The 1,153,433-nt window shown below is 39.1% G+C and overlaps 6 protein-coding genes, 1 long non-coding RNA gene and 5 pseudogenes across 8 annotated transcripts; 7 read left to right on the top strand and 5 right to left on the bottom strand.

Moving 5' to 3' along the window:
* Positions 1–98,823: 98,823 nt before the first annotated feature.
* On the top strand, positions 98,824–99,001 carry LOC125340217 (annotated as a pseudogene).
* Positions 99,002–103,514: 4,513 nt separating this feature from the next.
* Positions 103,515–122,787, top strand: LOC125339980. Its single transcript, XR_007208662.1, has 3 exons — positions 103,515–103,640; positions 107,933–107,934; positions 122,759–122,787. It is a non-coding gene; the product is annotated as an uncharacterized LOC125339980 (long non-coding RNA).
* Positions 122,788–197,910: 75,123 nt separating this feature from the next.
* LOC125339944 lies at positions 197,911–209,928 on the bottom strand (annotated as a pseudogene).
* Positions 209,929–239,353: 29,425 nt separating this feature from the next.
* On the top strand, positions 239,354–239,820 carry LOC125339943 (annotated as a pseudogene).
* An 85,451-nt stretch (positions 239,821–325,271) lies between these two features.
* On the top strand, positions 325,272–329,978 carry LOC125339942 (COMM domain-containing protein 9-like). Its single transcript, XM_048331306.1, has 5 exons — positions 325,272–325,337; positions 326,894–327,033; positions 328,181–328,215; positions 328,594–328,697; positions 329,838–329,978. Exons 1-5 carry the CDS (start codon positions 325,272–325,274, stop codon positions 329,976–329,978), a joined length of 486 nt encoding a protein of 161 aa, XP_048187263.1.
* A 216,900-nt stretch (positions 329,979–546,878) lies between these two features.
* On the bottom strand, positions 546,879–561,131 carry Mblac2 (metallo-beta-lactamase domain containing 2). 2 transcript variants are annotated; one of them, XM_048331334.1, is made up of 3 exons: positions 560,249–561,131; positions 549,776–550,188; positions 546,879–549,740 (listed from the first exon to the last, which is right to left on the bottom strand). In XM_048331334.1, the coding sequence occupies exons 1-2, from the start codon at positions 560,703–560,705 to the stop codon at positions 549,803–549,805; spliced, it is 843 nt and encodes a 280-aa protein (XP_048187291.1). In that variant the 5' UTR covers positions 560,706–561,131; the 3' UTR covers positions 546,879–549,740; positions 549,776–549,802. The 2 variants fall into 2 exon arrangements, with proteins under 2 accessions (XP_048187291.1, XP_048187292.1); XM_048331335.1 differs by having other exon boundaries at positions 546,879–549,751; positions 549,791–550,188.
* A 227-nt stretch (positions 561,132–561,358) lies between these two features.
* Positions 561,359–583,344, top strand: Polr3g (RNA polymerase III subunit G). Its single transcript, XM_048331205.1, has 8 exons — positions 561,359–561,476; positions 570,082–570,224; positions 571,986–572,115; positions 575,203–575,259; positions 577,780–577,830; positions 578,464–578,546; positions 580,284–580,430; positions 581,838–583,344. The coding sequence occupies exons 2-8, from the start codon at positions 570,108–570,110 to the stop codon at positions 581,922–581,924; spliced, it is 672 nt and encodes a 223-aa protein (XP_048187162.1). The 5' UTR covers positions 561,359–561,476; positions 570,082–570,107; the 3' UTR covers positions 581,925–583,344.
* Positions 583,345–587,541: 4,197 nt separating this feature from the next.
* Lysmd3 (LysM domain containing 3) lies at positions 587,542–595,595 on the bottom strand. The gene is made up of 3 exons (XM_048331204.1): positions 595,433–595,595; positions 592,836–593,095; positions 587,542–588,774 (listed from the first exon to the last, which is right to left on the bottom strand). Exons 2-3 carry the CDS (start codon positions 593,085–593,087, stop codon positions 588,109–588,111), a joined length of 918 nt encoding a protein of 305 aa, XP_048187161.1. The 5' UTR covers positions 593,088–593,095; positions 595,433–595,595; the 3' UTR covers positions 587,542–588,108.
* A 47,517-nt stretch (positions 595,596–643,112) lies between these two features.
* On the top strand, positions 643,113–1,139,889 carry Adgrv1 (adhesion G protein-coupled receptor V1). Its single transcript, XM_048331390.1, has 89 exons — positions 643,113–643,295; positions 644,354–644,503; positions 646,187–646,282; positions 663,371–663,475; positions 665,639–665,752; positions 667,116–667,681; positions 668,931–669,207; positions 669,663–669,992; positions 672,528–672,704; positions 675,296–675,519; positions 687,857–687,983; positions 688,069–688,251; positions 689,431–689,611; positions 690,997–691,160; positions 692,963–693,086; positions 694,035–694,298; positions 695,573–695,699; positions 696,392–696,609; positions 697,555–698,286; positions 699,920–700,293; positions 708,525–708,701; positions 709,645–709,825; positions 710,919–711,121; positions 719,356–719,485; positions 722,842–722,922; positions 724,758–724,897; positions 726,507–727,116; positions 730,061–730,276; positions 731,795–732,010; positions 732,645–732,889; positions 734,503–734,684; positions 735,484–736,295; positions 738,649–738,858; positions 743,401–743,531; positions 744,115–744,214; positions 744,588–744,767; positions 745,377–745,540; positions 749,594–749,687; positions 752,053–752,131; positions 752,235–752,373; positions 752,968–753,109; positions 757,587–757,849; positions 759,971–760,146; positions 761,445–761,569; positions 764,601–764,758; positions 764,849–764,995; positions 765,551–765,658; positions 770,174–770,438; positions 771,510–771,632; positions 775,136–775,358; positions 775,669–775,873; positions 777,565–777,711; positions 780,594–780,849; positions 782,352–782,554; positions 784,427–784,603; positions 784,967–785,149; positions 792,935–793,114; positions 795,077–795,241; positions 798,884–799,001; positions 801,661–801,784; positions 803,752–803,890; positions 804,182–804,364; positions 804,539–804,771; positions 807,950–808,098; positions 809,920–810,121; positions 810,631–810,850; positions 814,005–814,241; positions 815,579–815,728; positions 817,392–817,865; positions 827,728–827,871; positions 829,247–829,421; positions 831,816–831,951; positions 833,389–834,494; positions 836,217–836,331; positions 837,830–838,001; positions 841,696–841,938; positions 842,668–843,075; positions 847,685–847,869; positions 851,143–851,392; positions 852,369–852,508; positions 854,135–854,295; positions 860,232–860,332; positions 963,580–963,696; positions 983,043–983,221; positions 1,053,049–1,053,206; positions 1,077,228–1,077,349; positions 1,129,461–1,129,652; positions 1,132,097–1,132,274; positions 1,139,587–1,139,889. Exons 1-89 carry the CDS (start codon positions 643,113–643,115, stop codon positions 1,139,703–1,139,705), a joined length of 18,882 nt encoding a protein of 6,293 aa, XP_048187347.1. The 3' UTR covers positions 1,139,706–1,139,889.
* On the top strand, positions 880,419–881,390 carry LOC125340011 (methylthioribulose-1-phosphate dehydratase-like). The gene has a single exon (XM_048331391.1). The coding sequence runs from the start codon at positions 880,466–880,468 to the stop codon at positions 881,192–881,194; it is 729 nt and encodes a 242-aa protein (XP_048187348.1). The 5' UTR covers positions 880,419–880,465; the 3' UTR covers positions 881,195–881,390.
* On the bottom strand, positions 908,487–908,721 carry LOC125340012 (annotated as a pseudogene).
* Positions 1,010,581–1,021,007, bottom strand: LOC125340164 (annotated as a pseudogene).
* Positions 1,139,890–1,153,433: the final 13,544 nt, after the last annotated feature.

Genomic DNA, 1,153,433 nt, shown 5'->3' with positions numbered 1-1,153,433 from the left:
GAGGGAGCAGACCACACAGTTTTGAGGCTCTCTCTCTCTCCTGTTCCTGTGTAGGAGCGGACCAGACAACCCCAAATATAGACTGGACTAGACAGGCGCCCGTTAGAAGGGCCTCCCAGTCTAGTCCTTCAGGTCCAGGGTGATAGTGGGAAGCCTGAGCCCCCTGTGGAGGGCTTGAGGTGTCCCCCAAGTCCCCCAGGACTGCCTATATGAGCGTGTCCACTCTGGCTGGTCCTTCACTACCTACAGGTTCAGATTCAAGCGGCTGGCCTAAACAGAAAACAAAACTACAAATCACACAGACACAGACACACAGAATGAACTGCCCTATTTTCTTACCTTCGGAGTCTGGGGTCTCGAGGGGTCTCTGGGGCCATCCCGGAAGAGCCCCCAAATGTTGTGCCAAGTCGCGAAACCACCACCAAGAAGACCACCGAGACTCAGACATTCCGAAATGCAAAAGCAAGGCAAGGCTTTATTTAAGCAAGCTGCAACTCGGGCCTCGTCCTACCCACTGACACAGCGGAGGTTAGGTGGGAGCCCCGAGCTGTGATTACACAAGGCTTATAAAGGCAAAGAACAAGGTTACAACAATTAGCTGTTCAAGCAAGCAAGATTAGGACACAGGTACAAATCTGATTGGCTCAGGGATCGATTCTAAAATGGGGTTCACGTGGGAAAATGGGGCTCACATGGTAAAATGGGGTTCACGTGGTAAAGTGGGGCCTGACTTCAAAGTCTGGCACTTCAGAGCAAGTTACTAACATCTAAGAGCCTCAGTTTCTTTATATACAAGATAGAGCTAATAAAACTTACTTTGCAATAATGACAAAGATTTGAAATATATCAATTGTTTTAAAGTCAAAGTCAAAGGGAGATTTTTTTTTGTCAGTCCTGGAGCTTGAACTCATAGCCTGGGTACTGTCCCTGAGCTTTTCTTCTCAAGGCTAGCACTCTATCACTTGAGTCACAGGACCAATTTCAGCCTTTTCTGTTTATGTGGGGCTGAGGAATCCAACCCAGGGCTTCATGCATGCTAGGTAAGTACTGTACCACTAAGCTACATTACCAGCTAAAGTTATTGTGCCTTTTTTTTTTTTTATCAGACTTGAAGCTAAAAAAACAGTGTTGTTCAGGACTAGATCTGAAAAGTGAACCAACTCCAACTGAGTTAGAAAGGAAGCTTCTCTCCTCTGTTTAAATATTTCAGCCAGAAATTGGCTTATGCCTTCCAGATAGGCAGGAATCCCCAGACACTGGTCCTTGGAGTCCAAGTAAAAAACATTTCTTTCCATTCTGTCACCCAGGCATCCACTGAGACCAATCTGTGACTCCAGCACCTATAACTCACATTCTCACTGCTCATTTCTATGAGAAGGTTTTTAGCTACCTGGAATTATAAACTAAACTTGTAAGTTTACTAGCTCATTATTTGACTCCACTATTAAAAGCATAAATTTCAGGAAGTCTCTTTTCACCACAGACTCCTCGGGGCCTAGAATAGTGGCCAGACCATACCATAAACTGAAAATATATTGAATGACTAAATAAACTATTCAAATATTTTACTAATTCTGTGTAGCTGAATATAAATCATTGAGCTTATTTAAGAAATAACTCATTCTGGGGCTGGAAATGTGGCTTAGTGGTAGAGTGCTTAGTATTTGACTCCTTATAATTGTTGGAATATCCTGTATATTGAAGTAGAGTGGGGGTTCGCTACAATGAAACGCCCTCCCCCCCCCAAGGGAGGGGATTCCTGGTTCCCCCAAGAGTCCACCACACAGTCTCCAGCTACAAGATGACAAAAAGACAGATTTATTGGGGAAGTAAAAAGTGAACAAAAAGTGAACTGACTGGCCTTGGTCGCAGCCCAGACTCAGGAGCTGGAACCCCCTACCACGTGTGCAGGATCAGGGCCCAGACTTGGAAGCTGGGACCACCCGCACGTGTGCAGTCCAGACTCGGGAGCTGGAGCCACGCACACCTGTACAGCCCAGACTTGGGAGCTGGGACCCCGCGTCCGTGTGGCCCTCCAGACTGGTTATTATAAGGCAAACATCACAGTCAAATGTGCCACACGCAGGTGACCAATGAGGATACAACACTTACAGAGCATGCTAGGCCGCACGCAGGTGGCCAATAGAGTTACAGTCTGTCTCATAGTATCTGTTTGAACCAACCTATCATTCTAGTTAGAATTGGTGCATGGATTTGGCAGGGCTCACATGATACAGGTGGATACGCCTACTCATAGGAGGGCATGGGTTTAACCTTGAACGTTCCTTGAACTTTCCATGCTTCAGGTGGTCAAGCAGTTTACACAATCTTATCACAGCAAAGGGGAACTTCCCTGCATAGGGTGGGGGAGATCTTAGTGAAGATAGAGTTGGCTTCTGCTCTAATCCCAGCTGAAGTCAACCTGAAGTTCCTCCACAGCTAATGATGACACTGGCCAGATCTGACCTCCCTATTACATATATTAGTTGTAATTTTTCTGGTGGAGTCCCTGATCTTAAGGATATAAGTGTCTTCTTTTGTTTGTAAGTCTTGCAAACGGTCTGTCAATTTTATTTATTTTCTCAAAGAACCAGCTTTTAGTTTTATTTATTTGTTGAATGGTCTTTCTATTCTTAATCAAATTTATCTCTTCTTTAATCTTTGTGATCTCTCTCCTCCCAGTCATTTTAGATTCAAATTCTTCTTGTTTCTCCAGTCGATTTAACTGCATCATGAGGTTAGTCAAGTGATCTGATTCCATTCTTTAAATGTATGCGCTGAGGGCAATGATCTTGCCCTTCAGCCCTGCCTTTGCTGTATCCCATAGGTTTCTTTTTGATGTATTTTAATTGTCATTGTGGCTTATGAACTCGTTAATTTCATCATTAATTTGCTCTGTGACTCAAATGTTAGATAGCAGTGAGGAGTTTAGCCTAAAGTGTTTGTGTAGTTTCTGTAGTATCCCTTGGGCTAGATTGATTCCACTGTGATCAGATAGAATACATGGGATAATGTCAATACTCTTGTATTTGGTTTCATGCCCCTGTCTGGCTTAGACTGGTCTGTGAAGTCTGGGGCCCATGGAGTCCTGCTGTCTGGCATTTGCACGTGCAGTGGGACTTTTCTGCTGTTGCTTCTGTGTTTACTGAAGATCTGAGGTCCTGTCGCTGGCACCGGGGTAGCTTTCTGGGCCTGGCCCTGTTTGGGCCGGGGTGGGTGGAGGTTAGCCCAGAGATTTTCCGGCTTTATGCAGATTATAGGCTTTGCTTTCTTTGTTCTTTTTCATTTCCTGTGTTTCTCTGTTTGTTCTGATTGTTGAGTTTGCCGGTCTCTTGAAGGGGCGTTGGGTGTTGGAGTTCCCAGCTCACTATTTGGTTGGAGCGTTTTGGGGTGCCTCCTTATTGTGTCAGCGCCATCTTCTCTCAAGAGAAGAGCTTTTAAAATTATGATTTAAAATTAGTATTTTGTTTAATACTATTCCTTCTTTCCATTTAATGTCTAGCAGTTCCTACTGAGATCTTAATCTTCCAAGTAAACTTAGGTTTATTCTTTCTTATTGATTAATATACTTTGTTTTTAATCAGGGATTACAATAATCTCTTCATGGAGGTAGATAGTTGTATTGATTTTTCTTCTATTTATTTTGTTAAAATTTTTGCTGTTCTCCATATTATTTGTTTGCCTCTACTTCATCTAATTTAATTTTAACCTGTGCTTGATGATTAGCTTTGTCATTTCTTCTCATTTCCATGGTACCAAATTTCTCTGTGAAGTGCTTTTGCAGAAAATTTGCTATATTATAATTTTCCTTCTATTCAACCCACAATTTACCAATATTATGATGGAAGAGCACTCAAGACTACTGATGAGATTCTGCAGTAATTAAATGAATCATACAAATTTTATGCTTATACTACACAAAGTTATGATAAGAAAAACAAAACAGAAGTACAATAGACAACTTTTCTCACTGACAACAGTGAGGAGGGATGGGAGGGGGACAGGTGAGGAGGGAAGGGAAAGTGGGAGGAAAATGAGGGAGGAGGTAAATGATCCACAAGAACTGAACTCATTCCCTTTCTTATGTAACCTTAGCCCCTTTGTATAGCAACTTTTACAGCAAAATGAAATTGAGTTAAAAATATTTGTGCATTGAATCAATGATATATAAACAGCACATACAGTATAATCAAATGAAGCTTGTCACATGAATGCATGTTTGATTTTATATTTGAAAATACTCAACAAAATTACAAAAAACTGTTATAAAACATTTTGAGTATCTCAATTGATATAAAAAACAAGTTGTGACAAATGCCACATACCTTATATTAAGCAGCTCAAAAAGAAGGAAGTAAACTCGCTTTATATATCAGAAAATATTTTAAAAACTCTACACAAAATGACCTAAGTCATGAAGAAATACCTGAATTTTCTTTTCTAGGGTCCAGAATATGAAGGTTCACAAACTCACCTCATCTATGGAACATGGAAATATAGATCACCCTATGAAATAAACATAAGAAATACCAAAGTGCATATCGCTTAAATCAATTGAAAAAGAAGAAGCAATATGTTTTGAATTGAAAATTTTAAGTCACTTTTTCTTCATATGGTACAAGTGGAACTCAAAAATAGTCCTTTCTGGTTTTCCAATAAGCTAATTCTTGATACAATACATTCAATGTTTTATGAGCTACAGACATGGCTTAATTGGTTGAACATTAGCTTAAGTAGTGCATAGGCCATGAATTCAATGTCTGGTATGACAAAAAAAAAAACAGTAGCAAATTTCAAGGGTACAAATTTCATTTTATTCAATTTCAATGAAATGTTTCATTTTCCTTTACTTTTCCTCTTTGATTTGTTCTCTATCCTAAGCATTTTCATATTTAATGCTACTTGTTCTTAAAGTGTCTCTTCATTTCTGTTTTGGTTCTGTTTTGGTTCTATCTTTCTTATGCTAAAATGTACCTGTTCTTCGAATGCATTTAATCATCTTTATAATTTCTAATAATTGTGTATTAAGATGTTAATTTTTAAAGAAAGTTTATATTATGGCAAATAATTAAATATAATAGTGAGAATTTCAGTCTACAAATAAGGTCTTTCAGAAGATCCTCAGGGGCTGGGAATATGGCATAGTGGTAAAGTGCTTGCCTCATATGAATGAAGCCCTGGGTTTGATTCCTCATCACGACATATATAGAAAAAGCTGGAAGTAATGGCTCAAGTGGTAGAGTGCTAGCCTTGAGCAAAAAAGCCAGGAACAGTTCTCATGTCCTGAGTTCAAGCCCCAGGATTGGCAAAAAAATAAAAAACACAAAACACAAAAAACACTAATGAGGCAGAAGATTCTCATTCAAAATTAGTAATATGTTAAGCTACCAATATTTGCTAACACTTGGTTTTCAGTTGTTGTCTTATCTTGTTGAAAGAGCATTTCCAGAAGCCTGAAATTGTAACTGAGGCAAAATGAAGATAGAGCTTACTTTATACTTATTGAAAAATCCCTTTGTGAGATCTGACAATCTATGCTCTTTTAACAATACTCAATGTGTATACATTCAAAACTTTGCCTTTCATAGGATAATTGTGTTACATATCAAGTGTTAAATTTTGAACATAATCACTTAGGTGATTGCTGGAAACAAGTACAAGGACAAGCATATACAATAACTCTCGCCACTCTTCCTTTTCTCAATCTGCTATGTCTCTCATTATCTTATCCATTCAAAACATTTTATAAATAGCTCATAAATATTTATAGATAGTAAATTCTCCTTCTCTTCCCAAATTTATTTAAGCCAAAGGTTATTAATGTTTTTAGAAGGCTAGAAGACTCAGTGGATATAAAAGAGAAAAGCACAAATAATCCGTCTAACAAACCTTCCTAGGCTTCCAATTTAAAATATTTACTTTGATATCTTCAACAGCAATAATGACAGTAGTAGTAGCTATTACTATTGAGCACAAGTATAAGACTGCACTGTGTTAAACTGACAGTTAAATTTACACAAAATTGATACATTGCCTTTAATTTTAAATCCAGGAGGACAGAATTCTTGTCCAGATTTACACAGCTGCCATAGTTCAAATTTATTTGAATTGAGGACTCATTGAATAATTATTTCATTTACTTATGATTATTCCCAGAGTATAAACATGAAGGCTTGGTGAAGAAAATTGATTGGCATTTATTCCCACGTTTGCATGGATCTATGGCACAAAAATATCTAAAAAACAGAACTGCATATGCCTATGCCTACTTTGCATCATATGTCTCTTGAAATATATTTCTATTCTTAAATCAAATAAACAATGTCTTCAAGCCTCCAACATCTTGTAGAACCCACAGTATGAGTCCACTCAACTTGCATAAAAGACTGAAATTAAGTATGCTAAAAATAAGAACGAAGTCATAAATGTATACAAAACCATCTTCCCCAAATAGCCAGTTCTGAGAAATGAAATTTTAGAATTTATATATTCATAGACCAAAGCAATTCTCATAAAAGCATTCAATATTCTAGCTTACTAAGGCTCATACCTTTGGTATAGTGAAAGTTGACAGAGCTGAAAAAAAAAATGATAAGGATTATCTATTTGAACAAAAAGGAAACTGACTAGTTAAACCAGTTACGCTAAACTCACAAGGACCCTGTTGGCCCAGTATTGGAAACTGAGTGTAACAATTGGTGTCCTGCTCAGTTTGAAAACAGCATGTTAGCTGCAGCAGGATTGGCTGACACCCAGTTCCCATCCATTGGTCTCCAGTGCCATCCATTACTCTGTCATATCCTTTACTTTGGAAAATCACAGAAAGAAAATTATTATTATTCGCAGCAAAAAATGCAGAAGAGTGCCCAGGATTGATATTTTCCACCTCCAAATGATTTCTTCCCCAAACCAGGGTTAAGTCACATTGATTAACAGGCATGAACTTACATCTGATATTGCTATAATTGCCTGGCACTTGCCTCCGCATCAGTAAAGGATGTCAATTTCCAGGATCTGTGCTCCATTTTTCACAAGCTGAAAAGTTACTCCAATTGGCGAAATAAAAAATGACAATAAGGGGTTTCTTCATTCAGTCCTGGATGTGTCCTGCTTCCACTTCTGTGCACTCTTATATATCCAGGTACATCATCTAAGTTCAATTGGGCAGCTAGTCTTGTTGACACAGTCTCTCTCCAGCCATCCATCCCGAAAGGGACTGCACTTCCCCGCTGTACTCCCGCTGTTCCAATTCAATACAACATTTCCTGTAACTATTTCATATTGTTCCACTGTAAGAGTGAGTCCAAGTAAAGCTGCTAGCATTAGCTATTCCCAGAGGACATACTATTACAATTCAAATAAATGAAAAATTAGGTGCAAAAAAGACATCAAGACATTAGAGCCTTAGACTACTCTTACGTGAAGCATAGTTGATTTGTACATTACTTTTTGGTTAAAAATTCTATTTGATATTATGATTTTTCAATTAAAATTAAAGGTATAACTAGTTTCAAACACTTTCAGTCTTCTAGCCAAATATTCACTTAGTCACTAATGAATAAACAATGATGTTAATTTATTTAATATTTCCCCTGAAATACCCCTTAATCAAGTAATCAGATTTATCAAGCTAAAATTTGCATCAGCTTAGTTCAATTTGAATTTCAGACAAAAAGTCAATATAATTTTAATATAAATATGTCAACAATGTTAGCAAGGGCATATTTGTAACTAGTAATTTGTTGTAAATATTCTATTAAAATGATTTTCTGCAGAGAAATATTTAATTTTTAATTTAAAACAATCCCACTACTTTGTTTAAAATATAAGATTTTTAATGGATATCATGATATGATAGTCCTATCTATCAATCAATCTATCTATCTATCCCCCTTCTAACTCCTTAAATATTTCTTCACTGTTATAGAAATTTTTTAATTCCTATTTAATGATGTGTGCTGTGTTTCAACCTCTAGCAAACTTACTTTACAGGTGAATATTAGTAAAATAAAACTCACCATATGTGAGGTAACTACTTGTCACTCTATCGTCTCAACTTTATCTAAAATTATGATTTTCTTTGACGACTTAAAAAAAATCAACCCTAAGTGATACTGGCTGTCATTTTTTCTGTAACTTTAGCTGTAGTTTAATTGGCATAACTTGATTATCTGAATATAGTGATTAGATTACTCATTGTTTGGCTCATCTTTAACTTTGAAGCAAAGGAGTAGTGTTAATTGTCTTGTAGATTCCATACTGCCCTATTCATTGCCTTTGAGGTATGTGTGTCTGTGTGTGTGTGTGTGTGTTTATTACATTGTTGCTCTGAGAGCTTTTATAAATATATTTTAATATTTTTGGACTTTAAATATGAATTATTGATCGCTCTGGAAGATTACAAAACTGTCTTTTTATATAGGTAGGATACCTTTGGACATATTCAAATCTTGAATCTGAGATGGTAATGTCCTTTTTAAAATTATTCAGAGACACCTATTTTTAAAAGCCTTGAAAAATTTCAGTTGCTAGGCTACTATGAAGAAAAGAGGTTTGAATGACACTTGCCTGTGCACGTAGGAGAGAAGCCTGGCAATTGAACGGCTTTGGAGACAGCAGGATAATGATCTTAATTTGCATCTAGGAGAAAAAGTGATAATAAATATTTTTATGAGTTAAGAAATCAGAGGTGTCTATAAAATAGGGACTACAAAATTTCTCTGGATAAAGGCAATTTAACATGCTTGTAAATTAATTTCTAAAGTTGATATTTAGTATGAACATTTTTATATTGCGTATTGATTTCAAATCAGAGAAATACTAACACGAAACAGTAAAACATTGTCCTACCAGTTTTCTATTTTGTTTTAAAATGGTACCACTCTACATAGGGTTATATTACAACTGAACTGAAGCTTAGTTTTAGGTGTAGCAAGCTAAAAGTTAGATTTCTTAGAGGATGAAATGAGTCTTTCATGAAAACCAGAGAGGAGGTGAATCACAGGGAATCTCTCATCATTATGCGTGCTACTCTTTTAAAAATCTTTTAATGAAGACTGAAGTTGGTTTGTATGTTACAATCCCCATTGTTGTTTCATTGCCATCTTGATAAGATGGCATTGAAAAATATTTCCCTAAACATTAATTTGCCTTTCTTATAAATCTGGTTAATTCCTTCCAACAACCCATGGTTGAAGCTTTTCAATTATATTTCTTGGCAGTAAGGTTGTCTAAAGCAGTTCTAAGTTTGCAGACATGATGGTTTGGAACCCATTCTTGTTCAATTTATTCTATCATCTGAAGTACAGTGACTGTAGGAAAATCAGATTTTATGCCATTTCTCCTCAATTGAATTGTGTGTACAAGTTATCCCAAAGGCCCTGGTCTGTCATTGAAATTTCTGTCTCTAGTCTTTCTTCAAGTACATAAAGCACTAGAACCAAGTCACCTATACTAATTAGTTGGCTCTCCTTACCATCCAGTGGTCTATTATGGATTTATTTCTTGGATCAGTGAGTCCTTGTTGTAGTAAATAGCCTTTGGTGCATCATTACAGTTTCAATGAATGATTTGTTCTTTTTTTTTTTTTTTTTTTTGCCAGTCCTGGGCCTTGGACTCAGGGCCTGAGCACTGTCCCTGGCTTCCTTTTGCTCAAGGCTAGCACTCTGCCACTTGAGCCACAGCGCCACTTCTGGCCATTTTCTGTATATGTGGTGCTGGGGAATTGAACCCAGGGCCTCATGTATATGAGGCAAGCTCTCTTGCCACTAGGCGATATCCCCAGCCCTGAATGATTTGTTCTTGATGAAATGCACAGTAGAAAGCTGTAACCCCCTAAAATGAGTGTATCTGGGTCCCTGTATAGGTAATAAAAGCTTAATAATTTTGTACAAGTGGAATCCTAGTTCAATATAATAGAAGATGATGAAGGGACTCCAGATGTCAGTTTCTACCATGTGAGAAATCACCCAGTAGAGAGCCATCTCTAGCCATCTCTGATGTTTACACCACTCAGTCTTTGGTGCTTTGTTACAGTAGCTTAATTAAGCTCACTAGATCTGAATAGAATATAATTAAAATAGACAGTTTAAAAATACTTAGGGAATTTCTCAGTATGCCAGATTGGGATCAGGATGTCCTGCTGGCACACTTCACACAGCTTTATGATTATTCTTTAACCATCTACTCTGGTTCTTCCCACTTCTCCCCTTATGCAGATACTTATGAGTTGAAATGCAATTTCTTGAGCATGAAGTATTTTGTACCAACTGTAAAAATATTGCATACACAATATTTGAATATTACTTAAATTGAATCATTTAATATTTCAACAAAGGCAGTTGACATAATTCTTATCAAGATGTGCTACTGACAAAAACACAAACACAATAACTCAAATGGTACAAGCAAACTTCAGTGGCCACCCTAGACCATGATCATTGTATTAACACTTTTGGAATTAAAGGGAAGAACTTGAGACTAGTAAAATTTTTTGAATGCTATAAAATGATGCAGAGTTTCCAGTTTTTAAAACAAATAATTTGGGGCTGGGACTATGGCCTAGTGGCAAGAGTACTTGCCTTGTATACATGAAGTCCTGTGTTCAATTCCTCAGAACCACAAACATAGAAAAGGTAAGAAATGGCAATGTGGCTCAAGTTGCAGAGTACTAGCCTTGAGCAAAAAGATGCCAGGGACAGTGCTCAGGCCCTGGGTCCAAGCTCTAGGACTGGCAAAATAAATAAATAAATAAATAAATAAATAAACAAATAAATAAAATAATTTGCATTTACATTCACAACAAAGTGAAAGGAGCCTGATTCTTTAGGTAAGAGCATAGTTAATTATTGAATAGAATTCGATTTTATACAGCATTTTCCTGGAGAATTAAAAACATAGCCAGGTTTGTAGGTAAAATAGGAGACTAGTAGTCTTTCTATTATGTAAAGCATATTTCAGGTCAAATAAGGGTTTCTTAAATGGACTATGTAATAACAATTTATAGCATAAAATATGCATGCTGTTCATTCATTCTATTTTATGAATTATTGTATGTGGCTACAAATTCCAGAATTTGCTATGCTATTGACAAAATTTTAAGGTTTCTTGTCTGTTTTGCCCTTACAAATAATACAACAATAGCTCTGTTCCTGTGTGCTGCATACATCTCTGATGCATACACCTTGTGTCTTCTACAGGTTTTGTGTTGTGCAATTTAAATAGTTTTTCTCAAATAGAGGATTAAAAGTACTGGACAACCAAACATTTCCCCCTCCTAAATATTGATTTTATAAATGACTGTCTCCAAATCTGGAATTCTGTTCTGCATTCTCAAGACTGGCTAATAATAGTAGACAATGAATGTGAATTAATGTGATAAGTTGGAAGTGAGAATTTATAGGTTAGACTCTACTATGTATTTATCCTATTTTGAGATTTTTTTTCACATATACATCACATTCTAAATGTACAGTTTGTGCTTTTATTTCCATATTGTGTTTCTTGGTCATTATGACCTGCTTATGTGCATTGTTTGTGCCTCTTTCACTAACCATACATGGGATGACCATTTCCTCTACATGTTAATTTGTGATAATATTTATTAATTAATTTAAATGAACAACTTATCTAATATTATTATTGTAAGCAACTTCTGTAAATATTTTGTTCATGAGAAGTTACAAACATTTTATTTAATTTGTTACAAAGTTTTAACTTCAATACTTCAGAATACATGGATACTCTTCTAATTTACTTACATTTACTTACATATTTAATTTACTTACATTACTTACATTTACATTTGATCCATTCTTCTTCGTAAAAGTCAAAATATATTGTCTCTATCATATCCAGTTTGCATAGCCTGTTGTAGTCTTATTTTTCAGATTTTCTTTATTAGTGCAACTGGAAACTGTATTTGAAATGAGTTGAGTAGTGGGTTCTACTTTTTCTTGATGCTTTCTAACTTCAGTCACATCACTGAGGGAAAGATTAATCTTTCCTACCATACCTTTCAGTAGCATACAAGTTACATCACCCTAAATATCTATGCTAAAAATGAGGAACAGTGTGTGTCATTTTCATTGCAATAATTCTTGGGGTTTATTTGGCACAGATAATTTGTTTTTATTGAAATGTATTCAGTGACTTCTGAGTGTGTAGTAAACTGTTAATATTGTGCCATTTTTTCTTGAAATGATCTATATTTTCTAAATATTGATACAGTGTTTTATACTTGTGTATAAGATCAAGTGCTCAATAATTTTTATTCAGTTTATTTGTCTTGTGTATAAGTGCATATGTAAACTGGAAATATTATTATATTATTCTTTTGTTTTCAAAAATATATTTTAATAAAGATGAGAAAATATATTAAAAATGAAATACTATTGAAAAATATTTTTATTATATTTTCATTGTTTTTATTTTTATGCCCTAAATTCTGTTAACGGCTTTTTCAAGACAAAGTTAGTATATATCATACTAGATCCATTATTCACAGAATAATAGTTATTAGCCTGCACATAATTGTGCATATAGTGCATATAATGGAGGCCCTGAAGTGTAAAATTTGTGATATTTGCTGTGGTGCTATCATCAACAGTCTTTGAAAGTCATTAAGCACGGAGAACTGCCTTTGATCCTGAATGTAGAACACACATGTTAAATAGATCCTAAGCAAGAAAGGATTGTAATACATTACTTGAAGAGAAAAAGTGAAAATAAATGTAAATATATACATATATAAATATTTAAATAATATAAAATATTAATCCACACTAATACATACATGTATTTTACATAAACATGTGTGCATGTACATGTATGCAATTGTGATTGTATCCTGAGCATTCAAACTAAGTTAAATCAGTAGAAAAAAGTAGAAGAGCCATGTCATTTTCTATTAGCAAAGACATTTTCATCAGCTGGTTACACAACTTGTACAAAGTCTCTGCTATGATCACGTTGTGCATTTCCACATTAATGAATAATTGAGTTCTATACATGTTTTTGCTATTTTATATTTAAAAAAACTAGATATTCAAGTGAAAAATCTAAAGTGGACATGTGCTCATAAATGACTACTTAGGACAGCAATTTTCTAGTCTTTTTTTTCATACATGTTTAAATTTATGACATAGTGCTAAAGTTTTCTAAAGTGGCTGTAGCATTTTACATTACCACCAGTAGCATTTGGGAGCTGTATGACTCCCACCAACATTTGGTACTGTTAATCAATGTTTTAATTTTACTCAGTATGCTCAGTGTTGAAGTAGAGGGGTTTGACTAAATTTCAGTTTAAAATAATTATTATAGCCTCTAAGGATTATGAACAATAAAGATATTCACCTGATAGAATATTGTTGACCAAGGATTTTTACTTGCTTTTTAGATGTTATTCTTTTAGTTTATGAGTTACAAAAGGAATATAAAAGCATGAAGTTCAAAAGCCCCCAAAATAATAGAACTCAAAAATTTAGTCTAAATTATTTTTCTAAACTGAGGGTATTTAATATCAACCTCAGATATTTAAATTCTATTTTTATTTCTATTTCTGAAGTTTTAGAATGTACAAAGGTCCAATCTGCTAATGTCGCTTATCTATAGTAGAAATTTCAAATTACTATCATTATAAATTCAATTACTCTTCAAATTTGAATAGGGCATTTATTTGTGAAGCCACACAAAAGAAATTTCAGAAAGTATTTCAAAGGCTTAAATGAAGACCTGGGATGATAAAATACTCTCATAAAATTATATCTTAATAAAAGTTATTTTAGTCAATATTTTATTGAAAATACAGCATAGCACTGAATGTGATCAGCATATTCTATATCTTATTTCTAAAGTTAAAGTTAGCCTGAAAACGTTGATGGATATTTTGTACATGCAAATAAAGTATGACAAAAATATTTTAAAATGTTAGCTAAATTGTAAGAAATAAATCAGACTGAACTATGAACATGCACAAATGCAAGGGTGTTTTAAAATAATTTGATTATTTCCTCCCAAATATCATGCAGTAAATTCTCTGCCAAAACAATGGAAAATGGAATTGTACATATTTCCAGAATACAAATTAGATTTAAGAAAATCTTAAGAATGAAACAGAGTATATTATATTACATTTTCCTTATGTTATGTGACATAAAACAATCCTTGTGTGACTCTTTTTTAAGCAATAGCTTTAAAGCACCTTTGCTCCTACTTCTTTAATCTATATCAAAAATTGTCTTTTTCATCTCTATTACAAATAATTTTGTTTATGATGGCTCAATTTTTAGAACGCATCTCATCTAATAGTACAAGAAAGAGAGAAAGAAATTTGATATTACTTATGAATCAATCACAGTGGCCACATCAGACTGATTTACCAAAAGTTATGTTTGAAAGAGAAAATTCCTCTTATAAACTACTGTAATTTCAATCTTTAGCACAAAACTAGCTCATTCATATAGTATTATATGTACCATGCTAAGATACAGTAAAAGTAATAATTTATGTGTGTATATATATAAAACTTTAATAAATAAATAAAATTGAAATCAATTGCCTCTTCACGATCAACAAAATTGCTAAACGATACAGTAAATAGTGACTACAAGAAATTGAAATTTAATATTTTGTGGGTTAAACATCATTATTCTGGAAGTCTTGGGAATTGCGATGTTAATCTCTTCTTCCTGAATTTTATCATAGGCAGAAACACAAAAAGTAAGAAGTGTGACCCAGATATTCACCTCTATTTGTGACAGCCAATTTCCTGAATATGTCTCTTCTCCATTGGAAGAGAGGAAATAAGTGGGGAAGGGGACTTTTCCCTGCACATTTAATAAGCAGGTGAGGAGAAGGCATTCACAAAGTAAGAAATTGACCTTCAAATGAGGATGACACTGAGTCTATTTCAATGATTGAATCTCATGATTTTGTTTATTTGTTTTATGAAGGGGGGGTGTTGTGGGGGGAGGGAGGGCAGTCCAAGGGCTTGAACTCAGGGCCGGGGCACTGTCCTTGAGCTGCTTTGTGCTCACAGCTAGAGCTTTTACCATTTGAAGTGCAGCTCCACTTCAGGCTTTTTCTGAGTATTTATTGGAGATAGGATCCTCATGAACTTTTCTGCCTGGGCTCTGGCATCAAACCACATTCTCCTGAGTAGCTAGGATTATTAGTGTGAGCCGCTGTCACCCAGCTCGAAGATCATGTTTTAAGTAACTGTATTTATATATAGTAAGGCTAATCTTCTGTGGAAATTACATACTAGTCAGAAGAATTTCACCTGATGTCAGGAAATAAGTGGAAAACAACACTAATATTTGAACATTCCTCTTCTGCCATCTAGAATTGCTTTGAATCCCTGTAACTTACTAAACTGTTCTCGCTTTAGCAACTAGTATTAGAACTTCTCTGAAATATTTATAGATTCGACATTTGACCATAATTCAAGAAAGCAATGTATAGTTTCATGAGAACATACAATAGTTGAGTTTTTACTTAAAAGTCAGACCTGCATAAATTCTAGTTGAGAGTGTATGCAGTGTTATAATCATCTTATTTTTTAAATCTTTAAGTAGTTTTACCAAGGACTTGCTCTAGCCATTAGGAAAGTACATCTTCATTATTAAAAGCTACAACAACAACAAAAGTCATATCCTCTACCGAAATTTGTCATTAAAGCTTCTATTTCCAACACAATCCCTTTATTATCTTAATTCATGTTTCTTTCTTAACTGTAGAAAATGGATTTTTATTATTGTTTTACTCAGAAAAAAATTCTGGAAAATTTATATCATTTTGTTTTAAAATATGTGATAGAAGAATAAATAGGAAACATGCTATTAAGAAGGATTGAATGCATTTTAGTAATGCAAGAGGAAATAACTGTAAGGGAAAATGAACAAAATAAATGAATTCAAGATAAACTACATTTAGAATAGTATATAGTATATATATCATTCATATCATTAAATAATTAATACAATATAAATAGTATTGGACTCAGTTCCTACATTTTTAATGTTTTTTTTTTTTTTAAGCAAGAGCATTATTTGGTCTCTACTGAGTGCTTATATTACTATTAAAATAATAGGAATCATGTAAGTATTTGATTGCTACTAGGAAAGATATTAATTCCAACTGTGAAACTGGTCCTTCAAAATGTGACTCTACTCAAATGTATTCTTATCACTTGCATTTGAGTTGAATTTACAGCATGAGCACTGTTTCTTTGAGAGAAGAATACAAAAATGCCTGTGACACAATTTATTTCTAAAAAAATTAACTATATGGGGAAACAGGACTTATAATATATTTGACCTTTTATGTAGTATTTCATGAACTGTACCTGTGTTAATGTCAAATAGAAGGGAAGGTTGAGAATCTGTGTGAGTGTATGTGTGTGTGTGTGTGTGTGTGTGTGTGTGTGTGTGTGTGTGTGTGGTGCTGAGGTTTGAATTCAGGGTTCTTTGCTTGCTAGGTAAACAGCACCAGTGTTCTTCAGATAGGATCTAGTCTATGTGTTTTTCCCTGATCTGGCCTTGAACCATCACACAATAATCTGTGATTCTTAGTTACTGACACATTGAAGGATATAATTACTGAAATACATCATTCACTTGTTTAGACACTGAAATACATCACTTGTTTAGACACATTGAAAAATAGTTAAATATTTTAGAAGATAATATTTATGTATATGGGTACCAGAAAAGAAATAATAATCTAGGTAATGGATTTAGAAATAGCACATCTGATTTGCCCATTATCTTCAAGTCTTCAACCTGGTAAAACATGACTCTGAATAAAGGATCATGACATAGCCATAAAGGTTTACTTTTGCTCTTCATTCCTGCATTCCCTTCATATAAGTCATCTGTTTTTCTTTGTATTTGCATGCTCATATTTCCAAGGCACAAGTCTCTCTTGGTTCTTGTTTCTCTTGGTTTCTCTTGTTACTGTGTGTTTTAGGTAGTCAGTGTCTTTCAAGTTAAAACTGAAGAATAATGAATAACTTTGTGAATATTTTTCACAGAGTACAATTTCTTTCTTTCTTTTTTTTTTTTTTTGTCAGAGCTGAGGACCAAACTTGGAGCCTTGCACTTGCCAGACAGGAGTTGTTCCACTGAGCTAAACCCCAAGCCCCTCACAGCGTACAATTTCTGTCTTAAATGTATTTTTCTATTGAAAAATGTTCAGTTTTGTTTGCATTTCTCCATAAATTATTTTTAAATCCTTCTTATCTTAAATCTGTGGAAAATAAATAGCTAATGGCAATACAGACTGTGTTCCATTCTACAGCTTCTTAGCATTCATGATTTTTCCTCAACGAGTGGTCCCTTGAAAACATAAGTCCAGAAATACCAGACACTACTGTAAGCAAATAATTTAGATTTGTGTTTTTAGCATTTTTGAATAGTGCACTGCATTGATTTCGATTCCTGTATGAGTCTTCAGAAGAATGGTTTTTTTTTGTTTGTTTTGGTTTTTTTACCAGAAAATAAAACTGGTTAGGTTCAACAAGGGAGATGGTCTTAGTTCCTGAAAGTGTTATATTTAATGCCTCCTCATCATTGAAGAAATTTCAGGTAAAAGGGAATTCGAAACGGTAGAAATCTGACTAGATTCAGTTTGCTTGTGGAGTGGATATGTAAAGTGAATATCCTCCTAAATTCACAAAATTCTGTACATTCAGACCTACTGTATAAGGAAGAGCAAGCTCTTCACTGTGGAACAAAAGACTTCTGCTCACAAGTACGTTTAAATATCAGTTTGGGTCACAACAAAAATTATGAATGAATATTACTCAATTTACAAAAGAATATTCTGTAATAGGAACACTAGAGATGTAAATTAAATTTCTGGAAACTGTTAGAGGACATTTATTTTGTATTGCATTTTATTCTCTTTTACAGTATAAAGAGCATGCCATGATTTTTTTTTCTGTTGAAAAGCTTGTTTATATTGATTGTTTCACTTCCTTAACTGCAACAGTTATCTAGGTGAATTGGCTGACTATCCAGAGGGATTAATGGAAAAATTTTATATTATTAATAGCATATCCATTGTTCTGAGGTAGAAAACATTAAATAATCCACTTTGGTATAGTTTAAAGGACATTAGTATCCTTTCAAAGTGAAGATTAATAGAAACCATGCCATCTGTTAAATAAAAAAGAAAATGAAGAATACTCAGTATCTTTGTCTGAGTTGTTTGCATGACTCTAATTCATTTACTAAATCAGATAGGATTTCCTGACAATAACAGACCTAGGACAAAAAGAAACAGACAAGCATTTCCAACTTTTTTTTTGTCTGCAAACATAGACCTTTAATTATTTGAAGATATCATACCAATAATGCCAATGATTTCAGAGTGGTCATAAGAAAGGAGGATGCTATAATGGAATTTATGAACTAATGATAGGAAACTTGCAGTTTGGAACAGCTATATTTCATTTTTAGAAGAGATAAGTTCTCCTTTTTGAGAAAATGTATTCTGTATTTCTTCCTGGCCTGAATAACAAAAATGATAAGGCACTAGGTGATAGTCAAAATAAAAATGGTCTTGGAGTCATTTTAACATCTTATAGTCAGCTTTTTATGATAACACTACTTCATTCATTGGAGTGAGCATCTGCTATCATACACTATTATACTTGGAACCCAAATATAAGCTAAATATGTGGAGTATTCAGGTTCTCTGCATAACCTTCACTGCATTTTTACTGCCTAGCACACTCCCAATAACCCTAGGGAAATTTCCTATAGAATTCAGACATTCACCAAGAAATAGAAGATATGCCTGTGTAGTAGCTTCTAATATTTCTTCTATTTATTGGTGAATGTCTGAATAATTACTTATTTATTGTCAAAGTGATGTACAGAGGGGTTCCAGTTTCATACGTGGATTCATTTGTTGTACAATTTGTTACCTCCTCCCTCTTTTCCCCCCTCCAACCTCCCCCTTTCCCTCTCCCTCTGTGAGTTGTTCAGTTCGTTTACACCAAATGGTTTTGTAAGTCTTGCTTTTGGAGTTGTTGTTTTTTTATCCTTTGTCTCTTGATTTTGATATTCCCTTTCTCTTCCCTAGTTATAATACCAGTATATACCAGTATCTACGGTACTCAGATGAGATACAGTGATAGCATGGGGACAACCACAGGCAGGGGATACAAGAGGATCATCAACAACAAAAGAAAAGCTACAGTTTCACATGTCATGTTGAAAGTAATTACAACAGTGATATAATACTCGTTTCCATAACGTGGAGTTCATTTCACTCAACATCATCTTATGTTTTCATAAGGGCATATCTATTGAGCTCTTGTGATCGCATGCTGTGACTAGCCTAAACCTGTACTAATTATTCCCTATGAGGGAAACCTTAGACTCCATGTTTCTTTGGGTCTGACTCACTTAACTTAGTACAAGTTTACATTTCTATGTGAAGGAAACTCTTAAGCAAAAGACAGGAATAAATATATTACTATGGTATTCACTGTAAATTATGACCTAGGACATCACTCCAAATCTCAAGTATTGAAGAAGAGATAATTTGATTCCAGATACATATGTTTAGCTACTGTGATCAGTTAGATACTCTGATATAATCTCTAACATAAAATACTCAGAATTAGTGAATTGGAATAAGAAAAAAATCTTTTTTGTACAAGCTTAGTTGAACTTAGATTAATTGAAACATTTGTCCAGTGCCTTTACCATTCCCGAAGTACAGAGTTCTAAAAAAAAGTGAGTAACTGAAGCCAAGCTCCAGGTGTCACAGGTAGAGTATAACTAGGAAGCTGGAGTTTAATAGTTTTTATGGAGCAACAGAAAGGGTTATAGAAAAACACAGGGTGAAATTTTAAAACTGAGCAACCTTTTCTGGTATAGATGCTTAAACAATTACAGTCTGAATGAAACATGAATGGAAATCAATTCTTACTTCTTTAGCAATAGATCATACAAAAATAGCAGCAGATGTTTAAAACTGTAGTTCCTACCTTCCTCAAATTTTCTCAGCATGCTTAGAGAGGTACACATGGAGGCCACAAGGAGTCCTCATTCCCTTGAATTTGGCAATGGTGAAAAGGGGAAGGGGGTGCACATGGAAAGAATGCATAAATCTGCCTTAATAAGCAAGGCCAATGGTGATTTGATTGAACAATTTTTATTTTTTTAGGTTTAATTCGTGCCTTTTATTGTGTTCCAAATTTATTTTGGCTTTGAAGTCACTTAACTGACAAAACACAGACATTAAATTCTTGTTGAAGGCCCAGGCATGGAGGGCATGGAAAAAACACATGTGGCTCATATGAGCTAGACTAATTTGAGTTTGAACAGCAGTGCATTTTTTAAAATTCATTGTAAACGTGATGATGGGGGTGTTACTACAGAGTGAGTTTTAACCTTACACGTTAACTCTCTCACTGTCACGATGCTACCTCGTAAATATTCAATCACTGATTTAAAAAAAGTAATTATCTTTAAATGGCTGTAAAAGGGATTTTGATTTTAGGTAAGCAATGGTTCTTGATCAGTACCACCCAGTATTTATGCTAAAGCTGTTGACCAAGTCAATGAACCTCAACTTCATATCTGTATGAAGTTTAGAAGAGGTTTATTTTAGTATGAATATATATTGTTAGGAAGAAAAATGAGACACTTCTAAAATTACCTTTGGTAATTTTAATTGGCACACATTGTAACAACTCATATGTGCCAGAAATTCTCATTTCATTTCTACTTTCTGCCTCTATAATCATATCTCCCCTGTTTATTTTACATATTTAGATATTAAGGTTGCTGTGAAGTAATGAGTTATGAGGTTAATTATTCACTTATTATCTACTATGCAATTTAAGCTATTTTTTTCAGAGAAGGGTCTCCTCAATGAAACTATTGGGCTAAAAATCTTCTGTTGCTATTCAGACACATTTATTGCTTTCTAGCAAGTGAAACTTTCAGATCTTTATGTATTTCACTAGCATTACTTTTCCTTAATGTGATCATTTTTCTTCTTTGCTTTTTGGCATGGTACCTGTATTGTTTTCACACCTGATTCTTGTACCCATTATTTTCCTTCTAGGTTATATGGGTTTTCTTACAACTTCCTGATCTATTTTCTTACTTGAGACTGTATTTTCTTTTGGGCAGGCACACTCTATTTTCTAGAATATCTCTATTTCTCTGAACATCTGTTTTTACTTTCAAAGTTTACTCAATAGATCTAACTTGAAAATCAATAATATTACAATTGGGGAAGGGGAAAGAGGAAGAGGAAAGGGAAGGAGAGGGGGAGGGAAAAAAAGACATCAGGTTACAAGAAATACTACTACGTAACTTTCTGAACTATCTATACATTTTATGGATTAATTTGTTATTAATAATAATGATACTTCAAGGGATTAAAATTTATAAAGTTTTTTTAAGTAAAAATTGTGGGGCATGCCCTCCCGGATGCCTTGCATCATTAAGAGGCAGTTCTAGCTGGCCCCGCCTCCCAGCATTGGGACCACGTGTAGCCAAGATGGCATGTGGTAGTGAACCCAGAGGCAGTCCTGTGGGCCATGACATATATGTAGGCTGCACTTTAGGGAGGTCCCTTGGAGTTCCACCCTGATGGACAGCTCAGGCATCAAATTCCAGCCCCTAGATAGGTCCACGTACCCCTCCCCTTCCGCTGCCCTCCGACCCTTTTAAAAGAACAAATCATTGCTGCCATTAAACGAGTCTTAGCTCTGACTGGCTCCCAGGCTGTCTGTGTGTCCTCCGTCGAGAGGGGGCCTGGGTGGCAGTCTGTCAGCCCTCATATCCTCTTCCTGGACCCCTCCATGTGGGGTGTGCTATTCCGTCTCTCCTGCAGGACAGGAGAGTGAGGGAAGCTAAAAACCCTTGGCATTCTGGCGCCCAATGTGGAGTACAACGAGGTAAAACTTTTTGGCAGGCCAGGCCAATCGGAGTCTGGGGGGGGGGGGCCCAAAAAGATGGGGCATGCTCAAACCCAGCATAATGACCAAGTGCTCAAAGCACTGAGCTCCATGCTACAAAACGTAAGTTTGGGGGCCTCGAACTCCCAGACCAAGAGGGTCTCGAAAGCCGTGAAACATGCCGTGATCTGGCTGGTGGCTGCCGGCCTTTTCAGCCTGGCCGCTTGGGAGCTGGCAGCCCTCCTGCTGCCCTGGAGGGGAGGGAGGGGCCTGGGCCAAGCTCCCCAGGTCCCGAGCCAAGCGCCCCTGTGCCGGAATGCATGGTGGATGGGCAAGATGGAGGATGGCCTCCGCCGTGCCCCTCCCCCCCTGGAGCCTCCCCGGTGCAAGCCTGGAAAGGCCGTGTGCTGCCGCCACCACTGTACTGCGGTGCGCCGGGGCTTCCCGCCGCCTCCTCATCCCTCCTCCACCAGAGGTTTCCCACCATGCTTTGTGGACTGGTGAGAGGACTGCTTCTGAGGTGGCCTTAAAGAGCCTGGGAAGCATTTGCTGAGAAATGTTTTGGATGGGGGGGAGCTGCCCAGGAGGAAAAAGGGCTTACTTGTTATTAAAAGCTGAATGGATAAGTGTTTCTAATTTTGTAATTGTAATTCTTGCATTAAGGAAAAATTGTCATTTGAGTTCAAAGTTTGTGCAGTAGCTGGGACTGAAGAAAAAAATAATGGTTCTTTTAAAACAGGCAGCCAGGAGGATAGATGCCCCCTGGGTTTCAGATTTATTTCAGATGCAAATAAGGCTGAGGCAGAGAAGTAAAAGCTTTAAAGGCTTAAAATACATTTCTAGATAAAGGATTTGAGCAGCCAGAGTACTCAGAGCAACCAACCAGGAAATATTGGGGGATTTCAAATGTCTTTAAACAGTCTGTGTAGAATCTTGCAGGAGGTGTGACAATCTATCCAGAGGATTCTGAGAGATGCTACTACAGCCTTGCCCAGATCCAACCCATCGCCCCGCCTGCCTCCATCACACATGACTAATGAAGCCTGCTGATCCAGGATGAAAGACACAGCCACTGCTAAAGCTGAGACTTTAACATTGTCTTGTTAACACTTTGCTCTCTGATTATTATTCATTTGTGCTCTCTTCCACCTGACAGTAAGGTAAAATGATATGATTTGATGGCACATGGATGTCATTCAGTCTGCTGTTCTCTAAGTGTAAACGCTGGCAAGTGTTTGTTGGTCAATTCTCAACAAGTTACAAGTGAGCTCTATTCCTATTGTTCTCCTGTTGCTTTAATTGGATATAAAAAGGGCTTTCATGACTAGAACTCCTCGGACTGCAGTTCGAAGCCAGCCTGGGCAGAAAATATCTCTAAAACTCCATCTCCCAAATAACCAGCAAAGAGCCAGACTGGAAGCTTGGCTCAAGAGAACCAGTGAAATGCTGAAAGTGGCACCATGGCTCAAGTGGTAGAGCACTATCCTCGAGCAGAAGTGCTCAGGGACAGTGCCCAGGCCTTGGGTTCAAACACCATGAATGCCAATGGGGCATGCCATCCAAGCAACAAGCACCTGGACCCCTGGGACTCAGCCAGTCCAGGGAACAAGGGTCATAGAGAGGAGTAAGAAGAGAATGATGTCATATCCTAAATGGAGTCACTTTGTCTCACCTTTTCAAATTTAATCAGAGCCGGGAGATCAAGAGGAATAGTTGTTTACCCAACTAGTGCCCATACTTATCCATTTTCCATCTGGAAAAAAAAATTTGCGTTCTTGCCTTTGTTACTTGCTATTTGTATATATATCTATATAGCCTCAGACTGGTTACTCCCAACTAGTCCACTATCCCTAAACACTTCCTTCCTGGGCCCAGTCCAGTTATTTCTCCTTCCTTGTAATTGACCACAATTGGGTTTATGTTCCAAATTGAACTTTTCTGGCTTATGCCCAGGGTATGCTCTATGTCATTCATGTTATCTAGCCCTGGGAACTTGTCAGCCTTTTGCCTGACCCTTTCAAAAGTCTCTTTTAACAGGATAACATCCCTCACTGAGGTCACCACCTGGAAACTTGCAGTTCAAGGCCATCATCTTTCTACACTGCTGTGCCAGCACAGACCTGGACCCTGGAGGCCCCAGCCCCAGGGACTCCTTGATGTACCCATGCTGCGAGAGGTAGCCAGAGGAGACCATGACACCCATTGGCCCTGATGACCATTCTCATGGAAATGATGAGGACTTTTACCAACCAAACTGGATGATACCAGGCCAAATGAGGAATCAGGGAACCCTGACCACTTTGCCCCTTTGAGCAGGAAGCAGTTCCAGAAGACACAAGTTCTGCCCATTCTCCCAGCCTGGTACCCCTCCTCTATTAATAAAAAACAAAAGGAGGAGATGTGGGGTGTGCCTGCCCAGATGCCTTGCATCATTAAGAGGCGGTTCTAGCTGGCCCAGCCTCCCAGCCTTGGGACCACGTGTAGCCAAGATGGCACCTGGTAGTGAACCTGGAGGCTGTCCTGTGGGCCATGACGTACATGTAGGCCGCCCCTTAGGGAGGTCCCTCGAAGCTTCCCCCTGATGGACAGCTCAGGCATCAAATCCAAGCCCCTACTTAGGTGCACATACCTCTCCCCTTCTGCAGCCCTCTGACCCCTTTAAAAGAACAGCTCTTGGCGCCATTAAATGAGTCTTAGCTCTGACTGGCACCCAGGCTGTCTGTGTGTCCTCCGTCAAGAGGGGGGCTGGATGGCATTCTGTCAGCCCTCATATCCTCTTCCTGGACCCGTCTGCGTGGGGTGTGATATCCTGTCTCTCCACAGGACATGAGAGTGCGGGAGGGTAAAATCCCCCAAAAAAATTTCGTAAGTGATTTCTATTCTTAATTGCAATTAGTATTTTGAATCAAATGGCTCATGCACTAATACAGACAAGAGAGCAGGCCACATATTTTTTTTGTTGTTGTTGTTAAATTTTTATTGTCAAACTGAGGTACAGAGAGGTTACACTTTTCATACGTTAGGCATTGGATACATTTCTTGTACTGTTTGTTACTTCCTCCCTCATTCTCTCCTCCAACCCTCCCCTTTCCTTTCCCCCACATGAGTTGGTCAGTACACTTATACCAAACAGTTTTGCAAGTATTGCTTTTGTAGTTGTTTGTCTTTTTCTACTATGTGTTTCTCGATTTTGGTATTCCCTTTCTATTTCCTAGTTCTAATACCAGTATACATGGTTTCCAATGTACTCAGATAAGAAACACAGATAGTGCAGGTACACCATAGGAAGGGGATACAAGAGGATCATCAATAATAGAAGCTACAGATTCACATCGCATGTTGAAAATAATTACTACAGTGATATAACAATCATTTCTATAACATAGAGTTCATTTCACTTAGCATCATCTTATGTGTTCATAAGGGCTATTGGGCTGTTGTGATCCTCTGCTGTGACTAGCCTAAACCTGTTCTAATTACTCCCTATAAGGGATACCATAGAGTCCATGTTTCTTTGGGTCTGGCTCACTTCACTTAGTATAATTTTTTCCAAGTTCTTCCTTTTCCGTATGAATGGGGCAATGTCATTCTTTCTGATAGAGGCATAAAATTCCATTGTGTATATGTACCACATTTTCTTGATCCATTCGTCTACTGAGGGGAATCTGGGTTGGTTTCAAATTCTAGCTATGACAAATTGTGCTGCGATGAACATTGTTGTGCTGATGGCTTTAGTGTGTTCGTGTCTGTGGTCTTTTGGTTAGATGCCCAAAAGTTGGGCTGCTGGGTCATAGGGTAGCTCGATGTTTAGCCTTCATAGGTATCTCCATACAGCTTTCGAGAGTGGCTGAACCAGTTTACATTCCCACCAACAATGAAGTAGGGTTCCCTTTTGGCCTCATCCCCTCCAACATTTGTTGTTAGTTTTCTTGATATAGGACCTTCTTACTGGGATGAGATGGAATCTGGGATGAGATGGAGCTGTTTTGATTGGCATTTCTTTTATGGCCAGTGACGTAGAGCACTTTTTCATATGTCTCTTGTCTATTCTCTTTTCCTCATCAGAGAAGTCTCTTTAAAAGTCTTTAGCCCACTTGTTGAGAGGGCTATTGATTCTTTGTGGTTCTGTTTTGGAGAAATGTAATTATTTTTAGTTCTGCATATATTTTAGATATGAGGCCTTTGTCTGTTGTATGGATGGTAAAGATGTTTTCCCAATCTGTAGGCTTTCTGTTTATCTTGCAAGCTATATCCTTTGCCTTGCAGAAGCTTTGCAGTTTGATGCAGTCCCATTTGTCCATCCTGTCTTTGATTTGTAGTGTTTCTGGGTCTTTGTTAAGGAAGTTCCATCCTGTGCCAAGGAGCCCAAGTTTTTCTCCTACTCCTTCCTTTAGAGTTTTCAGGGTATCTGTTTTAATTTCGAGGTCTTTGATCAATTTGGAATTGATTTTTGTGCAGGGTGATATATAATGATCTAGTTTTAGTTTGTTGCATGTGTTGAACCAGGTTTGCTAGCACCATTTGTTAAAGAGGCTATATTTCTTCCATACTATGTTTTTAAGTCCTTTATCAAATATTAAATAGGCATAATGTTGTGCCAAGACGCAAGACCACCCCCAAGAAGACCACCGAGATTCAGACACTCCGAAATGCAAAAGCAAGGCAAGGCTTTATTTAACGAGCTGCCAACTCGGGCCTCGTCCTACCCACCGACACAGCGGAGGTTAGGAGGAAGCCCCGAGCTGTGATTACACAGGGCTTATAAAGGCAAAGAACAAGGTTACAACAATCAGCTGTGCAAGCAAGATTAGAACACAGGTACCAATCTGATTGGCTCAGGGTTCGATTCGAAAATGGGGTTCACGTGGTGGGGCCTGACTTCAAAGTCTGGCACCTCATTTCCCCCTTTTTCTTTTTGGTACCTTGGGAGCCAATCATGGCTCCATTCTGTCCATTTCAATGGCTTGCATGTCTAGGGGATGATATAGAGGTAAGGCATGGGCCAGTAGGGCCCAATGTAGTAAACAAATGGCCTGTCACCATTTCTTACAAGAATATTCTCTGTACCTCTTGTATGTCTCTAGTTTATCCTGCCTCATCTTCCCAAAAACAACTCTGGTCCCTTGATTTTAAAGGGGGGCTGATGGGTGAAGATCATCCATCTTCTGTAACTTCTTCAGGCTGACTCAGGGGCGTAGACCTTACCTAGCCAGGAACCTATAACCTTAGTCTCAGTCTAACTTTCTTTTCTTGAGGCGAAGGCAAAGCGGCTGAGTTGGGTGCTTGGAAACCTCCCATATTCCATCACGGTAGTTGTCATCCAGGGCAAAGGGGTCAGCTGGCCTGGCGTGGAAGCAATGAACCCAAGTGGCGATGCCGTCTAGGGTCCCTTCCACCGTGGTTCTAAGGAGTTCAGTCTCCTGGGTAGGATTTCTTTCAGGATCTTCTTAGCCACTACATTCGCAGTCTCATGCTTTGTTGGATAGACTTCAACCCATCCTGAAAAGGTGTCTACAAAAACTAGCAAATATTTGTAATTTCTGTGAAATCTACTTCCCAATACACGCCTGGCCTATTCCTACAGAGGCGAGCTCCTTTAGTAATCTGTTGATTGGGGGCATTGGTAAGCTGACAGATCTTGCAATTTTTAACAATATACCTTTGCAGGCCTTTAACAGATCTCAATAAGGACACAATCTCAGGTCTACAAGCTTTCTTTACTAAACAGATGTATGAGCTTAAAATTCTCACTGCCAGTCAGGGCTTTGAGTAAATGCGGGGGGTGAGATTTTAATCTATCCTCTCATTTGACAAACTTCCCCTTACTAACCACTATCACAGATGACTGGCAAATTCCTGCCCAGTAGACAGACATGGGCATTGGAAAGGCATGCTTATGAACTATTCTTCTAGGACTTCCCGGCTTTAACTTTTGAAAGGCCAACAGTAGTGACTCTAGGATTTGACACCATCTCTGCCATCCAAGCAGTGGCTTACTGCCTCTGGATGCTCCATCACTTTTGTCCCAGGAGGAGTGACTTTCCACTCGACTTGGACTCAGGGCCTGAGTGCTGTCCCTCAGCTCTCCAGCTCAAGACTAGCACCGTACCACTTTTGAGCTCCACACCACTCCGTTCCCAGCACTCTGCTGGCTGATTAGAGACAAGTCTCTCACAGGGACCTTTCTTTGCCCGGGCTGGCTTCGAACCGCAGATTCAGATCATTGAGTCTTATAAGGGGCCACTTTACTCCAATTATAAGCAACAAGGTGGTCCACACAGAAGTAGTTTTTAAGCATGCTCTCTTACCTGGAACTTATTAAGGGTCAGTATTAGATCTTGACAAACTTCTGGAATCACCTGTGCTTCTGTGGGCCTGCTGGAAACTGTTACAAAAAACCTACAAAGAAGCTGGAATGGCAATTAAACATTTTGGTAGCCATAATTCTCCCTTTCTCACTTTGCAATAATTATTTAGGACAATTTTACTTCCAAACTTCTTATCTAGAAATGTATTCTTGATTTCCAAAGCCTTTCTAACACTAACACAACACTTTAGCTTTTATCTGCATCGGAAAAACTGAAGCTCACAGGCAATCTGAAACCAGGTGCCGCCCTTTGCTTACGGGCTGCTTGTTTCAAAAGAGCCTTTTTTTTTTCTTCAGTCCCAGTTACTGCATGGCATGAAGACCTTTGAATTTAAACTTAGTTTTGCATCATACTGCAGTCTTGAACATGTTCACACTCACACATGCACACACATACATTTTCAAAAGATCTTAAAGCATGCTGAATAAGCATCAGCCGTACATTTTAAGACAAAAACCTTTAACAAATGATTTTAGCATTCTCCAGCCTCATTTTCCAGGGCTTGATAGTTTCAGTAAAACACTTTTAGTCTTAGTAAAACATTTTAGCGCACCAAACAATTTAAGAAGGCTGGGTGGGGGTCCCCCCAGAGTTCTTTCTGTGGACACTCACACTCTGATTGTGAACCATCGCCTGTACATCTTTCCAATGAGCTAAAGTCAAGTCCAGGGGAGTGGAAGGAACGTTCCCCATCATCCGTTTGTCAGGCACAGTGCAAGAAAGAAACACAAAAAGGAGCTATCTCCTTAACCTCCCTCCAGTGAGCTAGGATTAAGTCTAGGGGGCTAGATGGAGGTCTTCAAGATAATACAAAAGGAGGAAAACACACAGGCCTGAGAAAAAGAAAAGCTACGAGTTGGAGATCTCCCAAGCTGGCCCACAACCTCCTACAAGGGTGCAGAAGGAATGGACCCGAGTTGGCCCACAACCTCCTGCAAGGGTGCAGAAGGAGTGGACCCGAGTTGGCCCACAACCTCCTGCAAGAAGGAGTGGACCCGAGGTGGCCCACAACCTCCTGCAAGGGTGCAGAAGGAGTGGACCCCAGTTACGAGTTGGAGATCTCCCAAGTTGGCCCACAACCTCCTGCCAGATAAGCAGAAGGAGCAGACCCAAGTACAAGGTGGGCGGGTTGAGTTTCGTTTAGGAGGCCCTCCTGGTCAGTTCCGGCCAAAAACCAAACTGACTCGCGCCCTACAAGTATAAGCAAAAGCAAAACAGACAAACAGACAAATTACAGGACAAGACAAATAAACAGTGCTGTTTTCTTACCTTCGGAGTCTGGGATCTCGGGGTCTCTGGGGCTATCCCGGATGAGCCCCCAAATGTTGTGCTAAGACGCAAGACCACCCCCAAGAAGACCACCGAGATTCAGACACTCCGAAATGCAAAAGCAAGGCAAGGCTTTATTTAACGAGCTGCCAACTCGGGCCTCGTCCTACCCACCGACACAGCGGAGGTTAGGAGGAAGCCCCGAGCTGTGATTACACAGGGCTTATAAAGGCAAAGAACAAGGTTACAACAATCAGCTGTGCAAGCAAGATTAGAACACAGGTACAAATCTGATTGGCTCAGGGTTCGATTCGAAAATGGGGTTCACGTGGTGGGGCCTGACTTCAAAGTCTGGCACCTCATAGTTCTGTGGGTTTATTTCTGGGTCTTCAATTCTGTTCCATTGGTCTTCAGGCCTGTTCTGGTGCCAATTCAAAGCTGCTTTTATTACTACAGCTTTTTAAAATTTTTATTATCAAACTGATGTACAGAGAGGTTATAGTTTCATACGTTAGGCATTGGATACATTACTTGTACTGTTTGTTTCCTTGTCCCTCACACCCCCTTCCCCCTCCCCCTTTCCCTTTTCCCCCCTGAGGTGTTCTTACTATAGCTTTTTAATACAGCTTAAAATTTGGTATTGTAATTCCTCCAGCACTGTTCTTTCTGCTTAGGATTGTTTTTGCTATTCTTGGTCTTTTATTGTGCCATATGAATTTCTGGATTGCTTTGTCTATTTCATTAAAAAATGGTGTTGGGATATTAATGGGCATTGCATTGAATTTGTAGATAGCCTTTGGCAATATTGCCATTTTGATAATATTAATCCTCCTAATCCAGGAGCATGGGAGGTTTTTCCATTTCCTTAGTTCTGCCTTAATTTCATTTTTCATGTTTTTAAAGTTGTCATCATAGAGGTCTTTCATTTCTTTGGTTAAGGTTATTCCTAGGTATTTTATGTTTTTTGAGGCTATTGCAAAAGGAGTTGCTTTCCTGATTTCAGCATCAGCATTCGAGTCATTAGCATATAGAAATGCCATTGATTTTTGAGGGTTTGTTTTATATCCTGCAACTTTGCCAAAGTTTTGGATCAGCTCTAGCAGCTTGGGAGTAGTCAATGGGGTTCTTTAGTTATAGGATCATCTGCGAAGCAAGTGGGCAGCGAAGAGGGAATCTTGATTGAGGGGTGAGGATTAAAGAAAAAGAAAAATGCAAGACAAGAGAAAAAGGACAAGAGGCAAAAGATGGGGTTCAGGAGGTCTGCATCTCTAGATTGTAACTCAAGACTGCAGCCATGTTTTAGTCTTAACTTCCAGCTTATATGCAGTTTGACAACCAGGAAATAGCATAGGATCAACTAAGGTTTAAGAAAGCAGGAAGGCCCTGAAATTGGTAAATAACAACAGGCAGTAAAACAAGATATGGTATAATGGTTTACATAAAACAGATTCTTGTGGACATAATAAAACATCTTGGTATTAGTACTGTCCTTCAAGTAAACCATGTCCTTGCATGTCCTTGAGATAACAACATAGCCAGAGGTTAGGATGAACTTTGTTGTTGGCTCCCTAAGCCATGACCTTGCACGTCCTTGATAGTATAGCCAGAAGTCAGGGTGAATTTTGCTGTTTGCTCTCTACAGGATCAAGTCATCGGCGAAGAGAGAAAGTTTAACTTCATCTTTTCCTATTTGGATCCCCTTTATATTTTCTTCTTGCCTAATTGCTCTGGCTAGGAATTCTAATACTATGTTGAAGAGAAGGGGAGAGAGTGGACATCCTTGTCTTTCTCCGGATTTTAAAGGGAATGGCTTTAGTTTTTCACCATTTAGAATTATGCTTGCTGTTGCTCTGTCATAGATTTCCTTTATTATATTCAGGAGTGTTCCCTGGAATCCCAGTTTTTCCAGCACTTTTAGCATAAATTGGAGCTGGATTTTATTGAATGCCTTTTGCACATCTAGAGATATAACCACGTGGTTCTTTACCTTGCTCCGGTTGATGTGGTGGATTACATTAAATGATTTGTGTATATTGAACCAACTTTGCATCTCTGGGATGAATCCAGTTTGATCATTGTGTATGATTTTTTTTTCATGACCTGTTGAATTGGATTGGCCAGAATTTTGTTGACAGTTTTTGCATCTATGTTCATCACGGAAATCAGTCTATAGTTCTCCTTCCATGATGAGTCCTTGTCTGGTTTTGGGATGAGGGTTATAGTGGTTTCATAGAATGTGTCTGGTAGCGAACTTTCTCTTTCAATTTCATTGAAGAGTTTGAGAAGTATGTTGTGCCAAGTTGCAAGACCACCCCCAAGAAGACCACCGAGATTCAGACACTCCGAAATGCAAAAGCAAGGCAAGGGTTTATTTAACGAGCTGCCAACTCGGGCCTCGTCCTACCCACCGACACAGCGGAGGTTAGGAGGGAGCCCCGAGCTGTGATTACACAGGGCTTATAAAGGCAAAGAACAAGGTTACAACAATCAGCTGTGCAAGCAAGATTAGAACACAGGTACCAATCTGATTGGCTCAGGGTTCGATTCTAAAATGGGGTTCACGTGGTGGGGCCTGACTTCAAAGTCTGGCACCTCATTTCCCCCTTTTTCTTTTTGGTACCTTGGGAGCCAATCATGGCTCCATTCTGTCCATTTCAATGGCTTGCATGTCTAGGGGATGATATAGAGGTAAGGCATGGGCCAGTAGGACCCAATGTAGTAACCAAAGGGCCTGTCACCATTTCTTACAAGAATATTCTCTGTACCTCTGTTCTGCATGTCTCTAGTTTATCCTGCCTCATCTTCCCAAAAACAACTCTGGTCCCTTGATTTTAAAGGGGGGCTGATGGGTGAAGATCATCCATCTTCTGTAATTTCTTCAGGCTGACTCAGGGGCGTTGACCTTACCTAGCCAGGAACCTATAACCTTAGTCTACTTTTCCAAGGGACTGCAGGATTGCTGCAAACTGAAAATTAACTTTCAGCTATACAGACTTACCATTAGCTCTATAGTGTTTAGTATCCAAATGTAAGCAACAAAATAATACATAAACTTCTCAACTGTGCTCTAAGGGTCGGGTGGCTATACCCGTATTCCTGAGCAAGCTCAAAACTACCTAAAATAAGGGGGTCACCTCACTTTGGAGTGAGCTGCCAAAATGACATCAACACTAGCCAGGGTAGTAAGGAAAGAAGGCAAAAAGAAAATTATAACAATATTCAGTCTAACTTTCTTTTCTTGAGGCGAAGGCGAAGCGGCTGAGTTGGGTGCTTGGAGACCTCCCATGTTCCATCACGGTAGTTGTCATCCAGTGCAAAGAGGTCAGCTGGCCTGGCGTGGAAGCAATGAACCCAAGTGGCGATGCCGTCTAGGGTCCCTTCCACCGTGGTTCTTAGGATTTCAGTCCCCTGGTCTGAATAAATGGGGGGGGGGGGTAGGGACAGAAGCAGAATTATATACATTATTTCAAAAGGAGTAAAGCCAAGCTGATAGGGAGAATTTCTTACTCTAAGCAGAGCAAAAGGAAGGAGTGACACCCAGTCTGCGCCAGTCTCTAAGGCCAGTTTAGTTAAGGTCTCTTTTAGAGTCCGATTCATTCTTTACCTGTCCTGAACTCTGGGGTCTATAAGCACAATGCAATTTCCAATCCGTCCCCAGTGCAGTGGCTATTCCCTGACTTACTTTTGAGATGAAAGCCTGCCTGTTGTCTGACCCAGTGGTGGATGGGAAGCCATACCTGGGTAGGATTTCTTCCAGGATCTTCTTCTACTTCCCAATACACACCTGGCCTTCCACAGAGGCGAGCTCCTTTAGTAATCTGTTGATTGGGGGCATTGGCAAGCTGACAGGTCTTGCAATTTTTAACAATATACCTTTGCAGGCCTGTAACAGATCTCAATAAGGACACAATCTCAGGTCTACAAGCTTTCTTTACTAAACAGATGTATGAGCTTAAAATTCTTACTGCCAATCAGAGCTTTTGAGTAAATGCGGGGGGGAGGGTGAGATTTTAATCTATTCTCTCATTTGACAAACTTCCCCTTACTAACCACTATCACAGATGACTGGCAAATTCCTGCCCAGTAGACAGACATGGGCATTGGAAAGGCATGCTTATGAACTATTCTTCTAGGACTTCCCGGCTTTAACTTTTGAAAGGCCAACAGTAGTGACTCTAGGATCTGACACCATCTCTGCCATCCAAGCAGTGGCTTACTGCCTCTGGATGCTCCATCTCTTTTGTCCCAGGAGGAGTGACTTTCCACTGGACTTGGACTCAGGGCCTGAGTGCTGTCCCTCAGCTCTCCAGCTCAAGACTAGCACCGTACCACTTTTGAGCTCCACACCACTCCGTTCCCAGCACTCTGCTGGCTGATTAGAGACAAGTCTCTCACAGGGACCTTTCTTTGCCCGGGCTGGCTTCGAAACGCAGATTCAGATCAATGAGTCTTATAAGGGGCCACGTTACTCCAATTATAAGCAACAAGGTGGTCCACACAGAAGTAGTTTTTAAGCATGCTCTCTTACCTGGAACTTATTAAGGGTCAGTATTAGATCTTGACAAACTTGTAGGAATCACCTGTGCTTCTCTGTGGGCCTGCTGGAAACTGTTACAAAAAAACCTACAAAGAAGCTGGAATGGCAATTAAACATTTTGGTAGCCATAATTCTCCTTTTCTCACTTTGCAATAATTATTTAGGACAATTTTACTTCCAAATTTCTTCCAAAAGGCTACAAAAACAAAACAATTAATACAAAAGGAGGAAAACACACAGGCCTAAGAAAAGCTACGAGTTGGAGATCTCCCAAGCTGGGCCACAACCTCCTACAAGGGTGCAGAAGGAATGGACCCGAGTTGGCCCACAACCTCCTGTAAGAAGGAGTGGACCTGAGTTGGCCCACAACCTCCTGCAAGGGTGCAGAAGGAGTGGACCCGAGTTGGCCCACAACCTCCTGCAAGGGTGCAGAAGGAGTGGACCCGAGTTACGAGTTGGAGATCTCCCAAGTTGGCCCACAACCTCCTGCCAGGGTACAGGAGGAGTGGACCCAAGTTGGCCCACAGCCTCCTGCCAGATAAGCAGAAGGAGCAGACCCAAGTACAAGGTGGGCGGGTTGAGTCTCGTTTAGGAGGCCCTCCTGGTCAGTTCCGGCCAAAAACCAAACTGACTCGCGCCCTACAAGTATAAGCAAAAGCAAAACAGACAAACAAATTACAGGACAAGACAAATGAACAGCGCTGTTTTCTTACCTTTGGAGTCTGGGATCTCGGGGTCTCTGGGGCTATCCCGGACGAAACCCCAAATGTTGTGCCAAGTTGCAAGACCACCCCCAAGAAGACCACCGAGATTCAGACACTCCGAAATGCAAAAGCAAGGCAAGGGTTTATTTAACGAGCTGCCAACTCGGGCCTCGTCCTACCCACCGACACAGCGGAGGTTAGGAGGGAGCCCCGAGCTGTGATTACACAGGGCTTATAAAGGCAAAGAACAAGGTTACAACAATCAGCTGTGCAAGCAAGATTAGAACACAGGTACCAATCTGATTGGCTCAGGGTTCGATTCTAAAATGGGGTTCACGTGGTGGGGCCTGACTTCAAAGTCTGGCACCTCAGTATTGGTGTGAGTTCTGTTTTGAAGGCCTTGTAGAATTCTGCTGTGAATCCGTCTGGACCTGGGCTTTTCTTGGATGGGAGATCACTTATTGCCATTTCTATTTCAATGCTGGATATGGGTCTGTTCAGAAGGTTTAAATATTCATGGTTGAGTTTGGGGATATCATTTTTTTACTAGGAAATCATCCATAACTTCCAGGTTCTCGAATTTGTTGGCGTAACAGTTTGCAAAATAGTCGCTTATTGTCTTCTGAAGTTTGGTTGTTTCTGTTGTGATGTTAACTGTTTCATCTCTGATCTTGTTTATTTGGGTTTGCTGCTTTTGTTTCTTGGTCAGGTTTGCTAGCGGTCTTTCTATCTTGTTAATTTTTTTATTGTTTCAATTTTTTTTGTCTCTAATTGATTTAATTCTGATTTGATTTTAATTATTTGCTTCCGTCAATTGACTTCGGGTTTAGCTTGTTGTTGTCTTTCGAGGATATTAAGGTGCTTCCTTAAGTTGTTGAGTTGCTGTTTCTCCAGTTTGTTGGTGTAGACACTCAGCGATATAAATTTCCCTCTGAGTACTGCCTTTGCTGTGTCCCAAAGAAGCTGGTATTTTGTGTACTCATCTTGGTTGAATTCCATAAACTTCTGAATTTCTGTTCTAATTTCTTCAATGACCCACTGATGGTTCAGCAGTGTGTTGTTTAGTCTCCATGTATTTTTGGACTTTCTGCGATGGCTGTTTGAGTTGAGCTCTAATTTTATTCCATTGTGGTCTGATTGAATGCAAGGAATGGTTTTGATAATTTTGAATTTGTATAGGTTTTTTTGTGTGCCCTATGATGTGATCTAATTTGGAGAATGTTCCATGAGCTGCCGTAAAGAATGTGCATTCTGTTGTTGCTGGATGGAATATTCTGTAGATGTCAGTTAAGTCTAGTTGGTCTATGCAGTTGTTTAGTTCTGTGGTTTCTTTGTTCAGTTTTTGGCGTGTTGATCTGTCCAGAGGTGATATGTGTTTGGGTCTATGTTTGTTTTTAGAGTCAGTAGCATTTGCTTGATGAAGTCAGGTGGTCCTGTATTTGGTGTGTAGATATTTAGGATGTTTATTTCGTCCCGTAGGAGCGATCCCTTTATTAGGATGTAATAACCTTCTTTGTCTCTTCCTACCATTTTTCATTTGAAGTGAATTTTCTCTGATAACTTGGATTGCAACACCAGCCTGCTTATGGTGGCAATTTGCTTGATAGATTTTATTCCAGGCTTTCACTTTTAGAAGATGTCTACTTTTGCTGGATAGATGTGTCTCTTGGAGGCAGCAGAAAGATGGATCTTGATTTTTGATCCAACTTATGAGCCTATGTCGTTTGATTAGGGAATTAAGTCCATTAATGTTGAGAGGATTGAAAGATGGTCGCTTGTTCCTTTCATTATCACTATCTTGTTAAAAGTTGTGTCTTCCCATTTATTGATCTAATATTCTGGTTTACTATTTAGGGTTCATTTCTCTGTCTGTATTGGGATCTTGATTATTTTCCCCATGTAATACATGTTTGAGGATTTTCTGTAAAGCTGGTTTTGTGGAGATATATTGTTTCAGTTTTTCCTTACTGTGGAAGACTTTTATTTGACCTTCGACTATAAATGAGAGTTTAGCTGGGTACAGTATTCTTGGTTGGTATTTATTTTTATTTAGGGTTTGGCATACCTCATTCCAGGCTCTTCTTGCTTTCATGGTCTCTGCTGAGAAGTCTGGGGTAATTCTGATTGCTTTTCCTTTATATGTGATTGTTTTCTTCTCCCTAACAGCTTTAAGGATTCTTTCCTTGGACTCTATTGATTCTGTTTTGATCACAATGTGTCCGTGGGATGTCCTGTTTTAGTCTGGTCAGTTTGGGGTTCTAAAATGCTTCTTGTATCTGTATAGGCCTGCTTCTTGTATCTGTATAGGCCTATCCTTTGAATATTTGGGAAGTTCTTGGCTAATATTCTGTTAAATAGGTTATCTATTCCATTAACTTCTTTGTCCAGGTTTTTCCTCAATACCTATTATCCTTAAATTGGGCTTCCTGATTGTGTCTTGGAGCTCCTGGAGTGATTTGTTTTGTCGATTGGATTGTGTTTGTATTGATTTTTGATCTTTCCCCATAGATTCTATGGAAACATCAGCTCCTGAGATTCGATCCTCTGCTTCAGCTACTCGGGACTGTAGGCAAGCTACTTGATTTTGAATCTCTTTTCCTTCTGACTGGTCTTTCCTGATTATTTCTATGTCATCTCTTAGGTCTTGCATGGACGTCTTTCACTATATTAATTTGGTTTTGAGTGCTATCTCTCAAATCTTTGAGCTGGGTAGCTATCTTTTCATTTGACTCCTGAATTTCATTTATCTTTCTATTTGTCGAGGCAATGAAATTGTCTATTACTTTATGATAGAATTGCTATATTGATTCAAACTTTTCATTTATCATGTTTATCAGTAGACTTTGTAGAGCATTTGGAAGGTTCTCTTCTATGTCTTTGATTGACTGTTCTGCTTCCTACTTGTTTGGTGTGGGAGATGAGACTCCATTGTTTGCCATCTTTCTTGTGTTTCTTCTGCCCATTTGGATTGGGAATGCCAATATCCAAGCACCTGTGAGCACTGTTTAAGACCCAAAGCAGACCTTACCAAGCACTGTTGTGTAAATCTTAGAAGTTCACAATTATATACAGAAACCTTGTATACCTGTATATAAAATTAGATTTGGTGTTCCGAAAGAATACAGTTTCAATATACCAACCGATCCTGAGCCCTCTATTCAGTAGTTATTTATTTACTGTTACAACCCTATGAGCAATTCTTGTTCTTATATTAAGTTCTTTTAGGACTGGCTTTCTCTATGAACCCCTTTGATTCACTTGGATTAAGCAGGGATACCCTCTATCCAATAACCAGGATTCAGTGGAATCTGGAGGTCCTGGAAGTAAGTCAGGAGGGTATGTTAGAGGTAGTAAAGTGAATAGAGTAAAATGTATGGGGGGGGGGTGGTCATGATTTTGGTTTAGTTTCAGTGACGTGGAAATGTGGAGAAGAGTAGAATAAGTAGAAAGAACAAGTTTAAAATGATAGACAATGGAGCATTAGCAGAAAAGAGTGGAGGTGTTATTCATAGCGAAGTAATTTTTAAAGAAAGAGAATGTAAAGAGAAAAATAAAGAATAAATACTGGAAGACAGATGCACAAAACAGAGAAAAATTATTTTTTAAGAAAAGGAAAAACTCAAGAAAAATGAACAACCAAAAAAAAACTTGATAAAAACAAACCTGTAAACACTAATGATGTTTCAGATATGAAAAAGAAAAAAAAAGCTTAAAAATTTTTTGAAAAGGGGGCTGGGGATATGGCCTAGTGGTGAGAGAGCTTGTCTCTTATACATGAGGCCCTGGGTTTGATTCCCCAGCACCACATATACAGAAAATGGCCAGAAGTGGCACTGTGGCTCAAGTGGCAGAGTGCTAGCCTTTAGCAAAAAAGAAGCCAGGGACAGTGCTCAGGCCCTGAGTCCTAGGCCCAAGTCTGGCCAAAAACAAAAGTTTGGAAAAAAAATGGAGTTTTTCTTGTTTGGGTGGGCTTTCTACAGTCTCTGGTTTCCTTGCGATGGTGTGCCATCTATTTTGATGCTTGACTGATTTGACTTCCTTTCAGATAGCAGGGGGTGGATCTGTTCTGACCCTCCCCCTCTGTTAGTAAAATCCTGGGTCTCTGTGGTTCGCACAGCTTGCAGGTAAGACTTGGGCATCCCCTGTAGATGGGGGATGTGAACAGTCTTGGGAACCATGGCTCCTCTCATCTGCTGTGGGGCAGCTGTCTCTAAAGCCTGGCTTTCAATAGGCTGTAGACTCAGCAGGGCATGGCACCTCTGCCTGGTTTACCAGGCTGAGAGTCACTTTCCTGGGGGAGGTTCCCCCTTCTGGGTGGGGCAGCTTCCTGGGCAGAGCTGGCTATGGAATTCAGCTCTTTTTTGGCTGAGAATTGGGCTTCCTCTGTGATGGGACCATTTATCTGTCTTGGGAACTGTTTGTTCTCCCATCTAGTTGTTCTGTGCCACTGGCAGCTGCTTGCCACTTTCACTTTTAATTTAGAAATTCCGGCGGGCATGGTGGGGCACCTTTGGCTGAGCTGCAGCCCAGGATGAGCCTCCCGCCTGGGCAGTGGTCCTTCTCCTGGCCTGAGCTGGCTCTCACTGATTGGTCCCTCTTGCCCTTTTCAAAGATGGCCCCTTCGTCCTCGCTTTCCCCAGGCCTGCTTTAGTTCCTGTCTGGTCTGACCCTATGCCAGTGTCAGAGATGACGCTTTGCTCTGATGGTGGGGGAAGGGCTGTGTTCCATATGCTGCTCTATGGCGCGACTGAGAATGTTGTTTGTATGGTACTCATGCTTTCTTTGTGATTTCAGCCCATCGGTGCTCAGCCTGTGATCTGCGTCTGTCTGCCGCCATCTGGAGGATTTCTTCCTGGTTGCTGCTGTGTGCTTTTGGTGAGTCAAGTGTGGTGAGCTATGCCGGGGCAGGCACTGGCATGGTGGTGGGATGCCGCCTGGAGTGCACATCTGTGTTTTCAGGCCAGCAAAGTAGATTTTTTCTTCCTGGCCAGAATCCCTGTACTGTTATAACTTACTTGGGCTGTCTTTCTAGGAGTAAAATTTTCTCTGGAGTGGGAAAACTGTGATGTCGAAGGGAGCTTAGCTAGGGCTCTGCTGCTCCTCTGCCATCTTCCCCTGAACCTGACCCAGAGAGCTTTATCTCCCAGGCCACTTATTTATAGAAGAGAAATATAAAAGGTTAGAAAAAATAAAATTATTAGTAAACATAAAATCAATTAATATTTTTAAGTGTTAGAATTAGTATATTTCTTTACAATTTAACAGAGAGAAAGTTGAAGTTGAACTCAAAGAATAAGTACTAATCCATGATCAATAGAGAATACTTTGAATCTAGCACCTAGAAATGAGATATAGCTTTCTTGGAAAGATAAGAACTATATTTTCAGTAAAGACTGCATAACAGATGAAATGCTTCTCAGATGGTTGATGAGAAAACCCTCAGTTTGTGCTAATGTCAGCACAATGATAAAAATTACAGAGGTATTCAAAACAGTCATGAGAAGCATAGCTTTCTTTTTCACCTACTGAGTGGTTGGATAGATGGATTTGTGGATTGTTGCTGAATTTCAGTTAAAATTCAAGAGTACAAACTAAAGAAGGTTTGGAGGTAGAAAGCATTTCTGCTATTTCTCCAAAGTTTTATTCATATACAGTGACAAAACCCTACCAAACCCTACCAAAATCACAATGAAATACAATATAACAATTTGAACTTAATTTGGCAAAATTTTGATAATGTATGCTTATAAGAATGTTCTACAGTAAATAAAAAATTAAAAAATCAATAAGGTCAGACATGGTGATTCATGTTTGAATCCCAGATCCTGGTAAGGGGAGGAGATAGATCATAACATAGAAACGAGCCAAGGCTACATGATAAGCTAAAGTCATGCTGCAAGTGACACTGTCTCTAAAACACCTAAAGCTGAGTTTGCAACTTTGCTCCATGGTAAATGCTTGTCTAGCATATCAAAGGCTTTGGATTCAATTCACAGTGCCAAGAAATGTGGTTGGTTAATGGCATCTCCTAATATTAAGATATAACTGAATTAGAATCTTCATTATGTTATGTTTTTACTCTTTCATGAGAAAAAGGAAGCTCAGCATGACTCACCAATTTGTAGCTCCCTAAGGCACAAGGGCATGGAAAGACTCTTTGAGTTCTGTATTTTGGTAATATTAATGGATTTGATTGATTACACTGTGCAACATTAACTTGGGAATTTCTTATAATGAAGTGATTTTGAAAGCCAAACATCAAGAAAATAATGGTGAAGCTATAGAAGAACATAATTCATACTACAAAATTTGTATCAGATGACTGAAAGACACCGATGAACAGGTCCTCCAATTATGTCTAGTCATAGCTTATTTACAATGGAGTATTCGTGTGTATCCATTTTTATACCTTTTTTTCTCACTGTTGAGCTCCTACAGAATTAATGACTGGTACTTGGAAAATCTAAGCCATGTCCAGGTAGACTGTGTAGCAGATGGAAATTTCATTCAAGTAGGCTTCCAGGAGAAGAGCTGATTGGCTTATTCCTCAATAGCTCTACTTTCAAAATATCTTTCTATGCACTTTTTCACATTGTTTTCCCAGTGCTGGGGTTTGGCACTCAGGACCTAAGAACTGTCCCTGGGTTCTTTTAGCTCAAAGCTAGTACTCTACCATTTGAGTCACAGCGCCCCTTCTGAATTTTTCTATATATGTCCTGTTGTCTCATGTCTCATGTATATGAGACAAGCACTTTCACTAGACCATATTCCCAGCCCCAACTTTTTCACATATTAAGAGAAACTTCTCAGATTCTTCTCTGAAAAAGAAACACTTACGAGACAATTAGTGTATACAGTATTTGAAGTAGAAAGCCAAAGGCCAATAGCATTGCTGGCTGCATTTTTGCTTCCAAAAATCATTAAATACAAGCCTCATTGATAAGAATCTTATTTTAATTTAAGGGAGACAATTCATTTTAAAGTCATTTAGTTTAACAATAAACAATGATAGAATTATCACAAACCAGTGAAGGTTAAAAACAATCAGGAAAGAAATGAAGAAGAAAATGCTTGATTTTTCTGATTGTGTCAGTGTCTGAAGTATAGAGAGGAGAAGGAATGCCTATTTTTAATGAAATACATGCATACATTTCAAATACATGAAATATGACAACTAAATTTTCTAGATGCAACAAGAATGCCATACCTAAAATAATAATTTAAATCAAAGACTAATGGTAAAAATTTTTACTAGATATTTTAAAGCAATAATATAATTGTCATAGACAACTTCCCATTTTCTGATGGTTAAAAGATAGGAGTCTCATGAAGTTTCCTGCCCTGGCTGGCTTTGAACCATTATCCTCAGATCTAAGCCTCCATCATAGCTAGGATTCTAGAAGTTAGCCAGCCATAAACAAATTTCATTCCTACAAAATCTTCTTTTGTGCATAGTGTGACACCAAATAATATTTGAGTGTCTGTTTATTCAAGTGGAACCTGAGAAATGAATAATATTATTTAAGTGACTATTAGCTTTCTCCTAATAATCAACGCTCATTTCCACCAATGACTTGTCATAATTAACTGTGAAGGCTGTAGTCAAAAAATTTAGAGGACAACAGCTTAACATCTCTGTAGGAACATAACCATGTCCAAGGCAAGTGTGTAAATCTGTTATGTACATCTGATCAGATATTAATGGGCATGTGTGCAACCATGTTGCCTCTGAGCAGTGCTGCTTGATAAGACACATGACACACTGTTTAAAATTGTGTAAAAACAGGGTGAAATAGGGGCTAAGAAAGGATAGTAGAGAAGGTGAATTTGATCCACTCATATTATAGCCATGCAAACAATTCACAATTACACTCCTTTGTAGAATTAATATCCACTAATAAATATTAATAATAAAAGACATTTGTCATGGTATTAAGTCTCTTATGAGACCCTTATATCTTTGATACCAACAATCTCATTGTCCTATATCATCAGTTTTTCTGATGATTTTAACAATACACTGAAAGTAGAAAGAGGGAAATACTTTATTCCAAAAAATAAAAATTTAATTGAGATAAGAGACCTATGATAAAGCAACTTTCCTTTATACTCTTTTAAATATTGACCAACCCTTAACTTTAGTCCAAAATGTGTTTACTGTAACCTTTTTATAAATCAATATACACAGCTTACTGGCTTCAATTGTCTGATTGACCCCAAAAAGATGGAAATATAGTATTCGTCACTCCTGTGAAAGATGCCACCTAAATTGAAGAATTTAGGGCTGGAGAAGCACTAAGTGGTCTTGCAGCTGATAATTCCATGCAAATATTATTCAAATACTGGGACTGATCAAAGCATAAACAGAAAGCTAATGTTGACTTAAATCTCTTCTTTGATGCTTCAGCAATCTTCTCTTATATAGTCTGCTTGAGGAAAATGAAACAGTGATAACATAATAATGGTAGTAATAGTGGTTGGATATGAGAAGAAAGTTGAGTTGTCCAAACCATAAATCCATCAATCTTTGTATTGTATGTAATATGTTAGATCAGTCCTTCAGCCAGTACTAAAACAGTACAATGAAAGGTTATGAACTACCGAAATACAACTTGAAATGGTAAAATAGAGTAGTGCTATTATTTTAATTAATATTTTCATATGGGGGGTCCTAAAAAGCTATATTGAGATGAAACAGCAAATTATTTTGCTGATGTAAGAGAGGATAGTATAGTCAAAATTTTCTTGAAGCACATTTGACCTTATAGAACTACTTGCTTTAGATTATAAGAAACAAATATTGAATTTTTTTTTTAGTTACCCTTTATGATTCTCATCTCAGTGTAACTTTTAGGGAGTAATATTTGTTTTATTGTTTATTGTTTTTCTTCCTTCTTTCTTTTTTTTTTTTTTTTTTGAATGCTGGGCCTGGACACTGTCCATTTTACCTCTTAAGCCACGGTGCCACTTTCTGGTTTTGGTGGTTAGTTGGAGATAAGAGTCTCAAGAACTTTCCTGCTGAGACTGGCTTTGAACCACTGTCCTCAGATCTCATCCTCCTGAGTAACTAGGATTATAGGCGTGAGCCCCTGGTACCCAGTATCTCTTTATTTCTTATGTCAAGACATCTATTTTTTGACCAAACAAATTTATTCTTTATTTAGACTTACCCATAAAAGGTACAATTTTTATTTGGTACCTTGAAAGACAACATCACAAATAATGTGATTAAAAATAAATCTGAGGTCCGGTTCTGGTGTCTTATGCCTGTAACCCTAGCTATCCAGGAGGCTGAGATCCTAAATGAGGATCTAAGTTCAAAGCCAACCCAAGCAGTCCATAAGACTCTTCCTCCACTAAAAAACCAAAGAGAGAGTGGGGGGGGAGGAAGGAGGGAGGGAGGGAAAGGAAGGGAGGGAGGGAGGGAGGGAGGGAAGGAGGGAGGGAAGGAGGGAGGGAGGGAGGGAGATATCTGGAAATGGGGATGTGGCTCAAGTTGTAGAGTGCTAACCTTGACTACAAAAGCTCAGGGTCAGTCACCAGCTACTAAGTTCAAGCCCCAACACTGGCAATAAGTAACAAGTAAACAAACACACATATTAACAATTAATTAATTAAAGTCTAAAAGCATCACCATAGTGAGTATTCAAATAAGAGCAATGGTGCATAACAATGAATCATTAAAATGATATATGGTTTTCATATTTTGGTGAACACATACAGCTTTTAGTCCTTCCATCTATTAGAACATAGGCACAAAGCCAGAACCTGTGGATGCATTTGCATCTGCTTGGGCTACCATGCTGTTGTCATTTTTTCCTAATGTTTGACTTCAAAAAAATTTCTTAAAGAACTTGATTGAACATATTTTATGATTTAGCCTGATTAGAAATAAATAGCTATCTCTCATCATAATTTTAACCTATGAAATAATAAATAGGATTTTGAAATCATACTAGTAAAGTTACCCAATGTCACTTTTCCAGAGAAGTAATCACATCCCCTGGATTATTATGCTTTGTTTTCCATGGAGGACCATCCTGTTCACTAAATTTATGTTTGCTATGAGAGTCCTTCTTTTACACTTATTTCTGAACATCCAGGTCATTTTATAGCTAATTTTGCATAATTGCACTAACAACTACAGTTTTAAAACTAAATCAATTTATAACTAGTTGCTAAGACTCTCATATGCCTTATAGTAATAAAAGAAATTTAAGTGTGACATATGATTATTTAATAAAGTAATAAATGTAGGAAACTGAGCAATGAGTAAGAATCTTCTTTCTTGACAACTCTGCTGCATACATTTATCTTATGTAATTACCACTCAGTGTAATTAATATTGTCCTGCCTGCCTGTATCTTTTCAGCATAGCTAGGCCATTATTTTCTTTCCAAGATGTGTTTTCTGCCTGAGGCAGTCAATTAAAGGAAGATTTACACAAAACCACATACATAAATAGTATGTGAGGGTGTGTTTCTTAGCGTTTATATGCAATTTTAAGCAATTTACAAGTGTTCTTGCATTGAACTCATCAGTTTACAGTGGTAGAAGATAAATTCTGACATATTTATAGACAAGTTAACATTGGCATATGAATTCTACCCAGGTGATAGTACAGCAAAATTGAATTTCATGTCTTTATTTTGAAGCTTCACAACAGTACTTTTCCAGAGAATAGACCATAAAGTGCTCTGATTAGTATGACACATTTAAGAATGATGTAGGTAATTGTGTGGAGATAATTTTCTTTTGACTTTGTATACTTCTTTGACCAGTATTTCATATTTCCCTACTTAAAAAAATAAATAACTAAAGTAGAGACCCATGGCAACCAAGGAGGGGAAACAGAAAAGTTCCCAAAGTCCAGGAAAGGATCCCAGCGCTAAGTGCACCCACGAGGTTGCGGTGAACTCTGCTGCTGCCAGGAAAGTGAGAAAGAGCCGCCCAGTACATGTGCAAAGGCCGCAGCTACCAGGCTCCATGCCACAGAGAGAGCCCACAAGGGCCTCTCTGCCTGTCACCACTCTTACTGCTGCCTGTGAGACCACCACTACTTTCGCCACTGCCAGGGCTGCTCCTGGCACTAAAGGCCACATCTCACCAGATTGACCCGAGAGCTAGGGCTGCTTCTCCAGCCACTGCCCTGGCAGCCATGCAAGGCATCAGAAGGAGGTCTCCGCAGTCCAGTGAATCCCCAGGAGCCACTATGCCTGCAATCACTTACCACATTCTGCATGACTGCCACCAGTTCATTACTACTGCCGGCATCAAAGCCACAGCCATTGTTCCTACTTGCATAGAGGTAAGAGCTTATCCCAAGGACGCTGAGGCTAAGCGTGAGGGACTCTTCTCCCGCCAATGAACCTGGTGACTCTGCTGCTGCCACCTGGGGACATCCTGATCCCCGCGGAGGTCACGGAGACATTGGACCACTGTGCTGGGCAGCACCCTTAGCCTAGCTACCCAGTAAGGCCGCCACCTCTGCCACCACCTCTGCCATTACAGCTGGTGGTGTCAAAGTAATTGGTACAGGAGGGATTCCAAGCCCCCAGCGTGTGTGCCAGGGCCACTGTGGCTGCCACCACCCTTTTTCCCAGTGTTGAACCCCCCCAGTAGTTGTTGACACAGCTGACATCAGCACCTAAGGCAAGACCCCACCCCAATGACTCCCAGCTGTAAGGATGCATGTCCCACCAGTGCACCTCCTGCAGGACCCACACACCAGTGTGATCCTCACAGGGGCTTCCCACAACGAACTGACCGATTGGGCAACAGCAATCCCACTGCTGTGAGCTACAGTCCCTGGCATCCACCATTGCTGCTAAGGTGGCCTAGCCAAAACCTCAGGGAAGAATCCCTCCCATTGATGCCTCACACAAGGGCCACCTCTCCTGCCACCGTCCCCTCTGCCAGTCGCTCAACTGACCCTAATGGCACTGAAGAACTTTTCTTCCCCTAATGTTATTTTTTCTAATTTTTATTAGTTTTCTCTTGTTTGTCTCGTGAATTTTTTTTGGTAATTTGTTGTTTTATCTGTCTTTAGTTTTCCTTTTGCTTTTTCTGTTGTTTATTTTTAAAATGTCTTCCTTTTCAACCTTATCCCTAGATACTTGATCGACAGTCTTTAATAGGCTTCCTTTTTCATTGTACATACAAAAAAATCCAGACTGATTACTAAAACCTCTATTTCTGAAGCTCAGTACTCTCAAATTTGGTATTATTCCTTCTTTTAAAAACTATTTTTAAAGTTTTATATTTTCTTTACTGTTTTCATTCTTTTTATTTTTGTCTTCTGTTTCCTTTCTTTGATTTTAGACATCAATTATCATCTTTTTCTTTCATTCCTCTCATATCTTTACTCTTATTATCTCCTCCTAATTTTCCTTATACCTCTTAATTTCTGGTCCTTCACTATTTATTGGGTGTTCATAATCCACAAAAACCTAGTTATTGGTGGTCTAGCTATATTATCTGCATACATCTGATTGTGTCAAAGGAGTTCATTAACTAATCCCTTCAGTCCAGATTGACCTTATGGAAAGGACAAAGTTGCTCACAGGTTGCCACTATATATAATCCAACTCCAGAATCACAATACCCTATCCACATAGAAAAGCAGAAGGTAGAAAGAGGAATAGCCACCTAACATTTTGAATCTCTAATATCAGTGCAATTACAGGATCTGGGGTTGGTTTTTGTATCAAAACTGTCATCTCTGGGGGTATTCGATTCATTTCTGTATTTTAAAAAAGGATAAAGAGTGAAATTACCTATGATTGTGAGCCTCTAAGGTCTGTGCAACTACAGGGCTTAGGGCAGGTTTGATTCTTGTCTAAAAATTGTGTTCTGGCGTGTTTGGATTTGCTTTCTAGTCCAAATGTCCAGAAAAATTGCAAGTCAGGACAATTCAATTCCCACTCAAAATAAACAGGAAACAGAGCCGTCAATCAGAGACCTAGAGGACAGTCTTCAAAATGCTCTACAACTTCTACTAGTAAAAATGATGAATGAAAACTCTGAAACTCTTCATATGGCTATTATAGAGCACAAGGAGGATAACCAAAGACCCAAAGATTAATACAGTGAAGCTAACCAAAGATTAATAGAGAAGTTCATGGTTTCCACAAACAGAAAGCTCACTGAATTTGAACAGAAGGAAAAGGAGTCCATTACTAAAGGTTTGAGAGAGAGCACTCAAAAACAAATTAATGAAGTAAGGAAGTCCATACAGGACTTAAAACTATAGCACACAGATGGAAGCCATAAAGAAGGACCAACTAGAAGGAAGGGGGATTAAAAAAAAAAAACACGGTGGAAATTCTAGAAAGTAGATTAGATAATGCAGAGGATCCAATATCTGGAATTGAAGTTAGGCTAGACTTTATGGAGAAAGAACAAAAAATATTCAAAAACCAATAAAAATGAAGCGAGACAGAATGCTTCAGGAGTTCCAAGATGCAATCAGGAAGCCTAATAGAAGGCTAATGAGTATTGAGGAAAACCTAGGGAAGGAAGTTAATGGAATAGGACTTTTTTTTTTTTAATGGAATACTAACAGAGAATTTCCCAAACATCCAGAAGGATAGACTCATCCAGATACAAGAAGTTTTAGGACCCCAAACAGACCAGACAAGAATAGGACATACTACAAAAACATTGCAATCCAAACAGGATCAATAGACACCCAGGAAAGGATCCTTAGAGCTGCCAGGGAGAAAAGTACAATCACATATATAGGAAAACTATTAAGAATTACTTCAGATTTTTCAGCAGAGACCATGAAAGCAAGGAGCTCCTCTAATGAGGTATGCCACACACTTAAAAAAAAAAAAGTTACTACCAACTAAGAATACTGTACCTAGCTAACCTCTAATTCATAGCTGAGGGTCAAATAAAAACCTTCCACAGCAAGGAAAAACTGAAACAATATATCCCCACCAAGCCAGCTTTACAGAAAATTAGTACAGATCAACTATAAACGTAGTCCTTGGCCCTAAGATTAACTTTTCAACATCATGTCCATTAATTCTCAAGTCAAATCACCCTGTAGTGGTAGGCAAATTGATCTACTCACAGCAGGGAGAAAAATGAATATGGAATTGCCATAAGCATACATGGGTATCAGTTCTGGCTGATGTTAAAAATATGATCCCAGCATCACTGCTAGCCAGTGACGTTTCCCATACATCTTTTCTTTGCCATAGCTTGACTACAGTTAGCACTCCTCTCAAGATTTAAGGTGTATACCAATCACATTAGTAGTGTCTTATGGGAAGGTAACCGAGAAACCTTCCTAGGGTTCTTGACCTGCTTCAAGAAGGATGAGGGGAGGGGCTGGAGATATAGCCTAGTGGCAAGAGTGCCTGCCTCGGATACACGAGGCCCTAGGTTCGATTCCCCAGCACCACATATACAGAAAACGGCCAGAAGCGGCGCTGTGGCTCAAGTGGCAGAGTGCTAGCCTTGAGCGGGAAGAAGCCAGGGACAGTGCTCAGGCCCTGAGTCCAAGGCCCAGGACTGGCCCCCCCCCCAAAAAAAAAAAAAAAAAGAAGGATGAGGGGAAATTGGGAATTGTTAGTGCTTCTTTTATTTTCTTAAATGATAAAGTAGTGTATTTGGGGGTAGTATTTCCTGAACTCTGTCATAGTACAAATTTCAACTTTCCAGATTATTCATTATATACCCAGGCACTCCCTATATCAATCAATTTAAAGTTCTACACAGCTGTCAGGTATCCTACATTCCTTCATTGTTCAATGTTAGTTATTTATCTCCCATGTAAGAACTTGGGCTCCATCATACTCAGAACTCATCTGTTTTATGTTCACTGCTATGTTTTTGTATGTAGAATTTTGTGCAGCAAGTAAGTAATAGACACTCTATAAAAAGTTTGCATAAAGAAAAGAAGCAGGGAATGTTACTATTCATAGTGTAATTAATTCCAAATACCTTAATGTTTATATAAACATATCACACATAAATAAAATGAGATCACTGAATATGTACACAATAAGGGATTCAGTGAGTTTCCTTGAGTTAACTTTGAAGTTTAATGCTCATGCACCAGCTCTATGTTTATCTCAGAAAAATCACCTTGCTTCCAAGAGCTACTATCCTGTTATAAAAGGAGCAATGCAGACTGGAAATAAAAGATAAACTATAGTTCCAAATTTTTGTGCTTTTCATGAAAAGACATAACCCAATAGAAATAGGTAATCCTTCTAATACAAGCAGAAAACACCCACTCATGGACACTGACAATAGTATGTCAATCTTTTATTTTGCATTTTAAATTATCATACTCTCCCATGGTCTTAACCTATCTAAATCTTCTCAATATCTTTTGAAAACAAGTTTGATCACATAGTATTAGAGAGAGCTTCTATCATGAAGGTTATCTATTCATTAAATTGGAATTTAGATTTATATCCGCTTAAGCATATCAAATTACCACAGCTTAATTTATTGTTAAGCAATTGATCATTTCAAATTAAAACAATCAAGATCCTTATATCACTCTGCTGTAGGCAAGTCAGTCACACAGATACAACTAAAGTGTCAGTTGCAAAGAAACCTGTTCTTATGAGAACTCACATTAGAAGTTTTAAACTTTGTCTAGTAAGAAAACATCATTGTTTGGTGGTTTATTGTTTAAACAAAACAACTTTAAAGAGATGGGCTTTTACATATCTGGTCTTATCCTAAAGACCAAATTGTTCAAGGAAACTACTTAGAAATATATGTGTGTCATAAAACAAAAACTGAGACCATTCTGGGAGTTTCTAGGACATTTATTCACATGAAGGTTTTCTTAAGCAGTTGTAAGCAAGGATTTCATTGTGTTCCTTTTATATACCATCCCCAGGACATAACACATTGCACTGAACAGTAGACAAACTACAAATATTTAAGCAATAAATGTTTAAAGGAGAAATGATGTAAAATAGCACACAATTGTCTTTTTAGATGAAATTATAAAACTTCGATTAAACATCTAGCTATTTATAAGGCCTTTCTTTATTTTTTTCATAACCCTCTTAGCTACTGTTGAAGAAAGGTTAGACAATCTTCAAAAGAAAAACGTTAGCAGCACCTTCCAGTACACTGTCTTCAAATGGCAACACAGTGATGAGATAAGAATTATCTTCTTAGCCAAGGTTAGTAAGAGTGAGCTTCCCAAAGAGGAAAGGCCCACACTGTCACAGATTGCTTGCTACTGGAGCATTATAACACTTGAAATTTACTGCATATTAAAATGTAAAAGGCCATTACTTCCCCCCCAGAATAGTGTTTTTGAACAGAGATGAACCTAGGAAGCTTTTAGCCTATTTCCTGAACCATAAGCAAAGAGCTCCATACATAGCAAATCTAGTAGATGTAAAGGGGCATATATTATGATCCTTATTGGATTACCCAAAGCCTCAGTGAAGCTACCTTCAGAAGTGATATAAATCAAAGCTAACTACTTCCATAGAAAAGCAGTTAAGTTTTTAAGAGAATATCCTTGTTCCCTGAGGTTGCACAGTAAGATTTAGATGCTTTTATTAGGACCTTTACAATGGAGTATACTTAAGTAATTACAAAATTCCAGCCTGGAAAAACACCTGGACAGGCTCTGAAGGGAATTGACCTTTTGGTTTAATGTTCGGGATACTTTAGAAGCATTTCCCCTTCTACAATTTGGAGACGCATGACTACCATGATCAGAATGGTTCTGCTAGAAGATGGGGGGGAAGAGAACTCCTCCCTGATTTCAACATATTTCCCTGAGAGTGACTCCTGTGCCATGAACTTTTTGTACTTCTGAGTTGATCTACCTATGGTCTGGGTAGAAGGGAGAGGCACTCAGTCAGGCAAGCCTGAGGTGTTACCCTACCAAGGGTACTTCATAACAGGCCTGTCTGTAATCAGTAGGGATTCAAAGTCACACCAAGAGTCTCTGCTGTAATCACACACCAAAAGTTCGAAAATTTGGGCACCACACATACAGAAGATGCAAGAGACAGACCTAAGTGATGAATGACTCCATTCATGTAGGAATCCAGTCTTCTCTCTAAAACTTCTGGTAAGTCACTTTACTTCTAAACTTCTTCAGTCCCCTGGACTACTAATTGATAACAACTATTGTACCGAATTTATACAATTATTATGATAATTAGTAAGTTCAACACAGGTAAATTTATTAGTTTAGTGGTGGAAAATACCACCAGACATTGTGTCTGAATGGTATTATTTTCTAAAATTGTAATCTTTGAGGAAATTTTTTAAATCTAATTAATGATGATTGTTAACACAAGACACCCAACATTGAAATGAGCATTTTTGTATGCATTTTTCTTCCAATGACAGAATTGCTGATGACCCTAATTAAGACTTTTAATAAAGCCCTGAGATTATGCTAGCATGTGCCTAATAGCTGAATACCAACATCATTCCATTAAAACTTGCACTTACCTAACTTCAGTAAAGAACAGTTGCTGCTTCTTACCACTGTACTCTGGGAAACCTCTTCCCACTTCCCAGGCAGTGCAGTTATTTTCTATCCAAGATAGCAAATAACTAACAGCATGAGGATAGCAGTTCTGCTGTAAGTGTATTCAGTTTTCTTGAGGAAAGGTCTCTGACTTGCAAGGTTGAAAAATGAGCACCATCCATTTTACATGTTACAAACTCCCTTTCTGATTAAGTCAGAAAACACCCACCTACAGCAAATAGCACCAATTAATGGTACCTAAGGACAAAGAGAAATCTACTTGCATAACCACAGTCATTGTCCATATCCTTTATTTATAGGAAATTTCAAAATCAGTAGATTCCATGGAGGAATCACAATACTTCAACTGGAAGAATCTCCAAATAAAATTTTAATGACTCATTAAACATTGTTCCAGAACTGGTAGTCATAAATTATTCAACTCAGATATGAATTCAAGATACAGACTTGTGAAAATGTGTACCCAAACATGCTAAACTACTGCTCTAATGCTGAATAGTCCTATGCCATAAGCATATGATACATTTTGTGTGTTTTTATCCTTGAAAAAATATTGCTTGTCCATAGTTATGCACTATCATCATCTCCAGATAAACCATATAGACCTCATACCAGTCAAGCAATTGCTACTTCAGCCACTCAGAAGTATTCTACCCACACATCCATAACCCAAACCATTCTTTATGGGAATGTCTCATAGTGGGAAGTTAGAGTAAGCCATTATTAACATTACTTGACAGGGAACACTGGAATAAGAATGTGTAACAAAGGATTTCCACACTAATGGGCCTCACAGAATACTAGGAAGGGTTTCTGCATGGTCAATGTGGACTTTATTTATAAATACCAAAACTATGGATAATTCCTCCTTTTGAAAAGTGTAGTGAATCTTCTCACAGTCATAAAAAGAAGGTATAGAGTGGTGGCGGGGGGTGAGGAGAGGGGATAGAAAACATACTCATCATAAAAAATAGAGAAAAGAAAGGAAATACATCTTGTCCAAATATGGTGCCAGAGTAAGAATATATGTCTTGTTCTTTTAATAAAAGATTTTCTCTTTAAAAATAAAAATGATACATGATTATTATAAAGAATTTAGTAAAATGAGGAGAGAAAAATTAAATATTAAATTAGTGACTAATATTTTCATTGCAAATAATTTATCAAGTTTTCTTTATGTGTTTTTCAAAGCATAGACAACAATTTACTAACTGGAGGTTATATTTTCCACCAGTTATTTAATGTAAGAATATTCTTTCATCATTCTACAAAGAATTATAATATATTTTTCTAATAGATCAACTCACTGAAAGCATGGTGATATACAATTCCACAGAGAACATTTTTGAGGAATGATATTTAATAACAGACCTAAGTCCTTCTCCAGAATTATAACAAATGACTATGATATTAAGATGACTTAAATATTGTAAATCTCTGCTGTTTACTATGACTTTTACTACTAAAATAAAATATAAAGCAACATTTTTTTCTGTATGGTGACAATAAAAGGAACATATCAAGATCTAGTAGATCTTACTTATCTTAAACAGGATTATGCAAATAATTTCAATAAAGTTCCCCCACTCTATATGGTGCTAGAAATCCCTTTAATAAGAAATTTAACCTTTTTTTCTACAACAAGAGGCAAAATGTGTGCACATGCGTGTACACGCACACACACACACATATATGAGGGGAGGAGGGGGAGAAAGAGCTAACATGTTTGTAATAGTGGGACTACTTGAGGAGATAGAGGATGAAATAAGCATGTCAGATGGTAAATAATATCAAATGTGTTGCATCTGTGGGTGAACATATCAAAATAAAACTCATTGAAGGTTGCTGAGTAATGAGTAGCGAGGAAGGGAAAGTGATGGTGAGTGAAGTATATGCATATGTGAAATGCTAAGGTGAAATCACTGGACATTTTAGCATACACTAAATAAATGAAGGATAGACTATAAAAAGATATGTTCTCTCTAGGATTGTGGGTACTAGTGGAAACAGGAAGGCTAGTACAGAGCAGGAAGGAAAGTGAGTATGTTCAAATTGCATGCATGGGAGAAATAGTACAATGAGGGGGATGGAGGATGAGGGAGAGTCACAGCAGGTGAGTCTGATCAAAGTATGTTTGTATACATGTATGTGCATGTCATAATGAAACCCCCTTGCAAAATACATGGGCAATAATAAAAATGTGGAAAACAGATCACTAAGGAAGAAAGTAAAAAGGAGTCAAGGAAGGAAGGAAGGAGGTAGGGAGGGAAGGAAGGAAGGAAGGAAGGAAGGAAGGAAGGAAGGAAGGAAGGAAGGAAGGAAGGAAGGTTGGAAGGAAGGAAGGAAAAGGTTGCCATGAACTAAGTATTTCAACAGTGGATCTTTAACCAGGTGCAAGATCCCTTATCAAGGCTCAAAGTTGTACATGCTGAGATGGAAGATTTTATATATACTAAAGATGAATATTTACTACGACAAAAAACCTTCATCTTTACAAATATGACATAGGAACAAGCCAGACTGAAGTTCACCAGGAACTGCATTTATTGGCTGTCATTGGACAAAATCGAGGGGTTTCAAGAGTCCATGCATATCCTCCAGTAAAGTCATCTGCCCCAGTTTTATCTACTGGCAACAGATTTTTTGAAAGGAAATCCATATTTTCAGTTGCAGAATCTACTGCTTCATTCATTTCTCCAGTTTTATATATGTTTAAGTAGTAGAAAATTTTTACATTCTTGATATTCATCCACTATTTTCAGTTACACCCAACAGGGTCTATAGACACAAGCAAAGTCAACTCCCCACTCAATATTCCTTCAGATATTTAATAGCAACATTAATTGTAGGTTTCCAACAATTTGTGCACTCTATTACATGACCTTCCACACCAGTTTTATGATGTTTTTTAAAAAAGAATATGGCATTTTATTAGATACTAACATATAAAGATAAAGCCACTTAAATACGAACCCAGAATGCTCCCTTTCTCCCTCCCAACCTAACCCCAATTAAAAAAATTACATAATTTTGCACACACGATTGTTGGGATCTGGCCCTTAGACTTCGTGGGGACTTGACGCCCCTCCCCCAAACCCTGGGGGAATGCAGAAGCAGGCTATGCTCTCTGGGTCCAGAACCAGAGGGACTGGCTTTGCTCCCAGCCCCCAACTCTCTAGCCAGCTCAGGTGTCTCCCAGCCTAGCCAGCCAGGCGCCTACCTGACCCACCCTGGCTCGGTGCTTTCGAGTGACTTCAGCTCAAGGGGATCAGGTGACAGCTTTCAGCCTATCGGTGTCCTGGCCGACCACCTTCACCATTGCCTTAATAAAGCAGTTAGCTCTTGAAGCTACTCCGAGACTTGCATACGTCTGACTTTATCGGTAAGAAGACAGGCCCGCTTTCTCGTTTCGGCCACGCGCGCGTTAGGACGGTGCTGGCTACCCCTGCCCACCCTAGCTTTATCTGCAGGCCGAGTGACTAGGGGAGAGGGTGAGAAAGGGAGTTGTAAAAAGAGTAACTGAGTCTCAATCCCCACGCTGGGAGAGGCTACCGAGCCTGACATTGTGGCGCCCAACATGGTTTCACGAATCCACGTGAGGAAGTCCGGCTCCCGACCGACCCTGATGAAATTAGGGTGGGAAACCCTGGGACGCGTGGCCCTCCCATTCCAGGTAAGAGGATGGGACAACTCCAAAGTCGGCGAAGCAATTCGCCTCTTAAAATCCTAAAGTTCACCCTCCAAAATGTGAGGATGAATATCTCAGAACCATGTGCCATGCTTACTTGGCAGGAGCTAAATCTCAGGGTCCCGTGGCTAACTGGAGCCAACCCACTCTCGTGGGAAACTTGGGACTGACTACAGCCGGAGGTAGAGGAGACAGACTGGGGAGGAGAACTCCCACTGCGAGCTATTAAGACCCGCAGGGCTCGCTTCTCTTGGGGACCCAGGCGGGGAATCCCTGGATTCAGGAGAGGGCAGGCGGAGGGAATTTTGATTTGGAGGGGGCCCTGACGCCCCGCTCCGAGAGGCCCAGGGACGAATGCACATTTGGTCCCCGGGACCCCAATCCAGATGCAGCTCCAGCGGCAGCTGGGAGACGAGCAGTGCAGCCGCAGGCTTGCTACCCCTACCCCGTGGGAAGCTTGGCTTGGCTCTATACATATGCAGATTTCAGCAGCCCCGAGCAGTGGCGGCAGCGGCGATGGTGGCGACAGGGCACCGCAGCAAAACAAACAAACAAACAAAACAAAACAAAACAAAAAAAAGCCTGATTTTCAGATTCCCCACTGACCAAGACAATAAACAGCCTGAGGCTCTCTGGGCAGTCTCCATTGCCCCCTAGATAAGGCCAGAGACAGTAATCATAATATTTGGAAAGGAGTTCCGATTCTTAATTGATACAGGAGCAGATCGGACCATATTAAAGAAGGAGTTAGTGCCTCCATGGTGGGACTTAATCCCCGGCCCCCAGATTTCGGGGATAGGAGGCACAGCTGGGAGTGAAACAACCAGAGACTGGCTCCCTTGGAATGATATGAATGGTGGCAAGGGAATAGTGTGTCCCTTAATAATAACAAAATCACCAGATAACCTGCTGGGACGAGATAGCTTGGGAAAGATCAAGGCTGTGGTCATCACAGGCCAGGACCTGCCAATCAGCCCTAGTGACTACTAAACAGCGCCTCCCTCTGAGGCCTCAGGGCTGGAGGCTCCTAATTCTCCTACAGAGCCTCACACCCAATCCTAAGGGCCACTGTTCCTACTGTCCCTGCCATTCGATGGCACCCGGGTGCCCCGATTTGGGTGGAACAGTGGCCTATTCCCTCAAACAAATTAGAAAAGTTAAAAGAAATAGTTTTAGAACAACTGTCCCTTGGGCATATTAGACCCTCGCTGAGCCCTTGGAATAGCCCTGCATTTGTTGTACAAAAGGCCTCAGGTAAATGGAGGATGGTACAGGACCTAAGAAAAATTAATTAGCGGATAGTCCCCGCAGGCACCCCCTTAAGGGGGCTGCCATGGATCCCCTCTATTCCTCGGGATCTTAATCTTATTATACTTGACATCAAGGACTGTTTCTTTTCCATTCCCCTTGACCCCCAGGATTGCAAGAAATTTGCTTTCTCTGTGCCCTCGGTTAACTACCAGGGGCCTGATCAGAGGTATGAGTGGGTAGTATTACCTCAGGGCATGGTTAATAGTCCTGCCTTCTGGCAACATTATGTGTCACAAGTTCTCCAACCCCTTCAGAACCAGTCAGATATTGTTTTGTTCATTTACATGGACGATATTATTATTGTATCAGCAGATATTCAAGTGCTAGACTTGGCCTATAGCAAGGTACAAACAGTCCTACAAAGAGGAGGGCTGCGTATAGCCAGTGACAAGGTTCAGAAAGTATACCCCTTTAAAATCCTGGGGGCAGAGCTTAAACTAGACTCTGTGTACCCACTTAAGCCCCAGTTATCCTTCCAGGCAACTTATACTCTGGTGGAGATGCAAAGACTGTTAGAGGAAATTAATTGGCTAAGACCCTGGCTTCAACTGCCTACAGAGGAGCTGCTTCCGCTCCATGACACTTTGAAGGGCAAAGTGCCCACTGATGTTATTACAATAACTCCATCACTTCAAACAGCCTTCCAGAAAATCCAATTGGCCCTAAATAAGGCACAGCTGGCACGCTACAAGACTGAGTGCCCACTTTGCCTTTGGATCCTCCCCGGGTCTGAACTTTCCTCAGCTGCAATTACGCAATCAGGCGAGCCTCTTCAAAGGGTGCACGCATCAGTGGGAGGAGCTCCCAGAGTTTATTCCCAGCTAGACCAGCTATCTGACTTGGTAATTAAGGGCAGGGATGCTTCCCTGAGACATTATGGGAGAGATCCCGACGTGCTAACTATTCCCTACTGGTTGTCAGATTTTGAATGGGTCAGAAGGAATAATGCACGGGTGTCCAGTGCCCTGGAGGGCTTTATGGGCAAGGTCGATTGCCACTATGGCACTTCAAGATAGGTGACCTCATTTTCCAGGCTACAATGGACACCCCCTGTGCTTTTCTCTACCAAGCCTCTCATCAAGGCTGCCAATGTGTTTACAGACGGGGGAAGAGCCGGCTCTGCCGTAGTGGTGCGCTCCGCCTTGCCCCCTGCCGGTGGGAAAGAAAATACCCATTACTTTGAAGCTGTCACTGGCTCTGCACAATTTAAAGAGTTGTACGCAGTTGCCCTGGCACTGACCCATGTTAAACAGCCAATGAACTTGTTTTCTGACAGTCTGTATGTGGTTAATTTGCTACCCAAGCTGGTATGTTCATATATCAAATTAGATGAAAACCCAATGACCCCTCTGATGATCCAAGTCAGGTCTCCGTTAAAAGAGCGGGGCGAGCCTATATTTTTACAGCACCTTCGTGGACACCAAGGACTGCCTGGGGACCTGGCACAAGGTAATCGTATGGCTGACCAGCTGGCCACTAATGGAACCATCTTAGCTCTGGCCATTGTACAACCTCAAAACCTCCAAATGGCCAAAGGACTCCATGAGCGTATTCACTTAAATTGGAGAGGGTTACATCAGAGATTTCCTTCAATTCCTATAAAAGACTTAAAAAAGATTATAAGGACTTGCAAATAGTGTATGCCTTTCGTGCAAGTCCCTCCCTTACAATCTCCAGGGGTGAACCCAAGGGCTTAAAACCTAACTTAATTTGGCAGACTGATGTAACCCACTACACTCCTTTTGGAAGGCTAAAATATATATTTATGTCTATTGACACATGCTCTGGCACATGTTGAGCCTCTCTGCATACCGGGGAAAGAGCACGGCATGCTGAAAGCCACTTCTTACAATGTTTTGCTATCCTAGGGCTGCCTTTACAGGTTAAAACAGATAATGGACCTTGCTTCACCAGTAAGCCTTTACAGGCATTTTTCCAAATGTGGAATGTTAAACATACCACTGGAATGCCATATAACCCAAAGGGTCAGGCCATAATTGAGAGACATAATAAGACCCTGAAGGATCAATTATTAAAACAAAAAGGCGGGGGAAGCCCCCATGACCAGCTGAGGACAGCGATGTTTACATTGAATATTTAAAATTTCTCAAAGGACCAACCTCTGTCGGCTTTCCAGAGACACTGATCAAGCCAAACACCCTACTTAAAGGTGGAAGTCCATTGGAAGGATCCTCTTACAGGGGCATGGCGAGGTCCAGACCCACTTATCAGTGCTGGAAGGGGTTTCGCCTGCGTTTTTCCCCACTGGGGAACCGAATCCAATCTGGATACCTGCTAGAGACGTAAGATATTGTTCATCAGAATAGCCACCCAAGGGCCCTTGCCCTTGAGGGATGTCTCCCCCTTGTTTCCTCTCAGGAAAGCAAAGACCATGGTGGAATTTTCTATGGAGAAATGGGAAAGCCTTCCTGTACCGGCGATGGACCCAGTGTCAGCCCTGTTTCCTACCTGGACCCTGCCTGACGCCCTGTGAAGTAACGTTTGCTGTGGCAGCCTGGCCCACAGCCTTGCACAAGGACCAAAGGGAAATTTTGCACATTGTTGTTCCTCCCTTTGCTCCCCCCTTTGCTGCTTATCTTACGGGTCCCCATTGGAGGGAAATAGGAGCTAAAGGACTTGGATACCTTAATGTTTTATGATAAATGTTTAAAATAAGCAAGGGATTGACACCTTGCTGCAATGTTTACTATAAAGTGTTTACTAACCTCAGTTGTTAAGTTACCAGCACCCTGGCTGCCACATCGCCAGGACCTGAACCTGCCCCTCTACCTCACCCATGAGGGAAGGAAGAGCCATCTGCGCTACCTTGAGTGACACCAGAATGGACCAGGATTCCTCTATTTCCTATGGACTGAGCCAGATAAGAGACCCTCCATTGCTTTGTGCCTGTGTTATAATTGCTCATATGTTACAGTTGCTCATGTTTGCATTTGCCTTTTATTATGATTGCTTATGCTCATGTCTGCTTTATGCTCCCATTTACATTATGTTTACACTGCCCTGTGCTAGACACATGGGTCTCTTATATTGTAAGCGATGGGCCAGAGCTGTCTAGGTACCAAGTGGCCTTTGGCCTTTTAGCCATATAGGAACCCGATGAGGCTCGTCACTCGACCCCTAGGACCTGCTACTCGCTGAGGTCAGCTGGCATGAGAGAAAATTATCAGGGCATTCTTTCAAGTGCCAATCCCACTCTCCCCGAGTCCTCTCATCGGGCCTGCCAGCCCGGCAGGAAGGTCAGCCTGAAGAGCTAGGGCATTAGCCCAAGACGGGTACGACTCCCCATTGGGGGGCAACCTAAGACATGGCACACTCTCAAGTAGGGCGCCTCCTGCTGTTCAAAGAAAAAAAATAAATATAAAAGAGGCAGATGTTGGGATCCAGCCCTTAGACTTGGTGGGGACTTGACGCCCCTCCCCCAAGCCCTGGGGGAATGCGGAAGCAGGCTACGCTCTCTGGGTCTGGAACCAGAGGGACTGGCTTTGCTTCCAGCCCCCAACTCTCTAGCCAGCTCAGGTGTCTCCCAGCCTAGCCAGCCAGGCGCTTACCTGACCCACCCTGGCTCGGTGCTTTCGAATGACTTCAGCTCAAGGGGATCAGGTGACAGCTTTCAGCCTATCGGTGTCCTGGCTGACCGCCTTCTCTCGGAATCATTTCCTTTCACCATTGCTTTAATAAAGCAGTTAGCTCTTGAAGCTGCTCCGAGACTTGCATACGTCTGACTTTATCGGTAAGGAGACGGGCCCACTTTCTCATTTCGGCCACACGCGCATTAGGACGGTGCTGGCTCCCCCGCCCCACCCTAGCTTTATCTGCAGGCCGGGTGACTAGGGGAGAGGGTGAGAAAGGGAGTTGTAAAAAGAGTAACTGAGTCTCAATCCCCACGCTGGGAGAGGCTACCGAGCCCTACACACGATGATAGCAAAACCTAAAACAATGCAAAGCTTCCAAAGATGGCAGATGCTCAGTTTAGAAGGTTGATGAATGGGTCAAACTAGACCATTTCTTGAGGAGTCACTGTTTAACAACAGCCTTCTGAGCTAGAGGCAGCTTCCTAGGATGCCTAAGCACGTGGCTGGCCTGACCCGAGCTGCTGGATGGGAGGCAGATCATCTATTCCTTCAGGGCATCCCCAGTAGTCTCTCTGTTGGATACAGCTTTTGTTCCTCCAGCACCCGAAGAAAACGATTCATGGCCTCTTGGAGTAGAGGAGGTTTTTCTGCAAAGACAAGGCGGAAACCATCCAGGTTCCTTAAACCTGAAGCTTTCACCATGTGATAATATCAGATTGTTTTTAGGAAGCAGTGATGGAGGAGCAGTTCTTCATCAAACGAACCTGGGTCATAAAAGTAATCTTTCAAGTTGATCCACAGAGAGAAGCCAGAGTTACAAGGGAGAAATGGGATCTTCTGTTCCTGTTGCTAGTGATGAACCTGTGAGCTTCCCTCAGTCGTGTGTGGTTAATTGGCAGGTAGTGATCCTCAATCCATCCTAAGTCCTGGAGCAATTGAGAAGCCTTGTACTGTGCAATGCCAGAGATACCATGGATGCAGCCAAAGGAACGCATAGCAGTGACCACATTCTGATTCCAGGTGTACAGAGCACTAAGACAGAAGCCAGCAATGCCAAAATCCAAACTCATGTCCCTGATCACATGGGTCTTTTCAGGGTCAGGCAAACTTTCAAAGCCCAGAACACTGGAGAACCTGAGTTCTTCATCGAACACCAAGAGCATATAACTTTCATTTACGATCACATGGAGGCTATGCCTCTGAGCAAATAACAAGAATTCCATCAATGACTCTTGGGAATCAATACCACCCAGACAATTGTGAGGGTGACTAGCACAATACCTCTGACGGTTTTTCCCTCAATTCTTGCATTAAGCAAGACCATCTCCAACTTGTCTACAGTGACCTGGAAAAGATAAGCCTCTTCAGAAATGGTGGTGTTCTCCGTGTACACAGGAATCAACTCAACTCTTGAAAACACATGAGAACTAAAGGCGAAGCCACCATGGGAGGGAACTGGGACCAGAAAGGCCTCCCCCGGATCCCCCAGGCCCATGGTCAATGCATAGAAGACAGAGAAGCAGCCATTGAGGACAACTGCATTATGTTGCCTCAGGGTGGAAGGTGCTTCACAATAGTAGTTCAGGAACCTAGTCACTTCTCCCTGGAGGTAATGATGACCTCTCTCCTTGGGGTACTGAAGCTGGTCCTCGTCCATGGCAATCTTGTCCTCCTCACCCAACCTTTGAGTTATCAGATCGAGGCAGATCTGATTCTGACTGTTGGCAAGGTTAAGGAGGCCCGTGGAGTTCTCCATCTCATGGTATTTGTCTTTTGAGTCAGTCTCATAGTCCTTGGACCTTTACTGGCTAGCGTCCAAGATATCAGCCCCACGTTTGGATAGCAAGGGGTGGCAACCGGAACCTGAACATCACTTTGCCCATGTGCACCATCACCTCCAGTGGCTCCAGTGGCTCCAGGAGGCGAATTCTGGCTCAGGGGATGGATATCTTTAGACCACAGGAGGCTGAAAACCCGGCGCAACAAGGTGCTTATACATTCTTTCTGCCTTTGGGTGGCTTCTAGGTAAGACTTTTTATATGGCTGTGGGCATCACTCCATTTCTTCCAACATCCTGAAATATTCAGTTATGGCATTCTTTGTTCTCTGTATCAAATCTAACATCTCCTGGAAGATGCTGTTAATGAAGGTCCAGTCCCTCCGGAGGGAGCCCTTAGCAGCCTGCCTGGAACCTTTATTTCTCTCTTCACTCATCTTTTCTCCAGTCTAAAATCCTCACACCAACGGTTTCCTTGCCAGCCAGCACTCAGGGACCCGATCCACAGCTCTCCTCTTCTCAGTTCAGTTTTATGATGTTTAATGCCCCATATTTATCCAATGAATTTATTTCTTTTACTAGTACTCAGAACTAGCCACATTTTTGGCTCCAAACAATGTCAATAATTTTTATCCAAACAATTCAATAACAATCATTTCTATCATCCTGACGTTTTATTTGATTTTCTCAAAATGAGTAACTTTGTTCCTGTGTCTCACATTAATTCAGAGTCATTTTGCTAACTTTTTACAATAGTCATCTAATTCTCGTGACAGGTTTCAGTCTCTACAGCAAAGTTTACAAGATGAACCTCAAAATATAATGGTACGTGAATGAAGAATGTGGACAAGAAAGCCACATATCAAATGGATATCTATTTTAATTTAGGTAAATTTTATCTTAATTTTGAATAGATGAGAATGTGATAGGGAAAAAGGAAAAGTACAAAAAACAATATGGACTTATTAAGTAAAATAATAAAGCATGACATCATATAATCTCAGCACTGAGATAGGAAGAGTGAGAATTTGAGAATAGCTCAGGATACTTACCAAGTTGGGTCATTCCAGCATATATAATCTGGCATTGCCTTAAAAAATTTAAAATATTATGAAACCATGTAAATGCATAAAGCACACACACATTATATAATACAGATCAATCTGAAAGCATTATGTTAAATGAAAGAAGTCAAACACAAAAATGCCACATGTGGTACAATTCTCTTTGTGTGCACAACTATAATAGGTAAATACACAGAGAATTTAGGAAGGCGTAACTGACTGATTGAAAGCATGTGGTTCCCTGAAGTGGATGATAGCAAGACTGTGGAATCAGGAAAGGCTGTTGGTTATATTAAAATCTGAAAGTATAAATTCACAATAAATAGTGTGTTTTAAAATTATTAATGTAATAAATTTTACTTGTGTTAACTTTAACTAGAAAATTCACTTTAAATGGTTGTGGGCTGATATTATTGCTGTTAACATTCATTTCTACAGTACAATTTGTTGTATAATTTGTACAATTCTCAAGTTACAATCTCTTTTTATTTCACTTAAGTCAACTTAGACTAGATTGTCACTAGAATCATTGCCCATATTAACCAACTGCTTCCAGTGTTGTTTCCTACATGTTATGTTATAGTAGGGAAATATGTGGAATTAAAGCACATAACAAAATAGTAAAAAAAAGCACTTTACCAAAAAATAAACACAATTTTTCCTTCCTCGGCCCTCCAAGCCTCACAAATTCTATAGGGTGCTAAAAAAAAGCCTTGGTTACATCCTCCATGAAAAGTAGGACTGACCCAGCCAAACAAAATTGCAACAGCAATGTCCTTCATAATTTCAAGTAATTATTCAAAATATATCACACATGCATTTCAAAACTATTCATTGAGTATCTACATGTCAGGAATGGTGAGATATAGTGGTATATAAAAAAATATTGGTCTCAAAAATCTATTTTAATGATTTAATGTAGATTATGTAGGTGTACTAGCCTGTGTTTTTACAGATAAGAACATAAGCAGATGAAGGTAATAAAGTATCTATATCCATCAGATTTGAAGTTGCAGGCACTAAAGGACACACCAGGCATTTCTAGGAAAACAACATTAAATAATCTGTCCAGCTAGGTCAAGAATATAGATTATCCAAAATTTGTCTTATGTTTGTTGTAAAGATCCAGACAGAACTGCCACAAGATTAACATTTGTTGGTCCTAAGAAATGTACCCACTGCCTTATGTATGAAACTAACCCCTCTGTACATCACTTTGACAATAAATGAGTAATTACTTAGGAAGAAAATGATATTTTGGAAGAAAACTATTATCCCAGTATTGTTTAGAATATTTCTGAACTTAAAATTATTTGAAAGAATTAAATATTAAATAAAATTAAATATTAATTTAAAATTGAATATTATCAAATTTAAAAACTAAATAGTTTTTCAAAATGTATTTTACATTAGTAGGCTTATTTTTAGCTTTCAAATCTTTTGCATTAACTGGTCATTTTTCAACAGTATATGAGGAAATTGTAGAACATTGTTTTAAGAATTTTCTTGTGGACATGGAAAATTTAATAAGAACATTATTTAAAGACTCCAGGAAATAGCTGTCCTAACTTTGACACTGTTGACTAATTTCAAGATGGAAACAGACTACTAGGTATCATTTACAATAGCAGGAGAAACAGTATTTTGCCATTAAATTTTTTTGATCATTTTCCTTAAGTATATTTCAAAAATGAGTAAACCTCAGAATGTGTGTGTGTATCACAAATCATCATTTTTATATAATGAATACAAATTAACTCTCAAAACAAACACATTATGGGAAAAGGGCTAAATAAAAATAAATACTTATACAAGAATATTAATAGTAAATATGGACTACATTTACTTGTTAATTCTATCAATAAATAATTCTTGTGAAAATATTCTGTGTCAAACTTTGTACTGTGTATTTGAGGCGAGCACTCTTGCCACTAGGCCATATCCCCAGCCCAGTACTGTGGACTCTATGCTACAGAGCCAAAAAAGCTCAAGAGACTTGGACATATTGTAGGTCAAATAACATCACATATTTCTTAATTTTTTAAATAAGTAATATATGGTTATATAAGTTTTATGTGTGTATATGTATATATAAAATATAACAGATTATAACATCTATAAGTTCATGGCAGGATAGAGTTTAAATTAAAAGACTAAGATTGTTTTGATGTGGTATCAAAATAATTTGTGAATTCTAATCAGGATGTGAAATTTGCACTGTGTTTTAAAATAGAAAATTATGAAAATCCATAAGTATCAAAACAGAGAGTATAGTCATCATTAATAACCAAGACAAAGCTGTAAGAATCAGGAGAAAAGGAGGTAAGAAATTTACATTTGCGAAACTAAATAGCTTTGGAAATTGTGATACCTGCAGGTAGAAATAAGAAGGCAGAGAAAGGTGATCAGTAGCAGCCTGAGCTCCATTTCACAATGATTAGAATATAGTAAGGACTGAACACCTACATCTGAAATCTAGTGGAGAAGTGGTTATACTCCAGAGAAATTCAGAAAATGTAGGAGTAAATACAAATAAAATAATAGTAAATGCTATAAAAAAATACCTTCAAGAGAAAGCAGGAAATACTATAGAAACCAACACACTAAAACCTTGAGAAATACAAAATTAAAGGAATAGAGAAGTGACAAGTAATAGTATAGACAGACTATATTCTTTCTAGAAATGACTATAAATGGAAATACAAGGTTTTTCTCAAACATCATGCAGGCATTTGTGTGGGGAATTTTAACATTCAGGCAGTGATAAAACTGACACCATGTAGAAAGAATGAGAATGGGAAAAAATGCTCCAGTACTTGCTTGCTCACCTATTTCTCATGAAAGTGTTGAATGATCTAAAACAGACTATCCTAAACCATGACAATTGAGATCCTAAACTAGGAAAATATAGTTGTTTAGGATTTCTTAAACACCAAGTCAGCAAGGGAAGAGTAGTTGAGTAACAGATAATAATGTACTATATCAAATGGTTGATAACTGCCAACTTCTAAATGAACACTGATCAACATAAATAAGTTGTAAGGACTGGTCATGTGTTTCTACTTTACTTACTAGAAAGAAATCTGGAACCCAGCAAAAATAACTTGAAGTTGATTCAAAGTTTTAGCTTCACTTGAATGATGGTTTGATGACCCATGTCATATATCAGAGATTGGAGAGGGGCAAAATTCTAAAATGCTCTGCTACTCCTTACATATTTTCAATATATATGAACCAAAAAATATCACTGATGGCAGAAACACCCACAAGTATAGGAAACATGTGAAATATTACAAAAGACTCCAGCATATGTGTAATTAAAAACACAGGAAAGTAAGAAAAAGAAAATATTATCAAAAAAGCATTTCAAAAATTATAACTAATCATATTCAAATATTGGGGGAAACCCCCACAACTTCAGAAAATTCAAAAGTACCAATATAATTAACAAGAAAGCATATCTAGAAAAAAATAGTTAACACAAAAATATATACATATGAAGAGAGAAGAAACAGGTAAAGAGAAGTGGAGAATAAAGAATTTCATAATGCAATACCCATTTTCAGTATCAGAAGAACCATTCAACAAATAACTTGTGAAAAAAAATATTATCACAATAAAATGAACTGTTGCCATTATCAGGATCTTCAAAGAAAAAAAATAGTATAAAAATACTAAAAAATGCTCAGGAGAAAAAAAAAATCCCTGATCCTTGAATTGTAATATAGTGAAAATATCTTACAAATTAAAATAAAAATAAGACATTAATGGATAGATACAAGCTCAGAAAATTTGTCACAAGCAGTGCAAAACTAATCTACAGAAAATGATGATGGGGTTATTACAATTGAGAAAGCAACACATGGGGCTGGGAATATGGCCTAGTGGCAAGAAAGCTCGCCTCATATACATGAAGCCCTGGGTTCGATTCTCCAGCACCACATATCTAGAAAATGGCCAGAAGTGGCGCTGTGGCTCAAGTGGCAGAGTGCTAGCCTTGAGCAAAAAGGAGCCAGGGACAGTGCTCAGGCCCTGAGTCCAAGCCCCAGGACTGGCCAAAATAAATAAATAAATAAATAAATAAATAAATAAACAAAAACAAACAAACAAAAAAGAGAAAGCAACATATTAAAAGGAAGACTGTTAGGAAAGCAGATATCTAAAAATATAAAACATTTTCCCTTATTTCTTTACCTCATTAAGAAACAATAGATAATTCAAAACAAACATAAATCTCATATGTTTAGGTTAGCAGTCTCTATATACAAGCAAAAATATGTCAAGAACAACATAAAGTCGAGAATTAAGGGAAAAAAACAAGTGTGCATCGAGTTTCTTGATATGAAATGCTATGATACTAATTCAGGGTTTGATAAGTTAAATGGGACGTACAGGATCTTTGAATGAGATTGGCTAAAATATGACTCAAATGGGTGAAGTCAAATCCCAATTCAGAGAATAAAGTGGAGTACTAAAATAGAGGAAAAAAGATGTGAATACAATTAACAAAAGGTCAATTGTACAAACACAAAAAAGATAAAAGATAGTACAATTAAATCCAACCACACTGAAATTATAGTAGACGCATAATATCTATCTTGTCAACATCTATCTTGTCTTTTCTTTCTTCTTAATGCTAAGTAAGGGTCAACTGCAGGCACGTGAGGATTCTAGGCAAGGGTTCTACCACTGAGGTACATTTCCAAACTTCATAACAACTTCTTGACGTTATACAAAAACACACTGCTCATAAGTACCCAACTTTTAGACATATAGGCAAACAGATACTCAAAATCAAAGACTAGAGGAAAGTACTTCATGTAGTTAATAAGAAATCTGAATGAGCTATACTAGTAGCAGGCATATAGAAATTAAGACAGAATAAACAAAATGATTATAAATTAAATAACTGAAGAATAATAGACTCTATGGAGAGCTCAAATTATATAATCCTTCAGAAAGTCTAGGTAAAAGCTAACAAAACCAACACCAGGAAATGGGTACATGCAAGACAGGGGAGCAGGGGGAGAGGTATAGACAAATGAATCTGAAAATAGGGGAAGAATACAGTCAAGAATTCATTGTATATATAATAAAATCAAGAAAAGTAAGGGAAGGGGTGAGCAGAAGGGGGATGAGAATGTTGAAGGGGGTGACACTGTCCATTGTATTCATAAACCACTTTGTTAAATGGCACCTCTTTGTACAGCTCCTTAAAGATAACAAAAATGTTCAAAGAATGAAAGAGATTTAACAACACAAAAGAGTATATTTACCATAAACAAAACCATCCTAATGACAATAATAATGGAGCTTGAAAATTCAGGATTCAAAACACTCAAAAGCTGGAGACAAAGACAAAAATCCACAATTACAGAAATTTAATATTCTACTGTGAATAAATTGATAGGATAAGCAGCAAAAACACTAAGGATAAAAGACTTGAAAATGTTTACCCATTAATTTAACCAAAATGCTCCAAGGACTCCAGATATTGAGAGAGAAGGCTTATTATTTCAAAATCTGAAGAAGAAATTTGACCAGCACAAAAAATAAGGTACATTATAAAGTAATTTTGAATACATTTTGAACACTAAAATCATTGTGTATATCCTCTCATTCTATCGAACTTAAATAGAGGCTATTAAGATTGAAATTATTAATATAAATATTAATAAATCGTAAACCATAGTACCATTGAAAACAAAAGAAATTTTTATTTGAATCTTGGTTATGAAAAGTTTGGATATGAAAAGTTTCCTTTCAGAAACATAACCATAAAAAGAGTCATTGCAATAGACATAATTATGTTCACCAAAATGTCATTATAAAAATAAATGGCATGTCATTAATAGGATAATATGCTTACAGAACATATATTTTTTAAAAGACACCTGTTCTATTATCCACAACTTTATTAACCTAATACTTACAATAAAGATTTAAATGAAGAAATGATGTAGATAGTAACTTTACAAAAAGAAAATACACAGGGATGTAATAATAAATATGTTAATAATTTGTGGTCATTATCAGACATCAAAATGTGCAAAGTAAATATAAGCAAACTCCCTATGGACTTATTAGAATAACTTGAAATACTCAAAAATCCTAAATTTTGGCAAGAATGAAGAGAAAATGAAACTTCTGCACATTGTTGATGGACATAAAAAATGGTTCAACAATGTTAGAAAACTACACAGAAGTATCTTGTGAAATAATTTCCAGTAATTTCAGCCCAGCTATTCATTCAAAACTAATAAAGCTAACATCCATGACCCAGACAGATGTAAAAAAAATTGTACAAGCTCTACTGATGAATCAAAAAGCTTTCAGTCGTGTATTCAGACAATAGACCACAATTTAGCAATTTAAAAAGCCCTGATATTCATAACTATGTAGATTAAGCCAGCCACAAAAAATTATGCACTACATGATTTTATTCATAAAAAACTTTGAAACAGTAACTTAAACCATAAAAAATGAATATGAGATTAGAAATTGCTTCTGTGGACTGGGGAGAGTGATTAACTGGGAAGGGTACAAACTAATGTTCCCAATTGATCTGAGTGATAGTGGCTCATGTGTGTAATACCTACTTGGGAGACTGATAAATAAATCAAATGTTGCAAAACTAGCAGGGATAAAAAAAAATGTATGTGAGACTCTACCTCCAGTTAACCAGCAAAGCAACTAGACTGCAAGTGTGGCCAAGGTAATAAAGCACACTAGTTGTGAGCTTAGAAATAGCTGAGAATCACAATTGTGTGTGTGTGTGTGTGTGTGTGTGTGCGCGCATGCACATGTGTGTGTACCATCTGATGGAAATATTTCATACCTTGATAGAGATGTGACTAGCATTGATGGCTGCATTTGGCAATATTCATGCTATTGTCCACCTAAGATCTCTGCACATGTCAAATATATTCCAATTGCAACTTTTTAAAGACTAGTAATATTAAAAATCTATTAATAACAACTCACATTCCCTAAATATATATTAAACCAACAAATCAACAAAAGTAATAATAATAATAATAATAATAATAATTTTTATTCTGTATGTAGCCCTTTCCTGGGTCAACTATTAGTGATCCTTCATTGTCTGGCAATACTCTCCCTACAAACTTGGAAATTATGGAGAAATTCTCTATCAATAGTTTTATCCATAGTTAATGAATCTTTTATCCATAGTTAATGAAATAAACCTTGTCCAAGTAATCAGATGAAATATTATCTGTGTATATTTTTCATGAAATGTAGACTAATTTTCACATTCCTTTCTTGTACTGAATAACTATTTCATCCTAATGGTAAGTCTAGCAAGTTAACATTTAATAATTTAAACCTCTTTGGATACCTATTTACAAAAGATATATTAAACATTAATTGCATGTATTTTTCAGCATCTTTTGTTTTCCATATATTCCTCTATATTGTCATTTGCAATAATTTACTACATTGTGATTGCACATTCAGCTGTCTTTGCAAACACAGATATGATGCATCTTATATTTGGAGATTCCCTCTGATTAGCTATTAGAAAAAACAAAACACCCCTACCCCAAACAAGCTAATTTTGATCTTCTACTTTGTGGGCTTTCACTCCTAAAGTCTGAGACCCTTTTATTCATTCTATGCTATTTCGTTTGTATTCTGTATAGTAAGGTGTCTGAAGCTGATGATGAGACCTTTTTAATATAGAGCTAAGATTTCTCTGTCTGTATAACAGGAACAAATTATGGAATTCATCTAAAAAAAAAAGCAAAGAACTTGAATAGTACAATCGCTGATGAAGAATGGACAAAAATGGTACTTGAGTCCTCTAAATTAGAGCAATAGTTCTTGTCCAGCAGAAGGAAAAAAGTCAGAACATTAGGCTAAACTAAATTGAACAGAAAAGCCAATAGTGGAGAATAAAGTGGAAGGTGCTCAAATCAGGAGAGTGAAGGTGAATGCTGAGAAGATAAGAAGTTTCAAGGGTAGGATGCATAGCACCCACGGATCTCAGTCACATGACACACTATATTCGGTTGAGCCCAATCTAAGCTTCATAGGTTCTCAAGATAGAAAAAAACAATGTTTCCAATTCAGGCTGCAGATGCCCTAGAGAAACTGTTGTGTTGATGTTAAAATGAGGACAGGACCTTAAGAAAAAGAAAGTTAAAAAGTAGGAAATTTATCTAGATAATTAAGCTTAAAAATTTTAACCACAAATTAGTTCTAAGCAAAGATAGGATTTTTTTTCTCTTGGCTTATGATTTTAAAAGAAGTAGTCAAAAGAAGTAGTCAAAATTAGAGTATTTGAAAATACTTTCTGATTATTGGAATATATGTGTATTGACTCAACTGTCTAAATAGTTCAAGTAAAGTTTAGTATCTGTAATAGTAAAGTAATAATTTTTAATTTAACTTTGCATGTGCAGACACAATTTTAGTGAATAGTGGTATTACATTTGAGAACTCTTAGTTTGGTGAAAACGTCAGCAATGAATATTGTGAATATCCTGAAGTTCTGATACACTTGGAGAGTTAGTTTGCAATACACTACAGAGACTGGGGAATTGTACTTTTTCTGTGGTATCGAGTGATAAAATTATGGTACCAAGATTTTAAATTCAAGTTTAAAGTATTCCATGCTTTCTAAAATATCTCCTAAAATGAGGATTTGAGCATCAGAAACCTTGGCTGAAGAAACAAGAGAAACTTTTCATTTCTAGGTTAAAAAAATTCTGTCTTGCATAATTTATATTTCACTGTGTCTCTCAAATTTGAAGTTATAACAGAATAAGTTGTGAGGTTACATATTTAACAAAAATTTTATTTTCAAAAAAATGAAAATACACATTAAATTTGGAAAAGCCAAAGAGAGAAATTAATTTTAACCTGGTATGCATACTTAGTACTGTTAAATGTATTTGTTTTGTTAAATCAGAAATTAAATTATAGTTAGTGCTTTGCTTAATAAGACAGATGACTGCTTAATTACAAGTGCTTCAGAGAGATGTCCAGGTATCTTTCAATTACAAAAGAGAACTTATTTTTAAAAAAACAAAACAAGCACCCAAGTCTATTGCTCTCCATCTCCCTCACCATCTTCCTCACAGAAACTGCTCCATCAAAAATTCCTAAGCTGGATGGGAGAGAAGATGGCGCCTACACAATAGGGAGGCACCCCAACTCGCTCCAAACAAACAATGAGCTGGGAACTCCAAAAACCAACGCCCCATCAAGAGACCAGCAAACCCAAAAAGCAGAACAAACAGAGAAACACAGGAAATGAAAAAGAACAAACAAAGAAAAGCCCATAATCTGCATGAAGATGGAAAATCTCTGGGGTACCACCCCCAGCCTGAGCAGGACCAGGCCAGGAAAGTGGCCCCAATGCCAGCAACTGGGACTGCAGACCTTCAGTGAGCACAAAAGAAACAGCGAAAAAGTCCCATCGCAAGTGTAGTGACCAGACAGCAGGAGCTCCATGGGACTCAGACCGTGCACAGAATGGACCGCGCCAGATGGCAGTGTGGGACCCAACGGGCTGGGACTAGACAACAGTGAGGGAGCCAGGCACCATGCATGCCGAGAGCAGAGGCCGAGGCCATTGCCGCCACAGCAATGCCACACTCCGCCCTGGAAAACTGCACAGCATCGTTGGACACACACACAATCCAGGACTAGTCGGTGAGCCACCCCACAGCAGCAACACTCACTCTGAGAGCCCAGTACACTTGACTTACAGCAACTAGCAGGGAAAGAAACAAAAAAGAGAAAAGTCTACATGTCACGCCCAAATGGCGACCCGCAAACCCCCAACAGGGGCTCACAAGTGTCAGCACAGCACGGCAGCAGAACACAGACCCACAGAGAATGTGACAGAACCTACCCACACCTAATTGCGGTGAGAGTAACCACCTTGGCAACAACCGTCACGCTCACCCATAGGGCAGCAAGATTCAACAGCAGAACTCACAATACAAACAAGTCCCCATTGGTAGACAAGCAGAAACCAGCACAAAGCCAAGCCAAAGGCCCGAAAAGAAGTGGAGGGGGAATCAAGAATCCATAACTCCTTCATCCTAGATGCATAAATTAGAAAGAAATATTACAAATTTTATGAAAGGTCAAACCAACTCACCAGCTCTAAAAATCAGTATGACTGAAGAGGAGATAGAGAATAAAAAAATCACTTGAGGCTAAGATAGCAGAAATGATCGAAACCCTGAAGAACAAATTCAAAAAATAATTCCAGGAATTTAGAATGGAATTTTTGAAGAATCTTCAGGAAGTCAAGAAAGAAATAGAAGCCAAAATAGATTCAGTGCACTCCTCATTTAAAGAAGATCTTAACATCTTGAGAAACGAAATGCATGAAAAAATGGAATCAAAATACAACTCATTAAAAGAAGAAATTATCACGGTGAGAGCTCATCTGGCAACCATAAGCAGCTCAATTACCTCAATGTAAACAACACATGAAACCACATCACAAAGAATTGATCATCTTGAATCTAGTGTCTCTCTTTTGGATGATGATTCAGCTGATGAGGACCAGATTATCGAACTCCGAGAAACTGTAAAACTCCAGGGCAGACTAATCCAGGAGACAGTGGACAGGGAGAAGAGATATAATCTGAGTACAATTGGAATAGATGAAGGAGAGGAGAATCAGAGCACATGTACACAACACATATTCAATAGAATTATTACAGAGAATTTCCCCAATCTCAAAAGGGAAAACTTCACCCAAATACCAGAAGCATATAGAACACCTAGCAGACCAGGCCCTAGAAGAACACCCCCAGACACATCATAGTCAAGGCCTCAGATTTTAATAACAAGGAACATATTCTGAATGCAGTCAAAAGAAGAAAGATATATACTAAAATGGAAAAAAGATTAGAATCATGGGAGACCTCTCCACACAAACTTACAATGCACGAAGAGCCTGGAAGAACACCATCCAGTTCCTGCAGACCAACAACTGCCAATTCAGACTTAGATAACCAGCAAAATTAGAATTTACTTTCAAGGGAAAAACCAAATCTTTCCATAGCAAAGAGAAACGAAAGGAATATGTGAACAAAAAGCCAGCCTTACAGAGAATTCTAAGAGGAGAATGTAACCCAACAGAAAACATACATGACCTCCAAACAATAACAGAAAGAAACTACAATAGCCAGCGCACAATAGGAAAAACAGCTCAATAAAGACAAGAAAGAAAGGAAAGGAAAGAAGCAAAACACAGGCTCACAGGAAAATGGAAGGGGGAAAAAAACACCTATCCATGATCTCTATAAATATAAATTTTCTGAATTTCCGATAAAAAGGAAAAGATTGGCAGAGTTGATTTACAGATGAAGCATAGTTATCTGTTGTCTTCAAGAGACCCATCTTATAGCAAAGGACAAAAACAGGCTTCGAATGAAAGGATGGAGCAAGATCTTCCAAGCAAACGCACCTACCAATACAGCAGGGGTAGCCATCCTGATTTCAGATAAGCTAGACTTCTCATTAAAGTAAGTTCAAAAAGATAAAGAAGGACACAACATATTAACACAGGAAAGAAACCAGGAACAAGACATCACTGTGATAAATTTATACTCACCAGACAAAAGAGGCCCTAAATATGTCAAACAAATTCTTTCAGAACTACAGAACAAGATAGACCCAAATACAATCATAGTGGGAGATTTTAATACTCTACTCTCTCCAAGAGACAAATCCAACAAACAGAGGATTAGCAAGGGAGCCAAAGACCTAAGTAACACCATATCCCACATGGATCTGACAGATCTGTACAGTTTCTCAGCCTACAGAAACTCAATACACATTCTTCCCAGAAGCCCATGACACATACTCCAAAATAGATCAGATCATAATCCACACAAAGAGCCTCAGCAAATACAAGAGTATTGATATTATCCCATGTATTCTATCTGAGCACAGTGGAATCTGATCACAATGATCCCAGTGAAAGTTAGCCCTCACTAACAAGGGATGCTACAGAAAGTACACAAATACTTGGAGACTAAACTCCTCACTGTTATCTAACATTTGGGTCACAGAGAAAATTTAGGACGAAATTTATGAGTTCATAAGCTACAATGACAATGAAAATACATCACAAAGAAACCTATGGGATACAGCAAAGGCAGTGCTGAGAGGCAAGATCACTGCCCTCAGCCCACACATTAAAAGAATGGAATCAGAACAGGTAAATAACCTCATGATGCAGTTAGAACGACTGGAGACACAAGAAAAAATTGAATCTAAAACGACTCAGAGGACAGAGATCACAAAGATTAAAGAAAGGATTAATCTGATAGAGAACAGAAAGATCATTCAACAAATAAATAAAACTAACAGCTGGTTGTTTGAGAAACTAAATAAAATTGACAGGCCCCTTGCAATACTTACAAAAAAAGAAGAGAAGAGACTCATCAATATGATCAGGGACTCCACTGGAAAAATTGCAACAAATACAAAGGATATTCAAACAACTATAAAGAACTACTTCTAGAAACTTACTCACTAAAGAACAAAAATTTTACAGAAATGGTTCAATTCTTAGAGAAGTATAAACTGCCCAAATTGAATCAAGAAGAAATAAATCAATAATCTACAGTGAGATACAGGAGGTAATCAAGAGCCTTCCAACAAAGAAAAGCCCAGGCCTGGATGGATTCACCAATGAATTCTATAAAACCTTCAGTGAGGAGCTAATACCAATACTCTCCAAACTCTCTCATGAAATAGAAACAGAGGGAGAAATCCCAAACTCATTCTATGCGGCTAATATCATATTTATCCCCAAACCAGGCAAAGACCCAACAACAACAAAAAAAGAATTACAGACCAATATCATTAGTGAACACAGATGCAAAGCTCGTCAACAAAATATTAGCTAACAGGATCCAGAAACTGATCAAGAAAATTATAAATCACAATCAAGTAAGCTTCATCCCACAGACGCAAGGATGCTTCAACATCTGCAAATCAATAAACGTAATTCACCACATCAACAGAGCTAAGACCAAGAACCACATCATCATTTCAGCCGATGCCCAAAAAGCCTTTGACAAAATACCACACCCATACATGTGAAAAGCCCTGGAGAGAACAGGTCTAGAGGGAACATTCTTTAAAACAATAAAAGCCATACACAACAGACCAACTGCTAACATCATATTAAATGGAGAGAAACTAAAACCATTTCTCCTAAACTCAGGAACAAGATAAGGATACCCACTCTCCCCATTTCTATTCAACATAGTGCTGGAATCCTTAGGCATAGCAATATGGCAAGAGGAGGACATCAAAGGGATCCACCTTGTCAAAGAAGAAATCAAACAATCCCTATTTGCAGATGACATGATCTTATATCTGAAGGACCCAAAAAACTCAGTCCCCAAACTCCTAGACCTAATAAACCATTTTGGCAAAGTAGCAGGATACAAAATCAACCCACAAAAATCAGCAGCTTTTCTGTTCACCAGCAATGCACAAGCAGAAATTTTGCACAAGCAAAAAAGGAAATTATGGAAATAATACCATTTGCTATAGCCAAAAAAAGAATAAATTACCTAAGGGTTAACCTAACTAAACACATGAATGACCTTTTTAACGAGAAAGGGAAATCAAAGAGGCCATCAGGAGATGGAAAGACCTCCCATGCTCATGGGTAGGCATAAGCAATATAGTGAAAATGTCCATATTGACCAAAATGTTATATAAATTCAATGTTATCCCCATCAAGATCCCAGTTACATTCTTCACTGAAATAGAGAAAATAACCTATAAATTCATATGGAACAGCAAAAGACCTAAAATAGCCAAAGCAATTCTAGGCAAAAGAGGAATCACCATATCAGACATCAAGCTCTATTATAGAGCCATTATAACAAGTACAGCCTGGTACTGGCCTAAAAACAGATGTGAGGACCAGTGGAATAGGATAGAAGACCGAGAAATAAAGCTGCATTCTTACAGTCAGCTGATATTCGACAAAGGAACTAGAGACATACAATGGAAAAAACAGCCTCTTCAATTACTGGTGCTGGGAAAACTGGGCAGCCACATGTAGAAAAGTCAAAGTGGACCTTAGCCTATCACCATGCACAAAGATAAACTCAAAATAGATCAGGGACCTCAACATCAGATCAGAATCCTTGAAACTACTGAAGTACAGAGTAGGAGAGACACTAGAACTTATAGGCACAGGTAGGAACTTCCTGAACAGAGTCCCAGAAGTGCCAGACTTTGAAGTCAGGCCCCACTTTACCACACTAACCCCACTCTATCACATGAACCTGAGATAAGCAGGCCCTGTGAGCAGACCCAGGGCAAGCTTATTAGGGCCCAGCTGGTCAAGAACTCTAACCGCTGGGAATGCTTAACTCTAACCACCCCTAGAATGCCTCCAGCCCTGTCAGATTTGTACATGTGTCCTAATCTTGCTTGCTTGAACACCTGATTGCTGTAACTTTGTGTTTTGCCTTTATAAGCTCTGTGTAATCGCAGCTTGGGGCTCCCTCCTAACCTCCGCTGCGTCGGTGGGTAGGATGTGGCCCAAGTTGCAGCTCGCTTGAATAAAGCCTTGCCTTGCTTTTGCATTCTGGAATGTCTGAGTCTCAGTGGCCTTCTTGGTGGTCGTCTCGTGACTTGGCACAACACAACAGATAAGGGAGATTCTCAACAAATGGGACTACTACAAAATAAATAGTTTCTGCACAGCTAAAGACATAGCCACTAAACTAGAAAGACAGCCAACCATATGGAAAAGGATCTTCACCAGCACAGCAACAGACAAAGGCTTAATATCTGTCATCTACAGAGAACTCAAAAAACTAACCCCCTCCAAACCCAGTAAACCAATTATTAAATGGGCAAAGGAGCTAAAGAGAGACTTCACAAGAGAAGAGATAAAAATGGCAAAGAAATATATTAGGAAATGTTCAACCTCCCTGGCAGTAAAGGAAATGGAAATATGAACAACCCTGAGATACCACCCCACTCCAGTTAGAATGGCCTGTACTCTGAACTCAGCCAACAACAAATGCTCGAGGGGATGAGGGGAAAGAGGAAACTTTCTCCACTGTTGGTGGGAGTACAAATTACTACAACCACTTTGGAGAAAAGTTGGGGGTTCTGCAAAAAGCTCAGCATAGACATAACCTATGACCCAGCCATACAATTCCTAGGCATCTATCCTGAACAATAGGTCTCAGGATACCATAAAGACATCTGCACATCCATGTTTATCACTGCACAATTCCCAATAGCCAAAATATTGAAACAACCTAGATGTCCCACTACTGATGAATTGATCCAAATAATATGGTACCTGTACACAATGGAATACTACATAGCGATTAGAAATGATAAGATACTGGTATTCACAAGGAAATGGTCAGAGTTTGAACAAATAATGTTGAGCGAGACAAGCCTAGAACAGAGAGAACAAAGGGAAATGGTCTACTTGATATATGACTGTTGGGGGCGGGGCAGTAGAGACCAGGTCTGCAAAATAACAAAATTCTTTTTAAATGGTATTTCCACATGTTTGCGTCAGCGACTTTACATTATGTATCTAAAACCAAACAACTACTAAACAAACATAAAATGGTCTAGAATAGACCTATCAGTGGATCACAATAGATCCACAGCTATGTATACATGATTATATAAGACAAGGATAAGCAAAAACAACTCCAAGAGAAGAATACAGGAGGATTCTATTGTTGACGTAATGTTTATTGTTCTAGGTGAATTTCCTTTGTCGTACCCTCCATGATTACTGTATATGATTTTGTTACACAGGATATTGTATATATGCCTACCTGATCTAGGGAAGGGAAAGAAAAATGAAGGTGTAACAGATATAACAATTAATGTACTCACTGCCTTATTATGTAACTGTACCCCCTTTGCACAACACCTTGTCAATAAAATTTAATTAATAAAAAATATTAAACTGAGTAGATGGCCCATATTTCCACTAGCAAAACAGATAAACTGGCAGGTTTCCCAAGCATTCTCTTCAAAGAATAGTTTAAAACTCATGTTAAACATTTCAGTTGCTCAGTCTCACCTGATTCCTTGAATCTGATTTGTTTTCAAGCAGGGTATCTAGCTGATTTTGTCAAGAAAGGTGGAAAATAGCAAAGCATGAGATTAAACTGGAAAAATATCAAGAAGAGACAATCTTCAAAATTCTGACTGGGTCAGAATACACACACACACACACACACACACACACACACATTTACCAAGTTTATTTAGTTTTACTTATATATTTTTTATTTAGTTTTGAAGGTTCCACGTGTTCAGACTCAACCTGGTGGATCTCATCAGAGCAAGCATGCATGGAAAGATAGAGAGGTCATGTGAAAGGTCAGGAAGCAAGCAATTAGGGAGAAGACACACTTACTCATCATTGTCCCATGGGAAAGAATCTACTCTCATGAGACATCATTAATCCATTCAAGAGGTTGGAGGCTCTATCATCTAATTGCTTTCCATACATTCCACCTCAGTTTTTACCACACAAGTATTGCCACCACGGGGACCAATCTTCCTGCACATAAAGCATTGCCATATATGTACAAACACAGCATCCTCTGCATAATAAGCCTCACATTACTGTCACCTCATAAATACTGTTCTCACTTGACCTGTTCTCCATCTCTTATAGACTCTTTCATACATTTATGATTTGCATTTATTTTGTTATCTGTGAAATTAAGGGTGTTTTCTTTAAACCTGTCTGAATATTTGAAAGTTTTTGTTGTAAGAAAATGCAGGGAAAAGCCAGCTCTGATAGAATCGGATAATTATAAAGACAGATCTATAAGCACCATGGAGCACAGAGGATGGAAATGGACTCTGGGTGTATTTGGGGGCCTGGCAAAAAAGTTGTCAGGAAAGCATTCCTTGAAGTCTTGCAGTTGGTTATTTAAAGGCAAAAAGAACCTTCATGGAGAACATTAACTTCTAGGAAGAAAGCAGTGTAGGCTCACCAAGAAGATATTCTATAAACATTTGAAAAAGAAGAAAAACCAAAGTTGTGTGAAACCTGGAATAATAGCCTTCCTCTTATAAGGAATCTTGACAATGCCAGGTGCCAGGGGTCATGATGTAACTGTCAGGAGGCAAAGAATTGAGTAGTTTGATAGTTGAAGCCAATCCAGGCAAAGGTTTGCAAAACCCTCATTTCAACAGAAAAGATGGGGTATGGTAGTGTGCACCCATCAACACAGGTATTTTACCAAGTGATAGGGGGAGAGAAAAAAAGGGAGACCCTGTCTCAATAATAAGCAAAAAAGAGAAATCATTCTACCAGTGTAATGATTGTTGGCTTTACCAGTTCAGCTTGCCAGTACACTCAGTACCCTCTTAATGTATCTTACTAAGTAGTCCTCTTGAATTTAGCCACCATTTGTCACAATTATTCCACTGGAAATACTTTTGGGGTTTTGGGAAAAGTGGTTGTATTTGTGTGTTCAGGTGGAGCAATGGGAACTGAAATTCCCATTTCAGTTTTAGAGTTCCAGGTATAATTGCCATTGAGAATGTCCTGCATCTATCTCACATACTTCTCATTAAATTTCATTTACCTTGCCATGTGAGAGAGGAAAAAAAAAAATATATATATATATATATATATATATATATATATATATATATTTAAGAACTCATTTAAAAACATTTACAATGACATGATAGGAATTATACACTTTTTTTTCTATCTTACATTAATTTTGTCTTCTGTTTAAGCAAACATGGCATTTACAACCTTTATTGAACTGTGATCTCTGGTATATTTGATCAAGGTCAAATTATGTAAATAGGTTTCATCTAAAATAAAATTTATTTATAAAATGAGGAAATTGCCTTTTCTAGGCTGTTCATCGTAGTTAACTGCTTCTCAACTTTATTCACGTTGAAACACACATAGAAATGGAATACAAAATGTTCGAACTGGGGGCAGATCTCTAGTTTTAAAGGGCTAACCTTGAATGAAAAAACTGAATGAAAGATTGAGGCCCTGGGTTCAAATCCTGGTACTGGCACACACACACACACACACGCGTTAGGAAAAGAGAATACTTGTCTTGTCGCTGCTTAGGGGATCATAACATAGTGATCAGGTGTTTTGCTTACTGAATGCTCCATTTGTTTTACCATCCTCCATTTTTCTTAGGAAATACACAAGTCCTCAAACGTGGCTGCTCATTGGAACCACCTGAGAAACCTTAAAGTTCCATGAGCCTTATGCAAATGTTCTGATTTTAATGGTATCAAGTATGGCCTACAAATTGAGACCCAAGCCCTTTGAGTCTATTATGTTATATTTAGTCTTTACAAAAAGTTATGAGATAGGTACAATGTACAGATGAGAAAAGTGAGGTCCTGAGAGATTGGTCATACATTTAATTAGAGTGAAGAGTCCAGCCCTGGCATTTGGCTCCTAAATCCATCCGCTTAACTTTATCTTGCAGGCCCTATATAATATTTCTAAAAATCCTTCAGAGAACCTTTCATATATGAAGTGGAGTAAGTGATAAAGTTTTTCTTAAGCCTTCCTTAACCCTAAATTCTTCTGAAATTTATTCTGACCACCTTTATAACAAAATCCTTCAATTGTTTTTATAACCTGTCTTTACTTTCTTTCCTTTAGTTCTTTCAAATGTAGTAGATAAAACTGATATTTTTCTGTCAGTCCTCTGTGAATCTTAGGTATTTATCTGACATTATTTTCTTCCATTCACCCTTTGCTTGCTTGTTCCACCATCATCATTATTTGAATGTAGGAAATAGACTAAATAAAATTCTTCTTAAGGCTTTTAATATTTGGTGTTTCTTAATCTGAAATGCTGGTTCTACTGATTCGTTTTTGTTTCTAAATCTAAAATGGCTGATTCCTTGATTAAACTTCTGCTCAAATATCATCAAAGAAGAGCTCTTCCTAACATATAATTATGTGTTGATTTATCTATTGCTATTGTCCAAAGGATGAATAAGACATTGTTTCATAACTAAGCTTATAATCATATGAGAGACATGTAACTACACATTTCAGGCAGCATTAAGACCTAAACTGAATTTGAATATGTGTAAAAAGAAGGAACAAATTAATCAGTTAATTCACATTTTTTTTTAAAAAAACAATAACAATGCATACTTCCTCTGTCTCAGAGTTGATTTCTATTAATACATGTAGTGTATTATAAAACATTTCAAAAATGTTGGGGAACTGTGTTGAAAAGACTACTAGGAAAAGTAACCCAGTAATACACAAGATAATCATAGCCATTTTTTTTCTATCCCAAGAGCTCATGGGATTATTAACTGAGTTTCAAATTTTTATTTTGTGTTACAGGTATTTCACAATGACTGCTTTAAAATCACATAATTTTTAGAAATTAAGTTTTATTTCTCCAGCTTGAAGCAAGATTTTTAGTTTCTTTTATTACTTCTTATTTTAGGACACCTAAGTTAGAAGTACAATTGCCTTTATTTAATGCTTTCTATGATGGATACTTTTTCTTAGCATAAATATATTCATTTCAATAAATAATGAAAAATACTGTTTTAGATTTCCACATAATATTAGTTGGAAGCTTGATTTGTTGAAATGCATAAAGAATCTGGGCATTATTGAGTATTTAATATCTTTCAGGCATTCTACCTCACAGATTAAGTGTTAGTGTAACTGGAGTTACAGACTGTTGGTATACCTGTTTTTAGGAAATGAAGAAGCTGAAACTAACCTAAGTTGCTAGTTATTTATGTGTAGATTTATATAGGTATATCTAATGCTATAATCTTTGCACTAGTGAAATATTTAGAGTATTTCAAAAATGGGAAGAAGTTTTTTTAGTGAAATTTCAAGATATTTACCATTTTGTTCAGACCTGAGGTTAATTTAGTTATTGCTATCAATTTTTTTACAGAAATTGCAAGCTGTTCTTTTATCAGCAAACATTTTACTATGCTAAATGGTGCAGAAAGAATAGAAACAAATTATACTTTGTAAATTATTTCTTTCATTTTTTTAGTCACATTTTGTTTCAGATTTGATAACACTGTAACTGAAAGATGAAGTGAAGGTTGACTGAATAAATTGATTTTAATGTTTCCAAGAGAGTCTTAGGAATTTGACTTTTGAGTTGTGCTTTTTCAGACCCAGCTACCATGTTACTCTACTCTTCTTAATAAATATTTCATCAAGTAATTTCTTATCTTACCAGTCATCAAATTTGCTGCATTTTTATATGCAATTTCATCTTGGTAGATAATTTTTATATTACCTAGAGTATAAGTATATATGAATAACTGTGGAAGGGGATATTTTGGCATTTATATCATTATTTGATGTTTTTTAAAATATTTTTTCATTAGTGAATCATTATGTAGAAATGTGATTGTCTTTACAAATCACATAAGGTTCCTTGCAGAATGACTGTATATATTAATTTGCTGAATGATTTTTAATTGTATTATCTTTTTAGAAGTACTTAGTGTTTGAACTCCATGTATTGTACTTGACAGGCTGGCAAGATAACCATGCCATACCTCAAGCCTGTTTTCATTGGTTATGTTTAGATTAAATTCTTGATTCTGGCTGAAAGAGAGCCTCAACAATGAACCACCTACTTTGGCTTCCTATCACTGCGGGACTCACAGACACACACTGTCATATCTGGCTTGCCTTTGTGGAAACACCGTCTTGAGGACTTTGGCTTTCAGGATAGCTTGGCTTCCCAGTACTCTTAAATTTCAGCCTCCCAAGTAGCTTGGGAAAATAGGTGTGGTTCACTGCACTTACCTGTGGGTTGAAAAATGTCACATGAACTCTTCTGCCCAGTTTGGCCTCACACAATAATTCTCTCATTATTATCCTCCCAAATAATTAGGATTATAGCCATGAGTCACTGGTGCCCAGATAGATTTGCAAAATAATTTTTAACTGCTCAAAGTTAGAATCTGCTATTTGGAAAAAAACTTTTGTTTTTATTCTCTTTTTGTAGTTGTTGTTAACTATTAGACCAGAATACAGTTACGTTTCCTTAAAAACCTATTTTTCAGTTGGAGGGAATGTGGCCAAAAGGGAACCCTACTTCATTGTTGGTGGGAATGTAAACTGGTTCAGCCACTCTAGCAAGTGGTATGGAGATTCCTCAGAAGGCTAATCATAGAGCTCCCCTATGACCCAGCAGCCTCACTTTTGGGCATCTACCCAAAAGACCACAAACAAGAATACACTAAAGCCACCAGCGCAACAATGTTCATCACAGCAAAATTTGTCATAGCTAAAATATGGAACTAACCCAGATGCCCCTCAGTAGATGAATGGGTCAGGAAAATGTGGTACATATACACAATGGAAATTTTTGCCTCTTTCAGAAAGAATGACATTGCCCCATTTGTAAGGAAATGGAAGGACTTGGAAAAAATTATTCTAAGTGAAGTAAGCTAGACATAAAGAAACATGGACTCTATGGTCTCCCTCATAGGAAATAATTAGCACAGGTTTAGGCTAGTCACAGCAGAGGATCACAAGAGCCTAATAGCTATGCCTCAAGGAATGAAATATAATGCTAAGTGAAATGAACTCCATGTTATGGAAATAACTGTTATATCACTGTTGTAATTACTTTCAACATGCCATGTGAAACTGTAACTTCTATTGTTGGTGATCCTCTTGTATCCCCTTTCTGTTGTTGTACCTGCACTATCACTGTATCTTATCTGAGTACATTGGAAAGTGTATATACTGGTATTAGAACTAGGAAAGTGAAAGGGAATACCAAAATTGAGAGACATGGGATAAAAAGACAAACGACTACAAAAGCAATACTTACAAAACTGTTTTGTGTAAACCAACTGAACAACTCATGGGGGGAGAGGGACGGGGTAGGAGAGAGGAGGGAATGATGGGAGAGGTAACAAACAGTACAAGAAATGTATCAAATGCATAACATATGAAACTGTAACCTCTGTGTACATCACTTTACAATCAATAAGAAAAAAAGTCTGAAAAAATAATATAAATAAAAATTTGATATTTTGGCCAAAAAAAAAAAAAAAAAAAAAAACCTATTTTTTACCTGACCTGTTACATTTTATGTTGACTTATTGTTGTTAGATTTAAAAGAGGAAAGAACACTAGAGAAAGAGTGCCCAAAGAGTTAGCTCAACACCAGTGCAAATTTATTAGAAGAAGAAAAAATAACTGAAAGTGGGAGCTTCCAGCCAAAGATAAAGACTCACTGTTTGTTTACAATGGAAAGCATTTGTAGTGGGTCTGCAAGAGATCTAGAATTGTCTAGTGGAGGTGGTTTGAAAATAACATCTCTAAAGCCACAAGATAAGAACATCTGACCATTTGGATTCAACATTTATTTTAGATTAAGCTTCTTTCAGTGTTTCTTTTGAAATATGCATCATATTTTATATGAGATGTTTCATCATGAGATGTTTATATTTCATCAAGATGCTTCTGGATTATGTTCTGAGAGGTTTAGCTTTAATATAATTTTTGAATTTGAGGAATTTAATATGTAGTCTTGCCATTTATATCATCTTATATTGTTAGGATGTATTGTACTGAAGAACGTGATCTTAAGTTTATGGAAGAAAATATTGTTGTAGGTAATGATACTGCATTATACTTTTAAATGGTTTATTGAAAATGAATATTTTTGAAGTACACTTTCTAAATTAAACATAAATTCACCATATTTTAGGTAAAAAGATTGCTTTATCCACACAGGGAAGCAATAGCCTCATTATTTTTGTATTTTAAGTGATAGCAGCAACTTTGGTATCAACAATGAAGTAATGCTATCTGAGAACAAAGAAGCATTTGCCAACTAACCCATCACGATTTCAAGTGACTGTATAAGAAGAAATACACTGTAGCAGGAGTACATATCAGCGAGTAGATATAATGCTTTCTTCAGAAAGTATTTATTTAAAAGCAGTTTTAATATAGATCTCTTGAGTTATTTCAGATGAAATGAAAATGAGTGAATCCCCCAGCTTCTTTGTTGGAAATGAAGATACAGAAATAAACCCTGGGAATTACTGATGGTATTTTCACCATAGAGATGAAGATGAGGAGGAAGAAGATGAGTGTAAGTTGCTTGTTCTTTCCCCACTTTGGTGAGAGAATAGTAAAAATAGGATTTTTATCATTCTTAGTATGAGTTAACACTGTGACTTCAGATTAAAACATTTACTACATAACACTTAGAAATTTTTTAAACAGTAAGAAAATAAAAGAATGAGTCAAATTATTGAATTAATTAAAAAATACAGCAAGTGTATTTAGGGATCAGATTGATAAGTTGTTAAATAATGCTTTTTTCCAGTTTCAGAATTTAATAGAAAAAAGTGGCCAAGAAAAATATGTATGGGTTGTAAGGGTTTCTGTATATAAAATGTATAACAATTATATCATGAAGGAAATAATTATAAAGATAGTAAAGGAGGATTATTTAACCATTAAGCACATAGCATGTTGCCAGTACAAATGCTATATGATCTAAGATATCATCTCAAAACTGAGTAAAGAGGCACCTTAAATCTACATGCTTGTGTGCTATAAGAGTTTTTGTTTTTTATCTGATATATAAATATTAGGAAACTATATCTGTACTGTGTCTTACTAATGACACATATCTGGTATGGTCATTTCTCTAGTTATATAATTTATATAGATACATACATATACATAACCAGTTATATAAGCATAACTATATATAAAAAACTATATATAGTATATAACTACATATACTAGTATATAACTCTATATAGATATAGATATAACTGAATTGAGATAGGTAGATAATTATTTGTATAAATAAGTAGTTATTTCTGGTTCTATGTAGTTATATTGTATTCAATGCTGATGTTTTATATATGCAAAGATTATTTTTATCTGAGAACTGATTTAAAATACAGACTTAACACGTTTGTTTTTCTTATATTCCAAAATGAAACAGAAATTAAAAGAATAACTTGTCATAGTTGGTAAAAGTAAATCTAAAACAAAAGTAATTATTAGACAACTCCTCCTTAAATTGTTTTCCATAATACCATCATTATATACAGTGGAGTTATACATATCTGAAAAATAAATACAAATTTGAATAAAACATAAATAAATCAAAAATACTTTTTAAACCTTCAGTACAGTGCACATCCCACCCATCACCTGTGAATAAAAATAATGAACTTCAAACCTTATCTTACCATCAGCATTTCTCTTCATTTCCTCTGGTTTACTTAAATTTGAAAGCACTACCAACCTTGTCTCTACTAGTCTTACTCTTTTTTCTTTAGAGTTCTTCTGGACAGTATGAATGTCAAAGGGAAACTCAACTCTAGGTTTTTATTCATGAAAAATAAGAAAACATGAAAGTGGATGATCAGGGAGATGACAATAGCAGATCCAAGGAACTTACAGTTTCTAACCTGCTTACTATATAACCAAATCCAATGTTTATTTGGGCTCTTACCTTTCATGAATTGGAATAGGCAAAATAGAGCCACACTTCTGAATGCACAGAAGGTGCAATGATCCAATAGTCATGCAAAGATTGAAAAGTGACTCTTAATTTGTGAGTTTCTAATCTACTCTCATTAAAGTATTGTTTATATAATCTTCCCTTTTATCTTAGACCAAGTCATAGCCTGTAGGCCATGATTTATTCTGAAATTGCTGAGCCTAGTAGCATCCTTAAGTAAGAATAGTAAATATAAAGACTAGAGTCTCATGGTATTGACAATCTCTGCTGAGAGTGTGCCTTTCTCAAAAATTTCTTTCCATCTTGTCACTGATGGCCAGCTAATATTGAAGATAGAGTTATAAAAATAGCTCAAGGCTATATAATTCTCTATTTGGAAATACATATTACTTGAGGCAACAAAATTCATTAACACATCCCCATGGCATATTTACTTGATTCAGAAGGGTTTGAGCCCTTATGATTCCTTTTCTGCTGTGAGGAGGGCAAATAAATGCCACAAACATTTGAAAAGGGGGAGTTTATGTTTTAAATTTGAATGAAATATGATGAAAGTACTTTTTATTTTAAAATTTTATTTCCATAATTTGTACAAAGGTATTCAAAATGGGTTTATTATAACAATGCCATGTTTTATTGTCTTTGTTGGGTAATGTAGCTCTTAATATATAAGCTGACACACCTCCTGAAAAGAAGGTACTTATGTTTCAGAGTTCAAGTTAAGTCAACCTGATTTGCTGTTGTTGTTTTTATCTTTTAGCCACCAGAAAGGCAAATTGTGGTTTGAATATGTTTCATGGCAAAGAAATTCAAATCCAAGCCAATGAAGGAAATTCTGGAATGGATATTCTTACTTAAATATATCACACTCGTAGTATTTGAAGAAAAAGTTATTTTGAATGAACCAATGGAAAATTGGCCTTATGCAATTGTCTTATTTCTTTTCACTCTAAAGGTATTAAAACAGACGGAACCCTTAATTCTGAGTGTAAGAACAATACTTATTATAGAGAATTAAATAAGGCAGAAAATAAAAATCAATCTAACTCAATCACAGGAAAATGATATTGACAAACTTCTTTCTATTCTTTTGTTTTCCTGTGTATTTTTTTTTAAAATTTAGCGTTACAGTATATATAGGCTTATATTTTTTTCACTGTATATCAAAAGAATTTTTCCTCTACATCATTCTTCAAATAACTTGAGATTTATATGGTATAATAATCATGTGTAGATGTACTACAACATAGTTAATATCCAAATGTGAAGAAAAATTTCCAGTTTTCATTGTTAAAAATAAGTGTGATCAGCTCTTCGAATATATATCTTTATTTGAATCAATGACTATCTCAAGCACTATGTTATTATCATATTGAAGGCAGTCTATCATTCCTTCTTTAGATCTTAAATACCATTTTTAATTAAAAATATCAGTTAAGTATTGCTTTATGTTAAAATCTTGTAATCAGAATTATTGCTTTCTCTCCATATATATATACACATACATACATATATATGAAAATGTATAATAAATGTGAATTAGTTGAATTTCTTAATAAGAAGTAATTTAAAAGATGTACTCAATATCATGGATGTTCGTTTTTATTTTTTGAGCACTTTTTCAATATCTTATTAAGTAGTCATACAAAGGGGTTTCATTTCAGCATGTCGATTTATGAGGACAATGCATCTTGATCATGTCACCATTCATTGTTACCTCTAACAAAATAAGGTAGTAGGACTTCCAGGAAAATGGCAGAGGAGCAGCAGAGCCCTTGCTGAGCTCCCTCCAACATCACAGTTTTCCCACCACATAGAAACTTTTACCCCCAGATAGACAGCCCAAATAACTTGTAACAGTACAGGGATTCTGGCCAGGAAGGAAAAATCGATTTTGCTGGTGTGAAAATACAGATCTGAGCTCCAGGTGGTGTCCCACTGCCACGCCAGTGCCAACGCCTTCACAGCACCCTGCACTCCGCACAGCTCAAATGAGACGGGGGGAGAAATCCTCCAAACAGCAGCGTACAGACACAGATCGCAGGCTGAGCATAGACAGGCTGAAATCATAGAGACAGCATGATTACCCCACAAAAGAAATTCTCAATCATGCCCACAGAGCAGCTCTTTCCCCCACCACCAGAGCAAAGCGCCATCTTTGACACTGGCAAAGGGTCAGACCAGACTGGAGCTAAAGCCCGCCTGGGGGAAGCAAGGACAAAGTGGTCATCTTTGAGAAGGGCAAGAGGGACCAACCAGTGAGAGCTAGTTCCACCCAGGAACCCAGTTCCACCCTTGCCCTGGCGAGGGGTTTGTCCTGGGCTTCAGCTCAGCTAGAGGTGCCCTCCCTGACCACTAGAACTCCTAAATTAAAAGCAAAAGTGGCAAGCAGCTATCAGCAGCACAGAACAGCCACACGGGAGAACAAACTTTCCGAGACAGATAAATGGTCCCATTTAGAAGCCCAATTCCCAGCCCGAAATGGAGCTGAATTCCCTACCCAGCACTTCCCAGAAAGCCGCCCTGGCCAGGAGGGAGGAACCTCCCCCAGGCAAGCAACCCTGACCCAAGTAAACCAGGCCAGGGGCGCCCTGCCCTGCTGAGTCCACAGCCTATTCAGAGCCAGGCATTAAAGGCAGCGGCCACACAGCAGACTGAGGAGCCACGGTTCCCAAGACTGTTCATGTCCGCCCCCTACAGAGAATGCCCAAGTCTTACCTGCAAGCTGTGTGAACTACAGAGCCCAGGATTTCACTAACAGGGGAAGTGGATCAGAGCAGATCCACCCACTGTGAACTGAAAGCAAGTTAAATCAGTCAAGCAAGAGGCAGAATAGACTGCAGAACATCGCAAGGAAACCACAGACTGTAGAAAGCCCAGCCAAACAAGGAAGCCTTATTTTTTTTGGTCTCAAAAGTTTTTTAAGCTTTCATTTTTATTTTTATTTTTTCTTATATTTTCATTTCTGAAACATCATTGGTTTGTTTTTGTTTTACATTTTCACTTGTTGGTTCTATAAAGTTTTTTTTGTCATTGTTGTTGTTGTTGTTCTTTTTTATTTTTTTATTTTTCTGTATTTTTTTCCTTTTTATTTCTTAAAATAATTTTTCTCTGTTATGTGCATCTGTCTTTCTGTATTCTTTCTTTATTTCTCACTTTGCATTCTCTTTATTTAAAAATTATTTTCCTATGAATAACATCTCCACTCTGTACTGCTAACTCTCCATTGTCTATCATTTTAACCTTGTTGCTTCTACTGATTCTACTCTCCTCCACATTTCCATGTCACTGAAACAAAGCCAAAATCATCACACCCCCCATATATTTTACTCTAGTTTCTTTACTACCTCTAACTTACCCTCCTGACTTACTTCTAGGTCCTCCAGATCCCATTGCCTCCTGGTTATTGGATAGAGGGTAGCCCTGCTTAACCCGAGTGAAACAAAGGGCTTCATAGAGAAAGCCAGTCCAAAAGGAACTTAATATAAGAAAAAGAATTGCTCATAGGGTTGTAACAGTAAATAAGTAACTACTGAATACAGGGCTCAGGATTGGTTGTTATATTGAAATTGTATTCTTTAGGAACACCAAATCTAATTTTATACACAGGTATAAAATTCTCTGTATATAGTTGTGAACTCCTAAGATTTACACAACAGTGCTTGGTAAGGTCTGCTTTGGGTCTTAAATGGTGCTCACAGGTGCTTGTAGATTGGCATTCCCAATCCAAATGGGCAGAAGAAACACAAGAAAGATGGCAAACAATGGAGTCTTATCTCCCATTCAAAACAAGCAGGAAACAGAGCAGTCAATCAAAGACATAGAAGAGAACCCCCAAAATGCTCTACAAAGTCTACTGATAAACATGATAAATGAAAAGTTTGAATCTCTTCAGTCAATTATTCTAGAGCATGAGGAGGCAAAGCAAAAATTAATGGAAAATTTCATGGCCTCCACAAATAGAAAGATAAATGAACTTCAAGAGTCAAATGAAAAGATAGCTAACCAGCCAAAAGATTTGAGAGACACCACTCAAAACCAAATTAATGAAGTTAATGAAGTAAAGAAGTCCATACAGTACCTAAGAGATGACATGGAAATCATCAGAAAAGACCAGTAGAAAGGAAAACAGATTCAGAATCAAGTAGCTAGCCTATAGTCCCGACTAAATGAAGCAGAGGATCGAATCTCAGGAGGTGAAGATGCCCTACAATCTATGGGGAAAGATAAAAAATCAATACAAAACCAATCCAAGCGACAAAACAGATCGCTCCAGGAGATTCAAGATACAATCAGAAAGCCCAATTTAAGGATAATAGGTATTGAGGAAAACCTGGAGAAAGAAGTTAATGGAATAGGCAACCTATTTAACAGAATATTAGTCGAGAACTTCCCAAATATCAAGAAGGAAAGGCCTATAGAGATACACGAAGCATTTAGAAGCCCAAACCGACCAGACCAGAATAGGACATCCCACCAACACATTGTGATCAAAACAGAATCAGTAGAGTACAAGGAAAAAATCCTTAAATGGATGATTTCCTCGAAAAAATTCATACCCCCAAACTCAACCAGGAAGAATTAAACCTTCTAAACAGACCCATATCCAGTACTGAAATAGAAAAGTCAATAAGTGATCTCCCAGCCAAGAAAAGCCCAGGTCCAGACGGATTCACTGCAGAATTCTACAAGGCCTTCAAAACAGAACTCACACCAATATTTCTCAAACACTTCAATGAAATTGAAAGAGAACGTTCACTACCAGACACATTCTATGAAGCCACTATAACCCTCATCCCAAAACCAGGCAGGGACTCATCACAGAAAGAGGACTATAGACCAATTTCCCTGATGAATTTAGATTAAAAAATTCTCAACAAAATTTTGACCAATCGAATTCAACAGGTCATCAAAAAAAAAATCATACATCACAATCAAATTGGATTCATCCCAGGGATGCAAAGTTAGTTCAATATACACAAGTCAATTAATGTAATACACCACATCAACAGGAGCAAGGTAAAGAACCACATGGTTATAACTCTGGATGTGGAAAAGGCATTCCATAAAATCCAGCAACCATTTATGCTAAAATCGCTGGAAAAACTACGATTCCAGGGAACATTCCTGAATATAATCAAGGCAGTTTATGACAAACCAACAGCAAGCATAACTCCAAATGGTGAAAAACTAAAGCCATTCCCTTTAAAATCAGGAACAAGACAGTGATGTCCACTCTCACCCCTTCTCTTCAATATAGTACTAGAATTCCTAGCCAGAGCAGTTAGGCAAGAAGAAAATATAAAGGGGATCCAAATAAGAAAAGATGAAATTAAACTTTCTCTCTTTGGGGATGACATGATCCTATGCCTAAAGAAACCGATGGACTCTACCCCCCAGCTACTAGAGCTGATCCAAAACTATGGCAATGTGGCAAGATATAAAATAAACGATCAAAAATCAACGGCCTTTCTCTATGCTAACAACCTGAAGACCGAGGCTGAAATCAGGAAAGCAACTCCTTTTGCAATAGCCTCAAAAAAACATAAAATCGCTAGGGATAACCTTAACCAAAGAAATGAAAGACCACTACGATGAGAACTTTAAAAACATAAAAAATGAAATTAAGTCAGAACTAAGGAAATGGAAAAATATTCCATTCTCCTGGATTGGGAGGATTAATATAATCCAAATGGCAATATTGCCAAAGGTTATCTACAAATTCAATGCAATACCCATTAATATCCCAACAGCATTTTTTAATGAAATAGAGGAAGCAATCCTGAAATTCATATGGAACAATAAAGGACCTAGAATAGCAAAAACAATCCTAAGCAGAAAGAACGGTGCTGGAGGAATTACAATACCCAACTTCAAGCTGTATTATAAAGCTATAGTAATAAAAACAGCTTGGTATTGGCACTGGAACAGGCCTGAAGACCAATGGAACAGAATTAAAGACCCAGAAATGAACCCACAGATCTCCGCCTACATAATCTTTGATAAAGGAGCTAAAACAATAGTCTGGAAGAAAGATAGCCTCTTTAACAAATGGTGCTGGAAAACCTGGTTCAACTCATGAAACAAACTAAAACTAGATCCTTATTTATCACCCTGCACCAAAATCAATTCCAAATAGATCAAAGACCTTGAAATCAAAACAGACACCCTGAAAACAGGAAAGGAAGGAGTAGGAGAAACACTTGGGCTCATTGGCACAGGACGGAACTTCCTTAACAAAGACCCAGAAAGGCTACAAATCAAAGAAAGGTTGGACAAATGGGACTACATCAAACTACAGAGATTCTGCAGGGCAAAGGACATAGTTCTCAAGGTAAACAGAAAGCCCACAGATTGGGAGAAGATCTTTACTGGCCATTCAATAGACAAAGGCCTCATATCTAAAATATGTGCAGAACTAAAAACATTACCTTCACCCAAGGCTAAATGTAGAACTCCCCTATGACCCAGCAACCCCACTTTTGGGTATTTATCCAAAAAACTACAAACAAAATCAAAGTAAAGCCACCAGCACAACAATGTTCATTGCAGCACAATTTGTCATAGCGAGAATCTGGAACCAACCCAGATGCCCCTCTGTAAACGAATGGATCAGGAAAAGGTGGTACATATACACAAGGGAATTTTATGCCTCTATCAGAAAGAATGACATTGCCCCATTTGTAAGGAAATGGAAGGACTTGGAAAAAAACATGCTAAGTGAAGTGAGCCAGACCCAAAGAAACATGGACTCTATGGTCTCCCTTATAGGGAATAATTAGCACAGGTTTAGGCAAGTCACAACAGAGGATCACAAGAGACAAATAGCTATACCCTTATGATCCCATAAGATGATGCTAAATGAAATGAACTCCATTTTATGAAAATGATTGTTATGTCAGAGTTTTAACTACTTTCAACATCCCATGTGTATCTGTAGTTTCTACTATTGATGATGTTCGTGTATCACCTTCTTGTGATTGTATCTACACTATCTCTGTAATCTTATCTGAGTGTATGGGAAACAGTGTGTACTGGTATTAGAATTAGGAAATTCAAAGGGAATACCAAAATTGAGAGACAAAGGGTAAAATACGAGAAACAACAACAAAAGAAATACTTGCAAAACTGTTTGGTGTAAGTGAACTGAATACCTCAGGGGGGGACAGGGGGAGGGGGGAGGGGGGTATGAGGGACAAGGTAACAAACAGTACAAGAAATGTATCCAATGCCTAATGTGTGAAAATGTAACCTCTCTGTACATCAGTTTTATAATAAAAACTTAAAAAACAAACAAACATTACCTTCACCCAAAACAAAACCGCAAAGAACCAATAGCCCCCTCATCAAGTGGGCTAAAGACTTACAAAGAGACTTCTCTGATGGGGAAATGAGAATGGCCAAGGGACATATGAAAAAGTGCTCAACATCAGTGGCCATAAAAGAAATGCAAATCAAAACAACATTGAGATTCCATCTAACCCCAGTAAGAATATCCTATATCAAGAAAACTAAGAACAACTGTTGGAGGGGATGTGGCCAAAAGGGAACCCTACTTCATTGTTGGTGGGATGTAAACTGGTTCAGCCACTCTGGCAAGCGGTATGGAGATTCCTCAGAAGGCTAAACATGGAGCGCCCCTAAGGCCCAGCAGCCCCACTTTTGGGTATCTATCCAAAAGACGACAAACATAATTACACCAAATCCACCAGCACAACAATGTTCATTGCAGCACAGTATGTCATAGCTAGAATCTGGAACCAATCCAGATGCCCCTCAGTAGATAAGTGGATCAGAAAATGTGGCACATATACACAATGGAAATTTATGCCTCTATCAGTAAGAATGGCATTGCCCCATTTGTAAGGAAATGGAAGGACTTGGAAAAAGTTATACTAAGTGAAGTGAGCCAGACCCAAAGAAATATGGACTCTATGGTCTCCCTTATAGGGAATAATTAGTACAGGTTTAGGCCAGTCAGAGCAGAGATCACAGGAGCCAAATAGGTATACCCTTTTGAAGACATAAGATGCTGCTAAGTGAAATGAACTCAATGTTATGGAAACGATTGTTATATCACAGTTGTAACGTGCCATATGTAGCTGTAGCCTCTATTATTGATGATATTCCTGTATCACCTTCCTGTGGTTGTACCTACACTATCTCTGTATCTTATCTGAGTATATTGGAAATCGGGTATACTGGTATTAGAACTAGGAAATTGGAAGGGAATACCAAAATCTAGAGACACAGGGTAACAAAATACAAACAACTACCAAAGCAATACTTACAAACTGTTTGGGGAAAATGAACTGAATAACTGAGCAACTCATGGCGAGGGGAAGGGAAAGGGGGATGGGGAGGGGGGAATGAGAGACGAGGTACCAAACAGTACAAGAAATGTATCCAATGCCTAATGTATGAAACGGTAACCTCTCTGTAATTCAGTTTGGTAATAAAAATTAAAAAAAAAACATCAAAAAAAATGAAAAGAAGGTAGTCCTGAAGTAGGTTGAAGTTGTATTTACACTTCAGTAATGGGGAAAGGCTGAAGGCTTTGTGTTCTCTCCTAAGTTGATTTTTATTATTCCTTAGAGATGAATAGCTCTGATTTTGCTGATAAAGATCTTTTATTTCAAGGAACTTTAAATTTTCTTATTTATTTATTCATTTATTTGCCAGTCCTGGGCCTTGTACTCAGTGCCTGAGCACTGTCCCTGGCTTCTTTTTTTGTGTGCTAAAGGCTACCTCTCTGCCACTTGAGCCACAGCACCACTCCTGGCCATTCTCTATATATGTGGTGCTGGGGAATCAAACTCAGGGCTTCATGTATACGAGGCAAGCACTCTTGCCACTAGGCCCTATTCCCAGCCACAAATTTCTTATTCTTTGAGGATATGTTTTCCCGTGACATGATTTTTCCTGTGACAGTTATTTGCCTCCAAAACCTAGGTGCTATATCTGAGGACATGACCCACATACTGTCTATAGGTAAGAAAAAGTTATCCTCTTTAACAACAAAAGCAGCAAACCGATTTTAGGTGGTTTTTTATTTGCTGACTTCTAGTATGAGGTTTTGAGTAAGAAACATTTAGAAGTTTACAACTGGTGAATTCTGAGATCCTTTAAAAAATTTTAAATATTTGTCCTTTGTATCCAGCTGATTCTGATATGTAGTATCTGCATTTAAAATGTGAATAAGCAATTAGGAATTACTCTCAGGGTAAGTATGAATAAATCTTGCTTAAGTGAACATACCTTTTTAATATCATTTTAGTATATTTAGTATATTTTAATATTCTGTTCATTTTTGTTGCGGACTTACTATTTAGCAGTTAAATCTTAAAGTTGTATATGCTTGCCTTCTTTTTTCATTTGCTTATTGTGGGTTTTGAACTCAGAGCCTCATTCTCTTATTGAGTTAACTTGCTCTTGTCTGACCTTCTACCACTGGAGCCATGCCTCCAATCTGACATTTTTGTTGGTCAATTGGACAGGGAATGTCACAGCCTCTTTTACTTGGCTGTCCTCAAATTGTGATCTTTCAAGTCTCAGCCTTCTGAGTAGCTAGGTTTACAAGTGTGAGCCTCCAGTACCAGGCATGCTTGCTGATATTTTTATCCTTTCTATAAATAGGATAGGTACACATTAAAATATTGTCACTTAAAAAAGTAATGACATTTCATTTTTAGCACTGATTTGCCAGCTACTATGCTGTGTTTAATATGCACTTTATTTCATTTCTTACAAATCCTACTAGATATGGCTGAGATAATGGTCAATTAGAGCTGGGATTATATTTAGAGGTGACACATTTGTTTGCACAAGATTATACAGCTAGGACTTCTGGGAAGATGGCAGAGAAGCAGCAGAGCGCTAGCTAAGCTCCCTCTGACATCCCAGTTTTACCAATTCAGAGAAACTTTTACCCCTAGAAAGACAGCCCCAGTAAGTTATAACAGTATAAGCATTCTGGCCATAAAAGAAAAATCTAATTTGTTGGCCTGAAAACACAGATTTGAGCGTCAGGCAGTATCCCACTGCCATGCCTTTGCTATTGCCTGCACAGTGCCCAGCACTCCACGCACCTAAAAGCACCCAGTGGCAACCAGGAAGAAATCATCCAGATGGCAGCAGACAGAAGCATATCACAGGCTGAGCATGGATGGGCCAAAATCACAGAGAAAGCGTGAGTACCCCATGAAAGACATTCTCACTCATGCCCACAGAGCAGCATCTGGAGGGTAACCCTTCCCCCACCACAAGAGCAAAGCGCCATCTTTGACTCTGGCATAGACCCGGTTTTTCAAGTAAAAATAGCACAAAACATATAAAATCATCCAGATAGTATTTAGTCTTTGACACAGAAAAAAAACAGGAGTCTCTCATGTTAAGTGCTAGTGTTTAGCAGAAGTACTCCTTGAATAAATAATAACAAAAACAAAAATTAAACTTTCCCAATCTGAACATATGGCTTAAAAACCAAAAAATTAAATTTCTGAAACAATCTAATGCATAGAAAAAAATGTCCATCTAAGTCATATTTTCATCGCTTCTGGGCCTTTTGGCTAAGATCAAGTGTAGTATATGTTCTTATCAGTCTAAGTCAAATTTTCAAAAGTTTAAGCTGTTAGTGATAATAATTTTTTTGCCAGTCCTGTGGCTTAAACTTAGGTCCCAAGCACTATCCCTTGTTTCTTTCTGCTCAAGGCTACTAGCACTCTGGGGACTAGGGATTTAGCTCAGCAGAAGAGCACCTGCCTGGTGAGCGTAAGGCCCCTAGTTTGGTCCTCAGCTCTGGGAAAAAACAACAACAACAAAAACAATAAAAGACTAGGACTCTACCACTTGAGCTACAGCACTACTTCTGGCTTTTTCTGTGTATGTGGTGCTGAGGAATTGAACCCAGGGCTTCATGCATGCTAGGCAAGCACTCTACCAATAAGCTACAATCCTAGGCCAATAAGATTTATAGGACATAATAGAAAACTTGTGATGTTTTATGGAAACCTAGGACGGTGGAAACCAATCACTGTAAGCTCCACTTCATTACCTCTCTGGATGCAGGTCTATAGCCATAGCCTGATGGTAAATTTTTGTCTTCTTCACAGCCCTTGGCTCCTCGACTGAAGTATAATTCAACATGAAAGCATTCCTCTGATGAAAGATCCTGAAAACATGAAAAAAAAAAAACATTTTGGCAGTGAAGTACATCAAGTATTTATTTACCTCTGGTAGCATAAATCAGCTCTTTTACCTTGTTAGGATCCTCATAAAGCATGATAGCAATCTATGTCATGTAGTTGAGTTCATTAACAATTTTTACATAATCCATAGCTCGTTTACACTGTTCATCCTTTGATTACTAATCAAATGGTATACCATAAGTATTTTTTCATTCTGTATTCCTAAAATTCACTTTATTGTCCATTTGAGAGCTTGTTTAATTCTGATACCACATACATTAGGTGAATACTTGCATGCAAAATCTTTCAAATTCACTTATGTTTCTGAAGCTAGTTTAAATAAATTAAGTCAATACCAATAGTATTAGAAACCTCTCATTTTAAGTCCCGAAACAGTTTAAACAAAATAAAAAATAATCTCTTGAAATATGACACCAACTACTGAATCCTGAGGGTAAGGAACAGTTTCAATCTTGTTAAGTCTGAGGGTACCTAGAAGAGTATCATACTTCTTAACACCATATATTAATGGTAGTGCTTTTCTCCTCCATATGATAAACTCTATGTTTATGGTATATACACATAGTAAAAATACTTTACATGCAAATGATTCTAAGGTGTCAGCAGGAGGAAGCATATCTAAATTTCCATTCATCTTACTTTTATTATTTTACTATCCTTTACTATTTACTTACTTTTACTATTTTACTATCTTTTACTATTCCTCCATCTTCATTTAGACAATCACTGATCATTAATCATAGAATATCAGAACCGGAAGAGGTATTATTAGAGAACATATACTATAAGCATTCAAAGTAGAAAGTGTAAAACTTAGTCAAAAACTACAGTCTTAATCAGGCTCTGATGGCTCATGCCTGTTATCCTAGCTACTCAGAAGGCTAAGATCTGAGGTCTGCGGTTCAAAGCCAGGCCAGGGAGAAAAGTCACCATGAGACTCTTATCTCTAATAAACTACTCTAGAAAGCTGGAAGTAGTGCTGTAGCTCAAGCGGTAGACCATTTGCCTTGAGTACAAAGAGGCTCGGAAACTGCACCTTGAGTTCAAGTATCAGCACCAGCAAAAAAGTAAAAATAAGTACATTCTTACAGTTGAATGTCATCAACGTCTCTGTAAACTTTATATAGTTCGCAGATAATTTTCTTATTGTACATAAAACTTCAATCTACTATAAAAGCACTCAACAATTTATACCTAACAAAGGCATATAATGTTGTGAACTTCATTACTGAATGTGCTTGTTCTAAAGAATATATAATGTAACATATAATATATAATGTATGTAATATATTTTCTTTATACTGTTTAATATTTCTTTCAAATTCCTTAGTATTTCCTTTACATTGTTCCTTAATATGAAAGATCATTTTGTAGGTGAATATATGTATGTGCCTTGGGGATGTATATTTGAAAGATATGTTCAAATTTCAAATTTGTAAATAGAAGCATAAATTAGTATACTGTTTCACAAAATGCAAATTAGTACAAATAATAAGCTAAAATTAAATACTTAATATTTCATTTGATGAAGTGAATTAGATTTTTGCATATTAAATTATAGAGAATACTATCTAGTTTCAGTGTTGTAGACACCGATTTTACTAAGTCTATCCTAAAGAATATTTCCAATTAAATAATGTTTAGTTGTGTCTCCATGAACACAATATGTAAGAAGCCACAATAATTTTTTGAAAGAAAGACCACTTTCTGTACCTATCTTCTGCAATCTAGTTAGAATTTTGAATTCTAGCTCAAACAAATAAAAAACTGAAAAACAGGATATCATTGGGTATCATCATTATTTTTTACTTTAGAAAATATATCAATTTTTCTGAAATGCATATTTTTTAAGAGTAGGACTGTTCTGTTTTTGCATTAGAAAGCAAGCCCACATTCAATAACCCAACAAGCTCTAGCTCCACTCCCATAACCCCTGTACGAATTACATGACTGTAACAGCTTCCAAGTCTTTTCATACTCTCATTTTCCATACAGTAACAAGTCACACACTTCCCTACTTTAAACCTTGTTAACTTGTCTCAGAAATCCAAGCAGACTCTCATTCTTTATCCACTGCCAGTTTATCCATCATTTACCACTATGTTCTAAACACAGGCTCTCTATCAGTTCCTATACTCTTTTTGTTCTTTTTACTTTATATTGTATATAAAGGATTAACAAATGCATCATGTTAGAGATATGTTTCTTTTCCCTTCAAAACATAATATCATTACAATCTTTTGCCTTAATCTCAACCTCTAGGTAGCTACGATTACAGGTGCGAGCCATCAGCAGCCAGCTATAATTTGAAATTCCAATGGTAGTAGAACACTAAAATAGCCTTAGGACAATTTTGGTCCTAATTATTCCCAAGGCCTAGTAATGATATAGACATATTGCAAATTATCACTGAAATTTATTTATTAGTATGAAAAGGTTTTCTTTTAAAGATCACTTTGTATACAATTGTGAATAGCAATATATACTGAAAAAATAAGGGAAAAATTTTCCCTTTTTTTCTTAATTAGAAGATACCCTGGAGGGTTTCTTTTTTGTATTTTATTTATTTTTTTACAGTTTCAAACGTTAGGCCATGGGTACATTTCTTGTACTATTTGTTACCTCCTCCCTCATTCCCCCCTCTCCCTCCCCTTTCCCTCTCCCCCCACGAGTTGTTCAGTTGGTTTATACCAAATGGTTTTGGAAGTATTTCTTTTGGAGTTGTTTTTTTTTTTTTTTTTTTTTTTTTTTTTGGCCAGTCCTGGGCCTTGGACTCAGGGCCTGAGCACTGTCCCTGGCTTCTTCCCGCTCAAGGCTAGCACTCTGCCACTTGAGCCACAGCGCCGCTTCTGGCCGTTTTCTGTATATGTGGTGCTGGGGAATCGAACCTAGGGCCTCATGTATCCGAGGCAGGCACTCTTGCCACTAGGCTATATCCCCAGCCCCAGTTGTTTGTCTTTTTATCCTTTGTATCTCTATTTTGATATTCCTTTTCACTTCCCTAGTTCTAATACCAGTGTATACAGTATCCAGGATACTCAAATGAGATACAGTAATAGCACGGGTACAACCACAGGAAGGGGATACAAAAGGATCATCAACAAATGAAGCTACTGTTTCACATGGCATGTTGAAAGTAATTACAACAGTGATATAACACTCATTTCCATAATGTGGAGTTCATTTTACTTAGCATCATCTTATGCATTCAACATTTACCTTTTTGTGAGTATAGAGATAAAATCCTAGACTCTTCAGTTTATGTGGTAAAGGATATACCTAGAGGAGTGATACTGAGGGGAAAGACTAAGTGAACTTTCCTTGTGGGAAAAATATAAATTGTTTTGGTGAATAAGCACATTGAGCCAGAATGTGTTTTTCAGAATTGGCCACTACAGTTGTTTATCCTGCCTATCCCTTTTGTAGTAATACTCTACTTATTTAGGAATGTGGGTTAATTTCTATGTTTTGAATCTGGACACATGTTTCTGTGTCTGCCTTGACCAAAAGGCTTCAGTAAAATGACCTCTAGGACTTCAGAAGTTAGGGCACAAAAATGCTACACACTTGCTTCTTGCTATCCTAGGAAGCTCTTTCTTGAGACTCAAATGCATTTTAAGGAAGCAAGTCATACGAAGTGGTCTGATATTGTTACTCTAGTTGACAATCCCAGATAAGGTCTCAACTTTATTACAAATTCAAGGAAAGAGAATTATCACTTAAACTGGAAGAATTTATTATACTTACATCACATAAGACACCACAGCAAAGTATAGACAGTAAAGAATATACATGGCTTTCACTGGTAAAATGTAATCTAGTATGAACATGATGATCAGGAGACAAAACACCTGTAGAATACTTAAAGATAGAAGTAGACAGTGTTAAAACATAAGTAGCCAAAAATTATTAAGTATCAAAATTAGTGAATAAGATGGAATTTAACTCTATTAGAAAAACCGCAAATATATAAATCTATCATTCTTCCAACCATAACAAAGGACTTATTTTGATAAGCGATGGGCAAGGGAAGGGTTAAGCCCACTCTACTTTGTGTTTCAGGAAAAGAATATAATGTTCAATAAATAAATGTTGATTAAATAAAAGTGAAAAGAATGAACTGTAGTAATTAAGTTCACTATAAAGAGATCATCAGTGGTCTTAGATCTAAATATTCTCAGACATTGATGTTCCTCCACAGGGCACACATTGATGACCCTATGTAAATGAGGATATACATCTTCTTTTCCCAGTTCACTTCACATTTTCTCCAAATACGCATCAATGTGGGTCATTTCTGTAACTCTGGTATTTAGGAAATAGAGGCAGGGGGATATCAAGTTCAAGGTTAGCCTAATTTACATAGTGAGATCCTATCTCAAAAGGCCTAGGACTGGAGATGCCACTCATGGGCAGTATTTCCCAAGCATATGTAAGGATCCTGGATCCCAACCCTAGCACTACAAAAACCAAATTAGGAATCTCTAGGCAATTTATTTCTACAATTTACCAAATTATACACACCTGACTTCTACACAAAAACATCAAAAATTAATTTCAAATTGAATTATATGCGTATGGACTTAAGCAACTAGCACAGTTTCTTACACACAATGGAGTTTATTTAGTGTCATCATCTTGTGTCCTCTGAAGATCTGAGCAAACTTTTCTAACTAGAGGAGTACAGTAGCCTTTGGCAATCTCCAGTTTTTCAGCTTTAGCTATACCATATTCCTGAGAGAAAATACATAATATTAGACAAGGGGTATAATCATAAAGCACTCTATACAAACTGTTGAAATAAAGAATTTTAGCAAGATTGTATTATTAAATATTGTATTGTATAAATATTGTATTATAAAACTTGTTGGAACATTACAGAACTTGAGAGTGTGACATTTCTGCAACTGCAAACATACTATTTTCAAACTGTCAGGAATAAGATAATGTATTTTGTGGTGAAACTGACAAAACAAGAAACTTCTGAAAAGGACAGAATGAACAAAGGAATACAATCTTTTGTGAGTAGTACTCAATGTAATACATTAAAAGAGAGATGGACTGAAGTTAGGAAAACTAAAATATAGACCGGGCAATTAACATAAAAAGAAATATAAACTTAAATCAAGAGAATTTTAACCATTTAACCATTGTGATGTCAGAGAAAAAAGTCCAATACATTATTAGACTCAGACTTTTCCCAATAGTTTAAAGTTCTAACTGGTGGTAAGAAGAGAATCCACAGAATGATCAAACTTGATGTCTATAATCATGAATTAATTAGAACTGTAAGGAATTGGTGATATATGAAATATCTAGATAGGGTAACAATTTTATAGTAATTGTGATGAAATTAGCTTCAAAATCACAGGTTATAAATTGATTTGTATGAAAAAAGGAAATCTGTGATTTGTGTGAATGATAGCAGTGGAAAGAGATAGGGAATACTGTGAGGTGTGGGGACTCAGGCAGAAAGGAAGGAGAATATCCTAGCAGGAATTCACACACACACACACACACACACACACACACACAGCTGCTCCACGTTCATTTTCAAACACTTTTGCTTAAAAGCTATTGCCTGCCAACAGATAACTCCATAAAGATAGATGCCAAACCTCAGAATAGATGACAGATCTTGGGGTTAGGTTTTTTTAAAGTAAAGCTTATTTTCCTACGTCAATAATTTTGCCACTATAGATGACTGTGAGTTGGGTATACAAAAGGTATATATGTATATACAATGTTTCACTCTTAAAAGAGTGACATTTTTGCTTATCTGCTACCATCTTTTAACACCAATTCTTAGATTTGGACTCATATTTAGTTACAATATGTCTGACATAAACAGAAATGGTTAAGATGGCAGATTAGGCTTAATCTTTGTGTGATGATTTCCATGACAGTGTGTTGGAATTTATGGCACAAATTTTCCACATTTCATAATATATAATTAATGAAAGTAACTATCTTCAAACTCAAAAAATGCGTGTTGTCTTAATTAAGAAATTTTTACTATCAAATATAAGCTTTAAATATTCATATGTATTATCATGCTCTCATGAATATTTTAAAGCATAATTTTAAACCAGCATAGTAATTTACTGATGATAAAAGGGAAATGTTAAACCTATAATAGCCTAAATATCTAGTATAATTAAAATTATCTTAACTGCTAAAATGATTTGTATAGACCATTGTGGTCATATGTAAATTTAGATAAATCAATTTTAACTGTACACATACCTTGTATAAATGTCCAAATATATAGCTGCCCTTTCATATAAAATATATAGGTAACACCATATACATAAATATCTACAGGTCGGCTTTAAATTCCCACTTTTTAAATTTATCACATTTACTTGGACTTTCTGTGAATATCAAGAAACACTGACATTATATATTATACATATTTAATATTCAAAAAGTATATTAGGGAATATAGCATATACTTTGTTGATTTCAAACTTTAGTTCACAGTTGGAATAACTGATCCACTCCAATCTCAACTTTGTAATACCCAAATTATTTTAGTATTAAGTTAGAAAAAGATCTTAACGTGACATCTGGAATGTTTTTACTCCCAACATATTTTTTATATCATGTGCTTCATAATAAGTTTGTTTATTATTTTAAGTTAATTCTCTGTGTGACAGCATTTTTTTTCCAAAACCATAGAATATATAATACCAAAAAAAAATTCTAGTGCCAATATGTAGATAATCTACTTATATGATATCACATCTTAATTTAAATAACATGCCAACGTAGTTTCAGTAGTTGTGACATTTAGGTAGAGTGGGAGTTTGTAAGTTCTTTTCCTTCCCAGTCAATTTTCTGTGAACTTAAAATTATTCTAGTTAATAAAATCTACTTAAAAAGTTACTATAATTAAATTGTCCAAACAGCTAATATGTATATTATCAACAATAAAAAGGTTATAATATAAATTCATGAAAGTTATGGCTTATCCAGGATTATGAAAGTCAACTATCTCTTATCCTACGGTAATACAAATTTTAAAATATATGTTTATACATTAATATAAGAAAACCAAATCTGAAGAATAACTTGCTTGAGGGATAACATCTGCTAATGCCTTTGAGAGCCTATATAATTCCATTGTATTTTCTAATTTAAAGGAACCATTATGCTGGACATCATATTTTATACAGTCGTATATGTCAGGGATTTTACTGATATCATATATTCCATTCTTTGTTTTAAAGTCTTTCTCCAACTTGGACCATCTACATAGCATAAGCTCCAGTGTTTCACTATGGTAAAGCTGTATATTTACAACAAATTACGTTTTCAGTATATATGACTTGAGGGGCTGGGGATATGGCCTAGTTGCAAGAGTGCTTGCCTCATATTCATGAGGCCCTGGGTTCAATTCCCCAGCACCACATATACAGAAAACTGCCAGAAGGGGCGCTGTGACTCAAGTGGCAGAGTGTTAGCCTTGAGCACAAAGAAGCCAGGGACAGTGCTCAGGCCCTGAGTCTAAGCCCCCGGACTGGCAAAAAAAAAAAAAAAAAAAAAAAGTATATATGACTTGAAAATCTGATTAAGATTTACATTGAAATGTTGAATATTAAAGTTTTGTTTTGTTTTTGAAACGAAGTCACACTATGCTGTTTAATTTGGTTTCAACTTTATTTTTATCACGAACATTGGCCTTCAATTTCCTATCCTCTTGTCTCAGGCTCCTGAGTGCTAGGATTAGAGGCATATGCCACTATGCTTCGCCTCTTTACTACAATTTTTGTTTTGTGCTTGCCCTAATATTCGAACTCAGGGCCAGGACGCTGTCCTTGAGCTAGAACTCTACTACTCAAGTCACAATTCCACTTACAGGGTTTTTTTTTTTTTTTTTTTTTTTTTTTTTTGGTGCTTACTAGGAGATCCTCACAGACTTTCTTACCCAGACTGGCTCTGAACTGCAATCTTGATATTTCAGTTAGGGTTACATATGTGAGCCACAGACTCCAGGCTTGTACTAGATTTTTAAGTGGAATAAAAAATGTAAAACAGGGCTGGGAATGTTGCTTAATGGTAAATTGATTGCCTACCATGCATGGAACCCTGGGTTCTATTCCTCAGTACCACATGCACCGAAAAAGCTGCCAGTGGCGCTGCAGCTCAAGAGGTAGAGTGCAAGCCCTGAGCAAAGGAAGCTTAAGGACAGTGCCCAAGCACCGAGTTCAAGCCCCAGGACAGGCAAAAAAGAAAACAAAAAATGTAAAACAATAAGATGCAATACTTGCTATTGTATAAAAAGATAACAAAGAACTACTAATATATATTAGATAATATATACAGTAAGATCATTTTATTTGAAAATATGGGGCTGGGAATGTGGATTAGTTGTAGAGTGTTTGTCTAGCATGCAAGAAGCCCTGAGTTTGATTCCCCAACACCATATACACAGAAAAAGCCAGAAGTGGTGCTGTGGCTCAAGAGATAGCATGCTAGCCTTGAGAAAAAAGAAGCTGGGGACAGGGCTTTGGCCCTGAGTCCCAAGCCCCAGGACTGGAAAAACAAAACAAAACATTGTTACACATATTTTGGCTAAGTGTGGTCAAATTTTGAAAAATTAAAAAATTCAAAACTTAAAAACAATTCCATTTGCTCCTTTTGCAACTTGGCTGATGTAGACAAGTATTCAGTAAATACATGTGAAAGCTTATTAGTTGCACTTAAAGCACTGTAATATTTTCTGAGTATTTCTCTGCACTTAATTTAGTGAAAATATGATTCCTAAAACTCAAATAGTACCCAAAAGAAGGATGAAAGTTATGACAGTCTTCCAAAGTGAAAGGGCATACAATGTGCTTAATTTAAGTAATAATGTAAAAATTTTAGATTTGCTGAAAAGTAACATGTGCTTAGCAGAAGTTAGGCAGCACTTTAAGAAAAATAAGCTAAGTAACTGCAGTTTATTTAATTCTATGTGTACGAAGAATGAATGCTCTTTCCTTAATGTAGTCTCCTTGGTACATACATGGATACCAACAGACTATTGTAACATACATGTGGTAGAGTGCATGCTTTGCATATATTTTTAAATATAAAATATCACTATAGGCATATGCCATTACCTGTATTCTTTTAGACTTGGATAAGTACTTGGTATAAATACCTGGGTAAGAAATTGAGTTTAAGTGGGGAGGAAGATAGCACCAAAACAATAGGGAGGCGCCCCAACTCACTACAACCAAATAGTAAACTGGGAACTCCAACACCAAATGCCCCATCAAGAGACCGGCAAACCTAACAACCAGATCAGAGTAACTCAGGAAACAAAAACGAACAAAGAAAGAAAAGCCTATGATTTGCATGGAGCCGGAAAATCTCCAGGGTAACCCCTCCAACCCTGCCCGAACAGGGCCAGGCTGGGAAAATGGTCTGAAAGCCAGGAAATGGGACTGCAGGGATGTCCACTCTCTCCTCTCCTCTTCAATATAGTACTAGAATTCCTAGCTAGAATAATTAGGCAAAAAGAAAACATAAAGTGGATCCAAATAGGAAAAGCTGAAGTTAAATTTTCTCTCTTCGTAGATGATATGATCCTATACCTAAAGAACCCCATAGACTCTACTCCTGATCCAAAACTTTGGCAAAGTAGAAGGATATAAAATAAATCCTCCAAAATCAATGGCTGTTATATACTCTAACAACCTGAAGAGTGAGGCTGAAATTAGAAAATCAACACATTTGCAATAGCCTCAAATAACATAAAATACCTAGGAATAACATTAACCAAAGAAGTGAAAGAACTCTATGATAGGAACTTAAAAAATCTAAAAAAGGAAATTAAGGCATAACTAAGGAAATGAGAAAACCTCCCATGCTCCTGGATTGTGAGGATTAACATCATGAAAATGTCAATATTACCAAAAGCTATCTACAAATTCAATGCAATACCCATCAATATCCCAACATCATTCTTTAATGAGATAGAGGAAGCAATTCATAAATTAATATGGAACAATAAAAAACAATATAAAAAACAATCCTAAGTAAAAAGAACAGTGCAGGAGGACTATCAATACCAAACTTTAAATTGTACTACAAAGCTATAGTAATAAAAACAGCTTGGTACTGGTACAAGAATAGACCTGAGGACCAATGGAACAGAATTGAAGATCCAGAAATGAACCCACAGACCTACAGCTACCTAATCTTTGACAAAGAAGCTAAAAATATTGGTTGGAACAAAGACAGCCTCTTCAACAAATGGTGTAGGCAAAACTTGGTCAGCACCTGTTACAAACTACAACTAGACTCCTATATATCACCCTGCACCAAAATCAACTCCAAATGGATCAAAGACCTGGACATAAAATCAGACACCCTGAAAATTTACAAGAAGAAATAGGAGAAACTCTATGACTCCTTGGCACTGGAAGAAACTTCCTCAACAAAGGCCCAGAAATGCAACAAATCAAAGAAAGGCTAGACAAGTGGGACTTTATCAAACTGCAAATCTTCTGCAGGGCAAAGGATATAGCTCCTAAGATAAATAGAAATCCCACAGATTGGGAAAAGATCTTCACCAGCCATACAACGGACAAAGACCTGATATCTAGAATATTCACAGAACTCAAAAAGTTAAATTCCACCAAAACAATCAAAGAAGCAACAGCCCTCTCAACAAATGAGCTGAAGACCTAAAAAGTGACTTCCCTAAAGAGGAAATGAGAATGGCCAAGAGTCACATGAAAAAGTGCTCTACATCACTGGCCATAAAGAAATGCAAATCAAAACAACATTGAAATACCACCTCACCCCAGTAAGAATGTCTAATATCAGGAAATCTTATAATAATAACAAATGCTGGAGAGGATGTGGCCCAAAGGGAACTCTACTAAATTGTTGGTGGGAATGCAAACTTGTTCAACCCCTCTGGAAAGCAGTGTGGAGGTCCCTAAGAAGGCTCCTAACATAGAGCTCCCTACAACCCTGCAGCCCCACTTTTTTAAAGGAAGACCACACTAAAGCCACCAGCACAATTATGTCCATCACAACCCAACTTGTCATCACTAAAACATGGTACCAACCTAGATGCCCCTCAGTAGATGAGTGGATAAGGAAAATGTGGTACATGTACACAATGGAATTTTATGCCTCTATCAGAAGGAATGACACTGCCCCATTCATAAGGAAATGGAAGCAATTGGAAAAAGTCATACTAAGTGAAATGACCCAGACCCAAAGAAACATAAACCCTATGGTGTCCCTCATAGGGAATAGCTAGTACACGAATAGGCTAGTCACGGTAGAAGACCAAAATACCCCAATAACTACACCCATATGACCACATAAGTAGATGGGAAATGAAATGAACTCCATGTTATGGAAACAAGAGTTATACCACTGTTGTAATTATTCTCAACATGCCATGTGGACTCGTACTACTTTTTTTCTCCTTGTCAGTTTGTTTGACTGAGTGGTTTGTCTAGTTTTGTTTCTCATGTAGTCCTTTCCTGTGCCTGTACCCTCACTAGTACTGTACTACATCCTGGATATTGTCTGATGAGGGTAATAGAACTGGGTAAAGGAGAGAGAATACCCAAATCGAAAGACAAAGAACAAAAAGACAAACCATTCTAAAAGCAACACTTAGAAACCATTTGATGTAAACCAACTGGACGACTCTTGGAGGGAGAGGGAAATGGGAGTGGTGAAATGAGGGAGGAGGTAACAAGTAGAACAAGAAATGTACTCACTGCGTTTTATATGAATCTGTAACCCCTCAGTATCACATTTTGACAATAAAAAAATTGAAAGAAAAAATATCATAGGAGAAAAAAAGGATTAAAAATTACCCCCAAAAAATGTCCACTAAGTTATCAGTTTTCACTTATGTATTATTTTCACAAAAATCTTCTCAAAATTAATACTTAGTTATAAAGTATTGGTCACAGATTACTAACTTTTTCAAAGCTAAAATTCCCAACACGATTAAGAATAATTATTTAATACAATTTCAAATAATATGGCAAATACATAGCCACAGAAAGTATACGCTTATCTGTCAAAAAACAAAGGTAGACAGAAGTTGAGTATTCCATAAAATACTTTGATCAAAAAGTTTCATTTTTTTAAGTTTTTCCTTTTTTTTTTCTTTTGTTTAAGATAAATTGTGGCTGTGAGTTTAGGATGACCTAGAAATGGATATCCTCCTTGTCTCAGCTTGTCTAATGATGTGATTACAGGCAGGTTGGCTCACTTATTTCTCTCTTGACTACATTTTCCTATCAAACAAGGTAATTCTTGCTTGCTTTCTGGTTGCTTCTCAAAAATATAGGTAAGGATATGCTAACAATGATTTTATAGTTTGAATAAAACTCATACATAGCAATGTATTCTCTGGTGAATTTGAATTTGAATTTTTATCTCTTATTAAGAAGTAAAAAGAATTGCCTTTTGTTAAAATAATAAGTTTGTGAGAAAGATTTGAAAGACGAGGAAGGGAAAATTCTCTGTAAATCATATAGTGATATAATAGTTATCTTTGATGGAAAAAAAGTACTATAGGCTTTTCATTCTTTGAAGTTAAGGGCAAGAGATAAAAGAAAGATTGTGCCTGGTATTATCATTTTTCTTTATCTTTTTAACTCCAAGAATTTTAGGTGTCAAAAAATCAAACCATTTTCTCTGCCTGTAAGATTATGTGCACCACTCCTTCCTCTTTATCGTCATTATCACACAGAACAAGGACTTGATTTCAGCTGTCTTAAGTTGATCCAAAGCTGTCTATACAGACTAAATAGAAGAGATAAGGAAGACAAAACAGACACTGCAGGGATAGATTTACCTCCCCTGGTGCGGGGATGCTAAGCTTACTTCCTTATCAGTGCTCCCCTTTTCACCCTCTCCCCTGGGCACCCGACCAGCGGGCAGCCAAAGTGGAGCAAAGGGAAACAGGCTAGCCTAAGGTGCACGTGGCCGAATGAGATCCCCTTTTCCTCTCTCCTTACCCACCAGTGAAGCCAGGTGCAGTCGGATCTCAGAAACGCTTTGGAGAGCAATCCAATTTAATCGGGAGGGGCTCACAGTAATATAGTAATGATGACGAGGATTGAGCATGAGCTGGCGATAGGCTGGCGAGCTTGTCCATCCAAGAGCAACTCCCAAGGACCTCCCTCATGGGCTAACGTCACTTCCCATAGTACCGCCCTCTGGGCAAAGCCCGCAAAAGGAGAGCACACGTGCTCGCTGGTGCAAGGTGGGGGGTGGTCTCAAAGCTACCCCTTCTGGTTCTGGACCCAGAAGGAGATAGGTGTGGCTCACTTCCACACTGCCCCAGGGCTGGGGGAAGGGCAGAGTCTCAGGAGCGCTCTCCTCGCCCTTCCCCCCTTAAGGCCAAGATGAATCCCCAACAAGACACTCAAGAAAAAAGATGATGACTGGTATGAAGACTTTTCCCAATCACATGTGATTATGTGAAAATCTATACTTATTTGACTGGACTCCTCAATTTCTGGCCTGTCCATACACTACTAAAGTGACACAATTCTTGTGTGGAAGGAGATGGAAGAGCTACTAAGATAGCTACTAAGGTCTCTCATAGGAGTTATATGTATGCATATGAATGATCTTTGTAAATGACTGATGCATTCAATTATTCAATGGGAGGAACAACCAAAAGAATGCTTTAGATTTGTAAAAACAATAGCGATAAAAACCAATGATATGAATTACTTCATATTTATGCCTAGATTACCTTGAAACACAATGATTATATCAGATTAAATTTTGCTATAAATTTAAATATATCAGTTAATTCTAAATACTCTACTTTATAATTTACTATTTTTTAAACATCTGTCTACAATTCTCCTCATATATGCTTGATGCCAATAAAAACAATAAAACAAGACAAAACTGAAAGAGTAAGGTTTTAGTCAAAGGAAAGAAATTTTAAAGAAAGAAAATGTGAAAAGAGAAACACAGAAAAAATACAGGAAAACAAACACAGTAAGCAAAATAATATTACCAAAAAAAAAATCCCAGTAAAACAAACAAATAAAAAACAGAAAACAAAAAACAAACAACAACTCAAAAATGAAAAATAATTTTTTTAATGGAGTCGTCCTTGTTTTGGTGGGCTCTCTTCAGTCTCTGGTTTCCTTGCGATGGTCTAGTCTATTTTCCTGATGTTTGGCTGGTTAGATTTGCTTTCAGCTTGCAGGGGTGTATCTGCTCTGACCTTCCTCCCCTGTTAGTTAAATCCTGGGTCTCTGTGGTTTGCATAGCTTGCAGGTAGGACTTGGGTATCCTCTGTAGTTGGGAGACGCTGAACAGTCTGGATCCTCCTGTCTCCTGTGGGGCCACTGCCTTTAATGCCTGGCTCTGAATAGGCTGCAGACTCAGCAGGGCAGAGCACCTTCGGCCTGGTTTACCTAGCTGACAGTCCCGTGTCTGGGCGTAGGTTACCCCCTCCTGGGCTCTGGGGTGACTTTCCCTGAGCGGAGCTGGCTGTGGAATTGAGCTCAGTTTGCAGGTGGGATTTGGAAGTTGGGCATCCTCTGTAAAGGGGTTGTTTATCTGTCTCGGGAAATATTTACTCTTCTGTCTGATTGTTCCATGCTGTACCTGCTTGCTGCTTTTGGTTTCATTTTTGAATTTCTGGTTTCTGGAGAGTCAGCAGTCTCAGTATCATTGGGGCAAGGTGGGGTGGGGCACCTCTGGCTGAGTTTACCTGAGTCCATGAATCACGGCCCTGGAACAAGCCTCCCACCTGGGCAGTGTGATATTCTCCTGAGCGGCACTGGCTCTCACTGCTCAGTCACTCTTGCCCTTTTCAAAGATGGCCCCTTGTCCTTGCTTTCCTCTGGCCCACTTTAGTTTCAGTGTTAAACTTGATAAAATTGTTTGTTTGTTAGTCCACTACATAAAGAATATTTGGGAATACTTTTATTCACATTTTCAGTTTCTTTAACTAATTTACTGCCGACAGAGATCTGGTCCCCTAACTCAATAATTCACAAATAATGAGAAGAGGATTTAGGGAGAAAGGAAACAAATGTTTATTAAGTTTTCCAGGAAAAATGAGGACTGTGTAACCTACATATCTTATAGAAAGGCCCAGACATGGTAGCGCACAGTTGTAATATTAGCACTCGGGAGGCTGAGGCAGTAGGATCACAAACAGAAGGATAGCTTGGGCTACAAAAGGAGATTGTCTCAAAAAAATAAAAGAGAAAATTAACAAACTAAATTAGAGTCTGTACTTGATAGTGTATTCCTTCAGTAGGATTTAATATTGCTGATTTCTGTCAGGAGCTCATCCATGAGACTATAAGATAGTATAGAAAATGAATGATCCACGTGTGAAACTGTAACCTCTCTGTACATCAGTTTTATAATAAAAACTTAAAAAAAAAGAAAATGAATGATCCTAGAGCCTTTGAATTCAAATGGTTCTTATGATTATAAATGAACCTTTCATTCTAGAAAAAGCTCAAGTATTCTTCATATATTCTTATTAATCATATTCATACCTCACACATAGTTTTTACTCTTCTACATACCTATTACTCATATATTTACTCTATTCTCATACATACTGATCCTCTATAGTTTCCTAATTTATTTCTATAGAATTTCTTACCCTTAGTATGTAAATTGTTCTCAAGTTTCTCAAATAACACAGTAATTCTAGTGATTATATTCTTCCAGCTATTCTTCCAGATATAATAAAATGGTATAATGAAATATCCTGGGTGTACAGTATATGTATTGTCTGGTAATGTGTTGGCACTTAATTCTCTTGTGAAATCTCAGTTGTGAAAGGTTGAATGGTATCTCTTTTTCCATTATTTCATTCTACCCATTTACTTTCAATCTTTCTAGATTCCTATTATTTATAGTGTGTCTTCTTTATGTATCAGTTTTGAAAGAGTGACATTGACCAAGGTGCAGTTTTCTTAGAAACTGGTCTGTTGAATTGAAAGATATCTTAAAATACATTTAAATTTACTTTTTAGCTGGTTTCATAGTCTTTATCATTTAATAATAAAACTTGACTTTGGGGATGGTTTATTACATAACCTTAAACAACTCACTATTTTTCTATTTGTTCTGCATCTTCTTAATTTTTTTCCGGTCACTTATTGACTTCCTTGAAGTTATTTTCCCCCAATAGGATGCCTGGTAATTTTGCATTATTTTACTATCATTTCAATGGTTAGCCTTGAGCTAAAAATATGGATTATTTGCTTGTTAAAGTGAAAAGAACTTTTTTTTTTTTTTTTGGCCAGTCCTGGGCCTTGGACTCAGGGCCTGAGCACTGTCCCTGGCTTCTTCCTGCTCAAGGCTAGCACTCTGCCACTTGAGCCACAGCGCCGCTTCTGGCCGTTTTCTGTATATGTGGTGCTGGGGAATCGAAACTAGGGCCTCGTGTATCCGAGGCAGGCACTCTTGCCACTAGGCTATATCCCCAGCCCCCAAAAGAACTTTTAATACTTAGTAAGCAATGGGAACATCTTGAAATATTTTCATTCTGTTTACTCTTCCATGTTATTGTTATATTTTCACTTTACATATGTTTTAGAAAATATATTTTAAATCTCAGTCATTATTATTATTTACAGTAAATCTTTACACTTGGAGCCTTAGAATGCTTTAGAATATTGATGATGATGGTAACCCATCCCTATAATTGGAGCTACTCAGGAGGCAAAGATAAGGATTGTAGTTCAAGGCCTGCCTGGGCAAAAAGTTAATAAGTCTGTCAATCAATAATAAACCTACCATGGTAGTGCATATGTTTTTAACCCAGATACCAAAAAGCATAGAGAGATGGTCATTATCCAAAACAAGCCCTGGCTAAAATGTGAGGCCATATCTGAAAAATAACTAAAGAAAAAAGGGTTGGCAGTGTGGTTCAAGTGGTAGGGTATTTGCCTAGAAAACATGAAAACTTGAGTTCAGTCCTCACTTCAGCACAATCATAGCTTATGACCTCATCTCAACTCACTGAGCTGAGCTCATCAAAGCTCCAAGAGAAGGTAAGATTAGGAGGACTGTAATCCCAGACCAGCTTGGGCAAAAATGTTCATACGGCCTTATCTCAACAGAAAAAGCTGGACATGTTGGTATGCTCATGCTATCCCAGCTGTTATGTCACATGTAAATAGTAGGACCAGGGTTTAGGCTGGCTGATGCAAAAAGTGAGACCCTTTGTCAGAAATAACCAGAGCAAAGCCAAATGGCTCACAACCATAATCCTAGCATCTCAGGAGGCTGAGATCTGAGGATCATGATTCCCAGCCAACCTAAACAGAAAAGTTCAAGTGACACTTACCTTCCATTAACCACCCAAAAGCTGGAAGTGAAGTTTCGGTTCAAGTGGTAAAGTACTTGCCTTGAGCAAAGAAACTCAGGGACAGCACCCAAGCCTGAGTTCAAGCCTCAAGACCAACACAAAAAGAAAGGAAGGAAGGAGGAGGGAAAGGAGAATGAATGAAGGGAAGGAGAGAAGGGAGGGAGGGAGGGAAGGAGGGAAAGGAAGGAGGGAGGGTAGGAGGAAGGAAGGAAGGAAGGAAGGAAGGAAGGAATAGCCAGAGTAAAAAATGCTGATATAGTACCTGCTATAGCAAGCACAAAACCCAGATCCCAAGACCCTTGCCACAAAAAAAAATATTAGAATGGGGATTGTGCTTTATGTATCTGTATCATAGAATAACCCCTAGTACATAGTATATATTAAGTGTAGTATTTAACATTATTGAATGATTTTTATGCATTATCACATTTATTGGAAATATATGGAGTCAAATTTAATTAATCTGAAATTTGTACATTTTAAAGCTCTGTTTTAAATTTTGTCCCTGGGTTAAGAACATTTCTATATAATAAAACTAGTCTTTCATGTTGTAAATTGTTATTATTGTTGTTTGCATATTTCATGAAATTTAACTGAATATTTTACATGTACCAGATTTTATTTAACCCTTTGGTTTGAGCTTATGGCCTCATGTTTGTTAGGAACTCAACCCCTTGAGCAATCCTCTACCTCTATTTTTTTTTTTTTTTTTTTTTGCTTTAGCTGTGTTTTAGATAAGATCTCAAACTTTTGCCTTTGATTCTCCTACCTATGCCTCTGATGTAGCTTGGGTTATAAGCACAAGCCACTATGCTAATACTATTTTATTACATGGAGTCTCTTTAACTTTTCCTCATGTTATTCTGAAACTGAAATTGTCATAGTCCTAGTCTCTGCTTTCTTTGTAGTTGAGATTACAGGCAGAGAGCCACTGTGCCTGGCAGTACATGTCTTTTTCTATTGTCTTTTGAAATTTTGTTGGTTTAACTTTCCATAGAATATATACATATTTTGAAATCAAGACTCAGTCATCTTTCTCACACTACCTAGTATATTAGATTGTTATAGGGCTTAATTAATATTAATTCATTTCAGACAAAAAACATAGTGATTACATTAGTTGGTATTTGAATTTGTTTTTAATTTGAATTTGAAGAAGTATTTTGGGGGGATGGGGTAAGTGGTCCTTTGGTATAGGATCTTGCCATGTAGCCCCCAGCAGCCTGGAAATCCTCATTCTCTTACCTCAGTTTCTGCAGTGCTCAGATTATAGTGTTTTACCACTGTGACTAACTCAGAAGAGATTTTATAAAATTGAATTTTAAGTGTATTATATTTTTCTCACAGAATTAACCCAGGAGATCTTTTAAAATTGATAATGATGATGAACCTCATACTTCTAAAAGAGATGAGACTGATCAAGCTGTGTTGTTTAAACCAGTGCTATCAGAACCAATTCATATTCACAGGAAGTCTCCACTTCTGCGAGCTAGGAAGGTGGCTACCAGTGAAGTAAGTGTATTAGTCAGAGCATGTTTTTCATGAAGTAAACTAACTATATATCAGTGAAACTGAAAAGAAAATACAGCTTTAATTATAGAGCTTGGGATTTTAACAAATTTTTGTCAACTTTGTCTATTTTTCAAACAAATTTTTAAAATGTAGTCATAATAAGAAAACAGATAAAAAACAGATGAGTTTTAAACACTTTATATATATACTTTTTATAATGAAATTGAATACAAATATTAAATAAGTTCTTTATAAGAACTTGATAGACTGGTATGTTTGTCATGCCACATTAGGTTATTCTTCAATAAAAATTATTTTAGAAAGTCTGCTTTTAAATGAATAAGGAACTTTTGCTAAAAGTATGCAAGAATTGCAAAAAGTGCATCAACAATAACTGATTCTAGTAACACTTATACATAATTTTAAATATCTTTATAAATATTTGAAAATTTGATGGTATAATTGAAGAAGCTACCTTAAGATCTACAATTAAATAGGTAAATCAATTATACATACTAATAGAAGTATATTTTTTATCATCTGCATATCTTTTTTACTCCTTCATTTTGAATTATCTACTCTAGATTGATCTTTGTCGTACTGATTAATGGCAATACATAGTGTTTCCTAATTTTCTAACAATAACTAGCTAAATTAGGCTAAAGATAGAACCACCAGTTTTTAAGATACCTTTCGTTGAAATTTGCATGTTCCAGGTTGTAACACATAATAAAGAATATAAATATAAATGTAAAAAAAAAGTTTATTTCTACAGTAGCAAATTGTAGTAATGTGTTTTAAGATTCTCAATTGTCAAATAATTTGACAATTGTATCTAGGAAAACAACCTACTAATAATGTAGATCCTTTTAGCTTGATCACTTAATAAAAAGTAGGTCATGGGCTGGGAATATGGCCTAGTGGTAGAGTGCTTGCCTCATAAAAAGTAGGTCATTACAAATTATGCTAATTAAGCTTATCTTGAATATGACATTTTATATTAATTATAAAAGATGTTGTGTTTTAAAACATAAAGAGAATGATTAACAGTACTTGATTATTTATTCTATTATACCTTATTTGAAAAATGAGAATTCTGGGACTGTGTCCGGGTGTACTCATCTTTAGAAATGCTAGAAATGACCTCTATTAGTATAACATAAACTATCATTTGTGTGAGGGTGGTGATTTTGATGTGCTGTTGAACAGCAATCTGCAGTTAACCAGTTTGTTTAGACTTTCACAATAAAACACTCTTCTTCTTTCCAGAAGGTAATACTGACACAGCACCACAAGATATTTGAGTCTTTACTTTGCATCCCATCTGTATTTGTAAAGCCTTCAACTAAATCATTGCCCTTGTTGATGCTTAGAGCACAGAACATATTTATAAACCTTTTTCTCATAAATACCTAGTTGCTTGCAAAAGATTATTTCTATGCCAGGCTAATCTTTTACTTCCATAAGGTAAATTATTCAAGTAAAACCTTGAAGACTCATTCCGGCATCGACTATCTCTATGGAGATCAGAAGTTTGTTCTTTCAAAAGATACACAGAGAAAAATACTATTCTCTTCATTTTGTGCAAGTAGACTGACTCTGTCCTCATAGACTCATACACAAATATGCAAACACAAACATGGAACAATTAGAATGTTTGCTGCATGTTTTGCCTACTGAACTTTGTAAAATAATCTTTGGGAGTGGGTAAACACATAGCTTGGAAGTGTAAAAAAATAGTCTGTGTCCATCTTATGAATTTTTTTACTTGTCAAGCAGACAGACTTTATTTTTCACGATATATACATTGAAATCTCTTTAACCTCTTATACAATCCTTTGTGCTTTCAGTGAAATATTCATCCAAAATAGCACAAAATCTTCTCAATATCTAAAATTAAGCAAAATACTTTCATAATTAAATATTTTCCAAAAAAGAAATATTAAACTCATTCCAGTTTTTCAAGAGAAATTTTAAGTATTAAGCAGTATATAAGTATTTTAAGTTAAAAGATGTTTCTATAATGGTTATCCTTTGGCTCTCAAATTACTGTTTAATGGTTTTTAAACTATTTTTTTTCTTTCTGATCATTTGATCTCTGTTGTATCTAACTTTGCATGCTCTGCTTTTTGTTTGTTTGTTTGTTTGTTTTTTGCTCCCTTTCTCACTTCCAGGAAGAAAGCCCCCTGAGTGTGTCTAGCCCAAAGGGTACTAGTACTTGGCTGCATTATACCAGTGGTGTGGGTACTGGGCATTGAAGATGCAGATCAGGGGAATAAATTCTTCTTACCCTGTCTCCCCCAAATCATTCACTTTCACTGCCAGTATTTTTGGCTCATGGTAACAGGTTTTTAAATTTTATTTCATTAAGCATTTTTCTTCCCTGAAATCAGAGCAACAAAGCATTGTCTTTGAAGACATCTAATCCCTTTCAATTTTACCCAGGTTCAACACAGAGTAAATCCTTCTGTTTTTAAATTTCAAGCTTGATTAAAAATAATAATGATATCTGACAATATCTTTTTTCTTTCTTTTTTTTTTTTTGCCAGTCCTGGGGCTTGGACTCAGGGCCTGAGCACTGTCCCTGGCTTCTTTTTGCTTAAGGCTAGCACTCTGCCACTTGAGCCACAGCGCCACTTCTGACCGTTTTCTATATATGTGGTTCTGAGGAATAGAACCCAGGGCTTTATGTATATGAAGCAAGCACTCTTGCCACTAGGCCATATTCCCAGCCCCTATCTGACAATATTTGAGGTAAAGAGAAACTGCTCACATTGCAAGTGCTTAGCATTTTTACTGAGAAAGTTAGAGATATCTAGAATTTTTTAAATCATCAATAAGTTTTGTTCTCCTGGAGTTTTGTTCTCCTGGATCTTTAGCTTACTGATTTAATGATTTCAAACAGAAAAGAAATCTTTATTTGATTTACTTCATTTTTTGAAAATGTTTACAAAGATAATTATGAAATTTCATTATAAGAAAGTTTACTAGCCCCTACTTCATAAATAAAAATTTTGATTCCATTTGAAATTTGCTGAGAGTCTAAACATTTAAATATCAAAATTGGTGTGGCCTGGTATAAATTAGCAAGGTACATCTAGTTTTGATCTTTTCCTCAATATTCCCTTTTGTCAAAGTATATAATTTAAGGGACACATACAGTATGTTTTTCTATGAACTTTGTAATATTTTAAAGTGCCCACCAAACAATACAATTCAAAATAAAATGACTTCAGAAGGACTTTCTCTGAGTTCATTTGGAAACTTAGAACACTTTTATGTTGTTACAATGGAAGGTTTGCTATCATAGATGACTTCTTTGGTAATTTCAGTAATTTCCTTTGGCAATGCAATGCATTTGATTATAGCAAGAGGGATTATGGTATCCATTAAGGCTGTCATACTTAAAGGTTACTCTGATAAAGCCTGTGCATGGGTCAGTAATTCTCTGGTGCCCTAAACAGTCTCTGTCTGTCTTTTCTTTTGTTTGTGATTGTTTTTTCTTCCCTTCAAATACAGGAGCTGTTTAAGCGTGGGAATTCGGCTTCTTTTGAAAGTGAATAAAATTATATCAATCTAGTAATGCTTTCTTCTCATCTGTCTTGTTTAATACATGATGTTTCATTCTGAATGCCTGCTTTGCACCACCTGATTGCATCAACCATATATGAAATGGACTCCCATAGGACAAGGATTGTGCATGATCTTTCATGTATTGTGTATCTCTACTAATATTTATCATACAGCTTATTAACCTTTGTCTGTCTGAAAGAGGCTGCATATGAAGTATGGATTTTTTTAGTTTATTTTACTGTTTTATTTCACTTATTTTGTGTTCCTTCTCCAGGTTGTATCTGAAAATGCTAATTACCTTCAGATACCAAGGACTAAGTTTTACTTCTAATCTTTAGGACTATACTATACTGCAGCATTATTTTATAAAAAGCCAATGATTAAGTTGATATGCAGAATGTTCAAAGTTACACAAAGACTGCTACTTAAGTTTTATGTCATGAATAATTATGAAGGTATTAAATTAATTAAATACTAAAACATTTATAAGTGCCCTGCATCAAGTTAAGTACTGGGGATATACAGATGAGGTCCTTGTTCTCCAGCCACTGTAATACGCCTGCTTAGTGATAATATTATGTAACTTATTAATTGTCCTATGTAGACCTGGTATTGTGGTTAATGGGAGACTGTACCTCTGTTCAAGATACATATTTAGAGATGATAAATGATGAGTTGATGCATACAACTTATTTTCAAATGGTACAGCAAAAAATGTGTATGTGTGTATATAGACAAGTAAATATGAAAATATTGGCTGTTGGCATACTGAATAAACCTCTGTTCTATATGTAAATTACCCAGTGGTAGGAATTTTCTTATAGTAACATAAAATAGATCAAGACAGGGGCTGGGAATATGGCCTAGTGGCAAGAGAGCCTGCCTCATATACATGAAGCCCTGGGTTCAATTCCCCAGTACCACATATATAGAAAATGGCCAGAAGTGGCGCTGTGGCTCAAGTGGCAGAGTGCTAGCCTTGAGCAAAAAGAAGCCAGGGACAGTGCTCAGGCCCTGAGTCCATGCCCAAGGACTGGCAAAAAAAAAAAAAAATAGATCAAGACAAGGACATTGATCAAATATGCAATATATAAAATAAACTGTGGTGCCAGGATTCTTATTATCAGAGAGAAAGAAGAAAGTTGGAATGGATTTAGTGGTGCTTAAAAGCCATAAAGTTGCTTCACTTTTCTCCTTAAAAATAAAGGCTCCTGGGGGTAAGGGAGTAGGGAACAGAAATGGAGGGACAAAGGTGAACAAATGCAGCAGTGGTACTCACTAGACACTATGTTGAAAACAAACTTGTGGGTGATGACAGGAGGGAAAAACTAGAAGAGAGACAGGGAAGGGGTGACACCCTTGTCCAAAAGGAAGGGAGTCTTTACCTGGCTTATGTAACTGTTACGCCTCAGTACATCACCTTTATAATAACAATAAAATAAATATATAATCTTTGTCTGGGAAGAATGGTGTTACATGGGAATTCACTCATAAGAAATGGGGAAGCCACATCTTAAGAGGTCAAATTGGGAGTCTTTATTAGAAATCCAGCCACTGCGGGTGGACTCCTATCACAAAGACTTGCAGCCCAGAATGTCACTACACAAGGCTTTAAAAGACAAAAACCATATACTTGGGGTGGATACTCAAGCCCAACCTATCTGAAGCAGAGCATAGAGGGAAATACTCAGAGGTTGAGCAAAGTGGACCTTATAGAGAAATAATCAAGAGCTATCATTCTCTCTAGCAAAGCTTTCTTGGGGCTAAACAGCATGACATCTGCAATTCAAAGAATGGCCTAGCTCAACTCCAGGTTTTTCAGAGCTGTGTGAAAAAGCCCCCTATCCCCACCCCCACCCCAACAAGGCACCACAATGGCTGTGAGGACAAAGTATGTTACTTAGAGCCGGTATCCTTATTTCATTGGCACTTGTAATTCCAGTACATGGGAGTCAGTTTGAAGACTACTGGGACTACATCGTGAAATCTTGTATAAAAATAGTCAAGCAAATAGAGGACCCAGCAAGATAGCTCCTCACCCATCATTCTGGGATTTTCCAGAATCTTGGCTTCCATTTTCCTCAAAAACACCCAGGAACTTAGCCTTGTCCTCAAGTCCACCTCCAAGTTTACTTAATTCTTAAGGAAGTGACTAAAACAAGGGTCCCTTTTGGGAAGGTTGTCATTGATCATGGAAGAGGAGGGTAAGAAATTGCTGGAAAGCACCAATTAAAAAAATTTAATACATACAATCTTTGTTTAAGAGAGACTCTACTGAACCCAATTTCCTTCAGCTCGATGAGATTCTCATTTGTTCCTTGTCTCCTGGGGCACATGTAGACCTAGTCCCCCCATAGGCTTACTCTTCTCTGTCCCCTTGCCCTTCCTTTCTTTATTTTGATGAACTGACACACAACTACCACTATTCTCTTCACTTATCTGTATCTACTTACTTAACTGTATCTATCTCTAAATAGGTCAAATGCTCTACCCAAATTTGGAAAAATTTAAGAACTAGTAAAAAACTGAAGACTTTTTACTTAAATCCAAAATGACAAGGATAAACAAGCTCTGCCCAAGTAGAATCTAGCTCTAATCTATTATTGCCTCTCTAGTTAAAGCTGAATGTTTGAATACTACCCAAATTACCTCTGATGAACTCCACAGTATTACTTTTCCCTATGAAAGCAAAAGAGCTAAAACTTATACTGCTAGTAAACCTATTACAACACACACCAGTTTTTCAGTTGACTTGCCAGGAGCCTCATGAATTGCTCTATGGAGGCCCCCAGTGAGCTGTATTTTTTGATAGGCTAACTGACTCCTTTGCTCCGTGGATCATACAGAGAACTGTGGGACCCAGAGGTGGTCACAACCCCATCTCATACAAGTTTTTGACATTTTATATTCTTTCAGGCAAAAGTACATAGAAATAAGGAGAAATGATTCCAGGATTTTAGGGATTCATTAACAATAATAATGGGAAAGTGAAATCTTCCTGTGGATCATCTTTCAAAATTATATCAATCCTAGTGATCCTAAACATTCCAACAGTGTATTTTGAAATCTACTGTAGACTTTATCCCCTTTGATTTTCACAAGTTCAAGTTGATATCATTATCATCGTTCCATTAAAACACTGAAATATGGATACTGGATCTAAGTAACTCCATCTTGTCCTCATTGCCATTTTGGCATCTTAATAGAGAATGGAGAATTTTCAACCACTTCCAAGAAGTCTAGAGGTCATATAGGAATTGCTTTGATCTGCAGTTGTGTTGTGGGTTGATACAAAATATAGAGGTAATATTCATTGAATTGCAGGTGTGTCATGAGTTGTTTAGTTCCAGGAAAGTTTTACTTTGGACAATACTTGCCCTTGGTTGTCCTTGATCCTTCACTGTAGATAGCTGGCTTCAGTAGAACAAGCTTCGCTAGCCTCCTACCATGTGACATCTGCCTTGGAGTTTTTGCTTTTTAAGCTTTGTAATAACTCCATTCGGGTTGGGGGTTCTTTGTGATGCTAGTCCTCCTGCAGTTGCTGGCTTTCTAATAAAGACTCCCTATGGAACCTCTATAAATGTGGCTTCTCTGTATCTTGCTGATTGAGTTCCCCATAACAACATGAAAACTTGGAGAACAGAATGTTTTTCAGACCACACAGCAAGAAAGATTCAAGCTCATGTGGTGCCTGAATTAGATTGATCTCCAATGATCTGAGCAAATCTCTATGATTATTAAGCTGAATAATTTTGCTAATAATGTGTTATTTCCAATTTCAAATGAGTTTTTAAATTTTATGAGGCTATTGAATGTCCCAAGAACAGTAACTACAGATGTTGGGAATTCCAGAAAAGAAGAGCTAAAAGTTAATTTATTCTGACAAAAGGATGGCTAACACAAGGTAAAACTACTTATCTCTAATTAACCTATGTCATTATTGAGTTCTGAACAGGAATATATAAATGTCTAAAATGTCACTCAGAAGCAATTCAGCTGAGAATGTTTGAAGACAGTATTTCTCCAGGAATGAATACCATATTTGTTACTCACTGGGAATGCTTACATCTTCATTTTTAAGCCAGAACCTAATCTTTTTTCTTTAGTTAAATCTTAGTTAAAGGAACGATGAGGTTTGAGATTAACAAGTATATTTTAACATCAACCTAAGTTAAAAATCCCTTTCCAAAGACTTAAAGTGAAATCTATCCAATTGTTTAAATCATCCCAATCTTGCTTATATATAAAAGGCTTCTCAGAAAAATAGTTAAACATGGTTATTGAGCTAGGATTGTGTTTTGCTTCATTTCATTTCATTTTATTTTGTTTCAAACAGCATCTCACTATGTACCCATGTTTAATTCAGGCTCTTGTGTCCTGGGATTCCTGCTGTTCAAAGCTTTTTCTGCTTAAGCTATATTTGTAAGAGTAACTTCACAAAATAGGCTTAAATTCCTCTCCTTCACTGCATCACTTCTTTCTTTACCATTATGACCTGCCAATTTCTAAAAAGAAGTAAAACATACAATAATAGTAACCACTAAAAATATACTTCTGATTATTTTGGAAGGCTAATGCTACTTTACTGAGGTTTTTTTGTGTGTGTGTGCCAGTCCTGGGGCTTGGACTCAGGGCCTGAGCACTGTCCCTGGCTTCTTTTTGCTTAAGGCTAGCACTCTGCCATTTGAGCCACAGTGCCACTTCTGACCGTTTCTGTATATGTGGTGTTGAGGAATCAAATCCAGGTCTTCATGTATACAAGGCAAGCACTCTACCACTAGGCCATATTTCCAGCCCCTTTACTGGGATTTTAAAGGAAATTGGCTGGGCAGAGACTAGGAAAGTGGACTAAATGATCATATTTTGTTGTTATATTGGTGGTGGGTGGTGTTTGTTTATCCTTTTTGTTTTGTCTTTTCAGAGTTGCAAAGGGGAGGGCCAGAAATGGAGAGAGGAAGGGTAAACAAATGCAATCATGCAATTCAGTATCTAGTATGGGGAAAATAAATTATGTAACTTGTGAGCAGAGATATGTGGGGAAAACTGGAGGAAAGTGAAGGAAGGGATGACATTGTCCAAAAAGGCAAATGTACTAATTACCTGACTTATGAAATGGTAACTCCTGTGTACAACACCTCAATAATAAATATAAAATTATATTCCAAAAAGGAATATCATTGTAGGAGTTTAAGAAAGGAGTATAGAAAACATCTAACCCATTCTAAATTTGCCCATTGTTATGAATTGAACTATTCTATTTGTAACCCAACTTCTAATGTGAGGACAATAGAAGATGATACTTTGCAGGAGTAAATAGGATGAGCACTCATAAGGAAGAAAGGACACAGCTTGATATTCCTCTCTGCATACTATCTGAGGGCAGAAGAACAAGACAATCTGCAGACAAGAAGAAGTACCTTAAGCCAGGGGCATAGTGGCACACATCTGTAACCCCAGCATGTGGGAGTTCTATGGAGACTAAGGTAGGAGGATTATGAGTTCCAGGCCAGCCTAGATACATGATAAATCACTCTCAATAATAAAAAAACTAAATAAAAAATTCTGTGTGTGAGGGGGAGTGCTAAGAGAAGAGTACTCTCAAACTGTATCTTAATCTTGGAATTTTTAAGGTCTAAAACTGAGAAATAAATATTTTGTTGTTGTTATTGTTGTTGTCTATCCAGTTCAGAGTTTCTTAACATGTTCATGTAAACTTATTTATTACTGGGTGCAGCAGAGGATTTTAAGGTTGGAGTCAACATGAAGGAACACAGAAAAGAGAGAAGAGCCAAGGCCTTGGAGTTACCCGAGTTGGACTTCTTCAGGAGGTTGATGAATGGACTGAGGTCATCCCCCAAAGTCCTATATTTGTACAAAGTTGTGGGGAGCCTGTGGCAGCAAGAAACAAGAACAAAAACAAGAAAAGCCTGCAAGGATTTTGGTGAACAGAAACCCTTAAATTCTGTTGGTTGACCATCTAGTAAAACCACTATGAAAATTAGTATGGAAATTTCTCAAAAACTCTTTTAGTTAGAAGAATCATGCAATCTACTCATATATTTGAAGGAGTGTAAGTCAAGATACAATAGAAGCATTTGCACAGCTATATTTATTGCAACACTATTCTCAGTGCCAAGCTATGAAAACAGTCCAGATGTCCTACAACTGATGAATGAATCAATCAAATGTGGTATAAGGACAATGGATTATTATTCAAACATAAAGAAGGATGATTTGCATATATGTGTGATATATAAGTATATATATGCATACATAGATATATGTGTATATATGTATATATGTGTGTGTGGGGGGGTGTAAGCCTAATAGCTTCCTCTTGCATAGCTTAGCATTTTCCTTTCCTCAGCAACACTAGGCCCATCAAGTAAGGGCAGTAAATAATTAGCCTCCACCCCATCTTCCTTGAGATGGCATTCATATAGGGCAACTATGACCATATAAGGCAACAACCCTTAGAGTGACCTCCAGGCCTGGGCAGTTGCAGGACCCCCCCGCCCCCATATCTACCATTTGACAGTAGCCTTCAATCATAGCCCACCAAGGTGAAGCCCCTGGTCCGAATGTCCACACTGAGGTCACAGCTTCTAAGACCTCCTAAGTTATATATGTCACTCTAGATAATAGACCGCATTTCTCATTTCTCCCTGGTGAGAAGGGGTCTTGCCAGTCCCTGTGCTGACAATAAACTTTTCCTTTGTTCTTCTGTATCTGGATGTCCGCGTGTTTTCTGGCATTGTCTAATATATTCTATCTATCTATCTATCTATCTATCTATCTATCTATCTATCTATCTATCTAACTATAGAGTGTGTATTTGTGTATGTGTTGAGAAAGTAAAAGTTATCTTAAGAGATTCTATGAAGCATGAGAAAAATTATGATTGGAGAAGAAAAATGTGATTGTATTAAAATCCAGCAAGCAGAATCTACTCAATGAAACTGGCTACACTAAAATGTTGGATTTTGGAGGGGGAAAACTGGGAGAAAATGAGGGAGGAGGAGACACTGTTCAAAAAGTAATGTACTCACTACCTGACTTATATAAACTGTAACCTCTCTGTAAATCACCTTTAAAATAAATAAAATCAAATGTTAGATTTCCAAAGCAGAGTAGTAGAACAACTTTGGAGGATGAGAAAAATTATATTGTATTAGTAAACAATGAAAGGAACAAAAAATAATGAATTCTTACATGTAGGGAATGTAGAAGATTTGGGGGGGGGGGTTGGTGGGTTTTTTGTTGTTGTTGTTGGTTGTGGGGCTTGAACTTTGGGCTTGGGTGCTGTCCTTGAGCTCTTTACCTTAAGGCTAGCGCTCTACCACTTTGAGCCACAGCACCACTTCTGGTTTTTTGGTGATTAATTGGAGATCAGAGTATCATGGTCTTTCCTGGCTGGGCTGGCTTTGAACTGTAACCCTCAGATCTCAGACTCCTCAGTCTGTAGGATTACAGGTGTGAGCCACCAGTGCCCAACTTATACAGAAGGTGGTTTGTCTGTTTAATGGCAGGTTCTAAGGCTTGAGATCAAAGCCTGTGTCCTGTCTCTTAGCTTTTTTGCTTAAGGCTTGAGCCACAATTCCAGTTCTGGCTTCTTGACGATTAATTGTGCATAAGATTCTCATGGACTTTCCTGCCTGGGCTGAATTCAAACTGTGATCCTCAGATCTCAGCCTCCTGAGTAGGTAAGATTACAAGTGTGGGCCACTGGCACCCAGGTTGGAGAAGATTTTTAAAGGAAAAAAAACATTCACATTTTGTTTTATTACACATAGTAATATACAAGTTTCATATTTATTTTTCTTTTACCAAAGAAGCATTTTTAGGAATATCATACTTGGATGTGAAGTTTTCAGTGCATTGTTATGTACTTTAACTTCTAAAGGGGGAAAAAATCCTCAATATGCATTTCTACATCCAATGTGATTGACAGAGCTGCACCCTGAAATTGGTAAACAACACAAGTTGTATAAGGGAAGGTTCGGGTGCTGATTGAGAACTGCTGTATCTTCTTAAAGGTATTATACCTGGGATTGTGGTAAACATATTCATAAATTGTTAAAGGGAATGTCCTGGTGATGATTTAGAACAGACCTAGATTCTTTAAAAGATTGTAACCTGCAAATTGGTAAACAACACTGAAATTGTGTAAGGGAATGTCCAGTGCTGATTGATAACAACTGTATGTTGTTGAAAGGCTTATCTCGGGGTAAGCTTTAGATGTTTGAGGAAATATGCTGGTGCTGAATGAGAACAGCTGTAGCCATTTAAGGAACTATGACGGGGAATTTGGTAAAGTAGTCTTATATTGTGAAAGCGAATGTCCCTGCACTGATTGACAAGAGCTGTTAGTTCTTAAAAGGATATCAGGAACTTGGTACAAATACTCGTAAGTTGTATAAGGGAATATCCCGGTGATGATATAGAACCTATCTGGCTTTTTAAGGGATTATACCCCGAAATTAGTAAACAACACAAGTTGTATAAGGGAATGTTCGGTTGCTGATTGATATCAGCTGTATCTTGTTAAAGGGACTATATTCAGGAACGTGGAAAACATATTCGTAAGTTGTTAAAGTGAATGTCCGGGTGCTGATTTAAAACATACTTAACTTCTTTAAATGTTTTTAACCCAGAACATGGGAAAAAAAAAATCACTAAAATTGTACAAGGGAATGTCCGGGTGGTGATAGAGAAATACTGTATATTATTAAAGGAATTACTTCTGGGAACTTGCTTAAGTGAGCTTAAGATGTTTGAGGAAATGTGTTGGTACCAACTGAGAACAGCAGTTGCCCGTTTAAGGGATTATAACGGTAATTTTGTAAACTCTTAAATTCTGAAACAGCTGTTATCTAGCAGCATCTGAACATTCCCTTGTTCAACTTGTGTTGTTTATCAATTTCCTGGCCAGAATCCCTTTAAAAAGCTAGATGTTTTCTATATCAGCACTCGGACATTCCCTTACACAACTTTGAAGTATTTGTGCCAAGTTCCTGGATATTATCCCTTTAACATACTACAGCTGTTTGCAATCAGCACTCGGACTTTCCCTTTCAGAATTTATAGAGTAGTTTACCAAGTACCAGGTATAATCCCTTAAACAGGCAAGAGCTGTTCTTAGTCTGCACAGCACATTTCCTCAAACATCTCAAGCTATCTTAAACACATTCTTAGAGATAATCCCTTTAACAAGATACAGCTGTTCTCAATCAGCACCCTTATACAAACTTGTTATGTTCACTAATTTCCCAGCCATAATCCCTTAAGGAAACTAGATCTGTTCTAAAGCAGCACTGGGATATTCCTTTATACAACTTTTGAGTATTTGTACCAAGTTCCTGGATATTATTCCTTTAACAAATAACATCTCTTCTCAATCAGCGCACGGACAATCCCTTTCACAACTTAAGAGTAATTTACCAAGTTCCTGATCATAATACCTTAAATGGCTACAGCTTTTCTCAGTCAGCCCAGCATACTTCCTCAAACATCTTAAGCTTAATTAAGGACATTCCTGGAGAAAATCCCTTTAACAAGATACAGTCGTTCTCAATCAGCAACCAAACATTCCCTTATACAATTTCATTGTTGTTTGCCAAGTTCCACGTTGTAATCATTTAAAGAACCTAGGTCTGTTCTAAATCAGCCTCTGGACATTCACTTTAACAAGTTATGAATATGTTTACCACATTCCTGGTTATAATCCATTTAACAATATACAGTTGCTAAAAAAAATATATATATATATACAGTTGCTCTCAATCAGCACATGAACATTCCCTTTCAGATCTTAATTGTAGTTTGCTAAGTTCCTGGTATAGTCCCTTAAATGTGCAACAGCTGTTCTCGGTCAGCACCAGCACATTTCTTCAAACATCTTAAGTTTACGTAAGCACTTTCTTGGAGATAATCCCTTTAACAAGACATAGTTGTTCTCAGTCAGCACCCAGACATTCCCTTATACAATTTCAGTGTTGTTTACCAAGTTCCACCTTATAATCATTTAAACAAGTTAGGTATTTTGTAAATCACCACTTGTAAATTCTTTTTAACAACTTATGAATATGTTTACCACGTTCCTGGATGTAATCCCTTTATGAAGATACAGCTGTTCTCAATCAGCATCTGAACCTTCCCTTATACAACTTGTTTTCTTTACCAATTTCAAGGCTATAATCCCTTAAAAAGCTAGATCTGTTCTATATCAGCACCAAGATATTCCTTTATCTAACTTAGGAGTATTTGTATCAAGTTAACGGATATTATCCCTTTAACAAGTAACGGCTTTTCTCAATCAGGGCATTGGACATTCCCTTTCACAACTTAAGAATAGTTTACCAAGTTCCTGGTCATAATCCCTTTAATGGCTAGAGCTGTTCTCAGTGAGCACGAGCACATTTCCTCAAACATTTTAAGATTACCTAAGCACTTTCTCGGAGATACTCCCTTTAACAAGATACTGTTGTTCTCAATCAGCACCCGAACATTCCCTTATAAAATTTCAGTGTTGTTTACCAAGTTCTGTTTTACAAGTATTTAAATAAGCTAGGTCTTGCTCTAAATCAGCACCCTGACATTCCCTTTAACAACATACAAATATGTTTACCACATTGCCGGATATGATAACTTTAACAAGATACACTAGTTCTCAATCAGCACCAAAAGATTCCTTTATAAAACTTGTGCTGTTTACCAATTTCTGGGCTATAATCCCTTTAAAAAGGTAGGTCTGTTCTATATCAGCACCCAGACATTCCCTTGTACCACTTTTGAGTATTTGTACCAAGTTCCCAGATATTATCCCTTGAACAAGTAACAGCTGTTGTCAATCAGCCCAAGGACATTCCCTTATACCACTTATCAGTAGTTTACCAAGTTCCTGGTCATAATCCCTTAAATGATGACACCTCTTCTCAGTCATCACAAGCACATTTCCTCAGTCATTTTAAGCTTACTTAATTTAGCACCTTCCCAGAGATAATCCCTTTAACAAGATGCAGTTGTTCCCAATCAGCACCAAGATATTCCCTTATAAAATTTCAGTGTTTTTTTTTTTTTTAACCAAGTTCTGGGTTATTATCATTTAAGGAAGCTAGATCTGTTCTAAATCAACACCCAGACATTCACTTTAACTACTTTCGAATATATTTACCATGTCCCAGGATATAATACCTTTAACAAGAATCAGCTGTTCTCAATCAGCAACGGAACATACCCTTACAAGACTTGTGTTGTTTACCAATTTCTGGGCTGTTATTCCTTTTAAAAAAGCTAGATCTGTTCTAAATCAGCTGGTATATTCCTTTATAACATAGGAATATTTTTACCAAATTCTCCAATATTATCCCTTTAACAATCTACAGAGGTTCTCAATCACCCCCTCTACTTTTGCTTTCTGAACTTAAGAGTAGTTTACTAAGTTCCTGGTAGAATCTCTTAAAAGGGCAAGAGCTGTTTTCAGTCGGCTCCAGCACATTTCCTCAAACATCTTAAATTTTCTTAACCACACTCCCGCATATAATCCCTTTAAACAGATAAAACTGTTCTCAATCAGTACTCAGATATTCCCTTATTCAAACAGTTCTTTACCAAGTTCACAGTTTAGTTCTGTTAACGAGGTACATCTGTTATAAATCAGCTCCAGAAAATCTCTAAAGATTTATGAGAATTTTAACCATCTTCCCCAATTTAATCTCTTCATTAAGCTACAGCTCTTTTCAAGCAGTTGAAGGACATTCCCATCCACAACTTGAGTTTACAAGGTTTTCTTTTATAATCCTTTAAATGGGCTACCGATGTTTGCAGTCAGCACCAGCACATTGTATATAACATCTTAAGTGTTCTTCAACATGTTCCCAGAGATAGAGATAATCCCTTTAACAAGATACAGCTGTTCTCAATCAGCACCCGGACATTCTCTTCTATAATTTCAGTGTTGTTTAAAAAGTTCCGGGTTACAACCAGTTAAAGAAGGTAGGTCTGTTCTAAATCAGCACCCTCTAAATCAGCACATTCCCTTTAACAACTTACAAATATGTTTACCACGTTCCTGGATAAAATCCCTTTAACCAGAAACAGCTGTTCTTAATCAGCATAGGGACTTTCCTTTTCACAACTTAAGAGTAGTTTACCAAGTTCCCTTTATTACTCCTTAAAGGGACAACAGCTTTTCTCAGTCAACACCATCACATTTCCTCAAACATCTTAAGCTTTCCTGACCATGTTCCCAGAGGTAATCTCTAACGAGATACAGCTGTTCTCAATCAGTATCCAAACATTCCCTCATACAAATTGTGTTGTTTACCAATTTCTTTGCAATAATCCCTTACAAAGGCTAGCTCTGTTCTAAATTATCACCAGAATATACCCTTATACAACTTATGACTATTTGTACCAAGTCCCAGATAGTATCCCTTTAAGAAATAACACCTGTTCTCAACCAGCACATGGACATTCCTTTTCCCAAATGGAGTTTTCCATGACCCCAATCATAATCTCTTAAATAGCTCCAGTTGTTCTCTCTCAGAACCAGCACATTTCCTCAAACATCTTAAGCTGACTTAAGCACTTTCCATAGATAAACCCTTTAATAAGATACAGTTGCTCTCATTCAGCACCTGGACATTCTCTTATACAATTTTAGGGTTGTTCACCACGTTCCAGATTATAAATATTTAAAGAAGCTAGGTCTGTTTGAAAACAGCACCCAGACATTACCTTTTACAACTTACGAATATGTTTACCATGTTCCCAGATATAATTCCTTTATCAAGATACAGATGTTCTCAATCAGAACCGAACATTCCCTTATACAACTTGTGCTGTTTACCAATTCCAGGGCTATAATCCCTTGAAAAAGCTAGATCTGTTCTATGTCAGCACCCGATATTCGCTTACACAACTTACGAGTATTTGTACCAAGCTCCTGGATATTACCCCTTTAACAAGTAACAGCTATTCTCAATCAGCACACAGATATTCCTTTTCACAACTTAAGAGTAGGTTACCAAGTTCCCAGTCATAATTCATTAAATAGCTACAGCTGGTCTAATCAGCACCACCACATTTCCTCAAACATCTTATGCTTTTGTTACCATAGATAATCCCTTTAGCAAGATACAGCTGTTCTCAATCAGCACCCAGACATTCCCTTACTCAAATTTAGAGTTCTTTACGAATTTCATGGTTTAGTTCTGTTAATAAGCTACATCTGTTCTAAATCAGCTCCTGAAATTCTCTTTAAAAAGTTATGGGAAATTTAACCAACTTCCCCGATTTAATCCCTTCACCAAGCTACAGATCTTTTCAATCAGTTCAAGGACATTCCCATTCACAACTTGAGTAGTTTACCAGGTTTTCTTTTATAATCCTTTAAATGGGTTATACCTGTTCACAGTCAGCACCAGCACATTGTCTATGACATCTTAAGTGTTCTTAACCAAGTTCCCATAGATAATCCCTTTAAAAAGATACGGCTGTTCTCAATCAGCACCCCAAAATTCCCTTGTACAACTTGTGTTGTTCAACCATTTCCTGGGCCTAATTCCTTCAAAATGCTAGATCTGTTCTATATCAGCACCCGGACATTCTCTTATACAACTTTCCAGTATTAGTACCAAGTTCCCAGATATTATCCCTTTAACGAGCTACAGATGTTCAAGTTCCCTGCCTCCTGAAAGGGTGCTCTTATTCTCTATGATTCCTGGCCAATAGAAGAATGAGAATCCAATTTGTTCTTCATTTAGCTGGGACACGTAAAAGACCAAGAAACTAACAACACAAAACAAAACCAAAGTGAAAATGGCAACCAAAACCTTCTCAACAAAAGTAAAGGAAAGGAGGGAGATAGAAATGGCTTCTGGTTTTGACTTGATCTGTCCTAATTGTCATCAGGGAGGAGACATTTCTAGTTCCTTCACTTTTGCTCTAGTAATATCACTCCTTAGATGGATTTCTTGTGGTGCCATCTTACCTTTAGCAATCTTCAATACTTTGCTTGCTTCTATTCTCAGGAGCTGACTAGAAATTGCTTCTACTTCTGAGCACTTCCTCTCCTTTTCTTGAGCTTCCCTCTTTTGGATGGAATGGTCAGACCAGCTCCACTCACCATCCAAAATTCAAAAGAGCTTCTTATTTTACTTATTTATTTTTGTGCCAGTACTGGGGATTAAACTATGGGCCTTAAGTTCTTGCTTGGCCTTTTCTATTCAAGGTGGCAGTGCTCTACCACTTGAGCCACACCTCTGCTTTCAGCTTTTTGCTTTTTGCTAGTTAGTTGGAAATGATTCTCTTAGATTTGTCTACTTGAACTGAAATCATTATATCTCAGCCTTCCAAGGAGCTAGGATTACAGATATGAGCTACTGATATGAGTTACAGATAAGAGTCTCAGACATTTCTTCCCAAGCAGGCATCAAACTTTGATATTCACACCTCCTAAGTAGCCAGGATTACAGGTGTTGAGTCATTGGCACCTGGCTAGTTGAGTATCTTTAATCCAAAATTTCAAAATCTGAAAGGCTCTCTGTCATGTTGGTATCAAAACGTTTGAATTTCAGAGGATTTAGATGTTAGATTTTCAGATTAGAGATGACCTATCATAATTTTTTTTACATTGAAAGTAATTGAGAACACTGAAAACACAAACATCAACACTCCTGTGCACAGCATCCCCAGTCAGAGTGAATGGAATGCAATCACTGACAGACCAGTTGTCAGCAAACTGCCAAATGTGCATCATCACCTCCCTGTAGATGCATTTTTTTGCCAGTCCTGGGGCTTGAACCCAGGGCCTGAACACTGCCGTTCGCTATTTTCTGCTCAAGGCTAGCACTGTACCACTTGATTCACAGTGCCACTTTTTTTTTTTTCTGTTTATGTGGTGCTTTATGTATGCAATGCAAGCACTCTACTGCTAAGCCACATTCTCAGCTCCAGGAAGCTATGACTTGAGCCCATGTAAGTGTGTGCAGACTTGATTTTCTGTGAATGCTCCACTGGGTACCATGTGAATATACACTATTTGGGGGCAGGTTAAGCAGCCCATGCTTATTTTGTGGGTATACTTCTGGAAAAGTAGTTTAAAATAAGGCCTTGTGTGTGAAGATATACTTTGTAGAATTAGGTGAAAGAACTCAGAATAGGTAAATTTGGTAGAGTCATTTTCTCTCAGAATCCCATATCATATTGTAGTTGCAATTTCAAACTATTTTGATATAAAATAGGCTTGGCTAAAAAAAACTCCAACAACCCACAAATTTCCAGTTGGAGGTGATAAAGATAGGAAGGGGCTGCTTGGGAGGGTTGGCCCCAGCTGGAGAGGAAGTGACTTCCTGAGTTGGAGGTGGAGGGCTGGGGTAGGGCTAGAGTGAGAGACTTAGTTTGTCCAACAACTCTCGCTAATGATGTGAGCACAAAAAAAAATAGCCAGTTAATGGACTAACCAGATATGAGAAATCCAACAGGTGCTTCAAACAGTAGTGAGCTGAGAAAAACATAAATTATAAAAGAAGAGAGAAAGCAAGAGGAATGAGAACAAACAGGAGAGAGAGGTCAGTAATAGTAGGTAGGAAGCCACAGGGATGAGATCTCAGTTACATAGCCAAATTCTTATATTTGAGCATGATTGCAAATGCTAGGTAACCTACAAACTCCACCTGAATAAACAACCAATCTGAGACCACCCTAAGTGTACCCAAGCACATCTGAGCTTCTTAGGGTTGTGTGTAGATGAGAACAGAACAGGCATTAACTATAGAAAGTCTGTGTGGTTATCGTCCCATTCTTGGAGAGAGTAAATATGCTTGAGTGTGAAAAATTACCACCAGTAGTAGGTTAAATGTGTATTGTCAAGGGAGTAGAAACAAGTTCTACTGAGTCAGCTATTAACACACCCTTTATAAACTGGCCTTTTACTGTTTTTAGCTTCATCTTTCTCTATTTTTAACAGAACTTCTATACCTTAGACAAATCGTGTGGTTTGTTCTTCCCATAATGTGTTTGTCCATCTACTTGGAAGCTCTGCCTCATGCTCTCTCCTCCTCTGCTCATCCTCAAAGATGAAGGATGGGGGCTTCCCCAGTCCCCAGAGATGACCTCCTTTCAGGTTACCCTTCTGTGTTGCCCTCTGTGTTTATCTCTTTTGGATACTTACTGCATGTTCTTGTTTGCTTCTATGTCTGTGATCAGGAGTTAAAATGCTGGCATATTAGAGCAAAATGAATCTCTCTCTGAGTGTCTCTCTGTCTCTGTCTCTCTCTCCTTCTCTCTTCTTCAAACTCATTGTACCAAATTGTACCAGTGACACTATCAGAACTCCAGCAAGTTTGACTGATAAAGGATTGAATCAGTAAGAGTGAGTGACTGCATGAAGGAGTGAGGAATGGCTAGTTGCCTTTCTTCTGTGGTATCACACTGAGCCCCTCCATTTGGCTTAGGTACTGCCATGAGGGTGACAGATTCAGGGATGTTCTCACCAGACCCCAGGCTTTGCAGATTTCTGTGGACATGGCTTGACTGTCCTCTCTGCACTGCCTTGTTTAATCTATATATGGAAAGTTTTTACATTACATGTGACACGTATTTTGTGGTCTGGAAGTTTTCAGCAGATTGGAGATGCATAGGGGAGGGGTAAGATGTGATGTTAAGGGTCTGACATGGAATCCTGAGGAAGTACTGGCTCTGAGCAGACCACTGTTGCTGCTAGCTAATGTGAGAGGTAGGAAATGGAGCCACATTTTCTGTTCTGTGTTTCAATGGAGGATGCTGTCCCTCTGTAAACTGGGGTGAAGATGCCCATTTTGCACCTTGATGAGGGACAAAAGCAATGTGGAGAGCTAAGGAGTTTAGGAGATAGGCAGAGCACATCTCTTCAGTTCTCCTCTGACTGCCAGGCATGAGTTGAGTTCCAGAAGGGAAACAATGGCCTGCATCAGCCTCTGGAAGTTGGAAGGTGTGAAATACAAAGTAAATGTCCAAAGTTAATAAGCCAGGCTTGGTGCTGAGGAAGAATGGGTGCTGCAGTTTTCCTTCCAAGTAGCAGAGGACCAGCCTCTGTGTGCTGCTGACAGTCAGGATCACTGAGAGGTAAGGTTACCATGTGAGCAAGGCAAAGAGACTATTTTCTTTGCAGGCTGTTTGTCTGATGGTGATGAAGGAAGGGAAAACTGCAGTGGTGGTGATGAAAGTGCTGAAGCAGAGAAGTGATGTGCAGAGATCCTGTGCTAGAAGGTCTTACCCAGGCTGGAGTTCTGTCTAGCCAGGATGCTTGAGCTGAGGTGCGAAAGAGGCAAATAAGGGATAGAAGTCATAGGCAGAGGGAACAAGCAGGAAGAAGTAAGGTCTGTGTGACTCCTTCCTCTTTCCCGCCTTCCTTTCTTTGTCAGACATGGGGCTTGAATTCAGAGCCTGGGTGTTGTCTCTGAGATATGGAAGGAAGGGAACATGGAAGACATCTTTGTAAGTGGCTAAAGGAAATGTCCAGGTGCTGATTTAGAACAGACTTAGCTTCTTTAAATGATTATAACCCAAAACTTGGTAAACAACACTGAAATTGCATAAGGGAATATACGGGTGCTGATTGAGAACAGCTATGTCTTGTTAAAGGGAAAATATCCAGGAACATGGTACGAATACTCATAAATTGTGCAAAAGAATGTCTGGGAGATGATTTAGCCCAGATTTAGCCCGCTAAGGAATTATAACAGGGAAATTGGTACAAATACTGGAAAGTTGTATAAGGGAATGTCCGGGTGCTGATATAGAACAGATTTAGCATTTTAAAGGGATTAGGCCAAGAAATGGTTGAACAACACAAGTTGTACAAGGGAATTTTCGGGTGCTAATTGAGAACAGCCGTATCTTGTTAAAGGGATTATCTATGGGAACTTGGTTAAGAACACTTAAGACTTCTGGGAAGACAGCAGAGCAGCTGCAGTGCAGTAGCTCAGCTCCCTCCAGCACTGCAGATTTCTCACCCCATAGAAACTTTTACCACTAGAAATACAACCAGCGTTAGTTGTAACAGTACAGGGATTCTGGCCAGGAAGGAAAAATCAACTTTGCACGTCTGAAAACACAGATTCGAGCACTGGGCGGTATCCCACCGCCGCGCCAGTGTCAGCGGCACCGGCACAGTGCCCATCACAGCAACCCGCACTCCACGGAGGTAAAGCACACAGAGGAGACCTGCGGGCGCCTGAGCACGGACGACCTGAAATCGCCGAGAAAGTGTGAGTACCCACGAAAGATATTCTCACTCGCGACCACAGAGCAACTCCGGCAAGGCAGCCCTGCCCCGACCGCCAGAGCAAAGCGCCATCTTTGCCACTGGCATAGGGTCAGACCAGATTGGAACTAAAGCGGGCCTGGGAAAAGCGAGGTCAAATTAGCCATCTTTGAAAAGGGCAGGAGGGAACGACCAGTGAGAGCCAACTCCGCCCAGCAGAACGCCCCCTGCCCAGGCAGGAGGCGTGCCTTGGGCCTCGGCTTAGCCAGAGGTGCCCCGCCCTGTCCGCCGAAACTTCTAAATTTAAAGCGAAAACAGCCACCAGCTCCCAGCTGAAGGGAAATACCAGACGGAGGAAACTGAGACAGTTAAATGGTCCCATCACAGAGGAAGCCCAATTCCCAGCCCAAAAAGGAGCTGATTTCCAAAGCCACCTCCATGAAGGAGGCCGCCCAGTGCAGGAGGCAGAAGCCTTGCACAGGCAAGCACCTCTCAGCTGGGTAAAACAGGCCAGAGGCGCCCCTCCCTGCTGAGTTCACAGCCTATTCAAAGGCAGGCTGTAAAGGCCGCGGCCCTGCAGCAAACAGAGGAGCAAGCTGATTTCTGCCAAACCCAGAAAAGCAGGAATATATACTACAGACCATCATAAGGAAACCAGAGACTGGGGAAAGACGACCCAAACAAGGAAGACTACATTTTTTTTTCTTTATCTTTTCAACATTTCTTAAACTTTTAAAAAAAAAAATTTTTTTCAATTCGGAAACGTCATCTTTTTTTTTATTTTCCCCATGTTTTCTATTTTTACCAGTTTGTTTTATCAAGTTTTTTTTTCTTTTCTGTTTGTTTGGGTTGTTCCTTTGCTGATTTTTTTTAATTTTTTTCCTTTTTATTTTATCTTCTTTTTAAAATAATTTTTCTCTGTTGTGTGCGTCTGTCTCCCACTACTTTTACTTTATTTCTCTCTCTGCATTCTCTTTCTTTAAAACTTACTTTCCTATGAAGAACACCTCCACTCTTTTCTGCTAACTCTCCATTATCTATCATTGCAACCTTATTCTCTCTACTGATTCTACTCTTCTCAACACTTCCACGTCACTGAAACTAAACCAAAATCACCACCTCCCCTCCCCAATACATTTTACTCTATTCTCTTTACTACCTCCAACTTACCCTCCTGATTTACTACCTGGACCTCCAGTCTCCAATGACTCCTGGTTATTGGATAGAGGGTATCCCAGCTTAATACAAGTGAATCAAAGGGGTTCATAGATAAAGCCAGTCCTAAAAGAACTTAATATAAAAACAAGAATTGCGTATAGGGTTGTAACAGTAAATAAGTAACTACTGAATACAGGGCCCAGAATCAGTTGTTATATTGAGATTATATTCTTTAGGAACACCAAATCTAATTTTATAGACAGGTATACAGGGTATCTGTACATAATTGTGAACTTGTAAGATTTACACAGCAGTGCTTGCTAAGGGCTGCTTTGGGTCTTAAATGGTGCTCACAAGTGCTGGTAGACTGGCATCCCCAATTCAAATGGGCAGAAGAAACACAAGAAAGATGGCAAACAATGAAGTCTTATCTCCCACTCAAAACAAGCAGGAAGCAGAGCAGTCAATCAAAGACATAGAAGAGAACCCTCAAAATGCTCTACAAAGTCTACTGATAAACATGATAAATGAAAAGTTTGAATCTCTTCAGTCAATTATTCTAGAGCGTGAGTAGGCAAAGCAAAAATTAATGGAAAATTTCATGGCCTCCACAAATAGAAAGATAAATGAACTTCAAGAGTCAAATGAAAAGATAGCTAACCAGCTTAAAGATTTGAGAGACAACTCTCAAAACCAAAGTAATGAAGTTAATGAAGTAAAGAAGTCCATACAAGACCTAAGAAATGACATGGATATTATCAGGAAAGACCAATCAGAAGCAAAAGAGATTCGAAATCAAATAACTAGCCTACAGTCCTGACTAACTGAAGCAGAGGATCGAATCTCAGGAGCTGAAGATTCCTTAGGTTCTATGGAGAAAGATCAAAATTCAATACAAATCCAGTCCAATCAACAAAACAGATCGCTACAGGAGATTCAAGACACGATCAGGAAGCCCAATTTAAGGATAATAGGTGTTGAGGAAAACTTGGAGAAACACGTTAATGGGAAAGGCAACCTATTTAACAGAATATTAGCTGAGAACTTCCCAAATATCCAGAAGGAAAGGCCTGTACAGATACAAGAAGCATTAAGAACCCCAAATCGACCAGACCAGAATAGGACATCCCACCGACACATTGTGATCAAAACAGCTTCAGCAGAGTGCAAGGAAAAAATATTGAAAGCTGTTAGGGCAAAGAAAACAATCACATATAAAGGAAAAGCAATCAGAATTACCCCAGACTTCTCAGCAGAGACCATGAAAGCAAGGAGAGCCTGGAATGAAGTATACCAAACTCTAAATAAAATACCTACCAACCAAGAATTCTGTACCCAGCCAAACTATCCTTCATAGCTGAAGGTCAAATAAAAGTCTTCCACAATAAGGAAAAACTGAAACAATATATCTCCACTAAACCAGCTTTACAAAAAATCCTTAAAGATGTACTATACAGGGAAAATAATCAAGATCCCAATAAAAACAGAGAAATGAACCCTAAATAGTAAACATCAGGTCAAAAAATGAGAAGACACAGCTTTAAACAAGACAGTGATAATGAAAGGAACAAACGATCATCTCTCAATCCTAACTCTCAACATTAATGGACTTAATTCTCCAATCAAACGACATAGGCTCATAAGTTGGATCAAAAATCAAGATTCATCTTTCTGCTGCCTCCAAGAGACACATCTATCCAGCAAAAGTAAACATCTTCTAAAAGTGAAAGGCTGGAATCAAATCTATCAAGCAAATGGCCCCCATAAGCAGGCTGGAGTTGCAATCCTAGTATCAGACAAAATTGACTTCAAATCAAAAAAGGTAAGAAGAGACAAAGAAGGTTACTACATACTAGTAAAAGGATCTCTCCCACAGGAAGAAATAACCATTATAAATGTCTACACACCAAATGCAGGAGCACCCAACTTCATCAAACAAACACTACTGACTCTAAAAGCACTCATAGACCCAAACACAATGATAGTGGGGGACTTTAACACTCCACTACCACCTCTGGACAGATCAACACGCCAAAAACTGAACAAAGAAACCACAGATCTTAATAATTGCATAGACCAACTAGACTTAATCGACATCTACAGAATATTCCACCCAGCAAGGACAGAATACATATTCTTTTCGGCAGCACATGGAACATTCTCCAAAATAGATCACATCTTAGGGCACAAAGAAAATCGGTACAAATTCAGAAGTATCAAAACCATTCCCTGCATTCTCTCAGACCACAACGGAATAAAATTAGAGGTCAAGTCAACCAGCCACCACAGAAATTGCTACAATTCATGGAGACTAAACAACACACTGCTGAACCATCAGAGGGTCATTGAAGAAATTAAAACGGAAATTCAAATGTTTATGGAATTCAACCAAGTTGAAACACAAAGTACCAGCTCATTTGGGACACAGCAAATGCAGTACTCAGAGGAAAATTTATATCTCTGAGTGCATACATCAACACACTGGAGAAACAACAACTCAATAATTTAAGGAACCACCTTAATTTCCTTGAGAGAGAACAACAAGCCAAACCCAAAGTCAATAGATGGAAGCAAATAATTAAAATCAAATCAGAAATAAATCAATTAGAGACGAAAAAAACCATCGAAATAATCAACAAAACAAAGAGTTGGTTCTTTGAAAAAATCAACAAGATAGACAGACCCCTGGCAAACCTGACCAAAACACAAAGGCAGCACACTCAAATAAACAAGATAAGAGATAAAACAGGTAACATCACCACAGAAATAACCGAAATTCAGACAATAACAAGGGACAATTTTGCAAACCTTTATGCCAACAAATTCGAGAACTTGGAAGAAATGGATGATTTCCTACAAAAAATTCATATCCCCAAACTGAACCATGAAGATTTAAACCTCCTAAACAGACCCATATCCAGTATTGAAATAGAAACAGCAATAAAAGATCTCCCATCCAAGAAAAGCTCAGGTCGAGACGGATTCACTGCAGAATTCTACAAGACCTTCAAAACAGAACTCACACCAATATTTCTCAAACTCTTCAATGAAATTGAAAGAGAACATTCACTTCCAGACTCATTCTATGAAGCCAGTATAACCCTCATCCCAAAACCAGGCAGGGACTCATCACGGAAAGAGGACTATAGACCGATCTCCCTGATGAACATAGATGCAAAAATTCTCAACAAAATTCTGGCCAATCGACTTCAACAGGTCATCAAAAAAATCATACACCACGATCAAACTGGATTCATCTCAGGGATGCAAAGTTGGTTTAATATACGCAAGTCAATTAATGTAATCCACCACATCAAACAGAGTAAGCTAAAGAACCACAGGTTTTATCTCTGGATGCAGAAAAAGCGTTTGATAAAATCCAGCACCCATTTATGCTAAAAGCCCTGCAAAAACTGGGATTCCAGGGAACATTCCTGAATATAATCAAGGCAGTGTATGACAAACCAACACCAAGCATAACTCTAAATGGTGAAAAACTAAAGCCATTCCCTTTAAAATCAGGAACAAGGCAGGGATGTCCACTCTCTCCCCTGCTCTTCAACATAGTACTAGAATTCCTAGTCAGAGCAATCAGGCAAGAAGAAAATATAAAGGGGATCCAAGTAGGTAAAGATGAAGTTAAACTCTCTCTCTTCGCAGATGACATGATCCTATACCTAAAGAATCCCATAGACTCTACCCCCAAACTACTAGAGCTGATCCAAAACTTTGGCAAAGTTGCAGGATATAAAATAAACCCTCAAAAATCAATGGCCTTTCTGTATGCTAACGACCCGAAGACCGAGGCTGATATCAGGAAAGCAACCTCCTTTGCAATAGTCTCCAAAAACATAAAATACCTAGGAATAACTTTAACCAAAGAAGTGAAAGACCTCTTTGAGGAGAACTTTAAAACTTGAAAAACGAAATTAAGTCAGAACTAAGGAAATGTAAGAACCACATTGCATTGAACCAGGATTTGGTTCTTTTCTGTGAGTGGTAAAGGTTTCATTAAATTCATTGTGGGAACTGGGAGATTAGCAGAAGCTAAGTGCAAACTAACAATGGTGCAAGGAGTAGAAGAGAAAGACTGAGAAATCGCATTTCTCCCTTCCAGCTTTGTAATAATCTGCATTCTGTGTGGTCTGAAGTAATAAATCCCCAAGCTTCTGCAGGAAAGTTTCCTTTCTTTACGAGGGGGGATGGACCACTCCTTATGTTTGTGAGTTGTGAGAACACAGTGTACATTGATAAAGGTTCTTGCATGTGTTGCTTAGTTCTTCACAATCAAAACAAGGGCACAGAGAGTTGGTTTCAAAATGATATCCATGAGTAGCCCTTCTCCTCCAGTAGTTCCCATGCATTCTCAGGAAGAAATCTACCTTATTCACCCTGAGAGTCCAAGCCCTCTGCAATCTAGGTGCACCCTACTATATTCGGGTCACCCCTAGACATGCTCTGTATTCCCTGCAATTTCTAGTAGAAGCATCTCCCCTCTGGGCCTAACAATCTGTATCTTTATAACTTTGCACATGCACAAACTTAAAAGTGGAAATGCACACCAGTGCTCTCTTCTCCATAATGAAAATTCCACCCCATCCTTCAAGGTCTCATTCATGTTAGGGAAAATTATAAAGCCTCCATAATTCATCAATTCTTCATCCTACCACAGATGTGTGTGTGTGTGTGTGTGTGTGTGTGTGTGTGTGTGTATGTGTGTGTGTGTCCCAATCCTTCCTTAGACTTTTAGAGTACAATGTTTCTTGGGCCAGTTTTGAGCCATTGACTCCACCAGAATTTTTTTTAAATCAGTTTTCCCCACTAAATCAAAAACTTCCAGATGAGGGGCTGGGAATATGGCCTAGTGGCAAGAGTGCTTGCCTCCTACACATGAAGCTCTCAGTTCCTTTCCTCAGAACCACATATATGGAAAATGGCCAGAAGGGGCACTGTGGCTCAGGTGGCAGAGTGCTAGCCTTGAGCGGGAAGAAGCCAGGGATGGTGCTCAGGCCCTGAGTCCAAGGCCCAGGACTGGCCCAAAAAAAACAAAAACAAAAACAAAAAAACTTCCAGATGGCATTTGAAGTTGAACTATGGCCCCTCCAAAAGATATTTTGACATCCTAAACATAAGTTCCTGTGTGTATGACATAATTTGGAAATAGAACCTTTGCAGATGTAATCAAGTTAAGATGATATCATTAGGCTGAACTCTATATCTAATGTCTAGGGGTCCTTATAGGAAGAAAAGACAGAGATGGAGGGATGACAGCTGTGCAAAGCCAGAGCCAGAAGTAGAGCTATGCCCACACAAGCCAAGGAATGCCTGCTGTTACAATAGGCTCAAATTGACCAAAATGGATTCCACTCAGGTTTTAGGGGTCTCCTTCCAGCACCTTGACACAACCTCAAGCCTCCCAAACCAGGAAAGAATATACTTTTGCTGCTGAAAGCCACTCAATGTGTGGGTTTTGTTACATCAGCTCTAGGAAACATAAATGGGTAGGAGTTATGTCTTGTTTGCGCTTTTGGACCCCGAATGGCTACAGAGTCCTTGAATCTCAGCCATCTCTTACTGAACTCAAAGAAAATGGATCACACACATCGAGGAACTTTTGTCATGAATGGAAACATTTTTATAAAAATAAATACCTAAAATTTCTATTAAAACATACTTTCCAAAGACACAACTATGAAACACAATCAGTGGAACCTCGGAGATATACTTGGTATCCAGAACAAGCTATAGAGACAGGTTGGGTTTGAAGCCATCGGTCTTCCCTCACCTGGCTTGCCCATGCCTTGTGGAAACAAGGTAGTAGCTGGATGGCCTGCTTGTGTCCACCTTAGGAATGAGATTGTCCATCCCTCAAAATCAATGACTTTGTCTTCCTGAGCACAGGGCTCAGCTCCATGGAGCTAATCATCTCCCAAACCAGCCAGAAAAATCTAGATTCCCTAAGAAGTGTGTAGAGAGGGGTGGTTGATGAAGACAGTCTTGCTTCACATGCAAAGTAAAGCAGAGCGTAATTATCAAGATGTCAATGACTGACAGTAAACAACTTTCGATTCAACCAAGTGAGCACTTGAACTGAGAGCCTTTTCAAGAAAGACAGCTGGGGAGGAGGCAGAGATGATGTTTTTCCCTTGTTGTTTTCTCTAATGAATGCTGAAAACCAACATGTGAGGAGGATTCCAGAAAACCTTTTTATGGATCAACGAGCAACTCTCCTTAAACTTGCATGGTCTGTTGGTCTCCCCTAGTGTGGTGGCCATAAATAATACACATGAGTCACAGCAAAAAATCCCAGTCTCTCTGGAGACACAGCAGATGTGCAACAGGTTCACTCAGCCTGCTTCTGTGCAGAAAGCAAGGCTAGGGTGGACAGTAGTGGAGAGGGTGTGAAGAACTATCCATCTTCCATAAAAATGCAAATATACAGCTGTCCAGTCCATCCACAGATGGACACAGGGCCTTGATTTCCAGTTTGAGCCTGGCTAAACCTACTAAGTATCAGTTAATATTAAGTCAAACAGAATGAAGCTCCACGAATTCCACACTTTTTCTCATGAGTATTTTGAAGCATTTTGTACAATAACATGAATGTTTGAGGTCTTTTGTGGTGGGAGTATTGTGCTGGGATTAGGATTTGAACTATGAGCCACATGCTACGTGGCTTTTTCACTAAGAGCTGGCACTTTATCCACTTGAATCAAAACTCCACTTTCAAGTATTTTGAATTTATTGTTCTTGTCTTTGTTATACTAGGGTTTGAACTCAGGCCCTCCCACTTGCTAGACAGATGCTTTACCACTTAAGCTAATGTATCAAGCCCTTTTGCTTTAGTTATTTTTCAGATAAGGTCTACCTTTGTTTCCCTATACTGGTCTCAAACCAAGATCCTTCTGACTCTTCCTCCAGAATAGTTAGGATTACAGGAAGGCACCATTATGCACAGCTGCTTCTGGGAGTTACTAAACATAAAATTATTTCCAAAATATGTCTTTCATGTCCTTGTTGGTACCCTGTTATGTGTTTTATCAGCCTTGGAGAATCCAATATGGCCTGTGCTAACTTGTTCCTAAATTCTGGGAGCATCATGATGCTCCATGATTGCCTTGTCCTCCAGTCCCCATCCCAATTCCCAAAAGTATATTAGTCTTTTCACTTGATATTACACAGAGAGATGATCACTTGGGTTGGCTACCTGTCTATTACTCCTTTACCCACTCTATAGACTCAAATATCAATTTGAGGTTTATCTGTATGTCTGAATTTATTTTAATCAAAAAATAAAAAGCCTTTTACATGAACATATTACTGTGAGGGGGAAGGAAGGTAAGAGAGAGTCAGTACTGGGGCTTAAACTCAGGGCCTCATATTATTGCTTGTTTTTATTTGCTCAAGGCTGACACCCTGCCACTTGAGTCACAGCTCCACATTCAACTTTTGGCTGGATAACTAGACATAATAGTCTCACAAACATTTCTGACCAGGCTGCCTTCAAACCACGATCCTCAGATGTCAGCCTCCTGATAAGCTAGGATTACAAGCATGAGCCACTGACACCTGACTTGAATGTACTATTTTTAAAGGCAGTATATAGTCTCTGCCTCCAGACTGATCAGATGAGCAGTGTTGCCTCATTCACAGAACAGTAGGCCCCACATGGAAAAACCCAGCCTTACCAGAATAGGGTCCTTACCATCCAGGCAGCTGTTTTTCATGCCTGCTGGTAAGCCAACAGGGGAACCAGTGGCCTGAGACCTTAACTTGTTCCCACTAAGCCTTTACGTGCCAAGAAAAGCAGCATATCTGATAATAACAACAATTACTTCTCACACAGACATCTTTGACATAATTGTCAATTAAACACTAACATGATAGAAATTGGGAGCTGTGAAGAATTAAGGAAAAGACACAGGTTAAACTCATTGTTGACCAAAAGAATGCTATACCTATACCATAGAGTTTTTCCAAAGGATAAAAAGAAGATAAGCCTGAAATAATCATTGTCAACTGTGTAAGAAAAAAGGAAGCAGTATGAAGTACATGATGATTAGCTCATTTGTTCTCAAAAGACACATAGATATTATACTCTTAGAATGCATAAACTACTTCTGGAAGGAAGTAGTTAGGGAGTAGTCTGGGAAAGCTAGGGAGAGTCTAGAAAAAGAGAAAAATTTATTTTAACCATTTGCCTTTTTATTGTTTGAATTCATACAATATTCATTTATTTGGTAGTACTGGGCTTTGAACTCAGGGCCTTGCATTTGCTAAGCAGGTGTTCTACCAAAGAACTTCCAGCCTATGCTTTCAGCCTGGAGTTTTGCTTTCTGGAATTTTCAAATAGGGTTTCTATTATACTTAAGTCAGCCTGGATCATGATCCTCTCAGTAAGCAGAATTACAGCTTTGAGCCACTAGCACTCCAATTCAATTTTTAATATTAAAATATATACTGTATAACTCATGTCATGCATTAGTATATTTTGTGTTATAAAATATTCTTAAAATTGACTCTACTGGTGATGGTTAAATAGAACAAAGATCCTGAAACTTCCCCCCATCTTCATTTTTACCAAGAAAGAAAACAAAATACAAAGAACAAACAGCCTGAGAATCACTGTAGGCTGGACCTCTAGGCATTCAGTTCACTTCAGTTCTGGTTGCTTTAATTTTCCAAAAGCTTTTTGTATAATAACATGAATGTTTTGGTGGTGGGATTTGAAAGGAAGAAACAATTTGGATTTGAATTCAGGGCCACATGCTTACTAGGCAGGTATTCTACCACTTGAGCCATACCTCCAGCCATTTCTGCATTGGTTAGTATGGAGGGAGATACTTGCTTTCTACCTGGGCACTCTGGGCTGTGATCCTCCTTCTTGGGCTTCCCCAGGTCTCTGGTGATGACAACTAGACACCACTGAACATGCTGATTGCTTGAGATAGAGTCTCGGCAAACTTCTATGCCAAGACTGGCCTTGACCCAGAAGCCTACCCCTACCAACTTCCTCCACCCACCCATCCCTGATCTCCATCTCAAGTAGCAAATATTATAGGCTTGATCTACCATACCCAGCTTCATTTCAGTTCTTTCTCCTCTAACAAAGTATTCTCTTACTTATGGCCATGTTCTGCCTGCCAAGGTTACCTGAAGTCTACTCCATGATTACATGAGGCAACAGTGGTCTATACTTCATATATACAAGATATGCCTTTTTTTTTTCCTTTTGGCAGTACTGGGGTTTGAACTCAGGCCTTCACTAGGCAAGGACAAGCCCATTTGAGTAACACCTTCAGCCCTATAAACAAGGGCTCTGTGAGCCAGATTTTTTTTGGGGGGGTGGTAAATTAAATTCTATTTCCACTGTAGTATAAAAGTTGTGCTTACATAACTCCCTTCTTGTAAACCAAGTAAACTATCTCCAACTTATTAAGTTTCTTTAACCCTGCTTATATTTTATCAGGTTTGCCTAAAACAAAACACTCTCTATGGCTCATTTGTGCTTGCAAAGTCTTGTTTATTTTCTGTGTGCTCCTAATAGGCCCTGGCCATATCACCATATCAGCTATGCAACGTGAACTCCCCAAAAGCAGGTGGTGACTCACATGCTGCTTGTACACAGTGAATCCTGCCTGTCAGAGGCCATGCAGACACTTTCTGACATCATGGTTTCTCCCACAAATGTGCAATGACCCAGAGGCCAAGGTGCAAGGGTTACAGGTGGAAACTATAATCTTATCACCAGTAATTAGAATGTGCATTCTTCCTTCACAGAGAGGACACTTTATTCCACTCTGTTTTCAGATTATTTTTCTTAACTTACCAGGGCAATAACTTGAATATTACATAATTCAGGGAGAGTCTAAATAGTTGGTCTTTAAAAAAAAAAACCCACAAAATCAACACAATCATTTGGTGGTTTAGGCATTTGTCATGAACAAAGCCCAGACTGATGCTCTCTTACTTATGCATAATATATTTGTCCAAGTGAAATTCTATTCTTTTTGCTAAATTCTAGCCTCTGATATTTAGAAATGCTCAGAATAATTGCTTTATTTTACTTTAGTGGGCTGTGTGGGAGAAAGAACTCTCACACGGTACTTTTAAAATAATATTGCAGGGGCTGGAAATATGGCCTAATGGCAAGAGCGCTTGCCTCTTATACATGAAGCCCTGGGTTTGATTCCTCAGCACCATATATATAGGAAAGGCTAGATGTGGTGCTGTGGCTCAAGTGGCAGACTGCTAGCCTTGAGCAGAAATAGCCAGGTACAGTGCTCAGGCCCTGAGTCCAAGTCCCAGGACTGGCAAAAAAATATTGCAAAAAAGAAAGGAGCTTGAAAACTAAAGTTTGAACATCAAGCTTACTTTTCTTCTGTCCTGTTCTAGATAGATATTAAATATGACATCTTACTCTAGAGAATTCCTTTTTTACATGAATTTTTAACCTTCCCACCCATTAATTAATTGAAAGTATATCCCGGTGGCCTCCAAGTGCTCAGGGGTCTCTCGTATAATTTTTTTTTTTTACCTATAATTATGTTGATGGACTGTGTAACAAGTTGCATCATTATCTGAGTCAGATTAATGTTGGTGTGAATGTAATGTCCAATCAGAAGGCTCTTCGCTTGCTGGGACCCAAGAGATATCCCCAGAGGAGCTTCCCCTGGAGGCACTGCCACAAGATGGAAACTCAGTCCTCCAGATCATGGAGGGGTATGTCATCTGGGTAAGCTTCATAAAAGCCACCAATCATCTCCACCACGTGACTACTGAAACATTTCCAAACAGGGCACTGAATGCCAGGTAAAAGCCTGGCACAATGGAGCTGCCTTTACCTGACATTTTTTCAGTGGGGTTGCCTGGAATCAATGGGATCTTTATCATGTCAGACAAACACTCTACCACAAAGTGATGTTCCCCGCCCCATCTCCCTGACATTTCAAGGCACAAAACAATTATCTGGTAATTAGGACTCTTTTTTCAGAAATACTAAAACAATGCCTTCGAATTAGAGATTACCTTTCTTCATCAGGAAGTCTACTTGCTTCTGAGATGCTCAGGTTTCAAGAACCTAATGTCATGTCTTCCCCTTATAGGTGAGCAGTAAAGAAGAAGGAAATGGGAGACACTTGGCACTCTTGCATGCTGCAGTAAAAAGCCTTGCACATGCCCTTGTACACATAGATTCTGCAGGCAGATGCTCCTGGAGATGGAATTAAAAGCTAGTGGGGATGTATATTTTCCATTTTGATAAAGTTTATTGGGTTATGTGCCGAGCTCCACAATACAGTATGTGCTTAGCATGCACAAGGCCATAGATTCAATCACAATCCCTCAAGAACAAAAAACAAGCCACAAGCATGAGAAAAAACCACCACACTCAAAATTACTCCACTTTGTATTTCTAGTAAGCATGAACATTTGCTTCTCTTTTACTCCCACTGAAAATTGTTCAATGTTTTCCCTCTTGACAGTAAAGTTTTTGACAATGAGTTATAAGCTGAACATCTTTTTTTCAGATTTCAGTCATTTGTCTTTCCTTTTTTTTGGTGCCAGTACTGAGATCTGAACTCATCTTTTTCTCTCCTTCCTTCCTTCCTTCCTTCCTTCCTTCCTTCCTTCCTTCCTTCCTTCCTTCCTTCCTTCCTTCCTTCCTTCCTTTTCCTTTCTTTCTTCTTTCTTTCTTTCTTTCTTCTTTCTTTCTTTCTTTCTTTCTTTCTTTCCTTTCTTCTTCCTTTCTTTCTTCCTTCCTTCCTTCCTTCCTTCCTTCCTTCCTTCCTTCCTTCTTCTTCCTTCTTCTTCTTTCTTTCTTTCTTCTTTCTTTCTTTCTTTCTTTCTTTCTTTCTTTCTTTCTTTCTTTCTTTCTTTCTTTCTTTCTTTCTTTCTTTCTTTGCTTGCTTGCTTTCTATATTTGTTTCGCTTCTTCTCCTTCTCCTCCTTCTCTTTCTCCTTCTTCTTCATTTGGAGGTTAATTGCAGAAAAAGTCTCTCCATTTTGGCTTCAAACCACAATCTTCAGATCTTAGCCCCTTGAGTACCTAAGATAACAGGCATGAGCCATCAGCGCCTGGCTCAAGTGGTGCCAGCACCTGCTGTGTTCTGACCTTCATAGGCATGAACTCATCCATCACGCTCTACCCCTGGTGTCTCCTTGGTACCTTAGGACATGATGGAATTTTAACAGAAATCAGCTAAATGACAGGCTCTAAGTGACACGAAGAAAGACCCGTGCCCTGCCTGAATGTGATAGAAAAAGAAAGCAATTTTTCTGGGTCCTAAGAACCTAGGAGGCCAAGTATGGTGGCTCACGCCTGTAATCACAGCTATCTGGAAGGCAGATTTGGAAGATAATGGTTTGAGGCCAGACTATGCATACAATGGCTGGTGGGTGCAGTGGCACCTGTCTGTTATCCCAGCAGAGTAGCACAGTGCCTGGCTCTCTGTCATCCCAGACACTGGCAAGCACACTCAGAGGATCACAATTCAGGCTAGCCAGGGCATAAGGGGAGACTCCTTCCTCAAAAATAACCAATGCAGAAGGAGGTGAAAGCATGATGCAAGTGTTAGAGTACTTGTCTACAAGCATGAGTTGAATTCCCCATACCATCGAAAAAGAAAAATGAAAGGGGGGAGAGAGAGAGAAAGAGGGAGGGAGGAAGGAAGGAGAGGAAGGGGAGGGAGGTAATGAAGGCAGGCAGGCAGAAAGGAGGAAGGAAGGAAGGAGGAAGGAGGGATGGAGGGAGTAAGGGAAGAAGGAGGGAAGGAGGGAGAGAGAGCACGCTAGGAAATATCTTGAAATCTTTAAGTACCCCCATGTTCTCCTCATGGCACAATGGCTATTATGTGAATCATCTCTTCTGCTTTTGGGAACGAGTAGCCAAAAGTGAAGGAAAAGCATACAATTCAAATTAGATCATTCATACAGATACTCTGATCTCAGTTTTTGAAAAAAGAAATTGCAGTCCAGAGTGAGTGTAAGGCACATGGGATCTGACTTGGTTCCAGGTACACAGAACGTTTGTAACACACAGTTGTTGATCAACTTAATAAGAATAACAATAATTTCCATTTTCAAGACAGAACCTATTTTTTCTTTATCCTTCATACAGACAGAAATCCAGCTCTTCCCTCAGGCCAACTGTTGGTTGCCTGACAGTCACCAGCAGTATTTACATTACTACAACTAAACCTTCACTTCTCACCTGAGTTCAGGTCCTTTCCAATTTTTTGGCCTATTTTCAGACCCCAACGAGTGGGGCAAGGCCACTGAAGAAGGTCAGACAAGTGCCAGCCATGCAAGCATCTGATCTCCTTCTGGATCTGGCCTTTCCTCACCTGCGACACTCCATCTTCTGTCCCATGTGGATAATGTCTACAGCCAGAGTTCCAATAGCCCCACATGCCCTACTTCTAACAAAAAAAAAAAAAAAAAAAAAAAAAAAACATTTCTTCTTTCCCAGATGTACATGCTGCCTGTACACATGAGAAAAATCAGGTGAACTCACCTGGAGTCTGGTGCCTGGATTAAAAGACAACAGAGTCAAGAATCACCTTCATGCCTGACTGGGTACATACTCAGGTCCAGGAAATCCAAACCCTCAGCTTGGCCTGGCCCTGTCCATGACATGTCATGAATGGGTGGTGACATCAGTTGGTAGGCCTCACCACCATTTTTCTAAGTAAAATAATAGGTTATTAAGACAGATTACATGCCTCCCACACAGAGTAACACATTGTCCCAAAGTTGCTTTCTTTTTTTTATGTATATATATTTTTTTATTATTAATTGAACATAAATTTTTTTACAAGGTGTTGTGCAAAGAGGGTGCAGTTACATAGTAGGGCAGTGTGTACATTTCTTGTGGTATCTTACAGCCTGTTTTTCCATCCCTTGTCTAGGTCAGGTAGACCCATATGCAATATACAATGTATCAAGCACATATACAGTGTTCACAGACTTGGTCTCTACTGTCTCTCCGTCTCCCTTTGTTAACAGTCATATATCAGGGAGATCATGCCCCTTTGTTTTCTGTGTTCTAGGCTTGTCTCACTCAACATTATTTGTTCGAGTTCTGACCATTTCCCTGTGAATAACAATATTTCACCATTCCTAATCGCTATGTAGTATTCCATTGTGTATAAGTACCATATTTTTTGGATCCATTCGTCTGTGGAGGGGCATCTGGATTGTTTCCATATTTTGGCTATTGTGAATTGTGCCGCCATAAACATGGAAGTACAAATGTCTTTTTGATATCTTGGGTTTTGCTGTTTAGGATAGATGCCTAGGAGTGGTATGGCTGGGTCATAGGGTAGGTCTATATTGAGCTTTTTGAGAAACCTCCATACTGTTCTCCAAAGTGGTTGTACTAATTTGCACTCCCACCAACAATGGAGAAGGGTTCCTCTTTCCCCACAGCCCCTCCAGCATTTGTTGTTTCCTGAGTTCAGAGTATAGGCCATTCTAACTGGGGTGAGGTGGTATCTCAGGGTTGTTTTTATTTGCATTTCCTTTACTAGCAGGGATGTTGAGCATTTCCTCATGTGTTTCTTTGCCATTTTTATATCTTCTCTTGTGAAGTCTCTCTTTAGCTCTTTTGCCCATTTCCTAATAGGTTTATTGGGCTTGGAGGGGCTTAGTTTTTTGAGTTCTCTGTAGATGACAGATATCAGGCCTTTGTGTGTTGCTGTGCTGGTAAATATCCTTTCCCATATCGTTGGCTGTCTTTCTATTTTGGTGGCTATGACCTTAGCTGTGCAGAAACTTTTTAATTTGTAGTAGTCCCATTTGTTGAGTCTTTCCCCTATTTGTTGTGCCCCTGTGACTCTATTCAGGAAGTTCCTTTCTGTGCCTATAAGTTCTAGTGTCTTTCCTACTCTGTCCTTCAGTAGTTTCAAGGATTCAGGTCTGATATTGAGGTCCTTGATCCATTTTGAGTTGATCTTGGTGCATGGTGATAGGCTTGGGTCTACTTTGAGTTTTCTGCATATGGCTGCCCAGTTCTCCCAGCACCAGTAGTTGAAGAGGCTATGTTTATTCCATTGTATGTCTTTAGCTCCTTTGTCGAATATCAGTTGGCTGTAAGAGTGCGGTTTTATTTCTGGGTCTTCAATTCTAATCCACTGGTCTTCCGATCTGTTTTTATACCAATACCATGCTGTTTTTGTTATGATGGCCTTGTAGTAGAGCTTGAAGTCTGGTATTGTGATACCTCCTGCACTGTTTTTTTTTTTTTTTGCCTACAATTGCTTTGGCTATTCTAGGTTTTTTGCTGTTCCATATGAATTTATGGATTGGTTTCTCTATTTCAGTGAAGAATGTGGCTGGGATTTTGATAGGTATTGCATTGAATTTGTATAACAATTTGGGCAATATGGCCATTTTCACTATATTGATTCTGCCTACCCATGAGCATGGGAGGTCTTTCCATCTCCTTGTGTCTTCTTTGATTTCCCTTATTAGATTTTTATAGTTTTCACTGAATAGGTCCGTCACGTCCTTGGTTAAATTGATCCCTAGGTACTTTATTCTTTTTTTGGCTACTGTAAATGGAATTGTTTCCATAATTTCCTTTTCTGTTTGTCTATTGCTGGTGTACAGAAAAGCTGCTGACTTTTGTGGATTGATTTTGTATCCTGCTACTTTGCCAAATTGGTTTATTAGGTGTAGGTTTGGGTACTGAGTTTTTTGGGTCCTTCAGATATAAGATCAAGTCGTTTGCGAATAGGGATAACTTGATTTCTTCCTTGCCGATGTGGATCCCTTTGATGTCCTCCTCTTGCCTTATTGCTATGGCTAGGGATTCCAGCACTATGTTGAACAGAAGTGGGGAGAGTGGGCATCCTTGTCTTGTTCCTGAGTTTAGGGGGAATGATTTAAGTTTCTCTCCATTTAATATGATATTAGCAGTTGGTCTGTTGTATATGGCTTTTAATGTTTTGAGGAATGTTCCATCTATTCCTGTTCTCTCCAAAGCTTTTAATAGGTATGGATGTTGTATTTTGTCAAAGGCTTTTTGGGCATCGACTGAGATAACAATGTAATTCTTAATTTTAGATCTGTTTATGTGGTGAATTTCGTTGATTGATTTACGGATGTTGAACCATCCTTGTGACTGAGGGATGAAGCCTACTTGGTCATGATGTATGATTTTCTTGATCAGTTTCTGGATCCTGTTAGCTAATATTTTATTGAGGAGCTTTGTGTCTGTGTTCATTAGTGATATTGGTCTGTAGTTCTCTTTTTTTGTTGGGTCTTTGCCTGGTTTGGGAATGAGTATGATATTAGCTTCGTAGAATGAGTTTGGGATTTCTCCCTCTGTTTCTATTTCGCGGAAGAGTTTGAGGAGTATTGGTATTAGCTCCTCACTAAAGGTTTTGTAGAATTCGTTGGTGAATCCATCTGGGCCTGGGCTTTTCTTAGTAGGGAGGTTCTTGATTACCTCCTGTATCTCACCGTAAGTTATTGGTTTATTTAGTTGATTTATTTCTTCTTGGTTCAGTTTGGGCAGTTTGTACTTCTGTAAGAATTGATCCATTTCTGTAAAATTATTGTTTTTTGCTGAGTAGAGGTTTTGGAAATAGCTCCTTATGATTGTTTGAATATCGTGTGCGTGTACTTGTTGTAATTTTTCCAGTGGAGTCCCTGATTTTACGTATATGAGTCTCTTCTCTTTTTTTTTTTTGTGAGTCTTGCAAGGGTTCTGTCAATTTTGTTTATTTTCTCAAAGAACCAGCTTTTAGTCTTATTTATTTGTTGAATGGTCTTTCTATTTTCAATCAGATTTATCTCTTCTTTAATCTTTGTGATCTCTCCCCTCCTCGTCATTTTAGATTCTGTCATTTCTTGTTTCTCCGGTTGTTTTAGTTTCATCGTGAGGGTATTCACCTGCGCTGCTTCCATTCTTTTAATGTAGGTGCTGAGTGCAATGATCTTGCCCCTCAGTACTGTCTTAGCTGTGTCCCATAGGTTTCTTTGTGATGTGTTTTCTTTGTCATTGTGGCTTATGAATTCGTTGATTTCATCTTATTTTGGTCTGTGGCCCAAGTGTTGGATAGCAGCATGGGGTTTAGCCTCCAAGAGTGTGTATAGTGTCTGTGGTTTCCTTTGTTGTTGAGGGTTACCTTTAATCCACTGTGATCAGATATAATACATGGGATGACGTCAATACTTTTGTATTTGCTGAGGTTCTTTGTGTGGGCTATGACGTGGTCTATTTTGGAATATGATCCATGGGCTGCTGAAAAGAAGGTGTATTGGGTCTCTGTAGGGTGAAAGGTTCTATATAGGTCTGTTAGATCCATTTGGGAAATGGTGTTATTTAGGTCCTCAGCTCCCTTACTAATCCTCTGAGTGTTGGATCTGTCTCTTGGAGAGAGAGGAGTATTAAAGTCACCCACTATGATTGTGTTTGCGTCTATCTTGCTCTGTAATTCTGTGAGAATTTGCTTGACATATGTCGGGCCTCTTTTGTTCGGTGAGTATACATTTATCACTGTGATTTCTTGATTCTGGATTTTTCCTTGTATTAATATGTATTGTCCTTCTTTGTCTTTTTGAGTGGACTTTAAAGAGAGGTCCAGCTTGTCTGAGATCAGAATGGCTACACCTGCCGTTTTAGTGGGTGTATTTGCTTGGTAGATCTTGCTCCATCCTTTCATTCGAAGCCTGTTTTTGTCCCTTGCTGTAAGGTGGGTCTCTTGTAGACAGCAGATGTCAACTTTTTGTTTGCAAATGCATTCTGCCAGTCTGCTCCTCTTAATTGGGGAGTTTAAGCCATTTATATTTAAAGAGATCAAGGATAAGGGTGTTTTTTCTCCTTCCATTTTCTTGTTGGGCTGTTTTTTCCTCTTTTTTTTTTCTTCTTGTCTTTAGTGAGCTGGTCTTTCTGCTGGACTTTGGCTATTGAAGTTTCTTTCTGATTCTGTCTGTGTGTCTTTTACGATCTCTGTTGGGTGGGGTTCCCCTCTTAATATTCGCTGTAGGGCTGGTTTTTTATTCACATACTCCTTTAGCTCCTCTTTGGTGTGGAAAGATCTGGTTCTCCCTTCGAATGTGAACTCCAATTTCGCTGGATATTTGATCCGAGGTTGTAAATTGTTATTCTGGAGTACTTGGATGGTGTTCTTCCACTCACTTCGAGCTTGGTAAGTTTGTGTGGATAAGTCGGATGTTATTCGAATCTTCTTCCCATTGAAAAAAATTTTCCTTCTTCGCTTTGGCTGAATTCAGAATTTGCTCTTTAATCTTGAGGTCTGTAGTCTTGAATATTATGTGCCTTGGGGTGGTTTTCCTGGGGTCTGGACTGCCAGGTGTCCTATAGGCTTCGGTTACCTGGATGGGGTCCCCTGTGAGATTGGGGAAGTTTTCTGCAATAACTTTATTGAGAACATGATTAAGCCCTCTGTTCTGATATTCGGCTCCTTCTTCTATTCCAATTATGCGCAGATTATATCTCTTGTCTTTGTCCATTATTTCCTGGATTAATCTTCCCTTTTCTTGGAGTGTGGTCATTTTCTGGTTGTTGTCAGCTGCTTCATCGTCCAGGCGAGAGATTCTGGATTCTATATGGTCCACTCTTTGTGTTATGGTTTCAATTGCGGAGTTTATGGATGTCAGAGAGCTATTCATGGTTGTCATATCAGCTCTGATCGTGGAAATTTCTTCCTTTAAAGAGTTGTATTTTAAGTCTATTTTTTCATGCATTTCAATTCTCAGGATGTGGAGATTTTCTTTAAAGGCGGCTTGCATTGTATCCATTTTTGCTTCCATTTCTTTAAACAAGGCTTGCATTGTATCCATTTTTGCTTCCATTTCTTTCTTGGCTTCCTGGGTGTCCTTCCAGATTTCCGCTCTAAACTCCTGGAATTGTTTTTTGATTTCATTTCTGATGCTTTCGATCATTCCTGTTAACATGGCCTCATTTGCTTTTTTAGTCTCCATCTCCTCTTCAGTCGTGCTGCTTTTTGGAGCTGGCGAGTTGGCTTGTCCTTTGATGAACTGAGTTATGTTTCTTTGTGATTTGCGCATCTGGAAATCTGGGTGGCTTCTCAGATTTGGTTTGTAGCTCTTTCCTCCCTCCTGTGTAGGCGTATCTACAGCAGCGGGTGCTGCCGCTCCAAAGTTGTTTTCATTTGTGGTAAGATAGAAAATATTTCCTCCATGGCTTCAGGCCTGCTATCCAAAAATCCAGTCCCTCATCTGCCTTGGTCCTCATGTGGGCACACATGAGGCAGGCCTCACTTTGGGAAAGGAGGCATTGAAGAGGGCCTCTACTCAAGTCACCTTCCATGCCACTGCTCTCCCTCCCTCCCCACCTTCCAGTGCCAGCCTGTGACAGCCTGACATTGTCTACTGGAGCTCAATGGTATGATACGTTGAAAGTGTAGGCTAAAAAGTAGTGGTCATGGATTTAGGTTCCTACACTAATTCTGTACCCACCACTACAAAAAACGACTGACCATCAGCTGCTAACTTATGGTCCACCCATGGTGATTGTCTCTAGTCAAGGAGTGGGAAGACAGGAGCACCTGTCAATCTAGGTAGAAACAGGACCTCTGGTTAGTTACGCTTCAGAGGGAGCATTTCAGGTGGCCTGTCTCAACTGCATTCCCTTGACATCATTATACCTGCCATTCTAGGTTCAATGAATTGTTCAAAATAAAAAGGTGCCTTCCAAGAGCTCAAATCAAACAGCTACCACAGAAAATCCTACAATTCATGGAGACTAAACAACACATTGCTGAACCACCAGTGAGTCAGAACAGAAATTCAAATTAAACCAAGATGAACACACAAAGTACCTGCTCCTTTGGGACACATCAAAGACAGTACTCAGAAGAAAATTTATATATCTGAGAACCTTCATCAACAAACTGGAGAAACAACAATTCAACAACTTAAGGAAGCACCTTGAGCTTCTTGAAAGGGAACAACAAGCCTAACCCCAAGCCAAGAGAAAGAAGCAAATAATTAAAGTCAAATCAGAGTTAAATGACTTAGAGTGAAAAACAAATAGAAAAAAATCAACAAAAGGAAGAGTTAGTTCTTTGAAAAAATTAACAAGATGGACAGACCCATAGCAAATCTGAGCAAACAACACAGGCAGTACACCCAAATAAACAAGATCAGAGATGAAACAAGTAACATCACCACAGAAACATCCAATATTCAGAACACCATAAGGGATTATTTTGTAAACCTTTATGCCAACAAATTCAAGAACCTCCTAGCAAAAATTGATATTCTCAAACTCAACCATGAAGATTTAAATCTTCTAAACACACCCATATCCAGCATTGAAATAGAAACAACAATAAGAAATCTCCCATCCAAAAAAAGGCCAGGTTCAGATGGGTTCACAGCAGAATTCTACAAGGCATTCAAAACAGAACTCACACCAATAATTCTCAAACTCTTCAATGAAATTGAAAGAGAAAGTTCACTACAAAACAAATTCTATGATGCCAGTGTAACCCTCATCCCAAAACCAGGCAGGGACTCATCACAGAAAGAGAACTATAGACCGATTTCCCTGATGAACACTGATGCAGCAATTCTCACCAAACTTCTGGCCAATTGACTTTAACAGGTCATCAAAAAAAATTATACACTATGACAAATTGGATTCATTCCCGGTATGCAGAGCTGGTTCAATGTACGCAAGTCCATAAATGTAATCCACCACACCAACTGGAGCACTGTCAAAAATCACATGATTGTTTCTCTAGAGGAAGAAATACAGCACCATTTTATGATAAAAGCTTTGGAGTAACTAAGATTCGAGGGAACATTTCCGAATATAATTCAGGTGTCCACGACAAACCCACAGCAAACATTACTCTTAATGGGGAAAGCTAAAGCCATTTCCTCTAAATTCAGGAGCAAGTACACTCTCCCCTCTCCTCTTCAACATAGTACTAGAATTCCTAGCCAGAGCAATAAGAAAGAGGAAGATATAAAGGGGATCCAAATTGGAAAAAAAGACGTCAAACTCTCTCTCTGTGCAGATGATATGATCCTACATCTAAAGAAGCCCATAAATTCTATTCCCAAGCTACTTGAGATGATCCAAAACTTTGGCAAAGTAGCAGGATATAAAATAAACCCTCAAAAATCAATGGCTTTTTTATATGCCATTGATCTGAAAACCAAGGCCAAAATCAGGAAAGCAACTATTTGCAATAGCCTCAATCAACATAAAATACCTAGGAATAACCTTAAACAAAGAAGCGAAAGACCTCAATGATGAGAACTTTAAAAACATGAAAAAATAAATTAAGGCAGAACTAAGGAAATGGGAAAAAAAAAACTCATGCTACTGAATTGGGAGGATTAATATTGTCAAAATGTCAATATGGCCAAAAGCTATCTACAAATTCAATGCAATACCCATTAATATCCCAACACCATTTCTAATGAAATAGAGGAGGCAATCCAGAAATTCATAGGGAACAATCAAAGATCACAAATAGCAAAAACAATCCTAAGTAAAAGAACAGTGCTGGAGGAATTAGTATACCAAACTTGAAGCTGTGTTACAAAGCTATAGTAATAAAAAACAGCTTGGTATTGGCACTGGAACAGGCCTGAAGACCAATGAAACAGAAATGAAGAGCCAGAAATGAACTCGCATAACTATGCTCACTTAATCTTTGATAAAAGAGCTAAAAAAATAGTATGGAAGAAAGATAGCTTCTTTAACAAATGGTACTGGCAAAACTGGTTCAACTCCTGCAAGAAATTTACACTAGATCCTTATACATCACCCTGCACAAAACAATTCCAAATGGATCAAAGACCTCGAAATAAAAACATATACCCTGAAAATACTAAAAGAAGGAGTAGCAGAAACACTTGGGCTCCTTGGCACAGGACACAACTTCCTTAACAAAGGCCCAGAAATGCAACAAATCAAAGAAAGGTTGGCAATTGAGACTGCATCGAACTGCAGAGCTTCTGCAGGGCAAAGGACATAGCTTTCAAGATAAACAGAAAGCCCACAGATTGGGGAAACATCTTTACCAGACATACAATGGACAAAGGCCTCATATCTAGAATATATGCAGAACTAAAAAAAAATTAAATTCCTCCAAAACAAAACTGCAAAGAACCAAGAGCCCCCTCAACAAGTGGGCTAAACACTTAAAGAGACTTCTCTGAGGAGGAAATGAGAATGGACAAGAGACATATGAAAAAGTGCTTTACATCACTGGCCATAAAAGAAATGCAAATCAAAACAACATTGAGATTCCATCTCACCCCAATAAGAATGTTCATTATCAAGAACACTAACAATAACAAATATTGGAGAGGATGTGGCCAAAGGGAACCCTACTTCATTGTTGGTGGGAATGTAAACTGGTTGAGCCACTCTGGAAAGTGGTATGGAGATTCCTCAGAAGGCTAAAAGAAATGTGCCTGACTTATGTAACCATACACCTCTGTACATCACTTTTACAATAACAATTTTTTTTGCAAAATTATTGGACATAAGATCAATATACAAAAAGTTGAGTAGCAATCTTATAAATAAATAACATTCAGTAGAAGTGTAAAGAAAGATCTTATTAGTTATAGAAAAGTCCTAATGTGCCTAAGAATATATTTCACAAAATTTCAAGTAATATCTTTGTACAGAATTTTATTATCATTTCAGTTTGAACCAACCCAGATGCCCCTCAGTAGATGAATGGATCAGGAAAATGTGGTACAAATACACAATGGAATTTTATGCCTCTATCAGAAAGAATGACATTGCCCCATTCATAAGGAAATGGAAGGACTTGGAAAAAATTATACTAAGTGAAATGAGCCAGACCCAAAGACACATAGACTCTATAGTTTCCCTCATAGGAAATAATTAGCACAGGTTTAGGCTAGTCACAGCAGAGGATCACAGGAGCCCAATAGCTATACACTTATGAACACATGAGATGGTGCTAAGTGAAATGAACTCCATGTTATGAAAACGAGTGTTATATAACTGTTGTAATTACTTTCAACATGCCATGTGAAATCGTAGCTTCTTGTTTTGATGATTGTCTTCTATCCCCTTCCTGTGGTTGTACTTGCGCTATTACTGTATCTCATCTGAGTACTGTGGATTCTGTATATACTGGTATTAGAACTTAGGAAATGAAAGGGAATATCAAAATTGAGAGACAAAAGATAAAAAGACAAACGACTCCAAAAGTAATCCTTGCAAAACCATTCTGTGTAAAACTACTGAACAACTCATGGGGGGAAAGGGAAAGGGGGATGTGGGAGGGGGAAATGAGGGCGGAGGTAACAAATAGTACTAGAAATGTACCATGGCCTTACGTATGAAACTGTTACCCCTCTGTACATCACTTTGCAAATAAATAAGTAATTATCATTATAAAAATTTAAAAATAATAAAAAATGATCAATGGATAAGACAATTTTTAAAAAGGTACCTACTAAAGTGGCTATAAATACTGCTCACAAAATGCCTTTCCTCGGCTTCCACGAAACTGGAATCCTTGATTACATTGCATCTCTTCATTCTTTCCAAATATGGAGTTGGAAGTTCTTGAGAACAAAGACCTGGGTCGGCTTCTCCCAATTGTACAAGACTCACACAAGGGTCTAGGAAAAATGTGCATTGCCTGATGTGGTCCTCTCGTGTGTTTTCAATTTCCCTTATCTCACTTGCCCCATATTTCTAAGAGAGATAGGATTGCCAACATTGAAACTGAAAATAATGTCACTCTTTTGGTGATTCCAAAGAAAGATGTCTCACGTTTCCTAGTGCCAATTTGCTGATTGCTTGGGTGAGAAAGAAAAATGGCTCCAGTCTATTGGGGTGCTCATTTGAATCAATAAAACTCAGCTGGACTGCTCTTGCACTGACTTACCTTGCAGGACTGGCTTGGCCCTTGTAAGGATCAAAGACGGATCCAGAGAGAAAGAGATTCTGCAATGATAGGAGTATTTGTACCCACTTTGCATATCACATTGTCAATAAAATTTAATTGAAAAGAAAAAAGAGATGGCCAAGAACAGAGTTTTTATAGCATCTCAGCTAATGATTCCCATCTATGGTATATCATACATATTCAAAGTCATGTCCCTTTATAACCAGATTAATAAGTCTACAAAAATTGTCCTTATTCTATATGGTGATAATGAAGCCCTACTAAATTTAATGGTGTGTACTGAGCAGTATTTAATAAAAGGCAAAATTTATATCCTGAACTCACAGTGGGATTTCATTGTCAGAAAGAGATATTTCAAGCTAGGTTCATCCCATGTACCTCTCATTTTCTCACACCATCACCCAGATATTTCTAGATTCACAGATTTTTTCAAGGTAGTTAACCCTTCCAGATGCCCAGAAGACTTTTTCCTTGCTTGGCTGTGCTTTCTCTCTTTTAATTGCTCAGATCCTGAGTCTGACTACGTAATGTGGGAGATCTGTCCTCATGAGGCCTCATTGGATTGGGTGCCTGGACACATTTTTCAGATAATTCTGCAGATAGTTCACCAAATTAAAGAAATTATATGTCTGCAAGTGTCTGTGAGGTTTTCCAGACATGTGTTCCTGTGCTCTTAAGGAAAACAGGCCAGTAACAAGGAAGAAATTAATTCTATATTTCTGTACATTCTTCTAGTTACTAATAATTCAAACATACACATAGGTAATATTTGGGTAAGTTATAAGCACCTTTTCCCTATGAGTTTCTAAGCATAAGCTGCTGAGCAGAAGTATCTATATTTTTCATAAGTGTAGTAATTCTCCTAGTAATTCTCCTTTAGGTATTAAAACTTGAACAAGCTCAAGCTATAACTATAGACACTAATAGGATTCATTGTTGTGGAAAACTCTAGCCATCTGAAAATGGCTGCATTTATGATTATTTAAATGAACTAGGTTTCTCTTGAAAATAGACCTTCTAGCACTTTGCTGAGTGACCAGTAGTCAGGAAAAGTTTTTATTCCTCCAAAGATTTTCTTCCAGAATGTTTCATCAGGTGTCTGTGCTTTTCTTGAATTCTGAGTCAGCTATTAAAGACACTCAGAAGCTGTTCTTCATTCAGCTTTTGTGTCTAACCATTGGAATGTACCTCAACATAAGATGATGCATCTCTTGCAGTTGTAGCCTTTTCTGAAGAACACCCAATTTCACAATCCTGCTGGAGATTGTGTGATTTTAGTAGACAAAAGAAGATTGGAGGCAGAATATGACGTTGCCAACATTTGGAATTTTACTGAAGGTTTTGATCTTGAGGTGAAAACAGGAAAGTTTTCTCCATTTGCTCCACATGATCATCAACTGTCTTTATTTGAAGATATGGTAGAGTGGGCCATTGGAACTACAGAAGTGAGTTGGATTTAATTTGAATGATTTTATGAACAGAGAAATAAGTAAAATTCACACAAAAAATGTATATGTAATTGAATGGAAGCAACTGACTCCTGTAATACTAGCTACTCAGTTATGAATATCTTGAAGTCACACCAAGCAGGAACACCTGTCAGACTCTTATATTCATTTAGCCACCACAAAGGAGGTACTGGATGCTGGCTGATGCTTCTAATGCTCTCTACTTGGGAGGCTGACATCCTCAGATCTCAGATTATAGCTCATTTTAGAACTGCCCCCCCCAAAAAAAAATCTGTGAGACTCTATGTCATTAAACCAACAAAGAACTAAACTAGAGCTGTGGATGAAGCAGCAGATTACTAATCTTGAACAAAAACAGCTCAAGGACATTGCTTGGACACTGAGTACAAGCTCCAGGATCAGCACCATCCAAGAATAATTCAGTTTGTTTCTAAATGTGAATTTTTAATAATGTCATAAGAAACAAATTGCATGTTTCTTAGCAGGGTTCTAACACAAATGAAGTACCAAAGGAGTCGCTTTACGTATGTGAAAGGTTTACTTTGTTCCCTCTCTGGTTGTTTCATTTAATGATTAGTGAAGCTGCTACTTAGATATCTTTCCTGAGAGGAATCATTGAATGCACTGTCTGTGGGTCCGCAGACAAAAGGGGGACTGGGTGGCAGTTCGTCAGCCCTTTCCTCTTCTTGGACCGTACAGGTGGGGAATGTTTTCCCATCTCTCCTGCAGGGCAGGAGATCCCTGGAGGCTAAAACCCCCCCAACATTTTGGCGTCCAATTTGGGGCATAGAGCACGATGAGGTGAAACTGTAGGCGGGCCAGACCAATCAGATTTTGAGGTGAGGGTACCCCAAAGAGATGGGGCAGGCTCATACGCAGCATGACGACCGAGCACTCAGAGCGCTGAGCTTCATGCTACAAAACGTAGGTTTGGCGGTCTCAAACTCCCAGACCAGGAGGGTCTGGGAAGCTGTGATCTTGCTGGCAGCTGCCGGCCTTTTCAGCCTGGCTCCTTGGGAGGGGGACAGCCCTCCTGCTGCCCAGGAGGGGAGGGAGGGGCCTGAGCCAAGTTCCCCAGGTCCTGAGCCAAGCGCCCCTGCCCTGGAACACATGGTGGATGGGCAAGATGGAGGATGGCCTCCGCCGTGCCCCTCCCCAGCCGGAGGCTCCCCACCACATTGTGCGAGCCTGAGAAGGCCTGCCGAAATGCAGCTCCACAGCAGCGCCTCTTGCTCACCATGCACGGGCTGCACCACCCAAGATTGGAGTTTTGCTGAAGCCATACTTCCTAGCCTTTATCACCACAGATTATGGCCTGACAGGGAGCCTTAGCAACTATTAGGGAAAGCCGCCTTCTGAGGCTTCAAGTCAGAAGACTCCCATCCCTGCCATTCGTTGATGTTTGCTAAATTTGGAAGTTCGGTTAACAATAGAATGGGTTTTAACAAGCACCTCCCTCCCTTGCCCCAGGTGATGGGCATGCCAAATTCCTCAAGGCTGGGCAGGGACTTGAAGCTGTCTTGCTGTGAGCCTGCTAAGGCTCTGACCAGCTCCACCGCCCTTCAGCCGTGCCACGTGTTTGTTCTGCTTGTGTCCTGTCTCCCATCTCCAGGACCTTCTTTGGTCATATCATCCCACTTCAGCTCCCCATTGGAGGTGAACTGGTTTTTCAAAATGTGGCTTTTTCATTTCCTTGCCAGATAATCTGAAAAATTTTGTTTCTTAGGAAAAGTTTTTTGTTTTCTAACTGAGCACGTGGTTCTAAAATATGGGCAAAATAATATCATTTTGCCACTGGAATTCCAGAAGACTTACATGGCCAATTCAGAAAAAGAAATTTTTTTCTAAGCACACCCAAAGCTTGTGCACAACTGTCTGTATGTGTGTCTGTCTGTCTGTCTGTTTGCTTGTGTGTAAAACATGTAAAAACTAGCATCATGGTTTAAAAATCACTTGCCTTTTTAACTATTTTAACTTGCTTAAGTTTTATGTTAAATGGATCCTTGCAGCCTGTAGCTGGAGTCACAGTAAACAGCCTGGAGGCAATCCTGATTCTTTTTTAAAATAATTTATTTATTAATTAAACAAATTTTTTGACAAGGTGTTGTGCCCAAGGGGTACAGTTACATAGTAGGGCAGTGTGTACATTTCTTGTGATATCTTACACCCTGATTTTCCTTCCCTTCCCTAGGTCAGGTAGACATATATATATATATATATATATATATATATATATATATATATATATATATATATATATATACACATATATATATACATATATGCATATATATGTATATATATATGCATATATGTATATATGTACATATAATACACAGTGCACCAAGAACATATAAAGTAGCCACATGACCTATTCCAAAGAAAATTCACCTAGGGCTTTAAATGTAATGTTGACAGTAGACAATATGTCAACAATAGTTTATATGAAAGTACACACATAGCTTTTAAGCTATAGTGATTCACTGAGAGGTTTATTTTTGACCTTTATATGTTGAGTATGTTGAGTAGTTGTTTGGTTTTAGTTCCATAATGTTGGTCTCTGACCTACACCTGTGGGATATACCATTTGACAAGAAGTTTTTGGTTTCACAGACCTGGTCTCTACTGTCTCCCCCTCCCCACTCCTTAACAGTCATATATCAAGGAGATCATGCCTCTTTGTTTTCTGTGTTCTAGGCTTGCCTCGTTCAACATTATTTGTTCAAGATCTGACCATTTACCTGCGAATACCAATATTTCACCATTTCTAATCGCTATGTAGTATTCCATTGTGTATAGGTACCAAATTTTTTGGATCCATTCATCTGCGGAGGGGCATTTGGGTTGTTCCCATATCTTGGCTATTGTGAATTGTGCAGCGATAAACATGGAAGTGCAAATGTCTTTTTGATATCTTGGGACCTGTTGTTCAGGATAGATGCCTAGGAGTGGTATGGCTGGGTCATAGGGTAGGTCTATGTTGAGCTTTTTGAGAAACCTCTATAATGTTCTACAAAGTGGTTGTACTAATTTTCACTCCCACCAACAATGGTTTCCTCTTTCCCTGCACCCCCTCCAGCATTTGTTGATGTCTGAGTTCGGAGTATAGGTCATTCTAACTGGAGTGAGGTGGTATCTCAGGGTTGTTTTTATTTGCATTTCCTTTACTGCCAGGGATGTTGAATATTTCCTCATATGCTTCTTTGCCATTTTCCTCTCTTCTGTTGTGAAGTCTTTCTTTAGCTCCTTTGCCCATTTCCTAATTGGTTTACTGGGCTTGTAAGGGCTTAGTTTTTTGAGTTCTCTGTAGATGACAGATATTAGGCCTTTTTCTGTTGCTGTGCTGGTAAAGATCCTTTCCCATATGGTTGGCTGTCTTTCTATTTTGGAGTCTATGTCCTTAGCTGTGCAGAAAATTTTTATTTTGTAGTAGTCCCATTTGTTGAGTCTCTCCTCTAACTGTTGTGCCCCTGGGACTCTATTCAGGAAGTTCCTTCCTGTGCCTATAAGTCCTAGCGTTTTCCTACTCTGTCCTTCAGTAGTTTCAAGGATGGTCCTTGATCCATTTTGAGTTGATCTGGGTGCATGGTGATAGGCTAGGGTCCACCTTGAGTTTTCTGCATATGGCTGCCCAGTTTTCCCAGCACCAGTAGTTGAAGAGGCTCTGTTTATTCCATTGTATGTCTTTAGCTTCTTTGTCAAATATCAGCTGACTGTAAGAATGTGGTTTAATTTCTGGGTCTTCAATTCTAATCCATTGGTCTTCAGGTCTATTTTCATACCAATACAAGGCTGTTTTTGTTATGATGGCCTTGTAGTAGAGCTTGAAGTCTGGTATTGTGGTACCTCCTGCATTGCTTTTTTTTTTTTTTTTGCCTAGAATTGCTTTGGCTATTCTAGGTCTTTTGCTGTTCCATATGAATTTATGGGTTGCATTCTCTATTTCAGTGAAGAATGCAGCTAGGATTTTGATAGGGATTGCATTGAATTTGTATAAAAAATTGGGCAATATGGCCATTTTCACTGATTCTGCCTACCCATGAGCATGGGAGATCGTTCCATCTCCTTGTGTCTTCTTTGATTTCCCTTATTAGTTTTTTTATAGTTCTCATTAAATAGGTCCGTCACGTCTTTGGTTAGGTTGATGCCTAGGTACTTTATTCTTTTTTTGGCAACTGTAAAAGAAATTATTTCCATAATTTCCTTTTCTGCTTATGCATTGGTGGTGAACAGAAAAGCTGCTGATTTTTGTGGGTTGATTTTTGTATCCTGCTACTTTTCCAAAATGGTTTATAAGGTCTAGGAGTTTGGGGACTGAGTTTTTTGGGTCCTTCAGATATAAGATCATGTCATCTGCGAATAGGGATAGCTTGATTTCTTCCTTGCCAATGTGGATCCCTTTGATGTCCTCCTCTTGTCTTATTGCTCTGGCTAGGGATTCCAGCACTATTTTGAAAAGAAGTGGGGAGAGTGGGCATCCTTGTCTTGTTCCTGAGTTTAGGGCGAATGATTTTAGTTTCTCCCCATTTAATACGATGTTAGCAGTTGGTCTGTTGTATATGGCTTTTATTGTTTTGAGGAATGTTCCATCTATTCCTGTTCTCTCCAAAGCTTTTAATAAGTATGGATGTTGTATTTTGTCAAAGGCTTTTTGGGCATCAACTGAGATAACAATGTGATTCTTGATTTTAGTTCTGTTTATGTAGTGGATTACATTGATTGATTTACAGATGTTGAACCATCCTTGTGACTGTAGGATGAAGCCTACTTGATCATGGTGTATAATTTTCTTGATCAGTTTCTGGATCCTGTTAGCTAATATTTCATTGAGGAGCTTTGCGTCTGTGTACATTAGTGATATTTGTCTGTAGTTCTCTTTTTTTTGTTCGGTTTTGCTTGGTTTGGGGATGAGTATAATATTAGCTTCATAGAATGAGCTTGGGATTTCTCCCTCTGTTTCTATTTTGCGGAAGAGTTTGAGGAGTACTGGTATTAGCTCCTCACTAAAGGTTTTACAGAATTTGTTGGTGAATCCATCTTTGCCTGGGCTTTTCTTTGTTGGGAGGTTCTTGATTATCCCGTGCATCTCGCTGTACGTTATTGGTTTATTTAGTTGATTTATTTCTTCTTGGTTCAGTTTGGGCAGTTTATACTTCTCTAAAAATTGATCCATTTCTGTAAAATTATTGTGTTTTAGTTAGTAGAGGTTCTGGAAATAGTTCCTTATGATTGTTTGAATGTCGTGTGTGTTTGTTGTGATTTTTTCCGGTGGAGTCCCTGATTTTACGTATATGAGTCTCTTCTCTTCTTTTTTTCGGTAAATCTTGCGAGCGGTCTGTTGATTTTATTTATTTTCTCAAAGAACCAGCTTTTACTCTTATATATTTGTTGAATGGTCTTTCTATTTTCAATCAGATTTATCTCTTCTTTAATCTTTGTGATCTCTCTCCTCCTAGTCATTTTAGAGTCTACCATTTCTTGATTCTCCAGTTGTTTTAGTTTCCTCGTGATGTTACTCACCTGCTCTGTTTCCATTCTTTTAATGTGAGTGCTGAGGGCGATGATCTTGCCCCTCAGTACTGCCTTAGCTGTGTCCCATAGGTATCTTTGTGATGTATTTTCATTGTCATTGTGGCTTATGAATTCGTTAATTTCATCTTTAATTTGGTCTGTGGCCCAAGTGTTGGATAACAGTGTGGGGTTTAGCCTCCAAGAATGTGTATCACCTCTGTGGTAACCGTTGTTATTGAGGATTACCTTTATTCCACTCTGGTCAGATACAATACATGGGATGACATCAATACTTTTGTATTTGCTGAGGTTCTTTGTGTAGGCTATGACATGGTCTATTTTGGATTATGATCCATGGGCTGCTGAGAAGGTGTATTGGGTCTCTGTAGGGTGGAAGATTCTGTATAGATCTGTGAGATCCATTTGGGATATAGTGTAACTTAGATCTTCTGCTCTCTTGCTAATCCTCTGAGTGTTGAATCTGTCTCTTGGAGAGAGTGTGGTATTAAAGTCACCCACTATGATTGTGTTTGGGTCTATCTTGTTCTGTAATTCTGTGAGAATTTGCTTGACATATGTAGGGCCTCTTTTGTTCGGTGAGTATATGTTTATCTCCGTGATGTCTTGATTCTTGATTTTTCCTTGTATTAAAATGTAGTGACCTTCTTTGTCTTTTTGAGTTGATTTTAATGAAAAGTCCAGCTTGTCTGAGATCAGGATGGCTACTCTTGCCATTTTGGTAGGTGCGTTTGCTTGTAAGATCTTGCTCCATCCTTTAATTTGGAGCCTGTTTTTAATCCCTTGCTGTAAGATGGGTCTCTTGTAGAAAACAGATGGCAACTTTTTGTTTGCGGATTCATTCTGCCAGTTTGCTCCTCTTTATCTGAGAGTTTATGCCATTTATATTCTAAGAGATAAGAGTGTTTTTTCTCCTTTCATTTTTCTGTTAGGCTGTTTTTCCTTTTTTTTTTTTTCTTGTCTTTAGTGAACTGCTCTTTCTGTTGGGCTCTGGCTATTATAGTTTCTTTCTGTTTCTGTCTGTCCTGTAGATTTCTGTTGGATGGGGTTCCCCTCTTAGAATTTGCTGTAGGTCTGTTTTTTATACACATACTCCTTTAGATCCTCTTTGCTATGGAAAGATCTAGTTTTCCCCTCGAATATGAATTCCAGCTTCGCTGGATATTTTATTCTAGGTTGGCAGTTGTTGGCCTGTAGGACTGGGATGGTGTTCTTCCATTCTCTTCGTGCATGGTAGGTTTGTGTGGAGAGGTCTGCTGTTATTCAGATCCTCTTCCCATTGTAATAAATTTCTTTCTTCGCTTTGGCTGAATTCAAGATTTGCTCTTCATTCTTGAGTTCTGAAGTCTTGATTATTATTTGCATGTGCAAGATTTTTTAGGGTCTGGTCTGCTAGGCATCCTATAGGCTTCGGTTACCTGGATGAGGTCCCTTGTGTGATTGGGGAAGTTTTCTGCAATCATTTTATTGAAAATATTTTGAAGCCCTCTGCTCTGGTATTCCGCTCCTTCTTCTATGCCAATTATGCGCAGATTATATCTCTTGTCTTTGTCCACTAGCTCCTGGGTTATTCAGCCCTGGAGCTTTACCGTTTCTTGGAGTGTGGTAATTTTCTGGTTCTTGTCAGCTGTTGGGGTCAGCTGTGCCTTTAAGGGGCCACAGCTTACCTCAGCCTGTCCCTCCCCTTCCTGTCTTAACAGGAAGAGAATCCCCTGTTCCTGGGGCTAGCACGTGTGCTATGGCAGAGGGGTACCCCAGGGGCCCATCTTTGGGAGGCTGGACCTCTGACCACAAAGGAAGTCTCCTGATATCACTTGAGGGACAGCCCCTTGGGACCAATCAGGGGCCCCTCTCTTGTGCCCGCCTTTGGGGTATATCTGGGGGGCTCCTCATTTGAATAAACAGAAGCCCTAGAGGTTTTCTCCAGGGGCCCATGCATCCGTGTTGTTCTTGGCGGTTTTGGAGTACCCTGCCACCACATGCCACCAAGGGCTACCTGTGGCCATCGCTCCCAAGTGAAAGCGATAAAGGACCACCCAGGAAGGAGTGGACAAGCCCCTTCCCCCTCAAAGCAGAGTGGAAGTAGAGAGAGAGAGCCCAACAGTCGGCTGCATCATCGTCCAAGAGAGAGATTCTGGATTCAATATGGTCAATTCTTTGTGCTGTGGACTCAAATGTGGAGATTATGGATGTCAGAGAGCTATTTATGGTTGCCAGATCAGCTCTGATCGTGGAAATTTCTTCCTTTAAAGAGTTGTATTTTAAATCTATTTTTTTTTCATGCATTCACTTCTCAAGATGTTAAGGTCTTCTTTAACGGAGGCTTGCACTGTATCCATTTTTGTTTCCATTTCTTTCTTGGCTTCCTGGAGATCCTTCAAGACTTCCACTCTAAACTCCTGTTGTTTTCTGATTTCGTTTCTGAGGCTTTCCATCATTTCTGCTATCATAGCCTCTGTTGCTTTGTTGTTGTTGTTGTTTTTGTTGTTTTTTCCTGACCACTGTCACTGGCTTCCTTTTTGCTCAAGGCTAGCACTCTGCCACTTGAGCCACAGCACCACTTCTGGCTATTTTCTAGATATGTGGTGCTGGAGAATCGAACCCAGGGCTTCATGTATATGAGGTGAGCTCTCTTGCCACTAGGCCATATTCCCAGCCCAACCTCCATTGCTTTTTCATTCTCCATCTCCTCTTTGGTCGTACTGCTTTTTGGAGCTGGGGAGTTGGCTTGCCCTTTGATGAAATTTGTTATATTTCTTTGTGATTTGCGCATCTGGAGATCTGTGGGTGGTTTCCCTGGGTTGGCTTTGTGCTGGTTCCCGCTGGTCCGTCAGTGGGAGACTTGCTTGTGTCCTGGCTCTGGGTTTGAGTTTGGCTGTTGAACCTTTCTGCCCAATGGCTGAGCGTGACCTTCTCGATTGTTGCTGAGGTGGTCACCCTCACTTGTGCCCACTTGTTTGCTTCCACAGGGGTATGACCCACACTGGCCCTCCAGGGAGCGTGTGTGTGTGCACTCTAGTGCTTCCTTTGGGGATGACTTGCCTGAGTTGTTGGAGGGTGCTTGTGTCCTCTCGTGAATTTGTTGTGGTGGGCGGTATGCGTGGGCCCCTGCAGGATCAAGTGTTCAGGTGCGGGTTGGTGCCCGCAGAGTCTCTGTGCCTCCACTGTGAGGGGGGCGTGTGTTCAGGCCCAGGTGACCCTGCAGTGCTGGTGTTGCTCACCAGCGAGCCTGGGGCTTCCAAAGCCTACCAGTCCCCAGGCCCCTGCTGGGGAGAGGGCTGGGCTGGTGTGGCCAGGTTCAGGAGGCTCTGCTCCGGTTTTGGGAAGGGGGATGCCTTGGTGCTGCTCTGCCTCTGTTAGTTCCCTTGTCCTCCCAGAGGTCTTAGCACCACCAGATATGGTGCTGCTTTATTCCCTCAGAGTAGGGAGGGGGGAGGGAGCTCTAGCTTCTTTGTAGGGTTTGGGTCTCTGCTAGAACTAGTCTCCTGTTTGGGGGTGGTGGTAATGGGGAACTTACAGGTCCTGGGTTGAGTGTGTGTCCTACACTGCTGTGAATTTTTGGGGGCTGTCTTGCTGGGGTGTGGCAATCAGTCATTTGATGGTGGCAGCCCCGGCTCTCCCTGTCTGCACCTCGGGTTCTCCTGCTGCTTAAGACTGATCCCAGCCATTCGGTCCCCGCACCTCCGGTCCTTCGCCACTGCCGTCTGTCTCGGTTGTCTGCAGTCCGTCTGGAGTCCATGGAACTCTTGCTGTCTGGACTCTGCGCTCCTGGCATGACTTTTCGGCAGTCGGTTTGTTGGCGCTGGGTCCCCTTTTCTAGCCTGGCCCTGTTCAGGCCAGGGTCGGCGGGTAGGGGGGTACCCCGGAGATTTTCTGGCTCCGTGCAGGTTATAGGCTCTTCTTTTTTTGTTCTTTTTCATTTCCCGTGTTTCTCTGATGCTTCTGGTTGTTGGGTTTGGTGGATTCTTGATGGGGTGTTGGGTGCTGGAGTTCCCAGCTCACTACTCAGTTGGAGCAAGTTGGGGTGCCTTCCTATCATGATGGCACCATCTTCTCTCTCCCAATCCTGACTCTTAACACCAGACTCCAAGCCACAAAAAAGGAAAAAAAACACAACAACAACAACAACAAAAATCCCAGGTTTTAAACCCAAACTGATCATGTTTGGATACAAGCAAATGTGTCTAACAAAAACTCCAAAAGGTTCAAATATGCAGCATGTGGTATACAATGTTGTAAAATCAGTGTGTTATTTTTTGTCTATCTATGCTAAAAGTCAAATGTACATCTGATCCAGACAATTCTTTGGTATAGACTGAGATTTTGCTTCTCCATTTTTCTCTCCTGTGCTCTCATAAACTCTTCAGGATTAATATTTTGCTTCATAGGATACATGTGTGCTATCTGTGTGGCGGTTCATGAAGCTGCCTCCACAATCTGTTCCCAAACTGCCTGGTTTCACTGATTCCTTTTTCTCTCTCTTGTTCATGGAAAACTGCCCAGGGAATCTAGGAGTCCTGTGAAGATTTTGACAGACAGAGTGCTCCTGCTCTGGCTCTGCCCCACCCCCTCCCAAGCTTAGAGTTGGGTTCATAACAGTCCTATCATAACAGAGTTACTCCAGATTAAAAGCATCAGAGTTATGTTTGCTGGTCACAATGTTGCCTTGGGGTAGGTAGCATTGGCCTTCCCTCTCCATGTCTCAGAAACTTTCGTGGCTGCTTCAGAGAGCAGATTGTTTGGCCTTTGGTCTGTGTGGATTTTGTGACTAGGAAGATGGTTAAACGCCCAAGCCTTCTAAAATCTGTTTAAAGTTGTAACCCTGCTTAAACCAGTAGGGCACCAGCCCACAAAAGCCAGAGTACTCAGAGTAAGCAACCAGGGAATACTGGGAGATTTCAAATGTCTTTAACCAGTCTGTGTAGATTTTTGCAGGCAACCCAGCAGGAGGTATGAAAATCTATCCAGGGGACTCTGAGAGATGCCACTACAGCTTTGCCCAGAACCAACCCATCTCTCCTGCCTGCCTCCATCACACATGACTAATGAAGCCTGCTGATCCAGGATGGAAGACACAGCCACTGCTGAATCTGAGACTTTCACATTATCCTGACCCTTTGCCCTCTTGATTGTTATTTATTTGTGTTCTCTTCCACTTTCCAGTAAGGTTAAATGATATGATTTGATGGCGCATGGATCTCATTCAGTCTGCTGTTCTCTAAGTGTTACATCAGTGTTCTGGCAAGTACTTGTTGATCAATTCTTGACAAGGTACAGGTAAGCTCTAGTCTCCCTGGTCTCTTTGTTACCTTAATTGGAAATAAAAAGGGCTTTTATGGCTAAGACTTCTTGGATTGCAGTTTGAAGTCAGCTAGGGCAGAAAAACAAATACAAAAACAAACAAACAAAAAAAAAAACCTCTAAAACTCCATCTCCCAACTAACCAGCAAAGAGCCAAACTGGAAGCTTGGCTCAAGAGAACCAGCGAAATGCTGAAAGTGGCACCATGGCTCAAGTGTTAGAGTGCTAGCCTAGAGCAGAAGTGCTCAGGGACAGTGCCCAGGCCCTGAGTCCAAAACCCGTGAATGCCAATGGGGGCAAGCCATCCCAGCAACAAGCACCTAGATCCGTGGGACCCAGCCAGTTCAGGGAACAAGGATCATGGAGAGGAGTAAGAGAATGATGTCACATCCTAAATGGAGTCAATTTAAACTTACCCTTTCAAAATTAATCAGAGCCAGGAGATCAAAGGAATAGTTATGTACTCACCTAGAGGAATAGTTGTTTACCCACCTAATGTCCATACCTGTCCATATATAATATATATGGCCTCTGACAGGTTACTCCCAACCAGTCCACTATCCCTAAACACTTCCTTCCTGCCCCCAGTCCAGTTATTCCTCCTTCCTTGTAATGGGCCACAATTGGGTTTATATTCCAAATGGAACTTTTCTGGCTTGTGCCAAAGGTGTGTTCTCCCATGTTGTTCATGTTAACTCGTCCTTTGAACTTGTCAGCCTTTTGCCTGACCTTTTCAAAAGCCTCTTTTAACAGGATAACATCCCTCATTGAGGTCGCCACCTAGGAACTTGCAGTTCAAGGCCATCCTCTTACTATACTGCTGTGCCCAGCTCAGATCTGGACTCTGAAGGCCCCAGCCCCAGGGACTCCTTGATGTGCCCAAACTGCAGTAGGTAGTCAGAGGAGACCATGAAACCCATTGGCCCTGTTAACCATTCTTGTGGAAATGATGAGGACTCTTACCAACCAAACTGGATGGTACCAGGCCAAATGGCAAATCAGGGACCCCTGACTACTTCACCCCTTTTCAGCAGGAAGTAGTTCCAGAAGAGACAACCTCTGCCCATACTCCCAACCTGGTACCCGTCTTCTATTAAAAAAAAAAAAAAAAAAAAAAAAAAACAGAAGGGGGAGATGTGGGGCACCGGCCTGTAGCTTTAAGAGGTGGTCCTAGCCGGCCCGCCTCTTCTTCAGCCCTGGGGCCGCATGGGTATTAGCCCCACCTGCCTTCTCCAGGTCCAGAACCAGAAAGGCAGCTCTAACCAGCCCCGCCTCCTGCCTTGGACCACGTGTGAGCCAAGATGGCTGCTGGTGGTGAACCCAGAGGCTGTCCTGGGGGCCGTGTCGTAGATATAGGCTGCCCCTTAGGGAGGTCCCTCGAAGCTCCACCCTGACAAACAGCTCAGGCATCAAATCCCAGCCTCTATGTAAGTTCATGTACCCCTCCCCTTCTCCCGCCCTCCGACTCATGTACAAGAACAGCTCATTGCCACCATTAAATGAGTCTTAGTGCTGACTTTGCTCCCAGACTATCTGTGGGTCCTCTGACAAAAGGGGGGCTGGGTAGCAGTTCATCGGCCCTTTCTTCTTCTTGGCCCATCAGGGTGGGGCATGTTTTCCCATCTCTCCTGCAGGACAGGAGAGCCTGGGATGCTAAAAACCTCCGACAAAGTATTAAGAAGGGAATAATGGTAACTTGTCTTCCTCACCATATATGGGGCAGTGTGGGAAGTGTCCAGATCATCAGTATGCCAACAGAAGGGGAAACCAGTGCCTCCTTAGAGCTGCAATTTTCTTGGCTTATGGAAAGCCCTTGGGGATGGCCTTGGCCTGCATGGCTCTTGGTTTATGTGCATACACAGCAGTTGTTCTTTGCATTACTTTTGTTTGATAATCAGTATCACGATTTAGTATTTTTATACATTCTCTTTCTGACAAGAGTGTAATTTCACCTTAGGAATTTTAGAAACTATAAAAAAGAATTTTGAACATGTGGGTTTTATTTTTAATTCAGGCTTACCTTAGCCCCATTCATGTTGGAAATTAAAAAACGAATTTCAGATGGCTTCAACTTTCCCTTCTAATTTTCTAAGACATACTATCATATTTTTATGTATCTTGTGATTTAAAGTCTTCTTGAAGCAAATGTTAAATTTTCTTAAAGTTGCTTTTTTGTATCAAGGTAGCTTTAAGGCTCAGTGTGTTGTCTTTGAAAAGTGTATGTACCCTTTAGGATAGTTAAAATCTGTTGAAGTGAAATAGAAAAGTTATATTTTCTTCTGTGTCCCACTGGCTGCAGTGCCAGGCAGCTCTGTGAGGCAATTGTGTGTTGTGTTGTTCTTTAAGACAAAGTAGCAAGATATGTCTGTGATAGAATTATTTTCATTACAAAATGTGTGTGTGTGTGTGTGTGTGTGTGTGTGTGTGTGTGTGTGGCCACTACTGAGCTGCTAGCAATCATTTATCATCTTTGAGGAAAGAATTCGTTAACAGCACCACAACGTTTGACATCTCCAAAGTGGCAGATGTCTGAAATTCATGTTACTGCATTCCTTCTACAGCCTTTGAAATCAGCAGTGTTTTAACACTTAGTAACTTTCATCTACATGACCATGGACAAGTGGCAGAGCATGATTTACATTGTTTATCATTTTCTCTCCATGTAGCAGAGGTTGGAAGGGTTGGAGTGCCAGGGCAGTCCACTGTATGCAAATATAGGGATCACAAATGCCTGTGAAAGTCATGAGGCCCTTAGCATTGCTCTGGGTGTGATGAGCCAGGCAAGGATTCTGAAGAGAAAGGAGCACATTTAAATGGTTGCTGTTTCAGTGACCACAGCAGAGTGGGGAGACATGCCACTTGCTTCCCAGTGGTCAGATGACCAGGACTGGATTGAGGTGCTGACAGAGGGAGCTGAGGGCAAGAAGTAAGGATGGAAAAGATTTTAAGCACAGAAGTAACCGCTCTGAATAGGTGGCATATGCAGGAAGCAGCACATCCAAAAGCTTAGGTTTGGGGAACAATGTTTTGAGTTGTGTGTATTTTTCTGGATTAATAAGTGACTAAAACAAAGCAGAGTGAAGAGTTAGTTGTTCAATGATAGAGGAAGGTATGGTTTCTTTAAGTGACACTGAGAAGATACCGGAAGGAAGCAAAGGTGCAGGTTTTGTAAGTGTCAGCTTGCAAGAAGCTTGAAGTACAATCTTGCATGTAGAAGCATGTAGAAGACACATCACTGAGAGCCATGGAGCCCAGGGTGAGATAAACTGGCAGGTGAGTGAATGTCAGTAAAAATTAAATTATAGAATTCCCTTCTGGGACATAAACATTTTAAAGACTGAGGAGAAAAGGAGGCACCAGCTAGAGACCCTGGGACCGGACAGGCTGAGAGAAAGTATTTCAGGAAGGAACTGTGTTTAGTGCTGTCAGTTGCTTGAAGCAATTATGCTACGAACTGGTTATTTGGTTTGATCTCTGGGAGATGGTGATTTGTTGAGGACAAAAGTGAGAGTGAATGGATAGACTAATTTCCTTTGAGGTGGTTTCTCTGTGATGTGATGACAATGGGTTTCTCTTATTTCTGTATCTGTAAAAGAACCCAAAAACAATACCATGGCTGGGGGCAAATTTGGGATCAGGGCCTGTGTGTGATGCCAATGTCAGTGTACACACATACCATCAGCCTACAGACATGTGCACAGACACATTTATATGTGTAACTGCGTGTGAATGTTTTCTTAGTTTTTGTCAAAGCAAGGATGTTCTGATGACATTGAGTGCACTCGGCTCCCAGTTTTTGAATATGAAGTGGTGTGATACATTGGGAAAAGGGCCCTTTGTAGAGCTGACTGATGTTCTTTGAGCTTGGGTAGAGAAAGTATGAGCCTAGAATATCTTGTGCCAGAACGTGAAGAAGTAATTCAAAAGAATACTGGAGACTTGTAAAGAAGACACAGGATTCATGTTGGCCAGGAATGTTGGCCACAGATTGTCACTCAATAAAATAGAAAGCCATCAGTCTAAACCTGTAAATTAATATGTGACTGTACTGAAACTGTAACGAGGTACAGGATTTCCACAGCCTCTGAAAGTACTTCTTACAGATTAATAGTAAATTGCAAAGGAGTCAAGGAAGAGGAGTTCCTGCCAGCATCTCCTACTGAAGGGCACGGTAGTGATATGAATTGAAGCCATGTGACACAGAGCCAAAAGGAGGGGAATGATGTGTGAATGTTTTGTGTCCTGCTTTTGAAGATGAAGGACCCAAATGACCTCAGGAGGAATCCATCAAAAGACCCAGATTGTGGTACACCCCACAAGTGAGCAGCCTGGATGATTTCCTGTTGTGTCAAGATCATGAAAGCAAAGTAAAGATGGATGAAATACTGCAGCCCAAAAGAGATAAGCGGACATACAGCCCATGTCCCTGTGAGTTTTCTCACTGTAAAGGGACTGTTACTTGGGACAGATGGTGAAATCTCCATGGAGTCCACAGGTTGGACTCTATGTCTCCAGCTCTTCTGTAAATTTGTGATGATTTCTAAGTAAAAGAGAACTGTGGCTGCTCTCTGGTTGTGGTTAGAGGCTGCAATGAAGGCATGGAGCATGCAAGCTAAGATAGTGAAAGAGAAGGAGGGCACAAATGGGATGAGAATGGACTAAGTAGCAAGAAAGACTAGAAACATTTTTGATGAGCATGAGCTGGGAGGAGATTAGAAAATCAATGTATATGCAGTTAGGTTGATAAGCTTAATGAAGGGAAAATATAGATTGTTTTCTGACTCTTTTCTTACTGAAATACAGAATTGTAATGAAATTCTTTATTGGGAAGAATTTCCTAATAATTTCATTCCAAGAAATAAGGTAGGATGCTCTCTCAGATATTCAGATATTACTGGTGGTCTTTATGTATAGCTCTTTCTCTGAAAATTACCAGCAAGTTCATTTTATTCCCCCACGTTATAAGTTTATCACCAAGAAATCCCTAATGTAAATATGAAAAAATGGAAAGGAAGAAATTGGATTGAGTCATAGTCAAGCTATTTATTGGGGCTGGCATACCATCAACCCCTGAGTTACACCACCAGCCCATGGTTCACATTTGATTCAGTGTTAGTAAATGAACCCTTAATGGGGTGTAAGGAAAATCAGATTGTACAGTTTATGATTTGGGATGTATTGAAAACGTCCAATGCCCAAATGTACTACAGTCCTTTGTATGAAACATTTTCTTTCAAGAGGAGAAAATGTTGGATTTCAAAATGTTCAAAATAAACTTCGAGGCTCTGGGGATAGGTGAAAAACTGAATTCTCTTCTTCCCTTTCCTGTTTGTAAACTTCTAACCACTAATCAGTAGTTCACTGTTAATAACTGAAAGAGTTCAGTTTGTAATGGAACACACTCTTTTACTGTTTAAAAAGGAGTTCTAAGGTGGGAACCACTGGCTCATGCCTATAATTGTAGCTACTCAGGAGGCTGAGTTCTGAGGATTGGGATTTGAAGCCAGCCCAGACAAGAAAGTTTATGAGGCTGTTTTATCTCCAAATCATCAGCAAAAGTCTGGAAATGGAGATGTGGTACAAGTGGTAGTGCACCAACCTGAGTGAAAAGCTAAGAGCACTAAGGCCCTGAGTTCAAGCCTCAGTGCTAGCAACCAATAAATTTAAATTAAACATAAAAAGTCAGTTCTAGAGACCAGACATGGTGACTTGTATCTGTAATCTCAGATATTCAGGAGGCTGAGATTTAGAGTATTGTGATTAAAGACAAGTCAGCCCCTCATCCCCCCAAAAACAGTACCCCAAATCACCATTTTAGTCAATAGCTGGGCCTAGTCACATGCATTTGTCAGATAGATAGGAAGATTTTTGTCCAGGCTAACCTGTGCAAAAACATGAAACCATATCTGAAAAATCAGCCACGTGGGCCATAGCACAGCTAAAGTAGAACATCTGCCTAACAAGCTTGTGGTCTGAGTTCAAACCTCAGCACTGGTGTGTGTAGATGTATGGATGGAAATATATGTCATTTGGAAACTTCTATATCCGTGTGTGTGTGTGTGTGTGTGTGTGTGTGTGTGTGTGTGTGTCTGTCTGTCTGTCTGTTTTGTAAACTTCTGTGTGCGTGTGGGTATGTGGACACAGCTGTGCTCTCTGATTCTTTTACACCACAGGTTGTGACCCTTATTTTTCTTCTGCTCTCATTCCCTGTGAGATTGTAGAGATGAAAGACGGAGTCCCTGAGGGAGCTAAGCTTCCAGGACCAGTTCATTGAAACCCCACATACAGCCCAAGGTACTTTGGATGTGTGGCTTTTCTACAAAGTAATGACCAGTGCAAGGCCTTGAGCAGTGGTAGAATGGATGGCACTGCTCTGTGTCTGTTTTCTTGATTTCATATACATGATTTGACTGGTCTGACCACATGCCTTAAACATCTGCCTGTAACACATCTTCAGATGTTGGTGTAACATTTTCTTGTTCTTGACAGTTAGACTCCCTTGCATTATACCTGTACCAAACCATTATTTATATTCTTCACCTTGCAAGTGATGTAAATTAATACATTATTTTTTAATCATTTTTCTTTTTTGGAGAAAAAGGCCTTGGGGTACATTCCATAATGACCTCAAACTCAAGATTTTGTCTCAGCTTACTGAGTCATAGGATTATAATCATGTGCCATTATGCTTTGTTTTTATTAAATGAAAGAGACATACTGATCTTAATTGGTGGGCAGTTCATTGTTAGTGCTAGTAATGGAAGAGAATTGAGTTGTCGGTATTTGGGAGACTATTTTTAAACTGAGACTCACATACAGGTTTAATGTGACTCTTGATCACACTGTCTTCTTTAAGTTTAGTAATTGTATGCTCTCATGCAAGTTTGTGGAGTGAAGTCGCACCCACCAGGTCTAGAAATTGGACATGACGAAACCGACAATGGCAGTAAGACTGAATGTGCTAATGCATCTAAGATCACAACTGTAATGCTTTTATAGATGTTAAACATCACATGTTCTTACTGATGTCAAAATTACTATTGGTATCAGTGTGACAGGAGGTTATTATGCCTGATGCCTTGGAAAGACCCTTCTGAAGGTTCTTGTACTGTAAGCTCCCTAGTCCTTTCATCTAACCCTGAGGTGAAGACAAGTAGAACTTCCTACATGATGTTTCATTAGGCACATTGAATGTTTCCTAAAATAAAATTCTGGGTACAAGAGCTGTGTAACATTCCATTGTTTCTTAGATTTTGGAATACTTACATATAATTTACTGGCTGAACAAAGTCATTGGATTTTTAGATAAGTGAAGATCAGTCTAATCTGTACCTTGAAATTTGTTTAGATTTATTGAAGGAATAAACATACACATGGAGAAGGATGCTAAATCTTCCTCAAAAGACTCAGTCTATTTGTAGACACAAACACTCACAATGATAGATTACAAAGTTTCAGCTCTCATTGCTTAACTGTATTACCTTGGGAAGCCTTCATAAACTGTGACAAGAGCTGCACTGTCCCAGTTACTGGTTGGTGCAACCTTGTGTTGTCATCTCTGCACCAGTTCTTTGTTACCTCCACCCCTGATGTCATCTCTACACTGACATTTGTCATCTCTACACCCATGTTTGTCTCCTCTACACCCGTGTTTCTCACCTCTACAATCATGTTTGTAACCTCTGCACTCGATTGTTGTCGCTCTATCCCTGATGTTTGTCACCTCCACACTCAATGTTTGTCATCTCTACTCCTAATGTTTGTCACCTGGACACCCATGTTTGTCACTTCTACCTCTGATGTTTGTCACCTCTACCCCTGATGTTTGTCACCTCAACACTCCATGTTCCTCATCTCTGCTTCTGATACTTGTTACCTTTACACTTGATGACCTACCTGCCACACGTTCATCTTATAGAGCTAGAACTGAAATTAAATAGTTAATGCAAAATTAATAATGAAATAGGCTTTCAGTTTTCCCCATGTTTATTCTTGTTAGTCTCCAGTAGACTGCCTGGGGAGAGAGCCAGGATGATTATGTTTCTGTTTTCCTATTCTTAGTGCTTGTCAAAGTTTCTGTCACGGCCAGGGTATATGTTCAGTGCATACTAAAAGGTGTACAAATAAGAGGAAATTTTTGGTGAAATAAGGCTTTTTTTTCCATTCGCAGTACAACCCTGTAAATACTTCCTTCAATAGGTAGTGTTGGCTTGACTCTTAAGCACAAGCCTGTATGGCTGAAAAATCCCTGTGCCTCTTAATTTGTTCTCATTTTGTGTTTCATGCTCTAGGGGTCCTCCTTACCTCAGACCTGTGCCAGCTGTTGGAGAGGCTGAAGATAAAGAGAATCAACAAACACCCAATGGCCCAAACCAGCCATCTGCTTGCCACAGATACCAGTGTCCCTACAACTATTGTCACCATCATCCTTCTAATGCTCCTTCACAGGATGGCAAAGAGGTAAAGCCATCGGGTCACAGAGGCGAGGTCGGGTCATTCTTCACGATAGCACACCTTAGAGTTTCTTCTATATGATAACCTGACACACAGCAAATACAGCCCTTCTCTTTGGGTCACAGTTTATGGAATGGCTTGTAAATAACAAGCTAAACATTTTAATTCCATTAATTGACATTCCCTGAGCAAATTACTCATATTAATGGGAATGCGGAGTTCATTTGGGTCTCTCTTGAGGAAAACCTTCCACAGAGAGAGAGAAAGTTTCCTCGAAGCCTGAGTTGAAAGCATTTTTACATTGGAGACAGTAAGTGGTTTTTGGCAAGTCCTTTGGAAAGTTCTGTGGCTTATACATAATGTAAGAAAAGTGAAGATGTGTTGCATGGCATTTTCCTTCAGAGGTATGAAAATAGACCTGTCAGGCCCTTTGCTTGTAAACTTTGCACCATCACTGTTTGGTTCTGTGTTGTAGACCAAGACAGTTGAAGTACCAGGCAAGAACCCTGCTCTGGCCCCAGAGCAGAGCAGTGCCAAGTGAAGCCGGTGCCCCAGGCACCTCTACCACCCACCAGGCAAGAGCCCGAGTCTGCACTGCCCATATGTCCACAGTGGCACCAGTTACTCTACTGTTCTTGTGATTCATATACACAAGTCCCTTGTATCCATTGTGATTCCGGGACACATTTTTGGGATTGGCCTTCCTGGAATAAATTTTGGGTTGTGAACATGCAGGAGAAAATTGATAATGACAGATTCCTTTTCAAAACCAAGTTTGATTTAATTTTTCCCAGGTGACCTAAAGAATTAATGAACATTCAAAAATAAAGAACACCTATGATGTTACCAACACCAAAGAAACAATTCAATAAATTCAATAAATTCAATGAATAACCAAGATGTGAACATTCGAATGGTTGCTATTATTCTTTGTGAAACTAACAACTCCAAAAGAAAAATGTCAGCAAATTTTCCTGCAAGCTGTAGTCTAGGAATGCCTGCACAGAATGCAAGAGAGCACCCTACCCAGTTTCAAGAACCACTAGTTTCTATTATTTCCTGGTTTTTACTGTTTTGGTAGTATGAATTGAAAGAAGAAATATTAATACCATATGAGGACAACCCTTACCAAAAATCTGAAATATAGAGTAAATGCTTTTTTCTTTTCTCCTTTTTTGTTCATTTTGGATGCTGGTGCTAAATTTCCCAAGTTTCATGATTTAAAAAAAAATTATGCCTTTTTTATTTCTTGAATGAGGAGAGGATCACAATTTTTGATTTCTTACATAACTCTCTGAAAACGTGCAGTAAGAAGTTCCTCAAAAATAAAATTGTTGCCCTTCAAAGGGAAAAGTGTCTTGCTGGAGTATGTTTTCCCGTGTTAGCATGTTCCTCTCCCCCATTTCATTCACTTGCTTCATCACGTGGGTTCAAGATAATAGAAAATGGGATTGGTTTTAAAATGTGCGGCTGGGAATGAGCAGTTTGTCTGAGTTAAGTAGCAGGCACAAGTGGTTGGCTGTTTAGTATCTCTAGTAATCTTCACTGAGGCTCTTTGAGATCCTCAAAGAGGACCCAAGTGTCAGATTCACCAGCAGTTTCCTCAGGCTTAGGAAGGAATCTGTATTGTCCTTTGATACCCATGGGAGCTTGGGCTCCAGGACCTCCCAATACTCCACAGCCAAACACCACAGCCTGTGAAGCCCAGGCCATTCACACACACAAAAAAAAACATGCCTATGTCACCAGTTGCTTGTAGATGAGTGCCCTGGTGGTGGCTGGAAGTCTGGCAATTCTGCTTATTAAGCAGAACTGAATATAACCACTGTGTGTTCTTTATGGCAATGTTTCCCTTCAAGTGTGCAAGTGGCCATTTGATTGTACTCTTACAATTGAGATAGGGTATGGAGACAAATATGATCCTGCTTCACCTTCCTAAACCTCAGTTTCCACAACTGTAAAAATAGCTAACAGCAGTGCCCACATAGTAAACATCTGTTGTTTCTGCCTTGTCAGGCTCCACACACCTCCTCCTTCCAACAACAGCCCTGGGACTCCCATATTTCTCACTGTTTGCAATGTCCACAGAAATGTCCATCAAGAAATCCCAGCTCCACCACTTAGGTAATCTGTTTGGGCCAATCAGATTCTCTCCCTAGAACTGGACTCAAGTAAATGAGGTCTGCTTCTGGTGCTGTCCTAATACAAGCCCTTGGAAGGCTCTAGGGACCTGTCTTCTTTCTGAGACTGTTCAACCATCTCCTGATTCTGCCTGCCTTTCTTTACAGGTAGATTCTCCGGCTCAAGGTAACCAGGCTTGTTTCTGTCACTTGCAAACACCAAATCCCAAGCATCAACTCCTTATCTCATAGAGGTTCTATACAAAGTTCAGTGACTAAAAGCATAAAGACTTTTGTATATGAGGAGCACTCAACTAAATGAAATCTATTTTATATCAGCATCTGTTAGTAATATTAGTAACACTAGAGGTACTAGGGTTTGAACTCAAGGCCTTGTACGTAATGTGCAGGCATTGAGTCCTATCTCCAGCTCTTTCGCTTTAGTTTATTTTTCAGATAGGGTCCACCACTTTTGCTCAGGCTGGCCTTGGACCATGAACTTTCTTCCTGTACCTCCAGAGTAGCTGGGCCACAGGTGTGCGCTATCATTCCTTTTTTGTTTTTAAATTTAATTGTGAAGGTGATGTACAGAGGGGTTACAGTTACATATGTAATCTAGTGAGTACATTTCTAGTCAAACTTGTTACCAAATCCTTCACCTTTCTCTCTCCTTCCCTCCTCCCTAGTCCAACCTCCCCTAAGTTGTAAAATTAATTTACAACATATTGTCTTGTAAGTATTGCTGTTGCATTGGTTATCTTTTTATCCTTTGTCTCATCATTTTGATGTTCCCTTCCTTTCCCCAATTCAGATAAACATATATACAATACACATGGTACCAAAATACAGTGACAACAGGTGATGTCTTGTTTTTTGAATTAAGACCTTACTAGCTTTTGCCCTAGTTGGTATCAAACTGTGATCCTCCTTTCTCTACCTCCAATAATGAGCATTATTAATAATAACTAATAAATTCTGACAATGAAACGGCACCAATAGGATCACTCAGATTACAAAATTCCCACAGGCTTTCACACTTGCTGCTAATAATTCCCTCTGCTCCTTTCTGACCAGAGGTCCACTGTGTTCGCTGCCCCACACTGGGAACAAATGCTCCCAGGTGTGTGTGTGCTCTGCCAACTAGTCAGGCTGCTAGAGCGCCCTGCATGCCAGTTCCACTTAAGGGCTCTAGCAGCTTCCATGCTGGACAGCTTCTACACCTCAGTTCTAGCACTTATCTGGGGTTCTGGCCTTGTGGAAGGCCTTACCAGCCCTTCTGTGATGCCGAGGCTAGTCCTGAGATCCCTCCCTCACCCTAAGTTCTTGGCATCCATGGTCACTCAAATCTCTCCAGCCTTCCCAAATATGCTGGATTCCCACATTTCCAGTTCTGCTCTCCCAATCTATCTGTCTGACATTCATTCACCTTTACCTACTTGATAAACTCCTTCCTGTACTTTCAGATCAACCTCAGATCACTTCTGTGGTCTACAGCCAAGCACAGAGGACTCTGCTCATCCCTATGTCCTAGTCTAGCCCCACAGCGACCTTTCTCAGGACACTGACCATCTCATGTTCCATTTATCATTAGACATGATCCTTGAGCTTCAAAGCACAGGTTCTTCAGAGCAACTTGCTGGTTCAATTCTCAAGAAACATTGTGAACATTCCAATGTAGAAATGTTTCTCAGGAGTAGTAGTTTTTTCAAAGTATAGGATACTTAGGAAAATTTAGATTTCAGATAATGAATCAATGTTCACTATACACATATCTCTGGCACTTCAGGCTTATCTGAACTTCAAATTATACTAAGGACTAGGAATGGTGTGTTTCTTTCCTAAATCTGGCCACCCCATGGCATAGATAGGGTGGCCTGAGACAGGCAGGCAGGAAGCAGAGCTCGACCCCTCTAGTCCCATCTCCTTGTATCACATGAAGGAATTGGGGAGGAAGGTCAACAGATCTATTCCTTGAGGCTAGCAATGGAGAGGGAATGTTGGTAATGGAAATAATGCACTGGACCTTGGAGAATAGGGCAGAGGAACCAGCCTTGTGGCAAAGGTAAATCCTGAGGGATCTTTAAGACACAGAGGCAGGAGTTGGGTGGGGTATAGCCACACAGGCCCTTCTGTCTGTGCATGGACCCACTGCTGATGATAAAGCCTCCTGTATTTTTCCCATCAGCCAGTGTCACAACATGCCAGGATGCCACCAGCACCAGAGAGCATTATACAGGAAAGTGAGCTCAGAGCCTGGACTTCAGGAAGCTCCCCTAGGCCAGGAAGCTCCAATGACACCCATCCCAGTTCACATGAACCCAGGCATTCTGCACAAAAGCTCACTGCATCCTTCCCAACAAAGTCATCCCCTTTTCAGAGGCCAAGGCTAAGAGGACAGAGGCAAAGAAGAACCTACTTTGGGGCAGTAGGTGACACATGGCCTTCTGTATTCTTTTTCTACAAGCACAATACCTGCTACTTGTGGACTGCCCACACTCCAGGTGGGGGACAAACAAATGTACAAAATGTCTAGGAAATCAGGAGTGAGGCATACCTCTAACCTGCTTTGAAATGCCTGGGGAAGCAGAGGTGAGGCATTCCTATAACCTGCACCCAGCTCCCATGAACTAGCTGGAGTAGTCAGACTGCTCTCCCCTGCCCCTTGCTGGTAAAGTACTGCCTCCCCATGCCAGGCCTGCTCCAGGCCCTGCAGTGGGGTGGGTGTCACATCCATTCCATTAAAAGTAGTCAAAATGACCACTAGATAGAGAGACCTTTTGGAGGGTGCCTAATGTTTCAACACCTAGGTGATTTAAAAAGTGAGCCAAATAGCCTACTTACATAGATAGAAATGGATTATGGCTCCCTTTCTGGTCTGGATGGAAATGTCTGTGTTCCCATAAATAAATAGGATCAGCTCCAGATGATCCATCCTAACACTTTATCCTAACCCCAATCCTAACGTGAACCTAAACTCTAACTTCTAACCAGTAACACCCCTAACTTTAATCCTAAATCCTAACTTCATTACCAACCCCGATCTATATGCCTTTATTGCCACCAGGTGCCAGTAGCAGGTCAGGGAGATGACACTCTAGCCACTGTTTCCAATGTCCAAGCTCTGCTGCACTTTGGTGCAGTCCGAGGTTGGTCCCCCAAGCCCTTTCTTCCTCTACCTGCTGACAGCCTGGCTGCCTTGGCCATATGCTGGTTCTTGTCCTCACTTGTTTTCCTGGTTGCCCTGAGGAAAAAATAAAAGTGGACATTTGGCTGGGAATAGGTCCCTTTGTCCACTAGAAAATAGCTCCAATAAGAAGGCTCTGGCTAGCGAGTCCTATATCTGTATAGATGAAAAGGGAGAAAGTGGCAGCTTAGAGAAGGAAATTCCATCACACAGTTCCCTAAGACACAATTGAGACACACAGCCAATGATTCCATCTTGTAAGACCAGAGAAAATGTCCCAGAATACTCAATTCTCAGTTGGATATAATGCCTTTTTATAAAGAAGTTGACCACTAGAGAAGGTCAATACCTAAGGATAAATAGCAAATAAACCTCAGATTCTCTTTTCTTTGTGGTATTGGAGGTGAAACACAGGACCTTAGGCATGCTAACTAAGTGCTTTACCACTTTCTTTTCCAGGGCTGTCCAGAGATGCCTGGGCATGAGCAGCTTAGTAGGGGTTGAGAAGGGGATGGAGACGTCCAAGCTGCCCCAAGGTCAGGGTCTGTGTCCCATGGATGGGTCTGCATTTTCAGCTACAGCAGTAGCCCCGCACATTAGCCCTATGTCAGGTCCAGGGGACAGTCTGTCCCGCTGAGGCCTCCTCCTCCCTCGCCCCAGGCACCCACATGTCTGCCTGCCATAGAGGCAGCTCACACAACAGGCTTCACTTCCAATTAGAATTCCCCATTCTCAGAGGCTCAGTGATGTTCCCTTTGGGTTTTCTGTATTCTCCTCTACCTTCCCATTCTTACCAGGTCATTGGCTGGCGGTAGCTGCTATTTCAGAAGGAAGCAGCCGGCCACACATGGAAGGAGATGTCATTATTGCTCAGATTTCTGCCTTCCTACAATTTGGGAACATGATCACAGTAAAAGCGTTGAACCAAGAACAAACATGGCATAAGTAATTTATCATTTTACTTCTATTATTTTTTTGTTTTCAATATGGTCGATGTCTGAGGGAACTCTGGTTTCTCACATTTATGCTCTCTGCACCCTCTGTCCTGACCATATCCTCCTCCACCATAAGCAGCTCAGCTTCATTACTTTACTTTGCATCTTCTGTTGCTGTATAGTGTTTTTCTATTTTCTTCCATGTAACTTCTACTATCCAAGACCTTGAGCTCCCACTTCACTCTGGAGTCATTGTATTTCCTCTAGCCTAGCTGATATTCCAAACGATGAAGTGATTGATACTTTTACAAACACTACTTGAATCAGTGACATGAATTCTGTACTAAGAAATATGTTAAGAATAATTTTTGGATATAAATCCATAAAAGCAATATAAAAATGCTAGTATGGGGGCTAGGAAAGTGGCTTAGCGCTAGAGTGCTGGCCTAGTATGCAGGAAGCCCTAAGTTAGTTTCCTCAGCACCATATAAACAGAAAGTGGCCAGAAGTGGTGCTGGAGTCCAAGTGGTAGAGTGTGAGACTTGAGAAACAGGATGCTAGGGACAGTGCTCAGGCTCTAAGTTCAATCCCAAGGACTACTCTTTGAGGCAGCTCAGGAATAAATTAAAGATTCTCTTAAAACAATTACAATGGCAAGAAAATGGAGGATTTGGGAACCTCACATGGTTCCCATGGTGAGAGATGGCACCATCTCTCACATGGTGGAGATCCTGCCTGCTAAATGAGAGGCACTGCCTTCAAACCCAACACTGTCAAAGAAAAGATTAAGATTCATATGTACCCATTGACTGATGGACTTATAGCTTCTTTCTATTGCCATTAGTATAAGTAGTGATAGAGAGAACAAAAGAGTGCACATCCCTCTTTCAGTACTCATATCATTTCCTTGCTCATAAACTTCCTCTGAGAATAGAAAATATGAGAATTCTATTTTAATTTTGAGGAAACACCACACTATTTTCCATAGGGGCCCTACCCATGTTCATTCTTGTCAACAGAGTATAGAGATTTGCTTTTCCCCAACCAATCATTCTTTTCTTTCCTTAGTCTTCTTCATATTAGATAATCTTGCCCTTGTGGGATATCTTTTAGTAATTTGTTTTATATATTCCTGATGATTATGAAGGTCAGGCACACTATGACATTCCTTTGGCCATTTAAATCCTTTTATGTGTATGTGTCCGGGAATTGTGACTTGAACTCTCATTATGACACTTTCAATTTGCTTACTGTCATAGTATGTACTCTACCATTTAAGACATGTCTATAATCCTACTTTTTTTCTGGTTAGTTGGAGAAGAAGTCTTTGAGACTATTCTGCCTGAGGTAACTTAATATCAAAATTCTTTGACCATAGGTATTCAAAAAATGTGGAATATGGTAATCATAATTTAAGTCTATTTTTTGGGTGGGGTGGAAATCCAGAGATGCTCAGGTTTTTTGTACTACTTACAGACCCACCAACAATGTAGGGGTTTCTTTTTTCCATGACTCCTCAACACCACTTCTTATTTACCATGATGACTGCCATACTATGGTCAGATGACATCTTAGTGTGGTATTGATTCACATTTCATTATGTCGAAGGATGAGCATTTCTTCCTCAAACTTGAGTCCTTTGTATTTCTTCTGGGAGCTCTCTGTTAACTGGTTTACTTTTTTTATTTAATTTTTTTAGCTTTTTGATAAATTTGGATAGTTTTTCTTTTATGAATAAGTAATGAAGTTTTTCTCCCACCGTATGGTTGTCTTTTCTCTTTGTCAGTTGTGGGGTTTGAACTCAAGGACTTTGTGTTGACCCTGTGCTCTTTTGCTCAAGACTAGATGTCTATCAATTTGAGCCGCAGTTCCTCTACCAGTTTTTGACTTTTGTAATTGGAGGTGTTTCATGGGAACAACTTTGCCCTCAATTTCTTCCAACTGTGATCCTCAGATGTCACCTGAGAATAGCTAGAATTACAGCCATTGGAGTGACTAAATGGCCTACAGAAGTAACCAGCTAACTTCTGGCAAGTGATTAATAACCAGAATATTCAGGAAGCTTAGAAAACTAAACTCTTAAGGAATCAACATGTCAATGAGCCTATTGGCAAATAAAGTTAGTAATACTTCTCAAATAAAGAAATTAAATGGATAATTAAAATACACAAAGAGTTTCAACATCTTTGACATAAAGAAAACACAAAGCAAAGGATATTGAATTTTATCACACCCCAGTGACAATGACTATCATCAAGAATGCAAATAAAGGCCTGGCCAGCAAGCCTAGTTGCTTATACCATCAGGCTGCTGGCCTCTGCCATGTTGATCGCCTTCACTGGAGCCCTAATCCATCCACAAACTCCCACCCCACCGCCCCTCACCCTGCTCCAGCTTCTGCACCCCCCTCCCTGCATGCCCGTCCCACTCACCCTCCTGCCTCTTAGGCCAAGGCTCCTGTGGGCAAAGCACTTTTAGAAGGCCCACAGTTCTAGGAGCTCTTGTGAACCTTGGAAGGAGCCAAAATCTAAGACTATGGCCTGTGGTCCATTCTCTGCATTTGCTGGCCCACTCTCTGTTCTCCTCCTTCCTGACTGCCCAGAGAATCAGGCAAAAAGTAGGACTGGGCCATATGGAACATGAGATCTCTGCCTAGGAGCACAAAAGGAGGAGAAAGTGGCACCTTGTCTTGTGCCAGCGCAGGGCAGGAGCCACACGCGGGGCAGGAGCTACACGCAGGGAGAGAAGAGAAGTGAATGGACAGGAGACACAGCCATACCTTTGGATAGAAAGGAAGCAGACATCGTTAATCGAGACCTCTCCACCCTGACCTTCCTCCCACAGGATTTGGCATTTGTACAGACAGAGCATCTGAAATTGCTGAAATCTGAAACCTGGCATTTTTCACCATAAGTGGAAAACTCCATCAGGAAACTGTTGCATACGCAAAATTATTTTTTAAAATTCTATAAATAACTATCAGGATATGTGTATAAGACATATGCGAAATAAATGAATTTCATGTTTAAAAAAAGAATGCAAATAACAAATGCTGGGAAAAATGCAGCGAAGGTGAGCACTTACACACAATTCATAGTGATGTTATTTCATGCAACTACTATGGAAAGGTGTGTAGTTTGTTCAAGAAACTATACATAGATTTAGGATATGAACAGATATCACTATCTAGTGATTCTGAGGTTAGTTCCATGCATACATGTACATGTGCAAATCAACCCCCAGAAAGCTAATATATGCTTCCAATGATTTTTAAAGGAAGTGATAAATTCATAATTAGGCAACAAGTATGCATGTATAAAAGGCTAGTGGAAACTTCATTTTAAAGTTCTTTTCCAAGGACTGACTAGGTGTAGAGACAACCTTGGTTTCCGAGAAGAGTTGCTACTTTGACAGTGCTCATGGTAAGAACATACTGCAGGGAAGATGATGCCAGTTGCTATTGGCCTCCGGGTCTGACAAGTGTTGGAGTTAGGTTTTGATTTGGCACACAGCATCTTCAATGATGGCTACTCACCTCATTCACGACATGGACAAGAATCCTTCAAACACAGAGCCCATGACACCACCTTCTGTTTTGTAGTGTATCCTGGTGTCATTTTCTGTGAATGTGGTCAGGTAGAGTTGTTTCATCTTTGTGTGTGTGTGTGTGTGTGCGTGCATGCATGCGTGCACACGTGTGTTTTTCTTTTCTTTTTGGTCTCTTTTGGTGGGGTGGGGGTAGGTAAAGCCATAGGAAGAAAAATGTGATGTATATGTCCAGTATGTACTATCTTGTTTTTGTTTTGCAAGAAGAGTTGAACTATTTTTTTTTTTTTTTTTGCCAGTCCTGGGCCTTGGACTCAGGGCCTGAGCACTGTCCCTGGCTTCTTCCCGCTCAAGGCTAGCACTCTGCCACTTGAGCCACAGCGCCGCTTCTGGCCGTTTTCTGTATATGTGGTGCTGGGGAATCGAACCTAGGGCCTCGCGTATCCGAGGCAGGCACTCTTGCCGCTAGGCTATATCCCCAGCCCCAACTATTTTTGATAACAAGAGTAAATGGTGGAAAATGCTAACAAAAAAAAAAAAAAAGAAAGAAAGTTCTTTTCTGTGAACTTGTCAAAATATATTAGACACAAATTCCTTGCAGAGAATAAGATGCTGCTGGTTTCAGCAACACAATTGATTCTTTTTTTTTTTTTTTTTTTTTTTGCCAGTCCTGGTACTTGGAATCAGGGCCTGAGCACTGTACCTGGCTTCTCTTTGCTCAAGGCTAGTACTCTGTCACTTGAGCCATAGTGCCACTTCTAGCTTTTTATATATATGTAGTGCTGAGGAATATAACCCAGAGCTTCATGTATACAAGGCAAGCACTCTTGCCACTAGGCCATATTCCCAGCCCAGCACAATCAATTCTTAAGAAATAGTAGTAGGTGCATATGTGGAAGCCTGTACACATCAAACTTTTATGGAATCCTGCCTGGATCAACCAGCAATGTTCTTTAACTATTCTGGATATTGAGTTGGATATTGTGAACGAATCCACTAATAACTTTTGCTCATATCACACCGGTATACTTTTTTTTTTCCCTGACCATTTCACCATCTACATGATGTGGTATTCTCTGATGCAACCCAGTTGCATCATCCCAAATGGCTTTCATGCAGATAGTTTCTTGACATAGATGCTTGACTCAAAGTTAACTTCATCCCAGGGTCTTCTTTATCTGTGGTCCGGGAGGAGATCATGGCACCCGCGTTGAAGATGGAGAATCTGCAAACATGTTTTTCAACTTACGGTTTTCTCCTGGATGCAAGGCCTCAGATGCACAGCCCCAGGGAAGTTTGTATACATCCTTCTTGGGGACTTACAAGAGGTTTCCATGAAAGATGGGCTACAGTATACATCTCTGTCAGTGAAAACACACATAGGTTAAGAGTCAAAGAAACTGTGGGCCTCGCTTCCAGTCATGATTTCAGGAATGCATCCCTTGATTTCCATGCCCATTTTTCTCCAGCTTCCCCTCCTTGTCAGTTCCTTGGCAGGCACTAGCTGTTTTTCTACCATGAAACAGCGAGCACACATGGATGGAGATGCCATGTTGGCTGCGTTTTTGCCTCTCTACACTTTGCGAGCAGATCGCAGTAACAATGCTGCCCCCAGGCATGAACAGAATAAGCTGTAAGTTATTCATCAATTTATTTTCTTTTTTTATTGCTGCTAATTTGAATTTTAATGGCTTTGCAGTTTTGTTAGTATTTAATTTGTACATTACTTTTTTCCATTTCACAGAAGCTTTGAGTACATATTTCTTTTATTTTCAAATAAAAAGTGTGTGTATTTACATTACATTAAGATAATGTAGGCAACACAGAGGGAAGGTCATGGAGGAGTGCTTTTCCCTGTAAAGTAAGACTCCACATTGTTCAAGTAATGGAAACAGTGCTAGAAACAACTTTCAATCTCAGAAATTCCTTTGCCCCTTCTCTCCCTCCCTCTCTCCCTTCCTGTTTCTTCCCTTCATTTTCCCCCTTTCTCTCTCTCTCTCTGGTAGTAATGGAAATTGAGAAATCTGTACTTTCTATAAAATGTATTTCTATCAAATAAAATATACACCATTATCTGGTTTTAGTGAAGTTACTTGAAAAATCTCAGATCTCTTTTGGTTCCAAAAACATACTATTCCCCCCTCTGCTCATATTGTCACCACTGTATGTTTCTTCATTCTTAGCATACTTAATAATGTACAGATAGATTGGCTTGCCAATTGGGGTTCTCTTGGTTGATTTACCTTTTCTGCAGGATTGTCAGCGGCTTCTGCCTCCCTCTGATTGCTCTTCACTATCACTATGGATCCTAGACTCCAAGTCATTACTGGCAATCCCAGTGGAAACATTCTTTGTAGTTAAATCCTACTTTTATAAACTATGCTCACACAATTCATTTAAATCACACTCCATAAACTTAGACATATGTTTCTCCACATAAGTACAAGCTGATGGGGAAGGATCTTCAGTGGACATAGCTCTTCTGTGAACATAGTTAGCAGATGGACAGGTATGGAAAATGTGAGAACCCATATCTCACAACCAGCAATAAGCAGTCTCACACCATATGGTTTGCAGCCATATTGTTGGGTTGGTATCTGGGTCTTGCTTCCAATTAGAGATACAAGATAAGGCACAGGAAGTAGTCTGTCAAATACAAATCTGGAATCCAAACACTTCTAGAACATAAAATTAGATAACAGCCTAGCATCAGTGTCCGGGTCTGGCTATACCTAAGAGACAGGCCCCTTCTCCCACCCTGGGGCTGCTTGGTGGATTAGCACCTCCTACTCCCTTCCAGGTTCTACCAGAAGAGATGCCAAACCACCCCCACCTCTTGTCTGTGAGCACATGTCTTGTAATGGCGCTGGAGACCCCAGAGGCCGGGTCCTTGGGAGGCTGTGGTCTCCACCCATAGAGAAAGTTCCGTGACATCATCGTGATGGACAGTTCATTAGCCAATCGTTAATACCCAGTTAGTCCCTCCTCTTCTTGCTGCCATTACTGTTATATAAACCCCTCCCTTGAATAAAACCCTTTGTAAGCCGGTAGACCATCAGGCGGCTCCCCCAGAATCTCCATGTTGAGTGTCTTCTCTTAAACGTAAGGGGGGCTGGGGATGCGTGGGGATTTCGGCAGCCCTAACTCTTCTCAGCTTAGACCCACTGGGACACGCTCTGCCCTCCTGCCGGCGGGAGGAGCGCACAGAGCCGAGTGTCCCCCACAATTAGAGGCTGGGCGTCTCCCCCGGGGAGATGTGGAAATTAAGCCCCACACATCAGCAATAGATTTTGCAGTTGAGATACCAAAAAGGTTGCCATCATGGAGAATATGTTTTCTGGTGAAGTGGTACTGTTGATGTGCTGCTTCAATTCAACCAATGCTGTGGTGAGCCTTTTATTTCAGGATAATCACAGTTGAGCCTTGCTTAATAATTTCCATCACATATTTAGTTTGATGAACCTACCCTGAAGACTCCAAACAGTAATGTCACAATCATACTGCTGCAAAACAGTTTTGGTGTAAAACTGGCTTTGAGCACCTTAAAAAAAATCTGTGAATGAAAGAACCTAAATTAATTTCGAAGTATACATAAAATATAAAAATATATATTTAATGGGGACCTATGTGATATTTTCAATGGCCTTATTTTGAAAGGTTGAAAAGCAAACTCAAATATTAGTAAATTTCTTTCTCTTTATAGTCGTGCTATGGACAAATTATTTATAAGAGAACATGAATTTTTCTTTGGTAAAATGAACTTTTGTCCTCATAAATTGACTCTAATTGCATACATATTTCTGATGTACAAAGTGATGCTACGAATTGTGAATATAAGGCGAAATAATTAAGTTTGTTTATCTGTCATCTCAAATGCCATTTTTTCGAAGAGTACTTGAAATTTGTTCTCTTAGTAATTTGGAAACGTACGATATACTACTGCTAATTATATTCACCACATGCTGAAATCAGCTCCCAAAAGAAAGCCATACTCCTCCTAAACTGAGATTCTAGGATATAGGTATCCTTGATGATCATCTTAGTTTTTTTCCCTCTAAAATTCTCTTCATATCACAAGAGCAAACTTACTCACAGATGTGTTTATAAACGCAAAAAATGGCCAAAATCTAGTCATTTAAACATATATGACAATTTTTTTCTATTTCAGAAAAGAAAATAATTTTACTTAAGTCTGTTTCTTTTATTCTGTTCATTATCTGATTTTGTTTCCAAAGCCTTTATTTGCCTAAACTATGAGAGAATTTATTTTTTTGTGTTTGTCTTATATATAGCCTATGACAGAGCTCAGAGTAAAATTTCTCTTAGATAAAAATCTAATCAGCCCAAATAAGAGCATCAAATCTTCAGTTTGAAATAGTCACCTAATACCAATGCCAGAACTGACCTGATTTGTGAGTAGATTTCATATAGGTTTCAATTCCAGCTATCTGGCTTGATAGCAAGAGGTGAGAGGGAGAGGGAGAGGGAGAGGGAGAGGGAGAAAGAGAGGGAGAGGGAGAGGGAGAGGAAGAAGGAGAAGGAGAGGGAGTGAGTGGGAGATTGGCCAGTTGAATTATAATTTTAATGTTTTCTATCCATGTTTAATACATTGAGCCTAAAAGCAGAGCATAAAAACCCAACTCAGCTGAAATATGAACTACCATTTGTTATTATCAATGCTGTATGTCATCATTACCAGCCTTGTATTTCAAGAGGACCGCTGGAACTTCTAAGGTCACTGACATTTTTCTATACAAACCCCAAATAAAAGAACTATAGAGATCCAAGATTTGGGACATTCATAAAGAGAAAGATTGCCATATGCTAGCTCATCTATTTTAAAAGTTCAGTTTTTATTTTGAATATTTATGGTGGAAGAATAGAAAGAGATTGAAACAGATGATTTAATTAAAGCTGTCAAGATGACACTACCCTTCAAAGTAATGTAAATATTCGATGGGAAAAGTCACTGAAGAGAAGTGCACACAAATAATTATTATCACCAATTGTACACTCTCTGTCGGTGAATTCATTATTTTTAGAAGGCCAGATGCTAGTATGAACCAATTTAATTATGCAGCAGGATAGTAATGATCTCACAGACAGATGAAAACAAATCAAGGTCAGCTCAGTGATACCAAGGAACAGAGATGGCCATGCTGTGATAGGCCTTCAGCAACCTTAATGAATTAACACTAATGGAAGAAGGAGTGATAGCAAGGTTTTAAAACTTTTGTATTATCAGAGCAAAGCAGAAGTCAGAATTATGATTGACATGTCACACATTTCTTTGTAAGAAGAGAGTGAGGTTATTACAAAAAAATTACACAAATTTAGGCGACTTAGCTAGACGATGCCAGCATCAATTATAAGTAACCTTGATCCTACCCATGAATGAAATAAAATGATAGACACCTTTGGGAGCAATGGAGAGAAACATTGTTTCCTAATTATTCCTAATTATTTCAACTTTCCATACTGCCAACTTTACACATTTACCTTCATTTTGGAGTCATGAGTTGAAGTTGTTAGGAGAATATTGTGGGAAGGAAAGGGAGACTGAACTAGGAAAATGGACAATATTTTCAGGACAGGAAAGAGAGACAACTAGGAAAATGGAGAATATTTTCAGGACCAAGGAAAAATGTCTACTACGTAAAGTTCATTTTCAGATAAGAATTACTCTTACTGAAATTTTGTTGTCTTTGTAGTCATATGGTTCTTCATTGGCTTGGTCACTATTTGCTAATTGTTCTCTCTCGCTCGCTCGCTCTCGCTCTCATTCTCTCCCCCTCCCTCCCTGCCTCCCTCCCTCCCTCCCTTCCTCCCTTCCTTCCTTCCTCCCTCCCTCCCTCCCTCCTCCCTTTCCGCCATTTATTGATGGTATTCAGGTTTTGAACTAAGGGTATACTGCTCAACCACATGCCTTTTTGCATCAGTTATTTTTTTTCAAATTTTTATTATCAAACTGATGCACAGAGAAGTTACAGTTTTATACGTTAGGCATTGGATACATTTATTGCACTGTTTGTTACCTTGTCCCTCCTCCCCCTCTCCCTCCTCCCCCTCTCCCTTTCCCCCACTGAGGTGTTCAGTTCATTTACACCAAACAGTTTTGCAAGTATTGCTTTTGTAGTTGTTTGTCTTTTTTTACCCTGTGTCTCTCAATTTTGGTATTCCCTTTCAATTTCCTACTTCTAATACCAGTATACACGGTTTCCAATATACTCAGATAAGATTACAGAGATAGTGTAGGTACAACCACAGGAAGGTGATACGAGAACATCATCTATAATAGAAGCTACAGATACACATGGGACGTTGAAAGTAGTTACAACTGTGATATAACAATTGTTTCCATAACATGGAGTTCATTTCACTTAGCATCATCTTATGTGTTCATAAGGGTATAGCTATTGGGCCATGTGATGCTCTGCTATGACTTGCCTAAACCTGTACTAATTATTCCATATAAGGGAGACCATAGAGTCCATGTTTCTTTGGGTCTGGCTCACTTCACTTAGTATGATTTTTTCCAAGTCCTTCCATTTTCTTACAAATGGGACAATGTCATTCTTTCTGATAGAGCCATAATATTTCATTGTGTATATGTACCACATTATCCTGATCCATTTGTCTACTGAGGGGCATCAGGGTTTGTTCCAGATTCTAGCTATAACAAGTTGTGCTGCGATGAACATTGTTGTGCTGGTGGCATTACTGTGATTTTGTTTGTGGGCTTTTGGATAGATACCCAAAAGTGGGGCTGCTGGGTCATAGGGGAGTTCTATATTGAGCCTTCTGAGGAATCTCCATACTGCTTGCCAGAGTGGCTGAACCAGTTTACATTCCCACCAACAATGAAGTAGGGTTCCCTTTTGGCCACATCCCCTCCAACAATTGTTATTGTTAGTTTTCTTCATATATGACATTCTTGCTGGGGTGAGATGGAATCTCAATGTTGTTTTGATTTGCATTTCCTTTATGGCCAGTGATGTAGAGCATTTTTTCATATGTCTCTTGGCCATTCTCATTTCCTCATCAGAGAAGTCTCTTTGTAAGTCTTTAGCTCACTTGATGAGGGGGCTACTGGTTCTTTGCAGTTTTGTTTTGAAAGAAGGTAATTTTTTTAGTTATGCATATATTTTAGAGATGAGGCCTTTGTCCGTTGAATGGCCGGTAAAGATCTTCTCCCAGTCTGTGGGCTTTCTGTTTGTCTTGGGAGCTATGTCCTTTGCCGTGCAGAAGCTCTGCAGTTTGATGTAGTCCCATTTGTCCAACCTTTCTTTGATTTGTAGCCTTTCTGGGTCTTTGTTAAGGAAGTTCCGTCCTGTGCCAAGGAGCCCAAGTGTTTCTCCTATTCCTTCCTTTATTGTTTTCAGGGTGTCTGTTTTGATTTCGAGGTGTTTAATCCATTTGGAATTGATTTTGGTGCAGGGTGATCTAGTTTTAGTTTGTTGCATGTGTTGAGCCAGTTTTGCCAGCACCATTTGTTAAAGAGGCTATCTTTCTTCCAAACTATTGTTTTAGCTCCTTTATCAAAGATTAAGTAGGCGTAGTTCTGTGGGTTAATTTCTGGGTCTTCAATTCTGTTCCATTGGTCTTCAGGCCTGTTCCAGTGCCAATACCAACCTGTTTTTATTACTATAGCTTTATAATACAGCTTGAAGTTGGGTATTGTAATTCCTCCAGCAATGTTCTTTCTGCTTAGGATTGTTTTTGTTATTCTAGGTCTTTCATTGTTCCATATGAATTTCTGGATTGCTTCCTCTATTTCATTAAAAAATGGTGTTGGGATCTTACTGGGTATTGCATTGAATTTGTAGATAGCATTTGGCAATATTGCCATTTTGATTATATTAATCCTCCCAATCCAGGAGCACAGGAAGTTTTTCCATTTCCTTAGTTCTGACGTAATTTCATTTTTCAAGCTTTTAAAGTTCTCCTCAAAGGGGTCTTTCACTTCTGTAGTTAAGGTTATTCCTAGGTATTTTATGTTTTTTGGGGCTATTGCAAAAGAAGTTGCTTTCCTGATTTCAGCCTTGGTCTTCGGGTCGTTAGCAGAGAGAAAGGCCGTTGATTTTTGAGGTTTTATTTTATATCCTCCAACTTTGCCAAAGTTTTGAATCAGCTCTAGTAGCTTGGGGATAGAGTCTATGGGATTCTTTAGGTATATGATCAAGTCATCTGCGAAGAGAGAAAGTTTACCTTCATCTTTTCCTATTTGGATCCCCTTTATATTCTCTTCTTGCCTAATTGCTCTGGCTAGGAATTCTAGTACTAAGTTGAAGAGCAGGGGAGAGAGTGGGCATCCCTGCCTTGTTCCTGATTTTAAAGGGAATGGCTTTAGTTTTTCACCATTTAGAGTTATGCTTGCTGTTGGTTCTTCATAAACTGCCTTGATTATATTCAGGAATGTTCGCTGGAATTCATCAATGTATTTTCATTTACTGCTTTGTTCTCAGTGTGGTCAAGGCTGAAGGAACTCTGGGTGCACAAATGAATATTCTCTGTTTTCTCTGCCCTGACAACTCATTTTTATTGCACCAGAAGTACCTCTGTTTTATTTCTTTTTCTTCCATCTACTGTTCAGTAAATGTCTACCTGCTCATATGAAAGGAATCTGATTTCCTTTCATGTAGCTTCTCTCTCCAGGGCTGTAAGCACTTCGCTTTACTTCAGTGTCTACTCCATTCTAGCTGTCACTGCATAGAATGAAGTGATGTTATTACAAACAACCTGAGTCATTGCCATGAGTTCTGTACTAAAAGGCTGCAGATCCATTTCCTTCCTCCCAGGTCAGTGGCCTCAGAATTTGTCTTTGCCAACACTTATATTTTGAGGACACTGAAAAAAAATTCTTAGTGTAGACTGTTGGATCATGTGGCAATCTGAATTATTCAGGAGGCTGATATCTGAGGATCAAGAAGTGAAGCCAGCCCAGGCATGAAAATCCCAGAGACATTTATCTCCAGTTAATCAGTTAAAGTTGGAAGTGGTGCTGTGGCCCATGTAGCAGAGTGTTTGCCTTAAGCAAAAATGCTCAAGGAGAATGTTCATGCTCTGATTTCAAGCCCATGGACACACATCTCTCTGTCTCTCTCTCTCTTTCTCTCTCTCTCTCTCTGTCCCTCTCTTTAATTTTGGAGAAATCGGTACTATTTCAAACTAAGCATTGTACATTATTCCATGTCACATATGATCCAAAATCCAGGTGTTACCAAGCATTATCAAAGATCTCTGATGGGAGAATTTTATCACCCAAGTTGAGATCTTTTTTACTTCTATACATGCTTATGCCTGGCTACTTACTAGTCTCTAGCAGAGGTTCTCACTAATAAATATCTATGCAAAAATAAAAGGAAAGAGAAATTCTATACAAAACTCCATGAAACTCTAGAAGACAATCTGATAGCTATTTCAAGAGAAAATGTCATTTGCCTCCATCATGTGTACTCCTTTTCAATTGCTGGTATGAGAAGTGTGACCTGAGATTGCTGCCTACAGATGGGAGCAGAGATGGCAGGGGTCCAATTACTCTCTTCCCTGCTATAGAAGATCTATAGCCTTATCTTATACGTCACTAGTATATTTACTGATCTTTTCTTTGTGTTTGTCCTGGGAATGCAGTGCTTGAGCATTCTCCCTGAACTATTTTGCTCAAGGCTAGTTATCCTCCAAGTCAACTTAAATTTTTCTGGCTCTAAATATTCAGCTTGATATGTTCAATTCCATGATTGCCAGCATTCGTTTTTTTAGTTCCAGTAGAATTTAACATTTTGTATGATTTGCTTGATAACTCACTGTAACTTGGATTTTCATTGTTCTGATTGCTCAATTGGTTTAACATTTTTTATATATTAGATTTTCATTTTTCATTTTAAAGTGTCTGCTCATGTACCTGTTCCTTAATTGGATTTTTTCCCTAACAGTATTTCAATTTTAGAATTGTTTTACACTAGGCTATTAATCCTCTATGAGATGGATAGGTAGCAAGAGTTTCAACCATTCATTTGGTTGTCCCACTGTTTCATTCATTGTGCTGATAGTTTTCAATTTGATGCAACCACAGCCACTTTACATTTCCAGTATTGAGTGGAATTTAGGGCCTTTGAATGGGAAAAATGGATTCTGCCACTTAATCAAATTCAGTGCTAATTCTTGCTATTATTTTATGACCAGTTTGGGTTCTCTTAAATTATAGTTTCATGTAACCTTAAGTTTCTCTACTTGAAAAGTTCCAGACTCATATTAAGAACTGATCAACTTTGTGTTGAAAAAGTATATACAGATTGAAGGATAGGGTATCGTTTCAGTGTTTGACACATGAATAACCAGTTTCATAGTGCCATGCCTTACTTAGGGTTCCATCTGTAGGAGATGCAGTTTTTTGTCCACTTCTCCAAGAATCAGTTATCTCTAGTTGTTTGCAAGTATTTCTTGTTTTTATATTTCATTAATCTATGTGTCTGTTTTTATCCAAGGATTTTTTTCTGTTCCTTGGCTTCGTAGCATAAGGGAAAGACATAGACAGTGATACTTCAGTGTTGTTCTTGTGTCTTAAGATAGGTATAGATAATTGATGCTTTCCTTTTTCATAGAAGGTAGTCTTAACTATTCTATTTTTTGAGGGATATGATAGGAAAGGGGATGAAGATTGCCCTGGACCAGTACATACCCTACTGGCTCAGCTCATCTTGAATCCTGGGAGCTATGTGTTGATATCTGTAATTGTGTTGATTTCTGCTGAGATTGTTCAGTATTTTTACTTCAGTCTTATCACCATTTGTTTTTTGTAAAACATCCTTTTGATTCATTGCTTACTGCTACAGTATTTTTATTCTCTTTTATTCTGCTTGATTTCATTTCTCCTACTAATTTTGGGGTTGTATTTCTAGTTTCCAGAGATGCAGAGTAAGTTCTTTCAATATCTGCTGTCTTGACTTAAGCAAGGTAATTAGGCTAATTTCATTCCTCCATTTTTTATATCCATAGAGTTATGATATGCTGTTGTCATTTTCATTTGTTCCAAAGATCAGCTCATTTCTTGTAATTTGCCTAGAGACACAATTCATTTTACCATGTGGTAAACTTTCATGAAACTGAATATTTTTTAATATTATTTAAGTATTTATTAGTGGGTGGAAACAATTGTTTTGATCATCATATTATGTGCCTATTTTAATTGTTAGTTTCTAGTATTATTATCATGTGTTCTCACTATATTTAAAAAAAAACAAAACTAAAACTTGGAAGGTGTTTAGTCCTAGCCCATTATCTCTTCTGGGGAATGTTCAAGGTGGAAGTAGATGCAACTTAATATTTTGTGCCTCAAGAAACTATACTCCATGTTTAATGGAAAATTTTTGCTTTGGTTCATGTATGTAGTAGTTAGAGATAAAGAAAGCTCTCTCTCTCTGTGTCTTGCTCTCTCTGTGTGTGTCTTGCTCTCTCTCTCGCTCTCTCCCTTCTCTCTCTCTCTCTCTCTCTCTCTCTCTCTCTCTCTCTCTCTCTCTCTTTCTCTTGGCTCAAGTAAGATCTGAATAAGATTCATGACAAAATCCTTTTAGGCCCTTACATAATCCTATAAACAAGCACAACACACTACATTCATATTCCATCCCAATTGGTAGTAATTTTTTACATATTCATGGGCAGAGAATCATGCATCCAATCCATCAAAGTCATAGGTGAAAATATTCCTCCTGAATTTCTATGCTCACTCTGCAGGTTTACCTTCAAGAACTACCAATTTGTTTTGAAAAACACTGACCTTTTACATAACATAACTCTGGGATTTGACATCTATGATATCCAATATGGATCTTGGAGAACATTGAGAAATCCCTTCATTTGCCTCTTTGGAAAGTACAAGATTCCAAACTACAACTGTATGAGAGTGAGAGAGAGTAAGTCTGTAGCAGCAATTACAGGGACTTCAGCGCAACATCTTCCTAGATTGGGATACTACTTGACATTTACAGGCTTCCACAGGTGAGAGTGGGAGTGGTAGGGGATATTAAAAATGTCTACTTTAGTGTCACTTCAGGTGTTAGAAGCAAAAGATATGGAAAGACTGGATTTGGGAACCTATCAAATGTTCTCATTTCAAAGAGTAAGTATTCAAAGATAATGGGATATCTATAGTCCCATTGGTTTGGAAAAGGAGGTAGAAATGTTACAGTAGACAAAGGGATTTTTTAAATAGGCCTTTTAATCATTATTCTTTAAGAATTCAGGAAATAGGAAATAAATTTAAGATGTTAAGATACATTGAGCTGGGTGTTGGTGGCTCACATCTGTAATCCTAGTGACTCAGGAAACGTATTTCTAATTAACTAGAGAAAAACAGGAAGTAATGTGTGGCTCAAGTGATAGCTTTGAGGGAAAGAGCCAAGAAATCCATAAGGCCCCAATTTCCTGGCCCTGTAAAATAATTGATTTATTTTTAATTTTATTTTTTCTTATTTATTGTCAAAGTGATGTACAGAGAGGTTAAAGTTTCATATGTTAAGCCTTGGGTACATTTCTTGAACTGTTTGTTACTTCCTCTCTCATTCCTCCCTCCTCCCTCACCACTGCCCTCTTCTCCCATGATTTGTTCAGTTGGTTTACACAGAATGGTTTTGCAACTATTGCTTTTGGAGTCGTTTGCCTTTTTATCCTTTGTCTCTCAATTTTGATACTCCCTTTCACTTCCCTAGTTCTAATACCAGTATATACAGTATCCAGGGTACTCAGATGAGATACAGTGATAGTGCGGGTACAACCACAGGAAGGAATACAAGAGGATCATCAAGAATAGAAGCTACGGTTTCACATAGCATGTTGAAAGTAATTACAACAGTGATATAACATTAGTTTCCAGAACATGGAGTACATTTCACTTAGCATCATCGTATGCATTCATAAGGGCATAGCTATTAGGCTCTTGTGATCCTCTGCTGTGACTAGCCTAAACCTGTGATAATTATTCCCTATGAGGGAGACCATAGAGTCCATGTTTCTTTGGGTCTGGCTCACTTCACTTAGTATAATTTTTTCCAAGTTCTTCCGTTTTCTTATGAATGGGGCAATGTCATTCTTTCTGATAGAGGCATAAAATTGCATTGTGTATATGTACCACATTTTTCTGATCCATTTGTCTACTGAGGGGCATCTGGATTCGTTCCATATTTTAGCTATGGCAAATTGTGCTGCGATGAACATTGTTGTGCTGGTGGCTTTAGTTTGTTCTTGTTTGTGGTCTTTTGGGTAGATGCCCAAAAGTGGGGTTGATGGGTCATAGGGGAGCTCTATATTTAGCCTTCTGAGGAATCGCCATACCGCTTGCCAGAGTGGCTGAACCAGTTTACATTCCCACCAACAATAAAGTCTGGCTCCCTTTTGGCCACATCCCTTCCAACATTTATTATTTTTGTTAGTTTTCTTGATAAAGGACATTGTTACTGGTGTGAGGTAGCTCAGCGATGATGCCTAGATTCAGTCCTAGGAAGGGTGACTTCAGCATCTATCTTTAAAAACCGTACAATGCCAGCTGCCCTTAAAATCCTTCCAAGTGGTTCAGAGTCCACTGTTGCCCTTAAGGAAGCCTGAGGACATGCTTGACTTAGCCCAAGAGGAGAAAACTTACCAGTGTTATGTGTCCTTATGTGTAGACCTAGGCCTTCACTTACAACTTAGCTCAACAGATACTAAGAAGAGAGATAAAGATTAAATGCATATTAAATAGAAGAAACAGAAACATATGAAAAAATTGTAATAAACCTATATTAACTGAAGCAAACATGGAATAATATAAACAACTACAGGACTGGAAAATGACTGTAGATTTAGTTCAGAAAATCCGTATACTAACCAAACATATGAGTTTAATCTTAACAAGGTTTATTTATAATTCTATGTCTTTTATCCCAGAAGCCATGCAGACAATTTTTATTTGGCCTTAACAAGATGATGTAGCACTTGAGGGCAAAGATGCAGCCCAGGAACCCTGCACTGGAGGCCAAGATGGAGAAAACCTCAACAGCCACCATGACCTCCCCCTTGGAACTGTGGTAGACAGGCAGGAAGGTGAGCCACATACCGCAGAGCACCAGCATGCCGAAGGTGAGGAACTTGGTTTCATTGAAGGTGTCAGGCAGTTTCCTGGCCAGGATAGCCATAGTGAAGCTGGCCAAGACCAGGGAGCCCAGTTATCCCAAGATGCAGTAGAAAGCAATGAGGGAGCCCTTGTTACACAGGATGATTAGGTGGCCATGTTCCCAGCAGATTCCACAGAGAGTCACCTGGATCAGTATGCAGATGGGAATGATGAAGTTAGGAGCCCCTGATACCAGCAGCTACCTCATCTGTCTCCCTGGAGGAGTGACCTTGAAGGCCAGAACCACAGTTACAGTTTTAGGCAGGACAGAAGAAACAGCTACAGTGAAGGCAACTCAAAATGTCATTTGCTGTAGAATGCAGGGGACTGTGTTGGGAAGGCCAATAAAGAAAGTGGGTTTTGCGATGTTTCACAAAGACCCCAAGAACAACTGCTGTAAGTGTAGATAAACCAAGAACCATGCAGGCCAAGGCCATCCCCAAGGGTTCTCCATAAGCCAGGAAACTTGCAGATCTTAGGAGTCACTGGTTTTTCTGTGTGTTGGCATACTGGTGATCTTGACACTTCACACACTGCTCCATATCTGGTGAGTAATTCAAATAGCTATCATCTACTTTGAATACTTGAGAGGAAATTAGAAAATTCCTGCAAAGAGATAATTTTCACAGGCCAATATTTATTAGCATAAAGTGAACATTATCAAGTATTGCCATTCATGTTCAGTATTGTTTTAAGATCTTCATCATATTCCTCCACATACTTCCACATTTTCTCTCTCCTTCCTGCTCTCTTCCTCTCTCTCTGTCTCTCTTACCAGCAGTGACTATTGTACATATTATTTCTAGCCATTTTCATATGCCAACAAAATTTTTCTATAACTCTTCTTGCTGCCATAGTCATTCTCAGCCTTGTGTGCAGTATTCAAACTTCTTGTATAAAATTGTAAATGGAAGAGATTACCCTTTCCTGTATGTCTCCAGGTAATGTTAATAGGAGACCTGTAGCCCTTAATGGCAGTTGTTATATTTGTCTCTCCTACCTACCTATAAAGCAGTGGGCAAAACAGAATCAAAGAACTCTCTCAAGCTCTGAAGTCATGTTATGCATAACCCTTTTGCCTGCTTCTTACACCACACTAAACCCAGAGTACTTGCTCTGTTCCAAGAACATTTCTCTGCAATAGGAAATAGAGATGTGAAAAATCTCTGTTTTATTTGTCCTTTGAAGTTAATTTTGAAGTATTTGGAAACCTTTTAAACAGGTTTGCACATAATATGATATTTGAAACTTGCATTACAGTTTAGTTGAATACACATCAGTAAAACAGAGTATAAAAAATAATCCTATATGGAATTATGAGCTTATGATTTTTTTCAAGGACCAGTATCATACATCCTCACAATCACACTGCTAAATGAAGGAAGAGAGACTTTGAGTCTGCAATATCAATGCACAACTTTTGCATTGCATGGACTGGGAAACACCGCAAGTGGGGGTGAATTTCTCCCTCAGCCATGAACTTAACTGTCCTATTAGCCATTTCATTCTCTGAGCAAGGAGTGCAGTTAAAGCAAGTGGCAGCCTTTCCCTCTTGAGAGGATTTTCTGAATCCAGGACCACAACTCTCACTGCAGATAGAGGAAGAAGACTGAGGAAAATCAGATATGTGTCAATCAGGGTTCAGATTTTTACCTATCATTCCAAAAAATCCATCATCTTATTTCCTTTTATTTGGTTTGCTATTCTTGTTTATTTTTTCACATCATTTGCCACATGCTAAAAGCTAAAATTTTAAAAACTTGAAAAGTAAATTTTAATCTTTTCCCCTTGACCTTTGTAACTGTTTCCATAAATTCCTCTCATCTGTATCAACCAACTTATTCCCTGACTTTCTCAGTTATATTTTCACATACATACATTGAATGTTATGTTGTACTTGCCCACCCATCTATTCCTTGTTCCTCTGCCCCTTTCCACATCCCCTTAAAATCTATACATCAGAGAAGATATGCTTCAGCTTTTGGATCTTTATTTTTTATAGTCTGTTTTTCAGAATGGTTACACCAGGAAATTCTACACTGTTATGTATTATAATTTAGTCAGATTGATCATGTATATATGTAAGAGATATATGTATGTTTTTTCATTTCATGCTCCTATTTTAAACCTGAAATTACACATGAGAGAACTCATATATCCTTTTTATTTCTCAGCTTGACTTATTTCATTCATTCACACACGAGCATGCATATGTGTGTGTGTATTTGTGTGTGCATATGTGTGGGTGTTTGTGTTAGTACAGGCTCAGGAGGAACTCAGGGCTTTATGCACTTCCTTTTTTTTCCCTCACAGGTAGTGCTCTACCAACTGAAACACATATTACTGCCTGCTTTTCTCTGGCCAATAAGAAATAAGTTTCCTCAGTCAGTAGGATTTCAGATGTGAGCCACCAGCACCCAGCTCAACATCTCTTGATATTTTAAAGTCATTTTCCATTTCCTGATTTCATAAATTAATGATAATTCTTAAAACTAAAAAAATTACTTTGCTCTTTTACATCCCATTTTCCAAACTAATGGGATGATAGATATCCTATTATCTTTAGATACTTACTCTTTGATATGACAATATTTGATAGCTTCATAAAACCAGTATGTACGTATCATTCTCTTCCAACACCTGACATGGTACCATATTAGACATCATAAAAATCCCCCACCTCTCCAATTCTCACCTATGGAAACCTGCAGAGCTCGAACAGTGTCCCCATTAGGGAAGATATTGCACCTGAAGTTCCTGTAAGGACTGCTATAGACTTGCTCTCTCTCATACAGTTATAGTTTGGAACGCTATACTTCCCAAATAGGCAAATGAAGGGATTTATAAATTTTGTCAGTGTTCCACATTGGACATCACAGATATCAAATCCCAGAGTCAAGTTAGGTAAAAGGTCAGGGTTTTTTATGATCTCTTCAATAGCAAAACCCAAAGCCAAAATAAGCTGGTAGTACTTGAAGGTAAACCTGCCTAACAAGCATAGAAATTCAGAAAGCGTATTTCCAACTTAAAACTGGTTGAATGCTTGATTCTCTGACAATGAACATGTTAAAACATTACCCCCAATTGGAATGCAATATGAATGTAGTTTATTGTGCTGGTAAGAACATGGAAGAAATTTGTCAGTCATATTCAGAAACTTAGTTGACGGGGACTTCTGGTAAGATGGCGGAGGAGCAGCAGAGCCCTAGCTAAGCTCCATCTGACATTGCAGTTTTACCACTCCAGAGAAACTTTTACTCCTAGAAAGACATCCCAAGTAAGTTTTAACAGTACAGGGATTCTGGCCAGGAAGGAAAAACCGACTTTGCTGGCCTGAAAACACAGATTTCAGCGCTGGTCAGCGTCCCACTGCCACACCAGTGCTGTCACCGGCACAGTGCCCTGAACTCCATGCACCTAAAGCACACAGCGGTGACTGGGGAGAAATCCTCCAGAAGGCAGCAGACAGATGTGGATAGCAGGCTGAGCGTAGACAGGCTGAAATTGCAGAGAAAGCATGAGTTCTGCACAAAAGAAATTCTCACTTGCACCCACAGAGCAGCATCTGGAAGGTAGCCTTTACCCCAGTGCAAGAGCAAAGCACCATCTTTGACACCGGCATAGGGTCAGACCAGATTGGAACTAAAGCGGGCCTTGGGAAAGTGAGGACAAAGGGGCCATCTTTGGAAAGGGCTAGAGGGACCGACAAGTGAGAGCCAGCTTGGCCCAGAAGAATGACCCCTACCAGGCAGGAGGCTCGTCCTGGACCAAGGCTCAGGTGAACTCAGCCAGAGGTGCCCTGCCCTGCCTGCCAGAATTTCTAAATTAAAACTGAAAGCAGCAAGCATGGAACAACCAGACAGGAGAACAAACAGTTCCTAAGACAGATAAACGGTCTCATCACAGAGGAAGTCCAATTCCCAACCTGAAACGGAGCTGAATTCCATAACCAGCTCTGCCCAGGAGGCCACCCTTCCCAGGAGGGAGGAGCCTCCCCGGGGCAAGCTACTCTCAGCCAGGCAAACCAGGCCAGAGGCACCCCAACCTGCTGAGTCCACAGCCAATTCAGAGCCAGGTGTTAAAGGCAGCGAGCCCAGAGCAGATGGTAGGAGCCATGGTTCCCAAGAGTGTTCAAGTACCCAATCTACAGAAGACAAGCAAGACCTACCTGCAAGCTGTGTGAACCACAGAGCCCCAATACTTCACTAACAGGGGGGAGGGTCAAAGCAGATCCACCCCCTGCAAACTGAAAGCAAGTCAAACCAGCCAAGCAGCAAAACAGACTGCAGGCCATTGCAAGGAAACCAGAGACTGTAGAAAGCCCAGCCAAACAAGAAAGACTCCATTTTTTCAAACATTTTTAAAAGGGCTGGGAATATGGCCTAGTGGCAAGAGCACTTGCCTCGTATACATGAGGCCCTGGGTTCGATTCCCCAGCACAACATATATAGAAAATGGCCAGAAGTGGTGCTGTGGCTCAAGTGGCAGAGTGCTAAAGGAAGCCAGGGACAGTGCACAGGCCCTGAGTTCAAGGCCCAGGACTGGTCACACAAAAAAAAAAAACAAAAACAAAATTTAAAGCTTTTTTTTAAATTTCTGAGACATCATTGTTTTTTGTTTCCCATTTTTATTTGTTTGCTTTATCAAGTTGTTGTGGTTTTTTTTCGGTTGTTCTTTTTTTTGTTTTATATAATTTTCTCTGTTTTGTGCATTTGTCTTCCAGTATTATTTCTTTATTTCTCTCTTCACATGGTCTTTCTTTAAAAATTACTTTCCTACAAATAACACCTCCACTCTTTCCTGCTAACTCTCCATTGTCTATCATTTTAACCTTGTTCTTTCTACTAATTCTACTCTACTCCACATTTCCACATCACTGAAACTAAACCAAAATCATCACCCCACCCCCATACATTTTACTCTATTTTGTTTACTATCTCTAACCTACCCTCCTGTTTACTTCCAGGACCTTCAGATTACATTGACCCTTGGTTATTGGATAGAGGGTATTCCTGCTCAATCTGAGTGAATCAAAGGGATACTAAGAGAAACCCAGCCAGTCCAAAAAGAACTTAATATAAGAACAAAAATTTCTCATAGGGTTGTAACAGTAAATAAGTAACTGCTGAATACAAGGCTCAGGATTGGTTGTTATATCAAAATTGTATTCTTTTGGAATACCAAGTTTATTTTTATATACTGGTATAAAAGGTATCTGTATATAATTGTGAACTTCTAAGATTTACACAACAGGGCTTGGTAAGGTCTGCTTTGGCTCTTAAATGGTGCTCACAGGTGCTTGTAGATTGGCATTCCAAATCCAAATGGGTAGAAGAAACACAAAAAAGATGGCAAACAATGGCGTCTCATGTCCCACTCAAAACAAGCAGGAAGCAGAGCAGTCAATCAACGAGATAGAAGAGAACCCTCAAAATGCTCTACAAAGTCTACTGATAAAAACAATAAATGAAAAAAGTTTGAATCTCTTCAGTCAACTATTCCAGAGCATAAGGACACAAAGCAAAAATTAATGGAGAATTTCATGGTCTCCACAAATAGAAAGATAAAGGTACATCAAGAGTCAAACAAAAAGATAGCTTCCCAGCTAAAAGATTTGAGAAACAGCGTTCAAAACCAAATTAAGAAGTTAAAGAAGGACCTAAGAGATAAATATAGCACGGACATTGAAATCATCAGGAAAGACCAGTCAGAAGGAAAAGAGATTCGAAATCAAGTAGCTAGCCTACAGAAGCAGAAGATCAAATCTCAGGAGCTGAAGATTCCATAGAATCTATGGAGAAAGATGAAAAATTAATACAAACACAATCCAATAGACAAAACAGATCACTCCAGGAGCTCCAGTACACAATCAGGAAGCCCAATTTAAGGCTAATAGGTATTGAGGAAAAGCTAGAGAAAGAAGTTAATGGAATAGGAAACCTATTTTACAGAATACTAGCCCAGAACTTCCCAATTATCCAGAAGGATAGGCCTATACAGATACAAGAAGCATTTAGAACTCCAAACCAACCAGATCAGAATAGGACATCTCACTGACACATTGTGAACAAAACAGGATCAATAGAGTCCAAGGAAGGAATACTTAAAGCTGTTAGGAAGAAGAAAATGATCACATATAAAGGAAAAGCAATCAGAAATACCCCAGAGTTCCCAGCAGAGATCATGAAAGCAAGGAGATCCTGGTATAACAAACCCTAAATAAAAATAACTACCAACCAAGAATACTGTACCCAACTAAACTCTCATTCATAGTCGAAGGCCAAATAAAAGTCTTCCACAATAAGGAAAAACTGAAACAATGTATCTCCACAAAACCAGCTTTACAGAAAATCCTCAAAGATGTACTATACAGAGCAAATTATCAAGATCACAATGCAGACAGAGAAATGAACCCTAAATAGTAAACCAGAATATTAGATCAAGAATTGGGAAGACACAGCTTTTAACAAGATAGTTATAATGAAAAGAACAAATGATTATCTCTCAATCCTAACTCTCAATATTAATGCACTTAATTCTCCAATTAAACTACATAGGCTCATAAGTTGGATCAAAAATCAAGATCCATCTTTCTGCTGCCTCCAAGAGACACATCTATCCAGCAAAAGTAAACATAATCTAAAAATGTAAGGCTGGAATAAAATCTACCAAGCAAATGGCCCTCATAAACAGGCTGGCATTGCAATCCTAGTGTAAGATAAAATTGACTGCAAAATAAAAATGGTAGGAAGAGACAAAGAAGGTTACCACATACTAATAAAGGGATCTCTCCAACAGGAGGATATAACCATCCTAAATATCTACAAACCAAATACAGGAGCACCAAACTTCAATAAACAAACACTACTGACTCTAAAAATACTCATAGACACAAACACATTGATAGTTGGAGACTTTAACATTCCACTGTCAACTCTGGACAGATCAACATACCAAAAACTGAAAAAAGAAACCACAGAACTGAACAACTGCATCGAACAAGTAGATTTAACTGACATCTACAGAGTATTCCACCCAGCAACAACATAATACACATTCTTCTCCGCAGTACATGGAACATTCTCCAAAATAGATCACATCTTAGGGCACAAAGAAAATCTGTACAAATTCAGAAGAATCAAAACCATTCCCGGCATTCCATCAGACCACAATGGAATAAAATTAGAGATCAACTCAAACAGCCACCGCAGAAAGTCCTACAATACTTGGAGACTAAACCACAACACACTGCTGAACTATCAGTGGGTCATTGAAGAAACTAGAACACAAATTCCAATATTTATGAAATTCAACCAATTAATACATAAAGTACCAGCTCCTTTGGGACATAGAAAAGGCAGTACTCAGAGGAAAATTTACATCTTTGAGTGCTTTCACAAACAAACTGGATATACAGCAACTCAACAACTTAAGGAAGCACCTTAATCTTCTTGCAAGAGAACAACAAGCCAAACCCCAAATCAATAGAAGTAAGCAAATAATTGAAATAAAATCCGAATTAAATAATTTAGAGACAAAAAACCATCGAAAGAATCAACAGAACAAAGAGTTGGTTCTTTGAAAAAATCAAAAAGATAGACAGACCCCTCCCAAACCTGACCAACTAACGAGGGCAGCACACCCAAATAGACAAGATCAGAGATGAAACAGGTAACATCACAACAGAAACAACCAAAATTCATAACACAATAAGGCAATATTTTGCAAAAGTTTGCCAACAAATTCGAGAACCTGGAAGAAAGGGATGATTTCCTAGAAAAAAGCGAAATCCCCACACTGATCCATGAAGATTTAATCCAACTAAATAGACCCATACCCAGCATTGAAATAGAAATGGCAATAAGTGATCTCTCATCCAAGAAAAGCCCAGGTCCAGACGGATTCACTGCAGAATTCTACAAAGCCTTCAAAACAGAACTCACACCAATATATCTCAAACTCTTCAATGAAATTGAAAGAGAACGTTCACTACCAGACACATTCTATGAAACCACTATAACCCTCATCCCAAAACCAGGCAGGGACTCATCACGGAAAGAGAATTATAGACCGATTTCCTTGATGAACATAGATGCAACAATTCTCAACAAAATTCTGGCCAATTGACTTCAACAGGTCATCAAAAAAAAATTATACACCATGATCAATCTGGATTCATCCCAGGGATGCAAAGTTGGTTCAATACATGCAAGTCAATTAATGTAATCCACCCATCAATCGGAGCAAGGTTAAGAACCACGTGGCTATATCTCTGGATGTGGAAAAGGCATTCGATCAAATCCAGCAACCATTTATGCTAAAAGCCCTGAAAAATCTGGGATTTCAGGGAAAACTCCTGAATATAATCAAGGCAGTTTGTGACAAACCAACAAGCATAACTCTAAACGGTAAAAATCTGAAGCTGTTCCCCTTAAAATCAGGAGCAAGAGAGGGATGTCCCCTCTCTCCCCTTCTCTTCAACATAGTACTAGAATTCCTAGCCAGAGCAATAAGGCAAGAAGAAAATATAAAGGGGATGCAAATAGGAAAAGATGAAGATAAACTTTCTCTCTTTGCAGATGACACGATCCTATACCTAAAGAACCCTATAGACACTACTCCCAACCTACTAGAGCTGATCCAAAACTTTGGCAAAGTTGTAGGATGTAAAATAAACCCTCAAAAATCAATAGCCTTTCTCCATGCTAATGAACCAAACGCCGGGGCTGAAATCAGGAAAACAACTCCTTTTGCTATAGTCTCAAAAAACATGAAATACCTAGGAATAACCTTAACCAAAGTAGTGAAAGGCCTCTATGATGAGAACTTTAAAAACATGAAAAACGAAATTAATTCAGAACTAAGGAAATGGAAAAACCTCCCATGCTCCTGGATTGGGAGGATTATTATAATCAAAATGGCAATATTGTCAAAGGCTATCTACAAATTCAATGCAATACCCATTAATATCTCAACACGATTTTTTAATGAAATAGAGGAAGCAATCCTGAAATTCATATGGACCAATAAAAGACCTAGAATAGCAAAAACAATCCTAAGCAGAAAGAAGAGTGCTGGAGGAATTACAATACCCAACTTCAAGCTGTATAATAAAGCTATAGTAACAAAAAAAAAAAAAAAAAAGCTTTGTATTGGCACTGGAACAGGCCAGAAGACCAATGGAACAGAATTGAAGACCCAAAAATGAACCCACAGGACTATGCCTACTTAATATCTGATAAAGGAGCTAAAAACATTGTCTGGAAGTAAGATAGCCTGTTTATCAAATGGTCCTAACAAAACTGGTTCAACACATGCAACAAACTACAACTAGATTCTTATATATCACCCTGTACCAAAATCAATTCCAAATAGATAAAAAAAACTCGAAATCAAAACAGATACCCTGAAAACACTAAAGGGAGGAGTAGGAGAAACTCTTGGGCTCCATGGCACAGGACGAAACTTCCTTAACAAAGACCCAGAAATGCTACAAATCAAAGAAAGGTTGGACAAATGGGACTGCATCAAACTGCAGAGCACGGCAAAATATATAGCTCTCAAGATAAACAGAAAGCCCACAGATTGGGGAAACCTCGTTACCAGCCATTCAAAAGTCAAAGTCCTCATATCTAAAATATATGCAGAACTAAAAAAATTACCTTCCTCCAAAACAAAACCGCAAAGAACCAATAGCCCTCTCAACAAGTGGGCTAAAGACTTACAAAGAGACTTCTCTGATGAGGAAATGAGAATAGCCAAGAGACATATGAAAAAATGCTCTACATCACTGGCCATAAAAGAAATGCAAATCAAAACAACATTGAGATTCCACATCACCCCACTAAGAATGTCCTATATCAAGAAAACTAACAAAATAAATGTTGGAAGGGATGTGGCCAAGAGGGAACTGTCCTTCATTGTTGGTGGGTATGTAAACTGGTGCAGCCACTCTGGAAAGCGGTATGGAGATTCCTCAGAAGGCTAAATATAGAGCTCCCCTATGACCCATCATCTCCACTTTTGGGCATCTACCCAAAAGACCACAAACAAGAACACACTAACGCCACCAGCACAACAATGTTCATCGCAGCACAATTTGCCATAGCTAAAACATGGAATGAATCCAGATGCCCCTCAGTAGATGAATGGATCAGGAACATGTGGTACGTATACACAATGGAATTTTATGCCTCTATCAGAAAGAATGATATTGCCCCATTCATAAGGAAATGGAAGCACTTGGAAAAAATTATACTAAGTGAATTGAGTCAAACCCAAAGAAATATGGACTCTATGTTCTCCCTCATAGGCAATAATTATCACAGGTTTATGCTAGTCTCAGCAGAGGATCACAAGAGCCCAATAGCTATACCCTTATGAACTCAAGAGATGATGCTAAGTGAAATGAACTCCATGTTATGGAAACAATTGTTATATCACTGTTGTAATTACTTTCAACATGTGATGTGATACCGTGGCTTCTAGTACTGATGACCCTCTTGTATCCCTTTCCTGTGGTTGTACCTGCACTATCACTGTATCTTATCTGAGTACATTGGAAACCATGTATACTGGTATTAGAACTAGAAAACTGAAAGGGAATACCAAAATTGAGAGACTCAGGGTAAAAAGACAAACGACTACAAAAGCAAGACTTGCAAAACTTTTTGGTGTAAATCAACTGAACAACTCATGGGGGGAAAGGGAAAGCTGGAGAGGAAAGGGGGAATGAGGGAGGAGGTAACAATCAGTACAAGAAATGTATCCAAAGCCTACCATGTGATACTGTATCCTCTCTGTACATCAGTTTGACAATATAAATTAAAAAAAAGAAACTTTCTTGAGCTGACAGAGAGTTTTCTTTATCTCCATTACCACACACACAGACCACAGTATAAATTTTCCATTAAATATGGAGTAGGGTTTCTTGAAACAGCATATATTTGGTGCCTTCACTTTGTGTAACTATCTCCATCTGTGTGAAAATCTTGTGTTTCAGGTCTTACAGTTTATGTTATATACATGTAGTGTAGGTCTAGCTAAGTAACAAATTATCAATTTAATAGCATCTTTCAGAAGCAAAGTGTCATTCATTGAAGACTATATAGCAAGTTCTGCTCTTAGAACCAGCCTGAGCAGAAATCCCTGTGATACTCTTATTTCCAATTAACCACCAAAAAACCTGAAGTAGAGGTGTGGCTCAGCTGGTAGAGTGCCACTGTTTAGCAAATTCAGTAGTGATTCTCACTAGAAACTAGGTTGGAAGCGAACTCTACACTTTTGGGAAAGGGAAAACAAAAAAAAAAAAAAAGAAAAGAAGAGGTTGCATCGTTCAAAAAGAAATGTACACATTACATGAATTGTGTAACTGTAATCACTCTGTATATCACTTTTAAAATATAAATTAAAAATTGAATATTAAGAAAGTGGATTAAGGCAGTCCATGCAAATGATATCTCCAAATGCAGTATTATCTAGAACACATCAAGTCAAATACAAGTTGATGAATGTATGACAAAGTGACAAGTTTTTAATGCCATGTAAAGGCATCAAAAGAAAAAGAGAAACAATAATACTAAGTGTTTATTTTCACACTACCAAGCACTGAAAATATTTGCAGACTTTGAGATAGTCCTCATTACTAAAATAGCTGAAGAATTCATGGGGAGATCTACCAGAAATAAAAACAAAACTAATAGGCAGATATCATAATAAAAATTCAGTCTTGATCCTATAAGTCTGAGACCTTCACCCAGGAGACATTTCAACCAAATTCTTTTGAATAAAAGATTGGTCATCATGAGAGAAGACAATAGGATAAAACACAGGTTTAAAAATTTTGAAACTGTATTGAGTATACATGCAGATCACACTGTAATGATGTTAGAAATTGACAAGGAAAATATGCACATAACATGAAAATAAAATGAATTCATTTCCAACAATCATTTAATATTTAAACAATAATTAAATTAATAGTATTCAATTTAATTAAATATGAATTCATGATGAAGTCAATTGTCTTTCAAATCAAATTACAAGAAATAAGCTGAAGCTGGAATAAATAAAAATGACAAAACCATATATCAAATCTATAAATATAGAAAATGGAGAAATGAAAGGAACCTAACAACCTTGTCTTAATCCAGAGGGTAGATCCTGAAATAGAAATCTATCTTGCAACTTATGGTACTCAAAATACAACACCAAAATTAGAAGGAATGAAATCAAGCAGAAACATAAATAGAGAACAGAAACAAAGCAGTAATAAGCAAAGAATCAAAAGGAGGCTGCACAACACCAAAAGGATGTAAGACTGAAGTAAAAGTCATGAACAATGAAAGCAGAAATAATACCACTAAAGATATCAACACAAACCTCCTGAGATTCTGGATGAGATGAACCAGTATAGTGAAAATTGGTTATTAATGTGTGAAACACTGAAACTAGACCTTGTTATTTAATCTGTATTTTTATAAGTCCAGTTAAACAGTTCTTAATAAGAGGCTGTACTACAAGTAGTACAGAAAATGAGGGGAAACCTACATAGAATGGTAAATTTAATAGAAAATTAACAAGTCATAAAATAATACCAAGAATTAGCTGTTAATTTGGCTAAGTGGTAGAATAATTTTTCTCATTAATAAGGCCCTAAATTCCACCCAACACTGAAAATGTAAAGTAGCTGTGGTTACATCAAATTGAAAAGTTGCAGTGCACTATCACGGTATCTTATCTGAGCACGCTGGATACTGTATATACTGGTATTAGAACTAGGAAAGAGAAAGAACATATCAAAATTGAGAGACAAAGGATAAAAAGACAAATGACTTCAAAGGCAATACTTGCAAAACCATTTGGTATAAACCAACTGAACAACTCATGGGGGGAGAAGGAAGGGGGAGCGAGGAGGGGGGAATGAGGGAGGAGGTAACAAACAGTAAAAGAAATGTACCCAATGCCTAATGTATGAAAATGTGACCTCTTGGTACATCACTTTGACAATAATTTTTTTTTTTAATTTTAAAAAAGGATACAATATGGAAAGGGGGAAAAAAAAGAAAATTTCAATAAGCTCAGAATTTAAAGAAAAGAAACAGAGGAATATCCAAATGAATGGTTGAAACTCTTGCTAGCTATTCATCTCTCAGAATATCAATAGAAAAGTATAAAACAACGCTAACGTTTAAATACCAGTAGGCAAAATCCAATTATGAAAGAGACACACAGCGGTTATTAAAATACTACATATTAGTAATGGAAAACAAATCCAGAAAAAATTCAACCATTTGAGCAATCAGAATCATACCAATCAAAGCTAAAAGGAGGAGACTTCTGGGAAGATGGCAGAGGAGTAGCAGAGCCCTAGCTGAGCTCCCTCCAACATCGCAGTTTTCTCACCCCATAGAAACTTTTACTCCTAGAAAGACAGCCAGAGTAAGTTCTAACAGTACAGGGATTCTGGACAGGAAGGAAAATCGACTTTGCTCATCTGAAAATGCAGATTTGAGCTCTGGGAGGCATCCAGCTGCCACGCCAGTGCAAGCGACAGCACAGCGAACAGCACAGCGACCCACACTCCATGCAGCTAAAGCACACAGCATAGACCAGGGAGAAATCCTCCAGAAGGCGGCTGAGCATGGACTACCTGAAATCGCAGAGAAAGCATGAGTACCTCACAAAAGATATTCTGACTAGCGCCCACAGAGCAGCTTCTGGAAGGTAGCCCTTCCCCCACCCCCAAAGCGGAGCGCCATCTTTGCCACTGGCATTGGGTCAGACCAGATTGGAACTAAAGCGGGCCTGGGGAAAGCGAGGACAAAGGAGCCATCTTTGAAAAGGGCAAGAGGGCCGGACCAGTGAGAGCCAACTCCGCCCAGGAGAACATCCCCTGCCAGGCAGGAGGCATGTCCTGGTCCACAGCTTAGCCAGAGGTGCCCCACACTGCCCGCTGGAATTTCTAAATTTAAAGCAAAAGCAGCGAGCAGCTACCGGCGGCACAGAAACACCAGATGGGGGAACAAACAGTTCCTAAGACAGTTAAACGGTCCCGTCACAGAGGAAGCCCAATTCCCAGCCCAAAAAAGAGCTGCATTCTATAGGCAACTCCACAAAGGAGGCCAGCCCGCCCAGGAGGAGGATCCTCCCCAAGGCAAGCAACTCTCAGCCCGGTAAACCAGGCCAGAGACACCCCACCCTGCTGAGTTCACAGCCTACTCAAAGCCAGGCATTAAAGGCCGTGGTCCCACAGCAGACAGAGGAGCCACATTTCCTGAGACTGCTCACGTCCCAATCTACAGAGGACACCCAAGGCCTACCTGCAAGCTGTGCGAACCACACAGACCCAAGGATTGTACCAACAAGGGAGAAGGGTCAGAACAGAACTACCCACTGCAAACTGAAAGCAAGTCAAACCAGCCAATCAGGAAAGGCAGCACACTCAAATAAACAAGATAAGAGATGAAACAGGTAATATCACCACAGAAATAACCGAAATTCAGAAAATAATAAGGGACTATTTTGCAAACCTTTATGCCAACAAATTCAAGAACATGGAAGAAATGGATTATTTCCTAGAAAAAATTCATGTCCCCAAACTGAACCATGAAGATTTAAACCTCCTAAGCAGGCCCATATCCAGTATTGAAATAGAAACAGCAATAAATGATCTCCCATCCAAGAAAAGCCCAGGTCCAGAAGGATTCACTGCAGAATTCTACAAGACCTTCAAAACAGAACTCACACCAATATTTCTCAAACTCTTCAATGAAATTGAAAGAGAACGTTCACTTCCAGACTCATTCTATGAAGCCAGTATAACCCTCATCCCAAAACCAGACAGGGACTCATCACGGAAAGAGGACTATAGACCGATCTCCCTGATGAACATAGACGCAAAAATTCTCAACAAAATTCTGGCCAATCGACTTCAACAGGTCAAAAAAATCATACACCACGATCAAACCGGATTCATCCCAGGGATGCAAAGTTGGTTTAATATACGCAAGTCAATTAATGTAATCCACCACATCAACCAGAGCAAGCTAAAGAACCACATGGTTTTATCTCTGGATGCGGAAAAAGCATTTGATAAAATCCAGCAACCATTTATGCTAAAAGCCCTGCAAAAACTGGGATGCCAGGGAACATTCCTGAATATAATCAAGGCAGTGTATGACAAACCAACAGCAAGCATAACTCTAAATGGTGAAAAACTAAAGCCATTCCCTTTAAAATCAGGAACAAGGCAGGGATGTCCACTCTCTCCCCTGCTATTCAACATAGTACTAGAATTCCTAGCCAGAGCAATCAGGCAAGAAGAAAATATAAAGTGGATCCAAGTAGGTAAAGATGAAGGTAAACTTTCTCTCTTCGCAGATGACATGATCCTATACCTAAAGAACCCCGTAGACTCTACCCCCAAACTACTAGAGCTGATCCAAAACTTTGGCAAAGTTGCAGGATATAAAATAAACCCTCAAAAATCAATGGCCTTTCTCTATGCTAATGACCCAAAGGCCGAGGCTGAAATCAGGAAAGCAACTCCTTTTGCAATAGCCCCTGAAACATAAAATACCTAGGAATAAACTTAACCAAAGAAATGAAAGACCTCTTTGATGAGAACTTTAAAAGCTTGAAAAACGAAATTAAGTCAGAACTAAGGAAATGGAAAAACCTCCCATGATCCTGGATTGGGAGGATTATTATAATCAAAATGGCAATATTGCCAAAGGCTATCTACAAATTCAATGCAATACCCATTAATATACCAACACCATTTTTTAATGAAATAGAGGAAGCAATCCAGAAATTCATATGGAACAATAAAAGACCTAGAATAGCAAAAACACTCCTAAGCAGAAAGAAGAGTGCTGGAGCAATTACAATACCCAACTTCAAGCTGTATTATAAAGCTATAGCAATAAGAACAGCTTGGTATTGGCCCCAGAACAGGCCTGAAGACCAATGGATCAGAATTGAAGATGCAAAAATGAACCCACAGAACTATGCCTACTTAATCTTTGATAAAGGAGCTAAAACATTAGTATGGAAGAAAGATAGCCTCTTTAACAAATGGTGCTGGCAACACTGGCTCAACACATGCAACAAACTAAAACTAGATCCTTATATATCACCCTGCACCGAAATCAATTCCAAATGGATTAAAGACCTCGGAATCGGGGGCTGGGGATATAGCCTAGTGGCAAGAGTGCCTGCCTCGGATACACAAGGCCCTAGGTTCGATTCCCCAGCACCACATATACAGAAAACGGCCAGAAGTGGCGCTGTGGCTCAAGTGGCAGAGTGCTAGCCTTGAGCAGGAAGAAGCCAGGGACAGTGCTCAGGCCCTGAGTCCAAGGCCCAGGACTGGCCAAAAAAAAAAAAAAAAAGACCTCGGAATCAAAACAGACATCCTGAAAACACTAAAGAAAGGAGTAGGAGAGACACTTGAGCTCCTTGGAGCAGGATGGTACTTCCTTAACAAAGACCCAGAAAGGCTACAAATCAAAGAAAGGTTGGACAAATGGGACTGCATCAAATTGCAGAGCTTCTGCACAGCAAAGGACATAGCTCTCAAGATAAACAGTAAGCCTACAGACTCGGAGAAGATCTTTACCGACAATTCTAAGGACAAAGGCCTCATCTCTAAAATATATGCAGAACTAAAAAATTTACCTTCCTCCAAAACAAAACCGCAAAGAACCAATAGCCCCCTCATCAAGTGAGCTAAAGACTTACACAGAGACTTCTCTGATGAGGAAATGAGAATGGCAAAGAGACATATGAAAAATTGCTCTACATCACTGGCCATAAAAGAAATGCAAATCAAAACAACATTGAGATTCCATCTCACCCCAGTAAGAATGTCATATATCAAGAAAACTAACAATAACAATTGTTGGAGGGGATGTGGCCAAAAGGGAACCCTACTTCATTGTTGGTGGGAATGTAACCTGTTTCAGCCACTCTGGCAAGCAGTATGGAGATTCCTCAGAAGGCTAAATATAGAACTCCCCTATGACCCAGGAGCTCCACTTTTGGGTATTTTCCAAAAGACCACAAACAAAATCACAGTAAAGCCACCAGCACAACAATGTTCATCGCAGCACAATTTGTCATAGCTAGAATCTGCAACCAATCCAGATGCCCCTCAGTAGACAAATGGATCAGGAAAACGTGGTACATATACACAATGGAATTTTATGCCTCTATCAGAAAGAATGACATTGCCACATCTGTAAGGAAATGGAAGGACTTGGAAAAAATTATACTAAGTGAAGTGAGCCAGACCCAAAGAAACATGGACTCTATGGTCTCCCTTAATGGGAATAATTAGTACAGGTTTAAGCAAGTCATAGCAAAGCATCACAAGACCCCAATAGCTATACCCTATGATCACATAAGATGATGCTAAGTGAAATGAACTCTATGTTATGGAAATGATTGTTATATCACAGTTGTAACTACTTTCAACGTCCCATGTGTTTCTGTAGCTTCTATTATTGATGATCTTGTATCACCCTCCTGTGGTTGTACCTACAGTATCTCTGTAATCTTATCTGAGTATATTGGAAACCGTGCATACTGGTATTAGAAGTAGGAAATTGAAAGGGAATAGCAAAATTGAGAGACACAGGGTAAAAAAGACAAACAACTTCAAAAGCAATACTTGCAAAACTGTTTGGTGTAAGTGAACTGAACACCCCATGGGGGGAAAGGGAGAGGGGGAGGAGGGAGGGGGTATGAGGGAGAAGGTAACAAACAGGACAATAAATGTATCCAATGCCTAACGTATGAAACTATCCTCTCTGTACATAAGTTTGATAATAAAAAGTTGAAAAAAAAGAAAAAAAGCTACAAGGAGTTACTCATCAACCCAGAGAAAAATGCAGTTTTACTTGGACTGATAAATGGATGTGGGCAATGAGGGAATGAAAAGAACAAACTGAAGTTTTAGGGCCAGAGTCGTTAAAGATGAATTAGAAGATGGTAGTGTGGGCATAAGGAATATGCATATTTAAGTGATGATATCAAGCACATAAACCTTAGGGATGAGTTCTGAGCTGAAGATGCATGCTAGAGCCATGGTATTTAAACGCTGCTCCACTGTGATGGTAGTTAAGAAGTAGTTTTTTATGTTATTAATTTGTCAGTTAATTAAATATCTGCAAGATATAATATAAAAAACATTTTGAAAGCAAAGAACCTGCATATTAGTACATTAAAGCATCAAATCTAGATAGAAAGAATTTACATTTTCATTGTTTATTTTTGTCTTGGTAAAGTTCTTCTCAATTATCACCCAAGAAACTAGAGTCTTCTTATTTCAATGACATTTTAAATATATACATAGGTGGATAACTTATATTCCTATTTGTCATTTATGCACATGTGTACCTGGATTTATCTCTGTATAAAACAAACCAGGGAGTTCTTCATGCTGATAATCTGGAACATGTATGAGGTTCTGAAAATCATTGCTGAATTTCTTTAATATAAAAACCAAAACTAGGAGGTAAATTTATTTCAAATATTGTTTCAAAATCACAAAGGAAAACAAGAAGATAAGCAAGCATGCTGGTGGCATAAATAACTAAGGACAGAACCTTCTAGAGTAAGATAGAGACCAATTTCTATCCCTGCCATTTCTGCTCCAATCTGTGGGCTACTATCTTAGGTTACACCTGTCAGACATTTTCTCTTGACTTAGGTATCAAATTGGCTGCTAAACCTTCTTGCATGATCTGTATGGGCATGGTTTCTTTCATTTTTGTATGGTCATTTATCAGTGAGAACCTCTGCAATAGAAAGAAAGCCAAGAATATGCATGTCCACAAATAAATCAGATCTCATCTTAGACAAATAAAACTCTCCCACAAGGGGTCTTTGATAATGGTTGGTGACATCTGGATTGTATCTGATAGGGAATAACAACACAGAGATTAGTCTGAAGCAGCAATATTTGTCTACAGTGAAAGAACAGAGAGAGAGAGAGAGAGAGAGAGAGAGAGAGAGAGAGAGAGAGAGAGAGAGAGAGAGAGAGAATGAGAATGAATATATGTGACCTAGGGCTTGAAATTAGAGCCAGAATATAGTCGTTGAGCTTTTATGCCACGCAAGGCTAGCACTCTGCCTCTTGAGCCACATCTTTACTTCCATATTTGGTTGACTAAATGGAGATAAAAGTCACATGGATTTTCATGCCTGGCCTGGCTTCAAGCCTCAATCCTCAGATATCAGGCTCCTGAGTAGTAGGATTACCTCATGAACTGCCAGCATACAATAAGATTTTTAGCAGTGACCTAAAATATAAATGTTAACAAAAGAAAATGGTCAGTGGGGAAGGAAATGGGTCTATGGCCATTTAGTACAGAACTCATGACACTGACTCAGTTGGTTTGTCTTAACATCACTTTACTATCTGCAGTGAGAACTGGGATGGAGATGATACAGGTAGGTATTCTAGACTAAAGTGAAATGCTGACAGCCCTGGAGAGAGAAGCTACATAGAAAAAACACCCAGATTCCTTTCATACTAGCAACCAGAAAGTTACTCAAGAGCAGATGGAAGATAAAATCATGAAACTGAGCTTTTTCTGTTGCAATAGGGATAGAGCAGAAAAAAAACATTCATGTGTGTACAGATTTCCCTCAGCCATTGTCTGTCCTGAGACCAAAAGAGTAAATATAAATAAATTGTTGAGTTACTTACAGCTTGTTCATGTCATGCCCAGATGCATCGCTGTTACAATCATTTGTCCCAAAATGTAGAGAGGAAAAAATCCAGCAATCATCACATCTCTATCCATGTGTGCACACCGTTTCATGGTAGAAAAGCAGCTAGTGCCAGCTAAAGGTATAACAGGGAGGAGCATAAATTCACAAACCCAATGTCCACAACAGCCATAGACGATTGGTGATTGATTGAGGTAGCTTTAAACAAACTTTTCATGTGTAAGGGCCTCTACAAATGCACCTATTCACTATTGCCTTGGAAGCAAGATGCTGCATGGAATTTGTGACTAATATATTTTGATAAGTAGAAAATATGAGAATTTGTTTTTATATTGATTCAGGCTTTTGAAAGAGAGGAATTTCCGCAATTTCCACCTACTCAAAGGCCAGAACATCATTAAAATATCCTCAATTGAAGATCCTCAGTAAGTTAAAGTCAATGCCAAAATTGAATTTCAAATTTGCATTACAAACTTTCATCTTCAGACAGGCGATTTTTTACTAAACATGCCAACATACATCAAACATATTTTTTTGTGATGCTCTGCTCTGAGCACATGTTGGAGAACTACTTAAGTAGTAGGAGATAATAAAAAAATAAATTAAAAAAATATAGGAATGTCAGCAGAAAGTAAGGTACAATGAGCCATAGGAGAGAGCAAAAAGGCATGTCATTATGTGACCATATGTCTTAAATAGTCATGTGTTTCTTTAGTATCTTTAAACATGGTATACAGACAAATGATTCGACCTGTTTAATAATGAATAATGAACTTCTTATAAAACGAAAAATTAAATTATCAGGAATGTAGTATTTACTTACTAGTAATAGACATAACATCAGTTGGTAATATAAAAAGACAAAAGCATAAATAGACTGATAAAATGTATATAACTTTCTATGTATTATATTTTTTAAAGTGATTAAAGAAGAATATATTCAAAAGTATATCCAGCCATTGGTAAGCAACTTATTTTGAATCTCTATTTTCCCCAGCTATTACTTCATAAAGGCAGTACTTTATCATATACAGTTGAAGTATGTTTTTTGTAGTATATAAACCCATTCATGAATACTAAAACAGTATAAGGAAAGAAGAGAAGGAGGAGGAATCAAGAAAGGAACGAAAGGAAAGAGAGAGATAATGGAACCAGAGAGAATGGGGGAGACTAATAAAACAGAACATACTGATGAATATGGAGCAAGGGAGATGTGTGAATGGAAATACACACGTCATTAAGCAAATAACTCTAATGAATATGTGGAAACATGGAACTTTTTAAAGAGCAAAATATTAATGAATTGTGACTAAGAAGAACAGTGCTTGGCAGTAGAAAGATAATTTACTATAAAATGTAAAAAAAAATTCATAAGCCAGGCTACACAGGAAGCAGAGATCCGGTGATCATGGCGTAAAGCCAACCAGAGCAGTAAAGTCAAGAGAATCTTATTTCCACTTAACCACCACAGAGCCAAAAGTGCATCTGTGGCTCAAGAGGTAAAGCACTGGTCTTGAGTAAATAAAGAAGAAACTCAGGGAGAGAACCTATGCTTTAAGTTCAAGACCCAGGACTGGTAAGTAAAAAGAAATTTTAGGAAAATGATTAAGAAAGCACAATTAGAAACCTAGTAGCAAAGAAAATATACTAGTGAAGATGATTGGATAAGCACAGAGTAAATAGAAAAAAAACAAAAATATTCACAATAAAATTCAAATTTTGCGGTCTCTCAGTACAACTGCAGACTTTACCATTAGTAGAAAAAGGGTAAGAATAACTTATTTATTGAATTCATTCCAAAAATATAAACTAATATCTGATGAAGAAAAGGAATGTCAATAAAATCTAGACATTCTACACATTTGATCATATAGGGAAATTTAATCTTAAGAGAGCTTATTCCTTGCAGTGCATGTGTTTTTTCCCTAAAGCCATGCAGAAATTTTCTATCTGTCCTTACAAGATGATGTAGCACTTGGGGGCAAAGATGCAGCCCAGGAGCCCTGCACTGGAGGCCAGTATGGAGAAGACCTCCACAGCCACCATTACCTTCCCTTTGGCACTGTGGTAGACAGGCAGGAAGGTGAGCCACATACTACAGAACACCAGCATGCTGAAGGTGAGGAAGTTGGCTTCATTGAAGGTGTCAGGCAAGTTCCTGGCCAGGAAAGCCACAGTGAAGCTCGCCAGGGCCATCAAAACCAGGTATCCCAAGACACAGTAGAAAGCAGTGAGGGAGCCCTTGTGACACAGGATGATGATGTGGCCTTGTTCCGAGTGTGTATCTGTGTCAATGAAGGGTGGGGACCTCCCTAGTCAGAGTATACAGAGAGTCACCTGGATCAGGGAGCAGATGGGAATGATGAAGTTAGGAGCCCCTGATACCAGTAGCCACCTCATCCTTCTCCCTGGGAAATTGAACTTGAAGCCCAAAAGCACAGTTACAGATTTGGCCAAGAGAGCAGAAACAGCTAGAGTGAAGGCAACTCCAAATGTGGTTTGCTGTAGGATGCAAGTGAGTGTGTTTAGATGGCCAATAAAGAGCAAGGAATAGAGAAAACAGAAGGTGAGGGAGATGAGCAGGATGAAGGTATGCACCCTGTTATTAGCCTTGACAATAGGGGTGTTCTGATATTTCGGAAAGACTGCAAGAACAACTGCTGTGAGTGTAGTAAAAATGAGAGCCACGCAGGCCAATGCTATCCCCAAGGGCTTTCCATAAGCCAGGAAACTTCCATCTCTTTGGAGGCACTGGTTTCTCTGTGTGTTGGTGTACTGCTGATCTGGGCACTTCACACACTGCTCCATATCTGGTGAGGAAGTCAAATAACCATTATTCCCTTTTCAGTACTTCGAAATCCCTACACAGAGGTAATCCTAACAAGTTAATACTTATTAGCCAAAAAGTAAACATTACCAAGTATTGACAGACATGTTCAGTATTATTTGGTGTCTTCATCATATTCCAACACACATTCCCACATTCACTCTGTCTTTTTTGTCAGTGGTGGGGCTTAACCTCCTAGCCCGGTGCTGTCCCTGAGTTCTTCAGCTCAAGTCTAACATTCTAACACTTGAGCCAAAACACCATTTACGGTTAATTGGAGCTAAGAGTTTCACGGACCTTCTCACCCCGGCTCAAGTCACTGGTGCCCAGGCCCATATTTACTCTCTCTCTCTCTCTCTCTCTCTCTCTCTCTCTCTCCCACAGTGACTATAAAAATATTGTTTCTTGCCATTTATAATATTCCAACAGATTGTTCTTCATGCTGCCATAGTAATTCTCAGACATGTGTGTACTACTCAATGGTCTCATCAAAAATTGTGGATAATAAAGCTTAAAAACTCTCTGTGCACTGAACATAGGAGCCATGGAGCCCTCCCTTGCATTTGTTATATTTATCTCTCCTAGTTAACCTGTGAAGCAGCAGAGAGCATAAAATTAAATTACTCTTTGAAGCTCTAAAGTCATTCTTTACACAACACTTTCCTGCTTCTTACACACATCTCAAGCCCAGCACACTTTCTCTGTTGCAAGAATATTTCTGGGCAGTAGGTAATAAATATGTCCAATGTCTCTGATTTATTTTATTCTAAAGTGAATAAGAAGATGGAGACCTTAATTTCAAAGTGGGTTGCACTTGATATGATAGATGATAAACTTACATTAGTGATTACTTGAATAAACATAAATCAGAGTGGAAACTAATCCTTCAAATAATTCAGAATTCTTGAGTTTGCTTGTTTGTTCATTTGTTTTCAAAGAGCAGCATCATTCATGGTCACAATTAATTTAGTATCTGAAGAAGAGTTGGATGCTACAATTGTAATATACATCTTTATCCCTATGTCATGAAATTGTCTGTCCCATTAGCTATCTCATTCTCTGAGCAATAAGTGCAATCAAAGCAACAGGCAGCCTTTCTCTCCTAAGGAGACTTTCTGAATCCAGGGCTACAGTAACTCTTACTGCAGACAGAATGCAGAGGCTGAGAAAAATCAGATATATGCCAGTAGATATTCAGAATTTTACCTAACACTCCAAAAATTCCACTATTTTAAAAGAATAGGATTATTAACCATAGTATTTTATGCATATAAGTGTGGTCATTTAATTGAATACTCTTATAGATTCCACATCATACCACAAAAGGCTTATATTCTATAACATTGATCTCTATCTAGCCAGGTGAAGTATTGAGGAGTATGTGACCTTTGACACTTGGAGATTAATTGTGAGAAAATAAGTCCTAGTGGCCAGCCCTATAGAGTTTACTTGAACCTCCTACTCAACTGTGACTGATGATGAGTAAGAGGGAAGAATCCCCTTTGAAGCCTTAAAAGTATGCTGAAAGATAATGCACAGGGTTACGGTTATTTGAACCCAAGGCCTATCACAACTTATTTTTCCTGTGGCCATATGGTGAGAATCTTCTTCCTCAGGCTCCTTAGCTGATTCCTCTCAGCAAAGATGACTAAGTAGTAGGTAAGTAACCATTCAATGGAACTTCCACAAGACAGAGAAAAATAAAGTAATTCCTCTGTTATTTTGTCATAGTATAGAAACCTTCTAAAAATGCTAAAAATGCAACTTATATTTTATGATAATATTCTCAATTAACATTTAGAAACAGACTGTTAACATTTTTTAACAGCAGATGCTGGGGCTTGAACTCAGAGTCTAGGTGATACCCTTGAGTTTTTTTCCCCTCAAGATTAGCATTCTTCCCCTTGAGCAAAATCTCCACTTGAGCTTTTTGGTAGTTGAGTTAAGAGTTTCACAGACTTTTCTACCCACTTGTAGTCTTAGATCTTGTAATCTTAGATCCAAGGCCGTTAGCCGCCTGAATAGACAGAATTACAAGCATGAGGCACCAGCCCCCTGCCCTGTTAAATAATTCTGTTCCTTTCCTATCCAACAGTCAGTTAATATAATTTCTTAAGTTTGAAATAATTAAATGCACCATTCTGTGTTGCTAGTAAGCACATAGGTTTAAATTGTGTGTGGTGGTGGTGTGTGTGGAGGGCGGGGGGTTGCTATACCTAAGTCTTGAACTACGTGCCTAGGTTTTGTATCTGAGCTTTGTTACTTAAGGTTAGCGCTCTAATGCTGGATCCATAGCTCCACTTCCAGCTTTACTGATGGTTAAATGGATAGGAGTCTCACAGGCCTTCCTGATAGCAAGGATTTGAAAATATGATATTCAGATCTCAACCAGTTAAGTAGCTAGTATTACAGCAGTAATTTGCTGGTACCTGACCAAGTATAAATTTCAAGGGTGAATTTTACTTAATTTTATGTCCTTAAAATCATTACAAAGAGAGCCAACACACCTCTGTAGTTTCTATGGCCCACCATATGATACGGCTACCATATCTTCAGATAAAGACAGCTAATGGCCATGAAGAGCATATGGAAAAAAAAACCTTCCTACTTTCACTTTGAAGTTCAAGACCTTCTGTGAAATTCCAAATGTTCATTATGGCATATTCTGTGTCCAATTTCCTTTTCTCATACCCACCATGACTTTCCTCTTGTCACTGGTAGGCAGGCAGGAAAGTGAACCAGACACTTCAGAACACCAGCATGCTGAAGGTCAGGAACTTGGCTTCATTGAAGGCCTCAGGTAGGTTCCCGGCCAGAAAAGCCACAGTGAATCTGATCAGGGCCAAGAAAACCAGGTATCACAAGACACAGTAGAAAGCAATGATGGAGCTCCTGTTACAAAGGATGATGATGTGGCCATATTCGGACTGTACATCTGTGTCAATGAAGGGAGGAGAAGTTCCTAGTCAGAGTTCACAGAGAGTCACGTGGATCAAAGGACAGATGAGAATGGTGAAGTTAGGTGCCCATGACACCAGCAGCTAACCCATCCTTCTCTCTGGGAAAGTGACCTTGAAGGCCAGAACCACAGTTATGATTTTGGCCAAGACAGCAGAAATGGGTAGAGTGAATGCAATTCCAAAGGTGGTTTGCTGTAGAATGCAGGTAGGTGACTGTGTTGGGATGGCCAAAAAAGAACAAAGCACAGAGAAAATAGAAGATGAGGGAGATGAACAGCATATAGCTGAGCACTCTGTTATTAGCCTTGACATTGGGGGTGTTCTCATATGTCAGGAAGCCTCCAAGAACAACTGCTGTGAGTGTAGATAAACAAAGAGCCATGCAGGCCAAGGCCATCCCCAGGGGTTCTCCATAAGCCAGGAAACTTGCAGCTCTTGGGAGGCACTGGTTTCTCTATGAGTTGGCACACTGATGATCTGGGCACTTCACACACTGTTCCATATTTGTTAAGGAAGTCAACCGTTAGTCACTTCTCAGGAAATTAGGAAATCCCTACAAAGCGATAATTCTAACATGCCAAGATTTATAAGCACAAATGTAAACATAACCAAATATCACCAGATATGTTCAATATTATTTTATGTCTTCATCATATTTCAACAAACAACAAACATTCCTATATTCTCTTTTTTTTAACCAACAATGACTATTACACATATTACTTCTTGCTATTTCTAATATCCAAAAATATTTTTTTTCTATGCCTCTTAGTGTTCCATAGATATTTTCAGTCTTGTTGACACTACTCAAACCCCTCATTCAAAAGTGTGCAGAGTAAGGCTTGCATTTCCCTACAAGTCTCTGTCCAATATAAAAAGGATCTATTTATTGCTTCCATGAAGTGATTATATTTGTCATTGCTTCTCACCTGCAAAGCAGTGGGAAACAGAAAATCAAATCTCTCTTTGAAGCTCTAAATTCATGCTGAGCATTACCTCTTGACTGATTCTCACACAAAACTCAATCCACAGCACTTGCTCTGTTGCAAGAATATTTCTGGGCACTATAAAATAAAGCTGTGCAAGATCTCTCCTTTCCTTGTATTCTAAAGCTCATTTTGAAGAAAATGGAGACCTTATCTGTAAAAAGTCTTGCACTTAATATGAATCCTTAATAGTCTGCTGTAAGACAATGAACAGACCTAACATTTTAGCGGTATTTGAACACCAGAACCATCGTATCTTCTTAATTTAGCCAGTGTCCAGGCAGTGATAATCTTCTTTTTGCTCAGGTTCCTTCACTAATTCCTCTCACCAAAGATGCCTAAGTAACTGGCAACTTACCATTAAATGGAAATTCCCCAATGGAGCAAAATAAACCCTTAAAATACATAATGTGTTTGTTCCAATACTTTGTTACAGCACTGAAAAGTGCTAAGAAAAATGCAATTTAGATTTTATGATAGCTTTTTCAGTAAATATTTAGAAATACACTGTAAACTGTTTTTTCCCAAGCTGATCCTGGGACTTGAACTCAGAGTCTATAGTCACTACCTTAGAGATTTCTTTGCTTAAGATTTGCATTCTACCACTTGAGCTAAATCTCCAGTTGAGCTTTTTGGTAGTTAAAAGAGGTAAGAGTCTCACAGACTTTTCTTCCCAGTCGAGAATTAAACTGACCTGTTACCTTAGATCCCAGGCTTTCAGCCACCTTGGTAGATAGGATTTACCTGCAGGTGCCACTAGCACCCAGCCCTCTTTAATTATTCTGTTCCTTTCCTACGCAACAGTCCATCAATACAATTTCTTAAATGGAAATATTGAAATGTATAAGACTTTGGCTAAATAATCATACCAAGTATACATTTTTACATATGTGTGTCAGACTGTCTTGAAATGAGAGACTATTATGTCTGTATGAGCTTTGTTCCTTAAGGTTAGCCCTCTAATGCTTGACCCAGAGCTCAACTTCAAGCTTTACTGATAGTTAATTGCAGTAGAGTTTCAAAGCCTTTCAACAAGATTTTCAGATCTCAGCCAGGTAAGCAGCTAGTATTACAGAAGTAAGATGCTGGCACCCAACTAGGTCCAAATGTCAATGGTGAATTTTGCTTGCTTATATGTCCTTAAAATAATTATGTTTAGATCCAACACACCTCTATAGTTTCCATGGCCCACTCTACCACATCTTCAGATGAAGATAGTTGATTGCCATGTGCAGTATATGGAGAATACTTTCCTACTTTCACTTCAATTTTAAGACCTTCTGGAAAATTGCAAATGTTCACAATGTGAAACTCTGAATCACTTTTCCTTTTGTCATCCATCAGGATTGTGAAACTAGATGTTCTTAGAAAAGGATGCAGCTGAAACATGATGTGTTGTCTAAAGAAGTACATTCCACAGTTCAGTTGGAAAACCTGCACTAAGAAAAGCTCATCACTTCCTTAAATTTCTCAGAATGCAAGTCTATTAGAGAGATATAAAGAAATACCCTAGAAAAAAATCTATGGCTGAATAAAAATTATCTTTCTTAATCCTAGTCAATCGGCAAGGAAGTAAATGGCTTCAGGAGAAACCAATTCCTCGTAAATAGTCATGAATGAGACAATTCTCAGTTGCTTAGCAATAGTTTTCCAATAATTTTATAAATGTCTATAGTTTGAGATTGGCAAAATTTTATTTTATTTTATCCATTTTCTTTTTCTTTGTAGAGCCTCAACCACATGCTATTTGCTATTTAGCTAAGAGTAGATGAACAAGACGACACAGCAATGTTATCTTTGGTCACTATACCCTGGGGTCTCTATAGTGCATTCCTCATATTTGTCCATAGTTATGAATGTCCTCTGTAAAAGATTGTCATCAAGGTCCCTTAGGGCAGTCCATGAAGCCACAGGGTACATATGCTAGGTATGATAGCAGGCAGGGTTTGCACACAAGGGCCTCACAGAGGGACCCATGAGTCTTATTGCCACAGGTAGTTAGTTGCTACTCTTAGGGTTTGACAGAAACAGTCATTATTTATATATACAGATAAATTTGGGAAACAAGGTACCTGTTAAAAAGCTATAGGTTAGTAATATAATTATTAAAAATTATTAGGAAATAATTAGTTTCATAATTTTCTTTTGGGGGATGAAATATTCTGTGCTGATAGAGAATGGATGGACTAGTTACCAATTCCCTTTGTGGCTTAACATCTACACTTGCTCCATATATTTTTCCATTGTATTAACTAACAACTTGGAAACATGAAAACTTAACTAGGAACATTTTTGTCTTAATGATTGTAGTATGATTGTCTTGGAAGTAGGGAAGCTTAGAAAAGAGAAAGGATGGGTGTTATCACAGTCCATTATGGCTGGTTTGCCTAATGGATTAGCCCCTCAACTAGAGTGTCTGTCAAAGGCTGGATTCAATACAGTAATCCTCAGAGTTTATGACCTGTTATCACAATGAAAATGATACCAGTTATAGCCACCATGGGGCATTTCCAAAATTGAATGTATAAAATGATGTTGCAAAGTGTGCTCTTTGGAGGATGATTCAAAATTATAAGATAGATATTTAGTTTCAGACAGGATGTGTCCTTGGTAGACTGTTAAGAACATTTGCTAATGGAGAAGAAAGGTATAGTATAAGCTGGGATGTTAGAAGTGTCAGTTGCTCGCCTTAGGTGAGAAAGAGAATGACGTTTCATCTGAGTTTATGAGGGGTTGGCAATGGATAGACTAGGAGCTCTCAGAATGAGTCTGTCAGGAAGAAAGGCCACAAAATGGACATATGAAGAAATATTTACTCAGTTCTAACATTCTGGAAACTAGTTTTAGTTAAAAAATGTAAAAGAAAGAGATGTTTGAGACCCAAGGAAGATTTGACAAAGTAGGAGTTAAGTACTTGTGATTCTCTCTGAAGGAGCCGACCAAGCCCTGGCCCTGTGAGGTGGCTCTTGGTGGGACAGGAGAGATGAGCACTCCAGACACCGAGACCAATTCCTGCCTCCAAAATATGCTGGCAAATCAGCTTGTAAAGCCTGATTCTAGAAATTGCAAGAGACCAAGAGAACTGGAGCCTGAAATGCCACAGCTGCCTTCTCCTGAAAAATCAGATGCATCTTTTTCTGAGTATTCTGGACTATTTTATAAAGATGAAGCTCCAGAGAAAGATTTGAGTGATATGAACAAGGAAATTAATCTGATGTTGTCTACATATGCAAAGATATTAAGTGAAAGAGCAGCAGTAGATTCATCTTACACTGACGTGATAGATGGACTCTTCAGAGAAGCTAACACTATAGAAAACTTTCTAATACAAAAAAAAAGAGTTCCTGAAACAGAGATTTACAGTTATTGCAAACATTCTGAAGAGTGATAATTATACTTAAAATATGCTGAGAATTGTTTAAAACTATTGTTGTGATGAAAGAATGACCCCTATGCTCTGAAAGCTCTAGTTAAAGAAAATATGTATCTTTTGGAAACTACCTTGAATATTTTGAACTTAAAAGGAATTTTAAGCTGGATATAATGTGAAGTATGTTACTTTTCTTCATCAAATATTTTGTGTATTTATCAAAATTTTAAATCACATAGTTTTTTTTGTCTCTTCCCTTAAATTACATAGGTTTTCTTTAGCTCCTAAAAGCCTCAGTTAATTTGATTATCAGTTTACATTTTCTTTGTCACTAGATGAAAATTGTTTTTATCTAGTAAATAAAATACAGCTTATGTACTATTTTTATTTAATATTACTGATTTCATTATTGATTATTATGTGTGATGAATACAAACTTTGTTGTTTCACATTCTTTGTGGCAAAAGTAAAAAAATATAATTACTAGGACATCTAAAAAAAAAAAGAAGTACTCAGCAAATAAGGAGCAGGGTTAGTACTGTATGGGAGGACCGTGAGGTGCCTATTGTAGACAATGTAAAGAGACAGCACTCACTCTCAGTGTCCTCTGTCTGTGTACAAAATATCAAGATTGGTAGATTTTAATATGTAAAATAGACCAAACCTTGATAACTTATGAGAAATACAAATAATTAGGTGCAGAATGTCATCATTTGGAATAACTCAAGAAATGCAGAGTGGAATATGATTTTATAGTTTTCAAAACATTAGGTATTAATGTGATGGTTTTATTTGTAACTAAAAATATTTTTAGATGGCTGGGCATAATGGCCTAGTGGTAGAGTGCTTGCCTCATATACATGAAACCCTGGGTTTGAGTCCTAAGCACCAAATATATAGAAAAATACAGATGTCATTCTGAGATTCAAGTGGTAGGGTGCTAGCCTTGAGCAAAAAGAAGTCACGGACAGTGTCCAGGTCCTGAGTTCAAGGCCTGGCTTTTTTTTTTAGAAACAGGGAATATATATTGTTCCTGTAACTGGCCTGATTTTCTGAAGAGCACATGAACATGTGCAGATAATGTCACAGACATTTTAAAAAGTATAGCTTCATTATTTTGAAAAAACTGAATGATTTAATTTTATACAACAAGAAACCTCTCTATGAAGTGTTTTTCTTCAAGATGTATGCCATTCAAACCAGAAGGCCTTACCTGTGCAGGGGAAGGCACTATACCCTTTCTACTTCCCATTCTTTGTATTTCTGTTTGATGAAGAAGCATCTCATGGAATTCCTGGGCCACAACATGCACAGCAGTGTATATATTGTAACTGTCGGCTGACATAGTCATATCAACAATGTGTTGAGGCAACCAATCCAAGGAGGCATCATGAGGACAGTTCTCCCAGATGACATGATCAGACTCAGATCTGAGCAATTAAATGAGAGAAACCACAGCCAGGCAAGAAAAAGTCTTCTGGGTATTTGGAAGGGTTCACTTTCTTGACAAAACTGTGAATCCAGAAATATCTGGGTGATGGTGTGTAAAAATGAGAGTTATGTGGAATGAACATAGCATGAAATATCTCTTTCCCATGGTTAAATCCCAATCTGAGTACTTGATTAAAACTTTGCTTTTTACTAAAAAATTTCTCAACAAATGTAATTAAATATAGTAGGAATTCATTATCAGCATATATAATGACAGTATTTGCTGAATATTTATTAATCTGGTTATAATATGCCATGGATTTAAAACTATCAGAGATGGCCTGTTTTGGGATTGCTAACTCAAAGGCTACACAAACTCTGTTTTTAGCCATCTCTTCTTTCAATGCAGGAAGAATCCACAAACCATTCTCATCTTGTAAGGTTATCAGTCTCACCCAATTCCAGATGAAGTGAAGCAGTAATAAGATAGTGCCAGTGGCTACTGATGTATCCTTTGAAGCCATCTGATAGAGACCAGGAAACTTGTTATTGTCCCTTAGAGCATACTCATATGGCCAAGAGGTAAGCTAAAGGGAACAAAAACAGGATGTTGCATGAATGAAAATACTTTCATCCATCATAATCCCAGACATGATGTATGTGATGTAACTATGTAATTAAGGAGGAAGGCATGATTTTTTTAACTTTTTGAAAAAAATTAATTTTTAAAATTATTGCACAACATATCAACTTGTACAATGCCTCTTGATCATTCACTGTTTCCCACAACTCCTGCCATCTGTGTCCATCCCACATATCCCCTGACTTCAGTACTTGCATTTTCACATATGTAAATGTAATATCATGTTTTATTTGCCCACCAATCTAGTTCTTCTTCATATACCCCTTTCCACATCCCCATGACACTTTCCAACACCCCAGAGATGATATGCTTCAGTTTTCTGGTGTTCATTTTTTGTATTGTCTGTTTTTCAGATAGGTTACACCATGAAGTTCTACTCTGAGATGTACCATCATTTAGTAAGAGTGATCATGTATATATGTTAGTGGATATGAGTGTGTTCCATATATTTTAATATATCATGTTCCTATTTTATACCTACTACTATGTATGATAGAACATATTCCTCCTTTCTCTTTCTGAGCCTGACTTCCTTCATTCAATGAATCTTAGACATGAGTGTGTGTGTTTGTGTGTGTGTGTGTGTGTGTGTGTGTGTGTGTGTGTAACTACAGGGTCAGAGACTCTGGCCCTCATGCACTTCTTGGCTTTTTCCCTCAAAGCTACCACTGAACCACATATTACAGTCTAGTTTTTCCTGGTTAATTAGAAATATGTTTCCCAATTACTAGGATCACAAATGAGAACGACCAGCACAAATCTCAGCATATGTTGACACTTTAAAGTCATTTTCTGTTTCCTGATTTTTCAAAGAAAATTAATGAAAATATTAGAACTATGAAATTGAAAGGGAATACCAAAATCGAGAGACACAGGGTAAAAAAAGACAAACAATTACAAAAGCAATACTTGCAAAACTGTTTGGTGTAAATGCACTGAACAACTCATGGGGGGCAAAGGGAAAGGGGGTGGGAGGAATGAGGGACAAGGTAACAAACAGTACAAGAAACATATCCAATGCCTAACGTATGAAACTGTAACCTCTCTGTACATAGTTTGGTAATAAAAATTAAAAAAAAGAAAATTAATGAAAAGACTTAACTCCTATATCAATTTATCTGATATAAAATTTCTATACCTTTTTCCAAACCCATGTGACTAAAGATATCCAATTATTTTGGAATACTTGCTCTTTGATACAACAAAAATTGACAGGTTCATACATACAGTCTTTTCCTATCACTTTTCCAACACCTGAAATGGCACCTAATTTGACATTCTTTTTTTTTTTTTTGTAGTCTCTATCTCAAATACTTGATTGTTTTTTTCATTTTTATTCAAATTAAAGAAGCATTTAATGGTTTTTCTTTGGCTTCTCAGAATTTCAAACATTCTATTCTTGATCTTTGGAGTCATTCTTAAGTCAAATGAGAGTTTCTTGACCACAAACCTATAGGACAGTGACCATTGATCCCAAAACCATAACAACTACTAAATGACAACATATACATCGTCGATCCATGGAACAGCATATACAGTGTGGATTCATGGGACAGGGGATGATTTATAGTCTGGGGGATGGGACAGAAGGGCTCAAGATTTAATTGTTCTACTCAGAATGCCAGCCATTTAAAAATGTGATTTACGAAAATTTCCATTTAATGTATTTCAAGCAGGATTGGCCTTGATAACTAAAGCTAATGAATGCAAAACTGTAGATGGATGTGGAAAAGATGTTATAGTTAAGATGATGTACATGGACAACAATTCCTGATGACTGAAAATATTAGAATGGTGTTAGGAAACTAAGCTCTTTTTAAAGTACATTTTGATGAATCGTCTTTTTGTAAATATCACCAAATAAATGTATGTATGTATGTATGTACATATGTATTTATTGGTGTATGTATGTACGTACATACGTATGGATGCATATGTCCCTACTTTCTTTCATTTTTCTTTTAAATTTTTTTCCCTTTATTGTCAAAGTGAAGTACAGAGGTGTTATAGTTTCATATGTAAGGCAATGAGTACATTTATTTTTCAACTTGTTACCATCTCCCTCATTTCCCCCCACCTCCCCCTTTCCCTCCCCCCAACCCCTGAGTTGTACAGTTGGTTTACACCAAATCGTTTTGTAAGTACTGCTTTTGGAATCGTTGTCTTTTTATCCTTTGTCTTTTGATTTTGGTATCCCCTTTACGTTCCCTAGTTCAAATACATGTATATACACTACCCAGTGTACTAAGATGAGATACAGTTAAAGTGGAGGTAAAACCACATGAAGGGAATACAACAGAAAAAAAGGGTATGATTTCACATGGCATGTTGAAAATAATTCCAACAATGATATAACACTTATTTCCATAATTTGGAGTTCATTTCACTTAGCATCATCTTATGTATTCAAAAGGGCATAGACATTTTTTTGGCTATTGTGATCTTCTGTTATGACTAGCCTAAACATGTACTAATTATTCCCTGTGAGGAAAACCATAGAGTCCATGTTTCTTTGGGTCTGAATCACTTCTCTTAGTATGATTTTTTTCAAAGTCCTTCCAGTTCTGTCAGGGTCCAGAAACCATTGTTATCTTGTGACTTTGAAATGCTCACACATTTCCAGGTGGTATGAAGCAGTGAGAAGTACACAAACAGGGGTAGCAATGGGTCCTTTGGAGCCAATGGATGGAGAGATAGACACTTGGGAATAATAGCCTGATGTTCTGCGTTTTTCATTTGTATGCATTTAGAGGTAAGTTTTACTGAACATGGTTACAGGGATCAGGATACATTTTCTTAATGTACTGGTCTAAGAACATATGGTAATAGAGGAAATTCTTCACTATCTTAAGGACAAATGAATATCAAAATCAAGTGTACATTTTTATGTTATCAAAATATATTAGACAATGTAGAGTTATCAATGGCAGTGGAGAAGCGAGCTACTTCAGGAAAGTGAACACTCTCTATAAAAGGCAAAAGTGATTAATGTACTTATACAACATCATTTAAACAAAGCACCATATGGACTTGAAAATGGTTTGAAGAAAAGGGCTTTGTAATGCAGTTTCTACTGGCTGTTTTTGCTTGTATACTCATTGCCTTATACATAATTTTATTACTTTTTAAATTTTTGCCAGTGCATACAGGAGTTTGTTTCCATGCCTTCCAAGGAAAGTGGGCAAAGAGTAGGTTCCGAATGACATGGCTAGGTTTACATGGACTTTGCCAAACACATCAGAGGAAAGGCTGGAACTTTGGTCATATAGCATGGTCAGGGCATGCTCTAGCATGGCTATGACAGTATTAGGACAGGTCTCAACCCGGCCTGGAGGCCAGCTCCTCACACAAGCAGCTCCTACTAGGTGCTGGGGAACCATCGGTGGGGAGAGGGGGAGCTTGACCTCACCAAATTAGCCAAGCACCTCCTCATAGACATCCCTGATGGCTACAAAAGCACCTGACAAGAGGGAACAACTCTTCCTTTGCCAAGGAATTAGAAAATTTGACATCTGGAGATCACTCCTATTATAAAAATTTTGAGGTAGCAGAGACAGAGGAGCGTTTGTACTTTGTGATGGAATACCTACACAGAGGAGTGCTAGTGGACTACCTCCAAAGCATGATGGAGGAGATGGTGTCAGCCAGGCCTTTGTTTCAGCCAATCCTGAATGCTGTGCACTATGCTGTGCCAAAACAGTTGCTTTGTACACATTAACCTCAAGGCAGAAAATATCAGGATATTCACCAGGAGCAAAATCAAGGCACCAATGTGGTGTCACACTCTGGCCTTGCAGAACCACGCCAGATGCTATTTCACAATCCTGCTCTCTGGACTTGAGACCACTGAGTCTTTCTTGCCAGAGAAATTCACTATGCCTCAGCAGAGATGCCAGGGACAGGCACACACCACTGACTGATGTGAGAGGGAAGTTACTGCTAAAAACATCATCAGTCCTGTTTCTCGAAATTCTGCACAGTAATACCAGTGTTCAGGGAACAGGCCTTAGAGGAAAAAGCAGTTTCCTACACCATGCTTTCTGCCTTCCATCTCAAGCTGGATGAATTGAAGTTGCTGTAACCAACTTGAGGTTTCTGAGATACTAAGGTAACTTTAAATCTCCCATCTTAAAAGGAAATCTCACTCAATGGAGTCTACATCCTATGCTCAGTTCTCCATAGGACACAGCAAGGAGTCAGAGATGTAGCTCATGTCAGCTACATCTCTGAGTGGAGGTGTATCACGGGTTGGTAGGCTATGGGCAGACAAAAAAATAAATCAGAGACAGACACCTGCTAGAAGAATGCCTTTGGATCCCCTCCCCTCTCCTCTCTCATTCTGTCATGAGACTTCAAAGCCTCTGCCAGTGGAGGAACACTGAAGTTAATTGTGCAAGACAGTGCTCCATTCTCTTCCTGTTCCACTTGCAATGATTCATCAAAACTTAATGGGAGAAATAAGCAGGACAACAGCCTTCAATCCAACCAGCTCTACTACAGTGTGAGAGACCCCAGCTTGTCTGTGATAAAAGGAAATCCCAAGTACACTGGTCCTTCTGCGGAGTTTGAGAAAGACGTGTTACCTTGTACACTCCCTGGTTGGCAGCACAGCTGGGAGGACAGCATTGTGCCTACTGCGCCATCCCAGAGGGAAACTTCCCTCTAACTTCTATAGTACAGCTTTCTGGAAAATGTCCTGGACCAGCTCAGCTTCATCTACAAAGGCTGGTAAAGGGTAGAATGTACAGTGGCACTGGTGCCAACCCCCAGGAGTCTTCCTCTTTTACAAGGACATTCTGATCTACATTCAATGGAGCTTCATGGAGGGTTTCTGGTGACAGCAAGACACCATGGCCTAAAGATGACCAACACAAGTCTGCTCACATGTTGCCTTGCTATCATTTGCCATTCTCTCTCCGGGTTTCCTAGGCTGGCCAACAAATTGTGATTCCCATTTTCTGAGAAACTCTTCTGATCACCTCCATCTCTTGGAGACTCAGCAGCTGACCAATTCCTGAGGGGAAATCAGCGATCACCAAAGTGGATCACAAACTTGGACAATGCACCTCATCACAAGGGGCTAGGCCAGGGAAATCTACTGTGGCTCAGCAGAACTGCCAGGTAGGGTCCCATACCACAGGCTAATGTGAGAATGGATCTTTGAAGGAAAAGATCATGAACATGCAGACAGAGCCTGCCCATGATAGCCCACATCAGATAAGCACTGAAACTTGTGCAATGCAGAGACCATGAGGTATGCTTTTCAGAGTGCAGAGAAGTTTCCAAGAGAAGTGCACACACTTCACTCATTCAAGAAAGACCCTGGAGCTGGGAATATGGCCTAGTGGCAAGGGTTCTTGCCTTGTATACATGAAGCCCTGGGTTCGATACCCCAGCACCTCATATATAGAAAATGGCCAGAAGTGGTGCTGTGGCTCAAGTGGCAGAGTGCTAGCCTTGAGCAAAAAGAAGCCTTGTGCTCAAGCCCTGAGTCCAAGGCCCAAGACTGGCAAAAAAGGAAAAGAAAAAGGAAGACCCTGCAGAGCTGTTGGCCTGAGAGTAAAGGGCTTTTGTAGAAGTTGCATTTAAGTTGTGCCTTAGGTCATAAGAAGGTCACTCACAGGTTAGAGACAAGCTGAATTTCATGGGAAACAGTCAAATACAAAGAGAAAAGGACTCAAATGCAGACACCCACCCTCTGGAGTTCAAGGGATAAATTTCAACTCAGCAAAACAGAAAGCTCAGATCTCCTCCCAGGCCCAATTCAACTTCAGTATTCAAATTCAGCCAATTCAGGTTCACATATCAACCCATCCCCAGGCCTCTGTAGGGCATAGGCTTTGAAGGAAACTTGGAACCTTCTCTAGTCATGGGCCACAAAAGCCCTCCTCACACCTCCCAAATGGAAAATGTCAAGTAACTAAGTTCACTCAAAATAAGATGCACAAAATAATATCTGTCTTTGTCAATCAATGATACCTGAACAGGAAAAAAGATATGTTTGCCTCCAGGTAATAGGGGGAAAATTTGTGTCACATTTTCTCCAAGAAGGCAGCTCTCCCACCTAGGAAAGAAACAAGAAGCTCCTTTGCTGTAGGTAGTATCAGGCCAGGCCCTATCCCTCTGAAAATCAGAGTCAGGTGGGTTTGACTACATCTGAGCTATTAGGAGTGTCACCCCCACTCCATTCTCATTCCCCACTTATTTCCTTTTCTGAGTCCCATCTCAACATTTCCAGGAAATAATAATGGGGAAAGCTAACAATAATGCAACTGACCAAGTTGGGTGGAAGCAGCCAAACTCTTAACCCAGAGGGGCATTCTGAGATGCATTGCTCATGGCCTCTCTGTGGCCTTTCTTGAGCAAGTTCAAGACTGAGTAATCTCTAACTGATCAGCTCACCTCCTGCAGTCCCTTCTCCTTTCACTCCACTCAGTCACCAACCTGTTCAATAGCCCTGTCAACCTCCTAAGAAAGTATACGAAGGCTGTAGACACAGTGTCCCAATAAAGTGCCCAACCCAATCCTAATCCAAAGAACTGGTAAGCATAGGTGACATGTCAAGTTACGAAGAAAAGCAGGAAACTAGACTGCTTATCCACTGATACCAAGTACAGAGGGTCTTTTACTGCCAGGATGGTGGGCAAATATTTTCAGAAGGAAAACTAAGACAAGAAAGTTGGATGGAGAAAGAGAACAGATAGGCACTCAGAAACCTAGAAAGTTCTCATCTCTGAAGATGAAAAACAGTCCAAGAAGATAGAGGCTGATAAAGGTGAACCACTCCAGGAAAGACAAACCTGGCTAGCAAAGGCAGAACGAGGCTGCCTAGGGTCTCTCACGTGAGAACCACCTTACCCTTCTGCTCTTTCCCATTGTAACATGATTCTTTTCCATTCTTTACTTTAATGTGTCTATGGAAGACTGGGTGAGACTCATTTCCTTTCTATTTTATGAAACAGTCCCAATACCCATTCTGGCACTGGAAACCTACAACACAAATTTAAAAAATCAAAACAAATATCCTACACATCTTCATAGCATTCCAGAATCTAGCATTCTATACTACAGAGGTTGAAAACATTAAATTGTTCTGTAAGTTTTAAATCAATAGGCACAATTCTCAGAAAATATCCATGTCTTCCTTTCTCCAAGTTTCCATAGTGAGTATCTTCATTGTAGATACAAAATTTAACATTGAAAACTGTTGGGAGCCGAGCCTGCAGCTAATCTCATTCTGACCTCTGGCTGTGTTGTTATCATGAGGATATGCTAAGTGCAAGGACATTTGTCTACTAGTAACTCAGCCTCTACCTGGAATTGCTTTACTATGCCCACTGGAGTTCATTCCTATGTTAATCAACCTCATCCTGCCTGCCGAACCAGCCAGCAGTGAACAGGAATCCTGACTGAGGGCGGCGAGGATTAAGAAAAGGGAAAATACAAGGCAAGAGAAAAAAGACAAAAGGCAAAGATGGGGTACAGGAGGTCTGCAGCCGCAAGGTTGAAACTCAAGACTGCAGCCCCGTTTATTCTTAACATCCAGCTTATATGCAGTTTGGGAACCAGGGAATGGAATAGGGTTACCAAAGTTTAAGAAAATAAGAAAGCTTTTAAGTCTGTAAATAACAGGAGGCAATAAACAAGACAAGTCTGAATGGTAAACATAAGTCAGGCACCTATGGACACAGTAAAACATCTTGGTAAGTGCTGGCTGTCAATTAAGCCAAATCTTACCACATTCCTTGTGATAACAGCACAGCCAGAGGTCAGGATGAGGTTAGCTGCTAGCTCGGCTTGCGACAGTTCCCCCGTCTTTTTATTAAAAGAAACGAAACCGCCTGTCTTAGGTGGGGTGGGTACCCCAGCCTGCCTTACCCGTCTTAGGTTAACTTCAGAGCAATGGTGAAGCCCCATGTCTTAGGTCGGTCAAGGCTAGTATCGCCTCATACCCGTCTCTGGCTGCGGTTCCTCTCGGGGGAAAGTTCATTCACTTGGAGCTTGATCTTATGCAGCTGGCTGGCTAAACTCATGAAAGAGTTTTGCAATATGCGTACAATGCAAGGAAGGCATAGGAAAGCCATCAGCAAAAGTATCCCTGGGCCGAGCAATGTCATTAGCAGCCCCTTAACATTAGTTAAGGAAGGGACATACTGTTGAAGTTGCTCAAACAGTTCTTTTGCTGTTTCTGCCACTTTAGAGTCCAAAGGCGGAGCCTGTTCTAGTCCAGCTATTTGTCTATGGAGTTGAAAGAGATCTAAGGACAAGTTACTATGGTGCCAAATACCATTTAGATGTGCTACAACTTGTTCCCAAGGATAGCTTGACCCATTATACTTATGGAGGGTCACACAAATAAAGTCAAACCCAGCATGACAGCGCACCCGTTGCAAAGTTTGTAAGGCACAAATTTGTTCTCCCAGTGACAACACAGATTCATACAATGCTTCTAATTTTTGTTCTACTTTATCATCAATCCTGCCTTGAAAGTGCAGGGCTTGCATGGTATTATGAGCAAGTTGATTAACATAGTGAGCTGTTTGCACATTTTGTTTTAGAGCCACAGTGGCCGCTGCAGCAGAGGCAGCTAAGGAAATAAAGGCTACAATGCCTGCTATTAGTAGCCCTATAAATCGTCTAGGGTACATAAGCTCTTTTAAATGTTTTAATACTTGAATACCTGTTTCTTCATACCAAGCTTCAGATAAGTTTACAGGAAGCATAACAAATGGTGGTTGCTTAATAACAATTACAGAATCAGTAAGACCACTATACAAGCAATTTGTAAAAGAACAGTTAGTGCAAGTAACATTGAAATACATGGCTCCTATAGAAATATTAAAAGGTCCATACATAATAGCATAAGGGGATGTTACACAACTCATAATATTTTTTAAAGAAGTAGAAGTGGGCCAGGAGATATTGTTCAGGGAAGCCACTAACATCCAGACATGACATTGAGGGTGTCCATTCATCCACCACAGACCTGGGTTGTACTTGTTAGTGAGATTCGCTCCGGACCAGTCTGTCAGCTGAGAATTAGTTCCTGAAATATTGGTTATAAAAGGGTGATCATGTCTACACTTTATGGGGTGAAGTTCTCCCGTGGATTCTACAATTTGAGAGGAGTTGATGCAGCGACGTATCATGAAGGATGAGGTAGAATTGGCATGTACAGGAAACCCAGTAGGCAATGAAGTCATTCGTATATTATATACTTGACTATTATCAGGAATCCAAATTCTATGATTTATGGATTGCATTACAGTACAGCCTGGAATATAACTGTTGGAGTCAGTTGTAAAGCATAAAGGGGTTCCAATGCCAGAAGCTGCAAAGTCTCCCATCTTAACATGTTGGACAAAAGGATCTGGAGCTGTACTGTATGCTGATCTGTTGACATGAACAAACACCTCAGCTCCCTCTCAGGTCTCAGGGTGCACAATCCGTGGATCTGGCACGTAAGTCCAGTGGGTCAGCGCTTGTACCATTCTGATGAGTTTCCACAATCCGAACACAACGCTCAGGTAGCCAGCAGGCATCATTTTCATCCTGTGAAAAAACACAGACATGTCCTCGACCCCATGTCAGTACCGGATCAGTCCCGTGCCAAGCACGGTTAAAGGATCTTTCCACTTAACTTGGGCAAAAGCTCTTTGCTCTCTCTTTTCCCAGAACCGCTGTGCTGCAGAGTGGCCATTGCAGTCCAAATTTAAAAAATTTAGTACGAATAAAGCATGAGAAAGTATATTAACAGGAGAGAAGGGGTATAGTTCCCCCCCTTTTAATTTAGAAAGTTGGTGTTTTAACAAACTGTTGGCCCATTCGACAATTCCTTGACCATGAGGATTATAGGGAATTCCTGTAGAGTGAACAATTTGATAAGATTTGCAAAAGGTTTGAAAAGCTCGTCCAACATATCCCGGACCATTATCAATTTTAATTTGTTTAGGAAGTCCCATAGTAGCAAAGCAGCATAAGGCATGGGAGATACAATGTTTGCCGGCTTCCCCGCTAAGAGGAGTAGCCATAATAAAATTAGATTAAGTGTCAATTGTAACATGGACAAAGCGGAGCCTTCCAAAAGAGGGGATGTGGGTAACATCCATTTGCCAAACATGGTTGGCCACTAAGCCTTGATGGTTAATGCCATTGGAGGGCACAGGAAGGTAGCACAGTTGGGACAAGTTTTTACAATTTGACGAGCTGCCTCACGAGTAATATGAAATTGCTGACGTAAGGCACGACTGTTTTGATGGTTGGCAGCATGTGATTGCTTTGCCAAGTCAATTTGAGTGAGGAAAATTTCAGTAGCCTCATCTGTAATAGCATTGCCCTCACTTAATGGTCCAGGAAGCTTAGTATGGGCACGTATAAATCCAAAAAAACACGGACAGGTGTGAGAGCGAAGAAGAAGTTGTACCTGGTGAAAAAGAGTTTGGACAGTGGAATTAGCTGTACCAAGAAAAGGGACAGTTTCAATGACCTGAAGGGCTCGAATAACATAATGACTATCCGAATATAAATTAAAGGCTTTAGTAGGTAAAAGTGTAAGGGCCTCTAAAACTGCTTGAAGTTCAACTTCCTGGGCAGAAGAGAGACCAGTGTCCCAAGATCTAGTTTCACCATCAATAGTAAGAGCTGCTGTTCCATTAGAGGATCCGTCTGTAAACACCAAGGCAGCCATAGAAAGAGGAGATAGAGATACAACCTGAGGAAATATAAAGACGTAAGAAGAGGCGAAGTAAAGTAACTTGTTGGAGGGATAATTATATGAAATTGTGCCCACAAAATTGGCCCAAGCAATGGCCCAGGAATCACAATGGATATAAAGCCATTCTTGCTGCTGTAAAGTATAGGGGATATAAATAACCTGTGGATCTCGTCCAAGATACTTACAAGATTCCACACCGCACATGTGGACTAAGGTGGCTACCAATTCATAATAAGGAGTTAACAGTTTTGAAGGAGTAGCAGGGAAGGAAAGCCACAAAAGGGGTCCCTTCTGCCAGAGGACCGCTGTTGGAGAATTAGGTGTAGTTAAAATATAAGCTTCCCAAGGGGCTGAGTAATCAATATAATTTTTATGTTGGGAAGAAATGGCAGAATTTATTATGCTCAAGGCTTCGGCTGCTGCAGTTGTCATATCTCTGGGAGATGTAGGGTCAGGGTCCCCCTTTAATAGATCAAATAAGGGTTTTAATTCAGCTGTGGACAATTTAAGATAAGGGCAAAGCCAATTAATATCTCCCAGAAATTTTTGAAAATCATGCAAAGTACGTAAATGAGAGTTCTTAATCTGTAATTTCTGGCTATTAAAATAATAAGGACCCAAAATATGACCAAGATAAGTATACGGAGGATGCTCTTGCACCTTTTCACTAGCTATTATTAACCCAAAAGAGGTGAGATCTTGTTTCAATTGTCCAAAGGCTTGGTGTACTACTGCAGGGTTTAAGTGAGCCAATAAAATATCATCCATATAATGAATAATATAAACAGAAGAGAAATTTTGGCGAGTAGAAGAGAGAGCCCGTGGTACAAAGCTTTGACGCAAGGTGGGGTTATTCGCCATGTCTTGGGGCAACACTAGCCAATGGTACCGTTTCATGGGTTCTTTAAAATTAGTAGAGGGGACACTAAATGCAAATCGTTTGCAATCTTGAGGAGCAAGGGGTATGGTATAAAAACAATCTTTTAAGTCAATTATAATTTTGTATGTATTTTGAGGAATTGCCATAGGAGAGGGCAAACCTGGTTGTAATGACACCATAAGTTCCATAGTGGCATTTACACATCGGAGATCCTGTAGGAGTCTCCATTTACCAGATTTCTTTTTAACAACAAAAATAGGCGAATTACATGGGGAGGAAGTAGGAGCAATGTGGCCCAAGTCCAGCTGTTCCTGCACCAGCTGTTGGGCAACAATAATCTTTTCAATTGATAGGGGCCACTGATCCACCCACACCGGAGTGTCTGATAACCATGTGATAGGATCAGCGTGAGGGACAGGATGAGCAGCAGCCCTCGTTAAAAATATCCCAGCCCTTGTCTAGGAGTTCGGGGCTGAGATTGAATGGGTTCTCTAATTCCTTGTTGATGACTTCCCAATCCTCCTGAAGGCAGTAGCTCTTGACTTAGGAGTTGACGAGTGACTGCATCACTAGGGCTAAACAAATAAACTCCCATCTTTTCCATAATATCTCTGCCCCACAAATTTATGGGCAAATGGTCTAATTCATAAGGCTGGAAAGTCCCCGAATGCCCCTCACCATCTCTCCAGTTAAGGATGGCACTGCTTTGTTGGGGATCTGTGGCATGGCCAATCCCCTGTAAGGATGTAAGAGACGCAGTAAGAGGCCAGTTGGAAGGCCAATGTCTCTTGGCTATCACAGACACATCTGCTCCTGTATCTAACAGACCTCAGAAGGGCTTTTCTTGTACATAAACAGGCCTTTCCCGTTTTATGTTTTGAACCCAAAATATGTCTGAGGACCCAAAACTCCTTTCTCCCCTAGGGTTTGTAGTGGCTGATGCACTGACTGAAATTAAAGGAACAAGGATGAGCTGAGCAATTCTTTGTCCTGCAGGGATAGAGATAACACTAGCAGGCGCTGAAGCCATGATTTTTATTTATCTAGTATAGTCCTGATCTATCACTCCTGGAATAATATGCAGGCCTCTCAGTGCAGAGCTACTGTGGCCTAACAGTAAGCCAACAGATCCCCTCGGTAGGGGGCCAATGACTCCTGTAGGGAGGGCCTGGACTCCCATCTCCGGAGTCAGTACTGTGCTGGTGGAGGAGCAGAGGTCAAGCCTTGCACTCCCTGGTGTTGCTCGGAGGAGACAGGAAACTGATTGTAGCTGCGAGTTGTCAGGGGATGGGTCTGAGGTTGGGGGAAGGAAAGAACCGCCCCAAAATTTCTCTGTGGGGCCAGAGGCTGGCCCCTCTGCCAGTTTCCCGAAATCGAGCAGCCAGAGTCATTGAAAGTAGATCTGCAATTCTTAGCCCAATGCTTCCCTTTTCTACAATGGGGACAAGTTCCAGGCTTAGCTCTCCTTTCCTGATTAGGGCAGTGAGCCATTAAGTGGCCCATTTGTACACAGGAAAAACAGCTGCCGGGAGGCCCAGCAGAGCGCAAATGTCCCTTTCCTTTTTCCCCTGTGCGGGGGGTGCGTAAGAACTCAATTACAGTCTGTCCCTGGAGTGCTGCAGCCAGCTTGAGGCCCTGCATATAGGATGGACCAATGTCTGCACAAAGCTATATATAGTCAGTTATTTCTCCCTTTCTCTTAATAGGTCTGATGGCTGCTTGGCAAGCTGCATTAGCATTCTCATATGCCAATTGTTGTACAAGGATCTTGCCGGCACCCTCATCTCGGATCAGACGGCTTGTCGCCTCCAATAATTGAGAGATAAAGTCTTGATAAGGTTCATCTGACCCCTGTCTAATTTTGGAAAGGTCTTCAGTCTTACTAGAGTTAGGGAGTCTACTCCAGGCACGTTTAGCAGCAGCACTTATCTGACCATAAACGTCTGGGGCGTAATCTAACTGGGTCTCGGTGTCAGTGTAAGCACCTTCCCCAGCGAGCTCCGCAAATGAAGCGGGTACATTATTCGCCCTGTTGGTCTCTGCTGTTGCCTGACACTGATCTACAAATTCAGACGTCCATAATAAGTAATCTCCTCCACTAAGACAAGCCTTAACTAACTGTTTCCAATCATTCGGGCATAAAATTTTAGCAGCAAGGCATCAAGAATGACTTGAGTAAACGGTGCTGTGGGGCCGTATTGAGCACAAGCATTCTTAAGATCACTTATTTGTTTGAATGGCAAAGGCTGGTGGACTGCTTCGTTATCTTCAGTCTTCCTTACTGGGAATAAGTGAAAACCAGAAATATCCTCTCCTTTATGAGCAGCCTGCGCCAGGGAGAGCTGCAGGGCACTACGCTTAGGGGGAGGATTAGGACTTGACCCAAAAAGGAGTTCACCACTAGGAGGGCCAGATGCCTTTAACAGCTCAGGCTGAGATGGTACTGGCGATGAGACAATAGCAGGAGGTGGGGGTGGTGGGAAAGGATGATCAAAGTCCGCCAAGATTGTGGGCGGGGGCCCGCAAGTTTCTAACTTTGCAGGAGTTTGTTGTCCCGGCTGAAGCTGCAACAACAGGGTTATGGCTGATTCCAGCATTTTCTCAACATGAGGTAATCTATCTATAGTAGGCTCATTGCATAATTTCTTCTCAGAGTCTGAGCCATCTGAGTTTTCCTTAATATCTAGCCCAGTGGGTTCAGATCTTACTAATTTTCTCAGCTCTTCCCGGGCAGCTGCACAAGCTCCGGGGGCTGGGTGATGTTCATCAGGCCCCTGTTCAGTTTCTCTGATCGACTGATCGAATCTAACCCGATCAAACTCACCCAATAGCAATGTGTATGTAATGCAGAGCCTGCTTGCATTGTTACACTATAGGCATCCTCAAATCCTCTAGAATCTATCTATGAAAACAACCTAACATGGCAAATGTTCATCACTCAAAGACTTTATGCACTGGCATATAATAATCTTCCTATCCATACAGGAGATGAGAAATGTGATCAACATGGGACTTGAGATTGAGAAAAGAACATCTGGCTCCCAACTGGGACAGCATGCCTGCTGGACTGCACAGGGGGGGCTGTGGAAATTCAGCCACCCAAGTGCATGTATCAGTACAGGCAGCAAGCTGGGGAAAGCCCACAAACCTTATGCCATCACCCAAAGTAATCCCCATGAAGCTCAGACCCACACAAGAGTGCAGAAGGAAAGAACATGGACATAGATTTTGATAAGAAATAAAGTTTTCCAGCTGATACAATCTCATAAGGTATTGCTTATAAGCAAGGGTCGAGCCTCAGGACACAGGCAGAAGAGCAAGAATCAATTGCAGCAGTAAACAAAGCTTTTCTATCTCCCTAGACCCTTCTGTTAACTCCAATTTGTCACTGGCGCGTAGTCCATTACATACAGGAAGACAGAAAACACATGTTGCTTCAACTCTCCCCTGCCCACTCTCTAAAACACTACTGTGAAAAGTATTGGATCTTTTCATTGGTCCTATTCACTGAAAGTCCACAACAGACAGACACTCATATTTCCCTCTAGATCCCCCAGCTCAAGCCAGCTCTTCTCTGAGGGATACTGACTCACAAGTTTGCACACATGCCCTACCAAGCATATTAAATGTAATCATTTCACAGAATGGAAGAAAAAAAGCATACGTTTGAAACTACACATACATGGGGAATTCCCACCTAGGTCACAACAGCCTCCAAACCATTCCTCCATAGCAGATGGGTACCCCCACTTGAATAGAAAGGCTGACCTTCTGTGAGGAATTCACCTCTTTCCTTGGTTGCTGTTTTTCCTGCTTTGTGGAGATGATGCTCAGAAATCTCTTGACCTTCCTACAAAAAAATTATATATATATATATATATATATATATATATATATATATATATATATATAACAATGCTATATACACATTCAGCCCCTCGTGCCTACAATGCATATATGATCAGATTCTTTATGTAGAATTATCTACCAGAGGTACTAGCAATAGAAAGACATGAGTGAGCAGGAGTAAACTCATGCAGAACATATCTCCATTACTCGATGGTCATTTCAAAGTTGAAGGTCTAAGAGGCACCTGAAAATGTTACACTGACCGAGCAGATGGTGCTGAGATGAGCTGTACCACTTTACATGTTGTCATTGTAACTCACAGTGGGGAATGGTGGCAGAACTGTCCAGAAAAATTGAGAGAAACAGTGGACACATTAGTGTTTTGGGACATGTCTATATAGATGTAATGATGTGACCTCTCACAAGGAAACTTTCCAGGCTGAAAGGATCCTACTGCTTTTCTGTACCTACTCTAGACACAGCACTCTGATTTACCCCTCAGGATGAGGTTCAACCCCTGTAATGGCTGCTAAGCTAAGAACCCATGAACTGATTGGAGGCCGTATGTTTAGAGCTGACCAACATCTCTCTGCATCATGGAAGATTAAAGATAACCCTGGAGAAGGGAACCTCCCCACACCCAGAGAATGCATATTTATCAAAACATAGCCTGAACAATTTATCTGTGGCTTTGTTCATTTTAGACATGAAAAATATTCTTCAACATCTAGTCCTTGTAAAGAAGACTTGAATGCTACAAAAATAAGCTTTCCAATGCCCCAAAATAACACTGCTCCCAACCTTCTCACATCAAGCAATGGAGCCAACCAGGTCACTTTGCCAATGGAGCACTCAGATTTCTCTAGTCTCCAGAAAGGGGCCTGGCCTGCTCAGAGCCAACATTGTTCCTGACCATAATGATTCCTGAGATGTCAGCCTGGGCTAATCCCCTCTCTGAGGCACCAAAGCATCTCAACTGGAAATTTTAAGGCAACTTTAAGAAACCTACCTGCATTCAGTCTGAAATGTCTACTTGAGGAACTCAGAACCACATGCTCTGAGTTCCAGAAAAGCTCAAACAACTGTCTATACAACAACAATACCAAGATGCCATGGTGAACAACCCTTCATCCAAGACAAAGGTCAAACACTTGTAGATGAAACATTTCCCAAAGTATATCTTGGGCAGAAAATTTTCCTAGAATGACGAATGCAGTCTCCAGACTTTATAACATCTGGGGAGAACTGAAAACATGGAAGAGAAAGGGAGAAGCTAAGCTCTTTGTTGTGTCCTTCACATCACCTTGGTAAGTGTCTAAGATGCTGCTCTTTGCCATCAACTTGGGTTAGTGAGTAGACATTTTCTACCACAGGCTAGACATCCTCTATAGCAAGAGACAGACCATGGAGAGGCAGCCCACATCAGGCCATCTGGAGATGGAGATAGGGACTGAGTGATTTACACCTGACTTCATTTACAAGGAGTAAGGATGAACTGGGAAGGAGAGGGGAAATGAATTTCCAACAGCTCTAAGACGACAGTGACAGAAAGTCTCCACACGAAACCACCATTCTTTCCATAAGGCCCAGTCAACACAGCAAACCTGCAGCTCCCAAGGAACAGTACCCACACCTTGCTCGCTGTTGATCTAGCACCTGGCATTGGGCATTACATGGGGGAAATGGAGCGGGTCAGAGAACAGAAAAACTTATTTCCTTGAAGCTTAAGAACATAATGGGAGGGCTGAAAGTGAGGAAGGGTGTGGCTGGACCTTGAATAAACATTCAGAACCATCTAGTTTCCCTTTCTGTTCCACCTTAAAGCCTCCAAGACCAGAGATCTGTCACATAACTCTCGTCTGTCCTGGTGGCATGAACAGGATCAGAGGACACCTTAGGTTGCTGCAGAGCCACACATCCATCAAGTACTCCTTTTCATTACTTGATGATGCACTTAAAATACATCTGAAACCCATTTCCTTCTTCTACCTTTAAGCTTCTATCTCCCTAACATGTGAAGCCAAGTTTATCACCCAATTGAGGTAACTAGAAACAGCATACCCAAAGCTAGCCCGAAAGACCCTCAAAGTGTTTTGAAAAACACTTGAAGATCTAAAGCAAATCTAGGGCCCGGCTGTCTCCCAGAGAACTTGAGCACCGCAAGTCGGGGAGCCCTGTGTGCTGGTCCCAGGGGCCAGCACCTGCGTCTCCACGCCATGGACCCACCGGGCAGGTTCATGCACAGGCGCGCACAGGCGCGCACATGCGCACACCGCTGGCTTTCACTGCCATGGAGAGAGAGACACGAAGTTTTCTCAAGTGTTGGGATGCAAGGCAGGAATGAAGTTGCCTTTGGCGCGGGGCAGAGGGGCGGGACTCACCTGCCGCCAGGGTGCACCATGCCGCTCCTCTCCTCCAAGTTTGCCATGAGCCAGATCCTTTCCCTGTGTTGTGGAGAGGCCGGGGCCAAGCCAGGGTGGCAGGCGCCTTCCCAGGCAAGGACAGCCCACACTCAGGAGCCAGGCATACAGGAGCCCCGCTCCAGCCCGCAGGCGCATCTTGGGCTCTGGATGCGGCAGGGCCACGCTGAAGCAGAAACCCCCCCCGCCTGCCACGACTCTCCCACAGCCAGGGCGCCCACGGGCAGGTCCGGGACCCAGCGACAGGGAGGGGAGCGGGGCGTGGGTGGGCCCGCTTGCCCCGGCCCAGGCGCCCTGGACCAGGCACCCTGGCCCCAGCATCCCGGCTGGGGTCCTGTGCTGGGCCATGCTCACTGGCTGGAACTTAGAGAGTTTTCCTTTAAGCGATGTGGCGCCCCCCCCCCCCCCCCAACCCCAGCGTCCCGCAGGAGGCGAAGACATCCACAGCCAGACCTTTTATTTCATCCAGGGCCTTCCAGATTTGCTTAGAATAGGCCCAAATGAAGTCAACGTGTTTGTGTGTGTGTGTGTGTGTGTGTGTGTGTGTGTGTGTGTGTGTGTTACAGTTAAAATACAATGGGAAAATGAACACAATGGCAAGGTTTTGTTGTTGGTTAAGCTGTGGGGAGTTAGGAGGTAGAAAGGTTTGTGGGGGGGCAGGACCCAACCTGAGGGGGATCAGTTGGTTGGGGGAAGAAGAGCAGCTGCTCTGTGTGCCAGCTTTTCTTCCTGCAGGCAGCTGGTGAGTGACCTTGCTGGTGGCAACGCCCAGGGCACACCAGGGCAGGTGACTGTGTCTCCACGGAGTCGGTAGGGCTCTGCAGCCCTGTCCCAAGGAGTCAGCACTCCGACCCCATGTCCTAGGGCATGGTGCCAAAGGGACGGGGCTCTGGCTGATGGGAAAGTGCACAGTGCAGGTTGGTTTCAGTAGAGGCTGCTGAGCACAGCTACTCTCTTCCCCCGGAAGACACAGAACCAAAGGGATCATTCTTGTTCTGACTTCCTGTACTCAGTGACAATGCTACAGCCAAGTCAGGGCATTTCAGTGTAGGGAGGGGGGCCAGCAAAATGAAGACCTATGAGAGACCCTTGGCTGGCTACCTGAATGGCTACTTGAAACCCAAACTAGGAAACCTGGGGCGGGTTTGGGGAGGGTAGTCTCTGATGATTTGTTCTCCACTGTCCTGCCCAGAATTTTCTGTTTACTCTACTTTCAAACTCTATTTTTCAAGAGTGTCCGATGTGCCTGACTTGCTATGTTACAAATGCTGCTAAAAGGCATGGCACGGTGGGCCCCATCTCCCTCCCTCTCCCCCCTCCCGGCCCCACTCCCAGAGGGTAGGTGCGGGGGGCGGTGTGCAAGGGACCAGTGGGGCCTGGCACTGATATCCCAGCAGTAGCCATCACGGAGCCAGGGCTCCAGGCCCCTCCACATGGAGGCTGCAGATATCTTCACCACCTTCTGGACGCGGCGTGGGGGGGGGGGTTGGGGGGGGCGACACACCACTTAAATGAAAACTCTCTGAGTTCCAGCCAGTGAGCTAGGTGCAGCACAGACCCCCAACCAGGACGATGGGGCGAGGGAGCCTGGACCTGGGCACTCGAGCCCACACACACCCCGCTCCCCTCCCTGTCGCTGGGTCCTGGCACATGTCTACTACTACTGGACTATATCCTGCACTCTCCTATCCACTTCTTTCTGTCCTATCTTGTCCTGCCCTAGCCTAGCCTAGCTTTAGTTCTAACTGTGGAATTGAACCCTGAACCTCAGGAATTCTATGCAAGTGCTCTATCCCTGAGCTATTTCCTTGCTCTGACTTTGGGTTTGTGTTTGAACCTACTTCTCCTCCGCCCCTCTTCCTCTCTATGCCTTCACCACTTTCCTTCCCCACCAATTCTCCCTCTCCTACAGCTCCTGGCTCAAATTGGCAAAAGTCAGTCTGGCCACCTGGTGCACTAAGAGATCAGGTAACCACCTTGTTTCTCCAGCTGAATGGATTGAAAATGTAAAGTGAGAATTTCTCACTTTAAAGTGAAATTCTCTACTCGAAATTGGGCGAAAGTCTCGAGTGAAATACTGGGTGGGCTCAATTTCACTCCAGGGGACCCCCACCAGTTTTCTGCAACCAAAAATTATTTTGTGTCCTAAAATGCCCTGCTACAGAAGCAAGACCTGCTAAGTGATGGCATAGAATGCCAAAGAAAGTAGTGCTGCCACATTTGTCATAGCTAAAATATGGAACCAACCCAGATGCCCCTCAGTACACGAACGAATCAGGAAAATGTGATACATATACACAATGGAATTTTATGCCTCTATCAGAAATAATGACATTGGCCCATTCGTAAGAAAATGGAAGGACTTGGAAAAAATTAGACTAAGTGAAGTGAGCCAGATCCAAAGAAACATGGACTCTATGATCTCCCTCATAGGGAATCATTAGCACAGGTTTAGGCTATCCCCTTACTTTGGTTGTACGTGCACTATCACTGTATATTAATTGAGTATATTGGAAAATGTACATACTGGTATTACAACTAGGAAACTGAAAGGGAATACCAAAATTGAGAAACAAGGATAAAAAGACAAACGACTACAAAAGCAATACTTGCAAAACTGTTTGGTGTAAATCAACTCATGGTGGGAGAGGGTAAGGGGGAGGGGGGAGGGTGGAATGAGAGAGGAGGTAACAAACAGTACAAGAAATGTATCCAATGCCTAATGTATGAAACTGTAACTTCTGTGTATTTCAGTTTGAGAATAAAAATTTAAAACAAAACAAAAAAAAGTTAAATCTAAATGCTGATCTTCCATAAAGATGAATAGCCTGGATCTGAGAATGAAAGATTAAATTTCAGGAGTATAAATGAGGGTGAGTTTTCCACTTTTTTTCAATTTTTCTTACTTTTATTTTAAAAAGATGATTCTGAGGAGTAATTATTGAGAAGCGGGATTATTATTATTTTTTTAAGGTTTTTTCTAATTATTAAATCAAAGTGAATCTGGCATTTTTAAAAAAAAATCAATTTCTGCCTAGGTGCTACTTACTGGTACACACCTGTAATCATAGTTACTCAGAGGCTAAGAGCAGAAGGATGCCCTCTTGGCCTTCTTGGCATCTGGCCCTCTGGCCCTATGGGCCCTATGGGCCCCCTTGGTCCTATTAGCACTCTGGGGCCTCTTTGCCCTCTGGCCTTCTTGGCCCTCTGGCCCTCTTGGCCCTCTCTTGGCCTTCTGACCCTCTCTTGGCCCTCTCTTGGCCCACTGGCCCTCTTGTCCCCCTCTTGGCTCTCGCTTGGCCTACTTGGCCATCTCTTGGCACACTGGCCCTCTTGGCCATCTCTTGGCCCGCTGGCCCTCTTGTCCCTCTGTTGGCCCACTGGCACTCTCTTGCCCCTCTGGTTCTCTTGGCCCTCTGTTGGTCCTCTGTTGGCCCTCTCTTGGCCCTGTTGGCCCTCTCATGGCACACTGGCCCTCTCCTGGCCCTCTGGCCCTCTTGGCCCTCTCTTGGCCTTCTTGGCCCTCTGGCACTGTTGGCCCTCAATTCGCCCTCTCTTGGCCCTCTCGACCCTCGTGTCCCTGTCATGGCCTACTGGCCCTCTTGGGCCTCTCTTGGCCCACTGGCCCTCTCTTGGCCCTCTGGCCCTGTTGGCCCTCCATTGGCCCTCTCTTAGCCCTCTCGGCCCTCTTGGACCTGTCACGGCCCTCTTGGCCCTCTCATGGCCCACAGACCCTCTTGGGCCTCTCTTGGGCCTCTCTTGGCCCTCTGGGTCCTCAATTGGCCCTTTTGGGACTCTTGGTCTTCTCTTGGCCCTTTCTTGGCCCTCTGGCCATCATGGCCCTCAATTGGCCCTCTCTTGGCCCTATCTTGGCCCTCTCTTGGCCTTCTGGCCCTCTTGCCCCTCAATTGGCCCTCTTGGTCCTCAGTTGGCCGTCTTGGCCCTCTCATGGCCCCCTGGTCCTCTTGGGCCTCTCTTGGCCCTCTATTGGCACTCGCGGCCCTCAATTGACCCTCAATTGGCCCTCAATTGGACTTCAATTGGTCCTCTCTTGGCCCTCAATTGGCCCTGTCTTGGCCCTGTCTTGGCCCTCTGGCCCTCAATTGGCCCTCTCTTGGCCCTCAATTGGCCCTCTTGGCCCTCTCATGGCCCTCTTGGCCCTGTCATGGCCCCCTGGCCCTCTTGGGCCTCTCTTGGCCCTCAGGGCCCTCAATTGGCCCACTCTTGGCCCTCTCTTGACCCTCTCTTGGCCCACTGGCCCTTTTGGGCCTCGCTTGGCCCTCTCTTTGACCTCTTTTGGTCCTCGCTTGGCCCTTGGCCCTTTGATCACAGTACTATTGTACTATTGTACATGATACTGCTCTCCCTATTCTATCCTTTCCTCCTCTCCTATACTATCCTGTCCTATCCTGCTCTCTCCTACCCTTTCCTGTCCTGTCCTCCTCTCTCCTATCCTCTCCTATCCTATCCTGCCCTATCCTGCCCTGTTGTGCTCTGTCCTCTGTCCTGTCCTGCTCTCTCCAATCCACTACTGCCCTATCCTATCCTTCCCTGTCCTGCCCTGTCCTATCCTAGTCTATTGTACTATTTTGCACTATCGTACTATTTTGTACTATTCTAGGCGATCCTGCTCTCTCCTATTCTATCTTTTACTCTCCTCCTATCCTATCCTTTCCTGTCCTGCTCTCTCCTATTCTATCCTATCCTTTTCTGTCCTATCCTGCTCTCTCCTATCCTTTCCTGTCCTGTCCTGCTCGCTCCTATCCTCTACTGCCCTATCCTGCCCTATCCTGCCCTGTCCTGGCCTGTCCTGCCCTGTCCTGCCCTGTCCTATCCTATTCTAGCCATGCCTAGCTCTAGTTCTGAGGAATCAAACCCTTAACCTCAGGAATTCTATGCAAGTGCTCTACCCCTGAGCTATTTCCTTGCTCTGACTTTGGGTTTGTGTTTGAACTTTTTTCTCCTCCTCCCCTCTTCTTCTCTATACCTTCACCACTTTCCTTCCCTGCCCATTCTCAATCTCTTACAGCTGCTCCCTCTCTTCAGTGTTGATTAATCCAGGACTTTGGGATTTACAGGCACTAATACTGCTATTAATTTACACTCCCAGGCCAGGCAGCTTCTACAAAATGTGATTTTATTTCAATTCTACTCAAAGTACATTTGTGTGAAAGTGAGGTATTTTGGGGAATTTGCCAGCTGACCTCCAAAATTTGATAAGCCAAATGAAAATACAGTATTTTAAAGTGATATAATAATAGCAGTTAGAGAAGCCTCATTAATCCAAATCAAGTAAATAATGATGTTTTTATTCATGTCACTAGACCAGGAATGGCTATAATGTGGAATTTGGAAGGGTACAGTCTTCTGAGGGCCTGGTTCACTTTATTGGCTAATCTCAGGCTCAGAATAAATTGAAATTGTAAATGTCTTGCGGCTTAAGTCAGTCTACCCAAATGTTGTGCTAAGAGATTTGGTAACCACCTTCTTTCCCCAACTGACAGTATTGAAAATGTATGATTGTACTATTGTGCTATGGTACTATTGAACATGATCCTGCCTTCTCCTCTCCTATCCTTTCCTCTCCTATCCTGCTCACTCCTATCCTATCCTACCCTAACCTTGTGGATTTGGTCTGGTTTTGATTTCTACTCCCCATATGGTGTTTGTTTGTGCTTTTGAATTCCACTTCCATTTTCTAGTTCAGTTTCAGTTTCAGTATAGTTTCAGTTTCAATTCTCATTTTGGAGTTAGTTTTCTGTTCTTATTTCGATTTCCACTTCCAGAGGGCAGTTTCATGAGGTCATCATTGGGCATAGCTGCTGTTGAGAAAAAAATCCTCCTAGACTGGAAAAACAAATTAATCCCAGGCTCACCTTGATTATGCTAAATACCACACACTAGGCTACTGAGATGTCTGGTGCTGATTGGGGTAGGCTGGGTCACTACTCATTACTGGCATACTTCTGAGGCTAGGAGTTATTGTTAGCACCCCAACATTGCTATTTTGCAAAAGGAGAAAACCATTATCTGAAGAAATTTTTGGCTCTTATTTGAATGACAGAAACAGCTCAGGTTGTTCCATCCATCAAATTTGTTGTATGATAGTTATTGTAGTCACTATCCTCTTCCACACAAATAAGAACAATGACAGCACAACTGTGTTATACATACAACAAACCTAACTTCAGTTTTTTTAACCAGTATACATGTATTGTAATCTCTAAAGCTATGAATACAAGAATTGACACTGGTTTTTGCCTTATTTCTCTTTCTAACTGATCACAAAGTGTTTTTAAGTCTCCCTGATAACTACTTCTTGAAACAGGAGGAAATAAGAAGCTTTTATAAAAGTTTTGTTTTGTGTTTATTATTAAAATATATTTACTTGACAAAGAGATTTTATTGTGATACCCCATACATGGATGTAATTCTTTTGGTCTTAGGCACTCTTTACAGCTTATAAAAATTAGCGAAATACTATTCTAATTGTCTTTCATCTAGATTTTCTCTTTTGTCCCTCTGTTTTTGTCCATGTGATTATGCCATTTTCTTTTCCATTACAGTTACCAATATATTACACTGAAGTTTTTCATAGTATAATTTTGTTTATCTGCTGCTTAACTTATTGGTATATAACTATTATACATCATCTACCACTTACTTGGTTCTCTTTATTACAAGTGATAGGAATAGCCTCTTTTACATTTATTTTTTAATTATATTTATTTTATTTTTATTTATATATTTTTATTCTTACATAAATTTATATTTTATATTGTCATTTGCTTATATATTAGTTGCACTTAATTATGTCTTAATCTTCTCCTTTTGGATAGTTTACTACTTTTTAACTTAATTAAAATACTAATTTCTTTTATGATATATGTTTTGGTTGTTAAAAATTTCCTCTTCTGTTAATTTTATTTTATTGTCAAGGTGATATATAGAGGGGATATCGATACATAAGTAAGGTAGTGAGTATATTTCTTGTCAAACTTAAACATTTCCTCTTAAATACATATTTAGATACATTCCACAAGGTTTTTCATCAGAAACAGTCTCTAATAAACATCAACATAAAAGGCTGTTCATAAATTCTGATTTAACTATGTATTAATTTTTACTTTGTAATTTTTAAGATGTCTTGATTTAGTATCCTACCAGTATCAGTACATTGTCACAGGGGGCATCTACATTCTCTGTTTTCAAGAAAGTTAAAGATTTATGAAAAATATATGCTTTTTACCTAATTAATTTTCATTTATTTGATTAATATTATTGTCAGATATTTTACCAAATTTCTGTTTGGGTGGTTTTGTTTTATTGATTATTATTATCCTTTGCTTCACACACTCACACACACACACACACACACGCATTAGATATTGAACATTCTTGCACTCCAGGAACAGTCAGAGCATAGTCTTATTCATAAACATTCTTTTAAGAGTTTTAAAATAGTAACTAACACTGATTCGGAAAGATTAATTCTTTTACACATTTTTGAAGTTAAATATCACTGAAAAAAATCTTAAGCTTATCTTTTAAGTACAATAGAGAATATTTGTTTAACGATTCCGAAGTCGCCATTATGAAGCATGTAACTTCCCTCCTCAGGAACAGACTAATAACATTCACTGTGGCTTTCACTGATTCACATTTTTAAAATCCTTGACAAGTCTTAAAAATCCATGAAAAGTCTTCAGTGTCCTCTATACTTTTCCTGTGTGGTAGGGAATTTTTCTTTCTAGCATTTTTCAGCAATCTTTGATCTGTCTGAAAATGTTCAGAATGGACTGGTATTTTACCTTACAGACTATAATACACAATTTCAAATTTATACTCATTTTCTGTGTGTGTATGTGTGTGTGTGTGTGTGTGTGTGTGTGTGTAGTTGTGTGTTTTCCAGTCCTGCAGTTTGAATTCAGGGTCTGTGGACTGTGTCTGAACTTTATTGCTTAAGGTTATACCGCTAGTAGTTGAGCCACAGGTGTTCTGTTTTTTGTTTGTTTTTGGTAGTTAATTGGAGAGGAGTCTCACCGGCATTGCTCTCTGGCTGGCTTTGAACTGTGATCCTCAGATCACAGCCTCCTGAGTATCTATCATTACAGGTGTGATCCACTGGTACTTAGCTTCAAATTCATCTACGTTTTTGATCAGTTTCGTTCTTCATCCTGAACTATAGAAGAGAAATATCATCACAGTGTTTGCCAGCCCGCTGTAAAATGGCTCAAAAGTCGCTCAGGCCTCATTTCAGTTTGGTGGTACTTATCACCACAAATGTTGCTTTTGTCTCGAAGTTTTCAGTGGAAACCTGTGTGTAGGAACATGGATGAAAATGTGACAAAGGCAGAAGACAAGGAAAAGAAGAAATTATGGCCTGCTTGTGGATTAATCCAAAGCACAAAGTAAAATGCAGGCAAGTCTGTGGCTTCGTGGCTAACTTTCACAGCCTTGTCTTCTCATGGTGTATGTAAACACATACAGTCCCAACTACAAAGCTAAGCATTATTTTGTATATATACACACCTTCTGCACATAATCACAGTGATGCTAATATTATTCTATTTCCTTTTATCTACATAATTATCTTGAGGCACGGTTTCTTTTTTTTTTTTTTTTTTTTTGGCCAGTCCTGGGCCTGAGCACTGTCCCTGGCTTCTTCCCGCTCAAGGCTAGCACTCTGCCACTTGAACCACAGCGCCGCTTCTGGCCGTTTTCTGTATATGTGGTGCTGGGGAATTGAACCCAGGGCCTCGTGTATCCGAGGCAGGCACTCTTGCCACTAGGCCATATCCCCAGCCCGAGGCACTGTTTCTTGAGACGACCTTTCACTTCTCTAGAATTCACTGGTGTTTTCCTATCCATGGGATAAACACTAGATTCCCCTATTATGGTTTCAGTTTGCTACTTTGTGAATATAAAAGATAAAATCAGCATCTGGTATATAATCCAACTATCATTTATACATGGTGCTTGATAATTTTAATGAATTTTTCTAATCTCATTTCAGAGAAATGTTAAAGACCCAAGAATGGAAAGACATTTTCCTAAGTGCTTCCATTATACCAAAACAAATTTGAACCTTCATCAAATCAATTAACTCCAAAGAAATCAATATGAAAATGCCACAATCAAGTGGAAATTTAACTCAGAAAGAGGAAAGGTCAAGTTTTTAAATAACCAATTTTACTGAGTAATCTTGCCTGAACTTTTATCTTGAACAACATAAAAATATTTTAATGAAAAGTGAAATTGTGCATTTGGCATGCAGGAAATTGAAATAACAGAAGTCTTAAGTAAATATCAATGAGATGTTTACATGAAATCTAAGAAAAAGAATGGTATTAATATTAAGATTTGTACCTTACTCTTGCATGTATAATATGCAAACTTCTCTGTGTAAGTAATGACTCATACCTCCTAGTATTGATCAATTTTCTGTAGCTGAATGTTCTTTTATAAGAATATAGCAGATTTTGTCCATCTACTCATCAGCGTATGGATATATGGGTTGTTTCCACTTTGAGGCTATCATGAAGAATGCATCTCTAAAATACAGATCAGAATAATCATGATTTCTGTAGTCAATGACAATCAGTAAAAGAAAAGAATTATTCAATGTAAGACAGTAGAGAGATGAAAATATTCCATTTGCAAAATTTTGGAGGTCAAAGAAATTTATCAAAAAAAGAATGATGGGGGCTGGGGATATAGCCTAGTGGCAAGAGTGCCTGCCTCGGATACACGAGGCCCTAGGTTCGATTCCCCAGCACCACATATACAGAAAACGGCCAGAAGCGGCGCTGTGGCTCAAGTGGCAGAGTGCTAGCCTTGAGCGGGAAGAAGCCAGGGACAGTGCTCAGGCCCTGAGTCTAAGGCCCAGGACTGGCCAAAAAAAAAAAAAAAAAAAAAAAAAAGAATGATGAATTATATGCTTAAATATAAGGATAATGTACTCTATTAAATTTCAAGTAAAATATGCAGTTACATTTTAGGTATATATTACAATAATAAAAATGAATAGAAATTTTCTGGAAGAAAATCCAAGGAATTTATGTAATTTTTAGTATAAAAAATGTGTGTTAGTCACAAAAGCTAAAAGGGCCTGGAAAAATTCATCATGGTAGGCCCATAGTAGTGCTCAACTAAGGAACAGAGCTATGGTCTGCAATCACAAAGAGAAAACTACAAATATTAATAGTAAAACAGTAAGGCAAGCCTCTTGAAATTCATTGTGTGACTGAGATTACAAAGGAAACATGCCACACAAAATCTAAGAAAAGTTTACCCCTCCCCAAAGGGAAAGTACAGCAGAGGAAAGGAAGTAGAAACAGAACAAAAATTAGAAAGTGATGGAAATGTCTTCAAATTGATAGTTTACTTGCATCCACCGCTAACATTGCACTCATATTATATTTATCGATGAAATCCATTTATTGTAATAATGTCCAGAAAAATAGAAGATGCAATGAATACTTCTAACAACCCTACTCAATATTTTATTGGATTCCCTACCAAGTGCTCTAAAATAGCTGACTCCTACAGTTAATACGAAAAGAAGTAAAATATTACCTATTCAAAGAAAATCTGATTGTCAGGTTGAGTACTATTCATTGACAAAAAAAGTAGAATTAATCAATGTATCCAGAAGATAATTAAGAAACAAAAAATATGAACTCTATTTCTGTAAACTAGCCGGAAAGTTAGGCAAATTAAAATGAAGTAAATGTACATAATGATAAAATGTTTCAATATAAATCTGCCATTTTTTAACAATTCTAAGAATAAAACTATGAACAGTCAATGAAAGAAGTCAATGTTTTTGTGCATCAATTCAGAATCATGTCACCAAAAATCTTTAAGCCAGATTTTAATTACATTTATTAAGTATTTATGATTAATTTATCCCATTATGATGTTCATGGAAAATACCCAAGAAATTGGAGGTAAAATAAAAGTAGATATTTATTAATACACTGGGCTATTAATAAAAAAGAAGCCAGAGGTGAGAAGCAAAAAGCTATCCTTATTTCAAAACATGAAACAAGACTAAGATACCTATTTCTCCAAATTGAAGTCCTAAAACATTTTATAGATATACACAAGCTAATTATAAATAAATATAAAATTAAAAACAACTACAATAGGTAACACAATTTTAGAAAAAAAAGATTTGACGAGGACCAGTCACGCTACCTGATTACAATTCTTAATATATAACGCTTAATATTCCAGTGTAATAGTAATCAAAGACACATAGATTGTTAAAAGAAAAGAGAGTCAAAGAATATGAATTTACACCCAAAAGATTCATAGACAGAAGACAGACATAATAGATAGATAGATAGATAGATAGATAGATAGATAGATAGATAGACAGATAGAATTGGATTCAATATGTACTTTGCTTTCCTAAAATGTATAAAGGAAGTTTGAAGAAAAATCTCCTTTTCAACAAAAAGCACAAAAAAATAAGATATACAAATGCAAAAATATTTTATATAGCATTAGATTAAATCTTATGAATTTAATAAAAAGAAAATCTCACACTGGGTACTTATGAAGGGAGATCGGCAAGCCAGCTATACAAACAGACAGGACATTTTAGTTACCTAGTGGTGGGGCATGGGCCTAAATTCCTAGCTACATTAACAGCGTAATTAGGACAACTAATATTCAAGTCATAAAGAGCAAAAACATAAGCCCATACCTTAAAAAATGGCTAATTCAAAAGAGCAGAAGGCAAGGATCAAATGATAGAGGGCCTATCTAGCAAGCAAGCAGCCAAGTCTAAACAAGTATTATCAAAGGAAAAAGAAAACAAAATACGTGCTTTGAAATAAGATCTAAGGTTTTGATCCTTGTAAGGGAAAAAAATGAACATGTGAAATTATGTCCTTTTTCTTTTGTCTTTCTTTCCCGTGGTTTTTCCTCTGATGTCACTGTAACTGATTTTAGTACCCTGGATATTGTATATATGTGTATTGGAACTAGGGAAGGGAAAGGAAATACCAAAATGGAGAAACAAAGGATAAAAAGACAAACCAATGTAATAGCAATACTTACAAAACTATGTGATGTAAACCAATTGTACAACTCATAGGGGAGAAATGGGGAGGAGGAGAGAGGGGAATGATGGAGGAGGTAACAAGTTGGATAAGAAATGTACTCACTGCCTTATGATGAAACTGTAAGCCCTCTGTACATCACTTTTACAATAAAGAAATGAAAAAACAATCTATGAATCTAAGTGAGCAAGTGATTGTTTTTAAATAACAGAGCAATAAAATGATATGTTAAACATAGATGAACCAGACTTCACCCATAAGAAAAACGTACTTTTTATAAAACCACCAACAAAAATAAAAATAGCAAATTTCTGGCAGAATATTTGAAAACTGTATGTCTGAAAAATAAGTTCTCTTTAAGACATATCAACACCTCTCTATACTCAAAAGAAAAAGTCTTCACTAAGATAGGATAATAGATGTTTCACCAAATGTGTGTGTGAGTGAAAATTTTATAAAATGTGCCCATTCCATTAGACATTAGACATTAGGAACAGAAATGCAATTCTCAGGCAAGGGAAGTACAACATCACTCTAACTAGAAGTGATTATGAGCATATACCAAGCATTGACAAGCCAGAATTCTCATCCCAGAAATGTGGACTCAAACTGCCACTCTGAATTCAAGCCTCAGCCATTCTGTGTATTAACAAAGCACAGAATGGCACTGCTCTATAGGAGACAAAGAACACACACCTTAATTTGATTGTCATAAACATTTCATAATATGTATGTATATTAAATACTCACATCATAGATCTTAACTATCTGAAAGTTTTGTTTCTCCATTGTATTTCAATAAAGCTGGAAAGGAAAAGTGAAGCAAAAGAAGTACAAAAGTGATACAAACTTCACTGAATCCTTGCTTAAAGAATCCAGGAAGAAATGCCTCTTGAATTCCAGAATGTTGAAGATGGCTTGGATTATTATGGCTGAAAGGATTGGAGAGAAGGAGTAAATTTCTGTTGCATATTTTGCAGTTATCTAAAGATATTTATTGAGATTGGAAAATTCATAGCCAAATATTGATTCTGCATATATCCGTGTCTTTAGATGAGCTCCTTCATGTCCCTACTTGGCTCCTTATTCATGCAAATAACTAATTTTCCACAAATGGCTAATATCTATCCAGCAGTAGATTCTTTAAAAAGAAGGGCCTAAAATAATTATTAAGATGTTAAATTGCTCTTATGTATTTATCAAGCATTATCCAAGCGGAATCTCACATAGACTAATATATGAAGTAGACCCACTATGAATTTGACAAGCATGTACTGGGAGCTGTCTCTCAGAACTTGAACCCCTGAGCTTATTGAGACGAACAAAATCATTACCTCTGCGATATAGCAAGGCACTTTTCTCAGTGTTTTTGATGATATGAATTTCTGTGAATGTGTAACAAATAAATAGATTAATACTAATATTATCCACATTTATAACTTATGCATTATAGTTCTTTCTTTTTCAAATTTTTATTATCAAACTGATATACAGAGAGGTTACAGTTTCATACGTTAAGAATTGGATACATTTCTTGTACTGTTTTTTACCTTGTCCCTCATAACCCCCTCCATCCTCCCCCTTTCCCTTCCCGCGCCCCCCCCCCCCCCCGCCGGAGGTGGTCAGTTCACTTACACCAAACAGTTTTGCAAGTATTGCTTTTGTACTTGTTTGTCTTTTTTTAACCTGTGTCTCTCAATTTTGGTATTCCATTTCAATTTCCTACTTCCAATACCAGTATACAAGGTTTCCAATATACTCAGATAAGATTACAGAGATAGTGTAGGTACAAACACAGGAAGGTGATACAAGAACATCATCAATAATAGAAGCTACAGATACACATAGGATGTTGAAAGTAGTTACAACTGTGATATAACAATTGTTTCCATAACATGGAGTTCATTTCGCTTAGCATCATCTTATGTGTTCATAAGGGTATAGCTATTGGGCCTTGTGATGCTCTGCTATGACTTGCCTAAACCTGTACTAATTATTCCCAATAAGGGAGACCACAGAGTCCATGTTTCTTTGGGTCTGGCTCACTTCACTTAGTATAATTGTTTTCCAAGTCCTTCCATTTTCTTACAAATGGGACAATTTCATTCTTTCTGATAGAGGCATAAAATTCCATTGTGTATATGTACCACATTTTCCTGATCCATTCGTCTATGGAGGGGCATCTGGGTTGGTTCCAGATTCTCGCTATGACAAATTGTGCTGTGATGAACATTGTTGTGCTGGTGGCATTACTGTGATTTTGTTTGTGGTCTTTTGGATAGATACCCAAAAGTGGGGCTGCTGGGTCATAGGGGAGTTCTATATTTAGCCTTCTGAGGAATCTCCATACTGCTTGCCAGAGTGGCTGAACCAGTTTACTTTCCCACCAACAATGAAGTAGGGTTCCCTTTTGGCCACATCCCCTCCAACAATTATTATTGTTAGTTTTCTTGATATATGACATTCTTACTGGGGTGAGATGGAATCTCAATGTTGTTTTGATTTGCATTTCTTTTATGGCCAGTGATGTAGAGCATTTTTTCATATATCTCTTGGCTATTTTCATTTCCTCATCAGAGAAGTCTCTTTGTAAGTTTTTAGCCCACTTGATGAGGGGGCTATTGGTTCTTTGCGGTTTTGTTTTGGAAGAAGGTAATTTTTTTAGTTCTGCATATATTTTAGATATGAGGCCTTTGTCTGTTGAATGTCTGGTAAAGATCTTCTCCCAGTCTGTGGGCTTTCTGTTTATCTTGCAAGCTATGTCCTTTGCCATGCAGAAGCTCCGCAGTTTGATGCAGTCCCATTTGTCCAACCTTTCTTTGATTTGTAGCCTTTCTGGGTCTTTGTTAAGGAAGTTCCGTCCTGCGCCAAGGAGCCCAAGTGTTTCTCCTACTCCTTCCTTTAGTGTTTTCAGGGTGTTTGTTTTGATTTCAAGGTCTTTAATCCATTTGGAATTGATTTTGGTGCAGGGTGATATATAAGGATGTAGTTTTAGTTTGTTACATTTGTTGAACCAGTTTTGCCAGCACCACTTGTTAAAGAAGCTATCTTTCTTCCATACTATTGTTTTAGCTCCTTTATCAAACATTAAGTAGGCGTAGTTCTGTGGGTTCATTCCCGGGTCTTCAATTCTGTTCCATTGGTCTTCAGGCCTGTTCCGGTGCCAATACCGAGCTCTTTTTGTTACTATACCGTTATAATACATCTCGAAGTTGGGTATTGTAATTCCTCCAGCACTGTTCTTTCTGCTTAGGATTGTTTTTGCTATTCTAGGTCTTTTATTGTTTCATATGAATTTCTGGATTGATTCCTCTCTTTCATTAAAGAATGGTGTTGGGATATTAATGGGTATTGCATTGAATTTGTAGATAGCCTTTGGCAATATTGCCATTTTGAGTATATTAATCCTCCCAATCCAGGAGCATGGGAGGTTTTTCCATTTCCTTAGTTCTGTCTTAATTTTGTTTTTCAAGCTTTTAAATTTCTCATCAAAGAGGTCTTTCATTTCTTTGATTAAGGTTATTCCTAGGTATTTTATGCTTCCGGGGCTATTGCAAAAGGAGTTCCTTTCCTGATTTCAGCCTCGGTCTTTGGGTCATTAGCATAGAGAAAGGCCATTGATTTTTGAAGGTTTATTTTATATCCTGCAACTTTGCCAAAGTTTTGGATCAGCTCTAGTAGCTTGGGGGTAGAGTCTATGGGATTCTTTAGGTATAGGATCATGTCATCTGCGAAGAGAGAAAGTTTAACTTCATCTTTTCCTATTTGGATCCCCTTTATATTTTCTTCTTGCCTAATTGCTCTGGCTAGGAATTCTAGTACAATGTTGAAGAGCAGGGGAGAGAGTGGACATCCCTGCCTTGTTCCTGATTTTAAAGGGAATGGCTTTAGTTTTTCACCATTTAGAGTTATGCTTGCTGTTGGTTTGTCATAAACTGCCTTGATTATATTCAGGAATGTTCCCTGGAATCCCAGTTTTTCCAGGGCTTTTAGCATAAATGCGTGCTGGATTTTATCGAATGCTTTTTCCACTTCCAGAGATAAAACCACGTGGTTCTTTACCTTGCTCTGGTTGATGTGGTGGATTACATTAATTTACTTGCGTATATTAAACCAACTTTGCAGCCCTGGGATGAATCCAGATTGATCATGGTGTATGATTTTTTTGATGACCTGTTGAAGTCGATTGGCCAGAATTTTGTTGAGAATTTTTGCATCTATGTTCATCAGGGAGATCGGTCTGTAGTCCTCTTTCCGTGATGAGTCTCTGCCTGGTTTTGGGATGAGGGTTATACTGGCTTCATAGAATGAGTGTGGTCGTGAACGTTCTCTTTCTATTTCATTGAAGTGTTTGAGAAATATTGGTGTGAGTTCTGTTTTGAAGGCCTTGTAGAATTCTGCAGTGAATCCGTCTGGACCTGGGCTTTTCTTGGATGGGAGATCATTTATTGCCGTTTCTATTTCAATACTGGATATGGGTCTGTTTAGTAGGTTTAAATCTTCATGGTTGAGTTTGGGGATATCAAGGTTTTCTAGGAAATAATCCATTTCTTCCAAGTTCTCGAATTTGTTGGATTAAAGGTTTGCAAAATAGTCCCTTATCATTTTTTGAATTTCAGTTATTTCTGTGGTGATGTTACCTGTTTTATCTCTTATCTTGTTTATTTGAGTGTGCTGCCTTTGTTTTTTGGTCAGGTTTGCCAGGGGTCTGTCTATCTTGTTGATTTTTTTCAAAGAACCAACTCTTTGTTTTGTTGATTCTTTCGGTTTTTTTTCATCTCTAATTGATTTAATTCTGATTTGATTTTAATTATTTGCTTCCGTCTATTGACTTGGGGTTTGGCTTGCTGTTCTCTCTCCAGAAAATTAAGGTGGTTCCTCAAATTACTGAGTTGCTGTTTCTCCAGTTTGTTGATATATGTACTCAGAGATATAAATTTTTCTCTGAGTACTGCCTTTGCTGTGTCCCAAAGGAGCTGGTACTTTGTGTCCTCAACTTGGTTGAAGTCCATAAACATTTGAATTTCCGTTTTAATTTCTTCAATGACCCACTGATGGTTCAGCAGTGTGTTGTTTAGTCTCCATGAATTGTAGGATTTTCTGTTGTGGCTGTTTGAGTTGAGCTCTAATTTTATTCCATTGTGGTCTGAAAGAATGCAAGGAATGGTTTTGATACTTCTGAATTTGTACAGATTTTCTTTGTGCCCTAAGATGTGATCTATTTTGGAGAATGTTCCATGTGCTGCGGAGAAGAATGTGTATTCTGTTGTTGCTGGGTGGAATATTCTGTAGATGTCGGTTAAGTCTAGTTGGTCTATGCAATTATTAAGATCTGTGGTTTCTTTGTTCAGTTTTTGGCGTGTTGATCTGTCCAGAGGTGATAGTAGAGTGTTAAAGTCCCCAACTCTCAATGTGTTTGGGTCTATAAGTGTTTTTAGAGCCAGTAGTGTTTGTTTTATGAAGTTGGGTGCTCCCACATTTGGTGTGTAGATATTTAGGATGGTTATATCTTCCTGTAGGAGAGAACCCTTTACTAGTATGTAGTAGCCTTCTTTGTCTCTTCTTACCTTTTTTAATTTGAAGTCAATTTTGTCTGATACTAGGATTGCAACTCCAGCCTGCTTATGCGGGCCATTTGCTTGATAGATTTGATTCCAGCCTTTCATTTTTAGAAGATGTTTACTTTTGCTGGATAGATGTGTCTCTGGGAGGCAGCAGAAAGATGGATCTTGATTTTTGATCCAACTTATGAGCCTATGTCGTTTGATTGGAGAATTAAATCCATTAATGTTGAGAGTTAGGATTGAGAGATGATCGTTTGTTCCTTTCATTATCACTATCTTGTTTAAAGCTGTGTCTTCCCATTTCTTGATCTGATGTTTACTATTTAGGGTTTGCATTTTAGTTCTGATGTTTAACCTCATGAGCAGGTTTTGTAATATAAATTCTGCAGCTTAAATGACAGTTGTCACTAGGAAAACACAAATTTCATGTAGAGAGAAAATTTCTCTAAACAAAAGATTATGGCAAAGATTTACATATTTTGCTTGTTATTAAAGTCTGGCAATGTGAACAAATGTTTAAATAAATTAAAACGTATAAACACAGTTAATTTTGATAAGCAGAACCAAGAATTAGGCAAATTCATAAGTGATGTGATGTTAATTATAAAAGATAACAGAAAGCAAAAGGCAATGCATACTTATTATCCAAATGTAAATGTTTTTTATAATATATATGACATTATTTCTTAGAGTAAGCAAAATTATCATTAAGCTATGCCACTAAAATTATGTAAAATGTTAGAAATCAAACCAAAATATTGTTTGTAAGTCATAAATTCCATGTTGATACTAGAGAACTTAAATTCTTTTCATGATTCTATCTTGATATAAAATGTACATCATAAATGTAGGTCAATCAAAGGTGTTTTTAAGTAATCATTTCTAGACTGTGAGTAAAGTTCCAGGGACTGGGGATATGGCCTAGTGGCAAGAGTGCCTGCGTCATATACATTCGGCCCTGGGTTTGATTCCCCAGCACCACATATACAGAAAATGGCGGGCTGGGGATATGGCCTAGTGGCAATAGTGCCTGCCTCATATACATGAGGCCCTGGGTTCGATTCCCCAGCACCACATATACAGAAAATGGCCAGAAGTGGTGCTGTGGCTCAAGTGGCAGAGTGCTAGCCTTGAGCCAAAAGAAGCCAGGGACAGTGCTCAGGCCCTGAATCCAAGCCCCAGGACTGGCAAAAAAAAAAAAGAAAAAGAAAAAGAAAAAGAAAAAAAAGAAAATGGCCAGAAGTGGCGCTGTGGCTCAAGTGGCAGAGTGCTAGCCTTGAGCAAAAAGAAGCCAGGGACAGTGCTCAGGCCCAGAGTCCAAGCCCCATGACTGGCCAAAAAAAAAAAAAAAAAAAAAAAAGTTCCATCATAATTTCTGTTCATCTGCTCTTATTTGTGTTAGTTCTGAGGTAATAAATATTTGAACTAATATGGCATTTTCTAATATATGTAGAATATTATCCTAGTGGTTATAAAAATCACTGTCTTTATATTGTGTTCGATATCAACATAATTTAATGACTTAAACAGAAGGAGAGCCTGAGATCTATACAAGTAGGTGTAGAGTTGACTGAAATAATCTGCAAATAGCACCAAAGAAAGAAAAACTTCCTTCAAATAGATTGCTATGTTTAATTAAATGGCAATTTACATGAGTGTTCAAATTCTTCCTGTGATGTAAAATGTCTATTCACATATTTTATACTTTTTGAATCTTGGAAATTTTGTAAAATTAAATTTAATGTTTGCTAAATGTGCACTGTACCACTGCCAAGAAATTGTTGAACGTTTTCTTCACCTTTGGACAATGTGAATGAAGAAATGTTGTTTTGCTACTACTTGTCTCACGGTTGTTTTTTTTACCACAGTTGCCATTTCAGAATTTAGAACTAAGAATTATTTCATAGTATCTATCAGAGTACTGAGTATTATTTGTTTCTTTTTTTAAGTGAGAACATTTAGCATTACATTATATATATTTAGAAAAAATTCCATTTAAACAGAAAAATCTTGTGTCACATACCAGTCATGCTACTTACTGTTGAAAAGGTTTAGATTGTTTTACACAATTTCAAGTTTTCTGGTCCATTATCATTATCAGATATGAAGTGTATGGTTGAAAAATATGTTTTATTTTTAGCAAAATAGAGTCCAACTATTGTAGACATTTTATAATCCATAAAGCAATTAAGGAATCCTCTTAGCAAACAGATTTTCATTAATGTCACAATTGAAACCATGCTGTATCAGTTTCATTTACAATTCAATTTCTATAATGCAGCCTATAAAACCACAAATCAATATTAAGTACTACCTGAATGTGCTAATAGTAGCACTTGCTGTGTTCTATCAATTATTAAACTTTAGGAAATCAGATACCCTTTGTTCTTTGGAAGTTGGCATCCTTGCAAGTAAGAATATAAATTGCAAGTTAAGAGTTACATATGCTTGTTCATTAGCATAGTGTGTGGAGATAAAGAAAAAAGGGCTCCCCAAATCTATATACAATAAGCAGAAATGAAGAAAAGGAAAAGAAAAGAAATGAAACCCCATGTCTCTCTTTCTACTAAGTCTGTTCTGTGGAACTCTCTTTGAGACTCAGAAATACCAACAAGACTGGTCAGAAGTACAAGGTATTCTTTACAGTTTCTTCAGTCACTAAACTTTTTTACATTACTTTACTCCAAAAATTACAATCTTCGTATATTAGGGCTATAAAGGGAAAATTTCAGTGGGAGATATCAGGGCATAGACCACCAATCACTGCATCTAAAAGTAAGAATTAAATTGGACATTATCACCGTACTTACTACATAGTTATATACAGACCATTATGTGAAATAAAATTATTTAAAATTTTAAATGTACAATTAGAGATTTACTTTGCACAAGGATAAACTAATCTTAGTCTGATAATTAAATACACCAAATATTGAGGTATTGTTTAGACCAGACTCCACATGTAAAAGAATCAATCAGAAAGAATCAATCTCTTTCATTAATTTCTTAGCAACTCTGGTGGAATTAGTCCAACAGAACAGATCTCTTTCTGAGACACTTGTTCTACCTCATTTGATTATGAATAAAGCCTTTACGTTCCTAAAGCTAGTCTGTTAGCTTTAGTCACCAAATTAACCTGAACTACTTCCTGCACATTCTCTGCTCCAAGATTATTTCTTGATGATTTGGTTTTCCACAAGCCACTATGTAGCATTTACATGACATAAAACTGTCATAACTTTGTACTATAACTTACGCAGACTGTCTGAAAATTTCCTCATGAAAATACATACTTCAAGTAGAAATTTTAACAAGAGATACTACCCTTCATCTCCGATGGCTCAATTATTTGAAGCTGATGAATCTATAATACTTCTTCATGACTCAAAACACTTCCCTTATTGGAAACTACTGTATAGTCATTTAGTCTGTGAAATACAAAATACTGATATGTGGTACATTCTCTCAATACCAAAGAAAGTATAGATGTCAATTGCTCACAAGATAGAAATTTCAAAAGATAAAACTCATATAGCACATACTCAGTTTCTCAGGAGAGGTCTTAAACTTTATGTTTCTAACCATCTGTTAATACTATGCTGGGACAATGAGAAGCTTTTTTTAGAAATAAAATGCAGTTTTTTTAACTGTCTCTTTCTTTGTTTTATGTTAAGTATAATAGTAAACAGGTAAATAATATGATCTGAGAAAATAAAACACTAATAATAGTGGTAATGTAAACCTGTTGAGAGGTCTCATGGGATATTCTAGAAACTTAATAGATTCCCCTATAAGCAAGGCTCATATTAGTCTAGAAAGCTATTAAATAAACATAACAAAACAGGAGAGCAATATAATTTAGATAGAATATCCTGTGTAAAATTAATATAAATTAAAATGTGAAAACATCTTAATTATAGTCAAGGGTAGCACATTTTTTAGATACATTTATATTGTTTATGTTCACATTTGTTGGGAACTTTAATAGACATTAAACCTATCTCATTTTATTATTGCATATCTTTGATCAAGCTCTTGGATTTTTGTTTGTGTTGATATAGGTAAGAGGTAGAAAGAAGTAGGAAAATATGCTCTAAAATGAAAACTCATTAACCTAATGAATGTACAGATACAGTAGACAGTTAAAAAGGAGAAATTCAGGGCTGGGGATAGAGGTCAGTGGAAGAACACTTGCTTGGCAAGTGTTGGGGTCTGGATAACCCCTTTCTCCCCCCACGGGGAGAATGGTAACCACAAACTATATGAAAGAGCACTCAGCATGGCCCTCCGCCAGCAGAAGTCCAAAGGCGTGCTCACATGGGCAAGCGCTAAGTTGAGGAAAGGTTGCTGAAGCCTCCCCTCCCCCCAGTCCCCTCACTTGTTACCAAGGGCGGAGGCGAAAAGGAAGGCATCAGGGACACGCTGCGGTGGTGGGAAGCATCTCAAAGACTTTAATATGGAAGGGCACTTATATAGAAGTAATGGCGGGAAAGAAAGGGGGCTGGCCAAAGGGCCAGTCATAGGCTAGGGATCACGTTCATCAAGTGACATCACGAAACTTCCCTTTGTGGGCGGGACAACCCCATCATGGTGGCACGCACGTGTTCACCTCCCAAGGGGTGGAGGCCAGAAGGTGGGAGGGACTTCCATTGTCCCAAAGCTGGCGGAAGGGCAGCCTTCCCAAGGCCATAATAATCCCCAACAGGCAAGTGCAAGGAGTTTGGTCACCAGCTTTGGAAAATAAAGCAAAAAGACAAAAGAAAAAAAAAAAGAAACCCTAGCAAAAAGGAGAAATGCAAAATAGATGAAGTGACAGTGATTAACTGACTACAGACATGTTAAAAGCTTAAGAACTTCTCCTGTTATATAAACTATGCTTGCCATACACAAAGGAATTGGAAAATCCTTGGCATGTACTTAGACCTCAGCTGGAAATGTTATGAATGGGACTTGATGGACAGGCTCAAGATGTAATAACACCTAAGTGTTCCTTCACTGTGGGTAGAAAATTGCTCCTTCTGTTGAAATGAATTAAACAAAAGGGGGATACATGAATTGAGAACATCACTCCCCACAGCTATGTTTTCCTTATGCCTCTAGGCATAAACAAACGATGGCCCTACTTATAGAGAAGTTGATTGATTGATTTGCAAGGGAAAATATTATGATTAAGGCATGTAACTCATCATGATGGCCTTTGGAATCCTATGCTCTAAATAATGCTACACAACCATAAAGAAACTACTATCTAAAGCTATGTTCTCTTCATTCAAAAGTCCCAGAAAAATTTAGTTAAAAATGGCAGTTTTAGTCAATATATTAGATTTACTTTTAGAATGCAACAGACGATCCCTGCCCACCAGATCTAGGTCATGCATTCCCTTCTTTGCATTCATTGCTTCAGCCAATAGTCAGGACAGAAGGGCTGAGAAGTAGGGTGACTACTTGTAGTTACAACTCCATCTTCACACAAAGTTCTCCAACAATTACCTTAATTCCCTTGGCTTCCATTGATGGAATCAAGTGATAATTCCATTTACTCTTGATAAAGTTCTCAGGTCAGTCAGGCAGGCAGAAGCAGTCCTGGAAGAGCTGTGAAATGTGTGAAGCTCTTGTGTCTATTCATGAGCTACATTCTTTTTAGATTTTACTAAGCCATGAAGATACATTAAAACACTTTTCTAATATGGTACATCAGAATGAAGTACACATCAGCATAAAGCCAAAAGATTTTGAAGAGCTAAATTTTTGTTGAGAAAATTTTTATTCCCTGGCCATGAAATCTCCTTAGACTGTTGAACATTAAAATTGAGCAATCTTTCTTTAAAATAGCTATCAAGAGCAAAGGAAGGTGAAACAATATATTCTCTACCAACTCTCTGAGAAAAATAGGTCTACCCTGTCTGTCAGTTCAGCTCAAGGGAGCAGTTTAATGCTATTTCCACTTTCCCAGTCGGTCACAGAGATCAACCAATCAGAAAGAGCCTCACCAAAATGTTGAAATGAAGTACTTTATTGTCACCTAAAAGCACATGGTCATGGTCTGGTTTGTCTTTAGATCATATAAATTTTTTACCTCTTAAAACTATATCATCATGGCCATAAATATCAAAGATAACTTTTTCTCTGGTGTAAAAATTATTTCCCATGATAGCCCTTTAGACATCCAACATCTGGGAGAATTTAGTAATTTCTCTGATTTCTAAATGCCTACACTATAAACTGATTTGTGTAATGAATGTGTCTTTGCCTAGCATTGGAGTATGGCATGCATGTGACTTTTTTCTGAGTAAAATAGATCTGTTGAATTTGAAAATAATATGTATTAATCAGTACTGGCCAATATGTCAAAATTCCTATGACTGGGTGGCTAGAACAATAAAAATAAATAAATAAGTAAAAACAAGGCCACTGGGATTTCAAGCCAGCATGATCCATTTCTTTGTAAACACCTACTTTCTGGCTTTTGGGTGTTCATCTTGTTAAATCTTCACAGGGCAGAGAGCAGAGGGTTAGAAGACTCTTAAGAGGGCACAGTGCTATTAGGAGGACTCCACTATTAAGACCTAATTCATTACAACAGAAATATGTATCACATTAGGAATTAAGACTCCATCATGGGGCTGGGAATATGGCCTAGTGGCAAGAGCGCTTGCCTCCTACACATGAAGCTCTCGGTTCGATTCCCCAGCACCACATGTGGCTCAGGTGGCAGAGTGCTAGCCTTGAGCGAGAAGAAGCCAGGGATGGTGCTCAGGCCCTGAGTCCAAGGCCCAGGACTGGCCAAAAAAAAAAAAGACTCCATCATGAGTTGAGGGGGAAATCGAACATTCAGTCCATGTGAGTAGTATTAGCAGAAGCAATTTAAATAGTTATGTTCTGTTTACCTCATCTCAAAAGTAGTTAAACTGAGTTTCATAAGTAGTGAAACTACCTGAGAATGAAGAAAATATTTCTGACTGTAGTAGGTAAGTAGGTGATTTTTTCCAATATGACTCTCACACAATGTCTGCCAACTAATTATCAATCCTCAAGTATGGACATGAGGACATACAAGGCATCACTTATTCATTCCTTTCTGCACAACCTTTTGCAAGTTGTGATTCAGTGTTTTCAGCTTATATTTGTTCCTGCTGGAAGCATTTACACCAGGAACCTTGAAAAACATTACAAATCAGACCTTCCCTAGAGAATTTACATGGTTATGTGGGTTCAATTATGATGTTTGAAGTTCCCCAAATCAAGAATGTCAACCTATATGACATTTATCATCCAACAACCCTACCTTCCTCAGTAGCTCATGATATTATAAAAAACAACACAAAACATAATTTAATTCCTGTCTTTTTGACAGTACTGGTGTTTGAACTCAGAGTCTGTTACTGTCTAGGCAAGCACTCTATTACTTGAGATACACATCTATCTCTTTGCATTTTTATTCATGAAAATAAAGGGTCTTGATATGAGGGTTTTGCATTTTTTCCTGGAAGTAGTATTTGACCAAAACCCTATTTTTGTCTCCTGTGTGGTTGGAATTATGGACATGTACCAACCTGATCAGAGAAATGAATAGGCTTTCATTGCCAACTAAATTTGCTAGTATCTCCAAAAAAAATAAAACTTTAAAAGTATCTTGAATTTTGAGGAAAAAAGGGAGCATTCAATTTACAACATAGTCCTAGTAAGCACAAACGCAATATTCATTTAAATATCTCCTTGGTTTCAGAAGTAGTTTCACTATATATCAGAAATAGCTACAGGCAGGGTGCTGGTGGCTCATGCCTGTAATCCTAACTACTCAGGAGGCTGAGATCTAAGTGTATGGGTTCAAAGCTATTTCCAGTATAAAAATCTGTAAAACTGTTATCTCCAATTAACCACTATAAAACCAGAAGTAGGTCTATTGCTCAAGTAGTAGAATGTTAGCCTTGAGAGTAAAAGTGTTGGGAGTTCAAGGAATAGTGCTTTAATTTCAAGCCCATGTACAGACATATAGATGCATGTGTCTGTGCACACGTGCACGCACACACACACGCACACACACACACCATACCTATAGTATATGACAAATCAATATTTCTGACTTTCTGATAATTACTCTTTTCTGCTTGAACCATTTTATTTAGTCTCTAGTAACAGATATGAATATTGTTTTGTATATTCTATAAAGCTTTTGCTTAAAAGCACAATCCTGAGATTTGGATTTGAATCCCAAGATTCAAAGAAAAGTTTTCCTAAGCTGGAACACAATCAACAAGACGTATTTATTCAGTTCTTTTCTCTTCTCTGAAATACAGGATTGTAAAACCCTGGTTTGAAGAACTGGCTCTTCTTTATTTGGGTTTTTCTATGGGATTCACCCTTCCCTCAGATAGTGATTCTACACTGTAGACTTTCTCCCTCCTTGAGAGGCAAGTACGAATATGGAATAAAACTCTACTGTGACAGAAGCATGGTGAGCGCGGTGCTCTGTGTTAAGAGTGCCTTGTGCACCTGGATTCTTCAGTGTTGCATGCCAGGAAACTCCTGTGACCTTGCTCCTCCAGTCAACCCCTTTGGCATTCTCCAGAATTCACTTACCTATCTGCTGTTGCATCCCATCCCATCTCATCTAATAAATCCCCTAAGTCCTCTGACTGTATTTTAAAGAAGACTGGCATAAAACATGTAAACGTAATGATTCATATTCTAGAAACATTTAGAAAAAATTGTCAGTGTGTGTGTGTGTGTGTGTGCGTGTCTGTGTGTGTGTGTGTTTCACAGAAGAATGATCAGGATCCAAAGTGTGAGGGGAAGAAGGGATGAACCAGAGACAACTGGGAATAATTCACAGGAGATGGTAACTTCCTGACCAACTTCCTGACCATCTGTTCTAATCTCATCAATAGGTTGTCATATTTAGTTTCTAGGGTTTTCCCAGGTGGATTTCAACAATAAACAAACTAGTAAAGCAGCTCACTTCAGACAGTTGAAAGTGTCCACCTTTGAGGACTGCATTGGAGTGGAGGCTCTGTTCCCATGATGCATCTAAAGTTGTGGCTGGACTACACGTGGTAGACAGGATGGAAGCAGATGCGAACAAAGGCAAAAAGTCATTTCTTATGACATCCATAATTTTACAAACCCCTATGTTCTTGTCTTGGGAGTCCTGGGTGACATTTCATGTCCTTCACAGAGTCAAGTCAGTGCTGAGCTCTATTACATTTACCATTCTTTCTGATGGTTAGGCTTTTGCCATAAACAGTTAGTGGAGTGGAAATTGATTCCAATCGCAGGAGGCTGATCTTGGTTTTACATATACTGAAAATACTGATAAAACTGTTGGGACTCCTAGAGGTGGATATAAATTTTTATTTTAACCTTACTTCTCAAACAAAATTGAAAGATTATTTTGTGGAGTTATTACTAGTTATAAACTGGTTTGTCTGAGGATGTTTCGTTACTGAGCAGCTGAAGTCATTGTTCATTTTGTATTCAGAGTAATTATATTTTGGTAGGACCACACAGCCTCCCATTAGTAAACAACCATGCCATTTTGGGAGGCGTGATTCTTTTCATTTCTTCTTTCATTTTAGGTATATCTTTTTTTTCAAGTGGAGTTGAATTAAAAGGAAATATTTCACAAATTATTACATTTTTTCCTGAAATAGATTGCCATTTGTAAAAATAACCGGGATAGTCATGCAGAGTAGTCGCTCAGGAAACACAGTTTCCTTTAGTGTATTTTGTGTTTGTAGAAAAATATTATTTGCTACTTGAAGCTTTATGTCTCAGTGCATGGTTGACAATTTCATTAAGTATTTCTTAAGCAAGTCTTAAAATCAAGCTTCCATTAGTAATGTATCTGTTTTATTGAGTTATTCAAACTCTGATTCCCCCTGTCTCCACTGAATTCAAGAAAAAACAGTCAAGTTTGTCAATGATGCCTTTGACAGTGACTGAAATGAGACAAACATTATGACTGACTGCTTAAGTCAAGTCCGGGACAGTGGTATTCCCCTGCAAGCTGTGTTTTACAAGGGGCAGCATTGAGACAATATCCCAGAAGAAATGATGTGATTTCAGATAGGAAGGCCCCAATTATGCCTCTGCCAGTTCCATACATGTGTGTTTAAAAACATAAAATGATGAAGAACATGTGAGATTTACTCTGATTTTCTGACCATTGCAATACTATTGTTCTTCATTGTGATGAGGGCAGTTTTCTGGCTTTGAAGAAACAAATTCCATTTTGACCTTCATTTGATTTCATTCTACCTCTCATTGGCCTAGTCATTCATCTCATGTATTTCTTTATCTTTTGTAAACCAAACCTAGGGTTTAACTTTGAAGTCATGTTTATTTTAGGAGAACATACTCCAAAAACCCTACATTGATTTTTTTTGCATTGATTAAGTCATTCATTAGGAGGTGTTTGAAATATTAGTGTGTATTTTATTAGTATTAGTTCTTCAAATTTACAAATGGTTTTTCTCTCAGGTATTCTGTTTAGCTATACATAAAGGAATAGAGGTCTTCTGTTTAACCTTGGTAGGCAAACTGCTAACTTGAAATTCTGAAGTAACATAGGACCAGCCACTGAGAAGTCAACCCATAAACACTGAAGGACTTGCAGCATGAGATAAGCTAGCTTTGTTCATATAGTCAGTCAGTAGGTTTCAAGGTGACTCAAAACAAAAATTACTGAGTTATCCTATTGGAGAGAAATTGAAGGTACCAACATGCTATTTAAATTCTTGAAAGGTTTTGCCTGCTGATATTTTGTTGAAATAAAATTAAGGCTCCTTTCATGTATAGATATCTACCTACTGCTCCTTTTGATGTCTTTTAGACAACACAAGTTAATCTACCCAATACATTAGCTACTGGCCCAAAGCAAGGAAAACAAAACAAAATGCAGAAACAGAAGAAGCAATGAAAACACTTTCACACTGCTTATGATAAAAAGTAATCAAACAACATGAGAAAATAAATGTAGTGTGATACATCCAAAAGGTCACTATAAAGACTTATAGCTAGGAAAAAATTAATTAAATAGCTGAACCCAGAAAACAAAGGTATGAAATAATATAAGGACTAATATAAAACTGTACAGCCATTATGATAAGCTAAATTGTGTCTCCTGTACCCTGCCAATATCCATGTTGCATCTTTATCTTCCACCTATTTAAGGAAAGCTAAAAGAACTTTTAAACAACAAACTTTTAAAGTATGTCCATCATGCCCCACAAATAAAATATTACTTAGACTAAAAGAAATAAAATTTGTTCAAAGAAAAGCAGGTGAAGAGTGATTTTTAAATTTAACAGGAGATGGCGCTTGAAATGGGTGGAGTAAAGTTAAGGGGAATGAGTCAATGAATGGAGTGAAGGAGGAAAAAAGCAGCCAAACTTAATATCTATCCTACAAAATAAAGAAAAGTGAAGGAAGGGGTGGATGATTGAAATATGTGACTATGACCAAGGAGATGCTATTGATCGAGACATATGGTATTCACAAACTGCTTTGTTAAACTCTTTTGTACAACTACCTAAAGGCGATAAAAGTATTTTTATAATTAAGGATGAAAATCCTAATCATAAATAATAAAATTTATGTTTGCTTTGTTTATATTTTCTTAAAAAATTATAAATCACAATTAATAAAATACGGATTTCTTTTTGGTAATTTCAGTGAACATGTTTTTAGTTCTGCCTTCTATAACTGCACTCATCACATTACAGTTTTTTAAACTGTAGAGAAAAGAAAAGCCTGTGGAATGGACAAAAGAGATAATTATCTTTTAAAAAGACTAGCTGGATGTCTGTGACTTAGGCCTGTAATCCTACATACTCAGGGGGATGAAATCCCAGGATCTGCTTTGAAGCTAGCCTCCATGAGATTCCATGAGACTTGTATATCCAATTAACCACTCAAAGTCTGGAAGTGATGCTGTGGCTCAAAGTGGTAGAATGCTGGCCTTGAGTGAAAGAGCTCAGGAGGAAAGCCCAGGCCCTGAGTTCAATCCTCACGACTGACACACACACACAAAAAGATGAAAGCCCAAGGAATTATTATATTCCATACAGACGTGACTTTACTAAGCTATCTAAAAGCTCAATAGGAATAGGTGTTAACCTGTAATAGAGTTTTTTTTGCGCTTTCCTAATCCCACTTCCAGTTTCAACTTCCATTTCAGTTTCTGTGTATTTTCAGTTTCGCTTCTCATTTTGGAGTTAGTTTAGGGTTCATATTTCGATTTTCACTTCCGGTTGAGCAGTTTCCTCGAGGTTACTGTTCTGGTTTTGGTTTCTCCTTCCCATTTAGTGTGTATTTGCAGTTTCGAATTCCAGTTTCGGTTTGGAGTTGTTACTGTCTCACTTTGCATTCCCTTTCCACTCTTGTTTTGGAGGTTGTTTTTGGTTCATATTTGGATAAACTCTTCCGGATAGTAGTTTCGTTGACGCTTTTGTTCTGGTTTTGTTTTCTAATTCCCATATGGAGTTTGTTTGCATTTTCAAATCCCACTTTCGGTTTTGAGTTTGGTTTCACTTTCAGTTTAGTTTTGGTTTCAATTCTCGTTTTGGAGTTAGTTTTAGGTTCATATTTTGATTTTCACTTCCAGAGAACAGTTTCCTTGATGTTTTTGTTCTAGCTTTGGTTTCTCCTTCCATTGAGATTTTATTTGCTGTTTCGAATTCCACTTCCTGTTGGGAATTCGGTGTAGGTCTCAGTTTGGTTTTGCTTTCCACTCTTGTTTTGGAGGTTGCTTTCGGTTCATATCAGGAATTCCTTTTCTGAAGAGTAGTTCTGTTCAGGTTTTTGGTTTGGTTTGGATTTCTACTTCGGTATGGAGTTTGTGCTTTCCTAATCGCACTTCCGATTTCGAGTTCCTTTCGGTTTCAGTTTAGTTTCCGTTTCAATTCCCATTTTGGAGTTAGTTTTCGGTTCATAATTCGTTTTTCTCTTCCAGAGAGCAGTTTCCTTGAGGTCTTTGTTCTGGTTTTGGTTTCTCCTTTCCATTTGGACCTTATTTGCGGATTCCTATTCCACTTCCCCTTTGGAGTTCAGTTTCGGTTTCAGTTTGTTTTCGCTTTCCACTCTTGTTTTGGAGTTCATTTTCGGTTCATATTTGTGTTTCGAATTCCGGATAGTAGTTTCGTTGAGGTTTTTGTTCTTGTTTTGATTTCTAATTCCCGGATGGAGTTTGTTTGCGGTTTCAAATCCCCCTTCTGGTTTCGAGTTTGGTTTTGGTTTCAGTTTAGTTTCGGTTTCAAGTCTCGTTTTCCATTCATATTTCGATTTTCACTTCTGTAGAGCAGTTTCCTAGAGGTTTTTGTTCTGGTTTTGGTTTCTCCTTCTCGGGATTTTTTTTTTTGCGGTTTCGAATTCCACTTGGGAGTTTGGTGTCAGTCTCAGTTTGATTTTGCGTTCCACTCTCGTTTTGGATGTTGTTTTCGGTTCATATTTGGATTTCCTCTTCCGGATGGTAGTTTCGTTGAGATTTTTGTTCAGGTTTGGCTTTCCATTTTGCACTAGGAGGTTTTTTGCGCTTTCCAAATCCCACTTCCGGTTTCTTCTTCCGTTTCAGTTTATTTTCTATTTCAATTCTGGTTTTGGAGTTAGTTTTCAGTTCATATTTCGATTTTCACTTCCGGAGAGCAGTTTTTTGAGGTTTTTGTTCTGGTTTTGTTTTCTCCTTCCCATTTGGAGTTTGTTGTTTCGAATTCCACTTCCGGTTTTGAGTTTGGTTTTTGATTTCAGTTTGTTTTCGCTTTTCACTCTTGTATAGGAGGTTGTTTTTGGTTCATATCAGGATTTCCTGCTCCGAATAGTAGTTTCGTTCAGATTTTTGTTGTGGTTTGGATTTCTACTTCTGGTATGGAGTTTGTTTGCGCTCTCCTAATCCCACTTCCGGTTTTGAGTTCGTTTTCGGTTTCAGTTTAGTTCTGTTTCAATTCCCTTCTTGGAGTTAGTTTTTGGTTCATATTTGGATTTCTACTTCCAGATAGTAGTTTCGTTCAGGTTTTTGTTCTGGGTTTGGTTTCTATTTTTCCTTAGGAGTTTATTTGTGCTTTCCTAATCCCAATTCTGGTTTCAAGTTCCCTTTCGGTTTCAGTTTAGTTTCGGTTTCAATTCTCCTTTTGGAGTTATTTTTTCGTTCACATTTCGATTTTCACTGCCGGACAGCAGTTTCCTTCACGTTTTGGTTGTGGTTTTTGTTTTTCCTTCCCTTTTGGAGTTTATTTGCGATTTCAAATTCTACTTCTGGTTTGGAGTTCAGTTTCGGTCTGTTTGTTTTCCTTTTCCCCTCTTGTTTTGGAGGTTGTTTTTGGTTCTTATTTGGATTTCCTTTTCTGGATAGTAGTTTCCTTGAGGTTTTTGTTGCGGTTTTGATTTCTTCTTCCATCACTTTGGCTGGCAGCTTGTGGATGCTGAACATGCCATCCAAGGCATAACGCCTCTATTTTTTTGTCCTGTTTTGTCTTTACTAGTTTTGTCTTAGATGTTGGTAGCAGTTTTAAATATAAACTTTTGTTTTCCATTTTTCTATTGTCTATTTACATTACTATGGGCAAAATATTTACGTTGTACTGAGTCTCCTCCTGCAAGAATGCAGAAAAAGTGCAGGCTGCTAAGAGCCGAGTTCAAACAGCCATGGCTAATCTTAGCCTGAGAATAATTCAAAACTGTAAAAATCCCCTAGCTAAAATTGGGCTAAACACTAGAGTCAAGTGCTGGATGGGCTTAGTTATACTCCAGGGGACCCCAACCGAGTTATCTTCAGCTAAAAAGTATTTAGTATGCTAAGATATTTTGCTACAACTAACAGGTCCTAGTGAATAAGACTAAAAAAGTGCTAAAATCATTAAAGGTTTTCTCTTAAGTTTTGGTCATTGCAAGAGTAAGATTGGCAAAAATAAGTGTTGGTCATTGCAAGAGTAAGATTGGCAAAAATACTTCTTGCCACTAAAAATGTATGGTCGATAGTTGTGAGTGCTTGTAAGTTCTTTTACATAAATACTTGTATATGTGAATGTATGTGTGTGTGCATGCATGCGCACACATGTATGTGGGTGTGAATGAATTCAAGATTTAAAATGTGATGTAAAAGTGGGTTAGTTCAACTTTAAACTTCAAAAGGTCATCAAGTTTGGGCATTACCAAATGTTTTAAAGGATTATTACTTTATTTTAAAGAGGAGCTATAGTTAAAAATTCTTAAATTCATGGTTTAAAATAAATAACTAAATAAATAAGAACTTAGCTTGGGCCCTTGAGCCTATCCTCAGGAGGGGTAAACTGACGAAGGTGCAGCTTAGCCAGTCCATGTGATGGGACAGCCATAGGGGGAGTGCATTCATAGTGGAAGAAGGCAAGCTGGGGCCAAGGCAGTTCATCATGCTCTAAGGAGTAGGACGGAGATAGGCCCATTCTATAGGACAAGCCAATGGAGGCCATTCTAGTGTTTCTTTTGTTTTCAGGTAAACATTGAAAATCTGGTGGTAAAAATGAATGATTTGACTGATAATTATAAAACTGCCCCTTAGGATGGATTAAAATTGGAATATCTTAAAGGAGAGTTAAAAGTTTATTTACCTGATATAATTTGATTTCCGTACAGTTTTCCAGTTTGGATGTATTAAAAAGGAAAATATGCTAAGTCTAGAATCTCATGGTTATAATTCTGGGGCACACTGCTAAGTGTACTCTTGTTACAATTGTTTTGGGTATCAATTTAATGAATCAGGTACTAAATTTTATAAGTGTAAACTGTAATGTAATAGTAAGGTTAGCTATCTTAAGTTACATATAATCAGGTAAATATTTTAAAGTATATGAACTAATGGGGATAGAAGTACACAACTTTCATTAACTCTCTGTATATAGAAAAAAATGGCTCTTTTTAAACAGGCAGCCAGGAGGCAATGTGCCCCCTGGGCTTCAGTTTTTTTATGCAAATAAAGGCTGAGGTGAAGAAATGAAAGTCTTTACTTTAAAAGGCTTTAGAATGCCTTTCTAGATAAGAAATTTGGAAGTGAAAACACGTAGCCTAAAGCAATGGGTGGCAACTAGGTTCCAGATTTCTTCAAATACATCCAGGCTTCGTAAAAAACTTGAGAGATGAAAAATGGATCTCTAGATATGAGATTTGAAAAAACAGACCTATCCTAAATCTTTGTTTTAAGTTGGATATAGGAAAACTATGGCTACCAAGATGAGTGTTTAATTGGTACTCCAGTTTGTCTTGCAGGTTTCCAATAAAATGATTTATTATTTGCTGTACCTGATAAAAATATTGTATCAGAATTGTTGCAAATTTTGCCTTTACACTTGTAACAGTATGGTTTAATAATTGCCCCTGATATAATTCATTTAAACAGAAGATCCATTTAAGTATCTGGGATATTTAGTTAGAAGACAAGCAATTACCCCCAATTAATAAAAATTCGGACTGAAGAGTTGAAAACTCTTAATGATTTTCAAAAGTTACTAGGGGACATTAATTAGCTTCACACTTCCTTAGGAATTCCCACATATGGTTTGCATAATCTATTTTCCATTCTTCAAGGAGATTCAGATTTAAATAGCCCTCGTAAATTAACTGATGAGGCACTTCAGGAACTGCTCTTAGTAGAAAAGTCCCTGACTCAAAATTCCTTAGCTGGGGTAGACTTATCTGCCCCTATTGGGTTATTAACTTTACTCACCAAAGACTACCCTACTGGGGTGCTAGCACAGTACTATAAGCCTTTGGAATGGATATATACCAGCCTCACATTCTGTAAAATTCTAACCACACATTGGAAAATGATTGGTTTTATTATTATACTAGGTTATGAAAGATGCCTGCAAATCAGTGGACAAGACACCTACTTCATTCTCATCCCTATACCTAAACAAAAATTCAAATTTTCATAACAAACCGCTGATCTTCTCCCTCTGGCCTTCAGTAGCTTTACTGAAGAAATCTTATATCAGTTACCTTTTAGCACTTTTTGGCAATTTTTTCAAAAACAAATTTATATTATTGATAATATTTTACTTTCTCAACCCATTCTAAATACTCCAAATGTTTTTGTAGGTGGTACTAAATATAACAAGTGTACATTTTGAATAAAGGACAAATATCAAGTTTTTCTCACTCCTTAGCAATTGGCACAACAAGCTACAGAATACTGTATTCTGCTCATATTTCCCAAATAAAACCCCCACTAGATTCACTATTTAAACAATTACAAAGCCTATTATGCCAAAGACAGCACTCCCTGTATGTAATTCACATTCATGCTCATTCTAATTTGCCAGGTCCTATGGCATATGGTAATTCTCAAGTAGATGTTTTAGTCTCTTTTCCTCCTGCAAAAGAACATGCTATCATTAAAATTTCATAATACTTTACAGGAATTGAATATAATCCTCAAGGTCAAGGTATAGTAGAATGAGCTCACTATATCTTAAAAACACAAATTAAAAAGTTAAGGAGGAGGAGTATGGATAGTACTTTGCAGTAGCAATATTTGTTCTTAATTTATTTGTTCTTAATTTTTAAAATTTGCCTCTAGGAGATATAATGGCCAGAGCAAAGTACTACTTCTTAGCCCTGCCTTTGTTAAACAAGCCACAGGCTGTCTGGACTTGACTGGGTGTGGGACTAGATTGTGTTCCAGGGGAGATAGTAACCTAGGGGCAATGGTATGCTTATGTTTCTACAGAAGACAGCCCATCTTTCTAGCACCTGCTCTAGTGGACCCAGCAACCAACACCCACTGTGCATCAAGACCAGCGTGAGACATCCTCATCCAAGTGATAAGGCCATTCTAATGGACAGGTGTGCATTGGTAACCTGTAGGGGCTACATCAGAGGTAATGTATTGCGCCTATATTTCTAACCCTCCTTTATCGCATCCGTATTTATGGACGGAAGCCCCCATCTCTGTTTCTACATCTATTCCTGACTTACTCTCTCTCCCTTATGGGTCTGGCATTCCAGTCTTTCCTATGGAAGAAGGACGATCTTTTAACTTCTCTTAGTCTCAGTTCTCTAAAACTGTCTAGGCCATTCTCCATGTTATCCTTTTAAATATTAATATTGGATTCAACACGGAGGTTCATATAATTCCAATAGAACTTGGCTGGTTAGATTGTCTTCTTGGTCTGTGGGATCTCATACCTATAAATTAGGCAATTATCCTAGTCCTTCTGGCCTCCTAAATGTGACATTTTTACTTATCTGAACTTGAAGTTTACTGAAAGGAGTTGGGAAACTTGCTGAGGAATTTTTCCAACTGTATGGAATACATCCCAACATATTTGGTGTGATTGGGGACCTTTTGGTGTGTGGTTACAAAACTACACTGAATATAACCCATCTTGTGACCCTACTTTACCTATGAATATGTCCAATGCCATGTCTGCTAAACAGATTTTAGGATGGTTTGGAGCAGGCTTCAGTGACCTCCGGCCTGCCTTTGCCCGTGAAAACAGGCTATTTCCTCCCCAGCATCATTTGTGGAAATTAGCCTCCTCTCTGGCCCATGTATTGTTGGTCTAGAAAATCCTTATTTAAAATGTCTGATCATTAAAATTTATTGCCTGGCAAAATTACCCAAGGGCAATTGATTGCCTAAAGGTGTTTTGAAATTCAGTGGGACACCAGCTTGCAAAAGCCAGTGTACTTATAAAGCAACCAGGAAAATAGTAGATTTTGCCCAAGTCAGGCTTTATAACCTAGCTTCTTTAACCAGTCTATGTAGAAAGTTGCAGGGACCCCAGCAGAAGGTGTGACATTCCGTTGGAGCCACTGGGAGCCACTGCTGCCTGCTGCCACCAGGCCCCCTGCTCATCCAATTTGGATTAAGATGGACAGCCTGAAAATCATCTGGAAGAATCTACACCTTCACCCTGTGCACCCCTACCGTGTCAAGATAGGATGGAGATTTTGACCCAGTGCCACTCACTTTGGGTGCCTGTTCACATGCATCATCCCTGGACTGGAGGACCTGTACAAGGACTAGTAATGCATTCTTTCAAGCAGCTTTTGAAGAGGAGACATCATGCAATTGGACTGATTATTGCAGGACTTGTTGGACTGATTGAGACTGCTACTACTGCAGCAGTGTCCGGAGCCACATTGCGACAATCTGTACAAACTCATGACTTTATGGTGCATTGGCACCAGGACTCCCACAATCTGTGGCAACATCAGCTGGAAGTAAACGCTCACCTTCAAGATGAGAGAGAAGCTGTCAAAGGAGGAGTGTTTTGGCTTGGAGAGAAATATTTGGCTTTACAGTAACGATTGTTTTTAACTTGTGATTGGAATTCTAGTCATGTCTGTGTAACACCTTATAAACATAATGCCTCTGAATGTGAATGGAATGATATACAAATGCTTATAGATGGAGCCAGAGCAAATGGTAGTTTAAGTGAGCAAAATTTATACCGGGAGGTTTTGAGGCTTTTCAAAAGGAATTGCCAGATGCTTCTTCTATTGATGACATAGCCCAAGGACTTGCCAAGACTTTAGAAGGATTAGAACCTAGGGGGTGGTGGCAAAGTATTACCCATAGTATTGGAAGTGCTTCTATTGCCTTATTACTTACGTTATGTGTCTTCTTCTTAGGATATTGTGTTATCATAGCAATAATGAAGCACTTCTAGGAATAAATCTTCTGTTATTACTGACAAGGAGCAACTGGGGCACAAATCTTCCATCAACTGGTACATTTTGTTAACACACAGCACTGTTTTTGAGGAGCTACATTTAAAAAATGGCTGCTGAATATTTCTGATTTGGGAACTTCTTTGTGTCTTCATGAAATAGATCTCATATTCAGACCTTATTCAAGGTACATACTGGAAGTTTCCTCCCTTCCAGGCATATGAGCTGAACTACAACCATTGGACTGTTAGGAATTTGAGGTATGGTTTATTTTGTTCATATATTTGTTTTTTTCTTAAGGAATTAAGTGTCTGCTTCTACCATTTACAACCTCAGGCCCTTAATAAAGAAAGCCTTATTTTTCTAGTGACACATGTGAGAAAACCCAAGACAAATATGAGTAAGCAGAAAAGGATTGTGTCCATGGGCTGTGATGACACACACGTTATGATGAAACACATGAAGCAAAGTTGCTTCTCTGATGGTGAACAGGAAGGACAGAGGGAGGATGATAAGGGAGAAGGCTTTCAAGAACATGCCCCCAGTGACCTACTTTCTTCAACTAAGCCCCATCACTTAAAGTTTCAACCACTTCCCCATAACCCATTAAGGTTATAAAGTAAGATTTCAAAGAGTAAGTAAAAACGACTAAGAAGTACATGTCAACATCCATAGCCATAAAAGACAGACAAACCAGATTATCATTGAGATTCTGTCTCATTCCAGTCAGAATGTCCATCATCAAGAAAACATACAAGAGACTTCACAGGTGATCCCTGGGTGCGGCGGGAACAGCTGCCCGAGTCCCGCGTGTGGAGCCTCTGAGCGACTGGGGAAAGTGGGCATTCTTGAAGCCATCTGCACCTTCTGACCAGGAAAAGGTGGTCAATGCCTTGAAAGCAGTGCTTATAGAATGTGATCCTGCCATGAAGCAGTTCCTCTTGTACTTGGATGAGTCCAACGCGTTGGGGAAGAAGTTCATCATCTAAGACCTCGATGACACTCACATCTTCACAATAGCAGAGTTGGTTAATTTCCTCCAGGAGCGAGTAGGTGAATTGATGGACCAAAATGCCTTTTCTCTTACTCAGAAGTGAAAATACTAAAGATTGACCACTTAGGAATTACAAGCAGCAAATGTGAAAGACCATCCCCATTTTGAATCATGTGGTCAGGTAAACCTAGCAGATTCTTTAGGAGCATGTGAGAAAGACTGTAGGATCATTTGTTCAAACAAAAGCCCCTGAACTGATTGTGTTGTACATTAGAATTTAAAAGAAAAAAAAACTTTTAACAGGGGGCTATTCTTTTAGTAAAATAAAAATGTTTTTCTTACCTTTTTAATACTAATTTATGCATTAATAACATGATGGAATATGCCATTAGATTTCCAGTGTGATTTAGATAACTACTTGTTCCTGTTCATAATTGTGAATTTTGTAGTAGCTGTTGATTTTTTTGTTTCAGTTATAAACTTCATAGACTTACTATTTAAATAAAAATGCCAGGGTAGAAACGTAGGTAACATTATATCCCTCAAATGTGTGCCTGCTAGCTGTCTCTATTGATGAAGATGTAATATTCGTGTAAACTATCGTTTGCATTTCCCTGAAAGTAATTTTTTAAATAAATGCTAAGAGTTAGAAACAAAATAAAACAAAAGAATACATACAAGAAACATGGATGAGGAGGAGAGAAGAGGTGGGGAAAGACTTTTATACACTTTTGATGGGAATGTACATTAGTGCAGCCACTATCGAAATAAGTATGGAGGTTCCTAAAAATATATATTAGGAGATAAAAACAAGACAAACACCACCCCTCCACCCTACTCTGGCCTGTTAATTGATCAGCCAGGGAATATGGAAACAGTATATTGTTTAGGAATTAAAATGTACCCCTGAGTGTGAAGCAGGAGCTGGGGTCCTGTGTGCTTCACCCTGCCTGTTCCTTATCTGTCTTTGATCTCCAGGAAACACTGAGTTGATGCCTATTTCAGTTGTGCTCTCAAAGCAGGTACAGCCACTCACTGCTTCACATTGACATCTGGTTCAGATATTGCCATAGAAAAGAATCAGGTCACTTAGGAAGGCTATATTTTAAAAAAAAATTGAAGGCACAATCCCATGGAAATATGCAGAAATGCTACTCCTGCAAAGCACACAACCCATTGAGAGCATAAATCATCTCTGGGAATCAGAGACTTTGTAAATATTTTAGATCTTTTTAGGGCTGACTCTCACAGGTCAGTTCTGTGCACCATCTTCTCTGACTTCCAGGCTCACTATCTACAAATAGCAAAACAGTAACACTAAATGGTTGCAGCAGGGAATGGCTTGAACTATGTCCAATTCCAGTCTTCTGATTTCAAACTATTTCTATCATCCTAAAAATGACCTGCTTTAACTTGAAAAGTATCCACATTCCCATAGGTCACAGCGAAAAAGCCAATAGTCACCACAAAAAAAAAGCACCAGCATCATAAAACGTGTTCCGACTTAGGTATTTACTTTCATAGCTAATGCTTCATCTAATATATCTTGTATTCTCTAGATCTATTAGTACCCAAAAGTGTAGGCCTAAACTTGGTTCCATATTTTGGCTTATAAAGCAGTAGATTCAACATTGTTATATGTAGATAATATGGTGGTTCAACATTTTGGTCCTAAAGCTAAGCTGCCTAAATTCAAAGGCCACCTTTGCCATTGCTAGCTAGGTTGGTGTAGGGCAAGCTTATTAACTTCTCTATGGCTTAGTTTCCTCACCTGTAAAATGAGAATACTAAGTGGTGTTCACTTTATAAGATTGATTAAGGTGTGAGTGATATAAATGAACAATACCTGGAATGGTGTGTGGCAGGTAGCAAATTCTAAATAGGTCCGAGTTTTTAATATGAGTGGCATCATTTCACACCTGATAGAAATGGAATCTGAGACTCAGAAAGGTTAGGTAACATGATTATTAGGCTTTGGAGCCATAATCCAGACAAATCTTCTTACCCTGACATTACACCAGGAAGTTGCCATTCTTGAGCCTTTTGGCTCCTAAGTCATATGGCTATAATTGGTTCATGAACTTTCCTTGATGGTCCAAGTTCCCTGTCTGGGTATGACTGGTGCCTCTCCAGCATCACCCCTGGCCCCGGCCTTTTATTGAAAAAGAAAGGTGTCCTCTATTTCCACCCGTTTAGATTATTGTCACCCAGTATGGACCTATGACAGAGTGTGACTTTCAGGACTACAGCAGAAGATACTACAAGTTTCCCCACTCCTTGCTTCCTTGAAAAGCAGGAAGTGAGAGCTACAATTGTTGTACTGTTTTGCTGTCATCAGAGTAGAGTTGGGAGCTATGAAAGGGTAGGGATATGCCATACAGGTAAGCAAAATAGGAAGCCAACAGTAGTGAATGAGGATGCAAGAAAAGGAGACCCTTCCAATCTTGGTGAGCTGCCAGAAAAGGCCGGCACCTGCTAGAGACCATTCGTTATGGAAGCCAAAAACTTCCACTCACTGTTGAGGCCTTTATGTTGAATTTTCAGTCACTCCAATTTTCACATACTATGTTTTTAGGCTGGACCAATTCCATTATCTTGACAGTGCTATATAGTTTTCACAGGCCTGGCTTCTGCTCCTAAATTTCCTTCATTCTCTTTATTTTATACAGTACTTATCCAAGACTTAATAACCCATTTTATTCCCCATTAGGAGAGGAGAACAGTAGATAGTAAATGCCTCTAGTATCAAAAATGCTTTGCTATGTGATTTAGACCACTAGAGCCTTACTATTTAAAAAAATGGAAAAATGGAAGGAAACTAGCTCTTATCAGGCCAAGGTCCCATGATCTATTTTTTTTATTATATTTGAGTGTTAGCATTTGCTACATTCTTTTCTCCCTGTCTTCCTTGTCTTGAATCTAAGGTTTACCACCACCTCTCCATTCTTAACCTCTGTTCTGGATAACCAGGACCTTTCCCTGGCTGTATTCTACATCTGCTTCAATCTCCATGTTCATATTTCACTTACCCTCTTCCCTGAAATCCTGCCCTCATGCAGGCTATGGCCTCCAAATTTATTTTTCTCTTCTGCAAAAAATGGATCAAACTAAATATTGCCTGAGTATGTGCGATCATTCATAACCAGCACTAACTCCATACATTCATCCTTCTCAGGTGTGTTTGGAAGGAGCTCATAGGAAATGGGTAGAATTCCATAATTCATCAACTCATTGGGTTGGAAGGAAATTATCCAATTACTCCAACGGTGCTCAAATATTGATATAAAATATTATAAGTGATGTCACATCTGTACTATTACATAATGCATTAAAATCACTGACTTTAAAAAGAAAAGCATAGAAAAGTAAACCTATATTCAAGTCCAGGACTTTTATGAAAGAAAAAAAGGATGAAAGGAAGGAAAGAAAGAGAGGGAGAGAGTGGGAAGAAAAAGGAAGGGAAGGGAAAAGAAGGGAAAGGAAGGAAAGAAGGAAGGAAGGAAGGAAGGAAGGAAGGAAGGAAGGAAGGAAGGAAGGAAGGAAGGAAGGAAGGGAAGGGAGGGAGGGAGGGAGGGAGGGAGAGAGGGAAGGAGGGAGGGAGGGAGGGAGGAAGGGAGGGAGGGAGGGAGGGAGGGAGGGAGGGAGGGAGGGAGGGAGGGAGGGAGGGAGGAAGGAAAGAGGGACATGTACAGCTTAACTTCTTATAGCTAGGCTCTATAAAGAATTCCTACCAACCAACAAAAACTATTTTGGCACTTGAACAAGCACCACAAAAGAGGATATTCAAATAGCTAATAAGCATATAAAAGTGCACAAAATTATTACTTACTAGGAAGAGACAAATTAAAACCAGCAGAAACCAGAATGGTGAACAACTGGAATTCTAGTAATGCTGATCAGAGACATACAGTCATCATGGAAAGCTGTACACTAAGCACTGATCTGTACGCACACTATCTAATGCTGAAATCTACAACTTCACTCCTAGATACATTCTGGAATTAGTCAGTTAACTCTGCATACAAACCCAGTTTCTGCGGAGTTGCAAATCTGTAAGAAACGTGATAAATCCTCCAACGACTTTGAACTTTCCTTGAATTGTCCATAAAGTACAGTACACAGGCATACCATGTTTTCTGTTTAATGTATGCCGAGCAGTTGCCCTAACAAAGTTCATCTGATCTTTCCCCACTGGATGAGGCAGGCCCTACCAAACCCTATTGTACAGACCAGCCCTGATAAGTAGAATTACTTGCTCAAGCTCACACAGCTAACCCAAGAAAGAACTGGGATTTAAATACGACCTGAGTCAGTTGCCACAGATTTTTCCATCTTGTGAGAATGCTCCAGCTGGGCTCCTTCATTCAGGCAGGTAGCTCTCTTATGGAGGGAGAAGAGAAAAGGGGTGTGAAGAGCCCCTGCACCCTACCTGTCTATGCTCCTATTTTTTCACCTACACCAGGACTAGCCTGCTTCTGGAAAGTGTTGGCTCAGATTTTCCCCTCCAATTTTCTATTCAGAGCTTTAGTCTCTAGACCAGAACCTGGCAAATTACAGCCTAAGAGCCACATCCAGCCCATTACCTGTTTTTTTTATAAAGTTTTCTTGAAACGTAGTTGTCTACGTAGCCTCATCTGTGACTGCTTTTGCCCTACAATGGAAAAGTTCAATATTGCAACACAGACTATATGGTTCTCAGTGGCAAAAAAAAAATTGTTTACTACCTGACTCTTCCTTCAAAGAAAAAATTTGCTGATCCCTGACCCAGATTAATAAACTTCCCTCATAGTCCGTCTCTTTAAAGGCCAGGTGGGGATTGATTTAGACATGTACTAGTCCTGATAAACAGGCTGTCTGGTTCTCTGTGTTCTGGGGAATTCCTAGGGGCCCCAAGTTGCTTCGTGTGCCTAACATGCTCACTCTCTTCCTCTGGTAATTAATACTAGAAGGACTTCTTTTGAGGAAGGCAACTAGAGTCTTCTGTGTAAACGGCATTTATGTTTAACTGCCATGCAATGTAATATTGATTTGGGGTGGTTTTTTTGCATGCGTGCATGTGTGTGTATGTGTGTGTGTGTGTGTGTGTGTGTGTGTGTGCAAGTCCTGGGGCTTGAACTCAGGGCCTGGGCGCTGTCCCTGATCTTCTTTTGCTGAAGGCTAGCACTCTACCCCTTGAGCCACAGCATCACTTCCAGCTTTTTCTGTTTATTTGATAGTGAGGAACTGAATCCAGGGTTCAATGCTAGGCAAAATACTCTACCACTAAGCCACATTTCCAGTTCCACAATATTGATTTTTGCACATCCTTTCTCTATTGCATCTCAACACTGGCTCACGCATATTCCGTCTTCATAACTAATTGCTTATGGAATAAGGCCAGTTGCTCACAATTTACACATGATCAAAGGGAACCCTGGCTAGGAGTGCTGAGATATTAGCTTTTACCCCCAAATTAATTCTCAGAGTATAAGTGGTAAAAGGAAACCACTACAAAGCTAACAACCCACAAAGAACCTGACATTTCCTAAACTGAATATCAAGAGATAACTATTTGTGATTTTATGGATTGTGTAGTGTGTTTAAATATCTAAAGCCAAAGCCCATTAGCTTAAATTAAATCATCTCACTCCGACCAAAGGCCTCAATAAATAACACTAAGATTTCCTAAGTATATTTGAACCCTGAAAAGTTGAATTTCATAGCAAGAAAGGCAGAAAATATACTTTCATATTAAAACTAATAGTCTAAACTAAGAGTGCAGCTCAAAGCTTTGAATAAGGCTTTTAACAATAGCTGAACTCTTAAATGAGACCAGGCTTTGTTTTTACATAGATTATACTATTTAGTTTCCCCAGAAGTAAGCAAAAACTGCAGTATGGCTTTATTATCCTTCCTTCCTTCTTTCCTTCCTTCCTTCCTTCTTTCCTTCCTTCCTTCTTTCCTTCCTTCCTTCCTTCCTTCCTTCCTTCTTTCCTTCCTTCCTTCCTTCCTTCCTTCCTTCCTTCCTTCCTTCCTTCCTTCCTTCCTTTCTTCCTTTCTTTTTGTGGCACTCATGTGGCTTTAAGTCAGGGCCTTATTCTCTCAGTTTTCAGTTTTTGCTCAAGGTTAGCACTGTAGCACTTGAGCCACATCTCTATTTTTGGCTTTCTGGTGGTAAAGTGGATATAAGACTCTCTTGGATTTTTCTGCCTAGGCTGATTTCAATCCTCAGATCTTACTCTCCGGAGTAGCTAGTTTTACAGGCATGGGCCACTAATGCACAGCAGTTGGTAGCATTAAGTACCCCCATGTATAGTAAAGGAAATTCATAAGCAGAGTGGTAAAGAAAAGTTACAGAAGTTTCCCACACTGGCTATAGCCTTAACTCTTCACACATTTCTGCTCCCATAATGTCTTAGGCACACATCATAAAAACCTACCAATGCCCATTTCTTACTAGAAACCCCATTGGTGAGAGGGACCAGTTAATTTTTTTATTGATAGAGCATATATTGGCATCGTATTATACACCAGGCACTGTGCTGTTTTCAAGGCATGATTTCACTTCATTGTCCAACACCCCCAACAGTTCTGCCATCACTTTTCACTGTTCAGATGGCTCATCTGAGAATCAGAGAGGTAAATTAATTTGCCCAGGATCACAGAATTAGTAAAAATAACAAAGTAGTTGAAAGTACTTCAGAATCCCTCAAGAAAGGGCGATCTTGATTCAGTAATGAATCTAGTTGTGGATGATAGGCTGTGATGTGTTTGATGGAGTAAGACCATGGGTCAGTGCAGGAGCAGAGTCCAAAAGGTCTGCTTACTAAAATGAGTAAGGAATTTGAATTTCCCAAGAGAGAGAGAACAACACTGGCAGCTCGTATGGGGAAAACAGTATGGAGGAAACCCTTCAAGTTTAACCAAGTGGAACTTGGAGGGAAGAAATTTTGAGATAGTTAAGTTGTGCCTGTGTGCAAAAGTGTGTGTGTGTGTGTGTGTGTGTGTGTGTGTGTGTGTGTGTGTGATGCATATTTCCACAATCCTCCTCAGATCTAATCAGAATACTGGGAAGAAAGTTCACCTGTCCACTGATGTGTGAGCAGACTCTACAGAGTAACCTGTTGGGAGACTCTAAATCTGGACTGGTATTGGGGGTTTTCTTCCATTTTGTTTTGTTTTGCCAGTCCTGGGGCTTGAACTAGGGCCTGGACACTGTCCCTGAACTTCTTTTGCTCAAGGCTACCACTCTACCATTTGAATCACAGTGCCACTTCTGGCTTTTTCTGTTTATGTGGTACTGAGGAACCCATGCACGCTAGACTATGACTCTACCACTAAGACACCTTTCCAGCCCCTAAGTCTGGATTGTTGCAAGAGAAAATCAGCAATTGCTCATGTTGGTTCAGGAGCCCACATGTAAGCAACACCTAACCTGTTATCCATGTCATAAAAATAGTTTACAAGGATTTGATTCTGAGTCCTTTGTGGCACCATATGATTCTACTGAATTAGGTACTCTTTAGTACTTGGCGCAACATTACTGGTAATCTGAGACTGTGCTTCTATACTGCGTACTGTGAAAGTTATTTTCCCCTTATTAACTCATTAAAATCTCCCACCCGGCCTGTGAACCAGGTCTTGGTGTGACCATCCTTTTATCGAAGAGAAATAGAGGCACAGATGAGGTAAAAAGATGGCTATAACCATGCTGCTGCTAGTAAGAAGCACAGCTGGGACTTGAACTCAGATAATATGGCCTTGGAGCCCACATTCTGGCTCTCTAAGCTTCCTGGTGCAGGGTGCTTGGAGCACAGCAGCCTGAGGAAAAATCAGTAATGGCAGGAAGCACAGGGCCTCTAACATCAGCTCCAGTCCCTGGGATGACAGTGTCTACACTGTATTTAGTGTTCTTGTTGAGGGCAGACTTCAGTGACAAGGCAGATAAGGTCAATGACTCTGTCAAGTCTGCAGCTTGCCTGATGCTGGGCTCATATGGGAAAAGACTCTGGGAAGAAGTGTGAGCCACCTGGTCCCCAGCCCCTCCCTGCCCATGGTGACTGGGAAGAGCAGGCTTGTCTGTCATTGGCTCACCTGCTGCTTCCAAAGAACAGTCTTTAGTGACACTATAAAGCAAAGCATGGCACTGTTCAGAACGTAAGGACCAGGGAAATACTGTCTTTGGGACATCCAACTCTACGTGTGTGTGTGTGTGTGTGTGTGTGTGTGTGTATGTGTGTGTTTGTCTGAGACAAAAAGACAGAGAGAAAAGAGAGAGATAGGGAGTCAAGGGTCCCAATATGTTGTTGAGGCTATCTTTGAGTTCCTAGACTTAACCAAGTGATGCTCCTGCCTCTGCCTCACAACTAGCTGGGACTACAGCTGGGTACCACTGCACCACATTTTTTTTGTTAGATGGTTTCTAACATTTGAAACATGGAACTCTTCAAACTCTGAGTGTTAGCAGAAGTTAAACCTTCTTTTGGAAGACAAAGAAAACATAGTATTAGTAAGAGCAGGGAACCCCAATAAGCTGGCTATCACCTCTTTTAGTTTTTCTTGCCCCAACCAAGTCATTTATCATGAATGGAATTCCACCTAAATGTCTTGACTGGGCTGTGGTTTGGATCTATTACTGCTATTCAAAAGGCAGAGCAGACTAAGAACTAACAATTTTGTGTGGTTGGTGGTGGGAGATTGTCTATTAGAAGACCATGAACTTTTAGAGCTGTTTTCACAACATTAAGCCCTTTACTGAGCTGCAGCCTTGGTTTTACCATGCAGACAGGGAAAATTGCCGCTAAAATCTATTGAGTACATCTAAAGAGCACTCTGACACACTTCACAGGACTGAGGCGGGGGTCAGAGTCATTCCTTTGTACAAGTGAAGAAGCGAAAGATCAGAGAAGATAAATGAGGCACTTACACCCATCTGTCTAGTGGCAGGGCCCAGACTTGAACATAGATTGATTCAGATCCAGACAAATCTTTGTTAAGAAGCATCACCTTTCCCTGCCACCCAAAACAGTGGCAAGGAAGAGTTGCACAAAGTGTACAACACTCTGGCAGGCCCAGGCTCAGTAGCAGAACCTCCAGACCCCTGCTTGCTTTAAAGACCCTGCAGAGAAAGCACATCAATGATATGTTTATCATACAGAGAAGGAACTCTCCAACTGTGGACCCAGTACCTCCCCTCTCCCAATTGTATCATCCCATCTTTTCTTTCCTGCCTTCCTCCTCCTTCCATTACGTAAATCAGAGTAAACAACATCCAGGTAATTCAGAAATAGGAGGTAAAAGGAGCACAGCAACTGTTTGCTGTCAGCACCTTTGTACCTTCTTCTCTTTGAGTCTTTCTCTAGATCACAGGTAGATAGATAACAGGCAATAAAGGTATCCAGGAGAAAAATCCCTCCCCCCACCTCAAGCTCCCAATCAATCACCCTGTTTCCACCTCTAAATCCAACTTATTAGTAACTTCTGGCAATTCATCCAACATTTATGTATATGTTAGGTACCACAAGTGTATATTATTTCCCTCATTCCTGCCCATCTTTTGTGTGTTCTTTCCATGTGAAAACTTGAGGAGAGCATCTTCTTTCTCTTTTTATAGCTGCATAGAATTCTGTCTTATGGTGGAATACCATGCACTCTAGTTCACTTACTCTTTCCCTTCTGTAGAAACACTCAAGTGGTTTCCAGCCTTTTGTTATTCTTAAATAGTTATTTTGACTCCTTTGATTAGAACATGAAGAGAAGGAAGATGGTATCCCAGAATTCCAACACTATACATCATTAAAACTTCTCAGGGAGCCGGGCACTGGTGGCTCACCCCTGTGATCCTAGCACCTTAGGAGGTTGAGATCTGAGGATCATGGTTTGAAGCCAGCCCAAGCAGGAAACTCCATGATACTCATATCTCCAATATAGTACTCGGGAAAAGCTAGAAGTGGTGCTTTGGTTCAAACAGCAGAGTGCTAGCCTTGAGCAAAGAAAAGCTCAGGAACAGCTCCCAGGTTCAGAGTTGAAGCTCCAGGAATGACAAAACTTAAAACAAACAAACAAAAAACCCACTTCCCAGGATCAGTTGCCTGTGGCAAGTGAGAAGTGTTTAGTGTACTAAAAAAAAAAAGACATGGTCTAAGATCTTACAGGCAGTAAGGATGGGATACAAATAGAAGGAAATGTAGTGTCTTATGTAATGTGCAGCATTTGAGAGATAAGAGTAGTACTGGCCACGGTAATAACCGCAGAGTTTTCTGCAGGCATAGTAGGTAAGTGCTTGCTATAGGAGCCCTGAAGAAGATGGCATATATTAACATCAACCATCGATCACTGGGATTAAAGTGTAAACACCAGAGGACCCTAGAGAAGCATTATGAAAGATCGTCATCTCTTATAGCAAGAGTAGATTGTACTAAAAATCAAGAACAATGGCAAAGTTGTTAAGCATCTGAATCTATACAGATTGCAGAATTTAAGGACTCACAAGAGGAGCTTTGCAGGTTCAGCCAACCTGGTACCAAAGAGTAAATGTAATACCTCTCTCTCTCACTTGCTCTCTCTCACTTGCACTCTCTCTCTCTCTCTCTCTCTCTCTCTCTCTCTCTCTCTCTCTCTTTCTCTCTCTCTCTCTCTCTCTCGGGGTTTGAGCTCGGGATCTTGTAGCTGCTAGGCCGGCACTCTACCACTTGAGCTATGTCCTTAGGCTAAATAATTTATATTTAAACTGACAGTAGAAGTCAGGTACCAGCTTTACAGTCTGATTATTTTGTTTGAAAGAAATAGCCCATGCACTAAAAGCAAAGCTTGGGAACATAAATATACAGAATCATTTATTTATGTTTGTTCACAGTGATAGAAACTAAATACAGAGTTTTCTGCTTATTTTTACTTTTTTAATTTTATTTATTTTTATTTTTTTAATTTTTTAAATTTATTTGTTTATTAATTGAACGCAAATTTTTTGACAAGGTGTTGTGCAAAAAGGGTACAGTTACATAGTAGGGCAGTGTGTACATTTCTTGTGATATCTTACGCCCTGTTTTTCTTTCTCTTCTCTAGGTCAGGTAGACATATATACAATATACAATGTACCAAGAACATAGACAGTAGCCACGTGGCCAAGCCCAAGAAAGTTCGCATAGGACTTTAAATGTAATGTCAATATTAGACCATATGTCGACAGTAGTCTTATATGAACGTACATACCTAGCTTTTGAGCTATTGTCTTCCCCTGAGAGGTCAATTTTTGACCTTCATATGTTGAGTAATTGTGTGGTTTTAGTTACATACTGTTGGGTCGCTGCCCCAATACTGTGGGGAATACTATTTGACAAATAGTTTTTGCTTCACAGACTTGGTCTCTACTGTCTCTGTCTCCCTTTGTTAACAGTCATATATCAGGGAGATCATGCCCCTTTGTTTTCTGTGTTCTACGCTTGTCTCGCTCAACATCATTTGTTGGAGCTCTGACCATTTCCCTGTGAATAACAATATTTCACCATTCCTAATCGCTATGTAGTATTCTATTGTGTATAAGTACCATATTTTTTGGATCCATTCGTCTGTGGAGGGGCATCTGGATTGTTTCCATATTTTGGCTATTGTGAATTGTTCCGCGATAAACATGGAAGTACAAATGTCTTTTTGATATCTTGGGGTTTGCTGCTGTTTAGGATAGATGCCTAGGAGTGGTATGGCTGGGTGATAGGGTAGGTCTATATTGAGCTTTTTTTTGGCCAGTCCTGGGCCTTGGACTCAGGGCCTGAGCACTGTCCCTGGCTTCCTTTTTCCTCAGGCTAGCCCTCTGCCACTTGAGCCACAGCGCCACTTCTGGCCGTTTTCTGTATATGTGGTGCTGGGAAATCGAACCCAGGGCCTCATGTATACGAGGCAAGCTCTCTTGCCACTAGGCCATATCCCCAGCCCACCTATATTGAGCGTTTTGAGAAACCTCCATACTGTTCTCCAAAGTGGTTGTACTAATTTGCACTCCCAACAACAATGGAGAAGGGTTCCGCTTTCCCCGCACCCTCTCCAGCATTTGTTATTGCCTGAGTTCAGAGTATAGGCCATTCTAACTGGGGAAAGGTGGTATCTCAGGGTTGTTTTTATTTACATTTCCTTTACTACCAGGGATGTTGAGCATTTCCTCATGTTTTTCTTTGCCATTTTTATATCTTCTCTTGTGAAGTCTCTCTTTAGCTCCTTTGCCCATTTCCTAATAGGTTTATTGGGCTTGGAGGTGCTTAGTTTTTGAGTTCTCTGTAGATGACAGATATCAGGCCTTTGTCTGTTGCTGTGCTGGTAAAGATCCTTTCCCATATGGTTCCCTTTCTATTTTGGTGGCTATGTCCTTAGCTGGGCAGAAACTTTTTAATTTGTGGTAGTCCCATTTGTCGGACTCTCCCTTATTTGCTGTGCCCCTGGGACTCTATTCAGGAAGTTCCTCCCTGTGCCTATAAGTTCTAGCGTCTTTCCTACTCTGTCCTTCAGTAGTTTCAAGGATTCAGGTCTGATATTGAGGTCCTTGATCCATTTTGAGTTGATCTTGGTGCATGGTGATAGGCTTGGGTCTACTTTGAGTTTTCTGCATATGGCTGCCCAGTTCTCCCAGCACCAGTAGTTGAAGAGGCTATGTTTATTCCATTGTATGTCTTTAGCTCCTTTGTCGAATATCAGTTGGCTGTTAGAGTGCGGTTTTATTTCTGGGTCTTCAATTCTAATCCATTGGTCTTCTAGTCTGTTTTTATACCAATACCATGCTGTTTTTGTTATGATGGCCTTGTAGTAGAGCTTGAAGTCTGGTATTGTGATACTTCCTGCAGTGCTTTTTTTGCCTAGATTTTCTTTGGCTATTCTAGGTTTTTTGCTGTTCCATATGAATTTATGGATTGGTTTCTCTATTTCAGTGAAGAATGTGGCTGGGATTTTGATAGGTATAGCATTGAACTTGTATAACAATTTGGGCAATATGGCCATTTTCACTATATTGTTTCTGCCTACCCATGAGCATGGGAGGTCTTTCCATTTCCTTGTGTCTTCTTTGATTTCCCTTATTAGATTTTTATAGATTTCATTAAATAGGTCTGCCACGTCCTTGGTTAAGTTGATCCCTAGGTACTTTATTCTTTTTTTGGCTACTGTAAATGAAATTCTTTCCATAATTTCCTTTTCTGTTTGTCTATTGCTGGTGTACAGAAAAGCTGCTGACTTTTGTGGATTGATTTTTTCATCCTCCTACTTTGCCAAATTGGTTTATTACGTGTAGGACTTTGGGTACTGAGTTTTTGGGTCCTTCAGATATAAGATTATGTCGTCTGCGAATAGGGATAACTTGATTTCTTCCTTGCTGATGTGGATCTCTTTGATGTCCTCCTCTTGCCTTATTGCTATGGCTAGGGATTCCAGCAATATGTTGAAAAGAAGTGGGGAGAGTGGGCATCCTTGTCTTGTTCCTGAGGTTAGGGGGAATGATTTTAGTTTATCTCCATTTAATATGATGTTAGCAGTTGGTCTGTTGTATATGGCTTTTATTGTTTTGAGGAATGTTCCATCTATTCCTGTTTTCTCCAAAGCTTTTAATAGGTATGGATGTTGTATTTTGTCAAAGGCTTTTTGGGCATCGACTGAGATAACAATGTAATTCTTAATTTTAGATCTGTTTATGTGGTGAATTACGTTGATTGATTTACGGATGTTGAACCATCCTTGTGATTGTGGGATGAAGCCTACTTGGTCATGATGTATGATTTTCTTGATCAGTTTCTGGATCCTGTTAGCTAATATTTTATTGAGGAGCTTTGTGTCTGTGTTCACTAGTGATATTGGTCTGTAGTTCTCTTTTTTTGTTGGGTCTTTGCCTGGTTTGGGAATGAGTATAATATTAGCTTCGTAGAATGTGTTTGGGATTTCTCCCTCCGTTTCTATTTTGCGGAAGAGTTTGAGGAGTATTGGTATTAGCTCATCACTAAAGGTTTTGTAGAATTCATTGGTGAATCCATCTGGGCCTGGGCTTTTCTTTGTTGGGAGGTTCTTGATTACCTCCTGTATCTCACTGTAAGTTATTGGTTTGTTTAGTTGATTTATTTCTTCTTGGTTCAGTTTGGGCAGTTTGTACTTCTCTAAGAAATGATCCATTTCTGTAAAATTATTGTTTTTTGCTGAGTAGAGGTTTTGGAAATAGCTCCTTAAGATTGTTTGAATATCGTTTGTACTTGTTGTAATTTTTCTGGTGGAGTCCTTGATTTTAGGTATATGAGTCTCCTCTCTTCTTTTTTATTTTTGTAAGTTTTGCAAGGGGTCTGTCAATTTTATTTATTTTCTCAAAGAACCTGCTTTTAGTCTTATTTATTTGTTGAACGGTCTTTCTATTTTCAATCAGATTTATCTCTTCTTTAATCTTTGTGATCTCTCCCCTCCTGGTCGTTTTAGATTCTGTCATTCTTGTTTCTCCAGTTGTTTTAGTTTGATTGTGAGGTTATTCACCTGCTCAGCTTCCATTCTTTTAATGTGAGTGCTGAGGGCAATGATCTTGCCCCTCAGTACTGCCTTAGCTGTGTCCCATACGATTCTTTGTGATGTGTTTTCATTGTCATTGTGGCTTATGAATTTGTTGATTTCTTCCTTAATTTGTTTTGTGGCCCAAGTGTTGGATAGCAGTGTGGGGTTTAGCCTCCAAGAGTGTGTATAGACTTGTGGTATCCTTTGTTGTTGAGGGTTACCTTTAATCCACTGTGATCAGATATAATACTGGGGATGATGTCAATACTTTTGTATTTGCTGAGGTTCTTTGTGTGGGCTATGACATCGTCTATTTTGGAATATGATCCATGGGCTGCTGAAAAGAAGGTGTATTGGGTCTCTGTAGGGTGGAAGATTCTATATAAGTCTGCCAGATCCATTTGGGAAATGGTGTTACTTAGGTCCTCAGCTCCCTTGCTGATCCTCTGGGTGTTGGATCTGTCTCTTGGACAGAGTGGGGTATTAAGGTCACCCATTATGATTGTGTTTGCGTCTATCTTGTTCTGAAATTCTGTGAGAATTTGCTTGACATATGTAGGGCCTCTTTTGTTCAGTGAGAATACATTTATCACCATGATGTCTTGATTCTGGATTTTTCCTTGTTTTAATATGTAGTGTCTTTCTTTGTCTTTTTGAGTTGATTTTAATGAAAAGTCCAGCTTGTCTGAGATCAGGATGGCTACCCCTGCCATTTTGGTAAGTGCATTTGCTTGGTAGATTTTGCTCCATCCTTTCAATCGGAGCCTGTTTTTGTCCCTTGCTGTAAGGTGGGTCTCTTGTAGACAGCAGATGTCAACTTTTTGTTTGCGAATCCATTCTGCCAGTCTGCTCCTCTTTATCAGAGAGTTTAAACCATTTATAATTAAAGAGATCAAAGATAAGGGTGTTTTTTCTCCTTCCATTTACTTGTTGGGCTACTTTTTCCTCTTTGTTTTCCCTGTCTTTGGTGAGCTGTTCTTTCTGTTGGACTTTCGCTATTGTAGTTTCTTTCTGATTCTGTCTGTGTGTCTTGTATGATCTCTGTTGGGTGGGGCTCCCCTCTTAGAATTCGCTGTAGGGCTGGTTTTTTATTCACATACTCCTTTAGCTCCTCTTTGGTGTGGAAAGATCTGGTTTTCCCTTCGAATGTGAACCCCAATTTCGCTGGATATTTGATCGGAGATTGCATATTGCTAGCCTTAAGTACTTGGATGGTGTTCTTCCACTCACTTCGTGCTTGGTAAGTTTGTGTGGGTAAGTCAGCTGTTATTCGAATCCTCTTCCCATTGCAGAAAATTTCTTTCTTCGCTTTGGCTGAATTCAGAATTTGCTCTTTAATCTTGAGGTCTGAAGTCTTGAATATTATGTGCCTTGGGGTGGCTTTTCTGGGGTCTGGCCTGCCAGGTGTCCTATAGGCTTCAGTTACCTGGATGGGGTCCTCTGTGAGATTGGGGAAGTTTTCTGCAATAACTTTATTGAGAACATGTTTAAGCCCTCTGCTCTGGTATTCGGCTCCTTCTTCTATTCCAATTATGCCCAAATTATATCTCTTGTCTTTGTCCATTAGTTCCTGGAATAGTCTGCCCTGAAGCTTCACTGTTTCTTGGAGTGTGGTCATTTTCTGATTGTTGTCGGCTGGTTCATCGTCCAGGGGAGAGATTCTGGATTCCATATGGTCCACTCTTTGTGTTATGGTTTCAATTGCAGAGTTTATGGATGTCAGAGAGCTATTTATGGTTGTCAGATCAGCTCTGATCGTGGAAATTTCTTCCTTCAAAGAGTTGTAATTTAAGTCTATTTTTTCATGCATTTCAATTCTCAGGATGTTAAGATTTTTCTTTAAAGGAGGCTTGCAATGTATCCATTTTTGCTTCCATTTCTTTAAAGGAGGCTTACATTGTATCCGTTTTTGCTTCCATTTCTTTCTTGGCTTCTTGGGTGTCCTTCAAGATTTCTGCTCTAAACTCCTGGAGTTGTTTTCTGATTTCATTTCTGACGCTTTCCATCACTCCTGTTAACATGGCCTCATTTGCTTTTTTAATCTCCATCTCCTCTTCAGTCGTGCTGCTTTTTGGAGCTGGCAAGTTGGCTTGCTCTTTGATGAACTGTGTTATGTTTCTTTGTGATTTGCCCATCTGGAGATCTGTGGATAGCTTCTCAGGTTTGGTTTGTAGCTCTGCCCTCCCTCCTGTGTAGGCACAACTACCGGAGCAGGTGCTGCCCCTGTGGCTCCGAACACCAGTGCGGGGTACGCCTACCAGAGCGGGAGCTTTCGCCGGGTGCCCCGCCCACCTGTGCACTGTGTGCCTGCTACAACAGGCACTGGCACTGTGGCCCCATCCACTTTAGCGGGGCACGCCTCCCAGAGCGTGCCCAGGGTTGTTGGGTTGTGTTTGCGCCCTCCCGCGAGTCCGTTGGGGGGGCAGTATGTGTGGGGCCCAGTGGGATCGACTGTCTGGACATGGGTTAGCACCCTCAGACCTCGCCTCCGCTGCGAGGAGGGGATATGATCAGGCCCAGGTGTCCCTGCTGTGCTGGTATTGCCCACCAGTGCCTGTGATTTTAGTTGTAAGAGTCCTAGAGGTCCAGGCACCTCGGGTGGGGCTTGCACTGCCGGCCATCCCCCGGCCCCTGTTGGGAAGTGGGCAGGGCCGATTTGGCCAGATCTGGATCCTGTGTGGTCTTGGGGGTGCTCCGCCTTCCCCTGCTAAACTGACTTCCCAGAGCCTGATGGGAGCTTCCCGCCTGATTTGGGGGTTCTTTCTTCCCTCGGGGTGAGGAGGGGAAGGGAGGGAGATCTAGCTTCTTTGTAGGGCTTGGGTCTCTGATAGCTGGTCTCCCATTGGGTGAGGGGGTAATGGGGGACTCACTGATCCTGGATTGTGTGTGTGTCCTGTGCAGGTGTTGGTCCTTCAGGGGGTGTTGAAGTGTAGTGGTGGCTTCTCGGGTTCCCTCCTTCTGCCGCGCTGGGTTCCCCAGCTGTCGTCTGTCCGAACCCAGTGTGGACCCGAACTTCTCATCGCTGCTGTTGTATGTCTTGGTCCGCACCCTCCCTAGTGACCGTGGGTCTCCCGCTGTCTGAATTCTGCACTCCCGGCAGCCTGTCTGCCGATCGCCGGGTTCGCCTTTCCCAGCCTGGCCCTGTTCAGGCCAGGGTCAGCTGGTGGGGGGAGGGTGCCCTGGAGATTCTCCGGCTCTGTGTAGGTTTTCAGCTCTTCTTTTTTACTCCTTTGTGTTTTCCTGCGTATCTCCACTGCTTCTGGCTGCTGGTTTTGCTGGGTTCTTGATGGGGTGTTGGGTGTTGGAGTTCCCAGCTCGCTATTCAGTTGGAGCGAGTCTGGGTGCCTCCCTACTGTGTTGGCGCCATCTTTCTCCTCAATTTGCTTATTTTTATTTTTATTTTTTTGTTCAGGCTGACCTCAAATTTGCAATTGTCTTGTTTCCACTTCTCATGTAGCTGAGATTAAAGGCATGCACCACCACACCTGTCCTCATTTGATTCTTAGAATCATCCCACCTTGCGGGTTCCAAGAGGTTAAATGACTTAGTCAGAGACAAACCATGACAAACACTGCAGCACACAACTACGGCCTGTCCCACACTGTGTCCCGCACTCTTTCCTCTACATTAGACTACATTTGAGTGTGGGTGATGAAATGCAAAGTTGGGCAGTTTCTTGGTCCTAATGTTTGTTTTGGTTATAAGGGGTCAGAGAACAGTGTTATAGAAAGCTCCTAGAATTTGTGTTGTCTCAAGAAATCCAACCAAGACCTCTCTAGTTCATTCCCTCCCTGAGCTCTATTCAACACTGCTGTTCTAGAAACTTCCTTAATGAGACAAACTTTTCCAGCTTGTCCTTTATATCTACCCTGCTCATACCTCTGAACAAAGCCCCCAAATCCAGTCAGCTATTGCTGTGTTCATGTGGCAAAATGGACACTAGGTCACCTAAGGAAATACTTGTTTTGTCTTGTTCACAGGTCTGCAGGTCTAGTAGGACAATGCTGCTGAACTTGGTTTTGTTCCTTAACTTCCAGTGCCCAGGGAGAAAAGGCAGTAACCATGGAAATTGTGCTCTTTCCTTGGTGCTCACAGGAACACAAAGACAAGCGAACAGTGTGAACATTATTTCAGCCTCTCTTAGAGTCATACCCATTCACATTCCATTGGCCCAAGTCAGTCATTGGCCAAGCTTGAATCCAGGTATCCCAAGGTGAGAAAAGGGGAGAGCAGAGATTGGCTGAATGACCTGTCAGTTAAGAACGTGCTTCCATGAAGGATTCAATCTTTCCAAACCTCTTAGAATCTAAGATATTTATCAAGTCAATAGCAGATAAATACTTGATTAGATACTTCCCTATTTATCCTGCAGGATATCAAAAAGAGATGCTCTTTTGAATATTTATCCCAAGGGATCCCATAGGGGTGGAAAATGACTGTCTTCCAAGCTGAGACCAACCCTATATGAAAATTATTCTGTTGATATTAGGACTTTTCTATTTTTGTATGCCAGTCCTGAGGCTTGAATTTAAGTCCTGAACACTGTCCCTGGCTTCTTTTTGCTCAAGGCTAGAACTCTACCACTTGGGCCACAGTGCCACTTCTGGCTTTTTCTATATATGTGGTGCTAAGAAATCAAACCCAGGGCTTCATGTACACACGGCAAGCACTCTACCAATGGGCCATATTTCCAGCCCTGATATTGGGACATTTCTAAGACAATTCCTTCATTCCTAATGATCTGTCCAATTCAAACCTCTACTCCCCCCACCCATCCCCTCACCTTTACATCTTCACAGTGGACATAGTGTATGTGACCTTCACCCTGAAGTGACTTACAACCTCCACATTCAAGTCAATTTCCAGAAGTGAGATTCTTGGCCAAGATGCAGAATAGCACAGCAGGTAAGAAAAGAGACTCCTGACTTTGAGGGTGTAAGTTTTGGCGCTTCCTGATGCTGGATACCATTTCTTCCTCAACCTAATTCCTCATTTCCCCCCTTTTCCCTTCCAAGTATTCAGCGTGAGGCTGTGATTCATTGGCAGACTATAGAATGTATGAAGTCCTGGGTTTGATCCCCAGCAACAAGTGCCCCCCTCCACACACAATTTTTCAAGCTATCTCCTCAAGGAACAGTGACTCACCTTCAGCACAAACCTTAGGACTGGGACTAATTTGTTTCCAGGCAATTCCATCCCCTTAACCAGTGCTTGATTCTCAAGTTAAAAGTGACCTAGAATAAGACACTAGTGAGAGGCTAGAGGAAGTCTTGTGGAAGGAGTAGCTTCCAGAAGTTTCCTCACCTCAGGGAAAGCATTCTAGTTAGGGATGGCCTGGGCTGTGTTTTGCTGTCACTGTTAGAGCCCAGCTCCTGTCTGAGGATGAAAGCTACAAGCAGACAGCAGAGCAACCACATGGAAAAATCAGACTTCTCCAGGGTATGGCAGAGCTGCTGGGTCACCCATGCTTCAAGTGTGCTCTAACTGTCCTGCCCTTCACAATGTTTGTCTGTGACACCCAGCTTGCAATTACAGGCATCCTAAAAATATCCACCTCAGCCACTCACCAACATTAATTAGTCTTTGGGTAGGTCACCTAGTTCCTTTCTTTGGCAGTACCAAGGTTTGAACATAGAACTCCATGCTTTCCAGGCAGACATCTCTCACTTGAGCCATGGTCACAACTCTTTTTTGCTTTATTTTTCCCCACACAGTCATGAGATTTTTTTACTTGGGCTCATCTTTGATCATGATTCTCTTACCTATACCTCCTGTATAACTGGATAGACATTACATTGTCCAGCTTGTTAATTGGCATGAGGGTCCCACCAACTTTTTGCCCAGATTAGTCTCAAACCACAATCCTCATGATCAGCTGACTTCTTGAGCTCTGTTTTTGTATCTATGTTACAGAATTTCTGTGAGGAGTAACAACAGTGCAAAGGAAACATTTACAGACTGATGGGGTCAGACAGCTTGTCGGGGTCCAATGACTCACAGATTTGATTTTGCTACAAGGGGTGGTTGGCACCTGTTGACAAGAACAATGCACAGGTCTGGGATAAAAGCTGCACTTCCCCAGGCTTAGTTTTGGCACCCCCTAGCTGTTTACTTTAGAAATGTACAAATAAACCTCCCAATAGGAAGAAGCCATATGTTTGCTTAGGGTGCATCTAAACCAGAGACCATTTACCCAGGACATTATGGGATGGAAGCCCCCAGGAGAAGGAAGGTAGGGATGCTTTATGTCCTTAACATTATATGCTTATTACACGACTTTACTTAGCAACATGAGAAATTACAGACAAGCAATACAGGAAAAGTAAAAGAAAATTCACACCTGATTCCATGTTCCAAAAGAAACCCTTGTGCACCCTAGTGGGCATGCCCTCAGTCATTGAGAAGTAGACGAATAGAAAAACACACTTCTCTCACACACTGCATCACAAGGATGAGTTGGTAAAGTTTTGTTTTGTTTTTCAGAAGAAAACTTTGCAGTATCTTTGAAAAGACAGAATGCACTTTGGTGCTGTAATTTTGGATCTGGTAATGCATGCTCTTGAAAAACAACTGGCAAGATCCTGGCCACTCTTCTACAAATTTCATGTCTGTCTTGTCAATCTTCAGAACAATCTTATTATACTCAGTAAGTATGCAGACTTGTATGTTTAATAATGTACCTAGGAGGAAGTTATCACAGCACTGTTGGTAAAATGAAAATTATACCTGTTTGTTGATCAGCAGATATTTTGCTCAACATAGGACCATTAGGTAGGTATTGAAGAATGAGGAAGGTCCATTGATGCTAATATATAATGAGTTCCAAGACATATAGTTAGTTGAAAAAGCAAGCCACAGGGTTGGGGGCAGAAACTAACTCCTGTAATCCCAGCTACTACAGAGGCAGAGATAGAAGATTCATTGTTTGAAGCCAGCCCATGGAAAAGCATGAGATTCTTATTTTAAAATGAACTAAAAGAAAAAAGAACTAAAGTGGCAGAGCTTTTACTAAGCAAGGCTGAGGGATTGAGTTCAACAAATTTCAATATCCACAAAAAATGTATATATATGAAAAATCCATGAAACTCTTGTCTCTAGTTAATCATCAGGAGGCTGGAGATGGAGCTGTGGTACAAGTGGTAGTGCTAGCCTTGAGCAAAATAAAATCTCAGGCACAGGACTCAGGCCCTGAGTTCAAGACCTACACACACACACACACACACACACACACACACACACACACACACACCTACAGTCAAACGCCAGTGGCTCATGCCTGTAATCCTAGCTACTTATAAGGTTGAAATCTTAGGTCCTCAATGGGAAGTGGACACAACTTACTCCTAGCCAAGTTCCATCTCTGGGGGCTGATTATCCATTCCTACCCACGGGGTACTCCACCTGATCAATAAGCCATTTTTTCAAGTAACAGGAATCCAATGTCAGGATGACAGCAGTGAATCTTGTTTTCATGCTTAAGAAGGACTTACAAATCAATAAGCATTAGAAGACAAAAACATGTGTGTTTTTTCTTTTCTATTGCTTTTCAATATTTGCTTAAATTTTCGTTCTGATTAAGGACTCTGAAGATCCTCAAGGATCAGGGGCTCCTGATGAATTACAGACTGTAATCACATCACACACAGATAACCCTGGTGGGTTAGGAGACCATTAGAGGAGGGATGAGGAGCTGTGATTTTATTGTGTTTTGCCAGTAAACTTAGGATATGAGAATGACCTGCATATTATAACAGTTGCAGGTTACATGATTCTAACAGTGAAAATGACAAGTTGTCCCAAATATGATGCTTAACACAAGCCAAGGCAAGAGAACGTGACTCTGATCTAGATCAGCTTACTCCACATAGATGAAGAAAGTATTGGAAGTCTACTAGTACCTTCTACCTTAATGAAGAGGGTATCTCTATATTCTCTTATTTATACCATTCCTCACACAAAGATGACCTGGGACCATATTTTCAGTGACGTCTGGAGCAACATCATCTTTTTTACTTTCTTAAGATCTGCTGATATCACTCCAAAAATAGCCCAAGTTGGCCTGGAACTCACAATCTTTCTGCTCTGTCTGGGATTACAGGCTTGTACCACTTTACCCAACTGGTAGAAACATAAAATTTTTGGCGCTGGGATGAAACACAGAGTATTGTACATGCCAGCTCTATCACTTAGTTACCTTCCAGTTCTGAGATGGAGTTTTCTCTCACCTATTACATGCCAGTGATGAGCCCTCCTTTGTATTCCTCCAGTGCTTTTCCTTCTCATCTGTACCCTCGATATTCTGTAGTCTGTTATTATGGAATATTTCATACTGAAAAGCCAAGAGGATAATATAATAGCTAGGGAGATTCCTGTACATTATCCCAAAAATTGGTAGCATTTTCCTATATCCTCTGTCCCTCTTTCCTTATATAAATATATCACTACATCCTGTAAATTACAGAAATCATGACATTTCATCTCTAGATATTTCAACTTGTATTCCTCCCAAAGACAAAAAGCTGTGTGGAGTGGGGGGGAATGGTGGTTCACACCTGTAATCTGAGCCATGTAGGAAGCATGTATAAGAGAATCACAGTTCAAGTTCAGCCCAAGCAAAAAAGCAAACACAGGAGACCCTATCTGTGAATAACACCTAAGAAAAATAATAACAGTTAATAATAATAAATAAGGGATGTTCATTCTTATGTCCATATTCATATCACTCTTACAATCCTGTTTACCTGCTGGTTTTCCTTCCCTGGGCTGTCAGCTTGTAAGGACTGGGATGTGGCCCTTGGCTTTCTACACTCAGCACCCAGATCACAGCGCGTCTTTAGTATGGATTTCAAGGTTGGTGCTCTATCACTTGAATCACATCTCTAGCCCGAAGTATGTATCTATAGAAAGAGAAAACAACTTCCCTGTTCCAGTTCCTCCTGCTAGGAAGGGCTCTAAGCTCCATAAACACACATACCTGTTGCATGTACTCATGGGTACGTTCTCTCTCTCTCTCTCTCTCTCTCTTTCTCTCTCTCTCTCTCTCTCTCTCTCGTCCAGTTTAGAATGCCTTCCCCCCTCAACTCCACAGTGTCCGCTTGCTCTGGTTTAATGCTGTGCTTTTCTTCTGCTCTTCAATACTTGCTGTACATTTCCCTGAGCCAGGACACCTCCAATGCTCCACATCTGCCCTCACTGCCTTTCTAAAAGGCTAGCCTATCAGGGCATTTTTCTGCTTAAAACCCTTCTGTTTCCATTGGCCCCAGACTTGCTGTCCGGCCTCAGGTTCTAAATTGGAGGCTTCCACCTTCTTCCTTCTCCTTCTCCTGACTCCCACCCACCTTTAACCCCTGGTCTCCATATGAACAATTCAGAAACACATACATCATGCCTGTCCATGTCTCTGTTCCCTCCAATGGAGACAACTCTTTCCAGTGCCTCATTTTTTCTGGGAATGCTTCCTCAGACATGTTTTCCAGGGCTCATTGAACTACCTGCCCAACCGTGGAGAGTGATCAGAGAACTCAGGCACAGTAGAAGTCGAATAAATAAGTGCTGGCTGGTTGAACAAAAAAAGCATCCCCGGGGCTGGGGATATAGCCTAGTGGCAAGAGTGCCTGCCTCGGATACACAAGGCCCTAGGTTCGATTCCCCAGCACCACATATACAGAAAACGGCCAGAAGCGGCGCTGTGGCTCAAGTGGCAGAGTGCTAGCCTTGAGCGGGAAGAAGCCAGGGACAGTGCTCTGGCCCTGAGTCCAAGGCCCACGACGGGCAAATAAAAAAAAAAAAAAAAAAAAAAAAAAGCATCCCCATTTTCTCCTCTGTACCCCAGTCAGCTGCAGCCATGGCTGTCCCAGTTCTGTGTTTGGGTCTCCACCTCCATCCATTTTCAGCCCCTCCCAGGGGTCCCTGTCCTGCACTCCAGCCCCACCCCTTCTCAGCCCAGTGTAGCCCAGCCCTGTTCCCAGGCCCCAACTTCCAACTCTACCCCTCCCCAACCCTGGCCTGCCGTATTTCTGGGCCCCAGCTTTCCCATTCCATAGCTCTGCCCTGTCCTGTACTAGGCCCCAGATTCACATTTTCACAGGCCTGCCCAATCTTGTTCTACCCCTCCCCAGCCCTGTCCTGCTACCAGACAATCTCTTTAGCATGTGCCTTCCAAAAGTTTACTAGGGCCAGGAGCACTCTTCCCTGTCTTAGGGAAAATGGACAGCCATAGGCCAGGTCTTCCATTTTTAAAGGAAATAATTAAGCATCTAAATCAAAGAAGCTCTTTAAAGAAATAAATAATATTCTATCTCAAAGTCCTTTTAGGTGAAGTATCAAAAAAAAAAAAAGAAAAACAGAAGAAGGTGAGATGCTTTGGCCCTTTCTACCTTACATAGGACTACCAAAACCCAGTATTGCTATACTAGTGACCACAGTGAGACATTCCACATTAGTGTCCTTCTTTTACTGGTTAGCTATTTGTGGGGAGATGCAATGGATTTGTCAAGCAGTCAAAGGCACCTCCCTGGTCCAGGAAACTCAGCTCAGCTTTCCTGAGAAAGATCCTGACACATTTGTCATCCCTGTTACTACCCCTTACACTGCAAGCAGATCACACTGGAACAACCTGCTTCACTATTTTCTGTTTGTTGTTTTTCAGTTGTGGGGCTTGAACTCAGAGCCTGGGCACCATTCCTGAGCCTCTCTGTGTTCAACGCTAGCACTCTATTACTTGAGCCACATCTCCACTTCTGGCTTTTGAAGTGGTTAACTGGAGATAAGAGTCTCATGGGGATTTTTCTTCCCTGACTGACTTTGAACCACAATTCTCAGATCTCAGCCTCCTGAGAAACTAATCACCCTGAATGAATTCTTTAACTTGAGTTCCAAATTCTTCCACCTGTGGATAATCACATTGTTCGCCTAGGGTATTGTTTAACTGTTCATTTTGTTTTTAATTTGTGCCAGTATTAAGACTTGAACTTGGGCTTTGTTTTCTTACTTAACTGTTTTTTTTTTCTCTCTCATAACTAACTACCACTTGAGTCACACCTCAAGTCTAGCATTTTTACAAATTAATAGGAAATATTCTTGTGAACTTTTCTGTCTTGGTTGGCTTTGAACCGAGATCCTCAGATCTGAGCCTCATAAGTAGCTGTGATTACAGGCCTGAGCCACCAGTGCTGAATCCTCCCAGGTTTCTTTATGAAAATGAAATGAAACACTGTTGCATAGCAGGATAGAAAGTCCATTTTGGACTCAGTGTGACCTGACTACCTGACATGGTCCAAATCACTTTACAATTCCCTTGTGGTGGCCTTAGCAAAGCAACAGCTGGAAACTGTTCCCTCTTTCTCTTACTTCAAAGGCCACTGGATGAGAATGACATGGAGGGCAGAGGAGGAATTTGGAAAAGGTTCACTGCCATCCCCATGTATCCATTCCTTGTCCCCCCTCCTACCAATAGTGGTCTCAAAGGGATCACAGCTCCCCTGGAGCTTGAATGTCACAGAAGGTCAGTTCCTGAATTAAGCCAGATAAACCCAGTGTGCAAGAGAGACAGGTGGTCATTTGGACTGATAGGAAGAGGTCGCTTTGATAAAGAGAAATTTTGTAAAGAGAAATTGAGTAGTTTCCAAAAGCCAGATACGCCACAGACTATCTGTGGACTAAGTCTGTATTTTCAAAGAGGGGTACCAGGAAGAGAAGAGAAGAAACTTCTACACACTGACACTTAGGACACCTGTTAAGGGCTAAATTGTGTCTCCCCATACCTCTCAGCCCTCCCAACTTACCTCCTTACCTCAGAATGTGACTATATTTAGTAAAAAAGACTTTCTAAGTGTGATTAGGTTCAAATGAGTTATGAAGTAGTGCCTTATCTTCCAGGGCTGCTATGCTTCCAGAACAGGAGTATTTTCAATCAGATGATCCTGTGCTGCTGTTTTATTTTGTTGAGTTTTTGTGTTTCCTTGTGCCAATACTAGGGATTGAATTCAGGGCCTGTGCACTACCCCTTAGTTTTTTCATTCAGGGCTGACACTCTACCACTTGAACCACAGCTCACTCCACTTTTTACTTTTTGCTGGTGAGTTGCAAGTAAGAGTCTCAGGCTGTCCTGCCTAAAGTGGCTTTGAATCACAATTTTTCAGATCCCAGCTCCCTGAGTAGCTAGGATTATAGGCATGAGCAGCGGGCGTCCAGTTTAAAATGTTTAATTTAGATCTGTGCTTGTTATGCCTAGACTTCCCGTCCCCAAAGACCACCAAGGGGCCGATACCGATGCAAGCGCAAGAGAGTCTTTATTGCAAGCTCGAGCCTGGACTCCCAACCATCAACGACACAGCGGATCTGGATTGAGAGCCCTGACCCTCAGATAGGCAGGGTTTTTATTGTGATTACAACAGGAGCAGGGTATTTCCAACTTGGCAGATACTTGATTGGATGGCATTTAACAAGCAAGTCTTGTCCTATTTCTATTGGCTATCTACCCTTTCAGTTATCTATTTTGGCTTTGATATCGGGAACTAGCCTCGATATCAGGAATTGACAACAGGTGGTCATGTAGCACTGATGCAGGGGGTTAGTGCAGGGGGTAGAGCAAGTCACAAATGGGTTAAGCAAGCTATTTACAGAAGCAGAATACTGTGGTCAGGCTGACCTAGTACCAACCTTATTTTAACAATTGTGACCATGTTTTCCCATTACCACTAAGTAGGCTTGAGTGGGCTAAAACAATCCAGTGTTCAAGCATAAGTAAACTGACCCAATAGTTACCATACATTTCTACTACTACTATGGTTATTTCTATAGTCTACGACTATGAGCATTTTTCACTGTCTGTTATCATGGTTGTTACCCAGGTATAGAAGTGAACAAATGTTCCCTACATTTTAAAATATCAAACTATAAGAAACTAGTCTCATGGGTGGGGGTGCAGCTCTCTATCATGGAGTCATCACCAGGGTTTAGAAGCTGTTATGATTTTAACACTAAAACTTATATTTAGTTACCCTAGTTTTCAGGTCAGCCCTAACATGCTCACTGAAATCAACTATAGAAAAGTAAGAGAACTGGAGGCGTGGCTCAAGCTACACAGTGCAAACCTAGCTAGCACCTGAAATCAAACTGAAGTACTGCCAAAAAAAGAAAAGACAAAAGCAAGATTATAGATGTGAATTGTAGAATTAGTTTGGGTTCCCTTAGAAGTAAACATGATGTGAGAACTTGGTATGACTAGTATATAGTATATGGGAGAAGGTGGGGGAAATTAAGCAGGGAAGGAGACAGTCAAGAGCTATGTTCATGAGCATTTACCACCGTAGCACTCATTTCAACCTTCACTTGTAGAAGCTGAACTTCCCCCTATTTCTGGGTTGTGTTAATATGGAGTTAGTCAATCTCCAGTGGTAAAAGAAGAAGCCCTCAAACAGTCACTTCCAGAGAATTTTCACTCCCCCAGCCCCTCCTGCGTCATGGGGCTTGAACTCAGGACCTGAGTACTGTCCCTGAGCTTTTTTGCTCAAGGCTAGCACTCCATCATTTTGAGCTACAGCTCCACTTCTTGTGTTCTGGTGGTTAATCAGAGAGAGAGATAAGAGTATCCGTCACTGTTCTGGCTGGCTTCAAACTATTATCTTCAGCCTCCTGAGTAGCTAGTATTACAGGCATTAGCCACCAGCGCCCAGCTTTGAGAGTTTTCTTAGATTCAGCAGAGCATCATTATATTCACAAATCATTTGTAAGCCATACCTAGTCACCTAGTAATGGATCCACATTGAAGGACACAGTAGAGAGTAGGCCAAGAATGTGCTGATAGAAGAGCACTGGTCCACTGTGCACAAAGCAGGCCAGCCTTCTTTCACAGATGGCTGGCCAGGAACTGTTTGTTTTCTCTGCCTTCCCAGGTGACAGCTTAAGGGCAAGGACATGAAACTTTACTACCTTGGATTCAATGCCCAGACACCACAGGAACCAATATGTCTTGTCACAATACAGTAAGCACAGTGTCAGGCTCTTGCGAGGAACCTGCAGCACCACTCAAGGAAGCCTGACACTATGGTCCCCAGATGTTTACTCAACCCTCTCAGTCCAAAGACACTGGGCTAATGAAGTGTTGCCTAGTAACCCAGTTACTTCTCTACTTCTCTCAGGCTACCAAGGAAACAGCACTAGAAAGTTAAGTGAAGGTGGATGCTCCCACAGCAAGAAATGGATGTATTAACTCTTTGCCCACAAGTAGAGTTTCTGTCAAGCAGTCAGCTTTCTGGGTCTTGAGTCCTCACTCCTGTGAGGGCATACAAGTAGATGTCAGTGTGCAGCTGTGGGGAGAGTTTGGAGCCCCATCCTGCCCTTGTCCTGTGCCCCTTTCCCTGGGTTCCCTGCCCCATCTTTTCTGCACTGCCCCTCTACCCTGCAGTTACTCCAAGCTCTGCATCACCTCACCAGAGTGGTGACATTCCATGACCTGTCCTCTTCCAAAGCAATCCTGGCTCTCTTTCCAGGAAATTTCCACCAAAACCTCAAACACATTCTGACAAAAATCATCCTAGAATGTATGTAAGTGACCATTTTTTGAGAGTTCCTTCTAACTTTTCTATTAATTAGTTTTATTCTTGTTCTAGAATTATTTTCATTGTTGAAAAATTAGAAAACGCAAATAAGACACCTATAATCCTACCACCCAGTAATGATCAGTATTAATTCTTTAATAGATAGCCTTTTAGGACTTTTAAAATGTTTCTCTTTACACATAGATGAGTGGGTGATTTTTTAAAGCAAAAAATAATAATAATTTGCTTATTTTTCAGTAAACAGTATAAATATTAATGACCTGTCAATAAGTATTTAACTTCAGTGTCATTTTTGATGGCTAAAACATATTCCATTATACAAAGGAATCAGGTATCAATTTTTAAATTCTTTAATGTTAAGTATTTAAGGTATTGACAGTTTTCCACTTCGGTGAAAAATTTATATTGCTCTTATCATTTATATGCTCATGTATTTAGTTATTTCCTTCTCGGGTTAAAGGGTTCTGACTATGCATTATCAAAGTGGCCACCAATGCTTTTTCCCTCAGCAGGATACAGCTTCACAAATGGAAAATGGTACCTCATTTCCTCTTAGGCCTCTTTCACCCTACTCATGTTAAGCATCTTCTTTATATGCTTGTTGGTTATGTATTTATTTATTTTTGTGGCTTGTTGGTCTATCTTTTGTGCTAGGCAGATCTTTTAAATAATTTTAAAAGAAAATCTTAAGTAAATTGGCTCTTATTTGCCAGAAGCCTTGTGCAGGCCTCCCTAAAAGCAATAAAGACTTTGCCTTTACCAAGGATTTGTTGTTTGTTTAGAACTTTCTCACATGTGACACTTCATTATGGTGCTAGGTGCTGTACTGTTACCCCCTCTAATGTGCAGTCCTCCATGTACTTGGTGCCCAAGAAAGAAGATGATAGGTTGATCTTTTGTGTATTTTGTCTTGGCACAGTAAGATCACAAAGCCTTAAGCCTTTTGTTTTTGGTGACCTAAGCTATGAAGCCAACTGACAGCACTTATAGTCTTAATGCCACTAAGCTGTGGTAAAAGGAATACAAAACTGCTCTTCTGAAGCAAAAGGTTAGGTCCGAGGGCCTCTATCATCAGTAAATTTAACCTCCGTTTCTTTTCCATTGTTTCTTTCTCCCCTTTCCCTCTTAAACAGGTCTTCATGGAGAATGGAAGCGCAAGAAAATGAGAGTGAGTACTGACACAGTGCTGAGGACTGCTTCTCCTTGTGCTGCTCCCAGCCCTGCTCTGACTCCACCAGGACTGGAGACTTGAACCAGAAATCAAAGGGAACTGTTCGAGGCCCCCACTATGGGTTGCATTTACTCTTTGAAATTCCACTATTTATTTTTTTCCTGATGATGATATTGTAAAAAATAGAGAAGATATCCAAAGCAGAAAGTGAAGTTCTTAAAATAATTACATTTTGGTTAAAAAAAAAAACTAACAGATATTTACTGTGTAAATCACATAAATTAAATATGTATAGCACGTAGTGCCACCTGCCCCAGAAAAAAGGCCCAGTGAGTATGGTGTCATGAGCTGTTGACTAAACTGTTTCCTTCACAGTTTCCCTGCCACGCCTTGTTGACCTGGCCTGGAGAGTGGATATCAAAACGTCCTCCAACAATATTGGCTGCATGGCTGTTCCTACCTGCTTCCTCCAGATGAAGGTACGTCCCCCTCCACCCTTATGGAAGCACTTATTCCCTCTTTGCCATCTAAAATCCAGCCACCAGGCCTGAGGTGTGGCTCCAGTGGTAGAGCACTCCACATGCAAGTAAGCTTAGCAAGAGCAAGGCCCTGAGTTTAAACCCCGGTACGGGAAAAAGTAAAAGTAATCCAAAGTTCTAGAAACACTTTCCCTATAATTAAAAAAAATGTTAGGATACCCCCAAAACGCATATGTTTATGCACAAAGTATACATGGACTACCATATTCACACATCAGGGTCAAAGTAACAGATACAATGAAGTTTAAAAACAATGAGACAAGCATAGAACATTATAGCTTTTACATTATTTGTTGATACCTAAAGATGTTCGCTTTGTGGCAAGTTTAGTTTCAAAAACTAAACTTGTGCATTCAGATTCCAAATAGCCTCATAGGTCATTTCAGAAGGCTTTCACCAACTTCTCTCCAGTAGTAACAGACTGTCACTATGTGCAGTATGGCTGGTCAAGCTTCCCTTAGCATTAAGAGAGTTGTTATAGAGATAATATACAGAGGGGTTACATTTACATGCATGAGGTAATAAGGACATTTCCTTTCTACAGTATCCCTCATTTTTCATTCACTGGCTCCTGTGCCACCTTCTCACCTTTACATTAGAGTTCTGTTCAGAACTCTATGGAACTCATAGACTCATTTAGGGTTTTTTTTAAAAAGTAATTAAAACTAGTACCCAGAACAATCAACACCTGTGAGGTGTTGATGTGAGGATGCAACTGAATTGTCAATACAAGTACTTAAATTCTTTTTTAAGATCAAGCAAATATAACTATAACTTGTTATCTTTATCTGTATCCCATAGAAAGTTTTATGTATCCCATAGAGCCCACTTCTTAAAGTCTCAACAGTAGAAATTTAGTATTTTCTCACTTGAGAAACCTCGAGGCTTGGGGTATTGAAGAGGAGGCCTTCTTCATCCTCAGTCTAGCTCCTTCACTCTCCCCAGTCACTAAGTGACTCATGGCTGGACCTACCTGCAATTCTCAGCAAATAGCTTCTTTTGAGAGGCTCAGCAGGGCTGAGTAGGGCTCACTTAAAGGGAAACAGGAAGATAGGCAGTTTTGACTCCCTGTCTTTGCAGATCCAGGAAGATCCCAGTCTGTGTGGGAACAAACCCTCCATCTCTGTCGTGACCGTGGAGCTGAGCAAAGAAACACTGGACACCGTATTAGATGGGCTGGGCCACATCCAAGACCAGCTCTCTGCTGTGGCCAATAAATGATGAGACCCAGCCACAGGTACCACTACCTGCCCTAGGGGCTGGTCCTTGAAGATGCTTATCTTTCCATGCAGCCTGCTGTGCAGTGGGCATGACAGTGGGATGGAGGGGTTGCTGCAATTCAGAAGGCCAGATGGACTGTGAAGTAACAGCTGAACCCCTTGCTGTTCTCTCCTTTTCTCTTCCTGAGGCTAAAAAACAGAAGCTTCCATCTTTGAAAGGCCCCCGTGTATGCGTTCATGACTGCTGTGGCCATGAGAGGAAACATTCGCTTCATCAGCTGTTTCCACATGGCCATTTGGAAAACTCAACCTGAAACTCCCAGGCCTTCCTCATGAGTTTAATGATGACAGTAGCTCTGATGAGTTCATTTCAAGCCCTGGATCACATAGGAAGAATAAGCTAGTAGTGCCAGCAGTGCCTGCTTATCTGTCAGAGAAGCCAGGCAAATCCCACAGAGACTAGCCACCCCTGCCTGGGTCTCCTAAAGAATTCCCTGAGCCTCCTGGCTCTGCTGGACCACTTTCCTGTTCCAGAAGTCTGAAACCCTGGTGGGTGAAACAGTGGGATGGGGAATGGTTAGAAATAAATACAAATTTTATGATTCTGGTCATGAGTCTTTTCATCTGAATTGCTGCATTCAGCCAGCATTGCCACACATTTTTGGGTAATTTATTTATTAATTAAACAAAATTTTTTTGACAAGGTGTTATGCAAAAAGGGTACCATTACATAGTAGGGTAGTGTGTACATTTCTTGTGATATCTTACACCCTGTTTCTCTTTCCCTTCCCTAGGTCAGGTAGACATATATACAATACACAATGTACCAAGAACATATACAGTAGCCACGTGGCCTACGCCAAAGAAAATTCGCCTAGGGCTTTAAATGTAATGTCGATATTAGACAATATGTCGACAATAGTCTTATATGAACGTACATACATAGCTTTTGAGCTATTGTATTCCCCTGAGAGGTCAATTTTTGACCTTTATATGTTGAGTAGTTGTTTGGTTTCAGTTACATAATGTTGGGTCGCTGACCCAATCCTGTAGGAAATACCATTTGACAAGAAGTTTATGGTTTTACAGACCTGGTCTCTACTGCCTCCCCATCACCCTATCTTAACAGTCATATATCAGGGAGTCATGCCCCTTTGTTTTCTGTGTTCTAGGCTTGTCTCGCTCAACATTATTTGTTCAAGTTCTGACCATTTCCCTGCGAATAACAATATTTCACCATTCCTAATCGCTATGTAGTATTCCATTGTGTATAGGCACCATATTTTTTGGATCCATTCATCTGTGGAGGGGCATCTGGGTTGTTTCCATATTTTGGCTATTGTGAATTGTGCAGCGATAAACATGGAAGTACAAATGTCTTTTTATATCTTGGGACCTGCTGTTCAGGATAGATGCCTAGAAATAGTATGGCTGGGTCATAGGGTGGCTCTATATTGAGCTTTTTGAGAAACCTCCATACTGTTCTCCAAAGTGGTTGGACTAATTTGCACTCCCAACAAAAATGTAGAAGGGTTCCTCTTTCCCCACACCCCCTCCAGCATTTGTTGTTGCCTGAGTTCAGAGTAAAGGCCATTCTAACTGGAGTGAGGTGGTATCTCAGGGTTGTTTTTATTTGCATTTCCTTTACTACCAGGGATGTTGAACATTTCCTCATATGTTTCTTTGCTATTTTTTATCTCTTCTCTTGTGAAGTCTCTCTTTAGCTCCTTTGCCCATTTCCTAATTGGTTTACTGGTCTTGGAGGTGCTTAGTTTTTTGAGTTCTCTGTAGATTACAGATATCAGGCCTTTGTCTGTTGCTGTGCTGGTAAAGATCCTTTCCTATATGGTTCCCTTTCTATTTTGGTGGCTATGTCCTTAGCTGTGCAGAAACTTTTTAATTTGTGGTAGTCCCATTTGTCGAGCCTCTCCCCTATTTGTTGTGCCCCTGGGACTATATTCAGGAAGTTCCTTCCTGTGTCTATAAGTTCTAGCATCTTTCCTACTCTGTCCTTCAGTTGTTTCAAGGATTCAGGTCTGATATTGAGGTCCTTGATCCATTTTGAGTTGATCTTGGTGCATGGTGATAGGCTTGGGTCTACTTTGAGTTTTCTGCATATGGCTGCCCAGTTCTCCCAGCACCAGTAGTTGAAGAGGATATGTTTATTCCATTGTATGTCTTTAGCTCCTTTGTTGAATATCAGCTGACTGTAAGAGTGAGGTTTTATTTCTGGATGCTCAATTCTAATCCATTGGTCTTCCGGTCTGTTTTTATACCAATACCAGGCTGTTTTTGTTATGATGGCTCTATAGTAGAGCTTGAAGTCTGGTATTAAGATACCTCCTGCACTGCTTTTTTTGCCTAGAATTGCTTTGGCTATTCTAGGTCTTTTGCTGTTCCATATGAATTTATGGATTGATTTCTGTATTTCAGTGAAGAATGTAACTGGGATTTTCATAGGGATTGCATTGAATTTGTATAACAATTTGGGCAATATGGCCATTTTCACTATATTGATTCTGCCTACCCATTAGCATGGGAGATCTTTCCATCTCCTTGTGTCTTCTTTGATTTCCCTTATTAGATTCTTATAGTTCTCATTAAATAGGTCCATCATGTCCTTGGTTAGGTTGATTGCTAGGTACTTTATTTTTTTTTTATTTTTTGGCTACTGTAAATGGAATTGTTTCCATAATTTCCTTTTCTGTTTGTCTATTGCTGGTGCACAGAAAAGCTACTGACTTTGGTGGATTGATTTTGTAGCCTGCTACTTTGCCAAAATGGTTCATTAGGTGTAAGAGTTTAGGGACTGAGTTTTTTGGGTCCTTCAGACATAAGATCATGTCGTCTGCGAATAGGGATAGCTTGATTTCTTCCTTGCCAATGTGGATCCCTTTGATGTCCTCCTCTTGCCTTATTGCTATTGCTAGGGATTCCAGCACTATTTTGAAAAGAAGTGGGGAGAGTGGGCATCCTTGTCTTGTTCCTCAGTTTAGGGGGAATGATTTTAGTTTCTCTCCATTTAATATGATGTTAGCAGTTGGTCTGTTGTATATGGCTTTTATTGTTTTGAGTAATGTTCCATCTATTCCTGTTTTCTCCAGAGCTTTTAATAAGTATGGATGTTGTATTTTGTCAAAGGCTTTTTGGGCATCGACTAAGATAAGAATGTGATTCTTGATTTTAGTTCTGTTGATGTGGTGAATTACATTGATTGATTTATGGATTTTGAACCATCCTTGTGACTGTGGGATGAAGCCTACTTGGTCATGATATATAATTTTCTTAATCAGTTTCTGGATCCTGTTAGCTGATGTTTTATTGAGGAGCTTTGCATCTGTGTTCATTAGTGATATTGGTCTGTAGTTCTCTTTTTTTGTTGGGTCTTTTCCTGTTTTGGGAATGAGTATGATATTAGCTTCATAGAATGAGTTTGGGATTTCTCCCTCTGTTTCTATTTTGTGGAAGAGTTTGAGGAGTATTGGTATTAGCTCCTCACTAAAGGTTTCATAGAATTCATTGGTGAATCCATCTGGGCCTGGGCTTTTCTTTGTTGGGAGGTTCTTGATTACCCCCTGTATCTCGCTGTAAGTTATTGGTTTATTTGGTTGATTTATTTCTTCTTGGTTCAGTTTGGGCAGTTTATACTTCTCTAAGAATTGATCCATTTCTGTAAAATTATTGTTTTTTAGTGAGTAAAGGTTCTGGAAATAGTTCCTTATGATTGTTTGAATACCATGTGTACTTGTTGTAATTTTTCCGGTGGAGTCCCTGATTATACGTATATGAGTCTCTTCTCTTCTCTTCTTTTTTTTTTTTGTAAGTCTTGCGAGGAGTCTGTCAATTTTATTAATTTTCTCAAAGAACCAGCTTGTAGTCTTATTTATTTGTTGAATGTTCTTTCTATTTTCAATCAGATTTATCTCTTCATTAATCTTTGTGATCTCTCTCCTCCTAGTCATTTTAGATTCGATCACTTCTTTTTTCTCCAGTTGTTTTAGTTTCATCGTGAGGTTATTCACCTGCCCTGCTTCCATTCTTTTAATGTGAGTGCTGAGGGCAATGATCTTGCCCCTCAGTACTGCCTTAGCTGTGTTCCATAGGTTACTTTGTGATGTATTTTCATTGTCATTGTACTGCCACACATTTTTGAAGATGATCCCAATTTCCTAATTCCCAGCCAAGCCCATGAAACCTGTTGTAGAGTGAAATCAGCAAAAGAGCCTCCCCACTTTCTGTCTGTGAAAAGATTGACAAGCAAGCACATGTTACAAAAGCTGAGATGATGGAATCTTAAGGATTTAACCATGTGGTGTCAACTTGGCCACATTTGCATCATAGGGACCCCATGGGGATCATTCTTATGACAACTGCATGCAGCTTGCTTGCTAAACTCCTTGTAATGGCAGTGTGTGTGTGTGTGTGTGTGTGTGTGTGTGTGTGTGTGTGTGTGTCTTGCAAAAAGGAGGTAGTAGAACTTCTGGCTAACATATGCACTTGTGAGTCAGGCAGCTAGGGATCAGAAATCAAGTGTTCTTCTCATTGGGGAAGTACTTGCCATTTCTCCCCACTTTTTATTAGCAACGATTAGTAGTTCAAAGTGGTTTCATTTTTATATATTCATGCAGTGGACCTCTATCCTCCCCTTCTCCCCCCTTCCCACTCCACTCTGATGTATGTTCCATTTTCACACATGTACATAAAGTATTCTGATCATATTTACCCTCTCCATTCACCCTCCTACTAGTGCCTATACCCCAGATGGGACCTGTTTTATATTCTTGTCATTTTTGTGTGTATGCTAATTGTTCAGAAATTTCACTGGGATTTTGTGCATGCCTGTATAGTAATTTAATCTGATTGGTTCCCTGGCTTACTCTGACTCTCCTCATACCCTGTACCCCCTATTTTTCAACAGCTTTCAGCTAATTTATTTTTACTATCTTTACTCAGATGCATTGAATTTTTCATTCTAGCTCCTCTGCCTATTTTCTAAAAGAGTCCCACAATTACAAACATAAGTAACTCCATAATTAAAAGTGTGTGTGTGTGTGTGTGTGTGTGTGTGTGTGTGTGTGTGTGAAAGAGACAAAAGAGAGACAGGGACAGAAAGATCCCATATCTGTTTATATATTTTTTATGTCTAGCATCTATATTTGAGAGAAAACATGACTTTTGTCCTTCTTGACTTGGCTTATGTTGTTTAACTGGATGATATCAAGTTCCATTTATTTTATTCATCTGATATAGTTTCATTCTTCTGTAAGAAAAATACTCTACTGTCAGATAGTGAGGAAAAGGAAGCCTTCTATACTGTTGTTAGAAATGTAAATTACTGGGACCACTATGGAATCAGTATGGTAGTTTCTCAAAAGACAAAAAATAGAACTACCATCATATGATTCACATCTATTGGCACCACTTTTGGTGTGTATCCAAAAGGATATAAGTCAGGAAACAATAGAAATGCCTGCACACTCATGTGTGTGACAGCACTATTCACTATAGCCAAGCTTGACCTTTAAGGATAAATTCCTACCACCCTTCTTTAAAAAAAAAGTAATAATACCTACTATATAGGACTATTGTAGAGATCAAATGATACTACATACATAGAAGCAGTTAGCACTGTGCTGTTAAGACAGGAAAGACTTAGTACTGTTAAACCTGACTACTGGTAGAATTGTTTCACCTGAATGTCACAGGGTTGGTGTGAGACAGGGTGTTATCCTCCCTTCATTGATGAGGAAAGCAGCTCACTGAGTTTAGTCACCTACGGGCCAAAGGCTTCTGTTGGACTCAGCCTTTCTCTCTGCAACACATAGACATGAGGTCCTATAACGTGCCATTTGGAAAATTCTGGAATGGAAGTAAGGATGAGCAATCTTACCCCTGTCCATCCAGATACTGGGAAGTCAACGCAAGCTCCTCTTTGTCCGCTATGTCCCAAAGCTGCTATCCAAACAGCAGCTCTAACCTTTTTGGTCCATACCTATGGTTGGAGAGGTTCTGAGAGAGGAGGCCATGTGAGGTGGGGAGGATGGCCTGGCAGGCTCAGGAGAGGACTAGAAGAGGAAAATGTGGGTGCCAGGTAGCTGAGGCCCAGAGTTGGGGTGCCTTGCCCCACCCCCTCCCTACACACCAGCATGAAGACGCCAGCAAACACAAGGTTTGCGTTCCTGCAGCAGCCCCCTGGCTCCAGACAGATCTAGCTCTGGTACTTTATCCTTGAGCTGCCATAGAAGGAGGGATACCCAGGCATCATCACCTGGTCGGGGGCCTATGGGTAAGGGTTACTACCCATGGGCCGCAAATCTACAAGTGCCTGCTCTCCACTCCCAACCCCAGCACCATCCCTTCACCCCTCCTCCTAGGACTGGCCCCTTGGGCCAGACAGGTGGAGGGTGATGGGAAGGGAATGCCCTGAAACCAAACTGGAAGCCACCTCTGCCTCCCAGCTTGGGACCCCTGCAGTGGGCTGTGGGGGTTGTGGTAAGGCCTTATTCTGTACTGGGGCTGCACTGTGAGGGAGGGATGTAGAGGGCTGCTGGAGAATGTATTCAAACAATTAAAATTTGGCCTTTTTTAAAAGAAAAAAGAGCCATGGTTGTCTGCACAGTATCTGCCCTAACTGCTCTACATTACACCCATCTGACCACAGCATGAGTTCTGACGCTGTATACCTGCCAACAAGACTGTCTCAGGAATGTATGTGAATGTCGAGGGCAGTCTGGGAACAGCAGGACAGACCTCCTCTCCATCTCTTCTGAGAGGAAGGCTAGCAATGCTAGCATCTGTCTCCTGCCACACAGAGAAAGCCCATCTGCAGCAGACCATCAGGGGTGGAGAAAAGATGGGACAACCTAATGTCCCTGAAACCTGTCCCATTCCTCCTAGCCTATCCAACAATCCTGATGAAGGAGCCTGTGGAAAGTATACCTAGGATTCCTTTTCATTAAGAAAGAGAAGAGACATAGACACAGAAGATTGTTATAAACGTAATGCCATCAGAGATTGAGAATTAACATGCCAGGCCACTCAGAGCCACATAGGGAAGGATCAGCTCCCCAGGGCCAGCCAGAACCATCTATTCCTTTCCTCTCCCCATTTTCACTAAATATGGAGCCACCGGTCACCAAGAAAGAATCTTTTTTTCATTCTGATGAGTCAGGGAACAAATCAGATCAAAAGGCACATTGCAACCTGATCAATGTGTAAAGCAGCATGATTGTATTAACACTGACCCCACAGTTGGCCCTCTGTGATTTAGTGAGCAGTCAGGCAGAGCACTCTCCTACTTCAATCTGGGGAGAAGAAAATTCACAGTTTACCCCAAACATGGTGACTTTCAGAGTTCCCTCATCAATCCTGGCTTTACCACCTCCCTGAAGGTCACAACCAGCCTCCATTGCCTCCAGTCTCTGATGATTTTCAGGTTGAAAGCCAAATTGGCGTGAGTTCCAGGCATAAATGTCAGGCCAATTACATTGCCTGTCTAGGCACTGATAGATGCCACTCACAAACCCACAATGATGATTCATTACGCCAGGATTAAGGGAAAGCTTTCTTGATAGAGAGCACAGCACAGCAGAAGAAGTTAAGACACGATGGATAACTGCTAGGCAGTCTTGTGTGTGCCAGGCAACGGTGAATCTCCCATGGAGACAGAATTATTAGGAATGGTCTCCATCCTGAAGAAGCTCTCACCTCCCAACACCTCCCCCAACAGTGCCTTTCTGTTCTATTACATTTTGGTATCAACCCCCCCTACACCCCCTGATCTCTATTTCTTCTCCCTGCATCCTCAAGTGTCAGCTAGATACATGATTCACACCATTAGAAATTGAATTCCCCAGCCTACTTTGCAGCCATGAGTAGACGTGATGTGGCAGTTTCTGGGACATGTCCTCCTTTCCTTCTTCCTATTTGCTTGGGGCTGGAACACAGGCTTGGAACACGGTGAGGAGCAGCCTCACTGACAGCAGTGAGGACAACACCTGGTAGTTGGGGAGAGAATTGAGGTTCAAAGCCAGCTGAGGCAGGAAAGTCCATGAAACTCTTACCTCCAATTCATCATCAGAAAAATGGAAGTGGAGCTATGGCTCAAAGTGGTAGAGCACTAACCTTGGGTAAGCAAAAAGCATATGGGCAGCTCCCAGTCCCTGAGTTCAAGCCCCATGACAACCCCCAACAACAACAGAATAGAGAATAGCAGAATAAAGGAACCTGCATCAATGGACCACCTCCTGGAGCAAGATGATCCTACCTCTTCAAGCCTTCTACCATCTCAGACTTTGATGATGCAATTAACTTCTAAATACCTTAACCCATGGGAACAAAGTTTTTTGTTAAAGTAGCCAACACAATACCTACCTAGCACAGTGACTCACTCCCAGAAGTTGAACAAGCAGGAATGCAAAACACTTCCAGTAGGATCAGAGTCCCTAAAATCCTATCCAGATTTTGTATTAGACTTTATGGGACAGCCTTGTACTTTCCTGTGTGGTGTGTGTTTAAGGCCGCATGGCTAGTGCTACTTTGATACAAACAGCCAACAAAGTTCCACTCTTCAGCAATGGACCTATGTAGTTCACTGTAAACCTATGAGATGCACTGCTTAAGTAACATCTTAAATTTACTTATAGATGCTGCCTAAAAACCCCTCAGAAGCCTCAACAGCTTGGGGTTAATAGAAACCAAGCATTTCAGATATCTTTTAAGTGCTCTGGACACTTATTCAGAGCATGAAGGGTTCCTGAGCATTCTCTTAATTGCATGATGTTGAACCTTGTACAATTTTCTTTGCTCCCCACATTTCTATTTAAGAAAGCAGGATTTTCCACTTGTGGTCCCGGGTTGGTGTCAGAGGCTCCAGTCTCTACAGAAAAAGAGCCACCCTGCATTGTAATGATCCATACACAATTCACCACTGCAACCCCAACACCGGTCAGCCCTCTTGGTACTGAGTTTATTGCCACAGATGTACTGAAATGCTTTCCATGATGTTACTGCTATAAGGAAATCATTTGTTTCTGGGTGCTGGTGGTTCACACCTATAATCCTAGCTACTCAGGAGGCTGAGATCTGAGGATCATTGGTAGAAGCCAACCCAGGTAATAAAGTCCCTGTGACACTCTTATCTCAGCCACTCAAAAACTACAAGTGGAGCTGTGGCTCAAAGTGATAGTGCACTAACCTTGAGCATGAAAAGCTCAGGGACCGCTCCCAGACCCTGAGTTTAAGCCCCAGGAGTGACAAAAAGAAAAGAAAAACACTTGTCAAGAAGTTATGCCTTCTTTGGCAACTCAAACTTTCCTTATGCCTAGAATCCAAACTCAGAAGGAAACTTCCATCAAGTATTCACTTCACTGTGCAGCTGCAGTTTGCCAGACATGCCCAGAAGATGGTGACGTTGCGCGTATCTTCCCAGACTGGCCTAATGAAGACAACAAAGACCTGGGCAGAATGGGCAATGTGGGTTGCCTTAGGGTTAGATAGTTTCCAGAACCCCTGAAACCACAATGGAGAAGCTACCTATGAAAGAGACCATCAGACTCGGGCCTTTTCATCTGCTAAACTCTCAGGCCTCGACAACAAAGGTAGGAGGAAGGAAGTCTGCAAGCAGGGAAGTTCTCCTGGGAGCTCTTTCTATACTGTCCCTAACCCTCTTTTCCTGAGGCAACAACCATTCATTCCTACTATCACAGGCTGGAGGAACTGGAAATCCCACCTTTAGGGCACATACAATAGAGTTCTTTCAAGTAAGGTTTGCTGTTAACCACAATGACAGCCCAAGGTGGACCTTTCCATGCCTTGATCTGGTGGTGGAGGCAGGATTCAGATTCAAATTTCTCAGTGCTAAGTCTGTTTCGTCATCTCTAAACACATGGTTTCATTTCTCCTGACAACACAGTTTGGAGATCCATGGTACATGAAAGTGTCTGAGAGGTGGAAGATGCCCATCCATGTGGGTTAAACTTCAGCACTGCACAAGCTGCCACTCTGCAGGGCAAGCTCTGGCATGAGCTGGAGGCTGGTGGGTTCCTGTTCTGGGAATAGGTTTCACGTGATGGGTTTGGTAGTGGTAGTGTGGAGTCCTGGACAGCTCTCATCTAGATTCCTTGCCTAACATCTGGCCATCCTTCTTTCCTTCTCTCCTTCTCACCTTTCCTCCTCACAGCTGCAGATGTCTTCCAAATGGAATCCAATGTCATTCCCCTGCTTGTAATTCTTAAGTGGTTTCTTAATGCCTCTAAATGAGGGCCAAACTCAGGGGGGAAAAGCCATTCAAGGCTCTTTTGTAACCTGGTTTCTGCCTGCATTTTAGTCTCTTGAAGCAAAAATGAAAGGAGTGGACTTAAAATGAAGTATGAAGTCTGGTGGCTAGAGGGAGTGCAGGTCCTAGGCAATGGCTTAGATAGATCTAGTTATCAAGAACAGATGTGGGGACAGGGTGAGGAAGAAGGGGGGAGAGAGAATCGTGGCCAGCATTGTCTAGGTCTTGATTTGTCTTTCCTCAAGAAGAGAATTTGAGCCTTGCTCACCATTTTGTTTTTAGTCCCTGGATAGTGCCCGCAGGGATAGATGCTCAGTTAGCACTGGTTGAATGCATTCAAGAATTAAGGAATGGATGAATGAATGGATGTCTTGATGGAATACAGGATTTACTGGCTACCTCAAGTCTTCTCCAGCCTTTAGCTAATCTTGAAGTCTAGAAACATTGCTAGAGGACAGTGGGGCAGAGGAGCGGAGGAAAGAGATTGACTTAGCTGTGTGTTTTGAGTCTAGCTGAAGGGGGCAGTAATGGTGACACAGGGCAGAAATCCCAGAGCCTGGCGTGTCCATACCTGCTCTGATTGCTCCATCCTAAACCTCCCAGCCTGAGAAGGTCACCCTGGCTGCAGGGCCCTGGTCAGTCAGGGGGCGTGGGTGCGGCTACCTGGCCATCTGCTTCCCAGGATGGAGATTTCCTTGGCATAGATGGTGCCCAGCACTCCCTCACCATGTCAAATCTTGGGCTGCAGAAGATGCCTCATGGTTGTGGCCTCTGCTGGGTCTCTCTTGTGACCCCATTTTCCACATCACTCACTTTCACTCCCCTCCCTTCCATATGGCAGCTTTACTTCAAAGTTCTCTGTAAAGAGCTTTTCCTCTGGTTAGCCTTCTCAACTCTCACAGGTGGAAACCCAGAGCATTTGGAGAGGCAAAAATAAAAACCTTTTTCTTTCCTTGGCTAGCAGACATTATTTATTCCCATCGCCACCCTCAGCTAACCTCTTCATCCTCTTTCACCTGGAATCCTGGAATGGCCTCTAGTCTAGTTCCTTGTTCAGTGCTGGTCTTCCCCAGATCCATCCTTCTCAGTGTTCTCCAGAAAGTCCACCTGATCTTACCTTGCCCTCTAAACCTAGTCCCACTGTCCCAAGCTTCTCCTCAGTAAGTTACAGCTTCTATCAGAAACCCAGGAGACAACTACACAGATACCCTCTCCCTGTTGCTACCCCTTCTCAACATCCCAAATTTTCATTCACCCATCCTGCTGGTTCTAAGTGAATATATTCACACTAGTCCATTTCTTTTCATGTCTGCACCCACATAGTCCTCAGTTCTGCCCATCACTTCTGATCCCTGGCAGCATGAACAGCCTCTGCCTCTTGTTTTCTGATCATTTCCTGTCCCTCCATTCACAACAGGACTTCCATCAGTTCCAGGGTCTTTCCAGCACCTTCCATCCACACAGCTTTTGTGTTCACTTCCCCACCACTCGCATGGAAGCATTCTCTCCTCTGATCTTCAAAATACTGGCTCTGCCAGGCACTGCTGGCTCACACGTATAATCCTTGCTACTCAAGAGGCTGAGATCTGAGGATCACAGTCCAACCCAGGCCGGGTTAGGAAAGTCAGTGAGACTCTTATCTCCAATTAATCACCAGAAAATCAGAAATGGAGCTGCAGCTTAAAGTGGTAAAGTGTTAGCCTTGAGCAGAAGCTTAGGGACAGCACCCAGGCCCTAAGTTTAAGCCCCACAATGGAGGGGGGGGGGTCCTTTTCATCTTCCAGGGCTCATCTATAAAGCCACTTCCTGAGACACTCCCAGGCTATGTTTTCTAAAAAGAATTCCTTTTCCATTCGGTCCCAGCAACATGTTAGCTTTTCTTTACCTCCGACGTAAAATAATAATACTTCAATAATTTTGCTTGTATTTTTATTTATTTACTATATGAGTGAGAAGATGGTTTTGTTCACAACACATCCCCAAAGCTCTGCCCATGCTTAGCACAGCCTATATGCCCTATAAATAGTTGTTAAATGAAGACAGTAAGTGAATGAAAAGCCCAGTGCCTTGCTGCCCTTCTTTGTCAGATAATGGCTTCCTATTTTCTAAACTCCATACAATTCACTTGCAGTTTCTCTGTGACCTCTCCTGAGCTCTCATCCCAGCTTCCTCACTAGATCTGTGATTTAAAAAAAAATAAAAGGAGGGGAGTTGGAGGGAAGGCACAAACAGGCTTGGAGCAGAGAAGTACCAGCCAGGGTGTAAGCAAATGGAACATTGGACAAACGTTCTTTATGATTTCAGACAGTGTCTTCATGCTGTGAGATCTTAGTTTCTAAAAGCAGGAGGCAATACACATATGGTGACACACAGTTGTCACTTCAATTGCTTGAGAGACATAGGTAGGAAGATTATGGTCCAAGGCCATCCCAGGTAAAAGCAGGAGACATTATCTGAAAAACAAACTAAGATCAAGAAGTGCCAAGTATATAATTCAAGGGATAGGGCACTTGCCCAGTAAGCAAGGTGACCCTGAACTCAAACCCTAGTATTGAAAACAATAACAACAAACTCCACCATAAGGATTGGCCACCAAGATAGAAGATGCAGAACAGATGGTAGTATTTCCCACTGTTCTTGGGGTCTTATGGGTGGCTGGGAAGGGATGTGCAGAGGCTAGACTCTCTGGTGCTGATTTGAGCCAGTTGGCCTAAGATTCTCCAGAGAACAAGTCCCAGAATCAGCTGGTATGAGAGCAGGGGCCATGCTGGTCTAGTCCATATTCCATCTTCAGTGAAAAGTGAAGCAACAACCTCTGCTGTGGGAGCCAGAACCTAGGGCTAAGGGGTAGTAACACCACAAAAAGTCTTGAGGGTGTGGTGTATCTGGATGGCAGCCTATCTGGGTAAAGAAAGGAGATATATCAGCCCAATTCTCCTCTTGTCCCTTAAATAGACCTTGGTAATCTGCTGTTGACAAAAGGGTCCCTCTGGCCCAGGCACTGTTCAGCTGTCCCCCTGATAAAAGCATCTGCCAGAGTCAGCTCTTCTTTGCTGCCTCCTTGCCTGTGGAGATGTCCTGCTCAGACACTTCGAAGCCAGGCAGCTGTCAGGCCTGAAGTAGATAGTACTGAGTCTTTCGGTGAGTCATCTCAGAATGTCTTTCCCTGAATCCTGGGCATGCAGCTTTGAGGACGGACCTTAGGGCTCGTTGCAGCCATGTGCCTCAGTCCAACCTCATTATGGTGAAGGAGCAGAGGGCATCTGCGTGCTTCTCACTGGATATCATCACTCTAAGAAGCACCCTTAGAAGAATGTATAGACTTCTGATGATCCACATACATCAACCTATAGAGAGGACAGCATCTCCCATTTAACACTAGGTACAGGAAGTTGTCACAGAGTGTCTGACAGGTACATATACCAGCCACAAACAGCTTCCGGACAGTTTTATTTTCTCCATATCCTTGTAGCAGGAAGTGGAGCCTAGCATTCGAGATGAGAAATCTCCAAAGAGGCTACACAGCTGGCTCTGGTCCCAAGTCCAGTAGTTTCCTCAAGGCCAAGCAGTTGAGTTGTGAAAAATGATCATCAATAGGAATATCCTTCCATGGTGTGGGTTGGAGTCGGGGGTGTGATTGAAAGGTGTGCACAATATGCTGCCCTTTTGCTGATACCAAGTCAGTCAGTGAGATCACCTGTTGACCAAAGGGGCTGATGGGAAGTCTGGAGTCCTTGTGATCTTGTAGGAGTTGTTGGGACTGGAGGGGGAGAAGGGAGCAAAAGCTGGCTACTATGAAGGTCTGTGGATACTGCGTATGCTAGGCAGGTGGGTCAGAAATGCTGGCTGATTGGTGAGACATGCTCTGGCTATGGTGACCATAAAGCTGGTACTTGAAGTAGAAGAATCTCTGTGGGTCTCCTGTCTTTTCCTTTAGCTTTGCTCTTTACTTTTGTCCTCTAGACTCTGTGGCAAGTGAATAAGCCCAAAAGCTGAAGCCATATGGATGACCCTCCTGAGGAAAGGTGCTGCAAGGCCCAAAGCCCATCATGATGTAGAACTCTGAGCCACAGCCCACACATCCTGGCCTCGTCCAATGCTCTTCCCTTCTCCAAACCACCCAAAGCCTGTCACTGTCCAAACTCTGTACTAATGCATTTGTGGAGAAGGAAAGAAGGCCGGTCATCATCAGCCACCCAGTCTCCTGGTTAGTGACTCCCATAGAGAATAAGTCCCTGGATGAGACAGAATAGTGGCTTATTTTGGGAATGCTTTTAAAATATTTCCTACCCTGAGCAGTGCCTGCTTGACTCTGATCTTTTTCCTCAGAGCCCAGCTGTATAGCCTCAAGAGGAAAGGGTCTTTTCTGCGGTGTCATTCAGGGGTTGTTGGAACAAGTTCTCTTCTCTGTGGTCACAACGTAGCTCTTGATCCCTTCAAGTCCATCAAGTCCACAGTGTTCAGACGGGCATTTCTCACCTTGACTTCCAGAGTCTTCCTATAAAGCTTTCCCACCACTCATTTGCCTTGAAACTCTCTTCTGTACTTGGTAGCTAAGTGGTTACTTTAAATACAGCCATTGTCCCCATTCCTAGAAAACGACACCTTAGGAGTGGTGGACGCCTGCGCTCCATGCCCCAGCCTGTGCTCCAGCCTGTGGTCCAGCCCCAGCAGGCATTCCAGCCCCAGCATGCGCTCCATGTCCCAGCCCGCTCTCCAGCCTCTGCTGAGGTGGACGTTATTATTTGCTAACTTTGCTCCAGTTGCACTGAGATCTCTGCTTTTCCTCAACTAAATGTACCATGCATGTCCTCAGACCACACTTGGTAAATCAGCATTCACCCCAAACATAGACTACTTAGCTGTGCAGCCTGACCAACCATACACAAGGTTCTTCCTTAAGTATCACACTTAATGAAAGGAAAATTTCATTTTCTCAGTGGTATTTAGAATTTGAGTTCCCTTTTGTTTGGAGCTGTATCTGTACCATGTCCTCCAGAAGCCCCCTACTTCTGCATTTTTAAAAGTTAACCAAGATTCACAAACTAAGTACAGATCCAATCTCTGAGGACTGGTGGGTCCCCCAGCTGATCTCTTTCCTTTGTTGCTGAGTACTTTGATTTTCTCTACATGAAGGTTGCCCCACCTCTTTCCATCTGCCTCCACCTGCAGTGACAGGCCTCTGGGGGCTAGCTGATCCTCTCACAACATTCTCCATCAGAGGAAGCAAATCTCCCCCAAGAACACCCAAACGTAACCAAAACAAAGGAAACTAGCAAAGAAAATGGAGGGAGAGGAACAGAGATAACAGAGGAGCTGGCTGAGTCCACATAAGCAGGTGAGAAGCATGCCAGGGAGCCCCAGGGTTGTCCAATCCCTGTCCAGTGGTTACTGCATCATAAACACACTGCTGGCCAGGCTCTCCTATGTGACCGACATGCTCAACCAAGTTGGGACTCCTGGGGAGTGGGAGAAGTCTTAGGAAGCTAAGTCTTAGGTTACTTTGCACTTGCTGAGAGTCCAGGTGAGGTAGTCAGAAACAGTTATGCACATCGTTATTTCCTGGTTAATCTCTGTATCTTTCCCTTGAACTTCACTCTGGGTAATTACACAGGGGGAGGATAATAGCTAACAGTTCTGAGCCTTGCAAACTCTGTCAAATCTGAGTCTTTCAAATACTTAGAGTATTTAATTTGCACAACAATCCCGCATAGTAAGTATTCTTTCCATTTGTAGCAGATAAGAAAATGGGTCAAAGAAAGATAACTTATGGAATGTTACACAGCTAGTAAGGAGAACTCGAATTTGCTCCCAAGAAATCTCTTGCTCCAGAGTTGGTGGTCTTACCCCCTTCACCTCATGACTCCTAAGAAGGCAATGGAGACAAGCATGCCTTATGGAATGCATGTTCCTGTCATGACTTTCTATCTCCGGTAGCATATTTCCACCCCTGGATCCAGAAGTACCCAGTTGAGATCAGTTCCTTCTGGGAGCTGAGTTCCCAGTACACATCCTGGCAGAACAGATTGCTGGGAAATAAGTGATGAAAGGTAAAATAGTGGAGGAGTTGGAATTCTGAGGGAGAGCTTACAGACAGACCTACAAATAGTTAGTATGTACTGAGTTGTATCTATGTGTTAGGAATGGTTTGAAGCATGCAGCTAGTTGCCATGTTGTGTCAGGGCTGAGCTATGTGACCAAGCCCTAGGATGTCCTGTGATGGAAGTAAGTGTGTGTGAGTACAGTGAAGCCTTTCTCTTGGATCACCTCCACTCCCCAGGGGAAAAAAAACTGACTCATACAGAGATTAAGTTCTTTTTTTTTTTTTTTTTTGGCCAGTCCTGGGGCTTGGACTCAGGGCCTGAGCACTGTCCCTGGCTTCCTTTTTGCTCAAGGCTAGCACTCTGCCACTTGAGCCACAGCGCCACTTCTGGCCATTTTCTGATATGTGGTGCTGGGGAATCGAACCCAGGGCCTCATGTATACGAGGCAAGCACTCTTGCCACTAGGCCATATCCCCAGCCCCAGAGATTAAGTTCTTAAAGGTTCCACAGCCAGTACAAATAACTCCAGCCAAGGCTGCTCTACTTTAGAACACATCCTAGTCAGTGCTCCTTGGAGCCCAGTATTGGCATCATCGAGGAAGTTGTTACAAATGCAGATTCCTGGATGCCACTATAGACCTGATGATGTTGAGTCCTGTTTTGTAGTAAGTCCTCTACATAGGCTGTGTGTGTGTGTGTGTGTGTGTGTGTGTGTGTGTGTGTGTGTGTGTGTGTTCTGGTACTGGGAATTGGGAACTGTCCCTTAGGTTTATGGTTGTTGTTGTTGTTTCCAGGGTTTTGTTTTGTTTTGTTTTGTTTTTGCCAGTCCTGGGGCTTAGACTCAGGTCCTAAACACTGTCCCTGGCTGGCTTCTTTTTGCTCAAGGCTGGCACTCTGCCACTTGAGCCACAGCACCACTTCTGGCCGTTTTCTATATATGTGGTGCTGAGGAATCGAACCTAGGACTTCATGTATAGGAGACAAGCACTCTTGCCACTAAGCCATATTCCCAACCCTGTCCCTTAGGTTTTTCACTCAAAGCTGGAATTCAACCACTTGAGCCACCCCACTTCTGGTTCATTTTTTTTTTTTTTTTTTTTTTGCTGGTTAATTGGAGAGAACCATCTCATGGACTTTTCTTGTCTAAGCGGCTTGTAACTGAGATTCTCAGATCTCAGCCTCCTGAGTAGATAGGATTACAAGTGTGAGCCACAGACACCTGGACCCATATGGTCCTGATACACAATGAAGTTTGAGAGCTCTGTCTTCTGCTACTGTGAAGCTTTCTCGCCTCATTAGTCAGGCACCCTGGCTGGAGTTTACAAAGTGAACACTGTCATCTACCTATTGTTCAAGGTCCTTCCTCTTTCATCTAATGTCAGAGGCATTAAAAGGCAAAAGCCCACCCAAAATGCATTGGAAGAAAAGTTCTTCTTTGTCTTTTTCAGGTCACCTGGACTCTCAGCTCTTCTCAAGTTGGACAGTTTAAGCTATTAGTGCAGATCCCTAGTCAAAACCAGCCAACAGGCTAGGTACCAGTGGCTCACACCTGTCATCCTAGCTACTTGGATTACAATGATGTCATTGAGGCTCATGGTTCAAAGCAAGCTGGAAAGACAGTCCTGTAGACTCTTATCTGCAATTAACCACCCAAAAGCAGGAAGTACAGCTGTGGCTCAAATGGTAGAGTTCCAGCTTTGAGTAGAAAAATTAAGGGGCAGTTCCTAGGCCTCGAATTAAAGCTAAAGTAACAGTAACCAAACAAAAATTAAACCCCACATGCTAAGGGGAAGGCGAGAGAGTTCTGACTGTCCTAGGGTTGCTATTTTGCTCCTTGCCAACAGCTCTGGGTCTCAAATGCATGTGCAGCAAACAGATTGCAGTCTGACCTCTTTCATCCTCTTCCCTAGCTGTTCCTGCCTCAATTCGGCTGTCTCTGTGCTCCTTCTGATATCCAGATGGCAGCAGACATGGCAGTCAAGGCAGCTCAAAGCCAGCAGCTGCATATTTGTTTAACAAGAGAAACGAGCAGATACACATTATCAAGAGAGCTCACAAAGGCCTTAAGCAGACAGCCACAAAATGCCAGCCTGTTTTATCCTCCTCCCAAGTAAGGGAATTTTTCACATAATGCTGATGTCTATTAAATGATCCCATAATGACAACTACGGGTGACTGAGCAATGGTATGAGTCAGGCATCTTGCATTGCAAAACTCTCTAGTGGAAATAGTATTATCTTCATTATCACTAACTTTCACATAGGGAAACTGAGGCTTGGCAAGGTAAATAGTCATTTATTGTAAGAGACAGTAAGTAGACAATATAAGACACAGTCCTGAGTCTATTGGTCCTCCTTACTTATACAACTGACACTGCACTGGACAGTGTTTGATCATGGGACAAGCCTGGCCAGGCGGGGCTCTTCATGAAATGATAATCTTCCTTCCAAGTCTCCTAAACACATCTCACAAAGGCTGCTAACGTTCATACCCACTTACTTGGCAGATTCCACCTTTGTTTAGAATTGTACTATTTTGTTTACCACGAATTGTTTGAATGAATTTTGATTTTTAAAAATATTGTACCAGGATGGGTGCTAGTGGCTTATGCCTGTAATCCTGGCTACTCAGGAAACTGAGATCTGAGGATCTCAATTCAAAGCCAGCCCTGGGAGGAAAGTCCTGTGAGATTCTTATCTCTGATTTGAACTGTGGCTCAAAGTGGTAGAGTACTAGGCTTGAGCCACAAAACTGATGGACAGCACTCAGGACCTAAGTTCAACCCACATGACCAATAATAAAAATTATAAAAATATTGTACTGCGTGCGTGCATGTGTGTGTGTGTGTGTGTGTGTGTGTGTGTGTGTGTGTGTGTGTGTGTCCATATTGGGGCTTGACTTCAGTCTGGGCACTATCCCTTATCTTTATTCACTCAAGAATGGTGCTCTACCACATGAGGCATAGCTTTACTTGTGGCTTTTTTTGTTGTTGTTAATTGGACTTCGCAGCCCTGGCTCTTTCTTAATTACAATCCTCATATCTCTACCTCCTAAGTATCTAGAATTACAGGTATGAGCCCCTGGAGCCTAGCTGCACTAGGATATGCATTACGTTGGTTCCTGAGCTTTCTGACATGCCTTTAAATTTTATGCCTAAGGCAATTATCTCACTCATCTCTGTAGAGTGCCAACCCTATTGAGCCCTCCAAGGTAGAGGTGCTGCTATAGTGCAAATATATATGCACAGATAGGGACATGGAGGCTAAAAGTAATTTACTCCAGTTCACCATGAGGTGGCTCGGGCAGGTTTTGATCTCCCATGCTTCTGTTTTTCACTGCACAAAGCTGCCCTAGAGCATTTCCTCAGAGCCCCTCAGTTGCATAGCCTGAAGAAGGACAGTGACCACTGGGCCACTTTGATCTCTGAGCTGTTCCAGGGAGAGCCAGAAACTACTCTGGGATCTCCTAGACTTAACAGGTGATGTGATGGCAGATTCTGCAGATATACCAGGGCCAGTGAGCTTTGCTTTGTCCTGCAGCACAGAGGTAAAAACAGGAAAGGGATCTCAACACAGAGAAGTCCCAAGAGAGGGATTTTCCTTCTCTCTAAAAGTATGGAGGCAGCTCTCACACTCCCACCCCACCCACCAACACGCACACCACAGCAGCCTGTCAGAGGATGTAAGCATTGCCTTTTTGTCTCTTTTGTCCTGAGTTTCCAAGCCACCCTCTAAGGAGCCACATAATGTGATGGCAAGTGAAGACACTCTTTCAATGGCTATGATTTGTTTTTCTTCTCCTTGGTCCCTCAGTTGAGTGTTTAATATTCCCACAAACACAGGAGTTCTGAGGGAGATGGGAAGAGGCCTAGCCTCTGCCCTGTCCCTTTCTGGACATTTCATGTCCTAGCTTTGGCTGTGTGTCAGCAGGGTCCAGGGGTCATGACTCCTGGGATTTCTCAACATGGACTTCTCACTCAAGGGGATGCAACAGAAACATATCAGGTGGCTTCTAACTTCCCTGCAGCTTAGGTTTTGCTTCATGGGCTCAAATGTGGGATCCTTGCAGCTTTCATAGGCCAGAATACAAACCATTCTTTGACAGTGATAGAGGAGGATTCAACTCAACACAAGTCACTTCACTGTCATTAGTATCTGTTGGCCCCAGGCCACTTTGCAGAGGTTTGGTCACTCATTTCCAGGGCAATGACACCCTGCCTCTCAAGTGCTGATAACACAGGGCCTAGTATTTGGTGAGCTGATGTCTCCTCCGTGCATACAGAACTCAAGAGGGAGATATTCCATGAACATTTGATTAGGCTTCCTACTGCCTCTGGCCCTTGAAACCCAGCCCTGGATGTTTAATGGAGTGGCAAATTTAAATGTCATAGTAATAATGGCATTGAGACATACACACACACACACACACACACACACACATCTACATATACGTATGTAGATGTGTGTGTATGTACATATACATACGTATATGTAGATATGTGTGTGTGTAACAAGTTATCTCTGAAGTAAGTGGCTTAAAATAATAGCACATACTTATAGTTAATATGAAACAGAAATTTAGACACAATATGGCTAGGTCTAGGCATTCTCAAAGAATAAAACCAGAGAGCTAGTTGAGGCTGAGGTCTAATTTGTCGGCTTTCCAGGAGGTAGGAATACATCCCAAGTCTCAGAACTGTTGGTTAAAATTAGTTTCCTGCTATTGGCTGGAGGTTGCCCACATGTCCATGCCAAGTGGCCTTCTGCACCAGGTAAATATATCAGAAGAGCTAGAAAGGTGTCAGCAAGATCCAGCCATTGTCTTTTCTAGCCTGATCTCCAAAGTGACATCCCATCACCCTTGTTATGTTCTATTGGTTAGAAGGAAAAGTACAAATCCAGCCCACGAGTGAGGCAGGTAACACACAGGGGATAAATATCAGGGGACCAAGATCATTGGAACCATATCAGAATCTGCTTTCTCTAGGCTAAGCAGGTGGTGCTTACAAGTTGTACTCCCATCTGTCTATGGAGCTTCTGTTACCTACAGAGAAGTCTTTATACATCTGTGGCCCTGCTACACAGACCAGGCCACTGCCACATTGCATTGGGCCAGAATGGGAAGACCTTGATGCATCTCATATCTTGGTAGACATTAATGGAATATTTTCACAACTGTTCCAGGTGCTGGATATACAGCAGTGCACAATTTATATGAATATATGCTCTCTGTCTTTCTGAGTTAGAATAGGCAAGAGAGGAGTATTGCAGAAAGAAAAGGATATAGACAAAAACCAGGGATACTGTGAACTAGGAAGTCCTGCAGCTATCATGAGAAAGTAGCATTCATAAAGTAGAGAGAAGAGGGAGAAAGGCAGTTGAAAATGCAATGCAGGAGAAATAGAAGCTGAGGCGATAACATAGCTAAAGTGAGCCAGGCATAAAGAGAAAGGATACCTTCTCGCTAGCAACCAGCTTAGCTTAATAGCTCCATTGAGAGATCCTGAGTTTGGGTTCCATGAGCATGGGTAAACCAAGGGGCTAGAGCACCTGGCCATGTACATGAGTCACCTACTAGCTATAAGAAAAGGGTGAGAGGATAAAACCATGGTGTAAAGTCAGCTTCTGTAGATAGAAGCTTCCCTTAGATCACATGAATAGTGTGTTTGGCTCCAGAGAGAAAATAACTGCTATTTGTGGAGTTTAGGGGTAGGCATGGCTAGGTGCTACTGTCTCTCTGGGAGACAGCACTGGGCAGACTTTGGGTAGTTGTTCTTCCATTCCTACAAAGCATGGGATATTACTTCTCCAAAGGACCTTCTGCTTGAACATCTGCAGTGATCTCTCTGCAAGCCCTGGATTCCTGAGCAGAGCACCCTTTGATTTAGAGCCAGTTATTTAATCCAGAAAACTAGGTTTTATTCCCACATCTAGATTCATTAATTCTACATAGGGTTATAAGTTTGAACATTTTGAATATTGCAGCTTTTCATGCCAGTTTATTTTTTTCTATCCTCAGGTACGTGGGCATTAAAAAAAGAGAGAGAGATTGTTTATTGACTTCAGTCAAAGGTTCACAACAACACAGTGTTGGAAAGGTTCCTGAAGTGCATGCTGTTTCATCCTTACTTGGTTTGCAATCCCAAATCTTTGTGCCAGCTGCCCTGAAATAGTGGTGTGCTACACCTGGCCCACACTGGCCCTGGAGAATCTCAACCTCAGTGTCATACTCAGTGACAAATTATCTCGAAACTGGCCACCATGGGACTATTTACACCATGAACCTGGCACATGCTACAATTAACTGTTTATCCACAATCCCTAGAGATTTGGTGGCTCAACATTTACCAGTATGACACTGCTTTTCTAGAGGAAAAACCTCTTTAAACAGCTTCATTTTAATAACTTTCTTTCTTGTTTTTTTGTTCTTTAAATTTTTTGAGCACTTCTCTGTGGTTTATTTGATTTCTCTGTTTACATGTCCTATATTTCCACTCTTAATGCTTTGACAGTGTAATAACATCATGGGTTCTATAGGAAAATATCTGTCTTCCTTTCTAAAGTTTACAAATACACTTGAATTATATGCTCTCAGTTTAATTCTAGATCATGGTCTAACTTCAGTTTCTATAGATATGCCTTCCTGTGTGGCAGTTTTCAGGGGAAATTTGGTAGTATAATTGTTCATTTCCTTATACAAATCCATGTAGAAGATCAGGAGAAAGAGTAGAGGGAAAGGGGACACAAGTAGGTGGTGATGAGAAAGCAGACTATTGTGCTCAAAAGATAGATGTCTTTAAATTTGAGCAGAGGTGAAATAGACTCTCGCAGTGATCTTTTTCCCAGATTCAGTTCATTGCATATCAATCAAAAACCTGACTATTGATTTTTTGGGGAAAGTACTGTGTTTTGAACTAACGACCTCACTCTTTTTTTTTTGCCAGCCATGGGGCTTGAACTCGGGGCCTGAGCACTGTCCCTGGCTTCCTTTTCCTCAAGGCTAGCACTTTACCACTTGGGCCACACTGCCACTTCCAGCTTTTTCTGTTTATGTGGTGCTGAGGAATCAAACCCAGTGTTTCATGCATGCTAGGCAAGTACACTACCACTAAGCCACATTCCCAGCCCCAAGGCCTCACCCTTTCAAGGGAGATCCTCTTACTACTGAACCATAAGTCTAGCCCTTCTTGTGGTTACTATTTATTATTATTATTAGTAGTAGTAGTAGTAGTATTTTACTAGTTCTAGGGCTTAATCTCAGGTCCTGCATACTGTTCCTGGGCATCTTTTGCTCAAGGCTAGTACTCTACCATTTGAGCCATAGCTCTACTTTTTATTTTCTTTTTAGTAATTTATTGGAGACAAGAGTCTCATGTATTTTCCTGCCTAGGGTGGGTTTGAACTGTGATCTTCAGCATCCTGAGTAACTAGGACTACAGGCATAAGGCACAGGCACACAACAATGGTGACTAGTTCGAGATAAGGCCTGCTTCCATAACATGGAGTACATTTCACTTATATCACTATTGTAATTACTTTCAACATGCGATGTGAAACCATAACTTCTATTATTGATGTTTCTCTTGTATCCCCTTCCTGTGGTTGTACTTGCACTATCTCTGTATCTTGTCTGAGTACACTGGAAACTGTGTATACTGATATTAGAACTAGGAAACTGAAAGGGAATACCAAAATCGAGAGACACAGGGTAAAAAGACAAATGACTACAAAAGCAATACTTGAAAAACTGTTTAGTGTAAATCAACTGAACAACTCACGGGGGGAAAGGGAAAGGGGGTGGGGGAAGGGAGGAATGAGGGAGGAATTAGCAAACAGTACAAAAAATGTATCCAATACCTAACGTATGAAACTGTAATCTCTCTGTACATCAGTATGACAATAAAAATTAAAAAATAAAAATAACAAAAGGCCTTGCTTCCTGCCAGGCATACAGGTGTCCAATGATCTATATATTTTAGCCTTCTTGTCAGGCTAATATAACAAGTACGCGTTCTACTACCCTGATATATCCAGCTCTAGGTTGAAAAATGTTCTTATGGGCATTGGAGGCATGGGTCTATTAGTAGAGCAATAGTTTATGAGAGAAAACAGTGGGTATTAAGTTCAAGTCCGGGTCTCAGACCTTACAAAAACGTGGTCTTATGAACCACGATACCCTCAGTCTCAACCTTCCAAATAGCTAGGATTATGCATGGGAGCCACTGGTACCCAGCTTAAAATTTGAATATATATTTTTTCTTGTAATTTTTAGAACTTTTATTAAGTTTATTAATTTCTTACCAATGATATGTGAAAATACCATCCCTCCCTCCAGATGACCCATTATTTCAAGTATTAGGAACTGAATTGTGTATCCCAAAATTTATATGTGGAAGCCCTTACCTCCAGTACCTCAGAACTGGTTCCTTAAAGAGGCAAAGAAGTTAGTACCTGGTCATCACGGCCTTCTGAGAAGGTTTCTTGTGGACACAGCAGGAAGGACAGGGAAGGGCACGGGAAGACAGGGCAAGGGTGTCCATTTTTATCCAAGAAGAAGAGCCTCAGAGAAACCAATCCTGCTGATCTTTGGTCTGAATTCCAGCCTCAAGGGATGTGAGGAAATGAATTTCTGTGAAACACCCAGCCTATGGCACTTTGGTTTGGCAGTCCTAGCAAACTTGTATGCCATGTAAAACTCTTGAGCTTACCAAGTGGAATGCAGATTCACATAAGGAGAAATTTTGCCAGTGCTATGGTTTGAATAAGGGTCTCCTAGAGGCCCCTGGTGCTTTTGGCAGGTACTTGCAACCTTTAGGAGGTGGCACCTAGTGGAAATTAGGGGGGGGGTTCCCTTTGAAATGGATATTGAGAGCCTAGCTCCTTCATCTCTCTGTGCTTCCTGCCTGCTAAGAAGTGAACAAACCTGCTCTGCCATGATGTACTGTGCAATACCAAGCCCAGACCAGCAGGGCTGAGCAACGATGGGTTTAAACCTTTGAAGTTGGGAGCCAGACTAAGTCTTTCCTCCTTTTAAGCTGATTATCTCAGGAATTTTGCCAGAGTAGAGGAAAGCTAACGTAGTCAGTCAGAGGTCGAATCTTTGACATGACTGAATCATGATAAAGAGATCTCCAAAGCTGTGGGTGCTTTATGTAGGGTGTTTCAGATTCCCAACAAAGTAGAGGCTAGGGAAGGGGCATGTGTTCAGTGAGCCAACAATCATGAGTCTTGGGATAGAATGCTGAACAAAGTGAACTCATTTTTATAGATTGGTAAGTCTCGAAGTGTCCTCTACAATTTTGAAAGAGAACCAAGGAGTAATGTTGGACTGATCACTTTTGCATTCATTGGTGGTTGGCTTTCTTGACTTCCTACTTGCAGTTTTCCTGGGCTTCCCAAGCTCTTCTTGTAGAGAATTCCCTGTGCAACCAGCAGACACAAGACAGCCCAGACCAAAACAAAACCACACAAGATGAGACCTTGTGCAAAGAGTTAAAACAAAGCAAGCAGGAAAAGAATACACATATTAGTGGCAAAACATAGTAAATGATACACACAAAGCTATACAAAGTTATACAAATAAGTCTAATTTTTGTGAACAAAGAAAAAATTAGCTACACATCGCGGGACAATAAAAATAAACTCAGAAAAAGCCTTTTTTTCCCGGAACGATGCCAGGATCAGTCCAAAAATAACTGACATTGGGCACAAAAAGTGTGGTGAGGTATTGGATGGCCAAGAATCCCATGGGGTGTGTTACCAGTTTAGGGTCTTTAAAATAATTTCACTGGGACATTCAGATTTGGCAAGACAGATTCCCCCACTCAAAATCTGAATATCATCTTAAATTTTAGTGATATACATAAGTCATGATGGTCAGGCAAATTTCTCTGAGCAAAGTAACTTGAAGATCTTTTAGAAAATTGGTAGAAAAGCATTTTGGATTACCCTGATTTTAAAGGGAGGAGCCAGTTGAAATCAGAGTCAGAAATGTCTTCATAAAAATGACTCCACCCAAGATTAGTTGCCTTCCACACTGAGAGGCCACTGCTTATTGGCTAGCTTTCTGAGCTGCGCTCATTGAAGCACAGTGTCATTCATCAAGTTTGAAACTTAGCTTTAGGTCTATTTGATACCAAGATTATAGAACTGTCATTGATGAATTAAGTAGGTTAAAAATAAAACATCCAAATGGCCCATTCCCAAAAGACAAGCATACTGAGATAAAATTTTGGAGAAAATGTAGGGTGGGGGGTTGATTAATGTATAATACAGAAGAATGTCCCGTGAGAACAAGAGAATTATTTCTTCATCTCCCACATATCAGAAAGGAAGGAAGGAAGGAAGGAAGGAAGGAAGGAAGGAAGGAAGGAAGGAAGGAAGGAAGGAAAGGAAGGAAGGAAGGAAGGAAAGGGAGGGAGGGAGGGAGGGAGGGAGGGAGGGAGGGAGGGAGGGAGGGAGGGAGGGAGGGAGGGAGGGAGGGAGGGAGGGAGGGAGGGAGGGAGGGAGGGAGGGAGAAGACAGAGCTCAAATTTCCTGAATTCTTGTGGATGCTACAAATTTGGATTAGGTTACCTTTGTTGTTTGTTTTTGGTTTTTGCAGGGTCAGGGCAGTGGAACATCTGTGAAAATTCTGCAAGGTTTAAAAAAGAGCAGAAAGTCTTTTTGTGCACTGTATTTTACAGTTTAGACAGCAGGGCAGTGTGGGTCCAGCCTCTAATGCTATCCAGCCTCTAATGAATCCAGAGAGTAACACCTTGTATAGGACTGCTGGGTGTGGCTTAGAAATCTCATCAGAAGCTGTTCTCTGATTGGTTGATATGCAATGATGAGGGTGTGGTTGGTGTATAAAGACACCCAGAGTTCATAGAAAAGCAGTGGATTCTTAGAGCCTGCACCTATGCCTGGGTTTCAGAGAGCCTGTACATCTGCTTCACATCTCATCCATCAAGATGCGCATCAGGCCCCCACCATCACTCCAGCATCTTTCCATGCAGAATCTTCTGAACAGCCAGGCCCTGGCCATATATGCCCTGGAAAATCTGCTGGAGCTGCTTTTCCCTGCACTCTTTATGGAGGTTTATGCTGGTTGCCACACAGAGATGATGACGGCCATGATGCAGGCCTGGCCCTTCCCCTGCCGCTCCCTGTGGGACTTGGCAGAGTCACCAGACCTGGAAAGCTTTAAAGCTGTCCTGGATGGGTTCGATCTGCTACTTGCCAAGAAGGAGCACCCTAGTCGGTGGAAAGTACAGGTGCTTGATCTGCATATTGAGCACTGAATCTTCTGGACACAGGTGGACCCCTTCATGGCCTGAATATCTGATCCGGAAGTCCTTACTGACAAGCCAATAGTGAGTTGCTCTACAGGGATGGCTGAAGAGAATCCACTGATGATCCTTACAGGCCTGGCCATCAAAGATGGCACCCAGGATGATCTCCAGGCCTACCTGCTCCAGTGGGCCAGGAAAAAGGACAAATGAGTCCATCTTTGCTCCAGGAGGCTGCCGATTCAGTCTGTCTCCATCTCTGTAATCCAGAAGGCTCTGTTTTTGGTGAGGATGGACTCCATCTGGGAAGTGGTGGTGAGTGAATTCTGGTATCCAGGAACCTTGAGAAAATTTGCTGCTTACTTGGTCCAGATGAAGAACCTTCAAAGTTTCAATTCACCAAGATATGTGGCAACATCCCAACTCAGAGCGTCAAAGATTTGTGGTATTCCTCTCAAATTGGCATCACAGCTTGGGAAGCTGCAGCTCTGCAGCTGCTTCATATGCATGAAGTCTTCTTATTTGGACAGCTTCAGGAGTCTAATGCCTTTGAAGACATTGTCTCTGAGTTCATATGGGCTGCAGGAAGCTGACCTGAGGTTTTTGTCTCAGTGTCCTTGTAGCAGGCAGCTCAAGCTGAGGTGGTTGTTCATGGACATCTTAAGTCCTGAGCCCCTGCTGAAGCAAGTGGCTGGCACCCTGGACACCCTGGCCCTGGAGGCCTGTTACATTATTGATCCCATACTCACAGCCATCCTCCCTGCCCTAAGTCAGTGCTCCAAGCTCAGCTTCTTCTGTTTCTATGGAAACTACATCTGCATGGCCTCCCTGTAGAACCTCCTGAGACATGTGGCCAGGCTGGACCATATGAGACGAAGGCTCTATCCTGCCCCTCTCGAGAACTACTACCATGGAGAATGGTGGCTAGCGAAAGTTGACACAGACAGATTTGCCCAGGTTCAGGCTGGGTTGGAACAGTCCTTGCAAGACATGGGGACACCCAGAAGGTTCAGATCTGTACCAAGTTTTGTCTTTATCAGAACAAGTGCTAATTTTGTAGACGAGGCCTGATGTTTCCCGGGTGGTCACAGAGGAGGGTCTTCCTGGCTTTTCTGCTCTACCTGTGACATCAGCCCCTGTGTCCTGGAATCTCTTCTCAGCATCAGAAATGAAAGTGCAACAGAAGAGCCTTCTCCAGCGTGCACAAACACCAATATTTAGTGTCTGTAGGAATTGGAATTTGTTCTGGCAATGACAGAATTTGTACAGATCAGGATCTTCTGGCTTGGCCCTATGTCTCTCAATCTCTGTGCCAATCCAGCATGAACCTGGGCAAATATTTCATGGTTGATGTTCCCTGTGTGTTGGTCGCTCTCCAGAGGGGTGAATATAGGCCTTATCTCAAATAGCTGAGACTGGCCATAAGGCTCAGGAGGTTCTACAGGGCAGCCATGGAGACACGGTTTCCATAGAAACTGAAGAATCTGAGCTGAGAGCACTGGCTGAGGGTGGTCAGGATGGCCAAGAGCTGGGCATCAGTAATGTCACAGTCCTCCAGGGCCAGTGTCCACAGAGTACTGGTCACTTTCTCCATCAGTGCTCTCAGGGGCTCAGGACTGAAGCGGTCCATGTTCAAACTCTTCAGATACAGATGCTCGAAATGCCTTGTGCAGGGACACTGTGACAAAAGCCAAATGTCAGCTTCCTTCAATGGACATGAACTCAAATACAAGGTATTCAAAGGCTTCAGGCTCCCACGGATGGTGGGCAGTTCTTCATAAAGGAAGAAGACATCAGGAATATGAAGTTCCTGGAGACGCTGTAGCTGCGCTAGATGTGCCCCCAATTTGCAGGAAAAGGAACAATTCCTGGAGCCGGAAGTGTAGCTGGCAGACTCTCCAAAGCAGAGATGCTCAGGCCCTGGTTGCTCAGAAGACTGCATGGCAAGGTGCTGGAGGGAGGGTGGAGTCCTGGTACTCATCTTGCTGGCTGAGATGTGGATCAGGTGTACAAAGGTCTCTGAATCCCAGCAGGGGCAGGCAGTGACTGCAGGCTCCAGAACTCTGCTGCTATTCTCTGACCCCTGAGCCTTTTTAGACCTCAAGAACCACCCTCGCCATTGCACATCAACCAATCAGAAAACAGCTTCTGATTGGATTTGTAAGTCACACCCAGAACACCTAGATAGGGTGTCACTACCTGGGATAATTCAATTGTGCTGCATAGACAAAAGTGATAGGCTGAAAGGCATGTTCCACAACTGTACTTTGGAATGAAAATCACAATGAAGCAAAAATAATCCTATCCTAGCTTATCCTAGTCTTATCCTAGAGTCCTAACCTAGTATCCTAATCTAGTGTCCTAGAGTTCTATCCTTGTCCTACACTAGAGTCTATCATCATCCTATCATAGTCCTACCCAAGTGGTCTATCTTTGTCCCATCCTAGAGTTGATCTTAGCCCTATCATAGAGTCCTATACTAGAGCCCTAATCCAGAGTCTTATTCTAGTCCAATCCTATCGTAGTCCTATCCTAGAGTCCTATCCTTTAATCCTATCCTAGTCCTACCCTAGATTCTTATCCTAGGCCTTTCCTATAGTCCTATCATATAGTTCTATCATAGAGTCCTATCCTAGAGTTCTAACCAAGAGTCCTATCCTAGTCCCATCCTACTCTTATCCTAGGGTCCTATCCTACAGTCATATCCTAGAGTCATATATATATACATATGTATGTATATATGTATATATGTATATATATACATGTATATATGTATATATATCTTATAGCCCTATCCCGCGGTGATTGAGAACAGCTGTAGCTTAAGGTAATTAGTTCGGGGAATTGATAAAATCCTCCACACTTTTCAAAAGATTTGTCTTTGGGGTGATGGAAGTTAGTTAAAGGGTCTTTTAAGAACTGTTCGTGACAACGGGGTAAGTAGTTCTATATCAGGGAATTTCTCCTTAGTGACTGAAAACAGCTGTAGCTTGTTAAGGTAATTAGTTCGGATAATTGATAACCTACTTGACACTCTTCAAAGGAATTGGCTCAGATGATCACAAGAGCCAAATAGCTACACACTTAGGAATACATAAGATGATGCTAAGTGAAATGAACTCCATGTTATGGAACCGAATATTTTTTTTCAAATTTTTATTATCAAACTGATGTACAGAGAGGTTACAGTTTCATACGTTCGGCATTGGATACATTTCTTGTACTGTTTGTTACCTTGTGCCTCATGACCCCTCCCTCCCCCCCTTTCCCTCCCCCCCCGGAGGTGTTCAGTTCACTTACACCAAACAGTTTTGCAAGTATAGCTTTTGTAGTTGTTTGTCTTTTTTTACCCTATGTCTCTCACATTTGGTATTCCCTTTGAATTTCCTACTTCCAATACCAGTAAACACAGTTTCCAATATACTCAGGTAAGATTACAGAGATAGTGTAGATACAACCACAGGAAGGTGATACAAGAACATCATCAATAATAGAAACTACACATACACATAGGACTTTGAAAGTAGTTACAACTGTGATATAACAATTGTTTCCATAACATGGAGTTCAATTCACTTAGCATCATCTTATGTGTTCATAAGGGTATAGCTATTGGGCCTTGTGATGCTCTCCTATGACTTGCCTGAACCTGTACTAATTATTCCCAATAAGGGAGACCATAGAGTCCATGGTTCTTTGGGTCTGGCTCACTTCACTTAGTATAACTTTTTCCAAGTCCTTCCATTTCCTTACAAAGGAACAATGTCATTCTTTTTGATAGAGGCATAAAATTCCATTGTGTATATGTACCACATTTTCCTGATCCTTTCGTCTATGGAGGGGCATCTGGGTTGGTTCCAGATTCTCGCTATGACAAATTGTGCTGCGATGAACATTTTTTTGCTGGTGGCATTACTGTGATTTTCTTTGTGGGCTTTTGGATAGATACCCAACAGGGGGGCTGCTGGGTCATAGGGGAGTTCTATATTAAGCCTTCTGAGGAATCCCCATACTGCTTGCCAGAGTGGCTGAACCAGTTTACATTCCCACCAACAATGAAGTAGGGTTCCCTTTTGGCCATATCCCCTCCAACAATTGTTATTATTAGTTTTCTTGATATATGACATTCTTGCGGGGTGAGATGGAATCTCAATGTTGTTTTGATTTGCATTTCCTTTATGGCCAGTGATGTAGAGCATTTTTTCATATATCTATTGGCCATTCTCATTTCCTCATCAGAGAAGTTTCTTTGTAAGTCTTTAGCCCACTTGATGAGGGGGCTATTGGTTCTTTGCGGTTTTGTTTTGGAAGAAGGTAATTTTTTTAGTTCTGCATATATTTTAGAGATGAGGCCTTTGTCTGTTGAATGTCCAGTAAAGATCTTTTCCCAGTCTGCGGGCTTTCTGTTTATCTTGCGGGATATGTCCTTTGCGGTGAAGAAGCTCTGCAGTTTGATGCAGTCCCGTTTGTCCAACCTTTCTGTGATTTGTAGCCTTTCAGGGTCTTTGTTAAGGAAGTTCTGTCCTGTGCCAAGGAGCCCAAATGTTTCTCCTACTCCTTCCTTTAGTGTTTTCAGGGTGCCTGTTTTGATTTCAAGGTCTTTAATCCATTCGGAATTTATTTTGGTGCAGGGTGATATATAAGGATCTAGTTTTAGTTTGTTGCATGTGTTGAGCCCGTTTGGCCAGCACCACTTGTTAAAGAGGCTATCTTTCTTCCATACTATTGTTTTAGCTCCTTTATCAAAGATTAAGTAGGCGTAGTTCTGTGGGTTCAATTCTGGGTCTTCAATTCTGTTCCATTGGTCTGCAGGCCTGTTCTGGTGCCAATACCAAGCTGTTTTTATTACTATAGCTTTATAATACAGCTTGAAGTTGGGTATTGTAATCCCTCCAACACTGTTCTTTCTGCTTAGGAGTGTTTTTGCTATTCTAGGTCTTTTATTGTTCCATATGAATTTCTGGATTGTTCCTCTATTTCATTAAAGAATGGTGTTGGGATATTAAGGGGTATTGCTTTGAATTTGTAGATAGCCTTTGACAATATTGCCATTTTGATTATATTAATCCTCCCAATCCAGGAGCATGGGAGGTTTTTCCATTTTCTTAGTTATGACTTAATTTCATTTTTCAAGCTTTTAAAGTTCTCATCAAAGAGGTCTTTCACTTCTTTGGTTAAGGTTATTCCTAGGTATTTTATGTTTTGGGGGGCTATTGCAAAAGGAGTTGCTTTCCTGATTTCAGCCTCGGTCTTCGGGTTGTTAGCATAGAGAAAGGCCATTGATTTTTGAAGGTTTATTTTATATCCTGCAACTTTGCCAACGTTTTGGATCAGCTCTAGTAGCTTGGGGGTAGAGTCTATGGGATTCTTTAGGTATAGGATGATGTCATCTGCGAAGAGAGAAAGTTTAACTTCATCTTTTCCTATTTGGATCCCCTTTATATTTTCTTCTTCCCTAATTGCTCTGGCTAGGAATTCTAGTACTATGTTGAAGAGCAGGGGAGAGAGTGCCTTGTTCCTGATTTTAAAGGGAATGGCTTTAGTTTTTCACCATTTAGAGTTATGCTTGCTGTTGGTTTCTCATAAACTGCCTTAATTATATTCAGGAATGTTCCCTGGAATCCCAGTTTTTCCAGGGCTTTTAGCATAAATGGGTGCTGGATTTTATCGAATGCTTTTTCCGCATTCAGAGATAAAACCATGTGGTTCTTTACCTTGCTCCGGTTGATGTGGTGGATTACATTAATTGACTTGCATGTATTAAACCAACTTTGCATCCCTGGGATGAATCCAGTTTGATCGTGGTGTATGATTTTTTTGATGACCTGTTGAAGTCGATTGGCCAGAATATTGTTGAGAATTTTTGCATCTATGTTCATCAGGGAGATTGGTCTGTAGTCCTCTTTCCGTGATGAGTCCCTGCCTGGTTTTGGGATGAGGGTTATACTGGCTTCATAAAATGAGTCTGGTAGTGAACGTTCTCTTTCAATTTCATTGAAGAGTTTGAGAAATATTGGAGTGAGTTCTGTTTTGAAGGCCTTGTAGAATTCTGCAATGAATCCGTCTGGACCTGGGCTTTTCTTGGATGGGAGATCATTTAATGCCGTTTCTATTTCAATACTGGATATGGATCTGTTTAGAAGGTTTAAATCTTCATGGTTGAGTTTGGGGGTATCAATTTTTTCTAGGAAATCATCCATTTCTTCCAAGTTCTCGAATTTGTTGGCATAAAGGTTTGCAAAATAGTCCCTTATTATTTTCTGAATTTCGGTTATTTCTGTGGTGATGCTACCTGTTTCATCTCTTATCTTGTTTATTTGAGTGTGCTGCCTTCGTTTTTTGGTCAGGTTTGCCAGGGGTCTGTCTATCTTGTTGATTTTTTCAAAGAACCAACTCTTTGTTTTGTTGATTCTTTCGATGGTTTTTTTCGTCTCTAATTGATTTAATTCTGATTTGATTTTAATTATTTGCTTCCGTCTATTGACTTGGGGTTTGGCTTGCTGTTCTCTCTCCAGAAAATTAAGGTGCTTCCTTAGATTACTGAGTTGCTGTTTCCCCAGTTTGTTGATGTATGCACTCAGAGATATAAATTTTCATCCGAGTACTGCCTTTGCTGTGTCCCAAAGGAGCTGGTACTTTGTGTCCTCAACTTGTTTGAAGTCCATAAACATTTGAATTTCTGTTTTAATTTCTTCAATGATCCACTGATGGTTCAGCAGTGTGTTCTTTAGTCTCCATGAATTGTGGGATTTTCTGTGGTGGCTGAATGAGTTGATCTCTAATTTTATTCCATTGTGGTCTGAGAAAATGCAGGGAATGATTTTGATACTTCTGAATTTGTACAGATTTTCTTTGTGCTCTAAGATGTGATCTATTTTGGAGAATGTTCCATGTGCTGCCGAAAAGAATGTGTATTCTGTCCTTGCTGGGTGGAATATTCTGTAGATGTCGATTAAGTCTAATTGGTCTATGCAATTGTTTAGTTCTGTGGTTTCTTTGTTCAGTTTTTGGCGTGTTGATCTGTCCAGAGGTGATAGTGGAGTGTTAAAGTCCCCCACTATCATTGTGTTTGGGTCTATGAATGTTTTTAGAGCCAGTAGTGTTTGTTTGATGAAGTTGGGTGCTCCTGCATTTGGCGTGTAGATATTTAGGATGGTTATTTCTTCCTGTTGGAGAGATCCTTTTACTAGTATGTAGTAACCTTCTTTGTCTCTTCTTACCTTTTTTAATTTGAAGTCAATTTTGTCTGATACTAGGATTGCAACTCCAGCCTTCTTATGGGGGCCATTTGCTTGATAGATTTGTTTCCAGCCTTTCACTTTTAGAAGATGTTTACTTTTGCTGGATAGATGTGTCTCTAGGAGGCAGCATAAAGATGGATCTTGATTTTTGATCCAAGTTATGAGCCTATGTCGTTTGATTGGAGAATTAAATCCATTAATGTTGACAGTTAGGATTGAGAGGTGATCGTTTGTTCCTTTCATTATCACTATCTTGTTTAAAGCTGTGTCTTCCCATTTCTTGATCTAGTGTTTACTAATTAGGGTTCATTTCTCTGTCTGTTTTGGGATCTTGATTATTTTTCCTGTATAGTACATCTTTAAGGATTTTGTGTAAAGCTGGTTTGGTGGAGATATATTGTTTCAGTTTTTCCTTATTGTGGAAGACTTTTATTTGACCTTCGGCTATGAAGGAGAGTTTGGCGGGGTACAGAATTCTTGGTTGGTAGTTATTTTTATTTAGAGTTTGGTATACTTCATTCCAGGCTCTTCTTGCTTTCATGGTCTCTGCTGAGAAGTCTGGGGTAATTCTGATTGCTTTTCCTTTATATGTGATTGTTTTCTTTGCCCTAACAGCTTTGAGTATTTTTTCCTTGCACTCTGCTGAAGCTGTTTTGATCACAATGTGTCGGTGGGAAGTCCTATTCTGGTCTGGTCGATTTGGGGTTCTAAATGCTTCTTGTATCTGTATAGGCCTTTCCTTCTGGATGTTTGGGAAGTTCTCAGCTAATATTCTGTTAAATAGGTTGCCTATCCCATTAACCTCTTTCTCCAAGTTTTCCTCAATACCTATTATCCTTAAATTGGGCTTCCTGAACGTGTCTTGAATCTCCTGTAGCGATCTGTTTTGTTGCTTGGACTGGATTTTTATTGATTTTTTATCTTTCTCCATAGAATCTAAGGAATCTTCAGCTCCTGAGATTCGATCCTCTGCTTCAGTTAGTCGGGACTGTAGGCTAGCTACTTGATTTCGAATCTCTTTTCCTTCTGACTGGTCTTTCCTGATGATTTCCATGTCATTTCTTAGGTCTTGTATGGACTTCTTTACTTCATTAACTTCATTACTTTGGTTTTGAGTGTTGTCTCTCAAATCTTTAAGCTGGGTAGCTATCTTTTCATTTGACTCTTGAAGCTCATTTATCTTTCTATTTGTGGATGCCATGAAATTCTCCATTAATTTTTGCTTTGCCTCCTCACGCTCTAACATAATTGACTGAAGAGATTCAAAATTTTCATTTATCATGTTTATCAGTAGACTTTGTAGAGCATTTTGGGGGTTTTCTTCTATGTTTTTGATTGACTGCTCTGCTTCCTGCTTGTTCTGAGTGGGGGAGAAGACTTCATTTTTTGCCATCTTTCTTGTGTTTCTTCTGCCCATTTGAATTGGGAATGCCAGTCTACCAGCACCTGTGAGCACCATTTAAGACCCAAAGCAGCCCTTACCAAGCACTGTTGTGTAAATCTTACAATTTCACAATTATATACAGATAACTTGTATACCTGTCTATAAAGTTAGATTTGTTGTTCCTAAAGAATACAATTTCAATATAACAACCGATCCTGGGCCCTGTATTCAGTAGTTACTTATTTACTGTTACAACCCTATACGCAATTCTTGTTTTTATATTAAGTTCTTTTAGGACTGGCTTTCTCTATGAACCCCTTTGATTAACTCATATTAAGCTGGGATACCCTCTACCCAATATCCAGGAGTCAATGGAACCTGGAGGTCCAGGCAGTAAGTCAGGAGGGTAAGTTGGAGGTAGTAAAGAGAATAGAGTAAAATGTATTGGGGGGGTGGTGATTTTGGTTTAGTTTCAGTGACGTGGAAATGTGGAGAAGAGTAGAATCAGTAGAAAGAACAATGTTAAAATGACAGACACTGGAGAGTTAGCAGAAAAGGGTGGAGGTGTTATTTATAGGAAAGTAATTTTTAAAGGAAGAGGACGCAACGAGAGAAATAAAGTAAAAATACTGGAAGACAGATACACAAAACAGAGAAAAATTATTTAAAAAGGAAGCATAAGTAAATAAAAAGGAAAATAACAGAAAAGGAACAACTCAAACAAATAAACAAACACACAAAAAACTTGATAAAACAAACCGGTAAAAATGGAAAACAAACAAACCAAAAACAAACAAACCAAAAAAAAAAATAACAACCAATGATGTTTCAGATGTGAAAAAATTAAAAAGAAAATTTTTTTAAAAAGTTTAAAAAAAATATTTGAAAAGAAAAAGAAAAAAAAAAAAAGGAGTCCTCCTTGTTTGGGTGGTTTCTCCCCAGTCTCTGGTTTCCCTGCAAAGGACTGCAGTCTATTTTCCTGACTGGCTGGTTTGACTTGATTTCAGTTGGCAAGGGGTGGTTCTGTTCTGACCTTCTCCCCTATTGGTGCAATCGTGGGTCTGTGAGGTTCCCACAGCTTGCAGGCAGGCCTTGGGCGTCCTCTGTAGATGGGGAGGTGAGCAGTCTCAGGAACTGTGGCTCCTCTGTCTGCTGTGGGGCCGCTGCCTTTGATGCCTGGACTTGACTAGGCTGTGAACTCAGCAGGGTGGGGCACCTCTGGCCTGTTTTGCTCGGCTGAGAGTTGCTTGCCTGAGGGAGGCGGCCTCCTTGGCATAGGTGGGTATGGGATGCAGCTCCTTTTTGGGCTGGGAATTAGCTTCCTCTGTGACGGGCCCGTTTAGCTGTCCCAGGAACTGTTTGTTCCTCCCTCTGGTGTTTCCGTGCCCCTGGTAGCTGCTCGCAGCTTTTGCTTTAAGTTTAGAAATTCCGGCGGGCAGGGCGGGGCACCTCTGGCAAAGCCCCGGATTCGCCTCCGGCCAGGGCAGGGGGCGTTCTTCTGGGCGGAGCTGGTTCTCACTGATTCCGCCCCTCCTGCCCTTTTCAAAGATGGCTTTTTTGACCTCACTTTCCCCAGGCCCGCTTCAGTTCCAGTCTGGTCTGACCTTATGCCAGTGGCAAAGATGGCGCTTTGCTCTGGCGGTGGGGACAGGGATGCCTTCCAGAAGCTGGTCTGTGGACACAAGTGAGAATAACTTTTGTGGGGTACTCACGCTGTCTCTGCAATGTCAGGTCGTCCGTGCTCAGCCGCCGTCAGGAGTATTTCTCGCAGGTCTACACTGAGCGCTTTAGCTGCGTGAAGTGCGGGGAGCTGTGCCGGTTGCTGTGCCGGAGCCGGCACTGGCGCGGCGGCGGGACACCGCCCGGAGCTCAAACCTGTGTTTTCAGACCAGCAAACTCGATTTTTCCTTCCTGGTCAGAATCCCTGAACTGTTAGAACTTACTTTGGCTGTCTTTCTAGGAGTAACAGTTTCTATGGGGTGAGAAAACTACGATATCGGAGGGAGCTCTGCAAGGGCTCTACCTCTCCTCCGCCATCTTCCTCGGGAACCCTGGAACCGAATATTATATCACTGTTGTAACTACTTTCAACATGCTATGTGTAACTGTAGCTTCTATTATTGATGATCTTCTTGTATCCCTTTCCTGTGGTTGTACCTACACTATTTCTGTATCTTATCTGAGTAGATTAGTAACCGTATATGCTGGTATTAGAACTAGGAAATTGAAAGGGAATACCAAAATCGAAAGACACAGGTTAAAAAAAAAAAGGACAAACAACTACAAAAGCAATACTTGCAAAACTATTTGGTGTAAATGAACTGAACAACTCATGGGGGAGAAAGTGAAGGGGGGAGTAAGGAGGGATTATGAGGGAAGAGGTAACAAAGTACAGTACAGGAAAGGTATCCAATGCCTTACGTATGAAATTGTAACCTCTCTGTACATCAGTTTGATAATAAAAATATGAAAAAATAAATAAAAAACAAATAAAAATAATTGTCTTTGTGGTGATTGAAGAGCGTTAAAGGGTCTTTTAGGAACTATTCAGGAGTACTGGGTAAGTAGTTTTATATCAGGGAATATCCCCGAGGTGTTCGGGAAGAGTTCCAGTTTGTTAAGGTAATTAGTTAGGGGAATTGATAAACTAGTCAACACTCTTCAATAGAATTGTCTTTGTGGTGATTGAAGAGTGTTCAAAGTACTTTTAGGAAGTATACGTGAGAATGGGGTAAGTAGTTCTATATCAGGGAATATCCCCATGGTGATTGAGAACAGCTGTAGCGTGTTAAGGTAATTAGTTCAAGGAATTGATAAAATACTCCACACTCTTTAAAAGAATAGTCTTTGAAGTGATTGAAGAGAGTTAAAGGGTCTTTTAAGAACTATTCGTGAGAACGGAGTAAGTGGTACTATATCGGGGAATATCCCAGCGATCATGAGAACAGCTGTGGCTTCTTAACATAATTAGTTCTGGAAATTGATACACTACTCGAAAAGCTTCAAGAATTGTCTTTGTTGTGACTGAAGAGATTTAAAAGGTCTTTTAGGAACTATACTTGAGAACGAGGTAAGTAGTTCTACATAAGGGAATATCCCAGTGGTGGCTGAGAACAGCTGTGGCTTGTTAAGGTAATTAGTTCGGAGAATTGATAAACTAGTCGACACTCTTCAATGGAATTGTCTTTGTGGTGACTGAAGTGAGTTAAAGGGTCTTTTAGGAACTATTCGTGAGAATTGGGTAAGTAGTTTTATATCAGGGATTATCCCCGCGCTGATTGTGAAGAGCTGTAGCATCTTAAGGTAATTAGTTCGGGGAATTGATAAACTACTTGAAAAGCTATATAAGCTGCTGTATAAAAATAAAATTTGAGGGCTGGGGATATAGCTAGTGGCAAGAGTGCCTGCCTCGGATAAACGAGGCCCTAGGTTCGATTCCCCAGCACCACATATACAGAAAACGGCCAGAAGTGGCGCTGTGGCTCAAGTGGCAGAGTGCTAGCCTTGAGCGGGAAGAAGCCAGGGACAGTGCTCAGGCCCTGAGTCCAAGGCCCAGGACTGGCCAAAAAAAATAATAATAATAATAAATAAAAATAAAATAAAATTTGAGACCTTGATCAGAATCCTGTCTTAGTCTCCTTCCTTGTGTCTGGTTTGTCTCTCATTCAGGTCAATTCCTCCTCGGGCTCCTGTTGACAGGACAGAGTGGGGCCAAACGTGGGGCTGAAGGAAGGGAGTTCGGTCTGAACATTGCCCGATTGAGTAGCGCTGCTACCTCCCTTTAGATTGCCACCCAGCCGGTGAGTGAAGATATGCACTGAGATCACCGCAGAAATGCTCATCTGTGATACAAATCAGTAAGGTAAGAAAGGCGACGCAACTATGGGACAAACACTTTGCAAACATGAACTATTTCTCCAGGGGCTTAAAGCCTCTATCAAGGCACAAGGAACACGGGTAAAGAAAAAGGATTTGGTAAAATTTTTTATATTTTTGGAAGATCTTTGTCCATGGCTCCCACAGGAAGGGACGATAGATGATAAAAGGTGGTGTCATGTTGGTGATTGCCTTAAAGACTTTTACCACACTTTCGGTCCTGAAAAGGTACCTGTGCAGGCCTTCTCCTATTGGAATCTTATACATAAGGTTCTACAAGTCTGTCATTATCGGGCGGATGTTTCCAAGGTAGTTGAGGATAGTGAAACTTTCCTAAAAGAAAAATTCAAAGGGAGCCAGGCTTCTCTCCACAAGGAATGAGCTAAAATGTCTTGCCTTCCCTCTGTTATGTCACCTTGCCTTTCTGTTTCCATTCCCATTCCTGAAGTCAGCAGTGATCCCCAGCCTAGGAGCCAGAAGTCCATTTACCCAGTCCTTTCTGGTATAGAATCCAGTGGCTCTAATGATAATGTGCTTCCACAGAAGATGAGGCCACTTTAGAAGAAGCGGCAGCCAGATATCATAACCCTGACTGGCCCCCTCAGGCCACCTCGGGTACATGGCTGCCTCCTTACAATACAGCGCCTCCCTTTTGTGCTCCTGCTCGTGCCTCTTCACCCGATCTCTAGGAAATAACCAGGCAAGCAACAGTTAAACTCTCCCAAGAGGCTCACTCCTTAAAAGCCCTTCTTCAAGCCAAAAAGGAAAAAAAAAGTCTCAGTTACTTAAACAGTTGTGAGATTTTGACTTTAGAATTAACCTCTACTTCCACTTTTTCACACAAAATTAAGCCAAAATCTAAACAGACCCTTCACGCCTTCCCTGTGACTCGTTCCCAAGTTAAATCAACAAAGAATGACCCCAGTGAGACTCCAACTCAGGAACCTGAGGAGGGGGAAATGAAGGCAGAGGAGGCGGAGGCAGAGGGTGTAGAGGAGGGTGAAAAAGATGTATCGGAGACAGGAGAGCCCGCTGAGTCAGAAAACTCAGAGGAGGAAAAGGACGGAGAGTCTTTGATCATCAGAGCTCAAAAATACTGCCACCTCAAATTCAGACATGTTAAGGAACTAAAAAATGCAGTTTCTTTATATGGCCTTATTGCTCCTTTTACCATCTCCCTTCTAGAATTGCTGAGTGAGGAATGGCTTACAGTTAATGATTGTGTCATGCTAACCAAAGCCACCCTAACACGGGGAGATTTCCTCCTATGGAAGGCTGATTATACTGAAAGATGTCAGGACATAGCCCGCCGCAATATGTCTGCTGTCGGCCATTCTAAATCTTGGACCATAGAAAAATTGTTGGGCAATGAACCATTCAATACTAATGAAAAACAGGCTAAGTTTCCTCTGGGCCTGCTTGTTCAAATTCAACATGCAGCCCTTAAAGCCTGGAAAAGCCTTCCCTCTCAGGGATCTGCTGTCACCTCCCTTGCCAAGATTCGACAAGGGCCCCATGAGCCATATAGCGATTGTATCGGATGTCTTACTGAGGCTGCTGAAAGCCTTATGGGGAGGGAAGAGACAGATAATGAACTTATTCAACACCTTGCCTTTGAGAATGCCAATTCTGCTTGCCAAGTGGCTATATGCCCTCATCGCCATGGCAAAACTATTTCAGACTTTATAAAGCTTTGTTTTGACATTGATCCAACCTCTCGTAATATTGGATTGGCCATAGGTGCAGCTCTTAAGGACTTTACCCAGGGACAAAAGCCAAAAGCTTATTTTAACTGTAAACAGCCTGGCCACTTCGCAAAGGAGTGTACAGCCCCTAAGGCTGAAAAACCACTTCCTTTGTCCTTATGTCCGAGATGTAAATGGGGTAAATATTGGGCCTCTGAGTGCCACTCCAAGACTGACATACAGGGCAATCCTCTGCCTTCCAAACAGGGAAACTTCATGTGGGGCCCACCCCAGGGCCCCAGAAATCAGATGGAACAGAACCCTGGGGTTGTCAGGTTCATTCCCCAATCAGCCCTCCAACTACCATCAATGCCCTTAAACGGGCGACCACCGGTAGTGCAGGATTGGACCTCTAGGCCACCTCCCACACAATATTAACCCTCGAATTAGGAATTCAAATTCTCTCCACAGGGGTATTTGGCCCATTGCCCCCAGACACCTTTGGCCTTATCCTGGGGTATGGCAGTTCCACTATTCAGGGCCTTAACATCTTTCCGGGAGTTATTGATAATGATTATACTGGGGAGATTAAACTTTTGGCCATTGCTTCTCAAGGGCCAATCACTGTTTCCCCTGGCCAAAGAATTGCTCAGTTGATATTACTCCCTCTCAATAATAAAAACCCCTGCTACAAGCAACAAAGAGGTCCTCAAGGCTTTGGGTTTTCAGATACTTGCTGGGTACAAGAGATCACTCAGAAAAGACCCCATCTTAAATTAAAACTGTATGGGAAAGTCTTTGAAGGACTCATAGATACTGGTGCAGATGCCACAATTATTTCTAAAAAAGATTGGCCTGTATCCTGGCCCCGCACCTCCTCTATGACTCATCTCAAAGGGATAGGACAAACCTCTAACCCCCTACAGAGCTCAAAAATTCGTTCTTGGGAGGATGAGGAAGGAAATAAAGGAGCTGTTCAGCCCTATGTAGTTGAAGGCCTTTCGGTCAATTTATGGGGCCAAGACATTTTATCTCAAATGAAACTCATAATGTATAGCTCTAATGAATGGGTCGCTCAACAAATGCTTAATCAAGGTTTTCACCCTGGGTAATGATTAAGTAAACACTCTCAGGTCACTAAAGAACCAATCCAGGTTAATATAAAAAATCAATCACTCCAGCATTGTCTATGAAAATTTATCCTAATGGCTGTTGACATGCCTGTACTCCATGCAGACAAAATATCCTGGAAAAGGACAGAGCCTGTGTGGGTTGATCAATGGCCCTTAACTCTCAAAAAATTGGCCGCTGCTACAACGTTAGTACAGGAACAGCTCACTGCTGGACATATTGAACCTATCACTTCTCCTTGGAACACTCCCATTTTTGTAATCAAGAAAAAATAAGGAAAATGGAGATTACTTCAGGACCTTAGGGAAATCAATAAAGCTATGATACCCATAGGAGCCCTTCAACCAGGCCTCCCAACTCCTGTGGCTAATCCTGCAGGATACTGTAAAATTGTTATTGACCTAAAAGATTGTTTTTTTACTATTCCACTGCACCCTGAGGACTTCAAGTATTTCGCATTTAGTTTGCCTGTGACTAATTTTAAGGGCCCTATGCCAAGATTCCAGTGGAAGGTGCTGCCTGAGGGAATGGCAAATAGTCCCACCCTGTGCCAAAAATTCTTGGCTCAAATTATAGATCCATTTAGGCAAAAATGGCCTTCCATATATTTAATTCATTACATGGATGGCATACTCTTAGCAGGCCCTAATTTTGATCAGCTTCTTTACTACTCTCAAAAACTTTCTAAAGCCCTCACTGACGCTGGCCTTCAAATCGCACCAGACAAAATTCAGTTAAAACCTCCCTACATGTTTTTGGGCTTCGAACTCTTTCATAATAAGATTATTTCACAAAAAAAATTCAACTTAAAACTGGTCACTTAAAAACCCTAAATGATTTCCAAAAACTTTTGGGAGACATTAATTCACTTCGGCCGTACCTTAAATTAACCACTGGTGAACTTAAGCCTTTATTTGACATCCTTAAGGGAGACCCAAATCCAACCTCCAGTCGATCACTAACTGCTCCAGCCCAAGAGGCCTTAAAAGTAGTGGAAACTGCCATCACAAATCAACAAGTAACTTTTATTTCTTACAGTAAGCCCCTCCAATTTATTATTTGTGCCACCAGCTTTACACCCACTGGAGTTTTCTGGCAAGAGGGACCTCTCTTTTGTATACATTTACCTGTCTTCCCTCTTAAAGTACTCACTCCTTATACCACCTGGGTGGCGGAACTAAATAAGTTGGAAGAGAACATAGTAGAAAAACGTTTGGCAAAGACCCTGATAAAATAATATTGCCATATTCTCCCACTCAAATTCAGTGGCTAATGCAAAATGATGACATTTGGACGGTGTCTTGTATTTCCTTTCAAGGAATCTTTGATAATCATTACCCTGCCAACAAACTTCTCCAATTTTTAAAATACCAGTACCTTGTTGCCCCCACACAAACTTCTTGTCAACCTCTTTCCCATGCTTTCCTGGTGTTTACTGATGGTTCCTCAAATGGAATGGCAGCCTTTACTATTGACAACCAAACCACTTCCCTACAATCTCCCTATCGCTCTGCACAAATGGTTGAGCTTTTTCCTGTTTTACAAGTGTTTACTCAGTTACCTAATACTCCCTTTAATTTGTATACAAATAGCGCTTATATTGCCCACTCCATCCCCTTACTTGAAACTGTACCTTATATTAAACCAACTACAAATGACACTCCCTTGTTTTCCTCAATCCATCAACATATTTTAATTAGACATTGCCCCTTTTACATAGGGCATATTCGTGCTCACTCTGGTCTCCATGGGCCTTTGGCAGCAGGCAATAAAGTAACTGATCAAGCAACTCAACTTACCCTTTTGGCTGAATGTGATCCTATAGCTTGAGCAAAAGAAGCTCAGTCTCTACATCACCTTAATGCTCAGACCTTGTGCCTCCTCTATAACATTACCAGGGAGCAGGCACAACAAATTGTCAAACAATGCCACAATAGTGTCACCTTTTTGCCGACTCCTCACTTAGGTGTCAACCCCAGAGGATTGGTCCCTAATGAAATTTGGCAGATGGACGTTACCCACGTCCCTTCTTTTGGCAATCTTAAATATCTTCACGTTACCATTGACACTTTTAGTGGCTTTATTTTTGCCAGCCTCCACACTGGAGAGGCCTCTAAAAATGTTATTGCCCATGTACTTAATTGTCTAACAGTCATGGGAAAGCCCAAAATTATTAAGACTGATAATGGCCCTGGGTATACAGGAAAAAACTTTCAACAATTTTGCTGGCAAATGCAAATTAAACATATTACTGGCATCTCCTACAATACTCAAGGCCAAGGAATTGTTGAACGAGCTCACCAAACCCTTAAAAATACCCTTCAAAAATTAAAAATGGGGTCTTTACCCCACGAAAGGGTCCCCAAAAAATATTCTCCATCATGCCTTGTTTGTCATTAATTTTTTAACTCTGGAAGTTAATGGAAAATATGCAGGCGATCGTCTTTGGCATCCACAAAAAATCCATAATTATGCTACTGTTATGTGGAAACATCCACTGACCTTTCAATGGAAAGACCCGGACCCCGTATTAATCTGGGGTTGATGGACCGCCTGTATATTTGACAACAAAGAGGGTGCAGCTCGTTGGCTTCCAGACCGCTTGTATAATTGTATAATTGTTTTTATATTTCCCCATATTAATATTCTCCCTAGATCATTCCCTTGTCTGAGCCTATCCACGCTCAGTGAGTGTCTATCTTTATCCCGTTTATTGTTGGCTTGGGAGTCACTGCAGGTGTGGCTACTGGCATTGCTGGCATCACCATGTCCGTCTCCCTTCATAACTCCCTACAAAATCAGTTAATCAATGACATGCAGGAAGTAACCCAAATTATCTTGACCATTCAAGAACAACTAAATTCCCTTGCCCAAGTTGTGTTGCAAAATAGGCAAGGACTTGACCTCCTCACTGCCAGGCAAGGCGGCCTTTGTGTTTTCTTACAGAAGGAATGCTGTTTTTACATCAATCATAGCGGAGTGGTGCAAGATCAAGTTAAAAGGCTACAAGAGAACCTTGAAAAAAGAAGACAACAGAGTGACTCACTCACAGAGTGGTGGGGGCTTAAAGGCATACTCCCCTATGTACTTCCCTTACTTCGGCCCCTTACCGCTATTTTTCTAGTTGTATCTATAGGACCATGCGTGTTTAATAGAATTATGAACTTCATAAAACAGCAGATTGACTCCCTAGCATCTAAACCCTTTCAAATTCATTACCACAGGCTGGATGCAGCTGCTCAGGAACGGGGTGAGTCCTGTGAAACCACTGCCTCCTGCTACCTGTGTGGCCAGGACAGAGTCTTGCACCTCCAAGGCGGCCGGAACCCGCACCTGCTAGAAACATATGCCATGGTCACGTATGGAAGGGTAGAACCTAGAAGTATCTACCGACGAGGGCTAAAAATAATTGCCGTTCGGGCTTGTGGAAGCATACACATCTGCATAGAGGTTGCATCCGTTCAAAATCCTCTCTCCTCATAAAGGATCATTAGAATACCTAAGGGGGCTGTTTCCCTGTCGTGGGGTTCTGGACTCCCTTTTCCCCTATCTCCCGGGGGAAATACCTGAACCCAAACTATGAAAGACACTCAGCCCCACCCCTCCCACCCGCAGAAGGAGTAAGGCGTATCTTTGTGGACTTTGCTGAGTTGAGGAGAAATGCCGAAATCCCCTTCCCCATCAGCCCCCCTTATGTGTCAGATTCAGGAAGAAAATTCCGGGGAGACAGCCTGATGTTTGAACGGGTCTCACAGGATTTAATTGGGAGGGGGTTTATATAGCGGTAATGGCGGGAAAGGAGAGGGACTGGCCAAAGGGCCAGTCATAAGCTAAAGACCATGTCCTTCACGGTGATGTCACGAACTTCCTCTATGGGCCGGGCCTCCACCATTAGACACGTGGCCAAGCCAGGAGGCCAAGCCAGGAGGGGAGGACCACTTGGTTCTCTTCTGGTTGAGGCCGGAAGGTGGGAGGGGCTCCTTCCCACACTGCCCAAGGGCTGGTTGAAGGTCAGCGTGAATCCCCAACATCTGCCCTTCTTTTGTTTTTTCAATTAGCAGGGGGTGCTGTAAACACATGGCATATGTGGGCATGAGGCAAATGCTGACATAGAATATGTGGGGTCCCTTCCACAAAAGGGGTGAGGGGTAGGTAAGGGGCCATCCATGTGATTCAGTCCAGAGAAGTTGGGGTCCTTAGCACTTCTGTGCCATTCTGTGGGGGCATCATTTCTCTTTTGGCAGTGAAGTAGAAGTAGGCTTAAGTTCTGGCATCTCTGGTAGTTCATAGTAGCTGATAACTTAAACATGATGATTAGTAAAACATTTCTCTTTCTTTATAAACATTGAAGTGAAGGTGCTAAACCCTTGCACTTACTTTTTCAAAACATTTCTATCATGAAATATTGGGGTTGAGTGTCAAAACCCTCAGCTCCTATTTTCTTTCCAACGGGACTCCCCAAGCTAGCAGCAGGGGAGAGGAAAGGAAGAAACATGGTGCAAAATTTCTTTAGTTTTTGTGTGACGCTGTGGGCAGTATCAGCACGGCAAAACATTGCGCCATGAGACGCTCAAGAAAGAATCTAGAAAGCAAATAAGAAAAGGAAGCTTGGTTGCCTCCTACCGGCCTCCTGCCATATGCAGTCAGGATTTCCATATTCCCATGGAAGAGCAGAAGAAGTCCAATATGGTCCTCATTTTCCTGGAGAGAATAAGAAGAAAACATTTCTCCAGAGTGGGTGCTCTGGGTTTAATTTTTCAAACTGGACAAGCATATGCAAGGCTCCATCCACCCTGATTTGGGGATGATTTAAATTTTTTTTGATATTTAATATAAGCATAACTATCCTTAATTAATCCTGGGGCTACCCCCCTTTTGTTTTTTAAAATTATGACACTGGCGGGCACTAAGCAGGGAGTATGGGTGGAGGTCTCTTCTTCTGTAGCTACTTCCTGCTGAAAGGGGGCAACGTAATCAAGGGCCCCTGATCATCCTGGCACCATCCAGTGTGGCTGGCAAAAGTTTCCATCATTACCATGAGAATGGTCACTAGGGCCAGAGAGTGGCATGGTTTCCTCTGACCAACTCCTGCATCTTGGGCATACCCAGAAGTTTCCAGGGCTGGGGCCTCCAGGGTTCAGGTCTGTGTTAGGGTAATGGCTAGGAATGGCAAATTCCCAGGTGGTGATCTCAGCAAGAGATTTTATTCTGTTAAAAGAAGCTTTTGAAAAGGTCAGGCAAAGTATTGACAAGTTCTCAGAGCTAGTTGGCTTGAATGTATAAGATATATGCTGGGCATAAGCCAGAAAAGTTCCATTTGGAGCATAAACCCAATTGTAAAATGAACAGGTGAGGAGGAATGACTGAAAGAAATGTTTAGTGATAGAAAACCGGTTTGGAGTAGCCAGTCAGAGGATATATATATATATATATATATATTCAACTGGCAGAAAAAAGAAAAGAAAATGGACAGGTGTTACCTCTCTCAATTTCCCTGCTCTGATCCATTTTGAGAGGGCCAGACAAGGCAGCTCCGTTTAGGATATGACACCATTCTCCTCTCACTTCATTCTACATTCCCATCTCTTGGACTAGCTAAGTCCCAGGACTTCCAGCTTGTTGCTGGGATGGCATGCTGCCATCTGCATTTACAGGTTCTGAACTCGGGGCCTGAGCACTGTCCTGGAGCACTTCTGTTCAAGGCTAGTGCTCTAACACTTGAGCCACGGTGCCGCTTTCAGCATTTTGCTGGTCCTCTTGAGCCAAGCTCTCAATCTGGCTCTTTGCTGGTTAACTGGGAGGTGGAATTTTAGAGAGATTTTTCTTTTGCCAGGGATGGCTTTGAACTGTATCCAGGGAGTCTTAGTCATATAAGCCCCTTTTTATTTCCAATTGAGCCACAAGGAGAACAACAGAGATAATTCATTTGTATCTTGTTGAGAGCTGACCAAAAACTGCTTGTTAAGGTTTTGTTGTAAGACTTAAGAGAACATGAGATTTGTGTGCCATCAAAATGAATCACGCCATTTAATCTTACCGGAAGGTGGAAGAGAGCATAAATGAATAAAAATTAAGAGGGCAAAGGGTCAGGACAATGTAAAAGTCTCAGCTTCCGCGGAACTGAAGTGGCCGTGTCTTCCATCCCGAATCAGCAGGCTTTGTTAGACATGTATGATGGAGGCAGGCAGGAGAGATGGGTTGGATCTGGGCAAGCTGCAGTGGCATCTCTCAGAATCTGGATACATTGTCACACCTCCTGCTGGGTTGCCTACAAAATTTCTATACAGTCTTGTTGATATTTGAAACTTCCCCAGCATTTTTGGCTTTTGTGGCTTGATGCCCTTCTGGTTTAGGCAGGGTAAAAGGATTTTCTTAATCACACAATCCACATGGTTATCTCTGTGGCTACCAACATAACTATGGTGATTTAACCTGGAGTAACTGTTAGGATAGGACTATTCACATCCTTACAAGGCTCATAAATTGTTTGAGCAGCTTCCAATGCAAGGGAGAGAGAGAGAGAGAGAGAGACCAAGGGATCGTTAGTAGTGAAATCAGGCAGCTTGGGAACAAACAGCTAGCACACGCTTTGGACCTGAGTCCTAGGAAGCAAAATGTTTAATTTGGGGTCAGGAAAATTTAGGTTAATAGTCACATTTGTATGAGATGATTCCAATTTCTTGATCTTGAGAGTTTATGAGAACACAGGAGAGAAAAATGGGAAGGTAAAATCTTAATTTATACCAAGGAATTGTCAGGACTAGATGTATACTTGACTTTTAACACACTGAATATAAAGAATAACACACTGGTTTTACATCACTGGACTTATACCACATGCTGCATATTCGAACCTTATGGAATTTCTCTTAGACACATATGCCTGCATCCGAACATTGGGTTGAAAACCTATTTTGTTTTGCTTTTAAATTTTACCAGACATACAGACACACAGACACACATATGAACCCTGAGCCCTCTTAAAATTGCTTTTTTGATTGGCCATTTAAGTTTTCTGGAATTCCAGTGGCAAATGGTATTAATTTGCCCATAATAGAACCACGTGGTTGAATAAAAAACAAAAAGGAAACCTCTCCTAGTCACCCAATCCCAAGACAAATCTGTGACTCCCAACATGACAATTTTTCAAATCACACCAGATAAGCAAACTTCCATCCATCCAGAAAAAACTCCTCCAATTTTTGTATCATTGAACTGGTAATTATAGGAAATCCAACCAAATTACTTATTGCTGTATCAAAACTCTTTGTTACCCTTTTTTATATTCCATTTTAGTTTATAATCTGAGGCTTCTCTTTGTTTTAACTTTTACCCATAAGCTATTTGTCAGGAGGGAGAAAAATGCAGCAGCTGCGTGGTGGCGGGGGAGGGTTGAGCTCACAGGCACAGACTCTAGCACCACCCAGCTGCAGCGAGAAAGTGCCAAAGGTCTGCCCGTCTCTTGAGGCCCCGCCCATCTGCAGTGGGAAAATTTGAAATCTCTTTTATTTGTTAACCAAGTTTAGAATTTAGCCCACAAACTCAAAACTAATGAACTTCCGACTAGCGAACATTGACAAAAAAAACCAACAACCCTTTTGTTTCCTTTAAAGCAGATTATCCAGCCTTCCCAGGCCTCAGATGTGGGGTGGGGAGGGAGCCAGTATAAAGCAGTTTCCTCCCACCGAGCGCTTTGGGGGTGGAGGGGGCACGCAATGCTCTGCCCTGGGATGCTGCCGCACTAAGTGCCACCTACAGCTGCTGGGGGCACCAGCCACTCCAGCGCTCATGTGCTTTGGGGGCGCCGCACTACTGCCACTCTCCCTACCCGGGTGCAAGCATGAAGCCGCAGCTATGTGCTCCAGCAGCGTTCACGTGCTTTCGCCGTGCCTTCCCACCCCACATTGGGTGCCATATGTCTGGGGCCTCGGGACCCACTTTTCCCCTATCTCCCAGGGGAAATGCCTGAACCCAAACTATGAAAGACACTCAGCCCCACCCCTCCCACCGGCAGAAGGAGTAAGGCGTATTTTTGTGGACTTTGCTGAGTTGAGGAGAAATGCCGAAATCCCCTTCCCCGTCAGCCCCCCTTACGTGTCAGACACAGGAAGAAAATTCCGGGGAGACAGCCTGATGGTTGAATGGGTCTCACAGGATTTAATTGGGAGGGGGTTTTTATAGCAGTAATGGCGGGAAAGGAGAGGGACTGGCCAAAGGGCCAGTCATAAGCTAAAGACCATGTCCATCACGGTGATTTCACGAACTTCCTCTATGGGTGGGAACTACAGCCCCCCAAGGGCTGGGCCTCCACCATTAGACACGTGGCCAAGCCAGGAGGCCAAGCCGGGAGGGGGGTCCACTCGGTTCTCTTCTGGTTAAGGCCGGAAGGTGGGAGGGGCTCCCTCCCACACTGCCCAAGGGCTGGTTGAAGGTCAGCGTGAATCCCCAACAGGTCCCTACTTCCTTCCATGGGTTAATGCCCCCATTCATGACGTAACTATACAAAAACTGCCTTCTAAGAGAACTGGATGTATTCTGGGCCTTTCACCCCTACCAAGATAATAATTGGCTTTTTAATTAAATAAAAAGGGAGGAGATGCCGGGAACCAAATGGCTGTCATATTGTAACATGAAAAATCTATAGGGCTTGATTGAAAAGAATGTCTGGAGCCTGTGATACCTTATCCATGCAGGCTGGTCAGTTCTGATATCCTGTTTGGCAGTACATCCTATCCTTCATTGAAAATCACCCATTCATAACCTTCTTGTAATGTACATTTTGTGGTTTAGATGCATAGCAGCCCAACAGCCCCTGCTCACATCAGTTACCCCCTTTCCAATCACTTTATAAGCTGCCGTGTAAAAATAAAATTTGAGACCTTGATCAGAATCCTGTCTTGATCTCCTTCCTTGTGTCTGGCTTGTCTCTCATTCAGGTCAATTCCCCTTGGGCTCCTGTTGACAAAACCCTGTGGCCCGGAGTCAGGAACTATACTTGAGAACTAGGTAGATAGTTCTATATCAGTGAATATCCCCGGGGAGACTGAGAACAGCTGTAGCTTTCGAAGGTAATTAGTTCGGGGGATTGATAAACTACTCTACACTCTTCAAAAGAATTGTCTGTGGTGGCTGAAGAGAATTATGGGGTCTTTTAGGAGCTATTCATGAAAACAGGGTACGTAGTTCTATATCAGGGAATTTCCATGGGGTGATTGAGAACAGCTGTAGCTTGTGAAGGCAATTGTGTCCAGGAATTGATAAACGACTCGACACTCTTAAAAATAATCGTCTTTTTGATGATTGAAGAGAGTTAAAGTGTCTTTTAGGGACTATTCATGAGAACGGGGTAAGTATTTCTATATCAGGGAATATCCTCATGGTGATTGAGAACATCTGTAGCTGGTTAAGTTTTGGGAGATAATAAAATACGCAACAATCTTCAAAAGAATTGTCTTTGTGGTGACTGAAGAGAGTTAAAGAGACATTTAGGAACTATTCGTGAGAACGGGCTAAGTAGTTCTATATCAGGGAAAATCCCTGCGGTAATGAGAACAGCTGTAGCTTGTTAAGGTAATTATTTCCTGAAATTGGTAAAGTACTCAACACTCTTCAAAAGAATCGTGTTTATGGTGATTGGAGAGAGTTAAAGGGTCTTATAGGAACTATTCATGAAAACGGGGTACGTAGTTCTATATCAGGGAATTTCCCCGGGGTGATTGGGAAAAGCTGTAGCATGTTAACGTAATAAGTTCGGGGAACTGATAAACTACTAGACATGCTTCAAAAGAATTTTCTTTGTGGTGATTGTGGAGTTAAATTGTCTTTTAGGAACAATTAGTGAGAATGGGGTAAATAGTTTTATATTAGGGAATATCCCCACGGTGATTGTGAATAGCTGTAGCATGTTAAGGTTATTAGTACAAGGAATTGATAAACTACTTGACACTCTTGAAAAGAATTGTCTTTTTGTTGATTGAAGAGAGTGAAAGGGTCTTTACGGAACTATTCGTTAGAACTGGGTAAGTTGTTGTATATCAGGGAATATCCCACAGTGATTGAGAACAGCTGTCGCTTGTAAAGGTAATTAGTTTGAGGAATTGATAAAATACTCGACACTCTTCAAATAATTGTCTTTGTGGTGATTGGAAAGAGTTAAAGGGTCTTTTATGAACTATTCGTGAGAATGGGGTAATTATTTCTACATCAGGCTTATCCCCACGGTGATTGAGAACACCTGTAGCTTGTTAAGCTAATTAGTTCAAGGAATTGATAAACTACTCGAAAATTTCCAAAAGAATTCTCTTTGTGATGATTGAAGGGAGGTAAAGGGTCTTTTACAAACTATTCGTGAGAAAGGGTAAGTAGTCCTATATCAGCGATATCCCCGCTGTGATTGGGAACACCTGTAACATGTTAAGGTTTGGGGAATTGATAAACTACTCAACCCTCTTCAAAAGAATTTTCTCTATGGTGATTGAAGAGAGTTAATGGGTCTTTTAGAAACTATTCATTAGAACGCGGTAAGTAGTTGTATATCAGGGAATTTCCCTGTGGTGATTGAGAAGAGCTTTAGTTTGTTAAGGTAATTACTTCGGAAATTGATAAAGTACTCGACACCCTTCAAAAGAATTGTCTTTGCGGTGATTGGAGAGAGTCAAAGGGTTTTTAGGAACTATTCGTGAGATCGTGGTAAGTAGTACATCAGGGAATATCCCCGCGGTTATGGAGAACACCTGTTGCTTGTTAAGGTAATGAGTTCTGGAAATTGATAAACTGCTCGACACTCTACAAAAGAAATGTCTTTGTGGTGATTGAAGAGAGTTAAAGGGTCTTTTAGGAAGTATTCGTAAGAACAGGGTAAGTATTGCCATATCAGGGTATATCCCCATGGTGATTGAGAACAACTGTAACTTGTTAAGGTAATTAGTTCAGAGAATTGAAAATGTACTCAACACTCTTCAAAATAATTGTCTTCGTAGATTGAAAAGAGTTAAAGGGTCTTTTACGAACTATTCATGAGAACTGGGTAAGTAGTTCTATATCAGGGAATATCCCGGCGGTGATTTAGACCGGCGGTAGCTTGTTAAGGTAATTAGTTCGGGGAATTGATAACCTACTCCCCACTCTTCAAAAGGATTGCCTTCGTGGTGATTGTAGAGAGTTACAGGGTCTTTTAGGAACTATACGTGAGAACAGGGTAAGTAGTTCTAAATCAGGGAATATCGCTGCGGTGAATGAGAACAGCTGTAGCTTGTTAAGGGAATTCATTCGGGGAATTGATAAACTACTCCACACTCTTCAAAAAAATTGTCTTTGGGGTGAATGAATAGCGTTAAAGGGTCTTTTAGTAACTATTCATGAGGACGGCACAACTAGCACTATATCAGGCAGTATCCCCGAAGTGATTGAGAACAGGTGTTGCTTGTAAAGGTAATTAGTTCGAGAAATTGAAACTACTCGACACTCTTAAAAGAATTGTCTTTTTGGTGATTGAAGAGAGTTAAAGGGTCTTTTAGGAACTATTCATGAGAACGGGGTAAGTAGATCTATGTTAGGGGATAACTCCTCGGTGATTGAAAACAACTGTAGCTTCTTGAGGTAATTCTTTCAGAGAATTGATAAGCTCCTCGACACTCCTCAAAGGAATTGTCTTTTTGGTGGTTGAAGAGAGTTAAAGGGTCTTTTAGGAACTATTCACTAGAATGGGGCAACTAGTTCTATATCAGGCAATATCCCCGCATTGACTGAGAACAGCTGTACCTTGTTAAGGTAATTAGTTCGGTAAATGGATAATCTACTTGATACTCTTCAAAAGAATTGTCTTTTTGGTTATTGAAGAGAGTTAAAGGGTCTTTTAGGAACTATTCATGAGAACAGGGTTGGTAGATCTATATCAGGAGATATACCCACGGTAACTGTGAAAAGCTGTAGCATGTTAAGGTAATTAGTTCAGGGAATTCATAAACTACTTGACATTCTTCAAAAGAATTGTCTTCATGGTGATTGAAGAGAGTTAAGGGATCTTTTATGAACTGTTCGTATGAACGGGGTCAGTCCTTCCATATCAGGCTTACCCCCACGGTGATTGAGAACAGCTGTAGCTTGTTAAGGGAATCAGTTCAGTCAATTGATAAACTACTCAACACTCTTCAAAAGTATTGTCTTTGTGGTGATTGAAGAGATTTAAAGGGTCTTTTAGGAACTATACGTGAGAATGGTGTAAGTAGTGCTTTATCAGGAATATGCCAGCAGTGATTTAGAACAGCTATAGCTTGTTAAGTTAATTAGTTCAGGGAATTAAGAAACTACTCGACACTCTTCAAAAGAACTGTTTTGTGGTCATTGAAGAGACTTAAAGGGTGTTGTAGGAACTATTCGTGAGAACAGTGTAAGTAGTTCTCTATCAGGAATATCACCGTGTGATTGAGAACAGCTGTAGCTTGTTAAGGTAATTAGTTCGGGGAACTGATAAATCACTCGACACTCTTCAAAAGAATTGCCTTTGTCGTGCTTGAAGAGAGTTAAAGGGTCGTTTATGAACTAATCCTGTTAATGGGGAAAGTAGTTATATATCCTGGAATATCCCCACGGTGATTGAGAACCGCTGTAGCTTGTTAAGGTAATTAGTTCGGGAAATTGATAACCTACTCCACAGTTCTCAAAAGAATTGTGTTTGTGGTGATTTAAGAGAGTTAAAGTGTCTTTTAGGAATATACATGAGAACGTGGTAAGTAGTTCTATATCAGGAAATATCCCCGCGGTGATTGAGAACAGCTGTACCTTTTAAGGTAATTATTTTGGCAAATTGATAAAATACTTGACACTATACAAAAGGGGCTGGGGATATGGCCTAGTGGCAAGAGTGCTTGCCTCGTATACATGAGGCCCTGGGTTCAATTCCCCAGCACCACATATACAGAAAATGGCCAGAAATGGTGCTGTGGCTCAAGTGGCAGAGTGCTAGCCTTGAGCAAAAAGAAACCAGGGACAGTGCTCAGGCCCTGAGTCTAAGGCCCAGGACTGGCAAAAAAAAAAAGACAAAGAAAAAGAAATGTCTTTGTGGTGATTGAAGAGAGTTAAAGGGTCTATTAAGAAGTATACGTGAGAACGAGGTAAGTAGTTATATATCAGGGAATATCCCTGTGGTGAGGTGCCAGACTTTGAAGTCAGGCCCCACCACGTGAACCCCATTTTAGAATCGAACCCTGAGCCAATCAGATTTGTACCTGTGTTCTAATCTCGCTTGCACAGCTGATTGTTTTAACCTTGTTCTTTGCCTTTATAAGCCCTGTGTAATCACAGCTCGGGGCTTCCTCCTAACCTCCGCTGTGTCTGTGGGTAGGACGAGGCCCGAGTTGGCAGCTCGTTAAATAAAACCTTGCCTTGCTTTTACATTTCGGAGTGTCTGAATCTCGGTGGTCTTCTTGGGGGTGGTCTTGCGACTTAGCACAACATTTGGGGTTTCGTCCGGGATAGCCCCAGAGACCCCGAGATCCCAGACTCCGAAGAAAACACCGCTGTTAAAACAGCGCTGTTCATTTGTCTTGTCCTGTAATGTGCCTGTTTGTTTGTCTTGCTTTTGCTTATTTCTTGAAGGGCTTGTCGAAGCAGATGTACTTACTTGACAATCCTGGTGAGACCGGGGGATGTCCCAGACTCCTCACCCTTAAAGGGGGATCTCTGGAGCCCCGCTTTCAACTTGAATTCACTCTTTCTGCATCCTTGCAGGGGGATGTGTGGGCCAACTTGGGAAATCTCCAGTTTTTCTTGTTCTTGATCTTGCCTATGTTTTTTTCCTTCTGTATTAATTGTTTTGGATTCTTTTCTTTTGTAGCCTTTTGGACTAAACATCTGATCAGAGCTATGGGTAACGTTCTATCTTGGGGTCCTCCATCTAGCCCCCTAGATTTGACTCTAGTTCACTGGAAGGAGATCAAGGAGATAGCTCAGAACCGAGGTGTGGCCCTTAAGAAGGAAAAGTGGATTACCCTGTGCAAGTCAGAATGGCCCACCCTTGAGAGAGTTAATTGGCCACCTGAGGGAAGCTTTGACATCATTAAGATCAGTACCTTACAAAGCCTAATCGAAGCCCCTCGTTCAGGCTATATAGACCAGATTCCTTATATAGACACCTGGAAAGAACTAGTTGACAGGGACACTCCAGCTTGGGTTCGGCCTTTCTTACCAACTCCCTCCTCCACTCCTTCCCCTACCCCAATATTCGCTCAAAAAACACGGGGTGCCAAGAGAGAACCTAAGAGGGGAGAAAAGAAATTATATCCACCTGTCCTCCAGGGAGGAAGCACAGAGGAGGAAATGCTTCCCCCTCCATACGCCCCACCCCAGTTAACTCTCCAAGAGGAGGACTCTGAGGAAGATGTTTCAGCTGTGCCCTCCGCCCCGGAGGGCCCCGCTCAATCAACTCGCCGGCGCCAAAGAATTACATCTCTTCACAAATCTACTACCCTTCCCCTACGCCCTATAAGTTCTGTGGATGCGGACGGTCGACAACAATTCCAATACTGGCCATTTGCTACTAGTGATCTTTACAATTGGCGTGCCCAAAATGCCCCCTTTTCTGAGAAACCTCGGGACTTAATTCGCTTGTTTGAAACTATACTTTTCACTCACCAGCCCACTTGGGATGATTGTAGCCAGCTTTTACAGGTACTTTTCACCAATGAGGAGAGAGGTCGTATTCAAGAAGCGGCCCGGAGACTTATCCCTGGCCCCAACGGAGCACCCATCACGGATCCTGCCTTGATTGATACCTATTTTCCCCAGACCCGACCAGTATGGGACTACAATACGGCTGAAGGTAGGGAGCGACTCCTTGTCTATCGCCAGGCTCTGCTGGCAGGTCTCAAGGCGGCGGCTCGCCGACCTACAAATATGGCCAAAGTTTATGATATCAGACAGGGAGAAAGTGAAAGTCCGGCAGCATACCTTGAGTGTCTTATGGAAGCCTTTAGTCAATACACCCCATATGATCTTGAGACCCAGGAATCTGCTCAGATGATTATGTTTGCCTACGTAAATCAAGCCACACCGGATATAAAGCGGAAATTGCAGGCTCTAGACAGGCTTGGGGAAAAATCTATTAGGGATCTAGTAGCAGTGGCGGAAAAGGTTTATAATAAGAGAGAAACAGGAGAACGAAGACAGGAAAGGAGTCTGGCTAGGATTTTGGAACAACAACAGAAGGAACTCAGGGAAATCCTGACCTCTATGCAGGCAGGAAACTTTAGACAGTCCTCCTCTCCAAGTAAGGAGCAAAAGCCCAAACCCCAACCAAGGATGGGGAAGAATCAATGTGCTTATTGCAAGAAGGAGGGGCATTGGATCAGAAACTGCCCAGAGCTAGCCCAGAAAAAGGAGGAAAAACATAAAGTAGGATCAAGAGTGTTGTCAACCTTAGAGATGGCTGAGGACAGTGACTGAGGGAGTCGGGGTTCAGATCCCCTCCCTGAGCCCAGGATAACATTAAAAGTGGAGGGGAATCCAGTCATGTTCATGGTAGATACGGGAGCAGAAAATTCAGTATTACTAGCTCCGAGAGGGCCGATGTCCACTAAAACAACATGGGTCCAAGGTGCAACGGGCACTAAACCCTATAAATGGACTACTCAAAGAAGAGTGGACTTGGGAGAGGGCCAGGTAACCCACTCGTTTTTAGTCATCCCTGACTGCCCCTATCCATTGCTTGGACATGATCTCTTAACGAAAATGAAAGCTCAGATACAGTTCACAGACAGTGGGATTTCTGTGACGAACTCGAGAGAAAAGCCTGTTAGTATACTAATAACTAGCAAGTTAGAAGAAGAGTATAGGCTATACCAGCATCTCAAGCCCGAGTCTCCAGAAAATGAGTGGCTACGGGCGTTTCCCCAAGCATGGGCAGAAACTGGGGGAATGGGACTGGCAAAACATCGTCCTCCAATTTTTGTGGAACTTAAAGCCGGAGCTGACCCAGTAAGAGTTTGCCAGTACCCTATGTCACTAGAAGCAAAGAAAGGGATCACTCCTCACATCAGGAAATTGTTAGATTTAGGAGTTCTGAAGCCCACCCAGTCAGCCTGGAATACTCCATTGTTGCCTATAAAAAAGTCTAATTCCAATGATTATAGACCAGTGCAAGACTTGAGAGAAGTTAACAAGAGAGTAATGGACATTCATCCAACAGTCCCAAACCCATATACCCTGCTGAGCTCCCTGTCACCGAGCCATGTGTGGTATACTGTGTTGGATCTAAAGGATGCTTTCTTTAGCCTGCCCTTAGCCTCACAGAGCCAAAGCTACTTTGCATTTACTTGGCACGATCCTGAAATCGGGATAAGCGGTCAATTGACCTGGACCAGGCTGCCTCAAGGATTTAAGAATTCGCCTACAATCTTTGATGAGGCGTTACATAAAGACCTAAGTGAGTACCGCTCCCAAAATACTGAAATAAGTCTATTGCAATATGTAGATGATTTGTTAATAGCTGCTCCAGACAAGGATAGTTGTTTAAAGGGAACAGCTAGGCTCTTAAAGACTCTTGGCAATTTGGGCTATAGGGCCTCCACTAAAAAGGCACAAATTTGTAAACCTGAAGTCACCTATCTGGGCTTCATATTAAAAGAGGGCAAGCGTTGGCTGTCAGATGCACGTAAAGAAACTGTGCTAAAAATTCCTGTGCCTAAGTCAGCGAGACAAGTCAGAGAATTCCTGGGAACGGCGGGTTTTTGCCGGCTGTGGATACCTGGGTTCGCTGAGATGGCCAAGCCTTTATATGAAGCCACCAAAAACCTCCCAGAATTTCATTGGACTGAGCAGATGCAAAAAGCCTTTGAGGCAATCATGAAAAGCCTTCTAGAAGCCCCAGCCTTAGGCCTACCTGACGTGAATAAACCATTCACATTGTTTGTGGCCGAAAAGAAAGGAATAGCAAAAGGGGTGCTCACCCAGCCAATTGGGCCCTGGAGACGACCGGTCGCCTATTTGTCAAAGAAATTGGATCCTGTCTCCGCTGGGTGGCCTCCGTGCTTAAGAATAATAGCTGCAGTAGCCCTCTTGGTAAAAGATGCAGATAAGTTGACTCTGGGACAGAATCTGACTGTAGCCACTCCACATGCTCTAGAGGGGGTGCTAAAACAACCACCTGACCGATGGATGAGCAATGCCCGCATGGTCCATTACCAAACGTTGTTACTTAACCCGGCACGTATCAGCTTCTGTGTACCAACAGCATTAAACCCAGCAACTCTGCTGCCGGATCCGGATCTGGAAGCGCCCCTGCATGATTGTGACCAGATCCTGGCCCAAACACATAGCCTCCGGCCAGACTTGCTGGATTTGCCGCTATCACATGCCGAGCACACCTGGTTCACCGATGGCAGCAGCTTCATTCGAGATGGAAAAAGGTATGCGGGTGCGGCGGTTACTACGGACACTGAGATATTGTGGGCAGAGGCACTCCCTCAGGGGACTTCTGCACAAAGAGCAGAACTAGTGGCACTAACAAAAGCTTTACAGATGGGAAAAGGAATGAGACTAAATATCTATACGGACAGCCGGTACGCTTTTGCCACTGTACACATCCATGGAGCCATTTACCAAGAAAGGGGGCTACTGACAGCTGAAGGAAAGGCCATTAGAAACAGACAGGAGATTTTAAGCCTCATCCGGGCCCTATGGGAACCAGCAAAGATTGCCATTATGCATTGCCCGAGTCATCAAAAGGGAGTTGATTCGGTGACTAGAGGGAATAATCTGGCTGACCAGGCAGCTAAGGAAGCAGCCCTCCATCCCAGAGCAGAAGTATTGACTCTAGTAGACCCAGGACCACGAGCTTTGCCTCCTGTACCCCAGTATTCCCAGGAAGACTTGGAGGGGATAAAAAAAATTCCCATGACCCACAAAATCCTGGACAGAGAAGGAAACGATGACTGGTGGAAAACTGGTGAAGGGAAACTTATCTTGCCACAAAGGCTAGGTAAGGGGATCCTTAAAAGAATCCACCGAGCTTCTCACATGGGAACCCGAAGAATGCAGGACTTGCTCCGACATTCCAAAGTAAAAATTAGACAAGGAGATCAACTTATTGAAGATATTGTTAAAAATTGCAAGGCCTGTCAGCTTACCAATGCCCCCAATCAACAAGTTACTAAAGGATCTCGCCTCCGTGGGGATAGGGCAGGCGTGTATTGGGAAGTAGATTTCACAAAAATCAAACCTGGAAAATTTGGATACAAATATTTGCTAGTTTTTGTAGACACCTTTTTAGGATGGGTGGAAGCCTATCCAACAAAGCATGAAACTGCGAATATAGTGGCTAAGAAGATCCTGGAAGAAATCCTACCCAGGTATGGCTTCCCATCCACCATTGGGTCGGACAACGGACCGGCTTTCGTTTCAAAAGTAAGTCAGGGAATAGTCGCTGCACTGGGGACGGATTGGAAATTGCATTGTGCTTGTAGACCCCAGAGTTCAGGACAGGTAGAGAGAATGAATCGGACTCTAAAAGAGACCTTAACTAAATTGGCCTTAGAGACTGGCGCAGACTGGGTGTCACTCCTTCCTTTTGCTCTACTTAGGGTAAGAAATTCTCCCTATCAACTTGGCTTTACTCCTTTTGAAATAATGTACGGGTACCCTCCGCCCATTATCCCTAGCCTTCAGACGGAATTGCTCACTGATTTGGATGATATTGAATTTCTGTGTAAACTTGATTATTTGCAGCTCGTGCACAAGAAAATGTGGCCCCAACTGAAGGCATTATATGATTCTGCTTCTGTCCCTATCCCCCATTTATTCAGGCCAGGAGATTGGGTGTTCGTCCGGAGGCATAACTCCAAATCCTTAGAACCACGATGGAAGGGACCCTACGTGGTGCTACTGACTACTCCCACGGCCCTTAAGGTAGATGGCGTCACCACTTGGGTCCATTGCTCCCACGCCAGGCCAGCTGACCCCTTTGCCCTGGATGACAACTACCGTGATGGAACATGGGAGGTCTCCAAGCACCCAACTCAGCCGCTTCGCCTTCGCCTCAAGAAAAGAAAGTTAGACTGAATATTGTTATAATTTTCTTTTTGCCTTCTTTCCTTACTACCCTGGATAAGTGTTGATGTCATTTTGGCAGCTCACTCCAAAGTGAGGTGACCCCCTTATTTTAGGTAGTTTTGGGCTTGCTCAGGAGTACGGCTATAGCCACCCGACCCTTAGAGCACAGTTGAGAAGTTTATGTATTATTTTGTTGCTTACATTTGGATACTAAACACTATAGAGCTAATGGTAAGTCTGTATAGCTGAAAGTTAATTTTCAGTTTGCAGTAATCCTGCAGTCCCTTGGAAAAGTAGACTAAGGTTATAGGTTCCTGGCTAGGTAAGGTCAACGCCCCTGAGTCAGCCTGAAGAAATTACAGAAGATGGATGATCTTCACCCATCAGCCCCCCTTTAAAATCAAGGGACCAGAGTTGTTTTTGGGAAGATGAGGCAGGATAAACTAGAGACATGCAGAACAGAGGTACAGAGAATATTCTTGTAAGAAATGGTGACAGGCCCTTTGGTTACTACATTGGGTCCTACTGGCCCATGCCTTACCTCTATATCATCCCCTAGACATGCAAGCCATTGAAATGGACAGAATGGAGCCATGATTGGCTCCCAAGGTACCAAAAAGAAAAAGGGGGAAATGAGGTGCCAGACTTTGAAGTCAGGCCCCACCACGTGAACCCCATTTTAGAATCGAACCCTGAGCCAATCAGATTTGTACCTGTGTTCTAATCTCGCTTGCACAGCTGATTGTTTTAACCTTGTTCTTTGCCTTTATAAGCCCTGTGTAATCACAGCTCGGGGCTTCCTCCTAACCTCCGCTGTGTCTGTGGGTAGGACGAGGCCCGAGTTGGCAGCTCGTTAAATAAAACCTTGCCTTGCTTTTACATTTCGGAGTGTCTGAATCTCGGTGGTCTTCTTGGGGGTGGTCTTGCGACTTAGCACAACATGGTAATTGACACCAGCTGTAGCTTGTTAAGGTACCTAGTTCGGGAAATTGATAAACTACTCAACACTCTTCGAAATAATTGTTTTTGTGGTGATTGAAGAGAGTTAAAGCGTCTTTTAGGAACTACTGGTGAGAACAGGGTTAGTAGTTCTATATCCGGGAATATCCCAGCAGTGATTGAGAACCACTGTAGCTTGTCAAGGTAAATAATTCGGGGAATTGATAAAGTACTAGACACTCTTCAAAAGAATTTTCTTTGTGGTGATTGAAGATCTTTAAAAGGTCTTTTAGGAACTATTCGTGAAATCGGGTAAGTAGTTCCATGTCAGGGGGTAACCCGCAGTGATGGGAAACACCTGTAGTTTGTTAAGGTAATTAGTTCGGCAAATTGATAAAATACTCAACACTGTACAAAAGAAATGTCTTTGTGGTGATTGAAGAGAGTTAAAGGGTCTTTTAAGAAGTATACGTGAGAATGGGGTAAGTAGTTATATATCAGGGAATATAACCGCGGTGATTGAAACAAGCTGTATCTTGTTAAGGTAACTAGTTTGGGAAATTGATAAACCACTCGACACTCTTCAAAAGAAATTTCTGTGTGGTGATTGAAGATAGTTAAAGGGACTTTTAGGAACTATATGTGACAGCAGGGTAAGTAGTTCTATATCAGGGAATGTCCCCACGGTGATTCAGTATAGCTGTAGCCTGTCAAGGTAACTAGTATGGGGAATTGATATCCTATTCCTCACTTTTCAATAAAAATGGTCTTTGTGGTGATCGAAGATTTTTAAGGGGTTTTTAGGAACTATTCTTGAGAACTGTGTAAGTTGTTCTATATCAGGGAATAGCCACACGGTGATTGTGAACAGCTGTAGCTTGTTAAGGTAATTAGTTCGGGGAATTCAAAAAGTACTTGACAACCTTCAAAAGAATTGTCTTTGTTGTGATTGAAGAGGTAAAGTTTCTATTAGGAACTATTCGTGAGAACAGCATAGGTAGTTTATATCAGGGAATATCCTTATGGTGATTGAGAACAGCTGTTGCTTGTTAAGGTAATTAGTTCGGGGTATCGATAAACTTCTCAACACTCTTCAAAGAATTGTCCTTGTTGTGATTGAAGAGAGTTTAAGGGTCTTTTAGGAACTATTCATGAGAACGGGGTAAGTAGTTCTGTATCAGGGAATATTCTTGTGTTGATTGTGAACAGCTGTAGCTTGTTAAGATTACTAGTTAGGGGAATAGATTAACTACTCAACACTCTTCAATAGAATTGTCTTTGTTGTGATTGAAGAGATTTAAAGGGTCTTTTTGGAACTATAAGTGATAACAGGTTAAGTAGTTTTATATCAGGGAATATCCCAGCGGTGATTGAGAACAGCTGTAGCTTCGTAAGGTAATTAGTTCGGGGAATTCACAAACTACTCGGCTCTCTAAAAAAGAATTGTTTGTTGCTGATTGTAAGCTATGCATGGACCGGCTGAAATCGCAGAGAAAGCAATACTTTCATGAGTACCCCACAAAAGACCTTCTCACTTGTGCCCATAGAGCAGCTTCTGGGAGGTAGCCCTTCCCCCACCGCCAGAGCAAAGCACCATCTTTGACACTGGCATATGGTCAGACCAGACCGGAACTAAAGCAGGCCTGGGGAAGGCAAGGACAAAGCGGCCATCTTTGAAAAGAGCAAGAGGGACCAAACAGTGAGAGCCAACTCTGCCCAGGAGAATGCCCCCTGCCCAGGAGGGAGGTTCAACATGGGCCTTGGCTCAGCCAGAAGTGTCCCACCCTGCCAGCCGGAATTTCTAAATTAAAAGCCAAAACAGCGTGCAGCTACCGGCGGCACACAACAACCAGACAGGAGAACAAAGAGTTCTTGAGACAGATAAACAGTCCTGTCACAGAGGAAGCCCAATTCCCAGTCTGAAACGGAGCTGAATTCCATAGCCAGCTCTTCCCAGGAGTCCACCCCGCCTAGGAGGGAGGAACCACCTCCAGGCAAGCAACTCTCAGAGGGGTAAACTAGGCCAGAGTCACGCCACCCTGCTGAGTCCACAGCCTATTCAAAGCCAGGCGTTAAAGGCAGCAGCCCCAGAGCAGACAGGAGGAGCCACGGTTCGCAAGACTGTTCATGTCCTCCAACTGCAGAGGACGCCCAAGACTTACCTGCAAGCTGTGTGAACAACAGAGTCCCAGTGTTTCACTAACGGTTGGGGGGGGGGTCAGAACAGATCCACCCCCTGCGAATGAAAATAAGGCAAACTACCCAAGCAGCAAAATAGACTGCAGACCACCAGAAGGAAACCAGAGACTGTAGAAAGCCCACCCAAATGAGGAAGACTCAATTTTTTTCTCAAAAATTTTTAAGCTTTTTATTTATTTTTTTTCACTTCTCAAAAGTCGTTGGGGTTTTTTTGTTTTCCATTTTTACCTGTTTGTTTTATCAAGTTTTTTTTTTTGTTGTTTTTGTTGTTTGGGTTGTTCGTTTTTCTGGGTTTTGTCCGTTTTATTTTTTTTAACAATTTTTCTATGTTTTGTGCATCTGTCTTCCAGTATTTTTCCTTTATTACTCTCTTTGCAATCTCTTTCTTTAAAAATTACTTTACTATGAATAACAGCCCCACTCTTTTCTGCAAACCCTCCATTGTCTATCATTTTAACCTTGTTCTTTCTACTGATTCCACTCTTCTCCACATTTCCACATCACTGAAACTAAACCAAAACTATCCCCGCCATCCCCATACATTTTACGCTACTCTCTTTACTATCTCTAACCTTTCTTTGTGGTGACTGAAGAGGTATAAATGTTCTTTTAGGAACTGTACCTGTGAACCTGGAAATAGTCCTATATGAAGGAATATTCCGTGGTGATTGAGAACAGCTGTACCTTGTTAATGTAATTAGTTCGGGGAATTGATAAACTACTTGAAACTCTTCAAAAGAATTGTCTTTGTGGTGAGTGAATTGAGATAAAGGTTCTTTAAGGATCTATACCCGAGAATTTCCCAGTGATGAATGAGAACTGCTGTAGCTTGTTAATGTAATTAGTTCTGGGAATTGATAAAGTACTCTACACTATTCAAAAATTTGTCTTTTCGGGCTGGGGATATAGCCTACTGGTAAGAGTGCCTGCCTCGGATGCACGAGGCCCTAGGTTCGATTCCCCAGCACCACATATACGGAAAACGGCCAGAAGCGGCGCTGTGGCTCAAGTGGCGGAGTGCTAGCCTTGAGCGGGAAGAAGCCAGGGACGGTGCTCAGGCCCTGAGTCCAAGGCCCAGGACTGGCCAAAAAAAAAAATTGTCTTTCCTGTGAGTGGAGAGTTATAAAGGTTCTTTTCAGAACTATTCCTGAGCACTTGGTAAGTAGTTCTTTTGTAGTTGTTGTCAATTTTTTATTGTAAAACTGAGGTACAGAGAGGTTACACTTTCATAAGTTAGTCATTGGATACATTTCTTGTACTGTTTGTTAGCTCCTCCCTCATTCTCTCCTGCCTCCTCTACCTTTCCCTTTCCCCCACATGTGTTGTTAAGTTCATTTATACCAAACAGTTTTGCAGGTATTGCTTTTGTAGACGTTTGTCTTTTTTTACCCTGTGTCTCTCGATTTTTGTATTCCTTTTCTATTTCATAGTTCAAATACCAATATACATGGTTTTCAGGGTACTCAGGTAAGATACACAGATAGTGCAGGTACAACCATAGGAAGGGGATACAAGAGAATCATCAATACTAGAAGCTACGGTTTCACTTTGAATGTTGAAAGTAATTACAACAGTGATATGACAGTCATTTCCATAAAATGGAGATCATTTGTGGTAAGTAGTTCTATATCAGGGAATATCCCGACGGTGAATGAGGACAGATGAAGCTTGTTAATGTAATTAGTTCGGGAAATTTATAAATTACTCCACACCTTATAAAGAATTCTCATTGTGGTAATTGAAGAGAGTTAAAAGGTCTTTTAGGAACTATTCTTGAGATCTGGGTAAGTAGTTCTATATCAGGGAATATCCTGGTGGTGACTGAGACCAGCTGTAGCTTGTTAATGTAATTAGTTCGAGGAATTGATAAACTACTAGACACTCTTCAAAAGAATTATCTTTGTTGTGAGTGAAGAGAGATAAAGGTTCTTTAAAACTATACCTGAGAACGTGGGAAGTAGTTCCATATCAGGGAATATTCCAGCAGTAATTGAAAACAGATGCAGCTTGTTAATATAATTAGTTCGGGGAATTGATAAACTACTTGACACTTTTCAAAAGAATTGTCTTTGTCGGGCTGGGGATATAGCCTAGTGGCAAGCGTGCCTGCCTCGGATACACGAGGCCCTAGGTTCGATTCCCCAGCACCACATATACAGAAAACGGCCAGAAGCGGCGCTGTGGCTCAAGTGGCAGAGTGCTAACCTTGAGCGGGAAGAAGCCAGGGGCGGTGCTCGGGCCCTGAGTCCAAGGCCCAGGACTGGCCAAAAAAAAAAAAAAAAAAAAAAAAAAAGAATTGTCTTTGTGATGAATGAAGACCGATAAAGGTTCGTTTAGGTACTATACCTGAGAACTTGGTAAGTAGTTCTGTATCAGGGAATATTCCGGCCGTGATTGAGAACAGATGTAGCTTGTTAATGTAATTACTGCAGGTAAATGATAAAATACTCAACACTCTTCAAAAGAATTGTCTTTGTGGTGAGTGAAGAGAGACTACAGTTCTTTTATGAACTATGCCCGAGAACGTGGTAAGTAGTTCTATATCAGGGAATATCCCCGCGGTGATTGAGAACAGCTGTTGCTTGTTAATGTTAATATAATGATTTCAGGGAATTGATAATCTACTCAAGATTCTGCAAAAAATTTGTTTTTGTGGTGAATGAAGAGTGATAAAGGTTCTTTTGGGAACTATACATGGGAACGTCATAAGTAGTTCTATATCAAGGAATATCCCGGTGATGAATGAGGAGAGCTATAGCTTGTTAATGTAATTAGTGCAGGGAATTGATAAACCACTCGACGTTCTACAAAAGAATTGTCTTTGTGAGACTTCTGGAAAGATGGCAGAGGAGCAGCAGAGCCGTAGCTAAGCTCGCTCTGACATCGCAGTTTTCCCACTCCAGAGAAAATTTTACTCCTAGAAAGACAACCCAAGTAATTTATGACAGTACAGGGATTCTGGCCAGGAAGAAAAAGGCTACTTTGCTGACCTGAAAACACAGATTTGTGTTCCAGGCAGCTTCCCGCCTCCACACCAGTACCAGTGCCGGTACAGCGCCCTGCACTCCACACACCTAAAGCACACAGTAGAAACCAGGAAGAAATCCTTGAGGCGTTGGCAGACAGACGCGAATTGCAGGCTCAGCACCAACGGGCAGAAATCACAGAGAAAGTGTGAGTACCCCACAAACAACATTCTCACTCGTGCCCATAGAGTAGCATCTGGAATGTAGCTGTTCCCCCACCGCCAGAGCAAAGCACCATTTTTGACCCTGGCATAGGGTCAAACCAGACGGGAAATAAAGCGGACTTGGGGAAAGCAAGGACGTAGGGGCCAACTTGAAAAGGGCAAGAGGTACCAATCAGTGAGAGCCAGCTCTGCCCAGGACAAGGACCCCCACCCAGGCAGTAGGCCCTTCCTGGATTGCGGCTCAGCCAGAGTTGCCCTGCTCTGCCTACCAGAATTTCTAAATTAAAAGCAAAAGCAGTGAGCAGCTAACAGTGGCACGGAACAAACAGATGGGAGAACAAACAGTTCCCGAGACAGATAAATGTTCCCGTCAAAGAGGAAGCCCAATTCCCAGCCAGAAACAGAGCTGGATTAAATAACCAGCTTCGCCCAGGAGGCCGCCCAGCCCAGGATGGTGGAACCTCCCCCAGGCAAGCGACTCTCAGCTAGGTAAACCAGGCCAGAGGGGCCCCACCCTGCTAATGCACAGCCTATTCAAAGCGAGGCGTTAGAGGCAGCAGCCCCAGAGAAGATGAGAGGAGCCACAGTTCCCGAGACTGTTCACATCCCCCATCTACAGAGGACTCCCAAGTCTTATCTGCAAGCTGTGTGAACCACAGACACCCAGGATTTAACTAACAGAGGGGGAGGGTCAGAACAGATCCACCCCCTGCTAACTGAAAGCAGGTCAAACCAGCCAAGGAGCAAAATAGACTGCAGACCATTGCAAGGAAACCAGAGAATGTAGAAAGCCCACCCAAACAAGGAACACTGGATTTTTTTCAAACATTTTTAAGCTTTTTTTTCCTTTTTCATATCCGAAATGTCGTTGGTTTTTGTTGTTGTTTTCCATTTTTACCTGTTTGTTTTATCAAGTTGTTGTTGTTGTTGTTTTTTGGTTGTTCATTTTCTGGTTTTTTTTTTTTCCTTTTTAAAAAAAAATAATTTTTCTCTGTTTTGTGCATCTGGCTTCCAGTATTTTTTCTTTATTTCACTCTTTACATTCTCTTTCTTTAAAAATTACTTTTCATTTACAATAGCTAAAGAAAGAATAAATTACCTAGGGATCACCTAACTAAAGAAGTGAATAACCTATTTAATGAGAACTATAAAAATCTAAAAAGAGAAATGAAAGAGGACAAAAGGAGATGGAAAGACCGCCCATGCTCATGGGTAGGCAGAATCAATATAGTGAATGTGGCCATATTGCCCAAATTGTTACACAAATTCAATGCAATCCCCACCAAGATCCCAGCTACATTCTTCACTGAAATAGAGAAAGCAACTCATAAATTCATATGGAACAGTGAAAGACCTAGAATAGCCAAAGCAATTCTAGGCAAAAACAAAAAAAGCAGTGCGGGAGGTATCACAATACCAGACTTCAAGCTCTATTATAGAGCCATCATAACAAAAACAGCCTGGTATTGGTATAAAAACAGACCTGAAGACCAATAGAATAGAATTGAAGATCCAGAAATAAAACCGCGCTCTTAAAGTCAGCTGATATTCGACAAAGGAGCTAAAGACATACAGTGTAATAAACATAGCCTCTTCAACTACTGGTGCAGGGAGAACTGGGCAGCCATATGCAGAAAACTCGAAGTAGACCCAAGCCTATCACCATGCACCAAGACCAACTCAAAATGGATCAAGGACCTCAATATCAGACCTGAATCCTTGAAACTACTGAAGGACAGAGTAGGAAAGATGCTAGAACTTATAGGCACAGGAAGGAACTTCCTGAATAGAGTCCTAGGGCACAACAGATAGGGGAGAGACTCGACAAATGGGACTATTACAAAATAAAAAGTTTCTGCACAGCTAAGGACATAGCCACCAAACTAGAAAGAAAGCCAACCATATAGGAAAGGATCTTTACCAGCACAGCAACAGACAAAGGCCTAATATCTGTCATCTACAGAGAACTCAAAAACTATCCCCCTCCAAGCCCAGTAAACCAATTATGAAATGGACAAAGGAGCTAAAGGGAGACTTCAAAAGAGAGGAGATAAAAATGGCAAAGAAACATATGAGGAAATGTTCAACATCCCTGGCAGTAAAGGAAATGCAAATAAAAACAACCCTGAGATGTTGGGCTTTGCCTATACCTTTAAGGGGCAGTCCCAAGAGGCCTGCCTCTTCTCCTGCCCTGGGGCAGCATGGCTGTTAACCACTCCTACCTTTTCCCCGGGTCCAGAACTGGAAAGGCAGCCCAAACCAGCCCCACCTCCCATCTGGCTTGGAGCACATAGATATCATAATGGCGCCCAGCCGATCCCAAGGGGGTGCTTCTGTGGGCTGTGATCTCCGTCTCTGGGGGAAGCTCCGTGACATCACTATGATGGATTAGCAACAGGCTAATCTGAGCTAGCAACTCCAGGTCCCTCCCCTTCCTGCCACCATTACTGTTATATAAACCCCTCCCCTGAGTAAAACCGATGAGAGTTCCAGAAGTTCACCCCGAGAGGCCTGTGTGCCTCTGTGTCCTTCATTTTAGGGGCAGGAGGGGGGCGTTCTCATGTCTACACACCGCCAAGGTTTGCATATTGGGCCGCACTCCAGCTTTCTGCCAGGTGCGAGGGTGAAAGAGGTCCCAACACTGAGATACCACCTCACTTCAGTTAGAATGGCCTATACTCTGAACTCAGGCAACAACAAATGCTGGAGGGAGTGCAGGGGAAGAGAAACCCTTCTCCATTGTTGGTGGGAGTGCAAATTAGTACAACCACTTTGGAGAACAGTATGGAGGTTTCTCAAAAAGCTCAACATAGATCTACCCTATGACCCAGCCATACCACACCTAGGCACCTACCCTGAACAACTGGTCCCAAGATATCAAAAAGACATCTGGACTTCCATGTTTATCACTGCACAATTCACAATAGCCAAAATATGAAAATAACCCAATGCCCCTACACAGATGAATGGACCCAAAAAATATGGTGCCTTTACACAATGGAATACTACATAGCGATTAGAAATGGTGAAATATTGGTATTCACAGGGAAATGGTCAGAACTTGAACAAATAATGTTGAGTGAGACAAGCCTAGAACACAGAAGACAAAGGGGCATGATCTCCTTGATATATGACTGTTAAGGTGGGGGAAGGGGGAGACAGTAGAGACCAGGTCTGCAAAACCAAAAACGTATTGTCAAATGGTATTTCCCTCAGGTTTGGGTCAGCGACTCTACATTATGTAACTAAAACCAAACAACTTCTCAACATGTAAAGGTCAAAAATAGACCACTCAGAGGATCACAATAGCTCAAAAGCTATGTATGTATGTTCATATAAGACAAGGATAAACAAACTCTATTGTTGGCATGACATTTAAAGTCCTAAGTGAATTTCCTTTGTTGTAGGCCACGGGGATACTGTATATGTTTTTGATACACTGTGTATTGTATATATGTCTATCATTTTAACCTTTTTCTTTCTACTGATTCTACTCTTCTCCACATTTCCACACCACTGAAACTAAACCAAAATCGTAACACACACACACACACACACACACACACAAATACATTTTACTCTATTCTCTTTACGACCTCTAATCTACCCTCCTGATTTACTTCCAGGATCTCCAGATTACATTGACTCCTGGTTATTGGATAGAGTGTGTCCCTGCTTAATCCGAGTGAATCAAAGGGGTTCATACAGAAAACCAGTCCTAAAAGAACTTAATATAAGAAAGAGAATTGTTCATAGGGTTGCACCCGTAAATAAGTAACTACTGAATACAGGGCTCAGGATTGCATATCATATTGAAATTGTATTCTTTAGGAACACCATATCTAATTTTATATACATGTATACAAAGTATCTGTATATAACTGTGAACTCCTAAGATTTACACAACAGTGCTTGGTCAGGTCTGCTTTGGGTCTTAAATGGTGCTCACAGGTGCTTGTAGACTGGCATTACCTATCCAAATGGGCAAAATTAACACAAGAAAGATGGCAAACAATGGAGTTTTCTCTCCCACTCAAAATAAGCAGGAAGCAGAGCAGTCAATCTAAGACATAGAAGAGGACCCTCAAAATGCTCTACAAAGTCTACTGATAAACATGATAAATGAAAAGTTTGAATAAATACAGCAATCCTTCCATAAAGTAATAGATGATTTCATGGCCTCTACAAATAGAAACAAAAGAAATTCAAGAGTCAAATGAAAAGATAACTACCCAGCTAAAATATTTGAGAGACAGTACTCAAACCCAAATTAATGAAGTTAATGAAGTAAAGAAGTCCATGCAGGACCTAAGAGATGACATGGAATTCATTAGGAAAGACCAGTCAGAAGGAAAAGAGATTTGAAATCAAGTAGCTAGCCTACAGTCCCGACTAGTTGAAGCAGAGGAGCGACTCTCAGGAGCTGAAGATTCCCTAGAATCTATGGATAATGATCAAAAAATAATACAAAACCAATCCATTCAACAAAGCAGATCACTCCAGGAGCTCCAAGACACATTCAGGAAGCCCTACTTAAGGCTAATAGGAGTTGAGGAAAACCTGGAGAAAGAAATTAATGGAATAGATAACCTATTTAAAAGAATAATATGAGATCAAGAAATGTGAAGACACTTCTTTTAACAAACTAGACATTATGAAAGGAACAAACGATCATCTCTCAATCCTAACTCTCAACATTAATGGACTTAATTCTCCAATCAAACGACATAGGCTCATAAGTTGGATCAAAAATCAAGATCCATCTTTCTGCTGCCTCCAAGAGACACATCTATCCAGCAAAAGTAAGCATCTTCTAACAGTGAAAGGCTGGAATCAAATCTACCAAGAAATGGACCCCATAAACAGTTTGGCGTTGCAATCCTAGTATCAGATAAAACTGACTTCAAATTAAAAAAGGTAAGAAGAGACAAAGAAGGTTACTACATCCTAATAAACGGATCTCTCCTACAGTAAGCTGTAACCATCCTAAATATCTACACACCAAATACAGGAGCACCCAACATCATCAAACACTCATAGACCCATGGACTTTAACACTCCACTCTCACCTCTGGACAGATCAACACGCCAAAAACTGAACAAAGAAACCACAGAACTAAACAACTGCATAGACCAACGAGACTTAACCGACATCTACTGAATATTTCATCCAGCAACAACAGACTACACATTCTTTTCGGCAGCACATGGAACATTCTTATTCTTCAAAATAGATCACATCTTAGGGCACAAAGAAAATCTGTACAAATTCAGAAGTATCAAAACCATTCCCTGCATTCTCTCAGACCACAAAGGAATAAAATTAGAGCTCAACTCAAACTGCCACCGCAGAAAATAATACAGTTCATAGCGACTAAGCAACACACTGCTGAACCATCAGTGTGTCATTGAAGAAATTAGAACAGGAATCAAAATGTTTATGGAATTCAACCAAGATGAGGACAAAAAGTACCAGCTTCTTTGGGACACAGCAAAGGCAGTACTCAGAGGGAAATTTATATTTCTGAGTGCCTCCACCAAAAAACTGGAGAAAGAGCAACTCAACAACTTAAGGAAGCACTTGAATCTCCTCGAAAGAAAACAACAAGCCACACCCAAAGTCAATTGCCAGAAGCAAATAATTAAAATCAAATCAGAATTAAATGATTTAGAGTCAAAAAGAGAACATCGAAAGAATCAACAAAACAGAGTTGGTTCTTGGAAAACACTTACAAGATAGACGTACCCCAAGAAAACCTGACCAAAAACGAAAGCAGCAAACCCAAATAAACAAGATCAGTGATGAATCAGGTAACATCACCACAGAAACAACCAAAATTCAGAACACAATAAGGGACTATTTAGCAAATCTTTTTTTTTGCCAGTCCTGGGCCTTGAACTCAGGGCCTGAGCACTGTCCCTGGCTTCTCTGCTAAAGGCTAGCACTCTGCCACTTGAGCCACAGTGCCACTTCTGGCCATTTTCTACATATGTGGTGCTGGGGAATTGAACCCAGGGCTTCATGTATACGAAGCAAGCACTCTTGCCACTAAGCCATATTCCCAGCCCTATTTAGCAAATCTTTATATCAACAAAATCGAGAACATGAAAGAAATGGATGATTTCCTGGAAAAAATTCATATCTCCAAATTCAACCATGAAGATTTAAACCTTCTGAACAGACCCATATCCAGCATTGAAATACAAATGGCAATAAGAGATCTCCCATCAAGAAAAGCCCAGGTCCAGAGGGATACACAGCAGAATTCTACAAGGCCTTCAAAACAGAACTCACATCATTATTTCTCAAACGCTTCAATGAAATTGAAAGAGAAAGTTCACTACCAGACACATTCTATGAAAACAGTATAACCCTCATCCCAAAACCAGGCAAGGACTCATCACAGGAGAACTATAGACCATTTTCCCTGATGAAAATTGATGCAAATATTCTCAATAAAATTCTGGCCCATCGACTTCAACAGGTCATCAAAAAAATCATACACCACGATCAAAATGGATTCATCCCAGGGATGCAAAGTTGGTTCAATATATGCAAGTCAATTAATGTAATCCACCACATTAACCAGAGCAAGGTAAATCACCATATGGTTATATCTCTGGATGCAGGAAAGGCATTCTATAAAATCCAGCACCCATTTATGCTAAAAGCCCTGGGAAATCTGGGATTCCAGGGAACATTTCTGAATATAATAATGGCAGTCTATGACAAACCAACAGCAAACATAATTCTAAATGGTGAAAAATTAAAGTCATTCCCTTTAAAATCAGGAGCAAGACAGGGATGTCCACTATCTTCCCTTCTCTTCAACATAGTATTAGAATTCCTAGTCAGAGCAATTTGGCAAGAAGAAAATATAAAAGGGATCCAAATAGGAAAAGATGAAGTTAAACTTTCTCTCTTCGCAGATGACATAATCCTATACCAAAAGAACCCCATAGGCTCTACTCCCAAGCTACTAGAGCCGATCCAAAATTTTGGCAAAATTTCAGGATACAAAATAAACCCTCAAAAATCAATGGACTTTCTATATGCTAATGACTCGAGATTGAGGCTGAAATCAGGAAAGCAACTCCTTTTGCAATAGCCTGAAAAAACATAAAATACCTAGGAAAAACCTTAACCAAAGAAGTAAATACCAGTATTTTATAAATTCCCCAAACTAATGACATTAACATGCTACAGCTGTTCTCAATCACCGCCAACATATTCCCTGATATAGAACTACTTACAACGTTCTGGGTATAGATCCTTAAAGATGCTTTATTCCTTATCACTCACCGCAAAGACAATTCTTTTGAAGAGCATAGAGTAGTATATCCCTTTTCCGAACTAATTACATTATCACACTACAGCTGTTCTGATTCTCCATGGGGATATTCCCTGATAGAGCACTACTTACCACGTTTTCAGGTATAGTTGCTGAAAGAACCTTTATCTCTCTTCACTCACCGCAAACACAGTTCTTTTGAAGAGTGACCAGTAGTTTATCATTTGCCCAAACTAATTACATTAACAAGCTACAAATTTTCTCAATCACCGCTGGATAATCCCTGATATAGAACTACTTACCACTTTCTCGGTTATAGTTCCTAAAGGACCCTTTGTCACTATTCAGTCACCACAAAGAGAATTCTTTTGAATAGTGTTGAATAGTTTGTCAATTCCCGGAACTAATTACATTAAAAAGTTGCAGCTGTTCTCAATCAACCCCGGGATATTCCCATATATATATATATATATATATATATATATATATATATTCCCATATAATATATATATATATTCCCATATAATATATATATATTATACATATATATACATATATACATATATATACATATATACATACATATATACATATATACATATATATACATATATATACATATATACATATACATATATATATACATATATGTATTACTTCCCATTATAGTGCCTTAAAGAAGCTATATCTGGTATTAAACAGAATACAGACATTTCTTTTGTCAATTTTCGAAAAATTTATCAATTCCACGAACTGATTATATTAACAGGCCACAGCTTTTCTTGGTCATCCCTGGGATATTCCCTTATATAGAACTATTTACCACGTTCTCGTGTATACTTCCTTAAAGAAGCTTTGTCTCTTTTTAATGACGACAAAGACAATTCTTTTTACAAGTTTCCCATAGTTCCCTAATACAATTCCCTGATATAATTACGTTAACAGTCTGCAGCTGTTCTCAACCAGTGCTGAGATTTTCCCTTATACAGAACTATTTACCACGTTCCCGTTATAATGCCTTAAAGAAGCTTTATCTGTCCTTTATATCCCCAAAGACCATTCTTTTGATATGTGTCCAATAGTTTATCAATTCCCCAATATAATGACATTAACAGGCTATAGCTGTTCTCAATCACTGCGGGGATATTCCTTAATATAAAAGTATTTATGTCTCAAGTATACTTTCTCAAACAAGCTTTATCTGTCTTTAATAACCACAAAGACAATTCACAATTTTCACAATTTTTGAGTAGTTTATGATTTCCCTGACATAATTACCTTAACAGGCTACAGCTGTTTGCAATCACCACCAGAACATTCCCTTCTGTATAATTATTTAACACGTTCCTGCTATAATACCTTAAAGAAATTATATCTGGTTTTAAACAGCATGTAGACATTTCTTTTGACAACTTTCCAATAGTTTATCAATTCCAGGAACTAAATACATTAACAGGCTACAACTGTTCTCAATCACCACCAGGATATTCCCTTATATAGAACTATTTACCAAGTTCTCGTGTATACTTCCTTAAAGACACTTTATCTCTCTTTAATCACCACAAAGGCAATTCTTTTGTCAATTTTCAAGTAGTTTATCAATTCCCCGATATACTTATATTAACAGTCTACAGCTGTTCTCAATCAGTGCTGGTATATTCCCTTATGTAGAACTTTTTACCACGTTCAATATACTGCTTTAAAGAAGCTTTTCTGTCTTTAAGCACCAACAAGCCAATTCTTTTCACAAGTGTCATGTAGTTTATCAATTCCCTGATATAATTACATTAACAGGCTACAGCTGTTCTCAATCACCCCTGGGATATTCCCTTATATAGTACTATTTAACACTTTCTCCTGTATACTTCCTTAAGAAGCTTTAACTGTCTTTACTCACCACAAAGACAATTCTTTTCACAAGTGTCGAGTAAATTATCAATTCCCCAATACAATTACAATAACAAGTGACAGCTGTCCTCAATCACCCTGAAGATATTCCCTTATATAGAACTATTTACCTCATTCTCGGGTATACGTCCTGATTTCTTTATTCTTTTTTTTTTTTTTTTTGCCAGGCCTGGGGCTTGGACTCAGCCTGAGCACTGTCCCCTGCTTCTTTCTCCTGAGGGCTAGCACTCTGCCACTTGGGCCACAACGCCACCTCTAGTCATTTTCTGTATATATCTTTGTTGACCACAAGAATTGCTGGGACAGGGAAAATCCATCTTATTTCACATGTACAAGCAATAAGATTTTATAAATCTTGTATAATGCTAGTTGCACAAGGAGCAAGGGTTGGAAGATCACAGATTGAACTGGGCCCAGATAATGTATTAGGAACATCTGTACAGAGGCAGCTCAGAAGACACTCTGGATAATAGAAACTTTCACAGGACAGCAGTAAGTGGGACCTGAACAATCCCTTACTTGAATATCCAGAAATTATTCTCATGAATGTTTTATTAATGAATTTCCATATAATTTTCTTTGAAATAGTCTCACTATGCAAATGTAGCCTAAAGCTCTGGGCTCAAAGCAATGCTACTGCTGCCTCAGACTCCTGGGTATGTGGGATTGCCCATCCACAGTGTCACACCTGTCAATGGGCAGATCTTCATCTAAATTCCACTGAACACGCAGACAAGCTCCACCCTCTGTCCAGAGCCAAGTCGACTTCAGACCCATCAGGATTATAAGGAATATATTTGTTTAAAAATATAGAATACACTGTAGCAAGCTTTCGATGTAGTCACAGTTGAAGCTTTCCTGACCACTAAGGGGCGACTGGAACCACTCTGCTTCCTGAAATACTGCAACTGTAACACCAGAAAGCTGGCAATTCCACGCCACTGAAACTAAACCACAGTCATAACACACACACCAAAACATTTTACTCTATTCTCTTTACTACCTCTAACCTACCCCCCTGATTTACTTCCAGGATCTCCAGATTCCATTTACATATGGTTATTGGATAGAAGGTATCCCTGCTCAATCAGAGTGAATCAAAGGGGTTCATAGAGAAAGCCACTCCAAAAAGAACTGAAGATAAGAACAATAATTGCTCATAGGGTTGTAACAGGAAATAAGTAACTACTGAATACAGTGCTCAGGATTGGTTGTTATATTTAAAATGTATTCTTTAGGAACACCAGTTCTAATATTATATACAGGTATACAAGGTATCTGTATATAATTGTGAACTTCTAAGATTTACACAACAGTGCTTGGTCAGGTCTGCTTTGGGTCTTAAACAGTACTTACAGGTGCTTGTAGATTGTTGTTTCCAATCCAAATGGGCAAAAGAAAAACAAGAAAGATGGAAAACAATGGAGTCTTCTCTCCCACTCAAAACAAGCAGGAAGCAGAGTAGTCAATCAAGGACATAGAAGAGAACCCTCAAAATTCTCAAAAGTCTACTGATAAACAAGATAAATGAACAAGATAAATGAAAAGTTTGAATCAATACAGGAATCTTTCCATAAAGTAATAGACGATTCATTGGCCTCGACAAATAGAAAGATGAATGAACTTACAGAGTTAAATGAAAAGAAAGCTACCAAGCTAAAAGATTAGAGAGACAGCACTCAAGTCCATGCAGGACATAAGAGATAGTTATAACAAGGACATAGAAATCATCAGGAAAGACCAGTCAGAAGGAATAGAGATTCAAAATCAAGTAGCTAGCCTACAGTCTCGACTAGCTGAAGCAGAGGATTGAATCTAAGGAGCTGAAGATTCCCTAGAATCTACGGTGAAATAAAAAAAAATCAACACAAAACCAATCTAATCGACAAAAAAGATCACTCCAGGACCTCCAGAACACATTCAGGAAGCTCAATTTAAGGCTAACAGGTATTGAGGAAAACCTAGAGAAAGAAGTTAATGGTATAGGCAACTTATTTAACGGAATATTGGCCGAGAATGTCCCAAAAATCCCAAAGGATAGGCCTATACAGATAGAAGAAGCATTTAGAACCCCAAACCGACCAGACCAGAATAGGACATCCCACCGACACATTATGATCAAAAGAGGATCAATAGAGTCCAAGGACAGAGACAAAGAAGGTTACTGCATCCTAATAAAGGGATCTCTCCTACAGGAAGACATAACCATACTAAATATCTACACACACAATACAGGAGCAGCCAACTTCATCAAACAAACACTACTGACTGTAAAAACACACATAGACCCAAACACATTCATAGATGGAGACTTTAACACTCCACTGTCACCTCTGGAGAGATCACAATGCCAAAAACTGGATAAAGAAACCACAGAACTAAACAATTGCAGAGACCAACTAGGCTTAACTGACATCAACAGAATATTCCATCCAGCAACAACAGAATACACATTCTTCTCCGCAGCACATGGAACATTCTCCAAAATAGGTCACATCTTAGGGCACAAAGAAAATCTGTACAAATTCAGAAGTATCAAAACCATTACCTGCATTTTCTCAGACCACAAAGGAATAAAATTAGAGCTCAACTCAAACAGCCACCACAGAAAATACTACAATTCATCGATTTTAAACAACACACTACTGAACCATCAGTGGATCACTGAAGAAATTAAAACAGAAATTCAAATGTTTACGGAATTCAACCAAGATGAGTACACAAAGTACCAGCACCTTTGGTAAACAGCAAAGGCAGTACTCAGAGGAAAATTTATATCTCTGAGTGCATACACCAACAAACTGGAGGAAGAGCAACTCAATAATTTAAGGAAGCACCTTAATCTCCACGACGGAAGCAAATAATTAAAATCAAATCAGAATTAAATCAATTAGAGATGAAAAAAAAAAAACCATCGAAAGAACAAAAAAACAAAGAGATGGTTCTTTGAAAAAATCAACAAGATAGACAGACCCCTGGCAAACCTGACCAAAAAACAAAGGCAGCACTCTCAAATAAACAAGATAAGAGATGAAACAGGTAACATCACCACAGAAATAACTGAAATTCAGAAAATAATAAGGGACTATTTTGCAAACCTTTATGCCGACAAATTCGAGAACTCGGAAGAAATGGATGATTTCCCAGAAAAAAATTCATATCCCCAAACTCAACCATGAAGATTTAAACCTTCTAAACAGACCCATATCCAGTATTGAAATAGAAACGGCAATAAATGACCTCCCATCCAAGAAAAGCCCAGATCAAAACGGAGTCACTGCAGAATTCTACAAGGCCTTCAAAACAGAACTCACACCAATATTTCCCAAACTCTTCAATGAAATTGAAAGAGAATGTTCACTACCAGACACATTCCATGAAGCCAGTATAACCCTTATCCCAAAACCAGGCAGGGAATCATCACGGAAAGAGGACTATAGTCCGATTTCCCTGATGAACATAGACGTAAAAATTCTCAATAAAATTCTGGCCAATGGACTTCAACAGGCCATCAAAAAAATCATACACCACGATCAAACTGGATTCATCCCAGGGATGCAAAGTTGGTTTAATATACGCAAGTCAATTAATGTAATCTACCAAATCAACCGGAGCAAGGTAAAGAACCACATGGTTTTATCTCTGGATGCAGAAAAAGCATTCGATAAAATCGAGCACCCATTTTTGCTAGAAGCCCTGGAAAATCTGGGATTCCAAGGAACAATCCTGAATATAATCAAGGCAGTTTATGAGAAACCAACAGCAAGCATAACTATAAATGGTGAAAAACTAAAGCCATTCCCTTTAAAATCAGGAACAAGGCTGGGATGTCCACTATCTTCAATGCTCTTCAACATAGTATTAGAATTCCTAGCCAGAGCAATTAGGCAAGAAGAAAATATAAAGGGGATCCAAATAGGAAAAGATGAAGTTAAACTTTCTCTCTTCGCAGATGACATGATCCTATTCCTAAAGGACCCTATAGACTCTACCCCCAAGCTACTAGAGCTGATCCAAATCTTTGGCAAAGTTGTAGGACATAAAATAAGCCCTCAAAAATAAACGGCCTTTCTCTATGCTAACAACCCGAAGACCGAGGCTGAAATCAGGAAAGCAACTCCTTTTACAATAGCCTGAAAAAACATAAAATACCTAGGAATAACCTAAGCCAAAGAAGTGAAAGACTTCTTTGATAAGAACTTTAAAAGCTTGAAAGACGAAATTAAGTCAGAACTAAAGAAATGGAAAAACCTCCCATGCTCCTGGATTGGGAGGATTAATATAATCAAAACGGCAATATTGCCAAAGGCTATCTACAAATTCAATGCAATACCCATTAATATCCCAACACCATTTTTTAATGAAATAGAGGAAGCAATGCAGAAATTCATATGGAACAATAAAAAACCTAGAATAGCAAAAACAATCCTAAGCAGAAAGAACAGTGCTGGAGGAATTACAATACCCAACTTCAAGCTATATTTTAAAGCTATGGTAATAAAAACAGCTTGGTATTGGCACCGGAACAGGCCTGAAGACAAATGGAACAGAATTGAAGACCCAGAAATGAACCCACAGAACTCTGCCTACTTAATCTTTGATAAAGTAGCTAAAACAATAGTTTGGAAGAAAGATATCCTCTTTAACAAATGGTGCTGGAAAAACTGGTTCAACACATGCAGCAAACTAAAAGTAGATCTTATATATCACCCTGCACCAAAAGCAATTCCAAATGGATTAAAGACCTCGAAATCAAATCAGACACCCTGAAAACACTAAAGGAAGGAGTAGGATAAACACTTGGGCTCCTTGGCGCAGGACGGAACTTCCTTCACAAAGACCCAGAAAGGCTACAAATCAAAGAAAGGTTGGACAAATGGGACTGCATCAAACTGCAGAGCTTCTGCACGGCAAAGGACATAGCTCGCAAGATAAACCCAAAGCCACAGACCGGGAGAAGATCTTTACCGGCCATTCAACGAACAAAGGCCTCATATCTCAAATATATGCAGAACTAAAAAAATTACCTTCCTCCAAAACAAAACCTCAAAGAACCAATAGCCCCCTCATCAAGTGGGCTAAAGACTTACAAGGAGACTTCTTTGATGGGGAAATGGGAATGGCCAAGAGACATGTGAAAAAGTGCTATACATCACTGGCCATAAAAGAAATGCAAATCAAAACAACATTGAGATTCCATCTCACCCCAGTAAGAATGTCCTATATCAAGAAAACTAACAATAACAATTGTTGGAGGGGAAGTGGCCAAAAGGTAACCCTACTTCATTGTTGGTGGGTATGTAAACTGGTTCAGCCACTCTGGCAAGCAGTATGGAGATTCCTCAGAAGGCTCAATATAGAACTCCCCTATGACCCAGCAGCCCCACTTTTGAGTATCTATCCAAAAGACCACAAACAAAATCACATTAAAGCCACCAGCACAACAATGTTCATCACAGCACGATTTGGCATAGCTAGAATCTGCAACCAACCCAGATGCCCCTCAGTAGACGAATGGATCAGCAAAATTTGGTACATATACACAATAGAATTTTATTCCTCTATCAGAAAGAATGACATTGCCCTATTTGTAAGGAAATGGAAGGACTTAGAAAAAATTATACTAAGTGAAGTGAGCCATACCCAAAGAAACATGGACTCTATGGTCTCCCTTATTGGGAATAATTAGCACAGGTTTAGGCAAGTCACAGCAGAGGATCACAGGAGCCCAATAGCTATACCCTTATGATCTCATAAGATAATGCTAAGTGCAATGAACTCCATGTTATGGAAACGATTGTTATATCACAATTGTAACTACTTTCAACATCCCATGTGTATCTGTAGCTTCTACTATTGATGATGTTCTTGTATCACTTTCCTGTGGTTGTATCTATACTATCTCTGTAATCTTATCTGAGTATATTGGAAATCGTCCATACTGGTATTATAACTAGGAAATTGAAAGGGAATACCAAAATCGAGAGGCACAGGATTAAAAAAGACAAACAACTACAAAAGCAATACTTGCAAAACTGTTTGGTGTAAGTGAACTGAGCACCTCATGGGGGGAAAGGGAAAGGGGGAGAGTGGAGGGGGAATGAGGGATGAGGTAACAAACAGTACAAGAAATGTATCTAATGCCTAACATATGAAACTGTAACCTCTCTGTACATCAGTTTGATTATAAAAATTTGAAAAAAAAATGCAAACGACTACAAAAGGAATGCTTGCAAAACTGTTTGGTGTAAATGAACTGAACAACTCATGGGGGGGAAGCAAAGGGGGAGGGTAGAATGAGAAAGGAGATAACAAAGAGTAAAAGAAATGTATCCAATGCCTAATGTATGAAACTCTAACCTCTCTGTACATCAGTTTGAAAATAAAAAAATTTAAAACATTAAAAAAACTATTTAACACGTTCTCCTGTATACTTATTTAAGAAGTATTAATTGTTTTTAATCACCAGAAAGGCAATTCTTTTCACAAGTGTCAAGTAGTTTATCAATTCCCCGATATAATTACATTAACAAGCTACAGCTGTCCTCAATCACTGCAGGAATATTCCCTTATATAGAACTATTTACCACGTTCTTTGGTATATGCCCTTAAAGATTTTTCTCTCTTTAATCACCACAAAAAGTATTCTTTTCACAAGGGTTCAGTAGTTTATCAATTCCCAGATATATTTACATTAACTGGCTAGAGCTGTTCGATATCACTGCAGGGATATTCCTTTATATGGAACTATTTAACAAGTTCTCGGTTTACTTCCTTAAAGAAGCTTTATCTGTCTTTAATTACTGTTGGGAGCCAAGCCTGCAGCTAATCTCATTCTGACCTCTGGCTGTGTTGTTATCACGAGGATATGCTAATTGCAAGGACATTTGTCTACTAGTAACTCAGCCCCTACCTGGAATTGCTTTACTATGCCCGCTGGAGTCCATTCCTATGTTAATCAACCTCATCCTATATTTACTGCCATCAGATGTTGAGAACTTAAAAGCATTTTTGTGTTCTTGAGTTTTAGCAACCCTATGCTATCATTTGGTTCCTAAATTGCATATAAGCTGGAAGTTAAGAATAAACGTGACTGCAATCTTTAGTTATAATCTTGAGCTGCAGACCTCCCGGACCACATCTTTGTCTCTTGTCTTTTTTCTCTTGTCTTGTATTTTTCCTTTTCTTTAATCCTCAACCCCCCCTCCCCAGTCAGGATTCCCTTTTCGCTGCCAGCTGGCTTTGGAAAATTACCACAAAGACAGTTCTTTTGACAAGTGTTGGGTAGTTTATCAATACCCCGATATAATTACTTTAACAGGCCACAGCTGGTCTCAATCTCCAGGATATTTTCTTATATAGAACTATTTAACACGTTTCGGGTATACTTCCTTAAAGAAGCATTATCTGTCTTTAATCACCACCAATACAGTCCTTTTCACAAGTGTCTAGTAGTTTATCAATTCCACGAACTAATTACATTAACATGCTACAGCTGTTCTCAGTCACCACAGGATTATTCCCTTATATAGAACTATTTAACTAGTTCCCATTATAAGGCCTATAAGTTTTCACAAATTTATCACTTCCCCATTATAAACACAGTAACAAGCTACAGCTGTTCTCAATCTCCCACGGGATATTCCCTTACATATAACTATTTAAGACTTTCCCGTTGTAATGCCTTAAAGAAGCTATATCTGGTTTAAAACAGCAAGAAGACTTTTTTTTTGGACAATTTTCGAGTAATTTATCAATTTCAGGAACTAATTACATTAACAGGCTACAGCTTCTTTCAATAACCTTTGGGATTTCCCCTTATATAAAACTGCTTACCACGTTCTCAGGTATACTTCCTTAAAGAAATTTTAAATGGAATTAATCACCACAAAGACAATTCTTTTGACAATTTTTGAGTAGTTTATCAATTCCACGATATAATTACATTAACAAGCTACAGCTTTCCTCAATCACCACCGGCATATTCCATTATATAGAACTATTTAACACATCTCGGGTATACTTCCTAAAAAAAAAACACTTTATCTGTCTTTAGTCACCACAAATCCAGTTCTTTCCACAAGTGTCCAGTAGTTTATCAATTCCCCGATATAAGTACATTAGCAGGCTACAACTGTTCTCAATCACCGCCTGGATATTCCCTTATATAGAACTATTTAACACGTTCTCCTGTATACTTATTTAAGAAGCTTTAATTGTCTTTAATCACCAAAAGACAATTCTTTTCACAAGTGTCAAGTAGGTTATCGATTCCCCGATATAATTACATTAACAAGCTACACCTGTCCTCAAACACCACTAGGATATTCTCTTATATAGAACTACGTCCTTGAAGAAGCATTATCTCTCTTTAATCTCCACAAAGACAATTCTTTTCACAAGGGTTGAGTACTTTATCAATTCAACAATTTACATTAACAGTCTACAGCTGTTCTAAATGACCGCTGGGATGTTCTCTTATGTAGAACTATTTACCACGTTCTCGGTTTACTTCCTTAAAGATGCTTTATCTGTCTTTAATCACCACAAAGACAATTCTTTTGTCAAGTGTTGTGTAGTTTATCATTTCCCCTATATAATTACATTAACAGGCTACAGCTGTTCTCAATCTCCTACAGGATATTCCCTTATATATAACTATTTAACACATTCCCATTATAATGCCTTAAAGAAGCTATATCCAGTTTTAAACAGCAAGCAGACAATTTTTTTTGACAATTTTCGAGTCGTTTATCAATTCCAGGAACTAATTACATTAACATTCTACAGCTGTTCTCAATCACGGCCGGGATATTCCCTTTTATAGAACTATTTACCACATTCTCAGGTATATTTCCTTAAAGAACATTTATCTGTCTTTAATCACCATAAAGACAATTCTTTTCACGAGTGTTGAGAATTTTATCAATTCCCTAATATTATTACATTAACAGGCTACAGCTGTTCTCAATCACCAGGATATTCCCTTATATAGAACCATTTATGACGTTCTAGGTAATACTTTACATTAACAAGCTACAGCTGCTCTCAATTACCGCTGGGATATTCCCTTATATAAAACTACTTACCAAGTCTTGGGTACACTTCCTTAAGGAAGCTTTAACTGTCTTTAATCACAAAAAAGACAATTCTTTTCACAAATAGTGAATAGGTTATCAATTCCCCGATATAATTACATTAACAGGCTACAACTATTCTCAATCACCACCGGGATGTTCCCTTAGGTACAACTATTTACCACGTTCTCTGGTACAGTTCCTTAAAGAAGCTTTAATTGTCTTTAATCACCAGAAAGACAATTCTGTAGATAAGTTTTGGGTAGTTTATCAATTTCCCAATACAATGACATTAACAGGCTACAGCTGTTCTCAATCACACCGGGAATATTCCCTTATTTATAACTATCTAACACGTTCCCGTTATAATACCTTAAAGAAGCGATATCTGGTTTTAAACAGCACGCAGACATTTCTTTTGACAATTTTTGAGTAGTTTATCAATTCCAGGAAATAATTACATTAAGAGGCTACAACTGTTCAAAATCACCACTGGGATATTCCCTTATGTAGAAGAATTTATCACGTTCTTTGGTTTACTTACTTAAATAAGATTTACCTGTCTCTAATCACCACAAAGACAATTCTTTTGACAAGTATTGAGTAGTCAGTAGTGTTTGTTTGATGAAGTTGGGTGCTCCTGCATTTGATGTGTAGATATTTAGAATGGTTATATCTTCCTGTAGGAGAGATCCCTTTACTAGTATGTAGTAACCTTTTTTGTCTCTTCTTACCTTTTTTAATTTGAAGTCAATTTTGTCTGATACTAGGATTGCAACTCCAGCCTGCTTATGGGGGCCATTTGCTTGATATATTTGATTCCAGCCTTTCACTTTTAGAAGATGCTTACTTTTGCTGGAAAGGTGTGTCTCTTGGAGGCAGCAGAAAGATGGATCTTGATTTTTGATCCAAGTTATGAGCCTATGTCGTTTGATTGGAGAATTAAGTCCATTAACGTTGAGAGTTAGGATTGAGAGATGATCGTTTGATATTTTCATTGTCACTATCTTGTTTAAAGCTGTGTCTTCCCATTTCTTGATCTGATGTTTACTATTTAGGATTCATTTCTCTGTCTGTATTGGGATCTTGATTATTTTCCCTGTATAGTACATCTTTGAGGATTTTCTGTAAAGCTGGTTTGGTGGAGATATATTGTTTCAGTTTTTCCTTACTGAGGAAGACTTTTCTTTGACTTTCAGCTATGAATGAGAGTTTGGCTGGATACAGAATTCTTGGTTGGTAGTTATGTTTATTTAGTGTTTGGTATACTTCATTCCAGGCTCTCCTTGCTTTCATGGTCTCTGCTGAGAAGTCTGGGGTAATTCTGATTGATTTTCCTTTATATGTGATTGTTTTCTTCTCCCTAACAGCTTTAAGGATTCTTTCCTTGTACTCTGCTGATCCTGTTTTGATCACAATGTGTCGGTGGGATGTCCTATTCTGGTCTGGTCGGCTTGGGGATCTAAACGCTTCTTGTATCTGTATAGGCCTTTCCTTCTGGATATTTGGGAAGTTCTCAGCTAATATTCTGTTAAATAGGTTGCCTATCTTGCCAATCCCATTAACTTTTTTCTCCAAGTTTTCCTCAATACCTATTATCCTTAAATTGGGCTTCCTGATCGTGTCTTGAATCTCCTGTAGTGATCTGTTTTGTTGATTGGACTGGATTTGTATTGATTTTTTATCTTTCTCTATAGAATCTAAGGAATCTTCAGCTCCTGAGATTCGATCCTCTGCTTCAGTTAGTCGGGACTGTAGGCTAGCTACTTGATTTCGAATCTCTTTTCCTTCTGACTGGTCTTTCCTGATGATTTCCATGTCATTTCTTAGGTCTTGTATGGACTTCTTTACTTCATTAACTTCATTACTTTGGTTTTGAGTGTTGTCTCTCAAATCTTTAAGCTGGGTAACTATCTTTTCATTTGACTCTTGAAGTTCATTTATCTTTCTATTTGTGGATGCCATGAAATTCTCCATTAATTCTTCTTTGCCTCCTCACGCTCTAGAATATTTGACTGAAGAGATTCAAACTTTTCATTTATCATGTTTATCAGTAGACTTTGTAGAGCATTTTGGGGGTTCTATTCAATGTCTTTGATTGACTGCTCTGCTTCCTGCTTGTTTTGAGTGGGGGATAAGACTTCATTGATTGCCATCTTTCTTGTGTTCCTTCTGCCCATTTGAATTGGGAATGCCAGTCTACCAGCACCTGTCAGCACCATTTAAGACCCAACGCAGCCCTTACCAAGCACTGTTGTGTAAATCTTACAAGTTCACAATTATATACAGATACCCTGTATACCTGTCTATAAAATTAGATTTGGTGTTCCTAAAGAATACAATTTCAATATAACAACTGATGCTGGGCCCTGTATTCAGTAGTTACTTATTTACTGTTACAACCCTATAAGCAATTCGTTTTTATACTAAGTTCCTTTAGGACTGGCTTTCTCTATGGACCCCTTTGATTCACTCGGATTAAGCTGGGATACCCTCTATCCAATAACCAGGAGTCAATGGAAACTGGAGGTCCAGGCAGTAAGTCAGGCGGATAAGTTGGGGGTAGTAAACAGAATACAGTAAAATGTATTGGGGGGTGGTGATTTTGGTTTAGTTTCAGTGATGTGGAAATGTGAGGAAGAGTAGAATTAGTAGAAAGAACAAGGTTAAAATGATAGACAATGGAGAGTTAGCAGAAAAGAGTGGAGGTGTTACTCATATGAACGTAATTTTTAAAGAAAGAGAATGCAAAAAGAGACATAAAGTAAAAATACTGGAAGACAGATGCACAAAACAGAGAAATATTATTTGAAAAAGAAAAAAAGAAAAAGAAAAAAATAACAGAAAATGAACACCCAAACAAACAAAAAAAGAAAAAAACTTGATAAACAGGTAAAAATGGAAAAAAAAAAAACAAAAACGACGACCTTTCAGAAGTGAATTTTTTTTTTTAAGTTTAAAAAATGTTTGAAAAGAAAAAAAATGGAGTCCTCCTTGTTTGGGTGGTCTTTCCCCAGTCTCTGGTTTCCTTGCAATGATCTGCAGTCTATTTTCCTGATTGGCTGGGTTTGACTTGATTTCAGTTTGCAGGGGTTGGATCTGTTCTGACCCTTCTCCCCTGTTGGTGCAATACTGTGTCTCTGTGGTTCGCACAGCTTGCAGGTAGGCCTTGGGCGTCCTCTGTAGATGTGGACATGAGCAGTCTCGGGAACCGTGGCTCCTCTGTCTGCTGTGGGGCCACTGCCTTTGACGCCTGGCTTTGAATAGGCTGTGGACTCAGCAGGGCGGTGCGCCTCTGGCCAGTTTTACCGGCTGAGAGTTGCTTGCCTGGGGGAGGCTCCTCCCTCCTGAGAGAGGCGGCATCATTGGTGGAGGTGGCTATGGAATGCAGCTCCGTTTTCGGGCTGGGAATTGGGCTTCCTCTGTTAAGGGACCGTTTAACTGTCTCAGGAACTGTTTGATCCCCCGTCTGGTGTTTCCGTGCCGCCAGGAGCTGCTCGCCGCTTTTGCTTTAAATTTAGAAATTCTGGTGGGCAGGGTGGGGTACCTCTGGCTAAGCCGAGGCCCAGGACATGCCTCCCGCCTGGGCAGGGGGCGTTCTCCTGGGCAGAGCTGTCTCTCACTGGTCGGTCCCTCTTGCCATTTTCAAAGATGGCTCCTTTGACCTCACTTTCCCCAGGCCCGCTTTAGTTCCAATCTGGTCTGTCCCTATGCCAGTGGCAAAGATGGCGCTTTGCTCTGGTGGTGGGGGAAGGGCTGCCTTCCAGAAGCTGCTCTGTGGGCGAGAGTGAGAATATCTTCCGTGGGGTACTCACACTTTCTCTGCGATTTCAGGTTGTCCATGCTCAGCCGCCGTCTAGAGGATTTCTCCCTGGTCTATACCATGTGCTTTAGCTGTGCAGAGTGTGGGTTGCTGTTCTGGGCTCTGTGCCGGTGCTGGCACTGGCGCGGTGGTGGGAAGCCGCCCGGAGCTCAAATCTGTGTTTTCAGATGATCAAAGTCAATTTTTCCTTCCTGGCCAGAATCCCTGTACTGTTAGAACTTACTCTGGCTGTCTTTCTAGGAGTAAAAGTTTCTATGGGGTGAGAAAACTGCGATGTCGGAGGGAGCTCAGCTAGGGCTCTGCTGCTCCTCTGCCATCTTCCCGGAAGTCTCCTCTGCTGTATACCTTTTTAAGAAGCTTTAATTGTCTTTAATCACCACAGAGACAATTTCTTTGACAAGTGTCGAGTGTTTTATCTATTCCCCGATATAATTACATTAACAGGATACAGCTGTTCTCCATCACCATCAGGATATTCCCTTATATAATATTATTTCCCTCGTTCTATGGTATACTTCCTTAAATAAGCTATAACTGTCTTTAATCACCAAAAAGAAAATTCTTTTGACAATTTTCGAGTAATTTATCAACTCCCCAATTTAATTACACTAACAGGCTCCAGCTGTTCTCAAACACCTCCAGCATATTCCCTTATATAGAACTATTTACCACGGTCCCATCATAAACCTTAAAGCAGAATCATCTGTCTTTAAGCACCACAAAGACAATTTTTTGACTAGCGTCAAGTAGTTTATCTGTTCTCCGATGTAATAATATTAACAGGCTACAGCTGTTCTCAATCACCGCTGGGATATACCCTTTTATAAAACTACTTACCACTTTCTCGGGTATACTTCCTTAGGAAGGTTTAACTGTCCTTAATCACCACAAAGACAATTCTTTTCACAAGTGTTGAATAGGTTACCAATTCCCTGATATTATTACATTAACAGACTATAAGTGTTCTCAATCACCGCCGGGATATTCCCTTATATGTAACTATTTAACATGTTCCCGTTATAATGCCTTAAAGAAGCTATATCTGGTTTTAAGCAGGATGCAGACATTTCTTTTGACAATTTTCGAGTAGTTTATCAATTCCAGGAAATAATTACATTAAGAGGCTACAACTGTTCTCAATCACTGCGGGGATATTCCCTTATATAGAACTATGTATGTAACAGGACTCAGGTATAATTCTTTAAAGAAGCTTTATCTGTCTTTAATCACCACAAAGCCAATTCTTTTCACAGGTGTCCAGTAGATTATCAATTCCCTGATATAATTACATTAACAGGCTACAGCTGTTCTCATTCACCCCCGGGATATTCCCTTATATAGAACTATTTAATACGTCCTCCTATATACTTATTTAAAAGATTAATTATCTGTAATCACCACAAAGACAATTCTTTACACAAGTGTCTAGTAGCTTATCAATTCCCCGACATAATTACATTAACAGGCTACAGCTGTTTTCAATCACCCCCAGGATATTCCCTTATATACAACTATTTACCATGTTCACGTTATAATGCCGTAAAGAAATTTTATCTGTCTTTAATACCCCCAAAGAAAATACTTTTGACACATATCGAGTAGTTAATCAATTTCCTGATATAATTACATTAACAGGCTACAGCTGTTCTCAATCACCGCCGGGATATTCCCTTATATAGAACTATTTAACATGTTCTAGGGTATACTTCCTTAAAGAAGCTTTAACTGTCTTTAATCACAACCAAGACAATTCTTTTGACAATTTTTGATGCCTCCTTGCCTGATGCCTGCCTGCCTGCCTGCCTGATGTCAGATTCCTGCCTGCCTAATGCCTGGTGCCTGATGCCTGCCTGCCTGATGCCTGATGCCTCTTGCCTTCCTGCCTTCCTGATGCCTGATGCCTCCTACCTCCCTGAGTCCTGTCTGCCTGACTCCATGCCTGATTTCTGCCTGAATTCCTGCCTGCATGCATGATGCCTGTCTGCACGATACCTTCCTGACTGATGCCTGCCTGATGCCTGCCTGCCTGTCTGCCTGATGCCTGCCTGCCTGATTTCTGCCTGCCTGCCTGCCTATTTCTTGCCTGCCTGCCTGACAGTCTGACTACCTGCCTGCCTGCCTGATGCCTGACTGCCTGTCTGCCTTCTGCTGCCTGCCTTCCTGCCTGCCTGTTTGATGACTGACTGACTGCCTGCCTGCTGCTCCCTGCCAGCCTGATGCCTGCCTGCCGGCTTGCCTGCCAGATGCATGCCTGCGTGCCTGCCTGCCTCCCAGATAAATGCCTACCTGGATGCTTGCCTTATGCTTGCCTGCCTGCTTCCCTGATGTCTTCCTGCCTGCCTGGTGCATGCCTGATGCCTTCCTGCATGCCTTCCTGCCTTCCACCTACTCCGTGCAAATTCTCCTTGTTGTCCAAGACCAAGTAAACTCTTTGGCTGAGGTAGATCTTCAAAACCAAAGAGGTCTTGACGTACTCACTGCTGAAAAGGGAGGCTTATGCATGTTTTTAAATGAAAAATGTTGCTTTTATGTTAACCAGAGCGGTGTTGTGAAAAATAAGATCAGAGAACTCCAAGAAGATTTAGAACGCTGAAGAAATGCCTTACAGAGCACAACAACGTCTTGGTGGGGTCTCCAGGGAGTTCTCCCTTATCTTCTGCCCCTTCTTGGACCCTTAGCAGCCCTTCTTTTCATTGCCATGATTGGACCTTGTATTCTCAATAGACTCATTTCATTTCTAAGACAACAAGTTGATGCCTTAGCAGCAAAACCCATACAAGTCCATTACCATCAATTAGCCCTTCAAGACTGTGAGGCGTCAAACGGGTCTCCTTCTTAGTCCTGCATAGCGCACACCCTCAGAGTGAAGGCATCTGTTCAAGAGGTGCACAACCAGTGCAGAGGGGCTAGTAAAGCTAGCATACAGGACCCCTTGAGAGATATGCCTGATAGCATAGGGGTTGAGTGTCTCTCCATACCCCCTCTTTCAAAAAACCGACACCTAAGGCATAAAGGTATGGGACGTGATTTTCCCTACAAAGTCATTCCCCTTACCTTGCCTCCTACTTCACAATCCAGAAGGATTGGTGCCTCTATCTCACCTCTCAGATTAACGCCATTCACTATCCTTAGACCCTTCCTCACAAATTTTAATAAAGAAGGGGGACTTGTTGGGGACTTCTATTCTTTAAGGAAACTTTGTTATTCCTGAGTAGCCATAGGTATGCACATTCCTGAAAAATATCACAAACAAGCTGCTGGGAACAAGTAATTGTTTGACCTGTTTTTCTTACAAGCGGTCACTGAACCATCTCACCATACACCCTCCCCACCTACCTGCGTCTTGTTTTGCTCAAACCTGTTACCAGACCTATCTTGCACAACTGCCACCCTCTTTCTGCCTCCTCTTAGGACTCCCCCGTTCCTCTCAGAATCTTTCTATAAAAACCCTTACAAGACACTCAATAAAAAGACCTTGATCAGAATCCTGTCTTGGTCTCATTTCTCGCTTTTGTCTGTCCCACTCATCCAGGTTTCGTCCCTCCTTGGGTCCTTGTTGACTGTACCCCGCGGGTCGGGGCAAAAGAGACTGGGGATTACTAGCATATGCCAAGGTTTGTTGGAATGTATATTTGGACTCCCAAAAGATGAAGCTATTGGGACAGACTCTGGCTGCTAGTCTGAAATTACCTGAATCCGGGAAAATAATATGTTTTGGCTGTGGGGACAAGGGGCATATTAAAAGGAATTCTGTTAAAAGGAAACCAGTGAATACAAAGCCGCCTGGGAAATGCCCTAGCTGTAAATGTGGGGTGAATTGAGCCCAAGTATGTCGGTCTAAAACTGACGTTGATGGTAGTAGTATGTTTCCCCTTCCATTGGGAGCAGTTCAGGGAGAAAGTGCAAGGCGTTCGGGAAACGGGGCACGGTGCCAGCCTCGTGGCCCCATTCCAATGAATGAGGCTTCTCCACCATCTTTTCGTTAAACCAGCCACCAGCGGGAGTGCCATAGTGGACCTTCCCTCAAGCCAAACCTTAACTCTCCCTGCTAACTCCTTTCCCACCAGAATTAGAACTGGCATATATGTTCCTTTGCCACCGGGGATTTGGGGCCTTCTCATGGGGCATTCCAGTTTAAATGCTAAAGGGGTGTTAGTTATACCAGGAGTAATTGACTCTGACTACACGGGAGAAATTCAAGTCCTTATGACCTCGCCTGTACCTTATAATATTAATGCTGGGGTTCATATTGCACAATTGATTTTACTTCCTTATATATCTATATCATCTTCTGCAAACCCTCGTCAAGGAGGTTTTGGTAGTACAAACCGTCAATATGTTTTCTGGACTTTAAATGTAGCACACAAACAACCTTGTTGTAACTTTTGTATCAGAAACAGACAATTTGAGGGATTGCTAGATACTAGTTCTGACAGACTAAATGGCCTCAAGGCTGGGTGACTCAAACTATTAAATATGAAACAAAAGGTGTCAGTATTACACCAGTTTCAGTTATTAAACAGTGTTGAATATCAGGATATTACTGATGATCAAGGCCAACATGCCATTGTTAAGCCATATGTTTTGGAAGTACCTATTAACATAATTGGACAAGATGTCTTAGAACAGCGGGAAGCTTATTTAGTTTTCCCTTGATGTTCAGATGGATGTCTCCCCCATTAAGATTTCTTTGCGGACAGATCGTCCAGTTTGGATTGTGCAATGGCCCTTATCTAAAGAAAAATTGGTGGCCACAGAGTGACTTGATGAAGATCAGTTAGCAAAAAATCATATTGAGGTATCTACCTCTCCCTGGAATTCTCCTATTTTTCTTAGTAAAAAGAAATCTGGCAAATGGAGATTGCTCACTGATTTGCAAGCTGTAAATGCAGCTATGATGCCTATGGGTGCTTTACAACCTGGCTTGACCCAACCACCTATGATTCCTGAAAATTAGAATATTATAGTAATAGGTTTGCAAGATTGATTTTTACTGTTCCCTTACATCATGAGGACCGCTCACACTTTGCTTTTTCTTTACCCCAGATTAATTTCCAAGGACTCCATCTAAGGTTTCAATGAAAAGTTTTGCCTCAAGGAACGATGAACTCACTTACTATGTGTCAAACTTTTGTAGTCAGAGCACTAGAACCTATTAGGAAAAGATTTGCTCAGATTTTATGTGTTCATTATATGGATGACTTATTATTTGCTGCACCTAATAAAGATATTCTATCAGAGTTGTTGCAAATTTTGCCCTCACACTTGCAACAATATGGTTTAATAGTTGCCCCTTGGTGCTAATCCTCAAAGCTTGGCTCCTAACAAAATTTGGCAAATGGATGTAACACACATCCCTGAATTTGGCCGCTTACAATAAGTGCATGTAACTGTTGACACATATTCTTCATTTATTTGGGCCATGCCTCTACATTAGGGAAAAAGGAACTCATGTTATTCAACATTTACTAGAAACATTTGCAGTTATGGAGATTCCTTCTCAAATAAAAACTGACAATGCACCAGCTTATACCAGTAAACAAGTACAAAAATGTTTAGAATGTCATAACAACTTCCATGTTACAGGAATTGAATATAATCCTCAAGGTCAAGGTATAGAAGAACGAGCTCACTATACTTTAAAAACACAAATTAGAAAGTTAAAGAGGTGAAATATGGATAGTACTGAGGGGTATGAAACTTCTATGAAAAGTCTTTATAAAATAGCCTGCGCTGTTATTGCAGAAGCACTATTTGTTCTTTTTTTTTTTTTTTTTTTTTTTTTTTTTTTTTTGGCCAGTCCTGGGGCTTGGACTCAGGGCTGAGCACTGTCCCTGGCTTCTTTTTGCTCAAGGCTAGCACTCTGCCACTTGAGCCACAGTGCCACTTCTGGCCATTTTCTGTATATGTGGTGCTGGGGAATTGAACCCAGGGCCTCATGTATATGAAGCAGGCACTCTTGCCACTAGGCCATATCCCCAGCCCTGCACTATTTGTTCTTAACTCTTTAAATTTGTCTCAAGGAGATGTTTTCGCCAGAGCCGAGCAACACTTCCCAGATCCACCTTTGTTAAACAAGCCACAGCTGGTTTGGATTAGATTGGGGGTTGGTTTAGATTGGTCTCCTGGGGAGTTAATAACCCAGGGGCGAGTGTATGCTTATGTTTCTACAGAAGATGGGCGATCCTTTTGCCACCCACTCTCATGGGTCCGGCAACGAATACCACAAGAACACCAAGATCGGGGTAAGACGTCCTCATCCAAGAGATGAGACCATTCCAACCCAAGCCATGGCTGCCCTCAACCTCTGTAAGAAACCTTGAACAGGAAGGACAGCCCCTCTGCCTTCATGGGGACAGGTAAAAGCACTGTCCGACAAAGCCCATCAGGTAGTGCTATCTACTGGAAAAGCGCTGACACCAGAACATCTATTCCTAGCTATGTGATCTGTCTAGGCTGTTCTCCATGTTATCCCTTTAGATATCAATGTTGGGTTAAAGATGGAGGTTCATATAATTCCAGAAGAACTCAGCTGGTTAGACTGTCTTCTTGGTCTGTGGGATCTCACACCTATAAGATAGACAATTATCCTATTCCTGCTGGCTTGCCCAAGTGTGACATTTTTACTTATCTGAAGTTGAATTTTGTCCGGGTTTTTAGCCACCCTCCCCCTCCCGTGCTCCCCTGACCTGTGGGAGAGATAGGGAAGGCACACCCCTACCAAACAAGCCAAGAAAGAAAAGGGTTGACACACTGCCCGCACCCAGCCCTCCCTCACCGGAGGACAATCACATGTGTCTGGGAGTCAAGTCAGCGCAAGATCTCATTTATTGAGGAGAACACATGTAACTAATATAAGGCACAGGAGCCAATTTGATCAAAGATCGGCAGGAAGTGGAGCGGTGTATGTGCACCTATCTAGGGACTGTAAGGGGAGGCACAAGCTGTCCGTAAGGGCGGAAGAGCTGGGGACCAATCCTAGAGGTGGCCAGATTTTTCTTCACAGCCCACAGAACCGCCTCTGGGTTCAGTGTCAGGCGCCATCTTAGCCACACGTGGCCCCAGGACTGAGAAACAGGCGGTGCCAGCTAGTTGACTTCCTCTTTCTGATCCAGGTGTGTCCCACAGAATTTTACTGAAAGGCATTGGGAAAATTGTTGAGGAATTTTTCCAATGATATGGAATACATCCCAACATATTTGGTATGATTGGGGACCTTTTGGTGTGTGGTTACAAAACTACACTGAATATAACCCATCTTGTAACCCTGCTTTATCTATGAACATGTCCAATGCCATGTGTGCTAAACAGCTTTTAGGATGGTTTGGAACAGGCTTTATTGACCCCTGGCCTGCCCTTGCCCTTGAAAACAGGCTATTTCCTCCCAGCTCCATTTGTGGAAATTAGCCGCCTCTCTGGCCCCTGTGTTGTTGGCCATCCTACAACTTCACAGTTGTAAAGGCCTATAATCTTTCTGCTTGTGTTCATGTTCCACTAGTACTAAATGGTTGGCCCCATAGATATAGCTAATAAGACCATTACTTGTATTAATTGTAAGTTATATACTTGCTTGAATAACAATGTTACCTTTAATTTTAGTCAAGATAGGATCATGATTTTGACCCAGCTCCACTCACTTAGGGTGCCTGTTCACATGCATCGTCCTTGGGCTGGAGGATCTGTACAAGGACTAGTAATGCGCTTTTTCAAGCAGCTTTTGAAGAGGAGTCATCGTGCAATTGGACTGATTATCACAGGACTCGTCGGACTGATTGCCATTGTTACTACCGCAGCCATATCTGGAGCCACATTGTGACAATCTGTACAAATTCATGACTTCATGGTGCATTGGCACCAGGCTCCCACAATTTATGGCAACATCAGCGGGAAGTAAATGCCCACCTGCAAGATGAGATAGAAGCCGTCAAAGGAGGAGTGTTCTGGTTTGGACAGAAATATCTGGCTTTACAGCAACGATTGTTTTTAACCTGTGATTGGAATTCTAGTCATGTCCGTGTAACACCTTACCAATATAATGCCTCTGAATAGGAATGGAATAATATACAAATGCTTACAGATGAAGCCATAGTAAATGGTTCCTTAAGTGAGCAAAGTTTATACCGGGAGATTTTTGAAGCTTTTCAAAAGGAATTACCAAATACCTCTTATATTGATGAGATTGCCCAGGGATTAGCCCAGACCTTAGAAGGATTAGACCCCAGGGGTGGTGGGAAAGTATTACACATAGTGTTGGAAGCGCTTTTTTTTTTTTTTTTTTGGCCAGTCCTGGGGCTTGGACTCAGGGCCTGAGCACTGTCCCTGGCTTCTTTTTGCTCAAGGCTAGCACTCTGCCACTTGAGCCACAGCGCCACTTCTGGCCATTTTCTGTATATGTGGTGCTGAGGAATTGAACCCAGGGCCTCATGAATACGAGGCAAGCACTCTTGCCACTAGGCCATATCCCCAGCCCTGGAAGTGCTTTTTATTGCCTTAATACTTATGTTATGTATTTTTACCTTAGGATACTGTTCTATCATAGCAGTAATGAAGCGTTTTGCTAAGAATAGATCTTCTGATATTTTACTCATTGCCCTTAAGCTTACTAGAGAAGCAGCTGCAGAAAAATAATAAATAAAGGAGGAATTGTGTGAGAATAATTTCTCTGACCAGTGAGGGACTTAGCCTCGGTACAGGTATTCTGATGCCTTATTAGCAAACTAATAGGCCAATGGGGAAACATCTCCATTAAAGAGTCTCCTATGTTTGTTGCCCAAAGGAAGCCACTTTGTCATGAGACTCTACTCCCCTGAAATCTTCCTGGGGAGATCTGTTTGCCCAGCTACTCCAGCGAAAGCTTTTTACAGTAAATAGGGAAGTCAATGGTCTAAGACAATTAGTCTTGAGGAAATAGTAGCTAGGTGATAGTTAAGAGTTTTGCCTTGACTGATTTGATCCTTTGTTGTAGTGTTGATCCCTTTGTAGTAGCGACATCCTTTGTTGTAGCGACAATCTTTGTAGTAGCAACATCCCTTGTAGTAGGACATCTGAAACTTTTGTATTGATATGGATAGCTTTCTGTATTAATTTTACTCTTGACGTTGAATTGATTTCTAACCCTATGTAAACCCTGGCCCTCCTAAAATAAAATATGCATTGATTCATTTGCCTCTGCATCCCCCCTGTCCTGACTTTCGGTTGCAGTTACCTGGGTCCAACACTCTTGACTGATGCCTGCCTGCATGATGCCTGATACCTGATGCCTGATTCTTGCCTGCCTGATGCCTGAGGCCTGCTTGCCTGCCTGATGCCTGATGCCTTCCTGCCTACCTGATGCCTGCCTGCATCATGCCTCCTGCCAGCTTTATGCCTGATGCCTGCAGAATGCCTGCCTGCCAGCCTGATGTCTGATACCTGATACCTGCCTGATGCCTGATTCTGACCTGATGCTTGCCTGATGCCAGTCTGCCTAATTCCTTCCTGCCTGCCTGATACCTGCCTGCTTGCCTGATGCCTGCCTGCCTGATGCCTGATGCCTGCCTGCCTGATGCTTGATGCCTGATGCCTGATGCCTTCCTGACTGATGCCTACCTGCCTGCCTGATGCCTGGCTGCCTGCCAGATGCCTGCCTGCCTGCCTGATATCTGATGCCTGCATGCCTGCCTGCCTGCCTGATGCTTTCCTGCCTGCCTGATACATCATGCCTGCCTGATGCCTCCTGCCTGCCTATCTTCCTGATGTCTAATGACTGATGCTTGATGCCTGCCTGCCTAATGCCCACCTCCCTAATGCGTGCCTGCCAGCCTGATGTCTGCCTGCCTACTTGCCTGCCTGCCAGATGACTGGCTGTCTGCTTCCTGATGCCTGATGCCTGATGCCTCCCTGCCTGACACCTCTTGCTTAATGCCTGATGCCTGATGCCTGCCTGCCTGACGCCTGAGGCCTCATGCATTCCTGATGCCTGCCTGCCTGCTTGATGCTTGCCTGACAGACTGCCTGCATATGTGCGTGATGACTGCCTCCATGATACCTGACTTCCTGATGCCTCCCTGCCTGCCTGCTTAATGCCTGCCCGATGTCTGCCTGCCTGATGCCTTACTGCCTGCTGAAATCTCCCTGCCTGCCTACTTTCCTGCCTAATGCTTGCCTGCCTGCCTGCCTGACTGCCTTTTTGACGCCTGCCTCCCTGCCTGCCTGGATGATTGATTGCTTGCCTACAAGCCTGCCTGCCTGCCTGCTGTATGCCTGCCTGCCTGCCTGCCTACCTGATGCCTGCCTGCCTGCTTACCAGACTGCCTGATACCAGCCTGCCTGCCTGCCTAATGGCTTCCTGCCTGCCATCCTAATGCCTTCCTCCCTGCCTTCCTGCCTGATGCATGCCTGCCTGCCTGATGCCTACCTTCCTGCCGGATGCCTGCATGCCTACTTGCCTGCCTGCCAGACTGCCTGCCTGATGCTTGTCTGCTTGCCTGATGCCTTCCTGCATGTCTGCCAGCCTGATGCCTGATTCCTGATGCCTAACTGCATGCCTGATACCTGTTGCGTCATACCTGCCTCCCTGCCTATTGCCTGCCTGCCTGATGTCCCTTCCAGTTTGATGACTGATGTCTCCTGCCTGCCTGACTCTGATGTCTGATGCCCGATGCCTACCTGATACATGATGCCTAATGCCTGCCTGATGCCTGCCTGCCTGCTTGCCTGATGCCTTCCTGCATGTCTGCCAGCCTGATGCCTGATTCCTGATGCCTAACTGCCTGCCCGATACCTGATGCGTCATGCCAGCCTGGCTACCTGCCTTCCTGCCTGATGCCTGCCTGCCTGCCTATCTGCTTTTACCTGCCTTCCTGCTTGCCTGCCTGCCTGACACCTGCCTGCCTGCCTCCCTACCTGACGCCTGCATACCTGCCTGCCTGATGCCAACCTGCCTAATGCCTTCTGCCAGCTTGATGCCCGATAACACCAGCCTGCCTGTCTTCCTAATATCTGATGCCTGATGCCTACCTGATGACTAATGCCTGTTTGATGCCTGCCTGCCTGTCAGCCTGCCTGCGTGATGCCTGCCTGCCTGTCTGCCTGCTTGATGCCTGCCTGCCTACCTGATGCCTCATGCCTGATGCCTGATACATGATTCCTGCCTGCCTGCCTGATTATGCCTGATGCCTGATTTCTGATTCCTGAATGCCTGCCTGATGCCTGATGCCTGCCTGCCTGCCTGTTTACCCGCCTGATGCTTGATGCCTGCCTTCCTCACTGTTGCCTGCCTGCCTGATGTCCCTGCCAGAATGATGCCTGATGCCTCCTGCCTGCCTCCCTGCCTGATATCTAATGCCTGATGCTTGCCTGATGCCTAATGCTTCATTCCTTCCTGATGCCTGCCTGATGCCTGCCTGCCTGGCTGCCTACCTGTTGTCTGCCTGGCTGCCTTATGCCTGCCTGCCTGCCTGATCCCTGCCTGTCTGATGCCTGATGCCTGCCTGCCTGCCTGCCTGATGTCTGACTGCCTGATGCCCGATGCCTGCCTGCCTGAGGCCCAGTGCCTGATGCCTGTCAGACTGATGCCTGCATGCCTGATGCCTGCCTGCCTGATGCCTTCCTGCCTGCCTACCTGATACCTGCCTGCCTGCCTGATGCCTGCCTGCCTGCTTGTCTGACACCTGATGTCTGACTGCCTGATACCTGATGCCTGATGCCTGCCTGACTGATGCCTTCCTGCCTGCCTGCCTGCCTGTCAGATGCCTGGCTGCCTGGCAGATGTCTGCCTGTATGCCTGCCTGATGTCAGATGTCTGCCTGCCTGACTGAAGCCTGCCTGCCTGATGCATCTTGCCTGATGTCTGCCTGCCTGCCTGCCTGCCTGATGGCAGACTCCCTAATGCCTCCTGCCATCTTGATGCCTAATACCTCCTGCCTGCCTGCCTTCCTGATGTCTGATGCCTACCTAATGCCTGATGCATAATGCCTGCCTGATTACTGCCTTCCTGATGTCCGATGGCTACCTAAAGCCTGAAGCATAATGCCAGCCTGATGTCTGCCTGCCTGATGCCTGCCTGCCTGCCTGAATAATGCCTCCCTGCCTGCCTGCCTGATGCATGCCTCCCTGCCTGCTTTCCTGATGCCTGACTTTCTGCCTGATGCCTGCCTGTCTGCCTACTCACCTGCGTGCCTGTTGCCTGATGCCTATCTGCCTAATCCCTGATGCCTGATGCCTGCCTGCCTGTTTTCTGCCTGCCTGATGCCTGCCAGCCTGCCTGCCTTCCTGATGCCAGCCTGCCTGCCTGCCTTAGGTCTGTCTGCTGAGCCAGCCAGCAGCGAAGAGAGAATCCTGATTGAGGAGGTGAGGATTAAAGAAAAAAAAAGCAAGACAAGAGAAAAAGGACAAGATGGGATTCAGGAGGTCTGCATCTCAAGATTGTAACTCATGACTGCAGCCATGTTTTATTCTTAACTTCCAGTTTATATGCAGTTTGACAACCGGGAAATAGCATAGGATTAACTAAGGTTTAAGAAAACAGGAAGGCCCTGAAATTGGTAAATAACAACAGGCAGTAAAACAAAATACAATACGGTTGAATGGTTTACATAAAACAGACTCTTGTGGACATAATAAAACATCTTGGGATTAGTACTGTCCTTCAAGTAAACCATGTCCTTGCATGTACTTGAGATAACAACATAGCCACAGGTTAGGATGAACTTTGTTGTTGGCTCCCTAAGCCATGACCTTGCATGCCCTTGAGAGTATAGACAGAAGTCAGGGTGAATTTCGCTGTTGGCTCGCTACATCTCCCCTGTCTTTGTTTAAAGAAGTGAACCCACCTGTCTTAGGTTGGGGGGTCGCCCAGCCTGCCTTACCCATCATCGGGAACTTCTTCAGAGCAAAGCTGAAGGCCCTGTCTTAGGTCAGTCAAACTGGCCCCGCCCTCAAACCCGTCTCTGGCTGCAGTTCCTCTCAGGGGAAAATTCATTCACTTGGAGTTTGATCTTATGCAGCTGACTGGCTAAACTCATAAAAGAGTTTTGCAATATGTGTACAATGCAAGGAAGGCATAGGAAAACCATCAGCAAAAGTATCCCTGGGCCAAGCAATGTCATTAGCAGCCCCTTAACATTAGTCAAGGAAGGGATATACTGTTGAAGTTGTTCAAACAGTTCTTTTGCTGTTTTTGCCACTTCAGAGTCCAGAGGCAGAGCTTGTTCTAGTCCAGCTATTTGCCTATGGAGTTGGAAGAGATCTAAGGACAAATTATTATGATGCCAAATACCATTAAGATGTGCTACAACTTGTTCCCATGGATAGCTCGACCCATTATATTTATGGAGTGTCACACAAATAAAGTCAAACCCAGTATGACAGCGCACCCATTGCAAAGTTTGTAAAGCACGAGACAACACAGCAGCAACAAAGCAGAGACAACACAGATTCATACAATGCTTCTAATTTTTGTTCTACCTTATCATCAATCCTGCCTTGAAAGTGCAGGGTTTGCGTAGTATTATGAGCAAGCTGATTAACATAGTGAGCTGTTTGCACACTTTGTGTCAAAGCCACAGTAGCTTCTGCAGCAGAGGCAGCTAAAGAAATAAAGGCTACAATGGCTGCTATCAATAGCCCTATAAATCGTCTAGGGCGCATGAGCTCTTTTAAATGTTTTAACACTGGAATACCTGTTTCTTCATACCAAGCTTCAGATATGTTCACAGGAAGCATGACAAATGGAGGCTGCTTAATAACAATTACAGAATCAGCAAGACCACTATACAAACAATTTGTAAAAGAACAGTTAGCACAAGTAACATTGAAATACATGGCTCCTATAGAAATATTAAAAGGTCCATACATAATGTCATAAGGAGGTGTTACACAACTCATAATATTTTTTAGAGAAGAAGAAGTGGGCCAGGAGATATTTTTTAGGGCAGCCACTAACATCCAGACATGATGTTGATGGTGTCCATTCATCCACCACAGACCTGGGATGTACTTGTTGGTGAGATTGGCTCCAGACCAGTCCATCAATTGAGAATTCGTTCCTGAAATATTGGTTTTAAAAAGATGATCATGCCTACATTTTATGGGGTGCAGTTCTCCCGTGGATTCTACAATTTGAGAAAAGTTGATGCAGCGAGGTATCATGAAGGACGATGTAGAATTAGCATGTTCAGGGAACCCAGTAGGCAATGAAGTCATTCGTATATTATATACTTGACTGTTATCAGGAATCCAAATTCTATGATTCATGGATTGCATTACAGTGCAGCCTGGAATATAACTGTTGGAGTCAGTTGTGAAATATAAAGGGGTTCCAATGCTAGAAGCTGCAAAGTCTCCCATTTTAACGTGTTGGACAAAAGGATCTGGAGCTGTACCATATGCTGATCTGTTGACAAGGACAAACACTTCAGCTCCTTCCCAAGTCACAGAGTGCACAATCGGTGGATCTGGCATGTAAGCCCAGTGGGTCAGCACTTGTGCCATTCTGATAAGTTTCCACAATCTGAACGCAATGCTCAGGTAGCCAGTGGATGTCATTTTCATCCTGGGGAAAAACCACAGACATGTCCTCGACCCCATGTAAATATTGGATCTGGCCCATGCCAAGCACCTGTTAAAGGATCTTTCCACTTAACTTGGGCAAAAGCTCTTTGCTCTCTCTTTTCCCAGAACCGCTGTGCTGCGGAAAGGCCATTACAGTCCAAATTTTAAAAATTTAGTACGAATAAAGCATGAGAAAAAATATTAACAGGAGAGAGAGGGTATAATTCCCCCCATCTTAATTTAGAAATTTGGTGTTTTAACAAACCGTTGGCCCGTTTAACAATTCCTTGACCTTGAGGATTATAGGGAATTTCTGTAGAGTGAACTATTTGGTAAGATTTGCAAAAAGTTTGAAAAGCTCATCTGACATATCCTGGACCATTATCAGTTTTAATATGTTTAGGAAGTCCCATATTAGCAAAGCAGTGTAAGGCATGGGAGATACAATGTTTGCTACCTTCCCCGATAAGAGGAGTAGCCATAATAAAATTAGAGTAGGTGTCTATGGTAACATGGACAAAGCAGAGCCGTCCAAAAGAGGGAATGCGGGTAACATCCATTTGCCAAACATGGTTGGCCACTAAGCCTCGAGGGTTAATGCCATTGGAGGGTGCAGGTAGGAAGGTAGTACAGTTGGGACAAGTTTTTACAATTTGATGAGCCACCTCACGTGTGATATGAAAATGCTGACATAATGCACAACTGTTTTGATGGTGGGCAGCATGTGATTGCTTTGCTAAGTCAATTTGAGTGAGAAAAATTTGAGTAGCCTTGTCCGTAATAGCATTGCCCTCACTTAATGGTCCAGGAAGCTTAGTATGAGCACGTATAAATCCAATAAAGCACGGACAGGTGCGAGAGCGAAGAAGAAGTTGTATCTGGCGAAAGAGTTTGGATAGTGGAATTATCTGTTCCAAGAAAAGGGACAGTTTCAATGACTTGAAGGGCTCAAATAACATAATGACTATCCGAATATAAATTAAAAGCTTTAGTAGGTAAAAGTGTAAGGGCCTGTAAAACTGCTTGAAGTTCAACTTCCTGGGCTGAAGAAAGACCAGTGAGTGTCCCAAGATTTAGTTTTACCATCAATAGTAACAGCGGCTGTTCGGTTAGAAGATCCATCTGTAAACACCAAGGCAGCCATAGAAAGAAGTGATAGAGATATAACTTGAGGAAATGTAAAAGTGTAAGAAGAGGCAAAGTGAAGTAATTTGTTGGAGGGATAATAATGTGAAATCGTGCCCATAAAATTGGCCCAAGCAATGGCCCAGGAGTCACAATTAATATAAAGCCATTCTTGCTGCTGAAAAGTATAGGGTATATAAATAACCTGTGGATCTCGTCCAAGATACTTACAAGATTCCACACGGCATATATGGACTAAGGTGGCTACCAATTTTTAATAGGGAGTTAACACTTTTGAAGGAGTAGCAGGCAAGAAAAGCCATAAAAGAGGTCCCTTCTGCCAGAGGACCGCTGTTGGAGAATGAGGTGTAGTTAAAATATATGCTTCCCAAGGGGCTGAGTAATCAATATAATTTACATGTTGGGAAGAAATGGCAGAATTTACTATGCTTAAGGCTTTAGCTGCTTTAGTTGTCATTTGCCTTGGAGATGTAGGGTCAGAGTCCCCCATTAATAGATCAAATAAAGGTTTTAATTCATCTGTGGATAATTTAAGATAAGGGAGAAGCCAATTAATATCTCCCAGAAATTTTTGAAAGTCATGCAAAGTACTCAAATGAGAAGTATTAATCTGTAATTTCTTACTAGTAAAATAATAAGGACCTAAAATATGACCAAGATAAGTATACAGAGGATGCTCTTGCACCTTATTACTAGATATTATTAACCCAAAAGAAGTGAGATCTTGTTTTAATTGTCCAAAAGCTTGGCATACTACTGCAGGGTTTAGATGAGCTAACAAAATATCATCCATATAATGAATAATATAAACAGAAGGAAAATTTTTGCTAGTAGAAGAGACAGCCCACGCTACAAAGCTTTGGCATAAGGTGGAGCTATTTGCCATGTCTTGGGGCAACACTAGCCAATGGTATCGTTTAAAATTAGTAGAAGGGACACTAAATGCAAAGCGTTTGCAATCTTGAGGAGCAAGGGATATGGTATAAAAACAATCTTTTAAGTCAATTATAATTTTGTATGTATTTTGAGGAATTGCCATAGGAGAGGGCAAACCTGGTTGTAACGTCCCCATAAGTTCCATTGTGGCATTTACTCTTTGGAGATCCTGAAGTCATCTCCATTTACCGGATTTCTTTTTAATAACAAAAATAGGTGAATTCCATGGGGAGGTAGAAGGAGCAATGTGGCCCAAGTCCAGCTGTTCCTGTCCCAGTTGTTGGGCGACAATAATATTTTCCATTGATAGGGGCCACTGATCCACCCACACTGGAGTCTCTGATAACCATGTGATAGGATCGGCGTGAGGGACAGGATGAGCAGTAGCCCCCATTAAAAATATCCCAGCCCTTGTCTAGGAGCTTGGGGCTGGGGTTGAATGGGTTCTCTAATTCCTTGTTGATGAATTTCCAATCCTCCCGAAGGCAGTAGACCTTGACTTAAGAGTTGATGAGTAACTGCATCATTAGGGCTAAAGAAATAATCTCCCATCTTTTCCATAATATCCCTCCCCCACAAATGTATGCGCAAGTGATCTAACACATAAGACTGGAAAGTCCCAGAATGGCCCTCACCATCTCTCCAGTTAAGGATGGCACTGCTTTGTTGGGGATCTGTGGCATGGCCTATCCCCTGTAAGGATGTGAGAGATGCAGTAAGGGTCCAGTGGGAAGGCCAATGTCTCTTGGCTATCACAGACACATCTGCTCCTGTATCTAATAGGCCTCAGAAGGGTTTTGCTTGTATATAAATTGTAAGTTCGGGCCATTCCCGTTTTATGTTTTGAACCCAAAATATGTCTGAAGACCCAAAACTCCTTTCTCCCCTAGGGTTTGTGGTGGCTGAGGCACCGACTGAAATTAAAGGAACAAGGATGAGCTGAGCAATTCTTTGTCCTGCAGGGATAGAGATAACACTAGCAGGCGCTGAAGCCATGATTTTTATTTCTCTAGTATAGTCCTGATCTATCACTCCTGGAATAATATGTAAGCCCCGCAGTGTAGAGCTGCTGCGGCTTAACAGTAAGCCAACAGATTCCCTCTGAAGGGGGCCAATGACTCCTGTCGGGAGGGCCTGGACTCCCATTTCTGGAGTCAGTACTGCGCAGGTGGAAGAGCAGAGGTCCAGTCCTGCACTCCGTGGCGTTGCTCAGAGGAGACTGGAAACTGATTGTAGCTTCGTGTTGTCAGGGGATAGGCTTGAGGTTGGGGGAAGGAAGGAGCCACCCCAAAAATTTTTTGTGGGACCAGGGGCTGGCCCCTCTGCCAGTTTCCCTTAATCGTGTGGCTATTGTTATCTAAAGTAGATCACAATCCCTGGCCCAATGCTACCCCTTTTTACAATGGGGACAAATTCCAGGCCTATCTTCCTTTCTTTGATTAGGGCAATGAGCCATCAAGTGGCCCATTTGTCCACAGGAAAAACAGCTCCCAGGAGGCCCAGCAGTGCGGGGGCGTCCCTTACCCTTTTCCCTTTTTCGAGGGATGCGTAAAATTTCAGTTATAGTTTGCCCTTGGAGTGCCACAGCCAGCGTGAGACCCTGCATGTAGGATGGACCAATGTCTGCACAGAGCTTAATATAGTCATTTATTCCTCCCTTTTTCCTAAAAGGCCTGATGGCCGCTTGGAAAGCTGCATTAGCATTTTCGTATGCCAATTGTTGCACAAAAACCTTGCCAGCATCTTCATCTTCGATCAGACGGCCTGTCGCCTCCAATAATCAAGAGACAAAATCTTGATAAGGTTCATCTGGTCTCTGTCTAATTTTGGAAAGGTATTCAGTCTTACTAGAGTTAGGAAGCCTATTCCAGGCACGTTTAGGGGCAGCACTGATCTAACCATAAACGTCCGGAGTGTAATCTAACTGGGTCTGGGTGTCATTGTAATCACCTTCCCCAGCGAGCTCTGCAAATGAATCAGACACATTATTTGCCTTGTTGGCCTCTGCTGTGGCCTGACACTGTTCCACAAATTCAGACTTCCACAATAAGTAATCTCCTCCACTAAGACAAGCCTTAGCCAACTGTTTCCAATCATATGGGCATAAAGTTTTTGTAGCCAAGGTTTCAAGAATGCCTTGAGTAAACGGCGCTGTAGGGCTGTATCGGGCACAAGCATTCTTTAGATCTCTTACTTGTTTAAATGGCAAAGGCTGATGAACTGTTTCGTTATCTACAGTCCTCCTTACAGGGAATAAGTGAAAACCAGAAATGTCCTCCCCTCTTTAAGCAGCCTGTGCCAAGGAGAGTAGAAGGGCGCTATGCTTAGGGGTAGGAGGTCCCGGCGCCTTTAACAGCACAGACTGAGATGGTACTGGCTGTGAGACAATATCAGGCGGAGGGGGTGGTGGAAAAGGATCAAAGTCCCCCAGGATTGTGGGCGGGGGCCCACAAGTTTGTTGTTCTGGATGAAGCTGTGACAACAGGTTTAGAACTGATTCCAACATATTCCCAAAATGGGTCAATCTATCTTTAGTAGGCTCATTGCATAATTTCTCCTCAGTGTCTGAGCCATCTGAGTCTTCCTTAATATCTAGCCCAGTGGGTTCAGATCTTATTAATTTTCTCAGCTCTTCCCGGGCAGCAGCATACGCTCCCAGGGCTGGGCAACTCTCATCAGGTCCCTGTTCAGTTTCTCCTATCAACTGATTGAATTTAATCTGTTCATGTCTAGAATCTCAGCAATCTCTGACCAAGTTCCAAAGAGGAAAGGTATCCACTGGGGTTTTCTCATTGCCTTTTGTGTCATAATGTCCCTGAATCCTTTTTCCTACTTTTTGCCATACTTCTAAGTTAATGGTTCCTTCCTCTGGGAACCAGGGGCATATTTCCTTGATGAAGTGAAAGAAACGTTCTAATTGACTTTGCCCCACTTTCACTCCCCCGGCCTGAATCGTCCCTTTAAGGGCTTGCATGTACAGCGTGTGACTGTTACTTTGTCCCATTATATTTTACTCCTGACTATACTTTTCCGTACTCTCTCTTGCTCTCTTTCCCAAGTGATCAGACGTCCTCTTACCTCAGCAGCATCCTCTACCTTCGTCCCAGGTTTTCAGGTCCCTGTTCAGGCACCACTTCTGCCGAGCCAGCTGGCAGCGAAGAGGGAATCCTGATTGAGGGGGCAAGGATTAAATGAAAAGAAACATGCAAGACAAGAGAAAAAGGACAAGAGGCAAAAGATGGGATTCAGGAAGTCTGCATCTCGAGATTGTAACTCAAGACTGCAGCCATGTTTTATTCTTAACTTCCAGCTTATATGCAGTTTGACAACCAGGAGATAGCATAGGATTAACTAAGGTTTAAGAAAACAGGAAGGCCCTGAAATTGGTAAATAACAACAGGCAGTAAAACAAAATACAATATGGTTGAATGGTTTACATAAAACAGACTTTTGTGGACAATAATAAAACATCTCGGGATTAGAACTGTCTTTCAATTAAACCATGTCCTTCCATGTCCTTGAGATAACAACATAGCCAGAGGTTAGGATGAACTTTGTTGCTGGCTCCCTAAGCCATGAACTTGCATGCCCTTTAGAGTATAAACAGAAGTCAGGGTGAATTTCGCTGTTGGCTCTCTACAGGTCTGCCTGCCTGATACCTGCCTGCCTGCCTGCTGATGCCTGCATGCCTGCCTGCTGCCTGCCTTTGGTCCGGCCTGCCAGCCTGCCTGCCTACTGGATGCCTGCCTGCCTACCTGCCTTCCTGATGCCTGCCTGCCTGCCTCCTTGCCTGCCGGTTGGCCAGCCTGCAAAATGTCTACTTTCCCGTCTATCTCCCTACCAGCCTGACTGCCTATGTGCCTGATGTCTGCCTTACTGCATGCCTTGAAGTGCCAGACTTTGAAGTCAGGCCCCATTTTACCACGTGAAGCCCATTTTACCACACGAACCCCACTTTACCAAGCGAACCTGAGATAAGCAGGCCCTGTGAGCAAACCCAGGATAAGCCCATTAGGACCCAGTCGGTCTAGAACTCTAACCGCTGGGAATGCTTAACTCTGACCACCCCTGGGGTGCCTCGAACCCTGAGCCAATCAGATTTGTATCTGTATCCTAATCTTGCTTGCTTAAACACCTGATTGTTGTAACTTTGTTCTTTGCTATTTTGCCTTTATAAGCCCTGTGTAATCACAGCTCGGGGCTCCCTCCTAACCTCCGCTGTGTCGGTGGGTAGGACGAGGCCCGAGTTGCAGCTTGCTTAAATAAAGCCTTGCCTTGCTTTTGCATTTCGGAATGTCTGAGTCTCGGTGGTCTTCTTGGTGGTGGTCTTGCGACTTGGCACAACATTTGGGGGCTCGTCCGGGATGGCCCCAGAGACTCCCGAGTCCCCAGACTCCGAAGGTAAGAAAATAGCGCTGTTCATTCTGTGTGTCTGTGTCTGTGTGATTTGTAGTTTTGTTTTCTGTTTTGGCCAGCCGCCTGAATCTGAATCTGTAGGTAGTGAAGGACCAGCCGGAGTGGACACGCTCATATGGGCAGTCCTGGAGGACTTGGGGGACACCTCAAGCCCTCCACAGGGGGCTAAGGCTTCCCACTACCACCCTCAACCTAAAGGACTGGACCAGTAGGTCCTTCTAACGGGCGCCCGTCCAGTCCACTCTATATTCGGGGTTGCCTGGTCCGCTCCTACACAGGAACGGGAGAGAGAGAGCCTCAAGACTGTGTGGTCTGCCCCCTCACAGGGGCAGGGGAGACACAGTGAGACTGTGTGGTCTGCCCCCTCACAGGGGCAGGAGAGACACAGTGAGACTGTGGTCTGCCCCCTCACAGGGACAGGAGAGACACAGTGAGACTGTGTGGTCTGCCCCCTCACAGGGGCAGGAGAGACACAGTCGAACCTGTAAGCTGCGGCTCCCTATGTCTGTCTGTAAGTGTTGTCTGGTCTTTGTGCCTGTGATTATTTTTGTGTGTTTCTTTCTTGCGCTGTGCCTGACTGAAAAATGGATGATGGGGAACGTTCCTTCCACTCCCCTGCACTTGACTTTAGCTCACTGGAAAGATGTACAGGTGACAGCCCACAATCAGTCAATCAGTGAGAGTGTCCACAAAAAAGAACTCTAGGGGGACCCCCACCCAACCTTCTTAAGCAGAAAATTGTTTGGTGTGCTAAAATGTTTCCTAAGACTAAAAATGTTTTATCAAGCTCTGGAAAATGAGGCTGGAGAATGCTAAAATCATTTGTTAAAGGTTTTTGTCTTAAAATGTATGGCCGATACTTATTCAGCATGCTTTAAGATCTTTTGAAAATGTATGTGTGTGTGCATGTGTGAGTGTGAACATGTTCAAGACTGCAGTATGATGCAAAACTAAGTTTAAGTTTAAATTCAAAAGGTCATCAAGTTTGGTCATTACCAAATGCTTTAAAGGTATTATTGCATTGTTTTAAAGAGGAACTAGAGTTAAAAAAAGATTTCTCAGGGTTCTTTGATTAAAATTAAAAAAAAAATCAGAGCTAAGTGTCAGAAATTTGGATTTAAAAGTATATATATATATATATATATATATATATATATATATATATACTACTAATGGGGATAGAAGTAAACTCTCATTAACTCTATGTATGTAGGAAGAAATGGCAAAATGGGCCAATGGTTCTCACTAATATATTGGAAATCTGAATGGATAAGTATTTCTAATTGTAATTCTTGCATTAAGGAAAAATTCAAAGGTCTTCATGCCATGCAGTAACTGGGACTGAAAAAAAAAAAAAAGAGGCTCTTTTGAAACAAGCAGCCAGTAGGCAAAGGGCAGCACCTGGTTTCAGAATGCCTGTGAGCTTCAGTTTTTCCGATTCAGATAAAAGCTAAAGGGTTGTGTTAGTGTTGAAAAGGCTATGGAAATCAAGAATACATTTCTAGATAAGAAATTTGGAAGTAAAATTGTCCTAAATAATTATTGCAAAGTGAGAAAAGGAGAATTATGGCTACCAAAATGTTTAATTGCCATTCCAGCTTCTTTGTAGGTTTTTTGTAACAGTTTCCAGCAGGCCCACAGAGAAGCACAGGTGATTCCTACAAGTTTGTCAAGATCTAATACTGGCCCTTAATAAGTTCCAGGTAAGAGAGCATGCTTAAAAACTACTTCTGTGTGGACCACCTTGTTGCTTCTAATTGGAGTAAAGTGGCCTCTTGTAAGACTCACTGATCTGAAATCTGCGGTTCAAAGCCAGCCAGGGCAGAGAAAGGTCCCTGTGAGAGACTTGTTTCTAATCAGCCAGCAGAGTGCTGGGAACGGAGTTGCGTGGAGCTCAAAATGGTAGGGTGCTAGTGTTGAGCTGGAGAGCTGGGGGACAGCACTCAGGCCCTGAGTCCAAGTCCAAGTCCCTCCTGGGACAAAAGTGATGGAGCATCTACAGGCAGTAAGCCGCTGCTTGGATGGCAGAGATGGTGTCAGATCCTAGAGTCACTCCTGTTTGGCCTTTCAAAAGTTAATCAAAGCTGGGAAGTCCTAGAAGAATAGTTTGTAAGCATGCCTTTCTAATGCCCATGTCTGTCTATTGGGAAGGAACTTGCCAGTCAACTGTGATAGAGGTTAGTAAGGGTAAGTTTGTCAAATGAGAGGATAGATTAAAATCCGAACCCCCTGCATTTACTCAAAGCTCTGACCGGCAGTGAGATTTTAAGCTGATACATCTGTTCAGGAAAGAAAGCTTGTAGACCTGAGATTGTGTCCTCATTGAGATCTGTTAAAGGCCTGCAAATGTAACTTTTTAGTTCATCAGAGATCAGTTTCCCAGCCAGTCAGGAAAAAGCTTTTACAAACTAGAATGTTAAGAGGCACAAATTTGTAAACCTGAAGTCACCCATCTGGGCTTCATATTAAAAGAGAGCAAGTGTTGGCTGTCAGATGCAGTAGACTGTGCTGAAAATCCCTGTGCCTAAATCAGCCAGACAAGTCAGAGTTCCTGGGAACAGACTTTAGTAGACCCAGGACCATGAGCTTTGCCTCCTGTGCCCCAGTATTCCCAAGAAGGCTTGGAGTGGATAAAGAAAATTCCCATGGCCCACAAAACCCCTAGACAGAGAAGAAAACGATGACTGGTGGAAAACTTGTGAAGGAAAACTTATCCTGACACAAGGGCTGGGTAAGGGGATCCTTAAGAGAATCCACTGAGCTTCTCACATGGGAACCTGAAAAATTCAGGACTTGCTCTGACACTCCAAAGTGAAAATTAGACAAGGAGATCAACTTATTGAAGATATTGTTAAAAATTGCAAGGTCTGTCAGCTTACCAATGCCCCCAATCAACAAATTACTAAAGGAGCTCGCCTCTGTGGGGATAGGCCAGGTGTGTATTGGGAAGTAGATTTAAACTTGGAAAATTTGGATACAAATATTTGCTAGTTTTTGTAGATACCTTTTCAGGATGGGTTGAAGCCTATCCAACAAAGCATGAGACCGCGAATGTAGTGGCTAAGAAGATCCTGGAAGAAATCCTACCCAGGTATGGCTTCCCATCCACCACTGGGTCAGACAACGGACCAGCCTTCATCTCAAAAGTAAGTCAGGGAATAGTCGCTGCACTGGGGACGGATTGGAAATTGCATTGTGCTTATAGACCCCAGAGTTCAGGACAGGTAGAGAAAATGAATCGGACTCTAAAAGAAACCTTAACTAAACTGGCCTTAGAGACTGGCGCAGACTGGGTGTCACTCCTTCCTTTTGCTCTGCTTAGAGTAAGAAATTCTCCCTATCAGCTTGGCTTTCCTCCTTTTGAAATAATGTACGGGTACCCCCCGCCCATTATCCCTAGCCTTCAGACTGAATTGCTTGCTGATTTGGATGATGCTGAATTTTTGTGTAAACTCGATTATTTTCAGATCGTGCACAAGAATATGTGACCCCAACTTAAGGCATTATATGATTCTGCTTCTGTCCCTACCCCCCATTTATTCAGACCAGGGGACTGAAATCCTTAGAACCACGATGGAAGGAACCCTAGATGGCATCGCCACTTGGGTTCATTGCTTCCACGCAAGGTCAGCTGACCCCTTTGCCCTGGACGACGACTACCGTGGTGGAACATGGGAGGTCTCCAAGCACCCGACTCAGCCGCTTCGCCTTCACCTCAATAAAAGAAAGTTACACTGAATATTGTTATAATTTTCTTTTTGCCTTCTTTCCCTGCTACCCAGGCTAATGTTGATGTTATTTTGGCAGCTCACCTCAAAGTGAGGTGACCCCCTTATTTTAGGTAGTTTTGGGCTTGCTCAGGAATATGGGTATAGCCACCCGACCCTTAGAGCACAGCTGAGAAGTTTATGTATTATTTTGTTGCTTATATTTGGATACTAAACACTATACAGCAAATGGTAAGTCTGTATAGCTGAAAGTTAATTTTCAGTTTGCAGTAATCCTGCAGTCCCTTGGTAAAGTAGACTAAGGTTATAGGTTCCTGGCTAGGTAAGGTCAACGCCCCTGAGTCAGCCTGAAGAAGTTACAGAAGATGGATGATCTTCACCCATCAGCCCCCCTTTAAAATCGAGGGACCAGAGTTGTTTTGGGGAAGATGAGGCAGGATAAACTAGAGGCATGCAAAACAGAGGTACAGAGACTGTACTTGTAAGAAATTGTGACAGGCCCTTTGGTTACTACTTTGGGCCCTATTGGCCCATACCTTATCTCCATATCATCCCCTAGACATGCAAGTCATTGAAATGGACAGAATGGAGCCATGATTGGCTCCCAAGGTACCAAAAAGAAAAAGGGGGAAATGAAGTGCCAGACTTTGAAGTCAGGCCCCATTTTACCACGTGAAGCCCATTTTACCATGCGAACCCCACTTTACCACGTGAACCTGTGATAAGCAGGCCCTGTGAGCCCTGTGAGCAAACCCAGGATAAGCCCATTAGGGCCCAGTCGGTCTAGAACTCTAACCGCTGGGAATGCTTAACTCTGACCACCCCTGGGGTGCCTCGAACCCTGAGCCAATCAGATTTGTACCTGTATCCTAATCTTGCTTGCTTGAACACCTGATTGTTGTAACTTTGTTCTTTGCTTCTTTGCTTTTATAAACCCTGTGTAATCACAGCTCGGGGCTCCCTCCTAACCTCCGCTGTGTTGGTGGGTAGGACGAGGCCCGAGTTGCAGCTCGCTTAAATAAAGCCTTGCCTTGCTTTTGCATTTCGGAATGTCTGAGTCTCGGTGGTCTTCTTTGTGGTGGTCTTGCGACTTGGCACAACAGCCTAATGCCTCCCTGCCTGCCTGGCTGCTTGCCTGCCTGCCTGCCTGCCTGCCTGCCTGGCTGATGCCTGCCTGCCTGCCTACCTGCCTGATGCCTGCCTGCCTGATGCCTACCTGCCTAATCCCTGATGCCTGATGCCTGCCTGCCTGTTTTCTGCCTGCCTGACGCCTAGGCCTCATGCCCTTCTGATGCCTGCCTGATGCCTGCCTGCCTTCCTGATGCCTGCCTGCCTGCCTGCCTGATGCCTGCGTGCCTGATACCTGCCTGCCTGCTGATGCCTGCATGCCTGCCTACTGCCTGTCTTTGGTCTGGCCTGCCAGTTTGCCTGCCTGCCGGATGCCTGCCTGCCTACCTGCCTGCCTATCTCCCCACCTGCCTGTCTGCCTATGTGCCTGATGTCGGCCTTACTGCCTGCCTGATGCCTCCCTGCCTGCCTGGCTGCTTGCTTGCCTGCCTGCCTGGCTGATGCCTGCCTTCCTGCCTGATGGCTGCCTCCCTGCCTGCCTGCTTGCCTGCCTGCCTGCCTGATGCCTGCCTGCCTGGCTACCTGATGCCTGCCTTCCTGCCTGCCTGCCTGTTGCCGGCCTGCCTGTGCCTTAGGCCTGCTGCCTGACCGCCTGATGCCTGCCTACCTGATACCTGCCTGCCTGGCAGATGCCTGCCTGCCTGCCTGTCTGATCACTGATGCCTGCATGCCTGATGCCTGATGCTTCATAACCGCCTGTCTGACACCTGATGCCTGATGCCTGCCTGCCTGCATTATGCCTGCCTTCCAGATGCATCCTGCCAGCTTGATACCTGACTCCTCCTGCCTGCCTACCTGCCTGATGTCTGATGCCAAATGCCGGCCTGATGATTGCCTGATGCCTGCCTGCCTGGCATATGCCTACCTGCCTGCCTGGCTGACTGATGACTGATGCCTGCATACCTGATGCCTGATGCCTGATATCTGCCTGCCTGATGCCTGCCGGCCTGCCTACCTGCCTGATGTCTGATGCCTGATGCCTATCTGATGCCTGATGCCTGACTAATGCTTGCCTGCATGCCTGCCTGCCTGCCATATGTCTGCCTGCCTGCCTGGCTGACTGATGACTGATGCCTGCATACCTGATGCCTGATGCCTGATATCTGCCTGCCTGATGCCTGCCGGCCTGCCTACCTGCCTGATGTCTGATGCCTGATGCCTATCTGATGCCTGATGCCTGACTAATGCTTGCCTGCATGCCTGACTGCCTGATGTATGCCTGCCTGCCTGATGCCAGATTATCTACCTGCCTGCCTGATGCCTGCCGGCCTGCCTCACTGCCTGCCTGCCTGATGCATTCTTACCTACCTGCCTGCCTGGTGATTGATGCCTGATGCCTGCCTGTCTACCTGATGCTTGATACCTGAGGCATCCCTGCCTGCCAGATGCCTGATGCCTGAGGACTCATGCCTGCCTTCCTGCCTGATGCCTTAGGCCTGGTGCCTGCCAGGCTGCCTGATGCCTGAGGCATGATTTCTCCCGGCCTGTCTGATGCATGATGCCTGATGACTGCCTGCCCGCCTGCCCATCTGCCTTCTTGCCTGACGCCTGCCTGCCTGCCTGACATCTGCCTTCCTGCCTGTCTGCCTGCCTGACACCTGTCTGCCTGCTTGCCTGATGACTGCCTGCCTGCCTTCCTGCCTGCTTGAGGCCTGCCTGCCTGCCTGCTTGACGCCTGCCTGCCTGCCTTTCTTCCAGATGCTTGCCTGCCTGCCTGCCTGATGCCTGCCTACCTGCCTGCCTGCATCTTGCCAGCCTGCCTGCTTGCCTGCCTGCCTGCTTGCCTGATACCTGCCTACCTGTCTGCCAGCCTGATGCCTGATGCATGATACCTCTCTGATTGCCTGATGCCTGGTACATGATGCTTGCCTGCCTGCCTGCCTGATACCTGATGCCTGATGCCTGCCTGCCTGCCTGCCTGCCTGCCTGCCTGCCTGTTGCCTGATGCCTGCCTGCCTGTTGCCTGCCTGCCTGATGTCCCTGCCAGTTTAGTGTGTGATGCCTCCTTCCTGCCTGCCTGACTGATGTCTAATGCCTGATGCTTGACTGCCTAATGCCTGCCTGCCTTATTCCTGATGCCTGATGCCTGCCTGACCGATGCCTGCCTGCCTGATGCATCCTGCCAGTATGAAGCCTGATGCCTCCTGCCTGCCTTCATGCCTGATTTCTGATGCCTAATGCCTATCTGAAGCCTGCCTGAAGCCTGATTCCTGCCAGTTGCCTGCCTGCCTGATACCTGCCTGCATGCCTGATGTCTGCCTGCCTGCCTGCATGATGCCAGATGCATGATGCCTAACTGCCTGCTGGATGCCTGATACCTGAGGCCTCCCTGCCTGCCTGATGCCTGATGCCTGCCTGCCTGCCTGCCTAATGGCTGATGCCTGATGCCTGCCTGCCTGATGCCAGATTGCCTAATGCATCCTGCCAGCTTACTGCCTGATACCTCCAGCCTTCCTGCCTGCCTGATGTCTGATATCTGATGCCTACATAATGCCTGATGCCTAATGCCTGCCTGATGCCAGCCTGCCTAATGCCTCCTGCCAGCTTGATGCCTGATACTTCCAGCCTGCCTTCCTTCCTGATATCTGATTCCTGATGCCTACCTAATGCCTGATGCCTAATACCTTCCTGTCTGCCTGCCTGATGTTTGCCTGCCTGCCTGATGCCAGATTCCTGCCTGCCTAATGCCTGATGCCTGCCTGCCTGATTCCTGCCTGCCTGATGCCTGATGCCTGTCTGCCTGACAGTTTGCCTGATGCCTGCCTTCCTCTTTGACAGTCTAATGCCTGATGCCTGCCTGCCTGCCTCATGCAAGATGCCTGTCTGCCTGCCTGCTTGCCTGATGCCTGCCAATCTGTCTGCCAGCCTGATGCCTGCCTGCCTGCCTCATACCTCATGCCTCATGCCTGCCCATCTGCCTGATGCCTGATGCCGGCCTGTTTGCCTGCCTGATGCCTGCCAGCCTGCCTGTTGCCTGCCTGCCTGATCTCCCTACCAGCTTGATGCCTGATTCCACCTGCATGCCTGCCTGCCTGATTTCTGATGCCTAAGTCTTGTCTGATGCCTGATGACTGCTTCCAGCCTGATGCCTGCCTAATGCCTGCCTGCCTGATGCCTGCCTGCCTGCCTGATGCCTGCCTTACTGACTGACTGCCTGATGCCTGCTTGCCTGCCTAATGACTGATGCCTGCGTGCCTGATGCCTGATACCTGATAGCTGCCTGGATGATAGATGATTCCTGATGCTTGCCTGCCTGCCTGATGCCTGCCTGCCTGATGCATCCTGCCAGCTTGATGCCTGATGCCTCCTGCCTGCCTACCTGCCTGATGTCTGATGCCAGATGCATATTTGATGCCTGATGCCGGCCTGATGATTGCCTCATACCTGCCTACCTGATGACCACCTGCTTGCTTTCCTGCCTTCCTGCCTGCTTGATTCCTGCCTGCCTGCCTGCCTGATGCCTGCCTGCTTGATGCCTGCCTGTCTGATGTCTGATGCCTACCTGCCTGATGCCTGCCTGCCTGCCTGCCTGCCTTCCTGATGACTCATGCCTATATGCCTGATGCCTGATACCTGATATATGTCTGCCTGATGCCTGCCTGCCTGTCTCATGCCTGCCTGCCTGACTTCCCCCCTGATGCCTGCCTGTCTGTCTGCTTACCTGATGCCTGATGCCTGATGCCTGCCTTCCTGCCTGATGCCTGCCTTCCTGCCTGATGCCTGCCTGTCTGCCTGCCTGCCTGCCTTCCTGATGCCTGATGCCTGCCTGACTGACTGACTGACTGATGCCTGATGACTGCCTGTTTGCCTGATGCCTGTTGTCTGATGCCCGCCTGACTGCCTGATGCCTGATGCCTGCCTGCCTCCCTGCCGGCCTGCCTGCCCGCCTACCTGCCTGCCTTCCTTCCTGGCACCAACCTACCTGACGCCTGCCTGCCTGCCTTCCTGACACCTGTCTGTTTGCCTGACACCTGCTTGCCAGCCTGCTTGATGCCTGCCTTCATGCCTGGCTTCCTGCCTGCTTGATGCCTGCATGCCTTCCTGCCTGCCTGATGCCTGCCTGCCTGCCTTTTGCCTGCCTGGCTGCCTGCCTTTTGCCTGCCTGTCTGACACCTGCCTGCCTGCCTACTTGATGTCTGCCTGTCTGCCTGTCTGCCTGCCTTCCTTCCTGCCGATGCCTGCCTGCCTGGTGCGTGCCTGCCTTCCTGCCTTATGCCTGCCTGCCTGCCAGATGCGTGCCTGCCTGCCTGCCTACCTGATGCCTGACTGCCTGCCTACCTGCCTGATGCCTGCTTGCCTGCCTAATGCCTGCCTGTCTGCCTGCCTGCCTGATTCCTGCCTGCCAGCCTAATTGCCTGCATGCCTGATGCCTGCATGCCTGCCTAATGCCTGCCCGCCTGTCAGATGCCAGCCTGCCTGCCTGCCTGATGACTGACGCGTGCATGCCTGATGCCTGATACCTGATATGTGCCTGCCTGATACTTGATGACCGATGCCAGCCTGTCAGCCTGATGCCTGCCTGCTTGCCTGATGACTGACGTCTGCATGCCTTCCTGCCTGCCCGATGCCTCCTTGCCTGCCTGACGCCTGCCTGCTTGCTTGCCTGACGCCTGCCTGCCTGCCTGCTTGATGGCTGCCTGCCTGCCAGATGCATGCCTGCCTGCCTGCCTGCCTGCCTGATGCCTGCCTGCCTGCCTGCCTGATACCTGCCTGCCTGATGCCTGATACCTGAGGCCTCCCTGCCTGCCTGATGCTTGATGCCTAATGCCTGCCTGCCTGCCTGATGCCTGATGCCTGATTCCTGCCTTCCTGCCTGTTGCCTGATGCCTGATGCCTGCCTGTCTGCTTGCCTGATGCCTGATGCCTGCCTGCCTCCTTCAATGCCTCCTGCCAGCTTGATGCCTGATACTTCCAGGCTGTCTTCTTTCCTGATGTCTGATGCCTGATACCTACCTGATGCCTGATGTCTGATGCCTACCTGACTGCCTGATGCCTGATGCCTGACTGCCTGCCAGATGCCTGCCTCCCTACTTGATTCCTGATGCCAGCCTGCCTCCCTGCCTGCCTGCCTGCCTGCCATCCTGCCTGCCTGCATTCCTGACACCTGTCTGTTTGCCTGACACCTGCTTGCCACCTGCTTGATGCCTGCCTTCATGCCTGGCTGCCTGTCTGACACCTGCATGCCTTCCTGACTGCCTGATGCCTGCCTGCATGCCTTTTGCCTGCCTGGATGCCTTTTGCCTGCCTGGCTGCTTGCCTTTTGCCTGCCTGTCTTACACCTGCCTGCCTGCCTACTTGATGTCTGCCTGTCTGCCTGCCTTCCTTCCTGCCGGATGCCTGCCTGCCGGATGCCTGCCTGCCTGGTGCGTGCCTGCCTTCCTGCCTTATGCCTGCCTGCCTGCCTGCTTCTCTGCCTGCCTGTCTGATGCCTGCCTTCCTTCCTTCCTGATGCCTGCCTGCCTGATGCCAGCCTGTCTTCCTGCCTGATGCCTGCCTGCCTGATGCTTGCGTGCCTTCCTGCCTGCCTGCATCCCTGATCCCTGATGCCTAATGCCTGCCTGCCAGATGCCTGATGCCTTCCTCCTGCCTGATGCCTAATGTCTGCCTGCCTGATACCTTCCAGCCTGCCTGATGCCTACTTGCCTTCCTGCCTGATGCCTGCCTGATGCCTGCCTTATGGCTGCCTGCCTGCCTTAGGCCTGCCTGCCTGGCTGCTTGACTGCCTGCCTGTCTGATGCCTGCCTGCCTGATGCCTGCCTTATGCCTTCCTGCCTGCCTGATGCCTGCATGATACCTTCCCGCCTGCCTGATGCCTGCCTGCCTGCCTGCCTCCCTGATCCCTCAGGCCTAATGCCTGCCTGCCTGCCTGCCTGCTGGATGCCTGATGCCTAATGCCTGCCTGCCTGTGCCTGAGGCCTGATGCCTGCCTGCCTTCCTGATGCCTGATGCCTGATGCCTGCATTCCTGCCTACCTGTCTGATGCCTGATTCCAGCCTGCCTGCCTGATACCTGATTCCTGCCTGCTGCCTGCCTGCTTGCCTGATGCCTGATGCCTGCCTGCCTGATTCCTGATGAGTAATGCCTGCCTCCCTGGTTCCTGATGTCTGATGCCTGCCTGCCTGATTCTTGATGACTGCCTGCCTGCCTGCCTACAGAGGCATATTTTATACATGGATGTGCTAGCACCTATTCACTGAAAAACCCGTTCATTCTTTATTATATTGCCTGGTATTGTTTTCTTAAACATCAATTTACATTTGGTATGTTTATTTCTGTTCTCTGTGTTCTATCCACTTGCTAGTACTATGCTGTCTTAATTAATAAATATTTACATAAATATTGAAATCAATTACAGTGAATCGTACAACTTTTCTCTTTTTCAATGTTTTTGTGGCTCTTTAAACTTCCTGATTCTTCATATACTTTTTAGAATCAACTTCTTGATTACTTTTTAAAATAGCATTACCAAGCGCCAGTTGTTCACCTCTGTCAACCTTGCTACTTAGAAGGCTGAGATCGGAGAATCACAATTTGAAGCCACCACAAAGGGAAAGTTTGTGAGACTCTTACCTCCAATTAACTACCCCCAAAAAGTTGTAAGTAGAGCTGTGGCTCCGATGGTATAACATGCTAGCCTAGATAAAAGAAGCTCAAAAATGGTGCCCGGACCCTGGGTTGAAGCCCCAGGAATGATGTGTGCATGCTCATGCAATCACATGTAAGCTATGTGTCACTTTGGGAAATTGATATCCTGAGAATTTTGCCTCTTCATATAGGATGCACTCCAATTAACTAGATCTTTTCTGATTTCTGTCATCTATGTTTTTATACTGTTGAATATATTTTGTTAGGTTTCTTTCTAAATATTCTATGTTTGAAGTCCAATTTTAAATAGTACTCTTCAAATACACTTCCAATGACCAACTAATAGTATATAGGAATACAGTGTAATTTTTGGTTGTTGTTGATGCTTGGTTCCCACAGTTTTGCTTAGTTTCTTTCTTGGGCATAGCAGTGTGTTGATCAGTTCTTCGGGGTCTGCTCTGGAAATATGTCATCTGAGAACATAAGCAAATTTTTTATTTGCAAAATGTGTACCTTTTGTTTGGGCTTCTTTTTTTTTGGTCTTAGTACACTTGCTACATTTGCCAGTCCAACATTGCAAAGATATAGTGAGAGTAGAAATAATCTTTTGGTTTTGATCTTAGAGTAAAGATATTTAGTCAGTCATCATTCTTTTGCTTTTTGCTTTTATAATATTTGGTAGAGGAACACTACGATGTTGATGGCATTCCTTTCCATCTCTTAAGTTGCTAAGGGTTTTGATTTTTTAATTTTTTGAAGTCTTTTTAAGATTACTGAGATAATCATGTGGCTTTTCCTTTTACTTATTTTTGTGTTGGTCCTTGGGCTTGTGTTGGGGATTCATCTTGGCCTTAAGGGGGAAGGGTGATGAGAGCGCTCCCGAGATGCCGCCCTTCCCCCAGCTCTGGGGCAGTGTGGAAGTGAGCCACACTTATCTCCTTCTGGGTCCTGAACCAGAAGGGATAGGTTTGAGACCATCCCCCACCTTGCGCCAGCGAGCACATGTGCTCCCTTTTCGTGGGCTTTGCCCAGAGGGCGGTACTATGGGAAGTGATGTTTGCCCATGAGGGAGGTCCTTGGGAGCTGATCTTGGACATACAAGCTCGCCAGCCTATCACCAGCTCCTGCTCAACCCTCGTCATCCCTACTATATTACTGTGAGCCCCTCCCAATTAAACCGGATTGCTCTCCGAAGCATCACCAAGATCTGTCTGCGCCTGGCTTCCTTGGTGAGTAAGAAGGGAGGAAAAGGGGATCTCATTCGGCTGTGTGCACTTTAGGTTTGCCCGTGTCCCTTCATTCCGCAGGTTGGGTGCCCAGGGGAGAGGGTGAAAAGGGGAGCACTGATAAGGGAGTAAGCTGAGTATCCCCGCACCAGGGGAGGTAAATCTAGCCCAGCAGGCTTGAACTGAGGGCCTGGGTGCTATCCCTGAGCTTTTGTGTTCAAGGCCAGCATTCCACCACTTGAACATCAGTTCTCCTTACAGATTTTCTTGGTGCTTAAGTGGAGGGAGATAGGAGTCTAATGGACATTCCTGCCTGGGCTGGCTTTGAACTGTGATCCTCAGATCTCAGCCTTCTGAGTAGCTAGGATTATGGGTAGTGGCCAGTTGGCTTTTTATTTTTAGATTGTTGGCACTGGAGTGCATTTGAATCTTCACATTTTCAGGAGAAAGTTTTCTTGGTTATGTTGTATTAACATTTGCACATACTAATACATTCAGTTTTCTAATACATGATTAAGAAATTTTACATGTGTTTACATAAAGTTGGGACCTTTGTGTGAAAGTGGTTCATTCTTTTTGAATATTTTGCTCTTGTTTTTTAATATTGAGCAGAATTCATGAGTGAAGTCATCTGGACCAAGATAGTTTAGGTTTTTGGTTTGAATTATTTTAGGGGAGGGACAAGCCATTTAACAAATAATACATGATCCCTGTTATTTGTTCCTTAAAACTTGACATTTTTCAAGATAACTTTTTCTATTATTTTATAAATTAATATATATATCATCAAACTGAATTACAGAGAGGTTACAGTTTCATACATTAGTCATTGTATACATTTCTTGTACTGTTTGTTACCTGGTCAGTCATTCCCCCCTCCCCCCTCCCCCCTTCTCTTTCCCCCTCCCCCATGAGTTGTTCAGTTCATTTACACCAAACAGTTTTGCAAGTACTGCTTTTGTAGTTCTTTGTCTTTTTTTGCCCTGTGTCTCTCAATTTCAGTATTCCCTTTCAACATCCTAGTTCTATTACTAGTATACACGGTTTCCAATATACTCAGATAAGATACAGAGATAGTGTAGGTACAACAATAGAAAGGGGATACAAGAAGATCCTCAATAATAGAAGCTAAAGTTACACATAGCATGTTGAAATTAGTTACAACAGTGATATAACAATCATTTCCATAACATGGAGTTCATTTCACTTAGCATTATCTTATGTGTTCATAAGGGTATAGCTATTGGGCTCCTGTGATCCTCTGCTGTGACTTGCCTAAACCTGTGCTAATTATTCCCTATAAGGGAGACCATAGAGTCCACGTTTCTTTGGGTCTGGCTCACTTCACTTAGTTTAACTTTTTCCAAGTCCTTCCATTTCCTTACAAATGGGGCAATGTCATTCTTTCTGATAGAGGCAAAAAAATTCCATTGTGTATGTATATGTACCACATTTTCCTGATCCATTGGTCTAATGAGTGGCATCTGGGTTGGTTCCAGAGCTATGACAAATTGTGCTGCGATGAACATTGTTGTGCTGGTTGCTTTAGTGTGATTATGTTTGTGGTCTTTTGGATAGATACCCAAAAGTGGGTCTGCTAGGTCATATGGGAGGTCTATGTTTAGATTTCTGAGGAAACTCCATACCGCTTGCCAGAGTGGCTGAACCAGTTTAATTCCCACCAACAATGAAGTAGGGTTCCCTTTTGGCCACAACCCCTCCAACAGTTGTTATTGTTATTTTTCTTGATATAAGACATTCTTAATGGGGTGAGATGGAATCTCAATGTTGTTTTGATTTGCATTTCCTTTATGGCCAGTAATGTAGAGCACTTTTTCGTATGTCTCTTGGCCAGTCTCATTTCCTCATCAGAGAAGTCTCTTTTTAAGTCTCTAGCCCACTTGATGAGGGGGCTGTTGGTTCTTTGCGGTTTTGTTTTGGAGGAAGGTAATTTTTTTAGTTCTGCATATATTTTAGATATGAGGCCTTTGTCCGTAGAATGGCCAGTAAAGATCTTCTCCCAAACTGTGGGCTTTCTGTTTATCTTGCGAGCTATATCCTTTGCCCTGCAGAAGCTCTGCATTTTGATGTAGTCCCATTTGTCCAACCTTTCTTTGATTTATAGCCTTTCTGGGTCTTTGTTAAGGAAGTTCCGTCCTGTGCCAAGGAGCCCAAGTCTTCTCCTACTCTTTCCTTTAGTATTTTCAGGGTGTCTGTTTTGATTTCGAGGTCTTTGATCCATTTGGAATTGATTTTGGTGCATGGTGATATATAAAGATCTAGTTTTAGTTTGTTGCATGTGTTGAACCAATTTTGCCAGCACCATTTGTTAAAGAGGCTATATTTCTTCCAGACTGTGTAACATCACCACAGAAACAACCAAAGTTCAGATCTTAATAAGGGACTATTTTGCAAACCTTTATGCCAACAAATTTGAGAACTTGGGAGAAATGGATGATTTCCTAGAAAAAATTCATATCCCCAAACTCAACCATGAAAATTTAAACCTTCTAAACAGACCCTTATCCAGCATTGAAATAGAAATGGCAATAAGTGATCTCCCATCCAAGAAAAGCTCAGGTCCAGACGGATTCACAGCAGAATTCTACAAGGCCTTCAAAACAGAACTCACACCAATATTTCTCAAACTCTTCAATGAAATTGAAAGAGAATGTTCACTACCAGGCACATTCTATGAAGCCAGTATAACCCTCATCCCAAAACCAGGCAGGGACTCTCCACGGAAAGAGAACTATAGACCTATTACCCTGATGAACATAGATGCAAAAATTCTCAACAACATTCTGGCCAATCAACTTCAACAGGTCATCAAAAAAATCATACACCATGATCAAACTGGATTCATCCCAGGGATGCAAAGTTGGTTCAATATACACAAGTCGATTAATGTAATCCACCACATCAACTGGAGCAAGGTAAAGAACCACAAGGTTATATCACTGGATGTGGAAAATGCATTCGATAAAATCCAGCACCCATTTATGCTAAAAGCCCTGGAAAAACTCAGATTCCAGGGAATATTCCTGAATATAATCAAGGCAGTTTATGACAAACCAACAGGAAGTATAACTCTAAATGGTGAAAAACTAAAACCATTCCCTTTCAAATCAGGAGCAAGACAGGGATGTCCACTCTCTCCCCTCATTTTCAACAAGTACTAGAATTCTTAGCCAGAGCAATTAGGCAAGAAGAAAATATAAGGGGGATCCAAATAGGAAAAGATGAAGTTAAACTTTCTCTCTTCGCAGATGACATGATCCTATACCTAAAGAACCCCATAGACTCTACCCCCAAGCTACTAGAGCTGTTCCAAAACTTGTGCAAAGTTGCAGGATATAAAATAAACCCTCAAAAATCAACGGCTTCTCTATGCTAACAATCTGAAGACTGAGGCTGAACTCAGGAAAGATAACTTTTTGGCATTTTCACCTTTAACAGAAAAACAAAGAAATTACATTTCTTTGGTCGTTTCTGTTAGATAAACAAGCTTAAAAAAATAACCCACCTGGGGCTGGGAATATGGCCTAGTGGCAAGAGTGCTTGCTTCGTATACATGAGGCCCTCGTTTTGATTCCTCAGCACCATATAGAAAACAGCCAGAAGTGGCGCTGTGGCTCAAGTGGCAGAGTGCTATCCTTGAACAATAAAGAAGACAGGGACAATGCTCAGGCCCTGAGTTCAAGCTCCAGGACTGGCAAAAAAATAAAAACATAAGCCACCCATGGTAAGTCTATGTGTTAAATTAGACAAAATAGAGACCAAAAAGTAGCTATATCAAGCCAACCACTGGTAGCTCAGGCCTGTAATCCTAGCTACTTAGGAGGCTGAGATCTGAGGATTGCAGTTCCAAGTCCAATGCTGAAAATGCCTGGGACTCTGACCTCCAGTTCACTACCAAAAAGCCATACTAAAGAGTTCTTTAATTATGCAAACAACATGGAAAAGTTTGAGAAACTATGGGAAAGCAAAAATATCCTATGGTGTTTTTGTTTTGTTTTTTCTTCCCAGTTCTGCGCATCAGTCTCAGGGACTTATACATGCTAGGCAAGTGCTCTAACACTGATTTATATTTTATATGTTTAATGTAAAGGTTTTATATGTTTAATGTAAATAAAATATACATTAATCTATATATATAGTACTATATATATATATATATATATATATATACTCCTGGAAATAAGTTTTGTTCTAAGTATGAGTCTAGATTGTACCTTAACAATCCTAAGAAATGGCTTAAGATACATAGACTACTATATAGCTGCAAGTAACAAATTTCTGAAGAGGGTTCTAATAGCTCAAGAAATAAGAGCAAGAATTGATAACTGAGATTGCAGTGAATTAGAAGGTACAATTACCAGAAAGAAGAGACAGCCTGTGTAATGGAGGAAAAATGTTTGCAAGCTATTCACCAGACAAGGGATTAATAGTCCAGGATATATTTGTAATTCTCAAAAAATTAAAAATATCCAATTGATAAATGAGCAGATGAATTGGACAGACAATTCTTGGAAGTACAGATAAGCAATAAATGAAGAAATTTTCTTTTTTTAATTAAATTTTTATTGTCAAACTGAGGTACAGAAAGGTTACAGTTTCATACGTTAGGCATTGGATACATTTCTTGTACTGCTTGTTACCTCCTCCCTCATTCCCCCCTCTGCCCTCCCCCTTTCCCTCCCCCCCCATGAGTTGTTCAGTTCATTTACACCAGTTTTGCAAATATTGTTTTGTAGTCATTTGTCTTCTTTACCATGTGTCTCTCAATTTTGGTATTCCCTTTCTATTTCCTAGTTCTAATACCAGTATACACGGTTTCAAATGTACTCAGATAAGATACAGACATAGTGCAGGTACAACCACAGGAAGGGGATACAAGAGGGTCATCAATAATAGAAGCTACGGTTTCACATCGCATGTTGAAAGTAATTACAACAGTGATATAATAGTCGTTTCCATAATGTGGACTTCATTTCACTTAGCATCATCTTATGTGTTCATAAGGACTATTGGGCTGTTGTGATCCTCTGCTGTGACTAGCCTAAACCTGTGCTAATTATTCCCTATGAAGGGGACCATAGAGTCCATGTTTCTTTGGGTCTGGCTCACTAATGAAGAGATTTTCAACATTCTAGCTATACTGGAAATGCAAATCAAAACTACACTGAAGTCAGATGCCTGTGGCTCACACCATAATCCTAACTGCTCCCATAATCTCGAGATCAGAGGATCACAGTGCAAGCTCATCCCAGGCAGGAAAGTCCATGAGACTCTTTTCTCCAATTAACCAGCAAAAAAGCTGAACAGTGGAGCTCTAGCTCAAATGGTAGAATGATAGCCTTGAGCAAAAATTATCAGGACAATCATCCAGGCCCTGAGTTAAAGACTAGAACAAAAAGCAAACAAACAAATAAAAACATCCCCCTCACACAGACAAAAAAATCAACTCCACTTCCCATCTCACTACTGCCAGAATGGTAGCCGTCCAAAAAACAAACAACAACAATGCTGGTGAGGACCTAGTCATAAAGGAATTCACACACACACACACAGTAGTGGGAATGCAAACTAGTACAACTCTATGGAGATCAGTAGGGAGGTTCTTCAAAAAAACTGAAAATGGAAGTACTATACAGTTTGAACATACCATTCTCAGGCATCTATATTGCACATCTATGTTTATAGCAGCATTGTTGTGGATCAGTCCAGGTGCTCCTCAACTCATAACTGGAGAGTTAAAATGCATACACACACACACACGCACACGAGTCTTCCTTAGCTATAAAAAGAGAATACCTGCCATGCTTACCATCACTCCAAAAGCCTGCAGATTTGGGGGCTGTAAACTTAAGAAAGTAGAGCCCAAAGAAGTTCCCATCTTATCTCCAACTCAGTCTGCCTTCTAGGACACCTTCCTTTGTCCATGCTGACTGTGAGTGGAGATATCGGCCTCTCTCTCTCCCTCCCTTCTTCCCTCCCTTCTTTCCTTCTTTCCTTTGGGGCTGGGGGGGGGGGGAAACTCCAGGAGGAAACTCTGCAACCAAAGCCATGCTGGTCAGTACTGGGTGACCCAAGGGCCTTCATCTTTAAGAAATAACTGTAAATTGTCTTTGGCTTTTCTCTGTTTCTCTGACCATCAGCTGAGTTTTATGTGACATCCGTGCCTGCTCTTAGTGAAGACTGGAGAGAATTAAGAACAGGGACTAATGTTATTCTGGTAATAAAGGAACAAGGAGCCTGGATATCCAGATGGTCAGCATGACATCAGTTATGTCATTGCTAACCAGGCCAGGGATGAACAGGCTGGGGCTAGAGACAGCACAGGCAGATGCACAAGTTTCCCAAAGGAAATTAGCAAGAGCCTGAGAAGGGTACCCTGCTCCCTTGCAGGTGGAGACTCTCCACCAAGAGCACCTAGGCTCAACTGTGATCTCCTGTGCACTGCAGAGGCCACAGGGCTAAGGGCTACAATTATGCTCTCTGAGCCAATGCCTATGCGGGACTTATAAAAACTGGGGAAATTGCCAAATAGAAATCCTTGGGCCATATGTCAGATAGGAAAAGGTTGAGATGCGCCTCTCCCCCTGGCAATGGAGAAACTAGATTTTTTGATAAGAAGATGAAAACAAAGATTTTTACAATTTTCTAATAGCATTATAGGGAACAAAGGTTTGTCTTCCGATAACAATCCTATTAGGAAAGTCATAAACATCATTCAGGGAGTGTGTTTGCCATTGAAACAAGGTAGTAAATCAAGCTCAAGGCTTGTAGATTTAAATAGAATGTAGGTGAAACAAAATATCAAGAAATCCAACCTCAACATAGGCAGACCATTAAATAAGTCACAGACAAACACAAGATTTACACAATTTTGAAGTGACAACGCTGGAATGGAATCGCATCTGCTTCCAAGCAGCTGCTTACCAGGGAAAGGGAGAAACTAGCACCCACATCTGTTCCCTGGAATCCAAGGAACAAAGAAAAGAGTTGCTGTTCATCAAAGAATCCCACGTGTACTTCGTGGAACAAAGGAAGATATCTTATTGGAGCTGAAGAAGCCGCACCTCCCTGTAGCCCCACAACGAGTCAATTCAGGCCTTGGTCAAGTCCCAACATGCCTAAGCTACTGCAGCTCTGAGAGACACAGACAAAGAAGCATAACAGTGACCAGCTCCCACTGCTTTTGAAATAATATGCAAACTTCTTGTGGCCACTTCTAACCTCCAGTGGAATAGAATTTTGGAAAAAGTGGTTCTGAGATAACTGGACTGTTGCAATTGAAGACTATGACAGTTCATTATTAGGCTTCTCCCTAGGAGATTTGCAGGGATAATGTTGATAAAAGGCTTAGGTGTTACAGTATACCATACATAAGATGTAACTGCTACATAGATGGATGTATAGTTGTCGGGATCTGAACGATCCCTTTCTCCCCGATCTCCTGGGGAGAATGCCTGAACCCCAACATCTATGAAAGAGCACTAGGCCTTGCCTTCCGCCAGCAGAAGGCCAAAGGCATACTCTCATGGACTTGTGCTAAGTTGAGGAAAGGTTGCTGAAGCCTCCCCTCCCCCCAGTCCCCTCACATGTTACCAGGAGCGGGGGCAGAAAAGAAGGCATCAGGGACACGCTGCTATGGTGGGATGTGTCTCAAAAACTTTAATAGGGAAAGGCACTTATATAGAGGTAATGGCGGGAAAGAAAGGGGGCTGGCCAAAGGGCCAGTCATAGGCTAAGGCCCATGTCCATCAAGTGATATCATGAAACTTCCTTTGTGGGCAGGACAACCGCATCATGGTGGCACGCACGTGTTTGCCTCCCAGGGGCTTTCTTTTCCGGTTGAAGCCAGAAGGTGAGAGGGACTTCCTCCCACACTACCCCAGAGCTGGGGGGGAAGGACAGCATCTTGGGAGCTCTGTGCCCTTCCCCCTTTAAGGCCGAAACTGAATCCCCAACATATAGTAACGTTGTGAGAACACATCTTCTTGCTTCTGGTACTGAAATTCTGGCAGCTATATTCTGTCTTTCATTAGCTAAGGATATTTGAATTTCACTGCTGAGAATAAGTTAGAGTCTACAATTGAGTTTTTCAGCATTGTTTCCACATGTGAAAAGTCATTATTCAGTACAAATGTCCCCCATACTATGCTATGTTAAACAAAATAACTTAAAAGGCTTCTATTTGTGCCATGGTCTATCAACCTGATATAATAATAATTATTATTATATAAGCCTGGAAAAATTACAATTATGCATTCTGAACTTTGTTTTATTTACTAAAGTGTGTGTATTAAGCTGGGCACCAGTGACTCACACCTGTAATCCTAGCAACTCAGGAGGCTGAGATCTGAAGTCAGCTTGGGAAGGAAAGTCTGTGAGACACGCATCTCCAGTTAACCACTAAAAGCTGGAAGTAGAGGTATGACTCAAATGGAAGAGTGCAGCCTTGAGTGGAAAAAAACAAGAGCCAGCATCCAAGCCCTGAGCTCAAGCTCCAGTACTTGCAGAAAATGTGTGTTTGTATGTGTGTGTGTGTGTGTGTGTGTGTGTGTGTAAAACTTTCAATATTTAGAATTCTAAGACTTGATTTTTTTCTAGAATATTATTTCATGGTAGGGAAAGTTTATAGTGCTTTATTCCCGCAAATTATGGCTTACATGGATACATGTTCCATTCTAGTAATTTCCCTGAGCACTCATGAGCTGACAGTTGAACCAACCATTTGTTCATAATGACCATTACCTAATGACCAGTATTATATGGAAGTTAATATAATGAGCTCATTGAGGTCAGAGATGGGTTTATATTTATATTTATACTCAAAGCACTGGAAAGACGAAGTGGGCACTCAAAACACAAATTACAGCAGAAGGTAAAGCAAGGGAGGTTACTAAACTACACTGGGACATGGTAAATTATCCAATACTCTAGGCATTCACCACAGTGAGGCAAAGGAGGATACTCAGGAAAGGATCACAAAGGTGCAAAATCTGTGTGCCACTGATCATACAAAATGGTACAGCTAAATAACCTCTAGGAAATGGAAACATGAGGACTTTTTCCAGGTTGCTGCATTTGTTTTCTTTTTTCTTATTGGTTCATTTATCTGTCTTTAGGAGGGTAAGTGGAGGCACAGAAATGGAGGGACAAAGGGTGAACAAATGTAGCAGTGGTACTCACTAGACACTATGTTAAAAATGAACTATACTACTTGTGGATGGGGGGTGGGAGGAGAAAACAGTGAGGGAAGGGGTGACATTGTCCAAAAAGAAATGTAGTCCTTACCTGACTTATATAACTTTAACATCTCTGTACATTATCCTTATAATAAACTGAAAACAATTAAATACAAAGAGAGGATATATCAATCTATTGTTTTTGCCAGTCATAGAGCTTTAACTCAGGGACTGAGCACTGTCCCTAGCTTTTGGCTTCTTTTTGCTTCTGGTTTTTTCTATATATGTGGTGCTGAGGAATTGAACTCAGGGCTTCATATATGCTAGGCAAGCACTCTACCACTAGGCCACATTCCCAACCCTATTCTTACTTGTTTCCATCAAAAATTATTTGTTGCCAGTGGCACAGCCTGTAATCCTAGCTACTCAAGAGGCTAAGACCTGAGGATCCAGGTTCAAAGTCAGCCTAGGCAGAAAAGTCCATGAGACTCTTCTATCCAATTATTATTTATTTTTTGGCCAGTCCTGGGCCTTGGACTCAGGGCCTGAGCACTGTCCCTGGCTTCTTTTTGCTCAAGGCTAGCACTCTGCCACTTGAGCTACAGCGCCACTTCTGGCCATTTTCTGTATATGTGGTGCTGGGGAATTGAACCCAGAGCCTCATGTATACGAGGCAGGCACTCTTGCCACTAGGCTATATCCCCAGCCCCTATCCAATTATTTTTAAAGCCAGAAATGGAGCTGTGATTCAAGTGGTAGAGCACCAGCTTTGAGCAAAAATGCTAAAGGACAAGTCCGAGGCCCTGAGATAAAGCCCCAGTACCAGCATAAGAAAACAACAAATGCCCAGAATTAATAATGAGAAGTAATGGTGAATCTACAGCTGTGTGGATGGAAGCTCAGCCTGCCTGGCCTATGCACACCCATGCATGCACACACACACACACACACACACACACACAAACACACATGCATACACACACCCAAGCTTCTTTGTCATCACATATTAATTTCACTTCTTTATTTAACCAACTGTGCACACATGCACACACACACACACACACACACACACACAGGCCTTGCTGCCTCTCCTTCTGATCATAATCCCCTCTTTGAATTACTCAGCTGTGGAAGCATGGGTAACTGCAACAAAGACAGGACATGGGGGACGTGGTTCTTTGAGAAGAAGACAAGTGATTAATTTTGGGGGTGTCAGGGCTATATAGGGTTAGAGATCAATTCATAATTCCAAGAGCAAAACAGAATGATTTGCCACTCTATTCATACATACATTCATACATTCATCACAACAAAAGATCAGATTAGCAAAGATAAAACTCTAATTAGCTTCCACAAAGCTCAATTGTCTTGACAGTAGAATTCCCTAATACTGTGAAAGCCCTTCTCCGGAGTAGTTGGGCAAACAATACAATCCAGGGACTTTCTATTCAGGAAGGAGAATCTCATGACAAAGTGACTTCCTTTGGCCAACAAACAGAGGAAATCCCTTAGTGGGAGTTTTCTCCCACTGGCCCTCTGGTGTTCCAGGAAAAGGCTTTGGAATTCCGTGCTGAGGTCATCCTTCACCTTTGGCCCTTCTTTAAATTATGGAGGTTTATTCCAGCATCCCTTAGTGTCTCCACAGGTAGTCTTTCATGTCGAATATTTTTTCATGCTAATAAGTAAACAACGTTGCATGTGTTTAACACAGCAGCCAAGGTGTACCCAAGGGGTGTAATTAGTACTTATGGTGTTAGAAGGAAAAGAAAATGTATAATACAGAACTTCTTTCCTGAACAACATGAAATGCTCGAGTTCGGATCCCCCAAAAGACCTCCAGACCAAGACCAATGCAAGCAGCAAAAAAGGCATTTATTTCGAGCTAGCTCCTTCCTCCGCGCACTCAGCACGCTGGTGATGCTAAGAGGCCCTGAGCCTAGGGCTCCCAGCTGTTTTATACATTCGTTGGGGAAGGCAGGGACTTAGCATACATCATAGCATCTTTTTTTAACAAATCAACACACACCGCGGGAAAATTAAAAAATAATTCTAAAGCATGTTTGGCACATTTGGTGGTGGGAAGGAATCTGGAAAGGGCCATTGGTCAGATCAAGAGACCAACGCATTTAAAATTGATTGGTTAAGCCATAGGGATGTAGCAAGGGTGCACAGCTGCAGGGTTTTGATTAGATATTGGAAATTGCACTCACAGTTGGATACTAGAAATCCCTCTCACAAATACTGGAAATCACACTCACAGTTGGATACTGAAAATCCCACTCACAATTACTGTAAATCACACTCACAGTTGGATATGGTCTTTACCAGGAAGCAAGGGGTGGGGGATAGGACTTATGATAAGGTCAGTCAGGTACAGAATGGCGTTACTCTGCTCCTTCACTCTGGCTCTACAAACAGAAAAAGACACCAGGGGGAGAAAAAAGTGGCTTCAAAATTGATTCTGTCTGAGGCACTCGGAAATGATGTTTACTATGGTTCTGTTAATCATGAAAAAAAAAAAAAAAAAAAAAAAAAGAAGGTTAGTTAACACATACCGGGCTTGGTTTCTACGTGATGGAGGAATATGGTTGCCTGTGGATGGCTGACTTTTACAAGGACCAGCACCACTGAGAATTCCTCAACTCCTTGTCACAGGTGCGGTAATGATTGCAACTGGTTCAATTCACAGAATTTACCATCACTTCCTATTTCTTCTTCTTTCTCCCTCCTCCCCCTGCCTCTGCCACTGCTCCTCCTCCCCCTCTTCCTCCTTCCCCTGGAATAAACAACACAGATGTATGTGAGAGCTGTTGCAGACTTGGGGGCTTTGTGTTCATTTCCCCTACTTGTACTGCAAGAGCTGCTGTTGTTGGTTTGGCTTCTTCTCTTAAAACTTTGCTTTGAACAGGCCCCAGAACTCATTCCAAATATTTCTTATTTTGCCTGATAGGTGGGCATCTTTCCATCACTACACCCTGTTCTTGAATTTAAGTATTTGTTCCCAAATATTACACTGTTTGGCTATCAATTTGGGCATCTCTTAGATAAGAATTATTTTTTATAATAATATAATGATTAATATTAATATATCAAGAATATATTAATTGTATTAACTATAAATATAATTGTAACATATTATGCACACTTTAGAGATATGAACACACACAGAAAAATACAGGTAAGAATACAAAGCCCTGAGTTGAAGCCTCAGCACAGGTAAAAAGAGCAAAATCATTATATAGGACAGGGAATATGGCCTAGAGGTAGAGTGCTTGCCTTGCATACATGAAGCCCTGGTTCGATTCCTCATATATAGAGTACCACATATATAGAAAAAACCAGAAGTGGCACTGTGGCTCAAGTAGAGTGCTAGCCTTGAACAAAAAAGAAGCCAGGGACAGTGCTCAGGCCCTGAGTTCAGGCCCCAGGACTTGCAAAAACAAAAACATTGTAGATAGATAGATAAATACAGATATATTTAGAGAGACCTGTATAATATGTAGATATATTATGTAAAATACTTTGCTTATATTTGCACTAGTATATAAAGATGTATATCTGTATATTATGTTTTTGTTTCTATAGAATATATCACATATTATGTATACAGATAAATGTATATGTTTTCATTTATGTATTATATAGAGAGATCTATATAGAGATATATTTTATATTTTTGTTTATATAAGCAAAAACATTATATAACTTTTATATATGCACTATATACACTGTATGTATAATATATATAACACCTCACACATATCTTAACAATTTTACTAGTCTAAGGCATAGGACAACATGGAGTGAATTTCAGAACTAAAATAATATGAATACATGGAACTGACTTATTTCTTGCAGCTGGGTGATGCATTTGAGGTTTGTTTTTTCTTTGTACCTTAAGTAATATGGTAAAACCATTCAACAGAACAGATTGGGACTTAGTGCTCTAAATATTAAAAGGCATGCCTTTTGGGTTTAGATCAATTCAAAGTTGGGAGATGGTTCTATTGCTAGGAGGCAGATTGGTGCTTTGATTTTTCAAATGCCTCCAAATTCGAAGGAGGACCCACCAAGAGTCTAAAGGCCTGAGAACAAAGTTAGATAAATGTTAGCAATAAATCTCAAAGATTTGAGATTTGGGAATACTACCTAATGGTAAAGTGCTCTCATTGTATACATGAAGCTCTGGGTTCAATTCTGCAGCAACACATAAACAGAAAAGTCTGGAAGTGACACTGTGGCTCAAGTGGTAGAGTGCTAGCCTTGAGCAAAAAGAAGCCAGGGACAGTGGTCAGGCCCTGAGTTCAAGCCCAGGACTGGCAAAAACAAAACAAAACAAAGCTCAAAGATGAAAGTGAAGTAATTTCTGTGCTTCCACATCTCAAATCATACCTGAAACAGAATCAAGAAAAGAGAGCTGGAACTAGAGGTGTCTGGGGGAGTGTTGTCAAGGGAAGGATGGGAGAATGCTGTCATCATATTTAATGTACATGTGTGAAGATGGAACCAGGTGATCTGAGAGGGTGGGGAGGGTTGAGAGAGATGGGGAAGAATGCTGGGAGAGGTGACTGGCATCAGGATGCATTGCCCTCATAGACTGACAAATTGACTTAAAACCCTTTATAAAACTTATTAAAAATTACAAACAATTTTTTGAAAAATAAAATTGTAAAAGTACATGAAAGAATATTGTAAAGAAATAAGTGAAAAAATGGCTGCCAACACCCATAATATTGTCAAAATTTGACATTATAAGAAACATTTTATTAGCATTTGAAGTTATTTGAATGTCTACTGCCAGATATTTTGTCTATAAAAGTGGAACTAGCTGAACCTCAGTAGCTCACACCTGTAAACTTAGCTTCTTAGGAGGCTGAAATCTGCAGATCAAATGTTCAAAGCCAGAGCCCAAGCAGGAATGTGTATGAGACTGTTATCTCCAATGATCCACACAAAGACCAGAAGTAGCACTGTGGTTCAAGAGATAGAGCACCAGCCTTGAGCAAGAAAACTCAAAGACAGTATCCAGGCCCTGAGTTCAAGCCCCAGTACACTACTAGTGCACACATACCCAAAAAATATGAGTCCAAGGAGCACAGAGGAAGGAGCTTGCCAACTCAACCAGGAAAGACAAGAAGAAGTTAATAGAGAAGGTGACCTTAAACTACCTCTTCAAGAATAACCATACGTTTGTTAGGCTTAAAAAGCTGATGTTGAAACTTTTTCCAGAGAAACAGCATGTAATTGGCTCAGAAACATGGGAAAGGTCTTGGCACAAAAGAACAATGAATTCGATTTGAGAATGGAGCAAAGAAGAGAGATTATTAGCAGCTTTGGCTACAAGTTTGTTAGGATCAATCTGTGAAGGACTTGAATGTCAGTCTAAAGATGTTCTCAAGACTTGAAGTGGGGAGCCTACTGCAGTGTTCTGGGTGAGCCACACAAGTCCTTGCTGAAGACTTGAAGTGCTGTCTCTCTCCCCCACAGTCTGCATGTTTACTCTCCCAGCTGATGGTGAACACTGTATCACACCTGCAAAGCTACTTCCATCAGGACCACTAGAACCTCCATGTGACTATGCCTTGAACAAGGTCTGTCCTCAACTACTTCATCTAGTATATGCGCTGCCAAGGTGAGCACAACTACTTCATCTAGAAGCAACAGCTTACCATCCTCCACGAAACCCACTCTTCTCCACAGGTCTCCTTCTAAGTTTCCCTTAGTTTTTCTCATCATATCCCCGACACCAAATATACAGGAATCACAAAGTTCAGCCCTGTGGACCTGTGGATTTTTTCTCAACTTACTGGAAGAGCTCCATCTTACAGTTTTATGTAGCTGATCAAATGTAATTCTACAGCTCATCTTTCTAGACTGAACTACACATTCATTTATCCAACAACCTACTCATCAACCTTCTGGGATGCCCCAAAAATTTCACTCACCGGATCAAAACAGCATCCATCCTGAACCTTCACTCACTAGCTGGGTACTAGTAGCTCACACCTATAATCATAGCATTCAGGAGGCTAAAATCTGAGGATCTCAGTTCAAAGCCAGCCCAGGTAGGAAAATCCGTGAGACTCTTATCTCCAATTAACACCAAAAAGCTGGAAGTGAAGAGGTGGCTCAAGTGGTAGAGCCAGCCTTGAGTGAAAAAAAAGCCAGTGAGAGCATGAGGCCTCCAGTTTAAGCCCCAACATTGGCACAAAAATAAATAAATGAAAATAATAATAAGCCCAACCCTTCCTTCAGACTTTCTCATTTTTGATAGCTGGTTAGACCAGACATCTGGGCATCTTCCTTTAGACTTTTCTCTCAAATGCATCCCACATCCGATCTTGTCAGCATATCCTGCTGACTATCTTCCAAATAAATCCATTATCCTCCCTTGCTCATCATGTCACCTGCTCCCATCTGAGCCATGTAAATGTCATTTGTTTCACATGTCCCAAGTGATTGTCCTGGCCTCAATTCTCACACACAAATTCCCCATGTCTACCCTCGTCTATTCACCAAGCCATAAGCAATTGTACACTACACATAAATCAGGTCACATCACCCCCACTCAGTCCTCCAAAGGCTTCCCATCTCCAAATACATATCAAGGACATTGAAGTGCTTTCCTGTCTCCACACCATTGTCCTTGTTCCATTTCTTCTTCTCTTCCTCCTATTGCTGTGTCCACTTCAGCCATACTGGTCTCTTTTCTAATTTTTTTTACAGTCCTAGCGCTTGAACTTAGCCACAGCACTATCCCTTAGCTTTTTCACTCAAAGCTAGTCCTCTACCATTTAAGTCATACCTTCACTTCTGGCTTTTTGCTGACTTGGTGAAGATAAGAGTCTCAGGGACTTTTCTGTCTAGGCTGGCTTTGACTAGTGATCCTCCGATCTCAGCCTTGTAAGTAGATAGGATGACAGGCATGAGTCGCCGGCACCTCAGCATTTTCACCTCTAGACCTTTGTATACACCAAACATGCTTATCTCTCCCAGTACCCCAATATCTATATGGCTGCTTTCTTCCCTTTCCTAGCCTTTAGTCAAATGTCACTTCCCTAGCAACCTTTTTAATACTGAAGCCCACTCCCAACACACTGTCCATCCCTTTCCTCACTTTTTTTTTTTTTTTTGGCCAGTCCTGGGGCTTGGACTCAGGGCCTGAGCACTGTCCCTGGCTTCTTTTTGCTCAAGGCTAACACTCTGCCACTTGAGCCACAGCGCCACTTCTGGCTGTTTTCTGTATATATGGTGCTGGGGAATTGAACCCAGGGCCTCATGTATACGAGGCAAGCACTCTTGCCACTAGGCCATATCCCCAGCCCTCACTTTCCTCACTTTTATCTGTATTGCACTTGCCATCATCCAAACATTGTATACTTCACTCATTGATTTGGATTACTACCTCTGTCTAGAATGTAAATTCCAGGAGTAGGTGAAGAGACATTTGCTTTTCTTCACTGCTTTATGGACCAACACATAAATACTCAATAAAGCCAGGTGCTGATGGATCATGCCTACAATCCTAGCTACTCAGGAGATCTGAGAATTGTAGTTCCAAGCCAGACTCGAAAGGAAAGTATGTGAGACTCTTACTGACAATTAACCACTAAAAAGCCAAAAGTGGAGCTGTGACTCAAATAGTAAAGTGCTAGCTTTGAAGGAAAAACTCAGGGACAGTACTCAGGCTCTGAGTTCAGGACCGGAAGATAGATAGATAGATAGATAGATAGATAGATAGATAGATAGATAGATAGATAGATAGATAGATATTGTTAGGTGGTAGGCAGATATAGATAATAAATAGATCTAGAAAATAATATAGCTAGATAGGAGATAATATAGATGATAAAGATAAATACATGATAGAGATAGACTATATATAGATGCTAGATATATGATGACTAGATTAAGCTAGATTTATTTAAATTATAGACAGATATCAAATAGCTGATAATGTAGATAATAGACACAGCTAGATGATAGATGTAGATGATAAATGTAAATAATGATGGAAATAGATAATATATAAGATAGATAGGTAGCTCTGGATGAATTCTAGTAGCTTCAAATGGAGTTAGGTAGAAGACAAAGAGGCCTGCTTTCCCCATTGCAGTGGATCTGGTGGTAGAGGAGGTGAGGAGTTTGTACAGAGAAGGAAGGAGAGCTTGTGTATAGATGGCTTCCCTATCCTCAAACAGAATGATCTTCAAGGAGAAAAATCAAAAGCAGCCAGTGTGTTAGAGCCTACATTCTGACAGAAAAGAAACAAGCCTCTACCAGTCTGTTCCCCAGACCTGGCAGATGTGTTTGCTGCAGGGAAGTTCATTTGGCAGAAGGAAGAATGTTTCACTGAGGGTGAGTGTGGGGGAGGAGAAGTTACCTGGATTCCAGAACCTTTTATTAAAGCTTGTTTTCCTTGTCTGAATCTTCTAATTCTTGTGTGTGTCTCTTACAGCATTCAGAACTCAATCCCAGTGTGCCAACAAACTCCATATGTTTCTATTCTCTCCTTATCTTTGATGCCAAGATAAGGTTAAAATGAGTGTACAACAAGAGATCTGTAACAGAACACACACACACATACACACACACACACACTCTGCAGGGATAACCATGTCTTAGTCATCTTTGTGGGGGGGTGGTTCTTTTTTGCCACATGTAACACAAGATTTTTATAAAGGAATCCCTCAGGAAAGTTTCTCAATTAAATATGCATGTCCCTAAGACAAAGAAAAAAAGACATCTGTATGTGAGGAAGGGCTTCATTTATAAAGTTCAAAGTAGCTATAGGTCAGACAGTGGGACTCTGCAGAAAAACTGTCTCTAGCCATATTCAGAAAGCAAGCATCTTCCTCTCTCTCCATTCTCTCACTCATTTATTCATCAACACACTTTCATTCATTCGTGAACTTGAGGAGCTGCCCTCTGCCAGGCACTGCTTTGGGTGCCAGAGACAAAGTAATAAGTAGGACAAAGTGTGACTCACAGGCAGTGAGGGAGAAACCTATGAATAGTAATGATTCAGTGCTGGGTTCCATGATTCGCTCTTTAACTGACACTATTTCATTTAGTATAATTCTCAAATTTTAATATGCCAACAAATAATCTGGGAATTTGTATACATATATGCTGGTATTAGGGTTTGAACTCAGGACCTGGTCTCTTAGCTTTGTTGTGCTCAAGGCTAGCAGTCTACCACTTGAGCCACAGTGACACTTCTGGCTTTTTCTGTTTATGTGGTGCTGAGGAATGCACTCTAGGCAAGCACTCTACCACTAAGCCAAATTCCAGGACCATAGTTCTGGCTTCTTAACTGGTTAATTGGAGCTAAGCATACCATGGACTTTCCTGTTTGGGCTGGCTTCAAATCTCAACTCTCATCTCTCAGCCTCCTGAGCAGCTAGGATTACAGGTATGAGCCACTTGTACTCAGATCACCCAGGAATGTTTTAAAATACAGATTTGGGTTTCATATTTCTGGGATGGCATCTGGAATTCTGCATTTCCCTGGTGATGCCAAAGGGCCTAGAACTCCACTTTGAGTATTAAGGATTTAAATATTCTAGCAATCTTATGTGTAAGGGCTCTCACTATCTTCATTATAGAAAAGGAAATGAGGGTGTGTAGGAGGTTGCATAGTTAATCCACGGCATCATGGATTAGCTATATTTGGCCTACTGGGTCATAAAGTTGGGTGTGCACAGCAGCACTCCATCATCAAACAGAATTGCTATGTGATTAGACCTGGGGAGGCTTTGAGGGCACAAATTAAGTGGGTCAATACCTATGTCCCCACTCTTGCTACATTGCCTTCACTCTCTCAGCCTGCACTTACGGCCTCCTGCACCTGTGGCCCTTGTCATTGACAAGGTGGAGAAGACTCAGACCAGGTGAACACATGGTTCTGCATGAAACATAGAGAAATAGTCAGATAAGCAATTATATATTGATTTGTGGGTCATGGCCAGTGGTTTGGCTGAAGTTAGGGACATGAAAGGAATATAAGTGGATAACTGGTGACAAAGACAGTTGGGGGAAAGGTTGAAGATGGGTCCTACCAGCTGTCAGGCCCTGAGTTCAAATCACAGGAAAAGAAGGAAGAAGGAAGGAAGGAAGGAAGGAAGGAAGGAAGGAAGGAAGGAAGGAAGGAAGGAAGGAAGGAAGGAAGGAATTGTTACGTACTTTGGGATTTGGCTTCTCTAAAAGCATTGCTTCTTGAAAAATACCATCTGTGGACTTGGAGAAATGTTATCAACTCTCAGCATTTTCTTTATCAGCATTGCCTCTGGCCTAGGATCTCCCTTTACAGGGGAAGGAGTATGACAATAGGTCCACGCTAATGGAATTCACTAGTCTCATGTTTTCTATCATCCTGAAGCAGCTCACCGAGAGAACAGTGGCTGAGTCTTTTGCAGACAGTGGTTGCTAGGTAGGTAGCAAGAGCTTTTGAGGCTAGGGAAAAGTTTTCCAGAAGGTTATTTCTACTCTGAATCCACACCAAAAATGTGGTACCATCTTCATGGAGAGATAGGAATTTAAAATGCCTCCACTATTACTTCTAATGACCCAGAAAGTTGTTGCTTTCTCTCCTCAAGAGTTGGTGCTCTCAGAGCTCAGAGGAAGAAATGCTTCCATCAAGAGACACAATGACAAAGGCACATGCCTGTGTACCTCAAATCAGATAAAAAAATATTTACCAAAATGAACTTTGGGAAATGGAAGCAAGAGTTATTTTTTTTCTTTGTAGCTATTTTTGCATCTTGTTAGTTCATTTATCTGTCTTGGGTGGGTAAAGGAAGGCACAGAAATGGTGGGACAAAGGGCGAACAAGTACAGCAATGGTGTCCATTGGACACTGTGGAAAATGAACCACACAACTTGTGGGTGGGGATGGGAGGGAAAAACTGGGAGTGAGGGAAGGGGTGACATTGTTCAAAAAGAATATGCTGTTTACCTAACTTATGTAACTAGAACCCTACTGTTTATCACCTTTATAATAATAAATTTAAAAAAATTCAGAAGATTCATAATGATCCCACTAAGCCAAAAAGGATCTAGCCTTTCCATGCCTCTGAGTCCATGAGTCAAGGAGTACTAGTTTTGGTAGGAGTGGTTTATCCTACTACTAAGGATAAATTGAATGACTATTCCACAGTGTGTGTGTGTGTGTGTGTGTGTGTGTGTGTGTGTGTGTGTGTGCGCGCGCGCGCACGCGCGCCTGTTCTGGGGCCTGAACTCAGGGCCTGAACACTGAACCTGAGTTCTTTTGTTCAAGGCTTGAAATTCTACCACTTTGAATCACAACTCTACTTACATTTTTTTGAGTCATTAATTGGAGATAAGTGTTTCACAGGGGCTTTTCTGCCCAGGCTGGCTTTGAACCCTGATCCTCAGATGTCAGCATTTTGAGTAGCCAGGATTATACAGGCATGAACCATCAGCCCCTGGATGTCCTCAAACTTTGATCTTCCTTTCCTCCTCTGGGTAGTTGAGATTACAGGTGTGAGCTGCTATGACAAGCCCTAGCATGGTGTTTATTAGCTTGATTTTCAGTATTGCTTTCCCTCCAGCATTTATAATCTCTGCTATTGTAAAAAATTTAATACCATAGAAGTAAACGCATACTTACATGTATGTTATGGCTCCTTAGAGAGTCACAAATCATAGTTCATTTTATTTGCCAGTCCTGGGGCTTGAACTCAGGGTCTGAGCACTGTCTCTGGCTTCTATTTGCTCAAGGCTAGCAGTCTACCACTTGAGCCACAATGCTACTTCCAGCTTCTTCTCTATATGTGGTGCTGAGGAATTGAACCCAGGGCTTCATGTATGCTAAGCAAGCACTCTACTACTAGGCCACACTCCCAGCCCACTATTAATATTTAACATTTCTTTATACACACATAAAACATGTTTTTGCCTTAAGGGTACAATATTTCTCATTCTGAGAATTATGACCTGGCATATCTTATCACGGTGCAAAGTATTTTTGTGCCACAGAACAGAAGACTTTCCAGATTAATAATAACTTACCATTCAGCAAGAATTGGCCATCCTGTGCTGGAACACTTGCAGTGCTGGAACACTTGCAGTGATGGAGAACTCACTTCCTCAAAGGCAGTCCCAACTATCTTAGATGACACTTGTAGAAATTTCTCTCATTGATAAAATAAATGCAAATCAAAACATTGAGATTCCATCTCACCCGAGTAAGAATGTCATATATCAAGAAAAATAACAATAAAAATTGTTGGAGGGGATGTGGCCAAAAGGGAACCCTACTTCATTGTTGGTGGGAATGTAAACTGGTTCAGCCATTCTGGCAAGCAGTATGGAGATTCCTCAGAAGGCTAAATATAGAACTCCCCGATGACCCAGCAGCCCCACTTTTGGGTATCTACCCAAAAGACCACAAACAAAATCACAGTAATGCCACCAGCACAACAATGTTCATCGCAGCACAATTTGTCATAGCTAGAATCTGGAACCAACCCAGATGCACCTCAGTAGACCAATGGATCAGGAAAATGTGGTACATATACACAATGGAATTTTTTGCCTCTATCAGAAAGAATGACATTGTCCCATTTGTAAGGAAATGGAAGGACTTGGAAAAAATTATACTAATGACTATTATACTAATTATATTATACTAATGACTATTATACTAATTACTTAATTTCATTTTTCAAGCTTTTAAAGTTCTCTTCAAAGAGGTCTTTCACTTCTTTGGTTAAGGTTATTCCTAGGTATTTTATGTTTTGGGGGGCTATTGCAAAAGGAGTTGCTTTCCTGATTTCAGCCTCGGTCTTCGGGTTGTTAGCATAGAGAAAGGCCGTTGATTTTCGAAGGTTTATTTTATATCTTGCAACTTTGCCAAAGTTTTGGATCAGCTCTAGTATCTTGGGGGTAGAGTCTATGGGATTCTTTAGGTATAGGATCATGTCATCTGCGAAGAGAGAAAGTTTACCTTCATCTTTTCCTATTTGGATGCCCTTTATATTCTCTTCTTGCCTAATTGCTCTGGCTAGGAATTCTAGTACTATGTTGAAGAGCAGGGGAGAGAGTGGACATCCCTGCCTTGTTCCTGATTTTAAAGGGAATGGCTTTAGTTTTTCACCATTTAGAGTTATGCTTGCTGTTGGTTGGTCATAAACTGCCTTGATTATATTCAGGAATGTTCCCTGGAATCCCAGTTTTTCCAGGGCTTTTAGCATAAATGGGTCCTGGATTTTATCGAACGCTTTTTCCGTATCCAGCGATAAAACCATGTGGTTCTTTACCTTGCTCCGGTTGATGTGGTGGATTAAATTAATTGACTTGCGTATATTAAACCAGCTTTGCATCCCTGGAATGAATCCAGTTTGATCGTGGTGTATGATTTTTTTGATGACCTGTTGAAGTAGATTGGCCAGAATTTTGTTGAGAATTTTTGCATCTATGTTCATCAGGGAGATTGGTCTGTAGTCCTCTTTCCGTGATGAGTCTCTTCCTGGTTTTGGGATGAGGGTTATACTGGCTTCATAAAATGAGTCTGGGAGTGAACGTTCTCTTTCAATTTCATTGAAGAGTTTGAGAAATATTGAAGTGCGTTCTGTTTTGAAGGCCTTGTAGAATTCTGTGGTGAATCCGTCTGGACCTGGGCTTTTCTTGGATGGGAGATCATTTATTGCTGTTTCTATTTCAATACTGGATATGGGTCTGTTTAGAAGGTTTAAGTCTTCATAGTTGAGTTTGGGGGTATCAATTTTTTCTAGGAAATCATCCATTTCTTCCAAGTTCTCGAATTTGTTGGCATAAAGGTTTGCAAAATAGTCCCTTATTATTTTCTGAATTTCGGTTATTTCTGTGGTGATGCTACCTGTTTCATCTCTTATCTTGTTTATTTGAGTGTGCTGCCTTCGTTTTTTGGTCAGGTTTGCCAGGGGTCTGTCTATCTTGTTGATTTTTTCAAAGAACCAACTCTTTGTTTTGTTGATTCTTTCGATGTTTTTTTCGTCTCTAATTGATTTAATTCTGATTTGATTTTAATTATTTGCTTCCGTCTATTGACTTGGGGTTTGGCTTGCTGTTCTCTCTCCAGAAAATTAAGGTGCTTCCTTAAATTATTGAGTTGCTGTTTCTCCAGTTTGTTGATGTATGTACTCAGAGATATAAATTTTCCTCTGAGTACTGCCTTTGCTGTGTCCCAAAGGAGCTGGTACTTTGTGTCCTCAACTTGGTTGAAGTCCATAAACATTTGAATTTCTGTTTTAATTTCTTCAATGATCCACTGATGGTTCAGCAGTGTGTTCTTTAGTCTCCATGAATTGTGGGATTTTCTGTGGTGGCTGAATGAGTTGAGCTCTAATTTTATTCCATTGTGGTCTGAAAGAATGCAGGGAATGATTTTGATACTTCTGAATTTCTACAGATTTTCTTTGTGCCCTAAGATGTGATCTATTTTGGAGAATGTTCCCTGTGCTGCCGAAAAGAATGTGTATTCTGTCCTTGCTGGGTGGAATATTCTGTAGATGTCGATTAAGTCTAGTTGGTCTATGCAATTGTTTAGTTCTGTGGTTTCTTTGTTCAGTTTTTGGCGTGTTGATCTGTCCAGAGGTGATAGTGGAGTGTTAAAGTCCCCCACTATCATTGTGTTTGGGTCTATGAATGTTTTTAGAGCCAGTAGTGTTTGTTTGATGAAGTTGGGTGCTCCTGCATTTGGTGTGTAGATATTTAGGATGGTTATTTCTTCCTGTTGGAGAGATCCTTTTACTAGTATGTAGTAACCTTCTTTGTCTCTTCTTACCTTTTTTAATTTGAAGTCAATTTTGTCTGATACTAGGATTGCAACTCCAGCCTTCTTATGGGGGCCATTTGCTTGATAGATTTGTTTCCAGCCTTTCACTTTTAGAAGATCTTTACTTTTGCTGGATAGATGTGTCTCTTGGAGGCAGCAGAAAGATGGATCTTGATTTTTGATCCAAGTTATGAGCCTATGTCGTTTGATTGGAGAATTAAGTCCATTAATGTTGACAGTTAGGATTGAGAGGTGATCGTTTGTTCCTTTCATTATCACTATCTTGTTTAAAGCTGTGTCTTCCCATTTCTTGATCTAGTGTTTACTAATTAGGGTTCATTTCTCTGTCTGTGTTGGGATCTTGATTATTTTCCCTGTATAGTACATCTTTAAGGATTTTGTGTAAAGCTGGTTTGGTGGAGATATATTGTTTCAGGTTTTCCTTATTGTGGAAGACTTTTATTTGACCTTCGGCTATGAAGGAGAGTTTGGCGGGGTACAGAATTCTTGGTTGGTACTTATTTTTATTTAGAGTTTGGTATACTTCATTCCAGGCTCTCCTTGCTTTCATGGTCTCTGCTGAGAAGTCTGGGGTAATTCTGATTGCTTTTCCTTTATATGTGATTGTTTTCTTTGCCCTAACAGCTTTGAGTAATTTTCCTTGCACTCTGCTGAAGCTGTTATGATCACAATGTGTCGGTGGGAAGTCCTATTCTGGTCTGGTCGATTTGGAGTTCTAAATGCTTCTTGTATCTGTATAGGCCTTTCCTTCTGGATGTTTGGGAAGTTCTCAGCTAATATTCTGTTAAATAGGTTGCCTATCCCATTAACCTCTTTCTCCAAGTTTTCCTCAATACCAATTATCCTTAAATTGGGCTTCCTGATTGTGTCTTGAATCTCCTGTAGTGATCTGTTTTGTTGCTTGGACTGGATTTGTATTGATTTTTGATCTTTCTCCATAGAATCTAAGGAATCTTCAGCTCCTGAGATTCGATCCTCTGCTTCAGTGTGTCGGGACTGTAGGCTAGCTACTTGATTTTGAATCTCTTTTCCTTCTGACTGGTCTTTCCTGATGATTTCCATGTCATTTCTTAGGTCCTGTATGGACTTCTTTACTTCATTAACTTCATTACTTTGGTTTTGAGTGTTGTCTCTCAAATCTTTAAGTTGGTTAGCTATCTTATCATTTGACTCTTGAAGCTCACTTATCTTTCTATTTGTGGATGCCATGAAATTTTCCATTAATTTTTGCTTTGCCTCCTCACGCTCTAGAATATTTGACTGAAGAGATTCAAACTTTTCATTTATCATGTTTATCAGTAAACATTGTAGAGCATTTTGAGGGTTTTCTTCTATGTTTTTGATTGACTGCTCTGCTTCCTGCTTGTTTTGAGTGGGGGATAAGACTTCATTATTTGCCATCTTTCTTGTGTTTCTTCTGCCCATTTGAATTGGGAATGCCAGTCTACCAGCACCTGTGAGCACTGTTTAAGACCCAAAGCAGCCCTTACCAAGCACTGTTGTGTAAATCTTACAATTTCACAATTATATACAGATAACTTGTATACCTGTCTATAAAGTTAGATTTGGTGTTCCTAAAGAATACAATTTCAATATAACATCCGATCCTGGGCCCTGTATTCAGTAGTTACTTATTTACTGTTACAAACTTATACGCAATTCTTGTTTTTATATTAAGTTCTTTTAGGACTGGCTTTCTCTATGAACCCCTTTGATTAACTCATATTAAGCTGGAATACCCTCTATCCAATATCCAGGAGTCAATGGAACCTGAAGGTCCAGGCAGTAAGTCAGGAGGGTAAGTTGGAGGTAGTAAAGAGAATAGAGTAAAGTGTATTGGGGGGGGTGGTGATTTTGGTTTAGTTTCAGTGATGTGGAAATGTGGAGAAGAGTAGAATCAGTAGAAAGAACATTGATAAAATGACAGACACTGGAGAGTTAGCAGAAAAGGGTGTAGGTATTATTTATAGGAAAGTAATTTTTAAAGGAAGAGGACGCAACGAGAGAAATAAAGTAAAAATACTGGAAGACAGATACACAAAACAGAGAAAAATTATTTTAAAAGGAAGCATAAGTAAATAAAAAGGAAAATAACAGAAAAGGAACAACTCAAACAAATAAACAAACACAAAAAAAACTTGATAAAACAAACCAGTAAAAATGGAAAACAAACAAAAAACAAACAAACAAAAAAAAACAGCCAATGATGTTTCAGGTGTGAAAAAATTAAAAAGAAAATTTAAAAGAAAAGTTTTAAAAAAATGTTTGAAAAGAAAAAGAAACCAGTCTCTGGTTTCCCTGCAATGGACTGCAGTCTATTTTCCTGATTGGCTGGTTTGACTTGATTTCAGTTGGCAAGGGGTGGTTCTGTTCTGACCTTCTCCCCTGTTGGTGCAATCATGGGTCTCTGAGGTTCGCACAGCTTGCAGGCAGGCCTTGGGCGTCCTCTGTCGATGGGGACGTGAGCAGTCACAGGAACTGTGGCTCCTCTGTCTGCTGTGGGGCAGCTGCCTTTGATGCCTGGACTTGACTAGGCTGTGAACTCAGCAGAGCGGGGCGTCTCTGGCCTGTTTTGCTCCACTGAGAGTTGCTTGCCTGAGGGAGGCGGCCTCCTTGGCATAGGTAGCTATGGAATGCAGCTCCGTTTTGGGCTGGGAATTAGCTTCCTCTGTGACGGGACCGTTTAGCTGTCCCTGGAATTGTTTGTTCCTCCGTCTGTTGTTTCCGTGCCCCTGGTAGCTGCTCGCAGCTTTTGCTTTAAATTTAGAAGTTCCGGTGGGGAGGGCGGGGCATCTCTGGCTAAGCCCCGGACTTGCCTCCCACCAGGGCAGGGGGCGTTCTTCTGGGCGGAGCTGGTTCTCACTGATTCCGCCCCTCCTGCCCTTTTCAAAGATGGCTTTTTTGACCTCGCTTTCCCCAGGCCCGCTTCAGTTCCAGTCTGGTCTGACCCTATGCCAGTGGCAAAGATGGCGCTTTGCTCTGGCGGTGGGGACAGGGATGCCTTCCAGAAGCTGGACTGTGGGCAAAAGCGAGAATAATTTTTTTGTGGGGTACTCACGGTGTCTCTGCGATGTCAGGTCCTCCATGCTCGGCTGCCGTCTGGAGTATTTCTCGCTTTAGCTGCGCGGAGTGCGGGGGGCTGTGCCCGTCACTGTGCCGGAGCCGGCGATGGCGCGGCGGCAGGACGCCGCCCGGAGCTCAAATCTGTGTTTTCAGACCAGCAAAGTCGATTTTTCCTTCCTGTTCAGAATCCCTGTACTGTTAGAACTTACTTTGGCTGTCTTTCTCGGAGAAACAGTTTCTATGAGGTGAGAAAACTACGATATCGGAGGGAGCTCTGCAAGGGCTCAGCCGCTCCTCCACCGTCTTCCTCCCAGTCAGGATATATCTCTTTTTTTGCACCTAGGTGCTGTCCCTGAGTTTTGTTCTCAAGGTAGGCTAGGACTCTTGAGTCATACCTACCACTTGAGCCACAGATCCACTTCTGACTTCTTATGGTTAGAGTTCAGAGTCTAATGGACTTACTTTCCTGCTCAGCCTGGCTTTGAACCATGATTCTCAAATCTCAGCCTGCTGAGTAGTCAGATTTATAGGTGGGAGCCACTGGTGCCTGGCCAGGGCATATTTTATTTTATGTTTTGCCAGTCTTGGGGCTTGAACCCAGGGCCTGGGCATTGTCCCTGAGCTTTTGCTCAAGGCTACCACTTAAGCCACAGCACAACTCTCAGCTTTTTCTGTTTATGGGGTGCTGAGGAATGGAACCCAGGGTTTCATGCATGCTAGGCAAGCACTCTACCACTAAGCCACATTCCCAGTCCACATAAGTTTTTTAAAAGCTATATTCAGGGGTCTGGGAATATGGCCTAGTGTTAAAGTGCTTGCCTCCATATACATGAAGCCCTGTGTTCTATTCCTCAGCACCACATATATAGGAAAAGCCAGAAATGGCATTGTGGCTCAAGTGGTAGAGTCCTAGCTTTGAACAAAAAGAAGCCAGGGAAAGTGCTCAGACCCTGAGTTCAAGCCCCAGGGCTGGCAAAACAAAACAAAACAAAAGCTATATTCAGTGATCCGGATGCAGCTCAGTGATAAAGTATGTGATTAGTAAACAGAAGGCCCTGAGTTGGATCCCCAGTGATGCAAAATAAAAAGGCTATATTTCATTTATCAAACACACATAGGTGGAGCTGGGAATGTGGCTTAGCTGGAAAGTGCTTGCCTAACATGCATCAAACCCTGGGTTCAATTCCTCAGCACCATATAACATAAAAAGCCAGAAGTGGCACTGTGGCTCAAGTGGTAGAGTGCTAGCCTTGAACAAAAGAAGCCAGGGACAGTGCCAGGCCCAAGTCCAAGCCCCAGGATGGGGAAAAAATGTTAAAGAACTATAGTGCTATAAATACTGACATATCTATAAAATGGGAGTAGAAGAGAAAGAAAAGCAGGAGGTAAGTATAGTGAAATGAGATAAACTAAGCCTTGGTCCTACAGAATGAGGTATCAACTTAAGAGGATTGTCTATAAAAGAGGATAAATTAATCCCTGGAGGAAAGAGACAAACACATTTGAGTTCTAGAAACAGCTACAAAAGTCTAAACCCAGAGATAAGACTCAAGGATGGAAGAAAGGATTGGTGTAACATTCTTGCTTTAATAAAATAAACTTTATGCTACCTGATTTTTTAACTAAGTACATATACACTAATTAAAATTCATACAGGACTTGGGGTGTCCTTCTAATGGTAGCACATTTGCCTAGCCAGTGCAATAACTTATGTTCAAATCCCAATACAACCAAATATAATTAAAAACAAAGGAAATGGCTGGAAACATGGCTTAGTGGTAGAGTGCTTGCCTAGCATGCATGAAGCCCTGGGTTCCATTCCTCAGTACCGCATAAACAGAAGAAGCCAGAGGTGGTGCTGAGGCTCAAGTGGTAAAGTGCCAGCATTGAGCAAAAAAAAAAAAAAAAAAAAAAAACAGTGATGGCATTGTAAGGCTAGCCAGGAAGGAAACCCACAACATGGTTCAGGCAGAAAGAGTTCATTGGAGGGACAGCAAACTTCCAGCCATGTCAATTAGATGTGACCTCAGAGGAGGAGGAGGTAACTGCCTCCAGGTGTGCCAGTTACCTACTTTCATTCTGGTCTTTTAATAATTATGAAAAATAGCACTGACACTCTCTGCCTACTTCCTGCTGGAAAGGGACATGGACATTAGGGGTAAAAGGTGGAGATGTGGTCCCTCCTGGAGAAGGCAAGCAGCAGCTGTTCCTTGGTGGTAAATGCCAGCCCTTGAATGAAGCCTGGAAGAAATCTCATGAGGCAGGTGTTATGCCCAAGTCGCGAGAAGACCACCAAGAAGACCACCAAGAGCCAGACGTTCCGAAATGCAAAAGCAAGGCTTTATTCAGATGAGCTGCAGATCAGGCCTCGTCCTACGCACTGACACAGCGGAAGTTAGGAGGAAGGTCTCGAGCTGAGATTTCACAGAGCTTATAAAGGCAAAAAACCAAGTTATAGCAATCAGGTGTTCAACCAAGATTAGGATACGGGTACAAATCTAATTGGCTTAGGGCTCAAGGCATTCCGGGGAGGTTAGAGTTAAGCATTCCCAGGCAGTTAGAGTTAAGCATGGAGTTTCCTGACTGGCTGGGCCCTAATAAGCTTGTCCTGCTAGCTGGAATAATTGGTGGCCTGGGTTGCTCATAGTTTAAACAGACAACAAAACAGGGGCTGCCTGAAAATGGGGTTTACTTTAAGTCTTCACAGGGACTGTAACTTATTAGGAATTGACCACAAACACTGTCAGAGTTATTTCTCTAAAACTGCCTGCTTTTTCCTTTAGCTCGTGTAGTAGACCAAACCCAGAATAGCTAGCCTATGATGGGGAACCTAGAGGGAGGTCCCTGGAACTCAGCCTGAATCACACTCTCGAGGGCACAAGCCAAAAGGTTGGGCCATTGAGACCGATTTTCTAGCCTATGAGGCCTTTTGACTTTATGGAGTAGTCTGGCGAGAACATAGGAGTCCATAAGGACATATATGGGGATCCACAAGGACACAGACAGGGGGTCTGCAAGGATGTAGAGTCAAATTCTTTATTTAGGCATCCCTGAAATGAGAACATACTGGCCAAAAAAAGCATAAGGGGTCCCACTGGCATGGTCAGACAAACAGAGGACTTGTAGCTGGGATTCACTCACTAGAAGTGGAGAAGAGATGGTGTGATGGATGTGTAGCCAGCAATGGTAAAGACAAGAAGTCCAAGGTGAGTTTCCTCTGGCATTTGACAGTTTGGTCTGAGGAGGGGTGGTCAACGGGGCGGATTAACACTCAGAAGAGAAGTGGGAGGAGGAGATCCAGTGACTCCTGACTCTGTCCCCTCCTAAGTCATGGCACCAGATGTAGGGTTAGCCAAGAAGGAAATCCGCCACATGGTTCAGGCAGAAAGGAGTTTATTGGAGGGATAGCAAACTGCCAGCCCACAAGATGGAGGTTTGGGGAGACAGAAGGCAAGGAAGAAGAGAAAAAGGCAGAGAGCAAGAGAGAGAAGGAAAGAACACAGGGACTGTGTTGAGCCAGATTATATAGGAAATGGTGGGAGATCTGACCAGGTGGATTGGATGTGACCTCAGAGGAGGAGAAGGGAACTGCCTGCAGGTGTGCCTATTACCTAGGTAATTCAGGTACTGGGCACAGACTTAAACAGGTAGGGGGCATCTGCATGGAGCCCTCCAAGGGGTGGACCTTACAGGCATGAAAAGTTATTATAGTGGTGCTAGCACTGCTAGCCCAAGTTGAGAAATGTGGGTGACATTTCTACTAGGAGTGACATTTCTCGTGTATAAACTAGAAAGCTGGTGGTTTTCGGTGTTCTCTAAACATTAAGTCAGTTTAACTCAAGCGGCTCTAATGGGGGAAGTGAAGTCACTGGGCCTCATGGCTCTTCTATACTGCCTGCCCTCACCACACCTTGGGTAGTCCTCAATATCACATGGGGAAGTCCAGGAAATTCATTTTAAAACCACTAGCCAGGTGGGGTGCTGGTGGCTCACACCTGCAATCCTAGCTACTCCAGAGGCTGAGATCTGAGAACTGCAGTTTAAATCCAGCCTGGGAAGGAAAGGTCAGGAGACTCTTATCTCTAATAAATCACAAAGAAAAAAAAGCAGCCAGAAGTGGAGTTATGGCTGGAGTGGTAGACCACTAACCTTGAGCAAGAAGCTCAGGGACAGTGCCCTACTCCCAAGACCAGTACAAAAACAAAACACAACAAAACACACTAGGCTATATCATTGTTTTTCTCTCACTCTGTGTCTGTGTCTGTGTCTGTGTCTATCTGTCTCTCTCTCTTTCTGTGTGTGTGTGTGTGTGTGTGTGTGTGTGTCTGTGTCTGTGTCTGTGTGTGTGTCTGTGTGTATGCCAGTACTGGGGCTTGAACTCAGGGTCTGTGCTCTGCTCCTTAGCTTTTTTGCTCAAGGCGGACATCTACCACTTAAGCCACAGCTCCACTTCTGGTTTTTGCTGGTTAATTGCTGATAAGAGCCTCACAAACTTTGCTGTCTAAGCTAGCTTTGAATTGCAATCTTCAGCTATTGTTATTTTTTTAATTATAGACACAATCTATTAATTCAGAGTCTCTGCACCAACACAGTACTTTTCAAACAAAAAAAAGTCAAACAGCATTCTGTTCTTTGTATTGTTCTCTGAAACCCATTTTCATGGTGTATGTGCATGCTAAATAAACCTAAGAGAAAGGTTTAGCACTATTCTTGGCAATAGAGGAAACATTCATGTTATTTTCTGGTTTTTTTTTTTGCTGTTTGAGATTTTTTTTTTTAATTGAACATAAATTGTTTTACAAGGTGTTGTGCAAAAAGGGTGCTGTTACATAGTAGGGCAGTGTGTACATTTCTTGTGATATCTTACGACCTGTTTTTCTATCCCTTGTCTAGGTCAGGTAGACATATATGCAATATACAATGTATCAAGGACATATACAGTATTCACAGACTTGGTCTCTACTGTCTCTCCGTCTCCCTTTCTTAACAGTCATATATCAGGGAGATCATGCCCCTTTGTTTTCTGTGTTCTAGGCTTGTCTCACTCAACATTATTTGTTTGAGTTCTGACCATTTCCCTGCGAATAACAATATTTCACCATTCCTAATCGCTATGTAGTATTCCAATGTGTATAAGTACCATATTTTTTGGATCCATTCGTCTCTGGAGGGGCATCTGGGTTGTTTCCATATTTTGGCTATTGTGAATTGTGCCGCCATAAACATGGAGGTACAAATGTCTTTTTGATATCTTGGGTTTTGCTGTTTAGGATAGATGCCTAGGAGTGGTATGGCTGGGTCATAGGGTAGGTCTATATTGAGCCTTTTGAGAAACCTCCATACTGTTCTCCAAAGTGGTTGTACTAATTTGCACTCCCACCAACAATGGAGAAGGGTTCCTCTTTCCCCACAGCTCCTCCAGCATTTGTTGTTTCCTGAGTTCAGAGTATAGGCCATTCTAACTGGGGTGAGGTGGTATCTCAGGGTTTTTTTTATTTGCATTTCCTTTACTAGCAGGGATGTTGAGCATTTCCTCATGTGTTTCTTTGCCATTTTTATATCTTCTCTTGTGAAGTCTCTCTTTAGCTCTTTTGCCCATTTCCTAATAGGTTTATTGGGCTTGGAGGGGCTTAGTTTTTTGAGTTCTCTGTAGATGACCGATATTAGGCCTTTGTCTGTTGCTGTGCTGGTAAATATCCTTTCCCATATCGTTGGCTGTCTTTCTATTTTGGTGGCTATGACATTAGCTGTGCAGAAACTTTTGAATTTGTAGTAGTCCCATTTGTCGAGTCTTTCCCCTATTTGTTGTGCCCCTGGGACTCTATTCAGGAAGTTCCTTCCTGTGCCTATAAGTTCTAGCGTCTTTCCTATTCTGTCTTCCAGTAGTTTCAAGGATTCAGGTCTGATATTGAGGTCCTTGATCCATTTTGAGTTATCTTGGTGCATGGTGATAGGCTTGGGTCTACTTTGAGTATTCTGCATATGGCTGCCCAGTTCTCCCAGCACCAGTAGTTGAAGAGGCTATGTGTATTGCATTGTATGTCTTTAGCTCCTTTGTCGAATATCAGTTGGCTGTAAGAGTGCGGTTTTATTTCTGGGTCTTCAATTCTAATCCATTGGTCTTCCGATCTGTTTTTATACCAATACCATGCTGTTTTTGTTATGATGGCCTTGTAGTAGAGCTTGAAGTCTGGTATTGTGATACCTCCTGCACTATTTTTTTTGCCTAGAAATGCTTTGGCTATTCTAGGTTTTTTGCTGTTCCATATGAATTTATAGATTGGTTTCTCTATTTCAGTGAAGAATGTGGCTGGGATTTTGATAGGTATTGCATTGAATTTGTATAACAATTGGGGCAATATGGCCATTTTCACTATATTAATTCTGCCTACCCATAAGCATGGGAGGGCTTTCCATCACCTTGTGTCTTCTTTGATTTCCCTTATTAGATTTGTGTAGTTTTCATTGAACAGGTGCGTCACGTTCTTGGTTAGGTTGATCGCTAGGTACTTTATTCTTTTTTTGGCTACTGTAAATGGAATTGTTTCCATAATTTCCTTTTCTGTTTGGCTATTGCTGGTGTACAGAAAAGCTGCTGACTTTTGTGGATTGATTTTGTATCCTGCTACTTTGCCAAATTGGTTTATTAGGTGTAGGAGTTTGGGGACTGAGTTTTTTGGGTCCTTCAGATATAAGATCATGTTGTCTGCGAATAGGGATAACTTGATTTCTTCCTTGCTGATGTGGATCCCTTTGACGTCCTCCTCTTGCCTTATTGCTATGGCTAGGGATTCCAGCTATGTTGAACAGAAGTGGGGAGAGTGGGCATCCTTGTCTTGTTCCTGAGTTTAGGGGGAATGATTTAAGTTTCTCTCCATTTATTATGATATTAGCAGTTGGTCTGTTGTATATGGCTTTTATTGTTTTGAGGAATGTTCCATCTATTCCTGTTCTCTCCAAAGCTTTTAATAGGTATGGATGTTGTATTTTGTCAAAGGCTTTTTGGGCATCAACTGACATAACAATGTAATTCTTAATTTTAGATCTGTTTATGTGGTGAATTACGTTGATTGATTTACGGATGTTGAACCATCCTTGTGACTGAGGGATGAAGCCTACTTGGTCATGATGTATGATTTTCTTGATCAGTTTCTGGTTCCTGTTAGCTAATATTTCATTGAGGAGTTTTGCGTCTGTGTTCATTAGTGATATTGGTCTGTAGTTCTCTTTTTTTGTTGGATCTTTGCCTGGTTTGGGAATGAGTATGATATTAGCTTCGTAGAATAAGTTTGGGATTTCTCCCTCTGTTTCTATTTCGCGGAAGAGTTTGAGGAGTATTGGTATTAGCTCCTCACTAAAGGTTTTGTAGAATTCGTTGGTGAATCCATATGGGCCTGGGCTTTTCTTAGTAGGGAGGTTCTTGATTACCTCCTGTATCTCACTGTACGTTATCGGTTTATTTAGTTGATTTATTTCTTCTTGGTTCAGTTGAGGCAGTTTGTACTTCTGTAAGAATTGATCCATTTCTGTAAAATTATTGTTTTTTGCTGAGTAGAGTTTTTGGAAATAGGTCCTTATGATTGTTTGAATATCGTGTGTACTTGTAATTTTTCCGGTGGAGTCCCTCATTTTACATATATGAGTCTCTTCTCTTCTTTTTCTTGTAAGTCTTGCAAGGGGTCTGTCAATTTTGTTTATTTTCTCAAAGAACCAGCTTTTAGTCTTATTTATTTGTTGAATGGTCTTTCTATTTTCAATCAGATTTATCTCTTCTTAATCTTTGTGATCTCTCCCCTCCTAGTCATTTTAGATTCTGTCATTTCTTGTTTCTCCAGTTGTTTTAGTTTCATCGTGACAGTATTCACCTGCTCTGCTTCCGTTCTTTTAATGTGGGTGCTGAGTGCAATGATCTTGCCCCTCAGTACTGCCTTAGCTGTGTCCCATAGGTTTCTTTGTGATGTGTTTTTTTGTCATTGTGGCTTATGAATTCGTTGATTTCATCTTTAATTTGGTCTGTGGCCCAAGTGTTGGATAGCAGCGTGGGGTTTAGCCTCCAAGAGTGTGTATAGCCTCTGTGGTATCCTTTGTTGTTGAGGGTTACCTTTAATCCACTGTGATCAGATATAATACATGGGATGACGTCAATACTTTTGTATTTGCTGAGGTTCTTTGTGTGGACTATGACGTGGTCTATTTTGGAATATGATCCATGGGCTGCTGAAAAGAAGGTGTATTGGGCCTCTGTAGGGTGGAAGGTTCTATATAGGTCTGTTAGATCCATTTGGGAAATGGTGTTATTTAGGTCCTCAGCTCCCTTACTAATCCTCTGGGTTTTGGATCTGTCTCTTAGAGAGAGAGGAGTATTAAAGTCACCCACTATGATTGTGTTTGCATCTATCTCGCTCTGTAATTCTGTGAGAATTTGCTTGACATATGTAGGGCCTCTTTTGTTCGGTGAGTATACATTTATCACTGTGATTTCTTTTTTTTTTTTTTTTTTTTTTTTTTTTTTTTTTTTTTTTTTTTTTGCCAGTCCTGGGCCTTGGACTCAGGGCCTGAGCACTGTCCCTGGCTTCTTCCCGCTCAAGGCTAGCCCTCTGCCACTTGAGCCACAGCGCCGCTTCTGGCCGTTTTCTGTATATGTGGTGCTGGGGAATCGAACCTAGGGCCTCGTGTATCTGAGGCAGGCACTCTTGCCACTAGGCTATATCCCCAGCCCTCACTGTGATTTCTTGATTCTGGATTTTTCCTTGTATTAATATGTAGTGTCCTTCTTTGTCTTTTTGAGTTGACTTTAATGAGAAGTCCAACTTGTCTGAGATCAGAATGGCTACACCTACCGTTTTGGTGGGTGCATTTGCTTGGTAGATCTTGCTCCATCCTTTCATTCGAAGCCTGTTTTTGTCCCTTGCTGTAATGTGGGTCTCTTGTAGACAGCAGATGTCAACTTTTTGTTTGCGAATCCATTCTGCCAGTCTGCTCCTCTTTATCGGGGAGTTTAAACCATTTATATTTAAAGAGATTAAGGATAGGGGTGTTTTTTCTCCTTCCATTTTCTTGTGGGGCTGTTTTTTCCTCTTTTTTTTCTTGTCTTTAGTGAGCTGGTCTTTCTGCTGGACTTTGGCTATTGAAGTTTCTTTTTGATTCTGTCTGTGTGTCTTTTACGATCTCTGTTGGGTAGGGTTCCCCTCTTAATATTCGCTGTAGGGCTGGTTTTTTATTCACATACTCCTTTAGCTCCTCTTTGATGTGGAAAGATCTGGTTTTCCCTTCGAATGTGAACTCCAATTTCGCTGGATATTTGATCCGAGGTTGTAAATTGTTATTCTGAAGTACTTGGATGGTGTTCTTCCACTCACTTTGAGCTTGGTAAGTTTGTGTGGATAAGTCGGATGTTATTTGAATCCTCTTCCCATTGAAGAAAGTTTCCTTCTTAGCTTTAGCTGAATTCAGAATTTGCTCTTTAATCTTGAGGTCTGTAGTCTTGAATATTATGTGCCTTGGGGTGGCTTTCCTGAGGTCTGGCCTGCCAGGTGTCCTATAGGCTTCGGTTACCTGGATGGGGTCCCCTGTGAGATTGGGGAAGTTTTCTGCAATAACTTTATTGAGAACATGATTAAGCCCTCTGTTCTGGTATTCGGCTCCTTCTATTCCAATTATGCGCAGATTATATCTCTTGTCTTTGTCCAATAGTTCCTGGATTAGTCTTCCCTGAAGCTTCACCTTTTCTTGGAGTGTGATCATTTTCTGGTTGTTGTCAGCTGCTTCATCGTCCAGGCGAGAGATTCTGGATTCTATATGGTCCACTCTTTGTGTTATGGTTTCAATTGCAGAGTTTACGGATGTCAGAGAGCTATTTATGGTTGTCATATCAGCTCTGATGGTGGAAATTTCTTCCTTTAAAGAGTTGTATTTTAAATCTATTTTTTCCTGCATTTCAATTCTCAGGATGTGGAGATTTTCTTTAAAGGAGGCTTGCATTGTATCCATTTTTGCTTCCATTTCTTTAATTGAGGCTTGCATTGTATCCATTTTTGCTTCCATTTCTTTCTTGGCTTCCTTGGTGTCCTTCTAGATTTCTGCTCTAAACTCCTGGAATTGTTTTCTGATTTCATTTCTGACACTTTTGATCATTCCTGTTAACATGGCCTCATTTGCTTTTTTAGTCTCCATCTCCTCTTCAGTCGTGCTGCTTTTTTGGAGCTGGCGAGTTGGCTTGCCCTTTGATGAACTGAGTTATGTTTCTTTGTGATTTGCGCATCTGGAGGTCTGTGTAGGTCTTCCCTCCCTTCTGTGTAGGCGTGTCTATGGCAGCAGGTGCTATCGCTGTGGCCCCGCCCACCAGTGCAGGGTACGCCTACCAGAGCGGGTGCTGTCGCCGGGGGCCCCGCCCTCCTGTGCACTGTGCGTCCACTACAACAGGCACTTTAGCGGGATATGCCCCCCAGAGCAAGCCCTGGGTTGTTGGGTTGTGCTTGCGCCCTCCCACGAGTCCATTGGGGGGGCGGTATGTGTGGGGCCCAGTGGGATCGACTGTCCGAGTGTGGCTTGGCACCCTCAGACCTCGCCTCCGCTGCGATGGGGGGACGTGATCAGGCTCAGGTGGCCCTGCTGGGCTGGTATTGCCCACCAGCGCCTGTGATTTTAGTTGTAAGAGTCTGCGAGGTCCAAGTGCCTCGGGTGGGGCTTGCACTGCCGACTGTCCCTGGGCCCCTGTTGGGAAGGGGGCGGGGCCGGTTCTGCCAGTTCAGGAACCTGTGGGGCCTTGGGGCTGCTCCGCCCTTCCCCTGCTAAACTGACTTCCCAGCGCCTGATGGGATCTCCCCACCTGATTTGGGGGTTCTATGTTCCCTTAGGGGTGGGGAGGGGGAGGGAGGGATGTCTAGCTTCTTTGTCGGGCTTGGGTCTCTGATAGCTGGTCTCCCGTTGGGGGAGGGGATAATGGGGCACTCACTATTGCTGCTTTGTGTGTGTGTCCCACGCATCCGTTGGCCCTTCAGGGGTTGGCGAAGTGTCGTGGTTGCTTCCCCGGTTCCCTCTTTCTGCTGCGCTGGGTTCCCTTGTCCAAACCCGGTGTGGACCCAAACTTCTCGTCACTGCCGGTGTGTGTCTTGATCCGCACCCTGCCTTGTGTCCGTGGGGTCTCCCGCTATATGAATTCTGCGCTCCTGGCAGCCTGTCTGCCGATAGCCGGGTTCCCCTTTCCCAGCCTGGCCCTGTTTTCATTCATGTTATTTTCTTCCATTCTCAGATTCTTCAAACCACCCTTCAAACTACCCTCCCTTAGGTTCTTTATAACAGCCCAAACTGTTGTTTATTTTTAATGTTATTATAAAAGTGATGTACAGAAGGGTTAGTTACATAGATCAGGCAAACAGTACTTTTTTGGCAATGCCCTCCCTTCCCTCACTCTCTCCTAGTTTTTCCCTCCTATCCCCACCCACAAGTTGCATAGTTCATTTTCCACATAGTATCTAGTGGGCATCACTGCTGCATTTGTTTACCCTTTGTCCCCAATTGTAATAAAAGTGTTTTACCTTCTGATAGAAGTCTTCTATTCCCATCACACATGACCAAGACAGCAGGTTAGTCTAGAATGTGGTGTTCCAAACAGGTACATGCTAACAAATTCAGGTCTTGGGAAGAAAAACAAAGAGTCTAAAGTGAAGATCTCCCCAGGTGATTCTGCGAGATACTCATCTCCCATTCCATACAGCCTTCCCACCAGACCATTCTGGAAAAACAGCTGACAATGCAGAGTAAAATCCACCAGAAGGAAACTGAGCTACCCACACTAAGCTATTCAAAGGGAAGTCTCAGAATTCTTACTTAATGAGGTTTAGGCATGAGAATCCTAAATTGGGGCTGGGAATGTGGTTTAGCAGTAGGGTAGGTGCTTGTCTAGCATGCACGAAGCCCTGGGTTCGACTCCCCAGCACCATATAAACAGAGAAGGCCAGAAGTGGCACTGTGGCTCACGAGGTAGAATACTAGCCTTGAGCAAAAAGAAGACAGGCACAGTGCTCAGGCCCTGAATCCAAGTTCCAGGACTGGCAAAAAAGGAAAAACAATCCTAAATTGATAAGAAATGTCTCACCTAAATTTTATTTTGATGGATGGCAAATAAATATGGTATTCTATATGACATCACTACAAGCTTGAGACATTAATTATGGTCTCATCAATGAGAGCAAAGTAGATATTACAGGGACCACCAGGACCTTGTGTTTCTGGGGCTTCCTGGACCTCTTATAACAACAAACGTTTTCTTGGGGGGCTGGGAATGTGCCCTAGCAGTAGAGTGCTCACCTTACATGCATGAAGCCCTTGGTTCGATTCCTCAGCACCACATAAACAGAAGAGGCCAGAAGTGGCACTGTGGCTCCAGTGGTAGAGTGCTAACTTTGAGCTAAAAGAAGCCATGGGACAGTGCTCAAGCCCTGAGTCCAAGCCCCAGGACTGGCAAAAAAAAAAAAAGTTTGCTTGGATACAAAGGGTATTATTGTTGTTATTGGTGGTGGTGGTGGTGGTGGTGGAATAAAGTCAGTCACTTTCTGCAGCTTCTTTACAAATTGATGGGGGAAGAGAATCGTGTTGACCACACTCAATAATCCCTAGATGAAATAGATTTCGGCTTTCTCTTAATCAATAGAAGGCTTTGTCCACCCTGTTTTGGAAAAGCATACACACATGGTTTCATCAGTTCAAAGGATAGACAGGCCCTCTGTGACATATGGTTGGCACTGGGAGGCCCAGGATCACCTGCTACCAGTTGGCATTGAGCCTGTGCCAGGCACCCTCCACAGATCACAGGGGGCTGCACAGGGCGCTGAAGGGCATGACGAGGATACAGCACTATACCTAGCTTTTTTATTCAGGATTTTATTTTGCGGGTCCTGGGACTTGAACTCAAGGCCAGGGCACTGTCCCTAAGCTTTATTGCTCAAGGCTGGTGCTCTAACACTTGAGCCACAGTTCCACTTCTGGCTTGTGGGTGGTTCATTGGAGGTCAGAGACTCATGGATTTTCTTTCTCTGGCTGGCTTCAAACTGCCACCCTTAGATCTCAGCCTCCTGAGTAGTTAGGATTATAGGTGTGAGCCACCAGTGCCCAACTGATTTAAGATTCTTACAGTAAATTAGATTATACATCTTCCTTCTCTCTCAGTTAATAAAAGCACAAATAACACATTTATTTCTTAGACCTTCTAATAGTGACCAGGCAAAAACACCTCCCTGATATAAAATGAACACATTTAATGTTTCTACTACTAAAAACTTGTTATATATCTAGAAATGTGTTTCTCTCAAATGTGGTCCAAATGTTTTTACATCTCAATGTGTCATGTAAAAGCACTTGTCTTGCATTTGTTATGCCAGATTTCCAGTCCCCAAAGACCACCAAGGAGCCGATACCGATGCAAACACACGAGAGTCTTTATTGCAAACTCAAGCCTGGACCCCCAACCAACACTGACACAGCGGATCTGGATTGAGAGCCCTGACCCTCAGATAGACAGGGTTTTTATTGTGATTACAACATGGGCAGGGTATTTCCAACTTGGCAGATAATTGATTGGATGGCATTTTCCAAGCAAGTCTTGTCCTATTTCTATTGGTTATCTACCCTTTCAGTTATCTATTTTGGCTTTGATATCGGGAACTGGCCTCAATATCAGGAATTGACAACAGATGGTCATGTAGCACTGATGCAGGGGGTTAATGCAGGGGGTAGAGCAAGTCACAAATGGGTTTACAGAAACAGAATATTGCGGTCAGGCTGACCTAGTACCAACTTTATTTTAACAATTGTGACCATGTTTTCTCATTACCACTAAGCAAACTTGAGCGGGCTAAAACAATCCAGTACTCAATCATAAGTAAACCAACCCAACAGTTACCATAGCATTTCTACTACTATTATGGTTATTTCTATAGTTTATAACTATGATCATTTTTTACTGTCTGTTACCATGGTTGTTACTCAGGTATAGAGGTGAACAAGTGCTCCCTACATTTTTAAATATCAAACTATAAGAAACTAATCTCACAGATGGGAGTGCAGCCCTCTGTCATGGAGTCATCACCAAGGTTTAGAAGCTGTTATAATTTTAACACTAAAACTTATATTTAGTTGCTCCAGTTTTCAGGTCAGCCTTACATTCCCTCCTCTTCTACTGGTTACTGAGGGAGCCAATCATGGCCTCATTATCATACATTTCTATGTCTTCCATGTCCAGGGGCTAATACTGAGACCTGAGCATTATTAGCTGTACCGTACTGACACAATCTCTTACAAATGTAGTGAGCCTATTAAGAATACAAGGATCAACCATTAAAATAAATATTACCAACATCAATGATCCTGCTACTGAGGTTATTAACAATGTCAGCCAAGGGGATCAGTTAAACAAAGACTCATATCATCCCATGCTTTCAGCTTATCAATGGATGCATGTATTCCCTGATGTCCAAATCTACTTGAACAGTGAGAAGTTTATAGATGGCTCCAGATGACTGTCAGGCTGTCTTTCATCTTAACCCAAATGGTATGGGAGGGGATGTGGCAGCAACAGGCAGCAGTGGCTCCCAGTGGCTCCAGTAGAAAGTCACACCTTCTGCTGGGTTGCCTGTAACTTTCTGCATAGACTGGTTAAAGAAGTTTATCCTAAGGCCCGACTAGTAAAATTCCCTAATATTTTACTGATTGCCTTTTAGCAAATGTTGGTTAGGCAATTTAGCTATTGCTTCATAAACAAGCTTAGGGCATAAGGGAGGAGGCCTCCCGAACATTATTTCATAAGGTGAGATGCCCTTAACATATGGTATAGGAGGGCCATCAAGTTTTTGCCAGTCTCAAGGGCTAATTTGGTTAAGGTCTCTTTTCCTCTCTACCTGACCTGAACTTTGGGGGTGATAGGCACAATGTAATTTCCAATTAATCCCCAATGATTTACCTAATAGCTGTGTTACCTGAGTGATGAAAAGAGGGACCATTGTCTGAGACTATGGCTACCGGGAATCCAAACCTGGGAATTATCTCCTCTAGCAGCTTCTTCGCTACTGTCTGTGCTGTTTCCCACTTGATTGGGAAAGCTTCTGTTCATCCTGAAAAAGTGTCTACAAAAGCTAGCACCCTTAGACAAATTGATTGGGCACTTTCCCGTGGCCCAGAGACCCCCCAAAAAAGCCTGGTGATAAACCTTTAGCCACTCCCTACCTACCAACAAATTCAGTGGGGAAGAGGACGTCTAGTGCTTTCTTTGAGAAGGGAGGGTCGAAGTGGGAGTACAGCAGGGAGAGAAGGGGGCTCCCTACTTTATCCTGCTTTGTCTTTCAAAGGGAGATGAAGAGCGAAGACCATTCATCTTCTGTAACTTCTTCAGGCTGGGCGAGGGGCGTTGACCTTACCTAGCCAAGAACCTATAACCTTAGTCTACTTTACTAAGAGGTGGCAGGATTAGATGTCTGTTAGGAGCTTTATTCCAAACTGGAAATTACATTCAACATTTAACTTTTAACAACTATATAGACATTTGGGGGCTACATCAGTGTAGCCTTTTAACATTTTAGTTTGCAAAAGCATTTTCCTGACTGGCTGGGGAAACTGATCTCTGATGACCTAAAAATGCCTAAATTACCTTTGTAGGCCTCAGGTAGGTCTCAATAAGGACACAATCTCAGTTCCACAAGTTTCCTTTCCTGAACAGATATGACAACTCAGAATTTTCACTGCCAGTTAGGGCTTTGAGCAGATGCAGTGGGTTGGGATTTTAAACTATCCCCCCATTTGACAATCTTAGCTTTACCACCCACTATCACAGATGACTAGCAAGTCCCTGCCCAGTAGACAGACATGGGTATTAGAAAGGCATGCTTACAAACTATTCTTCTAGGACCTCCTGGCTCTGATTAACTTTTTAAGGGCCAAGCACACATGACTCTAGGATCTGATACCATCTCTGCCATCCAAGGAGTGGCTTACTGCCTCTGGATGCTCCATCACTTTTGTCCCAGGACTGACTTTTTTATTCTGAGGTAAATGCACCTTTGGCATTTCTCTTGATCTGTTGCTGGACTTGGACTCAGGGCCTGAGTGCTGTCCCTCATCTCTCCAGTTAAAGGCTAGCACTCTGCCACTTTGAGCTCCACACAACTCTGTTCCCAGCACTATGTTAGCTGATTAGAGATGAAGACTCTCACAGGGACCTTTCTCTGCCTGGGCTGGTTTCGAACTGCAGTTTTCAAATCAATGAGTCTTTAAAGCAACAAGATGGTCCACACAGAAGTAGTTTTTAAGCATGATCTTACCTGGAACTTAATTAAGCCCAAAGTTACATTTGATAAACTTATAGGAATCATCTGTCCTTTACTGTAGTCCTACCTGGAAACTGTTAAAAAGCCTGCAAGGCAAACTGGAACAGCAATTTAAACAATCATTTTGGCAGCCTTAATTATTTTTCTCCAATATAAAACAAACATTTAGGACAACTTTATTTTTAAATCTCATATCTATAAATCCATTCCTGATTTTTTTAAAGTCTCACTTTAACCTCTGTCTTAACAATTACACTTTAGCGTTCATTTGTATTTGAAGAACTCTGAAATCTAGAGGCACTGGTCACAGTCCATTGCCTCAGGGTGGCTCGTTTAAAAAGGGCTATTTTTTCCCTACAATCTGAGTTACTGCCTAGAACACCTCTGAACTCAAATGACATTTTTCCCTTAAAGTAAGAATTACAAGTACCAGAATTACAAACACAAGAATCCAGACTTAGCAACTTTGTCCCTTCTTTAAATATATATCCAAATTGCAACATAGCCTGGAAATCAAATTACATTGTACAGATAAACTTTTAACTCTCTTTTGAAAACTTTAAAATTTTTTAAAACCTTCCAAGGGGAAGTTTTAGATTTCAATAGCATCATCACCTATTTTTCCATCAGGAGTTTTATGTCCACCTGTAAGGAAAAGATACAGGACAAAGGAAAGCCTTCATTTATCCATCCTATTCCTTGGGGCTTGGTGAATTGCCTCTGTGCCAGCTTACTCTTTTTTCACCATGTGTGGACTCCCCCCAGGGCCTGTCCCACCACATGGACTGGCTAAGCTGCACCTTTGCCAGATCACCCCTCACTCCTAAAGATAGGCACACAGACTTGTCCTAAGTTTTTCTGTCCTTTTTCCCATCTTTAACTGAGAAACACAAGCAATTTTTAACAGTGATAAACAAACATTAATATCTAAATTTCTGACATTTAGCCCCGAATTTTAACAGTAGAGGAAAATAAATTTTACATTTCCAGTGTCTTTTGCTAAACAAAATAACTTGATTACAGTGTAAATACCCTTATGCATTAAGATACCAGATTTTTAAAACTGCAAATTAAAGAATCCTTAGATATCTTTTAACTTGTGTTTTTTAACTATGCACTAATTCTTTAAAACATTTGGTAAGGCCCAAACTTGATGACCTTTGAGTTTAAACTTAAACTCACCCATTTTTACATTATACTGACAGTTTTAATCTTGAGCATGTTCACACTCACACATGCACACACACACTCAGGTAAAAGATCTTAAAGCATGCAAATAAATATTGGCTGTACATTTTCCAGTGGCAAGAGGTATTTATGCCAATCTTACTCTTGCAATAACCATCCAAGATTTAAGACAAACTTTTAACAAGTGACTTTAGCATTTTCCCACCTCATTTACCAGGGCTTGTTAGTTTTAGCACGACATTTTAGCACACTAAATACTTTTCTGCTGAATATAGCTGGAAGGGGGTTCCCTGAGCTAAGTAGAATTCCGCCCACCTAGTACTTGACTCTAGTCTTAGCCCAATTTTTACTAGAGCATTTTACAGATCAGTTGACCTTTAAATACCTTCAGTTGGAAGAAAATGGTTACTTGAAGCTGGTCTTTCTTCCCCTCAGTCCTCCAGATTTGTGGGGACCTTGGGAGGCTGTTTGGAACTCTATACCAGCAGAAGCCACTTGTCCCATGTCTTCCTTGGAAGCTGTTCCTGAGGGGGTAGAAAGGACCTTAACCAGGAAGGGGGTGGGTCCCAGCAAATCCTGCCAGACCAGGATGTAGAACAAAAGGTGATTAGTTTTCCTTTTTTTACTTCTATATTTAAGACAAGTGCCCAACTTTTCACATCCTTAAAATTGTCCGTCAGAAGAGAAGGAGGAGTTGTCTGAGTCTGTCTGTCAGAAGAGAAAGAGGAGTTGTTTGAGTCTGTCCCATCTTATCATGATTTTCAGAAAAGTAAATACAAACAGCCAAAAACAAACACCAAAGAGACACACAAAAAGACACAAAGTAGATTCCTCACGAAACAGATTCCTTCCGCCCAGAGGAGGAAGAACAGAATGGGGAACCTCAGCCTTACGCTGCTGCACAGGAGTAACCTGCTTCATTCCTACCAATTATACAGAGTGAGGAGGAAAGCAGATTCCTCAAGAAACAGATTGCTTCTGCCCAGAGGAGGAAGAACAGAATGAGGAAGGAACTTTACTCAGATGGAGGCCTGGAACGTCTTCCAAGACCCCCGATTGATGACCCACCTGCACGTCTGCTTAAGTCTTATGCCAACCCTACAGATTATTACTGATTTGGGCACTACAACAGACAAGACAAACAAAACAAGACAGACAAGACAAGACAAACAAACTCACCAATCGGTGCCAGACTCTCTGGTTCGGGGGTCCTGAGGTCTTGGGGAATCCCAGGCGAGTCCTTCAAGCTGTTATACCAGATTTCCGGTCCCCAAAGACCACCAAGGAGCTGATACCGATGCAAACACACGAGAGTCTTTATTGCAAACTCAAGCCTGGACCCCCAACCACCACTGACACAGTGAATCTGGATTGAGAGCCCTGACCCTCAGATAGGCAGGGTTTTTATTGTGATTACAACATGGGCAGGGTATTTCCAACTTGGCAGATACTTGATTGGATGGCATTTAACAAGCAAGTCTTGTCCTATTTCTATTGGTTATCTACCCTTTCAGTTATCTATTTTGGCTTTGATATCGGGAACTGGCCTCGATATCAGGAATTGACAACAGGTGGTCACGTAGCACTGATGCAGGGGGTTAATGCAGGGGGTAGAGCAAGTCACAAATGGGTTAAGCAAGCCATTTACAGAAAAAGAATATTGCGGTCAGGCTGACCTAGTACCAACTTTATTTTAACAATTGTGACCATGTTTTCCCATTACCACTAAGCAAACTTGAGCGGGCTAAAACAATCCAGTACTCAATCATAAGTAAACCAACCCAACAGTTACCATGGCATTCCTACTACTATTATGGTTATTTCTATAGTTTATGACTATGATCATTTTTTACTGTCCATTACCATGGTTGTTACCCAGGTATAGAGGTGAACAAGTGCTCCCTACATTTTTAAATATCAAACTATAAGAAACTAGTCTCACGGATGGGGGTGCAGCCCTCTATCATGGAGTCATCACCGGGGTTTAGAAGTTGTTATAATTTTAACACTAAAACTTATATTTAGTTATTACAGTGTTCAGGACAGCCCTTACACATTTACTAGAAAGCTGTGCAATATATTAGCCAGGGCCAGACAGGAGCCTGCATTTCAATCAGAGAGGATTCAAAAGAAAAAGGAAGGCTATCAACAGTTACTGGATTCTGAATGCCTTAAAGGAATACACAAGGGTGTTATGCTTTTGTAATGTTCTTTGTGAAGTATTCAATACCGAATACTGAACAGACTTGCAGGAGAATGTGGGTCTGAGTCCTTGCACCCTCACTTATTCAACTTCTCAGAGCCTCACTCTTCCCTTCTAGTTTTATCTTTTGTTTTGTCTCCTTGTTGTTTATTGGTTTTGTTTATTTGTTCTGGTGAATGGGGCTGGGCTTTTTTCACTCCCAGCTAGCATTCCACCATGTAAGCCAGGCCTTTATTTCCTCACTTTCTTCATCTATAAAATAAAATAGGAAAGGAGATGAGAAGGTAGAGAAGAATAAAATACAGTAGAATAAAAAATAAAATTAGAAAAGAATACCTATTGCCTTACATGGGTGTTGAAAAAAAAAAAAAAAGATCAAACAATAGCCAGGTGCTGGTGGCTCACACCTGTAATCCTAGCTACTCAGGAGGCTGAGATCTGAGGATGGCAGTTGGAAGCCTACAGAGCAGGAAAGGCCATGAAAAATTTATTGTCAATTAGCAACTAAAAAGCCAGAAGTGGAGCTGTGGCTCAAGTGGTAAAGCTCTAGCCTTGAGGAGAAAAAAAAAAAAAAACACAGGCACAGCACTTAGGCCCTGAGGTCAAGCCCCAAACCTGGCATAAAAAAGACTCAGGCTGGGAATATGGCCAAGTGGTGGTAGAGTGCTTGCCTCATGTACATGAAACTCTGGGTTCAATTTCTCAGCACCATTTATATGAAAAAGCCAGAAATGGCACAGTGGCTCAAGTGGTTGAGTGCTAGCCTTGAGCAAAAAGAAGGCAGGCCAGTGCTCAAGCCCTGAGTTCAAGCCCCAGGACTGGCAAACAAAAAGCCTCATCTCTACTAAATTCAAAATTTATTATAGCTTCTTTCCCTGATGGGTGTGAACATGATAAAAGAAGACATAGTGATTATATTTCCCCAATTCTTTTTCAAAAACACTTATCCCTCTTTTTTCTTTTTAAAAAATTATTATAAAGGTGATGTATAGAGGCTCATCCCTCTTTTCGAATGATAATCCAGCTGGGTGCCAGTGGCTCATGCCTGTAATCTTAGCTAATCAATAGACTAAGATCTGGAGGACCAAGCTTCTAAGTCAGACCAAGAAGAAAATTCCATGATACTCTATCTTCAAGATGATCAGCAAAAAGCAGAAATGGAGGCTGGCATGAGTGCCTTTGGCCTGTAATCCCACTACTCAGGAGGCTGAGATCTGAGGATCTTGATTCAAAGCCAGCCCAGGGAGGAATCTCTGGGGTCTGATTGAGAACAGCTGTAGATTCTTAAATGATTATCCCCTGGAAAATAGGAAACAACTACAACAGTGGTATAACTCTTGTTTCCATAACGTGGAGTTCATTTCACTTGTCATCTTCTTATGTGGTCATATGGGTGTGGCTATTGGGGTATTTTGGTCTTCTACCATGGCTAGCCTATTTGTGTACTAGCTATTCCCTATGAGGGACACCATAGGGTTTATGTTTCTTTGGGTCTGGGTCACTTCACTTAGTACTATTTTTTCCAAGTGCGTCCATTTCCTTACGAATGGAGCAGTGTCATTCCTTCAGATGGAGGCACAGAATTTCATTGTGTATATGTACCACATTTTCCTGATCCACGCATCTACTGAGGAGCACCTAGGTTGGTTCCATGTTTTAGCGATGACAAGTTGTGCTGTGATTAACATAGTTGTGCTGGTGGCTTTAGTGTGGTATTGCTTGTAGTCTTTGGGGTAGATGCCCAAAAGTGGGGCATCTGGGTCGTAGGGGAACTCTATGTTCAGCCTTCTTAGGAGCCTCCACACTGCTTTCCAGAGGGGTTGAACAAGTTTACATTCCCACCAACAATGTAGTAGAGTTCCCTTTTGGCCACATCCTCTCCAGCATTTGTTATTATTAGATTTCCTGATAATAGACATTCTTACTGGGGTGAGGTGGAATCTCAATGTTGTTTTGATTTGTATTTCTTTTATGGCCAGTGATGTAGAGCACTTTTTCTTGTAACTCTTGGCCATTCTCATTTACTCTTCAAGGAAGTCTCTTTTTAGGTCTTTAGCCCATTTGTTGAGAGGGCTGTTGGTTGTTTGTTTGTTTTGGAGGAATTTAGCTTTTTGAGTTCTGTGTATATTTTACATATCAAGCCTTTGTCCATTGTATGACTGGTGAAGATCTTTTCCCAATCTGTGGGCTTTCTATTTATCTTGGAAGCTATATCCTTTGCTCTGCAGTTTGATACAGTCCTACTTGTCCAGCCTTCTTTGATTTGTTGGATTTCTGGGTCTTTGTTGAGGAAGTTACTTCCAGTGCCAAGGAGTCCTAGAGTTTCTCCTATTTCTTTTGTAGAGTTTTCAGGGTGTATGATTTCATTTCCAGGTCTTTGATCCATTTGGAGTTGATTTTGGTGATAAATAGGGGTCTAGTTTTAGTTTGTTACAGGTGTTGACCCAGTTTTGCCAGCAACATTTGTTGAAGAGACTGTTTTTGTTCCAACCAATACTTTTAGCTTCTTTGTCAAAATTAGGTAGCCGTAGGTCTGTGGGTTCATTTCTGGGTTTTTAGTTCTGTTCCATTGGTCCTCAGGCCTGTTCTTGTGCAAGTACCAAGCTGTTTTTATTACTATCGCTTTGTCGTACAAGTGAAAGTTTGGTATTGATATTCCTCCTCTACTTTTCTTTCTACTTAGGATTGTTTTCGCTATTCTGGGTTTTCTATTGTTCCGTATGAATTTCTGAATTGCTGCTTCTATTTCATTGAAGAATGATGTTCGGATATTGATGGGTATTCCATTGAATTTGTAGATACCTGTTGGTAATATTGCCATTTTCATGGTGTTAATCTTCCCAATCCAGGACCATGGGAGGTTTTTCCATTTCCTTAGTTCTGCCTTAATTTCCTTTTGTAGGCTTTTAAAGTTCTCATAGAGTTCTTTCACTTCTTTGGTTAAGGTTATTCCTAGGTATTTTATGTTTTTTCAGGCTATTGCAAAAGGTGTTGCTTTTCTGATTTCAGCCTTGCTGTTCAGGTTGTTAGCATATATAAAGGCCATTGTTTTTTGAGGATTTATTTTATATCCTGGTACTTTGCCAAAGTTTTGAATCAACTCTAGTAGCTTGGGAGTAGAGTCTATGGGGTTCTTTAGGTACAGGATCACATCATCTGTGAAGAGAGAAAGTTTAACTTCATCTTTTCCTCTTTGGATCCCCTTTATGTTTTCTTCTTGCCTAATTGCTCTGGCTAGGAATTCTAGTACTATGTTGAAGAGGAGCGGAGAGAGCGGACATCCCTGTCTTGCTCCTGATTTTAAAGGGAATGCTTTAGCTTTTCACTGTTATGCTTGCTGTTGTTTTGTCATAGTCTGTCTTTATTATATTCAGGAATGTATCCCATTTTTTCCAGTGTTTTTATCGTGAATGGGTGCTGGATTTTATCGAACACCTTTTCCACATCTTGGGATATAACCATGTGATCTTTTTGCCTTGTTCCTGTTGATGAGGTGGATTACATTAATTGACTTGCGTATACTGAACCAACTTTGCATCCCTGGGATGAATCCAGTTTGGTCATGGTGTATGATTTTTTTTTTTTGATGACTTGTTGAAGTCGGTTGGCCAGAATTTTATTGAGGAGCTGTGAATCGATGTTCATCAAGGAGAAGGGTCTATAGTTCTCTTTCCTTGAGGTGTCCCTATCTGATTTTGGAATTAGCATTATGCTAGCATCGTAGAATGTGTTTGGTAGTGAGTTTTACTCTCTATTTCATTGAAGAATTTGAGGAGTGTTGGTGTGAGATCTGTTTTGAAAGCCTTGTATAATTCTGCTGTGAATCCATCTGGACCTGGGCTTTTCTTGGTATGTAGATCACTTATTGCAATTTCAATTTCATTGCTAGATATTGGGCTACTCAGTAGATTTACATCCTCTTGGTTAAGTTTGAGCATAACAATTTCTGTTAAGAACTTGTCCATTTCAATTTCTAGGTTTTCTTCAATACATATTAGCCTTATATTGGGCTTCCTGCTTGTGTCTTGAAGCTCCTGAAGTGATCTGTCTTGTTTTTGAATTGATTTTGTATTTTTTTCTTCTTTCTCCATAATGTCTAGGCTGTCCTCAATTCCTGAGATTCGATCTTCCACATCGTCCAGTCTCCTCCCTAAACTTACAACTTGGTTTCTTATCTCCCTATCTTCTGATTTATCTTTCTTGATGCCATCCATATCTCTGCTGTAACTCTGTCTTACGTCCTGTATGGACTTCTTTACTTCATTAATTTGGTTCTGGGTGCTGTCTCTAATATCTTTCCGCTGAGTAGTAATCTTTGTATAGGACTCTTTTTCTTTCTGTTGGAATTTGTGTATCATTCTGTTTGTGGAGGCCATGAAGTCCTCTATTAACTTACGATTGGATTCATCATGTTCACAAATTATTTTTTGGTTCGCCTCCTCATGCTCTAGGATGCTTGTCTGGAGAGACTCAAACTTTTCATTTATCATTTTATCAGCATAGTTGGTAGAGTATTTTGAGGGCTCTACTCTGTGATTTCAATTGAATGCTCTGTTTCTTGTTTGTTTTGAGTTGGTGATGAGTTTCCCTGTCTTGCAATACTTCTGTGTTTCTTCTGCCCATTTGGACTTGGAATGCTAGTCTTCTAGCCCCCTTTGGCACTGTTTAGGACCTGAACCAGACCTTCTCAGGTCCTGTTGTGCTATTCTTATAGGTACACAGACATAGACAGGTAAGTTCCCTCTCTTTTTGGGAGTATAGCAACAGATTTGGTGTCCCCACAAATTACACTTTGGAAGTAAAAACCAACCCTGAGCCCTGTATTCAGTAGCTATATTGTATACCGTTGCAATCTTGTTATTTCTTTTGGAATTGATACAATTGCTCTGATTCACTCACATTGACTCCAGATGACTATTATCTTGCCTACCTTTAACCTGGGCTCAATGGATTCTGGATATCCTGGGTGGTGGTGACTCTGTGGCTCTCTGAGAGTTGCAAGTAGAAATTGGGTGCCCTTAGTAATTGGGGGACTGCAGTCAGCCTGGGGAACCAGACTACTGCTTAAAAGGTGTTGCCAGCAGAAGAATTCTACCTTGGAGGCAGTGAGGCCTGTGGGGTTTGGCTGGGACTTCTGGCCTACCGAGGGCAGGCGGTGGGTTCTGCCTGGGCCTCCTGAGCTGCCTGCAGTGGGTCCTGGATGGGACCCCTGGGCTGCCAAACGTGGGTGGTGGGCTTGCTCCCTGCGGTAATCCCGGCTAGGATCTCTGGGCTGGTGTCAGTGAGCTGCGGACTCTGGCTAAGACCCCTGAGCTGCTTGCGGTGGCACCAGCTGAAACTCCTGTGCCAGTGGCTGTGGGTGGTGGGCTCCAGCTGAGAGCACTGAGTTGCCTGCAGTGCCTTATGTGGGAACCCCGAACTGTGGATGGAGCCCTGCGTCTAGCCCCCTACTTGCCCACAGAGCCCCCAATAAGACCCCTGAACTGTCTGCAGAGCGCTGGGTAGGCCCCCGGATCTGCAGAGCCCTGGCTCAGTTTCACATATTGCCTGTGGAGCCCTGGATCAGGCCCCCAAACTGCCTGCAGGGCCCTGAGTTTGACTCCTGAATTGCCTGTGGTGCCCGGGCTGCGATTCCCAAAACCCCTGTGGCCACCAGGCTGCAACTCCCAATTTGCCTGTGGCAACCGAGCTGTGACTCTTGAATTGCCTGTGGCACCTGGACTATGACTATCAAATTGCCCGTGGCACTTGGGCTGCAACTCTGGAATTGGCTGCAGTGCAGGGGCTGTGACTCCGGAATTGCCTGTGTCACCTAGGCTGCGGCTCTCAAATTGCCTGTGACACCTGGGCTGCAATTCCTGAATTGCCTGCCAAAGCTGGGCTGCGATTCCCAAATTGGCTGCAGTGCAGGGGATGTGACTCTCAAATTGCCTGCCAAGGCCAGGCTGTCCTGGTTTCCTTTTAGCAAATGTTGGTTAGACAATTTAGCTATTGCTTCAGAAACAAGCTTAGGGCATAAAGGAAGAGACCTCCTGAGGTGTGATGCCCTTAAAGTATGGTGTAGGAGGGTCATCCATTTTGTTAGTGGTGAGACAATAGAAGAATACAGCACAGATGAAGATGAAGTGGATGCCCTAGAGAAGAAAGCTGTTTTGCCTACTCTAGATCCGACAAAACTTACCTGGGACACTTATTTATGGTTTTACATGCTATGGGCTGCCACATCAACCCTCTCAGTATGTGACTTTCTTGGAGAGAAAATTGCATCTGCTTTGGGGATCAGCACCCCAAAATACCAATATGCCATTGATGAGTATTATCAGATGAAGAAGAAGGAAGACAAAGAAAAAGAAGAAAATAAAATGTCTGCCGAAGCAGAGAGACTATACCAACAAAATAAGCTGCAGGCTGATTCCATTGTTCAGACCAATCAACCAGAAACAATGGTAACTAGCTCATTTGTGAATCTTATTTTTGAAATGGATGAAGACTGTGAAGTAATTATAGAAAGCAAACCAAATGCAGTCCCTGTCCCACCATAGAATGAAATGACTATCTTAACTTCAAGCCCTAAAATGGTTTTATATATCAGGAACTTTTCACATTCTCTGTTTAGTGGAATAACTTAAAACAGTTACTGGTATTTCAAATTATTTGTAAAGGAAAAATGTTCCTTCATTTCTAGGCTCTTCCTAGCAAAAGTCAGGCCTGAACTTTGAATATTTGAGCTGTGGTTTTATTTTGTGTCCAATTACCAATTATTGCTTTTCCTTTTCTTATTTTTTTTCCTTTTTGCACCATTGGGTATGAAACCCAGGGTTTCATGCATGCTAGCTAGGTAAGTACTCTGTCACTGAGTGTAACTGAGTTACACTCTCAGCCTATTGCTGAGAGTTTAAAGATTATGACATTCTAGAGTTCTAATCAATTACGTTAATTAAGTTTATTATTGTTTGTTTTTTAAAGGTAAGTTATTGACTGAAACTAATTGTAGCTGATAATCCTACAGTCTCAGATTAAAATGAGAAATTTCCCTCCTAGATTTTCTCATATTATGCCTTGTGCTTTATGTTTTGCATTTAATAGATCTTTAATTTCATACTAAAGATGGCTGAGTATGTAATAAAAAAGCAAGATGGAAAAAAATAGAAAACTCTACCTCCCCATAGGCTCCTGGCACTGTTCCTCTTTCCCTCTTTCCCTTGGTGGCTACTCCACCAGCCACATTTGTCTTCTGGCATGGCATGCACAAGCTGCTAATATTCTTTCTAATGCCTGGAGCTGCCTGTCCCACAAATGCTACATTAATAATTTTTAAATTTTCCCTCGGCCTCTAGATCTATAGAAGTATAAGTACAGCAAGCACCAAGCAGCCTTTCTAAAAAAGCTCTGTGGGAAACTCATCCATTGCCTGTGTAACTTTCCCTACCTTAGACAAATAGATTGGGTGATTTCCAGTGGCCCAGAGACCCCTCAGAAGAACCTGGCGATAAACCTTTAGCCACTCCCTACCTGCCAACAAATTCAGTGGAGAAGAGGACGTCTAGTGCCTGAGACTATTTTGAGAAGGCAGGGTCGAAGTACAGCAGGGAGAGGCGGGGGATCCCTACTTTATCATGCCTCATCTTTTAAAGGGAGCTGATGGGCGAAAATCATTCATCATCTGTAATTTCTTCAGGCTGGCTCAAGGGCACTGACTTTACCTAGCCAGGAACCTATAATCTTAGTCAACTCTACCAAGAGGCAGCAGAATTAGATGTCCATTAGGAGCTTTACTCCAATCTGGAAATTACATTCAGTAATACATCAGTATAGCCTTTTAACATTTTCGTTTGCAAAAGCATTTTCCTGACAGGCTGGGGAAACTGATCTCTGATGACCTAACAATGCCTAAATTACCTTTGTAGGCCTCAGGTAGGTCTCAATAAGGACACAATCTCAGTTCCACAAGTTTCCTTTCCTGAACAGATATGACAACTCAGAATTTTCACTGCCAGTTAGGGCTTTGAACAGATGCAGGGCATTGGGATTTTAAACTATCCTCCCATTTGACAATCTTAGCTTTACTACCAACTATCACAGATGACTAGCAAGTTCCTGCCCAGTAGACAGACATGGGTATTAGAAAGGCATGCTTATACACTATTCTTCTAGGACGTCCCAGCTCTGATTAACTTTTGAAGGGCCAAGCACATATAACTCTAAGATTTGACGTCATCTCTGTGATCCAAGCAGTGGCTTACTGCCTCTGGATGCGCCATCACTTTTGTTCCAGGAGTGACTTTTTTTCATTTTTCTTGGTCTATCACTGGTCTTGGACTCAGGGCCTGAGTGCTGTCTCTCAGCTCTCCAGCTCAAGGCTAGTAATCTGCCACTTTGAGCTCCACACAACTCTGTTCCCAGCACTATGCTGGCTGATTAGAGATGAAGACTCTCGCAGGGACCTTTCTCTGTCTGGGCTGGCTTTGAACCGCAGTTTTCAGATCAATGAGTCTTACAAAAGGCCACTTTACTCCAATAAAAGCAACAAGGAGGTCCACACAGAAGTAGTTTTTAAGCATGATCTTACCTGGAACTTATTAAGGGCCAAAGTAACATTTGATAAACTTGTAAGAATCATCTGTGCTTTACTGTCCTATCTGGAAACTGTTATAAAACCTTCAAGATAAACTGGAATAGCAATTAAACAATCATTTTGGCAGCTTTAATTATTTCTTTTGTCCAATTTAAAACAAACATTTATTTTCAAATCTCGTATCTAGATATCCATTCCTGGTTTTTAGAAAGTCTAACATCAATCTCTGCTTTAACATTTACACTGTAGCTTTTTTTTTTTTTTTTTTTTTTTTTTTTTTTTTTTTTTTGCCAGTCCTGGGCCTCTGACTCAGGGCCTGAGCACTGTCCCTGGCTTCTTTTTGCTCAAGGCTAACACTCTGCCACTTGAGCCACAGCGTCACTTCTGGCCGTTTTCTGTATATGTGGTGCTGGGGAATTGAACCCAGGGCCTCATGTATACGAGGCAAGCATTCTTGCCACTAGGCCATGTCCCCAGCCCACACTTTAGCTTTAAATTGTATTTTAAGAACTCTGAAACATAGAGGTACTGATTACAGTCCATTGCCTCAGAGTGGCTCATTTAAAAAGGGCCATTTTTTTTCTCTGAAGTCTGAGTTACTGCCTAGAACACCTCTGAACTCAAATGAAAGTTTTCCCTTAATGTAAGAATTACATGTACCAGAATTACAAACATGAGAATCCAAACTTAGCATCTTTGACCTCTTTCTTTAAGATATATCCAAATTGCAAGATAGCATAGAAATCAAATTACATTATGCAGATCAATTTTTAACTCTCTTTGAAACATTTTTTTAAATTTTAAAACCTACCAAGGGGCAGTTTTAGATTTAAATAGCATCATCACATCACTTATTTTACCATCAGGTTTTTATGTCCACCTGTAACGGAAAGATATGGGACAAAGAAAATCCTCCATTTGTCCATCCTACAGAATGGGGGCATATACCCATCCTATTCCTTGGGGCTTGATGAATTGCCTCTGTGCCAGTTTAATCTTTTTCCACCATGTGTGGACTCCTCCCAAGGCCTGTCCCATCACATGGACTGGCTAAGCTGCACCTTTGCCAGATCACCCCTCACTCCTGAGGATAGGCACATGGGCCCATCCTAAGTTTTTTTGTGTTTTTTTCCCCATCTCTAACTGAGAAACCCAAGCATTTTTAACAGTGATAAACAAACATTAATATCCAAATTTCTGACATTTAGCCCCAAATTTTATCAGTAGAAGAAAAGACATTTCATGTTTCCAATGTCTTTTACTAAACAAAATAACTTGTTTACAGTGTAAATAGCCTTATACATTAAGATACCATATTTTTAAAAGTGCAAATTAAAGAATCCTTAGATATCTTTTAACTGTTTTCTTTTTTAACTATGCACTAATTCTTTAAAACATATGGTAAGGCCAAACTTGATGACCTTTGAGTTTAAACTTAAACTCACCCATTTTTACATTATACTAACAGTTTTAATCTTGAACATGTTCACACTCACACATGCACACACACACACATGCAAAAGATCTTAAAGCGTGCAAAATAAATATCGGGCTTACATTTTCCAGTGGCAAGACGTATTATTGTATATGTCATATGTATCATATAGTATAACCATATACCATATAGTATATATATGATACAGGTATACCATTTAGTATCATATATATCATATGGTTTATATTTTATTATATATAATATGTATACTATATATCATGTGATATATTTCACTAAACTGTATCTATTTACAGATACTTAATATATGACATAAAATATTGATATCTTTGCACAAAATATGTTATATAATATACAATATAGGTAATCTTTGTATTTTCTTATTTCAAAAAAAGCACATACTTGGTTGCATTTTCTTCTAAGGTTTATTATATGATCTGAAAGAACATTTGTGTTTTTTCCTCTTCCAATCTTACTGGAAGTACCTATTATGATTCTTTTTTCTACATTTACAATGTTCACCATACTTAACATTCAGATACTGACAGGTCTAAATCTTAATTATAATTTATCAGACTTTCTTTTCTCATTAATCATTCCCACATTCTACCTTTCAGAAAATACTTTCTTCTTTGTATAAATTTATCGTTTTATTTAATTTTATATTAATAGTTTAATAGCTTAAACTTTCTTTCTTTTGTGTATGTTCTTCTCTTCCTTGTCCTCTCCCACCTTTCCCTTCCTCTCCTCTTTTACCACTTTCCCTGTTACTCAGATCTAAGCTGTTGTCACAATAATCACTTTATATAATTAGATGCTCCAATTTGAGGAGGAAAGGAGAGAATGTTTCAGGAACATTATGGTTTACTAAACTAAAGACACCATATTTCTCTCCTGCTCCTGATGTTGTCTTGATGTTGTATGTAGGTGGTAGCTAAAAATAACTCTATTAATATTCTGCCCTATATTTTGCACTAATGAAAATTCATCAAAAGTAATGTAAAATTCTTTGTATCTGAATACTTGAATGTGTTATATTTTTGTGGCAAGGCAGAAGGCATGCCTCAGGAAATTTGTGTGGTGGCTGCCTTAGTAAGAACATGTAAAAAATGACTTATTGAAATCTAAGGATTTCATTTTGAAAAGCCTAGAAAGAAGCAAGTATAATAATACAACTGACGATCTTAATTAATTTTTTTTACAGGGAGGCAGATAAAAACTATAATGGACTGAAATTTAGATCTTCCCCAACCAGCTTTTACTGGCATGGGTTGACATGAGACCCTAGATTTTGCTTTGTGATGTTCAGCAGAAGTTAATTGCTATTCTCTCTATAAGTTTTCTGTCTTGTCAGATTCTCTTCAGGTCTTTAGCTCAAGGGAAGTATGAACTGAAGAAGAACAGAGAAAATAGTGAATACAAAAATCCTGAAGGAGGAACTTCTGGCATAGAATGGAAATGGAAAGGATTTTAGTATCATTGGATTCTGGAGATGGCAAGAATCCATTTTTAAGAAATTACAAATCATCAAAATAGTTATATCTTCATTTTGTAAACTAGATGCTTGACACAATAATTACTAATTATTTATGCATATAAAATATGATTACATAAATGTTATTAATTACAAAAACAATGAGTTCTCAAAACTTCATATTTGCTAATATTTTCCTACATATTACTATTAATTTTTGTAGTTTTTTTAATAATTTGGAAGTTCCTTAATAAACATATGTGTGCTATCGAACTAATCTGTAGCAGTATATTACTGAACACCTCTCATAATCTTATATAGACAAACTAGAATTATGGGACACCGGCCTGCAGCTTTAAGAGGCGGTCCTAGCAGGCCCACCTCTTCTCTAGCCCTGGGGCCATATGGCTGTTAGCCCCGCCTGCCTTCTCCGGGTCCAGAACTGGAAAGGCAGCTCTAATCAGCCCCACCTCCTGCCTCAGACCCAGTGCACGCCAAGATGGCCACAGGTGATGAACCCAGAGGTGGTCCTGGGGGCCGTGATGTAGATGTAGGCCGCCCCTTAGGGAGGTCCCTCGGAGCTCCACCCTGATGGACAGCTCAGGCATTAAATCCCAGCCCCTACATAGGTGCACGTGCCACTCCCCTTCCACCGCCCTCCGACCCATGTAAAAGAACAGCTCATTGCCGCCATTAAATGAGTCTTAGCTCTGATTGGCTCCCAGACTGTCTGTGTGTCTTTGTGGAGAGGGGGGCTGGGTGGCAGTCTGTCAGCCCTCTTTTCCTCTTCCTGGACCGTCCGGGTGGGCATGTTTTCCTGTCTCTCCTGCAGGACAGGAGAGCCCAGGAGGCTAAAAAAACCCCATATAGAATTAGTTGAATGGGAGTATTTGCCTCACAGATACTGGCAAATGGTGCAAATCATTTATTCATTTGGTGTTTTTCTTTAAATATTTAAGAAATGCAGAATAAAAGATTGAAAGTACTGACTAAACTTAAAAGTATGTTATGTTAGTTACTATTTCATTGCTCATAGCACAAGAATATGGAAGTAGCTTTCCATAACAACAAAGCCTCTATTTAATTCAACAGTAAATATAACAATAATATAATAAACAATAATCACTTTCATCATTGATGAAGGCATTAAGGTCCAACTGTCTCCATGGTTTACTTTCATCTCACTTCTGGAGGAAGAAGAAGGAAGCAGGAAAAAATGCACCCATAAAATAAAACAAAAAGTGCTGAGACTTCATCACTTGTGTTATTATTACTGTGTCACATGGGTTGCCTTCAACTGTAAGGGAATCTGGGAAACATACATTCTAAGCATGTCTGTCTCAACCCAAATAATAGTTCTGCTACTTAGGAAAGAAGGGAATGGATTTGGGCAGGAAAATTAAATAATGTCTTGGGCAAGATCAGTTGTACACAAAAAAACGTGATTTTTCTTGTATTCTAAGATACAAGTGTGGGGATGGGAATGTGACTTAGTGATAGAGTGCTTGCCTAACATGCATGAAGCCATGGGCTCAATTCCTCAGTACCACATGAAAAGAAAAAGCCAGAAGTGGTGCTGTTGTTCAAGTGGTAAAGTGCTACCCTTGAGCAAAATAAGTCCATAATCCCAGAGACAGTGCCTAGTCCCTGAGTTCAAGCCCCAGGACTAGCCAAAAAAATTGTTTAATAAAATGTACGCAATAGAAACTTAAGCAGATAGGTAGGAAGAAGACAGCAATGGACAGAATCAGTGTATACTTTGGAGAGAGAATGAATAAAAGAAACAGGATCAGATGAGACTAGGAAAGACTAGAAATGACTTGGATGTGGGAACTAGGTAGATGGAAGAAATACAGAGATGGAAGGACTGAAAATGATTAGAAATATGTATGGGGATGGAAAATGAGTTTGAATTTAGGAGCAGCAAGTTTCTGATACCCTAGAGGGTGTAGACATCAAACACTTCATTGATTCACTTCTTCATCATGAGTAGAAGTTTGGTTTAAAATACCAGACTCTTTATGATGTAGTCCTGAATGCCCAAATCCATTTTACCTGTAATTTATCCTGGCCCCTAAGTTCCAGGCATAAGATTTAGTGACTAATATATGTCACGCTTTCTCATCACTCAGTACTACTGTGCAACATTTTTCTCGGTGTTTCTTAGTATAAAAGATGGTTGATTTCTTCAGGAATTCAAGTCGGTAATCTATGAAAAAGTAACTCTGATATTTTCCTTTCCTGAGTAGTAAGCAGAAGAAAATGAGGGAAGGGGAAACAATGTTTAAAAAGAAATGTACTCATTGCCCTAGTTTTATAACTGTTACCCCCTGTTCATTACCTTTACAGAAATTTACAAAATTAAAAACTAAAGGGAAAAAAGAAAAAATGTTTTTCAAGATAGCAGATTGCTGACACACTATATTTCTGTGTCTGTACAGAAGAGAAATAAAATCTCAGGTATGTGCCTGCAAAGATTTGTGATGCTAGTTAAAATGAACTCCAAGATATGGAAACAGAGGTTTTTCTTTTTTTTAACATATTGTATGAAGTTATGTCTTTTAACCTTCTTTTCCCACTTTGGTTTATACCCTGTTATCACTGTTTTTTATTTTGGTAAGCTGTGTCTTGGATATAGGTTTATCTGATTTGGGAAACCAAACGTGAATAACAATTTTTTTTTAAATGGTGCATTGATGTGCTACATTCTAGATCCCTTCTACCTTTTTATTGTTGTTTTCTGCTTTTTTCTTCTTGGGGCAAGAGCCACCTTTATGGGACACCCTGTGAACCAAGTAACCAGCTTTGCTTAGACTGCTTCTCCAGTGTCTGTGTCTCACAGCCCATGATAAATTTTGTCACAGACTGAGCACCAATGATTTGCACCTCCTGTAAGCCTAGTTACCCAGGAAGCTGAGATCTGAGGATTTGGGCTCAAAGCCAGGCCAGAGAGGAAATCTGTGAGACTCTTGGCTCCCATTAACCACCAAAAGCCAGAAGTGGAGTGCTACCATTGAGCTAAAAAAGCTCAGGAATAACATTCTGGACTTGTCATAAGTTCAAGCCCAAGGTATACACACACACACACACACACACACACACACACACTCACACACACACACGTGAGCACAAGAAAGCATGCATGCACACATACACAGAAAAGAAAAGAATTGGCAGAGGAGGAAGCCAGCTAGAAAAACGGGTTTCAGTCCTGAGCACTGTTGCAACAAGATATTCCAATGTGAAGACACAAATATCTGTTCCTCGGAGCAAACTTTTGGCTAAGTGGGCTGATTAAAGACCCCAGTGCCCAGCCTTGCTCCAAATGGGTAAAACTAGCTATGCTCAGAGACACAACAGCCCACCTGCCATTTGACATGTTGGGAAGCACCCCACAGAACCTTGGCAGAGTATCCCAACTGTTGGGGATTACTGCTACTCTACAGGACCCACCCTGCTTCACTCAACTAGCTTTCCTGATCCAGAGCCTTAACTGTGCGCATACCAACCCTGACCCATCCAGGACCCTGGGGGGAAAGATGAACAAATACAATGGGAGAACTACACACAGGAAGTTGGGGCCAGAGACTGGAGAAGCACATCAACCTCCTTGATAGAGGCCAGCAGATATATACTCTTCTTCTCAATACAGATGCAACTAAAAACACAATTATTTTTTCTTCCTTTTGTCTTTCTTTTGTTAATTTTCAGTTTTTCATTCTTTAATGTATTGTCATTTTTCCTCTGTACATTTCTTTTTTTTTACTTTTCCTCTCTCCCCCATTTTTGTATTAATTTAATTTTGTTGAAAATGTGTTGTGCAAAAGGGGTACAGTTACATAATAGGGCAGTGAGTACATATCTTGTGATATCTTAAGCCCTCATTTTTCTTTCCTTTCTCTAGATCAGGTAGGCATATATACAATAACCAGTGTAACAAGATCATATACAGTAACCACGTGACGTACGCCAAAGGAAATTCACGTAGAACTTTAAATGTAACATCAACAATAGAGTCCTCCTGTGTCCTTCCCTTGGAGTTCTTTTCGCTTATCCTAGTCTTATATGACCATATGTACATAGCTGTTGAGCTATTGTAATCCACTGATAGGTCTATTCTAGACATTTTTATGTTTAGTAGTTGTTTGGTTTTAAATACATATTGTAAGGTCTCTGACCCAAACCTGTGGGAATACCATTTGACAAGAAGTTTTTTGCTTTGCAGACCTGGTCTCTACTGTTCCCCCCCACACACACCCTAACAGTCATATATCAAAGAGACCATGCCCTTTGTTCTCTGTATTCTAGGCTTGTATTGCTCAACATTATTTGTTCAAGTTCTGACCATTTCCCTGAGAATATCAATATTTTATCATTTCTAATCACTATGTAATATTCCATTGTGTATAGGTACCACATATTTTGGATCCATTCATCTGTAGAGGGGTATCTGGGTTGTTTCCCTATTTTGGCTATTGTGAATTGTGCATTGATAAACATGGATGTGTAGATGTCTTTTTGATATCCTGAGACCTGTTGTTCAGGACAGATGCCTAGGAGTGTTATGGCTGGGTCATAGGGTAGGTCTATATTGAGCTTTTTGAGGAAAGTCCATACTGTTCTCCAAAGTGGTTGTACTAGTTTGCACTCCCACCAACGGTGGAAAAGGGTTCCTCTTTCCCCTCCAGCATTTGTTGTTGCCTGAGTTCAGAGTATAGGCCATTCTAACTCGAGTGAGGTGGTATCTCAGGGTTGTTTTTATTTGCATTTCCTTTACTGCCGGGGATGTTGAACATTTCCTCATATGTTTCTTTGCCATTTTTATCTCTTGTCCTGTGAAGTCTCTCTTTAGCTCCTTTGCCCATTTAATACTTAGTTTATTGGGTTTGGACGGGATAAGTTTTATTTGAGTTCTCTGTAGATGATGGATATAGGGCTTTGTCTGTTGCTGTGCTGGTGAGGATCCTTTCCCATATGGTTGGCTGTCTTTCTACTTTGGTGGCTATGTCTTTAGCTGTACAGAAACTTTTTATTTTGTAGTAGTCCCATTTGTTGAGATTCTCCCCTATCTGTTGTACCCTGGGACTCTATTCAGGAAGTTCCTTCCTGTGCCTGTAAGTTCTAGCGTCTCTCCTACTCTGTACTTCAGTAGTTTCAAGAATTCATCTCTGATGTTGAGGTCCTTAATACATTTTGAGTTGATCTTGGTGCATGGTGATAGACTAGGGTCTACTTTGAGGTTTCTACATATGGCTGCCCAGTTTTCCCAGCACCAGTAGTTGAAGAGGCTACATTTTTTTCCATTGTATGTCTTTAGCTCCTTTGTCGAATATCAGCTGATTGTAAGAATGCAGCTTTATTTCTTAGTCTTCTATTCTATTCCATTGGTCTTCAGGTCTGTTTTTATACCAATGCCATGCTGTTTTTGTTATGATGGCTCTATAATAGAGTTTGAATTCTGGTGTCGTGATTCCTGCTGCGCTGCTTCTTTTGCCTAGAATTGCTTTGGCTATTCCAGGTCTTTTGCTGTTCCATATAAATTTATGGGTTGTTTTCTCTATTGCAGTGAAGAATGTAGCTGGGATCTTGATGTAGATTGCATTGAATTTGTATAACATTTTGGGCAATATGGCCGTTCTCACTATATTGATTCTGTCTACCCATTAGCATGGAAGGTCTTTCCAACTCCTTGTATCCTCTTTGAGTTCCCTTTTTAGATTTTTATAGTTCTCATTAAATAGGTCATTCACGTCTTTAGTTAGGTCAATCCCTAGGTAATTTATTCTTTCCTTTTTTTCAGCTATTGTAAGTGGTATTATTTCCATAATTTCCTTTTCTGCTTGTACATTGCTGGTTTACAGAAAAGCTACTGATTTTTATGGGTGGATTTTGTATCCTGCTACTTGGCCAAAATGGTCTAGGAGTTTGGGGACTGACTTTTTTGGGTCCTTCAGATATAAGATCATGTCATCTGCGAATAGGGATAGTTTGATTTCTTCTTTCCCAGTGTGGATCCCTTTGAAGCCCTCCTCTTGCCTTATTGCTATGGCTAGGGATTCCAGCACTATGTTGAATAGAAATGGGGAGAGTGGGCATCCTTGTCTTGTTCCTGAGTTTAGGGAAAATGGTTTTAGTTTCTCCGCATTTAATGATATTAGCAGTTGGTCTGTTTATATGGCTTTAATTAATTGTTTTAAAGAATGTTCCCTCTATTCCTGTTCTCTCCAGGGCTTTTAACATATATGGGTGTTGTATTTTGGCAAAGGCTTTTTGGGCATCAGCTGAGATGATGATGTGGTTCTTGGTCTTAGCTCTGTTGATGTGGTGATTTACGTTTATTGATTTGCGGATGTTGAACCATCTTTGCGTCTGTGTGATGAAGCCTACTTGATCATGATGTATAATTTTCTTGATCAGTTTCTGGATCCTGTTAGCTAATACTTTGTTGAGGAGCTTTGCATCTGTGTTCATTAGTGATGTTGGTCTGTAATTCTCTTTTTTTGTTGGGTTTTTGCCTAGTTTGGGGATGAGTATAATATTAGCTTCATAGAATGAGTTTGGGATTCCTCCCTCTGTTTCTAGTTCACGGAAGAGTTTGAGGAGTATTGGTATTAGCTCCTCATGAAGGTTTTATAGAAGTCATTGGTGAATCCATCCAGACCTGGGCTTTTCTTTGTTGGGAGGCTCTTGATTACCTCCTGTATCTCGCTGTAAATTACTGGATTATTTAGTTGATTTATTTCTTCTTGATTCAGTTTGGGCAGTTTATACTTCTCTAAGAATTGATCTATTTCTGTAAAACTTTCGTTCTTTAGTGAGTAAAGGTTCTGGAAATAGTTCCTTATGATTGTTTGAATATCCTGTGCATTTGTTGTAATTTTTCCGGTGGAGTCCCTGATCTTATGGTTATGAGTCTCTTCTTATCTTTCTTTTTTTGTAAGTCTTGCAAGGGGTCTGTAAATTTTATTTATTTTCTCGAAGAACCAGCTTTTAGTTTTATTTATTTGTTGAATTGTCTTTCTCATCTCAATCAGACTTATCTCTTCTTTAATCTTTGTGATCTCTCTCCTAGTCATTTTAGATTCAATTTTTTCTAGTTTCTTCAGTCGTTTTAGCTGCATCATGAGGTTATTTACCTGTTGTGATTCCATTCTTTTAATATGTGCTCAGAGGGCAATGATCTTGCCCCTAAGCACTGCCTTTGCTGTATCCCATAGGTTTCTTTGTGATGTATTTTCATTGTCATTTTGGCTTATGAATTCATTAATTTCATCCTTAATTTTCTCTGTGACCATAGTGTTAGATAACAGTGAAGGGTTTATCCTCCAAGTATTTGTGTAGTTTCTGTGGTATCCTTTGTTATTGAGGGTTACCTTGATTACATTGTAATCAGAGAGAATACATGGGATAATGTCAATACACTTGTATTTGCTGAGGTTCTTTGTGTGGACTATGACATAATCTATTTTGGAGTATGTTCCATGGGCTCCTGAGATGAATGTGTATTTGGCCTCTCTAGGGTGAAAAACTGTACAGATCTGTCAGATCCATGTGGGACATGATGTTATTTAGGTCTTCGGCTCCCTTGCTAATTTTGTGTTGGATCTGTCTCTTGGAGAGAGTGGAGTATTAAAGTCTGCCACTATGATTGTATATAGGTCTAACTTGTTCTGTAGTTTTGAAAGAATTTGTTTGACATATTTAGGGCCTCTTTTGTTTGTTGAGTATTAATTTATCACCATGATATCTTGATTATAGATTTTCCCTTGTATTAAAAAGAGTGCCCTTCTTTATCTTTTTGAACTGATTTTAATGAGAAGTCCAGCTTGCCTGAAATCAACATGGCTACCCCTGCCGTGTGTTTGCTTGGAACATCTTGCTCCATCCTTTCATTCGGAGCCTGTTTTGTCCTTTGATGTAAGGTGGGTCTCAGGAAGACAACAGATAGCAATTTTTTGTTTCCGGATCCACTCTGTCAGTCTGCTCCTCTTTATTTGAGAATTTATACCATTTATATTCAAAGAGATCATGGATAAGTGTGTTTTTTTCCCTCCCATTTTCCTGTTAGGCTATGTTTCCTCCTTCCAAGAAAGAAGGGTCTTTCTTGTCTTTATTGAGCTTCTCTTCCTGTTGGGCTCTGGCTATTGCAGTTTCATTCTGTTTCTGTCTGCGGGTCCTGTATGTTTTCTGTTGGGTGGGGTTCCCCTCTTAGAATTCACTGTAAGGCTGTTTTTTTTTTTTTTTTTTTTATTTTCACATATTCCTTTAGTTCCTCTTTGCTATGGAAAAATCTGGTTTTTCTCTCAAAAGTAAATTCTAATCTTGCTGGGTATCTAATTCTGGGTTGGCAGTTGTTGGCCTGGAGGACTTGGGTTGTGTTCTTCCAGGATCTTTGTTCATTTTAGTTTGTGTGGAGAAGTCTGCCGGGATTCTGATCCTTTTTCCATTGTAATATAGTTCTTTCTTTGTTTTGGCTGCATTCAAAATTTACTCCTTATTATTGAGATCTGAGGCCATGTTTATAATGTGTCTTGGGGAGGATCTTCTAAGGTCTGGTCTGGTCTGCCAGGTGTCCTATATGCTTCTGTTATTTGGGTGAGGTTTTCCCTTTTGAGATTGGAGAAATTCTCTGTAATAATTGTATTGAATATGTGTTGCATACCTCTGCTCTGCTAGTTCTCTCCTTCATATATTCCGATTATATGCAGATTATAACCCTTCTTCCTGTCCAATATCTCCTATCTTAGTCTGCCCTAGAGTATGACAGTTTCTTGAAGTGTGGTAATCTTCTTGTCCTTATCAGCTGAATCATCATCCAAAACAGAGACTCGAAATTCAAGATGATCAATTCTTTGTGATGTGGCTTTTAGTGTGGTTTGCATTGAGGCGAGTGAGCTGTATAAGTGTGGGGATGCTGACTGCATACATAGAGGGGTGGTCCCGATTGACCCTCCCCTCCTCCCATCCTGGGGCCATATGGCCGGAAGGCACTCCTACACCTTCCGGGTCCAGAACCGGAGGGAGTAGTTCTGGCTCGGCCCGCCTCCTGTCCCCATCTCGGGTCCACGTGGATGCTTTCAGGATGGCATAGCCGGAGCCCAGGGGCAATCCTATTGGGGCATGATGTCAGCCTGTGGGGATAGTCCCAGGATGCCACTCTTGCCGAGACAGCCCTGCTCAGCCAATTAGCCAAGTCCTTCCCTTCCCACCTTCCCACCTCCGTCACTGTAATAAATCCTTCCCCCCGCCCCCTGGGCGCGGAGTTCAGTTCAAACCTCAGACTGGCTCCCTGGAGTCTTTCTTTCTGCGCCAACCTCCGACACATGAGAAGGGGCAGGGAGCGAGGCTTCAGTAACTCATTCTCCTTGGCTAAATGCGGTCCATGAGAGTACGCCTTTGCCTTCTGCTGGCGGAAGACAAGGCCGAGTGCTCTTTCATTGTTTTTGGGGTTCAGGCATTTTCCCCAGGAGATAGGGGAGAAGGGGTCCTCAGAGGCCCGACATCTGGCACCCGAACAAGGGGCACAGGCGAGAATGCAGGGCCGGGAATTTTGGGGTACAGCGACCCCACAGGTTGCGTTTAGCAATTGTGTTTAAGAGGAGAGAGACCCACTAAGATGGGCCAAACGCATAGCCAGTGGAGCAATCCAACGGTTAAGATATTATGGTTCATGCTAAAAAATACCAGACAGACTATCTCAGATTCTGCCACCAAGCGGATTTGGGAGAAGCTGACCCAGGCCATCCCATGGTTGGTTAAAGCTAACCCGCTTTCCTGGAAAACGTGGGACCAGCTGGAGAGGGGGCTGGACAGCAAGGAAAAGGAGATAGGAAATGATCTACCTCTTGTAATTTTCCCAATCATCTCCCCTCTCAAAGCTTGCTTTTCTACAGGAGAGAATCCCTTGGGTCAGGCGGGAGCTGCAAAGGAGGTGACCCCCTGGTGGACCTGCAGGAGGAGGGCCTGATGCCCCATCCTGATGGGCCCGCAGATGGGCAGTGGGCCGATCTCGATCATGGGCCTAGCTTCCAGAATCCCGGACTAGATGCCACGCTCCCGAGACACGCGGCCAGGGAGGGGGGTAGCTGGCAGCCTCTGCCGCCGCTCCCCCCTTCCCCCACCAGACACGTCGCCCTGGACCCACGATGGCCTGCCACGCTTCCGCCGCAATCACCGCCATTGCCGCCGTTTCCGCCACAGCTCGAACAGCCGCTGCCGGACTTTCTACCACGTATAGAGGAGATGGTAGACTTTGATGTAGCAAGCATCACGGCTGGGTGGGAACCTGGGCAAGTCAAGGAGTTTTGAGATCTTAGGAAAATGGTCACTGAGAGGGGACCAAACTCCCCTTGGGCTCACACCCTACTCCGTGGCCTGAACAACTGGTTTTCTGACGCACAAACATGGAGACGCGTAGGTCAGACCGTACTTGTTAAGAAAGATTACATGAAATGGTGTGCATCCTTTAGGGATGCATGCTCTGCTCAAGCTGAGAAATTTCGAGCGAACAATCCCCCAATCCCATCACTTTTGAAATGTTGTATGGGCCCACCAATCCCCATGTTACTGACTTTCAACAGGCCCCTCTTCCCGCATCCTGTCGGAAGCGGGTGTGGGCCCTGGGGATGTGGGCATGGAGATCCTTAGAGAAGGGGCCCCCAAAGACCCCAACATTAGAAGTTACTCAAGGGGCGACAGAGGACCTCGCCTCCTTTATCGAGAGGGTGGAGGAAGGTATTCAGGTGAAGGCTCCTTGGTCTCAGATGGACAAACTTGTCAGGTCCCTGGTGTGGGATGGAATGGCCCCAGACCACAAACTAGCTTGTGCAGGAATGAAAGACAAGCCTCTAGAAAACTGGATATTTGCCTGTCTGAATCTCAATACTTGGACCCGCCAGACACAGGCGCTGACTGCCTCGCTTAATGAGGAGCCTGCTCCTGCCACAGCCAACAAGGTAAACAGAGGGCGATGTTATGGGTTTGGTGGCCATGGCCATTTCAAGAGAGAATGTCCTTCAGGCTCTGTAAGACCTAGTGCCCCATCAGGATGAAACTCTGGCCAAACTAAGGTTCCTCCTAAGACACCTTGCCCCTGGTGCAAGAAGGGATAGCATTGGTGGAGCGAGTGCAAGTCCAAGTTTGAAGCTGGAGGGAAGCCTTTAAACTAGTAGTGGGGCGCCCTCCAGCCCCGTCACCCAAAGGAGGTGACCAGTCTAGTGACCAGCTCTGTGACCAACTCAGCGACCAGCCTAATGACCAACCTGGGGTCCACTGGGTAGTCCCAATAGTCTCAAAATCCAGGCCAAGCATGAAGGTTACTATAGCCGGGAAAAAGTTCTGATGCTTACTCGATACCGGAGCTGACTGGACTGTATTAAAGAAGGAGGAAATTCCTCCTTGGTGGGATTTGATCGCCGGGCCCCAGACGACAGTAGTAGGGGGCGAAGTTGACAGTGAAGTAACTAGGAACTGGCTTGCCTGGAATGATCTGGATGGTAATAAGGGAGAGTGTGTCCCCTGATAATGGCAGGCTTATCAGACAATCTGCTGGGATGGTACATCTTAGCGAAGACTAAGGCTGCGGTCTCGTCAGGCCATGACCCGTCAGGTGGCCCTCATGACCTTCAGGGAGTGCCTCCTCCTGAGACCTCAAGTCAGGAGGCTCCTGCTTCTTCTACAGGGCCTCACCCCCAATCCTAAAAGCCACTGTTCCTACTGTCCCTGCCATTCAATGGCTTCCGGGACCCCCAGTGTGGATGGAAGAGTCGCCACTCCCCTCAAACAAATTAGAGAAATTAAAGAAAATAGTGTCAGAACGATTGTCCCTAGGGCATATTAGACCCTCGCTGATCCCTTGGAACAGCCCGGTATTTGTTATACAAAAGGCCTCAGGTAAATGGAGGATGGTACAGGACCTAAGAAAGATTAATGAGTGGATAGTCCCCGTAGGCACCCCCTTAAGGGGGCTGCCATGGATTCCTTCCATTCCTCAAGATAGACATTTGATTGTAATTGACATCAAGGACTGTTTCTTTTCCATCCTCCTTGACCCCCAAGACTGTGAAAAGTTTGCCTTTTCCATGCCCTCAGTTAACTACTAGGGGCCAAACCAAAGGTATGAGTGGGTGGTTCTGCCCCAGGGCATGGCTAATAGTCCAGCCTTTTGTCAGCATTATGTGTCACAAGTCCTTCAACCTCTTCGGAGTCAGCCAGATATTATTCTATATGTTTCTATGGATGACATCATTATTGGGGCAGCTGACGTCTGAGTGTTGGACTCAGTGTATAGGAAATTACAAACATTCCTACAAGGAGGAGGACTGCATATAGCCAAAGACAAGGTTCAGAAAGTATACCCCTTTAAGATCTTGGGGGCAGAACTTAAATTAGATTCTGTGTGCCCCCTTAAGCCCCAATTATCCTTCAAGTCATCTTATACTCCGGTAGAGATGCAAAAGCTGTTAGGCGAGATTAATTGGCTAAGGCCTTGGCTTCACCTGCCTACAGAGGAGTTGCTCCCACTCCATGACTCCTTAAAGGGCAAAGCACCCGCTGATGTTATTACAATAAATCCATCACTCCAAGCAATATTCCAGAAAATCCAAAGGGCCCTAGATGAGGCACAGTTAGCTCGCTATAAGCCTGAGTGTTCACTCTATCTTTGGGTCCTCCCTGGATCTGAGCTTTTCTCAGCCGCATTACCAAGTCCGGCGAGCCTCTTCAGTGGGTGCACACATCGGTGGGAGGAGCTCCCAGAGTTTATTCCCAGCTGGACCAGCTAGCTGATTTAATAATTAAGGGCAGGGATACTGCCATGAGACAGTATGGGCAAGATCCCAATGTGATGACCATCCCTTACAGGCTGGTAGATATTGAATGGGTCAAAAGGAACCATAACCAGGTGTCTAGTGCCTTAGAGGGTTTTATGGGGACGTTAGATTGCCATTATGGAACTTCAAGGTGGGTGACTTCATTCTCCAAGCTACAATGGACCCCTCCTGTGCTTTTTTCTACCAGGCCTCTTGTCAAGGCTGCAAATGTTTTTACAGATGGGGGAAGGGCAGGGTCTGATGTGGTGGTATGCCCCACCTCCTCCCCTGCCTGTGAGAAAGGAAACACCCATTATTTTGAAACAGGTACCAGGTCTGGGCAGTTTAAGGAGCTATACGCAGTCGCCCTGGCACTGACCCATGTCAAGCAGCCAATGAATTTGTTTTCTGACAGTTTGTATGTGGTTAATTTGTTACCAAACCTAGTATCCTCATATATTAAGTTAGATGAGAACCCAATCACCCTTCTAATTATCCAAGTCAGGTCTCTGTTAAAAGAGCAGGCTGAGCTTATATTCCTACAGCACCTTCGCGGACACCAAGGACTGCCTCGGAACCTGGCACAAGGTAACCAAACGGCCAATCATCTGGCCACTAATGGGATTATTACAGCTATGGCTGTCTTACAGCCTCAAAACCTTCAAATGCCCCAAGGACTCCATGAGTGTACGCATTTAAACTGGAGAGGGTTACATCAGAGATTTCCTTCAGTTCCTATGACGGATTTTTAAAAGATTATTAGGACTTGCAAGGCATGTATGCCTTAATGGACCTTGTTTCACCAGAAAGCCTTTACAGGCCTTTTTCCAAATGTGGAATATTAAACATACCACTGGAATACCATACAACCCACAGGGTCAGGCCATAATTGAGAGGCATAATAAGACCCTGAAGGATCAATTATTAAAACAAAAAGGGGGGGAAGCCCCCATGACCAGCTGAGGACAGCGATGTTTACATTAAATATTTTAAATTTTTCTAAGGACCAACCTCTGTCGGCTTTCCAGAAACATTGGTCAAGCCAAACACCTTATGTAAAGGTGGAAGTCCATTGGAAGGACCCCATCACAGGAGCATGGCGAGTCCCGGACCCACTTATCAGTGCGGGAAGGGGCTTCACATGCATCTTCCCAATTGGGGAACCAAATCCAATCTGGATACCAGCTAGAGACTTAAAATATTGTTCATCTGAATGATCACCCAAGGGCACCTGCCCTTGAGGGATGTCTCCCCTTACTCTATCCCTAGGAAAAACAGAGACCCTGGTGGATCCTCAATGGGGAGACAGAAAGCCTGCCTGTGTACATTGGCGGTGGACCAGTGCCAGCTCTGTTTGCTTCCTGGGCATCGCCTGGCGTCCCGTGGCACAATGTTTTGCTGTGGCGCCATCTGCAGCGTTGCACAGGACTAAAGGAAAATTTTGCACACTGTTGTTCCTTCCTTTGCTCCTCCCCTTGCTGCTTACCTTAGGGGCCCCATTGGGGGAAATAGGAGCTAAAGGGTTTTGACACCTTAATGATTTATGATAAATGTTTGCAATGAGCAAGGAAATTGGCACCTTGCTCCAAATGTTTACGTTAAATGTTTACTAACCAATGCTTTGAGCTACCAGCGCCTTGGCTGCTGTGGACCAATGAAAGTCGCCAGAGCCAAAGCTTGGACCTCTTACTACCTCACTACTGGAGAGAGGGAATGTTGTCTGTGTCATCTCAGGTAGTACCAGATCGGATCAGGACTTCTCTGTCTCTTATGGACTGAGCCAGATAAGAGACCCTCCATTGCATTGTGCCTGTATTATAATTGTTCATGTGCTACAACTGTTCATATTTGCATCTGCTCCATGTTACAATTGTTCACGTTGTAAGTGCCTTATGTTCACATTTGCACCCTGCTTACCTTACCCTCTGTTAGTCAAAACAGGTCTCCATTTGTGGCAACGGGCTAGGGCTGTTCGGGTCAACAGTGGCTTTTGTTTTTGACAAATTGGGAACCCCACGATGTTAGTCATAACACCCATTAGGACCCGCTACTGGCCGGGGCCCACAGGCATGGAGCAGAAATATCAGGGCTTTCTCTCGAGTGCCAATCCCACTGTCCCCAAATTCTCTCATCAGGCTGGCCGCCCAGCAGGTACATTAGCCTGAAGTGCCAGGGCATTCCTTTTGCCAATGCCTGGTATGATCTCCCACGGGGGAGGCAACCTAAGACAGGCATGCCCTCGAGTAAGGCGCCTCCTGCTGTTTAAAAAATAAAAGAGGGGGAGATGTGGGGATGCTGACTGCATACGTAGAGGGGCGGTCCCTGATTGACCCTCTCCTCCTCCCGTCCTGGGGCCATATGGCCGGAAGCCACTCCTACGCCTTCCGGGTCCAGAACCGGAGGGAGTAGTTCTGGCTCAGCCCGCCTCCCATCCTGATCTCGGGTCCACATGGATGCTTTCAGGATGGCATAGCCGGAGCCCAGGGGCGATCCTATTGGGGCATGATGTCAGCCTGTGGGTGGAGTCCCAGGATGCCACTCTTGCCGAGACAGCCCTGCTCAGCCAATTAGCCAAGTCCTTCCCTTCCCACCTTCCCACCTCCGTCACTGTAATAAATCCTTCCCCCCGCCCCCTGGGCGCGGAGTTCAGTTCAAACCTCAGACTGGCTCCCTGGAGTCTTTCTTTCTGCGCCAACCTCTGACATGTGAGAAGGGGCAGAGAGGGAGGTTTCAGTAACTCACTCTCCTTGGCTAAACGCGGTCCACGAGAGTACGCTTTTGCCTTCTGCTGGCAGAAGACAAGGCCGAGTGCTCTTTCATAGTTTTTGGAGTTCAGACATTTTCCCCAGGAGATAGGTGAGAAGGGGTCCTCAGAGGCTCGACATTTAAGGTTGCCAGATCAGCTTTAATTGTGATAATTTCTTCTTTTAATGAGTTGTGTTTGAATCTATTTTTCATGCATTTCATTTCTCAGCATGTTAAGATCTTCTTTAAAAAAGGAGTAGACTGTATCTATTTTTGCTTCCATTTCTTTCTTGACTTCCTTAAGGTCCTTCGAGACTTCCATTCTAAACTCCTGTAATTTTTTTCTGAATTCGTTCCTGAGGCTTTTGATCATTTCTGCTATCTTAGCCTCAGTTATTTTTTTTTATTCTCCATCTCCTCTTCAGTCATACTGATTTTTGGAGCTGGCGAGTTGGCTTGACCTTTCACAAAATTGCTAATATTTCTTTGTGATTTACACATCTGGAGTTTTTGCACTTTCAGGGGCCTGTAGGTGGCGGCCTTGGCTTGGCTTTGTGCTGGTTCCTGCTGGTCTGCCAGCAAGCAATTGTTTATATACTGGCTCCAGGTTTGAGTTTGGCTGTTGAACCTTACTGCCCTATGGGTGAGCGTGACCATCTTGGTTGTTGCCAAGGCGGTTACCCTCACTGCAGTTAGGGGTGGGTAGGTTCTGTGGCTTTCTCTGTGGGACGGTGCTCTGCTGCCATGCTGTGTTGACCCTTGTGGGCCCCTGTTGGGGGTTCGCAAGTCACTGATTCAGCATGGCGTGGAGACTTTTCTCTACTTTGATTCTTTCCCTGTTAGTTGCTGTGGTCAAGAGAGCTCGCCTCTCAGATTGAGTATAGCCACTGAGGGGGCGACTTGCCCACCTGTACGGAGTGTTCCTGTCAGAGCAGATGTTGCTGTTGAGGGGTGGCCTGCCCACCTGTGTGGAGTGTGCCTATCAGATTAGGTGTTGCCACTGGGGGAGGCCCCACACACCTGTGCAGAGTGCACCTATCAGAGGAGACATTGTTGCTGAGGGGCAGCTTGTCCACCTGTGCACTCCTGTGGGGGAGTGGGTGAAGGACCCTCCTGTTGGAGGGATAGAATGCTGACCCACGTGGGCCCTCTGGGGAGTGTGAGCATGTGAGCTCTTGTGCTTCTTCTGGGGGGGTATGCTGCTCCGGATTGTTGGAAGGTGCCTGTGTGCTCTCGTGAATCTACTCTGGGGGGATATGCGTGGACTTCAGCAAGTTCAAATGTCTGGGCGTGGGTTGGTGCCCACGGACTCTCTGCGCCTGTGCTGTGGCGGGGGGGGGGGGGGGGGAGAGTATGCTCAGGGCCAGGTGACATTGCTGGGCTGGTACTGCACACCAGCAAGCCTGTGACTATTGTTCAAAAAGACCACACAGAACAGGGCGCCTCAAGTAGTGTTCAAATGCCTACCAGACCCTGGGTCCCTGCTGGGGGGGGGACTGGTGCAGTCAGATTCAAGCGCCCCCGCTGGGGCTTTTGGGATGCTGGTCTAAGTTGTCTCTCAGCTACTTTGTTGGGTGCTACTCTGCCACTTCTAGCTCCTGTGTCCTCCCAGGAGCTGTAGGGTCCTAGAGCCACCAGATATGGGGCTCTTTTGTTTCTTCAGGGCAGGGAGGGGAGGGAGGGAGCTCTAGTTTCTTTGTCCCCTTGTGATGAGCTCTATGTCAGGTTTTAGGTCTCTGCCAGAGCTGATCTCCCATTTGGGTGTGTGGAGGCAATGGGGAACTTACTGGTCCTGGATTGAGTGTGTTTCCCGCGTTGCTGTGGGCCTTTCCGGGCTGGGTGTGGCAATCGATCATTTAGCGGTGGTGGTTCTGGCTCTCCATGTCCACGGCACCCGGTTCCTGTGCTGTTGTTTGGTCCCAGTTGTTCGTTCCCTCCTCTATCCCTTTTACAACCCATTTTGCTATGGCTTATTCGGACTCATTCTTTTATTATTATTTTTTTAATAATTACTTATTTATTGTCAAAGTGATGTACAGAGGGGTTACAGTTTCATACGTAATGCCATGGGTACATTTCTTGTACCATTTGTTACCTTTTCTCTCATTGCCCCCTCCCTGTTCCCCTTGTCCCTCTCCCCACATAAGTTGTTCAGTTGGTTTACACCAAATGGTTTTGCAAGTATTGTTTCTGGAGTTGTTTGTCTTTTTATCCGTTGTCTCTCGATTTTAATATTCTCTTTCACTTCCCTAGTTCTAATACCAGTATGTACAGTATCCAGGGTAATCACATGAGATACAGTGATAGTGCGGGGACAACCACAGGAAAGGGATACAAGAGGATCATCAACAAAAGAAGCTACGGTTTCACATGGCATGTTGAAAGTAATACAACAGTGATATAACCCTCATTTCCATAACATGGAGTTCATTTCACTTAGTATCATCTTATGTGTTCATAAGGGCATAGCTATTGGGCTCTTGTGATCATCTGCTGTGACTAGCCTAAACCTGTGCTAATTATTCCCTGTGAGGAAAATCATATAGTTCATGTTTCTCTGGGTCTGGCTCACTTCACTTAGTATGATTTTTTTCCAAGTCCTTCCATTTCCTTATGAATGGGACAATGTCATTCTTTCTGATAGAGGCATAAAATTCCATTGTGTATATATACCCCATTTTCCTAATCCATTCTTCTACTAAGGGGCATCTGGGTTGATTCCATATTTTAGCTATGACAAATTGTGCTGCAATGAACATTGTTGTTGTGGTAGCTTTAGTGGGGTCTTACTTGTAATCTTTCGGGTAGATGCCCAAAAGGGAGCTGCTGGGTCATAAGGGAGCTCTATGTTTCGCCTTCTGAGGAATCCCCATACCACTTTCCAGAGTGGCTAAACCAGTTTACATTTCCACCAACAATGAAGTAGGTTTCCCTTTTGGCCACATCCCCTTCAACATTTGTTATTGTTAGTTTTCCTGATAATGGACATTCTTACTAGGGTGAGGTGGAATCTCAATGTTGTTTTGATTTGTATTTATTTTATGGCCAGTGACATAGAGCACTTTTTCATATGTCTCTTGCCCATTATCATTTCCACTTCAGAGAATCTCTTATTATTCTTAACCTTCCCACCCTTTTGCAAACCCTTTAGTACCCTCTCCAAAAAAGTTATATGATATTCCTAAACAGTAAGTAATATTTACCTACAGCTTTCATTCACTCCCTTTTTTAATCCTTATTTCACCCTTCCTTTGTATTTTTACTATCTAGTTTTAGCTCCTACACAAATATTTTCTTTTTCCAATTCTCTACTAGTCTCCTTCAAAAATATGATAGATGTATAAATAATGTTCCCAATAGTATTTTACTGTATTAAAAAAAACTGGTTTGGCATTAATTTTCTGAGTTTGTTAATGCTGATTTATGCTCCCAAGTCAATATTGAGACATAACACATCAACCCTATTTTAATGTTCCGGAATATAGACAATAATTCAACTAGAAAACTTTTAGTAAATAACACCCCCAAAATATTTCTTTGATATTAGATAAACAAATATAAACATGGATACACATGAAATATAAAAAAGAAAAGCAACATGACAACTCAAAAAAGTGAACAACTGGACTGAATTCTCAAATTTTGAGCTCAAAAGAATGACACTAATAATCACTAATAAGATGAAAGAAAGTATTGTACAAACACCTCACTGAAATCAAAGAGAATACAAATAAATAGCTAAATGAATTAAGAGAATACATAACTAAAGCAACTCAAAGAAAATACAAATATATACATTTATTATCAATTAAATTGTTAATATTTAATTAGCATGCTTTAGTAATATGAAGTGCTTTGTTGTGATATTTCCTTATACATGTGCAGTGTGCTTTGTACAGGTTCCTCCATCTATTATATTTCATTCCTCCTCCTCCCTCTTCTCCCCATCATATATGTTTCATGGATTTTATTCATCCAAAAATTCTCACTCATTATATGAGCCAACTTCTAAAAGATTCAGGGTTACTTTTGCTTGTTTTTTTTTAAAAATCCTTTTGAGGTGTGTGTGTGTGTGTGCACGCACACATTCATGTGCACATTCTAGGCAAGTAGTTTACCACTGAGAACTTTATTCCCAAACCAAAATTATGTGTTTAAAGCCTTGAAGAAAATAAGTATGATTCAAATTAAGGAGATTTACATTTTATATAAACTGATTATCAAAATGTATGACATTGCTAAAAAACAACAACTGGGTTTTAATTCCCATATACAGTAAGTACTAGCTGTATTTCAAATGAGGTTATCAGCACACCTCAAAAATGGCTGTCAAAGCTGGCAATGTGAACTCTGCTGGCACCAAGTAACTTCCTATATATAAAGACACTCCATTGTCCAGTTTTGTTCTTCTATAAAAGAAGATTGCATGCTTACCAGTATCACCCTGAGTTGAATGTGCGTTCTTTCAGCTTTGGGTTGTGTGTACACATTTTACTTCCTTCCTGTAGGTATTCTTAGCAGGTGACCCAGTCAAATTTTGTTCTGAACACTGAGCCGATTCTCATTTCTCACAACTATTGCTGCAGCATGTGTAGAGGCAATAGAAGACGTTAGATAATGAGGACACCCTCCTCTTTCTTTTACACCTCTTACACTGTCCAGGAGAGTCATGGAACCTCTACCCTGAAGTATCGTTCATGTAGAAGTTTTAATCTTTTCACTGAGGGATCATAGATGGAGTTGACCAGTTGCTCTGTTTCACTCTTTATCTTCCCTGAAGGCTTCTATATCTGTTCTAAAAAATACCATTAAAAAAACCAGTATCTCGGGGCTGGGGATATAGCCTAGTGGCAAGAGTGCCTGCCTCGGATACACGAGGCCCTAGGTTCGATTCCCCAGCACCACATATACAGAAAACGGCCAGAAGCGGCGCTGTGGCTCAAGTGGCAGAGTGCTAGCCTTGAGCGGGAAGAAGCCAGGGACAGTGCTCAGGCCCTGAGTCCAAGGCCCAGGACTGGCCAAAAAAAAAAAAAAAAAAAAAAAACAGTATCTCAGAAGTGGAGGTGTAGCTCTGTTGGGGACAGCTTGGCCTTGAAGGGGGAAGGGCAATGAGAGCAATCCCCAGATGCCACCCTTCCCGCAGCCCTGGGGCAGTGTGGAAGTTAGCCACACCTATCTCCTTCTGGGTCCAGAACCAGAAGGGGAAGCTTTGAGACCAGCCCCCCACTTCTCACCAGCTAGCACGTGTGCCCCCTTTGTTGTGGGCAATGCCCAGAGGGCAGTACTATGGGAAGTGATGTCAGCCCATGAGGGAGGTCCTAGGGAGCTGCTCTTGGATGGACAAGCTCGCCAGGCTATCGTAGTTCCTGGTCTATCACCCCCTTTCCTCATCATCATTGCTATATGACTGTAAACCCCTCCCTTATTAAACCAGATTGCTCTCCAAAGCGTCTCTGAGACCCGTGCATGCTTGGCTTCCTTGGTGGGTATAAGGAGGGAGGAAGGGGTCTTGTTCGGCCACGTGCACCTGAGGCTTGCCTGTGTCCCTTCACTCCACCTTGGCCACCCGCAGGTCAGGCACCCAGGGGAGAGGGTGAAAAGGGGAGCACTGATAAGGGAGTAAGCTTAGCATCCCCGCACCAGGGGAGGTAAATCTAGCCCAGCATTTGGCGGCCCAAACGGGGTCACAAAGCCCACAGGAAGCAAGGCGAGTCTGGCAGCTACCGGTAAACCCTCAGGAATTTGGAGTGGTTTCTCCGGGACACGTGGTTCTCTCATCAGGTCAGCAAAGAAGATGGGACAGAATCAGAGTAGGTGGAATAATTCACCCCTTAAAATCCTGAGGTTCACCCTCCAAAACGCGGGGATGAGTATTTCAGAACCCCGTGCTATACAAATTTGGGAGGAATTGACCTGTAGGGTTCCGTGGTTCACTGGAGCCAATCCACTCTCATTGGAAACTTGGGACCATCTAGGGCGAGAATTGGAGGGCAAGGAAGTGGAGTTGGGAGAGGAGCTCCCCATTGTGACCTTCCAAGCTATTAAGACCCTTAAAGCCTGCTTTTCCTTGGACCCAGGGGAGAGTCCCTGGACTCAGGAGAGGGCAGCAGGGGGGAATTTTGATCTGGAGAGGGGCCTGATGTCCCACTCCGATGAGCCCAGGGACGAGCGTGAGCCCGATCTCCAGGACCCTGAACTAGTTGCCGCGGCCCCAAGACATGTCCGGGAGAGCAATGCGTGCAGCAGCCCCCACTGTCTCGCTACCCCTCCCCCACTGGATGCTCGGCTGGGCTCTATGCAGACCTAAGGAGTCCCACTGAGCAGCAGCAGCAGCCCAGCAGCTGCAACAGCACGCATTCACCGAGCACAGACGATTCAGCAAATCTTAACCTGGTAGCCATCTCAACCTCATGGCTGCCCCAGGAGGCAAAAAATTTCAGAGAATTCAGGAGAATAGTCCTAGAGGGAGGGGGACTGAATACCCGCTGGGGGGAAGTCTCCTCGAAAGCATGGCTCACTGGTTTTCTACCGCTTGCCCAGTCATTGCTTGATAGAACAATGTATGAGGAGTGGTGTTCCCTTTTCAGACATGAGTGCTATGCTCAGGCAGAGAGAAATCAGGCCGCTGATCCGCCAATCCCCATAACCTTTGGCATGCTGTTTGGATCCACCCGTCCCCAACGGGCTGCCTTCCCTGCCCCCTACCAGGAGCAGTTACAGGCTGTGGGACTGGCCACATGGCATGGCTTGGGGGAAGGGTCCCTAGAGACCCTGGCAATAAAAGCTACCCAAGGGACCAATGAGAGTCTTGCTGCCTTCGTTGGCTGAGTGAGGGACAATCTCCACCAAGAGTTTCCTGGGTCCCAGGTAAATCAATTTCTAAGAACCCTGGTGTGGGAAGGGATGACATCAGAATGCAGATTTGCTTGTGCAGGAGTAAAGGAGAGATCTGTGGACAGCTGGATTTATGCTTGTCGGGGCATCACCGCACAAGCCCGCCAGGCACAGTTGCTGGCCACTATGCTTACTGAGGAGCCCGCCCCTGCCCCCACCGGTGAGGTAAGCAGGGAGCACTGTTACAAATGCTGTGGCCTGGGCCACTTTAAGAGGAAGTGTCCTTCCAGCCTTGTAAGATCTGGCGCCTCAAGAGGACAGCCCTCAGGCTGGACCAAGGAGCTACCCACAAAACCTTACCCCCGCTGCAAAAAGGGATTTCATTGGTGAAAATATTGTAGGTCCAAATTTGATGCTAAGGGGAAGCCTTTAAACTAGTAATGGGGTGCCCTCCAGCCCCGTCACCCAAAGGAGGCAATCAGTCCAGTGATCAGTCCAGAGATAGGCCTAATGACCAGCCTGAGGCCCATTGGGCAGTCTCAATAGTCCCGGAAATGAGGCCAAAGACAGAAATTATTATATCTGGAAATAGGTTCCAATTCTTAATTGATACCGGAGCAGATCGGGCTATATTAAAAAAGGAGGAGGCACCTCCATGGTGGGACTTAATCCTCAGACCCCAGACCTCGGAGTGGGAGGAAAAGCTGAGAGTGAGACAACCAGGGACTGGCTTCCCTGGGATGATATGAGCGGTGGTAAAGGAGTAGTGTGTCCCCTGATAATAACAGGCTTACCAGATAATCTTCTAGGATGGGATATCTTGGGAAAAGTTGAGGCCTGGTCATCACAGGCCAGGGCCTGTCAGGTGGCCCTAGTGACTATCAGAGAGTGCCTTCTTCCGAGGCCTCGGGGCAGGAGGCTCCTGTTTCTTCTACAAGGCCTCACCCCCAATTCTAAGGGCCACTGTTCCTACCATCCCTGCCATTCGATGGCTCCCGGGTCCCCCAGTGTGGGTGGAACAGTGGCCACTTCCCTCAAACAAGCTAGAAAGATTAAAGGAAATAATATCAGAACAACTGTCCCTAGGGCATATTAGACCTTCGCTGAGCCCTTGGAACAGCCCTGTATTTGTTGTACAAAAGGCCTCAGGTAAATGGAGGATGGTACAGGACCTAAGAAAAATTAATGAGTGGATAATCCCAGCCGGCACCCCTTTACGGGGGCTGCCATGGATTCCCTCCATTCCTCGGGATCGGAATTTCATTATAATTGACATCAAGGACTGTTTCTTTTCCATTCTCCTTGACCCCCAGGACTGTGAAAAGTTTGCCTTCTCCGTGCCCTGGGTTAACTACCAGGGGCCAGACCAGAGGTATGAGTGGGTAGTCTTACCTCAAAGCATGGCTAATAGTCCAGCCTTCTTCCAACATTATGTGTTACAAGTTCTTCAACCTCTTCAGAGCCAGTCAGATATTATTCTATATGTCTATATGGATGACATCATTATTGGGGCAGCTGACTTCCAAGTGCTGGACACTGCCTATATGGAACTACAAACACTCCTACAAAGAGGAGGATTGCATATAGCCAATGACAAGATTCAGAAGGTATACCCCTTTAAGATCTTGGGGGCAGAACTTAAACTAGATTCTGTGTGCCCCCTTAGACCCTAGTTATCCTTCCAGTGATCTTATACTTTGGTGGAGATGCAGAGACTGTTGGGTGATATTAACTGGTTAAGACCCTGGCTTCACCTGCCTACAGAGGAGCTGCTTCTGCTCCATGACTCTTTGAAGGGCAAAGCACCCACTGATGTTATTACAATAACTCCATCACTTCAAACAGCCTTCCAGAAAATCCAAATGTCCCTAAATATGGCACGGTTGGCCCGGTACAAGCCTGAATGCCCACTTGCCTTTGGATCCTCCCCGAGTCTGAGCTTTCCTCAGCCGCCATTACCCAGTCAGGTGAGCCCCTTCAATGGGTGCACACATCAGTGGGAGGAGATCCCAGGGTTTATTCCCAGCTAGACCAACTAGCTGACTTGGTAATTAAGGGCAGGGATACCTCCCTGAGACATTATGGGCGAGATCCCAATGTGCTAACCATTCCCTACCAGCTGTCAGATGTTGAATGGGTCAGAAGGAATAATGAATGGGTGTCCAGTGCCCTGGAGGGTTTTATGGGGAAGTTAGATTGCCATTATGGCACATCGAGGTGGGTGACCTCATTTTCCAAACTGCAGTGGACCTCTCCTGTCCTTTTCTCCACCAGGCCCCTTACCATGGCTGTAAATGGTTTTACAGATGGGGGAAGGGCAGGGTCTGCCGTGGTGGTTCACTCTGCCTCCCCCCCCCCCCCGCCGATGGGAAAGAAAACACCCATTATTTTGAGGCAGTTACTGGATATGCACAGTTTAAGAAACTGTACGCAATCACGCTGGCACTGACCCATGTCAAACAGCCAATGAACCTTTTTTCTGACAGTTTGTATGTGGTTAATTTACTACCAAACCTGGTGTCCTCATATATTAAATTAGATGAAAACCCAATCACCCCTCTGATGATCCAAGTCAGGTCTCTGTTAAAAGAGCGGGATGAGCTAATATTCTTGCAGCACCTTCGCGGACACCAAGGACTACCTGGGGACCTGGCACAAGGTAAGCATATGGCTGACCAGCTGGCCACTAATGGGACTATTATAGCTATGGTTATTTTAAAACCTCAAAACCTTCAAATGGCCCAAGGACTCCATGAGCGTACGCATTTAAATTGGAGAGGGTTACATCAGAGATTCCCTTCAGTTCCTATAAAAGAATTTTAAAAGATTATAAGGACTTGCAGGTCATGTATGCCCTTTCTGCAAGTCCCTCCTCTGCAAGCTCCTGGGGTCAACCCCAGAGGCCTAAAGCCTAATGTTATCTGGCAAACTGATATAACCCACTACGCTCCTTTTGGAAGGTTGAAATATATATTTACATCCATAGACACTCACTCACACGTGTGCTGGGCAACTGCTCATTTGGGTGAGAGGGCCCAGCATGCTGAGAGCCACTTCCTACAATGTTTTGCTATCCTAGGGCTCCCCCTACAAGTAAAGACAGATAATGGTCCTTGTTTCACCAGTAAGCTTTTACAAGCCTTTTTTCAAATGTGGAATATTAAACATACCACTAGAATACCATACAACACAAAGGGTCAGGCCATAATTGAGAGGCATAATAAGACCTTGAAGGATCAATTATTAAAACAAAAAGGGGGAAGCCTCCATGACCAGTTGAGAACATCTATGTTTACACTGAATATTTTAAATCTCTCCAAGGACCAACCTCTGTCAGCTTTCCAGAGACATTGGTCAAGCCAAACACCTTACTTAAAGGTGGAAGTCCATTGGAAGGACCCCCTTACAGGAGCATGGCAAGGCCTGGACCCACTTATCAGTGCGGGAAGGGGCTTCGCATGTGTTTTCCCAACTGGGGAACCGAATCCAATCTGGATACCAGCTAGAGACTTAAAATATTGTTCATCTGAATGACCACCCAAGGGCACCTGCCCTTGAGGGATGTCTCTCTTTGTTTTTTCTTCAGGAAAACAAAGACCAAGACCGTGGTGGATTTTTTTCCATGGAGAAATGGGAAAGCATGCCTGTACCAGTGATGGACCCATTTTCTGCCCTGTTTCTTCGCTGGACCTTGCCTGGCGCCTTTTGACGTAATGTTTGCTGTGGCAGAGTAGCCCACAGCATTGCACAAGAACTAAAGGGAAATTTTGCACACTGTTGTTCCTCCCTTTGCTCCCCCCTTGCTGCTTATCTTAGGGGGCCCCCATTGGAGGGAAATAGGAGCTAAAGGGTTTTGACACCTTAATGTTTTATGATAAATGTTTATAATAAGCAAGGGATTGGCACCTTGCTGCAATGTTTACTATAAAGTGTTTACTAACTTCCATCATTAAGTTACCAGCACCCTGGCTGCCAAATCACCTGAACCTGAACCTGCCTCTACCTCACCATCGAGGAAAGGGAGAGCCATCTGCACTACCTTGAATGACACCGAAATGGACCAGGACTCCTCTATTTCCTATGGACTGAGCCAGATAAGAGACCCTCCATTGCCTTGTGCCTGTGTTATAATTGCTCATGTGTTATAATTGCTCATGTTTGCATTTGCCCTGTGTTACAATTGCTTATGCTCATGTCTGCTTTATGCTCCCATTTTTATTATGTTTACATTGCCCTGCGCTAGACAAATCAGACTCTTACATTGTAAGCGATAAACCAGAGCTGTCCAGACAACAAGTGGCCTTTGGCCTTTAGCCATTTAGGAACCCCATGAGGTTGGTCACAACACCCATTAGGACCCACTGCTCACTGAGGTCTGCTGGCATGAGGGAAAAATTAACAGGGCTTTCTTTCAAGTGCCAATCCCACTCTCCCTGAGTCCTCTCATCGGGCTGGCCGGCCCAGCAGGCAGGTTAGCCTGAAGTGCTAGTGCGTTCGCCTAGGATGGGTAAGACCTCCCATGGGGAGAGGCAACCTAAGACATGGCACACCCTCGAGTAAGGCACCTCCTGCTGTTCAGAAAAGGAAAAAAATAAAAATAAAAGGGCCAGATGTTGGGGATTCAGATTGGCCTTGAAGGGAGAAGGGCAATGAGAGCGATCCCGAGACACCGCCCTTCCCCCAGCCCTGGGGCAGTGTGGAAGTTAGCCACACCTATCTCCTTCTGGGTCCAGAACCAGAAGGGGTAGTTTTGAGACCAGCCCCCCACTTCTCGCCAGCTAGCACATGTGCCCTCTTTGTCGTGGGCAAGCCCAGAGGGCAGTAATATGGGAAGTGACGTCAGCCCATGAGGGAGGTCCTAGGGAGCTGCTCTTGGATGGACAAGCTCGCCAGCCTATCGTAGTTCCTGGTCTATCACCCCCTTTCCTTGTCATCATTGCTATATGACTGTAAGCCCCTCCCTTATTAAACCAGATTGCTCTCCAAAGCGTCTCTGAGACCCATATGTGCTTGGCTTCCTTGGTGGAATAAGGAGGGAGAAAGGGGTCTCGTTCGGCCACATGCACCTGAGGCTTGCCCGTGTCCCTTTACTCCACCCTGGCCACCCGCAGGTCAGGCAACCAGGGGAGAGGGTGCAAAGGGGAGAACTGATAAGGGAGTAAGCTTAGCATCCCCGCACCAGGGAAGGTAAATCTAGCCCAGCATAGCTCAAGTACTAATGTCAGCCTTGAGTGAAAAAGCCAAGTTGGAGCTCAAGGCCCTGAGTTCAACCTCCAATATAACATAAAAAGAGCCAGTATTGTGTCTGTCCCAGATGGATGAATGTCATAATGGTACTCTTTAGAGCAATCATAAGAAATGAATTTCATTCTTCTTCATTCCGGTTAAATATTATGTTACCAAAGTACAATTTTTGTTGTACAGGTCAAATAAAGCCACTTAGCAGTTGGAGGGGGACTATTTCACTTAACTATATCTGAATTGATAATATAAATCATTGAAAAGGATCCTTTAACATTCCTGTCATAGACTAATGTAGTCAGAATAGCATAGAAGCTTTGCCTCTCATGCTTTGTTAGAAATAAAATCATTTTATTAGTAGAGTACAGTGATTCTATTCCTAAGATAACAACAAAAATGTATACTCATGAAGAAAGTTGGGGTTCAGTTGTAAATGAAAATTTTACTGTCTGGGCACCAATGGCTCTTACCTATAATTCTAGCTACTTAGGTGTTGGAGATCTGATTACATGCCTATAATCCTACATACTCAGGATTATCACAATTCAAAGTCTACCCAGGTAGACAAATCAGAGAGAGTCATCTACAGTTAACCACCAAAATGCTAGAAGTTGAGGAATATCTCATTCGTTAGAACACAAACCTTGAGTGGAAAAATCCAAGCAATCATGCAAGGCCCCCAATTCAAGCACCAGTACTGAATTAAATTTTATTTTACTGGCCTTACATATGTGATTTTTATATATTTTAAAGGTCAACGTTTTTTAAGTCAGAAAATTTTATACAAGAATTTTCATGTTATAATTAAAGTCTATGATAAAATAAAACCATATTTAACAGAATGTTCTTTTATAGCCAGCTTTTGAGTAATGAAGCTGTTTAATGAAAAGCAAAGAACTCTATTTCAGGACCATATTATATTATATTACTACATAACTTTACATAAGATATTCCTACTTGTTTTATATAATTCTTAAAAAACTGATAGCAACCTATTAATTTTCTCAATTTTACTTTATTACAATTTTTAAGTTTTTAGTATGAGATCAAACCTTCAGTGAAACATCATGCTTCATTGATATCTTCTTCCATTTAAATGGTTTTGCATGGTCTGAGCCATATTCTGCAGAGTTTAATGATTATAGACTATAATGGGAGAGGAAAAAGATGAATGCCAAGTCTCAAGCATTAATTTGACAAACTAGATTAATAATTGTTTTATGAAAAGTATTTTCATGTTTAGGAGCAGATAAAATGTGAAATTTCATGAGAAAAGCTCCTTTATTGAATTTCTCCAATTAAACCTCTAGAGGGCAGTATCCGTGTTTCTTTGTGAATCAAGACAACTGTCTCTTGAAGAAAACACTCATATTTTATTTAAAGAGCAACAAATTTGCTTTTTCAATTCTAAGAAAAGTGTGTAGGAGGACTGGAGATCCAGCCTAGTGGCAGAGTGGCTAGCTAGCAAGCCTGAAGCCCTGAGCTCAGCATTTTGTCATGTTTGGGTTGTAGTCTATTATTATCCTTCTTAACAGAAAAAAAAAAATCTTTGGGAGGTGGGTATGGAAATGGAATGTATTCTCTTTGGACAGTTCAAACTTCCAGGATGTTAGAACTTTACATAAAAAGACTTCTTACAGAAAGCAACAGCTGCACATTGTTCTTGAACCTGTTTGCATTTCTTTCCACAATTTTACTTTTCCATTCTCACCTAACTTCACCATTTCCTGAACTTATTTTCCCTCTTTGTTGATTAGAAATCCCAACCATCAGTGCCAAGAAATCTGGGAGCAGATAACATTTTAACTCTTGTGACAGAGATCCCCTACCTCAGAAAATGTTACATATTGCCTACCAAAAATAGTGTCCTCCAAGTACTTTCCCATCCAACAACCACTACCACCTAATTTAGGGTCACACATTTTATTTATTTTTATTTTTTATTATCTTTAATTATACAAAAGAGTTCCGTTTAACAAAGCAGTTTATGGATACGATATATCTAGATCAATGTCATTCCTTCCAGTATTCTCAACCATCCATCCCTCCCCACCCTTTCCCTCACTCTTCCTAAATATTGAAGGCTGTATATTGGATTCTTTGCCTGCACGCTCCCCTTATTCTATTTACTTGTCTACCTCGTTCCCCGTGATCCTGACCTACCACTTTTGAATACCAGCTTCCAGGTGTTGAATTTTTCAGAACTTTCATCTTTCCTTCCTAAAGAATTACACAGTTGAGTTCTTTCTTGAATCTTTCTTATTTCAGTTAATATATTTGTATATGCTCACATACTATAAGGTCTTACATTTAATAGTGTGTGGGAAGTGAAAGGGAATATCAAAATCGAGATAGGGAATCGAGATAGGGAATATCAAAATCGAGGATAGAAAGACAAAACGACTCCAAAAGCAATACTTGTAAAACCATTTAGTGTAAACCAACTGAACAACTCATGCAGGGAGAGCAAAAAGCGGAGGGGGAAGGGAAAATGAAGGAGGAGGTAAAAAACAGTACAAGAAATGTACTCATTGCCTAACATATGAACGTATGAAACTATAACCTCTCTGTACATCACTTTGACAATAAAAAAAAATTGTGTGTGTGTGTGTGTGTGTGTGTGTGTGTGTTTGGGAGTACTGGATATTTGAACTTATCTCATGCTTGCTAAAGAGTCACTCCATTGCTTGAGCAAATCTTACTAGGCCTTTTGCTTTGCTTTCTTTTCAGATAAAGTCTCACCTTGTACTAGGGCAGACCTCAGACCAGACCACAATTCTCCCACCTATGCTTCCTGTGTTTGAGTTGATGGGGGAGGAAGTTTTGACCCCTCCCCCTTTTCTGTCTAGCTAGTCTTAAACCGTGATGCAATCTCTGTTTTCTGAATAGCTGGGATTTTAGGCATGAAACACCATGCTTGATACGCTTTTGTTCATTTGTTATTTTTGTTGCTTTTGGGTTTTTTGTTGTTTATAGGGTTCCTTTATTGTTCTTTTAATATCAATGAGATGTATACTTCTGCGTCCTCTTTCTTCATCAGCATACATTAGTAATGCCCTTAATGGAATTATGTGATAATTATGTACACTGTACTTTGAACACATTTACTCCTCTATTTTATATTCTTAAGCCTCTTACTCCAATCTGGCTTTCAAATTGAAAGTATTGAAATATAAACTTAAAAATATCACGCATTTTCTTGATAAATAATAATGCTTAAATAACAAAGATATATTTTATTCCCACGTAAATATAAAATGGTTTCACATAACATTTTTCAACTCATTGATTAACAAGGAAACTAGATTAAGGGAAAATTTCCAAGAACATATACACACACAATTGAAAGAAAGTGGCTAAAAATTGCCAGAGTAGTTAATAAGGCAAGAGAATGTAATGTTTGTGGTAATATTTTATCCTAAGAACCCAATTGTATTTCTAATTGACCAAAGAATTTATTTATATCACTATATATAAGAATTACTTGCAAGACTATTAATTTTGTACAAGTTTATTCCTATCCATATTGAGATGTAAAAGAGACTCCTAGATAGAAAATTAGGTCAAAGTAACCAATTATTTTATATTATCAAATGCTCTCCAGAAGGTATGGCAGTAATCTCTTTTGAAGTTTTCAACTGATAGATATTTTTCTTCACATTGCCATTTAAGGAAAATAATTATGTTGGTGGGCTGAACAACAGCATACAAAAGAGCCTTCTTGCATGTGCTGCAGTACTGGGACAAACCACGAGAAGGCACTGTGCACTGCATTTCTTGCACAAACTGAATTGGATGGATGGTTAAATCATTGTGAGACATTGTTTTGTCGCTGAATTTGAAAACTAATCAAGTGAACTGTGGTTCTCCTTACCTCTAAAGTAGATTCTAGTAGATGATAAAGGAATTATCCCCAAAGTTAAAAAAATTAAAACAGGGATAACTTTTTGTTGGACTATGTCTGGTGTGAAAGCTCCACTCCGTTTTTACAGATTGGGGGTTAGAAGGTTATCTCAGTGGTATAGTGGTTGCCTAGCAGGTGCAAGGCCCTGAATTCCAGCCCCGGGACCACAGAAAATAAATGCATAAATGAGCCAGGAAAGGGATGGGGAAGAGGAAAGAAGAACACAGTACACCTGATAAACTAAGAAAAGTTAGGTTCATAAACACAATTACCTAAAAAGGACCATGCAGATGAGCAAAGTAAGTAAAGCTGGCTGGATATAATATATCACTCAAGATTTGTAGCATGACAATTATGGCAAATTGGAAAGCTTTGTGCTTCTGGTTGAAAACAGAGATCACTAGTCAGGTCTAGACAGATATGAAAATACAGTTTCAGATTGCTGGATTTTCAGGTATTGTTTGTTACTTTAGATTTTTTATTTATTTATTTATTTATTTTTGCAGTTGTGGGATTCTACCACTTGGACCACTTCCAGCTTTTTCTGTATGTGGTACTGAGGAATGGATTTGACACTTGATGGCACACTTTCAATTAATGTGGGATTATCTGAGAAAGTCTAGCAGTCACCACACAGCTGCAGCGGACAGTTGGTGACAAGCGGCTTCATGGGGCTTTAAGCTCTATAAATCTGTGAATATAAGCATACTCAAGGGTAAAGATTAGCAGAATTTAATTTAATATCAGAGAATGGACTTTTAGGCAGTTCTGGGAAAACTAAAAGTTCAGCTACATAAGGTACCTTGGGAAATAAAGCATCTTGGGCAGTTTTCTGCAGAGTTTTGATCTTTCCTTTAATCTCTTGCTTTACCCAACTGGGATGCAAATTGTTCTAATTTAAAAAATAAACTTCTTGTTTCCTTAAGCAGCTTATTAAGCATAGTTTATTTATTTTTTCTTTTTTCTGGACTAGGCCTTCACCCAGTCATTGTGCATGACAGGTAAGCTTTCTAACACTTGAGTTGTGTCTTTGGCCTTTTTGTTTTTCCTTTTGAGCATCTTGCTGCTCTTTGTCTGGGTTGGATTTGAACTAACAATCCTCTTCTGCATCCCAAGTAGCTCAGATTACAGGTATGCACTAGCATACCAGACTAATCTTTTTATGATGACTACAAGATTTTATCATTAACTACTTGAGTAACCCATCAAGAAATAAAGGTTGGGGCTGGGAATATGGCCTAGTGGCAAGAGTGCTTGCCTCATATACATGAGGCCCTGGGTTCAATTCCCCAGCACCACATATACAGAAAATGGCCAGAAGTGGCACTGTGGCTCAAGTGGTAGAGTGCTAGCCTTGAGCAAAAAGAAGCCAGGGACAGTGCTCAGGCCCTGAGTCCAAGGCCCAGGACTGGCGTAAAAAAAAAAAAAAAAAAAAAGTTGGAAATGATGAGATAAAGTAGTGTCATTCAAGAACAAACAGATCAGTACATCACTCAACTTTTAAGTCCAGAAACATTTTTATTCCAGGACTGGTTCTTGAACCCAGGGACCTTGGGCTTTCCATGAGGAGCTTTCTTGCTTGCAGTTGGCGCTCTGCCACTTGATCCACACTCCAATTCTGATCCATTTAGGCTATTCTCTTATCTTTCCCTTTTAGAAATACGCACTTTATGCCATTATGTCTTGGAAGTAAATTAACTGCTTTGATTTTATAGAGACTTAAGTTTGCCTTGAGTCTCAAAAGAGACTTTAAGGCTTTTGAATAATATTTTACCTGTTAAAAGACCATGAGAACTTTTGGAGATAAGACTGAATGAATGTATCTTATGATGTAGGTATGAGCCTATTTGTGGGGGTTAGGGGGTCCAAGGGTGAAATATAATGAAATATAATGATTTAAGGAGATATGTTTGGGTGTCAAGGTGACAAAGGGTGAATTTATGCTAAATAATATCAACTTGGTTGGATTAAGGAACATTTACAAGATTAGGAAAGCACAGATTTGCCTGTCTCTGTGAAGGTGTTACTAAAGTAGGAATGGGGCAAATGCCCCTGAATGTAGGTGATATTATGCCATAGGCTAGCAGCTGTGGGCAGCAGAGATCGAATAAAAAGGAGAAAGCAAGAAAACCCAGAATGCAGTCATTTTTCTCCTCTCTTGACTTCCTGGTCACTTTGCTGTATGCTGCTCTGCTTTGCTTTGTCCTTCCTGTCATGATGGACTGAAACCTCTGAAACTATAACCCAAAATAGTTTTCTCAAGTTTTCTGTTGTTTGGTTTTTGTTTTGTTGGCCAAGTATCTTGTCAGGGCAATGCAAATGTCTGACTAAAACACTCCAATGACTGAATGTGTCAAATTGTACTTCACAATTGTCCTCAAGCTGGCTAGAATATCCCTCACAGCATGAAGTGAAACATCCACTTATCTTAGCTATGATGGGGAGGCCTAAGAGGCAGATTGGTGCCCAAATGCACATCTGGACAGGAAGTGAGACACTTTCTTAAAAATAACCAGTAGCCAACAAAGCTGTAGCTGTGGCTCAGTAGTAAGAGATTAACATTAAAATTTACATGGAATTTGTAAAATTCCTAGCAAGAATGAGACTCAAAGTTCAAACCTGGAATTGCCAAATAAAAGAATCTTTTATTTTAGTCTTTAACATTTTTATGGAATTCAGCTTTGTTTCCACAGAAAGCAGATTATTATTCAATAATATAGTTCTGGCTCACAAATTTAGGTCTTCAATCTACTTGCAATTTATTTTTATGATGGTATGAGTGTTTTCCCCACATCAACAACTGTAGTATGCAATGAGTTGTCCATCTTTTACCCACTAATTTGAAATGCCATACTTATGAAGCACCAAAGGGTTAAGTATTTACAGTTTCTGAGTTTTATCATCTTTCCCACAGATTTGCCATATTTATCACATGCTTTTCAAAAGCATATTTCATAGAGACTATATCCTCCTAAGAAATTTTTGAATAGATTTAATGTTATAAAAAGTACCAACTACTAATTGAAACAACGTCCACTTTAATATTTATTACACCGATGTTTACTTACACGTATTGACAACCATAAGGGGGAAACTTGTGCATGTCACATTCAATCACTATCCATCTCTGAACAGGTACACGTAGTCATTTAACCCAACTCTATTAGAACATACAAGATTTTCTTTAAGCTTCTCAGTTAAAAGGAGGCATCAAATAAGAACAAGCATTAGACAATTAGTAACAACACAAGAATTGTTTTTAAACGTCCTAAATTTTAATGACTTTAAATTACATTTATATATTTATATTTTCAAAAATCATAAATTACAAGGGTCACTGTCAGGGTGAAAATGTTTTAAAGTTTTCTTTAAATATGATATTATGTATCAGCATTATTTGATTTATTCTTGGCACATGTGGTATCTTAGAAAATAAACACTTTGCTAATTTTCTATATTGCGCAGTTATAAGAGAAAAAAACAGTTTAGGGGCATGTAGACCTGTGTTCAGTCAGCAGGTTTATCCCTAGGCCATACTGTGTGAGGCAGGGTAACTACCTCTTGTTGCTAGAACCAGGATTGAACTTTAAAAATGCATACTTAAAACATACGGCATAGGTACTTAATGAATAATATCCTTTTCCAAATTTATTAATACTTTATTCACATGGTAGAAATAGCAAAATACTTTATTATGTATTATAGATTGAAAAAACGTTAATTTAACAAATAATGTCAATGTATTTTGGAAAATTACACTTCTAAAAAATAAGGAGAAACCCTTAACAGGAGTAACTTTTTCCTAATAAGATTTAATGCATATTATACACTCTAATTTTAAAATAAATCCTAAAATATGGATGAAATGGTCAATGGTTAAGGACTTTTGGTTTTCTTTTGTGCTACTGATATAAAAATAATGGCTATATTTAAGGCTCATTAAGTCATTATAGATGCCCTGAACCAATCTATATTCTTGATGTCATGCTATCAGCTGAAACAGCCCTACTGCCTTGAATGACCATCCCAGAGCACTCTAGTGATGTTCTATACTTGAACCAATCATAGCCTCTTTTCTGACTCTATGTAAAGGTTCGTTTGGTGGCATCTGGTAGTTAGTTCACATCATTAAAGATTACTCATATGAACAAATCACAATCCCATCTTTTACAGACTAAATATGTGGTGCTTGGAAGAAATGAGATTCCTGAAAATTGAATGTATATCATTCCAAGAAAAAGATTACTGTATATAGCAATGATGGCACCTCTATTTTTGCATTATTTTGTTTCCTACCCAGACCCCCTAACAAATTATCCTTCCAAATATGACTCAAAATCCCTCCTCTACGAAATTTTCCCTAACCATACTTCATACCCCTCCCCTTATGTCCCTTACACTCATGCATAATTTATATGAACTTCAACTTGCATATATCATTATTCATATATTATGTACCTTCTACTCCCAGCTATAATGTTGCCTATGAATTCCACAGTGATTAGCATAGTGCTGTGCATGTACATTTCGTCTGTGTATACTCATGTGGGATGTGTGTCTGTGTGTCTATGTATGTAGTAAATGAATTAAAAGAAAAACAACAACTAAAACTAAAGAACCTGGTGTCTGTAAGGTAGAAAAAGTTACATTAATTTGACAGAAATCAGAGTTGCTTTAATTTTCTAGTAGTGAAAGATTTGATGCCCAAATCTGCATCTCTTTGCTTTTAGATATGTCAATAATAAAAAGGTAATAGAAAAAAATCGTTTATGAAATATTTCAAAAGGCTTTGTAATTAAATTATCAAGAGCACCAAATGAAATAATTACTAAATAGTGGTTTTACCTTTCCTATGACTTTATGAACTAAGACTTGTTTTGTTCAAGACAAAGTACTGAACAGGAATAGGTGTTGTGAATCAGGATAGAAAGGCAATTCACTCTAGGCCAATACATAATACACATTTTGCAATTAATGTAAAAATCCCTTTGTGGTACATATATGTCAAATAAAATAATGGTTATATCAAGATATCATAGATTTTTATATTTGTTTTAATACTGTAAAACATGACACAACACTGGAGATCCTACTTAAGATAAATTTTGTTTATATTAGCTACTAATATTAAAATAGGATATAATAAAAATTATTCTCAATGTGCATATTTTTAGATTTGCCTGACAGTGTCCTTTTGAGAAATCTGACAATTGGTAGTTAGGTTACATATATTTGAATATCACTTTCATTACTGAAAATATTACCTACATAAAAACAAACAATATATAATAGCTTTTTACCAAAGCACTTTCCAATTTATATTTAAAGCTTTTCAATAAATCAGATTTCATTGTATTTTTCATAAGTTAATTTACACTGCATAAATAAATGCTATAATTACATAAAGAATAAATTAAATACAAGCATAAAAATACAAGACCACAACCATGGGATGCTTTAGCTATCATTCTAAATGTTAAGTCTGTGTGTTTGCATTTAGTTCTAATGTATTTTCAGGACAACATGAATGAAATTCTAAAAACTCAAGTTTGGAGTAAAAACATGAATGCCTCTTTTCTTAGATCAGTTAGGAAGTGAAATAAAAAAATGGGCTTGGAAAGTTCTTATGCTACATACTATATGTCTGTATGGCATTTTCTAGAGTAATTGTAAGATGACAGCCTTAAGAAGTTATAAGCTTATTTATGTAGTTTCTTAGAAATGAAACAAATATTCTTCTTTTTTGGCTTTATTCATTTTTCAATCTTTTTTTCTCTAATATGCAACAGTTGTATAAAAACACTTCTTGAAATGCTCACCATTAACCATTTTACACAGCACAAATGAATTGTTAATTTATATAATTAACAAAAATAGATGGAGGGAATGTATACATATATATATATATCATTCATGTTGTCCTTAAAATAATATATATATAATATATATTAGGGTGAGGTCCTAGAATTTGTTACACGGAGGGCTAGACTTGCAAGAGATCTCATAGCAAAAGTAGACACTTTGTGACATATCCCAGCTTTGGAAATGTAGTTAGAAGCCAATCGAAAAAGCCTTTCAGCACCAAAGGTATTAAAGTGGCCAGGAAGCACCTTCTCCACCAGACCTCTGTCCACTAGTTCTATCAGACGTTCACAAGTGCCAACATAGTCACTTATCCTGCTGTATGGGAGCCAGTCAATTAGCGATCCATCGTACACGACATCTCCACTGAAGAGAATCTTTCGGTCTTTGTCATGCAAGCAAATACTACCCCTGGAGTGACCTGGCATGTGCATGACAGTGAGCTGTCTGTCACCAAGGTTGATCACATCCCCTACAAATGGAAACATTTAACAGATAAATATGCTGTATACATGATTTCAATAACTAAACATAAGAACATTAAAGTTTCAAAGAAATCAGGAAAGATGACGTTCATTCACTTTTACTCTGTAACTACTATTATATCTTAATGATAATTTTTTAAAAAAGTGGCCTATATTTCATTCCTATTGTTTGCTAGACCGGTGTTTACCAAAGTGAGTAATGCATAACTCTACTTTTGCAGGTTATTATATGTTTGCCTTTTTTTGTTTTTAAGAATTAAGGAGCTTTCTTTTCCTCAAGACTTATGAAGGCCTTTTAATAGCACAATAGATATTATAGATATAAAGAAAATACACAATTTCTCAAACTTATTTTACTGTTCAGAATACCCATACTACTACTATCCAGTTGGCACAATTTTAAAATGTTGCTCCAGTGAATTACACTGTATTTTTACCCTGTTGTATCACTCTGTCGGAATTAGGGCTCAAAGATTTCATTTATATAATCAAGCTCTGGATAATGCCATTGCTGTTCTGATCCAAGAACCTCACATTCTCTGTGAGAATCTACTAAATCATTGCCGGCTCATATGGTACCTTTAAGTAGGGCAAAATCTCAGGGATATCAGTTATTGATATTGAGGAAATGGACCTCTATGGGGCAAGATGGCTGCATTTCACAGAAAGTGTGCTAACTTGAAATAAAGATTTGTTAAAATATTCATGTAGTTTCATTTCTAGTTCAAACACATTATTGAAAGAAAAGTAAAAGAAATATAATGGAGGAATTCAATAATATAATAATCAGGATTTGTTAAACAGAAGGAAAGAAAGAACAAAAGAACAAAATGAAATATAACATAAAATAGCAGTCCAAAATCCAGTTGTATCAATAATTACAAGAAATATTAATGGGACTGGGCACCAGTGGCTCATGCCTATAATCCTAACTTCTCAGGTAGTTGAGCTATGAGAACTGAGGTTTAGAGCCAGCCTGGGGAGAAAAATCTATCAGATTTCATTATCAATTAACCAACAAAAAGTTACATGGAAGGTGTGGCTCAAGTGGTAGAGCACCTGCTCTGAACAGGAAAAGGTGGGTGAAAATGAAAGGCCCTGAGTTCAATCCCTGGTACTGGAACAGTAGAAGAATGGAATAAACACTCTGATCACGTTCAGACATCATCAGACTGGATTAAAGCAAGATGTATGAAGTAACCAAGACAGGATCTTAGGTCAAAGACAAAATTAGATTGTAAAAAGTACAGCATATAAATATTAATGATAAGGAAACTAGAGGGGTATTACTATAAGACAAAGTAAGATTTTTTTGTGTAAGATATTTCATGGGGTTATAAGTCAGGATAATACACTTATGTACACCCAAAACAGAGATTTAAAAAAATCCATGAAGAAAGAACTGCCAATTGAAATAAGAATAAACAAATGAATAATTTTACTGAGACATTTCAAGAATTCCTTTGTAATTCATAAAAACGTACATAGAATAAAGAAAATAAAAAATTCTTATTAACCACCTTGACCTAAGTGCCACATATATAATTGCCACTCCAAACTAGCAAAGTACACTTCTCAACTGTACACAGAATATCAGCAGGTTAAGCAACTTTCAATAAATTTCAAAGGAAAAGAAATACAAAGAATATTCACTGACCACACTTAGTTAAAAAATGAAAAATAACATAAAAACCCAAGATATGCATTTTGAATAAACAAAATTAGCAAACTAATTAAGAATAAAAATAAATATAGGAAACATCCCTAGATGTTAACATTATACTTTTATTTAGCCTATGAAATCAAAAGGGAAACCAGAGAGCACTACAGATAATACTAAGAAAAAAAATTAAGATTTATAGACTATAACTAAAGCAGTACTTAGAAGGTAACTATCTTAAATAATTATTTTATTAAGTATTAAATTTGGTTTAACGTCTAAGGGCTTATTCTAGAAATGCATGTTTAAATTTTGAAGATAATGAAATATGTTAATAAAGAGAGGGCTGGGGATATGGCCTAGTGGCAAGAGAGCTTGCCTCGTATACATGAGGCCCTGGGTTCAATTCCCCAGCACCACATATACAGAAAACGGCCAGAAGTGGCGCTGTGGCTCAAGTGGCAGAGTGCTAGCCTTGAGCAAAAGGAAGCCAGGGACAGTGCTCAGGCCCTGAGTCCAAGCCCCAGGACTGGCAAAAAAAAAAAATAATAATAATAAATAAAAATAAAGAGAAAAACCACAAAAGATTATCGCTAAAGATACATATAATACATCTAACACTCATTTTTGAAAACTTACAGCAATCTGCAAACAGAAAGGAAGGTCCTGAACTTGATAAAGCATACATTGAATAGCTCTTTGAATAGTATAGACAATACAAAGTTCAGGAAAGCACAATCTCCTTTCCTTCTAAGATGGAATAAAACATGATGTTTTTATGCCTTCTGTCTACCATTGCACTGAAGATCCTAACCAGTACAATAACATAAGAAGAAAGGAAGTAAACTCATACATTCTGGATAAGAGGAAGCAATTCTACATTTATTTATAGTGATATGTTATGTATGGAAAATTCTAAGAATGGAAGACAAGCTAGAGAACTAAAAGCTTTAACAATATCACAAGATAGATCAACACGCAAAATGTACAGTATTCCTACATGCAAATGTACTTTCAAAAATAAATTTTAGCTGGGTGTTGGTGGCTCATGCCTATAATCCTAGCTACACAGGAGGCTAAGATCTGAGGATCACAGTTGGAAGCCAGCCCAGGTTGAAAACTGTGAGTCTCTTATCTCCACCAAACAACTCAGAAAAAGCTGGACGTGGTGCTGTAGCTCAAATCGTAGATGGCTAGTCTTGAGCAAAGAAGCTCAGGGATAGCATCTAGGCCCTGAGTTCAAGCTCCGGTATTGGCAAAAATAAAATAAAACAAAAAATTAAGACATTCCATTAAAACATCATTTAAAAGAACAAAATACTCAAGAAAGAACTTTAATAATTTTTATTATGCTACAAAAACACTGGAGAGGAATTAAAGAAGGTGAAAACAAAAGGAGATATAAGGTCCAACCCATTGATGAATCAATGCTATTAGAATGATAACTTAATCCAACCTTTTTATCACTGTACTACATAGAACTTCCCATAGTGGCTGAAACAGCCTGTGTCAATACGGTCCAATGTGAGAGCTATTAGAATGATAACTTAATCCTTTCTATAACTGTACTACATAGAATTTCCCATAGTGGCTGAAACGGCCTGTGTCAATGTGGCCCAATGTGAGAGCTACTAGCCACTTGTGACTGCTGCGGCTTGAAATGTGCTATGTGTTACTAAGAAATTTTTTTATTTTAATCTACCTTTTCTGTTCTCTTTTTTTAAGGACAGTTTTCGTGGGTTTTTTTTTCTTTTCAGATTTGCTGTTTGAACTAGACAGATGCTCAACCACTTGCGCCATATTTCTGGCCCGAAGATAAGTTAAATTTCATTTATTGGATAGCCACATACAGTTTGTGGCTACTGCTAACACCCAGAGCTGACACAACATAGTTTCAACATGATTTTAAAGAAACTGAAATTTAACAAAAAATAAATAACTACATAACACTAGTGGTGTGGTTCAGTGAAGTGCTGAGTAGCATTTATAAGGTCTGGGTTCAATTCCTCCATAGTACAGGAAAAAAAAATAGTGGGAAGATTTATACTATCTAATTTCAAGAACTTTATTTAAAAGTGACAGTAAATAACCTGCTAAATCGTGGATACAATCCATGTGAAAATAAACAGTCCAAACACAGACATGCAACATATGGACAAACATTGGATCAATTTGAGTAAAAGTAATTCAGTGAAGGATGTAATAAAAATGAGTTCAAGTGTAGACATTTCAATAATTTGGCTGGGTATGCACACACATTTACACACACAAAATCTGTCAGTGTTTAACTCACAATAAACTCAAAATTTAACTCATAAGAAGTCAAAAGACTAAATGTGCCATCTTTTAGGAAAAGGAGAAATATTTATGATCTTAGGCTATGATATAGTTTTTTGTTTTGTTTTGTTTTGTTTTGTTTTTTTGCCAGTCCTGGGCCTTGGACTCAGGGCCTGAGCACTGTCCCTGGCTTCTTTTTGTTCAAGGCTAGCACTCTGCCACTTGAGCCACAGCACCACTTCTGGCTTCATGTATACGAGGCTAAACACTTTTGCCACTAGGCCATATTCCCAGCCCTATGTTATAGTTTTTAGATGTAACATAAATTAAAATGAAACAGAATTTGTTCTTCCAAGTAATAAACTATCTTGATTAAAAAGACACCATTAATAAAATGAAAAGACAAGGAACACTGAAGAAAATATTTATAAAACATATTTGATTAAAGACATATCCAGAAAATATTTAAAAAAACTTTTATAACTAGGTAATTAAAAAAACTCAATTTTTCAAAAAGGAAGAAAAGATTCTTGAGCCTTTTCAGCAGAGAGTATTTGACTAATAAGAAAGAACCTGAACAGTTATGTGATGTCATTAACCCTTAGGGAAATAGACCAATTCTAATGAAATACCACTACATACCTACTAGAATGGCTGAAATGAAAAGGATTAATAAAACTAATGTTGACATTATGGAGACATTGGAACTTTTACAGAGCAGGAGTTTAAAATCATAACTACTTTGGAGAACAGTTTTCCATACCCTATTTAAAAATGAACATATACTCACCATGAAACCTAGGAATTCTACACAAATACATATATATTTATATGCAAATGTACATGGCAGTATCATTCTGAGTGTGTGTGTGTGTGTGTGTGTGTGTGTATGTGTGTGTGTTTGCTTTTTAGTACTCGGGCTTGAACTCTCAACCTTGACATCTCCCTTGGCATTTTTTGCTTACAACTGGCACTCTATCATTTAAAGCTACACCTTCAGTTCTGGCTTTTGGTTGGTTAACTGGAGGTAAGAGTTTCTTAGATATATTTGTCTGGGCTAGTTTCAAACTACTATCCTCAGATCTTGGCCTCCTGAGTAGCCACAGTAATAGGTATAAGCCATTAGTATCTAGCACCTGGCCCAGCATCATTCTTTTTTTATTGGTTAGAGAACTTGAAATCCAGGACTGGTTGCTGTTCCTGAGCTCTATTGATCAAAGCTAGCGCCCTACCACTTTGAGACCTAGCACATCTTCCAGTTTCCTGATACTGTACTGGAGTTAGGAGTCTTGCAGACTTTCCTACTCAGGCTGTCTTTCTTGGATCTCAGTCTCTTGAGTAGCTAGGATTATAGGCATGAGCCACCAGCGCCTGGTCTAGCACCATTTTTATCAGCCTGAAACTGTAAAGATGCAACTTTTTTCAACAAGTAAATAAGTGAAATGCTGTGTTTACACACCGGAATGTTTCTCAACAATAGGAAATAAACACATGCAACAACATGGATGAATCTCCAAAACAACGTGCCAAAGGGAAGATGACATTAAGAAACTGTATTGAATGACTATCTCCAAAGACTAGAGAAACACCAAACAGATCATTCTGTCAGGGGTGAGAACAGGAACGGTCAGCAGGGGAGCTTTGAGGAGGGAGGTGACAAAAATGTATTAAAAATGTTATTGTGATTATGGCTTTATGTATGTATTTCCTAAAATTTGTCAAACCATATGCTTAAAATGGAGCATTCAAAATTAAAAAAAACATAATAAAGCTGTTTAAAGGATATAATAAGGGGAAACAGCACAAATGTACATCACTGGCTGAATGGGTATGTAAACTGTGGAATATATTCATTAATGGCAACAATTTGGAAATGGAAATAACCTATTGATCTATGCTTGGAAAAACCTTGAAATCAGTTAAGTACAAGAAGCCAGTCATACAGGTCACACATCATACAGTTCCATTCAAAGGGAATGTTCAGGAAAGAGCAAGCTACTATGGGGTGAGGACTAAAGAGGTGGGAGGGGGGCTTGAAGGACAGTGGACAGTTCCTGGATTCCCAAGGTGTCGTGTTGTCATCCTCCACACATATTTGAAACAATATATTTAAGACTTAAATATAAGAAAAATTTGACTCATCTTTATTGATAATCTTGCTCTCAGAAGGTGACTATTTTTAAAACAACTTTGACTTTTTAAATACCTAACAGTACCAGCTATAATTATATACACTTGTATATTATAGTCTCTTCCATGTATACAAATTTTATCTACTCCACTGGTTCCATGTATATGCTATTTTATTTTAAATTTGTATGTTACCTGTTGATTTACACTATTAAACTGGGGTTTTAGTTCTCTACTTTCCAAAATCTCCAGATAACACTACACACATGTATACATTTTTCATATTCTTACTATTCACCCACTTCAATGAATCATAATTCAGTGATTTCACCCTGTAGTCCTCAATGGTTTGGGTATTGTTACTGTGAAAATGCCTTCATTATATCATCCAATGCTTTAAGTTTCCTTTGCATTAGATTTTCTGTTTACTGCATTTGATGTCTTCTCTCTTGATGTCTTCTCTTCTCCATTATTTTGAAGAAGTGCATCTCTATGGCTTCCTTTTAACAGCATGTGTAAAAGGATTTTTTTTGTTGTTGTTTTTGAGAAGTTGACTGGTAGTTAGATACACTAATCCATTTTGGGAATCATTTGCATGTAGAGTTGACAGCAAAACTTCTTTTCCAGCTCTGAAGTCATTATAATCTGAACACATGATCCTTTGGTTTAAGTTTCTTGTAACCTGTAGATCCTTCTTTGATCTGAATGTGCTGAAAATTTACAGGTTTGGCTGTGTTTTCGTTCATTGTAATGGGGACTCTGTTGTCATTTTCAGAAATGCACATCCTTAACTGTGAGATATATTATTGGATTACCTCCTATTCCTTCTCCTTCACTTTATTTATTCTCTCTGCTCCTATTATGCTAATGTTAGATTTTCTAATACTGTATTTCTATCAATCTATCTCCTTACTTCCATTTGGCCTGTCTGCTCTCTTGTAAGTTTTCAAATTACTGTTCCATAACTTCTACTAATTTCTGTTATTTTAAATTCCAAGTTTATGGATACTGTTCTGCTGCTTATTTGTAAAGCATTCTCATTCTCTTTTGGATATCTAGATCTACTCTCAAGTTGATCATCCTAAAATGGGTCTCATGTTAGAGGCTTCTGTCAGATTTTGCAAAGTGCTTAGTTGCCTATTTGAATAGGGGAGTAGAGATTCTGCTTGAAGCACACATATGGGATGTAGCAAACTAAACTTGCCAGTAATGGCCCAGCCACGGATAACTTAGGAGTGTCTCCAGATGTACATTTCAGTCTTTCCTTGAGGGGTCAGATTTTCCAGATAAGATTGTTCTAATTTCCTTCCCTGGTAGGTCAGGCAATCTTACTTCTAAGCTTATAATAGGAAACACACACTGATTCTCCTGCTTTCACACTGAACAGCTTAGCATACTAGGGCCCATTAGACCTCCATCAAGAAACCACTCTATATTTTACTTCTCTAGAGAGCAAGCTAACTAGATGGGGGAGAGACATTCACTTAAGGAGAAAGGTCTTACATTTTTAAGAGCTTCTTAAGACTTTTAAATGCTTACAAGTCATTCTACTTATTTTAGTGTTCTCCTGGCTCTGAGGTACTAGCTACTGTTGATTTTACCTTGCTGGCTAGTACACAACAGCTAATCAAGTCACTACATCTACTTTCTGGAACCTGAAATTGTTCCCTCAGTCAGAACAGATGTATACTGGAAGCAAACAGATCATATACTCTCTTAGTAGGGCATTATATGAGGGAGTCAGATTCGGTGTTTGCTCAATTTACTACAGATTTAATCTTTCTGGAATCTACATATTTTGTCTTTATCTTTCTCAAGTGACCTAAGTCCATCTGAAGCCACTCTTCTGAGACAACATATCCTTGGCTCTGGTCCAATTGTTTAAAGATGTATAAAGGAGACATCAATATCATAAGTGGAATCACTTGAATCCTGTGAAAAATAGGTAATGTGATGGACCCACATCTAAAAGGTATGGAATATAACTAAGGCCCCTTGTTCTCTTCTTACAGAAAAATACTATTTCACTATTAATAAGGCAAGTTGTTTATCCACCAAACAAAAGCATTTACATTTACCATATTAATCATTTGTCATACATTGCATGATATGCTTACTCTTCTTGACCTTCATTTACATATCAACTTTTGAGTTGGAGATCCACTGAACAGATTTTCTGCTTCTTCGTGACAGGAAATCATCAGTTCACTAAATGAAATGCAATAAATGATTTCAGCCTCCTTATGTTCTCAAACCAAAGCAATGAAGACATTATGCAGTTCGGGTATGTGCTGTAAATGTGCAGCTGTTTATGAATTTTTAATATAAATATTTTATGTATCCTTCTAGGCATCTGGATTATATCTATGGTTAATAACAAGTAGGCAGGCCACACCATTCAGAAGAGACAGGAAATCAATATTTCTGAGAAGTGAGGAAATTAGATACTACTTGAGAGGGTAAGGCATCCAACCTTCTAATGAGAAACAACTTTTAGTAACACAGTACTATCACCTTCTAAGTGTTTGGTAAATATTGAACTTTCTTTTCTCACTTTCAAAGTGATAAAGACTACACAAGTAGCTTGTAAGCCTTTTCCAAATCCCCAAATGCTAGTGATGGGCTGATGGCCCAGCTCCTTCCCAAATGATCTGTGTGACCTCAGGCATGAGATTATCTCTGCAAATCAGTAATCCCTACCATTCTTTCATTCTTTTCTCATTGCTGCCACAGAATCAAAAGTAATGGAAAAAATTGTTTAGCAAACAACTGAAATACATTTTAACATTACTATAAACCACTTTTCAGCTCAAGTGCAATAATTTAATGTGAATATCCATCAACTGCTTGGTAATCTACAAGAAAATAAAACAATTTTTTTAGCTTTAGATTTTAAACTTTAATGATGACACTTCTTGAGTGGGTGGGTGGGAGGTAAGGCATAAAATCTTACAATTTCTTAATATCACAAATGATCCACATCTCAGGTGTATGAGAAAATGAGTTCTTCATTCTTTGCCATGTTGTTTAGTCTCACAGTGAGCTTCATTGTACCCGAACAACTGGATGCATTACGTTACAGAAAGATGTTTCTATTCACTCAACTAACAAACTGATCAAGACAGAAAGGAAAGAAGAGCTTTTACATTCTCAGAATTATAAAAAATATATTTCTCAGGTAGAATTTATGTATGTTCCGCATGGTTTGATCTCTCACTCCTTGGTTCAAATCCTAGATTATATCATCATCTTGTTTAGTGGACTAATTAATTCAATTTATTCTCCTGCATGGGGAGATAGGGCCTGGGCCCTAACTACTCTGATTCCATTTGTTCTGTGAATTTCTCTCTGAACCGCATCCTGTCTTTTAGCTCTTTGCAGAGTCAAGAAAAAACTAAGCTTCACTTCTACCAGAAACAGCCTTATTAATCCCTCTGTTTTGCTTTTACCCAGACCCACTATCTGTCATAATGTAAACCAGACATGGTCTGTTCACTTAAGCAATCAATGTAAACGATGAGGATGAATGAGTGATCGGAACCACAACACTGATGGTTTTCTAAGCCTACAGGTGGGAATGGATCACAGTGGGTCAGCAGTTCTCAAAAGCACTGAGTAGGACATGCACTCTTAACAAGGCAACACTTATTCAGAAACAAAAAAATAAAAAGCTGCCCAGCTAATGTCAGACTGGTGCCTGGGGAAAAGAATGGAATAACCCTTAGTCACGAGTCTCAGCGGTGTCACCAGTGTAAGAAGACAGAGGAAAACTGACTAGGGGGTGGGGCCGGCTTTCATTCGCAGCCGCACCACGCCAGAGCTTATCTCTTCGCCAAGAAGGCTGGAGATCGGCTTCGGTTCTGGTGAATTTTTGTTTTCCCTTTAACTCGGGGAAGGGAATCGTGTTTTTGCAATGTGTCAAAAACAACCGTGCAGCCCTCAGGCAGCCCCTTCCCCGCCCGCCCGCAGGAGCCCCTTACCATCCTGCAGGACCAAGGTGGGCTGCACCGGCTGCACTCGGAACTGCCGGGCCCTCCAACCGGGGCTGGGCGTCCGCACCACCTCGCTGTCGGAGAGCCAGGTCACCGTCTCAAAATTGTCCCCGCGAGCCAGGGCCTCTGCCTCGGCGTGGTGCACGGCCACCTGGTCGAACTGGTAGAGGCCGCCAGAGTGGTCGAAGTGCACGTGGGTGGCCACAGCCAGCAGCGGCCGGCGGGCCGCGTCTTCCTCCTTGGCTCCGCAGCCCTGCAACAGGCCAGAGGAGTACAGGTACTCCGGGAGGCTGCGCAGCCCCAGGCCCGTGTCGATCACCACGTCCTGATCCGAGCCGCGCACCAGCCAGATGTTGGCGCGGTTGCCCGACTCGTAGAAGCGTTCTTGGATCCAGTAGATGCCGTCGCCCAGCGACTTGTGGGCGTACCACTCGAGCGCCGACATGCTGGGCAGGGGTGCGGCCGGCCGGCGGGACGCGCGGGCAAGGAGAGTGTGGACCTGCGTACTGCCCACAGGCCGTCCAGACGCGGGGCGCTGCGGCGGTGCGGAGCCGTCAGCCCGTAGCCTGGGAGGAGGCGCCTAGCGCGGAGGGGCGGGGACGCGGGAGGAAGCGGGAAGAAGAAGGCCGCAACCAGACTGCAGCTCCCGCGCCCGCCAGATCTGCAGGGGGCAGGTGCTGCGCAGCCCGCAGCGGGACGCAGCAGCCACCGCAGCCTCTGCCCTGCGAGCAGGGTTAACGGGGAGGTCACTGCGGCAATCTGGAGACGCAGAAAGAAGACATTTTGATAGCCCCTGGGGCCGGACTGCGGAGTAGACACTCCCTCCCTCCACACCCGGTTCCTCCTCACCCCTCTCCCGCTACTCTGAAGCGGGGGAAGCGCCGGCCAAGGCGTGTGAGCAGCGCCAGGCCGCTCCGCCCTCCCCTCCCAGTGGTGGGAGGCGGGCGTCGGGCCTTACTCGCCGGCGGCACGCCAAGTCGAGCAGGGCGGGAGGAATGGTGTCACTACGGTGCCTGCCAAGGGCTAAAAAGCTCAAGGCTGCAAGGCGGGGCCTGGGCGGAGGGTGGGCGGGGCCGCCCGGGCCGGCAGGGAGCGCGCTCGCTGGCCGCGTGGAGGTCCCGAGCGCCCCTGTCTCCTGCCCGCCCGCACTCGTTTCCTGGCCGGCGAGCACCTGGGCTGCACAACTTTACCCCAGATTGGAGACTTCAGGGAGCAGGTAACCGAAGCGGAAGAGGAGGAGGCGGTGGAGACTTAAAGGTGCACGTGGAGAAGGGATGGGGAGGGTCTGGTCAGGGGCTGGCGTGGATTTTAAAGCCCCGGTGGAGTGAGGGGCGTGGGTGAGAGCTTGACCTCCGCGTCGCCTGAGCCCTTCAAAAGATCTTTAAAAGTCGTTGCTTCCAGTTTTTTATGTGATGTGCCCTTCCTAGCGCCATACGCAGGGCACTTGGTGCTCTCACTACTGAGATGGTTGACTAACCAGAGGTGGGCTAAGTGCAGAGACGACTGGTTCCACAGCCTAGACTGCGGCTAGACCACTGAATATCTTGTTTCTTTATGTATGGCGGGGGATCATTAAAATGGTTTGTGTTTTCAAAGAATAAAATTCTAGATCCCCTTCCTTTTATTTTTGACGGAGTGTGAGTCTTTCTTTTATTTTATTTTATTGTGGGCTCCTCAAAGAGTGGAGAAAGTTCGCAGAACAGTTTAAGGAACTGTGAGGAGGAGAAAAGTGGATAATGACTGGGTGTGGCCAGCCACATAATTTATCCTTTATGTTAAAAGCCATTTCCGTCTTTCTCTTCACCTTCTAGCTGCTGATGCACCTATTTGGGATCCAGAAATTCCCTTGAGAACTTATCTCCCTGTGTAACTAGCCAGGGAACCTTCTAAAGAGTCCCATGAGACAGCATTTATAAAGATAATTACCAAAACCTTTATAGTGGCAGCTAATCAGTCTTCATCGAAAGACAGCAATACTTCTCCCCTCCACTACTGAAGTCTTGGTGGGATGCTGCCTGTGGTATTTTGCTTGTCCAGCTAAAGGTCTCCCAGTTACTCAGTTGGGGCTATGGTTAGGAGTACCTAAGGTACATGATTTGAACAAAATTGGGGGGGGGGGAGGGAACATATGATCTTCATTCTCCAGTATATCTCCAGTATATGATCTTCATTCTCAAGTATATGCAATATCTGTACAGAAGTACTTACAGTAAGGCAAAATGGAATATAGACTGCAGAGGAAGTAAACGGTATGTGCTGTGATGTTACAGAGGGGGTATTTGGGGGCAGTTGCATTTGCATTGGCCTTTAAAAAGAACTGTAAGGGCATTCTGGGCAGAGAAATACAGTGCTGTAATTTGGGTATTTTTCCTAGGCAGAACAGAACTGCTAGGTGACAGGATAGCATGGAAATGCTATCCTTACCAGATCACAAGCTCAGCAATAATTATTTATTGTTGGACTTTTGCCAGACTTTGGCAAGACAGAGATAGGTGAATAGGTCTCCAAGATGGTGTTCACACGTAAAGATCCCTCTGTCCCTCTGTTTATAGATCGCTTGCCTTGGAATATCCCTTTCTCTTTCTCTGCATGGCTCTTTTCCCCACTTTCATCAGGTTAATGCTCATATATTACTGAATAAGATAGGACTTTTTCAACTGTCCTTTCCACAATAACATTCATATCACCTGCATTATTTTTACTTGCATCACTTCTTAGTACATGATAGTTTTTGGTCTTTTCATTTTTGGTACTAGAGATCAAATCTGGGATGATGCACTTGCTAGGCAAGCACTTTTGCCAACATCCTAGCCCAATAATTTTGGCTTTCTTACTTTAAGTTTGTTGTTGTTGTTGTTGTTGTTCTGTTTGGATCAGTTGTGGGGCTTGAACTCAGGATCTGGTCACTGTCCCTGAGCTTTTTTGTTCAAGACCAGTGCTCTGTCTTTTTAAGCCACAGTTCCACTTCCCATGACAGTTTTTTTTTTTTTTTTTGGCCAGTCCTGGGCCTTGGACTCAGGGCCTGAGCACTGTCCCTGGCTTCCTTTTTGCTCAAGGCTAGCACTCTGCCACTTGAGCCACAGCGCCACTTCTGGCCGTTTTCTGTGTATGTGGTGCTGGGGAATCGAACCCAGGGCCTCATGTATACGAGGCAAGCTCTCTCGCCACTAGGCCATATCCCCAGCCCTCCCCATGACAGTTTTTATGGATATATTTTACCCATTTTTTTCGCGGAGTGTGAGCCCTAGGTTCAGTATTATATTCCCAATGTATACAAGATAGCCTGATAATTCTACTTGGGGAGGCAGGTAAGAATCGACAAGTAGCAACATGACTGTCAAAAGAGCCAGACTAATGTAGTATTTGAGAAGCACACATAAGGGAGTAGAATTCATTTTAGGGGACGTATCATTTTCATGCATTTTGAAGATACTAGGGCTTGGGCAGGTAATTCCCAGAAGGATCTAGGCATCTGAGAGCTGGTGCAGCTAGTGTGGATACATAGATCCAGAAAACTGACACCAAAGCTCTGTTGATTGAGTAATATGATGTGTCATTTGCAACCTAGAAAGATGACTAGAGACTGGACTGAAAGGGAGGAATCTGGCTATGAGAAATCTGTGTGTTTTACTTGAGTTATATAGATGAGAGAGGCTGAGAGTCAACTAAAGAAAGCTGAGGTGAAAGCAGTGTAACTAAAGGGAAAGAACACAGTTAATTAGATGTTAGATGCAGGGAGACAGTCCTAGCAGAAGGTCTAGCAGGCTCCTGGTTGGGGCAATTACCCATAAAAAAAGATTCTATAACCTACCTTTCACTACCTTCCCAGATCCCATCCGTTTATACATTTATTTAGCTAATATGTGCAAGGGATGGTCACAGTCAAAACTCATACAAATTAAGAGGTTGAAGGAATTTCAGACACTAGCTTAGCCCCTTCCAGGAGGTTGATTTCATTTATTAGTTTTAATTTTTGTGATATTTTTCAGTTAGAGGAGATTATTTTTATGGTTTATTAAAATGTACTTGTTGGGGCTGGGAATATGGCCTAGTGGCAAGAGTGCTTGCCTTGTATACATGAAGCCCTGGGTTCGATTCCCCAGCACCACATATATAGAAAATGGCCAGGAGTGGCGCTGTGGCTCAAGTGGTGAAGTGCTCGGCTTGAACAAAAAGAAGCCAGGGACAGTGCTCAGGCCCTGAGTTCAAGCCCAGGACTGGCATAAATAAATAAATAAATAAATAAATAAAATGTACTTGTTTGTTTCAGCTCTTGGCTGTTTGAACTGCTGCTCTTTTCAAACCCGTCAGAACAAATTCTGAATAGGAATTTCTAGGAGGCATATTGAATTATAAGGGCAGTGGTATTGCTTTAATAACATTTTTTGTAGTTATTAATTTACTTAGTTGATTAAAGTCATCCCTGTAATTAAAAAGGCCGCCAAAATGGGGCTGGGGGTATGGCCTAGTGGCAAGAGTGCTTGCCTCGGATACATGAGGCCCTGGGTTTGATTCCCCAGCACCACATATACAGAAAATGGCCAGAAGTGGCACTGTGGCTCAAGTGGCAGAGTGCTAGCCTGGAGCAAGAAGAAGCCAGGGACAGTGCTCAGGTCCTGAGTTCAAGCCCCAGGACTGGCCAAAAAAAAAAAAAAAAAGGCCGCCAATTACTAGGGATGCGGCCTAGTGGTAGAGTGGTTGGTTGCCTAGCATACATGAAGCGCTGGGTTCGATTCCTCAGGACCACATAAACAGAAAAGGCCAGAAGTGGCACTGTTGCTCAAATGGTAGAGTGCTACCTTTGAGCAAAAAGAAGCCTGGGACATTGCGCAGGCCTTGAGTTCATGCTCCAGGACTGGCCAAAAAAAAAAAAAAAAAGACTGCCAACTAGCCTAGACATGTGCTTCAGGAAGCATTTTATAAATGAGAAGACAGTGGAAAGGTTTCTTTAGGCTTTAGCTTCTTCCTGTCTTTGTTAGGAATTAATTTTGTAATTATCAGTTACCTTTGTTTATTTCTTTCCAATCTTTTCTTTATTTTTTAAATAAAAGTAATTTCTTTCATGCTAGTAGTAACATTAAAAATGCTGATTTAAAATAGTAATACCTTCTTAAGACTCCAGTTTCCTCTTCTGTAAAATGGGAGATTTAATCTGCTATGATTCTTAATTTAACTTACACATTTTAATTTACTGGGATGCTTTAGAAGTATGGGTAATAAATCCTGACTGTAGCAATCTTGGGTTTATTCCTCTGTTTGAAGTCTGTATATTTGTTGTTGTTTCCTTTTTTTTTTTTTTTTTGCCAGTTCTGGAGCTTGAACTCAGGGCCTGAGCACTGTCCCTGGCTTCTTTTTGCTCAAGGCTAGCATTCTACCACTTGAGCCACAGCACCACTTCTGGCCTTTTCTATATATGTGGTGCTGAGGAATCAAACCCAGGGCTTCATGTATATGAGGCAAGCACTCTTGCCACTAAGCCATATTTCCAGCCCTGTTTCCATTTTTAATTTTTAGTTCAGGAAGTTAAACTAGCAAAAATAACACAGACAGTAGACTAAATTTAATTGTACTTTTGTACTGTGTGTGTGTGTGTGTGTGTGTGTATGTGTGTGTGTGTGTGTTGGTACTGGGGCTTGAACTCAGGGCCTTATGTGCTGTCCATGTTTTGCTCAAGGGAGCTGCTCTCCAACTTGAGACACAGCTCTGCTTTCAGCTTTTTGGTGGTTAATTGAAGATAAGAGTGTCACAGACTTTCCTGCTCAAGCTAGCATCCAGCCATGACTCTCACATCTCAGCCAGGTCCTAGCCAAGGATTACACATGTGAGCTGAGCTATACTTCTACGTGTAGATTTGCTCTTCAAATTACAGTACATAAGTAATAAGTCAAAATGCTTAACATCACTTGTAGAGCAGTTTCTGTGTATAACATGCTAGACAGTGAGGGGTATACATTCTCTAATGTTGATTCTATTGAAGAAGCTAACAATTCAAAATCATAAGTGAAATTTCTCCCCTTTGTAAAAAGGCCCATTTCCCAAAATCAAATCAGTATTCTTTCTAGAACTAGAGTTTAGTATTATGTACATATATATAATACATTATATATATATATCACTTCAGTTTTAAAAAAATCCATTTACAAGAGTATGTTTCTAAGATCAAGAATGGATAGCGTTCTTGTGCATGCTGAGATACATAAGCTAGAACTTAAAGTGAAAATGGATGCTGCCAAGAAAGGAGGATGAAAAGGCATGTTTACAGACAAGGAATCAGGAAGGTAGGTAGAAACCACTTAAAAAGGTATGTTTTAACCTGAATACTCAGATGATTTTGGTTTTAATTGACTAGCCAAGACAGAATATGATATGAATAGCTTACTCCAAGTTGTGTGTAAGGATGAATAATATGAATGAATCAGTGAAAATGACCAGTGTTCTCAGCAAGAAGCTGAGTAGTAAAGCGGGACTGTAATAGAAAAATTACAAAGAAAGGAACATTTTGTCCCAAGAATTAAGTGATTGATCTGTTAACGTGCTTTCTGCTTTCTGGCTCAGTGCCTAGAATGCTCAATGTTTGCTAAGTGAGTGACTCAGTTAACTTGAGCCATGTGAAACTGGAGAATATTTAGCTAATATAAAAAATTGTAAAAAAAAAAATCCTTTATAGAAGTTTGCCCAAGGATCAAGTGGGAGAAGGCATGAGGCCATGGGTTCAAAACCTCCCTAAATTTCCTTTGGCTGAATGAAAAAAAGGAGCAAAGCAATGGGACAACCAACATAAAGAATTTCAAGAGAATGATACTTTGGTCTCACTTGTGAGCTGTTTATTCCATGATTCAGTTTTGTTATGAAGGACAGCCTATCAACTCTACAAGGGAAGAAAATGGATTAACCACTGACTCTGAGTACAGGGGTACTGACTCATTGACTTAAAAGAGATGGGTTTATAGGCCAGAATCCTATATAATTATTAACAATGTCTCAAGGTGGGGGGAGGAGGGAATCAGTCCTTTTTTTTTTCTTTTCTTTATTGGTGACAGTATTGGGGCATCCTATCCCTTAGCTTTTTTCTCAAGGCTGATGATGCTCTGCTACTTGAGCCACAGCTTCACTTCTGACTTTTTTTTTTCTTGGTGATTAATTAAAGATAAAGGTCACATGGACTTTGCTATCCTGGCTGAAAATGAATCAAGATCCTCAGATCTCATCAATCTTAGTAGCTAGGATTAAAGGTGTGAGCCACAAGTGCCTAGGATCACTAATGACATTGATTTATACTTAAAGATTGCTTGATAAAAATGGAAAATTAGAAACAGCAAAGTTTGATGATTTGAAAGGCTATTCCAAAAATGGATACAATTCTTTATAGGGTGAGTTTTTCTAGTATATTTCCAGGATACCCACTATGAAAGATTCTGGTGTATGGTGTCGTTCATTTGAGGACTTGCAGATGGATCCCCTAGGTCTCGGCATGTTTTACAAGTCTTATTTTATTAGTCCAGGTCATTCCCATGGTCAGGCAAGTTTGGGAACTTTTACCTACCTAGACTTGTTCTCAGTCTTTAATTAATGGCAAAACGGATTGGAGTGGAGCCCAGTGGTCCTGGCTATTGGACTGGCTGCTGTTTCTTAGAGGGAAGGTGTGAGCCTTTCTGCTCAGCAGTTCTCATACTTGGAAGCCTGCTTTCTGTCAACTCAGCATAGCCTTCAGTGACTCAGCATCTGAAACGAGGCCATTTAAGTATTTCTCTTTTTCAATTTAGACAGATGGAATGAGCTTGGTTATTAAAATGTGTTTCCCATCTTAATTTTGTTCCACAGTAACTGAAGAGAGGGTAAGGAACATTAATCTTGAGTAGAATTCAAATCATGAACACAATAGGCAGGTGTGACTCTAGTGGTAGATAAGAGTGCCTGTGTAATCAAATGCATGGCCCTGATTCAAGGCCCAATACTTGGGCAGGGGTTGGGGGGAGAGTTTATGAAGCACCTGGTTCTACAGGCATATTTTAACAAAACTACTGCTTAGAAGATGTTTCCCACAACAGTTCTTCCAGTGTTCTCTGAGAACAGGTTTTCAAATGTCTTGCCCAGTCCTCACTCCTAGCAATCTTGATTGAGAGATTCACAAACTTTTGTCTGTGTCAGAACTATCAAGAGGGCTTCTTAGGACATAAATACAACCTTTATAAGGCAAATTCTAGTTGGCATGTGGTAATACCCCACAATTTGCATCTTGAACCAGTTCCTGGGTGATGCTGTTGCAGAAAGCATTCTCCAAGAGCCATTGCTCTAAATTTTTAAGCTACCCAGGTGATTGCACCCAGGGTTGAGAACTGATTATTTTGAAGGTTGGCTCTATGATACAGTAAATATGAATTCTTTGAGGATTTTGGACCATTCTAAGGGTAGACACTAAAATTCCAAAGAAGTAGCCCCTTGTTAGTTGTAGGAGGTGTTTCTCATCATTAATGGGCAAATTTGAAAGGAGTAACAGCAATGATCTTTTTGTCCAGTTAAGAGAACCTGGTGACAAGAGCCACAGCTCAGTGACGTACTCACCCTGTGTGATCTTGAATGAATGCAAGACAAGTGGTAAGAGAGCAGAAATTTAAAAACAAACAACAACCAAACAAATCCTACTTCTGTCTTCAGGCATTCAGAGGACAAACCACTGTTCTCCTGGGCTGTCAGAGTTACATGATATTCAGCATTATCAGTAGGAAGAGAGATGTAATATCTATTTGTCGCAATCATCACCTTATTTGAATATAGAATTCCATTGAAAGAGCCCCTTAAATACATTGTTGCCTGAATTTATGGATACAATTAGTCATGGTTCAGGCATTTCAGAAGTTCAATATAAAGACCTCAATATGTGATATAATTCTTTCTCCAAAGTTGAGAGTACTAGTTTATCTTAGCTTTAGTTTAACTACTTCAGGGGTTTTCTCAACTCTTGGTGAAGGGAGACTTGAATAGACCATATTATAGTTTGAACTTGAAATGTACTCCCACTCTCCTATGTTGAAGACTTAGAACTGAGTGATGATGCTGTCTTGTGTGGATCTGGAAACTAGTAGGGATTGGGGGCACTGTCTAGCTGGAGAAAGTAGGTTACTGGAAACATGTACTTGGGGCCTGTGTATCATCCTTAGCTTGTTTCCCCTTCTGTTGCCTTTCCATGATACAAGGTCCTCTGCTCTTAACATTCCCTTTCTGTCATAATAGACTGAACCTCCTTCAAAACCACGAGAGAAAATAAATCATTCCTCACTTCAGTTGTTTTTCTCAGGTATATCGTACAGCGATGCAGATCTGACTAACTCAGACCTCTTTGTAGTCTTATTGGTCCAGTTTCCAGTTTTAAAACAAAGATGTTGGACTAGAACTCAAGGACTTTTCCTGCCATTCAAATTCCATCGTGAAGAACTCATTTAAAATTTTAGGGTACTTATATTTAACTAGGGTCTTCAAGTTGCTAGAGGCAAGATTTCTCCTTCTCTTCCACTGTGTGTTCCTGAACCTGATATCCTCTTGCCAAACCACAGAGGGATGGAGAGGGTTGCACCACGTAGCTGTGTGGGTATTCAAGCAGCATCTCAAAGGAGACCCAGAGTCAGCCTTCCACTGAGGATGTGGCTGGACCTAAACAGCTCAACTAGCAATTGTCACTTCTTTCTTTACACATTCTATTTCCCAAAAGTATTTTGAGCCCACTCCTTGTAAGAGGTAGAGTTATACATTTTGCTCTTAAATGTTGTTTTTTTTTTATGTATGATGAAGTAAATTGTATCATTAACTGTGTTTTTCAGCATTTGCTGCTGTCCTGCTGAAACTACTTCTGATGGCTGGGAATAAGGGAAGAGGACGTGCTGCTTATACCTTTAATATTGAGGCTGTTGGATTTGGCCGAGGTGAAAAGCTACCTGATGTAGTTTTGAAACCACCCCCACTATTTCCTGTAAGTCCCTTGATAGCTGACTTCACACAGCTTACTTTTTCATGTTTCGGAGAGAATTACAAATTCTGTGTATGCCTTGAATATTAAATACCACGGTGTTATTCTTTCTTACAAGAGTTCTGTACTTCGGTTGTACTCAAGTATAAGAAAGTAAATGAATTTACTTCTCCTGTAGCTGTAATAGCAGGAACACACCAACTCACCCAGCCTTTGTTGAAGGATTATGTTAATAGAGGATCCTAAACAAATGTATCTAAACTCTAGATGTATCTAAACTCTAAGATGTCTCTTTTTACTGTAGATAATTAGCCATTTTGATACTTGATAGAACCTAAAAAACAGAAGTATTTCAGGAATAGGAATAAACAAGCTCTTTTCCATATGTGAGATTACTTCTAAAACAATGATAATGTCAGCACATAGTGTTGTTTTACATTTAGAATAAAAGTAAAATTCCTTACTACTGTCAATGTTCTTCTTAATCTAGCCTTTCTGTTATCTTTGACATTTCCCACCACAGTCTTTTTCATGTCCTAGCTAGGCTGGTTTTATTTCGCTCAAGCATTTAATCCTACAGGTTTCCTGTCTGGAAACTTTCTGTGTTCCTGTGTTTGCATTGATGGCTACTTGGTTTTTGTGCAGGCCTCTGCTTAAATAGGACTTTTCTAAAAGGCCTTATACTATCTTTATGTACACTCGCCACTGCCAACTTTCATGGGTTCTTGTGACTCATTCTTCCTCTGCCATATGACTTGTCACTCCTAAAATTGAATCTAACCACATTGGTTTACTTATTCATTGTATACTCCTTACCCAGAATGTAAGGTCCTTGTGCATAGGAGTTTTGAATAGTAATTCTTCACAGTATCTCCTATTGTCTACCTGTGCATATACATGAGTATAATTCTAGAAATGTAAACTCAAAAACTCTCGTTTACCATTTAATCTTTATATGGCTTACAAACCATTCACATCTCAAAGAAGAGAAAATATTGGTAATTCTTTGAAGGAAACAGATGTTGAATATTGAATTGATACTGGTTATAGCAATCATTTGCTACAAGATTTCTGCATTCATTTGTGTAGGTAAGTAGGTAGGTAGGTCTATGTGTGTATGTATGTATGTATGTATATCTGGCATGCATGCATGCCAGTCCCAGGGTTTGAACTCTGAACCTGAACACTGTTCCTGAGCTCCTTTTGCTCTAGTCTAGCAATCTACCACTGGAGCCACAATTTCACTTCCAGCTTTTTCTAAGATAAATTGGAGATAAGAATTTCACTTTCTTGCCTGAGCTGACTTCAAACTGCCACATCTTAGCCTCCTACATAACTAGGCTTACAGTGTGAGCCACCAGCACCCAGCTTATTTATTTATTTTTATGGGATTATTCCCACCTATAACATCAACACTAGTTGAAACTAACAGGAAATAATTCTGTTGCTCTCATTTGAGTGCCTTAATTTTTGAAATATGGAATCATTTAATCAACAGATACCATAGCAAAATGATAGCCAATGTGTATTTTAGAGTCAATGGAGAAGTTATGCATTTTTCCTACTTCTAAAATAAGAGTAAATTAGGAAAAAGTTTATATAGTTAAATGGATTACAAAAGTTCAATATCTTTTGAGCTTATTATAAAACCCAATGATGGTAAAATATAGTTTTTCATTTACATTGGCACTTTTTAGAATGTAAATGGAAGGATATTCGAATATTTAATTTATGAAAATTTACTTTGTTCTTTAATTTAAACAGGATACAGATTATAAGCCAGTGCCACTGAAAACAGGAGAAGATGAAGATTATATGTTGGCCTTGAAACAGGAATTGAGAGAAACGGTGAAGAGAATGCCTTATTTTATAGAAACACCTGAAGAAAAACAAGGTGTATATTAGACTGTTTGATGATGCAGTTTATTATTTGTAGGTGAAACAATGCTTTTGCAAAAGATATGTAATCATTTAATGTTGATTAATTTGATTAAACCAGAGATGACCATCCACCTTGAAAAAAATGGCTAATTTAATAGAAAGCTGCTTTAGACTTTTTGGTATTTTTGAAACCACCTTTTAGAACAGAAGTTATACATAGTTAATGTAAATTATGAGAACTATGTCTAATAGGTAAAAATTATCCATGCCTATTTAGTATGTCTAGTAAATAGCTACTTGTAATATATATTTGTGTATTCTGATTTTTTTGCTCATGTATATAACGCTTTATTGCAAATATACATATATTTTAATTCATATCTCTGATTATTTAATATTTAGGTAAAAATTTTAACAACTTTGAGGTTTTGTTATTTATGTATCTTATATGATAGAAGATATGAAACATGTATTTACTGCTGATGCTAAGAGCAGAGAGGAGAAATTAAAATTAGAGAACACTCAACAATTTCAGACTGGAAATGGGAGGTGGTGTTAGAGGAAGCAAACCCACTCCTGAGTAGTCTTTTAGCACAATGGAACTATATTGATTTTCAGTTTCTTCTGTTGTTGAAATTAGAGATCAATATTACTCCTGAGTCCTCAAAACACCATCATTAAAATATGAGTAATTCATATAGTATCATTTCATTCCATTAGTATTAAAAATACATTTCCTTTTTCCTTTCTAAAAGATTAGAATTGGCTAAAAGTCAAAATTACATAGTGATAATACATTTGTTTATAAGAAGCATAGTAGACAAGTTCATTTAATGTTTGAAGTATAGCTACTTGAAATATAATGGTTTCATAAGAGATCTTTTACCTCAACAATAATGATTTTTTTTTATTTTTCCTGAATATCTTGCATATTTGGGTTTAGAAAAGAAATGAAAGATATCATGTATTAACTAATATGATGAACTAATAGATAGGTTTTCTTCTTAAAATAGTAGTGCAGTATATGCTTTAGTCTTTTAAAATTAGTTCTCTCTAGGTTATGGGGCATAATTTCCTCATTGTGGTAATTAAAGTGCATATATGATTTAGAAGTACATCAAATCATTTGAACATTTGTGTGAGTCTTTTATTCAGTGTCAGTAAGAACATATTAGTGGCCTATGGGAGAAGTTGGTTTGAACCTGAATCAGGAGCACTTTGTCTTTGATATGATTACATATTAAAATATACTGGGACACTTCCTTTTGTTTATTTTAGGTGAAGTTTGAATAGAATTTTCCAAATTGATTCAGTTAAATTCTCTTGAAATCTTCACCTTTGTCTCTTTCTCCTGATATAGTATGTTTCGAAAAACACTGTGGTTTAAAGTAAAGTTTGTTTAAACATAATGCATAATATTCATATATATGGATGTAAATACACACACACACTCACACACACACACACACACACACACTCTCTCCTACAGAAAAAAACTGAGCCAGCAAAGTTTCTTTCTTGTGTTCATTTGTTTACTTGTTTCTTTTGTGGTGGTGCTAAGGACCACACTTGGTCTATGCAAGCCAGGCACTCTCCCATTCAAATACATCACAGCTTCATTGAAGGTTTTTAAAGTGTTGCATTTTTATTCTGAAAGGATAAATAGAATCAAATGTATAGGTAATGGAAAGGCAGAATCTATTAGAAACAAATTTTTAATATGGGATCATTTAAATGACACAAATATAAGGAGAAACAACACATGTAAGTTAGGTATATTTGAAACCTGGAATCCAGAAATACAACATGCATATTTTAGGTTTGTGCATGCAGTCACTTGCAGTCAAAAAAAGTTGCCTCTTTCTTTACCTTAAAAACCATTAAAATATGAAGTAAAAATTTGGAATTGCTAGTCTTAATTTCCTTGTAAAATGTACAATAGTGTTCTCTTTGCTATTCATTATTTGTTTTTGTTATCTTTCTCTATCACTTGGGTGTATTACTTAGAAGCATTGTACTGATTATAGAAGAAAAATAAGTCCCTGGTTTTTTCTTAGATATACTCTGTATTACCTTCTCTTTTTTATGGCTAAACGTCTATGTCACATTTCTTGATGAACAATGCTTCCATACTGTGTGTGATAGTGTTGTTTGCCAACTTGTGCTGCTTGGGAAATGGTCAGAGCCCTCCTCAAGGGAGTTTCTGTGGCAAAGTGCAGAAGTCACATGTAAGAATCATATTTATGTCTCTACTGATTCTGTCACTCACAGGTCATCTGCAGTTTTCAGTAGTTGGCATAGAAGGTTTGTAGCTTTCTCTTTTATGGCCAAGAGAGGTCTAGCTTTTTCTACTAGTGTTTTTTTCTCTTTCTCCTCTTCAGGTTATTGAGGAACCTAACAAAATGATTTTGTTTGTGTAGTAAGTGCAGTAAGAGGAGGAGAGGAGGTGAGCAAATAGCCTTCCATTCCAATTAGGTTCTTGGTGTACATTAGTTATATCAGACTTAAAGATTAGGAATAGAGGGTCTGTGTCACAAGAATAAAGTAAGTAATGAGTGGACTTTCTCTGCCTTGGGATGCCTGATCTGACTCTAGCCTTTTGTGAATATTCTCACAGCTTATTATACTAAGAAAAATAGTTTAGGTTGATGTTCCTGCTCACTAGTCTATCAAACCCAAATGCTTCTTGCTGTCTTCTTTTCTTTTTTTTCTTTTTTTTTTTGGCCAGTCCTGGGGCTTGGACTCAGGGCCTGAGCACTGTCCCTGGCTTCTTTGTGCTCAAGGCTAGCACTCTAGCACTTGAGCCACAGCGCCACTTCTGGCTGTTTTCTATAGATGTGGTGCTGTGGAATCGAACCCAGGGCTTCATGTATACGAGGCAAGCACTCTTGCCACTAGGCCATATTCCCAGCCCCTCTTGCTGTCTTCTTAAGCATGTCATTGTCATTGAACTTCTCAGGTCAGGAACACTTCATGTACAAATTTTAGGAGCTCGTTGAAAGCAAAATAAGAGATAATATCTGTTTTTTTCAATGATTTTAGGTTTCTGTGTATTTTTGATGTTTCTAATGCACACTTTATGCCCTTCTTTTTTTCCTAGATATTGAACGGTACAGTAAAAGATACATGAAGGTATACAAAGAAGAATGGATACCAGGTAGTATGAAGCAGACATTGTTAAATACTTTTAAAAGAACATCTCCCTGCCCCAAGTTGGCCAGGTGCAGGTGGCTCATGCCTGTAACACTAGCTATTTAGGAGGCTGAGATCTGAGGATCATGGTTGGAGGCCAGCCTGGGGAGGAAAATCTATGAGACTATCTTTAATGAATTACTCAGAAAATGTCAGGTGGCACTGTGGTTCAAGTTGGTAGAGCACTAGCCTTAGGCAAAAGAAGCTCAGGGACAGAGCTTAAGCTCTGAGTTCAAGCCCCAGACCCAGGACCAGCACACATATGCACACGCGCGCGCACACACACACACACACATTAAAAAAAAACAACAGTAGTCATGGAAATTACGTGATCTCAGGGCCACTTGCCATATGCTAGAACTTGGGTGTTTTCATTTAAATTTACTTTCCTTTTTCTCTCTTCATAGAAGAAAAACTCTTCATAGAAACTGCCCTAAATAAATTCATTAATGTCAGTAGTAGTATCACTTTCAAGGTTAATTGTGCTATTTTGTGTTTTTTAAAAGAAAAGTATTTTCTGGGCTGGGGATATGGCCTAGTGGCGAGAGAGCTTGCCTCATATACATGAGGCCCTGGGTTCTATTCCCCAGCACCACATAAACAGAAAACGGCCAGAAGTGGCGCTGTGGCTCAAGTGGCAGAGTGCTAGCCTTGAGCAAAAAGGAAGCCAGGAACAGTGCTCAGGCCCTGAATCCAAGGCCCAGGACTGGCCAAAAAAAAAGTATTTTCTGTTTTAAATTTATGTTTCAAATTTTTTCATGGTGTGATTTTAGTGAAAGTTTAACACTAACAGTTCTCTAATGACTTTAAATCACAGTATGTTTACTTGACAGTATACACAGAAAACAATTTTTTGCAGATGGAGTTTTTCTGCTGTATTTCTTAATCTTAAGGCCTTTAATTAAATAGTTGTAAGGTTTTGTGGGGTTTGTGTCATTTTTATCAGCTTATATCAATTGTACAATGGGGTTTCATTGTGATGTTTTCATACATGAGTATACACTTTGATCAAATTCACCTTCTCTGTTATGCTTACTTAAACTCCCCGTGTGTGTGTGTGTGTGTGTGTGTGTGTGTGTGTGTGTGTGTGTGTGTGTGTGTGTGTGTGTCCTACCGATTGTACTCAGGGTCTTGGTGCTGTTCTTGAGCTTTTATGGTCAAGGCTGCTGCTCTACCATTTGAGCCACAGCTCCACTTCTCGCATTTTGGTGTTTAATTGGAGATTCTCGAGTCTTGGGGACTTTGCTGCCAAGGGTGATTTGAACCCAGATTCTTTGATCTCAGTCTTCTTAGTAGCTATGATTATAGGCATGAGCCACTGGAACCCAGGTCCTTCCTACTTTTTTTTTTTTTTTTGACAGTCCTGGGGCTTGAACTCCTAACTCATGGCCTGCGCAATGTCCCTGGCTTCTTTTTGCTCAAGGCTAACACTCCATCACTTGAGCCGCATAACTACTTCCGGCTTTTTTTGTATATGTGGTGCTGAGGAATAGAACCCAAGGCATGCTAGGCAAGCACTCTACCACTAGGCCACATTGCCAGCCCCCTTCCCACTTTTTAAAAAGAAATTTTCGGGATTTGATTATTTTACTGTTGGTTGTTGATAAAGTCAGGGGCCCCCTCGAAACCTCATGTGTCTTTTATTTCTTCTACCTCATTAATAGTCAACTCTGGAATAATTCTCTTTATGTTCTTCCTCATGACTTTTTATCAGTAGTGTGTAAAAACTAAAATAGTTTAAAGCAAAATTTATTAGTACATGTCAAATAACTTACAATTTAACTGTTTTGAAAAAACAATGAAATTTCTTTATGAAACAATATTTTTCAATCTATTTTTTAAGTAGCTTCAGTTTTCTACTGATCTCTCTGCTCAGAAATGAAGAGAATGTGCAGCTGCATTGTAGCTCAGGAGTAGAACACTTATTTGCCTTACATGTATAAAGCCCTGGGTTCACTCTCATCTCCTCCTCCTTATTCATATTAAAGAAAATTCATAGAAAAACTATTTAGGAACCTTTCAGGCAAAAATCCTTTGTTGGGTTATTTTCTACTGCCTTTTTTATTTTTAATTTTCAGATCATTACTAGAATTGTTTCATTTTACTCTTCATGTGTTAGTATATGGCCATATACTTCAACTTTTAAAGAAAATTGTTATAAAATATATGTAAACCACAGACAGCTTACAAAATTCCAAGTATTAAAGAAATAATATTTAACAGAAGTTGTTGTTATACTAACATCCACAGAGAATCACCATTAAGATTGTTTCCAACAAATTTGACCGCTCCTTTCCAAAACTATTTGAATAAGCTTAATTTTTTTGTAGGAGAAAACATATCATTGTCTAATGTGTACAGCCACATAGCAAGAAAATCCATTGTCTTTGCTCAACCAGCTATTCTTGTGTTCTGTCTTTGTTGTTCACAATACCAATGACTCCTAAAGGAAACTGAAATTTTCATATTTCTATTGTATATTTAGATTGGAGAAGGCTCCCAAGAGAGATGTTGCCAAGGAAACACTGCAAAAAAGGTACACTGATTAATGTAATAGTGATCCAGGTAGGAACAGGTTGTTGCTGAAATTCTAATAATTATAGAACTGTCCATCTAAAGTTCGGTCCAGTGTTCTGAATACTTTTTCTGAAAATATACCTAGCATTTTTATTGTTTTTGCTGAAGATGTGTTTTTGTCACTGTTATTAATTGGAGGGGGTTGTTTCTTTACTTGACCTTTTTTAGATGTGCAAATACGATGTGCTATTAGCAGGTATTTTTGTATTTCCAGTTCTTTGCATACCTAAAATATTTTTATGATTATATTGGCTAATTTTTGTGTTATTAAGAAACACATTTTAAAATTGAACAACTGGTAAAATAGAATTTTATGTTATATATAAAAATACCAATGTGTATGTTTATATTTTTTTATTTTGCTAGTGTAAAATTTCACCTAATCTATGACTATCGGTGATTATTGTTTATTCATTGAAAATTGATGAGATGTAATAGTGTAGTTTATTCTTTGGGAAGATTAACTTACCCTGAAAATTATATGATTTCGTAGCATGACAGCCATTGTGCTGGACAGAATATAAAAGGCAGAGACATACAATCACATTTACTGATACACGAAAAAATATGTTAACCAGTGGTTTTATTTCAGTGGGCCTGAAATCAAAGAAGGCAGAAGATCCAGGCAAAGGGGCTTCACTCCCTAATGCTGCAGATGTGCTGAAGAAAATAGAGGTAAAGGGATTATAATGAAAGTTGCATAAATCTATTTGGCAGTCTTTTGAAGTAGTTATGGGTTGATTTAGATCTATGTGGTAGAAACAAAAATGTCTGGTAGCAGTAGTAGAAAAATAGGGACTTTTTATTACTTTGTTGTCACACTCATGAATTCTGTATTTAAAAAATGTTTAGAGCCAGGCGTGCACACCTACATATGCATACCTATAATCCTAGCTACTCCAGTGCCTGAGATCCAGATACTTGCAGTTCAAGGTGACCCTAGGCAAAAAGTGTATGAGAGCAAATTATCTAACTACTAAAAAGCTTGGTGCAGTAGCGCACACCTATCATAATTAGCAGGATCATTGTCTAGAATGGCCCAGATAGAATCGAGACCCTCTTTGGAAAATAACTAAAAAGCATAAAGGGTGGGGATATAGCTCAACTATAGAGTATGTGCCCAGCAAGTACAAGGCACTGAATTCAAATGCTAGTAGGAGTCACACACAGACTCACAGACATACACACACACACAGCAAATCGGGATTGATCTATAGATATTGATAAGATTTACATATTTTTCAAAACCGGTTTGGATGACTTTGTTTCTATGTATGGAGTGACTTCTTTTCAGATGTAGAGTGTACTTTGCACAAAGTTAAATAAATGGAGTTTGATGATTCCATTTTAAGTACACAAACGGGTTTCAGACCTTTTTACTTACAATTTCATCAAAGCAGAGAAAAACAGCCAAATCACTCACATTGGTGAAATATTAGCCACTCCCACAGCAAGATCTGGAGCATTGCAGCTCAAAGCCAGCCCAGACAGAAAATTCCTGGAGATGTTTTTTTCTTGAGTCCTTTTCTTAACCTCTCCAGGATCACTAGCCCAAAGTCAGACTGGAGGCATGGATCAAGTGGCAGAGCCTTAACCAAGCAGGCAAGCTGAGTGAGGGCTCAGGACAGTAAGTCCAAACTCCAGTACCAAAAATATTTTTAAAAAGAAAAGGAAGGGGAAGGAAGGAAGGAAAGGAAAAAAAATCATTTTTATACTTAGGAGGTAAATATCTTTCTAAGAATGGAAGTAAGCAATGAGGGATAATAGACAATAAACAGACACCATCTCCCCCTAGGATAATTTTATTTCAGAGTTATTTGGTAGTAGTTTTCAACAATCTCACTTACAAACCAAAACATATTTTAAGACATTGTATTCTTTTTTATGCTAAAAGGAAAACCAAACAACTGAAGTTTCTTCTCTATAAATGATCGTGCCAAATATTTTAGGGCCTAGGTAGGATATAAATTATAAGAGTAGGGCTTTAGTGCTGGGAATGTGACCTAGTGGTAGAGTGCTTGCCTAGCATGCTTGAAGCCCTGTTTGATTCCTCAGTACCACATAAACAGAAAAAGCCAGAAGCGGTACTGTGGCTCAAGTGGTAGAGTGCAGTGCTTGAGCAAAAGGAAGCCAGGGACAGTGCTCAGGCCCTCAGATCAAGCCCCAGGACTGGAAAAAAAAAAAAAAAAAGAGTAGGGCTTTAGGTATCAGAGCCAAGAACTCCAGCATTTCCTGAGACCTACTGTTTAAGCAGGAGAGTGAGCCCTCCCTTTCTTGCATTAACTTGTATGGTTGAGGTGGATGGGAGGTGGTATTAAAGGAAGGTTATCTGTAACAGTGTACCCTTTAATTGGGACAGGGAAGCTAAGTCTAGAAGTTTCCACATAAACTAATGAAACTCATTTATATCAGGAATTGGAGAAGAGAGGTGACGGAGAGAAATCAGATGAGGAAAATGAAGAGAAAGAAGGAAACAAAGAGAAAAGTAAAGAAGGTGATGATGAGGATGATGATAATGATGCAGATCAGGAGGACTATGATGAAGAAGAGCAAGAGGAGGTAAAGTTGCTAAATTTAGGAATTATCTAATAAGGAATCATGTAAGGATTATAACTAAAATCAACAAAGAACATGCCGATGTAGTAGCATCTCCCTCTAATCCCAGCATGTGGGAGATGGAGGTAGGAGGATCTTGAGTTCAGGACAGCCTGGACTCTTTGGTGAGACCTTCTCTCAAAGTCAAAACCTGTATTGATAGGAATTAGAAGTATATTCTTTGGTCTGCCCTCGATAGCTTCAGTTCCTTAGTATCAAGAGAACTAGCATTGGAATGATACAAGAGAAAGAAGTAACTTGGAAGACATGTTTTAAGTGAAAGTCCAGGAATGATGGAAATTAATCAGATTAATGCTGTTAAGATTAACATAAAATTGCATATCAGCAGTTGAGAGAGGGCTGATTCATAGGTGTGGAAGGGAATCTCTACAGTGACATCGTTTTTCAAGTTCCAAAGTACACTGGAATGCCTGTTAAACAACACTGGCAGTCTATCCCCAGGTATCTGATGGGCCTGATTCAGTGTTTTGGGTTTGATAAAATTCATAGTGTGTTTTTAAGCTGCAGTTAATCAAGGTATTTTGGGGCAGAGTAATTTTGTTGGTCTCTTTGGTATTTTGTAGCCACTTCCCAAGTGTTTCCTGTTCATTCTGATCATCTTTGCCTTGATTCTATGTCAGCTTTTTATTCCAGACTCTGAACCATTTCTTCACTTCAAATTATTCCTCTTGTGAATCTTTCTTAGATATTAAGTTTTGGATTTTTTGAAATGTGGATGTACAGAGAGGGTTATTGACCCATTTTTTTTTATGTTTCTGAATGATTAGCCAGCAGATAATTTGTTCAATAATTTACTTTCTTTTTTTAAGATTTTTCCTATATCAGCTATTAGACTCCCATTGACTACATAGATGGGGCTGATGCTACTAGGTTCCTGCAGCCAGTATTTTAGTCTAACCTTGTTTTAGGGATATTCTGTTGACAGAATCCACTTGAGTTAAATCTGGACATATAAGATCTTCTGTCACAAAAGCAATATAAACTGTAATTCTAGTAGTTGAGGAAAGTAATGTTCAAGTAATGTTTAAGTCTGTGGGTCTGTATTTAAACCACATTTGATTTAAAAATTAAAAAATCCTCTCTAGCCTATTTGAGAAATGAAGTATCTTTTGAGTTTGAGGCAGAGTGAGGAACAGAAATGGAGATCCATTAAAGCCTTTCTAGATTTAATGTTCTTCTCTGTGCCCATTTTAGTAATTTGTTGAACTGTTATTTCCCATTGAATTGAGAATTTGGTAAGTATTTTCAAGAGTAAAATTTGGCTTTTATAAATTTATGGGACAATGTACATTGTGTTTTTTAGTAGTATCTTTTCCCATTATTTACTAAGAAATGTATCCTATCACTTAGGAAAATGACTACATTAACTCCTACTTTGATAACGGAGATGACTTCGGTGTAGACAGTGATGACAACATGGATGAAGCAACCTATTAGCTAAGAAACCTCTCCAAGTTTTGGTACAGTTTCTGAGCATTTAGAACTTGATTTGTGTTTTATTTCTGATAATGGATGAGTGACATATCTTGTGTCCCTGTTTTAGTTGACAAATGTTGCCAGAACATGCAGAATCACTGTTGATGATCTAATTACCTTGTAGTCTGGCACTTTTGACATTCCTCAACACCTCTGCCATCTTTCATTATGTATGCTAGTGCAGTTTTAGCATCTCTTAATCTATGCATTCATACTTGAACAAACCCATGTTTAACTGCTGATTTTTTTTGTAAAATTACTAGTCAGAATGGACTTCTACTAATTCAGCACATAGAGCACTTTAAAAACACAGAAACTTGAAAATTATTTTTTACTTTTACATCGTATGTTCTGTATTACTATGAACTTATGCTATATAAATCTATGAGAGGTTTTGTGATGGAAAACAAACTCATGGAAACATATCAACCTGAGATGAACAGTTTCATCAGTGAGCACAGAGGCTTTCACATGGGGTGAGTATGAGAAATACTTGGCTTTGGGGATAACTTTGGGTCGTACAATATGTGTGAGTTAATGGTCTCACTGTAATAAGTTTTAAATCTGCAAAATACTGGGCTTCTATTTAATTCAGTTCTTTATGTCTGGGATTGGAAAGTACTGGTTGGAAAATTGTAAAGTATAAACTTCACAGAAGAATGTTTGCATGTGAACTTGGTGTAGAGGCCCTTTTGTTTCACAGGATGCAGTGATCAGTGATGCAAAATGAAGATTGATCTTTTTGTTTAAGTTACAAGCTAGTTTCCCTGCCATTTTATATATTTGGGGGAAAACCCAGACAATTCAAACTCCAAAGACTTTAAAATGCCAAAGATTTTCAAGGAAGTTTGTGTTATATACTTCAAAAATGATTTGCTAATATTACCAAAAGAAAGTTTAATTTACTTTTGCCTTTGGAAAGGCATATCAGCCATTACTCTCTAACCTGAGAATTGGAACCCTTCATTATCTTTCTACTTATAATACTAAGTTCAACTTTGAAACTGTGCTTGGTTGTTTCTGTGCCTTAGTTTCTCCATTTGTAAACAATTTCTTATAAAATTGTTTAAATACTAACCAGATTACACACACACACACACACACACACACACACACACACACACACACACACACTTGAAAGGTAACAAAACCAGTTTGAGAAACAAATGTTTTCCTCATCAAGTAAGTTTACTCATTTTTCCCATCTTGTATTTGTGGAGAAAATTTGTATGTCACATACAATCTTATAATGCTCAGGAAAAAGATCACATTCAATGCAATATACTTTCTCAAGTAATTCAAGGTGGGTGTGAGAACCCATCTTGTTTAGTGCTTTACTTATCATGCAGGTGACTGCTGACTTCGTGTTTAAAGGGGCTTAGCAAAAAAGAAAAATTAAGATTTAGAAACCTTAAGTTTTCTTAAAGTTGTAATATGTTAGAGACCTCACATAGAATTTCCCATGGCAAAGAAAGTTGTCATTTGTTAATATTTAAAATAAGTATCTCATTCTCTTACCTCCTTTGGAACAAGAGCCAAATACCATTTAGTTAATAGAGATCATACCTTTTATAGTTTTGTTAACTTGGTTTTATTACATATCTGTAGATAATCTTTATGTTTTATTCCTAATAAAATGTATCTTTAAGTAGTTGTACAAAGGGATTTCATTATGTCAGTTTAAGTACCACTGTACTTAACAATCTTGATGTAGGTAACCTTTGAATGAGGCAAATACACTAAAGGTAAAAGTTCTTTCTCTAGTTTTCAGTCTTCACTGAACTGGTGTGGTCCTGCAGAGGGTAGGCAGCCATTACTTATTCTGGGAGGCCTCACCAACTTTTTTTTTTTTTTTTGGAGGGACCGGGGAGGTCAGTTCTATGGCTTGAAATCACAGCCTAGGGTGCTGTCCTTGAGCTTTTGTTTCGAGACACAGCTCCATTTCTAGTTTTTTGATAGTTGGAGTTAAGAATCTCATGGACTTTTCTGCTCAGATGTTCCTGCCTGGGTTGTCTTTAAACTGCAGTCCTCTGATCTCAGCCTCCCAAGCAGCTAGGATTACACGCAAGAGCCACAGGCACTCAGCTTAAAGATGTCACAACTTTAAAGTCCACTAATTGTGAGGATTTTCAGATTACCACAATACCTTGGTTTGAGGGTTTAAGATCTGAAACTGTGAAGTTAATCAATAGAATGTCAAACACCACTTTGCATAAATAGCTTATTATCGTTTAAAAAGAATTCTTTGAAGTGTCTTTGTAACAACCAAAACTGAATGTTATATTGTTATTCTATATTTGGTTACACATTAAATTCTTACAAAATAAATGTGTCTTTGTTTAATATTGGTATTTTTATATTGAACATGTGTTTTATCAGGGTGTCTAAATGTTTTGCTTGAGGTTAGCACTCTACCTCTTGAGGAATATGTCTACTTCCAGTTTCTGGTTAATTTGAGATGTCTCACGGGCTTTTTCATGAACTTTTCTCAGCTTTCTGAGTAGCTACAATTATAGGCGTGACCTGTTCCTGTCGACTTTTAATTTTTATTTGGTAGAAAAACTGGTTTAAGTAACTATTTACTGAGCAAGGATTCCTCTATCAAATATTTTCTTAAAACACCACCACAGACAAAATAAAACTTGAGTATATGACTAGGAAAAACATTTAGAGTAACAAACTAAGATAATAGGTAGACAATATGTATGATTGTTGGTTTCTTGGACTAAAATTATCAGAAAATACTAAAACATTTGGAGGTTTCTTGTTGATCTTTCCCTTCAAGTACACAATGTCAATGCGTTTTTTTCATAAGGTTCTTAGTCTCTGTGGTAAAAATTTACTTAAGAAAGGCTGTAAACACAACCTTAAGATGAACATGCTTTTACATATGGAAAAAGAAAGACATGGAATAAATACAATTTCCTGTAAAATAAAAGTTCTCACTAACTTTTTTAGTTCTTTCTGCTTGTAATTTGTAAAATAATAATACTCTTGAAGGATAAGTTTTTGTTACAATAAAGTGCACAAACAAAGTATTTCATGTGACAGATCCAGAGCTTTTGTAGGTAATTTGGAGACCATATTCACTAAATCTTTGCTGCAGAAGAGGCTCCAAAAGCAATCTAAAATTTGTCATTTTACTTGCTTCCTATAAATTATGGACTGAATTTTGTCTCAATGTAACAAGTAGGAAATTGAATTTGTAAACCTTGGCAACAGTATAATATCAGAACAGTTTGAAAGTAGAATCGAGGAGATTTGCCTTATTCAGTTAAATTCAAGTTACATTCCAGATTGAATAATAAAATAGAGACTTTTATTATGATTTGAAAATATTTTAAAATACGAGAAACAAAGGAGGAAAAAGTTTTAAAGCTATTTTTTACAGACGTATATGCCAACATAATGTTCTATTACATTTTACAATGATATAAAATACATCATACAAAAGTTTATAGCTTCTGCATACATAAAATTACTTAAATAAGGCATTCATTTCTATAATCTAACAGTGCAATATGCACATATTTGGAAGAAAAATACTGATTTCCTGAGCAAAATTGCTATAGTTCAAAGTGAGAATTATTCCCATGATAATGCACCAGTTAAGTATAGACCTAAAAATATTCCACCTTCACTTGTAACACTTTATCTAGACTGGACCTTTGCTTCATGATATTACTAAAATTAACTATATCCTTCATATTTCCAAGTAGGTCATCTTAGAAGTAATCTACTTAAAAGAACAAATTACTAAATAGTGGTTCATTCAGAGAACTTTTTTAGGGCATTGAAAAAAATCAAGTCATCTGGAGATTATTTCCAGATGACATTACAGCTGTTTTTCTAATTCTTAGCTCCAGCGGGACATATTTCTTTTTCCTAGAAGACAGCAAACATTTAAAGGTCCATTCAATAGTTCAAAACAACCATAGTCACATTTACCTCTTCACTTGAAACTCCAAATGTTTAGATGAATCAAATGCAGTGATTAAGTTTTGTAAATTACATTTAGAAACAAATATGACAAATGTATAGCCTCCAAGTCAATTCAAATGACGATTTCAACACAAAGTATATAATATTCATCAATAATTGTGCTTAAAAAACTACCTGGGTTACACCATGTAATTTGCATTGGCTACAAATTTAATGTATATTAAATAATACTTCTTGAAAATGATAATTCTAAATTGACTAAATGTTTAAATTCCTTTTTAAAAAGATTCAACTGTAATTACACACAGAATATTTCAAATTATATTCAATTGATCGAAATATTTAAAAGAAAAAGGAACTATTGTTTCATGAAGTATATATGTTGCATTTTCTTCAAAAAAGACACTGTGTAAGACAGATGATTTTTAATCAAGTACACCCTCTTATTTTAAAAAGAAGTAATGACACAGTTGTCACAAAGTAAAACTACCCAAAAGGAATCAAACTCTGATCTATTTGTTGTGAGGGAAGTTCTTCAAATGACAGGTATCCTGATCCACCCTAAGATAAATCTTCACTTTCTGCCCTAAACTTGATTTTTCAGCAGAATGTAAACTGGCCAAGTTAACACTGAACATAAAGATAACACTCCATATTCCAAGATGCCCAAGGCACATTAAAACAAATTATTCTAACTAAAGGAGCAACTCACTAGAACTTCCTTACTAAACACTTTTTTGGTAATTTTCTGAAGTTCTCTGATACATCCCAGACATTAAAAATGATTTCTTCTCCTGTTCTTTTACCAGGCTTTCCTCTTGAAAGTATATAAAATCCTCACTACCATGAATATTTTTGCATATAACTGTCTAAATATTGGCAGTTGAGATATAAAATGACTGTTCAAAAAGGAGAAACATTAAATGTCAGGATATAATGCCCAGAAAATGAGATGGCATTATATATCTTATACAAAAACAGGTAATCCAGACTCCACCAAGTCTCATTTTTTTGAGTCACTTTAGCTATATTAAAAACATTTAAAAACAATGGAGCTAGTATGCAAATTCTCATTTAGCCAGACTGTGGCTGATCCACAGTAGATCAGAGAAAGGAACACTTATCAAGCATTCACTCTATCTTTATACCTCTGTATTCCTCAATTTTATGCTGTAGTTTGGGGGGCGGGGGGGGGAATGTTTTAACATTTCTTTCCAGAAACCAGAGGCAGAATCCCATGAACTTGTGCTTTCAAGTGAAGGTAGAAATAAATTTACACAGCTTTGTACTGACAGCCTATGAATCTGAATGGACCGTCTACACTCCTAGTTTTTGTTTTAAAGTGGTTATAAACTTACATAAACTAATATAAGGCATTAAATATAATTAAGGCATCACAGTATGTAAGTGTCATTTCCTAAATAATGCTTATCTGTACATGTATGACACTTTCATCAAGGAACTACGAAAAGTGCTTTCAAATAACAGAAGCAAGTATCATTTTAAAACAGAAACAGATGTGAGGTCAAAAGGTCTGTCTTAAAGCGTTTTTTATGAAAAAAAAAATTTAGGTTTTACCTATTCCAGTGTTCTAGTCACCAATTGGCAACTTCCAACCACAGCACATTTTTAGGGGGGGGTCTTAAAAATATTTAATCAATGTCCTAGTCTTTGTTACATAAATTACACATTATGTTTCCATTTGTTTCTGTTTAAGATTTCATAGTACATTTGCTGCATAAGCATGTTTTTAAAATTTCAAATATGGAGTCTTGCTATCAAATAACTGCAGAACCATACTTTTTTCGCAATTAAATTTTGTGGTGGGTCACAGTACAAAATTTTCTTCAGCTGCAGACATCAGAGACTATCATTCTATTTCACAAATTTATCAAAACCTTAATCAAAAATGACTTAAAAGATAAAATTTAACATAATCTCGAATAATGAAACATGTATTCCAAGAAAGAACTTCCTAAACACGTATTCAAATTCTTTAAGTATTCATATTAACACCTGGATTGCCAGCTCAGTAATAACATCTTCAACCGTAGGGATCTGATAACACTTTTAAATGGCTTAAATTTTAGGAAGGTAAGAAAAGCACCTTAATCTCCCTAAAGTCTGCATCTGAAGTGGGTACTGGATATAACTGAGTAAACACATTCTAGATGTATGTAATTATTAACACAGTGACTATGAGCTAAGTGCTATGTTTTGTGTTGAGCACAGGTGAATGAGAATCCTGGCTATACAGTATCTGGTCTTCTTGTTGGCCAATATGTACTCCTTTAGTTGGAGAAATTACATTTTCCATTTCCCTATGTTGTGACGGAGGTGTGATTCCCGAATGCAAATGTGAAGAGTCCACTGTTGAATGATGACTAACATCTGCTTTAGCTAAAATTTCATAATATAGCAAATAAAATACTGGTGTTATAATACCAACTATCAACATTATCACTACAGCTGTCCACCAACCTATTCCCCAGTCTGCTCCATAGTAGGGATCCTTAGGTTGCGTAGTTTTGTTATCACGTTCAAAACGAACTTGTTGTGCCGTCAAAGCAGATACCACCTCATTCAGGTTCTCTTTCTTGGTGTCTGTACACTTCACTAGTTGTTCTATGTCTCGGTCTACTTCTTTTAAAAAGCTGCCAGCTGACTCACTGGAGGAAAGAGAGTCAGCTGGCAAAATTTCCTGGGGTTCAGGAGCATATTGAACATAAGGACGGGAAGCTTGTCTTCCTTTTGGGGTATACAATGTTTCAGTCAACGAACTAAACTTTTTAACTGGAATTTTGATAGACCTAAGGGCAAAAAAGTCTTGATCGCTGATGAGATTGTTAATTCTCTTTATATCTGCTACCTGTAAAAAAAGGAAAAACAACATTCAACTGAATTTTAAGTCAAACAAGAGGCAACAACTGTCATTCATTCACTTAACTTTAAGAAAGGACTAGGGACGGGGAAGACCAAAGCAGCTTAATTCTTGGCAGTATTAAGTTACCATAGCTGGAGACTTTAATTTTCCTTGTCGATAAGAATTTTAAACCACTTTTGCCCTACCAATCTCAGGAAATCAACTACATAAAGCTACTTAAGTACTTCTCTCAAATTAGCAATTGGGATACCAGGGTATCTTACCACCTTTAAGTTAGTGGCCCCATTTGTCATTTCAGTTAATTATTTAATCAATCTAAGCTCCAATCATGTATCACTCAAATGATGGCTGAGAAATAAAGACAGTCTAGAATGGAATTTAAGATTTCAAGTTTGGTCAGGTCCCTGAATGAGAAACTGCCAAATGCATTATAGAAAACTAAAAAAGGATGAGTATAAGATTACATTCAGTCCAAGATATTCGGTAAACAGTGGAAGAGATACATCTGAAACTCAGAAGAGTATTCTCAGAATTGGAAATAAAGGACAGGAGAGAAAAGTGCATGGAAAGATCGCTAAGAAATGCTAAAGTTTGAGAGTTACATTGAGTAAGAGAAATCCATAGAGGAGAATAAAAATTTAAGTGGATAGGAAGGCAGTATCCTATGGAGATTAAAAGCATGGATATCTGGTTTTTAAGCATGACTCATGCACTTTCTAGTTGGTGGAGTGGAGGGGTGTTTAACCTCTGCCACTCACCTGTAAAATTACATTAGTAATTAGTACTGTAGTACTAGTAATAGGGTTGATGTGAATACTGACAAAAATGTGTAAAGAACAAGTCAACTGTTTTTAAATAGTAGAAAAATCAGAAAGCTGCAGCGTCAAACAATTTTTAGGAAGGGATGGAGAACAAAATGGACTGTAGATTTAGTGCTGTGAGGATGTAAGGCCTTGTAAAAATGTACAAAGAGGAGTAGGGGGAGAAGGCAGAATAGTGAATGAGACAGTAAAGATGTGCTTAGTCATGTTAGGAACTGTGTTGTTTTAAAGTAAATGATGATTTACTAACAAACCTCAAGAGCTTGACCTGATCCTCTGTAAATGCTCTTTTGTTTGTATACACTCTTACTAGTAACAGCTCAAGACTCTAGCATCTATTTAGATTCATCTCTCTGACTGTATATAAGAATGTTTTCTGTTAGACTACCAGCCTTGAATACATTTAGGATTTCAAACCTATGTATTCCTCTCATTACTGTTTTGTAACTGGTCTGTTTTAAATAATTCTTAAGGCTCTAATAGTGAGCTAGCACTACTTACTGTAATCTTAAAATTACAAATCCTTTGATAAACTTAATATTTCTTTGATAGTGGGACTCACATCAAAAGGAAGCATTACTTAATTTTGCTAATTCGGTGCAATCAGCTTTCCCAAATTGCATCTTTCTTCCTTTTTTCCAGTACTGAGAACTGAAACCAAGGCCTTGTACATGCTAGGCAACAGTCTGTCACTTTGGCTGCACTTTCAGCCCTTTGGTTTTTGAAGTGCAGTCTACTTTTGCATGGACTAGCCTAATACTTGAGATCCTCCAGTTTCTGCCTCCTGAATAGCTGGGATTACATGTGTGTATGGCTAAACATTCTTCCTTTCAAATAATAAATCACATAATACATCCTGTGCCTTTCCAAAAATATACTTTCTATTGCCTTCTCTATTATGATCACAAATATTTTACTGCAAATCCTGATTATTTTTACTTCAATTATTTCAATAATCTCTCTATTGTCCTCTTAAATTAATCAAAAGGGTCATCTACCATTTTGTTTCACTTCTATTAAATATCAATAATGGTGTACAATATGGATTGAAGGATTTCATCCACTCATTCTGAAATACTTAACAAAACACAAATTATTCATTTTATCTCCTCCTTAAAATCTCAATTCCAATGTTAAGTGCCAAAATTCTCTCTCTCTGGTCAAAGCTACCACTCAAAAACCACCACAGCTCCATTTCTGGCTTTTTTGTGTCTGATTTTTTTGGTGATAGAATGGAGATAAAAGACTCCTGGATTTTTCTACTCACATCACAGTTCAAGCAAAGCATTATAAGAAATTCTGGGGTGAAAATATTAAAAGATGTACTGATTTCACAGTACTGAAAAGGTTCTCATGTATTTATGTATCTGTGTGTTATAAAGATCCCTAGCAAATCCTGACGGTATTTAGAATTTACACTTCGAAGAGTATTCTAATAGTCTTATTTTTTGATAATTACTTATTTATTGTCAAAGTGATTTACAGAGGGGTTTCAGTTTCATAGTAAGGCAGTAGGTACATTTCTTGTACAATTTGTTACCTCCTCCCTCATTTCCCCCCATCCTCCCTTCCCACGTTCTCCCCCCATGAGTTGTTCAGTTGGATTACACCAAATGGTTTTGCAAGTACTACTTTTGGAGTAGTTTGTCTTTTTATCCTTTATCTCTCAATTTTGATATTCTCTTTCCCTTCCGTAGTTCTAATACCAGTATATACAGTATCCAGGTACTCAGATAAGATACAGCCATAGTGCGAGGACAACCACATGAAGGAGATACAAGAGGATCATCAACAATAAAAGCTACCATTTCACGTGGCATGTTGAAAGTAATTACAACAGTGATATAACACTCGTTTCCATAACATGGAGATCATTTCACTTAGCATCATCTTATGTGTTCATAAGGGCATAGCTATTGGGCTCTAGAGTCCATGTTTCTTTGGGTCTGGCTCACTTCACTTAGTATAATTTTTTCCAAGCCCTTCCATTTGCTTACAAATGGGGAACTGTCATTCTTTCTGACAGAGGCATAAAATTCCATTGTGTATATGTACTACATTTTCCTGATCCATTCGTCTACTAAGGGGCATCTGGGTTGATTCCACATTTTGGCAATGACAAATTGTGCTGCAATGAGCATTGTACTGGTGGCTTTAGTATGTTCTTGTTTGCAATCTTTTAGGTAGATGCCCAAGAGTGGGGCTGCTGGGTCGTAGGGGAGCTCTTCTAATAGTCTTATTTTTAAAATGTCAATATTGGCAACATTCTAGGAATGATCCCCTTTGTAACTATTGTAAGTCATCAGAAGAATTTAAGAAGTTCATGTAATTTCAGAACACCCTATTTACGCCAGGTGTGGTGGCTCACACCTATAAGCCCAGCTGTACAGAAGGGAGAGATAGGGAGGATCACAGTTTGAGTGGCCAGCTCAGGCAAAAAGTTAGCAAGACGTCATCTCAATAAATATCTGGATTTGGTTGCTGATACGTGTAAATTCAGCTATGCGGGAGGCATAAGTAGGAGAATCATGATCTGAGGCTGACCCTGGGCAAAATCTTGAGACCTATCTGGAAACTAACTAAAGCTGGTAGACTCCTACTTAGTAAGTATGAGGGCTTGATTTCAAGCTCCAGAATAAGGGGGGGGGGAGAGGTAAATGTAGTAGGTACACCTCAGATTTTATTGGATTGTAATATGAGAACAAAGTTTAAACACTAGTCTACTAACTATCATACCTATGTGTTTACATATTCTAAGGGCCCAAGATAGACATGGAACACATATGGCACATATAAAATGGGTGAAACAGGCTTTAGTATCTGCCGACACCAAAATGTCCCTTTCCACTTATCTAGCAATCCTATCTGCCAGAATCTTCTTACTGTGGGAAGGTAGCACCATCTAAAGTATACTTTTGATGATGGTCAATGAACAACATAAAATATCAAGAAACCTTGCTATTCTTGAGTATGGAAATGGCTTAATAATATTGGTATTTCCATAATATGAACATTATACAGATACCTATGCAAAGGAAAAAACAGTGAAGAAAAGATTTATTTCAATTTGTGTTTAGCTAATAAAGAATTTATCATGCCCTGCCCTAGATAAAATTAAAACTTACCTTCTGAGATGGTGTGTTTAATCAAAGTATATTATATATATGCTTGAATTACCACAATGAAACCCCTTTGTAGAATATACATGGAAAAATAACCACTTACTGTGCAACAGTACTGAAGGGCTATTGCATTTAAAGTATCTCCTTCCTGTATATCTTTCGTTAACACAATAATATCATCAAGTCTATCTCTTGATGTACTTCTTCGAACTTTCTCTTTTCCTCTAGATCGAAGCTCATACACTTCAGCATCTTCTTCTAGCATATCACTGTCTATACAATTTCCAAAAGCATGTCCTTGAGCACTTGACTGAACTGCTGGGAGAGAAATACGATTCTGATGTCTTCCTGCCATGTTAAAATCTGGAGGAAAAAAAACAAACAAAAAACTTTGGAATGTATCTCCCCCATTGATTTACAAGTATCTTACATCCTGAAACATTAGGACAAAATCCTATAAAAAATAATGATTTATTTAAAAACTTATGTTCAGTTTTGTAATTGTGTAAGTACAACAGTGTTTTTAAAAAATTGTCAAACTGTATGTGGTTTTGGCACACTGGATATTGTATATATGCTTACATGAACTAGGGAAGGGAAAGAAAAATGAAGGAGGGTATTATAAATATGACAAGAAATGTACTCACTACCTTATTATGTAACTGTACATCACCTTGTCAATAAAATTTAATTTAAAAATTGTCAAGCTTCAAGATGGCTCAGATATGAAAAGATAAAAACTAAATATCACACTGAGATTTCTGAATAAAAACTGCAATGCCCTTACATAAAGTATGAAACAGTGACAGAAGAGCTGGAGGTGGAAGGTTCACAACGATGACAGTGAAGTCCTGAAAGAGAACAAAAAGCAGTGCCCCTCGGTAAGTGACTTAAGTGACTTATCTTGGTGAAGATAATAAAATGATGTTCAGAAGGACTCAGTTCTGTTTTGAATACTAAGGTACAGGCAGTTTTTCATCTGACAATATAGATAGATAGGTAACAGGTAACAAAGTGCCTAAATGAATCACACCCAGAAAAGCAAGTTTCTGGACCTGCTCTCTGGGGACACTATAAGGCTTTCAAGCTTTAAGGATTTCTATTAAGACAATAATTAATAGTTGTATACCAAGTATACAAAGTGTTTCCTGAAGTTTTCTATTATTTATTATAGAAACTAACATTGCTAACTTAAACAAATTCAAGGAAGCCACCAACATTCCCCATGAAGTCATAAGTACATTTACTCTTTCATATACTTAACTAAGTCTTTTTTATTCTGTGTCTTTAAGCAGTATCTGTTGAGCCCTGTGGATTAGCCCATAAGCTAATAAGTATTGTAAATATGTACATTTTCTAGGAAGACTATCACATTGTTTCATATTCTTAAAGGACATCCAAAATCAAGAAGGTGGAGAACCATTTAATACACAGTAATTCACAAGTGGCTATATTGTCCTAGTCACACTGTCCTCATTAGACTTTTCCCCTATGATATTATTGGAGAGTCAAAGCTAGTGCAGTATTGCAATCTGAAATTCACTGAGTAATACCCAAATGGAATTTATACTTATAGCTACCTTTCTCAATACATGGCTAAATACTACAGAAAAGACTAGAACCTACCCTGTTTCACTCTATCCACTTTCCTTTGTAAAGAAAGGAAGGCAGCTGAATGCCACAAACTAGATTTTCATGCCCAAGAAATCAATAATTGGCTGTTTGTAATCCAAATGAAAACTAAGACTTCGATCAAGGCACAGAATCATCTGTGCAAACTACTAGAGATGACAATAGTTCATAGACAAGTCATCTAGCTAGATTCCCTCCCTTTCTGTGAATTTAGGACAGGAAAAGGATGAGTCTCTCTCTAGAAAACTGTAACTAGGTGCCAAAAGACCAAACAGATCTTGGGTGGTATTGGATCCTATTGGCCAGAAAATTTAATTACCAATGGGTGCGTTGTTAAAAGTTTCTTCAGCTCAGGCTGTAAACGAAATGGTTTCCGAAATACCTTTGGACTGTCTTAATGACAGTCGCTAGTCTTGACCTTAAGGAGTGATAGTGCAAAGCTTGCTCAGCACTGGGGACAGAATCAGTGGGACCGAGTCCACAGAAACCAATTAATTCTGCTTCCAAAAACTCAACTTCCCTCCTTATCCATACCACATACCCAAACTTGTTTTCTTTTCCTTATCAACCCCAGCAATAGGGGAAAAATCCTGTCCAGATGCGAGCCTGGGACTATGGAAGGCCAGCCTCAGGCTGAGGAGGGGCCTGCGATGTTTGGGAATGACGCGAAGTTTAGGGGGGCGTACAATGTCTGAGGGTACATGTGGTGTCCGGAGGGACCACGCTAGCGGTGGGGGGCGGGGAGAGGAAGCACGCATGGCTTTGGCTTAGGGAGAAGGGAATGCGATGCTCTGAACCGGGCTGGGTGGCACCCGCGATGCTGAGGAGAACCGGAGCCTTGCCGGAAACCGCGCAGGTGGGAGGAGCCCCTCCTCCAGTCCGGATTCCAGGACTACTACGAGTGTCGGGCGCGCCTGGCCGGGTAGCCACCTCAGCCACCCACGTCTGGAGGTGAGGTCCACTCGCGGCCCGGGTTCCCAGGACTGAACCCGGGAGGACGCACATGCGGTCTAGCCTTGCCCGCCCGCCAGGTCCGCGGCCACCCGACCCCCCCGCCGCCATCTTTACCTGATCCGTTAGCAGAGGGGACGTGGCAAAGACTTGGATACCCAGTTCGCAGCCGCTACTGCTGTCCGCGACAAATTCATGGCCGAGCCTCAACGTACGGGTCCAGCACGGTAGTAGCCGCTGCTGCCAACGTCCCCAGCTTCCGGGGTGTGCGCCAGCAATGCGTCCGCAAACTTGCGGTGCGTCATCGCGTCGAGTGGGCGGAGGCGGGAGGGGGCGGAGGACGGAGGAGGAGGGCGGGGGCGCGCGGGTGGGACCCCGAGTGACCAACCACAGCCCCACACCCAGCACGCATGCTCCCTGACTCCGAGACTCGCCGAGGGCGTGGTCTGACTCCCCGCCCCAAGAAGGCTCCTCCCATTTGGCCCCGCCCTTCCATCCTCAGTACAAAGGAGGACCAACTGAATGATCCGGAGCAGCCTGCAGGGTGCGCCTTTGTCCGCGTTCCCCGGGACACGTGGAGCAGAGGGCTGGGCTGAGGAGTTGGAGAGCTATTGTGCGTTTCTTCTTGTCCTGCCTTCTAGAAAATTGCACTGTGCTTTTTTAGACTGCTGCAGAAGCAAAAACCCTGTGGTGTGAGTTGGGGTCAGCTGTGGCGTCCCTACAGCCACGCCTGGGATGTTTTGTTCCAGCTTCCTTCTCAGGCTTCATGAAGTAGGGAACGAGGCTCTCTGTATCTAACAGCTAACTTACTTTCCTCCGAAAGTTAACGGAAAGTCAATGGCAGTCGCGGTTGTATTCTGAGGAATTATTCTGTGAAATAAATTCATGTCTTCTTGTGTGATGTTTCTCACATGTTAACCAAGCGAGTAAAAACTGAATGTAAAGCTTTTGGATGATATTTCCCAGTGTGGTTGGTCTTGGACAAACATACTGACTCATTACAATATCCATTTTAGTTTCATCTAGGCTAGAAACTGAGTGCCAACCACTTCTTTTCATAGTGTGCGCCTATGTAAACCTCATGAACTCTTGGAAACGTTCTAGTTTTTTTTTTCTTCTTCAAAGGGCATGATTATGGCTTTGTAAGAAGTGTCTCAACAAAGTTTAGGAATTCTACATTGCAACATTAGTCTTTTATTTGAGAGAATAGGCACTGGTGGTCACAATGCTACCAAGAACAACAACAACAAAGCTACAGAAAACTTAAAAAAGGAAAGAAAAAACTTGGAGCCTTCTGTGTGCAGTTGCCCTTCTGACAACCCTGTCTGACACCATTTATCACGAAGACATTTTCTCATCAGTAGACAAAAGATATATTCCCTACTTGATGTGTAGGACTTCAGCTGCCAGCCCTCATGAATGTTAATGGGACTACAACCTTCTTTCTGTATATAGGTTACTTTTCTTATTTTAATGTCAATAGGCAGTGGAATCTTTGGAAGAGTAATAGAAATTCCAAGCATTTTGCAGGATGGCTACCTGTGTGTTTCCTATAAGCACTTTCTCAGCCATCCTTCTATGCTGTTACATTGTTATTTGTATTTAACAAAATGCACTAATTGCATTTTTACAGAAAAGACATAATAGAATGATGTTTTATTACTAAACTATACAAAAGAAGCAAGTAGCCATGAATTTTGGCTAAGTTCCAACAACACTGCCTAATAGGAACCATTACTTTGAGAAAAAGGATGCCTGCATTGCTCAGCAAGGCCAAAAGGAGTTTTAGTTTTGTTTAAAGTTGGTTTTCATTAGAAAACCAGAGATGAAAGAATATTGTTTTTGGGAATATACATTTTTATTACTAATATTTAGGGTTTTATCTGTTGTTGCAGAGTAAATATGTTCTAAAAAAAGACGATAAACTGATGCAACCTTTGAAGATGTCATGTAGCAATATCTATTAAAATGGGAAATGCAATTGACTGACCTGTAACATTGCCTTAGGTTCACTTAGAGGTATGTTTGATTAAGGTTTAACAGGCATGTTCAAGAATATTTTCTACAGTAACAGTGAAAGGAAAACATTTCAACTGTTCGCCAGTAGCATTTCTGGTACATGAAACAATGAAATGTATGCTTTAGAACAACACAGTGAATCAATCTATTTTCTGACATTTTCTCCATTCATTTGCCTAAGAAATTTTAGCTGATGGAAGAAGAGTGTGCTCAAGATCTTTGTGCAGATCCAGCTCTTAAAAAGACAAGATCCCCTTGCTTGCATGACTATTCAGTTTATAGAAAGGTCTTTAAAGGTAAAATAAGCAGATTGACAAACAGGAGACAGCATGGTTTTCCTTTGGATTAAGATTTAAAATGTATAGCTCTCTCCCACACCACCTGTCATGCATCGATATATCTGTACAGGGAGTTGCACTTGAACTTTTTGTGGAAACCTGCTAAAATATATTTTTTAAATCAGTGTCTGCAAAGCACTTGATGTGGGAAGAATGTAGGCAGGAGATTTTCCCTTTTCTAATTAGACCACTCTGTATATAGACTAAATTTTTATCATTGCATACTCTTTTTTTTACCATTAAAAACATTAAGAGATAACACATTTCAATTTTGAGTGACTGGGTTTATTTTTCTAGAGCTACCCTACAGCTTGCCTATGGGTCTGTTAATCATTCCTGAGTCTTTGGAAACTTTCATTCAAGTGAAGAATGCTTGGAGAAAAGGATCAGCTCAGTTCCCTTAGAAAAAGGAAGGAAGGAAGGAAGGAAGGAAGGAAGGAAGGGAGGGAGGGAGGGAGGGAGGGAGGGAGGGAGGGAGGGAGGAAGGAAGGAAGGAAGGAAGTTGCACTCACTTTACATTTTTTTCTTAATTTCCTCTGATTCCTTTAAGCCTTGTCTTCCACTCTTCTCAATATTCTCTAAGCCTTTTTTTTTTCTAATTCTACTTTCCAGAAGCAAAACTGGAAAATACTGCTATACACTAATGAACTACTTAAGTAATGCTGGGGCAAATGTTAAAAAAAAAAATAAAACCTCTCTTTGTCTCTGGTTTTTAAGCAATCTCTATATAAAGAAAATTACTGTGTGTCCTGAAAGCAAAACCAGAGTGTGTTATTTCGATATATGTTCTGCTAGCAGATGTATGAGAAGACCTTTCTATTTGCCTTTCACCCTGTGATTAGTATAATCACAGCTTTCCTATAATATGGATAAAAGAAGAGTTGAATATACTTTGGGAATCTAGAGATGCTAACAGATGCTAAAAAGTTGTTCAAAGAGATTCAATATGACTTGAAAATGACCACCTCCATAGATGAAAACTAGCATTACAAATGCTGCTTTTTATTTCTTTTACTAAATGATTGGCACATAGAGAATGAAATAACTATGTACCTATAATTAAAGTAGACTATAACTGCAAATCAGTGCAGGTAAGTTCCTTAGATCTTGCAGCTTACTTGCATGCAAATCCCTGAGATGATGAAGTAAAATTCAGTTTGGTCCAGTACAATGAAAAGACTCTGGAATTTGGGTGAGGGCAGAGGATGAGCACAGAGAAGTGCAGAATAAGACCATACAGAATCCAGAGACAGGACATTCAGCTACAGTTCTGTTTTCAGTTGTATACTTAGTGTCAAGAAAGTTAGGGAGAACCACTTATGTCAGCACATGCCTATAATCCCACTGGGTGGTAGGTGGAGATAATATGATTGCAGTCAGGCCATGAGAGAAGTTAGTGAGACTCCATCTCAACAAATAAAAACTGGATGTGACCTAGCACATTTCCTATCATTCCAGCTATCTGGGAGGGATAAATGGGAAGACGGCAGTCCAGATCAGACTGTATAAGAACACATGCCCTAATTTAAAAAGAACTAGAACCAAAAAGGGTTGGAGTGAAGCTCAAGTGGTAAAGCACATGGTGCAAGTATGGGACCTTGATTTCAAATATCCAGTACTACCATAGACAAACCAGCCAGGAAATAATGTATTAGATGTTAGTATATGTACTGAGAAAAATTAAGTAGGATAGGAGGTGGAAGTATTTGGATTTGGGGGGATTTCACTCACATAGAGTGGGTAAGGGAAGGCTTTATGTAAAAGGTGAAAGGCACTCACAAGCTTGAAGGAAACCAGTGTGGGTCATGCTGAGAGGACAGACTGCCAATCAGAAGAAACTGCCAAGTTGTTGTTGTTCATGACTGTGGAAATGGAGGAAGAGCAAGATCAGCAGCATAGTTGGAACAGTTTCTGAGAAAGACAAGTTGGGTAGGACTCTATAGGCCATTGCAAGGATTCAGGCTTTCACACTGAACAAAATTCAAAACCATGGACAGTATTGAGGAAACATGGAGTTGATCTATCTTCAATAAAGATCCCTAAGAGGATTAGGGTGCAAGCAGGAAAATCAGTTAGGAGACAGATAAGAAGAGGTTGAGTTGAACCTGAAATGAACACCAAGATGATTTGGATTAAAAACACTACAAAGCTGGTGGCTCACACCTATAATGCTAGCTATTTGGGAAGCTGAGATCAGAAGGATCACAGTTTGAGACCGGCCTTCCCACCCAAAAGTGCAATGAAGTACACTTGTCATCTCAGGTGTATGAAGGGCACAGACTAGGGGATCACTGTTCCAGAAAGATTGAAGGGAGGGCTTAAGTTGGGAAAGATGGGGGAGAATGATGAAAGGGATGATATTGATCAAGATATATTGTACTTAGTGATTTGTTGAGTGGTAATCCCTTCTTACAACTCAGTAGAGATGACAAAAATATGTTTTCATACCTTCCAGTTCCACAAGGATGTACAATTTGGATTTATAAAAGCATTTCCTCCACTAATTCTTTCTTGCCTACCTTGGTGGTGAGTATAATTAGGTTTTCTTTTCTCCATTAGGTCTAAATAAGCCAGAAGTATCACAGTAGCAAATTGCTTGATCTCCCAGAAGTTTCTTTCTCTCTTTTTCTTGTGTTTTCTTTTATTTTCAATAAAGTTTGAGTTGGATATTTTCTTCCCCAACCCTCCAAGTTTTAATCCTATCTGGCTTCTGATTCCCTTCAGAATTATTTGAGACCAAGCATGCCTACTGACTTCAAAGAGTGATTCTCCTTTGTATTCACTCAGCAGGGTTTATGCAGAAGAAGTGGGAACCTCTCCTCCTTCCCCTATGGAATTCAGCGTTTAGCTGTGACCTATGCTTACCAACAAGGAATCTATTAAGGAGGAGAAACATACAAAAATTCATTTGTTTCTTTGTCCTTTCAAAAAGGACTTGTTTTCTTTTGGATTGTTTATCAGTTCTAAATCTAGTCAGTTATGTGTGAGAGAATCAATTCACAATAATTGAACACTGATTCATCTTCTTTAGACCATGCTACAGATTTTGTGGCATAGTTTAACATCATGTAAATGAAGATTTACTTTATAATGATTTCTATATTCCATACTTCCTATCATTTAAAAAAGATTACTACAATCCTCTAAAGAAAAAGTTGGGGTGTTATTCTTGGCTTTATGAAAGAAAATTTATTAAGATTTATAATTTATGCTGGTATAACAATAAGGAATTAATTTGAGAAAGAATGACTTGCTGTATAGCAATAAAGTCAGCACATAATCTGTTATAATAAAACAGATATGCTAGTTTAGAGGAAAGTTTGGTAAACAAAGGTCTGTAGTAAACACTTTCCTCTTCCTGCTCAGAGCTATCTTCCATGAGCCATATTCACCTTTCTCTCAATATCCACCCTTTTCTTGTTAAATAAGTTTTATAAGAACTACAAGTAGAGAACTTTAGGGTGAGTGGAAAAACTGGGAGAAAATGAGGGGGAGGTGACACTGTTCAAAATAAATGTATTCATTACCTGACTTATGTAATTATAAGCCCTCTGTATACCATCTTTACAATAATTTTTTTTTTAATGAAAGAAAAAAATTAAGTGAATTCTAGGCCTAAGGGAATCAAGAAAAGTGGGCTAAGGAAATTCCTTTAAACATTCCCTGGGAAAGCACTTTGATGTGAACAGTTGAGGGTTTGGGGAAGCCACCCTCAAACTCAGGATTAAAAATAAAAATGAGGGCTGGGGATATAGCCTAGTGGCAAGAGTGCCTGCCTCGGATACACGAGGCCCTAGGTTCGATTCCCCAGCACCACATATACAGAAAACGGCCAGAAGCGGCGCTGTGGCTCAAGTGGCAGAGTGCTAGCCTTGAGCGGGAAGAAGCCAGGGACAGTGCTCAGGCCCTGAGTCCAAGGCCCAGGACTGGCCAAAAAAATAAAAATAAATAAATAAATAAATAAAAATGAACAAAAGCTGCCATCTAACTGTAAGAGAAGGGGTCATGAATACTAGGTGCATAGTGGCCCCTGGGGCCTGGACCCTGAGCAAGTGGAACTGTGTAAGCCCGAGTGTGAGGAGGGTAGCGGGTAGCTCAGGGTTCAGCCCAGTCCAAGGGCATTCAGTTCTTGGCAGCTCCATCTGCATTCAGGTCTTCATGGGTTCCTCGTTTTTCCGCCTAAATAGAGCCATGGACTCCCAGTCGGACTCTGGAGGCCGCTAAACTTCCGTCCTTGGTGCTTGGAGTGAAAGATGGTATGGGAAACTCAGTGGCCATGTTAGCTGCTAGCAGGGAACCTGGTGGGCTGGGACTGGCCCTGGGAGAAATGGGCAGCTAGAGAGATCTAGGCCCTTAGGAAGGGTGAGTAGAAAGGCAGCTCCCATCCCTGGCCTCTGGGAAAAAGCGGTACTTCTCCGGTTAGAGATTTGGGGAGAAAGGAAAGAAAAAGTTACAAATCACCCACTTGCCACTGAACTTTGGTCCCCAAACCAGGAATCCCAAGGGGAGAAAAATACAGGAAAGAATTCAACGTTAGGCGGTGAGGAGGGAGTCTGAGTAATGCTAGCAGTAGTTAGAAAAGGTTAAGGCTAATAATAGTAGAAAGAGTTAACAGGAAAGGGAAAGGTTAACAGAGTTCTTACCCTTCCGTGTTCAGCAGCAAAAACATCAGTGGTCACCTTTTGTCCTGCTGGTGTTTCGAAGCACTAGCATTATTGTTTGGATTTTCCTGTATCAAGTCTGTTCCTCTCCTGCGATTCTGTGTGTTGTACTTAAGGGAAGTCTTAACAGGCTAATTATTAATAGAGTTTTGTTTCATTTTTCTCCCTCTCCATTCTCTGGTGATGCAGGTTTTGCACCTTTCTGTTAATTGTAGGGGAAAAAAGGGTTTCCTCTTACTACTTCCCAGACTACCAACATGAGTTTTCTTCTGGAAAATTGTGAAACATGGGAGTTTTAAAAGATGATTCCATCTCTTTCAAGTTCCCAGGAGGCAACTCAATCATTGATCAGTGACAAAGGTTTGAGGAACCTTTGGTGTCTACCTATATGCATCCCAGGATTTGTAGGTGGTATACCTTTGTCCTAGGGGTGCAGATTAGCAATGTCAACATTTCTTTGAGAAAGTATGAAAACCAGCTCTACAGTTCATGTAGTACAGTAGATGGTGGTTGGCGTTCCCCTCTGTACTGCCAGTTGGTTGTGATTATAATATATTGGGTACTTGTACTTATTTTATTTTCTTCCAACCTATCTGTCAATTCTAGTATGCACATTCTTCTTTCTGAACCTCTTTATCTCTCTTCTGAAATGGTTATTGGTTTGTTTGAACTGAAAGTGTTTGAACATAAGTCCTACCAGAGTATTAATGTTGCTTTTAATTTTTCTTTGTTGAACTTTAATTTTGGACTTCTATGCATTTCTTCTATCTATCTATCCATCTATCTCTAGCACTCATAATTTATGGTTGACATTCATTTTTACAAACAGTGACAGAGTATATTGCCTATTCCATGTTTTGTTTTTACTTGATAATTTTTGTTGGTTATACTCTAAGTTGAATAAGAAATGCCAACAATAAATTGGTTTGATTATAATACATGGGTTATAGGTTTGGCCTAGGAATAGGGGCAAAGAATAGGATGTGGTAGGTCTTTCCTTTCATTAGTTTTCTCTCATTTTGAGACCTGTTAGCTCAAACACCTCCTCTTGAGTTGCTGACCCAGAGATAAAATCCTGGAAACAAGACAAACTCAAGCCCACCTGGGAAGGATTGTATCAAGTCCTGTTCATGACTGAGATCGCTATCTGGATGATAGACCAAGATTAAATTTATTATACCCCAGTCAAGATTCTCTCATTATCCAACCAAACTGACTCTAACTAGATCCAAGTAATTATCTTGTTCCTGATATGTATAAAGACACATAGAAGGGTAGTCCTAAGTCCTGTAAACTGTATGCAAGCTACAGATAAAGGTTTCCCTATCACATTGGCCATAAACATCGCCCAGTCCAATAATATCCATTTGTTTCGTAGAATTTGATGCTCGTCAGAGATTGCCTTGTGGGGAACTGACTAGTCAGAGACAATTGTCAAGTGAAGATACTCAAATCTTAAGTGAAAAACTATAAACAGAAGAGGCTCCTACATGTCATAGAGTAGTATCTGGTGACCCATGCAATATTAAGGATGGTCTCCAGAACCAACCCCTTTGTTCAAGTCATAAATCCTCCTACATAGGCCCTTCTATAAAAATGCAATGAACATTCCTAGATGGAAAATCCTAAAGTGCACTCAAATGGCCTCCCCAAGGTAATTACCATAAAGGTAAAGGACTTAAAATAGACCCTAAAAATCTTAGACTGGATGTGGGACTGCTTAGGTAGAATGGATCAAATATTCTATGCACACACTAAACAAAAGTAAGTGTTATGTTTGTGTGGCAGGGAGGCCAGAGGCACAAGTGTTTCCAATTCAGCTAGAATGGACCTCAGATACTATGGCATATGCATGATCTGTATTAGGAAAATATGGCCTGGGAATGCCCCTATTGCAAGAAGACCCTGTCATTGCTGTTCCTGACAGTTATGAGTCTAAGAAAATCATGCTGCAAACTATGCAGCCCTTTTATCCAGAGATCAACTATGCATCTTGTCAATCTAGTTGGGAGATGCAGTGAGGGCCAATCCTTTGAGGAGTTGAATAACCTTTTGAAGAGATAAACAATCAGTCATAAGCAGGACAGATGTCTCCTGGTATTGCAAAGAACTACTGTTGTGAACCTTCCTAGATACTTGGAATGAAACCAGTGCTTAAGTTCAAGTGGCTATCTTTTTCATCCTAGAATTTTCTAGACTTGATCCATCCCAAACAAACACCATATACCAAGTAAAGAGAGACCTCATTTCTATGAAGTCATTCAATCCTCATATTTACATAGCTGCTACCAGGATCCCTTGAAGAGTCTTCAATGAATTAAAAGCTATAAATAAATTTGCAGAAGACTTTTGAATCAATTCTATTCTGGTGGCTCACCATAAACAAAACTGGAGATTGGCTCAATTAAGTTTATTATAATCAGCAGACGTTTACTAATTACACTAGAGATGCCATCAAGGAAATAGCAGAAGAGAAAATTTTCAGGAAAGAATGACTTTCTCAGCCAGAATGCCTTTAACCTTTGACTGTGATTTAGGAGGAGTTGTTTAAGGGTTATTCTTTCGGAGATTATCTAAGACTATGTGTTGCATTCCCTTCGTGTGAACTACAAAAAGAACTCTTCCAGTTTTTGCATGGACTAGATTATTTCTCTGACAACATGAAGGATTTTCAGAACTGCAACCCAAATTATGGCAATATAACTATGATTGAGCAAAGGCCAAACAGATATTGCCAAACAGAATATTTGGGTCTGCTCTGGCTCCTGGAATACTTTTGTCTATCCAACCTTCACCCTACTCACAGTTCTGTATCTTTATACTTGGTTTTTCAGGGAGCACTCAGCCATTGTTTTTCTCTTTCAATTCAGTACTTTTCAGAACCTCATCCTACTCCAACTTTCTCCTCTCCCTTCAATACTGTAGTAAGATAAGGCAACTTCTAATCTTTTGGCTTAATTTTCTGTTTCCAGCAATAGGCTTTCTCCCTGCACCTAGAGTAAATGTGTTATTTCTGATCAGAGCTGGAATTGTCCTGGCCATCCATTTCCATTACTATAAAGCCTCATTGAGTTCTGCTCCACTCCGTAGATCCTAGATCTCCTTCTCAGATCTACCAGTCCCACAATTATGCTATAGTACCTTCCTTTTAGCCTTTCAAGGTACCAGATGGAGGAAGCCAGACACTTTTCTTACATCACCATTTCATAGAAGGAATATAAAACCAGAGTTAATCTGTTTTTTTCCAATATGCAAGTGTAATCACCCCTCTTCACCTCAAATACAGAAAAGTCTTCCTTAAAGTGTTTTATGATGTATTGGGGGTACACTCAGGCAGTGGTGAGACACTTTTGTCTTGCAACTTCATAAATGTCCCTTAAGGGAAAAAAAGAATATCAACTGATTCATGTGTTCTTGGAATCATTCTACATGAGGTGACTTAAAAACTGAAAATTTAAAGAAAATAAGTTAAAAATAAAAAATATTATTTTATTGCGTGATGAACAGTGCACACACTACTATTTCAAGTTAGAAAACCTAGCTAACTTTGGATCATAAAATGTTACCTATTATTCACCTCCAAATATTCGGCTATTTACCTAGGAAAATACCAATTTTGTGTGGCTACATGAAATATTGATGTTTTAATGACAGGAATCTAGTACTAATCCCTTGCAAATACTTTTCTATTGTAATGTTTTAAGTGTCATTCTTATGTTTTTCTTTTTATATTACCTTCAGTTATTTAACATTGCCAGTAGAGGGCATTGGCTGCCTGGTGATATTTATGAAATATTTAAAAGTAAAGTGCAGGGACATAAATCATGTGCTTATGATTTGCCTTTCTTCCTGTGCCCCACTTGCATGTTTCAACTTGATGCTGCCTAATTCTTTTTCCTTTTATTTGATTCCATATGGTGGCAGAACAACCACCACAGATAAAAACTTTTAGTACTTTCATATCAAAGCAGCAGCCTCACATTCGGTTCTATTGATACTGCATTTTGGCAGTGTATTAAAGGGACACAGTTAAAGTCCCTACTTATAATTGGTTTTATTTGGGCAAGATTTTCTTTTGAACCTAGTGGCCACCCATGATTTCATAATTATCAAAACTTAACTAGCTAAGCTTTTCTTGAAGGAACTATTCACAATCCACTTCATTGCTTTGGGGAGAGAAGAAAAGAAAGCAAAGAAAAAGAAAGAAAAGAAAAGCTCTAAGGGGTCTTAAGAGGCTTACTTGTTTGGGAATGTTTCTGGTGAGATTGCAGTAACTAAATGTTGAAGCTGCCTTGACTGCACAATGCTCTTCTAAGAACAAACTAAAAAACCCTTGTACTTTCTAAGAACTTTACGAAGAAAACTTAACTATATTTCCCCCCCCCCCACATACACACAGGAGTGAGATGTCTTTCTTGTAAAACTTCTAATATGACCTGCCTTTTATAAAATCTGTTAACAAAAGCATTACCACTCTGCTGAGTATAATTATATGCATTTCAAAATCATTTGAAAGGTAGAACACATAAACTGAAGTCTAAAACTTCTAGCAGAGATGTCTGTGTTCAATGAAAGACACCACATGCAAGGCACAAACTTTGAGGGCCGTACATGATACCCACATACACCATCAGTCAAATCTCTCTCTCTTTTTTTTTTAAATCAAATCTCTTTCTATTGGGCTTGATTTTCCCACCCTTGTGGGAATAGACTGTGGGGGCTTTGTTTCTAGCTTTGTTTGCTTGCAGCCACTGGTAAAGTAAACATTGACTCTGATTGAAGAAATCCTTGATAGAGCTGAGGGGTCCTGGGAGATCATTTTATATAACCCAACATAGATGACATCATCAAGTCATCGGGTGTAGATTCACCCATGTCAGGACAATAGGATTATGACAGTCTGTGCATATCTACACATGACTAACCTAGGCTGTGGGATGTTCTGGAAAGAAAGGCAAAGCAGGAATACTTAACAGAGACTTGTCTTCTTTTGCTTTAACTTGGCCCTACATGTACATGAGGCTCAAAGGAATTTAATGGGTTTTCAGAAAGTCAGATTTGAGTAATGAAAATTGCTCATAATTTCACCTGAGGACAATATGGGTGATCTCAGAATCAAACTTAGACCAGTCATAACTGAAAATGTATTCTGCGAGTACTTGGATTGGCACAGGACACCAGAGAGTTATATCATTATAAAAAATAATGTCTTTGAGAAAACTCAGTATTTAAAACAGAAAAGTTAGTTTTATAATGTATTATGTGTTGAACAGGAATGGTATTGCTAAATGGAAGTATTGTTAACTAGAAGTGCTTCTCAGAAATATCTGGTCCATAACATATTTTGGTTCAAGATGGTATATATGTTTCAAGATGGTATATATAAAAATAGAATTTAAAGAATTTCACATCAAAGGTTTATGGTTCATCATCCAGGCTTCATTCATCTTCCTTGATACCTCCCAGGAAATTAACTATTTGAATTCAGCGTTTGGTAAGTTTATTGCAGTCTACAGAATGTTTTTGAAAACGTTAAATTCTTTTCCATCAAATTATCAGGACAGAAAATGGAACCTATTGCAAGAGAATTATGCAAGACTCAGAAGTTGTCTTGTCTGTGCTCAAAAATAAAGAGTAGACAGAAATCATAACCTTGGCTCACTAAAAGTTGAATGGAGGAATGGAGGATATGTTTGCCTTATGCCTTCTCAAACCCCAAGTAATAAATCTCAAAAGCTTCAATATTGATTTAACAAAATGAATGACTGTGTCATTTCAGAGACTCTGACAAGTGGACAAATGCTGCCATGGTGACATTTTGATATGCAGTGTGGTTAGTGAGCCTTGCTGGTTTCCTCCCCCTGCCATTAAAGTAAAATGGCAAACCAGGGGAAGTGCCACACACAGCGTGCCTAAACCCAAGGCAACTAGAGGAGAAAATATTTAATTAGCTGCTCTTAAAGGATCAAAAATCCCATATGTGTTTGTGTCTGGCTAATAAGGAAATAGATTTTCAACTATGAAAAGGTCCAGAAATTTGCTTCTAACTAAGAAATAGAAACTATTACTGATCTTTAAAAGTTTTGAAAAGCAGCCCCAGTAGATGTTTTGTGAAAAACACTACTTGAGAACAAAATAGTTTTAGCTTGGGAAGATAAGGATTTAGTCTTTCCCACAGGATACAAGATTGTATTCAATTCATCCTTTGCTAGATAATATAGTAAATATTGCATGTGGCCAACAATAGAAATAAAATATAGCATGAAATAAAATACCACTGTCATATGAATTTAGACTTGTATGGAGATGGGACTCATATGAAAAAATATGTATACCTGGCTGTTATTTGATCTTAATACACTATTGGTACCATTAGCAAGTTATACATGTACTATATTATTATAAAATATATGCAGATATATTAAAGGCAGATGAAATTAGTGCATTTTTCTATACTTTTCATATATATTTTCATAACAATACTAATAACTTCTTTACAGTTACTAGTAGAAAGCATTCAAAAATAACCTGATTATGACTATTAAGTTTATTTACAGTTAATGAGTTGCATAGAATAGACTGGATAAATCAAAAGAAATATGTTCTTAAGTGCATCTAAAATATATCTAGATCAGGAAATAATTGTTTTAATTTAATTTACCTTTATCAGTTGTTGAGGTCTTACTTTGTTGGAGACCTTTGTTTTCTACTTCTGTCCAAAGAAAAGGCTGTGAAGTATGTGCTATAAACATCTCATTTTTACAGATAAGCAGCCTATATGTGAATGAATTATTAGATTACTTGATTCATTGCATTGGCCATGCCTACCTGTACTGTTCTATCTCTCTCTCTTTTTTTTTTTTTTGCCATTCCTGGGTTTGAACTCAGGGCCTAAGCACTGTCGCTGCCTTCCTTTTGCTCAAGGCTAACACTCTACCACTTGAAACACAGCACCAATTCGGCCTTTTCTGTATATGTGGCACATCACGCATGCTAGGCAAGCATTCTACCACTAGGCCCTATTCCCAGCCCTTGTGCTATCTCTTGATACCTGGACTGAATGGTGTGAACAGAATTTAATTTTCATTTTTCTATATCTTTGGAAATAGACACCATAATAGAAACTTATCTTAAAGTTTCAGGCATCATGTTTTGTAAATAGACTTGTTCAAAATGTTTTCTTTTAAGTTACGATATAAAATATTTACATTATAACAAAAATTATACTTAATTCATAACTTACTTTTTTATAGCACTAGAAAAATTAAGTATAAAGAGTAGTAAAGATTAGAAGAAAGGATGTGTAATTAAATAAAAAAGAATTAGTGAAAAGCCTAAAAAGGAAAAGCTCTTTTGTTGTGTGGGGTTTTTGTTTGTTTGTTTGTTTGTTTTGGTCATCATATGTCCAAGTCTCTTAAATCTTACCTAAGCTACTATTGTCTGTAATGGTCTGAGTTGGTTGCTAGCTTGTCGGTCTTTTAAAGAATGGATCTCTGTACACGTCATCTGTATAAGGTAAATTAATAGGCATCAGATAATTTACAGACAAAGATCTAACCAGAAGTGTTAGAGATTTCAAAGAGATCATGACAAATCCTGATAAAATGACCACCTCTAGATAACCTACATAGTCTAGGTAAGATCCAAACCTTTAGCTAGGCAAGAAAACAAAAGAATATCCATCTGGAGAGCGCTTAACCATTTTCCTCTGGCTTATCTGAGGGCTTCCTAAGCAGCTTTTAGCTACTTTAACTTGCTCAACTAGGACCAAGTCGTCTCTCTGGGAAGCTGCACAACTATCTCTCATTCAAGCTGTTTCTGAATTTCTTCTGCCCTTTGTCATGGCTTCTCTTTCTTTTCACAATTGTATATGTTTCAGCTATCTTGAAGCTTTGCAGTCAGTTTAGGGAAGATATAGGAGGTGTTTCTGAAGCACCATCTTGGTAAGTTGCCAATCCTTTCAACGTTATTATTATTACAATTATTTTTATTACTTCTACTGCTGTTTTATGTGGTACTGGGGTTTGAACTCATGACCTCTTGCTCATTTGGCTTCCTTGCTTGGCTAGCTTTCTACTACTTGAGCCATGTCTCCCAGCTTTCTTGCATTTATTTGTTTGTTTATTTGTTTACTTATTTACTTATTTATTTTTCAGTCCTGGGCCTTGAACTCAGAGCCTGAGCACAGTCCCTGGCTTCTTTTTGCTCAAGACTAGCACTCTATCACTTGAGCCATAGCTCAACTTATGGCTTTTTCTGTTTATGTGGTGCTGAGGCATCAAACCCAGGGTTTCATGCATGCAAGGCAAGCACTCTACCACTAGGCCACATTCCCATTCCCAGGCCCCAACCGACCTCCGGCTTGCTTTTGCTGGTAATTTTGTAAATGGAGTCTCATGGACTTTTCTGTTCCAAACCAGCTTCATTCTACAAATGTAAGCCTTCCGAGGAGCTAGTTTTATTGGCATGAGCCGGGGGTGCCTAGCTTCACCCCGCCCCCACTCCCGCGCCCAGTTGAACTCGGCCTGGGTGCTGTCCTGAGCTCTTCAGCTCAAGGCCAGTGTTCTACCACATCGAACCATAGAGTCAATTCTGGTTTTCTGTTGGTTAATTGGAGAAAGAGTCTCATGGATTCTCGTGCCCTCACCAGCTTTACACAGGGATTCTCAGATCTCAGCCTTCTGAGTAGCTAGGATTACAGCTGTGAGCCACTGGCACCTGGCCCTGGCTTGTTATTTTATAATACAGCTCTTATCCTGCCCCACAGAAGAACTTGTTTCTTTCAATTCTCCAAGATCTTTTCCAGTTTTTTAACCCTTTCATAAGTTCCTATTGAGGGAATAATTCCTACAAGCATCACTCACATTTCTGCATAAATGGTATTACCAAGAGTTGGTAGACCTTCAGGGATGGTATAGGTGGATCTGACCCTGTAACATAGGATGTCAAACCCTACAGAAGCAGAGCTTCCATTACCTTCATATATCTTTGACTTTAGCACTAGAGTCTTGCTTCAGTACTTTCTTAAAACAGAATTTCCCAAAGTATATTTTGAATATAAATAGGAAAGAGGTAAAAAAAAGTCTCTGTGATAAATTTTATAGTAGTGACTTAAACTGAAACTAGTCTGTTCACTACTCTATTTACAATTTTGAATCTATTTGTAGTGAGATTTTAAGAATAAGCCTCACATTTGTGGTGGGATTATAAAGCTTTTTATTCCTTGCAATGTTTGGGGAACTGGAATTTGTAGTAATGGTTTTAGAAATGCTAAGATAAATGATTTCTTAAAGAATTTAATTCACTGGAGTCCAAACTTGAGTCAGTGTTATTGTCTTCAGTCTCTTCCCTATGGATACTATATCAAATTCATTTGTGTGGCTTCAGTAGCCAATCTTTTGGGCAGGATTCATAACTATAATGGAATTCAAAATTCCAATCCCATATCATATTCAAAACTTTCTCTTTTCTAAAACTGAATAAACCAATTTGAAGTGTGTAGTGTGTGTGTGTGTGTGTGTGTGTGTGTGTGTGTGTGTGTGTGTTGACTCCGGTTTTAAGACACCAATTTCTCTATTTGTCCTTTTAAAAGGTGAATCTGGATACTGAGAGCTGGAATATGGGAGAGTGCAGTCTTTGTAGTTGGCTGTTTTGTTAACATAGCCTAGCTGTCCTTTGTGTGACTGACATACCCAGTTTCTCAAAGGCACAGTCATGAGCTTTGATGGATTAGAATCAGGGCTAGACTGTGAACATGTAATAAATATATGCAGGAATCCTGTGGGAAATGGCAGCAAATTCTGCTACAGAAACTTTCCTGAGGGCTAGGACTGACTATGCCTGTACTCATCTGTATATCTCTGATGCATTACACATATTGGAATTTGGTAAGTGTTTGTTCATCAAATTAGTTGGGGACACCAATGTCAAAAAAGAACTTGACAACTAAAATAAGTCTTGCTTTGTGTAGAGCAGTCACCAGCCAACTGTGTCTATTTGGTCATTTCTGGTTGCCACTTGATTCTGTGGATATTCTGTGATACCACCATCTTCACCTGTCTTTTCATATACATTATAATGAGGATTGTAAATTTGAACAATTGCAATGTGGTGTGAAACATTTACTATGTGATTCCTTACAGAAAAAGTTTTCTGAACCTTCATAGAGCCTTGAAAGAGTGTTTAGTTGTGTTTCTTGGTGATTCAGTCACAACATGGCTTACCCACGTTGTGTGGGTAGAGGCAGTTTGAAGCACCTGGGAAATGTGTCAGAAGAATAACAGTCCCAAGAGCCAAAGCAGAGTTAGTGTGAGAGTTCAGTCAAGAGAAAAGGCATCTTATGTCAAACATGTAATCACTTCCCCCTCCCTCTCCAAAGCATCTTTGTGTTTCTCTGACAGTATGGGTCAGATTGTCTGCTTTCTCTTACTTAATGTGGACTACATGAAGGAAGAGCATGATGCAGGAGTGATACCAATGTTTCTGAGTAAATATATGTCACTTGAAATATGCATACAACTAGCAGGATTATGGTACAACGCAAAGAAGACACACAAGCTCTGGCAGCTCAGAGGCAGGACCCTTGTTAAATATTATAAGCAAGAGATCAACTGAAAAAATTGCACTGGAAATGTGGATTAGTGGTAGAGTGCTTGCCTAGCATGCATGAAGCCCTGGGTTCAATTCCTCAGTACCACATAAATAGAAAAGGCTGGAAGTGATGCTATGGCTCAAGTGGTAGAATGCTAGCCTTGCGCAAAAGAAGCTCAGGGACAGTGCCCAGGCTCTGAGTTCAAGTTCCAGGACTAGAAAAAAAATGTTGAAGCAACGTTCAAAGAAGTGGTGTCACTGAGAGATGTCTCTTGTCAATCACTGTTCAAGGACTGGCTCAGGTATTATGAGGCTTTATACTTGCAAAAGGCCCTCAAATACTTGCTTTTCTCTAACTTCAATCAAAGACATAGACTTTATGGATCTCCAGTTATTAAATGAAGTCTCTAGTCCTTTCCAGAACAGGAACTTATTATTTATTTATTTATTTTTTTGCTGCTCACAACCAGAATTTATTCTGTTTTAGAATGAGTTACAGAAGTTTATGGATGCTACATTTGAAAAGATTCAAAACACCAATCAAGTCTTAAGTATGTTAAAGAAATTTGAAAGATAAAAATTTTGAAATATTTCCCTAAGTACCATTTTTAATATGAAGATAGTCTACCCTTGATTATCATTGCTGTTATTACAATTTCATACTCAAATGGAAAGAAAAGCCTAGTTCTTAATATTTTCAAAGGATTGAATTAATTCTTTTTTTAAAATTTTTGTTGTCAAACTGATGTACAGAGAGGTTACAGTTTCATATGTTAGGCATTGGATACATTTCTTGTACTGTTTGTTACCTCCTCCCTCATTCCCTCCTCCCCACTCCCCTTTCCCTTCTCCCCCTCCCCCCCATGAGTTGGTCAGTTCATTTACACCAAACCAGAAGAGGAACTTATTTCTAATGCCTCACTGATTCTGATTCTGGGCCCACTGATTAAATGTCCCTTTCGCTTTTTTCTTCAAATTTAAATCACTTATTCAATGAAAGTTTGGTTATTCTGTGTCCCTAGTTTTTAAGAATTTGGACTTTAGCTCTGCTTGTTTTTCTATTATGAAGGCTCTAAGACGATAAACACTAAAAATGTGTTAAGAATTTTACTACATATTGATGTACAAACGGAAAAAGTTGAAAAGACTAGTTGAATTATTTTCAGATTCCAGGTGGTTCTGAACTTTGAGTGCAGGAAGAGGAAAAGCAACCCACATCTACAATAAATTGTGATTATCCCTATCTTTTTTCCTTCTAGGACTTATTTCTTGGTCAGAAGAAATTTTTAGTAAGCAGATCTGGGCACTTAAAGAAAAATCTTAATTTCAGTGTTTAAGGGGCAAAAGAAGATAAACATTACCAAAACTTTGTTTTACTGCTTTGGAATAAAGCAATTTTGTATGCGTCAAACTTAGATGTACAAAATGCAGTTTTCAAGGGACTAAAAAGATAATTTAAATAGATTTAGAAGGTTTATTTAGTAAGATAAACTAAATTAGACTCGGAAGGAAAATGATATGGTATCAATATCTTTCTTACTGGACTTAAGAAGCTGAATTACTCTTTACAATCTGAATCAGAGGATTGGATGGCTATTAATAGGGAAATGTTTTATACTCCATTGATGTGCATTTAGGTAAAATTGGGAATTAGGCTGTCTTCAGAACTTCAGCTTTCCCATACCCTTCTCTATCAATAGCAGTTTACCCTGTTCCATATCCAAGTGTACTCTAAACCATTTCCTTTCTGTCAGTTTTCTTTATCAAAGCAGAACTTGAAAAACAAAGTCTCTCAAAGATAATATGAAAATCAAATTTAAAAATACTTTCCAATAAAAGAAGTCAGCCAACATTTCCAGAAGCAGTGTAACTACCCAGTGGAGGAAAAATCTTGTGCAAAGCCTCTGTGTCCAGAATGGTTTTTCTGGTTTTGAATCCAGAAGAGTATATAGGAATTCTGTGGAACAGAGTGAGAGTAGAACAGGTACGGCTGGAGAAGAAAGAGGGACAGATTCATGGGTGGGTCCTTAGGTCTATGAAAGAAGATTGAGTTAAGTTGCAATAGACATTGATTAGCATCTATTATTCTTTGTCAAATATTAATACTAATCACGACACCTACAATGTTTTATTCTTCAAGGCGGAAGTCATGAACTTTTTGGAGAAATACATAGTCATTATCTTAGAGCATCTAGAAGAGATTGGATTTTGAATATTCCCCAAACATCCACAGGTTAATGTCTTGATCCAGGATAGCACTAAGGGAGATGATGTAACTTTTGAGAGGTGAAGTCTGTGGGAGGTCTTTGGGTCATTGGGAATATGCCCTAGAACAATGGCTTCTTCCTCTCTCTCTTGCTCATTTGGTTGAGTTGTTGTTGTTGTTTGTTTGTTTGTTTCATCAGTGTTCTGCCCTAGCCCAGTCCCAACAGATCATGAAGTGCAAGCCCCCCTCCCCCCAGTCCATGAGTTACACACAACTTTTTTTTTTCCCTTGTAAGTTGATTAGCTGAAGTATCTGGAAGTCTTTCACAGTGATGCAAGCAGATTGGCATGATTTCTAGTATTCTCTGGGCTATTCTCTTTTTGTTCTTGGCATATTGTGATTTTTGGTCATTTAAATCTTCACCCAAGAAAAACTGCAGAAAAAGAACAATCTTAATAAGTTCAGCATTGTGTTTTAGAGATCACATTTGTCTCAGTGCTTTCTATATACTTCAGGTTCCCAAACACTCTAATACTTGTCAACAAATCACTTATTTTCTTGAAGTATATTAGAGGGAGTAATTGGCGAATACAAATTTTTGCATCACTTTATTACAGTGTTGAGGAAAATGTCATACACCGAGTATTGTATATGCTAAATATAACTGTAGAGAAATGTTTGATGACTTGGTGAGTCAAAGACTAAGATGAAATATTTGATTAACAGATATTGTTTTGGGCATCAGCTTAATATATTAAAGTAATAGTTAACCACAAATAGAGATTTTTGTTTGTTTGTTTTGTTATGCAGGTATTGGGGCTTGAGTTCAGGGCCTGGGCAAGTGTGCCTGAGTTTTTGATCAAGGCTAATGTTCCACTTGAGCTACAGCTGCACTTCCTGCCTTTTACTTGTTAAGTGGAGATACGAGTCTCATGGACTTTCCAGCCTAGGCTAGCTTCAAACTGTGGTCCTCAGACCTCAGCTTCCTAGTAGCTAGGATTACAGTCATGAGCCACTGGCACCAGGCACACACAGAACTTTTATCTATGCTGGGAAACAATGAATTGTGTATGAAATATATACTTAATAAGACACTTTAAATAATTAGGGGAAATATTTTTCTGTTACTGTTTTCTCTTTTGCATTATGACATTAGTCATAATGGAAAATGGATTCATTGTTTGGTCTTGGGTTGTCTTGAGAGACAGTTTCTGTATTGCAGATTTTAATAAGCATGTCTGTCTGTGTCTAGTCTCTTAAGATGTTCCAGATTCCAGTTTCTAGATCCGACTCCAGCCTTTGTAGCTCTGTCTCACTGCATAGTTCTTCAATCACCTACCTCCTTCATATAGATTGCTCTTTTCATCACCTTTCTGAGTACCTATAGGTTCATCACTTTCATTCCATGCAGTTTTTGTATTTTGACTGAATAGCCTGTCTTTGATATTCAGATGTTTTTTGAGATGAGGCATTCAGTAATGAGTCATAGTAAGGTTAAATCTCTGTAAGCCCTAAGTAACATTCCTATTCTGATTCATTAAAAAGGATACATAGGACCCAAGTCCTGTCTGTTTTAAAACTAGTTCTTTCATTTTTTTCACTCACAAAAACTGGTATGCTAAGGGAAATGAACTCAAAGATATGGAAACATTTGCTTTATCATTGTTGTTGTTATTTTTAACATAATTTGTGAAATTATTTCTTTTCTTTTCTTTCATTCTTTTTAAATTTTAAATCTTCCCTATGGTTCAGCCCCTGTTGTCATTGCATTTGATTTTGAGTGTAGTATATGTGATTGTCTGAATTAGGGAAGGGAAGGGGAACATCAAAATGGTGAGATAAAGGGTAAAAGGTTTACCATTGCAAACAGCAATACTTCCAAGACAATGTGTTGTAAACTAAATGTACAACTGAGGGGATTGGAGTTGGGGAGTAGGAAAGAGGGGGTGTGGAATGAGGGAGAAGATAACAAGCTTGACAAGAAATGTACTCAGTACCTTACATATGTAACTGTAACCCCTTTGTAAGTAAAAATTAAAAATCAAACACCTCGAATGTAAACCTTTCCTTTTTTTTTTTTTTTTAAGTGGTATGGTAGTGTTAGACCTAGTTTTTAATCTTCCCATTTGGGACTGTTCTGAATTTTCCGGCACTTACTTTAAAAATCTCTTGATGTAAAGAGGGGGTTACTTCTTCCTGATGTTGTGGCCTGGCATTACGGAGTTTACTTCTAAGCCATGGGAAATATATGGGGCATTTATTGAGGTTTTGACCACGTGCCTGGTATACAGCAAGGAATTGCATTTCATTCACAAATGAATTCGTTTAGTCGTCCAACGGTCTTATGCAGTTGGGATTAATCCTATTTTATAACTGTGGAGACCGATAAGTTACCCTCATTTCCCACTTTACAGATGTATGTGGAGGTAAGCATTCATTTCTAATAGTTCACCCATTTGTGTACGAGCTCTCCTGGGATGGCCACCTCGGGGAGTCCTTCCTTCACTGTTAACGCAAATGTGAACAGAATGAGGGACAGAACAGGACTCGGTAACAGGTTCCCTCTCCTAAGAGATAACACGTGGGGATATCCCATTATACGGGTGGGGGGGGGGGGCCCTGGTACAGCTGCAAAGTTTAGCGGAGGAGAACTATTCAAAGTGCTTACCAAAGTCCTGAGAAGGGATGTCCAGGTTGAGGCTGGACTCCCCTGCGCCCCTGCACCAGGCATGTCCTCTTAGGCGCCTAGCTGCTGGAAGAGTCCATTAGGGATGGCCAAGGCAGGGTGTTCCTGATGCCAGACCTGGCTGTGGGCTGCGCAGAGGATTACCCTCTGTAGTGGGCGGCCACCCCCGCGGTGCTCATCAGGTGAGCACAGCCCTGGGAGCCTAGAGTCCAATTGGAACATAGCAAGGAATGGGGCAGCGGGGGCGGGGGGGATTGTGGCAGGAGAATGGGAGGAGGAGAGGACTCTGCTCCAGACCTGTTAGTTGGAGAAAGGACCCACAGCCAGAGGAGGCGTGTTGGCGGGAGAGAGGGGTGAAGGGAGGACTGGCGGGGACCGCAGGGCGCGCGTACTGATGTTGGTGACCCGAGGGCCAGGTAAGCTGTGATCCCAGAGGGTTGCAAAGCGGCACCCCAGTGTTCGCCGGGGCTTCGGCAGGGGCGGCGGGACCTGTTGCGGAGAGGACTCCGGGGGCGCCAGGGAGCAGGACGCGCGGGTGGCGCGCTGTGCGGTGCCTGGGACTGCTGCCAAGCAACCATCCCGCCTGCCCAGGCCGCGGCGGTGCACCGAGGGCCCAAAGCTCCGGGTCCCGCAGAAAGTGAGAAAGGGGGGAGCATCCTCGTCTTTGTGCCCCTGATTCCAGTTTTAATTTCTAGATCAGCTTGGACAATAGATGGGTGAGGAGCTGCGCACCATGGTTAGTAATTGGTAAAGGGAGAGTTGAAATACACGTCAGAGGTCTTGTTAATGTTCCAAATAACCACTGCCTTGTTGAATTGCCGTGAAATATGCCGATGGCAGGGAGTGTGGGAATATCCTGGAGTTGTAAAATATTATCTATGTACATGAAGATTATTATACCTTTCTTGGACTACTTTGAATTTTATTTTTCCCTTAAGACTAACATTAAGAAATGTTGGCAACATTCATAAAAAATAAATGACTCCAAAGTGCAACATTAACTTGTTTGTAACTGTTACTTAAAATAACTTTTCACATCTCCTGAACTCCACAGCTCTTAGAAATGTATGCAGTGTGTTTTAATAACTAAGATGTGTGTTCCAAGAAACTGAAATTAATTTTCCATGATGGAAAGTAAGGAGGGAGTTCAAAATAGACCTTAACTAATTTACCACAGTTAAAAAATTCTTGCTGATATTTTGATTACCTTCAATTATTGCTGTCCTGTTCCTCCTCTTTGTCACATACAAAGACATAAAGAAAAGACGAGAAGAAAAAATGTGTTCTGTCTAGGACAGAAATAAACATAGCAATTTACTTGGTAATTTCATAGGCTAAGTGGCAAACTCTTAAATTTATATTATTTGAGGAAAAAAACATAGATTACAGCAAAGTTCCGAATACACTGTAAACTATATTATAATAAAGTAAATACGTGTGATTATGTATATGCTGTGGTTTTGTTGTTAACTTAGAAGAATTTTGAACATTCAGCCATCCTACTGGGTTTTAGTTTCCTCATTTGTAAAATAACATTACTGGACTAGGTGACTGCAGAGACTTACGTAAACTAAAAACTTGTATCACTCAAGATTATACCTTTCAGAAGTAACTAAAATATATACACTAAAACAAAGTATGACTGAAGGCTATTCCCATGAACAATAAAAACAAAAATAGATTTGAATCAAGTATTCTGAGAAATCCCTTTTATAAAGCTGATCTTGCTGAAAACAACATCTTTGCTCACTGAATAATATAATCCCAGTTTACAGATCCTGACACTGAGGCATGGAAAGTTTAAGCTTCTGGCCTCAAAACTTCAAGTTAGCAAGAGCTGGGTCAGAATTCTTTACTGAGTTCTTTTAAGATAATACCAAACAGAATATGAAGAATAAAAGCTGAAACGGAAATAATCTGACTTCAGGGTGAATTGATAATGAGACAAAGGTATATTAAGTAACAATGCCAAGTCTTAATGCCGGCAGACATACAAATGATGTGCTTAACTTTATATTATTTCAATAGTAATTATAGCACAACCTAATATATTCACAAATAACACAGCTTCACATTGTGCATATATTTATTAAATTGATAGTAGTACTTGTTGCCAGACAAGGATAAAATGAAATATGTTTAGGACACAAATGCTTTGATAGTAATAAAAATCACTAGTAGACATAACAGAGGAAAGAGCTCTTATTAATGCTAAATAATGTCAGCATATGTCTTCTTGGATGTGCCCATGCTCAAGACAGTGGGTGATGCTATATCTGAGAAAGTTATTCACAACAGAATTCACTGTGAAAGAATGCGTTATGTTCCCACTATGAATAGTGATGGTTTAAAATAGATTAATCTTATATTTAATCATGAAGTGAATAATATGATTTTCCCAAATGGAAAAAAAACACTAAGAAAAGCACATCTAGGCCATCAGAAGATTCATAAAGACAATGCTTTTGTCTTACATTAGATGTGTAATCCTCCATTATTTAAGAATTTCATCTCTGAACATAATGTGAATTCCTGAAACACAGAAGAAATTTTGGAGCTAAAGTAGAACAGCACCTTATTTTGTATTTGAGGAAAATGACATTTAAAAATGTTAAAACTCACTTAAAGTTCTCTATTTTCCTAATTATGGCTTTAGTCATCTATAAATTCTGGTTAGAAAAATCGTAATTGAAAAATTGATCATTAATGGATTTATTGCTACTCAGTCAAATGTCATTTCATGCCCTTTTACTGATGCCCCTTTACTGAGAATATCAAGTTTGCAACAGTTGGAGCATAAAATTCCTGAATGTTCTGACTGTATTTTGTCTCTAGTATCCAGTATAGTAAATTGATTAATGTACTTAATAGGTTGCCTTTTTATCCACCTGTCTGTAACAAGTTACTTTTTATGCATCAGATACAAAGTGTGCATAGTGGAGCATTGGAAAAGCACCACTATTTCTTTATCTAGAGGGCAACTAGGCAATTTACAGATGCTATAAGATATATAGAATTCCTAGATGACTTTCCTTCAATGGATACTTCCTTGGTATTTGTGAAAAAATTACACAGATATGTTTTCATCCATTTCAGCTCCTTTATTCCTTGTATTTCATTCTCTCTCTGTTTTTTTTTGTTGTTGTTGTTACACATGCATTTGAATGAGGAAATGATTTTTTTTTCTGACAGTAAAAACAATGCACAGTCATGTAGGAAATTTGAACAGAATAGAAAAGGAGGGGAAATCACCAGAAGCTCTCTTGTCCAAATGTTCCAGAGGAACATCAAGCAGAGAAATGCCTTTCTTCCCTTCACTCCTGCCAAATCAGATGAAAGCTGAATTATTTAGAGTTTAAAGCTGTCTTACCCCATACTATTCTATTGTTCCCACACAGTTCGGTCTGGGAACAGTATTTTTCAGGAAAGGAGGACAAACATAGTATTAATCAGACTCTTTCTGTTCTATGCAGAATGAAGTAAAAAAGAAAAAAAGCAAGCCTAATTCTCTCATTGCAAGCTTACTTTTTTTTGCCATTGGGGTTTGAACTTATAACCTTGGGCTTGATAGGCAGGCACTCTGCCACTTAAGATATGCCCTGAACTCTTTTTTTGCTTTAGTTATTTCTTTGGGGGAGGGGGGAGAGCACAGAACCTGGTTTTGTGTTTTGTCCTGGATACTTCTACCTTTGCCTCCCTTGTGTCTTGGACCCAAAGGTGTATGTTGCCATGCCTAGCTTGTTGCTTAAGAGAGTGTCTACTAACATTTGTTGGCCAGCAGTCCTTGAACCTCATCTGATATCTATTTTCTAGGTAGCTGAGATTACAATTGTTTACCACTATGTCTGCTTACATGTGCACTTTGCTCTGGCTAAAAGGTAGGCCTATGAGGAACACAGGGTATTTTCTGTATGTTTCTTCCCCAGGATCTCAGGCCACACAAGAAGTCTTAGCACCCAGCTTTGTTGCCCCATAGAGGAATGGCAGAGGAGGAGAAGGGTGGAGCTGGTGCATACCAGGCTGTGATAGCACAAAGGCGATGTTTCTTGATTCCACTCTGACACACTATCCACTTTAAAATGTATGAGACCAAGTAACTCCCCAGCAGCTGGGCAGGTGGTCATGGGACTCTTTTCTTGTGCAGTCAGGCATATGTCTGGCTATTCCTCAGAATGAGAGTAGGAGGCTCACAACACATTTTCAATGTATTTATTCAGGTTTCAGAAAGCCTCGAATGAACCAACCTTCATATAATAGTGAAACACTGGCAATTGGATTAATTGTCCATGCATTAATTTTGAAATAATACTCACAAAATCATTAGGTTATAAAGGGAGGTTAGGAGTTTGTTTGATAGAAGTAATGAAAGCATCCTTTCCATGGCTGTGAGTGCTATTACTTTGAAAACATTTGCTGGGAGGATTATTTTATTGTTTTAATTTCATAAATTATGTGTTGTGCAATACCCTCTTTTCCATAGGCACATTGTCTGTTTCTACTACAGATACTTGAACATAGAGTTTTTGCATGTTTCACCTTATTAGAGGCTTAACATGGCTTTAATCCAACCATCTGTTCACAACTTGGCACACCAGCCTATTGGAGGTGCTTAGAGGGGCTAAATAAATTTCCCACATTCTAAAGGTTAGAGAAAGAGCTACCTTTCTGAATAGATTTCAAGTAATTCTCAGCCAGACAATGGTGCAGAAGTGGCGTAAAAATGCATTTCACTCTCTGGAGCCCAATATCCCCTCTCTGTCTTTAGTTTGGCTGAAAGGCAATTAGCATTTCAACTAGCCAATTTGGTTACATGCAAGGAAGTACTTGGGTTTATAATTTGCTGCTCTCTCAGTCTGAGGCTCTTGAGTGCTAGTTCCTGCCTGATCCTCTCCAAGTAGCCTTCTCTCCAGCATAGTTATTGTTGCTGCTCTTTAATCAACAGTTTCCTTGCCTTCCCAAGGGGATGATTATGATTATAAATAGTAATAATTGAACAGTGACACAAACCAAAAGATATAAAATTGCTTAAAATAAAATGTGACTACAAGAGGGCCTTGTGCAGCACTGATAACACTTGATTCTATATGTAATACCCAGAGTATATGTTGGCATTCATTAAGCTAAAATGACTCAAACTTAACAATAAAGACGGGATTCTTTTTTGGGCTGATTTTCCTCTATGCACGATGTATATTTTGTGTGGGTGGTAGGATATGAGTAAAAGGGAAAGGATATTTAATAGTGTAATAAAAATGTTTTGAAGCATGTTGTGAACCAAGTTAAGGTTTTATATTGTGTGCTTCTTGAAAATAAGATTTTGTTAGCTCCTTCACTCACACATTTTTGTAATTAGATAATATTAACATCATAGATATCTTCAGATTCCTCTGCAAGAAGCAGTACATTTATGATTATCTTTTTGTTCGGATAATTTGAATTATATTAGCCTTTACTTCATATTACAAGGCTGTAATTCAATTAACTCATCTTGTAATGCAATGTGACTACATAGTTGTTCTTGTGTAATTGTTTGGAAGTTCAAGAACACATTTTTCATTCTTCAAAAAATGTTTCATTGAAAGGAGACACAATAGAAATGTTTCGCCTTGCAGGTGAGCAATATAATCTTAGGAATTATATGAACTAATTGCATTGTTTTCTATATTTTCAATATGCAATTGTACAGGGAAAGCCTTGTTTACAGCTCTAATTATGGGCAAATAAATGAGAAAATACTTATTTATTTCTCTTGGTTTGAGATGGTTCAATCTACCAGGCAGGGAGCATACAGAGGAGCAGAGTAGCGCACATCATGTTGATTAGGAAGCAGGAGAGAGAAAAGGCCTCATAATAGTGGACATTCTCCTGTTTCTCTGTGCTCCCATCCAGGCCCCAGTCTGTGGCATGATATTTCCCACATTCAGACAAGTGTTCCCACTTTGGTTAATCCTCTCAGAAAACACTTCACAGACACACTCAGAGGGGGTGCTTTATGACTCTTCTAGGCACTTCTCAATTCAATCAGGTTGTCAATAAAAGTTTTCTGCCACAGTTTTTCATTGTTGAATGATAGTTTTGCTGGATTCTTGGTTGGTATGCTTTTTCTTCCAACACTTTGCATACAACAAACCATTGCTTCCTAGTTGCCTTGATTTTTCATGATGAATCAGATGTTTACTGCTTTTATGGGATGCTTTGTGTCTCGCTTGCTGCTTTCAAGATTTTCTGTCTCTTACTTTAGGCAGTTTGTATATGGATGTGAATCTCTTTGAGTTCACATGAATTAGGTTTGTTGAGATTATCAAATGTGTAGTATGTTTTTCCCCCTCACAAAATTTGGGAAGCCATCAAGTCATCATTTCTAAAAATAGTCCTTGAGCCTCCCTTTCTTCTTCTTCTTCTAAAATTCCTCCTCTGCAAATGTGCAAATGCTGGTATATTTGGTTGGTCTGTTTGATGACGTTACCTGGACAATAATGTACTGTTCATTTTTCTTCCTTCTTTTATCTCTTGTTTTCAGGCTAGATAATTTCACTTGTCTTCAGACTCAAGTTGGGGGTCTTCTGACTACACAAAAAAACCTCCTGAGCTTTTCTAAATGATTTAATGCAGTTATTTTATTTTTCAACTCCAACTTTGTTTTTAAAAATAAGTTTTAGCTTTTTATTAATATTTTCCATTTGGTGAGAAACAACTTCCCCCTGTTGCTTTACCTTTAGCTGTATAGTCATGCTTTCTTGTGGGATTTGAAAATACTTTAAAACGTGATGTCTTTGTCCTGTAAGTCTTACCTCTGAATTTTCCCCAGAGACAGTTTCTATTTATTACTTTTATTCTCTCTGGATATGCATTTGCTATATTTTTGGTCCTTTGAAATAGTGTCATCTATTGTTTTAGAAATCACTTTCTCCCAGAATTTGTTGTTACTGATCTTTAGGTTGTTTGTTGGTTGGTGATTTTTCTGAAGTAATTCCTAAAGTATTTGTTCTTTCTTAGGTGTGACCACTATAGTTTCTACAGGTTAGCTGAGTGGTCAGGTAATAATTGGACAGAACTTTCATAAATCCAGGGGGGTATTAGGTCATCCATTTTTTGTGGAGAGGATATAGGTGCATTAGAAACATGCACTTAGCCAGGAACATTACCATTCTGCCTAAATCTTCACTTCCTCTTTTCACCTAGACTTACAGCCAGCCAAAGGTGAGTGTTTTCATTCTTCACAGGTCTTTCATGATCAGGTGCACCATCATCTTCTAGACTTGAGGATTATGTCAGATTGTTCAGTGTCCCTACAAACTTCTCATGGCCCAGCCTTTCCCTTTAAACTGTAGTTAGCTTATTATATGCCATTGATATAATCTCCAACCTCTGACAGCTACTGAGTTAAGGAATTGCCTTGAAATATTTTTGATGAGCACTGCTGGGGAAAAAAAATCTTTTTCCACTGAATGAACTTTGTATTAAGTCAAATAAATATAGTCCAGTCAGTCAGTAGGATCTTTTAAGGAACCATCAGATAGGTCAAACTATAACACAATTCTAATGGGATTTACAGTCCTGTTTTCTTCCCTTAAGTAGCTGTAAGGAATGCTAACTTGTGCTGTGATTGTGGCTTTTGGCTTTTAAGGCAAACATGGAGGCTTTAAGAGATGTATAGCAATAGGTCAATATTTAAATCCAGAAAAGTTTACTTTTCTTCTAGGGATACAACTGTTATTTTTTAAAAAAAATGTTCTCAGGAATCCAACAAGGCTTTGGTTAATTTCCAAAATCCTGCATAAGTTCATTATGGTATTTTGTATTTGTTATCATTTTCATAGTTTTTATGGAGGAGAAATTTTTTTTCAAGCAAAAAGATGGATTTATTGGAGAAATAAAAAGTATACTGACTAGCCAGGGTAACAGCCCAAACTCGGGAGCTGGGACTGTGTGCCCAGGGCCATGCTTGGGGTTGGGTTATAAATGCAAACACCACATGGTCAAGCATGCCATACGCAGGTGGCCAATGAGGTTACAACACTTACAGAGCATGCCAGGTCACATGCAGGTGGCCAATGGAGTTATAATCTGCCTCCTAGCAACTGTTTGAACCAACCTATCATTTTAGACTTGGCACATGGATTTGGCTCACATGATGAAGGCGGATATGCCTACTCATGGGAGGGCACAGGTTTAACCTTGAGTGTTCCATTACTCAGGTGCTCAAGCAGTTTACACAATCTTATCACAGCGAAGGGGAACTTCCTTGGATAGGGTGGGGGAGATCTTAGTGATGATGGAGTCTGCTTCTGCTCTCTTTAACTAATCTGAAATAGAGTCAGTCTGACACCCCTCAACAGCCAATGATGGCGCTGGCCAGATCCAATGGAGGAGAACATTTTAGGAGAGTCTTTCCTGATACTTTTACTGATTTTCCCCTGGTTTGGGTTCTCATAGTAAAGGTCAAGGCTTTTATTCCCCCTTGGTCCTCCTCTCTTGTTAAATGATAGGGAATCTGTCCATTTCTGAACAATAGGTTGATAAAAATATTGATCATTATGTTTGATAATATATGGAAAGCTGATTGGAAAGGGCAGAAGAGAGTGAGTTCATAAAGGAGCTAATAGTTGATATGTGGTGAAGGATAAAGTCTATGGGCGATATGATGTAACCTGAGGGATAAACAATGCATTTAATGAAAGGACTGGCAGTACTTTGTATGATTCTGGTGTTAAATCAGCCTCCATACTCGTAAGGTAAAATGAAGTAAGCTCTTCAGAAGACAATGCCTGTGTGCCTCTATTTAGTTATCGGTTCCCTCACCAGATTTACATGAGATGCTGTGCTGGATGTTGGGAAGAAAGGTGAATAATTTTTCAAAGTGAAAAAATGATTGAAATGATCTGCTGTGTGTTTGGAAATTTGCCTTGGAGGAAGGAAAGGTATTTGGGACTAGCACAGAGAAGAGGAGAAAGCAGTTGAGAGACAGTGGTTGGGCAAAAGCCTCAGAGAATTTATCCACTTCTCTCCTACCTGGTAGGTATGGTGGATAAAATGGCCATGAGACATTTAGAAATAATTCAACCCTTTTTCTCTATGTTTTACCAAATTAACGATCAAATTATGGGGCAAAAACATCTTGTATAGTTTGAGAGTTTATCACTTTGACTCTCATTGCATAGATCTCAATCAATGAAGAAATGGAAAAGTCAGGAAATTGTGAGAAAAAAAATAAAGTAAAATTTCCATCCCATAGCTTCTCCTCAGCTATAGGATTTAAGTCTTTACAGAAAAAGAAGTGTGATTGTGGCTAGGATAATGATTGAACTACCCAGGTTATACTGAAAACAGAAACGTGATTGGGTATTATCTGATACTCACTGAGTCTAATTCTGTAGAGAATTAAAGTACTTACCTGCATTGTATGAAAATTTCATCTAAAACAGATTACTCAAATAAAAAAAAATCCAACACACTGTTTTGTTAACTAGAGCAACTCAATAAATAAACCTATTTGAAAACTGGGTTTTAACTAAAAATTAATACCAGTCCCCTAATGTATACTTTATTAGATACTACTCTGGAGGTATGAGTTTGATTATGCATATGTTTAGATAAATTTGTATGTTTATTCAAATTATAACTGACTTCATAAATGTATCCTTTATTAAGAAAAGCATCATTTGCCAATTTATTCAATATTGATGGAGTCAAGATGTTTTAACTCTTATAAAACCACAACCCTGGGACCGGGAATATGGCCTAGTGATGGAGTACTTGCCTCGAATGCATGAAGCCCTGGATTTGAATCCTCAGCACCACATAGAAAAAGCCAGAAGTGATGCTGTGGCTCAAGTGGCAGAGTGCTAGCCTTGAGCAAAAAGAAGCCAGAGAAAGTGCTCAGGCCCTGAGTCCAAGCCCCAGGACCGGCAAATAAACAAAACAAAACAAAAAAGCCAAACCAAACCAAAAATTCCCATAGAATGACTGTGTTTTGTGGTTTATGAGTTGCAACATATACTCACATAAATGAATTCATATTGAAGTGCCAGACTTTGAAGTCAGGCCCCATTTTACCACGTGAACCCCATTTTACCACACGAACCCTACTTTACCACGTGAACTTGAGATAAGCAGGCCCTGTGAGCAGACCCAGGACAAGCCCATTAGGGCCCAGTCGGTCTAGAACTCTAACCACTAGGGATGCTTAACTCTGACCACCCCTAGAATTAAACCCTAAGTCAATCAGATTTGTACCTGTGTCCTAATCTTGCTTGCTCAAACACCTGATTGTTGTAACTTTGTTCTTTGCCTTTATAAACCCTGTGTAATCACAGCTCGGGGCTCCCTCCTAACCTCCGCTGTGTCGGTGGGTAGGATGAGGCCCGAGTTGCAGCTCGCTTAAATAAAGCCTTGCCTTGCTTTTGCATTTTGGAATGTCTGAGTCTCAGTGGACTTCTTGGTGGTGGTCTCACTGAGGTGCCAGACTTTGAAGTCAGGCCCCACCATGTGAACCCCATTTTAGAATTAAACCCTGAGCCAATCAGATTTGTACCTGTGTCCTAATCTTGCTTGCACACCTGATTGTTGTAACCTTGTTCTTTGCCTTTATAAGCCCTGTGTAATCACAGCTCGGGGCTTCCTCCTAACCTCCGCTGTGTCGGTGGGTAGGACGAGGCCCGAGTTGGCAGCCCGTTAAATAAAGCCTTGCCTTGCTTTTGCATTTCGGAGTGTCTGAATCTTGGTGGTCTTCTTGGGGGTGGTCTTGCGACTTGGCACAACATTTGGGGTTTCGTCCGGGATAGCCCCAGAGACCCCGAGATCCCAGACTCCGAAGGTAAGAAAACAGCGCTGTTCATTTGTCTTGTCCTGTAATTTGTCTGTTTGTCTGTTTTGCTTTTGCTTATACTTGTAGGGCGCGAGTCAGTTTGGTTTTTGGCCGGAACTGACCAGGAGGGCCTCCTAAACGAGACTCAACCTGTCCACCTTGTACTTGGGTCTGCTCCTTCTGCTTATCTGGCAGGAGGTTGTGGGCCAACTTGGGTCCACTCCTCCTGTACCCTGGCAGGAGGTTGTGGGCCAACTTGGGAGATCTCCAACTCGTAACTCGGGTCCACTCCTTCTGCACCCTTGCAGGAGGTTGTGGGCCAACTCGGGTCCACTCCTTCTGCACCCTTGCAGGAGGTTGTGGGCCAACTCGGGTCCACTCCTTCTTGCAGGAGGTTGTGGGCCAACTCGGGTCCATTCCTTCTGCACCCTTGTAGGAGGTTGTGGGCCAGCTTGGGAGATCTCCAACTCGTAGCTTTTCTTAGGCCTGTGTGTTTTCCTCCTTTTGTATTAATTGTTTGTTTCTTGTAGCCTTTTGGACTGAACATCTGATCAGAGCTATGGATAACGTTCTATCTTGAGGACCTCCATCTAGCCCCCTAGACTTGATCCTAGCTCACTGGAGGGAGGTTAAGGAGATAGCTCATTTTTTTTTTCTCAAATTTTTATTATCAAACTGACGTACAGAGAGGTTACAGTATCATACGTTGGGCATTGGATACATTTCTTGTAGGAGATAGCTCATTTTTGTGTGTTTTTTTCTTGCACTGTGCCTGACAAACGGACGATGGGGAACGTTCCTTCCACTCCCCTGGACTTGACTTTAGCTCACTGGAAAGATGTACAGGTGACAGTCCACAATCAGTCAATCAGTGAGAATGTCCGCAAAAAAAAACTCTAGGGGACCCCCACCCAACCTTCTTAAGCAGAAAATTGTTTGGTGCGCTAAAATGTTTTACTAAGACTAAAAATGTTTTACTAAAACTATCAAGCCCTGGAAAATGAGGCTGGAGAATGCTAAAATCATTTGTTAAAGGTTTTTGTCTTAAAATGTACGGCTGATGCTTATTCAGCGCGCTTTAAGATCTTTTGAAAATGTATGTGTGTGTGCATGTGTGAGTGTGAACATGTTCAAGACTGCAGTATGATGCAAAACTAAGTTTAAATTCAAAGGTCTTCATGCCATGCAGTAACTGGGACTGAAGAAAAAAATACTAAACACTATACAGCTAATGGTAAGTCTGTATAGCTGAAAGTTAATTTTCAGTTTGCAGTAATCCTGCAGTCCCTTGGAAAAGTAGACTAAGGTTATAGGTTCCTGGCTAGGTAAGGTCAACGCCCCTGAGTCAGCCTGAAGAAATTACAGAAGATGGATGATCTTCACCCATCAGCCCCCCTTTAAAACCGAGGGACCAGAGTTATTTTCGGATACTACTTTTGGCCCTACTGGCCCATGCCTTACCTCTATATCATCCCCTAGACATGCAAGCCATTGAAATGGACAGAATGGAGCCATGATTGGCTCCCAAGGTACCAAAAAGAAAAAGGGGGAAATGAGGTGCCAGACTTTGAAGTCAGGCCCCACCACGTGAACCCCATTTTAGAATTAAACCCTGAGCCAATCAGATTTGTACCTGTGTCCTAATCTTGCTTGCACACCTGATTGTTGTAACCTTGTTCTTTGCCTTTATAAGCCCTGTGTAATCACAGCTCGGGGCTTCCTCCTAACCTCCGCTGTGTCGGTGGGTAGGACGAGGCCCGAGTTGGCAGCCCGTTAAATAAAGCCTTGCCTTGCTTTTGCATTTCGGAGTGTCTGAATCTCGGTGGTCTTCTTGGGGGTGGTCTTGCAACTTGGCACAACATCACGACTTGGCACAACAATATCATATTAGCAATTGTGATTGTAAATTGGTATGTCCTTTTATTTCATAGTTATGGAAAATAAAATTTTTCAAAGTCAACAAAATTAATCAAAAACACCAGTGACAAACGTAGTTCTTCAGTTCAATACTCAAATTTGTCCACTGTCTCATAAACTTTTCTTAGCTTTAGAATGAATTAAACTTCATAGTATAAATACATATATAAATTTAAATAAACCTGTATTAGATCCTTCCACTGGGTTGTGAAACATTGAAAACCTCAGTATAATTAAAAATAGTTGCAATGATCAGCCAGACACTTAATTCTTTTGAGCATTTGTTATTAAAATTAAAAATAATCTTTGAGTATCAATAACCTTGCCCAGTATTTTGCTGGTTAATTGAAGATGATGGTCTCTCAGATCTGTTTGCTTAGGTTCTCTCAAAACTTTATCCTCAGATTTTAGCCAGCTGAGTAGAATATGGTTATTCATATATTCTCATGTGCTTTGGGGATTTTTCTATTCAGTAAAAATGGTAATAGGTTATGCTAACAATAAGAGACTGACCTTCACAAAGGAAAGAAGAGAGTAAAATGTAAACTTTATATATTTTTACATGATGTATTGTGTAGAAATAATTGCTTTCAAAAGTCAATATATTATCTGTGTGATTATTGGTGAGAATTTTAAGTTTAGAATTTAGTTGAACATGAAATCTGGACTTTGGGTTTGTGTCTTGGCTTTGCATGTGCAAGGTCTAATCTTAGCAAATATATTTAATCTCTGAGATCTCAAGCTCCTTATCTGAAAATCAGCATAATGAGATACTTTCATACTTTATGTAGTTCTTTGGGGATTTAATGAACTGAAATATGGATAGCTGCTAGAACAGCACTCAGAAGTGAATTACATTCGATTGGCTAATATTGTTACACAGGAATTCAAAATTAGTGATGATTAGCATGCCAAATACTTACCTTCCTCCTTAGTTCCTTTTTCACCTCTTTTAGAATCCTGATGAAGATATGTTTACTTAAAACTGCTAAAATGCAGGCATAACCCCTGATAGTTTTTATGTGGAGTTTTGTTCTTCCTGTTCTACCTATATAGGAACCCTCCCCACCCCCCAACATATGCTTCAAGTGCTCTAGCACTTAGTATCCAAACTAACCACTTATTTGTTTGTGAATCTGAAACTTTGGGTAGGACACAGTGACAACAGCTTGTAAGTGTTGGTGCTGCTAGAACCTGTTACAATATGCTTCCCTCCCTTACCAAGATGTAAACATTCATTCATGATAGTGTTCTCTTCTTTACAGAGGGACTTGAGCTTCCTTACAACATAGTGGTGAGGTTCTATGAACAAGTATTGCATTTACTTCTACTCCATTCTGTTGGATAATGGCCATAGAATGTAGATTAAAGAAGACATTTGCCCTACTTCCCTACTTTTGAAGGGGAGAAGTGTCAAGAATTTGTGAGCTGTTGTTTAGATTGTTGTGTGATAGCATTTTGCTATCCTATGTTTCCCATACAAGATTTAAGTAATCCTCTTGCCTCAGCTCCTATATATCTAGCATGGGACTGCTGGTGAGGATGATAGGTTTAAAGCTACCACACTGCTTGCTGTCAGTAATAAAAGTGGTAAGAAAGTAGCAATGATTGTATTATTATATTCTAGGTTAGAGGTTAAAGCTGACTTGGGTTCCATACTTGTCTCCTGTTTTTGTGACCTCAGGGAACAAAAGTGCTTCAGAGTCCATCTTGTTAATTCATGGCCTCTGGGATGAGATTGTCACACAGGCCCTGCCATGAATTCTTTGCATTGTTCTATTCTGTTACATCACAATCTTGCAGGAAGGTAGTGGTGGTGGTGATGTGTGTATTTGTGTGCACATGTGGGTATACACGCCTCCTTTTCTACCTTTTAAGGGCATGGGTATGAGAGGTATTTTACCTTCCTCTTTAACCCTAGTATGAGGAGACATTTGAAGGTACAGAGAACAATTTCTCTCTAATATTCTCAACAGCCATCTAAATATTAGTTAGGGCTTGGAATATGGCCTAGTGGTAAAGTGCTCGCCTCGTATATACATGAAGCCCTGGGTTCGATTGCTCAGCACCACATATATAGAAAAGAGCCGGAAGTGGCACTATGGCTCAAGTTGTAGAGTACTAGCCTTGAGCAAAAAGAAGCCAGGGACAGTGCTCAGGCCCTGAGTCCACACCCCAGGACTGGCAACAAAAACAAAACAAATAAACTAAATATTAGTTAGCTGTTGCTTACTTATCTTCTGCCAACTGATGGCATGGAAAATGTAGACCTAGATTTGCCAGTGCTTGTATGAAAATAACATTGCCAGTGCTTGTGTAAAAATAGCAGAAATTCATTAAAAATATAGACGTTTAAATATGAAATTTTGGTAAGTGATGATTTAGTGTTACTCTTCTAAACATGACTTGTACTAAAATATGTGTTTTTGGCCTCTGGATTGAAAACACTGGGTTGACAACATGAACTCCCTTATTTTGCTCACTTCTTTATCTGCAATACAAATAGTTCCTTTGGGAAATCCAGGTGTCTGGCCCTTCAGTGAAAGCAGATGAACTTCAATAACAAGGTACAGAACATTTGTGAAACCATTCTTTTTACCAGTGAAATTGAGTCTCAGGGGATAAAATGTTTTCTTGGTCTAAAACAAATTAGAACACTGCCCTATGAGATCTTAATTTCAAGAAACTGTTGGTGACATTTGTCTTCAAGTAATGCAGTTACAAATTATTACTATTTATTATAATTATAAAATTATTTTTATTAGTTATAAGTGGCAAAAGGTGCCTTAAGACCTTCACAATTCAAGAAATTAGTAGTTGTTTTTGAAGATGAAAGGGTGCCATCTAATGGTAGCTTGAGAAATCAGATCCTTAGTTTTCCAAGGAAGAAAAAGGCAAGCATGTCTTATCTTGGCAGAGATGTTGTCAGCCACTCAGATATCTCAGCTCTGTGGACAATCTTGACTGAATTAATGGTTCTCAGTTTGCCTCAGAAGATTTAGAGTAGTGAGAACTTCATTCTGTGCTTTGCAAAAGTGGGGTAGAGAAAGCACAGCTGAAATCTATAATGTTCAAGAGCTTCTACAATAGAAGCTTCTGTACAGATTCTATTTTCTCAGTGGATATATATAATCCAGCTTTGAGCAAGATGCTTTTTTCATCTGTTTCTTAGTGACTCATGCAAATGGGACTGGATGGTTTCATGGAAAATGTCAAGTTTAAATATTTTGGAAAGCAGATTAACATCAGAAGTTAAAAGACTTTATATATTGAATCAAGCATTTATTTACCCTGTTTATATTAAGTAAAATGTTAACTTTCTAGACTGTTGCTCATTCAAGTGGCTGTCATAGGACCAAAGATCTATGTATAGATGATTTGTATGTGTGTGCGAGTGCGTGCATGTGCGCGCGTACGCACCCCCCCCACCCCGCCCCCCAGTCTTGGAACTCAGGGCCTCACATTTTAACTTAGCTTCTTTGCTCAAGGCTAGTGATCTACCACTTAAGCCACAACTCAACATCTAGCTTTTTGCTAGTTAATTTGAGATAAGTGTCTCATGGCCTTTCAGCTTTGAACTGTGATCTTAAAATCTCAACCTCCTGAGTGGCAAGGATTACAGATGTGAGCCACTAGCACTGGGCTAAGGTTATTTGCTTATATCATGGTTTCTTTTGAAAAAAGAATTAATATCTTGAAATATAATCTGTAGAAATTTACAAGCATAACTATCATACAAATATAAATGAAGCTATGTCAAAAACTTTATTCAACTTATTACTTATAAGAGAAACAATCGCTGTTAATATTGGTTCAGAGAGCATTTAGAAACGAAGAATTTAGAAATAAAATTTAAAGGTAATAGATTTATAGATTATGTGCAAGACTGATTACTGTCCTACCAGGAGAAAAAGAATGTTGTAGTTTACTGATTATCCATTTAACTGGACAAAAATTACTTGTCAGTTTACTGGACAAAAATTTTTGAATTTACATGTAACTTTCCCAAGTGTGAGATCTTTCAGTAATAGTAAACAATTATTGATTAAAGACAGCACATCTTGCTCAATCTTGGATGGGGCTGTTCTCTCTATGATTTGAAACTGAGACTTTTTTCCTTAGATCCAACTTTTGTATATTTTTCTGAATATAATATCTGTGAGTGTGATGTCTATGTCTGTGTTACTGGAATTCAAGTATACAGTAAGAATATTACCTGTCTTTTGGGGTTGTCACAAAACAAATTACGGGAAAGAAAAATGCAGACAGTTTTGCTTTCTTTTTGACATCACACTCTTTCTAGTGCTTTAAGAAGGTAGATTGATTTAATTTTTTCATGCATTTTCTCAGAAAACATGAACTCGTTCTATTTCTGAGTCTGTGCTAAGTACTCGGGTCATAAAAGCAACAAGGATGGGTAAAGGGAATTAGTGTTTTTATTCTAAGGCGAAAGATAGACTACATGTAAGTAGTAGTTGAGATAGGATACATTTCTTTACACAGAGAAGGCCATTTTGAGAAGGTAGCATTTAAGTAAAAACATAAAAGATGAGAAAAGTTCATACAAACTGGGGGAGAGAGGAGAATCACAGGCCAAGAGAGTATCTGATGTGGAGGCTTGAGTCATTAAAGGATCTGGAAGAGCAGCATGGCTTAATGTGTGTGAGGAAAGAGGTACAATTCCTGATGCTGGGTCTTAGTCCATGGCAAGGATTTTGTATTTTACTTTTAATGTCACTATCAACCTTCGAAGATTATTTCAACAGTCCTTTTCAAAGTACACAAATGTAGAAGGAATCATACAGTGAATACAAATAAAATCATCTTATTTATGACTAGATCCCAGGTTTCTTGATTTCCAATTCAGTAATTCACTGTTATTACTATTTCTCTTACGATCAGTGTACAAGATTACATGTAAAAATAAAACTAGATAAAGTATATGCATGTGAACAAAATTAATTGTAAGAAGCACTTAATAAGAAACTCCAAATGTTTTATGGAACCATGTGTGGCTCATGCCCTGTAATCCTAGCTACTCAGCAGGCTGAGATTTGAGGATACTGGTTCAAGCCAGCCTGGGGAGAGTCCCCAAGAGATGCTTATCTTCAGTTAGCCTCTCAAAAACTGGAAGTTGAGCTGTGACTCAAAGTGCTAGAGCACTAGCTTTGGGCAAAAGAGATCAGGGACATAGCCCAAGCCCTGAGTTCAAGCCCCAAGGCTGACCAATAAATAAATAAACAAACAAACCCAAATAGAGGAGAGTGAGAAAACGATAGCTGGGCAGTTTGGGAGCCAGAAGGCAGATGGGTGAGTAGTAACTGACTTAGTCTACACAAAACTAACAGGCTCCCAAAATAGGAAACTTGTGTAGAAGAATCTAGGAAAGGCAAAAAACATGGTTATTACCAAAAATAACTTTGGTAGTGGGCATGTGACTAAATTGGGAGAAAATTCCTCCTAGAAATTCTTAGATTCATCATCTACTTTGTTCTGCATGGGTGACTCCCACTTTATTCTCTTCAATTCAGAAAAAATAAAAATAAAAATGTGACTGATGGTAGAAAGCATATTTGAAGGAAGGGCTCCTTAAAGAAAACAAGGATTGAGTGATTGCTCTCCATCAATAGAAGGGAATAAGTTAAGTATACAGCAAAGAGTCAAAGGGATTCACAGCATAATTCAAAAACAGGATCACAGGTTGATTACTGTCCCCAGTGTGAAGAAAAAAATACTTTTCATTGATGTATGGAGTTATGACAATCTGTGGTCTAAGAAACTATTTATCTCCCCTTCCGAGCAGAAATGGACTGATAAGTAAAGTAAAAGTCAGTATAAGCCATCATTTACTGATAAGATCTATAACAATGGCATGTAGCTGAAGCAATAAATATATTCTCAACATGAATGTTTACATGGAAACTTGTTATCCCTCTGATGGTCAATTCTAGGGAAAGGATTCCTCTAGTGTATATGAGGAAAAAAAACAAAAAACTCAGTATCTGTCCCAAGGATTTTCCCATAGACACAGTAAGAACTCTATCTTTTTTTTTTTTTTCAAATTTTTATTCTCAAACTGATGTACAGAGAGGTTACAGTTTCATACATTAGGCATTGGATACATTTCTTGTACTGTTTGTTACCTTGTCCCTCATACCCCCCTCCCCCCTCCTCTGACTATCTTTTGAAAGAAACAAATGAAAATTAAGAAGATGGGTGGGGCTTGGAGAGGAGCGAGTAATATAAAGGTGATATTGGTCAAGATGCATTGTACTAGCAAACTGACATTGACACTTTGAATTGAAACTCCTTTGTACACTGCGTAAAGAGAATACATTAAAAACAAACACAAACGAAGTTGACAACAGTTGCTGACTATGGGTAGGAGAATCTGCCCATGATGTGAGATAAGAGTTACTTTTCATCTTTTATCTTTAAAAAACATTGTGCCATGAGCCTATATTATTTAAAGATGAATAAAATAAAATATATTCATGAAAGATTAAATATAAAGTAAAAATAATCACATTCTCCATAATCCAAATAAGAGACAATATTCTTTATTATTTAAGAATGTTGATAATTGTAAATTTATTGCAATAGACAACCTCCATATCCATTAGTGAATTAGTATATAAAGAAAATGTGAAAGCTCTTATCTCCAACAAATGAGCAAAAAATAGAAGTGGAGGTTTGGCGCAAGTGATACAAAAAAAGAGAGAGAAAGAGAAGTTTAAGTCTACAATACATTTTTAACCCTAAATCTCCTTGAAATGGCACTGTGTTATCTCGAAAAAAAATGCTAAGATTGCCTAGTTTTAGTGACTATTTCAAAAGAATTACTTTGTAATATTATTTTTCTTCAGTGGGAAAGTTGCTCACTAGAGTCAGTAAATCTACTTAGGTGGCTGAGGTCTGAAGATTGTGGTTCAAAGCCAGACAGTGCACGAAAGTCCATGAGACTCTAATCTCCAATTAACCACCAGAAAATTTAAAGTGGAGGTGTGGCTCAAAGTGGTAGAGTGCTATCTTTGAGCAGAAAAGCTCAGCGTTTTGGTACTGAGTTCAAGCCCACGACAGACTAAAACTAAATTTAAGAAAGTCAGTAAATCTGGGTTCTAACAATTCTCCTGATTAAAAAAACGAGAGAAATTTTTGTCATTTACAGCAGCGTGAATAGAATCGGAGGAAATTATGTTCAGAGAAATAAGCCAGACACAGAAAGACAAATACTGCATTTTCTCATTTAGATATGCAGGCTAAAAAATTGATTTCAAAGAAGTAGAAACAATAATGGTGATTTTGAGAGAATTGGAAGGATGTAGGGAAGGGAAAGAGGAGAGACATTGGTTAGAAGGAGCAATTTGTAATGTTCTGTAGCACTCTGAGATAACTATACTCAACAACAATTATGTTTCTATTTCCTGAAATTGGAAAATATCTGAAGTAGTAGATACTGTGTATCAGTTACTCTTATAGTTATATATAGTTGTAAACATGTATGGACATACCACTCTATAACCCTCAGATATGTGCACTTGCCATGTGTTGATTAGAAACAGAAATATACAATTTCCTGTATTCGCAACATTACCTTACAACTTTTATTTGGAAAGATATTTAAAAGAAATAATACTTGCCAAATACAAACAACACAGATGAAGAATCCTTAGAGGCTAAATAATTCATGATAAGAATGATGAAACTTCTCTTGTTCCATGGGAGTAATTCTATAGTTTTAGAATGATTGCTAGTAAGTGTAATAGAATTCACGTAATTCTAAACTTGAAAACCTTGCTTAATTAGGATCATCTTTTCAGTATTAATTACCTAGTGGTCACATCTTGGATAGATGCCTTGTCAACAAAAGCTGAGGCCAATAGGTCAATGCACCCTTCCTGTTCTGTATGAGCAATGTTGTCATTTTAAGATCAACTTCATTCTTTTATTCATAGATACTGTGCAGTTCCCTTATTATGAATTGTGAATTGTCAAATTGAGGAAAGTGTCTTTTCTTTTTTCTTGTGTTAGAGATCATACCTAGAACTTTGCACATGCTAGGCAAACATTCCAAAACAAACCATATCCCTACCCAAAAAGAGAGTTTTTTTTTTTTGCTTCCAACTCTCATGATTTATTTTATTCTGTTTCTTAATCTATCTACTCTGTATTTACACTGTTATTGAGTCATAAAATAGAAGGTCATTCTCATTTTCTTAGAATACACTGTACCTATTACATTTTCTAAGGTATACATAAACAGGAAGTTAGGTAGATAAAGATGCCAGGCTAGATAAACATGTTTTAGAATAGCTATTATAGCCCACTGTGGTTGATGAGTACAGTTGTATGACATCTAATGTGTTTATATGCTAAGCAATCCACATTTTTTGAAAATATATTTTCAAAAGGAAAGAAAAAGGTACCTGGAAATAGAAGAAAAGAGGATCTGCTGCCAGAATAAGTTAAAGAAAATATTGGGGTTCTTTCAGTGACATTATATGATATTAGCTTTTCAAGAATTGACTCTGTATAGTATACATTTGTACACTTGCCATGTTCTATTCTTAAGGAGTCCTTGGATTTTCTACATTTCCTACATAGCTTATATTTCCTAGTTTACAAGGAATTAGTAAGATCTGAGAGTGAAGGTGTCTGGGTGTAAATAGTGGAAGTAATTGCATGGAAATAGAGATAGCCAGTGTTTTTTTTTTTTTTTTCCTTTCACTATTCTTAGAGAAGACTAACACTGTGGAGGGGTACCACATGAAAGGGAAATCTTCCACTAATATATTTTAGCACAGCTTCATAATGATATTAATTGGAGATTGGTGTTAAAACCAACAGTATTTCAGAACTAACCTCATTAGAGCAAAAAACATATTTCATTTCCTCAGTAATTGAAAAATCTGAAGTAAAGCTGGATTCAGAGACTAAAGCTTAGTTAGTTATGAAGATGTGATTCCTTCCTACCTCTTGGCTTGTCTTCAGCTTTTCTGGCTTTCTTTCCAAGATTGTGGGGGAAGCTGGCCCAATCTTCCCAATCTGAAACCTGGTGGTAGGCCCCAAAATTCTCTTCTTTAATTTTTTTTACCTAAGTCATATAACAATCCCTGTACCTGTATGGAACCAAGGGCGAAAACTTGAGTATCTTTGGGTCCTGAATAATTAGCATTGGGTGGTGCAAAATGCAGGATGACCCATACAGAATATACCAACTTTATAGCAAGCTGTAAGCTGTGCTTTTGAAAGCAGATAATTTACATCTTAATATATTTTCTAGTACATTCCAGGTTTTAATTCATTTTTTTTCCTGCTAGATGACTTATTGGTTAGTCTAAGTATGTTTACTAGAATTCAACACAAGATTTTGTGCTTGTGTGTTTTCAAGGCACTTAAAATTTCATAATATAATTGAGGAAATAAGAAGCAAGAAAGTAACCTAAATCTCATATGGTCCTCATATGAAAAGAGATCTAGTAAGAGAAGAGAGCTCTGCAAGTGGGCACAGTTTTAATTTCCTCTGAATCATACTGAGCAAGAGTGGGAGGTGTGAGAGGAAATGGATAGTTGGTAATGAGAAGATTTGAATATTGTAGTATCTTGCCATCCCAGATAGGAAGAAGCATGTCAGCAATGCTAAAATTAGACCGTGTGATTGTGTCAGAGTAAATTATGATTTTTAAACATATGTTGTTCTAAACTCACTTTATAGGGGAATTTAAAATAAATGGTCTGCTAGAGCACATAGAAAAAGTGACCTAAACAATTAATAACTGTGTGAATTACTAATGCCTGACATTCTGGGTTGAATAAAAAAAAAAGGATTTTTTATGCACTAGATTTTCAGTATGATAGAGAATTCTTAGTTACTCTGAAAACAGAATTATTCAGCCATTCTATAATTATGCCTGTCTTCTCCTAATGGAAGCATCATTTTCAAAGCTTTTGTTTCATCTTTTAATTTCTATTCAATGCGATCATCACCACAACAACCTTTCTTCCAATGTGAAAAGATGAAAGCAAAGGAGATGCAATTATCAATGATGTCACACAACTTGAAGCATTTCCAATCATGCTTGTTTTGTTCATTTTGCATAATCTTGAAACTCATTGATGTGGTTCAATTTAAAATGAATTTACTGACTTCAACACAGGATCTTGGAGCCTAATTGCCTGGGAAAATTTAAGAATGCAGCATTTGAGCACCTTGATCCTGACATTAAAAGATGCTGTTAAATATTTAAAATAGTGAAGAGACCCGAGGTGTCATTTACAAACATGGAATGTATGTTAAAATAATATGGTGCGAATTTCTAGGAGATGCATAGTTAGGAGTTTTATGGTAATTTTTGGTTATTTTACATGTTTGAATGCTGGGAAACATGTAGCATAAGCAATCTATTACATTTTTCATTAAAATAAAGAGTTATGTACTTGTAGGTGTGAATATCAGAGGCAGTAATAGTGGGATTTCTGGGAAGAGAATCTGGTGATGGACTCCGGGATTCAAATCCTACTTAGCCACTTAATTAACTGAGTGACAGAGCATTGCAACTACTTTGTCTGTGCTTTAGTTTCTACAGCTATGTTTGTGATACCCAAACTTCAAAGAGTTGTATAGGAACTGAATGTATTAGTGTATATGAAATATAGCACTATATCAACATTTGCTATGATAACTACTCTCAACATGTCATTGCATTTGTTTACAGTGCATAGAATATTCAATAACACTATCAGGAAGTGAGAAAAGCATAGGAGGAAGTATAGAAAGTTCATGTCTGTAGCACTGAAAAATTCAATAGTTAAGTGCAAGTTTACATCTTTCATGTATCTACCATGGGACACATTGCTTCTCTTGATTTAGGGCTATGTTTTTGAAGTATACTGAAAGGACATGTTCCATAAAAATAAACAATAATACTTACTAAGTATTATTAAGTATTATAGGTTTGAGTTTTCTCTTTCACAATCACAGTAGATCAAAGTTGATCCTTTTCTTTTACATCCAAGGCCTAAATTGTTACTTCCTCACCCCTTCATTCCATATTATTCTTTCAATAATCCCTACATTATTTCCTTTCCACAACTTGTCATAGTGGGGTGTGAAATTATTCCGGCTTTAGAGTTCCACAAAAGGTTTTCTCCACTTGCCTTTGGTTTAGTTCAGAACTATTCTCCCTAATGGGAATCACGAGAAAGCATTACTAATCTATTGTTTGTTTTCTTCTTTCACTTGCTCTTACCATTTTTATTTTCTTTCTTTGCAAGAAAGTTCCTGAACTAGGAATCAGGGAAGATTTTTACAGTTGCTAATGAATTGTTTTATTTCTTCTTCCATTCCTCTTCACCACAGACATGCTTAGAGAGAAGGGAGAGCTGCAAAAAAGTTCTCCTTTGCCAAAACTAAGTCCCTATTGACCCATATCCTTTCTTGAACTCCATTAGAATTGCATTTCTGTTTCTGTGGCTTTTGTAATTGGAGGCATTTGAGCCATTATTGAGCAAATTGCATTGTCTGAATATACTAGATTGAATAAAATGTACTTAAACCCTGAAATATATCAAGAGTTCATATATCTGGTGATTCTTAAATCAAGTCTTCTGTTGTTTTGCGAATATACCACATGCATCATAGTTCTATAGCTTCTTGGCCCAAGGAAAGATTAATACAAAGTATTTTGGTCCAGAGTAGATAATACAATTCTCCTTAAAATGCTGTCTTTAAAATTCATGGGCTGTTATGTTCGTGTGACTGATCACATTGATCCATTGGAATCTTAATGATTTGTGGGATAAATTGTTCACATTTTTGGAGGTGCATCTACATATCAAAACAACAGTGCTTTCAAGAGGCCACTGCAGTGTTGTCCTTTTGAAAGCATTTGAACCACACAGAACTGAAAATAGGAAAATAGGAATTGATGACTCATAGACACACATACTGTAGTAGGAAGAATGCTGTAGAAGTTTGGAAAAGAAGAGAATACATGATTGCCTGAATTTACTTGTTACAGAAATAGTATCAATATGCTAGGTAATAAAATGGAACAAACTAACTTCTTGAAAGCTATCTCTTTTTTGAAGGAATTCCTTGTAATAACTAAAAAAAAATCTGAAGACACATTTAGGCACTAGCTATGAAATCAACCAACTCCTAAATGGTTAGCTTCAACTGTTTTAGTTGAGTCTGGCATTTCAGTTTCATTGATGGAATGGTGAACTTTCCATGAAAAACTTTTCATCCCATGTTGCTTATTGGGTTTTTCTTAGGCTAAATGTGTCAATAAACCTTCAATTAATTTAGTAATATTTACCTTACAATTACTTTGGTATAGAAGCTGAAGATGAAAAACTAAGTAAAATAGAGAAAGGAGAACCTGAAGAAGAGATTGTGATTGGAGTGAATGTTCTGTCACCACACTTTGGAGTCAGATGCTTTATGGTTGATGTATTTATGTTTTAGTTATTGACTGTCTAACTCTCTGCTCTATGTGGAGAGGAAAATATAATGGAAATGTACTGGAAAGTTTTATGCTTATTTTTGTGTTTTTTTTAAATCTTCTAGGGATGCCCTCTGCATCTTTATTAGTAAATATTCTTTCTGCATTCCTCATCCCTTTTGTACTTGGAGAGACAAAAATAAAGTTCGCTGGTCAAACAGAATTTGTTGTTAATGAAACAAGCACAACAGTTATTCGTCTTATAATTGAAAGGATAGGAGAGCCTGCCAATGTCACTGCAATTGTATCGGTAAGAAATTGTTGTAGGACTGTGCTTACAGACATACATACAAGCTTTTTTTAGTTTCAAAGGCAAAAATGTTTTCTGTTAAAAAAGTTTCAAATCTTCCTTTCCAGATTTTATGGCCTAAGGCCTTAAAATGTTAAAGAGTAGTTTATAGAAAGGAATTGGTTTGAGATGCTAAAAGATTGTGTCTTTCTGGCATTGCTGTGCTAAATACAACTGTAGATTGAGAGTTTTGGTGAGGGTTTTTTTTTAAATAACTTTTTTCTTTATTGACAAAGTGAAGTACAGAGGGGTTACAGTGAGTACATTTCTTATCTCACTTGTTACCTCCTCCCTCATTCCCCCCCCACCTCTCCTCTCTTTCTTTCCCTCTCCCCCCATGAGTTGTACAGTTTTTTACACCAAATGGTTTTGTAAGTATTGCTTTTGGAATGGTTTGACTTTGTACTCTCGATTGTGGTATTCCCTTTCCCTTCCCTAGTTCGAATACACTTATATACAGTATCCATGGTACTAAGATCAGATATAATGATAGCAGGGGTAAAACCACGAGAAGGGAATTTGGTGAGTAGTTTTTTTGTTTGGAAACATACTGGGAAAAATATTTATTTTCCTGACATTTCGGGGGCAAGGAACTTTTACATTTTTATATTTTGGGGTGTGTGTGTGCGTGTGTGTGTGTGTGTGTGTGTATGTGTGTGTGTGTGTGTGTGTGTATGGGCATTGTGGCTACAAGTTGTGTTCATAGAAAAAGTAATCCACTCATGATCAATTACGAGTCAGAGAAAAAAACAAAACACCAGCACTTCTTTCCTGCCTAATTATTAGTTTTCTATGTAATTTCATCTTCTTCCCTAATGTAAGGAAATGTTTTTGTGGAGCATCATTTATGTCTATGAGCTCTTTTATGAGGAACATTATTTTTGTGAGTTGTCATGCATTTATGTAGTATGTCTTTGTGTATTCCGTCTGAGTCAGTACCTTGTTCTTTCTGATTGCACCAATTAGGATAACTTCTTGTAGTTCAGTGATAAGATTGACCTGTATTCTGCATTTGCTAGCTGCATGGAGAAGACACTGGAGACTTCTTTGATACATATGCTGCAGCTTTCATACCTGCTGGAGAAACAAATAGGATGGTGTACATAGCAGTATGTGATGATGACCTACCGGAACCCGATGAAACGTTCATCTTCCAGTTGACATTACAGGTAAATTTTTCTACCCTCCTTCACCTTACGCTCATTAAAATCTTGCAACAATTAAAGAATCTACTTACTGGAAAGAAGTCAATTCTGGTGATTCTGGTTTAGCTAAACCAGAAATAAAAATCTCTTTGGTAATCTCACTGTCTGGTTATTCTTCCTATCTGTCCTGCTTAGCTTGTACAGCTAGGATTCATTCATCTTCATTAAGAATTGTCATGACGAATTCTCTAGAAAACTTCCCTTTGGACTTTTTATTTTTCCTTTTAGCTCTTCTCTAACTACTGGATTCATCAAGAATGACCCTAACTTCTATGTTCATAGAAGAAGGATACAAAAAGCAAGAATGAGATTGGAAGGTCTCTGTGACTCAGAATAAATTCTGAGAATCCAAGGGAGTCGGGAGTGGGAACTTAACTAAGCCTAAGATCTAATTGAATTTACTTTATGGCTTCATTTATTAGGTTGAGGCAATGACTATTCTATTTTACTTTCTATGGAATCTTTGTAGTTAGTTCTTTTCCAAAATAGGCTTGTCAATATGATTAATATTTTCTGAAATTACTACTTGAAACATTTAGGCTTTGATGTTGTAATTTACATTTGTAAAATGCTCCTTCATGTCAATCTGTGTATGAGTAGGAATGTAAAAAACACCAGTTTATTTTTCTCCCCATTTCGGCATCATTTCTGCATCTAGGACTCAGGGACTGACCACTGTCCCTGACCTCTTTTTTGCTCAAGGATAGCACTCTACCACGTGAGCCACAGTGCTATTTCTGGCTTTTTCTGTGTATGTGGTACTGAGGAACAGAACCCAGGGCTTTCTGCATGCTAGGCAAGTGTTGGGGTTTTTAGCCCCCTCCGCTCCCCCCGACCTGCAGGAGAGATGGGGAAGGCATGCCCCAACCAGATGAGCCAAGAAAGTAAAGGGCTGACAGGCCACCCGCACCCAGCCCTTCCTCACCAGAGGACAACCTGACGCGTCTGGGAGTCAAGTTGGTGCAAGATCTCGTTTATTGAACAAGTACATACCGCTAAATAGGGCACAGGCACAGGAGCCAATCAGGTTAAAGATCAGCAGGAAAGGGAGGGGTGTAAGGGCGGAAGAGCCAGGGCGTCACAGCCCACAGAACCACCTCTGGGTTCATCGTTAGGTGCCATCTTGGCCACATGTGGCCCCAGGACTGTGAAACAGGCAGGGCCAGCTGGTTGACTTCCGGGCATGTCCCACAGGCAAGCAATCTACCATTCGGCCAAACTCCTGGCCCCAAACTCCAGTTTTTAAAAGAAATTGTACTTTAGTATTTTATCTCTGAATTCTGATTCATAGAATAACAAGATTCAGCACTTTCTATCATGTAAGAAAAAGATTGCGTTTGAGTAGAATTTCATATTGCACATTTAATACTATTTGGCTAGCAATGACCTCATACTAATCATAACATAACTTATATTAGTAGCTAGTGATTATTTAAAATTATGCTATTAGATATCATTAATTGTATTTAATGGTTTATTGTTTTTAAAATTTTTCATTTGGGAATTAATTTGAATCCCTTTTCTTAATGTGTATATTAATAGTATATTTTATTTTTATTCATGCTGTAAATAATTAAAGACATAAATCATTCTAACAAAATCATCATTTTTCTTCTAACAATTTATTATTTTTAATTTTCATCTTAGAAACCCTCAGCGAATGTGAAGCTTGGATGGCCAAGGAGTGTTACTGTGACAGTATTATCAAATGACAATGCATTTGGGATAATTTCATTTGCTATGGTATGGTGACAATGTGATGATTCTAGTAGCTAACAGTAGCTTGATAATTTTCAGTTATTTACCATGATGGTGCCACTTTGTTTTTGATATTTAAACACAAATTGCATCAACTGTATCTGTATTCTATTTACTTTCCACGTGTTCTATTTGAGCATTTTTGTAAACGCTCTGGATGCTTCTGAGGTCTGTGGCTGACCATTTCACCTCACTCCCACAGTACCCAGATTCCCTGGTCTGTAATGGAGATGTCTACAGGTGCTATTTGCTGATTTTTCCAAATGTCAGCTTCTTCTGAATGTTTAGAGTGACTCTGATATTAGAAAACACGATGAAAACAGAATGGAAAAGATCTACAGTAAAGAAAGCTAAATACCAAACATTTCAGGTTTTCAGGAAGATGAAGCTCTATCTCATTCCCTTCAATTTTACTCTATAGTTTACTTTCTTTCCCTTGATTTCTGTGTTTCTAGGAAATCTCATGTTCTGAGGGTTTTATTATTAGAAACAAACGCTCAAGACAAGTCCCTCCTAGACAACTTGTTTGCAGCTCTGAAACTGGAACAAACCTTTAGCTCTTTCACAATTGTATTTGGTTATTAAGATTAAAACTATTACAAGCTTCCTGAAGGTCTTTTTCAATCATGTTATAAGCATCATTAATAAGATACAGTATCATATTTCTGAGGTTTTTCGCTTCCAATTTAGGTCGATGCTATGATTGATTGAATTGTGTGCCTTTTTCCTTTAAGTTGTTAGTAAAGCAAGGTGGACTATCTATCTATCTATCTACCTGATCTTATCTTCATGTTTGCATTATATTCACCAAGAAAAATATTGGCTAACTTCAACTTAGTAGATATTGAATCATTTAAATGATAGCATCATTTGTAAACATTAATTAATTTTATTTTAATAAAAGGGAACTGTTATGAAGCAGGCTGACTGAATTGCTTAACTTCTCTTCATACTGCTTTCCCTCTAAAGTTATTTCCACTCCAGGTCTCATACCGATTTTTTATTGGTGTATATTAAATTGTCCATAGAAAGATATCTCATGATGACATACATGAAGGCAATGGATAGTTCTTTTCTTTTAAAAAAATTCTTTATTTTTAAAAAGAATTACTTATTTAGTGTCAAAGTGATTTATTTTTTTATTTTTCTTATTTATTGTAAAAGTGATGTACAGAGAGGTTACAGTTTCATATATAAGGCAGTGGGTACATTTCTTGTACAATTTGTTACCTCCTTCCTCATTTCCCCCCTCCCATCTCCCCAGTTCCCTCTCCCCCCATGAGTTGTTCAATTGGTTTACACCAAATGGTTTTGTAAGTATTGCTTTTAGAGTTGTTTGTCTTTATCATTTGCCTCTCAATTTTGATATTTCCTTTCCCTTCCCTAGTTCTAATACCAGTATATACAGTTTCCAGGGTACTCAGATGAGACATAGTGATAGCACGGAGACAACCAGAGGCAGGGGATACAGGAGGATTATCAACAGAAAAATCTACGGTTTCACATGGCATGTTGAAAATAATTACAAGAGTGATATAACACTCATTTCTATAACATGGAGTTGTTTCACTTAACATCATCTTATGGGTTCATAAGGGCATAGCTATTGGGCTCGTGTGATCCTCTGCTGTGACTAGCCTAAACCTGTACTAATTATTCCCTATGTGGGAGACCAAAGAGTCCATGTTTCTTTGGGTCTGGCTCACTTCACTTAGTATGATTGTTTTCCAAGTCCTTCCCTTTCCTTACGAATGGGACAATGTCATTCTTTCTGATAGAGGCATGAAATTCCATTGTGTATATGTACCACATTTTCCTGATCCATTCATCTACTGAGGGGCATCTGAGTTGGTTCCATATTTTAGCAATGACTAATTGTGCTGCGATGAACATTGTTGTGCTGGTGGCTTTAGTGTGGTCTTGCTTGAAGACTTTGGGGTAGATGCCCCAAAGTGGGGCTGCTGTGTCGAAGGGGAGCCTTCTGTTCAGCCTTCTGTGGAATCTCCATACTGCTTTCCAGAGTGGTTGAACAAGTTTACATTCCTACCAACAATGTAGTAGAGTTCCCTTTTGGCCACATCCTCTCCAACATTTGTCATTGTAGTTTTCCTGATAATGGACTGAAGTGAGGTGGAATCCCAATGTTGTTTTCATTTGCATTTCTTTTATGGCCAGTGATGCAGAACACTGCTTCATGAGTCTCTTGGCCATTCTCATTTCTTCTTCAAAGAAGTCTATTTTTAGGTCTTTAGCCCACTTATTGAGGGGCTGTTGGTTCTTTGAGGTTTTGTTTTGGAGGAATTTAATACTTTAGTTCTGCATATATTTTAGATATGGGGCCTTTATCCGTTGTATGGCCGATAAAGATCTTTTCCCAATCTGTGGGCTTTCTGTTTATCTTGAAGGCTATGTCCTTTGCCCTGCAGTTTGATGCAGTCCCTTTTGTCCAACCTTTCTTTGATTTGTTGCATTTCTGGGCCTTTAGTAAGGAAGTTACGCCCTGTGCCAAGGAGCCCGTGTTTCTGCCACTCCTTCTTGTAGTGTTTTAAGGGTATTTGTTTTTATTTCGAGGTCTTTGATCCATTTGGAACTGATTTTGGTGCAGCGTGACATATAAAGGTCAAGTTTTAATTTGTTGCAGGTGTTGAACCAGGTTTGCCAGCACCATTTGTTAAAGTGGCTATCTTTCTTCCATCCTGTTTTTTTTAGCTCCTTTATCAAAGATTAAGTAGGCATAGTTCTGCGGGTTCATTGCTGGGTCTTCATTTCTACTCCATTGGTCCTCAGGCCTGTTTTTGTGGGAGTACCATGCTGTTTTTTTTTTTTTTTTTAAATAACTATAGCTTTGTAATACAGCTTGAAGTTTGGTATTGTAATTCCTCCAGCACTGTTCTTTCTACTTAGGATTGTTTTTGCTATGCGGGGTCTTTTTTTTTTATTTGAAACTATTTTATTTTTTATTTTTTTTCAAATTTTTATTATCAAACTGATGTACAGAGAGGTTACAGTTTCATACATTAGGCATTGGATACATTTCTTGTACTGTTTGTTACCTTGTCCCTCATACCTCCCTCCCTCCCCCCCTTTCCCTTCCCCCCCCCCCGGAGGTGTTCAGTTCACTTACACCAAACAGTTTTGCAAGTATTGCTTTTGTAGTTGTTTCTCTTTTTTTTACCCTGTGTCTCTCAAATTTGGTATTCCTTTTGAATTTCCTACTTCCAATACCAGTAAACACGGTTTCCAATATACTCAGACAAGATTACAGAGATAGTGTAGGTACAACCACAGGAATGTGATACAAGAACATCATCAATAATAGAAGCTACAGATACACATAGGACGTTGAAAGTAGTTACAACTGTGATATAACAATTGTCGGGGTCTTTTTTTGTTCCATATGGATTTCTGGATTGCTTCCTGTATTTCATTAAAAAATGGTGTTGGGATATTAATGGGCACTGCATTTGTAGATAGCCTTTGGCAATATTGCCATTTTGACAGTATCAATCCTCCCAATCCAGGAGCATGGGAGGTTTTTCCATTTCCTTAGTTCTGCCTTAATTTCATTTTTCATATTTTAAAGTTCTCATCATAGAGGTATTTCACTGCTTTGGTTAAGGTTATTCCTAGGTATTTTATGTTTTTTGAGGCTATTGCAAAGGGAGTTGCTTTCCTGATTTCAGCCTCGGTCTTAAGGTTGTTGGCATATAGAAAAGCCATTGATTTTTGAGGGTTTATTTTATATCCTGCTACTTTGCCAAAGTTTTGAATCAGCACAAGTAACTTGGGAGTAGAGTCTATGGGGTTCTTTAGATACAGGATCATGTCGTCGGCCAAGAGAGAGAGTTTGACTTCATCTTTTCCTATTTAAGTCTCTTTTATGTCTTCCTCTTGCCTTATTGCTCTTGCTAGGAATTCTGCTTCTATGTTGAAGAGGAGAGGGGAGAGTGGACAACCTTGTCTTGCTCCTGATTTTAGAGGAAATGGCTTTAAATTTTCCCCATTAAGAGTAATGTTCACTGTGGGTTTGTTGTAGACAGCCATAATTTTACTCAGGAATGTTCCCTGGAATTCTAGTTTCTCCAAAGCTTTTATCATAAATGGGTGCTGGATTTTATCAAATGCTTTATCCACATCTATCGAAATCATCATGTGATTCTTGACTTTGCTCCAGTTGATGTGGTGGATTACGTTGATTGACTTGCCTATATTGAACCAGCTCTGTATACCGGGAATGAATCTAGTTTGGTCATAGTGTATGATTTTTTTGATGAGCTGTTGAAGCCAATTGGCTTGAATTTTGTTGAGAATTTTTGCATTGATGTTCATCAGGGAAATCGGTCTATAGTTCTCTTTCCTTGATGATTCCCTGCCTGGTTTTGAGATAAGGGTTATACTGGCATCACAGAATACGTTTGGTAGCAAACTTTCACTTTCAATTTCATTGAAGAGTTTGAGGAATATTGGTGAGTTCTGTTTTGAAGGCCTTGTATAAATCTGCTGTGAATCCATCTGTACCTGGGCTTTTCTTGGATGGGAGATCTCTTATTATAATTTCTATTTCAATGCTGGATATGGGTCTGTTTAGGAGGTTTAAATCTTCCTGGTTGAGTTTAGGGATATGAATTTTTTCTAGGAAATCATCTATTTCTTCCAAGTTCTCGAATTTGTTGGCATAAAGGTTTGCAAATAGTCCCTTATTAGGGTCTGAATCTTGGTTGTTTCTGTGGTGATGTTACCTGTTTCATCTCTGATCTTGTTTATTTGGGTGCGCTGAATTCGTTTTTTGGTCAGATTTGCTAGGGGGTCTGTCCACCTTGTTAATTTTATCAAAGAACCAACTCTTTGTTTTGTTGATTCTTTCTATTTTTTTAAACTCTAATTCACTTAATTCTGGTTTAATTTTAATTATTTGCTTCTGTCTATTGGCTTAGGATTTGGCTTGTTATTCTCTTTCAAGGAGCTTAAGGTGCTTCCTTAAGTTGTTGAATTGCTGTTTATCCAGTTTGTTGATGTAGGCATTCAGAGATGTAAATTTCCCTCTCAGTACTGCCTTTGCTGTGTCCCAGAGGAGCTGATATTTTGTGTGCTCATCTTGGTTTAATTCCATAAACATTTGGATTCCTGTTCTAATTTCTTCAATGACCCACTGATGGTTCAACAATGTCTTGTTTAGTCACCATGAATTGTAGGATTTTCTGTGGTGGCTGAGTTGAGCTTTAATTTTATTCCATTGTTGTCTGAGAGAATGCAGGGAATGACTTTGATCCTTCTGAATTTGTACAGATTTTCTTTGTGCCCTAAGATGTGATCTATTTTGGAGAATGTTCCATGTGCTGCTGAAAATAATGTGTATTCTGGTGTTGCTGGATGGAATATTCTGTAGATGTCGGTTAAGTCTAGTTGGTCTATGCAGTTGTTTATTTCTGTGGTTTCTTTGTTCAGTTTTTTTTTTTTTTTTTGCCAGTCCTGGGCCTTGGACTCAGGGCCTGAGCACTGTCCCTGGCTTCTTCCCGCTCAAGGCTAGCACTCCGCCACTTGAGCCACAGCGCCGCTTCTGGCCGTTTTCTGTATATGTGGTGCTGGGAAATCGAACCTAGGGCCTCGTGTATCCGAGGCAGGCACTCTTGCCACTAGGCTATACCCCCAGCCCTCTTTGTTCAGTTTTGGCATGTTGATCTGTCCAGAGGTGACAATAGAGTGTTAAGGTCTCCAACTATCAATGTGTTTGGATCTATGAGTGTTTTTAGAGTCAGTAGTGCTTGTTTGATGAAGTTGGGTGCTCCTGTATTTGGGGTGTAGATATTTAGGACGGTTATATCCTCTTTTAGGAGAGATCCATTTATTAGTATGTAGTAAGCTTCTTTGTCTCTTCTTACCATTTTCAATTTGATGTCAATTTTATGTGATACTAGGATTGCAATTCCAGCCTGCTATGGGGGCTGTTTTCTTGGTAGATTTAACCCAGGCTTTCACTTTTAGAAAATGTTTGCTTTTGCTGGGTAGATGTGTCTCTTGGAGGCAGCAAAAAGTTGACTCTTGATTTTTGATCCTACTTATGAGCCTATGTCATTTAATTGGAGAGTTAAGTCCGTTAATATTGAGAGTTAGGATTGAGAGATGATCGTTTGTTCCTTTCATTATAGCTATCTTTTTAAAGGCTGTGTCTTCCCTATTCTTGTCCTAATATCCTGTTTTTCTATTTTAGGGTTCATTTCTCTGTCTGTATTGTGATCTTGTTTACTTTCCATGTGTAATACATCCTAGAGGATTTTCTGTAAAGCTGGTTTGGTTTAGATATATTGTTTCAGTTTTTCCTTACTGTAGAAGACTTTTATTTGACCTTTGGCTATGAATGAAAGTTTAGCTGGTTGATAGTTATTTTTCTTTAGGGTGTGGCATACTCATTCCATGCGCTTCTTGCTTTTATGGTCTTTGCTGAGAATTCTGGAGTAATTCTGATTGTCTTTCCTTTTTATATGATTATTTTCTTCTCCCTCGCAGCTTTATGGATGCTTGACTTGGTCTCTATTGATCCTGATCTAATTACAGTGTGTCAGTGGGATGTCCTATTCTGGTCTGGTCTGTTTGGCATTCTAAATGCTTCTTGTATCTGGATAGGCCTAGCCTTCTGGGTATTTGGGAAGTTCTCTGATATTATTCTGCTGAACATATTGATTATTCCATTAACTTTTTTCTCTAGGCTTTCATAGATACCTATTAGCCATAAACTGGGCTTTCTCCTTGTATCTTGGAGCTCCAGAAGTGACGTTTTCTGATTAGATTGGTTTTGTATTGTTTTTTGTTCTTTTTCCATAGTCTAGGGAATCTTTAGTTCCTGAGATTTGATCCTCTGCTTCATCTAGTCTGCTCTGTAGGCTAGGTACTATATTTCTAATTTCCCTTCCTTCTGACTGGTCTTTCTTGATGGCTTCCATGTCTTTGCTCTAACTTTCTCTTAGGTCCTGTATGGGCTTCTTTACTTCATTAATTTGGTTCTGAGTGCTGTCTCTCAATTCTTTAGCTGGGTAGCTATCTTTTCTTTAGACTCTTGAACTTCATTTATCTTTCTATTTGTGGAGGCCATGAAATCCTCTATTAATTTTTGGGTGGATGGATGGATTAATCTTTGGCTTTCCTCCTCATGCTCTAGGATACTTTTCTGAAGAGATTCAAACTTTTTTATTATTAATTAAACATAAATTTTTTTACAAGGTGTTGTGCAAAGAGGGTGCAGTTACATAGTAGGGCAGTGTGTACATTTCTTGTGATATCTTACGACCTGTTTTTCTATCCCTTGTCTAGGTCAGGTAGACATATATGCAATATACAATGTATCAAGAACATATACAGTATTCACAGACTTGGTCTCTACTGTCTCTCCGTCTCCCTTTGTTAACAGTCATATATCAGGGAGATCATGCCCCTTTGTTTTCTGTGTTCTAGGCTTGTCTCACTCAACGTTATTTGTTCAAGTTCTGACCATTTCCCTGTGAATAACAATATTTCACCATTCCTAATCGCTATGTAGTATTCCATTGTGTGTAAGTACCATATTTTTGGATTCATTCGTCTGTGGAGGGGCATCTGGGTTGTTTCCATATGTTGGCTATTGTGAATTGTGCCACGATAAACATGGAAGTACAAATGTCTTTTTGATATCTTGGGTTTTGCTGTTTAGGATAGGTGCCTAAGAGTGGTATGGCTGGGTCATAGGGTAGGTCTATATTGAGCTTTTTGAGAAACCTCCATACTGTTCTCCAAAGTGGTTGTACTAATTTGCACTCCGACCAACAATGGGTTCCTCTTTCCCCACACCCCCTCCAGCATTTGTTGTTGTCTGAGTTCAGAGTATAGGCCATTCTAACTGGGGTGAGGTGGTATCTCAGGGTTGTTTTTATTTGCATTTCCTTTACTAGCAGGGATGTTGAGCATTTCCTCATGTGTTTCTTTGCCATTTTTATATCTTCTCTTGTGAAGTCTCTCTTTAGCTCTTTTGCCCATTTCTGAATAGGTTTATTGGGCTTGGAGGGGCTTAGTTTTTTGAGTTCTCTGTAGATGACCGATATCAGGCCTTTGTCTGTTGCTGTGCTGGTAAATATCCTTTCCCATATCGTTGGCTGTCTTTCTATTTTGGTGGCTATGACCTTAGCTGTGCAGAAACTTTTGAATTTGTAGTAGTCCCATTTGTTGAGTCTTTCCCCTATTTGTTGTGCCCCTGGGACTCTATTCAGGAAGTTCCTTCCTGTGCCTATAAGTTCTAGTGTCTTTCCTACTCTGTCCTTCAGTAGTTTCAAGGATTCAGGTCTGATGTTGAGGTCCTTGATCCATTTTGAGTTGATCTTGGTGCATGGTGATAGGCTTGGGTCTACTTTGAGTTTTCTACATATGGCTGCCCAGTTCTCCCAGCACCAGTAGTTGAAGAGGCTATGTTTATTCCATTGTATGTCTTTAGCTCCTTTGTCGAATATCAGTTGGCTGTAAGAGTGTGGTTTTATTTCTGGGTCTTCAATTCTAATCCATTGGTCTTCCGATCTGTTTTTATACCAATACCATGCTGTTTTTGTTATGATGGCCTTGTAGTAGAGCTTGAAGTCTGGTATTGTGATACCTCCTGCACTATTTTTTTTGCCTAGAATTGCTTTGGCTATTCTAGGGTTTTTGCTGTTCCATATGAATTTGTGGATTGGTTTCTCTATTTCAGTGAAAAATGTGGCTGGGATTTTGATAGGTATTGCATTGAATTTGTATAACAATTGGGGCAATATGGCCATTTTCACTATATTGATTCTGCCTACCCATGAGCATGGGAGGTCTTTCCATCTCCTTGTGTCTTCTTTGATTTCCCTGATTAAATTTTTGTAGTTTTCATTGAATAGGTCCGTCACGTCCTTGGTTAAGTTGATCCCTACGTACTTTATTCTTTTTTTGGCTACTGTAAATGGAATTGTTTCCATAATTTCCTTTTCTGTTTGGCTATTGTTGGTGTACAGAAAAGCTGCTGATTTTTGTGGATTGATTTTGTATCCTGCAACTTTGCCAAATTGGTTTATTAAGTGTAGGAGTTTGGGTACTGAGTTTTTTGGGTCCTTCAGATATAAGATCATGGCGTCTGCGAGTAGGGATAACTTGATTTCCTCCTTGCCGATATGGATCCCTTTGATGTCATCCTCTTGCCTTATTGCTATGGCTAGGGATTCCAGCACTATGTTGAACAGAAGTGGGGAGAGTGGGCATCCTTGTCTTGTTCCTGAGTTTAGGGGGAATGATTTAAGTTTCTCTCCATTTAATATGATATTAGCAGTTGGTCTGTTGTATATGGCTTTTATTGTTTTGAGGAATGTTCCATCTATTCCTGTTCTCTCCAAAGCTTTTAATAGGTATGGATGTTGTATTTTGTCAAAGGCTTTTTGGGCTTCGACTGAGATAACAATGTAATTCTTAATTTTAGATCTGTTTATGTGGTGAATTACGTTGATTGATTTACGGATGTTGAACCATCCTTGTGACTGAGGGATGAAGCCTACTTGGTCATGATGTATGATTTTCTTGATCAGTTTCTGGATCCTGTTAGCTAATATTTTATTGAGGAGCTTTGCGTCTGTGTTCATTAGTGATATTGGTCTGTAGTTCTCTTTTTTTGTTGGATCTTTGCCTGGTTTGGGAATGAGTATGATATTAGCTTCGTAGAATGAGTTTGGGATTTCTCCCTCTGTTTCTATTTCGCGGAAGTGTTTGAGGAGTATTGGTATTAGCTCCTCACTAAAGGTTTTGTAGAATTCGTTGGTGAATCCATTTGGGCCTGGGCTTTTCTTAGTAGGGAGGTTCTTGATTACCTCCTGTATCTCACCGTAAGTTATCGTTTTTTTTAGTTGATTTATTTCTTCTTGGTTCAGTTTGGGCAGTTTGTACTTCTCTAAGAATTGATCCATTTCTGTAAAATTATTGTTTTTTGCTGAGTAGAGGTTTTGGAAATAGCTCCTTATGATTGTTTGAATATCGTGTGTACTTGTTGTAATTTTTCTGGTGGAGTCCCTGATTTTACGTATATGAGTCTCTTCTCTTCTTTTTTTTGTAAGTCTTGCCAAGGGGTCTGTCAATTTTGTTTATTTTCTCAAAGAACCAGCTTTTAGTCTTATTTATTTGTTGAATGGTCTTTCTATTTTCAATCAGATTTATCTCTTCTTTAATCTTTGTGATCTCTCCCCTCCTAGTTGTTTTAGATTCTGTCATTTCTTGTTTCTCCAGTTGTTTTAGTTTCATTGTGAGGGTATTCACCTGCTCTGCTTCCATTCTTTAAATGTGGGTGCTGAGTGCAATGATCTTGCCCCTCAGTACTGCCTTAGCTGTATCCCATAGGTTTCTTGGTGATGTGTTTTGTTTGTCATTGTGGCTTATGAATTCGTTGAGTTCATCTTTAATTTGGTCTGTGGCCCAAGTGTTGGATAGCAGCGTGGCATTTAGCCTCCAAGAGTGTGTATAGCCTCTGTGGTATCCTTTGTTGTTGAGGGTTACCTTTAATCCACTGTGATCAGATATAATACATAGAATGATGTCAATACTTTTGTATTTGCTGAGGTTCTTTGTGTGGGCTGTGACGTGGTCTATTTTGGAATATGATCCATGGGCTGCTGAAAAGAAGGTGTATTGGGTCTCTGTAGGGTGGAAAGTTCTATATAGGTCTGTTAGATCCATTTGGGAAATGGTGTTATTTAGGTCCTCAGCTCCCTTACTAATCCTCTGGGTGTTGGATCTGTCTCTTGGAGAGAGAGGAGTATTAAAGTCACCCACTATGATTGTGTTTGCATCTATCTTGCTCTGTAATTCTGTGAGAATTTGCTTGACATATGTAGGGCCTCTTTTGTTCGGTGAGGATACATTTATCACCGTGATTTCTTGATTCTGGATTTTTCCTTGTATTAATATGTAGTGTCCTTCTTTGTCTTTTTGAGTGGACTTTAATGAGAAGTCCAGCTTGTCTGAGATCAGAATGGCTACACCTGCCGTTTTGGTGGGTGCATTTGCTTGGTAGATCTTGCTCTATCCTTTCATTCGAAGCCTGTTTTTGTCCCTTGCTGTAAGGTGGGTCTCTTGTAGACAGCAGATGTCAACTTTTTGTTTGAGAATCCATTCTGCCAGTCTGCTCCTCTTTATTGGGGTGTTTAAACCATTTATATTTAAAGAGATCAAGGATAAGGGTGTTTTTTCTCCTTCCATTTTCTTGTTGGGCTGTTTTTTCCTCTTTTTTTTCCCCTGTCTTTAGTGAGCTGGTCTTTCTGCTGGACTTTGGCTATTGAAGTTTCTTTCTGATTCTGTCTTTGTGTCTTTTACGATCTCTGTTGGGTGGGGCTCCCCTCTTAATATTCGCTGGAGGGCTGGTTTTTTATTCACATATTCCTTTAGCTCCTCTTTGTTGTGGAAAGATCTGGTTCTCCCTTCGAATGTGAACTCCAATTTCGCTGGATATTTGATCCGAGGTTGTAAATTGTTATTCTGAAGTACTTGGATGGTGTTCTTCCACTCACTTCGAGCTTGGTAAGTTTGTGTGGATAAGTCGGATGTTATTGGAATCCTCTTCCCATCGAAGAAAGTTTCCTTCTTAGCTTTAGCTGAATTCAGAATTTGCTCTTTAATCTTGAGGTCTGTAGTCTTGAATATTATGTGCCTTGGGGTGGCTTTCCTGGGGTCTGGCCTGCCAGGTGTCCTATAGGCTTTGGTTACCTGGATGGGGTCCCCTGTGAGATTGGGGAAATTTTCTGCAATAATTTATTGAGAACATGATTAAGCCCTCTGTTCTGGTATTTGGCTCCTTGTTCTATTCCAATGATGCGCAGATTATATCTCTTGTCTTTGTCCATTAGTTCTTGGATTAGTCTTCCCTGAAGCTTCACCTTTTCTTGGAGTGTGGTCATTTTCTTGTTGTCAGCTGCTTCATCGTCCAGGCGAGAGATCCTGGATTCTATATGGTCCACTCTTTGTGTTATGGTTTCAATTGCAGAGTTTATGGATGTCAGAGAGCTATTTATGGTTGTCATATCAGCTCTGATGGTGGAAATTTCTTCCTTTAAAGAGTTGTATTTTAAAGAGTTGTATTTTAAAGAGTTGTATTTTAAATCTATTTTTTCATGCATTTCAATTCTCCTTTTCTTTAAAGGAGGCTTGCATTGTATCCATTTTTGCTTCCATTTCTTTAATTGAGGCTTGCATTGTATCCATTTTTGCTTCCATTTCTTTCTTGGCTTCCTTGGTGTCCTTCTAGATTTCCGCTCTAAACTCCTGGAATTGTTTTCTGATTTCATTTCTGACGCTTTTGATCATTCCTGTTAACATGGCCTCATTTGCTTTTTTAGTCTCCATCTCCTCTTCTCTCGTGCTGCTTTTTGGAGCTGGCGAGTTGGCTTGCCCTTTGATGAACTGAGTTATGTTTCTTGGTGATTTGCACATCTGGAGGTCTGTGTAGGTCTTCCCTCCCTTCTGTGTAGGCGTGTCGATGGCAGCAGGTGCTGTCGCTGTGGCCCCGCCCACCAGTGCAGGGTACGCCTACCAGAGTGGGCGCTGTTGCCGGGGGCCCCGCCCTCCTGTGTGCTGTGCGTCCACTACAACAGGCACTTTAGCGGGATATGCCCCCCAGAGCGAGCCCTGGGTTGTTGGGTTGTGCTTGCGCCCTCCCGCGAGTCCATTGGGGGGGGGCGGTATGTGTGGGTCCCAGTGGGATCGACTGTCCGAGTGTGGCTTGGCACCCTCAGACCTCGCCTCCGCTGTGATGGGGTGACGTGATCAGGCTCAGGTAGCCCTGCTGGGCTGGTATTGCCCACCAGCGCCTGTGATTTTAGTTGTAAGAGTCTGCGAGGTCCAAGCGCCTCGGGTGGGGCTTGCACTGCCGGCCATCCCAGGGCCCCTGTTGGGAAGGGGGCGGGGCCGGTTCTGCCAGTTCAGGAACCTGTGGGGCCTTGGGGCTGCTCCGCCCTTTCCCTGCTAAACTGACTTCCCAGCGCCTGATGGGGGCTCCCAGCCTGATTTGGGGCTTCTTTGTTCCCTTGGGGTGGGGAGGGGGAGTGAGGGAGATCTAGCTTCTTTGTCGTGCTTGGGTCTCTGATAGCTGGTCTCCCGTTGGGGGAGGGTAATGGGGGACTCACTTTTGCTGCTTTGTGTGTGTGTCCCGTGCAGCCGTTGGCCCTTCAGGGGTTGGCGAAGTGTCGTGGTGGCTTCCCCGGTTCCCTCTTTCTGCCGCTGGGTTCCCTTGTCCCAACCCGGTGTGGACCTGAACTTCTCGTCGCTGCCGGTGTGTGTCTTGGTCAGCACCCTGCCTTGTGTCCGTGGGGTCTCCCGCTATATGAATTCTGCGCTCCTGGCAGCCTGTCTGCCAATCGCTGGGTTCCCCTTTCCCAGCCTGGTCCTGTTTGGGCCTTGGTTTGCTGGTTGGGGGAGGGTGCCCCGGAGATTCTCCAGCTCCCTGTAGGTTTTCGGTTCTTCTTTTTTGCTCCTTTTTGTTTACCTGCATTTCTCCACTGCTTCTGGCTGCTGGTTTTGCTGGGTTCTTGATGGATTGTTGGGTGTTGGAGTTCCCAGCTCGCTATTCAGTTGGAGCGAGTCGGGGTGCCTTCCTATTCTGTCGGTGCCATCTTTCTCTCCCTCTCAAACTTTTCATTTAAAAATTTTATCAGTATAGTTTGTAGAGCATTTTGAGGGTTCCTTTCTAGATGTTTGATTGGACTGCTCTGCTTCTTGCTTATTTTGAGTGGGAGATGAGATTCTTTGAGTTCCCATCTTTCTGGTGCTTCTTCTACTCATTTGGAAAGGTAATGCCAATCTACAAGCACCTGTGAGCACTCTTTGAGACCTAAAGCATCCATTACCAAGCAGTGTTGTATAATTCTTACAGGTTCACAATCATATACAGATACCTTCCCTCTCTTCTTTTTATATAAAAGCAGATTTGGTGTCTCCACAGAATACAATTTTAATATAACAACCAACCCTGAGCCCTGTATTCAGTAGTTACTTGTTTACGGTTATGACCACATGAGCAATTTAGTCCTTTGTGTGTTTGTTTGTTTGCATTTTGGGTTTTTGCCAGTCCTGGGGCTTCAACTCAGGGCCTGAGCACTGTCCCTGGCTTCTTTCTGCTCAAGGCTAGCACTATACCACTTGAGCCCCTGCAATTTTGTTCTTACATTTAGTTCTTTTGGGACTGGTGTGACTTCTCTAAGAACCCCTTTGACTCACTCAGATTGAACAGGGATACCTTCTATCTAGTTTGCTGATAACCAGGGGTCAATGGAGTCTGGAGATCCTGGAAATAAATTTAGGAGGGTAAGTTAGGAGTAGTGAAGAGAACTGAGTAAAAGGAATGGGGATCATGATTTTGGTTTAGTTTCAGTGAAGTGGAAAGGTGGAGAAGAGTAGAATGGGTAGAAAGAACAGGATTAAAATGATAAACAATGGAAGGTCAACAGAAAAGAGTAAAGTTATTAGTCAAAGAAAAGTAATTTTAAAGAAAAAAATGAGAAAAGAGAAACAAAGAAAAACTGCATAAAAAGCCCACAAAACAAGAAATATAACCAAAAACAAAACAACAAACAAATACAACTCAAAAATGAAAGATAAAAAAATAAAAAAAAATGGATAGGAAACAACAAGAACAGACAACTATGCAAATCAAAAGGGAGTCTTCCTTGTTTAGGCGGGCTCTTTCCTGTCTCTGGTTTCCTTGTGATGGTCTAGAGTCTATTTTCCTGCTGCTTGGCTGGTTTGATTTACTTTCAGCTTGGAGGGGGTGGATCTGCTCTGACCCTCCCCCCTATTAGTTAAATCCTGGGGCTCTGTGGTTTGCACAGCTTGCAGATAGGAAATGGGCATCTTCTGTAGTTGGGGGATGCTGAACATCTCAGGAACCATGGCTCCTCCCATCTGCTGTGGGGAAGCTGCCTTTAAGGCCTGCCTCTGACTATGCAGCGCACTCAGCAGGGCGGGGCACCATGGACCTGGCTTAAGTGGCTGAGGGCCACTTGCCCCAGGGAGGTTCCTCCCTTCTGGGTGGGGCGACCTTCTCCTGAGCAGAGGTGGCTGTGGAATTCAACTCAGTTTGCTGGAAAGAATTGGGCATCCTGTCTAATGTGGATGTTTATTTGTCTTGGGAATCATTACTCCCCTGTCTGTTTGTTCCATGCCACCAGTAGCTGCTTGCTGCTTTTGGTTTGATGTTAGAAATTCTGTCTCCAGCCGCAGTGTCCACAGCGCAGGGAGGGGCAGGGTAGGGTGGGGCACCTCTCGCTGAGTTTACCTGAGTCTGTGAGCCTGGGCCTGGGAAGAGATCCTCCCACGGGGGGAGGGACCTTCTTCTGGGCAGAGCTAGCTCTCACTGTTCAGTTACTCTTGCCCTTTTCAAAGATGGCCCCTTCTTCCTCGCTTTCCCCTGGCCTACTTTAGTTCCAGTCTGCTCTGGCCTACTCTGTGCCAGAGTCAAAGATGGTGCTTCACTCTGGCGGTAAAGAATGGGATACCTTCCAGTTGCTGCTCTGTTTGCACGAGTGAGAATGTCTTTCATGGGGTACTCATGCTTTCTCTGTGATTTTGGCCTGTCCATGCTCAGCCTGTGATCCACATATGTCTGCTGCTATCTGGAGGATTTCTTCCTGGTCGCCATTGTGTGGCTTAGGTGTGTGGAGTGCTGGGCACTGTGTACGTAGGAGTCGGTGTGGCGCAGGGATGGGACATTGCCCAGAGCTCAAATCTGTGCTTTCAGGCCAGAAAAGTTGATTTTTCTTTCCTGACAAGAATGCCTATACTGTTACAACTTACTTGGGCTGTCTTTCTAGGAGTAAAAGTTTCTCTGGAATGCTAAAATGGGATGTCAGAGGGAACTTAACTAGGGCTCTACTGCTCCTCTGCTGTCTTCCCAGAAGTCCCATAGTTCTCTTAGTCTCTTAGTCTCTTAGTCTCATAGTTCTTTCTTATCTCTTCTTTTCCTTTACTCTTCCACCTTTTTAGTAGACTCCTTTTTACTCTCATTACTTTGTTTATTTGCTTTGCTTTGTTTGGCTTCTCTTTACCTTCCATAAAGGAGAAAAATCATGTAATACTGCTTTTGAGGAACTGGCTTATTTCACTTAACATGATGGTCTCCATCCAGCTCCATCTTTTTTTTCAGCAAATGACAGAATTTAATTTTTTTTAATGGTCGAGTAAAATGCCATTGTGTATACATACCACAAATTTCTATAAAAGTTGCCTCTTCATTTGCTTTTGACAAATGGACATTATCAACTAGCCTCGGGGAATAAATGCAAGATTTTCATCTCATGGAAATCTCATCACAGCCTTTAAAGACAGGTATTTCTAACTATTTATGGCTAGAGACATTGGCAGTGTCACCCTGAGAAGTAGTCACTGCTGCATATTTGCACGCCCCCTGCTTCTTCCCTCTTCTTTCTCTGCTGCTCTGAATTTCTCCAGTCAAGCTAGGATGTTTTAGTATATGTTCACTCTTTCTCTTCTGTCAGTGATCACGTCCTGACAATTATTAGCAATTGTTTATTTTTCAGTGGTAAATTACCTGATGACAAGTGGACAGTTTTTGGGATCAAGATGGTCCCAGTGGAAGCTTAGCTCATTTCTGTGTCCTGACAGGTTCTGTGATCATTTTAAGGTTTCACCTTTTAGCTAGATAACCTTAAAGATAACAGATACTAGCAGATAGTGGTGGTAGACAGAACAACAATTTACATCTTTTAACTGACTAGGTTTTTTGTTTCCTATACACTGTTTTTTTGTTGTCGTTTTTTAAATCGCAACTTTTATCAGTTACTGTTAACTGGTGCTAGGAATAGCACTTTTTTTTTTGTAGTGTCAGTCTGGTGTTGAAATCACAGGTGGGCCTCTTGTTATCCTCCTGATTCTGTCTTCTGAGCACTGGGATTATAACAGGTGTGTGCCGCCACGTCTAACAGAAATGCCATGTTTTTATTCTATACTATGAGTTTGTTTGCCTGTGGAAACTTACCATTTCTTAGGAAACACCTTACCATCTCTTACATCTGATTCATCAGTGCTTGATTCTGATCTTCCCAACAGCCTTCGCCAGTCACAGTGAGTGAGCCCAGGGGCAGAAACGAGTCTGTGCCTCTTATTCTCATCAGGGAAAAGGGGACCTACGGGATGGTCACTGTGACTTTTGAGGTAAGCTTGACTGGATAATAACACTTTAGAATCCATATCAGATGGCTGCAATTTTGTAAATCAAAGCCTTTATATTATCAAAAAATATTTAATGAAAATAAAATAAAGACAAATACTTTTGCTATCTGGTAAATTTCACAGTAGAAAAGTGTTTTGCTTACTGCTTTTGCATATGAAGTTTATATGACACAGAAATATTTTAGATAGGATAAAATTGTAAGCCAGAATAGAGAATAATAATGTTTTATAGAATCATTATGATAAATATTTACTAGGATATATATGGCTTATTTTAGGTTTGTAAAGCAGTATTTAACATATGGTCACCCCTCTATATTTTCCAAGACTGAAAGGATAATAATAATAGAAATTATCTCCACTATAGTGCCCCATGGGAGTTATAGTATTTACATAAATATGGCAATTTCTCAAATGATAGCTATAATCCCTCATTTTACTCTCTACTGATTGATCATTTTATCACCAAACTGTCATTCTGTGGATTCACAGTTAAAGATTCAACTAATTTTTATGCCTTATCAGTTTGATAGTCAAATGTGCTGTTTTCAACTTATGATAAACACTTGAAAGTTCCTTTTTTTAAAAAAGTTTTTATTATAAAACTGGTGTGCAGAGAGGTTACAGTTTCATACGTTAGGCATTGGATACATTTCTTGTACTGTTTGTTACTTTGTCCCTCATACCCCCTCCCCCCTATCTTAATTATTAGTTGTAATTTCTTTAGAGCAGATGTTTTGAGTTGTGAAACATAATTGTGTTGAACCAAAAGTTCAGTTGTGTACATGGATGTGTAGGATTCTACCTAATGAATTATATATGAGCATAAGGTAGCATAAGGTAATAATGACTGAAATATATAGTAAATTCTCCACAGGAAACTGTAAGCAGTTTTTCATATAATTAAGAAGAATGAGGGATTGGATGGGTAGGGAAGGGTGATGATGTTGAAGGGATTACATTGATCAAGATATGTTGTCACAAACTGCATTGCTAAACAGCAACTCCTTTATATAGCTACTTAAAGAGAAAAAATTTAAAAAGAGTATGTACTTAGATAATAAAGTTTTGAAGATACTTCTTAATAAATATGGGAAAAGTAGAAAATATGTAGGAAGATACGCTACTCAGGTTATAGTATTTTCAATTTATTTAAGGTAAGTTATTTTATTGGATCTATAACATGTTATTTTGTTTAAATAATTACAGATAACATTTTGGAAACATTTTATATTGCTATATGCAATATCATTCATCACTTGTTTCTTCCCCATTACTATAGGTTCATGTGGCTGGTGTGTTATTTCTATTGCTATGTGCTTAGAACCTCAAACAGTTCAGGAATAGACTATAGAAAATACTTTCTTAAATGAATGAATGCATGTTCTCCTTCAGTCTGTGAAATTAAAATTATTATGTTCACTTTACAGATGAGGAAAATTCTGTACAGCATTGTTCGATAACTTGCCAAGGCTGCACCACTTGTGATGGAACTGATATATAATTTCATTTCCTAAGGGAATTTACTGGTCTTCAATATTCTTCTTCCTCCCTCCTCTCTCCTCTGTCCTCCTCCTCCTCCTCCTCCTCCTCCTCCTCCTCCTCCTCCTCCTCCTCCTCCTCCTCCTCCTCTTCCTCCTCCTCCTCCTCCTCCTCTTCCTCCTTCTTCCTTTGCCAGTCCTGGGGCCTGAACTCAAGGCCTGAGCACTGTCTCTGGCTTTTTTTTTTGCTCAAGGCTAGCACTCTACCACTTGAGCCACAGTGCCATTTCCACTTTTTCTGTTTATGTGGTACTGAGGAATTGAACCCAGGGCTTCATTTATATGAGGCAAGCACTCTACCACTGGGCCATATTCCCAGCTCCTATTCTTCTTATAAAGAAGTATTTTTAGAGCTTCCCTCAGGTTGAATATAATGACTGAGACAAATACAGAAATTATAGAAGCTACATAAAGTCAATTATGGTCAAGACATATAGTTACATTATAGACCCTGTTGATTACAAAAATAGATTTACAATAGGATTGTAAAATAATTGTGAAACACTTTCCATAAACTTCAGAGTTTTGTTGGCTGACATCACAATGATGCTTTTTACTCTTTTGAAATAATTTGTGATTGATGATGCTGTATATTTCTTTGCAGATAGGAGATGGCCCAAATGCCCCAGAAGAAGACTTAAGTCCAATTAGGGGGAATATCACCTTTCCTCCTGGCAGAGCAATAGTCATTTATAACTTGACAGTTCTTGATGATGAGGTAGGACAATGTTAAACACACTGCATGCTATACAAAGTTTTAGGGCACGTCATATCAAGTATTAAGTTAAATGTGAATGGTCTTTTGCAAAGTGCAACTATTTTACTTCAGCTATGAATGTCTAACTACTTGGGGAAAGAGCTTGTTAATATTGAGCTGTCTATTTGGGGACATAGCTTTGGGGAGAATGATTAATGATACATTTTATTTGTAAAGTTAAAAGACCTCAATTAAATCACACTTTTTATTTGTTGAGACAAGTAGGCTTACTTTGTAATATTGCTACTGATGGGAAAAATTATGTTTTTCTTTAAGCTTTCTTTTTTAAAATAAAACTTGTAGCTTTTAAGCAAAGTTTGAGGGGATGGGAATATGGCCTGTGGTAAAGTGCTCGCCTCGTATACATGAATTCCTGAGTTCGATTCCTCAGCACCATATATATATATATATATATATATATACACATATACATACATACATACATACATACATACATATACATACATATATATGTATGTGTATATATATATATATGTATATATACACACATATGCCAGAAGAGGTGCAGTGGCTCAAGTGGTAGAGTGCTAGCCTTGAGCAAAAAGAAGCCAGGGACAGTGCTCAAGCTCTGAGTTCAAGCCCCAGGACTGGCAAAAAAAGAAAAGTTTGAGGTGCACGTGGAGAGCTTCCCAGCATATATGTAGTGATTCTGACAGCTTGCTCTCCAAAGAGCATAATGTGTATTTTAAAAAACATGACTCATATCATATTATTTGATATCTGAGTTAGAAAATGGTTAAGGAGAAGAAAGCAATTAGTGTTGAAAGTGAACAGTTATGTGATGTTCACTATATTATTTCAGATTCTGGGATTATTAAACTTGTTCTGGTACTGGGAATTAAACTCAGGCCTCTGAGCTCACTCAGCTTTCTATTCACAGCTTATACTCTGCCACTTAAGCCATGCCTCTATTCTAATATTTTTCTAGCTCATTGGAGAGGGAGTCTCACAGATTTTCTGTGAGAAAAGTCACCCACCTCTAGCCCTATTATTAGACTTTGGATACCATTTCTGACCTATCAACTTTATAACAATTATAAGACTTTATGTCTATTTCTGATATGTAATCTTTATAGTTACCTAAATCTCATTAATTTTAGAAGAAATAACTGTTTCATTAATTCCTCATGCCATTGCTTTATGAATACTTTGGTAAATGGAGACTAAAAGAGCTTCTCTCTACTTTTTCCTTTAAGTTATTTGTTATATTTGCATAATTGCATTAAAACATAGTTACTTCTCGTGCTTTACATTTTCTAGTTTTGCTATTAATGTTTTGCTATGGTTTCTATTTATTTGATAGGAGCCAGAAAATGACGAGATATTTTTTATTCAATTGAAAAGGGTAGAAGGAGGAGCAGAAATTAACACCTCTAGGAATTCAGTTGAGATCATCATCAAGAAAAATGATGGCCCTGTGAGGTTCATACAGACTGTCTATTTGGTATCCGAGGAAAACCATATACTCTCTATTCCAGTAGTTCGGGGAAAGGATAACAATGGAAATCTGATTGGATCTGACCAGTATGAAGTTTCAATCCGATACACAGTTATAACTGGGAATTCAACAGTACATGCTCAGCGAAACTTGGACTTCATTGATCTTCAGCCAAACACAACCATTGTTTTTCCACCTTTTGCTTATGAAGCACATCTGCAATTTCAAATAATTGATGACAGTATACCAGAGATTTCAGAGTCATTTCACATCATGTTACTAAAGGGTACCTTGCAGGGGGACGCTGTGCTAACAGGCCCTCACAGTGTACAAGTCACCATCAAGCCAAATGACAAACCTTATGGAGTTCTTTCATTCAATAGTATTTTGTTTGAAAAGCCAATTATAATTAATGAAGACACAACATCAAGGTATGATTTATTTTCAACCTGCTGCTACTACTGTTTTAACACACACTATATACATATATATACACACATACATACATACATGCATACATACATACATACATACACATACATACATGTATATTGCCATACTAGAGTTTGAAATCAGGTCTTTGTGCTTGTTAGCCATGCAGTATACTACTGATACAATGTCCCCAGCCAGTTTTACTTAATTATTTTTCAAATCGGACTTTGTCCTTATGATCAGTCAAGCCTGGGTCACAATTTTATTTCCATCCCATGTAGATAGGAAAAGAGGCATGCATCACTGTCGGGGTCTTTATCCTCCAGTGCTCTCCTGACCTTCAGGAGAGATGGGGAAGCCTGCCCTGACTGGGGTGGGCCAAGAAAAGAGAAGGGTTGACGGACCACCCGTACCCAGCCCCCCCTCACCGGAGGACAATAAGACGCGTCCGGGAGAATGTCTCGTGCACGTCTTGCTTTATTAAAATATGTTCTGCTCTTAAATAGGTCAGAGAGCAGCAGGAAGGGGAGGGGTGTATGTGCACCTATCTAGGGACTGTGAAGGGAGGCCTGAGCTGTCCGTCAAGAGTGGAGGGTGGAGAGACCAATCCTAAGAGGCAGCCTAATTCTACATCACAGCCCACAGGACCGCCTCCAGGTTCACCACCAGGTGCCATCTTGGCCACACGTGGTCCCAAGGCTGGAAGGCGGGGCCAACTAAGACCACCTTTCTTGGTTGTGGCATAACAGCTGCACGTGGCCCCAGAGCTGGGAAACAGGCGGGGCCAGCTGGGACCTCCTCTTTCTGACACAAGGCATCTGGGCATGCCCCAAACACCACCATGCTCAGATGTTATTCCTTCAGATGTGGATATTGCTTGTTTTGCTTAGTCTGGCCTTGAACCCTATTCCTCCTAATCTCCATTTCCCATACTGTTAAGATGACAGGTGTGAACCATCCTGTCTAGCCATCTGACTTAATTTTGGTGATGTTGGACACAATGCATGTGTCATTGTCTTTACCATTGCGTTGCTGCTCTCTTTTTATTTTAAATTTGATAAAAGTATGCAAACAAATTCTCATGATAATAGTCTCCTATGATAATAATCTCCTATGACACTATCACTTTTCTACTCCTTTAAATTTAGAAATAATTTTTATGTTCTAGATTTTTATTTCACCACTTTCTGATGACTAACTTGAGGGAGACAGAGAGTATGCTGTGACAATGTACATTCTTTTAAACAGTTCTAGATTTGAAGAGATCACAGTGGTTAGAAATGGTGGCACCCATGGCAATGTGTCTGTGAGCTGGGTGCTGACACGGAACAGCAGTGATCCTTCACCGGTGATAGCAGATATCAGACCTAGCTCCGGGCTTCTTCAGTTTGCACAAGGGCAGATGTTGGCATCAATTTCTCTTGCTGTTGTTCATGATGAGTTTGCAGAGGAGGCTGAAGCTTTTCTGCTTAAAATTCTGCCTCATACGATACAAGGAGGTGCAGAAGTGAGCGAGCCAGCAGAGGTAAGTTCTTGTTATGCTATATGCGTCTGTGTTTCTATGTTATGAAAAGCCAAAGCACGTTATCACATAGATTTTAATTTTTATTTAGTCCAAGAGGACAGGAAGAGCAATCAACACTGTTTCTTCTGCAGTTGTTTCTTCCCTTCTTCTTTTCTCTTATTTTTCCTCTAATACTGGATATGAAACCCAAAGCTTTGTCTATGTCATGCACTTTCTCTAACACTGAGCCATAACCCCAGCTCTAATATTTTATTCTTTAAAAATGTTCAAAACTTTTTAATTTGGGAAAATTTTCAAATCTATTTTTGTTTCATCTGTTACTCATATACAAGAAGCTATCATTTTAGATATGCTATATAAATAAATATTAAACATTGGAATAGCTTAGAATTAAGAATTTGATAACCTCAAATAGAACAATACTGAGCTCTAATATTTTATTTCTTTATTTGCAGCTTTTATTCTACATTCAGGATAGTGATGATGTTTATGGCCTCATAACATTTTTTCCTATGGAAAACCAGAAGATTGAAAGCAGTCCAGGGGAACGCTATTTGTCTTTGAGTTTTACGAGACTAGGAGGAACCAAAGGAGATGTGAGGATGATTTATTCCGCAGTGTACATTCCCACAGGAGCTGTGGGCCCCTGGCGAGTGAAAGATGGCATCTTAAATACTTCTAGGACAAACGACCTTATTTTCCCAGAACATAAAACTCAAATTGCAACAAAATTACCAATAAGAAATGATGCATTCCTTCAAAATGGGGCCTACTTCCTAGTACAGGTACTTTAAAAATGGTTAAAATATCTCAGTGCTAGTTAAATTGCAAGTACACTTACTTCTATGAGAGTTAGTTGACCATTATTATGCTCTCATTTGTATTTCAGATTCTATTTGTTACTTAAAGTTGTTTAGGGAATTCAAAGATGGACAATGCCTGCTCCTAAGGTGTGCAATATTAAATAAGACGAGGGTTATACTAAAATTAGCAATCACTAGATTGTACACGAGACATGAAATGCAAAATACTTTAGTGGATGACAAAATGGGGTAATTTAACCACTTGTTAGAGAGTGGAGTTGGAAATGCTTTGAGGAAAAGTAACATAAGAATGACGTATTTAGAAATAAAAAGGCACAATATGAAAACTTTTTCTCCTTTAAATTGTTTTAAACTCTTATTTTTTTATTTTCTGAAATTGAGGATGAACTTAGGGTCTCACACTTACTAGGCAAATACCATACTTAAATTTAACTCTTATCTCCTGCTCTTCTCTTAGTTTATCAGACAAGTTCTCCTGGTAAATTGGACCATACTTGCTTCTAGCAATGATCTTCTTACTTCTGTTATGACATATTATAGACATGCACTACCACTCCTGAGTTAAAAATCTGTTTATCTATTAAATGTAGGTAAAATCGCTGGACTCTCTCTCTCTTTTACTATTTAATAAGAAAAACAAAATACCACATAACATATCCTTCTATACTATCATGTTCATTTTTAACTGCTGCTTATGAAAATATTATTTTTATGGTAAGAGTTTAAAATATCTGGTTGTTCTTTCAAAGTAGCTGCAGAGATTTTCCACATAAACAAATCCTCCTAAAGAACTTTCTGAAGATCAAATATCATCCTAGCTATTTCCAGTCAGCATTCAATGTAAACACAGCAAAATTTATGTTTGACAACTCTTGAAAACTAAGGAAACACTTGAAGGAAAATGTAGTATCTGATTTTTTTTTTTGTCAATCATACTATAAAGGTGTTTGTGCTACTAACTCTGGACTCAGTTCTTCATGTGTCTACCTATTCAGTGAAAAAACAAAAGCCCTAAAATGCAGATAGCTAATACATTAGGCTTGCTAACCCCTGACACAATTCCTTAAGGTTAAAACACCTATACGCTAAAAGACTGGTTGGATGAGAAGGTTATATAGCTTGTGTAATCCACAATGGATGAGCAACTCATGAATAAGAAGCATTAGACTGGCTGGGAATCTGAATGAAACTGAAGAACAGAAAGATAAGAGTCCGCATTCTTTAGTAACTCTAACTCTAATTCAGTTAAACATCACTGTTTCAGATACAACTGTTGTTAGATATGGGCTATTAATGTGCTGTCCTAGTACAGATTATGTGAAAGCAAAGACTAATTCTTTATGAATGAATAGGACAGTCTGATTGTGCAGTTGTCTCAGACCATGAAGGCTCATGGATTAGGAAATGAACCAGGCTAGTGTCAAATTGTCATTTCACATTAGATCACTTCATAATCTTCAATATAATTTATTAGTTTTTTTTTCTAAAATACTAATTTGGAGTTCATTTCACTTAACATCATCTATTTTTTTTTCCACACAATCTGTACTAGGACAGTTAGAGTTACTGTCTGTTTTTCACAGTCCTGCAATTCTTCTCACTTCCTTGAATTCTCATAGAAACACTGTTGACTGATAAATTGGGGTTGGTAATGTTAGAATATGTGAAATGTTGAAAGTCTGGGAACATGTAATGTTCTAAGCTTAATGAGAAAAAGATAGCTGCAGAAAAAAAGCACAAAAAAGATTGGAGAATTCAAGGAAAGCTTCATGAAAGAGGAGGGAAATTGAGCTGGTTTAAAGGGGGTGGGGTGCCTCATAGATATGTGAGGTAGTGATGGGGAACATGCTAAGTGAGAACACCCCAGAGTGAACATCACGTGTCACCTTAATTATGGTGTTTATACTTGCATTTCTCTTTTTGTAATAATGATGCATTAAGTTAGAAGACAAGTTCTGAATGGTCTTCTGATAGTAAAGTCTGGCAGATGAAAAGAGTGGATGAATGGTTGAAACTGTTGGTCAGAGGATGAGAGATAAAAGGTGTGATCAGTTCTCTGGGTTTGGCTTTAACAAGATTAAGACAAGGTGGGATCTATGTGATCTTAAAAAGGTGGTTGTAGTACTGGTGATGGTAGTGATGAGGTAACACAGAACAGTTATGATTTCTGTCTGGATAGTCTCTACCTTTAAGTACCTATGTGACATTTATGTAATATAGAGTGGTTTTGGTTATTATAACCAATGGAGCGGCTCAGAGAACATCTCCCCTGCCTTATCTTCCCTCTCCATCGCACCATACCCTGCCCTTCTCTCCATTCCTCTCCCTTTCCTTCCCTTCTCTTTTCAGTGCAGATGATTGAACTCAGTGTCTCACCCTTGTTAGGAAAGTGTTCTACCTACCTATCACTTGTGCTATACTCCCAGTGCAAGGGTTTTTGTGGTTGTGGTTGTTGGATTTTAAAATTTCTATCCTGTCTTTGTTTGTTTATTATAGTTGGAAATGGCAGTGTTGGTGAACATATTTCCTCCAATTCCACCGATAAGTCCTAGATTTGGAAAAATTCAAAATATTACCTTACTAGTTACTCCAGCCATTGCAAATGGAGAAATTGGCTTTATTAGCAACCTTCCAATCATTTTACATGAACCAGAAGATTCTGCTGCTGAAATGGTAAGAAAGTTCTTTCTTAGTGACATGGCCTCATGAGTTTGGAGTAATGTACATATTCTGTCAGTCTATCTGTCTATCTGTATGTCTGTTTATCATCTATCTGTCTATCTACAGAGAGAGTGGGACAGAGCACTAGCCAGCCTAGTTAAAAGATCTTGAAATCTTTAATATTTAAGGTAGGCCAAGTTATGGTACCACAGGTCTTCTGGTCTGTTTTTTTTTTGCCAGTTCTGGGGCTTGAACTCAGGGCCCGAGCACTGTCCCTTGCTTCTTTTTGCTCAAGGCTAGCAGTCTACCACTTGAGCCACAGCACCACTTCTGGCTTTGTCTATATATGTGGTGCTGAGGAATTGAACCCAGGGCTTCATGTATATGAGGCAAGCACTCTCCCACTAGGCTATATTCCCAGCCCCCATAGGTATTCTTGATGTTCCCCATCAATGAGTATTCCACACATCTGTCTCAAAGAGGACTAAGGCAGCAGCCTTGGTCCTGTATTTGTTGTTGGAGGTGATAGCTGTGGTTAATGCTGAACATTAAGCCTTTATTTCTGTTCTATGCAAAGTTTTACATCCACATGCACACGAAAGCACTTCACACACAGAGGAACTTCCCTCCCTCATCTTCTCACCAGCCACTCATGCCTCACTCCTCACCCTGCTTGTTTCAGTTGGCCAAATTTCCATCTACTTAGGGACAAATCTGTCGTTTAAACTACAGTCTAATTGAGACCATCTCCAAGTTCTTCAAACTTAGATTTGATTTGAACAAAATTTATGTTTAGTTCAGAAATGAAGAGAATTGTTTTTGTTCTTAAAGCCCATGTCAGAAAAGTTAAGGATATTTCTTGTTTGTGTATTAGGTACTGCATGTGGGCAGAGAAACTTTACTTTTCAGGACGGTTTTAATTTTCTGTATTTTTTATTTTATTTTATTTTTTGGCCAGTCCTGGGCCTTGGACTCAGGCCTGAGCACTATCCCTGGCTTCCTTTTGCTCAAGGCTAGCACTCTGCCACTTGAGCCACAGCACCACTTCTGGCCATTTTCTGTATATGTGGTGCTGGGAAATCGAACCCAGGGCCTCATGTATATGAGGCAAGCTCTCTTGCCACTAGGCCATATCCCCAGCCCTAATTTTCTGTATTTTTAAAAATATAGTTTTCTTCTAAAATCTAAGAGGCATTTCAGTTTGTTCTTTTTCTTTTTTCTTTTTTTTTTCTTTTTTTGGCCAGTCCTGGGACTTGGACTCAGGGCCTGAGCACTGTCCCTGGCTTCCTTTTGCTCAAGGCCAGCACTCTGCCACTTGAGCCACAGTGCCGCTTCTGGCCGTTTTCTGTATATGTGGTGCTGGGGAATTGAACCCAGGGCCTCATGTATAGGAGGCAAGCACTCTTGCCACTAGGCCATATCCCCAGCCCTCAGTTTGTTCTTAAATAGAAGTTTGCTTTAACTTAGGCTTATATTTTTATTTATTTATTTATTTATTTATTTATTTATTTATTTATTTATTTATTTACCAGTCCTGGGGCTTGAACTCAGGGCCTGAGCACTATCCCTGGCTTCTTTTTGCTCAAGGCTGCACTCTATCATTTGAGCCACAGCTCCACTTCTGGCTTTGTTCTTCTTCTATTTATGTGGTGCTGAGGAATCAAACCCAGGGCTTCATGCATGCTAGGAAAGCACTCAATTGCTAAGTGACATTCCCAGCCCCCTGCTTTAACTTACTTGTCATAAAACAACTTAAATCTTGATTTCAACTTTTCCCTTGAAAGATGTTAATATTTGTGCTTGAATTGCCCCCTTTGTAGGAAAGAAAACAGTAAAAGTAGGAGTGTTTGGCTTTTCTAATGACGCATATATGGCATGGGCCATATTCTCTTCCTCAGGCGACAGAGGGGCCAGCCTCTGTTCATTTTTATTCCCTAAGAATCTTACTTTTTTCAGTGGTACAAGGTTGTGACCATTGCTAGCCAAAGCAGCAGTGATGTGTATATGCATATGCATACATATATAGTATGATGTATAACACATATTATATATAATTTATACACATAAATCATACATAATTTACACACAAAGGCATATATACAATTATATCTCAACTATATATAAAAGACTACATATATTGTCTCTCCTCTCTCTTTCTCTCTCTCTCTCTCTCTCTCTCTCTCTCTCTCTCTCTCTCTCTCTCTCTCTCCATATATAAACTTATTACAGGTGTAAGCCACTGGTGCCTGACTACATTTTTTTGTGTGTTGATGTTTGGATTCATGACTTTGTGCTTGGTAGGCAAACTCTCTAATGACTTGTGTAAGGAATCTAGCCCCTTGTATTTTCATTGTTTTTTTTTTTTTTTTTTTTTTTTTACATGTTTGCCTAGGCTGGTCTTGAAGGACAATCCTATCTCTGCCTCCCAAGTAATGATATTAGAGACATTTGGCACCACACTGTTCTTAGTGTCACTTAATAGTTTACTTCATATAGAGCACACATATTCACATATATGTGAAGACTGAGGACTAGAAAACATAATCTTCTTTGTGAGCATACATGTTAGTAGAACTTGGTTGTTTTTTTTTTTTTATAATTAGGTGTACATTCCCTTACATCGGGATGGAACTGATGGGCAAGCTACTGTCTACTGGAGTTTGAAGCCCTCTGGCTTTAATTCAAAAGCGGTGACCATGGATGATTTGGGTCCCTTCAATGGCTCTGTTTTGTTTTTATCTGGGCAAAGTGATACAACAATCAACATTACTATCAAGGGTGATGACATACCAGAAATGAATGAAACTCTCACACTTTCTCTAGACAGGTAATAGTCCACTCACGTACATGTAGTGACATGAGTGTGTGTGTTCTCTAGATAACCTTGATTTTCATTTTATTCTTTTCTCCATTTCAAATAATGCTTTTTTTATGAAGAATCATTGAATAGAGGATTTATGGCAAGTATTAAAGAAATCTGAAGTAAAGCCAATTTGATTCTTTATTAAAAGCAACAGGCACTAGTAATATACTTGAATTGTTAGTTACACAAAGCTTCATTTTTCAGTAGAGGAGTAGATTAGAGCTTTTTTTTCAAGTAATAAAGTGTTAATCTTTAATAATGAATAAAGCATTAACCTTTATTTTGTATTTTCTAACATGGAATTTAAACATTAAATTATGCTTATTTTCTAGAGAATTAACACATTAAATTTAATTAATTAAAAATTAAATTAAGGGGCAGTTTTTCATTCATAATAGGGAGTTATTAGGCATTTCTCAGAAGGCACTTTACAGTAATAAAATTTTATAACCACTAATAGAGTTGTGTTTCCAATATACAGATTCTGTAAAAACAAAATCCACTCAGTTTAACTAGATAATCATTAAAAAACAAAACAACCAAGGATAGACCTGGTAGTTTATACTTGTAATCCAAGTTATTAGGCAAGTAAATCAGGAGAATTGAGGTCTGAGTCTAGTAGAGGCAAGACGTTAAGATCCCTATATCAAGACCAATCTGGGTGTGTTGATATGCCTCTTTAAACCTAGCTATTAGAAAGGTGGTATAGACTGTAGTTAGAGGCCAGCCATGGGCAGTAATTGAAAAATACCTGGGGCAAAGCTGGCTGAGGATGTGGTTCCAGTGCTATAAATTTGAGGCCCCAAATTCAAATCCTAGTACTGCTAACTTAAAAAATAAAAAAGAAGACAAATCCAGAAGTTACAAAGCAAAAACAATTTTATCTTCTACAGCTCAAAAACATAAATGTTGAGGGTTGGGATTATGGCCTAGAGGTAGTGTGCTTGCCTTGCGTACATGAAGCCCTGGGTTCAATTTCTCAGCACCACATATATAGAAAAAAGCTAGAAGTGGCCTTGTGGCTCAAGTGGTAGAGTGCTAGCCTTGAGAAAACAGAAAAAAAGAAAAAGAAGCCAGGGACAGTGCTCAGGCCCCGAGTCCAAGCCCCAATGCTGGCAAAAAAAAAAAAAAAGTTGATACAATTAGGGAAGGTGAATGTAATATGAAGAAATGCGAAGATATTGTACATTCTTATATTCTTATTCCTGGGTAAATATGAGACATTTTGTGTTCTTCAGGGATGAAGTAGTAAGAATTATTTTTTTGTAATCCATGGACTTTTCCGTATTTTATAATTAACTCTTAATACGTTTTTCTTTGAAGGTATTTTCTTCAAACATACTATAGAAATGAGTATGTTTTTATTTTCTAATGAAAGAATACAGAGAACAAATCTATCAAAAGTCATTCCTTTATTTTCCTTCAGAACCATGCTATGTTTATTGTTTTTCTTTTATAAAAAGTGAAACAAAACAATGAAAGTGAAGAGCATAAAATAAAAAAGTATGTATACTTGCAAGTGCGCATGCACACAAGCACGTGCACGCACACACACGATACACACACACACACACATAGTGTCTAAAGAATATTTTTTGTATTGTCTGCAGAATTAACCTTAATGACAGGTAGTTCACATGTTAAAAAAATCAGTGAAATGCAATGTACAAACCATTTTTTTATCTGTCTTTTTTTTCTTTATTTAGCTTGAATATCTCTTAAGAGATAATCTTGGAGAAACTAAAGGATAATCAGCAATGACATGTCGGAGCTGTAGCAATTGGAAGCTCAGCTTTGTTAGCTTAGCTTGGAGTGTCTGTTCGTTTAACTACATGTTTAAAGATTATTACTTGCAAAGATTATTACATGTTTAAAGATTTTACTTGCAAAAAATTAGTGACTGTTCTTTGTTTCCTTCAAAATACTTATTTTTGGTTTCATCATATTAAAATTTAAAATTAATATAATTTTATTTTTTTTTCAAATTTTTATTATCAAACTGATGTACAGAGAGGTGAAATTAATATAATTTTAACATGCATTGTTTTTCTTTGCCCCATCTTTCTATGGATGAAAATGATAGAATGTTTCAGAAATTGTTAGTTCTTTTCTAATAGAAGAGATTAATCAAAATATATGTTGAAGGTGTCAATTCAATTACTAACTAGTGTATTAATAAGAATAGGCAAATTACATTGAAAGATGAAGACATTTAGTTAAATAATAAGAATAAAATTTATGATTTGAAAGGGTCTATTTCAGCAGATCCTTTCTATAATTTAAATATGTGATATAAAGCCCCATATTTATAAATGATGCATTTGATTTAAACATTATGCTCAACAAAGGCTTTACATTTTGATTTTGATTTTACATTTTTTTCTTTTTAAAAAATTTATTAATTAAATTTTTTTTGACAAGGTGTTGTGCAAAAGGGGTACAGTTACATAACAGGGCAGTGTGTACATTACTTGTGATATCTTATACCATGTTTTTCTTTCCCTTCCCTAGATCAGGTAGACATATATACAATACACAGTGTACCAAAAACAGATACAGTAGCCACGTGGCCTACGCCAAAGGAAATTCACCTAGGACTTTAAATGTAACGTCAACAATAGAGTTTGCTTATCCTTGTCTTATACGAACATACATACATAGTTTTTAAGCTATAGTGATACGCTGAGAGGTCTATTTTTGACCTTTATATGTTGAGTAGTTGTTTGGCTTTAGTTACATAATGTAAGGTTGCTGACCCAAACCTGTGGGAAATACCATTTGACAAGAAGTTTTTTGTTTCGCAGACCTGGTTTCTACTGTCTCCCCTTCCCCCCACCTTAACAGTCATATATCAAGGAGATCATGCCCCTTTGTTTTCTGTGTTCTAGGCTTGTCTCGCTCAACGTTATTTGTTCAAGTTCTGACCATTTCCCTGTGAATATCAATATTTTATCATTTCTAATTGCTATGTAGTATTCCATTGTGTATAGGTACCATATTTTTTGGATCCATTCATCTGTGGAGGGGCATCTGGTTTGTTTCCATATTTTTGGCTATTGTGAATTGTGCAGCAATAAACATGGAGGTGCAGATGTCTTTTTGATATCCTGAGGCCTGTTGTTCAGGATAGATGCCTAGAAGTGGTATAGCTGGGTCATAGGGTAGGTCTATGTTGAGCTTTTTGAGAAACCTCCATACTGTTCTCCAAAGTGGTTGTACTAATTTGCACTCCCACCAACAATGGGTTCCTCTTTCCCCGCACCCCCTCCAGCATTTGTTGTTGTCTGAGTTCAGAGTATAGGCCATTCTAACTGGGGTGAGGTGGTATCTCAGGATTGTTTTTATTTGCATTTCCTTTACTGCCAGGGATGTTGAACATTTCCTCATATGTTTCTTTGCCATTTTTATTTCTTCTCTTGTGAAGTCTCTCTTTAGCTTCTTTGCCCATTTTCTAATTGGTTTATTGGGCTTGGAGGGGCTTAGTTTTTTGAGTTCACTGTAGATGACAGATATTAGGACTTTGTCTCTTGCTGTGCTGGTGAAGATCCTTTCCCATATGATTGGCTGTCTTTCTAGTTTTGTGGCTATGTCTTTAGCTGTACAGAAACTTTTTATTTTGTAGTAATCCCATTTGTCGAGATTCTCTCTTATCTATTGTGCCCTGGGACACTATTCAGGAAGTTCCTTCCTGTGCCTATAAGTTCTAGCGTCTCTCCTACTCTGTCCTTCAGTAGTTTCAAAGATTCAGCTCTGATGTTGAGGTCCTTAATCCATTTTTAGTTGATCTTGGTGCATGGTGATAGGCTTGGGTCTACTTTGAGTATTCTACATATGGCTGCCCAGTTTTCCCAGTACCAGTAGTTGAAGAGGCTACATTTTTTTTCCATTGTATGTCTTTAGCTCCTTTGTTGAATATCAGATGATTGTAAAAATGCAGCTTCATTTCTGGGTCTTCTATTCTATTCCATTGGTCTTCAGGTCTGTTTTTATACCAATACCAGGCTGTTTTTGTTATGATAGCTCTATAATACAGCTTGAAGTCTGGTGTGTGATTCCTCCTCTGCTGCTTCTTTTGCCTAGAATTGCTTTGGCTATTCTAGGTCTTTTGCTGTTCCATATGAATTTATGGGTTGCTTTCTCTATTTCAGTGAAGAATGTAGCTGGGATTTTGATGGGGATTGCATTGAATTTGTATAACAATTTGGGCAATATGGCCATTTTCACTATATTGATTCTGCCTACCCATGAGCATAGGAGGTCTTTCCATCTCATGTCCTCTTTGATTTCCCTTTTTACATTTTTAATAGTTCTCATTAAATAGGTCCTTCACATCTTCGGTTAGGTTGATCCCTAGGTAATTTATTCCTTTTTTTTAGCTATTGTAATTGGTATTGTTTCCATAGTTTCCTTTTCTGCTTGTACATTGCTGGTGTACAAAAAAGCTGCTGATTTTTATGGGTTGATTTTGTATCCTGCTACTTTTCCAAAATGGTTTAATAGGTGTAGGAGTTTGGGGACTGAGTTTTTTGGGTCCTTCAGATATATGATCATGTCATCTGAGAATAAGGATAGTTTAATTTCTTCTTTGCCAATGTGATGTCCTCCTCTTGCCTTATTGCTATGGCTAGGGATTCCAGCACTATGTTGAAAAGAAGTGGGGAGAGTGGACATCCTTGTCTTGTTCCTGAGTTTAGGGGGAATGATTTTAGTTTCTCTCCATTTAATATGATGTTAGCAGTTGGTCTGTTGTATATGGCTTTTATTGTTTTAAGGAATGTTCCATCTATTGTTCTCTCCAGAGCTTTTAATAAGTATGGATGTTGAATTTTGTCAAAGGCTTTTTGGGCATCGACTGAGATAACAATGTGATTGTTGATTTTAGTTCTGCTGATGTGGTGAATTACATTGATTGATTTACAGATGTTGAACCATCCTTGTGACTGTGGGATGAAGCCTACTTGGTCATGATGTATAATTTTCTTGATCAGTTTCTGGATCCTGTTAGCTAATATTTTATTGAGGAGCTTTGCGTCTGTGTTCATTAGTGATATTGGTCTGTAGTTCTCTTTTTTTGTTGGGTCTTTGCCTGGTTTGGGGATGAGTATAATATTAGCTTCATAGAATGAGTTTGGGCTTTCTCCCTCTGTTTCTATTTCATGGAAGTGTTTGAGGAGTATTGGTATTAGCTCCTCACTAAAGGTTTTATAGAATTCGTTGGTGAATCCATCTGGGTCTGGGCTTTTCTTTGTTGGGAGGTTCTTGATTAACCCCGTATCTCACTGTAAGTTATTCGTTTATTTAGTTGACTTATTTCTTCTTGGTTCAGTTTGGGCAGTTTATACTTCTCTAAGAATTGATCCATTTCTTTAAAATTATTGTTTTTTAGTGAGTAGAGGTTCTGGAAATAGTTCCTTATGATTGTTTGAATATCGTGTGTATTTGTTGTAATTTCTCTGGTGGAGTCCCTGATTTTACATATATGAGTCTCTTCTCTTCTTTTTTTTTTAAGACTTGCGAGGGGTCTGTCAATTTTATTTATTTTCTCAAAGAACCAGCTTTTGGTTTTATTTATTTGTTGAATGTTCTTTCTATTTTCAATCAGATTTATCTCTTCTTTAATCTTTGTGATCTCTCTCCTCCTAGTTGTTTTAGATTCAATTATTTCTTGTTTTTCCAGATGTTTTAGTTTCATCGTGAGGTTATTCACCTGCTCTGCTTCCATTCTTTTAATGTGAGTGCTTAGGGCAATGATCGTGCCCCTCAGCACTGCCTTTGCTGTATTCCATAGGTTTCTTTGTGATGTATTTTCATTGTTGTTGTGGCTTATGAATTTGTTAATTTCATCCTTAATTTGGTCTGTGGCCCAAGTGTTAGGTAACAGTGAGGGTTTTAGTCTCCAAGTATTTGTATAGCCTCTGTGGTATCCTTTGTTATTGAAGGTTACCTTGATTCCACTGTGGTCAGATATAATTCATGGGATGACGTCAATACTTTTGTATTTGCTGAGGTTCTTTGTGTGGGCTATGATATGATCTATTTTGGAGTATGTTCCATGGGTTGCTGAGAAGAATGTGTATTGGGTCTCTGTAGGGTGGAAGATTCTGTATAGATCTGTCAGATCCATTTGGGATATGGTGTTACTTAAGTCTTCTGCTCCCTTGCTAATCCTCTGGGTGTTGGATCTGTCTCTTGGAGAGAGTGGAGTATTAAAGTTTCCCACTATGATTGTGTTTGGGTCTATCTTGTTCTGTAGTTCTGTGAGAATTTGCTTGACATATGTAGGGCCTCTTTTGTTCGGTGAGTATAAATTTATCACCGTGATGCCTGGATTCTGTATTTTTCCTTGTATTAAAATGTAGTGTCCTTCTTTGTCTTTTTGTGTTGATTTTAATGAGAAGTCCAGCTTGTCTGAGATCAGGATGGCTACTCCTGCAGTTTTGGTAGGTGCGTTTGCTAGGAAGATCTTGCTCCATCCTTTCATTCATAGCCTGTTTTGTCCCTTGCTGTAAGATGGGTCTCTTGAAGACAACAGATAGCAACTTTTTGTTTGCGGATCCACTCTGTCAATCTGCTCCTCTTTATCGGAGAGTTTATACTATTTATATTCAAAGAGATAATAAATAAGAGTGTTTTTTTTCCCCTTCCATTTTCCTTTTAGACTGTGTTTCCTCTCCCTTTTTTCTTGTCTTTATTGAGCTGCTCTTCCTGTTGGGCTCTGGATATTGTAGTTTCTTTCTGTTTCTGTCTGGGGGTCCTGTACGATTTCAGTTGGGTGGGGTTCTCCTCTTAGAATTTGCTGTAAGGCTGGTTTTTTATTCACATACTCCTTTAGATCCTCTTTGCTATGGAAAGATCTGGTTTTTCCCTCGAAAGTGAATTCTAGTTTTGCTGGATATCTAATTCTGGGTTGGCAATTGTTGGCCTGGAGGACTTGGATTGTGTTCTTCCATGCTTTTCGTGAGTTGTAGGTTTGTTTGGAGAGGTCTGCTGTGATTCTGATCTTTTTTCCATTGTAATATAGCTCTTTCTTCGTTTTGGCTGCATTTGAAATTTGCTCTTTATTCTTGAGATCTGAAGTCTTGATTATTATGTGCCTGGGCAAGGATCTTCTATGGTCTGGTCTGCCAGGCGTTTTATAGGCTTCCATTACTTGGGTGAGGTCCCTTGTGAGATTGGGGAACTTTTCTGCAATAACTCTATTGAAAATGTGTTGTAGCCCTCTGCGCTGGTATCCAGCTCCTTCATCTATTCCTATTATACATAGATTATATCTCTTGTCTTTGTCCACTAGCCTCTGGATTAGTCTGCCCTGAAGTTTAACCGCTTCTTAGAGTGTGGTAATTTTCTGGTTCTTATCAGCTGCATCATCATCCAAAAGAGAGATTCAGGATTCAATATGATCAAACCTTTGTGATGTGGCTTCCAGTGAGGAGTTTATGGATGACATTGAGCTGTTTATGGTTGCCAGATTAGCTCTCATCGTGGTGAATTCTTGTTTTAAAGGTTTGTATTTTGAATCTATTTTTTCATGCATTTTGCTTCTCAGGATGTTAAGGTCTTCTTTAACGGAGTGCACTGTATCCATTTTTGCTTCCATTTCTTTCTTGATTTCCTGTAGATTTTTCAAGACTTCCATTCTAAGCTCCTGGATCTGTTTTCTGAATTCGGTCCTGAGGATTTCGATAATTTCTTCTATCTTATTCTCATTTGTTTTTTTATTCTCCATCTCCTCTTCAGTCGTACTACTTTTTGGAGCTGGCAAGTTGGCTTGACCTTTTATGAAATTTGTAATATTTCTTTGTGATTTGCGCATCTGGAGATCTGTAGGTGGCACCCTTGGCGTGGCTTTGTGCTGGTTCCCACTGGTCAGTCACTGGAGACTTGTTTGTGTCCTGGCTCTGTGTGAGTTTGACTGTTTTACCTTACTGCCCAATAGGTGAACATGACCTTCTAGGCTGTTGCTGAGGTGGTCACCCTCACTGCACTTGGGGGTGGGTAGGTTTTGTGTTTTTCTCTGCAGGACTGTGTCCTGCCACTGTGTTGTGCTGACCCTAGCGTACCCCTGATGAGGGTTTGTGGGTCACTGATTCAGCATGGCGTGGGGACTTTTCTCTTCTTTGATTCTTTTTTCCACTCTGTAGTGTGGTCAGAGGAGCTCACCTCTCAGATTGAGGATTGCTGCTGAGAGGCAGCTCTCCCACCTGTGTGGAGTGCTCCTGTCGGAGCAGGTGTTGCTGTTGAGGTGTGGCCCACCCACCTGTGCGGAGTGCATCTATCAGAGTGGGCGCTGCCGCTGTGGGGTCCTGTCCACCTGTGTGAAGTGCACCTATCAGAGCGGGTGTTGCTGCTGAGTGGGCAGCTTGCCCACTTGTGTGCTCCCGCGGGGGGTTGGGCAAGAGATCCTCCTGCTGGAGGGCTAGCACGTTGACACCACTGGCCCTCCAGGGGCATGTGCGTGTGTGCTCTAGTGTTTCCTTTGGGGGCATGTTGCCCTGGGTTTTTGGAGTGTGTTTGTGCCCTCTCGCACGTCTGCTGTGGGGGGCTGTATGTGTGGATCCCAGCAGGTTCAAGTGTCTGGGTGCGGGTTGGTGCCCATAGACTCCCTGCGCCTCTGCTGTGAGGGGGGCATGTGTTCGGGCCCAGGTGTCCCTGCTGGGCTGGTAATGCACACCAGTAAGCCTGTGACTGTTGTTCAAAAAGTCTGCATGGACCAGGACGCCTCAGGTAGCGTTCCAATGCCTACCAGTCCCGGGTCCCTGCTGGGGGGGGTGGGGACAGGGCTGGTGTTGACAGGTTCAGGCGTCCCAGCTGGGGATTTTGGGTCTAAGGTGTTTCCTGGTCACCGTGTTGGGCACTGCTCCGCCTCTGCTAGCTCCCATGTCCTCCTAGAGGCTGTAGGGTCCTAGAGTCACCAGATATGGGGCTTCTCTGTTCCCTTGGGGTAGGGAGGGAGGGGGAGGGAGCTCTAGCTACTTTGTAGGGTTTGGGTCTCTGCTAGAGCTGGTCTCCTGTTGGGGGGGGCAATGGGGAACTTACTGGTCCTGGATTGTGTGTGTGTCCCATGCTGCTGTGGGCTTTTCGGGGCTGGGGTGCTGGGGTGTGGCAATTGGTCGTTTGGTGGTGGCGGTCCCAGCTCTCCCCATTGGCTCTCCCCATCAGCGTCGCCCAGTTCCCCTGTTGTTGTTGTCTGTTCCCGGCTGTTCGTTCCTGCGCCTGGGGTCCTGCACTGCCATCTGAGCTTGGTCTGGGGCCTGTGGAGGTTCTGCTGTCTGGACTCTGCACTCCTAGAGTGACTTTTCGGCTTTTGCTTCTCTGGTCACTGATGGTCTGTGGTTCCGTTTACCAGTGCTGGGTCCCCTTTCCTAGCCTGGCCCTGTTCGGGCTGGGGTCGGTGTGGGGGAGGGGTACCCTGGAGATTTTCCAGCTCTGTGCAGGTTATAGGCTCTTTTTTTGTTTGTTTGTTTCTTGTGTTTCTCTGTTGCTTCTGGTTGTTGGGTTTGCTGGTCTCTTGATGGGGTGTTGGGTGTTGGAGTTCCCAGCTCACTATTCAGTTGGAGCGAGTTGGGGTGCCTCCTTATTGTGATGGCACCATCTTCCTCCCTCCTTTGATTTACATTTTGTGTGTTTCAAGGCAATTTGAAAACAAGAGACATTGTTGAGGTTGGAAAAAGTATTTATATATTTCCTGATATATAATTGTAATGAAAACTTATTGTGGTATTTTATGATTTTTTGAATATATTTCTTTATAAACAATGTGTAGATTTTTTTTTGCCACAGAATTTTGATTTTTCTAATTCAACAACTGGCTTTAGAACTAAAGATGGAGTTTTGTTTCTAACCTAATTGAAGCTACCATGTAATTATAAGTAGGGCTAAATGAAATTTGCTCAGGTGCTGGTGTGTAAGCAGGCACAATTCTTGGCAGACATTAGAGCCCTGGAGGAGGCGGGAAAAGAAAGCCTTAACTAGGTCTTGATATGCTGGCTGCCTATGGGGTCATCTTCCATAAGTGAGAACTATTCAACCTAGCATTTGGCAGTAGCAAAGAATGCTGTGTGCATTTCCCAGAAAGCAAACATTGTAGGGTCTTGGAGGAAAACAGAAGGCTTTCTTTAGCTTTATTTTTATCCTGTCATTCCAAGTTTCCAGAAATACTGATGGGCTTTTTGGCAAATAGTGCCACTGCCTCCTTTTTCCCCCATTCCACAGTGTTTTCTGTGTTGACAGGGTAGAAACGGAAAGATTTGTTGTATATTTTGGGTAAGTATACAAAGATAATGCCTTGTGTTTGGTGATTCATTGTTGTTTTTTTCAAGTGTTTGTATTTGGATGAGGTTGGAGTTTTGCATGCTCCCAAGTCCTGAGAAATTCTTCTTGTCCGCTGCATGTGTATGTGCATGTGTATGTGATTTCGGCATATTACGTGAAGAGTAGAGGGAGGGGTTTCTTCAGTTTTCAGTTAGGAATGTGATTAAGGTATTTATTTAATAAAATGTCTAGCTAGCTGTGGTGGTTCCTAGCTATTTAGGAGGCTGAGATTTTAAGATTGCTATTCAAAGCAAGCTCAGGCGGTGAAGTCCCCATGAAACTCTTATCTCTAATTATCCACTCAAAAACCAGAAGTAGCATGGTGGCTCAAAGTCATAGAGTGTTAGCCTTGAGCAAAAGAGCTCGGGGACAGTGTTTAGGCCCTGAGTTCAAGCCTCATGATTAACCAGAAAAAAAGTATAATAACTAGTATTATCACATATTTTGAAAAACTTTAATTTTGAAGGGCATTTTAAAATTTCTATATGTTTATAGGTAACCCAGGGAATGGTTATTATTGTACTATATTTGTGAAATTATGAATCATATCTTGTTTAACAGATATTTAACACTTTTCTTGCTTTTCTGAGTTTATTTATGCTTTCATGTCAGTGCTTTATATTCTGTTGTTGTTGTTGTTGTTGTTGTTGTTGTTGTTGTTGTGTGTGTGTATACTCATTCTGTCTCTTGAACTCAGGGTCTCACCCTCAGGCTTAGTTTATTTCACTCAAGGCTGGTTCTGTATCATTTAAATCACAGCTCCACATCCAGGTTCTTGTTGGTTAAGTGGAGATAAGATTCTTATAAAATTTCCTGCTTGGGCTGGCTTTGAACCATGATCCTCAGATGTCAGTCTCCTGAGTAGCTGGGATTACAGGCATGAACCACCAATGCCTGGCTGTATATTTTTTTGTTTTGATTCAGAGTCCTTGCCTATTCATTTATGTGACCACAGGAACTTTAAAATTTATGAAGATATTAATGTAAGAGTAATGGGGACAAATTTACATGAAAAGTCATCAGCATTAGCAACAAAATAATAGTTATGCTCCTTGGATTCTTCTGTATTTGCTGACATGCTATGTGTGGATTCTTAATTTTCTAAAAGCCTGGGAAAAGTATTAATTATATGCTCTATTATCCTGCCATTTTTACATTATTTGTGGCTTCATTTTGACATTTTAAAATATTTATATTTTTATTGTAAAAGGTTACAGTTACATAAGTCAGGAAAAATGTACATTTCTATTTGAACAATGTCACCTTTTCCATTGCTCTCTCCCACAAGTTGTATAATTCATTTCAACATAGTGTCCAGTGATTATCACTGTTGCATTTCTTCATGCTTTGTCCTACCCTTTCTGTGACCCCCTCTACCTCCTTACAACAGATAAACTTACAAACAAGACAAAAGATATAGAAGACAAAAGCAGCAACAAAGAAAAAAATACCCCCACATACCTGTTTTTGTTTATTGGAGTTCATTTTGATAAATACCGTTTTATATGGTCATATGCACATAGCTATTGAACCTTTGTGATCCTCTCCTAAGAACCTCACCCTTTACTCTCACTGTGTGAATGTCCAGAGACTTGTATAATTTATCATGTCCCAGTGTTTCTTTTGTCTTTGAGGTCCACACATGAATACATTTTGGTTCAAAAGGAGTAGCATTTGGAAAGATTTAGAGCAGCTTGAAAGATGGACAATTTTAAGAGCTTTCTTGCTTTTAAACCCTCAAAACCTTGCATTCTCTTTGATCAATTCTAATGATAAACTGACATATAAGATATAAAGAACTCAGAAATAATTGCTCTGTATGTGTTCTGAGGAAAACTGTTATGGTCTTAGTTGATTTTAATATATGTACATTTGTATAAAAGCTTCATTTTGATTTTTTTCTTTTTATTATCTGGCAGAGCTGTAATAGCACAAAATCCAGCAGTATTACAATAGGGGGTGGGTCTATTTACCCCTTTCACTTCTGCAGGGCCAACATGGAAAATCAAGTGCTGAAATCTGGATATACTAGTCGTGAGCTGCTAATTTTGGAAAATGATGATCCTGGGGGAGTTTTTGAATTTTGTCCTACTTCTAGAGGGCCCTACATTATAAAGGTAAGCATGAACCTTCCTCCTGTGCCCACAGCTTCAGAAGGATGATCTAAAATGACTTACACTCCCATGTTTCTTGTTTTGCAAGGAAGGAGAAGCTGTAGAGCTCCACATCATGCGGTCCAGGGGAGCTCTTGTTAAACAGTTCCTCCACTACAGAGTAGAGCCACGAGACAGCGAATTCTATGGGAATATGGGGGTCCTAGAATTTAAGCCTAGTGAAAGAGAAATAGTGATCACCTTACTGACAAGATTGGATGGCATTCCAGAGGTATTTGCTTTTATTCCCCTTGTGCTTTTGTGGAAAGTTGACTGTCATTGACATAAGTATTTTGAACATTGGTAAGAAAGCTACCAGATGAGAAATGGTTTTGTTTGGAAATTTAAAAAAATTACTTAGACACCAAAAAGTCTGTTTCAGATTAATTAGAATGTTGTGTTTTTGTTGAATGAAGAGAAATGCACAAACCAAACAACCTGAGACTTCAGAGTGTGATCAGGTTTTATATCTTTATATCTTTATTTGTATTAAGAATTTTTTTTTTTTTTTGCCAGTTCTGGGGCTTGGACTCAGAGCATGAGCACGGCCCCTGGCTTCTTTTTGCTCAAGGCTAGCACTCTACCACTTGAGACACAGCACTACTTCTGGCCATTTTCTATATATGTGGTGCTGGGGAATGAAACCAGGGCTTCCTGTATACGAGGCAAGCACTCTTGCCACTAAGCCATATTCCCAGCCTCTAAGAATTGTTTTATATTAGATGTCTTAACTGAAATTTTAGTGGTGTAGTTTTGAACTGTAATTAAACTATACAATGACTTTTTTGTTTTTTGTACTAGTCCATGGATGTGAACTCAGGTCCTGGGTACTGTTCATGAGCTATTTTGTTCAAAGCTAGCTCTCTACCACTTGAGCCACAGCTCCACTTCCAGGTTTTTGGTGATTAATTGGGAGATAAGAGTCTCACAGACTTTTCTGTCCAGGCTGGCTTTGAACCACAATGCTCAGATCTCAGCCTCCTGAATAGTTAGGACTGCAGATATTAGCCACTGATGCTTAGCTACAATTACTTTTTTTTAAAGGAAAAAAAAGTTTTATGTTACTAGAGCCACCCATAGGTTCACTCTGTTTACAATTCAATGCACATGTAGATGTATAGTTCTCTTCTTTACTCTCTCTAGTTTAAGTGACGACTAGTTCATCAATGATTATGACTTATTCCCACTTAAGAATTATATCTTGTTTATATTTTGCCTTTCAGGGTGATGTATACTTAGGTTTTGCATTTCTTAATTGGTTGGCATTCTTTATTGGACTATCAGCTCTTTTGTCTTTTTAATAATATGTGTACTTGTGAAAAATTGAATATTTTATCATTGAATACATGCATATTTTATTTCTCTAAAGTGTCAATCTTCTAGCTTTCCTAATTTGCCCTGTTGATTGCAGTTGGATAAACACTACAGGGTGGTCCTCAGCAGCCATGGTGAAAGGGTGAGCAAGTTGGGAAGTGCAACAGTTGTCAACATAACAGTTCTAAAAAATGATGATCCTCACGGGATTATAGAATTTATTTCTGATGGTATAACTGTGATGATAAACGAAAGCAAAGGAGATGATACTTATACTGGTAATATATTTTATTTTTTATATTTTATTTCTCTTTTCTAAAGAAGAAAGTTGTCATTTTTTAGTTTACATATTTAGTGAATAAATAAATATCTGTATGCAAATTTGCATTTGTGCTTGTTTTTGTGCTGGTACTATGGCTTGAACTTCGGGTTTTACATTCTTCCTCAGGGTTTTGATCTTGGCTGGTGCTCTACCATGTGAACTTCCATTTTGGCTTTTCTTTTTTGCTAGTTAATTACATATACAAGTCTCATAAATTCATCTGCTTGTCTGGCTTTGAAATTTGATGATCACATTTCAGCCTTCTGAGCAGTTACAATTATAGGCATGAGCCATCTGTGTCCAGCTACAAGTAGTTATTTTGGATTGTCCATTCTACTTCAGAAACCACATGTAGTCAAGAAAGTTAGGATTGCTCTTTTTAAAAATTTCTTACGTAGTATAGTTTACTCATGACATTCAGGGAGATATGGTTTCAAGGACTCCACCATTTAGGAAAAACAGTTAAACCTATAGAATGCATCAAGTTCTGTGATATACTTACTATGTATGTTTCATTCATTTGTCCCATAATGCCATCAAATTCATTCTACAGATATGCTTCCATTAAACAAATCTAAAAATTTCACTTTTTTAAAACTTAAAACCATTAATTTTGACATTTCTTTTCAGGCAGCATTTATTTCTGGGAGACAGATTGTCACAAAATTAAGGCCAGAGAAGTACTCAGTAGATCATACAATGATTTAACACATGTGACAATAGTTAAGCCTGACTTTGAACTTCTCCACATCAATTGAGATGTGTAATGCACGCATGAGAATTTACTTGTTTTGGAAATTTCTCTTGATTTTTAAAATTATTATTGTTTTGATCACTTGTGGTCAAAACTGTATTAAAAGTAAATTTGTGAACAATTCATGCTTACTTAAACATTGTGATGATATGGATAAACGCAGCTGTATTTTGATTTCAGTTCACCAGAGGCAGTGCAACTCAGACACTCAAACATTCAAACTGGGTTTATGTAATCTTATATATAATATACAATACATTTGAAAGCAGGTCAGTCAAAAAATCACTCTGAGTGGGTAGTTCAAGCTTCTCCTAAATGCTTTCAGATATAATTTGCCAGATGACTCTAAAAAATTCAAACTGATAGAAGATATTCAGCCCATATATTTTATTTCATTTACCTGTATGCTTACAGAAAGAATATGCTGCTTTTTTTAAAAAAAAAAAGTATACATCTCAGAGCTTATGCTAAAGATATAATTGGGTTTATTAAAAAGAGATTTTTAACTTTTGCTTATTTGAGCAAATTCTTTGCTGGTTTTAAAGTTTAATATGTATTCATCTATATTATATGCTTTTATTTCACAGCTTTTTATGGTGTGATAAGAAATCAAGGCAACTTTGGTGATGTTAATATATCCTGGGTAGTTAGTCCAGACTTTACACAAGATGTATTTCCTGTACAAGGGACTATTTTCTTTGGAGATCAGGAATTTTCAAAAAATATTACTGTTCACTCCCTTCCAGATGAGGTAAATATTGTATATAATAACTTGGTGTGGCTGCTCAATCATTTTTTTTATTGTTGTTTTTTGTCTTGGCCTTTAAGGATTAAGTCTTTGGTCTTGTGTATGCTAAGCAAGTGTCCTACCAGTGAGTCCCTGGCTCAGTCATTATTAAATAGTTAAATATGTGGTAATATCTTGTGATAAAAGTATCTGATAAAAAAACAAACTCGTGTACCAATATCTGATCAAACACACAAAAAAAGTAATGTTATTTTTGGTTTCCTTGAAGTTATTTTACTCTAGGAACTGATAGTGGTAATTTTGGGGCAGCTTAACCCCTTGGCTTGAATTAGGTCCTTTGAAGAGAAGTCATCTCCCATATATCCTATGGTCATGCTAAGAAGCAGGGCACAGCAGAGGATAATGGACCCAATATGGCCCTTCATCTTCCTGATAAAAGAGAAAGAACTTAAATGAAACCAAACTTCCCACAGAGAGATATACTTAGAAGATCTGTGAAAGCTTAATCCTCCTCTCTTCAGAACTATCCTCAAGAGACAAAAATCTCCCACTTTAATGATGTGCAAGTGAGAAGAGGATTAACTCACTAGATAAGATGTGGAAATCTCATCTTGCTAGGATTTCACTCATATGAAATCTTGTGATGTTTCTAAGAGGTCTGGGTCTATTGATTACTATGAACTCTGTTCTAAATATGTCACCCAGTTATTTTTTTCTAACAGTCAATATTTTTCCTGTTTCTTAGTGGAAATAATGTAAGCTATGTAGCATATTTATTTTTACCTTCTTTATTTTTATATTTACTTTTTGTGGAGGTCCTGGGGTTTGAACTTCGGGCCTGGGCACTGTCTCTGAGATTCTTTGGTTGAAGGCTAATAATTTGCCACTTGAGCCACAGCTCTGTTTCTGGCTTTTTCTGAGTAGTTTATTGGAGACAAGAGTCCCATAAACATTCCTGTCTGGGCTGGCTTTGCACTATGATCCTTGGATCTCAGCCTCTGAACTGGTAGGATTACAGGTATGAGCTACCATTGCCCAAATTATTTTTGCCTTTATAACACAAACTATATTTCCAATTTTATCATTAGTTGAAATAAAAAGGCTTTTGGGGTGTTTGCATCTTAGCATACGTTTCTAAGTGGTTCTAAGTCTTTTAAGAATACTTTATTCATTTTTATATTATCTTTTGTGCTGGTCCTAGAGCTTGAATTCAGCACCTGGACACTATTGCTGGGTGTTTTTACTCAAAACTTGAGTTCTACTACTTGAGCCACAACTTCACTGCTGGCTTTCTGTTGGTTCATCTTACAGATTTTCCTACCTTGGATGGCTTGGAACTATGATTCTCAGATCTCAGGCTCTTGAGTAGTAGGATTACACATGCAATCCACTGGTGTCTGGCTAAGAATGCTTTAGTCTTAAAAGAACACTTTGGCTAGGGTTCTGACTTGGAAATGGAAGTGAACATTAACATTATTTTTTTTTTCTCTATTCCTGGAGATTGAACTCAAAACCTGTTCATTCTTTGATACGTGTCCTATCACTTGGGCCATGCCTCCAGCCCTACTTTTTGCTAGTTATTTTGGAAGTAGAGACTCATGACCTTTTCTTCTCACCTGGTTTTGAGGTCCTTTGTATCTCAGCCTTCTGAATAGCTAGGATTACAGGCATGACTCACTAATATGTAGCTCCAACATTACATTCTTAAGAGAGTTTTGTTTTGTTTTAAGCATAATGATTTTGGAATATATAATCTAATTATATGGATAATTCTTTTAACTTAAATATGTGTCATTTTCCAAAAGATTCCAGAGGAAATGGAAGAATTTACCATTATTCTGCTTAATGCCACTGGGGGAGCTCAAGTGGGGAATAGAAGGACTGCCACACTGAGGATTAGAGGAAATGATGACCCCATCTACTTTGCAGGTGGTATTGCTGTCACATTTGAGTCATCTTACATCTTTAAAAAAGAGTGTATGCTTATTTTTAACTGAATATATTTTAGTAAAGTGTAGTACGGCTTATTTAGTACAATTTTGTGATTTGTTTGGTGATTTTTATTTAATTGGTTTGAAGTGTAATCTGAAGCAAAAAGAAAGTAATGTAAATATTGTTCTGGGAATTCTATGTCTGACCTGATTTAAAATTTCAAGGTATTTTCTTTCTTGTAGAAAAGGACAATCTTCCATGTGACCACCTCCAACACAGGGCTAAGTCCACACAGGGCTTGTTATTATAGCTAGTGTGTGGCTACTGACTACAAGAGCTAATATCAAATGGGCATGTGAATTTAGAATCTTTTATTTGCTACTTTACTGCTTTCTAGAATGGTCCCGTGTCACCTGAGACATCTTTTAGTTTTTTTATAAATATTAATTGATGTCTAATTCCTTCTTAATTCTTTTTGGTATGTTCTCTATAAAGGTTGATTTACTGATGTAGGTACCTTTTAAATCAATTTTATTGATACCTGTTCTTAAGCTTCAGTGAATATATATACTTTATGAACTAATCTTATGTGGCAATAGATGTGGCAAAAATAAAACATAAGACAGATGGATTTGTTATCTAACAACTTACAGCTTCAACTTCAAAAGGAGACTTACAAAGCAGTGGTCAAAGAGTTTCAAACAGTACATGCACAATTTATTGACAAATTGGGTGCCAATGACAATGGGTTTTGTAGACTTGAAGGCAAGAAGAAGGCCACTGTTACATTATTAAGAAAGCACCTCCCCCTTCAGAGTTGGGAGTGGAGCTGATTTAGGCTATTTATTACACATGGCTGGAAGAGAGAAATGAGAGTGACCTGAACATGTGTTGTTGGTGGAATCTGAAAGGCTTATGTGTTTCTTCCTGGTGGATTTTTTTCAGAGCCTCGAGTCGTGAGGGTTCAGGAAGGTGAGACTGCCAACTTTACAGTTCTCAGGAGCGGATCTGTGGATGTTACTTGCACTGTCAAATATGCTACAAAGGATGGAAAGGCTACAGCAAAAGAGGGAGACTTCGTTCTTGCTGGAAAAGGAGTCCTTGATTTTGAGATTGGAAGTAGAGAGCAGAACCTATCTGTATATGTTAATGAGGATGGCATTCCAGAAACAGAGGAGTCCTTTCATATAATGCTCTTTAATTCAACAGGTGAGCACATACTGTTGTGAGGGCAGATCTGCTGTTTCAGCATTGTACTGAGATGGTGTTATGTATTATGAACAAGGCAGTGATTTATTGTGATATATATTTAGTAAATTGTTCCATTACCGTTGTAGACTGATGTTGAACCAGGTGACTCTGGTAATTTTAACCACTTGGGAGGTGGGTACTGTAGTTTAGGGTCTGCCTAGGCAGAGAATTCATGAGAGCTATTTCAATGAATATCTGGACATGGTGGGGCACACCTGTCCTAGTATGTGTTTGAGAGGCTGAGATTAGGATTGTAGTTTCAGACCAGGCTAAACAGGAACAAAAACAACAAAAAGTAAGTTGACGCCCCCCACCCCCCCCCCCCATGTCAACAGGGAAAGCTGAGCATGATAAAATGAATCTGTCATCCCACTTATGGTAGGAAACATAAACAATTGAGACTTGAGCTGGGCAAAAAGTGAGATTCTATCTCCAAAATTACCAGAGTAGAAAGAACTGGAGGCATGGCTCCAGCAAGAGTGACTACTTCACAAGTAAAACCCTGAGTCCAAACTGTAGTACTTACTGTCAACAACAACAAGGAGTGAGCACACATGCGCGTGTGTGTGTGTGTGTGTGTGTGTGTGTAAGGTCCCCAGAAGTAACACCTGATTTCTATTTGTCCCTTCATTATGAGACTCACTTTGACTATAATTAAAGTCACAAACCCCAGGATTTTTAATTATTCCTTTTATTTTGTGGGTTGTTACTTAAACTATATAAAGCTTTCAATTTCTTTCACTGATATATTTGTCAATATGGACTCACAATTTCTTTCCAATGCAGTGGGTAATATTTTAGTACTATAACTTATTTTCCTGGTGACATTGTCCATATGTAATGACCTGTAACTTATTCCATTTGATTTAGCAGGGACAGGTCCCTATTTTTCTTTGTGCTTTTTCCCACTTTTGGTGACAATGAGCTATTCCAAACTCATCTTGTCCCAAATATGAAACCAGAAAATTTTCAAAAAGCTGTTTTCTTATAGGAAAAAATACTCTTTAGTTAGTGGGACCAGGGCACTAAATGTACTTATCATTTTGGTCTTTTTAGGTATTGTAATAAGGGATTTTATGTACTTATATATAAATGCACACACATACACACATTTTTATTTAACTTCCTAAAATTTATATGAAAGGAATTGCTATAGATAAAATAATTTTGTTGAAGTAAAAGCAGGAAAGCTACTTTAAAAAATTACTTTAACTTTTCCGTTCTTAATTTAGGTGATACTGTAGTATATCAGTATGGAATAGCTACAGTCATAATTGAAGCCAGTGATGACCCAAATGGTATTTTTTCTCTGGAGCCTATTGACAAAACAGTAGAAGAAGGAAAGACTAATGAATTTTGGTAAGCATAGTTGGATACAGAAAGTAAAAATGCATTAAAATAAGGGATAAAATAATTAAGTATGCAAGCATTTGAAATACTATTCATCCTTAAAGATTAAAAGTAGGTCAAAAATTGAAGCATTTTAAAGTTCTCAGCCTAACGAATGGTAAGCATTATCTGTGCTATTGACAGGAGTCTTAGAACAAAAGTGAGAAGCAACAAGAATACCTTAGCTGGTAAACAAATTATTCTCTTCTCCCTTCTCATGCCAGGTTCTATCTTGGGAAAGACTGAGAAACTTAGATTACCTTTCAGCACCACTAGTCTCAGATGTGTGATTATTCTCATCTTGTACTTTGTTTCTGAAAAAAATGCAATTAATATCAATATTTTAAACTTGGGCTCAGAATTTGTTTTTGTTTTAACCTGGGCATTGAAAACTGAAGCTTTTAAGATGGCTATTTTTTATTACTTAAAAATACTACCTCACTCTTCCCTTTCCATATAATTTTGTAAGGTTGCTTAGTAAGACTGCTGGCTAGTTCACTGAATGATGGTAAATAGAGGAAGTATATTTTTCAGATAACACACAGTAAGGCATAGTATATATATATATATTATAGGATATACATATATAGTATAGTATATACATATATAATAGTACATCACATTTTCCATAAATGACTAAATGTGTTCGATTTGTTCTGCAGGGTTTTGAGGGACCGTGGATACTTTGGTGACGTTTCTGTGTCATGGAAGCTGTTTCAGAATGATTCTGCTTTGCAGCCTGGACAGGAGTTTTATGAAACCGAAGGAACTGTTAACATTATGGATGGAGAAGGAGCAAAACCAATCATTATTCATGCTTTTCCTGATAAAATTCCAGAATTCAATGAATTTTATATTCTGAAGCTAGTGAATATTTCAGGTGCTGGATTTCTCTAATGTGTGTGTGTGTGTGTGTGTGTGTGTGTGTGTGTGTGTGAGTGAGAGAGAGAGAGAGAGAACAATAAAAACCCATTTCTTTCCATTTCTTGGAGTTTATTTTGGTAAGCATCATTTTAAGTGATCATATTCATATAGCTATTGAGACATTGAAATTCTCTCCTAAGAATATCCTTCTGTACTTATCAAACTCTTTAATGAAATTGAAAAGGAAACATCACTACCAAACTCCTTCTGTGATGTCACATAACCCTCCTATTTTCTTGAGTCAGTCTCCCTTTGTATCACGGTCTGTTCTTCAACTCATGAGCCTCCTGCTTCCAGCTCTCATTGTTACCTTTATTTATTTATATTTATATTTGTAGTGGGATTAAGCCCACTGCTTGTACAAGAACATACTCCAACACTGCCTTGTGCCCCCAGACCCAAAATATCAATTTAAATGCACATTTTGTGGTCTTAGCAAGGTGTACTTTTATAGATGGAAGATTTACCAATCTTGAGATTTGAAAGTAAATTTTGTCCACACCAAATGCAGAGTTTCCAAGAAAACATTAATAGAAGTGAGGCTGTACAGTTTCATGGTGATTAAACCTCTGTATTTGTGCCATAATTTATCAATCAATTTTCCAACCACATTAGGTTTTAAGCATGGAAATATAACCTCTCTCATTTCCAACTAGATTTGACCAATCAGGCTTGACTGATTATTCATAAAACTATGCTAAACCCATGCCATTTGATATCATGCCCTCCAAATGTAATGGAAAGCTATATAGTGATATAACTATTTGTTGAAAATGAATAAATTATCTAACCAGATGTTGGTCTGCTCAACAAATTTTCTTTATACAATCTAACACTTCAAATTCTGTTATAATTCTTTTCTCACTCCTTATAAATTTTCTCACTACAGGTGGGTCTCCAGGTCCTGGGGGCCAGTTAGCAGAAGCCAGCCTTCAGGTGACAGTAATGATTCCATTCAATGATGATCCCTTTGGAATTTTCATCTTGGATCCAGAGTGTTTAGTGAGAGAAGTGGCAGAAGATTTCCTCTCCGATGATGATATGTCTTATATTACCAACTTCACTGTTTTGAGGCAACAGGGAATTTTTGGTGATGTCCGAGTAGGCTGGGAAATCCTGTCCAGTGAGTTCACTGCTGGTTTGCCACCAATGATAGACTTTTTACTGGTTGGAGTTTTCCCCAGTACTGTGCATTCACAGCCACACCTGCGACGCCACCACAGCGGAACAGATGCTTTGTACTTCAGTGGACTCGAGGGTGCATTTGGAACTGTTAATCCAAAATACCACCCCTTCAGGAATAGTACAATTGCAAACTTTACATTTTCAGCCTGGGTAATGCCTAATGCAAACACAAATGGATTTGTTCTAGCAAAGGATGATGGTAATGGGGGTATTTACTATGGGGTAAAAATTCAAACAAATGACTCCCATGTGACACTTGCCCTACATTACAAAACTTCAGGATCCAATGCTACGTACATTGCCAAGACAATGGTCATGAAATATTTAGAAGAAGGCATTTGGCTTCATCTTCTAATTATCCTAGATGATGGTATAATTGAATTCTACCTGGATGGAAATGCAATGCCCAAAGGAATCAAGAGTCTGAAAGGAGAAGCCATTACTGATGGTGAGTGCCATTTTCACAACTAGCCCACTGAAGTGTGGAGGTTCTAAAATCTTCACTTAAAATTAAGAGATAGGAGATACTGTAAAATTTTACCTTTGTGATAGTTATTTTTCTTTTAGTAAAGCCATGTGCCCACTAAGACCATGTTAAATTCTGTGCAGAAATGAAACATATAATATCTTTGCTCTTGAGGAATCAGAGATAGGCTCTAGGAGAGAGATATGTATACTAGGTCACTACAAAACATGTAGGAAGGTAAACCAATTATGAAGAAGAGTATTAATCCCTCTTGTGAACAGTAGGAGGACTGGAGAAAGTATTTCAGCAGAGGATTGAGCAAATGTGCAGAAATCTGAATCAGCCTGTTGTAGTTGGGAAACTGCTGCTAGTTATGTCCTGCTGAAAGTGGAGGATGATGGACATAAAGTTGAAAAAGGAATCAGGAGAAAAATAAATGATATTTAAAAATGATTACAGGATTTATAGAGCATATGTAAAAAAATAAAGCTTAAAAAATCAGCACATAAGTTAACCAGCATCATTTATAGAGGATCCAACACTTGAGTTTAAGCTTTGGACATGCAGGTTAATATTCCTTTCAGTATATTGCAGAAGCAAAACTATTACTGGAGTCTAGGCACATAGTCATTTGGTTGTTAAGATGGCATGTGGTTTATGACAGAGAAACATCCATTGTTACAGTTGGCAGATAAACCAACAGGAGAGAGAGAGCATTGAAGAATTACCCAATCAATGTGGATTCGCAATGAAGAAATTGTTCTCATATACTGGACAGTAAGGTAGTCTCTAGTAGGCATGAGTAATAGAGGTAATAATGTACCTTATACTTGGGGCTGGTCCCATAAGAGTTACCTTAGTTAAACTTTGAAGGATTGCCACCATTGAGACTACTGATAGGAAACATGTACTGTATCATTTCCTACCATCACTACCAATATTTCACATTATATAAATACCTTGGCTGAGTTATTGAAGATGAAAAGAAGAACTAATGATATCCTGAAAAGGGATGCTTTTGAAACATAGTTGGGCTGTATGTTATTCTTTTTTTTAAGTCCCAAACACATATGATATTTATTGGAAGAGCTATTTTGTTTATATAGTCATTCCTTGATTGTTGGGATAAAGAAGTAGATTTAGTCCACAAAAATGTTTTTCTTTCCTCCCCAAATTTTCACTTTATTAATTCAAGATGAGTTTCTAACACATCAAGATTTGAAGTTCACATATTAAATCACTCAATTTTCAGATGGGCAAATAAATTTAAAGATGTCATTGAAGAAATCTTTGTCCAAACACACAGATATTTTGGGTATGTGTATTTAGCTCTAATTTTTCTGTACAGAAATATATATTGCAGACTGATAGATGATATTGTTATTAACATCATCAATGTTACTAATTCCTATAGTATAAAATATCACAAATCTCCATGATTGCAGGCTAATTTTTAAAATAAAAGATAAATATTATTTGATTATATGCTAAATTTGTAAGTTTTATTTAATCAAGAATATTTTCCAATAAAATAACTTTTTTTCTGAATTAGAGTTGTAATTTAGAATAGGATAAGTGAGGACGTTTCAACTTTTCAACCCCTCTCTAATTTCAGGTCCTGGAATACTGAGAATTGGGGCAGGAATGAATGGCAATGACCGATTTTCAGGTCTGATGCAGGATGTGAGAGCCTATGAACAGAAACTGACCCTCAAAGAAATTCATGAACTTCACGCTGTGCCTGCAAAGAGTGATTTACACCCTATTTCTGGATATCTGGAATTCAGACAGGGAGAGACTGAGAAATCATTCATTGTTTCAGCAAGAGATGACAATGAAGAGGAAGGAGAAGAGTTATTCATTCTTAGAATAGTCTCCGTGTATGGTGGAGCTTATATTTCTGAAGAAAACAGCACAGCAAGATTAATAATACAAAAAAGTGACAATGCCAATGGCCTGTTTGGTTTCACAGGAGTTTGTATACCAGAGGTAAGTAGTGAGCTTGGGGAATTATGGTGTTAAAAATCAGATGAGATTGATAGATGAGATTGTTTGGAACTGAGCTATTTTGTGTTCAGTGAGATTATTCAAGCATGTACTGTAAATCTACCAGGATGCTAGAGCTGTTGTTTGAAAATATAAATGATAGTCCCTCTGTTATGAGTTCACAGTTTGAATCAGCTTAATGAATTGAATAACAAGTTGGAAAACAAACTATAACAATTTACTTTAAAATTCATGCATTTCAAAGAATGTATAATCCATACATTATTGCTTTGTATATATTTTTGACTTCTGGACAGCATAAAGCTAAATGCAATAGTACACATTAAAAACCTGAGGGAACAATGATGACACTATTCAAAGGCAATTCTTTTTATGTATAAATTATTCTTAAACAGTTACAATATTCTTCCATGTTATGATCATGTTGCTCATCAACTCTTTTGGGTAGCTTAATTGATTAGACTTTTGTATCATGCTTATCAGTTCTTCCCAAGTTTTCAAAGATCTGTAATCATCTAAGTTTCCTGTTGAGTAATGTGAGATTGTGTGAAATGACTTCACAGGTGGTGTGTGTCACAGCAACAGTGCAGTGGCCCTGAGAGGCTGCCAAGAAACAGGAGAGTTGTCCCTTTGCCAGATGAGTCTAATAGATTTAGAAAGGTGAATATGTAAATTGAAATGTTGAAGAAAAACTAGAATGAGTAGAAAGTGAAAAATAAATCTAAATCACAGGATTCATTGAAACTTGAATCAGTATTCCTGGCTCTCTAGAATGTCATATTGTTCCTTTAGCCCTTCGGTTTGGTGACATAAGAGATTGAATCTCATAAGAGATTCAAATGGTGAGAAGCATACAAATCTACAGCTTAACATGTGTAGCTGTGCTAGCAATACTTTCGAATGGATATTCAGCCAACATAGAATATTTACATATTAAGTTTTAAAGTTTTATTTATTGTTGAAGTGATGAACAGAGGGGTTACAGTTTCATATGTAAGTCAGTGAGTACATTTCTTATCAAACTTGTTACCACCTCCCTCATTTGGCCACATATTAATTTTTATATACTTAGATAATCCATAAGGTAAGCACAACATAGATAAGAGATTGGAGACAGAACTAATCAAAGTTCAATTAGATGAGAAAAGAATAAGCCAAATGCCCAGTTCAGAGATTGATGATTACTTGCTTAGTAAATATTAATATCTCTTTTTGATTCTAAGACAAAATGAAATGGGAACTGAACCTGGTCTTTAGACTTCGAATCTGTTGTCTGTCTTCTTATATCTTTAATGTCATTCTCTCTCATTTTAAATAGACAGATGGTTTTGTCAGATTTGAGAACCATTATTCCATGTAAAGTCAGATTCTCTTCAATTTTCTTGAAGTTGTGGCCCCAGTCTGAGTATCTGACCTCATCTCTTTTCTTGTCTACTCTTCTTGGCATGCTTCAGTCTGATTTTTCTTGCTTCCAGGGCCAGTCTCAGAATGCCAGCATGCATCAACTGGTCTATAAGGACTTGGCTTTTAGTTTCTATGGTTTTCTGGACCAGTAAAGTTGTAAGTGCTGGCTTAAAAAAATTCCACTTGAAAAGAAATGTACTCATTACCTTACATATGTAACTGTAAACCCTCTGTACATCACCTTGACAATAAAAATAAAATAAATTCCACTAATAGAATGCAATTGGTATTAATTTAAGTTGTATAGTTATGCAAATTTGTCTACCCTTGTTGACATTTCTTTAGCATGATAGTTACAGTCAAAACTAATTTTTGAAAGATATTAATGTATTATTTTCCTTTTATTCCATCTACAGATATTTTATACTGCAATAGCAATAATGACTTGAATTGCTAGCTTCTAGCACTTTCGTATGAAGCAAGATAGTGGCTCCATATCATAATAGTTATTAACTATCACCTCTTAATGGCTTAAAAGTAACTTTCCTTAAAAGATAGTTGATGAAGCAGAAAACTAATTCATTAAAAAATCTCAACTCACAAAGTCTTGCATTTTAGATATTCTATGTTATGAAAAGAGAAGCCGAAATAGAAAGCACTTGTGCTGTGTTATCAAACATGATAGTTTGCTGGAAAATAATGAGTAGTGAAGATTTTTTAATCATAAGTACAAATAGCTGCTTTTTCTCATGGAAATCAGTGCATTTTTCCTTGGGAAAAATAAATGACAAACTTTATTTATTCAGACTTGGATATTTGTCAGACATTTTCATGAAAATGAGAGGAATGAGTTGTTGGTTTAGGAAACACAACTGACAGCTTTTCCTGATAATAAATATTTGCTCTTTCAAATGAAAATTTAAATTTGGAACACATTTTCATCTGCCAAAGTGACCTTAACTGTTGCCTAATGCTTGAAAACTTTTCAGAGAAGATTGACAGTAAAATATGCCAAGGTGATTATTTCTGTATAATGAAAGGTGCCATTTGGAAGATAACTATAAGTCATTTTAACAATATTTCCCAAATAATCTTTGCACATAACTACCAAAACACACATGAGTAAAAGTGTGATCTCAGGTAGACTAGTAGATGTTAACATAACAAATGTTTGGACATACTTAGGTATTTTATGTACTTTCTATGTTATTTTCCTCTTTGTGCCGCAGTACCTTTAGTACTATTTTTGTATGTCTTGTTAAATTTTATATCCATAATTATAAATTAATGAAATTACATTTTACACATTTATGGAAATTGTGAATCTTATTTTAATCCATTTTTTTATTATTGCTTATAAGTTTATGGCTTGTGAATCAAGTTAGAGGGGCTGGGGATGTGGCCTAATGGCAAGAGTGCTTGCCTCATATACATGAAGCCCTGGGTTTCATTTCCCAGCACCACATATATAGAAAATGGCCAGAAGTGGCGTTGTGGCTCAAGTGGCAGAGTGCTACCCTTGAGCAAAAAGAAGCCAGGGACAGTGCTCAGGCCCTGAGTCCAAGGCCCAGGACTGGCAAAAAAAATAAAATAAAATGAAATAAAATAAAAAAAGAATCAAGTTAGAGACAGTTTGGAAAGATCATTGTAAAAATATGTATATTATTACAACTTAGACTTTTTGTTTTGTTTTGTGTTTGACAGTAGTGGGGTGTGAATGCAGAGTCTTGCACATGCAAGTCAGGTGCTCTACCAATGAGCCACATTTCCAGATTATTCTTTTGTTTCAGAAATAAAGATTTTTTTCATATAAAATTAATATTTTCACAATTAGAACAAGGCAAACAAGTTCATTATGGAAGTTCATTGTTGCATATGACTTATAAATGATCTCCATAAAAAATGAGAATCCCTTGAACGTTTTGCCTCCGTGCTTGTGGGAAGCTTCTGCAGCCTTTTGAATTCTCCCCTTTCCTTTAGATATCCCATTCTGCATTCTTCAGAAAAGGCTAGATCTTTACAGTAAGTAGTGAGACATTCTTCCAATGCAGAATTTTCTTCCCAGCATTTTACTACCATAAAGATTCAAGTGTCCTTGCAACATTTTTTAAACCTTGAACTTGTTCAGAGCATCTCTTTCTCTGGCCCTTTTCTCTCATTATTTTAGGGATCAGAACATCTTTTTCATCATGTCTGAGATGCTGTGAGGGCCAGCCACATCGCAGCAGACAGAGGTGGCAGCTCCTTTGATCTGTACTAGTTTTTAAGTGCCTGCCATATGTCATGTGAATCTTTTTTAGCTAGGAGAGATATCGATACAATCTGATATCACATCATTACCCAAACATGAGACAGAGTTAAAAATTAATTGGATTTGTGATTGTGTAGTTTTTAACTTTCTACTTCAATAAAAGAATATAGTTTATAGGTCTGAATACTGAATTATTCATTTTGTCTGGGGAAACAGATATTTTTCTTGAAAACTCTTCTTACCATTTTATAATGCAGATTTATTAGCACTCTCATTTCTCTGGAGAGTTGACACTATTCCTGATTCAAAGAGGAAGCAGTAGTAAGTGCTGTGGTGACAGAATAACTGAGGGTGTCTTGACGAGTGCGATGGATGCCATACTCATTCACACACTGGCCTAAATGTTTTATCATGATTCTAAAACCCAGTGAATGAATGCATTAATATTAGAAGACCTTACAATATGCATTCTCTATATCTCAATCATCTTCTGTATTAGTGATTACATTCTGCAGTCCAGTATTTATCTGAGTGCTCGCCAAACAAATGCATGATAAATATTATTGGACATCATGTCTGATTTGGGGTGAGAAGATCTGACCAAAGAAGGGGAAAAACAAAAAGCTGAATTAAAAAATATATGAAGCTGGATTCCAATGGCTCACACTCGTAATTCTAGCTACTCAGGAGGGTTAGAAGTGGAAGGTCATATTTGAAAGCCTAGGAAGATATGTCTTCAAGACTCCATCTCCACTTAACTAGCAAAATGTCAAACTGGAAGCACAGTTCAAGGGGTAGAGTAGCAGGCATGAACAAAAAAGCTGAGCAAGATCTAGGGACCCTGAGTTCAATCCGTGGTACCGTCCCCTCCCAAATATCTATATAAAAACTTTTTATATAGGTATAGAAATGAGAAAGGTGGAATAACGGGTCCAGTGTACCTATCACCCAGATTCAGTAATTTCAGCCTTTTCCCTAGACTCATTTCATCTTTTTTGGCTGAATTATACACAATAACAAGTTCAGAAATCATGTCCTGGGTTTATCGTGGACTTGGTCTTTGATTTGGTGAAAACTTAAGACTGTAAGGAACTGTTACACATTCCTGAGTATAACTTTGAATATATTTATTCCATAACTTGCTGAAAAGGCAATGGTTGAATATTTATATATTTAGACTGCCTGTTTATCTCATTCAAAATTTTCATTTAAAATCTGAGGTGAGAGGACCTGGGAATATGGCTTAACAGTAGAGTGCTTGCTCAGCATGCATGAAGATTTGATTCCTCAGTACTACATAAACAGAAAAAGTGAGAGGTGGTGCTGGGGCTCAAGTGGTAAAGGGCTAGCCTGGAGCAAAAGAAGCTAAGGGACAGTGCTCAGACAATGAATTCAAGTCCCAGGACTGGGGAAAAAAATCTGAGGTGAGAAAATACAGTAAATCTATTGTCATTTAGTATGTATGAGTAAACACTTCAGTTTATTAAATGTTCTTTTTTTTCTGAAGATACTGAGGTTTGAACTCAGGTCTTATGCTTGTTAAGCAAATATTTTCCCACTTCAACCATGTTGGTAATCCATTTAGTTTTTTTTTAAAACCTTGATCCTTCTTCCTCTACCTCTCTTAGTAAACTCAGGGCCTCTCTCACTTGGCTTGAATTGCTTGCTTGCCAATCTGGGGCTTTACCACTTGAACCATACCTTCTAGCCCAGATTTTTGCTGCATTGTTTTGAAAATGGCATTCTCTCAGACTTTTCTGTTGGGCTGGATTTGCCCTATGATCTCCTTCATCTCAGACTCTTAGTAACTGGGATTACATGTGTAAGTCAGAGGGGTCCAGCTTTGAGGTGATATTTTTATGTAGCATTTGTCTCTCTCTCTCTCTCTCTCTCTCTCTCTCTCTCTCTCTTCTCTCTCTCTCTCTGTAGGATTATAGGCATAAACCACAGTTATCTTTTTTTTTTTTTTTGCCAGTCCTGGGGCTTGAATTTAGGGCCTGAGCACTGTGCCTGGCTTCTTTTTGCTCAAGGCTAGCACTATACCTCTTGAGCCACAGAGCCACTTCTGGCCTTTTCTGTGTATGTGGTGCTAAGGAATTGAATCCAAGGCTTTGTGCATGCTAGGCAAGCATTTTACTGCTAAGCCACATTCCCAGCCTTGTCTATATCTATCTATCTATCTATCTATCTATCTATCTATCTATCTATCTATCTATCTATGCAAAATTCTTTTTCGTTTTTTCTTTATTGTCAAAGTGTGATACAGAGGGGTTACAGATTCATATGAAAGGCAGTGAGTACATTTCTCCTTCTACTGTTACCTCCACCCTCATTTCCATCTTCCCCCTCCCCCTTGCCCTCTTCCCCCAAAGATTCCTGCGGTTGATTCACACCAAATGGCTTTGCAAGTGTTGCTTTTTGAATAGTTTGTCTTTTTGTCCATTGTCTATCGATTTTGGTATTCCCTTTCCCTTCCCCAGTTCTAATACCCGTAGAAACAGTATCCAGGGTACTCAGATGTGACACAGTGATAGCCACAGGAAGGGACTACAAAAGAAACAAAAATAAACAAACCAAGCAGTCAAACAAACAGACAAGGAAAAAGAGAAAAAAAATAGTACGAGTTCACATAGCATGTTGAAAATAATTACAACAGTGGTATATCTCTTGTTTCCGTAACATGGAGTTCATTTCACTTGGCATCCTCTCATGTGATCATATGGGTGTAGCTATTGAGGTATTTTTATCTTCTACCATGTCTAGCCTAATAATGTACTAGCTATTCCCTATGAGGGACACCATAGGGTTTATGTTTCTTTGGATCTGGGTCACTTCACTTAGTATGAGTTTTTCCAAGTCCTTCTATTTCCTTATGAATGGAGCAGTGTCATTCCTTCTGATGGAGGCATAGAATTCCATTGTGTATATGTACCACATTTTCGTGATCCACTCATCTACTGAGGGGCATCTAGGTTGGTTCCATGTTTTAGGAATGACAAGTTGTGCTGGTGGCTTTAATGTGGTCTTGCTTGAAGTCTTTCGGGTAGATGTCCAAAAGTGTGGCTGCTGGGTTATATAGGGGAGCCCTATGTTTAGCCTTCTAAGGAGCCTCCACACTGCTTTCCAGAGGGGTTGAATAAGCTTGCATTCTCACCAACAATGTAGTAGGGTTCCCTTTTGGCCACATCCTCTCTAGCATTTGTTATTGTTGTATTTGTTATTATATTTCCTGATAGTAGTCATTCTTACTGAGGTGAGGTGGAATCTCAATGTTGTTTTGATTTGCATTTCTTTTATGGCCAGTGATGTAGAGTACTTTTTCATGTGACTCTTGGATATTCTCATTTCCTCTTCAGAAAAGTCTCTTTTTAGGTCTTTAGTCCATTTGTTGAGAGGGCTGTTGGTTCTTTGATTGTTTTGGAGGAATTTAGCTTTCTGAGTTCTGTGTATATTTTAGATATCAAGTCTTTGTCCATTGTATGGCTGGTAAAGATCTTTTTCCAATCTGTGGGCTTTCTATTTATCTTGGAAGCTATATCTTTTGCCCTGCAGATGCTCTGCAGTTTGATACAGTCCCACTTGTCCAGCCTTTCTTTGATTTGTTGCATTTCTGGGCCTTTGTTGAGGAAACCTTGTCTATATTTTAAGGGTAAGAAATACTAAATTTTTAGCATTGCATATATTACTGAATACCATATATGATACTTGGGGGGTTTCTTTTTTTTTTCCTTTTTGAGATAAAGTTCTGTTTTGTTTTTAGTTTAGTCTAGATCAGCTTTAAAATTGCTATGGAGATCATAGCTGGCCTAGAACTTTGTGCAGTCCTCCTGCCCCTCCTGACTATTGGCATTGTAAGAGTGTGATGCTATGCCCAGCCAAGAATTTTCTATCAGCTCCCTAATGGTTCCCACTAACACACTGTATTGTTTCTGATGGCCATCCCTATAAAGTTTCCCTGTGGTCATGTCCCACCTTCTACTCACCTTGTCTGTGTGTGCATTAAGTTACAAGTTTGTCTTTATCTTCAGATTTACACTTATCCAGAGAAACTAATGTCCATGTTTTTAGGGGGAGAAAAATTCTTTTGGCCTGGTGCCAGTGGCTCACTCATAGTTATTCAGGAGGCTGAGATCTATGGATTGTGGTTCAAAGCCAGCCCAGGCAGAAAAGTCTCTGTGCACTTTGAGCTGTGGCTCAAAGTGGTAGAGCCTCCAATCTTGAGCACAAAGAGGATTGAGGACAGTGCCCAGTCCCTGAGTTCAAGCCCCACAACTGACCAAAAAAAAAGTCTTTTGTAACATTGGATCTAGCAACTTGCCTAGTATCAATGAATTAACTAACTTTATTTCATAGTTAAGAGATTATGATTCATTTTTGCCTTATGATTCCTACAAAGAATTAGAAGAAATGAAATGATTGCAAATGGTTTTTAACAGTCAAGTCTGTGTCATATGGACCTTTGAGGGAGATAGAAAGAGAATTAAGTGTTTAGAAAGGAGATTGTAAGTTTATCACTGGTTTCTAGGTAGAGACTTAAGTCATTTGTGCTCAAATACAGACTGTAGAAGAGGGAGCCACCGTTTCCTGTGTGGTGGAACGGACCAGGGGAGCACTGAGCTCTGTGCATGTGTTCTACACCATCTCCCAGATCCAGTCAGAGGGCAGTGATTATCTGGTGGATGATTTTGCCAATGACAGTGGAACCATCACATTCCTTCCTTGGCAGAGATCTGAGGTAATCATCCCTGTCTCTTTGCATGACCCTCAGCAATATTTTCCTGATGTGTTTGTTCTGTCACTTCTTTGGAGCTCATACAACACACACACACACACACACACACACACACACACACACGAATCTAAGCACTCACGCATACACACCATGGAATGTACAAGAAAAAATGAAAACTTTGAACGTTACAGTTTTATGCATTGCTTAATTCTCACACAATAAAAGTGGTATAACTTGAGCACATATTGTATTGTTGTTGTTATTATGCATATAGTGAAATTCTTTTATTTATTGATTGATTGATTGATTGTGGTAGGGTCTCACAAAGCCATGGCTGGCCTTTAGGAACCAAATGCTCACACCTGTAATTTACCTATTTTGGAGGCTGAGAGGATTGAGGTTCAAAGCCAGTCAAAGTCCAGCAGAAAAGTCCTATCTCCAACCAATCAGCAGAATGTCAGTGTCCTCACTGTGTGCAAAGGATAAATAACAAACTCCCTCCAAATCTCTGTTCGGAGGGTACTGCTCTTATTTCTGAGACTCTAACTTTCAGATGGAATTTCTTTCCAAAGCTCCTGCTCTTAATACTGGGCACTTGGGGACTAGGAACAGTAGCAGATGGATCTGAGGAGGACGAGCCACCCAACATGCAGATCATGGCAACCTGCAATTAAGGAATTAATTGATTTCTTCAGATCTTTTTCTTCTTTTAATGGATTGACATACACAACATACATGTGTTTTAATGTGCAACTTTGTATGGGTGACACAGATCAAGATGCCTTGTATTAATCTACTGCTTTGTTAAATGACACCTCCCTTGTACAACTACTTAAAGATAATAGAAAAAATAAATAAAATAAATGCATTGTAGATGTTTTATTTCTCCTGGTAAGTAAGTATGCATGCCACATTGCTTAAAGGCTCCGAACTTTTATATTCATAGGTCCTAAACTTACATGTTCTTGATGATGATCTTCCTGAGCTGAATGAGTATTTCCAGGTAACCCTGGTGGCTGCTGTTCCTGGAGATGGGAAACTGGGTTCCACCCCTACCAGTGGGGCAAGCATAGATCCTGAAAAGGAAACCACAGATATCACCATCAAGGCCAGTGACCATCCCTATGGTAATTTGCCCTTTGCAGCAGTGTTCCTTTTCTCCCATACTTAGGGACATTTTGCAAGCAATTGAATGAACTCCTGAGGATCCTCTACCTTTTAAGCTATTTAATGTCTAAGATGCTATTTTGACCAATATTGTTTATGAGAAAAAAACCAAGAACAATTTCCGAATTTAAACAGTGTATTTTGCAAAGTGTTTGCAGGATTATTCAAAAAGACAATGAGACTGCTTTTATTTATGACTATCAAAATTCCTCTATAAACTTACCCAATGGTGGCAAATATAACGTATACATAATTGAAATTCTTCATAATTTATATTTTATTAGATTTCAAGAAGTGATACCATCTCTGTGAATTTATTAGGGTTAATTGTAATTAATCACAGTTATAAGTATAATTAATGCATTACTATAATTAATTTATTACATTTATGTTGAAAAGTGTAAATTTTGGAGAAGAATTACATATAGATAGTCCACTAAATTGAGAATTTTTTTGTTAACAAATAATATTTCTTGTGTGTGATTAAAGCAAGAACATTGGTGTAAAATTCCAGGTTTAGAAGTTATGAAGCTCTATACCTGTATTTCATTTCTTTGGTAGAAAATTCTTTAGGTTACAGTTAGTCCTGATCTACTATAAGCTCAAGAAATCCAGATGAATCAAATATGGGCACATGATACATACATATTTTGATACAAAGTCTCACTTTGTAGCCCAGGATGGCTTTGCACACATGTTCCTCTTGCCTCAGCCTCCTGAGAGCTGTGGTTATAGGTGTATGTCACTGTACCTGACTGTGGAAGCACGTATCTAAAAACACCATAAGTGTTCTTTTTACTTATAGTAATGTAGAATCAAAAAGCTTCTGAGTATGTTATGCTCTTCGTGTGACAGGGTTTGTTTGCTTGTTTGTTTTTGTAATTTTTCTATTGGAAGGCTTGTAAGCATATTCCATGTCAATGCATGGAAACAGATTTCCCATAAAGACTTTTCTACATAAAAGTCTTCAGAATCTCAGCCTGCTTTAAGTGAGGAAGAAATGATTCTGCAGATGATAAGAGAAGGGGGCTCTGCCTGCCTTGTTTTCCCCAGGCTTGCTGCAGTTCTCCACAGGGCCACCTCCTCAGCCTGAGGATGCCATGAGCCTGCCTGCAAGCAGCATGCCTCACCTCACTGTGCAGGAAGAGGATGGAACTGTCAGGCTGCTGGTGGTCCGAACCCAAGGGCTCCTGGGGAGAGTGACTGCAGAGTACAGGACCCTGTCCTTGACAGCATTCAGTCCAGAGGACTACCAGGTATGCCCCTCAGCCTTTGTGGCTACATTTGCACATTGGAAATGGACACAATCCTTCACTTGGAAGACAGGAAGGGACTTGCAATTACCAGGAAATTAAGCCATTGCCTTTTTAATACATGCAAACCAGTATACTTGATTGCATTGAAGCTAGACACTTGCATGGCTACTAATTATTCACACACTGGTGGCTTATATCTGCAATTCTAAACTCAGGAATCTGAGATCTGAGGACCACAGTTTGAATTCAGCCTAGGCAGGAAAGTCCATGAGACTTGTATCTCCTGTTAACCACCAAAAATACTGGAAGTACAGATGGGGCTCAAGTGGTAGAGTGCTAGCAAAGGATTGTGGCTTGGCCCTGAATTCAAGCCCCAGTGCCAGAACACACACACACACACACACGCACGCACACAAACACACGCACGCACACAAACATACACAACAACAACTAATTGTGTTTTTCTTGTACTTTATTGGCTTCCACTGCATAATTTGTTCAAGTAGTATCTATTTTGGTCAAATTGTTTCTAAAATATTTCAATTTTTGTTATGTATCAGACAGAACTAGAATTGCAAAGGGATCAAGTCTTTTCAGTTTCAGTTCATTCATTCATTCATTCATTTATTTCTTCAAATAAGAAGCAATGTGATACTTTGATATGGCACTGATATGATACTTTGATTTGGGGTTTAGAGCTAGATAGAACTAGGGTTTAAGAGTTCTGCCTGACTTTGAATATAAATCATTGGGGGATTTAATATTTTTCTAATATCAGTTTCCTTTTTGTGGAAGTGAAACTTACCCTACTGTGTTGGATTGCACTGACCACAAATGGTAGAATTCCAAGTGTCTTGTACTGTACACAGCATATATGCAGCAAGCTCAATCACTACCTGTACTTATTGTTACCAATAGTCTCCTTAAGCAAGCACTAGAAATTTCTTGGCAGTTCTTCTCAAGAAATACTTTATATCCTTTAATGTTTTTTTTTTCCCAGAGAGTTTAACTTATTATTTTTTTTTTTGGTAGTGATGGTATTACAAAGGTTTGAATTTTTAGGGCATTATGTTTCCAGGCAGGAGCTTTACCAGTTGAGCCACAGATCCGTTCTTTGTTGTTGGGGTTCTGGACACCCCCTTTCTCCCCCCCACGGGGAGAATGGTAACTACAAACTCTATAAAAGAGCACCCAGCCTGGCCCTCCGCCAGCGGAAGGCCAAAGGCGTGCTCACATGGGCAAACGCTAAGTTGAGGACGGGTTGCTGAAGCTTCCCCTCCCCCCAGTTCCCCCCACATGTTACCGAGGGCGGAGGCGAAAGGAAGGCATCAGGGACACGCTGCGGTGGTGGAATGCGTCTCAAAGACTTTAATATGGAAGGGCACTTATATAGAAGTAATGGCGGGAAGGAAAGGGGGCTGGCCAAAGGGTCAGTCATAGGCTAGGGGTCACGTTCATCAAGTGACATCACGAAACTTCCCTTTGTGGGCGGGACAACCCCATCATGGTGGCACGCACGTGTTCACCTCCCAAGGGGTGGAGGTCAAAAGGTGGGAGGGGCTTCGATTGTCCCAAGGCTGGTGGAAGGGCAGTCTTTCCCAGGCCATAATAATCCCCAACATCTCCCCCTTTTTGTTTTTTTCAATAAGCAGGGGATGCTGTAAACACATGGCATGTGTGGGCATAAGGCAAATGCTGACATAAGATCTGTGGGGCCCCTTCCACAAAACTGGGGTGAGGGGTAGGTAAGGGTCCATCCATCTGGCTATGTCCAGAAGTCAGAATCCTCAGCTGGTTTCTGCCAAGTGCAGGAAGGTGCAGACAGCAGCCCTCTTTTGTTGGTGAGGTAGAAGCTGAAACTCTGGCATTCCCGGCAGTTCACAGTAGCTGATAACTCAAACATAAGTGATTAGTAAAACATTCTTTTATATAAACATTGAAGCCAAGGTGTTAAACCTTTGCATTTACCCTTTTAAACATTTCTATCATAAAACATTGGGGTTGAGTGTCAATACCCTCAGCTCCTATTTTCTTTCCAACGGGACTCCCCAAGTCTAGCAGCAGGGGGAGAGGAAAGGAAGAAGCATGGTGCAAAATTCCTTTGGTTTCTTTGTGTGACGCTGTAGGCAGTATTGCCACAGCAAAACATTGAGCCATGAGATGCTCAAGAAGGAATCTAGAAAGCAAACAAGGAAAGGAAGCTTGGTTGCTTCCTACCGTAGGCAGTCCTACTTTCCATATTTTCATGGGAGAGCAGAAGTCCAACATGGTCCTCCTTTTCCTGGAGAAAACAAGAAAACATTTCTCCAGAGTGGGTGCTCTGGGTTTAATTTTCCAATCTGGAAAAACACATATACTGTACTCCATCCCACACTGATTCGGGATGATTTAAAATTTCTGAATAATTAACATAAGCATAACTAATCCTTAATTAATCCTAGGGAATCCTTAATTAATCCTGGGGAATACCTCCCCCTTTTGTTTTTTAAAATTATGACACCGGCGGCCACCAGGCAGGGAGTATGGATGGAGGTCTCGTCTTCTGTAGCTACTTCCTGCTGTCAAGGGGGCGACGTAAATCAAGGGCCCCTGGTCCGCCTGGCAGTCCGGTGTAGCTGGCAAAAAGTCCCCATCATTACCATGAGTATGGTCACTAGGGCCAGAGAGCGCTATGGTTTTCTCCAGCCCCCCCTGAGTCTTTGGGCATACCCAGAAGTTTCCAAGGCTGGTGCCTCCAGGGTTCAGGCCTGTGTTAGGGTGACGACTGTGAACGGCAAATTCCCCATTGGTGATCTCAGCAAGAGATGTTATTCTGTCAAAAGACACTTTTGAAAGGTCAGGCAAAGTATCGACAAGTTCTCAGAGCTGGTTGGCATGAATGGCATAGAACACACCCTGGGCATAAGCCAGGAACAGTTCCCTTTTGGAGCATAAACCCAATTGTAAAGTGAACGAGTAAGGAGAAACGACTGAAAGAAGTGGTTAATGATAGAAAACTGGTTTGGCATAGCCAGTCAGAGGCAAAATAAATAAATATATATATACACCTATATACAACTGGCAAAAAAAAAGAAAATGGACAGGAATTATCTCTCTCGATTTCCCGGCTCTGATCCATTTTGAAAGGGTGAAACAAGGCATCTCCCTTTAGGATAATATGGCACCATTCTCCTCTCACTCCACTCCACCTTTCCGTCTCCTGGACTGGCTAAGTCCCAGGAATTTCAACGTTTGTGGCTGGAATTGCATTTTCCCATCCGCGTTTGAACTCGGGGCCTGAGCACTGTCCATGAGCACTTTCGCTCAAGGCTAGTGCTCTACCACTTGAGTCACGGTGCTGCTTCAGCCTTTTGCTCGCTCTCTGTGGTTGAGCTCTCAATCTGGCTCTTTGCCGTTAACTGGGAGGTGGGATTTTGGAGAGATTTTTTTCCTTTTGCCCGGGCTGGCTTTGAACTATCCAGGGAGTCATAGTCCTACAAGCCCTTTTTATTCCCAATTGAGCAACAAGGAAAAAACACAACAGAGATAATCCATTTGTAACCCGTTGAGAACTGACCAAAAACTGCTTGTGAAGGTTTGGCTATAACACTTAGAAAACATGAGATTTACATGCCATCAACTTGAATCACGCCATTGAATCCCACTGGCAAGTGAAAGAGAACACAGATAAATGACAACCAAGGGCAAAGGGTTAAAGCATTGTGGAATCCTCTCGGAAGTGGCTGCGTCCCTCATCCCCATTTGGCAAGTTCCATGCCATGCGATGGGGAACTCGAGGCAAAGCTGTAGTGGTATCTCTTGCTCACATCTTGCTCTGGGTTGCCTGCAAAATTTCTATATAGATTGGTTAGAGTGTTCAAAATTTTTCAGCACTTCTGGCTCTGGTATATCGATGCCCTTCTGGTTTAAGCAGGGTGAAAAAGACTTTCTTAATCACAAAATTCAAAGACTTTCTTAATCACAAAATTTTAAGACTTTCTTAATCCCAAAATTTTACCTGGCTAGCTGTGACCACTAACATAACTATGGTGATTTAACCTGGAGTAACTGTTAAGATGGAACTATTCACATCCTACTCAAGGCTCATAAATCATTCGAGCAGCTTCCAATGGGAGAGAGAGCAAAGAATCATTAGTAGTGAAACAAGGCAGTTTGGGAACAGAATGTGGTGGCATCTTCCTATATCCAGGAGCTGCGGCTAGCACAGCTGTCCACCTGTATCCTATAAAGCAATATATTAATCCTGGGTCAGGAAAGTTGAGGTTAATAGTCACATTTGTATGAAGCAATCTCAATTTCTTGATCTTGAGAGTTTATGAGAACACAGGAGAGAAAATGGGAAGGTAAAATCTTAATTTATGCCAAAGAGTTGTTAAGGCTACATGCACACTTAACTTTTAACACACTGAGTATAAAATAACATGCTGATTTTATACCATTGTGCTTTTACTACATGCTGCATATTTGAACCTTATGGAAACACACTGAATATAAAATAACATACTGGTGAACTTTTACCACATGTTGCATATTTGAACCTTATGGAAATTTTTATAGGCACCTTTATCTCCACCGAACACCGGGATGGAAACCTATTGTTATGCTTTTAAATCTTACCAACAACCACACGCGTGCGCGCGCGCGTGCACACACACACACACACACAAAAATACCTGAGCGCTCTTTAAAATTGCTTTGATTGGCCATTTAAATTTTCTGGAATTCCAGCGGCAAATGATATTAATTTGCCCATAATAGAACCACGTGGTTGAATAAAAAACAAAAGGGAAACCTTTTAATTACACACTCCCAACATGACAATTTTTAAATCACAGTGGACAAGCAAACCCTTTTATCCATCTAGAAAAACTCCAGTTGATTTTATCTCTTTGAACTGGTAAACATGGAAGTTTAATCAAATTACCTATTGCTGTATCAAAACTCTTTGTTTTCCTTTCAATATTCCATTTTAGTTTATAATTTGAGGCTTTCCTGTCTCCAACCCCGTCTGCAGCTGACACAGAGAGAAAAGTGCAGGCAAGCACAGCGGGGTGCTTGCCTCTCTCAGCTGCAGCGCAATCGCTTGAGGCCTGTTAGTCTGAGTCCCCGCCCCTCACCTGGGGGGAATGGGTGGGGCCCCGCCTCCAATATGGCGTGCCCCATTGTGCTCCACGTGTGTGTTAAGTCAGAGAAATCAGGATTCAACCAACTCACCCGAATTTCTGAGCTTAACGACCATCGGCGGGCATAAAGCAGTTTGCCGGGCTGCAGCCGCCGCTGCCGCCCGCGCACCCCAGCGGGACACCGTCCCATGGTCTAAACTGCACGCCACGCCCTTTTTTTTTTTTTTTTTCCATCCGCGGGCTGGGGCCGCACTGGCTCCAGCCCAGCCATTGTAAATACAAGCCTGGCCAAAGCAGCAGCCATCCCCAACGCTCTGCCGCCGCCATGCCACAGCTTCCCACATGGCGGAACCGCGCTTCCGCCACGCCGTGCTCGGCCCGCCACACTCGGACGCCTGGTGCCGCCCGGGGCCACGAGGGCCCCAGCCCACGCACCTCGCAAACCCGGGGTGGCGCGGAGCACAGTGTACTCACGCTCAGCCCGCGCAAGCCAAACCGCTCCGGCGCTCGGCCACCCACTGCTTCTCAAGCGCCACTGCGGGTGCCTGCCGTCTGGCCCGGGGCGCACAGAGCAGAACTAACCGACCCCAGCCCGGGGTCGCATTCCTCTTGCTCTGGCCCCACTGCTCCACTGACATGCTTCCGCGGGAAGCGCGCCCCGCTCCCTCCGCCGCCCGGCGCCAAATCGCCACGGCGGGGCAACTCTCTGGCGCCGCGTCCCGCGAGCCTGTCTTGTCTCCATGCTTCTGCCCCATCTGGATGGGCAGGACCCTCCTCTAAAACCCTACTTAGCAAAATCTGTGGGGATACTGTACCCCGAGCTTCTCGGCCGTACAATTCGGTCCCCGTTCGGGCGCCATTTATGTTGGGGTTCTGGACACCCCCTTTCTCCCCCCCACGGGGAGAATGGTAACTACAAACTCTATAAAAGAGCACCCAGCCTGGCCCTCCGCCAGCGGAAGGCCAAAGGCGTGCTCACATGGGCAAACGCTAAGTTGAGGACGGGTTGCTGAAGCTTCCCCTCCCCCCAGTTCCCCCCACATGTTACCGAGGGCGGAGGCGAAAGGAAGGCATCAGGGACACGCTGCGGTGGTGGAATGCGTCTCAAAGACTTTAATATGGAAGGGCACTTATATAGAAGTAATGGCGGGAAGGAAAGGGGGCTGGCCAAAGGGTCAGTCATAGGCTAGGGGTCACGTTCATCAAGTGACATCACGAAACTTCCCTTTGTGGGCGGGACAACCCCATCATGGTGGCACGCACGTGTTCACCTCCCAAGGGGTGGAGGTCAAAAGGTGGGAGGGGCTTCGATTGTCCCAAGGCTGGTGGAAGGGCAGTCTTTCCCAGGCCATAATAATCCCCAACACTTTGTTGCTTTAGTTATTTTTTCAGATACCTTTTGTTTTTATCCTGGCCTAGTTTCTGAGTACAGTCATCTTACCCAAACCTCCCTTGTAGCTGGAATTACAAGCATGAGCCAACATGCCTAGGATCTTGAGATGGGATCTTGCTAACTTTGTGTCCGGTTTGGCCGCGAGCCTGTTGATTCCAATCTGCCTCCTGAGTAGCTGGGATTTAGGAGGCATGTTCAGCCTTTTCTTTTAAATTTAGTATTAGTTTTCTTGCTTCTCATCTTCTTTGTAAAAATACTCCAAAGTGCAATAACTCATACACATTCCCCTCCTAAACCTAGGAGTCTTGCTTAATAGAATTCAATTAATTTTAACTGTAGTATAGTTTTTCTAGATTTGTCCTTTCTCAGCTGCTTTCTTAGGGAAGTGAATGTTGGTTTTTTTACCCTTGGCATTTATTGTGTCTTTAGGTTGATATCTAATATATTCCATTATATATTGATATTGCTTCTTGTTTTAATGGTTCTCTGCATTTTTTCTTAGAGCAATACCTTAGTCATCCTGACAATCATCTTCCATTTCTAAATAGTCTGAATATTTCCAACCACCAGTTGTTTTATCCAGTTGTTTAATTAATAAATAAAACGAGGCAAAAAAACCCCACAAAACAACCAGATGCCCCTCTCCTTCATGCCCTTTAGAAAGATGATCTCCTTGGAAAAGTCTCTGAGGATTTTTCCAGATGCTTAGATGTTCTGGCTGTTACTGTTATCATTTGAATGATTTCCTTTGTACCACTTCTTAGGATGACTATTACACTGATATCTGCTGCAGTCTCACAGATGTAAAGCTCTTTGGGCAGTGGATGGGAATGTGGATGCATAAGTTAGGAGAGAAGGCTCCAGGGGAGGTTGCAAGGCTGAACTGTGTAGACTGGGCTAGATGATTCATTGGAAGGACAAGGAGAGTTTGTTCAGTGATGAGCAATGCACGTGGTGATGGTATCTTCATCTAGGAGGGTGACATTGGTAGAAAAAAGTAGATAGATTCAAATGTAGTTCAGAATAAAAGTGGCAGTATTTGAAGGCTTTTTTGTGTGTGAAAGATAAACCACTAAAGGGCACCAACAGTGATCTTCAGCTTCTGTGATGAGGCATGAGAAAATAACAATATCAATATTTAGTGCTGTGAAAGAACAAAATGAGGCAGAATTTCCTTTTAAATGTAAGTCTTACACTAGAGGCTAAATATCTACCCCTTTTGCTTTATTTTTTAATTATTAAAAAATTAATTCTTATTATAAAGGTGATGTACAGAGCAGTTACTATTACTTAAGCTACTTAAAGTAGTCAGTACATTTATTGTTTTGAACAATGTCACCCCTTCCCTTACTTTCTTCTCCCTCCCATCTCAGACTACAAATTACATACCTCATTTTCTACACGGTGTAAGTTGAGTAGTGTTATTGCACTTCACCCTTCTGCCTTTCTGCCAACCCCTTTTTACTGTTCCAGAAGAAAAAAAAACACACAACAAAGCAAAAATAAACACTATTACTAGTACCACCACTACCATCCGAAATAAAAAATGTTTCCATTTCCTTGAGTTCATTTCATTGAAATGTTTTAGCTTTGAATTTTAGGTATGTTTTTCTGTTTTAGTATTTATAACAATTATGTATGTAGCAAACATCCTCATTTTGAAGTTTTCTATACTGAACAGTATAATTTAACAGAGAAATCTTTCATTTCTATTTCAGAGTGTAGCTGGCACATTGGAATTTCAACCAGGAGAAAGATATAAATACATTTTTGTCAACATCACTGATAATTCTATCCCTGAATTGGAAAAATCTTTTAAAGTTGAGTTGATAAATTTGGAGGGAGGAGGTAAGAGTGATAATTCAAAAATATCAACTATTTGCTCATCCATCTACTATGGTTAACTATGAGTTAACAGTAAATTGTGTTTCAAAGATTATTTTGAATTTGTACAGTTTTTGTGTGTAAATGGTTTTAGAGAGAGTAGTCATAAAATCTAATCATTCATGATTTATGACAGACATTTCTGATTATTTTCTTCATAAAATGAAAATTAATATTCTTTACATGAATTTTGAGTATTAGTTTTATAATGTCCAACTCATACTTTTATGTGAAGTTTGGTTAATTCTCAGATGTCTATGTGTTTTATACCGATTCCACCTATTGTGTCATTTATTTCCCTTTTTATTATCCATTCATCTTATCCTAAAATAGATGTATTTTTAGAATGAAGTGGTACAGTTGTACTCAATCACCAAATTATAATTGTCACTCACACTAGTTGTCATTTAGGAGTATGCACTGGTTACCACTAAGCCATCTTTCCTTCCTTTGTGAATTCTTATAGTACTTTTTGTCCTTTTTGGTAGTCTATATAAGATGATTACCAATAAAAATCTTAATCTCAAATCTGATGTCAAAGCACTGGTTATCAAAGATCTTTGGAATTAAAACTCACATGGTGAAACTTTTGCATTAAAATGAGGTTAAACAGTCAGGTGCTAGTGGCTCATGCCTGTAATCCTAGTTACTTAGGAGGCTGAGATCTGAGAATCCAGTCCATGAGACTCATTCATCTCCAATTAACTACTAGAAAACCAGAATTGGGTTTATGGCTCCAAGTGGTAGGAAACTACCCTTGAGTGAAGAGCTCAGGCACAGCTCCCAGACCCTGAGTTCAAGTCCCATTACTGACCAAATAATAAAATAATATAAATAAATAAACAAATAAAATGAGGTTAGACTATCTTGTTTAGGTGAGCTATGTAAATTTCTTTGAATATATACTAATGTTTCACTGTCAGTTGCTACTGAGAGTGTTATAAGAATACTTGCAGTATATACTGTATTACCTTTGTAAGATAAGAAAATAAGTTGGTATTTTTTCATCATTTAAGTCCCTTTTATTACAAAACCTGTTGGCATTATCTCACTATTACCATTGCCTACACTACTGTGATAAAGAGATTTATAGTAAAAAAAAATCATCCAAAGAGAGACATTTTTTTAGGGCAGAGTATATTAAAACTATCTTTTTGAAGAAAGTGAGACTATGGGATACATATGCACAACTTCCCTCTCATGTATATCCTAAGTTCAGGTGAAGGCAAATGAGAGGGAGGTGGTGCTTGGAGACATTACAGAGATGGCAACATCTTATCAAATGCAAAAGATGGGGAAAGTATGCTAGATGATTTATGTGGCAGTTGGCATCTAGAAACAATGCTTTATTTATCCCCCAGGATCAAGTTCTTACATCGCTAATTCAGATTTCAAACCACTGACAAGGTTATTATATTTGAAAGTTTCCCTTTGTGTTACAGGTAAAAATATTCATAAACTAAAAAATTGTTAGTGACCATTATTTTCTATCATTCAATAATAGGCCAAATACTCTTTTTTTGCAGGGCTAGGATGAAACCTAGGGCCTCTTACATGCTAAAACCAACACTTATCCACTATCCACTAGCTGCATCCAGGCCCTGAACCAATGTTTCTAAGTTGTCTTATTTTTTTTTTTTTTTTGCGAGTCCTGGGGCTTGAACTCAGGGCCTGGGCACTGGCTCTGAACTGAGCTTCTTTTGCTCAAGGCTAGCATTCTCCCACTTGAGTCACCGCACCACTTCCAGGTTTTTCTGTTTATGTGGTACCGAGGAGTTGAACCCAGGACTTTGTGCATGCAAGGCAAGCACTCTACCACTTTGAGCCATAGTTCCACTTCTGGTTTTCTGGTGGTTAATTGGAGATAAGCCTCACAGATTTTTCCTTTTTTTTTTTTTTTTTTTTTTTTTTTGTCCAGGCTGGCTTTAAACTGTGATCCTCCGATCTCAGCCTCCCGAGTAGCGAGGATTACAGATGTGAGCCACCAGCACCTGGCTCCTAAAGTGTTTCTCGTAATGATGATACTTATGATTTTATGTAGGAACATTTCATCACAAATCTAGTATATGAATTTTGCTAGTTGGAAATGAATTCTGTGAACTTTTGCAGTTTCTTTCTAAGCAATAGTGTCAGGGTCCTTTTTGATTTTTATTTTTTTGGTCAGTGAGTTGAGATTGAAATAAATAGCATCGTGACAGTGACCCTGTTCATTACTCATTCCAAGGGTCTGCTTAGTTTGTGAAATAACTTGCAGATGTAAATTCTTTCAACAATCAAGGGGACACGTTTTTCCACATTGTGTCTCTAATGCTGATTATGACATAGCCATAACATTAATAATTATGCCAGCCAAAGAATGCATAGCATTGAACTTTATACACCTGTCTCATGACTTCTAGAGAGTATGGAAGCAAAGTCTTAACCTGGATTCCTTCAGGAAGTTCATTTTGCCTCTTTAGGCTCCAATTCCTGGATACTACATTTGTGGCATGAAAAATGTTTCATGTTTGGTACATCCCAGTTGTGATGAGGGGAAAGACAGAACTTTTGGCAGGCAAAAACTGCGCTTCCTGCCTTCTCTATAACCATGTGGCAAAGTTAGGGTTGAGTGTAAGACTTATTAGACATATAACTATGTGGTATTTATCCTAGTGCTTATGCCATGGCATTTTACACTTTATAATTCTATTTACTTGTCATCATTTTATCTTATATTTACAACATTTCTGTATAGGCTAGCATGTTTTGTAAGGCGAGTAAAGTAATATACTCAGAAGTTAAGTTTTTCTAGCCATAGCTGAAGTAGAATTTTTCTACTGTTTCCCCAGGACTCTTGTCAATGACAAAAAGAAGGCGATTGATTTTGAGGATATAGTGGGGAGTTTGATGTGTGGGTGTGGGACAATGATAGATACATTTTCCTAATTTTGAATTGGTTGTGATTGGTAAGCTTACTGTCACAGGCATTTAAGCCTATGGTTATCTATGTGCAAACATTTTATATAGTCACATGGTTAGAGAATAATTTATGTTGCTATAAACAGTTGAAGATTTAAATAAAAATATTTGAATTGCTGCCAAGTAAAAAGGCCAGTTATAATTTCCATGAAGTATTTCTTGCAACTTGGAATTTTGGTACTTTAACATGATTGGTGTTACAGTCACATCCTTTAAAGTGATCTACTCTATGGAAGATAGCCAGCCATGGGGTGAATGTTCCTGCATTTTCTCTTTGCCTCATGCATTTTAAGAATTCTTCATTCTCTTATTGTGTCCATGTGTGTTGTGTGGGTTGTGTCTCTGTGTTTCTCCTTGTGAAGTGACTGAACTCTTTAGAGTTGATGGCAGTGGTAGTGGCGATGGGGACGTGGAATTCTTCCTTCCACCTATTCACAGACATGGTAAGCAGCTGTTGCAAAAGATTCTTTACCAGTTTATGTTTTCATTTTGCCTTCTCTTTGCTATAACAACAATCCTTATAGGTACTAGGTATAGATCCTTTACATATTTTATCTCATTAAGTATAACAGCTTTTTCATTTATTCTAGACTGTCATTACTCTACTAGAAAGTGATGGAATTGTATCTCTCCCTGAAAGTGATACTCAGGCTCTCTTCCCCGGGTATCCTAATGTAATTTCCCATTTATGACTGAATAGAATTTTTTTTAAATTTACCAGAAGATTGTTGAAGACACTGTGCATAGTTTTAAATCCTGAAAAAGATGAAGTATTTGTCCCTTCATGTGAAATCTATCACACTAATTTTCTTTACAACAAAGAGTGTGAGTCTTTATGTGTAAGATTGAATCAAAACAAATGTAAAATTTGAAAGAAAATATGGAGAGAATAATTCTCCAATTAGTGGGGGAATATTGAAAGAGGGTGGCTTTTGAAGTAGTTTATACACCAACATGATTCAGATTTTTACCTCAAAAATGAATGAGTACATGAGAACATACATAGAAATCCGTTCATCCTATTTCTCTCTATGTATGTATGTGTTTCAATTATCTAAACTATCTGTCTAGCTATATCTATCTAATCTATCATCTATCTAATCTACGTATCTATGTATCTATCTATCTATCTATCTATCTATCTATCTATCTATCTATCTATCTGTCTGTCTGTCTGTCTGTCTGTCTGTCTACCTACCTACCTGTCTTTCACCTATCTATGTCTCTATCGTACTGGGGTTTGAACTCAGGTGCTCTTTTGCCCCTAAGCCATACCTGTAGCTTTTTTCCCCTATGCTGGCTATTTTTGATATATAGTCCCTGCCCCAGTTCACCTGTGAGATTTCCCATCCTAGGTAGGCTAAAAGACCCATATCACCACATGTATCAGTCCATTGAGGGGTTTTTATGCTTGGGATGGCACACACTAGGATCCTCCCAATCTCAGTGGCACAAGCCACTGACTTCTGGTTTCAAATATTATTTTTACATCTAAAGAGAATATTTAAAGCACTCATTTCTCAATAGAGAGCACTTTCTAATCTGTTATCTGGTTTTACATTTGTGGTTAAGACTTCCACTTTCCCCTTTCCTCAGTCTTCACTTCAGCGGAGCCTGGTGGAACCTCTGTTAGTTACTCTATTGCTTTTAAGATTACTCAGTTTTTACTGTTGTCTGAAAACATCAACACAACATAAAAATAAACATATATCTCAGAGGGGGGGAAATTAACTTCTTCTTTGGATCTTAACATGTTTTAGCTATAGGATTGGACTGTCTGGGACCAGGAAAGATGAACAAAATGGAGTAAATAGACTTAAATTTGATGTACATTGGAAACTGAGAATCTGTTCAGTGAGACTGACTAAAAATCAGAGGCAGAGAAATCATTGTTTCCTAAAAATAAGAGTCATTTGGCTCATGCTTGTTTGAGGTCAGCCAAGATCATGGGAGACCTTCCTCATAGGCTCCATGTGGAAGAGTGTTCTCTTTCACAGAGAGGGAAAATGAAAAGCAGGTTTTCCTTATTCATTCCTGAGCACTTATTCAGCACTGTACTGGTGCCAAAATCAGAGTGAGACTGTGAAAGCATGAGCATATGTAGCAACCGTAATTGTTGGCCTTTCTTTCTCAAACAAATTAGAATGTACTCAATGAAAGGAATGACTCTTTTCAAAAAGTTGTTCTTTGGGTTTTCTTGTGGTTTGTAAATCACTGATTCACTTTCTTTTTCTTTCTTTTTTTTTTTTTTTCTGTCTGTGGGAACTCTCCCATGCAGCCAGTTTAGGAGTGGCATCCCACATTCTAGTGACAATTGCAGCCTCTGACCACGCTCATGGCATGTTCCAATTTAGCTCCGAGTCACTCTTTGTCAATGGAACTGAACCAGAGGATGGACACAGCACCGTTTTATTAACGGTGAGTACCTTTTCACTCCATTTCTTGTTTCACCCTCCATTCCATTGTTTCATTGCTTGATGAATGGATGTTGTATTTTTTTCTGTGTAAGGGAATAAAATGAGCACAGACCTATAGGATAAACTGTCAATTTAATTTATGTTTGTGTTTCACTTTGCATATGGGTTTATTTTCCCATAAATACTGTATGTATATCTATGCATTAGTTCAGGAAGCTGTAGTAATAACCATCCCCAAATCTCTATGATTTAGTACAGTAAAAATTTGGTTTGCATTCATGCTATATATATCCCCCTGGAGTTGGCAAGGACCTCTGATCATTCATGAAGAGCTACAGAGGCTACAGTTCAACAGTTGTTCATATTTTCATGAAAGATGGCAGGCAGGATAAGTGTGTTGATGACACATGTAGTTTCTTTCTGGGGACAATTTACATGGTATACTTAGACTTCCATGGTCAAAACAAATTTCATGATATTGCCTAAAGTTAATGGGTGAAATACAGTCTTCTTCTGTTTCTTTCCCCGAAGGAAAGGAAATCAAAGTATTAGTGAATAGCAATAGCAACAATAACTACTCCATAGTTTGCATGTGTATGTGAGTATGAATCTGCTTTGATCCAGCAGATATTAAGAAGGAACCTATTGTTCAGGGAATCAGAAAAGATGGATACTAGCCCAGCTTTCTCAGTTTTATTTACATAAACATTGGAGAAAAGGCATTCAAACACATCTTCTGCATTCTTACAGCAGATTTTCCAAAACTTGTTGTGGAATTAACTTTGTTTCTTAGAAGGCAGCTATGCTCACCACTATACCACCAACGCTTAACTTTGTTTCTTTAGAAAGAATAACTAGTTAGAAAAGAGCAGAAAGCATTCTAAGAACTTTTAAAGGTTATTGTTCCTGTTGTGTGCTGTGGCTCACACCTGTAATTCCAGCTGCTCAGGAGGCCGATATCTGAGGATCCTGGTTCCAAGCCAGCCCACGGAAGAAAATCTATGAGATTCTTGTCACCAGGAAAAAGCTTAAAGTTGTGGTGATAGAATGCTTGCCTTGAGTGGAAAAGCCAAGTTAGAGCTTGAAGGCCTGAGATGAAGCTCTAGCCTCAGCACACACACATGCACAAAGACACAGATACACATGCACACAAACATGCACACACACACACACACACACACAAACCATTATTGTCTCTAATTTTATTTTGAGTTAACAATCATATTTTAAGTTGAAATACAATTATTCTTAGGAATAATAAATTGGGATTGTTTGGGATTCTTAAACTTTTCTTTCTTAAATTGGGAAAAGCACTTGCTTCAAATTAATTTTACTTATATTTTAGTTTAAATATGTTTTTGATGTGTTTGTTTTTTCCTGAATAATTACTTATTTATTGTTTGTTGTTTTGAATGTAAAAATGAATATGTGTTTTAAAAATGAGTCATCACTAAGTTTTCAGATAAATATTGAAGTCCTCTGCCTTCAATAGTCTTATAGTTTTCAGAACTTGTATAATATAAAATATAATTTATTGTGTTACTATTACTATGTCCTCACAAGGTTTTTAAGTCAATTGTATTAATTTCTCTTTCAAACCATATTTGTAGGTTCTGAGGAGTCATGGAGCTCTGTCTCGAGTGACTTTGCACTGGAACATAGACTCTGATCCGGACGAGGACCTTGCCTTCACCTGTGGCAACATCACTTTTGGGATTGGAGAGATGAAGGCCCAAATCACAGTGGAAATATTACCAGACGACATTCCAGAACTGGATAAAGCATTCTCTGTGTCAATCCTCCATGTCTCGAGTGGGTCTTTGGGAATTCTCACTAATGCCACACTAATAGTCTTGGCTAGCGATGATCCTTATGGAGTATTTACCTTTTCAGAAGAAAATAAACCTACTAAAATTGAAGAGGCAACTCAGAATATCACACTGTTAATAAGAAGGTTGAAAGGTCTCATGGGAGAAGTTGTTGTGTCATATGCAACACTAGACAACATGGAAAAACCACCTTATTTTCCACCAAATTTAGCTAGGGCAACTCAAGGGAAAGACTATATATCAGCTTTTGGATCGTCTGTTTTCAAAGCTAATCAGTCAGAGGCAACAATAACTATTTCAATTTTGGATGATGAGGAGCCAGAAACATCAGAATCTGTGTTTATTGAACTACTCAATTGTACTGTATTGGAGAAAGCACAGAATCGCCCAAGTAAGTATTCTTCAGTGTATTATTGGAAATAAGAATGTTAGAATAAATCTAGAATGGGGTATAGTAGAAAATTCTATAAAATAGTTGGCACTAATTTTAAAAGTATTATGTCATAAAATTTATCTGTAAGACAACTGAAAGTAGAACAAAATTTTTCCTTTGAAATTACTTTTTTCTATTGTGCTGAAGTTTGAGCCAAATATACTAAGTAGGTGCTGTGCCACTTGAGCCATACCATTACCCACTGTTTTTCTTTAGGTTTCAGATAGGGTACACTATTTTTTTCCCTATGGCAAACATTGGATTGCTATCCTGTTACCTAAGCCTCCTAGAAGCAGAGATTATAGGTGTTTACTACTATCAACACCTAACACCTAACTTGCTTATTGAGATGGGGTCTTTTTGCCCTTCTGACTTTGAGCAGCAGTCTTCCTGAGCTCTACCTCCTGAATGGCATGAATTACAAGTGTATTTTACCATCTTTGGGTCTGGAAGTTATGTTTTTTTTTTTTTTTTTTGGCCAGTCCTGGGCCTTGGACTCAGGGCCTGAGCACTGTCCCTGGCTTCTTCCCGCTCAAGGCTAGCACTCTGCCACTTGAGCCACGGCACCACTTCTGGCCGTTTTCTGTATATGTGGTGCTGGGGAATTGAACCTAGGGCCTCGTGTATCCGAGGCAGGCACTCTTGCCACTAGGCTATATCCCCAGCCCTGGAAGTTATGTTTTAAAAACCAGTTATATTCCCAGAGTGAATTTTGAGATGCTCCCATAATTTAACTATAATTTATAATTTAACTATAATTATAATTTTAATTATAATTTTATACTTTAACTATAGTATTTACTATCCTAGTAATAGGATAGTTTCAAACCACTCTAGTATCAGTTGGGCAAAGTCTAGGGATAGTCCTAGTAAAACCTCCTACCTTGATCTACTTCTAGAAGATTTCCTAACTGAAAAAAAACTGTTTGCATAGCAAGAAGCATGTGTGATGGAGGGGCAGAGATTTGTGAGAACTGGGAATTTTTAAGAACTTAACAGCCTAAAAGACCTGATTCCAATCTCTATATGTTGGCTTTGGTCTGCCATGGTTTAAGTAAATTTCACCTTACTGAAATACTGGGTGAAGAGTATTATCTACAGCCTAAGAAATTGTCATCCAGGGTTATAGAAGGAAATTTGCAGTTGTGATTGTTAAATTTTCTAGTTATATGTAAAAAGATCCCACAAAGTAGTCAGTATTTTTAAAAGTACAATTTAAAATTACTAATAACAGCAAACAAAATAAAACTCAGTTGTTAGTAGAAGTTCTAGTAGGTGTTATAGGATAGGTTTTCAAGCAAGAGACCCATTTTTCTATATGTCTATATTATGGGGGTTAAATGATAGTATGCATCTAACAAGTATGAGAAATTATTATTATTAAAGTCATACATACGGAGTCTCTGTGTACTTGATAAGAGAAATAATTAGCATGCATTATGTGTTTGATATGTTGCTAGAACCATGACACATAGTTTAGAACCATCAGAATAGCCATGATGTAGGATGAATAAAGAGCAACTAAGTGTGAATTTGTGAAAAGTGAGTCAAATTTTAAGTGGTATAAAGACTAGTAGTATTTTACTGACTCTGCTGTGAGTGTAGCTATCAGCATTCATAAATGAGAACAGTATAAGAAGCCCAGGATCAGAACCTGGAGAAGGTATAGGAGTCAGGAAGCCTGGCTATAGATGATGACAGTATCTACACAGTTGGTGAGGAGTTATATATAGAGAGAATGATATGCATTCTTACTGCATACCCTTGATAGTGTGTGACAGGAACTAGTACAAGACCTCAAGTATATAATTATAAAATATATCAGCAGGTGAATTGAGAATGTGGTCGTGTATATGTATATTATTTAGCTATAAATCGAAAAAAGTATGGTGTCATTGGTGATAAAATATATGAAATTGGAAAAGATCATGTTAGGCAGCACTGAAAGACAAGTTCTGCATCTTTTTTTTTTCCTTTTCTTTTTTGGTACTGGGGATCAAACCCAGGACATTGCACTTCCTAGGCAAACACTTTGCCACTGAGCTACATCCCAGCCCTGCATCTTCTTACTCATATTTGGAAACTTAAAAAAAAAGTTTTTTGAAAGTAGAGAAAAGTGATTACTAGAGGCTAAGTAAATCAGAGAAAGTAGGGAGAGAATGAGGCTGGATAACAGGTACCCAAGTGCAGTCAGAAGAAATGAGTTTTAGTATTTTATAACCTAGTAAGGTGACTGTGGTTTGTATCTAGGCTTTGAGCTATGGAAACCAAGTTAGATTTCTACCCTGCTCTGTAACTTCACTGCTGCTTTTCTGAAACTGGTAAACTAGCTGAGTAGAATAATTCTGTAAGGTCATCATGATCTTTTGTGATATCATGAAAACTGGTGGTCAGTTATAATTGAACTATCTATCCTTTTTTTTTGGCCAGTCCTGGGCCTTGGACTCAGGGCCTGAGCACTGTCCCTGGCTTCTTCCCGCTCAAGGCTAGCACTCTGCCACTTGAGCCACAGCGCCGCTTCTGGCCGTTTTCTGTATATGTGGTGCTGGGGAATCGAACCTAGGGCCTCGTGTATCCGAGGCAGGCACTCTTGCCACTAGGCTATATCCCCAGCCCTATCTATCCTTTTTGATATATTTATCATATTAAAATATTAAAGTACAGGAACTGTTCTTTTGCTAAAGATTTTTTAAAGAAAGTATCCCTACAATATACACTACAAAATATCTAGAAGTAGTTCCTATTTGTGTTGTCTGTGTGTTTCCATTTTTGAGAGTAATCTCATAAAAAGTAAACATACAGAAATGATTATCCTGCTTGGCTAATGGAATCTTATTGAATGTTCTTGATGTTTAGGCAGTTCATAAAATTTTGATATATTAGTTTTTCTACTATCTTTCAGTTCAAAATTCTCCTCGACTTGGGCCCAAGTCAGAAACTATAGCCCATCTAATTATCATTGCCAATGATGATGCATTTGGAACTCTTCAGCTCTCAACACCTCTCGTTCATGTGGTGGAAAATCATGTTGGACCCATTATCAATGTCACTAGAACAGGAGGAGCCTTTGCAGATGTTTCTGTGAAGTTTAAAGCTGTGCCAATAACTGCAATTGCTGGTAAGAAAAGTCGCTTAAGGAGCAGTGAAGTGTTTTAGGGGGAAGTGTCTGTGATCAATAAACTCACTCCAAGATGCAATTCAAAAATCCTAGTAGAAAGCAACAATATTCCTTTTTTTGTGCCAGTCCTGGGGCTTGGACTCAGGACCTGAGCACTGTCCCTTGCTTTTTTTTTTTTTTTTTTTTGTTTTCTTTTTTTGCTTAAGGCTAGCACTCTACCACTTAAGCCACAGTGCCACTTCTGGCTTTTTCTGTTTATGTGGTTCTGAGGAATCAAACCTAGGGCTTCATGCATTTTAGGCAAGCACTCTACCACTAACCCACATTTCCAGCCCCCAACAATAAGTATTCTTGTATCATTTTAGATCCAAACATAGAGTTCATATATATCTATGTTAGTAAACTTTAGAATTTGTGACACCTGATGGGAAACTGCATATACACTTAAAAGCTGTGATGAAACTATGCATACAGCAATGAGAAGCAAATCAGCCTTCTCTGCACTTAATCATTAAAATGGATTCCTATGTGAGTGATAACTGAGGAATATCATACAACGATCAACCCATTGAGTTCATGATGCTTCTAAAAAGCCTTGTTGCTAGATTCCGTTATTTTGTCTGTTGGTTTATCTTTGAAGATTGTGGATGAGTCAGTGGTTAGTATTAACTCTTTTATGTATAAGCAAAATGATCACATTGCCAAAAGTAAATGTTAGGAGACTCCCTTTAGTGGTAGTCCCATTATCACATTAAGAGGATGATTTTTCCAAAAGCAATTGAAGTAAAATGTTTTAGACGTCACTCAGAGGAACTTGAACAAGAACAGATTGGGTATCATGCCTAGTTTTTATTTGGATAAATTACCTGGATATGATTATTGCTTGAAAAGACAATAAGCCAGGCTCACTTAGTGCCTAAGTAGCATGTGTGCACATTTGGGGATGTTTGATCCCTGGAGTGCTTGATTGTCTTTAGATGCCTCATATACTGACAGGTGGGGTGGAGGTCCATAGGAAGTGTTCCCCCTTTCCCTATCCATTGCCTGACCAGAAACAGCCCGTACTGCCTTGAACAGCACTCCACAGCTTTGTAGGAATTTCTGTGATGTCTGCCTGTATCATTGATGATGCCTGTGTGCCATACCTGCAGAAAGAGGTTAAATTCTAGTTCTTTTCTTTGTTCTAAAAGTATTGTGCAAGTATTTGTTTTTCAAATAAGGAGCATCTTATGGCAATGAATCTCTCCCTGTCTCTTTCACTGTATGTTCATATTTTTTGAAAGAGAAGTTATGAACTTGAGCACTCTTAATAATCTCTTTCATTTTCTGGTGATATTATTAAACTCATGTTTTTCTAGCTTGAGAAGCAAAGATCTTGTTTACTATCCATAGAGCTAACAATCTCCAAAAATCTGCCCATGTGTATCCATATGGTTTGATAATTAATAATGCTTGTCAAATGAATATGTATTTCAGAATATATATTTCATACTTATCCTTAATCTTTTCTCTTTGAAGGTGAAGACTATAGTATAGCTTCTTCAGATGTGGTCTTGTTAGAAGGGGAGACCAGTAAAGCTGTGCCAATTTATATCATTAATGACATCTACCCTGAGCTGGAAGAATCTTTTCTCGTGCAACTGCTAAATGAAACAACAGGCGGAGCCAAGCTAGGGGCTTTAACAGAAGCCGTCATTACTATTGAGGCTTCTGATGACCCCTATGGACTGTTCGGTAATCAGACTAGTTTGTATCTTTTCCTTGTCTGTTGGAAGTCATGCACAATGACAAAAACAAAACAAAACACCGTTAGAGACAGTGATCAAATATTCTTGTTTAATGTGCTGTTAGTGATATGTAAGATATGCTACTTAGAGTAACTGATAGAGATTAGTGGCTATTTTAAAAAGAACAAATCACCACTTAACATAAAGATGAAAAACATAAGCCATTGACCTTTTAGCCAAATCTGGCTCCTAGATAAGTTTTGTGAACTTTAGGTAGTTCTTTAAAATAAATTAATTTTCTTTTTGAATAAATAGGAAAATCTGTTATAACTGAACTCTTATCTATTACCAGTTAAATATTGAACAATATTAAAAATTAATCCTGTAGACAAAGGTGGTTCTGTGAGATTAATCACAAGGATCATTGGATTAATTTCACTTATGCCTGACATATACTTACGCCTCTTGTGTTCATCTAAGTCTATAAGTGTGCTTTTATCACAGTGAAAAACAATGTGAAAATCTTGACAGGCCTAATAGTGTAATTTTATGTGGCATTGTCACTTAGATGCTTACTTAGTTGTGTGTTGCTTCACTTTTACTTTATATTTGAAGTCAACTCCTTTCTATCTGCCCTTCAGATTTTCAGATTACTAAACTTATTGTAGAGGAATCTGAGTCTAACTCAGTGAAGGTAAAACTGCCAATAATTCGAAATTCTGGGACACTAGGCAATGTTACTGTTCAATGGGTTGCCACCATTAATGGACAGCTTGCTACTGGCGACCTGCGAGTTGTCTCAGGTAATGTCACCTTTGCCCCTGGGGAAACCATTCAAACCTTGTTGTTAGAGGTCCTGGCTGACGACGTTCCGGAGATTGAAGAGGTGAGAGGACTGGTTAGCATAGAATGACACTGTAACTATATGCCTTGTCTTAGAGTGTTTAGAATAGATGATTTGTGTGACAATTTAGAGAGAATGTCAAATAAAGTATTTCTATAAGAATGTCCAAAGTATGCTATCATGATGCCATCCTTACAAATAAAAAGCAGGAATGTTCTAGAACTAGATTGTGAATATGTGCCACCTTTCTAGAATTTTAACATATTTTTCAACATGATTAAATGATGCATTGCATTGCAGTTACTGTTATTTTTGCTACATTTGTTTCATATACACTCCTACTCATATTTTCATACTGATTGTACAAAATAGAGATTTTCATCACAATATTTCTATACATGCAGGTAATACACATTGATCACCTCTGTCCCATCAGTAACTCATATAAACTCTTAATTTGGATCCATACTCCCCTTGGCTAGAATATGAGCCAGTTTTAATTAAGTATAGACTTTTACTTCTTAACCATTTCTTTTTCAACCATTATTGAGAATTTACCATATGAAAAATATAGTAGATAGATTTTCCAGATAGTTATTTTTCAGGATAAAGAAATAATGTGGCATAGAAAAGTACAGTTCAATTGGGACTCAATACTGACATATTGCTTGAAGATTATTTTATGAACTCCAAGTATTATTAAAGCCTAGATATCAATATAATTTCCTTTTAATAGCACTTATTCTTTAATAGTGTCATACTTTTGTAGATGAGAAGTCCATAAAATTTCTGTTGAGTGCTAATTATATTATTGTTCTCTGCTAAAATGTTAGTGATTCACAAATGCACAAATTTCATTTTTTATTAGTTTTTTTATCTTTAGGTAGCTGTGCAAAGGAGCTATAATTCAACAAAGCAGTTTAGGAATACAGTTAATCACATATATTTCTTTTTCCTTTTTTTCTTTTGGCCAGTCCTGGGCCTTGGACTCAGGGCCTGAGCACTGTCCCTGGCTTCTTTTTGCTCAAGGCTAGCACTCTGACACTTGAGCCTCAGCGCCACTTCTGGGAGTTTTCTGTGTATGTGGTACTGAGGAATAGAACTCAGGGATTCATGTATGCTGGGCAAGCACTCTACCACTAGGCCACATTCCCAGTCCTTCTTTTTCCTTTTTAAAAAATTTGTGTCAACATGATGCTTCTTTTCACTTTTGTCAGAGAATTTCCATTAGCATAAAGTGTGAAATAAAACATAATAGAGTAAATTTCCACTAAAATAAGTATGTGATATTTTTTCTAAATAAAAAATTGTTTAGAACATTAAAGTTAAATTATTATAATGACAAACATAGCAGGGATCTTTAAACTGTTACAACTAAGTATTATACAACTAAATATTACATAATTTGAATATCCTATATTTATGTATTATCATTTTCTATTATTAGAAGTTGATGATGGCATATTATATCTATATATATTAATATATACTGTGTTTGTAAATGCAGTTGGAATGCAGTTTTCTGAGTCTGTCTATTGTTTATTCTATTTTGCTCTTGTATTTGAATAGATATGTTTTGATTTGTTTCTCCTGCATCAGTCTTATTCTAACTTCAGAACTGGGATGCCGTTAAGAAGTTTTCACTGTATTTTTAGGTTATTCAAGTGCAGCTCACTGATGCCTCTGGTGGAGGTACTATTGGGCTGTATGGAGTGGCAAACATTGTTATTCCTGACAATGGTAATCCATACGGTACAGTAGCCTTTGTTCAGTCGGCTTATCATATTCAAGAGCCTCTGGAGAGAAGTTCCCATGCTAACATAACGGTCAGGCGAAGGTATATGAGATAGCTGCTTTTACCCTGGGGTGATGGGAGTTGTGGGTGGTGGGAAAGGATTAATCTACAATGATGGGTTTTCTGTATCATAACTTATTTGATAGGTTATTATAATTTGTCAATGGAAGCATCATATTTGGACTCCAAATATCCATATAATGGATAGTCCATATAATGGACTCCATCATATTTGTTGTCCCTATTATTAGTGAAATAGGTAATAGATGACACATGACTGTGCTTTAACCTTAGAAATGTATTGATTTAATCTGTGGCCTGTTAGAACAAAAGTGTAAATATAACTAGCTTCCAAACTGAAGAAGACTTACCTGCTGTATGAAGGGGTAGACTTGAGGTTTCTGTTCTCCTTCTATTTATTTCTTTGGTGAGCTGGCACAGTGTCCACTGAGCTATCTCAGAAAGAATACATAGGTTTGAGAAAGCTTTTGAGAAGAAATGTTTTCTCCAAATGTACTCATGCTCTTATTATTAATTTTGTTTTGGTGGACTCTCATAGTAAAAATTAAATTTTGCAACTCCACTTGGAAATTCTAAAGTGGATGCCAATTGCATGCATTCTAAAATGTTTTCATAGTTTCATTAAAAATAAGAATTATTCCACTAAAAATTAGCCAGATTTCCTTATGTGAGAAAATAAAATGTGGAAAGATGAATGCTTAAAGAACATAACTGTTTGTATGAGTAAACAGTAAACAGTGAGAACAGTCAGCATTGCTCTTCTCTGTATGTAATCCTTATGCCCCTCTTAACCTGTCTTTAATTGTTCTCCATCTTTTAGCGGAGGGCACTTTGGTCAGCTGTTGCTCTTCTACAGTACTTCTGATATTGATGTGGTGGCTCTCGCAGCTGAGGAAGGTCAAGATTTACTGTCATTTTATGAGTCACCAACTCATGGGGTGCCTGACCTGCTTTGGAGAACTTGGGTGAACGTCTCGGCCCTGGGGGAGCCCCAGGATACCTGTGCAGTTTTGTGCCTTAGAGAGCATGCTTGCTCCGCATTTTCATTTTCCAGTGCTTCTGAGGGTCCCCAGTGTTTTTGGATGACATCGTGGGCCAGCTTAATTGTCAACAATTCAGACTTCTGGACTTACAAGAAAAACATGAGTAGGGTAGCATCACTTTTCAGTGGTCAGGCCGTGGCTGGTAGTGACTACGAGCCTGTAACAAGGCAGTGGGCTGTAATGCCAGAAGGTGATGAATTCACAAACCTCACAGTTTCTATTCTTCCTGACGAGTTTCCAGAGATGGACGAGAGCTTCCTAATTTCTCTTCTTGAAGTTCACCTCCTCAATACCACAGCCAGTTTTAAAAACCAGCCAACTATTGGACAGCCAAATACTTCTGCAGTTGTCATAGCCCTAAATGGCGATGCCTTTGGAGTGTTTGTTATCTACAGCATCAGTCCTAATACCTCAGAAGATGGCTTCTTTGTTGAAGTGCAGGAACAGCCACAAAGCTCTGTGGAGTTTGTGATCCACAGAACTGGGGGCAGCTTAGGACAGGTGACAGTTGAATGGCGTGTAGTTGGGGGAACAGCTTCTGAAGGTTTAGATTTCATAGGTGCTGGAGACTTTCTGATTTTTGCTGATGGTGAGTCATGGATCTAAATGAGTCTTACTTGACAGAGGCATTACAGTCAACTTTTATGTTAATGTGCATATGAATTCTTACTATGTATATTCTTTTTTATTCTCATCCTGGGACTTGAACTCAGGACCTGAAAACTGTCATTGAGCTTTGTTTTTGTTCCCTAAGACTCATGTTCCCTAAGGCTCATGTTCCACATGAGCCACTTTTTTTCTTCTTTTTTGCTAATTAACTGGAGATAAGAGTCTTACCGACTTTTCTGCCCAAGTTGGCTTCAAACTGAAATCCTCTCATCTCAGCCTCCTGAGTAGCTAAATTTACATGTGGTGAGCCAGCAGTGCCAAGCCTGTTGTTTAATTTTTTAATGCATACACAGTTTTGGCAACTACGTTTCAGTCATGATACCTATACAATATGGTTTTGAATGCATGTTTAAGAATTACTTAGGGCTGGGAATATGGCCTAGTGGCAAGAGTGCTTGCCTCATATACATGAAGCCCTGGGTTCTATTCCCCAGCACAACATATATAGAAGATGGCCAGAAGTGGCACTGTGGCTCAAGAGGCAGAGTGCTAGCCTTGAGCAAAAAGAAGCCAGGGACAGTGCTCAGGCCCTGAATTCAAGCCCCAGGACTGACAAAAAAAAAAGAATTACTTAAAAAATTAATTCAGCTTAAAAATATTTCTACAATGGTTATTTACTGGTAAGTGATTTGGGGAATAGTGAGAGGATGGTAAGAGTTCTGCTTGATGAAAAGGTGCAGTTGATTATTTCCAGCTGCTTCAAATGAAATTGTGGAAATGGGTTGAAGAGTGGATGAGATAAAAGAGGGGATGAGATTAAAGTTAGGTTTCCTAGTGGTCTTGATAACAACAAAGAAAATAATCTTATAAAAATAATAACATTATAAAACACTACTACTTTGCTGTGCACCACTGGCTCATGCCTGTAATCCTAGAGGCTGAGACCTAAGAATTGCAGTTCAAAGCCAGCACAGAGAGGAAAGTGCATAAGGCTCTTATCTCTAGCCACTAGAAAACCACTGTGGCTAAAGTGGTAAAGTGGTAAAGTGCTGGTCTTGAGAAAAAGGAGCTCAGGGACAGTGCCCAGGTCCTGAGTTCAAGTTCCATGACTGACAGAAAAATAAAAATTACCTTGACTTTCAACTTTAACATCATACAAAATGTACTATAGTTTATAGCTAAACTGGATTATTAGGTAATATGTACTACTCTGTACACATCCCAATGTTTGATCCTTAGCAACACCACACACACACACACACACACACACACACACACACACACACACACACACACACACATTGCCCCCTACACATGTAACATGTACTCTAGTGGCAATCTTGCTGTGTTAATGAAATGAACCAGGAGCAGAAGAAAAAATACATGTACTTAATCTCTTTTCTCTTTTTTCTGGCTTTTTCCCTTTCTACTCTCACATCCTTTTTCCAGATGAGGACTTTTATTAGGCTGTATAATACAAGTGCTTTTTCTTTTTTCTTTTCTTTTAAAAATTTTTTCTTTATTGTCAAAGTAAAGTACAGCACTCTACCACTTGAGCCACGGTGCCATTTTTGGCTTTTTCTGTATATGTCGTACTGAGGAATTGAACCTAGCCCCCCTACCATTCTCTTTAAGGGAACTATTTCTAAACAACCAATTCTTTCTACATTTTCCTCAGGTTGATCATTGTTCTTGACTAAAGAAAAAATATGTTCAACCACGTTTTTTTTCTGCATACTTACATTCATGTACTTTTCCACAGTTACTAGCTTTTTCACAGTTCAAAATTTCCTTGTCTACAATCTGCCCACATTAATGAAAAATTTTTAAAATTTTAAAATTTCTTTATTCTCAAAGTTATGCACAGAGGGGTTACAGTTTCATACATAAGGCAGTGAGTACATTTCTTATCCAGCTTCTTCCTCCTCCCTCATTTTCTCCAACCTCCCCCCTTCCCCGTTTCCCTCCCCACATCCTCATGAGTTGTATAGTTGGTTTACAGCATATAGTTTTGTAAGTGTTGCTGTTCCATTGCTTCATCCTTTATCCTTTGTCTCTCCATTTTGATGTTCACCTTCCCTTCCCTAGTTCCAATAAACATCTATACAATACCCAGGGTATCAGGTGCACATCTATATCTATCTATATCTTTAATGTAAACTATTTGCTTAAAGTGGTGCTAAGCTATTATAATGGGTCAAATATTTTTACCTATAAAAACAAAATATTTTGCCTTTTTTTCTCCATGTTCTCTTGATGATTTTGTTACTTTAGCTTTTAATTCCATTATCATTATCATCATCATCATCGTTGTTGTTGTTGTTTTTAAATAGGTGAAACAAAAAAGACAGCAACTTTAAGCATTTTAGATGATGCTGAGCCAGAAGATGATGAAAGCATCATAATTTGTTTGGTGCACACCGAAGGTGGAAGCAGGATTTTGCCCAGCTCTGACACAATCACAGTCAACATTTTGGGCAATGACAATGTGGCGGGCATTGTTAGTTTTCAGACAGCTTCCAGGTCTGTCATAGGGCATGAAGGTGGGTTCCTCTCATTGTTGAGCACTGTTGTCCATATCATTGTTTGTCAAGTCATTTAACACTTCCGATTTGTTTCCTGTAATTATTTTGTTTATCTGTGTGTTTTCAGCCAAGTAGAACTTGATTGGAGGCAGACTGGATAATGACACGAATGCTTGACTAGGGGTGGTACCCTTGCTGACTAATCCTGTGCTCCACTAGTCATCCCACTGCTGTGATTTCTTTTGGTCAAACCAGAGATCCTTTCTTATCAACTTTCTTATCAACTAAAGGACAGAGCATTTCCTCTTTCATAGGTTTCTTTGTGATAAGTAAGCATACTGCTAAATGTAAGCTATTTAGTATAGTTCTTGACAAGTGTAGCATGTGTTACTAGTCATAGAGACCAAATAGTAAAATGTTACTTTCCTGTCCAAAAAAAGTAACAGATTATAATCATACCTTTTTTTTCTTTTTATGAATGGAGTACAAAGTTGGAAAAGCACATGCAATGTTGATTTTTCCTTAAAGCCAACACTGTTATTGAATCCTTGTGTAGTATCTTTGTGCCATACATCCGAATAACTTGTCTCAAGCATTGTAAAAAGATGTTGAGATTTAAAACTATCTATAGATGGTTTCCCCACACTGGTTGTGTCTATAATTAAAAATAATTTTATCATAAAGATATAAGAAATGTAAAGGATCTGGCTCACATATTTGGATCTCTACTTACAGTTATTTAGCTAGCCAGTTTGTTGCTAAGTTGTGGAAGCTAATGCCCTTTACTGTTCATTATCTTTCCCCTCACTGTGGACTCCTCAACTTGCATTTACCTATGTCAATACTTTTGTATGGCTCATTTCCTTTAGGGCTTAAACATTTTATTTTTATTAATGGTTTAGAATTAGATGTTGTGAATCAGATGTTAAGGTTGAGAAAACACTAACAGATATAGTCACTACACTGTACCTCAAGGAGAATTGAGGCTGAGAAGTATGGAAAGATAACTAAAGGATTTTAGCAGCCTGTGGGGAGCACTCCTCAAAGTGTTGTCCTAGGCCAGTTTCCATCTTGTTGAGAGCCTATAATAAGATTAGAAACTTTTATGATAATCACCTGTATTATCCAAAAGCAGCACCTAAGGCTTATATTTGGTATGAGTGGATTTTTTTTTTCAATTTAACTTACATAGCCATTCTACTTATTGGGATTTATGCAAGTGTTAATCTAGGATTAAGACAAATAAAACATACTGGCCCTTGTCTATCATGGTATAACTGTTCGAGAAGTACTGCTTGTTGGCTATGAGAGTGGAAAGGAGAAACATTGTAGAGTATAGATTCAAGAAGAGTATTTTGGAATTAGGTTTATGTTGAAGAAGTTCAAGGACAGAAAATAATGTGTAAGAAGAGAATATATCAATGTGTTGGTGGATGAAGAGAATAAATATGATCAGAGGTCATGTAGCATTAAATAAAGTACTTAGTGTTAGATAGCTCTTGCTCTTCACAATATGATGGAATTTTGTTTTTAAAGAATAAAGAAGAATAAGGATATCCAGCATGAGTTTAAATGCATTTTCACTGTAATGCAACTAATGTTGTACAAGTGCCTCCTGGGAGTGTTTGGGTGGTGATGTCAGTAGGAAAGTAAAAGTGTTGGAATAAGTCAATTTTAGCCTACTGGGTACCACAGCATCTAGGAGAATGTACTGAGGCCAGCATGTATGTTTCCTTTGGGGTGAATGAACTTCATCTGAGAACTGTATTATGATCTGTTCAGTTTCCAGAAGCTAAATATCTGCTGGAGGTACAAATAAGACAAAGGACTAACAATGAAAACAACTGTCCCAAGTGTGTTAACTGTTTAAAAATCTGCTTTCTCATATCCATCTGTGGGCATGAGTTTGTCAATGGAGAGAAAACTCATCAGTTAATTTATGTTTTCTGAATAAAAAGGAGGGTAGTTTCTATTTTTTCAAACTTATTTTTCTTTCCTTTGATTTTTAAAATAGATGTTCCAAAAGCCTAAGTTAACTCTTTTCTAAAACATGCTGTATCTCAATAATTCAGCTTTGGTGTACTTTACCTTACTGTAACAATTACATAGTGACATTAAATGTGTGGGCTTTCGATAACACTAACACTACTTTTGGCTTTGTTTTGGAGACTGATAAATGGAATTAGATTTAAAATGTTTACTGTGTTGGATTTGTACCTCTAGATCATCAATTGTTGATTCACTGGAAGAATTGCCTTAGTGTTTAGTGTTAGTGTTAGCCTTTAGTGTTTAGCAATGTGTTGAATTCAGAAAATTTCATTTGTCTGTTTTGTCCTAAAGTAAAGAGAGATGCTCAGTGGTAAATATTACATTTATTTCTAATGCAGTGGACAATGTTTAGTAATGTGGGGTAATGGACTTTACTGCAGCTATAAACTGTATGAACACATTCCTATACATCTATTAGACATTCCAACACTCAGCTCTGAAGCAGCATAATCATCGTGTCATATTTGATGGATTTAATTTTATTTCTGTGTCAGGGACAATGTGAATCTCTTTAAATGAAATATTTGAGCAGTAAATATAAATCTTTAAGAAATACATAGGTTGGCTACAGTATTAGAAACACTCAATTCTTCTGAACTGTTTATATTGACAGTCTGTGCTTCAAGTCATTTATATTTTTATATTTTTTAGCTCATTTCATTTTTGCAAAATCCCATCTAACTTGGATTGTGCATGTCTACTATGAACAATATGGGTTCACTTCAGTATATGTTAACTGACTAAATTTTTTTCTATTAATGAACAATATGGTTGATACTTACCTTTATAAAAACAATCCTGGTTTTGGGAAAGAGTTAAAGACTCAGAGTTATTTAAATACATTTTATTGATATTTTTATGTATATTAAGCAAGATTTGAATACTATTTGGCATACTTTCTGCCTCAGTTGTAACATACATCACCCTTTTTGGTGAACTGCATGGATTTTGCATGGAGATGATTGTCTAGGAGTTTAGTCAGACTGTGAGAGCTGACACAACACTTCTTTGGCTGTCAGCCTTAGCAATACTGGAAGGCAGTTTGGTACTTAGGAAAATGCTTGTCATATGATAGATAAAACAACTTTTTTTCTTTTCTCAATTGATTTTTATTGTCACCTCAAAATACCATGTCTATTTTAAAACTTTATCTTGAAACCATAAGTTTATCATTAGAGTGATTTTGAGGTTTCCATTCATCATGGATGTCTGTTGACCTACATTTTGTTTTCTTAACATTTACATTTTCTTTGCTTTTTTTGTAACTAGTGCTAAGATAGTATGTAAATCATTACATCGTGTATTGATTTGAGACATTTCTATTAGAACTATGTGTTTAGAGGTTGGGAGATAGATCAGTGGCAGAATGCTTCCTTAGCATTTGAGGCCTTAGGTTTGACCCCTAACACTGCCAAAATAAAAATAAAAAGAGAAATGTGTGTTTAGGTTTATTAAAATATTTAAAAATTGTAATTTGAAAAACACTAAAGCAATGTTTTACAAAATATTTTATTTCTATGTTTTTTTTTGAAAAATTTTAAAGGTTGTACTTGGGTACAAAATAGCTGTTTGGAAATTTTTAATGGATGTCTGTACATTTCAATTCTTATCTCTGTGATGTTTTCTCCAAAGCCTTTTAAGTGTTCCATTTATCTTTCATAACAATTTCAGTTATATTGTTCATCAACTGTACCTTAAATTATCTCTGTCATCATATAAAACTAGTGAACTGAATGTATTTTCAACAAGCCTCAAAGTCATCATTGTAAGTTTTGGCAAGCTCAGTTTAGCAATTTGAAAAGGATTACTCTCATTAATTTAATAGTTCATAGACATTTTATAGTAGTTAATATTTTATAAAGTATTGAATGGAGTATAATGCAGGAATGTAAAACATCCAAAATTCTTAATTATCTTAGGAGGATAACTATAACTTTGGTGATGTTATAGACATTGATGGACAGATTTGACACCTTTCCTTTGCATTTTTTTCTATAAAACAAAATCATTGATGGTATATGTAAGTTATAATCTAAAGAAATGTGATTTTCAGGTATTTGCAAGCATTTCTATGCATGCATTATGTAAAATCACATTGCATTCCAGTGTAAGGAGCTCATGTCCTTTGGGCAGTAGAGGAAGAATTTATCTGTGCTAAGACTACATTTGACCACAAGGAATTTTCCTTAACCTACAGAACACTAGTGTTCTGGTGCATGATTTGGCGTGGATACAAATTTGTGTTTCTCACTTTAGCATGTGCTTTTGTAATTGTTACAGGTTGAATTTCCTAAAATTCTATTAACTTGATACTGTTTAGATTTGGAATTATTGGGGCAGTAAACAATAAGCATGTATAAAGCTTCTAGAAAATTCAAAGCAGAATAGCTCTATTATGTTCATGGGCAAGGTGCCATAATGGTTGCATGCATGGAGTGTGGGTTGTGGTGAGTTCACAAGTTCAGTTCTTTTTTCATTAAGTACTTACCAAACAATACATTGTACTTTCAGGAGAAATGTTGCAATTCCATGTGATAAGAACACCTCCCGGTCGAGGAAATGTTACTGTTGATTGGGAAATATTTGGGCAAAATATAGAACTCAGTTTTGCTAACTTTACTGGACAACTCTTCTTTCCTGAGGTAATACCAGAAAGAAAAGCTTTACTATCAGTTTTTAGGAGATACAACGTGTTTTGCAAAATGGAATGGAAAATTAATACCACTATTACATTTATCATCATTATTTCTTCTTTATCTCCACTTAGTATGAATTCTTTAATGTTGTACTTTTTCTTTCTCTATTTCTACTGCCTCTATATTTGAGCCAAGCTCTATGACCAATGCCTTTCATGCTACATTGGAATATCAATAACTGGTATTTGGGCAACACTGTCATTTTCTCTCTCTTTCTCCATTTCTTTTCCTATTTACCATTGCAGCAAATCTTGATTACTCATTACTTCATCTGAAACTTTTAACAATACTCATAGGATAAAATGTACATGAATCAGGTCAGCATTTAGAATCTTCTTATAGGATTTGCCTTTGTCTGCCTGAAACCTTGTTTCTCATAAGTCAAGTGTTTTTATTTAATTGAAATTTTAACTAAAAACTCTCTGATTAAATGAATATTTGTTTGCACACAATTTATATGGACAAAAAAGCAGATGATTGCTTTTGATCAGCAATACTATAGAGATGGATTTCTTTCTGTTTGAAATAGGGAATATTGAGTAAAACAATATTTGTCCATTTGTTGGATGACAACATTCCTGAAGAGAAAGAAGTATATCAAGTTATTCTATCTGACATCAGGACACAAGGTAATCCAGAATTCAATTGTGAACTTCTTTTAAGTATTTTTAGAGAGCAAAAAAATAATATTTGGTACATTTGCATGTAGCTATTAGACAATTTAAAAACATTTAAAATTCTATAATGCTTAAAAATTAACTGTTTAAAATACTGTCTTTCCTGTAGATCTGTGAGAACCCAAAACCATTAGGACAGTATGTGAATATGGAATGCAGATTCTGTTTGTCAACTTGATGTTTTCTACTAGAGAAATGAGCAAAATAGAACCCTTATTAGTTTTTATTATTGTCGTATGCTTCAGTATGAGTTGCTGTAATTTATGTATTTACAAGGAAATGTGAGGCACCATTAGCATTCCTAATATCATCTCTGGTATTCTAGGGGTTCCCCCAGCAGGGATTGCTCTGCTTGATGCTCAAGGATATGCTGCTGTCTTGACGGTGGAAGCCAGTGATGAACCCCATGGAGTTTTAAATTTTGCTCCGTCATCAAGATTTGTTTTACTACAGGAGGCTAATGTAACAATCCAGCTTTTCATCAACAGAGAGTTTGGGTCTCTAGGTTTGTTGCAATGAATGGGGTCTCTAGTCAGGGTGTTCAAAATATTATACTTATAAGGATGCTCACACAAATAAGGAAAGGATAAGTACTATTTATTAATTCAGTACAGTACCTAATACATTCTTTGTGTTTGAAAGATTAAAAGAATCTAGTTTCACAAAAATGTGTAATAGAGACATGGACTTTCAGCAGCCAACAGAAGTATGCTGGGTCTGTGTACACTAACTAGGCTGGGCTTTTCCAGCCTGGCTCTTCCACATGTTTCTCTTTCTGATTTGGAGACACATTGAGGCATGAGAAAGCAAGTGAAAACACAGGGCCTGCTGAAGTGTAGGGTAAGAACTAGCACATCATCATTTTCACCTTACACAATTGATGTAAATAACACACATAGCCATAACCCAAGTTGAAAAGTGGGGAGTAAGCTTTGCCTACAGTAGGGAATAGCTGAGCGTTCACAGAGGGTGAAGAGCATGGGTATGGGAAAAGATGAAGAATATGGGTCAATGACACTTGTACTGCAGTGCTAAAGCATGGGAAAAGAGCTCAAAGTGAGACATAACTTAAAACTTAAAGTCATCAAAGACCTTGTGTAACCCAATGCATTAGGAGCTGTCAATGTTACATATGCCACTATTCCTGGGATGTTGAGTCTGAAGAACCAAACAGAAGGAAACCTTGCCGATCCAGAGGTTGATTTTGTCCCTGTAGTTGGCTTTCTGGTTTTAGAAAAAGGAGAAACAACAAAAGCCATCAACATTACTATACTTGAGGTAAAACTGTTATTTCCTCATTATTATTATTATACAAAACCTGAAGTCATCACCAAGAAAGTAGAAAGTGGTAGAATAGTCATCAGTTATTGTAAGCATATTACAACATTTTGTAAGAGACTTCTAACACCTTGACATTTCAGGTTTTATTTAAATTTCATGAAGACTAGGATCACATGTTTATTTTTAATTCTATGTTAAAAAATTCTATCTTTAATATAAACTTTTTGTAACTTACAACTATCTTCTCTAACAATGTGAATTCATTTTTCTGGTTTGATGTTTCTCCTGGTCCCTTACTTTTAAATCAGTTTATTTCTTTATATGAGTATGTTTTTCTTCAAACAACGTAGGAGTTTTTTGTTTGTTTCCTTGTGCCAGTATCTGTGCATTTTATGATAGAACCATCTTCTGAAAGAGAATTTCCTTAGGAAAGTTCCCTGTCAAATGGTACGTGTTGCAAGTGGTCCCAAAAGTTTTTTGATAATTCTGAAGGAGTTACTAGACCAGCAGATCCATATTGGTCAGTATCATTGTGAGTTGGATCAGTTCAATCAGAGAGGGTGGAAACTCAGAAGAGACTGATGTCATCCATACAAGGAAACTATGATCAAGCATAATGTGACTAAAACTGCATTTTGGATGATTTCTTTTATTGTGAAATCTTTGTATTATATTGGGTCTTAGTGGACTTAGTGTTTCAGCTGCTTACATATACTTGAAAGAGGTCCGTGAAAAGATTTACTTTGGAGGAGAGATGGTTGGATGGTTTTTAAGTGAGAAAGAGAGGAGGAATATCATTGGGAAAAATACTTTTCAATTACACTCATTTGAGATCCTATTTGAAAAAGAATTTATTCTCCCCTAGGCTCTTTTTATTATTTTATTTTTTTAAAATTTCAGATAGTGAATTAAAAATAACAACAACAATGGAAAACCACTTGTTTTATCCTTGCATTCATTTTGTTTAGCATCATCTTATATGGTCTTACATACATAGTCATTGAGCTATTGTGATCCTCTACTAGGACTATCCTAAACTAATTATTACCAATGAGGGAAAACAGAGAGTCTATGATTCTTTGGGTCTGGCTCACTTCACTTAGTATGATTTTTTTCCCAAGTCTTTCCATTTCCTTACAAATTGAGCAATGTCATTCTTTCTGATAGAAGCATATATATATATATATATATGTACATGTATACACACATGTATGTGTGTATGTATGTATATATACCACAATTTCTTGATCCATTCACCTAATGAAGGGCACCTGGGTTGGTTCCATATTTTAACTATGGTAAATAATGCTGCTATGAACATGGATGTGCTGGTAGCTTTAGTATGGCCTTGTTTGTGATCTTTTGGATAAATACCCTGAAGTGGGGTTGCTGGGTCATAGGGGTGCTCTAGATTTAGCTTTGTGAGGAACTTCTACATTGCTTTCCAGAGTGGTTGAACAAGTGTGCACTCCTACCAACAGTGTAGTTTACACTCTCACCAACAGTGCAGTAGCATCCCCCTTTGGGCTAGACTCTTTTAGTTTTATAAAAATTTAATATACTAATAGTAATAATAATAATTAACTGTTTTTTAAAAAATTCTGTGACCTATTGTGACACGATAAGAACTCAAAATGCATAATATAAAAGGCAACATTATGTAACAGGTAACAGAGGATTTGTCAAAACTTTATTTTTTTAAATTTTTATTATCAAACTGATGTACAGAGAGGTTACAGTTTCATACGTTAGGCATTGGATACATTTCTTATACTGTTTGTTACCTTGTCCCTCATACCCCGCTCCCTCCTCCCCCTTTCCCTTCCCCCCCTCCCAGAGGTGTTCAGTTCACTTACACCAAACAGTTTTGCAAGTATTGCTTTTGTAGTTGTTTGTCTTTTTTTACCCTGTGTCTCTCAAATTTGGTATTCCCTTTCAATTTCCTACTTCTAATACCAGTATACACGGTTTCCAATATACTGAGATAAGATTACAGAGATAGTGTAGGTAGAACCACAGGAAGGTGATACAAGAACATCATCCATAATAGAAGCTACAGATACAGATGGGACATTGAAAGTAGTTACAACTGTGATATAACAATTGTTTCCATAACATGGAGTTCATTTTCCTTAGCATCATCTTATGTGATCATAAGGGTATAGCTATTGGGCTCTTGTGATGCTCTGCTATGACTTGCCTAAACCTGTACTAATTATTCCCAATAAGGGAGACCATAGAGTCCATGTTTCTTTAGGTCTGGCTCACTTTACTTAGTATAATTTTTTCCAAGTCCTTCTATTTCCTTACAAATGGGGCACCTTTTAAGCAAACCATCTTTGAAATATTTAAGATTGTTAATGTAACTGAATATAACTAAGTACATTATTACTAAGACTTATTACTAAGTACATAAGCATTTAAAACAGAAAATATGTAGCAGCCTTCCTTTGATATGTAGACTAGTGATTAATAACAGCAGGAATCATCCTATTGTTCCTAAAGCATTCTCTCTAGGACAAGGACTCCATAAGAATTATTTTTAATTATAATTATAAGCCTCTACTAATGCAGCTATTGCTTTCCTCATTACAAACATAGTTCAGTTGAGGTATTCAGATTATAAAATTTGGTGATAGACATTATTGACTCTTCAGCTGTATTGTTTCCAGGTGTCATTCTGCTTTTTATTCTAAATATTTAATATTATGGAAATTCAAAATGTTTTTTCATGTTCAAATAGTTAGGACTGCATATTAACCTAATTATTATACATATTAGTCTTAGTTTAAAATCATAATATGTAGGTAGTCTTCCATTGCTTAACTTAATAACTTTTCTTACAATCAAGTGTATGTTTAATGTTGCATGGTAAATTTTGTAATTTAAATATTTTCCATACTATTTAATTTCTATATTTAAACACACAAGTATATTTGTAATCTAATATAAAAATAACGTATGAAGCAGAATTTCTTAAAACATTTTTCTTTATTGTCAAAGTGTGGTACAGAGGGGTTACAGATTCATATGTAAGGCAATGAGTACATTTCTTGTTCAACTTGTTACCTCCTCCCTCATTTCCCTCCCTCCTCCCTCCCCCTTTCCCTCGCTCACCAAGAGTTGTGCAGTTGATTTAGATCAAATGGTTTTTTAAGTATTAGTTTTGGAATGGTTTGTCTTTTGTCTCTTAATTTTGATATTCCCTTTCCCTTCCCCAGTTCTAATACATATATAAACGATATCCAGGGTATTCGGATGAGATATAGTGATAGCAGGGGTACAACCACAGGAAGGGAATACGAGACAAACAAAACTAAATAAAACAATCAAACAAACAAACAGACAAGGAAAAATATTAAAAAATACAAAAGGTATGGTTTCACATGGCATGTTGATAATAATTACAACAGTGCCATAACTCTCGTCTCCATAACTTGGAGTTCATTTCACTTGGCATCATCTTATGTGATCATATGGCTGTAGCTATTGGGGTATTTTGATCGTCTACCATGACTAGCCTAATCATGTACTAGCTATTCTCTGTGAGGGACACCATAGAGATTATTTTTCTTTGGGTCTGGGTCACTTCACTTAATATTGTTTTTTCCCAAGTCCTTTCATTTCCTTACGAATGGGGCAGTGTCATTCCTTCTGATGGAGGCATAGAATTCCATTGTGTATATGTCCATATTTTCCTGATCCACTCGTCTATTGAGGGGCATCTAGGTTGGTTCCATGTTTTAGCAATGACAAGTTGTGCTGTGATAAACACTGTTGTGCTGGTGGCCTTAATGTGTCTTGCTTGAAGTCTTTTGGGTAGATGTCCAAAGGTGGGGCTGCTGGATCTAGGAGAGCTCTATGTTTAGCCTTCGTAGAAACCTCCACATTGCTTTCCAGAGTGGTTGAACAAGTTTGCATTCTCACCAACAACGTAGTAGGGTTCCCTTTTGGCCTCGTCCTCTCCTGCATTTGTTATTGTTGTAGTTTTGAAGGAGAATTCTTTGGAAAACAAGATAAAATAAATTTAATGAGTATAATTTTTTTCAGGATGATGTACCTGAGCTAGAAGAATATTTCTTGGTGAATTTAACTTATGTTGAACTCATTACAACTCCCTTAACATCATTTCCTCCCAGATTAGGTATGTTAGAGTTTTATTTCTTTTTGCTTTGGTCAAAAGAAGTAACTTTGCTTTATAATCAGACATGACTGTTGTGACAATCATTAGTCTCAATAATGTTTGACAATATTGGGCTTTTAGATTTAAATTAGTGACTACTGTTGCAGTTTTCTTCATGGGACAATGTAAAAACATTAAGAATTACTTTTTGATACTTTTTAAGTTTTGCAACAATTTTATAACCAAAATTTTAATACTTAAAATATATTAGTTCTTTGGAAAATATTTTTTTACATTTTTCTTTAAAATTTAACTAGCTATTTTCATTAGATCTCCAAACTAAAGCCTATCTTTCATTTATTTGTTTGTGCTCTGGTTCTTTCTTTGACCTTTGATCTTTTTTTCTTTTCATGCTTTTAGAAAAGATGCAGTTAATGCATTACAGACTAAAAGGTAAAACTGGAACCTGGTAGATATTAATGTAGCTTCCTTAAAACAAGCTGTCGTCCTGTGTTTGACCCCATTTCCACTGTGAACATTTAGTATTGAAAAATTTTGTGGGAAGCCTCTAGGTGTGGTGGGTGGTGGTGAGCGAGGAGAGGTGGCCTTCCCACTGCCCCAGTGCATGGGAGGGAGGTGGCTGCTTTGACGGAAAGCTAAACTGGGATAGGGAGAAGCAAGGATGTGTGTAGTTTCCTCAGGAACAGTATTCTCCCTTCCCTCTGAGTGACAAATCTGAAATTGATAAATATCTATTATTTCTACATATTATTCTTAGGCAAGTTTTAATTCTTCCAAAAAAAGATGATTATAATGACTGGGACATTTACATCAAATATTATTATAAGGCAATTATTTATGCTAAAAACCTAACAAAATACTGTCCACTGCTGCTTTACTCATATTACGATCATATGCACTGTTCTCCAATTCGCTTGTTGCAAATGCTTTGTGCAAGCACTATCATTTCCTACATCTTTCCATTGTACCAGTAAAGTTGAGACTAAGAAAAGATTTATAATGTGCCCCCAAATTATAGTTAGGAAATGGTAAAGTGCTTGGATGAGAATCCAAGCTTTTAGAATCTCTGTTTGTTAGCTTCTAGTCATATAGAAATCATAATTTTATATTTTCCTGGAAAATACCAGTGTGCAATCTAAAGAGAATTAGACTCCGTATGTTTTTTCCCCATAAATCAGTTGTCTTAAGTATCCTAGAAGGTAAAGGACAAACTCCTAAAAATAACTGCATAAAGCCCAGTGCTGGTGGCTCACTCCTGCAATCTTAGCTACTCTGGAGGCTGAGATCTGAGCATCACAGTTCAAAGCCAGCCTGGGCAAGAAAGACTATGAATACTTTATCTCCAATTAACCACCAGAAAACTGGAACTGCCATTGTAGTTCAAAGTGGTAGAGCTGTAGCCTTGAGCAAAAGAACTCAGGGACAGTGGCCAGACTCTGAGTTCAAGCCACATGACTGATAATAGTAATAATAATAATTACAATAATAACTGCATAAAACTAACAAGGGTCAGGCACCAGTGGCTTATATCTGTCATTCTAGCTTCTCAAGATGCTGAGATCTGAGAATCATGGTTAGAAGCCAGCCTGGGTAGGAAAATCTGTGAGGCTTGTATCTCCAGTTAACCACCAAAAGACAAAAGTGAAGCTGTGTCTCATGTGGTAGAGAAAAGCCCTAAGCAAGAAAAGCTTATGGATGGCTTAAACCCTGAGTTCAAACCCCAGGACTGGTACAAAATAATGCACCCCCAAACAAAAACAAAAACAACAACAAAAAAACCCAACAATGTTAGCTGTAGTTTAAAACTGAATCAAAGGTATTGGTAAACTAATAAATTTGATGAGCAGAATATAAAATAAAAAATATAAGAGAATCTTACTTCTGTATTAGGTTCTTGTTAACCCTCCCAACCCTTTCCCCTTTTCTCACCTGTCTCGTTTCTATCCCCGTCTCTGTCTTTGTGTCTTATTTACACCTGGATATTTTCCTTGGACCACTTTCTGACTTTCTCCTCTTCTTTTCCATCTCCACTTCCTCCTTTTCATTCCTTGAAATGGTGATCTTAAACAGAAGTGACAAATACAATCTATTAAGAATAAAAACACAAGCTCATTTATTATTTCTCACTATTCTTATTTGCCTAAAAAAATCAGTGACTCTTATGAGCAAAAAGTATCCTTTCTGATGTTATATTTGTCTTCACTTTCTTAAACATCTTTTGAGTAATGTTAATAACAACCATATGCAAGAAATTCTGTAATCTCAAACAGAATTTTTTAATTCCTACTATAAACAATGCTTTTAAGTACATTTCATATTCATAAATTTATATTTGCCCAAAAATGTTTCCACTTTTTTTTTTCAGACTCAGAGGGCTTAACTGCTCAAATAATTATTGATGCTAATGATGGTGCCCGAGGCGTCATCGAATGGCAGCAGAGCAGGTAAGCCTGTGGCTGTGTGAGAGAGCCATTTCCTATGCTTCCGATTCTTTACTACCAAGAAATTTAACTTTATAAGAGAAAAATAGGTATTTTTTTATTGTAGATTTGAAGTCAGTGAAACCTATGGGAATGTAACCCTGGTAGCCAAGAGGAGCAGAGAGGCCTCTGGCCAGGTCTCCTTGTTCGTGTATGCCCAGAATTTGGAAGCTCAACTGGGACTGGATTATGTCTTCACTCCAATGGTGGGTCTCGACCTGTATCACAGATGACATTTCAGGTTGAGTTGTAATCATTAGTCCTTGAGAATGATAATGATTTAGGTCCTATACAATAATCATAGTAAATATTAACTATTCCACTCTGAAATAAGATAAATGATTTCCACAAGAAGAAATCCTTCTTTACACTATTTTAATCATTTGAATTGAATTATACTGTTCTTCTAAAGATTATTCATGTATTCAATAACTATTTTATGGCAATATGTCATCCTGGAGAATAGACTATAACTAAGGAATATCTACCATTAGATGACCTCAAAAAAATGTTTCTTATGCATCTTGAAAATTTTAGTTCATTTTATTTCTTTTTTTGTCTTTACATATCTTTCATTTTTAGCCAAGTATTTGCCTTTTCTTCTTTTCCACCATAGCTTTTACTTAAAAAAACAACATGTCAACTTGAGTGAAAGATCATATTAAAATAAAGGAAAAGAATTCCCTATAAAATTTGTATTCTTTTTTCTTCACAATTATATTGTACTTCTTTGGAAACCCTTTGTACAAACACAGATATCTTAACCATTATATGTTTCCTTTCATGTTTTTTTTTATCAGATTCTTCATTTTGATGATAAAGAAAGGTCTAAAACAGTGGAGATTTTGATTCTTGATGATGACATCCCAGAGGGAGATGAAAAGTTTCAGTTGATATTAACAAATCCTTCTCCTGGATTAGAGCTGGGGGAGAATACGATAGGTAATTATTCACTTTTGCACACAGTTCCTTTTTCTCATGCTGCTTCCCCTAATGTGAGGAGAGACCAGACTCTTTTTTTAAAAAAATTTTTATTGTCAAACTGATGTACAGAGAGGTTACAGTTTCATACGTTAGGCATTGGATACATTTCTTGTACTGTTTTTTACCTTGTCCCTCATTCCCCTCTCCTCCCTCCCTTTCCCTTCCCCCCCATGAGTTGTTCATTTACACCAGTTTTGCAAGTATTGCTTTTGTAGTTATTTGTCTTTTTTTTACCCTGTGTCTTTCGATTTTGGTATTCCCTTTCAATTTCCTAGTTCTAATACCAGTATACACGGTTTCCAATATACTCAGATAAGATACAGAGAGAAATGAACTCCATTTTATGGAGACCAGACTCTTGATACTTAGCATTAAAAAGTCTTTTGAGTTAAGGATTCTGAAATTTTATAACAGTACAATAGAACTTCTAGACTGTGTGTCTTTATATAAAACCAAAAAATTGGTTGCATTCATGATACTATTAAAACATCCTCAATTGTTAGTGATTTTGTGTAATTTGTGGATATCTTTACTTTCGATTTTGTGCTCTACTCTAGTTTCCTGCTCAGCAATAGAAGAAGTGACAAAGGCTATCCCTTCAGTGTCACTAAAGTGACACTGCATTTCTGCACAGAACAGAGGGTATAGAGGCCTCTGGCAGATTAAGAGCACCTATTTTTTAGTTGGAGCAGTTTGACATTGTTTCACTGCTTCTTAGGTGTTGTACTGACTACTGAAGAAAAGAGTAAGCAGATAAGACAAAAGGTAAAACCTCATGAATATAATGATCTTGGTCTGAAGGCCTATTTAAAAGTGATTCTAAAGGGGTGGAAGAAGTAGCTAAATGGTAGAGCTTGAGCTTAGTGTGCACAAGGTCTTCAGTACAGTCCCTAACAACATCCCTACCTCCCCCAACAAGTCACTTTGATTGTTGTCTTTCAGATGATAGATAAGCCAATGGATTTACAGGATTAATTGGTTGGTGGCTGACACTTCAACTTCCCATTTTTAACTCTGGCTTAAATGTCCTTTTAGTTTTATGTTTATTGACTGTTGTATTTTGGAATTATTGTCCTTTATGCGAAAACATCCTATTTATAGTGAAAAGAATTTGGAGTAACCTCAGAAGGGGCTTTAGTTTTATTGGTATGTTGATCCAATAAACTGACATTTCTAAGTGATTGGAAACCTTTGTTTGAGTGTATTGTTTCATATTCAAAGAAGTACATGTTTAAGATGAGACTCATTTTTCTGTAGAGCATAGAGTCATATGTAAAAGAGTGGAGGAATGGATATGGCATGTTGTTGAGAAATTATTTATCTATGAACAATAGAAAACTCAAGTCAGATGGTTTTAAACAGAAGTAATTTATTGGTTCATTTGATGTAAGGATTCAGAGACATGTTTCTTTAGATAAACTGGGTCAACTTACTGTAAACGTTTCTCCTGTACTGTCTTTTATCTTTTGAATTTATTATGATGTCTTTCATTGTAAAGTTTAAAAAAAAACTTAAAATATTAACTATATTGTAATATTATTTTAAATTTAATTAAAGTGTATTCCAAATAACGTTATCAAATAACTTTCTCTAGTTTTCTCACTTCTGATTTTATTTGGCATATATGATTTATAGAACATAAAAGGAATTTATTCATTGCTTATGTGTGATGTAAGGGTAAAAGTTTGTTTTCCTACTGTCATGTATAAACCAGTACTCTAATTAATGTTATAGAAGATAGGACATCTACTAGTCATTGATTTTTCAATATGCAATATATTTTAATCTATTTAAAACCGAGGGCAGGTGCACTAATGAATGTTACTGTTGTGAATGATTGAGGCTCAGTCCTGCAGGAGTCCTCAGACCCTGAGCTGACTACAGCTCTGTTCTGCGAAGGGAGGAAGTCAGATATCCATTCATTATCTCCCATTACCATTTCCTTGGGTGTTAAGTCTCCAGTGCCTTCAGAAGTTCTGGTCTGACTCTTGTCTGAGTCGATGCTGTGCTCAGATGAGAGAATCCACAAAATAGGAACTCCTACAAATGATCCCAGAATGGGACAAAGGGATATAATGAAGCACTGGCAGTATCTGTTATAGTTACACAACAACGTGATTTTCTTCATATAGGTCTTCTGTTTTCTATGTTAGTTTCTAAGTGTACTGTCTATTGTGAATAAACGCTCTTTAAATATTGAATTTTTTAAACAGCAAGAGCTGGTGTATCAAGATATAACTGTGGTCTAAATGCATTATATTCACAAACTGACAAGTTGAATTGAAACCCCTTCATACAGCTACATGAAGAAAAAATTTTCAAAAAAGGATATATAGTCTTAAGTGGATTTCCTGGCTTTGTGCATTTGTTTTGTAGTCTTTAACCTTTTTAAAACAAATTTTTATTTACAACTATGACATTTCCATATATTCATGTAAGATTTCCCAACCAAATTTACCTTCTCCATCACTGTCCTTTGCCCTCTCACTACTTGCAAAACAATTTTAACAGATTTCATTGTTCTATTTTTTATAAATGCAAACAAACTAATTCACTGTATTCATTTCCCCAAGAAAATCTGTTTTGAATATTCATACTCAGTCTCCTAACAAAATGTGTTTTACTCTCCTGTAATTTTATTTTTTAACATATACTAATTATTCCAAGGGTTTTTACTATGGCATTTCAGATATGCATATATTGCATTCAATCAGAATAATCCTCTCTGTTGCTCTCTTTCTCTCTCTTTGTTTTGTGTATGTGTGTGTGTTGAGGGGGGGGGTATGTTTGTGTTCGTCAGTTCTGGTGATTGAACTCTGGAGCTGGCTGCTGTCCCTGAGCTCAACTCACTGCTAGCACTCTACTACTTTAGCCATAGGGACACTTCTGGATTTTTGGTGCTTAATTGTAGATAAGAGTCTTATGGTCTTTCCTGCTTGAGTTGGCTTTGAATCTTATCCTCAGACCTTAGCCTCTTGAGTAGCTAGGATTACAGGTGTGAGCCACCAGAACTGGCTTGGCTTTCTCTTTCATGATCTCTAAACCTTACTGATCAACAACTTTCACTGAGATTCCTCATGTCATCTCCATATAATGTATGTTGCAATGCATTTCAAAATTATCCAGCTTCCATTGTTCTATTTTCCTCTTTCCCTCATCATCCAAAACAGTCTCATAGACTTATGTTCTCTTTCTCTCTATATATGTGTATATGTATATATGTATGTTCATAAGTACCAGTCCATGAAAAAATATGTATCTTTTAAATTTTACAAATAAGCAAAACCATGACTTTTGGCTTTTTGAAGTTTATTATATTCATCACAAAGACTTCCAATTCTATCCACTTTCTTACAAATGACTGATTTCACTTTTCTTTATGGATATATAACATGCCATGGCATATATTGAATTCATTTTCTTCATTCATCTGGTTTTGGACATACTGCCAGTTAATATGCAAGAAATATTCATGCATAGCAATACTTATGACAGCACTGTACACCAGAGCTAAACTCTGGAATCAGACAAGGTGCCCAGCTTTCTAGTTTTGAACTTCTTTAAATGTACCTATCTGTGATTTACTCATATACTCTATAAAATTTGAATAAAAATACAATCAGCCTTACAGAGATATAGTGGAAATTAAATGATTTAATGTAAACTGAACAAGTAGTAGTATATCCTTAATTGTATTGGTTACTACTATTAGTATTTTTATTAGTTGTGAAAATAAATGCTATTATCTTCAAAATCTTTTGGATTATATATATTTTTTTAATTTTGTTTTTGGCCAGTCCTGGGGCTTGGACTCAGGGCCTGAGCACTGTCCCTGGCTTCCTTTTGCTCAAGGCTAGCACTCTGCCACTTGAGCCACAGCACCACTTCTGGCCGTTTTCTGTATATGTGGTGCTGGGGAATCGAACCCAGGGCCTCATGTATACGAGGCAAGCTCTCTTGCCACTAGGCCATATCCCCAGCCCTGGATTATATTTTTAACTCATTAGAATTCTCAGTTAAATATTCTTAGCAAACAAGCATTTTATTTAGAATATGGTGAGAGTTCTGACTCTTCCATAACTTTTACAAATTATCTGGCTGATGGACAAGGGCATTGCCATACAGTCATGATGACAAGTGTCATTGTTTTGATTCTGTTTTGGTGGGGGAACATCACTGTTTGAATGGTGTGATATTTCATGTTTGTTCTTTTAGAGGTATCTTTCCATCAGGCCGACAAACCTGCCTTCTGTTCCAAGATTAAAAGAACATGAAAGGTCATTAAATGAATTAAAGTGTCTTCTATTTGGAAAAGTGAATGGCATTCTTAAAATGACCACATTAGAACTTGTCCATTACAAAAAATGCACCCTTGCTTCAGCATTTACAGCCTCTTCAATCTTCATTGATCACTTGCATGTTTGTGTTTTGGCAGCTTTAATTACTGTCCTTACTAATGACGATGGCCCTGGAGTGCTGTCATTTAACAACAGTGAGCACTTTTTCCTGAGAGAACCGGCAGCTGTCTACGTGCAGGAGAGCGTTGCAGTACTGTACGTTGTCCGGGAACCTGCACAAGGACTGTTTGGAACCGTGACAGTTCAGTTCATGGTGACAGATGTCAATTCTTCAGCAGAGTCGAAGGACTTGACTCCTTCCAGAGGTTTTATTGTTTTAGAGGAAGGTGTTCAATTCAAGGTAGAGTATGAATTTAATGAAAACAGATGGTCTTTAAAATTTGCGAATAATTCTTTCTTAGAGGCAAATTATTTATGCCTCTCTAATGCCTCTAAGAGGTGAGAGATAAAATCATGAATAGATTACTGTGTGTCAAGAGCTTTTATATTATACAGCCTGTGTGTGTGTGTGTGTGTGTGTGTGTGTGTGTGTGTGTGTGTATGTATTTAGAAAGAGATTCAGAGAGAAAGAGAGCATAACTGGGAAAATTAGTTAATAGAGTGGAGGAATACGTATATAATAAAAATACATATTTTAATATTTTAAGTTTACAAACCCATTCAAATGGCATACTTTATATTGTTTAAAAAGCATAAATTCATAGAAACTACCATTACAGGCCACTCATTTCTCTTTGTTTTGTTTATAAAACATAGCTGTTTGAGAAAGGAGTAACTTATTGGAGAAAAGATGCTGCCATTCATTATGAATGTGATCTGTACTTATAAAAGTTTAACTTTCAAACTACTTTTCCTATGCATTCATTTTCTGCCACTAAACTTTGTAATTAATTTGTTGGTTTATTATAGTTCATTTTTGTGCTTCTGGGGATTGAACCCAGTACTGCACAAATGCTCTGGTACTAGAGATACATCCTAGCCCTAAAGTTAAACAAGTCATTTAATAATCAGATACTTTTCATAGTGATATGCTTGTGTAAAGTTAAGCATATGTTCATGTTTGATTATTTTTGTTTTCAGAAATTTAAAACATTTTATTGATTTGTTCAGACACTCCTGTCTTGACATTACCATATAATTTGAAGTGAAACATGAATTTGTCTTTTCTTTATCACTTTCTTCTTACATTTTTTCAGTTTCTCTATTTTAAATTATCTTTAATTGTGTTTTTTCCTGAAGCCTCTTTTCTCAAAGTATATTAAGAGGTCTTTCTGTTTTATTAAGCATATTAAATGTTAGCTCATAAGAATTAAACCAATTTATTAACCCACTGAACTCTTATCTACCTGTTTTTGTTTTGAAGTATAAACAGTAAAATACACTAATCTTAAGCACATAGATGACTGACTTCAAAAATATCTGTATCTACATGTAACTCCACTCAGATGAAGATGCTCAATATTACCTTTGTCTAGAAAATTCTCCCTTTGCCTCTTCCATTTCCAGGGAAACTATTTTCTAATTTTTCAGACTGAATACTTTGCGGGTTCTCAAGTTTGTTTAAGTAGAATGAAATTAATCCACCCCCCGGGAGGGTTCCATGCAGATGCCCTCCACCTGTTTAAGTCTGCAACCAGTACCTGAGTTACCTAGGCAACTGGCACACTTCTAGTCAGTTTCCTCCCCCTTCACTGAGGTCACATCCAATCTACCTGGCCATATCCCCCACCTTTTCCTATATAATCTGGCTCAATACAGTCCCCACTCTTTCCTTTTCTCTCTTACTCTTTCTGTCTTTTTTGCTTTTTCCTTCTTCTCTGTCTCCCACACCTCCATTTTGTGCATGAGCACCAGCAGTTTTCTCTCCCCTAGTAAACTCTTTGCTGCTGGAGCAATGTGGTGGTTTTCCTTTCCTTTCTGGTCAATCTCACAGAAATAGTATATACTCTTTGTGTTGCCTTCCTTCACTCAGTATAATTCTTGAAATATGTATGGCTGCACTGGACAGTAATTGGTTCTTTTATCGCTGAGTTGGGCTGTCTTTGATTGCGTAAAATATAATTTGTTTATTCCTTTTCCAGTGGGTGAACACTTTATTTCTGGTTTTTGCCTCCTATGGCTATGACTGGATCTAGACAGCGAATCCTAGACCAAACTGAGACTAATTATGCAGCCAAGGCTGGATTAGTTGTTAGGGAAAAAAATGATGACAAATATCAAATCTTTCAATGCATGTGTTATTGTTAATTGTCATAAGTATTTACTTTTTAGGCACTTCATTGCAACATGTCACCGTTTTGAAAAGTCCCCCAAACATTTTAGGGAGCAGTATTAATTTAAAATTAAAAAATAATCTTTTTCAAAATACTATTTGGTTGTCAATGTAGTTAAGGATTTTCTCTATGTTTGTGTTGAAACCATACTGTATTTCTACTAACTTATCCTTTGCTTTTGTTTTCAGACCCTACACATATCTTCCATATTAGACACGGAACCAGAAATGGATGAACATTTTGTCTGCACATTGTTTAATCCAACTGGAGGTGCTAGACTTGGGACTCGTGTTCAAACCCTGATCACAGTATTGCAAAATCAGGCCCCACTGGGCTTATTCAGCATCTCTGCCATTGAAAATAGGTAGAGTGTATTTATAAGGAATTTATCTTTTCTAAAACTAGGATGGCAATATTTTTTGCTTAAAAATGTAGAAGGAGGGCTGGGGATATGGCCTAGTGGCAAGAGAGCTTGCCTCATATACATGAGGTCCTGGGTTCGATTCCCCAGCACCACATATACACAAAATGGCCAGAAGTGGCGCTGTGGCTCAAGTGGCAGAGTGCTAGCCTTGAGCAAAAGGAAGCCAGGGACAGTGCTCAGGCCCTGAGTCCAAGGCCCCGGACTGGCCAAAAAAAAAAAAAAAAAAAAAAAAAAGTAGAAGAAAGCTGCTACTTTCTTTGTTTTAATTTATTTTTTTCTGGTAGTAGGAGTGAAATCAGGGTCTTAAACTTGCTAGGTAGACATTCTACCCCTTGAACCATGCCCTTATACTTTCTGCTTTTAAATTGGTTTTTCTCACACTTTTGCCTGAGCTTGTCTTGGACAGAAATCCTCTACTTTCACATGTTGGAATTACAAGCATATGGTATCACACAACCCATCCTTCTCCTTATTTAAAAAGTGAGTTTTCAAATAAACTCTAGAAGGTAAATTTAGAGAAGTTATAAGTGATCTGATAACAGAGATATAAAAACCCACATAAATCCTAAATGGTGATGTTATTAGACTTCTCATATTCTTAGAATTGTTACTTATGGGTAAAGATATTCTCTATTTAGTGTTTTTGATAGCAATAAACACAAGAAATAATATAACATTTATATTATAGTTAAAAAATATTGTAAGTGTGAATTTTGTATCTTGGCTTAATCAAAAGCCTCTGGGTTGTTTAACCATGAAGAAGCTTGTTTTGTATGATCCTATTTGCATTTTCATACCAAATGAATAACTCTTCAACTATTAACATAATTGGAGCTTGAAAATTTCCTTTATGAGCTGCCCAGTTGTATGAGTTTTTTATCATAAGATATTTTAATACCTCTAGTTTTAGTATTATGCTAAGAATTTCCTGACTCAATATTTCCATCAGATATTTGATTTACGTGTGGAGAAATTTAAGAATGAAATTTATTTCTCTTTCAGTTTATTTCTCTGTTGAATGTGAAGTTTGATCTTTACTTCACTTTTGTGGCCATGTATCATTGTTGCATTTGTGCATTAAAGAAGCTACATAAGTGAATATTTTTGAGTGCCAGAGTCTAGTCCTTCCAATGTATGAACTTTTTGGCTTTTTGGATTGTGAAAATTTACATCAAAATACATGCTGCCAATGTGGTGTATATATCTGTTTACCCAAACTTCTTTGTTTCTTATTTTAGAGTCAGCTCCATAGATGTTGAAGAAGCCAACAGGACTGTATACCTAAATGTGTCACGTACCAATGGCATTGATTTAGCTGTGAGTGTACAGTGGGAAACAATCTCTGAAACAGCCTTTGGAACAAGTATGTTTAGAATCTGACACTAAAATAGTATATGCATGGAACTTACTAGATTTCTGTGGTATTTATTGAATGGATCTATTGAAAATGAGGAACAGATAGCTAATTTTATTATTGCACAGACAATTATTAAGTACCTATCATGTAGTAGGCATGTAACGGAGCCCCTGGAGCTGAGCATATAGGAGCTTTCATGAATAAATAAGTACAAACCAGCATGCAGTATAAATTTGAACAAATTTTGTAAAGGAAAAGCTGGCAGTGTTAATAACATAGGGCAGTGTTTCTCAGGGGTATTATTGTTTGAAATAGGCTGGACAATGGGTGGAGATTAATCATGGAAAGAACTGGGATGAAGAGTTGGCCTCTGTCTGGGTGGGAGATGTGAAGCCTACCATGCTAGATTGTAAGACAAGAACTAGAGTGGGAAATGGGTACAGAAGTAAAGAAGAGGACTGATGTTGACATGTTAATGAATAATTGTAGCTACTGATCTTTCATCTTTGCTTTATCAAAAAAATCTCTGAGTAGTTTGGGCCTGAAAGGTGGTTGTTTCTGCATTTTGATGATACTATTCTTAGTTGTATACAAACAATGGTTTGTATAGAAGAGCATGCTATACCAACAATGGTTTATATAGAGGAGCAGAGAAGACATAGAAAGACAAGGGAAAATGGCAATAATGATTGTAGTTTAGATCCAGTGATGGACTGGATTTGAAGGTTAGAAAAAGAATGGCCAGGAACAACTCCTAGTTTTCTGACTTGTACAGTTGGGTGGAGGTCATGTGGTCCAGTAAAAAAAGGGAATTTTGAAAGAAAAACAAATATTATTCTTGTGATGGAAATAAAACACATGTATTTTTAAAACATGTAGAATCTGAGCTATTTTTGAGAAAATGCTAAGGTCTGTACTGGAAAATAAATTTGGTTATCTTTTTGTATTTTTCCTAAACTGAGACTTGAACTTGGTATCTGACACTTTTACTCATTGGCTGACACTCTACCACCTGATTGACATCTCCAACTTGTAAAGGGTGGTTATTTAGTTTGTTTCTAAACTTGATTATCTTTTGCATACATTTTACTCAAACTTATGGAGAGAGAATTTAAAATAGACTATAGATAAGAAAGGAGAAGAGGGCTCAGACCAAACTTCTAAACGACTCATATTGAGTGGCTGAAGATGCCACAATGACACTCCAAAGGACGTTTGGAAGAAGAAACCTGGGAGAATCTGGGATTGCAGACATCAGGAGACGACAGCATGAAAATGGAGGAGAGGATCTGGGGCATTTTCTGGTTAGAAGTCCAAGATGAGAATCTAAAGAAGAGCAGTACAGTTAGAATTGCAGAAATGAGCAGATCAGAGCTATTTGTAGAAAACGATTGAATGTGAATATCAGTAGGAATGGAGGTAAAAGAATAGACACTGAATATACATGAAATTATTTCAGGAAACTTGGCTGGGAAGATAATCTAGAGAAGGTGGTGATGTAGCATTGGATTCAGGGAAGTTTTTGCTTGTTTAGGTTGGAGAGATGTATAGGTGTGTCTGTGCTGTTGGTAGAGTCAGTCCTTGTAGGTAGAGAAACACTGAAAACTGAGAAGGGGATGACAGACGCATAGTGACATGAGAGCCTAGACGACAGGGGAAAATGATATATAAAACAGAAAGATTGATTTCTGACTCGGTTCTCCTATCATTTGGACTCTACATTGTGGAAGTATTTGCACGAATGCAGATTCTAAAAAGCCACCAGTCACTATAATCTACATTCACATTGAATGATGGTAGGGAAAAACTTGGCCTGTTCAGGGTCAGTCAGGACTCTTAAGGGGAAGTTATGGCTCCCTTCTTCTACTTGTTTATTTATTTATTTATTTAGTTAGTTAGTTAGTTAATTTTATACTTATCTTGGGGCGTGAACTCAGGACTTAATTGTCCTTGAGCTTCCCCCCCACCCCCCTTCAATGCTAGCCCTCTATAGCTTTGAGCCACACCTCCACTTCTGGCTTCTTTGATTTTTTTTAAGAGATAAGAGTCTCATGGATTTTCCTGCCCATGCTCGCTTTGAGCTATGATCTAAAGATATCAGCCACCTGAGTAGTTAGGATTATAGGTGTGAGCTACCAGCACCTAACCATTTGTTTAAAAGTTAACAAAATAGGCATTTTGGTGGGTTTTTAGGAAAGTAAACCTTTAACAGGTATGATATATATGCATTGACTTTGTGCATTCTTGGACTGGTCGTTTTTGTAAGTTCAAATATTTCCTTTATAAGGAGACTAGTTTTTAGCTTTGAACATTGTTCTTGTTGCATCATGATCATACTATTAGCCTTGGATATAGTCCTGATAATAGAATTTTCAGTAGTTCTTCTTCATTAAATGGTAGTTCCCCTTTGCTCTTTTAATTGTAAAATAGGAATTTAGAACACATAAAAGTAATAGCTATTTGAAAAAACTTTGACAGGCACTTGAATTTTGTATATTTTCATTGTCATTGTTAAAATGTGCAAAATGTATGGTGAGAAATTATTAGAAGGAACACCTTCAAAATATTGTGTTAACTTCTAAAATCTAACATTCAGCATATTTCTGTAAGACATATTATTTTTAAGCTTCTTAGTTATATTTTCACCACCTTCATGCAAGTTGATAAAAGACTTGTTTAACGTATTTTCCTCTAAAACACATTCAGAAATAGGCCTTGGAAAAGTCCATATGAACTTAAAGTGTTAGTATTTTTCTTATTTTAAAAAGTTATTTGAAATTTTTCTAGCTTGTCTCAGTTTCAGTGTGTCTGTGTTTCTGTTTGCCTTTCTCTCTCTCACTCTCTCTCACACACATACACACACACATACACATACACACACACACACACACACACACACACACACACACACACACATACACCCTGGCAAGATTTTTACGTGTAGTTATAAACTCACTAGTCTTACTGTTTAATAATAAATTAGAGAATGTCTGAAAGAGAAAGAAATTAGACACTAATAAATCATCATGTTTCTTAGGAGGAATGGATTCTGTCTTTTCCACATTTCAAAGCTTTTGGAACAAGTCATCTTCGGGCTGGTGTTTCTTTACTCTAGAAGAGTTTACATACGGAATAATGTTAAGAAAAGCATCACTGACTGTTTACCGATGGCAAGGAATTTTTATTCCAGTTGTGGTAAATATACCTATTAAAAAATGATACAGAGAATAAAATGTACAGGTAAATTTTGGGCACAGCATGAATTACTATTGTTCTTATTCCTAGGAGTTAAGTATAGAAAGTCCTGAAAGCTGTGAGGCCTTTATCATTGGCCTTAACCCCTACTTAGTGGTTACTCATGAAGAAAGAAATGGAGAAAGGCCTTCTGCTAACAGTGTATATGCATTCACCGCTGAATCCAAGTTATTTCTGGTAAGAAAACAATATTTTTTCCTTTTAAAAATTATTATTATCTTTAATGGTTGTACAAAGGAATTTAAATTTTACATTTCAATTTCTGAGTATACTGTATCTTGGTCAATGTCACTCTTTCCATCTTTTTTTTGTACCCAATCTTGACCTCAAATTTTCTGGTTCCATTTTCATATATGTACAATGATTATTAAGACTTCATTCATCTACTCTTCCTATCTCCATTTTTCTTAGCTTACCTAAAGGAAATTCAGATTTGTAGCAGAATCAAATTAAAGATAATGTTTTTAAATTATATTTTTATTACCTCTAAGTAGTTATACAAAGGAGTTACTATTCAACAAAACATTTTATGAATGCAATGTGAAAAAAGAACACTTTGCAAATTGTTGTACAACTTGCTTGGACTGGTTGTTCGAAGGAAAATTTTGTCTATCCACAGATCAGAGTAATTCCTCAAGTCTTGAACTTCACATTCTAACACACACTAGGAGCCTAGTTCTTTCATTAGAGTCACCATTTTACTCTATTTCTGCTCTTCTATCTTCATTACAGGTACAAACAATCATTATTACAGGAAGTTCTCAAGTGAAACATTTTACCTCAGGTACTCAGGATTACCTAATTATTGCAAGCCAAAAAGAGGATTCTGAATTAACTCAGGTTTGATTTTTTAATAATAAAGTTCTGAACTATTTGATGCTGTTTTGTATAAGATAGCCATCATTTGATTTTATTAAAATGCAAAGGTATAATACATATGGTTTTAGTTAATTTTTAAACAGCAGAGTTAGGAATGCTGTATTTTCATCAAGAGTCAGAGCAAATATAACAATAAACATGAACATTTGATTTAGAATTAATTGAGTTGGAAAACATTACAGAAACATATTACAGAATTAGACAGATAGTACTGCTAGAAACATATGATTAACATTGGCAAGTAAGCACTCAGAACCACCTCAGAAACTTCACGTTTCTCTAGTACACTTCATTGGAATCCTAATAATGTTTACTTATGAGTTTACTCATTCAGACTTCCATCTTATTTTCATCTTCTTATTTTTATCTAATAACCTTGCCAATGAAATGAAAGCTACCATAAGGGAAGCTAATAGTTTTCCCAGTACCAAATTCAAAATACCAGTTGAAACCCAGTCTCACTCCTTCTTCCTCTCACAGTGGAGGAAGCGGCCTGCTGTGAATCCTCTCACATGATGCATTCTATTTCTTTCACAAAGTTGACTCATTCCTTCTATTACTGACATTTGTGTCCTTATGAAGTTGTTACAATTGGCATAGGTGTTCAAGAATTGCCCTCGTGTCTGCAATTACAGTGACTTAAAGGTAGAGATTAGGAGGAAACTTAGACCCTCATCTCAATAGCAAGCAGAGCATGGTGCTGAGTAAGTTCACGTACAAGGAAGGATTAAGTGAGAATATAGTCCAGATTGGACCTGGTAAAAGCAAAAGACCCTAGAAGCTATGGTTTCACATCACATGTTGAAAGTAATTACAACAGTGATATAACAGTCATTTCCATAACATGGAGTTCATTTCACTTAGCATCATCTTTTGTGTTGATAAGGGTATAGCTATTGGGTTCATGTGATCCTCTGCTGTGACTAGCCTAAACCTGTGCTAATTATTCCCTATGAGGGAGACCATAGAGTCCATGTTTCTTTGGGTCTGGCTCACTTCACTTAGTATATTTTTTTCTAAGTCCTTAGGATTAATATAATCAAAATGGCAATATTGCCAAAGGCTATCTAAAATTCAATGCAATACCCATTAATATCCCAACACCATTTTTTAATGAAATAGAGGAAGCAATCCAGAAATTTATATGGAACAATAAAAGACCCAGAATAGCAAAAACAATACTAAGCAGAAAGAACAGTGATGGAGGAACTACAATACCCAACTTCAAGCTGTATTATAAAGCTATAGTAATAAAAACAGCTTGGTATTGGCACAGGAAGAGGCCTGAAGACCAATGGAACAGAATTGAAGACCCAGAAATGAACCCACAGAACTATGCCTACTTAAACTTTCATAAAGGAGCTAAAAAAATAGTCTGGAAGAAAGACAGGCTCTTTAACAAATGGTGCTGGCAAAACTGGTTCTACACATGCAACAAACTAAAACTAGATCCTTATATATCACCCTGCACCAAAATCAATTCCAAATCGATCAAAGACCTCAAAATTAAAACAGATACCCTGTAAACACTAACGGAAGGAATAGGAGAAACACTTGGGCACCTTGGCACAGGACGGAACTTCCTTAACAAAGACTCAGAAAAGCTACAAATCAAAGAAAGGATGGACAAATGGGACTGCATAAAACTTCAGAGCTTCTGCAGGGCAAAGGACACAGCTTGCAAGATAAACAGAAAGCCCACAGATTGGGAAAAGATCTTTACCGGCCATACAACAGACAAAGGCCTCATATCTAAAATACATGCAGAACTAAAAAAATTACATTCTTCCAAAACAAAACCGCAAAGAACCAATAGACCCCTCAAAAAGTGGGCTAAAGACTAAAAAAAGACTTAAAAAGAGACTTCTCTGATGAGGAAATGAGAATGGCCAAGAGACATATGAAAAAGTGCTCTATATCACTCGCCATGAAAGAAATGCAAATCAAAACAACATTGAGATTCCATCTCACCTCAGTAAGAATGTCCTATATCAAGAAAACTAACAATGACAAATATTGGAGGGGATGTGGCCAAAAGGGAACCCTACTTCATTGTTGGTGGGATTGTAAACTGGTTCAGCCACTCTGGAAAGCAGTATGGAGAGATTCCCCAGAAGGCTAAACATAGAGCTCCCCTATAACCCAGCAGCCCTACTTTTGGGCATCTACCCAAAAGACCACAAACAAGAACACACTAATGCCACCATCACAACAATGTTCATCACAGCACAATTTGTCATAGCTAGAATTTGGAACCAACCCAGATGCCCCTCAGTAGACGAATGGATCAGGAAAATGTGGTACATATACACATGGATTGCTCCATTTTAAAAGAAATCCTTTCTCTGAACTTGTCTTCCAATTTTTTTTCCATCTAGGTTCTATCTATTTCATTTGTTTTCTCTCCTCTGTAGAATGTATGAAAGAAGTTTCTCTTCTGTTGATCTCATTCAAACTGATAGTAAGTGGGTTGTCCAATGCAGTGGCTGGGTAGTGTGGTTTTATACGTTATCTCCCATTGGTTGGTTTGTGACATCACAAACGTATTTTCAAACAGATTTTCCTTCTATTTCTCTGCTATCCTTCTCAGTCTGCATTGCCAGTTCTTCCCTTTTCTAAATTGAGATATATATGTGTTTTTTTGAGAATTTGGCTTTCACTCAATTTTCTTTTTTCTCCTTTCACTCTGGGTAACTTTATTTATCTGATAATATGATAATGTAATGGCTTTACTTACCAGCTCTAGCTATGTGTCTTGCAGATTATATTCATATCCTTTCTTCTGTATTCCAGAAGTGCATATCTACCTGCCAATTGACATGTAACTTGAAAAGGTTTTATGTTTGCAATAGTTACTTACATCAATTTATCTCAATCTGAACTTTTATTTTTATCTATGAAATGTGTATTCTAATTTTTGCCCTTATCTTCAGAGCAAGCCCCCTTGGAAATGCAGTGGTACATGAGAAAATTGTAGGGCATACCCTTCTTGTCACTCTTTTTTACTCTCTCACTATTAAATGTTTTTTTTTAACTAAATGTCTCAGACATTTGGAGAGCAGACACTTCTCTGCACTTCTGCTTCTTCTCCCTAAGCCTGGATCCATCATTTCTCAGCTGCACTGTTGCAGTAGTCTTGGAAATAGTCTTTGAATGCCTCTAATTTTCTCAAATTCTGTGCCAAGTATCTGGAGCAATCGTTTAAAAATATTGATTATTTCCAATTTTAGAAAAATATATTAATTTAAGTTATTTAATATGTGCTGTAGGTAGGATTACCATATTTCCATATTTACTCACAACAGTACTAGATTATAGATGTTTTCCTAGTATGGCTATTTACTATTAGTATTTCACTTTCAAAAAGACATTTACTTGAAAAGCAAATGATTAATGCAAGGTATCTCATGATCTAACTTTTTCAGTCTCATCAGCATTCTTTCAATAGTGCCAGCTTCTTTCCAGTTAGACTTGCTCGCAGTTTTCTCATTTATTTATCAGACAAGCCATCTTAGAAACGGTCTTGTCATTCTTTCTAACTTGATTTCCTTAATATATCCATATTTTCTGCCATGCCATTCTAAGTCTCATCTTCAGAAGTAGTCAACTTAAAATAATATCACTTGTCCATACATTTATTCTTAGATGTTTTGTAGTAGTTAGTAGGATCCATAAAAGAGAAGATTACTGTATCCTTGCTTAGTGCTCAGCCCAGAGGTCCTGACTGTTAACTGAATGAGTGTCATTTTGGGAAAGTGACAAGGTTTTGGTTTAAAAAATGGTGTAAATTACAAACTTTCTTTTTATTGTAAATGTACAAACACACTGAGATCTTGCATGCATTGCCACCACGAGAAAAAAAAATGTGTTTGTATTCTAATGTCAAGCTTTTTTTGATAACTCAGCAGCATCAGAAAATTCTCTATCCAATTCCACATTTTTCATACTTCTCTCTTCTTTTTGTCTTCCTAGATATTTATTTGATAGCAATTTAATTTCTTTTAAAAACTGCTAGTGTTAAATAGTGTGCCAAGAGGTTACAATTCTATAAGTCATGTTATGAGTACAATGCATCTTGATTAATGTCAGCCCTTCTGTTCCTCATTTTCACCTCTTCCATTCCTACCCTCAAGTTATGTAGCCAGTTTTTACCTAAAGTATATTGAATACAATGACTGCCTTTGATCACCCCTTCCCACTCCACTTATGGTGAGATATTTTCCAGAGATAAAACATTTTTATTCTGTATGTACACACACACACACACACACACACACACACACACACACACATATGCTTGCATGCACACGTGCACAGAGATTATCAGTTTTTTTTAATTTTCCATTTATGTCATTTATGAAAATATCCTCCTAAAGGAATAAAAGGATGTAGAAAAGTAAATATATGACATTCGTTAAATTTTCACAGATGTTGCATTCCAGGTCATCGGGGTTCTGTTTTTGAACATGTTCACAGGTCTTCAAATGGAATGGAAGAAACTTTTCATTTCATGGAACGCCCCCTGTCCGAGGTGTGCTGACCATGACCGTATTCAGCAGAAGTGGCTTGGTGTTCTTAGCCATCACCTCAGCGAATGCCAGTCTAAATGCCTCATTATTTAGGTGGTCTGGAAGTGGGTTTGTTAATTTCCAAACGTTGCCCATCAATGGGACAACACAAGTTGAGGCTTTGTCTTCTGGTGATGATATTTACTTGATTTTTACCAAAAATATCCTTGAAGGTGAGACTACAGTTATTATCAAAGTCATCTAGAATTTAAATTACATGTTTTATAAGAAAGTCTCATAACTTTTTGAGCATCTCTATATAGTTTCTTGCTGGATAAGTATTAGCTGTCAGTTACAAATGGATTTGAACAAATAATTAGCACATTATAACTGTGATCTAATGATCTTCCAAATGATCATATTAAATTTATGTTAAAATAAAACTGGGGATGGATATGTAAAGTGAGAAAATTTCCAATGATCTTTATATGCAAAGTACAAACAGCTAAATTTCTATATGACTATACTTGGGATGTTGTGGATAATTTATAGTATTGATAAATAGTACTTAGCAACTTTTTTTTTTGCCAGTCCTGGGGCTTGAACTCAGGGCCTGAGCCTGAGCACTGTAACTGGCTTCTTTTTACTCAAGGCTAGCCCTCTACCACTTGAGCCACAGTGCCACTTCAGGCTTTTTCTGTATATGTGGTGCTGAGGAATCAAACCCAGTGATTCATGTATGCTGGGCAAGCACTCTACCACTAGGCCACATTCCCAACCCTTAGAAACTTTTAATATGACTGGTTCAGAATATTCTGAGTAGGACTATGATTTTTTTTGCTTATTGAATTGTTCATGGATAAAATACTTTGCCCCATGGTTTTCTGGTACTGTAATTTGAACTCAGGTCTTCAAGTTTGCTGTACTTGCTTGCTCTCAGCTGACGATCTACCTCTTGAGTCATAGAGCCAAACTGGCTTTTTGCTGGTTATTTTGTAGATGTACTCTCCCACAATTTCTGCCCAAACAATCTCCTGAGCAAGTAGGATTACAGGTGTGAAGCCTAGTGTTCAACCTCATTCTTTACATACTATATGATTCTGTTTAGTGGAGAATAGTGTATATAGTTCATGTGGCAATGCAAAAGAACTTTAGAAGTACTTCCTACTCTGGTGTATTTTTATTGAACAAAACGGATTCAAGGAAATATTTGTTAAACTTAATCATTTGTATTACTGCCAAATTTTGTAATTTTCTTTTTCCAACTTTTGACTTAACATTTGATTTTTACTTCACTAATGTAGGATATCAGAATTCAGTTGATATTTTCATCTGGGAGATGGGACAATCTTCATTCAGACATTTTCAGAGCCTGGATTTTTCTCCTGTTGAAAGAATCCATTCCTTCATACCTACTTCAGGAATAGGTAAGGATTTTCTTTTAGGTAACCAATCCTAAAGGCCAGAATTATTTAATCTCACTAAATTTCATATGGTGCTGTTTTTACTAGTTTAAAATCCAGAACTTCACAACAACCCTTCTAGAAATCATAAAATTTCAAAAGAATTTGTATTGATAAAATGAATAGTTTGTTTAAGGATTATCAGTGAAGGCCAAAGATGTATTTTTATATGTATGCCCAAATCAAGGCCCAGGGCCTAGGCACTGTCTCTTACATAGTTTTCCCACTCAAGGCTACTGTTTGAGCCACTTCTGTCCTCAGATCTCAGCCTCCTGAATAACTAGGATCATAGGTGTGAGCCACCAGTGCCCAGCTAGTATTTTGTTTTATCTCTTTTACCTAGAGAAAAATAAAGAGTGATACTGTATTTATATATACTTAAAAATATGAAAATATGTATAAATGAATGGAAGAAACTTCCATTTAATGAATTTTGAGATGACTGTGAGATCTCTGCTGTCCTCCTTTATTCTTCCAATCACTTTCTTAATATGAATAAGCAATATTTTAATCAATACAGTTTCAGAGGCAAAGTATATTAGTAAAAAGAGCTCATGCTATTGCTGCTTCCTGGAGGCTGCAGGATAATTTCAGAGTTGGTGAGGAGTCATTTGGGTGGGGAGTTACAATAAAGCAGAAAGCTGAGGTCAGTTGAATAGGGAGCTGGTCAGGCTGCCTCTCATGTGGAGTCCTCAATGAAAGGGCAGCTGTCATTATGTGTATTTATGTATAGTCATCATTTTCTGAGAAATTTGATATACTTGGTTACTATTGTCCCAGAATGGTTCATCTGAAATGTAATCTCAAAGTTCTTTATAAAAGACTTAAAAATCTTCACTTTGCCGACTTCAGCATTCTTTGAGAGGTCTGTTCATCTTTATCACATATTTTGAGTATATACTTTTTGTCTAAATAATTTTATTTAACTTTTTTTTAGTTTTTAGAACTTACAAGGTCCTAATGTATGAAAATATTAAAAATTCAGTAAAAAACACTTTCGCTTTTTTTACATTTTCCTCGACTAGTGATTTGTGACATTTTTCAGTTTTAGACGATAGTAGTGAGAGCACAGCTCCAGCTACCACAGGGTCATGAGAGTGAATTCTGAGAGTTAGTACTGTGCAGAGTACATTCAAGATAGAGAGCACTGGATTATTAAATAGGCTTTTCTGTATTTCCCCAATTGTAACCCAATTTGCCTAATTTGAGACTGAGAACACTTAAGTAAATCTATAATAAGATGTGATATTCAACAATGTAAGAATAATAAATATATTTGTTTTTACATTTTCTATTTATGATAGATTTATTAGGATGTAATGCCACTATAAATGGAGAAGCACCTCTCTGTACATGTGAGAACCCCACATTTTTAATGTTTTTATTTTTATTGTCAAGGTGATGTACAGGGGTTACAGTTTCATATGTAAGGCAGTGAGTACATTTCTTGTCAAACTCATTACCTCTTCCCTCATTTTTCTCCGATCTTCCTGCTATCCCAATTCCCTCCCTCACCCTACTTGTATAGTTGGTTTATAGCATACTGTCTTGTAAGTATTGCTGTTGTATTGGTTCCCCTTTTACCATTTGTCTCATCAACTTGATGTTGCCCTTCTCTGATTCAGACAAACATATATACAATACACAGGGTATCAAAATCAGTTACAGTGACAACAGGGGTAAAACCATGGGGAAGAAAAACAAAGGAAAAAGGCATAATTTCACATAGTATGCTGTAAATAACAACAACAATGATAAACCACTTATTTCCATATATTGGAGTTCATTTCACTTAGCATTATCTTATGTGAGCATAACTGTGATCATCTGCTAGGACTATCCTAGACTTGTACTAATTTTGCCAATGACAGAAACCACAGAGTCTGTTTCTTTGGGTCTGGCTCACTTAGTATGATATTTTCCAAGGCTTTCCATTTCCTTAAGAATGGGGTAATAACATTCTTTCTGATAAAAACATAGAATTCCATTGTGTATATATACACCACAATATTTTGATCCATTCATCTACGGAGGGGCATTTGAGTTGGTTCCACATTTTATGGTAAATTGTGCTGAGATGAACATGGTTGTGCTGATAGCTTTAGTATGGTCTTGCTTGTGATCCTTTGGGTACATGACCAAAAATGGGGTTGCTGAGGACCCCACATTTTTTATAGTGAATGTTCACTTATCAATTTGTTTCCAAAATATGGAAATCAAATTCAGAAGTAAGTAGAGTATATTTCTGAAGGTCAAGGTACATAATCAGTAATATTTAGATCACTGTAGTTTATGATCTTAATTGAGAGTGTAGATCAGTTAAATTGAAGGATATGTAGGTCCATTTGGGTTTGTTACTTTTGAATGTTTTATGAAGCTATTTGTAAAGTATATATTCATTTAAAGATCTGAATATATTAACTTTTTCTAGATGATCTTTATCATTATGCAACATTGAGGTCAATTACAAGTATGATGTATAAGAGTAAGAATATGAGATTTTCCACTATAAACTATGGCATAGTATTTTAGAAGAGACTCATTATTTCTGATTAAATGTACTGTTTTAACACCTAGTCAGTCTGATTTGATATTTGCATTCCAGTGTGTTTCTTTAAGAGCATGCTTGTATTTTCTCACCCCCTCCCCCAATTCTGTCTGTTTAGTACTAAATACAACCTATTAGGTCTTCTCACATTTCCAGCTTCTGTAGTGCAGATATATGCCATTGCTTTGAACTAGCAAAAACATGATTTCCTGATATTCAAAAGCACTAGAAGAATATATTTTAAGAGTTTTCTTTGTACATCTCCTTTGATCTCATGATCTACCTTGAATAATTTCCTAAGAGAAAACAATAGGGAGAACTCAACCTCTACTTAATATTGAAAAATAAATGTCATACAATAAAGATCTAATGTAGGTAGCAAATTTAATGCATACACAATACTAGATTATCATATATGCATTAAAATTATACAATTGAATACTTTGGAAATGACATGTAAAACTGTGTAATAGAATACATGTAGTATGAAATAGTTAACTTTTTAATATGTATTTTATGCCTGTAAATTATAAATTTATAAATATAATGACTAGTGATGAAAAATTTAAAAATGAATTATTGACTCGTGAGTTTATTGGTATTTTTTAACCTTGAAAATTTTACTTTTGAATTAATACTAAGATGTATAACTAAAGAGTTCAAAATTCATTTGTGTTTTATCATCCTGTGGCTTTCCTTTTTCTTGGATGGATGTGGGTACATTGTCAAGCTGGACTGGTTATTTTTCCACATTCCCAAATGACCATTTAATTCAATTATTATATAAGTTGAATTATATTTACTTTAGAAAAAAACAGAGCTTGGAGCAGGCTGGAAGTCTTGCTTTGGCATGAGTGGAGGAAGAATGGGTAATGACATTTGGCACTTCTCTTCTCTTGCCTTTTTTTCTTCCTTACAGTCCACATACTTCTGATGGGCAAAGCAGGGTCTGCCCTTTACTGTTGGAATTCAGAGTTGAATCAGTTCACTTTTGTTTTGGAAGCAGCTTCTGCTCATGATGCAGCTTCAGTTGTAGTAAAGTCCATTAATTCAAGCAAGAATTTAATTGCTACAGCAGGAACTATGCACTCCCATATATATGAACTGGCCTACATCTCCAGTCAATCTGACTTTATTCCCAGGTAGGTTCAACCACTTCTTTATGTTCATCTCAGTTTGTCTGACATAAAATTTCTAAGACGTAGTGACTCAGAAAAATATAAAATGCTAGAACTCTATGTAAGCTATACGTAACCTGGCTATTCATATTTTTACAATCTATTGTACTATGTTCTGATGAACTATACAAAAATTAATTTTTATTTATGAAATATGCTTCTTGCAAAACTTTACTATTACTGCTTAGTGCAGTAAGAGTTTCATGGGGAATGTACTTTATATATAATTTTGTCTGTTGTCATTGACTTATTTTATATGTACTTCCTATGCTAGTTCAGGTGAACTGATATTTAAACCTGGTGACAAAGAAGCTACCATAGCAGTAAATATCCTCGATGATATAATTCCAGAAGAAGAAGAATCCTTCAGAGTTCAGCTTAAAAATCCCAAAGGAGGAGCAGAGATTGGCATTCATGGTTATGTGAAAATAACTATTCTGTCTAATGATGATGCCTATGGAATTGTTGCATTTGCTCAGGTAATATTGAAGATTCCATTTGTACAAGTGAAAATAACTTACTGCAGTTACAAAAGAGGTCTGATCAGCACTCAGTGAATAAGCCATACTTGGAGTATCTTCAATGTTTCCCCCTTTGCTTCTTGTTGATACACCTCTTTTGTGCATTCTAAGGTAAATTCTACTGAATTCTATCTGCAATATACATTCTTAACATACAGATTATAAGGAACAACTTATCCTAAGTCATTTTTTCCTACTCTTTTGATAGGATTGGATTTTAAATGTGTTCAGCTGGCCTTGCTCTTGCTTTTTTCTAAAGGGCTATGATGATCAAGATTGTGAATATATTGCACATTGTGCTGTGTCACACATACCACACACAAATGTGTTAATGCAGAGTAGGGGTAAGATAGAGTCTGGTACATATTTTTTTTGCCAGTCCTGGGCCTTGGGGGAGGGGGTCAGAGTTGGGTCCCTAGGTTTAGATCCCATATGCTGTGCAGCTGAGTTCTACCTCCTCATCTGGAGTCTTCCAGCAGATTCAGAATGCACCTTACAGTTGAGCACAAGAGGTTTGCCTTTAGGAAACTCAGTCCAAAACTGCTCTAGAGACAAAAGGTCTTGTGGTTTCATCTTTGCCAGTGGCTAGTTCCCAGGGTTCCTTCAGTCCATTGGGTAGAATTACTACTGGTATTTTCTGTCTGGATAATTTCCTTTAAGATAAAATTAGTAGATGATGAGATTTTCCTTTCTTTTTATTGGGATTTTATTGGGATTTTATTCTTTTTAGTGGGATTTATACCCAGGGCCCTATACTTCCTAGACAGGTACACACGCCTGGAACATGCTTCTAGCTTGCTATTAAGAATTTCTTAAATATTTTCTGGCATTACACTGACCTGATTTTAAAAACCCTCCTCCATGTAAACAGAGAGGATTCTTTTTAAAAGAGATTGCCTTTTATGAATACAGTATTTGCATACTTAAAAAGAAAAATTTTTCCTCTGGATTGTTTGATTGCCTTGAGTAAGATCTTATTACTATGTAACATCTGTGACAGCATATTAAAATATTGTATAAAATATCACTATAGGACAAGATCTGTACTAAAATTAGCATTCTGTAAAGGAGCTTCCATAAATTAAAGAAATAATTGCAGAGTTTCTTTTCAGCTTACTATAGAAAAAAGTCATGAAAAATCTTATTGGAAAGATAAAATGAAATCACTATGCTTGCCTTAATGCCTATCAAGAAACCAACTTTTTCTTTTTTTTTATGAGATGAATTTTGAGACAGTTTCCCAGGCTGACCTAGAACGTGTGATATTCCATCTGATTACTAGGATTCTATAGGAATGCGCCAATGCACCAGGCTCAATATTGTTGTTAATTTTTTGAATATTTTTATTATCTTCAAGTAGTAGTACAAAGGAGTTGCCATTTAAAAAAAAGTACTTCATGAATACAGTGTGTCTTGGTCATTGTCACCCCTTTCAACATTCTCACCCATCCCTCCCAACCCACTTTTCTTAATTTTTTAAGGATAGGTATTGAATTTTGTTTTGCCAGTTAATGAGCAGTTTATGTATATAATGCATCTTGATTTTGTTTAGCAATGTGCAGTTTGCCAGTGAAACTTAACATGAAATAAAGAATTTACTTTTTAGGTCATTTCAACTAATCCCTTATGTCTTCCTGTATATTTTTCAGAATTCATTATATAAGCAAGTGGAAGAACTGGAACAAGATATCTTAATAACCTTGAATGTTGAACGCTTAAAAGGAACATATGGTCATCTAACTGTAGCATGGGCAGCTGACGGAAGTATTAATGATATATTTCCCATCTCTGGAGTGGTATGTAATTTTGGAAAATTATAGGAGACACTGTTAAATAATGGTTACTATTGATTCTTGGGACCAGATCCTGCTTTATGAATGAAATGTTTCAGTGTGACCATGCCAACTTTGGCTGCCTACTAATCACCATAGAGACATAGAAAGGGATGCAAATTAAGGTTGGTTTCTGTATTGTGACTCTTTTTTTCAATACGGTAAAAATTATTTATGAAAAAATGATTCATTTTGAACTTGCATAGAGCCATTGGACAGATGTTGAGTCCAATTGTCCTAAAGTTAAAACCAATCAAATGAGGAAAGTGTGTTGCAATTAGGAAAAATGCAATTAGTAGGCAGGGAACACATCAGTGTGATATAACTGAACTCATGGAAAAATAACTCCAAGTTATGGAATGATACAGGTTAGATTTTCTGCAAATAAAACAAAAGGTTGACAGTTGTGGACAGAAGTTTTATTTAAGGAACATTCACAAATATCTGAGAACGGCTAGAAAATGCAGGCTGTTGCTATTATAACTGAGGAAGATTATATGAAGTTCTGCGGAGTCCTTCCAAATATAGCTCTGGGACACTGTTATTCCATATTAGCAGTTATTCCTTGCTTCAAGCTGCCTTCCAGGTAGAGAACAATCTTGGGTGAGGCCGTTTGTCACAGCCAAAGTCTGTTTCCAGTGAGGAACACAGGAGTGACTGTTCCCTGCAGCTGGTGGATGAGTGTGTGAGCCCCAAGAAAAGATTGGGGTAAAGGATCGCAGTATCTACCCTGAAAGGGTAGAATACAAATTTACAAATGCAATAAGAATGACCAGGTAAGCACATGTCTCACAAAGAGAGTGCTTGGAGCCATTTTTTTTTTTTTTGAAAGATAGAGTATCTCATTGACTTGCCTTGGTTTTGGGAGGTTGGTATATTTTGCACAAATGTTTTTCTAAGCAATTATTTTAAAAGAAGCCTCAAATAATAAGGACAATTGGATTTGAAAGTTTATTTCAAATCCAGTTATAAGGTTCTTGTAATGGGGCTAGGAATATGGCCAAGTGGCAAGAGGGCTTGCCTTGTATACATGAAGCTCTGGGTTCAATTCCCCAGCACCATATATATAGAAAACAGCCAGAAGTGGAGCTGTGGCTCAAGTGGTAGAGTGCTACCCTTGAGCAAAAAAAAAAAAAAGGAGCCAGGGACAATGCTCAGGCCCTGAGTCCAAGGCCCAGGACTGGCCCCCCCCCAAAAAAAAAAAAGAAAGAAAGATTCTTGTATCATTTGAAAGGTAAAAGTTTCGATTGTATTGTGTATACTGTAGAAAATTCTATTGTATTTAAGCTGTATTTCATGCATGAGGTGTATTTTATACAGAGCTATGTTGTATTTCTCAGGTTCTGTATATTCTGATTGCATTCTCAAATTGCCATTTATTGTTTAAATAACTAAATCTCTACTTCCTTAAATGTAGACTATATTCTGAAAGAATTTGTGTGGAGTCAATAATTTTTTCTATGAAATGACAAAGTAAATACAATCTCATTCAGAATAATGTTGTCTTTGGAAAGAAATTGTGCTGAAAAATATAAAACACATTATAGGAAGCAACTGACAAGATGCAGTTAAATCAGCTTGGCTGTGTTCCGATGAAAGTTCATTTATCACAAATTGATTTGAGGCACTTTTGAAGTGGTAAGGAACTGAGTCCCTGAGTTCAAATCTCAGTCATGCCCTTAAAAAGAAGTGAAGAAACAAAAACAAGGCTACTCATTTATATTGCATACCTGTAATCCCATGTGTGTGAGAGGCATAGATAGAAGGATTGCAATCTGAGGCCAGCCCCAAACAACATTATGAGACCCAATCTGAAAAAGTAACAAAAACAAAAGAGCTGGAGACAAAACTCTAGAGGTAGAGTACATGACTAAGAAGCTGAGGCCTTGAATTCAAATCTCACAAAAAATAAATTAAAAAATGAACCAATGGACAACAGTTTTCTGATTCCTCATCTTATCAACAAAGCTCTCTGGCCTATATCCTCCAGAGGCCTTCTTTGGATGGAGAGATGGTATGGGCAGAGGTAGAGGCACAAACCTTCTATGCTAGTTTGAGAAAGGAATTTGTAGTCACATTGCTGCAGAATGAGTATGAGTCAGGAGATAATGATGTCTAAGAAACAGTCAGAAACCCTGTGAGCAAGGACCTCAGATAAATTCAACAGTATGGATTTCTATCTGTAGTGAATGGAGACAGGAAAGAAAGGAGAGATATGCTGTGATTTATATCTCTCCTTGACTTTCTCTCTTTACCTCTATTGTGGTCGAGTTGCTGGAAAATAATAACTTTATTGGTAGATCAATTCTGGCCAGACTTTTGCAGACAAAAAAATGTCTAAGCTTGTGAGGAACCATCTTTTAATTCTGTAAAACTTTACAAGTTACATTGAGTGCTTAATTTGTTGGGAAGACTTTCCAACAGGAAAGGAACTGTGGTTCTAGGTTATGATAATTTAGTTGCAGGTTTTATCAGCTAAGGTTTCAGAAATGGTATAGGATTTTCTGGTTCCTAGTAGTCTTCTTACTTTTACTGTGTTAGGCATTTAAATTATTTGTATAACTATATTATATCACGTTAGGCATTTAAATTATTTGTATAACTATATTATATCGCTTAACTTTTGTTATTTCTCTCATGGCCATATAAAAACAAACTCAATGGGTGGGGGAGAGAAAGTTGTAGCAAATAACATGGATCAAGATGTACTGTACACATGAATTGACATGTTGAATTGAAACCCTTTTGTCTACTTACTTAAGATAATAATTTATTAATGAAATTAGGTCATTTGTATTCATACTAAACAAGAAAAATTGAAAGAAATTCTCTTTAAAATTTTCTAGATTTCATTTACTGAAGGACAGGTGTTGTCCACAATTACTCTGACTGTTCTTACTGACGATCTACCAGAGTTATCAGAAGTTGTGAGTATCACACTCACAGATGTGGTGACAGAAGGGATTGAGGAGCAGTCGAAAGGTGCTACAATTGATCAGAACAGAAAGAAGTCTGTGATAACAACACTTCCCAATGACTCCCCGCATGGTGTTGTGGGCTGGCATGCGAGCTCACTGTTCACTAGAGTGACAGAGCCTACAGGTAAATTGCACTGAATATCTATTTTCGATATTAGTTAGATGTTCCCATGGTTAATTTACTTCAAATATTCATATGGACTGCAGTTTTCTCTTTTTATGTGAATATTTTGGTTTGACAGGTCATGATGCTTTGAATTGATCATTAAGAAATCATTGGATCACCTAGCATCAGGCTTTAGTTTCTAAAGCCACACTATCATAATAAACATGTTAATAATGTAAGAGATTTTAGTAGAGATGTTTGCTTTTTACTTTTTCTTTTGAATCATTTCTTTATGTGTTCTCATTCCCAACTTAAATTTCCCTTTCTGTATATTTTCAGCAGAGAATAGTATAGAGAATAGTAAGAGCACCATTTAATCTAAAGCATTAGAGTGATTTAATCCTGTGTAATAAACAATGGTCAGTCTTTATTGCCCTTGATTGCTGAACTCTTTATGTTAAATAATTGTTCATGTGGATTGTTGAATAAGTATGTTGTTCATAGACAAATGTCAATTGTCCTATTTAATTAAATGTTGAATTCAGAATTTTCCGTTTTAAGTTTTAAACAATTTCATGTAATGCTTAGACAATCCTTCTGTCTAATATATTTTATTAACATGCTCAGGTAAAAAGTGGCATGTGGTTGCAAATCTGGAACTTCACAAATATCCATCTGTTTAAGAAAATTAAAAAATAGACTTGCAACAGGATGATATGTGGGTTTTCTCATTCAGTAAACATTTTTGAAGCTTGTATAATTGGCAGGAACTTTATTGTGAGTTTCTGAAGCTAAGACACAATATTTAATCTATAGATAATCATAGACCAAAGGAGGGTATTGCTTGGCATTTTATATTTAATTCTTCATAATTACTTAATCCATTGCAAAATTTTAATTCTTTATAAGGCATTAAAATTGTTTAAGTTCTAAAAAGTGAAGTAAACAACAAGTATTGCTTGTTTGTTTGTTGCCTTGTCCAATGCCCAACGTATGATACTGTAACCTCTCTGTACGTCAGTTTGATAATAAAAATTTGAGAAAAAAAAAAACAACAAGTATTGCAAAGCACTTTCCACATTGTAATAAGCATCTCACTAGAAGGACAAAATCACTCTTTTAATAATTAGTCATTGAATGATTATTCTATGTATTTAGAAATTCATTTTCAAAGAATCTTCTGAGCATGTATAACTGTCAGCAATGTTTAACTTTCATATGTGTACTTGCTGAGACTCTCCGTTAATTCCACTGAAGCACGTGATGCACATAGCTAAGGCCCTGAAAGGCAGAATCAGCGGGATGAGTAGAATAAGGTCAGTGCTCTAATGTGGTTTTCAGCACATTGTTGTGGACAAAGGCGGCAAAGCACAGAAGACCCATGGGAGAATATATTAGCTTTGTTTTACCTCTCTGCCTTAAGTGTCTAAAACGAATGCAAATACTTCACCATGAGTGCTTGCAGCAGCCCTGACAGGCAACAGAAAAGCATTCTTACTTGAAGCATGCTTATCTCATAGAGAACATCACGGTGCTTCAGTTACAAGTTGTTCGAGACAAAGGTCTCCTTGGGGATATTGCTATTCACCTGATGGCTACACCCAATTTCTTACTGCACACCAATCATCAAGCTACTGAGAATGAGGATTACGTGTTGCAAGAAACCATAATAATAATGAAAGAAAACATGAAAGAAACTCATGCCAAAGTTGCCATTTTGCCAGTAAGTACAGATTATGGGAAGTGTGGTGTCAAGAAAAGTAACTATTAAATGTACAATGTGATGCTCTTATAAGTAAAAGTCTTTTGTGAAACAAGATTCTCTTTTTTAAACAGGGTTCTTTAAAACATAAAATTATATATTTCATATCCAGTTTAATATTTAATAGGTTAATATAACTGGCTAGGTAAAGAGACAGTGGATTACTTATGTTTATTGATGAACAACTTGGATGAACTTCAAAATGGTGAATTTGGATTGAGTGCATGTCTAATTGTTTGATGTACTATTACATTATTTAGTTGCTTTTAACTAGGAAATGAATGGAATGTTTCAATCAGTATAGTTATTTTTATTGTTTGGTAGAAAATAATTTTCATTTAATGATATAATTATTTTGGAATCAAGGTTATTCAGACGGCTTATGTCTGAATATGATGGTTTTTGCAATCTATATCTACTTCTGCATGTGTGTACATATACATGTGTAACTATGTATACATATATACATATAAACCTATAACTGTACAGAGAGAGAAAATGGAAAAGCAGAGGGAGGCAATATATGCATTTATCTTTAATGTCACACAAGAATTGAAAGTGATAATGATTGTATTAGTGTTATTGTATGTAATATATAATAATCAGAGCTAAGGATAAGACCATAGGTTCAATTCCTACCACCAACCTCCCCCCAAATACTGTGATTATACATAATACCAATATATAAAAATATCACTATTATATACTGCAAACATAAATTATGAATATAACATTACTTAATAATTCTAGTGTTCTTACTGTGGTCTTTGTAACATTAGATAACACTATTTTCTTGAGAGGACTTCTGAGAAGGCTATAGGCTTGGAGTAGATTGGAAGCCACTTTCCTTTCTTATGTTTGCTTTTGACATTTTGTAATGTTTATTTCCTATTCAAATGTAAAGTAAGAAAAGTTAAATTAGCCAAAGTGTAAGATTACATCTAGATAACAAGTCGAGAGCGTTCACTTTTAAAAAATATATAAAATAATCAGTTTTTCCTAAATTTCTATTGGGATATTGCATATGTAAGATATATTTAGTAAGTTGTGGCCAATATTGAGGGATGAATTTTATTTTGTTTATTTGTTATTTTGTTTACTAATGTCAATGAGACTTATTGAAACATCATTCTTTTTTTTTTTTTTTTTTTTTTTTTTTGGCCAGTCCTGGGCCTTGGACTCAGGGCCCCAGCACCATCCCTGGCTTCTTCCCGCTCAAGGCTAGCACTCTGCCACTTGAGCCACAGCGCCGCTTCTGGCCGTTTTCTGTATATGTGGTGCTGGGGAATCGAACCTAGGGCCTCGTGTATCCGAGGCAGGCACTCTTGCCACTAGGCTATATCCCCAGCCCGAAACATCATTCTTAATCATAAATATCAGAGAGATTCTGAAACTGCCTGGGGAAAGTATGAAAATATGATATTAAGTGAAGTAAGCCAGACCAAAAAACACACACACAGGCGCCATGGTTTCCCTCATTGGTACTTACTAGTATATGTCTAGGATAGTCCTAGCAGAGGATCACAATAGTTCAATAGCTCTGTACATAAGACCATATAAAATGATAAGGAATCTTTGTGTATGATAGCAGTACCCATTCCAGTAGATGGTGGCTTCATTTACAGATGGAAAAATTCCGGGATTCTATCAGAAATTAAATATCTTTCAAACACCCGCCTGGCATGGTGGTAGCCCCCCTTGTAGCCCCCCCAGACTGAGGTGGCAGGATCCCTGAAGCCCACTTTGATGCCAGTATGAGCAACAGAGGCAGATACTACTATAGAAAAGAAAAAACAACAACATAGCAATCATCATCTTTATCCTACTTTCCAGGATGATATTCCCGAGTTGGAGGAAGGATTTATTGTCACTCTAACTGATGTGAGCCTGCTGAACTCCGACCTCTCTACAGAGCATCTTCGTGTGCGGAAGCCTCGCATGGAAATTGCTGAGATAGTGATTGAAGAAAATGATGATCCCAGAGGAATTTTAAAGTTTCACGTTACCAGAGTGAGACAAACATTTACATACTTATAATAACTCAGGAGCTCACCCCTAGTGATTTATCCAGAAGTTTATATAGTTTTAAAAATAATTTGCTTTGTTTATAATTATAAATATACAAATAATGAAATCTGTATTATTTGCTAGATCTTCATTCCCTTTGAGCTAGACCAAAGGATTAAGCAAATTTATCTTTGTTCAATTTTATGGTGAAAGTTATAAATACTGAGCATTCGTTTCTATGTGACTGTTGCTTCCTGATTAGAAGATATAGCATGAAAGAAACAAAGGTGAACAATAAAGTTAGGATGTGAAGGGGTGAGAAGTTACACTTTTGTCTCAGCTTTCAACTTTCATTCTTTATTAAAGGATATTGATGGCGTTATCACCGCCTATGAAGAGCCTTCTCCCTTCAATATTCTTCAGGTTCCTGTGGTCCGGCTGGCAGGAAGCTATGGGACAGTATATGTGTACTGGAAAGCAATGCCTGACAGTGCCAGTCTGGAAGATTTTAAGCCATCTCATGGCACTCTTGAATTTGCAGAAGGACAAGTAAGTTCATCGTGAGCATATTACTATTTTGGATAGCATTGCAAACACGTATGTGCCTCTACCATCTGAATGTACATTAGTGACTGCCAAATACATTATACTCTATTTCTTTGTCAGGTTAAACGTAAGTGTTACTAATGAATGTAAGCTTTATTAATGGACTAGTGGACAGAGGTAAAGAATGTTTAAAGGCAAGAATCTCAAATTTTTCTGAATTTCTTTGCCTGATTCCTTTTAAAATAGAAGTTGCAAAGCAGGATATGTATATATGTATATATACACATATATATGTGTATATATATATACACACACACACACACACACACACACACACACACATACATAAAACTTGCCTGGCAAACTAGATTATTTCTGAGGTCTTTAGGTACTTTTATTTCTTGGTATTTATAAATATGGATATTTCAAATTTGCACTTCAAGTGCACATATTTGTTAATCCCTAAAAATACTATTCATAACTTAAGAATACATCCAAATAATAGGAAAGGAACTTAAAAACTTTGTCCAAATATTGGAAAAAATATTCTAAATTTAGGTGTAACAACCTAAAAAATTACAAGACCTTCTCCAAGAATTCCAAATTTCGTGACGTGGGCATCTTATAAGTTTGTCGTTGTTGTTTTGCACCCATCTTGTCTTGAGCTCCCTGAATGTTTCTCACTCAAGCTAGTGCATTTCCACAGTTCCATCTCTGACTTTTTTCTTTTTCTTTTTCTTCCTTGTGGTTAATTGGAAAGAAAATCTCACAAACTTCCACAGACTGCCTTCAAACTGCAATCCTGAGATCTCAGCCTCCTGAATAGCTTGGATTACAGGCAAAAGACACTGGCACTATGAACTACTTCATTAAAACTTAATTAATAAGTGGAAGCAGTGTATAAACAGTTATGAAAATGTTAATAACTCCAACTCCCATACTGTATCGACAGATAGCCTGTGTTTTGCCTAGACAAATTTTATAGTATGCATCAACTTAATTACCCTGGAGGGGGTAAATGCTTCTAAATGATAAGCATATAGGCTTTCCTGCACATATATATGAAGTAGTATTCATATATTTAAAAGTAATGTTAAAGTAGATTTAAATTTTGAAACATATCCTACAGCAAGAGTAGTACAAGAAAATGAGATATTTTTATACTAAGAGCAGAAGAATTGTTTTTTCAGTGAAGCTTTCAACCAGTCTTAGTTATACCATCAATGCTTTACTATGATCAATAAGCTGAAATCCTAACATTTACTAACATGCTGAGGCCCTCATAGTTTGTAAAGTCTCCATCCTATAGGGAAAATATTCTGTTTCGTATGAGAATAAATATGAAATGCCAACATTTTCATAAGCTTCCATTTTTGTATTTGACTATTTTTTCCAGATTTCTGTTTGAGTATCCATCCAGATACTTCCTTTTCCTTCTTGAAGGTTTTAGGTTAGATTAGGTAGAAAAAAATTTATTTCCTGATAAATGTTTGTGTCCGTGTACTAATTTACTTATGACAAGATAAAAATATTGACATAGAGTTAGTGAAATCATAAGCTGGACCAAGGTTTGTTTACAAGTTAAAAAAACAAACCTCTTTAGTTATCTTTAAGAAGTTGTATAAAGGAGTTGCCATTTAACAAAGTAGCTTATGAATGCATTTCATCTTGGTCAGTGTCACCCCTTTCAACATTCTCATTCATCCCTCCCAACTTAACCCTTCCTTCACTCTTCTTAATTTCGGAGGATATACATTGAATCCTTGACTGTGTTTTCCTCTCCTTCTCCTCTTTGTCCATCTTTTTCCTTTTGATCCCACTTTCACCCCTTGGGGAAAGTGGGTCTCCCACCCTATGGGAGACCACAGAGTCCATGTTTCTTTGGGTCTGGCTCACTTCACTTAGTATAACTTTTTCCAAGGCCTTCCATTTCCTTACAAATGGGGCAATGTCATTCTTTCTTATAGAGGCATAAAATTCCATTGTGTATATGTACCACATTTTCCTGATCCATTCGTCTACTGAGGGGCATCTGGGTTGGTTCCAGATTCTAGCTATGACAAATTGTGCTGCGATGAACATTGTTGTGCTGGTGGCTTTAGTGTGTTCTTGTTTGTGGTCTTTTGGGTAGATGCCCAAAAGTAGGGCTGCTGGGTCATAGGGAAGCTCTATGTTTAGCCTTCTGAGGAATCTCTCCATACTACTTTCCAGAGTGGCTGAACCAGTTTACATTCCCACCAACAATTAATAGGGTTCCCTTTTGGCCACATCCCCTCCAACATTTGTCATTGTTAGTTTTCTTAATATAGGACATTCTTACTGGGGTGAAATGGAATCTCAATGTTGTTTTGATTTGCATTTCTTTCATGGTGAGTGATATAGAGCACTTTTTCATATGTCTCTTGGCCATTCTCATTTCCTCATCAGAGAAGTCTCTTTTTAAGTCTTTAGCCCACTTGATGAGGGGCTATTGGTTCTTTGCAGTTTTGTTTTGGAGGAAGGTAATTTTTTTAGTTCTGCATATATTTTAAATATGAGGCCTTTGTCCATTGTATGGCCAGTAAAGTTCTTCTCCCAATCCGTGGGCTTTCTGTTTATCTTGAAGGCTATGTCCTTTGCCTGCAGAAGCTCTGCAGTTTGATGCAGTCCCATTTGTCCAACCTTTCTTTGATTTGTAGCCTTTCTGGGTCTTTGTTAAGGAAGTTCCGTCCTGTGACAAGGTGCCCAAGTGTTTCTCCTACTCCTTCCTTTAGTGTTCTCAGGGTATCTGTTTTGATTTCAAGGTCTTTGATCCATTTGGAATTGATTTTGGTGCAGGATGATATATAAGGATCTAGTTTTAGTTTGTTGCATGTGTAGAACCAGTTTTTCCAACACCATTTGTTAAAGAGGCCATCTTTTTAACAGTCTATTTTTTTAGCTCCTTTATCAAAGATTAAGTAGGTGTAGTTCTGTGGGCTCATTTCTGGGTCTTCAATTCTGTTCCATTGGTCTTCAGGCCTCTTCCTGTGCCAATACCAAGCTGTTTTTATTACTATAGTTTTATAATACAGCTTGAAGTTGGGTATTTTAATTCCTCCAACACTGTTCTTTCTGCTTAGGATTGTATTTGCTATTCTGGGACTTTTATTGTTCCATATGAATTTCTGGATTGCTTCCTCTATTTCATTAAAAAATGGTGTTGGGATATTAATGGGTATTGCATTGAATTGTACATAGCCTTTGGCTATATTGCCATTTTGACTATATTAATCCTCCCAATCCAGGAGCATGGGAGGTTTTTCCATTTCTTTAGTTTTGCCTTAATTTCGTTTTTCATGTTTTTAAAGTTTTCATCATAGAGGTATTTCACTTCTTTGGTTAAGGTTATTCATAGGTATTTTATGTGATTTGAGGCTATTGCAAAAGGAGTTGCTTTCCTGATTTCAGCCTCGGCGTTCCGGTCATTAGCATATAAAAAGCCATCGATTTTTGTGGGTTTATTTTTTATCCTGCAACTTTGCCAAAGTTTTGGATCAACTCTAGCAGCTTGGGGTAGTGTGTATCGGGTTCTTTATTTATAGGATCATGTCATCTGTGAAGAGAGAAAGTTTAACTTCATCTTTTCCTATTTAGATCCCCTTTATATTTTCTTCTTGCCTAATTGCTCTGGCTAGGAATTCTAGTACTATGTTGAAAAGAAGGGGAGAGAGTGGATATCCCTGTCTTGCTCCTGATTTTAAAGGGAATGGCTTTAGTTTTTCACCATTTAGACTGTTGGTTTGTCATAAACTGCCTTGATTATATTCAGGAATGTTCCCTGGAATCCCAATTTTTCCAGGGCTTTTAGCATAAATGGGTGCTGGATTTTATTGAATGCTTTTTTCCACATCCAGTGATATAACCATGTGGTTCTTTACCTTGCTCCCGTTGAAGTAAGTGATGGATTACATTAATTGACTTGCATATATTGAACCAACTTTGCATCCCTGGGATGAATCCAGTTTGATCCTGGTGTATGATTTTTTTGATGACCTGTTGAAGTCGATTGGCCAGAATTTTATTGAGAATTTTTGCGTCAATTTTCATCAGGGTAATCATCTATAGTTCTCTTTCCATGATGAGTCCCTGCCAGGTTTTGGAATGAGGGTTATACTGGCTTCATAGAATGTGTCTAGTAGTGAACTTCCTCTTTCAATTTCATTAAAGAGTTTTAGAAATATTGATGTGAGTTCTGTTTTGAAGACCTTGTAGAATTCTGCTGTGAATCCGTCTGGACCTGGGCTTTTCTTGGATGGAAGATCACTTTTTGCTGTTTCTATTTCAATGCTGGATATGGGTCTGTTCAGAAGCTTTAAATCTTCCTGGTTGAGTTTAGGGATATGAAATTTTTCTAGGAAATCATCTGTTTCTTCCAAGTTCTCAAATTTGTTGGCATAAAGGTTTGCTAATAGTCCCTTATTAGGGTCTAAATTTTGGTTGTTTCTGTGGTGATGTTACCTGTTTCATCTCTTATCTTGTTTATTTGAGTGTGCTGCCTTCGTTTTTTGGTCAGACTTGTTAGGGGGTCTGTCTATCTTGTTGATTTTTTCAAAGAACCAACTCTTTGTTTTGTTGATTCTTTCAATGGTTTTTTTCGTCTCTAACTGATTTAATTCTGATTTGATTTCAATTATTTGCTTCCGTCTATTGACTTGGAGTTTGGCTTCTTGTTCTCTTTCAGGGAAATTAAGGTGCTTCCTTAAATTATTGAGTTGCTGTTTCTCCAGTTTGTTGGTGTATGCACTCAGAGATATAAATTTTCCTCTAAGTACTGCCATTGCTGTGTCCCCAAGGAGCTGGTACTTTGTGTCCTTATCTTGGTTGAATTCCATAAACATATGAATTTCCGTTTTAATTTCTTCAATGACCCACTGATGGTTCAGAAGTGTGTTGTTTAGTCTCCATAAATTGTAGGATTTTCTGTGGTGGCTGTTTGAATTGAACTCTAATTTTATTCCATTGTGGTCTGAGAGAATGCAGGGAATGGTTTTGATGCTTCTGAATTTGTACAGATTTTCTTTGTGCCTGAAGATGTGATCTATTTTGGAGAATGTTCCATGTGCTGCTGAAAAGAATGTGTATTCTGTTTTTGCTGGATGGAATATTCTGTAGAGGTCGGTTAAGTCTAGTTGGTCTATGCAGTTGTTTATTTCTGTGGTTTCTTTGTTCAGTTTTTGGTATGTTGATCTCTCCAGAGGTGATAGTGGAGTGTTAAAGTCCCCCACTAAAATTTGTTTGGTTCTATGAGTGTTTTTAGAGTCAGTAGTGTTTGTTTGATGAAGTTAGGTGCTCCTGTATTTTGTGTGTAGATATTTAGGATGGTTATATCCTCCTATAGGAGAGATCTGTTTATTAGGATGTAGTAACCTTCTTTGTCTCTTATTACCATTTTTTATTTGAAGTCAATTTTATCTGATACTAGGATGGCAACACCTGCCTGCTTATGGGTGCCATTTGCTTGATAGATTTTATTCCAGCCTTTCACTTTTAGAAGATATTTACTTTTGCTGGATAGATGTGTTTCTGGGAGGCAGCAGAAAGATGGATCTTGGGTTTTGATCCATCTTATGAGCCTATGTCGTTTGATTGGAGAATTAAGTCCATTAATTGAGAGTTGAGAGTTAGGATTGAGAGATGATCGTTTGTTCCTTTCATTATATCTATCTTGTTAACAGCTGTGTCTTCCCATTTCTTGATCTAATATTCTGGTTTTCTATTTAGGGTTCATTTCTCTGTCTGTATTGGGATCTTGATTATTTTCCCTTTACAGTATATCTTTGAGGATTTTCTTTAAAGCTGGTTTGGTGGAGATATATTTTTTCAGCTTTTCATTACTCTGGAAGACTTTTATTTGACCTTCGGCTATGAATGAGAGTTTGGCTGGGTACACTATTCTTGGTTGGTAGTTATTTTTATTTTGGATTTTGTATACCTCATTCCAGGCTCTCCTTGCTTTCATGGTCTCTGCTGAGAAGTCTGAGGGTAATTCTGATTGCTTTTCCTTTATATGTGATTGTTTTCTTCTCCCTAACTGCTTTAAGGATTCTTTCCTTGGACTCTATTGATCCTGTTTTGATCACAATGTGTCAGTGGGATATCCTATTCTGGTCTGGTTGGTTTGGGGTTCTTAATGCTTCTTGTATCTGTATAGTCCTATCCTTCTGGATATTTGGGAAGTTCTCGGCTAATATTCTGTTAAATAGGTTGCCTATTCCACTAACTTCTTTCTCCAGGTTTTCCTCAATACCTATTATCCTTAAATTGGGCTTCCTGATTGTGTCTTGGAGCTCCTGGAGTGATCTGTGTTGTCGATTGGATTGCTTTTTTTATTGATTTTTGATCTTTCACTCTAGATTCTAGGGAATCTTCAGATCCTGAGATTCGCTCCTCTGCTTCAGCTAGTCGGGACTGTAGGCTAGCTACTTGATTTTGAATCTCTTTTCCTTCTGACTGATCTTTCCTGATGATTTCCATGTCCTTGCTATAATTATCTCTTAGGTCCTGCATGGACTTCTTTACTTCATTAAGTTGGTTTTGAGTGTTGTCTCTCAAATCTTTTAGCTGGGTAGCTATCTTTTCATTTGACTCTTGAGTTCATTTATCTTTCTATTTGTGGAGGTCATGAAATTCTCCATTAATTTTTGCTTTGTCTCTTCATGCTCTAGAATAGTTGACTGAAGAGATTCAAACTTTTCATTTATCATATTTCTCAGTAGACTTTGTAGAGCATTTTGAGGGTTCTCTTCTATGTCTTTGATTGACTGCTCTGCTTCCTGCTTGTTTTGAGTCAGAGGTAAGACTCCATTGTTTGCCATCTTTCTTGTGCTTCTTCTGCCCATTTGGATTGGTAATCCCAATCTACAAGCACGCTTTCTCTGCAATTTTGGCCCGACCGTGCTCAGCCTGTGAGCCATGTCTGTCTGCCGCCATCTGGAGGATTTCTCCCTGGTCTCCATTGAGTGCTTTAGCTTCATGGAATGCGGGGTGCTGTGCCAGTGCTGGCACTGGCATGGTGGCGGGATGCCGCCCGGAGTTCAAATCTGTGTTTTCAGACCAGCAAAGTCAATTTTTCCTTCCTGGCCAGAATCCCTGTACTGTTATAGCTTACTTGGCCTGTCTTTCTAGGAGTAGAAGTTTCTCTGGGGTATGAAAACTGCGATGTCGGACGGAGCCTAGCTAGAGCTCTGCTGCTTCTCCGCCATCTTCCTGGAAATCTCATCACTTTCACCCCTTTCAAGTACCAGTTTAACCTAGGTATTAACAAGTGAACTTCATCCTAGATGTGAAACCTAAGAACAGGAAACTTGGTATTTGTCCCTGCCTGTTTTTCAAGGACAGTATCTGAGGCCAATGCAACTGATTTCAGTTGAAAAATACAATGCAACTGATTTCAGTTGAAAAATACAATGATAATTTTATGTTTTCTTTTCTCTAAGGAGGCATTAATGTCAAACACACTAAGCTGTTAGGAGTACAGTAGGGCAAAATATTGTGTCTGTAACTACACTATATTTATGACATACATAATTTATTTCATGGGGACAATAACATTGTTTAATAAATTTCTGACTTTAAATACTACATATATATGCATACATTGAAATTGTTGGGAATATAACAAGCACAACCCCTATTTTTTCTTTTGAAAATTGTTTCATGTTTAATCTGAACAATTAAGAGTAGATCTGAGGAAAAGTTGCTATTACATCTTTTGCTTCTTTTTTCCCTCTCTCTTTCACACCTTCCTTTTCTTCTTTTTCCCTATAGGTTACTAAAATCCTAGAAATCACAATAGTCAATGATGCTGAATTTGAACTCAGGGAGCTCTTCATGATCTCATTAACCAGTGTAGCTGGAGGTGGCAGACTTGGTGATGATGTTGTGGTCACAGTTGCCATTCCACAGAATGATTCTCCATTTGGAATATTTGGATTTGAAGAAAAAACTGTAAGTGAAATCAATCAGTGGAGTGAGTAGCTATAGGCAATTTGTAGGTATAGTTTCTGTAGAAAACTGTCGTTTAATTTTGTTTAGAAACTTCATCACGATTCACTTAAAGAGTCATTGGAATTGGCCACTGAAGTAGAAGTAAATCCCTAAGCTATTCACAGAGTTGACAATAATGAGAAGAGTAGTGTTAATATCAGGCATTTCCCATGGAAACCAGTTCCTTTCGATGGGGTATAATAAACTCATGAGCATGTTTTATCCATGCCTTATGTTTTCTGTGAGTCTCATTGATGACCAGCATCCTGGTCACAAGGTGGGATTTGGCCATGAACCTAGATATTGCATTAGTATAGTTTATTGATGAATTTATGAGTAAATACTACTCATTGTTCTGGTACTTTATTGTGACTTTTATCAAACAAAACATGATGGTCACCTTAGCTTGTTCATTTTTCCATATAACTTTCCTTTAGTTTCTCATTAGCTATTTCAAGACCTGCAAGTGGAATTCCAAATAATTTGTCTTAATCTACTAGGGGAAAATATAAAGCTTAACCAATCATGAGAATGAAATACTTTTGCATTTTGGTTGACTACTACTGAACTGTCACTACATCTTCCACTTAAAGCACTCGAAACCCTATCATAATTACTTTTATGATTTGTGTTTGTTTTGTTTTTTGCCAGTCCTGGGGCTTGAACTCAAGGCCTGAGCACTGTCCCTGGCTTCTTTTTGCTCAAGGCTAGCACTTTACCACTTGAGTCACAGTGCCACTTCTGGCTTTTTTCTATATATGTGGTGCTGAGGAATCAAACCCAGGGCTTCATATATATGAGGCGAGCACTTTACCACTAGGCCATATCCCCAGCCCACTTTTATGATTTTTGTTATAACCATTACTACTTACCCGTTGAAGGAATTTCTAAGATAAAACAGTCGCGAAAAATTTTAGGCACTTCCCATATACTTAAATAGTCTGTCTCCACATTCCATAATTATGTGGTGGAACATATAATTTCCATTCTGAAGTCAGTGATAGATACTCAATACTTTATCTGGATCCCTTTTGACTAATTTTCTCTGATGCCTCTTATCTATGCTGTGCTATGGCTAGGAGTCTAAATTTACAACTTGTCTGCCTTTGCTGAGCCTCTCAGATGCTCCAAAACTAAATGCAGACTAATAATTGTTGAATGATTTGGTTGCTGAAAGTTCAATGTCAATTCCTTGGAAAAGAAATAAACATGTTTGTAAGGAGTAGTGAAGTGCTCAAAAAATTGTGAGAGGAATATAACGAGGGATTAAAAGTTTCTAATAATTTTAATATCCTCAGAAAGACATTATTATTTTTATCATATTACTTCTTTGATATATGCAATATTCTACGCATAATTTTACTACAGATCAGAATAAAAATTTAAATTTAAAACATACTTTTGTTGGTTTCTGAGCTTAGATAAAAATGAATGGCTTAACATTCAATTTAATCTTCCACTGGTGAATAATAATGTAATAATAGTTTGTAATAATGTTTTTGCCTTCTACTTCATCTCAGTAGATTTCTTCTTTCTTGAGGCTCTGACTTCCTCTAGGTCCTGAGCACTGTGTTGTCACCTGACTAGTGAGAAAGAGGTTATGGAAGATGGTGGGGAAGGCTAAGAGTTGGACAGCCACACATATCACCTATAGTCTATTGACAAATTTCAGTTGAATGCTCCACCTAATTGTAGGAGAAGATAGGAAATGCCAGGTAGTTGAGTGTCCAGGAAAGAAATGATACTGGTTTTGGTGAAACATATTTTTTTCTTGCCACGTGATTATAATATCCCATAAGTAACACAGTAAATCCAAAACTGAAATAGTTGCAACAGATGTATGGTTTTACTTATTTCTTCAGTTATTTATCATTTATTTTAGTTATTTGAAAACTTTTCCCTACTGAACTTTATTTCTTTTAGGTAATGATTGATGAGTCCATTTTGTCTGATGATCCTGACACATATGTGACACTCACTGTCGTTCGATCTCCTGGCGGAAAAGGAGGTGTCCGACTTCACTGGATTGTAGATGAGAAGGCTAAGGGTGACCTCCATCCTTTGAATGGGACACTTGATTTTGAAGAGGTACATATAACCAGCATCAGGAAAATCAGAAGGGTGGGGTAGAGATGAAATGAAAACTGCCTTTCTTTCACATTTCCTCTCTAGATTGAGAACAAAATCAGTCATCCAAACCAGACAGCATCTACTACTACCTTCTTTTCATTTCACCCCATTTCTCCCCTTCTGTAGTCCTGGCATATGTTGATCACCAAGCTTGAGACATTTTCCCTTCAAATATGCTTTCTGACTATTCTGATTATTCTAAAATAGTGTTTTGATACCACAATAACACAACCTCAATGACAATCTCAAACTCAGAAAAATTCAGAATTATTAATGCTCATTTTCACTTCACTGATGAAATGATTGAGGTAGTACTATAGCTGCCCCCAAATGAATTAGAATACAATTTAGGAATTGGAAAGAGGAAACAATTCATCTTGTGTTTGTCTTTGCCTTCCACCATGAGAACAATCAAGGGTTAACAGGTCTCTTCCACTTTCAAGCAGGACCATAGGAAAGGTACTTGTAGGTAGTGTGTGATGCTACCCTTGCAAAGTAGCACTCATCCTACCGACATTGCATTTTGTAAAGTAGAAACTCAGAACTGAAGTAGACATGGAGAGGATTGTTGATGAGGACAGAGACTCAGCAGCTATGTTTGGTGGCACTGAGTGCACTCTCTGTGGTCCGTGAAGCCTTTGTGGCCCATGCAGCCTCTGTGGTCAATGCAGCAGCTTGAGTCCTTGTGGTCACTGTCATCCCTGAAATATGAATTACATATTTATTCACAGCTCCACACTACCATGTGATACCATGCAACTTTAGGCCATCTTTATAATATTACTCACTTTTTAGTTTCCAAAATGCAAAATGACAGTAATTGCTTAGTTTCCAAAATGCAAAATGACAGTAATTGCTTACCCTGAACCAAGGTTCATGAAGATTAAATGAAATAGTGTTTGCAAAGAATCCCCACAACACTCTGACACTTTCAAAGTGCTTTAAAAAAAGCTGACATTTAGAAAATTTCAAATAAAATAACAGGTTGCTACCTCAACTTCCTGTAGTGAAAGTCAACTCCCTCTCCATTCCTTCAAAAGCAATGCACTTTCATGAAATAACCCACAGTAGTAGGTACTCCTTGAATTGTTGCTGTGTACTACTGTTGTGCAAAATAGAAATACATGGTCACAAATTTAAGAGAAAAAGTCATTCAAATAAATTTCAAAAATCTTGATTGAATGAAATGAGACTTTTGTGAATTACTTTTAGAGGCTTTGTGCCTAAGTGCATTTGAATTTCTAGTAGGAGAAATTTTCTGAGTCTATTTCATTGTGAAGTTTCTCTGTCACCTTCTTTAAATTTTATTTTTTAAACTATCTTTAAGAAATTGTGTAAAGGAGTTGCCATTTAACACAGTAGTTCATGAATATAATTTATCTTGAATAATGCCACCCCTTTCAGTATTCTCACCCATCCCTCTCATGTTCACTTTTTTCTTTACTCATCATAATTTTGTAGGATACACATTGGATTCTTGATGGAATTCTCCCCCTCTTCTCTCCTTTGGTCCACCCTTTTCTCCTCAATCCTACCTCACCCTTTTCAAATACCCACTTCTTGGTGTTTTATTTTATGGAATTTTGCTTTTTTAAGGAATTACATTTTTTGAGTTCTGCTTTGAACCTACTGTATTTCAGTTAATCCATTTTATATACACAAATTGTATATACAGTTATATATTACTTGCTGTATTTACATATAAGTTTATAGGCTAAATCTAGCTTCTACATGTAAGGGAAAAAGGGTTTGTTGGGTTTTTTGTTGTTTTTTTTTTTGTTGTTGTTGTTGTTCTTTGGTCTCTGTGGCCCTGACTTCATCTAACATAATTTTTTATAGGTCTGTCACCTGTTAAATCTCAGAACATTCATTCATCGCTGTCTTTTGTAACCAAGTTCCCAAACTATGGACTGAAATTATCATTTGCACACACACTCTCCTCCTGTGATAAGTTACTTGTTTCTTGAGAGATGAGGATCATGTAACATGACAAAATTATTATAAATAGTAACAACTGTGGAGGGTAATATAAACATATAAAATATAGTAGGTTCTTGTGTTTCATGATACACATAATCTTTATATTATTCATGATTCTGAATTTGTGAATTCACCCACTCACACACACAAAAAAAACGTAATTGCATTCCACAAATCCATATGGTCCTAGGACTGAATGAATCTTTTGTATTCATATTAAGAGTAAAGATCTATCTTGCCTGATTTTCATATCTTCACTGAGGTAGAGGAAGAGGGCCATGTCTTGACTTCTTGTTTTACCACTTATAAGCCTCTAATAATAATAATAATATACCTCACATATGTGTGCATATGTATATACATATATGCATTCTGTTTAGTATTTTTTCTTCATTGTGTGTTAATGATTTCACTGTTTAAAAGGACTTTCAAGTATCATGCTGCAAGGTAGCATTCCTGATTCCAAGAAGTTTGTGATGCTCCATAGCAGAAAATATGTGTGTATCAGATAAGCTTCATTCAGCTGACCTACAGTACATGAAAAGGGTTTTGAAATGACGCAAAAGTTTTTGCCAGCATATAAATGTGGATAGCCAAAAAGTTTCAGTATAAGAATTTGGGGGTAACAGATAGCATTTCTAGTAAACAGGCAAATTCAGAGCTAGAAATGGCTAATGATAAAATGAATCTCAATTATACATAGTAGCATCTCACAAAAATGATTGTGCATGTAAACACAAGACTTTGTGACAAAAACCATGAAGGTCCAAAGGAGCCCAGCTATGATGGAAATCAATAGAACTACTTCTTGATCTAGCTATAATATTCCTGGGTGCATACCTGAAAAAAAGATTCGGTCACCATAAGACAGAGATACCTGCCTAGCCATTTTATTCTAGTATTCTTCACAACAGTCTTAATTATAAAATCAGCCTAATTACTCAACAACTAATGAATGGGTTAAGAATGAACGGTATAGACACACAACAAAATATAATTCAACCCTAAAGAATGGAAAATTTTTGTAGGTGTGAGAAAATTGAATGGAAGTGGAGATCACGATGTTAAGTGAAACAAGCTCAGAATGAGAAAGACAAATATCTATGATTTTTTTTGTCTCTATGCAGAATATAAACTTAAAAAAATGACATAGAAGAAGAAAGGAACCTAAAGGGTCCAAATTTAGAAGTTGTATTAAATCTTTCTTTCCACATTTCCCATGAAGAACCTAAATTGGAATAGGTGCTTGTGGCTTATGTCTGTAATCCTAGCTACTCAGGGCTGAGATTTGAGGATTGAGGTTCAATGCTAGTCTGGGAAGAAAAGGTCCACAAGACTCTTATCTACTGTTAGGCACCAAAAAGCCAAAGTACAGCTGTCTCAAGTGTTAGAGCAGCATTAGCCTTCATGTATAGCACCCAGACTGTAAGTTTAAGCCCTAGGACCAGCACAAAAAAAAGAGAAGAATTCTAAAGTGGAGTTTATGACCAGAGCTCACTTTTATACAGTAATTCTCATGTAAATGGTATAGTTTTAGAAGGGTGTACTTAGAAACACTCACGGAACATTCACTTGTTTACTTTGGTTAAATGGCACGTGTTGTTACTCTCACTTGGGCAGGCTGAGTCTCAGAAGACCATTGTGTTACATGCCTTTCGGGACTCCCTGCTGGAGGAGGACAAGCATTTCACCATCCAGCTTGTCTCAGTTGATGAGGTAGAAATATCGCCACTAAAAGGTAAGATAAATGAACATTTTGGAAAATTAAAAAGTAGAAACTCAGAAAAAAAATGTAATCAAACAATAGTTACAAAGACAATGTTAGGCTGTATAATTCCTAAAATGTTTGCCAAAATATAGAGATGACATTTCCACCAGTATTATAGGAAAACAATTTTTAAAATTCTTTCCTTGTCATACTCAATGTTCTTTAACTGATGTTAGCATGGCCCTAGGTCAAGTACTTCAAACTTTGTTAGCTTTTTTTTTTAATGTGTTTGTTGCAGCAATAATTATAAAATAAAATATTAAAGCCTTACACTTGGCCCAATAGCAGGAAACTGGATAAATATAACAATACTAGACAATCATTACACATGAAACAGAAAAGTTCTAATTACATCATTTACTTTTCAAGTACTAATAATGATTGTTTTACATTAAAAACATATCTATAGTGATCACATTAGTTTTGTAGAAAAACATTCTTTTATACTTAATATATTATTATGTTTGATATTATAGCCTATCTACACCTAAAAAAAATTAGGTAAGTAGTAGATACATTGATATTTCAGAAATAGGAATTGCTCTAGCCTCCCTGTGGTCCCTATGGTGGCTTGTTTCTTGGATCTGTGAAGATTAATGGTCCTAAGAATGTTGTATTATTGTATTATTGTACAAATGATTATTATTATGCATGAGAAATTTTTAATGAAAGTGTGCTTATTTTTTGGTTTGGGGTTTTTTGTTTTGTTTAGCACAGGTACTAGGGCTTGAATTTAGGGCTTGGCACTCTCACTTGGCCTTTCCCCCCACCCCCAATGATTGGTGCTCAACCACTTGAGCCATATGCCTCCAATTCTGGCTCTTTGCTTATTATTTCAAGATATGAGCTTCACAAATTTGTCTGCCTGAACTAGCTTTGAACTGCAAACCTCATATCTCAGCCTTCTGAGTAGCTAGAATTATAGACATGAGCCACTGCTGCCTGTTAAAAGCTTAGTTATTATTCTTCCATGACCTTTAGTACATTCGAAACTTATTTTTCTGCCACTGTTTTTTTTAAACTTCTGTACCTTTTTTCTTGTACATAAGTGTATCTGTTTTTTGGAGGGTGAGGGGGAAGTACAGAAATGGGGGGACAAAGAGAGAACAAGTACATCAATGATGCTCACTTGACACTATGTTGAAAATGAATTATACAACTTGTGGGAGAGGGAGTATTGGGAGGAAAAATCTGGGAGAAAATGAAGGAAGAGGTGACACTGTTCAAAAAGAAATAAATGTACTCATTACTTGCCTTATGTAACTATAACTCTTCTGTACACCACCTTTCCAATAATAAAAAAAGGTCTGTGATAGAACTTTCTATGCTCAAGAAAATTTTTTTAATTGTAAATCACATTACTTTAGATATGTAGGGTCACTAGTCTTTCTACATTTTAATTTATTTTGCCCTATTTTAAGTAGTACTAGAGATTTAACTCAGATTATCACACTTGCTAGGCAAGTTTTCTATCACTTGAGCCAGGCCCCTGGTCTTTGGTTTGTTTTGTTTTTATCTTTGTTTGTTTTTTTTTGGTTTCAGATAGAGTTTTACATTTTTTCTTAGGTCACCTTCAAACCATAATTGGAGTAGTTGGGATTATAGGAGTGCCCCACCCCTCCTGGCCCTCTTTCTACCTTTTAATCAAGAATCCTTTTCAGCAAGACTTGTCACAGAACCATATCATTGTGCCACATTCTTCTACAAGTCTTCAATTAGATTCATTATATATGTTGTGTTAAAGTGACAGGGTTGAGGACACAGGCCAATGGGAAGCACAAATGACAGTATTTTAGGGATCATATAACTCCTTTACCAACATAAAGAAGTTCTTAATATGGATCTAACTGGCATTGTTTTTCTTGACCCATTGCAAAGAATTTGCAATTACAATAGTCTACTTCTTTTGGTTACTCAACCCTAATACATGTTTCTGGAAAACAATTTCTTCAAAATCCTATGAAGTCATAATATGGATACTCATATTATTGAATACAGTCTTATCATCTTTGTTATTAGAAATATTATACTTTTACAAATATTTCCATCCAAATGGTAGTCAGAAACTTAAAAAAAAAAGTGAGGCTGGGAATGTAGCCCATTGGTAGAGTGCTAGCATGCATGTAGCCCTGGGTGGATTCCTCAGCATCACATAAACAGAAAAAGCTGGATGTGGCACTGTAGCTCAAGTGGTAGAGTGCTAGCCTTGAGCAAAAAGAAGCCAGGGATAGTGCTAAGGCCCTGAGTTAACACACTTCAGTTCTGGCAAAAAAAAACAAACAACAACAAAAAACTGTTCCTAAGCATTCTTGCTATTGTAACACAGTCAGCAGACAGACTGAGCAGCAAGGCTGTGAGACATACAGTGGTGGTGGTGACTTTCCTGCTCATGGCAGAGGACCTTGTATCACTGAGTGCTATGAGGTGGAGGGTACTTTTCAGCCTCTTTCATAAATATGTCATTCCCCAGCCAGGGCGCAATACTTTAGTATCTCAGCGTGCTTTAGGATCCTCTGAAAAAGCAAGGATATTAGTGGCTGACTCTGATGGTCAGAAGTATTAACTACTTAGCCTCTGTGCATAGTTTTGTATAGTTGCTTCCAAGTGTGCTGTGTCATTTTCATCTTAGGTAGTGCAACCATCATCATCCGAAGTGTTAAAGGAGCATCCGGAGAAGTTGGCATAGCTCCATCATCTAGGCATGTCCTTATTGGAGAACCCTTGGCCAAATATAATGGGACTGCTTACATCAGGTAAAGCTTCATTATTTGTCTTGGCTCATGGGTCTTTATGAGGTTTTAGTTCAATAAGAATCAAGTGCGTCATCCTCTGCACACACATAGAGTCCACACATTATATTCATATATATGGTGTCATCATGTGGAGAGTAGATCAAGCTATATGCAGATTAAAAATGCATCCTGACATTAATATAATAGCTTACTGTTTTTATTTCTTCACTAATGTCAGGAGCATTTTTGGCACTGCACTATGGAAAGAAGTTATGCGCTATTATGCACAGAAGATGTGTGTACTCTAGTGCGGACTTTAAAAACAGCTTTCTGGTTTCCCTTAAATGTTTAAAAAGTTTCAAAAATAAAAAATATATATGCATCCTGACATATGTAGAAGTAAGGAAGGTTTTAGACTTGGTAATTTGCATAATCTACACCAAGGAAAGCATAGGGGGGCTGAGAGGAGATCTATGCATTCAAAGTTTATTCTGTCATTAAACATGTGATCACAGGAGTTATTTCATCTGTGAGGATCCCTCCCTCCCTCCTTCCCTCCCTGCCTCCCTCTCTCTATACCTCCCTCCCTCCCTTCCTTCCTTGTTTGAACTCAGGGCTTTGTGCTTACCGGACAAACTTTCTGCTATCTGAGCCACACCTTCAGCCCTATAGCTCTTACTGTTTTTGAGTTAAGGTCTCATTTTATTTGACTAGAGCAGCCTGGACTATAATTCTCCTATTTATTCTTCTACCATAGCTGAAAAGAGAGGCACATGCCTTGTTTGTGGGGGAATTTCATGAAATGTTGAACCACAATCCTACTAACCTCAGCCTCCTGAGTCACTAGGATTACCATCATGCTTTATCTCTCCCACATTTTTAAGTGAGGAATAGGACAACCATCAGTTAGGTACCTAGATTTTATATGATGGTTTATCTTTTTTATAATTATCTAAAGTTAATAATTTGTTATTTGTTGAGAAGTAATACATATATATGGTAATATAGATGCATGAGGTGTTCATTATTCTTTAAAGAACTAACTATATTATGGCTTTCTTATTTTATATTGTTTATTAAGTAAAGGTAATGTAATAAGTATATGTATTAATGTATATGGGTGTATATGTATGTGTGTGTGTGTGTGTGTGTGTGTGTGCGTGTGTGTGTGTGTTGGTCCTGGGGCTGGGACTCAGGTCCTATACACTGTCCCTGAATTTTTTGCTCCAAGCTAGCACTCTAGCATTTGAGCTGTGACTCAATTTCTTGCTTTTTGGCAGTTAATTGGAAATAAGGGGCTTATGGACTTTGCTGTGAAGGCTGGCTTTGAACTGTGATCCTCAGATCACAGCCTGTTGGGTAGCTAGGATTATAGGTGTGAGCCACTGGTGCCCAGCACGAACACTCATCTTTATTTCTTTAAGGTTCAAGTGGTAGAGTGCTAACCTTGAGCAAAAGAAGCTCAGGGGGCTGGGGATATAGCCTAGTGGCAGGAGTGCCTGCCTCGGATACACGAGGCCCTAGGTTCGATTCCCCAAGCACCACATATACAGAAAACGGCCAGAAGCGGCGCTGTGGCTCAAGTGGCAGAGTGCTAGCCTTGAGCGGGAAGAAGCCAGGGACAGTGCTCAGGCCCTGAGTCCAAGGCCCAGGACTGGCAAAAAAAAAAAAAAAAAAAGAAGCTCAGGGACAGGGCATAGACCCTGAGTTCATACCTCAGGACCAGCAAAAAGAAAAAAAGAAAAAATTTCTACTTTCAATGTTCAGTTTTGGTCAGTATTCGGTCAAGATAGATTTATGCCAAAATATACTTTGGATGTTATTATCTTGGAATTCTGAGACTTTCTATTGATACATAGTTTATTGATATGATTATTTAAAGGCATAATATTCTTGGTTACTTGAAGTATTGAAAGACAACAACAAATATTTAGGAAACGGTGACATTAATGAAGATGTACTAAATATGCATTTGTATGTTGTTCTAGCCTTGTTCGTGGCCCTGGGACTCTGGGGAATATCACAGTATTCTGGAAAATATTCCCTCCTTCTGTGGGGGACTTTCTTGAAACAGTAGGAAAAGTGACCATGCGGGATGGACAATCTGTAGCTACTGTAGTAATACAGGTATTGGTGCTGCTGGCTGCTGTGAGCCCTTTAATCCATGTGTGTCAGTGGGTGTGAGTGTGTATGCATGATTATGAGTGTGACTGCATGTAATTCTGAGTGCTTATGTGATTGTATATGTGTGGTTTTATGTAAGTGACCATGGGATTGTGTGCAATTGTATGTGTGTGAGTGTGCATATGACCACAGTTGGGGGTGGGCAGAGGTTAATGGTAGGGAATCTACAGCTGTTCTTTAGGGATAGGCACTTTTCTTTATATTCTGTGTTGATGGCTCTTTGTCCTGCTCCAGGCTTTGAACGACGACATTCCAGAGGAAAAGTATTCCTATGAGTTTCGGCTCACGGCAAGTGAAGGAGCTGAGCTGAGCATCACCAGCCACTCCGCCAACATCACCATGGTGGCCAGTGACTCTCCCTATGGCCAGTTTGCATTTGCACAAGAGCAGCTCCAAGTGTCAGAAGAAGCACAAGAGGTGGGTGTGGTGTGAAAATATTCATATCACTTTGAATTAATTTCCTCCTGTTACTGCTTTAATATAACTTATAGGATATTGTAACTTTGATTTTAATTTCAGCATAATCCTGCTAACGAGACTCTTTAGTTACAGGTAACATTGTCCAGTCTTCAGATTATACTCTTCCCATAGGTCAACATTACCATTGTCCGTTTTGCTGGACACTTTGGCCTCGTCGCGCTCAGGTATGAGACAGTGAGCAGGACGGCAGAGGCAGGCTTGGATTTCGTGCCTGTGTCTGGGGAGCTCATCTTTGAGGCTAGGGAGGTGGTGAAGAGTCTGCGTGTTGAGATCCTTGATGATGACCAACCTGAAGGCCCTGAGGAGTTTTCTCTCACAATTACAAAGGTGGATCTCCAGGGAAGGTAAAAAAAAAAAAAAGAGGATTATGAAAAAAAAAAAAATGAAGAGAGGGAGGGAGGGAAGGAAGCCAGGATAAAAACTGCACTGTGTACAGATAATATTAAGCCATGTGGCAATTCTCTGCCTCCTTAGATTTGTAGTGTTAGGGCATAAACAGAAAGGGAAGATAAGTACTAAGGGCTATAAAATTATTTTTTGCCATTTTCTCATTTAAAATTCCATGAGCATGGTAAGAACATCTTTTGGATGGGTGAATTAATTCAGGCTGTCCAGAGAACTAACCAGGGCATGAATATCTTGCAACTGGTTGAGCAAATGGCCTAACCCTTTTCTAGCTATTCCATCCCCTGGGGTGGCAGCTTTTGCTTTTCCTCTGTCTCTTGCGGGAGTGAGACAGGGTTCCCTTGTACTATGAAGGCCACGTTTCTTCTCTATGGTGAAGGATGTCAATACTCATCCCATAGTAGTTTTTTTTTTGTTGTTTTTTTTTTTTTTTTTTTGCCAGTCCTGGGCCTTGGACTCAGGGCCTGAGCACTGTCCCTGGCTTCTTCCCGCTCAAGGCTAGCACTCTGCCACTTGAGCCACAGCGCCGCTTCTGGCCGTTTTCTGTATATGTGGTGCTGGGGAATCGAACCTAGGGCCTCGTGTATCCGAGGCAGGCACTCTTGCCACTAGGCTATATCCCCAGCCCTCCCATAGTAGTTTTAAGGTGGGGAAAATCCATACTCAGAGATAGTGCACCTTAAAAAGGCATCATGTGTTCAAGGAAAACCAGAGATGAATAAAGTTTTCATCCCTGGTATAGTAGGCAGACTTGATGGGCAGGGTGAACAATGCCCTAAGCATCCTGAAGTACCCAATAATGGAGCAGCTCTGAGATGGAGTAGTACAGGATGTGAGAAAGATGCTGCTTTATACTCTTGAAGGAATTATTTGTGCATGAAATATTATTTCCTTCCCTACCTTTCCCACCCTCCCTCCCTTCCCCCTTCCTTCATCCTTTCCTCCCTCTCTTACTCTTTTCCTTCCTTCCTGCTTTCTTTTTTAACTTTCTCTTTCTTTCTTTCTTTCTTTCTTTCTTTCTTTCTTTCTTTCTTTCTTTCTTTCTTTCTTTCTTTCTTTTTCTTTCTTTCTTTCTTTCTTTCTTTCTTTCTTTCTTTCTTTCTTTCTTTCTTTCTTTCTCTCTCTCTCTCTCTTTCTGTCTGTCTGTCTGTCTGTCTGTCTTATGCCATTCTGGGGCTGGAACTCAGGGCCTGGGCCCTGAACTTGGGCTTGTTTTGCTCAAGACTAGAAATCTGTCACTTGAGCTGCTCCATTTCTGGCTTTTGTAGTAGTTTATTGGATAAGAATCTTGCAGACTTCCTTGGCTGGGCTGGCTTTGAATGGTAATCCTCAGATCTCAGCCTCCTGAGCAGTTAGAATTATAGGCATGAGCCACCAGTACCCGCTTTTATTGCATTTCTTTTTTTTTTTTTTTTTTTTTTTTGGCCAGTCGTGGGCCTTGGACTCAGGGCCTGAGCACTGTTCCTGGCTTCTTCCCGCTCAAGGCTAGCACTCTGCCACGTGGGCCACAGCGCCTCTTCTGGCCGTTTTTTCTGTATATGTGGTGCTGGGGAATTGAACCTAGGGCCTCGTGTATCCGAGGCAGGCACTCTTGCCACTAGGCTATATCCCCAGCCCCTTATTGCATTTCTTATAAAATGTTTTAAGCTGAAATATTTCACTCAGTAACTTAAGTTAAAAAGTATATCCTCCCAACTGGAAGTAAATATTTTTATTTCAAGTATACTTCAAATATTAAATTTCCTGGTAATGAATGTGCTGACAATAGTATGAGTTTCTATTCATATGAAATATGTTAAAATGTCCAATGACAGTTACTGTTTGTTATTGTAATTCAAGAAGTGAAATTTGGTAAAAGCTGTGAGATCGTATTTATGTTACTGGTTAACTAGAACATGTGAAGATTCTTAGCACCCTTTTATAAGTGGATTCTGTTTGGGCTTAATTCTGGGAAATATTTTCTTCCTTTCAGACAATTATTAGATTTCCTTTGATCTGAAAAACTAAGTAGCATGGTCCAGCATGTGGCTTTTTACCTACTCACTGGGATCTTAGTTGTTTGACTAGAACCCCCAACCTATCTCAGAATACCATTGTAACTCTTATTGTCACTTAATATTTTACTCTTCAATTTCCTAATTGTACGTCAGAGATAATCTTCTTTCATTGTTTCCACTCTTGGTAGGTTGCTGAATGGGGAATTGAAAGGCAAACTAAAAGATTAAAGTGATTTAATATCATCTTTTAACTTCATGAAATTAAGTGGCATAAAGAATTGCAAGTGAAGCTTGTTTAATGAGAGTGATAGTAGTTTTAAAATGTCTTTGCTGTGCTATACTGTTATATGTTGAAAGTGTCCTCTATATGAAAGCATACAGGCAATAATTCCAATTCAATTCAAGTATCTTCTTGAATCTTGATGGTATAAATAGAGATGTGGTGCCCATTAAGCTCTTTAGAATAAGCAGGCCAGCCAACAGTGAGACCTCAGGCCTGCTGATTACTGTTTTGGAGTCCTGCAGCCCTTTTGCAGCAGGTCCTCAGCACTAATCCCTGGAGGTTTGTTTTAGGATAGCCTCTTCCACATTTCCTCCTTTCTCACATCAATAATTGGAAATAAAACATTTTCAAAGCATTGTTTCTGGACAGAGTACTTTAATGTTGAGAGTCTTTCAAAAGCAACTTTAAAAGGTATCTTAATGTTGAGAGTCTTTAAAACATCTTTTATAAGCCAGGTGTCAATGGCTCACACCTGTAATCCTCATTACTCAGGAGCCTGATATCCGAGGATGTAGGTTCAAAGCTCAGGCCAAAAAGTTTGTGAAATTGTTATCTGCAATTAACTACCAATAACCAGGAAATGACTCTGTGGCTCAAAGTGTTATAGCACTAGCCTTGAGCACAAAAACTAAAAAAATAGTACCCAGGTCCTAAGTTCAAGCCCCAGTGTGGACACACACACACACACACACACACACACACACACACACACAGCATTATAGTAGTGCATAAAAGCAAGACTATCAAAAAGGACCTTTCAATTCATAATGAGGAAATGATGTATTGGCATTTTTATTTTGTTGTATGTGAAATGTTTCTTTCTTCTGGTTTTGCAAGTGAATATGATTTTACCATTCAAGAAAATGGACTTCAGATAGATCAACCTCCTGAAATAGGAACCATTGCCACCATTCAAATCATCATCACACAAAATGATAATGTAGAGGGCATCATTGAATTTGACCCAAAGTATACTGCCTTTGAAGGTAGGTGCAGTTGGTTTATTTAAAAGTTCATCACTATTTTCTACATTACCATTGAATTTTCATGTGTAAATTTTCCTGGTGTGTGTATGTTTGTGTATGTACATGCTCATGGCTTGAGATATACCCTGAGTCGTTCTTTGCCTTAGGTACTTTTCAGGTAAGGTCTAATTTTTCTTTTTAAAAACCTCTTGGCCTCAGTCCATAATTTTCTTTGTGCCTGCAATTATAGGAGTTAGTTAGGTACCATGCCCAGCTTATTAACTGAGGTAGGAAATTTCTATTTGTTTTGACTAGACTGGCATTGAATCATGATCCTGCTAACTTCTTCCTCTTGATGAATAGGTGGGATTACAGGTAGGAGGCCACCAGCATTGTGCTTATTTATTTATTTAGAAAATAAATTTTTAGTTAGCTTTAAGTAGTCGAACATTTTTGTGAAGTGAAAAGTCACATGATTAGGAGCAAATCACTCTAGGAAAACAATTTAACTTGAGAATTATTAAACATCTTTCTGGTTTAACTATTTTTGCAAAAGTCTTTCAAATTACATAATATTTTATTTCCCATGTGATTAGAAATCAGTAGATACTCCTTTTTCAGTGAATACTTTGAAATAAGTATACCACTGGGATGAAGATACAGGTAGTGTCTAAACCTATGATCTTACTTTCTCAAAATTGTTCTTAGCAGCTTTCCTGGCATTGGCAATTCTCTCCTTTAGGAGCACAATACAGAATATATGTCTGTGTTCTGATCTGGATTGGAAGAGATGGCTGCTTCTCAAGGAAAATTATTTTATTCAAATGCAGAATATGAACATATTTCTACAATAAATATATGTTCTTGTTTCTGCAATTAGTCAGTTACCTCTATCAGAATTTCTTGGTTATCTAGAGATTTTGAAAATACACGAAGAATTTACTGTAGTAGATTTCTAATGACTTTCTAATGGATGAGACTTGGAAGGCATTACTGTTTTATGAACAGTATAGCTAGTAACATTGGAAATAAATAAGACTTTGACTTTTACCATTTGCTGATGTCTGACTGATTCCCTGTGTTTAGGTAAATTTTAGGCAACAAATATTTGCATTATAATAAAAGTTTAATGCTATTTAACTGTAAGTGTATAATCTATTCAATGAAATCCTAATATGCAGAGGTTAGTATAACCCAAGAAATGCAAGTATTTTCAAAGAACTTTTCAATTGATATCATTTTTTGAGTATGTGTTTTCATATCCACAAGTAGATTTTTATTGAAACAGTAAATAGAATAGAATTATTTTTATATGTAGACTTTAAAAAATGAATACAATATAACAACATGATGTTCACATGCTGTTGTTGATATTTCAAATACAGGTTTGGAAGCAATCCACAATGTTTTCATTTAATTTTTTTTTGCCAGTCCTGGGCCTTGAACTCAGGGCCTGAGCACTATCCCTGCTTCTTTTTACTCAAGGCTAGCACTCTGCCACTTGAGTCACAGCACCACTTCTGGCCAATCCACAATGTTTTATTTCCCACATATTTGCCGTGTCTCTCTAAAGTACTTTAGTCAGCAAGAATCAATTATTTGTTCAGAAAATAAAGGAGGAATGTCTATGCTAATGAGGTTATTTAAATCCTTTCACTACTCACTATAACTTTTAATATCTGATAAGCATATTCTTTATTTTTTAAGAAAGCCATAAAGGGTTCATTATGACCTATAAAAAATGACAACGTCATATTTAAATGCCAAGCTTAGTCTGGCTGAGGGTTACAGAAGTCGATTGCTTTGTCTGGTGTTTCAGTGAATCCCACATTTCTGTTGCAGTGGAGGAAGATGTGGGGATGGTTGCTGTCCCAGTGAGGAGGCTGCTTGGAACTTATGGCCGAGTGACAGCTGATTTCATCTCTCAGAGTGCCTCTGCTCTTCCTGGAGGAGTGGATTATACCCTGCATGGCAGCACGGCCACCTTCCAACATGGGCAGAACTTAAGTTTTATAAATGTCTCCATCACTGATGATGATGAGAGGTTGGTAGTGTAGGAACCAGTGTGTGTGTGTGTGTGTGTGTGTGTGTGTGTGTGTGTGTGTGTTCATATGCAAGGCAAGGATGTTGTAGTATAACTAATGCATGTATTTCATATCTTGAACACATGTACCATGAATGTCAGATGAAAAAATTTGCGATAAACTGAGGTAGGAAAAGAGGGGTCAACGGTCTCCTGTGGTTGTAGGTGTCATTTTGTTTCAAATAAAGGAAATAACTTTTTTTCTTCAAAAGTCTAGTCTGAATGTAGGAGCATCTTGGGTTTAGCCCCTTGGGCTCTGAGCAGTGACAAAGAGGGGCTGTGTGGTAGCTATCCTGGGTTATATGGTTGTGGTGTCTATCACACTTTATGCTTAGCTCCTTTCCTTACCACTTGCTGGGTGACTGCTGTATGAATATGTATGACAGATTTGGAAAATGACTTGTTATTTGGACTTTAGAAGCATTTTTCATATGTTTAGACTCACAGAATTGCTCCTTCTTGCAATGCAGTGAATTTGAAGAGTTAATTGAAATTCTCCTCACTGGAGCTACTGGGGGAGCGGTCCTCGGGCGCCACCTTGTGAGCAAAATAACCATTGCCAAGAGTGACTCTCCATTTGGCATTGTTCGGTTTCTCAATCAAAGCAAAATCTCAATTCCTAACCCCAATTCCACGTTGATTTTATCCTTGATGCTGGAGCGGACTGCAGGACTCTTGGGAGATATCCAGGTAAACTTCTCCATGTGCTTTTAAAGATAATTTTTGATTTTTTATTTCCTAATTCCTCAAGTAGATTTACTCACAATGAATAATACTTATTAATTATTTTGTAAGTGAAAAGAGGCCTGTGAGTCTGATGAAGTCCATAGAAGGGTACCAGGTACAAGTCTGTGCTTAGGAAATGCTCAAGAGCAAGTCTAAAGTTGAGCAAGTATGTACCGAGTGATTTCTGTTTGCTACCCTTGTTCTAGCGCATAAAGAATTCATTGGTGAATTAGACAGAGCTGGTCTCTGTTCTCACACTGTTCACTTTAGTCAAAAGTCTTGAATGGGGAACACATCAGTAAGATGAGAATTGTGTGGTAACCATAATCTGCTCAATGATTGCTCGTAAAACTGGAAAACCCATTTGTGGGTGACCTGCTAGCTGTTGGGGAATAGCAGGTAAAAGTAGTGGGTAAACTGTGAGCTGACTAATTAGAACCATGAAGGCCTGACATGTTTGAGGCAGGAGAGGCCCCAGGGGTTGGGTGTATTTGAAGTGGTGAACAACATACAAGCTAAGTTAGAGGATTCAATGGGTATTTGGACACATGGAACTCTTTTTTTTTTCTAGTCCTGGGACTTGAACTCAGGGTTTGGACACTATCCCTGAACTCTTTTGATCAAGGCTAGTGCCCTACCACTTTGAGTCACAACTCTACTTATGTGTTCTGGTAGTTAATTGGAGATTAGAGCGTCACAGACTTTTCTGTCTGGGATGGCTTAAAACCCGTGATCCACAGCAAGGATTACAAGCATGAGCTACCGACACCAAGCTCACATGGGACTCTAAAGTCAGGTTAAAGACTGTACTGAGTGCCAACTGGATTCTATTAGGGAGATATTAACAGGAATGAATGTCACTCATAGTTATTCATATACAGCAGCTTACTTGTGCTACTTTGAGGGGAAATGACTTGCAAATAGCAGTGTGAGGCAAGGATGGGCAGGAGGCTACCCCTCTATTAGCACCTGGGTGCCTGGGCCAATAGAGAGCCAGAAGTAGAGGGACACTGAGCATACTTTGGTAGAAAACGTCAATTGGCTAAACATGGAAGCAAAGGAAAATAGTCATCAATTCTATATTTCTGAGGTTCAGAAGCCTGGAGGAGTGGAGGAGGAAAGCCAAGAATTCTGCTTTGGCCAGGTTGTTTGTGATCCTGTTAGATGTGCCCGTGGAGAAGCCATGCTGACCTGGGATGTGTAGGGCATGTTGGGAGTGACCAGAGCTGTGGGCACAACTTTAGCACAGAGAGACATGTGATAGCATGAGACCTCAGTGTATAGGCAAAGATGAGAAGGACGCTCAGCTGAACCTGGGCTCCTGGTATATTGGAATGACGAGTGGGAAGGCAGGAAGGAGGAGAACCAGGAAACCAGGTGTCACATGAATATCATGTAAGTCAAGAGACACAGGACGGTATTTGAGGAGCAATGACACAAGGCTGAGAGTCCCGTGCTGTTGAAAGAACAAAGACCAAGGGAAAGCAGCACCTGGTTTCCTTTCATCATTGATAGGGGAAACATGAATTCAGCATTGTAGAAATATTTATTTCTTATGACAATCATAAAATTTTCTGCTCATCTTTCAGTAGGAAATTAGGCATATTTAGAAAAGAAAAGAAGGCAGCATTTTTATGTAGTTTTGTTGTCTTATGATTGGCAAAGTTGGTGCATACAGCCGGATAGGACATGAACTTTGAAAAAAAAGTTTATATTTCCCTAATACACTCACATTTTTTTCATTAAATTTATATTTCCCTAATACACTCACATTTTTTTTCATTAAATTTTATTGACAAGGTGATGTGCAGAGGGGGTACATAGTAGGGTAGTGAGTACATTTCTTGTCATATTTTTTACACCCTTCTTCATTTTTCTTTCCTTTCCCTAGTTTAGGTAAGCATATATACAATACCCAGTATATCAAAATCATATACAGTAACCACATGGGTATGCCAAAGGAATTTCACCTAGAACATTAAACCCAATGAAAAGAATAGAATCCTCCTGTCCTTCTCTTGGAGTTCTTTTTGCTTATTGTCATCTTATATAATCATGTGTACATAGCTGTTGAGCTATTGTGACCCTCTGATAGGTCTATCCTAGACCTTTTTATGTTTGTTTAGTAGTTGTTTCATTTTAGATACATAACATAAAGTCACTGACCCAAACATGGGGAAATACATTTGAAAATAAATTTGTTATTTTGTAGACCTGGTCTCTACTGTTCCCCCCACCTCCTAACAGTCACATATCAAAGAGACCATGGGCCTTTGTTTTCTGTGTTCTAGGCTTGTCTCGCTCAACATTATCTGTTCAAGCTCTGACCATTTCCCTGCGAATACCAATATTTTATCATTTCTAATTGCTATGTAGTATTCCATTGTGTACAGATACCACATTTTTTGGATCCATTCATCTGCAGTGGGGCATCTGGGTTGTTTCCATATTTTTGGCTATTGTGAATTGTGCAGTGATAAACATGGATGTGCAGATGTGTTTATGGTATCCTGAGACCTGTTGTTCAGGATAGATGCCTAGGAACTAACACACTCACATTTTGATGGTACTGGAGTTTGAACTCAGGAGCTTATATTTGATAGACAAATACTTTATTACTTAAGCCATATTCCTTGGCTTGTTTTGTTTAGTAAAGTTTTGGACTGTTTCAGTTTTTGCCTGAGACTGATCTCATACTCTCATCAATCTACATTACATGTGCCTCCCATACACCTCTTCTGTACTTAGGATTACAAGAGTGAATTACAACATCTAGCCCTGTTATTAAGATGGGATTTTTCCCAGCCTGGCCTCTAAACATTATCCTCTCAATTTCTATATCTTGGATATCTTCCATTAGAGGTGTGAGCCACTAATATGAGTGTGTGTGTCAATATGTTTGTCTAATTAGTTTTATCCATAAAATTGGTATTCTAAATGGATGAAGTTCATATTATGATTTCAATAAATACGATTTTTACCAAAAAAGATGATAAAACAGAAATTTGTGTGAGGATTGCTAGAATAATTCTATATGAATGTGTGTTTTCAATAAAACATATACTGTAATAATTTTTTGCCTAAAATTAATTTCTCTATAAAAATAAACATCCTGCAGGTGAACTGGGAGATAGTGGGACCCAATTCCGAAGTTTTACTGCCGTGGAACAGTGACTTCGCGGAGCCAATGAATGGCACCTTTTATTTTGAAGAGGGAGAAGGTGGCCTGAGAACCATAATCCTTACCATCTATCCTCATGACAAAATTGAAGTTGAAGAGACGTTCAAAATTCAACTCACCCTTGTGAAAGGAGAAGCCACAATAGACTCCAGAGCTAAAGATGTTGTGTTAACCGTAAGTCTGATATTTCTTTTCTCATAAGGTGTTGGAATTAAAGCTCTTCCAGGAAACACATTTATGTTATTTGAAACTCTCTGTGCATAGGTTGTGCCGGGCTCGGGTCGCCTCCCCTGGCGCAGGGGGTCAGGCTCTACTCTACTCTAATCGCTCCCTTTCTCACCCTCTCCCCTGGTCACCCGACCCGCAGGTAAGGCCAGAGTGGAGTGGGGGGCTCAGGAAAGACCTCAGGTGCACGCGGTCGTATGAGATCGCTTTACCTCCCTCCTTGCCCGTGAAGAAAGCCAGGCGTACGCGGATCTCGGACGCTTCAAGAGCAAATCTGATTTAATAAGGGAGTGGCTAGTAGCTGATATAGTAGGGAGCGACGAGAGAAGGGGTGATCAACCAAAGAGCTGGCGATAGGCTGGCGAGCTTGTCATAGGACCCCCTCATGAGCTAACATCACTTGCTTAGCACCCTCCCAGAGGTGAAAAGCCCACGAGACTGGGGGGCACATGGGCTGGCGAGAAAGTTGGGGGGCTGGTTACAAAGCCAGTTCTTCTGGTTCCGGACCCAGAGAATTATGGCCTGCGTCCGCATTCCCCCAGGGCTGGGGGAAGGGTGGCGTCTCGGGAGCGCTCTCCATTGCCCTTCCCCCCCCCCAAGGCCAAAGCTGAACCCCAACAGGTTGAGTTGGAAATAATAAAGCCACATAAAGTCATAATTACTTGGAATCAAACTTTATCACTTTTGGTGGTAGTTCATTTTGTAGCCTTGTTTATTTTTATAAAAAAAAGTTTTAATGCTTCGAATAGTTAAGAAATTTGAACTATAAGACTCAGACTCAGTACTGAGGAGGACCTTGTCTATTTAGAGTCAACTGATGGTAAATGTCAATCAAGTTTATCAAATGCCATCACAGCAGAGACTAGTGAGTGTCTGGAAACTGCACCATAGCCTTGACAGTTTCTTGAATAAAATGAACAAATGCAGAGTTTTGTTGCCTCTATTTACCTGTGATCATAGCGCATAGAAGCAACTTGGTGGCAACAAATTGGGTGTAGAAAACAAAACAAAGCAAAAGTCAGGATTCAATGTATTGCTCTACTTTGGGGGTTCTATGTTGTAGTTTTTTACTTATTCCCTTTATCTTTGCAGAATAGGAACTCAATTGTTTTAGACAATAATCTGTTTAGTAAGGAAGTTAAAAGAAAATCTGAGTAGCTAATCAGATGTTATTCATTTCATTACTTTGTTCTCTCAGCTTAACTGTATGTTAACAAGTTGGATGTTATCACTTAATCATAGTTGTGCAAATCCTGTTTACTATGCTCTCTGTTAATGGTTTTCAGATACAAAAGTTTGGTGACCCCAATGGAGTTGTTCATTTTGCTCCTGTGTCTTTATCTAAGAAGACCTATGCAGAGCCACTAGCCGAGGAAGGACCACTCATCATCACACTGTTCGTCAGAAGAGTCAAAGGCACCTTTGGGGAGATTAAGGTATTTTTTATTTGTTTTTTTCTCTTTCTCTCTCTCTCTCTCTTTGTTCCTCTCTCTCGCCTTCCTTCCTTTCTTCCTTCCTTCACTCTCTCTCTCCCTCTCTCCCTCTCTCCCCCTTCCTCCCTCCTAACCTCTCCCCCCCCCCTCTCTCTCCCTTCTTCTTTTTTTAATTCCAGCTCCAGGAATAGAACTCAAGGCCTGGGTGCTGTCCCTGAGTGTTTTTTTTTTCTTTTCTTTTCTCAAAGGTAGTATTCTAACCACTTGAGTCACAGCCCCACTTCTGGCTTTTTGCTGGTTAACTAGAAAGAAGAGTTTTATGGAGTTTCCTGTCTGGACTGCCTTCAAACCCTTATCCTCAGATTTCAGCTAGTATTACAAGAGTGAGCCAAGACACCTGGCTCATGGTTTTTCTAAGTAGCAAATCAATTAGCCTAACAAATGTGGTTGGGGAAAATGCAGAAAATCTCCATTTTCTAAATAAGTAAATGAATAAATATACATACATGTGTATCTGTATATATTATAAATTGAAGTCCCTGAACTTTTAGAGAAAATGAGAGACCACATTTAAGACGATTCAGCTTTCTCCCAGCATTGACCTTGCCATCTCTCTAAGTTTTCTTAGAATTACTTACAAAGCCCATTCTTACACTGAATCCTGAAAACCGAACAACTTCTTGCTACAACATAGTCTTTCCTACTTAAGCTTCTTAGTGACCTTTGTAACTTACTTCTTGAATTCTTCAGAGCTTTATTTTTCAAAAGAAAATTTCCTTTTAGCAAGTGTTTTTTTTTAAGAGGATGAAATTGTGTGTATATTGGTGGAGCTTGAAGATGCTCCTCAAAGTTCCTCTGGTATTTGGTTAATGGGTTTGATCATTTGTTTGTCAGGGGAAAAAAATGACTTTTTAACCATTTGTTAGAAAAACAGAAAAAATAAAAATTTCCCATAAAATAGTTCTCTTCCTATATTAAAGGTTTTCTGGAGATCAGAAATATCTAAGAAAGAATGATGAAATCTTTTGTTATGGTTTAGATATCCTGTTACTAAAAATACACAATAAATTTTGATGCCAACAGCAAACTTTTTATTTAGTTTTTACCTTCCAATAATATGTGAATAACCAATGGATTTGTGGAATTAGAATATTCAAGTTCACATGTTTCTCTTTATCTCTTTAAGTTGGCTTATTACTCTAGAAGCAGGTGAAATAATATTATTTTTAAACAATCTTGTCCTCGATATTGTATGTGAGAGTTCTAAATGAATACATACATGGATAAGTTGGCTTTGCACATTAGAAGGCATACAGCCAGATGCAAGAGGGTTGCTTATGCCTGTAATCCTAGGTACTCAGGACACTTATTGCTAACAAACTACTCAGAAAAGCTGGAAATGGCTCTGTGGCGCAAATGGTGGAGTGTTAGCCTTGAGCAAAAGAAGCTCAGGGACAGCACCCAGGCTCTGAGTTCCAGCCCTATATATGTGTGTGTACATATATATGTATATATATATATATGTATACATATATATACACATATACATATCAAGTCATAATTGAAATTTCTCTTTGTATATTATAGAGGAAAAACAATTTAAAGGGCTGGGGATTCACATAGTGCATTAAATATGTTTCTTGGATTCTTTTCACTTTTATTTTAGGTTAACTGGGAATTAAGTAGTGACTTTGATATCACTGGAGACTTCCTGTCCACAAATGGGTTTTTCACCATGGCTGATGGAGAAAGTGAAGCAAGTTTCGATGTTCACTTGCTGCCAGATGACACCCCTGAGATCGAGGAAGCCTATGTGGTCCAGCTTGTCTCTGTGGAGGGAGGAGGAAAACTGGATCAGGAGAATTGCATCACATGGTTCTCTGTTTCTGCAAATGATGACCCACATGGTGTATTTGCCCTGCATCCAGATCACCAATCCATTCTCATTGGGAAGAACCTTACGAGATCCATCAAAATCAATGTAACCAGGCTTGCAGGAGCATTTGGAGACGTAGCTGTTAGATTTCGAATAGCATCCAATCATAAAGAAGAACTATTCACTCCTGAAAATATGGAGGGGCAGCTGGTAGTCAGAGATGGAGCCAGATACAAAGTGGACACAGTGCCAATAAAAATTCAGGTTAGTGTGTAGGTTCCATTTTGGGGCCATCCATTCTCTTAGCGCTCCTTTAGGAGAGCTTTTGTTTTCCTTATGATCAGATGCAAGTCTTATTGGGGTATCCAGTGAAACATGAAAAATGCCTAAAGAAATTCCTGGTAACTATTCAAGAGAACCGCTAAAGAATTGACACGTGTAAGCACATTCCACATGCAGATATAAATGTAGTTTTGTCCATATGATAGCAGGCACCCGTTTATTTATTTTTTTATTTTTCTTGTTTATTGTCAAAGTGATGTAGAGAGGTTACAGTTTCATACATTAGGCATTGGATACATTTCTTTTACTGTTTGTTACCTCCTCCCTCATTCCCCTTCCCACCTCCACCTTTCCCTCTCCCCCACATGAGTTTTTCAGTTGGTTTACACCAAACAATTTTGCAAGCATTGCTTTTGTAGTCATTTGTCTTTTTATCCTGTGTCTTCGATTTCGGTATTCCCTTTCACTTTCCTAATTCTAATACCAGTATATACAGTTTCCAATGTACTGAGATAAGATAGAGTAATAGTGCCGGTACAACGACAGGAAGGGGATACAAGAGGATCATCAACAATAGGAGCTACGGTTTCACATGGCATATTGAAAGTAATTACAACAGTGATATGTGAATCATTTCCATAACATGGAGTTCATTTCACTTAGCATTATCTTATGCATTCATGGGGCAGAGCTATTAGGCTCTTGTGATCCTCTGCTGTGACTAGCCTAGACCTGTGCTAATTATTCCCTATGAGGGAGACCATAGACTCCATGTATCTTTGGGGTCTGGCTCATTTCACTTAGTATAATTTTTACCAAGTCCTTCCATTTCCTTACGAATGGGGCTATGTCATTCTTTCTGATAGAGGGATAAAATTCCATTGTGTATATGTACCACATTTTCCTGATCCATTCATCTACTGAAGGGCATCTGGGTTGGTTCCATATTTTAGCTATGACAAATTGTGCTGTGATGAACACTGTTGTGCCGGTGGCTTTAGTGTGTTCTTCTTTATGGTCTTTTGGGTAGATGCCCAAAAATGGGCAATATTGCCATTTTGACTATATTAATCCTCCCAATCCAGGAGCATGGGAGGTTTTTCCATTTCCTTAGTTCTGCCTTAATTTCATTTTTCATGTTTTTAAAGTTCTCATCATAGAGGTATTTCACTTCTTTGGTTAAGGTTATTCCTAGGTATTTTATGTGATTTGAGGCTATTGCAAAAGGAGTTGCTTTCCTGATTTCAGCCTCAGTCTTTGGGTCATTAGCATATAGAAAGGCCATTGATTTTTGAGGGTTTATTTTATATCCTGCAACTTTGCAGCTCTAGTAGCTTGGGAGTAGAGTCTATGGGGTTCTTTATGTATAGGATCTAATCATCTGCAAAGAGAGAAAGTTTAACTTCATCTTTTCCTATTTGGATCCCCCCCTTTTTTGTTTGTTTGTTTGTTTTTTGTCAGTCCTAGGGCTTGAACTCGGGTCCTGAGCACTGTCCCTGGCTTCTTTTTGCTCAAGGCTAGCACTCTGCCACTTGAGCCACAGTGCCATTTCTGGCCATTTTCTGTATATGTGGTGCTGGGGAATTGAACCCAGGGCTTTATATATACAAGGCAAGCACACTTGCCACTAGGCCATATCCCCAGCCCCTTTATGGATCCCCTTTATGTTTTCTTCTTACCTGATTGCTCTGGCTAGGAATTCTAGTACTATGTTGAAGAGCAGGGGAGAGAGCATACATCCCTGTCTTGCTCCTGATTTTAAAGGGAATGGCTTTAGCTTTTCACCGTTTAGAATTATGCTTGCTGTTGGTTTGTCATAAACTGACTTTATTATATTCAGGAGTGTTCCCTGGAATCCCAATTTTTCCAGGGTTTTTATCATAAATGGGTGCTGGATTTTATCGAATGCCTCTTGCGCATCCAGATATATAACCATGTGGTTTTTTACCTTGCTCCAGTTGATGTGGTGGATTACATTAATTGACTTGCGTATATTGAACCAACTTTGCATCCCTGGGATGAATCCAGTTTGATCCTGGTGTATGATATTTTTGATGACCTGTTGAAGTCGATTGGCTAGAATTTTGTTGAGAATTTTTGCATCTATGTTCATCAGGGAAATCAGTGTATAGTTCTCTTTCCGAGATGAGTCCCTGGCTGGTTTTGGGATGAGCGTTATACTGGCTTCATAGAATGTGTCTGGTAGTGAACTTTCTCTTTCAATTTCATTGAAGATTTTGAGAAATATTGGTGTGAGTTCTGTTTTGAAGGCCTTGTAGAATTCTGCTGTGAATCCATCTGGACCTTGGAGATCACTTATTGCCGTTTCTATTTCAATGCTGGATACGGGTCTGTTTAGAAGGTTTAAATCTTCATGGTTGAGTTTGGAGATATCAATTTTTTTCTAGGAAATCATCCATTTCTTCCAGGTTCTCAAATTTGTTGGCATAAAGGTTTGCAAACCAGCTTCTTGAATTTGTTGGCATAAAGGTTTGCAAAATAGTCCCTTATTGTGTTCTGAATTTTGGTTATTTCTGTGGTGATGTTACCTGTTTTATCTCTGATCTTGTTTATTTGGTTGTGCTGCCTTCATTTTTTGTTCAGGTTCACTAGGGGTCTGTCTATCTTGGAAATGTGGAAAAGAGTAGAATTGGTAGAAAGAACAAGGTTAAATTGATAGACAATGGAGAGTCAGCAGAAAAGAGTGAAGGTGGTAATCATAGGAAAGTAATTTTAAAGAAAGAGCTTGTGAAGAGAGAAACAAAGAAAACATACTGGAAGACAAATGCACAAAACACAAAAAAAGTTATCAAAAAAAATCCAGAAAAACAAAGAAAAAACCCGATAAAACAAATAAAAATGGAAAACACAAACAAACAATGTCTCAGAAATGAAAAATAGAAAAAAAAAAAAAGACTTTAAAAAATGTTTTAAAAAAATAGAGTCTTCCTTGTTTGGGTGGGCTTTCTCCAGTCTCTGGTTTCCTTCCGATGGTCTGCAGTATATTTTGCTGCTTGGCTGGTTTGACTTGCTTTCAGTTTGCAGGGGGTAGATCTGCCTTGTCCCTCCTCCCCTGTTAGTGAAATCCTGGGGCTCTGTGGTTCACACAGCTTGCACGTGTGACTTGGGTGTCCTCTGTAGATGGGTGACATGAACAGTCTTGGGAACCGTGCCGTGGCTCGCTCCTCCCATCTGCTGTGGGGTCACTGCCTTTAATGCCTGGCTTTGAATAGGCTGAAGGCTCAGCAGGGTGGGGCACCTCTGGCCTGGTTTACCTGGCTGAGAACTGCTTGCCTGGGGGAGGTTCCTACCTCCCTGGGTGGGGCAACCTCCTGGGCAGGGCGGCCTCTTGGGTGGAGCTGGCTATGGAATTCAGCTCCATTTCAGGCTGGGAATTGGGCTTCCTCTGTGATGGGACCATTTATCTGTCTCTGGAACTGTTTATTCTCCTGTCTGGTTGATCTTTGCTGCCAGTAGCTGCTCGCCACTTTCATATTAATTTAGAAATTCTGGCGGGCAGGGCAGGGCACCTCTGGCTGACTTCACCTGAGTCTGTGAGCCTCAGCCGGGACATGCCTCCTGCCTGGGCAAGGCTCATTCTCCTGGGTGGAGCTGGCTCTCACTGGTCAGTCCCTCTTGCCCTTTTCAAAGATGGCCCCTTTGTCTTCGCTTTCCCCAGGCCTGCTTTAGTTCCAGTCTGGTCTGACCCTATGCCAGTATCAAAGATGGCGCTTTGCTCTGGCAGTGGGGAAAAGGCTAGCTTCCAGAAGCTGCTCTGTGGGTGCTAGTGAGAATGTCTTTTGTGGGGTACTCACGCTTTCTCTGTGATTTCTGCCCATGTGTTCGCAGCCTATGATCTGCGTCTGTCTGCTGCCGTCTGGAGGATTTCTTCCTGGTTGTCGTTGTGTGCGTTAGGTATGGGGACTGTGGGGCACTGTGCCGGCGCTGGCACTGGCATGGTGGCAGGTCGCCGCCCGGAGCGCAAATCTGTGTTTTCAAGCCAGCAAAGTCGATTTTTCCTTCCTGGCCAGAACCCTTGTATGGTTATAACTTACTTGGGCTGTCTTTCTAGGAGTAAAAGTTTCTCTGGATTGGTAAAACTGGGATGTCGGTGGGAGCTTAGCTAGGGCTCTGCTGCTCCTCTGCTGTCTTCCCCAAATCTTCCCAAGCACCTGTTTAGTACTTACAAAGTTCAAGGGAGTACAATGAGAATGACTAATTTGTGCTTCCAGTGCTTGAAGAGCCACTTAAATAAAAAGACCCATATCTCCTTCTGTTCTTGAACACTGAAGACTGAAAATTAGTTATGATTTTATGGGATGGTGGGGAGGGGAGAGAGCAGTATACTCCCAGCATTTAAGGTGAGGATAGGGGTACACATACTTCTTGTGGCTCAGATAGATACCTCCATAGATTTTTCTCAGAACCCAAAAAAGTTAGTTGAGAGATTTTTTTTCTTAATATTTCCTGAAATGGTACAGTCCCTATGATTTTCTCTATTAGAAGAGAAACTAATGTATTTCAGTATGTATGGCATTATTTCTGGGCATTAATTTATCTTACAATTGAGAAAGACGTATACCCAGAAGTATCAAATTGAAATCATCTTGTGAAAAAATCTGCAGGATACATTGTGGATCTGGAAGAGAGTCACAAGGTCCTGAAGAGAGGATGTGCTCTCTTTGGAGGGATTGTAAAGTGTGGAGCTCTGAAGCCTTTTAGGAATACCCAGATTGTTTCCACAGAAAGCTTATCATGGTTGTTGTTCTCAGAGGAGTACAGTGGTCAGCATTGTTAGTTAAGAAAGAACTAGGGTCCCAAAACAAGGCATCTGACATTTTGACCAGATGCTTTCCCCTTCCCCAAAGATTGGTGGAAATGTCTGTGGAATTGTAGCAGGAGTGATTCCCATTGTTGATCTTGAGCTATAGACCAAGCAAGAACTGACATAAACAGGGACACTGGAACTAGTAATTTATGTACAGTTGGTTTTTTAGATCTACTTACAACATTGTCAAAAAATAATGGACAGAATTCCTTTAAAACACTAATAGAACTTAAGTGCTAGTGTCTCATACCAGTATACTTAGCCACTCAGGACACTGAGACCTGGGTCATGATTCAAAACTTTGTCAGGTAGAATAACCCATAAGGCTCTATAACCAATTAACCAGCAAAGTGCCAGACAAGAGGCATGGCTTAAATGGTAGAACATCAACCATGAACAAGAAAACAGAAAGAACATGAAACTCCAAGTCCAAGTAGATATCTAAGATTTTTTAAAATATAAGATTCGGTAAATTTATGGTAAAAAATTATATACTGCTATTCATGCCTATCACACAGGAAATTGTGTCTGGGGAGTTTTGAAGGATAGGTGGTTGCTTTTTATTTCATGTGGAAAGCTTCATGATTTATTTAAAAAGGTACTTGGCAGTCCTAAGACCATATTTATGTTATCAGATATGAATTTACATTATTAGCTATAAATTACTTAAGGCATTGGAACATCTATTTAATTGCATTTACAATTTCTATTTTCAACAAAGACTTAGCTGAAGTTTATTACCTTATAAAGGACAAGAGCTTTCCTTCCCCCAACATTTTCCCTCAACCAGTTTTAATCTACATATGTTCCCCCCCCCCCGATACATTGCTTATCTCTCTCTCTCTCTTTTTTCTGGCCAGTCCTGGGTCTTGAACTCAGGACCTGAGCACTGTGCCTGGCTTCTTTTTGCTCAGGGCTAGCACTCTGCCACTTGAGCCACAGCACCACTTCTGGCCATTTTCTGTGTATATGGTGCTGAGGAATCGAACCCAGGGCTTCATGTATACAAGGTACGCACTCTTGCCACTAGGCCATATTCCCAGCCCTTCTCTGATACATTGTAAGATGTGTAACACATCTAGAGTACTAGGTGTTGCTAAGCTAGTACTTCAAGATAACTATTTGGGACAAAATGTGACAAGCTCATAAAACAGAATTTCTTCCTAGGCCCAGTTTCTTGTACCCTCCTGGCTATCAAACACTGTTCTTTGAGGACTGACTTATTAGTCATGAGTTTACATTACAATTCTCCCTGCTCCATTTTTATGGGAGAAGCCAGGCCAGTCATCAAGAATACCCAAAGCCATATATGTATATCATACCTATGTTGTAGCTTCTAACCTTTGGCAGGATCATTGGACTAAGGGAAGATTCTGTCAGGCTCTGGAATATAAAAGACTCCTGAAGAAGACTTAGCACCAGGCCCTTGGATTGAATTGTAAACTGTTGCCATACTTGGCTGAATACTGTGTTCTTGTATGGGGTATACACTGGCAGCAAGAAGCATTGTCACATGAAAGGGACAAATCAAGGCTTATAACAATATAAATCAGAATACAGGAGGAAGTTTACATTTGTGGCTGGGTCGTTTACTGAGCATTTATGCTGTGCTGTCATTGTGAGCAGCTCAGTATTCACAAAGAGGAATGAGTCATAATTCCTGTTATTATATGGCTTTAGTTTGATAGAGTGAGCCCATTGGTATCCAGTTATAAAAGCATGTGGGTAAGCAGTGCTGGTAGTGCTTAGAGTATTGTGGGATGTACATAGAGTATTATAGGATCATAGTTTTTGATGGTAAATATATAAAATGAATAATGTTGAGTCAATGTTGGGTTATGGAAAGAAAATGTGAACTATTACTGGAAAATTTCAAGTTCTTTGCATATTAATAGAAGCCTCTTCAGTAGCCGTACAGGCTATTCCTCCAATCTGTGATGTCTCACATTCAACTTTAATGTTCATTACTTTGGGGTAATGAGCATATACAAGTCTGTGTGCATTTGTTTGCCCCATGAGTGGAGGAGCCACATGGAAAAGGAGAAGTGACAGGATACTTGGGGATGATAACTGGTCCTTCATTCTTTAGGAAATGGATGCAAAAGCATTAGCTGCTCAGCCAGTGGCTGGTTGAGGTAGGGATAAGCAATATAGGAAAGTTGAGATGCCCATGAACTGGAGTGATAGTACTGCTTATGACTCATTCATTCCCTTAGCACTTGGCTTGAAATTCATTTTCAAAAATAAATGCCATTTTGTGGGGCTGGGAATGTGCCTTAGTGGTAGAGTGCATGCCTAGTATGCCCAAAGCCCTGGGTTCAATTCCTTAGCACCATATAAACTGAAAAGGCTGGAAGTGATGCTGTGGCTCAAGAGGTAGAGTGCTAGCCTTGACCAAAAAGAAGCCAGGGACAGTGCTCAGGCCCTGAGTCTAAGCCTCAGGACTATCAAAAAAAATTGTTATTTTGCAAGACGAAAACATCGGTTTCCTCATGTTATACATCATTTCAAAGCACCAGGTATATGTTGTGTCCCTTGATGGGTGGAATGGACATAAACATTCATTAAGTTTTAGAAGAAGATACTTGTCAATGACTTTTCTATATGCCAACAACCCAAAGACCAAGGCCGAAATCAGGAAAGCAACTCCTTTTGCAAGAGCCTCATAAAACATAAAATACATAGGAATAACCTTAGCCAAAGAAGTGAAAGACCTCTATGATGAGAACTTTAAAAACATGAAAAACGAAATTAAGGCAGAACTACGGAAATGGAAAATCCTCCCATGCTCCTGGATTGGGAGGATTAATATGGTCAAAAATGGCAATATTGCCAAAGGCTATGTAAAATTCAATGCAATACCCATTAATATCCCAACACCATTTTTTAATGAAATAGAGGAAGCAATACAGAAATTCATATGGAACAATAAAGGACCCCGAATAGCAAAAACAATCCTAAGTAGAAAGAACAGTGCTGAAGGAATTACAATACCAAACGTCAAACTGTATTACAAAGCTATAGTAATAAAAACAGCTTGGTATTGGCACAGGAATGGGCCTGAAGACCAATGGAGCAGAACTGAAGACCCAGCAATGAACCTGCAGAATTATGCCTACTTAATCTTTGATAAAGGAGCTAAAAAAATAGGATGGAAGAAAGATAACCTCTTTAACGAATGGTGCTGGCAAAACTCGTTCAACACCTGCAACAAATTAGAACTAGATCCTTATATATCACCCTGTACCAAAACCAATTACAAATAGATCAAAGACTGAAATAAAAACAAATACCTTGAAAACACTAAAGGAAGGAGTAAGAGAAACACTTGGGCTCCTTGGCACAGGACGGAACTTCCTTAACAAATATCAAGAAATGCAACAAATCAAAGAATGGTTGGACAAATGGGACTCATCAAACTACAGAGCTTCCTCAGGGCAAAGGACATAGCTTGCAAGATAAACAGAAAGTCCACAGATTTGGAGAAGATCTTTACTGGCCATACAATGGACAAAGGCCTCATATCTAAAATATATGCAGAACTAAAAAAATTGAACTCCTCCAAAACAAAACCTCAAAGAACCAACAGCCCCTCAACAAGTGGGCTAAAGACTTAAAAAGAGACTTCTCTGATGAGGAAATGAGAATGGCCAAGAGTCACATGAAAAAGTGCTCTACATCACTGGCCATAATAGAAATGCAAATCAAAACAACACTGAGATTCCACCTCACCCTAGTAAGAATGTCCATTATCAGGAAAACTAAAAATAACTAATGCTGGAGGGGATGTGGCTAAAAGGGAACCCTACTCAATTCTTGGTGGGAATGTAAACTTGTTCAACCACTCTGGAAAATGGTATGGAGATTCCTCAGAAGGCTAAACATAGAGCTCCCCTACGACCCACCAGCCCCACTCTTGGGCATCTACCCAAATGATTACAAGCAAGATCGCACTAAAGCCATCAGCACAACTGTAGTGCAATTTATCATAGCTAGAATATGGAACCAACCCAGATGCCCCTCAGTAGACGAATGGATCAGGAAAATGTGGTACATATACACAATGGAATTTTATGCCTCCCTCAGAAAGAATGACATTGCCTCATCTGTAAGAAAATGGAAGAACTTGGAAAAAAATTATACTAAGTGAAGTGAGACAGACCCAAAGAAACATGGACTCTATGGTTTCCCTCATAGTGAATTAGTACAGGTTTAGGCTAGTCACAGCAGAGGATCACAATAGCCCAATAGCTATGCCCTTATGAACACATAAGATGTTGCTAAGTGAAATGAACTTCATGATATGGAAATGTGGGTTATATCACTGTTGTATTACTTTCAACATGCCATATGAAACCATAATCCCTCTGTAATCCCTCTGTACATCACTTTGACAATAAATAAGTAATTTTTTAAAAAAGAAGATACTTGTTAGGATTAATTGCTTTTGAATTCAGTAGAGATACAGACATTTTAATACTATTTCAGGTTTTGATATAACTTTACTGAAAGCAGTGTGTCTATTGGGAAATTATAACTCACAAAATTACTTTTTGTATCACACCTATATGTAAGTTAAAGACTTTTTTTCCTACTTGATTTGAGTCTAAAAATTTCCCTGATGATTTTTATTTACCCCAAGTGTTCAAATAATTAAGACATCTAATTCATTATCCATTTCGAGTAACTCACTAGTTGCCAGTTGTTGCACACTTCACCAGTGTGCTCTTTCTATTCCTGTAACACAGGTGCCCTCACGATTCTGCTCTCATGATCCCTGTCATGCTTGGGGCCATTGGGGCATTCACAGAATGTTGCACATTTGTGTTGTCATTCCATAATTCCCACTCCTCACCACACACTACAAACTGGTAGATCATTTTATGAGCAGGGGAAAGGTTGTTGAAACAGCTTGCTTGTCAAGGAACCTCAGGCAATGTGCTAGTAATTCAGGGCACATACCTTTATTTGAAATTATTACTACTAAATAAACTCATTGGTACCATGTGTTCTTAGGTCTTCCTTCCTCTGGGCTCTAATTTAACCTTGCATCTGGAGACAGTGATGATGGTAGGTGGGCGTGTCTATGGAATGCCAGCAATACTCCAGGAAGCAAAATCAGCTGTCCTTCCCATCCCAGAGAAAGCTGCCAACTCCCAGGTAATTAGCTCCGGGTGTGTTACTCTCATCAAAGCCCTAGAGGGCAATTTGTACAGAAAGTATTAAATTGTTGGAGAGCGAATTTCTTAAGATTAACCACCTTCTTAATTTTGGGTACTTCTGTGAATATCAAAGTAGGCAAAACAGATACATTACACAAAGATTATTTGTTTTCAACATTAGTTGGAAAATACATTTTGTGTTTTAGTGTTATTCAAAATTTTGATCTTGGAGAATATCCTAGATATAGAATTTTAAAACTAAAGTCACAACTTTCAGGTCTTGATAAGAAATACTTAATTTTGAGGTATCCGTGCTAGGAAATTAAAAGTCAAATGAAACATAAGGAGCATTTCAGACTTTTTCATTTACTAACTGTATTTTATTGTAAACATCTAGATTTTGGTTTGCTGTAGCAAGTCTGTGCTATCATACATGAATGCTAGTGGTGACTCAGACTTTGAGACCTCTGAATTCATTGCAGGAAGGATGGGAAACAAACAATAAGCTGTTGGGTTTTTACTTCCTAAGGCCCATTCTGTTCATAGACAAAAAAGACAGGGATAATATGTGACAGATACAGCATGTTTGAGGCGCCTGTGAAATATGATTCCCACCCATTCCTTCATGGAAGCACAAATGGCTATGGCCGATTGTTCCAGGATGCTGACAGGGACTCTGTGTAGGAATGGTGGTGGATATCCTTTAGGACAATCAGTGTTACTTTTCAAATACTTCTTTGGGGGCATATTCTCCCCAGGAAATAAATTGGCTTTGTGTCCTAAAGTGGCATCTGCCAGCCTTAAACAAAACTAAAAGGAACAGTTTCCTTGCTTTCTCCTGTTCTTTGAAATCCTGTTGTTTTAATTGCTGCAAAGGAGAACCTTTCATTGTAAATTATTCTGCAGAAGTATTGAAGTATTTCCTACTCTTACCTATGAATATCATCACAACACTGAGCTACCCCACAGGGCAAGTGTGTTTGTGTGTGTGTGTGTGTGTGTGTGTGCACGCGCACACTTGTATGTTTGTGGTAAGACCTCACATAAAGTGTTGATTAAATTTGTACCTTAAAATGCTATTTGAAATCTCTGTTTTCATTTAAGCATAGTTATATTTATCCTTCTTGAAGGGTGTTTATTGTTCATTTTAGCAAAAAAAAAAGAGAAAACTATGATACATAATCTGAAATAGAAAGGAGAATAAATTCCTAAATCTCAGATGTCATCCATAAGCATTTCTCTTTAATTGAATATCATAAAAAAAACAAGGGAACATGTTTTATAGTTAAAAGGAAAGTCAGTGTTCAACCATTCTTAAGAAACCAGGAAAAGTCAATTCAGAAACAAAATACTCTAAGCATCTTTTTCCTCAGGTTGGATTTGAATTCACTGCTTTTCCACTCATGGACATTGCTGCTGGCACAAGCCAAGTGACAGTTTCTAGGAGTGGCACGTATGGCCCTCTCTCAGCAGCCTGGACTGCTGGATATGCACCTGGAGTAGAAATCCCTGAGCTTGTTACTGTTGGCAACATGACCCCAGTGCTCGGTGAGTAGTAGTTTTTCTAGATCCTCTGATAGGGCTGATGGGCCATTTTCTTGGCTCATCCATCCTTAATTTTTAATAAAATTGTCTCATAGTTAATATAATCTCAGAATTATTAAAAATGCCCCCAAATTTTAAATAGTGCTCGAAGACTTACATGATCAGAGTTGTTCAGGTTACTTGGGGGAAAGGAGGGAACATTCTTTTCATTCAAATTTAAAACTACAGCCCTTATGTCAAAATAGTGATCACCATCCAGGCTATTCTGCCATTACATTAGAAGTTTGTTAAAAGTAATTTTAAAACTTTATTTAATCCATACAGGAATAAAAATGACAAAGTAAACTGGGTGCCAGTAGATCATGTTTGTAATCCTATTTGCACTCAGGAGTCCGAGATTTGAGAATCATAGTTTGAAGCCAGCCTGGGCAGGAAAGTCTGAATGACTCTTGTCTCCAATAAACTACTTCACTCTCTACCTTCCACCACACACCCCCCTCAAAGAAAAAAAAAAAAAAAAAGGAAGAAGAAGCCAGAAGTGGAGCTGTGGCTTAAGTGATGCAGGGCTAGCCCCTGGACTGGCATAAAAAAAAAGAGCAACAACAAAAAAACTATCATGCACATAGTTGCCTGAATATTTCTGATAGTGGGGCAGGATCTATTCAATGAATTTTCATTTTTAAATGATGTTCTTTACCAGGTAAATGTTGTTTCCTGGCTGTCCCAAATTTAATGAGTTCTGTGTAAGAAGTGAGACTTATAGTCTCTTAGTGAGGATGAAGTGATTTTCATTTTCCCCAGGTTTTAGGAAGCCATTGAATGGAAAAACTGAACTCCCTTCGAAGATGAGTGTAGGGACTGGGGATTGTCAAAGTGACCTTTTAATGACAGCTTCTATCCCAGTAGTAATATCAGTAAATGTAGAGTGAAGTTGAATGATTGATTGTAAAACACATCACACAAACTTCTTTAGTTAGTAGTCAGCTTCTGCAGGCACTTCACAGAATCCCTGACCTAATATACATATGACATTAATAACTCTATACTTTCTTTCCCAAACATCTCATAAAGATATTTCATAATCTTTTTCATTTTTAGATCATTTTTTTTCTGCAGTAGCTTGTTACTTCTCTACACTGTCACTTTTGGTGATACACCCGATTCTATGCCATTTTGATGTGTTTTTTTTGTGTATTGGCAACTGATTGTGATTTATGTTTAGAAGTATTGATTCTTATGCAAATGTAGATGATTTTGTGCATACATATGAAATTCATTTTCAAAAGTTTTAGTGAATTTTTAATAACTTGATTAAAATAAATTAGTAAGAGTTCACAAACAATAGATTTTTATCTTCAAATAGGATCAATTAGTTTTTTGAACCATTGTGATAAATACTTAAACCTAATGAAAAATAAAATATAATCTCCATAAACTTTCTGATGGCAAAAATGGCTATATTACACTTTTTTTTTTTTTTTTGCCAGTCCTGGGGCTTGAATTCAGGGCCTGAGCACTGTCCCTGGCTTCGTTTTTGCTCAAGGCTAGCACTCTGCCACTTGAGCCACAGAGCACTTCTGGCCGTTTTCTATATGTGTGGTGCTGAGGAATTGAACCCAGGGCTTCATATATATAAGGCAATCACTCATGCCACTAGGCTTTAGTCCCAGCCACTATATTACACATTTTTAACATTTTTTTCTGAAGTAATAGAAAGTACAATGTATGTATTATGGTATTTTACCCCAAACTACATCAATACACATCACCAAAAAAATTGCTTGTGCTAGAATTCACATCAAAGCCAAGTATATATTAAGGGGTTTCTTTTCTCTCTCTTTTTTTTTTTTTTTTTGACCAGTCCTGGAGTGTGGAGTCAGGGCCTGAGCACTGTCCCTGGCTTCTTTTTTTTTGCTCAAGGCTAGCACTCTGCCACTTGAGCCACAGCACCACTTCTGGCTGTTTTCTGTATATGTGGTGCTGGGGAATTGAACCCAGAGCTTCATGTATACAAGACAAGCACTCTTGCCACTAGGCCATATCCCCAGCCCCTCAGGGGTTTCTTAACACCGTTTTCTTGCTACTAGATTTGGTAAATGAACCAAAGGAGGGAGAGAAAGGAAGGAAGGAAGGAAGGAAGGAAGGAAGGAAGGAAGGAAGGAAGGAAGGAAGGAAGGAAGGAAGGAAGGAAGGAAGGAAGGAAGGAAGGAAGGAGAGTAGATAGAGATTGTTTAGGGAGATTTCTGTGAAGTTCTTTACTTCTCCCTCTTCTTTGGCCTTTTAAACATATCCTTTTGGAGCATACATTTTTGGAAAAATATTTTGCTGCACGTTTGAGTCACTCCAATTTAAGAACTAAAGAATGACACCTTGCCCTTTTCTTGCATTTCCTTCCAGGGAGCATCTCATTTTCCCATGGTGAACGAAGCAAGGGAGTTTTGCTGTGGACGTTTCCCCACCCAGGTTGGCCAGAGGCCTTTGTCCTTCACCTGTCAGGAGTGCAGAGCAGAGTTCCAGGTGGAGCTCGACTTCGGTATGAACATCTAATTTCAAGTCAGACCTTCTCTGATGAATAACCTAGAATGGGTCAGTCAAGATTGAAAATGATAGAAGATCACTGTCCTTAAGGCAGAATCAGCAAGCTTAGTGCAGACTAACAGGGAGGCCTGTATGAAGGAGAGTTCCTTAGCTTTCACTGTGTGGCACAAAGAGAATTTATGAGGACTTCTGACTTAAAACAGAAGTTGGAGGAGAAAGAAGTGGCCGGGGGGGGGGGGGGGAGGTCACAGGGTTAACAATGAAAAATTCACCTGATTTTAAAGGGTATTGTCAACTAGAAGCAGCTGAAACACCTGATTTATCCAAGTCATTAAGAATAAAGATAAGAACTGAGAACTTGTGGCTCGTTCTTGTAATCCTCAATTTGCTAAGATCCGATTGTGATTCAAAGCCAGCCCAGGCAAGAAAGTTCGTGAGACTCTTACCTCTATTTAAACATCACCACCAGAAAGAGAAAAAAAAGCCTGAAGTAGAGTTGTGGCTCAAGTGGCAGAGTTCTAGCCTTGAGCAAAAATAGGACAAGGATGAATCATCACATTAGGATAATAGGATAATGTTATTACTTGAAATTAGTAGTGTTTTTGAATTTAATATAATTTAGTCAAAATTTGCTATTTATATTTAATGACTATGTGAACCTAATACTAATATATTTTCAGTCAAGTCCAATTTGGTCTAAAGCTATTTATTTTTCTTACACCTATTACATGCTTGACCATAATAGCAGAGGGCCAGTCTGAGAGCCACACTTAATAATGAGTGTGTGTTCAGATGTCATACATATATATACATATATATGTATATATATGTAATTTTTATTTATATATAAGCTTTTTTAAGCAAATAAAACATTCTTGTTGTCAGAAATTAATGGTGGATCATGACAGGTAACCTCTGCTATAACTATTCACAACAGCGACCCAAAAGAAATGGCTAAGTATAAATTGGTCAACAATGGAAACTTTTTTTTCACATAGTTTTATTTAGATTTATGTGAGAAAATATTTGCATTAGCAATATCAGGAGGAAGCAAGGATTTTTGTTTCCAGTACTGGATATATTCTGTTGGTAAATAAAAAAGCTGACTTATGTTAAGAACACTATAGAGGATTGGGCCCCCTTGTGTTGATACAGGAGAAATCCTGGTGTTTCAGTCTCCCACACACCTGCTCCAGGGTGCTAGAAAAACCAAAGTGGAGACCCACAGGCTCTTCATTTAACTAAGACATGCTAGGTCCTGTCCCTATTACTCCAGCTCCTTCTCATTTCTTGTGCCTTTGCTTAGCAACATGTAAGTAGGCTTTAAAGAATTTACCCAATTTGCTTCTTTTATGAGCAGCAATATTGTGAGAAGATGCTGCAGTGTTATTCCTATTATTAAAGCAATTCTCATGCTATTCTATTTTTCCAGATCAGGTCTCACTACTGCTGAAATTGAACCACTGGGAGTTTTCCAGTTTTCCCCTAGTTCAAGGAGCATCACAGTGTCAGAGGACACCCAAATGATCAGATTACATGTGCAGAGACTGTTCGGTTTCCATGGTGATCATATTAAAGTTTCCTATGAGACAACAGCAGGAAGTGCCAAGCCACTGGAAGACTTTGAGCCGGTTCAGAAGGGGGAAATAATTTTCCAAAAATATCAAGCTGAGGTTGATTTTGAAATAACCATTATCAATGATCAGGTTCCTGAGACAGAAGAAGAGTTTTACATCAATCTTACTTCAGTAGAAATTACAGGATTAAAAAAGTTTGGTGTCAATTGGAGACCACGTCTGAATCTAGACCTCAGTGTTGCCATGATTACAATATTGGACAATGATGGCATGACAGCAACAGATATTTCCATCCCTACCACAGCAACTGACCCTATGACGCTAATTCCTATATTAACTGGCTCCACCACACATCCTGGCACCAGCAGGGTAACTGCCATTCAGCAGACCACTGAGATGGTTGTTATTGTTCCCGAGGCAACCAGTGTATCTGTCACTCCTGAGAAATATGTCACCCTTCAAGGTACATCAGCCATGCCTGACAAGCCTGATGCTACCATTGGAATGGAGAATGGTTTCGATGCTTTCATGCACGGGACTTTTAGCCTTGGTCCCCCCATTGTTTACGTGGATGAGGAGATGAAGAATGGCACATTCAGTGCTGCAGAAATTCTTATTCGAAGGGCTGGTGGGTTTACTGGCAATGTCAGCATAACAGTTAAAACGTTTGGCAGAAGATGCACTAGGGAGGATTCTGATGAGCCACCTTTTCAGGATGTCTATGGAGTCGCCAACCTAACATGGGCAGTTGAAGAGGAAGACTTTGAAGAGCAAACACTTAGCTTTACATTTCTCGATGGAGAACGAGAACATAAAGTGTCCATTCCCATTCTGGATGATGACGAGCCTGAGGGAAAGGAATTCTTCTACGTGTTTCTCACAGACCCACGAGGGGGGGCACAGGTTGTAAATGGAAAAGATGATGCTGGATTTTCAGCTTTTTCCATAGTTATTATTTCAGGTAATCTTTGCAGCACTGGGGATGAAATAAATACTTTTGAAGTACAGACTTGCAGCAAAGATCAATATATCTTGAATTTAATCTAAGAAGGATACTTTGAGTCCTTCATTGAAAAAAATCTTTTCCCAAAGTATGAAGTCATGACATGAAATTAGGCTATTATTCTCCAGTGTAATTAAATTGGATTAATTCAGCTCATAGCTAGTTATCCCATCTTTAAATTGATATTTTTCAAATGTAGTGTCTGCCAGTTACGTTGCCCCACAAATTTATGACACTTAGGATTCACATCATTTATTCGTGTCCCCACAGTTCATTGAGAACATTGTCATTTGAATTCACTTCTGTCAGTAATTTATATTGGCTTATTGTCATATACATTTTTCTACTAAAATTAGTTTGGTTGACAACACCCTATCTTCATTCTGTGATATAGGTATTGGATTGCAGTCATTTCAATATGATGAGGGCTGACATTTGGGACTCATGACTTTGGAGATATTATGGTAGGAGTAGGAAATTGTAGATCAGAGCAGTTCATGGTGACCAGAAAGTACAGAGGCATAAAAGAAGGAGCCAAGACACGATGTAGCCCCCCAGAACTTGTTACCAACATACCCACCAAATAGGACCCACCTTTTACTTCTCACCATCTTTCAATAATGCCATCATATTGTGAGTCTATCAGAGCATTGATACATCCTTTCATTCTTTAGGTCAGAGTCTCCATTATCTAATCATCTCCAAAAAGACCATTTAGACACACAAGTGTAACTTCCCAGGAGCTAGTAAATCTGACTCAGTTGCCAACCAAAAATAATCATCACAATTTCTAGCCATTCTTTTCTCTTAACATTATCTGATATAGTGCAGCTAACAACATCTCCAGCCCCATTCACATGGTCATATCCTGAGTTCCTTTATTCTTCCTGAAAATGTTCCTCTCATCTTTTTCCCACTTGACTCATTTATAATAATATCTCTGCTATAATGATTATTTTTACTTTTCTGATCCCTCTTGTCTTTAATCTGAATCTTTCCAATTTTCAGATTTTAGAAGACGCTATCAAATTATTGAGGAGGAATTAGTTTATTCAATTTTGATCTTGATCACTAGCACATTAGAAGTCTCAGATTGCTTTATTAGAAATTTGACTTAAATTTATAGCTGCAGGTGTGGTAAATGGAAAGAAAATGAGAGGCTTATAAGCTACTTGGAGGGAGCAAATTTCCTCCCAAGATAATGAGCAAACAATTGCTGACATGGAGAAAGAGTCAACATTTGATTTCTGAGATCACAGAAGAAAGTTATTTTAATGATTATTTAGTTGATAAGACTAAGGATCAGCAGTATGAGAATATAAAACTCAGTGAGGCACTAGGAGAAACCTCGCCTGTTCGTCCATAAGTATATACATTCCCATAAATACAGACTTTAAACAGGTGAACACAGAAAAAAATCACATGGCATCAATTGTAAAGTAAGGTCTCACCAGAAGGCAATGCCTCTGATGTCAGGTCTCATGTGGTCTTTTGTTCTCAAACTGTTTTCCATTTCAACATTATACTTTTGGAATCTAATTTAGTAAAGATTTTCACACATTGTTGCTCCCTCCTCTCACTTGTGAATTTCTCACTTTTGTACTCTGAGCTGGCAAATCACTGGAACATTGGAGATCCTGTAAGTTCTTAAATCTGTTACAGCCTCCTTTTCCCTTTTAGGGAGTGATCTTCACAATGGCATCCTGGGCTTCAGTGAGGAATCCCAGAGTGTCCTGGAACTGAGGGAAGGAGCTGAAAGAAGACAACATCTTGTTGTCACAAGGCAGCCAAACAGGTGTGTGGGGGGAGGGGGGGGACACAATGCAACATCCTGGACATCGGTGTAATATTCAATTGGAATTCACACGAGGCAGAATGGAATGTAGGTAGAAAGAAGTATAGAATTTGATGTGTAAATGGAATTTTATGCCTTTACCAGAAAGAATGACATTGCCCCATTCGTAAGGAAATGGAAGAACTTGGAAAAAATTATACTCAGTGAAGTGAGCCAGACTCAAAGAAACATGGACTCTATGGTTTCCCTCATAGGGAATAATTAGCACAAGTTTAGACTAGTCACAGGAGAGGATCACAAGAGCCTAATAGCCATGTTCTTATGAATGCATAAGATGATGCTAAATGAAATTATCTCCATGCTATGGAAACGAGTATTATATCACTTTTGATATGCCATGTGAAACTGTAGCTTCTTTTGTTGATGATCCTCTTGTATCCCCTTCCTGTGGTTGTCCCCACGCTACCTCATCTGAGTACCCTGGATACTGTATATACTGGTATTAGAACTAGGGAAGTGAAAGAGAATATCAAAATCGAGAGACAAGGATAAAAAGGACTCCAAAAAGGACTCCAAAAGCAATACTTGAAAAACCATTTGGTGTAAACTAACTGAACAACTCATAGAGGGAGAGGGGAAGGGGGAGGGGGGAAGGGGGAATGAGGAAGGAGGTAACAAACAGTACAAGAAATGTACCCATGGCCTAATGTATGTAACTGTAACCCCTCTATACATCACATTGACAATAAATAATTTTTTTAAAAAGAATTCAGTGAGTAGTACTGAGATACTCTTATCATTGATCTGTGGTTTAATATATTTTGTCCATAGTCCCAGTGTAGGGCTGACTTGAATGTTTTTTGAAGCACAACAGTCATGTCAGATTAGGTAGGCCATCCATTGTCTTATCTTATTTAATATTTTCCAGTGACTATGCACATATATACATTATACTCCATTGGTGACTTGGAGTACCAACACTGTGGATGTAATCTAATTATACAGCAAGCAGCATATTCACATGTTCCTTCAAGTACCCACCTGTATGCACACATAGGTTTGTAGGTGTGAAACATTGCCCATCCAGGGCCTATTTGGGTCATTGTTTGCTCTTAATTTTAGAAATTATAGCCATTTTTAGGTGTAATGTTCTTCCTGTAGAGAAATTCTTACTAAAAGACAAATGAGAAACATTTCCTTGAATTCAGGGGTTTTCTACAATTTTCATTTTACATTTGTGGTATTGATAGGCAGAAAATTATAGTTCTTATATTTTGACATGAAATCAGTTGACAAATAGCTCTTTATCATGGAAGAGAATATAATCAGAAATAGTGAGTATACATAGATCTTTAATTTCTTATCTGTCCGGAAATAAATTTTTCATTGTCATGTGAAGTGCTGCTGGTGGATAAAGTGGCACAATTTGACAGCACTCTTTTATACAAAATGTGGGTTACTCTACCTTGTTGTTCTCTTGGGCTTGCTTTGTTCACAGGGTTTTTGAAGATGTCCAGGTCTTTTGGAGAGTCACTTTTAACAAAACAGCCATCATTCTCCAGAAAGAAGGAACAAACCTAATGGATGAACTTCTGTATGTATCAGGAACCACAACCTGTATGATGGGTCAAACAGAATGTACTGTCACTCTTGAGCTCAAACCAGGAAAGGTAAGAAACAATGGGGCATCATGTCAGTAACTTCCAATTGTGTTTCTTTCGACATAATCATTTTAAAGCCAATTTATTGAAGTGTTACTTTTTTTTCAAATTTTTATTATCAAACTGATGTACAGAGAGGTTACAGTTTCATACGTTAGGCAATGGATACATTTCTTGTACTGTTTGTTACCCTGTCCCTCATACCCACCCTCCCTCCGCCCCCTTTCCCTCCCCCCCCCCAGAGGTGTTCAGTTCACTTACACCAAACAGTTTTGCAAGTATTGCTTTTATAGTTGTTTGTCTTTTTTTACCCTGTGTCTCTCAAATTTGGTATTCCCTTTCAATTTCCTACTTCCAATACCAGTATACACGGGTTCCAATATACTCAGATAACATTACAGAGATAGTGTAGGTACAACCACAGGAAGGTGATACAAGAACATCATCAATAATAGAAGCTACAGATACACATAGGACATTGAAAGTAGTTACAGCTGTGATATAACAATCATTTCCATAACATGGAGTTCATTTCACTTAGCATCATCTTATGTGTTCATAAGGGTATAGCTATTGGGCTCTTGTGATGCTCTGCTATGACTTGCCTGAACCTGTACTAATTATTCCCGATAAGGGAGATCATAAAGTCCATGTTTCTTTGGATCTGGCTCATTGAAGTGTTACTTTTAAATACTTAAATCCTGCATATTTCTTCTAAATATTTTTATGCCTTCCTATCGTAATTTTTCCTAAATATGCAACTTATTTAATGATTGATTAAAAACATCAGGTCCTCTCTAAGGCCTGAATTTTAAAAACAAAACCATTGTCAGTACCTTTCTTATGGAAGTTATCAATTATAACCAGTCTTGTTTTGACTATTCACTGCTACCTGCTTGAAAGTTAGAACATAATGTTGTTTATCTTTGTATGCTCCATATAGAATGGTCCAAACAAAATCAATTGTGTAATTTGTCACAAATAGGTGACTTGAATCTTAGGCATACTTCAGTAGACTTAAACCGGTGCCCATACAAGTGATGTCAACCTATCGTTGTTAAGGAAAGCTTTGGAGATCAGTTAGTTTGCACTATATTGTTCTCAGGATAAATGCTTCCATCAGTCTTTTGAGAACTGGATTCTTGTGAGACTTTTTTCGTATTCAGAAGACCAAACAGATTTTGCAGGCTAAAAATGCCCTGTTTGCGACAGCAATTAGATAAATCAGCTAAATGTTTTAAAAGATAGAGATAAATTGTTGTGCTTTATTACAGTTTGAAAGGAGCTGACTTAAAGTGGCAAGGGGTAGTGGGGGGGGTGTGGGTTTGTGGGTGTATGTGATGGAAGCCATGCAGCAGCAGTATTGGGCAAACTGGACAAGGAAAATACATAAATTAGTGTCATGAGATTGACAAGGGACTGCTCCTGTCAAGTTTGCCCTTCTCAGAGGAAAAAGATAGTTTCTAGACACTAAGAATACATGATTTAGCAGTAAGATAAGTAGGCCCTCCCTCAAAATTGATATTTCTATTATTCAGAATAGGAAAGAGCCTTATCCAAGAGAATCCAGTGGCTTTTACAATAGCTACATCAATGTTACTGATAAGATTTACAGACATGATGTGTAACATGACAACATTATTCACAGAATTATGCCACTAATGGTTAGTGATGGTATCTTATCTCCTCACCTCAGCCTAATCTCTTAAACCTTAGCTTTCAAGACTTTCAACTCTATCCTCTTTCCAATGATCATTTTTGCAGTAAATCTGTACTTTAATTTTCAAGTTGTGAAGAATTTCAATCATTTGTCTAGCCAATTACTACAGGAAAGTTTGGCCCTATCTTTAGAATTCTGTATACTTGCCTATCCCAGCTGTCTATCCTACAGTTCTATATTAACAAAATATTTAAGGTGATAATTAAATTAGGAGGCATTCTGCAAATCATTGAAATCTATTAAAATATCCAGTAGTCATTTGTGCTACTATTTTCTCAAACATTTGCTGTCAATTATGAGCTCAGGAAAGATTATTTTACACTAGTTATGGCAAAAGGTCCCTCCAGAATGGATCTGGCCACACTAGGAAAGGACCTCTAGGTCATTACACTGGATGGGAATTTTGTGAGACCTCCAGCCATGAGTAGGAGTTCTGGTGAAGTTCAGATGTGATCTGTGGGTCTTGGTTTCCCAATAGCCTTCAGGAGTGACATTTGAATAGAATATTTCTTTGTCTGACTCAAAGATTCCTTTTGTCTATAGTCTAATTCTGTGCAGGCACCCATCTGTACACTATACAATTTTAGATGGTTCTTTACTTAGATCATAGCATAGTCTTTGACTGTAAATGGCTGTAAGCACAGCTCTCATCAGCATCACAATGGAAAAGAATATTTTACAGGAAAATAAAGACAGTAGGCTTTATTGGAATATAATATGCTGAAATCTTCAGTTAAAAGAAACTATTATGAATCAAGTTCACTTGGCCATTAGGGAATAGCAGCTCTTGAATATAGTTAACCCATACTTAGCTAGTGCTTTCATTTCTGATATTTGTCAAGTATAGTTTCTCATAGTGGGAAGAATGAGTGCAGTTGCTTGCATATTTCCATATTTACTGACAGAAAATCAGCAATAGTAAAGAATTAACTGCCACAGGAAAGACAAACAGATTTCTTCAGGCAGCACAGTGGGAGGGAGTATTTCTTGTGTGATTATGAGTTATTTTGAGAATACTGAAGACTTTGTTGTATCATTTCATGGCAATCATGTTCATTGAAAGGATTACAGGTCCTTTCTGGTAGACATAAATGCTTCTTTGTATCAAATGTCAGTATAAAGCATGCAGCCAAAACACTTCAGCTTAGCTTTCTTGGTTTAGCCAGGAAGCAAGTATCACTTTGACAGTTCTTCCCTTCTGTTGTATAAGAGCAAGCCATCTGTTGAATGAGGTGATTGACAATGTGTTATAAGACTGAATTCAGGTTCTAGAAAACCAAATAGTGGACACTGTTGAGGAATACCAAAGGTGCAATGTAAACATACCATGACCAGTAGAATCAATTTAGATTCATTCCATGCTGAATTTTGTGAAAATTAGAGGACAATGTGAAATTACAAAATTGGCTGTTATCAATATTTGGTCAAACTTATTTTAAACTGCTTAAAATAAATGAAATCACTATAAAATCTTGCCAAGGTGAAACCCCTTTCCCTCTGTTTCCCAGTACAATAAGAGCACACAACGTCACCCTGCCTCTACTTAGACAACAATAGACATGTGTGCTGTTTTCCTTTGTTTTTAACATTTGCATAAATGTCTGTTGCCAATTACATATTGCCAATATACATGGTATGTAATTTGTACTTTTATATGTAGGATATTTTGCAATAGTCATCTTTACAAAATTTTATACTTTTAGATGTAGCTGTTTTGAGATTAACTGATGGTTAGAAGATATTGAACAAATGCATTCTTTTCAGCTAATTTATACTATTCTAGTATTTCAATACATTTTACTTATCAGTTTGTTTACTGAGTATATACAGGTTATCTCTGGATGTTAATCTTCCAGTAAGAAACTCATCTAAACTATAAGTGCAAGAATGATGGGACATATTCCATTGTGCATAGTCATACCTATAGTATTTATGTGATTCATATTAGTAATTGTTGTATAACTTTCTCTTGCTCACTGGCAGCTACCTCAAGTTGACATGGATTTTTTTGTGGAGCTATATGAAGTAACTTCTGGAGCAGCAATAAACAACAGCGCTAGATTTGCTCCTATTAAAGTTTTATCACATAATGAAGCTGGAAGCCTCATATATTTTTCTGTGGGTTCTCGGCTGGCTGTGGCTCAGAGGAATGCTACTTTGATCAGCTTGAAAGTGTCCAGAGATTCTGGGACTCAGTTACTGATGTCTGTGAGCTTTAGTACTCAGGTAAGCATGGAACAGATAGTTGTTCAAGTAAAAGTTTTCTTCTCTAACTGCAACACATGTAATGAAACAGTAGTTTATGCACTATTTTCTGAGGATACTATCATAACTTTTTTTTTTAGTTGTGGGGCTGGGTGCTGTCCCTGATCTCTTTTGCACAGGGCTAGCATTCTACCATATTTATCCATAATGCCACTTCAAGTTTTTGAATGTTTAAGTGGAGATAAGAGTCTCAAAGGCTTTCCTGCCCAGGCTGGCTTTGAACATTATATTTTCATATGCAAAGACCATTTTTTTCTTCTTCCTTGCCCTCTGTCACCTCTCTACCCACCCTATTCCAACCACTCAGAAATTTGTAGGTGAGAATGAAGATGTCACTAATACCCCCTTTCTTCTGTAATTCTCATTTGTAGCACATATACTGTAGAACACAAAGTTTAGTGCATTCACAATTGGAGAAATGTCATAAGGCATTCCTAAAATTTATTTCCTAGCTGTTATTCTTAATTCATGCATTCTTAGCCACTGATACTTCTAACTTCTACACTGTGTGATGTGCATGTATTTCTCTGACTTGTCTAAGTTAATTAGAATTTACATAAAACTCCATATTTTTGTGGCAGTGTTATTATTCTTTAACAGAAACAGAATATTTTAGGGCATGAGAATTTATTAGGGTGTGAGGAGAGTTATATCAGTCTCATCTCAGAAATGTTCTTGTTTACTTTCCAGGAGTTGAGGAGTGCTGAAACCATCGGTCGTTCTCTCATATCTCCAGCTGTTTCTGGGAAGGATTTTGTGAAAACTGAAGGCACATTGGTTTTTGAACCTGGCCAGAGAAATGCCATGTTGGATATCATATTAACACCGAACACATCATCTTTAAGTCCATTTCCTAAACGCTTTCAGATTGTGCTCTTTGACCCAAAAGGAAATGTGAGAATTGATCATGCATATGCATTGGCTAATATCACCCTTGTCTCGGATGCAGATTTGCAGGCCATTTGGGAGCTGGAGGACCAACTCCACCAGCCCCTAGATGAAGTCATTCTCAGCAGTGTGCTTCGTAGCATTAACCTGAACGTGGCCACAGAGAGCACGGATGAACAGCTCAGCATTGTCCTACATTTGATAGGAAAGGTAAGAAGTCCTTGCCAGTGTGAGCACTTGGTTTAGGAAATTTTATGAATGAAAATGCCATCCCCCCGCCTCGAAAAAGTCACATTCTTTTACTGTGTCAGTTGCTATGGAATCATGGTATGGCCAACTTTTCTAAATAAGACTAGCATGAATGACATCTGAGTCTATACTTCACTTGGATGTGATGACTGCCTGTATGACACCCTCCATTTTAAAGTTGGGAGTGGTGGGTGAGCTTATGTAGCAGGAAGTGCCATCCAACTCTGAACAGTAGCCGACACAGGAGACATATATTCTCTCTTACTTGCCTGAAACTGGCTAGTGATTATCTATTGCATTTGATCTTCAGGTTATTGTATAAGTTATTGTTTTAATTTTTTGTCACCTTAATAGTCTTTTCAGTAGAAATGGTATGGTATAGGAACCATCATTCTCTGTTTGCTCTCTGCTTTCCTGGACACTAAAAGCATTTGTAGGAAAAGAAGACTGAGGGGTGAATCAGCTGATCATTTTAGGCATTCAGTTTGATATGGACTTGGATTACACTGACTTTAGTTTAAAATTATTAGTTTACCCCTCACAAAAGAAGAAATTGGAAAGCCTAAAACTGAAGTGAAAAGATACCTTGAAAAGACATTTCTTGTGAAGATATTTCTTATTAACATTATTTATAGACAAGTATAAAAAGGTTTTAGTACAAATATATGAATTTAGTAGTACTCTTTCAATATTTAAAATATTTTCAATGGGGTTTTGGAGTGTCAAGTTTATTTTACTACATGGCATCCCAGAAAATATAATGTTTGAAGTGTAGAAAAGGAAATTATAGGTATGGAGAAGAGGCCATGCCAAACTGCTTGTACAGCAAAGAGAAGAGACTACTATTTCATGTAGAGAATGATTAAAGACAGTAGTTTATAGCAGGAAATATTAGCTCTTCATTTCCTAATGATAGAATGGTTTGGAACAAAGGCAAATTGATTTGGGCCAAGAAGAGAGAAAGAATGCCTACTAACTACATGCTAAAGTAAAAAAGAGAACTTTGGGCTCATTAGTCACACCTGGAATCCCAGCTATTCAAGGGGGAGAGAGCAAAAGAACTGTAGCTTGAGTGAAGCCTGAGAAAAAATTCAGCAAGACTCCACCTTGAACAATATACCTAGATGTGATGGTACATGGATGTCATTGAAATGATTTGAAAGACATTAATAGGAAGATTGTGGTTTAAAAAAAGTAAAATTTTACTAAAAAATAATGACATTAACAAAAGGCTAAAGGTGTGACTCACATGGAAGAGCAGTAGCCTAGCAGTCACAGCATCCCTAATTTGAATCATGAAAGAGTGTTGGGGGGTGGGGAGTTGGGGAGGAAAAGAGAGAAAGAAAACCTCATTTCAAATGTTTTAGGGAGTGTAAAAGAAATTAGGCCACGTTTTTGTAGTGTATTATTATTTTCTTAGTATATGTCGTTGGTTAGGAATTAACTCCTATTTCAGGAGAGTGGTTTAATGATAATCTTGATTTCTGTGCTGTGCTAAAAAGAAATTCCCTGTTTCCTTTAAGTCTGAGTAAACCTTTGGGTTGCTCTATAGATTTTGGGGTCACAACCATTAGTGTTTGCCCATGATAGACACCTAAGAGGTATTCTGCTAAAAAATAACAGTGTGATAGGGAACATTTGTTCAAATTCATTTATGTGGCAAGAATACTTCTTCCAACATTACTTGTTATAACAGAAAGTTGAAGAATTAAGAGCTGTTAGGAAGGCCTGGGTAAATGAATTCTAGTCTATTCAGTAAATTGAATCACGAACTTCATGATATTTGAGCCACCAATGGAATTTCTATACAATAGTATCCCATAAGAATGCAACAGAGCTGAAAAATTCTCCTGCCAGGTAGTTTTGTTGTATCTTGTTTAGATTTAGACATAATAAGATACACAATGACTTTTTTATTATAGTTGTCTAAAGTACTCAGTGCCGTGACACACTGTACAGGTTTGTAGCTTGGCAGCCGTGGGCTCTACATAGCTTTGGCATGTAGAGGCTACACCATTGGGTTTGTGGAAGTACTCATTTTGCTGGTATAAGGATGCTGTTGCCCAACAACACATCTATCAGAATGTGTTTCCATCATAAGTGATGCAAGAAGATATATCGGAAAATACATACTTTACCTTAACTAAGACTGACAAAGAAGAGCACTGAAAATCTAGATAATCAAATGTAGATAAAGTTGTAAAAGGTAGCAAATAAAAATAAATGAAATCTAGTTAAATTGAATTTCCTATTATCCAATAAAATCAAGCATGCATACATCATAAAATTGTGTTTGATAATACAGCAAAAAGTTGTTTATTTAAAATTCGATAGAATATCTTACCTAATAAAATAAATTCATACTAATTCATAATGAATAAGTATTGTTTATCAGTAATAAATTAAGAATCATTCATAGATACCTCATGAAGTTAATACATACTCTTAAGGGCAGAGCACCACAGTAACCCTAGCTACTCAGGAGGCTGAGATTCTGCGGACCATAGTTCAGTGCTAACCTGAGCAGAGAAATCTGAGAGACTCCATCACCAAACTCTAGCAGCAAAATGATAGACTGGAGAAATAGTCCAAGTGGTATGACACTATCTGCAAACAAGTTGAGCAACTATGAGGCCCTGAGTTCAGACCCTGGTACCAGAAAATAAAAGTACAGATTAGGAGTTCTTAAACAGACCTTTTCTCTGTAAGACTTATATTTTCCTAGGCCAGGCATGATATGACCAAACTTATTATTAAAGTTGTCAGATGCTTTAGTAACAATCTTGGTCCTTAAAACTCTGCTGGATTTAATATTTGAATTTTCAGTTTTGTCAGGTTTAGTTTCATGATTATTGAAGCTTGCTAGGCATGAATCAGAAGGCATTTTGTGTTCTGGAACACTTAAAGGGACACAGAATGATGTCTTCTATGACAGTTGACAGCCCATCCTCACTTCCTAATGTCTCCTCCATTTATACAACCTATCTTGACAGCTTTTTTTTATTTCTTCCCCATGGCTGATTCAGGTCCTCTACTTGTTTATGAGCCAGTTTGGATAATTTTGTGATTCTTTAGTTGCTATAAGTAAAATGGCCTTTTAGAGCCAGAATATCTCTTTTTATCATATATTTTTAATACGTTGTCTTTTATAACTCAATTCTTTTTGTGTGTCTTTTATTTTATCATACTAAAACTTGACTTCATGTTTCACTGACTACGTGCTTGGAATCATCTGGCTATCTTCAGCTGGATCAGTTTGCATTATGGTTATCATTATATGTCATTAAGGTTTTTTTGTTTGTTTGTTTTTTATTTTTGCCAGTCCTGGGCCTTGGGACTCAGGGCCTGAGCACTGTCCCTGGCTTCCTTTTGCTCAAGCCTAGCACTCTACCACTTGGGCCACAGCACCACTTCTGGCCTTTTCTGTTTATATGGTGCCGAGGAACTGAACCCAGGGCTTTGTGTATGCTAGGAAAGCACTCTATTGCTAAGCCATATTCCCAGGCCCCTGCTTATTGTTTTATGGATAGTGTTTTATAACTTTGCCTGTGATGGCCTCAAACTGTGATTCTCCTGCCTCCTTTTTCTGAGTAGCTGGATTACAGGTGTGAGCCACTGCACTCATCATGTGTTACTGTTTTTTGACAAGCAAGTTAGAGATGTTATAAGTTAATACAGGGAGCTAGGAGCACCTCCTTAGCCTGGCCAGTCAAAAGTGGTTCCACATTACAAGTTAGGCTCTTTCTGCCTCTGTTTCCTTATCTGGAAACAAAACAAAAATACCAAAAATCTTCTTGTGAAGATTAGAGAAATTTAACATAAAGTTCTGAGAGCTACAAAGTCCTCATGCTAATGATCTGTTTTAGAAATGGCTTTTTTATTTTATGTTTGCCATATTTCATTTTTTTCTTATTCTCCTTGAGTATGAATAAAAGTAGTTTGAGTACTTCTCAAGAGTTCTTGGGTATAATCTTTAATTCTTAAAAGCCTGCACATGTTGCACATAGAGTATGAATACATATGTGTATATATGTATACATACAGGTATATATACATGCATATATATGGCAACAAATAAACCAAAATTTACTCTATTGTCAAATGTTTCTGAAAAATAAGTACCATAAACCAGTAGAGCAACATGTGTATGTACATATATATTCATGTTACACATATATACATATGTATTACATACACACACACACATATATATATATATAATTTTAAGAGAGACATCAGACAGGAAATATTGGCAGCAGAGAAATTAAAATTTTAATTTTAATGTTAATCATTGTAGCTAAATTAAAGTGATCCATTGAATCATTTGGAATTTTATCTAATGACTACATAGGAAATACTTTAGTGACTGTGACCTTTCCCTGTAAAAGATTATGTATGCATTTAAAATGCAAAAGACTATATTCAGTTTGGATACCAATTTCTCCAAAATTCATCATGCATCCATCTTTATTTTGTTCATGTTAATAACTTACTAGACATGCAATATCATACATATTAATTTAAGATTACTTATGAACACATATTTTCCTCCTTGCATCTTTTTTTCCAGATAGCTGTTGAAGGGAAAAACCACGCTTTCAGTACTGAAATCCGAACTCTTTTCTATGACATTCTTTGTGCTCTTGTTAATCCAAAGCGCAAAGACACTCGAGGATTCAGCCACTTTGTTGATGTGACTGAGAGTTTTGCCTTTTCTCTGCTGACGGATGTTACCTGTGGCTCTCTTGCGGAAAAGTAAGTATTTTCCATTACACTAGCATTAGCTTCCATGCCTTACTGTGCTGTGTATGCACAAGTCCCTGTGAGTGGACTTGAGATAGAGATGATGTAACTGAGAAGTACATGGTTAGTGCATGGTACCTATTGGCAAATTTGGCTAACTTTTGGAAGGAAACCTAGCAGCTCCCTTAAAAAAATCAACTCATTATTTCCCACCATATTTTAAAGACAAGGCTCTGATGTCTGTTGATATTTATTGAGTGAGCAGAGGATACATTCTCAAGGGAAGAAAGAAAGACAGACCCAGTGTTAGGGAGAGTTCTGATGTGCTGGACTTGTGCTTTCCCCTGGAATTGTGCTTATCCTTTTATCGGAAATAGCTCTCTGACATTGAGTTTCAGGCTACTTGTTTTATGACGGGAGTTCCTTGGCAGGAAGCTAGTACAAGGAGAATGAAAATATAAAACATGGCCCATGTTCATTAGTAACCATATGATTAATTGTATAGTTTTAGGTTAATATTGTTCAGTATAATGATACATTAATTACCTCATAACAGACTTGTAGTCCAAAGACTTAAAAACCTTTCATTTCTATTTGACAACACAAAAATGACTTATAAATAGGACAAGCTGGAAATTCCTCCATATTTTCACAGAATAAGTCAATCCAGAAACAAAAGCATTACAAAAGGAAATTAAGTATAAAAGAATAATGATATAAATGGTATTAACTTTACTTCTGATGCAATCCTGAATTGATGTTGTATAGATCAAATTTTTACAAAGCTTAACCTAATCCTTGCTAAAAGCTGTCCATAAATTATTTTATCTTTGTGAGAGATAATTTTAAATATCTATTCAAAGTTAGAGTTAGGGTTGTTGTTATTTCTATTTACAGTGCTAAAGCTGAGCTAGTGAAATGACCCAGACCTTGATTGGTTTACATTGTACGTGGCTGATTTTCAGGCCTATTTTACTCCATAGCCCCTGCTGGTTTTCATACCCCATGTAGTCAAGAAGAGTCTATAGATGTAGCATGATAACAAGGTCTCTCCTAGTTCTCCAGGGGTCTAGAATGCCTAGACTTTCATCCTAGATCAATGCCTGGGTGTATGACAAGGTTAATATACAGAAGCAACATCCTCTTCTCTTTTAACCCTATCAGGTGAATCCTGAAGATTGAGAGTCCTTCCTTACTTCCTTCCTCTCTCCCTTCCTTCCTTCTTTCCTTCATTCCTTCTTTCCTCCTTCCCCCTCCCTCCCTCCCTTCCTCCTTCCCTCTTTCTTCTTCATTGTACTGGAGCTTAGAATGAGGGCCTCACACTTGGTAGGCAACCACTCTAGTTCTCATACTTCTAGCCCTGACATTTTCTTCACAGGGGGGAAGAATTATCAATAAAATTCTACAAGAGCATCTCTGTGCAAGAGGCTCTTTACCAGTTCTTTTGCTCTTCTTAAATGTCCCACCTGAACCAGATTGGTTCCTTCTATAACTGTTTCTAACACTGTCTTCCAATATCTCTGACATAGATCATTTATTTGCTTCAAGGAAGTTTAAGCACTGAGACCACAGATTAATAATCTTTCTGATAATTCTGAACAATTATCCTGTATGTAATAACACTATTCTATTATCAATTTCTTTATATTTAACATTATTCTCAGCATGTTCCTGAAACACACACACACACACACACAAACACACATACACACACACACATGTCTTAGCTTATGCTGTGTTGGGATTCTCTTAAGAAGACTGATACTGACTAATTTGTCATTGCATATGAGGTTTTCTTTCCTGTATATCTCAAAGAAAATTAAGTGTATTGAGTGGAAGCACATGGCAGAAAACATACTTAGCCATTCTTTACACAGTGTTCCAGGACCCGGAATACATTAAACAGCAAAACAGAAAAGACCACCCTTGAATACATTAAACAGCAAAACAGAAAAGACCACCCTTGTTGTGCATCAGAAACTCATTTAAGCATCCATAAAGCACTTAGAGGCACTATATGACCCTCAGCATTCCCAACCAAGTAGGGATAAACATGAGACCCCCATCTGAGCAAAAGGTGCTGGAGGCTTGGTTCAAGTGGGAGAGTGCTTGCCCAGCAAGAGGCCAGGATTAAGATATTAGTGCCACCAAAAATAAAACAAATACTTTCTCCTCCATTTTCTAGCTTAGAAGGTTTTGTCCATGTATATATAGTTTCGATGCATGACCCAGTAATGCGTACTCTCCTACTCTGTATTTATTTTGACCTGTATAATTAACATTGGATATATCAATGTTATACTAATATTCTAATATTCTGTGAACAACTTGAGGCACAGATTTGATTTATCTTTCTAGCTGCTCATTTTTTTCAAAGATGTTGAAAATGGGCTGGGAATATGGCTTAGTGGTGGAGTGCTTGCCTTGCATGCATGAAGCCCTGGGTTCAATTCCTCAGCACCACATAAAAAGAAAAAGGTAGAAGTGGTTCTGTGACTCAAGTGGTAGAGTGGTAGCCTTGAGCAAAATGAAGCCAGGGACAGTGCTCAGGCCCTGAGTTCAAGCCCCAGGACTGCCCCCCCCCAAAAAAAAGATGTTGATAACATGAACAGGTTGCAACAGGGGGGACTAATTACAATGCAAATTCCAGGAACCACCAGTGCCCCCCCCACTTGGATAAGGATTTAGAGTTAATAATTCTGGAGTGCAAACTAGAAATCTACTTTAAAACAAGTCCTCATGATTTGAACACTCATTGAGCCTTGAAAGTGATTTCACAGAGCATAATGTCTTACTTTCCCTAGGAGAGCTTCCAAAACAGGATTTCTAAATGGATAAAGACCACAGGTCTTTCTTAGCAGTCAAATAATTACATTTTTCAGGGCTTATTTGTGTTAAGCATGAGGTACCTGTAGATGAAACTGTGTGCGAAATCTATAAGGTTTGCAAAGTTCTTAAGTAAAACAGTGAGCTTCTGTTTAATGGACCACCCTTTCCTCTGCTTGCTTCTCGAATGCTGATGTGACTAACACAGAAAAGCCCATTTTCTTGTCACAAATTGTATCTTGATATCTGTGAAACAGCTTCCAAAAACTCATGTTTAAGGTTACAAAGCAGATCAAACAAAAAATTATACTAGTTACTTGAACAAGAGCTGAAGACGATTGCTTGCAGTTGTTCTGGATTATTGGTATCTTTTTTTATACAGGAAGAAGTGTCCTAGTATGAAGATATGAAAATATGTAAATGCACCTCACTTGAACAGACTTCATCTTTCTTTTACAGAAGCAAAACCATCCTTGACAGTTGCCCATATTTGTCAATACTGGCTCTTCACTGGTATCCTCAGAAAATTAATGGGCATAAGTTTGAAGGAAAGGAAGGTGATTACATTCGACTTCCGGAAAGGTTATTAGATGTGGAAGATAAAGATATAATAGCCAGGAAACACACATGTAAATTCATCCAGTTTACAGAATATAGCAGCCAGCAGTGGTTTGTAGCGGGAAACAATCTTCCTACTCTGAAAAATAAGGTAAACTCTCATTGAAAAAACTTCCATGAAACGACTGTTATGTCACTGTTGTAATTACTTTCAACATGCCATGTGAAACCATAGCTTCTATTGTTGATGATCCTCTTGTATCTCCTTCCTGTGGTTGTACCTGCACTATCACTGTATCTTATCTGGGTACACTGGATACTGTATATACTGGTATTAGAACTAGGGAAGTGGAAGGGAATATCAAAATCGAGAGACAAAGGATAAAAAGAGAAATGACCCAAAAGTAATACTTGCAAAACCATTTGGTGTAAACCAACTGAAAAACTCATGGGTGGAGAGGGAAAAGGGGAGGGGAGATGGGGAATGAGGGAGGAGGTAACAAACAGTACAAGAAACGTACCCAAGGCCTAATGTATGAAACGGTAACCTCTCTGTACATCACTTTGACAATAAATAAGAAAAAAAAAAAAAACTTCCATGATTGGGATCTAATTTTCCTGGGATCTAATTTTCCTTTTTTAGCAGGCACACTCAAGATACATTAATTCAGTCAGATTTTTAGCAAGTGCTGCACAGGGTGAAATAGCATGAAAAATGGTGAAATCATGTGAGAAATGTTCCATGATAAGCCATTTGTAGAATGCTTGATTTCAAAAATAGTTGGAAATGTTTCCTTCATGTTTTATTGAATAAAATATTTATATGGATGAAGTGAAAAGAATAACTTCCCTAATACAACATCTTATCATATACTTCACTGTTGAAGTAGTCTGACAGGTAGAGCTGGAGTATTGCCAGCTTAAGACAAGTATGAAGCAAAGGTCAAATGTGCACAATGGGAAACCAAACAGAAGACCTGAATTTATAACTGAACTAGCCATCAACACTAGAAGGGAACAAGTGACTTCAATTATTAGAAAAATGAAGTCCAGTTTAGAGCAGGAAAGACTGTCAGAACACACATTGGAAAATGCCATTAATGTTTTTGTTCTTTTGGGCATTGTAGGTGCTCTCTGTGAATGTGAAAGGTCAGAGTTCACAACTCCTGTCTAACAACAATGAGATTCGCTACAGGATTTATGCTGCTGAGCAGAAACTCATTCCTGAGACCGCTCTCTGCCTCCTCTGGAATCAGGCTACAGCAAGGTATCTACTAAAAACGTTTAAGGTTGAAATTTGATCTTTCCTCATTCCAGAATCCTTGCACTGAGTGTCAATGGTACTGAGTGTCAGGTACTACTTAAAACTGGAGAAAAGGCTCTTCCATCAATGAGATAAACAGCATAAGAAATAGTCTCCTGTTGTTGTTCAGATGAGAAAAGTAACCTAGCCATGTAAATATGTGTATAACAACATACAATTCTTTTTATTATTACCGTTTTCACAGGCTGTAGCATGAAATCAACTCAAGAAAGTTCACTTTTTGAATTTCTTAGTCAATTTGTTGAACAGGAATAGAAATTCCTTTTGTACTGCTGACATCTGGCTTGGTGATTCAGGAGGTGGTGCTTTATGTTTAGAGGAATCCGCAGGACTTAGAATTCATGTCCACAAGAGCCTGGAGATTAAACTGCTATGGAGGCTTGGAGGGAAGAAAATTACTCTTTCTTTGAGTCTTGTTGGCCTGCAGACTCAAGTTTCTGAGCCATTACTGTTGCACTGAGCTCTGGTGATGCTGCAGTGCCTGGTAGTACTGACTGAGAGGGGTGAAGGCCCAGTTATTAGATTCTGTTTATTATTAAGGTTAAGTTATATGAAAAAATTAAGAAAAAACAAATTTAGTAACCTAATTAGGAAACTGCCCTCTAAAACATGATTAGTCTTTTTCTCTGTGAAAACAAACAAACAAAAAAAAGAACTATTGGAAATGAAACTCCCTATGCCGATAATGGTATAATAACTCTCTAATGGTGGGTGGCCATGGCTGCTTGTCAGCTAAATGTTTATGAGAGTAGTGAACAGAGAACCACAATGTGTTCTGTTAATGAAGCAATCCTGTTCATGAGATAAGTTGTAGCAAATACATTTTCAAATTATAACATTTTCAGTTTCTAATGGGTTCTTCAAGATCTAGCTTCATTGTAAATCAGAGAACACCAACACATAAATAAATGTTCTGTAATACTTAATACGTAAGTACCAATACAAAAATTTCAAGCTAAAATCTACAGTTTGGGTCAGGAAGTTGTCCTTAGGAGAGCAATGGAATCAAGTTTCACCAAAAGGGATGTGGATCAAGCAATAATCCCTGAGAAATACTAAGTGAGCCAAACTTTATAGAAGGAAACACTTGGGAGGCCTGGGCAATTGCAAGACATGAATGGTTCTAAAGTATAGAGAAGGTGAGAAAGGAAGCAGAGGAAAGTGTAAGAGTAAACTATGTGGTCTGGTATACGAAAGTTTCTACAAGGTGAGGAAGATGGACACAGTGCCCTTTGTGTCTGTGTCAGTCTGTTAGGGTTTGGGGTGATAGAGTAGAGTGAGTTGGCTAGCTCGTAGCTGGGGACGGTACAGCTCTGCTGAGAAGGCTGGCTTCTTTTGTACTGTGAGTGCTCTGGCTTGGGTAGGTGTCGCTCCCTAAGGTGTCTTTGTGGAATCTGTTGGGTCATGTCCTGGACAAAATGTTCCTTCAAGCATTCGTTCTTGAAATGTGGCCTGCATAAGTCTTGAGTAAGGTACACTTAAGGTTATAAAGTTATTGTTATGATTGAAGAAATCTCAACATATTAAGGATGAGTGAAAGAGGAGGGTGACTCTTATGTTTTTCTCCAGCTGGTTGTCTGACAGTCAGCTTTGCAAAGTGGTGGAAGATGCTTCAGACCATGTGGAATGTGCCTGTTCCCACATGTCCCTGTACGCTGTCTACTCCCGCACTGACAACCTGCCTTCGTACAACGAAGCCTTTTTCTCCTCTGGATTTATATGCATCTCAGGTCAGTGGCAGCATTTTGACTCAATAATTTAAAAATGTTTATAGTAATAAAGTATTTCCCAGAGTCATTTCCAATGTGCCTGATATAAACATACCCAAGTTCACCACTTTCTTGTCATCTTATCCATGAATCCATACAATGGGTATTGGAGGGTCACTTCTGTGTTTAAGATACAGTGAAGAACAAGATGGAGAATTCTCTCACAAGGAGAATGCAGTAAAGTGTGGAATAGAGGCTAGGTAATAGGAAAAGTGGCAGTCTACAGTGGTATGTTTTATTCAGTTCTACAGTTTGAATATCAGGATTTTGTGAGGCAATGCATACAAAGAATTGTATATTTTCAATGAAAACAACCTGCCCTATGGATTGATTCGAATTTTACACATGAAGAGGTATAGATATGCCAACTTGTATATCAAAACTAAATCATGTTCTTATTCCATATTTAGGCCTCATTTCTAATAGTAGAAGGACATTTAGTGATACTAATGTCTGGGTAACTATTTTCCCTAATAATTCTAAATGATAGCATTATTTCACTTCTGGTGTTTATACTTTGGAAGTCTGAGAAATCTTTACACTGTATTTTTGTCTTCTCCCCTCTACCTAGCCCATGCTTCAATATATTCTTTATGGTTCCTTGCTTCTGTGAACAATGTGCTTTTCATACAGAGAACTGGGTATGAATAGGGTAATGAGTATAAACACTAATCCACACTGCCTTAGTTCAAATCTGGGCATTACTGCTAGCTAGTTCTAAAATGTGGAGTAAAGGATTTAGTTTCTGTGTAGCTTAATGTATATAATTTTACATCATATCTACACAACAATAGGTTAACTATCTACTTAGGCATTTATCATTTTCTTCTTTATGTTTTATCAGTAAAAGTAATTCTCATTTAATGTGTATCTTTTTAAATTTATTGTATAAACAACCTACTTAATAGTCTTTATTAGGAAATCTTTCTTGAGATAAAAATCAAATGACTACTGTTCTTTATTCTGGTTATTAAAATCCTCGTTTATAGAGTTGACATCATTTTTAAAGTTAAATATTTTCATTAATTTTTCTTTATTCCAAATTCAACTTAGTTTCAGCATTAAAGTTAATAAGTTCTTGTTCTGCAAAGTATCAGTCATAAAGGATAACATTCCTTACTTACATTCTTTTGGGTCCAAGTAGTTCCAAAATCAGATAAACACATCATATTTTGCCAAAATGATAGTATATAAAGAGAGTAAATAAATTTCATAGAATGATGAAATCAAAGCAAAATGTACATTGAAATTAAAATCAGGATGTCACTACATGTTTCACAGACACAAATTTTAATACTTCTTTGTCTCACAAAATGTTTTGCCTGTTCTAAACATTGAATATTAAAGTAAATAATCCTTTTCCTTTTGCTAGTCTTCAAGCTTGAACGTAGGGCCTGGCTTTTGTCCCTTAGGTTTTTTACTCAAGGTTAGTGCTTTACCACTTGAGTCATACCTCTATTTCTGACTTTTTAGTAGTTAATTTCAGATAAGAGTCTCAAGGACTTTTCCTATCTGGGTTGCCTTTGAATAGCAGTCCTTGGATCTCAGTTTCCTGAATAGCTCAGATTATAGGCATGAGCCACATGTGCCCAGCTAAAGCAAAAAATCTTAAAACCTAAACTGGGTTGTCATTCTAATTTTCCTAGGAGAATAATTGATATATCTATATTTTCTGTAATTAATGCAGAAAGTCTAAGATTTCTCCAGACAGAGGCCCAAGGCTGAGGAGTCTTCATCTTAGAAAGAAGTAACTGTCCACCTATTTACTCAGTGCCAGAGAGTTAAACTAAGGTCTTTTTTTTTTTTAGGTGAAAAAGATAGAAACAGAAGTTAAGTGAAATAATGATGTGTGTTCCAACAGTGGAGTACTAGGGAACTTTCCACAAAGAAAATGTAGTAGAAATGTCATTTACAATAACATTAAATGTTATTGTAATAATTTTGTAGTTACTGAGGAAATTCAACATGATTTGAGGTACATATTACTATTTGGATGATAATGTCAAAAAAACATCTTGTTCTTTTCCATAGCTTGCTTGATATTGTTTTGTAAAATGCAGACTCTTGGATTGTATTTGTCCTGACAGTGAATCTTAACACAATGTCTTAGAGTCTAGTAATTCTAAAGAGAGCCTGTACCATTGCATAGTCCCATTCTGTTTTAACATCAATCATTCTGATGCACTTGTAGGTGACTCTTCTGTCTTTGGAGGAATTGTAATCTTAAAGCTGGTCTAATCCTCACATAGTTTTCCTTCTTTTTTATTTTCTTAGATGGAAGAAACCAGTCACCTGCCAGTCAAACCAAAGCTTTCCCTTTTAATTAGCTAGTGGTTTTATTTACTTTGTGCGGATTACTAACTGTACAAATGCCCACATGCTGTCAGGTTTACAGTAAAAAATGTTTATAAATAGCTGGATGTAAGACAGATAGGTTAAGAAAGTAACACAATCCAAACTCCTTGAAGCCAGACTCTTCTCACATTTCTGCTGTTTCCCGCATAGCTCCTGCATAGCTGCAGCAGCCTAAGAGCTCACTAACAATGTTGAGGGGCACCAAGGGAGAAGTGCTTACTTGAACAGCAAAAACTTTCCTGAAAAACCACCCTACATCTGTTTGACCAGAATTGTGTTATATGCTATTTCATAAGCCAAGGTATCTTTCTGGAAGAAGACTTGAGACACTCATACAGAAACAAACACTGGGAAAGCAATAGGTGTGTATCACTTTGCATATAACCTACCACTGTACATGTCATTCATTAGGTTTAATAGCTATTTGTAGTTGGTAAATAATGTGCTGCAATGTGGATCATAGGTGATGTACTTTTGATCATGCATCTAGTTCATCCTTTTATGTGCCAGGCCATGATGTCATATCATAATATCACATCAAATATCATTATGTCCCATCTAAGAACTATCATATGATAGTTCTCCTGTCCCTCGGGACAGGTTGATGTGGCACAGATGTTTGTGTGATGGTGAAAATGTTTTGCACTGTCCAGTATGGTACTACTAGCCACTGGTAGTTCACGAGCCATGGGATTATAATTGACACATCTCAAAAAATGAATTTTAAAGTTTATTTTATTTTAATTCATGAGAATTTAAACGTAAACACCTACAAGTGACCCATGGCTGTTGTGTTGTGAACAATGCAGACTTATTGCCAGACTATCTGAAGGCTGGTGGTGGCCTTCGCAATGCATTCTTCTAGAATCTGTCCTCTGAACTCTTGCTTCCTCTTTCCAAGGTGCTTCACCCTGGCTTCTGTTCTTACTTCACATCTTTTTGGAGATAAACTATTTTATTTTCCTTCCCTGGCTTATTTGTAGCAGTATCCAAAAGGCAGAGATATGGGAACCAATAGAAATGATCAATGCAAAGTTAAAAATCTTACAAATGATACTTAATATTAAGTGGGAAAATAGAAAAAAAATTAAGAAGCAAATATCTGATTTGATCATAAGTAGTGACAATTTGGTTTTGTTTGGACTTATCTACAAGGCAAGTATAGATACACAGAAAGATTGATTGATAGGTACCAGATTCACTAGCCAGAAATATTCATAAATATATCTATATATTTTAATTTGTGGGAAAATACACTAATGCTTGTCTTATGAAGAATGTTGCTAAGAACCTTAAGCACAGACTATAATCTAAACTAAAATTGAATACTTAAAGGTTAAAAAATAAATACTTCAATATCCTTCTCTACTGAATAACAAACAGATAACCATGACACATTATAGTTAAACTAATAAAAATATAATCCATTTTTCTGTCTCTGGCTTTGAATCCTGGGCTACCACCAGGTGTCATAGTAGCACTTTGATTGGAGTAACACATGCTCAATTTAATATTTCTGAGCTGGTTAAAGTTACTTGCACTGAATTTATATCATGCAAGAGGACTGTAATGGAGACTGAGAAAGGGGGAAAGGCTATAAATAAATAAGCGCTTATAAAATAGAAAGAATAATAGAAATGCGTTTTCCTCTCTGCCAACATATACTTTTGTTTCACATTATTATCACATTCCATGATTGGCCTCAAAATAAAGCACATATTTGTTATCATGTGACTTATGATTATAAACTTGTAAGGTTCTACTTTTGTCAGTATCACACAGACACACACATACACACACACACACACACACACACACACACACACCATGAATTTCAGCTTGTTGTGACTATCCCATGGAACTCAATGTATATTAGTGAGTTTCACACAACAGCTTCAGTAGTATAATGATTACCTAAGTTACAGAGCTAGGCTAGAATTACTGTATAAAGACACACCTGTCCCAGTACAAATGATACCATTTCTGGAACAAGATAAATTGCTCCTACCTTTTTGAGCAAATTTCCAAATTAGCAGCCTTGAATAATGCAAAGCTTGAATAATGCAAAGCTTTGCTTCCTAGGGATCCTAGTCTACTTTATTAAAATACAAAAATCAAACAAATCTTTTCCTCAAAGGGTTTTGAGAAACATTTCTAAAATTTCTGAAAATGATTCCTAATACCCTATGTGGGCACTGTGCAGATGTGCAGTCAATTTATGTTTATGTGTGTTATTTGCCCACTGCCTGTTTTATATTTCCTGAAAAGATGATAGAAGAAAACACAATGCAAAGTGAGCACAGTGTCTCCTGTTTATCAAGGAATCACAGACACACACATAGCATGAAGCAAAGTCAATGACAATGTAGTGTACCTATGCCAGTTGATCAATGCTTTAGTAATTCTTAGGTAAAACAGTCCTATTGAAGATGAAAATGGGTAAGCACTTGAATGAGAAGGGAAAGGGGCTCTCATACGCAACACATTTAAGTTTTAAGTGACATAAATAGTCTTACAAAGTAGTCTAACTTTAAAATCTAGTATTAGAAGAAATTTAGGTGATAGTCCATTTTCTTAAAGTAGTATAAACAGGTAAATTCCAGTAGATTTAAGGATAACTACAAAAAATAAAGATAGTTACAATAATTTTCTTTATGACACTTAGAAATTAAAATCCTCCAGTTAAATTTATTGTGCAGGGAGAAAGAAAAACATTTGTTTTTGTTTGGGGCATGCTGTACCCTAAGGTTGACTAACACTTCATAATTGGAACTGTTGTAGCTATGTAATGCTTTCTGGTAGGTTCTCTTTGAAAAAGTGCGTTAGGTACCACCAAATCTCAATCTTGGTAATATCTTTCACAATTTTATCCCTGGAAAAGCTTATTCCTTTCTAATTATATTGACTACCTCAAGCCATTGTTTGTGGAAATTATATTATAAAGGCACGGTAGATTCTTTTTCCTAAAATAGAAAAAAAAATGGATAACTATAAACTAAGAAAATCAAGTGCACGGGGCTGGGGATATGGCCTAGTGGCAAGAGTGCTTGCCTCTAATACATGAAGCCCTGGGTTCGATTCCCCAGCACCACATATACAGAAAACGTCCAGAAGTGGCGCTGTGGCTCAAGTGGCAGAGTGCTAGCCTTGAGCAAAAAAAAAAAACAAGAAGCCAGGGACAGTGCTCAGGCCCTGAGTCCAAGCCCCAGGACTGGCAAAAAAAAAAAAAAAAAAAAGAAAGAAAATCAAGTGCTTACTAGTAGTGTTCATCTGCTTATTTGGTGATTTGTTTTCAGTAATGAAGTAAAGGCAGGTATTTGAAAAATTAAAGCTATTCTTTGGGTGTGATTGAGAGGTGTGCAGATTGTGTGAGTCATATGAAATTGAGTGGACAGCAATGAGATGGTAATCTTTTCCAGGGCCTCTGTGGTGTATGCGCAGCCAAGGCAGGCCTTGGTGCTTGTGTGTCCCAACAACTTTCTCTGCACACTACTTGTCTCTATGGATTATGAAACCACACATGGACTCTTTTGTTTCTTCAGGTCTTTGCTTGGCTGTTCTTTCCCACGTCTTCTGTGCCAAGTGCTCCATGTTTGCAGCTAAGCTTCTGACTCACATGATGGCGGCCAGCTTAGGTACACAGGTAAGAGAACTCTGGAATTTCTACTAGCCATGAGATGTTCATGCTTCCTCTTCTATAATACTTGACCTCAATGTACAGGTAAAGTGCACTTCAACAGAGTTGAGAGAGGCTTGTTTAGTTTTGCAATGAGGAGAGTGAGTCTAGGAGCATAAGGGAATATGAACAGATCTAAAACGCATATTTTGTGAACTCCTTTCTATGGAGAAATACTTGAAGGATTACTGCTTACAAAAAAAAATAACTTCTCAGTGCTAATGATGTTACATGTAGTTGAATAAAATATGCTGTTAGAAGTTCTTTATGGGGTAGGCATTAAGATTATGTATACCAGGGCTGGGGATAATCTCAGTGCTATACCATGGTGGTGCTCTGGGTTCAATCTCTACAACCAGAAAAAGTAAAAGAACAAAAATAGATACACTCACTGAAACATCTGAGTACATGCATATACACTTTGGGAGGAATTCTCTTTCGGGATATTGTTCAGTTGTTTATGGTAGAAGAAATAGTTTGAAAAATCCTGTCAGTCAGTATGATAGGAGATTATGTACTCTTTGGGAACTATTCTGAATATAGCAGATAAGAACTTGATTTATTTTTTATAAAGTTTTGGAAAGTGTTCATAGAAGAGTGATGTGTGTGCTAGGATCGAATTGAGGAACCATTCATACAGTTCCCTGAGGTAGGGAAAGAAGAGCACAGATATTGTGTAGGCAAAGGGGGAAAAAGCATAATCATTTCCATTATAAAACTGAAATTATAGGTTCTGTAAGGATGTGTTAAATGGTTTTTGTCATGTTCTTTTTGAAAGAACACTTAGCTGTTATTTTTTAAAAATTAAAATCTTTTTTCTCCATGGAGATCTCTTCTGGAGGTCAGACAATGCTTTGTCCCTTTAGTTGGCATTGGTTACCTGCATACATTCACTCTGAGTAGCTGCATTGTCCTGTAACTTACCTGAACATACTGTCTTTTAAAATGCTAACATGTACTGCATTGATCTTTCCAGAGAACTTTTAACAATGACATGAGTGGAGGGGATAAAATGGAAAATGATCCTGAACATTGGCATTTGGTTGACTTTTTATTTTTGAACCAAGGATGAAAATGAACTGTAAATGTCTTAAGTTTATTTTTTCAGAAAACAATTCAGGACTAGATTCCAAGAGTTGCAGATTGTGATTTGAAAGTACCTATGAACTGAGATATGGATAGTAACAGTTGTTGCCAGAAAGGGATTTGCATTGAATTTGAAAGGACTATTTATGTTACTTCCCTATCCTGTCTTAGTCGTCTGATCTTGCTTTCACTTCTTATATGTAAGATCTTAAGGACCAGCCTTCCATAATTAGGGTTTACTTGACTATATTCTCCACCCATTTTGGTAATTGTTTGGAAGCAGTATTTGTATAAGACTTTATTACAGCACTGTAGAATTACAGACAGTTCTTCAGCACCCTAGCAGACACATTTGCTCTTGTCTAGGGATGTGAAAGAGTTAGAATTTATATGTTGAAGCATTTGTTCTAGTTTACATTGTATTTAACATTGATTTTGCACAAAAGGATTAGTTAAATGCACAAAATTTGCAGCATAGTTTTAGAATAAACAAAGAAGTGTGGCATGGAAAAAACATATAATATATACTTTGTGACATGAAATAGGAAATATTTTTATAGCTTAGTGAATGAAATTAGAAAGTACTGGTTTGGTCCACCTTATCTACTTGGAATTTTAAAAAAACATCCTCTTTGTTAAAAAGAACAAGCACCTTGGGGCTGGGGATATAGCCTAGTGGCAAGAGTGCCTGCCTCTGATACACGAGGCCCTAGGTTCGATTCCCTAGCACCACATATACAGAAAACGGCCAGAAGTGGCGCTGTGGCTCAAGTGGCAGAGTGCTAGCCTTGAGCGGGAAGAAGCCAGGGACAGTGCTCAGGCCCTGAGTCCAAGGCCCAGGACTGGCCAAAAAAAAAAAAAAAAAAAAAAAAGAACAAGCATCTTGAAATCTATAAGCTAAGGTTTTAAGACATTCTTAGACTCTCTAAAATTAGAAATAAAGCTGAATATAGGAATGCAGGCTCCCCACTCCTGTTTTTAAGCATTTATAGCTACAGTAACCATATGTTTGCTGATGGGAATTATTACAGATCTGATCTTGATCTCTTATCTGGGATCCTCTGTCAATGTTATATTGACATCAGTAGAGATTAAATGTTCTCAAGAGCACTCTTCAAAAATACAGGTTCTTGGCTGGGAGTGTGGCTTAGCAGTAGAGTGCTTCCCTAATATACATGAAGCCCTGGGTTAGATTCCTCAATATCACATATATAGAAAAGGCCAGAAATGGCACTGTGCCTCAAGTGGTAGACTAGCCTTGAGCAAAATGAAGCCAGGGACAGTGCTCAGGCCCTGAGATCAAGCTCCAGGCCTGGCAAAGAAACCCCCAAAATGCAGGTTCCATTGGTATTTTTTTAAAAACTGATTTTATTGTTATTATTAAGGTATTATATGGACGAGTTACCATTTCATAAGTCAGGCAATGAATGTATTTCTTTTTTCTTTTTTAGACAATGTTACAGTTTGCTTTTCCCAAGTTTCTCCCCTTACCACCCTGGCCCACAAGTTAAATAGGTCATTTTCCACATACATACATAGTCAACTGATAGTTCTTGCATCTTTATTGCTGATCTATGATTAAGCTCAATGACTTTTGAGGGGAAGGAAAGAATGGAAACATGATAATCCATGACTTTCTTTTGAAACAATGTGGTATAATAGGTCTGAATCAGGTAGTCAGGAAAATGTGTTTATGTCTGGCTCTACTTGCAGAGATATAAAGACTAGTATATCCAGAAGTAAGCATAAAATATATTGCATTTATATCCAGAACTAGATGAAAATAGAAAAGGACCTTAAGATAGTTCTTGCTTTAAAATTCAAATAATGCTTCCATCTGGATGGTATTTTTCATTGTAGCAATTTTGAGTACCATTGACTATAAAACACCAGCAGGTGGCAGTAGAATATCTTTCTCCAACTGGTCAGTACCTAGCAGTGATGAGGGACAGTAGAAAAAAGAAAAAAACTTAAAAGTCATTTTCATGGTTGGCTCTTTGACCTAGAAGGTGTTTAAAGAACAGTATGCATACACAGTGGATTCCTGCCTTTGTGTTCAGAACTGAATTGAACACATTGATAACATGAGAATGCTTGTGCGTAATTGGCTTCATGTTATCTTGCTACTATCATTTGGTTCTATTTCTGTTTAGTGCATGAAACTATTTCAATCATATTCTATGATAAGCACAAAGTAATATTTAGTAAATATTGATTATTGATGTAGAAAAATTCTTTATTAAAACTTTAGAGACAAGGTTCATATTTCTAGGAGTTTATAAAAAAACTGAATTTTTCTTCAATGCCAAGTCACATTTTTCTCATTTATCTAGAAGATACTAAATAGTAAGAAATGGTGGGCCATTTGCTTCACACATGATGAGATAAACCTGACATCAAGTGATATTTCTGAGAAAAAATATCTAATTATATCTTTGGGGTTTTTATCTTAGAATCACATTGCCAACTCTTTTGATAAGGCTGGTAAATACCTGGGCCAAAGGACAAGTTTGCAGTTCAGGGTTCTTAGCTCTGGGAGATCTATCAGGAAAAGTAATTCTCTAAATCTAAAAAAAGAAGTTTCCTCATAGAAAACACAATGATGAGATAGAAGTGTATTTACTCTAATTAATAATACATAACAAGGGGGAAATATTTCGTTTTTATCTCCTTTTTTTCTGTATGTTGTTTGGGTTAAACAAATTTTTCTGAAACCAAATAACAAATGGGTACAGGAAAGCAAATGTAAACATAACTTCATTTACCAGTAAGCCTATATACTGTCTGAACTCAAACATCTATGGACATATTTAAATATTTGAAATAGTTCAGTTGTTTTGGCAGTGCATGCAAGAGTTTAAGCTGCATAAGCTTTCTCTTCCAGAAGAGAATTAATTGCCTTACAATTATGAGGGATGTTATCTGGAATTTAGCAGAAGTTGGGTATCAGTATCATTTTTTCTTCTTTTCTCATTCTCTAACATTTTGAATGCCTCTTTGAAAAGTTTTCTTTCTTAGGTAGGATCCATATTCCCCCATACTCATGAAAAGGTTCTCCTTAACCTAGGGTTTGTGTTATTCGAGCCTGGCCTATCTAGTATCCTTGAGATTCTTTGACAATCACTGGTCTGATTGAACCAAAACAGATGGGAGATGAGCCCCCAAACCCAGCTTCTTCTGGATACAGAAGGGCTTCTTTCTTTTTTTCCACTGCCTCCGAGTAGCTTATACTGTTTTGTTGAGATTATGAATTCAAGAATGCCATTGTGTAATTAGAGCCTAAAAACCTATTTGATTAGCGCATTTTAATAGTTGAAGCAGAGTAAGATGAGAGATTGTAAATAAACCAGAACAGAGTTTTCCTTAGCGAGAAGTTTTGATGGCTCACGTATTAACAGATTACCCTTTGCTATTTCTGATTTTGCTACTGAAGACAAAAAAGATTTTACAAAGTTCAATGCTGGGATCAAAAGATTGAGACTAAGCAGCAGTTGTCATTATTATGTCACTAGGTCACTAGTGATTTGTTAGTATAGATGTAGATGGACCAAGAAAATGCTTTGAAAACCTTAATAATGGAGGCCTCCTGTGGAAGTTCAGGTGCTGGATCCATAAGTCTAGGTGGGTTTCCAGATCCTGTTTGCTAAGAGTTTAGATTAACTGTATTGTAATTTACAAATACTTCTCTTGATTATTGTCTTTTCATTATTATTACTAAACACAAACTCTCAGACCTATTTTCCTTATTATAAAATCATTCTTTAAGAAAACTTATCATTAACTTTTATCTATTTAAAATACGGAAACACAACAAAGGTCTTTTTATCTTTAAAACTACATACTAGTGCTTATCTTTCCATCTTTTCCCCCTTCAAACTGATACACACATTTATACATGTTTAGATTACAGAGTGAAAATTCCATATATATATACCATGTATAAAGAACAAGGAAATTAGCATTTCCACCTCCCCAAACACTAATTATCTCCATGTGTTGAGTCCCTTCATACTTTTTATAATTTCTTTGAGATTCATGACAAAATATTGTTGACTGTAGCTACTCTCTGTTGCTATGGAACATTAGAACTAATCCTTCTCATTTAGTTATATTTTGATACCTCATATTTGAGTTCTCTTTGTCTCTCTTCCTGCTTCCTGTCCAACCTCTTCTAGTAATTATTTTGTGTTTACAACATCTGTTTAGACTTGCTACTACTGCTGTCTTTTTGTATTTCCCCCTTTGGATCTAAGAAAATAATAGGTTTTCAGACAAACAAGCTAATATATAATTCATAGCACAGGTCAAAGTGTTACTTTTTCACTGCATTCCCTAGTTTAAAAAACTTAGTATTGTCTTGAGTATAAAATAAATCCCTAGAAAAAAATCTAAAATCAATTTCCCTTCCCAGTTAATTAATAGCTTGGAACCAGTCCACTTTAGTAGCTGTATGTAGGACATTTTATTATACAAAACATTTCTGAGTTATTTAACTATGATTTTCCCTTGACATAGAAATTAGTTAGGTGAACAAGACTACAGAATCTTCTGCACACAAATGCTATTTTATCCAGTCTAGGTGTCTTCATCTATTTGGCAAAAACATTATCAAGTACCCATTGAGCAATTCAGTGGTAAAATTAGCAAAAATAAATAAATAAAGTGAACAAATTGTTATCACATCAGGGTCACAATTCATCTATAGCTTGACCACTTCCATCTTCTCTAGCATGTGTTCAGTATCAAGATTGTGCAATGAGGGGCACCAAGCACTTCTCAGACTCCTGAAATATGTAAACCATCAACAGTAGGAACCTCATGGTCATTACCAGTGTCTGTGTGCTGAGAAGAAGATCAAGTATTTTGTAATGGTCTGTGCAGTTCTGGATAGGCTCATGACAAAGGGCCTCAGCTGTGGTAGGGACTGAACTTGAGCTGGTTGTGCAAGTACATATAAGATTTGAGAACAGACTGTGGCACATCTAGGTAGGGAATAGGTGTGGAAGTTGGGTAAGCCATGTCAGTGCTCACCAGCAAATAGTTCCATACCTTCTGACAACAGGTCACAGTGAAGGAGGTTGATAGAATTAACAAGCAGTTTTCAGGGACAACCTTGTAATAGGGGGTCAGATGAAAAATCAATTCATTGTAGAGAAGAGGCTAGCATTAGGGAGACTAGCTTAAAAAGTCAAGGTGGAAACTTACTCTTCTCTGGTTATGATGAATATCATATTGGGCAATGTGATGGATATGAAAGTTCAAAGGAAGGAACAAAAACCAATAAATCCGTTCTCTCTTGCCTGATGGAAGTATTGCAGTTTCTTGTCTACTATCTTTACAAAATTGTGTAAGAAGACCACATTGTAAGATCTTATTTAATAAACCTTAATATAATGCTTGATAAGTACTATGTAAGGTAGGGAAAAAGAAGTAGGTATTAACAGAGTTCCTAAATTCCTGTTTTATAGATAATGAAATAGTACCCTAAAGCATTTAATTACTTGTCCTGGACACGTGGTGGGAAGTAACAGAGCAGGCATTTAACTACAGCAGTGAGCACCAGCCCTTGCTTTAAATCACTATGTTATGCTGCCTCATAAGAGGAAAATTTAATGAAATTTACTCTCTCACCAAAGGGGGGAGATGATGTTAAGGTGTTTGTGAACTGGTGGTTTCAGTTGTCTTAGATTGGAAAGGCTGTAGATAGGTATGTGTAATTTGGGGATTGAGGAGTTTGAAGTTTCATAGAATAATCAAGCTAGCAATGTGGATGTTGGCTGCATAAATGCAGAAGACTGAGGTTCTAAAATTAGTTCTCCAGGCCAGATTTTCTGCAGAACCTGTGACTATACACTACAAACAATTATTTAAAGGCTTGACTTTATGGCACTGCAATATGTGGTTTACAGACATTGCCTCACTTATCCCAGATGAGATGTGTACCCTTATCATCTTTGTTTTATAGATGGAAAAAACGAGAGTGAAAGAGACTCATTTACCTGCCTCAATCCCCATAGTTACAATGTAAAGGAAAGAAGAATTTTAACCCAAGTTCTTCCAGCTCTAAAACCCATATGTTTAAATTCCACATCTGTGAAATAGAAAGGATCCTTTGAAGAAAATTGAAGTGTAGTGAATTTTTTAAAATCAAGGAAGGGAAAAGGTTTCAGATGGTAGATTTGTTCTCACATTCAACAAGAACAAGGTCTCTGGATAACCTTTAGAGAGATGATGAGAAGCAGAAAAGTTGGAAGCAAAAATGGAAAGAGAGGGTGTGGAAGAAGCTCTTAGAAGATAACTGGGTAGGAGAAGTCTGGCTGTCTAAAAAGACAGGGAGGAAATAGAGGTGTGGTCTCAGTCACAGAAAGTTTGCTGCCAAAATTGGCTCCTGGTTGAGTTCCAAAGGGACAAGTCTACACCAACCTTTTTTGTACTTTCTTTTTTGGAGAGTACTTTCTGTAGAAGTTCTATGAACGAATAATAAAAGTTAGGACATTTTCCCATTGGTCCATGTTTGTATTTATATGGCTTGATTGCTTTGATGTCTTTTAACTTCAAGGCAAAGGACCCACAACTTGCACACCTAACCTAATTACATTATATCTAGGACATAATTAGATCTACCTTTCCCCCCTTAAGTTTCTTCAATACAAATGACAATGATCCTCCCACATTTTTGGTATTATTATTATTGTTGAACTCCATGTGAACTTGCAATCAGCTATGAAATACATTTATAGCTAGCACTTTATAAATAGTTTTATACTTCTGTCTATATTATACTATGTGGCATGCACGATGAATAGTGATTAGAGTATTAAATTTCACCAAGAAGAATATGATGTATGCATATATAATTTTTCTTAATTTAAATATACCTTTCCCACTATATATCAAACTTGTCTTTTTAAAATCACCTTTTAATGATAACATTCAGCTTCATTTTTCTTCTTAGTAAGCTTTGAGAATTCAACTCAGACTGTTCTTACTTAATTGGAAGTAAGTGAACACTGAAGACGTAAAAATAGTTTCATGGTCACACTATTGGGAAATCCAAACTTTCCCAAGTGCTGAAGTTGCAAACGGAAATAGTGAGTAACACTAAGAATGAGGCTCCAGTGGCATTATCATGTTTGCAACATGGCTTTTGTTAGTAGGAATAATTGTGAAGCAAATCCAGACCTTATCAAAAAATACCAGTTTGGAATCTTCTAAAACTTCAGAAACAAAAACAATCCTTGACTTTTAAAAAGACTTCTTTTGATGTCTCTAACTAAGAAAACTCAGTGTATGAAAAGAAAATGTTTTTTATGAATTTTTAATGGTAGCTCTAAAGAACTTTAAATAACAAATCTGGGTCAGCCTCGGTTTTGAAATTAGAAGGACAAATGGGTAACATTCCTGAGCTACAGTGAAAAAAAAACAATCATTGGAAAAGTAATGAGAATGTCTACTGTAAAGAGTTTTGTTATAACGGCAGATAATAATAGCTCTTATTCAGAAAGCAGAAAGCAAGCCCAGGCAGCCAGGCTACAAGGAGCAGGGCAAGAATGGCTGTTGCTACCTGGCAACCTGAGGTGCCCTTCAGGTGCCCTTGCCTTCCCTTTAGTGAACATTGGTGATGTTCTTTGAGCCTCCTTCTGTACTCTAGCTTTCTGGAATCAACTACAAAGGAGGTGAGAGTCTTTCCACCCCGTCCCACTTTTAACAACTGGTTCTCTCAAGTTTTTGTCCACATCTCTCACTCTACTGTCCTACAAAGGCTTTTCCATTGGTCTTCATTATCCAGAGTACATATCTCCAGTGGTTTACTTTCTATTTGAAAGAGATGTTTTTTTTCCCCAATCAGAGAATTTTTCTAAGTGTTTGTATTGAATTGTCAACAACTTAATCATATAAATATTACTGATCACTATTTAAATATATACTAAAATGTGGTTTTATTTTGTATGTATATATATTATATTAGATTTTTAAAAAAAACTTGTATTTTAAAAATATAGAGACACTTATCCAATGTTCTTGTTTGTTTTGTTTTTTGCCAGTCCTGGGACTTGGACTCAGGGTCTGAGCACTGTCCCTGGCTTCTTTTGCTCAAGGCTAGCACTCTTCCACTTGAGCCACAGCGCCATTTCTGGCTTTTTCTATATATGCGGTGCTGAGGAATTGAACCCAGGGTTTCATGTATATGAGGCAAGCACTCTTGCCATTAGGCCATATTCCCAGCCCAGACACTTATCCAATGAAGTACTCAGTACAATTAGCCACTATGATAAGCACTTACAATAACAAGTAATCTTTTTTTGTTTGTTTTTGCCAGTCCTGGCATTTGAATTCAGTCCCCAAACTTATTTTGTTCAAAGCTAGTGCTTTACCAATTTGAGCACCACATCCAGATTTTCCCAAGATAAGAGTCTCACAGCCTTTCCTGCCTGGGCTGGCTTTGAACTGAGATCCTCAGATCTCAGCCTCCTGAGTAGCTAGGATTACAGGCGTGAGTGCTGGCTCCCAGCTCCATAATACCTTATAATACCTTTGAGTTAGTCTTCCTCCTCATCGTCATCTTTATTACGTTGCTTTGGCCTTAACCCATGAAAGACCTCAGAAGATTACATACTTGCTCCTATTTCCACATCAAGAAAGTCTGTCAACTCCAGAACTCAGGCCCACAGTGATCTCAGAGCACGGGTGCTGCTATTCTAGCCACTTCAGTGGAGCATGTTACCAATGTCTTCTTGAAGTTTTGACATGGCCTGCTATTGGGGCCCTCTCCAGTCTCCTTGAAAATTTCAGAAATCGTATTTCCTTTTGTGAATCTTTCCAATGAAATGCCCTTCCATGAGTAGTCTTTGGATTCATACTTATATAAGCTCAGGAAGTTCAGCCTTCTGAGCGTACCTTCTTGTCCCACCATCAGCATATATAATATTTAATAGCTTGTCTGTCTAGCTGGGCTTTAAATTCCTCAGAGAACAGACGATTTCTTGGTATATCATATACCATGCCAAAAGATAAAACCTCAATATAACAGTCATCATAAAAATGAAACAGCTTTCCCTATAGGCTCCTAGTTCTGGCTAATACCCTGATGTGTCATCTCCCAGGAACACATACTCTGTGTTCTGCCAGGGATGGGGTGGAACTTGGTTTCAGGCATTGTGTTTTGTTCTCAGGGTGAATATGGTTGCCAAATTGAAACACATTCAGGTCACATATCTACACCCAATGGTCTTTTGTGGGCCAAATTTTCACTGGCAGTGGCATGTACAAGTAATCTTGTGAGTTTTAGCATGAAAACTTAGAAATCCCACAGCAAACCCAGGACCCACCTGGAAATCCCACCTCACTCTCATTTGTTCTCTTTTACTCCTTCCTGAATTCAGAAATCAACCTCTGGCCAACTTTTCAATGTTTACCTATATTAAAACGTTTTTAATAGGAATTTCCTGAAAAGAAAAATAACTTTCAGGGAGTTAAGTGTATTTGAGAATGTAAATTTTTTTCTCTGTCCTTCTGATGTGTATTCCAGTCATGCCTCTTTTTCAGTTTTCATGGTTACCAAGCTTATCGACACCATCTCCTTCCTAGAATAGATTACAATGACTCCCCATGGTTTTATTCTGGTTTCTTCTTTTGTAATCTGGTCTCTTCTGAGTAGCTGGAGTGTCCTTGTAAATACAAAATGGGCTCAAATCATTCTTCCACCCCAAATCCTTTAGGGATTTATTGCGCATAGCAGAGGACTGTATGACCTCCCTCTGCCTTAGTGTGAGGCCTTGCCTCCTCTGATTTCAGCTTCTCCCCCACTCACCCAGCCCAGCCTCAGAGACACACCCAGTCCCTGCTTGCCCTAAATCCTGGCTTTGTTTAGTGCCCAAGCCTGGAAATCTCTTTGTCAAGGTATTGCTTATTCATATTTCATCCAGACACACTTAATTCACACTTCTATTTAATAACCTCAGACAAAGCCTACCCATGGTCCTCCAATATACAATGTTGCTATATCAATAGCTAAGTTACCTTGTATTGCTATTCTATGCTATACCATTTATCCCTCCCTACTTCCTATATCTTAAAATGTTTCAACTCCATTAGATTAAGCTGTCTGTCTCCTTTTTTACTATTTCTAGTATCCATGAAACGTTTTTTTGGTGAAGGGGCATATTTGATTTTCATTAAACTAAATATGTAAGAAAAATAAGGAGGATGAAGGAAATTATAGGTTCATTCCTAAGATCATTCTTCTGAAATAGGTTATCAGCACTTTCTCATGAAAATAAGAACACCTTAATAGTCATGAATATTCCTTAAAAATAAGACCTTTTAAAGAAATCTCCTCCTCCTCATCCCTCTCCTCTATACTGGAGTTTGAACTCAAGACCTTATTATACCTGCTAAGAAAGTGTGCCATCTCAAGCAGTATGGAGATTCCTCAGAAGGCTAAATATAGAACTCCCCTATGACCCAGCAGCCCTACTTTTGGGTATCTATCCAAAAGACCACAAACAAAATCACAGTAATGCCACCAGCACAACAATGTTCATCGCAGCACAATTTGTCATAGCGAGAATCTGGAACCAACCCAGATGCCCCTCAGTAGACGAATGGATCAGGAAAATGTGGTACATATACACAATGGAATTTTATGCCTCTATCAGAAAGAATGACATTGTCCCATTTGTAAGGAAATGGAAGGACTTCGAAAAAGTTATACTAAGTGAAGTGAGCCAGACCCAAAGAAACATGGACTCTATGGTCTCCCTTATTGGGAATAATTAGTACAGGTTTAGGCAAGTCATAGCAGAGCATCACAAGGCCCAATAGCTATACCCTTATGAACACATAAGATGATGCTAAGTGAAATGAACTCCATGTTATGGAAACAATTGTTATATCACAGTTGTAACTACTTTCAATGTCCCATGTGTATATGTAGCTTCTATTATTGATGATGTTCTTGTGGTTGTACCTACACTATCTCTGTAATCTTATCTGAGTATATTGGAAACCGTGTATGCTGGTATTGGATGCAGGAAATTGAAAGGGAATACCAAATTTGAGAGACACAGGGTAAAAAAAGACAAACAACTACAAAAGCAATACTTGCAAAACTGTTTGGTGTAAGTGAACTGAACACCTCCGGGGGTGGGGGGAAGGGAAAGGGGGAGGAAGGAAGGGGGTATGAGGGACAAGGTAACAAACAGTATAAGAAATGTATCCAATGCCTAACGTATGAAACTGTAACCTCTCTGTGCATCAGTTTGATAATAAAAATTTGAAAAAAAAAAAGAAAGAAAGTGTGCCATCTACATGTGCCATTTCTTCACCTCAGGGCTATCTATCACCTAAGCTGTGCCCTCAGGTCTTTGTGCTTTTAGTTTTTGGAAAAGGTCTCACATTTTTACCTAAGGCTGATTTTGGACTATCACTTTCATACCTATACTGTAGGTGAGATCACAAGTGTGTACCACCTAGTAGAATTTACTGGTTGAGAGTGTAAGGTCCAGGTCTGGGAGGTGGCCAGGTGAGGGAAGGTGGCTGCCTCTAGGTATGCCAGTTACCTAGGTAATGCAGGTACTGGGCGGCAACTTTAGACAAGTGGAGGCATCTTCATGGAGCTCTACCAGCTCTACCTTGCAATGAGGAGATCCCCCTTTTTACCCCATTTGACCTGAAACTGTGATACTTCTGATCTCTGCCTCCCCGGGATTACAGTTATATACTACCATGCCTGGCAGATTATTCATAATCTTACACTTAAGGTTACTGTTATCTCCATTGTATGAATAACTTATTTATATCCTTTCAATTTAAATGTTTTCAATGTAGAATTCTTTTGCCAGAAAAAAATATTAGAAGGGAAGTTAAGAGTCCAGGCCAAATTCATGCATGTGTGCATGTGTCTGGCTCCTGTGGACTCTATTACCTGGACTTCTACAGATTTTCACATTAAAACACATTCTCCCTCTTTCAGAAACTCTTGAAAGTAGGTAACAAAGATACATGGTGGAGAAGGTTGGGGAAATGAAAGCATAAGGCCAACTCTGTAAATAACACACTTGGATTCAGACAGAAGCTTCTGCAAGTGAGTTTCATAGAAAGCTTTCAGAGTTTTGAAGCTGCAGAACAGATTATGTATAGATTTTAGTTATGTATAGATTTTAGAGTTGTTTTAGTTATTTATGTTTGAAAGGCAAGGTTACAGATGATACACAGTGGATTACAGAAAAGAAATTCTTAAGATATTGCCATATTCCATAATAACAAATTTATGTGTTAAGTATAGACATTCATAATAGAAATTAACTAATTGTAATAGCTAAATAATATAGGGAAATAAAATAAAGGATTAGGGGCTGGGAATATGGCTTAGCAGTAGAGTGCCTGACTAGCATGCACGAAGCCTTGGGTTTGGTTCCTCAGCACCACATAAGCAGAAAAGGCTGGAAATGGTGCTGTGGCTCAAAAAGTAGAGTGCTAGCCTTGAGCAAGAAGAAGCCAGGGACAGAGCTCAGGCCGAGTCCAAGCCTCAGGAATGGCAAAAAAAAAAAAAAAAAAGAAAAGAAAAGAAAAAGAAAAGAAAGGTTTAAGGACAAAGTTGTTAGGATTGGGACTAAGATGAAATGTCCAGACATGCTGTAATATGTCTAAATGTAATGAACAATTCTGTTATGTTCAGGTTCTTTTTATTTATTTATTTTTAATTTTTTTAATAGATTACAATGTTAAATTTATTTTTTCCAGTTAGAATTCTTTTTTTAATTTTTTAAATTGTCAAACTGATGTACAGAGAGGTTACAGTTTCATACGTTAGGCATTGGATACATTTCTTTTACTGTTTGTTACCTCCTCCCTCATTCCCCCTTCCCCCTCCCCCTCCCCTTCCCCCTCCCCCTCCCCCTCCCCTTCCCCCCCTTCCCCTCTCCCCCAATGAGTTGTTCAATTCATTTACACCAAACAGTTTGCAAGTATTGCTTTTGTAGTCGTTTGTCTTTTTATCCTGCGTCTCTTGGTTTTGGTATTCCCTTTCACTTTCCTAGTTCTAATACCAGGTTCTTTTTATAGTTGTGAGTTTCTGAGTTGCTTCTGGTAACCCATTCCAAAAACCTTTTCACCTGTGAGTAACTAAAGAATCCCTTGTTATGCCTACAATTTAAAAAGACAATGAAGCATTATCATCACAAATATCTGCCCTGTCTACAATATTTTAATATTTAAATCTTTTATTTAAGGAATAGTTTTATACCTTGGAAAACATTACATAAAAGATTAAAACATTTTATTCTTAACCTGCTTTGTTAAATGGCAACTCCTTTGACTCCTTAATGATAACAACAACCAAAAAAAAAAAAAAACTACAAGTGTTGATTACTTTTCTTCCCTATTCTGAATCTTCCTGGGAAATTGTTCAGTAAACATTTATTTTAGAAGGGCATCATAAGCATCTTCACTTGGATAAATACAGGTGTGTGAGCATGGCTAGCACAGGTTCTTCATTCCACAGAGAGACAAAGAGATTAACCCTAGGAACTCATAGTAGCTGGGTTGTCAGTGTTTGAAGTCAGGTTTTTTTTATGATTACTTTTAAGTGACTAGATACTCATGAGACCCCATTAAAATTGCCCTCGTATAGCACAACCAATCCTCATTTGTGCACTCTTCTACTCAAAAGATTTTAAAAAATGCTCTTTTGAAAGCTTTTGTCAAGGTCTTTTATTGAAAAGTCTTGTGTGAATATTGGAAAGTCAGATGAAGGAAAGCAAGTCTGTATACCACTTCTATGTGAAAAACTTACTGATTCTCCAGGTAACAAAAAGAGAGGATGTCTGTGAAATTTCTTAGAAACACAGTTGAAGAACATTGTGTTATAATAATCCCAATGTATACATTAGCCAGTCACTGTTCTCATTCTCTACCTATTTAGTATCATATATCATGTACCAGACCTTCTCCTAGGAATTGAAGACATCAAGGCATAACAAGTAGATAAGTGAGACCCTCAAGAAATTTATGCCTTATGAAATACAAGATGATAAGCAAATAGGTGAATACACTATAGACTAAGCATATGAGATTCTGACTGTGCAGCCTACCTTTGGAGTAATAGAAAATGAAGTTATTAATTCCAATCAGGATAAGAGCTGGGGTTAGGAGTATCTTTATAATGATTAGTATGCTTAAGCTCTCTTGAAAGATGAGAAGTCTTCATCAGATAGAATGTATATATAATTAAAATACAGACATTAGTAAAGGCAGAGGAATGGGCTGTGTCTGGCAGGATTAGTGGTGAGGAAGGATTATTCTAATTTGAATTGTGTTCTGTTTAGTTTGCAACTAAACTGGTTGGCCTAACTGGGTAAAGGTTGCTGATGAAGAAAGATAGCTACTGCTTCTAGTGAGGAACTGGAGGAGAAGGAACATCCTGTCCAGATCAGAGTTGAACTGGTCTTGAAGAAAGCAATAGGAAATAAACTCCTATAGGTATATCTAGGGGGGTAATTTGGTTCTATTTCTCACAAGTTTTCTTAGAAAGATGTGGACGTTGTAACCTGAAAAGGCCAAAATATCCAATCCTACACAGTTGTTTATGGAAGAATTAGAAATCTCTGTACCTTCAGGTGGCAGATGTCTTCAGGCATTGTTTTAGTTTTTGATCTTTTATTGATGTAATGAGCTAATGACTTGTAAATTGAAGTACTCATTATACATTGGAATAAAAATCTATCTCATTTTTCAAACAAGAATTCCTCACAACAATCCCAGTAAGCCCTTTGTTATTAGTTCATAATAAGAAACAGAAAAAGAAATGAAGTGTAAAGTCTATTCTTCAATGTTAAATCAACTTCATTCTACTGAAATCATATACTAGGGATCTCCAAAGTCATTTAAAATTTATTAAAATGTTAATTTGGTTTTGTAAGTCCTAATGGAGAATTTCAGGGAAAAAAATACAGTAAACCTGTGAAAACACCATCTGCGTAACATTCGGAAATGTATCCTATGTCTATTTTCCATAGTTTTACTCTTTATGAACTTACTACTGAATTCGTATTCTTGAAGTAAAGAGAAAATTCTGACTATAGAAAAATATAGTGAAAATACTAAATAAAATATTTAATGTTTTTGTTTAAAGTTTTGCATATATAAATCTTGCCTAAGTTATTAATAGGCTTAAGAAAAACAATATAAACAATTTCTCCTAAGTAGAAACCAGCTTAAGAGAATAGACTTCCGTCAGAATTGGCTGTTGTTTGGGAGAAGGGAAACTGAATTCAAACACTTTTGTGAGAAACTGGGAAAGAGGAAGCAATTCAGCTTCACAATCAACCACTGATATTTGATTTACTTTCTGGAGTTTACAAGTGCCTGCCAAGTTACGTACAATGCACACGGCCTGATGCTTGGAGGGGTTCCCTTCCAGCTGTGTCTGCGTCAGTCATGGCCATGAGAGAGGAAGCAACTTGGAGAAAAGATTGTTTACTGCTTAACCTTAACATGAAATTAGAAAGCTAAAATAAAGTGGTTTAAAATACCACTGGAAAGCTGTTTTGTTTTTTAAATAAATAAATAAATCATACCCAAAGAGGCGCTTAGTGTTATAACATTACATGTTTGTTAGGATCTCAGTTTTGAATAGTATCTGTTTAGCACTTCTTTGGGGATAATTATAACAAGTCAAAAATTGTGTGTGTGTGTGTGTGTGTGTGTGTGTGTGTGTGTGTGTGTGTGTGTGTGTGTGAGATGGTACTAGGACTTAAACTCAGGGCCAGAGTGCTGTCTCTGAGCTTCTGTGCTCAGTGCTACTGCTCTACCACTTGAGCCTTTTTGGTGCTTAACTGGGGATAAGAATCTCATGGACTTTACTGCCCAAGCTGGCTTTGAACCTCTATCCTCATATCTCAGCCTTCTGAGTAGTTAGGATTACAGATGTGATTTACCCTGGCTTGGCAAAAATATATTTTAAAAGATACTTCTGTGTTAACAATCATTTATAAATTTCATGTGATATTAAACAAACCAAGTAACCAACCCCAATATATCACGATCATGTCTTCAAGAAAACTGCAATCTAAGGAGTATGGGGATATTTATATGGAGATGAGCTAAGAGTGTGAAATTGGATACAGCGTGTGGCATGATTGTTACTTTTTCTTTATTGCTGTACCTTTGTACTTGTTCCCATTTATAGATTAGAGTAAATACTAACCATATTCCTTTGGCAGACTTAGAACACATAAGCAAAGAAACCATTGACCAGCCACACAGAAGTAGTTTCCTCCCTAGAGAAGACTACTTCACCTCTTGAGACTGGATTGGGCAAAGTGTGGAAATAAGTTTGCAGACATCAGAGTAGTTGAAGAAAGGCATTTTGTTCATATGGACCCTGTCTGTAGGGAGAAGAAAAGGAAAGGAGTGCCCACCAGCAGTGATTTTAGCCTTACAGGGTTCCATACCCAAGAGTGAAACAGAGATGCCTCCTTCCTGAAATTGTTTTGAGATACACAGGAGAGTAACGCTCTTATATTCACAGCTTTTCATCTACATTCGAAAGCTATCAATGTGCAAATTTTGCAAAAGAGAAACATCAGTGAGCAAGGTGAGAGTAAGAATGAACTATTTGAATAAGAAAGAAGAGTAGTATTCATTCTCAAAAACAAAGACAATGTGACATATGGGATATTTTGTTAATTTTTCCTTAAGATTTTTTTTAGTCTTAAGAAATATGATTTAAATCTGCTTAGTAATGTAAAACTGTGTCCCCCTCCTCCCCTATCCCCATCAAAGGAAGTATGGTTTTTCCTCAATTTCTTCTGAATTTCTCAGACACTATCTTCAAATTCTCATCCAGATGTTGGGGCTGGCAGGAGCTGGGAGGGGCAATTTCAGATCAACTCATCGGCATCAGTTGGGTTTACTTTTTAATCTTTGAAAGTCTTCTACTAGCAACATGCCAGTCAGAGGCTGATTCTGGAGCCATCTCTCACTTTGAGCATCACACTTCGTAAGCAATAGTTACCTTCCCTATGCCCATTTTTTTGTATAATAATGTGACAAGAACTTTTGATATTACTCAGCAGAATTTTACCCTTATGAGTCAGTTGGCATTGAAACACAGAATTTTGCCATCTTTTTTCTATTCATTTAATCTGTTCTACACCTTCACTGGTTCTTTTGGGTAAGCATGCATAGATGTGCAGCTGTATATGATTTTGCTCTTTAAGGAAGCTATGCTCTATCGACTCTGTGATAAATCCTTGTCTTCATGGCTGAATAATATTTTCATCTGCAATTAACAGAACAAGAACAGGAGGATGAAGATCAATGTAAAGAGCTTTCTGTGCATTTCATGTTTAGTGGATAATTCGTGGAATATTTTGTATTTCTTGGATCAATCACATTATGTTGTTAAAAACTACTGGATTCCACCCACACAGTTTTTGAAAGGAAAAGAAATGATGAGTTCCAGGAAGGGCTCACAACATTTGCTTATTATCTCTGGATTAATCAATTTCAAAGAAAAGAATTAAAAAAAACTAAGACCACAGGACCGGTAACCAGTATTGCTAGAAATTATGACCCTGTTAGCTTGACATTTGTGTGTGTGTGTGTGTGTGTGTGTGTGTGTGTGTGTGTGAAAGGATCTAATTATTAGGCTATTAATAAGCTTATTTAAGTACTCATTAAATGTGCTACCATTTAATAGGCTTGTCTAATTACAAACCTTTATTAAAAGTCCTAGGATTTTTTTTTTTAAGAAATGTATTTTTCCACTGAATATCACAGGAGAGGTTGAGTTCTACAAGCTGGTCCAAATGAATTATAATGTACTCTGTGCAAAGATTTTTTTAAATGTGGACTAGTTTTCATCTATTTCTAGGTATCAACACAAATTTTGGAAAATAAATAGGGAAATCATGTAGAGTTTGGAAAAGAGAGTCATCAATTGTTAGGTGAAGGGCATTTAAAAATCTTTGACCAACTTTTATACTTTTATAAGGACTAAACCAATGGAGAGCTTCTACATTCCTTATATGTTGGAAGGCTGCAGGTTCTCTCAGATGTAGACAGTGCCTTTGATGGGAATATGCTTACTGTCAAACAGAAAGAAAGCTATTAATACAGTGGGTACTGGTAGCATCCCTGCATTCCTAGTGATTCAGAAGGCTGAGATTGTGGTTTAAAACCAGCCAGGGCAGGGAAGGCCATGAAACTGTTATCTCCAATTACTCACTGGAAAACTGGAAGTAGCATGTGGCTCAAAGTGGTAGAGTGCTATCTTTGAGCAAATAAAGCTCAGGAAGAGTGCCCTGACTTTGAGTTCAAGCCCAATGACCAACAACAGCAACAAAATTTCACTCTGCATGGGAGACATAAACAAGGATTATTGAATCCTCTATAATCAGAGAATTTTTACCTTTGTATTCTTTTCTCCTCTTTTCTCATTCTTCTCTTTTCTTCCCTCCTTGGCTCTTTTCACCTCTTCTTTCTTTTTCTTTCTCTTTGACAATACTAGGGTTGAACTCAAGGCATCTTGCCTGTTAGGCAGGAATTCTACCACTTCTACCACTCAGCCATCTCCTTTCTACATTGGTTATTTTTCATTTGGAGTCTCACTTTATACTCAGACTTCCCTGCATTGAAAATCACTTCTTTATGTCCACCTGAACTGGTGGTTTGTGCCACTGGGCCCAAACATTGCACTTCTCCTATAGCCTGAGATGACAGGTGCAAGCCACTAAATCCAGCCATTGGTTGAGATGGAGTCTTGAAATGTTTTGTACCATTTCAAGCATGATCTTTTGATCACTACTTCCCAAGTAGTTCAGATTTTAGGCTTTGAACCACTATTCTGGACAGATATTGGCTACTTAACCTAGAGATATGGAAATTAAAAAACAAATCCTTGCCTGGAATTTCCTTGCCAAGAAACTAATGGAGGACTTTAGTCCTGGTGGAGCCCCCGGAGTATCTAGGATCTGGGGTCGGGGGCTGCGTGTCCTCCGGGGCCTGACCATGTCTGGCTGCCTTGCTCCTGAGGGCGACTTCTGCTCTCGGCCATGTGGCGCGCAGGACAAGGAACATCCGAGATACCTGATCCCAGAACTTTGCAAACAGTTTTACCATTTGGGCTGGGTCACAGGGACTGGAGGAGGAACTAGCTTGAAGCATGGCAATGAAATCTACATTGCTCCTTCCAGAGTGCAAAAGGAACGAATTCAGCCAGAAGACATGTTCGTGTGTGATATAAACGAACAGGACCTAAGTGGACCTCCAGCATCTAAGAAGCTTAAAAAAAGCCAGTGTACCCCTCTTTTCATGAATGCTTACACAATGAGAGGAGCAAGTGCAGTGATTCATACCCACTCTAAAGCTGCTGTCATGGCCACCCTTCTCTTCCCAGGACGAGAATTTAAAATTACACATCAAGAGATGATTAAAGGAATACAGAAATGTACCTCAGGAGGATATTATAGGTATGATGATATGTTAGTGGTACCCATTATTGAGAACACTCCTGAGGAAAAAGACCTTAAAGAACGGATGGCTCAAGCAATGAATGAGTACCCGGACTCCTGTGCGGTACTCGTCAGGCGCCATGGAGTATATGTGTGGGGGGAAACATGGGAGAAGGCCAAAACCATGTGTGAGTGTTATGACTATTTGTTTGATATTGCCATATCAATGATGAGAGTAGGACTCAATCCTACACAGCTACCAGCTGGAGAGAATGGAATTGTGTAAGCCAAGTGTAAGTTTATCTATAGAGATAAATCTCAACTTAATTATTACTTAAGTGAAACTTGTCTATTTTTTAAACGAAGTTTTTAGTGATGCCATTAATTTGTCACTAAATACTACAAATGGTCACCGTCTCTTCTGACATTGAGAATTAGCTTTATTCTTGTAATTTTAAGCAATAAGGCAATGGAATAACGGTTTTTCTTTAAAAAAAAAAAAAAGAAACTAATGGAGCTTGTAAATTGAACCTACAACCAGATAATTTCATAGTCTATTTTCCCCACTATGCATATACTTACTTTTTTGTCCTAATGGACTTAAATATTCATCTTTGCAGTATTTCCCATTCAGGAAATTCAAGAAAGCTATTGTTCGAGATGGTAAAACTCCACCTGTGCCTGCACAGGCCTTTGGGTATACTTATTACTTACCTGTTTAAACATGATGAGGTCCTTGTATTTGTGTTTCACATGTAGAAAATAAGAGCCTTTTTTCTCTAAGGAACTTGTGTATATAGGCTAAAGTCACAGGAGACGAGAAACAACACTCAGAAATTCATACAAAATATATAATTAAGAGCTCATTCCAATCTTGAATAGCCATTGGCTTCAGTCATTACTGCCAGCACAACTGGGTCATGAAATTGTAGCTTCTCTTTTTTTCATATCATGATCTCTTCAAGAGTGGCTGTGTCATTTTTACAATATTATCTGTTGCCTTATCACTGTAGGTACTCTTTGGAGAACATCTTAGTAATCACCTTTCATGTTTTTCTCAAACTAAACTACTAGTTTCAACTTTAAGCTAAAACTGGACCCTACATTGCATTGTATTTATTCCCCCCATGCCAAAGCAGATGGCAAATAATCATCTTGATTTGTTCCTCTTTCCTAGAATTGCCCAGATTTTACAAGTGAAATTTCTGGTGAACGCTTTTTTTTTTTTCTTTTTTTTTTTTGCCAGTCCTGGACCTTGGACTCAGGGCCTGAGCACTGTCCCTGGCTTCTTTTTGCTCAAGGCTAGCACTCTGCCACTTGAGCCACAGCGCCACTTCTGGCCATTTTCTGTGTATTGGGGAATCGAACCCAGGGCTTCATGTATACGAGACAAGCGCTTTTGCCACTAGGCCATATTCCCAGCCCCACAAGTGAAATTTCTGAATCCTTGTAAATCCTTTACTTTTGGACCATCCACAGGACTCTTGAAACCTTTAACTGGCATTTCCTTGGCAATCACAGGAACTAGGTCCAGCTCTACTTTCTCTTCTACAATCCAAGAGCAATGATGTCCTGAGTGTTGAGTGTGGTCCACAATGTGGTATATGTAGTCTCACAACAGTTCCCCCAAATTCTTTTTTTTTTTTTTTGGCCAGTCCTGGGCCTTGAACTCAAGGCCTGAGCACTGTCCCTGGATTCCTTTTGCTCAAGGCTAGCACTCTGCAACTAGAGCCACAGCGCCACTTCTGGCCGTTTTCTGTATATGTGGTGCTGGGGAATTGAACCCAGGGCCTCATGTATACCAGGCAAGCTCTCTTGCCACTAGGCCATATTCCCAGCCCCTAGTTCCCCCAAATTGACATCAGAATAGACTTGAAAATCTGATGTTATCTTTTATTTACATGGCACTTTCATTGTACTAGTTACTACAAGACTATATTAATATTATAATTAGAAATTATAATATAGAGATGATTTACAGTGTACATGAGAAACACCTAGTAAATACACAAAGAAATGTTCAACATACTTAGCCATAAAAGAAATGAAAACAACAATGATGCTAAGTCATCTCACCCCTGTCAGAATGGCAAACAAGAAACTAGCAACAAGAAACACTGGTGAGGATGTTGAAAGAAACCTCATATACTGTTGGTGGGAATAAATTATCCTAACTACTAGGGAAACCAATATAGCGATCTGCAAAAAACTAAAAATAGAACTACCATATGATCCTTAGACTTATTGCCAAACAAATGTAAATCAACACATAAGGGAGAAACTTGAACACCCAAGTTTATAGCAGCATCTAGCAGTGTAGGTACCCCCAAACCAATGACTGAATAAAGAAAATGCAGTACTTATAAAGAGAAGAGTATTACTAAGCCAGAAAATGAATGAAACTATGTTATTTGCAGAAGATTAATAGAAGTGGAGATCTGCCTGTTAAGCTAGATCAGACAAATCTTGAATGGCTTTGCTTGTATGTGGCCATTTTTTTTTTTGTAAAGGTGATATACAGAGGGGTTACAGTTACATAAGTCAGGTAATAAGTGCATCTCTTTCTGAACGGTGTCACCCTCTCCCTCATTTTCTTGTCATTTCCCCCCACAACCCCCTTCCAAGATTTATCGCTCATTTCCAAAAGTAAGTATCACTGCTGCATTAGTTCACTCAATGTTGTTTTATATCTAGGCTCTCTATACATTTATGTCAATTGCCTCAGGACTAGTTGTCTCTAACTTGCAACTACTTATTTACAGAATACTTTCAGCTCTGTGCATGGGGAAAAATTTGGCTCTCTTTAGATTTTCTACAAGAGAAACTCACAGATGTGCTTGTTGAGATTTCTTTCAGTTCTCATGTAGCATGAGATCAGCTTGCTGCAGCAGTTTATAATCTATTGGTAGTCTTTTTAAAAGTTTGCTTGCTCCCAAGTGATTGACTAAAGATTTTTAAACTGTTGGAACTTTACAGGTGAAACAGATAGCAATCTACAGGGAGCTGATTGAAGATTATTAAAATTATCTTCAACACACTTAGTGTATCTTCACTCTGATGATACATGAATGCTCTGATAGTTGCTTAACCCCTTTGAATTAAAATTTGTCTCTGTAGAAGCTCCTGCTGAAATGCAAGTCTGTGGGAGGTAATATAGGTAATATAATGGTTTTGTGGACCAAATGGCTGTTACACAAGCCAAGGTGAAATAGGCAAGTAGGAAGGAGAAGAAAGCTTGATATGTCTGATGCAAGATAACATTGAATGGTGGTTGTTCTCAACAGTAAAACAGTGATGACATAAAGTACTAGACAGGGATGGCTAACAAAAATGTGGTTTGAGAAAGAGAAAAATGAATCTGTTTAATTTGTAGGATATTCATTGGATTCTTTTTTTTCATTATCTAGAAAATACTTCATTAGTTTCTGTAATCAAACCCACATAGATAAGAGCTTACATATTTAATACAATGCATTTAGCCCTATTCAAATGGGAAAAAAATAAGTTTAATGTTTCTGGACCAACATGGCAATTAATTTCTGTACAATGCCAATGCAACATGGTAAACTTGGATACTATTTCCAAAGTTGACAGCTAAAGTTTCCAAAATTAAAATTATATATATTTATATAAAAGACCAATAATAGCAGTATGTTATGCATCAATAACAGCAACATTTTTTCCAGGTTCTGCATTCATCTGAACAAAATTAGACATCCTCAATCAAGATATATTATATACATAAACTTCTTTGTTATATGCAAATCATTTTACCACTGCTTAAGCATAATAAATTTTCAAAACCTAAAAACAGTTTTGTGAGATTCTAGAATGTTTTTGTTACAAATTTAATAAAAAGGGAAATGCTATAAAATAAAAGAAATATATCTGCTTTATAATTTTCCTTCTTTATTCATAGAGTGCTGCTTTAAGGAATTACTAAGTAGCAGGGAGCTTAGCTGTATATTACATGAAGGGGAAAAAAGAATTAAGTTTTTTCTTCCCTACCCTCAGTAACTTTAGAATAGACTAGTCAACATCTGCTAACCTCCCACACAACCAGTGCTCTGCTTTTTCCTGATTTAACATCACTGAAAATGGTTGTATTTAGAAGGCACCATTGGTTGATTGCTGGTGGTATACTTTATTTTTTTTTCTCATAGTGGTAAGGCAGAAGTTCATTAAACAGCATGTGTACTTACATACTTACATCAATCTATTATCTGGAAGCCTGCCTTTGGAATTTTTTTATAAAGCTTGCTTGAAGGGACTCAGATTAATTCTTACTAGTGGTACCTAATACTCAGGGACATTTTATTTTTCCCTTTGAAGTTGGCTCAAATTGCATAGAACATTCTCTCCAAGTTGATACCTAGCTTCAGTTTTTCAAGCTCTTTTATTTATTTTTTTTTTTTGCCAGTCCTGGGGCTTGAACTCAGGGCCTGATGAGCACTGTCCCTGGCTTCTTTTTGCTCAAGGCTAGCACTCTGCCACTTGAGCCACAGCGCCGCTTCTGGCCTTTTTTATATATGTGGTGCTGAGGAATCAAATCCAGGGCTTTGTGTATATGAGGCAACCACTCTTGCCACTAGGCCATATTCTCAGCCTCAAGCTCTTTTTTTGGGGCCAGCTAGTAACTACCTTAGCTTTCACTTCACTACCGGACTCACTAATTTTTCAACCTGTTTAATTAACAATATGAAAAGGTGCTGAGATAGGTCATATCTGAAGAATTTAATAAAAATACAGATTTGAAATCACCCCACCCCCTTAAACCTACTGAATCAGAATCTTGTCAGGAAATGTTTCTGCATGCTAAAGTTGTAAAACCATGTTCTCCTGTCAGTGATCTCATTATTACCCACAGGTTTAAACTTTACTATTTACTAGTTTTGTATACTTCATGACTGGCAAATTTATAGTTCCATGGTAAATCACTCTTTGAAGCTCTAATCCTGAATACACATCTCACCCCTTGATAGCTCCTCTTGAACATGTCACAAGGAACTCAGACTTAATTGTCTGAACAAAATGTTTTATATCCCCTGAAAACCCATTCCTCTTGCCCACACTCCTCCATCTCTCAGTAATTATGGCCATGATACACAGAGTATCCTTTCTCTGTGCCTATTCAGTCTTCCAAGAATACATACCTAGTCTACCTAAAAGTTCTTTTGATTCTACCTCTAAGTTTTGCCATAATTTTATCTGCTGAAATAGACTTCTAATTTGTCTCACTATCAATTTTCTTTATAGTTAGGTGCCAGTGTTACCTTTCAGAAACACCACAACGTATCTCCTCCTGAGAACCCTTCTTACCTCCCACTGTCCTTCCAATTCAATTTAGCATCTCAATATGTCTGTTAAGATTGATCATCCTGTGCTCCAGTTGACCTTGCCAATTGTACTGTCCACTCCTGGGCATTCTGCCCTTGTTCATTGTGCTTCAATCATTGTCCTCACCTTGGCTTCTGCCTTGGACTCTGTGTGACTGTAATCCCTTTGCCAGGAGGGCTGTTTTGTCTGATCCCTGACTCTTCATACTGTAGGTTTCTTCTCACTATGAAGATCAGGTTCAAGGTCTCCTTCTGAGGAGCCCTCCCCTCATCACTGTTTCAATGTACTCAACCCTCCCAACTCCCAACAAGCAACATTCTCTTTGTTTCTCATATCCTCTATGGTGCTCAGCATGTTACAGTTATTTATATTTCCCTCATAATATTAAACCCTCGGTGGAGACAGGAACTCAGACTGTTTTTGTCATTCACTGCTGTATAATTATTGTCTGCTACAGGGCCTGGCTAGTAATAAGCTCTGTATTCATATTAATGTTTCTCCAGAAGGAACAGTAACTTTTAAGGGAAATTGAGTCTCATTTCACACTATGACTACATGATTCTTTTTTGTTAAAAGTGTTTGTATAGAATTCTGCATTAGCTCCACAGTTTGAGCCCTCAAGAGACCAATAAAGATTTCTTTATGCTTGTCTCAGGACATAAAATTGTAGGAATACAAAATATTTCATTAACAATGACTAAGTTAAATATGATATCACAACCTCTCATGGCAGAGTTTTAAAAAGTATATTCTTTGAAAAAAATGGACTGATAGATTAAAGCCTATTTATGAAGTGTAGAGTAGACATTATCTCTGACTGGCCTTTATTAATTGGAAATTAATAAGTACTAATGGTGGTATTTTGTCATCTTGATCTAGGTTTGTTTGGTCAACTTTTGTGTTCACTGTCATTGTTTCCTCCTTTCTTATCTAGCCACTTTTACCTTTGATGCTTGGCTTATTTTTGGTTAAATGGTACAGTATTGAGTAATGTTGGTTGATGTTGGCAAACCTCAGAAGTGCTCTAAGGGCTTTCTCCTAGTTTGCCCTATCCAACACTTCTTTCAGTGTAGTTTTACTCTTCTTGCAAAACTTATCCTATGGAAATGTGGAAGCCACCGTGTTTCATTCTCTGGTTGCTGTTTTTCTCATAGAAGTTATGGCTACATCTGGGATATTGTTAGCAAGTTAAATGCTGAATATTACATCTTGGACTGCTGCCTTATATGAGTCATTTGCCTTTTGAACAAGGTGTGTCCAATGTTGGAAAGAAATCACAGCAATGTCTACACCACAGTGCCAACAAGATTTTCAAATGGAGTTCCCACACCCAAACCTAAAGCATTTTTTTCAACAGCCAAGATTAAGAGTAATTAAACATTTAGTGTACCCCTACTTGTTTGTTCATTAAGTTTCCATGAAAACTAACATTTTAGCTATGGGTCTTAGTATCAGATTAGCCTCTTGGGCTTCATTAGATATGTCTTTTCTCAGTGGAAACTTAAACATATATGAGTTGTTTTTCAACTAAGAATGTTCTACTGTGTGGAGGCCAATGGTCTCCCTGAGCTTACATCAGCATGGTGGCCTCTCTGCAGGCCACCACCTGTTCACCACACAAGACCCATTGGGGGAATGAGAAGGAGTTCAATAGCATCACTTCGTGTAGATGGTTGTCAATAGTAGAATATTACATTTTTTTACAGTACACTTTTGTTAAGAGTCTATTTCAGTAGTAAGGAAATCCCTTGACATATGGACTAAGATAATATAGTATAATAGCACAAATACTAATTTTATTTTTAAGCATGTGTTCATCTTTTAGATAATAGCCAAAATGGCATTGACCATGTGATTTTCTTTAAACAATTTTTGTGTATAATTCTGTAATGTTCCTAAGAAAGCCATGCTTATCTAACACACATGAAGTTAGGTCAACCTGTGGTATGATGTATTACTATGACAGTAGTTGCAGTGGTAAGTCATATGGGCAGTATGTGCTGACACAGTTGATATGGAGCCTTAGAAAGAGAGAGAAAGATGATGTGGGCTATTTTTCTTTTTTACAAATAAACACATTTGTTCTCTTATTTGAGAGCTCCTGTGCTTTGTATGGATACAAAGCCCCCACCCTCTAGTAGTTTTCCACTCATATATACAAGTTTAGTTGATCAGTCTTCAGTTCACAGTATGGAAACCTTGTTTTAGTTGTTACAGATCCTTAAGCCCTGTTGGGGGGGGGGGGCATAAAAGTATTTTTTCTTTGTTCTTGGTTCCCATTTTTTTATTAGCATTGCCTGAGGTAGATATAGGTACTTTAGCCACTAGAAATAAGTCATCATACATTACATTTAAAGCCCTAGGCGAATTTTCTTGGGCTTGGCCACTTGGCTACTGTATATGTTCTTGATAAATTGTATATTGTATATATGTCTACCTGACCTAGAGAAGGGAAAGAAAAACAGGGCGTAAGATATCACAAGAAATGTACACACTGCCATACTATGTAACTGTACCCTTTTTGCACAACACCTTGTCAAAAAATTTGTGTTCAATTAATAAATAAATTAAATTTAAAAAAAAAAGAAATAAGTCATCATAGCTAGGTGCCGGTGACTCACACCTGTAATCATAGCTACTCAAGGAGGCTGAGATCTGAGGATTATGGTTTGAAGCCAGCCTGGGTGGGAAAGAAAAAAGAAAAAAGGAAGGAAAAGAAAACAGAAAAAGAAAGAGGTTATCAGGGTGAATTTAGATATGGGATAGTGCAAATGTGTTTGCAATTTGCCTTTGTACTCTATGCTAGGCTCCTGAAATGTACAGAAACTGATGTTCACAGATTTGTTATATGTATTTGAAGTTTTGTTACTCCATTCTACATAGATTTGTTTTGATTTGCTTGGTTCTTTCTTTCTTGCTGGTCTCTTGGATGTCTTCTATCCTTCTACACTTACAAGGGCTTCAGTGAACCCTATAGCAGTGTGGATAACAACAAACACTGCAGAAATGTGTTACTTGTGTGTATTTTTCTACTGCTTGTAGTTGCAACCTTAACAAGTCATAAATCTCTGTGCCTCTGCTTGCCCACCTTTAAAATAGGACATATTTTTCTAATGGAAAAAAACTAAGAAAATATAAAGTATTTAAGACAGTAATTATTGTGTCAGAAGCCCTGCATAAATGTCAACTATTATATTTATTAACCTGACCCTTTTGCATTCTTCCACATTTGTAACTGTGACATTGTTTAGTGTCAAATACCTTGCAGGCTAGCTTCTGGACCAGTGTATAGCATTATTTTTAGTTTTACTCAAAAATTATGAAATTAATTTTCAAATATATTGCATCCATTTACAGTCCTAAGAGTGGTGTAAAAATTCACTTATTTTACCCTTACCAACATGAAATAACAAAATATCCTCTAGAATATTGAATTTTAAATGTTTTACTAAATATGGTATCCAAATTGGTAGGATACAGTCTCCACCTTATGCTAGTTGATGAATTATTTCTTAAAGTTTTAAAGTAAAACAATACTCATTCATTTCATATTTTCTCTTATCCTTTGTAATCTTTCACCCCATCTCCCATATTTTCCAGAATTATACAATTTGCTTTTTAATAATATTTTCTAATATAGTAAGGGCAAATTTCAACCCAGTTTATAAACAGGATTTATTGATTCCAAAAGATACTTCTATACTTACATTTTTAAGAAATGTCCAAAAAACAGTTTCTTTCTCCCTCCACCCCTTTTCCTGCCCCTCAGTACTAAGGATTGAACCCAAATCTCCAACATGGTAATGAAGCTGTCTGCTACTTCACCCATACATTCATTCCTCACATTTTTTCCCCAGTAGAGTCTTACTAACTTTACCTGGCCAGGCCTCAAATTTGCTTCTGCCTCCACTCCCAAGATGTGGAATTACAGATGTGTACCATCATACCTGACTAACAGCTTATTTCTAAGCATAACCTTTAATGAAAACTTACCCAATTGCCTTTAAACATAATCAAGATGTTAATACAAGCAGATGTGCTGAAAGAAATTATGTGTGTGTGTGATTCTTCCATTGCTATATGAAAATTGTCTCAAGATGCTACAGTGTAAACAAGTATTTGTTGACTCATAAAAGTTCAGAGACTCAGCTGTCCAGAGTGGTTCAGAGTGGTGCTTTGGGTCTATGCTCTCTCATAAGGTGGCAGGTCTTCTAGTGAGGGCTTAATTCAGCTAGAAATTCTGTTTCCACTTCCTCATGTGACCACAACTAAAAGCTTTAGTTCCTTCTGGCTCAACTATCCTAAGGTTCTTTTCCTTTGACCTTCCTTAAAACTACTAAAACATGGTGTCATTCTTTTCTCAAAGTGAATACTACAAGCAGAGGAGTCAGCATGACCAAGTTTAAAGCCAAACTGTATTGAAAATCACTACATTCCCTTCCTGATTGAACTGGTGAGACAGAACCACCTGATGTCATCCATTGTGCAGAGGGCAATGAAGGAATGTCACATAAAGTGGGGGTTATTAGGAAATGTCTGGAAGACTGGTACCAAGGTGTGTTTGTGTCATTTTGGAAGTTGATATCTTGTTTGTCATGTTTAATGTAGTTTCGATATTCTAGCTGTATTATATTTTAAAATTAACATTGCTATATAATGATAAATACTTGTATGGAAAGCAATGAAGAGAAAGATTGGAATAAAAATGAGTCCCACATGCTTTAAAAAACTTTTTAGGAAAGCTCAGTTAGTTATAGCTTACAGTAACACTCTTATGAACACTCAAGCAATTAATAAATGTCCTCACATCTTAGCAATAATACTGTATGTGACCCCCCCAATGCAAACAGTGAAAACTCAATTGTGCGCAGCATAAGGAGAATCTGGCAGCAATCTTGCTATGCCCCTCCCACTAGCACACACTGTTCTCCAGGTGCAGCCGCAATGTCTAAAGTTTGTGTTGACCAAGGTGTCCATCATTCTCAAGCTGCTTAGATCGCTATTCAGTTTGATTGTTATTCCTACCCATATCCTGCTTCCTCCTCTCCTGCTGATGCTGATCACTTTATAAGAAATCCCTCAGGACTACCTGCCAAGTTCACTCATAATGTGAGCACCATGCACGCAGGAGCCTTTCCTTACACAGTGTGGATGTGGTGGGGTGGCAGCGGCAGAGCTGTATCAGTCCATACTGACAAAGCTAAATACATTAATAACTTGGTATAGTTCTGCATCCAGGACAATGCTTGTAAGTCCATTTCTCATAACCTTGTGAGCACAGCCCAAACTCGGCATGGTGATAGCTTGTGGATTTCTCCAATTCTAGCAGACTCCCCAAGTTTGACTGACATACATTCATCCCTGCCTATCACAGCGGTGAGCCAAGCACAGGGAACTGGGTATTACATCTTAGAACAAATGTGGAGTCTGATTCATTCTTACCTAGAACAACTCCAAGGTCAATTTTGATTACCTGGAGAATGTTAATATTAAGGAGTAATGTCTTGCTTCCTAAATTTGGTACTTAAGCCAGAATGCTCTTGATTGATTTTAATCACTCATTGAATCAATCAGTATTTACAAATTCCAAATATTGGCCAACTAGCTGCACTCATAAGAGTAAATATGAAAGGGCAAGATCTCTTGTGTCTGAGATAGACGTTGGCATTTGAGACTGACATAAAGGGGAAAATAAACATATTTCTGATGTTGGTAAGTATAACCAATACTCAATTGGAGGGTAACTGAAGAGGTTTAGGATGGAGAGAGCCTTGCTGTGGAAGTGACCTGTGAATGAGACGGAGGCGCAATGAGACCAGGGGCAAGAAGATTGTTTGCAAAGAACAATTGCAAAGAACAGTGTGCCAGAGCCATGCCATGGTAATCAGCTTGGCACACTGAGACTACAGGAAGAACACTGTAACTGGAGCTTAGTAAACAAGATGGGTAATCCCAGAAAATGTGATCAGGAGTACGTGGGCTGGGACTTTGGCCTAACCTGTCTTTAAAACTTTATATTTTCTTCTTTTTTCTCTCTGTTTAGTGGATGCATAGATTCTCTGTCTCTTTTGAAGTAAAGTTCAGGATGAAAAACTTTTTATTTCCTCTGTCTTCAGTGGAGGATATAAGTTTTAAAAGAGTGCTTATTTTTGTAATCAAGCAGTCAGGGATAGCAAAGGGAAGCTTAGTATTTATGATCTTAAGTACAGACTACATTTATCTGTTTGTCTTATAGGAATAGTGGTACTCAGACTTGTTTCATCTATAAATGTGTGCCAGTCATAAAATGGGATGACCTCTATGCTGTCTGAGCTCAGGAGGACCAATGATGGGCTATGCAGATTAAGTCCTTAAATTTAGGATCAAAAGTAATCAACTATCAAGATAGTCAGGCTTAACTGGATTTTACTGCAGTTTAAAATGTGTATTGTTGGGCCACATAGTTATTGTTTTATTTTTACCTAGGTTACATTTGTTTGAATGGGAATCAGAAGTGCCTTTGCCAGAAATTTCAAAGCCTAAGAAAGCAATTTTATCTCTTTATGGTGACTGTTCTTATAAGTTTAGTATGAAATGATCAAATTTAAAAATAAATCTGATATTACAGTGAATTATTTGACAGGCATTATGAAAGTACTAGAGTCTTCCTTCATAATTGAATAGAAGGCCATTTGTATTGTTGTATTATATCAAGGAGAAACTTATTTCATAGATTTTGTTCCTGTGTGCTGTGTTACATTCTTATGATTGTAATACACCTGTAGTAGAAGTGAAAGTGACAGAAGAAATAAATATCTTCTGAGTCAAAAACTAACACTATTATTTCTCATGAATGAAAAAACCACTCTTTAAAAAGTCACCTTTCATAGATTCCACGTTACTGCACTAGTAAAAGCAGCATGAAATGGGTACAGAGGGGGAGGCGGGGTGAATGTGGCATGAAGTACTCCTCAACAGGCACTGTTGTTGAGGTACCCGGCTCTGACTGTGGACAGTGAGGTCCCAGAAAGCCTGTCCGACTACATGGCCCTTTTACAAAAGGAGGGATTTCTTTCATCCACAGACATTCTGCAGCAATTCTTATTCTTATTCTTTATTGCTTTGTTGTTTGTGTGTGTTTATGTGAAGGAAACTATCTCACCTTTCTCAGAACTGAGTCCTGAGCTAGCCCCAAGATTAGTACCACATCTATTTATGTGAAACTCTTCTAATAGAAATTAAAAACAGTTGGGCATATTGATTGATAATTGATTGGTTGATTGTAATGAGGTTTGAAATCTGGGCTTCATACTCCATCACTTAAAACATGCCTCTAAGACCTTTTTGCTTTAGAATAATTTTTAGGCAGAGCCTTCTTGCTCTTTTTTTTGCATTGGACCATGATTTTCCAATCCATGTGTCCCATGTAGATGAGACTGGTAGCATATGCTACTATGCCTAGTTTTGTTGGTTGACATGGAAGTCTTGCAAACTTTTTGCTTTGTCTGGCTTTGAACCATGAGCTGTACCTCCCCAGTAATTAGAATTATAGATGTGAACCACAACACAAATGTACAGCTGGACATTTTGTTTTCTACTACTTCCATAGAGTATGTAGACTAAATTAACTTGAAAATAAAGTTTATATCTGTTTGATCAGAGAGAGAGAGAATTTTGGGAGAATTTGTACTTCACTTTGAAACCTACTTGGGCTATATTTGCCTAAATAAAGAAAGTAGAAAAATTGACTCTTCTTGTTGTTTCTTAGAGTCTGTTTATGTGTGGATAAGATGTTCACGTAGAACTGACATCATAGGAGAGAAGAACAAAAGCAATGACTCCCTACAGCTTGACAAGCCCCAACCATAGCAGGTAGAAAAGGTTGGAAAGTAGCAGTCTTTGTCCTCTATGCCCCACCCACCAAACTTAACCTAACACTTCCAGGCCTATCTTACTTTATCCAATATTTTTTCTAGGCATAGCAGGATCTTAAAAGCAAAACAGAGGTTTTCTGGTGAAAAAAAGTGCTGGGTGTATCCTCTAAAAACAATCTCCTGTATGTACCTGTGTATAGCATTTACTTTTGACAGGATCTTCTAGCTTCATTTGCTTGTATTGATCCCCCAAACACCATAAAAGTGAATTTATTTATTTCCTTCTGTTCTATTGATAATTTCACATGAAAGATCTTTTGCACACAAAGAAAAAATAATAGATAATGCTTCTGCCCAGAACCAGGATGTAAATCATCAGCGATTTTATGCTTGAACCAAGGAACAAAAGATCCTGACAGTTCAACTAGCTGTTTGGGATTCAGCGTCATTCCATTGACTTCAGTGGCTGTGGCATTTCAGTTCAAGCATTACATTTAAAATAACAGCTTAAATTGCTGGCAGAAATTGGTATTTAGACTTTAATGACTAGTTAACTTTAAGGATTAATTAGTGTTGAGATTGTCCTTCACTTTCACAGCAAGTGTGAGCACTGGAATTTATTATATTGAACCCTTTGCTTCTGAATAGAGGTTTATAGCTTAACATGGGCTAGCATTTTCACTGTTTGATTTTTCAAGCATGTTAATCGGTTTAAATGCTGGAAATGGTTTAAAAGTAACTGAGTAAGAACTGAGGATGATGTCACTGATTCTTGGAAATAAGTTTTGGTTAAAGATTAAAACAGATTCTCCTGCCATCTGTCTTAATTATGTAAGCATGCAGTTCAAGGGCCAAACATGTCATGGAAAAAATTACTAAATTTCTATAAATTTTTAAATTAATTTTTAAAAATTGTTTCCTGATTATAAATGGTTTGCAAAGTGAAGGAAACATTTGAGCTTCCTGGGTGCTTAGTTTTAGCAGAAATATACCAAAATATATCAACATCTTTCTTTGCTCACCTGTGAGGAAGATACCTGGTCTATTCCTAGGTTGTTCTAGGCATTCAGGGCAATAGTTTTTGAGTCCACACTACTTAGCAAGTGCAGCAGTCTACATACCCCTCTGGGTTATGTCTTCTTCCCTATCTAGCTCTGAACAGATTAATATTCTCCTAGGTCAAGAGCAATGAAGTAGAAAAACTTGGCAGAGGCTGGAAATTTTTTGTTACTCTGCCTTTTCCTATACTACAACCCCCATCCAGTTTACTTCCCCAGATCTATCTTCAGGCCACAGCCCTTGCTAGCCTTGACCTCAGCACCTGGTTTACTAATGAAGCTGGACTTTACTCCCTGTCTCATCCCACCCTCTACCTTCTGCCCTATCCTGGCTCTTTATTTCCACACAACTTTTTTCTCTATTGTTCCTTCTCAATTACACATGGCTATCTATTCTGTCTTACTTAAGCATTCTAATAGCTACAGCAATCATCTTCCATGGGAGCCCAGAGGAACTTTGGCCAACTATTATTTCTTTACCATAAAATGAACCATGTCAACCTTGACTCCTGTCTCCTGGGAAAACACCCTTTAATTACCATTACTAGGGAGAGAGAATTCTTCCAAAATGATCTTACTTTTTTTTTTCCCCCCCTAGCTTTTATTGGGGTTCAAACTCAGAGATTTATATTCTTGCTATGCCTGCTTGTTTGCCTAGTCCTCAATTCCAACCTGGCCTGACTTTTATGCTAATTTATTGGAGATGGAGTTTCAAGGACCTTTTCTGCCTGGGCCAGCTTTGAACCAAGATCCTATTATCTCAGCCTCCCAAGTAGCTAGAAGAGCAGATATGTTCCACTATCAGATGGCTCTGGTTTCCTTTATTTGGTTAATATAATCTTTGCATTTTTACCACAACTTTTTAAATTAGATATGCCATACGAGAAAGAAACACTTGGGAGGAAAGGGAGGAAATGATGACAGGGATAATATTGATCAAGATGCATTGTACTCATAAACTGACATGTCAGTAGCAATGCCTTTAATTATATGATTCAAATAAAAAGAAACATTTATTTCACTTACTACTTTATTAGATATTATAGATATCATTCCACTATCATGCTTAATCTGTTAACATCTTTTGAGACAGTAATGAATAAAGTAGAATAAATTTTACTACTAGAAAGTCAAAGTTTCAAATTTCCTATTCATCTTTTATTTACCTATGCATTTAGTAGTTACCACTACCACAGAAACATTTTGGATGCTTAATCTGCTGTGTTTCCATATTATTTTATTGAAAACTTGTGCCTCTTTTACATTAATGTGCCAATGGTGGTTTGAAATCTAGATTTTTGATGTTGAAAAAATTTAAAACATGAAACTATTGCTTAACTGTAGTGTGTGAGTGTGAGTGTGTGTTTACCAGTGCTGGGCTTGGATTTAGGGTCTGGGCACTGTCCCTGAACTGTTTTCCTCAAGGCTAGCACCTGAACACTTGATCCACAGCTCCAATTCTGGTGTTTTGCTGATTAATTGGAGATAAGAGTTTCATGGACTTTTCTGCCTTGCTAGTTTTAAATGTGGGTCCCCAGCCTCCTGAGTAGCTAGAATTACAGGCTTGAGTCACTAGCACTTGACCTCTTCATACTTCATTTGTAAGTATTTATATAAGTGGAGTGCTTCAGGGAAGCTGATTGGTCTTGGTCCTGACTGTACTATGTTAGGTAGGAGTATAAGGCCCTTTTAAGCCAGTAGATGTGAGAAGTGAACTCAATCATAGTTGGGAAGTTCAGCTGTCCTTGTGTGGCAGGACATCTCCAGTTCTGAATCACCTGTCCTGCCTTTGACCTTTGCACCCATGGGCCCTCCCCATAGGAATGAGTGAAATGTCATTTGACTTTTGCTCAAACTACTTACATAACTATCAGTTTCAATTTGTAATTGCTTTTCATTTTAGCACCTGCATTTCCTCACATTTCTATGCAGATACATTTCTGAATTAGTATTTAGATGTTTTTGCATGCTCTTGAGAAATACTTTAATCTACGGTATGACTGCAACACTATGTGTCGCTCACACACACACACACACACACACACACACTGGATTATTACACACACTGGATTATTTCAATAAGATAAAGCACACCTCAACACTTTGGTATGTAATTGGTTTTTGGTTTGTGCCAGTTTCTTCCTCATTAAAACATCACACTCCTAGCAATCTCCTGGTTTTAGGATGATTCTGTGGCCTATTCTGGAAGCCTCATCATCTCTTCTCCTCTATGGGTTAGTAAAGGATGAAAAGATATTTCTTACTCAGTTACAATCCTGGCCATAGTGTTAGGATGTGTGTGATAACCATCTGTGCTATCTGTGCCAACTGAATGCCATCTGACTCTAGGATCCTTGGTGCCACACATCTTAGGCCTTAGATCAAAGCCATATATGGTATATTAGGTACATTTCAGTACCTGCAAAGCATCTCTCCTTTTCCCTCAATTCCCACTTCAACCCCCACCCCCACCCCCATCTTGGATTTTGCTTTGGAAACTAGCAGGAAATACAATATAAATATATAGGAGAACCCACAGCAGACATGGAAAAAAGATGAATTTAGAATAAGAAGTGGGGCCAGATAATGCCAGGCCTAGTACCTTGTGATACTTCAATGTTTTATTCTAAATACAATAAGTCATTGCAAATTTTTTCCTGTTGAGAAGACTGGCTGTGGTAAATAGGGGATACTGAGATTCAGAGGCCTTTGCAATATACTAGGTGAGTGATTGTGGTGGTTGCAACTGAGTGATTGGTAGTAGAGATAAGATGCCAGGTTGGAACCATTCCATCTTTATTGATTCTGTTCCTTCAGTATACTAAGTGATTTCTACTTCACAAAAAATCAGCTACAAACCCTTCCTCGTGTCTAAATTGCTTCTCATTCTTTTCTATCACCCACCTTTGGAAGGCAACATTATTATTTATTTCATGAACTTTCTACCAGATTTTGAAATCCTTGATCTTTCATCAAACTCTTCTGGTTGAACAAAGACCAGACTATTTCCCCATAGTTTATTCACTTGGGAGGAAGGGTTTCTGGAGCTTTCTAGTCGGCACCTCAGTAACAAATGGACTCTCCACTACTAACCACTCAACTTTTGTTGGAGAAATATTCCCAGTTTTATTCATGCTTATTCTCTGGAAGTCTTAATTCTGTGGTTCAGTATGTGCATCTACATAAGAGTCTGTTGTTGATTTTTTAGCACTTGGTGAGCTAAAATTTTGGAGAGCATCTGCTGCCTGACTTGTGAATTTCTAAAGAAATATTTTTATTTGGGTGTTGGTGGTTCACACCAGTAATCCCAGCTACTCAGGAGGTAGAGATCTGAGGATCCTGGTTCTAAGTCAGCCAAGGCAAACAAATCTGAGAGACTCTTATCTCTATAATGAATTAGAAAAATCCAGAAATGGAGATGTGTTTCAAGTAATAAAAGTGCCAGCTTTCTGCAGAAAAGAAGTTAAGCAAGAGTATGAGGACCTGCATTCAAACCATAGTACCAGCACATTGCAAAGCAAAAGAGAAAATATTTTGTTAAATGAGGCTAAAATTTGAAGTCCAATATTATAATAGTATTTGATAAGAATATGACTTGCATTTTCACCAATAACCAGGCTCTTTTCCTTTTACACTTGTTTTTGTTATTGTTGTTTTTCAATAGGAAGCCCTCTGCCTTCAGTTGAGGCCGCTGCCTCTTATGACCCTAAAAGTACCAAGGCCAATCTGTATGCCAGCATCATGCCTTTTCCATTCTCCTCTCAACACTACAAAGTCAGTTCTGTATTAGAACTATGTGGATCCTCATGGGATCTCCTTTATTTTAAGGAAAATTATTATTCTATTGAAGTGACAAATTGAGAATTCTCAATCAGCTGCCTTTAGTTATATGTATTTTTTATGAACCATGTTTAGCAAAGGCAATTCATTTCCTTTGAGTATCACTCTGGACTTTCACAAATCAAGAATGATTTATTTGCTTTGTGTCTAAGATTAACCAAGTTAAGAATGGAAAAATCCTATTAGATCACAGGAGCCTGATCCCTTCCCCGCTGCAGGACTAGGAGCTCCAGTGTTTTTCCTAATCTTTGTTCTTTTTAATAGCATTCTTCCTGTGTTCACTTGAAAGACATTATCTTAAAATTATTTCCATGAAATTTTAATATCATGCATGGTTTTTAGATGGAGATAAATCCCTGTATTTGTTTTACAATATACAGCAAAATTTATTTTTTTAAGTATAAGCAATTTTTTTCTTTGAAACAGAATAATTTAAATCACAGCCTTATTTTCTTTTATTCAGGTAACTTCACTATTATTTTTGGAATAGTTCTGTTTTGTTTGGAACGCCTTATGAATTATGGGCCATTCATCACATATACCTTATAAAGAAACCACAAGTACTTACGCTAGTGGACAACTAGATCAGAATTTGTCTCCTTCTTTGGTTTTCCTTAGCCTGTTTTAATTCAAGAAAAGGCAGGATTGAAGACTGATTATTGATTATGGGCACCATTAATACTTTTAGTAGAGCCATGACGATTTCTATTTTCAATCTAGTTGCACAATTCATATTCTTCTCAGAGAGTTGGCAAATAAGATGTTCTTTGAAAAGCAAAATAGCTACCTTTAGAAACCACAGAATAAACCCGAATTTTATATGTGTTACATGAATCTTTGTTGTTTGTGGTGGACATGATGCTTAGACTCAGAGCCTTAGCACTGTCCCTGAGCTTTTTCTCACTTTGACCACAGTGCCACTTCTGATTTCCTCATGATTAATTTGACATAAGAATATCATGGACTTTCCTGCTGGCTGGTGTTGAAGCATGATCCTTAGATCATCCTCCTGAGTAGCTAGGATTTACAAGTATGAGACACTGGTGCCTGGCTTATAAATCACTTTTGTCATAACAGTATGCACCTATGTGTTGTCCTAGTCTGCAATGAAGTAATTGCTGAAATTAATAAATACTATTTTTTGTCTAGCAATCTTGATACAAACTGCTTACTTGCTACTTAAGAACTGGCCATCAGTGCCTCCAAGATGAATGCCAACTTCTTTATCATATATACTCTGTCATTAAGCTACCTTTTAGTCCTATTTCCCCTCTGCCCTTTCCTTGTATCTGCCTCTTGTCACAGTCTCATATTCCACTTGTCTCTGTCTTTTCCCCTGTGATTCTGCTGCCACTGTAACTTCTCCCTGTCCTTACCTTGAGTGCTGCTGTTTGTCCTTCACATTTATTATGGCTTACATATGGTTTGTCCCAATAAAGGTTCATGTGCTGGAAGCTAGGTCTTCAGTGTGTCAGTAATAAAGTGACAGGGCCATTAAAAGATGGACTCTAGAAGAAAGTAGATTGGTGATGTCATTGGGTTTCACTCACCACTGTATTGATGCTCTCTAGTGGCAATGTATCAGGTCTCATGGGGCTGGAATAATTCTGACACCTCTCCTGAATATACTACTCATTACTTGCACATGCGGTGCTGCCATTAAGATGCCATCTGCCAGGCCCTCGCCAGGGCCAGGCACATGCAAGTTCCATTCTACCACATCTCAAGAACTATCTGCTAATTAAATCAGTGCTTTACAAATTCCAGCCTCTGGTATTCTGTTTCAGCAACAGAAAACAGACTAAGATAATGCCCAGGGTTAAATAGTCCTTAAACATTTTATATTCTCTGGGTTTTCTAAAACAAAGATATACCATAGTATCTTCTAGATGTTCTATAATACACATATTGTGAGGGGGGAATGAAGGAGGAGGTAATAAACAGTACAAGAAATGTACCCAAGGCCTAACATAGGAAGCTGTAACCTCTCTGTACATGACTTGACAATAAATAAATACAAATAAATAAATACACATATTGTAATGTTTACAAAAATTTTCAATACATAAAATTAATATAAAACCAAGTTCATGGATCGCAGTAGTATTTTAATAACTAGAATCCAATATTTTTATTGATTTTTATATCACAAAACAGAAGGAAGCTATGCCTACTTTACTTTGGTACAGAAACCTTTTTTATCTTGAACATTGAATTAAATAATGGAACATTATTATAATAATCTAAGATAAATTACCTTATCTCATAGAATTGTGGGCTCCACACTTTGTACATCTTCTCTGAGCATTTGAGTAAAGAGCTCATGATAGTATTCAAGGTTCTTTCAGAAATGTTTAAGAAGGATTGATTGATTTTTTTTTAAAGTGTGGCACTAATGCTCATTCTCTAATTTGGGGGAATCTCTAGGGAAAATGATTATGAATCAAAGTAAAAAAGTAAAGCTGTACACACTGTGGTAAAAAAATAAGTTAACTGTAAAGATAAAATAATAGCTGTAAGAATTCAGAGAATGATGCATTGAGATTGTTCAAAAAGGATTAAGAAAGCAAGTAGGATTTGAGTTGGTATATAAATACTAATAAGACCAAGATATCCCAGGATGGGAACATTTTAGAAGAAGTATAGGCTAAAGAGACATGTGTTCTTTAGAGTCCAGTGTCTTGTTCTCATGGTTCCTACCTTCTCAGTTCACTTTTTCACCAAACACTGCTATTTGCCAGCTGCATTGCACAGTCACACTAGCCAAGATCTGGGAAAGAATCCAGTCGGAAACATGTAAGGAACTTCCTGACCGTTGCAGAAATTGCTGCAGAATCAAATCACTTTGTTGATTGGGCCTCACATCTGTTTCCTTGTTCTTTCACCAGCCCTGTGCTAAAGTGGATCGATCTCCTGATTCCTGACTCCTTGACCTTTCCACCACTCCCAAAGCCTTGCCATTATACTTTGGAGTCTGTGCACTTGGTTTGCTTTCTACCTTTTGTCTTTGAACTCCTTGAAACCACATGATCTAGTTTCTGTCTGGCTGAGCTCCTGACTTGCTAGTCTCACTCACATGCCTGCCCTATTCGTCCAGCTGGCTTACTATATATCTAGCACTGGCCAACTGTGTTGATGGCACCTCTATTGCTGAGAAGTTTTGTAGCCCAAATCTCTCTCTCAGCTTCTGTTCTCCTCTTGCAACTAGCTTGTTTGTTTGAAGGGATTCACTTGCAGAAACACTGATAACTTGTGAGAATACTAAAATAAAATAAATGGAATGAAACTAATTTATAAAACAGACTATAAAGACACGATGAAGTTTGTGTTTCATTATTCTTTTTTCTCTTGATCATCTATACCTCTATCAATCTAATATACCTGTCTATCATCTATCTATCCATCTATTTAGTTATATCTGTCTATCATCTATCTTTTAAAGGTGATAAACAGGGGGCTTACAATTGAATAAGTAAGGTAATGAGTACATTTGTTTTAAAATTTTGTTCTTTAGGGTCTCTGCCCAAAAGTAAGCAGGGTAGTTCACAGGGGTATGGAAAGAAATTATTATAATGACTAATTTAGTGTGTTTTATCTAAAATTTCTCTAAATACAAATGCTTATTTTAAATATAAGATCATGAAAAATTCACTTATATACTGCACAAATTTAGAATACAGATGTTTAATTATGAAATGATGAAGTCAGTCAGTCCCAATGCTAAAGAGTTATGGATGCTACCACACTTTGGAGCTGAAGGTTCTTGTCTTCAGACAAACCGTTCCTTAATCACACCTAGAGCAAAAGACTGTGGCATTTTATTCAGATGCAATGGAAACTCCACAAATAAAAGTTGATAATTTCTAAGAAGACTGAGAAATGTGGATGTATTCAAACACATTAAAAAATAAGCCCTGACAGTAAGTGTATATTCTACTTTGAGATGGTCAGCACTTTTTATAGTATCATGATTAGCCAATTACTTAACACAGTCTTTATTTCATTGTTGTACTCTAAAATTGTCACTTTTGCCAAGTTCAGTTATTTTGTGTGTATACGTGTGTGTCTATGTATGTATGTGTGCACGTATCTGAATAAGTATATGGATACATATACATATCTATATACATATACACATACATGTTTATATGTGTGTATATATATATGTATCTGTATACATACATAAAACATTCTTATTTAGAGCACATGACTAAATAAATTTTAGGGGTTGTTAGTCTATTGTTATCGAATTGAAAAGTTTTTGATATATCAGTAAAGCTTATTTTCAACATACCCATGACAAAATGTTTAGAATTTCCTAGTTTACTTTGAACAAGTTGTTTAGCTAATATATTCTAATTAATATTAGCTAATATGATCTAATTTATGTCTTGATTCTCACATGAAGTCATTCAGATCTATTGGAAATTTAAGTCACATACTATTTTCCTAAATATTCTGAGTTTATTTGAATGAATTAAATTTTGAGTTCTTGAGACATGATATACCTACACACTCTAGCTGCATCTGCAAGCTTTTATTTAGAATAACAAGACTCACAACTCTAAAAGTCTTTAAGAGTATCACTTCTGCTAATGTAGTTCATATAACAAAATCTTTTTTTTTTGGTGACAGCAAATTCTTCATAAATATTTCTATCAATTCTTAATTCAATTTTATTTATTTACATAAACTTTGCAGCTCAAAAGATAAAGGAGAGGGGCTGGGGATATGGCCTAGTGGCAAGAGAGCTTGCCTAGTATACATGAGGCCCTGGGTTCGATTCCCCAGCACCACATATACAGAAAAAGGCCAGAAGTGGCGCTGTGGCTCAAGTGGCAGAGTGCTAGCCTTGAGCAAAAGGAAGCCAGGGACAGTGCTCAGGCCCTGAGTCCAAGGCCAAGGACTGGCAAAAAAAAAAAAAAAAAAAAAAAAAAAGATAAAGGAGAATCTATTATTTTAGTCTAAGGAGGTGATCAGTTATTTATATTGAAAGAGTTCCAAATATTATTTTTTCTGCCCATTCCACAAATAAACGTAGTAAAGAAGTGTGAGCAGAGCGCTGTAACATCATAAATGCACAGGATGGTTTACTGAGAAAAACTCATTATAACTGTAAAATCAGTGTAGTTCTATTTTTCAGTGGTGTTCTTCAGGAAAGAGGCAGCAGAGGGAGAATTCTATTTTTTTTTTTAACAAACCTATTCTTTTTTTTTTTCACTTTTAAACCAGTCTCTAATTTTCAATTAGTTGAAGGAGGTACATATGCACTCACAAACAGTAATTCAAAGAATCAAGAATTTGGATTATCAACATGTATACACTACTTCATGTATTTTTTAGACCGTAATTAGAATGTTATCTAGTTTACATGTAAAAGAAGAAAGAATTAGTATCACATTTCCACTTCTACTTTAAGTGTTTTCAAATTAAATTTCCTCAAACTCCAGTAGAAAGCACTCTCACTATGACAAGGGGCAGGGAACTTACTGAACAGAACTTGCTACACAAATTTTAATGTTCTCTGTAGTATCTTTAAATGTCTGACATACAACAGCTGAGGCAGATGGATAAAATGATAGCATTTAATTTTTTTAATTCAGCATATTCTTGAAGATAATTTTGTGTAATTAACAAACCCATTCTTTCATGGGTTGACAGTACTTGATTAACAACTAGACATCTAGTGTTTGAACCTGGGAAGCAGCAAGCAGAATGCCTTAGGTCTACACGCTCCCTCAGACCTCATGGGATCCGCCCGTGGTCACTCATGATTGCTTATTCAAAGTTCATTAAAAGGTGTGGTTTATATTTATTCTCCTCATATTTAATGGAAACTGGGTATTGCTTATATGGTTTGTCAATAAGGAAAACAAATGTTAGTCTATAGTGTTTTTTACTTAGATAAAACATATTAAGTGAACCACATCAAAGTTAACCTTAAGAAACAATCTCCCATTCTTATATTATGGCACTAATACTATTGCACCTCAATTGAAAATAAAAATTTTAAAGTTTTAACTAACACAATCTTAAAAAGCATACCCAATTTCTTTGTTTATGCATTAAATTTGGCCTCTGCTATCCTGTCTTTCTACATCTACAAGATCGGAAATGAAAACAATGTCACAGAATTTTCCCCCTTGTTCTCCCAGGAAGTTAATTAAAATGGGAGCATTCCTGCTCCCATGATCTCTTCTCCCAGCTCAGATAAAAGACAGATTGTACACAGAACTAGAAGACACCTGCAAAGTCTGCTTTTGTGCAGAAGCGGGGTGACCAGAATACCCAGGCTGCAGCTAGCTTCCTGGATTCAGATCTTGGCTCTGCTAATGAATTAACCGCATGTACTTTGCTCTGGGCATAAAGTGTGAAAAGACATGTAAGTTCCCTAATAAGGTACCTGATACACAAAGAGTATTTTGTAAGTCAGAGGTGATGTTACTACTGTATGTGGAAGACATACCTTGTTAACAGGAGAGTTCAAGGAGGTGAAAGGCCTGCTTATAATAAAATAAATTAAAGATAAGTAGCTGGAGGAGAAGACCTAAGTTGACATGAGTGACAATGAATTTTAACATATTTTTACCCTTCAGGTATGTATTATGAAAACAAAAACTAGAAAAATACTGTAGACCTAAAAAGCTATTTTATAGATTGAATTAAATGATAAAAAATAGTCCCAATAAAATAAAAAAAGAGTGAGGGAAAAGGTTTCATTGTCCACAAAAACTGTTCTCTTTACCTGACTGTAACCCCTCTGTACATCACATTTATAATAACAATAAAAAACTGAATTAAAAAATGAAAAAGGATTCATTCTTACATTTGTTGAAGAGAATTTGAGTAGTCACAAATGTATTGTAAGAAATTCATGTTGTTTATTCATCATCCTTTATTTTTTCCCAAAACTAACCATACACATATATGTGCTTATTTAAACATCAGACTCATGAGGAGATTGAGAAGCACACAAAAATTTAATTTTCCCGATGTCTAATTAGTCCCATAGCAGGTGGCTCTGCCCTAAAGCCTACACCTAAACCATTGCTCCATGTCTTCTTTTTCATGTTAATAGAACACATATGGATTCCTGGTTATTAAAAAATTCAGTAGATGAATGATGTGCCACATTGGCCAGAGGTATCTGTTTTCCCCATGAGTAATTTATCCTCTGGGCAAATTGTGTGCAATGTAGTCAGTGGAAATGAATAATCAGTGCTGTTCAAAGGATCGTGTATTACTGAGAGTGTAGTAGAGCATCTTATGATTAACCCAGCCTAATTAGAGATCACACAACTATCAAATGGGAATACATTGCTTAGGCCTTAACTCTAGATGAATGGTTAAATATTATGCCCATTAAAATATAGTGACAGATTATTTAAGCTAAAATTTTATAAATGTTTTTATTTTAGGTACTTATTATTTTAGCTAATAAATAACCTTTAACAAAAGAGTCATTCCTCTTATTTCTCATTGATTTTCCTTCCCAGAGCTTCCAGGGCCTTTTTATTATATTTGTAGGTCAAGTGGATAATTGTCTTTAAACAGACCTTTAAATCTACCAACTGAGTTAGTTCATTTATTAACAGCAACAACAAAAACATGTTTTTCAAGAATCCTTTTTTGTAATTAACAGTTGGCATATGATCACAATGGAATACATTTTAATTACTTTCAAGATCTCTGAAGAGACTAACACTTTAAGTCATCTGGGACTCTTATAAACATAGAGATGTTATAGTCTCTACCTACATATTCCCCTCAAAACTGCAAGAATAGTGATGTCAGAATTGTTTTCTTTTTCTTTCTTTGTCTTGTCTGAATTTTGAGAAATTGAATAGTTACACAAAATTAAAGAATATAATATTAACAGAATAAAACATTGTGCTCAATGTATTTTTTAATTGTTTTGCTAAAAATACACTGTATACAAAAACTTCTTTAAAGTCTCATAATTATTAATTTATAACAGTGATTATCTAGAAAATGTTTACTGATGAGATAAAGTTTAGGATGTTATGTTTAATAAGCATTTGTTATAGACCTTTTTATTTTAAAATAAGCAAAAATTTTAAAATAATTTAGAGTAAAGGTCCTTGATGCTAAAATAATTGTTTTAGGGTTTGTTGAGTGTAGTGATTGTGAATTTTGACCTAAGAAGTCAGTGGCTTAGTTTTTGACTTTAGTATTACTTATTAATCTTCATGCCCTTTGGTCAGCAATCTGGGGGAAGAGCCACATGAACTGAGCATGACAAGGTCCATGACCTTGGTTTGGTTTGTTTTTTTTTCCATTGTGTCTGAGGCTAAGCTGTTTTAGAAACTCAAAAGTATTTTGCAAAAATTAACATTGATTGTGAGATTGGTAGCAGAAATGATGGGAGCAAAGTGAGAAAATACACATTAAGTTCTAAATTTAGCTACTGATCAATGTGCTGCAAACTGGGGCTGTTGAGAGTGGACTGGTATATAGAGGGCCCGCCCCCACAGGGATGCTGTGGGCCCAAGTCCAGCCTCTGGCTCATAGGCTTTGCTCTTGTGTCCTATGATGCTTGGGCAGGCTTTAGCCTTAAACTACATGTGGAGATGACTAACATCAAAAGAACAAATTAGTTGCTTTTTTCCAGTATATCAGAATTTACACACAGTAGAATTATTTATTCATGCATTTAAGTCTTTTGAAAGTGTTTTGCATTTCGAGTGGAAGGGTTTGGTAGAAGAAAGTATAAACAAAGATTGTGGCCTTTCTGTAGCAATTCCAGAAAGTTTCCTTTAGGAAGACCTACAGAGGCTGTTTGGAACACCCTCATGCAAAGTAGTAATACTGGACTTCCCTTAAAGACTTGGCAAGCTAGCAAAATGCAATAGAGGGATACTTTGATAGAGAATGTCATTGGCTTTCCATTTTCCATTTTCACTGCAATCTATCCACTGCGATCTATCCTCCATTTTATTTTCATGAGATTTCTTCTAGAATCCAATTTCAATGAGTTGCTTGCAACTCAATGTTGCATTTAATAAAGCAGTGGTTTTTTTAAAACACAAGTCTAATAAAATAACCTTTCATTTTATTTGATAGGGTAGCTTTATTTTATTTGAAATATAACTTCTTTGTGACTAAATAACTACATATATAGGAGGATACTTTGAGATACACTAAATAAAATCTAAAGGAAGTTTATATTTTCTACAATCTCACCACTACTATTGGAGGGAAATTCTTTTTTTTGGCGGGGGGGTGGTATTTCTTTTAATTCTTTTTAGTTTTTTGTATATTGACACACATGTAAAAAGAAAATGAAACTTAAATGAGCAATTCTTTACAAGTCAATCATAATTTTATATATCTTACTCATATGTCAGGGAAAAAATCACCAACTATTATGGAAACTGGACAAATTATATCCCAAAAGAACCCAACAAAATAGAAAAACACTTCATATAAGTCATGTCTAAATATGAAATGAACTGCTTCCTGGGTACCTTCACATTCTTCTCTTCTGGGTGCTGATGTACATACAACACATTGTTTCCTCGGATAAATGCGTATTTGTTCTTCAGCTGTCCACATACATATTCCTCTGTCTGCTCCAGGGCTATATTCATGTCCAGGCAAGCCAGGACCCCTCGATAATCTACTCCAGAATTTAATTTTACTACAATTGGCTGTCTGATGATTTGCTTTAAGAAGTCACTAGGGGTTTGCTACCATAGACTCATTTTAACAATCTTGGAAAGCAGGAAACCTGAGTTCTAATCCCAGCTCTGCTACTTATTTAGCAGTGTGACTTAAGTCATCAATTCATCTCTCCTGGCCCCAGGTTCATCTCCGGGGCCTCTATGTCTCACGCTCTGAAAGCTAACGGCTGGAGGGCAATTCTTAATCAATTGATTAAGATTACTTTTGCAGTGAAGCCTAGATGTTAGACTTTTAGGAAGCTTACTGGTGATCTGATCTGCACCCAACAAAACAGCTAATGTGTTAAAGCTTCAGCCACAGTGTACACATTACTTTTAGTTTAATTGACATTATTTAGATGTTCTTATTTTACTTATAGCCAATATTTTCCATGCTTTTTCTTGCTTACAAAGTTTTCATAACGTCTACTTGTGTATTATAGTGAAAGCTTTCATATAATGTTGGCTATTTCATTTGTAAGTCAATAGAAAACATTTGGGCTGTATCATTTGATTTTTTGTTGTTGTTGTTGAGTCATTTCCAAATCAAATCAAAGAGAACGAGCAAACCTTGCTGTTCCCAGTTGCCACATTGCCTTTTGCAGGTATGTAGCAATCACAAGATGATCAGCAAGCAGGTTGTTTTCTCACAACTTTCCTGGAATTGGGAATTATTATTTGCTAAAGAGTTTAAATCTTCATTGTTTGCAAGACTCTAATAATGAAAAAAGCGGGGAAATGCTGCAATGAGCTACATTTATAAATGGAGCCATGGGCAGTTCCAGGAAGTGGAGGGATGTTTGCAGTGCTGAGTCTATAATTAGAATCAAGTAGGCTAGTGGAATTCAAAAGTGACTTTCTAAGTCATTGCCAACCTAAAAATTTAAGTGTGAAGTTACTTCAGCAACCAAGAATGGGTAAAAAGTAACCACTGTTGCTTATGTCAAACATGTACTACTTATTGCATTATTCTAAATAAGTCAACAGAACTTCAGTGAATCAAAACAAACGTAACAGTAGTAACCTGCTTTACCTTCTTAAAGTGTCTATTAAGTTCTAAATCTAACTGCTTGGAAAACGTTTCCTCTATAACTGAGAGATATCCTCTGTAATAGAGAATCCAATAAAAGGTGAAACAGCAAGAGTTTCATTTTGTGTTATGAACTCTGTGTTGTAGATAGCATTGCTTTCAAGCAAGAAAAACAATAACAACAACAAAATCAAGCTATTAACTAATTGCTCAAAACACATCCAGATATTCAAAAGATTTCTCTTGGGTTTTAAATTGGGCTCTTTTTCTCTTGCTTTTCTCTTATTTGTGTGAACATCAGCATCATTTTTCTAAAGGGAGAGTTTGTAGGGTGCTTATTACATAAGTACATTATATGGCTTATATTTTTTGATTTCATGATAGCTCATAGAGAGATATAGTTCACTATTTCATTTCTTTTTCTATAGTGGAAACTGAGCTTATTGGAGATGAAAACTTAATTTAAGATTACTCAAGAAATGGAAAGAGGGAGGGAAAGGGTGACATTGTCTGAAAAGAAATGTACTCGTTACCGACTTATGTAACTGTACCCCATCTGCACATCACCTTTATAATAACAATAAAAATTAAATAAAAGATTACTCAGGAAGAGCAGATGCATGAATTTGATTGAGGCATCACAGATCCCAAAGATTGTCCTTCCAAATTCTGTCCTTGAATATATGTATACACTGATGAAGACAGTTTTGCTCACAGGGATGAGTAAATCCTATCAGGCAGAATATGCTAATTCTTACAGGAAAGTCCCAAAACTTTGCACAATTCTGGTTGTTATGATTCTATAGGAAGCTTTGCTTAATTCTCAAGAAGCTAGCAGAGATCTGATGACAGGCCACATCGTATCAGACTAAACAAAAGTCCATGTCACTTATCTATTTTTTTTTTTTTTGCCAGTCCTGGGGCTTGAATTCAGGGCCTGGGTACTGTCCCTGAGCTGCTTCTACTCAAGGATAGCACTCGTCCACTTGAGCCACAACACCACTTCCTGTTTTTTTCTCTTTATGTGGGTCTGAGGAATTGAACTCAAGGCCTCATGCATGCTAGGCTAAGCCACCTTCTCAGTCCCCCATGCCACTTATCTAAACATCGATTTCCCAGAGCTAGTTCTGTTCTATTAATGATCATAGCATTAGACTTTAATCTTCATGCTTTTTTTCAGTGATTTTTTTTTACATCTTCCATCTTTTACATCTAGTTTTACATACTCCAAGTGCAGTATGTTTTTTTGGGTTTTTTTTGGCCAGTACTGGGCCTTGGACTCAGGGCCTGAGCACTGTCCCTGGCTTCCTTTTGCTCAAGGCTAGCACTCTGCCACTTGAGTCACAGCGCCATTTCTGGCTGTTTTCTGTATATGTGGTGCTGGGGAATCGAACCCAGGGCCTCATGTATACGTGGCAAGCACTCTTGCCACTAGGCCATATCCCCAGCCCCTCCAAGTGCAGTATGAAAGGCAGATAGCAAACAGTCAAGAGAAAGTATAGATTTGAATGTAGATGTATTTAAATTTGAAATCCAGCTTCGTAAGATATTTGCATCTGCTTTTGCTGTTGTTATTGATGGGGCTTGAATTCAGGGCCTGGGCACTCACTGTCCTGAGATTTTTCTCTCAAGGCCATCATTCTACCACTTTGAGCCACAGCTCCACTCCCAGTTTTCTGATAAATTAATTGGAGATAAGTCTCACCAACTTTCCTGCCTGGGCTGACTTCAAACCATGATCAAAAATCTCTGAGTAGCCAGGATTATAGGCATTAGCCACTGATGCCTATACTTTATACAGTGTCTGACCTATAGTAATATCTCACCTCTGACACTTTTCACTCCACAAATATTTCTAGAACCATTCTTTAATATTTGTGTTTTGAATACAAATATTATATAATGTGAAATACATATCATCAATGCTTTCCTGTTTTCATTTATTAATGCAATACATACATATAGTCTAGACTTAATTCCAAGTAATTTTGTTGGTCTTAGGAAAGATTGCCACTACTTCTTATTTTGCATCTCGTAATTTCTGTAAACTAATTCCTCCCCCACCCAGCACATATTTTTATGCCTGCCATAATCAAACCCTCTGGGAAAGTTTGTCCTATTTTATTCTTTTTTTTTTTCCGAAATGCAAAAGCAAGGCAAGGCTTTATTCAAGCGAGCTGCAACTCGGGCCTCATCCTACCCACCGAAACAGCGGAGGTTAGGAGGAAGCCCTGAGCTGCGATTACACAGGGCTTATAAAGGCAAAAAAACAAAGTTACAACAATCAGGTGTTCAAGCAAGCAAGATTAGGACACAGGTACAAATCTGATTGGCTCAGGGCTCGAGGCACTCCGGGGGCAGTCAGAGTTAAGCATTCCCAGCGGTTAGAGTTCTAGACTGGCTGGGTCCTAATAAGCTTGTCCTGGGTTTGCTCACAGGGCCTGCTTATCTCAGGTTCACGAAAAGTGGGGTTCGCCTGGTAAAGTGGGGCCTGACTTCAAAGTCTGGCACTTCAAAGGGATTGTCCCCAACTTTGAGGTTTGCTTACAACTCTTAAGAATAACAAGATCATACCTCTGTTCTTTCCAGGCTAAATTCAGTTTATATTCCTGATGGTGTGTATGCAGGACACATGTACCCTTAGAGCATTCAGAAATTCCTGAGGCTCCAGAGCTAGGATTGAACTGAAAAGCGTAGGTCCAGCCTTCCTGTTTCTTGCATCCATGCTGAACTTTGGAGTTTAGGTCCCCTGTAGACTGTACTTCTGTCCATGGATTTGTTTCGGATGCTGAGAAGAGCTTTCTGAAGAGAGAAACCCAACTATACATGCAGAGCAGAAAGGCTAGGAAGATCCTCCTTTGTAAATACCCAGGAGCCATCGGGCTCCAGGCTGTAGAAGTGACATTTGTTCCTCAAATGACTGAAATGGGTACAGATCTGGACCTTCTGTTTTGTCTCCATACCTCTCAATGGCTGCGTCAAGCCTGTCCGAATCTGAGCGAATCTCTCAGGGTCGATGCTTTCCTTCCACCACTTTTGAGGGCAGTAGCTCTCCACAGGGGCAGGATAGAGTCCTTGTCTCAAATGGCCCAGCCTGGCCTTGTGGCTCAGGAGGTTCTGCAGGGCAGCCATGGAGATGCGGTTTCCATAGAAACTGAAGAAGCGGAGCTGGGAGTTCTGGCTCAGGGTAGGCAGAATGAAAGAAAGCTCTGAATCAGTGATAGACACTATTCCAGGGCCAGGGTCTCCAGGTTGCTGGCTACATGCTCCAGCAGTGCTCGAAGGGGCTCAGGACTGACGTCGTCCATGAAAAAACGCCTCAGACGCAGGTGCTTGAGGTACGTGGTGTAGGGATAACGGGGACAGAAACCAAAGGTTGGACTCCATCATCACACAATGACTCAGAGACAAGGCCTTCAAAGGGAGCAGGCTCCTGAGGATGGAGGGCAGGTTTTCATGACAGAAGATGACATCTTGCACATGAAGCTCCTGTAGATGCTTCAGCAGCTCCAGATATGCCTCCCATTTGGGGCTGAATGTGTAGAAACCTGCACCCATCATGTAGAATTTGAGGATGTGAAGATTCTTCATCCTGCTCAGGTAAGGTACCAATGTTTGCATGGTTTCTAGACCTAAGAATTTAGTCAACTCCAGTTCCTGGATTGAGTCGAGATTCACCACCAGCAGAGCCTTCTGGATTTCAGAGATGGATTCAGACTGAACCTTCATCTTCCTCGAGCACAGATGGACTTGTTCTTTTCTCTCTCTCTGGCCCACTGGAGCAGGTAGTTTTGGACAGGATCATGGGTGCCATCTTTGATGGTCAAGTCCATGGCTATGATCAAGGCTTGTTCTTCAGTCATCCCAGAACAGCAACTCAGTGTTGTCTTCTCAGTCAAATTGTCTGGATAGAATATTTGTACCGTAGAGGTATATCCTCATGTCCAGAACTCTGGGTGCTCATTCCGCAGATTGAACACTTGTAGTTTCCACCCACTGGGGCGCTCCTTCTGGGAAAGAAGCAGATCGAGCTCATCCAGGACAGCCTTGAAGGTTTCCAGGTCTGGTGACTGGGGCCAGGTCCCCCACGAGGAGGCAGGGGAAAGGCCAGGCCTGCACCATGGCCTTCAGCACCTGTCTGGGCCCCCATAAAGAGCAAAGGGAAGAGCAGAACCAGCAGATCGTCCAGGGCAGAGATGGCCAGGGCCGGGTGCCTCAGCAGACTCTTGAGTGAGATGCTGGAGCCAGGGTGGGGTCTCGTTGTTCATCTTGGTGGATGAGATGTGGATCAGGTGTGCAGGGCTCACTGGATCCTAGCAGGGGCTAGGCACTGACTGCAGGCTCCAGGACGCTACTTTTCTGTCCTATTTTATTCTTTAAGAAACATTTGAAATTGGTTCTTAAGACTTTTCTTTACAGATGAAATCCAGTTCTCCATTTCTGTTTGTGTCTATCCTGTCCATAGTTACAATTCTGTAAAGTTCTCCACTTCACCTTTCCCTCCAGAATGTCAATGGCTGAATTTGCCAGGTAGTGACTTCAGTGTCTCTTCCATTCCTTCAGTTATTGTGTCTGATTGTTTCTTGGCATTATTGCACACTAATTTTGTGCAGATACTAGAACTTTTCCTCCTGCATATGTTCTCCTGCACAAGCATTTGCTTGGGCTTGAGCTGTAGCAGCACAGGGCTTTGGCACAGAACCTGTAGGTCCACGTCAATTCAGGATTTGCTTGTAAAGCTAACTGAAAGCCTGGCATTTCATATGTAGAATTTGGTTGGTATTTTTTCTAAAATCATTTATATGTTGTTTTAATGCCTGCCTACTAAAGACTACCACTTTGTTTTCTAATTATGCTTCAAGTGTGGCATACTATCTTCTTCTTCAGATACTCTTTCTGAACTTCTTTTTCTAGTTTTTAGCATATCTAGTTACTAATAGCCTTTTTCCTATATTCCAAATTGAGAACTAGAGATTATAAAGAACCAAAGAGGATATCATTTATTCTTTGCCCCAATCTGCATTCCACTTTTATTTCATCTCATATGTATTTCTCAAGAATACATTTAGATTTACAGACAACAGACAAAAGAGTCTCACCTAATAGTGATAGTAATTTCCTCTAAAATATAAAACATAATGTATTATATATATTAAATATATAATCTACAACTATAGAATAAGACTTTTTGCTCACTTTTATTTTAGTTAAGACCTTATAAATAAGAGAAAAATGATTAAAGTTTGAGAAGTTGAATTTTTCACCGAAGTAATTTGATTGTGTGGTCCTCTTAAACAGCATTAATTTTTCATAGTCCTGGAGGCTTGGAACTTCAAAGTAGCAGCAGACCTCACCTTGGAGGTTGCATTTTCCACAGATGAATTTGAGGGTGGAGAACACAAATATCTGGAAACATCTGGACTATCCTTTTCTCATTGTTAGTACCGAGTCTTTAAATTCCAGACTTCATTCTTAGCTAGGCTGGCCCAGTGTAACTGAGCTAGACATAAGGCCCCACTTTTTATATAGGACCTCGATTTCACCCATCTAAGGAATAACTAAAACACAATCTACCTACTTTTACACTTTACCTTGCTACTGGGGTCATGGTTGGATGCCACTGTGTACGTATAGCTACCCTCTTAGAAAACAGAGGAATCTCTCAGAATTCTCTGCCTAGGCTGACCTGGAACCATGATTCTCCCAATCATAGTCTCTTATGTAGCTTGAGGTGATAGCCACTATGTCCAGTATGGGTTGAGAAGAGAGCTCATGAACTTTTCTTCCTCCACAGGCCTTGAACTATGATCCTCCCATCCTCAGCCTCCCAAATAACAACATTTACAGTCATAAACAACTGGTATCTAGAAGCAAATGCTCTTAAAAATAGCCTGCAGACTTTTAAAATTAAAAATAATCATCTTTTATTTAACCTCCAGGGTCCATTTTTATTTTTCATTATTCTGAATTTAGGTGCACATTATAATTTATATAACCTTTTAGATTGTAAAATAATTTTTATTTTGTTAGTGCTAATGGATTTTAGCTCAGGGACTTAGACTATTAGGAAAATGCTCTGCCTCTTGAATTGTGCTCTCTTTACTATAGTTAATTTAAAATAGGGTATCACATTTTTGCCTAGAGTCAGCATTGGACCAAGATCTACCTACTTATTCTTCATACCCAGCTTATTTGTTAAGACGGAGATCTCACTAACATTTTGCCTGAGCTGATAAACTGAGGTACTCTAGATATCTACCTCCCAAGTACCTGGACTGACAGGCTTTAACCATAACAATAATTTAAAAATAATTTAAAAATAGTTGTTAAACCATGCTATTGGGGGAGTAATTAACATTTTGTAATTTACTTCCACAACAAACTAGGCCAATCAAGAAATATATATTTTATTAGATGAATTAAAACAGTGTCTCGCTGGAACCTTTCATTCAGGATTTACTTTTATTTAAAGCCAATTACATGATTTCCAAGAAAGTGAATAGCTACATAGAAATAGCATAATGGTTAGAACATAAGTGCATCCTTGATTTTAAAATTTTCTTATGTGAAAATGTAACTTGAGGATGGTGGAGAACAATGAAATTGGTGACACTGATCAAGAAGGATGGTACTTAAGAATATGCATGTTGATAAATTGACATGTTAAGCTGAAACCCTCTTATATATTTAAAGATAATAAATAAAAATTTAAAAGTCTTACCTAGGTTCTTTTGACTGCCTAAAAATATTCTTACAAGTGTCACCAATGTGTTGTTGCCTGATGAGTCTAGTTGTAACTTTCCATTTTTCCATCTTCCTTTCATTTTGTTAGCAATGTCCTATTACATAGAACTCTCCCTTCTTAGCATTTTAATTAGTTTAAATTTTTAGTCTGGAACCAAGAGAATCACTTAAAAATTAGCACTTCTATGTGCCCTCATGGTTTAATAAATGAAACATTATCAACGGAATTCACTGTGCTACTTCTAACTAGAAGTAGCCACTATTCAAAATTCAGCTTTTATAACCCCAGGCATTTCAAATATAGTTTTTGCTATAGCATTCATAGCTCTTTTGTTTATCTTTTCATTATCTTTAAGTAGTTGTATAAAGGGGTTTCAACATGTCAGTTTATACATACAGTACATTTTGATCAATGTCACCCCTTCCATCACTCTCTCCCACCCTGGCTGTTCTAACCTCACTTACTTGGTTCCATGTTTACATATGCACATTGAATATTATTACTATATGCACCCAACCTTCCTCTCTCCATTCCTCTTCCTTCACCTGTCCCCTTGAGCCCTACCCTCCTCTAACAAAACATTTTTCAGCTTCCTGGAATGTATTTATAATTCTTAGTAATACATCATCTGTTGTACTTTCATATTTTCTTAACCTTTTGTGTGTCTAAGTTTTTCAGAATCTAGTTTGATTTCTTCATTGACATGGTTTTAGGAGACTAGTTCCCTCTTTTCAAGGACCACTGATGTCATCTAAGTCTTTGATCTCTGTAGCTTAAACTATATCAAAAACCATTTGTCTGCTTATATTTAATTCTTCCAATGCATTCTCCATGCTAATATGTGGACTATCTTTACAAAATGTTAGTGCCCTTTTCTTGCTTTTAAGGAAAATGGGAAAAATCCAGTGCTTCCCCATGATCCTTAAAATGATGTAAGATAAATTCCATGGTGTACAACCGATATATAGAACAGTTACAGCCTGTCTCTGGTCATGTCTCTGGCCTTATATTTTGTCACCTTGTTCACACAGTCTGTACCCTGAATACATTTGCTATTTCTCATTCATTGTGAATTTTATGTGTTTACCTATAGACCTATTTTCCCCCTTACCCCATGCAATGGTTACTTCATAATAGGAGCTTTTCTAGTACATTCTCATTAAAACGCAATTAAAGGAGATCTCAAGCTGTGTTACTAGTCACTTAAATATTTCTATTCAGAATGTGATCTGAAGACAAGCAGCACTGACATCCCTATGAAGCTAGCTGGAAATGTAACATACTAGTCCCACCCTGACCTACTGCATCAATGACTCGGTTTATGCATTACTGGTTCTCATGAGCCTGCTGCTACTGGTGCTCAAGTATTGTAAAAGCATTGATCACATAAGCAATAAATGCTGCTTCTTTTTTTTTTTTTTTAACTTTCTCTCTCTCTCTCTTTTTTTTTTTTTCTAGTCCTGGGCCTTGGACTCAGGGCCTGAGCACTGTCCCTGGCTTCTTTTTGCTCGAGGCTAGCAGTCTGCCACGTGAGCCACAGTGCCCCTTCTGGCCGTTTTCTATATATGTGGTGCTGGGGAATCGAACCCAGGGCTTCATGTATACGAGGCAAGCACTCTTGCCACTAGGCCATATCCCCAAGACTGCTTCTTGATGTTTCTTGTAGAACTTAGTTCTAGGAGCTGTATCTTGCTCAATATGGAATCCTCCAAACCTTTTGCACAACATGGAGACTCTGTTCATCTACACTGACTGACCTGCTTTATACTTTTTCTTACCTCCTGCAAGCGTGTATGATCTTCTAAGAAATTATGCTTGGAACATAGGTATTTTCAGCCCTAAAACAACCAAATTATTCATCTCCATGAGATGAATTTATTTCATATAAATTGGATAAATTTCATATAAATTGGATAAATCATTTCCAGTTTATAATTAGAATTGGTCTATGCAGGACCCACAAACTCAAAGGCTATTTTCATAAGCAAAGAAATTTCAGAAAGATCTGTTATATTTAGAGAAGATAATACATTATTTCTTAAGACAGAAGCTGTCTCATTTATTTATATAAGACTCACTTAAAACCAGTGTTTTTTTTTTTAAGTACAAACAAACTGCATGCTGTTGGCTCACACCTTTACTCCTAGCTATTCACAAGGTTGTGATCTGAGAATTGTGGCTTGACACCAGTCCAGGCAGGAAGTCTGTGAGACTTTGATTGCCAATTAACCAAAAAGAAAAAAAAAAGCCAGAACAGGAGCTGTGATTCAAGTATTAAAGCACTAGCCTTAAGCAGAAAAGTCCAAGGACAGTGCCTAGACCCTGATTTCAAGTACCAGAACTCTCTCTCTCTCTCACACACACACACACACACACACACACACACACACACACTACATTCAATTATTAATAAAACAAAAATATAAATGTAAATATATACCAGAATAAAATCATAAAACATCTTAGAAATTCAAAAGTATTGCTACCACTGTCATTTTTGTTATGTTACAACTGATTAGTCAAAATTTTTCTAAATTTTGAGCTTTACTTTTTTTTTTTTTTTTTTTTTTTTTTGGCCAGTCGTGGGCCTTGGACTCAGGGCCTGAGCACTGTCCCTGGCTTCTTCCCGCTCAAGGCTAGCACTCTGCCACTTGAGCCACAGCGCCGCTTCTGGCCGTTTTCTGTATATGTGGTGCTGGGGAATCGAACCTAGGGCCTCGTGTATCCGAGGCAGGCACTCTTGCCACTAGGCTATATCCCCAGCCCCTGAGCTTTTCTTTTAATAAAGATTTTATTAAATTGAGTATATTTAAGTTATTGAACTGTGTGTGTCAATGTATATAATATGTATATTGCAATGCAACATTAAGAAAACATATTTATTACTATAGATTATAAAAAACTTTAAGAAATCATTTTTAAGGGTAAGGAAATGTAGCTGTTGACAGAGAGAGAGACCTTGCATAGCATGCACAAAACCCTGGGTTCAATCCCCAGCACCACAAAAAAAGAGCCTATGGCTCATGCATATAATCCTAGGTACTCAGGACAATCATGGTTTGAAGCCAGCCTGGGCAAAAAAGTCTTGTGAAAGTCTTATCTCCACTTAGCCCCTCAAAAAAAATGGAAGTAGAGCTGTGGCTCAAAGTGGGAGAGCACTAGCCTTGAGCAAAAGAGCTCAGGGACAGAGCACCGGCCCCGGTTCAAGCCCACCACTCTCTCTCTCTCTCTCTCTCTCTCTCTCTCTCTCTCTCTCTCTCACACACACACACACACACACACACACACACACACATCTCAGAAAGGTATATATTTTGGCTTATATTTTAGTTTATTATAATAAACCTAAACTATCTAATATATTTAAATTATGCATTAGTACTAGCAAAGGGTATTGGCTTTTTATTTAAAAGGCCTCACCTGTTTAGATCTTTCATTGTTTGATTTTTTCTTTCATGTTGCTCGTCTAAAAAATATTTGGTAAATAACAATACTGTTTTTAGGACAGCGTATACAGTGAAGTTGTAGATGCTTCTCATTAGAAATCCCGATGCCAATATTTACTTCTAAAATATGAATTTACTTCTAAAATATGAATTTACTTCTAAAATTTACTTCTAAAATATGAATTTGCTAACAGAGTTATACTATGGGTCCCTTTTGTCAAACTCTGTATAAAATAGTGTATGGGAATGCCAATTAAAAAAAGAAGTTGTAATCTGTAACTTCTCTGTATCACATTTTGACAATTAAAAATTTTTTTTAAAAAAGGAAGTTGTTTCAGTATAGACTTCATTTATCAGGACCATTCCTTCCTAAACCTCTAACATTTGTAATGATCATAGGACATTTTTTTTCATAATGCTAAATGTATTACAAGTTTTTTTGCCACTCAATATTCAATGTATGAATCCTTTTCATTGCTTACTATTAAGATTTTTAATCAAGAGCCTGGTGCCAGTGGCTCACTTCCATAATCCTTGCTTCTCAGGAGGCTGAGATCTGTGGATCACAGGTTCAAAGCCAACCCTGGGCAGAAAAGTATGTGAGACTCTTAGAAAATTTGTTAAAAGTATAAACTATAAGAAGAAAACAACTTTTTTCTGGTTCCTAGATTTTATATAAATGCTGAAATGTTACATGAAGAGTAGAGCATGACTGAGCACATGTGCAGTTATAATAGCATAATTCATTAAGAGACATAGTTCAATGATTGTCCATTCCGACTTCATTTCTTAGTGCATATTAGTCCATGTTTCCTAGCTGTTGGATAGAAAAGACATCTCACTGTCTGGATATAGCCACTGCTATATACTGACTCATAGAAAGATTAATCTCAGTTTAAATTTGGGCATCTGAATTCCTAACATGTAAATGACCATTTACTTGTCATCGAGTGAGTAGAAATTTCTGGTAAATATAAGAATAAAGTTGAAATTTCAAAGAGATCTATGAAGAACTTCAGCTTTCTCTTTTTACTTGACTTAGCTTGGTTTTATGTCCCTTCCCCACATAAATTGTTATAAATTTTCCACTTGCTAGAAGCATTTTCTCAAGCATTGCAGAACAGTCTAGATTATTTTCCTTGGGTATAAATCTATGTGTAATTATTTTAGCAGGTGAGGGAATTCAAAAAAGTGGTGACTTGCTAGGAAATGAGTTTGCAAGGCTGTGAATTTTCCTCCTAGTTGTATGATTTCCCAAACACTCCGTTTCATTTCCTTGTATTTTTCCATCTCAGTCCCAATTAGTGCTGACCAGTAGGGGGTACTCTTTCCCAGCACTCTCCTGCAACCAAACCTCTCCAGCAAATCTTTTGAGGAAGATTTTTATTCCTCAGCTAGAGATTGTTTGTACCCATCTCTCATTTGCTTGTGGAGATGTTTTGTTTTGTTTTAATGTTATTCCAAAATAGACAAAACAGCTTCAAAATGTTTCAATTGTTACTAATTTTCCTAGATATTCTTTTGTGCAGAGAAGGGTAATTTGTTAAAAACTAAATAAAAATAAGTGATCGATTTTATATCAGATTTCAGCTAAAAGTTATACTTGTGCCTTCAAAATAATAATATGTGAAAGCATAAATCAGTGTGTATTATTTATGAACAGATGAATTAGTTACAATAACATGGATTATTATAAGACTCAAACAATTATTTTGTTAGGAAAAGCTTATAAATTAAAAAGCCATCAGGCAGAATATAGCACACAGTTGGGTAATACTGCTCACATACATACCACACACATATCACATACACACACACACACACACACACACACACACACACACACACGAATGCCAAAGGCACAGCCGCAAAGAGGACATTCCTTAGGGACAGGTGTACATTAGTCTCATCTCTGGTCACATACTTGTATACCAGTACCATATACATAGTTTTTAAATTATGATAGTGATGTCAGAAATAATACTCTGGACATTTGAATTGTATTTCAGATTGAAAAGCAGTTTACTTAAAAGGCATAATTTTCAGACAGTACTGGAGGCTGATGCATGTCATCCTAACTACTCAGAATGCTGTCATCTCTGGATCGAGGTTCAAAGCCAGCCTGGGCAGGAAAGTCCTTGAGACTCTTATGTGCAATTAACTACCCTTCCCCCCAAAAAAACTGAAGTGGAGTGGTGGCTCAAAGTGGTAGAGCACGAGCTTTGAGCAAAAAATGGCTCAGCTCTCAGTCCCTGAGTTCAAGATCCATGACCACCACCCCCACCACCAACAACAAAAAGCATGGTTTTTCTAACTTTTTATGTCAGTGTTTGAGCTATATTCTCAGCTTTTGAGTAGTTACTGTTTATTTAGGCCTCAGTTTATGTAGTGACAAAACAACAAATCTTTAGTAATGTAGTTTACATTGGTAGTAGTAGTGGTGGTGGCAGGTAGGTGAGCATACCACATTAAGTGCAGTATGAAAGCAATGATCCTGTAATGCCTTCAATGGAAGAACTATTTTACATAGACAGGGCAGAAGAAATCTCTGAGAAGGTAATATATAAGAAGAGATCTGAATAAAATGAGAGTAAGACATGCATCTTCTGGGGAGAATATTCCAAAGGGGAAAGCAAACTAAACCAAAGATTTATTCTGGGTACAGAAAGAGACTTGAGGGTCCTGCAGGTGATAGAATGTGTTGGGAGGTGAGGTCATAGAGAGATGTTAGGATCTCTTGGGATTTTCCTCCACATGGATGGAAAGCAATCAGCAAATTGGGTGCAGATCAGTGGTGTGATCAGTTAGAGGATCACTAACTTCTGAGCTGAATCTGGACATGAGGAGCCAGGAAGAAAAGTAGGAAGACCATGTGATGTAGTTTTGTAATTATCTAGGCAAGAAATGACAGTTTTGCATAAAGTCAATGAAGTTTCTTAACTTTGCTGAGGCTGTTTCCTCATCTTAATGTGGGAATAGTGAGATGTGATATGTGTATTGACTTGTTCTGATGATTAAATGACTGAACATGCTGGGTCCATGTAAGGCTTTATAGAGCTGATTCACTCTGAAGATCAAACACAGGAGAGAGGAGAGGAGAGAAGAAGAAAGGGGAGGGGAGGGGAGGGGAGGGGAGGGGAGAAGAGGAGAGAAGAGGAGAGAGGAGAGGAGAGATTCCTTTTAGTCAAAATCATAGCTTTGATCATTGCATTCTTCCCCCAGTGTGGACTATACATGTGCAGATTTATGTGCAATAGAACTGTTTCATCACAGCTGAGTTGAGTACCCCTGTTGTGCTGAGTGCTGGAAAGAATCTCAATTCTTGTCTTCTTTGGGCCTTTCCTGTGTCTGAACTTAGGTTCTCAGGGGTTCTTGTAATAGTAAGCCATCTGAGAGACAAGGCAGAGGACCTGTCTCAGGCCTATTTGACTGGAGACCTTTCTTGGTCACAAACTCTTCAGAAAAGCACTCACAGTTCTCAGTGATTCCCAAGCTGTCTGACTAAGCTGCAGTCTTTCCTCATACTTTCACTTTCTTTGTGTCCTCCTTATCTCTCCTCTTCTCAAACCTACAGTTCTATAGATCTGTCCTGGTGTCGGGTGGGACTTTTTGCCCTTACTGAATATTCTGGCAGAACTTTGATCTCTTAGTTTTCTGTTCTTCCATGGGCTGCCTTCCTGGGAAATGAATACTACTCAACTGGCTTGAATGAGTGAAGGTGGTTAGACATGGCAAGGAAAATTCAGAAGGGAAACAAACAAACAAACATTGGTTATTGCACACCATTGTACTGCCATAAAGCCTTTTAAGTCTGATAACTTCTACTTATCTTTTCAAGTGCATCTTGTTTATCAGCTCCTTTTTGCATCCTGTCGGCTGCTCCTGAATGCTCACATCCTGCACTCCTGGACATTTTTTTTTTTTTTTTTTTAGCAGTCCTGGGGCTGGGACTCAAGGCCTGAGCACTGTCCCTGGCTTCTTTTTGCTCAAGGCTAGCACTCTGCCACTTGAGCCACAGCGCCACCTCTGGCCATTTTCTGTATGGATGGTTCTGAGGAATCAAACCTAGGGTTTTATGTATAGGAGGCAAGCACTCTTGCCACTAGGCCATATTCCCAGCCTGACTCCTGGGCATTTTTCATAAGTCCTTTCCCCTGACTATTATTGTTAAGTATCAGATCACTTTCCAGTAGTTACTTCCAATTGTTGAATCTTTATGATCACAGGAGCCACAACCTCAGTGGGGATGGTGGGGGGGTGTTTGCTTTTTTATTTTGTTTTGTTTTGTGGTGGTGGGAATGAGGTTTTTTTGGTTTATGTTTTTGCTTGTGTTGATTTTATCTTAGTTAACCAGGGCTGCCACAACAAAATACCACAGACTGGGAGCTTTAAAGACAGAAAGTTATTTCTCACAGGCTAGAGGCTAGGAAGTAGAAGATCAGGGCCGTTTTTCTTGGCTTGTAGCAGCCACCATTTCTCAGTGTACTCACATGCATATGTAGAGCAGAGGGCAGTTAAGATCTCTACTGTGTTTTCCTGTAATGGCCTGAATCCCATCTCCGTGGCCCCATTCTGGTAACATTAGCTACGTCTGATAATATCCCACAGACTTATTCCCACATGCAATCACTTGGTGTGTTAGGCTAATCCATGTTAGTGGGATGGTGATAACTCCTGCACAGGAGTGATATGGCTCTTTGGGGTCATTTGTCCATCCATATGAATTGTAAGAATGATTATTTTTTCTATTTCAATGAAGAATGCTATTGAAATTTTGATGAGGATTGCATTGAATCTGGACATCATTTTTGATATGATACCCATTTTTATAGTATTAATTCTACCAAGGCATGGAAAGTCTATTCATCTTCTACTTATCTTCTTTTTTCTTTAAATTTTATTATGAAGGTGATATACATTGGGGTTACAGTTACATAAGTAAGGTAATGAGTACATTGTTTTTTGAGCAGTATTAGCCTATTCCTTCATTTTCTCCCCCTCCCCCCACCACCCCTAAGTTGTAAAGTTTATTTCCAACATAGTGTCTAGTATTACTGTTGAATTAGGTCACCCTTTGTCCCTTGTATCTTCGATTTTGTCTTTCTTTTCTATTTTATTTTTTTTTATTATAGAGATCTGTCACTTTCTGTTAGGTTTATTGTAGATATTTTAAGGTTCTTCTTAGGCTATTGTTTATCAGATTATTTTCCTAATTTCTTTTTCAGCATGTTAATTTTTGTTGCACAGGGAAGCTACTGATTATTTTATTCTAATTATGTATTCTGATATTTTGCATAAAGTGTTTACCAGATCTAAAAGTTCATTTTTGCTGGAGTCTATAAGATTGTATGATCTGCAAATTAGGATGATTTGATTTTTTTTAACTATTTTTATTCTGTTTGTTTCTTTTGATATAATGTTCTGGCTAAGAATTCAAGGGTTATATTGAATAAGAGTGGAGAGAGTGAACATCCCTGTCTCATTCCTTGCTTTAAAGGAAATATTTTCAGTTTGTCTTCACTTGGTATGAATTAGTCCTTTATTATGCTGGGGTATGAGTCTTTATTTGTAGTTCTTTAGGTGTGTTGAATTAGATCAAAGACTTTCTGAGTCTATTAATCATGTGATTTTTGACTTTTGTTTCATTTATGTGTGTACTTATACTTATTTATCTGCTTCTTGAACCAACGCTGCATCTTGGAAAGACACCACTTTGATTATATATCACGATGATGACTATAATAATGTATTGTTGAACAGGTTGTAAACATTTTATTGACAAATTTTACATCTGTGTTCACCAGGAAATTGGCCTGTAGTTTGCATTTTTGTTTGTCTCTATCAATTTTTAGAATTAGGGTAATAATGGTTTTACTGATTAAGTTTGGTAGCATTCCTTTTCATTAAAAATTATGGAGTAGTGTGAGAAGCATTTATGTTAGTTCTTTAAAGATCTAGTAGAAGTCAAGTATAAATATTTCTGTTCCTGAGATTTTCTATTTGGAGATTCTTCATTACTGCTTCAATTTCATTCATAGATCTACGAGTTTATATGCTTTTGATTCAATGTGTAAGTCATTCATTTAAAATTTTATGCATGTCTTCAAGAGTTTCCAATTTATTAATAAATAAGCTTTTGAAGTATTTCTTAAGAGTCTTCTGCCTTTAGTGGTGTTTGTTGTGATATTCTCCTCTTCATTTCTAACTTTATTAGCCTGGCTTTCTCCTTCTTTCTTTTTGTTTTGGCTCAGAGCTTGTCAATTTTGTTTAACTTGCAAAGAACTACCTTTTTGTTTCAGTGGTTCTTTCTATTGTTTTAATCTTCATTAATTTCTTTCTTTAATAATTACTTATTTATTGTCAAAGTGATGTACAGAGGGGTTACAATAAGGTCATGGGTATATTTCTTGTACTATTTGTTACCTCCTTCATTCCCTCCTCCTCCCTCCCCCTTTCCCTCTCACCCCATGAATTTTTCAGTTGGTTTATACCAGATGGCTCTGCAAGTCTTGCTTTTGGAGTCCTTTGTCTTTTTATCCTTCATCTCTCGATTTTGATATACTCTTTCCCTTCCCTAGTTAGAACTAGGGAACTGTATATACCAGTATCTACAGTATCCAGTATAATAACATGAAATACAGTGATAGCACAGGGACAACCACAGGAAGGGGATACAAGAGGATCATCAACAAAAGAAGCTACGGTTTCACATGGCAAGTTGAAAGTAATTACAACAGTGATAATAACACTCATTTCCATAACATGGAGTTCATTTCACTTATCATCACCTTATGTGTTCATAAGAGTGTAGTAGCTATTAGGCTCTTGTGATCCTCTCCTGTGACTAGCCTAAACCTGTGCTAATTATTCCCTATGAGGAACCATACAGTCCATGTTTCTTTGGGTCTGGCTCACTTCACTTAGTATAATTTTTTCCAAGTCCTTCCATTTCCTTACAAATGAGGCAATGTTATTCTTTCTGATAGAGGCATGAAATTCCATTTTGTATATGTACCACATTTTCCTTATCCATTCTTCTACTGAGGGCCATCTGGGTTGGTTCCATATTTTAGCCAGGACAAATTGTCCTGCAGTGAACATTGTTGTGCTGCTGGCTTTAGTGTGTTCTTGTTTGTAATCTTTTGGGTAGATGCCCAAAAGTGGGGCTGCTGGGTCATAGGGGAGCTCTATGTTTAGCCTTCTGAGGAATATCTCGGTACCGCTTTCCAGAGTGGCTGAACAAGTTTACATTCCCACCAACAATGAAGTAGGGTTCCCTTTTGGCTACAGAAAGCATAGGTATCGGCCTTCCCAGCGGACCATGCGGAGATAATCACAGGCGGGAGAAAAAGGTTCATAGGAGGTTTATTAGTGGGGCCATAGTTCCCACAGGAGAGGGAGCTACATGGCATCTGCACCTTATCCAGGTGGCAGCTTCTCTCTCTGGGGGTAAAGGGGAAGTAGTTATGTAGTGGGTAGGAGTGGCTCATTAGATATGGGTGGATCTGTGGGCTAGTGGAAGGAGCTGAGGACCTGAGGCTAGGGAAATGCTAACAGCTACATCCCCTCCAACATTTGTTATTGTTAGTTTTCCTGATAATGGCCATTCTTACTGCGGTAAGGCGGAATCTCAATGTTGTTTTGTTTTGCATTTCTTTTATGGCCAGTGATGTAGAGCACTTTTTCATATGTTTCTTAGCTATCCTCATTAATTTTTGACCTAATTTTTATTATTTCTGTTCATCTACTAATTTTGGATTTGGGCTTAATCTTGTTGTTTTTTTTTCTAAGAGGTCATTATGTTATTTATTGGTATCTTTCTGATTTTTTAAGTGAAGGCATTCATAGCTGTAAATTTTTCTCTCACAATTTCCTTTCTTTTTCTCTAATCTTGGCATTTTAATTGTAATATCATGTGAATAAATACCAGGAAAAAGAGAAGGTTAAAAAGAGAAAGGAAGGAAATGAATTAATTTCATTTGGAGTTCATTTATGTCCTTTTTCTTAAATTTAATTTTATTGTCAAGGTGATATACAGAGGTTACAATTACACACATATAGTAGTGAGTATATTTCTTGTCAATCTTGTTACTCTTTCCCTCGTTTTTCTCACACTTTCCCTTCCCACCCAGCCCCCAAAGTTGCACAGTTCATTTACAACATATTGTCTGTTGCTGTTGCATTAGTTTGCCCTTTGTCTTTTTCTTACCAGTTTGTTGTTCCCTTTTCTTTTCCCTAAGTCAGATTAACATATAAACAATACATAGTGTACCAGAATCAAATACAGTGACAACAGGGAAATAGACCTTGCTGTATCCCATCCCACTCCTTTTTAATGTCAGTTAGGGTCAAATCACTTTTTATTTTACTTACTTTCATTCTATTTTTGATACCTAATACTTTGACATTTTCATTTAAGTTAACTGAGAGGTATTTTTATTTTGATTATCTCATTTTTTTGCACCATTTAGGCTTGACTTGGAATTTATTTCATGATGCAGTAATAATATTAGCAGAAAGCATGTACATTTCAGAAGGAAAAATAAGCTGAAGTTGGTGACAGTTTAGTGTCAAAGAGACATTACATTTTTTAATAATTTCCCCATTGGATACATCTGTCAACACTCTGTGATCTTCTTGGGATCCAACTCCACTCCCATCATCAGAGCTTCCTCCTAAGTCCTCCTCCCTTCCACTCAGCAAACATTCTATTGAGTTCCTGTATGGTATCAGGTACTTTTCTGTGCACTGGAATTCATGATAGCAGACAAAACCTAGCATTCTCTGCTCTCTTAGGATCTCCATCAGAACTTATTTTTGACATCTTGGATCAACTACAATTTTGATAATCACTACAACAATAAATGAAGATACAGGTCTTATATTAAGTGTTATGCACAGTTAAGGCAGAAGTATGATGGTGAGTGCATATTCACCTTTATCATTTTTCAACCCAGGAACTATATTTAAAAAATAAGTTTTATTTCTCTCATCACAACTTGGAAAATTTCCGGGTTCATGATGACATATTCACTCCATTTTCTATGGCAAAATGACTGGCCGAAGACTATTAGTTATTATAAGACTAAGGTTATGGACTTAACATTAAGCCAGGAGAAGATTAACTATGTATTTTACTCATCTATAATCAATAGAAAATTGTATAAGCTTTCCAGCTTGGAAAACAAAGTTAAACTGAGCATGAGAGTAAAGCATATTGTTGCTTTAAATCTGAGTATCATACACTAAAACACAGTAATCAGAGACAGGGTTCATTTTTAATTAGGTGGATTAGAGTTTCTCTCATTAATTAGGTAGTTGAGTAAGACTGTTTTTAAAGTTAGTTGTAGAGTGTTCATTTTCATGAACTTACTTATTTTGTTCTGACCATTTTTTGTGATTAATGGATTTTTGAGCAATGATGACTAGGTTAATTTGAGTTTGTTATTCATATACCAAGGCCTAACAGATGGAGCACTAAACTGAAGGTTGGAAAATGTGTTTTCTACCCCAGGCTCAGTGTGTCCTTCCCATGCATTTTGAGTTTCTTCCGACTTTGTCAAGATAGTGTGAGTTAACGTATTGCAAATAAAATTCTCAAAATAAGAAGACTGTAAGGTACTATAAAAATAAATGTGGAAAAAAGTGATAATACTTTGATTTAAAAGAAATCTCGCTTATCTGGGAATGAAATCTGCTGTTCCTAAACAGCATTTCAATGGAAATATAGATACTACAAGTGGAAGAATAACATTTCTTTTCATTTCATTTAATAATAATAATGATAATAATAATAGACATTCAAGATTATAGAAATTTCCAAGTTTGTTATCACCTTTTCATTATTATATCCTCATATTCTGACCAAAGCCTCATGTGAGAAACCATGTGACATCATGATAAACGGAAACCACAATCAGCCAGAGTTTAAGAGCAATTGGATGCATCTATCTTATTCTACGAAGCTGATGCCGGATTAGATTATATTCAGGCAGTTATTCTGCCATTTTCACCTTACCTCTTCATGCACTTCAGAAGTAACTCAGTTCTGCAGTATATTCCCTGGTGTTCTTATTTTCCATTTGCCTTCAAAATCCCTTTGTCAAATTGTTTTCTCCTTAAGTCCTATCCCTGCAACCAAGTTCCACTTTTATTGAAGGTTAGCAGAACAGCACAGAATCTGATTTTTTTTTTTTAGAAGTATAAAGAGGCTAAGATCCCAGTGACTGTCTTTTAGGAATTTAAATGTAAATCACATTCTGTCTTATCCAAAATATCCATGGATTCTGTTTTGTTTCAAATAAAATCAGACTAACTTGTTCCAACTATATTGTTATATAGGTCCAGAGAAATTATGTTATCTAAGTCACTTCCATTTTCCCTGAAGAATCCATATGTCAAAAGGCAGGAGGTAGTTGGTGTTTACTCTGAGTCTCTGAATTATTCATGTATTTGATGGTGCTTGTTTGCACGCCAAGCTGATTCATTGTCAACACAGGGACAAATTCATGGGTGAATTGGCTAAGTTTCAGTGCCTGTTCTGTTTAAGTGTTTAATTGTAAGCATTTTCTCTGGGTACACATAGACTTACAGTTTACCACATTTCCATTTCTGTGAGGATATACAATTTAACTCCAAGACAGATTTCCTTATATAGGGATAAATATCTGTCCAGAGTTTGGACTCAGCCTTTGGAAATTAATGATCAAAGTGCTCAGTTGAGATTGAAGTGGGAGATGGTAGTCTTAATTGAAGGTCTTCAAGGATGAGCCAGTCCATAAGCATGCAAATGAAGAGCAGCACTAACATGGAGAATGGTAACAGTACATCCTCAGACTTTCCATTCTCAACATTCTGGACAAATAAAACCCAGATACAGGCAGAGATTTATTTTCCAATGGGTAACATCTACTGTTAAGTTATCTCTTCTTAGGCTGATTTAGTTTGTTAGATCCTGTACTGTTGGGTATGGGTTAGCATGTAAAGGTGTTCTCAAATTCTGACTGAAACCATTACCCACTCTGTCACATTTTATCATCATTTCTCAGTTTCTCTTCTACTTTCCTTCACACACACACACACACACACACACACACACACAAACACACACACACAAACACACACACACACACACACACACTGCAAGTTTAGAAATATAGAAAGAAAGGTCAAAACTCCACTCAAATCAAGTTGTCATTATAAGCCTTTACTACTAAAAGGCAGTGACTATAGTTAATATGGGATGTCAGATACTTGGTATGCAGTACTATGTTACCTTTTTATTATTTCACTAGAATGTGTTAGTGTCAAGGTTTGAACTAAAGACCTCTCTCTTTTGGCTTGCTTGCTCAGCTTGACCCATGCTTCCAGTTCAACTTTTTGCTAGTTTAATTGCAGACAGAGTTTCACATACTTTTCTGGCTGGCTTTGAACTGTGTTCCTCTGCTCTAATAGCATCTATGTTTTATAGGTGTAAGCCTCTAAATCCTGGGTCCTGGCCAGGATATAGCATTTCAATGATTTAAGTCATTTTTATTTTCTTTGAATTTTGGCAATAACATATGGCTATTCTGAAAACAAAAGCTACTTTGGAACACATTTCCTTGCCATAGGTGCTATGACAGAAGAAACACATTTCAGTGCTTACTATAATAATAAAACCATCGTATCCTTAAAATAATATCACTGTACCAATGACATTTTCCACTATTCCCTTTGTTTGTAAATTCAGTTATGTTTACTCTTTTTGGCTATCCAATTGGTAAAGAGAAAAAGTTACATTATTTGAATAAAATTGCCTTGGATTTTTTCCAAATTCTTTAAACAAATATTTCAGTAAAAATTCAGAAATAGCAAAAAGAACAATTAACCAAGGGGTTAATGTAATTAAACTACCAGAAATAGGATAGTTGATGAAATACATGTAAGCGTGTAAGCATGTGCATGTGCACACACACACAAAGTAATAGTAAGCATTCAGTTATGTTTATTTTAGTATTATCTCTTCTAATACATATGTTATTAATAGGTTATTAAAGAATATTCTAGGATATTTTTCAGTTTGAAATTTAATTGAACAAGCTGCACAGAAGGAAAATACCAACCTCTATTCTAATTGGAACAAAAATGTTGAGAGAGGGGTGGGGGAAGGAGGATGCTGCAAAAACTGGAGCCAGACAGTTTGAGCTGGCACTGTGGGTAATGACAAGAAGAGGTGGGACCAATGTAAGGGAGGAGTGCTCCAAGGGAACTACATTCAGCCAGAGAAAGACTCATTTCAAAGATTCTCTGTCAAGGCCATTTAGAGACTCTTATTTGAATGCATAGTTATAAGCTTCATGTTCTCACAAACTCCTTATTCTTTTATGAAGGAGGCACAGAAATAGCTGTCAGTGCTGTCTGAGTTGATTTGCTCTCTCTCTCTCTCTCTCTCTCTCTCTCTCTCTCTCTCTCTCTCTCTCTCTCTGTTTTCTTTATCTTTGGAATAGGATACTGGTAATAGTAAAATAGCATTCTTAGGTTATTTTTTTCTTAGCTTCCTGAGAAAAAAATAGAAGCAAACCTGCTTTAGTAGAATTCAAAGAAGATCATGCATGTGAAGTAAAAGTACTTCTTCTAAATTTTCTTAAGGGTATATCAAAAACAAAGAAATATTTACTTCAAGCTGCTGCCTATTTGTAGCATGTGCTTAGGGGAAATCCATTTGCTCTCAATTAATGAAGGGAAAAGACAACCCTTATAAATCCTCCTGAGGGTTAAACTAACAGCATATTGTCTTTAAATTGCTTAAAGTACAGTGACTTGATTGATATTAGGTGACCAGTCTAACAAAATTTAAAATACAAATAACCATTTTAAAATAGGAGAATGACCTTCAGGAATGTGTTGAATTGAGTGGGCACAAGACTGGCTGTCTGACTTCTAGTATGTTTCAAACTCAACATTACCAAATCAGTTCTGTCTCATTAATTTTAGGGTTTACTCTACTAGGAAGCAATCCAAACCCATTTTAAAACTGCTAGACAGTTTCTACTCTAGGATTCCTTGCCAACTCAGTTCCACAACTGGAAAAATAGAGATTAGAGACAAAACTGGGAGAAATATTAAAGTAAAACACAGCCATGCAGATGTTCTTAGGAACATAAGGATAAAGCAACTTTAGGGGAGACTCTGACATAGTGTAGTCAAAATTCAGATCCATATGGAGTAAAATATATTAAATTAACTTCACATCTGGATACTCACATCATAAAAGACATCTGGAATTGCTTGTAATATTTATTTTAATGACTTTAGAAGTCAAAAGGTGATGATGCCATTGATTAAGTTTTCTGTGGTAATTGTGCTCATAAAGGCCTGGCTAAATACAATCTTATCCTCTGCATTGATTTTAATCTCTCCACTCATGAAACCTGATGCTGTAGTAATTCACAAGCAAACTATATCTTTCTTTACTCTCCAGATTCTTTGGCAGATACCCATTCATGAAGGAATTGTCCAGAAACGGAAAGAAATAATTTAATGCAAAAGTAGATACTTGCTAGCTTTTATTTGGTGATAACTCAGTCTGAACAGATTATGAAAACTAGTCATATGTACTTTAAGTTCTAAGTGCAAAAATGACAACAAAGAAGTTAATGAGGACCCTATAATTTTTAACTAAACATGTGTGCTGGGGGATTAAGTAACAATGCCAGGCAGTATTCAATTAAAGAAACACTAAGAGGCAGACACAATAAAAAGTCAGACCTGGAAAATCAGGCGGCCAGGTGTATTTTAGTGAATGGCTATAAGGTGAATCATTTTCTGGGAGAAGTAAGTATAGATGATTGAAGAGTTTTTTGAGGTTGGTTGTGGTTTCTTAGTTTGAGGTTACTGAGAAGTTGGAGTGTAAAGAATGTGGTTAGACTGAAGACCGTAAAGTTAATTCTTGTAGGTCAGGACTCCAAAAACTTAAATGTCTGCAAGAGGACAGACAAGTTATCTGATAGAGGCCCTGGAGACCAGCAAGAGTGGTTGAAAAGACAACTTTTTCAGTCAACCCAAAGGAAGGGCGCATATCCTGGGAATGTTCTCATGATGCTGTCTATCACTGATGTTGAAAAAGGAAGACCAGATTCCTTCAACTTCCAGGAAGCTTTCTTCCTTTTCTTCAATTAAGACCTGGGAGATATTCAAATAGTAGGTATGGAGGCTGATTCATGGCCTGGTAGTGGCACTGATTGTAGCTCTTCAGTGTTCACATGCTCCCTTTTCTTTAAAACATGTCCTTGTCTGCACTGCTTGCCTCTAGCTGCAACTAACTTTTAATTGCCCATAAAATTGAACAATGTTGAGAGGGTAAGTTGTTTGGTTGGTTTGGTTTTTGCTTGGTTTGCTTACAAGGATATTCTGAGATTGGAATGTGGTGGGGAACATTCTAATTCCTGCCTGTATAGTCAGAAGACTTGGTCCCAAGCCCTGGTTCTGTTACATCCTGACCTTGGACAAATCACATGCCTTCTTAAACCTGATGACTTCTTCCTTACTCCAGGGCTCTGGCTCTGTCCCAGACCTCTTTTTGCTCAATGCTAGCACTCTATGATTTTGAGCAACAGCATGACTTCCAGTTTTTGAGTGGCTAATTGGAAATAAGAGTTTTAAGGGGACTTTTCTGCCCAGGCTGGCTTTAAAACTTGAGTCTTGGATCTCAGCATCCTGCTGTAGCTGTGATTATAGGCTCGAGCCACCAGCACCCAGCCTATCTCTCTCTCTTTTTTTTTTTTTGGTTTCTTTTATTTTATTGTCAAATTGATGTACAGAAAGGTTACAGTTTCATAGGTTAGTCCTTGGGTACATTTCTTGTACTGTTTGTTACCTCCTCCCTCATTCCCCCCTCCCCCCTCCCCTTTCCTTCTCCCCCATGATTTGTTCACTTGGTTTACACCAAATAGTTTTGCAGGTATTTCTTTTGGAGTCCTTTGTCTTTTTATCCTTTGTCTCTCAATTTTGATATTCCCTTTCACTTCCCTAGTTCTAATACCAGTATATACAGTATCCAGTGTATTCAGATGAGATACAGTGATAGCACGAGCAATAACAAATGTTGGAGGGGATGTGGCCAAAAGGGAACCCTACTTCATTATTGGTGGGAATGTAAACTGGTTCAGCTACTCTGGAAAGCAGTATGGGGAGATTCCTCAGAAGGCTAAACATAGAGCTCCCCCACGACCCAGCAGCCCCATTTTTGGGCATCTACCCAAAAGACCACAAACAAGAATGCACTAAAGCCACCAGCAAAACAGTGTTCATCGCAGCACAATTTGTCATACAAAGCTAAAATATGGAACCAACCCAGATGCCCCTCAGTAAACGAATGGATCAGGAAAATGTGGTACATATACACAATGGAATTCTATGCCTCTATCAGAAAGAATGAGATTGCCCCATTCATAAGGAAATGGAAGAAATTGTAAAAAATTACTCTAAGTGAAACGAGCCAGATCCAAAGAAACATGGACTCTATGGTTTCCCTCATAGGGAATAATAAGCACAGGTTTAGGCTAGTCACAGCAGAGGATCACAAGAGCCTAATAGCTATGCCCCTATGAACGCATAAGATGATGATAAGTGAAATGAATTCCATGTTATGGAAATGAGTGTTATATCACTGCTGTAATTACTTTCAACATGCCATGTGAAACCGTAGCTTCTTTTGTTGATGATCCTCTTGTATCCCTTCTTGTGTTTGTGCTCGCACTATCACTGTATCTCATCTTTTTATTTTTTTTAATCTTTGAAATCACAGCTAGAGAAGCTCTATGTTTCATCTTTTGAGGAACCTCTACATTGCTTTTCAGAGTGTTTGAACAGGTTTACATTCCCACCAACACTGTAGTATCATTCCTTTGGCCTACCAGTATCTGTTATTGTTAATTTTCTTGATAATGGCCATCCAAATGGAGTAGGTGGAATATCAATATTGTTTTGACTTGCATTTCTTTGATGGCCAGAGATGTTGAACATTTTTTCATGTGTATATTGGCCATTTTTACTTCTTCTGAGAAGCCTCTCTTTAAGTTTCAGCCCACTTATTAAGTGGCTAGTTGGTTCATTTTTTGTTTTTTTTTCTGAGGGTTTATTCTTGGGGAGTTTTAATTCTTTGAGCTCTAAATGTATTTTAGATATGAGACCCTTGTCTGATGCATAACTAGTAAAAATCTTCTCCCATTCTGTGGAGTTTCTATTTGCCTGGCTAGCTATGGCCTTTGACATATTGAAATTCTTTAGTTTGATGCAAACCCATTTATCCAGTATTTCTTTGATACATTGTAATTGTAGATCTTTCTTAGAAAGTGCCTCAGAGCCCTAGTGTTTTCCCTATCCCTTCTTGTAATATTTTCAGGGTATCTGGTTTTCCATTGAGGTCCTTGATTCATTTGGAATTGATTCTGGTGCAAGGTGATATATAAGAATCTAGCTTCAGTTTTCTCTATGTGTATAGCCAATTTTGCCAGCACTATTTGATAAAGTGGCGGTCTTTCTTCCAACCTGGGCTTTTGGTTCCCTTATCAAATATTAGGTGGCCATAGGTTTGTGGGATCACTTCTGGGTCTTCAATTCTAGCCTTAGGCCTGTTCATGTGCAGTACCAAGCTGTTTTTATTACTATGGCTTTGTAAAATAGTTTGAAGTTTTGTATTGATATTCCTCTAGTCCTGTTCTTCCTGCTAAAGATTTTTTCTTTGCTATTTGGGCATCTTTTATTATTCCATATGAATTTTTGGATTGGTTTCTCTGTATCATTTAATGATGTTGTTGTGATTTTGATGGATATTGCATGGAATTTATTAATAGCTTTGGTCCGTATTGCCATTTTCACAATGTTAATCTTTCCAGTCCAGGAACATGTAAGTTTTTTCCATTTCCTTAAATCTGTTTTACTTTCCTTTTTCAGATCTTTTTAAGTTTTCATAAAAGAAGTTCCTCACATCTTTGGTTAAGTTAATGCCTAGGAATTTTCAATGCTATTACAAGTAGAGTTGATTTCCTTATTTCAGTATCCATCTTTTTTTTTTTTTTCAGGCAGTAAAGAAAGTTTATTACTGAACTGCTGGCCTGTGGCAGAGGTGATCCATGGCCAGAGAGAAGGGAGAGAAGGGCAACCCCCACCCAGCCCTGCCTTATCTAGGTCAGGGGCAGGGGGTGTAGCCAGGTGGATTAGGAGGTCACCTCAGGGAAGGGGAGGTAACTGCCTCCAGGTCTGCTGGTTACCCAGGTAACTGGGTGGAGACTTAATGAGGTGGGGGCATCTGCTGGGAGCCCTCCAGGGACAGACCTTACATTCCAGCCTTTTTTTTTTTTTTTTTTTTTTTGCCAGTCCTGGGCCTTAGACTCAGGGCCTGAGCACTGTCCCTGGCTTCTTTTTTGCTCAAGGCTAGCACTCTGCCACTTGAACCACAGCACCACTTCTGGCCATTTTTGTATATATGTGGTGCTGAGGAATCGAACCCAGGGCTTCATGTATAGGAGGCAAGCACTCTTGCCACTAGGCCATATTCCCAGCCCACATTCCAGCCTTTTAATAGTTATGAAAAAGGACGAAGACTCTCTCTGGCTGCTTCCTGCTGGCAAGGGGCGTCGGCATTAGGGCTAAAAGGCAGAAATGTGGCCCCTCCTGGAGAAGGCAAGCATCAGGGTCCCTTGGTAGTAGATGCCAGTCCTTGAATGAAGCCTGGAAGAAGTCTCATGAGGCAAGGGCTGGAAAAAAATAAAAATATTAAGGCAAAAGGAAGGGTTTAGGGCACAAAATTAAAAATTGGATGACTTGGCTAGTTCTTACACTCAGGTATGGGCTACTATCTCTTGATCCTCTGGCTCTGATTAATTTTGAAAGGGCAAGATAAAGCGACTCCATTTAGGATGTGATCATTTTCCTCTTACTCCACTCCATAATCCTTGTTCCCTGAACTGGCATCCATCTTATTGTTGGTATGCAGAAAAGCTACTGACTTTTGTGGGTTAATTTTATACTCTGCTACTTTGGCAAAGTTTGCAATCAGCTCAAGTAACATGGGGGAGTAATCTATTGAGTTATTTAAATGAAGAGTCATGTTATATACAGAGGGAGAGTTTTACTTCTTCTGTCCGTATTTGTATCCTTTTATGTTTTTCTATTGTCTTATTGCTCTTGGTAGGAATTCCAGTACTATATTGGAGAAGAATGAAAAAAGCATAGTGAGCCAGGTGCAAAAAAACATAGGCTGCATGGTTTCCTTCATTTATTGAAACTAGAATGTACCTTTAAGTCTATAAGTAAACACACTGCAGGGCAAAAGACAAAAAAAAAAATACATATGGTTGGCCATGATAAATTGTACAAGACTCCAGATTCACAAAGTGCAACTGAAGCAGGATATTCCTAGAAGAGGATAACAAAGGCTCATTAGGTATGTACTTAGGATACATAAAACGATATTTATGGAAATAAACTCCAAAAAATGGACATAAGAATTTTTGTGTTATTTTCTTCTGTTGTTTCTTTTTTTTTCTCTCACTTGGTTGTTGTTTCATCTTGTATGTATGTAAGTTTATCTCTTTGGGGGACGGTAAGGTGAGACAAATGGTAAACAAACACAGCTGTGATGCTCACTAGACCTTGTGTTGAAAATGAACTAATCAACTTGTGAGTGAGGAAGGGAGGGGAAAACAGAGAGAGAAAAGGAGTGACATTGTCGAAAAAGAAATGTACTTTTTATCTGACTTATGTAACTGTAAGCCCTCTGTACATCACCTTTACAATAACAATAAAAATCATAGCTAGAATGTCACTTCCTCAGAGGAGCCTTCTATGACTTTTCCACTAAAGTTGAGCATTTATCAGCTGCCTTAGAGTGCAATAGCAAATTAGTACCATGTAAGTGGCTAGATGTACAAATTACAGGTGCTATGAGAAATACCCTTCTTCTAAGGAAAGAATCACTCCTTGTCAATCCCTGGTTTCTGGCACCTTATGACAACCCCCAGAATCCCTTGGTTTTTATCTGAAACCCTGTAGGATCCAGTTCTGCTACTTCCTGGCTCTCATTCTGCCATCTTATGACAATCTTCTCTATATGTGTGCTGATATATTGTCACATTGTCTTCCTGTAATGCCACCAGTCATTAGTGAATGTGAGCCCACTATAGTCCACTTATGTTCTCATTTTAACTCTCCATCTGCTCGCTTGAAAGTCTATTTCCAAATAAAGTCATCTGCTAAGATTTCATATAGATATGAATTACGGTGGAATACTATTCAACCCAGCAAATGCTCTCAATAAAACATGGCCTAATTCTCTCTTTACTATGTGCATTGAATTTGTACCTGTATATAAATGTGGTGATTTACCTTTCTGACATGGAAATTCAGTGAAGATAAGCATCAAGAATCTTTTGTTCATTTCTATGTAATTTGGATATCTGTAGTTACTGGAGAGGCATTCTGTGAATAAATTAATCATGTTTATCCTGTGGGCTCATCTTTTCTGGTAAAATGATAGTATAGAATTTCTGGCTTTTAAGTATTTTTCAATTAAAATAATATGATTTTTTCTAGATGTTTAATGACCTCATGTTGGTCTGTGATTCAGTGTAGCATGCATTTACAAATACAAGTATACTGCTGGAGTATGATTATACTGCACCTTTTATGCAGGTACGTGTGTGTGTGTGTGTGTGTGTGTGTGTGTGTGTGTGTGTGTGACTAGTAGAGCTTGAACTCAGAGCCTAGGCTCCATCCCTTCACTTTTTACCTCAAGGCTGCCACTTTACCAATTGAATTACAGCTCCTCTTTCAGCTTTTTGGTGGCTAATTGGAGATAAAAAATCTCATGGATTTTCCTGTCTGAGCTGCCTTTTTGTGTTTGTTTGTTTATTTTAATTTTACTGTAAAGGTGATGTACAAAGGGGTTACAGTTATATATGTAAGACCATGAGTACATTTCTTTTTGAACAGTGTTACTTCTTCCCTTAAATACTGATCCTCAGATCTCAACCTCTTGAGTAGCTAGGATTTTAGACATGGAACACAGCAGGTTCTACTTTTTAAAGGAAAAACTAAACACCTGGCAATGAAGTAACTATTGTTTTCCCCAATATTGAAGAAAAGATCATAAAGAGACAACCAGATTCAAATATTCTGATTAAGTACAATAAGTACTCATTATAGGTAAATAGAAAATAAATGCATATGGAAATATGAGCCAAAATATAGTTATACTTTCAGATTACTGGTGATCAGAAAGACTTCTTTACTTCATTTTGTTCATAGAAGTATAACAAATTTCTTTTTAATATAAAAAGAAGTGCGACAGTCACTTCTCATGGAAGGTAACTTATCAGTTTTATTTACTTAACTTGTGAAACTCCTATCAGAAGTTTTGGCACTTTCAACAGTGCAGTGATGCAAAAACAGCCTCTTTAGGGCCATTAATACCTGCCAGGGAATCACCTTAGATGTCCTGCAATGGCTGAATGGACCCCCCAAAAATGTGGTATATATACATATGATAGAATTTTACTCAACCATTAGAAAGAATGATATTGTATCATTTGTAAAGAAATATAAAGACCTGTAAGAATTATGTTAAATGAATTAAATCAGGAGAAGCTCTTTCTTTCTGGTTCCTTTGTTTCCCTTTTAGAATGTTAAACTGATCACTGCAATAGGAAAGAGGAGAAAGTTGAAACCCTAGCCACTAGAAAAGGGAGAACTGGAGCTGACTGTCAGCCATACTGCTCATCTGTCATCCATTTATGTCCCTCTCAACAGGGCTGGGGTTCAAGGCAGGGCTTCAGATGTAGCAGGCACCTTGTATGTCTAAGGGTGCTTAGCCATATGTATTGGAGAGATTTCAGTGGCAGAGCTTTAGCTGAACCATATCATGCTTTCAGTATAGAGGATATTAGACTTGAAACTAAAAGACCAAAATTACCTCATCAAGGGAAAATACTAAATGAGAAGAAAGCCAAAGGTAGTAACTTTACTCATTTGTCACAAAGATATTAACTGAGTACCTGTTCTGAATTAGACATTATGTTAGGTACTGAGCTTACCAGAAGTAACTCAAATGCTTTCAGATTGTGGTCAAAGCTACAATGGAAATAAGCAGATTGATCAAATGGATAATCTAAGGAGTATGGTCAAGTGCGGGTTCTCGGAGGAGATGACATTTGAAACAATCCACATGAGGTTATATTCAAGGATGTAAAGCAAGACATGATTTTATTTCTCTGAGGAACTGAAAAGAGACTGAGTGCTGCAGCAAATCAAGCTGTGGGCATTTGTAGATGAAAACATGATAGAGACAACAAAGAACATGTAGGTCATTGGAAGACTATGGTCATGATTTTTTTTTAAATTTTTATTAACAAACTGATGAACAGAGAGGTTGCAGTTTCATACGTTAGGCATTGGATACATTTCTTGTACTGTTTGTTACCTTGTCCCTCATACCCTCCTCCCACCTCCCCCTTACCCTTTCCCCCCCGAGGTGTTCAGTTTACTTACACCAAACAGTTTTGCAAGTATTGCTTTTGTAGTTTGTCTTTTATTTTACCCTGTGTCTCTCAATTTTGGTATTCCCTTTCAATTTCCTAGTTCCAATACCAGTATACATGGTTTCCAATATACTCAGATAAGATTACAGAAATAGTGTAGATACAACCACAGGAAGGTGATACAAGAACATCATCAATAATAGAAGCTACAGATACACATGGGACATTGAAAGTAGTTACAACTGTGATATAAGAATTGTTTCCATAACATGGAGTTCATTTCACTTAGCATCATCTTAGGTGTTCATAAGGGTATAGCTATTGGGCCTTGTGATGCTCTGCTATGACTTGCTTAAACCTGTACTAATTATTCCCAATAAGGGAGACCATAGAGTCCATGTTTCTTTGGGTCTGGCCCACTTCACTTCGTATAACTTTTTCCAAGTCCTTCCATTTCCTTACATATGGGACAATGTCATTCTTTCTGATAGAGGCATAAAATTCCATTGTGTATGTGTACCACATTTTCCTGATCCATTCATCTACTGAGGGGCATCTGGGTTGGTTCCAGATTCTCGCTATGACAAATTGTGCTGCGATGAACATTGTTGTGCTGGTGGCATTACTGTGATTTTGTTTGTGGTCTTTTGTATAGATACCCAAAAGTGGGGCTGCTGGGTCATAGGGGAGTTCTATATTTAGCCTTCTGAGGAATCTCCATACTGCTTGCCAGAGTGGCTGAACCAGATTACATTCCCACCAACAATGAAGTAGGGTTCCCTTTTGGCCACATCCCCTCCAACAATTGTTATTATTAGTTTTCTTGATATATGACATTCTTACTGGGGTGAGATGGAATCTCAATGTTGTTTTGATTTGCATTTCTTTTATGGCCAGTGATGTAGAGCATTTTTTCATATGTCTCCTGGCCATTCTTATTTCCTCATCAGAGAAGTCTCTTTGTAAGTCTTTAGCCCACTTGATGAGGGGGCTATTAGTTCTTTGCGGTTTTGTTTTGGAAGAAGGTAATTTTTTAGTTCTGCATATATTTTAGATATGAGGCCTTTTTCCGTTGAATAGCTGGTAAAGATCTTCTCCCAGTCTGTGGGCTTTCTGTTTATCTTGCTGCTACCTCCAAGAGACACATCTATCCAGCAAAAGTAAACATCTTCTAAAAGTGAAAGGCTGGAATCAAATCTATCAAGCAAATGGCCCCCATAAGCAGGCTGGAGTTGCAATCCTAGTATCAGACAAAATTGACTTCAAATTTAAAAAGGTAAGAAGAGACAAAGAAGGTTACTACATACTAGTAAAGGGATCTCTCCTACAGGAAGATATAACCATTCTAAATATCTACACACCAAATGCAGGAGCACCCAACTTCATCAAACAAACACTACTGACTCTAAAAACACTCACAGACCCAAACATAGATAGATCACATCTTAGGGCACAAAGAAAATCTGTACAAATTCAGAAATATCAAAACCATTCCCTTCATTCTCTCAGACCACAATGGAATAAAATTAGACCTCAACTCAATCAGTCACCACAGAAAATACTACAATTCATGGAGACTAAACAACACACTGCTGAACCATCAGAGGGTCATTGAAGAAATTAAAATGGAAATTCAAATGTTTATGGAATTCAACCAAGTTGAGGACACAAAGAACCAGCTCCTTTGGGACACAGTAAAGGCAGTACTCAGAGGAAATTTTATATCTGTGAGTGCATACATCAACAAACTGGAGAAACAGCAACTCAATAATTTAAAGAAGCACCTTAATTTCCTTGAGAGAGAAAAACAAGCCAAACCCCACGTCAATAGATGGAAGCAAATAATTAAAATCAAATCAGAATTAAATCAACTAGAGATGAAAAACCATCGAAATAATCAACAAAACAAAGAGTTGGTTCTTTGAAAAAATCAACAAGATAGACAGACCCCTGGCAAACCTGACCAAGAAACGAAGGCAGCAGACTCAAGTAAACAAGATAAGGGATGAAACAGGTAACATCACCACAGAAATAACCGAAATTCAGAAAATTATAAGGGACTATTTTGCAAACCTTTATGCCAAAAATTCGAGAACTTGGAAGAAATGGATGATTTCCTAGAAAAAATTCATATCCCCAAACTCAAACATGAAGATTTAAACCTTCTAAACAGACCCATGTCCAGTATTGAAATAGAAATGGCAATAAATGATCTCCCATCCAAGAAAAGCCCAGGTCCAGACGGATTCACAGCAGAATTCTACAAGGCCTTCAAGACAGAATTCACACCAATATTTCTCAAACTCTTCAATGAAATTGAAAGAGAACGTTCACTGCCAGACTCATTCTATGAAGCCAGTATAACCCTCATCCCAAAACCAGGCAGGGACTCATCACGGAAAGAGGACTACAGACCGACTTCCCTGATGAACATAGAAGCAAAAATTCTCAACAAAATTCTGGCCAATCGACTTCAACAGGTTATAAAAAAAATTATACACCACTATCAAACTGGATTCATTCCAGGGATGCAAAGTTGGTTTAATATACGCAAGTCAATTAATGTAGTCCACCACATCAACCGGAGCAAGGTAAAGAACCACATGGTTTTATCTCTGGATGCGGAAAAAGCATTCGATAAAATCCAGCACCCATTTATGCTTAAAGCCCTGGAAAAACTGGGATTCCAGGGAACATTCCTGAATATAATCAAGGCAGTTTATGACAAACCAACAGCAAGCATAATTCTAAATGGGGAAAAACTAAAGCCATTCCCTTTAAAATCAGGAACAAGGCAGGGATGTCCACTCTCTCCCCTGCTCTTCAACATAGTACTAGAATTCCTAGCCAGAGCAATTAGGCAAGAAGAAAATATAAAGGGGATCCAAGCAGGAAAAGATGAAGTTAAACTTTCTCTCTTTGCAGATGACATGATCGTATACCTAAAGAATCCCATAGACTCTATCCCCAAGCTACTAGAGCTGATCCAAAACTTTGGCAAAGTTGCAGGATATAAAATAAACCTTCAAAAATCAATGGCCTTTCTCTACGCTAATGACCCGAAGACTGAGGCTGAAATCAGGAAAGCAACTCCTTTTGCAATAGCCCCCCAAAACATAAAATACCTAGGAATAACCTTAACCAAAGAAGTGAAAGACCTCTTTGATGAGAACTTTAAAAGCTTGAAAAACGAAATTAAGTCAGAACTAAGGAAATGGAAAAACCTCCCATGCTCCTGGATTGGGAGGATTAATATAGTCAAAATGGCAATATTGCCTAAGGCTATCTACAAATTCAATGCAATACCCATTAATATCCCAACACCATTTTTTAATGAAATAGAGGAAGCGATCCAGAAATTCATATGGAACAATAAAAGTACTAGAATAGCAAAAACAATCCTAAGTAGAAAGAACAGTGCTGGAGGAATTACAATACCCAACTTCAAGCTGTATTATAAAGATATAGTAATAAAAACAGCTTGGTATTGGCACCGAAACAGGCCTGAAGACCAATGGAACAGAATTGAAGACCCAGAAATGAACCCACAGAACTACGCCTACTTAATCTTTGATAAAGGAGCTAAAACAATAGTATGGAAGAAAGATAGCCTCTTTAACAAATGGTGCTGGCAAAACTGGCTCAACACATGCAACAAACTAAAACTAGATCCTTATATATCACCCTGCACCAAAATCAATTCCGAATGGATTAAAGACCTCGAAATCAAAACAGACACCCTGAAAACACTAAAGGAAGGAGTAGAAGAAACACTTCGGCTCCTTGGCACAGGACGGAACTTCCTTAACAAAGACCCAGAAAGGCTACAAATCAAAGAAAGGTTGGACAAATGGGACTGCATCAAACTGCAGAGCTTCTGCACGGCAAAGGACATAGCTCACGAGATATGGTGATGATTTTTCCATTACAGAAAATAATTTCAAAAGCAGAACTCTGTCTCAACAGAGTTCTGTTGGGTAGATAATTAAAGTTGTTACTGTGACAACCATATTGGCTAATGCTTAGTAGAAACGGGAGGATTCTGTGTAATTCTTCTGAACAACTAAGGTAGGGTCCACCAAAACAAATACCAGGAAGCTGAAACATGTCACCAGGAGGTGGAGATCAAGAGAGGGGGAATGGTGAGAGGAAGAGTTGGTTAATAAAATTATAATATTCAATGGACATAGGTGAAAATGGAATTGGGTACCTGGAGGGGACGGGTGGGGTTAGGAGAGATGGGACCATGGGAAAGAGGGACAGAGACACTTTGTATTTGTAAGCTGCCAGGTTGAATCGAAGCACCTTTTTACAGCCACTTAAAGATAATGAAAACACTTTAAAAATTATTAGTGTGAGTCTCAGGAGAAAAAGAATATCAAGGGTAAAATATGGCTTTACCAAGTCCCAAAATGTAGGGAGAGGTAGGAGGGAGAGAAGGCAGGTCTTAGGGACTGAAAGACCATGAGTAAAAATGTGGTACATATACACAATGGAATTTTATGCCTCTATCAGAAAGAATGACATTGTCCCATTTGTAAGGAAATGGAAGGACTTGGAAAAAATTATACTAAGTGAAGTGAGCCAGACTCAAAGAAACATGGACTCTATGGTCTCCCTTATTGGGAATAATTAGTACAGGTTTAGGCAAGTCATAGCAGAGCATCACAAGGCCCAATAGCTATACCCTTATGAACACATAAGATGATGCTAACTGAAATGAACTCCATGTTATGGAAACAGTTGTAACTACTTTCAATGTCATATGTGTATCTGAAGCTTCTATTATTGATGATGTTCTTGTATCACCTTCCTGTGGTTGTACCTACACTATCTCTGTAATCTTATCTGAGTATATTGGAACCCGTGTATACTGGTATTGGAACTAGGAAATTGAAAGGGAATACCAAATTTGAGAGACACAGGGTAAAAAAAGACAAACAACTACAAAAGCAATACTTGCAAAACTGTTTGGTGTAAGTGAACTGAACTCCTGGGGAGGGGGGAAGGGAAAGGGGGAAGAGGGAGGAGGGTATGAGGGACAAGGTAACAAACAGTACAAGAAATGTATCCAATGCCTAACGTATGAAACTGTAACCTTTCTGTACATCAGTTTGATAATAAAAATTTGAAAAAAAAAAAGAAAGACCATGAGTACAGTTATGTTCTTGTCAAGCAAATGTGTTTGACATGTGTTCATGCCTGTTCCTCAGGCACACAGTAATGCTTTAAGGTGAATGAGATCCCACATGTCTATCATTCTACATCATCAGTCACTGAGGTTATTTTACAGTATAACAACATTAATACCTAGTTTAATTTAAATAAACATGATGATATTGAGCAACACATAAAAATTCACATAATTTTAAAAAAATAATTACTTATTTATTATCAAAGTGATGTACAGAGCGGTTGCAGTTTCATACGTAAGGCAGTGGGTACATTTCTTGTACAATTTGTTACCTCCTTCCTCATTTTCCCCTTCTCCCTCTCCCTTTCCCTCTCCCCGCATGAGTTGTTCAGTTGGTTTACACCAAATGGTTTTGTAAGTATTGCTTTTGGAGTCCTTTGTCTTTTTACCCTTTATATCTCGATTTTGATATTCCCTTTCCCTTCCCTAGTTCTAATACCAGTATATACAGTATCCAGGGTACTCAGATGAGATACAGTGATAGCGTGGGGAAAACCACAGGAAGGGGATACAAGAGGATCATCAACAACAACAACAACAACAACAAAAGCTACCATTTCACATGGCATGTTGAAAGTAATTACAACAGTGATATAACACTCATTTCTATAATGTGGAGTTCATTTCACTTAGCATCATCTTATCTGTTCATAAGGGCATATAGCTATTGGGCTCTTGTGATCCTCTGCTGTGACTAGCCTAACCCTGAGCTAATTATTCCCTCTGAGGAAAACCATAGAGTCCATGTTTTTTTTGGGTCTGGCTCACTTCACTTAGTATAAAAAAATTCACATAATTTTTTAAAGATTCAGTATGACGCACACCCACAAAAGATGTCTTTGGCACAGATATAGCCACAAACTTCCAAGGAAGAATCAAACATTCAGATTCTCTTCCCAAAGAGTTGCTTAAATAGAAAAGTTTGAGATATACTAAATGTGCTTGACTTTATTTTTTACATCAAGTAGATGTTGTTAACTTGATTTTATAGCTATAGATACTGAAGTTCAAAAAGTTAAGAACTGTCCCTTGTTTTCTTGGGCCTCATGCTCTCACTTGCCTTTTTCACTCAAGGCTGTCCCTCTACCACTTGAGCTATGTTTCTATTTCTGGCCTTTTGGTGTTTAATTGTAGATAAAAGTCTCTCAGATTTGTCTTCCTGGGCTGCCTTCAAACTAGAATCCTCAGATCTTAGCCGTTATAGATGCTGGGATTCCAGGCTTGAACTACTTAAAATTACACTTATTCATACTTTTAACCTTCATAAAAACTTCATCAAGTAGATGCAATAATTATTACCTCCATTTTATATATCAGGAAAGAGACACAGAAAGGTTTAGTAATTTTCTAAAGTTTATACAATAGACAAGTAATGGAACCAATTTTTAAACTAAGAAGTATAACTTCAGAGCTGTTTATTTTAATCACTATGTATTTTGTTTGTTTTGAGGGTGAAGTGACTATGAAACTTGAAAGTTGAGACTCTCCAGCCTCTTAATTTCAAATACTCAAGTGTCTTTAGCATGTTCCCATGACCTAGGTATCTGCCAACACTGCATTTGTAGCTTTAGTTTTTTTTGAAAGATCATATTTCCTGGGAATGATGAAATAGACTAGACTAAATTCTACAATTTTGACCCTTTCCTTCATTCTATCATGAACACTGCCTATAAGGTCCAGAACATAACCCTGCTGGGAAAGCAATGTAATGAACGCCAGACATACGAATTGAACAAAATGTCTAAACTGGAAGATGCCAGTGTCTTGTGCCTGTAATCAGCCTAACTACTCAGAAGACTGAGACCTTAGGATCAAGGTTCAAAGCCAGCCCAAGAAGAAAAGTTTGGGAGACTTTATTTCCAATTAACTAGCAAAAAGTGGAGCTGTGTCTCAAGTAATACAGTGCTAGTCTTGAGCCAAAAAGCTAAGGAACAGTGCCCAAGCCTAGAGTTTAAGCCTTAAACCCTGTGCGTGTGCACACACACATACCATGCATACATAATATCTACATTTAGCTTTTTCTTTCCATGAAAGACTTATTATATGTGATAAAGCAGGTCCAAATTGTTCATATTATACCAAATTAACTCCCCCAATCCTTCACAGATATGACTAGGTAGGTTCCTTAGTTTTTGTCAGCCAGCTTCTAAAACTCATGAGGTAACCTCTGTCAGGATTATGTACAGATTTTTCCACACTCCATGCTTCCACACTCATGGCACATTCCTCTTTCTTCAGCTGCATTTTCTGAATAATACATTTCTGCCCTTAGTATTGATTAAGTCCTGCTACTTTCCAGAGATACATGGCTGTTACCCTCATACATTCATCATTTTTGCTCCAAGGAACCTCATAACATCTAGGAAGTTACAGATTAAGTCAATAGAATCTGCCTAGACAAATCAAATGAAACATGTAAAAAAAAAGTGTACATAAAAATTTACCTTTTAACCCCTCTGTACATCACTTTTTAAAGGAAGGGTGGCTTAGTGGTAGAGTGCTTGTGTAGCATGCCTGAAGCCCTGGGTTTGATTCCTCAGTAGCACATATACAGAAAAAGATGGAATAACACTGTGGCTCAAGCGGAAGAGTACTAGCTGTGATCACAAGGATGCCAGGAGCAGTGCCCAGGCCCTGAGTTCAAGCCTCAGGACTTGAAAAAAGAAAATTTAATATTTTGGGGGCCAGGTTGCCAGGGGCTCACATTTGTAATCCTAGCTACTCAAGAGGCTGAGATCTGAGGACCATGGTCAAAATAGCCCAGGCAGGAAAGGCCATGAGACTCATCTCCAGTTAACCCCAGAAAAACTGGAAGTAGCACTGAGGCTCAAAGTGGTAGAGCACTAGCCTTCAGCAAAAAAAAAAAAAAAACCTCAGGGATAGCACCCAGGCTCCAAGTTCAAACCTCATTACTGACAATTTTTTTTTGTTACTTAGTTTGAAGTAAAAGCATGAATTCACATAAACCATAAGAGTATGTCTTTTGTTAGTAATGCTTACTAGAACTTAATTTTCTTTTTTTTTCATTTTATTTTGTTTATTTATTTTTCTTTATTGTCAAAGTGATGTACAGAGAGGTTACAGTTTCATATGTTAGGCACTGGATACATTTCTTGTACTGTTTGTTACCTCCTCCCTCATTTCCCCCTCTAGAACTTACTTTTCTGTACATTTCTTTTTCCTACATTTTGATTAGCATTAATTAGTTGTACAAGAGAATTTCTTGCCTTAAGTTCTTAAAGAGTACAGAGTGACTGTAAGCAAGAAAGGGTGCAATTGTTATAGAAAATACATTTAATTTTTTATTTCTTAAAAATCTAGATAAAAAGTATAAAATGTCTTCTAAGACTTATAGATTTTATTTTATTGTTAATCAAGTTTCTGTTACATTAATTTAAACTAGTCCAGTGAATTAGGTAAATAATTAATAATTATAGTTAAAAATGTTTTCTGAAATCCATAAGTAAAACTTCTAGGTAGTATGCAAGTAGTTACAAATAAATTAATTGAAGAATAATAGACTCTACAGAAAGCTCAAGTAGTATAATTCTTTACAACTACTAAGTCAAAGACCAACAAAATAAGTAGCAGGAAATGGGTACTTAAAATGGGCAGGAATGGGCCAACAGGAGGAGTAGAAGACTGAAGTGAGGAAGGAGGGAAGATGCAAACATGAATTCCTTGTATATACCACAGAATTGAGAAAAATAAGTGAAGGGGTGGGTTGAAATGGGGTGGAGATGTTGAAGAGATGACACAGATCAAGATGCATTGCATATATAAACTGATTCGTAATGAAATCTCATCTCCACAGGTAAACTTCACAGGTAGTTCAGATCTGTCATCCAGCTTTAGTTAGGAGAATTGTGGTCTCAGGATGTGTCTCTAGGCAAAAACAACAACAACAACTACCAGAAAAATAAGTATAAAATGTAGAATACTTGAAGTCACAAAACACCTGTATAGCAAGTACAAGGTTCTGAATTCAAATCCCAATATTGCAAATAAGTCCTGTCTTCTGTTGTTAAGAAATATTAATGTAATGCATGCATATATGCTTATATATATCACAATTAAAGTAACTGATAAAATGGATTTTTAATGAGAACAGATATTTTATATGTAGAAATTATATAATATAAAATAATATAATTTTATAATATATAAATCTATCATATATAATTTTATCATAGGAGGATATGGCATGGAATAATACACATTGTTTCAGTAGCTGAAAGATATATGAAAAGGAAAAGTAGGAAAGATGCTTGCCTCCACAGAATTCCTAAACTCAGTCACTGAAGAACTAAGAAACATAACTTTGGAAATTTAAGTCCACACACAAACCTTTAGCATAACCTTTGTAATGTTCAAATCATCTTGACTGCATCTGACCTTTCGGAACTTGTTCTTCCTCCCAAGGAAATGTTTGAGAGCCTCTGAACAAACAGGAAGTACGTGGCCTTAGTGATGGTCATGGTACACACACACGTCATTTTCAGTGGTTATTTTAAGTGTTGTAAGTGGTTGAGAGCACATGCTTCGAGGACAGCAAAGTTGGCTCAAGTCTTGTGCCTGCTGTGTCTTAGGTCTGTGACATTGGTGAATTTACTACGTTTCAGTGAGCCTCAGTTTCTTCCTCTTAAAGTGTAGGTAATGACCTCTAAATTACAGTGAGAGAGGATGAAGTAACATCTGTAGGACGTCTAACATAGCCTTGAGCATGTTAACCGTCTGTGAAATTAGTAATAGTTGTAATAATTGTTGTGACAGTAGTAGTTGTACTAGTACTGATAAAAAACCACCTCAGTACTTTTTTAGATGGATCCCGCATAGAGTTCTGCTGTTAGTGAATAATTCCTAAAGAATTGTATCTCATTTCACTTAGTATCATCTTATGTGTTTGTATGGGCATAGATATTGAGATATTGTGATCTTCTGCTAGGACTATCCTAGACATGTACCAATTATTCCCTATGAGGGAAACCATAGAGTTCATGTTTCTTTGGGTCTGGCTCACTTCACTTAGTATGACTTTTTACAAGGCCTTCCATTTCCTTACGAATGGGGCAATGTCATTCTTTCTGACAGAGGCATAGAATTTCATTGTGTGTATGTACCACATTTTCTTGATCCACTCATCCATTGAGGGGCATCTGGGTTGGTTCCATATTTTAGCAATGACAAATTGTGCTGCTATAAACATAGTTGTGCTAGTGGCTTTAGTGTGTTCTTGCTTGTAATCTTTTGGGTAGATGCCCCAAAGTGGGGCTGCTGGGTCGTAGGGGAGCTCTATGTTTAGCCTTCTGAGGAACCTCCATACTGCTTTCCAGAGTGGTTGAACAAGTTTATATTCCCATAAACAATGGAGTAGGCTTCCCTTTTGGCCACATCCCATCCAACATTTGTTATTGTTAGTTTCCTTGATTATGGCCATTCTTACTGGGGTGAGGTGGAATCTCAACGTTGTTTTGATTTACATTTCGAATATCATTGTTGTAGTTATTTTCAACATGCAATGTTAAACCGTACCCTTTTCTTTCCTCTCGTATTCCCTTCCTGTTGGTTTTACCCCTGTTATCACTCTAACTGATCTTAGTACCCTGGGTACTGTGTGTGTGTATGTGTGTGTGTGTGTGCATATATATATGTATATATGTATGTACATATATATACATATATATATTGCAACTAGGGAAGAGAACGGGAATACTAAAATCCAGAGACAAAAGATTAAAAAAAACAATTCCAAAAACAATATTTACAAAACCATTTGGTGTAAACCAACTGTACAACTCATGAGGGAGAGAGGGAAATGGGGAGGGGGAAGGCAGGGGAAAAAGAAGGAGGAAGTAACAAGTTGGATAAGAAACTTATTTGCCTTACATATGAAACTTTAATCCCTCTGTACTTCACTTTGACAATAAAGAAGAAAAATAGAATAAAATAAAGAATTGCACCTCAGGGAGAACAATTATTTATCAAGAAGAAATAAAACCTTTATAAAAATTCAGAAAAAAACATTTTGAGTTTAAAAATTAAACTGTTGTCTTTTATAAAACCACCCATAAGTATGTCTTTTTAATGGAAGATATTGCAAACATTAGAACAACAATATGCATAGACAAGCTGTGCTATTTTGTTTTCAATAATAAGTGATAACAGTTGATTGACTGACTTATTTTAAGCTCTATGCTAACACAAATACCTTGCTTCTAACTATGAACACACTATCTTAAGGAACATGCCCATCTCTATCTGCCTGTGGCTCAGAGGTATAGCTCTAGGCTTACTTCCTGGTTTTTTTTTTTTTACATATTTCACTTTGTATATTTGGGTGAGACAATAAGAGGCACATTTAATGGTTTAGCAGAAATGCATAACACAAATAATATGTATTTTGTTCACAACAGCAGGGATGGGATCCACTGAGGATAAGGCCTGTATAAGATACCCCGTTTGAAAATCATAAATATGATTGATTTCTGTGCTGTATTTTCACCATGACAACTACAAAAGAATAATAATTATACAAACCTGCTCAGACGAGTTTCTGCCATTTAATAGTTGCCAGAAATTACTGCATTGCATAAAACATTTCCAGGACACACCTAAAATATTCAGAGATGCATTTAACTTAACTCTCAAGGTTCTTTCCCTTTAATATATCTATATACTTTATATAACAGCCAAAAAGATAAGGTATATGCATATTACATATATGTATATATATATATATATATATATATGAAAGCATGATATAAAAGTGAACACAACAGATCTTTCATCTTCTGACATGAAGAGCATGTGGTGGGACAGGTTAGCCAATTGTATTTAAAGTTTTCTGGTTAATGTTGGGAGCAATGAACTGCTATGTGAAATTGGTGGAAATGACTATACACCATTATGGAAGATGTCAGTAGTGAAAGTTACGATTTAATATTGCCAGAATATTCCTGACTTTTATTAAGTATTCTCTTAAGAGATAGAAGAGAAAGACGAATGAAAAAGATGCTAACTGCAGGAGAGTGGGAGTAGTAAACACAGTATGTCATCACAGGTAATGAAGAAAGATATGTGAAGTTAAACATGGCATCTTTTCCAAGGGCTTTGTTCAACAGAACATGCTCCAGGCAGTCTCTACTGAGCAGTTAAGTTGGAAAAATAAATACAACCAGTAGTCTTTACTTAAGTGTTATATTTCCATTTCTGTCTTCTGCTTAATGCCATAGGGAAATAAGTACTGTCACTAAGTTCTGTTGATGTTTTACATTTAATATATTGTTAAAGATCCTCAGGTAGTGGTTAGTGTTTCTACTAGAACAAAGTTTTTGAAAGTTGCCCAGAGAAAATGCGGGTGAGACGTTTAAACAATAGGGTGTCTGTCACTAAAAACTGTGTTCATACGGGGAAAAGTCATTACCCTGGCTAGTGCAGTGCTCACGGCCGTGCAATGCTGGCCACAGGCAGCCGGTGAAGCTCCCTTTGTCTTTAGCATCAGATTTAAGTTACTGTCAATTTTCTACTGAAAGAGATAGCATAGGCATCAATGATTTGTGAGGAATCAAGCTAATTTACCTGTAAAGACATTGTGGTATTATTTTACTTAAAAATTATGCTCATCAAAACTAATATTTAAAATAGCCTGTCAGCTAACTCTGTAAGAAAATAGTAGAAAACTTTTATGGTCAAGAAAGCCACGTGGCTTAGACAATATGTGCACAAAACTTATTAATGAGGATGATTTTTTGCTCAAAACAGAGCACCATTAAGGCAGTAAATTTTATAAATAAGTAAAGATATCAAACAATGGTAGCAGTATCCAAAACATATTAAACACCCACAATATTTCTACTGGACGCCTAGATACAATAAAAAGGACTTCCAAATTGAAACAAGAAATAGACACATGACACTAGACATCAGACACTGAAGAACACTAATAGGATATAAACAAGGTGAACTTAACTTCTCTGGAAAGCTGATTTGTAAGTTTTTCCTGGCTATGACACAGAGAGAAGGAACCTCGCTAGAAACTGGCACATTGAAAAATAATGATATAGCAGATAAGGTGAAGGTCTGGGGAAACCCAAATGGTTAAAGAGTTTGCAGGGAAAAGAAGATTGCAAACAGATAGGTTGCTGGAAGTTAGCAGAACCCCTGCTCCCCCAATTCTTCTGAGTATACATCAGCCCATGTGTGTAGAAAGTACTGGAAACTGGAGTGTGACTAGAAAAGAGAACCATCCCAGGTATAAGGCCGAGAGTAGATATTCAAATGTGTTATGTCGAAAGGAACTTGAGAGTCACAGTATTTGATTAGAGCAGGTAAAGATATCTTACCTCCATTGAGAGAAAAATGAACCTTTGAATGAGCACTGTATTCCTGCCTAAGAAATCTTAACAGCAAGAATTACAAAGCTCAAACAGCTTCCAGATACATCCTAGACCAAGCTACAAAATATAGGAATACAAGTATTCAATACTCAAAAAGAAATCACAGTATCTTTTATTCATAAATGTATGTAAAGAGAGAGGGAAATATGGTACAGAATTAGGAAATTAATCAATGAATTAAAAATACTGAACCTTTAACAGATGCTAGAATTGGCAGATGAGAAGGGATTTGAAATAATTATTATAGCCAAATTTCATGTATTTTAAAAGTTGTTAGCCTGGAATTGGTGGCTCATATGTGTAATCCTATCTACTCAGGAGGCTGAGATCTGAGGATTGTGGTTTGAAACTAGCCTGGGCAGGAAAATCTGTGAGACCCTCAGCCCCAAGTAATCACCTAAAAGCAGTAGATGGATCTGTGGCTCAAATGGTAAAGTGCTAGGCTTAAGCAAAAATGCTCAGGGATGATGCCCGGGCCTTGGGTTCAAGTCCCAGTAGCACCAAAAAGAAGAAAAAAAAAGTAAAGACATATATAATGTCAATTCAGTTTTTACATGAGAAATGAGAAGTGAGATGAGAAATACACTGTGCAAGATTAAAGCAGATTAAGAACAATGGGAGAGAAATTAGCAAACTTGAAAGGACAACAACGTAACTTCCCAAAATGAAAATCTAAAACAAGAGAAATGTCAAATCAAGAGCATTATTGAGCTATAGGAATGGAACAAGGGTGAAAGAGGTTAATAGATATGTAACTGAAATCCCAGAAAGACTGGTTAAAGATAATGTAGATGGAAGAACATTTGAAAAAAGTTAATTACATCTTTTCAAGTATATTGAAACTATATACTCAGAGATCTAAGGAGTTTGGTTCATTGTATTTCTACATTAAGCTTAGATGGAGTACAGAGGACTTCCAAATTGAATGGCAACATGCAACAGCGATACTCACAAGACAAGGTGTTGGAAATCAACTATACAACTTGGGGGAAAGGATGAGGGAGTGAAAGTCAGAGAAAAATGAGGGAGGACTTATCAAGTTTGGCAAGAAATGTACTCACTACCTTATATATGTAACTGTAACCCCTCTGTACATTTACCCAATAGAAAAATAAATGACACTAGACATCAGTCATCAAAGCCACACCATAAAGACATTATTCCTAGGCCCACTGAGATAAAATTGGTCAGAACTAGTGATAAAGGAAAAAAATCGTAAAACAACAAATCTAAAAGCAAAGCAAAACTAACTACATTTCATTCATGATAAGGAAGATAATGTCTTTGTTTTGTCTAAACTAATTCAAATGAGGAGGTACAACATTCAACATGTTTAAGCACCCAGACAAAAATTTAAAAAAAAAAAAGTCTCTCAACCAAACTGTCATTCCAGTGAAGGTTAAATAAAGATGTCATCAAATATATACACCCAAAGAAGTTATTACTAGCAATAAAGTCTTTCTGGCAGGGGGAAAATGGTTCCAGATGGAAATTGGAGTCTATATAAATCCACAAAGAGCATGTAGGAAAACAGGTAAACAGGGGAATAATAAGAACATTTTCTTATTCTCTAAGAATATTTTAGGGGAAATTAACTCTGAAACAAATGATAGCAGTGTAGAGTGTTGTTGGTAAGATGTGAAAATGTAAATCAAGAAAGAATATTCTGAGAAGAGAAGCAATATTAAAATATGCTGTTGGCAGGTACCACACTGTAAAGCAATTCCAAAGATACAAGTGTGTGTGTGTGTGTGTGTGTGTGTGTGTGTGTGTGTGTGTGTGTGTTTTACTGGGAATTGAACTCAGGGCCTCCCAATTGCTAGGCAAATGTTCTACCAGGTGATGTCTGCCTACAGTACTTTTACTTCAGTTGATATGTCAGATAGGGTTTCAGTTACTTCTACCTCTGCCTCCTGCCTCCCAAATAGTTCAGGTATATTGGAATACACTACCATACCCAGCTGTTTCTTTTCTTTTTTTATTTATTTTATTTTTATTGTCAGGGTAATGTACAGAGGGGTTACGGTTACACATGTAAGGCAGTGAGTACATTTCTTGTCAAACTTACCTCCTCCCTCATTTTTTCCCATCTCTCACCTTTCCTCCTTCCTAACCCTCCCCCCAGAGTTATACAGTTGGTTTACAACATAGTGTCTTGTAAATATTGCTGTTGCATTGGTTCTGCTTTTACCCTTTGTCTCACCATTTTGATGTTCCACTTCCCTTCCCTGATTTAGACAAACATATTTATAATACCCAGTGTACCAAAATCAAATACTGTGACAACAGGGGTGGAGATGATCACAGTAACTCAATAGCTATGTATATATGATTACATAAGATGATGCTAAGCAAAATGAACTCCAAGATATGGAAATAAGTAGTTTATCATTCTTATTGTTATTTTCAATGTACTATGTGAAATTGTGCCTTTTACTTTTTTTTTTCTGTATAGTTTTACCCATTACCCAGCTGTTTCTGAGATAAGGTCTTATGTTATCTTTTGCCTGAGCTAGCTTCAAGTGACATCCTGCTATTTATACCTTTTGAATAGCTGGAATGACAAGCATATGCCTAGATGGAAACATTTTTAAAACGGTTTTAGCAAATCAAAATGATTACCTATTACAATAGTGCAGTAGTTATTCTAGACTTAGCCTTCAACAATCAATGCAATGAACTTACAGAATAAGCAAACTGAATTAGAAAAATTATTTTGATAATATTAATATGGAAATAGTGTTTGAAAAATTCAATATTTATTCCCAGTTAAAATTCCCAGTGAAGTAAGAATACAAGGGAATTTTCCTTAAAAGAATGAATTTATTTTCATTCATTTTTAGATGGCTAAAACATATTATGTTCATATTTATATTAATAAATTAATATTCTAAAAATTCAAAAGGACTGGGATGTAGGTCAGTGGCAGATCACTTGCCTAGCATACATAAAGCCCTCAGTTCCATCCTCAGCACTGTGAAAAAAAGAATACGAATCAGATCGAATGAGGAAAAACAAAAACTACAGAGAGATGCTGAAACATCCTTAGCAAACAAAAGTAAATACAGCTTGAGTGAAACAAGAGGAAGAAAAACTTAAAAGGACTAAGGGAGTGGACAGGACTCATGTTTCTATCTGAATATTCAAGTAGATCTGGTCAGTCTCAACTCTACACTCCCCGATATTCTTCACAACCTGTCAAAACTGGCCACATTTTTATTGCATCATTATGTGTTCTGGTTTCAGCCCAAAGCATCCTTTAATGAGAGAAGCCAATATTTGGCTCATACTACATGCTCAATAATGTGGAGTTACCTACTTACAAAGCAGAGCAAGTGCAGAAATCTACCATAGAGTAGCCAGGTGGAATTGGAACGAAGCAATTTTGGATAGATGGAAAACAGAGAGAAGTCACTTGAAGAATGAAGTTTTGGAGTAATAGTCTGAGAATTGAGATTCATAAGGAAATGAATATTTATCATCCTTTTGTATTTAGCAGTATCAGAAACATGTGCATCTATATTTCCTCCATCAGCAGGCACAGCTGAGCTTTATCATTCAGAAGCAGAGAATTTCATAAGTCATTTTAAAAAGACAAAATTTCAGGAAGTTTCCAGGGTAATTATGATTACTTTCCTGTTGGATTGTGATATATATGTATATAATGTTATATTAATATAAAATTAAGAATAGTATTGCCAGTGGCTCTTGGCTTTATATTATGCTGCCATTATGAACCCAGATGAGCCATGAATTAATAAGGATTCAGAAATAATGAGTTAGGATTCCAACACTTTGAGATAATGCTCTTAGTTTAGCATTGAAAGCAGCAGTGTGTTCTAGAAAGGAAGGTCTGCCAGCTGCTGTTGGCTCACACCTGTAATCCTAGCTACTCAGGAAGCTGAGATCTGAGGATCACAGTTCAAAGCCAGTCCAGGCAGGAAAATCTGTGAGACTCTTATCTCCAGTGAACCACCAGAAAACTTGGAGTGGCTCTGTGGCTCAAAGTGGTATAGCGCCAGCCTGGAGCTGAACAGCTCAGGGTCAGCGCCCAGGCCCAGAGTTCAAGCCCCAAGACCGACCAAAATAAAAAAAGAAGGGAAGGTCTTACAAGCTAGAATCACAGATTCAGAGTACCAATTTAAATTTGAAATTTGTCTAATCCTATCAAACCTCTATCATTAATACGTGAATAGCATACCCCTACACACACAGACACACACACACAGACACACACACACACCAGGACACACAAAGTGGCTGATAGCATTATGATGGTACAAAGTCCTTTCCTGGTGATTGCTAGATGGGAAGTATTTAAATAGGATCAATGTGTGAATGACTGAGAACCTTTGAAAGATTCCTCTTTTTCTATCACCATGTTTCAATGAATTTTCCATGAGGATTAACAGATCATTTCCTTGTATTTGAGGAAAAGAACCGTGGTAAAAGCTCAAACTTTTCTTAGGTAATATAGTCTTACAAAAACAAAATGTGCTGAGTGTGCTAGGAAACTATTTTACTTTATTTCACTGTTTGATTTGATTTAAATTATATTGGATGAATGTGGCCACACATAATACCTGCTGTTCCAGGATTCTCATTCCTGTGACAGTAACTGAGATAGCTCAGCCTCTGCTGCTGAGTCACATTCTCCCAATCAGACAAAGTGATTCCTGGGCTGGGAATAAGGCTTACTGGCAAGAATGCTTGCCACGTATACATGAAGCCCTGGGTTCAATTCCTCAGCACCACATATATAGAAAAAGCCAGAAGTGGCACTGTGGCTCAAGTGGCAGAGTACTAGCCTTGAGCAAATGGAAGCCAGGGACAATGCTCAGGCCCAGAGTCCAAACCCCAGAACTGGCAAAAAAAAAAAAAAAAAAAAAAAGTGATTCTTATAAGTCGAAGAACAGTCTGGTTTACAAAAGTTGTATTTCAAATGGTCTTCTTAAAATTCACAGAGATTAGAAAATAAAATGTGAAGGAATTTTAAGTTTTAAAAGCTGTGTTATGAAAGTCCTGCAGTTTTAAATAATGACTGATAATGAGCTGGCTGTTTCAATGACAACAATTTTGAAAAGTCATTATTTGAATTAGTATATGACTTGTAGTTTCAGAGAATGCTTAAAAATAAGAATATTCAGGGCTGGAAATGTTGCTTAGTGGTAGAGTACTTGCCTCTCAGCCTCACATAAACAGAAAAAGCTGGAAGTGGCGCTATGGCTCAAGAGGTAGAGTGCTAGCTTTGAGCAAAAAGAAGCCAGTGATAGTGCTCAGGCCCTGAGTCCAAGCCCCAGGACTGGCAAAAAGAAAAAAAACAAGACCATTCAATTACAGTTGGATTACCCAGTGCTTTTACCTATCAGGCTGTTGTGGTTTTATTAGAACACTCTACCAAATTAATTTTCACACTGTCCAATCCATATCATAGAAGCTGAGCTACAGAGACTCAGATTTATTTTAAATACCTTTACAGAGACACTACAGAAAAGAAGTTATAACATAGAAGCTATTTTGTAAAAAGAAGCAATATAATATGATCATTAGGAACTCAAAATCCCACAGTTCTTTACTTCTAGGTTCTTCTAAGGTAAAGTCTTCTAAGGTAAACTTGAGTTCATGGAAAGTATACAGAGAATATTTGCAGAATTGAGGAAAGTCAAATTTATGAGCTACAATATTTTATGACTCAGAAGTTAAAAGCTAAAATATGCATGAGGGACAAGGCAACAAACAGTAGAAGAAATGTATCCAATGCCCAACGTATGATACTGTAACCTCTCTGTACGTCAGTTTGATAATAAAAATTTGAGAAAAATAAATAAATAAATAAATTAAAAAAAGCTAAAATATAAGAAAATCCAGCATGTTTTAAAAATAAGCTATAATAATTCAACAGCTTTTTTTGTGGAGGCCTCTGGAAAGCCGAATTGGTTGTGGGGTTTTTTTTTTCCAAGAATTTTTTTTTTAATAGATTGTCAGGAAACAAGACACAAACCTCTATTTTTTTTTAAATGTTGACACTCATTGTTCTTAATTGATCCAACTTTAAGGATAAATAAAAAGCAGTTGAACTTGGAGTATTTCTTACTTTAGAAATCATTCTGGAATCTTAGAGTAGAAAAAGACTCTAGCTTATCTTTATCAGCATTACCAACTTCTGGTAAGAAAATAGACCCCAAAAGGAGTGTCTTGTTCAGGTCCTCAAATAAATAATTCTTAAGCATGGAGAGTTCCCTCAGCATGGGGTAAGATACCTTATCACTTTCTTGTTAAGTAGGCCTTATATGGTTACTTAAGGGGAGGGGGTGGCAAAGGTGAAATTTTCATTGCAAAGTAGAAACATGTAGCATGAAAAACTTCAATTTACAAAAGTGATGTTGATCTGCATACATCTTTAAGAGGACATTTTCAACAATTGATGGATAAGAGGAATGGGGTGGGGCATATTTTATTTGAAAACTGAAGTAATAGTTTGTTCCGTTGCTTTGCCCTATTTTTGAGCATATTATCAGTTTTTAAATGAAGCACATATTTCAAGGAATTAATGCTTTTCTTTGATAACATATTTTGAGACATAAGTCAGCAGTTTTTTCCTTGCATACAGATACTATTTTTTAAATCAATCCATCATTCCTTCAGCGATTATTGTCTACTTCTGTGTCACAGGTACAGATAGTCTTTAAATAATGACAAAAATTTGATTCCTGTCCTTATTAAACACAACATTTATTCACCGATATACTATTACTCAGAGTTTTTCTTGTTGTTTGTTTGCCAGCTACAATTTTCACAAAAAATATTGTGACACAGTAGTCACAAATAGGGGAAAACTAAAAAATGGTAGAAATTATAAAGAATGTTGCACTTCACTTATTCAACAAGTATTTATTGAGCACCTTGTAAGAGATACATCACTAGGAAAAACAGTCAAGAATGCTGCCTTTGCAACGGGTGAGATGAATACCAACTAAAATAAAATAATGTTATTATTACTAAAGTTTAAATAGGCAAAAGTTGGTGGTCTGTCCCTGTAATCCTAGCTACTTAGGAGGCTGAGATTTGAGGATATGGTTTGAAGTCAGCCCTGGCAGGGAACTCCAAGAGACTCTCATCTCCAACTAACCATCAAAAAAAAAAAAGAAAAAAAAGAAAAAGAGGGCTGGGAATATGGCCTAGTGGCAAGAGCGCTGGCTTTGTATACTTGAAGCCCTGGGTTCGATTCCACAGCACCACATATATAGAAAATGGCCAGAAGTGGCGCTGTGGCTCAAGTGGCAGAGTGCTAGCCTTGAGCAAAAAGAAGCCAGGGACAGTGCTCAGGCCCCGAGTCCAAGGCCCAGGACAGGCAAAAAACAAAACAAAACAAAAAAAAAGAATTGTAACTGTGGCTCAAGTTGTAGAGCTTCACCCTTGTGTGAAAAGGCTGAGGAATACTACTCTCAGTCCCTAAGTTCATGCCCCAGTACTTTCACCAAGAGAAAGAGAGGGAGGGAGGGAAGAAGGAAGGAAGGAAAGAAGGAGGGAGGGAGGGAGGGAGGGAGGGAGGGAGGGAGGGAAGGAAGGAAGGAAGGAAGGAAGGAAGGAAGGAAGGAAGGAAGGAAGGAAGGAAGGAAGGAAGGAAGGAAGGAAGGAAGTTGATTTTAGTATCATGTTAGAATTTGATGAGTAGAGTTTAAGAAGAAAGGAAAAATTAGGGTTGATGTGTATAAGAAAGTGAAAAAATGAAAGGTATGTTTTACATATTGTCAAGATGTCATCAAAAGAGATGTCAGTGTGAGCATTACTTCTGAGCAAAGGCTAAAGACTGGTTGAAATAAAAATACAAATATTTTGGAAATGTCAGGATTTGACAATTAGAACTTATTTTTGTGTTTTATTATGCAGTTTTTTTTTCTGGCAAAGGCTACAGTTGATGTAAAGTCAAATATTTTTCTTCTCATTCTCCTCTTTGACCATCTTTAACTCATACAAAGAATTTTATTTTCAAATTTATTTCCTATTTTCCACTCAGCTAAAATGAATGATTCTATGGCATTGTCTGTCAGTTAGAACAATACAGTTGACTTTGAGGATTTCCTCCAAGAACTAGAGCTAAGGCATGATTCATATTTTCTTAGAAACACAAAACTCTTACTAGTTATTATTTTCTTTTACTTAGAGTTTTTTAAATAGTCATTATAAAGATGATGTACAGAGTGGTTACAGTTACATAAGTCAAGTAAAGATTATATTTCTTTTTGGACAATGTCAACCCTTCCCTCACTTTCTTCCAGTTTTTCCCTCCTGTCTGCACCCACAGATTGCATAGTTTGTTTTCAAAATAGTATCTAGTGAGTACCACTGCTGCATTTGCTCACCTTTCTGGCCCTCCATTTCTGTACCCCCTTACCTTTCCAAAGTCAGATAAATAAACAAAAAAGACAAAAAAAAGAATTGGTCTTAATCATATCAGTTTGGGCAACATGTCAACTTCTTTTCCATGTGAATTACTGAATGAAGAAAGCAATGCCTTTCTCTATCAATTTTAGCATGTTTTAAACACAGAAATGTCTGTTTTTCTTCCAGATTGTGTTCCTGGCATCTGCATATGCAAGTCCCCAACTCACCCAGGACAGCTGTGCAGCCATAGCGGCTGTCACCCATTACCTGTATCTTTGCCAGTTCAGCTGGATGCTCATTCAGGTTGGTACCTAGGTCCCTCCTCCATCCCTAAGATCCTCCCAACAGTCTCGGTGGGAAATTCTTAGCCTCTGATATTCTTTATGCTGAAATTGAATCATTTCACACAGCCAACATGCAGAATGTAGACAGAAAATTTCTATCAACAATTCCACATCAGACAGCAAAGTAAAATATAAGTAAAAAAAAAAAAAATATATATATATATATATACATATGTGAGGAATCTCTGGTAGGATTGGAAACGAAAAGGGTAGGAGATGAAATTTGAAATGTGGACCCTATTTGGCATGGTGTAAAATTTGAAATTTTTATCTAGTGAAAATAATAAAATTCACTTAAGAAAGGGAGTGATGTAAATTTGGGAATGATATTCCTGTTGGTGGTGAGTTGGAGATAGGACAGGCCAGATAAATGAATTAAATGTCTTAGTTGTATCATGTTGTGATAGAAATAATCTGTGGCTTTCTCAGTTATGTATGTAGTAAACTGGTATATGTACACAGATGAATTCAAACACTTGCATATTCTTTTATTGTTGTTTTATTGTTGTTGGTATTGATGATGATGATAGTTATGTGGGATTTGATTTAGCAAGACTGAGAAGTGGTATATGCAGAAAGAGAATGAGGTAGCATATGGCGCATGCTCAAGAAAGGAGTATTTTTCAGGTAGGTTACTATAAGGGTGAGCACTGAAGAGAAGGGGTGCTGCACTATGCACCCAACAGAACTAATTAGAACAAGCAGACTCTTGGATGTGAGTTTAGATTCTGGCTCTGCCACTCACTGTGTAAGCCTAACCAAACATGAAGTGCCTCCAAGGTTTGGTTCTAAATATACATAGAGGACTAATAATTCCTAGCCTCTAGAAATAGTGCTTTAGAGCTTGTGAACTTAGCCATATAATATAAAACTTAAATTATCTCCTGCATTTAAGATAAATTTTGTGGTCACAGAATGCTTTAGGGGTGTACCAAAGCTACTGTTTTGGCATGTCAGTTGTTGTGTATCTGCTTTGACTGAAGTTCCAAGCAGCGTGCAGAAGGGCTTTGGCTACCCCGGGCTACTCAGAGTTTCTGATGAAAAAGCAGGAAGCCACTTACTAGATCTGCAGATGAGACACAGGCGAAAGGGTAGTGAGCACCACAAGCTGCCTGGAATCACGTGACAGGTAGAATCATTGTGGATAGGTTAAATAGTAAAGTGAAAGAGTCTTCATCTGATGAAAATGTAAATGGCTGCCAATTTTAGTTTACGGTTAACTCAGTAGCAATCAAACAGGTGAACAGAATATCACCTTGGTTGCAAGAGGAACTGTAGAGAGGCGGCTCTGGTTACAGTGTAATCTGTAATTTTCTATTTACCTTGGAAGACAGTAACCGCTTTAAGTCCTGCTTCAGGAGGAGCATCAGTCCTCTAATCCAATACCAGAAGGGCACTGAGGGGAAGAAACCGGAGCCTGGATAGCTTCTGTTTAACAGAACCTGAATAAATAGGTCAAAGCTTAGGAAAGCAAGCTTTGACTAAGGTTAGCATTTTTAATTATCAATAGAAGTACCAAAGTTGAAGAAACTATGTCTAAAAACGTAGTAAATCCAATCACTAAATGTATTCAAATGCAGAAAAATGACCAACAACTTTCACACATGTTTAGATGGATTTCCTGTTTTTGTAACATCATTAAACAAAGTGGTAAATAAAATTTCACCCAACTTAATGGAGATTGGTGTGTGCTCAATCTGTTATTCCAGTCTTCAGTAAATTTGATTGTGGCAGATGCACATTGAGTAAATTAATTAGATTTCTGTATGGCTCATGGTTTAGGAAAACTGTTTAAAGTATTAGTGAAGTTTAATGTATTTCATATGGTACACCACACATTTTTCATGGTTTGTGGTGTGACCACAGGGAAAATTTCAATATCTTCTGAATTCTAGGTAGGTTTCTTTTAATAGGTTGCTTTGTGGTCAGAGGTTGCCACTTTACTAGCCTACATGTTCCCATTTATAAAATGCTATGTGCCAAAACATTTGTCAAGCTGAAAAATCTATTTTTTAACATTATGTATTCAGTTGAACTACTGTTAGCCCAGTCCTGTCCATCAAATTAGCTTGAAATTTTTGAAGGAATATTAACACTTGAATGACTTATAGTTTTTAGTATTTTAGGGTAGAATACAGCATTAGGTGTATGTTCATATAGCTTATAAGGATAATAAGTTAATCATGAATTTTGTTAACATTTGTATCATGCATGAACTCTTAAGATAAAATCCCTTAATGTCTTTATTTTGGAAAGTTATCTTTATATGTCAGGCTTTAAACACTTTAGAAAAAGTTTTAAGTTATTTTAGAGGAGCTAAAGTTATCAAGCTGTATAAGCTATCTAAGCCTCAGTTTTCTTATCTGACATTGCAGTAGCAGTAACAGAACCTGTCTTTGCAATCTGGAAAGATAAAATGAATTAATAAATACATAAAATAAATTAATAAAAATAATGCCTGGCTCAGAAATATTGAACTCTCCAGTCATCATTCATTGCTTAGCCTAAATAAAATAGCGGAGACCTGAAAACATTTTGAATAGTCTGCTTTTCCAGTGCAATTACTATTCTTTTTTTTTTTTTAAGTCAGTTTGAAATGGTGGAAAGACAGCCAACGAGTGAAACACACACTGTAAATCCTTAAGCCGCTAGATAATCTCCCCCTTCTTTATTAAAGCCTTTGTACAGTATATAGCAGTCTGCATAACTAACAGCCTTGATTCCATTTCCTCCGGCTTTCTCATTCATCTGACAGAGAAATTGTTCAGTAGTGGTGGGAATGTAGTAACTAAATATTTTGTTTATTTTCTTTTAAAGCAAACAACTTACTAATTCCTCTTTGGGCCATGGACATTGAGTTGTCCTTCTGTTTGTGATTCATGTCAGTTCACTCAGTGGCGTTACGGAAACCATTTCTCATTTCCTTAAAATAGCAGGGTCATGTTTACTCTTAAGAAAGACTCACTGTGAGACTTTAAAATCTTTATTTTTCCAGGTTGTCACTTTACTTCTATACATTTATTATGTTTTGGTTTGGTTTCATCTTAGAGATAGCATGTGCTAATGATAGAAAACATAAATCCTTCCAAGAAATAAAAGCATGTCTCTTTCCTACTTTTACACATATTGTCTATTTCCTCTCTGTTCCTAATACTATGCCCAAAGCTAAACATTGCTAATGGCTTCCTGTGTATCCCTCCAGAGATATTTCTGAAATAGACAAATATTTATAAATATATAAACAAACATGCATGTGTGTCCTTGAATGTGTATATATATTTGTATATGCAGGCAAATGTATCTATATGTGATTATCCATCTAAATTTATACATTTTTAAATTGACTATATTGAACTACACTTTTTTCCTATACTATAGTATGGCTATTGCATAGTTTATTTTTGCCATGTCTGGTTGATGAAATTCTGCTTCTTGCCAGTTTTTTGTTGCTATTCACAACAATGCTTCCTTGAACATGCTTGTACTTTGAATGTTTGCTTACTTAGGGAGTATTCATTTAACAAATTCCTAGAAATTATGATAATGCTTGTATAAAAAATACCTTCAGTTGATTATAAAATCATGAGGGAATCTAAGAAAGAAAACAATTTATAAGCAAATTATTTGAGACATTCACCTGCAATAATTAATTAGACATGTGACTTTGCCTATACATTTATATGCTTAGTTTTATGACTATCTCAAGGCACCATATTAAGCTGCAATCTGCTGAGAGCTACCTGGCCTCCTTACAAAACATGAGCAGATTTTAGAGTTGTCCTTTCAGTCTGTTCATCTCATATCTAGAGACATTACCTAATCAAAATTAAGTTTAATCAAAGAATATATTTTTAAGTACCAGAATAAAGTAGAGAACATTTTGCAACTATGCTTGAGCATTTGCATCATATACCTTAATTTCTTCATTTAAACAGACTATGAAGAAACAAATAATGTGATTAATTATTTCCTGGGCAGAAAAGCTACTTTGTGCCATTCCATAGCAACAGGAAAAGGGATGCTAAATTTAGCCCTGTTTTTCCTTTGTCATTGGTTTAATTTGAAGGGACATCAAAAGAATGAGGGACACCAGACTGGTAATTACCAAGATAAAAACAATATAGCCAGGAATTACTGAATTGCCCATTCTTCAGAATCCATTGCAATTTATTTCATGCAAATATATATAAAGGTGGGGGAGGGGGAAAGAGAAAAAAAGTAGAATGAGAGTATATAGTAACGTTCTAACACTGAATAAATGATTAAGAGCATACAGTAATGGAAAGAATTGATCGTGTTTGTGATCTCTACTAAATTTGATGCTGTAAATCAATTCAAGAAATTAATAACCACATATTAGATGGCCTAAATACAGGTCTTTATCCCATTTAAAAATAAAGATGGTATTTCTAAAGATATGAATATATATAAATAGACTAATGGATTTGTGTTTATACATGAAAGCATAATTATGACCTATGGCAATCAAAGATTTTTTTTTTTGAAATCACAGATTTAATAAGACAGGATTTTTATTTTTCTATATAAACCCACAAAAGACAGAAGTCACTGAAAATGTTACTCTGGCAATAGATATGTCCACATAGGAATTTTAGTAAATGTGCATATAGATTCGGTCCTTTTATTTATTACTCTCTCTGTTAAAACAACAGTATATTTTAGTATTTTAATTGATTCTTCACATCTTAAACAAAATCAGGTTAATTTCCAAAAGCCTCATTTGGAATCCAGGGAAATATATTTTGTTATCCTCAGTTTCCTCCTGTGGAAACAAAGAGAACATAATAAAACATGAGAGAAATGTTTCCTTGATTAAATAAGATAGTGCTTACTGGAATTCTAGCTTACTTACAATATAGTTACAATATTTTCTTCAGTTGCATATCTTTTCATTTTGCAATTTAAAGTTTTTAAGATTTCACCAATTAATTCATGTCTGTATTTATTAGGGGTTTAGTCAAATCAAGTAACTGTCAAGTCTTCTAAATATTTTTCTCTGGTGTTGTACATGGGGGACAGGTGCTCTGCCACCAGAATCATGCATCCAACCCCTGCTTGTACTGGTTATTTTCAAAGCAGGATCTCACTTTATGCCTGAACTATCTTGGTTATTATCTTCTCATTGGTACTTGCCATAGTCCTCAGGTCATTGAGATAATGTGTCCAGCCTTTGTTGAGATAGGGTTTCTTGAACTTTTGTGCTTGAGCTGGCCTCAAACTGTAGTTTCCTGTTTTCCACCTCCAAATAGCTAGGGTTAAAGTCTTGGGCTACCATGCCCAGCTTCAAATAAAAATAGATAGACAAAAAGACATGTGTTTAGAATGATGCCAAATTATAAAATAGTTGTTATAATTCTGAATATATAAAAAGCATTTTACAACTAAAGTTTTTCATTTTCTATACTAGTTATATAAAATTTAATCTGCGACTGCTTATAATTAAGGTTCAGCTATTTATCTTCCAGTAAACTTTTTAAAATTTTCCATTATATATTAAGCAGAGAATGAATGAGGAGACATGGTGTCTGCATATGTACTTCTGCCAAGAAAATTGATCTCTAGTCACATATAAAGTGAAAATGGAGAACAAGAAATAAACTCTTATGTATATAATAATACTGATATTATTTGAATTTCTATGGAAAGAAATATTAAATTTAATTAGGCTGGTTGCAATCCTACATACTCAGGAAGCAGAGATCTGGAGGATTGCACATACAGTATGCTGAACATACAGTAGAGTCCATCTCCAAAATAACCAGCAAGAAACTAGACTACAGGTATGGCTCAAATGGTAGAGTGCCAGCCCCTAACAAGCCAAATATGCATAAGGCCATGAGTTCAAACTCCAGGACTAGTGGAAAGAAGGAAGGAAGGAAGGAAGGAAGGAAGGAAGGAAGGAAGGAAGGAAGGAAGGAAGGAAGGAAGGAAGGAAGGAAGGAAGGAAAGGAGGGAGGAAGGGAGGGAGGGAGGGAGAATGAGAAGGAGGGAGGGAAGGAGAGAGGGAGGGAGGGCCAGAAAGGAAGGAAAGAAGGAAGGAAGGGACAAAGGGAAAGGAAGGAAGGAGAAAAGGAGAGAGGAAGGAAGACTTTCTCTGTCAAGGTGCTTCGACTGTATTCCACTCCCAACTAAATGAGAAACCCATGGTCTTCTCTCCTTGCCTGTTTCTTCATCTCTAATTAAGAAAACCTGATTGTGGGATCTGTAAGGCCTGTATTCATGTATTATAGACTGCATAGCACTGCCATTCATATTTTCACTCAAGTAATCATAATTTCTACAATAATTCAATCACAAAAATGTCAGGAAATTATCAACACCTTATACTTCAACCTCACTTTGTATTAGGACACTGAAACCCAGGGAAGCCAAATTATATTAGCCATCAGTGATGTGAAAAGAAAGATCAACTTTCTAATCAATATATCCTATCAAATTTTTATAAAATGTTTTTCAAAACCTTAAACATATCATTTAGTGTTCACATAATTTATTCTTTATCAGTAAGTTTATCTTGGGATGGTCTTTGCAAATCCTCCTTTATTTGTGTAGATTCATTTTATTGTGGGAAAAATCCTTATGTTTATTAAAATTTACTTTTAAATTCTCCAAGTACAAACATTTAACCAAATATACCAACTAGTATATATCTTAATATGCTGGTAATTGTGGCAAGTGTGCAAAAGTAAGAAGATGAGAAATAATAATTTTGAAATAACTTAGAGAGGATATTAAAGATGTGACTTAACCAATAGTGGTCTTTTTTTGTAATTTCTTTATTAATTAAAGAAAAGTTTTTTTTGACAAGGTGTTGTGCAAAAAGGGTACAGTTACATAGTAGGGCAGTGTGTACATTACTTGTGATATCTCACATCCTGTTTTTCTTTCCCTTCCCTAGGTTGGTAGACATATATACAATATACAATGTACCAAGAACATATACAATAGCCACGTGGCCTACGCCGAAGAAAATTCACTCAGGGCTTTAAATGTAATGTCGACGATAGACAATATGTCGAAAATAGTCTTATATGAGCGTACCTATTGTGATCCACTGAGAGGTCAATTTTTGACCTTTATATGTTGAGTAGTTGTTTGGTTTTAGTTATGTAGTGTAGGGTCGCTGACCCAAACCTGTGGGAAATACTATTTGACAAGAAATTTTTGGTTTCACAGACCTGGTCTCTACTGTCTCCCCGTCCCCCCACCTTAACAGTCATATATCAGGGAGATCATGCCCCGTTGTTTCCTGTGTTCTAGGCTTGTCTCACTCAACATTATTTGTTCAAGTTCTGACCATTTCCCTACAAATGCCAATATTTCACCATTTCTTTTTTTTTTTTTTTTTTGGCCAGTCCTGGGCCTTGAACTCAGGGCCTGAGCACTGTCCCTGGCTTCTTTTTGCTCAAGGCTAGCCGTTTTCTGTATATGTGGTGCTGGGGAATCGAACCTAGGGCCTCGTGTATCCGAGGCAGGCACTCTTGCCACTAGGCTATATCCCCAGCCCAATATTTCACCATTTCTAATCGCTATGTAGTATTCCATTTTGTATAGGTACCATATTTTTTGGATCCATTCATCTGTAGAGGGGCATCTGGGTTTTTTCCATATTTTGGCTATTGTGAATTGTGCAGCAATAAACATGGAAGTGTAGATGTCTTTTTGATATCATGGGACCTGTTGTTCAGGATAGATGCCTAGGAATGGGATGGCTGGATCATAGGGTAAGTCTATGTTGAGCTTTTTGAGAAACCTCCATACTGTTCTCCAAAGTGGTTGTACTAATTTGCACTCCCACCAACAATGGAGGAGGGTTTCTCTTTCCCTGCACCCCCTCCAGCATTTGTTGTTGCCTGAGTTCAGAGTATAGGCCATTCTAACTGGAGTGAGGTGGTATCTCAGGGTTCTTTTTATCTGCATTTCCTTTACTGCCAGGGATGTTGAACATTTCCTCATATTTTCTTTGCCATTTTTATCTCTTCTCTTGTGAAGTCTCTCTTTAGCTCCTTTGCCCATTTCCTAATTAGTTTACTGGGCTTGGAGGGGCTTAGTTTTTATAGTTCTCTGTAGATTACAGATATTAGGCCTTTGTCTGTTGCTGTGCTGGTAAAGATCTTTTCCCATATGGTTGGCTGTCTTTCTAATTTGGTGTCTATGACCTTAGCTGTGCAGAAACTTTTTAATTTGTAGTATTCCCATTTGTCGAGTCTCTCCCCTGTTTATTGTGCCCCTGGGACTCTATTCAAGAAGTTCCTTCCTGTACCTCTAAGTTCTAGCGTCTTTCCTACTATATCCTTTAGTAGTTTCAAGGATTCAGGCCTTAAGTCCTTGATCCATTTTGAGTTGATCTTGGTGCAAGGTGATAGGCTTGGGTTTACTTTGAGTTTTCTGCATATGGCTGCCCAGTTCTCCCAGCACCAGTAGTTGAAGAGGCTATGCTTATTCCATTGTATGTCTTTAGCTCCTTTGTCGAATATCAGCTGACTGTAAGAGTGCGGTTTTATTTCTGGGTCTTCAGTTCTATTCCACTGGTCTTCAGATCTGTTTTTATACCAATACCAAGCTGTTTTTGTTATGATGGCTCTATACCAGAGCTTGAAGTCTGGTATTGTGATACCTTCTGCACTGCTTTTTTTTGCCTAGAATTGCTTTGGCTATTCTAGGTTTTTTCCTGTTCCATATGAATTTATGGGTTGCTTTCTCTATTTCAGTGAATAATGTGACTGGGATTTTGATGGAGATTGCATTGAATTTGTATAACAATTTGGGCAATATGGCCATTTTCACTATATTGATTCTGCCTACCCATGAGCATGGGAGGTCTTTCCATCTCCTTGTGTCTTCTTTGATTTCCTTTACTAGTTTGTTATAGTTCTCATTAAATAGGTCTGTCACATCTTTGGTTAGGTTGATCCCTAGGTACTTTATTCTTTTTTTGGCTACAGTAAAAGGAATTATTTCCATAATTTCCTTTTCTGCTTGTATATTGCTGGTGTACAGAAAAGTTGCTGACTTTTGTGGATTGATTTTGTATCCTGCTACTTTGCCAAAATGGTTTATTAGGTGTAGGAGTTTAGGGACTGAGTTTTTTGGGTCCTTCAGATATAAGATCATGTCATCTGTGAATAGAGACAGCTTGATTTCTTCCTTGCCGATGTGGATCCCTTTGATGTCCTCCTCTTGTCTTATTCCTATGGCTAGGGATTCCAGCACTATATTGAAAAGAAGTGGGGAGAGTGGGCATCCTTGTCTTGTCCCTGATTTAGGAGGGATGATTTTAGTTTCTCCCCACTTAATATGATGTTAGCAGTTAGTCTGTTGTATATGGCTTTTATTGTTTTGAGGAATGTTCCATCTATTCCTGTTTTCTCCAGAGCTTTTAATAAGTATGGATGTTGTATTTTGTCAAAGGCTTTTTGGGCATCGACTGAGATAACAATGTGATTGTTGATTTGAGTTCTGTTGATGTGGTGAATTACATTGATTGATTTACGGATGTTGAACTATCCTTGTGACTGTGGGATGAAGCCTACTTGGTCATGATGTATAATTTTCTTGATCAGTTTCTGGATCCTGTTAGCTAATATTTTATTGAGGAGCTTTGCGTCTGTGTTCATTAGTGATATTGGTCTGTAGTTCTCTTTTTTTGTTGGGTCTTTGCCTGGTTTGGGGATGAGTATAATATTAGCTTCATAGAATGAGTTTGGGATTTCTCCCTCTGTTTCTATTTCATAGAAGTGTTTGAGGAGTATTGGTATTAGCTCCTCACTAAAGGTTTTATAGAATTCATTGGTGAATCCATCTGGGCCTGGGCTTTTCTTTGTTGGGAGGCTCTTGATTACCCCCCTGTATTTCGCTGTAAGTTATTGGTTTATTTAGTTGATTTATTTCTTCTTGGTTCAGTTTGGGGAGTTTATACTTCTCTAGGAATTGATCCATTTCTGTAAAATTATTGTTTTTTAGTGAGTAGAGGTTCTGGAAATAGTTCCTTATGATTGTTTGAATATCGTGTATATTTGTTTTAATTCTTCTGGTGGAGTCCCTGATTTTACGTTTATGAGTCTCTTCTCTTCTTTTTTTTGTAAGTCTGGCAAGGGGTCTGTCGATTTTATTTATTTTCTCAAAGAACCAGCTTTTAGTCTTATTTATTTGTTAAATGGTCTTTCTATTTTCAATCAGATTTATCTCTTCTATAATCTTTGTGATCTCTCTCCTCCTAGTCATTTTAGATTCAGTCATTTCTTGTTTCTCCAGTTGTTTTAGTTTCATTGTGAGGTCATTCACCTGCACTGCTTCCATTCTTTTAATGTGAGTGCTGAGGGCAATGATCTTGCCCTTCAGTACTGCTTTAGCTGTATCCCATAGGTTCCTTTGTGATGTATTTTCATTGTCATTGTGGCTTATGAATTCGTTAATTTCATCTTTAATTTGGTCTGTGGCCCAAGTGTTAGATAACAGTGAGGGGTTTAGCCTCCAAGAATGTGTATAGCCTCTGTCGTAACCATTGTTATTGAGGGTTACCTTTAATCCACTGTGATCAGATATAATACATGGGATGACATCAATACTTTTGTATTTGCTGAGATTCTTTGTGTGGGCTATGACATGGTCTATTTTGGAGTATGATCCATGGGCTGCTGAAAAGAAGGTGTATTGGGTCTCTGTAGGGTGGAAGATTCTGTATAGATCTGTCAGATGGATCCATTTGGGATATGGTGTTACTTAGGTCCTCAGCTCCCTTGCTAATCCTCTGGGTGTTGGATCTGTCTCTTGGGGAGAGTGGGGTATTAAAGTCACCCACTATGATTGCGTTTGGGTCTATCTTGTTCTGTAGTTCTGTGAGAATTTGCTTGACATATGTAGGGCCTCTTTTGTTCAGTGAGTATAGATTTATCACCGTGATGTCTTGATTCTGGATTTTTCCTTGTATTAAAATGTAGTGTCCTTCTTTGTCTTTTTGAGTTGATTTTAATGAGAAGTCCAGCTTGTCTGAGATCAGGATGGCTACTCCTGCTGTTTTGGTAGGTGCGTTTGCTTGGAAGATCTTGCTCCATCCTTTCATTCGGAGCCTGTTTTTATCCCTTGCTGTAAGATGGGTCTCTTGTAGACAACAGATGACCACTTTTTGTTTGCATATCCACTCTGCCAATCTGCTCCTCTTTATTGGAGAGTTTATACCATTTATATTCAAAGAGATCAAGGATAAGAGTGTTTTTTCCCCTTCCATTTTCCTGTTAGGCTGTTTTTCCTCTGTTTTTTTTTTGTTTTGTTTTTTTTTCTTGTCTTTAGTGAGCTGTTCTTTCTGTTGGGCTCTGGCTATTGTAGTTTCTTTCTGTTTCTGTCTGTGTGTCCTGTACGATTTCTGTTGGGTGGGGTTCCCCTCTTAGAATTCGCTGTAGGGCTGTTTTTTTATTCAAATACTCCTTTAGATCCTCTTTGCTATGGAAAGATCTGGTTTTTCCCTCGAATATGAACTGTAGCTTCGCTGGATATTTTATTCTGGGTTGGCAGTTGTTGGCCTGGAGGACTTGGATGGTGTTCTTCCATTCTCTTCACGCGTGGTAGGTTTGTGTGGAGAGGTCTGCTGTTATTCGGATCCTTTTCCCATTGTAATAAATTTCTTTCTTCGCTTTGGCTGCATTCAAAATTTGCTCTTTATTCTTGATATCTGTAGTCTTGATTATTATGTGTCTGGGAAAGGATTTTCTAGGGTCTGGTCTGCCAGGCATCCTACAGGCTTTGGTTACCCGGGTGAGGTCCCTTGTGAGACTGGGGAAGTTTTCTGCAATCACTTTATTGAAAATATGTTGAAGCCCTCTGCAGTGGTATTCAGCTCCTTTTTCTATTCCAATTATGCACAGATTGTATCTCTTGTTTTTGTCCCCTAGCTCCTGGATTAGTCTGCCCTGGAGCTTTACCGTTTCTTGGAGTGTGGTAATTTCCTGATTTTTGTCGGCTGCATCATCGTCCAAGAGATTCTAGCTTCAATATGGTCAATTCTTTGTGCTGTGGATTCAAGTGCGGAGTTTATGGATGTCAGGGAGCTATTTATGGTTGCCAGATCAGCTTTGATCGTGGAAATTTCTTCCTTTAAAGAGTTGTATTTTAAATCTATTTTTTCGTGCATTTCGCTTCTCAGGATGTTAAGATCTTCTTTAAAGAAGGTTTGCACTGTATCCATTTTTGCTTCCATTTCTTTCTTGGTTTCCTGAAGGTCCTTCAAGACTTCCATTCTAAACTCCTGGAATTGTTTTGTGATTTTATTCCTGAGGCTTTCCATTATTTCTGCTATCGTAGCCTTGGTTGCTTTTTTTATTCTCCACCTCCTCTTCGGTCATACTGCTTTTTGGAGCTGGTGAGTTTGCTTGCCCTTTCATGTAGTTTGCAATATTTCTTTGTGATTTGTGCATCTGGGGATCTGTAGGTGGTTTCCTTGGGTTGGCTTTGTGCTGGTTCCTGCTGTTCTGTCAGTGGGAGGGTTGTTTGTGTCCTGGCTCTGGGTTTGAGTTTGGCTGTTGAACCTTACTGCCCAATGGGTGAGCGTGACTGTCTCAGTTGTTTCTGGGGTGGTCACCTCACTGCACTTGGGGGCAAGTAGGTTCTGTGTCTTTCTCTGTGGAATAGTGTCCTGCCATTGTGTTGTGCTGACCCTAGATTGCCCCTGGTAGGGGTTTGCGGGTCTCTGATTCAGCGTGGCATGGAAGCTTTTCTCTTCTTTGGTTCTTTTTTCCACTCGGTACCTTGGTCAGAGGAGCTCACCTCTCAGATTAAGATTTGCTGCTGAGAGGCGGTTCGCCCATCTGTGTGGGTTGCTGCCACTGTTGTTGAGGGGTGGCCCACCCACCTGTGCAAGATGCACCTAGCAGAGCGGGCACTGCCGCAGGGGGCCCTGCCCAAATGTGTGAAATGCGCCTACCAAAGTGGGCACTGCCACTGGGGGGCCCTGTCCACCTGTGTGAAGTGCACCTACCAGAGCGGGCGCCGCTTGGGGCCCTGCCCTCCTGTGCGAAGCTCCTGAGGAGTTTTGGGCAGGAGGTCCTCTTGCTGGAGGGCTAGCACGCTGGCCCATGCTGGCCCTCGGGGGGGGGGGGAGGGCGCATGCATGTGCACTCTAGTACTTCCTCTGGGGGTATGCTGCCCCGAGCTGTTGGAGGGTGCTTGTGCCGTCTCACGAGTTTGCTGTGGGGTATGGTATGTGTGAGCCTCAGCTGGGCCAAGTGTCCGGGCGCGGGTTGGTACCCACAGACTCTGTGCCTCAGCTGTGAGGGGGTTGTGTGTTCAGGCCCAATGAGCCTGTGACTGCTATTCAAAAAGTCCGCGAGGACCAGACGCCTCAGGTGGGGCTTCCAATGTCCACCTGTCCCTGGGCCCCTGTTGGGGAGGGGGCATGGTCGGTGCAGCCCCTCTCAGGCTCCTCTGCTGCCTTGGTGCTGCTCCACCCCTGCTAGCTCCTGTGTCCTCCCACAGTCTATAGAGACCTTTTGCCGCCTGATTTGTGGCTCCTTTGTTCCCTCAGGGTAGGGAGGGGGAGGAAGGTACCTCTAGCTTCTTTGTATGTTTTGGGTCTCTGCTAGAGCTGGTCTCTCACGGGGCGGGGAGTAATGGGGAACTTACTGGTCCTGGATTGTGTGAGAGTCCCGCGCCACCGTGGGTTTTTCGAGGCTGTGGTGCTTGGGTGTGGCGATCAGTCGTTTGGTGGTGGTGGCCCTGGCTCTCCCCATCTGCACCGCCCAGTTCCCCTGCTGCTTATGTCTGATTCCAGCCATTTGGTCCCACAGCTCCAGTGTCTCTTTCGGTCTGCACTCGGTTCTGGGGTTCATGGAGCTCCTGCTGTCTGGACGCTGCACTCCTGGAGTGACTTTTTGGCTGTTGGTTTGCCGGCTCCGGGTCCCCTTTCCCAACTTGGCCCTGTTCGGGCCAGGGTTGGCGGGTGGGGGAGGGGTACCCCGGAGATTTTCCGGCTCCGTGCAGGTTATAGGCTCTTCTTTTTTTGTTCTTTTTCATTTCCTGAGTTCCTCTGTTGCTTCTGGTTGTTGGGTTTACTGGATTCTTGATGGGGTGTTGGGTGCTGGAGTTCCCAGCTCACTATTCAGTTGGAGCAAGTTGGGGTGCCTCCCTACTGTGGCAGTGCCATCTTTGATCTCATCCCAATAGTGGTCTTGATTAGTTTTTGCACCTCTGGCTTCTAAACTGCAAACATTTTTTTAATATTTATTTATTTATTATCAAACTGAATTACAGAGAGGTTACAGTTTCATACATTAGGCATTGGATACATTTCTTGTACAGTTTGTTACCTTGTCCCTCATTCCCCCGTCCCCCATCCTTCTCCCCCCATGAGTTGTTCAGTTATTCAGTTCATTTACACCAAACAGTTTTGCAAGTATTGCTTTTGTAGTTGTTTGTCTTTTTTTAACCCTGTGTCTCTCGATTTTAGTATTCCCTTCCAATTTCCTGGTTCTAATACCAGTATACCCAGTTTCCAATATACTCAGATAAGATACAGAGATAGTGTAGGTACAACCACAGGAAGGTGATACAGGAAGATCATCAATAATAGAGGCTACAGTTACATATGGCACGTTGAAAGTAATTACAACAGTGATATAACAATCGTTTCCATAACATGGAGTTCATTTCACTTAGCATCATCTTATGTGCTCATAAGGGTATAGCTATTGGGCTCCTGTGATCCTCTGCTGTGACTTGCTTACACCTGTGCTAATTATTCCCTATAAGGGAGACCATAGAGTCCATGTTTCTTTGGGTCTGGCCCACTTCACTTAGTATAACTTTTTCTAAGTCCTTCCATTTCCTTACAAATGGGGCAATGCCATTCTTTCTGATAGAGGCATAAAATTCCATTGTGTGTATGTACCACATTTTTCTGATCCATTCTTCTACTGAGGGGCATCTGGGTTGGTTCCAGATTCTAGCTATGACAAATTGTGCTGCAATGAACATTGTTGTGCTGGTGGCTTTAGTGTGATTATGTTTGTGGTCTTTTGGATAGATACCCAAAAATGGGGCTCCTGGGTCTTAGGGCAGTTGTATGTTTAGCCTTCTGATGAATCTCCATACCATTTGCCAGAGTGGCTGAACCAGTTTACATTCCCACCAACAATGAAGTAGAGTTCCCTTTTGGCCACATCCCCTCCAACAGTTGTTATTGTTAGTTTTCTTGATATAGGACATTCTTACTGGGGTGAGATGGAATCTCAATGTTGTTTTGATTTTAAACTGCAAACATTTTTGTTAATGTGCCTTTTCAAATAATCTGTTGGGTCTGTTGGGTGGTTTGAATCTTTTTGGACTTGTCTTCTATGACTGCGCTATTCTAGTTTGAATTATCTTTGTATTCTGAATGTATATGAATTATAGAAACATGCAAATTATTTTAATATAGCTTGTACGTTTTTATAACATTTTAGCAAAAAATATAACATGAGTATACGATGATGTTAGCTGGTCTTGAGATGGCTCAGATCATGATTCTAGCAAGATTTTTAAAGTTTAGAGATAGAAATATAGATATTGATATGAGTTATTGAAAGTTTCAGTACACATTTTATCATTAACTGGAAAAGTTCAGGATGAACAAGAGCAGGAAGTCATGCTTAGTTGCACATAGCATGCTTGAGTGAGACTGATAGATGCCCTCTACTTTCATTATGCCAGAGCACACAGACACTAAGATGCATGGGATACTTGCACTGTGAACCTGTCAATATGAAATTACTGTGCAGACTTGATGATCTCAAGCTAGATTACAAAAGGCCTCCTTCTGGAGGCCTTGCATTTGGGGAAAAGGAATGAAGTCAAATATTCTGTCCTTTTTGTTTTAAGAATGAGTGTAATTGGAGATTTTTCACCTTACTTCTTCAAGGTTACTTGTTTCTCTGTCAAATGGAAAACAAGCAAATAACTAAGGTGAGCTAACTTAAATATACACTGGAATTATGAAGGAAGTACTAAGTATATAGGACAACCCATTAAACCCCAAGAACAGTCAGTGCAGTTAGACTTGAGGTAGGGTTGTGAGTGAGACTGGTAAATTGTGTGTTTGGTCTATACGTTCTCTCCTCCCTGTGCTGTGGTTACTGCAACCACTATGATTCCTATGTCCTCTTATTTCAGTGGATCAACTTAGACTACCACAGAACTATGAGGACTTCAGTGATAAAAGATTAGCCCATACTGTATCACTCTTTTATTCCTGAACAAGTCAGCTGTAGCCAAGTGAGCCAAGACCATGGGGCTCATGGAGCTGCTTGGATCACTATGCCTGGGGGGTGTGGGGGGGAATTCTAAGAATAGCCTTTAGAAGAGGGAAACACAAGGTCTAGGAATGTATCTCAAAATATACCTTCCTATCTATAGTTACATAAAGTTGAAGTAAAATTTAAAATGAATTATTCCAAACAAGTCTTGTATGTGTATTACACAATATTTCTAGAACTAAGTGTTTTTGAATGAATTTTTTATTATTTATTTTTTCTTATTTATTGTCAAAGTGATGTACAGAGAGGTTACAGTTTCATACATTAGGCATTGGATGCATTTCTTGTACTGTTTGTTACCTCCTCCCTCATTCCCCCTTCCCCTCCCCCTTTCTCTCTCCCCCCATGAGTAGTTCAGTTGGTTTACACCTAACAGTTTTGCAAGTATTGCTTTTGTAGTCATTTGTCTTTTTTTCCTGTGTCTCTGGATTTTGATATGTTTTGTTGTATAGTATTTCCATTCCAAAGCCTAAACTTGGTACAGAAAGCAAAACGCTGCTCTTAGAATATACTTCTGTGATTGTATTCTGACCATTGTTAAGAAGAAATGCTGTTAAAAAGAGTTTAATTTAGTCTTTGTTTAAACTGGAAACAACTTAGGTCATTTGGAGCTTATTTTATTAGTCAAGAAGTGAAGAATCAGCCTCACTGCAGAAGTTGGTATGTATAAATATAACAATTACACTTATTTTAGTTTTATCTGAGCCTTTGGTAAAGGTCAGATGGTGACTAAAAAGCTCAGTTTCTCTAACTAATGGAGTTTGTGTCCATGCCAGACATTTTGGAAATATCCCAATGTTATACCCATCACTTGACTCAAAAGTCATTTACAGAGCAATCTGCTCTTTCTTTCCTGAATCTTCCCCCACCACATGCTTGATGTTACTATGCACCATTGATGCACACAAACATCTAATTAATGTAAATAATCAGTATTTATGTTTCAGAGATGGATTGATCAGTTATACTTGTTTTGTGCAATTTTGCCTCCTCTACAAACAGTTTAATGACCTCAGCATCAGACACTTCGGGCATCCCACTTGTTTGGGCCCATATATCTATAGCAGATCCAGAAAAAAAAAAGAATCTTTTCGGCTCAATGATTTTTTTAAAGAGCTAGAACAAATTTAGATGAGCAACAATTCAAGACATGCTTTATAATTACAGATGTAAGCAGATAAAGAGTGTTGACGGGACATAAAATCAAAGACAGAAATCTCTAAGTAGCCGACTACTTTTAACCTTCCCTAGCTTAGCCTAATACTAATCCCTCAAGGCTAATTTAGTCCAGATAGAATCTTACTTCGAAGCCTCTATAAACAATAGCTAAAAGTATTCCCATGAACATTAGACATTCTTATTTTTCACATTGAAAAAGTTTCCATTCCTAATGCATGAAACTGTAACCTCTCTGTAATTCAGTTTGATAATAAAAATATATATTAAAAAAATAAAAAGAAAAGGTTTCCGTTGTATCACTTTTTTGGTCTTCAGTGATTTCTCTCTTTGTCGCATCCTAGTAGGACATTTTAGGGAAACAGTCCCATTTTCTAGAAATGTTTAGTATTTTACATATCATCTTTAGGCTTATTTCATAAGCATAAGTGTTTAGATGCTGGGTAGCAGTGGCTCACACCTGTAATTCTAGCTACTCAGAAGGCTCAAATCTGAGGATTGTGGTTCAAAGCCAGCCATGGCAGAAAAGTCCATGGGACTCTTATCTCCAGTTAACCACCAGAAAACTGGAAATGGCGCTTAAACCTCTAGCCTTAAGCTGAAGAGCTCAGAGGCAATGCCCAAGTCCAGAGTTCAAGCCCTACAACCATCAAAAACAACCAACAAACAAAAAACATAAATGTTTAATCCTTTACATGTCATATTTAATTTTTACACTGTTGTACACAGAAAGAAACGGAGGACTTGGAAATTCATTTGTCTAATGTTATCTTCATAATGTAATTGTGTATGTATATAAAATTCATTTCTACTCATACTACATCATGTTCTAAGTAATTTTTCCAGTGAGTAGATATTACTGTATGAATGATGTCCAATATAGTGTTCAATGTCATTACTGTGTTAAATGAAAATTAAATACAGGAATTTTCTCATGGAAAAAAGAACACTAAGAGAGTCTAGAAGCTTAGATTTGTCTTCAATTATGAGCCAATAATCAAATTTACAGGTTTCAGATTCCTTATTCCATCTACTGAATCTGTTTCCATGTCCTTATCACTCTCTGTGAACTTGTCCTTTATATATCTTTATCTTAATAAGACCTAGAAGATAAGACATAGTATTAATACAAAATAAATATTGGGTCCGCAAATTTTAGTATCTAGGATTCAGAATTATAAATCCTTTCTCCATCTATTTTATAGTTAGGTCCTTTGTGGCTAGACAGCTTTCTGAAATTTACTAACCCTCGACAGATGTTTGACACATGGATGAATACAAAAGGGAATTAAAAGAAAGAAATCAAGCCACAAATCCTATCCACCATAGTGCTTTCCTTTATGTACAGTCATATTTGTACCTCCCACTTGAGATAGCTGAGGACTCACTTCACAAGCATGTCCCCAATCACTAGATGGTGTCTGCTCCCTCTGTATATTAGACTCTAAGTACAAAATTGTCTGAAAACCTGGGGTTGCTTGCTTCATTATCCTCACCAACATATAGTTGATTTACCTAGAAAGTTGGTTTGAATATCAGACTATCTTTCTTCAAGGACAGACTTATAGAAAAATTACAGAAGATTATGAGTAATATGAAATCAAAGCAAATGAAGGAAAATAAAATGTATATTAAGTAAAGTGAATATTTCTTCATGTTTGAAGACTTTGTAGTGTCCTGGATTTCCCGAGCATAGGAAAAAGTGAATATGTGAATTAATGAAAAGCAATCAAATCAAAAGTATAATTATTCAGTAGATCTTAAACCAGGTGATTCTCGGTCCTGTTGCATTAGTCTGAGTTTGTTCATTTTGTGTTTCCTTCCTTAGTCTGTGAATTTCTGGTATGTGCTGGTGATGAATGATGAGCACACAGAGAGACGGTATCTGCTGTTTTTTCTTCTGAGTTGGGGACTGCCATCTTTTGTAGTGATTCTCCTCATCATTATTTTGAGAGGAATCTATCATCAAAACATGCCACAGATCTACGGACTTGTTCATGGGGACATGTAAGTACACTGAGGCAGCACAGTGCCTTTTTAGCCCTTTTGTACCTCAGTAGCCTTACTGGATGGTGAACAGTTGCTTAAGACTTATGACCTCAGGCCTTTGGGGAAGACGTTTGATCTCTTGGCACATTGTCTGGAGCTTTCCTTCCTCTCATCACTCCTTGAAATAAGAACTTACGCTCTCAAATTGCTTTGATACTTGCAATTATTTTCAAGTGAGTTAGGGGTATTCAATAATTCATATAATTTGTATCTAAGCCTAATTTAGTTTATTAGATGGAGATAGACAATCATGTCTTGAAAGATCAAAGCTGTATGAAATTTTTGGTAAAGAATCTGTTAACAATTAAGGAGTTTGGCATATTATCTGTGGAATGTGTTTTCTGGAAGAAGCATCATTAATGGTAAGATGTCTAAAAATGGCATCTGAACGCAGTGACTAAAAGTCCAAGGCAATAAATATATGCCCATTGAAGTATTCTGGCATTAGAAAATGCATCACTTCTTCAGAAATGCTACATATATGCCTGGCTTAATCCTGAATCTGGTAATTCAGAGATCTGAAAATTACTCAGTTTTTGTATTGATGCCACATGAAGGAGAAACAGAATCAAATTTTGGTAGCAAAAGAGTTTAACCAGATACCTTGGTCTGACAAGGTATCTTGTACATTCTTGTACAAGGTACAATACCTTCTTCAAGGTATTCTTGTACATTTTGAAATACAATATTTCATGGTAATTCAGTTAAAAATATTTTTTTCACTGTGATTTCTTCTTTGACATATAAATTTCTTAAGCAATTTATAGTTTAATCTTAAATTTACAATTTAATCTTATTGTTCAATTAAAACACCAAATTATGAAAATACTTGGTAATATATACAGATTTTATTTGTTTGCTCTGTGTTCCTAATTTCATTTTCATGTATTTTTTTCTTATTTATTGTCAAAGTGGTGTACAGAGAGGTTACTGTTTCATACGTTAGGCCTTGTGTACATTTCTTGTACTGTTTGTTACCTCCTCCCTCATTCTCCTCTTCCCCTTCCCCCTTTCCCTCTCCCCCCCCCCCCCCACCCCATGAGTTGTTCAGCTGATCTACACCAAATGCTTTTGCAAGTATTGCTTTTGGAGTCCTTTGTCTTTTTATCTTTTATATCTCAATTTTGAAATTCCCTTTAACTTCCCTAGTTCTAGTACCAGTATATACAGTATCCAGTATAGTGAGATAAGGTACAGTGATAGTGCAGGTCCAATCACAGGAAGGGGATGCAAAAGGACCATCAATAATAGAAGCTACGGTTTCACATGGCATGTACTAATTGGATATCCTTGTTTATTCATATACAACCCTATGAGCTTCAATATCTTTGCACAGATTTATTTTAGCACTTTTGTTTCTTTTTCAAATGCTTATTCACTCCCCATTATTATTTTTATTGTTTGCTCATACTTTTCTATGACTTGAAGCTTTCAGTGATGTGAAAAGGGTTTGAATGTTTTTCTCTTATTCTTTCTTTTTTCTTTACTACTTTTTTTTTTGAGTCAAGAGGTAGGCTATATTAAGTCTTTTAATTTTTGTGTTTTTTGAACTGTTATTCTCTATCAAAACGGCTTTCTCTTATCCATTTTAAGGAAATTTACAGTTAAATACTACAATGAGAATTTTTGTGATATCAAAGTATTTCAGAAAAGTATTTAAGGCTGGGGATATAGCCTAGTGGCAAGAGTGCCTGCCTCGGATACACGAGGCCCTAGGTTCGATTCCCCAGCACCACATATACAGAAAATGGCCAGAAGCGGCGCTGTGGCTCAAGTGGCAGAGTGCTAGCCTTGAGCGGGAAGAAGCCAGGGACAGTGCTCAGGCCCTGAGTCCAAGGCCCAGGACTGGCCAAAAAAAAAGAAAGAAAGAAAGAAAGAAAAGTATTTAAAATATGTTGGGTGCTAATTAAAATTTTCAAATATAATAATAATAATAATACAACTAACATGTGGACAACATTTAAAGTAAATTAGTCAGGTGCAAAATGGTGAAACTGAGATGCCTCAAGAATCTTGGACTGACTTCCTCCTAATTTATTAACAGGAGGACTAATGACTACATTTTAATTTGAAGTGTTAAGAACATAGGTATTTGAAATAGCAATCGGAATAAAGCATTAGAAATAGATAATTGTAAAACTGCAGGAGGTACAGTTGTAATAACAAAGATGTTTGCAATTTGCATTTCATCTTAATTGTTAGAAACAACGTGAAGATTTTAGTTGTCCTTACTTTTCAAGAGCACTGCAAAATATTTTGCAGTCTCCCAGAGACTATTGTTTGGAAATTTGAAACCTTTCATGCAACCAGAAATCTTCAATGTACATTATTCAAGAAGCAAATGGCTTATGTATGCAGGAAGTTCTGATGTAGACACCTTTAATCAAAAAGGAAATGCCCACAGTGTGTCCAACAAGGCATTTAATACAATTTAAGAAAGACAATTCTTGTTCAAAGAGATTTCCAACAGTCTCTTTTGTGCTTTTATTATCTATTTTGTAGCTGTTTTCAGTTGCTCAGTTTGTTTTTGTGCCACTCCTGGGGCTTGAACTCGGGGCCTAGGCATTGTCCCTGAGCTTTTTTGCTGAAGGCTAGTGCTCTACCACTTGACCTCCATTTCTGACTTTTTTATTGGTTAATTAGAGAAAAGAGTCCCATAGACTTTTCTGCCTGGACTGGCTTTGCACCATGATTCTCAAATCTCAGCTTCCTAAGTAGGTAGGATTAGAGGTGTGAGCCACTGGCACCCAGCTACATATTTTGGCACTTCTTATGAGTAAAGACAAGTGTGGAGCCTATATTCCTATCCATTCAGGAGACTGAGGTCGGAAAATCACAGATCAAACCAGTCCAGGCAGGAAAGTCTGTGAGATGCTTTTCCAGAAAGCTACCAGAAGATCTGAAAGTAGAGCTGTGGCCCAAGTGGTAGAGCATTAGTCTTGAGCAAAAGCTCAGAAACAGCACTCAAATCCTGAGTTCAAGCCTTTAGGATGAGCACAAAAAAAGAAAAAATAATAATAACTTAAAAGAATGTTTTAAAAAGGTCAGTGTGATATTTCTTTTTAAATAATGTGATTTTTCTTCTTTCTTTACAAAATGTATCAATATTTCTTTTTAGAAATTAAGGGAATCAGAAAGGATTTGATTTTAAAAATAAAACTAATTTGTATGTTCTTCATTAAAACATAAGCACTTTTAATCATTAAACTTTTTTCTTATGTTGAAATCCATATATTTTTGTTCTGTTAGAGAAAATTGCAGTTACACAGTTGTATCCCACTTAATTCTTCAATCATTTGACTTCTCTTTGCCAATAAGTACACCTCAACATTTCAAATGCATTTAAAACATCCATCTCTTGGTCAAAGTTGTTAAATGTGTTTCTATTCTTCAGCCTTAACTTCTCCCTAGTCCCAATTTTAGTATTTGCCAAGGGTATGCCAACGTAATGAAAATAAGGCTACAGATATTGTAATCTTTATTTTTTCCCTCTCTTAATTTTCTTAAGGTTAAGGTGTTCAAATATGGGATGAGATGATTTATAATTAGTTTAATAACAAACCCAAACCGAAATAATTTTGTGTTTGAAAGCTAAAGAGAAATGCTACAAAACTGTGCCATGTTAGAAGGAAATATTTGTGTGATGATTAGGAAGGTATCACATGGCATCATGTAGAAGTGCAATGAGAACCCCTTCATCTACAAAAGAGAAGCCTTGGGGATCCAAAAAGGCTTTCTTCAAGTTCTCGCAAATGTTTCCGTAATTTAATTCCATAATTAGGGTTTATAAATTTGAATGTCTGTTTTGAAAGTGTGTTTAAATCAATTATATCCAATCCTACACTAACAGTGAATGTCCACATTTATTCTAAACTTCATAGATTATCTATTCTGGTTGATAAAGTCAGTGAATGCGCAAGAAGGTATTTGGTTCACCAGTTTGCTTCAAGATTCCAGTTATTGAGTTGGAGTGCTTGCCTAAAATTCATAACTGGGGTAGGAAAGAAAAGAAGTTGGAGGAGGAGATGAAAAAGGAAGAGGAGGAAGAGATGAGGAAAAGGAAAGAGAAAAGTAAGAGTGAAAAAGGAGAAAGGAAAATATAGGCTAGATTTTGCTTGTTGGTTTTTTTTGCCTCTTTTTGTGATGCTAGAGGGCAAAGTAAATGATGAGTGATAAGTGAAAATTCTCTTCACTTAGCAGAAAAGAGAACCCCAAATACTTATATAAGGAGGAATTTTCATGAAAATTTTCAAATATATCAAACCTTTTTAACATCAGTTCTAATTTGTTACGGTTATTGTCTATAGCTATGTCAAAGCTGCTTGTCTTGCAGTCTTCAACTTGTTTGTCAGCAGTCTTATTCCTCTAGTTGCTCAAGTTAGATCATTTGGAGTCATCGTTGGCATCACCTTCTCACCCACTTTCTACGAGCTCTTAGTCATGGGGCTATTGATCCTTTTGATAACATGTAAAACCTGTTCTCTCCTGTCCATTCCTATCATACAGACCTAATTCGGGTGCTCATGATCTTGAATGCAATCTCTTGCAATGAAGTTTTAAAGTCAGCTGTCTGAACATTTTGCTCAACTCAAATCCTTTTCCTTTTTATTCAGTTAGACTATATTAAGCTTAATTTCTGAAAGTGTTCTGAGCTTTTGGAAAATTATCACTAGATGAAATAATGATGCTCAGTGCTATAAACTACATTATAATAATTGATCTCCCTCCCCCCGCCCCCCACGCCTTCCTCTAGGCTGTAAGTCCCTGAAAAATCAGATCCAGGTTATTAGATCTTGGATTTTTCACCAGAGTGCACTTTTATACCCACTTTTTGATGAATCAATGACTCCGTAGTGATCACAGCATGTCTTACTGAAATCACCTTGTATTGTAAATGTAAATAATTCACAGGAAAAAAATCTGTAAGCAGTATGTCTCTGGGGAAGGATGAGGCAGAGTCACTGGAGCCTCTTGATGTAAGCCTCAGGGTCTCCTAGTTGTGTTTAAGGACAAAATCTACAATAATTTAAAGTTTGCGGGTGGGAATTTTTGGCAAATATCTAACATGTTACATTTACACTACTCTTTGTTACTACTTATTTTATAATCCAAGAAATTGGATTTGAATATGCTTATAGTATGTGTGTGTGTATTCTAGTTCTTTTATGATTTTTTTATATTCAGCTTCTCTTCACAGTTCTGTGTGAAATTCCTTGCTTCCTCATATAGTCTCCATCAGTTTCACACAGGCAAAACCACCACTCCTAGGTCCTGGAAGGCTCTGCTCACAAGGTACCTCATCTGCTCAGCAGGCTGCTCTATTTCAAGTATTGGTGGACCTCTTTCTATTCATTATTATAGTAGTAAACTGTATACCTCTTCCACAGTCCCTATGCATAAAACTAGAAAATAGTTATTTTAAAATTTCTGTATTCTCCTCACAAACTTCATCATCAGTTTGTCCATTTGTGATAAGATTCATGGTTTCCAGTCAAAATGGCTTTTCCTTTGTAGATTTGGTAAAGCTAGAAATGGGACAGGAGGGAGGCAGTGCTAACAGAAATGGCTTCACACTTAATAAACCTGCTTTATTAACTTGGAATTGCATTTGGTTGGAAGTAGTAGCAATTAACTGATTTATCCATTTACACTAAAACACCTTCCTCTCTGGGAAATCAACCACAATCTTCTTTAAGTACTGAGAATTCTTTCTGAACTTACTTTGAATCCATGCCTTTCCTTCCACTTTTCAAGCCTAATTGGCTCACTTCTTTTCCATTCTTCCTTCACACTATGCCTCATGTGTGACCTTTTTCTACTCACACTAGTAGGACAGATACACAATTTGGGATACTAAATAGAAACAGCTTCATGAGTTTGATAATACCCATAAGTTTCTCTTCACATTTAGATCTGCTTGATCTACACTCCTTTGCTCCTCCTATGTGCCTAGTAAAACATTTTCTACTTTATTCCTAAATAAAATTTGATTGCTCTCCAAGCTCTCTAGCAACATTCTTAGCTTACCCTATAACAGTTGGACATTCCATTTGTTCCAGTCTACTAGGAATACTTGTTATTCTCCTCTAAACAACTTAGACCTTTCTTTCTCTACCCTTCCACTTATACTATTTGTTTTAATTGAGTCTTTCCCCACTTGCTCTCTTAAAATCTTAAATTCTATGACCTCATTATCTCCTCTAGTCCCCAAACATTAAAAATAAAATTTCCTGAATATATGTGGATTGGAACTAGGGAAGGGAAAGAGAATACCAAAATCAAGAGACAATGGATAAAAAGAGAAATCTATGCAACTGAAATACTTATGAAATTATATGATATAAACCAATTGTACAACTTATGGGGAGATGAGGGAAGTGGAGAGTGGGAAGTCGGGGGGGAAATGAAGGAGGAGGTAACAAGTTGGATAAGAAATGTACTCACTGCCTTACTATAAAATCTAACTCCTCTGTACATCACTTTGACAATAAATAAATGAATAAAAATAAAATCTCCTATACATCTTTTGAAAATAAATTAAAAAATAAGCCAAGCACTGGTGGCTCATGCCTGTAATCCCAGATACTCAGGAGGCAAAGAAGTGAGAACTGTGGTTCAAAGCCAGACTGGAAAGAAAAGTTCATGAGACTGCTTTTTGCAACTACTAAAAAGCCAGAAGTGGAGCTGTGGCTCACGTGGTAGAGCACTAGCTTTGAGCAAAAGTAGTTCAGAGATAGCACCCAGGCCCTAAATTCAAGCCCAGGATTGGCAGAAATAAATAAATAAATAAATGAATATTAAAACTCATGAGCTACTAGAATCCTTCATTCATTTTTATTATAGTAACCTTTCTCTTCCATGAATAGCATTCATTCATTTAAACACTGGTGGCATATATTTTCTTATGTCATTATTAATGTAGCTTTTCTCTCCTTGCTACTTCTTCAGTTAGTATGCTAAGATAATAATGAGGAGAAAAAAAAACCTGTTTATAGCCTGAGATAGTGTTTGTGGTAAATGTTTAAAACAGGTAAAAATATACATTGTGTTATAATTCCTAATCAGCATTTCATTGACTGATTTGTGCTTTATCTTCCAAAAAGTAAAAATATCTTTTATTTACTGAAATGTCAGTTGTATTGATTATCTGCTTGGTTGTGGGCCAGTCATTATGTGGTGGGGATGTCTTCAGAATGTATCTGTGCCTACAGAGTTCTTTCTCCTCTACACATCTTCATCTCTCATTTCCTGCAATTCTCTCCCTCAGTTATACACATACCTGCAGAGACAAATTCCTCCAACTCTGTTGGCCTCCTTTGCTAGATGGATTCACAGAAGCTCATTAATGATTTAAGCAAAAGAAAGAATAAAAAGAAAGAAAAAGAGAGAGGGGGAGAAAAAGAAAAAGAGAAAAAGCAAGCAAGCCTATTCCATAAAAACCAGTCTTTTAGTCCTTAATTGAAGAAGCAGACAACCCTAGAAAAGACCAATTTTATGGATTTTAAGTAGTAAACGTGAGAGAATAATCTTAACTCCTTTAGCTTGAGCAGATAGGCTGGGGAGAGTTAAGTTGGAATAAAAAAATGATGCAGCCAAGAAAAGGAAACTGTGTAATTTGCTGTTTATTCATTCAGTCAATAAATACTAGTGAAGCACCTTTTATGTGTTCTCTACTAGGCATTAAAAATGTGGTAATAAAAGTAGTCATTATATTAATCCAGTGACAGTAAGAAGAATGAAAAGGAATGTTAAGGAGAGAACAGAACAACAAAGAAGAGAATATATATTACTACAGAGTGCAAAGCCTAGGTACATTCTCCTGAACGTATCTAGAAAACTACCAATGAACTATCAATGTAAAGATTGTTTCACTCTATCAGTAGACCCTAGCGTAAGAATTAATAAAAAATTGTAAAATAAGATTTATTGCAAGATGGGTATGCAAATTTAACAAAATGAATATAAAGAAACTGAAACATAGTTTGATTGGGGGGCTTAGTGGGAGAGGGTATATGAATGGAAAAGGGAAAAGAGAACAAATGCAGTCATAATACTTAACATACAAATACAATCCTAATATTTAACATATAGTTATTTATGGGGAAAAAAGCAAGAAACTTAATATGACTTGGGAAGGAAGAGGTCAGTAGGAGGGAGCAGAATGATGGAAGATATAACTGTATGAACATATAAATGTACTGAACACATAAATGGACATGTAAAATTGTAACCACCCTATACAACTACTTGAAGATTAAGTTGTACATATTATTATAATTAAAAGGGTTTTATAATATAATTATAATATCTTATGGTAATATTTTATATAAATATGTTAAATAACATTAAATAATATGTTATTACAGAATCATACATCACGGGGGCTGAGAATATGGCCTAGTGGTAAAGTGCTTGCCTCATATACATGAAGCTCTGTGTTTGATTCCTCAGCACCACATATATAGGGGGAAAAAAGCTGGAAGTGGTGCTATGGCTCAAGTGGTAGAGTGTTAGCCTTGAGCAAAAAGAAGCCAGGGACAGTGCTCAAGCCCTGAGTTCAAGCCCCAGGACTGGCAAAAACAAAACAAAACAAAAGAATAATACATTACTAACATAACTATATATGTGAATATACAGTTATATGTGAAAAATGAGTATGTGGCTTTTAGAGTCTGTTGCCAGACATGCACTGGAGGCTCATAATTGTAAGCCTATCTATTCATGTCCGGGATCTAGAGAATTAAGTTTCAAAGCCTGCCTTAGTAGAAAATCCACAAGAACTCCATCTCCAAAATAATCAGCAAAAAACAAAGCTGAAAGCTTAGCTTAAGTGGTAGCGTGTCAGCCAAGTAAGCATGAACTTGAGTCCAAACTCTGGTGTCTGTGATATATGTTTTCCATGTTTGGTGTTGCTAAACTTTAGATTTTTCCATTAAAAGTTGTTCTTGAACATGCCTGTAATCTCTTCTAGTAAGGAGGCAAAATAGGAGAGTACTCAGTCTGAGGAAGTCTAGGCAAAAAAGCTTAAAACTCTATGTAGAAAAGTCACTAAAACAAAATAATATTAATAGCAGCAATAATAACAATAACAAAATATGATGTGGCACAAGGGGTAGTAAAGGTCCTGAGTTCATTCTCCAGTAGCACCAAAAATGTGTATTCGCCTACAAGAAAACCATGTGAACTTTAGTTAAAGCACAGGGATGCTGTAATATAAAGTATAAAACAATGGAACCTTCCCTGTAAATCTGTAAGATTCAGAGTTAAAAATAAGCACCCTTTCTCCCTTCCAAAACACTTGCCAAACTTCTGAGGGTATTAGTAGATTCACAGGACACCCTGACATGCCTTTTGCTCTGCTGCATCAGGAGGGCGGGTGAAGTTGTCTGCACTGTGTGTGCCACTCAGCGGTGAGTCAGGAACACCTGATCCTCTTGTGGCAGGAACATAGGTGACTGCAGACAAAACACCCAGTCAGAGCAATTATTATATATTCCGTTTAACACACTGGCTCTTAGTAAGTGAAATGTTATCATTAAAGTGTCAAATTCTAGACATAGCCCCAGTGATATGTACTGTTCTTAATTACATTTGCAAGATATCCATCCCCTCCCTGAAGATATTTCTCAGTATGTGCTTTTCAAGTGACTTGTGGCACTTGAAAATTCTGATTTCTAGCTTCCTCCTAGATTTTGATTCTCCAGCTCTGGAGACGTTTGTGGAAAAATCTAACAGGTTGATGTTTGAAAACTATGGTCCTCAAAGCAAAAGTGTTTCTTGCTGTCTCTCATGAAAACTGAATGGTTAGCAGGAATGCAAAGTAAACATCTTATGTCTTGTTCCATGGAGTTATGCACAATCTGCTCTACTGAGCTGTTCCCAGGTACTTACTGGGTTTGCTAAGGAAAACAATGTCACTGTACGGAGAGCTTAATAAACAACCTAAGCTGACCAGATAAATTACTTTCTGCAAGTCTGTTCTGCTAGCCAGGTGTCTGCAGGAGGTCCCACGTGCGTTTTTTTATGACTGTAATCCTGCCCTGAAACCTTGGCATCACCTGAAACTCCAGAAAGCTCTAGCAGCCATCTGAGTTTCTCAGATAGTTCTCTCTGCTGTCTCAAGATTCCACAGTAGATGCCAGTGTACTGGATTTGGGAGGTGTAAGTAGCAGCATAGTAGGATAGGGAATTTGGCAGAGCCTCTTCAAGAGAAGTGTAAAAAGGAAAGCTGAGGTTTGTGTTACTTAGTATCTTAACCTAGGAATATTTTCTTTGGGTTCTTATGTGTTAAAGACATTTTTTTGCCCTTCTAGAAAGGAAAATCTTACCTTTCATACAGTATTTATTCTAAATTAAGTAAAAGGAAAAATGCAACTGCACATTTATACAAATAATTAGGAAGTTAACTTGAAGTCCTTTTTATAAAATAGACACATTGAGATTTCATTTAAAAGCAGTCACCCAAAGCCTACTTATGGCAATGCAATCAATATCTTCACACTTTATAAGCAATAGTCTATTTGCCCAGAATTTATGTGAATGCAAATGATGGAAACTCAACCCCAACTGGTGTGTGAGCCTTAAAATTTAAATGAGTAAACTGTGAATGAATGGATTACATCATTACTGAATTTAGAAGTTCAAACTGTCACAGTACTTGCTGTCACTTTAGGTGTTGAGTCAATGTCATGGAAATGAGCCATTTCTTTAGTTCAAGATATTTCCCTTGGGAGGAGAAAGATGGTGCCGACAGAATGGGGAGGCACCCCGACTCGCTCCAACTGAATAGCGAGCTGGGAACTCCAACACCCAACACCCCATCAAGAACCCAGCAAAACCAGCAGCCAGAAGCAGTGGAGAAATGCAGGAAAACAAAAAGGAGTAAAAAAGAAGAACCGAAAACCTACACGGAGCCGGAGAATCTCCGGGGTACCCTCCCCCCACCAGCCGACCCTGGCCCAAACAGGGCCAGGCTGGGAAAGGGGAACCCGGCGATTGGCAGACAGGCTGCCAGGAGCGCAGAATTCATATAGCGGGAGACCCCACGGACACAAGGCAGGGTGTGGACCAATACACACACTGGCAGCGACGAGAAGTTCGGGTCCACACCGGGTTCGGACAAGGGAACCCAGCGCGGCAGAATGAGGGAACTGGGGAAGCCACCACGACACTTCGCCAACCCTGAAGGGCCAACGGCTGCGCGGGACACACACACAAAGCAGCAACTGTGAGTCCCCCATAATCCCCTCCCCCAATGGGAGACCAGCTATCAGAGACCCACCCCCACCCCCGAGGGAACAAAGAACCCCCAAATCAGGCGGGGAGCTCCCATCAGGCGCTGGGAAGTCAGTTTAGCAGGGAAAGGGCGGAGCATCCCCAAGGCCCCACAGGTTCCTGAACTGGCAGAACCGGCCCCGCCCCCTTCCCAACAGGGGCCGGGGGACGGCCGGCAGTGCAAGCCCCACCCGAGGCGCCTGGACCTCGCAGACCCTTACAACTAAAATCACAGGTGCTGGTGGGCAATACCAGCCCAGCAGGGTCACCTGAGCCTGATCACATCCCCCTCTTGCAGTGGAGGCGAGGTCGGAGGGTGCCAAGCCACACCCGGACAGTCGATCCCACTGGGCCCCACACATACCGCCCCCCCCCCAACGGACTCGCGGGAGGGCGCAAGCACAACCCAACAACCCGGGGCTCGCTCTGGGAGGCATATACCACTAAAGTGCCTGTTGAAGTGGACGCACAGCGCACAGGAGGGCGGGCCCCCAGCGACAGCACCCGCTCTGGTAGGCGTACCCTGCACTGGTGGGCGGGGCCACAACGACAGCACCTGCTGCTGTAGACACACCTACAAAGAAGGAAGGGAAGACCTACACAGATCTCCAGATGCACAAATCACAAAGAAACATAACTCAGTTCATCAAAGGGCAAGCCAAATCGCCAGCTCCAAAAAGCAGCACGACTGAAGAGGAGATGGAGACTAAAAAAGCAAATGAGGCCATGTTAACAGGAATGATCAAAAGTGTCAGAAATGAAATCAGAAAACAATTCCAGGAGTTTAGAGCAGAAATCTGGAAGGACACCAAGGAAGCCAAGAAAAAAATGGAAGCAAAAATGGATACAATGCAAGCCTCAATTAAAGAAATAGAAGCAAAAATGGATACAATGCAAGCCTCCTTTAAAGAAAATCTCCACATCCTGAGAATTGAAATGCACGAAAAAATACATTTAAAATACAACTCTTTAAAGGAAGAAATTTCCACGATCAGATCTGATATGACAACCATAAATAGCTCTCTGACATCCATAAACTCCGCAATTGAAACCATAACACAAAGAGTGGACCATATAGAATCCAGAATCTCTCGCCTGGACGATGAAGCAGCTGACAACAACCAGAAAATGACCACAGTCCAAGAAAAGGTGAAGCTTCAGGGAAGACTAATCCAGGAACTAATGGACAAAGACAAGAGATATAATCTGCGCATAATTGGAATAGAACAAGGAGCCAAATACCAGAACAGAGGGCTTAATCATGTTCTCAATAAAGTTATTGCAGAAAACTTCCCCAATCTCACAGGGGACCCCATCAAGGTAACCGAAGCCTATAGGACACCTGGCAGGCCAGACCCCCAGGAAAGCCACACCAAGGCACATAATATTCAAGACTACAGACCTCAAGATTAAAGAGCAAATTCTGAATTCAGCCAAAGCGAAGAAGGACACTTTCTTCAATGGGAAGAGGATTCGAATAACATCCGACTTATCCACACAAACTTACTAAGCTCGAAGTGAGTGGAAGAACACCATCCAAGTACTTCAGAATAACAATTTACAACCTCGGATCAAATATCCAGTGAAATTGGAGTGCACATTCGGGGGGAAAACCAGATCTTTCCACACCAAAGAGGAGCTAAAGGAGTATGTGAATAAAAAACCAGCCCTACAGCGAATATTAAGAGGGGAACCCCACCCAACAGAGATCGTAAAAGACACACAGACAGAAGCAGAAAGAAACTTCAATAGCCAAAGTCCAGCAGAAAGACCAGCTCACTAAAGACAAGAAAAAAAAAAAAGAGGAAAAAACAGCCCAACAAGAAAATGGAAGGAGAAAAAACACCCTTATCCTTTATCTCTTTAAATATAAATGGTTTAAACTCCCCCATAAAGAGGAGCAGACTGGCAGAATGGATTCGCAAACAAAAAGTTGACATCTGCTGTCTACAAGAGACCCACCTTACAGCAAGGGACAAAAACAGGCTTCGAATGAAAGGATGGAGCAAGATCTACCAAGCAAACGCACCCACCAAAACGGCAGGTGTAGCCATTCTGATCTCAGACAAGTTGGACTTCTCATTAAAGTCAACTCAAAAAGACGAAGAAGGACACTACATATTAATACAAGGAAAAACCCAGAATCAAGAAATCACGGTGATAAATGTATACTCACCGAACAAAAGAGGCCCTACTTATGTCAAGGAAATTCTCACAGAATTACAGAGCAAGATAGACACAAACACAATCATAGTGGGTGACTTTAATACTCCTCTCTCTCCAAGAGACAGATCCAACACCCAGAGGATTAGTAAGGGAGCTGAGGACCTAAATAACACCATTTCCCAAGTGGATCTAACAGACCTATATAGAACCTTTCACCCTACAGAGACCCAATACACCTTCTTTTCAGCAGCCCATGGATCATATTCCAAAATAGACCACGTCATAGCCCACACAAAGAACCTCAGCAAATACAAAAGTATTGACGTCATCCCATGTATTATATCTGATCACAGTGGATTAAAGGTAACCCTCAACAACAAAGGATACCACAGAGGCTATACACACTCTTGGAGGCTAAACCCCACAATGCTATCCAACACTTGGGCCACAGACCAAATTAAAGATGAAATCAACGAATTCATAATCCACAATGACAAAGAAAACACATCACAAAGAAACCTATGGGACATAGCTAAGGCAGTGCTGAGGGGCAAGATCATTGCACTCAGCACCCACATTAAAAGAATGGAAGCAGAGCAGGTGAATACCCTCACGATGAAACTAAAACAACTGGAGAAACAAGAAATGACCAAATCTAAAACGACTAGGAGGGGAGAGATCACAAAGATTACAGAAGAGATAAATCTGATTGAAAATAGAAAGACCATTCAAAAAATAAATAAGACTAAAAGCTGGTTCTTTGAGAAAATAAACAAAATTGACAGACCCCTTGCAAGACTTACAAAAAAAAGAAGAGAAGAGACTCATATACGTAAAATCAGGGACTCCACCGGAAAAATTACAACAAGTACACACGATATTCAAACAATCATAAGGAGCTATTTCCAAAACCTCTACTCACTAAAAAACAATAATTTTACAGAAATGGATCAATTCTTAGAGAAGTATAAACTCCCCAAACTGACCCAAGAAGAAATAAATCAACTAAATAAACCAATAACTAACGGTGAGATACAGGAGGTAATCAAGAACCTCCCTACTAAGAAAAGCTCAGGCCCAGATGGATTCACCAATGAATTCTACAAAACCTTTAGTGAGGAGCTAATACCAATACTCCTCAAACTCTTCCGCAAAATAGAAACAGAGGGAGAAATCCCAAACTCATTCTATGAAGCTAATATCATACTCATTCCCAAACCAGACAAAGATCCAACAAAAAAAGAGAACTACAGACCAATATCACTAATGAACACAGACGCAAAGCTCCTCAATAAAATATTAGCTAACAGGATCCAGAAACTGATCAAGAAAATCATACATCATGACCAAGTAGGCTTCATCCCTCAGTCACAAGGATGGTTCAACATCCGTAAATCAATCAACGTAATTCACCACATAAACAGATCTAAAATTAAGAATTACATTGTTATCTCAGTCGAAGCCCAAAAAGCCTTTGACAAAATACAACATCCATACCTATTAAAAGCTTTGGAGAGAACAGGAATAGATGGAACATTCCTCAAAACAATAAAAGCCATATACAACAGACCAACTGCTAATATCATATTAAATGGAGAGAAACTTAAATCATTCCCTCTAAACTCAGGAACAAGAAAAGGATGCCCACTCTCCCCACTTCTGTTCAACATAGTGCTGGAATCCCTAGCCATAGCAATAAGGCAAGAGGAGGACATCAAAGGGATCCACATCGGCAAGGAAGAAATCAAGTTATTCCTATTTGCAGACGACATGATCTTATATCTGAAGGACCCAAAAAACTCAGTACCCAAACTCCTACACCTAATAAACCAATTTGGCAAAGTAGCAGGATACAAAATCAATCCACAAAAATCAGCATCTTTTCTGTACACCAGCAATAGCCAAACAGAAAAGGAAATTATGGAAACAATTCCATTTACAGTAGCCAAAAAAAGAATAAAGTACATAGGGATCAACTTAACCAAGGACGTGACGGACCTATTCAATGAAAACTACAAAAATCTAATCAGGGAAATCAAAGAAGACACAAGGAGATGGAAAGACCTCCCATGCTCATGGGTAGGCAGAATCAATATAGTGAAAATGGCCATATTGCCCAAATTGTTATACAAATTCAATGCAATACCTATCAAAATCCCAGCCACATTCTTCACTGAAATAGAGAAACCAATCCACAAATTCATATGGAACAGCAGAAAACCTAGAATAGCCAAAGCAATTCTAGGCAAAAAAAATAGTGCAGGAGGTATCACAATACCAGACTTCAAGCTCTACTACAAGGCCATCATAACAAAAACAGCATTGTATTGGTATAAAAACAGATCGGAAGACCAATGGATTAGAATTGAAGACCCAGAAATAAAACCGCACTCTTACAGCCAACTGATATTCGACAAAGGAGCTAAAGACATACAATGGAATAAACATAGCCTCTTCAACTACTGGTGCTGGGAGAACTGGGCAGCCATATGCAGAAAACTCGAAGTTGACCCAAGCCTATCACCATGCACCAAGATCAACTCAAAATGGATCAAGGACCTCAACATCAGACCTGAATCCTTGAAACTACTGAAAGACAGAATAGGAAAGACGCTAGAACTTATAGGCACAGGAAGGAACTTTCTGAATAGAGTCCCAGGGGCACAACAAATAGGGGAAAGACTTGACAAATGGGAATACTACAAATTAAAAAGTTTCTGCACAGCTAAGGTCATAGACACCAAAATAGAAAGACAGCCAACGATATGGGAAAGGTTATTTACCAGCACAGCAACAAAGGCCTGATATTGGTCATCTACAGAGAACTCAAAAAACTAAGCCCCTCCAAGCCTAATAAACCTATTAGGAAATGGGCAAAAGAGCTAAAGAGAGACTTCACAAGAGAAGATATAAAAATGGCAAAGAAACACATGAGGAAATGCTCAACATCCCTGCTAGTAAAGGAATTGCAAATAAGAACAACCCTGAGATACCACCTCACCCCGTTAGAATGGCCTATACTCTGAACTCAGGAAACAACAAATGCTGGAGGGGCTGTGGGGAAAGAGGAACCCTTCTCCACTGTTGGTGGGAGTGCAAATTAGTACAACCACTTTGGAGAACAGTATGGAGGTTTCTCAAAAAGCTCAATATAGACCTACCCTATGACCCAGCCATACCACTCCTAGGCATCTATCCTAAACAGCAAAACCCAAGATATCAAAAAGACATTTGTACTTCCATGTTTATCGCGGCACAATTCACAATAGCCAAAATATGGAAACAACCCAGATGCCCCTCCACAGATGAATGGAACCCAAAAATATGGTACTTATACACAATGGAATACTACATAGCGATTAGGAATGGTAAAATATTGTTATTCGCAGGGAAATGGTCAGAACTCGAACAAATAATGTTGAGTGAGACAAGCCTAGAACACAGAAAACAAAGGGGCATGATCTCCCTGATATATGACTGTTAACAAAGGGAGACGGAGAGACAGTAGAGACCAAGTCTGTGAATACTGTATATGTTTTTGATACATTGTATATTGCATATATGTCTACCTGACCTAGACAAGGGATAGAAAACAGGTCGTAAGATATCACAAGAAATGTACACACTGCCCTACTATGTAACTGCACCCTTTTTGCACAACACCTTGTAAAAAAATGTATGTCAATTAATAAAAAAAAAAAGATATTTCCCTTTGGGTGGCAATGTGATGGTAGTGGCTTTGAACTCTCCTTCTTTCAGCTACCAATCCAGATGAAAATGATTTTCTTATTTCAAGATTTGGAAAGATATTTTAATGTGCTAGGTGAAATTTTTTCTTTCATTTTTCTTTCTTATGGGTTAGCCCCTGTTTTCACTGTATTTGATTTGGTACCCTGAGAATTGTATATATTTTATCCAAATTAGGAAAAGGAAAGAGAATATCAAAATGGTGAGACAAAGGACAAAGGGCAAACCAGTGTAACTCACAAGACAATATGCTAGAAGTAACTTGGAGAGGGGGGCTGGAAGGAGGGAAAGTGGGAGAAAAATGAGGGAGGAGGTAACAGATTTGACAAGAAATGTACTCACTAGCTTACTATGTAACTGAAACCCCTCTGTACATCACCTTGACAATAAAGTTAAATTTAAAAAAAAAAAAACAGAAGGAAACATAGGGTTAATTTATGTACAGAAAGCCTTTGACAAAATTCACCTTCGATTTATGATGAAAATTCACCAAACTGGAAATATTTGCTTAAATGGGGACCTACCAATTCAGCCCTGATTTATGGAAAGAGATGTCTGGCTTTCTAGAGACAAACATTTCCTCTCTTACTGATATTTCTCTTTCTGATATTTCTCTTTCATGAATTGTTATGTACTTCTAGTAATTAATATTTAAATCTGCTGTAATAAAACTTAAAGTAAAAGGCCAAAGTTTTATGCGATATGAGGGAGGGGGTAACAAGTTTGACAAGAAATGTACTCACAACCTTACATATATAACTGTAACCCTTCTGTATATCACCTTGACAATGAAATTAAATTTTTTAAAAACCCTTGAAGTACTAGTAAACTAGCAATAAAGAAACCATTGGTCTTTGATTAATTTCTACCAGGAAAAAAAGATTTGGAAAGAAGTCACCAATGGCAACCTTATGGGCTTCATTAAGTTAATATCATATCTCAGCTAATAACTAAGTGTAGGAGAGTGAACAGCACTCACATGTCTATCCCTATACTAGAATAAACGCAAGGAAGACTGATGTCTACTGCACTCAAATAAAATGAATCTCAAAGAAAACTGCTGTTACCAGAACACTAGGTGGACAAAGAGCTAGCTTCTATCCACCATGCTAAGTAAGTAGTAAAGGGAGTAGCAGTGGAACTTAGGCAGCCATCCTTCAGCTTCTTGCCTACTTTAATGTGGTATAGGTGACAAGTCTTAGTTCAAATAATTTTAACCATCTTTCCTTATCTTAAACCATTTCCTAAGATCATTTAGCACAAAATGACTCCAATGTTAAAGCACTTCTCCTGGAAAATATTAGCTAGATTAATTATAATAAACAAAGTAGCTTAAGCATCACTTTGCTATTTATATACTTAATATCTAAGTTGGTTTTGGAATGCTATAATGAACTGTCAAAGGTGCATAACTTATAAAAATTTACTTGCATTGTGCTAGTGTTGTTGGAGCTCTAAGCAGCAAAACACTAGTATCCAGAAAAGGGCCTCTGGCGGTGTCATAACATGGTAGACAAGCAGAAGGGAATCAGCCCTGTACAGAACAGACTAAGACATAGGGTGGATACAGTTTATAACAACCTATCCTCAAGTGAACCGGCACAGGATATCCAACCACCCATTTCCGAGAGCAGTAGCCACTAAGGACATTAGAGCTCCTGTGACCTGATTTACCTTGCACTAGTCCCCTCCTCTTAAAGATTCCACCAAACTGATCACCAACCTTTCAGCATATGAACTTTTGGGGGGACAAACCATATCTAAGTTATGCACCTTGGCTATTTCTCCTACGTAGAAGGAAATTGAATCCATTGCCTCTTGGTCTCCCATTTTGTCATAGGAGTTTAATGATTTACAGATAGCTTTCCTCTTAGATTATTGATTATAATATCCAGGATTCCCATGATAGAAAATAGATATCATTCAAATAAAATGACTGGTGGTGGAAATACATGTGTTTAAGAACATTACTTAAAATGAATATTTTTAGTTATTCACTGTTTTTTACTCCTCAGATTCATTATAACTACTTAAATATGTAGAGAGAGGAATCTAAATGTGTCTGTAACAAAGTATTTTCTTATTCATTAATGTAGTTGCTTCTCTCTGATTCCCAGGACACTCATCCTTTCCCATGTATAATGTTGAGCAGTTGAAACATTAAAATGTTCACTGAATAACTGAACTTGCTTGGGCTTCCATGGCCAAAGTGTATCATATCTGTAAAAGTTGTAAGTTAGACATGCTGATACACAGGTGTCATCCCAGCCCCTAGGAAGCTGAGAATGGAGAGTAAGAGGTTCTAAACCACCCTGGAATGGATAGCATGCCTCTGTTAAAGAAAGAAAGAAAGAAAGAAAGAAAGAAAGAAAGAAAGAAAGAAAGAAAGAAAAGAAAGAAAGAAAGAAAGAAAGAAAGAAAGAAAGAAAGAAAGAAAGAAAGAAAGAAAGAAAGAAAGAAAGAAGAAAGAGAGAAAGAGAGAAAGAGAGAAAGAGAGAGAGAGAGAGAGAGAGAGAGAGAGAGAGAGAGAGAGAAAGAGAGAAAGAAAGAAAGAAAGAGAGAAAGAGAGAAAGAGAGAAAGAGAGAGAAGAGAGAAAGAGAGAGAGAGAGAGAAGAGAGAAAGAGAGAAAGAGAGAAAGAGAGAAGAGAGAGAGAAAGAGAGAGAGAGAGAAAGAGAGAAAGAAAGAAAGAAAGAAAGAAAGAAAGAAAGAAAGAAAGAAAGAAAGAAAGAGAGAAAAGAAAGAAAAGTAGGGAGGGAGGGAGGGAGAGAAAAAAAGAAAGGGAGGAAGGCAGGCAGGCAAGTTTTCAGAGGAAATACACTGAAATTTCTAAATAGAAAAAATTTGGTTTATTTTTTCTGGCAGTATGGCTACGGTTTCTTCCTTGTAGATTGCAAATGATGCTACCATCTATCTGCATTATCAGAATTACTTTATTTCTGGACAAGTCCCAGTAACTATTCTTGCCAGATTGCTACTGGTGTAGGTTTTTGTAAGCTGGTGTTGATCCTAAGCAGAGAACTAGAATTCCAGCATGTGTCCAGTTCCATTTCTCAGGCCTCTAAACTATGTGACTTTCTTGATAATGACATACACACTGGCCTGTGCCACAGGCCTGACTTGCCTCATCAGCAAATCACAAAAAGTAAAGAAGAAGATGAAGTGAAGGAAAATAATTTAGCAAACAGCTTCAGTTGATATGATTTATCATTTTAGAACATACTTAGATGCACATATATTTTTAAATTTTTATTGTAAAGGTGACATAGAGATGTTACAGTTACATGAATCAAATAAATCATATATTTCTTTTTGAGCAATGGCACATCTTCCTTTGCTCTACCCCAGATTTTCCCACCCCCAAGATGTATAGTCCATTTTCAACATAGTGTCTAGTGAGTGTCATTGCTGCCTTTATTCTAGTTGATCCTTGCTGTAGATGAGATCTTATTATTCCACATTTGCCAGGAAAGAACAGCACTTGGGGACCTTTGGTGCCTTGTGCTTGATTATCTAAGAGGCGACAGAGTCAGGTCTATGGATTGGACTGAGTCTACATTCTTTCCATCACACCATTTCCTGAATCCACTCTAGAACTGGCAGACTGAGAGATGGAACTGAACACGTGTGAAAGACTTGTTACCATTGCATATGTCCATCAAGAAGGCCGTACAGCAGGGGGAAGGGAAAAGTGCCAAAATCTGAGTTTGAAGCTGTAGCTGTCTGACAGAAACTGAGACACTAGGAAGAGAAATGAACCACTAGGAGACATTTTAAATGATTTGAAAACCACTTGCCCCCTCGCCATCTGAATCTCTGAAATACTATTTAGGAAGCACTGACTTTGAATGCAAGACCATATGTGTTTTACTTGCATTATAACTCAAAGAAACCTTTTCAGGGTGTAGGTATTTGAGAGAGGGGATTGAACTAACAAGGAAAATTAAAGCAGATGAATATGGTCAAAGTAGATTGTATCTATGAAAACTAAATAATGAAGCCTGCTGAAATTGGTTTGGGAAAGCAGGAAATGGAAAGAAATTGAGGGGATGAGATTGATTGGAATACATTGTAAACATTTGTAAAAATGACACAGTAAAATCCTCCTCTGTTAAACTAATTTATGCTAATAAAAAGTATATATTTTCACTCAATGTCATTAGATTTGGAGCTTAAGTATCCACATTTTACTAGCATGTATTTTTTTTCTTTTACGCCATTCTGTATACTTTCAGTTTCCAATATAAATTTAATTTTAATCTAAGTCAATTAAATTAATTAAATCAAAATAAAAGCAGACCATAAAGGTAAGTCATTTTAACTTTTAACTTTTGTTGTGATTTAGAATTGCAGTAGGACAATATTTCACCTAGCTTTTGTATTTTTTAATAATGTCAATTATGAGTGTCACAACTGGTATTTGTAAAGTTCTCTGACTCTAAAATATCAAGTCATTAATTTTACATTTCAATAAGATAGACCTGGAATTTCAACCAAGGCCTACTCTCTTTCATTGGTGGTATTATTTTTCTTTTAATTTCCTTACCATGTTGTCTTTACAAAGTTAAGTAGAGAAAATCCAATTTGAGTGGCTGGAAGTAGATCAAGTGATTTAATGAACTTGGCTTTATTTATATTAGATGGGGAAATCAAAGCAGAGACTAATAATTTCTGGGGCTATAAAAAATAAGGGACCTAATTAAGCCCACACAGAGAATACGTTAGAAACCAGTGATCTTTCACATTTCCTCCATGAGAGAGTGCTGGACCATCTCACCACTGTTCATGTGAGTCTTTAAAAAGGAAGGTTAAAATACAGACAAGTCGCCTCAGCTCTCTTGAATGCATGAAGGAGGGGGGTGCTATGTGAACTTACATCACCAAATCATTGCATCAGGTGTAGTACAGACCCACAAAGATCATTGTCCATGTCTTTCAAAGAAACATCTAGGCAGATGTGAATTTTGTTTTAAAAGAAGGGTAACATTTAGGCAGAAGACACAGTAGCTAGAAGCTGCATCTCAATCAAGTGAAATCTTTGGAATTAAATCTGCTTCAGATTGGATTTAGGCGATTAAAATAGGGAAACCCCTGTGCTTAAAGATTTTTGGAAAGACATGCCTCTAAGTCATTTTCTAAGACCTGGATATATTTATATTCTTATTTGTGCAACCTCTGTAATCATGGCAAAACACAGACAGCTAAGAGTTCTCTTGGCCTGTATTTACTTGAAATGGTTAACACCCATTTATAGCTCATAAATTCTTAAAGTGTTTCCATTGTGTGGATTTATAGAACTGCACCTCCCACTTGTGAACAACCAAAACTGGGTCACAGATAAGCTTGATTACTTGTGGAGAAACAATTTTGACATGATGAATACAGTATTTTAGTTTCCCTTAATGTGAGGGATGAATTTGTTCCAACAGGTTTATAAGTTACAACTTCAGCCTGCAGCTCTCTGTGTTGCTATTTTTAAATGCCACATTTAAGGAAGACAAAGAAGCTAAAAATAATTCATTTTGTGAAGTCTTGGAGCTTTTGAAAGGAAATTTGGGATTTTATGGACATTTCTATAATTTTAAGTTCTCCATTATCTCAGGCCTTCCTTCTGAAGCAATACAAAGTACTGGTTTTACCCAATTGAAGATCCTACAAATACACAAGAACAACTGATTTGAAGTCAAATTGATATTTAAATTTTAATTTATAAATTAACTTTTACATGAAATTTTATAACTAATGAAGTCAGTATTTAAATATTTCAAAAACATAATGCATGTCTCAGTAATGAGTTTAGTACAAGTGCTGTGCATTCTAGGCATGAGGTTTATCTATAGATTTCACAAACTGAATTAGATAGGAGTGAGAATCCTAAGGAAAAAAAGATTTTGTGACTGCTGTATAGAAGATACAAAAGTAAGATTCAAAAGACTTACATAACAATGTAATGGGAGTAGAATAGAAAGCAAAGACTTGTTACAATTTTTACTAGGTGTTCATTGTTGTGTGTGCATGTGTGTGGGGGGAGGAGGTGTGTGTGAGTGGGGGAGTGGTGTGCTGGGTCTGACATTGAACTCAGGGCCTGGCTGCTGTCCCTGAGCCTTTGTGCTTAAGGCTCGGGCTGTACCACATAAGCCTTTTTTGATGGTTATACCTCTGCCTTTTGGTGGTTAATTGGAGATAGGAGTTTCTTGACTAGGCTGGTTTTGAACCATGTTCAGATTTCACATTCCTGAATAGCTAAGGATTATAAGCATGAGTCTCTTGACATCAGGCCTACTTTTTCTTTTCTAATTCAGGGTTAACTTTTCTAAAATGCTTCCATTTTAGTCATCAGAACACTGGGAGAAAGATATCTGGAAAATGCTTTCTGGTATCTAGTTTGGAGATGCCAGTCTTATCTCCATGCATAGTTATTTGTTTTGTTTTGGATTTTGTTTGGATTGTGTTTGGATTTTTGCTTTGGAGGGGGAGGGGGAGGGGAGGAGGGGGAGGGGGAAGGGGAGGAGGGGGAGGGGGAGGAGGAGGAGGAGGAGGAAGAGGAGGAGGAGGTCGCCTGAAAAAAAAAACAAAAAACAGTATTCATGCCCAAGTTAATCATAAACCAATTTCTGTACCTAGGGTGTAGGATTCAGACATGAAAACCTTTTCAGCTGATTTCATGTGATGCTGGGCTGAAGTTCTCCGCTCTCAAGAGCCAGACCTATAACTTCTTTTGAGAGGCTGAATTCTCTTGATGGCCTTAAGCCACTGCCTATATTTCTGTATTTTATTGCTGGTCTTGACTAGTGTTCATTGATTACAAGACAGAAAGGAGTAGTAATGAATTGAAAGTTTTGCCATTCTCAGCTCAAGGAAGAAGGAAGTACATGCTAATATAATACTATCTTGTTTTAGAATATTAAGAAATTCCTGATCTTGAATTATTTAAGTAGATTAATAGACCTTAAGTTATTTTTCTGTTAACTATACTCTTCATTTGCCAGTGTTTAAGATTTGAAAGCAATAAACTATTCTTTACATCCTGTATAAATCATCACTGATCTGTTTCTCTTTTGGGATAAAGCTAAAAGCAGTGCTCAGTTGTACACACATTTTAAAAACCTTAAATAGACAAATGATTGGAGAACATAAAGTAAAATTCTTAATGCCTCTGAATATACTTCATAATGAGACATAATGGTTCCAATAAATTTGCCCTTTTCTGGGTTTAAAAAATAATTCCTCCACTTCTATATCTAGTTCATATTCCAGTTTTAGTTTCCTGACAAACATGTATTTATGTAAGTTTTTTAAAGCCTAAATGTATGTCAATTAATGTTAGGAAGATTGTCACGAAACTAACCCTCTAATTTGCTGCAAAAATGCAAACAAAATGAATCTGCTGCAGTGACTTAAAAAGTCATGGGTTTATGTGAAATGTTGAAAATTATTTAGAAAATGACGTTTACTTATAATTGAAAAAAATGCCTGTTTACTGTGCAGCCATTTTGTTCTATGGTTGAATAAGCTAGACAAATTCTTTGTTTGCATGGAGTTGCTTTTCAAATACAGAGGAGAATGGATGGATGGGTTATGAATAGTCATTAATGTATCAGAAAACAAAAACTGTAGAAGAACATAATAAAAGAAGTAAAAAACGTAAAAAAAAATTCCTTTTCCTAGACAAACCACAGCATGAGTCTTTTCTATAGGGCTTAAAATTCTGCTTATGCTCTAATGGGCTAACAAGGTTAAATCTTTCCTCAGAGTAGAGGGAATGACCTTTAAATTTCTTGCCAGGCTTAGGGGCCATTGGGACAATTTACATCACTGAGATTTCAGTAATGTGATGTAATAGTCTTGGCAACAAGATTCTATCAAATGACAAGTGTCAAATTACACAAAATGCTGCTTGTAGTCACTGGGTCTCCCCATCAACCTCCCTGGGAAATGTGCCAAGATAGAAAACTTTAGTTTCCATTGCTGCTTCTTAGTTAGAAACTTCAGCTTCTCTGGTTCAGTTAGGCTAAGGAAGTTGGTTGCCTTTAGTAGTCTTCTCTGACCAATTCTGACAACCTTGAGACCAGTTCCAGTCCATCAAAATAGAAGACCTACCACCTGTTAATTGCAGAATACCTCTTCTCCTACATGATTCTCTTACTCTTTTGTTTTTCTATTACTCCCTTCTCCCATTCAGTTTCCCATCCCCTTCCTCATGCAGAGCGTAAATTGTATTTAAAAAGTATATACTCAGGGCAATTTCAGGAGCTGATATATTTTACAAGCAATTATTTTAGTTTCCTAAAATCACAAAGAAGACAGTAAGGCTATGTATTACCCAAGCCTGACAAGCAAGCATTTTAATACAAATTATCAAGTACTTAGAAAGAACATGAGATTTGTTATAAAAACCAGGGACTTTTGTGGACATATAGTTAAAGTCATGGATATGATTACTTTTGAATAGATGGCATCTTTCAACTGCTTTGAGAGACATAAAGAGGAAGGGCAAGATCCCTGAGTAATCATTCAGTCTTCTTTATTAGTACATATTAATTGATGTGATTATCTATTTCAACCCACCTCCCGCCAGGGGTATCACCAATGAGCAGCAGTGAAAAGAGACTTCCAAGCCCTCAAATTTCCATTTCTATTGCATTTTTAAATTTTTTTATTTCAGAGCCTTTGCTTACATTTGTACTATATATTACATAATTCCTCATGTTTGCAGGCCCTAATATATACTTTATAGCTTTTATTCTATAAGCTTTTTCTTCAACATTTTGCTGTCAACAAATCTTTACAGTCCTGTACACATTTGAATAACTTGAAACCATTTTTAACAAAGTTAGTTACTATAAGCACACACTACAAGACTGAAAATGCTTTTCTTAGAAAAGTTGAATGTAACGAAGGATTCTGACACATTAGCATCTACAACAAAATGCTTTGAGATTCTCACATGTTGTACTGCCAGAAACAAATAAAACATGTCAGCCCCATTCAAAAAAAGCACACAGAACTACAAGTAAAACAGTAAAACAGTCTGTACAATAAGACTATGTATTAACCGTGTAAGGTATTAAATAGCTTCAATGAACACATCTGCAATATACAAATGTCTTACAAAGGTGAGGAATTAAATACAAGTGCCAAACTGAACAGAGATTTAATCATGCAGCATAAAGTCAACACAAGTGAAAATAATCTCCTGTCCATTTTGGATTTCATACAAGGCATTTAACTTTATAGACCTACAACCCCAATTAGCTATTTATACTTAAAATAACAACCATCTTTGTGAAACAGGTCATATAACCAACTTCTGCCACACTAATACAGTTTGTTCCTGAAGTCCTTTTGTTGTAAGCTCATAATAAAGTAAGCAATACAAATGAATTATCTGTATTTAAGGGAAAAGAAACATTTATAAGAAAACACAAAAATATAACTGTTATAATTCATTATGAATAAATACACACTTCGAACTGGCTACAATCTTTATACATTGTTTAAGATTTAATACAGTTTATTAGCCATTTTCTTTTTTCACACAATGTATTACATCAAAATTTTTAAAAATACTGATTTATAGAAAAATGGCAAAGTACAGTAGTTCCATTCCAACTGAAGGGGCGTGAAAAGCCACTGCAAAAACCTTTTAGCCTAATTCAAACCTGTAAACATGTGCAGTCTATTTTTCTAAAGGGAATCTTTAATATTTGGTTACCAGAATTGATGTCTAATATCCTATTAACTGCAGGTTTTGAATTTATTACATGTGCTTGACTTATACAATTAGAGCCACCATATGGTGACTTGCCTTAAAAAAATAATTTGCTTGTACAAATGAAAATGGGTTCATATTTTTTCATAAATAAATGGAAAAATAGCAAATGTTCAAGCTTTAACAAAATACAGTAAGTTTAACAATATACAGTAAGTTATCTGAATATTTTCTGGCCCACCCCTTACTCTACTTACTGTATTGTCTCTACAGGCAATGAAAAGCCTCCATTTGCCACAGTGGAAGGCCTACAAGTTACCAGGCATACAATTCCCAGACAAGTCGGAAACAATTATTGCTTGAAGAAAAGCAGTTCATTGTACTTTTTCTTCATAAAAAAAGTGCACTTAAGTGCCAAGGCAGCTTTTCAAGAAACATTTTTTTAATATAAAATAGTGCTTGTCTGATTTTTTTTGTGCCACTGTGCATTATAAAAAAGACGTGGCCCCCAACAGCCATTAAGTGCAAAGTGCTCTAGCAAATCATGCTGTCACCTGAACTCAACTGACACTCCATTCTGTGATGTGCTGGACATGGCCAGTTCCACTAATGTTAGTATAACTGCAGCAGTTATAGAACTGGATGAAAGTGAGGAGGAAGAAGAGGATGTAGCCTCACTTTCTCTTTCTTTCTTCTTTAAACTCTTTCTCCTCCGATCAATGGAAGCTACTTCAGATTTTAAAGACAAGTAATGTTTTCTGATTTCTTACAATTTTTCTTGGAGACTTGTGATACGTTCGGCACTTGTCATATTTTCCAGGTCCGACTTCTGGAAGCTCCACTTGTAAACCTTGGGTAGCCGATTAACGGGGTCCTTGAGATCAGGGTCCTTATCCCCATTCTTTCCACATTTCCCAGGAGACTGTGTCCTTGCAGGAGATATAGTACTATGGGACTTCATTCCTGTGGAAACTGACTTGATTGGCTGAGTCGTAGTCACACTTTCACCACCATAGTTCTTCACTATCACTAATGTTTGGGCCTTTCCCTTTCTTTTTGTTGTTCACCATTGTTGCTTTATGGCTTCTTTTCTGCTTCTTTGTGGGATTTCCTCTTCCCTGAGCATCTTTCATCCTCTTCTGGCCTGTACAGGCTTTTTCAGGATGTTCAGGTTCCTGCTGATTGCTACTACTGGAACTCACACAGGCATCAAAGCCTGCTGGTGAGCTGTTTCCCTCTGACTGGAGGTCCTGGAGCTCTCCCACAACACTATCCACCTCAATTGTGCTGTTGGTTTCACTCTTAATACGTCAAACCTCTTCCTGGCTGGAAGCCAGGGGTTCTGACACTATGACAGAAGACTTCTGCTGACTGGCTTCTGTTACAGTGAAGGATGAGGGCGATTCAGGTGTAGTAGGAGGGGTATTGAGCACTGAATTACTGCTGCTACTTGGAAATTCAGCCTTTTGATCATTGACATCAACCGTCTTCTCTTCAGTGGGCTTAGTGTCAATAGTGGCTGGCAGAGCTTCTCTAGCTCTGCACTTGGTGAACAGCTCTCCTCCTCAGCCACAGTCTGCAGGGACTCCTCTGCTGCCCCTTCTTCTGGGGCAGCATAAGGCGGGGATGCTGCGGCCTCAGTATCAGAGTCTGAAAACAGCTCCTTAAGTGTTTTCCTAGGCCACTGCCCCTGAATACTTGACCAGACATCTTTTCGATCTTTTACCCTGCTCTTTTGAAGTCTTTCATTGGCAGTATTTAAAAGTTTTATTCTTTTTTTCTGCCACTTCTGAAAATCCTGAATAAAAACCAGTTGCCCATAGAGATTTTCTTTTTTCCTCCAAATCGTTGTATTTCTTTATTGGTGTCATCTTTGCTTTTTATTTTTCCTCTTCTTCTTCATCTGAAGAGCTGTTACTGCTGTTCTCTATGCAAAGTGATTTTTTTGCTCTTGGCTCGCTCTTCCTTCTTGCCAGGTGATCCAGTTTTTAAACATTCTTCAGTTTTGTAGTATCTTCTTTTACCATGTTTTATTTGTGGCTTTGAAGATTTATCTATACTATCTATCCATACCATCTATCCTTCTAAACATCCTTTCTCTTTTTGTGATGTCATCATCATCTTCAAAATCAGTATCTTCTGAGTTTCCTTCTATATCTTTTCTTAATCTTTCTAGAGATTTTGACACTGGCTTGGATATTACCAAATCTAACTGTACTTTGTTTTCTTCTAGCAAAGAGGAGCTTCTCTGTTCCTCTTTTGCAATAAGTTCATTTCTGGTGTGGGCCAAATGGTCCACCTTCAAATCCTCTTTGCCATTCTCATCTATGTCCTGAGCACCTCTCTCATCCTCTTTCTCACTGTCCTCGGCAGAACTTGTGGAGGCTTGAAGTCCATTGAGGATGGAAGTGATTTCTATGGATTTAATATGAGCTGTGTCAGAATTTCTGGCATCCACAAGACCCAGTTTGGATACCATTTCAGGAGTTGTATTTGTCTGAAATGGAGGTTTTGACAAACATCGAGGTTTACAGTTTTTAGGAGAATATTTTTCATCTTTGTTGTTTTCTTTGCCCAATTTATTCTAGGTTAGAGGAAGAAGGGATGTATTGTACGTTAGCCACAATTCATCATAAGACATTTATTAGTAAAAATATTAATGCCATTTTAAATGCAAAGCTGTAAAATATAGTGTCAAGTATCTAACTGAAAGCAGATAGAAAGGCCGTCCAGACAGCCATGGGAGCTCATAGAAAGTAGTCCCACTTGGGAGGGCTGAGACTTGAGAATCTTGGTTTCAAGCTAGCCCCATATTTTAATTACTTCTAATAGTCCAAACAGGGAGCTGAAGCAAAACTGTTTTAGTTCTTGTTCTGCTATGATCTTAGCCTAGGAAGTATGTTTTTACTGTAGTAAAACTAGGCATAGGGCTTAGAAGTACTGTGTGAGAATTGGGCATAGTACTTAGGAGAGCTGAGCAGGTCGCTCATCCTTAGTGCTTCCAACCCATAAAGGCATTTTCATCTCAGAAAAGCATGCGTGACAGTTTGAAGATTTAAAGGCTATATGGCTTGATTGTTTTATTCTTTATTAGCAATTATTAATTGAGAAGATAACCAAGAAAATTCTATCCAACAATAATAACACACAAGGGCTTACTACTGAGGTTCACGTAAAATTGTTACTCTTATCATCACCATTTCCATTTTAGAAATAAGAAGTCTGAGCCACAGAGTAATTACACAAAATTTACACAAAGCCACTCAGCTATCAAATAGCTTGGCTGTAAATTGAAACTGCTGTATGGTCAGTATGTTAAGCAACTAGCCCTTGGTCATTCCTCTTCACCTTTGTGAGACTTCCATACTTACAAGTAAAATTCGTTTATGCAAATATTTTAAAGCAGAATAGTGTGATGCCAGAGGGAAATAAAATAATAACTTTTTTTTAAATCAAGCAAGATTATTTGACTTCTTTGTTGTTTTATAAATATGAATTAAGCATTTTATGTATAGTTCTAATGATTAAGCTCAAAGGCTTATACTTTCTAGGTAGGTACTCTACCACTACCAGTCCCTAAACCATTATTTTTTAGTCCTTCCATACACATATGAAAAAGAAATTTCAATGCTGGCACATTCTCTTTCCCTACATTACAACTACAGTCTTAAAAATGGAAAAATTTTAGTATTAACTCTTATATCTGATGTAGAGTAGTAGAGGCAAATAAGTACACACACTCTTATATTTATGTTGTCACCTCCTTGGACTTCAGTTAGAGAAGAGAAAATGTCTGATGTTGAAACTCTTAGGGAGTGTTAATGGCACTTTTTAAATGAGCTTGCAGTGGTGTAGCTCATGTGTACTGTGAGTGTATTTGACAGCTGTATCAAAGACCTGACAGGCCACAGAGATGAGAACCACAACAAGATACATTAAAATATATACTATACAAATAAGGATTAACATTTTCAAAAGTACAAGTTTTCTACTGCTCTAACTTATTATGAGCAAAGGACAAGAAATTCCAGAAACTGTCTCTTATCCTACCAGCTGTGTAACTACTGAAAAAGAACAATTTCTCAGTTCTTTGATTTTTGCAGTTATAAAACAGTTAATGGTCTTTAGCCCATTTGTTGAGGGGTTCATTGTTTTTTGAGGATTTATTTTGGAGGAATTTAATGTTTTATATTCTACATGTATTTTAGATATGAGGCCTTTGTTCATTGTATGGCCAGTAAAGATTTTCTCCCAATCTGTGGGCTTTCTATTTATCTTGCAAACTATGTCCTTTGCTGTGCAGAAGCTATGCAGTTTGATGCAGTCCCATTTGTACAACCTTTTTTTGATTTGTTGCATTTCTGGGCCTTTATTAAGGAAGTTTCATCCTGTGCCATGGAACCCAAGTGTTTCTCCTATTCTTTCTTGTAGTATTTTCAGGGTATCTGATTTTACTTTGAGGTCTTTGATTCATTTGGAATTGATTGGTGCAGAGTGATATATAAGGATCTAGTTTTAGTTTGTTACAGGTGTTGATCCAGTTTTGCCAGCACCATTTGTTGAAGAAACTGTCTTTCTTCCATCCTATTTTTTTAGCTCCTTTATCAAAGATTAAGTAGCCATAGTCCTGCAGATTCATTTCTGGGTCCTCAATTCTGTTCCATTGGTCCTCAGGCCTGTTCTTTTGCCAGTGCCAAGCTATTTTTATTACTATAGCTTCATAATACAGCTTGAAGTTTGGTATTGAAATTCCTCCAGCACTGTTCTTTCTACTTGCTATACAGGGTGGTTTTTGTTGTTGTTGTTGTTCCATATGAATTTCTGGATTGCTTTCACTATTTCATTAAAGAATGATGTTGCCCAAGAGACCCATGAAGGAGTGGTCTACATCACTGGCCATAAAAGAAATGCAAGTCAAAACAACACAGAGATTCCACTTCATCCCAGTAAGAATGTCCATTATCAGGAAAATTAACAATAAAAAGTGTTGGAGGGGATGTGGCCAAAGGGGAACCCTACTAGATTATTGGTGGGAATGTAAACTTGTTCAGCCACTCTGGAAAGCAGTACGGGGAGATTCCTCAGAAGGCTAAACAGAGAGCTCCCCCACGACCCAGCAGCCCAACTTTGGGGCATCTACCCAAAAGATTACAAGCAAGATCACACTAAACCCACCAACACAAGTAAGTTCATTGTAGCACATTTGTCATTGCTACAATATGGAACCAGCCCAATGCCCCTCAGTAGATGAGTGAATCAGGAAAATGTGGTACATATACACAATGGAATTCTACGCCTCTATCAGAAAGAACAACACTTCCCCATTCTTAAGCAAATGGAAGGACTTGGAAAAAAGTATGCTAAGTGAAGTGAGACAGACCCAAAGAAACATGGACTCTATAGTTTCCCTCACTGGGAATAATTAGTACATGTTTAGGTTAGTCATAGCAAAAGATCACAATAGCCCAATAGCTATACCCATATGAACACATAAGATGATAAGTGAAATGAATTCCACGTTATGGAAACAAGTATTATATAATTGTTGTAATATTTTTAACATGCCATGTGAAACCATACCCTTTTTTTTCTCTCGTTTTCCCTTCCTGTGGTTTTACCCCTGCTATCACTCTATCTGATCTTAATACTCTGCATACTGTATATACATGTATTGGAACAAGGGAAGGGAAAGGGAATACCAAACTCAAGAGACAAGGGATAAAAACAAACGATTCCAAAAGCAATACTTAAAAAACCATTTGGTGTAAACCAACTGTACAACCCATGGGAGGGGAGGGGAAATGGGGAAGGAGGAGGCAGGGGAAAATGAAGGAGGAGGTAACAAGTTGCATAAGAAATATACTCACTGCCTTATATATCAAACTGTAACCCCTCTGTACTTCACTTTGACAATAAAGAAGGAAAAATAAACATTTAATGGGACATGGATTAAAGTGATATAGTACTCACTTAACAAACATGATGCTCTAGATTCAACCCCCAATACCATAAAAAAGTAATGGACTAAATTATAGTTCTTGATTTCTTTGATAAAGTAATAAAAACTCAGAACTCTTTCTCTTGAACAATATTCAGTTACTACACTTTTGTGGGAATGCAAACTTGTTTAACCACTTTAGAAAGCAGTATGGAGGCTCTTCAAAAGACATAGAGCTTCTCTATGACCCAGCAATCTCACTCTTTGGTATTTATCCAAAGGACCACAAACCAAGCTTCACTAAAGCAACCAGCACAACCAAGTTCATTGCAGCATTGTTTACCATAGCTAAGACAAGGAATCAACTCCAATGCCCCTCATGGGATAAATGGATCAGGAAAATGTGATACACACACACACACACACACACACACACACACACACACACACACACACACACACACCACACAGTAATTCTATGCTTCCATCAGAAAAAAATGGCATTGCCCCATTCATAAGGAAATAATGGAAAGGGTTGGGAACATAGGCTTCATGGTTTCCCTCATTTGTAACAATTATAATGTACCTATAGGTCTACAGGTAAAACCAACGGATAAAGATAAATAATTACTCTTGGACATAATTAATTAAACAGCAGTCTAAACATTCACACCATGTGACCAAAGGAAGACATTCTTAGGAAAGGATCACAAGAACTCATTAGCTATGTGCACATGACCATATCAAATGATGCTTATCAAAATGAACTCTAAGAAATAGAAACAAGAGGGTTTTTTATTGCACTGTTTTCACTTCTTTTTTTTTCCTTTTTCCTTTTTTCTTTGATTTATTCCTTTTATCTTTATATATAAGCCTGTCTGATTTGGGGAGTGGAAGGAGAAGCACAGAAACCTTGGGACAAAGGGTGAACCAATTCACCAGTGATGCTCACTATGTTGGAAATGAGCAACTTGCAAGGGGACAGAGGGGAGATGGGAGTATAAAATCTGGGAGAGAATGAGGATGTTCACCACTTTTACAATAACAAACAAATGAAACAATGGAGTCCTAAACATCATCAGAAAATCCAGGTTCAAACTTAGAGATAAAATTTTGATGACAAAATTCATAATGCTGAGAATTTGAAATACAACAGGTGCCTTTTCTTGCTTGGAAGCACTGAGGGGCCAGCTTAGAACATGAAAAGATAGGAGAGTATCATGAGAAAAGGTCAGTAGAGTTGTTGGGGTCAGGCACTCTTGAAAACAGGAGGTCCTTGAGGACATGGCTTCGCTTTGTGCTAAAGACACAATGGAAGCACTTGGGAATCATACTTCTTTACCCTAATCCTGAGCTGTACACACTGGCCCCAGCAGTCTAATCAGGACTTCACTAAGGAAAAGCTCAGCATTGTTTAAGTTCTCTTTCCCACAGCAGAGCTAAAAGTAAACAGCAGCCATAGATAAACAAAGAACATTGCTTTTTCCTGTATTGTACAATAGTGAGTGTAATTTATTATCAGTGTTGTTGATAGTATAAATACTAGATCTTACAATGAAGTTTTTATGGAGCCTGCTAGTTTCTAAATTTTATCAAGCCTGCAGACTTTTTTGTTAATGGAATTTGTTTTCCAAAACAAGATTTGATCAATTGCAGGTTTTGAAGACTGACAAGTGATGAACTTGATACTCATGTCTGCTTTTGTTTGGGTTTGGTTTTACTTCTCTAACCCAATGATAACTGAATTGCAACTTTGGTTTTTGTCGAATGAAAGAAGTGTAGAAAAGAATATCTCACTCTGTTGGCATGTCTAAATCCCTTTCCTCCTTGATTGTGTGAGGGAGAGGGCATAGAGGGATGGGTCAAGACTGCCAGTCATGTTGTGAGCCGATTGCTACATGCCAGGCAAAGGTGAGAGCTAGCTGGCCATCCAGAGTGGCAATGTAGATGAAAAGAAATGAATGGACTCAGAAATATTCATAAAGTAGAATTGTCAGTCCTGGGAGATTGATTTCATTTAGAGGTGGAAACGTCATGGTTGAGTCCCAGGTTTCTGGCATGGGCAACTGCATGGGCAGAGTGCCTAGAAAGAATTAACTGCCCCCCACCCCGTGATTTAAATCATAAATTTATTTCTTCTTCAGTAACAGCAAACATTTTAGACATATACACATAAAGGAAACGGATTCTATCCAGAGCTCTCACAACTAACTTTGGTTCAGAGGAAAGATAGGCTGTACGGAATTGAGAAGTCATAAAATTTAAGGTTAGAACTGAATATATGGCTGTTAGTTAACATTTTAGAAAAAAAGAATACCATTATACTATCAGCTGGTAAAAAATAATGTACCTCAATTTTGAAACCCATATGATAACTTTCAATCATGATCTAATTTAAATTTGGGCCTAATTCCATTATTAAATCTCCCTAAGTTAATTTAAGTGAAGCTTATTCTCTTTTCTCATGTTTTCTTACAATCTGTACACATTTGAGAAATGTAGATGGTATTCAACTTTGTTAAATATTTATTGAGCCTGATGTTTCCTATACGTAAGCTATTCCTTAAGACTAATATCTTTTTGAGTATTTATAAAGAGGTTGACAAAAATCCATCTCAAACTAGTGTAAGAAAATGTTTAATTCATGTAGTGAAAACTCTTCTGAACAAGGCAGGATTTGAGCAACTGTGAATCTGAGTGGTCTCACCAGAGCTCAGTGTCATTCAGCAGCTCTCTCCCATTGTCCTCAGTTACATTCTGGGTTGAATAGTCTTCCAAGAAGCACCAGGGGAAGCCAGAGGACATCATCCTTCTGATTTTCCAGGGGAAAGAGGTGTTGCTTCCCCATCATGGAAACAAGGAAGAATGTACCATGTACTCCTGAACCCATCACTGTGGCCGCAGGTAGAAGTTCTGTTTGTCCTTCCTCAGTCACCTATTCACCCTGTCCAGTCTCATGTGAATCACAGGTAAATTGCTTCCATTTGTTCCCCATGCTAAGAGAGGGATATAATCTCAGAATAAGACAAAAGCAAGAAAGATGGCCATACAAATTAACCAACAAATAATAGAGGTCCATCTCAAATACACAAATTAGGAAAGTACTAAAACACCATAGAATGTTGACCAAGAAAACCTTAGAATTGTAGGCCTGAAGGATTTAACCAAATGCATAAATGTAGGGTGAAGGCAAGATAATTATGCAACTAGGCAAATAAAAGATAGAAAGACCTTAGGGTGTGACTTGTAAGTCAGTGGTTGGTAAAGTTTTATAAAGTTCAAAAGACAAGGACATTCAAAGATGAATTGAAAGTGTATATACCATAACTACTCTAAGTCCTTGTGGGTGAGCTGGGAGCTCTAACTAATAATAAAAGAGACTGAAAACAATTGAAAAGGATTCAAAAAAGTACTGCAAAGATGACAAATGGGTATAAAATAAGATTTTAAAGCAAAATAAATAAATATACATGTAGTATACTACTTTCTCTCTGAAAAATAAAGTCCCTTTTTTTCTTTTTTTTTTTTTTTTTTTTTTTTTTTTTTTGGCCAGTCCTGGGCCTTGGACTCAGGGCCTAAGCACTGTCCCTGGCTTCTTCCCGCTCAAGGCTAGCACTCTGCCACTTGAGCCACAGCGCCGCTTCTGGCCGTTTTCTGTATATGTGGTGCTGGGGAATCGAACCTAGGGCCTCGGGTATACCGAGGCAGGCACTCTTGCCACTAGGCTATATCCCCAGCCCCCTTTTTTTCTTTTTAATGAGGCTATATCCCAAGACCTTAGTTTTCTGAAACAGGGTTTCACTGTATAATCCTAGGCTGACTTTAAACTAACTATGCAGACCACGTTGACCCCAAATTCATGATCCTTCTTTCCCACTCTAAGTGCTGGAATTACAGGCATGTGCCTCCATGTCTGGCAAAACAAAAGCATTGGGGAAAATGAAGGTATTTAAAATTATTGCAATAAACAAGATAAATTTAATACATTTTTCTATAATCTTCGCGGTCAGGGGGAAAAGTCACTTTTTTCTGCAGCTGTAATCAAGATAAAACAGAATAGAAGACGTTCCAATCCATCTATTAATTATAGATAAATTCTTTATAAACTGAATTTGAAACTCTCTGGGATTTTTAAAAATAGAGTCCCTTCTCATATGGAACACTGTGCTACACAAAGGTGGAGTGGAGTGGCCAGTTAGATAACTTCTAGGCTTCATCAGAAAAATCGCAATACATAGTGAGTTGCATCTTAGGAGCTGTAGCCTAATAGACCCTGAAACATTTGCTAAGTGAATGCATGTTGATGTTGATTTGCATATGTTAATTATCTGTGGATGGAAACAGCTTGGAGATCTTCCAACGTTGCCTTAGTTCAGCAGATCCAAGATCTCTAGACAGCCAACTTTGTAGTTACTATGTTTTCAGTGAATAGAAGCCAAACGTGCTATTAATCCAAGTAAAAGACAATGGAAGTGTGATACTGACATAATTTCCTATTATCTGTAGTTTTGGATCATCTGATTGTCTCCAACTATTATTGCCATCAACTAAGAACTCATTTCAGCACTGATAATGAAATAAAGGGTTTTTTAGCCCCATAAGTTACACTGAAATAAAAGGCACATGGGTATAACACCATGAAAAGTTGACTCAATATTTAGTTGAGGACAAAGTAATCAATTTTAGGCTCAGTAAAGAAATTAAAGAGCTATCTTGTAGCCACCCTTAGAGAATGAAGCTGAGTTAATGTTAATTGACTTACCAATGCAAAATAATCTCTTGCTGGCTGAAATTAGATTAGCACCTACTTACAAGAGGACAATGTCCTGAAGCTAGAAAGCTGATTTCAGTGACCACATATTAACATAAGTATTAATTTCAATTGGTCAATATAGCCTCTACCTCCATAGCGTCATTAGATTAATTAAGCCAGGTTTGGTGATCACACCTAAAATTCCAGCACTTGGGAAATAAAAAGTTCACAAGTTGAAGACAAGCCTGAACTATATATAGCCTTTGCCTCAAAAAATAATAATAAGTAAGAGAGACTTAATTGATTAGCCACATTCTATCTCAGATACTCTAAAAACAAATTCAATACTTAACATCAACCACATACTTAAATTAACTTAATGTCACATTAAGTAACTTTGCTTTTTTTTTTTTTTTTTGCCAGTCCTGAGGCTTGAACTCAGGGTCTGAGCACTGTCCCTAGCTTCTTTTTTGCTCAAAGCTGCTAGCACTCTGCCACTTGAGCCACAGCACCACTTCTGGGTTTTTCTATATATGTGGTGCTGAGGAATTAAACCCAGGGCTTCTTATATAATGAGTGGCAAGAGTGCCACTAGGCCATATTCCTCTTTTCTCTTCTTATCTTCATGTAGATGAGGAAAGTTTCCTTTGGGGAGAATGTGGGAAATGTGACAAAAATCCTCTCTCCACTAGGAAGTAGTTTTAACTAAGAAATTTAGAAGTTAAGTGTTAAACAGGTGTTTTAAACCTGAGACCCTTTGTGGGTTTTACCCATTTGCTATAACCACCCATATGCCCTTATCCAAGAAGAAATACTCTGTTTATTAATAAATAATTAATAATATCCCTGTGTCCCATTTCAATTTCTCTGAAATCATTTGAATAGAAACTTTGCTGCTGGAAATATTTATTTTAAATAGTAAATTAGAAAGTTAATTGATAGAAGCTTTCCAAATAATAACAAATTATATGAACTATTGTGGTACAATTAGGGAAGAGGAGACACTGTTCAAAAAATATATTGCCTGACTTATGACCTTTACAATAAAAATGAATTTAAAATATAGATGGATGGGTAGATAAAGACTTTAAAAAAAAAACACCTTTCTTACAGCCATCAAGTAAATTATTTTGTATCATTCAAAATTGGGGTCAGATATGGACAGAAAGAGACATGCCAATTATTTTTATGTCAAAACTAAAGTTGCTTTAAGTAACATTTGCTTAAGTCACTTTGCTTAAGTAACATACATTCTGAGCTACAGCATGTCACATTGCAGAGATCTATCTTCAAATATTCCATCAGGAGAATTCAATCTGAATAAAACTTCAGCATTATAAAATATAGCAGCCTTTTAAAATAATACCCTACACATTAGCAAACAATCTCTATCCTGTTTCCTTTTTGCAGTCATAAAATTATGCATGGCAAGGCTTTTACACACTTCCCCTGGGGGTCCTGTAAATGGGAGACAACCTAGAAAGCAACACTTGTGATTGCCACAGGCTGAACGGCCTCACTGTTCTGCTCCAATTCTTTATTGAGGTCCTTAAAACTTGATTTCTGGTTCTTTCCCCCCCCCCCACCCTTCTTTCCCAAGAGAACAAACAAGCTATAGTTTAGGCCAATAGAAACCACAAGCATTTTTATTAATGTTTGCTTGGCAACAGTCTGGCCTTATATGGTTGCTCTATTCACAATTCATTGTGTATCTGCAATTTCCTGTTCACCATCTGGGACAGCCAGATGTGACTCTTACAAGAAGAGGCACCAACATTCTATCTCTTCTTCATTATTTCAGATGTAAACAAAGAAATAAATCTTGTGTGTATACAGTCTGTCCCTGGTTTGTAATACAGTAGAGTTATCTATCGTTGGGGCACAAATGCTGTTGTGTTTATTTGCGTGGGGAAGAATCTGTGTTCTAGATAAAGTTCAAGCTGATAAAGTTTACTTTTTTAACTGAACATTTTCAAATCTTGTAGCTGATAGTATTTGAGACTTGTAGAAGTTCTGGTTGTGACTTTTACAAAGGGACATTGCTCAGTGCCCAGATCCAACATCTTCCTGGAAAAGGGGCAGTGTGGTCCAGTGGTTAGGAAAGGACTTTAGCCAGACCCACTGCTTGGAGTCAAACAGTTCTTCCTCCTCCTACAATTTCCTCTTGAGGAAATTTTAGCCTCTTCAATCTTTGTTCTACTGTTTGTAAAATGTGGATGACAGGATACTAGTAATTATTGCTGGGTAGTATTATGAGGATGAAAGGAGTTATTTCAAGTGAATGGGGTGAAGAGCTCCTGTCACTTAGGAAGCAGTATTTTTGTGTCTAAGAAACTGATAGATTTTCCTGTCTCAAAGCCTTTGTGCCTACTTTCCCTTTTATCTAGAATGTCCTTTCATTTACATGAAATTTTTCTGTGCCAGATGCTGGTTGCTTATGTCTATATTAGCTATTTAGGAGGCTGAGATCTAAGGATTGTGGTTTGAAGGCAGCCAGGACAAGGAAGTCCATGAGACTCTTATCTCCAGTTAACTACCACCAACAACAACAAAAAAAAGCCAGAAGAGGAGCTGTGGCTTAAGTGGTAGAGTCCCAGCTATGAGTGAAAGCTAAAGGATAGCACCTAGGCCCTGAGTTCAAGCCCCACTACTGAGGCCAAAACAAAAAAGAAATCTGTGTCAGTGTCCCTTTTCAGAGACATGGAGTAAAGGCAGACGTTGCCTGCTGTCATTTTAGCTCTTTATTTCTAATATTCTGACTACTACCAGTATGGTATTTTCTGTTTAGTCCAGGCTTTAACTGTCTTTTCACAAAGAATGTAATATCAGGGAAATTTTTATGTAGGACTGCATCTCTAAAGTCAAGATCAGTGTCTGTTGTATAGATAATGGGCACTTAACAAATATTTGATAAATTCATGAGAGAAGTAATTGAACGATATTTACATTATGTTGGAGGCATGGCTCAAGGGATGAAGTGCCTGCTGAATGAGCATGGTGCCTTGGGTTCAAACACTAGTACTGCAGAAAAGTGAGAAGATATTTACATTGTAATGTATTGTAATATAAAAGGATATCCAAACTCTCTATTACTCCCTCAAATTACTCCCAAATTGTACCCTCGTTTTAAGCTATGTTTGCAATGAGATGAAGTACACAGAGCTCCTATGCAATATAGAAGTGTTTCACAGGGAAACTCAGAACATTCAGTTCAACTTCTCAACACTCATTTTGTTTTCAATATAAATAAAGTGAAACACATTAGAAACAGGAAGAATAAGTGGTATGAATTGAGAGGATTTAACATGTTTCTTTATAAAAGGTAGCAATACTTCCTATCACAAAGATTTCTTCTATGTTGTGTTTAATTAGTGTGCATTTATTTCAATATATTATTAAAAGTACTTTCTCTTCTTCAGGGCTAAGGGTGTGGCTCAGTAACAAGGAGCATGCCATGCTATGCACCAGGCCTTGGCTTTCATCCTCAGCAGTGAAAAAAGAAAAAAGAAAACCTTCTTCATCTTCAGTTTTGAATTATTCAACAATACATTGTTGTCAGGGCTATTTGTTTTCCATTGGAACACACACACAGGGTAAAGCGATCAAAGGATCTTTATAGAGGTCACACAAAACTGGGAGTTTGGTGAGGGGGGGACAGAAAACCTTCTAATCTATATCAGAACTTTACTTACTTTTGGTATTGTTATTTTAATATTTTCAAAGAATAAATTGGCTTTGCCTTTTGAAATTTCATTTAATTACAGATTGGTAGTGCCTTAAAGATAAAAGGACAACTATCTCCTTTTTTTTTTTTCTTGAATGTTTATCATGTGTCAAGATGAGCAAAATGTGCAATCATGCAAGCTAAAGTCTTGGTTTTTAAAAAATTTATAGTCTGTTTGGAGCAATAAAAAAAGAACAGTACAAGGTCAGTACATAGCAGTATGTGGTTAGTTTCTATAGAAATTCTGAGGAAGGAAAAATGATCTTAGTGAGTGACTATAGTCAGACAATGACTTGAGGACAGTATGGCTCTGTAGCCACACTTTAACGGATGAAGAATATCTTACAGAGTAGTTTGGAAGGAAAGAAAGACATTTCATGTCTGAAGCACAGACTAAGCAAAGACAAAAATGAAGAAATCAGCATGCATTAAGGCCAGAGCAGGTGGCTTATAGTAGGGATCATGAAATGCTCAGGGCATATTTGAAATTCCCTTGCTACTTTACCAATGCCTTTTCTCTGACTAGATTCCTATACCTGCCTGTTCAAGAGTTCAACAAATACTAGACAAGGAATTCAGTACATTGGGTAATACCTAACTTTAAAAAATACATTTTCTTGCCAGGGGACAGTGGCTCATGCTCATAATCCTACCTATTCAGGAGACTGAGATCTGAGAATGACAGTTCAAAACGAACCTGGCAGGAAAATTTATGAGACACTTATCTCCAATTAAATATCAAAAAGCAGGAAGTAGAGCTGCGGCTCAAGTTGGAGAGCACCAACCTTGAGGAAAAACAAAAAAGCTCAGGGACAGTATCCAGACCCTCAGTTCAAGCTTCACTACTTGCATTAAAAAAAAAAAAATTAAACACCACAAAAATATATTTTCTTGAATATACAGGGAGGAGGAAAGATGTGTAAAAGCATTTTGTTAACATTGAAACATTTCCTAGAGAAAGGTTGTAAGATTATAGAACCAAAAGTTCTTAAGTCCCTTTCAAAATAAACCTCACATGAAACCAAATCCTATCCCTTGAGGTGCACTGATCTTATAAATAGGACAACTTGTTTTTATCAGTAACCATCCCAGGCAAGATTTTCATTTTTCCTTTGACATATAACTATTAGGATTAGTGAGCATAATTAAAAGCAATACTCTTTTTCTGTTCACTGTTTTGTAATATCATTCAGTCAAAGTCTCTCCGCAGAACCCTTGGACTTGTGGTAGAGTGCTTGCCTCACATACATGAAGCCCTGGGTTCGATTCCTCAGCACCACATATATAGAAAAACCCAGAAGTGGCTCTGTAGCTCAAGTGGTAGAGTGCTAGCCTTGAGCAAAAAGAAGCCAGGGGGGCAGTGCTCAGGCCCTGAGTTCAAGCCCTAGGACTAGCCAAAAAAAAAAAAAAAAAAAAGTCTCTCCCCCTAGGTTAAAGCCTCTTGAAATTACTGGTTGCTCTTAGTATCCAGAAAGTCCTGTGGCTTTCTTAATACTCTTGTCTTAGTCATTTCAAAGTCTGCTTCCAGGGATTGTGAGAGGCTGCTAACTTCATTCAATTATAGCTACTAACAGCAAGCACTCACTAAGCATGAAGCCTGTAGATAGGTTAGAGGAAGTGGTTATCCTCATTTCTTCTCTCTTCCTTTTCACCTCCATTAACTTTATTTCTGAATCTCTGGGGTTGGGATACATGGAAGTAGGCTAGAAAATGGATGCAGACTAGTTGCATCATATTTATGTCACTGGTATTGCAATAGATTGGCTACTATTCTTGCAGGAATACTTATTTATACATTCTCCAGCAACTCATCATGGGGCCTTCTGACCCTTCTGGAAGGTTCTATTGATAAGAGCTAGAACCATCTTATTCCAGCTCTCTCTCAAATGATGTATGTACCAGAAACATTTCCAAGGCAGGTTTACTCAATCCAACCACCATTTCTACTAGAGTACAACTCTACTAGAGTACAACTCTACTAGAGTACAACTTGGTTTTCACTTTGAGATTTTTCACGTGTTCAGTAAGTACTTGAACTCTTCATATTTTTCCCTAGCTTTAAGGGATACATGAATATTTGCACACAGGACATTCTAGTTCTTTCTCTCCTCCTTCCAAAAAGAAAAAAGAAAAGAAAAAAGGAAACGAAAAGCAACCTTCTCAGGGCTAGGAATATGGCCTAGTGGCAAGAGTACTTGCCTTGTATACATGAAGCCCTGGGTTCTATTCCCCAGCACCACATATATAGAAAATGGCCAGAAGTGGTGCTGTGGCTCAAGTGGTAGAGTGCTAGCCTTGAGCAAAAAGAAGCCAGGGTCCATGCTCAGGCCCTGAGTTCAAGCCCCAGGACTGGCCAAAAAACAAAAACAAACAAAAAAACAGCAACCTTCTCTTTTCTTCCTTTTTACATTTGATTTTCCCTTATTGCTTAATATCTTTGATGCACAAGGATTTTATTTTAATCCTCTTCTCAGATATATTGAAATTGTTTTCTATCTTCTAGCTTAATCTGATAACTTAAGATCCTGAACTTAATTTTAGCACAATGATATATATTCTTTGTAAAAAAATTTAAGTAAATAAAAATCACAAAAATTACAGCTTTTGTTGGCCTCTTCAGTAGTTAGGCAACACTAATATAAGATTTTTTAAATTCTGGTTACTTTGCCAACAAATCCATTAAACCATTAAGATAGGTGATGACAATTGGATATGACTGAGTTATTCAAAGACTTGATGGTATGGCTTTCACATTAAAACAAACACTTAGAATACATTTTGTTTCTCCATATAAAAATAATCAATATAGATCAAGATTACTAAGCCAAATCAATTAATAATTATTCATGTTAGCAACCTGATATCCACTTGAAAGCACATAATACCACTACAACTTTCTTTTTCAACTATTAAGAGTATTTGGCAATAAAAGAATGTAGGAGGCAAATTGCATTGGAGGAAGTCATAAGCTGACCTTTAAAAGATCTTGCAAAGTTTTTTAAATGTTTATAAAATAGTTGAGATGTTATACTAAATTCAAGAAATAATCATGTTTGTTGCATGTTTAGTGATAACAAGTAATATCTAATTCGTTTTTATTATTTATCCCAACATAACTTTTTACAGTGATGATGTTGCATCATGTCTAGTGGCATTGGAGGATTCTTTTAAATAGCTAACTACTTAAGATTTCCAATTTTGTTCCAAATCACATAGTTTCATGTGTTCCATATTTCCTGCGAGTACACCAAAAAAATTCATGTACTTTTTTATGGATTTCTCAGGCCATGTATGTCTTTATTTAAATTCAATATCTGATGATCAAGAATGTTTTTCCCTTTTCTTTTGAAGAAATTATAAAGTTCAGGCTTTATAATTGAGAGAGCTTTCAACATAGGACTCCAGCAAATTAGTCTAACTTTTTTTTTAAGTTTTATTTTAAACTTTCCACCTTGTGGTCTACTGAAGTGGTCTACATGAACACATTTTACTCATATATTATTGCAGGATTGTCACAAATATTATCACTCAGAGTAACTACTGAATGGCTTGTGTTTAGACAAATACTAGGATTTAAGGACTAACCATCATCAAATAATATGGATTCAAGTAGCAAAAAAATAAATGAACATCAGGCACCCATAAAGTTCGAACTTCTGGTATCTCTTGATTGTTCTTGAATCATTTTGAAAGGAGAGGCTTTAAGTGAAATTTTATAAACATCTGGTAAGAGTCTACAGACTTCTCAGCTGTCCAGCTCACCTAATATGTGAGGGATTTACAGATGTTGCCTCCACTTCTTGCTGATAAAGAACTGGGAAAATAACGAGGCCTAACAATCGGGGTCTTTAAGGTGACAAGGAGGAGTTTTAGGTCTGAGGAAAGTAAGTGGCAGGATGTTTTCATCATTGGTTGGAGTATTCCTTGGGTTCAGGACAGCAGCCTATTGGCAAGAATATTAACTTTTCCTCTTGTTCTAGAAAACACATCTGTGGTCTTGTTCACCAATCTGGTCATAGCAAATCTCAAGTCTCAATTAGATGTCTAAATCAAAGATGTATTCACAACCCTCTAACTGTCCACATGACATTAGCAACATCCAGCACTTCATAAACAACTTTGCCTATTTACTTTATTTTCTGTTTTACCATCATGATACGGATTTGACTGTCTTATCCTGTTTTCTGACTCTCAAGTATGAGATTCTAGCTATGTTTTAAGAGGAAGTTGATCTTATCAATTCCTTGTAATATCATAGATCAAGGCCAAGGCTAAATTAAAGAGATGTTTCATTACTTTGGTTTTTATTAATCTAGCCCTAGAGCCTCAAACATCCTGTGATCTGAAATAAGAACTCCTAGAAACTCATTAGTTGAGACGGCATGATAATAATGCTTATTTTATGGATTATCAAGATGATTGCAAGAAAAAAGTAACTAGCACGTATAGCACAAGATAGAATCTGAAATTCCTGAAAAGTATTATGTGGCAACCAGAAATGCCAAATTTTACTTCTAAATGTATAAACTTAACCCATACATAGGAAGGCACTGATGACATGCATAACTAAAATATATTCAGCTTCTGAAAGATGTATTTGGCATCTTTGCTTTTATAATTTATAGAACTTTGTGTGTAATGCTAAGAACCTCATTACAACTCTATTTGCAGTTTATTTTCTGTTTGGTTCAGGAAAAGTTCCTTTTTTCTTGTTGGTATTTTTGTTTAGGTATTTTTGAGGGTTTCTTTACATTTATTTGTTTACATTTTTTACATTTATTTGGTTTTTTGTGTGTATATATTATATATGAGACAGTATTTCATTATGTGGCACAGGCTAGCCTTGAACTTTCTATCCAAGTTATATTCCCTCTTTAACCTGTTGCATAGCTAGGATTACAAGTACATACAACCATTCTTGGTTACTCCTGAGAATTTTACCTAACTGTAAATTGTATAATCCCAGTAAATTTATTTGACTAGTATCTTGGTGTAATGTTTATTTGGTAGATTATACTAAAACTCTAGAACAAGTAAATACTTTGTCTTTTCTTTTTTAAAATTAATCAAAGCCATGGACAGTAGCTCACTTGAAGTAAATACAAACATGTATTTGCCTGAGGCAAATGCAAAAAACGAGCATCTGTTTCAGTGCAAAAATGCTTGAATAAAAAATAAGACATCTGATATTAGCTTAGGCAGTAGCCTGATGATAGCAGTTTTCTGAGATATTTCTCCTAAAAAGGATGCAGTTTGGAATGTAAGTCTCCAAAATTTTATTGCAATAGCATTTGCTGAATGATTATAGTGTCTTCTTCAATGTGTTTGACAATAGTATTGAAGAAGAAAACTCTTTGCTGTATTTCTTTATCAGATTATCTACATGTTGATATTGCTCTGGGCTGTCAGGCTAGTCTGACTTTTAGGAATATCATTTTAAGTGTCTTGTGTGTTATTAAAAACATTTTATGTCAAGCTACAGTTTAGAGGAAATTTCTACAAAAAAAAAACAAATTTAGAATAAAATATAAGTGAAAAAGTGAAACCAAAGGCTTCTCTCAGAAATAATGCTTTGGAAGTGTTACTTTATCTCAATTCTTCAGTCTTCTGCTTTTGTCCAATATTAGGTCTTTCTCAAATTGCTAAGTTTTAATTTGTTGCAGGACAACAAAACAAGCTGAAATTTTTCACAGGATGATGAGTTATTCTTACCTCTACTGTATTTCCCAAGGCTTCTTCAATTCAGCTTTGATCTGTAGATCATGTCTTGTCATTTTTGTTGGGCTAAAGGGGCCTTGGGAAGGGGGCAGTAGTTCAGCAACTGTTTCCTTCCTGATGAAGCTGTGATTTTTAGATTGCCTGAGGTTCTTTTGAAATTCTTATCTGATAGCACTTCTGGTCTTCTCTCTATGATTCTCCTTCAAAAAGACTAGGATTACAAAGTCATGTGTCTTTCTCTGTAGGTTGTTTTCTAAAACTTAGTAAAATGCATACTCCTTCTATCTTTGGATCAATCTAGACTATATATATTTTTTTACCAGTTGTTCTCTCTGCCCCCTCCCCCAGTATCAGGGCACATACAGTAATTCCTGGCCTTGAAAGTTTTATGGCTTCAGAGGAACAAAGATTAATCATAATTATATTATCTTCCTGAAAATATCAAGCCCTGCTTCCCCTTTTTAAGAGCACAGATGATTCCTGAACCAACAGGAAACAAAAGTTGAGAAATTTTTGCACATTATTCTTTCTTCACTATTGTCTGGGAAAGGGGAAAATGGCTTGACCAAGACTGACCAATTCATTTTCATATCAGGTTGTTACAGTAACAGATGCCCTTCTTGATTTTATTGTATTATATTGTTGGCAAATATGATTTCATCATCCACCTTCCCTGAACACAGTAGCTAAAACAGGATCTAACAAGAACAAACTGGTTGACCATATAACCCACTTTTAGTAACTCCTTCTTGCTCCCATCCCAGCTCAGTTTTACTTTGCCTCACTTCTCTCGTTTTCAATTTATTTTTATGTTGATTATATGGTCTCTATAAAATATTTAAAATCTTTTTAGGAGAATAACTTAAACCTTGTTTGTGTAAATAATAAAAATACATAGGGACGATCCAATATCTCTTTGCTAAAAAGGAAATAAAAGAGAGGAAAACATCATGAAGGAACAATTACAAGTGAATATCTACTGAAACCCCTTTGAATGGGAAACCTGTCCTTGTTGGCTTAAACTTCTGTGATAAAATATGTAAACCAGGCTGCTTATGCGACAAATACCTATTTCTCACAGTTGTGAGCCTGGGATTTCCAAGGTGAGGGCACTAACAGATTAGGTGGGGGCAGGGGTAAAGGCTCCCTTCCTGGGTTATAGAAATCTAATGTTGTTGCTATAATATGACATTTGTGGGGGGAGGGGAGACAAAGCAACTCTCAGGAGTGTCTGGAATAAAGGTACGAATCCCCTTTATGAATGCTTTGTCCTCAAGACCAAATCACCTTCAAAAACTCTACCCCTACCATCACCTTAGGGATTAAAGTTTCAGTATGAAGTAACGGGAGGTACAAATATTGGTGCCGGATTACAATTTGTTGCAAAGCTGCCCAATTTTCAAAGAATTTGTCTTCAGAATCCAAATACAATGATGTAGTGGAGAGCACACCCCCAACATCAGTTATGTTCCCTTGCCTTTCAGCACCATAACCACAGAGAGCACTCCCAAGTAGCTAAGTACCTCTGTCTCAATATGGAAAACAATCATCTCCTCATCTCTGTGACTTTAAACATTAGCGTTATTATGGAAGGTTTTTGATGGGTTTGACAGAGCCAAATAGAGATGTAAACATGTAAAAAGTTTGTGTGCTTCTTTTGCTTTCAGACAACTGAATCCTGAGTTAGAGGTCAATATTGAGTGAAGGCTCTGGAGCAAACGTTTGCTTCCTTGAGAGAGGGTGGTAAATGCAAGTTGACTGAGTGTTAACACCTCTGGCAAGCTTGCTGTTAAAAAGAAAAACAATCAAAGCTATAAACCCAATATTATACAACAAAACAGCATCACACAAGATGGACTATGAATGTAATATAATGTAATGTTAAGTGTCATGCATGACTTTTATATATGGGTAAATATGACAGGTATTGTGGCAAAATAAATGAGTTTTCATGCTGGAGTTGTTGGTTCTGTGCTAAGGACTGTAATGTGACTGTCTCACATATCCCTCACTTCAAATTTAGGGGGGGGGGCTATTCAAATTTTGCACTCAAGGTTATTGAGACTCTGGTACCTTCACCACATAGTTAATAAATGATTAAATAGCAGAGTTTAGGTCCACAGCTTGGCTTACCTGATCCAGAGTTAGCACTTGTTAACAAATCACCTTCTCACCACCATTTTTGTGAAATCACTGGGTTCTTTCTGTCTTCAAATCACAATGATCCCAAGTGAGTTAATTGTTTACAACTTTTCCCAGTTTTATTAAGCGAAATGGTATCAAGTTGTTGATTTTATTAGAAATTATTTTGAAATGTAATGCTTAATAAAGGCTTGATATTCATCCTTGTATAAAGTATAAAAGCATTGTAATTTAGAAAAAAAACTCCATTAGATAAATGCACAGAAAAATAAAAAGTGTCAAATACAAAAAAAAAAATCACAATGCCTGGAACAGTAAAGGGCTTTAGTGTATTTCTACCTATAACCTAAAACAACTTAGTCTCTTTCTGTGAGGGGAGCAGGCAACAAAACCTGAAAGTAAGAGTTAGATTTAAAAGAGGTGGTGCCTCCTGTCTCCTCTCTACACATGTGGCTTATAGGATTCCATATGAGTTCTGATGAGCCCCTCTGACAATCGGGAAGAGTCCCTAAATGAAAAGCACATGGTCCCTCTCCCTGGTGGCATGCCCTCCATACTCTTGAATTCTCTGCATGTGCTAAAAATTGCTTTAGTTCTGTAGTACCTGTAACATCTATTTGAAGAAAGAGAAAGAAAACAGCTAATAAACAAGTAGAACATCATCAAGGAAAGTTCTACAGTTAAAAAACATTTGGCTGTTATTAAGATCTTTAGGCAATGTCATTCTTTCTGATAGAGGCATAAAATTCCATTGTGTATGGAAAAAATTATACTAAGTGAAGAGAGTCAGACCCAAAGAAACATGGACTCTATGGTCTCCCTCATAGGGAATAATTAGCACAGGTTTAGGCAAGTCACAGCAGAGGATCACAAGAGCCCAAAATCTATACCCTTATGAACACATAAGATGAGGCTAAGTGAAATGAACTCCATGTTATGGAAACGATGGTTATATCACTGTTGTAACTACTTTCAATGTGCTATGTGTAACTGTAGATTCTATTATTGATGATCTTCTTGTATCCCCTTCCTGTGGTGTACCTGCACTATCTCTGAATCTTACCTGAGTACATTGGAAACCGTGTATACTGGTATTAGAACTAGGAAACTGAAAGGGAATGCCAAAATCGAGAGACACAGGGTAAAAAAGACAAATGACTACAAAAGCAATACTTGCAAAACTGTTTGGTGTAAATGAACTGAACAACTCATGGTGGGGGGAGGGAAAGAGGGAGGGGAGAGGGGGGAATGAGAGAGGAGGTTACAAACAGTCCAAGAAATGTATCCAATGCCTAATGTATGAAACTGTAACCTCTCTGTACATCAGTTTGGCACGTGAGGCAAAGGTTTTTGTTATTGAATATTTACATCACAACACTTTCTTAAAATGAAAAGCAATACAGGAAATTCAAAAGGCAACAACTTCATTATTTTCAAAGCAGGTTTTGGATGACTTGGATTTTCTCACTCATGCACAAGAATCCAGCGCTATGCTTAAGGTTCACTGGGCTGTCCTGAGATCCTGTTGTTGGACCTGAAAATAACAGGAACATCCTGTTGACAAGAATAAATTCCTTATGATAAAATGCTCTTCTGCCGAAGCCAATTTTTTTTAAAGGGAAGAGCATCAGCAGGAGGAAGCTTGAGAGAGATGGGTCAGTGTGGGTGCCTTGCTCTTTCCTTTTGTCTTTGCCATGTGGCTAATGGATGAAATGGACTATTACCTATGAGTTTTTGCATCTGCAAAAAGTTTTAATGCATCATGTATCTAAGCTGTCAGTTATCACTAGGTAGCATTCACCTCAGAATGTGTATTTGGGTCAGGCAGTGTACTGTGTAAGTGTCTACGGGCACAGGCCCTGAATTCAAACCAGTGCAATCAAAGTAAAAGAAAGAAGAGGAAAAGCAGAATAAAGAGGAAGAGGAGGAAGAAGAAGAGGAGGAGGGGGAGGAAAAAATGGGCAAAGGAACATCTTATTGTAACTTATTCAATAGTCCTCTAACCCCTAGGATTTCATAAGTGATATAAAATAAAACAAAGCTTAGAATACTACAAAGTTTTTTTTTATTATCAGTAGAATATGATTCCTTAAAAACCTTCTACTTCTCCATTGAGTCTAACTTTGTATTTTTGCTTTAGAGCCCTTTAGAGCCCTGGTTTAGGAGTTTAGGAGCCAGGCACTAGCAGTCATCAGGGATCCTTGTGTCTTAGTATTTTCACCCATAAAGCAAGAGGGAGGCCAAGATTATCTCTCTGCTCTCTTCTAGTTCTAAGAATCTGTGAAAATTTTTTCTTTCATTGTTGGTACAAGGTCTTTTAGGTGGTGTTTTTGGTTGGTTATTGGTGCCAGTCCTAGGTCTTAAACTCAGTATCTGAGTGCTGTCCCTGAGGATGTGCTCAAGGATAGCTCTCTAGCCATTTGAGCCACACCTCTAATTCCAGCTATCTCAGTTAATTGAAGATAAAGAATCTCACAGACTTTCCACAGACTTTGAGACCAAACTGGCCTCAAACTGTGATTCTCAGGTTTCAGCCTCTTGAGTAGCTAGGATTATGGTGTGGCCTATGTGCAGGGTAGGGCCGTACTAGAGTTTGAACTCTGAGCCTTTCATTTGTCACTCAAATGCCTCACCTCTTAAGCCACACTCCCAGCTACTACTGGTTTCCTTAATTTTTCAACAGTTTTTCATATTTATACCTGGCCAGCTAGGACTACAATCTTCCCATTTAAGGATCTGCATAGCTAGGATAACGGGCAAATGCCATGACAAACTTCTATTGGTTGGAATGACTTCTCTCAAACCTCTTGCAGAGGCTGGCCTCAAACCATACTCCTTTTGTTCTCTACCTGCTAAGTCATTTCTGCTGTTACTGTTTTGAGAGGCGAGAGTACTGCTTTCTTTCTACTAGGTGCCTAGGGTGGAGGGTAATAGGGAATTCCCAGTTGCCTGCTTCCTGAGAGTCAACCCTAGGAATCTTCCCTTTTCATCAGCATTCTATATAACTATGTCAACTTTTCAAATTTACATCAAGTTTCAACAGTGGTTTTTCAGAAACACATACCACATAAATCACAGAGAAAAGCAGAGAAGGGAAGGTGTTGGATTTTTTCCCCCCTTTTCCTGGCGTAGTTGTGAACAGAAGCAGATAATCTCATTTGCATTATGGAATCATATTATACCATTGCTGCTGCCAAGGAATTTAAGAGTGAAAGGCTGGTTTTGTACACCTCTTCCAAGAAGTCTTCCCTGACTACTTCAGTTGAAACATTTCTTTCTTCAGTGAATTCATATTGTTTTCCACATTTCTCTGACACACTAACACATGTAGAGACAAATTCACATTTCCATTTTCACTGCTTGGCATCTTCATGTTTTTCCATAATAGAGTAATTCCAATAAAGATGTAAGAGTATTGAGGCTTAGTCATAAATGATGACAATATGATAAGCCATATTTATCTTTTCCTGAGTACCTACAACTTTATTTTTGAATCTTCACCCAAACTGATTCATTGGATTCTCACTTCATTCCTATGAGGTTTGTGTTATTCTTTTTGTCAGAATGGGCTGGCTGGGGACACGTTCCCTCTGTGCAGATAGAGATCACAGGTAGGAGCGAGTGTCTTTCTTAGCATTGATGATCTGAATTCCTTCATAGTCTTTGTTTCTTGAGTTTTGGTTCTTGGTTCCACTCTGGAATTCTTCTGCTGCCTCCTATGATTAAAGCTCTGAGCTCTCATTCCTCTCTCCTTTCTGCTACTTCCTGGGCTGGCAGCCGCAGAACTTTGTCTACTCTTTAAGCAATCTTCTCCACCTGCTTCAATCTTCTCAGCCTGTTTATACTCATGAAAAAAATTAACAACAACAAAAAAACAAACAAACCCATAGGGAGACAAAAGATCATTTGGGGAAAGCCCATGTTGGACCTAATGTTGCAACAGCAAACACAGGGAAGAAACCTTCCAGACAAACCCAACAAGACTGAGAAGAGCTTACTGACATAGTTACAGATAGGTGTGGCATGCTTGTGCTCTGATTGTGATCTTCCATTCACAGCCTTGTATGTATAGCTTCCAGTTACATCATTCATAAGCCTTACATTTGCACCAGTCACAGGTCTTATATTGTACTAATCACTGGCAAGGTGCTTTCCCTCCCATCCTGAGCAAGAATCACTCAGATTGAGCAGTGTAGTCTACAGCTCAACAAACTGAAGATTCATCTTGCTCCAGAGTAGAGTCCTCCAAAGCTGGTACAAGTAGGCTGGAACAGTCATGACTAGAGTAGAGCACCCTAAGGGAGTTGTGGCTTCAGCTGTAGCCATAATGGCAGAAGTCTTTGCAGCTGGAAGGGGATTTCTTCAGGGTGATTGTGGAGTACTCAACACAGCCAGAAAGAAGGAGCTGCTTACATAACAGCTCAAGGCAACCAAGAAAAATAGATGTGTCTGCTAGCTGTCATTCAAGGGGCCAAATAGCCTCCACTGAACAGATGTTCACTTACAGGACACAAACAAAGACCATAGAAATGGGGTGATGTGGGGTAAACAGATGCAGCAGTGATACTCACTGGATGCCATGTTGAAAATGAACTATAAAACTTGTGGGTAAAGATGGGAGGGAAAAATAGAGTGGGAGGAGGGGTGACATTATCCAAAAGGAAATGTACTCTTTGCTTGACTTATGTAACAACTGTGTTGTTAGCATTTTCAAATAAACATTAAAAAACATTAAAGGGGGGCTTACCCCCTTTAATTTTGAGTTTTACTATATATTTAATAAAGGCACAGTAACATTATTTAGCAATGTTTGCTCCCTCACCATATGCCCTTAGAAATATATTGGCTCACTCTAATCTTTTATCCCCATCAGATTTGGGGGAAAGAGACAAGAATAGAGACGCTAAATAATGGTCCAAAGCCAATAGGGATTGTTCAAATATTCCGAACATTGGAGTGTTCAGGTATTCCAACCCTAGAGCCTTCGTATTTAAGTGTCCTTCAGGAGCAGAGATATCTTCATTACTAAAGGCTTGAGATGCATCCATATTTCTCTCCATAGCTTATCCTTAGAAGGAAGATAATTTCTTTTTAGAAACTTCCTTAAACAAATCAAAGGAGACAGTTAAACATCTGTCTCCTTACCTGTTTAAGGTTGTCCAGTGTAGAACTTAAAATGTTGCTTCTATATCTTTAGGATCCAAATCTTAAGAATTCAGAAATTGGGGGCTAGGGATATGGCCTAGAGGCAAGAGTGCTTGCCTCATATACATGAAGCCCTGGGTTCAATTCCCCAGCACCACATATACAGAAAATGGCCAGAAGTGGCGCTGCGGCTCAAGTGGCAGAGTGCTAGCCTTGAACAAAAAGAAGCCAGGACAGTGCTCAGGCCCTAAGTTCAAGCCCCAGGACTGGCAAAAAAAAAAAAAAAGAAGAAGAAATTTTAGGAAACCTAAATAGATGGAAAAGTATCCTGTGTTCAGGAACTGGAAGAATTAATATTGTTAAAATGTTCATACTGAATCACAGAAAGTGGGGCAAAAGGGAACCAATGTAACAGCGATACTCGCTAGACACTATGTTGGAAATGAACTTTACAACTTGGGAAGGAGTGGAATCAGGGGGAAGAGAGAGCAGGAGAAAATGAGGGAGGGGATAAGACCACTGGAAAAGAGATGTACTCATTACCTTACTTTAACTGTAATCCCTCTGTACATCACCTTTACAATAAAACTTTTAAAAAATGTTCATACTGCCTAAAGCAATCTACATGTTCAGTGCTATCACCTCATCAAAATACCAGTGGAATTGCTCAAAAAAATAAAAACTAATAATTCTAAATTTTGTGCAGAACCTCACAAAACCCCAAATAACTGCCAAAACAATTGTACACAGAAAGAATAAAGCTGGAGATAACATCCTATCTAACTACAAAACATACAAAGAAATAATAACCAAAATAAACTATATATACATATATGGAATAGAATATAGGACCATGAAACAGACAAACAATATTTTACAGCTAATGGCCTTTTAAAAAAAAAGACACAAAAAGCACATTTTTAGGAAAATGAGAACAAAATACCAAACTGGATATCCACACAGAAGAATTAATACAAACCCTTCTTTCTCATCAGTTGCAAAAATCAACTAAAAATGAAATCCAGACTTAAATATGAAAACCTAAACTCTGAAATAACTACAGGGGAGAATGCTTCAAGAATGGGTCTGTGCAAAGATAGTTTGAATAGGACCAACAAAGAAGCAGACAACAAACACACAAATATAAAACAGACATCAGACTGAAAAACTTCCTTATAGCCAAGAAAATAACCAAGAGTAGAAACACGTTCCATGAAATGGAAGAAGGATTTGCAAACTACACATTTGAGAAGGGGTCAATATCCAAAATATGCAGAGAATTTTGGAAACATAATAGTAAAAAGTAAAATAAACAGATTAATAAACTGTGTATTGACAAAAAATTCAAAATAGTCATTTGTTAGAATAGACATACAAATGGCAATACATATATGAAAATGTGTTCAGCATCACTAATTTCATTTCAAATTTTAATGAAAATATTAAAACCACAATAAGATAACATCTCAACTTTAGATTGGCTTCTGTCAAAAATTAAGAAATAGATGATGGAGATGCTGTGGAGAGAGGAAACTTGTGCAACACTATTAGTGAAAGTGTAAATTAGTATCATTAAGGAGAATGAAATCCCCCCAAATCTGAATAAGTAGAATCATCATATGATCCAATAATCCCAAGTACTGAATATATACCCAAAGAAAATGAAATAAGGATAACTGAAGAAACATCTGCAGTACTGTTTTTATTTCACCATTGTTTACAACAGATAATATTTAGATTCAGCCAACATGTCCAACAAAGAATGATGATAAAAAATTACATTATAAATCTACATATGTTTGTGTATATATCCAGATATATAATTACATACTATATATTATAATATATACATGATATATAATTGTATATTATATATACATATGTACATGTATATATACATATGTATTTTGAATGTACATATATGTTCTATGTATATATAATGTTGCAAATGTTTATATATTTTATGACTACATAATGTGTAAATATATATGTGTATGTGAATATACTATATATGTATATACAATATATAATTTAATTTTCTTTATCCACTCACCCATATGTATGTATCAAATATATGTGTTAATATGTGTATGTGTGTATATATACATTTGTATGTATATATGTGTACATCCACATAAGTTGAAATCTTGATATTTGCAGTAATATGTATAAACCTGGCAGATATTATGTTAAGCAAAATAATCCAGATACTTAAACAAATACAACATTATCTCACTCATGGAAAATATTAAAAAATTAATCTTATGAAGGTAATGAGTAATAGTGACTGGAGAGAGAAGAAAAAAGAAGAAAACAGAGGTAGATCAATGGCATCAAAATTATAAGTAGATAGGAAGAAAAATTCTGACGTTTTATGTACAGTATGACTATAGTTACAAATAATGCCTTGAACGTTTCTAGATGCCCAGATGAGATGCTGTCTGAAAGCTCCCACCACAGGAAAATTACACACGGACACACACACACATACACACAAACACACACACACACACACACACACACACACACATCAGCTTTTCATCACTATAGTGAAATACCAGAAACAGATTACTTATGAAGAGGAGAGATTTATTTAGCTATCATTTCTGTGGATTTGAAGTTCACACCGTGTAGCAGCATGGGTTCTGTTGTGAAAACCACCGATGGCTGCCTCATCTTGTGACATGGCAAGAGCAGAATTGGAAAGGGAAGCTGGACCCTTCCATCATGATCTAAGAAGCAGAAAGAACTGAGTGAGGGCAGGATTGATCCTTTTTATAACAACTCTCTCTGAAGAACTCAAGCGATCCCACGACAACTATTACATGTTTCCAATAACCTACAGGATTCATCACCTCTTAATGACTCTTCCACTTCCCCTAACCACCACGGGTCCTCCAAACACAGTGATGCTCAGAGACTCCCAAACTACATCCAGTACTTAGCAGTGTATAGGGTGGTGGTTGTGGTAGTCAACGTGATTGATCATGCTGTTGTTTGAGACATCATTTTACACCATAAATTTATATGATTTGGTTGATAAAAATAACTTTTTAAAATTCAAAGCAATGTGATTGAGATAGGATCCTGCAACAAAGCTAAGCAATGGTTGAGGCATAAATATATTATCTGCAGATAGAGATAACGGTTTTAAAATAATTGATTGACAGCCCTGTCAACTCTGGCTGGTCTTGTTTTGTCAGTTGTTTAAAGTTACCACACTAAAGCCACCAGCAAAACAATGTTCATCACAGCACAATTTGTCATAAATAGAATATGGAACCAACCCATATGCCCCTCAGTAGACGAATGGATCAGGAAAATGTGGTACATTAACACAGTGGAATTTTATGCCTCTATCAGAAAAAATGACATTGCCCCATTCATAAGGAAATGGAAGGACTTGGTAAAAATTATACTAAGTGAAGAGAGTCAGACCCAAAGAAACATGGACTCTATGGTCTCCCTCATAGGGAATAATTAGCACAGGTTTAGGCTAGCCACAGCAGAGGATCACAAGAGCCCAATAGCTATACCCTTGTGAACACATAAGATGCTAGGTGAAATGAAGTCCATGTTAAGGAAACAACTGTTATATCACTGTTGTAATTACTTTCAACATGTGATGTGAAACCATAGCTTCTATTATTGATGACCCTCTTGTATCCCCTTCCTGTGGTTGTACCTGCACTATCACTGTATCTTATCTGAGTACATTGGAAACCATGTATACTGGTATTAGAACTAGGAAACTGAAAGGGAATGCCAAAATCGAGAGACACAGGGTAAAAAGACAAACAACTACAAAAACAATACTTGCAAAACGGTTTGGTGTAAATGAATTGAACAACTCATGGGGGGAAAGGGAGAGGGGGAGGAGGGAGCGGGGAATGAGGGATGAGGTAACAAACAGTCCAAGAAATGTATCCAATGCCTAACTATGAAACTGTAACCTCTGTGTACATCAGTTTGACAATAAAAAAAATTTAAAAATCTGTGGGCTTTCTGTTTATCTTACAAGCTATGTCCTTTGCCGTGCGGAAGCTCTGCAGTTTGATGCAGTCCCATTTGTCCATCCTTTCTTTGATTTGTAGCCTTTCTGGGTCTTTGTTAAGGAAATTCCGACCTGTGCCAAGGAGCCCAAGTGTTTCTCCTACTCCTTCCTTTAGTGTTTTCAGGTTATCTGTTTTAATTTCTAGGTCTTTGATCCATTTGGAATTGATTTTGGTGCAGGGTGATATATAATGATCTGGTTTTAGAATGTTGCATGTGTTGAACCAGTTTTGCCAGCACCATTTGTTAAGGAGGCTGTCTTTCTTCCAGACTATTTTTTTTAGCTCCTTTATTAAAGATTAAGTAGGCGCAGTTTTGTGGGTTCATTTCTGGGTCTTCAATTCTGTTCCATTGGTCTTCAGGCCTGTTCCGGTGCCAATACCAAGCTGTTTTTATTATTATAGCTTTATAATACAGCTTGAAGTTGGGTATTGTAATTCCTCCAACACTGTTCTTTCTGCTTAGGATTGTTTTTGATATTCTGGGTCTTTTATTGTTCCATATGAATTTCTGTATTGCTTCCTCTATTTCATTAAAAAATGGTGTTGGGATATTAATGAGTATTGCATTGAATTTGTAGATAGCCTTTGGCAATATTGCCAATTTGATTATATTAATCCTCCCAATCCAGGAGCATGGGAGGTTTTTCCTTTTCCTTTGTTCTGCCTTAATTTCGTTTTGCCCCTCAGTAGACGAATGGAAAAATTATACTAAGTGAATTGAGCCAGACCCAAAGAAACATGGACTCTATGGTCTCCCTCATAGGAATAATTAGCACAGGTTTAGGCAAGTCACAGTAGAGGATCACAAGAGCCCAATATATATACCCTTATGAACACATAAGATGATGCTAAGTGAAATGAACTCCATGTTATGGAAACGATTGTTATATCACTGTTGTAACTGCTTTCAATGTGCTATGTGTAACTGTAGCTCCTATTATTGATGATCTTCTTGTATCCCCTTCCTGTGGTGTACCTGCACTATCTCTGTATCTTACTGAGTACATTGGAAACCATGTATACTGGTATTGGAACTAGGAAACTGAAAGGGAATGCCAAAATTGAGAGACACAGGGTAAAAAAGACAAATGACTACAAAAGCAATATTTGTAAAACTGTTTGGTGTAAATGAACTGAACAACTCATGGGGGAGAAAAGGAAAGGGGAGGGGGGAGGAAGGAATGAAGAAGGAGGTAACACAGTCCAAGAAATGTATCCAGTGCCTAATGTATGAAACTGTAACCTCTCTGTACATCAGTTTGACAATAAAAATTTTAAAAAAAGAAAAAGAGAATAAACAAACTTAAGAAGAAAAAAAAATAAGGTTACCCAGCTATTTCCAGATTTTATGATTCAAATTGTACTGCTGTATACATAGTGTGGAATAGAATGAGAGTATAACTGTCTTCAATGAACAATGTATATCATCATTTTGGTATACCATGTGCATTTTGCTGTCAAATTTACACGATTATAGGTTGTAGAGGTGACTTGTGTATTCCCTCCACAGGAACCAAAGCAGAAGTAGAGAAACCTATGAACCTAATTTCCAGGGAAGTATAGTGTGATTAGTACTCTGTAAAATGCGGTAAAAAAATCAAAAGTTGAATTATTCTTCTATGAAATGATCTTTTCCTTTTGAGAAATCCTTATTCTTGTGTCAAATTTGCTATGTAAACCTCAACCTCTTTAACAAAGAGACCCACAGTGTTAGTCTCATAAGCACAAACCACTACCTGCTTTCTCATCTTTCTCATGGGGCTAGAAAAGAAGCACACACAGGACTTCCAAACATTTCTAAAGTATTTGGAATGTATCCTTTCCAATCCTACTCACTTTTCACAGGATAAAGGATGTATCATTCGTGCTAACATATCAAGTGGGCCTAGATCTCTACTATTCTACTAGTAAATGTTTTGGCTTCTTTGATATTACAGATTCAATGCAAAAAGAACACAAGTTGCACCTGTATTAAAAAGTCATGGTTTTGTTTTTTTGTTTTTTTGCCAGTCTTGGGGCTTGGACTAGGGCCTGAGCACGATCCCTGGCTTCTTTTTGCCCAAGACTAACACTCTATCACTTGAGCCATACAGCCACTTCTGGCTTTTTCTGTCTATTTGGTGCCGAGGAATCAACCCAGGGCTTCATACATGCAAGGCAAGCACTTTACCACTAAGCTATATTCCAGCCCCTAAAAACAGTTTTGTATTTTTCAAATAGTTGCACTTGTAACATTAACCTAAGATCAGAAACTATTCCATCCTGCCTATATAGAGTGCTTTTTCTCACCCAAAGACAGCAAACCTTGGCAGCTCCTTGTTGAGTGCTGCCAATAGGGTGATATGGGATGGAGAGAAAGTGAATGTATATATATATGCATGTAGTCACATAAGTGACATTATTATATTTTGAACATTAATCTTTATTCTCATGGCTACCTCTATCAATCTTTTTAAATAAAATTATGAAGACCTTTATCTTTCCTCACATAAAAGAAGGTATGATGATTAGTCAGAAGAAAATGTTTTACCATCTATCCAGAGGCCTGAGAAGCAAGAAGTAAAGACAGTACATTTTTAGATTTATTTATTTATTTATTTTTGCCAGTTCTGGGGCTTGAACTCAGGGTCAGGGCACTGTCCCTGAGCTTCTTTTGCTCAAGGCTAGAACTCTACCTCTTGAGCCACAGCACCACTTCCGGCCTTTTCTGTTTATGTGGTACTGAGGAATCAAACCCAGGGCTTAGTGCATGCTAGGCAAGCACTCTATCACTAAGCCACATTCTCAGCCCAAGATAGTACATTTTGTTTTAATTTTTATTGTCAAACTGATATACAGAGTGGTTACAGTTTCATATGTTAGGCATTGAATACATTTCTTGTACTGTTTGTTACCTCCTCCTTCATTCCCTCCCCTCCCCCTTCAAGACAGTACATTTTTTAACAATCTAGGACAGTGACATTTTCCAGTACTAAACAACTTAGTTTTATGAGAGAACACAGAACAAAAAAATAAGTCAGCTTGACCTTTTTCTGATGAACTCTTCAAAAAGCTTGATTCAAGGGAACCTACTGGAAGGAAGTCAGCAAGCATTGATTCATCAACTGTTATCAAGTTGGTTAGGGAACATGCTGCTCAAATTTGATTTTCTAATGAGAATAAAGTGTCATAGATTTCATACTTTCATCAACTATCTCTAATATATATGTATCTATATGTATATGTATGTATGTATATATATGGAAACAGAAAGAGAGAGAGAGAGAGGCGCACAGGGGCGGGGGGGGGGGGGATAGAGCCAGTCCTGGGGTGTGAACTCAGGGCCTGAGCACTATCCCTGTCTTCTTTTTGCTCAATGCTAGCACTCCTGAGCCACAGTGCCACTTCTGGCTTTTTCTATATATGTGGTGCTGAGGAATCGAACCCAGGGCTTCATGTACGCAAGGCAAGAACTTTACCACTAGAACATATTCCCAGCCCCTAAATGATATTTTTATAATCAAAAATATTTTTCTTTTTTTAATTTATAAGTAGTTATACAAAGAAATTGTCATTTAACAAAGCAGTTTATAAATACTGTTCATCTTTATCAGTGTCAGCCCATTCCGTATTCTTACCTGTCCCTCCTTTACCTACCCTTTCCATTACTGTCCTTAAATTTGTAGAAGATACATTGGATTCTTGGTTGTGTTCTCCCCCTCTTCTCTTCTTCATTTGTCCATCCCTTTCCCCTTGACCCCACCCTTTCCCTTTCAAGTACTAGGAAGTGGGCTTCCTAGTGTTCTATTTTGCTAAGCTTTGACTTTGCCCTTCTAAGGAATTACACTATTTGAGTGTTCCCTTGGATCTACCATATTTCAGTTAATATATTTGTATATATTTGCACACCACCTAACATATTTATTTATAAGCTTATAAGCTAAACATATAAACAACACATAAGGGAAAACCATGCATCAAGAAAAAAATGATAACTGATGCTGATGAGAATGTGGCCAAAAAGCAACTCTAATATACTGTTGGTAGAAATGTAAACTTGTTCAACCACTCTGGAAAGCAATGTGGAGATTCCTCAAAAGACTAAATGTAGAATTTCCCTATTACCTAGCAATTCTACTTTTTATTTATCCAATAGAACAAAAACAAGGCCACACTAAAGCTACTGGCACAACTATGTTCACTGCAGCATTCTTTACCATAGTCAAGATAGGTAATTTAATATTCAATGAACTTTTTTTGTCTAGCCCACCATTCAAATTTCTGATCTAGTATGTCTGGGATGGAATGGTCATGTTTATATTTCTTTTTTTATTAATTAAATTTTGTTTACAAGGTATTGTGCAAAAGGGGTACAGGTACATAATAGGGCAGTGAGTACATTTCTTGTGATATCTTACACCTTCATTTTTCTTTCCCTTCCCTAGATCAGGTAGGCATATATACAATACCCAGTGTACCAAAATCATATACAGTAGCCACGTGGCATATGCCAAAGGAAATTCACCTAGAACTTTAAATATAAAGTTTTTGTTTTGATTGATTGTTTTTTAAGGTTTTACTATGTAGCCCAAGGTGGCCTCTTTCTTAAGATCTTCCTGCCTGGGTCTTTCATGTGCTGTGATTGTAGAAATGAGCCACCATGTCCAGCAATGGCACGGATAATCATATGTTCCCCCTTGTCTCTCTTTATTGTTTGCTCACTAACTTTGTTTTAGGGATGGATGGCCTTTCTGTTGGATATAAAGGCTCATAATCTTCAAGTTAAAGGACAGGGGTCAGGAAAGATGGTTGTAGAATTAAGACACAGGCACTCCTGTGGATGTTGAAACACAGGAAATGGGGTACAATTGGATTTCAGAGAACCTGGCACTAACAGCTGGAAACAAGGGCTACTCCATGGGTTACTGTGAGCAGCATACTTCTCTCCCCAATCCCTTTTTCCCTTCTTTGTCCCTATCTGCTGTTTATTTATTATGTATTTAACCCAAGTGGCCATTTGACTTTACATCAGCTCTATTGGTAACTTTTAAGTCAAGTTTTCAAGAGAAAAATTTAAGTCAGGACTAACTCATAAAACTTTACTGACTATAGGGCAAATATCAATCTCAGAGCTGGTCATCTGAGCGTGGGGGTTTGAGAATAGAAGGACTTGGCAGATAAATCACTCTTATTAGAAACTCTGAGCTATGCAGGTAATGGTGAAGCTATGCAAATATGGATGAACTATATATCTCTTGCCTTCACACAAAAATACAGAAAGATAAAAAGAATATATCTTCTTAGTTTGCAGCTGTTAAACCCAAACAATTATTTCCCATTTATTCTGAGCCTCCATAAATTTATTTTAATAGAATTAACATCTACAAAATGTGTCTCTAAGTCTCTCCTGTCATTTTGGATGATTCAGGCCATACATGCATATACATTCATATAAATGTACAAGTGACTATAGTTGTATGTAAAAATAAGAGCATCATCTTTGAAAAGAAAGTAAATTGGACATGTGAGGAAAAGAACATTTTAAATATAAATATTGGCCTAAATTGTATTTATGATAAGAGTCTTCCTAGTAAGTAATCTCTATGTGCTTCAGCAAGTACAGCCACTGGTTGGATATGGTACTTTTTGCACACAATAGAAACCAATTTCAATAAATTAAGATCATAAAATTGACCATTCTATTAATCTCTAAATAAAGTTGTTGTCAATATGTATTCAAGTGTGCAGAAGAAAAAGTTAATGGAAGCAAATAATGCAGCTTTTGGTATAGATATCATCACTGAAGAAGTACTAAGAAGATCTGCTCCAAGGAATGTTGGCACTTGAGCCTGTGGACCTCACTGACTTTCTGAGAAGTACTTACACAGAAGACCTCAGAAACAAACAATGGTTCCTCTTTCATTACCTACATCATTTGTCATTACCTATGTAGCCAGATGTAGCCCAGAAGTCATCTACCTGGATTGCTCAATTCTTTCCACTTTCCACAGTCAGCTTGTTTTTGAAAATATAATTTAAGTGGACTCAATTCACAATGTCATGTACAGTGAGTTCCTTGCTTCCATCCCAGTATTTTCAGTGGTGCTCAGCGGAGGTCAAGGCTCTCAGAGATGCCTTTGCTTCTCAGATAACCCTTTGGTGGGATTCCTATAGAAATAAAGAAACTTTAATACCTCCAAGTCACCTACATAATTTTTATAATATTCCCACTAGTTTATTTGAGGGAAAATATTTCTATAAGTATAAAGTGCTACTGAGGGAAGGTATAATCGTTTCTAAATTAGAAAGTGACCTCAGGCCTCCTGAATGTTCCCAGGGAGGATGGGAGAGAAGGAAATCTGAAAGTAATGAAACACTATTTACTGCTTTCCTCTGGCTAAAAATAGAATGAAGCCCTCACAAGATTTTGATACATCAGGATTGTCTGTGGGCAATAATAAGAGGGGATGGGAGGGAAACACATAAGAAAGTTTAAAAGCAAACAGTAAAGAGAGGCAAGTGACTGCAAAAACCCAAGAGTGTTCTCTCTCTCAGAGCAAGAAATTTCCTTTGAAGTTGGATGAGCTGCTTATTCCAAGAACATTCTTCTCTCACCCTTTTGAAGAAAGGAAATATGCATGGCCTTTGTATCTCCATATCTGCCAGATGGATTCTTACAGGAATAGCTGCCAGTGTATTATTCAAATACTTCCACAGCCCTAGTGTGTTCACAGTGATCGTCCTGCTTATTCTTACATTCAGTGTTTCCACAAATGTGTTCCCAGACTACTGTTAACATGATATTCACAGTTTCCGAATGCCCCACCCACCCATATTCATGTGATCTCATCCTCAAACTAATCTATTTCTTACTTGGTTAGACTAAAAGAAATTCTGATCAGTGAGACTATTTTTAAAGGGTAGAATGTAGTTTGTGTATCGAAGAATTTTCTATGGTAATCTATTTTAGTACATCAATAGATGTCCCAGTCAGAAAATATTGCTGAAAATGAGAATAATGGCTATAAGTTTAAAAGAAGAATTAAATGAGAGTTGAAAACAGGAAGGAATATGAGCTGTAATTTGGGGATATGTAATGATGTAGTTTATTCCACTTGCTTCCCAGGGGACTGTAAAGCATTAGTGAATGCTCTATACTATCTGTACTTGGGTGGAGGGTGTGCAGGTAATAGCCTTGCCTCACTTGGAAATGTTACTGTTTCAAAAGTGTTGTTGGGTCCCTAGCCTCTAAGCTACAGTACACACAATCTAAGGAGATTTTGCTCAAGGGAGACAGTTGGAGTCACAGCTGACAAGTATGGGCAGCAGGGAGGCTCTGCACTATTACAGGGCCTCTGATAAAGAGGACAGTGGGCAAGGCTGCCCTCCTCTGTGATCTGTGCCACATGACAAACACAGGACCCCCCACATAGAAGATATAAGTTTATACAGGACTCAGAAGAAATAGAGGAAAGCAAAGCTTCAGGTGAGTGACTACTGTCCAGCCCCTTGTTCTAAAAAAAACAAAAGAGCCATCATGGTCAATTCATAAACAAGAAGGAGAATTGCAAAGGTCTTTAAGAGTACTCAAACTTCGAAGATTCTGCTTTGCTCCTCAGAAGAGTCATGCTTGAATACCTCTGACCCCTGAAGGGCCTCTGTGCTCATTTTATCCTTTAATCAAGGTGGCTCATCATACTGGGTGATAGCTTTCAAGAATTATTCTTTAAGGTAAAAGCAAGTTTTAGAAAGACAGGTGAACATCTTGCTATTGGTTGTCATGGGACAGTACACATGTTGGATAGTCATTTTGAAGCTGTAGTGCTCTATGAGAAACCTGTGTACTCTTAGAGAAACTTATAATAGATATAATTATTTCCAAATTGAATTGTTATGATATTTTTAAAGACAAAAAATATAAGGCAGTGAAACTTGTATGTCTTTTTCTTTGCTGTCTGGGTTCATCTAGCCACTTTTATGCTGATCTATGTCAGTGAATCCATCACTCAAATGAAAAATAATAAGTCATCATTTAAAGCCAATGTCCATAATATCAAGCATCCAGCATGTTTACTGCTTTTAGTAAAGGATCATGTTGAATAGCAAGGCCATTAATGCCTGCCCGTTTTATTTAATCACAGGTTTTTGCCTAGGAAAAAAATAGGTCTTAACTGTATTACAGATGAGCAGACAAGGAAGGATTCAGTCTTTGTGTCAGCCAAATTCAATTCTACAACCTGGAAATTCATCATTCTGATGTCCCTTTGAGGATGTGGAAGATCTTTTGAAATATCTCTTAAAATATGTCTTGTTTACACAAGGAATACATTTAGCAGGCAAAATTAGAGTGATAACTGATTAAGGCTTTTAATAATGTACCTGTGGTTAAAATATACAGTTGAAGCACTATTTTCTCACATTTAAAGAATGAATATTTTTGCAATTATATTTTGGATTTTGAAGCTTTTTTTTGGTAAACAGGTTATTTTGGGAACTTTTTGTTCTTAAGTTTTCTTCAAATCCACATTTCAATGTTGCTTTACAGATATGATATATCAAAAACTGGGAAGGATTTTGGAAAATAGAAAAGAGGCATTCCTTGCTATCAAGATTTTTTTAAATTACCTCTAAGTAGCTGTACAAATGGTTCCAGTTCAACATGTCAATTTATGAGTTCATTACATCTTCATTATCTCCCATTCCACCATTCTTTCCCATATGTCTCTTCCAACCCCACCATCCCCTCAAGTTATCTGGTTCAATTTTTACTCATGAACATTGAATATTGGGACTGTATCTACCCACATTTGTATGTTTCTCTTCCCTAAAGCTCCCTCTCCTCAGACAAAGCCTATTATTTGTGTTTTTTTTACAATAAGAAGTAAAGTGTTAAGCTGAGGCAGGAGGATGGAGGATTGCTAATTTAATGCAACCCTAGCTAGCTACATAGCCACACCCTGTTTTAAAAGGAAATGAGGGTTCGGGATATGGCCTAGTGGCAAGAGTGCTTGTCTTGTATACATGAAGCCCTAGGTTCCATTCCTCAGCACCACATATATAGAAAATGGCCAGAGGTGGCGCTATGGCTCAAGTGGCAGAGTGCTAGCCTTGAGCAAAAGCGAGGGACAGTGCTCAAGCCCTGAGTCCCAGCCCCAGGACTAGCAAAAAAAAAAAGGAAATGAAGAATGGCTGGGCATGATGGTATGTGCCTGTAGTCCCAGCACTTGAAAGGCTGAGGAGGAGGATTCCAAGTTAAGGCCAGCCAGGGCTATTCAACAAGATGTGCTCTCAAAAGAAAAACAAAGAAGCAAATAACATAGTCTTATGACTTGTAGGAAGTGTGGTGAATGTGGTGAACTTTATGAGAATACATGCCTACAAAATACAGTTTTAGATAATGAAGACCTATCATAGTTGGCTATTTTGAGATTTTGTGTCTGTGTAAGATGCTATCTAAAGAACCTAATGACATTATGACCCGTGAGTGAAAATTTCCAATTATAGGGTCTGGGGATATGGCCTAGTGGCAAGAGTGCTTGCCTCATATACATGAGGCCCTGGGTTCAATTCCCCAGCACCACATATACAGAAAACAGCCAGAAGTGGCGCTGTGGCTCAAGTGGCAGAGTGCTAGCCTTGAGCAAAAAGAAGCCAGGGACAGTGCTCAGGCCCTGAGTCCAAGCCCCAGGACTGGCCAAAAAAAAAAAAAAAAAATTCCAATTATATCTCTAAGATCATTTTTTCTCATAGCTTTAAAGTAATGGAAATGCATGCATACACACACACACATGTTAGTACATACACACTTACACATACATAATAATGTGACCATGTTACTCCTTGTGAACTCCAAGGATGACAAAAACGATTGACAGTGGAGCTTCTAAATGGAAAAGGATCTTAATTTTCAAGCCAATAAAAGGCTCTTGTGGAAAAGTGTAGTCGAGAAATGACAAAATTGTCATTTACTCACAAACCAAGGCTGTGGAGACGACAGTGAGCCCTTAGAACCCTCAGCCTTGCATGTAGAGGACATGTTCCTTCATGTGATCTTCAGGAGAGGTTTACATCAAGAAGCAAGGGCTGGCAGAACAGAGCAGAAATGTTTCCTAATCAGCTTCCTAGTAGTTATATGATCCTTTATCCTTTATTTCTTGCATTTATCCCATCTCAGGAAGGAAAATCTGGGAGTTGGGAGGGATAGAGAGAGAGAAAGAAGGGAATAAAAGGAGGAGAGAGGGGAAGATAGAAAGTACAAGGAAAGGAAAGAGGACAGGAAGGAAGGAAAACAGGCAAGAGAGGGGAAAATGGCCTGGCCTCCTAGCCAGTCATAGCCACAGCCCTTACCCTTTGACATGAGGAGCCAGCAAGGTAGGTAGAGGTCCATTTGGGCCTGATTAGTATAGACAACACAGGGACTACTGCCAGCCCATGAACATTCCCTCTATGATTGATATTTTACTTGGTCTGAATTTTGATAGGGGGAGAATATAAAAAGGGATCCTGGACTCTGCCTTGAATAATTCACCAACTGATTTGAAACATGAACCAAACATAACTAACCCTTCCAAGGAACATTCGATGAGTGTGTGTGTGTGTGTGTGTGTGTGTGTGTGTGTGTGTGTGTGTGTGTGTGTGTGTTGTGCTCCTAGGAGCTTCCGTGAATTCAGTAATCTTTACAGCTAACTTCTGTTGTAGGATAATGTTATAATCCTTATTTTAAAGCAAGTTGAAAAAGGTTAGAAAATATGACTAAAGATATTGTTGGAGGTGTCATGCTGGAGTATAGTGCCCATTGAAATATAAAGTACAGATAAACATATTGACTTTGACTTTTATGGCTGTATCTGGGTTTTCTGTGGTTTTCTTTTGGTCAGTTGGGGGGCTTGAACACTGGGACTGGGTGTTGTCCCTGAGCTCTTCAGCCAAGGCTACCACTTGAACCACAGCACCACTTCCAGTTTTCTGGTGGTTTCTTGAAGACAAGCGTCTCACAGATATTCCCAGATATTCCAGGGCCGGCTTTGAACCATGTTTCTCAGATCTCAGCCTCCTGAGTAGCTAGGATTACAGGCATGAGCCACTGGTGCTTGGCTTATAGGCTGGTTTAAATGACAAATACATTCCCCCAAATCTCTGAAATGCACAGTGCACAATTCTGAAATATTTTGGCCATCACTTTTTCTTGAAGTTTTCTGAATTTCCTAAGAGGTGAATATTCTGGAGACCCTGATTTGTGAAACAGTGGATAGCTTTTAATAATGAAGGTTGTTCTCTCTCACAGAGCTTCAATTTGGAGGCAAACCAAGAATTTGCTTTTGCAAGCATCTGGATGCAAATGGCTAGCAGCAAGTGGTGAAATGATATGGGTTGAGTGGAGAAACATTGGGGTTAGAGTTGCCTGAGTTGTCATCTCCCTGTGCTCTTTTTCAGGTGCTTCATCCCAAACATCTATGCAGCTCTGTTCACTGCGGCTCTCGTCCCTTTAATGTGCCTGGTGGTGGTGTTTGTGGTGTTCATCCACGCCTACCAGCTGAAGCCCCAGTGGAAAGCATATGATGACATCTTCAGAGGAAGAACAAATGCCACAGGTTTGAAAATAACTATTTTTGCACTTTGGAGATGGGAACTTCCCAATGAGGGGGAAATGTCACTGAATATATTTTTATTAATTAAAATAAAAAACAGCAGTGAATTTGAGCTCAGCTTTCAGTTCTGCAGCCCTAAACTAAGCCAAAGCTCTGTAATATCTTTTACTTTTTGGTACTTTCTGGCATTTCTCATTCTTCAAAGTTTTACTGGCTAGTGTGAGCTTTTTCCCTAAAGGTGTTAATGTCTATGTGAGTGAGTCATGGGCTTTTGGGAGCTACTTCCCAAGCATTCTCAACTCAGGCAGTAAAAGCCTGCATTCATCCTGTGAAATCCATTTATTTCCAATGGATTCTGAAACTTACGGGCTCAGTAGATATTGTCACTTACAAGCTGGAAGTCTAATAAGAAAAGCTTCTAGTTCCTGAGCTGGATCAAAGAAGATGTAAAAACAATTTGCTCCACAGTGTTCATGAGCACTGTGTTTTGCATGTGGCACTCGATTGCACTGACAGATGTTTAAAAACATATGTAATCAGACAGCTTCATAAGTGGCTACACATGTCTGGTTACTTGAGTGCAAGTCTCTCCAGCTCAAATTGGCTTTCACTGCAGTTCATTTTTTCCCTTTGAATCATACTGAGCACCACTTTTTATGATTAAATTCTGTTGTTGTTGTTAGATTCAAGTCTCCTAGGAATTTTCTTTCTTTTTTTATTTTCTTTGTTATGGCAGCACTAGGATTTGAACTCATGGGTCTCTCACTCAGCCTGATTGCTTGTCTGGCACTCTGTCACTTAGGCCTTGCCTTCAGACTTGTTTTATGCTTTCTGTGGAAATGGAGTCTCAAGAGTTCTTGCCCTGGCTGGCTTTGAGCTGTGGTCCTCTGAATCTCAGCCTCCTACCTAGGACTATATGTGTCATCCATCTGTACCCAGCAGGAATAATAATCACACATGTACTGAGAGAAACTTTCACTAAACTATGTGAATAACTGAGATATTAGGGAGAATCTTATAAATTGGGATGAATGATATTTGGGGCTTGTAATCTCTTCCCTAATATTCTGGAATTCTAAAGCCAAATTGATGGTACTCTTAAAGGAAATATTTATATTAAAATGTTTTACAGAGTTTAAGCAAGGTATCATTTGTGAAATCACTAGGATAATGTCCAGAATATTATTAAGAGTTTAGTAGATACTGTTACTTAAAAGCTGTCATGCTAACATACAAAAAGTCTTCTAGACTAGGTGCCAGTGGCTCACACTTATAATCCTAGCTACTTGAGAATCTGAGAATAGGAGGATCATGATTAGAGTTTTATTTTTAATGTGTGTGAATGCGTGTGTAAAATACATACTCTTTTTATAGAGCAAGGTTGTTGTCCTTTTCTTTCCTTACATGCTAATATGTGTTTTGTTTTATTACAATGTGAAGGTACCAATGTTTGCCTGTTACCAATAGTGATGGCATAAAGGCCTAACCTAGTGAATTAATCTTATGAATGCCTACGTCATCAGCATATGCACCTTTTGGATATGGTCCATCAATGATACAACAGAAGTAAGGTGGTTATCTGAAACACATAATCCTGAGCACTAACTATAATGCTAGGAGGCTTATTACAATTGATTTTCAACTAGGGATCCTTCTCTTGCAATGAAACATTACTAAAAGTATTGCTTTATTGTACCTTTTCAAATAAAAATATTTATGCTGTTTCTACTTCTCTATTCCTATGACAATATAGTTCAGTAGTTAACATCTCATGCTTGGATTCTTGCAACATCTTTCTCATTAGTCTCTCTTATTCTGTTCTTTTTTTTTTCTTCTATTTCACTATCTCAAATTCTCTGTTTCAAAAAAAAAAGAAGTGAAATCTTCACTCTCCAGCATTGTGGCCATTCAAATATCACTGCCAAAAAGAAAAAAGTCTATTTTCTGTTGGGTATGGTGAGGCATGGGAATCCCAAATAGTGGAGCTGCAGAGATTGGTACAACCACAGTTCAAGGCTAGCCAAGAAGTGTGAGCTTGAATCTCAAAACACAAACTGGACCTTGGTGTGATTTCTCACACCTATAATCCTAGCAACTAGTATGGCTGAGACCATGGTCATGGTACAAGGAGAACCCTAAGAAAAAGTTCATGAGACACTTTCCCAACCAATAAAAAGCTGGCCACAGTGACAAAGACATGTCACTGCAGCTACAATAGGAAGCACAAATAAGAGGATCAGAGTCCATCAAATCGGGGAAAAAGCAAAACCTTTTCTGAACAATAATGAAATGAAAAGGGGGACATGGTTCAAGTAGTAAAGCATCTACCTAATAAGAAAAAGGTCCTGAGCTCAAATCCCAGGAATGAAAAAGAAAAAAAATTAAAATGAAATTTGTAGTCCAGTCTAATTGAAAGATGTAAATAAGAAGAGTGCTGGTGTAAGGCTAGCACCTGGCAAACTGTTTTAGGTTCTGTTTACAAATAGCTAAAGTAAAAAAGATCTAGGAGTGTGGCCCCATTTGTAGAACTCTTGCCTAGCAAGTGTGATGCCGAATACCATCAAAAAGAAAGATTAATGTGATTCCCTTAGCTTACCTAAGTCCCTACAGCCCACCCCAGGCCATCTCTTCAACCCAAATTAGTTACTTTCATCCTGCATTCTAGCCATTTTAACCTATTCATTCTTTCTTAAAATTACCTCATACTTCCATCTTTGCTCATGTGAGGAGCCTTATACCTGGACTGATCATTACTTATTATCCCACATACTCATTAGTGAAAGAAATATATGAATGAATGAGAGAGAGGTTGATGGGGATATCACCCTCTCTAACCTTCACTAGCTCCCTAAAACTATCCAAAAGTAAGTCAAAGTAAAAATAGTGTGTCTGATAAACACAAGTTATTCCCCTACGTCTCATTTTACTGCCTTATGGAAATTCTAGAACTCACAATAGCCTACCTTACCCCTGAAGCCTTTCCACAGAATCGCCAAACAAATTATTTACTCATCCCTTACCTGTGCTTTTCAAATGCTTGTTTTAGTGGTACATGGCTAATTTCTTTACTTAATTATTACTCTCTGAGAGTTAGGAACAGCGAGTGTTCATCTCTGTCCCCAATATCTTCAGAGGGCTTAGTAAATAATAATAACACAATTTATAGAATACAGGATTGAATTAATAATCATCCATGCACCATAAAGTTCTATAATTATAGGAATGGAACATATAGCAAAGAAACATTGCAAAGAGGAACAGTTTTTCCATCAAATGTAGCAGTTAAATGATTTGTCTCGATCTGTTTATAGGGTTTTTTTTTATAATTAGCACAATTTTTCTACTTTCCCTGTTCTTTATGATTCCTAAATCATGTGTTCAGCTTTGACTTCAACTTGATCTTTTCTTTTTTTATTTGCAACTCGCTTTAAGTCATCTCCCTTTGAATATTCTCCACTTATTTCAAATTAAAAATTTTCTAAGGTAAAGATTTCTGCTTACACTGAACATTGTTTGACTCTATTAAAATTTGATTGTATAAATTTGGAAAATATTCAGACAAAATGACACTGTATATTCATGTTTTGCCACATATATGTGTGTATATATATACATATATGTATATATGTATATGTATATATGTATATGTATATATGTGTATATGTATATATGTATATGTGTATATATATACATATATACACATATATGTCAGTTAAAAATAACATTCAACAAAAGAATAGTAAAAAGAAAATGAAATCTCTGGGGCTGGGGATATGGCCTAGTGGCAAGAGTGCCTGCCTCATATACATGAGGCCCTGGGTTCGATTCCCCAGCACCACATATACATAAAATGGCCAGAAGTGGCGCTGTGGCTCAAGTGGCAGAGTGCTAGCCTTGAACAAAAAGAAGCCAGGGACAGTGCTCAGGCCCTGAGTCCAAGCCCCAGAACTGGCCAAAAAAAAAAGAAAGAAAGAAAGAAAGAAAATGAAATCTCTGTGGATGGAAATAGAGGATAAATACAAAATTTCAACATGGGTATAAGCCATAGCTCCAGTGCTTCCTGGAGCCAGAAACAGGATGAAGTAACAATGTCTCAAGGGCTGTAGAGTCAAAAATGGAAACGAAAAGGTCCCAGGACAGATATTATGATTTTTTCCCCCTGGAGCAAAATGAAGACTTCTGCTACAGCAAAGATGATTTTACCTGGTCATAGGAGGTGTTTGAGTAAGATCCAGAGTAAGCAGGATAACACGTGGCCCATGTTTTTGGCAGTAAGCTGCTTGTTTGCAGTCAGTCTTCTCCTAGTTTCATTGCTGAACACAATTTTTTTTAAGTTAGTGTTGGAGGAATAACAATGCCAAACTTCAAACTGTAGTATAGAGCTATAGTAATGGAAACAGTGTGGTATTGGCACAAAAACTAGCCTGAGGACCAATGGGACAGAATAGAAGACCCAGAAATAAACCCACAGACCTTTAGCCATCTCACATTCATTAAAGGAGCCAAAAATATAGGCGGGAAAAAGAACAGCCATTTCAACAAAAGGTGCTGGCAAAATTGGAACTAGACTCATATATATCACTTTGCACCAGCATCAATTCAAAATGAATCAGAGACCACAATTTAAGACCAGAAACCATGAAACTATTACAAGAAAGAGTAGGAGAAATGTTAGAACTTTTTGACACAGGTAGAAACTTCCTAAAGATACAGAAATATAACAAATCAAAGAAAAACTTCATAAATTGGGCTGCATCAAAATTAAAATCTTCTGCACAGCCAAGAACATAGCCAATAAGTTTCAAAAACATACATACACACAGACACACACACATAAAATGGGAGAAGATTTTTGCCAGCTTTGTCATAAGACAAAGAAGGGATTCATATCCAGAAAACAAGAAAATAAAAAAATTAAACGAGAAGACTCAACAACACAATTAATAAATGGGCTAACTTAAAGAGAGACTTATCAGAACAAGAAGTAAAAATGTCCTGTAGATACATGAAGAAACACTCCATATCTCTGGCCATAAAGGAAATGCAAATAAAAACAGCATTGGAATTCCACTTTATCCAGGTTAGAATGGCCATTATCAAGAAAACAAATACTAACAGATGCTGGTGAGGATTTGGCCAAAAGGTAATGCCACTGATTAAAATCTTGGAAGACTAAATCTCCACTATTTCTTCAAATAGTTGGATTTCCCTAAAACTGTATGCATTGTTTTTGTTGTTGTTTTATATTTTATAGATTTTAATCAGAAACCTTTGGGTCTGAAAGATGATGGGAACCTCTGTATTTTTATCAGTGGATTTAAAGACATTTGGTACTTGATAGTGCTCAGTAAAAACTCCCACAACAGGGTTGGAGATATAACTCAGTGGTACAACACACAGGAGGAACTAGATTTTGTCACCTAACCATATAACAACAGAAACAATTCTGAGAAAGATTCAAGATTCCTAAGGCTCTGCACATCCATGCAAAAAGCAAAGAATAAAATCACAGGACTGAAAGCTTAAAATTCTGCTAAAACCTAATCTCTCTCTTATTTCTCTCTCTCTCTTTCTCTCTCTCTTTCTCTCTCTCTCTCCTACCTATCTCCTTAGGTTTGCTATGCCTCTACCACTTAAGCCACATCCCCAATCCTTTTACTTCCACTTTGCTTTTCATAGAGTGTGTAGCCCTAACTTTTCTCAAGCTAGCCTGAAATTGCTAGACTGCAATCTTCTATTTTTGATAAGTAGCTGGGATTACAGGCATATGGCACCATGCCCAGCCCTTTGTTATTTTTCTTATTAATTGTACAAAGTGAGGGACATTTTCTTTGCCAATATTACTATATAATCATCTTTATCATCATCATTACCAGCTAAGATTAACCATATGCCTGCCAGGCACTATGCTGAGCATTTAATATAGAAGGATTTTTATACAAACCCTATGAAGAGTATGTTGTTATAGCTATATCAGACAGGAAGATCTGTGATAATTAAAAACTTAGAAAAGTTGCAAGTTTACAGAGCTATTAATTCATGAGAAATACAGACAACTCAAAAGCTCTACAGAACCACTGCTGCTGCTGGTGCAAAGGACTAAGTTGTTAGGTTTAGTTAATAGACATTCATCAATGACTAGTTAAGGACTCTGTAAAATTATGCCACTCTATTCCTCAGAGAGAACTTGAAAAGATCTGGGTTCAAACATTATTCTGTTCATCTCCAATTTCCAGGAAAAACTTTCTACTCTCTTCCTGGTACTGAAACACCCCTGCTTTTTCTCTCTATTCTCATAGGTAATGCAGGTATTATAATACTATATACTTTTTAGGATTGTTAAAGGACAGAATACTAAGTCATATGATATGTACAGTACTTCCCCCTGGAGCCTAGGAAGCATCCACATATGCTGCTATTTTTTATTAGCATAATAACCATTTCAACGTGTACTTGGTACAGAAGATGGGCAGATACTCTTTTGCTCTATACATATTCTAAGTATCTTTCAAATATTCTTCTCCCTCTCTTTCTTCATGATTATGATCAGGAGGTTGAGATCTGAGAGGATCATGGTGCAAAGCCAGGCTGGGAAGGAAAGTCCACAAGACTCTTATCACCAGTTAACCACTAGAAGACTGGAAGTGGTGCTGTGGCTCAAAGTGGTAGAGCACGAGCCTAGAGCAAAAAGAGCTCAGAGACAGTGCCCAGGCCCTGAGTTCAAGCTTTAAGACTGACAACAACAACCACAGCAAGAAATTATTCTTTCTCAAATTCTTTATTTGTTTTAAAATAAATTACCGGTTATTAATTTGTATAATTTTGAAAAGTCTTTAAATAGTCATGTTTATTGCCTTGATTGAAGAGCAATTTTCTTAATGGATGACCAAAATCTTCCACTCAACCCTTGACTAATGATAACACCATTTCCAACTGAAAAAAAGGGCAGGTTTTTTTTTTCCTCTTGTATTCCCTTCTCATGGTTTTACCCCTGCTATCATTGTACCTGATCTCAGTACCCTGGATACTATATATACGTGTATTAGAACCAAGGAAGGGAAAGGGAATACCAAAATCGAAAGACAAAGAATAAAAAGACAAACCATTCCAAAAGCAATACTTATAAAACCATTTGGTGTACAACTCATGGTGGGGAGAAGGAAAGGAAGAGGGAGAGGGGTAAAAATGCAGGAGGAGGTAACAAGTTGGATAAGAAATGAACTCACAGCCTTACATATGAAACTATAACCCCTCTGTACTTCACTTAGACAATAAAGGAAAAAAAGAAAAAAAGTCAGGACTCTAAAATTTGTGTATAAAAACTCAACTAGACAGTGAAAATGTGAGGTTTTCAAGGGTGTTTTATCTTGAAGCATTTGTGACATTGCAAACACTATACTTCACCCTTGACCTTGCCTCCAAGCCTCCTCAGAGAATAGCAGCAACCTCTGATTATCTACTATAATAATGCTCTGTCTAGTGGAGCAAATCCACTAGTCTTAATTTGCAATCTTCTCTACATTTTATTTATTGTGATTCTTATTACTTAATGTTATTTCCTATCTATAATTCAGTGCCTATACTCTTCTTTAAAGGAATAGGTAGTCCACAAAACAATAGTTTGTGTGTTTACAAAGTATTTTTAATTAAATTGATCCATTGGTAAAATTAATATTAAAGAAAAGATCTAGAAATGAAGAAAACTAAAGTCACTAGTAGTAGAAAAGTGGAAAATGAGAACAAGTAATCTGTTAATTAGCAACCAATTCATCATTTTTTTAAACATATATCGACTATGGCATAACACCATGCATACAAACTCACATATATGAAACTAAGAAAGTTGAGCAGATGAAAATGATATTTTTAACAATCTGCTGTTTTCTATTAGAAGAAAAATAGGCTTTATCCAAGGTGAAATTTCAACTTGCCAAAGCCAAAAAGCCATCACAAACTTCTATCTACACAACCACATTCTCTGTTGCCTTCTGACAAGTGCAGTACACGTTTTTTGAAATCGACTCCAAAAGGCCACTTTTTCCAATAATAAGGTATCAAAAATGTTTTTGTTCCTTCTTATACTTCCAGGCCACTGTGCCCCCTGTTCAATAAGTTTTCCTGTTTTCAAATCTGAGCTTTTTGCATGCAGCTCTATTAGTATGATCATCATTTCCCTGCCATCTGCCTCGCAGAGGCCCATGTTGCTCTCTACCTTGCTTTCTGAACTCGCCTGCTCACTGTTGTCCTCTCCTAGGGCCATGGTCCTACTCATTTCTTATCTTCATTGCAACCCTCATGTCTCTCAACCTTTTACTGTCTGGAGCCTGAGATAGTTATCTCAATGACAATTATATTAACTACTTTGATCTCCAACAAACTTGGCTCCCTCCTTAGGCAGACTCACTGCCACCCCAGTGTATACTACTCAGTTCTCTTCCTTTATCAGACATTCAATGATACTCTGTAATGCACAGTAAAATAGGCTGTGTAACTTTAACCATCTGCTTCTCAAAATTCCTTTGGATTATCTTTAATTGACTCTTAAGTGATCCTTTAACCAAAGCCCACTGCTCTTAAGTCTTGTGTCTAAGACCTTCTGTCTTTACTCTGTGTACAAGAGTTGAAAACTCTTGAGGAGGGGGAAAGTGAACATTTTCATGGTCACTTCCCTCCCTCCCGGCTTCCTCACCCCCACTCCCTCTCCCTCTCTTTCTCTCTTTCTCCTCTCTTCCTCTCATTCTCTCTTTACTTCTTGGTTCTGGGGCTTGAACTAGGCCTAGGCATTATCTCTAGGCTCCTTTTGTTCAAAGCTAGTGTTTTAAGACCTGAGCCACAGTGGCACTTCTGGCTTGCTTTGTGATTAATTGGAGATAAGAGTCTCAAAATTTCCTGCCCAGGCTGACTTCAAACTGCGATCCTCAGATCCCAACCTCTTGAGTAGCTAGGATTACAGGTGTGAGCCACCAGCACCCTGGCTTTGCTTCTCTTTCTTATCCTTTTTCTTTGACAAGGTTCCTCCCACTTTATATAAGATCATCTCTCTTGCTTTTCATGATATCCTCTTTTTTTAATATTCCTGATATTTTGCAGATAATGGGTTTCTTCCTTTGAAAATGTATGTATTTTCTAAGAATTGCCTTTTTCTTTTTCATATTATGCAAATGATTTTTCAAATTGTCAAATTAAGCTCAAATTAAGCTAGAGACAAGTATTTCCATGGTTTTAGACATAGCCACCTGGCTTTCTCTCTGATACCTTGTCCAAATTTGCTTCTCTGCTTTGCTCCAGTTGCTTCGATCTCTGTGTTGTCCTTTCTCCTCTTCTTTCCCTTCATCCATTTAATCCTTTTATTTTCCTAACCTAGACACTAGTGTGATTTCCTTCACTCCGTAGTCATAGATTCTCAGGTCAGTGGTGGTCAGAACCAAATCATCATTAAAACCATTTACACTTTCAGAAATAATGAACTTATTGAAAAAGAACATTGAAATTTTTGAATTGTTTTCCATTTAGAGGGCCCATTGCTCATTCAATCTCTGGACTGTTTCTGGGTCTATTCCCTTCTCACTGCCAGAACCTCTCAAGCAACATTCCCTGATTTAGGCCTCAGTTCCACCAACTTTGATCACTGGCATGGTGACAGAGTAGTATCTATGTCTCCAGCTCTTTCCCCACCAACCTGTTTACTTTTCTATGAAGTTAAGCTCTGTTTCAATTATGCCTCACTACTCGGAAATGATGTAAAGCTCTCTATTTGCTGTAAAATTTGCCTCTCAAAAGCCCTTCATGACTTAGTTGCTACAAGTCTCTCCTCATTTTTCATCTTCACAGACATTTAACTCTAGGCAAAATGAACAGATTTCTCTGGCTGAAACCCTTATCTCTTTGCCTCTTTTTATGCTCCTGCCCTTCCTCCCTAACCTCTATATTGAATGCTGCACTGCTGCTCATCTTCCAGGCCCAGCCTGAAGGTGAAAATTCCTCCTTTTCAATGACCTTCCTGATTCCTTTGCCAGGAAATACCTGGTGCTTCCCCTTTTTGTATATTTATATTCTTTTTTTCTAATATGTATCTCCTTCCCTTTCCTTAGAGGGCATACATATGTATGTACGAATATGCATGTGTATATGTATATATAAATGTGTGTGTATGCATGTATAAACTATACATTAACATAGAATCTTTGAAAACAAGTCCCTTCATAATCCATCCTTTCATCTACAGTATTTTATCAAGTGGATTTTATGCTAAAGAAGTATATTTCCTGAATAAAAAGCAGTCATTAAAATTGTACAAAACATTTAAGTGTACTTTATTTTATTATATTTGCACTACATTTTTTCTTAATCTTTATTTTGGAAGCATTATATTCAATCTACATATATGGGAAACTGGGTATAAGAGCATTTATGTAATTTGCCCAAATTCACACAACTAGCCTTGCAGTAATCTAGCCGCAAAGTCCACATCTATAAGCACTGTCCTTTTTCATATGTAAAAACCATGCAGTCATAGTTTTTCAACTTCAGTGAATATTGTTTGTTTTCTCTAACTTGATTGGCAGAGAGCTTGTGCTTCAAGGAGGATATGTTTTTCTTTTAATTGAACTTGACAGAAACACACACAAACTTTAATATAAATAACTTCAAGAAAGTAATAATATAATTAGAATTCAAAAAAAGATGTCAGAATTCTTAATCTAGGGATAGATGGTACATGAAAGCTGATTTGCCATTTTGGGGAAATAGCGTTTTTCATAAATGTAATTCATAAAATTTGCAACTGGATGAACTCTACCAGTTTTTTTTAATGAATATAAATAACAATAAAAAGCAAAATAATTCAGTTGTACCTGCCTGCCCATTAAATGCAGTTGAGTGGCTGGGAATATGGCCTAGTGGCAAGAGTGCTTGCCTCATATACATGAAGCCCTGGGTTCGATTCCCAAGCACCACATATATAGAAAACAGCCAGAAGTGGCAGTGTGGCTCAAGTGGCAGAGTACTAGCCTTGAGCAAAAAGAAGCCAGGGACAGTGCTCAGGCCCTGAGTCCAAGGCCCAGGACTGGCAAAAAAAAAAAAAAAAAAATACAATTGATCCAGGTACTAGTGGCCCACATCTATAATCTTACCTACGTAGAGGCTGAGATCTGAGGATCATGATTCAAAGCCAGCAAAGGCAAGAAAAGACCTGAGATTCTTATCTCTGGTGAACTACCAGAAAAAGAAAAACAAGAAATAGAGCTCTTACTCAAGTAATAGTGATCTAGCCTTAAGAAGAAAAGCAAACAAACAAACAAAAAAAAAAAAAAAAAAAAAAAAAACAGAAAGAGACAGTACACAGGTCCTGAGCCTGAGTTTGAGCCCCAGGATCAGCCTCAAAAAAAAAAAAAAAAATAGAAAAAAGCAAGAAAGAAGAGAAAATAATTGAGGTCAGTTATGATGGTTCATGCTTGTAATAACAACTATTTAGTAGTTAGCAACTGGTGTTTGGAAGGATTATGGTTTGAGACTAGCCTGGGCTAGACCCCATATCTCAATCAATAAGCCTGGTATAATAAGGTTCACCTGTGATCTCAGTTAACAGAGAGGCTACAGGTAGGGGAATCATAAATAGTGGGCTGTCCCAGAGCAAAAACGTAATATCTGTCTGAAAAATAGCTAAAGCAAGGGACTTAGATGTGATTTGGATGTTAGAGGCCATGTCTATCAAGTAGACTGACACTGTGAAATTTTCCTAATGGAATTAAAGAACTCCATTTTAGATGCTTGTAAAATTTAGTGGCCAAAATTTTATTATTACTCATTCATTAGTTCTACCTACTAATGTTAACCCTGTTGGTACTTAGAGCTAACTAAGAAAATACAAATATTCTAACTTCTAAACAAATAAAAATGTAGACCAGAAACATTTTTCACAGTAGGATGAAAACATGCTGTAGCCTCTATCTGACATGTTCTAATAATATGAGATATGTGTGAGCCAATATAACCATGAAAAGAAAAGAAAGGAGATCTGGGGAAAAAAACTGGAATTAAAAATCTTATGAAAATGAAAGGCTACATATGACATTGGCATCTAGAGAAATAACGTTTTAATGGTGTAAATCACTTTTGATCAAATTGTGATTGGTTCATTTTGGCTCACATTTTACAGCTTTCTTTCCTCTAGACCATACAGGTGGCACTTAGTCTAAGGGTTGCCTTTCTTTCTTAACACAATCATTGGCGTTGCTTTTCTCTGCAAAACTTGTTAATAAAAATGAGAAATAGGGGCTGGGAATATGGCCTAGTGATAAAGTACTCACCTCGTATAGATGAAGCCCTGGGTTTGATGCCTTAGCACCACATATATAGAAAAAGCCAGAAGTAGCACTGTAGCTCAAGAGGTAGAGTGCTAGCCTTGAGCAAAGAGAAGCCAGGGACAGTACTCAGGCCCTGAGTTCAAGGCCCAGGACTGGTAAAAACAAAACAACAACAAAAAATGAGAAATAAGATACTAATTCACTCTATCTGCATAAAGCTCCCTGCCACACCTGTGGGTTTGGTGCCATTGTTGAAATGAATAATGATATGCCTTTATATAACAAAGATAGTGCTTTGTGATCAGTTACCATTGTATATTCCTGAGAACAGCTCTGCATGTGGGTTTGGCATTCATTTACCATCTACTTTATAATATGTTATTACAAATATAATTATTCAACAGTAAGTGATACATCAAAGTTTTCAGTAAATGTAATAGTAAATAAATCTAAGGGCAGGCAACAATACACTGAAACACTGTTAGCTTACTGGAGAAGAGTTGCAATTAATCACACTGACAAACTAAGGATTTAATGTAAGGAGACATTTCACATGGCAAATGAAGAGAAAATTATCCAGTAAAACCTTAATTTGTGTCAAAGTTGACTGTCATGGTGGCCAGAGAACCAAATAAAAGAAGTAATCTTGGCAGTGGATCTGGCCTTTATCCAGATTGGGGATGTACCAGAAAATAGTTCTGAGAACTGGCATATTTGACACATTGTAAAATTTATTTTTCAATATAGTTATCTTTAGGGTGAATTTTCCAAGCCGCGGTGTCAAAATTAACTAGAGATTTCAGTGTTGAGCTTGAGGCTGTTGAACACTAATGCCTGCTATTTGGTGTTCTAGAAAATTATCTGTAAAATTTAACTGGCTACTAATAGAATACAAAACAGAGTAAAATTATTTCTACAAATTATGAGACAATCTAATAAGATTCTAAGTATATATGCACTAAGTATATATGTATGGAGCCAGTGGTTCACACTGGTGTAACTCTTGGGAGGCTGCAAGCAGAAGTCTTTAAGAAATGTACTCACTGCCTTACATTTGAAACTGTAATCCCTCTGTACATCACTTTAACAATAAAGAAATGAAAAAAATGCTTAATGTTACTTAAAAAGGAAAAGAATCTCATCTCTAATTAACCACCAAAAATCTGGAAGTAGAGCTGTGGCTCAAGTATTAGAAAACTGTCCTTGAAGCAGAACTTCTGCAGGGCAAAGGACATAGCTTGCAAGATAAACAGAAAGCCCAGAGATTGGGAAAAGATCTTTACCAGCCATACAATGGACAAAGGCCTCATATCTAAAATATATGCAGAAATAAAAAAATTAAATTTCTCCAAAAGAAAACCATAAAGAACCAACAGCCCCCTCAACAAGACTTAAAAAGAGACTTCTCTGATGAGGAAATGAGAATGGCCAAGAGTCACATGAAAAAGTGCTCTACATCATTGGCCATAAAAGAAATGCAAATCAAAACAACATTGAGATTCCACCTCACCCCAGTAAGAATGTCCTTTATCAAGAAAACTAGCAATAACAAATATTAGAGGGGATGTGGCCAAAAGGGAACCCTACTTCCTTGTTGGTGGGAATGTAAACTGGTTCAGCCACTCTGGCAAGCAGTATGGAGATTCCTCAGAAGGCTAAACATAGGGCTTCCCTATGACCTAGCAGCCCCACTTTTGGGCATCTACCCAAAAGACCACAAACAAGAACACACTAAAGCCACCAGCACAATTTGTCATAGCACAATTTGTCATAGCTAAAATATGGAACCAACCCAGATGCCCCTCAGTAGACAAATGGATCAGGAAAATGTGGTACTTATACACAATGGAATTTTATGCCTCTTTCAGAAAGAATGACATTACCCCATTCATAAGGAAATGGAAGAACTTGAAAACAATTATACTAAGTGAAGTGAGCCAGACCCAAAGAAACATGGACTCTATGGTTTCCCTCATAGGGAATAATTAGCACAGGTTTAGGCTAGTCACAGCAGAGGATCACAAGAGCCTAATAGCTATGCTCCTATGAGTGCATAAGATAATAAGTGAAATGAACTTCATGTTATGGAAACGAGTGTTATATCACTGTTGTAATGACTTTCAACATGCCTTGTGAAACTGTAGCTTCTTTTGTTGATGATCCTCTTGTATCCCTTCCTGTGGTTGTACTCGGGCTATCACTGTATCTCATCTGAATACACTGGATACTGTATATACAGGTATTAGAACTAGGGAAGTGAAAGGGAATATCAAAATGGAGAGATAGGGCTGGGGATATAGCCTAGTGGCAAGAGCACTTGCCTCATATACATGAAGCCCTGTGTTCGATTCCCCAGCACCACATATACAGAAAACGGCCAGAAGTGGCGCTGTGACTCAAGTGGTAGAGTGCTAGCCTTGAGCAAAAAGAAGCCAGGGACAGTGCTCAGGCCCTGAGTCCAAGGCCCAGGATTGGCAAAAAAAAAAAAAAAAAAAAAAAAAGGAGAGACAAAGGATAAAAAGACAAAGGACTCCAAAAGCAATACTTGCAAAACCATTTGGTGCAAACCAACTGAACAACTCATGGGGGGAGAGGGGAAAGGGAAAGGGGGAAGGAGGAATGAGGGAGGAGGTAACAAACAGTACAAGAAATGTACCCAAGGCCTAATGTATGAAACTGTAAACTCTCTGTACATCAATTTGACAATAAAATAAAAAATATATTAATTAATTAACTTAAATTCAGAGACCTGAGTTCAAACCTCAGGATTAGGGGGCATCTATTAGATGCCTGCACATGTCTAAAAACAAGGGTTTGGGCTCATTAAAGTAGTTTAAAAAGCAGGTTAAGCAGTTCTTTAGCTGCTAGTTGCTTGATTTCATGTTTGTTTTAGAGCTCTGATTTTTTTTAACTTTCTTATAGTTTCATTCTATGAAGCATTTATGAAATGTGTAGAAAATTACTATGTCAGCTGTGACCTCCAAATGATAATTTAACCTTCTCACCATTCCAAGACATTTTTTTTCTCAAGAAGAGAAAACAGATTTTACCCTTTCCTTGAGAATCATAGACTTCACTGACAGATCCCCCTTCCGCCACCCTCCAGCCCTTACGCTAATACCCACCTCCACCAGGAGTATATTATCTGGCAACTTTGAAGTACATAGTTCAAATAGAATTACTCTAATAACAGTCCTGGCAAGGTCCATGTGAGTATGTCTCATCTAACTTGGTTATTCTCCTTAGATTCAAAATTATAGTCTGCAAATTGAAAATTATATATAGACATTTCAAGGCAAGACCATAATTCTAGGCTTTTAACTCTTGTTTTTTCCGATCCAATAAATCACACTCAAAGTAGGCCTGATACTGTACTGTCCTTTACCTCTCAGGAGAGCCCTAAGTCAGATATGGATAAAGAGACCTTAAGATTCCATGGGTATTTACTCACTGTTTTCCTATAGAATATTCACTAGAAAAATACTGACACTCCTCTGGGCCTATGGGCTCAGTGGCTCACCTGCACAGTGCCTTCAGAATTAGGCTTCTGTCCTTCACATATCAACAAGGACCAGGGAAGCTCTATGTCAGAATGCATGCGGTGTCCTCCACTCAAGATACACTCAGACTCCTGTGGCATACCCTACGGTTACTGTGTATGATTTTGGTACACTAGATATGGTATATATGCCTACCTGATCTAGGGAAGGGAAAGAAAAATGAGGGTGTAAAATATCACAAGAAATGTATTCACTACCTTATTATGTAACTGTACCCCCTTTGCACAACACCTTGTCAATAAAATTTAATTAAAAGAAAAAGATACACTCAGAGTAGTGAAGAAGGGTCTCCAATTCATGGCTTCCTTCATTACCATGCCTTCCTTCACAGCTGAGGTCACCTAGAATGATTTATATTCCTTCTAGAGCCAGGCTTTACAAACTGTGGGTCACAAGTTTGGACTGCACCACCTTGCCAACCTATTTTAAGTGAATGGATGGAAACAGATGACACAGTAAGCACAGAATAGGAAAGAACTGAACAGACTGAAACCAGGTAGTTCATACATTTACAAGCTTCATGAAACTTTTTTTCCGAGAGTTTGAGTGTGTCATTCACATTATAAACTCATTTTTTTCTATGGTTTTTGTTTGAAGAGTTTCATATTAGGACTCCAGACTAGATCTGATTCCTTCACTGTCCTGGAATTGACATATTTATGGAAACTGGATAAGCTTGGGCTGATCCTGACAAATGATCAATGATTCTGTCATACTATTTCTCACTTCCTGTTTTTTTCCCTTCTCTTATAAAGCAGTCCTAGAAATGCCACTCACAGGCAGATTTGCCTGAAAGTCACAACCCTAAAGTGTTTGTCAAGCCTTCCAGCAGTCCCTGATGCTACAGTATAGCCCATATCTCTTTCTATACCTTTTCTGCCTTTTTAGGGGGTGAGAAACACTGGACATACAAGTTTAGCTCTTAGTGTTATTTGAAACTGTAACACTTCACTTTAGTCCTGCAAACATTTGAAACTAGAATTTAACTTTTATTCATTTTATGCAATGAATAAATGATGAGCAAGATTCATCTCTATACTCTTGAGATAATGGTTTGGGGGACTCATTGGCTAGTAGGGGCTCACACAGTGCATACAAGTGTACATCACATATTGAGGTTTTCCTAGAGAAATAGTCAATAGGAAAACAGATATCAATTACATATATAACATGTATAGATATGTATACACATATGAATAGTTATACTAAGAAACCTACTATAAAGTATTGACTGAGAGTACTTCAAAGAGTTGGGAGCTAACAGTAGATGGAGAGTGGATCCCAGCCTTTAAAGACATGAGAACTAGGAATGCTGGAGGATGGAGGAAACTCAAGCCGCAGCTCAGCCAATGAAGCAAACAGAAGGAGAAGCCTTTCCATTTTCTTCACATTTTTGTTCTATATCTCCAAAAATGGGGACATCCAGACTGTAGTTTGTATATGACCTATGAAATCATTTGATACATGACAGACACGTTTGCTTTCTGTATGCTTCCCATTGGCTATCTGTGGCTGTCTGCCTGTACTGACAACTTTGTATGGCCCAAGAATGGTGTTATAAATATTGAAATAATGAAACCATGATGGAAAGAACTTTTCCCACATCTGAACCCTCAGTGAACCCATTGGATGCTCACCCATAATGGTGAGGGCCATCTAATTTCTTCAGTCCACAAATTCAAATGCTGATCTCTGAAACATTCTTAGAGACATAAATGGTAATAGTTTAATCAGATATCTAGGCAAATCTTAGCACAGTCAACTTGCCATATAAAATTAGCTAGATGTAATTATTGAGTAAGTTGGAGGCTTACAAATGCTGTAAGGAAAAGAAAGAGAGAGAAGGCGAGGAAGAAAAGATTCTTACAGATCTATTTTAAATAGGTTTGTCAGAGAGTTTTCCATGGCAATTTCAATGTGATGGGATTTCTTCAACATTTGAAGTGAAAAAAAATAAGATTGGGACTACATACAAGACAAGTGAGCCAAATTTACCAATATAAGCTAACAAAACAAGATGTAGGGTTTCCTTTTAACAAACCTAATCCACAGGCTTTGTGGGTACCTATTTTAGCCATGCTGACTGGTTCTGTGGTGCACTTTCCTGGAGACTTTTCTGTCCTGTGTTTTTGGTTAGGGCTTACCTTGTTAGGAAAGATGGGGGAAACCATCAGTATTTTCTCAGCTAAAGTGGCTGTGATCACTGAAACTACTTGCCTCTAAGCTTTAGTTCCTCTGAAAATAAAGACCTATATTTTAGAAATAAGACCTTAGATAATTTTTCTTTATCTTTTTGGTGTCTTTGTAATTTAAAAAAATAACACATTCTTGTTGTGAGAACCAGCAAATATCTTTAACTAATAACTTTGGTCATCTATGTTCTTTGTTTGACACTGATAAGTTTGTTTTAGTTGCACATCCTAAGTTAGCTAGAATCTGGAGGTCAGTGAAGTAAAATTAAAACAAGTCCTTTAGAAGATTGTAAACGCAGTATAAAGGTCTGCCCCAAGTCAATGAAGTGTGATTTCTGTAATAAAGTCATCATTGTTGCCGCTGGGATACTGACTGACTGCAATTACAAAGAAAACAGATAATAGAGCACTTGGCTTTCTTTAAAAATGGCAATTAGATTCACTAAAATCATGGTTTCCACTGAAAAAAATAAAGGCATGATATTCTTGATGGAATCTAACTCCACTGTAGGCTTTCTTCATGACAGTGGTACTGAATGTAGAGAGGAAGGAACCAGGGACCAAGTTTAACCTTTAAAAGAAAAGAAGGTACCTTGAATGAGTCATTCACTTCCTCCAGCTAAGTTTTGACTCAAAGTTCCTATGCTATCAAGGTACTACTTTCTGCAAGTAATTTCTACTAACACCTTTTCAAACTACTTTGCTTTCTCATATTAGAGGTTTCTGGTTAAGATCTGAAGAGCTTTGATGATTTGATTTTTTTTTCTTCCCTATTGGTTGGTTTCTGTTTTGTTTCAGTGATATGAAGGTTTGAGCTTACGGCCCTCTACTTACTAAGCTAGCACTCTAACACTTCAAACCACCCCTCCTTTTTTTCTTAGTTGTAATAATAGATCATACAATCACAAAATGTATCATTTAGCTATTTTCACTGCATAGTTCCATATTAATATTGTGTGCTTGCTCCTTACTTTCTCATTCCACCTGTCCCTTGGTTTTGGATCCTTGGCCATCCATGCCTTGTTAATAGAAATGGACAAGGTGAGGGAGACTTCCACAAAAGTATAGCTTGTGAAATAAGAAACTGAAGTGATTTTCATTAGCTGGAATATTCATTTTCAATTTGCCAACTGTAATTCATATAAACTAGATAAAGCATGCTCCTCCCTAACTTTTACTTCCATCACTTACTCCCATCCTCCCTTCTCCTTTCACTATGCTCCAAAGGATGTAAAACACATCTTGTGAGAGGGAGATGAACAGTACACCTAGTTGCATTATTGAGACTTTGCATCATTATGACAAACACCTATTGCAAATAACTTAAAGGGAGAAAAGATGTATTTGGGCTCATAGTTTCAGAAGTTTTCATAGTCATTGCCTGCATTGATGCTCAGTCCATGAGAGGCAAACATTATGGCCATAGAGTTATGTAGAAGAGGAGGCAGCTCACCTCATGGTGGACAGGAAGCAGTGAGTGAGTGGGCTTTAGAGACCAGATTCTAGACCTTTTTTTCAAAGGCACTAGGGACTTACTTCCTCCAAGCATGCCCACCTTCTAAAGTTGTCATAATCCCCAAATTAGTCCTACCAGCTGAGTACCACATTTTCAACCCATGCACTCCTGGACATTTCATGTTCAATCCATAACACTGGTGAAGTTTTTAAGTTTCAGAGATTCTACCTTGCCTGCATTCCTTCTACAATCATATAACCTGATGATGGTTTGGGGGATTTTTTTGTTTGTTAAGAAAAGCTTCTAAGTTTTATAAGCTTTAGGCCTATAACATCAAGTTGTGCTGCTGGATCTATTTCTTCTTTCTGAAATCACATTATTGTTATACTGCTGGAAAGCCAGTGTATTGCTAAGTATACTGAACTATTTATGACTGGCTTTCTTTCTTGAACAGTTTCTAAAGTGCCAAGCTATCACACTTTTTCTGCAGGGTACCACAATGTGGGCCATGGGTATTTCTCATTAGTACCAAAAGGCATTGTTGGCTTTTCCAACAGGTTCTGTGAGCACACAGCACCCGGTTTTCTGGAGGCCCTTATAAAAGCGTGGAGACCAGACCAGATTCTGGTAACTAGGTCCTGTTTGTATAAAATAGGCCTGTTCTATCATGTTTTACACAATACAAACAGAAATCTATACCTACGTGGTGTAAGTAAAGAATGACATTGCCAAAGTTGATATTTAATCTTTGAAAACTTTGTGAGCCCAGCTTAGACAGACTAATCTCAGAGGGAAAATCAGAGATTTCTGATACTTTTTTTTTTGCACAAAACTTCTTGAAGTAAGTTTCTGTTTTAATATATACATATATACACACATACTATGCTTTTCATTTGTGCATATATACACACATATGTATTTATATATGCATATATACTATGCTTGTCATTTGTGCTTAGAATATATCCTCCAAGGATAAGAGCGGGGGTGGCTATAGATGCAAGTGTTTATGCATGGATCTATGTGCACTCAGCCACAAATTTTTGTTATCACTGGGCACCAACGCTTTTTAAGTGCAGAAAAAGCAATTCCCAGGGCTAGTAATGTGCCTTAGCAGTAGACTGCTCACCTTACATGCATGAAGCCCTGGGTTTGATTCCTCTGCACTACAAAAAAAAAACAGAAAAAGCCGGAAGTGGTGCTGTGGCTCAAAAGGTAGAGTACTAGCCTTGAGTAAAGAGAAGCCAGGGACAGAGCTCAGGCCCTGAGTTCAAGCCCCAGGACTGGAAAAAGATAGAAAGAAAGAGAGAAAGAGGATGTGAGGGCGGTCGGGCTGGGTCATCTGTCACCCCATTGATGACCAGGGTTGATTCGGCTGATCTGGCTGGCTAGGCGGGTGTCCCCTTCCTCCCTCACCACTCCATGTCCGTCCCTCCCGAAGCTGCGCACTGGGTCGAAGAGGACGACCATCCCCGATAGAAGAGGACCGGTCTTCTGTCAAGGGTATAGGAGTAGCTGTGCTCCCCTGCTAGAACCTCCAAACAAGCTCTCAAGAAAGAGAGAAAGAGAGAGCAAAATAGAGAGAAAGATAGAAAGACAGAAAGAGAGAAAGACAGAAAGAAAGAGAGAGAAAGAGAGAAAGACAGAGATAAAGAGAAACAGAGAAACAGAGAGAGAAAGAAAAGAAAGAAAGAAAGAAAGAAAGAAAGAAAGAAAGAAAGAAAGAAAGAAAGAAAGAAAGAAAGAAAGAAAGAAAGAAAGAAAGAAAGAAGGAAAATAAGTGGTTTGGTTTTTTTTTTTGGTTTTTTTTTTTTTTTTGGTTTTTTTTTTTAAAGGCAGGGCTGGGGATATGGCCTAGTGGCAAGAGTGCTTGCCTCCTATACATGAGGCCCTGGGTTCAATTCCCCAGCACCACATATACAGAAAATGGCTAGAAGTGGCGCTGTGGCTCAGTGGCAGAGTGCTAGCCTTGAGCAAAAAGAAGCCAGGGACAGTGCTCAGGCCCTGAGTCCAAGCCCCAGGACTGGCAAAAAAAAGCAATTGCCATACTTAGTCACAGATTATGATTTCTAAATACCATTCTCCCTCCCCACAAAGAAATCAGGACTGGGGATAATGAATGTTTCAAATACCTGAAGTCAATCAATAAGCAACTAAGTGCTAGTAGAATATTAAGGACATAACATAAGACACAGAGACCATCCAGAATTTGCCTGGGCTAGTTCAAACATCAAAATGAATAATAGTAATAGAAAATAATCTGTAGAGTAAAATAGGAACCTATGAGTCTGTATTATAAAAATAAATGAATAAACATTTGAAAGACAAAAGTATACTTACCTATTTCCAAGTAATGCCATGCAAAATTATTATTATTGCCAAGTGTCTTTCTGTACAGAGGACACTGTTGTAGTGATTGAACTGGACCCAAGGATAGTAGACATAATTCAATGTTAGCCTTTGACTTGATTACATTGTATCTACATTTAAAAATGTTACTGTAGGGCTGGGGATATGGCCTAGTGGCAAGAGTGCTTGCCTCATATACATGAGGCCCTGGGTTCGATTCCCCAGCACCACATATACATAAAATGGCCAGAAGTGGCGCTGTGGCTCAAGTGGCAGAGTGCTAGCCTTGAGCAAGAAGAAGCCAGGGACAGTGCTCAGGCCCTGAGTCCAAGGCCCAGGACTGGCAAAAAAAAAAAAGGGGGGGGGGCTGGGGATATAGCCTAGTGGCAAGAGTGCCTGCCTCGGATACACGAGGCCCTAGGTTCGATTCCCCAGCACCACATATACAGAAAACGGCCAGAAGGGGCGCTGTGGCTCAAGTGTCAGAGTGCTAGCCTTGAGCGGCAAGAAGCCAGGGACAGTGCTCAGACCCTGAGTCCAAGGCCCAGGACTGGCCAAAAAAAAAAAAAATGTTACTGTAGAAAATACACATCAGAATACTCAGAAGGTAATGGAAGATCAAATTAGCAGCTTCCAATTTGTCCATTAAAAAATAATCGCCTTGTCAGGCAGTGGCAACTCATTCCTGTAATCCTAATACAAGAAGCTGAGATCTGAGGAATAAGGTTTGAACCCAGCTTCATCAGGAAAGTCCATGCAACTCTTTTTAACCACAAAAATGTCAGAAGTGGAGCTGTAGCTCAGGTGGTAAAGCACTATCCTTGAGCACAAAAGCTCAGAGACAGTGCCCAGGCCCCCAGTTCAAGCCCTAGGACTGGCACCTATTAGTACTACTACTAATACTACTACTAATAATAATAATAACCCCCTAGTCAGGTGCTGGTGACTCAGCCTGTAATCCTAGCTTCTTGGGGGGTTGAGATCTTAGTATACTTGTCTGAACTCAGCTCCAGCAGGAGGATCCATGAGACTCTTCTTTCCAACTAATCAGAAGTGGAGCTGTGGTTTAAGTGATAAACACACCAGCCTTAAGCAAAAAGCTGAGGCACAGAACTTAAGCCCTGGGTTCAAGCCCCAGAAACACACACACACACACACACACACACACACACACACACACACACACACACACCCCAAATGTGATTATTATTCTGTACTTGCAACTTTCATATAAGCTCCAAAACAAAATTAAGTTAAACTATAGATAAAGTTCTCTTAAGCTATTCACATTTTCTTGGCATGTGACAGTTGGAGGTATTGATGACAGTGGGAACATAGGGATATAAAAGTATGTCAGGGGTATGTCTGACTCAATATCTTCCAGCAGCTTGCAAATGCATTTCACTTGTGGGTGCTAAGTTCTTATTCACCTTTTAAATTGAGTATAACTTGTCATTGCAATACCATAATTTCTATAATGTTACTCTAAAATGCAAGTATGAAAGGAAAATGTGGAAGAGATGTGGAAATGATAGTAACACCCTTACCTTTAAAAAAGTCTGTTTTGAGACTGATCGCTTCACTCAGCTCTGAACTATTGACAATAAATTTTGGTGTCTTCTCAGTCAGAAAAGAAAGGCAAACATACTTTTCCATCTTTCTCTCTCTGTGTCTCTGTCTCTGTCTCTCTCTCTCTCTCTCTCTCTCTCTCTCTCTCACACACACACACACACACACACACACACAAATTATGTAATTTCAATTGTAAATTCTTGGTTGTAATATGCTAATTTCAAGAGTGTGTTGTGGCCTATATTTTCTGGCAGAACAATATTTTGTGATGGTATTTGCACTACTCCCAACTCCATATTTTCTTCTGATGCTTCCTAAATAGTCCAGCAGGTGGCAGGCAAGGAGAAGAACAGGCAGGTCTTAACATTCCCAGTCCACAGGTCAACCTGAAGACCCATTTGGAAAAGGATAGAATGTAGACTCAAATAGGTGTCTTCTCTTTCATGGCACTAAGAACAACATTCCCAAGGTTATTTTCTCAAGATGAGTACTTACTCATGAAGTAAGAAAATAGCCAAAAGTAATTGTGTGTATGCATGTGTGTGTATTCTGAAGCCCTAAATTATATTTTTTTTCTTTATGATTTTTAGAAATTCCACTGATTCTCTATCTCTTCGCCCTGATTTCTATGACATGGCTTTGGGGAGGACTGCATATGGCCTACAGACACTTCTGGATGTTGGTTCTCTTTGTCATTTTCAACAGTCTGCAGGTAAGCCTTACAGTTTGATTACTGATAACATGCATTTTATTAAGGCAAAAATGTAACAGGGTCCATATAAAGATTTAAGCCAGGCTCAGTGAATTATATTTGAAATCCTACCTACAGAGGAGGATTATAGTTCAAAGCCAACATGGACAAACAGTAAGGTGGTCTTTGGAAGGGATTGTCTTTGCTTGAGGCAGCAATAATAAAAAGTATGGGAGCCAGGCAATGGTGGCTCATGTCTATCATCCTAGCTTCTCAGGGGGCTGAGATCTGAGAATCTAGGCTCAAAGCCAGCCTGATCAGAGAAGTCCATGACACTATTATCTCCAATTAACTGCAAAAAGCTGGAAGTGGAGCTATGGCTCAAGTGGTAGAGCACTAACTTTGAACACAAACTCAAACAGCACCCAGGCCCAAAGTTCAAGCCCCAGGACTGGGGGGGGGGGGGAATATAGACTACTTTGGGGGGCTGCTTATAGAGAAAACAGTGAGTGTCAAGGAAAGTTAAATCTGTAATTGAGCTAGTCATCAAAGAATAAATAAACTCCAAACCTTGAGATTATTACAATGGCAGCCTGAGTAACCTATTGAAGCATATTGCAGGAAAATGGTCATGGGAGTTTGTGTGAAAGTTTATAAATAAATGAAGATTGATAAGCATTTTACTGCATTTCACTAGAAGATATAAAAAATATACTCTCATTCTTTAAGGACCTTATTACAAACTAAGTATAAGTAGAAACTGAAACTACTTCAAGTTCCTGTTTAATGAGTGTAAGCTAGCCCAAAGCCATCAGTGTTATGTGTCTTATGTGCCTTACCAAGTACTCAGACCTAAAGACAAACATATGAGGAAATCCTCAGAAATGATCACTTCTCTAGCAGTCACTGGGGTTTTCTTCATGCATAAACTGCCTCAAGTCTTCAAGTTAAGCATTTACTGAGAGGCAAGCATTTTCAAGTCTGTTCTGTGAAGACCTAATAGGTACTGTTTTTGTTTTTATTGGCCTTCATGTTTCTTTACTAGTTCTTATCGACACCTGTGACCACAAAATTACATATGTGCCTTGTGCTTGCCAATAATATTTTGCTGGGGGGGAGGGGGTTGCTGCTTGTTTTATTTTAAAATAATGATTACCATGATGATATAACCCCCATGAGACTGATGAACAAAAAGTATATTTCTACAATATTCTCATTTATAAATGTTTATGATGGTACATTTTAAATGAGGAAATCTTGATAACTTGAAATATTATCAGAAATTTATCAATCACTGAGAAGTCAAAGTGGAGCTAGCATACTTGTAATACATTTGAGTAGTTGAAAGAATATACATGACGTGGATGCACATAATGGCTGGGATACCCAGCTCCTCAGGAGCCAGAGTTTGAGAGAACTGCAATTCAAGGGCTAACCTGAACAAACATACAAGATCCAAAATATAACTAAAGTTAAAAAGGACTGTGGTTGTAGCTCAAGTAATAGCAATAGCTCAAGTGATAGCTAGCAAACATGAAGCACTGAGTTCAAACTCCAGTACCTTGACTAAGAGAGAGAAAGAGAAAGGGAAAGGAAATGAATGATAAATATTTTGTAGCATGGTAAGTGCAATACCTGTGAGAAAGAATCATCATTCTAAATATGTCTATTATTGTTTCTTGTATTTAGTAAACTCCATTACTCCCTGTAAAAATAAGCAATTCCTGGGAAACAAAACTTGTCTCAAATTCTTATTGTTTTATACTTATTCCTTACATCCTTTTATTAATTATTTATGCTAAACATTTATATCTTTATTACTTATATACTTACAGTTATTTCTAAAGTTAAACTATTGAACATCAAGGATGAGCTGAGTGTAGAGAAGAAAGATAGAAACAACCTTCAAATTGGTTCCCTAGGAATTGTTTCCTAAACTGGGTAGCCACTAGGTGACATGTCAGCATAGCCATGATTATTGTGTTTTTAGTACTTTCTGATAATCCACTTAATATGAAGCAAACACATCGTAACACTTGCTGTGCTTATTTCATGCCACAATAGAGACTCCAGCTTTCTTTCAAAAAAGAGGAAGCAGTTTCATGGTGACTTGGCTGTAAAGCCCAAATTCCAGAGGCCAAAGGGCTCTCTAACTTGGGTCAAAGAGCATGGAGTGTGGCTGCTACCACCACATTCACCTCCTTCCAACTTTCCATTCCCAATAGGAAAATGGCTGGGTTCCATCAGGAACATCCTGCAGATGGATGAATCCCTGCCTTGGGTCACACCCTATGCAGGAAGTGGTCAAATGTAACTCGCCCTCTAGACAGCCCTGGGTCATGAGCCGATTTCAATGGTGTAAAGAGTCAGGTTGATCTCATAAAAACCACATGGCTGGAGAGAAACTAAACCCATTTCCCCTAAACTCAGGAACAAGACAAGGATGTCCACTCTCCCCGCTTCTATTCAACATAGTGCTAGAATCCCTACCCATAGCATTAAGGCAAGAGGAGGACATCAAAGGGATCCACATTGGTAAAGAAGAAATCAAACTATCCCTATTCGCAGATGACATGATCTTATATCTGAAAGACCCAAAAAACTCAGTCCCCAAACTTCTACACCTCATAAACCATTTTGGCAAAGTAGCAGGATACAAAATCAACCCACAAAAAACAGCAGCTTTTCTGTATACCCGCAATGTACTAGCAGAAAAGGAAATTACAGAAATAATACCATTTGCAATAGCTAAAAAAAAAAAGAATGAATTACCAAGGGATTAACCTAACTAAAGACATGAATGACCTATTTAATGAGAACTATAAAAATCTAAAAAGGGAAATCAAAGAGGACACAAAGAAATGGAAAGACCTCCCATGCTCATGGGTAGGCAGAATCAATATAGTGAAAATGGCCATATTGCCCAAAATGTTATACAAATTCAATGCAATCCCCATCAAGATCCCAGCTATATTCTTCACTGAAATAGAGAAAGCAACCCACTAAATTCATATGGAACAACAAAAGACCTAGAATAGCCAAAGCAAATCTAGGCAAAGGAAGCAGCACAGGAGAAATCACAATACCAGACTTCAAGCTCTATTATAGAGCCATCATAACAAAAACAGCCTGGTACTGGCATAAAAACAGACCTGAAGACCATTGGAATAGGATAGAAGACACAGAAATAAAGCTTCATTCTTACAGTCAGCTGATATTCGACAAAGGAGCTAAAGACATACAATGGAAAAAACATAGACTCTTCAACTACTGGTGCTGGGAAAACTGGGCAGCCACATGTAGAAAACTCAAAGTAGACCCTAGCCTATTGCCATGCACCAAGATCAACTCAAAATGGATTAAGGACCTCAACATCAGACCTGAATCCTTGAAACTATTGAAGGACAGAGTAGGAAGGATGCTAGAACTTATAGGCACAGGTAGGAACTTCTGAACATAGTCCCAGGGGCACAACAGATAGGGGAGAGACTTGACAAATGGGACTACTACAAAACAAAAAGTTTCTGCACAACTAAAGACATAGCCACCAAACTAGAAAGACAGCCAACCATATGGGAAAGGATCTTCACCAGCACAGCAACAGGCAAAAGGCCTAATATCCATCATCTAGAGAGAACTCAAAAAACTAAGCCCCTCCAAACCCAGTAAACCACTTATTAAATGGGCAAAGGAGCTAAAGTGAGACTTCACAGGAGAAGAGATAAAAATGGCAAAGAAACATATGAGGAAATGTTCAACATCCCAGGAGTAAAGGAAATGCAAATAAAAACAACCCTGAGATACCACCTCACCCCAGTTAGAATGGCCTATACTCTGAACTCAGGCAACAACAAATGCTGGAGGGGATTCGGGGAAAGAGGAACCCTTCTCCACTGTTAGTGGGATTGCAAATTAGTACGACCACTTTGGAGAATAGTATAGAGGTTCCTCAAAAAGCTCAGCATAAACATACCCTATGACCCAGTCATACCACTTCTAGGCATCTATCCTGAATAACAGGTGTCAGGATATCATAAAGACATCTGCATATCCATGTTTATCATTGCACAATTTACAATAGCCAAAGTATGGAAACAACCCAGATGCCCCACTACAGGTGAAAGGATCCAAAAAATGTGGTACCTATACACAATGGAATACTACGTAGTGATTAGAAATGATAAAATATTGGTATTTGCAGGGAAATGGTCAGAACCTGAACAAATAAGGTTGAGCAAGACAAGCCTAGAACACAGAGAACAAAGGGGCATGGTTTCCTTGGTACATGACTGTTAAGGAGGAAAGAGGACAGTAGAGACTAGGTCTGCAAAACAACAAAATAACAGCCAACCAAAATAACAGCTGTCCATTGTAATTCTTGTACTTGACTCCATTTCTGACTAGACCAAGGATGCATATTGTCCATCTGCTAGCAGTATCCATTTATCATAACTGTATTGCTCTCCACTGTATGAACATTGTCTGAATATGGCCCACAAGGAATTCATAAGAGACTATATACTATTAATCTAATAACATGTATTTAAAAAAAATAATTTGGATGAGCAGGGAAAACAGACCCCTAATGACAATGTCCACCACAGACAGACTAAAGGAAAGAGCCAGGTTCTAGTGTTGAATAATAATTTTAACACTTTGGAAAAACTTACTCTCATTTTGACATCAAGTTGTATTTTATGTAGATCTTTAAATAAAGTTTATCCTGTTTAAAAAAAAAGAAACAAAACATAAGTTGGAGCCAGGCACAAGTGGCTCACACCTATAATTCTACCTACCAGGAAGCTGAGATCTGAGGATTGAGTTTGAAGCCAGCCTAGGCAGAAAAGTCCATAAGACTCTTATCTCCAGTAAACTACTCAGAAAAAGCCAAAAATGGTGTTATGACTGAAGTAGTAGAGTGCTAGCCTTGTGTACAAAGAGGTTCATGGACAGCATCAAAGCCCAGAGATAAAAAAAAAAAAGTTGGATTTTGTCATTTCTAAATGAGCTTGTACATATGAAACTGTAACCTCTCTGTACATCACTTTGACAATAAATAAATAAAATAAATAAATAAATGAGCTTGTACTAATACTTACAATCCTAAGCCTCTAAAATTGCTTAAGGCAAACTATGTCTAAATTTGTGTAACATAGAATGGAGATCAACACCTGAATGTTATAGCAGGCACTGGTAGAGTCCTACCAACTGCTGCAACCCTTAAATCGCTGCTATCCAAATGATCCTGCCTGTGTCGCCATTTGCAGCCACTAAAGTTCAATCCATCTCCAGACTTCTGCTAGTCCTTCGGCTAGTCAGGGAGCTTGCAGGACAAATGTCCTGATACTTCAATTTAGGCATGTCCTTGCCACATTCAATATTAGGTATACTGCACATCACTCCTAGCTATGGTTATGTTCCAAAATATGTCTGTGTTGAACCTGAGCCAGTCAGATTCTAACTGACATATAGCATTTATGTCAGGTTTTCTTCTAAGTGTCTCTCTCGATCCAAATTGTTCTGCCTGGAAGTTTTGTAACAGGCAGGAAATTCCATGGAATGTGATGAAGGCAGTCAGTGAGTGGTAACAGGTGTGAGCTTCCTGGAGATGGTAGAAAAATATGTTTTCATACTCACAGAATCAGCTCTCCAAACACTGAAACATGTTCCTCTTAGGCTGTATACACTGACACAGAGTGGGATTTTGCACAGCGTCAGGATGTGATCTTCATACATCAGTTATCAGATCCAGTCTCCAAAGGTCCATTGACACACTCTCTCTCTCTATCTCTATCTCTCTCTGTGTCTCTGTGTCTCTGTCTCTGTCTCCCTGTCTCTCTGTCTCTGTCTCTGTCTCTGTCTCTCTCTCTCTCTCTCTCTCTCTCTCTCTCTCTCTCTCTCTCTGCATTTGCCTTACACTTGCTCATTGTTCAATCATCTAGTCTCAAGATGTTCCCTGTCAGGTTTTGTTTGCTAGGTTTGTTTTGTTTTTTCTTTTGAAGCATTCTCTCTTTTAGAGAAGGGAATTACAACATGGAATGTGTGGCTAAAAATACAGAGTGCACATTCACACTTCAAGATCAACTGGTTTGAATCCTTTTCATTCTTAGCCCATGCCTCAAACTGCTAAGTAACTGAGAAATAAATGACTCGAAGAGAGAAACGGTATCTTTCTTTTATTAAATTGTTCTTTGGTAGCCTATGGTGTACCTTGAATACTTAGGCAATTTTATCTTGTAGCAAAATTACTGTCTCACTTGCTTGTCCTTCCTCCTGTTCTTCTTTCTGTTTGAACAGTCTTTCCTGTTTTCCGTGAGTCTCTTGTTGGTATATGTATATTGGATTTCAGTTTTATACCAAACCCATCTTTTCTGAAGATGTTTTCCGAAATGAAAATAGCCCTGGAAATATCATAAGAAATGGAACAGATTTCTTTGCTCATGTAGAAGTACTTTCTATCTCAAATGGAAGCTTTATTTTTTTAGTGAGAATTTTCATTTAGCATGTAGAAGGGTGTTGAGTGCAGGTGTCTGCTTAGAAAGAGTACATATTTAATCTTGGCTGCTTCCTATTGAGGATAAACAGCTTCCTATTAAGGATATTTCCTATTGGGAAATAGACATTTTAAATAATCAGTTACAGAGGACTAATTGTTTCAGGGCACTCCCTTTGGGATGGCTTTCCAATAGCCTAGAGTAATAAGAAATGTCACTTTGTTTCCACTGGAGACAAGCACATGAACTATTCATGAAGAGTGCAAAAGCAGTCTTCCCAGAAAACCTTGGAATAAACATGCAGAAGCCAGGGAAGGTTGGATCTCCATCATGGATTTTTCCCAAAGCTATGTTGGAATCAGTGGAAATTAAAAAAAAAAAAAAATCACTGCACTTGTTTTGTCAAGTGAGTTTCAGAGAGTGTAACGAAGACCTCCTGTGCTCTACGAAGGCCTCCTGCTCTGCAAAGGCCTCCTGTGCTCTTCAACACACCCCAATCATTTCCATAATTTTACAGGGGAATAACTGAAGCTGAGAGCAAGAGAAGGTATATTTATTTCATTAGTTTTAATTGTGTGTGGGGGGGGGGTGTCTATATGAGGGCTTGAACTCAGGGCCTGGCTGCCATCTCTTAGTGTTTTTCACTGAAGGCTGGCATTGTACCACTTGGAGCCCCAGTTCTACTTCTGGCTGTTTGGTGGTTAATTGGAGATCAGAGTCTTGCCTAGTCTGGCTTCAAGCCATGACCCTCAGATCTCAGTCTCCTGAGTAGTTAGGGTTACAACCTTGAGCCACTGGCACCGTCAGAGGTATATTTACACTTTTCTGGATTAGTACATATTTTCCTAACACTGTTCATGAGCATCTGAACGAGTCTGCATTTTTGTATTTGTGTGAAATAAACTTACTCCCTTTGAGAGTAAATGACAGCATCCTTTATTGAGGATCAAGCAGACTTCTGCAGACAGGCTATGGGTTGTTCCATTTTTCAATGAACAGGACACCCACTCCCTCTTTGAAACAGTTTTAGGAGGTAAAGCATGTAGTAGGCTGTGAAGCTGGGCTTTACCTGCTTTTCAGATTCTTTGCTTTTGGCTTAACTTGTGAATTTTCTAGTGTGTAAAAGTATATTCTGGCAAGGCACCAGTGGCTGACATCTACAATCCTCTAAAATCCTAGCTATTCAGGAGAATGAGATCTGACGATCAGGGTTTGAAGTCAGCCTAGCAGGAAAGTTCCCGAGACTCTTACCTCCAATTAACCCCAAAAAGCTGGAAGCGGAGTATGGATCAAGTGGTAGAACACTAACCTACCACTTGAGAGCTTAGGGACAATGCCACGGTCCTGTGTTCAAGCCTCAGGGCTGGTACAAAAGAAAACTATTCTGATCTCTTAAATTACTCAAATATTGAGATTGGAAAGTACTCTTATTTTTTCAAATATGTTTAGCCACCTATTTTTCACTAGTATTCTTTAGTGTTGGACTGTTAAATTCTCTCCAGAATGAGCATATAATTAAGTGCCTCTGTTCCAGTGAATAACTCTGAGCTTACTTGTGTTCCAAATATAAGTGCTAATTCTAGCCCTTAGTTAAGTGTTAAGAACTGTGCAGGGCTGGGGATATGGCCTAGTGGCAAGAGTGCCTGCCTCAGATACATGAGGCCCTGGGTTCGATTCCCCAGCACCACATATACAGAAAATGGCCAGAAGTGGCGCTGTGGCTCAAGTGGCAGAGTGCTAGCCTTGAGCAAAAAGAAGCCAGGGACAGTGCTTAGGCCCAGAGTCCAAGCCCCAGGACTGGCCAAAAAAAAAAACAAACAAACAAAAAAAAAGAACTGTGCAAATTAATACGTGAAAACTATATGATGTTTCATAAACATAAAGCATTATACATGAATATGGGAACAGAAATAAATATTTGTGTCAATGACTATAATATTAAAGTATGAGAGACCAGAGAGATGAGATGGTAAAACTGGCCATTGAATCTCCCCCTATACTACCAGTTCTGCCCCTGAATGATCTCAGGACATTTGAAAACAGTAAATTTTTAAGACCGTTTTTTTAAGTTTACTGGAATTGGATAGCTAGATCACTGTAGTTGTCTTAGCAACCTAACCATCTACTGAAAAGTTTTCTAAGGAATTTTTTTTTAATTATGGTTGAAATTTTATTTCAAGAAGATTGGTTGGTAGATACATTAAAATAGAATGTACTTGCCCATGATTTTTTTTATCAGAAAGCAATCAATATCTGATCCTTTTGTAAGTGTAATCCTGCTACTCAGGGGACTGAAACCAAAAGGATCACAGTTTATGGGGTTGGAGGTGTGGTTCAGTTGGTAGAGCGCCAGCCAATGAGCAAAAGCCTCAGGTATCAAGTTCAAGTTTGGTTCCCCCCACCCCCCAAAAAAGGAAGAAGAAAAGGAAGGAAGGAAGGAAGGAAGGAAGGAAGGAAGGAAGGAAGGAAGGAAGGAAGGAAGGAAGGAAGGAAGGAAGGAAATGGATAGCAGTTTGAAGCTCAGGCAAAAAAAAATCTGTGAGACTTCATCTCTAAAATGGCCAACAATAAGCTAGGCTGAAGATGTAACTCAAGTTTTAGAATACCAGCAGAACTAAGCAAGTGTGAAACACTAGGTAACCCACAAAGAAAAAGCAAGCTCCCAAATACACTTCAAATATGTTACCCCTTCAAGTCCTCACAGAACAGAATTCTAGAATTATGGCAATGGCAGTAAATAAAAGAGACTAGAATCTTACTAAATTACTTTTAAAATGGCTGTAAATATTACCTAGCTACAATGGCATACTTTTAACTTATTCACTTTTTTGTGAAGAATTACTATGTGTCCTTGTCACTAATTATACAAAGTTTGACATATATTTAGGTGTTTTGTATCCTATAATTCTGATTCTCTGCAATTTTTGCCATACTAATACAGATATATCTCAACTTTTGATGACATTACATCTTGGATAAACCTATTATATATTGATGATATTGCATGCTGCATTTCATACACAAAACCTAGCAAGGATCATAGCTTAGCCACACCTTCTTTAAACATACTCAGGATGCTTGCGTTAACCTCCAGATAGGCAAAATCACTTAATACAACGCCTAATGCGATGAGTGCTAGGTTTTTTCTGTATCTTATAGTATACTAAAAATGAAATATAGCATCACTGTAAAGTTTTAAAAAATCATAAATCAAATTAAGGACTGTCAACTTTTGTTAATAATATGTCTATTCATGATAAGTCACATTATTAATAATGCACTTACTTTTTGGGATTCTCTTAGAAATGTTCATGCTTGACACAAATTTAAATAAAATAATCATCCTAGGACTTATATTCAAGACTATATTCCTATGAGATTCTTTTGAAAAGGTTAACTTTCTGAAATACCCTTTTGCTATTCTTTTTTCTTGGGGGAGGGGTCAGTCTTTTGGGGCTTGAACTCAGGGCCTAGGCATCATCCCTGACCTCTTTTGTTCCAGGCTAGTGCTCTACCACTTTGGACCACTGCTCCATTTACAGTTTTCTGGTGGTTAATTGGAGATGAAAGTGTCACAGTATTTCCTGTCCGGGATGGCTTCAAATCCTGATCCTCAGATCTTAGTCTCCTGAGTAGCTAGGATCACAGGCATGAGCCACTGGTACCCAGCTCCTTTTACTATTCTTTAATCCAGAAAATTTTACCATGACTTCAAGGTTTAGCTTGTCATTACAGAAAATAAATCTACAAAAGTGTCTCAGATTGACTTACATTTTGTCTCTTCACAAATCTGTGGGATTCCAAACAAGTTTTAATATTTTGAAAAGGCATCTAAGGAGAGAATTTTGATTCCAAATTCATATCATCATAAGGTTATGCTTGAATTTCTCTAATTAGTTCCAACATTACTTTCAATATGTACATCCTTCATTAAAAGGAAGCAGTATGTTACAATTCAATTGGTTCCTATAGGGAATAGAGCTAGCCTACCTTTTTGGTTCTATTCCATACCTATAAGCTCCACTTTAAAATGAATTAGCAGAGCAATATTAGACTAACCTGCTTTAGCATATTCTGCAAATCCAAGAAATACCTACACAATGTCCATCACAGAATCTTACTACAAAATTTTCTGGACTTACTATATTTACCACACATATTTTCCTTGGTTTTAATAAGATGTGTTTGCAGTATAAATCCTCATTATTTTTTCTTCTGGGCTGTGGTATTATTGTTATTTCTGTATAAGTAATTGCAAAATACACTATTTTGCAATTAGCTTCTCCTCATATGCTATCATTTAGTACTTTATTCTTTGGACAAAGTCTATGATGTTTGCTTTTTAATGTCTCTAAATCATGTAAATCAAATATTTTATTAGGAAAAGTAGAATCAGAGACAGAAAGGTCATCTCTACCAAAACAAAACCACATTTTATTTTTTGTCCTTGAAACTTAATTTCCTCATGAGGTCTTTTTTCCCTCCATCATGGAATGCACATTTTTAACAAGATATAAATAGAAACCAAATATAAAATCTGCTTGGACTCTAGCTCTGCTTGTAAAGGTTCAGTGATCTCAGTGGTCACCTCTACTGTTTCAGCCCCAGTTCCTTCACTGACATGGAAGTCCCTGGCTAGTTCTGTCCCCCTGTCCTATGGTGGGGCATGTCCCACTGCCCACCATCCTGAGTTTCTCAGGACTCCTCTCTACCTTCCCACTCCACCCAAGCACAGATACCAAAGTCATTCCATCCCTGTTCTTTCCCTTACACATGCCTTCCTTTTCTGCAAACCTCTTCCTTCTCCACATCTAGAATTCTGTGCAATTCTATACTTCTCATAATTTCCTTCCTTCGTTTATGGGAGCTTCTTCCCCTGCCCAATCACCTTCCCTGTTTTCTGCTTCTCTACATTATTATGTTGCATTGCAAATATCGCCTTTCACACTTATAATTCTCACTACTCTCTAAACTGAGATTCAGAGGATTACAGTTCAGAGCCTTCCAAGGCAGTAAAGTCCATGAAACCACATTTCCATAATAATGGGGCGGGGGAGGACAGTTTCACATCAGGTGTGGCTCACAGGAAAGAACCCCAGCCAAGCCAGCAAATTGAGTGAGTATAAGGCCATGGGTTTAAATCCCAGTAATGCCAGAAGGCAAGAAGGAAGGGGGGGAAGGGAGGGAGGAAGGAAGAAGAAAGGGAGGGAGGGAGAGAGGGAGGGAGGGAGGGAGGAAGGGAGGGAGGGGAAAGAAGGAAGGAAAGAAGGAAGGAAAGAAGGGAAAAAAGTCTTCAAAATCTATCTATCTATCTATCATCTGTCTGTCTGTCTATATCATTCTGGCATTTTGTCAGGCCCTTTGAATTAGTACTTTTGTATCAACAACTTTCTTTGTAGATAATGGGCCAAGTTTGAGAAGTTGACTTGAAAAGTGACTTTTCTTTTTAATTTATTTTCACTTTTTCTAGTTCTCATATGGGGCTAAGACAATCTTTGAGGGGGGAAAAAACAAATATTCTTTGTACAACTATTTTCAAATAGTAAAAACAAATAATACATTTAAGAAAAGTTGGTTACCATACCACTCAAATATGAGCAGTCATGTACATGACCTCTTATAACATCAGCTATGTTTACAGGTCATGCTGACCTATGCTCCAAGCCATCCACTCAGAACTGGGAAGCCTAGCTGTCATAATCAATGCTATAAGACTGTAATTCCCTCATCTAAAGAATGAGTGGAATCACCTAAAGCTTTTAAAGCTTTTAAAGCTTTACCAAACTGAACAGTGTTTGGTACAAAGAAACAGAAAAGTTTTGTACACTTTGTCATTAGTTGTTTTTTGTAAATTTTCACAAGGACACTTGTTCTCTGCTATTTTTTTGTTCCAAGATGGAAAATCTCTGCACTAGCAGGCTACTCGTGGCTGGGTCTGGGGATGAAACAGCAAATAAATACTGGTCCTGAAAATCTTTCAAGTGACTACCTCTGTCTTTGTAGTTGCTCTCTCTGTAAGTTTCATTCTCCCCATCTCAGATTTCTCAGGATTAACATATATAGTATTTGAAACTTTAATTTTGATTTTTAGTGAAACCATTTGCCCAAATGCTACATTTAAGATATTTGAATGACTACACAATAAGTAACAACTCAAGAGATTCAATCACTTCAGGATGAAAGTGATATTGATGATACTGATAATAATTCTTTGTCACTTATTAGATATCATTGGGAAAGTTGGTGAGTTTCTAAGCATCTCTCTGAAAAATGGGGATGATAAGGCAATCTACTGCAAGATAATTGGAAAGAATGAATGATGTAAATAATATAATACAGTTGCTCAATAACTTATGTTGAGGGTTCCATTCCCAACAAACCCATTGTAAATTGAACATTCATTGAATACACTCAACCTACCAAACACCATAGCTTAGTCTGTCCTACTATAAACATGCTTAGAACATTCATATTATCCTGCAATTGGAATAAATCTTTTAACAGACAACCATTTTGCACTAAAGTGCTATGTGCAAAGGCAAAATTTGCAACAATCTCATATTATTTATTAACTTAGTACATTATGGGGAATCAGTTACTTACCTCATAATGCATGGCTGATTAAGATATATTAGCTCTTTTGTCTCTGCTCAGCTATGTAAAGAGTAGGAGGTTTTTGTCCAACATGGCAGGGAACATAGGATAGAGCAGTGCACCTCATATCATGGTGGCCAGGGATGGAGAATGAAGAGTTGAAGGAAGGAAGGTAGAGAAAGAGGGAGGGAAGGAAGGAGAGAGAGAAAGAAAAAGAGAGAGTGGAGAGTCTGAGTCTGAGTCTCAATATGTTTTAGCAGGCTTTCTTCCCCCTTTTAATTCCATCCAGGACCCAGATAAAGGGTGGTACTGATGGTGGGGGGTTCTTCCTCCTTTAATCATTGCTATAAATTCACTCTCACACACATAGTCAGTGGTGTGCTTCACTGATTTCCTACAGTCCCAATCCAGTCTAGCTGAAAAGTAAGATTAGCCAACACAATGACCTCTACACACTTGTATATTTCTTTCATACTATCCATTAAAATTTGAAACATCATGATATAAGCCATGGTAGATTGGAGACTGTCTCTGTATGTGGATGAGCAAATGTGTGAAAATGGAAGAGTGCTCAGAAAATACTAGCTACCCTTATCATGAAGGTGATGAATGTAATCTAAGGTTAGTTGTAATTCTTTGTAGTTATAATAGTATTGGTTGTAATTAGAGGGATACATACAAATAGATACAAAAGTTGGATGAATGGGTGAATGGAAAGTCTCTTTGAATTCTTTTGTACAAGAGAGGGATTGGCAAAGGTTCAGGTGGAGGAGAACATAGTCACTTTTGGCTGCAATGAAGTTTGTATAGAATATAAAGAAATACCCTTAATTGCAACCCTCCCCCTCCCGCTCCAGACATAGGAGCAGCAAAGGAAACTTTGCCTCAGTGCCACATTACTGTGTGACCTATTCAAACAATTTAGAGAGCTTTAAATTTTTAAACAAATTATGATTATTTAGAAACACCTTGACTACTGCAGCATTCAACTCTGGCCTCTTCTATTCCATCTGTAAAGATAAATTCAAAGACAACCACCAGGGAGTTGGTACTGTTGGACTACAGGACCATAAATATGCATGTCTACCAGTGATACTCAGAGAGTAAGCTCAGAGCAGCTTGGAAAATAGGTAGATGAGGTAAGGAGGAAATTTAGTATACTGCACAAATGGGCATTGCCATGAAAGAATTCTCTCATCCTTAGAGAAAATGGCACAGGTGAGGAGCCTCTGAGTTTAACACTGTTGGGTCTATATAAAATCACGGCAATTCTCTTCTCTGAGTCAGTCTCTGTTTCATCAGCTGAAAACTCTCATTTTTATTTTTCTTTCACCATCTGTTTTCTATTCTATCCCCCTATTCTCGTTTTTCTATTTTTATCATTCTCACACATTGGCAGCTCTGTTAGTAATCCTAACGATAACCATGGAGGACTTATTCAATGTGGGATCAAGCTTTCAACAGTAAGGACTCTACTCTGCATTAAAAACAATGAAAATTGGGCTGGGATATAGCTCAATGTCAAAGTGCTTGCCCAGCAAGTGCAACATCCTGGGTTCGATCCCCAGTATCAAAACAAGAAAAGACAAAAAAAAAAAACAGTTAAAAAAAAATAAGGGGGCTGGGGATATGGCTTAGTGGCAAGGGTGTTTGCCTCGTATACATGAAGCCCTGAGTTCGATTCCCCAGCACCACATATACAGAAAATGGCCAGAAGTGGCGCTGTGACTCAAGTGGCAGAGTGCTAGCCTTGAGCAAAAAGAAGCCAGGGACAGTGCTCAGGCCCTGAATCCAAGCCCCAGGACTGCCAGGAAAAAAAAAAAAAAGAAAGAAAAAAACTAAGAATCACACAAAATCAAAACATCTACTGCACCCACTGAACAGTGTTCAATAGGAAATGAACTTGTTTCAGGAGACTTAGTGACTTTTCTGGTTTGGTCAAGATAAAAGGGAAAGAAGAAAAGGTCCAGATTTGCATAATTTCTGAAGCGCTGTGTGGAATCACACAGAGCCGACTGGATTCCTGAAGTCAGCCAAGAGTTGGTGTTTGCAGAGCTGTGTGAAGATGAGAAATGGCGGTGCACCACCGCTGTGCAGTCAACAGGAGTCTTACAGCTGCAGGCACGAAAGCAGTTGAAAAACCTCCCTTAATTGTCTTTTGCCTCTGTGTAATCAACTTAGCACCTACCCTGTGTTGGCTCCCATGCTGCCTGTCACAGAAAGCCAGCCTCTGCTACTTTAGGGAGAGCTGGCAACAATTCCAAAGAGGAAGTTGAAATGTTCTCTCCATAGTTCCAGGTGAAAATAAAGAAAATATTCTAGAATTCTTGCTATTTTGACTTCAGGCATCGCTCCTCATATTGATCTATTTTTACCAGATGAGATTAGGGCCATCATTTTAAAAGTAAAATAAAACTGACACACTAATTTTCTTCCCCCCTACCCCAGACACACACAAAACTTTCTCCCTTGGCATGACTTTATATCTTTTCATTGGCAGATACTTGGCTCAATGATATGAGTTATGAATCCTTCTCACTAATAAAAGTCTTTTCTATCCAGAGCAGCAGTTGGACACATAGTTCCTAGGACAGTAGATAGCTTTGATTTTCTGTAGCCTCTCTGACCCTTTTGGCAAAGCAAACTGGTTGTTAGTGATGTCTATTCAGCTTCAGGTAGCACAGTGGTAAATAGAATGAGGGTAGGGAAGGCAAGAGAACAGCACAAAACAGGTCCTGCCAAACAGCTATAGAACAAAACTTAGTTCTCCCACCAGTTGCTCCCATAGTGCTTCCATGGTGCTCCTATTGAGGTTCTTAAGTTGCTTACATTAGTATCTGTAGTGGCTGGAAGCAGACAGCCAGGGCCCATGGTTACAGGAGAGTATACCTTGTCTTAAAGGAACAGTAACTCCTGACTGCACCTGGGAAGTAAATCCTTTTGTCAGGCAAGCCTCTAATTTTTTCTGAAGATATTAGAAACCAAGAAACCAATGGTGGAATGATAGAAGGGGTGACACTGATCAACATGCACTCCACTCATTAATTGGCATGTTGAATCAAAACACCTTTATATAACTACTTAACAATAAGTTAAAACATAAATAACAAAAAAAAAAAAAAATCAGAAACCAGATTGTTAATGTGACCACTCCTCAATTTGTTAACATTGGCATGTATCTAGGGACTACCTTTAGTCACTCTGTAGGCCAGTTAAAACCTGTTGGCGGGGCTGGGGATATAGCCTAGTGGCAAGAGTGCCTGCCTCGGATACACGAGGCCCTAGGTTCGATTCCCCAGCACCACATATACAGAAAACGGCCAGAAGCGGCGCTGTGGCTCAAGTGGCAGAGTGCTAGCCTTGAGCAAAAAGAAGCCAGGGACAGTGCTCAGGCCCTGAGTCCAAGGCCCACGACTGGCCAAAAAAAAAAAAAAAAAAAAAAAAAAAACCTGTTGGCAAGTTGCCAGTTTATTCCCTCTGACTTCCCTATCAGGCAGTCCCCCACACTGTGTGTATCAGAGGAAAGACACTTTCCTGACTTTGTCTTTCACACAGGTTCTACATCCAATATTAAAAGCAAAAATCAGACTTGTGTTTAGAGTCCTTCGACCCATTTTTATGCACATCTCCTGGAACAACTCTGGTTCTCAGAGTGATCCTCAAGAGACCTCAAATCCATGGTTGATTGGAGAGGGGAAGAAAAGAGAGTCCCACTGTCCTGGGCATACCAATTAAGTACAAAATCCTCACCAGAACAACAGCTTCGGAGCAGGCCTAAAAGTTCTGCTCATTGATCTATTAAGTGAACATACTCAAAACAAATCAAGCTAGCACCTACTCTATGTACTCGGCAACACTTGCTATTTTTGTACCACATAGAATATGATAATTCACAGGCATGGTGGCATTTGCCCATGATCTCAGTTACTCACAGGTGGAAGTGGGATGCTTTAGGTTAGAGGTTGGTGGGATTCAATTTGAAAAATCAAAGGCAAAAAAAAGTAATAACAGTGGGGACAAGGCTCAAGTGGGAGAGCAACTATTTAGCAAATGGGAGGCCCCAAGTTCAAACTCCAGTACACACACACACACACACACACACACACACACACACAGAGTAATGTAAAGAATGGGACACTATAGGTCACAGAACAGAGAGAGGAAATAAGAAGCAAGGTTCAAAGTAGGTGATACAGGAAAAAAAACATGATTGCTGTTTCTTAACTGTAAGCTTTGAAAATCAAAAGTGGAGGTGCTGAGTAACAAGACCAGAAACAAAGTGATCCTGCCTGACCCTGTCAATGAATGTGTCCACTCCTACTTCAGGCTATTGTGAACCTTCACCCCAAGCAGAAACAGTGTCAATGGTCCAGTGGCTGGGATGGAGACAACAGGCTGTTTTTGCTCCAAGTGGATAAGAAGGCCAAATGAGCAGATTTAAAACGTGGAAAACATCAAAATAAGCTGTCAGCCCCCAAGCTCATTGTTTCTTGTTTATGATGTGTGAGATTGTACTGGAGTCTGAAGAACCAAGTTAGGACCAGTAGTTTTGGGTTGAGCTGAGCTGAGAAATACATACAACTATTTAGGACCAAAGCAATCATGTGTCCAGTCTGAACTGTGACTTCTTTCCTTTTCTCTTTCCAACCTTCCTACCTTCTTATTCACCTTTTCTTCCCTTCCCTTCCTCTCTGCCCCCTTGTTCTCTTTCCCTTCCCTTTCCTTTCTCTTTCATTATATCCCCTTCTCTCTATCCCTTTGCTTCCCCTTCCCCTTTCCTTTGCCCTTCTCCTTCCCTTTCATTTTCCTCTTCCCCCTTTCTTTCTGTTTTCTCTTTCCTGATTTTTTTTTCTTTCTTTAGTGAACTTTTTCCCAGGGAGGACAAGATGACTTCAGCCAAATATGAGATACATCTAATTAAAGTTTTTGTTTATTTACTTATGATTTTAAAAGGAATATGAAGCATGCTTCAAAGACATTTGTGTCTGGAAAGAGTTGAGCAACTCCGTAGCTGTAGTATGCAACAACTGGCTAAGAATTGCTAAATTATGTTTCTTTATTTTCGGTGAAATGTCAAATGTTGTTGTGTTGGTTCTATAAAGGTCAGAATGGTTTAAAGAGAAAGAAAAAATACTTGTACCATTAACTTGTTATTGAACTTCAGAAGTATTTTATTTAGCAGTAAAACTTGAATCTAAGATGTTTTCATGGCCCTGAGATTGCATTGCAATCTAGACTTTCTATTCGCTTTTCTCTGGTCATTTGCTGAAAAACAAGGAGAGAGAACTAGTTTTGCAGCTGTAGCATTTATGATTATCCCCAGTATTCTTAAATATGTGGAATATTGGCTACAACACCAGATGGGTGGCTGTCATTATTTTCCCTTGTAGTTTTCTGCCCTTGGATATTCTATAGTAGTAGAAAGAAAATGTTTTCAATGAATACAGTTCACAGTGGCATTTATCAAATGATATCCAGGGACTTGCTCTTCCAGCTGAGAAATCCGTTCCTTTTTATAACTTGTGATGAAAGACCAAGCACGCACAAGCACATGCACACCCAGAGGAAGAAGAAAAGAAAGTACAATTTGTTCAAAGCTATTCTCTAATAACCAGTGTAAGTCATTGCTGCTGTGTGCTCTAGTCAGAGTGCATTGTCATCGTCGTTCTTTATGGGAAAATACAGTGAAAATCAGACTGGAGTTTTAACTCAATGGTAGAACATTTGCCTAGTATTCCAGGGCCAAGAATTTGATCTTCTCTAAACAAAAAAGAAAAGAAAAGAAAAGAAAAGTGAGAACAGTAAAACATTATTGAAGAGTATGAAAACATAAATGCCTGTTAAATTGCATCTTGTAATCTTATTAAGAAGTCTGAGAGTAGACTGGAAAAGTGCAGGCCAGAAAATGATTATCATCATTGGCAGAACACCCAGTAGTGATACTTTCAAATAGGATCTGCAAACGTTCATCTTGAGGGGCAAGGAATATGGCCTAGTGGTAAGAGCAAGAATGTTTCCCTCATCTACATGAAGCCCTAGGTTCAATTCCTCAGCACCACATATATAGAAAAGGCCAGAAGTGACACTGTGGTTCAAGTTGGCAGAGTGCTAGCTTTGAGCAAAAGGAAGCCAGGGACAGTGCTCAGGCCCTGAGTTCAAGACCCAGGACTGGCAAAAAAAAAAAAAATTCATCTTGAGTAGCTCCCCAGTTGGCTACCTGGCTATTTGCTTCTCTTGTTTCTACTCACAACTCCTTAACTTGTGTTCTTTTGCTGAACTTGGATCACTGCCAATTAATTCCTACTAAAAGTTTCACAGAGTAAGTTTTCTCTCCAGTATTACTGTCATTCTAAAGAGGAAGTTACAGCCACCCTGTCCATCGCTCCTATTCCAGGAAAGAAAGGGGAGATGGCAAACCCTACCTGCTGTGCTCATCTCCCTGCCAGGGTGTACTTCTCCCTGTTCATTGCAACTACAAACTCTCCCTGCCCAGTATTCAAATCCTGGTTTAGGCACTTCTTACTTCTATGATCATGAGCTATTTACTTGACACTGCTGTGCCTCAGTTCCCTCATCTCTATTGTGAGACAGACATGGTAACATGGTAACTATCATACTAGATTGTTATGAGAATTCAGTAAGATGATATATCTAAAACACTTACTACACACTATGTATATAGGAAACACTCATCACATCTCAATTATTACATTATTGCTATTATTCTTGACTTAATCTATTCATACCTTCTTGGCAAAAATAATTGGGCAATGAAGAAACAATAACAGAAACAATAGAAGTTTACTATTCACAGTTCTGAAAGCTACCACTAAGTGTACTGCCTATTGACGACTTTGAAAGAGCTAAGAAACTCTCGCAAGCCTCATTTTGAAGAATACTGTTCAGGAGGACTCTGCTGTCATGACAAAATCACCTCTGAAGGCCCCACTTTCTTTATACCACCCTGATAGAAATGAATTTTCAACATGAATTTCAAAGGATCACAAACATAAAGACAGTAATTCTCAATACCACCAACTATGTTTTACAAATCTCACTTTTTAATTGACCGGTAATTACGCTTCCATTTCCTGGCCTAGTATTTACTCTAGAGATCAAATACCCTCAATTTTTATTTATCCCTGGACTCTATTTGCTCTGTTCTAGGAAAGTGTGCATTGTGATCATGTTTTTCTGTTATTTAAACTCTAATCATCTAATCCTTTGAATGTTTTATTTTGACTCCTGTGAACTTGCATGTTAATAAATTTGTGTGTCTTTTCTCCTATTTAAAAAACAACCTCCAGGAAATGGAAATAAGAAGTGTTTTCTTTTTCTTTTTTGATTTTTTAAATTTTTTTCTAGTTGGTCATTTATATGTCTTTGGGAAGGTAAGGGGAGGCACAGAAATGGAGGGACACAAGGTAAGCAATGCAACAATTGTACTCACTAGATACTATATTGGAAATGAATTTTACAACTTGTGAGTGGAGATGTGAGGGGAAAAACAGAGAACAAGGAAAGGAGTGACATTATGCAAAAGGAATTGTACTCTTTACCTGACATATGTAATTGTAATCCCTATGTCATCACCTTTGTGATAACAATAAAACATTTAAAATAATTTTAATAAATAAATTTAAAAATAGATAAAAACTAAATAAAAATTTTTAAACAACAAACAAAATATTTTCCTGATCTTGAGAAGTATGCATTCTAACAGAGTGTGGAAGGTAGGTAAGGAAGAATGTCTAGACAAGATAATGCAAGCGAAACTTAAGAATATTTTGTGCAACCTTCAGCCCAGATGGAGGTGGGCAGGTAGGCAGACCCATTTTAAAGAAGTGGATATGGAGGTGAAATAAGAAGATCAGAGGTGACCACACCTAGAGGAATACCTTCAGATAGATCGACAAGCAATCTGATTCATATATATATAAATTTTGACTACAAGTTCTTTTTCAGTTTTAAAATTTCCTTTTTTATTTTATTGTTTTGTTTCTGGTTGCTTTGTTTACAGCATTTATTAGCACACATTAGTTGTTCAAGAGGGCTTTCCTTGTGACATTTCCATACATGTACATAATGTATCTTAATCACTCACCTCCTCCCATCTCTCTCATTTAACCTACTTTCTTCTTTAAAGAATTTGAGCAGATGAGGGAGGAGGTAGCAAGTTGGATAAGTAATGTACTTGCCTTACATATGAAAGTGTAACCCCTCTGTACTTCACTTTGACAATAAAGAAGAAGAAAAAAGAATTTGAGCAGGTTTCATTTTTCTATTTTCACACATTAAAACAAATTATTTTTTAACATTTTATACAACACACTACATTTTTCATATCTAAGTGTCTCTTTGACTAGATCTTTTGGTCTACTTTACACCCTTATACTAAAATTATACTACCACACTTATTTATTTAAATATATTTTGCATTTATCTGTCAGAATGCACTACAAACTTTATTTGGAAAACATTTATTCTGTTTTTCTCACAATGAAGTAGGGTTAATAGTAGGATTATTAACCTCTCTGTACATCACTTTGACAATAAATAAGGGGGGAAAAAGCAAAAAAACTAGTAGGATTATTAGGTGAGATTTTATTTTAACTTTTGGCCAGTCTAGTCTTAGAACATCAAAAGGAAGTTACAACTTATTTACATAACATTGCTTATCAAGGTAGGTGCAGTGTGAGCAAAATTGAATATATATTATATATGTTTATATTAATATATTCATATACACTTATATTCATTCAATATGTTACATATTTATATGAATAAATACATATATCCACACGTATATTCTCTGAATATATATGAATCTGTGTGTGTGTATGTGTGTGTGTGTGTGTGGTGTGTATACATAAGCAGATCTAATGACCAGCTCAGCAAGGCTGGCTAAGACTTTCCAAAAGAAAAACAGCAGAATAGACTTGAGCAGAAGTCACATGCTGCTTTTCTCTACTTCCTGTCACACATGTTCTTAACATCTAGGATTTGCTGTCCTTGAATCTTTTAGGGAAGAGAAGGAGAGCCTCTGACATTCCCTCCACTTGCAGGAGCCTTTTAAGCTATAATCTTTGATACAACGTTCAAATCTCGGTCTTTTAAAAGCATTTCAGAAGTATTTAAATACATTAAAAAAGTATTTCATTTCCTTCCAGTGGTCTGCAAATCATTTCCATTAGTGAGACAAAATACCTGAGAGATACATCTAATCAGCAGAACCACTTATTTTGGCATTTGCTTTCAGACATGTTAGTCCTTGGTTGCTTTAGGACCTGTGGTGAGTGAGTATACTATGGTGGGAGCACATTGCTGAGAAAGTATGTCCAACTGTTGCAGACCAAGATATTGAAAGTAGAGACTAATATTATGTTAAATAAGTTACCTATTCCATTAACTTCTTTCTCTAGGTTTTCTTCAATACCTATTAGCCTTATATTGGGCTTCCTGATGGTGTCTAAATGCTCTTAAAGTGATCTGTATTGCTTTTTGGATTGATTTTGTATTGTTTTTTGTTCTTTCTCCATAAAGTCTAGATTGTCCTCAATTCCTGAGATTTGATCTTCCGCATTATCCATTCTGGTCCCTAAACTTACAACTTGGTTTCTTATCTCCCTACTTCCTGATTGATCTTTCTTGATGGCTTCCATATCTCTGCTTTAATTCTTTCTTAGGTCCTGTATGGACTTCCTTACTTCATAAATTTGGTTCTGGGTTCTGTCTCTAATCTCTTTTAGCTGAGTAGCTATCTTTTCATAGGATTCTTTTTTTTTTTTTTTTCTGTTGGAGTTCGTGTATCATTCTGTTTGTGGAGGCCATGAACTCTTCTATTAACTTATGATTGGATTCATCATATTCACGATTTATTCTTTGGTTTGCCTCCTCACACTCTAGGATACTTGTCTGGAGAGACTCAAACTTTTCATTTATCATTTTTATCAGCATACTTGGTAGAACATTTTGAGGGCTCTCCTCTGGGATTTCAATTGAATGCTCTGTTTCCTGGTGTTTTTTGTTTCTTTGTTTTGCTTTGTTTTTGTTCTTGAGTGGGTGATGAGTTTCCCTGTCTTGCCATACTTTTTGTGTTTCTTCTGCCCATATGGATTTGGAACGCTAGTCTGCTAGCCCCCTCTGGCACTGCTTAGGACCTGAACCAGACCCTACCAGGTCCTGTTGTACTATTCTTATAGGTACACAAACCTAGACAGGTAAGTTCCCTCTCTTTTTTTGAGTATAGCAGCAGATTTAGTGTCCCCACAAATTACACTTTAGAAGTAAAAACCAAACCTGAGCCCCGTATTCAGTAGCTAAATTGAATACCATTACAGTCTTGTTATTTCTTTTTGGGTTGATCCAATTGCTCTAGGAACCCCTTTGACTCATTCAAATTGACCCCAGATGCCTCTTATCTTGCCTACCGTTAACCTGGGCTCAGTGGACTCTGGAGGTCCTGGGTGGTGGTGACTGTGGTTCTCTGAGGATTGAGGTAAAAGTTGTTTGCCCTCAGTAATTGGGGGACTGTGGACGGCCTGGGGAACCATTCTGTTGCTCCCAAGGCATTAGCAGCGGCAGAGGTTCTACCTCGGAGGCAGTGGAGCCTGTGGCCCCCGGCTGGGACCTCTGGGCTACCGAGGGCAGGTGGCAGGTTCCAGCTGGGCCTCCTAAGCTGCCTGCAGTGGGTCCCAAATGGGTCCCCTGGGCTGCGGAGGGTGGGTGGTGGGCTCTGGCTGCGACCCCTGGGCTGCCCTAGGCGGTCCCGGCTGGGACCCCTTGGCAGGCAACAGTGGGCGCACGGTGCGGTGGACTTCAGCTGCGACCCCTGGGCTGCCTGCAGTGGTCCTGGCTGGGATCCATGGGCTGGTAACCATGGGTGATGGACTCAGCTGAGACCACTGAGCTCCCTGCGGAGCCCCGGCTGGGAGTCCCGAACTGCCTGCGGATACCCGGCTGGGACCCCAGAACTGTCGTCAGAGCCCCGACTGGGACGGCCCCCTCCCCCCAACTGTAGGCATGAAAATCGGTAGTGCCCGTTCTTCAAACTAGACCCCACCTCCTAAACTTTACCACTGCCCATAGTACTCTTAGATAGAAGCCTTCAACACAAGCTTTCCATGACAAGATGCAAATCATGATAGATGGATGAGCCATTCATTGTAAAACCATGCACAAAAAGTAGTCATTAATATACTGTCATCCCTTTGTATGTATGGAGGATTGATTCAGGAACTCCACTGAGGACACCTCAATCTGTAGATGTTCAAGTTCCTTATGATATAGTATTTACATATATAATCTATGCACAGCCTACCATATATCTGCATAATTCCCAATGAAAATGCGGCAGTAGTAGTTTCTGTACTATATCCAGAGAACAGTGAGAAGAATAGCCTGTGTGTGGTCAGTACTGCTTGGTGCTTTTGTGTATATTTTGATTGATGGATTTTGGTATTTCCTGTCTGCATCAGTTAAATTCTTAGGTACAAATCTGTAGATGCAGAGAGCTGTTTGTATTTCTTTGAAAGGACTAGCAGTACAGTCAGAAGATACAGTAAAACTTGTTATCTGGAGCATAATAGCGCAAAGTTACTAGGGTTTATTGCCTTATCTATAAGAATGCATTGGAAATTCCTAAGGTGAGAGTATCCATGCCAGACCAGTCTAAGTAAAATGCAGCAGAATTAAGGACTTTGGTTGGGTAGGTACTTGAATTTCAAGTACAGTGCAACCACTGTGTCCCACTGAATGGGGAAAAAAATGCTTAGCCTTGTGCCTAGCACATAGTAAACAGCCACTAAAAGCAAACTTGATTACTTAAAAGAAAGAGAAAGAAGCCCGAGGAGTTGCATTGTCTTCAATGGCTCTTCAAATTTATTGTAAGTAAATATGCTTCATGGTAAAAGCATTTATGGCAAGGTGTATTGATTTAGATGAACAAATACTGTATTGTGCTATATCAGAAGAGGGATTTTATTTCATCCCCAATCTGACTTTCACCTATCGTTTCCACATATAATTCCTTTCCCTTTTGTGAAATATTTCCAAGTCTTCCCTTTTGTCAGGAATCAGCTCAAATGTGCCACTTCCTGTAGTTCTTTGGTCCTTTCTGGTTACGATAATCCCTTCAAATGCCAACACCACAGCACTGTGTTCTGAATTTGGCAAAGCATCCTCCACCCCACCCCCCACACCCCGGGGGCTGTTTCCTAACCAGTTCCCTGAAGCCTCAAATATCCAGGTTCCTTGTTTTGCCCATAGAGCCCTGTGCTGCTTAATTATAGGACTGGCCTGGGGGCCTCAGTAAATTCTTGTTAGATTAAGGCTCTTATGTAAAATTTCCAATATCCCACTTTCCTCTTGCAAAATCTCCTCGGTTTAGGGAAGTCTCTTGTCTTGAAATGACTAACCAGCTTTAACACCTCATCCCAAGCTGACATTTTCATATTATTTACATGCTTCATAATTTTCCAGTGGGCCCCACCAAATAAACGTTTATATTAAAAAATATCAGATTATCCAGTGTTTTCCTTAGAACTGCATTAATAATCAGCAGCATTGTCCACATTGAGTAGCTGAAATCACTAAAGGGTCTATGGTTACTCTCGAAGAATAGACTAAGTTGTGGGGTGAGGAGTAAAGATAAGGTCAGCACCCCCACCACCCCCCAGCAGTCTGGTAGCCTGGAGTTAACCAGGAAGGTGAGGTTGGTACCCCGGTGAACTCACCAAGTTTACTGGAAGTGCCTATTTCCCTGTGTGCCAAATTCAGTAAGTCATGGAGCAAATGTTTATTTTGCTATGCTTTGAAAAGTTGCTTTGCTTCTTGTAAGTTTTCTCAGTGGAAGAATTCCAAGATATGACCTAATCTACCCTTGTAGCATTGAACTGGAGGCAGGATGTGTCTGTGACTTGGTGTCATTTCTGGACCATTTCTGATGTAGAAATGGAATAGAATGCAGGCATGGTAGCAGCCACAGAAGAATTCCCTGCTTAGATAAATGATGTGCCTCTCTCACAAGCAGCTAGCAACAGCCCCATGTAAAATCTTCAGATTCCCTAACATGTGCAAGCAAGCTTCTGGCGTCCCCGAACAGCCACAGGTGTCTGCTCAGTAGATTACAGTAGAGCTTTGTTTCCAGAATTACGGTAACTGGGTCATAAGTCCCTCAGGTGAGAGATGACCTAATCACCAGTCTAGAAAGCCATCCTCAGCTGGAATGTTTTTAGCTCCTGCAATTTATTCTCCAGGCATCCTAAGAATCAGTAGAAATTATGTGCTTTTTCAATAACAATAATCTTATCAGAGATTTGAAGCATTACAAAAGGCAGATTATGTCTTAGACAAGCATCTCTTCCTAGGATAAACAGTCTGTATAAGTCACAGGTAGGCACACAAAAAAGATCAGATTGATAGCTTCTATTTGGCATAAGAAACTAGGAAGCTGACTTCGAAGGAGACACCAGGACCTGCCCTGAACCAATCTAACCTTTTTCTGTTTTCATAATCGAAATTTGGGATGTTTCCAAAATCAGCAGACTGGCCTGCTGTTGATTCACATCTAAACAACCTTTCCTAAATAAACTCACCCCGATTGTTGAATTTGCTACACATATACCCACTTTGCAGACTTTCTGAATTTGTCATGTTCTTCTGGGGCAATTTCTCCACATTGTTCACAATTGAAACACGCAGCTTACTACTATCATTTTGAACTATCAACAAGATTCATAGGGGTTTATAGTGTACTGGTTGGGGCCCATCTGGTCTGTTTACAAAGACATCTGTGATTCCCTTCAGCTAATTACTGAAAACAAAGTGCTCCATAAAGGTTTTGTAATTCTTCCCTCAGAATCTTCATCTTCATCTACCCAGGGACTGTAGCACATGATGCTAAGAGATGGCTGCACCTGCCCTAAGGGACAGCAGTTTTCTGCTTCTTACCCACTTTCAACTATCAATGTGGGCTGAATATTTAGGAAACTTGACCGTAAATTTTAACTTAAACCCAGACATGTAATTGCTTTGAAGTTGTTCAGAGGTTTGGGGATGGGGGTTGTATTTATAGCTCTTATCAGTATTCTTTCATACATTTCCTAAGAATACAACTTTTGAAACTGCATTGAAATAAGATACAATTGCAAGTGCCCTGTCTTTTATGGAAGTGGAGAGAACACAGGCTCTAGATCCAGCGTCGCAGCCACCAACCTTTTCTGCGTAGTTGTTTTCATCAAGTGAGTAAACTATTTTGAATCTCTACTACTTATGAAATGGCTATAATCACTATAACAATTAGCTATAATAAGAATTAATTTGAAACTCTATAAATGTGAAAGACTATCCACTAGTAATGATTTCCCTAGGATACCACAGGAGGAGGGTAGAGTAACAAGGATAAATGGAGAGACTTCTCAGGGATACCTTCTTTGTATTTTTGTTCATGATACACAATTTCCCTTTTAAATGAAAGTGAGAAGAGCAGAAGCTTTCACAGTGTGAAAATAACAGTGTAGGAAAGGATGTGAACCCTGGACTATATCTTCTTTAAATACTTTGCAGAGGGCTGGGGATATAGCCTAGCGGCAAGAGTGCCTGCCTCGGATACACGAGGCCCTAGGTTTGATTCCCCAGCACCACATATACAGAAAACGGCCAGAAGCGGCGCTGTGGCTCAAGTGGCAGAGTGCTAGCCTTGAGCAGGAAGAAGCCAGGGACAGTGCTCAGGCCCTGAGTCCAAGGCCCAGGACTGGCAAAAAAAAAAAAAAAAATACTTTGCAGAGCTCTAGAACTCTACAGCTTAAATGATTTTAAGACTTTCTATAAGGGGTATAATTGGGAAAGGGGACTGCCTGAGGTAGAAGCCTGTGGAAAGATAGATGGGAAAGGTAGGGATATTTATTATAACCGAAGTACTTCAGACATGTTTGAAAGCGGAATAATGAAACCCTGTCGAATTGTTTTACAAAGGTGAGGGGATAAGAAAATAATAAAGGGGGTGAATTTGATCAAAGGACATTAAAGATACAACAATGAAGCCCCTTTTTACAATTAATTCATACTAACAATAAAAGAAGATAAATTATACATTGCTTACAAAAGGTTCAACATTCAGAAATATGTCAACATTCAGAAAGCAATGAAATTAGAAAAACAGCATTTGCTTATCTAAGACATCTAGAAATTATATGTACTCAGCTATTTAGTTTTCTATAAATACCTTCTGCACAGAAAAGACAACAATCAACAAGTGAAGGGATAATCTACAGAGTAGGAGAAAATATCAGCAAACAATGCATCTGACAAAAGATCAATATCCAAAGTATATTGGAACTCCAAAACCAATAGTTCTAGCTACTCAGGACACTAAGATCTAAGGATCAAGGTTCAAAGCCATCCTGGGCAGGACTGACCCTGAACCACTTCAACTCCTTTCTACTTTCATGAAAGAAATTTTAGATGCTTTCAAAGGCAGCACACTGGTCTGCTTTCAAGTCACAGCTAAATAACCTTTCTGAAATGAAGTCACTCTTATTCTTAACTTTGCTATACATATACCCTCTTTACAGATCTTCAGAATTTGTCAACCAGCCAGAGCAGGACAGTTCATGAGACTCTTATCTCCAATTAAGTGACACAATGCTGAAAGTGTGAAAGCACTAGCCTTATTGGGGCTGTGGGGGGTAGGGGGATGCACAGGGAAAATGCCCAGGCCTACCTTTAAGACCCTGGACATACACACACACACCACACACACACACACACACACACACACACACACACACACACACCACACACACATACACACACACACACAATTTCAATTTCTGCAGAGGACATATAGAAAGAAAACCGTCATGTGCTATTGGTGGAAATATAAATTAGTATAGCTGATTTAGAAAACCCTATGGTGGTTCTCCAGTTTAAAACATAGCTACCGCGATGAACATAGTTGTGCTGGTGGCTTTGGTGTGGTCTAGCTTATAATCTTTTGGGTAGATGACCAAAAATGGCGCTGCTGGGTCATAAGGGAGCTCTATGTTTAGTCTTTTGAGGAGCCTCCATACCACCTTTTCAGAGTGGTTGAATACATTTACACTCCCACCAACAGTGTAGTAGCATTCCTTTCTGGCCACATCCCCTCCAGCATCTGTTATTATACTTTCCTTGATAATGGCCATTCTTACTGGGGTGAGGTGGAATATCAGTGTTGTTTTGATTTGCATTTATTTTATGGCCAGTGATGATGAGCACTTCTTCATGTATCTCCTGGCCATTCTCATTTCCTCTTCAGAGAAGTCTCTTTTTACATCTTTAGCCCATTTGTTGAGGGGGCAGTTGGTTCTTTGAGGACTGGTTTAGGAGGAATTTAATTTTTTGAGTTCTACATATGTTTTAGATATGAGGCCTTTGTCTGTTGTATAGCCAGTAAAGATCTTCTCCCAATCTGTGGGCTTTCTATTTATCTTGCAAGCTATGTCCTTTGCCATAAAGAAGCTCTACAGTTTGATGCAATCCCATTTGTCCAATGTTTCTTGGATTTGTTCTGTTTCTGGGCCTTTATTAAGGAAGCTTTGTCCTGTGCCAAGGAGCCCAAGTGTTTCTCCTATTCCTTCTTGCAATATTTTCAGGGTATCTTATTTTACTTAGAGGTCTTTGATCCATTTGGAATTGATTCTGGAACCAACCCAAATGCCCCTCAGTAGATGAGTGGATCAAGAAAATGTGGTACATATACACAATGGAATTCTATACCTCTATCAGAAAGAATAACATTGCCCCATTCATAAGGAAATGGAAAGGACTTGGAAAATATCATACTAAGTGAAGTGAGTCAGACCCCAAGAAACATAGACTCTATGGTGTCCTTCATTGGGAATAATTAGTACACATCTAGGATAATCCTAGCAGAAGATTACAAGATCTCAATAGCTATGTCCATATGAACACATAAGATGATGCTAAGCGAAATGAACTCCAAGTTATAAAAGAAAATGATTTATCATTGTTGTTATTTTCAACATGCCATGTGAAATTGTGCCCTTTTTCTTTTGTCTTTCTTTCCTGTGGTTTTACGCCTGATATCAATGTATGCTGGATTTTAGTACCCTGGATATTGTATATATGTGTATTGGAACTGGGGAAGGAAAGGGGAATATCAAAATAGAAAGACAAAGGATAAAAAGACAAACCAAGGCAACAACAATACTTACAAAACCATTTGGTATAAACTAACTGCACAACTTATAGGGGGAAAGGGAAATGGGGATGGGGAGATAGGGATGGGGGATGAGGGAGGAGGTAACAAGTTGGATAAGAAATGTACTCACTGCCTTATGGATGAAACTGTAACCCCTCTGTACATCAATTTAACAGAGCTGCCATCTGATTCAGTAGTCACATTACTGCCCATATAATCAAATGAAATCAAAACGTAAAAATACCTGCACTCCCATATTAATTCCAACAATATTCAGAATAACAAAAAAAAATAGAAACAAGTGTCCAGTAATTGATGAATGAATCAAGAAAAGGTGTTATTACATTGGTGCCACACTTTTGGCACAATGGAATATTATTCAGCCACACAAAAGAACGAAATCTTTCATTCACAGAAGAATGAATGGAACTTCATGTTAAGTTAAATAAAACAGGCACAGAAAGAAAAGTATGGCATGACCTCACTCATGTAGAAACTAAAATTTCTTAATCTCACAGAAATAGAGTATGTTAGTAACCTATGTTAAGAAGTTAGGAGGAAAGGAAGATGGCATGATATTAGCCAGAGGATAAATAATTAGGCAGAAAAAAATATACTTCAAGGAATCTGTTGTACAACATCCCATGTACTGTTCTTTTCCTAAATACAATGCTAACTTCTTTAATCAGAAACTATATTACTTTATACGTCCCAACATTTTGCCTTTTCTCTTAAGCATGTCTAAGAGCTATTATATTTCTCTATTTTTGTTGTTTTGAATTTTGTTTCCTTCTTTTCTTACAATATTCCATCTGAGGTGTAAATCATTCCACCATCTACTAATTTATGATTCCTAAAATGCAAATCTCCAGCACAGACTTTTCTTATGTGCAAATGCATCTTGGAGATGACCCTACAGAAAGCTTAAGCCCATCCAAAGAACAAAGTAAAACTCCTCTCTTTCCCTTAAATTCCCGTCTCTTGGATTTTACATGTCTGTATGTCAATACATGGCCCTTCCATCCATGTTTTCCTTATTAGCCTAGAAAGCCTGATTCCTTCCTGAATGAATGCCTTATATCCTACTTCCAAGCCATGAAATAACAAATTCATATAGGCCCTACCTCCACATCATGCTAAAATCTTGCCTCTTCAGAGGCCTGTGACCACTTTACCAGACTTCCATTTACCTGATACTGTTCTCACCTGACTTGCCTCTATTTTCTTTTGCTGACCCCTAGCTTCTCCCTACCCCAAAGCACTGACTTTGTCCTCAAGAACAAATCTGAAAATGTTGTCTGGTTTGCTTGAAAAACTTTTCTTATTTCCTTTTCCCCCTTCCCTTTGCCTATTACCTGGCTTTTACTTCTTCTTGAGCTCACTAAGAAGTCCTGTATTTTTAGGGGAGATAAGATTGCTTGGGATGTATTACAGATGTGTGTGAAAATGTGACAATGAAATCCACCTGTATAATTAATATAAACTAGTAAAAATTAAAAGTCATTTCTCTCAAAGTGGTCTTCTCCCTTAGACCCCAACCAGGGTTGTGTGTGCATGTGTGTATGTGTGTGTGTGTGTATTCATATGCAACAATGTAATTATATTAGCCTGTCTCTTACAGAACTATCTTCCACATGAAGACAGATGCTATGTATTTAATCTCTGGGTTCCAAGTCCTAACAGTGCCTACTCTCAGTAAGCTTTGAATGGATGAATAGTTGAATAGATGGTAAGAATTATGAAAGGCCTATTGTGCCTATACAACATGTGAACATACCCTAAATTCAAATCACTCTTCTCACCTCCATCATCACCAACCTCCAACTCCCACAACCCCTGGCAAAACCCAATGAAGACATGGAAGTTCATTCTGCTATTTTTTTTTTTCAGTTTGCTTCTAGTAGCCACACTGGTCTTTCCTGTGTTCCCAGTACTTAGTCATTGAATCACTATCGTTCTTCAGTTTTAGGCAAACTATAAAGAACAAGATTCTCTGGGAAATAAACATTTTCCTTTAAGTTCCTGGAAGATTATGAGGGGAAAAAAAAGTGAGACAAGGATTCTTTAATGTTAGACAAACTAGGCCTTCTATAATCAAAACCAGAAGCCAGAGAACATAGTTACAAGCCTAAAAGCAAAAAGGCCTGAGCTTAAAATACAACCAGTCATGTACCACTTAACCATGGAGATCTGATCTGAGAACGCCATTGTTAGATGATTTTGTTACTCTGCAAACATCGCAGGCATCATTAGGCGTTACACTCAATCACCTACCATGAAAGGCATGGTCCACCATTGACCAAAATATCATTGTGCAGCACCTAGCTGACCTTCACTTTCTCTAAAAGTGATGGATGCAGATTGTTCTGAACAAAATGATTTAGAATGTTTGTTATTGTATTTATGGGTGAGAATTATTTTCGAAATTTGTCCTTTTAAGATAAGTAAACAGGGTTGACATTTACAAACCATGCTCTAGATTCTCCAACAAATGATGTAGGAGTCAATAGCAAAAACAGCAAATTTCATTATGGAGAATCTCTTTTAAAATGCCCCGCCCCCATGCACACATACAGAAACACACTACAATTCTCTATGATACACAGCCAGGTGAAATCAGAAAGCACTTTGTTAAGAAGGTGCAGTTCTAGAAGTAGCCGTCCTTGTTGTATTTCGGTAAGGGTGTGTGTGTGTGTGTGTGTGTGTGTGTGTGTGTGTGTGTGTGTGTGTGGAATAGTTTCTTTGCTCTCTTGTATTTGAGAGGCAACATTCATCTGTATGAATATCATAGATCAAAGCTTGATCTCTTCTACTTTGCAGCCACAAACCAACCAGACTTTGACAAGCCTCCAGATAGATGACTCACTATTCAGATTCTCATGATGGATTAATTTATAGCAAGATTTGTGAATGGCTAAGTGTATGGACCCACTATCTTCTGAAAGTAAATTAACAGGTTTAGCCTTTGTGATACAACCCAAGAGAAGAGAATATATAACTTCTGCCTTAATGTTACAATCTTAAACATTATTTTAAATCAAACTGCAATTCTAAGAAAACTTCTTCTGTCATGTAATCTATTCTGTGCCACACTTTGATACCTTTGCAGCTGAAGAACGGGGAAACCTGAGTTTTCAGCATTGTGGAGCAATAGGCTGAGCCTGGAATCCAGATCTCCTGAGTAGAGATATATGTTCTCCCAATAGGCCCTGCTGCCTTTTCAGTTTTGGAGGGGGGTGGTACTCAGAAATTGGAAGTAAAGATGGTCCAAATTCATTAGCAAGTGAACAAATTGAAAAAAATGATAAAGCCCTTCTCTCTGTAGTTTAAGAACTAGCATATTGCTAAATAAAACAATGCAGTAAGACAAGAAATAATGGAAGTTCCATTATAACATTTCCACATTAGTTCTGCCAGATTCTTAACACTAGTTGACTAGCAAAATAATCAATTTGCATTAGTTTCTTGGATTATTAGCTTCATAGAACTAATGTGTTGTTGAATTTATCTATTTACATTGAAACTAATGTGGCTTTAGTTCAAAACTCTTTCAGAATCTCTCTGTGTGTACTGAGGAATAGGAAATGCTAGGTAGCTCAGTGTGTTTCTCTTATGGAGTTTGAGGCAGGTAGTAATGACAGATGAGAACCAAACCACAAGAGATTTATTTATTAGCCAGATTACAAAATTGTGCCCTCTATTTTGAAGAGTTGGGAAACCAGTGAACATCAATGCCTCCCTCACCATCCCTTGTCTTTGTGTGTAATGACTTAGTAAAGAGATACTCCTATGATGAGGTAAAAGAGATGCCAATGCCTTAAGCAAGATGGTCGAGAATTGTGTTAAAAAATTATATGTAATACTCTATCCATTCTGAGAAGGAAGCGCTTCTTGACCATGCAAAAGTGTTCTACATGAAGGTCCTTTTTTTGTTGTTGTTTCCCTACTTCTTGGAAACAAGGTGGGTCACCTCAGCAGGAAGGAATGTGCAAAGAAACAGCTCAACTACGTAAAGGGTGAGACTAACTTCATGTAAACTCCTTTTTTTCCTTTATTGTCAAAGTGAAAAACAGAGGGGTTACAGTTTCATATGAAAGGCAGTGAGTACATTTCTTGTTCAACTTGTTACCTCCTCCCTCATTTTTCTCCAGAATCTCTCCTCCCCTTTTCCCTCTAACGTCATGTAAACTCTCTAAATAATGAAAACAATATCACGTTATCATTCTAAAGCACATTTATGGTTTACAAATATATATATATATATATATATATATATATATATATATATATATATATTACTCTTATTTTAGACCTCAATAAAAATCCACTGATGGAATTGACATGGGTATTTTTTTTTTTAATTTTACAATGCAACTCAATATAATGGCAACCAGCCAGCTGGAGGGAAGAGGTTCATACTCAAGATAACTCACTTCAAATCATACTCTTTATAAAGAGATTGACAATTTTCAGTGAAGGAATAAAAAGGACTAAGATCCTTATTTAGATTTTTTGCTGAATTACTAATCATAAGAATTCATGATCGTCAGACATGTTATCCATTATACCACTGGCCTGTCACAACTGCAATTCCCCTACATTTCTCCTCTATAATAATAACAACAACAAAAATACTGTTTTGTAAAACAATTGAATCAAAAAATTTAATCAAAAAAAGTTAATGGTGAAATCTGAGTGCAGTGTCTCATGCCTATAATCCTTAAGAAGCTGAGATCTGAAGATTATGCTTTGAAAGCAGCCCAGGCAGGAAAGTTTGTGAGACTCTTCTCTAACTACCAAAAAGCCCAAAGTAGAGCTTGAGTGGCTCAAGAAGTAGAGCATTATCCTTGACCAAAAAAATGTTTAGGGCCAGTGCCCAGGTCCTGAGTTCAAGCCCCAGGACCAGCACATATATACACACACACACAGAAGATAAGAATGCTCTTGAACTCCAAATACAAAGCAGCAAAATGTCAATTCTGCCAATTTTAATGTTTGACTTCAGTGTAAGGGAGAGAAGTGCTCTACTTTATATACCTTTTTTTTTAAGGAAAATGATTAAATTTAAGCCATAGTAATTAAAAGAGACACTACTAGAATTTAATCATCTATATGAATTTAATCAGCACTATAATTTCTAAAATAAAGACTTATGGGGGGGAGCTATGTAAAAGAAATGTGGTATTAAATCTTTTATTCTGACTGTTTTCAGTGGAGTAATGTTAGAGGCCCACAAGTGACACTCACCCAATCTTTACGAAGTTGATTGAGGAAGAAACTCAGCAGTCTGAGTTTCCTCCCATGGGCATCCATACCACAGGACTCCATGGTGTTTATATACCTCATCTCTGTAATTCTAATGTAACTTCTTTGCTATACATACAAACTCTTTTATCTCATTTTTATCAATTTCAGACTTTCCCATGTAGTTAATATTCCAAAACATTGAAAGGGTAGTATACAATGTTATTTTGCTGAAAAAGAATTAAAAATTTGGAAGCATATTACTAAATTTAGGTGAGGTTTTCACTGCACCCATCTTTCTGTACTGATTTCTTCTTCAGGCAATGATCTGAGACTCAGAGGCTCAAGATCTTCTTAGCCAAGAGATCCTCAGAGGGCAAAAATGATCATGATCTGTTCACGACTTACAGACATAGAACCTTCCGTGCATACAAGCGGACACACCGTTATTGTGCAACAACACCATGTGTGAATCAAAGACAGGAGAGAATTTAAGTTGCAGGCCAATCTCATGTAAGAGAGAGCTGGCTAAACCTGAATATTTATGAGAATGAAAGGAATAGCTTTCTTGTGTCAGTTAAGAGTTTCTGCAACACTTGGTGAACATCTGCTAGTTTGCCTTGTAATTCACTGTCATTGCCAGTTGTGTGGAAGGGGGCAATGTCAAGAAGAGGCTAAATCAACACGCTAAACCAAGAATCCCAACAAGCCAGAGTCATCACAAGCAAACTCATGTCTTGAGGTTACCCAACTAGGACTCCAACCTTCAGCTCCAATTCTAAACAAAGTGCTTACATATGGAAATATGCCCTCACATAATTAATGGGTTGGGAAGAAGAAACTTCTCTAGAAATTGTAATTTTTAAAAAAAGTTTATATGGAAGATCGAGTAGTTATTTTTGAATGTTAAGATTTGGGGTAGAGTTTATTGGGGAGCTTCTCTATTTTCTTTGGTCCTTTTCTACAATAAATATGAACTTAGTGGGCTTGCAAACTATATCTATAAGTTAAAATATTCATATGTGTTTAGAGTTTTACTAGTAAATCAGTTATTCACCAGAGAAATCTGATCATCCTTGCTGCAGTGATAAGAAAGTTGCAACAGGACCTGGTATGGTAACGACATATATGTGGTCAGTTCTTGGAGGTGGAGACAGGAAGATCATTATTTAAGGTCAGGGTGGGTACAGATAGCTCGAGATCTTATCTAAAAATCAAGCTGAAAGAAAAGGGACTGGGTTGACAGCTGGTGGCTCCAGCCTGTTATCCTAGCTACTCAGGAGCTGAGATCTGAGGATCGCAGTTTGAAACCAGCTAGGTAGGAAAGTCCTTGAGACTCTCATCTCCAAGAAATCCAGAAGTATCCCTGTAGCTCAAAGTAGTAGAATGCTAGTCTTGAGCAAATATGCTCAGGAGCAGTGCCCAGGCCCCAAGTAAATCCCTACTATAAAAACAATTTTAAAAAAAGAAAGGAAGGAAGAAAGGAAAGAAAAAAAGAGGAAGGGAGGGGAAAGGAGGGAGGGAGGGAGGAACGAATGAACAAACAAACGAGGGAAGGAAGGAATGAAGGGAGGAAGAAAGGAAGAAACGGTCCATTCTGGGGAGAAAGATGGTGCCGAAAGAATAGGGAGGCACCCCGACTCGCACCAACTGAATAGCGAGCTGGGAACTCCAACACCCAACACCCCATCAAGAACCCAGCAAATCCAGCATCCAGAAGCAGTGGAGAAACACAGAAAAACAAAAAGGAGCAAAAAAAGAAGAACCAAAAACCTACATGGAGCCGGAGATTCCCCGGGGCACCCTCCCCCCACCAGCCGACCCTGGCCCAAACAGGGTCAGGCTGGGAAAGGGGAACCCGGCGATCGGCAGACAGGCTGCCAGGAGCGCAGAATTCATATAGCGGGAGACCCCACGGACACAAGGCAGGGAGTGGACCAAGACACACACCGGCAGCGACGAGAAGTTCGGGTCCACACCAGGTTCGGACAAGGGAACCCAGCGCGGCAGAAAGAGGGAACCGGGGAAGCCACCACGACACTTCGCCAACCCCTGAAGGGCCAACGGCTGTGCAGGACACATACACAAAGCAGCAACTGTGAGTGCCCCATTATCCCCTCCCCCAACGGGAGACCAGCTATCAGAGACCCAAGCCTGACAAACAAGCTAGATCTCCCTCCCCCTCCCCACCCCCGAGGGAACAAAGAACCCCCAAATCAGGCAGGAAGCTCCCATCAGGCGCTGGGAAGTCAGTTTAGCAGGGGAAGTGCAGAACAGCCCTAAGCCCCCACAGGTTCCTAAACTGGCAGAACCGGCCCCGTCCCCTTCCCAACAGGGGCCAGGAGATGGCTGGCTGTGCAAGCCCCACCCAAGGCGCCTGGATCTCGCAGACTCTTACAACTAAAATCACAGGCGCTGGTGGGCAATACCAGCCCAGCAGGGTCACCTGAGCCTGATCACGTTCCCCCCCACCCCTCGCAGCGGAGGCGAGGTCTGAGGGTGCCAAGCCACACCCAGACAGTCGATCCCACTGGGCCCCACACATACGGCCTCCCCCAACAGACTTGCGGGAGGGCGCAAGCACAACCCAACAACCGAGGACTCGCTCTGGGAGGCATATCCCGCTAAAGTGCCTGTTGTAGTGGATGCACAGTGCACCGGAGGGCAGGGCCCCCGGCGACAGTGCCCACTCTGGTAGGCGTACCCTGCACTGGTGGGCGGGGCCACAGCGGCAGCACCTGCTGCTGTAGATACGCCTACACAGGAGGGAGGAAAGAGCTACAAACCAAACCTGAGAAGCTATCCACAGATCTCCAGATGTGCAAATCACAAAGAAACATAACTCAGTTCATCAAAGGGCAAGCCAACTCGCCAGCTCCAAAAAGCAGCATGACTGAAGAGGAGATGGAGACTAAAAAAGCAAATGAGGCCATGTTAACAGGAATGATCAAAAGCATCAGAAATGAAATCAGAAAACAATTCCAGGAGTTTAGAGCGGAAATCTGGAAGGACACCCAGGAAGACAAGAAAGAAATGGAAGTAAAAATTGATACAATGCAAGCCTCAATTAAAGAAATGGAAGCAAAAATGGATACAATGCAAGCCGCCTTTAAAGAAAATCTCCACATCCTGAGAATTGAAATGCATGAAAAAATAGATTTAAAATACAACTCTTTAAAGGAAGAAATTTCCACAATCAGAGCTGATATGACAACCATAAATAGCTCTCTGACATCCATAAACTCCGCAATTGAAACCATAACACAAAGAGTAGACCATATAGAATCCAGAATCTCTCACCTGGACGATGAAGCAGCTGACAACAACCAGAAAATGACCACACTCCAAGAAAAGGTGAAGCTTCAGGGAAGACTAATCCAGGAACTAATGGACAAAGACAAGAGATATAATCTGCGCATAATTGGAATAGAACAAGGAGCCGAATACCAGAACAGAGGGCTTAATCATGTTCTCAATAAAGTTATTGCAGAAAACTTCCCCAATCTCACAGGGGACCCCATCCAGGTAACCGAAGCCTATAGGACACCTGGCAGTCCAGACCCCAGGAAAACCACCCCAAGGCACATAATATTCAAGACTACAGACCTCAAGATTAAAGAGTAAATTCTGAATTCAGCCAAAGTGAAGAAGGAAACTTTTTTCAATGGGAAGAGGATTCGAATAACATCCGACTTATCCACACAAACTTACCAAGCTCGAAGTGAGTGGAAGAACACCATCCAAGTACTTCAGAATAACAATTTACAACCTCGGATCAAATATCCAGCGAAGTTGGAGTTCACATTCGAAGGGAGAACCAGATTTTTCCACACCAAAGAGGAGCTAAAGGAGTATGTGAATAAAAAACCAGCCCTACAGCGAATATTAAGAGGGGAACCCCACCCAACAGAGATCGTAAAAGACACACAGACAGAAGCAGAAAGAAACTTCAATAGCCAAAGTCCAGCAGAAAGACCAGCTCACTAAAGACAAGAAAAAAAAAAAAGAGGAAAAAACAGCCCAACAAGAAAATGGAAGGAGAAAAAACACCCTTATCCTTGATCTCTTTAAATATAAATGGCTTAAACTCCCCGATAAAGAGGAGCAGACTGGCAGAATGGATTCGCAAACAAAAAGTTGACATCTGCTGTCTACAAGAGACCCACCTTACAGCAAGGGACAAAAACAGGCTTCGAATGAAAGGATGGAGCAAGATCTACCAAGCAAATGCACCCACCAAAATGGCAGGTGTAGCCATTCTGATCTCAGACAAGCTGGACTTCTCATAAAAGTCCACTCAAAAAGACAAAGAAGGACACTACATATTAATACAAGGAAAAATCCAGAATCAAGAAATCACGGTGATAAATGTATACTCACCGAACAAAAGAGGCCCTACATATGTCAAGCAAATTCTCACAGAATTACAGAGCAAGATAGATGCAAACACAATCATAGTGGGTGACTTTAATACTCCTCTCTCTCCAAGAGACAGATCCAACAGCCAGAGGATTAGTAAGGGAGCTAAGGACCTAAATAACACCATTTCCCAAGTGGATCTAACAGACCTATATAGAACCTTTCACCCTACAGAGACCCAATACACCTTCTTTTCAGCAGCCCATGGATCATATTCCTAAATAGACCACGTCATAGCCCACACAAAGAACCTCAGCAAATACAAAAGTATTGACGTCATCCCATGTATTATATCTGATCACAGTGGATTAAAGGTAACCCTCAACAACAAAGGAAACCACAGACACTATACACATTCTTGGAGGCTAAACCCCACGCTGCTATCCAACACTTGGGCCACAGACCAAATTAAAGATGAAATCAACGAATTCATAAGCCACAATGACAAAGAAAACACATCACAAAGAAACCTATGGGACACAGCTAAGGCAGTACTGAGGGGCAAGATCATTGCACTCAGCACCCACATTAAAAGAATGGAAGCAGAGCAGGTGAATACCCTCACGACGAAACTAAAACAACTGGAGAAACAAGAAATGACAGAATCTAAAACGACTAGGAGGGGAGAGATCACAAAGATTAAAGAAGAGATAAATCTGAAAATAGAAAGACCATTCAAGAAATAAATAAGACTAAAAGCTGGTTCTTTGAGAAAATAAACAAAATTGACAGACCCCTTGCAAGACTTACAAAAAAAAGAAGAGAAGAGACTCATATACGTAAAATCAGGGACTCCACCGGAAAAATTACAACAAGTACCCACGATATTCAAACAATCATAAGGAGCTATTTCCAAAACCTCTACTCAGCAAAAAACAATAATTTTACAGAAATGGATCAATTCTTAGAGAAGTACAAACTGCCCAAACTGAACCAAGAAGAAATAAATCAACTAAATAAACCAATAACTTACAGTGAGATACAGGAGGTAATCAAGAACCTCCCTACTAAGAAAAGCCCAGGCCCAGATGGATTCACCAACGAATTCTACAAAACCTTTAGTGAGGAGCTAATACCAATACTCCTCAAACTTTTCCACGAAATAGAAACGGAGGGAGAAATCCCAAACTCATTCTACGAAGCTAATATCATACTCATTCCCAAAACAGGCAAAGACCCAACAAAAAAAGAGAACTACAGACCAATATCACTAATGAACACAGACGCAAAGCTCCTCAATAAAATATTAGCTAACAGGATCCAGAAACTGATCAAGAAAATCCTACATCATCACCAAGTAGGCTTCATCCCTCAGTCACAAGGATGGTTCAACATCCGTAAATCAATCAACGTAATTCACCACATAAACAGATCTAAAATTAAGAATTACATTGTTATCTCAGTCGAAGCCCAAAAAGCCTTTGACAAAATACAACATCCATACCTATTAAAAGCTTTGGAGTGAACAGGAATAGATGGAACATTCCTCAAAACAATAAAAGCCATATACAACAGACCAACTGCTAATATCATATTAAATGGAGAGAGACTTAAATCATTCCCCCTAAACTCAGGAACAAGACAAGGATGCCCACTCTCCCCACTTCTGTTCAACATAGTGCTGGAATCCCTAGCCATAGCAATAAGGCAAGAGGAGGACATCAAAGGGATCCACATCGGCAAGGAAGAAATCAAGTTATCCCTATTCGCAGACGACATGATCTTATATCTGAAGGACCTAAAAAACTCAGTACCCAAACTCCTACATCTAATAAACCAATTTGGCAAAGTAGCAGGATACAAAATCAATCCACAAAAGTCAGCAGCTTTTCTGTACACCAGCAATAGACAAACAGAAAAGGAAATTATGGAAACAATTCCATTTACAGTAGCCAAAAAAAGAATAAAGTACCTAGGGATCAACTTAACCAAGGACGTGACAGACCTATTCAATGAAAACTACAAAAATCTAATCAGGGAAATCAAAGAAGATACAAGGAGATGGAAAGACCTCCCATGCTCATGGGTAGGCAGAATCAATATAGTGAAAATGGCCATATTGCCCCAATTGTTATACAAATTCAATGCAATACCTATCAAAATCCCAGCCACATTCTTCACTGAAATAGAGAAACCAATCCATAAATTCATATGGAACAGCAAAAAACCTAGAATAGCCAAAGCAATTCTAGGCAAAAAAAAATAGTGCAGGAGGTATCACAATTCCAGACTTCAAGCTCTACTACAAGGCCATCATAACAAAAACAGCATGGTATTGGTATAAAAACAGATCGGAAGACCAGTGGATTAGAATTGAAGACCCAGAAATAAAACCACACTCTTACAGCCAACTGATATTCGACAAAGGAGCTAAAGACATACAATGGAATAAACATAGCCTCTTCAACTACTGGTGCAGGGAGAACTGGGCAGCCATATGCAGAAAACTCGAAGTAGACCCAAGCCTATCACCATGCACCAAGATCAACTCAAAATGGATCAAGGACCTCAACATCAGACCTGAATTCTTGAAACTACTGAAGGAAAGAGTAGGAAAGACACTAGAACTTATAGGCACAGGAAGGAACTTCCTGAATAGAGTCCCAGGGGCACAACAAATAGGGGAAAGACTCAACAAATGGGACTACTACAAATTAAAAAGTTTCTGCACAGCTAAGGTCATAGCCACCAAAATAGAAAGACAGCCAACGATATGGGAAAGGATATTTACCAGCACAGCAACAGACAAAGGCCTGATATTGGTCATCTACAGAGAACTCAAAAAACTAAGCCCCTCCAAGCCTAATAAACCTATTAGGAAATGGGCAAAAGAGCTAAAGAGAGACTTCACAAGAGAAGATATAAAAATGGCAAAGAAACACATGAGGAAATGCTCAACATCCCTGCTAGTAAAGGAAATGCAAATAAAAACAACCCTGAGATACCACCTCACCCCAGTTAGAATGGCCTATACTCTGAACTCAGGAAACAACAAATGCTGGAGGGGCTGTAGGGAAAGAGGAACCCTTCTCCATTGTTGGTGGGAGTGCAAACTAGTACAACCACTTTGGAGAACAGTATGGAAGTTTCTCAAAAAACTCAATATAGACCTACCCTATGACCCAGCCATACCACTCCTAGGCATCTATCCTAAACAGCAAAACCCAAGATAGCAAAAAGACATCTGTACTTCCATGTTTATCACGGCACAATTCACAATAGCCAAAATATGGAAACAACCCAGATGCCCCTCCACAGACGAATGGATCCAAATAATATGGTACTTATACACAATGGAATACTACATAGCGATTAGGAATGGTGAAATATTGTTATTCGCAGGGAAATGGTCAGAACTCAAACAAATAATGTTGAGTGAGACAAGCCTAGAGCACAGACTGTTAACAAAGGGAGACGGAGAAACAGTAGAGACCAAGTCTGTGAACACTGTATATGTTCTTGATACATTGTATATTGCATATGTGTCTACCTGACCTAGACAAGGGATGGAAAAACAGGTTGTAAGATATCACAAGAAATGTACACACTGCCCTACTACGTAACTGCACCCTCTTTGCACAACACCTTGTAAAAAAATTTATGTCCAATTAATAAAAAAAAAGAAAGGAAGAAACGAAGGAATGAAGACAGGAACAAAGGAAGGAAGGGAGGAAAAGGAAGGAAGGAATGAAGGGAGGAATAAATAAAGAGAAAGGAAGGAAATTGTGTCCAAGCAATATTAAATTATATGTTTGTAATAAATCAGGTTCATTTCCTTTTTCGTTTTTTTCTCTCTTCCTTCTTCCCTCCCTCCCTCCTTCCCTTCCTCCCCCTCTCCCTTTCTTTCTTTCTTTCTTTCTTTCTCTCTTTCTTTTTTCTTTCTCTCTCTCTTTCTTTCTTCCTTCCTTCCTTCCTTCCTTCCTTCCTTCCTTCCTTCCTTCCTTCCTTCCTTCCTTTCTTTCTTTCTTTCTTCCTTCCTTCCTTCCTTCCTTCCTTCCTTCCTTCCTTCCTTCCTTCCTTCTTTTCTTCCTTTCTTTCCTTTTACTTGCCAGTCCTGGGGCTTGAACTCGAGGCCTGGGCACTGTTCCCCAACTTCTTTAATATAGCACTCCAGAGTTGCCGCTCTGGCTTTTTTTTTTTTTTTTGGCCAATGCTGGGCCTTGGACTCAGGGCCTGAGCACTGTCCCTGGCTTCTTCCTGCTCAAGGCTAGCACTCTGCCACTTGAGCCACAGCGCCGCTTCTGGCCGTTTTCTGTATATGTGGTGCTGGGGAATCGAACCTAGGGCCTCGTGTATCCGAGGCAGGCACTTTTGCCACTAGGCTATATCCCCAGCCCCTGCTCTGGCTTTTTGATGGTTAATTGAAAATCAGATCCCATGGGCTTTCCTGTCCAGATCAACTTTTTTTTTTCAGTTTTTTTTTAATTTGTTTACTGAAACATCTTTTTTAATTTTTTATTTTTATTGTCAAGGTAAAGTACAGAGAGGTTATAGTTACATGTTAGATAATGAGTACATTTCTTGTCTAACTTGTCACCCCTCCCTCATTTTTCTCCCACCTTCCCTCCTCCCCAATCCACCTCCCCATCCAGAGTTGTACAGTTAGTTTACAACATACTGTCTTGTAAGCATTGCTATTGTTTTGGTTTGCTTTTTACTCTTTGACTCACCATTTTAATGTTCCCCTTCCCTTCCCTAATTCAGGCAGACATATATAAAATACTCAGGGTCAACTTTTAACTGCTATCTTCAGATCTCAGCCTCTTGAGGAGCTAGTATTAAGATGTAAACTACTGGTGCTTGGCAATATATCCTGGTTCATAATATTATATCAGGTTGACATTATTTTTAGATGCTATATTATTTCAAATCCATAAATGCAAATTTTACAAGAAGTATGACAACCCAAGGAAGGTTTATCTGAAGGCGAGACTTCCCAGTTTTCCCAGTAGTACTGATAAACATTCTAACTCCTCAGGCCATAATTTAAGCCTGTGTGATTCAGTAGAGCAAAGCAGAGTATGTAGAGTTCCACATTTCATGACTTATATCACTGTTTTGAAGTTGATTCATATAAGAATGTTTCTAAAAGAAAGTCATTTAAATCATCTTTGATATTAACTCTTAGAGTAAAGTCAATCATTTCTATCTATATCATTTTAAGAGCAATATAAAAGATTTAGAAGCGCAACGTAAATGTGTCTTTAGTTGAGTGAAAGCATTCAGCAGCCTGTGGAGCAGGAATAAGTCATACACAACAAAATTGGGCATCTCCCAAAGGGACTTTGTTATCCAGTAAGACATAAAACAAAGAGGAAGTTACATTACAAGGACCTGAGATATGCCGTGTGCATTCAGTGATTCCCTTCAGAAGGAACACTGGATTTAGTCGAAAGAACTTGTACTCCGTAACATATACTCTTTTGCTCTGAATAAAATTAAAGTGAGGGGTAGAAAAGACTAAAACTCTTCCATGAAATGTTTCTGACATTCTGGTTCCATTGTGTTTTCCCCAATGCCATCAGTTGTTTGAGATGAACAAACACCATTCATTCTCTTTCTCCTTGCAGTCAGCTTTCTGTAATGCAGGTCACCTTGGCCTGAGAAAGAGAATTTTCTCTAGGCTTCCCTGAAAGACCCTTGACTGGCTTTTATCTGACTGGCTGGACCAGCTAGTTGTTCCTCACTTACCTCACTATTCACTGTTCCCTTCCATCTCTTCCACCACTGTTCAACCTTGAGCATTTATACTTTTTCTTTCTAAGCATTAAAAAAAAAGTCCTATACCTATAATGGCTTGAACTTGAGCCTTCATCACCACACAGCTATTTCTGGCCCTCAGATCACTAACCTTGCCTCTGGTCATCTCCAGTCTGGTACTTAAAATATCTCACATATTTTCGCTTCAAACTTGTAAGAAATTTAGTTTAACTGCCACTGAAAAATGATCTCTACTCATCTCTTATTTCTGTTGACACCAGGCTGAGTCACCTAGTTTTCCCCTTTCACCATTATCATAAAGACCTTATTCTTCTGTTATTGTTGTTGTTGTTGTTTGGTCAGTTGTGGGGCTCAGACTCAGGGCTTGGGCACTTTCCCTGAGCCTCTTTGTGCTCAAGGCTAGCTCTCTACCACTTGATCCACTGTGCCATTTCTGGGTTTTAAGTGGTTAATTGGAGAAAAGAGTCTCACAGGGACTTTTCTGCCCAAGCAGAATCCTCAGATCGCAGCCTACTAAGTAGCTAGAATCACAGGCCTGAGCCACTGGGGCCCAGTTAAGACCTTATTCTTTGGTGACAATCACTTTACAAACAATCTCCCTCCACAGAATGAAGTATGATATCTGGATATCAGATTTTTTTAAGGCTTTGCTTTCATTTCAGAAAGGCAATTTAAAGACTACTACCAAAGACCATGTTTAAATATACTTCTATGAACTAGCAAAGACTGGGAAGGAAGTAGAGGAAGCAAGAGTGGGCAGAAGAGAGGCTAGACATCATTCGTGCACAGGATATGCATGGATGGAAACATCTCAGTGAAATCCATTAATCTGCATAATCGATAAGGGTTAATGAAATAGGTTAATGAAACAAGATTTAAATAATTGCTGACAATTTTAGTATCTTATAATAGTTTTATTAACAGCAGTTCTTTGTCCAAGGGGGTTATATTGTACATAATGCACCTTGATGAGAATCACCCTTTTTGTCATTCTCCCTCATTCTCCTTACTTCTTCCCAAACAATCTAAAGTTTCACTGTTCCATTTTCACACCTGTATATAATTATTTTGAATATATTCATCTTCCTTCACCCTCTTGGTTCACCTCTTTTCTCCACTAGAAACCCCCCCAGACAGCACCTGTTTTATACGCTTTCTATTGTATGCTAATTTATAAGCTTTCTATTGTATGCTAATTGTTCAATAGGGTTTCACTATGGCATTTCCTATGTGTAGAGATGATATTTTATACTGTTTAAATAAAAATATTCTTCTCCAATGTGGAACTCATTCCAATTTCATTCTTTTCTCCTTTTGTAGAATTAAGACCTTAAAAATAGTCTTAGTTTCCAAATCTTTCTGTATTCTTTTTTTTTCCTAGGCCAGTCCTGGGGACTGGACTCTGGGCCTGAGCACTGTCCCTGGCTTCTTTTTGCTCAAGGCCAGCACTCTGCCACTTGAGCCACAGTGCCACTTCTGGCCGTTTTCTGTATATGTGGTGCTGGGGAATAGAACCCAGGGCCTCATGTATATGAGGTAGGCACTCTTGCCACTAGGCCATATCCCCAGCCCCAATCTTTCTGTATTCTTTAGTTCTTCCTCAGTGCTGCTTGGCTATCTTCAATCTTTCCTATCCTCTGTCCCTCATTTACTTTGAAAGCTTTCTAATCTAGAAACTCTCCAAACAGGGTTCATGGCCTCAGGGTTTGTGTTCTGGTGCTCTGGTTCAGAAAACTTGATTTGCAGTTTCTTCTGTCTTGTCTACGTCTGGCTCCTAATGAGTAGCGTCATGACTGATTAGTTCTCCAGGTCTGGAAACTTCACAGGAATGTGAAGAAATTGAAGGGTGCATGCTGTAAACAAGGTCTGAAAGGAAAGGCTGAAGAAAAGAGATTATGTCACTGGGAGATGAGATTACTATAGCAAGGCCTAATAATTTTGTTTTAATTCATGAATATTTTCAACAGTAAGAACTCTGTCTACATTTTCTCATGCCCTTAAATGACACACAGAGAAATCTACTCTTAAGTTACAGATGGAAACATTGGTTTTGTAAAAGGAAGACTATGTAATTTGTACACTTGGTATTTGTGATAGGAGGTGGGAGGAGGGACTAGCTTATGACTCAAACCTGTAATATTAGCTATTTGGGAACTGGAGATGGAGAATAGTGGTTTGAAATGGCCTGGACACCAAGAACTTAAGTTTATAAGACTGACTCAATTAATGACAGGGTGTGACAGTGCATACCTCTTATCCAAGCTAGAGGGAAGCATAATGGCTGGGAACAGTGATGCATTTCTCTCATCTCCAATGACACGGAAAGCATGAGTAATAATGAAATAATGGGGGAAAAGGCTGAAGGCATGGCTTAAATGGTAAAGCACCAACCTTGCAAATGACTAAAATGTAAACACCTGTGCTGATGGGAATCTGCTTTGTTCTCTTAACTCCTTGTTGCTCCCCTCTGAGCCCATTCTTTTTATGTATCCAAAGATCCCACAGGAAGGACTTGCCTCTCCCCTCTCAGCTCACTTTTTCTATGTATCCAAAGATGGAATATGAAGGATTGACCAAGCCAGGCAGCTCAACTAGTGAACCTGCTTTGATATGCAGATAGGACATTTCACCTAGGCCCAACTGTAAACAACCCTTTGAGGGCCAAATGGAAAAGCCCCAACTTGCTAGACCTAGTGGCTCCTTCATTAACCTCTGCTTCTTTGCTCAGACAGACCCCTTACAAGTCTGGTCCCAAATGCACCCCTTGCACAACCTCCAAACCCGCGTGAACTCCCGTGAACTCACTGTTCCTCAATAAGCAGTCCTCACCTGACAGTCCTTGACTGTTGACAGTCGAGTCTGACCTATTCCTTTTCTGTTCTCCTCCATTCTCCTAACAGTTGTTGCCAGATATTTAAGTCATAATAGTATCTGAAAATAGACACTTCATTTTCACTGTACTAATTTGAACTGTGTCCCTTAAATTAATAAGAAACCACAGCAGAACTAACCATGAACCCTGATTAATATATTATTTATCCACCTAAATATCTTTCAAAACATTTTTGCTGCCATAGATATTGTAAGTATTGCAACTGCACTGATGAACCAACAGCTCTCAAGATGAACTCATTTGTTTCCATTCTCTGTAATTTAGTCCACAAATCAGGTAGATGATGGATTCGCTCGTGGATAAACATGATAAAAAAAAAAAGTATCTGGCTGGGCACTGATTGCTCACTCCTGTAATTCTAGCTACTAAGTGGGCTAAGATCTGAGTATCACTGTTTGAAACCAGACTGAGCAAAGAGATGTAAGACTCTTATCTTCAGTTGTGGTTCATGTGATGAACCCTTTAGAGGAAAAGACAAGCAATAGCACAAAGCCCTGAGCTCAAGTCCCATTACTGGTGCCCGAAAATAACTAAATAAAACATCTTTAATGCCAATAATAAGGTTTATATGTAAAAAGCAGGAATAATTTTTAAAATGAGGAAATTGAACATGAAATTCTTATTCTTCCAACACACACACACACACACACACACACACACACACACACACACACACACTCCTAAATTTGCCTCAATTCTGTGACTAACATCAAATGTGTCTTCGCTGCTAAGTCACTGGTGATGTAAAACAGCAGCATGTCAGAAGCCAGAAACAAAGGATCACAGAGACTCCCCGTGGGTTTCTGCCAAGGGGAGAACAAAAGCAGAGAGCCCTCTAAGGGCTCAGGAAGAGCAATAGCACTGTGTAATCTCAGCCCTCTCCCAGAGCCTGGATCCCAAGAAATCACCTGAGGGCCTAGCACCAAGAGACACTGACGAGGGGAGCCTGGGGTGGAGGATGTCTTCTCCCATGAAGAGTCTTAGCAAGTGCTAAGATTGAACTGAAAAAAAAAAAAAAAAAGAGTTAGTGAAAAACTCTACCCACCAAACTGTTGCTATTGACCAAAAGCAACATGTACTTCAGTCCCTGCTTCTCCCACCCCTTCTATCCTCCCATTGGTGACATTTTAAAACCCTGGTCTTTTATGTAACAAGTATTTTTTAAGCTCCCTCAATACCAGAGATCATACTCTGAATGAAAGAGAAAAAATGAAACAGGAAACTGGGCATGGTGTCTTTCTGTCTAGGATTAGTTAGCAAAATCCAAGAGTGAATCTATGGTACAAATGTTAGAGCATAGCTTTAAACAAAAATGCTAAGGGACAATATTCAGACCCTGAGTTCAAGCCCCAGTACTAGTATATGTACATACTCACCCCCCCCCCCACACACACACATATACACACACTTCTTTCCACATCAGCATACAGAAAACAGCCCAAGATTTAACATGCAGAGTTGGCAATGGGAACTTGTTTTGACTCTGAGGTCAGAAACCTCCACAGCTGAGTACTTTGGATAATGAAAAGTCCTTTTTCTATATTTGTCCAGCTTGGTCAGGACACAGGCAAAAGTCATCTAATCTGCATTTAAACATTCTTTCCTTTTCATTTTAACTGTGTTTGCATTTCCTGAGTCACATCTAAAAGTTTCAAAATATTTACAGTATATTGCTAGGCTCTCAACAGAAAAAAAAAAAAACAAGGAAAAAGAAAAGAACACCCCATCTCATTTTCACATGCAAGTTATTTTCAACAAGCAGTTCCTGTCCTCAAGCACAAAAGGCTACATATAAAAACAAATGAGAGAGAATATGCAGCTTGAACAAATGAGTCCTTAGAGATGAATTTTAAAGCATAGGTTTTGTGTTTTGATCAAGCTTTTATCCTATCACTTCACAATGCTTAGAAAAATGTTGACATTTTGAATCACTGACATTTGGACAGTTTTTTAAGGTTGACAGTTTAATTTTTCCTGTTTTGTCTATTGCTGTGGCCAGTATAACTAGATCATAGCCATGTGAAAAGTTAGTTGGACTGGAAAACTTTTGTATGTGTATCTTTTCAGGAAGATTGTTTCTGCTAATAGTCACAGTATCATTCACAAATGAAAAGAACTCACTGAGCCTACAGAACTTAGAATATTAATGTCTCTAAAAGAATTGGTAGTCCCAATTCAAAGAGAAATAAATGTTTGTTTACATCTTTATGGTAGTTGCAAGCAATTGCTTTAGAAATATTTTAGCATGTATGTTCCTGATTTTTAAACATAGGTTTAAACCATGCAGTCTGAGAAGAGACCAACCCAGTAGACACGGGAGAAAAGCTTACATGATCACAATATTCCAGAAATGGCCATACATCAAATGATGCTGTGCATAGCCCTGTGGATGGTCTTCTCGTCTCATTTTATATTAAAGTTGTTTGTAATTGTTAGGCTGTCAGTATTTTCTAATAGACTTTTCACTCTTTATTCTTACAGATAAGCTTAAGTCTTTGCTCCTACTCTTCTTTCTAGGAACGTGAAAAAGTGCAGGACAGTTCAAACGAGGATATCCATGTTTCCTGAAAAAAGATGTCAATTGCTTTTATTCTTTCCTGGATTGAGCATCTCAGTTTAATTCCTTATTATGGATTAATTTAACAATTTTTTTGTAACAAAGAAGATTCTTACATGCATCCAAATGTTAAAATCCAGATTGAATACATACAAAAGGCAAAATTGAACTTACTTGACTGGCAGAGTGTAAAGGTCACAATTAGCAAGCTTTATATAAATTACCCAGACACAGTAGATTGCTTGTAAAAGTCATGAAGGAGAGCTAATGCAGTGAAAGTCTAGAACACAAATACAAAATTTATGTTGCTCTATCTATGACGGCAGCAGAGTAAGTGTCAAGAGTTTGACTCTGTTGCAAAAGAATTTAAAGGGCTAATAACGCCTGGAGAATGTACAAGATCGTTTTATGCTTCTGGTGTAATATTTAAAGAGGAGCATGGTATGCTAAATATTAAGCAATCCACAGAATTCCTTTGAGTCCCTTACCTAAGGATTCTACTTCCAAACAAAGCAAGTTGGTGAGATACAAGAAAGAAATCTGGAGACATGGTCAATGCTGTGCTTCTAGGTGTCTGCATTGTGAATAGAACTAAGAAAAAGTAAAATGAAGATTACATTTAAAATAAAGATGCTAGTGCTCTTGGTTTTTTTTTGTTTGTTTTGAGGAGGACAAGATGTTTGGTCTTGGCTATCCCTCTACAACTCTGCTTCCATGAATGTGTTTAGTACAGCTCCATTCAGAATTACTTATATTTGAACCAAATTGGGGGGGGGGGGGGGATTAATCCACTTATGGTCAATTTTGTGAATGAAGTTGACCGAATTTTTTGTAACATATAGAATTTTCCATATTGGAATTTGAATCTAGCTGGATTGCTAATATGTTCTGTAATTCTCACTTTTCCCCCACATTTGGAAAGTGCCTTAGAGAGGACAAGCTCAACTTATTCTTCAAATGTGCTCGCAGGACATACTAATATTTTTGCCTTGTTTTTTCTGTTACAGGGATTGTATGTCTTTGTGGTTTATTTTATTTTACACAACCAAATGTGTTGCCCTATGAAGGCCAGCTACACTGTGGAAATGAATGGTCACTCAGGACCCAGCACAGCCTTCTTCACGCCTGGCAGCGGAATGCCTCCTACTGGGGAAGAAATCAACAAGTCCACCCAGAATCTTATCAGTGCTTTGGAAGAGGTATGCTCATTCTGTCTCTGTCTCTGTCTCTCTCTCTCTCTCTCTCTCTCTCTCTCTCTCTCTCTCTCTCTCTCTCTCTCTCTCTGATTGGCCACTTCTCCTTCATAGAAACTACCTGTAACCCTACCTACTTAAGAGGCTGAGATTCAGAGAACAAAGGTTCCAACCTAGCTCAGGCCAAAAATAAAGTCTGTGAAAATTTGTCTCCAGAATGACCAGCAAGAGTCTTGGAACAGAGGCATGGTCTAGCTGGTAGAGTGCCAGACAAGCAAGCTCAGCAGGCTTGAAAAGAGACCCTGAATTGAAATGCTCATACTGGCAAACAAAAAGAAAGAGAAAAGGGGGGAAAAAGATGAATAATGACCATTATTAGGCGTTTAAGAGTTCTTCTTACTGTTATAACACCCCTGTTGCCTAATTTCTTTTCTTCCCAATCCTGTTAGCTAGCCTGACAATAGTTTGTGTTAGGAAGTCAGAACAAAATTTGTCATTTATGTTCTCAATTGACGTGACTGTGACTGAGTCTAAAACATTGCTTTAAAAGACTGTATTCTTCCTGGGCTGTGGGTGTGATCTGAGGCAGAACACCAGCCTAGCAAGCAGAGGCCCTAAGTTAAAACTCTAGATTGCAAATAAAAGAAAAAAAATACTCTTATTCTCACCAATATTTTCAAAGTCTCTTTCTTTCCCTCTCAATACACTACTTCAGTCACAACAGTCAGTGAAAAAAAAAATCAGCTGACACTCATAAGAGTACTTTTGCCACACTCCTGGAAAGTCCAGCCAGGACTTCCTCTGTCATATCGACCTCCCAGTGTTATCTGAATTCTGTCCACACCAGTTATTTCCTCTCTAAACCACACCACGGCTAACTTATCAGTACCATGGGGCAACTGCTCAGATTTAAAAACATACCTGAACACAGCTGTCCAGGAAAAGGCAGTTCTGTAGAGTTCAAGATGGGCTTGGCTGTCATTACCTGTGGGGCCAAGTAGTCCTATCACTAATAAGGAATCAGTTGAAACATTGTTTACATCCTGAAAAATGACAAGGATCCAGGTACACTTGTCTGAAAAGGAAACTTTTTCAATAGGTAGGTAGAAAGATGGATTAGATAAGTAGCTAGCTTATAGATATATAGTCTACTATACTTCCAAAGGTACTTTTCATCTTCCATGACAGTATAGAAAATAATTTTAGTTGTGCCAGGTTAAAATTAATATGACTGATCACAAATCAAGTTTTGAATGATTATCAGTCTAATAGTTATGCAGTCTTCTTCAGCAATTAAAAGGTTATTTGGACTATAGCTGGTTGTTTAAATTCAAAGAAACTAAAATTAAATCACATTGCAGACATAGTACCTCATTTATCCTGGTCATATTTTCAGTGCTTGAGCAATCACATGTGTCCAATGACTGGAGAATATGCACACAAAGGATTTCTGTCTTCCTAGAAAGTTCTGTTGCGTAGTAATGACCTAAAAGTTCAACTTTCTTATGAAATTTCTTTTATTTAAGGTTTTTTCTCCTGTTCAGATTATTCATATAGTTCTCAAGTTAATTTTCCAGTATAGAGTCCCCACATCTCCTAGAAAAACCTCTATGATGGTGAGCAGCTATGCACAGCCAGCACCTGCCCGGCCACTGCTTCCGTGTTCTTGTACAGTGTTGCCCAAAGGCATAGCCTCAGATGTGCTCTGCATTCCTCATGGCTTAGACCTGGCCTTCATCCAGCTGTCAGTGAGACTGTCAATGAGAGGGAAAGAAAGGCTGAGGGTCTGCTTACCTTGAGGTTCATGAACACATTTAGTCATTGCAGAATAGAACTGGGAATGTGGCTTAGCAATAGAGTGCTTAGCTACCATGCACAAGCCCTGAATTTGATTCCTCAGCACCACATAAACAGAAAAGGTCAGAAGTGGTGCTGTAGTTCAAGAGGTAGACTGCTAGCCTTAAGCAAAAGGAAGCCAGGGACAGTGCTCAGGCCCTGAGTCCAAGCCCCAGGACTGGCAAAAACAAACAAAGAATAGAATCTGCTCAATTAACTGACCAAAGGGAGAATTTAGGACATTTGAACCAGGTTTAGATTAAAGATCAGAAATGTTCTTCTCCATTCACATATCTTCTTTCCTTTGCTCACATCTTATGAAGAATTTAAACTCATTTATTGAATTATATTTTCTTTCTCCACTCAGGACAACATAAAAATCAATATGTAATTCTAACACAGATATTGTTTAAAATCACCAGATGAGACTGGCCCAAGCAATAAACATTTTCTTGAAAAAAATGTAAAATGAAATGCCATAATTTATAAGCCTCTCAGTAGTTCTTTCACGGGCTCTCTGGTGGTGAAACGTGAAAGTGAGTTGTTGATAGAGGTTTGAACGTCAATCTGCATGTATTCACTGTATGGTTTTGTTCTCCACTACTCCATCAAAGGTGCCACCTGACTGGGAGAGAGCATCCTTCCAACAAGCCAGTCAGGCCAGCCCTGACTTGAAGACAAGTCCTCAAAATGGCGCCTCATTCCCTTCCTCTGGAGGGTATGGCCAGGGGTTACTGATCGCTGATGAAGAATCCCAGGAGTTTGATGACTTGATATTTGCATTAAAAACCGGTATGTATGAAACCCAGAAACTATATGAGAAGGAGGTGCTCTTACCAGACACAGTTCGTTCCATTCTTCAGTCCTAGCAACTCAGGAGGCTGAGACCTAGCAGATCAATATTTAAAGCCAGCCCAGGTAGAAAACACCATGATACTGAATCTCCAAATAACCATCAAAGCTGGAGCTGAAAGTATGAGTCAGGCAGGAGAAGCAAGTCAAGCAAGTTCAAGATTTTTGAGTTTACAGCTTAGCACCAACAAAAGGAGAAGAAAGGGGAGAAGGAAAAAAAGGAGGCGGAGAAGGAGGAAGAGAAGAGTATAGTAGTAGCAGTAGTAGTAGTAGTAGTAGTAGTAGTAATACTCTGTACTCTTGCTATACTACAATAGACGAATACTACAGTAGGTCACCCTGAGCATATCTAAATTGTTTTGACCTGTTCCTAAATCCAGCTAACCTCAAAGACATTTTTCTTGGCATCAAATATAAAAATACTGACTAAAAATAATTTACGGTGATTTCCTTTTAAGAAAGGAAAAGGAATATTCTAACTAAATGTAAATATCTCAGCCCTGGATTCTTACTAGAGGACCAGACAAGTATAAGATATGGAAGGAAGCTTCATGAGGAAAATTTTGCTCCTGGAGATGCCACAGAAACCTTTTTTCTTAAGGACTATTTCTGATCATAAAATTTCAAAGGCTGCTTATAATTTCTAAAGTGTCATCACCTATTTCAATATTTCATTGACCCCTCTCTCTATAAATGTATATGTGTGTATGTGTATATGGAGAGAGAGAGAGAGAGAGAGAGAGAGAGAGAGAGAGGATTTATTTCAGTTCCATGGGTTTTAATCATGGAGGAAGGATATAGAAAAGGAAAGCCATTCACTTCATGGGAGCAGGAAAGCAAGAATAATAGGAAGGGGCAGAGGCATGAGATATTCTTCCAAAGCATGCTTCCCGTACCCAATTTCTCCAACTAAATACCACCTTCCACAGATCCACAATTGACATTGCCTGCTTGGGTTCCAACCAGCACCCTCCTTGAGCTATTCATAGCTATACTTCTATGAGAGGATCCCCTGACCAAGTATACTTGCAACTCACCTTAGCATTTTAGAAGCTCTAAAGCAATCTACTTTTATTTAATTTAGAGATTCTGGGTGCATTTGGTGATTGTTTTATTTTGGTATACTTTCTGGTTGCTTTTTATTATTATTATCATTATCTTCATCAAAGTGCTTTTGGGGAGTCACATTAAGGGCTGGGATTTTTATAGAACACAGTGGGCCAGGAAGGTTTTTGAAACAAAGCATGACTGGATACCACTTGAGGCAAAACAGCTTTTACGAAGGTGTGAAAAGTAACTAGGAGCAATATCAGAAGAGCTGACAGGAGATGATTCTCATCAGAAGAGAATGCAAGGAGTGAGAACACAAATGCAAGGACACAAGAGGAACTAAGAGCACAGGAGGACAGTAATTAAAGCTGCTGTTTCTCACCTAGATGGCAGGAAATCATACCACAGAGCACTCATTTATTTGATTGCAGGGAAACCTGACTTGATCAGATTTGGATGTTAAGCCTGATGACTCCTGGAAATTCAGGTTTGGATCTTAGCATTTGAGACGCACTTATGAGGAGAATGATATTTGTGGCTATGGGCATAAGTAAATTTGACCTGGGAGAGTGGAAGGGAGGGTAGGGATTTAAATAAAGGAATGGTCAGACAAGGGAAGGGAAAGAATAGCAATATCTTAACTAACGTTTACATTGAAAATGGAATAGAAGCCTGACACAAGTGGTTCAAGCCTGTTACCCCAGCTGCTTGGGAGTTCACAGAATAGCAGTTTGAGGCCAGCCAGGCATAAAAGTCAGCCAGATTCCATCTTACTCAATGACAACGGTATGAGCTTGCTACTCCAGCTACACAGCAAGCACAATGGCTGAGTCCAATAGTGAAGGGAAAATGCATAAATAGGAGGATCACAGCCCAGGCAGGCCTAGGCATAAAGGGGCCTCTATATTTAAAATAACCAAGATAAATTGGCTAGAGGCATAGCTTGACTGGGAGAACACCTAACACTGCAAAAAAAGGAAAGGAGGAGGAAGGAGATGAAGAGGAGGAAGAAGAGGAGGAAAAGGAAGGAGGAAGAGAAGGAGGAAGAAGGAGGAGGAGAAGGAGGAGGAGGAGGAGGAGGAGGAGGAGGAGGAGGAGGAGAAAGGGTTAAGAGGAGGTGGAGGAGGAGGAAAAGGAGGAGAAAGAGGAGGAGGAGGAAGAAAAAGAAGGAGGATGAGGGAAGGAAGAGAGGGAAAGGGAAAGGAGGGGGAGGAGGAAGAAGAAAGAGGGGGAGAGAGAAGGAGAGAGAGAAAGAGAGAGAATATAGGAGAAGCCCCCATAGAGAAACTAGCAAAATCAGAAAGAAAACTAAAAGAAGGTAGAGAGTTAGAGAGTTTTAGGAAATAGAGAATACTTAACTACATAAAACAATGATTACTGTGGAGACTATAAAGTGACGTTCAAGTACTTGTCAGTTGTTGATGTTCTGACACTGGAGACATAGAATGAATTCCTGCAGCATAATTAAATTAGATCTGTGATATATATATATATATATGGAGATATATATATACATATGTATATATGTATATATACGTATGTATGTATATATGTAGATATATGTAGATATATACATATATATCAAGTATTAACTTCATCTGGTTCAGGAATGCATGGAATGGCTTGCTTACTTATAGATTTATTTTAGCATTCCTTGAAGCTCATTAGAAAATAAATACTTTAAAAGATCAACATAACAATCTCTAGTATTGATCCCTCTATTTTTAGAAAAGGTGCTTTTATAATAGAGCACCATCACCCTGCCTTCCATTATAAGAAATGATCAAATAAAGGAGAATTGGCTGGGAATGTGGCTTAGTGGTAGAGTGCTTGCCTAGCATACATGAAGCCCTGGATTCTATTCCTCAGCACCACATAAACAGAAAAAGCCAGAAGTGGTGCTGTGGCTGAAGAGGTAGAGTGCTAGCCTTGAGCAAAAAGAAGCTAGGCACAATGCTCAGGCCCCGAGTCCAAGCCCCAGGGCTGGCAAAAAAAAAAAAAAAAAAGGAGAATTTATCATTGTCCTATAGGCCAGATTAGGCTAAACAATACTTTTATTTGAGCCACATAACACTTTATCCATCTGTGAGGCCAATATGAAGAACTTAAATATATCCCATAAAATCCTAGCATTTATGGAAAAATCTAGCAACAAAATTCTTGAAATTTATTACAGCGCTGCTGGACTACAGCTGCATATACACTTGCATAACATTTTAAATAAGTTTAAGTAGTGTAGAGTGATTTAAATGTTGCTGTATTATATGTTTTGATGTTTTAAAATAGGAATTTTATATTATTTTTTAAACTACCCAGAAGGTGTCTGAGGACCTTACTAATTTGATACCTACTGGTACTCATTTAAAAAATGTATGAACAGGGGGCTGGGGATATAGCCTAGTGGCAAGAGTGCCTGCCTCGGATACACGAGGCCCTAGGTTCGATTCCCCAGCACCACATATACAGAAAACGGCCAGAAGCGGCGCTTTGGCTCAAGTGGCAGAGTGCTAGCCTTGAGCGGGAAGAAGCCAGGGACAGTGCTCAGGCCCTGAGTCCAAGGCCCAGGACTGGCAAAAAAAAAAAAAAAATGTATGAACAGGGGCTGGGGATATGGCCTAGTGGCAAGAGAGCTTGCCTCGTATACATGAGGCCCTGGGTTGGATTCCCCAGCACCACATATACAGAAAACCGCAAGAAGTGGTGCTGTGGCTCAAGTGGCAGAGTGCTAACCTTGAGCAAAAAAGGAAGCCAGGGACAGTGCTCAGGCCCTGTGTCCAAGGCCCCGGATTGGCCAAAGAAAAAAAAATGTATGAACAGACTGTCTTTTCAGTTTGGAAATATTAGATCATTCTCTTTATTCTCTTAACTTTTATTTCTATTTTACTTCCTCTCCTAAGACTTCTTCATTGTCCAGATCAAACTTTTATAGGCTCAGGGGTCTTAGTTTCCTTTTCCTTGTAGAATAGCCACTATCTTACCAGTTTGCTTGCTGTTTTGTCAAAGCAGACAGCATTGTGTTCTCAGCAGAGAGGCGTGGATCCTTTGTTCTTTTTTTTTTTTTGGCCAGTCCTGGGCCTTGGACTCAGGGCCTGGGCACTGTCCCTGGCTTCCTTTTGCTCAAGGCTAGCACTCGGCCACTTGAGCCACAGCGCCACTTCTGGCCGTTTTCTGTATATATGGGTGCTGGGGAATTGAACCCAGAGCCTCATGTATACGAGGCAAGCTCTCTTGCCACTAGGCCATATCCCTAGCCCCGGATCCTTTGTTCTTTGAAGGCCTAAAGCCTTTAGGATTTTCTTCAAAATTGTTGCTTTCAGGAAACAGGCACGTGCCATTCACAATTCAAGTGTGTTGGGTGAAAAGAACTACTAATATTTTTTTTGGGGGGGGGGGTTGTTTGGTTTTTTGTTTTCCCAGTGCATAAATGCAGGCCTAGGGTTGCCTGATCTTTGTTTTTGTTTTTTTTTTCTAAGAAAACAAGAACTATGACATTTTAGTTAGATGGATTGGATTTTCAATTTTAACAGTTTATTATATTTTTAAAAAATGCATTATCAGTTGGGCACCAGTGGCTAACGCTTGTAATCCTAGCTGCTGAAAAGGCTGAAATCTGAGGATTGCAGCTCAAAGCCCAGGCAGGAAACTCCATGAGAATCTTCTATAAACTACTCAAAAAAAAAAAAAAAAAAAAAAAAAAAAGCCAGAAGTGGTGCTATGGCTCAAGTAGTAGAACTAGAGTGCTCTCCTTGAGCAAAAGAAGCTCAGGGACAGTGCCCAAGCCCAGAGTTCAAGCCCTAAGACCGGGGGAGGGGCTAGAGGGGATAAATAAAGCATTGGAAATGTTCTTAAATATTTCGGATTTATTCATTTTTTATTTTTGGTAATTTATTGGAAATAATAGAAGGATGAATCCATAGAATGACTCTCAGGCTGGAATTAACAAGATAACTCAGCACCCATCAGAGACCAGATCCAGGTTGGAAAACACCTATTAGTGGGCTGCAGCCAGATGAGGGAACCAGGTGCAAGCCAAAGCTGGCGATTCCAGTCTTGATGTGGGTGGCAATAGGACTGATTTTTGCTCAAGGAAAGGGCAGTGAGTGCAGAATGGCTCAGAGAAACAGATAGGCAAGCTAGAAGAGGAGATGCCAAGAACTAGAAAGCAAGGCCTGGTTTACCAACATCATCTATATTATAAGAACCTCCACAGTGTTCACAGTAACCTATGAACCACAAAAAGCATGATCTAAAACAAGAAGTACGTAATTGAACAAAAAATTTTTAAGAACTGTTATAGTTGCATAAGTACCTGAGGCCTGAGGCCTGAGTACCTGAGTTGATAGGGTTTTTGTTAAGGTTTGTTTTTTTTTCTGTGGTACCAGGGCTTGGATGTACTAAGTTAGTGCTAGTATCATTCTGCTGTATTCCCAGCTGAGTGGGTGGTGTACAGAGGCAGTAAAATGATCAGCAGCACTAGTAGCATTGGCTAGAGAGCAATCAAAAGTCAGCTAGATCATGTTGGCTTTAAAGCAAAGCTCAAGACAAGGCCACCAGTGCTGAGACAGCTGGAGGAGATATGAGACAAAGCAGAAGAGCTCTGGAAAGAGCCAGCCCATCAAAGGAAGAGATGAGCAAGTGATGTACATGGCACAGAAGCAAAGGAAGCAAGAGTTTGAATGGGGGCTGGGGATATGGCCTAGTGGCAAGAGTGTTTGCCTCCCATACATGAAGCCCTGGGTTCAATTCCCCAGCACCCATATATACAGAAAACGGCCAGAAGTGGCGCTGTGGCTCAAGTGGCCGAGTGCTAGCCTTGAGCAAAAGGAAGCCAGGGACAGTGCCCAGGCCCTGAGTCCAAGCCCCATGACTGGCAAAAAAAAAAGAGTTTGAATGGCAGCCTTTAGCCAACATACTATGAAGGACAGAGACCCAGGAGAGGGAGCACTTGGCTAGAAGGAGAATCAGTAGGCTCCTACTTCCTCTTCCAAACAGGTTATGCTGTAGCTAAGTCATCATCTTCCCATAGCTGCCAACTCCAGAATCGCTGTTCCTCCATCACAAGGAGAGATGTCTCAGCCTCTACACACACACACACACACACACACACACACACACGTGCGCGCGGTTTGTCACATCTCTCCTTTTTTTTCTGAGTGGAATGATGAAGACAAGGGAGTGGCTGAAATCTGTTAGTCTTGCTGATTCATGCCAGCACAACCTCTGACCTGTTTTCTGTGTGTGTGTGTGTGTGTGTGTGTGTGTGTGTATGTGTGTGTGTGAGAGAGAGAGAGACAGACAGACAGACAGAGAGACAGACAGAGACAGAGAGAGGAGAGAAGATTGCACCAGAGTTTATGGGTTCCTCTCAATTGCAGAAGAAAAGAATGGATGTTAGTCTGGAACAGTTTGAAGTTTTCTGGATTATACTGAGATGAGAGGTGGGAGAGTTGTTGCACAGTGGAACTTCCTTCAAGGGAAGATTCTGGCATTGTCTTCAGTAACCAGCTCCCTAGCTTCCTAGGATTCCTGCACCGTTGTTTTGCACTGTGTTATGTAACTGCCTTTATCTTGGGATCAATCTGATCCATTAGAGTGCAGGAGGACTCCAGGCCTCCCCCTCCTCCACCCAGCCCAAGCTTGTCTTTCTTTTCTGACAACTGACAGACACTATCACAGGATGGAGCTGCTGGAGTTCATGGACGTTGTAGGGTGGAGGCTTCATGTGCTCTAACAACAAATGCCAACCCCGGGCTGGAAAAATTCAATAACCAGCCTGATTTCCTGTTGTGATAAGCCCTTGAACTGAGGAGCACAGCTCTCTGGTTCTTGCAGTGGATTATACCTATCTACACCTGGTAGAAGCATGCACACATTTATACCTCCAAATGTTAACTCTCCTTTTAAAAACTACTTAACATGAATCACATATTCCACCTATATAACTTGGGTTTTGTGTTTTGTTTTGTAGTTTTACTCATACAGAAGTAAGCATACTTTTGGTTTCGTGTATCTTGATCATTAATTGATTGCACAAGGGCTTCAAGCATGGCTCAGGAAGCAAAGCACCTGTTTAACAAGCTAAAGGCCCTGAGTTCAAATCCCAGTCACATAAAAAAATGACAAAGAAGAAGAAAAGAGCTCATTGTGCTAATAGTTTGGATTCTGTGGTGTTTTTGTTTTTGTTTTCTCTTTCTGCTGCAAGGTGCTGGTCTCAGTGTCAGTGACAACGAATCTGGTCAAGGCAGCCAGGAGGGAGGCACATTGACTGACTCACAGATCGTGGAACTCAGGAGGATACCCATCGCTGACACCCATCTCTAACCACCTCACTCACCTTTAGAACAGGATCACTTTACATTTGTCCTGAATTTTGTACTAAAGCCCTATGAGTATACAACCATGTACTAGGAGTCTGTGTACTGTACTGAATGATTAACACAGAAGTGACTGCTACATTTGGAATAGAAATCACATATATATATATATATGCAACAGTTATAGTGAAAGACTGGGTCCATTTATGAATGAACAGGATGTACCTATTCTAATAATATTAGTGGTTGTTTAATCATGCTATTTAGCTAACATTGTATAATGAAAGTAATAACCAATAAAAAATAGAATACACTTGGTATCACTCAGGCTTCTTATTTATTAAGAAATGTTTGTGGGCAGAAGCAAACTGCATCTACATGATCATAAGAACCTATTTCTTCTATCCTTCATAAAGTGATATAGATTCAGGTCTTCTCTACATATAGAAAAGTTTAATCCCTGGAAAATGTAAACTATATAGTCTATTGAAGCTTCATCACCTAAGTGTGGACCAGGATACTGCAGCTGGCTCAGTGGTCCATGAACGGAATATGTTTCTGCACATTATAAAATTAAGGATCTGAATGCTTTCCAGAATGAATGTTCTGTCCCCAGTTAAAAATAACTCCCCCAGCTAAGAGCAAGATCATCCAAACAGTACATAGTCTGCTTCGGAGAAAACTTTTCTGGTTTGGAATTCTCAGTCTTTCTTTGTCTTGGAATGAGAAATCAGAAAATGGATCCTGGAACATTGTTGTGCCTGAGATGACCTCATTGACTAAAGTTCCAGAAGATTCATTCAGAACAGACAAAGTTGTCTGGAAAAAAAGCTTTTTGACCTTTTGTTTGAGGATTCTTAAATATTTTTTAAAAGAAATCAGTATCATATAAAAAAAAGTAGTTTGAAAAAAATCAAAGAAAGTTCTGTTCTGTCAAGAATGTCCTTTAAAGCTTCAACTAAAACATCAGAATGCTGTGTCTTTCCTCTTAAGTATGTGTTTATGAGCCAGACAGAAGTGATTCATACCTGTAGTACTAGCTACTCAAGAGGCTGAGACCTGAGAATCAAGGCTCAAAGCCAGCCTAGGCAGAAAAGTCTGTGATACTCTTATCTCCAAACAATCAGCCAAAAGCTGGAGTGGAGGCATGCTCCAAGTGGTTTGGTGCCATCTGTATGCATAGAAGCCAAGTGAGAACACTTGGCCCTAAACTTAAGCGCTGGTATTAGTGCTTTTGCACAAGAAAGAAAAGAAGAAGAGGTGGAAGAAGAGGAATAGCTTCATATTCTATGAGGTAGTATTATTTACATTGATAAACTGTGAAGTGACTCTTCTTCTTGAGAAATCTCCCTGTACCCATCTCCTCCATCTTGTATTGAGTTTTATTTGTAAATAGAAAAAAAAAGGCCACATCTTTGGTGGACATAGACTTTAGAAGTCTTGGTAATAAGGTTGAATTTATTTTAAGTGACAAGTTAGTTATGTCTTTAACCTACAGCACTGCACTAGTCAGTTTCATAATAGAAGTTATAACACATAAAATGAAATGTGAACATTTTTTTCTGCCAATCCTGGGGCTTGAACTCAGGACCTGAGCACTGTCCTTGGCTTCTTTTTGCTCAAGAATAGCACTCTATCACTTGAGCCACAGTGCCACTTCCAGCTTATTCTGTTTATATGCTGCTGAGGAATCAAACCCAGGGCTTCATGCATGATAGGCAAGTGCTCAACCACTAAGCCACATTCCTAATCCCAGAATGTGAACATTTTAAAATTGGGAAGCATGTGAAAATTGTCAGTGGATATTACTGACTTTGGGGTTCAGGTAAATGATTATAGAAATATAAGAGCTCATTGTATGCAATGCACATGTTTTCCTATTTGGGAGATTCCTAGATACCTAACAACTGTTGATCATTGTTTTCATTTGTTCATGTTTTCCAGATTTGGAAAAATAACCAAACAAGGTCCCTTTTCTTCCTCTAGATTGCTTTAATGCCATTAATCTTGGTAAAAAGAAAAGGAAAACCACCGCTCAGCATTGTTCTTTTAAATGTTGGAAGGGAAAAACAAAGTTTGCAGAATCCACAGTAATAGAACAAATAAGCTTCCCATTCCAACAGCTGTGGTAGTCTATAGTTTCCTCCCAGAATAGACTGCCAGGGTAGGACAGGAATATGTAGGCAGAGGTAAATCACCGGAACTGCAGAGAATAAAAACTGAATAACACCCCTTTTCAACAGGTGACATGGCTTTCACAGTTTTAGTGTAATAAAATTCTCACTCCATAAAACTCATCCTGTAAAGCAATACAATTCAAATATATATATTTGCCAGTCCTGGAGCTTGAACTCAAGGCCTGGGCACTGTCCTTGAGCTCTTTTTGCTCAAGGCTAGCACTCTGCCACTTGAGCCACAGTTCTACCTCTGGCTTTTCCTGTGTAGGTGGTATCAAGGAATCAAACCCAGGGCTTCGTGCATGCTAGGCAAGCACTCTATCATTAGGCCAAAGTACTGCCCCTATATTTTTGTTTAAAAAAGAAAAAACTATGGTGAAACATACACTATAGCATAAATTCACCTTGATGCATTTCAAGTGTAGCACTAACTATATTCACAGTAGCATTAATTCTGTTCACAGTGTAATTTGTGGTGCTGAATAGTTATCACTTCTATTTCCAAATTGTTTATATCTCCTCAGAAGGAAATTCTGTATTCCTCATCATGATCACCGTTTCTTCCCACTGAGATGATAGCTAGCATTTCCTTTGTAGTGTTTCTGCTCCAGAATTCCTGTAATTTCTCTATTTTTCCTTATGGCTTGAAGATGTTAAATTTTTGTATTTTAGAATATTAAAAATAAAAAGGACTTTTCCTAGTTTGATGCTAGGAGTGCAGAATGGGATGGTGTTAAAACAGAATTCATACTAACAAGATAGGAAATCGCAGGCACATTAAAGCCTTAGTACACAGAGGACCTTAATAAAGTTCCATGAAATTTTGCTTTGAATTGGTTTTCAAGGTATTTTTTAAGATTTAATGAATGTTTCCCATGTCCCTTAATTCTTAACAGAGATGGTTAAATAAGTAATGAAGGATCATGCAGGAATGAAGCTCCCAAACAATTTTGCCAGTCCTTGAGATTCTTTTTGAATATAACCCTAAGTCTCTGGGTACCTATGTTTGACCATAAGTCTTAATTAGATAAATAGTACTGACCTTCCCAATGTGGCTGGATGCCAGGGCAGGTCTCTAGACAGCCTAGTCTTGTAGGGAACCAAGAACACTGGGAGTGTTCCTGTGTTCTTTTTAGCCTTTTAATTGTTTATAGCATGCACACAATCTCTCCCAATTTCTTTAGCAAAATGCAAGTAAATCAAAGACTACAGTGTCAATGAGTAGTACTCAAAGAAGGGACTAAATGACTGAGAGTTATTACCTTAAATCCCTTACAGTACTTTTCACTGACTACTGAAAAAAAACTTCACCCTTGATGAGTGCTATTCTTGATAATACAACTTATTTGGCACATTAATTTTATTCATGATCACTTTTTCTCACCAAGTTTTTATCATATAAATCCCATACAACCAGAAAAATACAGACTTACTTTTACTTTTGCAAAAATCAGAGATTCATTTTGAAGCTCTAACCCATTCTAGCTAGTACATACTGAATACAACTACACTATTCCCATGTGGAAAACATTGATTTCATGTGATCTGGGCCCATTCAATCATTTTGACAAGTTAGCAACTACTTTAATTAGGAAAATTACTACCCTAGAGATAAAAGTGTTTAACAAGAATATATCCCAAACAAACTCAGGTATTTATAAATACGTCAGTGTCATTGAGTTACAGTTTACAGATATCTTTTACTAAATCAAATGGTTCAGTGAAAGACAGCTTATAGGTTTATGTGGCTTTGGGAGAAAAGAAAAATGGGTATTAACACTGTTTTCCATCACCTCTGATCACAAGTTATTATAACAATCATTGCCATGCACTTGGGACTGTGCATGCCCTGTGGGGCCTCTAGATTAAATAGTGTTTTAGTCCTGTGGGGTTTCTTATGTAAGTAAATATAAGCAATCACGGTTTCTAACAGATAAAATAATTCAAATTTCATTAGAGTCATCATAGGAAAGAGTAAGTACCTGTCACACCACTGTAGGGAGTTCATGAGCAAAATCATGAATGTCTTTCTTAATTTAGGAATGAACAGCTAGCATTTGTTTTATGGTACAAATAAAAGAAAACAATGTAAATCATTTCGCAACATTTATCTGGAGTTTGAATATGATTTTATTACTTCAAAGTGGTGTGTGTGTGGTGTGTGTGTGTGTGGTGTGTGTGTGTGTGTGTGTAGGAAAGTTTGGACCAAGAAAAGCCATCAAAGCTGGGCAGAATGGTGCACCCTTGTAAGCCCAAGTTCTTAGGAGTCTAAGGCAAGAGGAGCATTTAAGACTACACTGGGAGACCCCTATCTCAAAAAATAATAATTTACATTAGTTTATAAAGCATGATTTAAAAATATGTTGATCAGGCACCAGTGGCTCACACTTGTAATCCTATCTACTTAGTGAGCTGATACCTGAGGATCACAGTTTGAACCCAGACTGGGCAGGAAATTCTGTGATAATTTATCTCCAATAAATCGAAATAGCCAGAAGAGAAGCTGTGGATCAAGTGGTAGAGTGCTATCCTCCAGCAGAAACACTCAGGGATAAGGCATAGGTCCTTAGATCAAGCTCCAGAACTGTCACAATAAAGAAACAAACAAATAACTGAAATTGTGACAGAGAGGGCTAATGAAGAGTATAAATGAGGATGAATATGGTCAAGTAGTTTCTTTGCATGACTGAAAACAGAAAGATGAAACTTGCCGAAGCTAGTTTAAGAAGGGAGAATGGGTAAGGAGTATGATGGGGGGAGTGGGGTTGATCATCACACACTGTACACATGTGTTGAAATGTCACAATGAACCCCCTTTGTACAACTAATGTAAAGTAAATACAAAGTAAAGGATTTTTTGTTTTGTTTTTGCCAGTCCTGGAGCTTGAACTCAGGGCCTGAGCACTGTCCCTGGCTTCTTTTTGCTCAAGGCTAGCACTCTACCACTTGAGCCACAGCTCCACTTCTGGCTTTTTCTATATATGTGGTGCTGAGGAATCGAACCCAGGGCTCCATGTATGTGAGTTAAGCACTCTACCACTAGGCCAAAATCCCAGCCCCAGAGTAAAGTTTTTAAGACATTGTAAAGGATGATTCTACTCCATGCTACAACTACTCTTATTCTGTACACCCATCAAAATCATCCCAAAGACTTTTACATATTATAGGAAATTAGTGCTGAGTGCTTAGTGAAAGTCCTGAAAGAATCCATATAACCAGCAAACAATACATCCTTACTTTAGAACTGTTAAGGCACTTCTGTTCTTTTCCTGAATGTTCAAATAACACACAGGAATTACCAGCAACAAGTGATAACCTCTTTTTAAAAGACAATCTTTATCTCTATAGCAACATCTGCACTGTGATGTAATGCACAATTTCTTTTATTTTGAAAATTGCATAATGAGTATCTATTGTATGCGTATACCACATTTTCTTTATCCATTCATCTGTTAGCACAAGTCTAAGTTCTTGGCTATTATGACTCATAGTGCTGCAATGATTATGGAGTGTTAATAGCACTTCAGATCTTGATTTCAGTTCTTCTGGATAAATACCCAGAGGTAAGATTGCTAGGCTCTATGCAAATTCTATTTTAAACCTTTTGAAGAACCTCCGTATTATTTTCCATACAGGCCACTTCAGTATGAGTTTCTACCAGTTGTCTTCAAGAGTTCACATCTCCACCAAAAATTGTGACTGGGGGTTGGGGTGATATTATTATAATTATTATTATTGTGGTGGTGGTGGTGGTAGTGGTGGTGGTGGTGGCCATGGCCCTTTAACTCTGGGCCTAGGCATTTCCCCTAGCTCTTTTGCTCAGGGTTAGTGCTCTATCACTTGGAGCCACAGCAGTACTTTTGGGTTGCTAGTTGTTAGTTGATTATAAGACTCTCATGGACATTCCTTCCTGGGCTGGCTCAGATCTCGGCTTCCTGAGTGGCTAGGATTATAGGCGTGAACCACCAGCACCCAGCTTTTGTTTATTCTTATTAGCTATTCAAGAAGTGATTTCAGGGCTGGGGATATGGCCTAGTGGCAAGAGTGCTTGCCTCCTATACATAAGGCCCTGGGTTCAATTCCCCAGAACCACATATACAGAAAATGGCCAGAAGTGGCGCTGTGGCTCAAGTAGCAGAGTGCTAGCCTTGAGCAAAAGGAAGCCAGGGACAGTGTGTGCTCAGGCCCTGAGTCCAAGCCCCAGGACTGGCCAAAAAAAAAAAAAAGTGATTTCATTGATGTTATTTCCACCTCATGCATGTATATAACATATTCTCCCCAATCTTGTTCACCACTTTCTGACATTTCCCATCCCTTTCTAATAAAATTTCAAGAGTTTTCATTGTTCTTTTCATACTTAAAGACAGTGATTTTAAGGATATCCATCTTCTTTCACCCTTGTTAGCCTAATTGCTAGTAGCTGACCTGATTTTTTTCTTTCTTTCTTTCCCTTTCCTTCCTTCCTTCCTTCCTTCCTTCCTTCCTTCCTTCCTTCCTTCCTTCCTTCCTTCCTTCCTTCCTTCCTTCCTTCCTTCCTGTAGCCCTGAGGGCTACATGCAGATGCCCCCACCTCATTAAGTCTCCACCCTGGGTAACCTGCAGACCTGGAGGCAGTTACCTCCCCTTTCCCTGAGGTCACATTCTAATCCACCTGGCCACACCCCTTGCCCCTGCCCTAGATATAAGGCAGGGCTGGGTGGGGGTCGCTCTCTCTCTCTTCCCTTCTGTCCTGCCATGGATCATCTTGGCCACAGGCCAGTAGTTCGGTAATAAACTTTCTCTTCTGCCTGAATACCGCATGGCGTTCTCCTTTACCAGCTACCTACTTTAAAAACCTAACATATATGGTGCCATGACTCGAATGGGGCTTAAGAGTCAGGACAAGCGGAATTCCATCTATTTTTATTCTTTTTCTGGGAGTATCCCCAGTCCTGACAGCCCTTTTTCCGTGAACCGAACTGCTGCGAGTAGCCACGTGGCACTTTTCACTAATACCATTGCTGGCCTCCACACCCACCTCCACCTCCACACCACTTGTCTACCCTGGTGAGTGAAACTGCTGCTGCTCCGGTTCTCTGCCGCTCCTTCCGCCGCTTCTGCCCAGTAAGCTGTCATCCACTCACCAGGCGCCTCCCTCCCATGCTTTTTGGGTTTTGCATCACATCACACCCCAAGCCGGGACACTGCTAGCACGCCTCTTGACAGTGCAATGAGGCCTGCTCGAAATACTCGCTCAGATACAGTTTTTGCCACTGCAATGGTAAATGGTTAGAAGTCACTTATATTCAGGCTCTCTCTCTCTTTCTCTTTTCCTCTCTTTCTCTTCCCTTTTCTCCCTCTCTCTCTCTTCTTCCTGCTTACTTTATAAAATTCCCAAGTCGTACCATCGTTGTATGCCTTGCTCACAAAGCTGCCTCTTTTCACAGACCTTCGAAACTGAGGCTTGACTACCAATGTGCTTTGTCAGCAAAGATATCTAAAAGTTCTTTTCTCTAGCATTGACCACGTGGTGGATATTGGGTTTAACAGGCATCAGCTCAGGCGCCATTATGCCATGCCACATGTTCTCTATTAGTGTGTTTGTGTCCTCCTGCCACCCCCCTCAACATGGCATCCCACTGGAATTTATCAAAATATGGTTTTGTTTCTCCATTTTATAATCTGAAAATCGTGGTTTGCTAGCAAAATTGTTTTTCTAACCGACCACGTGGTTTTAAAATATTGGGGAAAAAAATGTCATTTACTATTGGAATTCCAAAAGAGTCTACTGCTGAAATTCATTTTTGCATGCTGTAAAACCTATGTGCACAGTGTGTATGTGTGTTCCATGTGTGTATGTTTGTGTAAATGTCATTTGTTAGTGAAGTCTCAGAAAATGGAATTGAAGAAACAGTGTAGGAAGAAGATGGTATGGGTATGTCTTAAATTCATATAAGACAAAGATTGTTAAATTGGTGTACAATTGTTGGCTGTAACTTAAACACTGATGTAAAACCAGTATGCCATTCTTTATATGTCCATTTAGCTATATATCTGTGCTAAAACTCATCACATCTACTGAGTTTTGTCATTGCAGAATTCTGGCAAGTATTTGGTCAATTCTTGACAAGGTACAGGTAAGCTCTAGTCACCTTGGTCTCCTTGTTGTTTTAATGGAAATAAAAAAAGGGCTTTTGTGGCAAAGACTCCTTGGATTGCAGTTCGAAGCTAGCCAGGGCAGCAATTCTCTCTCAAACTCCATCTCCCAACTAACCAGTGAAGAGCCAGGCTGGAAGCATGGCTGAAGAGACTTATCTCTCACCAGACAAATGCTGGAAGTGGAGCTGTGGCTCAAGTGGTAGAGTGCTAGCCTCGAGCAGAAGTGCTCAGGGACAGTGTCCAGGCCCTGAGTTCAAATCCTGTGAATGCCAATGGGGGCAAGCCATCCCAACAACAAGCACTTAGACCCCTGGGACTCAGCCAGTTCAGGGAACAAGGATCATGGAGAGGAGTAAAAGGAGAATTATGTCACATCCTAAATGGAGTCACTTTGTCTTGCCCTTTCAAAATTAATCAGAGCCGGGGGATCAAGACATAGTAGCTTGTCCATCTAATGTCCATGCCTTAGTATAAGAACTGTCCAAGTCATCCAATTTTTAATTTTGTGCCCTAAACCCTTCCTTTTGCCTTAATATTTTTTTTTGCCCAGCCCCTGCCTCATGAGACTTCTTCCAGGCTTCATTCAAGGATTGGCATCTACCACCAAGGGACCCTGCTGCTCGCCTTCTCCAGGAGGGGCCATATTTCTGCCTTTTACCCCTAATGCCGACGCCCCTTGCCAGCAGGAAGCAGCCAGAGAGAGTCTAAGTCCTTTTTCATAACTATTAAAAGGCTGGAATGTAAGATCCTCTCCCAGAGGGCTCCATGCAGATGCCCCCATCTCATTAAGTCTCCACCCAGTTACCTGGGTAACCTGCAGACCTGGAGGCAGTTACCTCCCCTTTCCCTGAGGTCACCTCCTAATCCACACCCCTTGTCCCTGCCCTAAATAAAGCAGGGCTGGGTGGGGGTCTCTCTCTCTCTCTCCTCTCCTCTCTCTCCTCTCTCTCTCTCTCTCTCTCTCTCTCTCTCTCTCTCCTCTCTCTCTCTCTCTCTCTCTCTCTCTCTCTCTCTCTCTCTCTCTCTCTCTCTCTCTCTCTCTCTCTCTCTCTCTCTTCCCTCTCTCCCTCCCCTATTAATATTTCTGGGGTAGTTTTTTTTTTGGTTTTTTTTTCCAGTCATGGGCCTTGGACTCAGGGCCTGAGCACTGTCCCTGGCTTCTGTTTGCTCAAGGCTAGCTCTCTGCCACTTGAGCCACAGTGCCACCTCTGGCCATTTTCTGTACATGTGATGCTGGGGAATTGAACACAGGGCTTCATGTGTGCGAGGCAAGCACTCTTGCCACTAGGCCATATCCCCAGCCCCCTATTAATATTTCTTAAACACTGGTTATATAGTAGAGAAAGCTTAGGGTTTTTTCCCCCTTGTTTTTTTTATTTCTACTTTTCCCTTTATCTCATGTATTTATGCTTACTGTATGAAATAATTTTACTTACTGTATGAAATAACTTCTGAAAAGTAATATTTTAAGGAAAGTATTATATCTTTCAATCTGTGTAAGAAAGCCAGAAGATTGTTTCAAAAAATATATAAAAAACTATTATCTTGTCATTAGCTCTTCCTTTATCTGGCATCGCTTGTCTTCAAAACAGAGGGAGTTCTGTGTGGGCAGAAGCGTTGGTTTGGGGAAGGTCACTTGTACAGGAACAAGGAAATTGCATAAGGAAAAACAGCAAACTGACTAACCTTGGGCTACTTCAGTCTAGTTTCTTTGTAAAGGTTAAAGCTGAAAGTACTTCCTTATCACCTGGTCCAGGTTAACTGAACCCTTTGAGACTGATTGCCATAAATGTTCTGTGTTTTAGGAAAACTGGCCTCTTTGCAGATTTTGTTTTTGTTCTATAATGCTGCAGTTTGATTAAATGATCCTTAAAACAATTGACTCCATTTTGGTGTTATCTCTTCATATTTAGTCCAGGAGTTCAGTGTACAACAAAAAGCCCTTCATAAATTGCATGAGTAAGGATTCCAATAATAGGGTTAAGTTATCTTAAGATGCTCATCGCATGAAACATAAATACCAAAAAAATTAAGATGTGTGCCATTGGAACATTAGAAATTCTGTGTGGATTCAGGTACCATACCATGGACTAGAAATTTGACTGATAAAGAAGGGTAAGCACATGAACAAAGAATGTTTCTCTTTCTGTTTTCACCTCATTACCCAGAGTTTGTTTAGCTCCATCTCTAAAATGTTTCAGTTACTCTTTAACAGCAGAGATTAACAAGAGATTGAGATCCCCACCAGAATAAAGGCACTGTTGAGTATGCAGTGGCAGTACAACATTGATTGACAGAGGGGCTGCCCTCTGCTCCCAGAGGGCAGGAGTTCACAGGTCCACTGCACATAATGAGAATCCTTTTCGTCCTACTATATACAGTGCTGCCTTCTGCCAAGCCCACACCTGCACATGTGCACCTGCAGTCTGAGGATGCTGGGGGGGGGGGGGGGCGGCGCGGTGGTCCATTTCCCAACGTGGATCCTCTCCAAACACGGGTAAGGAACCCACAGGATCAGCATGTTTGCAGGTGAGAAAGTTAGTTTTTATGCATGTCTTTTCCACCTGTAGGTTTGAAGCACTTCATTCTTTGCCCTCTCTAAATCATCCCAAATCCTAGTGAGATTACATATAGATGTAGTATATATTACGTCCTGAACAGCCCAGTAAATATATTTCATCATAGATGCTTTAAGTGTGCTCAATGCAGGGTGTATTTGGGGGAATGGAGAAGAATGTTTTTTGTTCTTGTTCTTCTTGATTTCTGGATGTAGCTGGATTGTTCTAGTCTAAGACAGAAGCACAAGCAGGATGGGTAAACTTTCTGCTCAGGAAATTGTGGGTTTTGTCTCTCCCTTTTTTCCTTCCTCTTCAGTCCTCCTCCTCCTCCTCCTCCTCCTCCTCCTCCTCCTCCTCCTCCTCCTCCTCCTCCTCCTCCTCCTCTCCTTCTCCTCCTCCTCCTCCTGTTCCTCCTCCTCCTGCTCCTCTTCCTCTTCCTCCTCCTCCTTCTTTAGTTGTAACTACTTTCAACGTCCTATGTGTATCTGTAGCTTCTATTATTGATGATGTTCTTGTATCACCTTCCTGTGGTTGTACCTACACTATCTCTGTAATCTTATCTGAGTATATTGGAAACCGTGTTTACTGGTATTGGGAGTAGGAAATTCAAAGAGAATACCAAATTTGAGAGACACAGGTAAAAAAAGAGAAACAACTACAAAAGCAATACTTGCAAAACTGTTTGGTGTAAGTGAACTGAACACCTGGGGTGGGGGGAGGAACAGGAAGGGGGGAGGGAGGGGGTATGAGGGACAAGGTAACAAACAGTACAAGAAATGTATCCAACACCTAACGTATGAAACTGTAACCTCTCTGTACATCAGTATGATAATAAAAATTTGAAAAAAAATTCTAAACCTTTCAAAGTATTTATTGGAGTCAACATGTCCAAATATTGCATGTTTTGTCATAAATTAAATCTGAATCTTAAAAAGACATAAAAGTAGAAGAGGAACCGTTTGTCTATAAGGAGAGTAAGCAAATGAGGAAATGGGAACAAGAAAAACTAATGGGGCAAATAAGACCAAAGTACATTATATCCATGTATGAAAATGTCAGAATGAAACACGTTGCTATTTTTTACTATTAGACATGAATAAAATCTTTCTTAAAAACACATTAAGAAAATTAAATCTTCACCTCTATTTGACAAGCAGTGTTTTATAGTTAACATGTTACATTTATTAAGATAATACGTTTTTGACAAAACATTGCATACCATGTTTGAAATATTATAATTGAATATTTTAAAAACAAGTCAAACAACTAGCCTTAATATTTCAGTAATTTATTTTATCTACGTGGTGTTCAACTTCCTTTGCCATTTAAACTAGAAGACTGTGCCTGCTGATAGCGAGGAAATCCTATGAAGGAAATTACTTTCCTGGATATGAAACAAAAGCTCTTGTACAAATAAATATGACCAAATATGGACTTTACAACCAAAGAAAACATATAGAACACATAATGGACTTTCCCAGTGAGTCTAATATCAAGAACAAATAAAAGAATTAAATCCTCCTCCACAAAGGGCTTGTGATATAGCTCAGTGCTAGAGTGTTTGCCTACAATACTGAAGGCCTTGAGTTTGATTTCTGTATTATGCAAAGTTCTACTTAGTTGAAAATGCTACAGGCTCAAAACATAGTTATTAAAAAGCAGAAACTGAACAAACTTTAAAAATAAAAACTAAGGCCTGGACAATGGGGGCTGTCACATGTAATCCTAGCCATTCAAAAGGCTAAGATCTGAAAATCAACTTTTCAAGTTAGACAGAGCAGGTAATGGAAGCGACTCTTATCTCTAGATAGCCAGTAATGTGGCTCAATTCGTAGAGAGCCAGCCTTGAGTGAAAAAAGCTAAGCAAGAGCCAGAAGACCTGAGTTTAAGCCCCAGGACAAAAGAGAAATTAGACTTCATTAGTAATACAAATATTTACAAATACAGTAATACAAATATTTAAGTCAAGGAGTTAAAGACAAGAAAACCAAAATGCTTGGCAATTTGGAGTACAAAAGAGTTATCAAGAACTTGGAAAAGAGAACAAATCCAGTTTAATGTCTGTCCAGTTTATTGCAAGGTCATTTTCCAGGACAGAATTATTTGCTAAAGAGGTTCTCTGAAAGACTTCCATTGCCAGAACCCAGCATTTTTCTAAAATCCCTTTCAATGTGATTTCACACATGCAAACTCTGATACTACTTCATTGTTACAAAAAAGTGTCTTAAATTTTCTGTTAGGGAGGCATACTATTATGCTCAAACTTTACTTTGTCTCTCTTCACTATTGTACTGTATAGAAGTGTCTCATCCAAGTCATGGAATGCATGGAGTCTACGCAATGTTCAGTGGATTTTGTGTTGTTCTCAATACTATCGGATACACAATAATCTGTTTGGAGTAGGATTCATTCATTTTTACAATCTTAAGGAATGTCACCACTTTCCTTGTTCTTAGAGAACAACCACCATTCTTCACAAAATATATTGAAATAAGTAAAAATGTGACCACCACTGAGAAACTCTCTAAAGATGTTGCTTCTCTGAACATGCATGCAAACTTACCCAAAACTTTGGCCATCAAAAAAAAAAAATGAAAATTTTTGTGACATTGAAAAATGTGACTTGAAAAGTAATGCATGTCCTGCATTTCATCAACTTGGTTCTGGGCATCATGTGGTAAAATGTACAGAACTCAAGGCCTTGAGTAGTTCATGAAATGAACAATAATTATGTTCTGTCCTAGGGTTAATTTATGTAAGGTAAAGCAGAGGAACTGCTTACTCCAGCCTACTTCAGGCAGAGTGAAGATGGAGTTATGCATGTCATCACATACTTGTAAGTGACCAATGAGAGCATTCCTC

The sequence above is a fragment of the Perognathus longimembris genome, chromosome 22 (genome assembly GCF_023159225.1).
Source record: "Perognathus longimembris pacificus isolate PPM17 chromosome 22, ASM2315922v1, whole genome shotgun sequence".
Lineage (NCBI taxonomy): Eukaryota > Metazoa > Chordata > Mammalia > Rodentia > Heteromyidae > Perognathus > Perognathus longimembris.
Note: the sequence above shows the minus strand (reverse complement) of the source record. Positions and strands in the feature narration are given on the sequence as shown.

Coding starts and splice junctions, on each gene's coding strand:
- LOC125339942 (XM_048331306.1), top strand. CDS start 325,272: ATGGTTATTTCTATAGTCTACGACTATGAGCATTTTTCACTGTCTGTT. Junction 325,338..326,893: donor TTATCATGGTTGTTACCCAG/GTATAGAAGTGA, acceptor TCTACCCTGCAG/TTACTCCAAGCTCTGCATCA. Junction 328,216..328,593: donor GGAAGCGCAAGAAAATGAGA/GTGAGTACTGAC, acceptor TTTCCTTCACAG/TTTCCCTGCCACGCCTTGTT.
- Mblac2 (XM_048331334.1), bottom strand. CDS start 560,705: ATGTCGGCGCTCGAGTGGTACGCCCACAAGTCGCTGGGCGACGGCATC. Junction 550,189..560,248: donor CACCTTGGTCCTGCAGGATG/GTAAGGGGCTCC, acceptor TTCCATTTGTAG/GGGATGTGATCAACCTTGGT.
- Polr3g (XM_048331205.1), top strand. CDS start 570,108: ATGGCTGGGAATAAGGGAAGAGGACGTGCTGCTTATACCTTTAATATT. Junction 570,225..571,985: donor AACCACCCCCACTATTTCCT/GTAAGTCCCTTG, acceptor TAATTTAAACAG/GATACAGATTATAAGCCAGT. Junction 580,431..581,837: donor ATGAAGAAGAGCAAGAGGAG/GTAAAGTTGCTA, acceptor CCTATCACTTAG/GAAAATGACTACATTAACTC.
- Adgrv1 (XM_048331390.1), top strand. CDS start 643,113: ATGCCCTCTGCATCTTTATTAGTAAATATTCTTTCTGCATTCCTCATC. Junction 761,570..764,600: donor TGAAACAGCCTTTGGAACAA/GTATGTTTAGAA, acceptor CATGTTTCTTAG/GAGGAATGGATTCTGTCTTT. Junction 804,772..807,949: donor AAGGTGGATCTCCAGGGAAG/GTAAAAAAAAAA, acceptor TGGTTTTGCAAG/TGAATATGATTTTACCATTC.
- Lysmd3 (XM_048331204.1), bottom strand. CDS start 593,087: ATGGCAGGAAGACATCAGAATCGTATTTCTCTCCCAGCAGTTCAGTCA. Junction 588,775..592,835: donor CCCTTCAGTACTGTTGCACA/GTAAGTGGTTAT, acceptor CTTTTTTTACAG/GTAGCAGATATAAAGAGAAT.
- LOC125340011 (XM_048331391.1), top strand. CDS start 880,466: ATGTCTGGCTGCCTTGCTCCTGAGGGCGACTTCTGCTCTCGGCCATGT.